Below are 1,075,895 nucleotides of genomic sequence, written 5' to 3'. Positions count from 1 at the left end.
TACGGATACGGTGATCTCACAGCATGCCGAGATAATACAATCCTGTCAGGTTCCTAACACCCACAGCATTAACTGCCTGCACTTGTGTTTTCCAAACTTTGATTGTGCTCCCATGAACAAAAAAGAAAAATGATAAAAAAAAAAAAAAAAGAAAAATGATATCCATTTACTTACATAAGTTTTATATGTGTCCTGCTGTGTGCAGAATTATAAAACATTGTAAAACTTAAAAAAGATGAGACAAAAATGAAATAAACACTTAAAATAACTTATTTTTCATATTAATGGTATAAAATCTTTGTTATTCCACTAAAAATATTTAGTGAAGTCACTATGATTGACTAGGATGTGTTAGTTTTAAAAATCTTTAATACTTTGTGAAATAGTTATTCAAATGTCTAATTCACGTTAGGTTCTTTCTGTACTTGGTTTTAATGGCTGTCATAAGCTGAAAAAAAGACAACTCACAAAGATGTGGATCCTAAAGGAAGAAGTACATTTTTGACCACTCTTCCTAATGCATGTTTAGGAAGATTTTTTTTTAAAGATGTTTTTCAAAAGTCCCATTTTTATCCATTTCATCCATCAACTATGCAAAGGTTTTTGCTGAAATTCAGCTAGTAGTGTTCCATCTTCCCTGATGTCAACCAGAAGATGTTGCATTTTTATATTTTTATAAATGGGTTCAAAGCTCTTTGGAATAAATTACTCAGAAAAATTTTAAGAGGTTGAAAATTTCTGTCTTCAAGTTTTAAGTATTCATGTATGAGTGTTGGGGATGGTATTGATCTTGTCTTTAAGATTTTGCTATTTTGAGTGTCATGGATTGATTAAAATGAATTTTGACTTTTTACAATATTGTATTAAAATTGGTTATCTTGATTATTGAATTTTTGGCACCCCCCTGAAATATTGTGCCCAAGGTGAATGGTTTTCATCTTGAAAACCATTTGCTTCACCATAGTCCCAGCCTTAGGTGGCTCCCATATATCATTTTTGCATCAAAATCACATGATGGAAATATTTCCAAACTTCTATTTTCAAAATGTCATCCCCGTGACTTAGTAAGGTGTCTTCTGTAGTGCTGGCCAGTGCTGTAGTGCTCACACTGGAAGTAGAAATGTCATCTCTGTCATCATCTTTTTTGCTTGCATTTGCAATATTATCTCCAACTCATGTTATCTTTCCAGAGATCCTCTTTAGCCACTTTCATTTTAGTAAAGGTTGATATAATGAAATAAGAATGTAATTGATAAATCTACTTAACCCCGCACACATGAACTGGGATAAGTTACAACATACTAAAAGAAAATAAAATGAAAAAATCCCTGAATTTTCTACATTGCAGAACTCACACTTTTCACTCAGAAGTGAGATGTCAGTGTTTATATATTCAATATAAATAAGATTTAATTTTGTGTTTTAGATTAAAATAAATATAGAAAGAAGGTCTAACATTTTCTTCCCACAATCCCCCTTTTCTGATTGCACACTCTTTCTTTATAGGCCACTGGCTTGACTGTAGGACAGCCTGATAGGTTGGTAGGTATACAATTAATATTTGTGGAATAAGTATGTGGATTTAGGAATCGATTAATGAATAAATAGACAAATATATGGCTACTCTTCCTAATATATTATTACTGAGATTACATGGATATGTGTTTATTTATTTACTTTATATATGAATTTTATGTCTCCAGTCCTCACCTCTCCTATAGGCTCTAAACTTATACATCTACCTTTTTAATGGCTCAATTCCTCCCAAATTTAAACTTGAACACAACATTTGATTTCCAAGCCTCCCCTACCTCCTGCAAGAGATCCTCTATCAGTTCTCCCCCACCTTGATAAATTACACCATCATCAATTCAGTTTATCAAACCAAAAGCCTGAGACTCTTCATCTTATATTCAGTCTCTTTGTATGGGCTGTTGCTTTCACCTCTGAAACAACCTCAAATCCATCCACTTTTCTTTGTATCCACTGCTGCACATCCCACTCCAATTACTTTATTATTTTGCCTGGACTACTGCAGTTGCTTCCTAACTGGGTTCCTGTTTCTAATCTTATCCCTCAACAATCCATATTCCATCGAGCAACCAGAGTGATCTTTCAAAACTATGTCAGATCCTTCCCAAATCTTCCAAAGATGTCTCATCCCTCTTAGAATAAAATTTATATTCTTTACCGTAGCCTGTAAGACTCAACATAATCGAACCCCTGTCTGTCTTTCTGCAGTCATCTGCCACTCTTCCTCCTACGCTCAGTGACCCAGCTACTCTGCCTTTATTTAGCTTTTTAAATACACAAAGTTTGTCTCTGCCCCAAAACCTTTGTAGTCGTTTTTTTTTTTTTTTTTTTTCCTTTCCCTGAAATGTTCTTTGCCCAGATCTTTTCTCTTACCTGGTTCAGTCTTTTCATTTGGGCTTCTCAATTGCTAAGTCTTCGAAGAGGCCTTTCATGATAATCCAGTCTCAACTTGTATTATCTCAATGGCTAGAACAATGCCTGGCACATATTAGGTCATTAATAAATTATTGTTGAATTAAAAACAAAAACCAGGTCGGGCGCGGTGGCTCAAGCCTGTAATCCCAGCACTTTGGGAGGCCGAGGCGGGTGGATCACGAGGTCAAGAGATCGAGACCATCCTGGTCAACATGGTGAAACCCCGTCTCTACTAAAAATACAAAAAATTAGCTGGGCATGGTGGCACGTGCCTGTAATCCCAGCTACTCAGGAGGCTGAGGCAGGAGAATTGCCTGAACCCAGGAGGCGGAGGTTGCGGTGAGCCGAGATCGTGCCATTGCACTCCAGCCTGGGTAACAGGAGCGAAACTCCGTCTCAAAAAAAAAAAAAAAAAAAAAAACCAAATGCCAAGACTGGTGTAGGTCAGAGACTGATGATTTTTCTTATAATTTCTTTGGGAATATTTTCGTTTTCCTTTTCACATGAAAATGTTCATAGTATAATCCCAGTCAAAGCATTAAAAAAAAAACACACACACAAACCTAGTTTGGAGGACTTTCTACAGGATGTCTGGTCAGTATTCCTTAAGACTGTTAAGGTCATAAAAAACAATGGAAGATTGAGACACTGCGGTAGACCAGAGGAGACTGAGGAAATACAACAAGTAAATGCAATGTGGTACTCTGGATTGGATCCTGAAACAGGAAGAAGCCATTAGTGAAATAAAACTGGTAAAATTCAAATAAAATCTGTATTTGGTTGATGTTTATGTTTAATGTCCATTTCTTAGTTTAAAAAAAATTTTTTTAATTTAATACTTCATTTTTATTAACAGCAAAATACCTTATTTTTATTAATAACAGCAAAGACTATATTTAAATGGTAAATGAGAAGAAATTGTAATTAAACTTTATGTTTTTAGAGCCATTTTAGGTTCACAGCAAAATTGAGCTGAAAGTACAGAGGGTTCTCAGACACTGTCCCTACGCAAACACACCTTCTCCACTTGAAAACTCCCACCGCAGTGGTACATTTGTTACAACTGATGAACCTACATTGACACATCATTATCATCCAAAGTCCATAGTTTACATTAGGGTTGATTCTTGATGATGTGCATTCCATGTGTTTTGATAAATGTGTAATCATATATAGCCACCATTGCAATATCATACAGAATAGTTTCACTGCCCTAAAAATACACTATGTTCTACCTATTAATTCCTCCCTCTCTTTTAACTCCTGGCAATCACTGATCTTTTTACTGTCTCCATAATTTTACTTTTTCCAGAGTTTTGGAATCATATGGTAGGTAGCCTTTTCAAATTGGCTCTTTCACCTAGCAATAGCATTTAAGTTTCCTCTGTGTCTTTTCACGGCTTGATAGTTCATTTATTTTTAGCACTGAATAATATTCCAACATCTGGATGTACCACAGTTCATTTATTCATTCACCTACTGAAAGACATCTTAGTTGCTTCCAAGTTTTGGCAATTACCAATAAAGTAAATAAAATGCGGGTGGTTACCTATGTGCACGTTTTTGTGTGGTCATAAATTTTCATTTGGGTAAGTATCAAAGAGCATGACTGATAGATTGCACAGTAAGGGTATATTTTGGTTTTGGAAAAAACCTGCATGATGTTTTCCAAAGTGACTATGCCATTTTTTATTCCCACCAGCCATGAATGAGAGTTCCCGTTACTCTACCACATCTTTGCCAGTATTTGACATCATCAGGGTTTTTATTATGACCATTCTAACACAGGTATAGTGGTATCTCATTTCATTTTGCAATTCCCTAATGACATACGATGTTAAACATCTTTTTATATACTTACTTGCCGTTTGTTTATCTTCTTTGGTAAAGTGTCAGTTCCGGTCTTTTGCCCATTTTTTACATTGGGTTGTTCATTTTCTTATTATTGACTTTTAAGAGTTCTTTGTATATTTTGGATAACAGTTCGTTATCAGATGGTTCATTTACAAGTATTTTCTTCCTGTCTGTGACTTGTCTTCTCATTCTCTTGATATTGTTTGTCACAGAGCAGAAATTTTTAATTTTAACAAAGCCCGGTTTATCAATTACTTATTCCATGGATCTTGTCTGTAACAGTGTATCTGAAAAGTTATTACCAAACCCAAAGTCTTCTAAGTTTTCTCCTTTGTTATCTTCTAGGAGTTTTATAGTTTTAAATTTTATATTTAGGTCTATGATTCATTTTGAGTTCATTTTTGTTAAGGGTATAACGTTCGTGTCTAGATTCATTTATTTGCATGTCAACATCCAATTGTTACACTTTTTCACCCTTTGTTGAAAAGACATTTTTCTTTGCATGTGAACATCCAATTGTTCCATTGTTTCACCATTTGTTGAAAAGATTTTTTTCTCCATTATATTCCCTTTGTTTCTTTGTCAAAGTTTAGTTGACTGTGTTTATGCAGTTCTATTTCTGGGCTCTCTATTCTGCTCCATTAACACATTTGTCTGTTCTTTCACCAGTGCTACACTGTCTTGACTACTGTACCTTAAAAGTAAGTCTTGAAGTCAGCCCTCTAACTTTGTTCTTCTTCTTGAATATTGAGTTGAATATTCTGGGTTTTTTGCCTCTCCGTATAAACTTCAGAATCAGTTGTCAATATCCTCAAAATAACTTGCCAGAATTGTGATTGACATAGCACTGAATCTGTAGATCAAGTTGGGAAAAACTGACATCATGACAATTTTGAGTCTTCCTATCCGGGAACATGGCATATCTCTTCCTTTATTTAGTTCTTTGATATCTTTCATCAGAGTTTCATCAGTTTCCATAAATATATATCTTATATATATTTTGTTAGATTTATACGTAAGTATTTGATATTGGGGGTTCTAATGTAAATGGTAAGGTGTTTTAAATTTCAAACTTCACTTGTTCATTGTTTATAGTTTCTTAGTTTTTATAAGTGTAGCATAGTAATGTAAGATATTAGCAATGAGGGAAAGTGGAGGAGGTATATGCAGACTCTATGTCCTATCTTCATAACTTTCTTGAAAACATAAAATTATTCCAAAATAAAAGGTGTATTTTTAATGTTCATGGCAATACTTAAAGTATTTCTTTTCTTTCTTTTATCTTTCATGACTCTTCAGTGCACAAGTCTATATTTAAAACTATACTTTAAAAGCGTGTAGTCAAAGACATATTATACAACTTAAGAACCAGTGGTAATCAAAGGCTAAATGTGTATTATAAAAATGAAAAGAAAATTTCGACCAGGCACGGTGGCTTACGCCTGTAATTCCAGCACTTTGGGAGGCCGAGGTGGGCGGATCATGAGGTCAAGAGATCGAGACCATCCTGGTCAACATGGTGAAACTCCGTCTCTATTAAAAATACAAAAAATTAGCTGGACATGGTGGCGCGTGCCTGTAATCCCAGCTACTCAGGAGGCTGAGGCAGGAGAATTGCCTGAACCCAGGAGGCAGAGGTTGCAGTGAGCCGAGATCGCGCCGTTGCACTCCAGCCTGGGTAACAAGAGCGAAACTCCGTCTCAAAAAAAAAAAAAAAAAAAAGAAAGAAATTTCACCATGACTGTTTTAATAAGGTTAAGAAGGAAACCTTTAGTCAGTGTAATGTGGCTTTGGTGCCAGATTTGCCTGTTTTGAAATCCAAGCTCTGCCATTTCCTCCATATAGACCTCTCTGAACCTCCATTTTTCTCACCTATAAAATGAGGGCAATAAAGTAGACCCTTGGAATTTATCAGTTTAATATTTGCTGTGTTGACTGGAAAAGTCTATGACAGGTAGCATAATTATGATAGAGAAGAAATTTGAACTTTGTACATTGGCCAAAGTACAGAAGACCAAACAGCTAAGTGGTTAAAAGAATAAGCTGAAAATACATTATTTGAGTTTGAATCCTACCTCTGCTATTATTAACATGCCTTGGGTAGATCTCTTAAAATCACTAAGCTTCAGTTTCCTTATCTGCAAAATGGGGATGAAAATAGCCTCACTTCATAAGACTGCTATATTAACTAGTAAAGAAAGTAGTAATCACAAAACTACAACAGTTAAGATTGATTGAGGCTGGGCATGGTGGCTCATGCCTATCCTAGCACTTTGAGAGGCCAAGGAGGGTGGATCACCCAAGGTCAGGAGTTCAAGACAGGCTTGGCCAACATGGTGAAACCTCAACTCTAATAAAAAAAAAAAAAAAGAAAAAAAAGAAAGGAAGAAAGAATACAAAGATTAGCCAGATATGGTGGTAGGCATAATCCCAGCTACTCGGGAGGCTGAACTAAAAAAATTGCTTGAACCCAGGGGGATGAAGTTTGCAGTGAGCCGAGATTGTACCACTGCACTCCAGCCTGGGCAGCAAGGGCAAAACTCCACCTCAAAAAAGATTGGTTGAATAGCCAGGCATGGTGGCTTATGCCTGTAATCCCAGCACTTTGTAGGTTGCCATGAGAAGATCACTTGAGCCCAGGAGTTTAAGACAAGCTTAGGCAACATTGAGAGACACTATCTCTACAAAAAATAAAAAAATTATCCGGGTGTGGTGACGCAACCCTGTAGTCCCAGCTATACTGGAGGCTGAGGTGGGAGGATCCCTTGAGCCTAGGAGGTTGAGGCTGAAGTAAGCCAAGATCACACCACTGGACTCCAGCTTGTGTGAAAAAAAAAGTTGGTTGAATATATAGATTGAGCCCTGTTTTAGATTCTTTGCACATATATATATATACACATATATATATATGTATATACACACACACACACACACACACACACACACACACACACACATATATATGACAGGATATCATTCTGCTGCCTAGGCTGGAGTGCAGTGCTGTGATCTCCACTCACTGCAACCTCCACCTCCTGGGTTCAAGTGATTCTCCTGCCTTGGCCTCCTAAGTAGCTGGGATTACAGGTGCACGCCACCACACCCAGGTAATTTTTGTATATTTAGTAGAGACAGGATTTCACCATGTTGGTCAGGCTGGTCTCAAACTCCTGACCTCGTGATCCACCTGCCTCAGACTTCCAAAGTGCTGGGATTACAGGCATAAGCTACTGCGCCTGACCCCTTTGTACATGGTTTTTATTCAGTTCTCTCAGCAACTTTATGCATAAGTACTTCTAAGATCTTCATCTTACAAGTGAGGAAATGCATATAAACTGTTTAAGGCACTCAATACACACTGCCTGGCAAATACTAAATAATCAATATGTGCTGGCTATAATCATCCCAGCAGTAGACTGAATTCCATGATGGAATGCACAGACCTCACAGTGCCTGGCATATAGTAGGTGCTTTTAAATTCATGTTGAATAAATGAATAAGTGAACTAGTCACTTAGCTAGTGAGTAAGTCTTCTTAATCATACAGCAACTACACTTTGATATAGTCTCATTGCTGCCTATTCTTCTCCACTTACGTAGTTCTTCCATGAATTTTCTTTGTGGAAAATGGCTCTGAAAAGAAATTCAATTGTTAATAATGAGATTGAAGGAATTATTAAAGTGATGGATCTTAGCCACAAAATAGGCCTTCTAAGTTAAAGAGTGGGATGTAAAATTAGTCAATGGCTTATATTTATGATGGGAAAGACATCGTCAATAAGGAATCAAGAAAAAGTGATTTGGGAAACTATTTAAATGAGTGTATCCACTAAGAAAAAAAAAGCTCATCAATTAAATTAAAAACCACTGAATATTAAAAAGATGACTAACTTTTGCTGTGAAGATAAGAATAGAAAAAGTAATGCTCAAGAAAATGTAATCTGAGGGAAACCTAAGAACATGCATAAATATTTTTTATCAGGTAAGAGAGTGAGGACATTTGTGGCTCTTAACCCGCTGTGGCCTCAAAAAAAAGGTTGGTTCTGTGACCTAAAGTAGCCTTTTTCTGTTGACATTTTATAAAGGTGAAAGTGCCTGCCACAGAAGTGCTTGCTTGCCTCTTTCTAAGCTGAAGAAATTCATAAAGAAAAGGTTAACAGGTCGGTGTGTTCAACAGTATTTAAAAAAGGCTAACAGCCACAAAAATTGCCTTGGTAAACATCTTGAAGGAGGAGTGGCAAACATCAGCACTTAAGGCAACCAAATACAAGTTGACCACGATTCACTCAGATTTCTTTGGGGTCTCCAAACACCCAAATTTTAAGGTGCAAGAATAAGAAGGAATCTAGCAAAATAAAGTTGGAGTCACAGTGTTTAACTTTCTGAAATGGTTTCATAATTACTTTGAAATAGAGTAATGTTTATGAATTTGTCATTCAAAGAGATCTCAACATTCCTGAGAATGTGAAGGGTGAGTTGTAATAATTACTTGATAGCATTCTGAAAATTATAAATAATGTCTACAGAGGTGAATATTTTATAACAATATTGATTTGGAACGGAAGTCAGAAGTGTAAAGGGAAAGATGGTAATTTAAAAATTTTCACTCATGTGTAGCAAATATTAATACAAATAAAGTTAAAAGACAAAATATCATCTGGAAAAATATTTGCAACAAATATGCCAAGTAGCTAATTTTTTCAGTCTAAAAGAATGCTTATAAATTAATAAGGAAAAGATGAACAACCCAAGAGAAGAATGCTTAGGAGGTAAGTTAGCACCTCATAAAAAATGAAATATAAACTTCCAATAAATACCTGAAAAGATGCTCAAATGTAATTAAATATCTGCAAATAAAAACAACAGAAAGATTAGCAAAACTTATGGGAAAATAAAAACTCTTGTTTGAATTTGGTGGAAAAAGAGTTATTGAAAACATTTTAAAGGCAATATGTCAATATATAAAAAAAATTTCAAGTGCGCCTATTCTTTTACCTAGCAATTCTAAGATTATCCTACAGCACGAGTGTACAAAGACATATATATATTTATGTTCATTATGGCATTGTTCATAATAACCCAGAACTAGAAATTATATAAATATTTGGCAGCAGGATCATGTAAATTACAGTACACTTATGCTATATAATACTACGCAGTTATTAAAATGGGAAGAGGTAGAAAAATAAAAACTGATATGGACTAAATGCAACATGATGTGTTATATTGGCTCCTGGAACAAGAGGAACATTAGTGAAATTCAAAGCCAGAGTTTGGTTAGTATTAATGTACCAATGTTAATTTCTTATTTTTGACAAAAGTACCTTGATTATATAAAACGTTAATACACAACTCTACTGTAAATCCAAAATTATGCAAAAATGAAAAGTTTATTTTTAAAAAGGCAAGATAGAAGATCAAGATACAATAAATAAGAAAAAGAAACTTGCAGGGTAGTATGTATAGCATATGTGTACAAAAGATGGTGTTATAAACATGTATACCAGTATAAGCAGAGAAATCGCTAAAAGAATATGCTCCTCCCCCTTGTTCCTCTCCTCAAAAAAGTTTGTAGTAATTATCTCTGAGTACTGTAATGGAAGTTCTCAATGTTGGTAGAAGTAAGGAGTCAGTTGGAATCTCTTCCTCCCTTCCTTCCTTCCTTCCCTCCCTCCCTCCCTTCCTCCTTTCCTTCCTTCCTTCCTTCCTTTCTTTTTCTTTCTTTCTTTCTTTTTCTGATGGAGTCTCACTCTGTTGCCCAGGCTGGAGTGCAGTGGTATGATCTCAGCTCACTGCAACTTCTGCCTCCCAGGTTCAAGCGATTCTCCTGCCTCCGCCTCCCAAGTAGCTGGGATTACAGGCATGTGCCACTATGCCAGGTTATGTTTTGTATTTTTTTTTAATTGCATTTTAGGTTTTGGGGTACATGTGATGAACATGCAAGATTGTTGCATAGGTACACACGTGGCAGTGTGCTTTGCTTCCTTCCGTCCCCTCACCTGTATCTGTCATTTCTCCCCATGCTATCTCTTCCCACCTCCCCACCCCACCTCCCCTTCCCCATTTCCCCCCAACGGATCCCAGTGTGTAGTGCTCCCCTCCCTGTGTCCATGTGTTCTCATTGTTCAACACCCACCTATGAGCGAGAATATACAGTGTTTGATTTTCTGCTCTTGTGTCAGTTTGCTGAGAATAATGGTTTCCAGGTTCATCCATGTCCCTACAAAGGACGTGAACTCATCGTTATGTTTTGTATTTTTAGTAGAGATGGGGTTTCACCACGTTGGCCACGTTGGTCTTGAACTCCTGACCTCAAGTGATCCTCCTGCCTCAGCCTCCCAAAGTGCTGGCATTACAGGCCTGAGCGACCACCACACCCAGCTGGAATTTTCCCTTTTTCATCTTCACATTAAATCATCCTGTGTTCTTTTAATTTTTTAAAAATAATTTAAAGACAATGAATTAAAAGAAAGAAAGTATGAAAACTAGTTAATATAATGACTGACATCTTATAGCTGCTCAGTATATAAAAACTTTTATTTTTTTTTTTACTGTCCATTTTGGTTCATAGCTTTTTATTGTATCTCAACTGACAATCACAAGTTTTGTAGAATAAGTACTCTACTATGGCACAGACTCTGTATTGAGTATTCTACACACACTATCTTACTACTCCCCACAACAACTTTATGATTTGGGAACAATTACCCTAATTTTACAGTCAAGGAAACAGGAATAGAGAATTAACTTCCAAAGTCATAAGACAAATAAATAAATAATGGAACTGGGATTCAAACCCAAGCAGTCTGACTCCATAGGCTTTCATCATAGGTGAATCCTCAGTTGCTTCTCCAGATACAATATTTAAACCTTCTGTATGGTTGTGTGGTAAGTATAATCTGCCAATAGTGGAAGAAAGCAATGGCTAATCATTTTCACCCTTTAGCAGAGTTGGATGATTTGAAATCTCTGGATCTTTCTTTAAAATTTTTAGCCAATGAGTTTTGTAGCTTGATTCTTTAAATTTTAAATGTTCCTACTGGTCTAATTGTTTGGTGCTTTTCACTGGACTAAATGATCCCACTTTCTCATCCTTTTTGTTTTGAGACCAAGTTTTGCTTTTGTTGCCCAGGCTGGAGTGCAATGGCATGATTTCAGCTCACCACAACCTCTGCCTTCCGGGTTCAAGCAATTCTCCTGCCTCAGCCTCCTGAGTAGCTGAGATTACAGGCATGCACCACCATGTCCAGCTAATTTTGTATTTTTAATAGAGATCGGGTTTCTGCATGTTAGTCAGGCTGGTCTCAAACTCCTGACCTCAGGTGATCTGCCCGCCTCAGCCTCCCAAAGTACTAGGATTACAGGTGTAAGCTACTGCAACCGACACTTTCTCATCGTTTTTGAAAAAATTAAATTGTTTGATTCTTGTACTTTATTTTCTGGAAGACTAAAAATCTTTTCCCCTAAAAGTGAACATTTTCTTTCTTTTTTTTTTTTCTCTCTCTCTTTCCTTCTTTCCTTCTCTCTCTTTCCTTCTCTTTCTTTCTGTCTCTTTCTTTCTTTCTCTCTCTTTTTCCTTCCCTCCCTCCCTCCCTTTCTCCCTCCTTTCCTTCTTTCCTTCTTTCTTCCTTCCTTCTTTTATTTTAAGACAAAATTTCACTCTTGTTGCCCAGGCTGGAGTGGAATGGCGGGGTCTCAGCTCACCACAACCTCCACCTCCTGGGTTGAAGCTATTCTCCTGCCTCAGTCTCCTAGCTGGAATTATAGGCATGTGCCACCACGCCCAGCTAATTTTGTATTTTTCGTAGAGACAGGGTTTATCCATGTTGGTCAGGCTGGTCTTGAACACCCGACCTCAAGTGATCCACCCACCTTGACATTCCAAAGTGCTGGGATTATAGGTGTGAGTCACTGCGCCCAGCTGAACATTTTATTTAAGAAGATAGTTAGCAGTTGCTATCCCTTTCTTCTTTCTCTGTCTTCATCTGACAGAGCAGGTAGTGTTTTTGCATAATACTACCTAAACTTGTCAAAGTCTTCCACAGACCAATACATGTAAGTGAAGGAATATCTTCTTATCTTTTTACATGAGTCCTCTAGTAGAAGAAATTGAAAATGATACTTAGATGTTAGCTGTTAAAATGTTCTGCTGGCACAGATAATTAGGTCATTTTTTATTTAAAAATATTTCAGAAATTCTATCTCATTTTCTAATGTGCTGGCAGAGCATGGGCTTTTAAACCCAATTATCATCACCATTGTTGCCTGAAATCAACACTTACTAGATCCTCGTTGTTTACATGGCACTGTTGTTTATGAGGAATCATACATTCCTAGCCAGACTCAAAGTCTCATTTGATTTAACTACAAAAACCTTAAAATTTATTATGTGTGTGAGCACTGCAATCATACAAGATTCTTTGGAAAATAAAATATAATAAATACAATTTAGAAGGTAGACCATAAAAATAGATCAGAAAATGTGTTGGAAAGAACAGAAAATGATTAAGGGTCATTTATCATAATAAATTAATCTCCAAAATACCCCCAAGGTGTTTGACATTGTGATAGATGCTTAAGAGAGCATAAAGTCAGTGTGGTGACTTATTGCCTACATAATTGAATAAGGGAGATTAAAAATGATGGAGCATGTCAGAATTTTATGTCTGAAAATGTACTCTGAAATTAAATGCAACAGATATCTATTAAGAGTCTTCCGGGCTGGGCACGGTGGCTCAAGCCTGTAACCCCAGCACTTTGGGAGGCCGAGGCAGGCAGATCACAAGGTCAAGAGGTAGAGACCATTCTGGCCAACATGGTGAAACCCCATTTATACTAAAAATACAAAAATGAGCTAGGCGTGGTGGTGAGTGCCTGTAGTCCCAGCTACTGGGGAGGCTGAGGCAGGAGAATCACTTGAACCCGGGAGACCGAAGTGCAGTCAGCCAAGATCGTGCCACTGCCCTTCAGCCTGGCAACAGAACAAGACTCTGTCTCAAGAAAAAGAAAAAAAAAAAAAGGGTCTTTTGACAATGCATCTTGCCAGGAACTGTGTCAAATAGATGACTAAGAATGTTCTTCCAGGAAGCTCACAATCTAGTGAGAACAGCACTAGCCAATGTGAAAATTGGAGAAGGCACTCCAGAGCTCACAGCTGAATGAGCACAGCTTGGGCTAGACTTGAACCTTCACTCACCCTTAGCCAGGCATCTGTGCACATTGCAAAACTTGTACAATCACACAGAGCAGCCCTGGCTATAGCTAAAACAAACAAACATGATGGAAAGATACAATAATGGATGTTCCAATTTTAGTATATGTGCTGCTGAAGCGAGCACATAATAGATGTTTACATAAAGTCCTGAGTATAGAAAAATGGGTTCTATGTGAACATGGCAATTGAACCTCAAGATGATTGATCAAATGTTTTACAGGAGAAAAAAGATCCCCTTTACCTATCATTGGCCCAATATGGGTCATAGGCCTCATGCAATGGCCAAGACTGAAATGAATGCTGATCATCCCAATAGACACACAAGTGTGAAGACATTCCTGGCAGTCAAAAGCAACGTGGGAGTCCTGGAGAAGAGAATAGAATTACAAATTCCATACTGAGAAGTTAGGCATTTTTTTGGTTATTAGTAGAGAAATATTAGAAATAAATTTGTCTTCATAAAATGTTTCATAGTGGTTTGGGAAAATCAGTATTATTTAAGTCTACATGTAATAAGTGGAATTTGAATCTTAAAACTGCTTTCAACATACAATCTCATTTTCCAGAAAGTAACTGCAATAAACATTTTGGAATGTAAGTTTCTGGACTATCACAGAAAGTTGTTTAGCTGTCAATTTTGAGGGCAATGGTCTCCAGTTTTTTTAACCAGATGCTTATTTCATAAATCACTAATATATAATGATTAATTTATTCACAAACTCAATATATGCCTTACTATTCTTGGGTAATATCCTGAGACTTAATAAACAACTTAGAGCAAAGTTCATCATTAAAGACATTGGTGGCTAGGTGCCATGGCTCACACCTATAATCCCAGCACTTTGGGAGGCTTAAGTGGGAGGATTGCTTGAGTTCAGGTATTTGAGATCAGCCTGGGCAATATAGGGAGACTTCCATCTCCAAAATAAATAAATAAAAATATAGCTGGGCATGGTGGTGTGTGCCTATAATCCCAACTACCTGGAAGGCTGAGGTTGGAGGGTGGCTTGAACTCGGGAGGTCAAGGCTACAGTGAGCAGTGATGACACTACACTCCAGCCTGGGTGACAGAACAAGAACCTGTCCCAATAAATAATAAATAAATAAATAAATAAATAAGATAGTGATTGCAAATCCGTATTTCAATATCTTCTTGGTGGTTTCATAACGCTCTGTTTTGCTGACGTACTTGTCAGACTTGATAACACTGTCACTGCTTCAGCTTCCTAAGATGGCCGCTGAGCTGTTGTACTAAGAGGAGGCAGAATGTTTGCTCTGCCGTTTTCTCATCTCCTTGTGTTTACATGCAGCATCATGTTGTGGTTAAGGCCACTGACCCCAGAGGGTAACTGCCTGCATTGCATTGCAGCACTGCCATTGACTAGCAACATCCTTAAGCTGTCTCTACCCCAGTTTCCTCATGTTTAAAATGGGAATTAAAACAGTACCTTTCTCAAAGGGTTTTCGCATAGATTAACTAAGTTAATTGAGATGAAACACTTAGGCCAGTGTCTGGCTTGTACTAAATGCCACAGAAAGATAATTGATCCTTGAATAAGGTGGGGCTTAGCTCCCTTTCCCTCCCCAGTCAAAAATTTGGGTATAACTCTTGTGTACCCCAAAACTTGACTGCTAATCGCCTACTGTTGACTGAAGCCTTCTGCATAACATAAACAGTTGATTAGCACATATTATGTATGTATGTATATATTATATACTGCATGCATATTGTATTAATTTATTACTAGAGCTATAGAAAAGAAACTGTTATTAGGAAAATCATAAAAAAGAGAAAATATATTTACTGTTCACTAAGTGGAAGTGGATTATTATAAAGGTCTTCACCTTGAGTTAAGGAGGAGAAGAGATGGGATTGATCTTGCTGTTTCCAGAGTGGCAAAAGCGGAAGAAAATCCACCAGTAAGTGGATCCACATGGTTCAAATCCGTGTTGTTCAAGTGTCGACTACATTTGATGTTGTTGGCATTATATTTAAGCTGCAGTGTATTTTTTTTTCTTTTAAAGTCACTTTTCTATTTTGGTGAGGGCAAATTAGTTAAAACCAGATAACATAATCTGTAACTCTGCCTCACTGAAACTTCAGTGACCCTGCCTCTTTGCCGTGAGAGCTCCCCTCCACTACTTCCTCTCAGGTGACCTGGGTTCAGTGTGGGCACAGTGGATTGATGTCAATCCACACATAAAAGGTTAGTACATTTTTCTTTTTCTTTTTTTGATAAAAAATAAATACGTGTATGTATGTATACATGTGCACATATATATGTATACATGTATATTTGTGTGTATATATACAGTCATGCCTTGTTTAATGATAGCTATATGATAATCTTATCATTATATGAACATCATGGAGTGTACTTACACAAATTTAGATGGTACAACTAGTAAACCTACTACACACCTAGGCTACACGCTATAGCCCCGATATGGTTTGGGTCTTTGTCCCCACCCAAATCTCATCTTGAATTGTACTCCCATAGTTCCCATGTGTTGTGGGAGAGACCTGATGGGAGGTAATTTGAATCATGGGGGCAGTTTTGCCTATACTGTTCTCATGGTAGTGAATAAGCCTCATGAAATCTGAGGGTTTTATCAGGGGTTTCTGCTTTTGCATCTTCCTCATTTTCTCTTGCTACCACCATGTAAGAAGTGCCTTTTGCCTCCCACCATGATTCTGAGGCCTCCCCAGCCATGTGGAACTGTAAGTCCAATTAAACTTCTTTTTCTTTCCAGTCTTGGGTATGTTTTTATCAGCAGTGTGAAAACAGACTAATACAGTAAATTGGTACTGGGAATAGGGCATTGCTGAAAAGATACCCGAAAATGTGGAGGTGACTTTAAAACTGGGTTATGGGTGGAAGTGGGACAGTTTGGAGGGCTCAGAAGGCAAAAAGAAAGTGTGGGAAAGTTTGGAACTTCCTGAAGACTTGTTGAATGACTTTAATAAAAATACTGATAATGATATGGGCAATGAAATCCAGGCTGAGGTGATCTGAGATAGAAAAGAACTTCTTGGGAGTGGAAGCAAAGGTGACTCTTGTTATGTTTTAGCAAAGAAACTGGTGGCATTTTGCCCCTGTCCTAGAGATTTGTGGAAGCCTGAACTTGAGAGAGATGATTTAGGGTACTTCCACCTATGCATAGGTGGAAGAAATTTCTAAGCAGAAAAGCATTGAGGAGGTGACATGGGTACTATTAAAGTCATTCAATTTTAAAAGGAATGCAGAGCATGAAATTTGGGAAAATTTGCAGGCTGACAATGTGATAGAAAAGAAAATCTTATTTTCTGAGGAGAAATTCAAGCTGCTGCAGATATTTGCATAAGTAATGAGGAGCCGAATGTTAATCTTCAAGACAATGGGGAAAATGTCTCCAGGGCATGTCAGAGACTTTTGTTGCAGACTCTCCCCTCACAGACCTGGAGGTCTAGGAAGAAAAAAATGGTTTAATGGCAAGGCCTGGGTCCCTGTGCTAAGTGTGGCTTAGGGACTTGGTGCCTTGTGTCCCAGCCACTCCAACTGTGGCTGAAACGGGCCAACATAGAGCTTGGGCTGTGGCTTCAGAGAGTGCAAACCCCAAGCCTTGGCAGCTTCCATGTGGTGTTGAGCCTGCGGGTACACAGAAATCAAGAATTGGGGTTTGGTAACCTCTGCGTAGATTTCAGAAGATGTATGGAAACACCTGGATGTCCAGGCAGAAGTTTGCTGCAGGGGTTGGGCTCTCATAGAGAACTTCTGCTAAGGCAGTGCAGAAAGGAAATGTAGGGTTGGAGCCCCCACACAGAGTCCCTACTGGGGTACTGCCTGGTGGAGCTGTGAGACGAAGACCACCATCCTCTGAACCCCAGAATGGTAGATCCACCTACAGATTGCACTATGAGCCTGGAAAAGCTTCAGACATTCAACACTAGCCTGTGAAAGCAGCCAGGAGAGAGACTGTACCCTGCAAAGCCACAGGGTGGAGCTTTCCAAGACCATGGGAACCCACTTCTTGCTTCAGTGTGACCTGGATGTGAGACCTGGAGTCAAAGGAGATCACATTGGAGCTTTAAAATTTGACTGCCCTGCTGGATTTTTGACTTGCATGGGCCCTGTAACCTCTTTGTTTTGGCCAATTTCTTCCATTTGGAACGGCTGTATTTACCCAATACTTGTACCCCCAGTTTATATAGGAAGTAACTAGCTTGCTTTTGATTTTACAGGCTCACAGGTGGAAGGGACTTGCCTTGTCTCAGATGAGACTTTGGACTGTGAACTTTTGGATTAATACTGAAGAGTTAAGACTTTTGAACTCATTTCGGTATTAATCCGAAAGTTAGGAAGGCATGATTGATTTTGAAATGTGAGGACACGAGCTTTGGAGGGGCAAGGGTGGAATGATACAATCTGGCTCTGTGTAGCCATCCAAATCTCATCTTGAATTGTATTCCCATAATTCACAGGTGTGTGAGAAAGACTCGGTGGGAGATAATTTGAATAATGGGGTGGTTTTCCCCATACTGTTCTTGTGGTAGTGAATAAGTTTCAGGAGATCTGATGGTTTTATCAGGGGTTTCTGCTTTTGTATCTTTCTCATTTTCTCTTGCTGTTGCCATTTAAGACATGCCTTTCACCTTCCACCATGATTCTGAGGCCTCCCCAGCCATGTAAATGGCTGTAAATAAACTGTAAATCCAATTAAACATCTTTTTCTTCCCAGTCTCAGGTATGTTTTTATCAGCAGCGTGAAAATGGACTAATACAAGCCCATTGCTCCTAGGCTACGAACCTATACAGCATGTTACTTTACTGGATACTGGCACTTGTAACACATGGTAAACATTTGTACCTAAACACATCTAAACATAGAAAGATATGGTAAAAATATGGTATTGCAATTTTGTGGGACCACCATCATATATGCAGTTCATTGCTGACTGAAATGTTTTTATGTGGTGCATGACTGTACATGCATATGCATGCATGTGTGTATATATGTGTATATATTATACATGTGTGCATATGCATGTAAGTGTATATATGTATATGTATGTTTTTTTTTTGTTTGTTTGTTTTTGTTTTTTTTTGAGACGGAGTTTCGCTCTTGTTGCCCAGGCTAGAGTGCAATGGCGCGATCTCGGCTCACCACAACCTCCGCCTCCTGGGTTCAGGCAATTCTCCTGCCTCAGCCTCCTGAGTAGCTGGGATTACAGGCACATGCCACCATGCCCAGCTAATTTTTAGTATTTTTAGTAGAGACAGGGTTTCACCATGTTGACCAGGATGGTCTCGACCTCTTGACCTCGTGATCCACCCGCCTTGGCCTCCCAAAGTGCTGGGATTACAGGCTTGAGCCTCCGCGCCCGGCCTGTATGTGTTTATATGCAAATATATGTCTGTGTGCACATACAGATGCATGTAATATGTAGGTGTAGATATGTATATGTATGTACATTTGCATGTGTATTTATGCATGTGTATACATCATATATGCATGCATGTATGCATATGTGTGTGTGTATATATGTCTGTGTGTATATATGCAAATATGTGTATATATGTATGTGCAGAAATATATATTAGAAAATATATATATTCTAATATTTTCTTCTAGAGCCTCAGTAGACTTCCTAGGGTATCCACTGTGATGTGTACACACCACTTTGGAAGCTAGAGGATCCACTGCTGAGAACAGATCTACAGATGTCATAGACAGCTGACCGCTATGGAAGCAGGAACTGAGCAAGATTGAGCCTTGGATAGGAGAAAAATGTAGGGTAGGAAACGGCAGGTAGAGCAAAGGAAACCTGGCAAAAGCCCATGAATCAGATTAGCTATAGATGTAATCTTGCTCTGAAGTCTCTTCCTATGCATAGGAAGGGAGGCCTTGGATTTTCAGATACATCATATGCCAACAGTTCAGATATATTCATTTGGCAAGTATGAACTGAGCATCTACTGTGACTCAGCACCGTGATGAGGGTGCTGAAGTTATGTAGTCATTTATTCCATGATTTTTTTAGTCTTTGATAGAGATGACTCATACCAACATATAGCTTCAAAAGGAATTATTTGTTCATATCTGTTAATATATAAATATACATATAATTTATGAATAAATAGTATAGCCCAAAATGCTATAACACACAGAAGTTTTCAGGGAAAAGTTTCCTGGAAGTAGGAGGTGATGCCTAGTATAAGTATTGCAAGAACAAATTTTCCTTTATTAAATGTTAAATAAACAAACAAAGATCTTCTTTTAACTGTTTATTAAAATGCTCTTATTAGTGACTCAGGATTTGTGTAGAGCCACCTATAGATACTGGAATATCAATTCTATGAGGTTTTTTGGTCTGTTTTTGTTCACCACTGTGTGCCTCATGCCTACAATAATGCTGGACACGTAGCAAGTTCTCATTTGTTAATATCTTTAGTGACTGATTAAAGAAACTGTGTATGTGAAATGTTAGGGAGGAGGCTTCATATTTTCTCTTTGAATCACAGAATGAGCATTAAGGACCCAAGACTTAGTCTAGTTCAAATTCCACAGCTGAAAAACTGAAGCACAGAGAAACCAAGGAATCAACTGCTGTAATTTGAAAGTTTGTCCCCTCCTCAACTCATGTTGAAATTAATTGCCATTGTAACAATATTAACAGGTGAGAACTTTAAGATCAAATTAGGCCATGAAGATTTTGTCTTCATGAATTAATAAATGCTGTTATTTCAGGAGTGGGCTTCTTACAAAAGGATGAATTTGATCCCATTTTGTTTCTCTCTCTCCCCTGCTCTTTGACCTTCTGCCATAGGATGGTGCAGCAAGAAGGCCCTCACCTAACACCAGCTCCTTGATCTTGGACTTCCCGGCCCTTACAACCATGAGCCAATGCATTTCTTATAAATTATCTAGTCTCAGGTGTAGTGTTATAGCAGCAAAAATTGACTAAGACATCATCTCAAGGCAATCTGAGAGGCCAGGTATAGAACTGGAGTTAGAATTCATATTTCTTAACTCCTAGCACATGATTTTTCTTCATAATCTAATGGCACTTCCTCAAAAGTACCAGATGACCACAACTCATATTTTGCTGTTTAGACCTTCTTGAGAGCCAGAAATGAATCTGATTCCAGAAGGTTGAAGGAAATTAAGACAGCTAAAGATTTTTATGTCCAGCTGTTGTGTTCTGTGTTTGGCTTCACCTAAAACCAATAGTTTCCATTGTGATGAGTCCCTCTTCTGTCAAGGATGAGGGAGAACAAAAAAGTAGCATTATATCTGTAGGTACAATTTAAATTACATAATACAAACACATTCTCTAACTACTTCAATTATTTTCCAAGCAAATAAACCAGGCTAATAATTAACCAATCTGTGTAGCAAAACGTTCAACAGGAATATGAGCTGAACATTTCATAGCCTTGATTGTTCTTAAGGACATAATTTGAATACCCACATATTCATAAATATAATATGAACATGTATTTATATTTTATATAAATATATGTGAAGTGAATGTGCAATTTATAAACTTATGATTTATGTAAAACATATAATGTGTGTGTGTGTGTGTGTGTGTGTATGTGTATGTGTGTGTGTGTGTCTGTGTGTCTGTGTGTATATCTCCAATAACCTAGAATTTTTGCTTTAGGTTTTAGGCATGTATTTGACCTTGCCATATCACATCTTAGTCCCACATAAATGTCATTATCTCAAAGAATACTTCTCTGGCACCCTTTCTAAAATAAGGAAATAAATAGGGAATTTCATGATTCTGACAGTTTTTTCAAAAAACTGAAATTCATATATAATAGTTTGAATTTTTAGGACTTAGTTGTTTGGCAATTCTAGCTCCTAAATATATATCAAAACTGCCCAGCTTTTTCTATCTCCACTGCCACAAGCTAGATCAATCCACTATCATCTCTCATTAAGATGAATGAAATAGCCAAATGGGATGGTGGGTGCCTATAGTCCCAGCTACTTGGGATGCTGAAGTGAGAGGACTGCTTGAGCCTGGGAGCTGAAGGCTGCAGTGAGCTCTGACTGTGTCTATGAATAGTCACTGCACTCCAGTCTGAACAATGTAGTGAGACCCTGTCTCTAAATAAAAATTTTTGTAAAAGGCTAATGAAATAACTTCTTACCTCTACTTTCTCTAATATCTTTTCCACACAAAAGTTAGAATAATCTTTATTTTCTTTTTTTCTCATCAAAATGATCTTGTTGCACGAATAATCTTTTAAAAACATTTCATGTAACTTTTTTGCTAAAACATCTCTCAATACTTCCCATAGCTCATAAGGTAAAGACCAAAGTCTTTAACATGGTCAAGAAACACCTCAAGACATGGCTCCTGCCTGCTCACTAGCTTTCTCTTGGGCACTGTGTCTTTTTGCTTTAAGACAGATCTTGCTCTGTCAACCAAGGGGCAGTGCAGTGGAGCCTACTGAAGCCTTGATCTTCCAGGCTTAAGTGCTCCTCCTGCTTCAGCCTCGTGAGTAGCTGGTCCTACAGGTATGTATCACCACACCCGAATAATTAATTTTTTTTAAAATGAGGTCTCCCTATGTTGCCCAGGTTTGTCTCAAACTCCTGAGTTCAGGTGATTCTCCTGTCTTGACCTCCCAAAGTGCTGGGATTACAAGTGTGAGCCAGTAGGCTTTCCCCTTCTCCAGGGCCTTTGCACATACTGTTTCAGTTTTATGGAATGTTCTCTACTATGATACTTTCCTTTTAAAAGTAATTTTTTTGAGAGAGGTTCTCATTCTGTTATCCATACTGGAGTGCAGTGTTGCAGTTATAGCTCATTGCAGCCTTGAACTTCTGGGCTCAAGTGATCCTCCCCACTCAGCCCCTTGAGCAGCTAGGACTACAGGTGCATGTCATCATACCTTGCTATTTTTAAAAAAAGAGATAGGATCCTGTTATGATGCCCAGGCTGGTATTGAACTCCTGGCCTAGAGTGCTCCTCCCAAAGTGCTGTGATTGCAGTTGTGAGCCACCACACCTGCCCTGCCCAGTTATTTTCTACTTATCCTCAGAGTTCTGCTCAATCACGCTTTTTCAAAGAAGTCTTTCTCTCTGGAGGTAGTCAGGTCTTGTCATATTCTCTTTTAACAATCTGTTTTTCTCCTTTTTAGCACTTAACACAACTGTAATTCAATACTGATGTTATTGGTTGTTAAATATTTGTCTACCACAATAGAATGTAAGTTCTTTAAGAAATGCCTTATTTATCACTGTCACAGCATTGGCAGGAACAAATATCTGTTTGAATGAATAAATAATATAAGAATAATTTTTAAAATGAAAGATTGTGTGTCACAATGAGGAAGATTTAATTATTGAAATAAATAATTGAACATATAAGGGAACATAGTATAAATATATACTGAGAAACAGGGCTAGACATTGCTCTGAAATAACACACAAACACCACACACACACACACACACACACACACACACGCACACACACACACACACTCACTCACTCCGTACCTCTCAGAAAAGAGATCAAGGGAAAAAATGTGCAGCTCTAACTAGACATGTCCTGCCAGAGCAGAAAGGAAGCAGAGAATGCCCTAGATCAGGCGATTTGGGTGGTTGAAGGATCTGATCCCCAACTGAAGAAGACACAGCCTCACCCTAGCAGGGCCTGCTGGGATCACCTCCTCTGGGGAGTCCTCCATGCTGCCTGTCAGGGAGAGAGGAAGGAGAAAGACTGTGGACTTGACTGGGACAGGAGAAGCAGAGAAGCAGACACTCCAGGCTTCTGGGGGCAGGAGCAGGGAGAAAGCCTGAGGCAAGGTACATGGGTAGTGCCTTCAGCAGCTGAGTCTTAACCAAAGGCCTACAACTCTTCCCTGTAGCAGTGCTGCACTGTGGAGGAGGTGTCTCTGGGTTTCAGAACAAAGGCACATATGGGCCTCTGTTGGCTCTCAGTGCCCAGGGATAGAGCAAGGGGAGGGTGTTAATACCCATTGCAGAGCTCCTAATAGTTATGAGAAGTTAAATGTACGAGAGAGGAAGAAGGCTTTGGCCCAAGCTCCTCTTGTGTTCTTGGCTTCTTAAGTGTCATGCCCAGGATGGTGGTTTATGAAGGTTTATTCTATTTCTCTATTTCTCTACTTCAATAAAGTTAATCACTGTTAATTTATAGCTGTGTTATAAATGACTGTTATATGCTTACTGATTGGCCATAGGATATTTGGGATTGTATCACACAACAGCACATGGGTAACCATTTATTAGAAATTCACATGAAAGGAAAATACATCAGCTGTTTATCTTGTTTTGGTGTTTGATGTTAATTTTTTTTTTCAAACTTGTAATACAAGTGGGGTCATCTGGTTGGGTATTTACAAGTTAACTTTTGGCTAACAGTGAATACTCATTCTAAGTGTGCTAACATCTGCACAATTACACAAAATAAAAGATTGATAAATTTGAAGTTAATTAAAAGATGTCAATATCAGCACATTTGTAACAGAGCATCCCATCTTCCCATCGGGACCATCTCACACATTTCTTTTCTTTCTTTTTTTTTTTTTTTCTGAGAAGGAGTCTCGCTCTATCACCCAGGCTGGAGTGTAGTGGCACAGTCTGTAACCTCTGCCTGTTGGGTTTAAGCAATTCTCCTGTGTCAGCCTCCTGAGTAGCTGGGACTACAGACACACACCACCATGCACGGGTCATTTTTGTATTTTTTAGTCAAGATGGAGTTTCACCATGTTGGCCAGGCTTGTCTCGAACTCCTGGCCTCAAGTGATCCACCTGCCTTGGCCTCTGAAAGTGCTGGGATTACAGGTGTGAGCCACCATGCCTGGTCCATCTCACAATTTCTGTGAGTGGCAACTGTAATACCTTCTGGGGCTGTGGAGCTACTGGGAGCTGGAGAGCCCTCGCGCATGGCTCAGTGCAGGAAGATTAAAGGAGAAGCAAAGAGAACAAGTTTTGTGGAAACCATGAGATGCTCTTTGGAGACTTGCAAAATAATTGTGAAGAGTCTTGGTAGGGCAGGATTTTGGAGAAAAGAGAAGCAGGAAGAGGGGGAGGATTTGATTAAAAAATACACTGTTCTGGATCATGTAGCTTTTTTTGTGTTAAGAAAAACTAGCTAAATTAATATTCCCCAGTAACTCTGGATAGACACAAAGGGGCTCTATGCGTGTTAATTGACTTGAAAGAAATAGAACAGCAGAAAAAGTTTCTGTTTAGAGTGTTTAATAATATATTCAAAACAGTTGTGCCTATTGGTTGAACTACATGCTTCATATTGTACCGGTTTCACATTTAATCCTCATAATTAACCACAGGTGAATGTTTTCAAGTTCCCCTCTCCTTCTTTTTTCTTTTTTCTTTTTTCTTTTTTCTTTTTTTTTTATACAGAGAATGATACTGAGGCTTAGAGAGGTTAAGTTACTTGTCTAAGTCACAGCCAGTAAGTGGTAGAGCCAAGAGTCAAATCAACAATTGCCCAACTCCATTGTTTGCAAATTAATGTGTTCCACATTCCCATGCTGCTCTGCCTTTCTGTGTTACAGGAGAATCAGAACTAAGGCAGTTTCCCAAGTGATAATAATCAGATTTCCTATTGAATTATTATGTATGTTTATATTCTCCAGTAATGTGTAAACTTCCAAGGAGGACAGAGTTATCTAATTCCTCTTTTTTTCCCAACTGCTTAGCACTTAGTTCACAGTGCTCCATGCATAATAACTTAGTCCTTACAATAACATTATCAGATAGACAGTATTATTCTCTTCACTCTACAAATGAAGAAATAGAGCCACAAAAAGATTAAGTAATTTGCCCGAGATGCCATAGAGGCTTTTAGTGCTCATCCTCTCCTGATTCTCCAGTTTTTCCAGGCATGTGGGAGGATCACTTTCCTGCTCTCTTGCAGTTAGGTGGCCTTGTGACTAGTAATGGTCAATAAGCTATGATTAGAATTGACATGTGTCACTTCTGTGCTATGGGCCACTTTTCTGCTGAAGCATTTAACTGCCAATATGAGACCCTGCAGTGATCAAAAGAGTTGAAGTGCATATATAACTGCAAGATACTAGAGTCTCTATAATCCTGGATTCCTGGGTGATTCTGTGGAGCAGAGCTCCCTCTCCTTCACATGAACACATAGCACGAGTAGAAAATAAACCTCCATGTTTTAAGCCACTGAGATTTGGGTTTTAATATGTTATCACAGCAAACCTAACTCATCGTGACTAACACACAGGATCAGAACTCTAGGAAGTGATGCAATAGAGATTTAAACCCAAACAATCTAGCTCTCCAACCTGTGCCTTAAATCGTTGTCCTTTAAGTGATTAGTAAATGAATGACTAAACGAATGAATTGTCTAAATGAATGAATAAATGGTAAGAAGCTTTTGTTATCCACTCATACTTAGCAAATGCTTCCCTTTGTTAGAAAAAAGAATACCATCTCCTTTTCATCTTGCATTGGACACTCATGATGTTTACAATGAGATGAATGTATCTCATTGCCACAATATTCACCCGAACAAGTCTTTTGAAGGTATTTGGCTAAATTAGTGCTTTCAGGTCTCATTAAAATTGAAACATTTGGTTGGCTTGATTTAGCTACTTTTGACTCTGTATATTTAGAATGACAGTACTAGCAACCAAATGAAACTTTAACTATGATGGGAATTTTTAATAACTAATAAAAGACATGGTCAATTGATAATAAAAGATAGTTCTCTACAGAAGATACCCACAGGTGTTTTTGAATTTATTGTTTCAACTTGTAAATAATAAAAAAGAACAACTTGCAACATTCACAAAATCGAACTGTAGAGAAAAATTGATTCAACCATGTATTACAATTATTTTGATTCTTACATAATCTTTATAGTTTTACCATGACTTCATGGTAATCAGAGAATGTCTTCTTTAACTTTTTACTTAATATTGTATTATATGTATTTTTTGAAATTTCCTAAAGCAAAGTTTGCAGTGATGTAGTCAAAGCATGATAATTTATTGGCCTCCTATTCTTCTGCATCTGTGTAACACACCCCACCTTTTTTATTTGTTAAAAACAAACGGAATTAATAGATTCAACATAGAGCTTGTTAAAGAGAACCTATGACTTTGCCGTGTGACATAGTGGAAGAGTCTTATTTCTGTGTTTATTATTATCTTGCATTTTACGTGACAGGTAAAAGCACCTAACCAGATCTGCTATCGTCTACATTGACCAGCCATGGAAAGAAATAGAGTGCCAGCAGCAGAGCCAGTTTTCCTGACACCTGACTGTACAATGTACTCATGTCCTAAGGGTGACTGCATGCGTTATGTCTAAGTGTGCGTTGGTTTGCTCAGCTGCCATAACAAAATACCACAGTCTGGGTGGCTTAAACAATAGAAATGTATTTTCTCACAGCTCTGGAGGCTGGAAGTATAGCATCACGGTGCCAGAATGGTCAAGTTCTGGTGAGAGCTGTCTTCTGGCTTGCTGAGGGCTACCTTCTGGCTGTGATGTTCATATGAGGGGACCAGTTGGGGTGTGGGATAGGAAAAGAAGAGAGACATCTCGCTTCCTCATCTCATAAGGTCACAGCCCTTTCAACGTAAGGCCCCATGCTTGTGACCTCATTTAACATTATTTTCCTCCCAAAGGCCCTATCCCAGAAACAGTCACATTGTGGTTAGGGCTTTAACATACTCATTTTGATGGACCACAGTTCAGTCTAACCAAGTGTCACTAAGGTGCCACGGTCTAATGGTGAAAGAGAATGGGACACGATTAATCTTTAACAGAATTCTAAACTTCAATAGCTTGTTTTCCTGAAGGACCTCCCACATTTTCCACTTTCTGATGACAGCTATGTCTGGTTATGAAGTTTCTCTCTGGGCCTTAGTACCAGGGAGCTCAGATCCCCAGCCTCATCCCAGTAACTAACGTGGTCCTTATTAGTGGAATTGCTGCAGTCTGCCCTGTTTTCATTTGTCCCTTTTTGTTAGCCCATCCCCACTGGCCCCCAGGTAAAGCAGAAATAAGCAAATAGACAATGATGACTTAATATTTACAATATTAAGTAAAAAGTTAAAGAAGACATTCTCTGATTATCACGACTTAAAAATTATCAAGATAATGTAATGCTAGTAGTGCTTTCGGTCTCCTTTTCACATTCTATAAGGTTTTGTTTGTTTGTTTGTTTGTTTGTTTGTTTGTTTGCAATGGTGTCTCACTCTGTCACCCAGGCTGGAGTGCAGTGGCGTGATCTTGGCTCACTGCATCCTCTGCCTCCGGGGCTCAAGCGATCCTCCTGCTTCATCACAGGCATCTGCCAGCACACCTGGATAATATTTGTACTTTTGGTAGAGACTGGGTCTCACCATGTTACCCAGGCTGGTCTTGAACTCCTGAGATCAAGCAATCTGCCTGCCTCGGTGTCCCAAGGTGCTGGGATTAGAGGTGTAAGCCATTGCACTCGACCTCACATACTATCAGTTTATGGTGGTAGTATATGTATTTCTCACTGGAACATATTGCGCTCAACAAAGAAATGGGCTAAACAATGTTTCGTCCCAACAGGGGCTTAAAAGTTTCCACATATAATAATGTATTACTCTGTATGTTAGGATTTTCTCTTTTCTAACATTTAAATTACCTTGCATACTGATTAAGTTTTATCGAACTTCAAACATTCATATTTCTTGAGTGAGAGACCAATAAAAAAATTAATTTACCAAAAGAGAATGTGAAACTAAGTTAGATTGTAAGGTCCTGAAAATGCCGGATTATAATAAAATTATCTCCTTAACCACGACAGCAGTGGTTAAAATTTAATGCGGCATTAACAGTGAAGTATGGTTCTTCTAATGGTCTCTGCTTTTGCTTTGTGAAAGTTCAGCAAAGATTTATGCTATAAACAGACTCTGTATTCATGGAAATACACAGCTTAGTTTTTAAATATCCCCAGCACATAAAAAGGCCATTTGCCTTGCTTTACATAATTCATGTATCTATTGGTTTGTAATAATAACTATGACCTCCAGAGGCTGGACATTTGCTGAGAGCTAATGGTTTGGCAGGGTTAGAGACCTAAAGCTTCATGCTGAGGCCATTAATTAGCTCACCAGCCCATAACATATGGGCAATACCTTCTTGCGTCACTGTGACTCAGGTCCTCCACTGTGACTCATGCCAGAGCATGAGCGTTGGAATGCTTACACCGTAGCTCAGCTTCACTGAATACTACAGGACACGCTAATCAGATCCATGTAAACCAGTGTCAGAAAATTCATACTGCAGAGGACGTATCTTCTATGATTGCCACCATTCTAAGCCCATGAGCCTGTATCTCAAAAGATGAGAATCCTGGTCAGATCATTATTAACTCCCTTTTGGAAGCTATTGGTCAAGTACTATTACAAATATTTCAAAATAGTTTCATACAGATGAACTCTATTAAATGAGCTTTTTAATTTTTAATTTTTATTAAAAATTTTTTTGAGATGGAGTCTTGCTCTGTTGTCTGCCCAGGCTAGAGTGCAGTGGCACGATCTTAGCTCACTGCAACCTACACTTCCTGGGTTCAAGCAATTCTCCTGCCTCAGCCTCCCAATAGCTGGGACTCCAGGTGTACGCTACCACACCCAGATAATTTTTGTATTTTTAGTAGAGACAGGTTTTCGGCCTGGCTGATGTCGGACTCCTGACCTCAGGTGATCTGCCCACCTTGGTCTCCCAAAGTGCTGGGATTACAGACGTGAGCCACTGCGCCTGGCAGAGCTTTCCTACTAATTGAAAAACCATCATGGATTTTGTAGACAGGAAAAATCACACATGAGCCCAATATCCCATTTCTGTTTGTTTCATTTTGTTTGCAACTGAATTGTGATTAACTGAACTCTAGGGCAGCTTATCTGTTGGTAACAACCATGCTCCTCTGCTTCTCTCCCTGGAAAGTTTCAGAATAGTAAAGTTGAGAAAACCAGGGGACCTCAACTTTTAAGCCTGCTGCCCCTGGTTCCAGCTAAAACTGCAGTAGCTTTTTTTTTTCCCTTTTGAGACGGAGTTTTGCTCTGTTGCCCAGGCTGGAGTGCAATGGCGCAATCTAGGCTCACTGCAACCTCCACCTCCCTGGTTCAAGTGATTCTCCTGCCTCAACCTCCCGAGTAGCTGGGATTACAGATGTGCCTCACCACACTTGGCTAATTGTATTATTAGTAGAGATGGGGTTTCACCATGTTGGCCAGGTTGGTCTCGAATTCCCAACCTCGGGTGATCCACCGGCCTTGGCCTCCCAAAGTGCTGGGATTACAGGCATGAGCCACTGTGCTCAGCCTCCAGTGGGCTCTTTAGAGCTCTCATCCTTCGCTACTTCTCCGTGGCCTGTCGACAGCTGCCTTCCTCAGGACACGGCTCCATAATGCATTCAGCAAGTCGTTATCTGGCATCCACAATGTACCAGGCGCAGGGGGTCTCAGCCTCTGGGATGTCTTCCTTCTCCCATCTGTCCTACTCCTTCTCTCCTCCTTTCCTGTTGCCTCATTGTCTACTCATCCGTGGTGTTCCCAGGATTCCCTTTTGTTCCTCTTCCCTCTTGTAATAGTAATTATTATTTACAGTGTACTGAGGTATACGCAGCCTATCACAGAACTCACCAATTTTAAGTGTACAGCTTAATGAGTTTTGGGAAATGTGCACTGGTAATGTGTACGACCTCCATCACAATCAAGTTTTAGAATAGTTCCATTGCTCCAAAAAGTTCCTTTCTGCCCCAGCTCTGGCCCTAGGCAACTACTCTGTTTTCTGTCACTAGAGCCTTGCCTTTCCTAGATTTTCATATAAATGGAATTAGTGTGTGCTCCTTTGTGCCTGGCTTCCTTGACGTAGCATGGTGTTTTTGAGATTGGTCCATGTTACTGACTGCATCAGTAGTTTATTTCTTTTTATTGTTGAATAGTATTCCATTGCTTGGATATACCACATTTCATTTTTAAAAAGTCTTAAACTTTTTAATCACTCTGTGTCTCAGTCTCCCAATTATAAAACAAGCACAATACTGGTAACTTAATATTTGTGTGTAGAACACTTTGGACAGAGCCTGGCACCTGGTGGGTACTAGATGTTAGCTCATATTGTTACATGTGATTGTCCACGCACTCACTAATAATGATGAGGCTCCCTGCGCCCGTTGACTGGGAGGTGGGAAATCGCGAGGCACCTGGGGGCAGGGGGCGTGGCATAGCAGGTGGGACTGCCCAGGTGCAGGTGCAGATGCGTGGGAGGAAGCGGAAAGGGCAGGCACTGGTGGAAGAGAGGACAGTAGGGAGAGCGGCGGCACGGGGCGGGGCCTGGAAGGAGCACGTGGCATGCCGACCTCTGGGCACCGCGCGGCCTCTTTAGGCACCGCTGCGGAAGGCCGAGGCTCCTCCTCCGCCCGAGCGCGCCCTGCGTGCGGTCCAGACCCTGGCGCGAGTGCGATCCTTTCCTCCAGGGAAGGCCTGGCAGGGGATGTAAACCCGAGAGAGGCCGGCTCCCTTTGCTGAGGTTCGACCCACCTCTGCCCCTCTACCTACACCTAGCGAGCCCAGGCCCTCCTGAGGCGCAGCGCATGGAAGGAAACCTCGCCCTTTGCAGGAAGAGGATGTGGTGGAGGCCAGCTTTTCCGTATGCAGTGAGGTAGGCATCAAAGGGAAGATCGGCTGCACTAAGTGGGGTGGGCGTTTTCTTTTTAGGGATTGTCTGAAGACAATCATAAGTGGAACAGATAGCGCCAAAGCTACTTCTTAAAGTACCCAGAAAGTATTTAGATGATATTAACCATTAAGAAAGCCCTTCATCGGTAGGGGCGCTGAGATGGGAATCCAGATAGTCCTTCCTCTATCACTCTGTCATCTCGAATGAGTCAGTTAACTTCTGCGCTTCCTTCGTTCTATCACCCGTACAAGGAATACTCCCCAAGACTTGTGTTCTGCAAGTCTGTCAAGGGGCAGTCTGGTGAAGCCGCACAGCTTCAGCCCATGTATCCTTAATCACAGGATCGTGGCTGCAAACCTCCCAGCCCTTCAGCAGCAAACAGGCATTAAAGCGAAGGGAATGAAGGCAAGATGCTCGGGTTTCTCCAGGAAAGGAGAGAAGTTGCTGTGTGTTCTGGCGCTCCCAGTCCCCAGGGAGACTGGAGAAGCCCACATTTTCTTTCCAAGCCCTCAGGGTCCAAGAGACTGCATACTAGATGTGTAGTGGCTGGGTATCTGGGCAGAGGGAGAACTCTGTCATTTTGAGGAGCAGGGAGGACTGGGAAGAGGGAGCCCAGTGTACAAGAGCCAGGCTAATGTGGTTGGAGTACGTGGGGCAAGGTCAGAGTGTGAAACACGTGTGCCATTCTGCCGTTCCAGGGAATAAACAACGGCTCCGGGGCCAGGTCAAGCTCATCTTCTGTGGGTGCTTTATGCCCAGCCAGGTACTCTAAAAGGAGGCTCATAGAAGACTGCCTCATCAAAAAGCCAGTGTGATTGTGATGCGTATGGGGTGAGGACTCTTTCAAGGCTGGATCTCTAGTGGAGAACCGTGAAAGCTAATACTTATTTTTATTTTGTAAAAATTTAATTCCGGAATCACAGAACGAAAAGCATGGTGAAACCCTCCTTCCTAATCCCATATGAAAAAACCCTCTGATAACACAACAACAACAACAACAACAACAACAACAACAACAACGACACAAACCCTTCTCTTGTTTTGCGATCCTTGATTCTTGAAGGCTCAGTTCTTTCAAAAGTGGACAAAGGCTTTCATTCCGTATATAGGCCGTTCTTGCAATATTGTGTCCTATTCTGGGTGACATTTTTGAACAGGGACTTTGTTGAACTGCAACATGTTCAAAAGAGGATGACCAAGATGGTTGGGAGCCTATAAATCCTGTCCTATGAGGGACAGTTGGGCATATTTAAACTGCGGGGACACAGCGCTTGGTGGGAGGACAGCTGCCTTCAAACAAAGTGAAAGGCTGCCAGGAGGAGAAGGACTTGTTTTATAGTTCTCAAGTGAGAAGAAACAGTAGGGGGCTAATTTTGGCTAGCATGACTGTAGAAGATTTTAATGATTAGAACAATCCAGAAATGGAATGGGCTGCCCCAGGAGGCCTTGATTTACAGCCAGGGAAGGTGTTGACTCACAGTCTGGGCTCCGTGTGTAGGAATTATTCTGAAAGAATTGATGCAGAGGGTGAAACATTCAGGGGAAAAAGACTTCTAAGTTCGTTTATAGACATCTGATCCAATGTATTAAGTTCTGGTTAGGAATATCTGACTTCCACTGATTCACACTGAAGATCTTTTCCTGTTTCTGAGGCCTGGAAGTGGGGAGTGTGAGGGGTTGGGGTTGGGGTGGAGAGGGCCAGAGAAAATAGGAGGACAGACAAGTGAGAAAGAGCTTAAGAAAGGAATGACTCCTAAAGGAGCTCCCCCTTAGCCCACTTCACTTCACCGGTTTTTTTTGTTGGTGGTGGTTTCTGGGATCAGTTCTGCTCACCTTTGTATGGAGTGATTCCACCTGGCTTAGCATGCTGGTGCATAGCTTTTCTTTCTCTCCTTCCTACTAGGCTCTTTTTGTAAATCACACTTTATCTGTTGCCAACCCTGGTGAATTGGAGTGGCCGATTTAAAGGTGAAATTGTGAGCGGTTTAACCAGTGGAACCTGCCTTATGTTCTATTCTTATTTCTTCCCTGGTACTGTGTAGGTCAGTGGTTAGAAGCTGATTCAAATCATATTGGAATGTGCTTCTCTTGCCTTGCCTTTTAATTGGTTTTGTCAGCCTTGTTTGATTTTGTTTTGATTGGAACCCAGCTTCATAGTCTGGGGCTTATCTTCACATAGCGCAGTGTGCCAAAGGCAGAGCTGTCCTGAACTGCAGCCACTGCCTAACAGTCCAGACACTTTTCCCCTCAATTTACATTACAGCTGCATCTGGCACTCTGTACAACATTCTTTTTCATTTATTAATATGGAATGTGAAAACATTTTGAAAGCAGAAACACTATACAAATGTAAATTGCTATTATGAATAATATGCAGTTCTTAGGGAAAAGTTTATATAGATATTTATTTGTCCCTTATCAGCAGAACATGGCTTTGTCGGTTTTATGATATGTATTAGATAGATACAGCTGTTATTGTAAATTGGCAACTTTTATTTTTTGTGACTTCTGTGTAGTTTTAAAATGGTTTTTCTCCTAGACATATGGTCCCTAGATGAAGTTTCATAATTTATTCTCTGCTTTCCTACTCAAAACGTTACATACCTTTTTGATGTGATGATACTCTCCGTCAAACATAAGCATTCTCTTCTTTAAAATTCACTAAGTGGGCAACTTGGCAACAGAAACTTTAAAAAAAATTTCTGCTTAAAAGTCAAATCGTAAGCTGTTTACGATTTGACTGTGGTACATGCCTGTACTTCCCAGCTACTCGGGAAACTGAGGTGGGTGGATTGCCCAACCAGCAATATAGTGAGACACCCTTTTTAAAAGAAAAAAAATCAAATCACATTCTGTACTTTGTTTGGGGAGCATTTGCTTATGAAAGTTACAATTTCTAACTAAAGTACATCTTATCGCTCCTGGTTACAGCTGAATCATCTTACAATTTCACTAGACATATACAAGACTACTTATATTACAGTGAAATTGTTGTACTGTCTGTAATGTTACTAAAATAATATAGATTTACTTTTAGTTATAGCCATCTTTGATCTGACCACCTGCTATGTAATTGCTGACATAGTGCCTTGATTTTTTTCTTCCAAGGATGTATATCTTTCCCTCCCCAGTGAAACTCTGTAAGATATTATAATAGATGACATCTAGTGAAGGACTGTGTGCATGTAGTGACCATTTAAATCTTTATTATATGAAAGAATTGAGCTTGCTGTGTTCTGTCATATTTTAAGTATCATCAGTTGCAACCAGATGAGCACCAGTCTGAAAATCCTGATGTCTGTAAAGAAAAACTAAGAAAAAGATAAAGCTAGCAAATTACATGGATCACTAAAATATGCTTCAGCTGTATAAGAAAAATGAAGACATGACGCTATTTAGAAAACATGAGCGTTTGGAAAAAAATCTCAAACATTCCAATGCTTTGCTTTATAAAAATAATAAAACTTCTAAAAACATCCTAAACATGACAAAAAGAATTTGGCAAAATCAAAGCCACTGAAAAAGACATTCATCAAGCCTTTTCTCTTTCATGTTCGTTCTTGTCCGTTATTGACAAGAAAGAAAAGAAGAGAAAAGCACATTAAAACAGTCTTACTTAGTTAAGACTCATTGTCAGACTTAACTTAATTTTGCAGAAATCTTATTTCTCTCAAGGAAATTAAAACCAAGATGAGGCCAAAAGAGCTGTGTACGTATTTATATATGCTTATCTGCTGCAGTAAAGACAGTGAACACCAGGTAGCCAATATTTTCAGAGATAATTGCAATGAAGATCTTATTGCTTTATACTGTTTTGATGATGGGATCCTAGCAAATTCCAAAAGCAAAAAAAGGCACACAAGGAAATCATTGTAGGCCTTGTATTAGGCGTTGCCCTCCCTGAAATAAACAGCTGTCCTCATAACATAGAGCCCCCTTTGTCATCCAACCCATCTGTGCTTGAATCGAAAACATGTAACTCAGAAGATGAATTTTGGGTGGAGAGCCTGAAAGATAAGAGGGCTTCTCAAATAGGCATGATAAGCCCTGAAAAAAATAGGCAGCAGTTTTGATCATAGTGAAGAGATTTTTCTAACTCAAAAGCCCTTCGTTTTTTCCCTCTAATATCTGGGTTTGTTCCCAATAGTCACGGTAGTCACTGCAGTTGTCTTTAGCAACTCCCAGATATGTTAGGGTTGGAAGTGGAGAAGGAAGTCACCATTTCAGTGATTCTGCAGAAGTTGGGCAGAGACTGTAAGTGGAAAAACAGTTTGATGGTACAGCCATCTTCCCCAGAGCAACTTAAGATCCTCCCAGAGAATCAGAAGCCATATGAGCACCCAAGAGGAAGCCAGTCAGGCAGAAGAATTCTTTATTTCTTCAGCCATAGCCACCTCCTTGCTTTTCAGAAAGAGAAGATTTAGATGAACAGCCTCTGGGTTTGAGTTTGCCTGGAAGAAGTAGGTCACGGCTGAAAGGGGATTAGAGTATATTTTGTAACATGCTGGATGCTGATGATGAAATTCACGTGACTCCTAAAAATGTGTAGGAGACTGTGAGCCTTATAGAAAAATATTATGAAGACTCAGGTATAATGACTACCATCCTTGTGATAACAGCTAGAGGAAAAATATGTTTTTATCAAATTGCAAAAAACAAATGAGATATATTCAGACAAAATTGAATTCATCCCTTTTCTCAAAAGCAGACATGATACTAATATTCCTAAAGAAACTTCAGTGAAAATAAAAACCAAGAAAAAAGAAAGTGTTTAATCATAGAAATTACCCAGAAATATGAGTTAATGTAAATTTCAAAGCAGAGTGTTTTCAGTTTTTAAAGTTGTATTATTTTGTATTAAGAATATATTTAAAAAGCACAACATAAACACACAAGCGTATATATACATACCTAACTTTGAATTTTAGCATGTATTTTTGTCATAAAATTTAGAAAATAAACTGAGAAAATGGAGAAACAGCAATTTATTACTTTTTTCAAACCACTTTGTAGGGGTACGATTGTCATGTAAAAAGCTGTGTATGCTTAAAGTATATAACTTGGGCCGGGCGCGGTGGCTCAAGCCTGTAATCCCAGCACTTTGGGAGGCCAAGGTGGGTGGATCACGAGGTCGAGAGATCGAGACCATCCTGGTCAACATGGTGAAACCCCGTCTCTACTAAAAATACAAAAAATTAGCTGAGCATGGTGGTGCGCACCTGTAATCCCAGCTACTCAGGAGGCTGAGGCAGGAGAATTGCCTGAACCCAGGAGGCGGAGGTTGTGGTGAGCCGAGATCGCGCCATTGCACTCCAGCCTGGGTAACAAGAACGAAACTCAGTCTCAAAAAAAAAAAAAAAAATATATATATATATATAACTTGAAGAATTTGCAGATAAATATTCACTTGTGAAACCGTTACCCTTAAAGGCCATAGAAATATTAATCTACCTCCTAAAGTTTTATCCAGCCCTGTTTATTATTATTATACTTTTGTGGTAAGAACACAACATAAGATCTACCTCCTTAGAAAACTATATGTATGTATTTGTGTTTCTCTAATAGTGAGGTTGAATTAAAAAAAAATTTTTTTGTCCACTTAATTGTTTTCTTTTGAAAACTTCCTGTTCATATCCTTTGCTCATTTTTTGATGGGATTCTTTTCTTCATATTGAGTTGGTTGAGTTGCTTTTCGAGTTTGGATATTAGTCCTTTGTCAGATGCATAGTCTGCAAATATTTTCTCTTATTCTGTAGATTATATTTTTACTCTGTCAATTAATTTCTTTTGCTGTGCAGAAGCTTTTTAGTTTAAGTCCCATTTGCCTATTTTTGTTTTTATTGCCTTTGCTTTTGAGATCTTAGTCATAAATTCTTTGCCTAGGCCAATGTCCAGAAGGATTTTTTCTACATTTTCTTCTAGGATTTTAATAATTTCAGGTCTTAATACATTTAAGCCATTAATTCATCTTGAGTTAATTTTTGTAGATGGTGAAAGATATGAGTCCAGTTTCATTATTCTGCATGTGGCTATTCAATTTTCTTAACACCATTTATTGAATAGGTTGTCCTTTCCCACATGGATATTTTTGTTGACTTCGTCAAAGATCAGTTGATTGTAGGGATGTGTCTTTACTTCTAAGTTCTTTATTCTGTTCCATTGGTCTGTCTACTTTTATACCAGTACCATGTTATTTTGATTACTGTAGTCTTGGAATATAATTTTAAGTCAGGTAATGTGGTGCCTCTGCTTTGTTCTTTTTGCTTAGAATTGCTTTGGCTATTTGGGCTCTTTTTTGGTTCCATATGAATTTTAGAATTGTTTTTTCTAATTCTGCAAAAAGTGACATTGGTAATTTGATAAGAATCACATTGAATCTGTAGATTGCTTTAAGGTCATTTTAATGAAACCACAATGGGATAGCATTTTACATCAATCAAAATGGCTATTATTAAAAAGTCAGAAAAACCAACACATTTTGGCAAGGACGTGGAGAAAAGATACTACTTATTCACTGTTGGTGAGAATGTAAATTAGTACACCCTCTGTGGAAAACAATATGGAGATTTTGCAAAGAGCTAAAAATAGAACTACCATTAGCTCTAGCAATTCCACTACAGAGTTGTCTACCCAAAGGCAAAGAAATCGTTGTATAAAAGGACACCCGCAATTGTATGTTTATTGCAGCACTATTTGTAATAGCAAAGTCACAGAATTAATGTAAAGTGTCCATCAGTAGAGGATTGTATTTAAAAAATGTGTGTGTGTATATAGCATATACATACTATTCCATATGTATATAGTATACACACACACCATGGAGTACTACTCAGCCATAAAAACAATGAAATCATGCCTCTTGAGGTGGCATGAATAGAAACAGAAAGTAAAGTACCATAGATTTTCATTTATAAGTAGCAACTAAACAATATGTACACATGGCCATAGAGAGCAATGTAGGGGATGAGGGGTAAAAATGACCTTGTGAGTACAAGGTAGGCTATGTGGGTGATGGATACACTAGAAGCTCAAACTTCACAACACAATATATCCATGAAACAAAACTGCACTTGTACCCCCAACTCTGTAAAAAATTGAAAAAAGAAAAAAGAAAATTCTAAGTATATAATACAGTATTACTAACTATATGCACTATTCTGTATATTAGATCTCCAGAACTTACTTATCTTGCATAACTGAAACTTTGTACCCTTTGGCCATCACCTTCTCATTTCCCCCTTTCCATCATGCCCCTGACAGCCACCATTCTACTCTCTGCTTCTATTAGTTTGGCTATTTTAGATTCCACACATAAGTGATTGTCTTTCTGCGTTGTCAGTCTCTGGAAGTGCAATAAATGGAGAAGAACTGCTCTGGAGACAAGTCTTGGTACCAGCCTATTCTTGGCAAAGATGGAGCCGCTGCCAGTGTGGCTCTAGGACTGATTTCCCCGTTAGCTGAGGACCTTTTCATGGTCTTGTTACCTATACCACCTAAATCTCTCTGACCAGCTGCTTCTTTAGCTCTTTTATGACTCATTCCTCCCCTGCCTATTCTTCTTCTACAAAGAGTCCTCTAGTCCTCGGCTCCTTTTTTTTGTCCCAGCCCACAAGAACTGCCCTGCACATTTTTCCTTGTGCACTCACATGGCTATCTGAGCACATCCTTCTCAAAACTCTGGGTTACCTCACTTTCTCTCCACATCCATCAGAGAACTAACTCTGGGTCTATGAGACCTCTGTCTTCTCAGCTCCTCCTGGGCTGCTGCTGCTGCTAGAAGGATTGTAGACTACACACACTCTGCCCCTGTGACTACCTGCTCCTTCAAGAGCTCATTACTTGTCTTAGCCTTCAACACCTTTCTCAAGCCCTATACCAATCCTGAGTGCTCATCCCTGGCATGTGCTTTTTCCTCCTAAGGACATTGAGGCCATTTCCTTATCTCATTTCTCCCTTTGATTTGCTCTTACTGAACTTTGTCCTTCCAATCCCCTGAGATCTCTTTCCGTATGCGTTAATAGCATCCATTTTGTGAAACCTGATGGTTCTCAGTCCTCTTACAACTTGAACTTGTAGTGGTGTTTGACACAGTTGGTTGCTTTCTCTTTCTTGACCACTTTCTTCATTTGGTTATGAGGACATTGCAGAAGTCTTTGACTTCTTTTCACCCATTGGCTGTTCCATCTTTTCTTCCCCAGTTTCTCCTTTGTTTCTGACTTCCAAATATTTGAAGGTCTCAAAGCTCACTTCTCAGCCTCATTGCTGCTCTTTCTAACTCAGTAAGAAATCTCAGCTGGTGTTCTGACTTTAAATACCGACTATAGGCTGATCATTCTGAAATGTGCATTTCTGTATGCAGTGTCTCTCCTGAATTCCAGACTTGTATTTCCCACTGCCTACTTGGTATATTTCCTTGGGTCTCTAGTAGATGTCTCAAACTCAACACATCTAAAACAAAGCTCTTGGTTTCTCCCTGTGAAATTGCTCCGCCATGGCTTCTCCATCCTTGTTGCCCAAGCCAAAATATAGAGTCACCCTTGATTCATCTCTCTCTTACCTTCCAGTTTATCAGAACAGGTCCATGATCCATTTACTTTGCTCCAGACCACCATCATTTCTCAATGGAACAACTCCAAAATCTCCCTGCTTTCACTATTCCCCTGCCTTAATTTTCCGTATAGAAGCCAGGAGATCACTTAGCACCTTACATTAGATAAGGTTATTCCCTTGATTAAAACCTTCCACCAGCTTCCCATGATACTTCAAATAAAATCTAGGTTCCCAAACCTTACTTCCAAAGACCTGTGTGATCTGGCCACTGGCGGATCTCTCTGATCTTGCCTTATTCCCTTTTCTCCTTTGCTCATTCTATTCCAGCTTCACTGGCTTGCTTTGGATTCTCCCTACCCAATAAGCCACTTCTTTCTCTGATTTTCACATGGCCTTAGAAAGTCTAAATGACATGTCCTCAGAGGGATTTCCCTGACCATTCATTCTAAAGGAGCCCAAACCCTATCATATCACCCTATTGTAATTTTCTGCATAACATTTATCTCTTGGATATTTTTCGTGTTTATTTGGAATTGTCTGTTCCAACTAGAAGGTCACCGGAAACTTTGTTTTGTTCATTCATGTATTCTCTGCACAATTTGACATAATACTCATGGGTCATTTACAAGATGATTGTATATGTGAGTCCAAGTCATGGGAGAATAGGCTGGAGATGCCATCGGCTGAACTCTTATGTAATACTACCAAGACCCACTGATATTACCTACTACACATTTTTCTGTTCCAATGCTGTCCCTCCATAGAAAACAGATGGAGAAGGCACAAAGCTATCACCATTTCTCTATTACTTCTACAGTTTCCGTCTTGTTTCCTGCCTTCAGTCTCATTTTCTCCAATCCATTCACTGCTACAGTTCCTAAAATGTAAGTCTGGCATGTCACTCTCCTGTTCAAAACTCTTCAAAGGCTTTCAGTTGTTTGCATGATAGTCATTAGCCTAACAGCATATTCTCTGTTGTGATAGGCAGTCTCTCTCTCGATGTCCTTCTTGTTGTATTCTCCAAGAATACTCAACTGCTTGTGGGGCCCTGTGAATACTCTGCTTTCCCTGTCTCTGTGTTTTTGTTCATGTGTTCCACTCTGCCTTGGACTGTCTGGAGTATAGAAGCCATGTGACCTTGGGATATCACTTGTTCTTCTGAACCTTAGTTTCCTAATAATCATAATTCTTCACAGGGGCAGTGTGAGGGTCAAATGATATCATGTTCAGAGCCTGTTGTATAGCATGTGCTCAACAAATTGTGCTTGTATTTATTAACAATGTTAACAATGTTAATGTTAACACTAATACTGCTAAACCGTAAGGTAGTGGAGCTAGTGGAAGATTTCTGATACTTTCTTGGGTTGCTTACCTTGGGAGAAAGTAATCAGATCTGCCTAAAAGTAACCAGCTCTGATTTTCCAGTCCCCTGAATTAGCTCTTTGCTGTCCTGCTTAGAAACCTTGAAATCCACGTAATTCTCACCTGAGGATTCTCAAATCGGCAGGGACAAGACAAGCACTTGTTCCTCATTGGGCCCTGGGATCCTCCCTGGCTGTGCTCTCGGGTGAGGGGGTCATTTGGGATTGTCCAGCATTTCTGTGTCTTGGGATTGGAAATCAAGACTTTGGAGTTTTCCTTCAATCTTTCCCACAGACTTACTGAACAGCCAGGTTTCAAAGACATGCTGGAGCCTCCTGGTGGTGGCCTCTGGGCATGGGAATAGCCATAACTGCAGGGTGAATGAAACCCGCAAAGTTCAAAGTACTTTCTTTGTCATTAGGTTATCCTGGTATTGCTGCAAGGAAGGTTAGGCATCTACCTGGCATCTTGTGGACTGAAATATGAGGGAGGATAATGACATGTTCTAACCTTCCAGGCTGTGGTGGGGATGATGGGAAAAGGGCTTTGGTGCCAGTGAGATGCTTTAGCCTGGAGTGCTCCCCAGGAACAAAAAGCAAGGTTGCTGTACATAATGACAACCTTTGGCTGGATTAGAATGAGACCCAGGTGAGCCAGGTCTCCTGGTGTTTTTAATGATTTAATCTAGTGTCAAGGGTTAGCTGCTCTGAGCTCTGTGAATTTCAAGTAGTCTAATAGTTAGTTTGGTTAATACATTTATTTACTTAGAGACCTAACAAATTAAGCCAATGAATACCTACTGTGTACTAGGTGTTAAGTGCCGTGGCAAATTTGAGATGAATCATGGCCTCTATCTTCCACGAACTCACAATCTGGTGGGGATTATAAGACTCAGACAAATAATTGAATTAGAGAGGGGAAAGTGATAATGATTCAAGTATAAGTAAAATGTAAAGTGAGTTCAGAAGAGGGAGATGTACCCAACACTACCATTTCAGAGCAAGGAACATTTGAACTAAAACTGAAGAATTCGAATTGCAGAGGGCATGCCAGGTGGAACGATGGCAGGAAAGTCTGCGCGTATGTGAAACTGTCAGAAGTTTTGCTTGGTGCCTGGAGACTGGAAAGATAGACAAAGGCTGCATCCTACCGGGTCCTCATCATCTGTGCGAGGAGTTTGGGTCTCATTTCTTAGGCAATGAGCATAACGTGATGAGAGGAGTGTTTTAGGAGAATTCAGTGATGGGACATAGGATGGATGGGAGGAAAGAAGGGTGAAATGTGGAGAGACACTGGGTGACTATCAGGATAGTTTGGGCAGGTGGGAGGGAGAGGAGAGGGCAACCTAAGTAAGTGTTTTGTCACTTATTACCATGACTTGGCAACTGATTGTAAAAAGGGGCAATGGACAGAGAGGAGTTTAAAAAGTGCCATGACATTTCCAAGCATTGATGGCTGGGGAGATTGTGGAACCCATAGCAGGTACAGAGACAAGGCATGTTTGAAAGGAATTGGGAGGTGTTCCATTTTGGGCAAGAAGAGTTTGAGGTGTCTGCAGGGTGTTTAGGTAGAAATTCAGACTTGGAGTACAGAAGGGGAATAGCTTTGAGATATAGAATATGAGATCAGTTCCACTGAGAAGAAGACAAAACAATGGAATTTGGTAAGATTTCAGAAGAGGTGGGGAGATCTCTTATCCGTGCAGAAAAGAAGGGAGGCAATGTGAAAGTGGCTTTGTGCTCAGAGTCAGACAGAGCTAAGTTTGAATCCTAGTTCTGCCACATACTCTTTGTGTGACCTTGGGCAAGTTACTTAACCTCTTTAAGCCTCGGTTTTCTCATCGGTGAGATGCGATAGGATATAGCCTTTTCTTTGGAGGGGGTTATGAAGATTAAATCATATGATATATGCAAAATATTTAGAAGGATGCCCAGCATATGACTGCTTGATAAGAGCTAGTTATTTTAAAAATTATTACCACTAATAATGACAATGATTATTAGTGGATAAGAGTACAATGAAAATGATTAGTTGTACAATGATAGAAGATTGAGGGCACTGACATTTTTGGGGGCTGAATGAAAAGAAGTCAGAGAAGATAGAAACAGTGAAAGAGGAGCAATTGAACTATAGTTTTGCATCATTGGGCAAGAATTTCAAGGACTTGGTAGCCACTGTTAACAACTGAGGTGAGAAGGTAATGTGGATGAATATAGAGAAAATACTGTTAAATTTGGAAGGGAAATATGTTCGTTCACTGGGGCTGCTGTAACCAAGTGGCACAAACTAGATAGCTTAAATAACAGACATTTATCGTCTTCCATTCTGAAGACTAGAAGTCTGAGATCCAGGTATTCTAAGGTTGGTTCCCTGTGAGGGCTGTGAGGGAAGGATCTGTTCCATGCCCCTCACCTCACTTCTGGTGGTTTGCTAGCATCTTCGGCTTATAGATGCATCATCTCAATCTCTGTCCTCATGTTCACATGGCATTTTCCCTGTGTGGATATCTCTGTTCAAATTTCCCCTCTTTATAAAGATACTGGTCATTTGGGATTAGGAGCCTTCCCAGCTCCAGTATGACCTTGTCTTAATTAATTATATAATAATTATATAATTTATTATAATTTTAGATATAAAATGATTTTAGATAGAAAATTGAGGGTACTGACATGTTTGGGGAGTGGAGGAAGGATCAATGAACTATAGTTTTGCAGCATCAGGTGAGCATTTCAAGGACTGGGTGGGAAGGATCTGTGCCATACCCCTCACCTCACTTCTGGTGATTTGCCGAGATCTTTGCAGACCAGGGTCAGATTATACACAAATTATAATCTGTGGTCAAATTATACCTAGGGTCAGATTATACACAGATCTGTGGGCAGATTATACACAGATTTTTGTAAAAATCTGATTTCTTCAATTGATGAAGTCTTTTATTTTTATTTACTTTTTATGATAATGTGCTCAATTGTATTGATAATCAAGGAAATGTAAGTTAAAATTGCAATGATATAACATTACACATTCACTAGATCCACAAAATTTAAAACATAAATCTGCTGATACTAACTGTTGGAGTGAATATAGATCAGTGGAAAACTATACCTCCCTCAGGGAACTATAAATTGATACAGCCATTTTGGAAATAATCTTAGTACTTGTAAACTTGAATAAACTCCAGGAGCCAGCATTTCTCTTTCTAGGTATATCCTAAAGAAAGTCTTATTTATAAACACCACACTTGAGCAAAAATGTTCCTACCAGTGTTATTAGTAATAGAAAAACACTCGCAACATCCCAAATGTCCATCATCATGTGTCTAGATAAAATGAAATATTATACAGTAGTGAAGATGAACAGATCACAGCAGCACAGCTATAGAATGAATAAATCTTAAAACTTCATACTGAATGAAGAAAAGCAGATCACAAAAGACTCCATATAGCACAATGCCATTAAAAAAAGTTTGAAAAAAGCAAAGCTTAATTTAGTGTTTAGGAATGCATATATATGGAATAACACTATAAGAAAAGCAAAGGAAAGATAAACACAAAATTTCAGGAGAGTGATTAGTTCTGGTGGGGATATGGAAAGAGGCACAGGAGGGGCATGTAGGTTAATTCAAGGACATTGGGAATATTTTAGTTATTTGGCTAGGTGGTGGGTTCATAGGATATTTATTTCATTGTTATGTTTCATAATTTATATCAAACTTTCTTTTGTACATGCCCAGTTTTATATAATTAAAAATCCAATAACCAGAATTATTTATAACTAGGGAAATTTGTAGTTTGTGGCTACTAGGTTGTGAATTTCTTGAAGGTAGCTATCTGGCAAAAGCAAAGTATTCAACAATAATTCCAAAAATGAATGAGGAATATTGTGATAGGTGTATTCTGATACTTGTGGAGTGCCTTTAAAGTACTTAGAAGAGATTGAAGATTGATATGATATGTAGTTCCCCTGTCATTTGTCTTTTTAAAAAATTAATTTTAAGTTCCAGGACTAAGTCTTTTAAATCAAATCAGTCAAAATAATTTCCATTTGTAGATTCGGGCTTAATTCGCCTTCAGGGGTATAGTATGGGAGCTGTGGCATGAGGACTAGGGCTGGAAGCAGAAAGAGTAGCGTTCAATGCTGGTTCTATAGTAATTACAAATATTTATGTAATTAGTTAAGACAGATATAATTTTTAACTGTGCAGATATAATTTTCAACTGTGACACAATTCAGTCCATAACAGGGAAGGTGGTCTTTGGGAGAACAGTATCAGCAGAGGTCAGATTATACACAGGCTAAGTGAAGTAAGAAAGTGGAACTCTGAAATAGAAGGGAAATAGAAGAGCATGGGACAAACGGAAATACACTCACCATAGGGGAAGGGAAGATGTTCACACTGAGGACAAAGCCAAATGGATGGAGCAGTAATCTGTGTCCTTATCTGGATGGCAGCAGGTGGACTTTTCTGCACCCTCCTGTCAGGCTCTGCATTCTTTTGTCTTCTTTTTTTTCTTGCTATAAAGTTTATGAAGAATTGGTTTCTCTCTCCACTTTGCTCATGAAAAAACATTGTTAAAAATCATCACAGAGCAAGTAAGCAAGCACATGGAAGCAACCCTGGTTGACATTGTACTATAGATATATAATGAGGGAGGGAGGAAGGGAGTTCTCCTTAGAATACAACCAGAGCATATGTACTTGTGGAATTTCAGGGTTTCTTTAAAAATTTTTTTCATAGAAGATATATAGCTTAGAATGAAGATCATTTCCCTTGAGAAAAAGCTTTAAAGATAGTAATAATGTTAATTAAATAGTCTTTTATATTTAGAAGGGAACAAAATTATAAATGTACATACAACTTTCAAGCATATGTTCTTCTTAATGATATTAATTTATCCCTAGAGATAGTAGTAAAGCTTCTTCCTAATTAGGTAGTATTTTATTAAACTGAATAAAATCTTATGTTAGTTTGAATACCATTTTCAAGAATTAAATAACATTCACAGAATCAGATAGATTTTGTTTCCTCCATGGAAATTATTGGTGCTGGTCAAAAACCAGTTGCAGGATCAAGAAAACAATGAATCTGCTTGATAAATAAAAACTCAAATTTCCCAAGATTTTGTCAAGCACGGATATGCCTTATTGCTGATTCTGCTTATGCCAAAACATGTTTTATTAAAAGTAAAAATAAGAATAATTTAAACTGTATAAAAATCTGATTTCAACTGACTGTCTTTTACATCAAATCAGTCAAAATGATTTCCATTTATAGATTCAGCCTTAATTAGGCTCCAGGGATGTGGTATGGAGCAGTGACGTGAGAACTAGGGCTTGAAGCAGAAAGACTAGACTTCAATTCTGGTTCTATGATTAAAGAAAAAAGAGCAAACTATAAAATTAAAAATGATAGAGATTAAAATACTTGTAAGGAATATTACATGTATCTTTATGGCTATACATTTGAAAACAGATGCAACAGTTGATTTTACAGCAAAAAATACATCTCCAAAAGGAATAAGGTAAAGTGAAAAATATGACTATGAATTACCATACAAGATGTTAGAAAAGTCATTACAAAGCTATGATTGAAGAAAACAGTAGGACCAGACAGATTCACAGATGAGTTTCATCTCATTTTTAAAGAACAGGTAATTAAAATGTTTCATGTACTATGTAGATCATAGACAATGATCACATGTGATTGTAAATGTAAAATTTCTAAACTAAATATTAGCAAGTAGGTTCTAGTACTGTATCTAATAAGTATTAAAACAAGAATAGTTTACTTCAAGAATGCAAATATTGTTTAATATTAGGAAATTGACCAACATTATTTATTTATTTTTGAGACAGAGACTCTCTGTATTGCCCAGGCTGGAGTGCAGTGGCATAATCTTGGCTCACTGCAACCTTGGCCCCTCAGGTTCAAGTGATTTTTGTGTCTCAGTCTTCCGAGTAGCTGGGACTATAGACACGTGCCACCACACCCGGCTAACTTTTGTATTTTTAGCAGAGACAGGGATTCACCATGTTGGCCAGGCTGGTCTCGAACTCCTGACCTCAAGTGATCTGCCCACCTTAGCCTTCCCAAATGCTGGGATTACAGGAGCGAGCCATCGTGTCTGGCCTCAACCAGCCTAATTTATTAATCAACAGGTTAAACAGGTTAAAGAGAAAAGTCAACGTATAAGTTAAAAAGATATTTGCTTAAATGTAGCAATTATTAATAATAAAAACTCTCAATAAAACTAATATTATTTACCAAAAATTAAAGGCAAATATCCTAAATGGTGAAATAGTAAAACTGAGTTAAACCAAGAACTTGATAGGAAGGCCTACTCTTGCCATTATTAGCTAACATTACCTTAGAGGTTTTTGCAAATATAATAAACAAAAACCCAACTGGTCAAAATCCTGAAAAAGCGGAGAAAAATAATATTGTTTTCTGACCATATAGTTATATATATATAGAAAATCCAGGATACTATAATAAAAACCTCCTAGAGTTAAAAAAATTTAGCTAGGTGGGTAGATGCAGGATAAATATGTAAAAATCACTAATTTTTATCTATTATTTAAAAAGCTACAAAAGGAAATGTTAACAAGTATTCAATTAATAATAACAAAATTGTAGAACAAAAAGAAATTTAACAAGAAAGGCATAGGACTAACCTGAAGCAGATAATTCATTAGAAATTATATTTCTTATAGAAGGACATAAAACAGGATATAAACAAATAGAAACACTATCATACTGAATGGGCAAAAACTGGAAGCATTTCCTTTGAAATCTGGCACTAGACAAGGATGCCCTCTCTCATCACTCCTATTCAATATAGTATTGGAAGTTCTAGCTGGAGCAATCAGGCAAGAAAAAGAAATAAAGGGTATTCAAATAGGAAAGGAGGAAGTCAAATTGTCTCTATTTGCAGATGACATGATTGTGTATTTAGAAGACCCCATCGTCTCAGCCCAAAATCTCCTGAAACTGATAAGCAATTTCAGCAAAGTCTCAGGATACAAAATCAATGTGCAAAAATCACAAGCATTCCTATACACCAATAATAGACTTAAAGAGAGCCACATCAAGAATGAACTGCCATTCACAATTGCTACAAAGAGAATAAAATACCTAGGAATACAACTAACAAGGGACGTAAGGGACCTCTTCAAGGAGAACTACAAACCACAGCTCAATGAATAAAGAGAGGACACAAAGAGATGGAGAAAGATTCCATGCTCATGGTGAGAAAGAATCAATATCATGAAAATGGCCATACTGCCCAAAGTAATTTACAGATTCAACACTATCCCCATCAAGCTACCAATGACCTTCGTCACAGAACTGGAAAAAAACACCTTAAATTTCATATGGAACCAAAAGAGAGCCCACATAGCCAAGTCAATTCTAACCAAAAAGAACGAAGCTGGAGGCATCACACTACTGGACTTCAAACTATACTACAAGGCTACAGTAATCAAAACAGGATGGTACTGGTACCAAAACAGAGATATAGACCAATGGAACAGAACAGAGACCTCAGAGGCAATACCACATGTCTACAACCATGTGATCTTTGACAAAGCTGAGAAAAGCAATGGGAAAGGATTCCCTGTTTAATAAATGGTCTTGGGAAAACTGGCTAGCCATGTACAGAAAGCAGAAACTGGACCCCTTCCTGACACCTTACACTATAATTAACTCCAGATGGATTAAAGACTTAAACATAAGACCCAGCACCATAAAAACCCTAGAAGAAAATCTAGGCAAAACCATTCAGGACATAGGCATAGGCAAGGACTTCATGACCAAAACACCAAAAGCATTGGCAACAAAAGTCAAAATAGACAAATGGGACCTAATGAAACTCCACAGCTTCTGCACAGCAAAAGAAACAGTCATTAGAGTGAATCTGCAACCAACAGAATGGAAAAAAATTTTTGCAGCCTACCCATCTGACAAAGGACTGATATCCAGAATCTACAAAGAACTAAAACAGATTTACAAGAAAAAAACAAACATGCCCATTCAAAAGTGGGCAAAGGATATGAACAGACACTTTATGAAAGAAGACATACGTGAGGCCAACAAACATATGAAAAAATGCTCATCATCACTGATCATTAGAGAAATGCAAATCAAAACTACATTGAGATATCATCTCATTCCACTTAGAATGGCGATCATTAAAAAATCCGGAGACAACAGATGCTGGAGAGGATGTGGAGAAATAGGAACACTTTTACACTGTTGGTGGAAGTGTAAATTAGTTCAACCATTGTGGAAGACAGTGTGGCGATTCCTCAAGGACCTAGACATAGAAATTTCATTTGACCCAGCAATCCCATTACTGGGTATATATCCAAAGGATTATAAATCGTTCTACTATGAGTACACATGCACACGAATGTTCATTGCAGCACCGTTTACAATAGCAAAGACCTGGAACCAACCAAAATGCCCATCAATGATAGACTGGACAGGGAAAATGTGGCACATACACACCATGGAATACTATGCAGCCATAAAAAACGATGAGTTTGTGTCCTTTGTAGGGACATGTATGAACCTGGAAACCATCATTCTCAGCAAATTGACACAAGAACAGAAAATCAAACACCACGTGTTCTCACTCATAGGTGGGTGTTGAACAATGAGAACACATGGACACAGGGAGGGGAGCATCACACACTGGGGTCTGTCGAGGGGACATAGGGGAGGGACAGTGGGGGGTGAGGAGTTGGGGAGGGATAACATGGGGAGAAATGCCAGATACAGGTGATGGGGAGGAAGGCAGCAAATCACACTGCCATGTGTGTACCTATGCAACAGTCTTTCATGTTCTTCACATGTACCCCAAAACCTAAAATGCAATTAAAAAAACCATACAAACATACAGTAAGATAAAAGAAAGAAATTCGGTATTCCACAGCAGAGTAGGATGACTATGCTTAATAAAAATATGTTGTACTCACATGAAAAAAGAAATTTAACAAGAAAGGCATAGGACTAACTTGAAGCAGATAATTCATTAGAAATTATATGTCTTATAGAAGGACATAAAACAGGATATAAACAAATGGAAACACTATATTTTTGGATAGGAAGACAATATTAAAAATTGTAAATGTTCCCAAAATATATATATTTATGTAGTTTTTATTAGAATCCCAGTGGCTTTGGTGTGGGAGTATTTGATAAAATGATCTGGAAGTTTATATAGAAGAACAAATGCCCAAAGATGGCCCCCCAAATATGATAAAAAGACAAGTGAGAGTTTACAAGGGTTCAGAGCATACTAATAAACACTGTATTGGCATAGGAACAAGTAGCTAGATCAGTAGAATAAAATAAGGTCTCTGGAAATAGACTCTGGAATGTAGAAGCATCTTGGTAGTTAAGTTCAGTGGGAAAGGATGTTTTTATAATAAATGATACTGGTGCAAGTGGCTATTTGGAGGAAAAATTTGGACCCATATGTTATGCATATTAAAAAATAAGTTAAAGAGAAGCATGTAAACTAAAAACAAAAATTAAACAATAATATCTTGCGGGATAATCTGGGGGACTAGTTTCCTAGGTTTTTTAAGAATGCGAGATGATGGGGAAGACTCTTTTAACAAGAGGTTAATCACATTTAACCATATATAAATTTACATCCCTATATTTCAAAGATATCATAGGCAGAGTCAATAGACAAACAATTGATTTGAAAAGAACTGTACTGCAGGTGACAGGTAGAATATGTGTATTGAAAATATACAATGAACTCTTACAAATGGCAAGCAAAAGACAAACATCCCAATAAGAAATGGCCAAGTATTATAAACTGGCAGTTTGTGGAAAAGCAAATTCAGTTGTCAACAGACATAGGGAAAGTGACTCAAATTTATTAGAAGTTAGAGAAGGCAGAGTGAAGTGATGTGGAGATTATTACCCTGTCAGACTAGTGGAAAGGAGCAATCATGCCGCCTGCTGGTGAGGTGTAGGGAAAGGTTCTTGCATAATTTTGCCCAAGGAAATGTAAATTCTTTCAGTCCTTTTGGAAAGTAATCTGACACCTTCTTCTTCTTCTTTTTTTTTTTTTTAAATGTATCTTTCATTCCACCCAGCAATCCCTTTCATAGACTTTATTTTCTATACATAAACCCATTCTGATTGAAAGAGACTTCTGTAAGGTATTATTCAGTGAGAAAAACAAGATGTCAGGAAACGTGCATAATATGATTAGATTTTTATAAGACAATGACTCACTTCCATCAATATGAATATTAGTATGTGAGATCATATAAATATGGAGAAATATGTGGAAGGATCCATGCTAGGCTATTGACATGGATTTTCTATGACATGGGGGGAAGGGAAGAATTATAAACCCAATATGACTTCTTGAACTGATTTCTTATTGGGAAAAATAAAAATGAAGTTTTATTCTACTGAAGTTGTTTCTGTTGAGGTCAATTTTTTCCACATAACGTGTTTTTGAAGCTCAATAATTAGCATTTTCTCATTTTGTTTAATTATTGCTCTTACTACTGTAAGTTTTCATCTTGGCCATCGTTGTTGGCAAGTACAGTTCTCTGGGTAAAATTGGCAAATGAAAAATTTGTAAAGAAAACTCTATTTTTTTTAAGATGTGATCTCGCTCTATCACCCAGGCTACAGTACAGTGGTATGATCTCTGCTCACTGCAGTCTCTACCTCCTGGACTGAAGTGACTCTGCCTCAGCCTCCCAAATAGCTGGTACTGCAGATGTGTGCTACCACATCTGGATAATTTTTGTATTTTTAGTAGAGATAGGGTTGCATCATGTTCCCTAGGCTGGTCTCAAACTCCTGGGCTCAAGTCACCCACCTGCCTCGGCCTCCTAATGTGCTGGGATTAAAAATTCTATTCTTTCATATGAAAGATTTTAGTTCAAATTTTCTGTATTCAATATTACCTAAGAGATGGGATTCTTTTTATCTTTTTTTTTGGTCAATAACACATTTTACTGTTTGAAGCTTTTGCCATTGTTAGTTTTACTTTGAACAGATTCTTTCTGCAAGTAAGATTTGTTAAGAATTGAATGAATTAGTGATTTTGTATTCCTTGGCACAGAGAACAAAGCAATCGAGAAGAGCAGAAATGTGAGATTTAAATGCAGCATGGAATGAAAATATCTTTGGGGTCAAAAAGGGTCAAAGTAGTTTCCTTTGTGCCTGGCACAAGCCAAGTAAGTGCTTGGTAATTACTAATTATTAACAGTATTACTTGAAGGTGCAAATCCTTCTTTTATTCACTCACACTGTTCTATGTAGCCATCCTAGTCTATGTGACGCTTGTGCTTTGGTTTAGGGAGACAACAATTTTAGTGGAGCCAGGGCCAGGGCAGAGTAACCTACGTGAAGCAGGTCAAGTGAATGATTTAAAAGGGAGTGCTAGGGACCGTGTCACACTGGGGACTCCATGCTCAGGCTAACGGGAGCATTTGCCCTGGCTAATTGTTGTCATGAAGGAATGGGGATTATGCGTTTTCATATCTTTAGATTTTATATGCTGAAATATGAAATGCTGAAAATGTCCACGCTTTTAGGTGAAATCTGATATTCATGTGTTGGTGGGTAATTTGAATTGTATTAAACATCATGTGGGCCAGTATTATGAAGTTTGAACAAAACATGTCTGCAGGCTGCATACTCGTTTTGGACTCCCGGGGCAACTCGGCCCATGGCTCTCCTTGTTCCTGCTGCTGGGAGTTGTGACCTATTAGGCAGATGTCATATTGTCTGAAAAATACCTCCTGCCAAGGAAATTCCATTGTCGGAATTCTTGGGATAGCCCCAGGATCGGATAAGTCAGGGGTGCACTAGGTCCAGATCTGAAGGATGGAGGCCGCATGGAGGCCAGGGGAGCGTGTCTGGGGAGGGTTTGCCTTGGATGCATTCAAAGTTGTCTCCCATTCATACCGACGCAATCCTTTGAAAGAGCAGTGTGGGATGTTGGCTGTCCAGCAGGTGGCAGCATTAGAACAGAGATGGGCCAAGTTAGGCCCATAATAGTCACAACTCCTTCCTTATTTGCATATGAATAAGGAAAGAATAGATTACTGCGGATCAGCTTTAGAGGGAAGAAAATCATTTGCCATACATTTTTAATCAAAAACTACTTAAGCCCCTACTCTGTGCCAGCTACTGCGCTGTGCGCTTTCTCAGCCATCATCTTATTGAATCCTCACAACCTGTGATGTAGGCAACCCCTTCCCCCACGGTGAAGATGAGGAAATGGAGTTTCAGAAGCTGAAGGAATCTACCTGGCGCAGTACAGTTTCTGAGAAGGGGAGCTGAATCAGCAAGTACTTCTTTGGTCTTTCCACGGAATCACACCTGATGCTATAAGCCTTGTGGTTGCATGGTTTTGTGGCTGTTTCAGTTCTGTTAACATTGCCTGAGTAATGATCTTGAGAAACTTGGTCTCTGTTCTGGGACAGAGAAAGCAGAAAGTAGTATGTCTGTCACATGGGATGGGACATTTGCTCCAGACACTCAACAAGGTGGCTGTGCCCCAGAGCTGGTAATTGAGAGAAGATGGGTCCTATGATGGAAGAATGCCACGTGTGCAGTCTGGAGAGTGGATGTGGACATTTGATGTGTTCCTCCTTTCCTAGATAACAATTCCTGTGACAAGGACGGATGGCTGTTTCCTTTATTTCTTACTGTTCAAAGCATCGGCATAGAAAATGAGTTATCCAAGAAGCAGAATGTTTCTTGTGATAAATGTGAGGGGCCGACCATCATTCCAGCCATTCTGTAATTAAGGCTGCAGGATGCTTGCATAACAGACCTACCCCTTGGCTGTTTCATATGGTGTCAGATTGTGTTTGATTAAAATGATTAATTCCCATGATTATGTATAAATGGCTTAAATCTGTGAAACAATTTGCCAAATAAATTAGATCCACCAGCAAAGTTGAAAATTTCTTCCAGCAGAGGCAGTGTTGGGTAGAGAGCAGATTCAGAGCATCCCTGCTTCCTATGTGACTTCCTGCAAGTCTCCTAGGGACTCTGTTTCCTCACCATAAAGCAGGGGCTGGAAAAGATGACATCAGAGGTTCCTGTCTGCTCTGAGAGTCTCTGATTTTCTGGAGTCTCAGTGGATCTGCGTGTAAACAGAAGAGCTCCAGAGATGGGCACCTTCTCAGCAACAATCCTGTCTCTGGCTAGTTGGAACCAATGAAAAGGACATTGTTAAATGACATTTAGAGAACATGGGCTTGATCAGATAGTTCTGATCCAAATCCTGGTTCTGCTGGTTGCTGGATGCATAATAATCTTTGAAAGTCACTTAAACTCTCGGAACCTCCACTTTCTTAGTAGATAACCTGAAGATCTGTTGTGGGTGCTAAAAAAAGTCACAGTGATGTCTTTGACATGTGTTAGCTGCCCAGTAAATGGTAACGATTCTCATTAATCATTGTTGTGGGTTGAATTGCATCACCTGACAATTTCTATGTTGCAGTTCTCACCCCCAGTACCCTACTTAGAGAGTGACTTTATTTGGAGATAGGATCTTTACAGAGGTAATCGAGTTAAAATGAGGTCATTCTGGTGGGGCCTAATCTAATAGGACTAATGTTTTTATGCAAAGGGGAAATTTGGACACAGAGACATGCATGAAGGGAAGACAATGTGGAGAGACATAGGGAGAAGGTACTATCCACACCAAGGACACAGGCCTGGAGCAGATCCATCCCCACAGCCCTAAGAAGGAACTCACCTACTGACACCCTAATTTTAGACTTTCAGCCTCCAAACTGTGAGACAATGAATTTCTGTTGTTTAAATCAGTGGTCCCCAACCTTTTTGGCACCAGGGACTGATTTCGTGGAAAATAATGTTTTCACTGGAGTTAGGGGGGTACAGGGGAATGGTTTCAAGATGATTCAAGCACTTTACGTTTATTATGCACTTTCTTTCTGTTACTATTGCATTGTAATATATAACAAAATAATTAATACAACTCACCATAATGTAGAATCAGCAGGAGCTTTGAGCTTGTTTTCCTGTAACTAGATGGTCCTATGTGAGGGTGATGAGAGACAGGGACAGATCATCAGGCATTAGATTCTCGCAAGAAGCGGCAACCTAGTGTGGTACTAGTCCATAGCCTGGGGGTTGGGAACCCCTGGTTTAAACCACTCAGTTTTTATACTTCATTACAGCAGCCCTAGAAAACGAATATGGTTATTTTCAATGAAATTGCCATTCTGTTACCATCTTCCCGTGTTCTGGATGTGCCTTGTAACCCCTACAGCAGAGAACCCTGTGGTCATGGCTCTATGTTCACTGCCTCGACTGCTTTAGAGTGGTCAGCAGGCCTTTGGGAAGACATAATAACAGGATTTACTGATATTTTCAGTACTTTGTACATATTTCATTAGATAAATCCTCACAACAAGTCTCTAAGATGTTGTTATTTTCCCATTTGATACCTGAGAACATTGAGGCACAGCTATGTTTAGCAGCTTATCACACATCTATGAAGTGGTACAGCCAGGAGGTGAATGGGTCCAGATGCTTTGACCCCAGAGTCCTTACCCTTGACACAGTGGGCTCTAAGTAGCCCTCATGCAGAGGAGCTTAGAGATGGCTGGGGTTGAAGGAACAGTAAGTCTGAATGACCACCCCTCATCAGTAGGACTCTTGGCAGCAGGATGAAGCTGAAACCTCCATGCCTCAGCAGTGGCCTCTGAGGATCTCCCACATCGCATCACTGGAACACGCTGGATGCAACATGCACCGCTCCCCTGCACCCATCTGTAGATCACTGAGCCCACCAAGGCATCCCACTGGTCACAGCTCAGAACTGTTGCTCTCATTTTGGGTTCTATGCCCTTTATCTTTCAGGCTTTCCCAAAATGCTGCCACTGATGGGTTTCTTTCCAAGGAACTGATGTAGAGAACCACTATGGAGGTGCAGAATGCCATAATAATGTACAGTGTAGGCCCTGATGTCAGAATGTCTGGGTTTGGATCCTGGCTCTGTTCCTTCCAGTCCGTGTGAACTCAGGTGACTCATTTAACCTCAGATCATCACCTATAAAATGGCGATAGTGATGGTACTTATAGGGTTGTTCTGGTGGGGATTTAAATGAACACGTGTATGCCTCTTGGACCAAACTCGGAGAGTACTTAATACATGTTGTCTTTTATTATACAATCAGTGGGATCGGATAGAGTGCCATAGTGGTAACTGCCTAGAAGTGCATTTATTCTGGAAAGAAGACTGTATCTGGTTTATAGTAATGAATTCATGCACCTTCAGTAACTTGCCATCCATATTACAATAGAAACACAGAACCTGATGTATAAGTAAGCTATTTTAGGACATTTATAGTTTGGTAGAAAATATGCATGGTGTATAGTGGTATATAATAAAGATTTGTTGAATGAATGAATGAAATGTGAGATGAGGCCAGCCATGAAGCATCCTGGTTCCTGGTACTGCAGGAGATGGGGAGCACAGGCTGGCAAAGAGATGCCTGGGCAGCTATGATAAAAGCAGGAGTGCTCAGTTGTCCAAATCCCCAATTCTGGAGGATGAGGTAGTTCTGACCCAGTCCAGGACAGAAGGCAGAGGAGTGAAAAAGCAGTGTGAATCTCGAGAATCTCGCCATCATGTCAGCGGGGTTGCTGGGGCCAAGGCTGGTGCTGAGCTGCAGGGAGCAAAGAGAAGAGGTCAGAGCCCTGGTTAGTTGGGCTCCAGTCTTAGTGGGGAACTAAAGAGAAAGCCAGGGACCTAGAGCCTGTCAGATAGAAAGACTGTCCTATGGAACTTAGGGATGACCAGGGGCTCTGTGCTCATTTAGGGATCCCCGCATCATTCAAGGGATCTCTCGAGATAGTCATGGGGCAGTAGAAGCACTATAAACTCTGATTGCCATGTGAGCCAAGCCTGATCTCATGTGGGTGAAACCTGATCCCATGTGACAGAGGTCTGATTCCATGTGAGTGAAGGTTGGTCATCATGTGAGTGAAGGTTGATCCCATGTGAATGACGCTTGATTACTATGTGAGTGAAGCCTGATTCCATGTGAGCCAAGCCTGATCCCATGTGAGTGAAACCTGATCCCATGTGAGTAAAGCCTGATCCCACATTAGTGAAGCCTGGTTCCAAGTGAATGAGGCCTGATCATCATGTAAGCTGAGCCTGCCTCCTGTGGACTGAGGGTAGGTCCTCACACCTGGCAGCTGGGAGGGGTTGGGGGCACTTGGGCTGACAGAGCATGCTAAGGACTGGTCTCCAGCTCACATACTGCAAGACAGAGGGACCACACCCAAGCCCAGTGAGAACAGGCTGTTCCATTCTGAATAGACAGAAAGGACCTGCAGCTTGCATTGGCAACCTCTTGCCTCCTGCATCTCCTAAAGTGGAGTGAATTGATGGCTTTCCAGAAGCAAGGGAAAGCTTTCTACGGTGCTCATTATGAAGAAGAGTAAATTGTGACAACCTTTTCAGAGGGTGACTTTGCAGTATTATCAAAACATTAAAGATGGTAATTGCAGTGTTGTTTGTGGCAGTGAAAAAGTGGAAATGATCTAAATGCCATCAACAGAGGACTGATTAAAAAACTGGAATTACCTCTGTACTAGGAATAATATGCATTAGTTAAAGATGAGGAAGTAAATACGTGTGTATGGACATGGAAAGGTGACCACATTATCGCATTATATTAAATGAAAAAAGCAGGTCTCAGAAGAATGCATCAGTATCATCTCATATGCATAAAAAAGAGTTAAATACATGTAATACAAATGTCTGAGTAATGCATGGAACATACCCTAAAGGACACAAACCAAATAAACAGTAACTAATTCTAGAAAGAGAGATTGATGGGAGATGGGAGGGAGAGGAAAGGAAACAGGGAATTTCACTTTCTATGTAATAGATTCCTGTACTATTTGCTTATCATGTTTTGTTTTATAATAAGCATTTTCTGTACCTTGCTTTTAAAAGATGTAAAAAAGAATCTCAAAATAAAACAAAACTTGGTTATGTTAGTATTTGGGTTTCATGTTTTCTTGGTTGGCTTCGGTTTTAGAGCAAGTTACTTGTTTTGATAAAATGCTATGGTGTGGCTTATTTAAAGACTTATTTAAAGACATCAAGGGCCTGTGGAGAGGCTGGCAGTGACGTTGAGATTTATCAGGAGGCTAGCGGGGCGGTCCCACTTCTCCCTAGCAGGGAAGTTTGGGCAGGAGAGAATTTGCCAGGTGTGTCACTCACTAGGGTGTGAAGTCCATTCATTGGGCACCTTGCAGGCATCCAGTGGGCACTCACTGGACACTAGGTATTATACTCAACACGGTGTCAGACCTCATACTGGGATAGCTTAGAGCACTTTGTGGGGAATTGAGCTGAGCATGGCATAGAACTCTTGGCCAGATTGTATGTTTGGGATGGCTGAGGTCATCTTGCTGGTCACTGCGCAGGCAGCAGTACCTTATAAGTCACTGGGCTGAGGGTGGGTCACTGCATAGAGCACTTGACTGGGTAATGCATTAGGCACTGGACGGCATCCTGCGTGCACCACTGCACAGGACACCCTGCAGAACTCCTGCTGGATCCTACACAGAATGTGACTTTCAGCAGTATAGTTGATATCATGCAAAACTCTGAACTGGTCTGCAGGAAGCACCCTTTCTGGGCAGCACCATTACCCCAATAAGGGGCATGAGCAGGCAGCTGAAGAACCTAGTTCTTGTATCCCAGATCCACTCAGTGGATACCTTCCAGGAGCAGAGCCTATTCTACGGAGGAAACTGAGCTATAGGCCCACCAGAGCAGCCACGTCCCAGGCTCCGGGGAAGGGGAGGAAAGCAGTAGAGCCCACTCACATCTGGTGCCTCTTTCCTGCTGCCAGAAAGGCTGCACAGGTTTGAAAAGATTTGTTTGCAGAGTGAAACTCCGAGTAAACAGAAGCCACTGTCAATGGTGTGTATACATCTGAGAGAAGTGCGTGGAGTGAAGGCAAACATTTCCTAAAGACCTTGGAAGGAAAGTGAAGCTCTGAGATAGGTCTGTGCCAGGCTCACTGCAGCTTGAATGGCAGACCCCTGCCTGGGGGTGTGCCTTGGCCTTGGGATGTCGCCGTCCACCTGGGTTGCTTTAGTGCCTGTTACATCTCACATAAGAGGCAGTAAAGACAATCAAATACCTCAAGTGGCCCCCGAGATCCTTCATGAGAGTTGCTGTACCCTCAATGCCAAGATCAAAGCCAGCCCACTGGAGATAAGATGCTGGGCAGCCAGTTGTACACCCTCATTAGTGAAGAGATTATTCCACATATTTCAGGTTTACAAAGATTCAGAGTTGCCCCTCAGCAACAAAGAAATAACCACATTTCAAAGACCCGAGGAATCACTTGAGAGTGCCCAAACAGAATACTGTGTCTTCTGAATTTAGGGGACCCGCAGGAAAGGTGGTGTTCACCCCTCCCAACACCGAAATGTAACCAGAGGCATTTTGGACCAGCTAGGGCAGCTCTTTGTGTGATTAAGAAAGGCAGGTGTCTGTGCCTGGGAATTCTTTCACTCAAAACTAAGGAAAGTTACTCACACCTTTACCCAAATTCTTCATTTGAGCCAAGAAGAAAACGTTGGCTCATCGTGCTGCTCTGCTTGACTCTGTGCCCTCATTGCTCCCCAGATATGCCGAGTGTCTTTCCGTTTCTCTGGTTTTGTCTCCTCAAACTCTCTTTCCTAATAGCTTTTAAAAATACAGGTAAGGCCGGGCGCGGTGGCTCAAGCCTGTAATCCCGGCACTTTGGGAGGTCGAGGCGGGTGGATCACGAGGTCAAGAGATCGAGACCATCCTGGTCAACATGGTGAAACCCCGTCTCTACTAAAAATACAAAACATTAGCTGGGCATGGAGGCACGTGCCTGTAATCCCAGCTACTCAGGAGGCTGAGGCAGGAGAATTGCCTGAACCCAGGAGGAGGAGGTTGCGGTGAGCCGAGATCGAGCCATTGCACTCCAGCCTGTGTAACAAGAGCGAAACTCCGTTTCAAAAAAAAAAAAAAAAACAAAAAAAACACACACACACACAAAAAACAAACCAACAAAAAAAAACAAAACCAGGTAAAATGTACATAACATCAAGTTAACCGTCAACCACTGAAAGTGTACGATTCAGTGGCATTTAGTAATTCAGCAGCTGTGCAACCATCATCTCTGTCTAGTTCCAAGTCACTTTTATCACCCCCAAAGGAAACGGAACCATTAAGCTGTCATTCGCCTTTCCCTGCCCCCCAGGTCCCTGGCAAACACTGGTCTGCTTTCTGTCTCTATGGATTCACCTACTGTGGATATTTCATGGAAACAGTAGCATACCACACATGGCCTTTTGTGCCTGGGTTCTTTGACGTAGCATAAGGTTTTTGAGGTTCATTCACTTTGTCCTAGTAGCTTTTTATGGACACTCAAGTGGGTATAGAAAGAATTTAGTCTTCAGAGTCACATAGACCTGGGTTTTCATTCTGGCTCAGCCATTTACTAGTTGCGTGTTCTGGGAAAGTTGTTTACCCCTTCTGAGCTTCAGCCCTCATTCATGAAACAAGAAGAATAATCCCCACCTCATCTATAGCTGTGAAGATTAACAGATAATATATGTAAACCTTATATATAGTTGTGAGGATTAACAGATAATATATGTAAACCCACCTGATGTTGTATCTGACACATAGTAGGCACTCCCTAAATGTTGGAGGCGTAAGAATGAAGTTGAATGTGAGAGCATTATGTTTATAGTATGCTAATTCCTTGACTTTGCCCCTATTTATGCATATTTTTCTGTGACCACTTTACTGCCTGGTGGCAGCTCTTTTCTCGGAATTCCTTCACCCTCCCTTCCCTTTATCTAAATAATTTCCCGTGCACTGAACACTCACTGCCTTGTTCCTTTGTCAAGTAGGTTTTTGTTTTCTTGTGTGTGCATACGATCTCCCCAAATAGACTGCATATTTTCTTGAGTTCAGGTGGTATTTTCTTCTTCCAGGGCACTTATGTTCCAGATTGCCCAGGATGGTCCCATTTTTAAACAGTCTCCCTATTTTTTTTTTTTTTTTTTTTGAGACAGAGTCTTGCTCTGTCACTTAGGCTGGAGTGCAGGGGAACGATCCTTGCTTGCTGCAGCAACCTCCACCTCAGCAATTCTCCTGCCTCAACCTCCTGAGTAGCTGGGAGGCACTTGCCACCATGCCCAGCTAATTTTTGTATTTTTAGTAAAGATGAGATTTTGCCATGTTGGCTGGCCTGGTCTCAAACTCCTGACCTCAAGCGATCCGCAAGGTGGGTGGATCGCTTGAGGTCAGGAGTATTCGCCACCACGCCTGGCTAACTTTTGTATTTTTTGTAAAGATGGAGTTTTGCCATGTTGGCCAGGCTGGTCTCAAACTCCTGATCTCAAGCGATCCAGCCATCTTGGCCTCCCAAAGTGCTGAGATTACAGGCATGAGCCATCACACCCAGACAATAATCTCTTATGTAGTCCCCCTGTAGCACCACTAGGATATCACAGAAAATCCAATAGTTTGGCATCCAAACCGCATCTCCCAGACTGTTTTGGCATACAGAAGTGGCACAAGTTCCTTCTTTAGGCTAAGTTTGAATATAATCTCTTTTAATGTTTGGCGAAGGTGTTAGTTACCCAGAAATGTCACCCCCTACATCCTCATAGAAAGGACATGGGTGGCAGTCAAGCCTCTGTCCCAATTATCAGGCTGTAAAAGGTGCAAGTTGGCATGCTTAGGAAGGTGCTTCTTCAAAGGCACTTGCTGCAGAAGCTAAAGTCCAAATTAAAATTGATTCACATTCTCACAGAAGCGTCAGCTATTAGAGAGTAGGTTCTGAAATGGGATGTATTACCAGAGAATGAGGTCAGTTATGGGCAGGGAAAATGTCTTTCAGTGTTTCAGCATAACTTAGACTCATAGCTGAATTTATATGTTGGGCTTTTACTACAAATAAAATGAATAATGCTCAAAGTGTCCATTTAATGTTGTTGACCTTGTCCTTTTTTTATGTAGGAAGTTGGTACTTAGAGAAGGGATAAAAACAGAAACCAAGAGTCAGAAACATTTATGAAGACAACAAATTTCTAGAGCAGTTGCTCCCAACCATTTTTTGGGTCACAGAGCTCTTTGAAGACTTGATCAAAGTTATAGACCCTCTCCAACAGAAAGATGCTTAATATACACAGACACACGAAATAATGTGTATAGTTTTGGGAGGATTTGTGACCCCCTCGAAGCCCACCTCCGGTCACTACATTAGGATTTCTATTATAATAAGAGCCACCAGTCTGTCAAGTATCCTGTAAAGCACCAAAGGCACAAAGATGAGTAAGACCCGGTTCCTGCTTTCAAGGGACTTACATTTGGGTGAGGCAGACCAAACATTTACCCAGACAATGACGCCTCGGCTAGTCAGTCACAGAAACTGACTACTACTCGGTACTATCTCTCCTTTTGCGTCCTACTGCCCTTACCCTGGTTTTGCCTCTCACTTTCTGGCTGGTAGCAATAGCTTCCAAGCTGCTGGCCTGTTGCTTATTTATTCATTCCTCACATGAATGTGGTTCTCCTAAAGCTCATTTGCTGAGGAAGGATCGGACTGGACCACTCCTCTCTTTGGAAACCTGTCCAGGTGATTTTCTATCCCTACAACATAGAGAACCAACTCCTTGCCACAGCACTCAAGGCCTCTGGTTGGGTGTCATTAGACATTTTCAGCTTCATGTCCCATTCAGCCCTGCATGAATCCTACCCTATCCATACCTGACCCGTCATTATTCCCTAAATAGAACTTGTAGTTTCAAGCTCCCCTGACTGGCTTAGTCTGCTCTCTGACCCCAGACTGCCATTTCCTTAATATTCACTTATTAAATCTTTCTTATCCTCAAGGTCCTAGATGGAACACCTCCTCTGTGAAACTGTTTCCAACTCACCAAGTCAGAAGTAATGCAGACTTTTTTGAGCCTGTATTTTACATGTAGTCAGTTCTGCCTTCTAAGAGTGTATTGTCCATGTCTGTCTGATTCCTCTGAGGCAGAGGTGGCACCAAACTTATCTCTGGGTTTTAGAGTCTCTGCCAGAAGGGTGGCCCACTTGAGACTGAATTCATGCATTTTTCTCTCTTCAGTGAGAAGATGCAGAAAGCTACCTCTGAATCCAAGACTGGCATTCCTTAGAAAGAGAGAAGTGAAATCCTCTGGTGAGTCTTCCTTAGAAAGGCACTGAAGATAGATTTTGTTAAAAGAGTAGGTGTAGTATGATTGACGCCAAAGGGGATCCCCAATCCCTCATGTGAGAGTTCAAAATAAAAGCTTTGCAGCTCTTGAAGACAGGCTTCAGGAGGGAAGAGGATGGTGACGCTGGGTCTGTGAGGTGGAAAATCCCAGAACTGATCCCAGAACAGTTCATTCCTGAGCTGGGCTTCAAATAGAAAGTCACACTGTGTAAAGGCTCTGGCTGGGCTGTCAGTGAGGAGTGGAAGATCTGCCTCCCGCTCTGAGCTCCAGGCTGGCAGCTTTGCCAGCATGGACAGTCCTTTGCCCTCTTGAGCCTCTGGGTCCACCCCACGCCGGAGGGCTGTGCTTTTCTCACGTGGCCTTCACTCCACATCCACGCAGTGCCGGGCAATGGAAAAAGCTACAGCAAGAGTCCTGAGGGTTTGCTGGGCCCTTTAGGTTAGCGTTGGGTGAAGAGAACATGTCCTAATGTGATAGCTGTTCTTGGACCTGAGGACAGGATGCAGCTTCTGTGGTTTGAAGGCAGCTCTCCAGTGGGAACTTCTGCTTAGCCATCAGTGCCTATCTCTGAAGTCAGAGCAGTGAGACAGAGTCAAGGTGGTCTGGACGTTACCCTGAATGCTAGGGCCTGCTGACCACATCATCAGGAGAATATTGTTATACAATTTATGCTATTGTCAGAATGCAACCTGTAGCATTCTAATTGGATCCCAAACAAACAGGTTTGCAGAGGAACCTTCTGCAAATCTGTAATCTCCAGCATTCAAGACCTTATTCACAGCATGGGCATAATAAATGCTCACAGAATTAAAATCCAAGTGCTTTATAGCCAGCTCCGAATATTGACTCTGCTATGCAAACTTTTCTTCCTATTTGCCGCCATACCAAACACCACTGGTTTGGTCCCTCTCCCAGGTCTCTGTCTCTAAGCCCTTAATTAGAAAAAGGAAGCAGTAATTATTAAAGTTATTAAAATATGGAATATTGCAAAGGAGTGGATTAGAAGTCTTCATGCTAATCCAAACAAATCGTGCTAATGTTACTTTGATTCTGGCAAACCCAAACCCACAGAGGAAGATAAAAGCTAGGGCTTGTTTTCTAAGTGGAGAGTTTAGCCTATTCACTAAGCCAGGATTCATCAAGCATTCACCAGAGCTGCAAAGGAGAAGCAGGAGGAGATGAAAAGAATAAAGATATGAACACTACAGAAAAGATGAAGTAGGGAGGGGGAGAGCTGTGTTGAGAGAATCAACCTGGTAGCCATAATTGATCAAGCTCCTTTCATGAGCTCCTCCCTCTTTCAGGAGCTATGATCTGGGGTGCAAAGAAGTGCCTTTTCTACCTTACAACTTCAGTGACTGCATTAGTGAAGACGACTGCTCAAGCCTTATGCCAAGTCCAGACACTTTTGCAGATCTAACTGCCTTAAGTGGACATGCCAGTTAGGGAGAAGGATGTATGCTTCAATCAGCACAGTATGCAGAGCTCAAACAGAGTTATCCTTTGGACACATTTTGACTGGGAACCCACCTGACCTGGAAGGTACCCACATGCATCTGAAATTCAACAAATACTAGATAGAGCTCAAAATGCACAACCCCCTGTTTTTCCTACGAGGACCCCATCTCAGCCAATGGAACCACCACCCACTCCACACACCTCCAAGTCACATACCCGAGAGTCATCTTAGATGCTCCTCTTCATTGCTTTGCCAATGTCTTTTGGTTGCCAAGAACTGATGATGCAACCTCAGAGATGTCTTTTATATCTTTTTTCCCTCTTACCCTCAGCGCCACTGCTCTAGTTCATATCCTTAGTAACTTTGCCGATGTTGCTACTCTATTGTCTTCTCCTACCACTTTCCCAACCTACCACATTCCAGCTGACCCAAACTTCTCAGCATTCCCAAGTCTCTGTGCCTTTGCACGGATGGTTCATCTGCTTGGAGTCTTTTCCCTCTGTTGACCACCTGTCAAACTCTTGCCAATTCTCTGAGGCCAGCCTAAGGGTTGTCATCTCTGGCTGTCTGGCAGCAGTGTTGATTCTCTCAGAGCTTTGGGTTTTGTGCCTTCACAGCTCAGGCCCTATGTCACTGCCATGGTGGATTGGACAGGCCTGTCTCTCTAGAGCAGGCGTCCCCAAACTATGGCCCGCCCCCTGAGGCCATTTATCTGGCCCCCCGCTGCACTTCAGGAAGGGGCACCTCTTTCACTGGTGGTCAGTGAGAGGAACACAGTATGTGGCGGCCCTCCAATGGTCTGAGGGACAGTGAACTGGCCCCCTGTGTAAAAAGTTTGGGGACGCCTGCTCTAGAGGCTCAGGGACTGTGGATTGCATGTTTACCTATCCCTGGGGCTTTGCAGAATACTTGCACATGGTAGTGCTCAGTATCCCTCCATGGATAGAACACCAGTTCTGGAGAGTGATTAATCCCCTAGATTCTTACCTGTGTGAGAGACAAAGATGCTAGTTTGAAAAGAAGAAGCTCCAGAGATGCCACGAAGAACTATGTGTAATCTTGTGACTTGATGAATTATAAGGTGATGTCTGAGGCAGGAAGCAGGGATCTGAAGGGAAAAGGGGGATAATGAGGAAGTGGTACTTGAGTCTGCTGGCTGGAACTTTATTGTATTTCATAAAGTAGTGCTAAAAAATCATCACTATAGTTAGGATTTGAAAGACTTGATCTAAAGATTTCTATTCAGAATAACTACCACTTATTGAACACCCAGTATGTCTAGACACTGTATTTTGCCTACTTTATATTTAAACCTGACTACTCTGCATATTAGGTATATTTATGTCAGTGTTATAGATGAAGAAATTGAGACTCAGAGAAGTTAAGTAACTCACCCATGGTGACACAGATATAAAGGGAGTAGAATAATAATTTTTTAAAAGTTGAAACATAGATCTCATTTCCAAACCTGATCTCTTCATACTAACCTCAGTTTACCCGGAACAGCAGACAGTACTACCTCTTCAGAATTTCTGCCATTAATCAATCACATCTTCAACTTCTTCTCTCATTGAAAATATTACAGGATTAACAACCCCTGAGGAAATGGACTGAGGTATGTGCAATTTGCCCTCCTTCCCTTCAGTCACTCCTGCTTGGTACCATGGAGAAAGTGGGCCCAAAAGGAGTGGGCCAAATGAGGAAAGGAAGACAAGTGAAATGCCCAGGTAATCAACAAGTCAGTAATAGTATCTTTTGTACTTTCAAAGTGCTTTACAAAACCCATGATTTGGTTTGCTCCTTGCCATAAGCCCGGGCTATGTACTGTCACTCCCATTTTCTGGGTGAGGAAACTGAAGCTCAAGGAGGTTAGGGGACTTGACTAAGTCTGAACAACTAGTCAAAAGAAGAGCCAGGACTGAAACTCAAGTGTGCATTCTCCTAGCCCCACACCTGTTCCTTTACACCAGGAATGCCTGTGCCCCAGCTTGCAGCATGGTCCATGGCAACCACTTATGTTTGAATATATCATCTGTTATTGCACTAATAACTGGACAGGTACTCTACAAAATGCATTGCATGAATTATCTCTTTTAATTCTCATAACAAGCCTATGATGTAGGAACTATTATTTGTCCCATTTTCTTACAGAGAAGGAAACTGAGGCTCAGACAGTTTAAATGACTTGCTTAAGTGACAGAGCCAGGATTTAATCTGGCTCTGATGACTGCTGAGGCTTTGCTCTTGAAAGTGGTAACATGCTCCTTTCTGTCTTCTAATCGTGGAGTGTTGTTTAATTATCTCCTCTCTCAGAGAAAGCCAGTGCTATCTTCATTTAGGGCTGGGCTCAGTTGAATAAATGTTACATGGCAGGCCTCTTCAAAAGTCTTTTTTCCCAGATTTTCAAAAGAAGTACAAACAGTCCCCTTGGAAGATGGCAGAGAAAGATAGTTGGTTGCTGGCTGACTTTAGTCAGTATTAATTAATATCACCTTTTGAAAGCCCCAGGGCTAAGGGATGGATATTTCCTTGTATTTCATTTGAATTATTTACCGCGTTGAATTCTGAAATGAAACTCTATGCAAGCAATGACCCATGCAGACACTGCAGGTGCTACTTTCATCCTGTTAATGGGTTTTACTAGTGAAAGACAACCCTCTTAGGGTTTTTATCTTGGTTTCAGAAAGAGGAATTAGGAGAGATGGTGATGAGAATACCACAGAGTCCCCGGGTCATGGTTTTACCCCCTCTCTCACTTCATGCCTTTAGCTTTTGAAGGTCTATGGCTTCCTCCTCCTTATCTGCTTCGCTCTTTAATGGCTAGTTTTTTCATCTGCCAAATTGGGCTGTGTCAGGCATAATAACCATATAATAATGATAATAATCATGCCCTAACTCTGATTTCTGTTGGGTTTCTTACCCCTTAATATAAGACTGGGCCTGGCCCCACTGCATCTCAGTAGATAGCCTAGACTCCCCAAGATTTTGATGCATTCCCTGGGAGGGGTGGTGGTTCTTAACCTCATAGTCACCTTGTACTCTAAGCTCCTGCATTTGCAGAATTGGTTCAGTCTTACTTGTCCCTAGCTGCTTCTGAGAGACAAGTCATTTTACTCAATTTGCCTGGTAGCAGCCCTGATAGCCTTCTTTTTACACACATGCTACAGCTGGAGTAGTTGATCCACCAAATAGGGTATAGCCTCATGCTCTCCGTTACCTATCTAATTCTTGAGTCTGCTGCGCCTTCCTTCAAAGTAACAAATAGTGTTATGTATTGAGGGCTTATGGTGTGTTAGGCATTGGATCAATTGCCTACACATATTACCACATTTCATCTTCAAAATAGCCCTGCAAGATAAGAAGTTGTATCCCCATTTCTCAGATGGGAAAATGGCAACTCAGGTCATAACAAGGAAGTGAAGAAACCAGGATTTGAAAAACTGTCTGATTCCAAAGTCTTAACCCTTGCCTCCCTGACACTGCTCTGAGGGCTGAAAGTTTGCTGTGCTCTGGCCTAGCTTCTGGGCTAGGGGAGGATTTGAAGTACATGCTTTTGTTCGTTTCCATCTCTTCCTGTGCTGGATATCCTGGCAGGGCACTGGGCTTTGTCAGTGGAGTCTGAGGACTGTGCTATTTATGTGGAAGACAGAGGCCTTTATCCCTTTCTTCCAAGTCTCCCATCTCTACTTGAGTTCTCTCCACGAGACTGTGCTCCTCCAGGAGCCCACAGGTCTCCCCAGTATGCCTTCCTTGGGCATGGCTGTTGCCATGACACAATGACCGGTGAGAAGAAAGGAACCCTCCTATCAGCTCCAAGCCACGATTTAGTGTATTGGTATATTTTAGTGCGTTTTATATGGAGTAACCTAGTCTCTACCTCATGGCCTTGACAATATATGCCTCATATATCTGACAAGCTATATCTCCGTTCAAATGTTGGTCTTTCTTGGAAAGTTTTCTCCCACTATCTCAAATAAGGGCGAGTCCTTCTCCTGTTCCAGTAGCTTTGTCACATCTCTCTGATTCACTGAAATCATAATATTTATCTCAAATTGAAATTACTGGAGTGACTGAATTTCCACGAAGTGCCCAGAAAAGGCAAATTTATAGAGATAGAAAGTAGACTAGTGGTGGCCTGGGGCTGAGGGGTGGGAAAAGGGATTAAATGTAAATGGGCCTGAGGGATCTTACTGGGGGGATTAAAATGTTTTAAAACTATAGTGATTGTTTTACCACTCAGTAAACTTACTAAAAGTCATTGAATTGTACACTGAAAATGGGTGAATTTTATGATATATAAAACATACCTCACTAAAACTGTTAAAAAAAGAAATTACCCTGTATATTTTCCTCTTTATTACTGTCTTACATTCTGGTTAGAATGTAAGCCTATGATGGCAGGGATCTCGTCTGTCTTGTTCACTAATATATCCCCAGCACCTAGAACAGCACCTGGCACATAGGAAGAGCTCAGCAATATTCAGAGAATGCGTGAATAAATGAACTAGCAATCTCTTGCCATTTTGTAAACACTCGGTGTAAGGCTGTGAAAAGAGACATGCTCAATACAGAATCAATAACAAACTTCAAATCCAAAAATCACACATTGAGCATGAAAGGAATCACAAACCCTCCATTCTCAATGGGTGCCAGATTGTTTGCTGTTAACTCAGCATTTTCTCTACCTCCTTCTACATCATCTTCATCATTACATCATAATTATAGAGAAAGCTGCAATTATAATTCCCAGAATTCCTTTACTGGATAGTTCCTGTTAGATTCTGTAAACGCTTGTGAAAGTTAAAGCAAAGGCCATTATTCTCTGACAGCAATCGTGGGCAGATGGGAAGAGGGCAAAGGTGAGGTTTGCAGAGCTGTCAGGTGAGTTCCTATGAATCACCTGCTTCAGTGCTTCAGGTAGCTAAGATTGTAGCTTTCCTGCAATTTCTGAAGTTTGCAGCACCTCTGGCCCATCTCCTAGGAGTCACTTGTCTTGAGCCATGGGCAGCAGAGGTTGTTGGCAGCTGCTTCTCTGCTCTGGTCACTTATTAATTTCATGAAGATCAACTGTTACCCTAATCTTTGCTACCCAAATCTTTCCACTGGTTATGGTTGCGTAAGTGGTATAAGTGTGTAATTCCTTATATTAAAATCTTTCCTGCTTGGAAAACCTGGAGGAGGTCTCATTTTCTGATTAAACTCTAATACAATGGGTATAGAGTATAATTTTTAAAAACTCAGGGTTGAATGATGTTGAGGAGAAGGAATGGTAGAGCTTCTTTGTGTCATTTTCTAGGCTTCAGTTGGCCTCAACTGAATGTTCATAAAGAGGAACATTCTTTATGAATCTCTGGACACCCTGGATCTTGAGCAAATGAGCCTCTTTTCCTATTCCCGTCATGACTTCTGTCATATCTTTCTCTTACTCTCTGGGCCATGGTCATTGTGAGTGGTTTCTTTCCTTTAGTTTGTTTTCAGCATCTTCCAGAAGCTTCCAGTGTACCTTTTGCCAGACCACTGATTTATGGAACTTGGCCCCCTTTCTTGCTTTTTCATTCTTGATAAAATCTCCTGGTTGCCTGGTTACACCAAGGGAGCAGAGCTGACACTGGGAAAATTCTCCAAAGCAAGACACATCAAGCTTGCTCACCAACCTTCCCAAAACTTGTGCCAGACAATTATGAAGCCAAGTACTTGGATTTGCTCCCTAGAAAAAGACATTGTAGCAGGGGCATGCCAAGATAGCTGAGAGGAAGCAACACTGGAATGCAGCTCCCAGCAAATGAGACGCAGAGGGCTAGAGGACCTCACGATTCCAAGTGAAGTGCTGGGTTCACTTCACTGGGACTGGTAGGGCACTGAAAATAGCCCAGGGAAGGAGCTGCAGGGCAAGAGCTGCCCACAGAGGGCAAACTGAGACAGGGTGGGGTGCATCCCCACCTGGAACATGCAGCCAGCTCAGAGGGTTGGGGACTTTACCCCCTTGGTGCTCTGATGCAGATCCTGTGCTTACCTCATCCCTCCTGCAACCCACGGTCCACAAGAGCCCCACCAGACTGAGGGGTGCTGTGGGTTGTCGATGCAGATCTGAGCAATGGCTCCCACTGGGTGCTGCAAGTTGTTGGTGGAAGTTTGGACTAATGCCAGGGGGATAGACCGTCCCACAGAAAGAGGCAGAGTTGAAAGCAGGGAAACGGGCCATAAGGCCTGGCAGGCCCCACCATCAGAAAACTCAAACTGAAGCCTGCGCTAGAGAGCTTGGCAGCAAATACATCAGTTTGACCCCAACCAGGAAGGTCAAGCTCGGGGAAGGAGAGACGCCATTGGGAAGGCAGGGCTAATCTCACCTGCAAACAAGCAAACGCCAGGGAAGAACCACCTACCCAGCAACCTGACTGAATCTGAGACAGCCCAGCAGCGCCTCTACAGGCCAAAAAGGATATAGTTCCAACATAAACAGACAGGATGTCCACTGAGAGATTCCTCCTGAAACCACCAACTTTGAAGATCAAAGGGAGATAAATCCACAAAGATGGGAAGAAACCAGTGCAAAAAGGATAAAGCCATCAAAGACCAAAACACCTCTTCTCCTCCCAGGGATCACAACTCCTTACCATCAAAGGAACAAAAAACAGAGAATGAAATTGATGAATTGACTGAGCAGGCTTCAGAAGGTGGGTAATAACAAACTTCTCTGAGTTAAAAGACCGTGTTCTAACCCAATGCAAAGAAACTAAGAACCTTGAAAAAAGTTTAGATGAAATGCTAATGAGAATGACCAGCTTAGAGAAGAACATAAACGACTTGATGGATCTGAAAAAAACAGCACGAGAACTTTGTGAGGCATACACAAGTTTCAACAGCCAAATCGATCAAGCAGAAGAAAGGATATCAGAGATAGAAGATCAAATCAATGAAATAAAACCAGAAGGCAGGATTAGAGAAAAAAGAGTAAAAAAATGTGAACAAAGCCTCCAAGAACTATGGGATTATGTGAAAAAACCTAATCTACACTTGATCGGCGTACCTGAATGTGACAGGGAGAATGAATTCCATTTGGAAAACACTCTTCAAGATATTATCCAAGAGAACTTTCCCAACCTAACAAGGCAGGCCAACATTCAAATCCAGGAAATGCAGAGAACACCACAAAGATATTCCTCAAGAAGAGCAACCCCAAGGCACATAATCGTCAGATTCACCAGGGTTGGAATGAAGAAAAAAATCCTAAGGGAAGCCAGAGAGAAAAGTCGAGTCGCCCACAAAGGAAAGACCATCAGATTCACAGTGGATCTCTCAGCAGAAACCCTCTAAGCTAGAAAGAAGTGGGGGCCAATATTCAACATCCTTAAATAAAAGAACTTTAAACCTAGAATTTCATATCCAGCCAAACTAAGCTTCATAAGTGAAGGGGAAATAAAATCCTTTATGGAAAAGCAATTGCTGAGAGATTTTGTCACTACAAGACCTGCCTTACAAGAGCTACTGAAGGAAGTACTAAACATGGAAAGGAACAACCAGTACCAGCCACTGCAAAAACATACCAAATGGTAAAGAACAATGATGCAATGAAGAAACCATGTCAACTAATGGGCAAACCAACCAACCAGTAACAAAATGGCAGGATCAAATTCAAACATGACAATATTAAGGTTGAATGTAAATGGCCTAAATGCCCCAATCAAAAGACACAGACTAGCAAACTGGATACAGTCAAGACCCATCAGTGTGCTGTATTCAGGAGACCCATTTCACATGCAAAGACTCACATAAACTCAAAATAAAGGGATGGAAGAAGATTTAACAAGCAAATGGAGAGAGAGAGAGGAAAAAAAAGCAGGAGTAGCAATCCTAGTCTCTGATAAAGTGGACTTTAAACTGACAAATATCAAAAGAGACAAAGAAGAGCGTTACATAATGGTAAAAGGATCGGCGCAACAAGAAGAGCTAACTATCCTAAATATATATGCACCCAATGCAAGAGCACCCAGATACATAAGGCAAGTTCTTAAAGACCTACAAAGAGACTTAGACTCCGCACAATAATATCATGAGACTTTAACACTCCACTGACAATATTGGACAGATCAATGAGACAGAAAATCAACAAGGATATCCAGGACTTGAATGCAGATCTGGACCAAGAAGACCTAATAGACGTATACAGAACACTCCACCCCAAATCCACAGAATACACATTCTTATCATCACTACATCACAGTTACTCTAAAACTGACCATGTAATTGGAAGTAAATCACTCCTCAGCAAGTGCAAAAGAACAGAAATCATAACAGTCTCTCAGACCAGAGCACAATCAAATTAGAACTCAGGATTAAGAAAAGCACTCAAAACCACACAATCACATGGAAACTGAACAACTTGCTCCTGAGTGATGAATGGATAAACAATGACGTGAAGGCAGAAATAAAAATGCTCTTCGAAACCAATGAGAATGAAGATATATCAGATCCTTTGAGACATATTTAAAGCAGTGTCTAGAGGGACATATATAACAACAAATGCCCACATGAGAAAAAAGGGAAGATCTAAAATTGACACCCTATCATCAAAATTGAAAGAGTTAGAGGAGCAAGATAAAAAAAAAAAAAAACCTCAAAAGCAAGCAGAAGACAAGAAATAACTAAGATCAAAGCAGAACTGAAGGAGATAGAGACACAAAAAACCCTTCAAAAAATCAATAAATCCAGGAGCTGGTTTATTGAAAAGATCAACAAAATAGACAGACTGCTAGCTAAACAAATAAAAAAGAAAAGAGAGAAGAATTGAATAGATGCATTAAAAACGATAAAGGGGAGATCACCACTGATTCCTTGGAAATACAAACTACCATCAGAGATTACTACAAACAGCTCTCTGCATATAAACCAGTAAATCTGGAAGAAATGGATAAATTCCTGGACACTTGCAAACTCCCAAGACTAAGCCAGGAAGAAGTTGAAACCCTGAATAGACCAATAACAAGGTCTGAAGTTGAGGCAGCAATTAACAGCTTACCAACCAAAAAAAATCCAGGTCCAGATGGGTTCACAGCTGAATTCTACCAGACACACAAAAAGGAGCTGGTGCCATTCCTGTTGAAACTATTCCAAACAGTACAAAAAGAGGGAATCCTCCCTAACTCTTTCTATGAGACCAACATCATCCTGATACCAAAATCTGGCAGAGACACAACTAAAAAAGAAAACTACAGGCTAATACCCATGATGAACAGTGATGCAAAAATCTTCAATAAAATACTGGCAAACCCATTGCAACAGCACATCAAAAAGCTTATCCACCATGATCAAGTAGGCTTCATCCTGGCAATGCAAGGCTGGTTCAACATATGCAAGTCTATAAACATAATTCACCACGTAAACAGAACCAAAGACAAAAACTGCATGATTATCTCAATAGATGCAGAGAAGGCCTCTGACAAAAATTAATAGTGTTTATGCTAAAAATTCTCAATAAACTAGGTATCAATGGAATGTATCTCAAAATAACAAAAGCTATTTACAACAAACCCAGAGCCAATATCATACTGAATGGGCAAAAACTAGAAGCATTCCCTTTAAAAACTGGCACTAGACAAGGATTCCCTCTCTCATCACTCCTATTCGATATATTACTGAAAGTTCTAGCCAGAGCAATCAGTCGAGAAAAAGAAATAAAGGGCATTCAACTAGGAAAAGAAGTCAAATTGTCTCTATTTGCAGACGACATTATTATATATTTAGAAGACCCCATTGTCTCAGCCCAAAACCTTCTTAAGCTGATAAGCAATTTTGGCAACGTCTCATAATACAAAATCAATGTGCAGAAATCACAAGCATTTCCATACATCAACAACAGACAAACAGCCAAATCATAAATGAACTCCCATTTACAATTGCTCCAAAGAGAATAAAATACCTAGAAATACAACTAACAAAGGATGTAAAAGATCTCTTCAAGGAGAACTACAAACCACTGCTCAAGGAAATAAGAGGGGACACAAACAGGTGGAAAAACATTCCGTGCTCATGGTTAGGAAGAATCAATATTGTGAAAATGACCATACTGCCCAAAGTAATTTATAGATTTAATGCTATCCCCATCAAGCTACCATTAACCTTCTTCGCATAACTGGAAAACACTTTAAACTTCACATGGAACCAAAAGAGAGCTAACATAGCCAAGACAATCCTAAGCAAAAAGAACAAAGCTGGAGGCATCATGCTCCCTGACTTCAAACTATACTACAAGGCTACAGTAATCAAAACAGCTGGGTACTGATCCTAAAACAGAGATATAGACCAATGGAACAGAACAGAAGCCTTGGAAGCAATGCCACACATCTACAACCATTTGCTCTTTGACAAACTGTACAAAAACAAGCAATGGGGAAAGGATTCCCTGTTTAATAAATGGTGTTGGATAAACTGGTTAGTAGGAAGCTGACACTGGATTCCTTCCTTACACCTTATACAAAACTTAACTCCAGATGGGTTAAAGATTTAAACATAAGAACTAACACCATAAAAACCCTAGAAGAAAACCTAGGCAACACCATTCAGGACATAGGCATAGGCAAGGACTTCATGACTAAAACACCAAAAGCAATGGCAACAAAAGCCAAAATAGACAAATAGGACCTAATCAAACTCCACAGCTTCTGCACAGCAAAAGAAACAATCATCAGAGTGAACCGGCAACCAACAGAATGGGAAAAAATTTTTGCAGTCAACCCATCTGACAAAGGGCTAATATCCAGAATCTACAAAGAACTAAGGCAGATTTACAAGAAAAAACAAACAAACAAACAAATCCATTCAAAAATGGGCAAAGGATATAAACAGACACTTTTCAAAAGATGACATATGTGGCCAAGAAACATGGGAAAAAATGCTCATCATCATTGGTCATTAGAGAAATACAAATCAAAACTACATTGAGATACCATCTCACACTAGTTAGAATGGCGATCATTAAAAACTCTGGAGACAACAGATGCTGGAGAGAATGTGGGTAAAAAGTAACACTTTTACATTGTTGATGGGAGTGTAAATTAGTTCAACCATCATGGAAGACAGTGTGGCAATTCCTCAAGGATCTAGAAATAGAAATTCCATTTAACCAAATAATCCCATTACTTGGTATATACCAAAAGGATTATAAATTGTTCCATTATAAAGACACATTCACACGTATGTTTGTTGCTTCGCTGTTTACAATAGCAAAGACCTGGAACCAACCCAAATGCCCATCAGTGATACACTGGACAAAGAAAATGTGGCACATATACACCATGGAATACTGTGCAGCCATAAAAAAACGACGAGTTCGTGTCCTTTGTGGAGACATGGACAGAAACATGATAGAAACCATCATTCTCAGCAAATTGACCCAAGAACAGAAAACCAAACACCGTACGTTTTCACTCATAGGCAGGTGATGAACAGTGAGAACACTTGGCCACAGGGAAGGGAACAACACTCACAGGGCTAGGTTGGGGGATGGAGGCGAGGCGAGGGATAGCGGGGGGTCGGGTGGGGAGGATGGGAAGGAATAACACCAGGAGAAATGCCTAATGGAGACAGCAAACCACCATGACATGTATATACCTATGCAACAATCCTGCAGGATGCAGGAAGTGCACATGTACCCCAGAGCCCAAAGTAAAATTAAAAAAAAAAAAACAAAAATTTTGATTTAAAAATTAAAACATTAAATCATTACGTAAAGTAAAAAAAAGAAAAAGACATTATATAACTTGTTACTTTCCTTCAAATCACAGTAAAGAAATAAAATTAGGCTGAGATCATCTTTCAGTAATTATTTTGTCAGACCACACTGTCTTAGTTCAATTGGAGCCTGAATGACTGTGTTTCTGAATCCTCTGTAGAAACAGGCTGAGCAAAATCTGTAGGCTCTTCATTGCCTGTTTGGGCCTCACTCAGCTCCTCTTACCACAGATCCAGGAGCTCATAAAGCCTCCAGCCATTCCTGATCAGGACAGCAGCCTGGTGCCCCTAATCTCGGCAGCCTGGAGTGAAGTCACATTCCCAGACTTGATGTTCGAATGACAAGAATGAACTCTGCCTATTTTGAGTGCCCCACAGTCCTGTGACTTCCTGACTCAGGATTAGACTTTGCCAGACTGGGCATTTGCTACAATCTCTGCCCTGTGGTGGCCTGCTGATTATGCCTTGCATTGTATTTTCTCTATGACTGGTCCCTACTTGAATTCTATCTCTGTGGTTGGGACTTATACTCAGGTCAGCTGGGATGGTGGTGGAGAAGTGGTAAAATCTCCTACCTGAACTCATTCCTCCCAAGTTGCTGGCTGAGGTCCTGCTAAGAATAAATGAATTACTAGAGTTGCCATCACCTGACTGTATATATGAACATCTCTCCCAATACCTGAGCTCTTCCCTTTTCAGTACTGCATCATCCCCTGTCCTCTCTCTCCCACTCACCACACTCTACCAGGCCTTGCCTAAATTAGTGCAGAACAAACTGTACCTGTCAGACCTTGTGTCCTGGACCATCCAGTTGTCTTTGCAGGAATCAGCCTCTTCAGTTCAGCCAGTTGAAATTCTATAAGCATTCAAGAATCTTTGTTATGTGCTAGGTGACAGCCAAATATGCATCAGTTCCTACCTCTAGGAGTCCACAGCATTGCCTAGAAAAATGTTCTTCTACTGGCTGGCCCACATCACTCATGGCCCACTGTGTATCACATCTAAGTCCATATTCCAGCATGGCAGAATTTCTCACAGCTGGAGGCAAGATTGAATGCAGCGTAGGATGAAATCTTCTTGTTAGTTCAGGCAGAAGCAACACTGGGGTTGAAATTCTCCAAGTAGTATTTCCATTTGTCCAGGAGAAATTGATGGAGCCTTAAAATGCTTTTCTGCTTACAAAGGTGGAGGGAGTTGTTCAGATCACTGGAAGATCATAGTATGATAGAAATATGCAATAATGCTAATATAAGATTCATTCTACATGTGCTGATAACTTAGGGAGGGCCTTGAAGGCTGTGAATTTTTGATGGTTTGTTGCTTTAGGCAAAATCAGTGCCTAACCTAGCAATGATGACAATGATAATGATAAAGCTGGAAAGAAAATGAAAAAAAAAAAAAAAAAAAAAAAAAAAAAAAAAAAAAAAAAAGGCCTTCATTGTGCTTCTGACATGTGCCAGTCCTTGCGGAAATGGAATCATCAAATGCTAGGAGTATTTCCCATCTACAAATCTCAAAGACCCTGGGCATGGATAGGATGGTATTTCTTGTAAGGGACATTAGAAAGATTTTTAAAACCACCTCCTGCTTAAATTTTTTCTCTTACTTGGAAAAGCTATAAGCTTTTCATACTATAAGCTGCCTTTCTTTATAGTACTATGAAATTCTCCTTCAGATACAGTCAAATTTTATGGCCAAAATGTAGAAGATAAATTGGGAGGTAAACACATTCCTGTATTCATTAAAATCTACACCCACAAGACTGGTTCTACTCCTCATAAACATGTATTCCACCAGCACTGGGAATGGTTGAAAGTGATGGGGAGTGTGTATCAGGAAAGGCTACCACATGGACACAAAGTAAGGTGTTAATACATTCAGTTCTTGTTCTCTGTACTGAGATTGTTCAGTTTCTCCACAGGGATTGACCACCCTAATGATGCGTTAGAGATGCCACTGATTGACACAGACACAAAGTATCCTGGACACCTCTGAAGGAAGGCATGCTAATTTGAAAAGATCCTTTCACCACCAAGCTTAAGAAATGGCAGCAAACACTGGGCTCAGTGGACTCAAGGTTATTTTAAACCAAACGTATGTCATCAACATAGCTTGCAAACAGTAACTTTCAGTCCCAGAGGTCTCTGCAGGCATTGCTAAGGTGCTTTATTGGTAGATGTCCTCTGATTTCATTTTCGCTCTGGATACCAGTTTCATATTTAAGGGCCATAAGCAGCAGTAAGGGGCTTCTGTATGGAGTATTTTCTCTGCATCTGATAGTCCAAGACTGTCTGTAAATGAACAATACAATTTTCAGGCCAGAGGTGTGGACTGGAATCTGCTCAGATAGGATTCTAAGGAATCAAGGGAATCAATAGGATCAAGGGAATCCATTCATTTGGTCTAAGGAAATCTGTCACTACCAAAAATTTACTGACATTTTTCGAATCACATTGATGACGGGGAGCTAACAGAACTTCTTGGACATAAAATTGTCTTGTTTTTCAGAGAAACTTGATTGCTATTTGGAATTCTATTGTTACCTTGTTCAGTCCATCTCATCTATTAATAAATGCTTTTGGTAGCAGAAACATTCCTTCTAATGTAAGAATTTAGGTTCTAATGAAAAGAATACGTATGATCCTGGAAACCAACTGGGGAGTCTTTCTCCTCAGGAAAATTTATATACGGTGAGTCCCCCAGAAAATATAGATCCGTCTCAGGAAGGTCTAGAGTCAGGAAATCTCACAATGAAGTCAAATTGTGGCTCATCTAACTGAGCGACCTCTTCTGGTCTTTCGTATAGGAACTTTCTTTCACTGCAGACCAGCCAGCAGCTCTCCAGCCACTGAAAAGCCCAAGGCTCCCTCCAGCACTACCATCTTCATTTAGTGTCTTTATGGACCAGCCAATCCAGCAGGAGGACCTGGACTGTTCTTGACCTTGTATGCACTCTTGTGTTTCTGTTTTTCAGCTGTTTGATTCCATCTACATAAAGTTAAATAGCTTTTAAAAAGTGACAGATAAAAATTATATATATTTGTGATATATATAATAGATGTCTATATCAAAATACCACATGCTATTTTGATATAGGTATGCATTACAAAATGGCTAAATCAAGCTAATTAACATGGCCATCACCTGACATCCTTACCATTTTTGTAATGAGAACATTTAAAATCTCTCTTAGAAATTTTCAAGTAACAATAATTATTAACTATAATCACCATGCTTTACAATAGGTCTCAAGAACGTACTCCTTCTAATTAACTAAAACTTGTACTTTTGGCCAACATCTCCCCAATCCCCCACCCCCGAGTTGGTGGTAACTATTATTCTGTTCTCTGCTTCTCTGAATTTGACTTTTTAAGATTTCACATATAAGTGAGATCATACAGTATTTGTCTTTCTGTGCCTGGCTTATTTTACTTACTATCGTGTCCTGTAGGTTAATCCGTGTTGTCACTAATGACAGAATTTCCTTCTTTTTTAAGGCTGAATAGTGTTTTCTTGTGTAGATAAACCACATTTTCTTGATCCATTCATTCATTGATGAACATGTAGGCTGATTCCATGTTTTAGCTATTGTGAATAATACCACAGTGAACATGGATATCCAAGTACCTCTTCAACATACTGGTTTCTCTTCCTTTGGGTATATACCCAGAAGTGGGATTGCTGAATCACGTGGTAATTCTATTTTTAGTTTTTTAGGAATGCTACTTTTTTCCATATTGGCTGTACTGAATTATATTCCCACCAATAGTATGTAAGAGTTTCCTTTTCTCTTGCCAATACTTGTTATCTTTTTTCTTTTTGATAAAAGCCATTCTTACTGGTATCAGGTGACATCCCATTGTGGTATTAAGTTGCATTTCTTTGATGGTCAGTGATGTTGAGCACCATTTCGTATACCTGCTGGTCTTTTGTATATCATCTTTTGATAAATGTCTATTCAGGTCTTTTGCCTGTTTTAAAATCAGGCAGCCAGACACGGAGGCTCACACCTGTAATCCCAGAACTTTGTGAGGATGAGGCAGAAGAATTGATAGCTTGAGCCAGCCTGGGCAACACAGTGAGTCTCTATCTCTAAAAAAAATTATTTTTTTTTTTTAGCTGGGCTTGGTGGCTCATGCCTGTAGCCCTAGCTACTGGGGAGGTTGAAGCAAGAGGATTGCTTGAGCTCAGAGGTCGAAACTACAGTGTGCTGTGATCAATGCCACAGTACTCTAGCCGGGGTGACAGAGTAAGACCTTGTCACAAAATAAATGCATAAATAAACACATAAAATTAGGTTATTTGTTTTCTAGCCATTGAGTTGTACAAGTTCTTTATATGTTTTGGATTTAGCTCCTTATCAGATATGTGGTTTGCAAACATTTTTCCCCATTCTGTAGGTTTTCTCTTCACTTGCTGATTGTTTTCTTTGTTGTGCGGAAGATTTTTAGTTCAATGCAATCCCATCATCCATCTTTGCTTTTGCTGTTTGTACTTTGGGAGTGATATCCAAAAAGTCTCTGCCAAGACCAACGTCAAGACTTTTCCCCCTATATTTTCTTCTAGTAGTTAATAGTTTCAAGTCTCACATTTAAGTCATTAATCTATATGCATGCACTCTTAACCATCAACTCATGCAGTAGACTTCAGGTGACTTAGCAACAATAGTAAAAATGACAAGAGTGAAATAGTAAACACTGATGAAGCACCCACTATGTGGCAGGTGTTGGGAAAAGTACTTTTTATACTTTTTTTTTTTTTTTTTTTTTGAGACGGAGTTTCGCTCTCGTTACCCAGGCTGGAGTGCAATGGCGCGATCTCGGCTCACCGCAACCTCCGCCTCCTGGGCTCAGGTAATTCTCCTGCCTCAGCCTCCTGAGTAGCTGGGATTACAAGCACGCGCCACCATGCCCAGCTAATGTTTTGTATTTTTAGTAGAGACGGGGTTTCACCATGTTGACCAGGATGGTCTCGATCTCTTGACCTCGTGATCCGCCCACCTCGGCCTCCCAAAGTGCTGGGATTACAGGCGTGAGCCACCGCACCCGGCCTACTTTTTATACTTGATCTCACTGAGTCCTCACAATAACAATGTGGAGTAGATATTATTACTCATACTGCACAAAAGAGGAAATGGATGCACAGAGGCATAAAACAACCCTGTTGGACTGCTGGTAAGACAGCAAAGCTGGGATTCAAACTCAAGTCTATTTGAGCCTGAGTCCAACCACTACTACACTGCACTATTTTCTCCAAAATGTTGTGACTGTTGGATTTTTTTTTTAAAAAGTTTACTTTTTCTGTTTGGAAAATTTGTATTATAAAAAAATTGAAAGCTCAAGTAACCATAGAAAGTAGAAAAAAATTATCACCAAATAGTCTTACTGTTCAGACAATCTGTGGTTAATATTCAGTTACATTTCTATGAAGTATTTTCTCCATACAGAGTTTTCATAGGATCTAGAGAAGTCCTTGAAGATTGCATTTCTCCATTTTAGAAACATAAATGTCACTTATAACTGATACATATTATCATAGCTAGTGAATGCAACATGATCTTCTTCCTCTCTTGATGGACATTTAGGAGCTTTTCTTTCTTGCTTTTTTTTTTCAGTATTTCAGATTTTTTTTTTTTAAGGAAAGATACTGTTGGCTTTCTAGAGTTAAATGAAGATACCCAAAAAGGAGAGGGAGAGAAAAAGGAGTTATCCTCATGGTACTGCCTATTTTCCAATAAGAAATAATCCCATGAGGACTGGGGGCAGGGCTAGGGACTTAGCCCTGCCACCACTGTGCATGGAAACATCACTCCCACATCTTGACAGGCTGCTCTTCACCACAACTGCTTTCTCTTACTCCTCCCCAGGCTCTATGAGTGCAAAGCTTAGAGAGGGAGATATGAGGATTTGCAGGAAAAGATTCTCCTCCTCCTCTTTCCTTGGGATGAGCGGTTTTCATCTCCAAAAGGCTCACAACCATTTCAGGAATATCACATTTTCTTGGGCTTGTGGAACAGACCAGCTGGTCATCTCTCTGGGGCAGTGACTGGATACCCAGTGGAGGCAGGTGCTGGTTGGGTCCTCTCACATTTGGGGAAGGAGTGAGGATTGGCAGCTGGATCATCATGGATTGAACCCACAGCCCCTGCCCACCTGCCTTTCAAGTGAGGATGAATTCCTCCTCTCCTAGTAGAAAGTCATTTATGTTCCAGCTGTGAAAATTTGATCAAAGAAGAATGAACTTTATTTCAGTGGGTTAGAGTTCATTGCATATATAGTCCTTCATCTGGAAATTTTTATACTAGCTAAAAATAAAAACAGATTTTTCTATTATATATATATATTTTTTTTCCTAGAAAGGATTTAGTCAAGCTTCAAAGGCCAAACCATTTGAATTAACTCTGATTCACACACAACTCTAGATTTAAAATTTTTGAATTTTGAAAATATCAGGTATCTCAAGGGGTATCATGACATGAAATGTACAGTATTTCCAAAAAAAAAAAAAAAAAAAGGAAAAAGAAAAAAAAGTTTAATTAATTAAAAAAAATCACCTTGACATCTCAATTACCCTGATCTGATCATTACACATTATATACATGTATCAAAATATTACATGTACCCTCCAAACATGTATAACTATGATATGCCAATAAAATTAAAAATTTAAAAAAATTAAACATAAGATTTTTTAAAGGATCTTTAAAAATCATCCCTGACTGGGCATGGTGTTTCACACCTGTAATCCCATTACTGTGGGAGGCTGAGGTGGGAAGACTGCTTAAACCCAGGAGTTCAAGATCGGCCTGAACAACATAGCCAGACCCCATCTTAATGATTTAAAAAACAACAACAAAACAAAACATCATCACCTATAATACTTGTGTTTAGAAAGGCAAGAGGTAGCTTAGGGGAGAGCTTGATGGGGTGGCAGGAGCACTGGAGTGGGAGAGTGAAGGCCAGAGTTAAATAAAGTGTCTTCTTGTTACCATCCATGTAGCTTTTGGAAGCCAGCCTCTCTGAGCCTCAGTTTTTCATCTGAATATGGCAGGGCAGGAGCTAAAATTCAAGCACATATTTCTGTTGGAGACAGCTCCTGCCAGGGTCACAGGGAGCCTGCAAAAGACCCCGAGATGACATTTGCTATGCCGGATGGGATATTCTCCCAGTGTTTCCTGACATGCCAGTTACTCAGTAGAGCCCAAGACCTGCTCATTGTTACCCTGTTGACTTGCCCTAAGATATAGGACAAAGAATCAGTATGAGGCAGATCTTTTAAAGAGGCACTCACTAAACCTGCCCCATGGAAAAGAGGAATGCTCTAAGGCAAACTTGTTCCCAGATTCAGTCCTGGAAATCCCCATACTTTTCATCCATTTCCCTGCTATGTCCTGTCATGCATGTCTGTGTGTCTCCTCTGTCCTTTCTCAGGCGTGGGAATCTGGGCACACACTGGCCCCATTGTGCTCCTTCCATTTGGCACTCGATTTTGGTTTTGGACTTTGTCTCCCACAACTACCACTTAGCTTCTTTCTCTGATGTCCTGTGCCTTACAGCACTTGTTTACCTGGAGTTTGGAGTATTCCAAGCACTTAGAAGCCCCTTAATTTAAGTCAGGTTCTTGGGACTCAAAGTGTGTTAGGAAGAACCCTGAGCTGGAGGTTGGAAGACCTGTCTTCTTGTGGCACTCACTGTGAGCTTCTCAATGTGATATTGTGATACAATAAATATATGTTTGGTCTCTGCTCCTGGTTCCCAGCACAGAGCTCCTACAATTCTTGCAATTTTCTGACTGATGGGTGCCAAGGAAATCTTTTGTTCTAACAACTTGCTCTTTAACCCTGGAACCTGACATAGAGTTCCTAATCTCTTAGAATGTCTTGGGTAATAGGAGTATCTTTTGTTCTGATGAGGTGACTCTCAGTGGGCTTCTGGATGGGGGCTGCTCACCAGAAAGATCAAGAGATGATTAGAAGCTCAGAAAACTTTCAGCCCCCACACCCCACTATCCTCAGGAAAGGACTGGAGACTGAGCTGATAATCAGTCAAGCCTACAGGATGAAGGGATACAATTTTGAGTGAGTTACAGCCTTGTGTATCAAGAAGGAAGCTTCTCACTTAGGGGACTTCATAGCATGACTCTCTACTCTCCTGTTTTTCTGCAAACTCACTCAGGGTTGGAGTTTGAAAATGCTCTAGTCTCATACTGGCCCACCCTCTCCATCCATCAGGATTGCGAAAAAGCTGTCCTGATGGGCTTCTAGAATAGGTGACCATCCTGCAGGTCACCTGGAGGGTGGAGAGGGAGGTGGTGGTGGTTGGGGTGGCCCTTGATTATCTTCTTGTCTCCACAAAAATCCCTAAAGCACAGGCTTGAGAGAGCTTCCAGATCACAGCACATGGAGGTGCTGGAAGGTGGTACCCAGAGAGGGCATGGAAACTCTGAGGTCTTCCCACATACCTTGCCTTCTGCATCTCTTCATCTGTTTGTTCATCTGCCTCCTTTATCATATACTTTCTTAATATAACAAGTGTTAAACATACATAAGGCTTCCCTGAGTTCTGTAAGCTGTCTTAGCAAATTAATCAAACCAGAGGAGGGGGATCATAGGAAAGCACAATTTATAGCTGGTGAGTCAGAAGTAGAGGTCACAACCAGAGATTTGTGACTGGCCTCTGATGTGAATAGCAGTCTTGTGGGAAGAATCCCTTAACCTGTAAGATCTGATGTGATCTCCAGGTAGAAGGCATCATAATTTCATTGAATTATGGGACACCCAGTGTCTGCTGGAGAGTTACTCAGTGTGTTTGGAACAAATCCCACACATCTGGGCACAGGAGTGCTCTGTGATGTGTGGAGTGTTGAGTGCGTGAGAGTAGGAAATGATTTGGGTTTCCCATTCCTGGCACTTAACTTCTCTAGACCTTAGTCTCTTCATATCAAACTAAGGAATTCTGGGACAAGAGAGATTGTAGTTACCTATTCCTTAGTTTGATATGGGTAACTACAATCTCTCTTGTCCCAGAATTCCGTGATTAAGCAGTGGGAAGTTCTGAGCTTGTTAGAAAAAGAGAATATTATAACAAATCTAAAAGCATTGGGGGAAGGAGAGGGTAGGCTGGTGTGAGACTAGAGCATTATCAAACTCTAACCCTGAGTGAGTTTGCAGAAAAATAGGAGAGTGGAGAGTCGTGCTGCGAAACTCGCTAAGTGAGAAGCCTCCTTCTTGACATACGAGGCTGTAACTCACTCAAAATTATGTTAAGGCTATAAACTGCAAAGAGCTCTTCTTGAAGAATTTATGAGAGGTCTGAAAGCTGTATATTTGCTCTAGAGACGTCTATTGTTTGTTTATAATGTGTGCATGTTTAATTTGCAATAAAACCAGAGGCACTACTATACAAATAGGCAACTCATCCATCCTCAAGTGCTGTCTTGGAAGAAGGAGGAAGGGAGAGGGGAATTCAAGGAAAATTTATCATTTTGTCCTGCGAGCAGAAAAAAATTTGAGCTGTTGCTTAATTGCAAAAAATCTGTCATGATGTGCTTCTAGAATAGGTAACCATCCTGGAGGTCACCTGGAGGGTGGAGAGGGAGGCGGTGATGGTTGGGGTGGCCCTTGAATATCTCCTTGTCTCAAATATTTTCTTATCAGAGTTCCACACCACATGACTTCTCTTCAGGTGATTCCTCCTTATATGTTCCACATGTGAGTGACAGGGACTCACAAATCTGTGATCTGAAGGGAACTTCAGGTCCTGATTGTTACTGGAGGATAGCAGCTGGGAAAACAGGAGTGTGGATGAGACAAGTACTAGCCTAGTAGGAGAAGAAGCCCTGTGCGGGTGCCCTAGAAGAATGTGTGGGGAATGGGCTGTGGGTGGGAGAAGGAAAGTCAGCCCAGAGAAGGGCAAGGCTCTGAAATTTAGTGAGAGTCTCTTATGCCAGGCTGGGGGCAAGTGCTTTAAATACAGGACTTCTTTCAATGTACTCAGAAGCTCAAAGAGATTGGGATTATTATCCTCATTTTGTACAAGGGGAAACTGAGGCACACAGTAAGTAGTGGAATCAAGCTGTCTGACTCTGAAAGTCATTGCTTTGAGCCAATGTGATGTATGGCCTTGTTGTGATTGGCCTCATGGGAGGATCGGCTTCTTTGTGGATCTGGATAGGAGACTCATCTTTTCTCCCCAGGAGGGTTCATAGGATACTGTACTGGAAAGATAGACCCTTGGGAGAGTATGAAGGGTCTTCATGTTTTTACCAGGAGCCCTCGATTCTTCGAACATGGGCCTGCTATAGCCCTCTTTCAGAAAGGCATGGTGCCCAGGTTCCGTTTTATAAGTCAAAGTCATGGAGGGGACGGTGAGCATCTGTGTCCCAGATTTAGTCACATATTAGTGGAACAATGTGTCCTGATGTGCCCATAGGTGAACGTGTTTCCTCCTCCTCTCTTTAGAATATAAGCTTCATGACATCAAAGACCATCTCTAGCTTTTCACCCTCAGTTTCCTCGCATCTTGGACAATGTCTGCCTGAGAGTTATTTAATATTGTAGAATGTATTATTCAATGAAGAAAGATTTGGGGACACTGTTCTTTTGGAAGGTGGGTACCTCCTGTGCCATGCATGGTTTAACAGTTGGTTCTCTAGGCTTCGATGCTGTGACTGGAGATGCTACATCTTATACATCACTTACTACACTAGAAATTCTTTTTTCAAAATTGCATTGTAGGTCTTTGAGTTGGAGTAGTTGCCTTCGTCGTGGCTGGAGAAGGGGACAGAGACCCCCACAGCTTGTCCCTCGCTGTCAGGACTTGCATTCCTCACCGAATTGTTCCTGCAGCACAGTTGTATGGCGCTCGAGCCTGTTGCTGCTGCCCTCCAGAGTGCCACCTGAGGACCCACCCAGCCACAGTGGAACTCGGAAAGCATGTGGAAGAGCTGGGATTCCTAGGAAGGAGGGGCTTGCTCTTGTGGTAGTGTCCCTGCAAGGCAGAGCAGCGGAGGAATTGACAGATTTGCAGAGGGAGCCTTCTGCTTAGTGTTCACTGGGGCTGTGGGTGATGACTCAATGCTCCAGCTGAACATCATCTTGGGTCTGAATGAGAGTCCTTACCAAAAAGGCATTTTCTTTCTGACCATGCACTTCCCTAGAGCTTACTCTTGTAAGACACCAAAGGTTGCTTTCACAACCAAAATGTTACTCTCCGATATACAGCAATGGTAGCCTCTCCTTCTGTACCCTATGTCTCAGTGGTCTCCGGCACTAACAGTGTCCATGTTCTCTTACCCATCTGTTGTCTGCTCTGCAACCCCAACCCTGCTGACCCTTTGGGTTGTAGAGACAGCCCACACCTACAAGGCTGACAGAGAGGATTACATATCCTTTTTGGGTTATGTTTGCATTATGGCTTCCCCAGACAGCCCTAGATGGTACAATGGATTAGCAGGATTAGACACAGTCATAGGCTCTGCCAATACCTTGGAGGTTTTACAGGAGATATTACCCAAGAGAAACTACTCAGGCAGAGAAGTCTCTTGCCTGAAGCTCTGGGTTGTTGGTTGCTTACCTGATGCTACAAGCTGTTCACCCAGAGCTCTCTGCTCTGTGAACACACAAGGTCGTCGCTTTCTGTAGCTTTTGCACGTTGGTGCCACTCTTGGCCACTGTAGTTTTGATTTGACATATTTGATGCCATGTCAGTTGCTGCTGTGACTTAACAATACAGAGGCCTCCTAGTTGCAGCTGGAGGCAGTCTGTTTATGCAGACTCATCTGCTCATCTCTTCGAAGCCCAAGGACCCTCTGCGCCTCTTCTGCTTGGCTGCACACAGGTGGTACCTGCTCACTCAGGACACCCCAGGGGGACCTGAGCTCGGTCCCCTCACTATGAGCCCCTTGCCTTTTAGAACAGAACACCATCCTGGTGTGCCCAGGGGAGAATATGGAGAGTTTCCCTCAAAGCCCAGTCTCCTGCAGACCCACATCCAAAGGCATCCAGCTCACCCTAGGAGGCTCTCAGGGAGCCAGAACAAAGGTGCCAGGAAGCTAGAGGATTTGCCCCTGCCAGCTCCCACCTCACTTTATCTGCAGTGCCATTGTGTTGGCATTTCTCCCCTCACACAAACTCTTAGCTCCTACTTCCTCCAAAATTGCATGATGCTGTAGCTGGGCGAGAAATGGAAGTTCCTTTGAGATGCTTTTAGGAGCACTGGCTGTGGCTGAGGGACTAATTGGATTCTCTGCAGGCTGGTCAGAGCCCAGTTACCCCAGGCTGGATCTGGCTTGGAAAGACTCGTAAGAATCCTAGAGGATTGGATTCTTGTCAACACCCCCTTGGGTTTTATGGCTGCTCATCCCACTCTACCACCAGATTCCTTCTCTCCCTGAGGCTGAATCTGCCTCTGTCTCTAGGCAGGGCTAGGCACTGTATAGAGGAGGAGCTGTTTCTTGTTCACCGTGGACTCCAGGTGGCTGGCAGTGCTGCTGCTGCTGCGTCCACAGAGCCCTGCTGCTCTCACAACCTCTTGTTTGTGGCTGGTGCCTCATTCATTAGTCAATGAATTAAGCAAAATTTATTGAATATCTATGCGGTGCCAGGTCCCATGCATTGGTGTGTGTTCTTTAATTGTACCTATCAAAATATAATTAAAACTGTTTTACATATAAGGGAGTTTGCCATACGGATGCAGGGGTGTTTCATAGAATCCAAGGACAGGAATGGAGCCAAACGTCATGAGGGGATTGGAAAAGTCACCAGACAGTCTCTGAAAAACCATCACAAACCCAGAGGTGCTCTCATCTGGTCCCTAGTCTCTGCTTGAACATCTGCTTCATTCTTTTTCTTGGAAGACTGGTTTTCTTTGCTGTTGGTTCATGTGATAAATACAAGAGACTGCTCCCATTGCCAATTTCATCCATTCCAAAGAGCAGGCCTGAATATCATTCTCTCTCCTCTTCCAAGAGAGAGAGAATCTGATCGGTCGAATTTGAATTAGGTATCCACCTCTTGTCCAACAAACTATGGTCAGAGGACCAGGGCTATGAAAGACAAACCTGCCTATGATGACTCCTGAGAACACCAGGTGAATTTCAGCGGCCATTGTGAGTTTAAAGGTTTTTTTGGTGTCTGCTAGGCTTGAAGATTGTAGAGGAGAATACAACATGGCCTTGCCTTTAAGGAGCTCACAGGTAAGCCGGGGGACAGATAAATGCGCATTAAATGCAATAAAATAAAGCAGTAGTTCTCAACTTGGGGTGGATCATTTTGTCCTCTGGAGACATTTAGAAATGTCTGGAGACAGTTTTGGCTGTCACAACGGGTAGTGTGTGCGGCGGGGGGTTGCTACTGACATTTAGTGGATTGAAGCTGGGGATACTGCTGAATATCCCATAATATACAGGATAACTTCCACAATAAGGAATTATCTGGCCCAAAATGTGGATGGTGTAGAGGTTGGAAACTCTAAAATAAAGTGAATGTATAACATGCAAAGATAGGTTTAAATCTGTGGCTATGCCCTTCCCACCTTTCTCCAAAACACCTTCACCATTTCTCCCCTAGAGCATAAGATATCTAAGGAAGTGGGCCCCTGACTAGTCTGACTTCTCAGAGTTCCTGAGGGGCAGATACACCCATCTGCCTTGGCCTCTTACTAGCGAAGAGTCCTGATTGCCATTGTGATTGCTGAAGACAGGTCTGGACTCTGGAGGAGGGCTGTCTTGGGAGTACAGCTGCTCTCCATCCTGCATGTACATTACAGTCCCCTAGGAAGCTGTGGACATGTCCGATGTACACCTACGTCCAGGACTTTTTGGTTAATTGGTGATGGCTTTCATTTGCTAGTAGAAGAAACTAAGAGATCTTAGGAAAGCTGGGTCAGGCCATCCATAGAACTTTTTGACTTTGGCAAGACTCCCACCCTCATTGAGCCTTCATTTTCACATCTATTAAGTGGGAAAACACCTGCCTCTTAGGATTATTAAAATACTCAACAGAGGTAGTGAATATGGAAGTGTTCTGCAAATCTAAAGCTCTAGACAGATATTTCCCCTAATATTAGAGCTGACTCTTGGCAACACACTGCCAAGGTTTTCATTAAGTGTAAGAAATGATAGCCTGGAAATCGTGCGACTCACCTTAGAGGGTGACGGACTGCCAAATCTGGATGCATTTGAGAAACAGGAGGGAACCCACGCCCCAGGGCCTTAACTAGGTAGGGACTGTATAGCCATAGAGCTAGTCTGCTCACTGTCCACCTTTACATGCAAAGTACTTATTTATGGAAAAAATGGGAGAATGTTCATAAAAATGGGAATCTCAGAGATAGCATGTGAATGAGGGCAGCAGCAGTAGGCCTTGGAAATAAAGCAAGTCCATGGGGTTCTATTTTTAGAGCACACAGGCCCATGACTGCATTTCTTCAACAAAATGGTGCTACCTCAAGGCCAGGGCCCACCATGGGCAGGGCAAAGGCTCGTGCCTTCCTTTGGGAAGTGTCTGTCAGAAGCATTCATTTTATTCCATAGATGTGTCTTTGGAAGTAGAAGAGGATTTCACACAAAATGAAAACAAAGTATATTTCTGATAGACAGGTAAATGCCCCTTTGCAAAAGCAGTAATAACACATTTGTTGGGGAGGTGAGGAATCTCAAACTTATTTTTGATATGGATTCAATTGCTCCTTTAATCCCAAATAACCACTCCATAAATGTATAAAACAGAGCAGCCTAAGGATAATTGCTGAAACGGGAAAGAGGTAAACCCACTGCTTTCGATCTTGAAAGGATTTAACCTGCCTTTGAAAAGTGGTGTCTGTAAGAATGGCTCCAACTAGCACAAAGCCTCCCAGCTTTTCCCTGCTGCACACATGCTGGAAAACCAGCTCTTTCTCACGTGCCCAGGAGAGAACGGGAAGTACTCTTTTGTAATCACCACTATTCCCCTCAAAGGACGCAGATCGAAACATCAAAAATTCATGGAATAATAGATGTCAAAGATGGAAAAGAGGCACTGGGGTCATGGATCCTGTCTTCCGTGGTCCGGACAGCAGAAATAATGATTGTCCTTGCCCCAGACAGCAGCTCACACTTGCCTCACCGCTGAGACAGCACAGACTGCATGCACATCATTTTTAGATGGAGGACATGTTTTCTTCCAAAGCCCTTCTCTGATTGGTGTTCAGGCTGTATTTACTCAAATACTTCCCTTTGCCTCTTTTGTACCTACTTCTAGGATTGGAGACTCCAGGCTGAGTAGAGGCAAGCCCAGGTCAATACTAGAACCAACTGAGTATATGTAAGTGGTTTAGTTCATGGTCTGGGAAATAGGTAAAGGCCAACAGCAGGAAACCACCAGAATTCTAACAGGGGACTATGCACTGTACAGCCCAGGGAGGACCCAGAGTCGTGGTCTAGGGTTTTGGACTAGAATTAGGGATGTTTCAAGTCCTTTCCAGTGTGCTTTGGCTATCACTATATGTTTACTGAAGTACAATCTATACCAGCCCCTGTGCTAAGTTGATCATGGGAATACAGACATGAATGAGATACAGAAGGAATTCAAGAACTGGTTCCTTTTTGTAGAAGTTCTCAATTCATTGAGGTTTATAAACAGCGAGCTTTAAAATAATTGGAAATATAGTAACAGAAAAATGCCTGATGCATCATGGAGCGTTGGAAAGGGGCACTTGGCCTGGCCTGAGTGGGGAGGGGTAGTCATTAGGCCCAAGTTAGGAATAGTGGATAAGGACAAAGTCAGAGACAGCAGAAAAAGGAGGAACCTCAACTACTTACGGAAGGGTGACCTGGAAGGGGCAGGGGGTTGTATGTTTTGGACTTTATGAGATCAGATGTCGCTTTGCTTCCGTCTTTTACCATCTTGATGTAAGACTAATCAGTACATGAACACCTCAAATGTTTTGGTTTGAATCATTTGAACCCTCAAATATCAGGCTGTGTTAAAGACTGAAGTCACCTCATGGAAGGGACTTATAGCAGGTGAGGGTAGTGGGGTAGCAATGTTTGTATCTACAATGATATGACCAAAGCATCCCTAGGATATGTGAGTGTGGCAGGACTCAAAAAAGCAGTGAGCACTGGTCCAGATTCCACCTGGGAGAGAAAAGCAGATCCTCTTCAGACTTCTCAGGGTCTTTAGGAAGTGGTTCCTGAGTGTGGCTACATTAAGATGGAGAACTTGTGGTTACAGCACAGTTGAGGCATAAGCATGTCAAAACAGCAAGCCATGCCATGCCCTGCCCTGGCCCACACACAATGAGCCCCATATGAATCTGCCTTTCCCTGTATCCTGCATCCCTGCCACAGCATGGATCTTTCTGTGGTCTCTTCTCTCACTTGGCTCTTTCGACATCACTATACCAATGGCACTCTCCTACTTTGGTGTCCATAACTTAATACTCCTTCCAAGCTCCTGTTTTTGGCTTGATACTTCAGTTGACTTGTATATCTACCTGAACCTTCTAGAACTGGGCACTTATTCACTTGATACCCAGTGCGGTAGGAATTGCTGTCAGCTGTTGCTGCTGTTCCTGCCTCAGTTCCCTTGTTTGTTCTGTTGCCCCCTACTATTCAAACTAGACCTTGACCTTCACCACTTCAGGGAATGGCAGGTATGGAAAGAAAAACAGACAAAAGTAATTATCCTGACGTGAGAAACTGGTTTGGAAGAATACTTAGTTTACCAATGCTCTCTCCTCCCTATTTCTACCAAAAGAGAATTTGAAGAGGCAAAAGGGGTGAGAGTAAAGGAAGACAGTGTTTGCAGGTAAGGGTCACTGAGAAGGGACTCTCCAGTGTTAGCTCCAAACTGGCTACAGAATGTCTGTATCCTCCAGAAAACACAGGGGGTTGCCAGTCGATGGAATCCTGGGAGGTGGCAATTCTCCTGCTGCTGTGGTATGGGAGCAGGAAGATAAAATCACTGGATGAATATTGGGGCAGACGGACCTTAGACAACCTACTGGGTTTCCTGCTGCTCCGATGAGTATGGGAGAGCACTTGAGTTTTCTTGTGGTCCTGAGACTGAAGGGGGAGTTAGCTGAGAGTATCAGAGACCCAAAAAGTGCCTCTTAGCTAAGACCAAAAAAGCCCTTTGCAAACCTTTATTCTCTCATGCACATTCATATCTATTTTGCCAAAGCAAATCGCATGGATGAACCCAAGTTGAGGCAGAGTAAGGTTTTTGCATAGGCATATTCTTTGCTTTTTTAGGAGGAGTGAAGTAGGAGATCAGCAGGACTTGTTTTTTTTGTTCATGACCCCAAACAAGATCTGGTCAAAGCAAGACACAGTAAAGAAACCAGCCAAAACCAGCTAGGACGAAGGTGGTGATGAAAGTGACCTCTAGTAACCCTCACTGCTCATTTGCATTTGCATGCTGTAAGACATTCCTCCTCGCCCCACCACTGTTTACAAATGTTGGCATGGCAACATCTAGAGGTTAGCTTATATTATACTGGAAACACCCCAGCCCTTTTCCAGAAAGTTCATGAATAATCTGCCCCTTAATTAGCATATAATTTAGGTTGGGTATAAACACAGCCAGCCAGCAATACAAAAATTCCACTCTGGGCAACTCTGCTTATGGGATAGCCCTGCTCTGTCTGTGGAGCAGCCATTTTGCTGTACACTTTTGCTCTGGTGAACACGGTTTATTTCACTGTTGGCTCTCTCTTGAATTCTTTGCTGAGTGAAGCCACGAATTCTCTAAGGCTAAGCCCTAATTTTTGGGTATGCCTGCATCAGGAGGAACAGCAAAGTCACAATAAAAGGGGATGTATCCAGGGAGGGTGAAGAATTGGAACTATTAATATCATCTAGCACAGCAGATAAGTGAGAAGAGGGTCAAAACTGGGTATTGCAGGAGCCATGTTAAAGCATGATGTACCACTTGGATGCCAGACTTAGAGCTCAGCATGGAGAAGAAATGTGTCAGGAAAAGGGTGGAGCAGAATTTGAAGGGGATTGCAGATGTACACACGGCCAGGTATCTGGCTTTCTCTTGAATTTCTTAATACTTGGAATAACTGCTGGCATGATTCCCCTGGTTTGAAAATCTTGCATAAAGCTGCTTAAGTAATGGATTCATGTTTACCAACCTAGGTAATTCAGAAGATACTAGCTGTAATTCAGTTTTCTAAATTCATTTCTCTTGTATGGCAGAATGGTCAGCCAATCTATTGAAAGCCACATTAAGGTACTTTTGGGTACTGAAAGATATATAAGCTGTTTATATTTAGATGCTATTTATTGGCTATGTTTCTTGCTGAGATATGTCCTCCTTGGATCAATTCACTCAGTAGAATCAATGTGGTGGTCAGCGTAAATTATGAGCCTGGAATTTCACAGTAGCCTTCTGTAAAGCCTCATTCTTTTCATCCTCTAATTTCCAACTCCTTCTAGCTCCTACTCTTTGTGGGCTCAGGCCACTGCATTTCGTAGCCAATTCTGATAGCAGGAAGTGCACTGGCCCTACTCTGGGTGGAGTTCATAAATAACCTGTTGTCGTAGAGCGGCTATTCCAGAGTGATAGGTCGACGGGGGCACCTGAGCCATAGCATTTCCCACTCTGGCCCTCTTAATACTTGTCTAGTGGGAGCCTTTAATTTCAAGACCCTGTTCATGAGCTGGGCAGCATGATATCAAACAGCAAGTAAAGGGATTTAGCTGTTGCATTTTCAAAACTTATTTTTAAGCTGCCCCACTCCATATCCTTGTCTGTTCTCCAACCTCTCACATCACTGCAGCATCTTTTCCTTCCATCCCATTTCTTCCAGTGTGGCCATGCCCAGTTTCTCCTGGCTCTCAGCTGGTCTCCTGATTGACTTAAGCATGGCTTAGATGAACTTGGCATCCTGGCCTTTGTTCTACGACCCTCGCTCGTGAAATACTCTATGGACTGCTCCATGAGGATGAGTCCTTGGTAAGGCGTGTGTGTGTGTGTGGGGGGGGGTGCTCAAATCTGTGTTGCTTGTCTGACTCCATCCATGGAAGGACCATGGTAGAAGACACGTAGGCTCCTAATTCAATCAAAGGCTCTGATCTGATCATCAGCTCGGTCAGCTATATTCCTAACATGGTCAGTTCTTGTTGGTTCCTTTTCCCTGGGAATTGGATAGACTGCATTCCTTGTGCACTCCCATGACTGGCTGGAGTCTTGTTGTGAAAGACTTAATTGACCATGATTTTGATAGGCTGTTGCCTGCCTGGGCTTCGGGTGTCACCTGCCATCAGAACTTTCTCCTATAAATTATCTTATTTCCTCACCTAGCGTTGCTTTGAGCTCTGTGTTTTGGGTAATGGAGATATCTCAACTAGACCAACCACTACAGCCAGGTCACTTCTCCAATGCCTAGCCAAACCAGTCTCAGCTTTCTCTCCCTCTACTCTGTGCGCCAGTGTTCTTACACATCCTCCTCTTCCTCTGCCAGAGGAATGACACTGGAAGAGGGATGTCCAGGCTGAGACCATAAAGGACGACATTGTCCCTTTCCATATTCAAACTTACAATTCTATCAGTAACAGCAGTGCAAAACCTGAGCAGATACCTCAGGAAAAGAATCAGAGCTGCAGGTGAAGAGGATATCTGAAGATAAAAGATTGTAAAATATTTTCTTAAAAACTCCGGTCTACAGAAATGATCACTCTGTAACATTTGCCAAAATGTCAGTGTTCTCCAAAGCTCTCAAACACCCATCCTGGTGATTAAGAAATCAATAATTAACATGCAAATCTGAAAGCTCTAGGCAAATTGAATATTAATTACTGACTTCATAAGTGGAGGCTGCTCAGCAGTATGAAAATAGTTCAGGATAATTAGGATTTAACAACCTTCAGACATAAAGAAAATAAATACAGGCTTCTTGATGAATGACTTTATTTTTATTTCATTATTGTATTATAAACATTCTTGGTTTTTCAAAGACCAAGGAGAAGACAGAAAGGGTGGTTTTGAATATTTAGTACATTCATAGTGACAACTCCTTTCCACCTCCTCCACTGAAATCCTTTGGGGATTCTTGAATCGAAGGTAAGTTCTATAGTTTAAGATTGCAAGGTGACCCAAGTCGGTTGAGAACCGAGTACTGACAGTATGACTGAAAAATGACTAGGATATATGGTTAAAACAAGCCACTATTTCAGATGACCTCATGCTCTGTAATACTTGTCTTGGATGTATGTATCCTTGAACACATGGGTACCACTTCCTTCATTTTTAAGTGCATTTCAACTTCTGATCTCGTATTTCAGCCACTGTGTTTTAGGCACCTTCTGGCTTCATCTCTTCCTGGTCTGGTTTCTTGGCTTTCTTCCCTGGCTCTACCCGCTCTTGGTTCCTGCCACTCACTCCCGATAAGTTTCTCAGTTCCAGGCATCTTGCGCCTTGGGTGGTTAGTATTTTCTGGTGTTCTCCTTCAGGCAATCTGTATCTAAAATTTTCAGCCCTCTTTGTGTATCATATTTGTTGACCATGATCAGTTTTCAAATTTAACTTTGAAATAGAGCTTTTGTTGGAAGATAACATCATATAGAAAAGCACGTAAATTACAAATGCACTCAGTGTATTTCCACCAAAGGTTACACCCATGTAACCACAACCAGGTAGAGAAATAGAACATTAGCAACACCCCTGCAGATACCCAGTGCCCGCCTCAGTCATTATCCCCACTCTCCTTCTCTAAGGTAAACATAGCCTTAGCATTACAGATTTGTAAAAACTCGTTTTGAACTTTATAACTGTGTAAATAAAATGACTCAGCATTTTTGGTACCTTGCTTCTTTCACTCAATGTTATGTTGTGGAGTAAACCACAGTACGGCATGTATGAGGCTGGTGCAAACGTAATTGCAGTTTTTGCCATTAAAAGTAATGGCATTAATTACAAGTCATGGCAAAAACCGCAATTACCTTTACACCAACCTAAAAACAATAGTTCACTTATTTTAATTGCTGTCTTCTATTATATAATATGTTGCCATTTGTTTATGTCTTTATTAGTTGATGTGATGGTTAATATTAAGTGTTAACTTGACTGAATTTAAGGATGCAAGGTATTGTTCCTGGGTGTGTCTGTGAGGGTGTTGCCAAAAGAGATTAACATTTGAGTTTGGATTGGGAGAGGCAGACCCACTCTCAGTGCAGGTGGACACCATCTAATCAACTGCCAGCACTGCTGGAATAAAGCAGATTTGCTGAGTCTTCTGGCCGTCATCTTTCTCCTGTGCTGGATGCTTCCTGTCCTGGAACATCAGACTCCAAGTTCTTCAGCTTTTGGACTCTGGGACTTACACCAGTGATTTGCCAGGGGCTCTTGGGCCTTCGGCCACAGACTGAAGGCTGCAACGGTCGCCTTCCCTACTGTGGAGATTTTCAGGCTCAGACTGGCTTCCATGCTCCTCAGCTTGCACACACACACTCCCACAATAGGACTTCACCTTGTGATTTTGTGAGTCAATACTCCTTAATAAAATCCCCTTCATACCTGCATCTATCTTTTTAGTTCTGTCCCTCTGGAGAACACTGACTAATGCAGAGGACATTTAGGTGGTTTCTATTTTTTGATAAAATTGCTAAGTGATGAATTATGATGAATAAAATGGCTAAGTGATGAGTACTACAGTCAATTTTAGTAGATACTGCCAAACAGCTTTCTACGGTGGTTGTACAAATTTACATTCCCCACTGCAAGATCTGAAAGTTCCAGTTGCTCCACCTCTGTGCCAGTATTGATACTGTTTTTTTCATTTTACCCATTATGTTGGGTAGGCAGTGGTATTTAATTGTGGTTTTTAATTGGCATTTCCTTGAAGAATGTCTTTTCATATATTTATTAGTGATTTGGAAATTCTCCTTTTGATTAGATTATACTTCTTTCCTGTGTTTTAGACATTCTCTCTATATTCTTGATATAGTTCTTTGTGGGTTATATGTACACACTGCAAACATATTTCATTAGTCTAAAGCCCTTAGACTTTCATGCCCTTAAACCTCTAAGTCTGTGTCCTAACTTTTCATAAATAAAATCTCCTAATTTTAATGTAGTCTAATTTGTCAATCGTTTTCTTGGAGTAATTTTTGTGTCCTGTTTAAGAACTCACTGGCAATCTCAAGGTCAAAAGATATTTCTCTGTGTTCTCTTTTAGAAGAATTATTACTTTACCCTTTACTTTTAGATATACAATCCATTCAGAATTAGTTTTGAGGGGCTATGATGTGAGATAGTGGTCAGCACAAATTTTTCCATGTATGTATTTGTGATGGCTTTTAATGTGTGAACTTGGCTTGGTTGAACTGTAATTCTCCTGAATTTCCTTTGTGGTATCCTCCCAAATATGGTGAACTATCAAGGACATTCTTCATTAAACCTGGGGCACAGAAGGAAGGCAGTGGCCACTTTGTAGTATCTTTCTAGTTTCATTTTCCCAGTTATTCAATGAAATGTAAAACTCTAAAACTTTTAGGAAAAAAAATAGGTCCCGAAAATTTCTCCTTATTTTTTCTAAAAGTTTTAGAGTTTTACATTTAAATTTGTAATTCACTTTAAGTTAATTTTTATATAAGGTGTGAGGTTTTAGATGGACTCACTGACCCCTCCCTCCCTCCCTCCCTCTCTCCATTCCTCCCTCCCTCCCTTCCTTCCTTCCTTCCTTCCTTCCTTCCTTCCTTCCTTCCTTCCTCCCTCCCTCCCTCCCTCCCTTCCCCTCTCCCTCCCTTCCTCCCTCCCTCCTTCCCTCTGTCCCTCCCTTTCTTCCTTCCTTCCTTCCTTCTTTCCTTCCTTTGCCTATGACTATCCAATTGCTCAAGAATGATTTGTTGAAAATACCTTTTTCAAAATCAACTGTGTATATTTATTTCTGTGGGTCTATTTCTGGGTTCTATATTCTGTTCCATTGGTCTATATGACTGTTTCTTTGTTAATACCATACAGTCCTGGTTACTGTTGCTATATAATAAGTATTAAAATTGGGTAGAGTGATTTCTTCCTTATTTATCTTTTTCAAAATCTTTCTAGCCATTCTAGTTCCTTTGACTTTCCATACACTTTTTAGAATGAGCTTGTTTATATCATCAAAATCCTTACTAGGATTTTAAACTGTATTGATTCTATGTATCATTTTGGGGAAATCGACTTCTTTACTATGTTGAGTTTTCTAATCCATGAGTACAGTATGTCTCCCAATTTATTTAGATTTTCTTTTCAGAGTTCTAAGTCTTCAACATAAAAGTCCTTCACATGTTTTATACCTAAGTATTTTATTGTACTTTTTAGTGATTATAAGTGGCATTTTATTTTAAATTTCATTTTCTACGTTTTTACTGTTAGTATATAGAAATGTCATTGATTTTTGTATGTTGATCTTATAGCCTGTGATCTTGTTGAACTCTTAGTTGTTCTAGAATTTTCTTTGTGTTTAAGCTTCTTGAGATTTTCTATGTAAACCATCACGTTATTTGAAAACAGGGACACATTTCTTCCTTTCCATTCTGTATATTTTTATTTATTTTTCCTTTTAGCTATTTTTCTTGCCTTCTTATTCTGGGCAGGAGTTCCAGTACTGTGTTAAGAATGATGAGAGTGGACATCCTTGCTTTCTTCCTAGTTTTAGGGAGAAAGCATTCAGTCTTTCACCATTTAGTATAAATACTGTAACAGGTTTTTTGCAGCTGTTTTTTAATTAGCCTGTGGAAGTTCCCTTCTATTCCTAGTATTGTAAGAGGTTTTTTAAAATCATGCATGAATGTTAAATTTTGTCACATGATTTTTCTGAATCCATTACTATGATTATGTGATTTTTTCCCCCTCCTTTAGCTGTTAATATGATGGATTACACTGACTGATTCTGACTCTTATGAATATTGAACTAGTTTTGTGTCCCTAGAATGAATTTTTCTTGATCATGGTATATAATAAAAAAATTGTTGAATTTTATTTTCTAATATTTTAAAAATATTAGACATTAAACATTTTAATGCCTATTTTATAAGGAATATTGTTTTTTAGTTTTATTTTTTGTGTTCTTTTTGTCTAGTTTTGGCATCAGGGTAATCCTGACCTCTTAAAAAGAGTTTAGAAGTAGTCCCTTCTCTTCTGTTTTCTACAAAGATTGTGTAGAATTGTGTTACATTTTCTTCAAATGTTCAAAATTTTTCAAAAGAATTATCCAGTGAAACCATTTGGGCCTGTAGGTTTCTCTTGAGCGCATTGTAAAATTACAAATTCTTTAATAGTTATAGGGTTATTCAAATTGTCTATTTCATGTTAGATGAATTGTGGTAGTTATAATGCTTTTAATGGCTGTATAATTTGTAGTGATACTCCTTATTTATTTCTGCTCTCAGTTATTAGTGTTCTCTCATCTTCTTTTTTGTTTTTTGGAGACAGGATCTCACTCTGTCATCCAAGCTGAAGTGCAGTGGTGTGTTCTCGGCTGACTGCAGCTTTGACCTCCTGAGCTCAGGTGATCCTCCCACCTCAGCCTCCTGAGTGGCTGAGACTTGCGTGTGCCACCAGGCCTGGCTAATTTTTGTGTTTTTTGAGATGTGGTGTCACCATGTTGCCCAGGCTGGTCTCAAACTCCTGGACTTAAGCAATCTGCCTGCCTCAGCCTCCCAAAGTGCTGGGATTACAGGCATGAGCGGCTGCACCTGACCTCTTATTTTTTGATCAGTTTGAGAGGGATTTATCAATTTTGTTAGTCTTTTGAAAGAATCAACTTTTGCTTTATTGATCCTGTCTGTTATATGTTTATTTCTTTTCTTTCTTTTTTTTTTTTTTTTGAGATGGAGTTTCACTCTTGTTACCCAGGCTGGAGTGCAATGGCGCGATCTCGGCTCACTGCAACCTCTGCCTCCTGGGTTCAAGCAATTCTCCTGCCTCAGCCTCCTGAGTAGCTGGGATTACAGGCACATGCCACCATGTCCAGCTAATTTTTTGTATTTTTAGTAGAGACGGGGTTTCACCATGTTGATCAGGATGGTCTCGATCTCTTGACCTCGTGATCCACCCGCCTCTGCCTCCCAAAGTGCTGGGATTACAGGCTTGAGCCACCACGCCCGGCCTGTTTATTTCTTTAGTTATCATCCTTAAATACTTTTCTTCCCTCTCCTTTACTTTTGGTACTTACTTTATCGTTGTTCTCCCCAACCACCAACTCTTGAAATAAATGTTTAGATTATTCAAATGTATTTTTCTAACATATGCATTATAAAGCTGTAATTTCTCTCTACAGTTTTAGCTACATCCCACTGGTTTTGTTATGTCAGATGCATTCATTTAAAGTGTTTAAACTTTTCATTGTGATTTCTGACTAACCAGTTTTTATTAATTTAAAAATGTATTAATTTTGCTTACAATTTTAGAAGATATTTTTGCTGCTTATAGAATCTAAGCTGGCAATTATTTTATTTCAGTACTTTAAAGGAGCATTTCATTATCCTGTAACTTCCATTGCTCAGCATAATGCTCTTGAGATTCATCTATGTTTTTATGTATATTAGTTGTTTACTCTTTTTATTTTTGAGTAATGTCTCATTGTATGAATATACCATAGTTTGGTATCCATTTTGTCCATTTATGAACAATTGGGGTGTTTCCAGCTTTTGACTATTAGTAATAAGGCTGCACAAATCTTGTAATGACATATGTTTTCACTTCTTTTGTATAAATGCCTGGGAATGAATTGATGCCTTGTATGGTAAAGTATGTTGAGTGTTATAAGAACTGCCAAACTATGCTCCAAGTGGTTGTACCATTTTGTACTCTCACCAGCACATGTGTGAGTTCCAGTTGGGCCACACTCTTGTCAACCCTTGGTTTTGTCAATCTTTTAAATTTTATTCACTCTAATACATTCTAATATAATCAGTGGTTACCTTTCCAATCATTAGTGTTTGAGGATTCCAGTTTCTCCACATCCTCTTAGCATCGTGTTATTATCGGTTTTTTAAAAATCATAACCATCATAGTGGCTATAAAGTGTTTCTTGTTATAGTTTTCATTTGTATTTCTCTGACGACTAATGATGTTAAATATGTTTTTAAACGTGCTTATGGCCATTTATATATCTTCTTTTGTGAAGTGGCTGTTCAAATCTTTTGCTCGTCAGATTTATTTTTCACGTTCATTTTGGTGCTAAGAAAAATGAACCACAGAAAGAAGAGTCATTCTTTGGAGACTGTATGACAATTAGGATAGTTGATGGTCAAAGATTTCACATGCTCTTCCTGTTGGAAATGGCAGTCATGGACTCTGAGCCTGTTTCTCCTCTTGGTGACAGTGACAGTATTATTCTTTCTGAAGGCCCAACTATCTTTCTCCTAAGACCTGCTTCTTGGTACCATATGCTCTGTCTCCAGATCCACTGACCTGAGAGTTATCCCAGATCCTCCCCACTCCCTCCTGTTCCGTGTACACTAGGCTGGTTCAATCTGTTTGGTTTCTCTTGTCTTTATATTTTAATTTTGCCCGTTGTCATTAATTCTGATCAAAGTCAATCTCTGAACATTTCATACCTTGGATTTATATATTTTTTCACAGAGTGGTATTTCTAAAATGCCAATCAGACCCTTTGCCTTTCCTGCTTAAAAATCAGTGTGCAGGTTCCCTATTGCTTAGAGAAGGAAATTTAAAGTCAGCAAGGCAATCAAGACCCTTCCTAATCAGATCCTGCTTTCTCATCTCCTCAGTCCCCACTGTCTCTCTCATACTTTACATTTCTGTAAAACCAAATTGTGTGCAGCTTCCTGAACATTCTATATTGCGTCACATCTTTCTGCATTTGACTATCTCATATCTCATTTGTCTAGAATACCATTTACTTATTTATTTAATGTTCCCCCTCACCCCCCTTTTTAGAGCAAGCTATGTTTTGGCCACTGTTTTAGGTACTGAACATAGAGCCAAGTGTCTAAGTTGGCTGAACTAGAAATTGCATCCCTCGCTTTCTTCTCTCCATCCCTTTCCTCATAGCTGCCCCCAGGAGGATTCTCATGTGTGACTAATCAGAGTTTTAATGCTGGGGCTGCAAAAAGAACCAAGCCTTCATGAATAGACAGAGCAAATCATAGCGGCCATCCTGTCTTCACTCTCAGGTTTCAGGTTGGCCTTTTCGCCTTGTGGATAGAAGATGAAAGATCAGGAAAAAGGCTGGGATCACACTGGTCCAGCTTGGTTGTTACCCTGAACAGGTGAGTGAGACTCTGACCTATGGGGTGTGCATGGGCTGGTGCACAGGGTGGCAAGTCCTGCAAGCATGTAACCCCATGTTGGCCTGACACTATAAAGGAATGGAGGAAGTAATAGCCACAAGAAGCTGAACAGCTGGTCCTTGTTTTGCACCTATGCCTTTTTTTTTTTTTTTTTTTGAGATGGAGTTTCGCTCTGTTGCCAGGCTGGAGTGTAGTGGTGCCGTCTTGGCTCACTGCAACCTCCACCTCCCAGGTTCAAGTGATTCTCCTGCCTCAGCCTCCCTGTAGATGGGACTACAGGCGTGTGCCACCAAGCCCTGCTAATTTTTTGTATTTTTAGTTGAGACAGGGTTTCACCATGTTGGCCAGGATGGTCTTGTCTTGACCTCGTGATCCACTTGCTTTGGGCTTCCAAAGTGCTGGGATTACAGGCGTGAGCCACTGTGCCTGGCAGCCTTTTAATCCTTACTGGAAGTGGACAGGCAGTTTCTTTTACGCCCTCATTCTTAAAATAATTTTAACTTTAGAACATGAGGCAGCAGACTTTGGCAAGGTCGGGGGAAGAATGTGTGAAGTAACTTCCGCAAGGTCATACACCTATGAAGTGGCAGAGCCAGGACTCAAACCCAAGCCTGAATATCTGAAGCCCAAGACCTTGTTGCCAAACTTATTCTGGTTGGCATGCATTGTGACCTGGAAGCTAAACTAGCATTAGGATTTATTCCATCCTTCTTATTCCTCAGATTGTCAAAAACACCTCAAGGAGGTGGAGAGGGCAGTACCTCCCTGTAAATCGGGGAATCTGGCTGAGTCCAACACTGGGACAGAGCTCAGTGGAGCGCCTGAGTGGAGTCCTGCCACATCTGCAGGACACACGAGCTTGTACTGAGTCTAAAGGCAGAATGTTGCAGGAGAAGTGGGGCCCCTCTCTGTGTTTCCTTATCTAATGAATGATTTAGAGAGATGTCTTATCTCAGAGAGGCCCACTTCAATTACATGCATGAAAGAGGAGCTGCTGATAGGGCCTCTTCTGGATTATTTATGAAGATGGAGAGGAAAGAGACTTCCAAATAAAGACCTGTTGAGAAAAGGAACCTGATGATGTAAAAGGAAAGAAGAGAGAAAGGGACTGGGGAGAGGGAGGAGAGAAAGAGGCTAGGGCTATTGTCACTGTTGGGGTGTGGGTGGGGTCATTGGTAAAGTCGGGGGAGAAGGCAGCCTGGGAAATGCTGAGTGAATGATGGGGGCTGCCGTCTGTCATGGTTACAAACCCCGGACTTGGATCAGCTTCTGCTGAACTGACACCCACTTCTGTTGATGTTCATGTTCAAGCTGTCTTCAGCTGGAAAATGGAATGGCCTTCTACCTACCCTTGTGGTTCCGGCAGAGGAGAATCCTACAAGGTGAACCTAACCTGACACTGTCAGCCATGATGTATAAAAGACACCTTTTACCCTGTGGATGTTATCCATCCCCTACCCCCTTTTATTTTGAGACAGAGTCTCGCTCTGTCACCCAGGCTGGAGTGCAGTGGCAAGATCTCAGCTCACTGCAACCTCAGCCTCCTAGGTTCAAGCGATTCTTCTGCCTCAGCCTCCTTGAGTAGCTGGGACTACAGGCGCAAGCCACCATGCCTGGCTAATTTTTGTATTTTTAGTAGAGACAGGGTTTCACCATATTGGCCAGGCTGGTCTCCGACTCCTGACCTAGTGATCTGCCTATTTTGGCCTCCCAAAGTGTTGGGATTACAGGCGTGAGCCACTGTGCCCGGCCAATGATACCCCTCTATTTTTTTTTGTTTTTGAGATGGAGTCTTGCCCTGTCGCCAGGCTGGAGTGCAGTGGTGCAATCTAGGCTCACTGCAACCTCCGCCTCCCAGGTTCAAGCGATTCTTCTGCCTCAGCCTCCAGAGTAGCTGGAACCACAGTCGCATGCCACCACACCCAGCTAATTTTTTTGTATTTTTAGTAGAGATGGGGTTTCACCGTGTTGACCAGGATGGTCTTGATCTCTTGACCTCGTGATCCGCCCGCCTCGGCCTCCCAAAGTGCTGGGATTACAGGCGTGAGCCACTGCACCTGGCCTGTTACCTCTCTTAAATGACATTCCATGTCCCTCCTCTGGGCCCTCTTTCACCCATCATGTTTTTTCTCTTTTATATTTTAGCTGTCCTCTCTCTTCAGGCATTTTCTTTCTCAATTTATGAATATAACTCTCTTTTCTCTAACCTTGCTTGACCTCTTTAAGCTTCAGTTTGCTCAGATGTCAGAACCAGGACAGTGTCAACTATTTCGCTGAGCATTGGTGAGGTGGGATAAATAAGGTACTATTGGAGAGTATGACCTGCTCACAGGGTTTTGATTAGGTAGTGTGTGTCTTTCCTGCTTTTCTTTCTTTCTTTCTTTTTTTGCCCCTGTTTTTCTTCTAGAACTGTGCTGTCCAATCTGCTAGCCATTAGCCACATGTAGCTATTAACACTACGTGCCAGGCATCATGATTGCATATGAACACCTGCAAGCCTCATTATTTGCTTTGTGAAGTCTTGCTCTAGGCTCAGGTCTGCAACCCCCATTTGTTTTCTCCATCTTCATCATCTTGATTCATAGTACGTGTCTCTATTCCTGAGATACTCCTATAGTGATTTCGAGATGCCATATGGTGTATATATAGACACACAGGTACACAGATATATGTGCATATTCACATATATATATTTAGGATAATAGCTTTATTGAGATATAATTTATATACCATAAAATTCATCTCTTTAAAGTGTACAATTCAGTGGTTTTTTAGTATGTTGAGAAAGTTGTGCAACTATCACCACCATCTAATTTCAGAACGCTTTCATCACCCCAAAAAGAAATCCTGTACCCATTCTCCCCTCCCCCAACCTCTGGCAATCATGGATCTATTTTTTGTTTCTGTGAATTGCCTATTCTGAACATTTCATAGGAACAGAATCATACAATGTGTGGCTTTTTCACGTGGCTTGTATTTTATGTGAGTCTAGCCCGAGTATAATCTCCACATCTGGTGAGGATCCAGTCAGCCAATTTTGTGTGATGCAGGCACAAACAAGCACATGGAAACTTAATTTTATTTATGTCCATGTAACCCTGATGACCACTTCAGGAAATGGATACTGTAACCATTTCACAGGTGAGGCACCTAAAGCACAGAGGGGTCATAGAGCTGGTCTAAGGCCACAGAACTGGGATGTAAGCCCATGCTGCTTCGTTTTCTAAAAAAACTCCAGTGTTTGAAAAAATCTTCTAACTTTTTCAACGTCTCTTCTTCTCTGAACCAAGCAGAGTATCTGACACTCACGCATGTATTGTGAAATGGATGAATGGTCCAGGTAATGAATCAGCTGAACTATCGGTGGTGACAGGGAGGGGAGTGGCCCTGAACCCCAGGTATTAGACTGCCAGCCCTGAGGCTGGCCCATGCAGTTCTGACACAGAGCAGTAACATGGGCCAGCAGGTCTCACCACCCATGCAGCACTGCCTGCCTGCCCTGGAGACACTCTGCCTCCAATCCTGGTGTTCCTCCTCACCAGGCCATTGGTGTGTCACTGAAGTGCAGCAGCAAAACCTCCAAGGGCATTCTCAGGGGCTTCACGCTCCAGGAGGACAAATTTCTACAAATCAGGATAGATGGCAATAGGAACCCAGTGGTGACTAGGGTCACCTAGAGTAATTTAAAGTATAAATTGATTTCTCAGCTGGAGGCAGTGTTGATGTCCTGCTTCTTATTTGTGCTTCATTGTGCATATCCCCTCATGTGGAAAATTAACAGGCAAATTAACCCTCTGCACAGCCTGGGCTGGAGGACTAGACAGGCCTCCTTTGTGTCATGCGAACCCTCTAGGTAAGAAGGAGGCTGGTGACAGCATCAGAGCAAGGGGGAGGCCCAGTGTCCCAGATATCTGGGAACACCACTAGACTGCACGTGGGGCACGTCAGCCCTGAAGGCTCTGGAAAAGGAAGGTTATATCACTCACTGAGATCTGTGACTTTGTGGTGGCTGTGGTTTAACATTAGGGAAAGGGTAAATTAAACACAAAGAAGCCAGATTAATCAGAGGTCCATTCACAGGGAAGGGCACCCCTTTTCTCTGAGAATTTTGTGAGCAGCTTACTTTTCCTCTGTTCCTGACTGACTCTTCCAAATTGCTTGTGGTGTCATCTGGCTTTTGATCAATATCACTTGCTTCAATCCCTTTCATGCAAAAGGTCCTAGGAGTCTAACCTTGCCTACACGTGCTCTCCGCGCCCCCCACCACGCCCCTCTCCAGCTCATCTTGTACTGCTCCTCCCTTCATTCTCTACATTGCAGGCATGGTGACCTTCCTTAAGTCCTTTCTTGTTTCTGCTGCCTCAGAGTCTTTGCATATACAGTTCCTTCTGCCTGGAATACACTTTCCTTACCTCTTCTCTGGGCTAAACTCCACTTAGCTTAAATGTCACTTCCTTGGGGAAGCATCTTCTGATTTCACACCTCCCACCTTGCGTTATGACCTGGGCTCAACCTCCTGTATTTTTTGGTTAACAGCATTCGTCAAAGTTGTAATTAAATAGTTTGTAATTAGTTGCAACATGACAGCCTTTCTCACTATACTATTGACTCTGATAGGGCAGAGACTACATCAGCCTTCTTCATTGTTGTATATCCAGAGACGAGCACATTGCCTGGGATATAAGTCCTCAAAGTATATGGGATGAGTGAACATCATTCTTTCTGAGACTTTAAATGACCTTTCCAGCATAAACTTGCTGATCACTAAATACCTTTAATTCTGAGGATCACATTATAACCCATATGTAAGTCCAGGTACCACATGGTCTAGTCTTGGTTCAATAGCACATGCAATGAAGCATAGTTCAACACCCTAAGGAAAGTTCCCTTCCATTTTTAGCTCTCTTTCTCTCTCATCCTGCCCTCTTACTCCCAACATTTTATTTGGTGGATTGACTTAACTCTGGCTGTTTGATTGAGATAGGGGTAACATGAGCCCTAACTACCAGAAACATTTAGGTAGATTAGGTAGGAGACTCTTGCTATGGTTCAGGTAAGAGATTATTATAACCTGGCAACCAGTGAGGTGGACACATTTAAAGACATTTTTTAAGAGATTAAATCGATAAGGATGTTAAGGACATTGGGTTTGGTATCCCACATCAATCTCATTCCAGAGGATTAGTCAAAAGTTCCTCATGGTAACTTCATCATACTGTTTTCTAGGGATTAATTTTAAATGATCATGTGACTCAATTCTGTTCTAATCTGAGATATGAGAAGAATTCTAATAGGGGTTTTGGGGGGAAAATCCCCCTCACATAGAGAACCATGAAGGAAAACAGTATCACTCCATTGCTGGATGTGAATAAGGAAATAGCATTCTGACTACTGTGTCTCTGATGACTACTGCCACAGGCTGGAGGGGATAGCCCCAGAAGGGACATCAAGGCAGAGATGTGGAAAGAACCTCAGCCTTCGCTGACATCACTGAGTTGCTGGTTGTAGCGGGCTCTGGAATTCCCCATACCTTGAATCCTAAATATGTGAGATGAACTTTTTCTAGTATTTTAAGCCATTTTGTTGGATTTTCTATCACTTGCAGCAGAGATCATCTTGACCAATGTAAGAGGGACAGAGGTAGCTCAGTAGGCACAGGAGTGCCTCCGGCTCGCAGGAGGCTCTCCAGTCACAGAGACCACAGGCAGGCAGCATCCTGTGTCTCAGTGACCGTGTAGGGCACTGGGGTTCCCAGGTTCCCTTCTGACCTGCTCAGGTTGGAGCTGAGGCAGCAGGTGGGGTCCTCAGCTGGGAAAAGGCAGAAAATGCACAAACATTAAATAGTGAATCCTTCTTTTGAACTTTCAATTTGTATTAATATCGGAAGATAATTAGTACTGATTTTTTTTTTTAATCAGCGTAAATTTTACTCTTGCTTTTCTTAGATAATATATTTTGAGGAATATTTTTTTCCCTGCAGAAATACTGTACTGCAGTAACAGTGATAGAAATCAACATATAGGAAAGGGGAAAAGAAAGAATCTTCTATTATCCCACAATTAACACAATCAAATTATTTTCTTTGCCCATGCTTCCTTGATATTGTTCATATTCATACAAAAGTGTACAGAATGGTAATCATAGCCTAGGAATAATAATAAATTTTTTTTTTACTGGCATATGACATTCCATGCTGGGAAGTACCCAAATCTATACAGCTTGATGATTTTTCACGTGTTCACTCTTGTAACCACCCTGTAGTTCAAGATAGAAAACATTTGCCTGGGTATCATTTTGGTCGTTTGCTTTTTAAATTTAATGTCATCTCAGCAGCATGTTATCCTGCTGGGTATCCTAAGAATTTTTTCTTGTGCTGCATGGTCTTCATACTGCTCACTATTAAAGGCTTTAAAAATTTAATCAGATGGCTGCAGCACAGATAACAGAGCCAACCCACATCATTGGACATTAAGGTTGGTTAAAATTCTTCCAAATAATAAATAATCCTTCAATGATCTATACAGTAGAGGTCAACAATTGGCAGCTTGTAGGTTGCATTCTGCCCGTACACCCATTTAGCTAAGCTTGCGTGGTGTTGGCACTCGGAATTTTAAAGAATATTTGAGTTCTGTTGCAGACTTTAAAATTTACATGGAAATCTGTCTGGATTTCTTGCTTCCTTGATAAAGCAGAAGATCTGGCCACATGGGCCACACTCCCAGCAGTGGCAGTCTTGTGGTTCTGAGTAGGGACTGACCCCCTTCAGTTTCTCACAGTTGCTATGACTCCTAATTTTCTTCTGTCAGGACTATACATTAATTTACAGCATCTGCCTGGGCCCAGTAGGCATTTGAGTTTGCCATTCCTGGCATATAGCTGCTTTTTTCCTGATGCCTATGGAGAAGTCATTTAGGCATGAGGTTGTGATAACCCCCAGGAAATAATAAATACAAGCGCATTCAGAATAGTATGGTGAAAAAGAGCACAACTATGTGAGCAGTGTACCCCAGTGGCCATCACTGCTCATGACTTTAGCCTGGTCATGTCTTCTGTGAGCCTTGGATTTTCCTAGGCTTCAAGTAAGAACCGCAACACCCACTTCATGGGGTGAATGTAAAGATGTAACAGTGTTTGGCACACAGTAGGCCATCAATAAATTATAGCTAAGTAAAAAAAAATGTTGAAAATTATTCTTTATGGTCAATTTATTTAATTATAGTTCTTGGATGGCAAAATTTATTTTCATAAAAGTAAGATTTAATTTTCTCTAAATTTGCCACTCATTCAAATACTCTCAAGAGACACCTATACAGTCTTAATAAGAGCAACAATAATAATCATAAGTGGATAGGATTTAATAGTGTTGTGCCTGAGTGTCTAAAGAATGACCTTAATATTATGATTTGAGAGTATAAATTAAAATGTGCTACATTGCTCAACCATATGAAGAACATTAAGATGGCAGAGAGCTGGTCCTTAACATTGTTGTTTGAACTGATGTTTGTTTTTTTTCAGTTGTTAGCAGATCCAGACATTCTTTGGAGAGCATCTCTAGTAGTACTTAGATGCAAAACTACAGGAAATTCTCTCTCACGTCTAATCCTTCAGTAAGTCTGTAGTATTTCTGTGAGTAAGTCTGTAAATAATAATTCTTCCTAACTGTCTCTCAAGTCATTCTACTTCTCTTTATCTAGACTGACACCTTCCAGGCCCGAGCCTCAATGCATTCTCCACACAGCAGCCAGGGTGGTCTTCAAAACACTCAACTTGTATCGTACAATTCTGCTTCTTAAAATTCTGCTGCAACTTTTATTTCACTTCAAATACAATCCAGACTGCTTGTCATAGTACATAAGGCTCTGCATGGTCTGCCCCGACCTGCTCTTCACCTTCATCTCACACAACGCTCCCTCTTGCACACTGTACTCCAGCAACACTGATTATTTTCATGCCGAATTCTTGCCCAACCCATAGGCCCTGCATATACCTCGCCTCTGCCTGAATCCCTGCCCCGACCCCACGGTCCTTCTCTCTTTGTAAGGCTGGCTTCTTCGGGTCTGAGTTTAAATGTCATGTTTCCACCCTGTCTAAGGAGGTCCTCTACCCTTTCTCGCTCGTCCTACGCCTTCACACCTTCCCCCACACACCCTGTAGGACCAGGCTTCACTCACATGGTAATTGGGCTTCACTCACATGACAACCAGGCTTCATTCACACGGAATCAAGATTCACTCTGTGGTGATTTTGTTTGTTTCCTTGTTGGTAGTTTGTCTCCCTGTTCTAGCTAAGTTTTATAAGACCTGAGGCCACACTTCTCTCATTTACCAGTTACCATCCCAGCTGCTAGCACATTGCTGGGCATATAGTAGGTAATAAGTATTTATTGATGGAAAGAATGACTAAATGGATGTAACTGCTGTGGGAAAATTTGGGGTAGTCTTAGGAATGTTTCCTTATACTCTGACAGTTAGAAGGAGCTTTAACTTAACCAGCTCTGTTGGCATGTAGTATGTTTTTGATATCACTCACAAAGAGAAGTGTTTCAGGGGGCCTAGAAAAATTGAGAGCCAAGGCCAAGATGTTGTCAGTCAGGGGAGGATCTGGGTTCCAGACAAGTTAAAGCATACATTTTTCTCTGGATATTAAAGACTCAGCATTTGATTCATCAATCAGTGTCTTCTGAGTTTGGTTAGGATGAGTTAGAGCCCTTGAACCAAATCAGTTTTGAGAAAGCTGACAAATCGTATCAGCTGAGGGTCCGATGTACCATTGTCTCCCACTGTTGATCAGCTTGGTGATTGACCAACTGTTTGCCTCTGACATAGCTCTCATTGTCCTCTGCCTTCAAATATTCAGCTCTAGTCTTGTCTACCCTCCTAACTACCTTCTGACCTTGGCTCTTCATCCCTTCAGCTTAACTTCTACCATCTTCCTTCTCCCTATTGAATACCCTGAGATAGTAAACTCAGTGCATTGATTTCAAAGCCAAGAACCAGTAAGCCAGGGCACATCTTTATATTAATAAACAGAAATTAACTGATGTTTAGGTTTGGCATGATTACGGGCTGATTGGTGGCTCCTACTGGTGAAGTGTGATATTGTAACCCGGCTCTACTGGGTGCTATAAGGGTCCAGGAAATAAAAAAGGAAGGAAGCACAATTCTGGGCCCTGTGACTCGGAACTTAGAACTGCCCAGATGTGGAAGAACACTAAGCTCTTGAAGAGAGGGACAAGATACAATTAACACAATGCAAAATGTGCAGAAGGGAAATAAACTTCTAAACGTGGGGAGTTTTCCTGCTAAGGTCAGGGCCAGCTAGTTTTCTTCCACTATTCTGAGAACATATGGAGAAAGTTACTCTTTCTGGTCTCTATTTTAAGCTCTCTGGTCTGGGTTCAGCCATTATTCCAACACCACAGGAACCTTCTACTGCGAGAGTTTGCTGAGGTCTGATAACTTGTGGCTCATGAGAGTAAGAGTGCTCAGAACCCTGGATCACAAGAGTCTGTAGCTTGAATTGTTGCTGGCCATCCCCAATCCCTGCAGTGTAAGCGTAATCTCAGGTAAAGTTATGAAGTTGAACATGTGTCTTATCTATGAACTTATTTTATCTTGTCTGCAATATACAAAATTCTCAGAACCTCCACCAGTTCCTCTTCCCTTAGGACTACTACTCTTATATTTATAAAAGGAATAAAAAACATAAGTGGTAGTAATAATAATGGAGGCATCAGTCAGGATTCATCCAGGAAAAAAGAAATCACAAAGAGCTGGGTTCAGATCCCAGCTCTCCCACTTATTACTTGTGTATCTCTCTGAGGTTTATTTTTTCTCTTAGCAATAAAATTGCAAGGTCATTGTGAGGATTCAATAAATGTACGCAGAGTGTCTTTTGAACTCAATAAACATTCTTTTTTCCCCCTTCTCAAGCACATTAACATGTTTTAAAATCATCTGGAGGAGTGAGGATTAAAACCAAGAAATGCTGCTTTAATGGTGTAATTTGAGGCAGTGGGTGGCATAGATATTTTTGGATTTTGGCTCCTCCATGTGCTCCTGACATAATAATATGGAGGTAACTTTCTACTCTGCCTCCATATAATGGCAGCTGGGCTTTGCCACTGTGATTTCTGTAATGAGCATTCCTGGTCCTTGGTTCTGTCTTGAACTGATAATTGATCCTGTTCAAAGGCTTAATAGGAAAGACATTCTTTGATTAAGTTCTGTTCAGTTCTATTAAACATTTCTTGAATCTATTCCTTTCTTTCCAGCCCTGTCACCACTGTCATGGTTCAGGGGCTCATCATCCCCTGCATGCATCACTGTGTCGGCCCCTAATGGGTCTCCCCACTGCTGAGCTCTTCCTCTCCGCTCCATCCTTCACACAGCAGGCAGAGTGATCTTTCAGAAACATGCATGTGATCCTGTCAAGCCTTCGCTGAAAAGCCTTCAGTGTCAATGTGCTTTCTCACCGCAGTGGTTCTCTGCCTCTGGTGTCATGACACGCTTGTTTGTCATATCAATTCTAAGGCAGATTCATCCATCCACCCATTCAACAAATATTTATTGAGCATCTACTCTGTGTCAGTTATTGTTGTAAGTCTTTGGGAGTAGACCAGTAAACAAACAAACAAACAAAAATCTCTGCACGTTGCCAGAAACTTGTTAGTAATAAGAGTCAAAACCCTAAAGACTGTGAAGAATTCGTTGGAGTCTCATGGTGGAAGCATTTTATTTCTATAATAAAATTATCCTAAATCACTTGTATGGTGAGCTGCTTCTTGATAGGGGACAGAAAAGGGGATTTATAGCCAGCAGTAGGGGAATTTTGCATCAATCATTATATTCCTTTGGCAATGTGCATATGAACAATATGGTCATTTGTCTGAAGAAAAAATGTTAAATATTGCCATTTGTCTGTGAGATATGATACGAACCCGTTAGCTTTCATTGTCTGGCATCTGCTTACCCTATTAGCTCCATTCTCTGCCACTCCTGGCCTTGTACCTTATACTCTCTGATCCTTTCCTCTCAAAAATGTTTCAGAGTGGTTTAACTTCTCACAGATAAGGGTTTCGGTTAAATAAAACTGAAATGTATAAATCATTTCTTCCAAGGCCAGAGGTTCTATCCTTGTGGGAGAAGACACTAAGTTCCTCTTGTAAGCTGAAAATAAGTAGTGAGAGGGAAATTTGATTGGACCATTAGAATACCACTAATAAGTGGCATTTATAGTATTTTAGAAAAATACGTTTCTTGGCATTTGATGAAAATAGCCACAGTCATATGATAAATAAGAAATCATGTACTGGTATATTGTTATTCATTCAAAAGTACATAACAAACACTTTGGAGGATGGAATAGCTTTGGAAGATACGAAAGAAGTAAAACTTTATATAGGTATTAGTCTCATTTTGTCCATGTGTGAGAAAAATGAACTGAAGGAACAGACCTTTACTATCTCTATGTGAGAAAATCTTCAAGAAATGCCAGAGGAATCTAGGTGGGATGGATTCAGACAATCAGAATTGCTTTTACACCACAAAGTGGACCTCCAGTTGACTCATTGTTTACAGCCTTAACTCTGAGCCACATGCTCAGGTCATCTCATGCTCAGAGTACATATTTTCTCCTAATTCTTTCAGTTTCTGATGTTGGGACTTGCCTTCCCATTTATGATATCAAAGTGATGCCTGGCACAACTGTGGTATGTTGGAGAGGAGAAAGTAAGGTATCACAGAAGCTGCTTTTGCCTAGATTCTTACAGAAAAGTGTGAAAGTAAAAACATTGTTGGCACAGATACAGCTTGTTGAAACAGATCTAGCCTGGAGTCAACAGACTGTGTTTGGATGGAGCCTCTTCCCCTGCACCGTTTTTTCCTAGGACATAAGTATGACTGGTTGGTGGTTCCTCAGGGCACGATCCTCTCAGAGGTGTGGGAGAACTGAGTAACATCTAAGATATCCTAGGATGTACTGAAATATCTTGAAGCAAGAAACAGAAGTAGTGACTCAAAGCCATGAGTCACTCAGGAGGCTCTAAGGAGTAAGAGTGCAGCAAGAAGGTCAAGGACTGGAAAGCCTGTGATTCTTCTGGGGTAACTTTGGGGAATTGTTTTACAAGGTCCGCAGGGACAGGGCATGTTAGAGAGCTCTGTCCCCAACCGTGCTGAGAATTGCAGCACTCAGCAGTTCTCTTTCCAAAAGGGCCACTGCAAATTATTTTGAACCTTACAGCAAAGCCTTTGGTGCCTGGCTTCTCTCCAACAGTAGATGAAATGTGGTGAGGGGTTGTTCCTAGGGTGACCCTCGCTTTGTAATTAACCCTCCTCATTAGCAGCTCACTTGCTTCTGATGGGCAGTGCACACATGTCTGTGGTTATGTAACTGCCAAACGGGGCTGGGCCAGCTATTTGTTGGCATCCTAATTGTCTCCAATCACAGGGAAATGAATTGCAGTGAGAAAAGTAATGAGAAGTGGAGCACCCTGGCAGCCAGCCAGGGCCTTGAAACTGTCAGCTGCAAAGCCCAGGAACCTGCCATCAAAGCAAGACGCTGGAGGTGGACTTGGGCTAGGAAATCCAGAAGACATGTGCCAAGCTGTTCAGCGAAGGTGGGCTGGAATTCTGGGAGGGAGTTAGTAACAGTGAAAGAAGTGAAAGAGAGCAGTTGAGTGAAGGAGAGAGGAGGAGAGATTTTTCCTTCTTTGTAACTTCTCATTTCTCCCTCTTCTCATCCTCTACTCTTCTGATCCTCAACAGCCTCCAGAATCACCCTAACTGATGTATTAGTCAGGGTTCTCCAGAGAAACAGAACCAATAGGAGAATCTATCTATATATTACACACACACACACACACACACACACATCAGAGAGAGACGGGAAAGTCCCACGATCTCCCATCTGTAAGCTGGAGACCCAGAAAAGCTGGTGGTGTAGTTTGAAAGCCTGAAAAGAACCAGGAGCACTGAAGGCAGGAGAAGATGGTTGTCCCAGCTCAAGCAGTCAGGCAGAGACCAAATTCAGGCTTCCTCTGCATTTTCATTCTACCTAGGCCCTCAGTGGACTGGATAATGCCCACTCACATTGGGGAAGGACATTTGCTTTACTTAATCCACCAATTCAAATGTTAATCTCTTTCAGAAAGACTCACAAAAAGAGACAGTTAACGTTTCACTAGCTATCTGGGCATCCCATGGCCCAGTTAAGTGGACATGAAAAATTACCCATTATAGCAGTGATCTTGAGAGCACAGGAAAGTGAAGGGAGGGCAGAAAAGGGAACACAGAGGAAGGGAGTTGATAAGAGGAGTCTGCACATGTTCAAATAATGAAGACAAAACAAAGATTGCAATGAACTTACCTTTTCCATCCCACTGTGAGTTTGCTGCTGCTACTGCTGGTGTGAAGATAGGGCTATTATGGTTTAGCCCCACTGTGGGGGGTGCAGTTGTTCCTGCTGCTGTAGTTAATTCAAAGATGGGGATTTCAATGATGAGTGACAGCAGACATTGAAACTCTACAACTTTCAGCCTAGATTACCTTCTACAAGTGAAATTAGAAAGAATAAAAATGTCATTGGATGAGATCAGCGTTCTATAGAAATGTCTCAAGAGTTAATAAAATGGGCAGTTAGTAAAAGGCAGTCAGTAAAAAGGAGTTTAGGAGTTCCAAGTCTATCAAGCCTCAGTCAAGCTGGAGAATCTTACATCTTTATATGCATTTACTTGGCTGCAGCTGAAAGCTAACCATGGTCTATGCCTAAGGGAGATTTGCTAATAGAGATAGCTGGCCTGCAATGAGCTTGCAAGGTGGATCCTGATGGCCAGATTTGTCAGTGAGTACCCAGCCTTGTCCAGGGAAGAGGGCCTGAAAATTAGGCAGAGTGTTTTTGACATAGAGAAATCCTCCTGTTGTAGGCGAGGATGTTTCATAGGGGCTCACAATGGTTGGGTGAAACGTTCTTCAGGACTCTGCACCTTCCTTTGATGTACTGACTCATTAAATTCGTTCTATAAATATTTATTGGGCACCAACTGTATGATAGACACTTAGCTAGTCACTGGGAATAGAGCAATGAACAAAATACAACCCTGTTCTCATTAAGCTTTTAGTTGAGCAGAAAATGGAGTTATACAAGAAAGTCCCTAGGAGAGAGAGCATGCTGTGTTATTGGAATTGAGGGAGGGAGAGTGGTAGGAGATGAAACTGATTAAGAAGGTGGGGCTAGGGCCTTTATGCTATGCTAAGGGATTTGGAACCTATCCTGGAGGCAACTGTTTAAATCAGAATGTTTTTGGTTGCACGTGAAAGAAACTCAGCTTGAATAACTTGAGTTCAAAAGGGAAATTTGTCTGGAATCCAAGGAAGGGATGAACACCACACATTGATAGGAGGCCAGAGATGAGGTTGGGCTCGGGATACTAGGGAATTAGCAGCTCAGACATAGTTTAGGACTGTCCCTGCCTCTCCCCATATCTACCTTCTGTCTCTCTTCCTACACAGTTTCTCCATGGTAGAGAAAATGGACACCTATAGCTTCTGAGTTACCTCCACCACCAGAGAAGGTTTCACTGTCCTTTCTCCTGTCCCAGGTCAAACATCCTGGAGAGGAGGCTTATTGGCCCATTTGGGGTAATTGTCTGCAAAGAACCAATCAGCTGTGTCTAGAATGTGGAGAAAATGAAAGAACTCAGCAACTCCCTGAGGAGCCATATACGTTGCACAGGGTAAGGTAGGGGTACTAGATTATATTCCATGGATATCCACTACAGCAGTGCCCACTGAGCAACCACTGGATTTCTAAATGAGGTTCACAAAGTAATCTGATTCCAGAACATATTCAAATACCAGTCACGGGAACATGCTGTCACACTTAAGAATACTTAGGAATTTTGATTTGGCAAGAATCAGTCCCAAGAAATTAATGAATGGGGATAATACAGATTAAGAGCTTAGAGCAGTTGCTGGCACATAGTAATACTAAGTGTTAGAAATATGATTATCATTATGGTAGTGATGATGATGATGATTCAGCTTCTTTGGGTATATGGGCTTAATTCAGTTCTGGACCCACACAGATAAAGGCCAGGGTTAAGTTGACCCCACCAAAGCAAGAACAGTCTGAGCCATCAGCCAGTACCATCCACATCTCCATTTCATTTCCTTATAGCTTCACCTCCAGTGATAGCAATTTTGATGGTTGCCAGGGCTTCCATACTGGGAAGTGATAGCAAGTCTCCTGCAGGAAACTCCAGAAGCACATTTTCCTTCTGCCATTCACTGCAAACACATGGCACATGCTCAATAAATAGCCAGTGCAGTTAAGTGATAAATTAAAATAGACTAGGGAGTTCTTTGCATTGTCTGTGCACCTCTATTTGAACAAAGTAAGGTTTTCCAGCAAACTTTGTTATGAGCAGAATCTCAATGGATTCTCTAATAACAACCCTGACAGGCAAAGCTCCAAACAAGCATTAATTAAGTCTCTTAACATTCTTGTAAATCAGCGAGCCATATGGCAATTATTTTAAAAAAAGAATAATTTTAAGGAGCAAGAAACTTAAAAATGATTGTTTACTTTATCATAACGGAGAGATCATTTACATATATGCAGAAATGAATATTTAGAACCATAGGTAAGACAGACACGTTTGGCTAATATCTGATGAGCCATTTTCAGCTGTCCTTCAAAAGGACAGTTGATCCAATACTCGGGACAAGATTTCTTGGAATGCTAAGTCAACCTCCCGGAGGGCAAAGGTATACGCATTCTCTACTTTGCATCCGCAATTCAGATGCCTTGTCCTTGACCAGCACTGTCTAATAGAACTTTCTGTGAAGAGGGGCATATTCTATATTAGCACCATCCAATATGTAACCCACTAATGGCTTGTATGACTGAGGAAATAAAATTTTAATTTATTTATTTTTAATTAAATAGAACATGTGGCTAGTGGTCATGATAGTGGACTTGGCAATCTTAGATTATGGTTCATCAATTTGAAAACTTATTGTAAATTGCAAGAGTATATATAAGGGCTGTTAATATATTGTTAACTAGGGTACAGGAATTGTCATAATGAGAATATTATTCATGATCTCAATTATCACCAGTCTTTCATTCATTCATTCATTCAAAAAACATATTAAACATCTACTAAATGGCTCTGTACCCAGCCAAGAGATACAAATAAAGGCTAGTCATTGTCCTGGTTTAGAGATGAGTGGGGAAAAAGCAGATTAACAGGTAGATGTAAAAGCCTGTGACAAGTGTTGTTTATATTGGGGTAAGCATATGAATAGTGGGTATATGAACATGGGGCAACTTATTCAGCCGGGAGGTGTATGGAGTCAGGTTGGTGGGTCACGTTGACACTTCCCAGGCAAGGTGGAGTTCTTTCTTAAGTGGCCAGCAAAGATTCTCTCAGGTGATGAAGATGGGCATTGCTGCACGTAAAGGGACTGGTACGGGCGAGGGCATGATGGTCCTAGACAGCATGGGCCTTTCGGGGAACATCCAGATGTGTGGGGTGTGTAGTACAGGGTACATGTAGAAAGGCATGCTCTCCACATGTACCCTTCTACATGTGCCCTGCACTAACTTTCTGCCAGCCCTCTTCCAGGACTCAGCCACAATACCAGGAAGAGGGCAGAGACGGTAGAAAGGAGTTTGTTTAAAGAGTTGGATTTTACCCTGAAGGTAGTGAACAGTCAAGGAGCTGGATTTTACCCCGAGGGTAGCGAGCAGTTATGCATGGGATTTAAGTAGAGGAGTAACAGGATCAGATCTGTGTTCTAGAAAGACCCCTTTAATGGCAGTATGAAGAATGATTTAGGGAGAATAAGGATGGAGACAGAGTCCCTCAAGGAGACAAACTTTTCTTTGGTGAGGGTGAGAGACCAGACGTCCCATATCAAGTAGTAAAGGTGCTGCTGGCCAGAGGTAAATGGAACGGCTCCTTTCTGAGAAGTGGTTGAATGTTTGGGGTACAGGGTGCTAGAAGTTCTGACGTTGGTCTCAGGGAGACAAAAAGAGTCTGGCACAGTAGCAAGTCAAGGGGCACCATCTTTCAGAGAGAGAGAGATGTATTTGCTCAAGTGGCTTTGCTGTTTCACTTCCTGTGCAAGAACCTCTTTCTGGGTTGCCTGTCTTGGGCAAATGGCTAGGTTTGAGGCTTGGTACAAACATTTAGACTTCTTAAAGGTATATGCAGTTTGCTTCCATGTAGTATCCTGGGAGATTTCATAAAACCTAGACAGGAGCAGAAGTCTTCTGATTCCAGATAACTATGCATAATTAATACCCTAATTCCTTCAGAGTTGGGGCAGGGTTCCAGATCCAGACCCAACCTCCTAGGCTGGGCCTGGAAGAGATTTGTTCTTCCCTCGTGGGTTTGCCTTTCTCAGCACACATTTCTCATTCAGAAAGCAAGAGGTCAGTATTCTATGAACATGTACATCTGATTGGCCAAGACGATATGAACCCAAAAGAGACTGAGTGGTTGGGAGACATCAGCCTGGGACGTGAGTTGCTTGCATCTACCCGTCATTCTGAAAGTGGTGCCCCCAAAGGTAGAACCAGGGCCAAGAAAGGATTACAGGAAGAAAGATTGGGAATTATTATTAGGATACACTTTTAACTATTCAGCAATAAGATGGCAGTCTTGAAAGGTAGTAGGTTGTTTATTGTCTAAGGTATGAAGATAGAGGCTGGGTCACAGTTTGGTAAGAATGATGTAGGGAGACAACAGCACTGAGTGAGGGATTAGACTGTGACGACAGCAGATAGAACAGACCATGGGTCAGGGCATTTAAATCTAACTTCTTTGCCTCACCATCTAAGTAAACAGATGATTACAATATAGTGCTCTGTGGGGGACATTCAGGGTTCACGGGGAGCACACCAGAGGACATGGACCCCAGACTTCAGGACAGCTAGGAAGACCACACAGAAAAAATGATGATTCAGAAAAACCTGAAGAATGACTGGGATTTAGCCAGGGGAATGGGTTGGGTTGAGGGATACAGACCATTCTGCTTTGTGATTCTTACAAATAATTATCTAGGGCCGGCCGCAGTGGCACACACCTATAATCCCAGCACTTTGGGAGGCCAAGGCAGGCAGATCATGAGGTCAGGAGTTCAAGACCAGCCTGGCCAGCTTGGTGAAGCCCTGTTTCTACGAAAAATACAAAAATTAGCCAGGTGTGGTGGTGTGTGCTTGTAGTCCTAGCTACTGGGGAGGCTGAGGCAGGAGAATCACTTGAACCCTGGAGGCGGAGGTTACAGTGAGCTGTGATCTCGCCACTGCACTCCAGCATGGGTGACAGAGTGAGACTCCATAAAAAAAAAAAAAAAAAAGGAATTATCTGACTCCAAACATCAGCAGTGCTGATGTTCAGAAATCTTGACCTAGAGTCTATTTGGATTTCCTGTCTTGTGAGAGATGGCATGTCTCTTGATACTCTACGCTATTTGACTGAAGTTTTTTGCTTTCTCATTTTAAATGTGATTTAGATCCATCAAATGTTACAATTTTTGACGGGGCTTAAGACTGTAGTAATGTAGAAACGGGAGCAGGGCCCTTCTTTGTAATACTGAATTCTTTGTAATACTGTAAGTCTTAGAGAGGCAGCTGGGGAAGTGTGGGTGATGTGATGAAACATATCCATGAACAATAAACCACAGACACGCTACCTCACCCACCTTCTGGTATCTTCTGGGGGTGACGCTGCCTGGTCATGAGTCAAGACAAAGCTCCAGCTTACCTGCAACCCTGTGATCCCCCCTGTTCCTCCAGACTGTCAGGATTCGGAAAGCCGTAGGCTGAGCCTGTGCAATTTAAGTATGAAGAGGGTGGAGAATGAGAAACATGTATGGGAGGCATTAAACACCTCTGGGCATTCTTGGGGGGAAAAATGGAATCTTACCCTGGTTTCCACAGCCAAATGCCAGGACTACGCTTACAAGTTTGGACTCTCTCTTTGGGGTAATATACCCATTTTTTGTTGTTGTTCAGTTAAATATTAAGAGAACTGAAGCTAAGTTTTAGGATTAACCAAGCCTAACTTTATTCATCATAATCTTTTATATTCAGATTTTATGGTCACATCCAAAAGCCTCTTCTTTGCAGTTGTTTAAAATGTTTCTGCTTCAACATGCTGGGGAGAAAGCACGAGGCCAAAAAATCAGCATGGGTTTTAAAGACAGATTATGAATCCCAATGCCCACTTAATTAGCTGTGTGACTGAGGTCACTTACGGAATACATCTGAGTGTGTTTCCTCATTTGAAATTTAGGGCAACATCTGTCTCATAGAAAATGCCAGGTACAATGCCTAACACATAATAGGTGCTCAATGGATGTTTGTTTCCATCTTTAAATTTTATTGTATATATTTAAAGCAAACAATATGATGTTTAGATAGAGAATAGAGACTAGAGATAGATAATTACTATAATCAAGCAAATTGACATTCTACATAATTACCCCTTTTTTTTGGTGATAAAACCACCTAAAATCCAATCTTTTAGAAAAATCCAAAATCCAATACAATATTAACTGTCATTCTCGTGTTGTAAATTAGATCTCAAGAGTCGTCTACGTAACTGCTGCCGCACACCGTTGCACTACGTCTCCGTTTTCTCCTATCCCCCACTCCCGTTTCCCTTTTCCTAATGCATAGCTCTTCTTCTTTTTCCTATGCTGCGATGTCTTAGGCCTCATGAACATCTATTACACTTGACGAATCTAAATCATACTTAAAATGAAGAAGAAAAACCCTCAGTCACATAGCTTATAGTATCAGGAGGCGTGCTGTATCTAATGAGACAGGAATTCTAAATGGACTCCAGATAGAAGGTACTTTTTGTCCGTTTTCAACATGCATTTCCTGTTAAAGATTGTGTAGGAATGTAGGAATGGGAGACATGTTTAAATAGCCACATTACTGACCAACCCTGAAAATGTTCAGTTATGCAAACGTCTCATTTTGAATAGTTTTGATGAAAAAAATCATGGTATAGATACAGGTTTTCCATACACAGTTCAGAACCACCTCAATAAAGTGTTGTAGGCTCTTTAAGCTAGAATAACTATTTTTTTTTCAGTTGGGGTCTCCCTCTGACACCCAGGTTGTGAGCACAGTGGCATGATCGTGAATCACTGCAACCTCAAACTCCTGGGCTCAAGTGATCCTCCTCCTGCCTTAGTTTCCCAAGCAGCTGGGACCACAGGCATGCACCACCACACCAGCTGTAGGAATCTTAAGAATCATCTGTAATAAATATATATGACAGTGCCATGGGCCTTGATCAGAGTAGCTTGCTTAAGATGCGGCAACTGAGTTAGTGACAGGGACATTGTATTGGTCTGCTCAGGGCCCCCCTTCACATGGCACTGGGGGGTCACCCGCCTCTCTTGACCAATTGGCAGAGCAGGGTATAGAGGAAATTTGGCTTCTCTGGCCCCTGACCTTTCTACTGTGCCCTCTCGTGGTGACCTAGATTCACCTTCCCCAGTGCAGCTAAAGTGATAGGTTGAGTTGATCATATCTACCAAATGATCATATCTACCTCTTTAATGAGTGGAAAAGGGTCTGGCAGAGAAGGAAAGTGTGAGAAGAGGACTATCCTGGTGGGGCTCACACGTGAGCCTGGGTCAGGCCAGGCAACACAGCAAGGGAGGGAACTATAGATGGTCTCTTGAAACAGGCTCAGCTGGAAGGTAATTGAAGGTCCATACAGTACAGCAGCCATTGAGACTTGTCACTCAAAGCACTGCGGTTACCTTGACAAAGCATGGCTGATTGGAAATTAAAATGCATGGAATCGTGTGGGGAGTATTTTTAAGAAGAAACAGAATCAACTTAGTGGCACCATTGAGGCTCTTACAGCTGAACACCAGATGCAAGGATTTTTTTAAAAGAAAATCGCAAGTCTCTCTTCTTTCTTGAAGCAGAAGTTTAGTGTTTAGTTGGTTAGAATACAGCTATTTGAGGAGACATTGCCAAAGCCTGAGCAAGGAGGTATCAGAGAGCCATGTTATAATTGATGCAAAACTAGCCTTGGGGCCAGTTTGGATAAGCAGCCCATTGATTCTCTCTGGATCTGTTTATCTGACCCAGTGGGGTATGCGGGAGGGGGCTCTTTAAGTCATTCTGCTGTTCCAAATCAAGTATCTGCTGTGCTATGCTGGGGGGCCCACGGGACCTGCAGGTCTAGTGAGTCACTGCTTATTTTCTAACCCTGCTGTACTGGGCTAGATCAGTAATTCCCAACCATATGGACAGACAGGAGACCTGAAGCTCCTGCTTCCTGGACCCCTTGTCTTCGGGGCAGGAGGCTCAGTCAATTCCTTTTTCTTAAGCTCAGATTCCTGCCATTAAAAAAAGTATATGTAGGCTGGGTGGATGGCTCATGCCCATAATCCCAGCATAATGGGAGGCTGAGGAGGGGATCACTCGAACCCAGGAGTTTGAGACCAGCCTGGGCAAAATGGTGAGACCCTGTCTCTACTAAAAAGACAAAAATTAGCTGGGTACAGTGGCACATGCCTGTAGTCCCAGCTATTTGGAAGGCTCAGATGGGAGGTTGAGACCAGAAGATCAAGACTACAGTGAGATGTGATTGATCCACTGTGCTCTAGGCTGGGTGACAGTAAAACCCTGTCTAAAAAATATATATAGTCATATACAGATATATAGTTTCAACTAATGCACTGCTGATCAGTATGCATTTTGTATATGTATCATGGTTACTATATCTGCTATGACTTGAATGTCCCCTTGAAAACTTATGTTGAAATTTAATTCCTATTGTGACAGTATTAAAAGGTGGGACCTTTTAAAGGTGATTAGGTCATGAGGTCTCTTTCCTCATAAATGGATTAATGCTGTTATTACAGGAGTGGGTTACTTATCTCAGAAGTGTGCCCTGAAAAAAGAGTGAGTTTGGACCAGTTTTCCCTCTCTGTCCCATGTGCACATTTTCTTGCCATGTGATGACCTTCCACCATGTTATGAGGCAGCAAGAAGGTCCTCACCAGATGGCTGAGCAGATGCTGTTCTTATGCCTTTGAACTTCTCAGCCTCCAGAACCATGAACCAAATAAATCACCTTTCTTTATAAATTCCCTAATCTGTGATTTTCTGTCATAGCAGCAGAAAACGGAAGAGGACAATATCTAACTTCCTTCATTAAATGTTTAAGATAGTTCAGGCCCAGTGGCTCATGGCAATAGTCCCTGCATTTTGGGAGGTTGAGGCAGGCAGCTCACCTGAGGTCAATAGTTCGAGACCAGCCTGGCTAACATGGTGAAACCCTGTCTCTAGTAAAAATACAAAAATTAGCTAGGCGTGTTGATGGGCGCCTATAGGCCCAGCTACTTGGGAGACTGAGGTAGGAGAATCACTTGAACCCGGGAGGTGGAGAATGCAGTGGGCTAAGAACTTGCCACTGCACTCCAGTCAAAAAGAAAAATGTTTAAACTATGTGTTTGTAGATATGTGTATGTATGTATATACATGTATATGCAAACACATGGTGCATATATATATATACATATACACATATACATGCACATGCATACACATACATGTATGCATAGTAAACAGAACAATGGCCCCCAAAGATGTGCATATCCTAATCCCTGGAACCTGTGACTATGTCACCCCACATGGTAAAAGGAAATACGCAGATGTGATTAATTTATAGGGAGATTATCCTGGAGTATCTGGGTAGGCCCAGTGTAATACAAGGCCCTTACAAGAGAGAAGTGGGAGCAGACTGAGTCAGAGGAAGAAAAAATAATGACTGAACTAGATGTTGAAAACTGTGCTTTGAAGATAGAGGAAGGGACCAGGAGCCAAGGAATGCAAGTAGCTTCTAGAAGCTGGGAAGAGCAAGGAAAGGAATGCTCTCTTAAAACTTCCAGAAGGTATGCAGCCCTGACAACACTTTGGTTTTAGACTCCTTTAGACCTCCGTAACTGTGGAAAATAAATTTTTTATTGTTTCAAGCACAAAATTTGTGGCCATTTATTATAGCAGCTATAGGAAACTAATGCTGCATATACATACACACATATGTAATATATATTTGAAGTTACACAGTTCAAAGATTTTAAAACTTACATATATTTGAACATATTACGTAAAGTGAAATAGCAAGAATTTATAGTAGTAGAACTTAATGATGTAAGACTATGGTTTCTGGAGCCAGCCCTGCCCCTTGCCAGTATGGTGACCTTGGCAAGTCACTTAATCTCTCTGTGTCTCAGTTTCCTCATTTCTAAAATAGGAATATGATCTTACTACATAGGCTTGAAGTGAGGACGAAATGAGGTAATATATCTAAAATACTTATAAGAGCGCCTGGCACTTAGTAAGTACCATATTATATAATTCCAATTTTTCACATGAGAAAACTGAGGTTGACTTTCCCATGGCTATGCAGCTCTTCAGTGACACAGTAGGGGTTGGAACCTAGCTAGTTCAGCTCCAGCATGGCTCCCATACCATACATCGTCATCATACAAAGGCAAATTATCCTTTCCTAGCCCTCAATTTGAATCCGTGACCAATCCTATTAACTGTTTGGTATTTACCTTTCTAGACACACATGTACATGTGCATGTGCTCACACACACGTGCCGTTAAATAATATATAATCATTTTTAAAAGAAAATAATATATAATTGTGTCATTTTGCAACTTACATAATATATCAGGAACACCTTTTTGTTAAATTTATTTTAATTATAGAGTAATACATTGATGAATTATTTTTTAAAAGTTAGAGTATTGTACATAAAGCTAATGTCCCCTTTGACCACCACCTCTAATGCTGGTCTTCTTCCCTATGCTTTGAGATAACTACTCTTTGAATGTAGTATATACCCTTCCAGACCTTACTTTGCACATATGTACCCATAATAAATGGATAGCATTGTTTATTGTTTATGTCTATGTTCTTACGTAGATGGTATCATACTATAAGGATTGTTCTAAAACTTGGCATCGTATTTCTGAGGCCTAGCTACACTTATGAACATAGATTTGGTTTAGTCCACTTAATCACTGAATTGCATTCTGCCACATTATATTTTTTCCATTCTATTATTGATGGCCCTTTAGGTCATTTTCAATTTCTTGCTATTCAGATGCTTCAGATAGCTTTCTTATCCAGTCTTCTTGCATGAATGTAAAAGTGGTTCCTTGGGTAAGGATCTAGACAAGGAAATGCTGAGTCACAGGATAAGCACATTTGCAGCTTTAATAGACTCTGCCAAAGAACCTTCTGAAGTGGCTGTCTTCATGTATATTTCTTCCAACAGTGTATATGGGTATTCTCTCCTCTGCATTATCCTCAACACTTGATTCTGTCAGTGTTTTAATTTTTGCCAATACGAGGAATGAAAATAGGATCTTTTTGTTTTAGTTTGAATTTGGAAAGTTTATCAATTAGATGGATGAGCAACGTTTCAAACTGGTTATTTGAATTTCATCTTTTATGAATGGCTTGTTCATATTCCTTCTCCAATTTTTACTGCATTGTTTGCCTTTTTCTTATGATTTGTAGGAGTGCTTGTGGATATCTTTCTGTCTAGATATATATAGGTGTACTTGAATTTTTTAACAATTGCATAGTATTCAGCCATATATGTCAAATCCTGAGGTCAGATCTGATCCTCCATCTGTTTCTGCAAAAAAAAAGTTTTTTTTTTTTTTAATCAGATGCAGTCATATACATTTTTTTTGGGTATGTTGTGTATGGCTGATTTAGTGCACAACAGCAGAGCTGAGTAGCTATGACATAAACCATACGGCCCACAAAGCCTTATAATATTTACTCTCTGGCTCTTTAGAGAAAAAGTTTTCCCTGATGTAGATAAATCATAATTTCTTTAGCCATTCCTCTTTTGATGAAAATGTAAGTTGTTTTCCATTCTTCCGTATTATGAACAATTCTGTAATTAATATCATTGTACACACTCATAACGTTGTCTGTAGAAGTAAGTGTTTCTGTGGGCTGGATTTCTGAGAGTGGACTTGTTGGCTTATCAGATTTCTGTGTTTAGTGAGACTTGCTCATCAGCAATACTTGAATTGGAGGATATTTTTAAGAAGTGTAGTTATTTCCTAGGAATAGAGATAGCTTTCTATTATTTAGTAACTGCTAGGTACTAGACACTGTACTAGGTGGCTGACATGTAGTCTCTCATTTACTCTTCCCAATAAGCCGGAAATTTATGTTAATAACTGATCTTTATGTGAGGAATTTGAGGTTCAGTGAAGTTAAATGGCTTGTCCAAAACAACAGAGCTGGTGCATGGGAGAGCCAGGATTTGAACCCTTTTCTCTGACTTTGAAGCCCCTATATTTTCTACTATACAGGGTTGTCTCTCTGAAAAACTAGGTGATGCAAACAATTCGCATTCCATAGCTTTGCAAGTAGCAATTATGCATACTTGTTCTGTGTGAAATGAACAGGTAACAACATTCGTAACTAATGTACTAAGTTTCTGTAGACAGATGAGTTAGATTAAAGTAATTTTATAGACTTAAAACTGTTGGCTTTCTTAAGCAAGTTAAACATTTCTTTTGCAATCTTATTTATGTTTCTATAAATAAAGGCACAGCTGTGATGTAGTAGAAAGAATACTGGATTTAGAAATCCAAATTTGGGGAAAAAGAAACACATGGTTTCTGCCTTCTTAGAAGGTTGCTGTGTGACTGTGGCCAAGTTTCCTACCTTCTCTGTGCTCTAGTTTGTTCACAAGAGTTGTGGGAAATCAGTGTAAATGACCATGAGGTACTTGCCCCAGTGCCTGGTATGTAGTAAAGCTGCAATCTGTAATGGTCCTCATCTCTGAGGATATTTCCAGAAGGAGCGTTCAATCTGATAAATGCTGGGTACACTTCAGTGAGTTTGCTTCAAGGCTGAAGTTCTGCCTTGCTCTGCCCTGCTCTTGCCACATTTAATGCCAATCTCTTGGCCTGATAGTAACCAAGATATATCAGAACCATCCATTGCCAGGAATGCACCTATGCCTGTGGTATATAGAAATGAGAGGGCAGGTTATGACCTGTCTTGGCATTTCAATATTGCTATACTGGGTCCATGCTCTTTTGCATGCTGAGAACCTTAATAGTATCTGCTAACAGTTATTGAACCCTTACTCCATACTAGAGACCGTGAAAAATTATCTCATTGAATTCTTGCCATAATGCTGCTTGACCAGTACTTCTTCTACTCCTATGTGGCATAGAGTAGGTGAAGAAATGCAGACCTTGAGAGGTTAGAAAGAAGCATGTACTCAGCAGGTAGAAAACCTAGGATTTGAATCCGTACCTTTTTACACACTTAAACCTGAACATCAAGTGGTTACTGTGCTATGCTTTGTCCTTCAGTCGGGAAGCTTTCAATAGGAAGATTCCTTGCTAGGACTAGTGATGTGCTTATTTCCAGCTTCCAGCTTCAGGGAGGGAGGATCTTGCCCCCTTGGGCACACAGGGCATTAGACTTGGGCTGTGGTACATGCTCAGCGGTCATCTCTTAACATCTAGAGCAGAGCATTGTCTTTCTTGGCCATCTGGCACCACGATTCAACACGTCTGCTTTAGACATATTGATTTTGCCTGAGATCTCAGGGAAACCTCCCAAACATTAGAAAGCAAGAGCTGATGGCTGACCACTTTGCTTTTATCACTGCCTGTCTCCTGTCAACAAAGAAGCCCCTTTCACCCTGAATTGCTACCTCGCATCCACGTCAGAATCAGATCAATTTGTCTCGGCCACTCTGTCGGGATTGCCGTCATTTTTTTTTTTTTTTTCAGTTTTAGCTGCCTCCCAGACCATCTTGTTCGCAATATAAGCTCTAAATGGCCTGGAACTCGTCTTTTATGGCCTCTGCCAGATTAAACATTTAGAACATAATACACCTGGCTTCAAAAACAATTGTGCAGTCTTCCAGCCAAGCAGCATATTGATTTTAATTTAGGCAATTGCACAGGTTTGCAGGTCTTTGGAGGCACTCTGGGGCTTCAGACTGCTGGTGGCTCATGATCCTTCTCCTCCTCAGTCCCAGCTCTCCACCCGGGATTGAAGCCTAGAGATCCTGGGTGAGAAGCATGGGCCTCCTTCAACACTTCACATTTTCTCTTTTGGAATTGAGAACATCACAGTGTAAGTTCTAAAACTGCTAGGAAATATAAAATCAGCCAGTTCCAGAGACTCAGACATTAGCACCAGATCCCAGTGCAGCTTCTGCTTGTTCATTCAACAAACATTTGCAGAGTTCTCACCCACAGCAGGCTCTGTGCTAGGTGCTGCTACATCTGTCAATGAGTCAATTCACCTTCAAAAAACTCACCATTCAGGGCAGAAGGCAGACACACACAAAGGTAATTTTAATGCAGCACTCTGGTGACTGTTCCCAAAGAAACATCTTCCAAAGCTGGGGAAAACTGTTCTAGGTCTCTTATTTTCTACTGTCTCAGTGGGGAATCACAGTGGCACAGCTGCTAGGAACTGAAACTTAAATACAGTCCCTTAAACACATTATCAAGCACGCACCTGTAATCCGTGGAGGCTGAGGCAGAAGAATTGCTTGAACCCAGGAGGCAGGGTTTGCAGTGAACCAAGACCATGCCACTGCACTCCAGCCTGGGCACCAGAGCAAGACTCTGTCTCAAAAAAAAAAAAAAAAAAAAAAAAAAAAGAGAAGCCTAGAGGTCAGCAGTCTAGTCTAGGCTGGAGAAGCTCCAGCTGTCACATCAACATGCCAGCAGGAATGAAAGGTGTTCACTCTCAGTTGAATCAGACCTCTTTAAAGTGTTTTCCCGGAAGCCCTGACCACTTCCCTCTTGTGGAGACCCCTCATGTCTGTTAGCTGGGCACTTTGCTGCCTCCTACAAAATTGGAAGGGAGGGTGGTTACTGGATAGACAACTAGGGGTCATTGCAACATCCGCTCAATAGAACCTGCGCTGCTTCTACCACCTTGAGATTGCTGACATCTCTTTAAAAATAAATGAATGAGGAAGATGTCAGGCTGAGTGAATCATGAAGTTTTGTGGTCCAAGGTGGGATACCATGCACATTCAATGACATGCTTAATGTTGATTTGTCTTCCTGCTGGGACGAGCAGGGATTAAACGGGTGAAGGATGAAGATGAAGTGGAATGGTGGCACTGACTTGGAAGCTGATGTAGAAGGGAGTGGCTTCCTTAGGGCAGGCTTTGGGCATGCAGTCAATGGACCCTTGCATTTCCTACATTCAGAAAAGCTGTTTTTCCTGTCTTTAACTGACATGGGGAAAGCCATAAAGAACGCCAGAAAGTAGTTGGTATTGTGGGGCTATTATTTTGGCTAAGATGTCCTGACCTGAATCTATAGCAGCAGTAAAAGGAGTTTTACTTCTTCAGCAACCTGCCTGAGAGGCCTCGATCTGCTAGAATGAGTCGTAGCTCTTAAAAATGAGCCTGGAAGTCATGCTTTCGGGCTTTTGCATTCTTAAGTTGACCTGTCATGATGATATGAAGCAATTGTGTCTTTCAGATCAAAATAACTTTACATCTTGAAAAAGCTTCTAACCCTGGTTGCCAAGGAATTAAATTAGAATAACAGAGTTTGATGAGTGGAAATTTAACTCGGCCCATCTGTAGAGGAATAGCTAAATGCTAGGTGAAAATGAATGTTGTAGTACCTTGGAGAGTTTGATAAATGGTAGATACTGATAACCCATTTTATGGAGAGGTGTTCAGAAGTACGGGGAGAGATAGGCAATGGGGCCTATTGTGGCCTCATTCTTCTTCTTCTACCCCATAATGCCCACATAAAACTGTTGCCCACACTGCCATCGAGGAAGCCCACCTGTCCAACAGCCTGTCCTGCATCCCCACTGGGGGCCTTACAGATGCCCCAAACTCAGCATGTTCAAAATTCACTTTATCATTCCTCCTCCCAGACTGCTTTCTATTCAGATTAAACTCTGGGGGGCATTTTTGACCTCAGGATCCCAATTCTAACTAAGCACCAAGTCCTACTAATTCAAATGCCAGAATTTTTCTCAAGTTCATTTTATTTTTCCTTTCCACCTTCACTACAATGACCTTGGTTCAGATTTTCCTTCTCTTGTCCTGCTATTGGTCTTCCAATGGATACTCCTGCCCCCACAAATCTTTCACCTCAATTCCTTCTTTATATGCATGTGATGGAACAATCTCTGATATAAGATCCTTCAATGGTTCCCTGATAACATCCAATCTTTTAAAATATGGCTTCCTCCAATAATCCATCATAAAAAATAGTGGAACATGGTAGTTAAAAGTGTATGCTTAGCCAGGCACGGTGGCTCATGCCTGTAATCCCAGCACTTTGGGAGTCCGAGGCAGGTATATCACCTGAGGTCAGGAGTTCAAGACCAGCCTGGCCAACAACATGGGGAAATCCTGTCTCTACTAAAAATACAATAATTAGCTGGGCGTGGTGGTGCATGCCTGCAGTCCCAGCTACTAGGGAAGCTGAGGCAGGAGAATCGCTTGAACCCAGGAGGCGGAGGTTGCAGTGAGCCGAGATCACAGCACTGCACTCCAGCCTAGGTAACAGAGTGAGACTCCATCTCAAAAAAAAAAAAAAAAAAAAAAGCGTGTATACTCTCTGGAGCCATCCTGCATTGGTATGAATCCTGGCTTTGCCACTTGCTGTCTAATTTTGGGCAGTCACTCTCCCTATGACTTAGTTGTCTCATCTGTAACATGGGGCTGACCATCGTATCCCATTAGGTTACTATGAGAACTAAGTGAATGAATGAATGAATGAAGACACTGAGAACAGTGCCAGCCATAGAGTAAACCCTGTATAAGCATTTGCTGTGCTGGCCCTTTCCCCTACACTAGCTTGTGTTTTTTCTCTCAATGCAGTTTCCTCCTGCAGCCAGGCCATCCCTCCTGTTTGTTAAACCAGCCTCTGTTCACATTGACTGCTCTGCCTCCCAAGTCAGCTCCCAGCTAACCTCTGATGCTTAGTCCAGAAACCCCTTTCCAGCCTCCCGCAACACCTTGGGAACATGCTCGGCCTCACATTTTCACCTCTGGGGACAATGGTCTATTGACTGGCCTATTTCCCTTCCTAGCTCATGAAGAGGAGAGCTTGCATTTTATTCATTTAAAAAAATGTCCTGCCCCGAGCTCAGTGACTGGCGTTTAGAGGAAAGGCAGTGAAAGTTTGTGGACTGGAAGATATTGTAGTACTAATAAAAACCCCACCATCAGAGCTATCTTTCTAAACGTGGATCTGATGGCAACTTTTCCCTACTCAAAAATATTTATTCTGAAACAATGAAGATTATAGTCAGAATAAATCACAAGACTTGCAGTTCATTTCTTACCTGCAGGACCAGGGGGAACCTGGTTAGAGAGCTGTCCCTGAGAAGGCTTTGACCCAGGTGGCCTAAGGTAATTTTACCAGAGGGAAAAAAGATACTAAGAGGAAGGGGAAGCGAAGACCGAGCTGGGTGGCCATCCTGCTTTGATCACTCACTTCCCGATGGAATGACTGCCTTTGCTCCTCCCTGAGAAGAGTCAGCATTGCCTACTCAATCCCATTTGCTGGTGGGGAGCCTCCTGGAGACACCTCAGAACTTATCATAGCTCGGGTGTTACCTGATCTTAGTAGCTCAGGCACTGGTGCTCAGGTGGACAGAGAAGCTGTGGGCTTCTTCTTCCTGTCAGGTGACAATGATCTCAGGTGACAGAGCTGACAGTTTTATCCCCATTAAAAACCTGGATGAGCAAGTCCTACTCTAGGGCAGTCACTCCCAGCCCAGCTGTCCATTAGAACCCCTTCCCTTCCTCCCTCCCTCCCTCCCTCACTTTCTCCCTCCCTCCCTCCCTTCCTTCCATACTTATTGAGCATACACTATGTGCTAGGTGCTGTTCAATGCAGTGTGAACAAAATAGACACAATTCCATGTATTATGGAGTTGACAGTCTTGTAGGGGAGATAGGCCATAAAAATATTATAAATTATGAAAAGTACTATGGAGAAAAAGAACAGGGTGCCATATGAAAAAATAACATGTTTTATATTGGGTTTATGAGGACGTAAAAGCTGACACCTGTAGAATAAGAAGGAGCCAGTCATTTGGAATGATGGCAAGAACATTCCTAGGCTGAGGGAACAGCATGTGCTAAGGCTCCATGACAGGAAAATGCTTGATGTTTCCACTCCAATTCAACATCTTCCATAAACATTCTCTGACTGCCTTCTCTGTGGCAGGCTGTGTGCTAGGGGATAAGAAGAGAGATGAACAAGGCATGGTCTCTAGATTTAAGGGTCTCATAGCTCAGTGGAAAATAGTGTACAAAGAAATAGATTGCAACAAACAAAGTTTAGCAGGACCCCCAGGGGAGCTGTCCAATGTATAAAAGGGTGTATATGTATGGGGTGATCAGAGACCTCTGCAGAGAGATTCAGAATTTGACTGATGACAGACGCTCTCTTTGACATCTTGGAAGTGTACAGTGGAGAAGGTGCCACAGTTGCCAGGAGCCACATATGTAAAGGTGTGGAGCATCAGAATGCTTGGCCTGCCTGGGGAATAAAGAACACCATGTATCTGGGGCCTCACACGGTGGCATGTATTATGAGGGGGCTGTAGCTGGAGATACCGTGGAACTGACAAATGAATGACACTTGGGGCTCTCTTTGGATTGCCTGGCAATGGAGGAGCTTGGATGAATGATTCTCTGATCCCCAAAGAGGCTGCAATTCCCGTGGGACCTAGATAGCATCCAGTCCTTCCTTAGTCAGAGTTAATTGTGCCTGAATTTAATTGTTCAAGGAGTAGCAGTTCCCAGGGTCTCTAGGTGCTAGGCAGCTGGGACTTCAGCAATCCCCTATATACCCAGCACTTCAGCCTAGAGCCCTTGCTGCCTGAGTTCTAAATGCTGATTATTTCCTCCCTTCCTGGGGTGAGGCCACTTTCACATTTGCTCCATATAAACAAAGAACAAGGCCAGGCTTGGTAGCTCACGCCTATAATCCCAGCACTTTTGGAGGCCGAGGCAGGTGGATCATGAGGTTAGGAGATTGAGACCATTCTGGCCAACTTGATGAAACCTTGTCTCTACTAAAAATACAAAAATTAGCTGGTCATGGTGATGTGTGCCTGTGATCCCAGCTACTTGGGAGGCTGAAGCAGGAGAATAGCTTGAACTAGGGAATTGGAGGTTGCAGTGAGTTGAGATCATGCCACAGTACTCCAGCCTGGTGACAGAGCAAGACTCTGTCTCAAAAAAAGAGGTGTGGGTAGAGCCCTCTGATGACATACATACATAGACACAGCTGTGCTGCAGCCCAAACATCACTTCTCTCTGCAGGTTGCCAAGAGGACCAGAGGCCAGATAAACCTGTTGATTCTTTTTCCTGTGAGTTTCAGAGGCACCAAGTGATGCTAACTTTGTCTTTCTCTTCTCATCCCAAATGGGACAGTGGGACAGAGGAGAAGGTGAAGATGAGTCTCTATGTGTTGGTGAGGCTAGGTTTAGAGGGTCTTGTAGACCATACTTAGGAACTTGAACTTCATCCTTGCAAGATAAGGAGCTAGGGAAGGACTTCTGGTATGGGTGAGCCATGATCAGATCTGTGTTTTTGAAAGATTTTATTGTTGGCCAACATGGAGGATAGACTATAAAAAAGGGATATTAAATCCTGGAGTTTATAGGAACATTGGTGTCCTGAGGGCCAGGGGATCATCTCTTTTCTTCACTATTTTATTCCCAGGGTCTAGAACAGTACCTAGCATATGGTTAGTACCCAGTACATTTTTGACAAATGGATAAGACAAGTCAAGACACTCTTGCCATGAAACAGATGAGAGATGACACTTTGATTTGGTCAGTGGCCTAGGGATAGAGAAGAGTTAGCAATATTCAGACAATTTGGAGGAAGGGTTTGGGATAGAAGAGTAAAGCTGAAATATCAGCTAAAATTGGTTTACTCCTTCAGCCCAGTACCAAGGACAGAGAATTCAGCAGCCAGGTACAGAGGTTAGGACTGTTGGGTGACTTGAGATTATTTATTTTCCACACTGGGGTTCAGGCTCTTAGCCCAGGGTGTTGTTGGCTCCATGATGAGCACCCTTTCCAGGAAGTCTGGCTTGAGTGCCACCCTGCCCTTGGTGAGCTCTGGTGCACTATGGCTTCCTGGTGCAGCCACCTGATGAAATTGTTAAGTCAGCTATAGTACAGGCTAGAAGAGCTACATTCAGAATATCTCTCCCTGACATATTTATTATTATTTTTAATTATTATTTGAGACAGGGTCTCACTCTGCCACTTAGGCTGGAGTGCAGTGGCGCAATCATGGCTCACTGCAACCTCCACCTTCTGGGCTCAAGTGATCCTCCCACATCAGCCTCTTGAGTGGCTAAGACCACAGGCATATGCCACCATTCTGGCTAATTTTTGTATTTTTTTGTAAAAATGGGGTTTTGCTATGCTGCCCAGGCTGGTCTCAAACTCCTTGGCTCAAGCAATCCACCTACTTTGGCCTCCCAAAGTGCTGGGATGACAGACATGAGCCACTGCCCTGGCTTATATTTTTCTATTTAAAATTGAAAGCCACATTGTTAAAATATTCTTCCTGGATGCTTCTAAAACTTAACCTCTCATCCTGCAAAGGTACCTTTATAATCCATGCGAAAGAATCTCCAAATCTAATCTCTGTGTGGGCAGACTGTTATTCTAGCTTTTACTCATCTGCTTGGTTTTTATGTTTTTCAGGGTGATTTGGGCTGGTCACTACTGTCATGGCCTAGAGCACAGCTTCCATCTTAGATAGTGCCTCAGTCAGGCTCTTAGTTGCAAGCAACAGAAATAAATTTTGGTTAATATAAGCAGAAAAGGGTTTTAAAACTATTGTTTATTGTGGTAAAATATATATAACATAAAATTTGCAATGTAACCATTTCTAAATGTACCATTCATTGGCATTAATTATATTCACAATGTTGTACAACCATCAACACTATTTATTTCCAAAAAATGTTTTATTACTCCAACAGAAGCTCTGTACCCATTAAAAAAGTAATTCCCCATGCTCCATACCCTCATCCCGGGTAACCTATATTCTACTTTTTTAATGACTTTGCTTATTGTGTATATTTTATATAAGTGGAATTATACATTTGTTCTTTTGTATCTGGCTTACTTCATTTAACATAATGTCTTTGGGCCAGGTGCGGTGGCTCACGCCTGTAATTCCAGCACTTTGGGAGGCCGAAGTGGGTGGATCACGAGGTCAAGAGATCGAGACCATCCTGGTCAACATAGCAAAACCCCGTCTCTACTAAAAATACAAAAAGTTAGCTGGGCATGGTGGCACGTGCCTGTAATCCCAGCTACTCAGGAGGCTGAGGCAGGAGAATTGCCTGAACCCAGGAGGTGGAGGTTGCGGTGAACCAAGATCGTGCCATTGCACTCCAGCCTGGGTAACAGGAGCGAAACTCCGTCTCAAAAAAAAAAAAAAGAAAGTCTTCAAGGTTTATCTACATTATAGCACGTATCAAAACTTCATTCCTTTCAATCACTGAATAATATTCCATTGTATGTATATACCACACCTTTTTTTTTTTTTTTAATCTCAGAAAAGGAATTTTTAAAAAGCTATTTAGTAGGTTCTGGAGAAGGAAGTCTGGAGCCTGTATAGCCAGTGTGGGGCCATGAGTGCTATGGGGGCTTTGGAATTCCAGCTGCACCCCCTACTGTGCGATCTTGGGTCACTTACTCTAAGCCTCAGTCTCTTATCTGCAAAATAGGGATAAAGAATGTTGTGCAGATTGTTTATTTATTTGAGATGATTTCTGGAAATCACTTAGCATAAATTATGGCACCTAAACTAAAATAGTGCTTATAAATGTTACCTATTATTATGGCTTGTATCATTGTTTATGCTTTTACTTTCTAATACAAAATCAGACCAGTAGAACTTTTTCTAAAACAGCTCTTCCTACCAGACAAAAACAAACTAAGTTTCTTTTTTCAATGCGTTTTCAATGGATGCTTTTTTGTTGGAGTTGGAACTTCTGAGGAAAGGAAAAAGGTTCCTCTCTTGACTAGAGAGAAACTACCCAGGCCGGTCTAGCCCGATACCCTCTTTAGACTGGGGACAGCTTTAGGGCTTTCCCTTCTAAGTATAAGCCCACATTCCAGAAATACAGAAAGGTCAGGTGGCCGAAGGCAAGGACTGATTAAAGAGCATAAGAAATAGTTCCTTTTGCATAGGAAGTCCTGTTGACTCTAACTGGATCCCTGAGGGTCTGGGCCCTTGTAGTGCGAACCAGTTATAGACTGGGAGGGTGTTATGATCCTTTGGAAGTAGATGGACCTGGATTCCAGTCCTGGCTCTGCCATATACAGATCGAGGTTCCCATTTTTTATAGAGCTGAGAAAGCTGAGCTTTGGGAGCTGCAGAGGAATGGGTAGCACAGAGGAGAGCCACTGTTTGAGCAACTGTGGGCAGAAGTACCTATGCCAAGCCCCGAGGAAGACTGGCACACCAGGCTGCAGCGTCTGTTTCGGGATAGTTTGTTCCTCACTCTGGCTGTGCATGAATCCGCTCATGCATCCTTCGGTGTGGTCTTTCAGTGTCATCCTCAGAGAGGAGGGAGCAGGACAATTTTTCATTCATTACAGGCCAAGATCCAGTAACTCCGGGTAGAGTCTCAGCCTCACTAGAGCAACCTTGAAATGTAGTTCTGCCTTCCGATTCTCAAAAATGTTTTATTTATTTGTGAAATTGATTTTTTTTGGTGTAAACGTTGTTATAACAAAATGATCTTCACCCGCAATTCACATGCTCAAGAAATCACACCTGTATGCTGCATTTCGATTTTGCTGTTGCCACTGACCAGCAAGGCTGTGAATAAGGTTATTTTCTGAGGTTTATGATGGGTACTCCTAATGGTTCTTACAGGATTAATTGTAATGGGACTGTTAGGGCTGAGTTGTAGTAATGACTATAAGAATGATATTCTCTCATGTAATACAGATCACTTGACTCCATCACTTAATGTCTTCTTTTCAAAAACATTTCGTGTCTGTCATGCAGAAGATTAGCCCTCATTTTACAAATGTGGACACTGGGACCCAGACATTGATTGGCTAACAGATTGCCCATTTTGGGTTAGAATCCACATCTTCTGCCTTCTGATCCAGTAGTCTATTTTTTTCTCCACTGTGAGCTGGGTCATGTGGGAATTCCAGATTTTATTGATTTAGTAGTTAGTGCTATGGTTCCAGAGAGGCCACTTGACCTCCCTCCACCAGGAAAGGAGCAGATCTGTTGTCAGTCTCTTGCTCTCTCCAGCTTTCCAAAGAAGAAGTGACTCAGCTGGAGTAGGAGCTTGAGTCTGGTTTGTAGACGGTGGAGTGTACAGGTGGCTCCTTGCCTTATGCCACAGGGCAGCAGCAAATTCATATTTGCTGGTCTCCAAGCTTCTGGCACAGACAGAAGAGGGTTAGGAAAGTGACATTTTTTGTAAATAATCACACTTGGTTCTAAGAGCAGAAGGACTGGCATGTCCCTGTAGCCTCATCAGTTACCATCAACCTTTTGCAAAGGGAACCCCAGGGGAGAGAATCTCTTCACACTCTTATGATTATTTACAGACACCTCATCCTCTCCACACTCTGGGGGGAATATAGTTTGCTTGGCAGCGGCCTCCTTCCAGATGTGTTTATTTTCTTCCTGGCCCAGTGGAATGCATCCTTCTGCCCCTGCATTACATGGAAGAGAGGGGATGGTAGGCACTGGGACATAGTGAAGATATGGAAGGGAAGGCATGAAGCAAGATACCCAAATTTCTGTTATGTGCATATATCTCCCAGCAAACACTGAATAGCCACTTTGCTGCTAAAGAAGGTGATTTCGTGTAGCGGTTAAATAAACATGCTTTGCAAGCAGATGGGCCTGGATTCAAATCCCAGCTCTTCCATTTATGAACTGGTGGCTTCAGTTAAGTTAAATATGCCTCAGTTTCCTTATCTGTAAGAAATGGTATAATAATACAGCCTCTTAGGGTTATTGTGAGGTTTGAATGCAAAGATTTAACAGTGCCTGACACACACTAGATTATTAGCATTATATGATGGATATTCTTATAAGATACCACTAGGTATTCTGTGTGTGGGGTGTGTGTGTGTGTGTGTGTGTGTGTGTGTGTGTGTGTGTGTTTGTGTGTGTATGTGTGAGACTTTGATAAAAGCAGGCCTGGAGAACAGAGATGATACAGGTAATACAGGCAGGGAAGTTTCAGTGAAAAAGTAACTACAAAAACCTAGAGAGGGAGAGCTCTCCATGGACTAGATAGGCCAGGTCAGAGGGGGCAGGTAAGAGGCAGGAAAGGTGACTGAGCTGCCTGAGTATTTGAGGGATATTATTGAACACGTTGGCAGGGTGCTCACTACCTTCAGTTGAGCCATCATGACTGGGAGTTAGTGGAATACCCTCAACTAGCTTTAGCTTGGGCTATCGGTGTCCAGTGGAAAGGTGTAGCATCCTCTCCAGAAGGAGAGGTTGTTGTGCCACACTCCGAGGGGGCATTTGTTTGACAGCTAATCTGGCTTCAGCAAAAGTAAGGCTTCCCAAAGTGATGAAAGAAAAAAGTACGTTTCAGAATGAGTTATTGGTGCTTAGCGGATTTTCCTGCTCAATTCTTTGCTTTCAGAGGTCTGCCATTATTTATACCTGAAGCATCATGATTACTCACTCTATGAATCTCTTGCATTAGAAATTTTAAAGATAAATTCAAAAATTTACAAAATTTTAAGAAAATAGTATAGTGAACCCCCATGTGCCCATAACCCAGTCAAAACAATAAACTCACAGCTACTTTTGTTTTATCTACACTCCCCACCAGATTGATTGAAATACCCCCATAATGCCATATCATTTCACCTGTGAATATTTATGTGTGCATTTCTAAAAGAAAAGGATGTTAAAAAAATCATAATACCATTATCACAATGAAAAAAATGGACAATAATGTCTTAATATTAAATATCCAGTGTTCTAATTTCCATAATATCTCTTTTTTTTTCAGTTGGCTTCTTTGAATCAGGGTTTATGTAAGATTCATACATTACAATTGGTTGATATTTCTTAGTCTCTTCAATTTATAGGTTCCCCAGCCATGTTTTTGTCCTCTTACAAAAACATGTAATTCATTTGTTGAAGAGAGCAGGTCATTTTTTATTTTCTAGATAGGATCGCATCCCTATGGTGCCCTTTACCATGCTCCTTTGTTCTCTGTATTTCCTGTATAATGGTAGCTAGAACTAGTGACTTGGTCTGACTCAGTTGTATTTATTTGTTTGTAAGTCTACATTACAGGTATTGTCATGTGCTTCCAACCACCAGCCTATAATGACTGGTTGTCTCTTTCTGTGACGGAACAGCCAGCCATTGATAATCATTGCCAAGAGCCGTCATTTCATTTAGGAGTTTGCAAAATGGTAATGTTCTAATTCTGTCATCCCTTCTTCATTCATTATACAGAATAGTTCTATAGAAAGAATTTTTTTCTCACCAACCATCTGCTACTTTATGATATAATTTAATCAGGAAACACAGGTTAAATGCTTCTTTCCCTGTATTTGCCAGTATTTGGATTAGTGGGTTGGTTCCTTTCCACCCTCCAGAAGTGCTAATTGAGATTTTTCTGTTTTATGGTATCGTTAAGAACTCATGAATGTGAACATACTTGATGTGTTTCAATTGCAGTTATTATTCTTTTTGATGCTCAGATTTTTGCATGTCTGGCCAGTGGGAGCCTTTTTCCTGAGTTGCTTCCTGAGTCCTGACATGACCCTGACCACGGTAGTCATTGTGTTTTAAAATTGTTTTATAGCTTTTCTTCATATAAGTTTTGGGCATGTCTTGTTAAATTTATGCCTAGATATTTCATTTTCTTTGGCTTTCACAAAGGGTTTCTCCTCTTCCAACATAGACAAATTTTTGTTACAGTCATGTTATTCTGAGAAAAAATAATTTTATTTGTATATATGAAGACTCCTGATTCTTGTGTATTGGTTTTGTAACCTACTTTACTAAATTCTTTTGTTTGTAGTTTTCCCTTGGCTCTTTTGGATCTTCTAGTTACATACTTATATTAATTCTTTGCTCTATTACTATGGTGAATAATAGTAGTGGATTTTAGTATATTGAATTACTTTTCCTTTATTTGGAATAAACACTACTTGCTCATAAAGAATTTTCTAATGTACTATTGGATTCTGATTAATTGGTATTTTTATTATGATATTTATAAGTGATATTAATCTGTAGTTTCATTTTGTTGATACAATCATTTTCATATTGAGATTCATGTTACAGTTATATATATATATATATATATATATATATATATATATATATATTTTTTTTTTTTTAGATGGAGTCTCGCTCTGTTGCCAGGCTGGAATGCAATGGCGCAATCTTGGCTCACTGCAACCTCCGACTCCCTAGTTCAAGCGATTCTTCTGCTTCAGCCTCCCGAGTGGCTGGGACTACAGGCATGCACCACCATGCCCAGCTAATTTTTGTATTTTTAGTAGAGACGGGGTTTCACCATGTTGGCCAGGATGGTCTTGATCTCCTGACCTCATGATCCACCTGCCTTGGCCTCCCAAAGTATTGGGATGACAGGCGTGGGCCACCACACCTGACCTATTTTATGTTTTTAATAGTCTTTTTTTTTTTTTTTTTCCAGATAGGGTCTCACTCTGTCACTTAGGCTGCAGTGCAGTGGCACATTCACTGCTTGCTGCAGGCTTGACCTCTAAGATTCAAGTGATCTTCCCACCTCAGCTTCTCAAGTAGCTGGGACTATAGGTGTGTGCTACCCTGTCTGGCAAATTTTTGTTTTTTCTGTGGAGATGGTTTCACCATGTTGCCCAGGCTTGTCTCAAACTCCTGGGCTCAAGTGATCCTATCACCTCAGCCTCCCAAAGCACTGGGAATACAGGTGTGAGCTACTGTGCCTGGCCATACTATAAAATGATTTTTAGAAATAAAATTTTCCCAAGAAATAATCTTAGCCTTGTGCATTTTTGTGGGAAGGTTCTATACAACTTCCTCTATTTTTTTCTGTGGTATTTTACATGTTAGACTCAGTTTCTACTGGGATTGAATTTGATAAGTTATGGAAATTATTAACTTACCTACTTTTTCAAATTTATTTGCAAATAATTTTATGAAGTAGACTCACAATTTTTAAAAAATTGCTAAGTTTTGATGATTATTTCCTTCTTGTCATTTCTTAGTTTATGTGCATGGTTCACCCCATTTTTCTTCAGTTATTAATATGTTAGCTAGTACACTGTTTATTATGTTCATTTTTCAAATAATTAATTTTTAGATTTATTAGTTTATTTTTTTGTTTCTAATGCAGTATCTTTCTTGAGGCATAATTTACTGACTCTAAAACATATGTGTAAAGTTTGAAGATTTTGACAAATTCATACTGTGCAACAAAAGGCTAATCAAGATTAGAAAACAATTCTATCACTCTAGAAAGTTCTTTCATCCTCCTTTCCAGAAAAATGCCTACTCTACTCCAGAGGTAAACAGCATTCTAACATCTAACACCATAGCTTAATTTTGCCAGTTTCAAATATCATGTAGATGGTATATTAGTTCGTTTTCATCCTGCTCATAGAGACATACCCAAGACTGGGATGAAAAAAGGCTTAATTGGACTTACAGTTCCACATGGCTGGGGAGGCCTCAGGATCATGGTAGAAGGCGAAAGGCAGTTCATACAGGCAAAAGGCAAAGAGAAAATGAGGAAGATGCAAAAGTGGAAACCCTTGATAAAACCATCAGATCTCATGAGACTTATTCACTACCACCAAAATAGTATGGGGAAAACTGCCCGCATGATTCAAATTATCTACCAGCAGGTCCCTTCCACAACACATGGGAATTATGGTAGTACAATTCAAGATGAGATTTGGGTGGGGACACAGCCAAACCATATAATTCCATCCCTGGCCCCTCCAAATCTCATGTTCTCACATTTCAAAACCAAGCATGCCTTCCCAACAGTCCCCTAAAGTCTTAACTCATTCCAGCATTAATCCAAAAGTCCACAGTCCAAAGTCTCATCTAAAACAAGGCAAGTCCCTTCCACCTATGAGCCTGTAAAATCAAAAGCAAGCTAGCAACTTTCTAGATACAATGCGGGTACACGTAGTGGGTAAATACAGCCGTTCCAAATGGGAGAAATTGGCTAGAACAAAAGGTGTTACAGGGCCCATGCAAGTCTGAAATCCAGCAGGGCAGTCAGATTTTAAATATCTAAATAAAATAAAATAAAATAAGAAATATCAAAAATGATCTCTTTTGACTCTAGATCTCACATCCATGTCATGCTGATGTAAGAGGTGGGTTCTCATGATCTCAGGCAGCTCTGCCTCTTGGCTTTGCAGGGTACAGACTCTCTCCCAGCTGCTTTCATGGGCTGGTGTTGAGTGTCTGAAGCTTTTCCAGTCAGACAGTGCAACCTGTAGATGAATCTAGCACTTTAGGGTCTGAAGGACAGTGGTTCTCTTCTTACAGCTCCACTAGGTGGTGCCCTCGTAGGGACTGTGTGGGGCTTCGACCGCTCTTTTCCTTTCTGCACAGCCCTAGCAGTTCTCCATGAGCACCCCGCCTCTGCAGTAAACTTCTGCCTGGGCATCCAGGCATTTCAATACATCTTCTGAAATCTAAGTGGAGGTTCCTAAACCTCAATTCTTGACTTCTCTGCACTTGCAGGCTCAACATCACATGGAAGCTGCCAAGGCTTGAGGCTTACACCCTCTAAAGCCACAGCTTGAGCTCCACATTGGACCCCTTCAGTCACAGCTGGTGTGGCTGGGATGCAGGGCACCAAGTCCCAAGAGTGTACATAGCACGGGGACCCTGGGCCCAGCCCAAGACACCATTTTCTCCCTGGCCTCCAGGCCTGTGATGGGAAGGGCTGCCATGAAGACCTCTGAAGTGCCCTGGAGACATTTTCCCCACTGTCTTGGGGATTAACATTGGGCTCTTCAATACTTACGCAAATTCCTGCAGCCAGCTTGAATTTCTCCTCAGAAAAATTTTCTTTTTTCTATTGAATTGTCAAGCTGCAAATTTTCTAAACTTTTATACTGTTTCCCTCTTAAAACTGAATGATTTTAACAGCACCCAAGTCACATCTTGAATGCTTTACTGCTTAGAATTTTTTTCTGCCAGATACCTTAAGTAATATCTCTCAAGTTTGAAGTCCCACAAATCTCTAGGGCAGGGGCAAAATGCTGCCAGTCTCTTTGCTAAAACATATCAAGAGTCATCTTTGCTTCAGTTCCCAAGAAGTTCCTCATCTCCATTTGAGACACCTCAGCCTGGACCTTATTGTTCATATCACTTTCAGCATTTGTGTTAAAGCCATTCAACAAATCTCTTGGAAGTTCAAAACTTTCCCAAATTTTCCTGTCTTCTACTGAGTCCTCCAAACTGTTCCAGCCTCTGCCTTTTACCCAGTTGCAAAGTTGCTTCCACATTTTAGGGTATCTTTTCAGCAACATCCCAGTCCCAGTACCAATTTACTGTATTAGTCCATTTTCATGCTGCTGATAAAGACATACCCGAGACTGGGAAAAAAAAGAGGTTTAATTGGACTTACAGTTTCACACAGCTGGGGAGGCCTCAGAATCATGGTGGGAGGCAAAAGGCACTTCTTACATGGTGACAGCAACAGAAAATGAGAAAGATGCAAAAGCAGAAACCCCTCATAAAACCATCAGATCTCATGAGGATTATTTACTACCACCAGAACAGTATGGGGGAAACCACCCCCAGGATTCAAATTATCTCCCACCGGGTCCCTCCTACAACATATGGGAATTATGGGAGTATAATTCAAAATGAGATTTGGGTGGGGACACAGAGCCAAACCATATCATTGGGATCATACGGAATGTACTCTTTTGTGTCTAACTTCTTGTATTTAGCATACATTTTGAGATTCATAAATTTTCTTGAGTGTATTATTTCTTCTAGTTTCTGAGTTGTATTCCATAATAGATATACCATAGCTTACTTACCTGTCGATGGATTTGGATTATACTGGCATGGGGCTGTAAAGAACAAAGCTGCTATCTATATTGTTTTACAGTGTTTATTGTTACACAAGGCTGCTATAAACGTTGTTGTACAATGGTTTCGTTTTACTTGGGTGAATACCTAGAATTAGAATAGTTGGCTCACAATATAATAAATCAGCAACTGTTTTTTCAAAGTGTTGTATGATTAATAATCCACCAACAATGTATAAGTTGCTCCATAATTGTGTCCATTTGCTCTGTATCCTCATTGGCAATTGTTATTATGTCTTTTTAATTTTAGTCATTCTAATGGGTGTGGGGTAATATATCATTATGATTTTAATTTTAATTTAATGACTAATGTTGTTGATCATCTTTTCATATGCTTGTTAGCCAATTACATATGTTCTTTTGTAATGTTTATTTTGAAGCATTTTACTCTTTTTTATTGAGTTTTTTGTTATTGATTTGTAGAAGTTCTTTATGTAATTTGGATACAATTGCTTTGTCAGATATGTTTTGCAAATATTTTCTCTCAGTGTGTAAGTTGCCTTTTCTTTTTCTTGTGTCTTTTGATGATGAGCAGTTTTGGCAAAGTCTAACTTGTCGATTTTTAAAAGAATATAGTGCATTTTGTATTCTTTCTAGAAAAAATTTGCCTGTCTCAAGGTCATAAAGATATTTTCTTAAGTTTTCTTCTAGTAGTTTTATTATTTTAGCATTTACATTTAAGTCTAGTTTCTATCTTGAATTAATCATTGTATATGGTATAGTTTTTATAAACTGATATACAGTTGTTTCATTTATTGAAAAGTCTTTTCTTTCTTCATTGAACTGCTTTCATACTGTGTTGAAAATCAACTGACCATATACATGTGGGTCTTTTATTCCTTCCTTCTTCCCTCCCTCCCTCCCTCCCCCATTCTTCTTTTCCTTCCCTCCTTCTTCCTCTTCCTTTACCTCCTCTCTCATTCCCTCCCTCCTTCCTTCCTTCCTTCTTTCTCTTTCTCTCTTTCTTTCTCTCTCTCTTTCTTCCTTTCCTTTCCTTTCTTTCTTTTCTTTCTTTCACAGGATTTTACTGTTACCCAGCTTGGAGTGCACTGGTGTGATCATGACTCACTACAGCCTTGACCTCCAGGGCTTAAGTTATTCTCCTACCTCAGCCTCCCAAGTAGCTGGGACTAGAGGCACGTGCTACCATGCCTGGATGGTTTCTTCTTTTTGTATTTTTTGTAGAGACAGGGTTTTGCAATGTTGCCCAGGCTTGTCTCAAATTCCTGGACTCAAGTGATCTACCTGCCTCAGTCTCCCAAAGTGCTGGGGTTACAGGCATGAGCCACTATGCCTGGCCCATGTAGGTTTATTTCTATCTTTTTTAGACAGTTCCATTGATCTATTTGTTTGTTCCTACATTGGTACCATACTGTCTTGATTACTATAACGTTATAATAAGTCTTGAAATCAGTTAATTCAAGCCTTATTTAAAACTTTTTTTATAAGACTGTTGTGACTATTCTATACCATTTGCCTTTCCATTTTTTATGTAGTTGATAAACAAAAATTATATATATGGTGTACAATATATTTTGATATATGTATACATGTAGAATGGCTAAATCAAGTTAATTAACACATGCATTGCCTGATATACTTATCATTTTTGTGATGAGAACATTTAAAATCTACTCTCTTAGCAATTTTTTAGAATCAAATATATTTTTATTAACCATAATCACCATGATATATAGTAGAGCTCTTGAATTTATTCCTCCTATCTAACTAAAATTTTTGTATCCTTTGACCAATATCTCCCTAATTCTCCAGCCTCTGGTAACTACCATTCTACCCTCTTCTGTGAATTTGCCTTTTTAAGATTCCATTATAAGTAAGATCATGTGATATTTGTCTTTCTGTGCCTGGCTTATTTTACTTAACATAATGTCTTCCTGGTTGATGATTATTGTCACAATAACAGGAGTTCATTACTTTTTTTAAACAGCCGAATAGTTTTCCATTGTGTATATGTACTACGTTTTCTTTATTCATTCGTCCATTGATGGACACGTAGGATGATTTCGTATCTTGGTTATTGTGAATAATGCTGCAGTGAACATAAGAGTGCAGATATCTCTTTGACATATTGATTTTATTTTCTTTGGATGTATACCCAGTAGTGGGATTGCTGGGTCATAGAGTAGTTCTGTATTTCCACACTGTTTTCCATAATGGCTGCAACAATTTATATACATACCAACAGTGTATGAGATCCCTTTTCTCCATATCCTATTCAACACTTACTGTAGTTTTTTTTTTTTTTTTTTTGTAATAGCCATTCTAACAATTGTAAGATAATATCTCATTGCAGTCTTAATTTGCATTTCTGTGGTGATAAGTGATTTGAGGATTTTTTCATACGGCTGTTGGCCATTTGTGTGTCATTTTTTGGGAAATAACTATTGATGTCCTTTGCCCATTTTTATTAGTTATTTAAATCTTCAGCCTGAAATAAGTGTTCAGGCTGGGGTTGCCACACAGTCATAGGGGAAGGCAAAGGAGAAGCAAAGATATGTCTTCGATGGTGGCAAGGCCAAAGAACATGTGCAGGAGAACTGCCCTTTATAAAACCATCAGATCATGTGAGAACTTACTCATTGTCACAGGAACAGCCTGGAGGTAACCTCTCCCATGATTCAATTATCTCCCACTAGGTTCCTTCCACAACATGTTGGGATTATGAGAACTACAATTCAAGATGAGGTTTGGGTGGGGACACAGCCAAACCATATCAGATGGTTATATATTAAGTGAATGATGACCTAATCTCTCTTCCAGATATTATCTTTCAGAGATCTTGGAATATTTAAAGAACCAGAATTGAATCTCAGGTGGTAGTCATCAGAGAACAGGGACAACTTTGCCTGTTTTAAAATCAAGTAATTTGTTTTTTTTGCTATTGAGTTCTTTACATATTTTGCATATGAACCCCTAAACAAATATATGATTTGCAAATATTTTCTCCCATTGTCTGTTTAGTCTATTGATTGTTCCTTTGCTGTGCTTTTCAGCTTGGTATAATCCCATTTGTCTATTTTTGCTGTTGTTGCTTGTGCTTTTGGGACCATATTCAAAATCATCATTGCCCAGATCAGTGTTTTAGAGCTCATTCTCTGTATTTTCTCCTAGTAGTTTTACAGTGCCAGGTCTTAGCTTTAAGTCTTTCATCTGTTTTGAGTTGGCTTTTGTGTATGGTGTGAGATAAGGTCTGATTCTAGTCTTCTGAATGTGGATATCTAGCTTATCCAACCACTTATTCAAGAGATTGTCCTTTCCCCATTGTGTGTTCTTGGCACCTTTGTGCATTCTATTTAAATTTTAGAAACAGGTTGTCAGCTTCTAAAAAAAATGCCTTCTGCAATTTTGATTGGGATTTATATTAATTTGCTACGGTGGCCATAACAAAATACCACAGACTGAGTGGTTTCAACAATGGGAATTTACATTCTCACAGTTCTGTAGCTTAAAGTCCAAAATCAAGGTATTGGCAGGTAGTGTTTCTTCTGGGTCCTCACTGGCTTGCAGTTGGCTGTCTTTTCACTATGTCCTCCATGGTCTTTCCTCAGTAAATGACAGTCTCTGGTGTTTCTGTGTTTAAATTTCTTCTTCCTGTAAGGACAACAGTCAGACTGGATTAGGAACCCCTCTCCCCCTGCAACCCGAGGTTTTAGTTCAGGCTTCATTTTAGTTTAATTACCCCACCTTCAAAAGACAGTCACTTTTTGAGGTACTGAGGATTAGGGCTTCAATATGTAAATTTTAGTAGAACTTAATTCACACCATAACAGGATTGTACCGAATCTATGTCAATTTTGAGACAATTGATATCTTAACAACTAGAACCTTCCATTCCAAGAGCATGGTCTGCCTCTTCACATATCTGAGTCTTCTTTAATTTTCCAGATATATTTTATAGTTTTCAGTGTAGAGGACTTACATATGTTTTGTTAAGTGTATTCCTAAATGCTTTCTGTTTTGTGAGACTGTTGTAAATGGTATTTTTTTCCTCAAATTTTTAGGAACACCCTGTAACAGAACTTGGTGGCTATGCAGATGCACCTTTCAGATTTCCAACTCTGGGGGCATAATGGTGACAGCCCTAGCAGCTGCATTCTGAAATCCATCACTGTATTTGTGCTGCAGCCATGCATCCCAAAGACTTCTCCCAGCCAATGCCTAGGAGACTTGGGATTCCTCTGGTGGGTGATTTTGGCTTTAGGATGCCCTGATGGTCTTGACTAACTCTTTGAGAGCTGCACTGGATGTTCAGATGCATCTGAACCAACTACCTTCTCCTCTCTCTTTCACCTGGGCTCAGATCTGTATTATGATCCAACAACTCATCTTCCCTCAAGCCTTCTTTTCTTCTTCTTCTTTTTTTTCCCCATAGCTTCTCCTTTAATAAATCTTCTGCAAGCCTATTCCTTTCTTGGTGTCTACTTTTTAGAGGATTCATACTAACAAGAAGATTGAGGAATTTTTGTTGTTGTTGAGAAGTGTCTTTATTTTAGTGAACAGGTATTCAATTTTATGAGAGGATTTTTTCTGCATTTACTGAAATGATCATATGGTTTTTATGTTAGTAGTTACATTTATTGCTTTTCAAAAATTACATTATGCTGGGTGCTGTGGCTCATGCTTATAATTCCAGCACTTTGGGAAGATGAGGTGGCAGATTGCTTGAGCCCAGGAGTTCAAGACTAGCCTAAGCAACATGGTGAAATCCCATCTCTGCAAAAAATACAAAAACTAACCACGTGTGATGGCATGCACCTGCGGTTCCAGCTACTGGGAAGGCTGAGGTGGGAGGATCACTTGAGTCCAGGAGGTTGCTGTAGTGAGCCATGATCTCACCACTGCACTTCAGCCTGGGAAACAGAGTGAGACCCTGTATCCAAAAAGAGAAAAAAATTATGATAACCTTGTCTTCCTCAGATGAACCCTATTTGGCCATGATGTTTTATCTTTTCAATATATTTTTGTATGTTATTTGCTAACATTTTAAAGACCTTATATCTATAGTTACAGAAGATATTAATCTGTAATGACTAATGCCTTTGTAGAGTTTGGTACCAATGTTGTTCTGGTCTATGCAATAAGTTTGAAAGTGTTCTCTCTTCTATTTTCTAAAAGAGTTTTTGAAAGATTGGCATTATTTGTTTTAATGTTTTTTAGGATAGAATTCACTTGGGAAACCCTTTGGGCCTGGAATTTTCTATTTTTTTCTTCACTGCATTTTCATTCTTCATAGCTGGCATAGTTTATTATCTGTGAGAACATTAATCTGCTCACAATTCTCTTTTTTTCTTCGGCTCACTGCAACCTCCACCTCCTGAGTTCAAGTGATTCTCTTGCCTCAGCCTCCTGAGTAGCTGGGATTACAGGTGCATGCCACCTCTCTTGGCTAATTTTTGTATTTTTAGTAGAGACAATGTTTGACCATGTTGGCCAGGCTAATCTCAAACTCCTGATGTCTGGTGATGCACCCGCCTCGGCCTCCCAAAGTGCTAGGATTGCAGATGTGAGCCACTGCTCCCAGCCCTCTTTTTTTCTTCAAGTACCTTAGTGTAGGACTCAATCACAATCCTTTTTTGTTGTTGCTTAAAGGGCATGAGTTCTCCTATTCCCTTTGAAGAAGACAGTAGGCCAGGGTTTCTTCCCTGGCTTCAAAGCACTAGAATTCTGTTCTAGAACTATTCTGGAATTCTGTTATATAGAATCCTGTTCTAGGACTATCTAGAACTGTTCATAGAACTATTCTGTTATTATTACAAAGTGTCCAAAAATGTATCTTATGTATCCTAAGATTTGTAGGCTGGGTTACCTTTCCTTATTTTTATCAGAAATTTTTCTTTCCTTTGCCCTTCATGTCCTTTCCTGCTGAAATTCTATTTTACTCCTAGTAATTTCTATTCAGTGCGGACCTTCATCCTGGAAGGGAGAGCTGCTTAGTTCCAAGGATTTATTGAACTTAGATTGCTATAGCTCTCTCTGATCATGAACTCACAAACTGAAGTCTACAAGGCCCTGCTCACTATGGCTGTGTCCCCAGTTCGTGTTCCTTTCCCTTGGGAGCAACCCTTGGCAAGTTTGCCCTGGTTCTCAAGTTCAACATAAATCCTGCTGTTTCTCCTGTTGCTTCTTCCTGCACACTTGCTGATGCCATGTGGTCTTCATGATATGGTGATATTTTTTCTCACTTGCTCATATTTGAGGGCTGGTGAATTCTTTGTTTTGCCATAGATATCGTCTGCAAGATGTTGGTTTTGCTGTCTTAATCTCTATTTCGTGGAGTGATTCAAAAAGATGAACAATGACATCATTATTACTACCACTTTTCTAGAACCACCAAACATCTTCGGAAATTCGATGTTGGAGGTGAGGGGAAGACGTCAAATTCTATGCCTGCCATAGTTGCTTAGGCACTCTATGCAGACCACCAGCAGCCCTATTCAAACGTGACAGTGTTAGGACTTCTGTGAGGAACCACAAAGAACATTTAAAATTGATGTTTGTGGGCTCCACACACTGAAATTAATACTTGTGAAATAAAGGTGGAAAGAAAAATTATCTGCATCTTATTGAGCTCTTTCTGATGCAAGGTACTCTGTGAAGTCTTGGATGTGAACTTTTCTCAGTTAAGCCTTATGCCCCTACTTGGGGGCACTGTTACCATCTCTCCTTTACAGTGTTGAAAAGGAGGTATGGTGACGGTTTGTCACTTTCCACAGTCAACTCTCAAGATCTCTCGAAGTACAGAAGTCCTGGTATCCTAGCCATGCTGTGAAACCACCCCCCGCCCTGGTGATGGACCCGGCCTTCTCTGTTGATGCCAGACCAAGGTGAATCCTAGCCGAGGGGTTGAGCTGTGCCTCTGCTCCCAGCCTGCCTCCTCTGTGGTGTGCTAACAGCTGACTTTTAGGTGTAAGTTTCAGGAGGCAGACATCTGAAACAAAGCTGAGATTGTGTTGTTAAACTTCCCAGGTAACTGTCACTACATGCCTTTGTGCCCCAGGAGAAACATGTAATGTGTTTGGTGCCCTCTTTGGGGTTTTAGGAGGAAAGGGCAAGGTCGCAGTGTCTCAAGAAAGACAATGCCACACATACCTCACCACGATGTCACATTGCAAGACCACAAAGCCAGAACACAGCAAAGCTACCATAGCCCTAAGCCACCATGGCAAGTGGGCATCAGAATACTAAGATCAAGAAACCAGAGTTCTGCAACAGCATATAACCGGAACCTTCACCATGACAAAATGGACCTGCACAGCAACACAACTCCACCCTGTGAGGTTACAACCTGGTGCTACAAAGGACAACACTACATGACACCACCACACCGTAACAGTAAGATTAGAATATAACAGCACAGTGCAGTATCCCACTGCAGCTTATCATGATGCCATCACTTGGGTATGACAATATTGCCATGCCCTGAGAATATATCAGCATATTACCAAGTCCTAGCCCTGTAGCCTCTGTTTTGACCAAATTCCTTGATTGAATCTGATTGGCTCAGAGACCAGATGTTTCAGCGACTTAAAGCTCAGCCCAGAAACACCATAGATAGACACATAGAAAGGAGTTCCCTTTGCTAGCTCCCTCTCTTGTGCCGTTGGTAGGCAGGCCTGCTCCTCCACTCGGGTGACAACACGGAGCATGTCGTTCTCACCTTGTATCTCCCGGCACATACAGTAGAGGCTGGCTCAGAGTGAGTATAAATAAGGAAATGGCTATTTGGTGGGTATGGGGTGGAGCCAAAGAAATCAGATGAGCTTGAGGGATTGTCGTGCAAGTCACACCTTTTAGGCCTAAAAGGTATACTTGACTCCATGTTTTCTAGAGTTTATTCATTTCTGTATTTATTTTTGCCACATTCATGTATTACCTGTTATTAGCTCAATATTTTTTAAGTCAACTCATCTGTTAAAGAAAGGGAGATTTAATTTTTAATTATTTATTTATTTACTTATTTACTTGAGATGGAGTCTTGCTCTTTCACCCAGGCTGGAGTGCAGTGGCGCAATCTCAGCTCACTACAACCTCCATCTCCTGGGTTCAAGAGACGGAGATATAATTCTTAAAAAGAAGAAAGGAAGCCAAAACATAGACAGGTATTGCCCCCACCTGGCCCCAGTCTCCCTGCAGGAGTCATCCAGACATTGGACTCCAGGCTCTGCTTGCTGTGCCGAGGCTGCCTTCTAGATGCTGCAGGTGGCCAGGTGGTGTCTGAGATAATCCACGCCCCTGCAGAATGGAGAGCTCCTCACTTTGGCGACATCAGCCTCTGCCAGGCAGGGTCTTTGGGCTGTGTGTGACTTGAGCTAGGGAGTTCTTCCTTGGGGGAAACAATGAGACTTAAATCTGTTTCCTTGGGGACTTCCTGATCAAAGAGAAGGGATAGGAGATTGGGTTCTTGCAATTTTGCTGGCAGTGACCGTAGTCCTTGAACCATTCTTTGTTAATACCATCCTGGCCAACCCTTACTCAGCATTTCCACTGAAATGTCTTACCTTCCTTTCTTAATTTTCACATCAGTTATGTGAGGTTGATACTTTTTACTTTCCCCAGTTTAACATTTGAGAAATTGAGGCTCAGAATGGTTAAGTGATTTGTACAAAATTACACAGCTAGTAATAAGTGGAGCCAGAGTTCAACCCCAGGCCAGAAGCTCTCTAGTTCCAGAGTCTGGCTCTGAACAAGTATATTCAACTCATTCTCTGACTTATTTTTCCTAATTTGTGCTTGTCTGGCCAGTGTGACTGGAACACAGGTAGGGGTGGATCATTCTATTTCGAAGACATCTTGCTCATTGCCTTTACTATTCTTTGACGGTTTGGAGAAGCTAGTTCATGAGCCTTAAGGCACCTGGGAGCCCATCGTCAGCTGAGCTCTGTGACGCTCTGACTCTGGAGATGTCTGGGGACCCAGCCAGAGCTATACCCCACAAGGAACTAGAGACACAAACGAAACTTACTCTCAGGTAAAAATAATGAATAGCATGAGAAAATATGATGCAGCCGGTTTTATTGCCCTCATTTTGCTTAATTAAATGCCAACTTGCAGGGATGAGTAGCAGTCGTTACTTCTCTGTCACATGCCCTTTTCTCCTGGTAATTTTGATCCTGGAACCCACCTACGACCCAAGCCCTGTCATGACTGGTTATTTTCAAATCTGCAGTCATTTCCTTGTGCTAAATTGCTGAGACTTTGCTCTGTTCTGAAGCACAGAAAGTTGGCTCCTGAAAGTGGGGTCCACAGATGGAGGCCTGGAGAGAGTGAGCACAGATATTCAAATGTAGCTCATTAATATTACGTAGAAGTCAGACACATAGACCCATGTCCACAACAGCATTATTCCCAATAGCAAAAAGGTGGAAACAACTCAAATGTCCATCAGTGAATGAATGGATACATACACTGTGGTGTATGTAGAATCTTATTCTATCATAAAGAGAAATGATGTACTGATGCATGCTGCAAGGAACCCCGAAAGTATGCTAAGTGAAAAAAGCTAGACCGAAAAGTCACATATCATATGATTCCATTTATATGAAATAGCCTGAACAGGTAAATCCACCGAGACAGAATGCAGATTAGTAATTGCTGGGGTCTTGGGGTAGAAGGGAATGGGAACAGCTGATTGCATATTTGAAAATATTTTGGAACGAGATAGAGGTTGTGGCTGCATGACATTGTGAATGTACTAAATGCCTCTGAACCATTCACTTCAAAATGGTAAATTTCATATATGAATCTCAAGTGAGGCCAAATTTTAAAAAGCACTACAAGGAGAGATTTGTTTAAAGCATTAAATAGTTGTAAAGCACTTAAAGCCATGCCAGCAATGACATTGCCCTTCACTGAAAGCAGTATATGCATTCTTCCATCTAAATACATATTTCCCATGCTGCAGGAGGGAAGGCAGCCTCTGGGAAGGCTGCTGGGAAAATGATGTGGATGTGAAGAGGTGCTGGGGAAGGAGAAGAGCCCAGGCAGGAGACTTAGCCTCAACATCCAGATCGTCCACCTGGGATACGGGAGCAGGGAGGAGACCTATTTTTTTATTCAGGTTTTCTGTGAGCTGTACCTCCCCCAACCAAAAATCAATCAGAAGATACATAATTAAATAGCAATATATTTTTACAGAAATGGGAAATATTCTGCTCATAACTTTTTTCCTTAAAGTTGATTGCTTTACTTAATTATAAGAGTAACACAACATTTATAGATTGAGAAGAACAGAAAAGCATGAAAAAAAGGGGGGGGGGGAACTGCTTATTATCTCACCATATAGAAGTAGCTGCTTCTAGCAATGTCATAATTTTTTTCCAGCATTTTATCTTTGCTCTTTATTCACATAGTTAAAATCACATGATATACACAAATTTTTCACTGATTTAATTTCCCCATCACATAGAATAAGCATTCCTCTGGTGTACTAAAACTATCTTGTACATATCACTGTGTTTGGTTGCACAGTATTCCAGTGGAAAGAGGCATAGTTTATTTAACCATTCCCAATTAGACATTCTGGTTGCCCTCTGAGAGCTACATCTTAACCTCTGCACAAAGCAAGTTATAAATGGAGCGACCCAAGGGATCCCATGGGACTGTGACCGTGTGACTGTGAATACACAAACCTTCAGTCAAGGTGCCTGTGTATAATCTTGGGAGGGTAACGCTGGTGTGTTATCATAATTTGGTAGTAGGAAACTAACTCACAGCAGTATCTACACTGTTTAAAGAATCAATAGAAGGCTGATGTCAGCACACAGCTTGTGAAAGAAAGAACCTGAATTGGCAGGCCCACCCCAGCACTGCCCAGTGAGAATGGAGCCCAGGCCCAGCAATCTACATTTTTTTACATCTTAAGTAAACAGTTTCTGAGCACCGGCACCTTCATATCTCAAAGGAGTGCAGTGTCTAGCAGGGCAGGTGGACTCCTCAGTGTGACTGTGGACTGTTGAGGCAATGTGGTCAGTGCTGTGTGGGACTGTGTGTTGGAACACAGAAAGGGTGTGTGGGGCATAGTCTTGGTAGCAGAGATGAGGGTGGCAACCACAGGTGACTCTGGAGCTGGGGCTCAATCGATAGACTGAAATTAGAGTCCTCTGAGCTCTAGTGTGGATTCTCCATTGACTGAACCCTTCTGATTCCATATTCAGCTGTGGCTGTTTTTGAACAATTTGGCTTCCAGCATCCAAAGAGAGAGATACTGGCTGTTCAGGTTCATGTGATTATACACTTCTCATTGCCATGGCCATGGCAAGATCTGGTCTTGAGCTTGGTTCACATGAGTCTCAGGCTGAGAAATAGGTCTGCTCTTTGTTCTGACCTGCAGTTTTCTGAACCTGTAAGGCTCAGGATGCCAAGACCTGAGGCATGGTGCATTTGCCCAGACGAGCCACCTACCCCCAGAAGACCTCCCCAGGAACATGAAAGCTCCATGCGCTTCATTTCTTTCTAAAGCAAAAGCTCCCTCTTAAGGGTGTTGTGAAGATTAGAGATGATGTGGCAACAGGTCTGGCTCAGAATTGGTGCCTGGAAATCTCGTCTTGTCTTCCTCCCTCGCAGCACTTTTGCTCTGGATCGGGGTAGCTGATCGTTGGGGAGGATGAGTGATAGAGTTCACTGACACCCTCAAGCTAGTTCTCCCAATTCATTAACCAAGCCGTCAGTCAATGCAGCTAATTGTTACTTTTTGAGATAAATGTTTAAAATATCATCTCCTATGACAAGTTGCTCTAAAAGCTCAAGGATGTGTTGGGGGTGGTAGGGAAAGATAACACGCATGCACAGAGCAATCGGAAAAGAAAGCTGGAAATGATGTGACTGCCGAGGCTCCCTGCTCCGGGTCTGGGCTGGTATGTGCCAGCACAGACGGCCTGGTTCTTATGGTCAGTGTCGATCTGATCGGCCAGGGCCTGTGTGTAACCACTTTGCCTTGAGGATGCTGTCGTTCCCTGGACCTCCGTGACTCAGTGGCCTTGCTGGAGACAGTCCTGTGGAAAGGCCTGTGGTGGGCTCTGCCTGGGAGCAACAGAACCTGCTGTCCTTCCTCTGGTGAAGTGAGAGTGAAGGGAGCTTGACTGAGCAAGGCGGAGGTGCATGGGGAGCAGAGAAATGGAGGGCAGGTGCTGAGCTTTGAAGGCGGTAGAAGTGAGGTCACCAGTGAATGCAAGGCAGATGCCTTAGGCTATAGCTACCATCATTTCCACAGGCCTAAGTGAGGCTTTCAGGAACTTCTACAGATGCCCAAAATAGTCTTGGGATTGAACTTGAGTCCTTGAAAGTGGCCAAGGGTCAACTCCTGGCCAAGGTAGCCAGGTTCTAGATGGACTGAGCAAAGACCACAGCCTTGGGGATGTCTATCAGTGTAGTTTTGGGTCTCCCCCAGGGATGCCCCTACTCCACAGACACTTAGAGTGGGTCATTCCCTTTGCTTTCCTGCACTATCTATCTTTGTAAATCCTTCTCTGAAAACATTTCATCCGTGTGAGCCCTAAAGTTGCCATGCTACAGTGGAGGGTAGAAGTTGCCACTGAGGCTCTTCCCCTGCTCAAGGCTTGATGTTGGTCACCTTTGGCTGGATGACGTGGCCTCTTGCCCCTACGGGATCACACATCACAGTTTGTGAGCCTTCATACACCCCATGCGTAGCAAGGAACTTGTCCCCCAGCTGCAGCTTCTGACCCTGGCCCTGTGGGATACTTGCTGGCCACATTGCTGTGTGGCTCAAAACATGGATCTAAACACCACACTTAGATTTGCATCCAGGAATAAATCCCCTCTTTGAAGGATGAAACTAGTGAGTGATAACTGACCAACCAACACCCCCATTCCCGTCACTCAAAAAAGAACAAGAAAGGAAAATAGACAATTCCAGGGTCGGTTCCAAATGCAACACTGACACCCATCATCTCGCATCCTCCCACCCAAGTGCTGCTTCAGTTTCCTTTAGAGGTTCCAAGGTCTCAGGTGTACCCCTATGCTCATGCATGGAAGGAGAGGTCTGAGTACAGCTCATAGGTCAACAGAAGACATTCTGGGGCTGGGATGGTTAGGTTTAAATCCTGGCTCAGGAGATTATTAGCTGTTTGACTTTGGGCTAGTTATTAACCTCTCCATGCCTCAGTTTCCCCATCTATAGTATGAGGAGGATAACATTATTATACCAACCTTGTAGAGTTGTTGTGAGAATTCAATGAGTTAATATACATAAAGCACTTAAAGTAGTACCAGAACATGGTAAGCGCTATGTAAGCATTTGCTGTTAGAAGGCTCCAGGTGGTCACTGGCTTTCTAGCCCAGGTGGAACCACCCTGCACTAAAGGGGTCTCTGCTTTGCACTTTGATTCCCACTTGCATTTTGAGCAAGGGATCTGCCATTTTCAATAAAAGATGATGGTTATTGATACTTACTCCCCAAAACAACTAAAAAATGTTTTAAAATAACATCTTACTCAAATAAAGGGTCTTAGCAGAGCAACCCAGCTGAAAGACACAGGAGCCATCTTGCAGCAGCAGCTGAAGTCTTTGAACCCACCCCCTTGCACTCTGACTCTCAACCTTGCCTTTCTCTCGTGCAGTCTCTGGAGATCGGTGTCAAGCACAAATCGCGGGCGTGGGGCTCTCTTGGAAGCGTCAGGCAGTTTCCTCTCTCTCTGTGTGCAGGCGGCAGCATTAAAGCCCACCTCTGGCCTTCAAAGATAGAAACGCTGCCACTGCAGAGCTGTGTTGGCTGCTCTGCCACATTAGAGCCGAAGACTCTGATATTGTTGTTGATCTACGCAGAGTTCTTAAAGTGTCCAGGACACTCGGGGATTTCTGGCCAGCATTTGAGAATTCTTTTAGAGAGAGAGAAACATACACTCTTTGGTAAAATTCTCAACTACCAAAAAAGCTGTTCCTTGACAGTATATCCACATGTGTTTGGAAGAGGTCTCTAGATGACCTGGAGGTCAAAGCATCCTGCCTCCTTTTTCCCAGTGTAGAGGTTTTGTTTGATGAACTCTGTCTTTGCCTTGCCTTTCAATGGCTGATGATAGCAATAATAATTACATGCATTTAGCACTTACTGAGAGCTTTCATGTCTTATATCACTTAATTCTTAAAATTAACCTTGAGGGTAGGTACTATGATTATTCTCATTTACAGATTCAAGAACTGAAGTTCAGAGAGGTAAAGTGATTTGCCCAAGGTCACACAACTAGTAAATGACAAAGCTGGTTCAAATCTAGATCTGTCTCTCTGACCCTCAGAGCCTGTGCTTTTGCCTGCTACGTGTGGTACCTCCATGTGTGGTAGATGGACAGAAAGGTCATGGACTTTGGGGTCAGATAAACATGGGTTCAAAGCTTGGCTCTGCCTTACAAGCTGTACAAACCTGGAGAGATCATTTAGTCTCTGAATAATAACAGCAGCAGTGGTAATTATAGCTAATAGTTATATGGGACTTGCTAGGAGCCAGGCAAGCTTTACTATATTAGCTTGTTTAACTTGCTACAACCCTATGAGGCTGATATTATTTTGTGAGGGAATTAATAACAGTGTTCTCAATATGAGCTCATGAAGATTAAATGAGACACTAAATAGTAAGAAAAAAACTTAAATTTATGTAAGCATGTGGCCTGGCATAGAGTAAGAGCTAAATTTCAGGTCATTTGGTTGACTGCACGTCTGGGAAAAATGCACAAGGCCAGCATCTTCTGTTTGTGAGAAGAGACGATCCTGCTCTCTGCTCCTCACTGCTACATGGAGCTGATTTGTTTCACATGCTGCTGGTCCCGCTGCCTTCTGTTCCCATGCTGAGCCTGTGCACAGAGCAGAGACAAACACAGACCAGACGCTCCGTATATGTCTGTTGAATGAATGAGACAAGGGGACCAGGTCCAGCCAGTCGCAGCTGATTTTGTCATTCTGTATTCCAGGAGAGAAAACACGTTTTCTCATACACAGAGAAAGCTCATCTCTAAGAGAAGGCATAGGGCTATTCATAAGTCTTTTGTGCATTCGTGTGGTGTTTGGGGGCATTCTGCTTTTGGTTATTAAAGAAAAGAGGATGCATGTGTGTGGCTCAGCATCCATCACACTCTCAATAGGACAGCCCATTATTCTCAACACAGTTCCTAGGACTGTGTTCCTGGGGGTAGGAGGTGGGATGGGGTCTGGAGTTGGGAGGAAGGAGCAGTCACTTCCCTGGCTGGGAAAGAGCACGTTCTGGCCATGGGAAAAGGGAAAGAGCACTTTCTCATTTAGGGGAACTGGGAACCTACTACTGGGAGCCCTGGACCGAGGCATCCCTGAGAGCTCAGAAGACCCATCTTCCTGGCACCAGGCTTCATGCACCCAAGGTGTTTGCCGCAGTTCCTATAACAGCCCATTTCTACCTTGACAGGAAGATTTTTTCCTTTTTATCTAACCTGAGCATCTCCTTTCACAGAATGTAAACTCATTTCCTTTGGCCCCATGCTCTGAGCAGAGAGGAACCAGCTGGTCACCAATTTCTATCTAATAACTCTTTGGAGCCTCAAAAGCTGTTATTAAATTGCTCCTCAGCTGCCTCTTCTCCTGCTAAATAATTCTTGCTCCTGCTTTTCTCCCCAGGTTCAGTTTTCCACTATGCAGCTTCGGTCAAAGCCCCTTCATCTTTCCTATGGGCCCAGGGGAACTTGGAAGCTGAGGGGTCAGGCAGTTATAGAGGCTGCTTCTGGCTGCAGGATTGGGGCAAAGTCATCCTGGGGGCTGCCCAAGTAAGCTTTTTGTTGCCCCTGACCAACAACAAGCACAGCCCAGCATTTCTCCTTAGTCTTCTGCCCACAGGTGAAAAGAAGAAAGATGTTTTTTCCACCCCATGACAGGCTTGGCACCCAGGTTTTCTCCCCTTCCTCTTGCTTCCAGTTCTGCCCATCTCCACACTGACTGTAGCAAGCCAGCACCCTCTGTGGGCTCAGATGTACAGGGCAGACAAGCTGAAGAGCTGAAACAAGCCAGCACACGAAACCAACAAGAACAGCAGCGGACGCCATCCACTAGCTGCCCGCTAACTGCACGCTTTATCTCGTTAGCTCCTCAAACAACCCAATTGTCCCCATTTCGCACAAGAAGATCGTAAAGCTCAGCAGTGTGGCCCATAAGTAACTTGTCTGAGACCACACCCACAGGAGTGGGTACAGCCAGAATCGAAAGCCAGGCAGTGGGACTTCAGCACCTGTGCTTTTAATGCCTGCTGTCTCACCCTATTGATTGTGCAGGGAGTGAACCAGGGATGAAAAAAAATCCCACAGTGGGTACCTTAGGAGCGGGTCATTGCTGTGGACAGCTGGAGCTAAAGCAGAGACTTAGAGGGGACAGTCAGAGAAGTGGGAGAGCCAGAAGGGAGTGATTCAAGGGTGAGGATGACTCGTGTCAAATGCTCAGAAGAGTTGAATATCATTCTTTCTTATATATCATCCATCTAGGCCCAAGCTGTCATGGCAATGGACCCATTTTCTATCTGTGTCCCAGGCCTGTTTCCCGACTACACAGAGGCCACTGACCATCCTCTTCAAGCATCCCCAGTTCCAAGAATCCAAACTTCTGTCTACCTCCATTACATACTGGTTCCTGAATGGCAATACTCTAAGAGGATCTGAGTAGGAACATCTTCTTCCTGGATCCAGCTCTCCTGTTCTTTTATTCTCAGAGTCTGGCCTCTGACTGTACTGCCAGCACATGCCTGTTCCCGGTTTCTCTCTCTCCTTCCTGCCTTCCATAATATGGGTAGAAAAGGGATCTTAACTTCCCTTTTAAAGTAATGTTTTCCATCACAACCAATTGGGGTGTTGTTAACTGAAAATAGCTCCCCCAGAAGATACCTAATCCCTGGGAACTAAGAATGTTATATTATATGGCAAAAGTAAGGGGTGGGGTGTCTTTGCAGGTATGATTAAATTAAGGGTCTGGGGATGGAAGATCATCCTAGGTTAGGTGGGCCTGAAATGCAATCACATGTATCCTTATAAAAGGAAGGCAGAGGGAGATTTGACATCCTCTCTGGAAAAGAGGAAAAGGAGATGAGAAGATGGAACAGAGAGATTTATGGTTGTTAACCCAAGATTGGAGGATGTGGCCATCAGCCAAGTAACGATAGCAGCCAAGGAAATAGTGGGAAGAGCTAAGGAGTAGATTTTCTCCTAGACCTCTGAAGCAAGCTCTGCTAACATCTTGATTCTGGCCCAGTGATGGTGATTATAAACTTGCAACTTCCAGAACTGTGAGAGAATAAATTTCTGTTCTTTTAGGCCACCGAGTTTGTGGTAATTTATTTCAACAACCACACACACACACACACACATACACACACACACGGAATACATGAGCATCACCAGCACATATTTGCAGATTAAAGGCTACCACCATTTAAAAGCTCTTGAACCCCTTATTTACAATGCTTAGGGGTGGGATAAGTGTAGCGGTGTAACTAAAAATTCAAACTGATTGTTTTGGCAGGCAGTGTTTTCCTACCATTCCCTTAAATTTCCTATCTCCATACCTCCATGCTCAAGGCATTAAAGGCTGGAAGCTTCACCTATGGGATATGAGAAGAGCTTATTGAACTTGTTCATTTTTTCCTTCTCAAGGATCTTGCATTTTAAAAGGAGTCCCACCTCAACATCTCTGCAAAATTCAGTCTTTAATCTTGTGCTTTCCCTAGGCTTGCAGGTACCCAAGCAGAGAAAGAGCAGTGAGTGCACCACATAAACTCTAGAGCCCTAAACAATTCTAAGGCATAGCAAATTTGAAGGCTGTTTCTGTTGTTTGCTTTCAAATATGCCCAGGTATTACATTTTTTGAATGATCAGAATCACAGTTCTCACACTAACACTTTTCTCCACAGCAATGAGAAGATACATATTCTTTCCCATAGGATTCAAGAGAGCTATTTTTATTTTGAATGTGAAAAAAATAATTCATAAACATATAATAACCCTCCCAACCCCAACCCCCTATGTTAGTCTTTGCAAAAAATAAAAATGTAACTATCCACTGGTTTAGGACACTAATGTCAGCAGCATTATTTGTACATCAGAGATTTCCTCTTTGTCCCAACAATGGAACTTCCTTTAATACCTTCCTTCTTTACCCAGTTTTGGGCAGTCTTATATTCTGAAGAATCATTTCTCCAAAAAGATCTCAGAATTTTTGTGTGTGTTCTTTTGCTCTTGAATTTCTGCTGGCCACTCTGAGATGCTTGGGTCTGGCCCTCAGTTGTTAATTGGTGGCTATACTAAGTCAGGCATCTCTAAAGCTCGAGGTTTCTAAGCTGTGTCTCCTGAGCTCACATGGTTGCAGGTGACACATTTTGGGAAGTATTTGTTAGTGGATGTAACATTTTAATAGAAATGCTTAAAATCCCAATGTAGCCCACCTGCTAGGAGAAGGAACTCATGACCACCTGTTCTCTGGCAATGCAAACTAAATCCGTTTGAGGCAGGACAGGCAAGCCCCAAAACTGGGGCTTAGCCTGGGAGGGTTCTTGGCTTCACCCAGGAAAGAATTCAAGGGCCAGCAGGTGGTGTTAAACAGCTACTGTTATTGCAGCAGCAATGTACAGCAGCAGCAGAGGTACTGCTCCTTGTGGAGTGGGACTACTTCATAGGCAGTGTGCCAAGAATAGCAGCTCAGAGGCAGTTTTGCAGTCATATTTATACCTACTTTTAATTATATGCAGACAAAGGGGTAGTTTTTGTGGAAATTTCTACGATAAGGGTGGTCACTTCCATGTTGTTGGGTTATCAATGTGGAAAGGGGCAGTAACTTACGGATGTTGCCGTAGCAATAATAATCTGATGTGGCAGCACCAGTGTGTCTTATGGAAAACTGCTTTCACCCTAGTCCTGTTTTAACTAGTTCTCAATTTGGTTCCGTGTCTAAGCCCTGCCTTCAGAGTAGAGTCCTGCCTCCTGTGTCACTTTCATACTGAAGGAGCACTTAAAGCAAAAGTCTACCCAGTGAGGACAGCATTCTGGAAGCTTCCATCACTGCCTCCCCATTCCTCAGTTCCCAGGCATTATTTTTATCTTCCACAGCTAGGAAGTTTTTCCTGTCACCTTGGTATGCATTCACCATCCAGGAACTCACCTTGGAAATGCATCACTTTTCACTCCTGAGGAAGTTAGGAGGACCATTTGCCAGGGGTCTCTTGAGTCCGTGGGTCTCACACACAGAGGCAGATCCTGGCCGGAGGTAAGGAGCCTTGTTTCCAGCAGGACTGATTTTTCCAGAATTTGGGGATTGATGGCACTGCAAAGCAGAGAAGCTGTGACCGAGAGAGGCCTTACCTTCTGGGCCTCAGAAGAAAAAACAATCTTGTTTTCCTCATGCTCAATAATAGAGGACACCAGAAGTTGCCTGTGAAACTAGGTATTTGACACAGATGTTGAGGCTGAGAAACACCTAACCTTGGGCAAAAGGCTGAGTAAGCTATAGTTTCCTTGGTACACATGGGAGAGCTGGTCTCTGAGGTATTGAGGGGAAGCATTCCTGTGTCTAGCGTGATTTGGAGGGTGGCAGTGTGGAACTAGAGCCCAGAGGGAGGCTAAGCCACTTCTGGATAAACAATTACCAGCAGATGGACCACACTTCCAATCCTGGCTCTGCTGCTTACAATGCCCATGACCTTGCCCATGAAGCTCTGCACTCTGAATTTCTATTTTCTCACTTGTAACAAGAGGCTGGTAATACCGTCACCGATAAACGGCATTCTTTCCCTACTTTATATTAGCAGCAAAGAAAGAACATCCAATTGGGGAGGCAATCAAGTTTCATTCAATGGCCAAAGAATGGAGAAGCGGAGCTCAGTTCTCTAAAGCCACCTCTCCCTGAGTGATGGGAAGCCAGGGAGTTTGAGGAGTTAGAAGCGGGAGGGCAAGTTGGAATGCACAGGTAGAACTCCAGATGCACAGGCACCGTCCCTGAACGTGCTTCTTCACCTGGCACATGTACACCAAATGGTTGCAGTCTTCTTTTGGGGAGGGGATTTTAGAGTTGTAATGATATATTCATGACCTAAAGGTAACTGGGGGTCACTTGTTCTGATTTGCAAGCGGTCATGAGACTCTCTGGGCATCCAGGCCATCTGATTTCTTTAAGCAGCTGTGTCTGTAGATAAAGACACTAAAGAAGATCTGTTAAAAGTTTCTCCAATTGCTTAGATGGGGTGGGGTCTATCCCGGTGACAGGGCCATCCTCTTTGGGCCGTGGTAGGGTTTTAATAAGGAACCATGTATGAAGCATGCAGCACAGGGGCTGGCTGTATGGTTTGAGCTCAGTTATGGATCCTGTTGGTGGGACTTTTGAGCTCACATTGCTGTGGGTTGGCACAGAGAGGGAGGCTGCAGTAAAGCCTCCTGGCTTTATCTCACCACAAATCCTTTAGCACCTTTGGATGGTCCTGAAGTACAGGGGATGGCTGCCCCTCCCCACCTGTATTAGAGGCAGAGAGCTGGTCTTTGTTGTATCTGGAAAGCATTGCAGAGCCTCAGGTAGCCGAGCTTTGAAATACTGTTCAGCTCCCTTTGCCACCATTTTTTGGCCAGCCTCAGGGGCAGAGTGAGATGCCCAGTCCTGCTCCCTCTTCTCCTACCTGGCCCAGGTGGGCTGCTGACTGATTGCACCAGCCCCAGGGGGCCCTTGATCTTCTTCTGCCCTGGGGGAAAGATCAAATGCAAACAAGGAGAAACTGTGTTTCCAGCTATTAAGAGTGGACCTACAGGGCAATTGGTGATAGGAAGAGTGAAATCTGGCCTGGGGTTTGGTATGGTCCTAATGATCTGTTAAAAAAGGAAACTTAATTACACCTTGAAATTGAATGATTCCCTTATTCTCTTGAACTGGAGATGCGAAACTTGGGAAGCCCCTGGCTTTCTTACTGCCTGGTCTATTTCCACCCTTCTTTCCTGCCAATATTGCTTGTACCACATTCTGGAAGTCTTTTCTAGGGTTGAAATTCCATGGGCAGGCTTATAACTCAGAGTTCCTCAAAGATTCAGTCTTGAGGCACAGTCATGGGGATTGGCCATGGACTAGCTGAGCACTCCTGCCTGATTTCAGTTCACCACCTCCAGCTTAGTTTCTTCATGGGAATAATATGATTTACCATATTGGCACACAGTGAGTATTCAATAAATGATTTTTGAAAAAAAAAAAAGAATAATTAAAGGGAAAGCTGATGTCAAGTAGGTGGTCAAAATATATTACTAAATTCTGAAATTCATCAGTTTCCTCCTCTGGAAAATAGGAATAGGAAAATAGCACCTACTGCATAGGGTTGCTGTTAGAAAGAGGTGCAACAATTTGTGCAAAGAGCTTGGCCAAGTGCCTGTCATAGACTGGGTATTCCATATCTGCTTGCTGTTATTGTTACTATTTTGTTATAATTATTAGCTTTGGAATCTTTACAATGTGGTTAATTTAAATTTTATTATATTATTATAATTATTAGGCTTTGGAATCTTTACAATGTGGTTAATTTAAAACCAGGAAGTAAGATATGACTACCTGCTAAGGAAATTCTCATGGTTCAGCCCTCCACATCACAGCAGGCAGGAGGGTGTTACTTGTGGAGGTGATGGGGATGGATGAAGCAAGGGCCGCATAGAGATAATTAAAAAAACACTGTGGGCTGCTAGTTATTTTGCAAGGCGATAGTGTAGATCAATTCCAAATGATGCTTTTTTGTTGCAAGAGGAAGGCAGCTGGAGGGTACAGAAAGCCTAGTATGACTGACTCCAGGCATTCGGTCCTTGGAATCCTGGCAGTGTTGCAGGGGACAAGTCTGATTTTCACCTGCAAATATAGGGTACAGGGCACTCCCCACAAATGATTTCATTTCTAGACATAGCTGTTTGCCTTGGAAAGCAAGAGTGGAAAGAGGCAAGGCTGCTAAAAAAACTTCATCACTCTAACAGATGGAGCCGAGTTTGCAGAACCAGGGCTCTGTTAGGTGATCATCAGACTAAACCTGGTACGTATTTGGTAGGTGTCAGCTGGAGTCTCCTTATCTCTTAAGCTTGGAATGAGAAAGACTTGATTCCATACTTGTGGAAGGTCCGGTTCCTCTCTAAGGTTTCTTTGACCCCTTATGGCCTGATGTCTGCACCATGTTTACTCAGAGGTGGAACTCACCCCTTTTCTAAATTTATACACACACAAAGTCACATATAGATTTGTATATAGAGCAGACTCTACCAAAGACTTGAAATAAAAAAAGTATATAACTTAAAACTGCATATTAGATGTCTTGATCCTAGCATGTTCATTAATTCTTTCATCAACTGGGGGTATTGCTTCTCAACGTTTTTCTCCCCTTTCTACTTTCTTTAGTGGCTGGCCTCGCCTCTCAATTGAGTTCCTCCTGGTCATCTTTGCATACCTTTGATTATTCAGACGGGATTGCCATCGAAAAGGACCCATCCCCCTCAGGAGGCAGATGTGCTTATAAATTGCAGCTCCCCGCCCTACATATTCAAAACCAGGAGCTTTTCTTAACCTTAACCCGTTTGTGGAAGAAGGGTAAGAAAATGTGCACCATTCACAGAAGATGCTTCCTCACAAGCTGAGCAAGACAAAAGAGGAAAGAGCCATCTGTCCAGAGCCCCAGGCCTCCCTTTCCAGCCTGGAGGATGGACTGGCCGGGCTGGCTCCATCCTCTGAGTGAACCATGTGTTTGGAACCAGGCTCGGCCCTCACATTCTGCACACAGGGCTGCGTCTGTCATTAGGCACGCCCACTCGCTGCCATGGACTAATGAGCCTGGGCGACAGGTGGCGAAGTGCAATATTCTAGGCTGAAGGCTTAGGAGGAGGCCAGCACTCATGCTGACCAGGCAGGGGAAGAGCCAACACCACTCTGAAAATCATAGCACTGCCATTTGCTTCTCCTCTGCCCTGCAATATTCCAAGAGCAGATTAAGTCTGCCCCGGTTGTTGCGGTTCCTCCTGAAGAGCAGGGGTTTGAGAGCTTTCTTTTTTTAACATTTACTGAGAGCTTACTCCACTAAGTGCTCTACCCGCATGGGCTGTCTCCACCAGTCTGCACAATAATTCTATGAGTGGAGATTTCATTTCACAGATGAAGAGGCAGGCATAGAGGTGAAGTCACTTGTCCAAGGTCACAGAGTTAACCAAGGGCTCCAGTCCCTGCTCAAGTCACTCCTCATGAAAGGCTCTCTGATTTCTTCCTAAGAAAAGAAGAAGGAATCAAACATTTATTGGGCATAAACTATGGGCCTGGTGGTTCCACACGGCGTTACCCCTTTCTAACTCTCACTGCACAGCTCCCAGGTATTATTAGCCCCATTTTCCAGATGAGAAAACCAAGTCTTAAAGAGAGAATCATCAGAAGTCATGTCATGATTCTGGCCGCAGCTCTCCTGCTTGTCATCACCTACAGGGCAGCCACTCTGGGTGAAGTTGACCCCAGGCTCTGCCCGCCATGTGTGGATGTTAGTGGGAGCCCCATCCAGTTGTGCTGGCTCATGGTCTCCAGGCCTCCCCAGCTGGCAGCTTTCAGAACTAGCCACCATTGGGCTCAGTCATGCCTAGGCTCTGCACCCATGGGAGCCTGGTCTGTCATAGTGTAAATTCCCTCCCCATCAGAGAGTGACTTCTGGGGCTGGCCTGCTGGCCCATGGGACCCAGTTGTGCAGAACCAGTGAGCAGAGCAGGAGGCGGCTGCAGGAGCACCGAGCTGCAGCCTCCCTCCCTGACTCCCACGCCAGCCTGGCCTGATGCCAGGACACCAGTGCAATCCAATTCCTACATTACTAGGACTTGGTGGGCCTGGAGACTGCCTCTGCCTCTGCCTCTGATCAGGAGCTCTGATCGAATTTGAATGTATCTTAGTTAAGCAATGTAAGCAAAGTACCTGTCTATATAGGTTGGGTACAAAAAAAATCCCCAGCGCACCCATTTCCATTGCATTCCAGAATGCAGTGCTTCAATACTGTATTAGTTAGGCTTCTCCAGGAGATAGATAGATAGAAGTATGTACACACACACACACACACACACACACACACACAGAGAGAGAGAGAGAGAGAGAGAGAGAGAGAGAGAGACAGACAGAGAGAGAGAGAGAGAGTGAGTTTGATTTATTTGAAGGAATTGGCTCACGTGATTTTAAGAGCTGGCAAATCAGAGACCTATAGGCCTGTAGGGCACAGGCTGGAAGCCTGGAGACTCAGACAAGAGTAGATACTGGAGTCATGAGTCTGAATTCCACAGGACAGCAGGCTGGAAACCCAGATAGGGTTTCTCTGTTGTAATCTTGAAAAGAATCCCTTCTTTGAGAAACCTGTCTTTCATCCTGATTGGATGAGGCCCATTCATATTAAGGAGGGTAATCTGCTGCACTCTATGATTTAAATGTTAATCACATTGGGGAAAAAAATACCCTTCACTTCAACATCTAGACTGGTATTTGACCAAATACCTAGGTACCATAGCCTAGTCATGCTACCATGTAAAATTAACTGTCACAAGTACCTATTTGTGACCAGCAGCAGCTGGTCTGGAAGTCCAGTCTGTTCCCACCGAAGCTCCTTGAGATGCATTAGGGATGGCCTGGCACAAAAGCTCCCCCAGTGGCCACACACAGATGTCACTATAAATAGCAGTAGTGGTTCTCTCCAAACATGCTTGGGTGAGGGTACCTGGTCAAACTGACCAGGGCTGTCTGGATTAAAGACCTTAAAATTCCCAGGCATGAGGAGGTGAATTTTGCCATGGCAGACCTGTGCAACTAGAAGCAAAATGTCACTGGCTGCACGCAATGTCATTCAGTAATTAAACAACTGAGCCTCATCAGCAGAAAGCCCGCCAACAATCCTGAGGTGACACCCAGAGTGTAGCAGTGGCACTGAGGACCTCTAACCTGACTGCCACCTGTCAGCAATTCATGACACTGGGTTCCACTATGGGGTCCTGCCCTCATGGGCTCAGCTGTAAAGGGAGAGCGCTGTTGGGTTTTGATGCTCCAGCTCCTGGTTCTAACTGTAGCAAGGTGCCCTTCCAGAAAGTCCTTATCCTCTCTTCTGTGAAAGAAGCTGGCTGCTGCTCTCTGCACAGGCAGTGGTAAAATGTCACGTTTCTTAATATAGGTGACCTGAAGGGAAAAATTGTCACAAACGACAATATAACTGGCAAACCCTGCTTGTCCCCACGATCGTGGGGTTCGGGAAAACAGCACAGATGGAGGACCACATACCCTATGTTTAAGTATTTAAGCATCATAAGTCATGCTAACATACTGTTAAATAAAACATATTCTGTCCTTCTACCTGGACATATATACCTGTAGAAGCACATGGAAGGAAGGCTGGTTTGCATTTAGAATCCTCATTCTCCTTTGAGTTCTGAGAATACACATTGCAGAGAGAGGCAACTCATAGTCCCCAAACTCCAGATTGCCTCACTTTCTCTTACCGCTCCTGGCTCCAACCCATGGAGGCTTTGCAAGGGGCCAGTGCATGCACACAGGTAGACATCTCAGTTTGCATGTCGAAGTTTTGTCTGTAGGTCCTGCAAGCAGCTGCTTCTTGCCTACCTTAAGCCTAGACATGCACACCCTATTGGAGTGGTCTAAATTTTGGAGAGTAAGTCCAGGGAAGAGGCCATCACAAGTCTGGGAAGCAGACTCACGCTGTTTGGGCAAAGAATTTAATCCAGGATACCCAGAGTGTAGTTTGGATCGGGGGTATAGGGGAAGGGACAGGTGGGGTGGGCTTATCCTGTTGGTTCCAAGACTCTGCTTCATGGGGAGCGGCATGGCCTGAGAGGGCCAAAGAAGAACTCTCTACAATGTGGGGGCCCGGGCAGGAACCCCTCTGGCCTAAGAGTAGCCTTGTACGTTGGACTAATCCCTTAGATACTAGATAAGGATGAGCTTCTTGGTCTGACAACTTTTTGTGATTTGATGTTCAGTATCTGTTTCCATGGTTATCACCTCTTTTCTCATCCTTCTCATCTCTTGTTTTCTTTCATCACTAATCTTGGAGATTTTCCTAAATTTCTTCTCTATATTGCAGATGATATTTTTTGGAGGGTCAATTTTGTTAATCATTGTCATTTATTATCCTTTAGGGAGATTTAAAATGTCTTGCTACTTTACTTTTATTCCATTGTAACTTAATATATTTTAAATTTCATCCAGTTTCCTTTGCTTTCCAGTTTTTAACTCAGCTGAGTGTTAATTTGTGATTCTTTTAGCCTACCTTACAGAGACCAAGAATCTTTCATGATATTCAAACATCAAGCAGGTTTCTAAAAATTTATTCTGTCTCTGATGGTAAATAATTTTTTAAAGAAGATAATTTTGATTTTTCTTTTTATTTATTTCTATTTTTTTTAGAGACAGGGTCTCACTTTGTTGCCCAGGCTGGAGTGCAGTGGTGTGATCATGGCTCACTGTAGCCTTGAACCCTTTGGCTCCAGATCTTCCAGCCTTAGCCCCTGAGTAGCTGAGATTACAGGTGTGCACCCACTGTACCTGGATTAGTCTTACGTTTTTGAGAGGAAATTAAACAGACTTTCTTTCATTTTGCTGACAGTTTAGTCCCTCTAGAGTCCTGGCATCTCACCCTCACACATCTTGACATACTGGGTGGCCTGAGGGGGTGTGGTCTCTGCTCCAGTGTGCAAACACCATGGCACCCAGGGGCCCCGGCTTCTCTGGGTCACTATGCAGATGGCTCAATGTGAGCCCTTCCTGCTCCCTTACAGAATTCTTTCTTGCGCTACTGGTAAGGAAAGAGGTGTTTTCCTTCCGGGCTGGCTGGAGCATTCTGTGTTTCCTGAGCTGGATAGCTGCCATGGTCACATGTCACGCAGGCTCTTCCTGGAATATAACGCAAAGTCGGTGACTTAAAACAACAGAAATTTACTGTCTCACAGTTCTGGAGGCAGAAATCCAACACTGAGGTGACAGCAGGATCATGTTCCTTCTGAAACCTGTAAAAGAGAATCTTCCTTTGCCTCTTCCTAGCTTCCGGTGCTTTGCCAGCAATCCGTGGCATTCCTTGGCTTGAAGCTGCATACCTCAGTCTCTGCCTCTGCTGCCACATGGTATTCTTCCCTTGTGCACCCGAGTCTCTGCAGCGCTTCCTTTCTTACAGGGACACCAGCCATATTGGACTAAGGGCCTACCCTACTCAAGTATGAACTTGTTTTAAGTAATTACATCTGCAGTGATTGGATTTCCAAATAAGGTCACATTCTGAGGTACAGGGGGTTAGACTTTCACATATCTTTTTTGGAGACACAATTCAATATATAATAAGTAATGTAGTGGGTATCAAAACGAAGGTTTGGGGATATAATTAAGTGGGTAGGGCTAACTCAAGAGGAATTTAGGGTGCATTTAATCAGGAATCCTGGTAGGTTGTTGGGTGGTTTAGGAGTCAAAGTGAGCGTTGGGTTCTTTTTGTTTTTGCTGGGACCTATTATAATGACATGATGGCCAGGAACACAGGCCTGCCTGGATGTCAATGCTTCTTCCCACTAGATTCTTCTCTAAGGGAATTACCCACAAGAAACAATAGTGAGATGGGAAACGAAACACCACCTAAAAAACTGATCAAGCCTGTTGGGAAAACATGGTTGTTGATTGTGTTTTTTTTTTTTTTTTTTCTGAGACGGAGTTTCGCTCTTGTTACCCAGGCTGGAGTGCAATGGCGCGATCTCGGCTCACCGCAACCTCCGTCTCCTGGGTTCAGGCAATTCTCCTGCCTCAGCCTCCCGAGTAGCTGGGACTACAGGCACGTGCCACCATGGCCAGCTAATTTTTTTTATTTTTAGTAGAGACGGGGTTTCACCATGTTGACCAGGATGGTCTCGATCTCTTGACCTCGTGATCCACCCGTCTCGGCCTCCCAAAGTGCTGGGATTATAGGCGTGAGCCACCGCGCCCGGCGGTTGTTGATTGTTTAGGTTCTGTCCAATCATGTTACAGTGTTTTCTCTCTTAGCGAGAGCTGGTGACATGAGAGGCAGAGAAAGGCCCATGGTGGGGAGGCCCTGATGTGAGAAGGCTGGGGGCAGGCAGGAGAACCATAGCCACTAGTTTGAGGATCTCCATTTTGTGGAAACGTAGGTCTGAGAAAGGGGTTCTAGGCGATGATAGCCCCGTTCTTTGAACCAGGGTACCACATAAAGGTTCAATCTGGGCACAGGGATGGGTTCAGAGGTGTTCAGTATTGTATGCTGAATCTGCATCTGGAGGTCAGAGGAGACCAAGGCTTAACTCCAGACGTTGGGCTGGGAGCTGATTAAGTCTCTCTTCCAGCCTCCGGTCAGAATAGAGAGATGCGTAGATCTGTCCAGAGGCAGTGCGTGGTTGTGGGGAGATGGAAGGGAAGGGAAGCACAGACCCGGAGACTGGAAATCGAGCGAGAAGCTGCCCTTTTGTCAACATGCCCCTTCTGTCGAGCATTCTTTACATGGTCCACAGTTTTCATCACTTGCTCAGTCATTTTGTGTCTCTCTCTATAGCTGTCATACTCACTTGGCAAAATTCCAAGGCTCAATGTACTCAACCCATTACCTGAAAGAATTTGAGCAACTGTATGTTGATGGAGAAAATCACACAAGCTGAGAAGCTTCTTTTTAAATGCATGACCTCAATCCACCGCTTGGCATTCAACCCGTAATTAATAAACTTGCTTTTCCATCATTTAGGATGTTGTTTCCCACCTTTGCCTATCTTCTCAAATTCCCTACTCCATTCCTGCATCCTTCACTCTGATCTAATTATTCTGTTTCAGTTGTATTTAGTTAAAAAAAATTAGAACCATCAGCCATGAAACTCCCCTAGCCTATATCTGTATTCATGTGGGTCTTCTGCCTTCTACCTTCTCGTATAAAAGTGAAAATATGCTGTTCTTACCCCCAGTCTTGGAGCTGGAAATTCCTGGAGTTCTAGATCCTGTCCTTTCTTGCCTTTGCAACGTCTTACTCCTCTGGCTATTTCTTACTCATTCTAACTTACCAATCCTACCCTTTTCTCCAGAGCTATTCTCTTCAGTTCACAAATGTGATTGACTTTCCCTTAAGCCTAAAAGTCCTTTGATTCTTTCATCCCTTTTCAGCTGCTGCCCATTTCTCTGCATCTCTTCACAGTGTAACATCTCAAAATAGCTGTTTACATACTTGTTCCATGGTTTAAGACTTTGATTAGTTTTCAGACTCTCAAGTTGGGTCTCTGACTTTAACACTTCACCCAAATCTTGTGTCAAGGTTACCAACAATCTCCAGGCTGGCAAGTCCAATGGACAATTTATACTCTCATTTTACTCAGTTTCTCAGTTGAGCTGGATCCCAATGGCCACTCCTTTATTTGACATTTCACCTTTTGTCTTCTTCCTATCTCTGTGTCTCTGACAATTTCATCCAGGTTCTTTTATTGGTGCTTCTTTTCCTGTACCAACATCTACATATTGATTTTTTTTTTTTTTACAGTACTTGTTCTCTCTACATTCTCTTCCTAAATGATTTATTTTCATGGCCCAAAATATCATCTACATGTTGATGATGTCTAAATGTATATCTCCAGATCACTCTCTCCTTCGATCTTTAGACACACATATCCAAATGCCTACTTGAGTTTTCTGCCTGGATATGTCATAGGCATCTAAGCCTGAATATGACCCGAATAGAAATCTTTAGAAGTGTTTTTTTTTTTTTTTTTCAATTTTTTTCTTCAACTTTTGTTTTAGATTCAGGGAGTACGAGTGCAGGTTGGTTACAAGGGTATATTGCATGATGCTGAAGTTTGGAGGTGTGATTGAGCTCACCACCCAAGTAGTGAGCATGGTACCTAATCAGTATTTTTCAGCCCTTGCTGCCCTCCCTCCCTCCTCCTTCTTATGGTCTTCAGCGTCTATCGTTCATATGCTTCAATGAATGTGTTTCCAGTGCCAGAACAGAACTCTTGATTTTCTTTCCCCTATATCTTCAACTAGCTCCTCTCGTGGTTTGCCCACTTATTTTAGTAAATGGCAAGACTACTCACCCATTTGCTCAAGCCAAAAATGTAGGCGTTATCCTTCATTTCTTCATTTTGTAGTTGGTCGTTTTTTTTTTCTTTTTTCTTTTTTTTCTTTTAAGACAGAATCTCTCTCTGTTCTCCAGGCTGGACTGCAGTGGTGCTATCATACTTCACTGCAACCTTGACCTCCTGGGCAGAAGAGATCCTCCCGCCTCAGTCTGCTAAGTAGCTTGGGCTACAGGTGCATACCACCATGCCTGGATAATTATTACTATCATTATTATTATTTTTTGTAGAGAGGGGGTCTCAAACTCCTGAGTTCAAGCAATTCTACCTCATCCTTTAAAAAAAATAAATAAACCCTGTCATTTCTACCTCTTAAGTATATCTTAAGGCTGTCTATTGGCTTCTGTTATTCCTCACTAGTCTAAGCCTTCAGAATCTTTTTCTTGGACTACAGCATTAACCCCTTTACTGGTAACCCTACTTGTTCTAAGCTCCCTTCAAATCTATTTTCACAAAGTGATCTGAGGAATCTGTAAAAAACAAATAAAATTACATTTTCCTCTTGCTTTGAAAACTCTTCAGCAACTTCTCATTATACTTTTAGTATTAAAATATAATTCATCCCTCCACTAGCCCCTCCACCCCTGACAGACCCACTGTGTGATGTTCCCCTCCCTGTGTCCATGTGTTGTCATTGTTCGACATTCACTTCTGAGTGAGAACGTGCAGTGTTTGGTTTTCTGTTCTTGTGTCAGTTTGCTAAGAATGATGGCTTTCAGCTTCATCCATGTTCCTGCAAAGGACATGAACTCATCCTTTTTATGGCTGCATAGTAGTCCACAATGTATATGTGCCACATTTTCTTTATCCAGTCTATCACTGATGGGCATTTGGGTTGGTTCCAAGTCTTTGCTATTGTAAACAGTGCCACAATGAACATGTGCCTTTATAATTGAATGTTTTATAATCCTTTTGGTATATACTCAGTAATGGGATTTCTGGGTTAAATGTTATTTCTAGTTCTAGATCCTTGAGGAATTGCCAGACTGTCCTCCACAATGGTTGAACTAATTTATACTCCCACCAACAGTGTAAAAGCATTCCTGTTTCTCCAGATCCTCTCCAGCATCTGTTGTCTCCTGATTTTTTTAATGATCACCATACTAACTGGCGAGAAATAGTATCTCAATGTGGTTTTGATTTGCATTTCTCTAATGACCAGTGATAATGAGCTTTTTTTCATGTGTTTGTTGGCTGCATAAATGTCTTCTTTTAAGAAGTATCTGTTCATGTCCTTCACCCACTTTTTGTTGGGGTTGTTTGTTTTTTCCTGTAAATTTGTTTAAGTTCTTTGTAGATTCTGGTTATTAGCCCCTTGTCAATTGGGTACATTGCAAAAATTCTTTCCCATTCTGTTGGTTGCTAGTTCACTCTAAAGATAGTTTCTTTTGCTGTGCAGAAGCTCTTAAGTTTAATTAGATTCCATTTGTCTCTTTGGCCTTTGTTGCCATTACTTTTGGTGTTTTAGTCGTGAAGTCCTTGCCTATGCCCATGTCCTGAATGGTATTGCGTAGGTTTTATTCTGGGGTTTTTATGGTGTTAGGTCTTATGTTTAAATCTTTAATCAATCTGGAGTTAATTTGTGTATAAGCTGTAAGGAAGGGATCCAGTTTGGGGAGGGCTAAGATTAGGAGAAATACCTAAAGTAGATGATGGGGGGATGGATACAGCAAATCACCATGGCATGTGTATACCTATGTAACAAATCTGCACATTCTGCACATGTACCCCAGAACTTAAAGTACAATAAAAAAATAAAATATAATTTATATACAACAAAATGTGCAAATCTTATTTGGTCTATTCAATGAGTTTTCATAATTATATACACCCAAGTAGGCACTAGTCAACACAAGTCTGTCTTGTAACAGTAGTCTGTTCCTTTTTTATTTGCCTAACAGTAATCCATTTTATGGACACACCACTATTTATTTGTCCATTCTATTATCCAATCTTGGACTATTATAAATAATGCTACTATAAATGTTCATGTATAAGGCTTTGTGTAAACACATGTTTTCATTTCTCTTGGGTAAATAGTAGTAGAATTGCTGGGCTATAGTAAATTTATATTTAACTTTTAAAGAAACTGTCACATTGTTTTCCAAAGTGACTATATTTTCACTATGCTTAATGTAAAATCCAAACTCTGTTCATGGCCCCCACTCTGAATTTCCCCCTTCATCTCTCCCTCCCTTCCCTGTTCCACTTAGTATTTTAAACACATGAATCTCTTTCCCACCTCCAGGTCTCATCTATACTATTCCATCCAGCTGGTTCCTGTACCACCAACTCCTTATCCTTCAGGCCTCAGAGAGCCTCCTCTGCCTTCTCTCATTTAAGAAGGGTTCCTCCTATTATTGCCTATCATTGTTTCCTGTTCATTTCTTTCATAGCACTAATCACTCATTTGTGATTATTTTTGAGTTCATTGATTTATTTTCTTTTCTCTACTAGATTGTGTCATCTTCAAAGGTAGGGCTGTGTCTGTTTTCCTCACTACTGTGTACCCAGCTCTCAGCACAGAGCCTGGTGTGGAGCAGGTGTGCAACAACTATTAGCAAAATGAACTGATATCTATTGGCTGGACTTCAGATTGCCTTCTAAACACCTCTCAAGTCAGTAGATATCAGGATATCCTCCAGTACTGCTACCCACCTTAAGAAATTAGTGCCAAGGAAAGAACATGAAGTTTCATTCTAAGAAATCTGAAAACATTTCAAATAAATGTGCCTATTCATTTACATAATTGTACAGAGCTCTTCCCGAAAGCTCTCATTCTAAGTACTTCAGTAAAATACAATAATGAGTCAGAGTGTTGAGAGAAGACTAAAGCCTTGAAACTCAAGGTCTTGCAAGAATCAAGAACAACATCCTCAGTAAGGCTTCTTTATGAAGAGGGATGCTGGTCCAAGGGGACAGAGTGAGTCCATCACTAGAAACTGGGATGCCAGGTATGAGCCTGGGAGATACCCTGTTAAGTTGAATACCGGCCCTTCATACACAAGGAATGAAGTCTGTATTATATTGCTGTTAAAAGGGTTATTTGGCTAAGTGAAGGTAGCTTCTGTTTGCCTGGGTTCCCAAATATATATACCTTCCTTAAGAAATCATGTTCCTGACTCTTTCTCTCAGAGATAGCCTAAGAAGGTGAGAATGAGGTTGAATATAAAAACAAGACAGGACCCATGGTTCTTCTTGCATAAAAGGCAGCCCAGAAGGTTGGATCAGTAGTAGAGCAACTGATCAATAAAGGAATGTTTTATTTGTTTCAAAGATAGTATGTTTCTGTTCTTTCCAAATATAAGGATTTCTTCTAGTTATTCTAAATGGACAGGGGAGAAACTGGCCTCCCTGGGAACCAAGTTACATCAGAGAAAATTCTGTCTGGAAGTAATAGAAATTGATTTTGATTACTTAAAGAAGAAATGGAGAATTATTGCAAGGATAGTCAACAATCCTATGATTGAAGAAAGAGCTGGAAATCAGACCCCTGGAAGGCTAGAAACCAGGGGAGCTCCAAGGATCTCAGCTACAGAAACTTACCAACCTTTTTTTAAAGGAACTACCATCTAATGACATATTAAAAATCCCCACATGGGAGAGACTGACTAACCTATATTATGGGTTGTATTCCTATTTCATTGGGCTGGGGGTTGGAAACCTGGAATTCTTAATCCTACCAGAGCCATAGTGAGTAGAGAAAAAGCCATTTCACAAAGGAATTAATGTAGAGGAGGCAAAACAAACTATTTGCTATTCTGGTAGTAGTAGAGGTATAAGTAACCAGAGTAATAATTCGTTATTATCTTTATCAATATTTATATAATTCACAGATGAATTATATAAATCTGGGTTACACAGATGAAATAAAATGCACTGTGTGCCCTTAAAGAAGTTACTGTGCAATATTGAGAGACAATTAAAAAGACACTTGCAATTGTTTAAGTTATGGCTCCTTTGGTTGCAAGAAAACAGAAGTCATTCAAAGTTACTCAAGTAAAGAAGTGTGCTTATTGCAAGGATACAGAGCTTTCACAGAATCAAAGGACAAGAAATCAGGGCAGCTGAACACCAGGGGAGACGAAAGAAGCAGAAGCAGCTGGCTACTGCCTCTATTTGCCTCTCCTGGGCCACATCCTTGTCTCTCCCCTTTACTTATTGTCAGCTCCATTTTCCTATTTCTGAAGAACAGCTTCCTCCCTTTACTCATCAGCTTGAAAATGGCTGCCATTACTTTCAATTTACAGGAATTTCTCACCACCGACTGTCAGCAATCTCATGTCTTAAATCAAGTTCTCAAGATAGAATCTGTTCAGCCTTGCTCATCTCTTGGTGCAAGGTCACACAAAATTGGATTTCTACCCAGCTGAAATACTGGCTACTTTTGGGTCAGGTGGTCATCTTTACTTCCATTCATCCCTAGCTGTGTGTGTGGACGTTTCTTTGGGTAGAGGTTGGTGAGAAGGGAATATGTATATGAAGCTGTAGATAAGAAAGGCTCTATGGAACATTATTTTACAACATATACTTTACAATGAATTGAAGGAGATGCATGCCTGATGTTGAAGTAGAGACAGGCCTGTTGCATCCATGCTTTGGAAGATGTTTAACAAAGAGGAGAGGGGAGAGATGGGATGGAAACTTGATGAGGTAATAGAACAGAGGAGAGGTGTGTTGAGCGCCTGTTCTATTTGCCAATCAAACATCCCTTCCGTTTTTGACTTGCAGTGTATTTTGCATTTTACCTTTGGTGCTCACCATGTCCAGAGTGTTCATGATGGTGTCCGGTTTCCCTGACCACATGCTGGCTAGATTATTCTACCCATGAAGGTCATGATTGGATGAAACGTGAGCAAGCAGGACAAAGAGATTCTTTTCTAAGTTTTGAGATAAGCTTCTTATTAATAAAAGGTTCCTTCTCTTGCCTGAGGTTGGGAGCTATAAACCATACTCATTTGTGGCCACTGTCTTCAATTCCTGGAGAAGCCTTCTTTATTCTGGGAGAATGAAGCCAACAAGCAAATAAAAGCAGACTCAAGAGATAGAGAAAGGATACAATTACATTGGTTGAGTGTTTGTATTTTCTTGGAACTGGACTTCTCAACTATGTCAGTATCAACGTTTGAATAAGGTTTCTGTTACTTGCAATCAAAGAGGCCTGCCTAATACATCTTGCCTTTTTATTCAATCTGACAATCTCTGCTTTTAATTGCAATGTTTAAATAATTTACATTTAACGTAATTATTGACAAGACTGGGTTCAAATCTACTGTGTTCTTTATTTTCCTATTTCCTACCCATTTCTATTCCTTCTTTTTCACTTTTCTTACATTATTTTCATGATTCCATTTGATTTTTATTGTTGGCTTATTAGCTATACCTCTATTTTGCTATTCATTGCACCAAAGTTTATAATATATATCTTTACTTATCATAGTCTACTTTCAAATAATATTATACCACTTCAGGTATAGTGCAAGAACCTTCTACCATATTTTATACTATTGTCACATTTTACTTCTATATATGATATAAATCACATGACATGCTAGTATTATTTTTGTTTTAAATAGCCAATATTCTTTTGAAGAGATTCAATGATGAAAAAATGTTTTTATATTAGCCCACATATTTCTCATTAATGGCACTCTTAATTCCAAATTCAGACACAAATTTCTGTTTGGTATCATGTTCCTTCTGCCCATTGAATTTTCTTTAGAATTTCTTATAGTGAAGCTCTGCTGGTAGCACGTTTTTTTCATATGTTGTTTGTTAGAGGAAGTATTTATTTCATCTTTCATTTTTGAAATATACTTTTGCTGGGTATAAACATTTATTTGAATTTTATTATCTTCTGGTTCATACACTTTCTGACATAAAGTCCCCTTTCATTCATGTATTTGTTTCTGTGTATATAATGTGTCTTTTTTCTCTATTTGTAAGAATTTTTTTATCAGTTGTTTTTAGCAATTTGATTAGAAAGTGGCCTGTTGAATTTTTTAAAGTTTATTCTCCTTGATGTCATTTAGGACCTGCTTATAGTTTATAGTTATTAAATTTGAAAAGTTTTTGGCCATTATTTCTTTAAATATTTTTCTATCCCTCTTCCTTTTCCAGAATGCTAATTACGCATTGTTAAACCAAAATAGAATGGATAGAAATGGTTCCACAGATCACAGAGACACTGCTGATTTTTTTCCCAATATGTTTACTCTCTGTGCTTCAGTGTGGATGGTTTCTATTGCTATGTCTTTTTCTTCTGCACTATCTAATCTATTCTCAGTCTCATCCAATGATATTTTTAAAAAATTAAATCTTTTTCTATATTCAGAAATTCTGTTTGGATCTTTTATATATTTGTTAGTTCTCTCTCTGTCATGGTCATGTTTTCTTCTACCTTCCTGAACATATAAAACAGTTTGGAATAGCCATTTTAATATCCTTGCTTGTGAGTTCTATCATGTCAGTAATTCTTGGGTTTATTGGCATTGATTTTTCTCTGGTAATGGGCCATATTAGCCTACTTCTCTGGTAATTTTTGATTGAATGACAGACATTGTGACTTTTACATCGTTAAGTATGGGATTTCATTGTATTTTTTAAAAATGATGTTGGGCTTACTTTTTTCTGGCATGCATTTATATTTCTTGGAAGTAGATCCTTCTGAGGTCAGATATTAAGTTCTGTTAAGGTGGATTCAGGGCAGCCTTTAGAATAGGGTTAATTTAGGCAATAGCCTTCCGAAGACTTTAGCTGATGCCTTTTGCATAATGAGGTCTTTCTACGATGGCTGGTAGCAACCTGAACTATTCTCAGCCCAGGGTGAGCTTAGAGAGTTGTTAAGCCTACTGCTTTCTAGTGGCTCTTTCACCAGCATCAGGCAGTTTCATCTTATTCATGTGCAGTTTAGTACCCAGCCAAACACACAAGGGACCTTCACTGCAGATCTGTCTAAGCAGGGTTTCCTTCCTTCTCTCTGGTACTATCTCGGGCAAATTCTAAACAAAGTGGCCTCTCTGAGCTCTGTTTTTTGTCTTCTCCAGGAATCAAGGCCACCAGGCTCTGTTTGAGATCCTTGTCTTTGTACTGCAGCCTGGAAGCAGACTTTGGCAGTGTGCTAGGGCAATTGTAGGGCTCAGCACATTTGTTTCTCTTCTCACAGAGGTCATGGCCTTGTGCTGCCTTTTGTCCAGTGTCTGAAAATTGCTATTTCATATATTTTGTCTGGTTTTGTAGTTGTTCAAGGTTAGATAGTGAATTCAATCTCTGGGACTCAATCATACCTGGAAGTGAATTTTCTATATAATCATTTTTAATTAAAAACACTTTACCAGTAAATAATATATGTGTATAATTTGAAATATTAAATGTATCTAAGAGATTTAAGATAAAAGAAAAAACTTTCCCTTACCCTCTTCCTCCCCACCTCAGTCCCACTATGTAGAAATAACCCCTTCTTAATTAATTAGCTTTTTTGGTAGCTAATTCCAAGTTTTCTAATACAGTTGATCTTCAAACAACATAGAGGTTAGGGGTGCTGACCCCCGTGGAGTTACAAATCTGTGTATAGCTTTTGACTCTCCCCAAACTACTGTTTGGTTGGAAGCTTTACCAGAAACATAAAGAGTCAATTAACACATATTATATATGTTATATGTACTGTATCCTGTAGTCTTACAATAAAGTAAGCTAGATAAAAGAAAATGTTATGAGCATCATAAGGAATAAACACATAATTTTCTATTCATTAAGTGGAAGTGGATCATCATAAAGGTCTTCATCTTGGTTGTCTTCATGTTGAGTAGGCTGAGGAGGAAGAAGTTGAGGAGATGGTCTTGCTGTCTCAGGGGTGGCAGAGGCAGAAGAGATAAAGGAGGTGGAGGGGGAGGCAGGAGAGGCAGGCACACTTGGTGTAAGTTTTATTGGAAAAAATCCACGTATAAGTGGACCCATGTGATTTAAACACGTCTTGTTCAAGGGTCAACTGTAATATGCCTCTGCTGGTAATTTCTATTTATTTATTTTTGACATTATCAATTGATTTCTTGTCATGGTAGAAAAGGATTTAGGTCTTTTACATCACTTTTCCAATTTTCCATCCTTCACCCTCCTAATAATTGTACCACCATTTTTATGTGATAATCAGCTAAATAATCAGATAAATATATATTATTTTATGATAAATAATCATTATATCATTATGATTGTGAAAATATTATTTATTTCAGAGCCTAATAAAATGCTATGATTTCATTTTATTTCTCATTTCATTTTTTATTATTATTGGAATTTGTAATTGCTTAATTTTTAAAAATGCATACTTTGACATTCATGTGTTCTTAATATTTTCCAAATACTTCATTTTTTAAAGAGATTCTATTGAGACCCTATCTCTTTCTTCTTATTAGAGATGATCCTACTGGGGTCCTCTGTGATGCTGGAAAGTTGCACAGTGGCTACCCTGGGTTCTCCCGAGACCACTTTCCTAGGTGGTATCCATTACCTCCTCTTTCCCGTGGCTTCATCTTTCTTGACTTAGGCTCTCTTTTTGCTGGAGTATATTTTCAAGCAGCTTCCTAACAAATAGAGGTAATTTTTTTGAGTCGTTCCTCAAATTTGAAATGCCTCAAGTATTTTAGTTCTTCTGTTAAACTTAATGGATAGTTTGATGATGTGTAAAATTTTAAGTTAAAAAGTTTTCAATTAGAATTTTGAAGCCCTTGGTCCATAGGCCTCTATCATCCAGTGTTACTAAAAAACCTGAAGTCATTTTAATTCTTATTCCATCTTTGTGACTTTTAATTTTTTCATTTTAGAATATCTTACAATCCTTTCTTGATCCCTTGTTCTCTGACATTTAATGTTTATGAACTTTTAATGTGGTTCTTTTTTCACTTATTGTGCTGGACAACCTGTGCATCCTTTCCATATGGAAACTTACCTTGAGAAAGTAACAATACCCTCCGTCTGGTTCCAAACCCACAACTTTCTCTGTTCTTTCTATAGCCATTATAATTTATATGATAGAGTTCTTGGGTTCACCTTCTATTTAAATATTTTTTCCCTTCCCGTTGGTCATCTTTTTATTCTCTTTTTCTTCAGATTTTTTTTTTGACTTTACACCCTTTTGTCTTGCTTTTTCAGGCATCCTGTTCAAGTTTTTAAGGCCTGTCAGTTTCCAAAAGTTCTTTCTTGGCCTCTGAGTTTTTTCTTTCTTAATTTCCTGCTGTTTAACATATGCATTCTTTTTCATATGCAACTGAGGATAATAATTAGGGGGAACTATTTCCTTCTGTCTTGCATTATCTCTGATAAATAAAGATCTTTTTTTCTGTCTGTTTTGATTTCTTACATGAAAACCTTTAATGTTAGAGGTTTTCTCAATTATTTGTTTAATATTAGTTGTCCATTCATATTTAAGATGCTAAAATGTGTGTGTGTGTGTGTGTGTGTATATGTATGTGTGTGTATGTGTGTGTGTGTGTGTGTGTGAGTAAAAATATGTGTGGGTGTGGGTGGAGGGGGTGGTAGTTTTCAACTGATGGCTTCACTTCAGGGAAACTGGAAAAGTTGTTGGTCATTTTATTATTACTTCCCCAAATTCCACAGAAGACATTTCAACATTCACTTAAGGGAATGCCTGGCCATAGCATTCTGCCTGGAGGGATTTGGAAGGTGGGGACAAAAGGGAACTTGGTTTCATCACTTAATTTACAGACTTTGAATTAATCTCTTTGTCATTACTTCTGCCCTCCACTTCTTTTGTTGCCTCTGAACCCTGAGTTTTTCCAGTTAATTTTGCTAGAGAAGAAAGCTCAGATTTCCTGCCTGGAGTACAGGTGAGGGGGTTGAGTACCAAATGCTTTTTGATTCCGGGGTTCTGATTTGTCTGTATGCTTAGGCTTTCCATGGTTATATGGGGCAAACTTGTTCTTTTTCATGTTCTTCTAGCTTTTTCCATCTTGCCAAATCAGTAACTGTTCCTCCAACAACTTTTAATCTTCTAAAATTTGTTGAAATCTGTCGTATGCTGATGTCTCCTTTCTCATTCTCTATGTGTGTGTGTATGTTTTAAATTATTCTTTTTATCATATTAGTGGGAGCACAGAATGAAGAAGCAATGAGCGTGTGCTAGCAAACTGCCATCTTTAATCAGAATTCTACTTTATATAATTTTTATTGATATTGCTATAATGAACACTTTTTTGTGCCTGTAGGATTTTTCTCCTTTTGCATTTATGGATTAGTATAGGATCAAAAGCACAAGTAAGAAATTAGATTTAAACAGTTAGAAGGATACCTTATCCCACATTTCTGAAGCTGGGAAGAGTCGTAAGGAGAATTCAAGGCTAATGGGAATGGAGATGAAGAGCTTTGTGTCATATGTTTTTATTTTTTGAATGAGATTATTTGTAGAGTGATGGGATTATAAATGCTTTTGACTCTTTAGGCAAATGGGAGATGGGGAGGGTGTCTAGAGCACTTTTCTTTGAGAAGTAAGGTTTTATACAAGAACAACCTTCCTAACCTCAGCTTTTTGCCTGAGGCAGTCCCTGTTGTCAGCCTAAACCACTTAACTTCTCAAAGAAATAAAATTTTCCCTGGGAAATGTAAAGCATTAGTCCTGAGGGCCAGATATCTTCCAGGGATTGTGTCTGGGTGTGCTCAAGTCCTCTGCTCCTTCCATATTCCAGCCCTATTGAGTCATGGGTACGTGGAGATCCCAGACAACAAAGAAAAAGCTTTCACTGCTTTTCTAGCAGGTAGAATTTACTCCACGAGAGCTCTGTGCTATAGTTTGAATGTGTTTCCCAAAAGTTCATGTGTTGGTAACTTAATCCGTATACCCTTGAGAATAGATTAATAGATTAATGAGGGCTCTTCTCTCATCAGTGGATTAATGTCACTATCACAAGGGTGGGTTTGTTGGTTAGGTAGTGGGTGTCTTATGAAAGTGAGTTCTCTCTTGCTCTCTTACTCTTACCGTCTTGCCATGTGATCTCCTCCACCATGCTGTGATGTAGCAAGAAGGCCCTCAACAGATGTTGTTGCCACACTCTTGGACTTCTCAGTTTCCAGAACTGTAAGCCAAATAAGTTCATTTTCTTCATAAATTATCCAGTCTTTGGTATTCTGTTGTAGCAACAGAAAATGAACTATGATGCTCTATATCAGGAATGGAACAAGGTACCTGATAAAGCTTTCCCCAGAAGAAAGGTCTTTCTCTTTACTTGGTTAACTTTGGACTCTGGGCCTCAACTCACTGAACTGTGATCTGTCCCAGGAGGCTCATTGTCCATTCTCAGCACTACCTGGTCCCTCAATGCCAGGGGCCAAGCCAGGCATAGGTGGGCTTAAAGACCAGAGTACAAACTGAATGAATTAACTTATTCCCTCCTAGTCTCTCATTTGAACCATGAACTCTTCCAAACTTTTATTTCTTACATTTCTCCAATAAGGACTCATGTAACAATGTGAGCACAGAAGAGGCACTAATAAAAATCCTTGTTATCTAAAAAATTAGTCTAAAGAGGAGTGTGACAAATGACAACTCCACCATTTGCTTAGCATTTTGCAGTTTTCACAGCCCTTTTATTCTGCATTGTCTCATTTGTCCTCACTACAACCCTGGGTGGTTCTCAAGATAGTGAATAGCTTCTTTCTTTTTCAGATGGTGTGATTGAGGCCTTGGTAAATTACATGGCTTTTTCAAGATCATACAGCTAATATGTGTCAACAGAAGGTCTCTGTCCCAGGTCTTCTGACTTTAAGACCAAAGTTATTCCCAATGTAGCATATGATTTTGGAAAAATAATAACAATGAAATGTTTGAATTATCCACATAAGAAATATCCACGAAATAATAGCATATCATACCCAGACACCTGAGTCTGTTCTCAAGGGATTTTTATACTGTGGGGTCCATCTATTATTTGATTGATTAATATTAAAGCTGTTTTCACCCCAATTCATTAATTCATTCATTCACTTATTCACTTACTTAGAAAAACATCCACTGGTTGCTTAATTTGTAACCAGTACTATTCGTAGCTAGAAAAAAAATATTGACTATAGTCCATGATATCCAACAGTTTAGCATAAAAGTGTAGGATGTAACAGGCAGCATATCAATTTCCTATTGCTACTGTAACAAATTGCCATAAATATAGTAGCTTAGAACATCTCAAATTTATTATCTTATAATTCTAGAGGTCAGAAGTTTGAAGAGTCTCATTAGGCTAAAATCGAGATGTTGGCAGGGCTGTCTTCTTTCCGGAGGCTCTAGGGAAGAATCTGTTTTCTTCCCCCTTCCCAGCTTCTAGAAGCTTCCTGCCTTTCATAGCTTGTGATCTCTTTCATCTTCATACCCAGTAATACCTAGTTGAGTCCTTACGACAATGCCATGTTTCTAATTATGGCTCTTCTGCCCCCACTCTTCTTCATTTAAAAACTCTTTTGATTATTTTGGGCTCTCCTGGATAACCCAGGATAATCTCCCTATCATAAAGTTAGCTGGCTAGCAACCTTAATTTCCTCTGCAACTGTAATTCCCCCTCACCATGTGACATAATCTATTTTCAGGGTCTAGGGATTAGAATGTAGACATCTTTGGGGGCTCATTATTCTGTCTACCACAGAGGGTAAGTGATCTAATCTGGAAATAACAATTGTAATTCCAGGCATTGTGTACTTGGTGCCAAGTGAGTATTATAGACCAGATGCAGAAAGCAAGAAGGAATGTCCTCTTCTGAGTGATCAAGACACTCTTCATAATAGACAATATTTGTTTTAAATATTTGTTCCCTCTGAGACTTATGTTGAAACTTAATCTCCAATGTAACAGTGTTGTGAGGTGGGGCCTCTAAGAAGTGACTGGGTCATGAGGGCTCTGCGATCATGACTGGATCAATTCATGCATGGATTAATGGGCTCATGGACTGATGGGCTATCATAGGAGTGGGCTAGTTATCAGGATAGTGGGTCAGTTATACAGATAGTGGGTGTGTTACAAAAGCCGGTTTGACCCTCAGTGCACCCTTCTTGTTCTGTGATGCCTTGTGCCATGTTATGATGCAGCATGAGTTCCTCACCAGAAGCTAACCAGAGGCAGCTCCTCAACCTTGGACTTTTCAGCTTCCAGAACTGTAAGAAATAATATTTTCTTCTTTACAAATTATTCAGTCTTAGATATTCTGTTATAGCAACAGAAAATGGACTTAGCAAGGACACTGAATAAGCAAAGTTTCTGGAGTAAAAATGAACATAGCCACATGGAGTCACAGGGGATTTTTTTAAGCAGAGAGAACGTAAGAAAGGCAGTTTTGAGTGGATGAATCTGGTTAGTGCTTGGTTATATACGAACCTCATTAGAATATTACTAGCCCTGTCCCTCTCTGTTTCATAGAAGGAAAACCTGAAGTCTAGGGAATATGGATGTCTCATGAGCAAGGCAGCTGACAAAGCCACTGGCCAGATGGTAAGGGGGTTTTTCACAGTTCTGGAGAGAGAAGGAGGCTCTTACTTTTGCCACTGATCATGACTGTTCTCAATAAACCAAAATCTGTTTGGAATTATTCCCAGAATGCTACTAAAATTAGTTTTTTCTGTCTTTACTTCTGGTCATCTTCTCTTATGGGGTATGCATTTTGCAGAACCCACTGCTCTATGTCCCTATTCAGTTGTAATTGAGGGATGGGATAAAAAATATTTTCTTGAAGCATTTTGGGAAGTCTTTTTCTCCAACATTGCCATTAAAGTCACACTGGGTTATCAACTCTGGGCCCTTGCCGAAAGTTTCAATTCCTTTTTTTTTTTTTTTTTTTGCTGCTCTTTCATTAAATGTGAGGCAGCACAGTACAGAGGAAAAGCACAGGGAAGAGAAGAAGAGCTGGCTCCTAGCTCTCTGTTGCAAGCCAGCTCTGGGACCACAGGCAAGTCAGTTTTCCTAGTCTTATTTCTCTACTTGTTAAATGGGTTGGCTTGACATGACAGTGGTCTTCAGGGTCATTTGAGTTCTGAGCATCTGTAGTTACGATTCTATGACTCAGCATCAATGGAGCTCTTACTTGTGGAGGTCAAAGGTGGACCTACATCTACCACTCATGTGTCCACCCCACCATTTCCCTGACTGACATTATGCCTCACGTTCATTACCTGTTTCGGTGTCTTTCTCATCTTGGTTTGGCAACCCTTTCATGAAGGTGCCCCCAATGTGTGTCATTGGATGTCACTTATTCACTGACTCTTCCATTCATTCATCCAACAATTAAGCACCTATTTGTGCAAGGTGAGGCAGTTCATCTTTCTCTGCTTTCCTGTTAGGTAGGAAGGAAGTGCAATCCAGGCTTTTCAAATCGTGGACGTCAGAGAATGTCTGAGTTGGAAGGACATTTAGAAACCATGATTCAATAGCCTTCCTTTCACAAACAAGAAAACAAAAGCCTAAAGAGATGAAGTGATTTGCTTAAAATCACATGGCTACACTGGGAATGTCAGAACTTGGACTGGAGTCAATTTTCCAGTTTTGCAGCCCAGTTCTCTCTTCTCCCCCCATTATCTCCCATATTCTGTTAACTGCTTTGAAAACAAAACTATAATGAGCCCTAAATTATTTTCTCCTTGAGCACAAATAATTTTTAATTGGGGAAGGATATGCCCAAATTTGTGATGAGAAACAGTGAACACAGCCTCAGTGGAATTACTGGGCCATGGCCCATGGTTTCAGCAAAGGCATTTTATAATGCAAGGAAAAAGAAGATGAGGAAGGAGAGAATGCAGACATTCTTTGTTCTCAAACCTTTTCTCTCTCTATTAGGCTGTGTTTGTTTGCCGCACATGGGCCTGGTAAATTGCATGCCCCATGTAATTCCGACCATCTACCCCGACTCCACAGTGCTGAGCTTGGCAGCTGATAACTCAGCCTGTTTCGTTGCCAAACTGGATGAATAGACCTCAGCCAAGTACTGGCTGTGAAAAGAGGCCTTGGGTACAAGGCCTCATCCTTTTTGTGATCCAGTGGGGACAGGTCACTGCCAGCCTTATTTGTCTTCAAACCGGGCCAACCCACGCCACATCACGTGGGGCCAACATGAGAGGCCAGCTTCATAGCAGCAACAGGGCAATTGCCCTTGACCTCTCTCTTCACTCCTGCTCTGGTGTTTTACTCTCCACTCCACTCTGGTTTCTACCAGCTCCCCGGATTTTTAGCTTCTAAAAGCTTGTCTCATTTTTCTAGTTCCATCAAGTTAATCCTTTAACTTATCCACCAGATTTATTTGGCTTAACTCTTGGGTCTTCCCTGAGTGAAGGATTATACTTGTCTTTCAGCTCATCCCACTCCTGGTTACTTTGGGTTAAAACCCAACACAATTTTTATGGACTCTAGTCCCCAGAGAGTCCTTTTCCTTCCCCAGGGACTGAATCACTCTAATGGGCTTGTTCCTATTGGCTTGTCTTAGTTCTCTACATCTAAGCCATTGTGTCTGTCTCTAGGGCTCACTGAGAGCTCTCCTCCAGAAACTGCCACTTTTCATCTGCCACTTTTATGTTCACCTCCTCATCTTCCTGTCTTTATGCTTCACTCTCAGAACCTGCTTTGGCTGTCTTCCTCATCTTGGCTCTGTCACCTTAGCAGCTTACCAGCTCTGGGCTCTGATTTGGCATCACTGGTGCCATTAGGTAAGAGACTTCCTCTTCATCTCCTGTAGATACCTTACTGACTGGGTGAGATCTCAGCTCCTTCATTCTTATGTCTTGCTTCCACTGCCAAGGAAGAGATATTTAGAAATGAGTAGTGTTTTTCCTGCGGTACTTTTAGCTGAATGTTTTGAATCTCTTGTATATGCTGGAATTTGAAATTAACCACAGACTCCTATGGTTAAAAATAGCTGAAAGATCAAGTCTAAACATTTTTCAGATTCGGGTCCGGTGACCATATGCATCAGAGTTCCTTATTTAAAATATAGCTTTCAGGCCATCACCTTAGATCAAATGAATTAGAAACTTGGTGGTGGGGGGGAGGGGAGATTATTAGATTGATTATTAGATACAAGAAAATTTGATAACTACTGATTTAATTTATCTTCCAAGTTTCTCTTGATATCTCATTTAAGCTATCCATAGCAACCCTTCTGGTCTAGGTAGTTCTCAAAAAAGGGAGATTTCAGAAGTCACCAGACTATTAAAGAAACATTGATATTACATGTGTTCACTGTATTAAAAAATCAGTAAGTTTATTAGAAACCTTTCTTACATAGACCTCTGACTAGGCACAGTGGGGGCTACTAGCTGTTTAAAACACTCAGGCTAGCTATAACACTAAAGATGCATATTTTCATTTGCCTCTTGGGAAACAGAGACAGTGTGGGGACAGCTTGCAACAAGTCTCCATCTTGTCAGAGTGAAGCTGTCAACTCTGGCAGGTAAGTGTGTTCTGATGGCTGTGATAAGTGAAAGTACATGTGGTGAAGAAAAAGTGGGTCATCATTTTGAGATCCAAAACTTGACATAAAATTGTATGTGAAAGTAAACCTCTGTGAGAGATAACTATCAAATTAAGAGAAGCTTATGGAGCTGAAATAAAGTAAAAATATATAAAGATGGTAGGGAAGATAGCTGGAGTGCTGGAAGGATCTGTATAGAAGCATACATTTCTGACTAAAAGGGGCCTCCAAAATCGCACAGATTGGGGTTTTCAAATTCTTTCAAGATCTTGGACTCTTCTATCAAACCAAATCTTATGCAGAAGGCTGATATTAAAACAAATAAAACTTTGGGGAGAAAGAGAGACAGAGAGACTATGTTAATTAGGATAGGCTAGGTTATGTGCAGTAACAAACAATTTGAGCATTTAATCAGCTGTTACAACAACAAAGGCTTTTCTGGTTCATGCTATATGTCTGTGACGGATGGCCTCGGGTCCGCTTCCTTGCTTCAGGTCTCAAGCTGATGGAGCAGCCCCGTCTTGATTACTGATGATCAAGTGATCAAGTGACAGAGACATGCACAACTCTGACAAATATTGCATTGGCAATTAAATGCTCTAGTTTAAAAGTGACACAGAGTACTTCTACCCAGGTTGCCCTGGTCAAGATCAGCCACAAGGCCCTACGTAACCACAAAGAGGCCAAGAAGCACAATCCTACCATATGCCCAGGAGCTGTTTCCTACGGAATATATTCAGTGAACACCACTACTGACTACCATTGTGAGTGTCTGTGTGTGTGTGTGTGTGTGTAAGCTCTCACTCATCTCCAGTGTTTTCCGTAGGTACTAGCAAGGAACTCTTAGGCTCCATGAAAACTGATTTGGAAACTACTGAATTAGCTCCCTTAACTTATAAATGAAGAAAACTGAGGTCAGTTTACTTATTTAAGGTAAGATAATATCAAAACCTAGGCCAGAATGGAGGTTATCTTTGCTGTCAGTCCAAGGCTCCTCCCATTTTTGCTCTGGATGTGGTGTGTGTGTGTGTGTGTGTGTGTGTGTGTGTGTGTGTGAGAGAGAGAGAGAGAGAGAGAGAGAGAGAGAGAGAGAGAGAGACGACTCAAGAGTTAAATGTAGATGAAGAACAGACCAGTTCTGAAAGGAAATGTGAACCTGAGGAAATTTTCCATGAAGGCTCGCCATGCATTCCAAGTGACAAATAAATGCAGTAAAGACATTTATTTGTTCTGATTACCCAAGGGATGCTGGGCAACATAAAGAGTTTTTGAAGAGAACAGCAACTGATGATGAAGCGTGTTTCTCTAATGGGGTGAGGAAACCAGGCAGCAATCACCAACTTTGCAGGGACCCGGGGAAATGTTCATGTTGAGATCTCAAGTGAGGAAGGCATCAATTGCTTTCATTCAAGGCAAGGGCATTGTACAGGGACCATTTATCCCACAGGATTAAGCAGTTCCATTGGGTTCAACAAACATTACTGATCACCCACTGTGTTCCAAGCACAGTGTTAGGTGCCAGGAAGCCGAAGACAAACAGCACATGGTCGGAAGAAGAAATGGTCAGACCTGAACTTGGCGCTAGGGAGGAAGCCATAGGACTTTGAGACTATTTGTGTGTTGAAGGGTGAGTCATGATGGAAGAAGAGTTTCTAGAATGACTTCTAAGTTTCTCTTCTTCTAGGGTTCTCAATGGGCATTTAGGGCAAGACAATTTATTGGCCAGGTCTATCCCATATATCCATTCTCTGTCATTCATTGTGAACACACACACACACACACACACACACACACACACACACACACACAGACACACAGAGACACCCCTCTATATGTCCCTGGAGGGGCAGTACAGGGGCTGGGAGGAACATGGCTTTGCAGTCAGCCTCACTAGGTTCCCACTCAAGCTCTGCTACTTTCTAGTTACAGGGCTTTGTGTTAGGTAGTTTTTGTATTGCTGTAAGAAAATACCTGAGACTGGTTAATTTATAGAGAAAAGAAGTTTAATTGGCTCACAGTTCAGCAGGCTGTGCAAGCATGGTGCTGATGTCTGCTTGGCTTCTGGAGAGGCCTCAGGGAGCTTCTACTCCTGGCAGAAGGTAAAGTGGGAGCAGATACATCACATGGCAAGAGTGGGAGCAAAAGAGAGCGAGTGGGGGAGAGGTGCCACACACTTTTAAACAAATGGATCTTGTGAGAACTCACTATTGCAAGGACAGCACCAAGCATGTTTAGAACTGGTATGTTCTGATCCCTAGCTCACCAGCACTCTGGCACTTAGGAGCTGCTCATTAGTTGTTAGTTATTTTACCTTGCATTGCCAGGCGAATTATTTCTTTAGTGAGCTTGTGAGTAACTTGGAGGTAGGGATTCAAAGCCTATGTAAGTCAGATCTTTTGATGGCAAGCATGCCCATTCACTGGAACTCAACTGCAGTAGGGGAATCTCATAAAATGCAACTGCAGGATTGTAGAGAACTCTCTGCCTCCCTGTGTGTCTCTCTTTCTTTCTCTCACATGACTTTCTGTTTCTGCCTTCCCTCATCATTCCTCCTTTTTTCTTCTCTCTTCAACTGGTTTCCTGGCTTCTCTGTTTACCCATCGACTTGCCTTTGGCCCACCACGGCTGCCCTAAAATGGTGGTTTTATCTCCCTGCTCTGTATCACTGACTTCCTTTTCTCTCTATTGCTAACAGATTTAGGCATCTGTGTCTCAGTCACAAATTCCTGCTCTAGCTTCTGGCCAAGAGGCTCCCATTTCGCGTCCAATCAGCTGTGCCAGGACTGAGACTCAGGCTGGTGGGAGAAGCAGGTGGCAAAATGCATAGCGCTGCCCCTACCAGGGCTGACAGTTTCTCTAAGAGGAGAGTGTGTGCAGGAAAGGGATAGTAAATGTCTCTGGGACACTGTCCTGTCCATCAGGCTTTGCATTATTTCCATGTTTAGTGAAAGACAGATGAACAAAGAGAGAAAGACAGGATTTGGTGGCAGAACAAAAGTGCCTATCATGCTGACTCGCTTACTTTTTTTCTGGCCACTGCACTGCTGCCTTCCTTGATTTTTGGTTTTGTTATTGTTTTGACTGTTTTTGACTCCTTCTACGGTGCCTCTGGGAGCACCATCTCAGTTTCGATGAGATCCAAGGACGTCCTGTCACTGGCCCCATTGTGTATGTACACCCCCTCATCTCTGGTCTTCTCAGGGTCAATCCTTTGAGGGTAGTCAGAATAAACCTCAAAGCAGGGCTTAGTTGATCAAAAATACTTGAAGAAGGTGTGAAGTTACAGATGTCAGTAACATCGAAGACAAGGAGAATCCTCCTTCCCTTTCTATGACTCTCAATAGTGGAGCCCCCTAACTCTTCTTGCCCCCATTCCTGACCATGTAAATCACACCTTAATGTGTCTGATGGCCCTGAATTGATGGTCTTGTCAGGAGAGCCTCTGATCTGACACAAGCAGTTTGTTTAGGAGGCTGTGGCAGAAATGGGATCTCCGCCGTGGGCCTGGGAAGTGCAGGGTTAATGTGGAGGAGGAGAGGAGCTGAAGTGCTGTGAACGGGAGCCTCGAGAAGGAAGAGGAGCTTGTGTGGGGATGCAAGATCATTAGCCAGAAAGGGCAGGGACAGGGATTCGTGGTGGTCCTTTGAGGAGGATGAGATGGTACCATCTAAAAGCGTCAATGTGAAGGGTAGGCATTCTCTGCTCCTTCTTGTTTGCTCACTTTCTTACATGCTCCAATCACAAAATATTCTTGCTTTCATTTTTTCTTTTTTCTTCTGCAGACAACCTGATGTCGTCATGGAGGCTGAAAATCCTCACGCCTCTCATTCCACCTAGGGCTGACTGGACCCAGGGTTGGGTGTGCCCATCAGCTGTCGGGCTGCTCTTTAGCAAGGCTTGGAAAGTTCCAGTAAAAGCCCTGCCTTTGAACCAGAATCATTCTGCCAATGTCTGCACATGGATCCTTTGTAATGGAGACAGAGATCTTTGTTCTGTATAAAAACAGACGGGCACTCTCGTTGGGCCTGTCCCTCTGCCAGCAATTCCAAGTAATGCTTTATCATCCCCAAGTGCACTGGGTTGCTTTAATATCTGGCATAGCGTGAATTGTAAACATGTCATTAGACTTAAAGGCTGCCCTTAGATAGTGGCTGGAGGAGAACAGGCCCTGAAGAAAAGAGGGATTTGGCTGAAAATGAACTGCTGAATAATTTATCATGAATTGAAATGTCAATACCTTAAGTGAGGCATGGTGAAGCTTCAGAACTCAGAGGTAAACACTGTGAGGATGTAATATTGGAGAGAACATTATCAAAAGCAGTGGCTCTTTGGAAGGAGCAGGAGGCAGAGAGATCCTGGCTGGGTGTGGGCTGAGTCTGACCAGGAGGTGGGGGGTGGGGAGGGGGCACAAAAGGAGAAGCAGAGCAGAGCTTGCCTTGGAGCTGCACCGTCTTAGCTGCAGGAGAGGCGAGGCCAGAAAGGAGTTGGGGAAAGTCAAGAAAGAAGTGAGAGCTCTGAAGTAGGAGTGTCAAGAAGACCTGACCAGTGGGCCCAGGAAGGGAGGACCCAGGCCTGGAAGGGAAGATTTGATAAAGGGAGATGAGGTGGAGAGAATTTCATTAGATGTGCTATTAAGGGGTAGCAAGAGACAAGTTGAGAAGGCTGGTGGTGGGTGCAGGTTGAAGAACACTATGCAGAAGAATGGGAATTTGTTGAAGTTGAAATGAGAGCTCCTGCAGATCTTTTGACAGGAAATTGACATTCATTCAGCAAGTGTTCAGCATATAATTGAGTAGCTGTGTTTCAGATTCTGTGCTGGTGCTGCACAGAGGTCTCTGGCCTCAAAGGACTTGTATTCTGGTGAGGGAGACAGATGACCAAAAAATAGCCATCACGTTTGTTGTCCTATGTGTTTGACTTGCATCTTATTCTTTGCCACAAGGTTAGGAAGTAGGTGAAATAATTATCTCCATTTTACAGATGAAGAAACTGGGGCTTAAAGAGGTAAGTAATTTTCCCAAGGCAATCCAACTAGTAAGTGGTGAAGCTAGAACTCTATTGTGCAATTACACAGTTATAATTTGGGCTAAATGTTTGGATGGGGAAGTATATGAGGCCGTGGGCCAGTGTTGAACACATGACTGTGCCGGGGGCAGGGAAATTTTCTAGAGAAACGGGTTGCGATGAAACCTGATGAGCTGGGATGATGTGGTCCTATAAGAGTGGCTTGTCCAAGGTCCTGGAAATGGGAGGAAGATGGCAGAGGCAAGATCTGGCAGGTCTTTGGAGGTCTGTCAAGGAGGCTAGACTTCATCCCAAAGGCAATGAGAAGCCACTGAAGGGTTCTAAGGGGGAAGGATGAAGAGAGTATGTGTGACAGGGTCAATTTTGCATTTTTAAAAGATTGCTCTGGCTGCTTTGTGGGGAATTGAATGGTGGGGCTGGAAGTGCAAGCTGCTGGCACAGGGAGGGAGTTGAGGAGCAGGAAATAAACCAGTAAATGCATCAACCTCTTGAGTACTTTATTCATAAGAGGGTCCCTCAGCCCCTCGCTCAAAGCCTTTTTTCCCCTCTCATTTACATCTAATTCTAGTAATTCAGGTGTTCATTTTCCCAATTTATAGCAGATTAAGAGTTATAAGTTAGGAAAAAAAATTGGGAATGCAGTGAGCGTTCAAGGGGGGAAGACACTGGCAATTGTGAAAAGTGACAGTTTCATTTTAAGGAAAGACACACACACAAAACATTAAAAATATTAAAACAAACCAACAGCACAGCAGGGCAGGACGATTCGCTGGAAAGGGAAATGACCCTGTCCAATGTCATCCTCCCATTTCAGGCTGGTATTTGATATCTTCCGTGATTGAGACAACAGCAAAAAGATGAGTCAACGGCGACCGAGTGTGATGTTCAATAACCTCTGTTTAAAAAGACAGGACGGAAAAAGCGCGACTCCACCTTCCCAGCAGCACTTCAGGGTGTGGGTGGGAACGATCTCACGAGGACCGTGAGGCCTGGAGCCCTGCGTTCCCCTTTCAGTCTCCAAGGCCGGCTGCTTCCTGCTGTGTGCGGCGGGCTATGCTGGGGTTGCCGAAGCGGGGGAACGGAGCTTGGTCAGAGTCTCCAGTCCCTCATCAGTAAGCCTGAAACAGGATCTGAGGCAAAACCACCATAGCAACCATGGTGGCTCTGGGCCTCCTTCAGAGGCTGGGCTGGAATATTTTGTAGGCCGCTGCAGGCCTTTAGGGATTTAGAAAGGTCCCTGCTGCTAGAGAGCTTCCAAAACGAAGCATAGGGAGTAAACCAGGGGTCTCCAACCCAGTGCCCGCCAGGACCTGCGCTGCAGAGCAGGCGAGCTGCCACAAGGGGGCGTGGCAGCCTGAGCTCCGCCTCCTCTCCGATCAGCATATGCCAGGGATCTAGTTTGTGGACTCCTTAGGAGAATCTAATGCCTGATGATCTGAGCTGGAACAGTTTCATCCCCAAACCGTCCCTCCCCTCGCTCGCCAAACCAGTCCCAAAAAGGTTGGGAGCTGCAGGAGAGTAAATCCCTCTGTGGTGGACTCTGGATCTCTCCATCGTGGGTGTGGCCCTGTCTCCTCCCCAGGCCTCCTTCCTCGCTGTTGTTTTTTGTGTGTGTCATTCCCTAAAATCAAACTGTCACTTTTCACAATTGCCAGTGTCTTTCCTTCTTGAACACTGACTGCATTCCCAAATTCTTTTCTAAATTGTTAATCTGCTGTAAATTGGGAAAGCAAGCACCCGAATTATTAGAATTGGATGAAAATGAGGGAAAAAATGGCTTTGAGCAAGGGGCTGAGGGACCCTCTTATGAATAAAGTATTCAAGAGGTTAATGCATTTATTGGTTCACTTATTTCCCGTGGAGGAGCTTGCTGTTGTGTGCAGGGAGGGGTCTAGCAGTGCCTGCCTGCAGCCAGCCCAGGGCAGGAGTTTGGGCTCTGGGAACCACCTGACCCTGACCTGCCACTGCAGACTTCACCTACCAGCTCCCCCAGCCCCTTCCTGCTGAATGAATAAATGAATGAATGTCAATTTTCTGTCAAAATATCTACAGAGGCTCTAATAGTTTGGAGCGTACTGGGCTCCCAGCCTGACACCCTCAGCGCCCATGTAATCAAACATGCAGGCATGAACCAGCCCCCCTCAGAGAGATACTGGATCCTTCACAACTGGGGGTGTCGGACCCCAGCCCCAGGCTGCATCTCTTTTCCTCAGTTATCTAGCTGGGATGGTTATAAGGGTGACCAGGAAGTGGGTCAATGGAAGACTCCTGTGCAACTTCTCCTGTTTCAGGGGCCTTATTTGGCTGTTTTTGTTAGCATAGTAAACAGACTGAAAAGTGAAGTTTTTGTGTTATTTGGTTAAGACCTAGGAAGCTGAAGTAGGAAAACAAAATACTATCTGAAGAGTGGGGAGGCCTCTTGGGCCTCAATTCTGTACAGATTTAGAGCCATTTAGTACCCCTCCAACCATCCTGGAATATCAGTCCCCACTGATTTACCCAAGACATTAGAATTCCATCTGGGAAGCCAATTAAGATGAAAATCTTCAGCAGAAGACAGCTGGGAAGGTCTGCGAGGCTTGTTACCCAGTTATGACATTCCAGTTGGGAACTATGACCATTGGAAGGATAACTGATAAAGCTGTAATGTTTCTTACACAACTTTTGCTAACTTGAGTTTTAAGCATATTTTTTGTTGCTATGATAAATATCATTTTTTCATTGTTTTCAAATTGTTGGAGTGTAAAAAAGCAATTGATTTTTCATTTATGATTATGTATGATTAATACTATATCCAGCAACTTGTTAAACTACCTTATCAATTATAATAAATTGACATTTATTTGGAGTTCTCTATTGTCTGATAATAATGACAGTTTGATTTTATCTTTTTTTTTAAAAGTATTTTTAAGGAAGAGTGTTATCCAAACTGAAATAAAAGGGAGCAGAAAAAGAAATCGAGTTTAAATTATCTGGAAATACTTCTTATATGTGGGATTTATTGTTCTCTGACACTAACAGATAATATGTAATTTAAATAAAATAAATGATCACTATTATTTTTGAGAGAAAGAGTCTCATTCTTTCACTGAAGCTGGAGTGCAGTGGTCCGATCATAGCTCACTGCAGCCTTTAACTCCTGGGCACAAGGGTTCCTTCCACTTCGGCCTCCAGAGTAGCTACATGCCTCCATGTCCATTAGTTTTTAAAACTTGTGTGTAGAGATAGGGTCTTACTATGTTGCCAAGGCTGTTCTCCAACTTCAGGCTTCAAGTGATCCTTTTGCCTTGGCCTCCCAATTCTATAAAATACATTATTCATTAATGTATTAAATATTTATTTTGTACCAGAGTAGGCCCTGAGGTTGTTATTGTCAGTAAAACTCGGAGATCTATCGCTGCCCTCCTAGAGTCAATAGACTAAGGTTGTTTTCCGCTTAGTAGTCAGGTGAGAGATGAAGGCAGGGTCGTAGTGGAAAACGTGAAGAGATGTGGATATAGTTGTGATACAATAAGTAGTTAAAACCAGTACAACCTGGTTATGGACTGGAAATTAGGCACATGGGAGAAGAAACTGTCAAGAATAACTTCTGGATTTCTGGTTTGCACAGCTGAGGGGAGATGTCATGTATTGAGATTGGAACATAGAAAAAGGATCAGATGTGGAGGGGTAGGGAGGAGAGGAAGTTCCTGACTTTGGCTTTGCTATTTCGATTTTGAGATGCTCTTGAGTCATATAAGGAGGGATGGTAGCAGGCAATTGGATATACTAGTCTGGATTTTGGAGGAGAAACCTGACTGGAATCACCTGTTTGTACAGAGTAATTGATGGTTTGGCTGTAGATAAAATTGGCTAGGCCTGGGGAGAACAGATTAAGAAGAGGAGAGACACTTGGATGTAATCTCGAGCTTCAACCCTTATTGGCCGAGTAGAAAAGGACAGGTTGGTAGTGGGAAGAGGCAAGAGGTAGGATCCAGGAGGTGCATGTTGTCCTAGAAGGTAAAATCACTGAACTTCTTAAGAAAGAAGAGAAAGTTAATGTTTAAAGCTGCTGAAAGGTTGCATAAGGTGAGGACTGAGAAATGTCACTGGATTCAACTACATTGTGGTGATTGGCAACATTATTGAGAGCTATTTTGGAGATGATTATCATGGTTGAGGAGTGAGTGGGAAGTGAGAAATGTTTTGAAAATGCATTAGCAAATAAATGAATCTGTATTGTATTTTGGTTTTAGAATACACATCACAAATAAGAATGTTACTAAGGCTTATAGAGGTAAGTTTTATTGAACACAACCTTAAAATGCTAGACCAAGCTATTTAGTAGTTGCTGGAGAGCCTGCAATGAAGGTAGGGTGGGATGCCGAAGATTTGCCATATCTGTTAAATTACCTGGGGATGTGGAGTCTTAAACCCTCTATTCTGGAGACTGTCACCTCTCTCATCATGCTTGCAAATGCCTAGATAAGACAGCCTATGCACAGTGGAGAATTATTAGCAAATACCTAGACACAGTGGGTTTGGGCTCTATTAGGAGAGTCATTATATTGGTCTCTGGAAATACATCGTGCGAAATCAGCCTATCCATTGGCACCTGCTGAAGCTGTTTTATCTGGAATCATTTGAGTACTTTGTACTTTTGTGCATCTGCTGTTTGTCTTGAAACTAAGTTTATACAAGTCCTTTGATGGCAAATTCCACTGCACTCTGAGGAGGGGATCTGGGACCGCTGCAAATGCAAGCTGTCCCAAGCTTTGGTCTCTGGCTCTGTGAGAAGAAGCAGATTGTCAGCCATCTCCCAGCTGCTTCTTGCCACTTGAAATTGTGCTTTCTACAGAAATCACTCTGTTCTGAACAAGTCAGTCACCTCACTATTGTGCGAGGTTCATGTGTCTGCTGAATATTTTATTTACCATCTGGCTGGTGGTGATGCACGGAGAACATACTAATGGACCAAGAATGCCCCAGACCATCGGACACTAACCCTGAAAAGGTCACTTGCTTTTCCCCATGCTTGGCAGGCACCCGCAGTCCCTCACACAGGGCCCTTGCTATTTCATTGAGGCTCTAGGAATGTGAGATATGAGGCAGTAGGGGGCACTTTCTGCCCTTTTGTCCCAGGCATCAAGGTGATCACCAGGTATTTTCCTAAGAAGAGGGGCATTTCAGCATCCACTTCCCCTTCTTGCCTTCCTGAAGCTCACATAAGAATTTTCAAGGAAGCACCTTCCTTGGGTCTGAGGAAATCTGTGACTCTATTTCTGCCATCAGTAGTGGCTAAAGAAATCGCCATTCCGTCGCTCCTACTTCACCAAGCAGAGACAGATCTCTGAGTATTTTTCTCTTCTGAAAGGGAGGAATTTAATAGCTGTTTTTCTTGTTCAGAGGACAATATCCAATTAGGGCTTGAAAGTTCTTCTGTTTTCAACAATCTCCTTTGCAGGTGCAAATAATTCCAAGAGGTCGCTCCCTTTTTGCATCTTAATTCCCTCGTTGAAGATAGATGCCCCTTAACAGCTACTCAGGAGCGAGGCAGTAAATGGAAAGAGTACTGGACTTGGAGCTGAGAGTGCTCTATTCTTTTTACTCATTAATGCTTGTCCTTAGATACCGTTTGCTCATCTGTCAATTGGGCATAATACTAATTTACCTGGTGAGGTTATTTTGAAAATCAAGACGTGTAAACAGTGAACAGTGCTACATGGATTACATGTGTGCTGGCAGGCCTAGTTTCTATTTGTATAAATTGTATAGGAAACTGATACTCAACCCTTTCAGTAATAAAACATTTAAAAATACTTATACAGACTCTAGGCCACATATGTATGCTGTATATTATGTATAATTATGGATTGAGAATAAAAAATGCTATATGTTAAATCCTATGAAAACTAACATTTGTTGAATGCTTACCACAACTTAGCGCCAAGCTCTACAAATTTCATTTCATAATCATCGCTACAACCCTATAAGGAAGATATCACATTTTACAGAGATACAAGAACTCAAGTAACTTGCCCAGATTCACAGAATTAGGAAATCGCAGATCCAGAATTTGTACCCAAGTCTGCTTGGTTACATGCGTGCAACCACAGGGCTCTACTGCTTTTCTCATCAAAATATCTTATCTCCTACACAATATCCTTTTAAGGAAAAGGAAGCCAAACTCTTAGTTTCACTGTATCTGAATAAGCATTTAACGCTATAAAAATGTTATGTAAGGCCAGGCCTGGTGGCTCATGCCTGTCATCCCAGTACTCTGGGAGGCCGAGGTGGGAGGATCATTCAAACCCAGGAGTTCATGACCAACATGGGCAATATAGCAAGATTTCATCTCTACAAAAGATTTTCAAAAATTAGCAGGGCATGGTAGTATGTGCCTGTAGTCCCAGCTATTTGGCAGGAGGATCACTTTATTAAGGCTGCAGTGAGATATGATTGCACCATTGCACTCCAACCTGGGCAACAGATTGAAATCCTGTCTAGAAAAACAAAAGTTATGTATAAATACATGAAACCAAGCAACGGCTCTGAGTGAGCAACAGAGTGGTGGCTGATAACATCCCTGCTCTCACTACAGGGTGAAAATGGTTATATACCTTGATGATTTCTGTTTCAATGGGAAATACTCCACTGGGCAGCATAAGTAGCTCAAGAATCTAGTATGTTGTGTATGTATGTGTGCAAGTATATCTGTTCCCTTTGGTGAAATCTTCTTCCCACAGTATTTTTCTCTTCTCTGTGGCCATAAAGCATAAACAATGGACATTTTCCTGACAATAAGAATTGTCATTATGAATGTCAAAGGTTGAATTGCGCTGGGTGTAACGTGCTCAAAATCCATTGGTGTGTAAGCCTGGACAGCTTATTTGTTTGCTAGGTGTGGATTATCCCTGTTTTGCAGGTGAGGAACCAGGCTTAACATAGTTACAAGACTAGCTCAAGTCACAAAGCAGCATTGCAACCCATGCAAAGTAGATTTCACCACAGCCAGAAGAACCACTTTTGAAATTTAAAAAAAAAAATTCTAATTTCAAAATTATTACGTTAAGAAATATTTGTCGTAAAAATTCAGAATTACAGTGGAACCTGATAAAAGTCGGTCACTACCCCTAATCCTGGTTCTTTTTCCAAGAAAAGTTCGTGGTTAACAATTTCATATGTATTGCTTCTGAGATTATAATGTATATTTTAATCACCTGGAGATTTTGTTAAAATGCAGCTTCTGACTCAGTAGGTATGTGATGGGCCTGATCTACTGAATTTCTAATAAACACTCAGGTAACGCTGATGCCACTGGTCCACGGACCGTGCTTTGAGTACAAGGTCATAGGGCAACGTGCATTTTAATTGGATATTCTTGCCCCTCTTAGTGGCTTATGTGAAGTCTTTATATATTTTGGGTATCAATCTTTGGTCTGTTAATTATATCGCAAATATTTTCCTCTGGGTCTAAAGTAGGAATTTTTACCCAGCAGATTCCAGTGACTGAATGGAAGTGAAGCTGTTCAGAAGTTGCATGACCACTTGCTAGGGAGGAATTTGGTGCCTCCCTGGACTTCTTGCACCTTCTTTTTTCTATTATCACAATATCTCAGATAAGAGCTTATCCTACTGTATTACGGTTGTTTATTAGTTGACCTGGTCCATTCAACAGGGATCTCTCTGAGGGCAGGGGTGAGGGTCTGTGAGTCATCTCTGTACTGCCAGTACCCAGCTTTGGGTCCAGCACAGAATAGGCACTCAGAAAATATTCCGTGGATGAATCAATGGACGGAGGGTTAGATGGGTCTTGTTGATGGATTCTGGCCAGGATTTGCCCTGTGACTCAGCTAGTTGTTGTTTTGGATCCGGAAATAGGGTGACAGAAGAGGAGCAAAAGGACCCTTTGCTCCTCAAGTGCCCTCTGGGTGGCCTGCCTTCATTTGCATATTAGAAACTCTGGTGCCGAGAGACAGTAATGATGACAGTAGCCAATGCTTACGTAATACCTTTAGTGTGCTTTGTATACATTAATTTATCAAATTCTCACAACTTCTCCATGAGGTAAGCCTTATCAATATTATCTCAATTTATAGATGAAGAAAATGAGGCACAGTGTGGTCAAAAAGTTTTCCCAAGATCATACAGCTAGTAAACAGCAGAACTGAGATACGAACCCAGCCGTCTGGCTCCATAATCTGTGCTCAGGAGAGAACATGAAAAACACTAGGCCTGGTACAAAGCAGGCAATAAACAAACGTTTCTCTCTTCATTTACCATCTCCCTCCTCGAGAGGTGCGCCTTCTTTGTTAATTGTATCTGAGACCTGTAGCTTGGCAGAATCCTATCTTGGCCCTACTTTTCCTCTGTAGCTTTTGTTTCTGAACCACACATCCATCCTTGCTGGAAGTGTCAACGATCCCTGTTCTCCTAGGAATCTGACAACCCCACTTCCCATGCAGCCAGCACAGGGATTGAGGCCTGTTTTTACCCTTTATCCCCCCAAATCCTAACTGATGTTCTTGCCCCAAGGCTTTGCGTGGTGCTGCCATCTGGTGGGTACAGATGACCACTGACAACCCTCTCTGAAGAGTGAACGGTCATTGGCCAAGACGGGTTCACTGTTCTTTAACCCTCAGGTCGGGTACCCTATGCAGAATGTAATCAGTTGGTGGCTGAACTCTATTAGTGACTGGCTTTTTCTAACTCTAGTATCAAAGGTATTTTGAATGAAGGCTTAGTGTTGCGGAAGTGACAGTGTGGTCGTACTTGTGGGCAAGAAGTCCTACTTAGCTCGCCCTCAGTCACATCAAGAGAACAGCTGCCTACCCAATGTAGACAAGCCCCATTGAGAATCTTCAGCCCCACTGTATGTGCCTCAAGGCGCTCACTCTCCTCCTGGGGCAGGAGTTGAAGGAGACCCTAGATTCCAACTCTCAGGGCAAGTTTAAAGAACTACTTTGTACTGGAGTCTCGGCTAGGCCTGGTCACACCTGTATCTGATTAACTCCTCACAATGATCCCCTGCAGGAGGTAGGATTTATTTAAAGTAAAGGCGATGAAACGCTTAGGAATTAGATAAATGAAGGAACTTGAGAATCAGAAACATCCGTACAGTCCAAGGATGATGTTTAGCAGCTTCCCATGCTCAGAAAAGAGGCCCGTATTGACACAGTGAAAGTCGGATTGTATCTACCTGTCTAGAGCAAAGCGGGCAGAGTCTAGGACAACTGGTTATTGACACAAAACCTCAGAAGCATAACAATTACTTGTTGGGTTGGATATACAGTAACTGAATTCAGGACTAAAGGTATGAATTTCTACCCAGGTATTGTTTATAAAGGAGCTTGCAAAGGGACTAACATTTTTCAGACCTGGGACTACAAAATGTTTGTGAGCAAAGTCTTTGTGCTCCCTCCCACTTCCTCTGTTTGTAATCAAGGAATTAGTGGTCTTAAGTGGAAAGTTAAGGGTACTGTGGGCAACCAGTACCTGAAAGAAACCAGTCTTTCATTTTGAATATCTTCACCTATGCAGATCACTGCACCACTGATGGTTAAGACAGACATTATGAATAGAAAGCCAATGTGCCGGAGCCCAGCTAACCAAGATGAAATGAGCCCCTTGGTGCCCATAGCTTTAGTTCCTGTTAGTTTCCATTAGGAGAGACAGGGCTAATACTGGTAGGTAGAGAAACCAAGAATTGCTGAACAGCAGGATGGAGATCACGGAGCTGAGCTCTGGCCTGGAAAGCGAGTGACCGTAACTGGAAAGAAACTCACACAATCCTAAGAACCTACATTGTGTCCTGCTCTAATTAAAACCCTTTCTGGAACATTCTCTCAGGCAATGTTCACAACCCATCCTCAGTAAGGTACTGTCTACCTACATTTGATACATGGGAGAAATTGAGCCCTACTGACTTTTTGGAACTTGTCCAGGCTCTCATAACTAATACATGGTGGATGTGGGATTAGAACCCTGGAGTCTGCCTGCACCCCCAGAGAAAATTCTTCAAAATGGTCAACTCAACCCTGCGACTTTTCAGAGAGGAGAACCTGTTCTGCATTCTTCTTTTGTTGTATTCATCCCCTCTACAGTTACACATTGTCTTAGAGGATCAGCTGTACAAAATTTAAGATCACACAGTTCACTTCTTTTTTTTTCTTGACACTCACCTTTTAAACTTGGGGTTTTATTTTTTCCCATGAAAAAAGTGAAAGGAATGAGTATTGGCTCCTCTGTCTAGCCCTGTGGTGGTTTAGGAAGATCCCGAGAAGGGCTGATCTTCCAGGGCTCCTCCTGGGAGAGGGGGCAGAATAGAAGGAACGATTACGCCTTAGCCTGTACTCCAGGGTGTTGCTCCTAAGTCTGTCCAACCAGAAGAAAGTTCAGATCCTTTATTGTGAGCCGGATTATACTAACAGAAAAAAGGGAGAGACAAGTTTTACTCTCTCCTGGAGGCTGATTTCTCTTTTTTTTTCAGAAATTTTGTACATTCTCTCCTCTCATGTATGTGTCTCCTACATACCAACCACACTATTCTTCTTCCCCTCCTATGTCCCAGCCCACCCCAACACACACCCACTGTTCCCTCTCCCAGCTGTAGATCAAGGGACATCTTCCAGGGTCCTTAGTTGGTATCTGTTTTCATAGCATCTTTGGGGAGGTTTTGTAAGCAAAACACTGGTAGATGGGCCTTTGGCTGATGGGACCATAAGGTGCCCTTCTTTGGTTTTGTGCCCTCTTTCTTTTGTGGGGCCCGTTGTTTGATCCAGAAGATATTCCAGGAGGGAGCTGCCCTGGGTATTTCTGTGGCTGCTTGGAAGGCTGATACATGACAAGGTGGGCATGCAGCAGGCTGCCTGCCGGGCTCTTAGGCCAAAAGAATAAAGCAACTCAGAGATGGAGAAGAGGTGGGGAATCTGTGTTGTAAAACGTCTTTGTTTAAAGGAATTCTGTTCAGCTGCTGAAAATGGGGTGTTCAGCAGAAGAGGAGAGTATGAGTAAACATTGGCACTAAGAACAAACACAGCAGCATCAGCCTCAGCGTCTGGCCTGCCCCTGTGCTCAGTCACAGTTATCTGCGCGCTCTCCTATGGAAATCACAAACAACATGTATAAGGGCTCTACAGTTCAGAGAGACCTTAATTTCCCCCAAGGGCATTTCCTTGCAGGGTTTCCTTATGCACTGGATAACCCTGGTCCCACATGAATGACAGCTGGGCTTACAGGACACATGCATGTCCTGGGAGCTGTGTAGACTTGAAGAAAAACCTAGATGGGGCCAAAAGTGGGGCAGGCGGGGGTGGGGGGGAAGTGGTAGAGAGTCATCTAATAGGTCACCAATGTGGCATCTGGGAGATTCTCGAGCCAGGTTTAGGGTCAGGTCTGGACACACTCAGGATGCCAGTGGCTGAAGGGTGGAGGGCAGGGTGGAGGCCCAAGTGAGGCCAAGGAAGGAGTGAACGCCCTTGGGGCCTGCACTTTCTTGGCTTCTGAACTGCGTCCTGGCAACCAAGAAAAGATTCCAGGAGTTGACTAGTGGCACAGTGGAGGAGCCCCGGGGATGAAAGACGCTGACCCGTGCAACCCTCCAAAACCGGAGATTCCTGCTCAAAAGCAAAAGATGGAATTCCCCTAACGGAGGAAGCTGCCGACTTAAGTGCTGGGACTGGCAGCGCTCCCTCTCTGGGAGCTTCGGGTTTGGGGCAGCCTGTGCGGGCTCGGGTGGAGACCCAGGCGAGTCCCTGGGGGCGGGAGCCAGGGGCGACCAGCAGGTGGGGCCCGGGGGCTGGACTCCGCCCCCCGCTCCCGCCCCGTTGGTCCGCGACCGCCCAGCACCGGCCCCTCTCCCGAGCCGGAGCGCGATTGGTGGCGGCGCTTGTCGCTCGGAGGGGGCCGGGCTGCTCTGCTTCGCGGCTCTACCCGCCGCAGCTGCCGCTGCCGTGGTCCTCCTAGCAGCGCGGGCCGGTCGGACCGCCAAGGCAGCTGGCGTTGGCTATGGGAAGCGGCGTGGCCGCAGATACAGGCAGTGGCAAAGTTTCCCAGACGTGCACATCTGGGCGCGCGGCTGCCGACTATCCGTGACCCCTCTAGGAAGGGCTCAGGGATTTTTAATTTGGAAAAAAATTCACCTGGTTTCCTTTGTCAAGCTCTCCCCGGGTGGCCAGCGGCAGGAGCTGCAAACTTGGGCACGGCGGCTTCACCGGCAGCGGACTGGGCTTTGGAGAACGTCGGGACTCAGGTGCTGGGGCAGCCAGCGGCTCCGGAAGTGCTACGGGGTGTGAGCGCGGGGGAGTCCGGGACGCGAGACAAGGAAGGGCCCCCGGGAGCTCTATATGGAGGAAGGAGCCCAGAATGGTGTGCACCAGGAAGACCAAAACTTTGGTGTCCACTTGCGTGATCCTGAGCGGCATGACTAACATCATCTGCCTGCTCTACGTGGGCTGGGTCACCAACTACATCGCCAGCGTGTATGTGCGGGGGCAGGAGCCGGCGCCCGACAAGAAGCTGGAGGAAGACAAAGGGGACACTCTGAAGATTATTGAGCGGCTGGACCACCTGGAGAATGTCATCAAGCAGCACATTCAAGGTACGGGCGCCCCGGAAACTTGGGTCGCGCATGAGGCCCGGGAGTGCCCAGCGCCGCTCAGGGTGCGCTGGGGCTGGTGCGTATCAACTCAGCCACGGCGGGGCTCGGGGCCGCAGACGCGCTGTAGTGGTGGGGCCTGCGTGTGAGCTCCTGCCGGCGCGGGGGAACCCTTCGTGTCTGCGGCCGTGAGCGCTTCCCCAGGGCACACGTGTGTGCGCAGGGCTGCACGCGCGGGTGTGTGCAGCTAGCTGGCGGTATGGGGGCGCGCTGCGCACGTGTCCAAATGTGCGTGTGACTCTGGGCTGCTTGCTCGCGGGCTCTCGGGATGGCCCACAAGTCCGGCTCAGTGTGTGTGCGTGTGAATGTTTGTGTGTGTACACTAGAGAACGCGCGGGCAAACGAGCTTTTTTAGCCACTGTAGGCGTCAGGCGAGATGCCCGCTCGGCGGCCCTGACTGTTGGCAATTAAGACCAGCAGGCTGCCGGACAAGCGAGGCTAGGAAAATTGCGTTGTCTCAGCCCCAGCCCCAGCTTTGCTGTGCTCCGTCAGTAAGCGATGGGGAATGCACGGGTCCCTCTGTGGTTGGAGGGCCGTTTGAACCTATAGCAGTTCCTAGTCCCACCACAACCCGCGGGTCCAGGACCCTCTCCAGGAGCAGGTGTCAACGTCGGGAAGTAGCGCTGGAGCCTCAGCTCCGTCCACTGTGATGGTGCCTCCGCCCAAGACTGGAAGAACACGCCCTGGGCTGCGCCTTCCGCGCGAGGCGGCCGCCACCAAGTACCCGCCGATCCTGCAGGTAGCTCCACTCTCAGGCCCTGGGAGCAGCCGGGGCGGAGCAGGCAGACCTAGCTGGGTTGGGTCTGAAGTGTAAGGCTACGCTGGTTGGGTGCGCTCCAGACCAGAGCGGGGGTCCAAAGGGAGGGTGGGGGTTGCAGGGCGCTCTCCCGAGGCGACCTGGTCAATGAGCTGTCAGAGGAAGGGGATGGAGTTCCGGGCTCCAGGAGCACTGATGCCGGGTGTGCACACACATGCGCGCTCACGTCCACACTTCTTCGCCTTCCCGCGCCCCCTGCTTTCTACCAGGCGTGTGAGCTTCTTAAGGGCAGGGCCGAGCCTAGTTCGCCTGGAAACCTAGCAAGCGCACCAGGCTCTGGGGCCAGCGCAGGGCAAACCTTGGCAAAATTAAGTTGACCTGAAGCCTTCTCGTCCCCCTCCCCCCGCCCCCAGCACGCCCTTTTGTTTACACGTGGATGTCTCAATTCCAACGCTTTCACCTGCTGCCCTTGCCAGGGTAGCTAGAGATGGCTACTTCGTCTGAATTTAGTGTTTCCCCAGGTGTCCAGAATAGTTCCTTCCCAGGAGGGGAAGATTAAGGGAGGTGCAGCTGAGTGCAAGAGGAGCGTCCACACCCATACTGCGTCCTGACTAATGACTTCAGAACAAGCCCATGGCTTCGGCCTCTCCCCAGAAAAAAGGGACATTGACAGCTGCTGCTTCAGACCAACCTCTGCCTCTCAACCTGGCACTGGGCTTGGAAAGCAATTTACCTATCTGTGGGTGCCTGCTGCTGTTGTTTCTTACCAGTCCTTTTCTATCCCGTAGGTCTGGATTGACAATTAATCAGCAATAGAAGTGCTGTATTTCCCCCGGGGTGATTCAGAATGTTCCCCGGGAGACACAAAGCTCTGCCTTACTTTGACATTTCTAGTTTGACGACAGATTTTGAGAGATTTTCATTCACAGATTGTGTGTGTGTGTGTGTGTGTGTGTGTGTGTGTGTGTGTGTTCCTGGAAAATGATTCTCTTGTGCTTTTCTATCTGGTCAGGCAGGAGGCGAGCAAGGTACTGCTTTGGGAAGCATTCAGGGGATGCCATTAACCACTGAGCCTGTGACGGAGTGTGTGCCTGTCATGTGGAATGTGGACCATGTCACATGATTTCTAAGCTTCAACATGGAAACAAGCATGATGTTGAAGTTGAAGGGAAGTGTTGTGATTTTTCTCCCCAGAAACTTTATTGTTGTTCAGCACTTTCAAATCTATAGGTGAAAAATTTGAGAAGGTAGATTAAGAAAAAGAGGCAAGGTCCTTAAAACATGCGTTGTTCCACTTGTACACGTGCAATGACTCCTGTGGGTATTCAGAAATAACCACAGTCTAACGAAAGAGGGCCAAAGCTGCAACCTATAGGAAGGCAGGGAAGGGTCAGTGACTTGGCGAGACTGGAAATGAGACACGCAGGGGCAGAGGTTACCAGTTTGGCTGTGCCATGACGGTGTAGTGATGACCAGCAGCTCCCTTTGTGGTACTGGAGCCATCCTTAGCTGGCATTTAGGGAACAGAGGTAAAGGGTCTATCAAATTTGGGGCTGGTTAAGTGCAGGTCTCTGAAGGCAGAGGGTGGTAAAGGACAATAAGATCAAGCTCTTGTGCTTGATGGTAAGGCTGTTTATGTGTATCCCACTATCAAGTTTCCTCTAGTTAGTAGAGCCTTTTGAACAATCCAGTTTACTTTGCTGAGCTGGAGGGAATACGAGGTAACACTTATTAATAAGAGCTAAAATTACATAGCACCTAGGATGTGTCAAGCCCTACTCTTAATGCTTTACATATATTGACTTATTTAATCTTCACAACCTTATGAAGTAGGTAATATTCACTCCATTTTACGGACATGGAAATTGAGGCAGGGAGAGGGTATATGATTTGTCCAGGATCACATACTGGTACGTGATAGTACAAGGATGTAAGCTCAGCTAGAGTGGCTTCAGAAGTCTAAGTTCTTACCCATGTACCAAACCGCCTCCCAGAAGGGCCCCCGGGTTCCTTGGAGTCCGTTGACAATGGTAGAATTGGGTATCAGAGGGAGAGACCTCAGAGGTTGGCCGAGGGGTGAGGGAGGAAACTCCATAAACTCAGGCTGCTCTGGGTTTTGCTGTTTCATGCCAAGAGGCAGAGGTTCCATGCCCTTAACTAATATTTGCCGAACACACAGGACAGTTCCTGGCACATTCTACAGAATAGTAGTTGTGGGGTGAAGTGTGGATGAATGAATGAGTGTTGATGCCCAGGGCTGCCTTAGTTATTAATGAAAGTGATATCGTTCTCCAAAAAAATGTTTTGCTTTGGAGTCTTGTTCAGGCTCTTCTTTTCTTTAGAAGAAAAGTCTCCTGGAAGCTGCAAATGTCACAAAATGTTCTGCAGAATGTTCCATAGGACTTGCAATTAGAAGAGGCTTTGGAGTATCACTCCAGAGATCTGTTCTAGTCATGACTGAAAAGTTTATTTTCCTCTTGGGGGTTGCAGTGATATTTCATTTTAATTTGTTTTCTGATTGAATGATTTAATTAGATGGTGTTTGGGAATCTCTTGGGAATGTAAATTGCAGTTTTGAGAATTTTTTTTGACCAAATAGATGTTAAAAGAGAGGGTGGATAACTTATGATTATTTTTTAAAAAGGCATCCTGGGGGTTTGGAAACACCAAGTAAGTGTTAGACAGGGTCAGTTTCATTCCATCTTAGGAGTAGAAAGATCTGATGGCTTGACATGGTGAGGTGGATGAAGCAGAGTTTGCTAAAGGAGGCCCCAATGTTGGAGAGTGCAGGAAATGGAAATGTTGATTCAGTTCTTATTTTGGAAGTTCAGTAAAAATAAAAATAGCTTTCTTCTTTTCTTAGTAGCTTTCTGAATATGTAAAAGAATGTGCCAGTGTTTAAGAAAATATTTAAAAATGCATAAAATTGCCCATAAATCATTCTACCCTAAAAATCAGTCTACATTTGGAGCATTTCCTTCTAGCTTTATTCATTTGCCTCCATATTTCAAAATGAAGGTGTAGTCATGATTTACATGTAATTTTATATTCTGCTTTGTTCGCTTTGCTTTTTGTTAAAGAAGCACTGTTTTTTTCCGGAATTGCTACATAGTTTACTGGTTCAGCATTTATCTGTTGGAGACCTAATGTGTGCCAGGCACTGCACTGGGAAAGCGATTGCGGATTTCAGTGATGAACTAACTGTACACTCAAGACACTGTGCGGCAGTACAGGCACTCTTGGTCCCCGACACAGTGGACTTGTTTTCAAAGGACAAAGAATCCTTCTGAGTCAACACGGTCAGGGCTTGAGCTAGTTAATAGAAAAATTGGTTAAAGAGGAGAGTACAACAACATATTACATACACACATTACATATTTTTATTTTAATGTTATTCAAAATGTACATTCGCTTGCCAGACTTTTGATATCAGGCCACGGTTTTGTCTTTGGGATGGGTCTGCCAGTTGGCCTTCTGTTTATCTTCCTTGCCCAAACCACTCCCGCAGTGTCCTGTTTACAACGTTTGATTTCTGGTTCTGTTTTCTTTAAAATTCACTGGAAACTTAAAGGTGCTTATGAAGCAGTCTAAGTGTAGTGGCCTAAACTGTGATGATTTTTGTCTGATCTTTTGCAATGGCTTTGCTCACATATAATTTGATTGCTATTCTTTAACTGACTACCCTTTATAAAGTCTTTGCCAAGCACTTAGAACTTAACTGTCTTAGAAACAACTCTGATCTTTTTAGCAGTCATATTTCATTGGTTTGTATAATATGTGATTAGGTTATGCCTTTACAGTGACAAGTACAAATAGTGTAAACACGTTTGAGAACCCAGTGGATGGCTGGTAAGTGTACAACTCAACTGTTTGCAGGAGCTGTGGGCAGTGGTGCTAGAGACAAATAGGTTTTTTACAGAGGGGGTGGAAAGCGTAGTTAATCCGGAGAATTGATTAAATGGAGAGTTTCTAGAGAGAACTTTTATTGTATTTTTAATGACTGAATAGTATTCTGTCATCAATATGCCATTATTGATTCAACCACTTCCCTATTATTGGACATTTGTCTTGCTATTATAATTGGAGCAGAAATGAACATCTTCATCTCACTGTTTTTTTGAATTATTTTTAAGGATGTCTTTCCAGAAGTGGGATGACTCCTGACTCAAAGAGTCTGAACATTTTTATGAAAGACTGGTTTATCAAAAGGAAAGCCTTTCTTGATAGCCACCAACAGTGTATGATTGTGCCAGCGTCATGGAGCCTGGCCAGCATCGGGTGCTATCATTCATTCTTTTTTGAGCAAATGTAATCCCTGTCAAACGCTCTATTCTTTTGATTTGTACTCCTTCGATTACTCTAGAACTTAATAATATCCTACCTGCCCCTGATGTTTGCTTTTATCTTGTGGGACTGTTTGTGTCCTTGATCATTGTTCTCTAAGACTATCAGTGTTTGGCCAGGCATCATGGCTCATGCCTGTAATCCCAGCACTTTGGGAAGCTGAGGTGGGAGGATCAGTTGAGCCCAGGAGTTCAAGACCAACCTGGACAACATGGTGAGACCCCCATCTCTACAAAACAAACAAACAAACAAACAAACAAAAAAACCTGTCACTGTTTGTGATTTGTGTATTTTACATTTTTTTGATAAGTAAATATTTTGCCTGTATTATATGTTGCATACATAATTTTAGTTTTACATAGATGCCTTAGGCAATGGTTTTCAAACTGTGTTTCCAGGGGCCCTAAATTTCTAGAAGGTTTGATGTGGGGCCTGAGAATTAAAAGGGTTAAGTGGGGTCTCCAAGACTCTGCCTATAGGTACTCCCTCCCCTCCCTGCAAATAACACAGCTCCTCTGTCTTCTGTTTTCTGTTTGGCATTCTGTAAAATATTTCATTTTAAAAAAAGGATCTGCTTCTTTAAAAAAAAGTTGAAAAAACTGTTTTGGGAAAAGAGGAAAGATCAGACCATTACATTTTTATGAGGGATGATGGTAGTATAAAGAATTCAGGAGAGTAAATATATCTAAAAGGAAATTGAATTCCTGGGTGGTGTTCTTGTAACATCTATTTACCCTTCGGAATATCATGATTAATAAGGTATTACATTATATGACTAATTTCTAAGTCCATTATCTTACTTCATTGAGTCAAGATCATCCCAACATTGGAGAAATGGGTTAGTAACTGTGTTTTGTTATACCAGGTCGGTAACAGCAGGTTGTTCGTCATGACTACAAATCATTTATGGTCCCTAAGAATCAGTAAATGTCCTGGGCTTGGATGTTTTTCTGTCTCCTATAGCTTTTGGATGTCACTTAGAATTGGCTGGTGTTCTTCTCATCTGATCTTTGACTTGGCAGCGTTTGTGAAGAAGAGGATATGATATTTGCTGAGTGCTTGGAGTTTATTTGAGGAAAGAGTGTCATTTAAATAGTGAAGTTATTTGTCCTCTGGAATGAACTGTTGCATGTGAAATTATATTAGTAACAGTGATTGATATTTTGGGAGAGTTCAATAGCAGGATTTAGGAGTTGAGCCTAATTACCTTTGTTAATAGTTCAGAACCACAGCTTTATGAAGAAGAAAAGCCTTGCCAAAGAACACAACTTTTCCCCCTGACCAAAGAATCTTCATTTTTAGCCAGAAGTGAGTAGGCTGTAAAATAAATGAATTCCACATTCTTTCCCACTCACTTGACATAAATTGTTATTTGCCCTTGATAAGTAGGTTGGTGGAGAATCTCAAGGAGAATTCAGAATGAAAAATATCAGAGAGTCACAGTCTGGTTTTGTCATTTATGAGGGCCTTGAAGGTCAGCTTTAGTCGCTTGGGTTAGGCTGGTCTGTGTTTTCCCAAAAGTATTCGTGGGATTCAGAGCCACATACAAGTCTACTGGAGCGCCTTATTACTGTTTCTGACCTCACTTCACTTGAGTAGCTGCATAAACTTGATACGGTTTGAATGTTTCTCCCCTCCAAATGTCATGTTGAAATGTGGTCCCCAGTATTTGAGATGGGGCCTAGTGGGAGGTGTTTGTGTGAATGGCTTGGTGCTGTCTTCCTGGTAATGAATGAGTTCTTTTCTGTATTTGTTCATTCAAGAGCTGGTTGTTTAAACAGCCTAGCTGCTGCTGCTGCTCCTCTTCCTCCTCTTCCTTTTTCTTTTCTCCTCCTCCTCCTCCTTTTCCTCTTCTTCTTCTTCTCCTCCTCCTTCTTCTCTCTCTCTCCCTCCCTTCCTCCTCTCTCACTCCTCTCTCCCTATGTGACATATCTACTTCCTTTTTACCTTCCGCCATGATTATAAGCTTCCTGAGGCCTCCCCAGGAGCCTAGCAGATGCTGGAATTTGAACACTTGCAGAACTATGAGTCAAATTATAAATTTATAATTTTATAAATTACTCAGCCTCAGGTACTTCTTTATAGCAATGCAAAATGGACTAATACAAGACTATTGTCTTGATCTGGGGCTTGAGGGTCTCCTTCGGTCTGTAACAGAAAGCCAAGCTTGGCTTTTTTGTTATCTGGGTTTGTTACCTAGGAGATGGACAGACAGGTTGCCCTATAGAGAAGCACATTGCCAAGCAGCCCAGCTGGAGGTGATGTTACACAGAAAGTTCCTGGAGGAAACACCCAGCTGAATGTGAGTGATAAATGTAACCAGAAAGCAGCATGGTAGGCTTGGGGAGGGATGGAATTATGTATGAAGCTCAAAGGCAGAGGCCATATGGGTTGGATAGGCACTCAAATCAGGAGCAAGACGCAGAGTGCCTGAGGTCCACTGGTGACTAATCCACCTTCACTGAATGGTGGGCCATGATGTTTATGCTGGCCTGGAATGTCTCTTGGAGGCTGGAGCTGCTGCCTTGGATTTAGCAGGGATTTGGTTATTTCACGGCTCCACAACTGTTACCTTATCGAATCTCACTTGCCTTTGGGGTTAGAGTCAGCTCTATCTGTAATGCGATGCTTGAGTCCAGGGGTCTTTGATGTTTCCCCCTTCCTCACACACATGTCTACATGCAGGGCCTGTGCCCTAGGGCAGGGCTAGGAGGATGCACCTCCTAACACATTGCGTTCCTTCTCATGCACCCTTTATTTTCCCACTTGAGAAAGCACATTAGTATGCAAGAGAATGTAACAACCTTGAAATCCCTTTAATTTATTAGAGTTAAAGCTAATCATTCATAGGCTTTGGTACTTAAATTATTGTTACTCACTAATTACCTCACAACTGTTCCACAGCATGGTATGTTGTGTCAGGGATTGGGAATGACTGCTGTTCTAGAATCTTCTCGGTGGATCTGTACACCGTTTATAGACCCCTGTTGTTCCAGTGTAGCCAACTGGAACTTTAAGCAAAAGGATTCTTGGTTATATAAACACTTAAACTTTGGTGGGTTTTCTGACTACATGATTATGGATTAAAATATATTGCTAGACAGATTATCCCAGTGAGTATGCAGTTCGGAGACGTAGTTCTCTTTTGCTGCCTGACATTCAATTTCAGTTTTGTGAAGGTTTGTTTTTGGGAGATGAGGCTGTCCTTAATGATGCTAGTGGAAACCCCTCAGTGTCCACCCCCAATATACACTGAGTGGCTTCCTGTATGCAGCCACAGCTAAAATGGCTTTAGAGCCAACAGGCACACTTTGCTGGGCTACTTTCTATTGCCACTGTCCTTTAAGAGCTCACAGAAATACAGTGTTGGGGAAGATCCAGATACGTGGCATCTACACCCGTCACCTTGGGACAGGTGAGAGCAATGAAAACGATGCCTACAACAGAGGCTTGTGGCCAGTTCTTTGGCATGAATAGGTTCTTTCTACCAATGCACTGAGCCTAAGTCTCAGAGCAGAGTTCCCTGTTGCTTAGGCCAATGGATATGAGAGTTAGAAAGCTAAGGAGAGATTTGAAGTGACAAATGAGAATCCTAGCCAAACCCTTGATTTATTTATTTATTTATTTATTTATTTATTTATTTATTTATTTGAGACGGAGTTTCGCTCTTGTTGCCCAGGCTGGAGTGCAATGGCGCGATCTCGGCTCACCGCAACCTCCGCCTCCTGGGTTCAGGCAATTCTCCTGCCTCAGCCTCCTGAGTAGCTGGGACTACAGGCACGCACCACCATGCCCAGCTAATTTTTTGTATTTTTAGTAGAGACGGGGTTTCACCATGTTGACCAGGTTGGTCTCGATCTCTGGACCTTGTGATCCACCCGCCTCGGCCTCCCAAAGTGCTGGGATTACAGGCTTGAGCCACCGTGCCCGGCCCCTTGATTTATTTTAAGAGCAACGGGCGTATAGAGAATTAAAGATTGATTGTATCAAGGGAAAGGAGGAAGAGCGTTACTGTACTTCAGTGTGTCAGAGACTGCCCAGGTGCTGCCCAGGCATGATCACTTGATTGATCGATTGATTTTAATGAATAAATAAAATTGTAATTTTAAAAATTAGTGATTCCTTTTCATCTTCACAACATAGTAAGGTAGAGTGTATAGAGGTGAGAAAATGAAGACTTAGAGAGTTTGCCCAAGGTAGGCCACGGAGCTGACGGGTGGTAGGGCCGAGAACGGAAACTGGAAAACCAGGGCTGTCTACAGAAGAGAAAGGAGAAACGTTTCCCGTAGAGAGGAATGGGAGATCATCTTATCAAAGATGGTGTTCAAGTATAATCTCAGAGGCCCCAGGTCAAGTGGGAGGCTGGGGAGAGAGGGAGCCAGGCAGGGGCTTGGTTTGCATTTGTGTCCACAAGGAACCTGGAGCTTAGGGTGGCAGCGGTAGAAGGCCCCGCTCTGGAAGGGTGAGGGAGCAGTAGCCACAAAGCCATGGACGGCCTTTTCTCCTAGGTCACTGTGGGGCCTCCAGGAACTGGTCCTTGTCAAAAAAGCTGAGTGTTCCAGCTACAGGCTAGAGATCTTTCAGATTCATTGTGACTTTTGAGCACCCACAGTGTCCCAGGCATGAGGCTGAGTGCTTTCCTGTGCCCTGGCATAGTCACGTGTCTTTCAGGGTGACCAGTTCATCCTGATGTGCCTCACCTGTTCCCTGTTTTGAAACCGAAAGTCTCAGGTCCAGGGAAGGCCCCCATTTCCTGGGCAAACCTGGATGGTTGGTCACCCAAGGCCTCTCTCAGTGGTGAATTCTGTTTGGTGCTAACTCCTAGCACCAGGATAAAAATAGCCTCTGTGATTGTGCAGCGTCGGTCTTTGCTCTCTGCTCTTGAACGTTGACTTGCTTGAAGGTTACAAAGAAGATGGTGAGGGGGTCCACAGCCCCTACCCACACAGGCTGCCTCCTCTCTTCTTTGTTATTTCTTCTGCTTTGGCATTCTCTGGTTTTCAGCTGTCTGAGCCTCTCAGGATTTGGAAAGGAAGAAACAGTTGCTGTAAAGGAAAACTCTAATAAAGTGGTTTGGGCACAAAACATCAGCAGCTGTTTATTTGCCCAAAACAGTAGGAGTCCATATTAATAACCTTGTGAGTTACATGCTGGGACGTTAAAAGTAAGCAAAAATCTTACTCAAGACCCACAATTGTAACTTTATTTCTTTATTGAACTAATCTCTCTTCTGTTTATGCTGGTGACATTTTCTATTATCCATGCGGAAGAGCCTTTTTGATGTTCTGTTACAGATTTATTTAGCTGTGCCTTTTTAGCATCCCAAGGCAGAGGAGATTTCTGGTTTCTCTTTATTGTAGTTATAATGTTTTGTGTTTATATGGTTCCTGCCTCAAAGGATTTCAACAAGCGGGACAGCCTTTGTCTAATTAATCATCATATTTCCCTGACGGAAGAGAAGGAGCTGCAGAGGCAGGGAGGGTCTTGAGAAGTCTTCAGACCTGTCAGTTCATGGGCTTGGAGAAGTGAGCCTTTTAACATTTTCATTTCTCCCACTTCCAAATCTCATTTTAATAATAAACGGATCCTCTGATTTGCATTAGTTTCTAAGAATAAATGGAGGAAGGTATAACACATGGGAATTTTACATAAAATGTCCAACTCGATAATTGGGCCAGGCCTTTTATTTTATGAGAGCCTGGGGATTTATATTAGAAGAGGAATCTAATGGAAATTGTATAGAAGAGATCAATCACTCAAAAATGGGGGGAAAAAAAACCAGAGAGGAAGGACTATAGAAAAATAGGTCTGAATTCATCTGGAATAATAAGTGGGAGGAGGAAGAGAATTAATGTTTGTTGAGCACCTGTGATGTGCTAGATACTTTACACCTGTCACCTCATCTGAACTGCATAAGCAGGGCTGTGGGATGGTGTGATTACCCCCATTTTACAGATGAAGACACTGAGGCTCAGTGACTGTAATGAACTTATCCCAGGTTCAGCAGCTAGTAACAGACAAAAGCCCATTACCTCTCTTAAGCTCCTTATAAGGGGCTAAGGGCCCTCTTGTTTTTCTGCTCCAGTGATGTTGATCAAGAGAAAACAGGCTCATTCCTTTCTCTTAGCAGAAACGTTGAGATGAAACTGGAAGAAAACTTTCTGAGACTAGTGAAGCCCTGAGGTGGGTTACCAAGTGACCATTTTGACAGCCTCCTTTCCTGGAGAGGCAGGAAGATGACAGTGACAGGAGCTGAGCTGGGTTCAGTTCTGCAGAAGACTGGCAGAATCTAGGTGTGGCATTTGCAGCCAGCTGCATCTATTTTTTTTTTTTACCCCAGGAGCAGCTTTAGCATGAACAAAATAATCTCCTCCACTCACTGAGGCCATAGCTTTATTTTGGGGGTCCTCTAGGCTCAGGGCATGGGGTGTGGTAGGGGACCATAAAAGAGGGACAGGTCTACACAAAGGCAATGGCAGACATGGCCAGGCCTTCCAGGAACTTCCCATTTAATTGAGGGAATGGAATATTTGGAGTTAAATGTATAAAATGGTGGGCCCCTAGCTATGTGGGCAGTTGTAGGAGGTAGAAACCAAGGCTAGCGTTGTTTAATGCAGTATGAAAATGGGGGGAAGTAAAACCACCATGAGCAGTTGGGAGAAATTACAGATGTGCTTCCAAGTTCCCACTCTCCTCAATGTTGGCTGGAAGTTTGACAGTGGCCTGGGATGTACCCTTGCCTTCTTTTGGTATGTGCTCAGATTCTTCCCTTCTTCCACTGAACAAGCATTTATCAGGCATCTGTGCTAGGGCTATATCCGTGGAATCAGGATAAAAATATGAAGGACTACAATTAAATGAGGAGGCAGTTAGGGGCTTTGCTATAAGCAAAGACTTGAAGAATGTGAGGTGTGTGCCATGGGTATGTTTAGAGAAAGAGTGCTAGGTGGAGGGAACGGCCAGTGCTAAGCCCCTGTGGCTGTGTCAGGAGTGTGTCTGATGTGTTTGAGAAACAGTGGCCAGTGTGGCTAGAGCAGGGTGATGGTGGGAAAAGGGGGCAGGGGAGGAAGCCAAGAGGGGCTGGTTGGAGAGTTGGTTGTGCAGCCTCAAAGGCCACTGCAGAAGGAATGCTCTGGAAGGACTGGGGAGTCAGCAGAGGGGGCGAGCAGAGAGGCTCAATGCAAGCTGTTTTATGGCTGCTTCCTGGGCACCTCTTGTGGGCGCGGCACTGTGCCAGGCACTGTGGGAGATGATAAAATCCATGAGACACACTCCTTTTCTTTGAAGAGCTCATAATCAGGCTGAGAAGACAAAACAAGAAACACTTAAGGATCTTTTGCAAGCTAACTCATGACATGAGGGTTGAAATTGAATTCCAGAAGAACGAGTTGTCAGAATAGACTTCATGGAGGAATAGGGACTGATGACACATCTTTGAAGAATGAAGAGGATTTAAGGGAGTGGAGTAAAAAAGATTTAGAGAGGACAAGTTTAGTTATGAAATAAAACCAACAATTACCTTGATGAGGGAAGACTGAGCCTCTCAGCCGGTGTGGTGGAAAAGAGGGTACAGGCAGTCATGAGAATCAGTGCTGCCACTTATAGTTTGGGTGACCTTGGGCAAGTCTCTTCACTTGCAGTGCCTCAGTTCCTCCAACCATAGAAATGAAGACAATCACTCTTTAACCATTATAGGATTGCTGTGCTGATCAAATGAAGTGACGTACAGGCAAGCACCCCCACCCTGAGTATCAGGTGGGAGCTACTGGGGACAACATGTTCCCTTTTTCAGTCTTCCTTCTGTCCCTCTTTCCGTTCTGTTTTTGCTTGTTGGAGCTCACAAAGAAAATATGATCAGGAATGTATTTTCTGGTTGTAACACCTCATATATCAGATTTAGCCCTAATTCATTGCAGTTAAATAGGACTTTCCCAGGTAAGTCAAGCCTGAGATGGTTGTAAGTTAGGCTCAAGGGGAGCCCGGACTAACGCTGGTCACATCTTCTCAGCTGAGACATGTTGGAAGACCTGCTCTAGGGTGTCTTGATATCACTGACCCCTGCTCTGAAGTTCTGAGCCCTCCAGACTGGGGGCCTGCCCTTGTTTGTGGAGAAATATTTGTTTTGTAAAACCCACTTGGCATTGCAGTGGGCAGCAGACAATGCCAGGAATGTCTGTGTTGGTTGAAACCTTGGCTGGTGGCAGAGTCACGCAGGGTGTTCAGTTACCTGGTGGGCAAGTCTCACATCCCAGATCCTTGGTGGAGAGTGTCTTCTTGAGGAAAGATTTTTCCCTTTCTTCTTTCTCAACTTTCAAACCAAATTGAAGCCACATCAGCCCATCTTCCTGCCAGGATGAATTTGATTTAACTCAAAGCAATGTGACTTATAATTTCAATTGCAGGCAGGAAGGTGTGATTTAAGACAATTGTCAGGAAGATTCAATTTAATCTTTTCTTTCTTCTCCCTCTACAAAATGTGCATTTTGTTGCATGATATAATTCTGATATACATTCTTTACAATTCAGAGATAGATGTAGTTCACATTGGGAAGGTACACTTTACACTATTTTTATAGCACTTATCTATTTAAAGTGGTTTTAAAAAAGATTTCTTTCTAGTGACAGCAGAAAACTGAGGGATGGTTTTGCTTCTTTACTAGAGAGAATTGTAGCAGATCATTCTCAAATTTCCCAGGCAATAAACTATTTCTTGATTAACAGGGATTATTTTGGTCACTTGTTAAGATACTTGTCTTAACGAAACAATAAAAATAATTATTTTATTTACCAAAATGGAGCAATTGTGAATTTGCTTATTTTTCAACAAGAGCCAGCTGTTTTTAGCAAAATTTAGGCATAACTATTTTCGAGTTTGTAATTACTTTACAACACAGAAAGTATGCATTGATTTTTGTAAATAGAAAATTAAATGTCTTATTTCACTCTGGCTAATAGTGGAAATTTTTAGTATTATGCTGTGCAGCTCAGTGCAGACGCTTTCTCTTTCCTCATGTATCAGCAAAGAAGGGCAAACCTTCCTGCTTTTGTGGTTCTCATATCATATCCCACTTGTGAAGGTTCTAGTCTGAAGGATCTCTAGTTAGAACCAGCAGATAGTACAGTTGCAAATGACATCAGTGTCCTCACCCTCAAACTGTTTGCTGAAGGATGGAAGACCCAGTGTGCAACTTGGTGACTATCCTGAGGACCTTCTACTGGGTCCTGCAGGCCTGGGGTAGAGTCTAGGGATCCTGATTTAAAGTCTAGACAATTTCCCTCTACATCCGGTTACTTCCTTCAACCTCAGGAGAAACTTGTGCAGCAGGAAGAAAAATCCTTACTTGGTTGTTCTCAGATGAAATCAGGTGCTTATAGAACAAAGAGGTGGACAGCCTTTCAGGGTTTCCCTTGGATGGGGTCTCCCCTCCCTGGCCTGCTGACAAGGGCCTGACTTCAGGTCCAGGCCATGCATGACAGCTCCTGATGATGCTGCTTCCATATCTGGGAACAGAGCTTCTTCCCAGCCCCTCAAACCAGAGTGATAATTCAGATAGTGGAGGGGCAGAGATTTTAGATCAAGGAGAGGAAAAAAGAGAGAACATTCCCATTCATCAGCCATGTACCAGATGTTTAGCACTGTTTAATCCACTTCACATTATTTAATCCTTAAAATAAGGCTGTGAGATCATTAGCCCCATTTTACAGATGAGAAAATCATGCTGTTCTGTAATTATTAGTCTGCTTTTCTCACTAGACTGGGGGTTACTTAAAGGTGGAGACTGGTCCCTGTTTTTCCTGTTTTCCAGTTTGTCACACAATGCCAGGTATTCAGTGGGGGGTAGGTAGGAGTTTGTTGAGTGAATGCATGAATAAATATACTAGCCTGACTAAAACATCTCAGTAAGGGGTGGTACTAGGATTCACATCCAGGTCTCTGGCTTTAAAGCTGTCTGGAAGAGAAGCCCAGGCACAGAAGAGCTGGTTCTCATTTTGGCTTGGGGAGTGGCTTCTGAGAGGCTGGTCTATGCTGTGTCTGCCTTTTGGGCCAGGGACAGAACACCGTACTTCTGGGGTCTCTCATAGCACCTTATAGCTCACACTGCTGTGGTAAGATTTAATCAAAGGGAAGCTGAAGCTCAGTGGGGTGTGTGTGTGTGCGCCTGTGTTTGCCTGTGTGTGTGTGTGTGTGCGCGCGCGTGTGTGTGTGTGTGTGTGTGTGCAGTGTGCTTTCTGCACTGAGATCCCCCAGGGATCAGGTGGTGAGAGAAGCCTGAAGCTTTCAGGGGACCCTCAATGTCTTCATTTTAATAAAGCTGTCACTTGTGGTCACCCTCAAACTAAAACAATCTAGTGGGTACAGAAGGGGAAAAGTAAACTGCACAAAAATCAGAGAATAATGCGAAAAAAAGATGCAGACAAACAGGGCATTTCTGGTTCAAGAAGAGAGAGACAGCATGGAAGCCATTTTCATTGACACCTGAAGAGTCACTAGAAAGGAGAAAGCATAGCTTCATTTCCAAGAAAGGATACAGAGTGCTTGGGGACCCCAGAGGTAAGAGGAAGTCGGCCTCTGGCATTCCCTCTGAAGTGGAAACGGAAGCCCTCCTGTTCACCCCGAGGCCTGTGAGAACCTCAGAATGGACTCCACCACCTCCAGGTGTCTTCAGGGTGGTGGTGGCTGGCAGCGTGGCAAGTTAGGACTTGCTGTTTCACACTCAGGCGAGAGGTGACAGGAAAGGTCTGCAGGGGGGAGGGGGAGGAGCTGAGCAAGGGCAACCCGGGGGTCAGGAGAGGTGGCCCAGGTGTCAAGCTGGGCAGCCAGGACCTCCAAGTTATCTGGTGGCCACCTGGGGAATCGCCCACGCCTGGGTGTGGGTCTGCGTTTGGCACTGCGGGCCCTTCTCCACCCTCCCCAGGCAGGAAACGGACACAGAAGTTCATCCGCAGACTCTGCCTGTCGGGACAGCACAGCCCATTAGCAGGAGCCTCAGACAACTGTGATTTTTCTTTTCCTATTATTCTCTGATATTTTCAATTTGAAAAGAGTCATTTAGGCAGTAGGGTGGATGACGGCATAGTGGACATAGGGGAAAAATTGAAAATGTCATTTAAAAAGGAGTATTCCATTCTTTTTTTTTTTTAAAACCTCAGCAGACAGATGGCTGTCTCACCTTTTTTTCTCACCGCCAGGAGCAGTAGACGGTGGGTCAACCGAGGAGAGCAGTGATTTTATTTTCCTTTTCATTTCAAACAGATTGTGTAGCCCTTAGGGTGTGGGCAACCAGTGGAATGAAGCTATGGGCTGGGAAACTAATTATGCCTCCCTGCATGGCTGAGCTAGTTAATACCAAACTGTCATTGAGGCTGATTCTTCCCTGGGGGCAGAAAAGCTTCCCAGATTCCTTATCTCTCACTCTTTGCCTTTTGGGTTTTGCCAGTTTCAGAAAACAGGAGCAAAACTTAGGAAGCTTCTCGAAGCCCTGAAATGGTGCTCTGGATTCTGGTTGCTAAGGCTGACTTTTGATCCACATCATCCTTCCCTCCGCCATGCAGACTTGGTGCCAGGTGGGGTCTAGAGTCACTTGGACTTGGCTCAAATCCTGGTGCTGCCTCTTACTGGTGTTGCCAGAGGCTGCCTTGGTGTCTAGGGCTGGATGCAGATTGCTGGTCCTCCCTCTCCCTCCCCACTCCCCCGCAGTGTGGGATCCTGAATGGGTACCTGAAGAGTCTCACTTTGCTGATTCTGAAACTGAGACCCAGCTGTGTGGATGGCGTGGTCAGCACAGTGCCACTGATGCAGACCATGCGCAACGAAGGAGAATCAGACATTCAATAATGCTCTTAATGGATTTTTAACTTATTAACCAAACCAACACAATCTTCGAAAAATGGTATTTTAGTCTATTTGGGCTGCTGTAACAAAATATCACGAACTGTGTGGTCTATTAATAACAGACACTTATTTCTCATAGTTCTGGAGGCTGGGAAGTCCAAAATTAAGGCATAGCAGATTCTATGTTTGGTGAGGGCCCGATTTCTTGCTCATAGATGGCACCTTTGGGTTTCACATGGTGGAACAGACAAGGCAGCTTTCTGAGGTTCCTTTTATAAGAACAGGCTCTACCCTCATGACCTCGTCATATCCCAAAGGCCCTGCCTCCTAATGCCATCACCTTAGGGGTTAGGATTTCAACATATGGATTTGGGGAAGGGATACAAGGATTTAGATCACGGCAAGTGGTTACATATATATGAGTAAGACATGCTAATTTGATTTATGATAACAAATGTTATACTTTGCAATAACTCTGATTTCAGTAATTTCTGTCCCCCTTTCCCCCTCTCCAGAGACCTTAGTCCATACAGTCCTCAGCTAGTCAGATGTCTCAAATAACACTGGATCCAATAAAATCCATAGATCTTTTTAAGGAGAGAAAATGAGTTTTAAATATGGAGTAGAAACATTTAAAAATACAGCCTTTGTGACAACATGAGGATTATGAATATTCAGTTTGGACACAATCTCAAGCAATTAGCCAGATGCATATTTCCAGGGAGGGTATGTTGCTCTGATAGTTGAGGGGATGGGGGCTGTGTATCATTTCAAAACTGGATTTTCTTGAAGATGTCAAAGTTTGATTTTAGGAAAATATGGGAATGAAGTCTCAGAGGTAACCCTATATATTCCCCAACCTTTGGCAGGCTGTGCTGCCCTTGGCCACATCCGTAAAATTAGGCTTTAGCTGAGAAGTCTGCTCAGATCCAGAAACCTCTCTAGATTCTGAATGCTGAGGTGGTAACTGAGCCAGTGTTGAAGCAAAACAGTCTGTTTACAGCCTTGGAGGATGGTTCTTATGTGGCAAGACTCAGTCTTGGCTCTTGGGTATTACTTGTTTAAAGTCCAGTTTTCTCCATGTTGAATTCTCATTAGAATTAAATTGATTGTCTTGGGAGAAGAACCAAACACAAACTGAAATAGTTTTGGTAAGACAGAATGGGAGAAGAACCAAACACAAACTGAAATAGTTTTGGTAAGACAGAACTGCCCCCCTTCAAAGAAGACTTTATACTCGCCAATAGTCCCTTTTAGCTTTTCGGAGAACCAGAGTTTTTAACAATTTTATACTCCCAGGTTATATAGGACAACTCAATTTTAACTCTTCTGATCTGTTTTCCCTAGAAACCATGTAAATGAATTGTCAATTCTAGTATTTCCAAAGTTTACCACCCATTTTGACTCCTATACATGGAAGCAGCACAAAGCTCTTACCAGACCACACACCCCTTATTTTTAATTCAGAAAATATGGTCAAAGTGAAGTAAACAGAGCACTGATAAATAGAGCCAGCTGTTCTCTAGATGATTCTCTCTTTTTTTGCAGTGCAAATCATAGGGGATTAGGGAAGAACTGGAATGGCAGTGTGAGGAGCTCTGTGGGTCCTCTGTCCAGTGAAACAACATAACTGGTGAAAATTATTAAAAAATACCCATCTAAAGTCCCTGGAAATTGCCCTGAGAATATACATCAAATGAAGAAACATTTATTCAAGAAAATCTAAATTTTAGTAATAATGGCAAGAATCCGGGGCATTTGAGCCATGACCCCCCCACCCCCACCTTCCTCAGTTCCAACTCAATAAAACAGAAGCTGTCCTCTGGACAGATACGGACAAGAAGATGGAGTGCTCCTTTCCCACAGCTTCCATCTAGGGCTATATTTTTCTCCCCAGAAGGACAGGCCACCAGGATTTCTCATGTCTCCCAGCTCTCTGTTGTAGAGCATGGTTGAGTGGTTGGAGCTGCCCCCACTTACAGGGTGGAAGCTTTACTCTAGGCTGAGAATACCGGGCCCTGATTGCCCCGATCCCTAACTCACATGTAGGGTGAAGAGACAATTCAAGAAGATCAGGGACTACCATCTCCACCCAGTACCCTACTCATAAAGCAGGGATGTCACTCTGAGAGACGTAGGCTGCTATTCCCAGTCATAATTCCAGAGCAGTGGTGTAGAGATTCTGCCCAGGGATAGAGGCAGTCTGTAGGAACACAGAGATCTGTAGCTTTTGACTTTATCTGGAATGGAGTATGAGGAAGTCCAAGCATAAAAGCAATTTTTGAGCATTTAAGAGGAGGCTAGTAGCTCCATAATAGCAACGAAAGAAACAGAGTAGGCCAGCTAGACAACCTAGCGCAGTAAGTGCTCCCTTAATGCTGTTGATAGGTTCTTGGAAACTGTGGCTTTAAGCAAATCAGGCAGCTCCTCAAATAATGTTGTTTCCTTCAATGTTGTTTAGTTATAACATTGATGAGAAAAAAAATAGGTTTTGTTATATGTCATTTTGGTTAAAGTCACAGTTTTCAAGAATCTATTGATGATGTTAAGTGAGGACTTACTGTAGTTTAACAGAAATAATCAGAGAAAGAAACATTTCCTATGGTCAAAGAAAGCCTCAAAAATTGGCCTCAAAGACAATCCCTGCAAAAACAACCCTGCAAAAACAACCCCCAAATTTAATTGGACCAGACTGTGGCACATTTTATGCCTAAAGGCAGCTTTGAAACCAATAGAGCAATCGGGTAGTGACCAGTGGAGGTAAACAACTGGGGGTGAAACCAATAGGGCAGTCCAACCGGAAATGTAACAGGGAGATAAGCAGTAGAGACTGCTAAAGAGAGCTCTGCTAAAATCACGGCCATCCTAGGAGGTTTAATAGGGAGAATCAGGGACATTGTGCACATGCCCAGGGTTTCACCCTTTAAGAATTAACTCGAGACTACACACTAGGGTGTAGGGAAGAAGGACTTCACTGAAGTAGTCTATCCAATGCAGTAAACAAATATACAGTACAACAACAAGAAGTCTGTGAGTGGGGGATTAATCAGAATCTAAAGTGGCTAAAATATAGTATCAAAAATGTCTGGTTTTCAACAAAAGTTGAAGAGGCATCAAAGCAGATCATAGAAATTGTTGTTCGGGGACTGGGATGTTAGACCTACCAGAAAAAGACAGCAAGGTAGCTACTAGGTATTTGTTCAAAGAACTAAAGGAAACTATATTGAAAAAAATTAAAGGCATCATGAAAATGTCTTATAAATAGGTAATATCAATAAAAAGATAGAAGGTAATAATTAAGTGGAAATTCTGGACTTGAAAAGTACAAGAAATGAAAAGAAAAAAACACTGGAGGCACTTAAGAATATATTTAAGTTGGCAAAAGAAAGTATCAGCAAATTTGAAGATAGATCAATAGAGATTACAACATCTGAAAAAAGAATGAATTGGAGAATTATGGAACATCATTAAATATAGCAATGTTGTGTTTAATGGGAATACTTGAACAAAAGAAAGAAAGAAGCCCAAAAATATGTGAAGAAATAGTAGCCAAATACTCTCCAAATTTGAGGGAGAATATTAATCTTTACATCCAAGAACCTCAACAAGGTTCATAGAGGATAAGCACAAAGAAATCTACACCCAGACATGTTATAGTTGAAATTTTGAAAGCTAAAGTCAGAGAAAATCTTGGAAGCAATAACAGAAAGACCACTTACCACCTGCAAGAGAATACTGATAAGATTAGCAGCTGAACTCTTATCAGAAACAATGGAAGACAGAAGGCAGTGGGATGATATATTTAAAGTGCTGAAAGAAAAAAAAAAAAAGTTAACCCAGGAAGCATTACACAGCAAAACTGTTCTTCAAAAGAATAATTGAAGACAAAATGAATATAAAATAAAGTCATTACCAGGTAAAAAAAAACAAAGAATTTGTTATTAGGTTCACCTTACAAGAAATAATACAGAATCCTCTTCAGGCTGAATGTGAGTCACACAGGACAGTAATTCTAATTTACAGAAGAGACAAAGAACAACACTAAAGGTAATTATATAGGCCATTATAAAAAATAATCTATTTGTGTATTTCTCCTCCTTTCTTCTCTTAAGTGATTTAGAGAGGAATTGCATAAAACATATGCAAACGATTGAATTGCTGAGCTTATGACATATAGAAATGTAATATATATTAACAGGAGTCACAAAAATATGGAGGAGGGAATAGAATTATATAGGACTAAATTTTCTATATTTCCCTAGAATTAAGTTAATGGACTTGGATAAGTGAAGAGGTATATTGTAAGCTTCAGACTAAGAAAATAAGAAATAGAGTTAAAGATATTCTACTTTAATTTTTTTTAAATTTTTTTAAGAGATGGGGCCTTGCCATGTTGCCCAGGCTGGAGTGCAGTGGCTATTCACAGGCATAATCCCATTACTGATCAGCACAAGAGTTTTGACCTGCTCCTTTTCCAGCCTGGGCCAGTTCACCCCTCCTTAGGCAACCTGGTGGTCCCCTGCTCCTGGGATGTCACCATATTGATGCTGAACTTAGTGCAGACACCCAATCAGCATAGCACACTACAGCCCAGAACTCCTGGGCTCAAGCAATCCTCCAACCTCAGCCTCCTAAGTAACTGGGATTACAGGCATGTGCCACTTCACCTGGTGAGTTAAAGATACTCTAAATGTTCTCATCACAAAAAAGATAAGTATGTGAGGTGATGAATATGTTAACTTGATTGAATTGCTTTACAATGCATTTATATATTAAAGCATCAAATTGTACACTGTAAATATATATAATTTTTTCTGGTAAATTATATGTTAGCAAAGCTGGGAAAAAGAAATATTAAAAATTATTAAGGAAATTAAAATGTTGTACAAGAAAACATTGACTTAATGCGCAAGAAAGCAGTAAAGGAGAAAAGAAGGAACAAAAAATACATGAGATATAGAAAATAAGTAAAATTTCAGATATAAACCCAACTATCTTAATATTAACATTAAATATGAATGAATTAAACTATCCAATTGGAATGTAGAGCTTGTCAGACTGGATGAAATGAAACTATCCAGTTGTCAGATTGGATGAAATTGAACTAATTAGAATGTAGAGACTGTCAGATTGGATTGAAAATTGGATGAACTACATGCTGTCAACATGTATATATCTACAGTTTTGATTGAAAGACATAAATAATTTGAAAGAGAAAGGATGAAGAGAGAGATACTATGCAAACAGTAATTTTAAGAAAGCTGGAGTGGCTATATATAAGATCAGACAAAATTGACATTAAAACACAAAGTTACTAGAGATAAAGAGGGAAATCTTATAATGATAAAAGGATCAATCCATAAGGAGGATATAGAAATTATAAACACATATGTACCTTAACGCCAGAGTCCTAAAATCCATGAAGCAAAAATGGAAGAACTGAAGGAAAAATAGACAATTCAACATTAATAGTTGGAGACTTCAATACTTTCTTTAAATAACGGATAGAAGAATTAGATGTACTAATGAAGACATAGAGGACATGAACAAAAGTATAAACAAATTAGACCTAATAGCCCTTTAGAATTCACTACATTTACTAACAGCAGAATATACATTTTTTTCAAGCATACATGGAAAATTCTCCAGAATAGACCGTATGCTAGGCCATAAAACAAGTCTCAATAAATTTCAAACAATTGAACTCATCCTTTGAAATGAACAAAGTACATTATCTGGCCACGTGAAATGTAATTAGAACCAATAATAGAAAGAAATTTAGAAAATTCAAAAATACATGAGTATTAGATAATATACTCCTAAATAACCAAAGGATAGAAGAATAAATTGAAAGGGAAATTACAAAATATTTTGAAGTGAATGAAAATGAAAACACAACATACAAATCTTATGCAGCTAAAGTGGTACTTAAAGGGAAATATATAACTATAAATGTCTATAGTGACAAAAAAAATCTTAATAACCTAGCTGTGATAGGTTGACAAAAGTCTCTCAGAAAGATATCCATGTCCTAATCCCTGGAACTAGTAAATATTATTTTATTTGAAAAAAGACTCTGCAAATGTGAATGAGTTAAGGTTTTGAGATGATGGGTTTATCCTGGTTTATTCAAATGGGCCCTAAATTTCACCATCAGTAACCTCCTAAGAGAGAGGCAGAGGACAGTTACACACATATGAAGATTAAGGCTGATTTTGGAGTTATGTAGACCATAAGTCAAGGAATGCTGGCAGCTGCCAGGAGCTGGAAGAAGCAAGAAACAGATTCTGCTCTAGAGCCTCCAAAGAAGTGTAGCCCTGCTGACACTCTTGATTTTGCCTTGAGTAAAACTGATTTTGGACTTCTGGTCTCCAGAATTATTAGAGAATGAGTTTCCATTGTTTTAAGCCACTGGGTTTGTAGTAATTACAGGAGACTTCAACCTTAAGAAACTGCAAAAAGAAGAGTAAACTAAAAGCAAGCAGAAGAACAGTAAGGATTAGCACTGAAATAAATAGAGAATAGAAAGCCAATGTAGAAGATCAACAAAACCAAAAGTTAATTCTTTGAAAATGTCAATAAAATTGACAAACCTTTAGATAGACTGACAAAGGCAAAAAGAAGACTCAAATTATTAAAAGTAGGGATGAAAGAGAGGACATTGCAACCAACCTTAGAAATAAAAGGATTATAATAAAATGATATATCAAAAAAATTATTAGGCAACTTAGATCAAATGGACCAATTCTTAGACTGATGCAAACTACCAAAGTGAACAACAGAAGAAATAGAACTTATAAATAGACATCTAACAAGTAAGGAGATTGATTAGTGATTTAAAAACTTCTCCCAAAGAAAAGCCCAGGTCCAAATGGCTTTACTGGGTAACTTCTACTGAACATTTAAGGAAGAATCAATACCAGTTCTTCATACACTCTTCTGAAAGATAGAAGAAAAAGGAATACTTGTCAACTCACTTTATGAAGCCACTGTTACCCTGATATCAAAACCAGACAAAAATATTATAATGAAAGAAAACCTCAGACCAATATCTCTTATGAATATAGAAATGAGAATCCACAACAAAGTGGTAGCAAACTGAATTCAGCAACATATAATCAGGACCATGCAACATAATAAGTGGGATTTATTCCAAGAATATATGGTTAGTTTAACATTTAAAAATTAATGTTACACATAAAATATTAAGTATAAAAACCACATGATCATCTCAAAAGATGCAGAAAAAGCATTTGACGAAATCTACCCTTTCAAGATAAAAGCACTTGCCAGGCATGGTGGCTCATGCCTGTAATCCCAGCACTTTGGGAGGCTGAGGTGGGTGGATCACGAGGTCAAGAGTTCAAGATCAGCCTGGCCAAGATGGTGAAACCCCGTCTCTACTAAAAATAAAACATTAGTTGGGTGTAGTGGCACATGCCTGTTATCCCAGCTACTCAGGTGGCTGAGGCAGGGAAATGCTGAATTCAGGAGCAGAGGTTGCAGTGAGCCGAGATCGTGCTACTGCATTCCAGCCTGGGTGACAGAGCGAGACTCATAAAAGCACTGAGTAAACTAGGAATCAAAGAGAAGTTCAACAACCTGACGAAAAACATCTACAAAAGAAACTCACAGCTGACATCATACTTAATGGTCAAAGACTGAATGACCACTAAGATCATTCTCTAAGATCAGAAACAACAGAAGTGTATCTACTCCTATTCAGTATTATACCAAAAGTTTTGGTTTTTTTTTAAATTTTATTTTTTTTATTGCATTTTAGGTTTGGGGGTACATGTGATGAACATGCAAGATGGTTGCATAGGTACACACATGGCAGTGTGGTTTGCTGCCTTCCATCCCCTCACCTGTATCTGTCATTTCTCCCCATGCTATCTCTTCCCTCCTCCCCACCCCCTGCCCCTCCCCCATTTCCCCCCAACGGACCCCAGTGTGTAGTGCTCCCCTCCCTGTGTCCATGTGTTCTCATTGTTCAACACCCGCCTATGAGTGAGAATATACGGCGTTTGATTTTCTGCTCTTGTGTCAGTTTGCTGAGAATGATGGTTTCCAGGTTCATCCATGTCCCTACAAAGGACGTGAACTCATCGTTTTTGATGGCTGCATAATACTCCATGGTGTATATGTACCACATTTTCCCTATCCAGTCTATCATCGTTGGGCATTTGGGTTGGTTCCAGGTCTTTGCTATTGTAAACAGTGCTGCAATGAACATTCGTGTGCACGTGTCCTTGTAGTAGAATGATTTATAATCCTTTGGATATATACCTAGTAATGGGATTGCTGAGTCAAATGGGATTTCTATTTTTAGGTCCTTGAGGAATCGCCACACTGTCTTCCACAATGGTTGAATTAATTTACATTCCCACCAACAGTGTAAAAGTGTTCCTATTTCTCCACATCCTCTCCAGCATTTGTTGTTTCCTGATTTTTTAATAATCGCCATTCTAACTGGTGTGAGATGGTATCTCAATGTGGTTTTGATTTGCATTTCTCTGATGACCAGTGATGATGAGCATTTTTTCATATGTTTGTTGGCCTCCTGTATGTCTTCTTTTGTAAAGTATCTGTTCATATCCTTCGCCCATTTTTGAATGGGCTTGTTTGTTTTTTTCTTGTAGATCTGCTTTAGTTCTTTGTAAATTCTGGATATCAGCCCCTTGTCAGATGGGTAGGCTGCAAAAATTTTTTCCCATTCTGTTGGTTGCCGATTCACTCTACTGACTGTTTCTTTTGCCGTGCAGAAGCTGTGGAGTTTGATTAGGTCCCATTTGTCTATTTTGGCTTTTGTTGCCATTGCTTTTGGCGTTTTGGTCATGAAGTCCTTGCCTACACCTATGTCCTGAATGGTTTTGCCTAGATTTTCTTCTAGGGTTTTTATGGTGTTAGGTCTGATGTTTAAGTCTTTAATCCATCTGGAGTTAATTTTGGTGTAAGGTGTCAGGAAGGGGTCCTGTTTCTGCTTTCTGCACATGGCTAGCCAGTTTTCCCAACACGATTTATTAAACAGGGAGTCCTTTCCCCATTGCTTGTTTTTGTCAGGTTTGTCGAAGATCAGATGGTTGTGGGTATGTTGTATTTCCTCTGAGGCCTCTGTTCTGTTCCATTGGTCTATATCTCTGTTTTGGTACCAGTACCATGCTGTTTTGATTACTGTAGCCTTGTAGTATAGTTTGAAGTCCGGTAGTGTGATGCCTCCTGCTTTGTTCTTTTTGCTTAGAATTGACTTGGCTATGTGGGCTCTCTTTTGGTTCCATATGAAGTTTAAGGTGTTTTTTTCCAGTTCTGTGAAGAAGGTCATTGGTAGCTGGATGGGAATAGCGTTGAATCTGTAAATTACTTTGGGCAGTATGGCCATTTTCACGATGTTGATTCTTCCTAACCATGAACATGGAATGTTTCTCCATCTGTTTGTATCCTTTCTTATTTCGTTGAGCAATGGCTTGTAGTTCTCCTTGAAGAGGTCCTTTACGTTCCTTGTTAGTTGTATTCCTAGGAAGTTTTAAAGAAAGTAAAGCTATCTTTGTTTGCAGATGACATAATCATGCATCCTAGGGAACCCAATAAAAATCAATTAGAACTAATAAGAAAGTTCAGTAGTTAGTGTGGTAACAGTATGCGAGATCAATATACAACAACAAATTGTATTTCTGTCACTATCAGTGAGCAATCTGAAAACAAAGTATAAAAAATCATGTATAATAGAATCAAAAAGAATAAAATGCTTAGGAAGAAATTAAGAAAAAACAGTGCAGAACTTGTATTCTAAAAACTACAAAACGTTGTTGAAAAAGTTAAAGAAGACCTAAATAAATGGGAAGACATCCTATGTTCATGGACTACGAGACAATATTGTTAAGATGACAATACTTAGGAACTCTTTATCAAAATCCTAGCTGGCTTTTACACAGAAATTGACAAGCTTATCTTAAAATTCATATGGGAATTTAAGATATACAGCCTAGCCAAATAATGTTGAAAAACAAAAACAAAATGAACAACTCACATTTTTTGATCTGAATATTTACTATGAAGCTATAGAAATTAAGGCAATTTGAGATAGGCATAAGGATAGACACATTGATCAATGGAATAGAGCTGAGAGTCCAGAATTAACTCCTTACATCAATTTTATTTTGATGAGGATGTTAAAACAATTTAAAGGGGGAAAAGAATAGTCTTTTAACACATGGTGCTGGAACAACTAGATATCTACATGCTAAAGAATAAAGTTGTGCCTCATCTCACTCCATCCACAAAAAGTAACTCAAAATGGATCATAGAACTAAACAGAAAAGTTAAGATCATAAAACTCTTAGAAGAAGACAAACCTAAATCTTTGTGACTTTAGGTTAGGCAAGGGCCTCGTAGATATGACACCAAAAGCACAGTGACAAAAAAAAAAAAAAAAAAAAAAAAGGATAAATTGAATTTGACCAAAATTTAAAACTTTGTATATCAAAGAATACTAATTAAAGGATATTCTCTTAAAATTATAACCCAACAAATTGGGGAAAATATTTGGGAGTCATTTATCTGGTAAGGGATTAATATTCAGAATTTATAAAAACTCATAATTCAATAGTAAAGGTGATAACCCAATTAAAAAATAGGCAAAAAAATCTCAATAGACAAATTCTCTGAAGAAGATATACAAATGTTCAATAACCACATGAAAAGATACTGAACATAATTAGTCATTTGGGAAATGTAAATCAGAATCACAATGAGATATGGCTTCATACTCACCAGGATAATGAGTGCTGGTGAGGATGTGGAGAAGTTGGAATCTTTGCACACTGCTGAAGGGAATGTGTCTTAATTCATCTTGGCTGCTACAAAAAAATACACAAAACTGGGTAGCTTTTAAACAACAGAAATTTCTCACCATTTTGGAGGCTGGGAAGTCCAAGATCAGGGTGCCAGCTTGGTGGGGTTGTGTCTGGTGAAGTCTGTCTTCTGGATTGCAGACTTCTGAATTGTTGTTGGGTCCTCATGTGATAGAAGGGGCTAACTGGCTCTCTGGGCCCTCTGTTATGAAAAAAGTCTCTAATTCCATTCATGAGGACAAAGGCCTCATGACCTATCCACTTCCCTAGGGCCCACCTTCTAAAGATATCACCTGGGTAATTAGATTTCAACATATGAATTTTGGGGCAAAACAAACATTCAGATGATAGCAAAATATAAAATCATTTTGGAAAACATTTTGGGAGCTCCTTAAAATTTTAAGCATAAAGTTATCATCTGACCAAGTAATTTCAATTCTGGGAATACACACACACACACACACATTCTTGGAGATTGTGTATAATATATATATATATATATATATATATATATACACACACACACACATACACACACATAGACACATATACAAACACATACATATATATGTATATTTTGTATCTATGTGTGTATATATATAGATTTTATATATATGTGCATATATATAGATTTTATATATACGTATGTGTGTATATATGTGCCCAAGATAATTGAAAACACGTATCTACACAAAAACATGTACACAAATGTTATAGTAATATTATTTGTAATAGGCAAAAAGTGAAAATAATCCAAATGTCTATCAACTGATGAATGGATAAACAAAATATGGTATAGCTATGGAATGATATATTTATTCAGCCGTAAAAAGGACCAAAATACACATCCTACAACATGAATAAATCTCAAAAACATTATACTAAGTGAAAGAAGTCAGACACAGAATATTGTATTATTTGATTTGTATGAATAGAGAAGTCTATAGAGACAGAAAGTAGATTAGAGGTTGCCTAGGGCTGGGTCTGAGAGTGGGCATGGGAAATAGGGAATGACTGCTAGTGGGTACAGGGTTTCTTTTGGGGTGATGAAAATGTTTTACAATTAGATTGTGGTAATGAGTGTACAACTCTGTGAATTAGCTAAAAACCATAGGATTCTACCTTTTAAGTAGGTTGCTGGTATGGTATGAAAATTATATATCAATAAAGCTTAAAAAATAATGTGTGCTTGTGAATGTTAAGAACTGACTCAGGTCAGTGCTTTTCCAACTTTAATGGATGAAGGAGAGCATTTCTGCATTTAAGACTTATTCTGGAACGAAGTCCACCTGGACAGGAAGCACAGATACCTATGAACTGTGGCTACCTGGGCCTGACATTCTTCTGAAAAAATACTGTGCTTTCTCCTCCCTCTCACATATAGATACACAAATGCACATACACAGAGTCTAGCACAGAGTGAAAACGCCTTTCATTTCTGAAAGGGAGAATTTACTATGTAGCCTAGCAAAGCAGAGAGGGGTTGAGAAGCAAGAGAAATCATCTAAATTGCTACAAATCCATAAAGTACAAATATGAAGACAAATTCTTTGAAAAGCCAAATGCAAAACAGGGGAGTCATGTTCCAATGAGCATGAGGCTCATCTTAGAAATTTTATCCATGGAACTTGACAGTGCAATTGAGAAAGTGTGTAAATGTTTATTTTATTTTTTGTAGAAATGGAGTCTTGCTTTGTTACCCAGGCTGGTCTCAAACTCCTGGCCTCAAGCTGTTCTCCTGACTCTGCCTTACAAAGTATTGAGATTACAGGAATGAGCCACCATGTTGAGCTCAAGCATGGAAATTTTTAAAGGGCAAGAATCACTTACAGGAATCCTCTGGAAATGGTAGAAAAAAAAATAGATGTGGTCTGGCTATAAAGCATCTTGCTAACATTTTGAAATGTTACATGTGGACAAAAAGGAACAAAATCGCTCATACATCTTATAGCTCCTTTGTTGACATCAGTGTCTGTCTGCAGAGAAGGAAGGGCAAGCTTCATAGTACCTTTCAGAAACTGGAAAAACTGAGGAAAGAATTTGGTATAGACTTCTCATGTCATAGATGTTTTTAGACTTGTGAACTGACAAAGTAGGAAGAATCCCTTGAGACCCTCTATTCCAGGGCCACAAACTCAAATGCCAGGCAGGCCACGTAAATGGGTGGTATGGGTTTGTTACTGTAGAACAGGGCACAGTTATAACCTGTAGAGAAGTAGAGACCGTATGCCATGCCTAAAGGGAGCTGCAGTGGACAGACTTACAACAAAGCATGGGTGACCCCTGTTCTGGTCTGACTCTTAGCATTTTATCTACAAGAAAGGTAATCAGAGGCCTTAAGAAGGAAATGACTTGGTTAAATTCACAGAACAGCTTGCCTCCCTTCTCCTTATACTTTGAAATTATGTCAAAAAATGTTCAGTATGGGTCCCAGACTGCCTAGTAAATCAGCCCCTTTCCTGTTTTTGGCCTTTTGAGGAGTTGGAACTCCCAAAAATGCCTTGGAGAGTGGTAGGATTTTTACATGAAGGATATTCCCACTGATTCTCATCATCTTTCTGCTATTCTAAGAAGGAACTGTGGTTTAAACTCTTTTTCATAACTTAAAGTTGTTTTGAGCTTGAGCCAGATCCAGGGCATGTTCTGTGTGCAGGTAAGGTGAGGGAGCATGGTTCTACCAGGGAGCCATGCTAGGAACTGGAGGGAGGGAGCCTTTTACTTGGCTGAGGGTATGATTTGCCTGGAAAGTGGAGGACGGTTGCGGGAAGGATGAATTGCTCAAACGTTATCTAGAAAACTCAGTCCATTTCCTTGCAGGAACAGCATGTCAATATGTTTTTGTCTGCTGGACAATGTGTGGGAAACTTCTTTGATTTTTTTTTTTCTTTCGTAACTGTGCATATAATTTCTTAGCATTTCACTTCCGGGCATTGATTAAAGCTTTTCTGTCTCTTTAGAGTCATTAAACAGAAAAATGTCTGCCAGAGACAGATTGACGATGTTTCTAGGGACTCGCTTAGAGAAATAGGAATGTCCTTAACTTGCTGAAAAGTTTGTTCTGGTTTGTGCCAAATAGATGTTAATGGCTAGCATTTATTGAGTTTTATTATGTGTCAGGTACCATGCTAAATGCTATGACAAATTATCTCACTTTATCTTCACAGCAACAGACTGAGATAGGCTATTATTTTCCGCCTTTTCTAATATAAAATTGAGACACAGAAACATTCAATCATGTATCCTGGGTCATTCAGTCAGCATGTGTTGGGATAGGAATTGACTCTATGTGGTCTGATCTTGAGGACTGTGTTACATTAAACTCAAAACCCTTAAATCTTTGTAACATCTAATCACAGCTCGGTGTTGACTTTCAAGATTATAGGTGTGTTCTCAGGACCCAAACCTGGTAATGTGTGTATTTTGGTCCCTTCCAAGGGTATAGGGGCCCATCTATATGGATGGGCTCATTGTATTTCCATTTGCTACTAAAGAGAATGCACTTCTATTGCTATCTCAACCTCCTTCAACCACATACATTCACCCAAAAAGGAGCATTTCCATAGTAAAGTTGTTTTAAAATGACAGCAGGACTCACTGGGGGGCTGCTTTCTTTGTGGGCAGAATAACTGTGCCTAGAGATGTAAAGTAGGAAGAGAAATTGAGGCTGTTATGGTCTCCCTCCCCACTTTCCTATAAAGTTGGAAGGGTTTGATTGGAATGATTTGCATTTACAAATGAGGAGCCTGAGAAGCATGGATGAGAAGAAACTCAGCGAGGCTCATCCAGTTCAGTCAACCAAGAGCCAAGGATTGTGCTAGATGCTCTATCTGTACAGTCATATGTCAGATAATGACAGGGATATGTTCTGAGAAATGTGTTGTTACATGGTATTATCATTGTGTAAACATCGTAAAGTTTGCACAATGATAATATTGCCTAATAACTTGTGTATGTGTCTTAGTTTTTAAGCCGTATGAAGGCTTAAAAAGGCCTTAAAAAGGCTTAAAAACTAAGACACACACACACACACACACACACACACACACATACACACGTACATGTGCCTAGGCCTACAGAGTCAGGATCATCAATATCACTGTTTTCCACCTCCACATCTTGTCCCAGTGGGCAATAACATGCGTAGAGCTATCATCTCCTATGATAATAATGCCTTCTTTTGGAATATCTTGGGAAGGACCTACATGAGCATGTTTTACAGTTAACTTAAAAAATATGAATTAGAAGCAATACATTCTAAAATTACAGTAAAATATAATATAGTAAATACATAAACCAGTAACATGACTGTTATCATTATCACTCATGATGTACTAGATATGATTGTATGTTCTATACTTTTATGTGACTGGCAGTACAGTAGTTTTATTTTCATCAGCATCACCACAGACACCTGAGGAATGAATTGTGCTGTGACATAAGGATGGCTGTGACGTTACTTGGCAATAGGAATTTTTGGGCTCCATTGTAATTCTATGGGACCACCATTGTACCTGTGGTCCATCATTGACTGAATGTCATTATGCAATGAGTGGCTGTACAAGATTCTAGTCAGTCTTCACAGCATCCTTGTTGAGCAGACAGTAACATGCACATTTTATCAGTGAGGAAACAGGTACAAGACCAAGTTGAGGGTGATATCTCACTAGTATATCCCTGTTGCACTGATCCAGCAGAATGGCCAGAGTCATTCTGATGGGTTTGTGCTTATTTTAGGTAGAGTAAGGAAGGTTAACTTTAGTGTCAACTTCCAAACCTGTGGCTTTAACCAGTACAATGAAAATATTCTTCACTTATCCAAAAAGCAATGTGGAAGTTCCTTGTGAGCTCACAGTGCTCCTTCCATCCAAGGACACAGGCTTGGGCCCTGTCCCCTTCTGTGGAACCCTTGCATGCAATTGGCAGACATGTAGAGAAAGAGAAGATGGAGAGAGCATGAAGGGGCCCATTGGCCAGGTCTAGATATGGAGCACATAATTTCTGCTATATTTTATTCACAGACGTAGTCATGCAGCAGCCCCTGACTGCAAGGGAAGCTGGGAAATGTAGTCTAGCTGGTTTCCCTGGAAGAAAGGGAAGTGGGTTTTAGTGAACACACAGCAGTGTTTGCCACATCACCACGCTGCACTGGTTATTACATATTTGAATATCACTCCTAGGTGAAGTCATAAAGCTAGCAACTGGCAGACAGGAGTAGGACCTAGGTCTGTGTAACCTCAGATCTGGACTCTCTGCAGGGCCTCTCATACTCCTCTAAAGGCTGGATCAGGTTATGCACCTCTGGACACAGTGGGTGTTGTGATTGCCTATGTGGACTCTCTTCCCAGGCACCGACAATTCTATAAAACATGTGGCTGCTCTCCCTTGCCCTGCCATGGACTATTTGGGCTACAAATTTGAAAGTAGGTTGTTGGGAATTTTTGTGAGCAGCCAACTCAGGATCAGGCCTGTGAAACTCCTGCCTTATGTGGTGCTCAGCGGCTCTCCTGCGAATGACGGGCGATAGACAAACTGTGTCACTGTCCCCAGGAGGGCTGGTGTGTCATTAGCATTCAGCAAGGCTGTGAGCCTTGTACAAATCAGCTGTTTAAAGGCCTTAAAAAAAACCCTAAAACTGCTGAATGCCTCTCTTGGTTGAAGCTCTTATGAATGTGGAGCTAACAGTTTCCCACACCTGCTGAACAGCCAAAGGGGAGCCATGGTGTAGTGTTTTCCTTTTGATGCATATTTGGGAGTCATTTTTAGCAATATGGCTAACTGTGAAGATGCTCTTGGAATGTGGGCATGTGTCACTTTTGGGAAAGGCGATTGCTTATATTTTTGTTTGTTTTGTTTATTTTTCTTTACAACTCTTGATCTTATTTATTTAGAGAAGCAAGAAGGATCTGTTGGTTTCATAAATGTGCTTTTTTTTCTTGAAACAATGCTAGAGTTAGCCACTTCTTCCCCTCCTTCCTCAGTGGTCTGTGTCAGGATACTCAAGTTGCAAAGTAATGCAGCCCCCTTTCCTTCCTGGCTTCTCCCTCCGCTCCTATGGGGATCATCAGAGGGAGGGGCAGACAGATAACTAGCATGATCCAAACCATTATCCCTTTTGTCTGGGTTTGAGAGTCAGTTCATTTTCTTCTATCAGTTGGGAAGGTGATTCCATGCATAGGGATTCCTTGTGTGCAGTCTTTCCCAAGATAAGGATTAGTGTACGGTGCTGGCTTTGACTTCAGTCACTCTGCTTGCTGTTGTAACTGATCCTGTTTCATCAGGCCTGGGCAAAAACAGGCCTTTTTAGTAGAGTTCTAATGGGCACTGCTTGTTCAATGGTAATTAACTGGGCATTGGGAATTTCCTCAGTTCCAGATGTCTGGGAGTTAGAAACAAATAACATCTGTTCTCATCAAAAGGTAGAGTGGCAAAGTACAAATCACAAGTCACTCTCAATAAATGCAGGAGCTGGTGTTTGAGATCCACAGTAGAGCCACATTACCTGTTTGCAATACTCCTTTATGGGTAGAAGAAAAAGAGATAACTATTTCCTCTGAGCCCAGAGCTGACCTGGATAAGGCTCTTCAGGCATCCGTGAATCTTCATCCACATTTGGGGAAGAGGATGGGGTTGGTTAGGATGCTGAATGATAAAGAAGAAAAGGATATTGTGGAGCCCAGCATCTGTCTGATCTAGGGAGAGAATTCATGACTAGTAGACAGAGCAAGAAGTGACTTACTTCACAGGAAGCAAGGCGTAACATTATTCCTTCCTTACCTCCCAGTCTTCCTTTCTTCCTTCCATTCATAGATGCATCCATTAGTTGGTTTAGTCAATAGACATTTAAATAGTACTCACCAAATGCCATAATTCTTTGCTAGATGACTGGAGGGATGCAAAGTGGGAGATTTAATTCCTGCCTACAAAAGGCTCACAGTCCAATAGGGGAGTGAAGAAGTGGACAGAAGTAATCCATCTCCAAGGTGGAAAGTGACCAGTGCCATAAGAAAGGGACAAGAAAGTGTGATGGGAGGTTGGTGGGGATGGAAGCAGGATGGGGGTATGGCTCACTTCCAGCTGAGCAGATGGGTGTATAGGTTTGGGGAGGTTTTCATGGAGAAAGAAGTGTTGGAACCTAGCACTGAAAGATGGGGTGGATTTCAACTGCAGAAAGTTGGGGGAAGTGTTCGGAGCCTCAAGCAGAAGGACCTGTGTGTATAAAAGTGTGAAAGTTGGAAACACCATGCCTATTTTGTAATTTATCAGTAGAGACATGCCACTCTTAGTGAATTAGCAGAAAGGCTTTCTTTCTTCCCCTGCCTCTCTCTTTCCTCTCAGATTTCTATATTTTGGGTTCTTATTATTCTTTGGACCATAGAAGAGGTTTATGAAATGAAAGGGCAGGGGCTAGACATGGGGTGGGCTTTATCAGCCATTGACTTTTCCCTCTTTAAGCTCGAGCACCTACTAGGGAAAGTCAAGGGGAACCATTGCCCATTAATTTTCCTTGTTACAGGTTGGTTTTGACATTGATGTCTGGTCTTACTTCACTAGGATTTAACTTTTGAAACAGCACTGGTGAGGGCATTCTGTGTAAAACATCACATGCACGTATGTTCATTGTGGCACTGTTTACCATAGCAAGACCTGGAACCAACCCAAATGTCCATCAATGATAGACTGGACATAAAGAAAATGTGGCATATATACACCATGGAATACTATGCAGCCATAAAAAATGATGAGTTTGTGTCCTTTGCAGGGATGTGGATGAATCTGGAAACCATCATTCTCAGCAAACTGATAGAAGAATGGAAAACTAAACACCACGTTCTCACTCATAGGTGGGCGTTGAGCAATGAGAACACATGGGCACAGGGAGGGGAACATCATGCACTGAGGTCTGTTTGGGGGTGGGGGGCTAGGGGAGGGACAGTGGGGAGTAGGGAGGTTGGGGAGGGATAACACTGGGAGAAATGCCTGATGTAGGTGATGGGGGGATAGAGACAGCAAACCACCATGGCATGTGTGTACCTATGCAACAATCCTGCAAGATCTGCACAGGTACCCCAGAACTTAAAGTACAATAAAACAAACAACCCCCCCACCCCCACCAAAAAAAACCCACATCAACTTCAGCTTCTCCTGTTGTAGGGTATTTTCCCTGCTTGACTATTGATGGTCCTCCAAAGTTCCTGTATTAAAATCCTAGGCTGAGCTAGCTCTAGGGTGCTTCTCTCTAGATCAGGGCTTTGGATATGCTTGCTGCTCATTAGCAACCTGCAGAAAAGCTGGGAGGCAGTCTTCACTGAGTTGGTGTGTAACTCATTCCTTGGAGGCAAGCCTGCTTTGCTGATGGGGTCAGCCTACATGGCATATTGATGTGGGAATCATGGTGTTTCCAGCCAGAGTTCAACTTTCTGGAATGCTGCCCCTTTCTGCCCGTCTCAACTCAAATTGCCTCCAAGTTTTCTCATTTTTGAGGAGTGGGCCAGTGAAGGTTGGTATTCAAAAATATAAACAGCTAATGTGACATTTGGCAGTGTCCAATCAGAATCAATCATATAGTGTTAGAGCAAAGTGCTGGGGGCTTCTTGCTATGCTAGGCAGTAACTGTTTAGTTGCTGGCTCTTGAAGAAGGCTTGGTTACTGTGGGAGGGGTCAGGATAGTGGGTGCTAGAAGCATCTTGCAAATAACTTGAGGCAGCAGCTTTTTCTAAAATGGGAAAAAATTATTTTATTTTATTTTTTTTAAATGGGGTTTTCATTTTTGTTTCCCAGGCTGGAGTGCACTGGCGTGATCTTGGCTCACTGCAACCTCCGCCTCCTGGGTTCAAGTGATTCTCCTGCCTCAGCCTTCTGAGTAGCTGGGATTACGGGTGCACACCACCATGCCTGGCTACTTTTTTTGTATTTTTTTTTTTTTTTTTTTTTTTTTTTCAGACAGAGTTTCACTCTTGTTACCCAGGCTGGAGTGCAATGGCGCGATCTCGGCTCACCGCAACCTCCGCCTCCTGGGTTCAGGCAATTCTCCTGCCTCAGCCTCCTGAGTAGCTGGGATTACAGACATGAGCCACCATGCCCAGCTAATTTTTTGTATTTTTAGTAGAGACGGGGTTTCACCATGTTGACCAGTATGGTCTCGATCTCTTGACTTCGTGATCCACCCGCCTCGGCCTCCCAAAGTGCTGGGATTACAGGCTTGAGCCATTTTGTATTTTTAATAGAGAGAAGGTTTCACCATGTTGGCCAGGCTCCTGACCTCATGCGATCCGTCCACCTCAGCCTCCCAAAGAGCTGGGATTACAGGTGTAAGCCACCACGCCCAACCTTTTTCAGCATTTTAAGAACTGATATGGTGGAACCAGTGCATACCAGCTAAATAAAAATGCTGAAACATTTTATTTTTTTTAAAAGAAAAATCAACTAAGTCCTGACTCTTTACAGCCTAAGCAAAAGGGTTCCTGGTGGTTTCTGCCTGTCAACAGGGAAGATCTCATTCCATAGAGGCTGAAACTGGGTCTGGTTATGGATGCTGGGCCCTGAACAAGTGGAATTTCCTATTTTTCAGCTATAGTTTAAATCAGAAGTTTTCAAACTTTTTTGGGCTTAGGACTCCTTCATGCTTGTAAAAATGATTGAAAATCCCGAAGGAGCTTTTGTTGCTGTAGGTTACATCAGTTAATATTTACCATAATTGAAATTTAAACTGAGAAAATTTCAAAATGATTATTTATTTTATTCAACAATGGCAGTAATAAACCCAGTTATATAAATTAACATAAGTAGCATACTTTTTTGAAAAAGAACTATGTGCTGCTTGTACAATTTGTTTTAGTCCATTCAGGCTGCTATAACAAAATACCTTAGATGGCATGGCTTATAAACAACAGAAATTTGTTTTTCACAGTTCTGGAGGTTGGAATGTCCAAGATCAAGGGGCCAGCAGGTTCAGCATTTAATAAGGGCCTCCTGCCTGGTCACAGACTGCCATCTTCCTGTTCTCTCCTAACATGGAGGAAGAGACAAGAAAGCTCTCTGGGCTCTCTTTTGTAAGGATAGAAATCCCACCCATGGAGACTCTACTCTCCTGACCTCATCACCTCCCAAAGGCCCCACCTTCCTGGGTTAGGATTTTTTTAGGGGGGGGGTTGGGTGGGCAGCACAAACATTCAGTCGATAGCAGTTTCCAGAACAACAGCAAAAAAACTTATTGAGAAGAGTGGCCTTGTTTTCTGTTTTCACAAATCTTTTTGATACCTGGCTCGATAGAAGAAAAATGGAGTCTCATATTTACTTCTGGATTCAACCTGTTGTGATATATTGTTTTGGCTGAAGTGTGAAAAATATTTTTGTTAACAGAGATATGTAGATGGAAAAAGAAGGGGTGTTTTAATAGCATTTTCAGATAATTGCGGATATTCTTTGATGCTACATCCAAACTGGACAAGTGATAGGTTTCTAGAAGTTAGAGTGAAATCTGATACCACATCAGTAAATGTTTTGTATTCTGTTACATCAAAATCCATGGTCTGCCTTGTACTTTGATGCTTGTATCTTTTATCCAAGCATGATTTTGTAATATTATACATTATTTATCTGGAAGAGATAAGCTCACAGAGCTATGCAGATCTTCTAAATATGGACACACTTTATTATACAACTTCAAAAATAACTTCCATTAATATTACCATTGATATCATCAGAAGTCTTTAGGCATTGGGAAGCTGAGATGCTCATGGTGTTAGAGGCAAGTTTTCCAAAATTACAACTTTTGCTTAAGAGCTTGAATTTTATCACTTGGGAAAAATATTACCAGTTATTTTCCTTGAAGTGACAAGACTTAAGAAAAGTTTACCAAATTCTCAAGTATGAATACTTATGATTTGTTCATCTGCTGTTCTTTCAAGTGAAAATAGTGTTCCATGAAAAAAGTACCTAGTTCAGTGTCTACCTCAATAGTATAGGCTCTTTTTCTTGAGACAACCATCATACTTCAGTTTGCAGCAGAAGTGCTTTCTGTGTGTGTGTGCTTATAAATGGCGCTAATAGGAATAATTTCCACTGTGGCTCATCGGGTTTGCTTCTTTGCACTCCACACTCCTCAGGAATCTCAAGGGCCAACTGGCTCTCTGTGAGTGTTTCACTGAAGACTCACCTCTCTGTCCTTACGTGTTCAGATGTGCTCCTCTGAGCTCTGCCCACATGACTGGCTGCTGAGAATGTGGCCAGTTGAAATGCACTGGAGAACAGGTACCCATTTCTCTCATGGCATCTCCCATCAGCTTTCCATCTGATGGCTCCGAGTTTCCTGTTTACTTTGATTTATTTTTCCAAGACTCTAAAATACAAGCCGCCCCCTTGTGTTTATAAGATGGTTATTTGTTTATTTTTCTTCTTTCCTGGACATAACTTCCAGGCCTTTCCTGGCATGGGTCAGTATCTATCCTTGAGCTTCCTGTCCCCAGCTGCTGGAAGGACACTTAGCTTCAATTTTATTGCCACTGGCCCATGTGCCCAACTGTTTGGAACCAAGTCCTCTGGAATCCCAAGGGCTGCTGCTTCTGCTTCCCCTTTTTGCTTCTCCCTGTGTGTCCCCGTATCTCTTTTCTGCCTGGCCACTTTTCAAAGCTTAAATCTGTTTCCAGCCAGCCCAGCTCATGATGCCATTCCTTTTTGAATTCCTATGTCCTCACAAGAATGTGGTTCATCTCTATTTCATCGAGTGTGACCTTGTGCGCTCATCTTGTGGGGAGCAGTTGACTAGTCTAAGACCATAATTCACTTATTTGGGTCGTTTAATGATATTGAGATTGCCTGCTCCTTGCAAATAGGGCTATTTCTTTATTTCTCCTTCCCAGCCCAGTGAATGCCTTGTACATCGTATGTGCTTAACCATCACTGGCCAATAGTGCTGTAAGACTGGTTTGATTTTTGCTTTTCTAAAGGAGCTGAAGCTTTAAGCATTATCCCTGACCACATATGTGGTCAGGACTTTGGAAGTATCTTGGTGTGTGTTCTTCAAAGGGTCTGCATTTGAAGAAGTGACATCTCATAGGATCTCTGGTCTTTCTATGTTCTACCTTTGCGGAATGAGATGCAAATGCATCCTTTGCTGGGGCCAGGTGGAGAGGAATTTAATAGCTACAACTCTTATTTATTGATTAAACTCAGCTTTCATGCACTTTCCAGGCAGAAACAGAGCTAGAAACCTTTTTGCTCTGTGGATTTTATTTTCACCTATGGATTCAGATGGTCTACATTTATTTATTCATTCAAAATGTATGAATTGAGCTCCTACTATGTACTCAGCACTGGTGAACTGCTCGGGAGGACCCGAAGGCATCTGGTAGGTCACCATCCATTATAAGTGTGCACACAGATGGTTAGTATCTAGGAGGACCAGCTACCACGAGAAAGAACCTCAGGATGGTTCTGCCAGAAATGGGAGACCAGGATGGAACTGGCTTTGTCCTCCCTGACCAGTAACTCAGCAGGAGACTGTGGAAAAACCTCATTATAGGGACAAATTGAGTGTAACTTCTCAGGAAAGAGCTGGAAAGCACCAGGCTTTTCTGGCCGTCATGGTGTTTATGGAAGAGCACATGAACATCCTTCCTGAGTTGAGTGTTGGCAGGACTTAAATAGAATCCCATGCCTCTGAGTTTGGGATGTAAAAACAGCATGGGGGATAATAGGATGGTTCAGGGATCTCTTCGATCTTCCTCTCTGCAGGACCATGATGTCCACTTCTTCAGGGTGTGTGTGCCAGTGGCTGTGCTCTGTGGCTGTGGTGAGGAGTTGGAGAAAGAGGTGCAGCTGATGTGGGTCTGTTCTTCACTCAGCAACTAGAGTAGTCTAGATTGCAAACTTCCCAAAGCCCTGTAATGGTTATTAATTGTAGGAAGAATAAGTTGCATCCCCTTTGGTGAGGACTGCAAGGCTGTGCTGGTTAGTTTCTGCTGGGTTATGCTGGGGGAACATGACAAAGGCTTTCAGCCCCCAAGGTGTATTTCTAGTGCACACTGAAGGTCTGCCCTGCTTCACCGGTTTACTATCCAGGATCTGAGCTGAGAGAGCAGCTCTTGTTTCCATCTTGTGGCAGAGGAAAAGAACAATGGCTCTAAGTCATAATGACTCTTAACACTTCTTCTCAAAGTGGTGCATGTTTATCACTTCTGCTCATATTCCAGTGGCCCACGCAAGTGAGATAGTCACTGACTGTCACTGTGGGATGGGACACAGAATTCTACCACTGGATCGCACTGCAAGCCACCGGGCAATGGACGGGCATGCATAGCCCTCTTACAGGAGGGGCAGTGAATGGGAAAGGCAAAGGGAACGAAGGCCCTTTGCCTCCTGGTCATGCCCAGATCCCTGTCCTCTTCTCCCTCCACTCTCAAGCCTCCCATTCTGCTCTGGCCCATCAGCTTGTGCTGTTCTCAAACGCACCAGCTTTGCCCCTGCCTCAGAGCCTTTGCCTGCTCCTTCCCCCGTCGGGAATGCCCTCCTCACTTTGTTCAGCCCCCTTCCCCAGATGTCACCTCTTTGGAGAGGCTTTCCCTGACAGCTCATCCTACTCTTTTGCAGAGATTGCAGAGTCTCCTGGAATCTCAAGGGCTGCTTCTTCTGCTTCCCCTTTTAGCTTCTCCCTGAGTGTCCCCTTATCCCTTTTCTGCTTGTCCACTTTTCAAAGCTTAAATCTGTCTCCAGCCAGCCCAGCTCATGATGCCATTCCTTTTTGAATTCCTATGTCCTCACAATAATTCGGTTCATTTCTATTTCATCGAGGGTGACCTTGTGCTTTCCTCTTGTGGGGAGCTGTTGACCATGCCTCTGCTTAGTTTTTCCTAGTAGACACGGAACCACATGTATACTAGGAAATTACTAGATTACTCATTTGTTGTCTTTCTCTGCCAGTAAACTATAAACATCCTGGAGGCAGGGACTTTGTCCTCTTTAGCTCCCTATCTGGTATACCAGATGTCTGACATCCGGTAGCCTTTCAATAATTAGATGTTGAATGAATGGCTGCTCACCTGTGGGTCTCAAAGAAAAGAGGCTCCCAGCATGTGGAGAGCGGCCACTCTCTTAGGAATACACACAACCTCTCCCAGCCTCGCTGCTTCTGTCCTACTAAAGCTGAAACAACCACATGCATTCTTTCTAGGCCCCTGGATGGAGGATTTCTCTTGGTCTGTCTGTAAGCCTAGCCAGGAGTGGGTAGCAGGAGCCAGGTGGGATAAAGTACCCACTCGGCAGCCCCTGTTTAATTAATAGCAAGCTGCACCCTTCAGCAGCCCTGCCTGCTCTTTGAGTGCAGCAGGTGACCAAGTCCTATCTAGGGCTGCGGGTGTCGTGGGGAGGGGACAGCGGGGGAGGAGGGGAGGTCAGCTGGGGTCCCGCTGCCCCTGTCTTTGCTTGGATCAGTGTTCACCTCCAAAATAGCAGGAAAGTCAGCGGCTACTACAGGTGGGCGAGGAAAGCAGAAAATCCTGGCAGGCATTCCTGGAAGGAAGGAATCACACACGACCAGCACCTGGCTCTGTTTAGAGTTTTTTTGTACCTGGAGGAAAAAATGAATCTGTCACATTGGCCAGAGCCAGTGCTTCTCGGTGATTCTGTGAGTGCTGCCGCCGGTACTGGCCTCCTCTTCTGCTCTGTGCTTATACTCACCAACACCAGCATGGACAGTGCTTCCTGGGCCCCCACTCCAGCCCTGCCCCCACCCTCAGGCCTAAGGGCACTTTTGTCCCCTGTCTTTGGAAGCCTCTCCAGCTGCTGCAGCCTTGGCTCAGCAAGCCGGCTTCTCTGGGGACACCAGCGAATAGACAAAACACATGCAGCATATGCATTGTCCTTATCGACACACACTGTCTCCCTCCCTCCAAGGGCTGCAGGGAGCTGTGGAGCAGGCTTTGGGGTGGCATGGTGGAGGATGACACAGTCCTTGGCATCCTTTCACTAAGGTGCCCTTGTGCCGAAGGAGGGTGGAGATGACAGTAGTCACAATGCCATTGCCCAGTCCAGGGTAAGTTAGAAATAACCCTGGATCCTATGGCTACAGAGCTGCCCCTGGAGATGTTCACAGCGGGTAAAAAGCTGTCCACCGTCTGCCCTAATCCCTGCTGGGCTCAGGAGTGAGTTAGGGATGGAGAAAGCCCTGCCTTGGTGTGATGACCCTTGGTGTGGGCAGGGCTGATGATCTCTGGAACATGCCGGCACGGCCATATGGGCTGTCTTGACCAACATCTGTTCAGATCGTTTGGGTGTTCTGCCTGGACAGTGCCCATCTGTTCCAGTTGTTAAGTATTTTGAATAGTATTTCTGTACAGAGGTCTCATTAATCTCTAACTCGGGCAGCTGAGCTACCTGGCCACAGAACTGTAGACATCTGCACTGGAAAAATGAGGAAGAGTTCAGTAGCAGGATGTGGGAGGGAGGCATTCCAAGGGGAGGCAACAGTCTGGGCAAAAGCTGGGAAACACGAGAAGCCTGGGATGTTCACAGCTGCATCTTGGGACAGTCTTATGAAAGTATTTGATGAAGACCCTGGACTAGGCTTTGGGGGTGACGGGAGGGAGAAGGGACAAGGTGGCACCTTCCCTGCTATGGGATTGAGAACACGTGAGGTTTATTCTGGGTCTGCTGAGGTACTTTCACCAAGGGGTTTGCATCTCAGGAAGAGACTGGGAAACCTGGACCCAAACGTAGAATGTGACAGGCCAAAGGTCCCAGTGGTGAGTTCATGGCAACCCCAGGGTCAATCCAATTGTGAAAGAGAGGTCTGTTTCACAGAGATATCTGTCTTTGTCTCTCTTTAACTTAATTTCCCTTGTGCTTTTTTGTCTAAAGTTGAAAAATACAGAACTTTCCACTGTCTATAGACTCCCTCCACCTGGCCTTCCTCCCATCCTATAGGAAGCCATCACACTGAGGGGTTGGGAGACATCTTTTGTTGACTGTCCAGGTTTTGTGAAGCCATTTGACAGGCAAACTCACTGAGTCACAACTCAGAGGTCGACTGTAGAATGTTCAAGCCACATTCTTCAGAACCCTTGATCCCAATGCTCCCAGGACTCTCTCCTCACTGAAATAGAGTGAAAATGTGGAAATTAGTTCTTGAGCATTCCAGGGCTTAGCACATTGATTTATACAGCTGTCTACTGACAGGGTCTGGGAGCACACAGGAATGGGCTTCATCGTTCATTCAGAAAGAGACAGGTTATTAATTAATCTTAATCATGCCTGCTCTTTCACTGCCCCTCCTCATATGGAGCTCTGGGTTTCAGTCCCAAAGCCCAGGTCTAATCTTCATGGTTTCTGATGACGCCCTGCAATGCCCATGGGGTACCCTGGCAGGGTTGCAGAGGCTAAGGGCCTGATAGGGCAAGGGCAGAAACTCCCACCTCAACCCCCACCTCATCCAGAGTAGCTCTGTTCCATCTGCATTATATATTGAGGTTTGCAGAGTAATTTATTTGGACACACATTAAATGACTGAATTTGAAAATCACTACTTGAAGTGAGCAAGCCAGTGAGCAAGCCGTATAGCCCAGCCAAGTAGCTTGCTGTCTGTCATCTTCTAGTCCTGTCAAACCTGGAGAGATAGTGACAGGTGGGCCTTGACTTAGGGCTCCCTAGACCTGGCTGTAGGCAGAGTAGGGTGGCCCAGTAAGCTCCTGAGAGCCAGTCCCATGCCACGGCTGTAGGGCTGGAGCCTTCCTTTGCCATTACTGCCACTCGGCAAACAAATGCCCAGATTCACATTTTTTTTTCTAGTGAGATCGTGTCTGCCCACAGCCGGTTCCCAGCCAAACCTATGTGTCTGCTGGCCGGGAAACTCAAGCTGCCCTCTTGGCTGGCTCTGTTTTTTCTCTGGCTGTCCTGTGATGCTGCCCTTCTTTCCTTCCTTCCTTCCTTCCTTCCTGAAGCCAGGGGCCAAGAGAGGCTACCCTATCCCTTTCACGTTTCCAGGGAGCCAACTGGTCCAAGCCTCGAGTTCTTTGCTGCTGACGTAGCCCTTTCCATTTCTAACAAGGCACAAGGCATCAGAAGGCGGTTTTTAGGAAACAGCTGTTAGGGGAAGGTTGGTTGGGATTGCGCCTCCCTTTCCTGTCCCCTTCGTTGACTTTGCTAATGCAGCAGGAGTCCAGAAGGAAGGTGGCAGCCTGCAAGGGGACCGCGGTGCCCCTTCGTCCTGTGCACAGGAGGCCCGGCCGCCGTGACGGCAGTCTTGACATCTCGCCTCATCTCCTGACCCAGGAGGTGGGGTCTCTTATGAAGATGCCTTGCTGTTTTGTGCTTTTTCTCTTTCTTCTTTCTGTAAAAGCCAAGCAATACATTCATCCCGGCGAAGGAAAGGATAAAAGGGAAACCTCTTTTTAATTGGCTTAAGGCCAGTGCACACATTACCAGGTGCACTCAAACTGCAATTTACTTTTAATTAAAATTCTTTTTACCTGCAGGAAAGCTGAACATTGGGCCAGCGTTCTTTTACTTGAAAAGGGTGTGTTTTGGGGAGCAGTTAAAAGGAGAAAGTGTGGGGATTATTTGGCTTATTGAGTTTGATTTTTTTTTTAATTCTTTTTATGTTTTTCGGCTCCTTCTCATGGCTGGCTGGCTTTTGCCTGCCGGTGACCTGCAGGAGTGTCAGCCCTGGATCTTGTACAAACCCGATGGCTGCTGGGGTTCTCCTGACTCACGTCCTCCCTGCCCTTTTGCCATGGGACATCGTCAACCTTTGTAGGAGCTCAGCACCTTCTGGGGCACACGTCACAGTCTCCCCTGTGTCTGGCTGAGGCTTGTGTGCCTGTGGGCCATGTGTTGCCCTAAGTCAATGCTGGCAAGAAAACCATTCCCTCTCGCAGCCCTGGAGGAAGCATTCAGAGTGCTTTCACTTTAGGGAAGATTTGAAGGGTCCTGGGGACAGTCACATCTTGAAGCTGAAGCTGGCTTGCTCCTTGTCCTATCAAATTGCCTCTTGCCATTTTCCTGCCAAATGCCCCTTCCGATCTGTATTCCTCCCTCTCATTATATGGCACAGTTTCGCCTTCCTGGAAGCCCTGGCCTCACCAATACCACCCAGGCCTTGTCTTCTCACTTCTATTTAATCACTTCCCAAACCAAGAATCTTCCTAATGAAGATGCTCTCTCCCTCAGAGTGCCAGCCAGGAGCTTGTCTGCTGCCTCTTGACATGAAGATGCAGGCTTCCCTCTTTCCTAGGGCCTAGTCCCCAATCCTCTGGCCCTCCTGAATCGATTCGGGGTGTTGAGCCTAGGATTCTGTGCATCTTCAAAAGCTCCAGCCCTAGCTTCTCTGGGCTTCACTTAGGCCCCCTTGTTTGGAGGTGAGAGAGTGGGCACAGGCCCCCACCAGTGACATTCTGTCTAACAAAACAGACATTGGAGGGGGTGGGTGTTTGCACTATGCGGTGTATGAATGGCTTCCTTTCCGGCACAGTGGTGACTCAGCTGCTGATATACTAGGCGGTTTTCAGAGAGTGGGTGGAGAAGGTTCAGAGCTGACCTGCCCAGGAGCAGTGCTGCTCCAGCTGCTGCCAGGTTCCATTCTGGGCCCTGGGGCAATTAATTGGCCCCCACACTGGTCCTCTCTGCTCATCTGCTGAGTCCATCAGGGTCTGGTGGGTGTGAAGTTGAAAGATGATGACAATAATCAGAATAATGGCTGCCATGATTGAGCCCTTGGAATGGGCCAGGCCCTTGCTGAGTGCGGCACATACGATATTTCATTTCATTTCCACTGCAGACCTGTGAGTTAAGTATCAGCCACTTTCACAGCTGAGGAAACTGAGCTCAGGGCACACAGCCAGCCAGCGCTACAGATGTGTGAGCTTGCATCAAGGTGACAGTGTGACAGACTCAAAGGCAGGAAAAAGAGTCTGATGATTGCTGAAATCACTTTTGGCCTCCATCTTGCCTTGAGTAGTGGTGAAGGCCTGCCTTCAGCCAGCTGCTCTGTCTCTTTGGCACTAAGGGTGTGCATTCATACCGTGAAACTGGCACTCAGGCCAGAGGAGAGAAATTTGCTGTGTGCAAAAGCAAAAAAAGTTTGTTTAGGGTTCAGTTTGTTTAGGGTTCAGTTTATAAAAGCACATTCTCATTCTTATATATTGTGGGCCCCACACACAGACCCCAATCTCATGAATGCCATGCACTAACCCAGCGAAGGAAATAGGCCTAGCCCCTAGCCCAAGCTTCAGAGTTGGGTGGGTCTGGGGTTGAATCCTAGCTTCGTTTCCTTCCAGATGTTCCTTTTGAAGAAACACAGAATCCTAGGCTCAACAGCCCAAATCGATTCAGGAGGGCTGGAGGATTCAGGACCAGGCCCTAGGAAAGAGAGAAACTCTTGTCTTCTCTTCTGTGACCTTAAGCCTCAATGTCCTCATCTGTGGAATGGGATAATCATCTCTCTTCATATGGTCATCATGAAACTTACACAAAAGTCACACATTCAGAGTGCCAGGGATGACCCAGAGTACATGCTTGCATGTTGTAGGTGAATATTTCAACAAGTGTGAATACTTCCTTGCCCCTGTTCCAACCCCACTGTCCTCTCTTGTATCTGCAACTGGTTAAAGCCACATCTTATGGCTGATCTCTTTGGGGCAATGACTGTAATTGGAATGATATGATACTCCATCATTTAGATTTTTCTTTTAAGCAGCCCAAAACCAGGCTGTGAAGCCAAGATGGCTGTGCATGGAGCCACAGCCTGGTGAGCAGTGATGAGGGTCTGGGAACCTGGTCAGGTGCAGTTGCTGCAGGAGGAGGACTCTGGCTGGAGAAGGACAGCCTGGGCTCCCCTCTGCCCTGGGGATTTCACACATGCCAGGCTGCCTCTGGCTTCTGGAAATGAATGAACAATAGGTAGCCCAGTGGTTCAATGCAAGTGCCTGAAACCCTGGCTCTGTTTCTTTCTATGTGACCTTTGTTGCTGCACCCGTCTGAACCAGTTTCTTCTTATGTGAAATTGGGGATCAGGTCACCCCCTCCCAGTGAGGTTGTGTCTATTGTTAAGTCTTCCATATATATGATTATTATTTTCAATATTTATGGCGGATATCACATTTCCTCCTCAAAGGAGTGGCCATGATACTTCATTTTGTCTGAAACGGTTGATGACTTACCAGTGAGACCCTCACTTAGCTGAGTGGCACCTCCCTCCTTCTTCCCTTCTTTTCATCTCTCCCTTCTCCTCCTTCCTCCTTTCTTTCATCTTTCCACAGCATTTGCTGTTTTCCAGACACACTGTTCTGGGTGCTGGGGAGGATGTGAGGAAGGGAAAGCAGCTTCATCCTCGAGGAAATCATGGCCTCATGTAACGATAGCAGAGCAGGAGTTCCAAGGCATGAGAACTCAATTCAATGTTTGCCTCAAAGGAATCTTGAAGTCATCTCATCCAAATGAGGAAACTGAGGTTCCAAAGGGAGGAAGGCCTGGGCCCAGGGTCTGAGGGCTCATATCCAGCCTCCTCGCCTACCAACTTCAATAGACTGGAGGGGCCAGAGGGCAGGCCTTGCCTTGGATGATCAGGAAAAGCTTTAGTGGGCTAGAGCTGTTTAGTTTTGGAAGAGAAAGATGTAGGGGGTAGGAAAGGTGTGCCAGGAAGAAGGAATAGCTTGAGCAAAGATACAGCAGCCTCAAAGCAGAGGCTGAACCAGGGAGTGGGAGAAAGGTGCCTTGGTCCTCCTCCCATCCCTATACCCCACCCACAGAAACTGTGACTGTCTAATGGCCCACAGACACAGTGGACTGGCTTCCACCACCCCATACCCTGCCAGGAATTAACTGTGTTCACGGTAATGAGCTTGGACCCTGAATGCTACAGACTGGCTTAAATAAACCTCTCTTAAATGTCGGATTTATGATGCAGTTTGCATAATAGTAGCACTACTCAGCCAGGCACATGCTAGATAGATGAACCCAAAAACTTAAAGAAACCTGGTCCACGAACGCCAATGAAAAACACCTCTTGATAAATCATGGCTATTAATTTGCATGCTTTGGGTCTGAGAGGCTGGAGCAAACAATCCTTTAGCCTCCTGGGAGTGGTGAGCAGTGAGCCTTTATGAACACTCAGAGTAATTTATACTAATGCTTCTGCTCTGTCCTTGCTTTCTTAACACGACTCCTTTGCTGAGGGAGATATTAAATTGACTCCATCTGTTTTGTGTGGATTTCTTAGTTGTCCAGCAGAAGGGATTCCCCTTGACATCAGCTCCTGCCTGTACCCAGAGTGTCTTCTGCGTTCTTTTAGCCATCTGGTAGGTGCTGGTGGATAGCCTTTCATGATAGGAGACAGGCCTTGAACCTAAATAAACCTCATGTGACGTCATGATAGCCATGATGCTGTGGATTCCTTTAAGTGGATGAAAGGCCGAGCTAGAAGCCAGATCTGATGCTTCTTCCCGGAAGATGGGAGATCACATGGCATAGCCAGAATTTGGATGTGGTTAAGAATTGAAGGAGGTTCTTATGCTTTGATATCCAAATCAAGTCCTTAAGAACAGACCAAGGGGATGGCTCACTCACTGTACCTATCTAGCCCTCAGTTTGTCTACTCCTCCAGTCTGAAGAGCAGATTTGACCAGATTTTTGGTCAGAGGAGGGCCGGGGATTCATTTGTGGCCTTCAGAAGCCATCTACTTTCTCCAGCGCCATCTATAAAGTTGGGGTTCCAGTGTTTTGGGTCTGACCCAGTTGGCAATTGTCCCATAGGCAATCACAAGGTAAGGAGCCTCTCTGTCACAATGTACCAGTAGAGCTTCTTATAAGGTAGTATGAACCCTTTCTCTCACACAGGGTGTGGGGAGCCACACACCCACAATAATTGACTTGCTTAGATTGTCCTCTGCTTGTTGAAAGATGCTACAGTGTCATGGGAAAGCTCAGGCGCAGGGGCCTGGGTTTGAATGTCAGCTCTTTCTGGGAGTAGCTGGGTGATGTTTGGCAGCCATCCTAATTTCTCTGAACCCTGACTTTTACAATGAGCTATTGATAGAAAGAATGAGCCTCAACATTGTTGTGAGCACCAAATGAAGATGGTGCATGGAGAGCCCCAGCACAGTGCTCAGCACTCTGGCCCCTTGCCGTGGGAGGGATCATGGTCCAGCCTGGGGAAGTCACTGTCGATGCTCATGCATGGGTGTCTTCTAAGTGGGTTTACTGTGACCATGATGAGGATAAAATATGGGAGACAGGACATCCCCTTCCATCTCACGAAGCTTGTGGCTGGAGAGAAACTCTTTCTCTCCTCGGAGATTTTGCTGTTTAGAAAGATTTGTTCATAGCAGCTCCTTGTTCTCCACCAGCCTCTTGCTGATCCAACTGGCACCTCTTCCTGGGCAGACTGAAGCTCCCACTGTCCTTTCCCCTTTGCTGAGCATCAAGTTCTGCATGTGTAAAATAAGGAAAATAAGACCTAGTCTGGCATAGTTGTTGTAAAATTTTAATGATATCTTCTAGTGAGCAGGTTCCTGGCACCTAGTAAGTGTTCAGTTAATTGTGGCTTTTCCCCTTGGCTTGGCTGATACTCAGGTGGGCACATGAACCTTAGCATAAGAAAAGAAGGCTGAAATCCTTTTATGTCAGTCTGCCCAGCCTCCCTGCAGGCACTGGGATGCTGTGGTCCACCCTGGGACAGGGAACTCCATCTTCAGTACTGAAAACTGTGTGTTGGGAATCTCTAGGGCATGCATGTCAAGGCTACCTACCATAATGAACATGAACGTGCTATCTGGAGGGGCGCTGTGGCTCAGAAGGGCAGGGTTTTGGAGCCAGTTCAGTGTGAATTCAGACCCAGTGTCCACTCGTTGCTGGGCCCAGGACACCTTCATTAGTATCTCTGAGACTCAGCTTTCTCACCTGTACAATGGGCTAAGATAATGCCCTCCTTCACAGGGCTACTGTGAGGGCTAAAAGAAGTGACAGCTTGAAAGGGTTTTGCACAGAGTAGGTGCTCAGTACATGGTAGCACCCTCTCCTCTCCATCAAATGTACAAATGCAAAGGGCCATTGTTTTAAGACTTTTCAATATTTTTGGCCTTTGGCCTTGGCAATTCAAAATGGCGACTCGCACCCCGGTTGGAGTTGTTACTGCCATTGTGTTTTCCTTCTTTCCCTTGAGCAGAAGCTGAAGCTGGCGCATGCTTCTGCACCCTGATAGCTGGCAGGAAGGTGAGGGTTGCGAGGGCCATCTGTTCCTTGTCCTCCTCAGAAGGGCACCAGGCAGCCATGTCGAATGTTCAAGGGTCCTCCTGCACCACAGCTCTGTAGAACCTCGCATCCCAGTGCTGTCAGAGAGGGGCGGGGCAGGAAAGCTGAATCCAAGGCGGCTTCTCACACGGACACAGCCCTGGCCAGGAGTGACTGCAGTGGAGTCTGGGCCCTGCCTGATGCCCAAGCTCACACCCCAAGCTGGGTGTCTTTGAATTAGCCGCCTAACTGCTCTGTCTCAGTCACTTTCCTTTAAAACAGACGTAACAACAGTAGCACACTCATACAATTTTTATGAAGACTAAGTTATGCAGGCAAAGTGCTTCATTTGGTGCTGATGGTCGATACGTGTTAATTATTTTTATTATTTTACTCATATCACCCTTGATCCCTGCCAGCCACCCAAGGAGCAAGCTGGCCGTGTATTTGTGTACCCCTTTCTAGATAAAGAAACTGAGGCCGAGTGTTTACATGGTCGAGGATCTCACAGAAAGGAGTGGCTAGGCCTGGATCCCAGCAAGATACCGCATGACAGCAGCATCCAGGCCACTACTGGATAATGCCCACACCCTGCTCACAGGCCCGCTTGCACAAGGAGAACTGGAGAGCCCGGAAAATAGAGTCCTGCGCCCCACCTCAGATCTGCTGAATCACGCTCTCCGGGGCGGGGGGAGACTGGAAATCTGTATTTGTGAAGTGCTTCCCAGGGAATTCCTATGCTCAGTTAGTGTGGGGTCTGTGGTCTACAGCGTTGGGCATAGAGTTCATTATGTTTTCCCAGGGCAAAGGGACAGGGAAGGGACTCTGGAGTGAACAAACATCTTCACAGTCTGCAGCCAGGCAGATACTGTTGTCAGTAGGTTTTAGAAAAGCTTATGGAAATGCAGACATAGAAAATGGTCACTTTAACACACATCAATTTTTTTTTTGAGGTCATTGGATATCTTTCTAGATTAAATAACCTCATTACGTATGATGGGCTTTGTGGAGAAAGTCTATTGAAATGGGATTGGAATATCCTTTGTCAAGATATTCTGTTGGGCCTGGACACAGCTAATTGACAAGAGGTGGCCGAAGCCAGCTCAGCCCATTGCAACAGCTCCTGGGCATGGGGTTGTTCTGCACATCAGTTCTCACCTCTCACCAGAAAGCTGGCGTTCACTGGGAACTCCTTGACTTCGATCTGACCTAGTCATTAGAGGACTGGAGCCTTGAGGGGAGGGGAGAGAGGGCTCTGGAAGCACAGGCACCCAGACTCAGAGAACAGACCTAATTTCGAAGAGTTAGGTTTATCACCAAATAACCTCGTTTCCCAGCCTCCTGAGGCATTCATTGCATTCATTGGTTTTCTGTTTCCACCACACAGTGTCGGGTGGATTCTCCAAAGACATATCCTCGGGACCTTTCCTTTTGTGTCTGAAAGTCACTGGACACACGGGTCAAGGGTCAGGCTGCCTTGGTCGAAATCTTGGCCCTGACACTGACTAGCCAGGAGCTCTTGGATAAACTGCTAAGTTAATCTTAAGCCTTGATTTTTTCATCTGTAAAATGGAAAGAATAAGACTGACCTCATTAAGCTGCCGTGAGGGTCAAATGAAGGCAAGAAAGGAAGCAGGCAACAAGTTAGGAGGCTCTTGGGGTGTGGTCCACGGTGACTCGGTTTAGCATGTTGCATCACACACAGTGTGCTCAACCCAGGAAAGTTGGGGCCCATGAAAAACACTCAGTGGATGTTAAGTGTTACTAATACTTCACATCTTTAATATAGCATAGGTTTAACTGGCCGGTAAGAGGGAGATGTGGGGATCATTTGGAGGGTAATTCTTTACAGGTAGTAAATTACCCATTCATTCCATTGTTCAACAGTGTGCTGAGACCTGAGTGTGCCAGGCACTGTGCCAGTGCTGGGGCTGCAAAGGAGACCTGAGATCATCAACTTCTCACAGCACTTAGGCCAGAGCCTGATATTAAATGGGTCAGCATGTATTGCAAGAAGTGTGGTCAAGGTAAAAAAAAAAAAAATCAAAAAACAAAACAGGAATGTGTGAGAGAAACAAGGTGTTAATAGAAAAATCCTTCCTGAGCTGGGGTGGTCAGAGTGAACTTTGTGGCTGTGATCTGAAGTAAAGAGGAGCTAGTTAGGTGAATTGTGGACAAAAGCTCTCTAGGCAGAGGGCAGGTTCCCTCCCCACCCCCAGGAGGAAAAGAAAGTGTGATCTGGTGTGTTCAAGAAACCTAGGGAGGCTGGTTGAGGTCAGATCAGGGCCCAGATGGCCAGATGAGGCTTGGGTTGTGTGCAGAGACTAGATCATGCAAGGGCTGGTGGGCTAGCTGTCGGGGGAGGGAGCAAGGGCTGGTGGGCTAGCTGTTGGGGGAGGGAAGTAGGTGTGCACAGTGCAAGCCCAGCCAGGGCCTCTAAGAAGGCAGGAGACACAGGTCTGCAGTGTTATCAGGTTGTTCTGGCCACAGCATGGAGAACAGAGCATGCGGAAGGCAAGAAAGCAAGCGGGGGACAAATTGGGAGGCTCTTGGGGTAGGCCACGGTGGGTGGCTCAGTTTAGCATGGTGAATCCCACACAGTGTGCTCAGCCCTGTGCTAAGCTCTCTAGGATAAACCATGGTCCCTGAGATGGGGTTCTCTTCTAGCCAGCCTGGGGCTCAGCCTTCCAGACACTCCCAGCCTGGCTGAGCTCTCTCCCGTCTCTGCTTACAGAGGAAACAGGCTCTGTGTGTTTTCCTAGCCAGGAAAAGTCCAAGCTACATTCCCTCACTTCCTGATTGGTCTGTCTGCTTCTGTCCCTCTTTATAAACGCCCCAGAACCAGAGTTCTTCTCTTTCCTGAGCTTTTCCCATCTCCATGGATTGGCCTCTCTGTTTCAGTTCCCTTTCTCCTATGGCTGCCCCAGAGACCTCATGCCTTGTTTTGTGATCTCCAGGTCTCATCTCTTCCCTGCTTGCCTACTTACCGGCAACTTGGACGCCCATCACAGTCACCCCTGGTCCTGCTCTGGGGTCCCCTTGTTAGTGCTGGGGGGAAGTATGGACTCCTGTCACACTGGGGATTGTTCAGCCATTTCAGGAAGGACAGTTTGTTGGGTAGACGGGACAGAGTCCTTGGTTTAGTGAACTCAGCCTTGTTCTCCTGTGCTAGAGATGTGGGTCCACCCAAATGGGACTTTGGAAAGCAAAAACCCTCAGCCCCGTGGGCAGAGGCTCCATGGCCTGCAAGCTCTCTGAGACCAGAATTTCTTAGAAGAATTCCCAGAGAATGTAAGAATCTTGAGATAGTTTCCAGGACACGTTGGCTGTATTTAATGATCTAAAAGTATGACTCTAACTCCAAATAACCTTTTTCCAGCTTGGGGTATTGGGGTGGGGGCAAGTGGTGGTCTTACCCAGATACTCTAGGCAGAAGATAAACCACAAGTAGAAAGCTAAAACCTTGAGCTCACTTCCATAGTGGTATCTATGAACTGCTATTCCCCGACCGCCCCCCTCCCACCCCCCCGCCCGGCTTTGGCCTTCCAAAGTCTAATCACCTTGGAGAAATAGAGGCAGCTGTTTTATAACTCTCGGTTGAGTTGTTCTGAATCTACCTTGTTACATTCTTGCTTGTCAGTCATTCACCACTGGCTGCCCTCTGGGTGTTAGCAAATCCTTGACTACAGTGGCAAGGGAGCGGGTGGCCACAGAATATACAGGAAGTCAGGCATCAGCACGTGTCAGATCTGGAAAGGCCCTCAGAGATCACCTGATCAGTGATTTTGAAATGCATTTAGCTGTAGGATTATTGGCTAAGCAAAATCTTATCTAGAAACTGAATTTGCACAGTAGGTCAAAGCAGAGCCCATCTGGCGGGAGCAGGGGATGAGGCTGTATTGGCCACAGTCGTCTTGCTCATCGCAGCTATCTACAGAGACATCTCCAAGGAAACCAACACTGGGTTTGAAAACCACTGATCAGTTCAGACAGGTGAGTTGTCCAAGGTCACCCAGGCCCTTAGAGACTCATGGTTTTAAGGGGATCACATGGTCCAGTGACAGCCTGAATTCAAATTCAGAACTCCGGACTCCCTAGTCCAGTGCTCTCTCCTGTACATTTTGCTTTCTATCTCAGACAGGGAATATCCATTGGCGTTTGGTGCAGAGCCTCCCTAGGAGAGGGAAAGGGGGTGATTTTTTTACTCACATCTCCAGTGTTGTTGCTGAAACATTAAACCTACCTTTTTCCTCCCTCAACCAGAGTCACTGGCAGGTTGACTAAGTAACCTTAGTCATCGACTAAGGGTGCTGCTGGGAAGATTTACTCCTTAAGGAGCCTAGAGTATAAATGGATGGAAAATGAGTTATGATGAAAATAGAACCAGGCCTGGGCTTTGTTAGGTGGGGGATAGGAGCCATAGGATATGGGTGCGAAGAGCTGGCCAACTCCCCAGAGCTACCTGCTCCAGCTGTATCGGAGGGTGGTTGGTCAGTTGTTGCTAAGTCTGGCTGCGTAACAGACAACCCCAACTCCCAGTAGCTTATGAAGAAAAAGTTTCTTTCTTCCTTATGTTACTTGGGCTGTGGGTTGGCTGTGGTTCTGCTCCATATACTTTCTCATTTTGTGACCTGCCTGTTTTATTGTGGCTGAGAACAGCAAGAGGCTGAGGCAAATTGCACAGTCACATTTACAACTTCTGTTCAGACCTGGCATCCTTCATGTCTGTTCATACTCTGTTGGCCAAAATCAGTCACATGGCAATGCCTGGGAGTGGAGCAGGGCCTTTGTCAGTCACAAGGGAAGGGAGTTGGGTTGTACAGTTCTCTTAAAGACAGGGTGCAGTGGTAACTGCTAACGAATGCATTGTACCAGAAAGGGTGTTTTGGGGTGATTGATGGAAGATATATAGGGTGCTTATCTACATAGGACATAGTCTTTGGAGACAGGAAGACTTTTTAAGAATTCTGGATCCTAAGTCTTGGAGACTTTGAGAAAGTCAGATCCTTGATTCCCAAACAATGCCATCTATCCCTTGTGGGTAACTTCTGTTTTCATTTATTTCTTCTGTAAGAGGATATGTGCATGAGCTGGCTTGCAGAGGCAGTGATGGGCATCCTGTAGTGGGGCTGGCTGGGTTTGGGGCCCAGAGAGGCCCAGGAAGCACCGCTGACTAATAATGCTTTCAGGCTATGCTTTGCAGGGAAGCAGGAGGATGGGAGGGCTGGAACGGTCATTCCTACTACTCTCCCCTCACCCCTTGCCAGGAATTGTATGTTTTGTACTTTATGGTGTTATTCTGACAGATAAAAAATCAAAAATGGATCTCTTTAAGATACTGAGCCTCCAAATGCCTCCACCTTCTCAATGGAAATCAATGGATGCCTGCTTTAATGGAGGTGTTAGTATTTTTCATGGTATTGATTACTAATAAGTCACGAATCAGGAAATCCCACTCTGTGGGATTACTGGAGATTTGGATCTAGGTTACTAGGAAAAGTGCTGCTGCCAACCTTTGTCAGCAGCTCCTGGCTCCGCAGAAGGCTTCACATAAATCACCTGTGGGCTTCTAGGTGGTCTCTGATCAGACGAATGCCACTTAAGGACCTGATTTTACTCCTGGCTGCTCCTGAGTCTGCCTTCTGCAGGAAATTCCCCACTGGAAGGTGCTCATGACTCAGATGGCTGCTTGCTCTTCCATAGCTTTTGAGGCCCGAATGTCAAAAGGAAGCTGTCCTCCCGGCTGGTGGGTGAGGAGAGCAGGAATTCAGGCAAAAAGAGGTCTAAGCAGGATCCAGGAAGCTGCAGTCATTTTCACGTTCAAATGACCTTCTCTAGTAATGCACAACCAATCAGAGAAGGTGGGAAACGTAATCAAAAGTGTACCCACATCTACTCTGCAGAAAGACAAGCTTGTGCTAGGTCACATCAGAGGGGTCTGAAGGATGGAGGGGATTCAGAGTGGTCTGTTCATCAGGACTTTTTGTTCCTCTGCATTTGTTCAAGTTTCAATTTTTTCCAAACTTTTTATTTCGAAAGATTTCAAGTTTACAAAAAAAGTTGCAAGAATACTGCAAGGAACATCCATATATCCTTGACCTAGACTCACCATTGTTAACATTTTGCCATATTTCTCTTATCTCTCTTTCTATATATACTTGTTATCTCTCTGAACATTTGAGAACTAGTTACAGCCATTATGCCCTCTAAGTACTTCTGCAGATCAAAGGCACCGCTCAAGAAAGACATCTCTCAAGAGCAGAGATATGCTCCTGCAGAACCACAATATATTGATCACACTCAGGGGAATTAATGTCAGTACAATAGTGCTATTTACAGTCCTCAGTTAGATTTGCCTGCTGGTCCCAAGGATGTTTTTCATAGTGGGGCTTGGCTACTTGAGTCAAATCCTACTCACTGCTTGTTTTCATAAATAAAGTTTTATTGGAGCACAGCCCACTCGTTCATTTACATATTGTCTCTGGCTGCTTTTGAACTACAGCTGCAGAGTGGAGTATTTAGGGGAAAGATTGCATATTTCTCAAAGTCTAAAATATTTTACTATTTGACTCTTTAAGAAAAAGTTTCCCAATCTGTGCATTAACATTTGCGTAATCCAGTATTTAATCAAGGCTCATATTTTGCATATATTTTTAATTAAAAACATATATATGTGACCCTTAATTTATGAACATTCTTTACCTACAAATGACAACACGTTTCCTGGCCTGATGCCCTAAGACTTCATGTTCTGCTTGCTCCATCCCTGTCTCTCATCAATTCCCTGTAAGGCCCCAGCTCTATGGGATTACCTAGTGACATGCGTATTAGGTGCCATATCCTTGGTCTTTGTTCCCGCAGCTTCCTTTGCCCAAAACACTTTTCTACACTGTCTTAAAGATTTAGTGCAAGCAACATCTCTTGGAAACCTCCAAAACCTTTTTCACTTCCTGTTCTCAAGACCCCTTTACCCACCATCTGGTTATTTAAGCTCCCAAGGCCGACTGGCTTTTCTGATGTTGTAGCACTGATCACGAGTGCATTAATTTATTTCTGTTAGTCTTACCCACTAGTTTGTGGAGGCCTTGAGAGCGGGGCCCTTGTCTTACTCATCTCTGTCTCCTTGGTGCCTAATATAAGATCCTAAAATGCTCAGCAATGGTTTACTGAATGAATAAATGGATTCCTTCATGATGCAGGGGATTCTCTCCTGCTCTTAGGATAATATTGTGGGATTTCTAGCCTCCTCTTCCTTTTGCTGCCTCCTTTCCCAGTGCTTGCAATTGGGGCACTTACCCTCATGCTTAGAGGTCTTAGATCAGTCTAATCAGAGACCACAATGAGAGATGGAGGAGAGCAGAGTGGACTACTGAAGCCACAGGAATGCCGGAGCCCTTCCTCCCCACCACTGCCCCTCTGCCACCGCCAGTCCTGTTCCAACCCTTCACCACGCTGCCACCGCCAGTCCTGTTCCAACCCTTCACCACTCTCCTCCAGGCTGTGGCAGTCATTTGGTAATTGCTTAGAGCTGCAGATCCTGGCCACCACCACGTGGCAGGTAGCATTAGCAGGTGACAGAAGGAGCACCGAGTGTGCTGAGTGTCATCTCACCTGACCCTCGTAGACCTCTGGGGACAAGGAGGGCACTGTCCCCATGCTCTAGATGAGGCAATGGAGGCACATGCTGATGGTCTTATGGTTAGAAAGTGTCAGAGCCAGTGTACAGACTGGAAGCAGGTGATTCCAAAGCTTCTTTCCCATCCCTTGCAGTATTCTCTAATCTCCCTTGGGAGCAGTGCTGTATCCCTGGCACCCCGAGTTTAACCTTTGAAGGAATGTATTGTCTTCGGCAGTGTTGGAGTTTGGGGTTAGGGTCTAGATGGGGACTGTCCAATAGGGCAAGCATTCTATGGTGAGGGAGATGTTCCAGGTCTGCTCTGGTATCCAGCAGCCACAGGCCACTTATGAACACTTGAAATGTAGCTAGTGTGACTTATTTATTGTAATTAGCATATGTACTTTAAATAGCCATGTGTGGCTAGTGCTTACCAACAGCACAACTTAGAGCAAAGGCTGGCCAAGTCTAGTTTAGGGAAATGTGCTGTGTGGGTTGGCAGGCTGGAGACTTCTTGGGTTAGCAGGATTTTCATGGAAAAATTGCTATCAAATTCCAACCACCCTGATTAGCTACCAATTTGTTCTGGAATTGGGGACTGCCTTCATTGCCACCAGGCCGATGAGCTCTGACAGTTTTCAGGTTTGCGTTTGAGGCAAATGACTCTTCCAGCCCTCAAATAAGGCAGAGGAAACGCAGAGGGCTTCAGGAAAGAAAAGAACGGAGGCGTGGAAGAGAAGACAAAGGGGCCTCAAGTGATGGAGCTGTTGTGTGTGCATTCTAGTTCTGCTCTTCTGAGTGGACACTTGCCTTGAATCCTTCCGGGGATTTGGGAATGCAGGGCTGGATTTGGGTTCCCAGCTGGAGTTGCCAGCAGAATGTAGACTCCCAGGGATGTACCTGTCCTCTGAGGACCTGAAGAGGAGGCTTGACAGAGAGCCAGGTGCGTGCCTCTTAAGATGAGCATTCAGTTGAAGGCAGTATAGTGCCGTGGTTATGGACCCGGCACTTACAGTCACATATTCTAGTGTGGAAGCTCATAAAGGCTCTGGCCTTGGCAAAGTTGTTCTACCTCCCTGTGCTCAAGTTTCTTCAACTGTAAAATGGGGTTAAGATCAGTACCTAACTCACGGGGCTCCTGTAAGAGTTAAACAAGCTGACATTCATGTAGCATAGCGCCTCACCCGTAATCAGCATCTAGTTGATTGTTGCTGGTTTTTAGGGCGTTGGAACAAGCCATCATGTCAGATCAGCATAGCTCTTCATCTTCTGCTCTCTGCATTTTTCCCCCCATCAACAGTTTCTGGCTTTCAGAACTCAAAATGATTTTGGGAGCTTTGCAAAAATTTGCTCCCAAATCCTGGGAAAGGATGTCTGTTTTCTCGTCTCGTCTCCTCTCTGGATATTTATAGTTCTGGATAGAAAAGAGCTGCTTTGATTTCTCAGAATAGTTTCCACAAAAGTGTGGCGCTAGGGAGGCAGGGCTGGGAGGAGAGAGTGTTAGACGTGGCATTGGGAAGCCTGGGTTTGAATACCCGCTTGCCGGCTGTGTGGCCCCCACCAGTGACCATGAGCTAGCCTTAGACTTTGAGCCTTCGTTTCCTCACTTGTGACATGAAGATGGAGTGATAGTCAGATGAGATAATACAGCCCTCTGCCTGCACCTAGAAGACGCTGTAAATATCAGTTAAATGTGAGCATTTAAATCCTTTTTCAGCTTAAGTGTTCAAACTCACAAGTTGGAAACTACTTGGGGCCCTTCATGGTGAGACTACCTGCTGGAAAGCATCCAGAGTGTCTTCAGAGTAACGCAGTTAAAGGCAGCAGACCCTGACTGTCCAGATCTCGGCTGTTCCTCTATCAGCAGCCCTTACTGGGATGACTGGAGCAAAGCTTCCGGAATGAAGACTGTAGGCAGAGCTGAAGTTGCCCTCTGAGAACAAAGAAAGAGCCACGTCCCTTGACCCCGGGAGGCTGTTCACCCTGGGTGAACAGCCACACTCTGGCTTGGGCAGGACACACTGGGACTGAGCCAGGCAGCTGGACCCACTGCCAACAGCTCCTCCACTCCTCAGGGCACTCTGGGGGGTGTAGTGGGGGGGTCACTTCCTGGGCTGGAGGAGTCTCGCTTGTAGGGTGGGTGTTGAGGTATAGGGAAGCTGTGAAGCACGAAGCATCAGGACAAAGTTGGCAAACTGTAGAAGGCACAGAGAGAAAAAGCACATGTTGGAAGCATGTGGTTCCCGGGAGTCTCTTCCTGTCTGTGAACTTGAGGGTTGTGGGGTCTTGAATGAAGCCTGAGGCAGGGTGATGGGAGGGGAAAGCCCTGGCCTTGAGCTTGGCAGACTCCAGTTCAAGTCTTTTTTTTTTTTTGCCACTTTCCTCCACGTGATCTGGGTTACATAGCCTCTCTTAGCCTTAAAGTACCGTCATTAATATGGGGATTGAAGGCAGAGCACTTTGTGTTTGGAGGAGCTTACCATGTGATTGAGCCTTTCTCCCTGCGGCATTTCATAATATGTAATATTTCATTTGCTCCTCTGCTGACCTGCTTTGCTATTTGCAGAAGTCCACGTGGGGCCTTGAAATTGTGCTATGCCACAGGGTTGCTGGGGTAGGAGGCAGGTTTGACAGTGATGGGTGATGATGGTGGTGGTGGGTGTTGCTAGGACAACTCCTGAAGCCCAAGTTCTGTGTACTTGAAGGCCCAGGGTCTAGGGTAGTAGTATGGGTTGAATTTTGTCTCCCCTAAAAAGAAATTTTGGAGTCGTCACCCCAATACCACAGAATGTAACCTTATTTGGAGATAGAAACTTTATAGAACAAATCAAGTGAAAATGAGGTCACTGAGGTGGGCCCCAATCCCATATGACTGGTGTGCACATCCACGGGGGAACCCTGGGCACCCAAGCAGACATGCACTGAGGGCAGATGGAGGGAAGGGACACAAGAAGACAGCCAGCCAGAAGCCAAGGAGAGAGGCCCGAACAGACCCCTACTCACAGCCCGCGTGAGGACCCAACTTGCTGGCACCTCGATTGTGGACGTCTAGCTCCCAAAATTGGCAGAGAATGAGTATCTGTTTTGAAGGCACCCCGTCTGTGCTACTTAGTCGGGACAGCACTAGCAAACTAATGCAGGGAGTGACCCCACACCTTTAGTAAAGAGAAGGGGTTAGGAGTGTGGATTATGGAGGTGCTTGGAAGGCCTGGTTAGAGCTCTGCGCTGCACTCTCTCACTGTATGACCATGGGCAAGTCCCTGAAAAGGGACCTGTGAGCCACGGCTTCCTGGTCAGGGCACAGAGGTGATAATACCTGTCCTCCTGTGGATCTGTGGTGAGGTGAGATGGGAGGGTGGGTGGCGGTCATTACTATTCATTCTCCTACCGGGTTCTTGTTTTCACTTTCCAAGTAGACAGTCTTCCTCCTGTTGGCTCTGCCCAATGGCCACTCCCTACCTCACTGCTTGGGAGCCCAGGATTTCTGGGGGCAGCATCTGTGTCCCTGAGAAACTCTATTCATGACACTGGAAGACTTTGGGGAAGATCACTGGGCACAGTTCTGCACTAAGGCTGGACCAGAAAGGGTTTCCTCAGCTGTATACTTTTGGGATGAATTAATGAAGTTAATGAAAATGCCTCTGCTAGGCATTTTCACATTTGCTTTCTCACTTAATCCTTGCTAGAATCCTGTGAAGCAGGCATTATTATACCCATTTTGCAGACTGGGAAACTGAGTGTCACCATGCTTAAGTAACTTGTCCCAGGTCACCTGGCTTATACCTGGTTCTTCAGCATTTGAATTCAAAATTATATGATTTCACATCCCTTCCTTTCCCTACAACATAGTGCTTCATTTGGAGAAGTGTTTGTTTTCCGTTCCAGAATATAGATTTGCCTGGGTGGCATTGTGAGTGGAAGGTGGAGAAAAGCCTTCTCCTGGGCTTCTATTAAGAGAAGGTGGCTGTGCTTCCAGGGAGTTTACTTCGCTTTTCCCTCCCCTCCCTTCTCAGCTCCCTGAAAAAGGCACCTCACAGTTGCTGCGGCTGCTGTTTTTCATGGATTTTTAATAAAGATGATGAATGAACCAAGAATTGATATGCAAAGGCAAATGGTATTTGGGTTATTCATTGTTCTAGTAAAATGTATTTTTCACTGTAGGTCTTAAGTGACTTTTTCGTTAAAATGCCATCAAAGAAGGAAAAGGTTAAATGAAATGAGTTTTCCACGGCAGAAGTGTCAACCAAGGGGCCTCTGCAGGACAAGACCCTGGGCAACTGAGCAGAAGGCTTTGTGACTCCCCAGTGGCAGAGTTGTGGCATATTCTGCCAATGACAACTTTCTCCCAGCAAGAGGGCTAGAAGAGCAATTCCCCAAAAAGGGTCTGTCAGGAATCTCAGGAGTTCTGCTCGCTAGAGGCCTGGTGAGGTCTGAGGGCCAAAGAAAATTGTCTGTTTCAGCCCTGGTAAGGTGGGTAGGCACATAGAGCTGCCCATGACTTCTGGGCTCGGGTCAGTGTGGTGAGCTGCCCTCCTTATCCTGCACAGCCACACCTTCCATGATGCCTGTAGACAGAGGGGCTGCATCCAGAGCTGTGTGGGGACAGGGCCTTTCCAGCTGAGCCCCCTGCCAGCTCTGAAGGAGGCTTTTCCCATGGACAGGGCCCAGAGAGCTTGCACTGGTCTGATGTCCCTGGGAGATGTGCACGTTCCCAGCCTTATAGACATTGGGCACCAGTGGGTGAATTACCTTCCACATTAAGGATATTTTTGTCTTTCTAAATCTGCCTTGAGCAAGTGTTTTTATTGTGATTTGAAGAGAGCTTGTCACAACTGTTCTGTTTCATTCCGTTGCCTCCTATCTCATCCTACCCCATCCCATCATATCCCGTTCTATTCCATCCCAACCAATCCCATCATATGCCATTCTATTCCATCCCATCCCATCATATCTCATTCTATCCCATCCCATCCCATCCCATCCCATCCCATCCCATCCCATCCCATCCCATCCCATCCCATCCCATCCTATTACATCCCATTCTATCCCATCCCATCTCATCCCAATATATCTCATTCTATCCCATCCCATCCCATCATATTTCATCCTATCCCATCCCATCCCATTCTATCCTATCCCATCCCATCTCATTCTATCCCATCCCGTCCCGTCCCATCCCATTCTATCCCATTCTATTCCATCCCATCCCATCCCAACCCATCCCATCCCATCCCATCCCATCCCATCCCATCCCATCCCATCTCATTCCATCCCATCCCATCTCATCTCGTCCCATTCTATCCCATTCCATCCCATCCCATCCCATCCCATCCCATCCCATTCTAATGCATTCTATCCCATCCCATCCCATCATAACTCATTCTATTTCATCCCATCCCATCCCATCCCATCCCATCCCATCCCATCCCATCCCATCCCATCCTATTCCATCCCATCCTATTCCATCCCATCCTATCTCATCCCTCTCTATGCTTTAAACACTCATGAGGCTGTGCATGGTCACGTCCTGTTCTAAGTACTGAGAAAACAGATGACCAAGACTCAGCCCTGCTATTATAAAGCTCCATATCTAACAAGACAAAGAAGAAGGCAGTTGGGGTGTGATGCAAACAATAGGTGGAGAGACTAGGCACTCATCTCCCCTAACCCCCAAACTTACCCCCACATATTTATCTGGGGAAGAAAGGCGGCTAGAGGAGAAAGTGAGAGTGGAAGGGGTGGTTGGAGGAGGCTTTTAGGGGTGACTATTGGGTTGAATTTTCAAAGAGTAGATAGTAGTTTGCCAGGCAAACAACAAATCTCTAAACTAGCACTTAACATACAACTTGGTAGGTGCTGGGTCACATTCCTAGAATTTCACATCTACTCGTCTACTTCCCTCTTAACAGCCTGTGAAGTAGGTGCTGTTGTTATCACCTCCGTTTTCCCAATGAGGAAGCAGAGGCAGGTGAAGCATTTCCTGCGGCTGTGGTGCTCACTCTGTGCCATGCAGCCTCTGGCAACGTGGGGAGACATTCCAAACTAGCACTGAGAACTAGTGCTGTCCTTGATCATCGGGCAGTAAGTGGGGGCTCCAGTAACCACTCCTCCTGGAGTGCAGATGTTATTTTCTCTAGGAACAAAGTCCGCTTGAGCCAAGCTCTTACCCTCTGTGACCCAACGTGAAGAGGCAGGAAGGGTTGCCTTCCTCCACCTCCGAAGTGCTTTTCTGGCCAGGGAAGCTGAGGAAAATCAGCAGCATGTCAGAAGAGGGGAGCTTCATTCCAGCTCTCTGGCTGCAGGGGCCCCCAGCCAGGAAACTCTGAGCCTGGGCTGGACTTTCCATCCCTGATGCCTCTAAAGAAGGATAGAAATGCTGCCTGACTCCAAGCATGAAGCAGGGCCATTCCTAAGCAGCTTGCCTCAGGCTGGGGCACACCCAGGCTCTACCTGCAGGGACAAGTGCTATGCCCTCCACAGAGCCCAGCCTCACCCTTCCTGACACCTTGTGCATTTGTGAAGTACACACACTGAGGCATTGGCAAGCATTCAGCAGTAGGACTTTAGCCATTTTTTCCTCACTTGTCTTTTGCTGGAGAAAATCGAGGATCCCATTGCATCTGTTACAAGGTATTGCCTTTTCTCTATTGTAAGACTTGTCATCGATTTAATAATCGTTTTACATAGGGAAAAAAACAATACCACATTAAGGGTATGCATTGATTGGAAGATTCACCATCAATCACCATTTCACAAACATTACAATGTAAAAATGAAATGGGCATCTGAGAATCCAGGGGCGATGGTACTTTCTAAACATTTTGTGGCAGAGGGAGGAGACGTGGTAGGGGAGCTTATCCAGGAAGGTTGGCTGTGGCTGACACTGGTGAGAGCAGGTCCATCCGCCCCCGCCCCACCCACTCCTGCCTCACTGCCTTCTGTTTCCATCATACAGTTCCACTTTGGGGACATTTCTAGTAGCTCAAAACCACTCATAGCTGATTTCATTCTTCAATTGAGTTTGACCAATAATCAGCTTCCACTTCAAGCTGGGAAATGTCAACTCAGTGCACAGATGTGGACCAGCTGTGATCTACCAGGTATGTTGGAGCGTCTTCTTGGTGGCTAGATGGTAATTAGCGCCAGCCATGTAGCATGAGAGCACCTTGCTTAGAGTCAAGGGAGCTGGGCTATAATCCCGGCAACCTCAGATGCCATTGCTTTGCTTCTGTGGGTCCCAAATTCCCCTTCGTATTGTAGGGATGCAAAACGATAGCCATAGCAGCTGCCAGGTGCCGAGTGCTCAGCCCGTGCCGTGCAGCGTGCTGTGTGTCTTTACAGTACACCTCATCTAATCTTCACAACAACCCTATGAGGGAGATATATTTATCTCTATTTTTCAGATGAGGAAACTGAGGCACAGGGTTGGGCCCAGAGCCTTGTGGGGACAGGGCCTTTCCAGCTGAACTCCCTGCCAGCTCTGAAGGAGGCTTCTTCCATAGGCAGGACCCAGAGAAATTAACTAATTTAAGAAATGAAGTAATTTCCCCAAGGTCACACAGCCAATAAGTGGCTGAGACGAAAGTTGAATACAAGCTCTTTGGTTGTAGGGTTTATGCTTTAAAATAAAGGGTACTGCATTAGAGCAATAATTATTGCATTTAAAAAACCCACCAAGACCATTTAAAGATGAAAATAACATAGAACTCCAATAGTAAAACATTAAATGACAATCTTTCTGTTAGGAATGAGGCTCAGAGACTGTCTTACTTGCAGGGACTTGGAGGCACCTCTGTGACATCCTGGAGTTCCTTAAAACAGCATAAAGACAGCTAGACTGAACAACCTCACAGACTGTCCAGTGTCCAGTGTCCTGTGTCACAGACTGTCTGTGGAAGACCCAAGGCCTGGCATGGGGGCCTGACTGAGACCAGTGGGCCTCCTGGGGAGAGTAATGCTGTGGCACCTCTTCTATCTAATATTCTCGAGATGTTTGTTTAGCATTTTCAACATTTATTTGTTGAGGACAGAGAAAAATGGATTTTCTAGTAATAATATCTATACCCCCTTTAAAAAAAGTGTCCTTTAGGCTATCATGTGCACCGAGGATAACATGTGGACTTGTTTGGGATCTAGTTTACTGTATATTTTTCTGTCACTCATAATTGGATAGCATTAGCCACTCCTATTAGCTAAAGATAATGGTAGCTTACATGGACACGTTATGAAATGTTTGTTCCCTGCAAATAGCGCTGTATCCTGCTTTCCTGTTTTCAGAATTTTAAGCAGCAGCTGGTGTCACGCAAGTTGGGTCTGCAGTTGCATGGTCTGTAGTTGCATGGCACAATTTCATTTGCAAACTGCAAAAATACTCAACAGAGGTAGTAAACTGGGGCCAGTGAGAAGTTGGATTTTTGCATTTAGTTTTACTTCTACTCAAGGGCATTCTTGCACAGAAGTGAGACTAACTCACTTTTTACAAGTTTTTTCTATTGCATAATTGCCCATGGAAACCTGAGTTACCGGTGCCATGTTGGCGACTTTACCCCAGTGACATTTTTGCAATCCCTAGAGGTGGCACTTCAGGCTACTGTCAGGGCTGCCTGGTATAGGGCGCAGGATGCATTCTACACAATTCTAGGATGCACTAGAGTGTGCATGGCACCAACCTGCACAGCCCTGATGGCTGACTCCTTCGTCAAGAAACCGAGTTTGACCTTTACTCCCTATGTGTACCCAGCTTCATGTAGTGGGAAGTCTGGGCCCATTTCTGCTTCCACCTCATGGCGTGCACTCGGGCAACTAATGCCTCACTTCTCTGGGTCTTAGTTTCCTCCATGAAGCCTGAATTGTTTATACAAGTTCCCACCAATTCCATGCGATTGTTTTGCTTTATCCATGAACTTGGTGCTGATGGTCTGTTGATTTCTGGCCTAAGTCTGGTCTAGGTTAGAGGACTGAGAGGAAATAGGGAAAGCAACGTCCAGATGGTCCTGCTCTGCCTTCTCGTCAGACCCCAGCCTCTTTTCTGATATGTGCTGGAGGTCTTTGGAGAAAATTCCATGTCTTTGAGACAGAGTCCTCTTGGTCTGGTAGAGATGCCTCCCCAGCCAGGCTGTTCCACCGGGCCACGGGCTTACCTGAGGAGGCCCCTGATCTCAGGAGGTTCTGGCTGAGGAGGTGCACCCTTGCAGGAAGGCTTGGCCATTGCTTGCTTCCCTGGTAATTCTGTTAAGGAAATGAGGAAAGTCTGGCAGGATGTGTCTTTAGTGGGTGTTTTAATTTCCTAGGGCCCTGTAATAAAGTACTGTAGAGTAGGTGGCTTAAAACAACAGGAATTTATTCTCTCATAGCTCTGGGGGTTAGAAGTCTAAAACCAGGGCGTTCAAAGTCAAGTTAAAGTCAGTAGCCAGGGCCCAGGAGAGCTTTGTCACGAGAGACTCACGCCAGACCTGTGTTTTAAGCCGCATGCCCATGGACACGTGCCCACTCTTGGGCTGATGCTGTCGCAGTTTGAGCTCCTAAGCACTGGAGCGTGGATTAAGCCAGGGTTGGGGAAGATAAGAAGGCTCTTCCTGGCAAACGTTTACTCTGTGTTGGGAAAATGCTCTCGAGCTAGATCTCGTTAAAAAAAAAAAAAAAAAAAAGAGAGAGAGAGAACTCTGCAGCCTGTTGGCTGCCAGAGAGGGGCTGGGTCCTTGGCAGCTTGGCTAGCCTGAATGGTGGGGTTGGGGAGGCACCCCTGCCCTGGGCAGTCCATCAGGGATCCTGAGCAGGACTCATTATTCAGAGTCCTTACTTCAAGTCCCATGACTCTGAGTTTCTTACCCTCTTTGAGTGTCAATTTCCACATCTGTAGAATGGCAGTAATGATAGACACTTTATTGGGTTGTTGGCAGGATTTAATGAGGCCATGATTTTAAAGTCCAAGGAAGGCATCTGCAAGAGTAGGTTCAGAGATTCTGTGTTTCCTTCCCAAGAGGCTGTGCAGGGTCAGCCCTGTTGCCCAGCTCTCCCCGTCTGCTCCCTCCAGGACCCTCACCCCCTGCTAGGGGACCCAGTGCTTGGACAGACAGTGTTGGAAACAGGCCCTGCAGTCCTGGAACCGGGATTCTCTTGCCTCTCCCCTGACACTTTCCATAAATAGGGTGTCTAGGGGAGAGCTGGCTGTGTGTGAGCCACATGAAAGAATCAGCCACACTTCTTCCAACAGCCGGCAAGACAGCACCGTTCCCAAAGGATGCTCCATGGCACATTAGTTCCGTGCCGGGCTCTGGCGAATGGAGTTCTGTGAACAAATACATTTGAAAATCTGTATTGGGAATGACCTAAATACATGAATCACACTAAAGGCTTGGAGACACCTTATGGTAAGAAAGCCTGGTTAACTTCAGGGCATCCTAAATGAATTTCATCTCAGAAGTTTAGCTCCGCATCCCTCCCCCTCATTTTTTTTCGTGTAACACTTGCTGATAAGCACAGGTAATGTCTTTCATGAAAGACATGCTGGAAGACACTCTGGAGAGGGATTACAGGTGTCCCTGAGGCTACCTATGCCTCCCACTCATGGTGGCCCCTTCTCTCTGTGGCCTCTTCTCCACACAATGATAACTGCAGAGCCAGTGGCTCCTGGGAAAGAGGGCCGGTCTGCGGCAAAGGGGAACAAGCCCACTGAGATGTAAGGAAGGGTGTTGGCAGGACCGGGAGGTCACAGCCGTGGCTCCAGAGGTATTGCTGTTCTTGCAGGTGCTGGAGTGCTTGGTACTAATGAGACCACTGAGTGGGGAAGAAGCTGCGGTGTCGGCGGAGGGTGTGGTGACCGCCTGGGAGGACGCATCACTCAGCGGAAGATCGATTCCACTGGCCGGTAGCCGGCAAACCCTTTTGTAGTTAGGAAGCGCTACATGGGGGCCAGCAGTGCAGAAGGGGAGCAGTAATCAATGTATAATTATGGAAGTATCAGGCAGGCAGAGCCCGAGCTGCTTGTGTCCTGTGTGGCAAATTCTCCGGCACTGCCTTAGGGATGTGCCCATGCATTTTCTAGGAGTTAAATGGATTTCTCGGCCATGCTGTGGACTTAAAATCAGGGACATGGCAGGCGACCTTGACACCCAGCTACAGGCGACTCGGCTCAGTGGGAAGTGAAACCTAAAAAGAGGAGCGCTTAGAAGGGCTCCTGGGGGCAGCTGGTTAGCAGTGTCTGCCATTGGGTGGGAGCCATGGGGGTGGTGGGGGGAGCTTGGTGTTTCTCAGTCCTCTCCACACTTCTTTCCATAAAGGGCCTTCTCAGGGGCTCTCCCATTTCTCCTTCAGTGTGTTTTGAAGGCATTTTCCCTCCCCTGACTGCTCCTCCTCTCCTCTCCATGGAGGCAGGACCCAGATCTTGGATTTCCTCTGGGCTGTGCAACTCTGGGAGAGGCAGACAGGGAGCGGGTGACAGAGGCCTGGACTCCATCTGTGGCTTGGGACAAGGCGTGAGCTGTGGAGGTGGGCTTTGGAAGGGCAGCCTTGCTGGCTGGCAGCGTCTTGGCTGCAGTTGCGGCTGGCCCCAGGTGCTTGATTGGAAAGGCAAAGTATACACAGATGGGTCTTCTGAAATCCTGCAGCAGGTGGGAAGGTTTACTCAGGACCTCAGTGCCCAGCCCTGGGGGCATGGGAAGATACTAAGGAAACAGGAAGCGGTGGGATAAAGGGGAACCAGGCCAAACTTCAGAGTGGTTCTCCAATTTGAGAGTATGTTGGAGTCACCTGGAGGCTTGCTGAAATGTGGATTGTTGAGCCCCACACCCCAGAGTTTCTGCTTCAGTGGGTGTAGCATTTGGGCCCCAGAATGCATACCTCACAGCTTCCCAGGAGACGCTAATTCTGTCGGTCCTGGGTGAATAGCTTGAAAACTACTAATCTAGATTAAACTCACCCAAGTAAGCAAAGCACAGGGCTGTGACCCTTGGACGGGAAGCCGTGGCTCCTGGCAAACTGCTGATCTCAGTGTGGAGTGGCTCAGGATTGTGGGTGGGGTGTCAGGGGCTGGATGTGGGGCAGAGACCTGGAGGTGAGGTGAGGCTGGGGCCTGGTGATTTAATAAAGGAGACTGTTATCTTTCTTGAGAAAGGCTGATGGAATCATGCAGAAGCTAGAATGCTGGATCTGGCCTCTGGTCAGAGACAAGTCCTTTGCATAACGTGCGGGGTCTGTGGGAATCACTCTGTTCTTAGCAGGGTCACATCTCCCGCTAGCTTGGTCCATAGTACCCCCCTGCTATTGAGCACTGACAAGGGGCTAGGTGCTAGGCTGACTCTGAAATGCTTTCTCATATTTAATTCCAACTCTGAGGCCCACTGACGTTAAGTAACTTGCCCAGGGTTTCACGGCCACTAGAAAGCTGGGCTGTGGTTTGAACACTATACTGCCTGTATACTCTTTGCATTTACCCAATAGCCAATTGTCACATCTGTTGTCCCCCAGAGCCCGTGTTGGGAGGAATCAAACCAGGGCCTGTCTTCCAGAAGCTCTTGGTCTTTTTGAGAAGATAAAGGCATAAACATAACTTTGATACAACATGATGTGTGCTAATGTGGATGCTTGAAAGAAGTGAGGGACAGCTGGGGGAGTTTCTAGCTTTCTTGGGGTCCTGGACTCCTTTCTACATTTTGGCCCTGGCAGGTGGGAGGGCTGGGTGACCACAATTCTCACATATATGACTAACTGCCTAGAAACTCTGCCTCTTGGTGAAGATGTGTGTCTGCAGAGGACCTATGGATGCTTTCTCCTTTCCTTCTTTTCAGTGAATACGTTATCATTTTTCTTTTTAAAAGTTCTTGCTGCAGCCCAGGAAATGGGCAGTTACCTGGCAGCTCTCCCGGTTGGCTCTCACCGACTTTCCCGAAGCCTTCACCCTGCTTTGTTGTCTCCATGGGAGTAGGCTGTAACAGCCACCCAGTCTCAGATTAAGGCCACTGAACCCTTGATTTCAAGAAAGCTCAAAGATGCCTAAGTTCTTGGAAATTTCTGGGCTTTGGGAATCTGTTTCTGCTCCATGACTTCAGAGATGACCTCAAGCCCTAGGGGTTCTGATGGTGGAAAAGACGTCACGGGTTTGAAGAGAGAAGGCTAAGGCAGTGGTCTCAATGCCAACTTGTCCTTTTTCCTTCAGGGGAGGGTGAGGAACACTTTGTTCAATGACAGACCTCTGTTGCATAAGGAAAAAAAATCAGGTTTGGCCCACATATAAGTAGATGGCAACTTTATTTAGTTTACTTTTCCTCAGAGAGAAATATAGAGTATTAGGTTGACCCACTTAAAAGAAGTTTATTCTTTATATAAATAAAATGAACTTGTTATAGAGTATTTGAGAAATGTTTTCGGTTATTTCCTTTTTTTGTGTGTGTGTCCTGTCTAGAGTTTCAGTTTTATATCCAAAGTTGGATGACCCGCAAAAATGTGACTTCTTCAGAGTGATGTTCCCGCTCCCCCAGGAAAGGTGAGATTCCCCCACAGCACATGCTCATTGTGTATGGCTCCTCCCCTCCGCACTGCTTGTTGCAATAACAAATCTTTATTAGGACAACTATTGGCTTATTTGTGTAACTCCCCTGTAACTACAGTATTCAAGATGGTAGCCACTCATGGTTAAATTAAGTGAAATTAAAGAAAATTAACACTCAGCTCCTCTGCTGGACTAGCCATATTTCAAGAGCTCAACAGCCACATAAGGTTGGGTGGCTACCATCTTGAACAGTGCAGATCTACACCATTTCCACTGCAGAAAGTTCTGTTGGACGGTCCCCCAGATGACACCCTCCATGGCATGGGACTCCTGTGGTCCTTACCTTTCTTGTGTCAGTGACTATCCTATGCGCTTGTAATCTGAGGATCTAGGGAAACTTCGGAAATGCTTTATTTCTAAATGACAGCCAGTTAGAGAGAAAGAGGCAGGTGGTCAGGAGAGAAAAACAAAGCCTTTTAGTAGAGCCCTGTGTGACTCTTCTGAATGGATAGGGATGGGGGCTACACAGTTCTGGGCCTCACATGGCACAGGTATTGGCCAAGTTTCCCCAGTTGCAGAGTCCTAAAAATCAACGTGTCCAGTTGGAACACTGTGGGAGTGGGACTGCCTTGACATCCCCTGAGAGGTCTGAAGCATGGAAGCCTTTGGGGAAGAGGAGTTATCAACCTGCTCATCCAGGAGATTGGATCCCAGGGAGGGATGGAAGGTATCATTGTGGTCTAGACACTGTACCCTGTGTTTCCACCTGGACTGGGACAACTGGTGCCTGTTTTCTGCAGGGGCTCAGAACTGAGCAATCCCTGCCCCTGTGTCTTGCCTGCTGGATGCATTGGTTTGTAACACCCTGTAATGCTGCTTGATTCTCTGCTCTCTAGGGCTGCCGTCAGAGTCCTATCCTGCAGGCATAGGCTGCCTTTTCAGTGGCATCTGCGACTGTATAATGTGAGCCTTCCTCAGCTCCAGTGGGCTCCAGTGGCCAGATCTGGTGGCTAGCAGCTGGACTTTTTGAGAAAGCGAATCAACCAGGAGAGACCCTTGACTTTGTTTTCCCAGCATGCCTTCCTCCCTCCTCCACCCTTCTTCAGGCATAGGCTGAATAAGGAAGGGGCTATTTATGTGGGTGAGGCTCTCCACCAGAGTGTCAGGGCAGGGAAGGGCAATGCTTAGGGTACCAGCCTAGCCAGTAGGATAGTAGCTAGAACAGTTCAAAGAAGGTTACCTGGAAACCACCACTTGAAATAAGCACTCCCTGTATGTAATGTGGGAGAGGAAATGGGGATAATGGGAAAGAGTTGTAGGCCAGAAAAGCTAGTCAGTGGAAATCAGACTGGAAGGTCAGGCCAGATAGAAGGGTGGAGAAGGACTCAAGGACCAAGGTAGTCTGTGCCAGTGCCAGCTTCTCATGAAGGACTGCGGCCAACCCATTCCATTTGGTTGGAAGCAGCCCCTTAAAAAGGCCCAAGCATGTGGGACAGAATGGTCTCCTGAGCAGTGTTTGGCACTGATACAGATGAAGACGCCTGGAAATGCATACCAAGCCTTTTTAGGTCATCTGCCATATCAGTTAGAATTAGGTTTAGCAGCAGGGACAGTATAATGATGGCTTATACCGGATAGAAGTGCATTTCTCTCTCGAATTCAAGAAGTCTGGAGTTAAGCCGTCTGGGACTGGCCCAGCTCCAGGATCACAGGCCTGGGCCCTTTGTAGCCTGTTGCTGTCATCCTCAACCTGGGCTTTCTGATTTGGGGTCTGAAACGGCTGCTGCAGTTCCAGTCATTATGTGTGCATTCTAGCCGGCAGGAAGGAGGATGGAGAAGCATATAGCCTTTCTCTTTATCTGGAGCACGTCTGCCAGGAACTCTTGTCCAGCAAGAGGGTTCCAACCTGGATAGGGGGGTGCACGGAAGACAAACGAATGACAGAAAGAGCGGGGTCTGGAGGGTTGAGAAGACTGCTTCACCAACAACTTTATTGTCTCAGGGTTAGCTTTTATACATTTTTTTTTGGGTACTTGCTTGCATAGTTTCGTGAGATAAAGGGAACAGAAAGTCTTTAAAATAGAAAAATGAGTTACAACATCATCAAAGGGGCAAAACGGAAACATCAGTTATACAATGGGACCAAGCAGGCGGGTCTCATTATCTTATACAATGGAAGAGCCAGCTAGGCAATCAAACTAAGCAGGTGACTCTTCATCTTAACAAGAAGTTTGCCGTTACATTCTTAGGGGGTTAGTACAAGAAGCTAGTCATTACATTCTTAGGGGGTTAGTCAATTTAATTAACCAGAACAGGTGGTCACACTATCTCATCTAAGGGTAAGTCATTTATCTTCTGAAAGAAGTCAGCAAAGTTGTAAGGTATGTCCTTGTAGAAAACTCAATTATCGTACACAATGCATCTCATGACTGCATGGCCATCTGGTGATTGCCCACAAGTTTATCTTTAACCTAAGTCTCTCTGTGTTCCTTCTTTCCCATAGCTTGACTTCCTCAACTGGAGACACTGTGTCTGGGCTCGAGCTCTCCGTATTGTGAAGCCCATTTTCGAGGGGCCTTACACGGGAGTGTTCCCCACATCTCTTTAAGGACAATTCTAAAAAGTTACATATACCACTTTCTCTTACATCCTATTGTCCATACTATATTACATAGGCATGCCTATATTTAAGGGAAGCCAGGAAATGTTGTCTTCTTTCTGGGAAGCCATGTGTCCAGCCATCATTTGGGTGTTCTAACTAGCAGTCTCTGCCATGACGGCTAATATGAAGTACATTAGTATGAATGAAAGTGTAGATGAAGCATCTGTTGTTCACCAGGAAAACATCTATTGTGATTAGCAAAGAAGATTTGAATTTGTGTTGAATGTTCTGCCATCAGCATAGAGGTCTGTTCATTGAATTTACATGTACTGCCTTGGATAAGAAACTTCTAGCCTGCAAAAGTGGAGTGGTCAAGCTGGAAAAAGTGATAAATTGTGCATGTGTTTATTCTTGTGTGCCCAGGCTTACTGCATTCAGAACTTGTTTAGATGTGCAAAGTCATTATTGATGGAGAGGAGTGGATGATTCTTGCAGATGGGCAGGAGGCCTACAGAGGCCTTCCCTCTGGCAAATGCGGAGGCTCTGGCCCAGGGACGCCAGGATGTTCAGATGTCAGAGGGAGTGGAGGCGGTGGAGAAGTTCCTGTGAGCCAGTCGCAGGGATCAGAGGCTGGCTAGGAGAAGTAGGCCTTTGTGTTGATTGGAGCAGTTTTGTCTTAGTGCTTGATGCCTTCTGAATGGGTGTTGGAAAGATGTTTCCTTGTGGCTTGGGATGACAGAGGCTGCCTCTCTCTCTCTCTTGTGCCTATTGCAGCCCTGCTAGGGTGTTCCATGCAGTGCACAGGAACTGAGGGCAAGGATGAGATTGGTTAGAAATGTCAGCTTGTGCTTTCTTTTGCAGCTGAGCCATTCAAACTTTTGGAGTGCAGGTTGCAGCCTTTGCTGGCTCTATTTGTTCAGCCAGTGGCCATTCACAGTGTTACATAGTGATTTGAAATGACGGCAAATTTAGAAAGTCTGGGAAGTGAGAGATGGTAAAGGTCTGTCCTGGCATCTCTGTATCATGAGGTAGGGCTATTCTGGAATCCCGAAGCCCTTTCCACCAAGTAAGTGTGGAACCCAGCATCAGAAGATAGGGTCTGGGGTCCTGGCTCTGTCATTTACTCTCTGAGCATCTTGGGAGTTCCAGGCAGAGGGACTGGCGCATGCAAGGGCCTGTCAGTGTGAAGGAGCATGGTGTGTTCCAGAAATGGTAGACAGAGCAGGCTGAGAGGCTGAAAGGGCTGCCTTGAATGCCAGGCTAAGGGATTTGGATTTCCTAAGGAAGAATTGAATGGATTTTAGTCTGGGAAGGGATAGGATCAGTTCTATCCCTTGTTAATACTGCTCACATCAATTGCGCTGTAGAGGATGGGACAGAAGGGAATGTATGGATTCAGGGAGACTGCTTGGAACTCTAAGATTCGTGGTAGCAGGGTCTCAGCAGGGGATTGCTTGGGCAAACACGTCCTGTGGGGAAGGCTTGTCTTAATTCTCGGTACCTTTCTGAATGGGTATTGAGGGGCTTCCTGCTGCCTAGATGATGGGGGCTGCCTTCCTTTGTTTGTGGGGAGGGAGGCATGCCTGGCAATTTCATAGAGGCCCAGGCCATGGCATTGCCAGGGGCTGGGGAAGAGCCCTGGGCATCAGGCTGAACAGGCCATGCTGAAGAGAGCCACCCCTAGTGCCTGGTCCCCCAGGCCTTATTATCTGCAGCCAGCTTGGAATACTCTTTGCATCACTCACTGTCTAGGGACCTTGCCTGAGCCTGAAATTGCACAAAGTAGGTCAGGAACTCCTCTGTGGCCGCCTCCACCCCTACCCTTCACACCAGCCTTCAGGAAAGCTCTGTTTCACCCGGAACTAGGAGAAGCCAGAAGACCTGGGTCCTGCACATTGGAAGGCAAAGGAACGCACATGTTGTTATAACCTTGTTCCAACAGCAGTGGCTGTCATTTATTGTGTACCTGCTATGTGTATGCACAAGGCTAAATACTTTCTCATTTAATCCTCACAACAGCTCTTCAACGTAGGCGTTGTTATTCTCATCCTTCATATTAATCAGTTTAAAAGTAGCAGCCAAGCTGCCTTTGTGTTTGAAAATGTCTGGTCAGGCTGTCCGCCTTCCAGAGAGGCATCAGATGAAAATGACAAGAGTAAAAAAAAAAAAAAAACAAAACAAAACAAACTCCCTATCCATCCACCTGCCCACCTATCCATTCATCCTTTTACATCCTCCCATCCACTTACTCATCTACCCACCCACCCACCCATCCATCCATCTGACCAAAAATTTATCTGAGTGCCTGCTCTGTGGAGGGATGAGAAACCTGGAAGACATCTCGTTAGCATTCAGGGTATCTACTGCAGTAGATGCCAAGGCCTGTTTGGGGACTAGGTATATTTGTATGGCTAGAGGTCAGGGTATGTGGACAGTAGATAATACCAGATGGGTTGGCTGGACCTAGGTCGGGAAGGGCTTTGAAGGTGCAGTCAAGGTTTTGGGTTTATCCAGTGAGTAGTGGGAGCCATCATACCGTTGACAGCATTGCAGTGGCAGAATTTGATTTGTAGGGGACTAGAGAGAAGGGATTGTAGGTTCTGAGACGGTGAGCACCGGGATGTCCTCAAATGCAGGCAAGAGATGATGCGACAGAGCCTCAGGCAGCAGGTGGGCGTGGCTGGCACAGAGAGTGGAAGATAGAAGTGGAGAGAATGAAGAGGCAGCAGCAGGATCTGGTGCATGGAGAGAATGCCACAGCGAGTCAATGGCCTTAGGTCCTGGCTGGGTTGACAGGGGTGTGGAGGTGGAGCAGGTGTCCATGAAGATAGACAGGCTGGCTGGGTCTCCTGGTGCACCCTGTCTTCTAAATAGTATGTAGCTCAAACAACTGGCTCACTTTGGACTCATAAGCCTTCTCAGGGATACCAGGGCTCAGGCTGTGTCACGGATGCCTGGGAAAGGAATTCACACTGGCAGCTTGGCTGAGGGCTAGGGGAGAAGATGGGCCCATTCCTGCTTGTTTGCTAACGTTCGAAAGCTGGGGACTTCCCCAGGGTGTCTCAGTTCCTGGAGAAGTTAACTCTGTTCTTTTCTGGGTGCTGTGATGTGCTCCCCACCTCACCTTTTTCCTTGCAGCTAGTTGATGCTTTGCAAGAAGTGCTTGTCATTTTGATGTGCAGAAAATGACCACGTTCCCCTTGGGATTCAGGCCTTCCCTTGGGCACTGCATCTCTGCAGGTGGCTCAGGGCAATGCAAAATTTCAAATACCACCCCCCAGGGGACTTCTCCAGCCTCCCCTTCTGTTCCTTCCCCGGCTTGGCTGTCCCCTGTGTGAAAGACTGACCTTTACACATGCACTCTAGCTGCTAAAGCCTCTTTTGATTGCAAAACCCTTTCTGGCGGTTTTTTAGTCCTGTGGCAACTGCTACTTGGGATGGTGGAGGACCACCTGCCAACAAGGTGACTTTTTCTGAGGGATGAGCCAGGATTTCAGGGAGTGTGGCATGGATACACCGTGCACATGCTGATCTGAATGTGGCCTGCACGCATGCCACATGTAAGGTGATAGGCGTATACCCACGTGGCTGCACACAGACACACAGCTTAGAATTTCCCATCACTGGGTTTGGCTCCTGGGGGCACAGGTGACTCAGAGCCCATGGGAAAAGGAATTTCTCTTTCCTGAGTCCTTGCCTGCTAGCAGAACATCTGCATTTTTGTTCTTCCCTTTAGGATAAGGCTGGTTTCAGTTGTTGCTTTTTTATCTCATTGCTCTTTACCTTTATGAAAGAGCCTTCAAAGAAGCAGCATGGAACATTGGAAAAAGCAGAAGCTGTGCAATTGGTCAAGTCTGACTTTGAATGTTGGCACTGGGGTCTGCTATTCATGTGAACTTGAGCAAGTTACTTTAACTCTCTGAGCTTCCTTTTATCATCTGTAAAATGGGATGAGAGTCATCCTTTCTACCTCACATGGTTAGGTAGTTGTAAAGATAGCACAGCAATGGAATGATCTGATACCCTGTAAATATTGCTCTGATTATTTGGATGAGGTTCAGGAAGGCAGGATAGTGTAGTAATTATGAGCTTTGCCTCTGAAACCAGGTAGAGCAGGGATCCTATCCCAACTGTGCCCCTTATAAGTTGTGTGGTCTAGTGCAAGTTACTTTGCCTCTCTGGACTTCAGTTTTCTCATCTGAGCAAAGCAATAGATTTCTTCCATAGCACCAGCCCAGTGCTTCAGAGTGTGAATTAGGGATGAGGCACTTGAGGAAAGTGAAGATTCTGATTGGAGGGTGTGGCCAGGTGATTTTCTTAGCATGCACACCCAAGTTCAAGAATCGTGATGCCTTAAGCACAAATACCTAATGCATGTGAGGCTTAAAACCTAGATGATGGGTTGATGGGCGCAGCAAACCACCATGACACACGTATACCTATGTAACAAACCTGCACGTTCTGCACATGTATCCCATAACTTAAAGTTGAAAGAAAAAAAGAATTGTGGTGCTTGGCCATTGACGTTCTAAGAGCGGGCGCCATGTCTGGGTGCTTCCCACTGTGCCCAGTACACAGCATGGCTTCTAGCATCTGCCAAGTGCTCACTAAATTTTTGATTGAATAAATAAATTATGTGACTTAATGCACCCTAAATGCTTAGCATAGTAACTAGCACAGAAGGGCCTTAGCAGGTATCAGAGTGTTTTGTTAATGATAGAGACGGTCCGTTTCTGAAAATAAGTCAGCAGAATCTAGCACTCCTGGCTCCCAGAATACATTTGCCCCCACTTGTGTGTACTGGAGGTTGGGTCCCCTCAGTGTGCATTGCAATGTGCTTGGTTTCCACTGAGGCAGACCATCGAGAGCCAGGCCTAATTTATACCCTCTTGAACAAAGGGGACAAGATCTCTCACACCTATGGGGTCCTGGCTGGACCCGTCTGCCACTGGTTTCTTGCCTCTGGAGGGGCTGGCACAGCGTGGGGACCCTCCATGCTGACAAGGAAGACTTGTACACACTATTGTGGGGCACAAGGAATCCATTTTTATTACGTTTGTAGGCAATTGTGACAGAGGACGGGGCTGGCTTTATTGTTCGGGTTTCTTGGCTTGGACCTGGAGCAAGGAAGTCATTTAGGAAAGGCCTTTCCTGTGTTAGGAAGAACAAGTATTACCAGAAGCCACTGGAGTCCAGAGCACCAGAAGAGGAAATGGGAACAATACCACACCCACCCACCCACCCACCCACTGTGGCCTATTCGGGGCCTAAGTCTTGTCACACAGGCATGGGATATAGGTAGGAGTCAGTGATCTCAGCTGGTCCCTCACTTTGCAGATGAAAAAGCCTGGGTCCTAGGGACAGATGGGATTTGCATCAGGTCAGTGGGTGGTGATGGGAGGAGCAGAGGCTCTGATGTGCTGGGCGCTGAAGCCAGGCGCTTTCCGCTGTTCCATGCTTCCCTGCCCTTCCCCACACCCCCAGCCCCTGGCATGCTGTGCACCATTTCCCCACAGTGGGAAAGACTCCAGCAGGACTTGGTGAGTCGTGCCCTTTGCAGAAGCCAGGCCCTTGGTGGGTGGTAAGGACGGTGGGGACAGGGTAGCAAAGAAGGGACATCCCTGACCTAAAATGTGTGGCAGGCCCAGTCCCAGAGTGGGTCTCCATCGAGGCCACTTTGTCCTCATCACGCTCCTGTCACTTCAGCCAAGGTGGCCCACTAAAGATTCCTGCTGTTAGGGAAGGAAGCTAAGACAGGGACACCTGGTAAGTAAATTCTATTTACCCCCAAGGATCCCTTCAGAGGGGTCTGCACACAACAACTTGCAATGATCATACATCAGCCTGGCTGGAATTAACAACTTCCTGAAATGAGACTCTGGAAACATCCAAGACATTATAGCCATTTGGCAGGCTCTATTCCCTAAGTGGTAGAAGCAAAAAAGACCTGGGAATCTGGTGCCTCCTTAATAATAGTAACTAACACTGACCAAGCACTTTCCACGCACCAGATCCTTCCCAAGTACTTTAGACACACTGGTGCATTAGTGCTTGCAACAACCTTATGGCGAAGGTCATGTTTACTCTTTCTTCACACAGTGGAAAAGGCTGCAGAGGGTTCTATGGACCCCGCTCCTCACCCACGAACTAATGGATTCTTCTCAGCCACTGAAGCTTATTTTCTGACCATTAAAGACTTTGCCCAAAGGCTAGAAGAAAGGCTGTGGCTGGGGCTTAGAAAGCAAAGCCAAACAAAACTTTGGCACCAAAGTGTTAGAAAGTGCTGTTAAAAGCAAATCAATCAGAAATAATGCAGAAAGGGGGCTCTTAGTATAAAGGAACTCAAAGGCAAACTGGAATTTGCTTTACACAAATGCGATTCATGCAGAGAGGTGACCAAGGTTACACAGCTAGAAAGTAGTAGAGATTTGAACCCACGCTGCCTAACTCCAGAGTCAATGCTCTTGACCTCTTTACTCTTCATTCTCTTTTTGACACTTAGGTTTTTCTTCTTTGAGGTTGGCGTGACTGTTTTCTGGAACAAGGATGTGGCAGGAATTATTCTTTCCATGTGAAAAGTGAGAAGCACGTGATGATTTCTTCCTTCATTCACTGAAGAATTGCGTGTACCAGCACTGCTCCCTTTGTTGGGATGACGGATACAGGGTGAAGACAGATGTATAAAGAAACATGCAGATAACATGGAAGTAGGAGTGATCTGGAGAGGGACCCAGGTTGCTATGGGAGCCCAGAGGCATCAGTCCATGGCTGGCTCTATCTGGTAGGCAGAGGCTGAGGGAAAGGCTAGATCTACAAGGAGGGGAGCATTGAGTGAGAGAAAGGCCTAGTCCCACAGTTTTGTTTTGCTTTGCTTTCGAAGACCCAGCCACAGCCTTTTCTCCAGCCTTTGGGCAAAGTCTTTAATGGTCAGTAAGTAAGCTTCAAGTGGTTGAGATGGACGCATTAGTTCGTGGGTGGGGACTGGGTGCACGGAACCCTTTGCAGCCTCCCCTGTGGGCAGCTTCCCTCTGCGTTCCCAGCAATTCAACATCGTGGTTCGTTGGCTCTTTCATGTTTGTAGTGGGGTCTCTGGGATCTTCTGAGGGGTGCGGGTGAAGCTCCTCCTGGGTTCCACTCGTGTCTATACTTGCCTTGCCTGTGGTTCTCCTGTTGGAGGTTGTGGGCAGTGAGGTGTGTCAGGACAGCTCTCTGGGAGTGTGGCCAGGCCGAGGGACAGCAACCTGCTCACTCTTCAGGAGAGGACTCTGGGGTTGGCTTGTGCTCTAGACTCCCATGAAAAGTTCCAGAAGGAGAGGTTATTCTGAGCATCTTTCTCTGGGAGGCTTGGCTGAAGGGAGGAATCCCCAAGCCTACTAGCCAAGCTTTGGGACAGCTGGGATGTGGGGGTGGGAAGCAGGCCTTACTGGCATCAGGCCCTTGAGAGGGAGATCACATATCAGATCTGAGGGCAGAACCCTGTGCTCCAGAAGCATTTGTGGGTGGGGCTGGGGTGCCAGCCTAGGAAGGCTTTGCATGTCAGATGAATGGATTAAGACTGGATCCTGCAAGTCTTGGAGAGCCATGGAAGAATTTTAAGTAGAAAGTGGCATGATGAGTTTTGTAGTCTGGAAAGATCACCCTGGCTGCAGGTGGAAGGTGGATGATGCTGATGGTTGGTAGACCACTTGAAGAATAGGGGAGAATGCTGAAGGCGGAGGCCACGATGACAATGGTTGTGATGGGAGTGGAGTTTGAGGAAGCCCTGGTGGCTGGTTGTATATGGAAGGGGAGAGAGGTGGAGGAGTTGGGATGATTCTGGGTCTAAAGTTTGCATAAAAATGCAGGCGATTATTCAGATGGCACTGGGCTGGCCCTGATTGGTGAGGAGGGGGGCAGTGAAAGAACTTGTAGGTGCAGAGTTAGACAGTGAGAACCATTAACAGCTACAATGGCATCCCCATTAATCTCAGCCAGTGGGGAACACTGTGGTTCCAGAAGTGGATGTGGGACAAGCAGGGAAGTGTATTGCTTGCCACTGTTTTAACAGGAGCAAGGGAGCATCACTTTAAGTGATTCCATTTCTGTTTACCAAAGTACCCACAATCAAAGAAAAGAGAATCATAACATTGCACAAATCTTTTAGCAATTCGGATGCATTTTACAGGGTTAATATATACAGGGCATTTTCTAATCCATTTTCCCTCTGGCAACACAGTTTCTGAATAGGCAGCACCACCACCCTCTGCCTTCCTGCCAATTACCAGTTTCTGTCTGGGTCCTCAAAGACCTGGTGTCTGACACACATTTCCACTGAGTCTAATGTGTTGCCGCGATCAGAGAGTCACACAGGGATAACGTTGTTATCATTCAGTGCTTGTCAAGGGTGCCTTTTTGAAGTGCGTATCTCATTAGAAGTGGCAGGAAAAATCACAAAGCATCACACCCAAATTGCAGGGCAGGCCAAGGGAAACTCACAGAGGCAAGATCAGGGATCAGTTTTCAGGGTCAAAGGGTGCTCTAATTCTGGGAGCCCCTCGGTACAGCCTCAGAACTACTCATGATTGCCATGATTTCAAAGTTTCTAATGAAACTTGGTAATGGAATGAGGAATAGCAGTGTCTCCTATTGGCCGGCTGTCACCTGCAGCTCTGCCAGCCCTTCAGTACGCACAGTGTGGGTATGGACAAAACAAACCCAAATCACCCAGGCAGGCTATATTGTCCTAGCATCAGGGATATAGGAGTCACAAGTTTCCATGGCAACAAGGAAGAGAAACAATTATCCCGTACCTTCCAGGGCTCTTCGCCAGGGTTACTAGGACACCATCTAAGCCTCTGAGAAGATGGCTTGCTAAGGAGACAGAACTGACTGTCCCTGTTTTGAAAATATTGACATGGAGGTGAGAAGAGTTTTTAGAACCACAAAATATGTTTAGAATAATCCAGTCCAATGCTTTCAGTTTTTAGAAAAGGAAACTGAGGCCCAGAGAGGTGGTAGTGGGTGGGGGTAGGGAGCCAGCACAGAGGCCAGGCTGCAAGTGCCAGACGCTTCGGGGTCCCATATGGTGCTCCTTGTCTCTCCCTCTCCCTTTGGTACTGGAAATCCAGGTGCCCTTTACCCCTGCAAGGCACTGCATCTGGAAACCATATATTGCATTTGTGTAAAGCAAATCCCAGTTTGCCTTTGACTTCCTTTATCATCTAAGAGGCCTTTCTTCTTTGTTTCTGATCCATCTGCTCTTGACAGCACTTTCCAACACTTTGGTGCCAAGGGTTTGCTTTGTTTTGCTTTGCTTTCCAGGGCCCAGCCACAGCCTTTTTTCCAGCCTTTGGGCAAAGTCTCTAATGGTCAGTAAGTAAGCTTAAAGCAGTTGAGATGGACGCATTAGTTGGTGGGTGGGGAGTGGGTGCATGGAACCGTCTGCAGCCTCCCCCGTGGGCAGCTTCCCTCTGCGTTCCCAGCAATTCAACATCACGGTTAGTTGGCTCTTTCACATTTGCAGCAGGGTCTCCGGGGCCTTCTGACGGGTGGGCCTGAAGCTCCTGCTGGGTTCTGCTCGTGTCTGTTTTTGCCTTGCCTGTGGTTCTCCTGCTGGAGGTTGTGGGCAGCGAGGCCTATCAGGACAGCTCTCTAGAAGAGTGGCCAGGCTGAGGGACAGCAACCTGCTCACTCTACAGGAGAGGCCTCTGGGCTTGGCTTGTGCTCTAGACTCACACGAAAAGTTCCAGAAGGAGAGGGTGGTGTGAGCATCTTTCTCTGGGAGGCTTGGCTGAAGGGAGGAATGTGGAGGAGGCAGTGTGGCTTCAAGGCTACTAGCCATGCATTGGGGCAGTAGAAGGGTGGGGGCTCGGAAGGGGGCCTTACTGGCATCAGGCCCTTGAGAGGGAGGCTTGGATGGATGTCAGATCTGAGGGCAGAGCCCTGTGTTCCAGATGCGTTTGTCCTTCTCACTGGAGCTGCACAAAGCAAGTGCACAATTCCCATTTGTTCAGTGACTAGATTAGCTCATTCAGCAGACATTAGTGCCTACTCCCTGCCAGGCATTCCTCTAGCCCAGAGATGTCACAGAGAACAAGACAGGGCCCTGCTCTGGAGATGCCTATATCCTGGGGCTGCGTGGACAGGGAGGCCCACAGCCCCCAGGAATCTGGGGGGCACCCCTGTTGGCAAAGCATCTTCTACTGGGATCTCTGAGGGCTGGGGCAGGAGGCCAGGCAGTGCTGTGCAGATGGGAACCACAGCCATGAACTTAAAGACGGCAGCCACCGGAGTAAGGAGGGAGATCAGCAGGCCTGCGGTGTGCCGGCTCCCGGGCCAGGCGTTCCCAGATGGTGCCTCACTTAATCCTTCCAAAGACCCACTGAGACCCTGTTAAGGTCCCCATTTACGGACTGGGTAACCAGAGCTCCGGGAGGCACCCCTAGGAAGGGAAGACTCACTCTCAGGTCAGCCTGTGCTTCATCCCCAGAAGGAAGCTGCTGCTGAGGCCCCTAAGAGGGATCCGTGGGCACCAGCACTGTCAGGTTGTTGGTGCAAGCAAGGAAAAGTTTGCCCCAGTTGCTGAGGCCACAAGGTGCTTATGGTGTGCTGGTCTCTCCCACCCTAAGGGCCAGGTCTCTGGGAGCTGGAGTCAGCCCAGCATGTTGGCTGCTGTCCACGTTTGGGACAGACACACCTGGTGATCAGCTGAAATCAACGTGCCGCAGAAGGAGCAGCCCTGCTCCAGCCGCTGCTCCCTGCCAAGGAAAGGACACCCTGGCCTTCCTCAGGGAGTGGCCTTCCCAGCCCCATCGCAGCCCTGGGGATGGTGATGGCAGGGCGGGCTGCCTGCAGCACTGACCTTGAGCTCAGAGCCAGAGCGGTCAAGGTGTTAGATTGGGTTTGAATTCTGCCTCTGCTGCTCGATTTCTGTGTAACCCTGATACGGTTACCCATCTTCCAGCCTGCATTTCACCCTCTGCAAAACAAGGTCGATGATAACTCCAGCACAGGGGTATGTGAGAGTTACCATAAATAAGATTAGTAAAACACTCAGCAGTGTCTGGCATGTAGTAAATGCTCAGTAATTGGTAGTTGTCATTTTTGCCATTATTAAGTTATAGTAGTATCAGATTAAAATTGGTCATGGAACTGGGCTGGGCTGTAACTCATCCTTTATTTGGTGGCCGAGTGCTATTTCCCAAGGTTGCGTAGTGCACAGATTCTCACAGCAAATACAGCTGTCAGATTTTTATGGCCGAGAATTCCAAACTTCGTTATAATCAGAACATCTGAGAAGCTTGTTAAAAATTCAGCATTTTGGGTTATGCCCCCTTCTATTCTTTCCTGAGAGATTCTGATCATGCGTTCAGAGTGAGGTCCTAAATCAACATTTTTAATAAAATCCCAAGATGGTTCTGTTGTGGGAAGTCCAAGGACTGGGTTTTGGGAAACAGTGTTTTATAACCTTCTTCCTCCAGACCCAGTCAGCGTAGCGATGACTTTCTCCAGGGCTGGGCTATTTCTGTCTAATCACTGGGGGCTGTAGACTTCAGTGAAACTCCTTTTCCCTGGGCAGCCCTGGAGACACACGGACACGTCCTTTCTTCTCAGCTCCCTGTCTAGATACCATGCAGAGCTAAAAAAATCTTTTCTCCTTCTAAAACATGATTGCCTGTATCCTGGTGACCACATTTTCTAAATTCTCCAAAGAATTACCGTTAAAGGATTTTTTTCCCCTGACTTGTGAATTCATCTTAAAAGCCTTACAAAGGTAAAGCAAGATATTTATCTTTATTTGCCTATTGAACAGATTCCTAGGAAATGCAGAGTAGGGTAGCACAGTGGTTAAAAATGCAGGGCGGCTCACAGCGCCACCCCTCATTAGCTGTTTGGCCTTAGTCAGGTTGTGTGACCTCTTCTCTCAGTGGATTTTCTCACGTTTGGAACAGGACTAACAGCAGTGCCTATCCCATAGAAATGTCTAGAAGATCAGCAGAGTTGATGGATCTGGATAAAGCACTTGCAACAGTGTATGCTATGGTATTGATCCAGAGCGAGCACTATATTCATTTTTATGTAAAACGTAAAAACAGATTCTGTTCACTGTAGAGAGTGAGAACGAAGCCGTGTGAGATGGCCTGACAAATCCAGGGAGCACCAGCACCACCCACACTTGAAGAAATTAAATAAGAAACTTAGGTGGTGGTGCTGCCTGGCTTTGGCCAAGCCCTGTTCTTTTTTGCCTTAACATTCTGCCTCAAGGCACCACTCTGTGAAGCTCTGGTCATTGTTTTTGCAAAGCAGGAATGCACAAGGCATAGCAGTGCTGTGCAGCTACCGCATGTGAAGCCCAACGTCATTTTGCTAAACCCAATTAGCAGACTCTTTAAGGCCTTCCCTTTAGAGACTAGCTGTGGTCCATGTCTGTGGCATGCACGGACCAGGAGACTTTTTCTTTGTTTCAGTTTTCATTTCTAAGATATGGAATTGCTGAAGGTCTTGGCAGGTTTCCTCGACTACAGAGTTGTAGAGGAAGAAGCTGATGTCAGGAAGGGAGAAGTTATCAGAGGCCAGAACAGCAGCATCTGATCAGATCCTGGTGAGGGGTAAGGATGGGAAGCCCTGATTTCCTCCCTCTTGCCTTCCTCTGTGGGGCCAGAGCCACCTTGAGTCTCTTGGGAGGCAGGATAGGAACCTGGCTTAGCACTTAGGCTTTGGAGCAGACAGACCTAGTTGAACCACTGGCCCTGCACCTACCAGTTACGTGATCTTGGGAACTTTGTTTGCTAACCAGTCCAGTCCTGCTCTGTAAAATACAGATAATGATAGTACCCATGTCTCCGAGCTGTTGGATTGAGTTCAGCGAGGCAATGTATGGAAAGTGCCTGGAGCTCAATAAATGAAAGCTTTTATTATTAGCATTGCTGAGTGGTCTTTTTGATGTGTCCAATCTAACTTAAGATCTTGATAATTTCATGTCATTTTCAGTACAGGCTCCTTAAAAGTATAGTCAGGAATAGCTGGTGAGAGAACCTAGGATGAAAGATCTGCTTGCTTAGACTAAGCCACGAATTGCTGTGTATATGCCTAGATGGGAAATGGGTGGAAGACGTGGACCTCTGTGGATAGGGACTACCCGCCACGTGGGAAAGGCCCTCCTAGTGATTTCACACAGCTCCTCTGGGTGCTCCAGAGGCAGTGGCAGGAAGTGAGGAGCAGGCAGGAAAGCACGTCTAAGCCAGCAGGCCACTGTGAGGGCCCAGGGAGCAGGACAGAGCGTGACATGCAGCGGTCCCTGGGGCAGATGCAAGAGGAGGGTGGGAGCCTAGCAGGAAGTACATTTACGGGGCAGGCTGGAGCTGAAAGCACTCCTGGAGGAAGTCACAGGATCCAGGCAGGCAGGCAAATTTAGCAGGGTTTGGCTGTGCTCGGCTGGCTGAGCGGTCAGAAGGTCTGGTCAATGGTATCTGAGCCCAGCCTGTGGGCTGGGGACAGGGCAGTACGGGGAAGGAGCTGGCATGAGCTTGGTAGCCCATCTGTGGAAAATGGAGCCCATGAGAACCAGGAGTCAGCCCTAGGACATCAGAACTTGGTCTCAATGGACAAGGGCAGCACAGACAAGCATAACACTGGCAGCGGCATCTAGGGCTTTGGTACGTGCTTCAAACCACAGTATTTCAAATAATCTTCACACCAACTCAGTGCAGAAAATATTATTATTAAATAATATTAAACTGAGGCTCATCTAAGTTAAAAGACTTGCCTTGGTTGAAGAGCTGCCCAGTGGCAGAACCAGGGCAGTACGCTCTTACCCATGGTGCCAGAATGCCCTGGTCTCCAGCTGGCTAGAGGCCAGGGTCTGCCTCACCAGCAGCTGTTCACACTCATTCATTTTGCATTATGTAAAAAGCACCGCACTGTGGGCCAAGAGCCATGCAGACACTCCATGGGACTTTGTGATCTGATGAAGCTCCTTATTCAATTTCCTCAATTTAAAGATAAGGAAATGGCGGTTTAGAGAGGTTAACAGCTTTGGCTGTGGTCACTCATCAAGACAGTAATGGAGCCGGGACCCAAATGAGGTCTGCTGGCTCCCTGCCCTAGGGCGTCCCCGTGGCATTGTGCCATCTTCCTCCCGTGCTGCAGAGGACGTGGGCAGATGGCTGCATGCTGCATGTGCTGCTGCTGCTTCATGAGGAACATCAACAGAACCCAGCATGTAAAGGCCACCAGCGTCTCTCGCAGGATAGGCGACAGGAGTCATTTGCGTCTGCAGCTGTGTTTGTAAACACAGCATGGAGAATGTTTCAAGAAGCCAGCAAGGACTGCACGGGTTCTACTTGTCTGCTAACGACAGTGAAGTAAATGCCAATGGAACACGGATTGAGGAAAAGGTGGACGTTTTCAAGTCACATAGAATGGCAGTGGGGGTGGTCATCTGATGTCTTGGGCGAGGATAGGCCTGTATCTCAGTGTGTATGTATGCGGCTCTGGCTCAGCTATTGCTTCCTCATCTGTCTCCCTGGCTGACTAAGCATCTTGAGGACAATACTGTGTTATACTCACTTTTGCATCGGCAGCATTCAGTGCAGGGTCTGGCATGGAGGTGGTATTGAGCAAATGTTTGTTGATTGAATAATTGAAATGCATTACTCAAAATAAGAGTGAGGCAAAATGGCTGTTGAGTAGCTCTTTTCTCCTTTCATATTATGCCTACTGTGGGCTAAAACTTCCTCATTTATAGGGTTCTGGCAGATCTCCTGGTCATTGTCTGTCTCTGAATATCAGCCTCCCTTGGGAGCTATCAGTTTGGTGATAGGAGTCACCATTGGAGTTTCTTAGTTCTGACCAGCTGTGGTCAAAGGCCTGGAGGCCAAAGTCTGCTTGCCCTAGTTCAAGTCTTGGCTTCATCACATTCCATGACCTTGGGCAAGCCACTTGACTTCTATAAGCCTCAGTTTCCTGATCTATGTCATAGGGGTGCCAGCATGGGGTGTGACGAGGCCCATGAGATGATGCATAGTGCTGGTACATAGCAACACATCTCGATCCATGTTAGGTCTTGTACTATAATTCCCCGAGGGACTGGGGTACATGACAGATCCCCCCCTGCTCCGTCTGCCAGCCAGGCAGTAAGCAAGCCATGGCCCTGTGCCATGCTGCCTTTGTTTAGAAGCACAAAGGAGAGAAGGAGATAATGAGGCAGAGAGAAGCGGCATCTATTAGGAGTGGCACTGGGAGAAAATATCAGATACACACACGTGTGCCAGGGCAGGCTCATGATTGGATAACATTTTCATTCTGTTTCTTTTATCCATAACTTTGTTATTTAAAATAAAGGAAAAAAAGCCAGAATATACTGTTTTGTTTGTACAAATAAGGATTATAAATAGCTGGTGTGGAGAGGAGGTAGAGTAGGAGGCAGCGTGGAGAGACGGGTGCCACAGTGAGACCTGACTCAGCGTGGTGGGGCCCGGCTCCTGTGATCTCGAGACAGTACATGTGTCTGTCTCTGAGCAAATGTGGCCTCACTCCTGGTGGCTCCTTAGGGAGACCTATGTGGATAAAAAGTACTGTAGTGCATCCTGGCCAATATGGTGAAACCCTGACTCTACTAAAAATACAAAAATTAGCTGGGCGTGGTGGCGCGCGCCTGTAGTCCCAGCTACTCGGGAAGCTGAGGCGGAAGAATCGCTTGAACCCAGGAGGCAGAGGTTGAAGTGAGCCGAGATTGCGCCACTGCACTCCAGCCTGGCGACAGGGCAAGACTCCATCTCAAAAAAAAAAAAAAAAAAAAAAAAAAAAAAAAGTACTGTAGCATTGGAACAGGCTTGGAGGGTGTTGGCATTGTTAGGTATGGCAACGACGGTAGGATTTGGAACAAGGCGGACCTGGGTACCTGGGTTTGGATCCTGGCTTCCTCACCAACCAGCTGTGAGACTGCTGGCAAGTTGGCTGAGCTCAACTTCTTCTCTGTACCCTGCAGGGGATGACAGATCACTAATAGGGTGCCCTGAGGATGAAACAAGCTAAAAAGCTACTTCATGCCTGGTGGCAGCTCGACAGAACAGGAGTTCGTTGCCAGCTTTGGCACGATAGGCAGTTCTGAGGCCAGACAGCTGTAACATTTTCTGGGTTCTGGAGATTACCTAAAGGCTGGGGAGTAACATGGATGGGAGGGGCGGCAGGGCAATGCACTGGTCACTATGAGGCGGCAGGTGTGCCCAGACCCCACTGTGACCTCTGAACAGGTCTCAAACTTTGAGCCATCTGACCTTCCAGAGAATTAGGCCAGTAATTATTTATTTAGCGCTCTTATTGCCATCCAGTTAATTACCTGACATTTTCGTTTCCATCAGCAACATAGACTGTCTGCAAATGATCTGCTGTTGAGTTCTTGCCCTGGCCTTGCCAAGAGGGTAGGCTGAGGGATGTGCTAGCAACTCAGTCTTTCTGAGGCTCCAATTCTCAACCATGCATCAGTCAGAAAACCGTTGTCCTGGAATTTAATATCATGCATGGCTTTGACCAAGGGCCAGCCTTGAAGTAGCTCAGTGGGAAGCCCTCTGTGTTTTTGCAGGACTGAATCTGAATCTGTAGACATATTCCATTATGTTGTTCAAGATGATCTGAGCTCAGGCATTGACCAGCGTGGCTCTCTTCATGACCGGTGAGCTTTATCTTTCTATTTAAGAATGCCATTGGATTTTCTTCTTAGCTTCAGCTTGGTTTTACCAGCACCGATTGAGTGCCTACCATGTGGCCATGATTATGTTTTGGGCAAGAGAGACAGAGAAATAGCACAGTGGAATGGAACGGGCCAGGGCTTAGACTCACCTGTGGCTGAATGCCTCTCACTGTCACTAGCTGGGTGCCTTTGGGATAGCTACCCAAAGCCTCTGAGCCCCGGTTTCCTACTTGTAAAGAGACAAATGGTGATCTACATGGTTTTTAGAATGGAGAAGCGGTTGTAATAATGTTCGCGCTTTAGCTCAGGTACTCAATGAATGATAGTCATCTTGGTTTTTTGTTTGTTTGTTTGTTTGTTTGTTTTTTGAGATGGAGTCTTGCTCTGTTGCCTAGGCTGGTGTGCAGTGGCACGATCTCTGCTCACTGCAACCTCCAACCCCCAGGTTCAAGCGATTCTCCTGCCTCAGCCTCCCAAGCAGCTGGAATTACAGGCACATGCCACCATACCTGGCTAATTTTTGTATTTTTAGTAGAGACAGAGTTTTACCATGTTGACCAGCTGGTCTTGAACTCCTGACCTCAGGTGATCCACCTGCCTCAACCTCCCAAAATGCTGGGATTACAGGCATGAGCCATCGCGCCCGGCCTCATGATAGTCATCTTTTCTGTTGCTCCTCTCTCCTCTCTCCGCCCTTCCTCTTCCCTGCTTTCTCCCACTTCTTTTTTTTTTTTTTCCCTTGCCCTCCATGAGCTTAGTGTTGAGCTGTTGGGCCAGGTAGAAACCTAGGCTAATCATTTCAAAATGGTGTCAAAATGGGAGTAAATGGGGCACTCTGGGATTCAGAGATATATGCCCGAAGATGGCTTTCTTGCTGTCAGTCTTGGAAGTTCAGGGAAAAGGTGTGTTCTGTGCATGTGTTCATGACACACGCACATATACAGCTGCAGGTATATAGAGACTGCAGGTGTATAGCACTGGCACACACATACACATCCATACGTAAAACGCATATCCATCCACATCTATCAGAAGTGACCTGGCCTGAAGCGGAATATATACCAGTTGTTTACATGAAAGGATCACAATGAAGAGATCGAGGCAGAGTTAAGGAAGCAAATAAGAGAGGGTGAGGGACCCAGAGACTCACAGCAGGAGGGAGCTCTTGGCACACCTAGGGCTGGCTGGACAAGGAGAGAAATAGTGTTACCAGGGTAGGGTAGGAACCAGAGCTTTGGAAGCGATGCTGCCTGGTGTGAGACACAGTCACAGTGGAGATGTGGGCCTGAAGCACTGCAGGGGCGGGAGATATATCCTGACCACTCTGCTACCCTCTGATCCCCTGTGGATGGCTTCCCTCGGCTGAGCCTTACTGAGGAGGCTGGGTGCTGCATAGGCAAGGGCCTCCTTCCCAGGCCCAGAGCCTGGCAGAGAAAGGGGGAGAGTAACCGACCCGATGTGTACGCACTTGCATCCACTCATGTATAGGCAAGCACAGGGTGTCTGAGCTTCTTCCTCCAGGGCACTCAGGACTGGGGAGGGATGAAGGGAACAGGCAGGGGTGGTGCAGCTGGCATGACTTCCTCACCCTTCCCACATGTCTGCAATGCTGGCAGGATTCCTCACCCTGTGCTGTGGACAGGGCTTCCTGGAGAGCTTTCTCAAAGGCTGTATACTGTGCTGCCTCAGTTGCTTATGAGAAACCATGATTGGCTTCTACCCTGCCTGGTTGTTGCTAAAGGCAGCTATGGATTTCCACATAAGCAGAAGAAATCCCCGTGTAGTGTCTTTCTCTTTCTACTTCAGCAGCACACTCAGCAAGAGTGGGAGGTACAGCGAAGGCGGCAGGCAAAGGCCTGTAGCGGGCAGGGGGCTTGTCCTCAGAGCAGGACCCAGTCTGGGGCACGGGCAGTTCCTTGTTCCTGCCCTTGTCTCCTCGAGCTCCCCAGAGGCTCTGGTGGGCTCTCTCCCACTTGGCCCTACCTCCCTGGCTCTGCCCATTTCCAGTGTTCCTAGTCTCAGTGGGACTTTTGCCAGGAAGTGGGAGCTGGTGGCTCCAGGCTGAGCTTCTGCAGAGTACCCAGTGGACAGTGCATCTGTGGTGCTGGTTGGCAAGAGAACTCTGCTCTGCACCCAGCAGCACAGCTGACTGGAGCGGCTGTGGGTTATGAACACTGAAGGGCTCCACAGCTGACTTTGTCCAAGTGCTGGGCAGGTAGAATGGTTGGGGGGAGCTTTGCCTCCAGTCCCAGCTCTGTGCGGTCTGGGAGATCTGGAGAGCTCCCTGCTCTGTTGCCTGTCCCTCCTTTTCCTCTGGAGGATGCCTGTGGCGTGCCTGTTGGGAGCAGATGGACTTCCAGAAGAGTTAACTGAAAAATGCACTCCAAATCACAAAGCTCACGCACCTGTCCTGCCCGCTGACATATTGAGCAGGGTCTGCCCAGAGTGCTGTGTGGATTCAGGTCCAGTTGATATTGCCCTGATCACTGCTGACAGAACCTATGGCTTGAGAGTATCTCCTAGAGGCAAAGACAGGGCCCCATCAGCAGCCCCAGGAAGGAGGACTGCCTTCTTGTTTGCTGTGAACAGAGGGCACCTATCCACTTTTTTAAAAAATTGCTTTGAGTTATTAGGTGCATGCTGAAGATGGCAGGAACCCAGGGGCCCCTTCCCGCTCTGTCTGAGTTGCTTTAGGGCTGCAATTTGCTTGCTCCAGCCTCCCTCCTCCGTGGCTGGCCTGGCCCCCTGATGAGAGGCATCACAAGCCCATGCATGCCAACGAGCCTGTGTTGGGGATGTGGGGATGGAGGACCTGGCCCTGGGGCATGATTAAAGCCTTGACTTCAAGAAAAGCTGCTCGGGTGGGATTTCAGTATGTCTCTGACACCTGAGCTGTCTCCCGGCTGCCTTGCTCAGGCACCCTTCAGTGCTGAAGCCTGGACTCCGAAGAACTTCAGGAAGATGCCAGAATGTTTCTATAGAAGAATTCATACTGAGGAAAGCCAAGGAGAGTTAAACCTGGGTAAAGACATATAGAGTCATGTACACACAAACACATACACACTCATACATATGTAGTCACTCTCAGACACAGACATACCTACTCACACACATTCACATTCACACGTCGGTACACACGCAGACATAGGCACACGCCCATATACAGCCTCCCTTCTTCCCCCTCTAACATGCACAAGCACACATGCAGCAAACATGATCTGCGTATGTCTGTGTGTGTACGTATATGTATGTGTGTGTGTGTGTGTGTGTGTGTGTGTGTGTGTATGTATATGGAGAGAGAGAGAGAGAGAGAGAGAGAGAGAGAGAGAGAGAGATTATTATAAAGAATTGTCTTGGCTGGGCGCAGTGGCTTACACCTGTAATCCCAGCACTGTGGGCCAGCACTGTGGGAAGCTGAGGAGGTCAGATCACGAGGTCAAGAGATCGAGACCATCTTGGCAAACATGGTGAAACCTGTCTCTACTAAAAATACAAAAAACTACCTGGGCATGGTAGCGTGCACCTGTATTCCCAGCAACTTGGGAAGCTGAGGCAGGAGAATTACTTGAACCTGGGAGGCAGAGGTTGCAGTGAGCCGAGACTGAGTCACTGTACTCCAGTCTGGTGACAGAGTGAGACTCCATCGGAAAAAAAAAAAAGGATTGGTTTACCCTATTATTGAGGAAGAGAAGCCGCAAGATCTACAGTTGGCGAGCTGGAGGTCTGTGAGAGGCCATGGTGTGGTTCTGAGTCTGAAGGCCTGAGAATGAGGAGAGCAGATGCTGCAAGTTCCAGTCCAAAAGCTGGCAGGCTTGAGACCCAAGAAGAGCAAATGTTCAGTTCAAGTCTGAAGACAGGAAGAGACCAGTGTTCCAGCTCAAAGAGTCAGGTAGGCAGGGTTCACTCTTATTCGTAGAAGAGTCAGCCTTCTGTTCTATTCAGGTAGGTCTTCAACGGATTGAATGAAGGCCACCCACATTAGAAAGGACAATCTGCTGTAATAGGTCTACTGATTCAAATGTTCATCTCATCCAAAAACATCCTCAGGCATATTCAGAATAATATTTGACCAAATATCTGGGTATCCCCAGACAAGTTGACACGTGAAATCATGGCCCAGACAAGTTGACACGTGAAATCACATCTGGTACCTGGTGACCTCATGCATCAATAGATATCCTGGTGCAACACAGAGCAGGCACTAGTAGTACCCCCTGGAACTTTTGGTCAACCCCTGGAATACAGAAGAGGCTGTTCTCTTGGATGGGCCCATCAGTTAGTCAACCATGGAGCTAGCAAGGAGTCTTGGCCGAGATCCATGCTAGCCCTGAGGGCCTCTCGTTGGAGCAGAATGTCAAAGCTCTGCCCGTCAGCTTGTCTGAAATGACCCTTATTATCTTTCACTCCTCCACCACCCTGGGTTTAATAGCGATTTTTACCCCATGGTTTGCACCAAAAGCTTGGGTATTATCTTTGAAACTCCCATGCCATCTTCCCCTATGTCCTTTTTGTATTAAGTCTTGCCAACTTCTTCCTCTTTAATATTTCATTCTCAAATCTATCACTTTTCTCTCTCTACCCATGGGTATCACCCAGGTCCTTGCTCCCATCATGTCTTTCTACTTTCCTGCATCTACCTCCTCGGTGGCTCCCTTGTCTCCAGTCTTGCCCCTCATAGCCCGTCTTCCACATGGTTGTCAGAGGGAGATTTTTGAACAAAATGATCTGACAGTATTAGTCTCTGATTAATTCCCCTTATCAGCTTCACATTGCCTTGTAGAGTTTGCAAGCTGATTCCCTAAAGGCCAAATTCAGCTCACACTTTAAGAATTCGGTTGCCTTTACAGCCGAAGCTGTGTACCTGCTGGTTTGCCAGTCCTCACAACTCCTTACTGTCTCACACCTGCCCACTTCTCTCCTTGGTTGCTTGCCTAGTCTCTGAAGTCAGAGGCCCAAACTATTCCACACCACATTTGCGTTTCATCACAATTTGGCCTTAGCTGATCTTCCTAGCTGGATGTTTAGGCAATTCTACCCAAGTACTCAGTGCTTTAGCCTTCCTAGTCTATACCAGTCTGCAAACACACAATATTCTGCATTTCCATGCCTTTATGCATGCCACTCGGTTTGCTTGGGTGTCCTTCCTCTTTTGAACTCCTGCATTATTTCTAACTATCCTCTAAGACTCCATTCATATGCCACCTACTCTCTGCTCTCTTTCCATGTCATTCTCTAGGACTCAGTTTCCTCCTTTGTAAAATGGGGGTAATCATAGGACCTATGTGGTGGAGTTGTTATGAGGATGAAGTAAGATAACCCATGCTAAGTACTTAGCACAGTATCTGGTGTATCAGAAATGCTCAGCAAATATCCAGCTGCCAGCCTGCCTGGCACCTAAGGGTGTTGGTGGTTTGGGCAGTGGCAGGGCCTCTGCTGTTTGCCTCTTGCCAGGGTGCCTGAGTTTGACAGGCTGTTACTATGCACAGTTTGAGAAAATAGAGAATAATTGATGTCCGTCAGGCAATGAGTAGAAAACAGCTCATTGCAGATGCCTGGCTTTGATGGGCTCTTCAAGACTGAGGGGAGGAATTTGTTATGCCCAGAGAGCTCTGTTCTAGAAAGCAGAACACAGAAAATAAAGTCTGGCTTTATAAATACATTTAGACTTAGGGTTTTAAAAATGTATAAATATATGTTTAATCTTGAAGAAGTTTTAATATTTCATGGACCATTGCTCATGGCTTGGTAGCTCTAATTGGTGAACCTTGGTCGCAGAAACACTGCTTTGTGGCATCTGTTTACAGTTATGTAGGATGGAGCTCATGTGGACATTTACTTAGGAAAAGTCTGTTAATTGCAGAACCATGTAGGAATAATAACCACTGTCCCTGTTTTGGTACTGGAATGAGTTGGCTGCATCAGCCCAGAGACTTGAAAGGCAAACAAGTATCTGCAGGGGTAGAAAGAAACACCCCAATCCAGCAGCAGACCGTAGGGACATTTAATCAAAAAGTGTCTTAGATAGTGAAATACAGGTTCTGTGCCAGATTTTCTTGTTCTTCATGCAGAGAAAAGCTACTGTGGAAGCAGAGGTAGATGCTCCTCAGCTCCATCCTTAGTCCAGAGTTGGAAGGGGTCAGGGTTTGGGGGGTGCCTTCAAGACAATGAAGACTTTTGGAAGGATCACCATACAGGGAGTACAGGCCTAGACATGAAACATTCCTGGCTGGGAATGCCAGTCATTGGGAATCTGGTGTCAAGGCCTGGAGAAATGCATTTATAAATGAGAAAGCATAATCCCTCTGTTGGACTTCTTCAGAAGGGGGTACCCACATCAGGTGAGAATTGTCATACTCTAGGTGCAGGACTCCCACAGTTGTTGAAGAAACTGACCATTTTACGGTGCGGCATGGACCCGACTGGATTGCTGTTCACTGAGAGCTGCTATGCCCCTATAGGAGAGTAATATTCCCCACTGTCCCTGGATTTCACACTTGGCCATGTGACTTATTTTGGCTAAAGAAATGTGAGCAAAAGGGACATGTCACTTTCAGGTGGAAGCTTTAGGAGCCAATATATGCTCCATGGTCAATGGTACAGGTATTCTGGCAGCTCTTTTCCCAGTGTAACGATGACAATGATGGCACAGGCACAGGGATCCTGGGTGACCCTGATGGATGTGTAGCATGAGTGAGAAGTGAACCTTTGTTATGTAAGCCACTGGTATTTGGGGTGTTTTTGTTCCTGCAGTACAACCAGATCTCTCCTGACAAATACACTATGTTTTTTAAAAGAAAGAATGATGTATTTATTACTTCCGTGAATAACTACATATGTTCTGATTTTTGTAGCAGAAAGACCATGAAAGAAGTAAGCATACAGGCCAGAAAGGGACCAGCAGCCACATTTTTAAAGGAATATCAAAGACCCCAGGAGTCTACTTGTAAGAGTCTATGAATTTATTCACAAAGTTGTACTATTCCACCATTATACAAACTCTGTCACCCACAGAAATGTTTGATCCACGGCCAAGCCCATGGCTTGTGAGAAGTTGTTACATGGAAAAGCCAACACTGGCATCCCTTGCTCTACCCACGTTCAACTTCCTGCTCTTCCCTGATGGCATCTGCCTTTATGCCTTTATACATCCTTGACTGCCCGCCTAAAATGCCATTGCTCTCTTCTCTTCCAGCATCCCGTCCCTGAGAATGCCTAGCGCACTTACGGAAAATGTCTACACTGCCTCTGGAGCCTTTCCCATACCTTTCCCCCACTCCAGGCAGGTGGGAGTTTCTTTCATACCTTCCAATTGCCCACTGGCCGCTCCCATTAGCATGTTGCAGAAACACCTCAAAGGTGATACGTGCAACACCAGATCACCAGCTTTCTCCAAGCCTGCTCCCCTTTCTGCCTCCCTCATATCCACAACTAACGCCACCGTCCGCTTAGGGAAAATCAGTAGCCCAGCATTCTGTGCGTCACTCATTCTTCCCTGTCTCATCCTCGTCCAGTCAGTCTTATTGATCTCACTGCTGAAATGTTTCGTGAACTGTTTTGCTCTTACTTTCACTGTTTCAGATAAGGACTTTATCATCCGGCACTGGTTTTCATCTAACCATCTTTCTTCTTCAGTGTGCTCCCCGCTTCTCGTTCACCTCCATTCTACCACTTCTAGGGTAATGGTTCTAAAATAAGGATCTGGTGGAAACTTTCAGTCATTCCTGTTTCCTTGAGAATGATGTTGAAATTGCTGGGACAGTGTTCCAGGCCTTTCAAAATCTCTATTTTATTGTTTTTCCTACAACTTCTCCTCCCCACCCTGTCTATATTCCAGCAACACCAGAATATATTTGTGTGTGTGTCTGTGTGTGTGTGTGTGTGTGTGTGTGTGCGTGTGTGTTTCTATTCTTGTACCTATCTGAATTCGTATATTGGTTTTTCTGCATGAAATTCCCTCCTTTCTCTTCAACCTTCTCTGATAACCCTGGACTTAGTCTTCAAGATCCAATCTGAGTTTTGCTTCCTCTGGGAAGCCTCCTGGAAACCCCAGGCAGAATCTGCCGCCTTCCCCACTGCTTCTCAGGGCTTGTGTTTATGCTTTCCTTAAAACACTTCCACTCTCTGCCAGCTATGATTCAAGAATGTCACGGATAAGTGTCGTGAAGGCAGAGACTGAGTCCTATCTACTTATATATTTCCTTTGTTCACTAGACAGTGGTGTGGAATGGTTCTCCGTAAATGTGTATCAGTCCGTTTTATTGTAATAAACAGCCTCCTGCCCCCAAATCAGTGACTTAGAATAAGAAACACTTATTTCTACGCTCACATGAAAGTTGGAGACTGTGTGAGTCAGTTGTGGCTGCCACAGTACTGCTAGGTTGTGTTCCACACATCTTCCCATTCTGAGGCACAGGCTGAAGGACCAATCCCTATTTGGAACACATCATTTTCTTGGAAGAGAAAATGAAAGTGAGAGCCTCCATATGCAATGGCTCCTAAAGCCTCTGCTAGGGTCCAGTTTATATCATATCCCATTGATCACAGCAAGTTACTGGCTCAAGCTCAATGTCATTGAGGAACTGTTCTCCCATTGGATGGCGGGATACTGCAAGGCAATGGTAATAAATAACCATGTGTAACATTTCACAGAGAAGGGGGGCAGGCGAATGAGAATTATAATATACTCTACTGCAATCTGTTAAATTAAGTAGACTCAGGATGCTGAAAAGGACCTTGAAGAACTCCAATTTCCTCATTTGTTGGACATTTGTCATTTTGGGCCACCTGGCATCTGAGCCCATTTCTCGTGTTTGGGGAATTCCCCACTTTTTGAGTCTTGGTAGGAACAGAGCCTGATCAGAACAGGCTTCTCCTAGATAAGTGATTTCCAGCCTTTCTTAGATTTAGGGCCTGGTTTATGACTTGGCTACATCAATCACAAGTATTTGATTTAAGGCTTTGAATCAAGAGCTGGTACCTCGTACTAGTGAAAGTTCTGGGAGTCTTGAGTTCTTGAGACCCTGGTAGCTGCAGTGTGGTAGCAGTGCCCAGAGGGTCCTCTAGTGAAGTAAGATCTGGGGTGATGTTCTTGGTGACCTATCTGAGAGCCTGGTTTGCTACCTCTCTTGGTAATTCCATGAGCTTCCCAATGTCCTTCTTTTTTTGAAACAGAGTTTTGCTCTTGTTGCCCAGGCTGGAGTACAGTGGCATGATGTAGGCTCACCGAAACCTCCACCTCCCAGGTTCAAGCGATTCTCCTGCCTCAGCCTCCTGAGTAGCTGAGATTACAGGCGCCCACCATCACTCCTGGCTAATTTTGTATTTTTAGTTTAGATGGAGTTTCTCCGTGTTGGTCAGGCTGGTCTCGAACTCCTGACCTCAGGTGATCTGCCCCCTTCAGTCTCCCAAAGTGCTGGGATTACAGGCATGAGCCATCACCCCCGGCCCCCAGTATCCTTGAATGAATTCACTTCTGATCCATATTGAACAGTGCGGTTGCTGTTGCTGACAGCCGCGTGTCCTCCTTTTTCAGGGAGGCAGGGTGTAAGATTTTTAAGAGCATTAGCTTTGAAACCAGACTTTTCGAGTTTGAAGACCTCTAGCGGTAGCTCTCTGCTACCTCTGTACTGGGAACAAGCAAACTACTTAACTTTCATAAGCCTCTGTTTTCTCACCTGTAATGTGAGAGTGATGATAAGATTTGCCTCAAACAGTTGTTGTATTAAAAGAGATAACGTACATGGAGGGGATACAGGACTTACTATAATTGCTGTTCTTTCAAAGAAAGAGAAATGGCTTTCTCAAGTTCATGATGTCTGTGGGTGGCAAAACAGTCTGGAAGGCAGACCTCCTGGCTCAAAATAGCACTGTGGACCTCCACTTAGATGGAATTTATCTTGTGGACATAATGAAAGGGCTTGTGATAAGAACACGCATGTAAATTGCTACTTTCTTGGCGAGCAGCTTGTAAGGGAGAGCTTCTGCCTGCATTGTCAGTGGACTGCACTGCGCTCCGTCTCTGACTTTACTTTCATCTGCCTAATCTGAGGACAGGGAAAGAAATTTCATTTCCGAGTAAGGGTGGGAGGCTGTAAACCCAGATTTGAATAGGAAGCTAGTCTAACCCGTGCTGCCCATGTGGCAAACGTGTGCTCCAGACTTCTGAAACAAGTGACACAGATTGTGCACAGCTGGCTGCGTGACAAGTGTCCTTGTTGGTGGAGGAGGAGCTGCCACACTGAGACTGTTAGATATCTTGAGTTCTGTGGATACAGGGAACTATCTGTTTTGTTTTTGTGTTTCAACATCCAGAAAAAAATCCAGTCACAGCGGCTTGTATCAGGATTCTAGCAGGCTCTGAGCTCTTGTGTGGCAATCCCAAGGAGTGTGGCATGTGGCATGGGCCAGTCAGAGGTCCTCTCCCTGCTCGTTGAGCTGAGTGGTGGTGGGACAGCTGGTGCAGGGCTGTGTGTTTCTTGGGTATGATTCTTTGCCTCTTGTCTATGCCATGTGCCAGGGCTTTGGGTCAGACACAACTATAAAAACTCAAGGGACACTCTCATTTCCTTCTCCCCTCTGATGGGAGTACCCTGAAGGCTGGCCCCATCCCCGTTCTTAGCCTTAAGTCCTATTAGCCACTGGAAGGTGTGTGGAAAGAGGGATGGGATGCAGGGAAGCTGAAGGGCTTCCAGGATGGGCAGCCCTCTCTTGGAGGTGGGGCATAGAGCTTGTTGGGCAGGGACCCATGTGTGTCTGACCTGATGGTTATTCCCCAGAATGAGGGGAGGTCAAGGAGAGGTAGGAGGAGAGGAACACCTCACGGGGAGGACTCTTGGGAGAGCAAAGGCCTTAAGATCCTTGGAGAACTTGTAGCCCTCTGGTGGGGTGGAAATGTGAACTAATTCAGGGCTCATTATGGGGATAAAAGGCCTCCGTTCCCACAGCAGCGAGATAGCAGCTGTCCTGCCCCTGGGTGGCTGACAGGGCTCCAGGGTCTTCTCCATTTGTAAGCCACTTGCTGTCCCCGCTATTTGATTCTTGTCTCGTCTGGGGCCTCAGGAAAGTGTTCTTGACAGTGGCCTCTCTGGATCAGCTGGTCCCTGTGCCTCCTCTATGGGGTTAAAGTCAGAAAGTTCCTGTAGGGCCTGCGTTACTGCAGGGACAGGTGCAACCACCCACTTGGCTCTGGCTGCCCTGGGGCTCCATGGGGAAGTGTCTGTTGGCTTCCTTTCCTGGCTAAGGGTGTGTGGGCCGGGCCTCTGAGTGGGCTTCCTGAGTCACCTCCATTCCCTTCACATAAGCTGCTGTCGGAAGTGACTGTCATTGTAGTGTAAATTACGTTTAGGAAGAAGGTGGCTTTGAGCAATTTTTTGTACTCCTGCCACTGTAATCTTCTCTGCCACTTTCTGATTGTGAATAAGAGGCCTGGGCAGTTCAGGAATGAAGTCCGAGCTCAGGAAAGTGGCTACCGGGCCTCGAGTTTCTTCCGCGGTGTAATCAGAGCTCTCTCTGGACTCCTGAGCATCTGTTTTGCTCTTGGCAAGGCTGGCAGAGTCCCGAAAACTGGAGAGCAAGTCACCATGAAGGGACTGAGAGTCACTGACTTGGATTAAAGAATGAGGGATGAGGAGTGAGTCCAGCTGGTGGCCAGAGAGTGGGCTGAGGGTTCTGGCGAGCGGGGCTTAGACTGCAAGTCACCAGAGCTAAGGACAGACTTTCCAAGTTTTTCCCTTTCTTGTAATTTAAAAATGCTTGCTAGTTTGTGCCCCTGTTTGTGTCCAGATAGTTGTGATCTTTAAGATCCTTAGAAAACATCTAGTGCTCGAGTGGAATGGGGGTGTCAACAAATTCAGGGCTCATTATGGGGGACAAAAGAGAGCCAGGAGATGGTGGGCCTTGTGTGGAAAGGTAGAGGATACGAGATTCCCAAAGCTTCCCTCCTTGAGGAATTGCCAGCCCGTGGCTGCCGTCCGCCCTGATGAGAGGTGTTGGGTCCTGGAGGATACAGCCAGATAGCCAGGAACAAGGGCACGGGGAGCCTTCCTAGATAGCCGTGGAAGGCCAGCCAGGGGCTCCGATGCTCCCTACTGGGATGTGCTCCCTGCTATGTGCTTCCCAGATCCCCCCACCAAAATGCAGGACTTGTTTCCCCACGTGCTGGCCTAGGGCCTGCAAAAGCCTCAGCCGCCTATGGGGTGCTGCTGCTGAGTGCACTGCCTTGCCTGGCCCATGCCCCCTCCCTGGACTGATCTGCAGGATATGCCTGACCACGAAGGGGTTCCTTCACTCCAGCCTGCGACAGCTGTGTGGGGCCTCCCCATCTTTACACTCCTCTTGGGGTCTGCACTGCCCTGCAGCCTGGCTCTCCCTCTGCCCCATCTGGCTTCCTCCTGCTCCCGGAGGTGTGGGTTCTCAGAGCTCTCTCCACTGAGCCTCCTGCTACCCTTCTCTATTTCAGAGGCCGCGTCACAGGAAGCCAGCCCAAAACGTCCCCTTGCATGCTACATAGGTCCTGGGTCATCTCTGGGACTGTTCAGATCTGCTCGGTGAGTGGCAGGGAACATCTTCCCAGAGACGCCTGACATGCCGGGGCAGGGGAATGGGAAGCAGGCTGCTTCCTGGGGCTGCTGGTGTCTGTGCTGGCAAGGGTGCAGTGGGCATGCTCACACTGGCTCAGCAGGCCCGAGAACACACCCAGGCACCAGGCTGCTTGCGCTTGAATCTTGCTCTCCCGTTTGCTCCCTGAGTGACCTGATGCAGGTCATTTAAGCCCTCGCTGGCTCAGTTTTCCCATATTTAAAATGGAGACAATAATTGGACCTCCCTCATGGTGCTCTTGTGAGGATTAAATGGGGAAATCTGTAAAACCTTCAGAACAGTGCCTGCAGGGCATGCAGTGAGTACTACAGGCTGTGGGTTAAAAACGTCACCATGGGCACTGGCCAGGGACCCTCTCCGGGGGTCTCCCCACGGGAGGAAGGGGGTTGTGCTCCAGCTCCCCAGCGCCAGCTGCTTGCACCCTGGCTGCCTCCAGCTCTTGGACCTCTCCTTTGTTGACTTCTGCCGGGTCTTTGGCTGGCAGGCCTGATCCAGCGCCACTCCTTGGACATAAAAACCCACCTCTGGCAGGCACTGGGAATAGTCACCGGCTGCTGGCACTGTGGGCATGGCCCATCCTTACCCACAGACTTCATATGCCTGCTAGGAGCAGGAGTAGGAGTGGGTGGGTTCCCAGGGCAGGCCTCCAGGCTTTCCTGCTTGCCGACTTGTGGATGGGCAAGTCCCTCCTTCCCCTGGTTGCTCCTGCAGTCAGGGAGAGGCGGGGCTGAGACAGGGAAGTGGGAGAGTGCCTAGAAGGTGGTGGCAGCAGTGGGAGCAGGAGAGATCTCCAAGGGGAGATGAGGCCGTTGATGGGGAGTGAAAGAAAGATACAAATCAGGCTTTCCCTGGCTGGCCCAGACGGAGAATGGGTTCCTGGCCTGGGAGGGTTCCTTTGCCCTCCACATCCACTCCTCACCTTTCCCGAGACTGCTTTTGGTCCCAGGAGGCTGATCCCTATGGACCATCAGACAGGCTTCCATGCATCTGGCTTACAGGTGGGCGCAGCGGTGGAAACATTTGGCCGTGGTCGTGTTTTGTGAACAATGCTCCCAGCCACAGCTCTTGTTAGGCTCCTGTAAGGGGTCCCTCTCTTGGCCCCCTCAGGGCTAATGTGGTAATGGTTTCCCCCGCTTGCTAGCCCAGGGTGCCTCTACCCCTGTTGACTTTCCTGAACCCTGTCTGCCTTTGTAAATAGTTTTTGCTTCTTTTTTTTTTTTTCCATGAAATCTGATGGTTTTATATGTAAATAGTTTTCAAATTAAACTCTGATGGAAATTTCATGTGGGGGCCCTGACTGATCCACACCCCCCTCTGGGCTGATGCAGCCCCTGGGCTTATGGCCCGGTGAGTTGGGTGTGAGCTGGATTGCAGCCTCCCTCATCCCCAGGTGCCCAGGTGCAGGGCACAGTCTATGCAATTGCACCTAGCACTGCTGGAGAGACTGGGGGATCTTTGTTTTTTATGTGTGAAAGGGGCAGAGATGCCTGGCAGTGCTGGCATAGCCACAGCCAAGAGAGCAGGCACCAGGATGTTCTGACGACTGTGGCTCCGGGCCTCTTCCTATTTTTTCTGCTCTGTACGTAGAGAAGCTGGTGGGTCCAGTGCTCCCTCTCCATATTTTATGACTAACACTTTGCTCCTGGATAATTGATCTACTGTTTCTGACTTCTCTGCTAGAATCCTTTCCTAATGAAAAGCTATAGACCACAGGGGCCCACAGTCTGTTTTCTGCTATGTCCCTATGTTTTCAAGAATTTGCATCTCTGTGTCTCTCTAACTTTTGGGAAGACCAAGAGGAACTCTCACTGCTTTTGTGTAGATGCCAGGGTCTGGCATGCCCTGGGCCCCACCATTAGATTTTTTAGTGGAAAACCAACCCTGGTAACCAAGACACCTAACGGTACATCATCTCTACTAGGAAGGATTCAGAGCAGTGGGAAAGCCCTAGAAATACCAGATTCAATTAATAATTCCGTAAGACAATTTATTAGAATGCACAAGTGCTTAGCTAAACAAAACCGTAATCGAACTTGTCAGAAGTGATCCGCGGTTGTGTTAGAATCTTCTCATTCACACATCATTTCCTCTACAATTTAGTTAGATAACAAACACTACTTATCCCGTCACTGGCTTTTTCAGCCATGAAATGCAGTTTGTATCTGTACTGGGCTCACAGCAGAGAAAGGGCTTTCAGCTGGCTGCTGAGAGGGGACTCAGCTTAGAAACAGGCAGGTTTTGTGCAGCCAAGCCCAAAGTCAGCCTAGTGTCCTGTGAAGTTCTCTGCAGCCTGCTTTTGTGTTTGAGGATGACACTCTTCTGCTGACACCTTTAGGGCTCTGCCACCTTGGAGACTGCTGGAGGAAGACAGCCCTACCTTTAGGGCAGAGCCCATTAACCAGGCCAGGGTAGGCACTGGGGCATAGGGAAAGCCTACTTTCCCAGGATGCCTTACCATTATGGCTTCATTCCTTTAACCGAAGCTGGTAATAATGGGAAATTGCCAATTTCTTTTCTTAGGAGCATCATGTTGCCTGGGTTATCAGTGTTCTTACCTTCGTTAGGGCAGTTTGTCCAGCCTTCTTCTGAGTAGGTTTCGAAGCTTGGGGGCTGGGGCAGGAACCACAGGGGTAAGAAGAGATGGTCCTAGATGGCTCAACAAGGACAGGCCACTGTGGCTGAGAGGTGTGGCAGGAGCCCTGTTTCTGCAGCCTCATCTAGGTAGCTAGTCTCACACGGGGATAAAGAGGGGAGTAATACTTGTTTTTAAATATGGTTTAGGCCGGGTCAGATCTGTACAGCCTCAGGGCAGGGATGCCAGGGCTAAATGTGAGGGTCTCTTTAGTTTTCTGGGGATAACTAAAACACCACAGATATTCATTTCGATTGATTAAAATAAGTCCATACATGCACATATGTGGATGTATATATTCCTATGCATCCTCTTTTTTCCCCTTTTTATTTTTTCCCAGGAGGAAAAACGTATTTGTACATATAGCAATCAAAAGATATTTTAGTCCTAACAGGGTTCAGAATCCCAGTGGGTTTGGGTGGGTGGAGACTGAATCTCAGATCTCACCTGAGCTGTCTAATTGCTTTTGCGGTATGATGATGTCCACCTGGCCTGTTTTACACAGCTGACCTTATCTGGATGTTTTAATCTGTTTAGGCTGCTATAAATAAGACACGGTAGAGTAGGTGGCTTATAAGCAAAAGAAATTTGTTTTTTATAGTTCTGGAGGCTGGGAAGTCCAAGATCAAGGCCCCAACAGGTTCAGTGTCTGGTGAGGGTCCTCTTCCTGGTTCATAGGCAGGCGTCTTCTCACTGTGTCCTCATATGGCTGAAGGGACAAGAGAGCTCTCTGGGATCTCTTTCCTAAGGGCACTAGTCTCATTCATGAGGGCTTTACCCTCATGAGCTGATCACTCCCCCGTCTCCTAGTACCACCACCTCAGGGGTTAGGATTTCAGTATATGAACTTGATGGGTTCATACACATTCAGTCCATTGCACTGGGCATATTGCAGTTCAGTCAGCCAGCATCAGCCATGGCCGTGGTTTATCCCTTAGCTTTAGCACATCCAAATGCCATAATGGTAGTGGGAAAGGCAACCGATGGTAGAGGACCTACTGTGTGCCAGCACGTTCTGGGTGTTTGGCCCTGTCTAGCCCTCACAGTGCCCCTGTAGCATAGGTCTTATTAATAATGTGGAAAGGGGGACTCCACGGGTCACAGGACTTTTCTTTTTTTGTTTTTTGGAGACGGAGTCTTACTCTGTTGCTTAGGCTGGAGTGCAATGGCTCAGTCTGGGCTCACTGTAACCTCTACCTCCTAGGTTCAAGTGAGTCTTCTGCCTCAGCCTCCAGAGTAGTTGGGACTACAGGCGCCCACTACCAAGTCCAGCTAATTTTGTATTTTTAGTAGAGATGGGGTTTTACCATGTTGGCCAGGCCGGTCTTGAACTCCCGACCCCAGGTGATTCTCCTGCCTCGGCATCCCAGAGTGCTGGGATTACTTACAGGTGTGAGCCACTGTGCCTGGCCAGGACTTTTCAAGGCCACTTAGTGCTAAGCCGAGAATTTAAGTCCAGGCCTCCTTTGCTCCAACATTCCAGGATGGGCTATTTGGGAGAAATTTCTTTGATTTTCAGGGAGTCTAAGGGTGTTTGCTCTTCCATGTTTTACATTGTATACGATGGCCATGCTCCCCATTCCTATACTTCCTTCCCTTCCAGCTAGGCCCACTTAGCAGCTCTGAGACCCCGGTGCCTGATCAGTGGCTAGAAGATGGCTGTGGTGGGGGCCCATCTCACTGCTGTCCCTATCACACTCAGGGCCCAGGCTCATGTACCCCTGGACTGCTTCCCTGCTATCCCAGCTCCTCAGGGTCCTCACCTGTCACTTATCCTGTAGGTGACTGGGCCCCTCAAAAACTTTGATCCTCCAGCTCTGCATGGGCTCCTTGCTGAGGTACCTTTCTCTCACTGAGGGACCCGGATCTCCTCCCACTCCCTCCCTCCCTCATGGGGCCCTGCTGCCTGCCCTTTCAGGGCCCTTCCTTCCTGCCCAGCGACCTGCTCCCACAAGGGGCTTTGCACTTGCTATTCCTGCTCCTGGGAATGCTCTTCCTCCAGCCACAAGGCTTCCTTTTTCCGATGCTCAGGTCTTTGCTTAGGTTTCAGCTGGCCAGAGAGGCCTTCCCTGCCCACTGTCATCAGATAGCCGTGACCCATCCCTCTCCATCTTTCAACCCAACTCCATCTCTCCCAGTGTCACTTAATTGCCACCGGACTCATCGTGTGGGTTTATTTGTTTTATTGTCCCTTTCTGCCCACTCACTAGAACATAAGCCCCATGAGGGCAGGGCTGTGCTCACTGAGTCTGACAGGTAGGCAGCATACAGAGAGAAAGGGGAATCGGATCACACAAAGACTTAGATTCCAACATGTCTCTGCCACTCACAGGTGTGTGACCTAGGGTGTATCCCAACTTCCTCCCCCGTTTTTTTTTTTTTTTTTTTTTTTTTTGGGGGGGGGGTAAAACATGATTATTAATCTATTTGTCTGTAAAATGGGACTATCACCTCCTGCCTCTTGGGTTGGGAAGATTTGTACTAATAGTCCACATTTACTGAGTATGGGTCATGTGCTGTGCCTAGTACCAGGCCCTTTGAAGGATGACCTCATGTTATTCTCATGGTCTCTTAGGAGAGGTCCCATTACTATTCTCAGTTTACAGAGGGCACAGCTGAGTCACAGAAAAGTGAAGTCACTTGCCCAAAGACCTGCAGCTAGAAAGTGGCAGACTCAAAACTTGAATGCAGGCTCTGGATCTGGACTCTAATGCCTCTCACTTGGACCACATGGGGTTAGTGCACAGTCGGCCCTTGATAAATCGTGGCTGTTCTTCATAGGATCTGCCTTTTCCCACGGCTGAATTATCTCCTGGTTTCAGTTCCACTTTTGGATTCCTGGTCCTTGATGCTCCCATGAGCCACCAAACCTCTACCTCCTGGCCCGGGTCCTTCTCTTGCCCTCACTTTTAGGCTCTTTTTAGGTTCTGGGCTCTAGCCTGCTCTGTTCTCGTTGCTCCTGCCTCTGCTGCCACTCAGTTGAGGCTGTCATGGAGCTGTCAGCTTCTTCTGCAGCCTCCGGTCCCTCTACCAGCAGCCAGATGGAAGAAGCTGGGAGCACAGGTCAGCTTGCAGGCTGAAGGTAGAAGTCTGTTAGAACTACTGATGGCTTCCTTGAGTTTTCCATTTATAGGACAGGAGTAGGAAGGGGACGCAGGACCAGTGGCTTGTGGCTGCAATCTGATGAGTGACAAGAAATGGGAAATGGGAAATTTCACATTTAGAAAACTGATTCTTCTGTGTGATAGCTGTTCTTCTTATTCACTCAGAGATGCCAGGATTGGTGACCCTTGGCCACAGGGGAGGCCTGCCATCCATTGTCATTACAAGGGGAGTGCTCAGAGAGGCTGCTTCCTTGAAAGTGACTTCAGGAATACTGCTGTGTGAAGGAAAGCATTTCTGCCATTCCAAGTTGGGAGCCTCTGCCTGAAACTCAGAGAGGATTTCCCTGTAGGGCCAGCCTGGGGCAGGCAATTGCAAGTGTGGGCTTTGGAGCTCCAGAACCTAGATGTGGTTTAAGCATAGGTCCCAACACTTACTCCAGATGTAGATAAGTGACTTCATGTTTCTGAGCCTCAGTTTCCTCATCTGTGATGTGGGAATCATTGCATGGGTTTGGGTCCAAGTTTCTCTTGAAGCGAGGGTATTTTAGAAAGCTCCCTTCTCTGTTCTAGCTCTTTCCTCTGTAATCACAAGACATCCCACAGGAAGAGGGTCCCCTCACTCTCAGTGGCTTCTGCTGGCCCTTGGAGGAACCAGAGCTCAGGATCTGAGCTGCTCACCAGCTGTTTGCCCTATTTTCAACCCATGACCCATTCAAGCCTTGTGCCTTTTCCCCTAGAAGTCCTATCACAATCAGTCCAAAGGGACCCTGTAGCTGCCTAGAAACACATTTCAGTCCCACTTACAACAAAAGAACAACCACCTTTAGAGCTTTACAAAAAAATAAATTATGTTCCCCGTGAACAGTCCCAGAACAAATGTCATTGGAGACATAAAATTGTTTTACGGTGACCTATGTAAACGTCCCAGGAAATAAACTGACTTCTCATTCCATAAAATCCTCTTGTCCTTTGTCTTGGACAAAACAGATTGGATTACTTGAAAAACAGGAGCTTGAGGCTTGGCAGAGAAGACAAAGTTCAATCATAATGCAGAGGTGTGGGGCAAGGCTTTCTATTCTGGGAAGCACAGTGTTATTGGTTTTATTGCCTAAGCCCTCTTTGAGATGTGCCAATCTTTGCCTCTTGTAGGATGTGGAAGGACAACCCACGGCTTTGAAAGAGAGAGACGCTGTGGCCAACGGAGGGTTGAAAAACCAGAGTCAGATTCTCCTGCAAATGGTTCAATCAGGAGTAGCTGAGAATGGAGCAAGGGACAGGAAGCCAGCTGATGTGTATCGGCCCTCTGCACTGTGCCAACCACTGTGCTAGGTCCTTTTCTTCAAGCCTCATATATGTTGCTTCCAGCCTTTGGAAGGAGGTTTACGATTCCCATATTACAGAAGAGGAACTGAGGCTCAGAGACATGCAGTATCTTCCCTAAGGTCACACAGAGAGTGAACACTCAGGTTTGGACCTGAGCCCAGGTGTCTCCACACCACATGGTTGTCTTCATCCAGCAGCCCTTGTCTCCTCTAGATGTATTTCTATGGTCCGGAAGGGTGGGGTGCCTGTTATCCTGGGTGTGTCTGTTGGGAAATCTACATGGAGTCCCATCTATACTTAATCTCCAGTGTCTTTTCTGTGTTCATGCCTAGATGTGTAAGTACACAGATGTACATGCACGGGTCCCACACACAGTGACACACACGGACCACACACACGAGCCACCTGAGTGATGAGAGGACTTAGTGTCCTTATGGGACTTTGTTGAGAGGCATCCTTTTTCTAGGTGACACCCGTGTGTCCTGGTGTCCATGTGATAAGGCCGATTAGGAGAGTGGCCAGAGCACAGGTAATACCACTATGTGAAGGCACGTAAGGAGCCCAGGCCTCAGGTGCTGCCAGACTCTCCGTAGCACCTTCTAAACACAGTACCTGTGCAAACTGCCAATTTGGATGAAGTATCTGTCACTAAAATTAGGTTGGAGAAGTTCTGAGCTGGGCTGAGCTATCCTGAAGATGTGGCTAATTTACTGTCACAGCACTGGGCTCAGAAAGAGACTGTGTGTGTGTAGCTATGTGTGTCCCCACATGTGTGAGAATAACCCTCATCGTATCTTGTTTCTAATTCCTTGCCACACTCAGAATGAGGAATGTCTACAGGATTGGGATGCTTCCCTCCATCTCTGAGTGAAATCCAGAGAGACTCTGTAAATGACAACACCATGAACTATTTCTACAAGGAAAAACAGTCTGTCCTCCTGGCAGAGCTGGGTCAGGCAGAGTCTGACAGTTGTGAGATGGGGTCAACAGTGCCAGACCGTGAGACAGACTGCCCTCCACACTGTGTGTGAGGTCACATGCCACTTGGACCTAGGGCTAAATTCACCCTTTACTCCTGCCCAGGAGACATGGCTCAGCTCTGAACCCATGAGGGCAGGCAGTTTCAGATGGAACAATTGACTTTCTTCTTTGGTGGCTTTAATAAAGAATTCTTAGACTTCTAGATGGGCTTTAGGGAATCTGCAAATGTGTAAAAATTATGAGAGTAACTGTGTTTGTATATATGTAGACATGTGTGTGTGTATATATGTAGACACATGTATACATATGGTTTACATACATATACTTATGTATGTGTGTTGGTCAGTTTGAGCTGCTATAACGCAGTACCATGGAGTGGATGGCTTATAAACAACCGAAATTTATTTTTGACAGTTCTGGAGGCTGGAAGTCCAAGATCAGGCTGCCCGTGTGGTCCTGGTCTGGCGAGGGCCCTCTTCTGGGTTGCTTACTGACAGCTTCTCATTGTATCCTCACATAGCAGAAAGAGAGTGGGAGAGCTCTCTGGCCTCTTCTTAGAGGGGCACCAATTCCATTGATGATGGCTCCACCCTCATGATCCAATCCCCTCCCAAAGGCCCTGCCTTCAAACATCATCACACTGGGGATTGGTTTCCAACCTATCAATTTTGGTGGGAACAGAAGCGTTCATTCCCTAACACAGTGTGCGTGTATATGCAGTCTCAGCAGAGACAGTCCAGGCACATTTTCTGAGGGGTATGTGGCTCAGAAGTAAAGAGCCACTGCATCATTCAGGTCTCCCCGGGATTGTCTAGGGCCTATTCTGGGGATCAGGTGTGTGGGCTCGCTCTGTTAGCCGTAGGGGACTGGGTTGGCTGGGCTTCAACCTTCGATGCGGGGGACACAGCAACCTTGAGCTGTAGCTCTTTGCAGACCAGTGTGTAAGATTTGAGACCAGGGTCCGGTGGCAGTGGTTAGCTTCAAGGAGCCCTCCCTGTGTGAAGCTGGACAACTGGTCCCTTCAGTCTTCAGCAGATCCTTTCGCTGGTATTCCACGATTCAGCTCCTGAATGCAGCCCTTGGATACTTCAATGCCATTTTTCCCAGCAAGAAACCTCCTTCAGTCCAAGATGGGGGCAGCCTGTTTTAATAAGCCCCAGGAGAGAAGGCCTTCGGCTGCAGCTGGCCCTCCCCTGCATCACCTGGCAGGCTGCATATCTTTGTCAGGAGTCAAGTGGAAGGCAGTGCCAGCTGCGCTACTGCCGAGAGGAAAGAGTGCCGGGGTGTCTGCCCAGGCATCATCCTCATGTTAGTGCTACGGAGAGGCACCATCCTCCTCAGAGCTATGGAGAGACGTGGAGAGGTGGTACACAGAAGTCTGGGTCAGAAAAGCCTGCAGCCTGAAAGCCTGAGGGCGGAGCTCAGTGAGTGCATATACAGAGCTGAGCTCTGGGACTGTCCACGATCACAGAAGCCTGTCTTTGAAATGATGTTGCAATATGCCCCGCCCTGAGATTTGCCCTGGAGTCACAGAGATGCCCATTTTCTTAAGAAGATCACAGCCTAGAAGAGAAGACAGATGGGCCAGCAGTTCACTCAAGATGGTATGAAAAGTGGCACAACAGCTGGATAACTCCTCAATGGCAGGCAGCTTCATTTCTGTTTCTTGCGCTAAACCCTGGAGGAAATGCATCTCTGGAAGGCAGTGATGCTCATCATTATACCACCAATGCAAGGAATGCATCTCTAAATGCATGAGTACCTTTCACATAGTTTGTGCTCCAAGGGACTTTCTGCATGCCCAGCACATGATACAAGGCCTGGAAATGAGCTGTACTCATGGAATGTTTACAGAAGTGACCTGAATAGAAGCTGGAACACGGTGAGGCCTTATCAAAAAGGCGAGCCAGGGCACGGAGCTTTACCTGGTTTCATACTGAATACTTCTGACCTGCCCATCTCACAGGGCCCCTGGGAGAGTGTACGGAGACAGCAGATGTTAAAATGGTTTGTGTACTTTAGTGCTGGGCAAAATATGGGCTGCTATTAAAGGTGATTTTTCTACTGTAAGGCTTTCCAGACCCTTCATCTCACATTGCCTTGTGTGAATCTTGGGTGCTTCAGATTTCTCAGCGTGGGCTCTGTGACTTGGTTGTAATGCCCCTTTTGGGTGGCAGTTGGGTCTTCCCCGGTGTTGAGTTTCCCATGCTGTGGCCAGCATCTGTGTGTAGTTGGTGCTCACTGGGCCATAGTGAAGTGTTGGGAGTGTTCTGATGCTGTAACCAAGGACCCTGGGGGCTGTGCTGGAAGGTCCTGCCCTCAGGAGGCTTCTCAGAGGATGCGACCACCGACGCTGTGTCATACTCTTTCTGAGTGGCACTGAGAGTGATCCCAGATATAGCCAAAGAAGTAAGATTGCTCTCCAGTTGTCACCGTGAACAGGATCTTTCAGTTTTCCACAGGGGGTGGAGTAGTGCATGTCTTGATCACAGGACAGCAAAGGTCTGGAATTCAGATAGGCCAGCGTGTGGCCAAAGGTCCATGGCCGGTCCATGGCCAGTCCTCTGCTCTCTGCCAGTGGCTAGGCACGGAAGGCTGAGACCTCTATTTATTTCTGATGAGATGTGCTGGGGGAGAAATGGTCGGGGGGTGGAGAGAGGAGAATGTCATTCCATCCTCAAAGGAGCACAAGCAATTTGTGTGACTCTAAGCTTTCCCTCAGTTGTTCAGTAACTACTTATTGAGCAGTTACCATGCATAGCAGATGATGCTAGGCCTGGGGCTAGGGGAGAAATAACACCAATTCTGTTCTTAAGAGTTCTCAGCCAGGGCTAGATTAAGATATACGGGGTCCTAAGAACCACAGTGCTCCCTTCCCCTCTTTCCCAAAGGTAATGCCAAATAAAAATATACCAATTATAAATATATATCAACAATTCCAGCAGTTCTAATTGCTCCCATAATAACTACTTAAATGTTTAAAAAATTGTTTTTGGATATCAAATTCTTTCAAAAATATTTTGCTATTAGAATGTCACTGATGTTCTGAACACAAGCTCAGTATACCATGGAGATATCACAGCCTCCATTTCAGCAGCACGGGGAGATAAGACATGCAGAACTACAAACTGTAACAAGGGCCCTAATTGTCATAGATTAAGAGAACTTAGAAAAGGGGAACGTTTTTTTTTTTTTTAAGGCAACATTTTTGAAAGAGTAAAAATGTGACCTTGCCCTTCAAAGCTAAGTAAAATTTGTGATTCTATGATGAGAATCAGGGTATTCAAGACAGAGGATTCAGAATGGGCAAGGGAAAAGCATGGGGGTACAGAAGAAAAGGGAAGCTCAAATCGGTCTGAGAGGTAGGGAAGTCAGGAGAGAAGGTGGGAGCTGGGGTAACAGCCAGCTGAGCCTGAGTGTCAGATAAGGAGTTTGGGTTGTGTTGGCTAGTTCTTAGGAGCTATCGAAGACTTCTGAGCCCTTCTTTGTTATTGTAGGCCAATTTTCACATTCAGGATATTCAAAACCACCCTGGCATAGCATTTAAGACTATCTACAGTGATGGAGTGAAGCTGGAGTAATTGAGTATTGGTAATTGCTTTCACTGTGCTTTGGTGGAATGCATTTTAGAAATGGAATTCTCTCCCGTAAGTGCATCTATGGGAAAAAAGTGCCAAAGGCTTCATTATCATTAGCCAGTGCCAAATGGGATTTGCAGAGAGAGTGAAGTGAATGAAGACCATGCCTCTGTCTTCTGATTACTGCTTGAATCTGCATGAGAGGGATCACCATAATTGTAGTGATTAAAAAACAACAGCAATTTGGGGAAGCAGATATTCACATGGCCTTGGAGTAACATCCACACATTACTTATTAATTACAAAGGAATCAAGCAGCTTTACAATGGACAAATATGGCAGATGACACCTTAATCCAGTGACTGCACTTAGAATGACCAATAATGGGACAAACTGACATTATGCGGTTTTTGATGGAGTGCAGTGGGATGAGTACATTATCACTTATGTAGTATACTTGCCAAAAACCTTTGACTTCAATCTAATAAAGAGATATTAATCAGACACATTCACATTATAAGATCTCCTACCCCAAATAGCATAGACTCTAAAAATGTCAATTTTTAAAAAACAAAAAAGGGTATATGTATGTGGGGGGAATATTCCAGACCGAATGAGACCAAAAAGATATAACAAGCAAATGTGGTGCTTGAGCTCAGATTGGATTATGAGTCAGAAAGTGAACACAAAGCTATAAAGGACATGATTGAGATAATTGGGAAAATTTAAACACGAAATGTCTATTAGATAATAGGACTATCAATGTTAAATTTCTTGGGTATCATATGATATTACGGTAATATGCAATAATGCTGTTATATGTAATAGTGTATTTAGAGTTGAAGTGAGAGAGAGAGAGAGAGAGAGAGACAGAGACAGAGACAGAGGCGGATGGGGAGAGATGGGAAAGGAGGGGGAGAGAAGAAGAAGGGAGAGAGAAAACTTGTGTGGTAAGATGTTAACAGTTGATTAATCTAGATGAAAGTTATACAGATTTCATTGTGCAGCTCTTACTATAGGGCTGTATTTTTAGAATTAATACACAAAAACAAAGCAACTGCAACTCTTTGTGTAGCAATATAGAACAATGCATGTGGTTAGAACTATGAACTCAAATTGGTATGAAGTTAACTTCACATGCTGTTAAGCTACCCTGGGCCAAATGCACGTATTCCTTGCTTAATAAAGAGATGGGTGCTATAAATTGACTGCATAGTGGATTTTGGTAGTTGATCCTATTTTCTCACTGGTTTCCATTGGTGGGTGTTGAACAATGAGAACACGTGGACACAGGGAGGGGAGCATCACACACTAGGGTCTGTTGTGGGTGGGGCGGAGAGGGACAGTAGGGGATGGAGAGGGTGGGGAGGGCTAACATGGGGAGAAATGCCAGATATAGGTGACAGGGGGATGGAGGCAGCAGACCGCCTTGCCATGTATGTACCTATGCAACGATCCTGCATGATTTGTACATGTACCCCAGAACCTGAAGTACAACTAAAAAAAAAAAAGAAAGTGGAAAACATGCTCTAATAGACTGAGGTGAAAGGTTTGCTTCGAGAAGGTTTTCCCATGAACTGTCGCTCTGTAGCATCCATGGGGGTATTTGTGCAGGAGTTTTAGGTAGGTATTTTCTTGCTTATATACTTTGATTCCCTCAGCGTTTTCTTCACTTTTCTCTTGGTAAGGTAATGTGTTCTGCTGTGCTTGGAGGTTTCTAATTGCCGATCCCCATCTACTTACAGCAGCCCCTGGGATAGTGCTCCTGGCAGGTCGCTCCTCTCACAAGGTCTAGGAGGAATAGTCCACCTTGCCATGCATTGTCAGTAAGCGTCAGTGATCAACAACTTTAACATTCCCTAAGTCTGAAGCTTCAGGGTCTAGAGAAGGTATCAGTAATTTACCTTATCAACTCTGTGAACTGAAATTTATTTAAGGTATTTAAAACCCAAGGATACTTTTAGAGAAATTAGTATCCTGGGTCTTTAACATTTCACCCATAGGTAATACCTCTAATGGCCCTGGGATTATTCAAAAACTATCTTGGAAACTAGAAAAAGAGCAATGACTTTAATATTCTGAAGAAAAATAATTTTCAATTTGGGATTCTATACCCTCCTAAACTATTAAGTGTGAGTGTGGAATAAAGTTATTGTTTTAAATGCACATCTGGAGATGGGTGGGGAGGGGAGGCAAAATTTGTTTGTCAAAGAGAGTTAAACCTTTACCTTCTGTTAGGGAAAGTCAATAGAAAATGCTTACAACTGAAAAAAAGTCAGGAAAAAGTAGCGTGAGATATAGCAGTAAATATCAAGAGAAAAAACTAAAAGAGTTGAAAGCAGTTGCCCCAGGAGTGGAAATTGGGAGTTAGGAGTGGAGGCTGTATGAGTTAGGGTTCTCTAGAGGTACAGAGCTAACAGGATGGATATATATATAAAGAGGGGAGTGTATTAAGGAGTATTGACTAGCATGATCACAAGGCGAGGTCCCACATTAGGCCATCTGCAAGCTGAGGGGCAAGGAAGCCAGTCCGAGTCCCAACACCTCAAACGTAGGGATGCTAACAGTGCAGCCTTCAGTCTGTGGTTGAAGATGCAAGAGTAGAACGTGGAGTCCAATGCTCAAGAGCAGGAAGCATCCAGCACAGGAGAAAGATGTAAGCTGAGAGACTCAGTCAGTCTAGTCTTTCCACATTCTTCTGCCTGCTTTTATTCTGACCACCCTGGCAGTTGATTAGATGCTGCCCACCCGGATTGAGGGTGGGTCTGCCTTTCCCAGTCCATTGACTCAATTGTTAATCTCCTTTGGCAACAACCTCACAGACACACCCAGGACCAATACTTTACATCCTTCAATCTAACCAAGCTGACACAAAGTATTAACCATCACAGAGGTGGAGCAGGACACTCCTATAGAAAGGGAGTATATATGTTTTATAAGGTTTGTAGAAATAATTTACCCTTTAATCTTTGTACATATAAAGCTGGGATCTATATAAGGACTAAAAAGTTAGGGATGGGAGAGAAGAAGCAAAGAAAGAAGAAGGGGAGAAGGAAAAGGAAGGGATTAAAGCAGAGGAAGAGTAGGAGGAAAAGAAAGAGGAGAGACAGGAGGAAGAAGAGAAAGAGGAGGAAAAATAAAAAGGAAAATGCCTGGGGTTTGTGTTTGGGAGACTGACTCAGTTCAGAATTTTCCTCTGAGACTCAGCTTCCTCGTTTCTAAGGAAAATGATATCTGCTTTGGTGGGTTTTTATGAGAATTAAATGTTCCTGATATAAAGTAAGTCTTCAATCAATATTTGTTTCGATTTCTTCTTTTGTTTAGAATGAGAGACTTAAAAAGTGGAAAGTTTAGCAATGGAAAAATTTATTTATTAATTCACTCATTATTCACTTAACACGTGTCCAAGTGATGATCCTGAATAACAATGCCAAGGAATCCAACCAGATCACAGATCACTTTCGCCTCTGTTTGTTTGCCCACGTTTTCAGGTTTCAGGTTCCCAGTGTGCAAGGAACGTGCTCTGCCGGACAGTAGCTTTCTTGCAGGTGTCCTTTCCATTGGGAGTGAACCCAAAGGGTTTTGTCCGGTACTTTTCCTTGTCTGGGGCACCCAGGCCAAAAGATGGAGAAGTGGACATGTGGTTTGGGAAGGGACAGAGGATTCCCTGAGAGAGGGCAGGCTGGCCATTTTCCACGGCCAACTCTCTACCCTCCTCAGCAGCTGCACATCTTCCAGGATACCAGGGCTGTACCTTCCTGGGATCTTCTGAGTTGTTTTCTTGCCCACTGACTGGAAGTTTTGTCCCCTGAGTATCTGGAAGCAGCATAATCTTGAGAGTTGTTTTATGTGCCTTCACTTTTCTAACAACACAGTATTTTCTCGTAGTCCATTTTTAATTAACCTAAGACAAATACCCCACTTTCTATCAGAAAATAGCAATGACAGGAATCAATAGTGCTGGTGAGCCTGGGGAGTTGCCCTGCACACCAAACACTTGAACCACCAGCTGCTTTTCCTTGGTCTCCTTGTAGCTGTTTGGGGGAAGTGTTGTCATCCTCACAGGGTTTAGATGGTGTATTTGACGTTGTTCCCTGACTATCCTGAGTTTGAAGTCATCCCACTTCAGGTAAAAAGAAGGCACCTGTGTAGCGAACACACATTAAAAATGTTGTGGTGGTTTTTCTTTTGCAAAATACATGAATCGCTTAGACCTAGCAAAAAGCGTGTGGGGTTTTATGGTGTGTATGCATGTATTGCTTGTACATTTTTTATATTCACTTGCCAGAGGAGCTGCACGCTGCAGTTCTGGGGACAGAGATTGTTTGAAATCAATAAATAAATTCTAAATTTTATTTTCACTGGTAGCTTCACCCTCTCACTCAGCTGCGCCTTTCATCACTGAGACTCCCAAGGACTCACGCAGCCAGATGGTTCTGGGCATTACAAGTTGCTGCAGGGTGGCTGGAGGAAACCTTAATAATACATAATTTTGTCCCTGAAAGCTGAGCTGGGCTGTAAACGCTTGCTAACCTGCACCGATAAGGAAGGCCATAGAGGAGGATGACTTCCTTTCAGAGGAGTGAGGATAGATGGCTGGCTTCTCTGACTCTGAGATTAGATCAGTAAGCCCTGGACTAGGGGATTTACTGTGGGAAAGGGCAGATGTGAAAGAGGGGGGGAGGGGAAAGCATACACTTGAAGGCATGCAAATGAAGGAGAGAGAGCAGGTACACTGGATTCGTGGAGGAGGCAGCGAGGCAGGAGGAAGTGAATGTGGCATTAAATCAGAATGGGGACTTCTGAATCTGGTGAGGAGGAAGGCAGTGGAAATCTTAAAACGCTTTCAGTGGAGTGTTGGAGACTGAATCCAGGTGATGCAGTGTTGATGAGGGAGGAGGTGATGAGGCAATGGAAGCTGTAATACACAACCCAGGATGATGTCAGCTCCTATTACTTTGTGGTGATGGTCTAGAGCGCTTTGCTGAGCAGGTTGTTTCTGGGTGACTCTGGAGAGAGTGCTGTGATCGATTACTCAGGTCTGGTGTGGGCATAGGAGTGTGTTGGTATGCATGCCATCTATATGTCATCCTTTATAGAGATTCAAGAATCTGGTAACTCACACTGTTATCTTAGTGTGGCCTGTCCTTTCCTGTCTTCCTGATTTTACTTAAGGTTGATATTCATAATATCTCACAAGCAGTTCATGACTAATCACAGCAGACACTGGCTATAAACATCCAGTTGCTGGTACTACAAAATACCAGCCCCGCTGTTACTCATGCCGTTTACTCTGCCTGGAGCATCCCTTCCCTGTGTTCATCTACTGAACTCTACTCATTCTTCAAGCCTCTTCAAATGTCATCCCCTCAAGGTGGCATTTCCTTTCAACTTCGCTTCTTTTTCTATCACATGGCCCTTTGCATATCTGGGTTCTAGCACTTACGTAACACTTTAATGCTGCAGTTGTGTGTTTATGTGCTTGTAGCTTTTTTTTTTCTGGAAGCTACTTGTGAACAGCAAGGGTACCTGGTTCATCTCGGAGTCATCCAAGGCAAACAGAATAATTGGCACTCAGTAAATTGCCCCTCTTGCCTAGCAAGTATAGGCTTTCATTAACTGTTTCATGACCTGATTTTTTTTTTTTTGAGACGAGATCTTGCTCTGTCACTCAGGCTGAAGTGCAGTGAAAGATGGGGTTTCACCATGTTGCCCTGGCTGGTCTGGAACTCCTGGGCTCAAGCAATCCACCTACCTCAGCTTCCCAAAGTGCTGGGATTACAAGCCTGAGCCATCATACCTGGTGATGACCTGATTTATTTGTGACCAGGTTTTGTTTTTTTTTTTTTCTTTTCAATAAGAAAAATATGAAAATGTTTGAGAGCAGAATAAAATGCTTGTTACTCAGTAGAACTTCAATGAGTCAGGAGTAGGTCCAGGGCTATTCAGTCCAGAGGGGCAGAATTACCCGGAAAAGAGGTCTTTGCTCTGCAGTCCCTTCTCAGACCTTGTGCACCATATTCTCTGCCCTGCAGCTGTTGAGTCTGATCCTGATTCTGGTGCGTGGAGGGATCCTGTCATCATTCATTTACTTAGTGCATACTTACTGAGCACTTACTATGTGCAGACTCTGGGGCACTTGCCCTGGCCCTCAGGGGCTCAACAGAAAAGAAAACTGCGTAAACGCGGAACTTTGTGATATAGAAGGAAACCTATTCAGTGTTAGCTTTTATGTGCTCAGGCCAGGAGAGAAAAGAACCCAGTACAAATACATTTTTTAAAGATAATGTCAACATGGTAAAACAGACTAAATGAACCTATGCTGTTAGGATTCAGTGTCATGGTTATCCTCGGTTGAGTAGTGGTGGAAGGGAGAACAAGGGGTTTCTGGAGTGCTGGCAATGATCTGACCAGCGCGATTGCTATATGGGGGTGCTAAGCTTGGGAATATTCATTGGGTTGTACATGTGTATTTGTTGCACCTTTCTGTATATACATTTACATCAACAAAAAGAGGAAAAAAATGATGCCTGAAAATAGAGTTGGAACTGTCACAGAAGATGGTGAAGCTTTCTTATAATCCACAGGGGATACTGTTGCATTGTAGTAGTTTTGACTCAAAATGAGGAAATCTTTTCTGTCAAACTCACACACAGGTGAACTCAACTTCCGGGGAGCAGGGGCTTTATTTCATTAGTGGCTGAACACATAGTGCCTAGCCCAGGGCCTGGCCTGAGCAGGTGCCGTGGAGTCTGTGAAATGATGGGATGGATGAACACCTGCAGCCTGTAGCGTCACTGCAAGGATTCAGGTATGGGAGGACTGGAAATTTTAGTGGAGGCGGGCACCTGATTAGACTGTCTTTGATAATGATCATAGCAATAGCTGTTCTCTATCAAGCAACAGCACTGAGCCAGGCCCTCTGTTATCATTTCTAGGCTTCATAGCAGTCCACCTTAACCCTGAGGAAACAGGCTCAGAGCAGTAAAATAATTTATCCATGACCACTCAGCTAATAAGTGGGGGAGGGCTGGCATTTGAAATTAGGCTTCTCCAACTCCAGAATCTCACTGTTCCTCCTAAAGCACATGACCTGCGATGCCTTCAATATCTGGTCCCCACTTGGGATTCTTTTTTTATTTTTTGAGACAGACTCTTACTCTGTCACCTAGGCTGGAGTCCAGTGATGCAATCTCAGCTTGTTGCAACCTCCAGCTCCAGGATTCAAGCAATTCTCCTGTCTCAGCCTCCTAAGTACCTGGGACTACAGGTGCCCACCACCACACCCAGCTAATTTTTTTTATTTTTAGTGGAGATGGGGTTTCACCATATTGGTCAAACTCCTGCCCTCAGGTTATCCACTCACCTTGGCCTCCCAAAGGGGATTCTTTGAACTATAATCTGTTTACTTCCTCAGAGGTGGCTTTTGAGAAGAGAAATCTATTTTCCTCTGCCCTAAGGATAGAGATTTGACTGTCAGTGTGTGTATGCGTGGGCAGGAAGCCCTTTTCTCCTGTGAGGTGTTTTCCTGGTGTATGGCAACATTTTGATGGGACCTGGAATCTGGGCCAATGTGTCTTTATGGGGCAGACCAATGTCCCAAGAAAATGAGCGACTCTGCTTCCTTCTCAACTATTTCGTGTCTTGGGCTGGAAAGTGCCCTTTGTTCAGAGAGTGTTAGGGACTGGAGCTGGGAAGGAATTCAGCCTTGAATTTCTCTGAGGATACACTATGCCTTTCATGACTGGCAACTTATTACAAATGTCACAACTTATCTGCAGCTGGAAGGATAATTTAGCAAAGTCTGCGTCTGCCAAATGAGGATGTTTGCATTTCATACAAGCATCCTGTTCATGTGCTAACAGAAGTGATCAGGGGAAGAGGCCTCGATCAAACAAATGATTAACCTTAAAAACAGATACATAAACAGACCCACAATGGATGAATTATGCAGCAGACCATCTCTGCTGCTGACACTGGCCCACATCTGGTTTCTCTACTCAGGCTGTTCCTGTAAATGACTTTCATTCTCTGTTTGCTTCCTGGCTCTCTACCTGTTTTTCTTTACACAGAAGCCAAGAGCGTGTGGCAAAGGCCTCCTGTCTGTGTTCCTGAGCAGTCCTTCCCCAGAGGGACCAGGGCTTCTTAAGGCCACACATGCTCCTGCCTGCCTGGTCGACCCAGGCATACCCCAGACACACACAGGAGGCAGCCTCAGCAGCCACGTCAGATGGTACACAGAAGGGAAGGAGAGGCAGGCACTGTTGGTTTAAGCCTGTTTGCTAGGGGCCCCAGGAGCACATAAATTCTGCAAGCCTCACTTCGCCTTAGAGATACATCTTATTTTTGCAGTCTGAGCCTCGCTTTATGAGGTGCTGAGCTGAGCTCAGAGGTGGGCACTTTATCCTCAGATGAGCTCTACGCTCAGCACTGTGCGTGTGTTCTAGCAGACCTCCTGCTTTGGGCCAGAGAGGCATTTGGCAACATTGAAGACTGGCTCTTGGCTCCTCCCAGCTGAGAGCCTCCTCCTTAGAGGCCCTGCAGATCTTCTTGCAAGGCAGCGGGCAAAGGAGCAAGCAAGATAGAAGCAAGATCTCAGGCCTCCCTGAAGCTGCATTTGCCGCAAGAGGGAAGTGTCGGCTAAGAGGGCAGAACCTCCCCAGATGAGGCAGTCAATAAATGGAAAAAGGACAGGCATCTTAGCAACTTGGAGTCCAGCACCCAGCAGCACAAAGCCAAGCCTCATTAATTTTTCTACCTCCCAGGAATTTGAAAATGATGACGTCTCATATGAGTAATAGAGGCCAACATTTGTTCCAGGTCTTCTGATTGTCAAGGCACTTTCCCTTGCATTTTCTCACATGCTCAGGCAAGGTAGAAACAGGCCTTACTGAATTTGGGAATGAGGAATAAGTGGCTTTACTTGGGCCATCTCTAGGGAAGACACATTATTATATAATATAGGCAAATTTTGTCTTGGAATAGTTTGCACAGGAAAGAGTAGGATTTAAAAAATACCGTGCTTCAGAAACTCAATGAATCACCTCTGATGCCTTAATAAAGAGAGACTGAATAATGGAATAATATTAACTTTGTCAAGTGTTTATTTTCACCATTTAAAATAAGGCTGGTCAGATCCAAGATTTGGTGAGATGTAAATATCTTCTTCCCTCTGTTACTTACTCATTCCCACAGATGTCTTGGTTAATAGTTACAGGGTTTGAAAAGTAATAACACTGAATTTTTTTTCTAACACAAACTGTGAGAGTACCGTGCACACCAAAGTATGAAACCCATGTTTGTTGAATAATTGAGTGTATTACTGAATAAATGAATTCTGACTTCTACCTTCCGAATATGGGATTGCTGTCAAGTCTGGGGGAAATGACACACTTATGGCTCGATAGGATGGTCATTTGTTAATCTCTGTGAATGGAAATGAGAGGGGGGGTCTCAGAGGTGCTGCCCAGGCCTGGCTGTCTCTCTGAAGTCAGCCTCCTTGGAGTTGCTGTTCCAGGCTGAGACGGGTGTTTCCCCAGGGCCTCTGTGCTGGTTAACTGGCAAACCGGCCTGAGATATCCCTGCTGTGCTCCTGGCTGCCTGCTCAGTACGGTTCTGCAAGAAGATGGGTGTGGAGGGGGGGTGCGGTTGGGAGGAGAGGGAGGAAGGGAACTGCCAGGTTTGGGGAGAGCCTGGTGCTGTACCTGGCACTTTGCTTTCTTCATTTGTACACACAATACATGAAAAGGAGGTCCTTGACTTCTTACCTGATGGAATTCACTATCCATAAAGAGACGTAAGGAGAGGAGGGGTTGTGAGCCCTAAAGCATGCGAGCCAGACTCTATGCTGTGCATGGGAAGGGCTTCTTAACCTCAGCACTATCTCCATTTTGCCCTAGATCCTTCTTTGTCATGGGTGGTGTCCTGTATCCTGCAGGGTGATGACCAGAGCTTACCAGCATCTCTGCTGGCTTCTCCTGAAAGATGCCCATAGCACACCTCCCTCTACCTGCCCACAGTGTGACAACCCAAAACGTCTCTAGACATGGCTGCCTATCTGGTTATCAGCCTGAACTCATGTAAGCCTCCACAGTCCTGTGAGGCAGGTGTTATCATCACCCTTACTATGTGAGGAAATGAAGCCTCGGAGGGTTCAGACATGTGCCTAAAACCACCCAAGAAAGAGGTGAAGAAACTGGGATTTGAAACTCATGTCTGTCTGTCAGTGTTAGGGATTCCTGGGAGGCCAGCCTCTTGCAGATTCTTGGCAGTGAACACTTACTGCCTGGATCTACACTTTTTTAGAAATCAGTGCTGTGACTTTCTTCCTATAGTGCTCCTATTTCCTTATCACTTGCTTTGAGATCCTATTTGATGTTGCTAATTAAGTCTTTTTGTAGAAGGGAATGGGATGAGAATATTAAATGTGGGAAGATGCCACGTTTTTACAATGCTGACCTCTCTTTTGGATTTTGCTGTCTTTCTCTTGATCTTTTTTCTTTCTCTGTGTCTCTAGGACTGCATTTTTCTCTTTGAAAATTGGAGCCAGTAAGTCCTTTGAATTTGAGGGTCACTGGTAGTTAAGAACTATGGTCATGGGGAGGGTTCTATCTGAAGCTGCCACCAGAATTTTGCTGGTACCTGGTGTTGGAGACCCTCTTCCCATCCACATTACACATCACCTGTGAGCCTCCCAACCCCACCAATTTCCTATGCTGTATCAGTACTAAATTGGGGCAGCAGAAGTCTGGATCTTTCTTGGGTCACCAGGAAGAGGTGTGGCTAGGGAACCATGAAGAGCACAGGGTAAACAGAGGCCAGGCCATGTGGTGGGTTCCTGAAGGTCAGGGCTGGAACAGGGCAGAAGTACAGGTGGACAGATGGAGGGGAGAGGGACCCAGATAGCAGAGGGCAGAGCAAGAAGGAAATCCACAGTCCAGGAGGGGAGAGGGACCCAGATAGCAGAGGGCAGAGCAAGAAGGAAATCCACAGTCCAGGAAGGGAGGTGAGATAGGGCAATGCAGGCCCAGCCTCCAGAGGGCAATGCTAATGAGGCTCCATCTATCCCAGGTCTGGGAGCCTTGAGCCCACAGGTGGGAGAGGGAGGTAACAGGCTGCAGTCAGGGGTGGGAGGGCAGTATGGAAGGCCGGAACAGATGAGGAAAGACTTTGTTTCTGATGAACTTACGAGGCAGAGAACAGGATGGTGATCTAAAGGAGGATTTGGTCAGCGTTGATGGCTCATTGACCTGATGTCCTGCCAGCTGATGGCAATACTGACTACATTTGGTGGCTTTCAGACAGAGGAGGGAATATAGTATGGGATAGAGAACTGGGCTTAAATGTTGGCCATCATAAGCGAACAGCGTCATATAGTCCTAAAGCTGACTGATCATGTCATAAGGCTGGTTATCACTTTGCTGAGTGACCACGAGGACTCAAAGTAACATATGTAAGTTGCTGGCATAAAGCAGAGGCTCTAGAAATAGTAACTGTCAGTAGTATGTGTCCTTTGACTCAGCCAAGAGCACAAATTGCTCTGTTTTTGTGAAATATTATTTATGGACGTCGTCAAAATTTGAAAGACATAGGAAAGTGTTAAGAATATAAGAATCTTTCAGAGAAAACATTTTCGCATATTTCCATTTAATCTTCATTGACTGTAACTACAATTGCTGTTACTACTATCATAAAATCTTTCTTAACCCATTTCTTTTTTTGTTTGTTTTGTTTGTTTGTTTGTTTTGAGATGGAATCTCACTCTGTCGCCCAGGCTGGAGTGCAGTGGCATGACCTCAGTTCACTGCAATCTCCACCTCCCGGGTTCAAGCACTTCTCCTGCCTCAGCCTCCCAAGCAGCTGGGACTACAGGCGCACACCACCACATCCAGCTAATTTGTATTTTAGTAGAGATGGGGTTTCACTGTGTTGCCCAGGCTAGTTGTGAACACCTAAGCTCAGGGAATCTCCCACCTCAGCCTTCCAAAGTGCTGGGATTACAGGCGTGAGCCACTGTACCCGGCCAACCCACTTCTTAACCAAGTCACAAATTCATGAGTTTTCTCTGCTCTTCCTTCTATAGAAGCCACTGACTGAAGGCCACAGCCTGCTGGGCATTCATAGCCTGCACGGCACCCATAGTATTTCTTTGAGTGCCCCCATGCTCCCTGCACTAGAGTGAATGCTTACCAAGGGTCACAGAGCTGCGTTTCTTCCCAGTCCTTTCTGTGCTGGCTGAGCTTGTTATTGTGCTACTATAATCTAATTAAATATTGAATGACCCAGTAAAATATGGGCAAGAAGAGAATTGCTTCTTAGAAGAAATCCAGTTGCATGCATTGAACGACTTGATAAAAGTCAATTACTAGCAATGATGGTTGTCCAATTAGTTGCAGGCAGGACAGCCGATAAAGATGAGAAGACATGTGTACATAATCCTAGAATTTTGCTCTCAGTTAATTTCACATAGGAGTTTAAATTCCTTCTGCATTTTTTAGGACAATTTCTCTATCTTTTAAGTTTGGTTCCTTATTTTAAGCCAAATTTGGAAATCATGATATAAAAAGGCATGAATTATAATTTTATTTTTTAGTTTTTACCAGCTGAACAAGGCCTGAAGAACGAATTATAATTTTTAAAAAAGGAAAACAAAGATGTAGAACTCCAATCTGGAGGCACAGCTCAAATAGAAGCCTTGGCCCTACACCAAAAATTAGCATGAAATGTTTTAAGTTGAAATAGTGTTTATGGTTTTTGTGTATGTGTGTGTGTATATGTATACGTATATATATAGAGAGAGAGAAAATATATATGCACATACACACATTTATCTGCATCATTTCAGTGATTCCTGCTTTGCCCAACTTTATTTTGATTAACCTATTAGCTGCTCCTGACCGTATCAGGTAAGAGAGTTGTTACTGGAAATGCTGTGTGTTAGGTGCTTATTTGGTACCATGCATCCACAAAATTCTTTGTAGATAGTGATCTCATTTCATTCATACAAGAAACTTTTGGAGTATTCTTTCATCCAACACAAATTTATTAATTAGCTGTTTTGTGCCTAACCCTGTTCCAGGGTCTGGAGGTGCAGGTGAACAGGACCCACATAGGAGCAGGGACCCATGAAGTCTTGCTCCATAAGAACCATAAAGTCCTTGCTCTTAAGAAGTCCCATTCTAAGGGAGGTGTGTGTGTGTGTGTGTGTGTGTGTGTGTGTGTGTTGGGGACAGGAGGTAAAATATAAATAATAAGTAGGATAATTTTAAGTAATGGTATGTGCTGTGAGGAAAACAGGACACAAGGCTTTGGTAGAGTGACTGATAAGGGTCAGTTGAGGGTACTGATGTTGGCTGGGTGGGGAAGGTTGTCCTGTGGCAAGCAATGATTGAGCTGAGACTTGCATGACAAGAAGGGTCTGGCCCTGGGTCACAGCATCCCTTACTGAGGAAACAGCAGGTGCAAAGGCCCTGAGGTGGGAATGAGCCTGGAAGCAGGAAGGTCTGCGTGGCTGGAACAGAGTGAGCAAGAGAAGGGTGGGATGAGCAGGACTGGAGAGGCCCTGGGAAACCAGGGTGGAGTATTTGGGTGCTCTACCAAGTGAGAAGGGAGGTAGCTCCTGCATTTTAAGTGAGGTGTGATGTGCTCTGATTTATGTTTTTAGAAGTTCACTCTGATTACTGTGGTTGATGGTTGGTGGGTGGCAGCAGGTGAGGGAACTGGCATAGAAGTGGTTGATTAGGTGGGAGGCCACGGGAGAGACCCAGGGCAGAAATGGTGGGGGTTTTGACCCCTGCAGTGGGGATAGCAGAAGCAGCCAGGTAGGTGGGTGGGTTCAGAGAAGTGTGGAATTCTCACGAGAAAACTGAGGCTCAGTGTTTTCCATCAGCTTGTTCTGCAGGGCCTGCCCTTCCTTCCTGGTGCAGTGTTTTCTTCTTCCTACCTGCTGTCTGGTGGCCCTTCACCCACTCCTCTGCAGTGTCGATCAGAACCTACTGAGAGATAGAGTTCTTTAGAAAAGTAGAATTGATGAAGAGGAATTCTCCTCCTAAGGACCATCTTCGGTTTTATTTTTCCAGCACGCCCTGTTATTAGAGTTGGTAGCAATCTACTGCTGGGTAAGTTTGGGCTCATGGCTAAACCCAGGGGCTGCTAGTTGGGTTCATCTGAGTCAGGCAAGAGCCGACCCTGCTTCCCTGTCATTGGACCCAATTTGCAGTATGACAGCATGTGGAGTGTTGCTAATGCTAGGCTTTTTGGTGATAGGTGAACCAGAAGAGTGAACAGAAGAGGGGCTGTCATTTTTCAGGCTGTGGGTAACTTTTTAGCAATCAAATGAAATCAGTAAATCATCAAAACTCTATTGCTGTATTCCAAACCAGCCTTTTATATTAGTGGAGAAGTGTTTGCAGAGACCCTTTCTCCGTATTTGTTCATTTCTTCATTCAACAAATGCACAATAAGCTCCTGGCTCTTATTCCTTGCCGTGTGTCGTTAGATAAGTTACCTGATCTTCCTGAGCCTCAGTTGCCTCAGCTGTGTAACAGGGGTGGTAATAGCACATGTTTTAGGATTAGGAGTATGAGGTTATAATGAGAGGATGGTTGTAATGCTCTTTGCAAAGGGTCTGGTGCATCGTCGAGTGGCGAGTCTGAGAGAAGGTGGCAAAGGACTACCTTGAGAGGAGGACATGCCCATCTCTTGGTCACAGCCTTTTGCGGTGCTACCCATTCTGCTCTGGCATGTTTCTAGCAGAAGTTCCCAGTACTAAGGGACTTCTGAGAGCCTCTGCTACCTCTTCTATAATCAGGATTGCCCTCATTCAGGATTCACAAGGGTTTTCTGGCATGTTCCTGGTGGGTCTTCACATCTCCCGTGTAGTTTTTGCTTTGGTGCTTTTGAGCACTGGTCTTTTCGTTCTGTGTGCCACTACTTGGTCTCTGATGTTTTTAAAATTCACTTGAATGGACGCTGCTGCATATGACTTTCTGTCATGCCTACTTCATCTTAGGTTCCACTTATGTCTCTTTGCCTCTAATGAGCAAATGAATATGACTGCTTAAGAGTGGAGCTCAGCCAGATGTGGTGGCTCACACCTGTAATCCCAGCACTTTTGGAGGCTGAGGCAGGCAGATCACTTGAAGTCGGGAGTTCGAGACCAGCCTGACCAACATGGAGAAACCCCATCTCTACTAAAAATACAAAAAATTAGCTGCACGTGGTGGTGCATGTCTGTAATCCCAGCTACTTGGGAGACTGAGGCAGGAGAATCACTTGAACCCAGGGGGTAGAGGTTGCAGTGAGCCTAGATCCTGCCACTGCACTCCAGCCTGGGCAACAAGAGTGAGAAAACTCCATCTCAAAAAAAAAAAAAAAAAAAAAGTGAAGCTCATTTGGCATCCTCTGGAGGATCAACAACCCTGCTTTTGCAGATTACTTGAACCCCTGACTTGATGAGTCTTGATATGTCCCACAAGTCATCCCTCTCTAAATGTTAAATTCATTTGGGGGAAGTTTGCATCCCCAATCCCCTGCTGGAGATTCACATTCATTATTAGCATAGTAAGGCTCTGAAAAGTACCTTCGGAAAGAAGCATGTTTCGTTTTGTTTAACCTAACATTCCTGTCCACACTGTGCAAAAATGCTGCTCTGTGTCCTATTTTGTTGAGTGGACTTTAGGAAACAAAGCTGGAAACCTCAGGTTTGAAACCTCAAGTCCAGGCCCTCAGCTCAGAACTTCAAATTGCTGACAAAATGCTGGCCTAATTTCTAATACATTTTGATTCACATCTCCTGGGCTGGATTGGATTTTTTTATTTAAGATATAATTTTGGAGGTTTTTTTTTTTTTTTTTTTTTTAGACACTCCTCAACTTTCCCCTTCCCTAGGCAAAGTCAAGATGCTCTTGAAGATTCATGCTGGGCTTCTACATTTATATGCTGAAACCACAGAGCACATGATTGGCTTATAACTCCATGTTACTGCATTTTCCTTTGGTGGAATTTGGCATCTGATTTGCAACACTGCCAGATGATCATGGTTGGAGTTGTAAGATTAAAATACTTTGCCATCCATTGAGAACATTAGTCTTATACCAGCTTTGAATAATGGCACCCAAGGCTCGATTCATCTTTCTGATTTGGCTATAGTGGAAATGCCCCAAGATCAGGAGTGTGTGTACTGACAGAATGGAAGAGGAACTGCTGTCAAATCTACCCAAGTCCTCTGTACTTAAAAGCCACAAAGGCTGAGGCTGTGTAATTTATGTGTGGCAGATAGCAGAGGAAAGAAGGGACGCGGCAGCAGATTGTGAGGCATGACTCTGCATTCAGCTCACCTGCAAGGGGTCTCCCATATGGCTGAATCATGTCTAGGTGGCAGTCAGTGCTGTGGAAAAGATGGCGAGTTCAAGCTGAGCTTTGCAGGACACAAAGATGGTATGAAACCTCTTGGATGTGGCAGTCCTGGGCATAACCCCTTGAAGTAGGTTGTCATTCCCAAGCAAGAGGGCCAGTGGCAAATACAGACTGAGGAAGCAGGCTCTTGGGGTCACATGGGATCCTAGACTGGAAGCTAGCAGTATTTTCGGCTTCTATGGCACTGTTGATGTTGGTTTCTAAACAGGCAGCTGCCAGGTACCAGAGATGTTCCTTGTGAGGCCACAGCGAGTAGGAAAGTGGCCCAGAAGGCAGCACCTGGTGTCTCTTCATTTTTATATGCCCACTGCCTGGCACAAAGCTGGCAGTACATCAGTGCAAATAACTGTTGGATGGAATGCTGGCCTTTGCCTGAGAGCAGGAGGCCTGCGTGACTTAAACACGAGGATACAATTTGGAGTGATTTCCCCCTGCCCCAAAGAACCTTTTTTTCTTTTTTCATTTACTCATTAATTCTGGTTGGGCCAATAAAACAGTGTCCCACATTATTCATTTTAGAATTTAAAAATCAAACTTTGAGTCAATGCTAAATGAATCATAGGTACTCTTCCTTTCTATGAGGGATGAGCTTTTCATTACTGATTTTGTCCATCTGAATCTCCTGTAATGGGAAGGCTTTCTTTGTTCCTCAGGCTCCACTTGGCTGCAGAGGGGAGTGCCTGGCTCAGAGGTCCCTGACTGCACCTCTGTGGTGTGTGTAGACTGTGCCAGCCAACTCAGCTTGGTCCATCCAGCCTGCTGCCCCAGTGCTTTGCTGCTGGCCTTCCCAGGATACAGATTCCAGGGTGAAAGGGTGAAGTGAAATCGTGTTGAGTGATTAAATGAATTTGCATCTGAAAAATGCCTGCCAAGTGCTTTGAAGCATAGAGATCATCCACGGACTCTGTGCATAGCCATACGAAAACCAGATCCCTAGGGAGGTTTTAGATCTGCTTTAGGAAATGCAGAGAAATGGCTCAGCAGGAAGAGCCCCTGCAGCCAGGAGTTTGCTCCTTTGAGCGAATCAATTGGCTTTTTAAAAACCCAGGCTTTAATTGGTTATGCCCTGGGAGAGGGTTTTTGATACATGCCCCATCTGGCAGGACTAATTGTTCTTTGCATTCATTGACTAGATTGGTGCTCTGAGCCTGGGAAGGAGGCCTGGAAGGTGGTCATGCCTGTCAGTGTCACTGCTCATGGCTCTTGGATGATAGTGTGTCTTTTTCGACACCTGTTTCTTGCAAATGATTCATAGGACATGTCTTATAAGTGAGCAGCTGCCATAGAGCTCCTGGAATGACAGAGCGTTGAGGTGCCCTTATATGTCCAGGACATGTGATGGAGAGCCACATCATGTTGCTGACCTGGCTTCTGACTTCCTGGTGACAGTGACCTCAACTGGGCCAGGGAGACAAACGACTTGGCCTGGAGATGACCACCTCTCTCTGGACACTTGCTAGACCTAGATCTGGCCTCTGAGGCTGTCCAACTCTGCTTCAGTGCACACCTTGCCTCTGTCACCTTGCCATCTGCACCTCCACTGTCTGCCAGAGCCCACTTTTGCGTACTGGGCTTTCAGGGCTGGGAGTGTGGCTATGCTAGAATCAGAGTGGATTTGGGTTGCCTTATCCAGTCTTAGATGTGCCAGACAAACCTCTGACAGTCCATGTTGGAGTTTCATTGGGGAGACCCAAGCCCAGTGCCTCATGATTTGGGGAGACCGCAAGTCAAAGGCAGCACGAGGCCTAGCGGTTGCATCCGCTGGGACAGACCTGGGCAGGGCTGTCTCTGACACACAAGTCAGAGATGGTCCCACAGAAGACTTGCATTTCCTTGTAACTCTGGTTACACCATTGGCCATTTGAAAACAATAGTACCTGTCCATATAGGCCCCTGGACTGGGCTGAGTGCTCTATCACCGAGCCCCCATTCATTTCTTAACTTATGTGTTTAATATTTATTATATTTGGCATGCTTTATATACTGTTATTATACATGAGATGCTATGCATACATATTACACAGATATCTTATTTAATTCCTAACAGACTTAGGAGGTGAGGCATTGTCTTAGTCTATTTTGAGCCGTTGTAACAGAGGACTTGACACTGGAGAATTTATAATGCACAGAGGTTTCTTAGCTCATGGTTCTGAAGGCTGGGAAGTCCCAAGATCAAGGGGCCAACATCTGGTAAGGGCCTTTTTGCTGTATCATCCCATGATGGGAGGAGTGAGTGTGTGTGTGTGTGTGTGTGTGTGTGTGTGTGTGTGTGTTTGTGTGTGTGTGTGGTTTTTTTTTTTAAAGCCTATTTTTTTTTTTAATATTGAGAAGAAAATCACAATGTCAAACAAAATGAGGGATCTTTTATGGAGTTCTTACACATTGGCTATGAAAGTGTTTCCCTGCAAAGAGAAGAGTCTCATTGGATTATGACAAAATGATGGGAGTGCAGAAGGAAGTGGGATATAAGTTAATCAACCTGGATAACAGTATGCACCTTGGATGTTAGCAAAAGCGAAGCTAATAGCTTATAAAAAAACACATGAAATATACAAAGTAAAATGATTTTCATATACATCTTAATTTAAAATAATCAATGCATCAAATCCCTGTTTAAGACTTTAACCTGAATATCAAATTTAAGAGTCCAGACTAGTTACTGTTACCGTGGCTCTTCCCCACATGTAACACACACACTATCGAAAATAATTTCAAAACCGTCACATTCTTACATCTAAATTAGTGAAATATTTCTCCAGAAATCTTCCAAATAAATAGCTTTAAAAAAAGAATTTAAAAGCTGTTAACTTTAAAAAAAAATTTGTTAAATAAATTATTCATCATTCTTTACCCTACCACTGAAAATACATCCAGACACTACCAACAACAAAATAAAATTCAAGCCCTGACAAGAGACCCTTTCCAGTCCGAGGTCTCTCTTTAAGGTTCTACCCTCCTCCTTCCTCTCCCCCACCAGGTCCAAAACGGTTATTGCTGAGTGGGTGTGGCACAGTGAAAATGCAGCATCAGGTTCATTCTGTTCTTCGGGCAGTGTTCTTACTATTCATGCAAACTGCTCCAGGCAGGGGGATGGCAGAAGCTCCAGGCTCCTGCACCCCTAGACTGGTCTCCAAAGGGAAGAGAGAAAGAGAGAGGGAGAGAGAGAGGGGGGGGGGGAGAGAGAGAGAGAGAGAGAAGAGAAAAAAAATAAAAATAAAAATAAAAAAAAGAATATGAGTGAAGGAGAAGAGAACAAACTTGCCCTTTTATAAGAAACCCACTCCTGTGGTAATGAACCTGCTCCTGCAGCAACGAACCTCCTCCTGTGATAAAGTCATTAATGCATTCATGAGTGAATGCCCCCAGGATGCAAACACCCACCATTAGGTACCACTTCCCAACACTGTCACATTGGAGATGAAGTTTCCAATACAGGCTTTTCAGGGGACACATTCAAACCACAGCAGCCATGTTGTGAGGCAGTATAGAGTAGTAGTCGGAACGCTGAGGCTGGAGCCAGACTCCATGTGTTTAAATCCGGGCTCTGACCACTGTTGGCTCTGTGACCTTTGGCAGACTGCTTAATATAAACTTTCTGTGCCTCAGTTTTCCATTTGCAAAACAGACTAACAATAATACCTAACTCAACGAGTTGCTACAAGGAATAAGAGTTAACACACGTGCTCGTTGACCAAGGCCTGGCACTTGGTAAACACCTACATACATGTTTGCTATTATTAATATCATCATCATCTGACAAATGAGAAGTCTAAGCACACAGAAATTAAAAACATTTCCTAAGGTCACCAGTGTTTCCATGGCAGAGTTGGCATTAAAAGCAGGCCCAACTCCCAAGCTCTGCCTGCTAAACTGGATGGAACTGATTCTATCTTCTGTCTAGGGAGCAACCTGCCAAGGAGATTACATCTTCATGTGGACTGGCGTGGACAGTGGTGGGCACAGGTGGACCTCTTTCTCCCTGGGAAAGGCCCTTGCCTCACTCCTCTTGCTCACACTGTTCTCTCAGGGAGGTTCAGCTCAGATGAATAGGTTTCAACATAAGGCTTACTAATCCTGTCCCAGCAATGCATCCTTGAGACCTGCCCAAGTCAAAGGATGGAACTGCAGGGATCCCACATATCTCAGCTATCGGTTTGCTAACAGCAAGCTATTTCCACCTATGTGTGAGTGCCTGCTTATTTCACTCTCATAATAACGCTCCCCCATTCATACGCCTGTGGGGATGGAATAAGATTAAACTCCATAAAGCTTTTCATTCAGGGCTGGGCGTGTAGAAAGTACTCAAAAAATGTTAGCTACTGATGCTATTATTACCAAATCACTTTCTTTCCAAATTTGGGGCACACTTCCCTTGTCTGGATCACATTTCACAGCAGTGGGCTCTAATATTGCCCCTTAACTTCTATGGCTGACTAAGCCCTTCTTTTTCTTCTTCAGTCGGTCACTAAAGACCGTATGGGTCAAGGGCAAGGTCCTGTTTGGGCCTTGAGGTCTACTGTAGAGCTTTCTTTGTGAAGAGCAAAATGATTAAAGCTCTTGGCTTTTCAGATAGGCTGTCTTTGGACCTTACTCGTCTTTCTGGTGAGCATGGCCTTTTAGGAATCCATGTGGTGAGCTGGGTCCATAGTTACCACCCACTTGGAAGTGGCCTTCTCAGCCTTGGAGGGACCTCAGTTGGGTCCAGGAGAAAAAAAGCTTGGATCACATAGACCAGATGGGCTCCCCCAAGTACTTTGCTGCCAAGGGCCAGGAGTTCACACAAGGATTTGGACCAAATACAGAAATTTCCAATAGCTAAAGAGCACTTATGTGCCAAGTATTGTTCATTTGATTCTCCAAACAACCCTATGTGGCAGGAAGAATGATGCCCCCCAAAGAGGTCCACATCCTAATCTCCAGAATAGAAATACAGTTGATTCCATGACAAGAGGGAATTAGGTTTGCTAATCGGCTGACCTGGACTTGGAAGGTTATCCTGGATTATCCACAAGGGTTTTAACAAGCGAAAGAGTCAGGCTGGAGAGTCACAGTGATTCAATGAGAGGAGAATTCAATCCACCTGGGCTGACTGTGAAGCGGGAGGCAGAGGACCCTGAGTCAAGAAACGCGGAAGCTTATAGAAGCTGGAAAAGGGAGGAAAATGGATTCTCCCCTGGAGCCTGCAGGAGGAGTGCAGCCCTGCTGACCCTTCGGTTTCAGCTCCGTGAAGCCCATGGCAGATTTTTGACCTGCAGAACTGTAAGATAACACATTTATGTCATTTACATCACTAAGTTTGTAGTAATTTGTTACCACAACAATAGGAAACTAATACGCTCTGTAAAGTAGAGATAGCTATCATCCCCTGAAGTTTAGGGAGGATAAATAGCTGTACAATGTCGTAGATAGTAAGGCTTGGACCTAGGACCCAGACCCAGCTGTTCAGTTACAGAGCTTGGACTTATAACCACTGTTGTCCTGCTCCCTCACCCGAGCCATTACTTTGATCACCCGATTCACTGTGCATTTCTCCTGCAGGAATTTGCATGGGGAGCAGGCAGTGTCCATGCAGGCAGCATTCAGCTCTTGGTTGTCCCTGACTTTTCATGAGAAAGGTGAGCTTGGTGTGCAGTAGAAAGGAGGACAGAGCCCCGGCTTGCAGAAGTTGCTGGGTGGACTGGCCAGCTCTGGTCATGCCTGGAGCTCTTGCTTGGTGCTGCCTCAGCTATTGTGGATGGAGTTTCAGCGCAACGATCGGGGCTCCCACTGTCCTTATTAGTAATCAGTGTGTGGAAACCTTCAAGCTCAGCTGCTGAGGAAAACCTGTGTGGGGACTCGAATGAGAGTAGAGAAAAATAATTTCAATTTATAAAACAGCTGAAAGGATGCATGGATGAATGAGTATTTTCAATGGGTCTCAAAACTTACATACTCACTGGGTATAGTTTATTTGTACTAACATTTCCTAATGCTAAATAATGATGCAATAAACTATTTTTTTTTTGTTTTATTATTTAAAAAAATTATTTCCATACGTTTGGGGGAACAGGTGGTATTTGGTTATATGAGTAAGTTCTTTAGGAGTGATTTGTGATTTTGGTCCCCCCATTACCCAAGCAGTGTACACTGAGCCCAATTTGTAGTCTTTTATCCCTCACCCCTTCCTACCCTTTCTCCCCGAGTCCCCAGAGTCCATCGTGCCATTCTTATGCCTTGATGCAATATGAAATGATTTTTATAATAATATTGTGAAGACAACCTTTCACAGCAAAAAAAAGTGGAATGGTTAAATAAAGGGGGAGGGGGAAGTGAGTGGGGACGATTCAGAGCATTGATTGGGTAGCTTAGGGATGCAAAAGAAAGGTTAAAGAAGAATGGGCAAAGGTCCAGAGTTTGCGGGCATATTGATTTATTGGAGGATGATGGGTTGTCATTCCTGGAGAGGAGAGTGGTGGCTGGGGAGACCACAGTGAGGGGCCTTGGCCATCGCACCAGGTCAGGTGGTGGGGGAGATGGCAGGAACGTTCCTTCCTTCCCTCACATACACAGATCTCATCCAACTCCCTTTACATTTGCGCATCAGCTGCTTTTAGCATATGAGGGTCTCAGCTATGCTGGGGGAGAAGCCATCAGCTTGGACAAAGCTCTCACAGGACTGGTCTTTTTCACTAAGATTCATCTTGGCTTTGGGGGTCCTGGGAGCAGAGCACACAGTTCAGCTCCCTGAAGCCAAACCCCAGGCTAGAAGGCAGAGAAAAGGCAGGGACTGCCGTTGGCTGTCAGACATATCTTCATAGAAGGAGCGGAGATTTATTGAGTGTTAAATGTCAGTATGGATGTAATAAAGATAGTACACTATAAGTAATAAGCACTTTCCAGGTGAGGAACCATTTTTAATAAGTTGTCAACCTGTCTAGTACTATGAATTATTTTTTTTAAAAAAGTAGAAGAAGGTGAAGAAAACCCATTTGGAGTGATTTAGCTTTCAGATCTATGCCTCAGTTCTGCCCCTTCTTGACAGGGGTACAGGTGTCCTGGGGTGCCCAAAAACCTTGGGGCATGCACACGCTTCATTTCACAGAAACCCAATATTACCTTTATTTCCTAAGATGGGGATAGCCCTGATGCAGCATGGGCTTCTGACCTTCAGAGCACATTGTGACAGCCAGAGAAATTTTAGGAAATGAACCCAGGAAAGAAGAAGGCAAGAAGGGCAGGAGGTACAAGGACCTGGGATGGTGCCAAGCCCCTGACAAGGGTGGCCCAGGTGCCAGCAGGCCCACTCGCCCCTCAAAGATACATGCATCGTTTCAGATAACCTCACAGCTTCCAGCACGCTGAGTCCTTCTTGTAGATTCCCACTCACTCGCAGGGACTCGAGGTGGCCTCTGCCTCCTGGGTGCCCATCTTCCCATCCACCGTCTCTGTGATACTCTCACCGTGCGGATAGTCTGCACGTTCCACCAAGGGAATAAGAGAATTCACCCATGCGAAGGGTTCTGGCTCACAATAGGCCTTCCTAGAGAAGATGATACAGGGCAGCAGCTTTAACTGGCTCCAGAAGCCTCCAAGTCCTGAAGGCATCTGCTGGCCCCTTCCCGCATGAGGGTTCCCTGCCCCGAAGTTCATCCCAGGCTCATGTCAGCTTGCTGGCCTGACACCCGAGGTCCGCCCTTTTCTTTGTCAGAAGCAAACCCTCTGTTCTTCTCACTGGCCCATGAAGGTAAACTCCACCCCTCTTTTGCTGTCTGGGCCACAGTTGGTACACAGCCCTGGTCCTGGGTGTGTGTGCCTGTCTGTGTGTGTGTCTTTGTATGCCCACCTGCCACCCAGCACTAACGAAATTGGTCTTGTAAAGACCTTTCCCGAAAAGGAATTCTACTGTCTGGTCATTGTGATGTTACGAATTGCATAGTTTATCTTCACCCCTATTTTTGGCAAAAAGCACCCGGAGGTGGTGCACCCTTCTCTCATGCCTTACACCATGCATTTCTTCCATCTGGATGTTTATCTAAATCCTTTATAATAGTCTTTATATTAAACTGATAAACATAGGTAATGTGTGTCCCTGAGTTCTGTAAGCCACTCTAGCAAATTAATCATACTGAGGAGTGGGTCATAGGAATCTCCGACTTACAGTGGGTTGTCAAAGGCATAGGTAACCACCAACTACTTGCAACTGGCCTCTGAAGTGGGGGCAATCTTGTGGGACTGAGCCTGAACCAATGGTAGATGGTGTCATAATGGAACTGAATTAGAGAACACCCAGGTGGTGTCTGCTGAGAACTGATTGTTAAAATGTTGTATTGGGTGGCTTGTGAGAAGAGGAGGAAACTCTTGTCTTCTTTCCTTTAGCCATTAACCTAATAAATATGTTATTCCTATATTATCTTCTGACAGGCTCTCCTCCAGATTGGCATGATGATCACATGTCACTGGTGGCTTGGAAATGCTGAGTGACTTGCCCAAGTTCTCACAGAGCCCTGGCTCTAGAAGCAGAGCTAGGATTAATCACAGGCGTGGCAGATGCTGAGGCTCATGTTGCGGCTGCCTGGCCCTGGCTGCTCCCGGCTGCAGGCACTGGGGCCTCTTCCTTTAGTCTCAGTGCACTGATTTGGGACTCCACTTCGTGGGGCCCTGGAAGAGCGGTGCAGTTTCTCCTCACCTATCTTGGATCTTTGGCAGGCCTGCTAAGGTCCCCACATAACATGGGCCCTGTCCTTCTAGTCCCTGGGACTCTTGTTCTTATAAACCATGTGACTTTCTGCACACTCCATCTAGTGTCCATTCCATTGTTTGAAGGCAGCAGACAGACCCTTGCAGGCTTTATTAACATTTCACCTGGCTATTTTTGAAATGAAGCAAATTGCTCAGAACTAGCTTAGGTCTCTGGTGGTCAGAAGCAGGTCTGTTGCATTTTGCAAGAGCTCTGCCTTAGAAACAGGTTTGGATGGGCGGCCTGACTCCAGCACTCAGCGGCTAGGTGAATTTGGATAATCTTTTCTTTTCTACCGCTCAGAGCTTCTGGTTCCTCATTTGTAAAATGCAGATAATAACAGTAATCTCACTGAGCTCTTGACAAGATGAATGAGAAATGCATGGAGAGTCCCCTGCGGAGAGCAGGTGCTGTGTCCTTCCGGGGAGGGGAGTTACACATTGGACCCACCCTGTCCCTCAATGGCACTTTGCTTGGGGCCTTCATTTCAGTCTGCATCTGCCCACGCACAGCTCACAGCTTCTTTTGTACAGCTGCATTAATCATCCATCCAAAAACACAGGGAAAGGAGCCTAAATACCAACTCACCCACGGATATTGAGCTCATTATTTATTTAAGTAACGTCTGTGCATCCTGAAGGCACAGCCCCCATCACCTGCCCTCCCGACGCTCGTTAGCGTCACCAAGGGCTGCCTTTAGTGCCTTCTGCCATTTAAGGTATTGCCACAATCAGGAGAGGAAGAGTGTGTGGATTTCAGAATGGTCTTATGAAGTTGGTGTGCTGACCTTTCCTGAACCTTCTTCAGGCCTTAGCTCCCAGAAGCCCTGTGTGGAAGGTCAGAGGCAGGTTGGGCCAGCATAGGGGGCACATTTTCAGATCCATCTGCCATTGGCTCCTCTAGAACGAATGGGCTATTTTACCCTCAGACTAATGTCCGGTGGGCATCCTTTGCTCTTCGACCAATATGTTTTAAGTGTCTATGGCAGCAGTTGGTTGTATAAAGCTGACCACAGAGCTCCCCACGTGATGAGGACACTCCAGAGCTGCACAGTCTGATGAAGGCTATGCTGTGACTGAGGACAGTCATAGTGTAGACTCATGGGAGACCAGAGGACGGCTGAAGAAGCTGCTGCCCAGAAGGGAGCCCTAGAGCTGAATTTTGGCAGGCTAAGAATGGAGCTGGGCAAAGCAGGGCAGTCCCAGCAAAGAGAGCAGCAGGAGTAGAGGCCAGGAGGCAAGACACTCCCTCTTTTAGGCACAGCAGTGGGCATCGGATTGGACCATTGGGAAGGTGCTCAAGATTGCAGACTGGCAAACCCATAGCTTCTTATGGTGTAAAGAGGAGAACTCTGAGCAAATGGAGCGAATCTGAACAAAGGCTGGACTTTGCAGGTTTAATGTGTATATGAATCTGGTGGGGATTTGTTCAAATGCAGATTACGATGAGGTGGGTCTGGGCTAGGGTCCAAGAGTCTGCATTTGTGACACATTCCTCAGCAATGCCCATGCTGCTGCTGGGCCACGGAGCACACCTTGTACAGCAAGGGCTAGCCTTGCAGCAGGCAGGATAAGCTGGGGGTGTCTGACCTTGGAGGCCTTATTTCTGTCTCCCATGTGGCTGGAAGTTTGGCTTTAGGTAATTTCATAAGGTTGCTGAAGAACTGATGCACAAGCCCATCACCTTAGCGTGCCTGGGATACTGATTTGTTTTTATCTTCTTCTTAACACATTTGCAATCAGTAGCCATGCTTCTGAATTCCCACCAGGACAGGGCAGGGACCTCTAAGAGGAAGACAGACTATCCTGAGTACGGGAATCCCAGCTGGTGTGACTGTCCTCATGGCTTCTATATAACGATAAAGGGCTGGGTCTCGCCCCTGGGAGAGGATGGGTTCCCTTTCTCAGTGAGCCCAGGATGCCACCCCTCATTCTCCCTGCCTCTGTACATTTCCCCTCATTGCAGAACAGTCCAAGCCGATCCCTCTGCCCAGAGGCCTCTCATTCCCTTGCCTTCTGGCTCCGGAGGTCTGTGGGCTGAGGTGCAGGGCTTTCATAAATAAGAACCTGGGAGCAGTGTGAAGAGCCCAGCTCCAGGGCAGAGCCAAATGCACAGTGAGGGTGTACCCACTGTATGGGGCTGGCACAGCTGGGGGAGGGGGGCAGGCCCCTCCAGCTGCATGTGGGCTTCCCAGCAGACAGGCGGGAGCCGAATGTTCTTTTTCACACTGAGTTCTCCAGGCCCCAGTGGAATTGGCTCCAGGCAGTCCAGGGGCTACATTTTAAGCTCCTGCTATAGGCCTTGGCCCTAGGAAACAAGGGTCCTTCTCAGGAGGCCCACAGCCTAGTAGAGAAACAGACAAGGATGACAGCAATTGTAATTCGGTGTAGCCAGAGGGGAGCAAAGAGGGATGTAGGGACTTAGATGGGGATGATTAATTCTGTGGAATGGGGTGGATGATGCCAAGAAATGTATTTAAGCTATGTTTTGAAGGATCCACCATTCTGTGGGGCCTGCTGCTGAGCTATGTACTGGGGATACAGCTGGGATCATTCAAACAAGGTCTGCGCCTCCTGAAGGGCCTGCTAGGGCAGGAAGGGTGATGACATCCTCAGAGGTGCAGCAGATGCTATCAGTGCCTGTCCATATCCCACGGGTCCAACTTCCAACCACCAGCACCTGAGTTTCTTTGCCTGAGTGCTTTCTCTTCCCATTGGTGTCTGCTACACTGGGGCAGGCCAGAGTGCTAGGAAATCAGCAGTCCTGCCCTCCACACATCAGCTGATGACTGCCAGGAGACGGTGTATCAACACGCCCGTTCCCTGGCCCCTTGGGAAAGTCAGCTCTGAGGCATGTGCTCCGTACTGAGTGGCCCCATCAGGATTCAGTCCCAATCTCCCAGCATGCTGGCTGCATAAAGCACCTTTACTCGCTGCCTTCCCTTCTCATCTCATGTTTCTCCCTTACCAGGTTTTCTTCACCTCCTTGAACTCAAATACTTGCCCAAGAGTCAGCTTCTGGCAGGAACCTAAGCTAAGACCATAGAGAAGGAGGTATCTGTGCTTTAGGGAGCACAGGGCATGTAGAGGTGTAGCCAGGGCAAGGGATGGCACAGACTGCCCTCTAATGGGAATTTGGGGATGAATCACCTGGTGGGGTTCAGGGGACTGTTTGGGTGGCTCAGCCCCTCTCTCAGTCCTGAGTTTACTCACCCAGCTATGCACAGTCACTCAGACCTGTAAATCCTGCCAGGATTCCATTGGATTATCCTTCTGGAAGCAATTTGAGCAAATTCCATTAGATTGCAAAGTCGGTGCTAAGGAGCTTGGAGAAGATTATGGAAGACAAGCATTTCCTAAAGCAAGTTCCGTACACATCCATCCTGGGATGTGTCCGCAAAGGAGGGCTCTCCAGTCACATGAGCTTGCCCAGGGCTGCAGGTACATTTCACTCTTGGAGGTTCCCAAGCAAGGCTTGAGAAGTCCGGAGTCAGGAATCCTTTTCATCTAACTAGGATTAGCCTGTAATTCCCGGAGTCATTTGACCACAGAACCTTCTATCTCATAGCACTTAATAGCTCTGCACAGAACTAGGGTGTTGTAGAGCACGCTGTGGGAAGTGCTGATACAGGGAAGAGGGGACTTGGAGTCAGGGAAGACTCTGGAGGCTGAAGCCAGCCTCCCAATGTGACTTCTCTGATCTCAGCGAGCCCCAGTAGGAAGGCGCCGCTGCATTACAGAATCACATTACAAAACCAGTCCTGGGGCCAGGTGGTGACCAGAGACTGCTCAGAGCCTCTTTATTCCAGAGACTAGAAGCAGAGTGTCTGATGCATTCATAATGTGCTTCATAGACCACTGCAGCTAGAAGGCAGAGGGAGAGCTAAGAGAAACCACTACCTGGAACCAGTTCAGACCATTAGACCAGAGGACAATAGACAGATAACTGAAAATGAATAGATCGCACGATTATCCAAGGGGTAGAGTAGAACTCAGAATGAGATGCCCCAAAATAACAAAAAAACAGCCTGAAAGTCAGTTATTGGCATATGACTGGGGCGGGGAGAGAGAAAGAGAGAGAAGAGAGAGAAAAGAGAGGGAGAAAAAAAGAGAAAGAGAGGGTGCGCAGGAGAGATTGAGCTCTCCTTTGAGTTTATTTTGTGGCCACTACCCCTGACTTGTTCTGGGAGATGATGTTTCAGATAGGAGGTTATTGAACAAAAGGAAATTGAAGCTCAAGTAGGGAAGGCGACAAATAGCAGTATTTCCTGCCTTCTGTACCTCTTCCTCCCTCTAAGATCTACAGATTCTCCCTCCCGTCTTCTCGGTCTTCCTGGTGGGGCTTGGGGTCGCAGCCTTGCTCCTCTCTCCTCGTCTTCTCTTTCTTCTCTATCACTCTTGGATCCGGGAGGTCGAGTATCTAGGTAACTTACCTCTCCACAGTGCAATTTGAGTTTAGGGACATTGATAACAGCATAGCTATTTTAAATGAGTTCATGTTTCTGGCCTGGATTTTATTAGATGAGGCTTCCAGAAGACAAATTTGTAGAAGAAAACATCAGAGTGTGGGATAGAGAGGGACTGGGGCCAGAGGCCATAAATGAGTCAATGTTCTGACGAAAGTGACCTCACCTGGGGCAGAGGTCAGCTTTGCAAACTATAGGTTAGTGAGTTTAATGTAATCCCTCAGTAAACCACTGGAATAGATCATTATTAAATTGAGATTATTTTTGACTTGTATCAAAGTAACCTTTACATAGTTAAAAAAAAAAGCCTCAAATAGTATCTATAATAAAATAAAATAGTTCTCTGCTTCACCACAGTCATCTTTCCAGCCCTCACCCCAGAGAAGCTTGATTGAAGACCCCCGTAGCTGTTTTATCTCATATTTGCTACCTTATTACTAAATAGCATGCTGGCACAACTGTTTTCTGATTCAGCAGTATTAGGCATTATGTATTCATTTCTTATTATAGTCTATGAGGATTTGGCTGCCTTATACTTTCTACCTCCTTAAAACACATACCTCTTCCTCCTCAGACCTCACACTTTGGGTTAAAACAATAGACAGTATTAATATTACATATGGTGAAAATATTGTTCCGTGTTAAAGAAACTTCCATGATGTAAGCTTTGTTTTTCCTGGTTGAATCAGTGTCCAGTTGGAAAAACGTGAATTTTTAAGCATTTTAGGCAGAATTGAAGGAATGGGCTATACAAGTCATGGAAGAGTTGGGAAGCCAAACAGAGGAAGTCAAGGCAACCAGAAATTTGCTGCAGCAGGAAGCGGCCACTCGGCCTAGAGGTAGAGAGCCAAGGGCATAGGCAGTTTTTCCAGAGCCCAAGATGCAGGGCCAGTGGCAGTTCTTTCTGAGAGGAGCCAAAGCCATGAGGAGGTGCCAACTCCGTGGGAGATGCCACATGAGACAGACAGCCAGGGGCAGAGACACCTAGGCTTTTCCCCTCCCCTGCCCCTGTCTCTCTTCAGTGCCTCCTGTTGGCCAAATTCGCATAGAAGCCAATTGAGAAACGCAGCTTACAGGAGTTAGCCTGCTCTGCTCGCTTCAACTCCCATGACATAGAACGGGCCAGAGAAGAGCAAGGAATGGAAATGAGGGCAAACAGGCCAAGCCCAGACACAGTCATATTAATATTTGCCCTTTTTATAAAGAAAATTCAATAAGCATTTGGCATTGATTTTTTTCTATGTGCTCTCTCAAATCTGTTTTACAAATGTTTGAATATATGTATATAATCCATTCATTTCATTTGGTTTCCATGAATGCTCCATCCTTCCACTGCATCTGGGCTGTTTGCTCAGGCCTGCCTCAGTGCTGCTGTTTGGGGCGTGAGGACGGCTTCATCTCAGGGAGTCCTCCATCCTGCTCCTGGGCTGAACCCCCTGCGTTAATCCCTTGTCTTCCTTTTTCTTCGTTTACTCCCTTTTTATAGGAACATGTCTTCCAGTAGATTCCCAAGAAAGAGGCTGTGGGAAATAAATATTTGCCTTTGCATGTCTGAAAATTGTCTTTATTCTACGCTCACATTTGATTGACAGGTTAGCGAGCTTTAGAAGGCTAGGTTGAAAACAAGTTATTCCTGGAATTTTGAAGGTGCTGATTCATTGCTTTCTAGCTCCCAGTGTCGCTTTTGTAATCTAATACCACCCAAGTTTTTGCTCCTTTCTATATGACCTGTTTTGGTTTTTTTTCCTCTTTGTATGTTCTTAAAATCTTCCTTATATCCTCAAATTATCTTCACAAATTTAGACAAACAACCCCAACTGTAGATTTGTTTTACTGAGTGCATAAAGCCCCTCCCTCCGCAGACAGGAAAATATTACAACCCAGTGGATTTGAAGCTTTTGATCTTAGATAAAGCCTGATGTCCCGAAGGGATCAGTTCCTAATTGTAGGACTTTCTGGCAAAATTAGCCATGGATGATCAAATAAAGCCTCTCCTTGATGCTCTGACTTGGAACATCCGGTACTTTGAATAAACAAGACTCCTGGGGTGTAATTACAGAAGCATCTATATCTTTGTTATTGCTGTCCTTTTAAATGTGCTCAACTGGAGTAAGTCGTCTTCTGCTATGGGGTGAAAATTCAGACAAGACCATGACTTTCTTTTTCGTAAGTCATATATTAATTTACACTAAAACACAGTCTTAAGAGAGTCTAGGGCTATTTAATCAGCAAAACTTAAACTCACTGTTAATTCTGCTAGAGGAGCTGTAGTCCAAGGAGGGGCATGGGGTCCTGCTTCTCTCTTTTGGCTCTTCCTCCCTACTTGCCAGCTGTGATATCTCACCATTCTAGAAAGGAGGAGGAGGAGGAAAGGTATGGGGGGCAGGAGGCTTCTCACTTGACTGATACTGTCCTGAAGTGGCCTGTGCTGGAGGCCAGGCAGATATTTAAGATGCCTCTTTTATTGTGATTGTGTGATTCTCTGGAGATGCCCCTGCTGGGCCAGGTGACTGCAGCTTCTTCGGTGGAGCCAGGGCCTCAGCTTTGACTGGTTGCTCCCACCCCTCCCATGGTTCTTGCCCCTTTGGTGCCCTCATAGTGGCTTATTGAGGGGTCCCATGCCCTGGCAAGCTGCCTTCTTGGGCAGGATGCCTACTAAAATGATTGCAGGTTGATATTCCCTCCATGGGTCCTGGGTTTGGCCACCTTTGACCTGCTATTGGAGGTGGTGTTAGTGGCTTCTTAGCTTTCTCCACCATGAGTTAGGCACAGACGTTTGTGTCCCCCAACTTCAGGGAACCCAAATCAATTCTGTAGCTGGTTCGGCTGAAGCCTCTCTTACCAAGTATGGGGTCAGTGGGTCAGTCATCCAGCCTTTCCCTCAGGGACGGGTGGACCCCAACTCGGAATTCCTTTTCGAAGCCCCTCTTAATCTTCAACAATGAAGTCCTTTAGTGCCTCAATCTAAGCCAATCACTAAATAATTTTCAGTCAACGTCTTTGAAGTGTCATGCACTGGTTTGCCTGAGCACTCGCTTGGGCTTCTGATATCTATTGCATCTTGGTGCCTAAGTGAAAATTCTCAGCTTAACAGTCCTGTTATGTGGGCATCTCCCAGAATCTGCCTCCTCCTTGCATCTGTCACATCGTGCCCAAGTTGCTATGAAATAGCCATCTCGAATATCTAAATGCCTGTGAGCAGTGGCTCCTGAAAAGAGGCAGTAGGAGCTGGAAATTTGATTCCTTCAGAAAAAGAGTTTCCTGAGAACAGGATATTCCAATTAGTAAGCTGATAGCTCATCCTTGTCACCAGGGCTGTCGATAGCAGAGCAAGAGTGCTGGGCAATGCTTTATGAGCCAATAAAGGAAGCACCTCCAGAGTCCTAGGAAACACATTTTATTTGCTTATTTATTGCCTTTAATTTTATGGGCTATAGGAGAAATTTCTCCCTTCTGAATGTGTCCAACTAGCTCGTCTTCCTCAGCTCTGAGTACCCCTGAATAACCACAGGAGAACAGAACTCTATATCTGTGTGTATGCATGTGTCTGTGTTTGTGTGTGTGTCTCTGGTCTGAACGGTTCCAAAGTAAGAATCTGGAATCCCGGGAGACATGATGATGAGGGGTCACTTCTCTATGCTGCTATTAATGTTTGGATGTCTCCCAATTTCACTGCTACTCATAAGAACCTTATCAGCTGGTATGGAGAAAAACTGAACTAATTGAGTTCTGATTTCCAGGGAGACCTGGCTGGAAGACATGAAGGAAAAATATGATTCTTGAACTAATAAGTTGAGAGATCATAGCTCCAGAGGACCAGAAGGGAAAGCTGAACAGAGAAAGGCACTTTTGTGTTCACTACGTCCAGATTTCTATCATGAACAATCTGGCCTTACAGGCAGGGAAGTTTTGAGCTTAGAGAATGGGAAGGGTCATGAAAAGCATGGCTCCCCTGGCTCTCTTCCAGGATTTGGTGCCTGTTGTTTCCTCCTGTGTAGACTGGAGTCAGGGTCTACATGGTTGGAATTCTATGGAGCCAAGATGCTGTGTGGCAGACAGATGTGGACTCCAACCGTGACAATCCAGAAGGCCTTGGGGACTTGTTTCATGCACAGCTCCCTGTAGAACTGCTGGAGCAGAGGATTCTGGGGACATCTCCCCAGTTTTCTCCTGAAAATGCATGTTGGGCAGGTGCAACACCTGTGCATGTGGTCCCCTCCCAGGCTGGCCAGCGGTGGTGTTAGGAACCAGAAGCACTTAGCATTGTTAAGTGAGCGTTAAGTAACAAGATGCAACAGCCTCTGGTCAAGTTTCAAAGATTTTGTTTTAAAGTATGCTTTTGGATTCTAACATTCATTATGATTAAAAGAAACAAAACTCAATTTGGGGTCTCAGGAGCCACAATTCTAGACTTCTAGGATGTCAGGAGCCATGCTCTTAAGCTTCTCACCCTGCTGTTTTAATGAGATTAATGATTATTTTCCACTGAGCACCTACCTGTGATGTTCATAAAAAAATGAAATAAATGACTCACATGGAGATTTGTAAGGATATCACTGTGGAAAGTGGATGCTAACAGCCTCTAGAAATATGATAATTATCATCTATTTGAGATGCAGTCACTGTAATATGATAACAAGATGTGTTATGCAGGTAGAAAGCACGGAGAGAAATGGCACAAAGTAGAGTTGTAAGAGAAAAGAAAAAAGAGATCTTGTTTAGTTATTCACTTTATTGTGATAAAACTGAAATGGGAGAAAGTTGAAATCTACATACTGAAATTTACATGGTATTTAATAGCCCCTATCTGTTCCTCTGTGGAATGAGCATGATATTTTCCCCTAAAAGGTGCACATTCTGTGCCAGGCAGGAGGCCTGGGTGTGGCAGGAGACTGTCAGACTCAGGGACATTTTGCTCATGTTAGGTGCCCATTTTTATATTGACATTCCCACTCTGGGGAAGGGCAGGTCAGGGCATTTTAGACAGCTGTGGAGTAAATACTGTCTCTCATGTTCTCTAGTATGTTTTCTAGCATATATTTAATATATACACATGTTATCTCATCTATGGTGAATTTGAAACCTCCCTGCTAGCACTCCACCAACTCTTCCCATGGTTGGGAGCCTCTGCAGCCCTACCTAAACCACTGTTGCTACAGCGAGGAATAAATCTTTGGGGTTCGGATTTCTTGATCTCCAATGTTTGTTGAATGAATGAATCCACTTTCACTTAACGTTAAAGCCCAGTGTTTCTACTTCCAAAATGTACCTTAAATACTTCTCTCCACCTCCAGTACTGCTAGCTTCTTTCAAGCCACTTCTTTCCTGGATTACTCAATAGCTATGAACTATCCTCCTTCCATTCATTCTTCTGAACTTTCCATTACGTTAATCAGATTCTGTTCCTCCTTTGTGGAAAACCCTTCCAAGTTTTCCTGTTGCTGTTAGAACAAGAGCCACACTCCTCACAAAGGCTCACAGGTCTCGTGCGGTCTTTCCCAGCCTTCCACCTTATCTATGCTTAGCATTCTCAGCCAATCACACTGGTACCATTTTGGTTCTTTGAGCCCCCTGAGGTCTTTCTGGCCACAAGCCTTTTATACCTGCTGTCTCCTTAGTTCTATGGCTGGCTCATTTTCATCTTGGATACCACTTCACATGTGCCCTTCCTATGGCCTGTGTGGATCAGTCTATCTACAGCAGCACCTCTCCTCCAACTCTCTCTTACTATGTCACAATCTGTCATGACCTGGGTTCTTGGTTTATTTTATGTAATGTTTTGTTTATTTTATTAATGTCTTTTTATTTTTTGTTTTGTTTTGTTTTGAGATGGAGTCTTACTCTGTCACCCAGGCTGGAGTGCAGTGGCATGATCTCAGCTCACTGCAACCTCGGCCTCCCGGGTTCATGCGATTTTCCTGCCTCAGCCTCCTGAGTAGCTGGGATTACAGGCATACACCAACACACCTGGATAACTTTTGTATTTTTAGCAGAGATGGGGTATCACCATATTGGCTAGGCTGGCTCAAACTCCTGACCTCAAGTGATCTGCCCACCTCGGCCTCCCAAAGTGCTGGGATTATAGACATGAGTCACCGTGCCTGCCTTGGTTTATTTTATTAATGTGTTAATGTCTGCCAGGTGCCTGACAGGTAGCAGATGTTCAGTTAGCATAAGTGTGTATGCATGTAGGGGGATAGCCAGTGAACTCGCCTTTCTCTCCCCCTACATGCATACACACTTTGGTTTTGCAAAAAAGACAGCCCTGCTGCTGCTGCCCTCAAGCCTTCCTTCTGAGAAGGCACTCAGGATGTTGAAAGTGAAGCTCACATATTTCACTCAGCACTGTCTGCACACTCTGCCATCTTTAGGTCCGAAATGAGCCTTCTGGAATCTTCAGGCTTTCTAAATGCTAAATATACAGCATTAATCGGAGCTTGCATCTCTGGTGAATAACCAAGACACCTTTATGTTGAAATGCAGATTCTCCATTGAAAGGCAAATCTTTCATTTCAAATATTTGAATAAGACTGGGTTTGTATTTATAAAATAAGTTATATAGAAGAGTGTATCCTGGGCCTGGAGTGCTTTCATTTGATTGCTCAATAAATACATTTCCACTCATCCAAAGCTCTTACCTTGAAGTATTTTGCACTGAAGAAGTCAAATAAGTGACAGTAGCCCTGCTGAATTCTATTTAATTTTACTCAATAATGTGCCATTTAGTTCCAGGAGTTTTCTGGGCCTCTATGTACCAGGGATAGGTTGAGAGTGCCTTGTTTGGAGGGAGGTGGGTTTGGGGCTGTAGTAAGAGCAGTGAGTGGGATAGGACAGAGTGAGGTGGGTGCATGGATGGTACCCTGGTACCCTTGCTTCCAGCCTCGACCTTCTCAGCTCAGGTGATTGTCTCACCTCAGCCTTTCAAGTAACTGGGACTACAGGTGCATACCACCATACCCACTAACTTGTTTGTAGGTTTTTTAGAGACAGGGTCTCGAACTCCTGAGCTCAAGCAATCCTCCCACTTCAGCTTTCAAAAGTGCTAGAATTACTGGTGGGAGCCACTGCGCCTGGCCCATGTCTTTCTAAGATATTTTGTTGGGTTTCTATTTCCTTATATATAAAATGAGTATGATAATACCTATCCCCATGGTTTATTCTGGAGATGAAATAATGTAATGAAGATAGAAATATGCTTAACATACTGTCTGGCACTCCGTTGGTGTTTTTATAAACATAGCATAGCTGATTTCAAGTTAGGTATACATTGAAATCATTAGTTTTATTACTCTAACTAGACTCAGTGTATAAGAGTGTGTATCTTTGTTTCACTCTGTACATTCAGAAGGGGCTCCATAAGTACTTAAATTGTCGTTTGTTATTGATTTCTCCTTACAGAATGAATAATCATCATTAATTGCACAGCTCAGACAGAACTACCACATTTTAGTGTATTCTCTGCCTCCACCTCTCTCTGAATATACCCATCTTGAGTTGACTTTAATTTGATTTACTGGGAGCAGAAAAGGGAAGCTTCAAAAAATACATCAATTCAGAGTGAGAATGAGAAAATGACTGTCCCTGCTGTACCCCTCTCCCCGCTTGACTCTTCTTACCCTTCCAACCCCAGACCTGCCCTGAGCCAGGGAACCTGATAGCCAGACATTGGCTTGGGGCCCTGCAAATCCCTCTCTCTGCTCCAGCCAGGCAGTGCAGAGCAGTGGGAGACACAGCCCACATTTAGGCAGTAGAGCCCCTGTCCTGTCGTGGGAATTGGTTGCTATCAGCTCTGCCTGGTGTGAGATAGATCGCCTGATCTTTTGTGGCCACACACACCAAAGAAACCTACTTGTCTTGCAAGCAAATCCTAAGTAAAACCCAAATTGCTTCCTGCAGGTGGCTTTCTGCTGAGGCTGGCCTTGCTGTCCTCCTTGCTCAGCCACATTCCCATCACTCTCTGACCAGCTCTTTGCTAGGCCCTTCATGGCCCCTGGACAACTGTGCAGATGATGGGGAGGGCCAGGCTGCAAAGCTGTTTTATTCGTCAAACAGACATCCAGTCAGGGCCCGGACGGGGCAGGAGCCTAGGGGACTGACTCATGGCCCCACTTGTCAGGAGGTGACATCAGAAAAGTACTCCAGAATTTCCATCCTGCCTACCTTATTTTCTTGCTGAGTATCCCCAGGCAGGTGGCAACACTTACCTGAGCCTCAGTTTCCTTGCTTAGGATGATTCTACAAGGATTATTTTTACGTTGTGTGCCAAGTCCTGTGCTATGGACTTTATAGACATCATCTCTATGAAGCTAAAAACTTCATGGCAGAGCTGGTGCATGCCAAAAAGCGGAAGGAAAGGGGGAGGCATTGAAAGACACCTGCAGAGTCACAGCAAGAAGAATCTCACGTGTGATTTGCGTTGCCACCAGCACCATGGTTAGCAGCCAGTCCCCACCTACGTGTCATGATGCCATGGAGATGGAAGTCCCAGAACAATACCACGTCAGGGCTGGACCGGTCCTACCTGACTCACTGCTTTCTAGGTGACAAATTGAGAGCAAAAGTGGGGCATGACTTATTGAGTGACGTTCATTCATTCTTTCAATCACTTACCAAACATCTTCTGTGCATCTGTTAGGTGCTGAGCCCCACACCATGTTCTGAGACCAGTGTGCACAGTCCTGCCCTTGGGGAATAGCTGCAACCATGAGAGAAGCAGAAAGCCAACCATAAGGATGAATGGAGAAGAGGAAGCCAGTGTAGACCTCTTATAAAAGGAGTGGAGTGGAAGCCAAGGGGGAAATGAGTGGCTAGGATGAGAGGGACCCTGAAGAGGTTTTCTTCAAGGGAGGAGATTAAAGCACATAGATAATGGAAGAAAATTGTCCCGAGGAAAGGCAGGGAAGGAAGACACAGGAGAGAGAGGGATATGGAGGTACCCAGGCCCCTGAGTATGGATGGGGAGAAATCAAGAAGCCATTTGGAGGGACATTTGACTCTCAGGCACAGGTTTTGAAGAGGGAGACTTGGAGGGAGAAGACATCCCACTGAGCACAGTTGTGTCCTGGGGCCGCAGGTGGTCAGAAACTAAGGATGCAGCATGGATACGCCATGGCAGCTGCACATCCTAGCAGTCCTTCCTGGTCTGTGGGTGGGGACCGCCACAGGGAGATGCTGCCAAGCCCAGGGCTCGCAGGGGCAGGAAGAAGCTCTCTGGAAGGAAGGGGTCTGAGAATTTGCCAAGGGACCCAGCTAGTGGTCTGAAAGGGGTCTTTCAGTCAATCCTCTGACTCTACCAATATCTCAGCTAGCTTAGTAGTAGACAGGAATCATATACAGATCAAAAGATCAAAATTAACTAGTGATTAGTCATCCTATCACTGTCCCCAAGCCTCTGGCATAGGAGTAATTGGGTTTACAGCATGCTCACTTGCCTAGCCTTCCTCACACCCTGATGACGGGGGACAGTGAGATAAATGAAGAAGGGGAGGAGTCTTCTTCTTGTCTTCTAGGATGGAAGTTCCCATCCATGGACCAAGATAGGAATGTAGGGCATGACTGTACAATTTCCTCCACGCCAGCAACAGAAGCGTGCACAGACAGAATGTGGATATCCCTTGGTGCCTAGGTCTCAACCTCAGGGCCTACGGACTGAAGACCTGGCCTTGAACCTGGTGGTCCAGGGTCTCTGCCCGTAGTGACACAATGACAGTGATAGCTGTGGCCAAGCATGCAAGGGGGCTGGCTGTGAGAATTCTCAAGGCAGGGAAACTCCTTGGGCACAGCTTCGAAACCATCCCCATCCAAGTGTCCCTGTCATTGGCAAAAGCAAGCTGAGAGGCAGAAGGAGATTGGAAGGACAGTCTTTCTCTAAAGGTTCCTATGGGAAGGAGTTAAAATGGCAAGAAAACAAGACTTCGATTCACTCAGAGACCAAAATCCACTTGGAGACCTGTGACCTTCTGAAAAGCTGATGATTAGGGACCCTGTTCTGGGGGCCTGATGGAATTACTGTGTCCTTCAATATGCTCTCTTCCAATAGAGCTGAGTGGAGACAGGCTGAGGGGGTCCTGGAAAAGGCCCCATGTCTAACTGCCACCTGAGCTCCCAAATCCCTTTGGAAAAGTCTGCAGGAGGAAGCTGGGAACACCCACGGGAGCCTATACTCATCCCCCAACAACCAACTCACAGTCCACCTCTTAGCAAATCTTTTCAACACCGTCCATGGAGCCAGCCCTGAGACTCTAAGCTGACAAAGGCATGGATGGTCCTTGCTTTCAGAGAGCTCACAGCCTATCTGAGGAGCCCTAAATGGCCCTTATGGATCAAACTGAAAGCAAGTCAGAGGTTGATCACCAAAACCCAGATCCAGTGAGGTTTAGAGAAGAAGTGAATTAGGGGTCAGGGGATTGCTCTCTAGAGACAGAGGCCTTCTGCTGAGTCCTGCAGCAGCCTGTCTCTGCTGCGGAGATGTAAACCGGACCCTGTAAAAGACACAGTCATGACAACACATTCGATGAGTGCTGCCTGCTGCCTTGAAGCTTGGAAGCACTTTGTAATGAGGGGCAGGCTTTCAGGGCTGTCTCCATGCCTTTCATCTGCTCCCTCTGTGAAGTCCCTGGGAACAGTCTGGTACCATGGTTTGGGGCCTTCGTTAGTTCTGCGCTGTCTGAGACATTCACAGAGGCAAGAAAGCAGACGGGCTCCTTTATGTTTATAGCAACTCAGACTGCTTTTCTTGGCTACCGGGATCAAAAAAATATCCTCAGAGCTGGCTATTTCACAGTGACGTGGTTAGAGTGCTGTGCTCTGCTGACCTCATCTCAAGGGGCAGTGATTGTGCCCGAAACACTGTCCCGACCAAACTCTGGCAGCAGCTGTATGAACATCTGTCCGTAGGACCGTCCATCTGTCCAGCCAGCCAGCCCCATGTGCAGTGATGGCCCACCAGCAATACCCATTCACCCATCCATCTCACGCTGGAGAGCGAAGGTTGGTGAAGGCAGGGAGCCAGTTGGACTCCTATCTGGATCTCTCTTTCGGTGGTTCATAACATTTTCCCCATCACCAGCACTTGCAGAATCTGCCACACTCCGTCAGTGACAGCTGCTCAAAAAGCTGCTCATTCTCGAAGCGAAGAGGTAGACCAGCATCAGTGAGCATCCTGTTTAGAAAAGCCTCCGGACCTGAGAATCTTAACTACAAGTGACTAAGAAAGACTAACTGCAAGTGATTCTTCTGCCCTTGAAGCAAGGCTGGTTGGAAGCTTTTTAAAAATCTGTTTCTCAAAGTGTATACTGGGGAACACTGCTTCAGAAACACGTGAGGAGTTGTGGTATGGAGAGAAGACTCAGAATCTTAAAACAAGACTTGGTTGCTCCTTAGAGCTGCATGGCAGGCAGGATGGAGGGGAGCATTCACCAGTGGGGGCTGGGGGGCCACCACAGCCTGGGTCCTTGACAGGTTTCTCTTTCTACACCTAAGTATATCCAGGAGCCCTCAACAGTTTGTCTTGGGGAGGTGGGTCTTTAGATGCTCAGGCAGAGAAGATGAAACATGATGTTCAGATGAGGAAAACATACTTGGAATCAAAGTTATTAAATTTTCCAAAGGCTGTGGGACAGAGGATAATGATAACATTTTACTACATCTGAAAGGAAGCATGGTATTTTACCAGTACAATGTTGATGATATATAAAAGAATTACAATATTTTTCTCAGGGGATAAGACAGAAAGGGTTGTTCTGTTATTTGAGATTTGAGATGTTTCCAGTTGACCTGAAGTTCTGCTGATTAGGGAGGGGCTAATTTCTTCCTGACCCAGACCTTCTGTTCTAGAATCTCTTGGGATGGAATATCTCAGGATGATATGTAGTCTTAACAAACTTGCCAGGTGAATTCTTATACACACACTGAAGTTTGGAAACCACTATTCTTAATCCAACAGTTCTAAGTCTTGGCTACATATTGGAATCACCTGGAGAGATGAGAAAACAATGAAAGGAAATGCAACCAAAGAGATGCCCGGAACCCCACCTCCAGGGATTCTGACTCAACCAGGGTTGTGCTGGGCATTCTTAGTTTGATGTGATTATCTCATTCCCAGTTGACTTCATGTATAGCCAGGGTTGAGAACCTGGGTTAAACTGTGTTCTCAGCCATGGTGCCCATCTGTGCCCTGAGTGTGCACAATGCATGAGTGTGTGGGTGTGTCTCCTGGGCTGATTCCAACCCTTGGGGACATTTATGGCTGGGCTTGCTCTGGCAAACAGAGTGGTTCCCTTTAAATGCCTCCATCTGCCCATCAGACTGGCATGGCACCTCTGCTGTGTTCGGAGGATCTTGCTGGAAGCCAGGAGAAAAGCCTCTGTCATGTCACTTCTTCCATCTGGCTCTGGGTAAGAAAGAGCTCTGTGAAGGGGCAGGGGTGGCAGCTGCAGTTGGAACCAGTGGTCCTGGGAAGATTTCTGACCATGAAGCCGTGGATAACCTAGGTTGAGGCAGCAGCACTCGATGTTGTGGTTGCTGTAGAGCCATAAGCCCTGATCCTCAGTGTGGCTTCTGCATGTCAGTGTGGAGAAACAGCAGAGCCCTCCTGCCTGCCATGGACCCACGCATGGTGTCTATCTTCTCACCATCATGGGCCTCCTGCCTCCTGGGCCCCAGGTTAGGAAGACGTTCTCCTCCACACACACTGCCTGTGCACATAAATGATCAGTTCATTTTCCATCTTTTATTAATCAAAGACACATGCAGCTGTTAAGCAGGGCTCCTGAATCCCAGTAGGTAAGAAGTTTTTCTACTTTGAGTCTTCTAGAAATAACACCTAAAGCCAAGTAATCGGGTCCTTTCATTGATCTGCATGTGTCCTGTGGCCAGGCCTTTTGAAGCAGTTTGAAGAGTTCAGGAACACCCTGCCCAGGTTTCCCTTCTATCTTGCTTCCCCTCATTCCTGCCCCAACGTTACCTCTCCATGTCATCTTTAACAAGTCCCTCAGCCTCTCTGATAGAACAAATGTCTTAACCTCATCCTCTTCCCTGAGGAAGGAGACAGATGAACTCCTTAGATTACAGGTTTCAAAGCACATTCTTTAGCCACAGACCCTTTCTTTAAATAGAGTTTCTTATGTAAAATCCTAAGAGGTAAACAGACTGAATTAGAGTTATTCTGGCAAAGGGGGAAAGAGGGATCTGACTCCCCTCACCCCCACTCAGGCTCCATTTTCCCCAAGGGGGTTCCACAGACTCTTTTGGAAACCACAGTCCTAAATAAGTTATTTTCAATGGGGGATCATCCCTTCTTTCCTGGGTGTCCATATAAATCTTGGGAAAGTTAAGTGGCATATGTACTTTGGCAAAGCATATTCCAAAATGGCCACCATTTTTATTTGTTTTCAGTTGTGATAGCTAATTTATTTTCCAATTTCAAGTAACATGAAAGGAGAAATTTCAACATCTATGTAAAGGTGGCATTGGTTTATAAAGGTTGCAATCCATTGATCTAAGCAGTGTTTTGCAAAATGCAGTCACAACCCACCCAGCAGGTCATGGAATCAATTTACTAGGTCATGGACAGCATTTTTTCTTAATAGAATATTATAGAATAAAATAGAATACGTCAGAGTTAATCACACATAGTCGTGCTAAAGATTATTTTGTAACCTCGTTTCCCTGATGTGTGTTTGTGTATAATGGGTGTAATGCAGACAATGCAGGTCTTCTTTAGGCTATGATTGAGAAAGACTGAGAAGCGCGGGTCTGGATGGATGCCTCCTGTGGTTGCTTTGGGCCTGACTTTGGCTCACATCCACATCTAGGAGACCTTCCTACCCCCTGTGCTGAGCAGAGCCCTGGTGAGCCATAGAGCAGGGCCAGGCGAGAAGGCACAACTGCTCAGCAGTGTGAAAGTGCGAGCCCCTCCCCAAGAGACAGCTGAGTGCCCTACATACATACCTTCCAGTAATTCCGCATCCTCCGGGGCCTGGCAGATAAGTGGTTAAGAGGGAGCCAGCTGACCTTGCCCAGGTTCGTGGTTGGTCCAGGAGCTAACCGTGGTATGTCTTGTACAGGTGGGTGAAGTGAGAGTCTAGGCACTCTATTCCTCTACCCCCGATCACCCCCAACAGCAGAGAAGCTTGTCACCTCCAGGCCACTCTAGTTCCCGGGGCCACTCTCAAGACCCTGCCGAAGATGTGCTTCCCAACCTCATGGCCAGGTGGCTTCGGTTTCTTTGGCTACTGAGCTGCCATGGGTATGGATCACAAGCTCCAGGATCATAGTGCAGCGTGACACTGTCTGTGCAGTCTGGAGGAGCAGTGCTCAAGCTTCGAGTAATCCTTGGTGTTTTCCTGTACAGTGACAGCTCCCTAAGGTGGGAATCTCTGCTTCCTAGCCCTGGGCATGACAGATCAGGCTGGCAGAAAGGCTGCCCCCTGCCCACCCAACTCCCCAGCCTTGGGGGAAGTCAACCTAAATATGGAGATCCTCCCACGGTGGCACTCAGCTCCCTGTTCCAATGTGGCCTCTTTGACTTCCCTTCCTCCCCTGACCTGAGCAGGAATGGGGGTGAGGATCTGGGAACAGACCTTTCTCAGGCATCCCAAGGCACCTCGCCCAGGGTACCAGTGGGAACTGATTTCTCTCCATCCTCGTGGAGAGGACAGAAAAGTTGTCTTGTGTTCTCAGTTACTCTGTGTACTCAGCGCTGGTGGAGAAGACAAGGAATAATGAGCAGCCTCCCCAACAACTCCCCACTGCTCATATTTCCATCCCCATCCCCTAGCCCAGCACCTGACCAGTAACAATAACAGTAACAACAGCCAGCGTTTATATTGCCCATAGAATGTGAAAGGCTCTGTTATTAACTTACTCAATCCTTACAATAACCCCATAAGAAAGTAGGTGGTACAATTATCCCCAATTTTCCACATTAGTAAATGGAGACACAGAGAAGTTAAGTGACTTGTACAAGGTCACACAGCAAGCGAGCAGTCAAGCCAAGTCCAAACTTGGGCAGCGTGACTGAGGGTTTGCACTTCACCGCTAGGTTATGCTGCTCTCTGCACAGCTGTATCTTGATGCATATTAATTGAATAAATGAATTTCATTTCATTTATAATGACAAATTTACAGACTTCAATTTTCACTTCTCTGTGGGTACCCAGAAAAAAGTGGGGCAAGCCAATGTATCTTCCTCAGTGTGCCAGGGCCTACAAGGGAGCTTCTTTCTGAGCCACCCGCCAGGAGGAAAGGGCATTAGATCTGGGCCATGCCTCCTTCCTGAAGAGGAGATATTTATGCGCCCAAGACAGGCTGTGTATCACGGTGCCCTCCCTGGTTGCCCACAAGCTTTGAGGTGTGGCGTGGAGGAGGAACTTCAGGACTGCAGTGCCTCTGAGCAGAGTCCTCCTTAGATCTGAGCCTGGGAGACCTCGAGTCTCCCGGGAAGGCTGGCTGGCCCTCTCAAGATCCTTTCTGGGAATAGGAACAGGCTTTTTTGTTCACTTTAAAAATCCATCTGTGGAGCAAAAACTCATGATTATGGAAAAAGGTTCAGACCTTGTGGAAAATCCTGGGATCCACTGAAGAAGCCTTGCCTGACCTTGGGCAGCTATCAGTGTGGATGCTTTTCAAAGCCTGTGGCTGGTGGAGATAGATAAGCCTGGGACCCCATTCTCCGCATCTTGGATGTGCAGAATTTCTTTGTCCAAAACCTTTGCTTATTTTGTCTGGCTGCAGGCCGGGAGTGCCTCCTTCCTCTGCCTCAGGTGCTCACGGAGCACAGCTGGTTGGTAAATTAAGAATTTGCCAGATGGAAAGGACTAATTTTTCCCCCTTTCAAAATCATAAGCATGACGGTTTTTTGCACACACTCCACCGGACATATACTGCATTCATAATACAGAGCGCCGAGACATCATAAAGGTTTCACATCTTTCATGTGATAAATATTTTTACCGTCATGCTCGAGGAATGGATTTTGTTTGAAAATGGCCTGTTTCCTTTGATGGCTTCTTTGACGTGGATTCAAAGCCTTTTCCGATTCTGCCGGGACCTGGGGTTGGGAGGGCCTGTTTGTTAACTTTTTTCGAAGGACAAATCCACTTCTCCCCGATGAAATACAGCTGTGACTGCTGGGGGTGAGAGATTTACGACTTAGGGCAGTAATGAAAAGACGTCCAGGGAACCACCAGCTGCTGGGAGTGGCCGCACGCTCGGCCCTGCGGCCACCACAGCTGGGGCTCCCAGCGGCGTGTGCGCAGACCTCAGACTCGCCGGGGCCCTGGCTCGCGTTTATCCTTCCGCACCACACACTGCATTTAAAGAATCAGATGTGGGCTAGTTAACGGAATAATATTTCTTCTTGCAAATTTGTTTTTACAAGTGTTCTTTTCTCATCTCTGAAATGACGTATTTTTAATGCTCTTGGTACACTCAGTGAGCAACCACTTGGGACTGGAAGAATCTGTTTTCAGGATGAGCTTTTGTAGGCTACTGTGGGCTTTTGGAATTTGTGTGTGTGTGTGTGTGTGTGTGTGTGTGTGTGTGTGTGTGCGCGTGCACATTCGGGCGCGCCCATGTGTGAGGATACAGCCAGTGATAACTGAGGGAAATGGAAACTCTGCTCTCTTGTGGGAGCCTGGGCTAATAGTCCCAGGGTCTTGTGACTGATATCCTCTGGCTCCACACTGTCGAGCACTGCTTACCTGCCCACCTGCCTGTCCTATGGGGCAGGTACATGCTGTACATCTAGACCCAGGCACCAGCACAGATAAGGGGTCTCTGAGGGAGGAGGTTTGCGGGTGTGCCCAGGGCTCAGCCTCTTGGGTTTGGCTGATACCCCAAATACTTTTTCTTCGAGCAGGTTGCCTTTCCCCAGAGCTATTTTGCATGACCCTCCTGGGTGGTGGAGGGAGCACTGAGCAGGAATGAGGGCACCAGGACCCTTTTTGACTTCCCAGTCCTAGAATCAGCTGCTGCCTTGCTGTGTGACTTCAGGCAAGGATTTAAACTAGAGGCCTAAGGGTTCCATTGAACATTCTGCTTCTGAGTAGAAGTCACTAGGCCCTGTGTATGCCAGAATCAGTGATCTGAGCCACCTTAGAATTGTGACATTTTAGGACATGAAGGGATCTGAGAGATCACCTTGTGTTTACTGCTGAGAAAATGGCAGGCTAAAGAAAAAGAAGGGCTGGATGCAGTGGCTCATGCCTATAATCCCAGCGCTTTGGGAGGCTGAGGTGGGTGGATCACCTGAGGTCAAGAGTTCCGAGACTAGCCTGGCCAATATGGTGAAACCCCACCTCTACTAACAGCAACAAAAAAGCCAGGCATGGTGGCAAGAGCCTGTAATCCCAGCTACTCAGGAGGCTGAGGTGGGAGGATCACTTGGACCCAGGAAGTGGAAGTTGCAGTGAGCCGAGATTATGTCACTGCACTCCAGCCTGGGCAACAGAGCAAGACTCCGTTGCAAAAAAAAAATAAAAAATAAAAAATAAAAAAGACAAGACTTGCCACAGCCACACACTGAATGTGCTGAGAGCCAAGAAGCTATAGGAAGCCCCTCCTCTAGAGCTACAATTCTTCGAGTGGAGAAATGGACCAGCAGCCTCAGCAGCCTCTAAGAATTTGCTAGAAATGCACAATCTCAGGCCTCCCCTCAGACTGTTGAATGAGAAACTCTGAGGTGGGACCTGCGATCTGTGATCTAACAGCCCTCTGGGTGAAGTCGAATGCTTGCTGCTGTTCCTACAGCACCCTGCTCCCTGCTCCCCTTTCTTCTTCCCAGAAGAAAGAAACTAGAAGCAGGCAGGCTTCCTGGGAGAGGCTGCTGGAGACAGGGGAAACGTGACACAGTAATATTACAAAAGGCACACGTGATTTTGGCAGCTTCATTCAGGCTGCAGGTTTCCCAAAGCAAGAGCTCTTACTAGGTTCCCAATTCTGCCGGGGCCTTGAAGGGAGCCGTGGCTGCAGGTGCCTGGCTTTGTTCTGGGCTGCAGACTGTCCTACTGGCAAGGGCCACACAGCCTTCTGCCTGTCCAGGCCAGCTGTTCCCATCTGTGCGTCTGTATCAGGAGAAGCATGCCTCTTTAATATCAGCAGTGTCGGTCCGGCCCGTTCATTCCAATTGATGTGTGGAAACACTGGGAGCACTGTTTTATGTGTGAATAGTGTAGCATATATTTAGAAGTCCGAGTTTCAGCTCCAGGCTTTCAGCTCGGTGGGGGTGGTGGGAGGGGGATAATGGTATGTGCTTCAGAGTTTATTATATCTCTCCTAGGCAGAATTCTAGCTTTAAAGAGTTGTTTTAAAGTAGCAAGTAATGGCACATATAAATTCTGGTTCCTAAGATACAGGCATTTGCCACTCTCTAAGATGAGTTTTTGTTTTTTACATGTGCTTTATATAGTTGGCATGGAGTGTACAAACTTGACCATTTAGGCTGGGCTTGATGGCTCACACCTGTAATTCCGGCACTTTGGGAGGCCAAGGCAGGCAAATCACAAGATCAGGAGTTCGAGACCAGCCTGACCCACGTGGTAAAACCCCATCTCTACTAAAAACACAAAAATTAGCTGGGCATGTGGCGTGTGCCTGCAGTTCCAGCTCCTCAGGAGGCTGAGGCAGGAGAATTGCTTGAACCCAGGAGGCGGAGGTTGCAGTGAGCCGAGATTGTGCCACTGCACTCCAGCCTGGGCAACAGAGCAAAACTCCTTCTCAAAAACAAAACAAAACAAAACTTGACGCTTTAATAGTACCTTTCATTCTGCCTAATTTCTAATCCAGGCTATTTGCACTCTGTGAGCACGTGCACACACCGAGTCCTGCTGCTCCTACCTGCCCCAGTCATCCCAGCCGTGCACTCAGACACCCCCAGGCCCAGAAGTCACCCTTGCAGAGGAGGAGGGACACAGCAGTGCCGGCCCCTCAGGAGTGGCGTGGGATTTTTCTGACTGAGAGAGATCACCCTGCAGTATCTGGACTATGCTTGCAGAGTCAGGTGTCTTTCTGTCCCTTGCCTCCCATGTCAGCCCAGACTGAAGTGACTCTGATCTCCTGTTGGGGCCCATCACCCTTCCTGAGTCCTAGCCCATCTGGCTGGAGTTACCTTCCCGAACTCTTGCCAGTACCTCCCAGGGTGCAGGCCAAATTCCTCTATCCCTGGCTGTCCCAGTCTGTTTTGCGGTGCTATAGAAGAATACTTGAGACTGGGTAGATTTTTTTGCTGTTGTTTTTGAGACAGTCTCACTGTCTCCCAGGATGGAGTGCAGTGGCATGATCTCAGCTCGCTACAGCCTCCACCGCCCAGATTCAAGCAATTCTCTGCCTCCGCCTCCCGAGTAGCTGGGATTATAGGCACTTGCCACCACACCCGACTAATTTTTGTATTTTTAGTAGAGATGGGGTTTCACCATTTTGGTGAGATTGGGTAGCTTATAAAGAAAAACAATTTCAACATTGTTTCTCAGGGGGTCCTAAATTCCCCTCTCCAAATAAAAGCAACAACTGCAGCTTTAGGGGGCTTCGAAAGCCACATTTAGAGTAGCCAAATACCAACACCTAAATCGAAAGATCAGTAGCAGGAAGCCAGCTGGACACTGATTATTCCATCTGCGTGGACCAGGAGGAAACAGGGAGGCAGGGGGCCGACTGCCTCAGTCCCTGCCTGGCACCATCTAGGGCTCTCCTTTCTTGCTCGATAGTGACTGCAGAAGGGAGGAAAGGCCAAAAGTGCTTCAAGGTCAGGGAGGAGTGGGCAGAGATGAGGTCCCTCACAGCTCATGGCCACATGCAGCCCTCAGGGGCGCTGCTCCTTTGGAGAACCTGGATGACAGCCCTGCCCAGATTGTACAGGGTGTGTTCACACTCTCTGAGTGTTGGGGTGGACAGTGCGGTTTTGTTCACAGTAATGCTGGACATGATAGGCTCTTGACAGATGCCAGCTGTTGACATTTTGCCTCACTATAACCCTGTGAGTGAAGTATCAGAATCTCTTTTATAGATGGGAAAAACCACATGACGATTGGACTCTTACTATGGTAGCAGAATAATGGCCCCTAAAGATGTACACATCCTAATCCCTGGAACCTGTGAATAGGTTACCTTACATGGCAAAAGGGAAACTGAGGTTGCATATGGAATTAAGGTTGTGAATTCAGCTGACTTGTAAAGAGGGAGCATAGCCTGGATTTCCCAGGTGGGCCGAATGCAATCTTAGGAGTCCTTGAGACTATGGCAGAGGGGGCTGAAGAGAAGATCAGAGGGCTGCAATGTGGGATGGACTTGACCCACTGTAGTGAGTTTTGAAGATGGAGGAAGAGGCCATGAGCCCAGGAATGCAGGCAGTCTCTGGAAACTGGAAAGGGCATGGAAACAGAAATGTTCCTCCCAAGCTTCCAGAAAGGAGCATGGCCCTACAAACACCTCAATTTTAGCCCGGTGAGACCCCTGTCAGACTTCTTACTTTCAGAACTAGAAGATAGTATGTTTGCATTGTCAAACTACTGCGTTTGTGGTTGTTTGCTAGAGCGCCACAGGAAACTGATAGACTTTACCACCTGTCTGATGGTTTGCTAAGCACTTTCGCTTAATCTTTGCAACAACCTTAGAGGTAGATATTATCCCCGTTCAATAGATGAGCAAACTGAGCTTCAGAGAGGTTTAAGAGCTTGATGAGGTCACACAGCCAGTCCAGGGCGGAGCTGCCTCCAGAGCTCCTTGTGCTGGAGGGCTCGGCGCCTAGTGGAGCCCGCCCTTGGCCTTGCAGTGGGGCAGCTCTCTGGATCGCAGACCCCACCCTACCTTGGCCTGAGGCACCCTGAAGAAGCCTCTCTTCTTCCCTGCAACGCTGTTCAGGTGCCAGAGGAAGCTATCCTGGATTTGCTTTTGCCATGCTGAATAAAATCCTTGCGCAGAGGATTTTAATAATGTTGGACCTGAGACTGTTGGGGTTCCTTCCACCTGATTATATCCAAGCTCTTTGCTGTCAGATTCCACTTTGTTCTTTTGGCAGCTCTGAGGATTCCAGGGAGAGAAAGCCTAATTGTGGGGGCTGTTGGCAAAAGACCTTTGGCTCATGTTTGAATGCAACTCTAGAAGCAGAGACGAGGGGAAGCCCTCCACTCAACAGAATAGTGCATTTACTTTTGGTCACTTGACGTATTAAAGGATGTTTTCAAAAATATGAAAATTTGTCCTTTAGGAGCCAAACTACAAGCAGAGGCATAACAGATTGCTTTGCTGGATATAAGAAGAGTACCGCTGTGATATGCTGAAGTCACCCTTCTCTCTCAAGTGAAACGCAAACACTGGCTCCATATTACAGAAGAGAAACAGAGGCCCAGGGAATTGGGGATTTGCCCTGTGTTGGAGGTGGGGGTTGGCTGAGGCTTCCTGTCTCCCGGACCAGCTGGCTTTGCACAGGGCTCAATGCTTGACTTGGGCTGGGACCAGACACAAAGGCTGGGATTTTGATCTCAAGGCTGGGTGTTTGGAAGAGGAGGGAGGACAAGCCCACAAGTTGTGAAGGTGACATAGCAGATGGCAAGCTGAAGGCAGCTGAGGTTGGACGCTGCTGTTCCGGCTGTTTGCGACATGACCCCTCTGCATGGCGGTGTGAGTCCTACCCTCATTAGCAGTGCTCTGGTAAACTGGGCCTTGATGCCCTGCAAACACAGTCTGGGCTTTTCTGGCAAGGCCCAAGCATCAAGCTCTTTAGCAGGAATAATGGTGACTTCTCACCATTGGAAATCAGCAAGCAGGAGTTGACTGAAAGCTGACAAGAGAAATATACATTTCTGAACATTCAATTAGCCCTCTTCTTTTTAACCCAAAATAAAGCATTCAACGAGGCCCTCCAGGAGTAGAAGAAAAGTTTTTAAAAAATCATTGAATTGTACATTTAAAGTGGGTGAATGTATGGCATGTAAATTATACCTCAATAAAGCTGTTTTAAAAAGTGGGAGTGGAAGAAAAGGAAAGCGTTCTTTATGAATTCTTATCTGGGATGTTCAGCAATGCTTGCTGCATTATTTGATGCTTAGCCTTCATCTCTCCCAAAGCCGACTCCACAGTGACTCTCTGTAGCAGCCTGACAGTCGGTTTCCATTTGCAAGGGAAGAAAGTGGAGGCTTGAAGGAGCTCTGGATCTTTCCTAAAGAGAGTGAATAGCAGACCCAGAGGCAGTGAGGGAAGGGGTCCCCAGCACACTCTGGGAGGAGGACCAGGAGACGGGACCATTTGGTTCTGTGCCCCAAATGCACTTCAGACTCGGGGCCCATGGCAGGCAGGTACCTGCCCCCCCACAGGCCAGTCTTGGGGTACATGGCAGGCAGGTACCTGCCGCCCCAGGCCAGTCTTGGGGCCCATGGCAGGCAGGTACCTGCCCCCCCCAGGCCAGTCTTGGGGCGCATGGGAGGCAGGTACCTGGCACCCCCACCTGCCTGTCCTAGTTTCTCCCGGTCTGGATCTCATCACCAAACAACCAGAGCTTTGGCTATGAGCATGGCCTGAGGGCGGAAACAGAAATAGCAGAGGCTACAGAACTGGCCACAGGGCAAAAGCTAGACCCCCCTCCCCAACCACTTTCAAAGCCTTCTCAGCGATCCCCTCTGCCTGAGAGATGGATATACTGTAAACTGAGTAAGCCGCAAGAAACAAGAAGGCTCCAGTGGTTTCCTGGGAACACATCTCTAAAGGCGCTCAAACCAAGGGACAAGAAGCAGAGCTGCCACTTCCAGAGAGCGCGCAGCCCATCTTGGGAAGCGGGCCAGGGTCACTCAGCCAGGTGAGCTGCATTCCAGGTGACTCTGTCTATCCCCTTGGCAGGGCTTAGCCATTCCTGCAGCCCAACCTCGAGGTGGGAGCCCTAAACCACTTTGAACTCCAGCAGCAACCACGCCATAAGACTCCTCCGATTCCCTTGCCCTCCAATCCGAGGAGCAAATATGAGTGCTAGGTTCCTGCCTCGGAAGAGATCCAGGCTGCAGCCTCTCCTGCAGCTCCTCCAGAATGCCACCAGCACCTCAGAATGTCCACCTGCAGTGATGGCAAGCTGGCAAAATGGCTCAGCTTCAGCAGAAGAGGATCTCCAGGGATCTGGTCCGGGAGGGCGAGGCTGTCAGACCTAGACGGGGCTGGGCAACATTCCAGTGCCCCTTTCACTCTAAGCCTGTTTCTTTTTCACTCCATTATGCAGTCTCAGCACCATCACAATCTGGGAGCACGCGTCAGCGGGGCCAGCCCTTCACTTGGGCTGTCCACTGAAGCAGCACTCCTCATGCAGGAATTCCTACTTTCAGCATCAGTGGCTCAGGAGCCTCAAAAGCCTTGGCAGGTCTCCAGATGTGCTCCTCTTGCCTGGCCGATTAGCCCAGGCACAACGCTCAGAGCTGTGGCTTTCGTTGCATTCATTGCTCAAAGCTTTGCAAGCTCTTTCCTGCCCCACTTCCCACCTGTCTCCATGAATTAGTGTGGACCTGTCAGGATGTATCGGTAAGCTCCATTCTCATCAGTGGGCTGTGTGTCAGGCACTGTTGGGTGTATCGCTGAGACCACATTGTGGCATTTCCCATTGCTCTAGATGATCATTGGTAGAACTTTATGAAAACAGATCGTGCACAATGAGGCCTGGGGATGACCATGGGGAAGTGAATGACCTGAGTGAGTAGGTATCCAGAAACCCGTCACTGTTATTCACAGGGGCCCACCCAGGAAAGACTCAAGCAAGTAGTAGTTAAAATATACTTGGCAGACGCCGGGAAAGGGATACATACTAACCAATTGACAGGAATACTCAACGCAGCTTAGAGCAGAGTCCTGGGCCTCCTGGATGGGCCTTTGATTTGCTGGTTGTGGAAAGACCTGGAGCATTTCAGGAAAAGGGCCAGGGCACCTGGAGTTGCAGGGACGCCCTGGACGTATTCTGGGCAGCAGCTGTTTGCCATCGTTAGGAAGGTATTTCAATAGCTCAACAATTAGTATGAACCAGTACAGACCAAGTGAATGACCTCCTGGAACCCAAAGTTTCTCCAGCCCTCCAGTCAGACAGTATGTCTTGGCCCATAATTGCAGGTAAGGCTGTGGTCAGGGCTGTGAGCTCAGCAATATGCCCCTTAATGTCTCCCAGCTGCAGTTTTGCCTGATATTTGATGGTATTGATTAAACCTACATTCCAGGAGAGGCAAGGGCAGTGTGATGGAATTGGGGAACACTGTACTAGGGAATCGGCTACAGGGCTAAAGCTTTTAGAGTAGACACCCAAGATCAGCCTGCAGTTACACCCCAAATAATGCACTCTGCCGTTTTGTGGTTTAGTTTAGTTTAGTTTTGTTTGAGACAGGGTCTTGCTCTGTCAGGCTGGAGTGCAGTGGCAAAGCTCACTGCAGCTTTGACCTCCTGGGCTTAAGTAATCCTGCCTCAACCTCCTGAGTACCTGGGACTACAGGCATGCACCACCATGCTCGGCTAACTTTTGTATTTTTAGTGCCGATGGGGTTTCTGTACGTTACCCAGGCTGGTCTTAAGCTCCTGGACTCAAGCAATATGCCCACTTTGGCCTCCCTAAGTGCTGAATTTACAGGTATGAGTCATCCCACCCAGTACCACTTAAGAGAGTACCTTTTTGTGATGCATTGGGATGCTCGCTTGTAGGCTGAGAAACTATTTCCAAATAATAACACTAATCCCAAGGCTTTCAGTCTCACAGTCTTCACTGTGGTTGTTCCTGTCCCCATCCACAGGCGCCCCCCCAGCCTGCTGAGGCCCTGGATGCTCTGGGCCTGGCTTCCTGGTTTCAGATCTGTACAGCCATCTGTCTAGCAGCCTTGAGCCCCACAGAGTGCTCTGTCCTCCTTCTGCATCTTGGTTCTTCTTGGCCTCTACTTTGGGGTGTACTTCCCTGGAATGAGCTTGAGGATTGCACTTATTCTTCAATTCAAGCATCCTCTCCTTTAGGAAGCCTTCCCTCTGCCCCCTTTTCCCTCACCTACAGGGACGCAATGGCATCTTATACACCCTTGATCAGAGCATTCGCCACATTCTCTGTATGTTTGCCTTTCCCACTAAATTGGATGCTACATGAGGATAGGGAACACATCTGAGTAATCTTTATATTTCAATATCCAAGCAATAAGCTTGGCATAGAATAAACTTGCTTAAATATTTGTTGCTTAGCTGATAAAAGGGGTTAACACCTTTTGTGAGCAAAGTTGACAGTGAGCTCCAAGGCCCAGCAAACAAGGGAAGCACAGTCATCAGAGAGCCTCTCTCAATAGGGCTGGCCAAGCCGCAGCTCCTGCACTCTGGGGATGAGCAGGAGTGACTGCTCCAGGGTCCCTCAGGGAGAATTCCTCTGAGCAATGTCAACAATGAGGAAGGAGTCAGCCTCTTTAATGTCAGAAATGTCATGCTTTGCACAGACCCACCCGTCAACTGTACCTTTCTCTTCAAGGGTGGAGTGATTAGTGTTCTCTGGAGGGAATCTTCTCCTCAGGGTTGATGGTGAGGATTTCTGTAACAAGCACCTTGGAGACGAGACTCAGGAGGGAAGACAGGTATCAACACATCTGCTGAGCTTTAGGGACACCCATGGGCTGGGTTTCAGGGAAGGAAGAGAAGTCCTGGCCTGACTATCTGGTTCTCTGTGGCTCTGTGGTTTGAGCTGGACACTTCCTGAAGGTATCTTAGGTCGATTTAGATAGAGTCTCTAGATCTTAGAGTCTCTAGATCTTCCCACCTCATTGCCCTTTGTGCCTGGGTTTCTCGGAGGAGGAATGTTTGGACCCTTCAGTGGAATCTTTTTGATTCTGAGCCTTTCTTGGTGAGATTTGAAAAAGAGAGAGAGGAGCAAGACACAGCCTCCCTCTGTCCCTGCCTCCTTCCTTATCTTCCTTCTTCCCATGTTTTGGGGTAATTACTCCATGCACAGTCCTGTTCTGGATACTTGGGAGAGAAGCCCGGTAATTCTCTGATACTAGAGATTTACAGAGGAACCCTGGGAGAGCTTGCTTACCAATGACCATATTTTCTGGAACCACCTGAGACGCTCCTAAGCGTGCCCTGTCAGTCTGTGTAACTGTGCACAACCATTTGCTTAAGTGAACTGGGGAGGAATTAACTGTGCACAGCTGGAATTTGCCCTGGCCATGCCTTCACCAGCTTTGTGCTCCTACCTGCTGGCACAGCACTGCAGTCCCATTCCACTCCCTCTGAAAGATCGGTGGACTCTCTAGCAGGCAGGGGCTTTCTGACTCCCCGACCCACTACTATTGCCCTACTTGTTCATTTTACTGCTATTTTGGCTGAGCACCTACTAGGTGCCAGATGCTGTTCTGAGTCTGAGGGATTCAGCAAAGAACAAAGAAAATCCCTGACCTCACAGAGTCACTTTCCAGTCGGGGAAACAGCAAACAAAATGAATGGAAACTGTATCAGTCTGTTCTCACGCTGCTGAGAAAGACATGCCAGAGACTGGCTACTTTATAAAGAAAAGGAGGCTTAATCGGACACAGTTCCACATGGCTGGCGAGGCCTCACAATCACAGTGGAAGGCGAAGGAGGAGCAAAAGCACATCTCACATGGCGGCAGGCAAGAGAGCGTGTGCAGGGGAGCTCCCCTTTATAAAACCATCAGATCTCTTGAGGATTATTCACTATCATGAAAATAGCACAGGAAAGACCCACCACCATGATTCAGTTACATCCACGGGCTCCCTCCCACAACATGTGGGAATTATGGGAGCTACAATTCAAGATGAAATTTGGGTGGGGACACAGCTAAACCATATCAGAGACTATAGATGTAAATACCGAGGAGAGAGCTGGCTGTTTGGGATAGGGTTTGCTGAGAAAGTGGCTTTTGAGTAAAGACATAGAAGTGAGGGAACTGGCCAGGAGGATGTGCAGGGGAATGCAGGTGCTGAGGCGCCCAGGTGAGATGTGCCTAGTGAGTCTGATGAGTGGCAGGTGTGGCTGGAGAGGAGAAAGCCAGGTGCAGAGGCGGGAGGTGAGTGCTGGGCCTTGCAGGCATTTACAAAGAAGGAGGTGGAAGGCCATTGGAGGGTTCTAAGCAGAGAAGGACACGGCATGGTAATATTTCCCCTGCCCCAGAGGTCTCCTCCTGCCCCACTGGGGGCTCCCCAACCTGCCCTAATCACATCATTCCTTCCCTTTCACCTTCCCGGACTCAAGCACCGCTTGGGCCCCAAGTGTGGCTGTCTGGCAAAGCAGCCCCTTCACTTTCCCTCTCATCCTATTTCTCCCTGGGACTCAGACAAGCACTCAGGGCTGGGTGAGGGCAGGCGGGGAGTAACAGCCTCTGTGGGTTGTGCTCAGAATCTTCCAAATACTCTCCTTCATGTGCCCTGGCTTTGCAACTCACAGAGTTCATTGTGCCCTGCTCACTCTCTGCCTCGAATGGGCCCTCCTGGGGAGTCCTCAGCCCCTGGAGATGTGCTTCTCTTAAGTCACTTCATCAGTTGGTCAGATATGCCCCGGTAGGTCTGAATCCCTGCAGGTTCCTCAGCTGGAGTCCATTCCTGGAAGGTGCCTCATCCCTAGATGCCAGGCATCAGAGGGTCTGGGTATCACCAGATGTGCCAGACACCCCAGGACTCCTGTAGGGGACCCAGCACAGGCACTTCTCTGAGGCCTCTTTGCCTGTCCCCATTATGTTGAAGGTGGCCCCTGTTGCTGGATGACCGTGTAGGCCTGCTTTCTCACTGGAGTCAGCGGTGGAGTCTAGGCTGGTTAAGCATAGACCACTCATCTGTGGACAGAGAGAGCCTTCATGTGGGGCTGGATGGCATCAACATCTTTCAGAGCTGGGGACCTTGGCAAGGTCACCTTCCTGTCTGAACTCAAGCAGCTTGATAGGGCTGTGGGCTCTCTGTGCAGTTTCAGCAGTGTTTATGGAGAGCTTACTATATGCCAGGCACGGCACTGAGCCTCATACCTGTCCATCTCATTTATCCTCACAAATGTTCTATGAAGAAGGCACCATTATTATCAACCCCATTTTCCAGAAGAGGAAACTGAGGCTTAGGATGAGGTGGACCAAACTGGGAAATGGTAGGGCTGAAGTACAAACCCTGGGATTCTGACTCCACAGTCAGTGTTCTTAACCAATTCTTTGGAAGTAAAGAAAAATTAAATACAGTTCAGAGAGGAGAGTCAGCTCTAAGGTACAGGGCAGACAGGGCTGGGGAAAGGGTCAGGGATGGCACAATTTTTTTTTTTAAAGAATCAGATAATAAGTGTTTTCAGCTTCTTGAGTCATATCATCTTTGTCACACATACTCAACTTTGCTCTTCATCTCCAAAGCAGCCACAGAGAATATGTTAACAAATGGACATGCCTGGGTTCTAATAAAACTTTATTTCCAAATGTAAGTGGTGGCCCTCGGACCATGGTTTGTCACACCTGGTGTAGAGGAAAGAATGTGGAGTCTGGAGGAAGCCAGGCCTTTATTCGATTATTTGATGTCACTGACACATTGGGTGGGCTTGGATTAGACATTTAAACTTTTCACTTTTGTTTTCATTGTGTCTAACCACTATAGGTTACTTATTAACTGATGTATTTTGAAATGATCAACTGAGTCCCTTGTAAGAACCAGTTACTGTGCAGGAGCTGGCAGTTCAGTGGGGATCAGGTCAGATGTGGTCCTGCTCTGTGGAGTTGCACCAGTGAGGATGAAGAGAGGTAACCTTCGATAAGGAAATAACCTGTCACAGTGCTTGACTCTTGGCAGAAATCCAACAAAGATTACATCTTTCCTGCTGTAGGGCCCCCAACACATCTTTCAGGACTCACTGGTTTTGAATCTGTCATCATTTGTGCCCATACTCAGTGAAAAGGTAGGAGCATGTGGTGTCACCAGGACTTTAATATGTTTATAATATATTATTATGCAATGCAGGCCTAATTTTGGATCATAATTTTCCATTAACTGGTCTCATTTTACTTGGTAATATCCATTTAGGTATTTGAGAGCAATAAAACTACATTTCTTTTAAATATGATATGATTCAGTTGGTTCACTGATTTAGGTTTTTACTACCCCCCATTCCAAACGAATGAGTCATACATCCTTTTAGAGATAACAAGGACCTTCAAGATCACGCATGCTTGTTCTCCCCTTCAAGCATGCCTAGTAGGGGAGAAGAATGAGCAAGTTCTGGGATGGAGCTTTGGGCAGGCCACTGCAAACCTGATAACGCTGCGTCTTAGGAGCGTTTGCATAGTTTGCATTTTATGCTTCAATATATCCTAATCTGTTTAATTTTCCGAGTTTGCTTTCATGTCTTTAAGGAAAATCAGTCACCAAGATGGTATGCGATGTTTATCTTTGTACTTCACGTACTTTAGCAGCCCGTTGCCATATAGAGGCTGTATAGCACAGTGGGAGAACCCCTGCCTGGGGAGAGCCTTCCCGGGACTGAAATCCAGCTACCGCGCTTCCTTCCATGTGAACCTGGGCAACTTTCTTATTCTCTCTATGCCTCACTTGTTTTATACGTAAAATGGAGATGACAACAGTTCCTACCTTATAGGATAAGATCATTGATATGAGAAAAATGCTTCAGACAGAGCCTGGCTCATGGAAGGAGTGAGCACTCCTCAAGTGTTAGCTCTTATGGTTATCCCAGCAGTTACAAGGGTGTCGCATTTGGAGGACATGGCCCGGAGAGGCACCTTACGCATGTGCACCCAGTGCGTTCAGGACCTGGAGCTGGTTTACAGATCTTTCTGCATCTCTCGCACTGAGATCTCTGCCATCAACATGCTCTGTCTGCTTTCAGAATCGTGGGCTTGCGAAGTCCCCTTCTACTCTTGATAGCCTCTGCCTGCTTCTGGTGATGGAGCACCCCTTCCATGATGAGAGGAGCCTGTGTTTTGGAAGGCTCCCCATTTTGTTCCCAGGCAGCCTCCTCTCTCCCAGATGGGCTTTTAGGAGAGCACCAGGAGAGGAAGTGGCAGTCTATAGCCCCAAGCTCTCCAGCCTTGAAGACCTGGGAACCCTAGACCCTACCCCATCTCCAGCTTGTAACTAGGTGTGCCAGGCACCCATCAGCTCCATACAGGCCAACCAGGGGATGTGGGCAGGTGTCCTGAGCCTGCCTCTCCTGTCCCTGACCTGCTTCTGTTTTTTCTGGTCTCTATCTCATTCCAGGTTCCTGGCTCTACCTCTTACTTCCCTCATGCCTTTGTGAGCACAGAAGACGCTGTCCAGTGGGCTTGCCATCTCTGTCTGGATTTCTCTGATTTCTAACCTTGAATGATTCACCTGATGACTGTTCCAATGAACTAATTCCAAAGTCCTGGACTATCAGCCCATGTCCTGGCAGGATCTATCTTTTAGCTCCCATAAAAGAGAGATTTCAGTAACCTTCCCTTGCTGTAATGACCAGAATTGCCATTGGCTGTGCACTTGTTCTGAGACATAAACTGATCTAAGTGCTTCATACACATTATTTAATGCAATCCTCACAATCTCTGGAGGGTGGTTGGGTATAATTATCCCCACGTTCTAGGAGGGGGAATTTTGACCTTGGGAGGTTGACTGTACTATGGTCATGTAGCCAGTACGTGGTGAAGCAGTGGCTGAAAGTCACACAGTCGTGGATTTGTGTGAAATCCATGACCGTGTGACTTTAAAGCCTCTGCTCTTAGAGTTAGCGATGCCCCTCCATTTTTCTGGGAAGTTCCTGGGAAACCACGTGCTGGCCTTGACCTGCCTCCACCAAGTCCACCAGAGCTCCCATGAGCAGGGCCTGGAGCGCAGGGCAGGCTGGGTGTGGCTTGGCTGTCACCTGCATCATTGATTCTCTCTTCTTGAGGACAGTGTCTGGAAGCAGCTGGAGACAGTCTGGCCAGAGTGCTGATAGCCAGGTGAATGTCATGTGGTGCGCCAGGCAACTCCCCACAGGACCAGATGGTGGAGACGGAGAAGGGCTGGCAAGAACTGGGTGGAGGAGTAGACCTCCAACTTGGGTGCCTCAATGTGAAACGGGCTCCAGGGTTGTAGGAAGTGAGGGTACAGGCTAGAGACAGAGAACCAGATGCCCAGCTTGAGGGCTGGGGCCAGTATCTCTGGCAGGGAAGCACACTGGAAACAAAGGGGTTCTGACTCGAAGCCATGGGGCATCAGGGTCACATCCATCAGCTTCTCAGCTGACCCTGTCAGGTGTATTTCTCTATCTCCTGTGCCTGGTGGTTGTGGGTTAGATGAATGGATGGATTCATGGATGAATGGGTCTTTCGAAAGCATGAAAACCCACGTCAAACCCAATCCCTGAAAGAAGGGGCTAAGGTTGTTTTACCAAAAGCTGTTGTGAGGGAGGGAAAGGGGTTGTCATGGCACATGCAGGGGTGCACTCTGACCCACTGTCTCCTGTTCCTTCTTTCTCCAGAGGCTCCTGCCAAGCCTGAGGAGGCGGAGGCCGAGCCCTTCACGGACTCCTCTCTGTTTGCACACTGGGGCCAGGAGCTCAGCCCTGAAGGCCGGCGCGTGGCCCTGAAGCAGTTCCAGTACTACGGCTACAACGCCTACCTCAGTGACCGCCTGCCCCTGGACCGGCCCCTGCCTGACCTCAGACCCAGTGGGTGAGCAGAGTCAGTGACCGGGCCCTTGTCGACCTACCATGGGAGATGGGGTCCCCAGAGTGCTGGGAACAGAGCCAGGACTGGGCGTTTGGACTCTTGGGTCCCTTTCCTGCATCAGCAAGGGCCTGTCCCCTTGGCTTGCATTAGGCAAGTCACTCTCTGCTTCCTTCAGCCTCAGTTTCTCCATTGGCTGAGTAGGGCCAAGGCTTTCTTCCAGTAGAGACTTTGAGGATTAACAATTCAATTTACTCCTTAAGGGTACTACAGTCATCTCAGATTCCTGTTAATAAATCATTTTAACCCAATTAGTTGCATTTTTATGAATCATCTTTTTTTTTGTAAATTGGTTTTTAAAGTAAATCCATCTTGTGGGGCTAACAAGTCATTACATCTGACAGAGAAGTCTGTCTCGACTTCTCTCTTTGTTACAGAAGGATGTTCCTTTAAGTTTCAGTGAGAATTCTTATTACTCCCAATTATTGAAAATGTGGGCACGTACCACAGCTGAGAAAATCTCATTAATTTTTGTGAGCTCCCCCTACACTGTTTCCCCCTTTTCTCCTTATTTTTACATTTTTTTAAAAAGCTGCAAACCACAGTGAGCTTCTATCTGGAGTCTTTGAGAAAGATCTTGCTGCTCGGTTTGGAGGCTGTGTTCTTTTAGGGAGAAGATTCAGTTTAGCTCCGCAGACATTTATTGAATACCTTGTATACTGTATAATTGGGTACGGTTGTTTGTGGCCCAGAAAGAACCTGGCTGGGTTATGGGGATGAAAGAGCAGCTGAAGATGTCCAAAGGGAGGGAAGAATATGCTTTCACTTGCCAGCATAGACTAAGTACAGGAATGATACAATTTGGATGTGTCTCCACCCAAATCTCATCTTGAATTGCAGTTCCCGTGATCCCCATGTGTTGTGAGAGGGACCAAGTAGGAGGTAACTGAATCACGGGGGCGGTTTCCCCCATGCTGTTCTCGTGAGAGTAAGTTCTCGTGAGAACTGATGGTTTTATAAGCATCTGTCATTTTTCCTGCTGGCTCTTTCTCTCTCCTGCCACCCTGTGAAGAGGTATCTTCCACCATGATTGTAAGTTTCCTGAGGCCTCCACAGCCAGGCAGAACTGTGAGTCAATTAAACCTCTTTCCTTTATAAATTACCCCATCTCAGACATTTTTTCATAGCAGCATGAGAATGGACTAATACAAGGGACAAAGCAGTGAACAAAACATACAGAAACCCCTGCTTCCCAGAGCTGGCATTCTAGGTGGGTGGAGACCAGGTAAATAAAGATGTCAAATATGTAGTATGTTAGATGGTGGTGAGTGCTGTGGAGAAATATAAAGTGAGAGAGAGACACACCTGGGATAGGAGTGGGGAGTTGCAATTTTTCCAGGATGGTCAGAGAAAACCTCACTAAGAGATGACATCTGAGCAAAGACCTGGCGGAAAAGCAGAAGCAAGCCATGGGGGTACTGTTGAGGGGTGGGGGGAATTTCTTTCAGGCAGAGGAAGTGGCAAGTGCAAAGGTCCTGAGGCAGAAGCACACACACCATGTTTGGAGAGGAAGGAAGCCCCTGCAGCTGGAACAGGGCGTGTGGCGGGGGCAGTAGTTGGAGATGAAGCCAGAGGAGCAGCAGGAAGCAGATCATTAAGGCAGTGGTTCTCAACCTTGCCTGTACATTCTACACATCGGGGGAGCCCTAAAAAACAATCCTGATGCCAAGACTACACTCTAGACCAACTAGATAAGCGTTTCTGGGGTGGTACTCAGCTTCAGTGTTGTTTGGAGCTCCTGGGTGATTCCAACGTGCAGTCAAGGTGAATCCCAGGAGAAAGCCTTTTGCAAGGAGTGTGGCATTTACTCTGAGACAGAGATCCATGGGAAGGGCTTGAGCAGATTAGCAGTATGCTCTGATTGTCACTTGCAAAGGTGGCCCTGACTGTGGTGCTGCACAGTGAGAGCCCATGTAGGAAGCAATCGTCCTAACAGAAAGACCTTCCCTCTGCCCAGAACCTGACAGTCTGTGGCACTTCCACACCTCCCCCGTGGCACGAGGCAACTTCTGTCAGCCCCTTTCTCTAGACAGAGCCTTCTCACTCCTCAGGGAGGCCTCTGTGAAAGTGGCTTTAACAGCGGAGGGTTCTCTTTGCACATGTACTTGGAAGGCTCTGTCTGGCTCTACTTCAGCTCACGTGCCAGACGCACACCCAAGATTGGAGAGCTGCTGGTGGACCACACAAAACAAGTATGGGCTTCGGTGAAACAGTGCCTCCCTTTGTCTATTTTCCATAAAAACATCCCTGCCTTATAGCAAGGCCACTGCTTGGCTCATCCTGCTTAATTCATTTTGGAAATAGCTTTTCAATAATTTCACTCTCATCCTATTTCAAATGACACTGGCAAACATTGATCTGGGAAAGCCATATTTTCAGGCATGATTGTCACTTAATTTGTAAGAACCCCTTGAGTCTTCACAGTAACCTTCTGAGGTAGGTCCTATGACTAGCCTCCATCTTACAGAACAGGAAACGGAGGCACAGGGAGATTATATCTCTTGCCCAAGGTCACTAGTGGCAGAGCTGGGGCAGGTAGTCTGGCAACAGAATTGGTGCCTGTAACCACTGTCATACACTGCCTTGAGGTGTCCATTTATGTCACTCTAATGGGAGTGGCGGGCCTGCTTTAACAAGATGGCACTGTGCATTTGCTGATCAGTTTGGAGGGAGGAAGGTCTGTCTCTACATGCTGGAAAAAAACTGTTTTAGTGAACATGAAACCCTGTGCCAAGGCTCAGAGTGATACCTGGGCTCTGGCTAATGTTGGGATTTGGACTGAGGCGTGAGGGTCAGCACGTGGAGAGGAAGCCCACAGTAATGGCAGCCTCTGGAAGATTCATGCTGTGTGGCTCCTGCCATAGCCTGAGCTCCTGTGCCTCTTGTGAATTCCGGTTTGCTCATCGGGACGTCTGTCCCTGCTCTTGTATTCTGCACTTTGCTCTTGATATTCTTGGCTCTACTCTTCCAAATTCTAACCCTGATGCTATTCTTGGCTTCATTCCTAGATCCGAAAGTGAGTGTTCAGAATCCTGGCCCACCCTCCTTTCTGTCACCTCTAGCTGCTGGTCGCTTACTTTGCTTCCTTTTTTTTCTTGGTGCTGAAAGATGTAATCTGACCCAGCTTGTCACGTGGCTGAGATAGGACCGCACTGTGCTCAGTGCCTTGTACACAAGACAGGACACAGCTAGACGGGAACACATCTGTCCAGCTAGGTCCTAGGCCTCATTTATTTTTTCATCTGGCCAACATTTACTGAGCACTCATCGTATGCCGGGTACCCAGCAAAGCATCAGACAGGTGTCTTCCGGAGTGTACACTGAGATGGGAACCCAGACACAGGTGGTGGGAGGGCAAGGTAGTCACAAAGTCTGCTGACCATTTTCCAGGCTCGATGGCCGGGGGGGACTTGTCCTCGCAGGTTTTTAGTAAGGGAGGGGCCTGGACGTGATGGTCATAGAAGCCCTGTCCCTCTGGTGCCTCTTGGCAGGGAGGCAGGCCTGGAGGGTGGCATCTGCGAGGCATATCCCTACGCCGACTCCCTGGGGAGAGTTGTTTCAACAGTCCACACTCCAGAGAGACATCTGGCATCTGTGAACTTTGGGGGTCCTGGCTTCATGGGTAGGCAGAATAATGGCCTCCCAAAGATGCCCACATCCTAATTCCCCACACCTGTGAATATATAATAGGCATAGGAAGTGCACCAGTTTTTCCAACCTCATCTGCACAAAGAGGAGACAGACTTCCTCAAGGATCCAGGCCTCTTGGCTTCTGGGGAAATCAAAACGCCTTTCATCCCACTTGCAATGTTGTAGCAGCAGCAAAGCAGGCCCCTCGGCCATGCAGAAGGGAAGACCCGGGGAGGCAGACACTGTAGACTCCTCTGGTGAAGCCTCCTGGACCTCATCCATGGGGGACCTTGGCCAGGGTTGGACGGGGGTTCGCTTCCTTCCTTCCTGGGCTGGGAAGGTGCCCAGTCTCAGGATTGAAAAGCAGAAAGCTTCATCCCAGCTCCATCCCTCACGGCCCCAGCCGCAGGCTCCAGACACCCCGTCACTCTGTGTGTTTCCTCCTGCATCTCGGTGTCCACCCTCTTCCTCCTTATTGGTAGGCTCCAAAATCATCTAGGAGGGGCAGGAAGAGCAAAAGGAAGTATCAAGTCTTGATTGGAGTGTGGACTATAGAAGTGTACATATGTCAGAATTCATGGAACTGCACCCTGAAGCTCGGTGCATTTTACTGCGTGTCAGAGAAACATCATTTCTTTTTGAAAGATGAAGATGTGAGGAAGCGACTGAGGAAGTCCTTTGCCCAAGGGGTGGAGAGATAGAAGGGTACATCTTCTGTGGAGTCACTGAGAAGATGGTGTGAGTTGTGGAGAAGGAGGGTGGCGCAGGGTTGAAGTGAATGCCCCAGCTTGAGGGGGTTCAGGAAGGTGGGCTTCCCACCCATGGCAGCTGGGCCAGGCAGGTGGCACATGTGTGCGTTCCAGTTCTGTAGCTTTGGCCTCAGACTCGTGTCACATTCTTTTCTGCAAGAAGTGGCTGTTGTTTCCAAACAAGGGGCACAGGAGAGTTGAAGGGGTTGTGGGTTTGGGTAGGAGAAGTGGGGGCTCGGGTCTCAAGTTCCAGGGTTGTCATGTTTCCATGGCAAGTCTATGGCCTCCCTCCAAGGCAGCTCAGGGCAGAGCCTCTGGCAGGCGCTGCCTCCTGCCTCTGGCCAGCAGATCTTCCTGAGCCTGGTCAGTAATGACTTTGCCCTTCTCTCCAGTGTCCCCTGAGGCCCATGCCCCTCCCTCCCAGGGATTAGGTTGGACCAGCTGTTGAGTCTGAAAGGTGGGTTAGAGCTTGGGGCTAGGGCATGAGGGGTTGGCAAAGGGGGTCAGAATATGTTCTGCAGCCCTCAATGGGGACAACCAGGACAGATCCACACACAGGCTCACAAAAGAGTCCTGGGTCTGGAGCTGGAGATAATCCTTTGTGAGCATCAAAGTGAAAAGGAGCAGGACAGGATTGTAGCAGAGAGAATACAGCATAGAGCCAGGGGCACTGGTCTCCCTGGGAGCTGGTTAGGGACCATCTCATGGAGCTGTGACGGTTCGGTGGGCAAGATTGTTTTAACAGTCCAGACTCTAGAGAGACATCTGGCATCTATGAACTTTGGGGGGTCCTGGCTTCCTGGGTAGGCAGACTAATGGCCTCCCAAAGATGCCCACATCCTAATCCCCCACACTTATGAATATGTGATGTTACATGGCAAGGGGGAATTATAGTTGCAGATGGAATAAAGATTGCTGATCAGATGACTTTAAACCTGGATGTATTGGCTGGGCCCAGTCTAACCACAAGGGCACTTAAAAATGGAAGAGGGAGACAAAAGATAAACCAGAGAGATGGCGGCATGAGAAAAACTTGACTGGTCACTGACGGCTTTCAAGATGGGAGAGAGTCACGAGGGAAGGAACGTGAGCAGCCTCGAGTTGCTGGAAAACCATGACAATGGCTCCTCCTGAGAGCCTCGGAAAGGAACGCAGTGCTGCACACCTCGATTCCTGCCCAGGGAGACCTGTGTTGGACTTCTGACCTCCGGCACTATGAGATGATCAATTTGTGTTGTTTTAAGCCGCCAGGTTTGTAATAATTTGTTACAGTGACAATATTGGTATTAGGAAACCAAGACAGCATGCGTCCTGTTGCACTGGATCCTGGAGCTAGAAAGCCTGTGTGATGGGTTTAATGCTCTGCCGTTGCTGTATTAAAGTTTGTAACAATCATTTTTAAGCAGGGACACTCTGTTTTCCTTTTGCATCGGGCCCCACACATTCTGTAGCTGATCCTGGGGGAGGAGGGAGATGGATCCAGCAGGAGCGGGTCGGCCATGCCTGCTAGATCACCCCAGTGCTGCTGCCCATGAGCAAATGATTTACCAGCCACCACTTGCTCACTTCCTGTGTGCGAGGTTCTGTGCAAATGCTTAATGTACACTTTCCCATTTAACTGTATCCTAGAGTGTCTGTGGGGTTGTTATTATTCCCGTTTTATGCAGGAGAATACTGAGAATTGACAAGGTTAGGAAACTTGTTCAAATTCTAGTATTTTTACCGGGGCCTTAGGGTTCCAGGACGCTTCTTTATCACCTTGCCCTGCCCAGCCCCGCCCAAGTGTGCTTTTCTAGTTTGGGATCTTGGCTCTGTGGAGGAGACTCAGAGGTCTCTAGACAGTGTGTTCTCCATGAAGGCAGCTTAAGGACAAAAGGTGAAAGTAAACATTCTTTTTTTGAGACGAAGTTTTGCTCTTGTTACCCAGGCTGGCGTGCAATGGCACGATCTTGGCTCACTGCAATCTCTGCCTCCCAGGTTCAAGCGATTCTCCTGCCTCAGCCTACCAAGTGGCTGGGATTATAGGCATGCAACACCACTCACAGCTAACTTTTTGTATTTTTAGTAGAAATGGGGTTTCTCCATGTTGGTCAGCCTACTCTCAAACTCCTGACCTTAGGTGATCTGCCCACCTCAGCCTCCCAATGTGCTGGGATTATAGGGGTGGGTCACCACGCCTGGCCAAAGTAAACATTCCTAACCATGATTTTGCTATTGTGTTGAACACGCTATCTGTACAGGCACAGTTAGAGGAAAACACACTTTAAAGCACTTTGGGAAATACCTCTGGTTCTTGTTAATGTTAATTTCATTGTGGGCCAAGAGTATGATGTTATTCTTAAAAGAAATATAATCTTGAGCTATATTAATAGAAGTATAATGTTTTAAAAGAGGAAGGTGATAGCTTTGTTCTACTCTGCTGCTCAGGTCACAACTGCAGAAATGGATTTTCAGAGATATTGACAAAGTGAAGTCTTTTCAGGAGGACAATAGAATAGAAATTGGGTAATGTGCCAGGCATGGTGGCTCAAGCCTGTAATCCCAGCACTTTGGGAGGCCGAGGCGGGTGGATCACAAGGTCAAGAGATCGAGACCATCCTGGTCAACATGGTGAAACTCCGTCTCTACTAAAAATACTAAAAATTAGCTGGGCATGGTGGCGTGTGCCTGTAATCCCAGCTACTCAGGAGGCTGAGGCAGGAGAATTGCCTGAACCCAGGAGGCGGAGGTTGCGGTGAGCCGAGATCGTGCCATTGCACTCCAACCTGGGTAACAAGAACGAAACTCCGTCTCAAAAAAAAAAAAAAAAAAAAGAAATTGGGTAATGTGACAAACAGGTGAAATTCCTGTTTAGATTCTAGAGTAGAAAGTAGTTAAAACCTGGTTCTATGCTTTCCAAGGCCAGGTCTCTCATTTATAAGCTGGGTGACCTCCAAAAGTCACCTTAGCCTCTCTGAGACTTGGTTTTCCTATCTGTAAGTTAGGAATGGTACTTCAGAGTTTGTGTAATGTATGTAGAGGTCACGGGTCACTGCCTGACGCACAAGAAGTGCTATTTAGCTTTTAGTTGCTTTTATTATCTGGTCTCTGATTTGTAAAAGAGAAGACTTAGAGGAGCATGATCATGACTTTAATGACCTGAAGGACTGCTATGTGGACAAGGGGCACATGGGACAGGGCACTGGCCTGGCAGTAGATGACAGCAGGCACAGCAGGATGGATTACACGGAAGTCCCTGGGGAGTGATTTCTCTCCATCCCCAGAGTTCTGGGCATCAGAGGCTAAACCCTGAGTGAGGCTTTGCTAGAGAGCAAAGTTGCCCCACTGTTCCTTAGAACCCACCTTACCCTACCCTGGTGGAGCTATCAGGACCTGCCTTTCCCTGCCCCAGCAGATCAGCTCTGCCTCACAGGGGACTGGACTCCAGCCCAGGAAGGAAATTGGCCTTTCTCTACTGGGTTATGTCCATTTTCTCAGGGAGGAAGGAACCAAACCACCAAAGGTGACCACAGATGGTTGGGATGTTTTGAAGGCTGATGAAGGCCCACAATCACACAATCAGAAGCCACACAGGCAAGCTCTGGAGGAGGCAACGTGGTTCAAGACATCCTGGACAGCTCCAGCCTGCCATCCCCTTTGCCCTACTTCTACTGTGTTTCTAAAGTGACTCTTGTCCACGTCTAGGGTTCACTCACTGACAACACCCAGTTTTCTAACCATCATTTCTGCTGCCCTGAACCTTGCTTACCACCTTCTTAGGATCTTCTGTGTTCAACCCCTCCATGAGAAAGGCTGGACAGGGCCACTGGTCATTCTTCAACATTACAAGATCCAGCTACGCAGAGCTTCTGTGCTAGACTGCCTCACAGGCTCACAGCCAGCTCTTCGATGGTTTTTTGGGCCCAGGAAATCAGTCACTGATTTCCTGAGTCAACTGTGAGTCAAACAGAGATGCCACACAGCAGAAGATGCAGCAGTCTGTGGGTAAGGAGTCACCAGGATTGTACATCTCAAAGTCAGGAGCATCACAGGAAGACAGTGTTGGGCTTCAAGGGCTCAGTAGTATTTTATCGTATTGTCCACATTGTCGTGCTAGGCAGAATATAGCCTCTCCCTTCTTCATGCAGATTTGGCAGCCTGGAAACAACTCCTTCATTTTGCCCCTCCCTCAAGGTCTTTGGGTTGCCAGTAACACAACACCACTGTCTCACTATTGGCACTTCTGGGTGGGTATGGAAAGGAAGAGATGGAAGCCATCATTCCGCAGGGTTTGAAGACAAGCTTTGGAATCAAATGAGCCCAGGTTTAAACCCTGGAAGGTAACTTACAGACTCAACTCTATTTCCCTCATCTGTTAAATGGGGACAAGAATGCTGTTTACCATACAGGATTGCAGAAAGGAACAAAATGGGGAAAATCACAAAAACATCTTACAAGTCTTGGCATGGTTTCTAGCACATGATAAACAGTAAATGGAAGTTTTTAGTATTATTATTTCCGAGTATTCTGCATGGAGTCCCTGCAGCATAGGGGCAGCAAACACCCTGCAGTCTCTTAGCTCCAGAGGCTATGGGAATACAGACATCAGCCAGAAGGGGAGACAGTCTTGATTGCTCTCATGGAGGCCAATGGGAACCTTCACAGTGCCCTCATCCTCTGATTTTATTATGTCCAGCAGCCTGGGAACTGACTGGCCTGGGAGTCTAATCTCGAAAGATCTGGGATAAGGTAGATGTATCTAAGTAAGGCCAGAGGAGAATGAAGTTGGTCCCTTGGGTGCAGGTAGGAGACAGAGGCTGGAGTGAGGCCACGGTGGCCGTGAGGGCTAAGAAGACAGTGCCGATCCTGGGGCCAGACCCTCTCCTGGGTGTACGTTCCAGGGGGTCGGTGAGCCTGAGCCCTTGTGTGCTGACTATAGCTGAGAGGGGAGGGACTCTCCAGGAAAAGCCTGGGGAGAAAGCAAGACCAGGATGACCTCCTCAGGGGAGTGGTTGCCTGGAATGCCACTGTCTTACCTTTGTCAGGTGGGTCCCGCCTCTCCACTCCCAGATCCCTGGCATAGCTGGATGCTGTTCCCAATGTGTCTTGGCAGACAGACCCCAGTTCACAGTCTACTTTGATCTTCATTCTAGAAGGGGCCTGCTCACTCTTCCCACCCTGCACCCTCAGATCAAGCAGCCTCTATGAACAATTCACTCCCATAGACTAGGAACTTGCAGACTTGCTGAGGTCAAAGAGGGGAGGATCTGCCAACCCAGGATGGTGGTGCCCGGCTATAGTGCATGAGGTGTGGCCACTGCCCTGGGTCTTATCTGGTGGCCGGGAGCTGGGTTTGACCTCACTTATTCCTCTACTGCTTCTCCGCCTCTCACAGGTATCGTGCAGCACCAAGGACTTCACCTTGATGTAAATTTGCCTCACAAATATCTCCAAACAGTCCTGCGGGATCTCTGCAGAGAAGCCCCTTAAGTTGTTCCTCCCATCTCCACATCTTCTGTGTGCAGAGCTCAATAGAATGGAGTCCGTCATGAGCATCAATTCTGGCTTATTAGACAGCCGTACCCCTCCCCTCTCAGAAATGCCTTGTTTTTATCTCTAGTGGAAAATGGCTTGGCTTTGAACAAGAATAAAAGTAAAAAGGGAGGGTTTTATGGCTTAATTTTACATAATAATGTGCCTGTTCTCAAAATGAGCATGGGCTGGGTCTCGTGCAGCAGTGAGTACTCGAGGAGCTTAAACATAGAAGGGCCGGTCCAAGAGTGTGACTCCCAGAGTTCCATGTCCCCGGCCCTCTTCTGCCAAGGTGAGCAGAGAGGCGAGTGTAGAGGCAGACATCAGGGCAGAGGGGAGGGAGGCTCTGGGAGGAGAAGGTCCTGGCTGCGGCAGGACCAGAGCAAAGTGTGTGGGTGGCCCGATCCCGGAAAATCCAGGTGCTCTGGGAGGGCATCTTAGCAGTGCAGATTTGGGAGCAAAGTCCACAGGGTCAGTGCTGGGTTGCCAGGCCAAGAAAGTGGCTGGACTCTGGAGCAAAAGGGCTGGGCTTGGGTCCAGAGCAGTCCTCTCCCACACGGCTCTCGGAGGCATGTTCTTTCCAGGGGACTTGGACTACAGCACAAAGTCCTCTGTCCTAAGTTCAGTACCTTCAGTGATGAGGATGGTGTGACCAGGAAGGACCTGGATGTCTTACCTGACATGCTCTTCTTCTTCCTTCTTTTTGCCCCTGCCTTTTAGCAACGTACGTTCTGCTTCAATATTGAGATGAAGATACGAACCACAGACTGTGTAATGATGTGGAGTGCACGTGTGTTTTGGGGAAACTGAAAGGGAATTTATTCAACAAATACCAATGCATCACGGTGTGGGGCAGTGGGCAGGCAGCTGTGAGTAAGGCCAGTCCCTGCCCTCAGAGCTTGTGAAAGGGGACTGCTCAACCTGGTTTGCTTAGGACTTTCAGTGCTGAAACTGGGAAGGTCCTGGGCAAACTGGGATGAGTTGGCCACCCTATCTAGTCACGATGGTGGCAAGGGGATGTTTCCTGTGGCATTTGCTGGTTGGGAGGGAAAGTTGGCAAATGTGTGAGATAGAAGAGGCTGAATCTTGTGGAGAGAAGCCATGTGAGTGATCCTTTCTTCCCACTTCTTTATTCTGTGACCAAGACATGGAGCAGAGAGGGGAAGTGGTTCATTCATGGTCACACATCAACGTGGGGCAGAGCTGGGAACAGCACCTGGGTGACTTCATCTGCTTCCAATGCTCTTTTCCTGAAACAGTCTGTCCACATCATCTTCCTTCTCCTGCCCGCCCCTCACCTCTCTGCTCACCCAGGGCTACCTTAGGTCAGGTGTGGAGAAACTGAAGGCTGAGGGAAGGTGTCTCCTGACGCCAAGAGAGAGGCTACAGCAGCCGCATGGCTGTTGCTGGGAGGCCCCAGCTCTCCCAGGAGAGAAGAGAAAAGGATTTAAGGAGGTCAGGACATTCAGCCTGGAGGGATTACAGTGTAAAGAAACCAAAGCTTCTGGTGACTACGAATGTGAGGAATTGAGGCCATTAATGCAGGAGGGAGGAGCAGAGAACGGGAGCCTGCTGGCTGCAGCGGGGACCTGACCCTCCTTCCAAGGGAGGAGGTGTGTAAGAAAAAGGAACAGTCAGACAGCAGCAGCAGCAGCACACAAAACGTAGGCCGTAGATAAAACAAGCAAGCTCGTTAGCTTCGTTTCATTCCAAAACCATTCATGCAGTGCCTACTCAGTGCCAGACTGTGGTCCAAGGTTGGGAGACAGCACAGTCCCAAGCAAAGTTCCTGCTCTCACGGGGCTTCATTCCAGTAGAGCGGGGCAGGCAATAAACAGGTGTGAATTTGATGCCCTAGAGAATGAGTTCAGCTATGTCCAAATAAGCTTTCCTATGAAAATTTTATGTTCAGAAGTCTTTCAGGTGAAAACCCTGATCAGCAGGGCTTAGCTTATTAAACAAATACAGCATTTCATTCTGCAAGGAAAAAGACCATCAGGAGACCAGCTTCCAGAGATTGGCAGCTCAAACCATCATGGGTGCTCCTGGGAGGAATTAAAATTGTTCTCTTCAGAAGGGAGAGACTGGGCACTTACATTCAGAATTCAGAAGGGAAGAGAGTAGGGGGAAGTAGTTAACCCCTATCTCTGAACGCCCTGGAGATTTGGATAGCAAGGCTCTGGGAATGCGGAGGAGACCCTCTGGGGAAGTGCAGAGAGATACAGAAGCAAAGTTTTCATTGCTGGTGGTGTTGAGCAGGGAGGACAGTGAACTTATACCAATCCACTGACCTTCTTGGGAGCTGTCTGTTATACTTTATATAAAAGAAGAATTCATGTGCTATTTGTTTGACCACATATGGTATTACTTTTTAAATGCAATTAGCATGTGTGTGTGTGTTAATACTCATCTCTGTCAGTTTCCATGCCTAGGGAAAGCCCAGCTGCTGGTCTTGATCACCATAAATAAATACTAGCTAGAGGACTTGTTTGACTGTCAACCACAAATCTTTTAATTGCTGTTATAAAAATTGTACTCACAGTTTTCTTTTAAAAAAAATTGAAAAAGATCTGACGAGTTTAAGAAGTCATGCCAGTCTTTCTCCTTCATGCAAGTTCCTCCCTTTACCTCCATATTCCCTTCCTTCTTTCAACACTGTTAAATCAGCTGTTTCCCTCCTCGACAGCCACAGCACTGTTCCCTGGGACCCACAGGACCTTTGCATGACTTACTTTTGCATACCATTGAAGTTTTTGATCTAATCTGTCATCCTCAGAGAGCCCTTCCTGACCACTCTTTCCACAACAGCTGCCAGGCATCATGCTCTCCTCTGGCCTAAAGTTTCTTTTCATCTTAGCACTTACATGAAATTGTATTTTTTTTTCTTGCATATTTATCTGTTTCTCTGTCAAAGCATAAGCTCCATGAGGACAAGGACTGTGGGACTATGTCCACTTCCTGCTGTACCCTCAGTGCCTATAACACTACCTGCCTAGTGGAAGACACTCAGTAAATATTTATTCCATTAAATGCAAGAACAAATGAATTCTACACTTGCGTTCCATTAAATGCAAGAACAAATGAATTGTACTATAATTAAAATTATAAGTACAAAGTTAGATTTGGGAAAAGGCTCAACTCTTTCTTTCCCCCATTCCTCTCTGGCGAGAGAGAAGAGCTGGAAATAGAATGGAAAAAGTTTCTGTAAATTTCTGGTAACCATAGAGATGCTGATCGTGTTTATTAATCTCATGCTCTTAAGCAGGCTGGGGCCCCATGGTGATTTCTCCAAATTGCTCAGTGCTGGTTATCCTGCAGCCTTCCTCATTAAGGAAGAGCAGCCCCATTCCTATTCTGCAATACTTTAATAACTGACAAGCAGAAGCCCCGTGCTATTACGCTCATTATAGCATGTTCTCACCTGGCCGCACCTCCCACTCTGGAGCAATGGAACATAGTCACCAGCCCTAAACCCTTGGAGCCTTCAGTGGGAACACTCCTCTCCAAACCCGGGGCCTGGGACAGGGCTGTGATTGCTGCCCCATCCTTTCATTCAACTACACAGAAAATGGGAGCTTAGTGCCTTCTGGAACAGCATTTAGTGTCAGGCAGGGAAGGACACTAGCAGTGGTCTCCCGCCCATAAAGACTATGCTTGCAGAGGAGGGAACTGCCCTCAGGAGCCATGGCACTTTTCACTGTCTGGCCTCTATGGGGTCTGATTTCAGAATTGTGTGTTCCTCTTAGATGGGGAATACCTCAAGTCCTCAAGAGACCTACAAATGGTTTCAGGGTTTGGGCGGGACTACGGGGAAATGGGCCATTTAGGAGCATTGTCTTTCATGGCCACTTCTCCTTCAAGGAGAGACCCTGGTGCAGGTGTGAGGACCAGAGTTGGGATTCTGTCTTGGTAACTGACTCACAGGGCAGCCATAGGTGGAAACTCAACCTCTTTAAATCTCAGCCTCCCCATCTGTGAAATGAGACTGGACTTGGTCCTTCTACCCCTTCCTCATGTTGAGACTCTGCTTCTAGCTCCAATACTGTTCTGGAAGCTAGATTTCTGCGATGAGTAAGGAGCAGGAGAAGTCCCAGGCAGTACTCCTTCTGGAGTGAAGGGAAGTAGACTTCCGCAGTAGAAGCCTCTGGGAGGAGGCATCTTTGTTTCCTGGGGCTGGATGCCTAGGTCTGGCCTCGCCTAGCTGTTGGCTGCCATTTTGGAAATATTACAAATTTACTTTGGTTGCATTTCCCATTCTACTGGATTTAGAAGCATTGAGTCATGCTTCCAGTAAACAATCAGGGACTACTTGCCAGCTGCCGTGTGCTGTCCTAACTGCTCATAGCATTACTATTCAGCTAGCATAGTCACTGACGAATTCAACTCAGGTATAGGGTGAGCTGGTTTCAATGCTTGTGGGCCTTTCTGCTGGACATTTAAGGCTCATGTTAGGTATATCAAAGAAGGGGCCCTTGGAAGAATCTGGACTCCTGAGCCCTCCAGCAAAGTTGGAGCCAGACATGGGCTGGGTCAGCTCCAGAGGTGACTCCAGCTGAGGCGCTCACAAATCTAAGTGCCTGGCTGTTCTTTGCAGGTGCCGTAACCTCTCGTTTCCTGACAGCCTGCCGGAGGTGAGCATCGTGTTCATCTTCGTCAATGAAGCGCTTTCGGTGCTGCTGCGCTCCATCCACTCGGCCATCGAACGCACGCCCCCGCATCTGCTCAAGGAGATCATCCTGGTGGACGACAACAGCAGTAACGGTGAGTGTCAGAGCTTCCCAGGGCCCAGGCCCTGCTTCCTGGCTGACATCCAAGCAGATGGTTCAGCATTGGGGTTCACATTTGCTCAAGGCTGTCTGTGGCTGCTCTTTCTCTGGAGCATAGATGAGAAATTCGTGACGGCCACTGCTTCAGAAGGTTCATTCCATCTGAGCACAGCCTCTGCATCCCAGAGGGACCTGGTCCTTAGGCCTTTTCTCTCAGGCTGGCCACTCTCCCCTCCCACATTCCAGTACTCTATGATAAGGTAGAAGGCCCTGACCTCCTACTTCACCATGTACACAGTAAATATGTCCAGTGACTGTTTTTCATGAAGCATCATTTCACCTGGTAGGATTCCTCAGCCTCTGCCTGGAGGAGTGTTCACTGGTGGTGTGTTAGCAGCGGTGATGGTGATGATGGTGGAGATGACGATGGAGCTGGTGGTGACAGAGGTCGTAGTGGTGGTGATGATGGGGATAGTAGTGTATGCGTAACTCAATGGCAGCAACAGACCTGTCGAATGTCGAGCCTCTTTGCTGGATCCCCTGTTCCCTGTTCCACCTGTCCCTAGCCAGGCCCCGGGTGGCTTGCAAACACCTTGTTGAAGCCATCATATCACTAACTCTCCTTCTCCAGCACTGCCAGCCACCTGTCTTCCCTGGTGCACAGTTCTCGGTCTCTGATTCTTCGCACCCCCATGTGCCATCATATACCATTCCAGACTTAAAGATTACATTTTGAGACAGCTGAAAAACCTGTTCTTGATAGGACCATTTATGTGGATGTGCTTCTGATAATGCATGATTTCTCAAAATAGACTGCTAGGTCACTGTATCATAGAAACACTGAGCTTGTGTTATCTTTTGAGCTTCCTCTGGTGTCAGGTAGTAAATTTCCTAGTGAATCAGTTGCTATAATGAGAAGTTCAGATGGGCAATTTGTGATTTGCTATCAATTAAAGCTGAAACACATCGGATAATTGAAATGTATTTAATCTGAGAAAGCGAATCTTCATTTTCACTTTATCATAATGTGGTAAGAAGTGTGGGAGCAGTGCTGTGATGGGGATTTTAGAGATTTCCGAAGGGCATGGCCGGCGAATCATTCGACTCTCATTGTTCTGTGGACATGAAGGAAGGAAAAGGCATAGGGAATGCAAATAGGCAACGTAGTCTTAAAGCTAAGTGTCTATCATGAGGGAGACAGGAGGGCTTAGCTGCCGCCTCTGATGGCTGCCTACCGTCACCTAGCCTGGGACCCCAAAAATGGGTGCTTAAGAAAACTCTCATTCCCTAGTGACTACCACCAGATAGCCTGACTAGCCTGCCCCGCACATTCCACCCCTGGGCTTCACCTAGGTCTGCTGATCCTCCTCACTTCTGACATCGTAAGGAGGCGCAGGATGGAAGAACCAGCATTCAAGGATGAAAACATCCCCCAAGCAAGAGGCACAACGGCTCACATCATAAGAGAGGAGAATGGAGCGTGACAAGGAAGAAATCTGGTAGCCGCTCATTCCTTCCCTGTAGTGAGAATCTTATTATGTCCTTAAGGATGCCCTTTGGACTCTAAGCCATATGGAAAAAGCTGATATTGGGTGTGAGAAATTTCGATGAGGAAAGTGAATCAGATGTAGAGTATTTCCTATTTGAAATTGAGTTTGAACTCATATTCTGTGAATAGCAATAACCATCCAAAGCTTTTGGTCAGAGGGATGATGGGTCAGAGCTGGGCAATGGAGGACTTTGGCCATGCTTTATGATGCTGGCTGGGAAAAGGGCATCTTGAAGAGGGGAAATGGATGAGAAGGCTATTGCAAGAGTAGAGAGAAGTCAAGGGGCCTGGAGTCAGGGGCAACTGACAGGCCTGAGAGGTATTATGAAGGAAAAAATCTGTTGGACCATTTGGCTGAGAAGCCATGGGCAGGCGGGCCAACAGAGGGCAGGTCAATGACGGCTCAGAGTTTGAAGCCAGGGTGATTCAGAGGATGGCGGCGCATTGCCCTAGAGGAGGCGGGCAGCGAGAGCAATGCCTTAGAGCAGTAGTCCCTCATCAGGGATGCAGACAAGAAGCACCCAAGAGCTTTCAGAACCGGAGCTCTAAAGCGTTGTGGTGGTGGTTCAGTAAAGTATCTTGATTGTGGTGTTGGTTACACAAAGCGGTACTTGTCATCATAACTGCGTCAGGCTATATATGCACACCCAAACCAGTGCCTGTCTGTATAAGGAGGGATGTGGATGGTAGCTGAGTCAGTGGCCTAGTTTTGATATTGTGCTGTGGTTGTGTACAGTGTTACCATTGGGGAATACTGGGTGAAGGGGTGTGTGAGACCTTCTTGTACATTTTTGTGAATCTGGAATTACTTCAAAATATTAAGTTAAAACAAAAAGCTCTCCTAGAAGATTCTAATTCAGTGAGTTCGAAGAGTGTTCTAGACATCACTGTTTTAAAAAGCATTCTTTATTTGTTTTTTTTTTTGTTTTGAGACAAGGTCTTTCTCTGTTGCTCAGGCTGGAATGCAGTGGCACAATCATGGCTTACTGCAGCTTCAACCTCCCAGGCTCAAGCAATCCTCCCACCTCAGCCTCCTGAGTAGCTGGGATGACAGGTTTATCCACCATGCCTGGCTTATGTTTTATAATTTTTGTAGAGATAGAGTCTCACTTTGTTGGGCAGGCAGGTCTCAAACTCCTGAGCTCAAGCAATCCTCCTGCCTAGCCCTCCCAAATTGTTGGGATTGCAGGCATGGAGCTACTGAGACTGGCCTTAAGAAGCATTCCTAATGCTTCACAGCTCTGTTAGAGAACCTTTGGCTTCATTAGTAACATGTGGCTTCACTTTTGAACATATTCGGTGTCCAGTGCATGGTGTGAAGGGCAAGTGCTCTGGACCAAAGTCTGAAGTCATGGATTCTGGGGCCCTCTCCACCGGGAACACGTGACCACAGCGAAGTCCCTGCGCCTCTCAGGGTCTGTTTCTCTCTGTCTGGAAAATGGCGATGATAATCCTCCCTTGCTTGCCTCACCTGCACACCGCGTGTGACTGTGAATTGATCCCTGCCACTGTTACCCTCCCCAAGTTCTACCCCATTTCCAGGAGGCAGGAACACAAGCCAGCCAGCCGCATGGCAGCAGCCCCCGAGGGGAAATGTGGGAACACAGATTTGGAGTCTCCTGCAGGGAGTAATTAAAGCCATTGACTGGAAGGAGAGGAGCTCAAAATGGAAGAGGAAAGAACTGAAAGATAGAAGCTTGAGAGAATACGGAGGGTATGTAGGCGTCAGGAGGAAGAGCGTTAGCAGATGAGAGAGGAGGAGCAGTCGGGAGGATCTGGAAGACGGTGCAGTCTCTGTGGGCAGAGAGAATTTCAGGAATAAGAGAACCCACAGACAGGTGGAAGGACGAGGAGCCTAAGCAGAAGCAACTGGGGTTGGAAGGGACAGGACTGGGAACCCTCAGAGAGAAGCTTTACTGGAATGTTGGAGATGGGGGCTGTGGAAGCCAGATGAAGATGAAGAGCAGGAAGAGAGGGGAGGTTTTTCCTCCGGGATTCTTGACTGAAGAGGAGAATCACAAGCTCAGGCAGGAACTGGAGCTACGTTTTCCAAAAATCAAAATTAAAAATTACCATCCTCTACAGCAAGAAATAAAGTTACATCATGACCCAGGATGACACACCCACTCACACCCATACACGATGGGAACACGACTTTTAAGAAACAATACTTACCCTTATAATGTGCAAAGCACTCCACCATCTTCTATTCTGTTCTGTTCGATTCAATTCTATTGTATTTGATCATATTCTAGTTGTCTTTTCTTAAAGGTAGGTTGTTCTCGAGACCCTGAGTGCATATTAGAATTACTTGGAGGGCTTTTAAGACATTCAGGGCCCAGGTTTTACCTCTAGTGATTTAATGGGTCTGGGGAGTGGGGGCACCTGAGTCCCCTGAGGGCAGGGTTTGGAGCAGGGCCTCTGAGGAGGAAGATGGGATCCAGGGCACAGGAGCAAGGGTTGCCTCCAAAAATAAAGGGCTTATCTTTCTCCTGCCCTGTGAGGGGACAGGGAGGCAGCTGTGGGGATGGGTGCCCAGAGGTAAGCATGGCAGCAGACTCAGGGCCATGCTAGGAGTGGGTCTGGCTCTGGCTGGAGTTCCCGTGTGGAATGGGACAGGGAGGTAACCAGGAATGGGGTTCCTTGACCCCAGGCCGAGCTGAACTCTCAAAAGGGGAAGAAGAGACACTAGAGTGAGTTCTTGGAGGAAGTGGCCTTAGGACATTGGCTAACGGTCCCTTGGACCTCAGCCTGACTTAAAGGAAAGCAGCTATGAACAGACCCTATGTGGGCTCCATTTGGGGGCTGCTTCTCTTGAGCCTCTTACTCAGTGCAAGACCTACCTACTTTCCTTCCTTCCCCCCTTCCCTCCCTCCTTCCCCTCCTTCCTCCTTCCCTTCCTTCTTCCTTCCCTCCTGCCCTCCCTCCCTCCTTCCCTCCCTCCCTCCTTCCTTCCTTCCCTTCCTCCTCCTTCCCTCCCTCCCTCCTTCCCTCTCTCCCTCCCTCCCTCCTTCCTTCCTTCCCTCCCTCCTTCCTTCCCTCCCTCCCTTCTTCCCTCCCTCTTTCCTTCCCTCCCTCCCTCCTTCCTTCCTTCCCTTCCTCCTCCTTCCCTCCCTCCCTCCTTCCCTCCCTCCCTCCCTCCTTCCTTCCTTCCCTCCCTCCTTCCTTCCCTCCCTCCCTTTTTCCTTCCCTCCTTCCTTCCCTCCCTCCCTCCTTCCTTCCCTCCCTCCCTCCTTCCTTCCCTCCCTCCCTCCTTCCTCCCCTCCCTCCCTCCTTCCTTCCCTCCTCCCCTCCCTCCCTTTCTCCCTCCCTTCCTTGTCTCCCTGTCTCCCTGTCTCCCTATCTCCCAGGCTGGAGTGCAGTGCTGTGATCTTGGCTCACCGCAACCTCCGCCTCCCAGGTTCAAGCAATTCTCCTGCCTCAGCTTCCTGAGTAGCTGGGATTACAGGCGCCTGCCACCATGCCCCACTAATTTTTGTATTTTTTGTAGAGACAGGGTTTCACCACATTGGCTGAGCTGGCCTCACACTCCTGACCTCTGGTGATCTGCCCACCTCTGCCTCCCAAATTGTTGGGATTACAGGTGTGAGCCACCATGTCCGGCTGAGACTTTAATGTTTTTCAAATCAGGCCAACTCAGCTCGGTTCAATTAGCATTTTTGTAGTACCAGCCTGGGGCAAGGGCAGGCAGAGCGTGATGGATCAGACCTAGTCCCTGCCGTGGGGAATTCGGAAGATCAGTCTCAAGTAGGGATGAAACATTCTGGGACTTGGTTTTCAGGCTCGGTTCTGCTGCCTTCTGGCCCTGGGTCTCTGGGCTTAGGTTTTCTTATGTGCCAGGACGGGGACATCAGGCCTCACCTTGCCCTGTCTGCCTCACAGAGGCACTGGAGAGGAGGTGAGGGAATCAGAGTGAAAGTTCTGTGTAAGCTGCTGGGTGCTAAGGGTTCCTAAGGGTGACTTAAAATCACAGTGATAAAAATAACAACAGTAACAATAACCATGACAACAGCTGACAAGTAGCCACTGTTTAAAGACAGCTGTTCTGATGGGAAGAGCGCAGAATTTGGCATTCGGCCAGCTTTTCTGTTCCAGCTCTTTCTGGCTTCATGCTAGCTGTGTGTTCTTAACCTCTGTGAACCCTATTTTCCTTATCTATAAAATTGAGATGTATAATTCCTACCTCAGGGGTTGTCGGGAGGCTTGAATGAGATAACACGACAGAAGGGATGTTGGTGTTAAAACTCTAAATTACACAGCTGTGCAGAGCTGTCGGAATGTTCCCCTCCCGAAGCCTTCCTTCCCAGGCTTCTTCTACTAGTTTCCTGCATGCTGCTGCCTCCTGCCTACCCCAGCTCTCTTCGGCCATGCCTTTGCTTTGGGGTCAGGCCTGTGCTTCCTCAAACACAGGAGCAGAGCAGTCAATCACTGCTTTATCATCCAAGCCTCTCTGGACCTTCAGAAGCCAGGGACCGAATGCTCAGTGGTCCTTATGCAGGAGGCCGAATCCCTGTTCTCTCTCTCCTGAGCAACTTCCAAAACAAGCTTCACTTTTTCCGGGGCTGGCTCTGATCTATCATGCTGTCACTTTGCTGCAGGAGTCTCCAACTTTAGTGTTTGAGCTTGGTTAAAAACACGGAGATTTGGCAGTGTGCGGTGGCTCATGCCTGTAATCCCAGCACTTTGGTAGGCCAAGGCAGGAGAATCACTTGAGCCCAGGAGTTCAAGACCAGCCTGAACAACATAGTGAGACCCCATCTGTATAGTATGAACATTTTACTTTTTAAGTAACATGGAGGTTCATAGCAGGCATGCCCCTGCCTCAGGATATTTGCCCTTGCTGTTTTCTCCACCTGGAATGCTCTTCCCACCTCCTCTCCTCCCCCTGCTCCATATCTGCACAGCTCACTCCTTTTCCTCTGCAGGCTTTTACTCAGATGCCTCCTTCTTACTAGGGCTATCAGTGAATCCCCCGTTTAAAGGGCAGCCCTCCTCCCCGTCACTCCTCAGCCCACCCGTGCTTCTTTCCCTCTGTGTCTCCTGCTGCCGTCTGATGTATTGCCCTGGCTCATTTACTGTCGCTTCATTATTTGCACATCTTCCCTACACCAGCATGTCACCTCCATGAAGGCAGGGGCATTTGTTTTGACCCCTGAAGTATCTCCAGAACCTAGAGTAGTGCCTGGTATTTGTAGTTGTTCAATAAATATGGATTTAATGAAAGAATTTGGATTCTGTAGATCTGAGGCAAGGCCCGGAGCCTGCACCTTAGCGTGGCTCCAGGGCCCTCTGATTCTTCGTGAGTCATGTGCTCATTGCTGTCCTCCATCTGTGCTGCAGCTGAGGAGCCTGGGACAGCTGCCTCCGCCTCAGCTCCCCCAGAGCTGGCCTCTGGCTGCAGGCACCACTGGGTGGAATGTTTCTTCCTGGGCCAAAGTCCTTGGGACTTCCTACTGCACCCCAGGGATATGGCATGATGTGGGGCATAGTACAGAGGAGAAGGGAAGTTTCTCTTGCTGGCCTGAACTCACTTCCCGTCCTTGGGATCAGATGACCAACCCTGAGCCTCTCTGCTACCACGTTATCCAACTTCTGCAAGCATTCCTGGCAGTAGTGACCAGGCTCCGCTGCTCTGTAGCTCTAAGGCCATGTTTCCCCTCCCTCCACCTCCTTGTCATCTCTAAAAAATAGTGGGCACACATCTCTGAGCCCCCTGGTTTTAATGACCACACTTTCAGCAAGTCCCAGTGGACCAACGTCTTTAGCTGGGACTGCGTGATTCAACCTCTACAGACTTGCAGAGGGAGACAAGCACTAGGATTTTCAGCCAATAGAGTCACCTCTGCCTTTGACTCTTGACATTCATTTACTTGTTCATTCATTCATTCATTCATTGCTTCATTCTCTCAGTCCTTTAACAGGTTTCCAATGGCCACATATGTGCTTTGTGATGAGTGCCCGACTAGGCCCTTTGGGAGCTTGTTCATGTGGCACAGGTGTCCCAGTACCTGGCACAGAGCAAGTGCCCAGTGAACATGCACTCTTTCAGATTCCCTCGCCAGCTGTCCCAGCTATTCCCTCACCCCATCCGCTTCCGCTTCTGAAAAGAAAAAGTGTTCTTTGCTGTAGTCAGTTTCTGTTTCCTTTTTGAACTCATGTCCTCTTTCGGTAAACATAAAAATCACAACCCTTCTTTCATGCCACTTGAAATGTCACAATTAATTTAAATTTGTGTTTAAAAGCATGTCAAAGCAGTGGTAATATCATATATTCTTTTAAGAATCCCAAGCCCTGGAGATGTCTGTCTGCTCTGGGTTGGCAGCGTCTTGCCCAAGCTGAATCGAACCCGACACCTTTTAAGCAAAGCAATGGCTGGTTCCCAGCACTTCCTGTGCTTGAAGGCTGGGATTGAACCCTCTCTCTCTCCCAGGCCAGGGATCGCCTTTGCTCGTGGAGCCGGTCTTCACACTGGCCACGTTTGCTGGAAACTTCCTCCATGGCTTGCCAGGAGAAGGTATACAACTCGGCGGGCCTCAAGAGATGGGCAGAAGGAAATGGTCCCTCCCGACAACAGCGTCGGATGGGCAGAACCCAAGGCCAACCAGTCAAATTCTAGCTGGCTCTTGGGAGGAAACTGAGGACCTCCATTGAGCAGACACCTGCCAATGTGCCACCTCTGTGCATGGCAGGGCTGAGCTAGGGCCCCGGGTCTCTGACTCCCGCAGAAGACCGCTTCCTCCACTACAGGCAGCCCGATCGCTTTGTCCAGCGTGCGCTCCTTCCTGCTCGCCTGCACTGTATGTGGGCATGGCGGCCACAGCCAGACCGTCCTGGTTTGCCTCACAGTGGCTCCCTACGCTGGGAATGAATGTCCTCCCCTCCCCCACCCACTTTTTTAGCTCCAGACTTCTAAAGTCAGCTTTGCTACCACTGCTTCCAGAAAGTCCTCCATGGCTCTGCCCCTGGCACCGCCCCAGCTGGATGAGGGGGTCTGCCTCAGTGCTCCCACGCACCCTGGCTCCCCCTTATCGCGCTGTATTTTACCTGGTTATTGACTCACTAAATTACAGTGAGTAGTTTAGGTCAGGCTAGCCAACGTGACCAGTGTGACGGGAACATGATCCTGGTCATCTCAGTACCCCAACAACAACTAGCCCATCTATCAATTTTGACAAAAGAAAAGTCATGATCCCCCGGGGAAGTCGATGTGGTCACCATCTCCATTTCATAGATGAGGCAGTCAAGTCTCAGAGAAGTTTAAAAACAAAAGGGACCAGGCCCAAGGCCACATGGGCAGGAAGTGCTAGGACAGGAATTCAAACCCAGGCCTGCTGGCCCTGGACCCCATGTTTCCCCTACTCTTCCACTCCTGGAAGCCTGGGAGGCATCAACACAGGTGTTGATGCCTCTCTGGTTCTCTCCTGGCAGCCCACCCTATTGCTTCTTAGGAAGGGCAGACCAGAGCCAGGATGGCCGCCACATGCACTAAATTGGCAGATCCAACATAGGTGAGCCTCCCTGGCCCTCTTTTGTTTACAGGTGATGGCTGGGGTCCCGTATCTACTTTGTTGAGGGAAGCAGGCAGGCTTGGCCAGGAACGGTTCCCCAGGCTGGTTTTCCAGCTAGGGACCACCCAGCTAACTGCCTCTGGCCAGGGCTGGAGTTTCACCCCTACTTCTCCAGGCCTGGGCCTGAGACTCAAATGACCCCCAGTGCACCCAGATAGACAGAGTCCTGACCAGGCCCCCCTGGCTCATTGAGCACATAGTATGTGCCAGAGCTACTTTAAGTACTTCACATAAATTAATCAGTGCCATATGATGGTGGTATGAACCGTTATCAGTGTCATCTGATATAACAAGGAGGCAGACACAGAGAAGTGAAGGAACTTGTCCAAAGCCAGAGAGGTGCGATTTGACGATCTGGTTTCAGAGCCTACACCCTTTTCCATTTAACAGGCTGCCTGCCTCTGGTGCACCATGGGTCTCTGATTCCTAACAATGTATTTGAATTTTGTCCTTACCCCTTTTCTCCATTCCCTCTGGAGAGAGAGTTGTTGGGCAGCAGGACCAGTGAAGCAGGAAACAAAAGGGAGCTTTGGAGAAGGGTGTGTCCGTGTCCCAGCCTCGAGCTTTGCCTCGAGCTTTGCCTGGAGTTTCAGTAAGGAGACGTGGATTGCAGGGAGGCTTCCTGGCTTGTCCTGGGTGACAAGTAATTGAACCGTTGGCAGCCATGCTTTAGGTCCCCATGTGAGAGCGAGGCAGCTTCCTATTTCCTTTGAAATAAGGAGAAGTTGGCATGCCTGTGAGTGTGCGTATGTATGTCTGCACATCTTTATACATGTATATGCAAGCACTGTGTTAATGTGTGCACACGTTGTGTACGTACATGTGTATGTGTGTTGCATGCATGTAATGTGTGTGCCTGCCTTGTGTGCATGTGTGTGTGTTCATATGCATGCATACACGTGTGTGTGCGTGTGTGCATGTGTGTGTTAATGCATGCATGTGTTAATGCGTCCATATAAGCACTGTGTTCATGTGTGTATTATGTGTCTGAGTGCTTGTGGGTGGATGCAGACCTCTGTGTGTGTCCTTCTGCAGTAGTGATCATGCATAAGTAGCATATGCAGGCACATGGGCACGTGGGCTTGTGTGTGCTTGTGTCAGCAGTGGTGTTTCAGGCCCCACAAACAGTGGGGTGAGCCTCTTTCACCACCCTCTGCTACCTAGAGCCACCTTGAAAATCCTGATGAATGACAAATAATTGCACAACTGTGAATCATTGTTCTTTTTAGTTGTTGGTAAGAAAGTCAATGTAGTGATGAAATAGAATTTGAGCTCCTCAGATTGCTTGCCACCAGCTGCTGGGTCCTTCCCCACCCCCTGCAAGCCCCCCATTGTCCCCTGGCCCAGAGCCTGCCTAATCATTGTTTAATGTTTCAAAGATTCTGTCCTACACAAGAGATACTCATTCCAGGCTGTAAAACTACCAACAGCTTTGCATGCAGCTGGAATAATTGCACAAATTTTAAAAAGAGGGAAAGAATGGTCCAACAATATTGTGCTTTATGGAGCTTAAGGAATCCCATATAGCTAATCGAGTTACAGCCAAGACTCAGGCAGCTTAAAGGTATTTACACAGCCCAGCACATAGGCTGTCAGCTCGTTCAGCCAAAGGCTCCTTGCCACCGCCCACCTCTATGGCTTTGACCAGTGCAGCTAGGCTGGCCCACCCGCAAGACTGGCAGTAAATACTCAGCAACCTTGGAGTGCACGCAGCCCAGTACCACCTGAGTCCTGAGTTCTCTTATCATTGCTCCTTACTGCCTGGGCTTGCCTCTACGTGCCACATCCTCTATCACCAAGCCTGAGAGTTCCTCTTGGGCACAGCCACAGCTACGTCGCCTCTGGTGTGGTGTCCAGCAGCACTTTCCCAAGTTCTTACTGTGATGACTTGTATGACTCTGAAGTTTCTGGCTATTCTGAGTACTGAATGCCCATCTCTCCCTGCTAATTCAAGCCCTGACTCCAGGCCTGGGCCCTGCTTTGGCCAGTTTCTACGGAAGTGAAAGGGAGTCAGATATATCTCTATATATGTATATCTGACAGATTCAACTGCGTCCATTTCTGAACCCACCTCTCAGCTGCCATGTATGGTTCTATGCCAGGGCACCCAGGCCAGGGCACATAGGGGCTAAAATAAAGTCTGTGCTGTCTGTTTGCTAAATCATGTGTCCTGGTATGAGTCTGTCTTCAAAGTGCCTTTTCTAGCTGGGTAGCCCAGAGAAGGCACCTTTTGGTCACATACATCAGGATGCTGTGTGCTCGCAGCGCGGCCAGTCCCGACTTCTGCAGAGACTCTGCAGAGCAGTATGGTTTCTTCCCAGTGGGCGGCCTTGACTTAGCGCTGCAGCAGGCTGGGATGACTTCCCTGTACTGCTGGCCAGCAACCCCAGCTTTCCTCAGCCTTCTCTGAGTTGGTCCTGTGTTTGGCCTGCCTCTGTCCCCTGTCAATTTACTGATCCTTGGTGGAATGGAGTCTGGCTCTGATGCCTGCCTCATTCCCTTAACTGGACCCCGGCTTTCCAGCTAGCCCTGGTCAATCTTCTTCCTTGATGGGTTAGACTCTGTTCTCTGTACCACCTAACGGGGGCCCTGCACCCATGGTCCAGTCTGCCTGGTTTCCTACATCCTGGATGCTGGAACTTCCCACTGATAAGCTCCTCCATCCTTAGTGATGCCTGGGCGTATAGGCTCTTGAGTCACCTGCCTCTCCGTGGACCAGCCCCAGGGCTCAGTCTGTTTCTCCAGCTGTAGTCCTGCATGTTGCCAGCCTCTTCTCTGTCCTCCCAGGCACTCTGCTGAGGTTCCAGCATGCTGCACTGCCAAAGCTGCCCGAGCCTGCAGGTGGTGTGAGTAGCTCATCACTCCTCTTGGCCCCTTTACCTGATACAGGAGACTGTATCAGAATTAGCAACTCTCCAGCATGCTACTCTGATGACCGAGGACAGCACCTGGGAGGGCAAAGGCCCTTCCTTCTTTTTGCTCATGAGCTCCCTGTAAGCAATCTATAGCAAGAGGCCTTTGTAGCATTTTGCTTTATGGACTAGCCAAGGTAACCAGTTTTTGATAAACAAAGCTGGCAGGAATCAAATGAAAAAAAAAAAGTGCCTTCTTCCCCTGGTCAGCTGTGTGACCATCTCTCAAAGGGGAAATTCCCAAACTGAAGCTGAGTGTTGGGGGTGAATCGGGAGTGGTGTCTCTTGCTCTCTGAGGGGCCCTGTTGCCAGCCACTGTTGAACATTACTCAAGGCCACAGTGCAGCCGGCAGGAAAGGTCTTCTTGTTCATTCTTGGCCCCCAGCCTATCTTGCTCAGCAGCTTGAAAAGACTAACTCAGGTGCAGACGATAGGTGCAGCTGAACACAGGGCCCTCCTTGTATGCAGGGTCCTCCTTCTGCTTTCCGGAATAGTTAAAACAGTCTGAAACCCAACACATCAAATGCTTCCTCCTGATATTAAATCTTTTGGGTATGGAATGCCTTCTGGTGGGATCGATTTCCTGAAAGGCTGCCCCAAACCATGCAGTGACCCAAGTGGCCTCCAGTAGCTTCAGAGTCTCAGTGTTTGGCAAAAAGCATAATGTGTGGAAGAGAGTTAAGCGCTGCAGCCACCCCTGCTGCTGCCCATACCTGTCCTGCATAGTCGCCTTTCAGAAGATGACCACCTCCTTGTTGGCGTGTGAGGGCGGGAGGTGGTGCTGGAGACAGCACTGGGAGTCCGGGAAGCTGGTGTAAAGGCTTGGGCCTGAGGGTCCCGCAGCAGCTGTGGGCTCACCTATCCTGCATAGCAACAGAAATCTGCTCTCTCCGGTGGCACCTGGGAAGCCAGTTTGGGTGGGGATGTTTGTTCTGTTTTTGACTTTTTCTTCTTTTAAAAATGAGAGCCGTAATTGACTCTCAGGAGACCTAAATTGGGAAACTAAGTTTTTTTCAGGGACTGTCTCTCCTCGCTGCTCAGGCCCACAGGGACTGGCACCCCTTCTGCTCTTACAGTCAGGCATTCATTTAACAAATCGAGTACCAGGCTCAAGGCTTTATAGGAGGGAGGCAGCAGGGAACCAGATGTGGTTCCTGCCGTCAGAGAATGAGAGCAGGCAAGTAGCCAGGCACTCCAGCCCTCATTTGGCACAGATGCAGACTATCCAGGTTCTAGTTGATTTTAGGAACTCATATCCCAGGAGCTCACGGCATAAGTAAAATTTTGGGGAGAAGGAGCAGAAAGGCCAGCCTGCGGCGGGGTGTTCCAGCTATGCCTGGTCTTAGGGTGGCTGCCATGAGAGAAATCCTGAGAATCACATTGACACAAAGATTCTTACTGCACTTGTCTTTTTTTGTATTAAAGTTTATGCGGCTGGCTGGCTTCGCTCCCTCCCTCCCTCCCTCCCTCCCTTCCTTCCTTCTCTTGATCTGTTGCCTAGGCTAGAGTGCAATGGTGTGATCTCAGCTCACTGCAACCTCTACCTCCTGAGTTCAAGTAATTCTCATGCTACAGCCTCCTGAGTAGCTGGGATTACAGGTGTGAGCTACCATGCCTGGCTAATTTTTATATTTTTAGTAGAGACAAGTTTTTGCCATGTTGGCCAGGCTGGTTTCGAACTCCTGACCTCAAATGATCCACCTGACTCGGCCTCCCAGAGTGGTGGGATTACAGGTATGAGCCACCACACCTGGCCTGTTTGCATGGTTTCTAATAAAGGATTGAAACAGGAAAAAAAGCACAAAGCAAATAAATGGCAGAGCAGTGAGCAGGAAGGCTTTTAACCAGCAACCACCAATGGAAGGCTACTTTTCCTGGATGGCCCATGGCTGGCTCTGACCCCTCCATTGCTGCTGGAGTAGAGGCTTGATTTGTAGCTGACCAAAGAGGGCATGGCCTAGGTGCAGAGATATGTGATTCCCTTTGTGTTTTCCACCCCTTTTCCCCACGCTGTGGCTTCCAGTGGCCTTTGCCAGTGGCTCAGGTGATTTTCCACTGAGCACCTGACCTACAGCTGGGGCAGTGACCTGGTTCACTGTGTAGGTCCCTCCCACCCTAATGGGATTCCCTTAAGGGGCACTGGGCAATTTGGAGCAGGCAGGCCTAAAAACTAATCCAACATCCTCATTTGATTGGAGAGAAGACAGATCCAGACAAGTGAAGTGAATTTCCCAACATCACACACCTAGTTCATGGCCATGCCTAGAGAGCAACCCTGGTCCGGTGCTTTGCTAGCCAGACTCATTCATTCAGCAGACGTTCACAGAGTGCGTTCTCAAGTATCAGCCATCATGCTCAGCACACCAATACACAGATGCATGAGAAACAGTTTCTGTCCCCAGCGAGCTGGCAGCCTAGTGCAGATGCTAGCACACAAATAAGCAAAGCACACAAAGCAAAGTGCTGAGTGCCATGAGCCACAGGTGAAAGGAGAGTGTGATGGAGAAGTCCAGAGGAGAGATCACAGTCACTCAAGGAGGGCTTCCTGGAAGAGTTGGCATTTGAGCTGGGCCTTGGGGATTGAATGGATTTGGGAAAATGGAGATGATGATGGAGAAAGACAGAACCTGCCTTTGTTTTTGAATCTTCTTAATTAGGGAAGGAATCAACATGACAATTCATTAGGTACCTGCTGTGTCCCAAGCACTGTGCTAGGCATTTTTGTATACTACTTCTTTAGTTTTTTCAGTATTTTCTCCCCGTCTTACAGATGAGGAAACTGAGATTCAGCAGTAACTTAATCCTCAAATAGAGATGACTTCTTTGATTCCTTCTCTCCTACAAAGCCTCACCCAATGCTGTGTGCCCCATGAGGGCTCAGTGGATGACTCTGATGAACGAATGGAAACAGAGACAGAAACATGGGGATAGAAGAGTTCTCAGAGTCATGGGGAAGGCAACGCTTCTCTTCCTTAAACAACATGCAGATGAGCACAGAGCCATTTAATATTTCTATCATCAGAATAAATGTCTTCCTCACAGGTATATACATCCCACCTCCAGGCTGTTATATTATTAACCTAAGCGAATACAGGTAAGAGCCATTTGTTTTAGCTACGCATCTTTCATGTGTTAGCTCATTTCATCCTAAGGACATCCATAGAAGATAGGTCTTAATATGATTAATATCATGTTCATTTCACAGATGAGAATGCCGAGGCTCAGAGAAGCTGCAGGTTACATAGCTGGGAATGGCAGAGCAAGTGTTTGAGCCCAAGTTGGATCCGGCTGCAGAACTGAGTCCTTAACCTTGTTCTGTGCTCAAGGGTCCTAAATTCAGCTGCCTACCAAGGCTAGGCAGTGTGAATATGGGAGATGGCCAGATACAAGGCAATGAGGAGTGGTGGGAACTGTGGTGAACATGAGAATGAGCCCAATCTCGGCCGAGAGGGACCACCAGTACTGTCTCCAGCCTGTTGCTGGCCTGTGGGACTTGCAAGTTTTCTCAAGTTGGAAATTCACACTTCTGTGTTTGGCATACTGAACAAGCCACTTGGGCAGGTCAGATACGGCCCTAGTCTGTCCGTCTGCAGCTTCTGCCATGTTGACTACCACTTTGAAAAGGAAAAGCATCTCTTGAAATGCTTTTTATCTCAGACATTCCTGGTGAAAACCCCCTCTTGTATTCTTTACTCCTTTCTCTCCCTCTGTCTCATTATTGCTTGTTCTTCACATCTCAGAAAGCAGCCACTCCAGATAGGCTGAATTAGCCAGTCCCCTGTGCAGCTTCCCTTCATCATGTGTACAGTTTGAGGGCATCCTGAAGCACTGGCCATATGGTTTAGTTCCACTGATTCAGGGAGGCCAACAGCCCTTTCAGAAAAGCACATGGTTTTGCAATTGTGGTGTGGATTCTGTCCCTGGGTTGTAGACTCAGATGCCATTCTGGGTGAGCCACTTCCCTGAATCTTGAGACATTGGAAGCAACTTGAATCAGATTCCCTGGTCCAACCCAGGAATAGGAGTAGATGTGGCCGATGCCTGAGAAAGCTGACCAGGCTGCAGAGGAGTCCGCCAAAGCAAGGGTCCCTTAGGACAACTTGTCAGTCAGGTGGGGCTCACCTCAGCGGGACTCCACCCAGGAGCAGGGGCTTGGGGAGGGGACAGGGTGGGTGGCAGGGCTCAGTCCTACTTGTGGGTTGACTCGGGGTTTGGGCTGCTGTTGTTTTGTGGTGCCACGGCTCACCAGGCTGCCCTAGCTTCCCAAATTCCCTTCCCCTGTGTGGCTTCATCTTCCTGCACTGCCTGTGCCCTGCCACCCTGGGGGGTGGTTGTGGAGCGTGTCTGCGGCGGCTGTGGTTGGTGTGGTGGTGGCTGCCATCTGGGAGTAAATAACCACAGCGCGTCAGAGCTGAACAAGACCCAGAAATAGATCTCAGGCCCCATGCTTCTCTCATCCAGGGAAAGGAATGTGAGTTGGAGCTGCACAAAAACCAATCTTTAAACCTATCCTCACCTGATGAATTTGATGGGGTGACATAAAGGAATTAGAAATTAAGTAGGGGCTCAGAATTTACCTGAGCTCCATGCCAAATGGAAATTAAAAAGAGCGTCTCTAGCAGGGTTAATGGTGAAGGTCAGGTGCCCGGCATCCTTGGCGGGGTGTCCCGACAGGTCTCAGGAGGAAATTGACCAAGGGATCCTGCTGATGAGATCAGGGGGTGCAGAGAGCTTTCTCCACTAGACAGTGGGAAGGAATTAACTTGTCACCAAATGACACTCACTGATGTGACAGAAAATTCCAGCAACGCAGGGGAGATTTTAATGCCAGGCTACCCAGTGGCAGCATTGACTCTCCCCATGTCCCTAAGGGGCTTAGACATAGAAGAAAGGAATACATTTCTGTGCATTGGAAGAGGCCTCTGGCTAAGTCACAGGCCCGCTTCCTGTGGACTGAGTGTGTCTACAAGCTTGTCTGTGTTGTCAAATTTCATTTGGCTTAAAAATAAGAACTAATGCAGAGAATCAAAGAAAACAAAGTTGTTTGCTGAGTGTTCCTGACCAGGGCTGCTCAAGCATGAGGCTGAGATATTGGCTGAAGTGGTTTTATTTTCTCTGAAAAGAACATTCAAGGTTGCCATTTAATCTTTCTGGAGTGAGTTCCCACAGTTTTAGGTGCCCAACGGCTGCCCTCTAGACCTGTGTACTCCGTATTTCTGTGACATGTGAGTCCAACAGTGGAGAGCGTTGCTGCTTGCTGAATTTCTGAATTCTGCGTGGCAGGAAAAAACAAATCCCCCCCTCCTACTTTGCAAAATAGATGGGTGGATGGATGCATGGATGCATGGGTGGGAGGACGCATGGTGTGTGGTGGGAGATGGACGGACAGATTCTGTCTTTTCTATCCTATAATTGCAGGATTTTCATGCCCATTTTAGAGATGAAGGGATTAAGAATCAGTGGAGCTGAGTCACCAAAGTTCTCACTGCAAGTTGGTGGCCAAGCTAGAGTTTGAACTCACATTTCCCAGCTCCAGGTTCAGTATGGCTCTCCTCTCCTTTCTCATATTTCCCACTAGACTCTCGGCTTTTACTTGTGTATTTCTTTAACTTCCTTCTACCTAGAGGTAGACTCACATGAACTTGTTTATACAAGTAGGTGAATAGAAAGACACTCATTTTTCTCATTCAACAACTACTTGTTGATCACCGTGTGGGCGGAATTCTAAGTCATCCCCCACCCTTCCCAGCCCTGATTCCTGGGAAGTGGTATGTATTCAATTCTCTCAGTTATTCAGGCAAATACTGATCTGAGTCCTGCTGTGAAGGGAATTGGCTGATGTATTTAAGGTCCCCAATCCGTTGGTTGGGCCTAATCACATGAACCTTCTGAAAGCAGAGTGTTCTCTAGCTGATGGCAGAAGGAGAAGTCACAGAGCTATACTCTGGTGGCCTGAGAGAAAGCAGAGACCCATGCTGTGAACTGCCCATGGGGCAGGGTGACAGGGGCAGCCTCTTGTTGATAAGAGCAGACCCCAGATGACAGCCAACAGGAAAGCAGGGACTTCAGTCCCACAACTGCAAGAAAGCAAATTGTGCCAACAGCCAGTCAATCTCAGTGAGGACCCTGAACCCCAGTTGAGAACTACAGTGCTGGCCAACACCTTGATTTCAGCTCAGTGGAACCCTGAGCGGAGAATCCAGGTTTGTTGTACCTGGACTTCTGACCTATAGAAAATGGAAGATAATGCATTTGTGTTGTTTCAGGCCGCTAAGTTTGCAGTATTTTGTTATGCAGCAATAGAAAACGAATCCATCACCAACAGTGTGCCAGGCCAGTGTGCTGTATGCTGGGAATATGAAACTGACCAGGTCCCTGCTCTTACAGAGCCAGCCTTGTGTGGGAGACAGACGAGAAACAAATCAAATCATTGCAGGCCATAATAAATGCCTTAAAAGACATACACAGAATGATATAAAATAAATCCAATGTGGGGTGGGGAGTAAGCTTCAGGTTAGATGATTGAAGAAGGCCCCTCTGAGTTGAAGAAGATGAAAGGAGAGAGCCATGTGAAGCACATGGAAAAGTATTTCAGGCAGAGGGAACAGCAAAGGCCCTGAGGTGGGAGGTGACATGGTCTCAGAGCCAGAAGAAGTCCATTGTGGCTGGAGGGTGGTAAGGAAGCGGGAGGATGGCTTGAGATGGTGTGGAAGAATTAAGCAGGGACCTTGTTATGTGGGACCTTTTAGAATATTACTCTCAGTGCAATGCACAATGCTGATGAGCTTTCAGCAAACAAAAGTATGCAAATGGGCATTTTTGAGGCTCTCTCTGGCTACTATGTGGTGAATAATTTGGGTACGGGTAGGAGGGGCCACAGGAAAATCATCTGGGAGGCATCTGTTCTCATGCTTCAGGCAAGACATGATAGTGGTTCGGGCTGTAATGGCTATAGGGAGAGAAAACTGGGTGCATCTGAGATCTATCTGGACTTGCTGATGAATGCAAGGGGGTAGGGAAAGGAAAGAATGGAAGATGCAGCTCAGGTTTCTGGCCTGAGTGACGGGGTGAATGACAATGCAGTTTGCAAGATGGGCCCAAAAGAATTAGGGAAAGCACAGGTTTGGGGAGTAAGATCCAGAGTGAAGTGCTGAACGTGCCGAATGTGACCTCCCTGTGAGACAGCCAAGTGGAGATCTTTAGCAGGCATTTGGATAGATGGGCACTACTGAGCAGGGCAGATACCCAGGCTCACGGAATAGGTTAGGGATGAGCCTGGCTTGGCTGCTGGCTGGCTCCACGCTCATCCCCTTGAAGAATGGTGGAATACCCTGGTTATAACACAGCAAGGCTTCAAAGAACCAGGGCCTAGACCCCTGGAGTAGTCAACTTTCCAGACTCCCTCTGCTCCATGCTGGGGCCCCGGGTGCAGCCACAGACCCAGAGTGGAGGTTTCTGGGAAGGAGTGGCTCTGATGTGAGCCAACACCTCAGCAAGTTACTTCAATTGTTCTGGGCTAGTAGTAAGGTGCATTAAGCACCAAATTATATAAACCCGAAACTGCAGTCTAATGTTGTTAAGGGGCCTGAGGGAGCTGGGGAAGAATGAGCGTGCATAGGAATCATCTGTAGGATGATCAAATTTCTGATTAAAATCACTCCCCCCTCCCCAGATCAAATGGCTTCCAGAGAAAGTGGAGAGTGCCTCTGAATCCTAATGGGGCATCTGCACCTCCAGAGGGAAGTTTGGCCACAGACGGTCGCTTCCTCTCCAGGGCCACTCAGTGCAGAAGAGCTTCCCCCACGGGGCCTGCCTGATACGGGGCTCAGGCATGCACAGCGGACAGCTAAGCAGGGCCTGAGCCACATGGAGCAGGGCTCATTTCAGCTTCTTCAGCTTTGCCTTGGAGGGGCTATTCCCCCAGAAGCTGACTCTGAGACACAAATTCAACTGCATCAGTTTGTTCAGGAAGTTCAGGAAATGCCAGTGGGGTAGGGAGGTAAGACAAGGAAGGGAGGCCACCAGTAAGAGCTGCCAAGCACCACTGTGGAAGGTAGAGCTTAACCCTATGGGGATACTCTGGAAAATGGGTGTAAAATACATGGCTTCGAATGATCCTCCATGAGAGGGGAGGGAGCTGGGGTATTTATCTGCTAGCTTCCTCCAGTCATTGGTTAAGGGTTGCTTTCTGGGGGTGTTAATTTCTAGCACTTCAGCCTTCCGAGTGCTGGGGCAGAGCAGCCTTCTGTGCATTTGAATGAAGGCCATGGGCAAATGTTCTGATAATTAAATGTGGTGAGGCGGGGAGTAGCGAGGGCAGCTAGCGGGGAGCACTTTGAGGAAAGGAGGCTCCAAGGACATCGGCTGGGCATCAACAGCGTCTGCTCCAAGGGCCATGTACCTACGTTTTGATACTTTAAAAAATTGCATTTCTAAAAGCCTTGGGATAGTGACTGTGTCCAAATCTACAAAGGCCAACTGCAAGGCATGTTGGAACCTCTGCAGGTCATGCAGAGGCCAGGGTTAGACCTTGTTAAGCAAGACTGTGGTTGGAGCATCTCCTGCCCACAGTGCTTAGAACCTGGGGCTCCATTTGGTTTTGTGACTGTGTTGAGCAGGATCAACTGATGGGCAGAGCACCTGCATGAGGCAGTGGCTTGGGTTATACAGACTTAGTCAGGCTGGGGCAGGGATCAGGAATCCAAAGCTTCAGCAATTTTGAAGCACAACCCAAGCCAGGTCTGGGGGAGCAAGTGTAAGTTTCCGTCTCTGGGAAACACTTTGGCAAATTCTACTAGGGGTCTAATTGGGACCCAGCTAAGAAGGGTTTCAGGTCAGATCTGAGAATGCAAGCCAGAAACTTGCAGTAGGACCACACCTAAAAGATCTGGGACACTTTGGGGAAGTGGGAAGGAGGCATGGCTGGCAGTGGTGTTGAAGGCACTCCCTTGGCACCCCACATACCAGCTGGAGCCAGGTTTCTATAGTGGATGCTCTTGGTGTCCCATTCAGATCCCCTTTGCCAGACAGTTCACCTGCCCCCACGTGCTGTGAGTGTTGGTGGCCTGAAGCTCCAAGCCCTACCTTTTTTGAAATTTTTCTGTTTCCAGGGCTGCCTCACCCCAAAATGCCTGGGGTATGAGGTGTCATTCCCCAGTATGGCCCAGAACCAGTGCCTGATTGATATGGGTGCCTGAAAAAACTAGCCTCGCCTCTGATGGGACAACTCTGAGATGCTGTTTATGCCCCAGGGCTCCCCGTGGGGTCAGAGCAGGGGAGGCTGCTGCTCAGCCTCTTCCCCTGCCCTGAGCTGCTTCCCTCACTCACTGGCCAGGATACCTCAAGGGCCCTCACATGGCAAAGCATTTAAGAAACCCCATCTCAGGCTCCACCTTGAGAGAGCACCTCTAAGATTGTCCTATGCCAAGATATGTGAGCAGTTCCAGGCTGAGTGGGTGAGAGATTTGCTATAGAAGAATGGTCCTCTGTCCCAGATGGCCCGTCAGTGCCAAAACAGGCACCGTTCTGAGCAGAACAAGAAGATGGGCCATGCTGTGTGTCAGCAGCTCAATCAGGATGCACTGAGCTCCCGTGAAGCCCAGAGCTGTGCTAGATCCTGTGGGAGCCTAAAAGAAGCAGGAAAACTGTCTTTCATGAAATTCAAGGCTTATAATAAGCAAGGGCTTATTTCTGCAAGCCTTGCCCTCTGTTGTGGGGATTTCAGTTCTGACATATTCAACTCCCTCCTCATGTATGGACAATGGGAAGAAGTGTTGTCCAGGCTGGAGGGCAGTGGTGACCATGGCTCACCGCAACATAGGTCTCCCAGGCTCAAGCGGCCGTCTCACCTCAGCCTCCCGAGTAGCTGGGATTACAGGCATGCACCACCACACCCAGCTAATTTATTTTTGTTTATGTAGAAACAAGGTCTTGCTATGCTGCCCAGGCTGGTCTCTAACTCTTGGGCTCAAGTGATCCTCCCTCCTCAGCTTCCCAAAGTGCTGGGACTACAGGCATGAACCACCACGCCCAGTCTCCACTAAGTTCTGTGAACTCACTAAGTGTCGTGGCACCCAGGAGCCACTGACAGAGTCAAGCCAAGACCCCGCTGTCTCTAACACATCCTAGCGGGAAGCTGTCTTGGAGGGTGCCAGTGCATGATTCCCTGTGTATACTGGGGAGGGCTTCAGATATATTGTCTCAGTGCCAGCTAACAGTCTGGGTTAAGTAAGGGTCACCCAGGCCTTCTCACTTGAAGTACCCAGTGCTGCGGCATTTCTGGAGCTGCAGTAAGACAGTAGGCAGGAGCCACCCGTTCTGAGCCGTACAATTAGACGGCCGTCATTTAACTAAAATTCCAGACCCAGGCGAAAATGCCTCTTGGTGTGCATATTATCTGCAGCAAAGCAAAGCATACTTTCAGGTGTGTCATTGAAAACCGCAGGGGTGAGAAATCTTGAGAAAGTTTTAGCAAGCAAAGGATGGTAAATGGAAATTAATTATGCAGTGCCCCTGATTGCTCATTTAAGACATGTAAAAATACTGCCAATGTGCCCTTTATTTCGTTTGCTGTCTTTATTATTTGAGTATAATGAAGATAAATATGTGTTAGGGCTTTTCCTAGGTTTGCTTCTGAACTCACTTCCCTGCCCCCCCAATTTTTCACACGATCTTCAATCCCTGACCACAGGATCTGATGGCAGGGTCCTGGCAAGGAGCAGGTGGCACTCTCAAAGTGAGTCATTTGAGCAGAGTTTCATCAAGAGGTGAGTGTAGAGGTGTGAGCTGGATGTTGGGAAGCTGCCAGGAGGGACAGCACAAGACCCTGGGGCTGGAAACAGCAGGAATCCCTCCTACTCCAGGCCTAAAGGGACAGAGGACACAGGGGAACAGGAGCCAGCAGCAGGGAGTCCCAAACGGGGAGAGGCTGGGGAATTTAACACCCTCTCTCTGAGCTTCCCGCTCTCTCTGATCCTCCCCTGTGGGAGGGCCAGGGAGCCCGGTCCAGAGAGGCAAAGAAGGGTGGGGAGAGGTGGAGCGTGCCCAGCCCACGCTGTTGTCCTAGCTGACAGTGCTGCAAGCTGTAACTCTAGTGGCTCTGATGGGGTTTAAGGTTTGCCTGTGGACTTGTCATTGTGTGTTAATCTCTGTTTACACAGATAGGAGGGATAGAGGTGACCTCAGGCAAGACAGACAGAAGTCAGCCCACAGAGGAAAGGAGGCCAGAGACTCACATAACAGAGGGGACTCAGGACTTGGTCCAGTCCCCTTATTAGCGCCGTGTTACAGCTCACATAGTGATTTAGGGACAAAGCTAGAACCAAGGACAGTGTTGAATAAAATGTGGGGCACAGTGACTGTCTTTAGGAAGGGCTGAGATCAGAGACTCCTGCAGGGAGCTGCCTCTAGTGACTGGGGAGTGTGGAGCTGGCGTGGGGATGGGCAGAGAGGGCCAGGAAGTTGTCTGGGAACAGACTGTACCATGGGGCTTCACTTTGGGGGACCGGGGTCCCCTAGAGGACCTGACTGAGGACAGGAAGTCTCACTTGCGGGGGAGAGAGAGAGCTGACGAGTCCCAGGACTGTGGCCAGGTGGAGTCCTGAGCTCTCTCTGCACTTTGCCCTTTAACCAGAGCAGACTCTGCAGAGAGCAGAGGCGGCTTTGGTTCTGGGACCTGCTGGGCGTACCCTCAAGGAAGATGGGGTTACAAACTGCCTTTAGGGAGCTCTAGTTCCCGGAACCCAGACACAGACTGAGCGTCCTTCCCAGGGTTTGAGCTGCTGACCCTGAGCAGGGAGCTGGGGAGAAGAGCATCTTGGCTGCCCTCGTGAGCCAGTAGCTAGAAGTTGGTGGATAGAGAGCCACCAGCCTCCCACACCTCAGCAAGGGAGTGGCGTCTGTTGGTAGCATTTGAAAGAAAATGCTCGTTTCACCTCTAGCCTGTGGCACCAGGGCTGTTTTTAATTAAAGACACATTTCCCCGAAGAATGCATCGGGACACCTCAATGCCTCCCGGGTCAGAGCTGGAGGATGCGGTGATGAGGACACACACGTGTCTGTGGGCTGATGCTGTTTTGCCCTTTGGAGCCTTTTCATCTAGGTTCATGTGTCTGCCTTGAGAACAGCCTAGGAATCTAGTTTTTAACTGACCCCAATCAGGTGGTTTCTTTGCAGAGCACTGCTCTGACCCTGGCACTGTGACACTTTCTTGGTCATTTTATACCCATCCTGTGTCTTCAAGGAGCTTATGGTCAGGGGTGAGGGTGGAGGCTCTAGATGCCATGGAAACTGACTTGGGCCTATTAGGAGCTGTTGGCATGTCAGATCAGCTCTGGGACATAGCAAAAATAGACCTTCTCTCCTGCCTAGGATGCGGGTGTGGGTGCCTTACTGGCTCCCCACAGAGATTGAGAGGGCAGCCTCTTTTCCTTTATATGAGAAACATTTGTTTAACTGGAGAGCAGGAATCACAATAGGTGGCCCCAAAGAGACGGCGACTCTTGGAAGGCAGGAGTGGGACTTGGTGTGCGTATGCCGCCTCTGCCCAACTTGCCATCTTCCAGAGTCTTCTTTGCATAAATCTTGGGTGCTCTTTGATCTGTACACTGAGAAGAACGTTCCCCTAGGCCACGTGGTAGTATGTACTTTTTTTGTGTGTGAGATGAAGTCTTGCTCCATCACCCAGGCTGGAGTGTTGCGGCACGATCTTGGCTCACTGCAACCTCTGCCTCCCAAGAAGCAATTCTCCTGCCTCAGCCTCCCAAGTAGCTGGAATTACAGGTGACTGCCACCACACCCAGCTAATTTTTGTATCTTTTAGTAGAGACAGGGTTCAGCAAGTTGGCCAGCTCGTTTCGAACTCCTGACCTCAAGTGATCCACCCATCTTGGCCTCCCAAGGTGCTAGGATTACAGGCATAAGCCACCGTGCCCGACCGGTAGTATATACTATTTAACATATCATTTTCTGAGTACTGTTTCCTACAATTTCACTGGGCAGCTCCATTGTAAACTTCTCGGGGAGTGGGCCATCTTAGATACAATGTCTCTCATAGGGTGCTCAGGTCTCATTACTTCAAGGAGTGAATGGCTGTGGGTGGGGTCTCCAGTCGGTACATCCAACGGGCAGCTGGGAGCTCTGCCCTGGCCTCCTCCTCTCTCTTCTCTGGAGCAGCCATGGCTTGCTGTTCTTCATTCCCACTGCTCATAATCCCAGGGGATCTGGCCCCCTTTCCTTTAGCTTTGCAAACCTTTGTTTGGCCATGTTCCCCTTCTACTTTGCCCTCCTTTTAGATTTATTGAGTTCGGTGTCCAAATAAAGTGGTGCATCTCCCTTGTCCGTCAGTGCCTCCTGACTGTGTCTGGGATAGCACAGTCACTGGGACTATCTCCTCGTCTGTCCCCTGAATCATCTGGCATCGTTGACTGGCTACATCATGTAGCTGACTTTGAGAATTCTCCGCAGTGCAATTTCTGAATAATAATAGACGGAGCCGAAGCCTAGTGGCCTTTGCTATTTATCTGTGGTTCTGCAGAACAGAGACATGTGTGCTGAAGAGGCATAGGCTGTGTCTCAGCGGTGCTGGCTCTCTCAGGGGAAGGCAGCTTCCCTAATTGCCTCTTCATTGCAGAAGTGGTCTGGTCTGTTTCCTCCAGGGAATGTTTGCTAATCTGATTGGAGGGTGCTTTCAGTGATTCAGCACCAGCCCTTTGGCTGGTCTGTCAGAAAGCTATACAAAGGGGGATGACGCTCAGCTGGACACACCAGCCTTTAAAACCAGCCCCTGCCATCTACAGCCATCTTCAGGCACTCTTCCCCTTTACGCCCTTGGCCTGAACACATTGTCTCCGCCTATGACGTGTAAAATCCCAGCTTGTTCCCTAGTCCTGGGCTTGGCAGTCTGATGGTTTGCATCCATTAGGCTCAGCACTTTGCCATTAAGCTTGCTTCCTCCCTGAACTGAGTAGGGTCTTTCTCCACATAACACTATTCTAAGCTGTCCTAAGGAAGGCCTCCTCCTGGTCCAACCTGGCCCCAGGACCTTCACCTCAGTGCAAACCCTCCATGAATAATATTCCTCCTGGGCTCACCCTCCTGCAAAGAAACTGAAAATCCACATCTATGGGGACAAGGCCCTGGGCTTTCCAAAAGGGCAGGGATGGGAATGTCCACGGGCCAAGGGCATGACCCTGGGCTGTATTTGATTTCGATAAGTCCCATGTCCTTTCTGTTCTGCTGACTTTTATCTCAGGCCTCACCCATGTATTCTGATTCTCATATTTGTTTTGATTATTGTGATTCCAGACTATGGCTTTGGCCACATTTTGAATTGATTTTGGTGTACTGCCCCAGCTCGTGTGGCGTTTTCACCCTCTGGATCTCTGGTGTTTAACTTTGCCTTTATTTTACTGCAGTGGCCACTGGAACCATTCCTTCCTTTCAACATGGCTGAAATTGTACATAGATATTTTCCGTTAGTGACTTTGGGGGTAGAAAGGGGGCTGGAAATATCACTGTTTTGTGATGGTTATCAGCTTTCAGCTCATTTAGTATGAAAAGTTAGCCCTATGGAGGTAGCACAGTCAACTTTTGACTGTAATTTGTTAGTTGTCACCAGATGCCAAGTTGGAAAACCAGAAAAGATACACTAACTAGCTGAGCTGAGCCATTACAACAGACTCTCACCGTGTAGAAACTGCAGGCTTCACGATGACTATCCTCCTACCTACTGAAGGAAGGTTTTCTGCAGCAGCTCTGGCAGCCACGAATCCAGGCTATATGCTTAGCCCGTAGTAGGTACTCAGAAAATGTGGTCATTATTTTAAAATTCAGTGATGTACAATTGCTCTCATAGATACATTTTTATTAAGAAGATGATGTAAGTTACATAGTTCATGAGGAGAAAATCACAATAGAAAATCAGTGTGGGGAATGTTTCCCTCGCATGGCTGTTTGGGACTGTCCGATCTCTCTGCTGTAAACCTGCGTGGGATAAGATGCAAGGTTTCTGGTCCAACAGGACTGCTGACGCCTGGCTTGCTATAGACCACCATGTTGAAGATGCTAAAAATCAAATTAGGACTCATGCAGCAGTAAGGCTGCCTGCAGCAAGAAAGGCAGGCGTGCAGAATACAGGCATAGCGTGGAAGGGACACACGCCCACGTGTCCTGCTCGCCACATAGCAGTCTTACCCATCACCGCATGATTAATCTTGAGTATTTCCACTCTCTGGAAACGCGAACTTGCTCTCTTCCATCTCATAGCTTCTGGGCATGGGCAAGACATCTCCCAGCTTGCAGGCTGGATAAAAGGAGCCCTTAGAGGGCCCCCACTTGTGCTCTGCATCCAGCGCTTCTCTCTAATTTTTCTAAGGAGAAAACGTGATCCTTTCCTGCGTTCTGCAGACCTCTGAGACTTACCCACTGACTGAGAGCCCTCTTGCTTCCATGTGGTTCTCTTTGCTCTCAATCCAAAAGCCCATGGAAGAAGAGAGCTGGAACCCCAGCCTCTTATGCACAAGTACCCTCCTCCTCCAAGTCCGTGAAAATCTACCACAGCCTTCCACTCTCATCTCATTCCTTCCAAAGTTTAGCACTTCAAATTCACTTTGAAAAGGACTGATTTAACTCATCTCTGTGGAGGAGATAACCGTAGTCTGAATTTTGTCTTAAGAACGATTTAAGTACAGTTGGAATAAAACCAAATGATTTTCAACAGCAATGCAGTGGTTTTCTCAAGAGTCTCCTTCATAGCCTAGAAATCTAAACCTAAGGAAGAGAAGAGGAGCTGGTCTCCTGTATCCACCTTGCCCTGACCACCCACTCACCGGGCTGCTTCCCATCATCGAGCACAGAGCGGAGAGAAATAGGGGTGGAGGCCATTGACTCAGGTCTGCCCCAGACGGGGCTCAAGGCACAGAAGTGTCAGGTCACTAAGTCTGACTTCTCTAAGGGACAGGAAGGTGTCTGGGCCACCTGACACCTGAGAATTGTGTGGGAGAATAGGAAGGAGAAATACAGAGCACAGCAAAGCGGCTCTGTTGCTTCATCTGTTCCCCCGTGACGGGTGGGACCCCTTTCGTGCTCTGCTCTAGGCAACATGATTGGCCTGGGCGGTCACGGGCTGGGAGTGGAGTCCAGGTCTGCTGAGGGCTGCATGAGCTGTGGCTGGGACATGTTCAAGTTGAGGCCAGGCGGTAGTGAATTGGCTGACGGAGTCACCAGGACATGGTCAGGGTCTGCACAGGGTTAGATCCAGGATATAGGTTGAGGTCAAGAGGACATTAAGGTTGAAGTGAAGTCAGAGTTAGGTTGAAATGAGAGTTGAGGCGGATAGTCTCATTTGAATGAGAATATGGTTGTGGGCAGTAGAGCTTGGGAGGAACTCGAGAACGCAGGGTGGGATGGAGGGCTTAGGTTCGGGTGGAGCCACGGTTCAGATACCCTCATTTTCCTTCCATGTGACTCTCCTTCCTTCTATGTCATGGAATGCTTGGCCCACTCCCTGGTGCTGTTTGATCCTTAACTCCTTCCGGGCCAGGGCTCACATCAGCTTTGAGTGTTTCAGCTCCTGTTCCTGCTCCTCCTGCCTTTCTGAATTTCATGGGCATTTCCTTTCCCTAGGGAGAGTGAGGGCATAAAAGCAGCCAAAGTTGAATCCAACTAGTATACCCACTTGTCTTATCTATTCCCAGACGGTTGGTGAGGCAGAGGCATTGGCACTGAAGCTCAGGGCTCCCCTGAGGAATTCAGTGATCAATGCCATCCCCATTTCCTGGAGCAGTGATAATTGGCTTCATGCCGTGCATGCATGAACTCCTCTAGACACTCACTCCTTTACAGAAGAGAAAGCCCGTTTCATGAGGAGCCCATGAGACACGGGAATGCTCTCCTCCTGCTGCCAGGAAAGCGGCAGGGCATTAGCTCATCATTCGCCTGGTGTCTCTGGGCACAGGTCCCTTGGAAGAGCCAGGCTGCCTGGATCCTGCCCACTGCACATGACGCCTCGGGAACAGGGGTCAGGAATTGAGGACAGAGATCCTCTGACCCTCTGTTGGGGACCAGGTTCAGCTGCTGGCGGCAGGGCTGGGTTTCCTCTCCACCATCCATAGCAATTAAACTGAAGGACAAGGAGCAACTGCGCCCTCTTTGGCAGTGTCGGGGAGCACTGTGTCCTCTAGCCCACAGACCGTCAGCACTCTCTTTTGCACCTGGCGACAGGGAGAGTCAGCAGAGCAGTTAGCAGAGCCCACAGCACAGTTCAGGGTGAGATGAGGCTGCTGTCTGCCAGGCAAGCTGTCCTCCCCAGGTGCTGGGCACTAGCTTGGATCAAAGCCTTTCTCTCTCTCCCATGGCAGAAGAACAGGGGAGGAGGGAGTATTGCCCTGGGCTAAGACCTCTTGGGGACTTTCAGAAGGAGAAGTTCCAGAGGGAAGAAAATGTGATCTGACCTCTCAGAGACAAAGAAGGACACAGGAGGATGGTTAGAGGATCTAGAAGTACAGTATTCAGTTTCTAGAAGGGAAGGCTTGGGATGCCCAAAGCAGCTCTGCAAATCAGGACTAGCTGGTGGCAGAGTTCCCCTGGCCAAAAACTTGGGCTTGGAACCTGTGGGTAGATGTGACTGCAGAGTAGATTCCTTGTATACTTGAGAAAGAATTTTCTCTCACCAACAGCCACTCAACAGGGTAGTTAGCTGCTTTATAAGTTAGTGAGTTCTCCATGCCAGGAGATAATCAAGCAGGGCATGGACCCCATATCAAGGATTCACACAGTGCTGAAGGGTTGGGTAAACTAACTGTGGAAGGCCCTTCCCACGGGAGATTCTGGGAAGGAGGCCTCAAGTTCAAGGTTGAGTGTTTGCTTACAGGTGTTGCTTGGCTTTCTGCATACTGGTCCACTGTACAGACCCCTGCTTTGTTCCCTGTCTGTGTGCTATCATCTGCTTCATACCACGCTGGAGTGTGAGTTCTAATGCCCTAAAGAGAGCATGATTCTTTCTAAAGGATCACTTTTCTTTCCCAGTTCTGAGGCTCACTTTCCTCAGGGGAATGCCTGGGGCAGAGAAGAAAGGAGCACCCACTTTCTAGAGCTATGCTAATTCCAAAGAGAAACAAACATTACACCATCCCTGGGGCCCATGGGGACACCTGAGGCTTCTTGTCAGTTGCCAGCAGCCATTTGTATTTTTATATCTTTCTCTTTCCCTCCTACAGACACTGTTCTTACCCACAGCTGCAAGGCAGGTGCATTAAAATGCCACACTTCAACCGTGGAAAACGACTGGGATTTATAGTTCCCCAAAGAGTTTTTGGGGACACTGGCTCTATCCATGGAAAGGAGGACTTAAGCCTTGAGATAATGAGGTTTGAGGACAGAAAGCCATGCCATGTGCAATCCTCTCTAAGAGCTGCGGCTGATGTCCTCTATGTCACATAACTCCATGCCCTGAGCAGAGGCCTATGGGCTCCTTGGCAAAGGAAGCTCATCCTTTTGCTTTTCATTGCTGAAAAGTTCTGCCCAACATGACGGCAGATCAGAGGAAACCACCCACCATCAAAGCCTGGTTCAATAAGATATAAGCAATTTAGGATTGAAGAAAAATTGTCATCATGGATTAAAACATGTCTATGCCCCCAATGACAATAGTTATTTTTTCTGAGAATATTACCTTTCAGAGACGAGGAGGAAAGAAATCTAATTCCACCAGGCTGGATCGTTTAAGACGGTGTCTGTTCTATAAACACTCTGAAGGGTAGCGTTCCCAAGGTGATAGAAAATAAACCATCATTGCATGATTCTTCTGTTGCCTTACTATTTGCTTTCTAGCCTTTCTGCCTTTATGTGAAGAATTCTGTGCCAGATCTCTGTGATGACCTTGAATTTACCTAATAATATGTAAGCCTACTTCATACCTTCTTGCTTTGGTACATGCTATTCCTCTAACTAGAAGGATTTGTTTTACCTTTGTCCACTTGGCAAACTTTTCTTTATCCCTAAGGTCCAGCCAAAATTCCAGTGCTTCTGTAAAGCCCTTCCTTACTCTCAACAAGAGTTAGTCGGGAGTTTCCTTAGCTATTTGTACACACCCCTACGGTAGCGCTTGTCATTTAGAATGGAGCTTATGGAGCTATTGTTGTATCTGTCTTCTCCTTGGCATTGAGATAAGGGACTGTGTCTCTAATGTTTAGAACAGGGCCTGGCACACGATAGGTTATAAGTAAAAGTTTGCTGAATGTGCATTGTCTGAATGGGCACAGCAACCTGGCCCTTCTCGGTTATGACTTTGAATGATACTATTAAGCATGGGAAAGTGAAATGTTTGATCAGAGTAACAGCAGGGGCTGTTTTCTAGTAGAAGAATCCCAGTATCTTTGTTTCTAGAAGATGAGAGTATGCTCAGGATGTCAAAGGGCTACTTGGAATGGCCCCCTCAGCATCTGGCTGTGTTACAGGAGGCAGTGCAGTGGGGCCGAGGCCTGGGCCTTTAGGACTGAGTGTTGGGAACAGGCCGGCTTGACCATGCTGCCCAGCACCAAAGCCTGCAATGAGCTCATCAGGGCTGAAGTCACACAGTAGCCTAAGTCCTTATGAAGGGTCACATTTACTGGCTACCTCCAGGAGGTTTATCATGAGTTTGTGTGTTGATTTGTTCATTCTCCATTTAGGAAAGGAAATAAGTTTTCTGTGCTCTGAGTTCTCAGACCTGGAATATCTGAGGTTGAACAAATCATGATTTCTGGATTCTCTTCTGGGTTTGCAAAGGATCCAGAAGCATCCTTTTTCCTGATGAAAGAGACCTGCAGTGGGCCAGATGGAGACCGTTTGAGAGAGTCTAGCCTGGTGTTTTGTGTCCTCCATGATGGGATCCAGCCTTCCCCTGGTCTCATCTCACTACTGCCCTCCTGTGTCCCTGTCCAGGCCGACCCTCAGCTATTAAAGATTGGGGCACTTAGCCCAGGTCCTGGCACTAGAACCAATTCTGTTCCCATTTGGGAAAATTTAACACTCTTTAGACTAGAAACTCAGTGGTGCCTACTCATGGCACAGTCCCAATAGAAAGAGATTGGCAGGAAATGGAACAAGGCTAGACCCTACTCCATCACCATCCAGCCAATTAGAGTCAAAGCAGCATTAGTCTGGGGACAGCACAGACTTTCATGGTGACGTCAAAGCCAGGAGTGAGAAGCATATTTGAGAATAGAAATAAAGTGAAAGGAACTCTATAGAGCTCCTTTGCCCCTTTGCCATGTGAGGACACAGCAAGAAGACAGTGGTTGATGAGCCAGGAAGAGTGCTGTCACCTGACTCAGGATCTGCTGGCATCTTGATCTGGAACTGGCCAGCCTTCAGAACTGTGAGCAATAAATTTCTGCCTTAAGTCACTCAGTCTGTGGTATTCTGTTGTAGCAGCCAGAACAAAGAAAGACACCGTCGTTAGACAGGGCATGCATTCTCTGGTTTGCCACAGTCCTTGATTACTTAACTCCTGTTTTAAGTTTGCAACCATATGAAGGAACACTTTGTCTAATGATCACTGCATTAGCTGTCTATTGCCATGTCACAAATTATGCCAGTCTTAACAGGTTAAAACAACAAATACATGTTATTGCACACAATTTTTGAGTGTCGGGAATCCAGGAGTGTTTTAGTTGGGTGGTTTTGGAACATGAGGTTCCAAAAGATGGTTAGGGCTGCAGTCATCAGAAGGCTTGACTGGGGCTGGATGATCTGCATGGACCTTTTCTCATGACATGGCAGTTGGTTTGCTCCATAGTGAGTGATCCAAGAGAGAGTGCCCAGGTTGGAATGGTGTTTATGGTTCAGTTTCAGAAGTGACACATCATCACTTCCACTGTTGCCATATTCTCTTTATTAGGAGCAGGCAATAAGTCCAGCCCACACTCAATGGAAAAGAAATAAAACTTCATTTCTGATGATAAAAATATTTTTAAAACCTGTGGGCGTAACCACCACAATCATTAAACTGAATAATGCGTGTAAAGCCTCTATTGCTATATGCTTAACATATAGTAAGTGCTCAATAAATGTTACTTGTGTTACTAAGACCTAGCACCTATTGAGTGTTCAGTACTTGCCAGACACTCTTCTAAAAGCTTTCCCTGCATTAACTCTTTAACAACTTCATGAGTCAGTTCTATTGTTCTTCCTAATTTATCACTTACATCACACACCCAATGAGGTAGAGCAAATTGCCCAAGTGCATACATTATAAGTGGAGTTGGGATTTAAACCATGTTAGCGTAGCCCCAAAAATCTGTTCATGTAACCATTTTACTGCACTGACACTCAGAGTTTTGTATTGTTACTGCTTGTAGTCATTCTTGCTGTTGTTGTTTACATGTGTTCCTGACCTGCAGCCCCAGCCTGTTAAAGAAATGTGACATATTTATTGACTTGTTCTGATAAAACCTCTGCTGGGTCGAAGATGCATCATGTTTTGACACAAGCACTCAAAAGCCACACCTTTCCAGTCTTGCTTCTTGCTCGTTGAATAAAGGTGAACCTCTTAAAGATGGCTTTCAGGGCCTTACTTTGGGCTACTATAACAAACTTCGATAGACTGGGTGGCTTAAACAATGGATATCTGTTTCTCAAAGTACTGGAGGTTCTGTGATCAGGGTGCTAGCGTGGTCAGGGTGTGGCGAGGGCCCTCTTTCCTGTTGCAGAAAGCACCTTCTCGTATCTTCACATGGTGGAGAGGAAAAGAGAGAAAGAAGCAGCTCTCTCGTGACTCTCATAAGGACACTAACCCCATTCACGACCTCATGAGTTCTAACTACTGCTCAGACGTCTCACATTCTATTACTATCGCATTGCAGGGGTAGGCTTTCAACACATGAATTTTGGGGGAGCGTATTTGTCCATATCAGGCCCTTTCCTTAGTGTTGGCCCACCTGCCCTCCAGCTCCAGCTCCGCCTCTCTCCTGGGCCTCTGCTGTCCTCTGCCCTGGCTGCACAGGCTTCCTTCAGCTTCTCTTACGCACTGCCCTTGGTCCCGTTTTCAGGATACTTGTACATGCTGTTTTCATGTGCCTGGCACATCGTTCTTCCCCTCTTAGGAAAGATTTCCTGTCCTTAAGTCCCATTGTCTGTAGCATAAATAATCATGTTCCTTTCGTTGGGCTAAAATCCTATGCATCCATCTGGTTTTCCAACCCTTTCTTCTACATATCAAAACTTCCTATTCGTTCAGTGATAACTCAGTGTCCTGTGTTGCGGTCACCTGGGCTGGGAAACTGGAGTTTCTTGGGATCAGGCAGGCACTCTGTGTTCATTTTTAGCAGAGTAGTTAACTGCCCAGAGCTGAAGCTTGGCTGCCTGGGTTCATATCCTGGTTCTGCCATTTATAAATTGGTGACTTACCCCAAAGCCTCTGCATTTGGTTCTCTCATCTTTAAAAGAGTGGGGATTAAAGGCTCTTTGCCATAAGCTTGTTGTGAGGAGTAAATGAATTAGTTATTGAAACATGCTTAGAAAGTGCTTGCTGCCCACAGCCAGTATTTCCTATGGTGACTATTTAGCCATTTCTTCCACTTCAGCCAGCTGCCCAGTATGCTCAGGCAGAGCTAGCCCAAGGTAGTAATGCCCGGAGCACGAGTTTATCCCAGGACCCCTAAGATGTAGAGAGAGAGGCAGTGGTCACAGAAGGAACACGCTTTGGAAAAAGACATATACAGATTTGAACCAAGCCTACGCCACTTATTAAGCATGCAATCTTGAAACGTGTTGCTTAACATCCCAGTTTTCTCATCCATAAAATGCAAATATCAATAGTTCCTCTCAGGGTTGTTTTGAAGATTAAATAATGCCTATAATGTGAGGAGCACTTTAGTGTGGGAACATAGCAGTTATTTAATAAATGTTAATTTCCTTCCACTTCCCTTCAAATCAAGCATTAGTCTCTGAGGCACGGAGGCAAACTGCTGAATGGAAACTGAGGGGCTGCACTTTTTATCTCCAGCATCGCATACAATATGCCATTGGCCCCAGTCAGCAGCCCCTTCTTACTCATCTTCTTAACTCTGTTCTTTCAGAGCTCAATCAGCTGCAATTTTACAACTCCTTTCTATTTTCTTTCTATGACCTTTTAAAAATACAAGCTCTGTGGGCCAGGTGTGGTGCCTCATGCCTGTAATCCCAGCACTTTGGGAGGCTGAAGCAGGTAGATCACTTGAGCCCAGGAGTTCAAGAACAGCTTGGTCAACATGATGAAACCCCGACTCTACTAAAAATACAAAAAAATACATATATATCCGAGCGTGGTGGCAGGTGGGTGCCTGTAGTCCCAGCTACTTGGGAGGCTGAGGCACGAGGATTGCTTGAACTGGGGAGGAGGAGGTTGCAGTGAGCTGAGGTAGGGCCATTACACTCCAGCCTGGGCAAGAGAGTGAATCCCATCTCAAAAAAAAAAAAAAAAAGGCTCTCAAGAGTTATCTAGGTCCTAATTTTTCTGGGTTTCCTCCCTTTTTCTTCCTGGTTTAGATAATTACTGGTTATACAAGCAGAATTTTGGTTTTGAGAACCTCTTCCCAAAGCCTACAATCCATAGATTTCTTTCCCATTCACTCTCTGACATCTGTCTGCTAAAACCCAGGCTCTATGAATACCTGTCCTCCCCTTCTCTCTCAAGCAGGCACTGTGAAAAGACACAGCCATTTCCCTTACAGTTCCCAACACTCCACTTCACCACTGAATTCTTCATGGGTGATAGGCGATGATAAGCCCAGAATAGCAACCAGCTTTAAATAGAGCTTGCCTGCAGAGTCCTAGGAGAACCATGGATGGTCTCTGGAGACCCCTTAAATCTCCCAAAAAAGACAAAGGGGGGTCTGTGTGTGTAGATATGTCTGTCTGCACACACCTGCCATGGGTGTGCATTCGTTCACAGGAAAAGACTCCTAGGTTTCCTCTGACTCTCAGAGACCCCCAAGATGCACTGGGGAGAGAACCATGGCACCATTCCCTCCAGCCACTGCAAGAGGAAACTGTTAGCTCAGCAAGTCGTCAAGCATCCTGCTCTGAATGGAATGAAAGACTGACTTGGCTGCTCTGGCAGCCAAGACCGTCCCTATTTGCCTCCCCACTGATGCGGCAGTGCAGGCCAGAAATACAGCCCCTCTCTCCCTCTATCTGGTCAGAGCACCACCTGCAGATTAGAGATCCAGAGCTCCCACCTCTGTTCTTCCCTTTTGACCCCGCCAAATGCTTTCACGGTTAGATTAGGTGGTGTCAGGCAGGACAATCCCTCCTGCCCCCAAGCATACTATTGCCCAAACTGGAGTCCGGTGTGCAAATCTTTGCAATCACCGTAAGATCATTCCCATGCTTGGCTTCCATTTTCTTTGTTTGTTACCAAGCTGTCCGTGTTGCTATGTAGACTTCTGCTGAGCGAAGTTTTGTTTTCAGCTCCCATCTGGATAGTTCCGTCGTCTGACTCATCGGCACCTCCCACACGTGAATTCTTTCTCCATCGTCCCTGCCGCTCTCCATAGTAACCCGTTTCATGCATTTCTCCTCTCCCCACTGGCTGATGATGTCACTTAATCTCTAAGCAAACTTTGTCCCTCACCTCTCGAAATGTTGCCCTTCTTGATCCAGCTCTTATGGATCCCAGCCAGAATCAAGAAAGCCAAACACTGTTTGCAAACACCATCGACAGACCCGGCCGCTGTCCTGCCGGTTCTTTGCTCTTTCAAAGTTAGTAAGAAAAAAGCAATGAAGGTATCACTTAGCTATCTGAGTTCCTCGGTTTCCTGCCCAGACTTCAAGAACTTTTCTCTCTCATTCTGTGGGGTTGTTCAGCCCCATGGGGATCAGCAACAGAGGGAAGTGGTTGTTGCTGGATAAGGCTCAGCTGTACCCAGGAATGTGACGCCTCTCCCACTGGGCTGTGCCCCGTTCTCTCTCCCCTTCCCATCTCCACTACTTAGCAGTAGCCAGCAACAGCTGGCTGTCCCTGTGCCCACTGGTTCTGGGAGTCTGTAATTGGTTGACATTTGCACCACGGTCGTGGTCAGCATCCTTTGCCTGCAGGTCTCACTTCCTCTCCTATTTCCCCAGCATTCCAAAGCCTGCGCTCTGTCCTTCCTGCCATCTTCCTTCACCCACAGTGGGTCCCCGTTCCTCACGTCGGCACTGCTGCCTGTGTCTGTCCTGCTGGTCTTTCTCCTGCTGGGCCTCCTTCCTTCTCTCTTTTCTTTGCATCATTCCCTCTAGTCTGCAGAGAGATTCCTTCTTGAAAGTGGTGTTTTAGGTTCATTCACCTCCCCTCAAGTACAGCAGCCACTTCTATTTGCCACACATCAATTGGCCTTTACCTCAGGCAGGAACACCTAAAGCTCCCTGAGATCCCTGACGTTGCCTCCTCACCATCCTCTGAGGCTCTGGGTCTCAGTTTCCCCATCTCATGGGATCATTGTGACGATGAGCAAATGCAGGTGAAGCCTGTAGCACAGGCCCTGCCACATATGCAGATTCAATGAGCTGATACAGACGACACACACGGCCTGCCACACAGTGGGCGCCAAAGCAGTCCAAGGCCGCCTGTCCCCTTCCCTTGTTCCTGCTTCCTCGCGGCTCTGCTCCTCTGCTCCTGGTTAGACATGATCACTTCATTACCAATCACCAGGCTGTCCTCTGTGGCTCTCTTGGGCCAGCAGCATTGTAAACCTGTCATAGAGGCATGGGGACCCCAGCCACGCCCAGCATTCCAACTGTGGGACCTCACAAGGCCTAGGTTGACAGGGCCTGACCTTTACTTGAGGATGGGTGCCTGGCACTGTGTCATCCACATGTTTTCTGAATGAGTGAATGAATGATGCAGGAACGATGATAAGCCCAGTCCTAAAGCTGGAGATCAACTCAGCCTGATACTGCAGGGTTGAGTCTGTGTGCTGAGTACCCTTCAGACTGGGTCCCGCACAGCCTGTCAGACCCTGCTCCCGGGCCAGCCCAGCCTCTCGCCTGAATGGTCCCTGAGTCGTTTCCACGGTGAGAGCAGCAGGCCTGGCTACTCTAACTCAGAATGCTCAGGGGAAGTGTGGAACCCATTATAGCACCAGGCAAAGCCAGGAGGTGGTCAGGAAGGGCTCAAGAGTCCGGACAGAGGACCAGACCCCGTCTGTTGGTGCCCCCTCTGATTGCTTCTATCCCTGTCCTGGATGCTGTCTCAAGCAAAGAGCCAGGCCCTTGTTAGAGACCCCGTGTGGCCATGACTGAGCCTTGGAGCGTAGTGAGGAGCCCATGACTTACGTTATTTGGGGGAAACAACATAAAACAAACCTTACCTCCTTAGATCTCCAGAATGGGCCAGTTCCTTCTGCTGCTACAGTAGATTTTTTTTTTTTTTTAATTAAATTGTTGAAAAGTTCTTCCTGACATTTCAGTTCATCTCTTGGAGACCTTTAGGTGGGAGGAATCCAAGTAAAGCTTCCTTATGACTTCCTAGTGTTTTCTGGCCCATCTTTCGAGGCCCTCACAATCTCTCTACCACTCACTTATCCAACCTCCTCTCCCCAAATTGAATTTGTATCCCTACACTCAGCTAGAGCCCATACCTGTTACTGCTTCCCAAGCCTGTTGTGCACATGCTTGCTTCTAGCCCCTATGCCTCCTGTTTTTCTATCTATGATGGGTTTTTTTTATACTTCCTTTATCCTGCTAAGAAAGCCCCTTCATCCATCCATTGAGACAGATGCAAATAACATCCTATAAAACTTGCCCTGAACCCCTGCAGAGGTGGTCACATCCTGCACTGCACTATATTTACATAGCACCTTGTGAAAAACACTTTTAGGATGTATTTCAGTGCATTAAAATTACTGGTTTAATTCATTCTTCCCACTAAACTGTGAGTTTTCTTGCAGTGGACACTGACTTACTCCCCATCTTCACCGCTTAGCATCAGGCCTGCCACACGCCCAGTGCTTAGTAAATATCCACCATTTGAACACAGGAATGAAAGGAACACAAACAGGACATGAAGTGAAAGGGCAATATTTTTGATATTTGGGGCATGTCTATCTGGAAAGTAATATTTCTTGGGTTTTCTAAAGTAAATCTCATGAGAGGACTATGATGATGTATGTTCCTGAAATAGAGGGGTCTGGAAAAAATCAATAATGCTGAAAGGCACAATGAGAAGATGGGTTGACAGTCTTCCAGCTGCCAAGGCTGCAGTCTTTGGAGGGCAGCTCCTGGGCGGGGCTGTCCATCCTACCTGTCCGGGTGTGTCTGCTCTAGCTGTTGATGTTCTTCTACTGGCAGCCCATGCCCGCCATTCTGATAGCATCTTGAGGACCCCAGTGTCTGCCTTTGGTGGCTTTAAAGAAAGGGAAAAGCATAAGCAAGGAGAGCAAGGAAGCCCACGTGGCCTGGGCCGGGGCCTAGGAGCAGGCTGATGTTGGCAGTTCGTGTTGAAAGCTGGCAAGGGTGTGCCTTTAGACATAGACTCTGCTTAACAGCAAACAAACAGAAAAACACACAAGGTTTCCAGAAGTCAATTTGTTTTTCTGTATCTGTGATCTAGCAGCAGCCTAAGTAGACTCGAGCAGTTAATAAACTCTGAGCCTGCCTAGGAGCCCAGGAGCATGGACAGTGGCCTGCCTGGGGCTTAAGCCTGGATTTAAGAGTCACCCTCAATACCAATCTCTTCCAGTCCCATCAGCAACCCCAGAAAGGTTTTGTCCCAGGGGGCAGTGCTAGCCCATCCCACACCCTGACCCCATGGCTGCTGTTTCAAATCTGAGGCTGGGTGTGCCCAAACTGAGCATCAGCCCCACCTACTTTGCTGCTGGGCTGCCTGCTCCCATTGTCTGGACATGTCCTCCTCTGGCCTTCCCACACTTTCTACTGTTGTTCCAGTGACACCCCCCACCATGGGACCAAACATGCAAAGGTTATAAGAAAGGTCAGCAGGGACCTCTAAGAGGAAAGGTGGCAAAGTCTGTGTGACCTGCCCCGTGATCCCTGAGAGGGAGCCTCCTGTTCCTTAGCCATATGACTTAAGGAAAAAATCTTAGCATTGCTGAGCCTCTGTTTCTTTATATTAAAATGGCTACAGTATGCATAATAGTTAAAAATAAAGTTTAAAAAAAAATCTGTGATGCTGTCGCACTTGCAGAGTCGCAGAAGGATTGAATGGGATTGTGTGTGAAACAAACCTGGTGAGCCCATGTTCGCCATGTGTCAGAAACTGTGCCAAGTGCTAAAAACTTCAGAAAGTAGGTTCCGCATAAACAGTGACTTTTAAACTCCGAGGTAGTTCTGAGGCTTACCAGTGGGCCCATCAGCGTTTTTTCTGGGTATTTTCCAGAGAGTTCCTCAGAACCTTTATATGAGGATTTCTGTTCCATGTGCCATGAATCCATGTAGTCAAGAAACTTCTACTGAATGCCAGGCTTCAGCTGGGCTCTCTGGACACGGAGAAGGCTAAAACCGTAGGTCCCTCCTCTTGGAGCTCACAGTCCAGCGGAACATTCAGTACATCAGCACAAGGAGGGATACAGGGCCAAAGAGCAGAGGAAACCGAAGTAAAAACAGTGCCAAAGTCTTTCTGGAGGAGTTTAAATGTTCGTCATTAGAAAGCACTGAGCAAGACATGACTCAGGCAGTCATTCATTCTTGCAATACATGTTTATGAAAATGAAACACACACCTGTGGCACCTCTGCCACGTGCCAGGCTCGGTGTAGCTGAGCTGCCAGGGCTGGCCTGTGGCTCTGGCCTTACCTGTTAGGTGTGCACAGTGCTTCCAGTTGTTCAGATACCGGCTTCTCTTTACCTGGGGGCTTTCTCCAAAGCCCTGGAAGGCTGCTCTGCCTTGCACAGAACAGGCTGGATATGCTGGAACTTAACCTGCCCCTGGAGCAGCCCTCAACCAGTGACTACTGGGAACTGACATGTAAATACCCTGGCCCCCTCTTCCTAGCCTCATTTTGCTCATTTGTAACATGGGGCTAAGAGCATAAAGGTTCCTGCCTCAGGGGATTACAGGGAATGAGAAAAAATATAGCGTTAACCTTCCTTTATTTTTTCATCTGCCTTAAATTAGAAAGTGAGGCTGGTAAGACATGTGTTAAAGGCCTAGCACAGAACCTGGGTGGATCTCATTAAAGGCACCCTCTTACCCTTGGTCCCACAGACAGGATATGTGTTAAGAGCATGGACTTTGGAGCCAAAGTGCTGAACTTGGATGTGAGCTTTACCACTTGCTAATTATTTAACCAGGCCTCAGTTTTCTCATCTATAAAATGGGTTGCTAGTAGTGCTTACCTAATAGAGTGATCATAAGAACTAAGTGGCAACACAAACAAAGATCTTAGGAGTACCTTTCACATAGAAATCACTGTTAAAGGGTTGTTGGATGAATAGATGCAGGTTGAGGTAGGAAGGGGGTGGAAATGCAATCGGAGTGGCTAGGTGGTAACTGGCCCGTGAGGAGCAGCAACTGTGTCCTGTACGTGAGGAAGTTCCAGGGCAATTTGCTGCAGTGCTGGCTTTCTTAGAAATGCAGGACAGAGGGTGGGGGCTTGTACCCAGCCTAGGGACCTTCCTTTGGAAAGGAGGAAGGAAGCAACGTAGTTCAGACTGATGAGTAGGTAACGGCACCAGCTGTGAAGCTCTCACAACATGCCAGGCCTTGTCTTGTGGATTTCCACAGAGACCCAAAAGAGGCAGATGAGAGAACTGAGGCTCAGAGAAGTTAAGTCTTGTGCCCAGAGTCACACAGCTGGTAAATGGCAGAGCTGGGAATTAAACTGAGAGCTGCCCTAAGCACTGGTCTCCCCTAAGCCTCTGTTCCTACTGCTCTACTTGACATATTGCAATAAAGAAACGGAAACAGGAAGGCAGGGAGAGCACTGGGTTCTGCTTTGTGGCTGCTCCTTCCTGGGATCCCTCCCTTTGAGAATACATTGCTGGAAGGTGTTCTGAAGCAGAGAAAAAGGGCCTTCCACCTCCCTGCTGAGATCAGGCTGGGGTGTAAATACACGTGTGAAGCCGGCCGGGTCTCCGGTCATAAATCAGCCAGGCTGAGGCCACTGGTCACACAACCGAGCAGCAGTGATTTGCAGAAGTGCCCAGCTGATATACAGCCTGTGAGTGCCTTAACTCTTCCCCCAGAGGACGCTCGGAGCTGCCCTGGTAGGAGCTGGAGCTGGCCCGCACTGGTTGCCTGGAGTATGTTTTCTAGTCCCCTGTGTCTGTACCCCAAGGAAAAAAACGGTCCCCTTCTAGAGCTGCAGGTGAGGGAAAGCTTCCTACAGAAGCTGAGCTGGGTCAGGGGAGGCGAGAAGAATGTTGCAGGCAGAGGGGCAGGTAGTGCAAGGACACTCTGGCATGACTGAGCTTAGTGCGTTTGGGACTATGACAAGCACAGAGTCTTGCAGAGGAGGCTGGGCCAGGATGTTTGACCTTGTAAGCCATCAACAATTGGGGGTGGGGCTGGGGGTAGGATGGTGGTAAGCACAGTCTCGAGCGATTGTTCTGCATGACAGAAGCTCAGACTCATGGGATCTCAGAATCCTGGGAGTTAGTATTTAAGAATCAGAGACTCTAGGAATTTCAGAATTTTGAAATTTTGGATTCAGAATCATAAACTCTGGGGCTCTCAGTCATGAGATTTTAGGATCATCAGAGTTTTGAGTTTGGCAGCACTCTAAACTCGAAGCCTTGCACAAAAGGAGAAGCCAGCACCAAAATTCAAGTTGGCCTCTGGCTTAACTGCCAAGGGTCACTGGACCTTCCTGAGTGGCCCACACATGGGGTAGAAGGACCTGGTTCTGGCCCTCCTGGAATTCCCTTTGCACAGGGGGACGTCCACACGGCTTGTCCTCAGCTCTGATTTCACCTGCTATTAAACACTATCTGCCAGCAGTTCCCCAGGCTTTGAGTTCTGGATATGCCCTTCCTGGAAGCTCATGGGAAGACCCTTCCCAGTACTCCTAAGCTGGAGGAACTGGGGCTGGAGCGGCATCCGCTCCTGCCTGGACATGGCTGACATCAATCACTCATCACGGCGTTTTTAGTAAGTCCGTGATTCCTGCTGCAAAGCTTCCTCAGAGTAGCAGGAGTAGTTCCTGCCCCGTAAGTAATTTCACAGCGTTTGGTCCATCGCCCCACCTTTTCTTTACAGTTTCCTCCTCACACAGCCCCAGGAAGCGCAAAGGCAAGCTGGCCCTTTGCCAAGGTCATTTAGTCAGCGAAGACACTGACTTCTATTAGTCCATTCTTCTTATTCCCATCCGCTCAATTACTCAAGGTGGATGAAGAGAGAGCATGGAGTTATGGCCCTGGGGGAACAGCCTCTGTCGAGCCTAAGATGCCGACTCCTTTGGAAGGCTGTGGAACAGACTGGAACAGAGCCAAGTCTTCAGAGGCAGGCAGGCCTGAGTTTGAATCCTGCGCCTTCTTTACCTTCTGTGTCACTTGGAATATGTTCTTTAAAGTCTCTTATCCTGGATTTTTCCCCTTTGTAATTTGAAGATAATGATGAAGTTATTATCTTCAGGTTGCCTAGGTTTGCTTTTCAGGTCTACAGTTTTCTAGCTCCATGACACTGGGCATATCCTTTAGCCCCTCTGGGCTGTGTTTACTAATCTAGGGAACAGAAATAGTCATGCTACCTACCTTGATAGCATTATGTTTGCTGAGGGTTCTGAATGAGTAATATATGAAGCGGATTTAGAACAGTCCCCAGCACTTGATAAACTAAATAAATAAGCATTAGCTATAAATATTGTTTGCAGGGTAGTAACGAGGTAAGAATCTTAAGTAGTGCACATCATATGTACATAATATCTCATTGTTGAGTGAATGAATAAAGGGTGGATTGATTTGAAGTGCTGAGCACAGTGCCCATTATGTGGTTAAGGGAAGGGCCACAGAACTGCAGCTTTTCAGGGGGCCTTGAGCGTTAGACCAGTGCTGGGGCTGCCCTGGAATATCCGAGCTCATCGTGCCCTTCCTCACCCGACTCTGCACGTTTTTTCCCAATTCAGTCTCAGTGGCATCAGGCTGGTAGCCTGAAATCAGCAATGGTGGAAGTATTTACACCACAGGCAGTGGCAAACATTAGAGATCAAGGGTTTTTGTTTTATTTTGTCTTAATTTGAGAGAAAGAGAGAGAGAGGAAGTGAGACTGTCAGTCTTTGCTGACTAGTCAGATAGACATTCTTCTATCACCTGCCACGGTTATCTTCAGAAACCAGTTTTGACTGTTTTTTTTTTTACAGGATATAGCATCTTAGGGAGATAAAGCCATTTTGGCACTGATAAGAGGGGGTCTGTGGGTTCTGAGAGCCTGGCTCTGGAGACCCTGCTAAGTTTGGAGTGCATATGCCTTGTGGGTTTTGGTGGCCATGAGTGCCCTGCTGTGATGCCAAAGAGTAAAGTTTAAAACAGATGGTTGGGGCCTGTTAGGTGGTAACTCTGGGACTTTCTGTAACTTGATAAGGCTGAATTAATGTCTGCAGCCTCCCAGGAAGATTGTAACACTGTGTGCCTGATCCCCATAGCCTGAGTGAGGGAACTATTTAAGGCCATTTCAAATCTCCTTTAGTATCAATCGACTTTGAAAAAGTGCAGCTATTAAATGAGCTGGACGGAAGTGCAGCTGTTAAGTGCAGCAGACAGAGGAATGAACCTCGGGAAGGCATTTGTAAACTGCCCAGGGTTTGAAAGCTTGTCTGGAGTGATCTTCAAGACAGAGGAATACACACAGCAATGCTGCCCGGAGCTCTCTGGGATCCCAGCTGTCCAAGCCAGGCTCTCCATTATTTATCAGCAGCACCATCTGAGTCCTGAGCCCCCACTCCAGATTCTCCATGGAGGTGGGGATGGTGACATCTGTCTTTATTTAATTTTTAGCCTCCACGTGATGTGATGTGGATGATCAACTAGATTTGACAATGATTGCATTCTTATAAATAATCTCTCTTTTAAAATGTGTTGACATAGCATTTGCGTTTCAGTGGCCCTAAATGGCTTCAGAGGAAAGCCAGTTAATCTTCTGATCTGAAGAAGACAAGGCACTTTTCACTTGGAAAGGAATAAACATAAATGTGCAGTGCTTTTAATCTTTAAATTAACACAAGCAATTAATTGCACTTGTCAGTGGGAGGTGGATTAGTGGCGGTAAAAGTGGGGTGTTCACACTCCACTCCTGGGCAGCTGGAGGAATGGGATGGCAAAGCTATAATCCAGGCTGGGCTTTGAGGAATAGCATTGGGCTAGGAAGGAGGGGTGCGGCCAGAGTGAGACAAAAGGCCGAAGGCAGCTGGGGAATGTCAGGGGCAGCCCAAAGCTTCAGACCCAAAGATGGCCGTGCAGAGAACAAAAAGCAGCTGGAAATGGGACACGCAGTGGAGGGCAGCACAGGGAGCCAGTGGGTTTGGAAGAATGAAGAGAAAAACTACCTAGGCAGGTGTGAGAGCGCCTTTTTAGACTGCTTCTGTGTCCTTCTGTTAAGGGCGACGACCACGCATATTTGGGAGGAGGTGCCTTTTTCTACTCCATTATAAAGCCCATCTTTTTATTTCAGTTGTAACCAAGCTTGGCTGATCCATCAGAATCTCACTGGGAGATTCTTGTGTGAAATTCAGATTCTCTGGTCCCACCCGTGATCTACTGAATGAGACTCTTTGTTGGGATGATGCCCTGGAGCCTGTGATTTACACGAGCTGATGCTTATGCAGGCCAGCTTCTTCTTCTCCAAAGGAGGCTAGAGTGAAGAGGTGGAGAGTATGGACTCTGGGGACAGCTTAGTTGGTTTTAAATCCTGTCTCTATCACTTGCTACCTTGATCACTTTGTGCTTTAATTTCCTTGTCTTCAAAATGGGATGATAATAATAGGAGCTATGTCCTAGGGTTGTTGAAATGATTAAATGAGATAACATATACCGAGTAGTTAGAAAAATGGCTAGTATACTATATTTAATGTTCTTTCTTTTATTAAATAACATCCAGTTAATGCAGAGATTGAGAGAAGAGGGAAATAGGGTCAGGATTTTGAATGTAAGCCATCATACACACATACATACACACTGTACACATAGGTCAAGAGTTGAAAATTTAAATGTTTTCAAGAACCAGGCAAGTGTGAAGCAATTGGTGGGGCCCATGGTGACTTGGAATGTACAGCTGTCTTGGTTTGGGTTTCCCAGAAGCCAAGGAGATCCTGAGACAAGGGTTGAGGCCAAGTCATTTGGGAAAACTGGTGAGAGGGTGGGGATGGGAGACAGAGAAGAGAAGAGAGCTAATCCCGTGGGCATCAATGAACATGGTACTGCCGTGGGGAACTGGACTCCGTCGTCCTGGGAACTACCAGGAGACTGAGAGACTCTACAGTGCCATCCCACCTGAGAAGTGAGGAAGCTGGGTTATATTCATTTCCTGTGTCTGTTGTAATGAAAATACCACCATCTCGTGGCTTCACCAGCAGACATTGTCTCATGCTTCTGCAGGCTAGAAGTCTGAAATCAAGGTGCCAGCAGAACTGTGAGAGGGAATCTCTGCCGTGCCCCTCCCCTAGCTTCTGGTGCTTTGCTGGCCATCTTTGGCAGGCCTTGGCTTTGAGATCCATCACTCCAGTCTCTGCCTTCCTCTTCACGTGACTTCCTCCCTCCGCCTGTGTCCGAATCTCGTTTTACAAGAAAACCAGTCAGACTGGATGAGGATCCCATCCACTCCAGTGTGGTCTCATCTCAACTAATCACATCTGCAGTGACCCTCTTTCCAAATAAGGTCACATTTGGAGGTACTAGCGTTTAGGATTTTAGCATATGGATTTAAGGGGATACGATTTGACTCACCCATGGGGTATTCATTCTCCAGCTGCTCCCCCTCATTGATTGACAACTACTTCCATAGATTTAACGCCACAGCATTTCCTGCTTCCTCTCCCTCTCTGCCACAGTTTGGATGTTCGTCCCCTCCCATATCATGTTAAAATTTGATCCCCAATGGTGGATGTGGGGCCTAGTGGGAGGAATTTGGGTATGGGAGTGGATCCCTCATGAATAGAATAATGCCCTCCCCGGGGTGGTGGGGAGAATGAATGAGTTTTCCCTCCACTAGTTCCCATGAGAGTTGATTGTTATAAAGAGTCTGGTACATCCCTGCTCTGTCTTGCCTCTTTGCTTCACCATGTGGTCTCTGCACATCCTGGTTCCCCTTCCCCTTCCGCCATGAGTAGGAGCAGCCTGAGGCCCTCACCTGAAGTGAATGCTGGTACTACCCTTCTTATAAAGCCTGCGGAACCATGAGCCAAATAAACCTCTTTTCTTTATAAATTACCCAGTCTCAGGTGTTCCTTTATAGCAACACAGATGGACCGATACGCTTTTCCTGTGTCTCTCCTACCTACATGCCTTTTAAACATCCAGTAGCATGGAAATGCCATAAGGGCTGTTTCTTAGTTTGAGCTGCTGTAACAAAGTGCTATAGACCGAGTGGCTTATAAACAACAGACATTTATTTCTGTCAGTTCCGGAGGCTGGGAGTCTGAGATCAAGCTGCCAGCATGGTTGGGTCCTGGTGAGGGCCCTCTTCCAGGCTGTGGACTGCTCACATCTCAATGCATCCTCATCTGGCAGAAAGAAGACAAGAGTGCTCTCTGGAGTCCCTTTTATAAGTGTACTAATCCCATTTATGGGGCCTGCTGTGATTTGAGTATTTCCCCTCCAAAATTTAGGTGTCTCCAGTGTGAAAGTATTAAGAGGTGTGGCCTTTTCAGAGGTGAGTAAGTCATGAAGCTTGCTTCCTTGTTCATAGGATTAAGGCTCTTTAGAGAGAGGATTCATAAAGCTTTAGGCTAGCTTACCCATCTGCCTGCTGCCACTTGAGAACACAGCAAGAAGGCCCTCAACTAGACACCAAACACTAGCGCCTTGATCTTGGGCTTCCCAGGTTCCAGAACTGTGAAGAAATAAATCTCTGTTCTTTGTAAAGCACTCAGGTATTCTGTTATAGCAGTACAAAACAGGCCAAGATAAAATAGCTCCACCCTCATGACCTAATTATCTTCCAGAGGCCCTACCTCCTAATAACATTACACTGGGGGTTAGGATTTCAACATAATTTTGGGAATAAACAGACAGTTCATTGCAGACCATCTGATTTATAGTTATAACCACAGCAACTAGATCAGTAACTAGTTGAGGTATGATCAAGGCATGCCAAAGATTATTACCCATGAATGGACTACTAGGAAGTGTATTAGTCCATTCTTGCACTGCTATAAAGAACTACTTGGGACTGAGCAATTTATAAAGAAAAAAGAGGTTGAATTGACTCACAGTTCCACATGGTTGGGGAGGCCTCAGGAAACTTACAATTACGGTAGAATGTGAAGGAGAAGCAGTCATGTTCTTCACAAGGCAGCAGGAGAGGAGAAAGAGCAAGGGCAAGTGCCACACTTGTAAACCATCAGATCGCGTGAGAACTCACTCATTACTCTGAGAACAGTGTGGGGAAACTGCCCCCATGATCCACTCACCTTGACGTGAGGGGATTACAATTTGAGATGAGATTTGGGTGGGGACACAGAGCCAAACCATATCAGTAAGTGCTCAATATTTGTTGAATGAATGGGTGAATTCCCCCTTCATTTCTATGTCCCCAAAACCTAGAGAAGATGTGGGAAATGGTCATCTGAACCTGGAGGGAGAGATGAGGAGCTCTGCCCGGTTCTCCACAGCAAGCCTAGAAAAGCAGTTTTATAAAATGCCAGTGTACCTCTCCAAAGAGCAAAGCTCCATTAGGCATCAACTTTTGGATCCTTTAGTTTCCTTTATGCATGAGATCAGAGTGTCCTATTAAGTGCTTAAATCAGATTAACAGCCCCTTCCTGCTCAGCCTGCATTCTGTTTCTTTGGGGCTGACCTTGTGGAGCTAAACACTTTTTACAGGAGCAGTGGAAGGGGAGAGGGGCTCTGTTTGACCAGGCTGGTGAATCCCACATATTTTCTTGGCATCTAAGTCTGAAGAAGTGGGAGCTGGCAAGCAGCCTGCCCTGAGCAGGCCCTGAGAAGAGGCTCCCTGTGGGGATGTGGAGTGTGGCCTGCGACCTCCCAGGAGGTGAGTGGTGTTTCATCACTGCTTCTGGGAGTGTTGGTTTGCAGAGGTCCCTCCGATGTCAGCAGATCAGGGATTTGTGGACAGTAGGAGAGGGCTGAGATAGCAACATAAGCGGGATGACACCTGGCCCCATGCAGGGTGCAAATTGTATTTCTCTGTCAACACAGGCCATCGACAGCTCCACATTGACTCTAGATCTGGCAGTCACAGCAAGCAGGCTCCCTGCCTCCTCTTTCCCCAACACATTAAAACAAGCACGAAATATAACCTTCCCTTTCCCTTCCACAATTATACTCCTGTCCTAACCCACCAAGATACTTTATTAAATGTCAGTTATAAAAATTTCAAAAAATAATTAAAGATAGCTTGCATAGGGAATAAAAGGTAAAAGTCAATCAGCCTTAAATTTGAACCAGAAAATCAAAGATTCAGCAAAGATAGGGCAGCAAAAATTCTGATAAAACCTTTGTGATTAGTTATTATATTTGTCTCTGAGCTTCCTGACAGCCTTAGCAAAAAGCCAAATATGATGGACAGGGTACTTGTGTTTAGCTGTAAGGAAGAACACAAGTTCAGCTCCGAAAGCACACTTTTTGAGCTAAGTTTTAAGAGATTTCATGTGTGAACGTGCATGTGTGTGTGTTTCTGTGTATGTAAAATAGTTAATAGTCAATATATATAATATACAATAGACAGTGTCTGGGAAAACAGGTTTTCAGCCAATGCAGAAGTGCTTTTGAGATAGTTCTTTTTTTGCTTTGTCACTTAACAAAGATGGAAAGAAAACATGGAAGCCTAATTAAGTAAAGGTATTTAGCAAAGACAGAGCCAGTATCATCTAGGGTATTTTAAGGCATTTTTTTTCTTCTTTATTTTCTTTTTTGGACAGCAGTTGTTTGGTTGGGGCAGAGAGAATTCCCTCTTCTAATCAGCAGCACATGTTTGGGATGCAGCTGACTGGGGATGGAAGTTTTTGCTTTCTGGTCCACCAGAAACATTCACTCTAGCTCAGTGTTAACAGAGCGCAGAGGTACAAAGGGGCAAGCAGGTCCCACAGGAAGCAAAGCTTTCCATCTCTTGCTGCCACCCTTCAAGCTCATTCTTCCTCTGACTGCATTTGCTGTGCATCAGGAGTTCACGATCTTGTTTTAACCCCAGCATCAGACCAGAACAATAGACAGTGTTTTTTATAGCCATTGTGCGTAACAGACCATTCCAGAAGTTATGGTGTGAAACGGCAACAATCCATTGGCCTAGAATCCTGCAATAAAGACTGGGATCACTGGGCAGCCTGTCTCTGCACTACACAATGGCTCCCCCTGTCATTTGCAATCAGCTGTTGGCCTGACTGGGGCTGAAGGATGCATGAGGGCCTCACTCACCTGTCTGGGGCCTTTGTGGGGCAGCCTAAGTGACTGGGGTCTCCTGGGCTGGGGATGAGGCTGGCTGAGACTTCCTTTGTTAGGGAAGCAAGAAAGCAAAAGCAGAAGGCCTGGAACATGCACAGGGTCCCTCCTGCTGTGTCCTGTTGTGTCAAGCCCAGACTCAGTGTGTGAGGCGGCCACACAAGGATTTGAATTCGGAGAGGTGAAATTCATGGGGGACCATTTGGTAGCAGTCATCCTTAGCCTCCTCCCATGAATACCTTAGTCACAGTAGATATTAGCAGGAGTCAGTTGGCAGGAGTCTTACCGAGGATTGAGGAGGGAGAGAAGGGGACAGGTATTCCTGACATGGGGTTGGGGGCGGGGATTTATATCAGGCCTTTTGGTACTAGCCCAGTTCTCACTCCAAGTTCTGTGCACTCAGCACTTAACTGCCACCATCAAAAGCCCAAATATCAGGCTTTATGAGCTCTATTTAAATTTTTCAAAAAGGATATATGAGAAATGGACCTTGGAAATGATAAAACAGTAAATGTTTTAAGAAGCCTCCTGGCAACGGTGCTTGAAGGCCTTGTAAGTGTGAGACACACTGAGTTATGCTGCTCCGTGGCCAGCGTCCTGCCATCTGAGAGACAGCGTTCTTCCCCAGTCAGCTGCAGCAGTCGGAGATCTTGAGGTCATTTTCATATGGGCTGCAGTGAGATCTACAGCATGGTAGTGGCAGCCCAGAAATCAGCTGAGTTTTCTCCAGGTTGGAATGAGGATATTGACAGCCCCCAACAGGCCTAGCTTAGGACAGGGGCCACACTTTTAAAAAGGATCACTTGAACAGCAAGAAAGGCCATATGCTCACCACTTTTGCAGAAGCTGGAAACTTGGAAGGGCTGGATAAGAAAGACATTGGGTAATAAAAATCAGGGGACAAAAACATTTTGACATCCAAAGAAATAATGGAAATCTTTAGAAAGATTGACTAAATAAAAGTAAACATAAGATTCTTTGTTTTGACTCAAGGCAGGCACCCATATGTGCACACACACCCAAGAACCTGCACATGTGCCCGCATCCCCAGAGCTGGGATGGAGGAGGCCTGACTTAGTAGCACCATGTAAAAATAATTTGTAAGTATATGTTACCAGTGAGCTTAATCTGAGATCAAAGTAATCAAAGTTGTGATTTTAGATTATATTAATAGGAGCATAGATCTAGATTAAGGGAGGTGATTTGTTTCTTCTATTCTGTATAGCCCAGTTTACTTTAGAAGTATTAGGCCAACTTCTGCACGATATAAAGGGTTCAAGAAAAACTAACTTAATTAGAGAGAAGCTCAACGTGATTGGAGAATTTGAAAACATGAGATATGAGGAAACACAAGGAGCAATTGAAGATACTTAACTTAGAGAAGTCCTTATCAAAGACTTAAGGGGGGATTTGATCTGTCTTCTATGACTCCAGAATAGGTCCCATTGGAGTCATGAGTGGAAAGTTGAGGGACCCTGGCACTTGGAGGTCAGAAGAAGGAAGAACACCTAATGGTTGAAGAGGCCCTCTAAGGAATGGATTGCACAGAATTCCCTTTCACTGCAGGGGCTGGATGATCACTCATCAGGGCAGACAGAGGGGCTTCACACCTTGAGATGGACACTTGGTTCAAAAGGAACTTTAGAATCCTGTCCAACCAACTCTGAGGGCTGTCACAGGCTCTTGCCTTAACTGCTGAGGAGAACATAGTGAATACAGTGGCTGGACCTTCTCTTGCTGAGGGGTCAGGGGGCTGCTGCTGAGGTCTGTTTCTGTTTCATTTACAGTTATAAAGCAGAGGCATCAAATGCTTAGCCAGGTCCAGGATCATAGGCGGCAAACCAGCGCCAGCTGCTCACGTGGGCACAGCTGCTGGCCATCCGCTTCCTGGATAGATGGAGATCCAGGCAGAGAGTGGATCCTGGGCTGGGGTCTTAGCAGACGGAGCTTCCCCTGTGGGTTGTGGGAGGACCGATGGAGATGGAGATCATTAGGAAGGAGGTGGCTGCGCTGATGATGGCTTTTCAAGGACTAGACCTGGTCTGAAAGTGGACTGTGCCACTCACACGCTGCATGATGCTGGAGAATTTGATAAGCTCTTTTGAGTTACTGTTTCCCCACTGGCTTGTTGTGAAGATTAAATAGACCATGGGTGCAGCGTATATGACCCTGTCCGTTGCTGAGCCTCAGGAAATATCGTTTTCTCTTCCATTTTTCCCTTCAAAACTGAGCCATGCTGGCCACTGCGGGAAACACTGAAGAAGACCCAGGAAGGGGAACGGGCACCCCAGCCTTTCTCTGGGGTCAGGTTACCCTGAAAGAGTGACTGTTTGGATGGCCCCTTCTGCCTCCTGACCTCCCTCCCATGCTAAGCTACATTTTCTCCTGACAGAGGAACTGAAGGAGAAGCTGATAGAATATGTGGACAAGGTGAACAGCCAGAAGCCAGGCTTCATCAAAGTCGTGCGCCACAGCAAGCAGGAAGGCCTCATCCGCTCCAGGGTCAGCGGCTGGAGGGCAGCCACTGCCCCTGTGGTGGCACTCTTTGATGCCCACGTGGAGTTCAATGTAGGCTGGTAAGTGCCTCTTGGGAGAGGAGGAGGAGTTCCGGTGGGATCTGGGGCTTCGGCTCCAATAGTGCAAAGCATGCTGGGACCTTAGTCAGAGCCTAAGGAAAAGGAGATAATCCTGGGAATGGGTGAGATGTGGGGGTGTGAGTGAGCCAGGCAGCAGGGCTGGACCTTTAGGGTTCAGGGTGTGGTAGAGGGGAGGGGGTAGCCAGGGGTCAATGGGTCAGCACACTGTACCTAATGGGCTGGTGACATCACATGTGACTCTGGCTGGCAGGGTGATCGGGAGAAGGGTACTTGCTAAGGACAAAGCAGAGAGTTCCTGGCTAAGGACAGGATTTCAACACTCAGGAGAGGAGAGCTGGCCAGACACGAGGCAGAAGCCCAGCCTCACAGCCAAGGCCAACACCAAGTGGGCAAAGGTGGGCGAAGGTTGCTCACTGTTGTCACAGGTGCGCTGGGCTTTTCCACTGCCAGACCAGAGGTAGCACTCAGATTCGCCCCATGGTGAAACTGCCTAAGAACATCTTTCTTTCTCTGATCAGAGCTGCTCAGATGCTGGGGGGCAAAGAACCCACCAGAAGGCCCCAGTGGCTGCAGCCAGCCAGGAATAGAGTGGCAGCTGCAGACCTCCCTGCAGGGCTGGAGGGCACAGTGTCACCTGCTGTGTGTAACTTTGCCTGGGCCAGTGACCATGAGTGGCTGGGGCAAGTAGGTGACCACCCTTTGATCAATATGCCTTTTGTCACTGGGGTCTGCTTTCCTGCCCATGTTCCACAGTGCCAGCCTCTGCCTCCCGGGAGTGGGAGAGGAGGGCACTTCAGCAGGAAGGAGCAGCTGGGCACACACACAGCCTGGGCTGGATGCTGCCATAACACACCCAAATTAAGGCTGCAACACAGCCATTTTTTATAGCTGAAGTCCCTGCTTGCCATTTGTGACTATTTAAACGGCATTTTATTTGGATTTATGGCCAGGATAGGAGAGGGACACTTACTATTTCAAGCTGATTTGAATAAACAATTATATACCAAATGTATTATTAATGAGAAGCTTATCATTCCTGTCTGCAAACACATTATTTGCCTGGCGCCTACAGGGGCTCCCTGGGAAAGCCCAAATGCCCCACCCCTCCTTGGGTGGTTGGGGAACCCTTTTTGGGGTGGATGTGGAACAGCTGGCACTCCAAGGCAGCGTCTCGTGGCTGTGGATGTAGGTTTGTTCTCACCTCCTCGTGTCTGCTGTCCTCTTCTGTCTTTTCCTCCAGGTCGATACATAGAATTTTAGCAAAATCAAAGCCCAAGGTGAAAGCTGCTTCTGGAACCTCAGATCTGTTTCTTCTTTTTTAAGTCTTGATTGTTTTTTTCTACTGGAGAAAGGGAAAGCGAGCAGGCACAAGGCTGGCTGGAATAAGAATCTCTCAGCTCAGCTCTGGATATGCGACAGAGTTAGGGAGCCTCTTGCCATCCCAGAAGTCCTCAGGGGATGGGGAGTTGAATAGGGGCTCCTTCCCAGAAGGCAGTGCACCTCTCCATCAGAGGAGATGGCCAGGCGTTGCTTCCTCTTTCTGCTGGGGAGGGACCTTCAGGAGATGCTACTCTGGATTTTTCCAGCTTGGAAACAGTTACCCCCTCTCTGGCTGTCTCCTCTCCGCCCAGGGCTGAACCTGTACTCACCCGCATCAAGGAGAACCGGAAGCGGATCATCTCGCCATCCTTTGATAACATCAAATATGACAACTTTGAGATAGAAGAGTACCCACTGGCTGCACAGGGCTTTGACTGGGAGCTGTGGTGCCGCTACCTAAATCCCCCCAAGGCCTGGTGGAAGCTGGAAAACTCCACAGCCCCAATCAGGTAAGGCAAATCTTTACCTGCAGGTCTCTTTACCTGCGGATCTCTCTGCTTTGGCCTCCAGGCTCATGACCCCCTACTGGCCCAACCCATATTCTCCAACTTGAGCCCCATCGTGGGGATGACGGGGTGGGCAGGGTAGAAAGGAACTGCGGTCTGATCCTCAGTCACTGCCACAGGCTCTGAGGATCTCAAAGTCCACTCACAGCCTCAGAGTTGCCCATTGCCGCACATCACTGTGAGACACCTGCTGGGCGCCGGCCACTTGGGGAGCCAGAGACATCAAGATTTGATTCCCGCTCCCAAATGCCTGGACTCTGGTGAAGACAGACAAAATCAATGGGATAGAAGACAGACAAAATCAATCATTATTCTACTCTGCAGGTAGAAACTGGATTGAAAGTAGGGAAATGCTCTTCAGAGGGTGGCATTTTCACTTGTTTTTGAAGGCAAGCAGGAGATGGCTGGGTTGGGGAATGGACATCTATATGCAAAGTTCATGAACACAGAGAAGGTTCAAAGGGACCAGAAGCAGAAAGTGAGCCAGCAGCCCCCGGCAGTGAGGGTAGAGGGTGGAGAGGCAAGAGCCCACCCCACAGGACAGCGTGTACCGTGAGAACATTTGAGTGTCATTCTGTAAGACTCAGATGGAAGTGACTTCAGACTGCATTTCAAAGATCCCAAGTTCTTTCCTGCCTTTGCAGCCATCTTCCTAGACACAGGAATGATTCCCCTGTGCAGCCTCTGCTTTTAAGGTTCAGGACGTCTCCAGCAGCTGTCCCTGCTAGTTTTGATTTCTGTCCATGTTGATGACAGGGTAGGTGTCTTTATGCTCCCTTTAAAGTCCCGCCCGTTACAAAACAGAAGTTACCAGAAGGTGGCCGAGGGTACAGTTTTTGGAACGAAAGAGGTTAGAAGCTCGTGTTGCTTTGTATTACATGAGGGAGAAAAGGTGTGGAAAATGTAATTGAAACTCAGTGATTATTGCTTAAGATCACATTTCTCCTTGCCGGAAGAAAAAATATATATGCAGACTTAAAACAGGATAGGAGAAAACAGCACCCCACTTTCCTGAAGGTATCTGTTACCTACTCTGCTTGGCTCCTGCCACAATTTTGTGTGGTTAAACCTTTGCGGAGAGTCTGCTATGCAGAGAGTCTCTCACATGCACGGGCTCATTCGATCATCATTGCAACCTGTCGACAGCTCGTGTCTCATTCCTGTTTTACGAGATGAGGAGAGCAAGATGGAGAGGGGAGAAAGGTCCTGCCAAAGACTCCGGGCGGTGGAGCCAGGATCCACCCAGGGCAGCTGGACTCAGTGGCCAGTTTTCAGCCCTCTCAATGGCCACTGCTGAGCTCAGGACCGGTGTAGCTGTTTTCTGCTCCCAGGTCTGATGAACACTGTCGGGGGGAAATATGCCCCCATGCAATGAGCATTCCTGCAGAAGACTGCATTGACATTAACTGTTTCTGTTCTGCTCATCTCTCATTGTACCAGCCCAGTCTTAATCGGCAAGCCTGCATTCCAGGGCCTTGCCGGACAATGTCTTTACCACCGCAAGTTTTCTGTCACCCAATTTTTATCAAAAACTTGGTTGAGGGAAATAACTTTTATGAAAGACTTTTGGAAGAACATTTCTGGTTTTATTCCCAGATGAAGACAGCTCCACAGAAAGCTGTGATTTAGACAAATGTGTCTTGCCCGTCTGAGCTCCCTTTTCTTTCAAGCTATACTTTAGTGCTTTGCCCACACAAGGTATAAGCCATAAAAAGAGCCGAGCAATATCTTCTAGTGTGTTCCAAAGGGATGTCTTTGCAATGGCTGTTCACTAGGTCCCCAGCTGACCCCATCAAGAAAATCCACATGAGAAATTTCTTTCAAACTAACTGCTAGTCAAAGAAAACCTTGCTTTTCCCTGAGCATCAATTAATATGACATCATCACATGAGAACTGTACATTTTGTTTCTAAGACCATGTACGTTCATTTCCACTTTGACCAACAGGAAACTCAAAGGCAAGTTTTCATGTCGACTTTAAGAAACAATTGAGAGGGGACCTTGTTCTGCACATGCATTCCAATTTGTTGCAATCTTTAGGTCTTTCCAGACATTTATCTGTTGATGGTTTTCTATATATTTTAAATTTTCTCATAAGGTATTTCTAATCCTTATAGGAATGAGGCAAGGTGTAAATCAATAACCCTTTCAGGCTGATAGAATCCACTTAATATCCTAGCCAGTTAATAATAAACCACGAGGTGGCCTGTGCTCACCTCAGAGTAACTGTTTCAGATTCTGTTCCTTCCCTGGCTTGAACTGGCAGTTTGAGGAGGGTCCCTTCCTTCCTGTGTGGCCTGTCATGTCCAACACTTAGGAATGCAGAGGCAAAGGCCAAGAACTCACTCTGCTAGCCTGATGTTTCTGAATCGTCGTGCATTTAGAGAGGGGATCCTGTAGACTCCAGTGCACAACTGCATCTTTTTAAATGACGTTTTGAGTGCCAGTTACGTCCCAGAGGCTCTCAAGTGCTTTAATTTAGTTCACATGAGGTTAGAATGGATCCTATGCTACCGATATGGAATCCTAGGCTCAGAGAAACCAGGGAACTTCTCTTAGAGACATGCAGCCAGAAGGGGGGATTTTTCCCTAGGAATTACCTCTAAGGCCTGGCTTCAGTTACCTCCACCAGAGCAGGGTCTCAGTCTGCTTTAGGAGTGGCTGATTACCTTCCCAGGATGCCCTGGTCAACATGGTGAAACCCCATCTCTACTAAAAATACAAAAAATTAGCTGGGCATGGTGGTGCATGCCTGTAATCCCAGCTACTCAGGAGGCTGAGGCAGGAGAATTGCCTGAACCCAGGAGGCGGAGGTTGCGGTGAGCCGAGATCGCGCCATTGCACTCCAGCCTGGGTAACAAGAGCGAAACTCCATCTCAAAAAAAACAAAAAACCTTCCCAGGATGCCTGCAGGTCTATGAGGATGAAGCCATTTGGAATACAATGCAGTGATTTGAAAGGAAGAGAGACAGTGGCTCCAGGATGCCAGTCTCTGCCTGAGCAGCCTCCTGTATCAGCATTCCCCAGGGAAATGGCCTGCAAAATTGCCTTTTCTCCACCTTGATGAGTTTCCATTTTTAAAGATGGGTTCATTTACATGTGATTGACTGACAGTTTTCTCATCACTTTATTTCTCCTTTTATTCCCCACTCCCACCAAGTCTGCCAGCCAGGCAAGGGCTAGAAATGGTGGCAATATGCAGTAGAGCAATTCAACGTCACTGCATAAGCAGGGCTCTCAGCAGAGAAGCAGCCCCACGCTCTCATGCCGACACCTCATGTGAATCGTTCTCTGTGAGGTACTGCACTGGGTGTCTGTGTGTAGCTGGTGAGACCCCAGCTCACAGCCCACAAGGAAGGAAAAGCCTTCTAGCTCCTGGACCCCATAGCTGTTGCCAGGTTGTTCCAGCCTAAGACCCCTGTTGAATTCCAGACCCAGGCCATCTAGCTAAGCTCCGCCTGTTGGGTATCTCCTCCTGGTGTCACACAGGTACCTTAAGATCAGTTTTCCCATCACCAGTGCTTCTTTCTTTTGAAGCCAACTTCTCCTATGCCAGTGGTATTAATGAGCGGCCCTCAAACCACTGTCACCTGAACCAGAAAGCCAGACTGCATCCAGCTTCCTCCCCCTTTCTCACCCTTGTGAGAAAGTTTACCTGTTTTGAAGTTCTGCTGATTTCACTTCAAAATCTGTCTTTAAACAATTCCCGTCTCTGTTCCTGGTACTCTGACTCAGCTCTCCATCATTTCTCACCTGGATACAGCAATGCGCTTCCCAACTGGGCCCCTCAATTCTCACCCATTCCTCTCTGGTCAGTCACCCACAGTTGCCTGACTATTCTTTTTAAAAACATGAATCTGCTCACACCACTGTCCTGCTTAAAATTCCTCATGGACACCTATTTACCTGCAGATAAAATTCAATTTTTTTACCCTGCCACCCAAAGCCTTTTACAACCTGGTCCCAGCTGATCTTTCTAAGTGGACCAAGGATAACATACAGATCCCAAGTTGAGGAAGGGTGACAAAGCTGGTATGCGTTCCCAAGTAGGAACAGAGACTGGCTGTGCAGAGATCAGGGTCAGGACAGCTAGAGATACAGTCAGTCTAGACTGGCAGGCTGAGCACCACTTCTCAGGGCTACCACACACACAAGCACCACTCCGGTAACAGCCTATCCCAAGACGGCAGCTGTCTGGCCACTGCCCTGATGAAACAGCCTTTCTGGAGTGGTTGGGTAAGGCCAGACCCAGGGGCCACTCCAAGAGCAAGACTCACACTGGCTCTGGCAGCAAAGGAAGGAAGAGAACCAGATCCTCCTGATAGGCAGGCCCTACTGCTCTTACTCCTGGGACAGCCTCACCAGACAGCCTCTCTGCTCACCACCGGTCCTTCCCTTCCCCTGCAGGAGCCCTGCCCTCATTGGCTGCTTCATTGTGGACCGGCAGTACTTCCAGGAGATCGGCCTGCTGGACGAAGGCATGGAAGTCTACGGGGGCGAGAATGTGGAGCTTGGGATCAGGGTGAGTGGGGCTTCTCACTTGAAGGGCTTGGCTCAGCTCCCACCAGGGTGAATGAGTCTAGGGGTAGAGAAACGGGGCTTAAGGTTGAAAGTAACAAACTGATTCTGAATGTCCGGTCCTGAACCCTGGTCCGCATGTGTGTGATTGGGACTGGAAAGACACAGGGTGGAGCCTCTTGACTTTTCAGGGAGAAGAGAACTTCAGAAGCTGCTTGGCTGGGTGTGGGAGCATAGGAGAGTTAAGCTCCCAACTCAAGGGAATAGCGTCTTTTAAAATCAAACTGAGGTCCATCAGAGTGAGCAAAGGCGTGCTCCAGGAAGCAGTAGCAGGCATCCAGGGTGGCTGGACAGGAGTGACCCTGAGTCAGTTCCCCTTGGGATTTCTCACTCTGACACTCTGTCTTCCCCACAGTGGCCCATAGAACATTCCCAAAGATTTTGTTAAGAGAGAGCCCAGGGAAATGTAAACAGCAAGACATGTACATCTTTACAAGGGTGTGTAAACAGCAAGATGCAGCCAGGCTCACTGCAGGCTGCTTTCCCACCACAGACTCTAGCCAGACCCGCAGCCCGTTCCTGCCTCACACCATTCTCCTGCCCCAACGTACAGGGTTTTTTCCAGCAATCAACTCATGGTGTGGATCCCAAGAGGCTCTTTGATTTTTCTCATCTTCCGGGAACATTTCCTAGGCTTCCTGGCTCTTTCCCCTTGGCTTGTGAAAACACAAACCTATTTAAAGCGCTCTCTCCTATCTGAGGTTCCTGTTCGGTCCCCTGGAGTTAGGCAGGAATGTGATGATGGATACAATGAGAGATCTTGTCCTAGAAGGAAGCCTGCCCACCTCTATGACCAGGGAGTGTCCCTGGCTAACCCAGCATTGGAGCTGCAAGGTGTCCTCCCCCGGCTGTCTTCTCCATGGGGAACTCTCAGCAGCCAGCCACCCCCACATGCTGCAGGCTTGCTGATGCTGGTGAGAACCCTGTGCCTACTGGCATCCATAGGGCTCATCTGAGATACTGCACCGCACGCCAGCCTGTTCACACACCTGTGCAGACCTCATCTGGCTGATTCCACCTACAGGCTCTACTCTGGCACCTGGCCTTAGTGTCTGCATCAGCGGTCTCCAAATCTTGATTCTAATTCCCACTGAAGGATTGCAGCGTGGATGCACCCTCCTCTCACCTCTAACCTCCTTCAACCTCCCACCCCACCAGGCAGGCAACTGGCCCTGGATGGCCCTTGCCCCTCACCTGAGGGGGAGAGTGGGCGCTCGCAATGAACATCTCACAATGTCTGCACTGACCTGACAGGCACTGTGTGGGGCCCGACTCATCACCCAGACTTAATACTAGGGCTTTGAAGACTGGCGATATGAACAGCCTGTCTGAAGCTGAGCTTAGAAAACACTTCCAGACACCTGTATTCACTGAAACCCTGAGAAATTGCTTTGGAAGCAGTCAAAATGCATGGGCTTATTGGGGAGCTAATATATTCATAGAGGACAGCCCCTACGTAATCACCCTGGTTTCTGCAGCTCTCTACATCGGCCGTTTATTACCCATTTGTGTCCTCACCATCTCATTTCAGCACTGCTCCTGGATAAATGCTCACCCCAAACATAATATTTTTCATGAGGAGCTGCTGTAAGGAATTTTCTGAGTGGGTTGGACCGCCTCCATTCACTTGTGTTCTCTGGGTAAAAATGTGCAGGAATGGAGAAAGGAATTAGATTTGTGAACTCTGCTTCCAACCTGTGTGTGTGTCAATCACAGAGTGGAGATTTCTGGCTTTTCCTTCCTTAGATTACAGAGTTATAAAGCTATTCTGGAGTGCGGGCCTGGGTGAGGCTCTCAAATGCAAGTTAAAATGTCTCTGGGTGGTTTCGTGTACAGAGTTTAAAATACAGTTCACAATGTTATCTGGGTTTTTTTTCACTCCATGTCTTCCCTCTCAGTTGACAGAGAGGAAGTGTCGTTGGAGTTGAATAACGGGTGTCATTTAAAGCAGAGACCCGACAAGCTGTTAGCTGACAACACTGAGTACAAACAGGAGGGATGAGTTCATTTGAATTCCAGTTCCCCCTTCAAGGGTTACAGAACCACTGATCATCGCCAAAACAGATTTTCTCCTTTTGTATGGTTATTAGTATTTGTCTTTCTTCCATGTTTTATGAGTTAACTTCTCAATGGTTCAGTTTCTTCATCTATAAAGTAGCATGCCTGCCCTAATTCTACCATAGGATTGTATATAAACATAAAAGGCATCACTTTTTACCCTTTGCTTGAGCAGAAGCCAATTATTCAAAATCCTTACCTATTTGGAACACAGAAAGAGAGTTGTTTGCACAGTTACTAAATGTCTGCTTTGTGCATGGGTTATACTGACACTTATGTCATCCATCCACAAAACACCCTAAAAAGACTATTACTGTAATAGTGGTTTTTTTTCCAGATGATACTGTGAAATTAGGAGCTTACATATATTCTCAAGGTCATGTACCTCGTAAGAGGTAGAAAAAGGATTACACCCCAGATCTTTATGACTTGAGGACTAGACAGACACAGTGATCTAGGGATAAAAGTACTTTGCACACCGTCCCAAAAAAGACATTGCAACATCTATGCAGTAATTTTCTTCTACTTTATTCACAATTATGTTGACTGAGTACCTATTTAAAGCCTTACTCTTATTTTGTATTCTGTTTTTTTTTTTCTTTCCTCATTTGTAAGTCTGCAGCACAATAAGAAAAAGGAAGGAGCTGCTGTGGCCAAGCACAATGAAATGAGAGAGAAATAAGAGCTGACATTGCATGGAAAACAGAAAGATTATATAAATGATAATTGTAAAAGTGCTAGAATGTGTAAGAAAACATTTAAGGGCTGGCAAGGGATTGGAATTGTTAGAGACTGTCATGGTTTGAACTGAGTGCCCCCCACCCCAATATGTCCTAACCTCCTGTGAATGTGATCTCATTTGGAAATGGGGTCCTTGCAGATGAAGCCAAAGTTAAGATAAAGTTGTAATGGATTAGGGTGGGCCCTAATCCAACATGACTGATATCCTTATAAGAACAGAAAAATTTGGTCACAGACAGACATAAAGGAAAGATGGCCATGTGAGGGTGGAGGTAGAGATTGGAGTTATGATGGCAAAAGCTCAGGAACACCTGGGGCTATCGAAAGCTGGAACAGGCAAAAAAGGAGCCTTCCCTTAAGTGTCTGGAGGGAACACAGCCCAGTCAATATGTTGATTTCAGAGTTCTGGCCTCCAGAACTCTGAGAGAATAGATTTATGCTGTTTCAGGTGATCCAGATTGTGATACCTTGTTATAAAAGCCCCAGGAAACCAACATAGGGACCACAACAGGAAGCTGAAGTAGGAACCTGAAGAAAAGTTGAGGCTATTCCATTTGGAGAACATGGTGACATTTAAGTTTATGTTTTCTCAGCTTCATAGAATACAGAACAGAAAGCCTAAGTCTTGCCTTACTTCTCATAAAGCTGGGACTCCAAAGGCCTGTTTTCTCATATAAAATAGAAATCCTCTCTGGAGAAAGAGCTTTTTAACCCAGGCCACAAAATTCCCACAGGGAGAGTTTCAAGGAATATGAATTCACAGTTTTTAAAAAATCGCAAAACAGACAAGGGAAAAAGAAAGTAACAAGAGCAAACACCAGCAAAATCCGTGGATGGCCAAATCAGATCTACGAAGTCTTCAACTGTTGAATCTATCAGACACAAAATATAAAGTAGGTTATTTATACATTTAGAAAAATAAAAGAAGAGATTGAAAATATGAATAAGAAGCAAGATACTATAAAAATAATCAGTCATAGTAGGATAAAAATGGAATTTCAAAGATGAAAAATGTAAAAATGGCAATTAAAAGCTCAATGAGTGGGCAGAATAGCTACATGAACACTGTTAAGGAATAAAATTAAGAAACCGGAAAACAGATATAAAGAAATTATTCAAAATCAGCCCAAAGGACCCAGAAAAAATTGTGAAAAAATACTGAAAGACATGTAGAATTGAGATTGTGGATGTAATATCTTAAAACTCCAAATGGAGATGATCATTTTTTTTCCAGTGAAGATTTCTATTTCATACTGAGAAAACGGTATGGAGGGTTAGGCAAAAAACATATTTAAATAAATGATGGCTTAAAACTTTCCCAAACTGATAAAAGACACCAATGTTCAGACTTAAGAAGTCATCCCGTCCAAAGCAAGGTAAATATAAAGATATCCTCATTTAGATATAACATACAGGAATTACAAAATATCAAAGACAAAAGATCTTACAGCAGTCAGAGAGAAAAGATAGATGACCTGAAAGTCAATAATAATTAGAATAACAGCCGACCTTTCAACTGTAACAATGAAACTCAGAAGACTATGATATAATGTCTTCAATATACTGAGAGAAAATAATTGTCAACCTGTAAGTGTATGCCCAATAAAAACATCATTCAAAAACTAGGATAAAATAAAGTCATCTTCAGATACACAAAAACTGATAGCATTTGCCATTAACAAATACTCACTAAAATAAATTATGAATTATACACTTCAGGCTTAAGAAAAAAAGATCCCAGAAGGAAGTCTGAGACAAAAGAAGCTGAATAACCTCAAAAAGTGGTAAATATGCAAGTACATATAAAGAAATATTGACAATAAATAATACAAGAGTAGTATCTTGTAGAGTTATTAAAACAATAATGTATGATGACAGTAGCATATAAGTTGGGAAGGAGTGATGGAATCAAGATGTTCTAAAATGCCTACATTGTTAATGAGGACAGAAAGGATATTGTTTAACTTTAAATTTTGGTAACTTAAGTAAATATGTTAGAATTTCCAGGGAAGTCATGAAACTCATAAATATAGAAAGTAAAACTTCCAAAGTAGTAGAGGGGAAAAAAAAATAGAGTGTTAAAGTATTATGCAAGAGGGAAGTAGAAATAAAGACCACGCAAAGAAGAAACATACAATAGGATGATTAAAACAAAACCCAAATAGGGGCTGGGCGCATTGGCTCACTGTAATCCCAGCACCTTGGGAGGCCAAGGCGGCTGGATCACCTGAGGTTGGGAGTTCAAAATCAGCCTGACCGACATGGAGAAACCCTGTCTCTACTAAAAATACAAAAACTAGCTGGGGGTGTTGCTGCATGCCTGTAATCCCAGCTACTCAGGAAGCTGAGGCAGGAAATCACTTAAACCCATGAGACAGTACTTGCAGTGAGCTGAGATGGCGCCATTGCACTCCAGCCTGGGCAACAAGAGTGAAGCTTCATCTCAAAAAGAAAAAAAAAAAAAAGAAAAGAAAAAGAAAACCCCCAAATATGTCAGTAAATGTGGTACAATTACATGTACAAAGTAGAAGACAAGTAATTTTAGAGTATATTTATCTTTTTAATAGCTACTTATAAGAACTATGCCTGAAACATAATTCAGAAATGTTGAAATCTTAAAGGATTGAAAAGTCATAACAGGCAGATTCCAATCAAAAGAAACTTGCAGTAGTTATGTTAACATTAGAAAAGAAAGACTGTAATCCCAGCACTTTGGGAGGCCGAGGCGGGTGGATCACGAGGTCAAGAGATCGAGACCATCCTGGTCAACAAGGTGAAACCCTGTCTCTACTAAAAATACAAAAAAATCAGCTGGGCATAGTGGTGTGTGCCTGTAATCCCAGCTACTCAGGAGGCTGAGGCAGGAGAATTGCCTGAACCCAGGAGACGGAGGTTGCGGTGAGCCGAGATCGTGCCATTGCACTCCAGCCTGGGTAACAAGAGCGAAACTCCGTCTCAAAAAAAAAAAAAAAAAAAAGAAAGAAAGAAAGAAAAGAAAGATTGTTACAATATGCTTTAGTATAAGTAAAGAATATTTCTACAAAATGTTAAATGTACAATTCATTAAGAATATATAACAGTTACAAACTTTTATTCACCTAAGTGCATGACCATAATTTATATAAGGAAAAATTGACAGAATTACAAGGATACATTAACAGCTCCACTAACATAGTCAAGAATTTTAATAAGTTTTCCCAAGTAGTTGATAGACCAACACAATTAACAGTTTGAAGCTAATGGGCACGTATAGAACACTGCATCTAACAACTGCTAAACACACATTCTTTCCCAAGAATTCATGGAATGTTTATGAAAGTTGACCACACACTGATGTATAAAGCAGGAGTCAACGAATTTAAGGGATTAGCATCATATAAAACTTGTTCTGAATTAATTTAGAAATTCACAACCAAAAATTATAGATAAGAGTCATATTTTTAGATGTTGTGAAACACACTTCTAAATAATTTATAGGTCAAGTAAGAAATTATACTAAACATTTGAAAATATTTTGAACTGAGTGATAAATATACTACATATTACAGTATGTGAAATATAGCTAAAATGACACTTAAGAGAAATTATATAGCATCACTTATGCAAAAAGAAAATTTAAAATTTAATGAGCTATGTATACAATATAAACCATTAGAAAAATATCAGAATAAAAATGGTAGATGACAATAATAAAGAACAGAAATTAATGAAACAGACTAATAAAGCCAAAGCTTGGTTCTTTGAAAATACAAATCAAATTGACAAACCTGTATCAAGAAAGAACAAATAAGCAACATTGGGAATGGAAAAGGGGACATTTCTGCAGACAATATATGCTCAAAAGGTAAGAGTATATTATGAACAAGTTTATGACAAAATTTGAAAACTTAAAAGCACAAATTTATAGAAAAACATGGTTTCCATAAACTGAGACAGAAAGTTTTAAAAAACAAAATTGTCCTATAACCATTAAAACAATTACATCAGTATTTTAAAATGTTCTCACAAATAAAAAGTAGGATGTACTGGTTTTATCATCAAACGCTGCCAAACTTTCAAGGAACAGAAGTATTTCAAACTTAGACAAATTATTTGAACCTAAAGAGTATGGAATAGGTAGCAGTTGTCCAGCAGCATAGCAGCCTGCATCTTTTTCTTCTAGAGCTAAGCAGATCCTAGGTTTACAGCACAACACAGTATAGCCGTTGTTAATGATCTTAATAACAGTCCTGAGTCATCAAAAAGGTCTCCATTGTATTCTGCATACATATTCAATAAGACAAAAAATACATACACGTAAGTAAAGATTTCTATGGAAAATGCAAAACTTGTTAAACTTCTGATACTGAAATAGGCAACTTCTCAGTTGTATGGAATGGACAAGGGGAAATTGATTAGAAAACCTGACCTATTTATTATGCTTTAAGTTCAATTCCATTCTTTAATATTAATATTTGCTGTCTTCATCTTTCTGGAACGGAAACCAAAAAAGTAGGGGGTGGTGGGGAAGAATGCCACTACAACCACAGCCAGTGCCCCACCTGTGGTGTCCAGAGCAGGCAACCTGAGAAAAGACCCCTCTTCTCTCCATCCTTGCTCCAGCTGTGGATGACTCCTGACTGGATTGAGTTGTTAGAAACGTATTAGAGAGAAGAGAGTCTCCCAGAAAGAACTTGCTGTTGGAAAGACACTCACTTGAACACATCTGCAAGTCACTGACTTCTTCTCTTAATATCTTATGTTTTACCCCCTTGGGGTTTCTTATTGACGTTTTAGAATCTGTCTTGGGATATTCATAATCATTTGCCTCTTTAGAATATGATCTGTTATTATAATGACACTTAAACAGATGTTTCATTTTCCAGGATGACCTTTTACTATCTGCTCCTAAGACTAGACGGTTGTTTTTATTCTTCATTCCCTAGAGCCAGCTTGTCCCTTTTAACTGCTTCTTCTAACCCTCATCACAAGATCTGACTGGGCGTAGAATCCCTCACTGTGAGTGATTCTGCCCCTCTCCCTATGTAGCTGAGCAACAACTAGGACAAGAGAAAGTGCAGGTGACTGGCTCCACTCTGGGCCTTGGAAGCACCAGGGAATCATTGAAGGTTTCCTTATCTGGCTAGCCTTATGTAATAGCTTAATAAAGCAGAAATATGCATCTGAGATTTCTCAGTACCTTGGACAGTGACTTTATTCTAAACTCACGAAGTCTTTCTGTTGTCCTAGTCTACCAGTTTTCATCCCCTTTTTTAGGTTTTCTTTCTTAATCTTGGAGAACCTAATACCTATACATGCCCTGACAAAATGCCAATGGCTATTCCAAAGGGCATGAGGGATGAAATAGGCAAAGAAGGCGTGGACAAAATAGAAGGCGTATACTTCAAAAATTGCAAAGTCACCAGATATCAAACATCCCCGGCTGGGCGTAGTGGCTCACACCTGTAATGCCAGCACTTTGGGTGGCTGAGGTGGGTGGATGACGAGGTCAGGAGTTCAAGACCAGTCTGACCAACATGGTGAAACTCCGTCTCTACTAAAAATACAAAAATTAGCCAGGTGTGGTGGCATGCGCCTGTAATAATCCCAGCTACTTAGGAGGCCGAGTCAGAATAGCTTGAACCCGGGAGGTGTAAGTTTTAGTGAGCCGAGATCAAGCCACTGCCCTCCAGCCTGGGCGACACAGTGAGACTCTGTCTCAAAACAAACAAAAAAGCCCTTAGCCCCTTCACTGGGTTTGTCTGCTTGCTTCTATATCGGCTAAATAACAATGGCAGTACCTTCCATCTATATTTTCAAAATTCTTTCCCTACAGTTATCCTATTTATTGTACACAGCAATCAAATGCTGTAGGCAAGCCAGAGATTATTATCCTAATAGTGTTATATGATTAAAAATGTTTATGTTGGCCCAAAATTAATTCATTCTTATGCTTTATTATCTCATTATTATGATCATTATTCTTCACAATAAAGATAACAGGAAGAAATTAAGTACTTCATAAAGTTCTCTATAGAAGCGTATCATATTTATTATACATCTAGATACATATGTGCATAAAAATACTACCACACATTTTATATAGTGCTTTACTTTTTAAAGTACACATTAATTAGTATGTATTACAGTCCTGTTTAATTTTTATTCAAATGACACCCAGAAATCTGTGTTGTAAGCTAAGAAAACTGACTCAACCTAACTTAAAGAGAAAGGAAATTTATTGGAAGGACATGAGTATCAAACATTTAATTTCTTTTTCAAAGAAGCAGATTCAGAAAACAAGCAAAAGCAAGGGAGGCTGAACCTGCAGCCACAGCCACATGGTCATAATCATGTATTTGGGATAATACTGTGTGACTAGATGACTGGATGGTCCTACCACCAGATACTAGATGCTGTTGTTTGGGTTTTGGTGACATTCACAAAGATTGGAAGTCCTGAGTGAGAGCACACAATTAGCTAAATCTAGGTTTATGTACATACCTTTGCTTCCAGGGTACAGTGACAAGTCATATTTGGCTCTTTTCAGTTTCTGCAGAAACTGAAATCCAAGAAATACACATGACATGGTTTCTCTTATGGGAAATGGAGTTTGAAACTGGTTTTGTCTGTCCTCTAAAACAAGTAATATACTATGTAGGTATTGTTCTTCATATTCCACATACTTTATCATAAAAGAGACTTGAACAAACTCTTTATTGAAATGCAAATCAAAACCACAATGAGATACCATCTCATGCCAGTCAGAATGGTGATTATTAAAAAGTCAGGAAACAATAGATGCTCATGAGGCTGTGGAGAAATAGGAATGCTTATACACTGGGAATGTAAATTAGTTCAACCATTGTGGAAGATAGTATGGTGATTCATCGAAGATATAGAACCAGAAATACCATTTGACCCAGCAATCCAATTAGTTGGTATATACTCAAAGGAATAGAAATCATTCTCTTATAAAGACACAGCACTTGTATGTTTATGGCAGCACTATTCACAATAGCAAAGACATGGAACCAACCCAGATGCCCATCAATGATAGACTGGATTTTTAAAATGTTGTACATATACACTGTGAATACGATGCAGCCAAGGAATGAGACCACGTCCTTTGCAGGGACGTGGATGAAGCTGGAAGCCATCATCCTCAGCAAACTAATACAGAAACAGAAAACCAAACACTGCATGTTCTCACTCATAAGTGGAAGTTGAACATTAAGAATGCATGGACACAGAGTGGGGAACAACACACACCAGGGCCTGTTGGGGGGTGGGGCTTGAGGGGAAGGAACTTAGAGAACAGGTCAATAGGTGCAGCAAACGACCATGGCACACGTATACTTATGTGACAAACCTGCATGCTCTCTGCACATGTATCCTGGTTTCTTTCTTTTTTTTTTTTTTTAGAAGAACCAAAAATAAAAAAAGAGAGAGAGAAATATTTATTATGAACAATATCAAATATATACAAAAACAGAGAGAATAGTAAAATAAATCCCATTGCAGTTGTCACGTTGTTTCAACATTGTTAACTTATGGCCAATTTGGTTTTATCTTTACCTCTGCCTAATACCCCTCCTAACTCTAGTTATTTTGAAGCAAATCCCAGACATCATCATATCATTTCATGAAAAATATTTCAGTATACATCCAAAATAATTAAGGACTTTGAAAGAACAATGACCACAATACTCTTTTCAGTCCTAAAAGAGTTGAAAATTATACTGTAAAACCATCAAATATTCCAGTATACAAATTTTTCTAATTCTCTCATAATTTTTCGTTTTGTTTTACAATTTGTTTGTTTGAATGAAGATTCCGCTTGTTAATATGTTTTTCAAGTCTCTATAATCTACTGAATATTTTTCTCTCCATCTCTTTTTGTTCCCCCTCTTGTTAATTTATTTTGAAGAGATCAGGCCATTTTTCCTGTAGAGCCTCTCATAATCTATATTTTCTTGATTACATTCCCCTGATGTCATTTAACGGGCCCTTCTGTCCTGTATATTTCTTCTAAATTGGTAGTTAAATCTAGAGATTTAGGTTCAATTTTGTAGCAAGAATATTTCATAGACAGTATTTGTGTACTTCTATCATGAGATACATGATGTCTACTTGTGTTCCCGTTTGTGATGCTAATCATCCTTGCTGATTATTGCCTAGATTTAGTAATTCCTTAGGGGTTACCAAATAGTAATGTTTTAATTTTATTTCTCTTCCTTCGTTTATTAGCTGAAATCATTTTTGTGGGGACATTACAATAATCTATTCTTCAGTTGCCCAGAAGTACAAATAAGTTCATTTGGAAAAGTCAGGATAAATAGTTCTTTCTATAATAGCTTTCAACATAACGAACTGATTCTCAACCACCCTCCAAAGGGGACCAATTAGTTTTTTAGAATCCCTATGAACTTATGAGTTGAAACATATTAGATGTATTTCAATTAATTACCCTTACATACATTTAATATCCTAATTGACTCGCAAATAAATATTCCACTTTTGGCCGTTGGGAGCCTGTTGACATTTGTCTGTGAGTCCTTTTGGCTCTTTAATGGCTTCCTTGCCACAAGGAGAGTTCCAGGCTCCTCTTATACCTTTCCTGCTCCAGACTTGTAACTAGCTACTTCCCTAAGGAACCAGCTTACTGTTAGTGAAAAATGGTATTTAAAAGCACAATCTGGGTATTAGTCGTGCTCATTGCTACTGGGTTGGTCCATGTTTCTAGGTCTTTTCAGTAGTCAGAGCTACAAATTATTATTATTATTATTGTAGAGCTAAATATTTGAGGCATTCAAGATGATCTTTCTAACTCAAATTTAGGACAACAGAGTTTTACTTAACTTCATCAATTTTACATCTATATTTCCATTCTTTCATGCCAAAGTTTCTGGTTCTCAATAACAGCATAGTTACTTGCTTATTTTATTCCCCAGAATACACAAGACTGTTTCAGTGTATTAATGACAATGCTAGTACCAACGATGTGATAAATTAAACCCTCTAATTTATTTTGCATTCCACTGGGATATGCAGTCAAATGACTATCATCTAAAATCATCTAGAAGTGCTGCTCTCTGTATGGTTGTCCTACCAACCTGATAAGTATGTTCATTTGTTTCATTTTGCTTCTGACTTTAAATTTTTGTGGTCATATACATTTATATTTAGTTTACAAAAATTATGTAAATATTTATACAATCTAAAGTCAAATCTACACCATAAGGAACTTTCAGTGAAGTCTCCCTTCTAGTATTATCTTCTTTATCCTGTTTCCTCACTATTTCCAATGTAAACATTTATTTTTTGTTTATTTTACTGAAAAAAGATAAGAAAATGTGAATTTATGTTCATGCGTCCCCTTTCTTAGATAAATGGTAGTATACTGTGTATGTTTTTATTATCTCATTTTTTCTGAAGATTGTTCTCTAACAGTATGTAGAGAGATTCCTCATTCCTTTCTTACAGTTGCATACTACTCAAATGCATAAACATTCTATAGTTTACTCTACCAATTTCCTTATAAAAGCTTAGTGCTATAATTAATAGTTTTTTGCATACTTTTTCATATTTTTACTGGTTATCTTTTGGATAGATTCCTAGACATGGAATTGTGACGTCAAAGGGTAAATGCATATGTAACTTGGCTAGACATCATCAAATATCCCCCCAGAAGGGTACTATTTCAGAGAGGTAATATTTTCCCACCAGGAATGATGAAGGTATCTGTCTTCTCACAGCCAGACCAGCAATGTATGTTGCAGAATATTTGCTTTTGTTTTTTTGTTTTGTTTTCTTTTTCTTTTTCTTTTTTTTTTTTAACCAATTTGACAGACAAGAAATGCCTTTCAGGATACTTTTAATTTGTATTTCTCTTATGAAGAACTCAGTTGAAAAGATTTTTCTATGATTAAGGTCATTTGCATTTCTCTTTCTGTAAGCTGTTCATATCTTTGGCCCACTTTCATATAGGGTTGTTAGTCTTCTCTCTTCTCTCTCTATTTTTAGAATATCTTTACACATTAGAGATGATAATACTTTGCCTATTATACAAATTGCAAATATTTCCTTCCAGTTTGGTACTTGTCTTGATTTTGCTTCTCATAGTATGTTTTTCTTTTTTTTTTTTGGTCATCCAAAGGCTGCTTTTTGAGTGTGAGAGAGAGAGAGAGAGAGAGAGAGAGAGAGAGACAGAGAAAGAGTGTGTGTGTGTGTGTGTGTGTGTGTGTGTTGTGTGTGTTTAATGTAAGCAAACTTTTTTTCTTCTTGCTTCCATATTTTAATCATAGAAAATCTAACCCACTCTCAGGTTATAAAGAAATGTGCTTTTTTTCCTAATACTTACAGGACTGTATTTTTTACATTTTAATCTCTAATGTATTCAGAGTTAATCCTGAAGTTTGGTGTGAGAAATAGATCCAATGTCTTATTTTCCTATATGGTGAAGCAGTTATCTTAACACCTCCTACTCAAAATAATATCTTTTCTCACTGCTTTGCAAAACTACCTATATTATACAATAAATTGCCATATATTTTGGGGTCTGTTTCTGGATTTTCTATTTTGGTTTCATTGATCTTTTGGTCTATTTATGTACTCATATCACACAATTTCATTTTTATAGGCTTTTATGTTTGTAAGTCCACAGGGTGAATTTGGCCTTGCAAACTATGTATAATGGAGAAAGGTCTTGGATTCAGAGGAAGGGAATATCTATGCAGGACACAAATATCATCTTTCTCTCTTCTTTCCTGCCTTGACTTTAAAACATATGTCAGCATTTATGGCTATTTAATTTTCATGATGGTGCTTGGAGCCTAGTAAGTGCTGAAAGAGCAGGCTTTGAATTTACAGACCAGTTATATATAAGAAAGTATATTCTATATATCTCAGAAAGTCAGAGCTAAGAATTTATAAGCTGTAAGAGATACAGTTATTCAATATCAGAAACATAAATTAGAACCATAAAAAAGAATACATGCTAATGATACAGTGAGCTCCCTATGTTAGGGCATCTTCAAGACATGGTGACCTCTTGGTATCACTAGAAAGATAGATAAGCTTTATGACTATAATACTAATGATTAATAACAATATGGCAGCTATTATATGTGAGCTGTCCTAAGTGCTTTGCATGTATTAATTCACTTAATCCTTGCAACACCTTGAAGTGTAGGTACTATTACTGTTCCCACTTACGGATGAAGATTGTTCTCTAATAGTATGTAGACAGATTCCTCATTCCTTTCTTACAGTTGCATACTACTCAAATGCATAAACATTCTATAGTTTATTCTACCAACTTCCTTTTAAGAGCTTAGTGCTATAATTAATAGTTTTTTGCATACTTATTTCATATTCTTACTGGTTATCTTTTGGATAGATTCCTAGAAATGGAATTGTGACATCAAAGGGTAAATGCATATGTATCTTGGCTAGGCATCATCAAATATCCCTCCAGAGGGGTAGTATTTCAGAGGGGTAATATTTTTCCATCAGGAATGATGAAGGTATCTGTCTTCAGTACCTGCATTCTATAGTAATGTAGATACTATTACTATCCCCACTCACAGATGGATATACTGAAGCAGAGAGAGAGGTGATACAACCTGCTCAAGGTTATATGACTGGTGAGTGGTAAAGATACAGTCTGAACCAAGAAACATGGCTTCAGAAGTCATTTATGCCTGGTATAAGAAGGCATAGCATTGTGGTCTTCAGTAAGAAATCTGACAAAATTTCTTATCACTTCCGTGTGGGTTCATTATTTATTCATCCATTCATCCTTCAGACATTCACTTTCCCCCTGCTGGCAAATTAGAGGTGAATGGCAGCCCCTGCCTTTGAGTGGCTCTCAGCCTAGCTGGGGAGACAACCACCTTACCATGTTCTGAGTACTCATCTCAGATTGTAGAAAATATCATAAGCTTAAACAGAATGTTTGCCTCTCCCTGCATTTTTGACTTTAAGCACTTTCTGTGTTATTTGATCTACCAATGACCACAGTAACAAGTACACAACTCATCCTGCTCATACTTTTTTGTATGGTATATTTTAGAAATTGTCATTTAAACATTAAAAAATGCGAACAATTACTTTTTTTTCCAATCAATGAGTAATGATAAAGACAATCAACTTAAGCTGAAGCAACAAATAAAAAGGAGCATAGCAAAATCTATCAAAGCTAAAACATTGACTGAGGAAATAAGTATTAACATGATATACATTTGCAAAATTTGTTCAGGAAAACTAAACTTGGTGGAAGTCATTACCACCAAGGACACTCCGTGATGGAGGCATAATTACAAAATGTGTTATGGGTAAAAAGCATACTGATAGAAGAACCCTATCTTAGCTGTAAAATCAATACAAAAAAAAGTGTTAACCCCGGTGAAAATAATTCTGCTAAAATAAAACTAGAAAATTCATAAGAAGGAAATATTTTAATTTTGTCATATAGAAAATCGATGAAGAGAATTAAATTGCCTTAGTGACATTTACTCAAAAAAGAGTTTCTGGATAACAATTCATCACTGAACATAATTCAGGTTAATGTGCCAAACAAGGCACAACCTGCTCAGGGTCAAAACGGCAAGCCTGAAAGCTCCTGATGCATTGTGAGAGCACCGGGAGGGAGGGACCGCCCCACCTGTGGGGGTTGGGTGCGGCTTCACAAAGAAGGTGGCATGAGGAGGACTCTGAGGAAGGAGTGCGCGTCCCCAAGGTAGGGATTTGACTTGTCAACACTGACCTGTCAGATCTGGAACTTTGAGATTTGGTGTAGTGAGATACACTCTTGGGCAACAGAAGTTGGTATTTTATTCCATAAAGCAGATCCATTGTTGTATAGTGGAATAAGTGTTTATCTCTGTTTATGTGGTCTTCTGAGGCCAATAATTTTTATCCAAAGGGAACTTCCATTTGTTGTATGCTATTTGCCAATCACTCTGTGTATATTACTAATTTTTACATGATCCCTGTGAGGTCCATGCTGTTATCCCTATTTTGCAAATTAGAAACATGGAGGAAATAAGATTAAGAAACTCCCTCCTTACCCAGGATCACTCAAGATTAGAACCAGCCTGACTGGTTTAAAGACAAATGCCTTAATCACTATGTCGTGTTGTTTTCTCATCTCTACCTTGGGGTTTACAATCATTGATGGCATAAAGGTTAACTTCAGGGGTTAACCCGGGCCAGCATCACTTTGGAAAATGACCACAGTACCATTTCAGTGCTCAGTGATTCAGCTCTCATCTCTCAGGAGTGCTGGGGCCTAAATCAGTTGGTGCTATACAGTGTCCTCACCGGAGGTGGTAGGAGACTTTGGAACTAGAGGGATAAGAGTCAAGGGCTAAACCAGAGTCCATAGAGTCAGGAAGGAAACAGATGGGGTTTACTAAATTAGAGGAGCCAGAACGGATATGACGTCAGAAATCTGGGCCCATGGGAGCAGAGACAAAGAGGAGGAAGAGAAAGCAAGGAAGGGTCCCTGGCAATGCCTAGGACAGGCATCACCACTATTCGAGACTTTAAAAAACATGTATCCACAGCTAAATGACTAGAGACTGCTGAAATTATCAGCGAAGGCAGTCCAGGCAGGTTACTGTGTGCAGGTTAATGTGTGTTATTGAAGCACGTAATAGACTGTGTATGTGGTTCTCCCCAAAGGCGTGGACCCAGAGGTCTGAGTAATCTCAGCTCATTGTTGACATCACGGCTGTTCTCCGCTAGCCATAAGGACATTAATTAAAAATATTGGACACCACAGTTTCAGGTAAAGCAACCTCGTCTTTGCCCACATGGTTAGAAAGACATGAGAAGTAAGGGATCTGGGGACCAGCATTTTTGCTCTGCTGAAAAGGTCTCAGAAAATCACCAGATGCAACATCTCACAGCAAAGCTACAGGCAGATTATTTTATTTCCCATCCCTGGAGACAGAGAAAATTAAACACCTTAAATTGGATTTTAGTTTCTAGTTGCTTCTAAACGTTATGGATGGTTCAAGCCAGCTGGAGCTGGAGGTCAGAATGACCTGAGAGCTTGGGATAACACGTCCCTCGTGTGTGTGTGTGTGTGTGTGTGTGTGTGTGTGTGTGTGTGTGTGTGTGTTGGGGCTGTGACCTTTGCCACTGTTTTGTGTCACTTTGTCATGAACTGGAATCCCTTTAGCATTGTCCTTCAGCTGCCATAGTAAGGTAACACCTAGAGAAGGCTGACAGTTGTACGGTAGAGTAAGTGTTTATCTATGTGGTCTTCCGAGGCCAAGAATTTCAAAAGACACCAAACAGATTTCAAGCTTGCAGGCCTTTGTACTTCCAAAGGGAATTTTCCCAGTGACCCAAAGCTTTAGCTAAGTCATTGTCCATCTGTTCTTTTAGAACTGTTTTGGATTTTTAATAATTTGAGCGATTATGAGAAGTCAAGACTTACTTCGCCTTTCCTAATTCTTATAAATGAATTATTAAAGGTCCAACAAAGATGTCCTTGATATTTCAAACTCAGGTGATGGGAGGTTTGGGGGTGCCATTGGCTAAGAAAGGGGACTTTGAGATAGTTTGAGGGAGAAAATGTGGCAAGTTTGGCATTAGAAATAACAGTGGAAATAACAAAAAAGCTTGCATTGTTCATCCATCCACTCATTCATACAGTGAACATGTATTATATTGCTTGTAACATGTGGTTGGTGTTAAGACAGACAGAAGTGTAAAACCTGGATTCAACAGAAAGCCAAAACTGTGTAACTAAAGGGAAAGAGAAAGAAAAAGCTTGGAGGTAAGACAGTGGGATCAGGTGCCCTCTATGTGACCATTTTTGAAAAGAGAAGAGATTTTAGAATTGGGCATGGGCATAGGAGATGGGGGCAGGGCCCCACAGTCACAGAGAAGAATCAGCCAGAAAGATAGGAGCTGGACTGGTGGAAAGTCCCAGATGCGAGGGGAAGGCAGCACTTCAGAACTCCAACAGGCAGGCAAACATGAATACCAGTGATAATAGCTACCATCTGTTGAACATTTATTTTGTATTTAGTGATAAATATTTACGAAGCATCTACCATTCCAGATGCTGTGCCAAGCGCTGGATATGCAGTGATCAATGAGATAACTTAGGCTTGCCCTCATAGAACTTGTATTCTAGTGAGTTTTTTGCTGTATGTCATTTACTCCTCCAAGAATCATGAGAGACCAGAATTACTATCACCATGTTGCAGATAAAACTATTGAGGCTCAGAGAAGTTGAGGAACTTGCCCTGGTTCCAAGAGAAAAAGTAGAGGAGCTTAGATTTAAACACAGTTCTGTCCAAAGCCTCTAAACCAACAGCCTATGCTCTGAGAAAGCACATGGAGAAAAGGCATCCGAGACAGCCATAAAAAGACTTTGGAGAGGATAGCTGGAGTCAAGGGGAGGTGATAGAAGACAGATTTCAAAGAGCTAAAGAGGGAGTGCGTGGAGATTAATGGAAGGCGGAGAGCTTAGAGATTGTATTTGACCTGAGAGGGAGGCAGAGGGACTCCTTGAAGACTGGGGATCTAGTGCCTGCTTGTAGGCAGAGGGCAAGTGCCTGAGCCTTGAGAAAGTACGGATTTGACCTTGAGAGAGTGGTTGAAATTTTGTTTCCTTCTAGGTGGCCAGCCATAGGTAGACCTGCTCCTGGGACCTGTGGGGCCTGAAATTCCCAAGGCCTTTGAAGTGGGAGCAGCCTGAAGCCTCTGAGGCCAAAGCCTCTGGGATTTGAGGGTGTTCCCTGGCTGGTGATCTCCATGGATAAGGAAATTTCGGTACCCAAAGCAGCCAGCCTAGGACTGACTGATCTGCCCCATGCCCAGCGGCTCCAGGAAGGCATCTGAAAACATGGAGCAGGAAGCTCCGTGGCCTAGCGTGTTATCTCTAGCACAGCAGCCAGCCGCGGAGTGACTCTTTGCAATTACAAACCAGCAGCTGAGTAGACACAGTTTAACAGTACGTTGTAAAAGTTTTACGGTTAGTGAAGATAAGTGCAAAATTAATCCCTACAGAACAAAGCAATTTAAAAAGTACATAATGAAGCAATTAGCCAGAAATGGTGGGGAGCAGAAGGAGAGCGTCCATGAACAATTTCACTCTGGAAGGGTCTTCACACTTAGGTTCTTTTCAATTGTGTTCAGTGAAGGAGCCATATAAAGGAGAGATTAATAAAATGCACAAATGAGGTAATAATTGGTAAAAGATTTGGGGAGTCAACCTGAAGGAAATTTTTACCTTTTTAAAAAGTTGGGATGATGGGGAAAAAATAACTATAAAGGTAATGATTGGGACAGTTGGTGAACTTTGATTATAGACTGGGGATGATGTATCAGTGTTTAATTTCCTGAATTTTGGAAAAAAGCAAAAACAAAAGCCAAAGGAACCTGGAAGCTCGTAATGCATGTTAAAGTTCCCCGTCGTTCTCTGTCTCTTTTTTGTTTCTGTTTTTGTTCTTTGCTTTTCTTTAGCTGGGTCTGCATGCGCTGGTTTGTATCAGACCCTGGAAAGTAGCTTCTTGGTCACCATCCATTGTTGTTCTAGTTTTCCTGGAAGGTACCACCAAGTAAGGCCAAAATCAGTTCCTCAAAAGAGCCGCCACAACATGAGCAAGAGTTCCTTCTCCTCCTCCTCTGACACTGCTGTGGTTTTCCTTACTCTACTGCAGTATATGGATCTCTTTTGTATATCTGTATTAAATGAGTTTGCTATAGGTGATGTTCAGAGATGACATCTGTGATGATGCCCATGCTGATATTCATAAATCTGAAGTTGCAGAAGGAGAGTTCAGAGGCATCTCCAAATACAAATGTTCTTGGCTTTGTAAAGCAAGGCAAGGGGCAGGGTACTTGTAAGCACATTTTTTCTAGTGCTGTCAGTGTTGGTATCTGGAAATTACCCCTGCACACAAATTTTTCTATAAAGCCAGGCTTGCCTGTATATAAAGTCAGTCCTGAAAATAAAGAGTTAACCCCTGCTGTAAATGGCCCAGGAACATCATTTACTCCTTTGAGTCCTGTCTGTCTGTCTCTGTCTCTGTCTCTGTCTCTGTCTCTGTCTCTCTCTCTGTCTCTGTCTCTCTCTTTCTCTCCCCCCACCCCCCACCCTTGTCTAGTTTGGGAAAGTTTAAGAGACAGGGCTCTGATCTCTTTCCTGGATTGGAGGACTGATTGGTGGTACAGTCTGTTTTTATTCCTCAGAACTGTTTCAAATGCTGCATGTCAGTGGGTAAGGGTCTTGATGATCTGCTTAATTTTCACTGCACTGAGATTGTAGTCATGTAGAAAAATCATGGGCTAGGGGAGGGAAAAGATTAGTAAGACCATGATTTCAAAACAGATACTTATGTGGGATTTCAGTCTTTCCAAAATCAGGTTGGACCTTATAGAGTTGGCATATGTCAATAAATAATAAATATGTAAATAAATTATAATTTACTGGCCAAACTAGAAGTTTTTGAGAGTGAAAGGGGGTGCTACTAATAGTAACAGTGGAACACTGGGTATAAACTAGGATTGCCCCCGGCAAACCAGAACATATGGTCATTCTACTGAGAACTTTTTGTGCATGTTTAATCACCTCCTTAAATGCCCCTTCTTCAGTATAGTCACATGGGGAGTTAGAGCTTCAACATGAGGATTTGAGGAAGGGGGACACAATTTGCTGTAACAGAAAAACACAGTGTAAGTATCAGAAAGTCAGGGATTTTGTATATTTTGTTCTGTGATGAGATTCCCATCTCCTACAACAAAGACTGGCACATAGTAAGTGCTCAGTAAATAATTGCTGAATTACATTAAAGCAGAGGAGGGACATGCTCTGATATATACTTTTAAAAGGTGGATTGGAGGGTAACACGGATTGAAGGGCAATGCGACAACACAGACCAGGAAGAGGCTCTGGATGAAGATGCCCAAATAAAGATAATAGGGATTTGGACCAGGATGTTGGCTGTGCAGATGGAGAGAAGTGATTAAATTCAAGCTATATTTAGGAGGTAGAACTGTCTGCTTTTGCTGATGTATTGGATGTGGAGAGAGAGGAAAAAGACATTGCTACAAATGAATTACAGGTTCCGGGCTTTGGCTATTAGATGGATGAGGGGAAGGCCAAAGGACAGATGGGGAGGCAGGGTAGAAAATCAAGAACTTCGTTTTAGACACCGTAAGCTTGAGATGCCTGAGGCACATGAGAGTGAAGGTTAGACATAGGCACTTGGGTATATAAATCTTGAGCTCAGAGGAATGGAATGTGTTTCCTCCTGCCCTGAAAAGCTGTGGTATAGCAATGGTGAATCTTATAATCGATGGAATCTTAGAGTTATCATCATTATGGCTAACACTTAGGGGACTCTAAACTTCTTCTAGGTGTTAGAATAAACTCTCTCTGTGTGTTACTTCATTTAATTCTCACAAAAACTATTTTTGGAATTTATTTTATCTCCATTTCATAGACAAGGAAACTGAGTGTTGGAAGGTGAAGTGAATTGCCTAAAGTCACCAACTCAGCAAATGGAAAATGTAGAACTTGACCCCAAGATTGACCCCAGAGGCTATGCTCTGAACCACAGTGACTTCCTGTTTTCCAAAAGGCAGGCTCTTGAGTCCATATCTTATCATGCTTCTAAATTATTTTGGGATTAATTATCCCTGAACCTCAGTTCGCTCACCTGGGAAATGAAGGGAGGTCCTGGTTTAGGTTTCTTTCAGTTCTACTCTATTGCATTATGCTGATCTCTTTTGTAAATCTGTATTAAACGAGAGTTTGCTGTAGATGACGTTCAGAGATGACATCTGTGATGATGCCCATGCTGATGATTCATTTTCATGTCTATGAAAAGGGCAAATCCTTTAAGAGAAGACCTAGAGCACCAGCTTTTACAATCTGGATTTCATTTGATTAAGAGGGAAAGCTCTTTAGAACAAATATCATTTCTGAGTGAGAGAATGTGCAGCATCTCAGCCTCGTTTGTATCATTTGATAAAAGGGCCCCACTGGGCCAAGTGTGAGGATGGTGCTTGAGCCAGACACATAGACACCAGACATTCTTCTGATGTCTGCTCCCAGGCTTGGCCACATTGCCTCCCTCCATCCCTGTCTCAATGATACATCCATTACCCGTCATCAGATGGCTCCACGGTTCTGGGGGAATGACCGAGTGTATCCACCTTGGATTTCAGAGAGGACTCTCTCTGAAGGGTCCTCTGCTTATCATGGCAACACTCTTTGGATACTGGCTTACAGAATCCTTCTTCAGGTCAGTGTCATCCTTTTGGTGGAGGGGCATCTGTGATGGATGGCCAATTTGAATCTGACTGGGACATGCTAATGAGCCATTCGTATGTGTGGGATTTGTTTCTGATTCGATTAAGCTTCAGAGAGAGGAAAGAAACAGCTACTGATTAAAGGCATAAAAAAAGAAATACTTTAAATGAGTAAGTGGTTCATCTTCATATAGCAAAGTATAAATTAAACATGGTCCAGGAGATGCGCTTTGAATAGCAGCTGGATTGCAAAGCACATCCACAAGGAGATGGGGCCTCACAGCAACTGAAAGGGACTTAACCCCCAGAAAGGGCCCTGAACATGCCTAGTAAATAGATGAGCCAGTTAGCTGATAAAAATGACTCTCAGATTAGGGATGGGAAGGTTTTTATTTGGATTTTAGAAAATTGCTCCCCAAATCCCTATGACATTTAAGCTCATTGTCATTTTGTGGCAGCACCAGTGACAGTAATGGAGGCCAGAAATCTCATTTCAAAACAAAGAATTGATAACAGTAGATAGCCCAAGTGTCAACGAGACCCTGATTTGGAACTTGCTAATCCTTCTGTCTCTGAGCGCGGGGCTTCTGTAGGGTTTTGGTTCCACAGATATGCCTAGACTCGAACTAGTTCACCTTCCTAGCCCTGTGCAGTGGGAAGCTGTGAGGGTCAGCTCCTTTTAGATTTTGTGTCCCCTGACGAGGGCTGGAAGAGTGTGGCTGCAGCCCTGGCCCCACCAGCTGGCTCCCTCATGAGTGGTGTTGCCCCAGGGCTTTTGTCTGTGGCTTTCCAAGGAACTTGGAGGTATATGTCATCTTCAAGCCTGGACCTTTCCTCTTCCACCCTGGCCAGCTTCACCCTTGGTTTTCTGCCCTCTGCTCCAGCTGAGTTTGAACCAAACTTTCATGGCAGCTTGATGTGCAGGAGTCCTAATGTCTGCCCCTTGCAGCTCCCTCTCTCATCCCTTGGGACTAGATCTGCTCCGTGCATCCTCAGCCTCTAGTGGGGTCCTGCTTTGAATGGACTCATCAGCTGGAAGTGGGAGGTGGTCGCCTTCCAGACACTATGCCTGGAGCTTTCTCCTATGAGCTCCACACGACAGATTGAACCTCTGGCAACTGGTGCCTGCAGGGACCATGCCTCTTTGATCAACTTGCCTCTTTACATACTGGCAGCATCACAGACTGAAACAGCAGCTCTCAGAACTGCTGGAAATAGAGTTTACCCAGGAAATGTCCTGTTTTGCTCACACAGTCCCCTGAAGGCTGGCTGGGAGGCTCTCCTGGGCCGCTTTTCTCCAAGTGGTGACTTGCAGACTCTGATTGCTTCTCTTGTGGGTGCAGCACCTTTGAACTTCAAGTTCACCCTGACTTAAACATCCAGCAGATGGTGGGGCGGGGAGTACACGTACACCTGCAGAGACACACTGGATAGTCACCCACCTGCCTGGGAAGTCGCAGAGGCCATGTCCTCTCTCATCTCATTAGTTTGCACCCTCCTGACTGCCTGGGGTGCAGGGAAATGTGGAGGAGTGCCCAGGTATCAGTGAGCAATAGCGGTCTCTGCCACAGCTTTGGAGACTACCCCGCTCCTAGCTCAGTTTCCCAACCCCTGGATGTCAGAGCCTGATGTCTTCCTTTTTCCAACTTGTCTTGAGTACCATCTGGACTGTGTTTGAACAATAGTAATCAGGCCTGTTGACCGATAAGAGATTAGAGGTAACCATGAATAAGCCCTTCTTGGTCAGAACCATGAAAGGATACCTTCTAGTCTCAATTACCACACATTTATTTCCAAAGCAATCCTCCTGGAATTTCCTTCCCTGAATTCCTGTGGCACAATTGTTATAGTCAGAGCATTGGGGTCCAAGGAAAAGTCAGGGCCCCTGTATGGGATGGGCCAGTTTGCTGAGAATGACACAATTACTGTCACCCCTCAAACTTGACCCTGGGTTTCCTGTGGGTAAGCAGCTGTTTCAGCAAACCCAAGATTCCTGCAAAACAGGCTTTAAGTTTTTCTTCATGGAAAGCTTCCAGACATTCCAGCCCAGCTTGTCTCTCCCTGGAATTCTGCCCTGTGAATCCTGCTGCCTCTGATAGTTCTGAGGGATCCCTTTCAGACAGAGGAGCTGCTTCAAGTGTTTGTTGGGGCTGACCCAAATGTTCAGACCCCTTCAGGGCCACCTTCCAAGAAAAAGCATCATTTTTTTTTTCCCCAAAGCAGCAATTCCACACAGAGGACTCTTTGGAAGTGATTATTGCAAGAAGAGGGCTTGGGAAGCCATATCCTCAGGGAGTCTTTTTCTGCAGCCTCCGATGAAAGAAATAAGCATTGTCAGATTTTTTAAATGTTCCCTTACACTTTAAAATAACTAAATATGTACCCTGGGAAACCTGGGAGAGCACGAAGTAAAGTGCAGCAGGGACAATGCAGAATTAAAGCCCAGCTCTGCTTCCTCCATTTGTGCAATTTATGTTTTTTGAGCACCGCTCATGTGCCAGCCCCGTTTAGGCACCAAAAAAATGTCTTGATGAGGACAAAGTTGACATGAGCCTTCTCTCAGAGTTTGGTATTGTGGGTGCATAAATAACAAAAGCCTCTCTCTTGCTAGTAATCGGGGGAGGTTGCAAATTAAAACTGCAGTGAGGAAGAATTTCATGCCCATCAGATTGGCAAAAATTTAAAAGTTGGACAGTGTCAAATGTTGGCAAGGATAGGAAGCAGTATGAGCCTCATCTGTGCTGGTAGGAGTAGAATGTGGGCCGCATTGTTTGAAACTGTCACTTTTCCTAGGAAAGTTGAACATGTGTGTATAACCTTTGCTCCAGAAATTTTACTGTGAGATAAATACATGGAGGTCTGCCCACTCTCGGGCACCAGGAGACACATACAAGCGTGTTCTGAGGAGCATCATTTATAATACTGGAAACAAGACTGTCAACCAACAAAAGAGTGCATACATAAATTACTGCATATTGATACAATAAAACACGATGGTGATGAAAATAAATGAAGCAAGAAGCAAGTTGCAGGATGTGTACAATCTGGTTCCGTTTATATAGCGTTCACAAACAGGCAAAACTAAGCAATGTGCATTGTAGGTTTATGGCAAGGAAAGTATCAACAACATTCAGGATAATGGGTTACCTCTGGGGGTAAGGAGAGGCACACAGAGGCTTCTACAATAGCACAGAAGCATTGCTTCTTAAGCGGGGTGGCAAGTCAACAGTTGTTCCTTGTACTATATGTCTTTAAGCTGCACATACACATTTCACACAGGGTTGTCACACATACTGGGCAAGAGGACATACAGGCGATACAGGAATGCATAGCCAAGGAATGAGCCAAAATGAGGGCAGCCCGGGAAGGCAGCTGGAGATGAGCAAGGCAAATAGTGTATGCATGGTGGGGGCATGGGAATTTCCAGTAAAGAGCATGGCAGGAAGAGGGGACAGAAACCCAAGAACGGGCTCCACCCATTTCCATGGCATAACTGGATGTAAGTAGATGGCAGAGCGTGAGAGATGAGGCTACGAGAAATAGGGAGGGCCAGTTCTCAGAGGTCTTGCAAACCATGTTAAGGAGTCTGCTCTTATCTGGAGACAAGATGCCAGTGTGAGAGTGAGATATTTTAGAGAAAGGTTATTTCCACACTGACACTGTCTCTGTCCTGGCTGCTCTGTCGCATGCCCTGACCCTGACTTACTGATGGCCTCTGGCTTTTGCGTTGGCCTTGTCCAGATTTGAGACCTCTCTTCCCTTTCTTTTCTTTACTTCTTTTTTTGAGATAGATGGAGTTTCGCTCTTGTCGCCAGGCTGGAGTGCAATGGACTGCAACCTCCACCTCCTGAGATCAAGCGATTCTCCTGCCTCAGCCTCCCGAGTAGCTGGGATTATAGGCACCTGCCACCATGCCTGGCTAATTTTTGTGTTTTTAGTAGAGACGGGGTTTTATCGTGTTAGCCAGACTGGTCTTGAACTCCTTAACTCAAGCAATCTGCCTGCCTCGGCCTCCCAAAGTACTGGGATGACAGGCGTGAGCCACCGCACCTGGCCCTCTTTTCCCTTTCTTACTCCTGTTCAGAGCCAGGGTAGAGTGTGATGAGTGAGTGCCCAGGGTGCAAAACTGGAGGATGCCTGGAGAGTGAGTGTCCTGCCCAGCCCTATTGTTTGCCTACATCGAGGACCATACGGCCATTCTGTCAGTCTGTAGTCTTCTGCCAGCTCTCCCCAGGCCTCAGCCTGCATCCACCTCATCTTCCTCCCCGTAGCCTGCTGGTTTTGGCTTTCCACTCTTGCCTCAGCTTCTGCGGCCAAGTTAGGCGAGACAGTTACACGTGAAAAGATAATTAACCACATGAGCCAAGAAATAAGGACCACACGAGTCGTACAAATCATGAGTTCCAAGAGTTTGGAGGATCTGGGCCAGGCTGGCTTTGGATGGATGTGGAAAGCAGGAAGGAGGTTTTCTGGGCTAAGAGAACAGTGGGAACAGTTTGCCAAGAGCAAAGAGCTCATTAAAAATCATAAGGAGATAAAAGCTGGAGAGGATCTGGCATCTGATCTTGTGGATGTGGCTATGACGTACAAGGCTGAGGTGCCACCAACCCCAGTCCCTTACCCGTGGTAACCATAATGAATAAATTGTGGCGTGCTTCTTCACTGAGACTGGCAAGAGCCTCAGAATTCTTCCCAACGCAGTGCTTCAGAAGGTTATTAACAAGCAAATAGATTTCACACAGGAGTGTAAACTCATTGCCATCCCTGTCATGGACTGTGGAGTGGTCATGAGTCTTGGAGTAGAAGAGATGATCAAACTGCATCCCGTTGCTTTGTCTACTGTGTGTCCCTGTTTTAACCTAATTTACAACTCTGTCAGCTGTGTCTCAAGTACTGGGCATCATTTGAGGCACTGGCTAGAAAATGCACAATCACAAAATGCAAAAAGTAGAGGGATCTAAGACATCATTGAGTCCAGCTCCCTCATTTGGCAGCTGGGGGAAAATGAGGCTTGGGAGCAGGAGGCTTGTTTGTATGAGTGGCCAATAGAAGATGTGACCCTGACCTTGTACCAGTGGCTCCCCAACCTGGGAAGAGAAAGCTATCTGACCCTTCCTGAGAACCTACTCCATGCTTTTCTTTGCTTGTGGAAGCTTTTTACATAGGGCATCTCTTTTAAACCTGGGGAATCATTATCCCCGCCCCACCCCCACCAGATAAAAAGCAGCTGACATCCAAAGACAGGTACAAGTCAAAGGCTAAAATAGGACAGAGCCAGGATTCAAACCCTCTCTGCCAGCCCCCAAGACCTACATGCTTTCTTGTAGTTCTAGGTGGGTGTTTCAAGCCTCTTCAGAAGTGATAACAGGACTAGGGTTTTCTGGGGAGGGCAGGTGGTGAGTGTGATTTTGCTCTGTCCTGGGTAACTGTTCTCTGCAATCCACTTGAGGTTCTTGGCTACATCTGGAGGTGGTCCCAGCGGCTCCTCTGTAGGCATATATGAGCATTTTGTGAGGTTGGAGGCTTTCTCTCCAGTGAGTTCATGGTTCCGCAAGAGGAAGCCGCCTGCTATTGCCTGTGTCCATTTGATGACTTCCTAGGTTTTACGACATTAATTTAAGCTCTGCAGCCAAAGTAACTCTCTTCAGTTGCAGCAGTATGCACTTAAATGTCAGAGCTTTGCTGAAAAACCACTTGAGTTTGAAGAAAGTCATTGTGTTCAGTAAAATCTAGCCACATTTTATGTTTATGGCCTTTATTAGGGCATCCCGCTGAGCTAGTTAAAACCATGTCTCTATAGTCAGTGAAAGCCCAGGACTCTCAGATTACTGGATTCACTCATTCAAATAATAGTTATTGAATATAGACTAAGTGGCAGCTGCTGAGGCCTACAGTGGTAAACACACAGACATGACTCTTGTTTCCGTGGCACGTATCGTCCAGTGAAGGGAGACAGACATTTAAAGAATAAATACAGAAGTAAAAGTATTTTTAGTAATTGTTATTAAGAAAAAGGCAGGGCACTAAAGTTATTCAGAGGGGAGCTAATTTACAATGGGTGGATCAAAGAAGGTAGTATTTGAGCTGGATCATAAGTGGGGGATAAATTATTCAGGACGCACAGTAGCAGATGCCGAGGTAGAGACAGGAAAGAACTTAGTGTGGTCAAGAAACGTGTTGCTCAGTGCCCATCAGAAGCCACAGGACCCAGCCTTGTGCTGATGTGCCATCAGGTATGCCTGTGCCTGCAGGACTCAGCACCTGCCCTCACCACCCTATGTGGATATTAGGGTCCACATCTTGGTGGTTGCTTCCTGTGCCCTTTTCCTCATGACCATACCTACCTTCTCTGTTTCTGACCCTTGGTATTCATTTCTCAGGCACCCCTTTGGTACCTAGCTCCCTGCCCTCTCTCCCCTAGGCATGTACACCCACCGAAGCTCACAATGCCGAGCCATCCCTGTACCCACACCTCGTCCCCCATCCAGCTGCCCTGCTTTCCCAGCACAGGCCTTCCTGTGTATATCCTCCCTCTGGTTTGGGGCTTGCTCTATCATGCCATTTATGAATTAGACCAGGTGTCCCCAAACTACGGCCCGCAGGCTGCATGTGGCCCCCTGAGGCCATTTATCCGGCCCCCCACCACACTTCAGGAAGGGGCACCTCTTTCATTGGTGGTCAGTGAGAGGAGCACAGTATGTGGCGGCCCTCCAATGGTCTGAGGGACAGTGAACTGGCCCCCTGTGTAAAAAGTTTGGGGACGCCTGAATTAGACATTTAATGTCCCCGGCTCAGCTCCCTTTCTTTTCTTTTCTTTTCTTTTCTTTTTTTTTTTTTTTGAGACGGAGTTTTGCTCTTGTTACCCAGGCTGGAGTGCAATGGCGCGATCTCGGCTCACTGCAACCTCTGCCTCCTGGGTTCAGGCAATTCTCCTGCCTCAGCCTCCTGAGTAGCTGGGATTACAGGCACGTGCCACTATGCCCAGCTAATTTTTTGTATTTTTAGTTAGAGACGGGGTTTCACCATGTTGACCAGGATGGTCTCGTTCTCTCGACCTCGTGATCCACCCACCTCGGCCTCCCAAAGTGCTGGGATTACAAGCTTGAGCCACCGTGCCCAGCCCCAGCTCCCTTTCACTCACTTTCTTATCCCCTTACCCTCCCAGTCCTCCATAGCTGCTCTATGATGTTATTCTCTATGTGGTCCAAATATGAGTGGCTTCCTTTCCTATCCTTTGTCTACCATCCCAGAGGGCCTCTGAGATGAGCTGTGTGTATGACTTTTGAAATTCTCTCTTGGGTAAAGCCATTGGTCCGTGGAGACGCTCATCACCCAGGGGTCGGCCAGCACAGGCTTTCTCTTGTTCGCGTCAGTGCCATTGGGCAGAGTCCAGAAGTGGCGGGTAAACATGCCGAGTCCACATCTTTTGCTGCAAAGCCCAGATGTGGCCAAGAACCCAGATGCCATGGCCAAGGTGAAAGCTGTTACCCTCTCCGTAAATGAGTGCCCTTTCATAGAAGGGAGGAGACTGGGGATGTTGACCAGTGCTCTCTGAGAAGGAAGCCTTGTATGTCCCTCTGCTGGGGTGGACATTTGGGAAGGACCCTGTCCTCTGTGGCCTGTTTGCTCCCCAAAGGTAGATGTACAGAACAGTCAAAATAGCAGCATCTGTAATAATTATTATGAAATAATAATGGGCACACACACACACTGAGGGCTTCCAGTATCCCGGGTACTTCAGCAGGGGCTTCCTGAGGCCACAGCCCTGTGCAGTACCTGTTGTCGTGGGTGTTTCTTAAGACAAGAGGTTAAGTAGCCCAACGCTGTGCCACAAGCACTCAGTGAGGCCAGAGCTGGCCCAGATGGCCTGTCCCCATGTCCAGAGTGTCTTCGCTTCCTTGACCGCCATCCTTATAGTGCTCACACTGAGGTAGACTCCAAGTTAAATGCTTATCCCACTACATACCCCCACCCACAGGGCAGAATTGAGGCTTGGGAGCAAAGTAACCTGCCAAAGGTGACACAGCAGCAGGTGGCAGAGGACAAATGTGAATCCGGTTTCCACCGACTCCAAAGCTGTACTTTCAAGTGCAACATGCTACTCCCACCTGCCCTCGAAACCCAGGATCTCTTCTGTGCACCATTTAGCACGTGTCTAAGGGAGAATTTGGTGACAAGCTTGAGAACATTTTGCAAGAGGGAAGGAGGTAATTAAACAAGCAATTGCAATGGTGTTAGATCAGGGAACAAGGCAGAGCCACACAGCACACCAAGTAAACCTAGCGGAAGGAGACACAGCAAAGTGATGGTGAGCTGATGCTTGGAGGTTGAATCAGGGAGGCAGGTGGCGTTGGGTATGTCATCGCATGTGCAGAAGTCTGAAATGGGGGAAAAATCCACGAGAGGAAGTAAAACATTGCATGGCTACAGCATAGAGGCTGCAGCATAGAATATATTGGGGAACACAAGGTCAGGGCTGAAGGGGTGGGTGAGGGCCAAGCCCAGATGAGGAGCTGTGCTAGGGGCATGGTGTAGGAGACGGAGTGGTCCAGCTTACACCTTCAGTCACATGAGCTCCTGTGTGGAGAAGAGCTTGGAGGAGGAATATAGGAGGGAGGTCAGGTGTTTGGAGTCCGTGGCAGAGTCCAAATGAGAGATGATGATGGTGGCCTGGACAGGGGAGGTGGCTGCAGGGCTGGGAAGAGGGGAGTGGATTCAGATGCTAGACAGTCATGCCGCTCCTCGTACTGTGTCTATAGGCATGATGGGAGCGGAATCGCCACCATTCTGATTAGAATGACTGCAGATGCACCCACTCTAAGGTGAAATGGTGAGCTGGCTCTTTAAGAAGCAGTTCTTGTAATAAAAGAGCTTTTTTATGACTAATGCTCTGTGTTGTATTGTTGAAATATGTCAAGCAACAGCCTCCGTTCCAGTCACAAAAAGAATCACTATCCTGACTCTTTGTGTTGTCAATAACTTCTTCATGGGATTCACAGGCTTTCACTGAACCTGAACAAAGTGAATAGGAAATCAGCACTGGTCCCAGTATGTACAGGTCTTGGGAATGGAGGTGCATGGCCTGGGGACTTCGGCGTCACCCTCTCATGATCCTCAGAACCATCCCTGGATACGGAACTCCTTTCAAAGCTTGATCATCTTGGGGAAAATGTTGGCTCTTTGTTGAGCTTCTTGGGTATCAGACAGATTCTTTTATCTTAAGTATCAGCTTTAAAAAAATTTTTTTTCAGACAGGGTCTCACTCTGTTGGTAGACTGGAGTGCAGTGTGACGTGATCAGGGCTCCCTGCAGCCTCAACCTCTTGGGATTAAGTGATCCTCCTGCCTCAGCCCTCCAAGCTGTGGGGACTACAGGCATGTGCCACCTCGTTCAGCTAACTTTTTCTGAAATTTTCAGCAGAGATGAGGTCTTACCATGTTATTCAGGCTGGTCTGAAACTCCTGAGCTCAAGTGATGCACCCATCTCAGCCTCCCAAAGTGCTGGGATTACGTGTGTAAGCCACCATGGCTGGCAAGAGATATTCTTTAGTTTCCATTCCCTCACTTGGAATTGGGGTAATAACTGCCTCACAGGGTGATTCTAAAGATTCTGCTCTACAGCTTGAAAGTAATAGCTAAGACTGACCACATGCCTATTATCCACCAGGCATTTTTTTTAAGCATGTTGCATGTAATTGCTTTAATTTTCTCTGTGACATTATAAGTACTTATGATCCCAGTGGAGAGGAGGATACAGAAGCACAATATCAAATGACTTGTCCAAGGTCACAAAGCAGGCATGGAGCAGAACCAGGAAGTGAACCTGAGTAGTCTCATGGCCAACTCTGTTCATAACCCACCCACTATGTTTTGCTGCCTTTCTAAATGCACAGTGCAGTGCCTGGCACATAGGAGACGCTCAAGGAGGATGTCAGTTTCCTTTCTGCTGATCCTAAGTTATACACTCAAGGCAAAACAAGCTTAGGTGAGTGATAAATCAGTAAGCCACTTTCCAATTCGAACTAGAGCCTGCAAGGGCCAACTGGTATGATATGGATGGGTGAAAGGGAAGGCATTCCCTTCCTATCTAACACAGGGAAAATTAGCTAAATCCAATAAGGCTTTATCGCAGACTTATTGTTGTTGATGGGCACATGTTATTTATCTGAACTTCGTCTACCAAGTTCATGGTGAAGTTGACAGTATCTGGCAAGTAATATCTACTGTTTGCCAGGAGATCTTGATTACTTTCCCTCAGAAGCCACGTTCATCATCTCTAACCAGGTATTTCAGATTCACCTGAAATTCAGTAAGTGTCAACCATTTATACATTGACTGAGTGAAGAAGCATAATCATTTATTTATTTATTCAGCAAGTACTTACAAAGTATCTCTATGTACTTAGCCTTTTGTTAGGTGAGTGAGTGACATATAGGTTTTGCCCTCCAGGAATACATAGTCAGTGAGTGAGGCTGACATAGAAGCAGGTAAGTTGTGATATCAAGGGCTGTGGGGGCCAGAAGAGGGAGAAATTGGTTCTACTCTGAAAATCAAGCAAAGACTCCACAATGTTGGGGCCATGTAATCGAGGTCTTTGTTTCAGAGAAACTGGTTTCTTTTTTTTTTTTAATTTTATTTAAGTTCTGGGGTACATATGCAGATCTTGCAGGATTGTTACATAGCTGTAAACATGCCATGGTGGTTTGCTGCCTCCATCCCCCTTGACTTACATTAGGTATGTCTCCTAATGTTATCCCTCCCCAATCTCCCCACCCCCAGCTATATCCTTCCCCTACCTCTCCACCCCTCAAAAGAACCCAGTGTGTGATGTTCCCCTCCCTGTGTCCATGTGTTCTCACTGTTCAGCATCCACTTATGAGTGAGAACATGCAGTGTTTGGTTTTTTGTTCTTGTGTCAGTTTGCTAAGAATGATGGTTTTCAGATTCATCCATGACTCTGCAAAGGACATGAACTCATCCTTTTTCATGGCTGCATAGTATTCCATGGTGTATATGTGCCATATTTTCTTTATCCAGTCTATCTTTGATGGGCATTTGGGCTGGTTCCAAGTCTTTGCTATTGTAAACAGTGCCACAATGCCTGTTTAATAAATGGTGTTGGGAAAACTGGCTAGCCATGTACAGAAAGCTGAAACTGGACCCCTTCCTGACACCTTATACAGAAATTAACTCTAGATGGATTAAAGGTTAAAACATAAGATCTAACACTATAAAAGCTCTAGAAGAAAACCCAGGCAATACCATTCAGGACATAGGCATAGGCAAGGACTTCATGACCAAAACACCAAAAGCAATGGCAACAAAAGCCACAATAGACAAATGGGATCTAATTAAACTTAAGAGCTTCTGCACAGTAAAAGAAACAATCATTAGAGTGAACCGGCAACCAACAGAATGGGAAAAAATTTTTGCAAGCTACCCATCTGACAAAGGGCTAACATTCAGAATCTACAAAGAACTAAAACAAATATACAAGAAAAAATCAACCCTTTCAAAAAGTGGGCCAAAGATATGAACAGACACTTTTCAAAAGAAGACATTTATGTGGCCAACAAACATGAAGAAATGCTCATCATCACTGGTCATTAGAGAAATGCAAATCAAAACCACATTGAGATACCATCTCACACCAGTTAGAATGGTGACCATTAAAAAATCTGGAGACAGCAGATGCTGGAGAGGATGTGGAGAAATAGGAACATTTTTACACTGTTGGTGGGAGTGTAAATTAGTTCAACTATTGTGGAAGACAGTGTGGCGATTCCGCAAGTATCTAGAAATAGAAATACCATTTGACCCAGCAATCTCATTACTGGGTATATCCTCAAAGGATTATAAATCGATCTATTATAAAGACACAAGGTCTTTTTAAAAAAAATTTTAAAAAGAATGTTGTAGAGACAGGATCTCACTATGTTGCCCAGGCTTGTCTCAAACTCCTGGGCTCAAGGGATTCTCCCATCTTTGCCTCTCAAAGTGTTGAGATTACAGGTATAAGCCACCATGCCCAGACTGATCAAGGTCTTGAGAGGGTGAATTTTTTCAGCTGAAGAGGGAGTTGGGGGCAGGGGGCATTCTAAAATTACAAGCAGAATAGTCCAAAGCTTCGAGGCATAAAAGATTGCATGTTTAGGGACATTGAAAGGTCACAGTGGCTGGAAAGATTGTAGCAAGAGCTTCTAGACACTGCCCATTGACACTTAGAATGCAAGGTTTATCTTTCAAAATCTAATAGCATTCGGGTCAAGCTCCTATTCACTATGGTTGGTGAGAAGTTTAATGTCATTTCCTTCTTTGCAGCTCTTTCCCTCAGATTGAGTCAGAACCCAGGGCCTAGGAAAGATGGGGGAGAAGAAGGGTGCTGGTGACACCCTTCTCTGTAGTGATCACTAATTCTTGTCCAGGCCCATGTGGTCCATTTGAAGGGGATGTCTCTGCTGGGAGTCGTCCTGGTTCCTTTATGTCAAGCATTGCTGCAGAGACTTCATCAAGGGTTTTGTTAACTTCTCCCCCAAGAGCAAGGAGAGCCAGATTTTTGGAACGAAATGTCTGGTCTCTTTTTTTGGTGGGGTAGGGCTCACGGGTGGAGGGAAAAAGTGAATTCATTTTTTTTTGTTGGTAATTCCGCAGCAGTAAGAATCAGGAGTTAGTGACTCCATAGCCATCCTGCTGCTACAGGAGTAGAGATCAGCTATCAGAGCTATTGACTACCGCTCCCTCATAGAGAGTGATCTGGGGAGTCAAGGTGAAGGGGCTGAATTCCTTCCTGCTCATGTCAAGTGGATTCCTGAGACCTGGTGTAGAATGGCAGAGCTAGGCAGGCCCTGACCAGTGGCTCCGTGTCTTCTGCAGGTGTGGCAGTGTGGCGGAAGTGTGGAGGTCCTGCCCTGCTCACGGATCGCCCACATTGAGCGAGCCCACAAGCCCTACACAGAGGACCTCACCGCCCACGTCCGCAGGAACGCTCTCAGGGTGGCTGAAGTCTGGATGGATGAATTTAAAAGCCACGTCTACATGGCATGGAACATACCCCAGGAGGTAGGGATCTCCGATGGGAATGAGTTTCTCGGGAACTGGTGGAAAAACAAAACAAAACAAAATATGGGACCGAACCCTTCTTTCTATGGGCCAGCCAGAGTCCTGTTGGCCATGTGAGAATGGACTCTCAACCCCGAAACATAGTATATGCTGAAGAAAAGGGGCCGTGAGGCTCTACGCCATTTCTTATCCCCCCCATCCCCATCCCTGGTCAGCATGCTTGAAGGAGGACTTCTCTCTGGACCATAGTGTCCTTATTTTAAATGAGAAAGTTGGACAGGGAGCTTAAGTTTCCTTCGTGCTCCCAGGTCCGCAGCTTCTCTGACATTCGATGTTTCATGGTCCTGGATTACAAATATACCAGCAACTACAAAAATTTATAAAAAGTATCTTAATCTTCCTATAGATTAGATTCAAACTTCTCCATTGAACCTTTGACCAGAGTTATAAAGACCCATATGCTTTTCGGATTTCTTGAGCCACATGGATGGGGATGAGGAACATACCTACAGGGACCCTCACCAAGAGATGTGAGTTATTCTGGGCAGTTTTTAGACAGCTGTTAACCTTCACAGAGCCTCATCATTGCCTACCACTGTCCTCTATCCCTCTAGTCACCTCTACTTAAGAGATGCCAGAGAAAAAACTCTGTTCCTCTGCTCATTTTATTTAGCCATGTATCAAGGCCATGTGTCCATGTGTCAAGGTGAAACATGTGGAAATGACCTTGGACTACTGAGTTGAGAAAACCCGACAGATGCCAGTCACACAATTCCAAGCCACGTACCAGCCTGTCTGCCTGGAATTCATTGCTTGTGTTGCATTCTGTGTGAGACAGAGTTGTCAGAGCTATTGACTATACGACCTTATTCTTTCCTCCCAAGGCCAAGGCAGTCCCCTTTGGAGTCTTTAGGAAGCCTCTAATGGAGAAATGATTGATGTTCGCTCAAAGTTTTCACATGAAGGCCCTGGTACCTAAACTCTACACCAAGCTAATGTGACTCTGGTTGAATGATTGAGAAAGTAGGCTGGGCCATGGGTGGGAGCTTTTAGCCTGCCTCCTGGCCACACCACCACCACAGGAGAGAGGGACTTGAGTTGGGTTGCATACTCACACAATCAGTGAAGTCTCAGCAGTTGGGAGCAAGAATGAGGAGTGGAGAAATATCAGCCAGAATGCAGCCAACCCTAATGAACCAGCCCTCGACTGTGCTTCTGACAGTATGAGTGTTTCTAGGGAACTGCAGTACCTTCTGGACTCATCATCAGGATTGAATCGCAGTATCCTGCATGGGGTGCCAAACCCTGTGGTAGGTGTCCTCTGATGGCAAAATGTTAGAACGCTTGGAAACTCCCCAGGAGCTCATCAGTGAGGCATTGCAGGCTCTGCTTAGGACTGGTGAGTGAGCATACTCTCACCGCCTTCTCTCTGTACCCCAGAGCTCCAAACCTTCTAGCCCTCTCCGCTTGCAGCTGATAGGTATTGAAATGCCCAGCCACCCAATAAATGGCAGAAAATTGAGTGAGTGAAAATAATTGAAAGATGATGAAATCCAGTGTCTGTCTGTGACTCCTCAAGGCAGGTAGTTCAAACCAAATCATATGGGTAGGGGGAAGTGAACACAAAGCAAATGAGAGGTGGAATTGCCCGGGATAAAGCCTTAGGTGGAGAGGCAAAGGGTCAGTGTGTTTCCTAAAACAATTCTGTTGCCTCTCCTGTTCCCTGTGTCCAGATGTCCTCTTTTTCCTCTAATTAAACTTGTACAAAGAGTCAATACTTCACCTCTCAATCCTTCTCCCAAGCTACATCCTGATACTTCATCAAGGTTGTTTTGTCAAGGTCAACATAGGCCTCCCAACTGCCTAATTTAAGGACATTTTAAAGTCTTTAACCTATAGGATTCCACCTTTTCCTTGAATCTCTGTAGTTTCTTGGGTCCATGATTCCACACCCTGGAATCTCATCTCTCCCTGATTATTCCCAACTCCTCAACGGCTCCTCTTACCTTCACTGGGTGCTTACATGCCCCTGGGGGGTCTACCCTTGACCGACTGCTCTCATTATTCCCCATCTCCTGTAACCTCATCTACCCTGTATTTGACTTCCACCCATATGCTGCCTCCCTAATTAATATCTCTACACCTGACTTCTGCCTTCACTTTCGGACTCACATCTCTAACTGCCAGCTGGACCTCTCCTCCTGGCTGTTCCCACAGGCACTCAGACTGAATCTGACCAGCTGAGCCCACCTTCTTCCTCCAGATCTGCTCCTGTTCTCGTTCTGTCTCAGTTCACGGAGCCACCATCTGCCAGACACATGAGTGTGAAACTGACATCATCCTTCAATGTTCTTCTCTCTCAATGTCCCAGTCAATCACAAGCCCTCCTTCCCAGCCCAACCTTCTCTCATGTCTGCATTCAGGCCCTGTTTTTTTCTCTGCCACAAGCTTCAATCGGTTTTCCTGGCTCAAGTCTTATCTCCTTCAAATTTATTCTTTACGCTGCCCAAAATTATCTTTAAAACACTCACAACACCCATGCCATTGCCCGCTTAAAATCTTCAAATGAGGCCAGGCACTGTGGCTCTTACCTGTAATCTCAGCACTTTGGGAGGCTGAGGCAGGTGGATCACTTGAGGCCAGGAGTTCAAGACCAGCCTGGCCAATATGGTGAAACCCCATCTCTACTAAAAATACAAAAATTAGCCGTGCCTGTAGTCCCAGCTACTCAGGAGGCTGAGGGGCGGGGGGGATCGCTTCACCTGGGAGGCGGAGGTTGCAGTGAGCCGAGATCGTGCCACTGTACTCCAGTCTGGGCGACAGAGTGAGACTCTGTCTCAAAAAAAAAAGAAAGAAAGAAAGAAAAAGAACAAAGAAATCTTTAAATGACTCCTGCTATGTACAAAATCAAGCCCAAAGGCCAGTGTTTGGCACAGCATTGGAAGCTCCCATGCTTTCTCCCCTGCCTGTATTTTAACCCCACTGCCACCACTCCCCGTTTTGAAGTCCGCATGCACTGTGCGGACTATGGGAACTGCCTGTTGCACACCGTCCATGCCATGCTGTTTCTCACAACTTGGTGCTTGCTCATCCTGCTTGGCATTCTCTACCCTCTACCTCTTCCTTTGTGCCCAACCCTACCAAATCATCCCCATCCTTTAAGCCTCAGCTCTAGGGGTCCCCCCTCTAGAAAGCCAGCTCCAACTGGAGAAGGAGCTCCACCTCCTATACATAGCTCTGTTATTGCATGACCAGCCTGTGAAAGAGTGTTCTGTTGTCTAAAAGTCTCCCTCTCATTAGAACAGTGGCTTTCAAATCTGGCTGAACTTCAAAATCACCTGGGTTCGACCCCCACAGATTACCATTTAATTGGTTTGGCAGGGACCCTGGGATCTGTTTTTTGGAAAATTCTTCAGAACTGTTGAGAACCACTGCAATAGACTATGGGCTCTCTGAGGACAGACTGCGTTATTCATTTTTGTGTTATTATATCTAGCACAAGGCAGGGCACATGGTAAGAGCTTGGTGAGGCCTTGCTAATGCTTATTAATGAAAAAGTCTGCTGGCAGTGTGCATAATCCCTCTCCCTTGGTCAATGACTCCTAAAAGCAGATCTTCAGACCAGTTGCATCAGAATCACTTGGAGAACTTTTAAAAGATACTCATCTGGGTCTCATCCTCAGAGAGGATTTTGAGTGTGGGTGCCAGAATCTGTAAAAAGCCTTTTAAACTATAGTTTAGGGTGATCAGATTTGGGTAACACCCATTTAGCTAGTCCTTCTCATTTTTCCAAACTCACCTCAAGTGTTGCTTACTCCAGGAAGCCTTCCTTGATTGCTTACCTCCTCCTTTGCCCCCAGTCCTGGCCTCCCCACAATGTAAGAAGAATGAGGCCACTCTTCTATTCTCTCTTTCACTTTCTCTTCCCTTCTATGCCTCACCTTTGTTCACAAAGAGTATGTTTACTTGTCTGAAACTCCCAGACTCTCCTTTCAGGCTGAGAGTGTGACTTATTTCTATCTATACACAGTGTTTAGGGCAGTGTCTGACACATAATAAATAGGTCCTTGGTAAAGGTGAGTTGGAAAGGAAGAGAGAGGCTGCATGAATGCTACCTGCTCTACAGTTTCCCTGGGAGGTTTACCAGCTGCCCCTGAGATGGTGACGCCCCAATCCCTTTTCCTCAGCTGCAAGCACATCTGTTCCCAGTTTACTTAACCTTTCAGCGACAACGTCCCCGCTGCAAATATGGAGCTGGAGCCCTTCAACGCTGCCCAGGTGGCTGCTTTGAGAATTAAATAAGTTAATACATGTAAAGACCTTGATCAGTGCTTAGCACACAGAAAGTGCCAGATAAGTGTTAACTCTCGATGTGACTGTTTATGCCCTGTACATTCCTTCTACAGCTTTAAAATGCTCATGCTGGGCAGACATCCTCTGCTGGTTGCCTTCTAAGCAGAGGCCTCCTCGGGGCTGTGTGCTGAGCAGAACTGGCCCTCTTACCTGCTCCCTGAGCACGTCCAGTCCCCAGCTTTTGAAAGGCCGAAGAGCCTCCACCTCTTGCTTCCTGCTACTATAATTGAACATCAGATTGTTTGTCAGTAAACAGAAAGTCAGTCTGCAGGAAAGCATCAATATTTTCTCTAGGAGGGTTCAGGAGCTCTAGACTGCTTCTCTTGCCCAAAGACAGTCTGGGTGCCAGGGATGGCTTGTCATGTACTTCATAATGGCATTCCTTTAAGTCTAGCTACAAGGAATTTTGACTATATGGCTGCAATACTGGGGACTTTTTTATGTGGCTAAGTTCATATATTTGTTTCCTAGGGCCATGGTAACAAGTTACCATGAACTTGGTGGCTTCAAACAATAGAACTGTGTCCTCTCTCCGTTCTGGAAGCCAGAAGTCCAACATCCAGGTGCCAGCAGAGCTGTGCTTCCTCCAGCGTTTTGAGGGGAGAGTCGTCCCTTGCTTTGGCTAGCTTCTGATAGCCCTGGGGTGTTCCAGGTTATGGATATGTCACCTTCATCTCAGCCTCTGTCTTCACACGGCCTTCTCCTCTTTGTCTCTGTCTGTGTCCTCTTTTTTCCTCTTATAAAGATATCAGTCATTTTAGTCATATGCTGTCATAATTTAGGCAAACCCTAAATGCAGGATGATTTCATTTGAGGTCCTAAATTAATTATATCTGCAAAGACCCTTGTTCCACATAAAGTTCCATTCAGAGGTTCTGGGTAGACATGAATTTTAGAGGAGGCCACCATTCAACTCACTACACCAAGTATTTGGCAAAAGAGGAAGATGCATTTATTGTTTTCTAATAAGGGCCAAGGTGATCTCTGAGAAGGTTTACTTTCTTCTCGATGTATGCCCCCTGCTCTGAAGATGGGTCTGATGCAACTTTTAGTAACCATACAGTGCAGACATGCTGAACTATTGAAACAGAAAAGGCAAAAGTCAATTGATGGACAGGAAGGGGAAGGGGACTTGATATTCAGAAAGATAAGCTGAACGAAGGGCTAGACCTTGTGCTTCCTAGCAGGAGATGGCCACCTGGTGGATAATATCTCTCCTCTTTTACTCAGTCGTGTGGAGGGAGGCACTTTGCCCTGCTCCTAAGTGCAGAAAGAAACTTTTCCTGTGGGAACCCAGAAGTTTAAGAAAACACTGAGGCCTTTGTGAGATAGGTTCTTATAGTGGCGCCCTCCAAAACTGAGACACAATGTTAAATGTAATCACATAAAGGCAATTATAACATGAAGGGAGAAGGAATGAACAGGTCCCGGACACAGTTTTCTGATACAAGGATACAGTGCAGTGGAGAGTAAAGGGTTAATACTTAATGAATATGTTGGGGTCAGGTTGGAAGATAGATGACATCTATTACCAGTTCCTGTGCTCACCATTTCATAAATATTTTCTCAACTCAGCAATGTAGCTCGTGCTCGGTGATAGGCCTGGGGGCACAGAGGTAAGTCTGATGGAAGTTTCCTGACCTTAAGGAGCTGGAGTCCAGCAGAGAAAGGCTCAGATAACAGTTGCAGGGAGGGCTCTGGGCAGGAGCGTGAGGCAGACAAGTCATGGATGAGGTCATTAAGAAGTACTAGGAAGCTGAAATTGCTCCTTGTGATTCTAGAACTTTAACCTTCAGGCTATAGCAGGTTCAAATTTTTATATTGCCTGAACTCCTGTGGGCAAAAATGAATCTATCTCTTCTATATCTAAATTGTGTTTTTATTCAAGCCCACATTGTCTGATGTGAAAAATGTGCTCTGTTCATGTCCAGATAAATGCAGACATTTTTATGATCTTTCTCAGATATTTTAGACATTATCTGCCCAATCTCAGTAACTCAATCCCTGGAGTTGATGTTTGAACCAGGGGATTCCCACAGAGAGCGTATGGACCACAGTGCTGATGAGAGAGAGAGCTTCACTTCTTTGTCTGCCTCTGCTCTGGGCTGGCATCTTACGAGATACCACATACCCCATCTGGTCCCTGGCCTTCATCCCTGCCATGGTGTCATCCTCTGAAATGCACTGGGTCTTCCTCAGATCCCCAGTGAATGGACCCCTCAGCAGCCTCTGCTTTTGCATTGCTTTTTCTCAGCCTGTTCCGTGCCCCATTCAACAGCTGGCGTGCAGGCCCAGGAATTCTTAGTGCTGCCCAACTCTGCTCTATGAGCAATGTGGGGGGAAGGGCTTATCTATCCTTCTCACTCCTGGACATATTCATGTCTCACTTCTGCTCTCTGGCTGCTGTACTGTGGTGGCTCAGGGGCCACCTCTCTGATGCTCCTGAGACATGAGGGACACAAGTACTCTGGACGCCAAGACTCCCAGGCTTCACGAGAGTCTGCTTCTCCTGCAAGGACTTGGTCCAAGGAGGCAGAAGGACAGGATCTTCCAAACACATAGGGTAACATTAAAAGCACAAACTCTAGGCCCAGGTTAATTGGGTTCAATTCTCAGCTCCACCATTTATTAGTTGTGGGGCCTTGGGCAAGTTACCAGGGAGGCTACTGAACCTCTTTGCCTCAACTCCTCATCCACAAAGGAGGATTATGTAGTGCTCTTTATAGGTATGAATGGGCAAAATACATACATATAAATAAAAGTAAATATATATATATATATGCCTGTCTTATTCAGAATACAGCCTAGCACTTTGGAAGTGTTGTTTAAGCCTTAGCTCTTACGATTCTTAGGAATAATATTAGAAGTAGCATTATTTCATCTAAATGCTTTTTTCTTCCCCTCTCTCTCACCCTAAAGCTCAGAATCTCTCATCTTGCCTCTTGAGGTAGGGACAAGTTTTATTCAGATGGCTTCTTCCATTCCTTTCATCTACACCCAGACTGTAGCTTTTTTTCCCCTTTAATCTAAGGATTTGGCATCTTTATTTTCAATGCCTTTGATGACAGTGGCCAGCGATGCTAACCTCATGGTTCACAGTCTAAGTGCGGATGGTTATGGGGTTAAGGTACCCATGGGGAAATGCAAGAGTTAACGTGCCACATGTTCCCTTCCCCAGCCGCCAGGAATCTTGGCTGGGGCACAAGGTCATGCCAAAGTAGAGTTTGGGGAGAAGCTACAACCTGGGAGTGGCTTCATCTCTGGTTCCCTGTCCCTGTGCAGGACTCGGGAATTGACATCGGGGACATCACCGCGAGGAAGGCTCTGAGGAAGCAGCTGCAGTGCAAGACCTTCCGGTGGTACCTGGTCAGCGTGTACCCAGAGATGAGGATGTACTCCGACATCATTGCCTACGGAGTGGTAAGGAGCTGGCCTCCTCCTCCGGGTTTCATTCAGACACAGACAGAAAGCAAGACCAGAAAGAGGCATAGGGAAGAAAGGGAGAAGAGAGAAGGAGCCTCTCAGCTGCCCACGTGAAGACCTGCCATAGGCCTGGGGACCCGGTGCTGGGTTCTGCACCTATAAGACAGCCTTTACTTTTGCAGCTCAAACCCCTCCAGTCCCTTGAGAGAGGTACTTGTCTCTCCTTTATAGTCCTAAGCAATTCAGCTCTGGCCCCATACCTGCATATCCGCTTAATAAAACGCACAGTCAAGCAGTTAGCTTAAGACTGAAAGGTAAGGTAATAGACATTTGCTGTTCTCCCAGCTGGGGTGCCTTGGGTCTATGAGTCACCCCGTGTGCCACTCCAGCCAAGGGGACGATGCCTTCCATTCGCACCCAGAGCCTCCCTGAAAAGAGTTCTGAGAAACAGAGGCATCTTGTGTTTATTGTATTTGCTGTATTTTTAGTACTGCTTGTTGATGGGCGCAGAGCAGTTCTCCCTGATGGGAGGGAGCGAAGTGGAGGGGGCAGAGCATAGGGTTTGGAGTCAGACAGACCTGGTTCAAATCTTAACCAGGCTGCTTCCCAGGTAAGTGTCTTAACATCACGGGCCTCAGTTTCTTCATCTGTTAAGTGGGGGTAATTCAGTACTATCCTCACAGAGTAAAAGAAAATCTAAGATTTGTAGATATGTAACCTTAGACAGAAATTTATTTTCTGTCTAAGGTTAAAATACTTTGAATATGACAAACTCTCCCATTTTCTCAATATTCCCTGGACCGTACAAGTCAAAAGCCCTAAGGTGTTTTAACTGGTATTTTGATTGATTTTTAGCTATCTTGCCTGACTTTTGCTGACTTACAGTCTGAACACATAAAGTTTTGCATGACAAGCCCCCAAGACTACTCTGTAGGATTAGTTATATTATCTCCATGGCACAGATGGGGAAACAGAGTCAAAAAGTAATTTTCACAAGCTCACATAATCAGCAGTGAAACCAAGTCTGAAAAACCAGCTTCCAGTATCACTCTGGTTCCTCCCTTTGGAGGGTGTCGCCTCATACCTTTTTTGATATCTCAGGATGAAAACTTGAAGGAAGAACTGAGGTCTCTTCTTTTGATGGCCTGTAGTTAGAGCTGAGTTCAAGACCTGCCCCAAATGGGAATGCAGTGAACAGGACAACTGCCTATGACTGGGAAGAATCTGCTGTGAGATTGAGCTCAGTGCTCCCTATCAGCCCCCCAACCCTTATATACATCCTAGGATTCTAAAGCAGACAGAGCTGGACTTCTAGACCCACCTCCTCCACCCCCAAGGTCTCTTGTTCAGGAGGCCAGCTTGCAGGAGACACAGTTATATCCTCCCACAAGTGTCCCCATGGCATAGTTGACATATCCCAACAGAACCATGCAGTGATCTCTTGCCTCCCCACTTCTCAGGCTGGTGCAATTCACATGTCAACAAACATCTCGGCCAGTGCTGCTCAGGTAGTACCTGAGTCTCCAGATCCTGTGGTCACCATGGAAACACATTGCACTGTAAGGTGTCCATCTGTCCCTTCCACCTCCCCAGAACCATCCTGAGGACACAGCTGCCTTGGATGCCCCACACGCCACCCATAGCAAGCTATGTGTACTGCTTGGCCATGGTTGAACCCAATCCTAAAAGGAGAATCATGCAGCTGTGTCTCCAGAGAAACTATTGGCCCCAAGCCTCCGTGAACCAGGGTAAGCTTCTGGATTCATGTTCTCAGCAGGCTGTCAGTTGTGGCTGAGCAGAATTAGCCAAACCCACCCAGAGAAGCAGGAGAACCAATAACAATAGAGGTGTGTACATGTGGCCACTGCAATTCTGGGTCTTGACCAAAGGCATTCACATCCTCCAAGCAAAAGCATCTCATCTGATACACATGTGCAACAGGTTTACCCTGTAGCCCTCCATCCCACCTCCAGCAACATTTAATTTGATCAGTGGTAAGTGGCAAATAAAGGGTTGTAATCTATTATGTCTCAGTCCAGAGCCGGGCCTGTTTTTACTGTCACGCTGAAAGCCATTCACTTGTCATCCCAAAGGGCTGAGCTATGTTAGCCATCCCTGTGGCTGGCAGAGGGCTCTGACCCCCTGCACATTCATCAGCCCGCCACTGCTCAGGGCCCAGCCAGCCTCTTCCACAGGCCAAGCTTCTACATGAGCAGAGACGTGCCTGCTTGTCAAAGAGCATAATGAACTCTTAATGGGGGAAACTGGCTGGAGATGGGCAAAGTGGGATGCAGCCACAATAACGAGAATATTTGCTGGGTCTGAATCATTCTTCCTGGTAATTATTTTAGGAGAACAGATGTCTTTTCAGGGGCATAATTTCCTTTTTCTTTTTCTATTCCAACTCATGCCCAAATGACATTGTTCAAGACAAATGACTTTTGGGACTCTGAGTCGAGCCAGTATCAAGTCTATAGCCCAGCCCATTAATCCACTAATAGGTCCCATTAATGACTTCTGCAGGCAGAAGGGCTTGTGGGCCCCATCATGTGGGCATAAGTTTCCCCTGGATCATTGAGCTTCGTGTCCAGGAGCTGGGGTAGCATTGGATTAATCACAGCTCTTGTGCTGAGAGTAGAGATGAAGGGGCATCTGGAAACAGACATGCCTGGCTTCTGAAGGTTAGCTTTGCGCCTTAATGGCTGTATAAACTTGACAATGTGTAAAATCTTTGTGGTCACAGTAATGCCATTTCATATGGCATATTTTACAGTCTCAGGATTATGGCCATGTGCATGATGGAAACAACTTGGGTTTTGGAGTCTGACAAAGACCAGCTCTATCACTTGTCGACTATGATTCCCTTCATTTGGGAATGCCATTAATTTACTCATGTTTTTCATGCACTCACTCACTCACTCACCAGATATTGACTGTCTCCTTTGTGCCTGGCCTGTCTGATATACCGAAAGACTGAGACCCGGTCTGAGGACCAACAGAGGAGACAGACAAGTGAAGAAGGAACAAGAATGCAAGCTGCTAAGTGCTACCCTAAGAGAAATGGGGTGCTGGAGAAGCACAGGGCAGTGATCTCATGCCAGAATTGGGTTGGGAAAGGCTTCCAGAGTGGCAGAGAAGCTGAGCACCAAGGAAAAGGGCAAAGAGAAGGCCAAGCCCGGGGCGACGTGGGGAAGTGTCCACACAGGCTGAATAGCACCATGGACAGCGAGAAGAGTGGAGCTGGTTACTGCCACAGCTCCTTCATCCTTGAAAGAGATCGTATCTCTGGTCTGGTTAGTCATTTGAGAATTAGGTGAGATACATATGGAAAGCACTTTACATGGTACCTGACACATGGATGCGTTCCTAAAAGCTGGCTCCCCTGAATGGTGTTGAGGAAGGTTATAGCAGTAATAATAGCAGACAACAATTATTGCAGCATTTGTTATTTGCCAGGCCCTACGCTAAGCACTTGTAGATATTGTTTCACTTAATCCTCATAACACCTTTTTGAGGCAGGCACTATTATTATTCCTATTTTAGAGAAAAGAAAACAAACAGGCAGGAGTTACATTGCTTTATTCAAGACCCCACAGCTGGAGCCAGGTTTCCATCCCACCCTGTTGCTTCCAGCGGCTTCAGTGGACTGCCTGCCTAAGGGGTGGGGGGGTAGGGAGAGGAGGAAAGACACAGAACCAGGGAGGACTTTATCAAAAGACACCCACCCTCTCACCCAAGCACTGGCATTAAGAACCCAAGGGAAAGCCAAGTCTACCATCAGTGCTATCCAGGCCTTCCTCTGTGCAACAGCAGTTAACAGATTTTGCTAATGGGTTACAGTGCTTGGCTTTAGATGTGATACTCATGTCTTCATAGGCTGTAGGACAAGAACAAAGTGTGATTACATATGCTCTTCCCACTAAGGCAAACCAAGGAGTTGGTTTATAATGGAGGATTTGCTGCAGAAATGCTACTGGGGGCTCTGCCTGAGACACACGTTTGTGCGATGTTTCTTCAGAATCTCTGAATTGCAAGTTTGGGATTAAGGTGCTACCACCCAGCAGAGGAAAGGAAGCTCAAAAGGAAAGAATTCGACTCTTCCTTGTCCTCTGTGAGGAAGAGGGTATGCACGGAGCACACGTGGGCCTCTGATTATTGGCTCTACCTCATGCCCCTTCATTGGCTTCCTTTCACTCCTGCCACAAACTGTCAGGAGCACAAAGGCCCAGCTGCTGTCTCTGGCCTCCCCCCAGATAGATGGTGCCCCTGTGGCCTCTTGTCCTAGTCTTCCCTGGATTCTGATCTCCAGTTCCCTGTTCTAGGCAGAGTGCTTTGATTGCTAAGAAGAGAACCCACATTAAGCCAGCTCAAGTGAAGGCGAAGGGGGTGAAGGTACCACAAACTCTTGTAGTAGTAGTAGCTGGACATGGACACTCCAGCTGAGAAGCCACTGAAACCACTGCAGGGGCAAGGTGGTCCTGCTTGTCTCTCATTCTGTCTGCCTCGTGCATCACCACATCCTTGATCACAACTGGCTTTCTCTGCTTGCACATGGCCATGGCCAACAGACCCCACCCATGCCCAGTCTAAACAGCCTTGCAATTCTAGTGGCCACCACCCACAGATCACAGTCTCCAGGTCTTGTTTAGAGTCATAAGACAGGATAAGAGAGTGGTAATGAGATGGGGAGGAGAGAGAGGGAGAGAAAGAGAGCGATTAATTCTGAAGTGTGAGTCGGTGCCCAACCATGGTCCACTCAGTTGTGGCCGGTGAGCAGGGCCATGAGGACTATGGGCTGCCCTTTCTGAGGGCTGTGAGCAAGGTGACATTAAATATCAGCTCTTTTACCCAGAAGTGTTAATTGCCAAGACTGGATCCATCCACCTGTAGGTAAGGGTCAGAGATGCTGATCTCTTCTGCTCCCACTCTGGTCCCCTCCTTTCTTATTCTGCCACTAGAGGTCACTCCCACTCTGAAAGACCCTAAGCAGGTGGACCACCTTGGGGTCTGGCCAAGCCACTGCTGGGTCTGCAGGAGGCAGAGCTCCTGGTCCCAGGGGCACCTCAGGCCTGAAAACAGCTACCATGTTGCCCATTTCCCCCAGTACTCAAGAGCAAAGATTTCTCTCCAGGACATGTGAAGGCCCCCGAGGAAGGACTGGAGAACGAACACCATCTTGTGTGTGCACATTCACGTGCATCTCTTATTTTTGCCCCGACTGTCTCAACTCCCAGAACCCAGCTCACTGTTTAATGACATGTAAGTGTTTTTCCTTCAGAGGAGGCTGGTCTCCCCTCCGCACCTTTATGCAAGGCAAAAGCTGGTGCTGGTTGGTTCTGTAGTGTTCAAGGAACTTGGGCTGATTATAGAAATGCAATCTGTCTCAGCAGAATACTTGTTTCTCTAGAGTTAATGCATTTGCTCTCTCTGTTCCTCTCCCTTTGGTGTGGCCATCTGTTCTCTGATGTTCAGCTGCAGAATTCTCTGAAGACTGATTTGTGTCTTGACCAGGGGCCAGATACAGAGAATGTCCCCATCATGTATATCTGCCATGGGATGACACCTCAGGTGAGTCCTCTAAGATATTCCTGTGCCAGGAGTGTGCATGTGAGTGCCTGGCATGGGGAAGGAGAGCTAGGCTCTGTCATAACAGGTCTGGAACCAGGGACCTCTCGGGCTTTGCATCAAGGTACATCCTCATGAGCTGAAGAGGATGGGTCATACCTGCCTTGCCTGGAAAGAGGCTGGAGGAGTGGATGCTAGGACTCCAGGGTCCTCCAGGATGGGGAGCAGAAAAGGGGTTACATTTCTAAAGAGAAACACCTGCTTCCTTTGGGGAAACTAAGAGTACACATCACAGTTCTGGCTCTGACAACCAGGCTTCTCCCTAGCAATAGTGGGAGGTTCTCCCAACCTCCCTGAAATGTCAGAGTCCCTTCAGAGTGCCATGGCATGGTCTTCAGCTCTGCCCTTCAGTGGATCATAGCTAGGACCAAAATGTATAGCGATGGGCCTCTTTTCTAGCTCTTCTTCTGACCTTCTCCTGGTGGAGATTGAAGGGAAGCGACAGGGAAAATAAGTTATTCTTACAAATTCCCCATTCATAGTCTAAGCTTCAGATACTCAAAGAGGATACCAAGACACAGGCAAGAGAAATGGTTCATTGAACAAAGTACAGCAGACAACCCTTGACCAAGAATGCCATAGACTGACCTGTTCTGAATTGATAGCATTCCCAGAGTTTACTTATCTCCAGAAGCACATAATGATTTGAAAAGATATTTTCACATATAAGATAGGCATATATGTGCAATTGCAATTAAAAGAGTGTTTAAAAGAGCTGCTGACTACTGAAAGACACATCTGAAGGACATCATGACCTGTATGTCACTCTGTGTGAATGATGAGCCTGCCCAGGTACTATCCATTGTGACCTCTACCAACTTGTTCTTTTTGTGGACTGAGTTGCTGTGACATTACTGGCTGGTTAATTGCAGGCCAGCAAATCAGGCTATGCCCACAGGGCCCAGTATGGCAACACGTTCTTCATTGTTACAATGGTGAGACTGTTTTTTTGGTTTGTTTGTTTGTTTTTGATTTGTTTTGTTTTGTTTTGTTTTGTTTTGTTTTGTTTTGTTTTGTTTTGTTTTGAGACAGAGTCTCGTTCTGGTGCCAGGCTGGAGTGCAGTGGTGCTATCTCAGCTCACTGCAACTTCCGCCTCCCAGGTTCAAGCAATTCTCCTGCCTCAGCCTCCTGAGTAGCTGGGACTACAGATGCACGCCACCATGCCCAGCTAATTTCTGTATCCTGCAAAAATGGGGTTTCACCATGTTGGCCACGATGGTCTCAATCTCTTGACCTCGTGATCTGGCCACCTTGGCCTCCCAAAGTGCTGGGATTACAGGCATGAGCCACCACACCTGGCTAATTTTTATATTTTTAGTAGAGATGGGGTTTCATCATGTTGGCCAGGATGGTCTCGATCTCTTGACCTCATGATCCACTCACCTTGGCCTCCCAAAGTGCTGGGATTACAGGCATGAGCCACCGCACCCAGCCTGGTGGGACATTTTTAATGAGCGTCTATTTAAACATTGTATTGAAGTAAAACATATATATATAGAAAATGAATTAAAGTATAGAGCTTAATCAGTTTCCAGAGTAAACATGCCCAGATCAAAAATAAGAGTATTGCTGCCTGATGTTTGAATTTGACATAAATAGGACTATGTAGTATATATTTTCTCATGTTGACTTCTTTCATAATTATTATTTTTTTAGTTTTTATTTTTATTTCAATGGTTTCTAGGATACAGGTGGTTTTTGGTTATGTGGATACTTGGATAAGTTCTTTAGTGGTGATTTCTGAAATTTTAGTACACCCGTCTCCCAAGCAGTGTACACTGTACCCAATATGTAATATTTCATTCCTCACCCCTCCTCCCAGCCTTCCCTGCTGAGTCCCCAAAATCCACTATATCATTCTTATGCTTTTGCATCCTCATAGCTTAGCTCCCACTTATATAAAAGCGAAAGCATACAACACCTGGTTTTTCATTTCTGGATTACTTCACTTAGAATAATGGCCTACAGCTACATCCAAATTACTGCAAAAGACATTATTTCATTGGCTTGATCTCGGCTCACTGCAACCTCTACCTCCTGTGTTCAAGTGATTCTCCTGCCTCAGCCTCCCCAGGAGCTGGTACTAGAGGCACGCGCAACCATGCCCAGCTAATTTTTTGTATTTTTAGTAGAGACAGGGTTTCACCATGTTAGCCAGGATGGTCTCTATCTCATGACCTCGTGATCCACCTGCCTCAGCCTCCTGAAGTTCTTAGCTTACAGGCGTAAGCCACCGTGCCCAGCCATTTCATTTTTTTTTATGGCTGATTAGTATTCCGTGATGAATATATATCACATTTTCTTTATCCACTCATTGGTTGATGGACACTTATGTTGGCTTCATATTTTTGCAATTGTGAATTGGGCTGCTATAAACATGTGTGTACATGTGTCTTTTTCATATAATGATTTCTTTTCCTTTGGGAAGATACCCAGTAGTGGGATTGCTGGATCAAATGGTAGTTCTAAATTTAATTCTTGAAGGAATATCCATACTGTTTTGCGTAGTGGTTGTACTAAATTACATTCCCACCAACAGTGTAAAAGTGTTCCATACAGCAAAAGAAATAATCACTAGAGTAAAGAGACAACCTGCAGTGTGAGAGAAAATATTCATAATCTATGCATCCAGCAAAGGACAAATATCCAGAATCTATAAGGAACTCAACAAGTCAACAAGAAAAAAACCCATAATCTCGTCAAAAAGTGGGCAAAGGACAAGAATAGACAATTCTCAAAAGAAGATATACAAACAGCTAACAAACACATGAAAAAATGCTCTCCACCTCTAACCATCAGGGAAATGCAAATTAAAACAACAGTGAGATACCATCTTACTCCTGCAAGAATGGCCATAATTAAAAAGTCAAAAACCGGTAGACGTTGGCATGGATGTGGTGAAAAGGGAACACTTCCATCATTACATTTCTGAGATGCATCCCTTCCATTACATGTAGTGGTAATCTGTTTTTTTTTTATTACTATTGTTCTGTTTCATATGCCATAATTCATGATCTGTTCAACTGTTGATGGACACTTGGACTATGGCCAGTTTGGAAGTATCATGAATACTGCTGCTATGAACAGACTTGCTCCTGTCATTTGGTGTACATATATGCTCACTTCTTTTGGATTTATGTCCAGGAACAGACTTGCTAAGTCACAAGGTTGACATAGTTTCACTTTCAGTAGACGTTGCCTTTATTAGTCTCCTCAGGTTGCCAAAACAAAGGATCACAGGCCTTAAACCAATAACTTATTTTCTCATAGTTCTGGAGGCATGGAAGCCCAGGATCAGAGTGCTGGCCAATTCAGTTTCTGGTGAGGGCTCCCTTCTTGTCTTGAAGATGGCCACCTTCTTGCTGTTCCCTCACATGGGAGAAACAGACAGCACCTAACAGTGAGCTCTCTGGCATCTATTCTTATAAGGATGCTAATCCTATCATGTCAAGGTGGTATCCATGTGACCTCACTTAACCTTAACTTAAAAATTTGAAGAATTCTCAGCCTAGCCATGTTGCAAAAAAACTGGGAAAGCTCTTTCTGAAATAAATGCTAAAGAGAACATGAATTTGACTCAGGTGGACTTTGCCAGCCATCTTAACAGAAACCCAAAATAGAGATGAAATTACACCTGTAGAGAGACTGCCAGTTTGAACTAAAGGGGACAGAGAAAGTGGGATAGAATGAAATAATGCCATTGGACTTGGAGTCTGTCAGATCGTATGGACCATAAAGCTACTTAAATGTGCTCTATTTTTCAAGAAAAGGAAGAATGATGCAGAAGGCATTCTTAGGGATCATTAGGGCTGCCACTCGTACCACAAGGCCAGGAGAATGGCTGGTGCCCTGTCTAGCCTAAATGCCAGGGCCACCACCACACAGCCATGGTGGTGATGCTGGCATCCCAGTGGGCCTGGAGGGCAGAAAATTGAGCCAAACAGGGTTATTCTTGGGCCTTAAGACCTTATGGAATTTGACTTGCTAAGATTTTGAACTTGCTTGGGACTCATCACACTTACCTTCATTCTGATTTCTCCTTCTGGAATGAGAATATCTATTCTGTATCTTTCCCACAGTTGTTTTGGAACCACATGACTTACCTAATCCCACACGCTCATATTTGGAGAGGAATTTTGCCCTGGTATGAAATGTACTTGGAGTCTTACTTACCTCATGTAGATTATACTTAGATGAGACTTTGGACCTTAGAGTTGATGCCAGAATGAGTTAAGATCTTCAGGGCTTTTGGGGCAGAATGATGTATTTTGCATGCCTTAAAAACATGCATTTGGGGAAGATAGGGGCAAAATATTATGGACTGCATTGTTCCCCTCCCCAAAATTCATATGTTGAAACCCTGACCCTGGTAGTATTTCAAGTGAGGAAGTAATTAAGATCAAGTTAGGTCATAAGGGTGGTGCCCTAATCTGATAGGATTAGTGTCCTTACAAGAGTAGACACCAAGAGCATGATCACTAGCTTTCTTTTCTCTCTGCCATGAAAGACACAGTGATACAGCAGCTGTCTGCAAGCCAAGAAGGTGGCTCCTTAGTGGAAACTAGATTGGCCAGCATCTTGATCTTGAACTTCCCAGCCTCCAGAGAAGGCTGTGAGAAAATAAATTTATTATTCATGCTACCCAGTCTGTGGTATTCTGTGACAGCCTGGGTCAACTAATACACTGCCAAAGAGTTTTCCAAAGTTGTTGTACCAATTTTTACTCCTCTCAGCTTTATATTAGAGTTCTAGTTGTTTTTCATCCTTGCCAACATTTGGTATTATCCATATTTTTAATTATAGCCATTGTAGTGGGTGTATAGTACTCTGGTTTTAATTTGCAGTTCTGATTATTAATGAAGTTGGGTACCTGGGTTTTCAGCATAGAATATCTTCATGTTATTCTTGAATGTGGGCCAAGGTAGCCAGGTCACAAGTGGTTGGTGTTTTTGTAAATTTGCACTCTGTTTTCTGATACTTGTGATCTTATCTGGACCACTGGACAAATGTTGAATGTTTTCTCTATGTGATGGTGGGTGTTAGCCTGAGCAGAAGCTGCCAGTTCTCTACTAGCTGCAGATCATACAATATAGGACAGTCTCTGCCATAGTTATAGTGCAGATTTTGGAGCCAGATTGCCTGAATCTAAATACCAGCTTTGAACCTTTCAAGCTATAAAAACTTGGCAAGATTTTAAAATCTGGGTCTATTTTTTAAAATTTGTCAAATGTGGATTAATAATGGTAGATACACCAAAAAGGTGGTTGTGAGGATTTGACACATGTAAAACATTTAAAACAATGCTTGGTACATAGTAAGTACCCAATAAATGTTATCTATTAGTATTGCTATAAGGAGAGTGTTATCATTATTACTCCACTTTGACCCTGACTCCTGTTCAGTGTAAATACCCTCAGGGTTCTAGCTGCAACCAACCCTGAACGGACTTTCCTTGACTCCAGGGTGCCCTCTGCCATGGGGGCCTGCCCTAGTGAAAACCTACCTACAGACCAGGCACGGTGGCTCATGCCTGTAATACCAGCACTTTGAGAGGCCGAGGCAGGTGGATCACCTGAGGTCAGGAGTTTGAGACCAGCCTGGCTAACATGGCAAAACCCTGACTCTACTAAAAATACGAAAAAAAATTAGCCAGGTGTGGTGGCACATGCCTGTAATTCCAGCTACTCGGAAGGCTGAGGCTGGAGAATCACTTGAACCCAGGAGGCAGAGGTTGCAGTGAACCGAAATCACTCTACTGCACTCCAGCCTGTGCAACAGAGTGAGACCCTGTCTCAAGAAAGAAAACAAACAAACAGAAACCTACTCATAGACAACTGGAGCATCACTGAGTTACTATGGCAGCACAAATATAAGGGAGTCAGGGAAAGGGCAGTGAAGTGGGCATCGGGATGCCTGAGTTCAAGGGTTTGTCTTGCCACACAATTGCAACATCAACTTAATATTCTCTGGGCCTTTATTTTGTTTTACTATTTTATTAAGGTAGAATTTTATACTAAAGTACACAATTCTTAAGTGCACAGTTCCTAACTTTGTATACCCTGTATGGTCACCATTAAGTTCAACCCCATCATCCCAGAAGGCTTCCTCATTTGTCCTCTTGGTCAGTACCTCCACCCAAAGGTAATGATTGTTCTGACCGCTCTCACCATTGATTAGTTTCATCTGGACCTGTATTCCTGTCTGCAGATGATGAAGCTGAGCTGGTCTTCTGTAGGCCCAACACTCCCAGCTCTGACAATCTGCTTATCTCTAATTCCTTTGTTCTGAAATTCAGTTGGCCTGGGAAACTGTGAATTTGTGCTTACCCGGAATGGTGACAGCTGCCTTTGTAAATAAGCTTCTTGATAGGAAGCTGCAGCAAGTCTCAAAGACTTGGGTCTCCCTTCCCCATTCCCCAAAGCTGCAGAACCCTCATGCAACTGAGCTGTACAGGGAGCACTTGGTGTCTAGCTGACCTTTCCCACCAGGCAGTGTTCAGAGGCACAGCTGGCAGTGCTGTGTAGGGAGGTTTGGGACCAGCTTCAGATTACACACATGTCCCAGCACAGGAAGGTGTAGGACTCTGTTGAGGCTGGCCTGCCCTGTGAGCTGGAAGAGCTGGAAAGGACCAGGTTATCCTGGAGATGGTCTGTGTATTCCCAACCTGAGCTCCTACATCCACTGAATAAAGCTTTATTCAGCTCCTCTGAATAAAGAGGCAGAGGATGAGTCAGGGGTGAGGAGCTTCTGCCTGCAAGGCTTCCCAAAGGTATCTTCCAGCCCTCAAGAAGTTCGCTACTCATGGAAGAGATAAGAAATGGAGTACTCAAGGATGTGTTACCTGAGGATGAAGTCAGGGTACATCTCAGAAGGAGACTGTGGACAGGTGAGGGCCCCAAAGATCCTCTGAATCCTGCAGACTTGGTCCAAATCAAACATTCAACAGGTATGTCCGGGGATGTCACCCCATCCTACTGGCAGCTCTCAGCAAAATGTCTTGTTACCATGAGCACATAGGACAAGGAGAGCTTCAGGAAGGTCATGTATGCACAGTTGGAGCTGTCACATGCCATTGTGCGGGTTGTGCACTACACAACTGCAGGAGATGGAGGTGGCACTTTACATTGTTACCTGGGGAATAGAGAGCAGCCCAGGATAATGATATTTCTGACCTCTCCTATGAAACCTTACATATTCCTCCCTAAGCGTCACACTTGATAGGAAGCCTGAAAATGCTGAAAGACAAATTCTGAGGCAGTATATAGTGATTAAGAACCCACTATGTGGGTTCAAATCCCAGCCATGTCACTTACTGAGTCCCTTAGGTGAATGTCTCCTCATGCCTCAATTTCATTGTCTATCTTGAAATTGGCTAGTGGCTGGTGGTCTCTTGGCTTGTAACGGCATAAGAGAGAATAGAGTAGTACCCACTTTGGGGAGTTGTTATAAGGATTAAATAAATTAATGCACATAAAGCGTTTAGACAACAAAACCTTGTATATAGTTATTGCTTACTAGATGTTGGCTGTTATTATTATTACCAGATTGGTAAAGACACTGAAGATCGTGTCCTGGAGTTAATAGAGTAGGAATTGTTTTGCTTAAGAAAAGAACAGATTTAAGGGGGACATTAAAACTCCTTCCAAATTATAAGGACACAGATTTTTGGCTGAGTATGAGGAAACTCTTCCCAGTCATTGGCTCGGGTTATTTTGACCTCTCCATCATCAGCATTGAGCCATTTGGCAGGCTCCAGGGACATTCTGAAGGATTTTCATATCATATAGTCTCTTAAGCTAAGAAATTCCTAAGGGCGCTTGCACCCTGGAATTCTATGACTTTCTAATTCATTACCTTGTCCAAATCAAGGTAATGGCTTGTAGCAGCATAACTCCACCCTTCACATGACATTCTCTATGTGTTTGTCTGTGTCCAAATTGCTCCTTTTTTATGAACAGCATTCATGTGCCAGATACTGCTCTTGGCCCTGGGAAACCGTGATGAACCAGAAAAAAGTGACTTCCCTTATGAAGCTACATAGTGCTAGAAACAGACTATTCTCTCTTTTTTAATCTTCAAATCTTCACCACAGCCAAGATTTGAATTTGTTTCTCTCTTGAGCATTGTATATGCGGCAACATTTGAGCTTCATGACTTGGATTTCAGCCAGCAATGGCCAAGAATGGTGGAAATGGAAGAAGGACAAGAAGACAGGACTGTGGGCTGGCCCCATTCATCTTGCTGACTTCGTAAGATAGTTAGGCAGGTACTGAGTGCATTTGAGGAACTGAATATCTGTAGGCATTTTCTAAAGAAAAACATTACAATAAGATGGAGAGATTAAGTGCAAAACTGGTTCGTGTCCTATGGGGAAACAAAATTATGGCCTTTCATGTGATCTTTTCTACATAGACAGAAATCTAGGAGTTAGCATACAACTTCATAGTGTCTGGGTGTGAATCAAAAGGTAAATAGCGAAATCAAACATGAGTACATTTTCATGGAAAATTACATACTCTTGGGTGGGCCTGTTAATATCCCAGGATAAAATAAAAGGACAGGCCACCTCCCCTCTCCTTTTTTTGCCTTATTTCTAGGTTTCAGATGTTTTTCTTACTGTTTTCACAAAGTTTGTTAAAGGTCGAGGGACACTCCGGGCCACTAGTGATTCAGTGACTGTTATGGGTCACAGTCTGACCATGTGACCTTTTCCCCTGCAGAAGTTTCCCGGGGCCACCATAACAGTACCATAAGCTGCATGGCTTAAACAACAGAAAATTATTGTCTCACAAATCTGGAGCCTAGAAGTCTTAGACTGGTTGCAGCAGGGTCAGGATCTCTCTGAAGGTCTAGGAAAGATTCTACTCCAGGCTCTTTCGTAACTTCTGCTGATCCCTTGGCTTGTAGCAGCTTAACATCACCTTTCACATGGCATTATCAGTGTGTGTATCTATGGCCAAATTGCCCCTTTTTATAAGGACATGACTCATGTTGGATTAAGGGTCCATTCTACTTTTATGTGACCTCATACAAACTTAATTATAACTTTGATGACTCTATTTCCAAATAAGATCACATTCTGAGGTACTGGGGGTTAAGACTTCAACATATGAATTTTGGGGTGACACAATCCAACCCAGTCCACCTCCAAACAGAAAGAGTGGGACTGGAAATCTGACTCTGACTTTTTAGGCCAAAAAGTGTCTCCCATCACTTCCTCTCTCATTTCATTGGTCAGACCTGGTAACATGGTCCTGCCTGACTGCAGAGGGATAGCAGGTCGTGGTTTTCTGTGTGTCCAGGAGGTCTTGTCTTTGTCATAAGAACTTAGATATTTTCTAAGTCAGTGTCACCTCTGACAAAAAAAAAAAAAATAAGAAGAAAATGGCATCCGGGATGTGAATTGACTTGCCAAAAGTCACACTACAAGTTACTGGCAAAGATGAGACTAGGAAGGATGCCAGTATTTTGACTTCCAGTTTCTCCTTCATTGTTTCATTTATTCAGTCATTAAACATATGATAGTTTGTCTTTTATGAAGTCCTCATATTTTGGAGTTTCATTTTCCTTGAAGAAGTTTGATCTGTCAACAACAAAAAAATTGAGCAGTGGAATCTAAAGAGTTTTGGCATAGCAAAAGAAACTATTAACAGAGTAAACAGACAGCCTACAGAATGGGAGAAAATATTCACAAACTATGCCTCTGACAAAGGTCCGCTATTCAGAATTTATAAGGAACTTAACTCAGCAACCAAAAACAAATACCCCATTAAGAAAGGGCAAAGGATGTGAACAGACACTCTCAAAAGAAGGCATACAAGCAGCCAACAAACAATGAAAAAGTGCTCATCATTACTAATCATCAGAGAAATGCAAATCAAAACCATCATGAGATACCATCTCACACCATTCATAACGGCTGTTATTAAAAAGTGATAGTTTTGTAGTTTTGTAGTTTTGTAGAGCAACTTATAGTGGGAACTAGTGGGGCCAAAAACATTAGAGACCCAAAGACAGTTTGGGCTGGACAAAGGGACAGGTTTCACATCTGTGCTTAAACCTTTTGGGAGATTCTGCTTCAATGCTGTTTAAAAAGTTCACTCTGTGGTCATAATATTCCCAGGTCTCAGAGAAGGCATTGGATAGGAGAAAGCGGAGTGTAACTAATCAAATTAGTGTGGTGAAGCTGCTGAGAAGCATGTAATTGGTTAATGCGTAAATGTAACCATTTTATTTAAATTAGCAGTAAATTTCAAGCAATCCTAAAAATAACTGAGAATATTAGCCCCGATTAGTCTAACAGCCTGGAAAATTTCTTCTGATGGGAAGCACAATAGTGGGATCTCCCCACCAGGTCTTTATTCAATCAATCATTCATTTGTTCATTCAACAAACATGTGTTGAGTATTATTTTATGCCAAGCATTGTAAGACAGAAAGGCAGCTTTGCCCAGGTCCCTGCTCTGGAGGAGTTCCTGTCTGGAGAGGGAGGCAGGCACTTAGATGATCACAGTTTATACAATGAAATCTTCCAACCTACTGCTCCGTACTACTGTCCCACTAGCCCACAAAAAGAGAAAGCAGGGATAAGATCAGGTCTGGGGATTTCTCCCATTCTTTCTGCCTAAATTTACTAGACTATAAAAGACATGGGAGTTTCGGAGGAGTGCTTTTTCTATGGGAAGGTGAATTCTTGGTTATAGGAGGAGAAAGATAAAAGGGACTTTAATTCCTTCTGACATTTTTGAAATACTAAAGCTGCCACATTTAAGCTTCAGGAAGTGCTTTGACTCAAGGTTTAAAGATTAGAGCTGAGATGAAAGAAGTCCTCTGTTTTAACCTGGAGATGAATTCCTCAAAGCCATCACCTCTCCCCTGTGTGGCATTGGCCTCAGTATCTGCAGGGGCGTTAAAGACCTCTCATGGATTGTGCTTGTACCCCCAGATCTTTTCGCTTCACATCTCAGAGACAATTGCAAAGTTTTCCTTTGTGGTCCAAGAATTTAAATGTCTAGCCACTTGGCCTTTGGCAGATTTCCCCAGTTCTCTATGATTTTTGTCTATTTAAGTGAAAAAGAATACCAGGCACTGAGTGACTTTGTGGTTTTGAAAAACCCCTGAGTTTATTTCTTGGCTCTCCTGTCATTAAGTTGTGCCCTCCATGACTCCGTGGGGTGTGGTTGCATTGCTCAGGTGCACGCTGGTGAATGGTATTGGGGAGTCCCAACAGGGTAATGTGTCGGGGAGCCTCACACACTCCTGCAGCTTCGTCTGGTCCCCTCCAGCTCTGTGTTATTTAGGGACTAATCCAGATAGGGTTAATTGGATTTCTGTACTTATTGTCCTCTAAGCTGTCACCTCTCATGGTTCCAGAGGCCACTGTTCATGGCAGTACAGAGTGATGCAGGGGCTGGCCCTGTGAGGCTCCCTCTGGCCAACCAACCTCAGCTTCTCCTTGCCACACGTTCAGTTTCTTGGTGCAGAGTGGTGGTGTTTTTGTTTCTGTTTGTTTTTTTTTTTTAATTTTTATTGCATTTTAGGTTTGGGGGTACATGTGAGGAACATGCAAGATTGTTGCATAGGTACACACATGGCAGTGTGATTTGCTGCCTTCCTCCCCTTCACCTATATCTGGCAATTCTACCCTTGCTATGTCTCCCCAACTCCCCACCCCCTGCTGTCCCTCCCCTATTTCCCCCCGACAGACCCCAGTGTGTGATGTTCCCCTCCCTGTTTCCATGTGTTCTCATTGTTCAACACCCGCCTATGAGTGAGAACATGCAGTGCTTGATTTTCTGTTCTTGTGTCAATTTGCTGAGAATGATGGTTTCCAGGTTCATCCATGTCCCTGAAAAGGACATGAACTCATCGTTTTTGATGGCTGCATAATATTCCATGGTATATATGTGCCACATTTTTCCTGTCCAATCTATCATCAATGGGCTTTTGGGTTGGTTCCAGGTCTTTGCTATTGTAAACAGTGCTGCAATGAACATTCGTGTGCATATGTTCTTATAGTAGAACGATTTATAATCCTTTGGATATATACCCAGTAATGGGATTGCTGGGTCAAATGGAATTTCTATTTCTAGGTCCTTGAGGAATCGCCACACTGTCTTCCACAATGGTTGAACTAATTTATACTCCCACCAACAGTGTAAAAGTGTTCCTATTTCTCCACATCCTCTCCAGCATCTGTTGTCTCCTGACTTTTTAATGCTCACCATTCTAACTGGCATGAGATGGTATCTCAATGTAGTTTTTATTTGCATTTCTCTAACGACCAGTGATGATGAGCATTTTTTCATATGTTTGTTGGCCTCATGTATGTCTTTTTTTGTAAAGTGTCTGTTCATATCCTGTGCCCACTTTTGAACGGGCTTGTTTGTTTTTTTCTTGTAAATCTGTTTTAGTTCTTTGTAGATTCTGGATATCAGCCCTTTGTCAGATGGGTAGAGCGTAAAAACGTTTTCCCATTCTGTTGGTTGCGGATTCACTCTAATGACGGTTTCTTTTGCTGTGCAGAAGCTGTGGAGTTTGATTAGGTCCCATTTGTCTATTTTGGCTTTTGTTGCCAATGCTTTTGGTGTTTTAGTCATGCAGTCCTTGCCTATGCCTATGTCCTGAATGGTTTTGCCTAGATTTTCTTCTAGGGTTTTTATGGTGTTAGGTCTTATGTTTAAGTCTTTAATCCATCTGGAGTTAATTTTAGTGTAAGGTATCAGGAAGTGGTCCAGTTCCTGCTTTCTGCACATGGCTAGCCAGTTTTCCCAACACCATTTATTAAACAGGGAATCCTTTCCCCATTGCTTGTTTTTGTCAGGTTTGTCAAAGATCAGATGGTTGTAGATGTTGTGTTGCCTCCAAGGCCTCTGTTCTGTTCCACAGGTCTATATCTCTGTTTTGGTGCCAGTACCATGCTGTTTTGATTACTGTAGCCTTGTAGTATAGTTTGAAGTCCAGTAGTGTGATGCCTCCCACTTTGTTCTTCTTGCTTAGAATTTACTTGGCTATGCAGGGTCTCCTTTGGTTCCATATGAAGTTTAAGCGTTTTTTCCCAGTTCTTTGAAGAAGGTCATTGGTAGCTTGATTGGGATAGCATTGAATCTGTAAATTACTTTGGGCAGTATGGCCATTTTCACAATATTGATTCTACCTAACTATGAACATGGAATGTTTCTCCAGCTGTGTATGTCCTTTCTTATTTCATTGACCAGTAGTTTCTAGTTCTCCTTGAAGAGGTCCTTTATGTTCCTTGTTAGTTGTATTCCTAGATATTTTATTCTCTTTCTTTGTAGCAATTGTGAATGGCAGTTCATTCTTGATGTGGCTCTCTTTAAGTCTGTTATTGGTGTATAGGAATGCTTGTGATTTTTGCACATTGATTTTGTATCCTGAGACTTGGCTGAAGTTGCTTATCAGTTTCAGGAGATTTTGTGCTAAGACAATGGGGTCTTCTAGATACACAATCATGTCATCTGCAAATAGAGACAATTTGACTTCTTCCTTTCCTATTTGAATACCCTTTATTTCTTTTTCTTGCCTGATTGCTCTGGCTAGAACTTCCGATATTATATTGAATAGGAGTGGTGAGAGAGGGCATCCTTGTCTAGTGCCAGATTTCAAAGGGAATGCTTCCAGTTTTTGCCCATCCAGTATGATATTGGCTGTTGGTTTCTTGTAAATAGCTTTTATTATTTTGAGATGTGTTCCATCAATACCTAGTTTATTGAGGGTTTTTAGCATAAAGGGCTGTTGAATTTTGTCAAAGGCCTTCTCTGCATCAATTGAGATAATCATGTAGTTTTTGTCTTTGGTTCTGTATATGTGGTGAATTATGTTTATAGACTTGTGTATGTTGAATCAGCCTTGCATCCCCAGGATGAATCCTATTTGGTCATGGTGGATACGCTTTTTGATGTGCTGTTGCAATCTGTTTGCCAGTATTTTATTGAAAATTTTTGCATCTATGTTCATCATGGATATTGGTCTGAAGTTTTCTTTTCTTGCTGAGTCTCTGCTGGGTTTTGGTATCAGGATGATGTTGGTCTCATAAAATGATTTGAGAAGGATTCATAGTTTCAGAAGGAATGGTACCAGCTCCTCTTTGTATGTATGGTAGAATTCGGCTGTGAACCCAACTGGACCTGGGCTTTTTTTGGGTGGTAGGCTCTTAATTGCTGCCTCAACTTCAGACCTTGTTATTGGTCTATTCAGGGTTTTGACTTCTTCCTGGTTTAGGCTTGGGAGGATGCAAGTGTTTAGGAATCTATCCATTTCTTCCAGGTTTACTAGTTTATGTGCATAGAGTTGTTTGTAATAATCTCTGATGATGATTTGTACTTCTGTGGAATCTGTGGTGATATCCACTTTATCGTTTTTATCACATCTATTTGATTATTCTCTTTTTTAATTATTAATCTGGCTAGTGGTCTGTCTATTTTGTTGATCTTTTCGAAGAAACAGCTTCTGGGCTAATTGATTTTTTGAAGGGTTTTTTGTGTCTCTATCTCCTTCAGTTCTGCTCTGATCTTAGTTATTTCTTATCTTCTGCTAGCTTTTGAGTTTTTGGGTTTTTTTTAATCTTGCTCTTCTAGCCCTTTCAATTTTGATGATAGGGTGACAGTTTTAGATTTCTCCTTGCTTCTCACGTGGGCATTCATTGCTGTATATTTTCCTCTAGAGACTGCTTTAGTTGTGTCCCAGAGATTCTGGTATGTTGTGTCTTCATTCTCATTGGTTTCAAAGAACATCTTTATTTCTGCATTCATTTCATTGTTTATCCAGTCAACATTTAAGAGCCAGTTGTTCAGTTTCCATGAAGCTGTGTGGTTCTGAGTTACTTTCTGAATTCTGAGTTCTAACTTGATTACACTGTGGTCTGAGAGACTGTTTGTTATGATTTCCGTTCTTTTGTATTTGCTGAAGAGTGATTTACTTCCAATTATGTGGTCAATTTTAGAGTAGGTGCGATGTGGTGCTGAAAAGAATGTATATTCTGTGGATTTGGGGTGGAGAGTTCTGTAAATGTGTATTAGGTTTGCTTGCTCCAGGTCTGAGTTCAAGTCCTGGATATCCTTGTTAATTTTCTGTCTTGTTGATCTGTCTAATATTGACAATGGGGTGTTAAAGTCTCCCAGTATTATTGTGTGGGAGTCTAAGTCTCTTAGTAAGTCCTTAAGAACTTGCCTTATGTATCTGGGTGCTCCTCTATTGGGTGTGTATATATTTAGAATCGTTAGCTCTTCTTCTTGCATTGATCCATTTACCATTATGTAATGTCCTTCTTTGTCTCTTTTGACCTTTGTTGGTTTAAAGTCTATTTTATCAGAGACAAGAATTGCAACTCCTGCCTTTTTTTGCTCTCCATTTGCTTGGTAAATCTTCCTCCATCTCTTTATTTTGAGCCTTTGTGTATCCTTGCATGTGAGATGGGTTTCCTGGATACAGCACACTGATGGGTTTTGGCTTTTTATCCAATTTGCCAGTCTGTGTCTTTTGATTGGGGCATTTAACCCATTTACATTTAGGGTTAATATAGTTAGGTGTGAATTTTATCCTGCCATTTTGATACTAGCTGGATATTTTGCCCATTAGTTGATGCAGTTTCTTCATTGTGTTGATGGTCTTTACCATTTGGTATGTTTTTGGAGTGGCTGGTACTGGTTGTTCCTTTCTATGTTTAGTGCCTCTTTCAGGAGCTCTTGTAAAGCAGGCCTGGTGGTGATGAAATCTCTGAGAACTTGCTTGTTTGCAAAAGATTTTATTTTTCCTTCTCTTATGAAGCTTAGTTTGACTGAATATGAAATTCTGGGTTGAAAGTTCTTTTCTTTAAGGATGTTGAATATTGGCCCCCACTCTCTTCTGGCTTGTAGGGTTTCTGCTGAGAGATCTGCAGTGAGTCTGATAGGCTTCCCTTTGTGGGTAACCTGACCTTTCTCTCTGGCTACCCTTAGCATTTTCTCCTTCATTTCAACCCTGGTGAATCTGACGATTACGTGTCTTGGGGTTGGTCTTCTTGAGGAATATCATTGTGGTGGTCTCTCTATTTCCTGGACTTGAATATTGGCCTGCCTTGCTAGGTTGGGGAAGTTTTCCTGGATAATATCCTGAAGAGTATTTTCCAGCTTGGATTTATTCTCTCCATCACATTCAGGTACACCTATCAAACGTAGATTAGGTCTTTTCACATAGTCTCATAATTCTTGGAGACTTTGTTCATTCCTTTTTACCCTTTTTTCTCTAATCTCACTTTCTCATTTTATTTCATTGAGTTGATCTTCGACCTCTGATATCCTTTCTTCTGCTTGGTCAATTTGCCTGTTGAAACTTGTGTATGCTTTGCAAAGTTCTCATGTTGTGTTTTTCAGCTCCATCAATTCACTTATATTCCTCTGTAAGTTGTTTATTCTCATTAGCATTTCATAAAATTTTCTTTCAATGTTCTTAGTTTCTTTGCATTGGGTTAAAAACATGTTGTTTTAGCTCACAGAAGTTTCTTATTACCCACCTTCTGAAGCCTGATTCTATCAGTTCATGACACTCATTCTCCATCTAGCCTTGTACCCTTGCTGGTGAGGACTTGTGATCCCTTGTAGGAGGAGAGGTGTTCTGATTTCGGGTGTTTTCATCCTTTTTGTGCCACTTTCTTCACATCTTTGTGGATTTATCTGCCTGTCATCTTTGTAGTCGTTGACTTTCAGATTGGGTCTCTGAGTGGACGTCCAGTTTGTTGATGATGAAGTTATTTCTTTCTGTTTCTTAGTTTTCCTTCCAACAGTCTGACCCCTCTGCTGTAGGACTGCTGAGGTCCACTCCAGGCCCTGCTTGCCTGGGGATCACCTGCAGGGGCTGCAGAACAGTAAGGGTTGTTGCCAGCTTCTTCTTCTGCTATCTTTGTCCCAGAAGGATACCCGCCAGATGTCAGTCTGAGCTCTCATTTATGAGGTGATTCTTTGGATATATAGGGGTCAGGGAGCTGCTTGAGGAGACAGTCTGTTCTTTATAGGAGCTCAAGTGCTGAGCTGCGAGCTCCATTGTTCATTCAGAGCTACTGGGCAGGTACATTTAAGTCTGCTACAGCAGAACTCATAAACCCTCTTCTTTTTTTCCCCCAGGTGCTCTGTCCCAGGGAGTTAGGGCTTTATTTATGAGTTCCTGTTGTGCTGCTGCCTTTTTTTCAGGGCTGCCCTGCCCAGCGAGGAGGCAGCCTAGTCACTGTCTGCCTGCAGAGGCTTTGCTGCGCTGCTGTGGGCTCTGCCCAGCTGCTGTGTGAACTTCCCTGCAGTCCTGTTTACACAGGTGTAGTTACAAGTGCCTCAGCAATGGTGGCCTACCTCTATATAGGTGGACTCTCTCTGTAATGGTGGGCTCCTAGGCAATGGTGGGCTGCCTCAGCAATGGCAAACTATCTCTGTAGTGGTGGGCTGCCTCAGTAGTGGCGGGCACCCCTCCCCAACAGAGCTGGATTATGCTGGGCTCAGCTGTGCTTGCTGTGAAACTCAATCCAGAGCATTTCAGATTGCTGTTTTTTGTGGGGGTGGGTCCAGCCGAGACTGATCACCTGGCTCCCTGCCTCACAGCCTTTTTTTTTTTTTTTTTTAGTTGAATGATCGACTATCTCCCAGGTGTTCCAGTTACCTGTTGAATAAGTGCTGGGATCTGTGTGATTTCCCGTGTGGTGACCCACTGCGCAGGCTGAAACAGCAGCACTGAGATTCGTGGCGCTTGTTTGCCAGGGAATCTCCTGGCCTGGTTCACTGTTTCAGTCCCCTTTTTAATCAGATGAATGGGTGCCTCTGTCTCCCAGGAGCTCCAATCACCAGCTGAAACGGCGCCCAGACCCATGTATTTTGTTTGATGAACCGCTGTGCCGGGCGCCGGCAAAACAGCCAGGCTGGCCAAAACAGCCGTGCGGGTGAAAACAGCCATGCTGGCGATCCATGGGCTTCCTCTGCCTGGGAATCTCCTGGTCTGCGGGCAATAAAAATCCGTCTGGAAATGTGGCGTCCACTCACTCTCTGCACTTTCACTGAGAGCTGCAATCCTGAGCTGCTCCTAGTTGGCCATCTTGGATCCCTCCAGGGTGGTTGTTTGAGGGGGTGTTCTTTGCTCCAGAGAACCCAAGGCAGTGGCAGATGTGCAATGCGGTAGAAAGAGTATGGACATGAGGTCAGATAAGGGTTGGGGTCCAGGACCAGTTCTGCCCATATTGCATGTGTGACTGGGGCAAGTGATCTGATCTTTCTAACCTGAGTAAGATTTATAATCTGTAAAACTGGGATGTAACTTCCATGTCACTGAATTATTGTGAGGGTTCTGATGGCCTCTATGCCATGGTGCCTAGCCCAGTACCCCACACATGATGGAGATGGTAGGTGTTACTATACCTCAACCAAGAGCAAACTCTCCACGGATGAAGAAAGGGGACATTGGAGGCTAACAGTTGGGCTGAAAAACTGGGGTCATCCCCACTCCAGAGTTCCTGGGCAGAGGTGGCTCCCTTCATCCCAGCAGCTCTTTGTGAATCCATGAGTACCTGGTGCCTAATGTCTCCTTGCCTATGTTCCAGAGCTCAGGAACTTGTTCTTCTCTTTGTCTGCTCATGGGTAAGTGATGACCAAGTGAGTTGTTTCATTAATCCAGCCTGTAGTCTCACTCTTTCCTGATGGTCCAACTGAAAGAAGTGAACGGACCTTGCTAGGTCCACCTGCCTGTAAATCTCAGCTCTGCCACTTGTTAGCTTATGTCCTGGGAAAGAATACATAATTTCTCTTTATCTCAAGAATCTGTAACTTAAAACAAAACTTAGTTCATAGGAAATGCCATTTACTGTGGGTTGTATTATTATTATTATTATTATTATTATTATTGAGACAGAGTCTCACTTTGTCGCCAGGCACCAGGCTGGAGTGAAGTGGCATGATCTCGGCTCACTGCGACCTCCGCCTCCCGGGTTCAAGCAGTTCTGCCTCAGCCTCCCAAGTAGCTGGGACTATAGGTGCACACCACCACACTCAGCTAATTTTTGTATTTTTAGTAGAGACGGGGTTTCACCATGTTGGCCAGGATGGTCTTGATCTCTTGACCTCGTGATCCACCTGCCTCGGCCTCCCAAAGTGCTGGGATTACAGGCTTGAGCCACCGTGCCCAGCCGGATTGTATTATTTTTATGTATAAATGTATTATATATATATATATGTGTGTGTGTGTGTGTGTGTGTGTGTGTGTGTGTGTATGTTTATGCATTTACTTCTGTATGTATATATATAGATATATATGCACATGGAATTAGTATGTGTCCATGTCTGCTAAACACTTTCAGTATGTCAGTTGATTTAATCTTAAAACCACTTTGCCAGCTTATCTTCCTTTGGCTGAAACATGTAAAGATGTCTGTAGGTCCCACCAACAATAGTGCAGGCTGTAAGTCTAGATTCTAGGTGACTAGAATCTAGACATGATTATAGGTGTTACTACGTCACAACCAGGAGCAACTGCCCCCATGATGAAGGCTGGGAAGAAGAGGGCTACCGCTTAGCAGTGCTGCTTTCTCTACCAGCACTGCCTCTTTATATTCCACAGCCTCCACAGGGCATGGCCAAAAGGACTTTCACAGCTGACCACTGGAACCTGCTGGCAGTTATCCCTGATTCTCAGGTCACCCAGAGCTGGTGCCCGTTCTCTGGGTGAGGTGAGCACCCAGCCAGCTTCCCACCTGGCTTTTAGAAAATATCTTATTTCCATTTCTGTTTTGGTAATTGCAAAAGAGAGGCAGACCACCCATCTCCTGCCTGGACACATCAGCTGAGTATGGGGGTGCAAGCAAACAGGGAAGGAGCCAACGAATGTTGTAAGCACACAGATGTTAGTGCCGCAGTGTTAGCCTTCTCTTTGCACCAAGTGATGGTGAACTCTGGGCTGCTCCTGCAGCTCCCATGGTAAAAAAAAAAAAAAAAAAAGCAGCTGCTTGATTTGTTATTCATCATTCCACATGACATGTTCTTCGCTTCATGTCCAAACTCCGCAATTAGAGTTGTAAACAGTGAGTTTTGCATGACTTTTGTTCAACTCCTGCAGGCTGGGGAGAAGCAGTCATTAGCAGCTCCATGGTGGGCCAGTGTTCAGACTCACTAACCAGAGATGGGCTGAGTCTCTTGCCCTCCACCCACCATTCTTTGGAGAGTCTTGCTTCCCAGGCATCTCTGGCCTTGAGGACAGGTCACCAAATCCAGTGACAGAGGAACTAATTTTAGATCCCGCCTTGGCCCTGTGCTCTCTGACAAGTCACGTGACCTCGCTGAGCCTTCCTGATCAATAAAATGGGGGCGAGTGCTGTTAAACAAGCCTGCATGTGCCTAGCACCAAATCAGGCACAGAACTGGGCTCAGTAATGTTGGTATCTTGTTCAAACTGGAGCAATCTCTCAACAAACATTCGTGATTATTAAAGGTAGTTTGCATTTGTTGTTTACTGTTTCTAGGCATCTTTCTAAGTGCTTCATGCATGTAAGCTCAGGAAATACCCTCAACAGCCCTTGGAAGTAGATACTGCTATTACCTGATCTTTACAGGTGAGAAAACTGGGGCTTAAGGTAGGTATGTAACTTGCTCAAGGTCACACAATTACCGAGTGGTAGAACCTGGTTTGGAACCCAGGTTGCCTAACTGCAGAGCCCATGCTCAGAGCCGTGACTCAGTACTGCCTCCCTAGTTTAGTAAAGCAGGTGGATCCTGCTCTCAGGAAGTTCTCTAGACAGAGACAGGACAATAAGCCATCACAGGGTGTTGTGATGCCAGCTTTGCACACAGGCAGCATGCAGTGCACACTTGCTAATGAGCGAAGGTTGCAGTGGAATATGGGATGGACTTCCTGATAGTCAACAACCCAGCATACTCTTCTCCTTAGGATCTAAAGGAAAATGGAATCTAATTTGCAGCTTTCTCCCTGACAGTACTGATGGCAGGTTTCTAGGGTCTGGTTGGAGGAGATTTGAAAATACCACTCAGTCAGCACTATCCTTCCCCACCCACCCTGGGCTTGGACACAGGCCACAGGCCATGGGCTAATCAGCTCCCCTTGGCTCAGGAGGGCTGACTATGCATGCCTCCTGCCTTTCGGGTTCTCCCCTTTTTCTGAGAAATTGGGGCACCCATCTCCCCATGGGGAGATATCTCAGCATTCCAGGGCCTGAGCATCAAAGCCAAAGCCCCCACTTCCCTTCTCCACTTTCTTATCCCTCAAGCCTCAGCCCAAAGCCGGCTTCCTTACGGCAGTCTTTCCTGACCATCCCATCTACAGTGCCCTTGCTTGTTATTCTTAGATCTCCGTACCTTGTCTGATTTTGTCCCAGGTCTTAGATTTGGTGATTATTTGTGAATTGTTACACTTGATGGTCTTTCTCCACCACTAGATGGTGAGTTCCTCCAGGGCAAGACCTTTGTTTTATTTTCCAGTGGCCCCCTTTCTACTGCACCGTCTGGCATGGAGAAGCCACTCAGTGCACCTCTGGTTCCTAAATGAATGTTAAGAAAGTTGTTGCTTTTTTATGTAAATGAAGGCTGAGCCAGTTTTCCTCACCGAGCCCTCCTAGCAGCTTCCACAGACACACACCCTTTGTAAATTTCCAGTCTTAATCTGAAGCCTGGTTATTCGTCTGTAAAATGGGGTTAAGGCCATCTACCTTGTAGAGGCTTTGTGAGGATTAAGGGTAGGGATACAATTGGCCCTTGAACAACATGGGTTTGAGCTACGTGGGTCCACTTAGATACAGATTTTCTTCTGCCTCTGCCACCCCTGCCACAGCAAGACAGCCCCTCCTCTTCCTCCTCCTCAGCCTGCTGAACACAAAGATGACAAGGATGGAGAACTTCATGATGGTCCAGTTCTGCTTAGTAAATAGTAACTGCATCTTCTCTCCCTTGTGATTTCTCACTACTGTTTTTCCCTAGCTTATTTTTTTGTAAGAATTTAGTATGTAATACACCTGAAACACAAAATATGTTCTAGCAGTTTATGTTATCAGTAAGCCTTCTGGTCAACAGTAGGCTGTTAACAGTTATGTTTGGGGGAGTCAAAAGTTATAGATTTCCAACTGCATGGGGAGTCAGCACCCCTAACCCCTGCATTGTTCAGGGATCAGCAGTAAATAGGATGCTTGGCACCATGGCTGGCACACATGAAACCCTCCATCAACCAGGTAATCATTGTTATTGCTAGCAGTAGTATTGGTTATTATTAGTCTAGATAAGAGCTGGCAGAATCTGTATCTTTTTATCACATTCAGTATCTTTTTCTGGAGACCTGGGAGCGGAGCTTGAGAGCTGTCCCCTCCGCTACTGGGACAGAAGCCAGAACCTGGTTATCTTTCTTGATGATGTGCCAGTTGCTATGGGCACGGGTTGGGAAGGAGCAGAGGACACCTTCCTTTGTCAGTGTCTCTCCTGCCACCAAGTCATGCCAGCACATGCAGCTGGCCTGCCTTTCCATTTGACTCAACCCCCAGGCAGGAGGCATGTAAACTCCTCAGATCCAAGGACTGGCAGGCCTGCTTTCACTAACACTTCCCCTTGCAGCTTTCTGCAACTCACTCCCCAACTCAAGATGGTCTTGCAGAACCACACCCGGGAGAGTTCAGGGTATGAACAGTGAACTGTAAGCCAGTGACAGCGTATAAGTTGCCAGAGTTCCATCTCCCTAATGCCATGGGTACAGGGTCCTCCCTGAAAGCACTTCCTCTTTCATTTGAAGCAGGAAGCGGGGAGGTTTCCCTGTGATGTCCTTTGCACCGAGTATAGGCCTTCAAGAAGTTGAGTACTTGAGTTGCTGCTCCTCCATCCTGTTTCTTAGTAAGATGTCACCAACTTTTTGGATGGGACAGTCTTTATTGCATAGGACTGTCCTGTTCAATGTAGGATGCTTGCCATTCTTGGACTCTGACACCAGCAGTGTCCGTATGAGACCAAAACATTCCCACACACCTCCAAAAGGCTCCTGGAGGAGGTGGTACCACCCCTGGCTGAGAATCTGATGAAGGAGAGTAAATAAAGAAGCTCTGGGATTTGGGAATAGCTGGTGGCACTGAGCGTGGGTATCTGAATAATGTTTATATCAGGGCAGCTTAAGGATATGCTAGTCTATTTCAAGACAGTTCCTAAGGAGATGTGTTCAGAATATATCACGAGCATAAATGGATTCTTATATTTGATTTTCCCAAGTAACCCAGTTGTCACCACATTGCCTTTGTCCCAGATGCCTTTTCTGAAATCGGTTTGTTGCTCTGCATTAGCCCTGCCAGGGTAGAGCTTTGGTGGAGTCCTTGAGGTTAGCACTGTCTTAATATACTAGGATAAGCAGAGTTGGGCCCTCTAAATCAATCACCAGAACAGCTTTAGTTTTTTCTTGCTCAAAAATGCACTATTAAATGCAGAAACATGTGTAGGAGTAGAGGTTGGCTTGGGTGAAGGACACGTTTTCAGAGAAAAATTTAATAACATTTTTTTCTGCAGGAAAATGTACTTGTTGGTCTTGCTTCTTATACAACTGGGCTACAGAATAGATTTACATCTCTGCAGCATCTTTAGCATTTTTGAAATTTGCTGGGTTGTTCAAAAGTCACCTAATCATATTTTCCTGGGGCCTTCCAGGAGTTTAACAAATATCTGTTAAACAAATAATTAAATTAATGGGAAATTAACTAAAGCTTTTAAAGTGGTGATTAAAGCACTTAAAATGGAATGAGCGAGTGTTCACCTTCTCACCTCCTCTGAGGGTTTCTAGGGTGGCAAGGTTCACCCTGGCACCTGTCCTTGGGACCTGAGGATAGCTGAATACAAGGGAGCATCTCTTCCCTCGTGATGCATGCCTTGACTGTGGAATGTCTGGGAGGACATGCCAGAGGGACAACCTCTATCTGAGGAAGCAAATGAGGAAGTGGAGCTGCTTCTGGTCCTTGAAGGAAGAAAAGCACCAGCAAAAGCAGAGAACGCTTCAAAAGTGGGGGCCACATGTGGAAACGGGTAGCGTCAGAACCTTTCCTTCTTTCCTCTTAAAGAAGCAGGGCATTGTGGTGGTTGAGAGGTGGGCTTTAGGGCCAGATGACTTGAGTTCAGATCCCAGTTCTGCCAGTTTTCCTATTGGATAGCAAATTGTTGCTATCCAATAATTTACTTCTGTTTCATTCTTTTTTCTCAGCTATAGATAGACATGCCCTCATCTTTTTCCCAGGGTTATTTTGAAAATTAAATAAGTATGTATAAAGCATTTAGCATCCCTGACATATAGTGTGAACTCATTAAATGGGAAATATTACCACTATAATATTTTTTTGCATCAAGAGGGGATAAAAAGAAATGGCAATTTGCTGAACCCCTACCCTGTGTGCCATATGCTTTACAAACACCTGTAAAAATAAGGTACCTGTATCAGAACATTTTACCGTATAACAAACTACCCCAAAATTTAGTAGGTTGAGACACATCCATTTTTTCCTGAGAGCAGGAAATTTGGGCTATTCTAAACTGGCCCTGTCTTCTGCTAGTGTCAGCTGGGCTTACTTGGGCATCTGTGGTCAACTGCTGGTCTTGCTGGTTGACTCTGCTTCTGGAGACTGGCTGACAGTCGGCTAGAGTGAGGGTCTTCTGGGCCATGTGTGTATTATCATCCCATAGGCTAGGCCAGGCTCCCTCACATGGTGGCAGGCACAGGGCAGCAAGAGAAGGCCAGCGCCAATGCATGAGTGCTCAGCAGGTCTATGTTTGTGTCACATCGGGGATGCAAATTGCATTGGCCCAAAGTAAGACACAACATAGCCCAGACTCAAGAAAGGGAGAAATGAAGTGAAGGGAAGAGCTTCACAGTCACATGTAGAGTCGTTTGTATGCAAGAATGGGAAATCTCTGTAGCCATTTGTATAACATATCACAATGCCCCTCATGTTCACCTTGTATTATTTTATTCATTTGTTCACTCACTCAAAAATACTGAGTGCCCATCTTGTGGTATGGCGAGAAAAGGGGTCCCGAATAAGAATGCTCTTAGTTTTCTAACACCTTCTCTGTCATAGTGCAGTCCACCTGGCATTGTTATCTGAGGTCTGTAACATTCAATAAAGACATGAGCTGGAGGAAAGCAGGTTATATTGTCTCCAGGACAAGGAAGATGGAGATGGAGATGTTGTTAAAGCAAGTGAAACTGAGAGATTTATATCTGCAGATTAAAATCAGGCACTATTTTTTTATTTTTTATTTTTTATTTTTTTTTTGAGACGGAGTTTCGCTCTTGTTACCCAGGCTGGAGTGCAATGGCGCGATCTCAGCTCACCGCAACCTCCGCCTCCTGGGTTCAGGCAATTCTCCTGCCTCAGCCTCCTGAGTAGCCGGGATTATAGGCACGCGCCACCATGCCCAGCTAATTTTTTGTATTTTTAGTAGAGACGGGGTTTCACCATGTTGACCAGGTTGGTCTCGATCTCTCGACCTCGTGATCCACCCGCCTCGGCCTCCCAAAGTGCTGGGATTACAGGCTTGAGCCACCGCGCCCGGTGAAATCAGGCACTATTATTTTATCCACGTGAACTCCATTTTTTTCCTGGGCTGACATCTCCCTACTGGATCTTAACCTACATATTTTATTATTATGTTCTTTCCTACATCTTCCTGATCACCAAGATTGCTGGTGAGTCCAGATCCCATATTGACCGCATGTTATCTGCGCACACACACACATTCCACCACTCTCACTGGAAATATTCAAAGCTCTACTTAATGCTGTGCAAAACTATTGTATGCCAAAAGGGTATTGAGCCTCTTTATTTCTCAGGAGGACCAGGTAAGGGCTAGACATGGCATTGACCCTGTCCTGGGGAGAGATCCCATTCTATCCAAATCATTAATCCACTGGGCTATATGGAGAGTGACGTCCGAGGTCCAAAACTGGGCAGAGAGCAGCTTAGAGGAGTCTTGGGGCAAGGAATATTAGGCAGGCACCAGGGAATGCACCTGCATGAACTTCTGGAGTCCAAATGCCCCTGGAATAATTTATTAACTGATTCAACTAACATGTTTTGAGTGTATATCATGTATCAAGCAGGAGACTTGATAATAGAGATACATGGGTGAGCAAGACGAACATGGTGCCTGCCCTCAGGGAACTTGGAATATAAAGGGGGTGACTGCTGTTACAGTAGCAAACCTGACAGCTAACACCAAGCACAAATCCTTCCATGTAATTCTGCCAACATCCTCAGAGGTTGGCAACATTTTTATCCTGTTTCTACTGGTGAGTAAATTGAGGGGATGGATGGCTGTGTAACTTGTCTCTAGACACACAGCTAATGGGTAGTGGGAGCAGGGACTTGAGTCTAGGCAGTTTGGATCCAGAGTCAGTCTTTTTTGAATCAACCTCCTCCCCTACCCACATTGGATCAAGTATCATTGGCATCTATGTTCAACGTTTCTTGTACTTTTCCTTAAGGGCATGTATCGCATTTAGAAGTTCCATTTTGGTGTGATTATTTGGGGAGGGAGCTGTCTGTCAGTTCAGGCTTCCTTGTGCTCTAGTAATATATGACCTCAAAATCTCAGTGACTTACTGGGCCCAACTGCATGTCTGTCTCTTCCTTGACCTTATGTCTCTTTCGAAGAATCTTGTCGAAAGCAGCTGACACTAAAAAGGCACACTCTCCATCTAAGCATGAGCCCACTTGCCATGTTAACAACAGTCTGCCAAGATACTGCAGGCCAGCTAAGATATTTATATCTTACCAAGATATTTCAGCACCTGTCTCATGGTTGCATAGATGAGGTCACCATCTTTCCAGCCTCCAGCGGTGGTTTACTCATCACCCATCCCTGGGCTTAAAGTCAGTGCCCATATTTTAAGGATTGGCAATACCCCTCCTCTAGTATCAGTTTATTAGTCGTCCTAGGCTGATGTCCCCACACCTCAATGTCTTACAACAAAAAGTGTTTGCTTTTTACTCATGCTACACGGTCATCACAGTTCAGCTTCAGCTCTGTCATCTCACCTTTTTCTAGCACCAAAGGAGCAGCCCCTTTCCAGGATGCTGCAGCTCCAGTGGCAGAGAGCAAAAAGGCTGTCAGTATATCACATGATTGCTCTTGAAGCTTCTGATTAAAAGTGACATCTGTCACTCCTGCTCACTTTCCATTGGCCAAAGCTAGACATGTGGCCATGTTGACATTAATGATGTGGGGACATATAATAGCTCAGTAGGGAGGGGAATACAGGAAGAAGCATCATAGGACAGGGCAGAGACTATTTTGAACAACCAATCAATCTGGTATAGTTAAGAAGTATGCATTGACTGTCACAAGCTGATACAGAGTGGGCAGACTGTTGCCTGTGAAAAGAGTGTCAGGGGAAGTATTCCTCAGTGCATACCATGCACCCTCTTTGCTGTTTGTGAGTAGGCACAGCTTATAACAGGCAGACAGACACAGCTATGAGGGCTTTGAGCAATGCCTTCCAAAACAGGGTCCAGTAATCAGACATCAGGTGTCTGGATTCCTTGAACACACAGAACTTACTAATAATGAACAAGCTAACCGTATTTGTTCATTTGAGGCAAGGGGGTCATTATCAACAACAACAAATAAAACATTTGGGTAGCTTAAGGTAAAGACAAAGGGTGCGTGTTATTAGAGAAAACCTGGGGCGTTTCCTTTTCATAGACTCAGAGGAGAGGTTGACGGGGAAAGGCAGGAACTAGGACAGCTCCAGGGGCCTCGGCAGTAAAAGTTCATGGACTTCCCTAGAGAGTTGCCCTAAATGCGTCTTAGCTTCATGGCTACTTTGTCTCTGTGTCTTTCCATTTCAGGTTTTACATTCCGGGGAGAAGTCTTGGCTCTTGGTAACAGCTCCGTTCTCACTGATGGGCAGGGTGGCAGAGTCCCAGAGCACAGACCATTTGGGCCAAGCCCTAGGCAGAGCTGTCTTCAGAGGAAATGGGTCACTGTCAGCCAGGCAGCCCCTCCAAGGGGTGTGTGCTGGATTACCAGAGGCAGGTACTTCCTGAGGGTCAAAGCGAGGGTGAAATGTGCTTTTTACCAAAGGTGTCCCTTACCTCCAGGATGTCCTCATGGCCTGCAGAGAAGGATTGGCAAGAGAAGTTTGCGCGATGGTGTCCCATGAACAGTTCCAGGTCAGAAGGGTGCAGCTATTCCTCAGAGCCCCAGGTCTGCCGCACTGAAAGGTGGCCTGTCAGATGTGGAGTCCCCAAAAGGCTCAGGAGCACCAAGTCTGGTGTGTATAATGAGGCCTCGCGCTGACTGAGGTGGTGCTAGGGCCCAAGCACGGTGACAGGTTGGGCTCAGCCTGTCTGGTATCAGTGCCGAGGACCTGGGCCCAAGGGCCACAGGTGGAGCTAGGCACAGGCCAGCATTATGTTGAGTCGGGTTTCTCTCGAAGCAGACCCAGAACAAGGGTTTGCGGCCGGTAATGTATCTGGAAGGCAGTCCTGGAAGCACTAGCAAGGCAGTGGAAACATGAGCCAAGAGAGAAAGAAAGAGCAATGAAGGGCGTGTGAATGCTCAGGCTAGCGGTGACGCCAGTGCCGCTGGGCATTTCTGGAGGCCTGTAGGGAACGTGTCTCTGAATTATCCCAAGAAGTAAGAAGGATGGGTTATGTGTCCACCAGCTTCCAGCCATCATTGGTTGGGGCTGCTCCTGGAGCTAGGTACAGGCAAGGCACGCTCTTGCCACAAGAAGAGGCCCCACGCAGAGGGCAGCAGGGGCCGACAGAGGAGGCTGTTCACAGGGCCAGGGCTGGGGAACGCCTGAGCGCATAGGTGAGGCACTGACAGCATCTGCTACAGCCACAAATAGGGCTGACACCAGGTTATGCTGTCAGATGAATGGAGTGGGTTTTCCAGGAGTCACTGGAGCTTTGTCCTATATCCAGAAGAGGCCGAACCCCAAGGGGGATTGTCCCCACACCCTTGCTATGGTCCACATCTGATGATGCTCTCCTCAAGGGTTGCTGATGGGCGAGGTGGGTCTTGAAGGGCAGGACTGAGGACTGTCGGTCTGTCTGCCTTTTAAGGCTGAGTGCAATGATTATATCTCAAAAAGCATTTGAGATACCCGGGTGCAACGTCGCTCCCCATGCCCTTTGTGGCTCTTTGCCGTCTCTGATTTTGTTCTGACAGCAGCACGCATCCTGCGCCTATGCTGTCCCTGAGCCCCAATTCTTCAACCACTGGGGCCCAGCCTACCACCCTGGCCGTTGCTATTGATTGGGTCTCCTCTGTGATCTGTCCCATGACAGCGTGTTTCTGCCTGACGTGGCTTTTGTTTGCGGCTCCCATCTGTGTCAAGGCATGTTGCTGGAGAGAGCCACTGAGGCAGGAGGCTGTGCCAGGCAGCCAGGCTGGTCTGGGGGTGCAGAGCAGGAGGAAGAAAGGGAGGAGCAGTGGCAGAAGAATCTGGATGAGGGGCTAAGGCCTAGATCGGGACAGTCTGCAAGTGCTGGTCCCTAGAGACAGACACAGAGGCTGCAGAAAAAGAGAGGTGTCACCAGCAATCCCAGTCCGGGATCCCATTCCTTGTCTTATACTCGACCACACCAAGGCACCTCCAGGCCAAGCTTGCTGCTAGGCCCCTTGGATGTTTTTGAGTCAGAAAACTCAAGACCCTCGGATATGCTAACAAGTAGGGGCACTTACTGATGTGAGTCACAACTCCCTAGGCGCCAGCGGGCTGCTGCCCAAACTTCTCCCACCTCATCTCATTGGCACTATCATTCCTTAAATGGCGTTGGACTGTCAAACCTCTGTGGCTTGTTGCCTGTTTTCTCTGCTAGAAGCCCCTTGTCCTTGTCAAGTATTTGGGCAAACTACTCTCTCTTTAGGCTGTTCTCGAAACTCATTACTCACTGACAGCCTCGGGTAGTGACTGTCACTCCAGCTTTTGGGCATCCCAGCAGGCTGCCCACTCATCTGTTATCAGCCTGGCCGCAAGCATATTCTACCCACCCTTCCGCATGTCTGTCTCTCGGCCAGGCCGAGAGTCCCTGAGGGAGGGGCTCCCCCTCTCCTCTCTGCTTTCCCAGTGCCCAGGACAGCCCTGGTGCCTGAGAGGCACAAAGGTGTTTGTTGAATTGAATGGGATCAACTCCTCACTGATGGGTTGGGTAGCAGTTGCAAACCTCTCCCCACAAAGCTAGGGCATTGGTGTGCCTGTGCTCAGCCTCACCTGTTCCCCCCTCCACCAGGTAAATGGATTCACTGAGGAAGCCCTGAGCCAGAAACTCAGCCATACACATGTACGCTGTCACACTGATGGAGAATGGTGCTTATAAATGCTTTCCGTTCCTCACATAGATCCCATGCTGTGGTTGGTGAACGTAAGATCATTCTGGAAATGACTCTCCTTCATTTCTGATTTAGCAACAATGCACTGTGGCCCTCAGCACTGTAACGAACCTCTGTGTCGAGGGGTTAATGACCAATAACCAAACCCTTAAATCAGCCTGCCTGTCTGCAGAGAGGCCTGCAGCTGGTTTTTTGAAAAAGAGGAAAAAGAGCCCATTTCTAATACACATTCTGGATGTCACAGCCAGCACTCTGTAAATTGAAATTTAATAAAGCAAGGCTCCCTTCCTTCCTGCCCTCTGTGTCTGGCACCCTGCCTGTTTCTACGACTCTCACCTGCAGACCTATTGATCCGTCAGACTCAAGACAGGGGCACAGAGATGAGGAGGTGAGGCCCTGCGGCTGAATGGGCAGTCCTCTCACTCCTGGTCTTCCCTTGCCCTGCTGTGGATACCCTCATCCCTGCCTACCTTGTCCTTACCCAGCAGATAGGGATAAGTTCCCCCTTCTCATTGCGGAAACAAGCTAGTCCCTATCTGCAAAGGCATTGCTTTTAAGCTAGAATCCAGAAAGGTGTGTGCTGTGCCAACATTTCATTCCTAGGCTTCCCAAACTCTCCTTAACCCACCTAGGTTTCAATCTTGGTTGCCCATTAGAATCACCTGGAATAAAGCCCCGTGCCCAGGCCCCAGCCCCTGAGACTGTGGTTTATAGGTTTCTGAAGCTCCCCAGGTGATTCTGATGTGCAGCCCAGGTGGAGAGCGTGCCTTAGCTTGATTGCATTTAGGAGTTTGTCCTGGTGGTTCTCGTGATTTCATTTGCTCTCAGATATTTCTCCTCTTCCAAGATCTGGCCACAGCTTGGCTGCGCGCTCCTTCCTTACCTTTGCCAACCTTTCAATTTTAACACTTTGCAGTCACTTCGTTATGTGTGACTCTTAACTCCCTAGACAGTGTCACGCTCCCCTGTTATGTTCTTCAGCCCCTCAGAGAGCTGCAATCTTAATTCCTAGTTGGGCTGCAACCATCCAGTATATGGATAAATATCCAAAGAAATGACCAAAAGGACGCTGGTTCATCGGGCTATTTTTCCGAGGTAAGTGCCTGGCACATTCAGTTGTTTTCTCCAGTACAATGGGTTTTAGAGCCTCTTGTAAAGAATGTCCCAGTATAATTCCCCCTTTCCACCCCTCACCACTCTCCAGGCCCAGGGCAGTTTCAGCCAAAGACCACCACTGCTGCCCCATGCTGGAAGCTCAGCAGGGAAAGTCTAAACATCCCTGAGTGTTACGTATAAAAGTTTTATTTTGGTGACGCAAAGAAAAATTAGTACGAGGATAAAGGATCTTCTTAGCAAAGCAATTCTTTTTACTTCTTGCAGAAAGGATCCTCCTACTAGGAATTTTGCCATGAGAGTACAATGAACAAAGGAAAGCAGACATATTTATTTGTTATGCTTTTGGCGTTGTCTGATCTCCGTTGGCTGGAGCCAGACCTCACAATCTAAACTAAAATCCGATTTGCTAATAACTTGAAACTTTTCTAAACAGGTAAAAGCAATGGAGAGCAAAAAAAAGGAAGTCCAAATAAGGAAGGGGCGTAGGCTGTGAACTGGGACATGCCTCTGACCACCTCCAGCACTGATAGCTTGGTTAAAATACAAGGACATAGAATGTACTACGTGCCTGTAAGCATGTCTAACAGCTGCAGAGTATAGAGCTTCTAGCAAAAAGGCAAGAAGGCTTTTAAAGTGTTTAAAACAAACTTGTTTCTAACACTTAGGAATTTTTCTTAGAGAAAACTTTGAAGATGAACTTTTTTTTTTTTAGTAATGTTAATGTTTTCTTAATATAAAATATTTGGAAAATAGTGTTTTTTTTTTTTTTTTTTTGAGAGAAAGAATAGGGAGGAAAGGTGGGGCAGCAGGAAAGGAGATTAGATTTTTTTTTTTTTTATAATAAGAAAAAGAATAAAGAAGAGGAAGAAAGAGAAAGAGGAAGAGGGACAGAGGATGGGGGTATTGCTTTATTGCCCGGGCTAGAATGCAGTCTACATATGGGTATGCCTATAATTGTCCTTAATAATGGAGACATGAAAGAAAATGAGGGAAGAGAATAACAAGGAGCCAGCCAACATTTGGTTTAAACTTCTAAGTTGATATGATGTGGTGCTGATAAGAGTGTATATTTTGTGTATTTAAAGTGGAGAGTTCTATAAATGTTAATTACATTTACTTGTTCCAGATCTGAGTTCAAGTCCTGGATATCGTTGTTAATTTTCTGTCTCATTGATCTGTCTAATATTAATGTTGAAGTCTCCCACTATTATTGTGTGGGAGTCTAAGTCTCTTTATTAGTCTTGTATGTCTGGGTATTCCTGTATTGGGTGCGTATATATTTAGGATCTTTAGCTCTTCTTGTTGTTGCATTGATCCTTTTATCATTATATAATGTCCTTCTTTGCTTCTTTTGATCTTTGTTGCTTTAACGACTATTTTATCAGAGGCAAAAATTGTAACTTCTGCTTTTTATTTATATATTTTAGCTCTCTGTTTGGTTGGTAACTCTTTCTCCATCCCTTGTTTTGAGTTTTTGTGTATCCTTGAATATGAGATGGGTCTGGATGCAGCATACTGATAGGTTTTAGTTTTTTATTCAAATTGCCTGTCTGTCTTTGGATTGGGGAATTTAGTCAATTTAAATTTAGAATTAATAATGATATATGTGAGTTTATTACTGCCATTTAATACTAGCTGGCTATTTTGCCCATTAGTTGATGTAAATTCTTCATTATATTGATGATCTTTTTGGTATTTTTTAGAAAGGCTGATACTCTTTGTTCCTTTCTATGTGTAGTGGTACTTTCAGAAACTCTTGTAAAGCAGGCCTGGTGGTGATGAAATCTCTGAGTGCTTGCTTGTTCACAAAAAACTTTATTTTTTGCTTCACTTATGAAGCTTAGTTTGGCTGGATGTGAAATTCTTGGTTGAAAGTTCTTTTCTTTAAGGATGTTGAATATTGGCCCCCACTCTCTTTTGGCTTGTAGGGTTTCTGCTGAGAGATCTGCTTTAAGTCTAATAGGCTTCCCTTTGTGGGTAACCTGACCTTTCTCTCTGGCTGCCCTTAGTATTTTCTCCTTCATTTCAACCCTGGTGAATCTGACGATTATGTGCCTTGGAGTTGCTCTTCTTGAGGAATATCTTTGTGGTGGTCTCTGTATTACCTGGAGTTGTATATTATCCTGACTTACTAGGTTGGGAAAATTTTCCTGAATAATATCCTGAAGCATATTTTCCAGCTTGGATTCATTCTCTTCGTCACATTCAGGTACACCTATCAAGCGTAGATTAGGTCTTTTCACATAGTCCCATATTTCTTGGAGACTTTGCTCGTTCCTTTTTATCCTTTTTTCTCTAATCTTGTCTTCTTGTTTTATTTCATTGAGTTGGTCTTCGACCTCTGATATCCTTTCTTCTGCTTGATCAATTTGGCTGTTAAAACTCGTGCATACTTCACGTAGTTCTCGTATTGTGTTTTTCAGCTCCATCAATTCACTTATATTCCTCTCTAAATTGTTTATTCTTGTTAACATTTCATCAAACCTTTTTTCAAAGTGCTTAGTTTCTTTAGATTGGGTTTGAACAAGTTCTTTTAATTCACAGAAGTTTCTTATTGTCCACATTTTGAAGCCTGCGTCTGTAATTGGAACACACTCGTTCTCCATCAGGCCTTGTTTCGTTGCTGATGAGGAACTGTGATCCCCTTGAAGAGGAACTTTTCTACTTCCCACACTGTGATACCTCGTTTTTCATGGGCACCTACTTGATAGGCCAGCAGAGTTGCCAAGGAAGCCTCATTTAATGGAAGAAAAACACCTGGTCCAAATTTACATGCCCATCGTTTGCAAAAGAACTCATACTCTAGTTGTGCTTTGAAAATGTATGTATTAGTAAGTAATGTAACCACATATTGTCCCATGTTTCAGATTTGCCTGGGAGACCCTCGTTGACTCTCCCCTGCCCATCCCATGATTTTTGCATCTCAGTCTTTGTTTAGCTTGGTGAGGGTTCCAGAATTTCTGCAGAGGCTGAGTCATAACATAGGTATTGAGGTCTTGATAGAAGAGAGGATTAGATGATTTAAAAATACACTGTAGTTCTACTTTTAGTTCGTTAAGGAATCTCCAAACCATTTGATCCAGCAGCCCCACTCCTGGGTATCTACCCAGAGGAAAAGAAGTCATTCTGTGGGAAAAACACTTGCACACGCATGTTTATAGCAGCACAATTCACAACTGCAGAAATACGGAACCAGCCTAAATGCCCATCAACCAAAGAGTAAAGAAAATGTGGTATATATACCATACGCTACTACTCACCCATGAAAAGGAATGAAACTATGGCATTTGCAGCAAGCTGGATAGAGTTGCAGGCCATATTCTAAGTGAAGTAACTCAGAAATGGAAAACCAAATGTCCTATGCTCTCACTTAAAGTGCAAGCTACACTATGAGAATGCAAAGGACTAAAAATTATATAATGGACTCTGGGGACTTGGGGAAAGAGGTGGGAGGGGAGTGAGGGATAAAAAACACACACTGGGGCCGGGCACAGTGGCTTATGTCTGTAATCTCAGCACTTTGGGGGACCGAGGTGGGCAGATCACCTGAAGTCAGGAGTTTGAGACTAGCCTGGCCAACATGGTGAAACCCTGTCTCTACCAAAAATAAAAATAAAAAAATAAATAAAAAAATAAGCCTGGTTTGGTGGCTTATGCCTGTAATCCCAGCTACTTGGGAGGCTGAGGCAAGAGAATTGCTTGAACCTGGGAGGCGGAGGTTGCAGTGGGCCGAGATCAGGCCACTGCACTCCAGCCTGGGTGACCAAGCAAGACTTTGTCTCATAAGCAAAGAAAACAAAACAAAAAACTACACATTAGGTACAGTGTATGCTACTCAGGTGCTGGGTACACCAAAATCTCAGCACAGCTAAAGAATTTATGCAACTGACCACCTGTTCCCCCAAAACTATTGCAATAATAATATCAAAATAAAAATACATAAATTGGCCATATCAAAGAATGCAAGGGAGTGGGGCCTGGTGGAGGTTGTAGGCAGGAGGCTGAGATTCTCGTCTGCATGTTTGCGATGGCTCCTAGGTGCAGTAGAAGCTAACAGAGGCCTACTCATCCCCAACATCCCCCTCCTGGACAGATGCCTTCTGCTTTAGAGAAGTGCTTTGCAAACTTTCAAAATTCATCATAACCTGTTGCTCAAACAAAATGTTATATGAATTCCAATTATCCAAAAGACAGAAGATCTGCTGTGGGGGGCTGGGAGAGGGGCTCTGGAACCGCCCCCACGATGGCCCCTGAGACCCCCTTCTTGGAGTTCCTAGAGCTCAGCATGACAACCTAGTGGGAATGGCGCTGGTCGTCCCATCACTGGTTCACGGGTGAGTTCAGGCTGGCCCTCGGCACCAAGCTTCCAGACCTGGGCAGCTGAGCTGAGGTTCAGAACTCAGCAGAGGTGGTGGCCATCAGTGCTGCTGAGAAGAGGCCTTCTGAGGAAAGGGTAAGGGGCCACAGGCCCTGAACTGCCAGAACTCAGCCTTGCTCGGGACTTCTCCCCAGGCAGGGAGAGGAGAGAGCAGCTGCCTACCTGTGTGCCTTCACACGTGTTTAAAAACTCTCACAGTCTCAGTGTCCTTATCCTTAAAGTGGCAGGTAGCCACAGGTATGGGAAACACCTAACAGAGGACATGCGTACAGGGGTACAAAACTGTGAGTGCTCTCTTCTCTTCCTCCCCTTCCTGAGGCTGTTCTATCCCCAGTGGCAGAGTTCCCATCAGCCAGGTGAGGCCTGACACACGTGAGGGGTGGCTCCTATGGAGGGCTGGAGGGCAGGCTCTGAGACTAGGGCATCCTGCAGCTAGGAGCCCTTGCCCCCCAAGGTAAGGGGACAGAGGAGAACCTCTAGCCCTGGAGGACGTTACCCAGCCTCGACTCTGTGGCTCTGAAGGCAGGAGTGTGCAACCAGAGTTCTGTGGTCTCCCTGCCCATCTGTCCAGCTTAGCTCTCAGTCATGGCTTCTACCCCTGGAGTGAGGAGAGGAAAATGTCGCTAGCATAAGACCTAAGGTACGATGTGTTGATTCTTTTACCTTGCAGGTGATTTTGCCCTTCCTCCTGCAAGCATCAAAATGAAATGCTGGAAATCTGGTTTGCAGCCCTGCTGAGCTGTGTGGGGCTGAGTAGAGAGTGAGCCCAATCCATCACTGGCAGCTGAGGAGGACCTGAGTGGTCTGGGGGATGTTTTTATGCCCCGGGGTTTGTAAGACGTCCACAGGCAGGATAACAGCTTACCTCAGCCTCCCACCGGAGTTACAGGAGGGATGCTGCTGTCTCAGCACTTTGTAGCGTCTTTTATTCTAGACCCCTTCAGCTCTCTGGTACTCTTAGTCCAGGCCCCCATTGTGACTGAAAGGGATCACAGTGGAAGCCCTCTTCCACCCCCACCCTGGCCCCCCCAGCTGGAGCTGGATGTTGGAGTGATCCCAGGGAGGCGGGTGAGGGAGGTGAGTGGTCACACGTGTGGCTCTGGAGTTAAACTGCCTCGCTGTAGATCTCAACTACTGCTCACCAACCGTGTGACTTTGGAAACATTGCTTATGGTCTTTGTGCCTCCGTTTCCTCATCTATAAGGTAGGGAATAATATGAGTATCTGCCTCAGAGTCATTGCTAGGATTAAATGAGATGAAGCATATAAATCACTTCATGTCTGGCACAGTGTAAGACGTAAAAACATGTCACCTTTTACTATAAGCAATCTAAGTTAGGGTATCTCAACAGCAGCACTACTGACATTTTGGCCAGATAATCCTTTGCTATTGGGGGCTGTCCTATGCATTTAGGATGTTGAGTGGGATCCCTGAGCAGCCACTCGACACCTCCCACCCCACCCCCAACCATCATGACAACGAAAAATGTCCCCAGGCATTCCAAATAGCCCCATTGAAGGCCCCTGTTCTAAGTCACGTCTTGCCTTACACCTTCCAGAGCTCCCATTGTTCAGAAAGTTGAGCTACGCTTGTTGGGCCTGTAGGCTCTGAAAGGGGCCATCTTGTGCAAAACTTTGTCCCTTTTTTTGCGTTTGGGCCATTTGTTTATTTAATCCACTAGGCTGGGCTTCTGAGATGTCCATGTGAGGACTAGAGAGAATTCCTCTTTGCCAAACCTCGCTCTGTGACCTGCCAGCCCCAATCAAGAGGCACTTTGTTATTTTGTTTTAAAATAGCAAACAACTGTCTGCCCCTATTATGATTTTCCCGGACTCTGGAGCAATAAACAGCTCTGATGACAGCTGTACCAGATAGTAAGTGCACATAGGTCTCTCCCAGCATCTCCCTAAACTCTTCACAGCAGCTAAGTAGATAAAACTGATTTCAGCTGTTACCTGAGTGGCTGCTTGTGTCTTTGGAGTCTGCTCCGCAGAGTTGGGCTCTGATAACAGAGAAGAAAAGCATGGGAATGCTAAACCTCAGGAAACGTGGGTCCTGGCATGCTGGAGATTATGAGCTACACTGTCCTAAGGAGGTCACGGTGCAGTCAACCCAAGGACATAAACAGGTGTGTGGCATTTGGCGCGAGGCCCCACGCAGCAGGCTGAGGCCCCACACTGTTGAATATTCAGGGAAGGCTTTTTGGAGCTGGTAGTTCTCATTTCTATTTTCAAAGTAGTGAGAGGCGGGATAGGTGAGTGCAGGAAGTCCGGCCACTTCTCATACTCATGTGATCGGGCTATTATGTTCTGATACGTTGTTGGCTTCCCTAACTCGGCATGGCTTCTCCAGGACAGGGACCATGGCTTTTCTCATCTCCGTAGCCCGAGATCACAACTTAGAGATTACTTGTTAAGTGAGTAGAGGTATGGGTGTGATGCCTAACTCTATGACTGTTTAATTTTCTACATCCTACCAGTTGCCAGATTCTCCCTCAACTCCAATAAACTAGAAGCCACCGGACATCGGCTTTTCTTGCTGGTGATCAGGAAATCCAGGCCACACAATGGACTGTCTCAGGATTCCGACGAGCAGACTGCCTCTTGCTAGCGATAGCTTTGAAGAGGTCCCCTTGCCTCTTGTTCTGGTTACATTTCCACATTGAAGCTGGACGGCCTACATTTGGTCTCTGCTCAGAACTTTGATCACTGTGATTCTTCACCTCTGTTAGGGAAAGACTCGGTCATTTGAGTCATTTTGATGTCTATTTCCATGGGTTCACCAAGCCTGATAACTTGTAAGGTGATCTCAGAGCAGATTGTAGCCGTAATGAGCATCTTTTGCTCCTTCCTCCAGATCCTCTCCACCCACCTCCCTTCACCCTGAGAAGCTGACTTTATGGAATGTTTCAATGGAAATCTCTGGTTTCCAGCTGGGTTTTGCCAATGGCCTGAACCAGCATGAGATTGAAGTGGGAGGAAAGAGTGAACTTGGGGTGTTTATTCAGCATTACTGGCCATGACCCCCCAATCCTCCTCTTAGCTTTCTCTCCGTGACTTTTCTCTGACAGGTTCTGGTGACAGCTCTGTCCTTTCATTCCACTGGGCACAGGGGCACTAATGGCTTCATGTTACTTTCCCCAGGGAACCATCCTATCCCTTGTGGTTCCCTGAAACCCCACCCACACCTTTGAAAATGGTGCCTTTATTACACACTCGTTGGGTCTTTCCCTGCTACAGTGGGCTGTCTCTTTCCTGTTGAAATGGTGACTGATACACTGGTCTAAGGGAATACCTGCCTGCCCTCCATCCTCTCCCAAGAGTCTAAAGCGACTTCTGAGCATCAGGAAGGATCCACCGTGAAGGATCACCCTTACTCTCCTAACCTGCACTGCCTTCTTTCCACTTCTGTCCCTTTTTATGGCCTGGCACACAGGTTTATAGAGTACTTGGCAACCCTGCTCTTTTACTAAAGCAAGAAATACATCATTTTACCATTTTGAATTAATCAAAAATATTTGCCAATGAGAATTTTTGAACATGCCAAGATAACCAGAGAGAACACCCTGAATATTCTCATCTAAAGTGGAAAAGCGTATCTTGGTTTGTTTCTGGGACCTAATCACTGGGGCAGAGGGAGACTAAGGATGAGGGTGGCAGCATGTTCATGCCTTTAGCAATGTGAGGCAAAGAGTTTGCAGAACCCTAAGACTTTTCACTCGGAGCCCTGATTGAGAACCATGGCTCAGGGGTGAAAATGTTGAAGGCCAGGAGTCACATGGCTTTTCTCTAGACCAGGCCCCAACCACAGCCGGTGGGAGACTCCTACTTTTGTAAATGATGTGTTAATGAAATATAGCCATTTGTTTTATTTTCTGGGGTGTGTTTGCATTACGGTAGGAGAGTTAAATTTTCAGAGGCTGTATGGTCCTCTGTGCAGAAAGGAGTTCTAAGAGCGGGTGTGGCTACTGTCCTTGGAAAGGCTTGCTTACAAGGGTGGCATCCAAGACCTTGGGTCTCAGGAGGATGCCCAGCAGAACTGATAAGAGCGGCTCCCTGTGATTAACCTGATTATCCAAGCAACACCATCTCAGCTTCCCACCCACTTTCCTTTGGGAAATCTGGGACTTCGGTGCATACCGGGCAGAGCCTGCCTATGTGACAGCCCCGGGGAAAGCCCTGGGCACTGCTCTCTAACGCGCTTCTCTGGCAGACAGCATTTCCCATGTGTTGTCACAGCTCAGAGGAATTGAGCGTGTCCTGTGCAGCTCCCTGGGAGGGGACCCCGGAAGCTTGGGCCTGGTTTCCCCAGGCTTGGCCAGGAGCCTTTTTCCTTTTCCTTTTGGGTTTGTTTTGTAATCTTTTGCTGTCATAACTCATAGCAGTGAGTACAGCTGTGTGTTGAGGCCTGTGAGTCCTCACAGAAAATCATCCGGCCTAGGGGTGGTCTTGGGGACTCCCCAGCACGCCCACAAAACAAAACGCATTTGCCATCCAGCCCTTTAAGAAAAAGTTTGCCACATCCTTCTCTGCACTGTTTTAGTGTGCATGAAAAGTATGTGTTTCACATCTCTCATCCGACAAGACTCTACGCTCCCTGAAGGCATGGTCCAGGCTTTTGGCTCTGACAAAGCACAGTATCTGACATGAAATATTTATAAAAGGAAGAAGTCGGGGAGTCTGTAAATAACAGATTCAAGAAGGGTTTGTAAATTGGGTGAAAAATATAAAAGGCTATGACCAATGTCTTCCAATGAAAGAATAGAAATCATCAGAGTATATTACACATATAAGGGTGTTTTCTTTCTTGTAGTTACACAGGTGGACCAGATGCCATACTGGATCATAATGTAAAAGGGTTTCTTCTTGTCCATTGCAATAGAAAGTCATCTGAAGGCCACTGGATGTGAAGACTCTGGGGTCTTTCCTAACGGTGGCCTCTCTGCCAGCTGCCCGGAAGAATCGCCACCTACCCCTCTCGCCTCTGTGGCCATTGAACATTTATCCGCACTCTGTCCTTCCCTCTGCCCCCCAGAACGTGTACTACACGAGCAGTCAGCAGATCCACGTGGGCGTCCTGAGCCCCACCGTGGATGACGATGACAACCGGTGCCTGGTGGACGTCAACAGCCGGCCCCGGCTCATCGAGTGCAGCTACGCCAAAGCCAAGAGGATGAAGCTTCACTGGCAGTTCTCTCAGGTAACAGCCCCGGAGCCCGGCACTATGGCAGCCAGCAGCCGTGGCAGAAAACCAGGAGAGTGGCCTCAGGGGCCAGGGAGGGGATGGAGGAGATGGGGAGGAGAGAGAGACTGGCAGTAGTGAGGCTGTGACTGCAGGCCATCTCTCAGGGATTTGATGAGCGCCTGCCGTTGCCATGGGTCTCATGTGTTAGTATTGACCCCTGTGATATTGGCTCTGAGGGAGTTTGTTGTTGTTTTATTAGGATAATAATTTTATTATCATTGTACTTAGTTTTTAGATATAAGGAAACTGAGGCTCAGAGAGGGGAGTCCCCTGCCCCAAGTCTCACAGCTAGAGGCAGGGCTGGGATTTCAACTCGGGTCTTTTTGACTTTAAATCTTCCCGTTTATCCTATGCAAGCCTCTGCTCACAAGATGGAGACCCCGGTCTCCCAGGGTAGGCAGTGTGGGTCTCTGATCTGCCATCCCCTCTGCCTTCCTCCCTGTATGGGGTCACTCTGGGAGAAGAGGTTTTTTTTTGCTGCGTGGCATGTTGGGCCCATTTGGGGAAAGGCAGTCTTCACACTAGTGACCATGGGACATTCCTTTATTAAATCTCTGTGAATTCAGGGGCCCATAATTGATTTCCTGCTCTTCACTGGCCCCTAGTAACTCCCTTTACAGAATGGTGGCCAAGAATCTAGATGCCTAGCTGTGATGAGAACCTCTGTCTCTGCCCAGAGGTCTCCTAGCCACCACGCAGTCTGCTAAGGTAGGATCCGTTTTCACTCACAGATAGGGATGCCTGCCTCCCAGGTGGAGCAGGGAAAGTGTTAAGAACTGGGAATGAGAGAGCCCATGGGGTTGGGAGCCACGGGGCTGCTTGGGGGCTGTGCATGGTGGACATTCCCAGGGAGGTTCAGGAGGGAACACCTATATTCGTGGGACTGAGTGGCAGGGGCCCCTAACTCCAGCCTCCCAGCAAGCTGCTTCTCCCCTGGTAAGGATGGAGGCTGCTGGGGGTACTGCAAGGAGCTCTGGAAGTTGGCTATACCTTGATTCGAATCCTGGCATCCAGTTGCTCTCCCTGAAGCAAGGTTGCTGCTAAGGGGAGCCTCAGCTACATCATAATCTATGGGTATAGGGCACCTTTGACGGTGGTCTGGGTATGCAGAATCAGAGGACCTAGAGAGACTCTTAGGTTCAAAACCAACGGTGAAGGTCAATACTGAGTGCAAGTTCAGAACAAGGTCATGGACTTAGGAGCTAGTCAGAAAGCAGAAGCAAGAGCCTAAACCAGGGCTTTGTGAACACCAGAAAGCAGATGGTGGCAAGGAGCCCAGGAGCCAAATGGGAGCATTTCCAAGGACAGGTGGAGGACGCAGGTGGCAGCTCTGTGAGTCCCAGCTTGTCCTGCAAAGTGTGTGTGTGTGTGTTTTGTGGGGGGGGGGGGGGAGGTTTCAATGAAAAGGAACTTGTGCAAAGGACTCGTGACTCCTGCCCCTTCCTGTCTATGTAACTTTTGACATGTGCTGTGAACTGCAAAGTTCTGTCCCAATAGGAATAATAGCTAACGTTCATACAGTACTTACTGTGTGCCAGGCATATATTAACTCATTTAATCCTTACCACAACCATATGTGACAGGTAGCACCTGACCTCAGATGAGGAAACTGAGTCACAGAGAAGTTAACAAACAAGCCCAAGGTGCTCGTGTTGGTCATTATTCATGAAATAGTTCAAACTCTCTCTTTTACTTCTCATTATTGAAGTTACGTTGGAAGTGGCCATGTGGGAGAACGCCAGAGGTTAGGGCTCAGGTCTGAGAACACAGGGTGTTCTTCCTCCCACATCCCTCTCTGTGGAAACACCAGGTGCCCCAGCTGTGAGCTCTTGCTGACTCTACGCTGTGCCTGGCAGAAGCCTTCATCAGTTTCCTCTGCCAGATTTCCAGCTCAGGGGCCAGAGGATGGGGCTACATTTTCATCCTTTCCTCTTTCAAGTTGAGAGGCAGAGGGAGGCCTGGGGGTGTGCGGTGTGCGGTGTGGGAGGACAGTTAGGTATATGCCTGGTGAGGGATGGCTGCTGTTTCTCAAGTTGGGCTAGGTGCAAAGTAGGCTTGTAGATTGGAGACAACAAGGTCATGAGTGCAAACGCCAGGCTCCATGGAGATGAATGGGGCTGACTCTGCTGGGGCGAAATGGGCTTCGTGCCTGAGATTGTCTTCAGAGTCTGTAGGCTTCACAAGGGAACTTTTTGCTGCCCTCAGCCAGACCTGCTGAGCCTGGGTTCCGCTTGCCCTGCTGTCTGTGAATGGAACAGTGCTAGAAGTTGGTGGTGGTGCAAGCAGGGGTGGGCAGGGCTGGTGGCTTCTCAGAAGACAATGTACTTAACTTGGAATGCATGTTAAGAATGTGTGGGAGCCTGCTCTGTTTGGAAGGAGCGAAGGGCATTCCAGGAAGAGGAAGCACCAGTGTGAAAGTTGTGAGACATCGAAAGCAGGCCATGCTCAGGGAGCCTAGCGGTAGTCAGGTGTGGCCGGATCCTGGAGGGCACAGTGGGGAGCGGCCGAAGAGCCTGGAACGGCCACAGGGCCTGGTGGATTTGGTTCTGTGGGGGATGAGGATGTGCAACCCCGTCATGTTTAGGTTGGGATTTTGAAAGCCCCCTCTGGCAGGGATTCTGAAGCTGGATTAGGAGAGATTCTGCAAAAGAAAAGAGGCAGGATGAGGAGTTAGCAGGAAGCTGGCATGTAGTTTGAAGGTTTAGCCATTTCTTCCTCTCTCTCCTTCATGACCATTTGGTCCTCATGGCCCTGCCCCAGTACCCGAAATCTCTCAGCACAAGCTCTAAGGCCAATCCTAGGGGCTCAGTTTTGGTGGTGTGGGCTGGAAATATTGACAGGCACCACCAGGAGTCCTCTAATCAACAAGAGTACTGCTTCAAATTACTGCAGGAAGAGGATGAGCAGTGGCCTTCAGGCTATCCTGGAATAGCCCCTGGAGGCCTCAGCCCAGCCAGGCACTTGCAGCCCTGGGGACTTGGTATCATCCAGACGTGAGTGTTTCTGAGCTGAAGTAAGCATCCAGCCCTCTTCAGAGTCCTCTGCCTGTCTGTGAGCCTCAGCTTTTCTGTGTTCAGCCTTACACAGTTTGATGTTAATTGCACGGCAACCCCACCTCCAAAATGAGACATTGAGATGAAGTCACCATCTAAGATCACATGGCCTGAGAGTGGTGGATTCACTGGCTGAATCTGAAGCCCAGGCTGCTTTGACATCCAAGACTTGCATCCAGACACTTCTACTCTCTTTCCAGCCCTCACAGAGTCCTTCCCACCCATGCTCTGAGTGCTCCACTGGAGTAACTCAGCCTCATCTCCTGTGAAGGTCTAGATGCCTTGGGGCTGTGGCTGGCCCTCCCCACTCCTCCTATCTTGTCTGTCCAACCCGGCTATTGCAGAGAAGGAAACACTGTTGTAAAATGGGCATCCTTAGGGCAAAGATACCCCAAGATTCAGCTCCCTTCTTCCCTTACCCCAGGGCATGGCTTGAAAAGGTATCCCCACATAATTCCTGCTTAAATGGTCGTAGCAATCAACAAAACAGGCAGCTGTGGCACATGGCACTTCTGGGACTGGGCAGTTTTCAGCCACTTCGGGGTATGTCTCATTAAAACTCCCAGAGCACTTTGACAACCATAACTTTGATCCTTCTACAAAAGAGAACTATTTGGAAATATTATTTTTGAATTCATAGTTTACAGACACAGAGCAGACACTCTCTGACTTGCTATTTAATAATTAATATATGTGAAAGTTTTGCTTACTGTAAAATGATCAATATTTATCAAGTGACCTGGACTCTGTCCTCAAGCCCTCATTGATGAGGAGTCGCTGTTGACAAGGCCTGAAGAAGCCTGAAGCCTCTTAAATGATTGAAGTCTTGTGCTTGGGCTAATTTTCTTGCAACAGATTTTAATCTTTGCAAATTGCATTCAGATCCTACCAACTAGAATGTTCCAGTACAGAAGTTGGGCTGAAAGGAGCTTTTACTGGGTGCATTTCATATCTCCTTTCTGGTTCCACATTATGCACTGTTTATTCTCCTGAGGACCACATTTAAGCTCCACAGACACTCAGGCTGAATTAATTTTAAAATAATCTAGTGTGTTTTCCCAGGTTCTCCTACAAAAAAGACAGGCATCTGCATATCTTAGTGTTCCATCTCATACCCTGATTTTCTGCTTAACAAATAAAATGCATTTCTTCTAACCCCCGCAAGCTCTTCTGAATTTCCAATACTTCAGGCTGAACCAGGACAGCGTTAGATACTGACACTGAGAAACCACATTTGATGAAAACATCTCTTGGCAACGCTGATGTGCAGGGCTCTGATGAGCAATTTTCCAATGATGAACAGTCTTTCCTTTAGTCATTCATCAAACATTTATTGAGCATGAGGGTTGGACAGGAGGAAGGCAGATATAAATCAGACACGGCCTCTGCCCTTAAGGAGCTCATGGGCATGTAAACACACAACAGAACCGAATGATGAGAGCAGAAACCGAGGGGTGTGCTGTGTTCTGAGAGCCTGGGATGACCAACTTGGTCTTCAGAACTCAGAGATGGCTTCACATAGGAGGCTTGTTTGATCTATATCTTATAAGTTGTAGAGGCAGTTTCTAAGCATAGAAAGAACATCTTAAATAGAGGCTCACTTGGGCAAAGGCTTGAAATAGCTGATCATATTTTAGGAATAGGAATCCATTGTCTGCTGTGGGTAGAATGTGGGGTTTTGGGTGGGGCAAGTAGGAGATACGACTTGACAGTCACGTAGAGCAGATGACGGCGGTTGTTGAAAGTCACACCAAGAAGATAGACTTCACTTTAAAAGCAGAAGGAAGGAATAGGGAAGGTTCTTAAGTAGATTTCCATGGTGGCATGTGCAAAATCCCCCTTTGCATCCAAAGGTGGGGTGGATTGGAAGGAAAGAGGCTGGAAACAGGAAAGCAAGTTAGGAAGGAGACTTCCTTTGATCGGGGAAGAGATGGGAGGACTTGGTTGCCACGGGGGTGTGAGGACAGACAGCCGTCAGGGAGGACTTTGAGAGACATTTCAGCAGGTTATTACATAGTGATGGATTAAATGATGGTAGTTGGGTGGTAGAGCAGTTATTAATACAGGACCATTGCCAGCTCTGTTTGAGAACATTCGGTGGGCAGGCAGAAATGCCTCCCTCAAGCTACACACCCATCTCTAAACGGCTGAAGTCTCCCACATCAGCACGTGACAAAACTACATTAATATTAGAAGTGGTAATTGTTGCTTTCAGTGATTTTTCCACTTTGTGATTCCTCCAGGATTAAAGAACTTCTAAAACTACCTACTGGGATGATTAATTCATATGCATTCAGTATATGTCTTTCAGCCTTCTGAGAGAACCCTCCACACTGAGATGTGAGGATTCTGGGATTCACTGATGGATTTCTGTGAAAGAGGCATTTGGTCATGACCCCTGGACCAGTGGAGGGAGAGGGAGGAGGCAGATACTGGGTCACTGCAGAGAACTTTGTCGCAGGATACCTGTCAAGTAAAGCAGAGGACTGACTCTCAGTAGTAACAAGACCACCATCATTCCTTTGAATGGTTTTTAATAGCCTAATACTAGAGGGAGTTCTCTGTTCAAAGACGTTATTGAAGAGATTCTTGCCCTAGGAAGGCTGTTGCTATGATGTGTGTCCTCTAGGCTCCAGGTTTCTGAAAGTCCATCTGTATGTTTGAATGTGTGGTTAAAGGATTTAAGACCAGAAATTGCTCAGGAGGATCTGAGCTCCACCTGCAGATATCGGAAGGACTGTCTTGTGCAAGGGCCCAGCATGCTTGTCCTATGCAGCCCTGAGGGAGGACCAGCAGAAGAAAATCAGGAGCAATTAATTGAGCTGCTTTTTCTGGAGTTGTCCATGAGGCTGGTGGCTTGGGCAGGCCGAGAATTCAGGGGACCATCAGCAGGTTGTCAAAGGCTCTACAGCTTTAGATGGAGTTGGGCTGGGTAATTTTAACGGCTTATGGACCCTGAAGTTCTGTAATTCTGAGCTCCCAAAGTTAGACTGCAAACCCTGAGAAGGCTTTTTACCACCTAGAATTCCCCCTGGGCCAGCCTGAATACAAAGCATCACAAACTTGAGAATAAGACTCTTGATCACACTTAATGGCATCATTTACCCATTAGTTCACCCCATACGCCTCTCTTCCATCAACAAGTAGACTAGAGGGCAGGACTGTGTCTTACCCTTCGGTATCTCCAGCACCTAATGAAAAGCTGGAGGTAGGGTGGATTGGAAGGAAAGAGGCTGGAAACAGGGAAGCAAGTTAGGGAAGAGACTGTTCCATTGTTCAGGGAAGAGATGGGAGGACTTGGTTGTCACAGGGATGTGGGGACAGACAGCCGTCAGGGAGGACTTTGAGAGAAATTTCAGCAGGTTATTACATAGTGATGGATTAAATGATGGTAGTTGAGTGGTGATCAAATGGACTCTTTCTAAAACATTCACAAATCTTAACCAAAGGCCCCTTATGTGCCAGGACATGAGCTATGTTTGTGGCAGCTCCAAAGATGAACAAAATCCTATCCCCAGTGACTGTCCTCGGATGCATGCATGCTCGCTGAAAAAGAAAAGTAAAGCCATATTACAGTATTTCAAGAACATTTCAGGTTAATAGTCCAGGGGTCCTGCTTAGCTGGGAAATCCCTAGTTCCTACAGTGAGCGCTTTTAGGTGGTAGTGCATCCCACCTGTGGTACACAGACACGTGTTAGGTGGGGTACTCAAAGTTATGGCAGAAACACACACTTCCTCCGATCACCTCAGATTTGCGTGAGGAAGGTGGAAATATTTCATGCTAAAACAGACATATTGCATGAAGCGGAGTGCAAATTTAAGTAAGTATTTTATAAAAACAGGAGGATCTGATGAAACCGCAGGGTGTCCAGACTGGATTTCATGTTGCCCTCAGACTGGGTTCTTTGGTGGGAATGTTGGCAAGGCCCAGCTTGGGAGTTCAAGGGCACGCAGAGCAGACAACACACACCAGCCCCCTGTGCTTGCTTCATTCTCAGAGCGGCACTGATGCATTTTCCAAGTGGGGAACATCAAGGATAGCCACAGAGATGTCTGAATGCCAGGAAAGGAGAGATTTTCAGAACTTGCTGAGACTGCCCGGAAGAGACTGAGCCCCTAGCCAGGGCTGTCTGTCAAGGGACAATTGGCTCTGATTTGTGAGGCCTAATTTGATAATTTGATGCACGATGAATAACTCATGCAGAAACAAATCTATTTGCAGAGCACATTTCCCAAGGAACACCACTAACTGCCAAAGTATTTCCTCACGCTGGAGGAGGAGGAGAAGTCTTTGACGTTCTCCTGCTCCAGTCCCCAAGTGCTGTCAGCAAGTCCAACTTCAAGAACCTTTTGTGTTGAAAAGGCAATAATCGAGTATTTCATCATGGCTCCAGAATAAAACAGCTTTTCATTTTCATGTCATCTGAATGGGGCAAGTGCAGAACTGTCCAGTTTTGAGGGACGGACCAAGCTTCATTTAGGCCTTGAAAGTTATTTTTGGTCTATGGCAGTCAGCACTTCCCTCCTCCGCCTCCTCCCACAGATATCAGGGACGAGGACCAGGTGTGATGGCTCAGCTTCCCACTACCCAGATCTGGGTGAGATTTAAAAATGTAGTGCTCAAATATGTATGTGGTGTTTACTACGCGCCCTGCACTACTGTTTTATAAATATCCCTTACTCCCTGTGACAGTGCTATAAGGTGCTTACTATAATTAGGCCCAATTTTACAGAGGAGGAAACTGAGGCATGGAGCGATTAAGTCATTTGTCAAAAATCAGATCTGGGAATCCTGCCTCTGGAATCCATGCAGTAAACCACCATACCATGGTGTCTTGTCCTGGTTCTGGAAAACCAGTGGATAGCTGCAATGGGAGTTTGGGGCTGGGGCCTCCCTGCTGAGTCGGTCTCAAGTGTGTGTGGCCTGGCTGGATCCCTGCCTCCTCAGCAAACTCCCTGCAGCCATCCTGCTGTCTCCATACCTCCTCTCCCCCTGTCCTTTCGTGCTGACGTTCCTGTTACCCCATATTCAGTCCACGGGGCCTTCACACAAGTCCCAGGCAGACTCTCACTCAGACAAAGGTGAGATAAAGAAAGAAAACACTCAAGCACTTAAAGAAAACACGACAGTCTGGACAAGTAAATCAGGTGTTGGATATTCATAATACAAAAAGACCCCTGAACTCTACAATGAAGACTTAATCTCAGGATTTCTTTAACTAGCTGTAACGTCCCATATATGCTTTGAAGTATTTGATTACTAATCATTAACTATTTAACCTGGAAACTCCTGAGCTCCCCATGCTTAAAGACAAAGACCCACTGGGCCGCTTGCCCGTGGAAAATTAATTAAAAAGGAAAGTGGAATGGAAATTCTGAAATAAGCAGAGAAGTCTTTGGAATACATGAGTTAGTACACACACAGCATCCTTGTGAACTCCTTGACTGCAAAAGACCGGCCTGAGCTTAACCCAAATGCTCCAGATCTTCCACCTCACGGTGCAAGTGACCAGCTGGACCCAGCCCTTTCCTGAAAGGCGGTCATAGCTTGTCTCAAAGTGGGTTCCCAGACCAACACTACCAATACAGCAGCACCTGGGAACTTTACAAGGCACATTTTCAGGCCTTATCTCACATCTACTGAATCAGAAGTGAGAGGGGCAGTGATCTATAGTTTAACAAGTCCCCAGGCTACTCTAACTCTCACATCTCAAGAGGAACAGGACAGTCTGGTGCTAGCTGTTCCACACCTAGACACCACAGACCCACTTGGGGAAACTGAGGCAGAGAGGTGCTTGGTTGTGTAATAACCTGGGATCTGCTCCTCAGTGCCCAAGAGGCTCATGGACTGGGTCTTCCACATACCCCGGTGTACACAATTAGTTCTCTTTGTTTAGACACAAATTGAGTGCCCCAGCGTGCTCTTTTTTTGCAAATCAGAAGACTGAAGCCCAGAGCGGCTCAGCCATTTTCCTGGGGTCACGTGACCAAGGGGGGTGCGCAGAGTCCCAGGTTCTCAGCTTCTGCTCATGCCTTTCCAGCTCCTATTCCAGAGAGGCCCAGAAGGAGGAGGAACCGGACTGGGAGCTGGGAACCTGGCTCTAGGAATTATTAGCCTACTAAATTCTATACATTCAGCTTTTGATTCTTTTTTTTTTTTTTTTTTTTTTAAGCTGCCGTTTCCATATTTAATTTGGTTTTCATTCCAATTAAGTTCTCTGTGTGCTGTGGCTTCTCTCCTGCCAGGTTTAATTGCCCTTATTTAAATTCTTTAATTAAAAGTATTATGTGTTTCCAGATTATGTAGTTGTAGTATTACACGAATAATGTTGATGACAGGGCTGGAGAACCAAGTGACTGTGCCCGCCACAGAGGGAGGAGCCAGCCCAGAGCCATGACACTGGTCCAGAGACTGCGGGTTGGGCCCTGGGAGTGAGGACAGAAGTCAGCCTATACATGTCCCTTCTTCCTTCCTTCCTCCAATGCTCTGCACCCAACACAGCACCACCCAGAGTGACTTGGTTAACCTGTCAGTCAGACTGCAGTGGCTGGCCCTGTCCGTCAGATCAAAAATCAAAGTCTTGCTTTTAATTCCACCACTTTGGGAGGCTGAGGCAGGCAGATCACCTAAGGTCAGGAGTACACGACCAGCCTGGCCAACATGGTGAAACCCTGTCTCTCTTAAAACTACAAATATTAGCCAGGCACGATGGTGCACACTGCAATTCCAGCTACTTGGGAGGCTGAGGCAGGACAATCACTTGAACTCGGGAGGCAGAGGTTGCAGTGAGCCGAGATCCTGCCACTGCACTCCAACCTGGGTGACAGAGTGAGACTCCATCTCAAGAAAAAAAAAAAATTCCAAAGTCTGTGCAGTGGCTACAAGGTCCTACCCCACCCGCCCTTGCCTCCTGAACCTCATCTCCTCCTGCTAACCCCAAGCTCAGGGCCCAGGACTCCCCCAGCTCTGACGCGGGCCACCTCCTTCCCTCCTTCTTGTCCTTGCTGAGATCTCACTTTTGATTGCGGACTTGGCCACCTCTTAAAATTGCTATTTGCCTCCAGTTCACCACCACCCCGAGCCTCTTTACCTGTCTACCTTTTGTGTACAACTTTATCACCTTCTCACATGCTTTGGAATTTATTTTCCTGCTCTCCCTCCTAGAATATAGTCTCCACAAAAGCAAAGATCTTTTTTTGTTTAGCCACTGATAGATCTCAGTGGCCTAGAATGGTAGGCACTCATTAAATATTTGCTGAATGGATGTAAGGATTAATGAATAATGTCTCTGCAGAGGGCCCTGAAAAAAAAAAATGGACCTAATTCTGAAGCTTGCTGAGGTGACCCTTCTCTCCCCTAAGTATTGCATCACCAGCTCCCTCAGCTTAGTTCACCACTGCTGTGACAGGCAGGGGCTGGAGCTGGCCACCATCCTAGTGAGGAACATGGCACAGACTCCCTTGGGTTCCCAGCCTGGCACTACCTTCTACCTATTTACTGACCATGAGACAAGTCTCCCAGCCTCTCTGAGCCTCAGTCTCCAAGTCTGTAAAATGGGGATAATTATTCTCTCTACCTCTCAGGGCTATTATCAGGGAGACCTGGAACTGGGGACGTAAAGCATTTGGCATAGTGCCAGGCAGATGGTAAATAAGTGATAGCTGTTACTCTCATCTTAGTAAAACACGAGGCTGCTCCCACAGTGCTGAACTTCCCAGGAAGGCACTGAATGCAGGAAAGGAAGGCTTCTTTGCAATGTTTGTGAATGAAATCTTCCAAGAGAGAGGAAGGGTTTGTTCGGTGAAAGAGGCTGAGGTTGAGAAGGGGGCAGGAGGAAGACAGTGCTGGTGGCCAGTACGATTTCCAGCACCAAAGGGTGGCCTGGCTTCTCTCTCCCTACCCCAGACATGTTTCCAGGGAGCATGCCGGCAGGTGGTTCTGCTCAGCAATGCCCCACTGCGGCCTTACTTCCCGTTCTAGAGGACCCTCCCCTCCCAGCCTCCAGGGAGGGAGCTCTCCTGGCCTCAAACTCCACCCTCCCTGACAGGCTCAGATATTCTTAGGTTGTGACCCATCCACCCGCTTCCCCGAACCCCACTCTTGGCCATGATCCCTCCTTCCCCAATCCCTCCAGGCGGCCACGTGGGCTGCCTCTGGCCCAGTGTCACTGCACTTCTAGTCTCTAGGGTGCTGAGGCCGTGGCTGGGCTGGGGCCAGGCCTGGGAAATGTCAGATGGGAGTCTCTGAAGGATGTTTTATGTCTTAGAGACCTCTGCTCCTGCCTCCCTCTCTGGGCCTTGGCAAGCTGCCCCTTGGAAGGCAGGCAAAGAAGGGGCTGTGGTGTCTTCTGTGTGGGATGTGTTTCTCCAAGCATTGGTGATCTGGGATATGCACAGCACCTCACTGTTGGCAAGGCCTGGGCTGGTGCCAAGGATGAGCTGAGAAGCCGGAATCTTCAGCAGAGTGGGCAGCGGTACTTAGTCCAGGCCCCTGTTTGTTGTGGGCTTTGGTCACAGTGCCCACCCTGATCCTCTGATCCATGGGTTATTTTATAGCCGATAAAGGGGTTTCCTATCAGTCCTCTGCTCCTCCTTCCAGGAATCGAGGACAGAAATGACCATCTGGCCCTACAGACAAACCAGAAAGGTGGAAAGGCTGGCCCAGGCTCACAGCTGATTGCCAGGAAAGCAGCCGTATCCTAAGCATCCTAGCTCAGCACTCTTCCCTTCCTACCTGGCGCCAGAAATGCCAACAACAGATCTTGTAAATTAGACAGTGGGGCTGGTTTTGGTCCCCTGCCTGAGCGCTGTTCTCAGCATGGTGGGGAAGACAGATCACTGGGCTGGCAGGGCTGTGGTGGGGCCAGGGAACTGGCCACAGATCTGCTCAGGAAGCATCAGTGACACAGCCTGGCCTGGGTGTGGGGAGCTTTTACACAGAGGCTAAGGAAATGTGGGCCATAGAGCAATGGTCTGGCCTTGCTTGGAGCAAGTAGCATAGGGGGTGCCTTTGGGCCTAAAAGTCCAGCCTTTAAGGGACAGGATGGGCACCCAAGGTGGACCACAGTTTCTGAGAGGACAGCTTGAGGCTGTGCATCATGCCCATCAAGAACACCATATGGCCCAAAGTGTCGATTCCTTGGCTATGTTGAAGGGGCCTCTGGTCCTGTGTAATTGGGGCAGTGACTCTGGGGGCTGTGGTGAGTCCCGAGGGACAGAAACTAACCAGAGCTTGTTCAAAGGATGCCAGCCAGTTTGGAAAATTGTACAAAATTGTCCCATCAGGAACTGGGAAAGTTAAACCTGGGGAGAGAGACACAGAACTGAGAGACACAGGCCTCACCTCACCAGCTAGAAGGAAAGGTGTGGAGGAGCAGCATGCCCCTGGGGAAGCCTCAGGGGAGCTCTGCCACTCCTCAGGGGACTCCAAGACAAGGATTTTAGCTCAGTGGGAGGAGCATGCCCCAAGGGTGGGCAGCTGGGGGAAGACCATGCATATCCAGGAGGGGTGAGATCCTTCTCGCTGGAGGTGTCAAGCAGAGCTGAAGGGCCCTCTGGCCCAGGTACAGAGGCCATTCAGCACATGAGAGTGAGTGGCAGCCCTTCAAGGTCTCTTTCAGCATGGGGATTCCAGGGTCCTTTCTAGGCTTGTCCAAAGGTCCCTTTCAGAGGCCGAGCCTGCAAGTTTCTCCCTGGCAACCCGGTGGTCCCCAGCAGCTGCTGTTTCACTTTGCCCTTTATTCTTGGGTCTCTGTGCTGTTGGGTGCACTGAATCACTGCTCTCCCCAGGAGAGGTCCTGAGATGTGGGGCACAGCCAGAGACCTTGCTTTATTCATGTGAATGCTTCTGAATAGCTTTGTGTGATCTGCTGGGCCATCTTCCCAACACACGAAATTGGGGATCCCATATCCCCTCCACCCCCTGCTTCTCAGTCCCTGCTTCCTTCACCTGTGACTCAAAGTCCCTTCTCAGGAAGCTGGATTTTTTCTAATGTTTTAATTGAAGAACAAAATGAATACATACAGAAACATGTAAAATATACATTTTAAAATCCACAGTTTAAACCAAAGCCAATGCCTAGGTGACCGTCACCCAGCTCAGGAAATAGGACTCTGCCAGCAACACCCTTCTGATTCCTGCCAATCATCTTCCCACTCCCTTTTCCCCAGAGCTGACCGCCATCCTGACTTTCACATTAGGGCTTGCTTTTGCCTGTTTGGGAAATTTATATCAATAGAATAATGTTTGTATTTTGCCTGCTTCTTCTGCTCATCATTGTATGGGTGAGATTTATCCTTACTGAGTATAGCTGTAGTTTGTTTTTATTGCTATAAAAGATTCCATTATATGAATATACTATGAGTTGTTTGTCTGCTCTATGATTCATGGACATTTGAGTTGTCTCCAAGTTAGTTTTATAATCATGTTCTAGAAAGCATTCATGGGCATGTCTTCGGAGTATACGTTACCGATAGAAGTATTGGGTCACAGGGTTGTGTATGTTGTACAGTAGGTATTGCCCATTTCAGTGGTTGTTAAGAACTGAGTGGTTTTTTTTTTTAGTCTTTAATTTTTAAAAAGTTTCTAATTATTATGGATGTGTTAGGCCATTCTTGTATTGCTATAAAGAAATACCTGAGACTGGGTACTTTATAAAGAAAAGAGGTGTAATTGGCTCATTGCTCTGCAGGCTGTACAGGAAGTATGGCTTCTGGTAGGGCCTCAGGGAGCTTTTGCTCATGGCAGAAAATGAAGTAGGTCAAATGAAGAAAGCAGAAGCAAGAGTGAGTGAGTGGTGAGAGGAGGTGCCACACACTTCTAAACGACCAGATCTTGTGTAGACTCAGAGCGAGAGCTCACTTCTCACCAAAGAATGGCCCAACCCCTACATGAGTGATCCAGCCCCATGATCTGAACACCTCCCACCAGGCCCCACCTGCAGCACTGGGGATTACATTCAACAAATATCTAAACTACATCAGTGGGTACATAATAGTTGAATATATTTATGGGGTACGTGTCATACAAGCATGTAATGTTTAACGATCAAATCAGGATAATTGGCTTATCTTTTACTTCAAGCACTTATTTCTTTGTGTTAGAAACATTTCAATTCCACTCTCTTAGTTATTTTAAAATATACAATAAATTATTAACTATAGTTACCCTGTTACATTACTATTAGATCTTATTCCTTCTAACTGTATTTTTGTACCTATTAACCATCCCCATTTTTTTCTCTCCTCCCTACTACCTTTCTTAGCCTCTGATAACCATCATTCTATCTCCATGAGTGCGATTTTTAAAAAAATGTTTAGCTCCCACATATGAGTAAGAATATGCAAAATTTGTCTTTCTGTGCCAGGTTTATTTCATTTAACATAGTGACCTCCAGTTTCATCCATGTTGTTGCAAATGACAGAATCTTATTCTCTCTCTATATATATATATGTAAGAAGATAGATGTATATATAGAATATACATAATGAATACATATATATAAATTATATATATATAGGTTGTAATGATTTTTATGTTCACTGACCTTGTAATAATCCATTGCTCATCTAATAGTTTGCGTGTAGATTCTTCTGAATATTCTAGGTATAAAATCATATCTTCTGCAAATAATGAAAGTTCTCTTTCTTTCCAATTCATATTCCTTTATTACTGTACTTTAAGTTCTGAAGTACATGTGCAGAACATACAGATTTCTTACATAGGTACACACGTGCCATGGTGGTTTGCTGCATCCATCACCCCATCATCTACATTAGGTATTCCTCCTAATGCTGTCCCTCCCCTAGCCCCCCACCCCTCGACAGGCCCCAGTGTGTCATGTTTCCTTCTCTGTGTCCATGTGTTCACATTGTTCAACTCCCACTTCTGAGCGAGAACATGTGGTGTTTGGTTATCTGTTCTTGTGTTTGTTTGCTGAGAATGATCATTTCTAGCTCCATCCATGTCCCTACAAAGGACATCAACTCATCCTTTCTTATGGCTGTAAAATATTCCATGGTGTATATGTGCCACATTTTCTTTATCCAGTCTATCATTGATGGGCATTTGGGTTGGCTCCCAGTCTTTGCTATTGTGAACAGTACTGCAATAAACATATGTGTGCATGTGTCCTTATAACAGGAATGATTTATAATTCTTTGGGTATATACCGAGTAATGGGATTACTGGGTCAAATGATATTTCTGGTTCTAGGTCCTTGAGGAATCGCCACACTGTCTTCCACAATGGTTGAACTAATTTACACTCCCACCAACAGCGTAAAAGTGTTCCTATTTCTCCACATCCTCTCCAGCATCTGTTGTCTCCTGACTTTTTAATGCTCACCATTCTAACTGGCAATCTCAATGTAGTTTTAATTTGCATTTCTCTAATGACCAGTGATGATGAACTTTATTTCATGTTTGTTGGCTGCATAAATGTCTCCTTTTGAGAAGTGTCTGGTTATATTCATCACTCACTTTTCAATGGGGTTGGGTTTTTTTCCCCATAAATTTGTTTAAGTTCTTTGTAGATTCTGGATATTAGCCCTTTGTCAGATGGGTAGATTGCAAAAATTTTCTCCCATTCCATAGGTTGCCTGTTCACTCTGATGATTGTTTATTTTGCTGTGCAGCTCTTTCATTTAATTAGATCCCATTTGTCTATTTTGGGTTTTGTTGCCCTTGCTTTTGGTGTTTTAGTCATGAAGTCCTTGCCCATACCTATGTGCTGAATGGTATTGCCTAGGTTTTCTTTTAGGGATTTTATGGTGTTAGGTCTTATGTTTAAAACTTTAATCCATCTGGCATAAAATTTTTGTATAAGGTGTAAGGAAGGGATCCAGTTTCAATTTTCTGCATATGGCTAGCCAGTCTTCCCAACACCATTTATTAAATAGGGAATCCTTTCCCCATTGCTTGTCTTTGTCAGGTTTGTCAAAGTCCAATGGCAATAGATATTTTTTATTTCTGAGGCCTCTGTTCTGTTCCATTGGTCTATGTCTCCATTTTGGTACCAGTACCATGCTGTTTTGGTTACTGTAGCCTTGTAGTATAGTTTGAAGTCAGGTAGTGTGATGCCTTTAGTTTCTTTTCTTAGAATTGTCTTGGTTATATGGGCTACTTTTAGGTTCCATATGAAATTTAAGGTGATTTTTTTCCAATTCTGTGAAGAAAGTCATTGGTAGTTTGTTAGGGATAGTACTGAATCTATAGATTACTTTGGGCAGTATGGCCATTTTAACGATATTGACTCTAACCATGAGCATGGAATGATTTTCCATTGTTTGTGTCCTCTCTTATTTCCTTGAGCAGTGGTTTGTAATTCTCCTTTAAGAGGTCCTTCATATCCCTTGAAGTTGTATTCCTAGGTATTTAATTCTCTTTGTAGCAATTATGAATGGGAGTTTACTCATGATCTGGCTTTTTGTCTGTTATTGGTGTATAAAAATGCTTGTTATTTTTGCATTGATTTTGTATCCTCAGATTTGGCTGAAGTTGTTTATCAGCTTAAGGAGATTTTGGGATGAGAAAATGGGGTCTTCTAAATATACAATCATGTGGTCTGTAAATAAGACAATTTGACATCTCTTTACCTATTTAAATACGCTTTATTTCTTTCTCTTGCCAGATTGTCCCAGCCAGAACTTCCAATACTATGTTGAATAGGAGTGGTGAGAGAGGGCATCCTTGTCTTGGGTCAGTTTTCAAAGGGAATGCTTCCAGATTTTGTTCATTCAGTATGATATTGGCTGTGAGTTTGTCATAAGTAGTTCTTATTATTTTGAAGTATGTTCCATCAATACTCAGCTTCTTGAGAGTTTTTACCATGAAGTGTTGTTGAATTTTGCTGAAGGCCTTCTCTGCATCTATTGAGATAATCACGTGGTTTTTGTCTTTGGTTCTGTTTATGTGATGGATTACATTTGTTGACTTGCATATGTTGAACCAGGCTTGCATCCCAGGGAAGAAGCCAACTTGCTCTTGGTGGATAAGCTTTTCAATGTTCTCTGGGATTCAGTTTGCCAGTATTTTATTGACAATTTTTGCATCGATGTTCATCAGGGATATTGGCCTGAATTTTTTTTCAGTTGTGTCTCTGCCAGGTTTTGGTATCAGGATAATGTTGGCATCATAAAATGAGTTAGGGAGGATTCTCTCTTTTTCTGTTGTTTGGAATAGTTTCAGAAAGCATGGTACCAGCTCCTCTTTGTACCTCTGGTAGAATTCAGCTGTGAAACCATCTGGTCCTGGACTTTTTTGGTTGGTAAGCTATTAATTGTTAACTCAATTTCAGACCTTGTCTACTCAGGGATTTGACTTCTTCCTGGTTTAGTCTTGGGAGGGTGTAGTGTCCAGAAATTTATCCATTTTTTCTAGATTTTCTATTTTATTTATGTAGAGGTGTTTATAGTATTCTGATGGTAGTTTGTACTTCTGTGGGATCAGTGGTCATATCACCTTTCTCATTTTTTATTGCATCTATTTGATTCTTCTCTCTTTTCTTATTAGTCTAGCTAATGGTCTATTTTGTTGATCTTTTCAAAAAATCAGCTCCTGGATTCACTGATTTTTTGGAAGGGTTTTTCATGTCTCTATCTCCTTCAGTTCTGCTCTGATCTTAGCTATTTCTTTCTTTTCAAAAAATCAGCTCCTGGATTCACTGATTTTTTGGAAGGGTTTTTCATGTCTCTATCTCCTTCAGTTCTGCTCTGATCTTAGTTATTTCTTTTCTTCTACTGGCTTTTGAATTTGTTTGTTCTTTCTTCTCTAGTTCTTTTAATCATGATGTTTGGGTGTCAATTTTAGATGTTTCCTGCTTTCTCTTTTGGGTATTTAGTTCTGTAAATTTCCCTCTAGATACTGCTTTAAATGTGTCCCAGAGGTTCTGGTACATTGTGTCTTTGTTCTCATTGGTTTCCAAGAACATCTTTATTTCTGCCTTCATTTCGTTGTTTATCCAGTAGTCATTCAGGAACAGGTTGTTAGGTTTCCATGTAGTTGTGCAGTTTTGAGTGAGTTTCTTAATCCTGAGTTTTAATTTGATTGCACTGTGGTCTGAGAGACTATTTGTTATGATTTCTGTTCTTTCGCATTTGCTGAGGAGTGATTTACTGCCCATTATGTGGTCAGTTTTAGAATAGGTGCAATGTGGTGCTGAGAATAATGTATATTCTGTTGATTTGTGGTGGAAGGTTCTGTAAATGTCTATTAGGTCTACTTTTGGTCCAGAGCTGAGTTCAAGTACTGTATATCCTTGTTAATTTTCTGTTTTGTTGAGCTCTCTCCCACTGACAGTGGGGTGTTAAAGTCTCCCACACTTATTGTGTGGGAGTCTAAGTCTCTTTGTAGGTCCCTAAGAACTTGCTTTATGAATCTGGGTGCTCCTACATTGGGAATCTCCTGGTCTGTGGGTTGTGAAGACTGTGGGTAAAGAGTATCTGGGCTGGAGTGCAGGAAACAGTCCTTAATGGCTCCCCTTGCCTAGGAGAGGGAGTTCCCAGCCTCTTGCAGTTCCCTGGTGAAGTAAGGCCCCATCCTGCTTTGGCTCACCCTCCTTAGTATAGTTAGCTCTTCCTGTTGCATTGATTCCTTTTCCATTTTGTAATGCCCTTCTTTGTCTCTTTTGACCTTTGATGGTGTAAAGTCTGTTTTATCTGAGACTTACAATCCCTGTTTTTGCTTTCCATGTGCTTGGTAAATCTTCCTTCATTCCTTTATTTTGAGCCTATATGTGTCTTTGCATGTGAGATGGGTCTCCTAAATACAGTACACTGGTGGGTCTTGACTCTTTATCTAATTTGCCAGTCTGTGTCTTTTGATTGGGGCATGTAGCCCATTTACATTTAAGGTTAATATTATTATGTGTGAATTTGATCCTGCCATTATGATGCTAGCTTGTTATTTTGTCCATTAGCTGATGCAGTTTCTTCCTAGCATCGATGGTCTTTACCATTTCCTGTGTTTTTGCAGTGACTGGTACCGGTTGTTCCTTTCATTGTTTAGTGCTTCCTTCAGGAGCTCTGGTAGGCCTGGTGGTGACAAAACCTCTCAGCATTTGCTTGTCCTTAAAGTATTTTATTTCTCCCTCACTTGTGAGGCTTAGTTTGGCTGGATATGAAATTCTGTGCTGAAAATTCTTTAAGAATGTTGAATGTTGGCCCCAATCTCTTCTGGCTTATAGGGTTTCTGCAGAGGGATCTGGTGTGAGTCTGATGGGCTTCCCTCTGTGGGTAATCTAACCTTTCTCTCTGGCTGCCATTAGCATTTTTTCCTTCATTTAAACCTTGGTGAATCTGATGATTATGTGTCTTGGGGTTGCTCTTCTTGAGGAGTATCTTTGTGCTACTCTCTATATTTCCTGAATTTGAATGTTTTCCTGCCTTGCTAGGTTGGGGAAGTTCTCTTGGATAATACTCTGAAGAGTGTTTTCCAACTTGGTTTCATTCTCCCCTTCACTTACAGGTACACTGATCAAACATAGATTTGGTCTTTTCACATAATCCCATATTTCTTGGAGGCTTTGTTTCTTTTCACTCTTCTGTCTCTAATCTTTTCTTGCTTTATTTCACTGAGTAGATCTTGAATCTCTGATATCCTTTCTTCCACTTGATCAATTTGGCTATTGAAACTTGTGTATGCTTTACAAAGTTCTCATGCTGTGTTTTGCAGCTCATGAGGACATTTATGTTCTTCCCTAAGCTGGTTATTCTCATTAGCATTTCGTCTAACCTTTTCTCAAGGTTCGTAGCTTCCTTGCACTGAGTTAAAACATGTTCTTTAGCTCAGAGAAGTTTGTTATTACCCACCTTCTGAAGTCTGCTTCTGTCAATTTGTGAAACTCATTCTCCATCCAATTTCATTCCCTTGCTGGTGAGGAGCTGTGATTCCTTAATGGAGAAGAGGCATTCTGTTTTTTGGAGTTTTCAGCCTTATTGCACTGGTTTCTTACCATCTTTGTGGATTTATTTTCCTTTGGTCTTTGAGGTCAGTGACCTTTGGATGCAGTCTCTGAGTAGACATCCTTTTTGTTGATGTTGAAATGATTTCTTTGTTAGTTTTCCTTCTAACAGTCAGGACCCTCTGTTGCAGCTCTGCTGGAGTTGGCTGGAGGTCCACTCCAGACCCTGCTTGCCTAGAAATTACCAGCAGAGGTTGCACACCACCAAAGATTGCTGCCTGTTCCTACCTCTGGTAGCTCTGTCCCAGAGGGGTACCTGCCAGATGCCATCCAGTGCTCTCCTGTATGAGGTATCTGTAGGTCCCTGCTGGGAGGTGTCTCCCAGTTAGGATACATGGGGGTCAGGGAGCCACTTAAAGAGGCAGTCTGTCTTATCAGAGCTCAAACACTGTGTTGGGAAATCCACTGCTCTCTTCAGAGCTGCAAGGCTGGGATGTTTAGGTCTGCTGAAGCTGTGCTACCACCCCTTTTCCCAGGTTACCGTCCCAGGTTACTGTTTGGTAGGGGCTTTATTTATAAGTCCCTGATGAGCTGCTGCCTTTTTTTGGAGATGCCCTGCCCAATGAGGACATCTGGTGAGACCATGCCTGCAGCTGCTAAGCTATGTTGGGCTCCAGCCAGCTCTAATTTCCTGGCAGCTTTGTTTACACTGTAGAGTTGAAACTGCCTATTCGAGCATCAGCAATGGCGGATGCCCCTCCCCCCACCAAAGTTGAATGCCCCAGGTCAAGCTCAGACTGCTGTACTGGCTGGGAGAATTTCAAGCCAGTGGATCTTAGCTTTATAGTCTCAGTGGGGTGGGACCCACTGACCCAGACCATTTGGCTCCCTGGCTTCAGCCCCCTTTCCAGAGGAGTGAATGGTTCTGTCTCACTGGTGCTCCAGGCACCACTGGGGTATGAAAAAACAACTGTTGCAGCTAGCTTGGTTTCTGCTCAAATGGCCACCCAGTTTTGTGCTAGAAACCCAGGGCCCCGGTGGTTTGTGTAGGTTCCAGAGGGAATCTTCTGGTCTGTGGGTTGTGAAGACTGTGGGAAAAGAATACCTGGGCTGGAGTACAGGAAACAGTCCCTAATGGCTTATCTTGACTAGGAGAGGGAGTTCCTTGGCCCCTTGCACTTCCCAGGTGAGGTGATGCCCCACCCTGTTTTGGCTTGCCCTCCTTGGGCTGCACCCTCTGTCCAACCAGTCCCAATGAGATGAACCAGGTATCTCAATTGGAAATGTGGAAATCACCTGCCTTCTGTGTCAGTCTCGCTGGGAGCTGTGCACTGGAGCTGTTCCTATTCAGCCATCTTGCCCAGGGCCCAGAGTCTTTTTATTTTTATTATACTTTAAGTTCTGGAATACATGTGCAGAATGTGCAGGTTTGTAACATAGGTATACACGTGCCATGGTGGTTGGCTGCATCCATCAGCCCATCATCTAAATTGGGTATTTCTCCTAATGTTATCCCTCCTGTAGCTCCCTGCCAGGCCCCAGTGTGTGATATTCCCCTCTCTGTGTCCATGTGTTCTTATTGTTCAATACCAACTTATGAGTGAGAACATGCAAATGTTTGGTTTTCTGTTCTTGTATCATTTTGCTGAGAATGATAGTTTCCAGCTTCATCCATGTCCCTGCAAAAGACATGAACTCATTATTCCATGGTGTGTATGTGCCACATTTTCTTTATCCAGTCTGTCATTGATGGGCATTTTTGTTGGTTCTAGGTCTTTGCTATTGTGAACAGTGCTGCAATAAACATAGGTGTGCATGTCTTTATAATAAAATGATTTATGATCCTTTGGATATATACTTTCATTGAAACCAATATATCCTTTGGGTAATGGGATTGCTGGGTCAAATGGTATTTCTAGTTCTAGATCCTTGAGGAATTGCCACACTGTATTCCACATCCACTCCAGCATCTGTTGTCTCCTGATTTTTTAACCATCACCATTCTAACTAGCATGAGATGGTATCTCATTGTGTTTTTGGTTTGCATTTCCCTAATGACCAGTATGAACAGCTTTTTTTTTTTAATGTTTGTTGGCCACATGGATGTCGTCTTTTGAGAAGTGTCTGTTCCTATCCTTTACCCACTTTTCAATGGGGTTTTTTCCTTATAAATTTAAGTTCTTTGTAGATTCTGTACTTTAGCCCTGTGTCAGATGGGTAGATTGCAAAATTTTTCTCCCATTCTGTAGGTTGCCTGTTCACTCTGATGATAGTTTCTTTTATTGTCCAGAAGCTCTTTAGTTTAACTAGATCCCATTTCTCTATTTTGGCTTTTGTTGCCATTACCTTTGGTGTTTTACATGAAGTCCTTGCCCATGCCTATGTCCTGAATGGTATTGCCTAGGTTTCCTTCTAGGTTTTTCATGGTTTTAGGTCTTATGTTTAAAACTTTAATCCATCTGGAGTAAAAATTTTTTATAAGGTATAAAGAAGGAATCCAGTTTCAACCTTCTGCATGTGGCTAGCCAGTTTTCCCAACACCATTTATTAAATAGGGAATCTTTTCCCCATTGCTTGTCTTTGTCAGGTTTGTCAAATTCAGATGGCTGTAGATGTGTGGAATTATTTCTGAGGCCTCTGTTCTGTTCCATTGGTCTATATCTCTGTTTTTGTACCAGTACCATGCTGTTTCGGTTACTATAGCCTTGTAGTATAGTTTCAAGTCAGGTAGTATGATGCCTCTGGCTTTTTATTTTTGGCTTGGCTATGGATTGTCTTGGCTATGAGGGTTCTTTATTGGTTTCATATGAAATTTAAGGTGGTTTTTTTCCAATTATTTGAAGAAAGTCAGTGGTAGCTTAATGGGGATAGCATGGAATCTATAAATTACTTTGGACAGTATGGCCATTTTCACAATATTGCAGAATCTTACTCTTTGAAATAATATTCTATTTTGTCTATATTCCACATATTCCTTATTCATTAATGCATTGATGGATGCTTAGGCTGATTCCATGTTCTGTCTATTGTGAATAGTGCTTCAATAAACATGGGGGTGCAGATATCTCTTCAATATACTGGTTTCCTTTCCTTTGGGTAGATGCCCAGCAGTGATCTGGATTACTGGATCATACAGTAGTTTTATTTTCAGTTTTTTGAGGAACCTCCATACTGTTCTCCATAGTGGCTGTACTAATTTTCATTCCCACCAATAGTGTACAATGGTTTCCTTTTTTCCACATCCTCATCAGAATTTATTATTACCTATATTTCAGTTAAAAGCAATTTTAACTGGGGTGAGATGATTTATTGCAGTTTTTGCTTACATTTCTCTGGTAATTAGTGATGTTGAGCATTTTTCCATAGACTTGTTTGCCATTTGTAAGTCGTCTTTTGTGGAATGTCTATTTACATCTTTTGTCCACTTTTAATTGGATTATTGGATTATTTGTTTTCTTGCTATTGAGTTAAACTACTTCTGTATCCTGGTTATTAATCCCTTGTCAGATGGGTAGTTTGCAAATATTTTCTCCCATTCTGTGGATTGTCCTTGTTGGTTGTTTCCTTTGCTGTGCAGCTTTTTAACTTGATGTAATCCTATTTGTCCATTTTTGCTTTGGTTGCCTGTGCTTTTCAGGTCTTACTCAAGAAATTGTTGCCCATATCAATGTCCTGGAGTGTTTCCCCAATGTTTTCTTCTAGGAGTTTCATAGTCTCAGATGTTAGATTTAAGTGTTTAATCTATTTTGATTTGATTTTCAGATATATCAAGAGATGGATATCTAGTTTTCTTTTGCATTTTCCCAATTTATTAAAATGACTGTCCTTTCCCCATTGCATAGAGAGCAAGGTCTTAACACTCTCTTGAGATGTCAGTGGTTGCTATGGGAATGGTCATGGCAGACTCGGATGATGACCTTGGAGAAGTAGTTTGCCACCTGTCCCTTTCACAATGCACTTCCCACTGTGAGCTGGAAAAGGCACAAAATAAAGAGTACTAGCCCAGCTTGTAGATGAAGGAGCGGTAGTAGAGGTGGGGCATAGGTGGGCAGTGGAGACGACTTCCTGGAGGAAATGGAGCAGGAATTGAGCTTTGATACATGGTCATGGCGTAGCCTGCCAGGGAAGCATGGAGAAGAATCCCAGGCAGAGAGCACAGCTTGTTCAAATTCCAGGAACCCTGAATTAATGTGAATGGGTTCAGAAAACTATAAGGGATTTGGTATGGCTGCAGCAAAAGTCATGGCTCTGGGGGAGGGATCAGAGATGAGGTTAGAGAGAAAGGCAGCACTGAGCCATGGAGGCCTTCAGTGCCGCACTAAGGAGCTTGGACCTTGTCCTTTAGGCAAAAAACGCATTTGAGAAAGATCACCACTCCTGCCTCTGGAGCTTGGAAGGGAGACCCATTAGCAGGCTGACACAGTTGTCCCAGTGAGAGAAGTTGGTGATCTGAATCAGAGCAAGTGATGGGAAAGGGATAAGGGGACAGTCATAAGACACAAGGGAGGTAGAATTGCCAGGATTTGGGGCCTAATTGGATGGTGAAAGGATAAACAAATGAAAATGTCCATGTTTATCACCAAATACCTAACACGGAAACACAGGAGTAGGTTCTAGGGAAAAGGTGAGTTTGACCATAGACTCAACTGCCATCAAGCTACAAGGGGTCCAAGTGTAAGGACCTCCAACCTCCCAAGCAATTCTGCCTGCTTGGGAGGCCAGCATCTAGTTGAGCACAAGTTTGGTGGTAACTCAGAGATGCTTAGACAGTCTAGGCCAGGCATCCCCAAACTTTTTACACAGGGGGCCAGTTCACTGTCCCTCAGACCGCTGTAGGGCCGCCACATACTGTGCTCCTCTCACTGACCACCAATGAAAGAGGTGCCCCTTCCTGAAGTGCGGCGGGGGGCTGGATAAATGGCCTCAGAGGGCCGTAGTTTGGGGACGCCTGGTCTAGGGTGATGCCTCAGGCTCACAGCCAGCAACCCAAAGGGTCCAAGCCCTGAAATGATTTCACTACAAACAAAAATTGGGGGTTTCCTCTTTGCTGCTATGGGGCTGATATGAGGAGCAGAACAAGGGGCTTGTGTTATCAACTGAGTATGAATGGCTACAGAACATTCTGGAACATCAGTAGCATAGGGGAAACCTGTGCATGTCCAGGACTCATGGAGCTCAGTGGCGTAATAGACAATATCCAGGAGGCTGACTGGTTGAGACCGGTACTGATGACTCCAGAGGTCCAGCTGGGGGCATGGACCCTAAGTACAGGAAGCCCCGGGCCTCTGGTGATGTTCAAATGCTGGCCAATCATGGGTTGTCCCAAGAAACTAGAAGGTTGTCCCCCTTCTCAGAGAAGGGACCCTTCTCTGTGTGTGTGGGGAACAAGGCCCCACCCCTGGGGTAGGAGCTGTAGGTGCAAACAGGTGTGCCACAGTCCAGCTACGTAGAGAGAATGGGGGGGGGGGGAGGGAAGTCTCTGTCCTAGCAGAGAACTAGGGCTCTGTGAAGAGAACAACGGTGCATATTCAGTCTTCTGGAGGACACCAATACATCAGCAATAGGGGAGCCTGCAGTCTCATGGGAATCTGGCCACACAGATAATGTCAGCCCTCACCAACTGCTCAGCCTGAGGCTCCCAAGTCTCCCTGTGTTGCCTCTATGCCCTCTGAACCCACTCTACCCTGGCCCCTAGGGAGGACCCATCCAGAACCGCAAGTCCAAGCGCTGTCTAGAGCTGCAGGAGAATAGCGACCTGGAGTTCGGCTTCCAGCTGGTGCTGCAGAAGTGCTCGGGCCAGCATTGGAGCATCACCAACGTCCTGAGGAGCCTGGCGTCCTGACCTGCCGGTGCCCCGTCTGGCTGCCTCTTTGCTACCGTGTAGCACCTGCTGCAATGTTGCCTGCTGTCCACTTAGGGTTGTTTGGAGTCTGGGGAACCAGGTTAGTGGGCCCCCAAGAAGAGCTTTTTATTTCCTATTCAATTTTCATGGAGTTTATAGAAAGATGCTGATTGGTGGGTAAGGGTATAATATCATAAACTATTTTGCAGTTGTAAATAGGGGACAAGTGGAAAATATTTATAACTGACAATAAAATATGATTGATTAAGAAAAGGGTTTTGTAGTCATTTGGTGCTCTCTGGAGATTCATGTCTGGCTCCTCTGAACTTGGAATTTTTGTACCCAAAGCCATGTCACTGTGTGCCCTTCTGATTTCTCATTCTTTAGAAAGAGGGCGTTAATGACCAGCACTCAGTGGGAGCTTATTGTGCAAGCTGCCAGCTCCTTTCATTAGACCCAAAGCAGCAGGAAGAGCACTAAGATCTCAGGTTCTAACCCTCTGCCTCTCCTGTGGCAGGTCCCCCTCTGGAAGATACCTGCCACCCTTCATTCCTGAAGAACCACAGTTGCTCACTGGAGTGTCTGCTGGGCTTCAGGCCACCCTGCCCTCTCCTGAGGTCACCAAGTCACTTCCTTCACCCCCCAGAGCTGCCCCTGGCCCAGCTCCTCACCAGGACACTGCCTGTGTCCAAGACTGCTCAGGGCCCTCCCATGAATCAGAGGCTGTCAGTCTCCTTTAGCTGCCATAACAGATCTCCACACACTGGGTGGCTCACATGACAGAAAATGATAATCTCACAGTTCAGGAGGCTAGGAGTCCAAAGTCAAGGTGTTGGCAGGGCTGGCTCCTTCTGCAGGCTGGGCGGGGAATCTGCTCCAGGCTCTCTCTTGCCTCCTGGTAGTCTCAAGCCTCCCTGGCAGGGCAATGGCCATCTTCTCCCCCGTGTCTCTGCGTTGTCTTCCTTCTGTATGTGTCAGTCTCTGGGGTCCAAATTTCCTGTGTTTAGGAGAATCCCAGTCATGTTGAATGACAGACAACCCTAATGATCTCATCCAAATAAGGTCACATTCTGAGATACAGGGGGTGAGGACCTTACCATTTCCTTTCGCGGGGGCTCAATTCAGCGCTTAGCATCTGGCTCACTCAAGTAGGGGTCCAGGTCAGCCCCTCTGGGCAAGCCTCAGGACAGCAGTGGTCCCCAGAGTGGAATCATCTTTCTCAGAGCCTGCTGCCCAACTCTCTGCTTCTCCTGCAGCCAGAAGCCCTTCTTATGGTTAGGGGAACCCTCTTTTTCTGGTTTGAGGGACCCCTCCCAATCCCCCTGCCCAGCACCACCTCCAGCCCCCTAGCACACAGCAGGGCAATGACTATTGACGGGCCGGGAAGGACAGGCAGCCCTTCCTCCACAGGTTTCAGCCCTCCCCAGTCCTCAAGTTCTCTGGGTCCTCTTTCCCCAGGGCCTCCAGCTCAAGCATTCTCCTTCTCTGGATCATTTATAGTTGAAAATTGATGAGCATGGTGGAACCTTCTGTACCTATGGTACCCCCAAGGTACAACAGGTCTGTTGTCTCAAGCACTCTAGCACACTCAGAAATCTATCCAGCCTAGGGCTCACCTAGCCTTCAGCCCCCAGGGCTCCCCAGGCCATATCATAGACTCCCCTTCATGTTCACATTTAACTCCCTAAACAGCCCCTTGGGCTCCACTGCGGACCAGTGAGAGGACAGCCAGACATTCTCCAGGCTGGCCACACCTGATGGCCACCACCCACCCAGGGTCTACACGAGGAGCAGGAGCCTCATGAGGCAAGAGGTTCCTCTGGGGATGCAGGCAATGCCTTTGCTATGCCTTCAAAGCCAGGGCTCCAATATCCTCTTCCCTCTACTTCCCTCCACACAGAACTCTACCGTACTCATCCCTAAGCTCATTCCAAGGGCCATCTCCCTCTGGCTGTACGCCTCTCATGCTCCTACATTCACTCTGTTACAGTCTCACTCTATCGGGCTTTCTTTACCTCCAAGCCACCATTATCCAGTCTTCATAAGGTCCCTTGCATCATGCCCTGCCCCAGTATTCCCGAAGTCCTTAAACTAGCAGCATCAGCATCACCTGGAAACTTGTTAGAAATGCATGCCTGGGGCCCGATCCCAGACCTCTAGAAGCAGACCACCTGTGCTATAACAAGCCCTCCAGGAGATTCTGATTGCCTGCTGAAGGCTGAGAACCACTGCCCCGCACAGCCCTGACTCCTGTGTGTGCCAAGGCCTCTGCCTTCAACAACATCTATTCATGCTACTCCACCTCCTCGTGCCTCCACCCACCTGCATCACACCTTCACTCCCCACCCCGTGCCCCTGATGCAGAGGACTGAGTGGACTCAAGCCAGACAGCCTGGGTTCAAGTCCCGGCCCGGCCACTTGCTAGGTGATCTTGGGCAGCTGTTTGGCCTCTGTGTGCTTCTCCTCCCTCTCCTCAAAAAGTGGGGACACTAACAGCATATTTTATGGAGTTGTGAAAATTAAATGAATAAATTTGTATAACACAGAACAATAACGGGTATGTAATAAGTGCTATGAAGTCTTGGCTATTACTACTTCATGTGCTGGCATCCTGACGCCCAGTTGCTGTCACTGAGATCCACACCTTGCTACTGTCTACACCCACACTTGGCCATGCCTGTCAATAGCCATATCCCACTGCACCTGTACTAACACCATTTGTCTCGACCACCTGCCTGGATGCACCTGTTCTCACTGCTGCCTACAGCCACACACCGACAAGTTTCACACATCCTGTCCTCCTATAAAACGCACCCAGCATCAGCCCACTCCCAACAATATCTACACCCTGAGGAGCAAACCTGAGAGCAGCAGCCTCCCCTAGGAGCCAACCTGGGGGCAATTAAACAGGGCAGGAGAGCAACTCCCTCCTGAGACACCCGCTCACCATCTCCCGGGGTCTGGATGCCCTGGAGGGAGAAGAGGTCCCAAGATGGCCCCTGAGGGCCCTGACCTCCTGGGAGTGGGAACCATATGGCCAGTCCAGGATCTCCGTATCTCAGAGGTATAAGGTAAAAAGCAGAGACACTGGTGGGGCCAGGGCAGAGGCAGGAAGTCAGAGCATAAAGGAGCAAAGACAGTGAGGAGGCCCCAGCCTTGGCCCGTTGGTGCTGCAAGCTAAGTAGCGGCTGTTTAGGGGCTCTCTGAACATGCTGGAGTGAAACTGTTTTTTTCTTAATGATTTGCACATTAAACACCTGTGTGTGCTGCTTCCCCTACCTTCCCTGATACTGGAAAGGACTCTTTTAGCCTGTGCTGTAAGACCTATTCAGCCAGCCCTGCTGCCTGGCCCACCACCCAGTTCCCTAACTCGGCCCCCAGCCCTCGCCTCGTTCCTGCCCATGGTCCCCTCTTATGAGTAATGAAAGAAGAGAATGGGCTCCTTACACCCCCTAGTAGATGGACACAACTATTGGCAGCAACAGTGGCAGAAGCCAGAGTACACTGCTATATGCTGGCCCAACTCAAAGGTCACTGCCAACAGCCATATAGCTCCAGGCGCCTGCCTCTCTGCCTGAGGCCTTTCTCTGGCCATAGGCACCTTAGCTTAGCCTGTGCAGGGCACACTGGAAGTATTAGAGAATTCCATTCATAGGAACAACCCCAGCCAATGAGGGATAGTCCTCCTCACCCTTCAGGGGAACAAATGGGAGGCCTGATCCCACAGTGTCTCACAGGCCCTGGAGGGACTGACCCCAGTTCCTCCTGAATGCCCTGGGCCTTTCTTTCCTTTCCTGCCGCATATCCCTCACTCCTCTGCGCTTGCCCCAGTCACCTCCCAAATGCTTGTCCCTGAATCTGCCTTCTGCCCAGTACTCCTTTGGATTGTCCCCACCCATGGCCCACCTGCACCTGGACACCAGTGATACCCAGAGCCGCATGTGCACTCCAGACGTCTCCTCTAAGCTCCAGGTGTGATCTCCCACTGCTGAGGGGCCCTGGGCAGGTGTGTGGCCATCCTGCAGACAATGCTGATCTGAAGGCCCCCATAAGGCCCAGCCCAGGGACCAGGACCAGCACCACCTCCACCAGATGCCTAAGCCAGACACTCCTCATGACCAAGCTCTTCCTGTCCTCACACCCACCCGCCCTTCTTACCCTCAGTGCATTATGGCAGTGATGCCTCCAAAACAGCTCTCAAACCTTCCCCAAGCCTCTTCAGCACCCGTACTCATCTGCCCTTCACATTGTTACAGTTACAAGGGTCTTCCTGAAATACAAATAGGATCAGATCCCTTCCTGCCTGAAATCTTCAGTGGGTCTCATCAAAGATTTTAAATGACTAGCTCAGGTATTAGCCTTGACGCTTCCTCTGTGGCGAATCCAGAGTCCGAGTGTCAGAAGCCCGGTGACATGGCATGAGTGTTCCATATCCTCTCCCCTATTGTGAGGAAGCTTTTCCCTGGGGAAGTACGTCAGTTGGCTAGGGCTGCTGTTACAAACTGGGGAGCTTCGACGACAGAAAGGTATTGGCTCACTGCTCTGGAGGCAGGGAGGCCAAGATCAAGACGTAAGCAGGGGTAGCTGCTTCTGAGGGCTGTGAGGGGAGGATGCCATGGATCTGCTCCCAGCCTTCTCCTTGGCTTGTGGGTGGCCTCTTCTCCCTGTGTCTCTGCACATCGTCTTGTTTTTATGCACGTCTCTGTTTCCAAATCTCTTAAGGACGCCAGTCATATTGGATCAAGACCTGCTCGAATGACCTCATGTTAACTTCATTACCTCTGTAAAGACTTTTCTCCAACTAACATCACATTCTGCGGTACTGGAGGTTAGGACAAGTTTGGTGTCAAGTGACACAATTCAGCCCCGAAATTCGCTCCTTCAAGGAACAGAGATACAGAGGAGGGGTGGTGAGGGGCAGGCCAGGCCCCAGGAGGCTGCTGACGCTCATCCCACCTTGCTCAGGCAAGTCCTTCTTTATTGGGGGGCAGCCCCATGGTTCTGACCTCCACAGAGATAAGGGTGGGCACTGCACAGGTGACGGAATTTCTGCCTAAGTATCTAAGACATTCATCATTGTCCTCCATGTCCACAACCCTTTTAAGGAAAACCATCCCAACCACAATCCCAGGTGTGACCCTGTTTGTGCCATGACCATACCTGATCAAACCTGACCCATGGGCAGGTATTGTGTTGCCTGCCGAGTAATGACTCAGCACAAAATGACCAGCAGGGGCCAATCAAATTCTACCTGTGAATTTGCACCATGACCCTCATAAAGACTCAGCCACTTGAAGAAGGCCAGGAGCCATGGCCATGCACAGGACGTGCCAAGGGGAAGAGCCAGCCCCGGAGAGCCAAGAAGCCCGAGCCCTGTGCAGGCTGGGATCATGGGGAAAACCACAACTGAGCAGGGAAAGAAAGGAGCCAATGAGCAAAAGGCAGCAAGCTGGCCCTTGTGGTGCCTGGGATTCCTTCTCCCAGCCCCAGCCCATACACACACTGATGATTTTTCTTTTCCCTCAGCTGGTTGACCAGCTCCCTGCTCTTTATACCAAATAAGACTGATAGAAGCAGGATGCAAAGATTTTAGATACCAGGACCTACTCCCCCACAGCCCCTCGCCCATGGGGGAATGCATACACAATCCCTACAACGGTTGTACACACCAGCAATAGAGGTGTACACGTTTGCACCATCTATGTACACATCCGCACACAGGCTTACATAGCCACACACACACACATGCACACACATGCAGCAGGATGGACACATGCAGACATACATGTACATGCTCATAAATATACAAACGTGCATGCATGCAACACACACACTGACCCCAAAGAGAAAAGGGATTTCTGCTCCTCCCAGAATCTGCTTTTATAAAAATGGGGCTGCCGTCATTTAACACCGCACTTGTGAAGCAAAGGCTGTTGCAAATCAGAGCGCTTTTACCCTCACCATTTCTTTCTAATTACAGGCAAGAGAGGTAAGGGGGTTCTGAGGCAAGACAGAGACATTGACTCTCTGCCCTTCAGATTCCATCACCGTGGTCACAATAGTCTCAACCCCAGGAAAACAAACACAGGACACAGTCACCCAAAAACATGTCATCTCTCAGCCATGCTCCATCTCCTGCCTTCAGCTCCAAACAGGAGGGAGGGGAATGAGGTAGGTGCCCTAGACCACATCTGGCACCTCACCCTGCAAGACCCCGAAGGCCCACTGCCCTGCCCTCTGCCTCAGCCAGCCTCTCTCTCCCCACAGTCAGGAATTTTAACCTTCCTTGTTGTTTTGGAAACAAGATTGAGCAGAAAGGGCCTGAAGAGACATTAGCCCTAATGTGGATGTCTTTTTAAATTATATGGTGTGGCCACATAGTGGAAACGAGGTTTTAAAGACTGTCACCACATAATGTCTCTGTCTCTGTCCAGTCCCCTGTCCTATATCTAGGGAAGGAGGGGGCTTATCCATGTTCTCTGCAGGGGAGATATGGCGGGAGCTGGCTTCATGGGCCTGTGGCATGAGACCCCAGGCTGGAGGCTACCACCCAGCTTAGTTTAATGCTCTGTCACCACCATGAAATTCTTAATTCTGAACAAGGGTCCCCATATATTTTTGCACTGGGCCCAGCAAATTATGTGTCTGATTCTGCCTGTGACAGCACTTTTGTAGAAAGCGCTCATCGTCCAGCCCACAGCCCAGAACCTTCTCCCAGGAGGAGCTGCTTCTGGTGAGAGAGCCAACTGAGGCAGATGGTCGAGATTCCTCAAAGTAGGTTAGACACATGCAGACATACGTGTACATACTCATACTCACAGATATACAAACGTACATGTGCATACTCATACAGATATACAAACATGTACATGTACATACTAATACAGATATTCAAACGTACATGTACATACTAATAGACATACAAATATGTGTATGTACATACTCACACTCACAGATATACAAACATGTGCATGTGCATACTCATACTCACAGATATACACAAACATGTGCACATGGATGTCTGCTTATGTCCAACCTGCTTTGAGGAATCTCGACCACCTGCCTCAATTGGCTCTCTCACCAGGAGCAGCTCCTCTTGGGAGAAGGTTCTGGGCTGTGGGCTGGACGATGAGCGCTTTCTACAAAAGTGCTGTCACGGCAGTATCAGCCCCTCTGGGCATCTCTTCCTCCTCACGCACCCCTCCCATCCTCTTCTCCCTCCTGCAACTGCCACCCTCACCACAGCCTCTAGGGGGCACTGTGCTCCCTTGGAGCTCCCACACGGGGTTCCTTTATGGTCCAGGTGAGGCACACCAAGATTTCTAAAAGAAACTGCACTACTAAAGGAGGACTCCAAGGAAATGATCCCAAACCAAGGAGACAGCGTGAGTTATATCTCCCCAATACTTTCTGTTCCCCTAAGTTGTTCTACTCATGCCTTTCCACAGGCCTGGTCTGTCTCTGTTTCTAACCATGAAAATGCCCCTGGTATAACCTGACCCTTTCCCCAACAAGGGGGGAAAAAGCCCCTCTCTACTCAGAGTATGAGTCAGGGCCTCAGATCTGGAGGCGGGGAGATGAGCTGAAGAGAGTTTAACAACTGAAGTTCTTCGAAAGCATGGCTGGGGTAGGGTGATGCACCCCGAGCAGCAAGAGTGGAGCCCTTCCTATCCGTAGAGCTAGAGGGACAGGAGAGGGAGGCACGCCACTAGGCTCACTGGAGGCTGTAGCCAGCAGGACCCACAGCCAAAGGTGGAAGAACCCCCACTGTAGAAACCACAGCCGAACGAAGAGGGAAAAACCCCTGCCTTCATCTGCTGTCAGAGATTCTACCAAAGCCTCCGGCTGGTGAAACCCAGCTGGAGGCGGAGGGCAAGGGAGCCACTGATGCAGCCCACGGGGGTCAATATAGAGCAGGCCAAGAAGAGCAGGGAATGAGTCACCAGCACATGTACCCTTGGCCTAGCTCTGGTCTGGACCCACTGGACCGTTGCCCATCCTGCCTTGCCAGCTCACATCCCTCCTGCAGTCCCTGAGTACTCTTACATGGACACTAACCATATCATGTCCTTTGACATCTGACCATTCCGTTTACTGATATGAAAGAGAAAGGAGACAGAAGAGAGGTCTCCCCAGTTACAACGTGGGTCCCCTGAGGATATCACTGATACTGCATCCCTCTGATTCCTCTGGGGTCATTGAGACCCAGACCCCCTCTCATAGACTCGGTTCCTCCTGATCTCTAAGGAGGGTGATCATAAACAGCCCCAGCCCCAGCCCCATCAGCATGCAGCAACCTGGAGTCAGTTTTGATGCCCTAGATGAGCCTAAGGTGAGTTTGATCTTGTAGCCTTGGAATAACAAACAGACTCCATCTGTTTGAAGGCATTCAGTTGGTCCTGGCTGCCTGCAGTGATGTGTTGGGGAAGATTCTGCAGGTTTGGTTTCCATAGGCAGGAGTATCAGAGAAGATGAGCAGGAAATAGGTGAAGTGTGTGTGTGTGTGTGTGTGTGTGTGTGTGTGTGTGTGTGTGAGTGTGTGTGTGTGTGTGTGTGTGTGTCTTATATTTGGCCTTCCCATACTGTCCTTTCTACCCCATCTCCTCCCAGCAGGAACAGAATATCCCCAAAATCCTCAGCCCACTGGCTTGGTGCTCTGGGGCCCCTCCTTGGCTAGGGTGCTACCACCAAGGGGTTGCCTGCTCCACAGACACAAGCCCTTGGTCATGGTCACCTGCCCAAACCACACGAACCCTCCAGATGCATTTGGGGCACTGGCCTTTGCTATAGATGCTGTTTCCTCAGCCATTCCCTCTTTGAACTCTGGTTCCCTCCCCATCTCAGGCAGGGAAGGGGCTCAAGTCTCAGTACATCTGATCACCTGCTGAGCTCACAGGATCATGAGCGGTGTCTGAGATAAGAAGATCCTAAAAACGATAATGATAGCATCAATTAATTGATGACTCCTATGGCCAGGCACTGAGGTGAGTCCTTTTATTTTCTCATTTAATATTCAGTATAACCTTATCACATAGCACTATTAGCACCTGTTTTATAGCTGAGAAGACTAAGGCACAGAAAGGCCAAATCATTCGACGAGGACATATAACCAGCAGACGCTAGATTTGAACCCAGGGAGGCTGACTGCAGAGCCTTCCCTTTTATCTTCCACTATACTATTCTGCCTCCCTCCTGGACCCCGGGAACCCCACAATAACTTTATGCTGGAAACTTCCATTGATACCAAAGTGTCCCACCCTGAGGTTCTACCTGGACCAAAGAAATGAGCAATGACAATTCACACCTATAGGAGCACCAAACCTGGCCCAGTAATATACAGTGCCTATAAACTCACTTGAATGCATGTTATCTACAAGGTGGTACCAGTAACTAGCATCATTTTACAGAAGAAGAGAGCGAGGCACAGAGGTTAAACAGCTTGCCCACAGCTAACAAGGAGCAGTAGCCAGAAGCTGTATTCAAGCCCCCTGCTGCCAATCTGTGGTCTTAACCACCATGACCTGCTGCCTCCCAACCACCTGACTGCCTATGCACTTGCTGCATAGAATCCACAGGAAAAACCCTCAGGGAAGCAACCTCCTCTAGCTTCATGTGCTACCAGGCTGTAAGCGCCATCGCCTGCTTCAATTCCCTAGTGAGCCTGCCCTTCCAAACGTGACCACAGTGGGAATGTGATTAATGAGCCAATTATTTCTGTGGAAGACATTGTACAAAATAAATAGCCAATTTCCCTTCAATTTACTGTTTTAATAAATAAATAGAGCTCTACGCTCTGGTTTTGTTTATTGCTGCTCATACCTAAAAGTTTGTGATGAATCTTCTTGTTGTTCATTTCCAAAATTAATCAGATCTACCTGATGACTTTGAAATATAGGACTGCATTTGTCCTTCAATGTTAACATCAAGACACCCGGGGCTGGGGGTGGGGGGACGGGATGGGGAAAGGCGGGCCTGGGGAAAGACTGAGCAGAGGGCAGGATGCCCAGAGCTCTGGATGCATGCTGTGTGCACTGAGGCCTGAGTGCCCACACACAAAAACTGTGGCCAGGGAGGCTCGGAATGCAGTCTCATGATTCATGGTTCAAGGAAAACTACCAGGAGTGAGGAGGGGCAGAAACTCCTGTTTCCTCTGCTTGAAATTTTGGCCGACTGGCCAAACTGGGGATGCTGAACAAGAAGATTCCAACCAAACGCCACTGAATGGGCCAAACTCAGAAAGGTGTTTACCTTCTTTCCAGGGGTCACAGTGATTGCATAGCCACTTATTCAGCTGGTTCTTTTGTACATTCCTGTGTATGGGCACAGAGGAAGAGCAGAATTCTAGGTGTCTGTTGTAAGGTGCTTACGATCTGAAAGGATGTCAGGAAAATGGTAACTCCTTAGTGTACAGTCTGATCAGAAGTCAAAGAAATTCCATAATTGATGTCTGTGGTGTGCGTTTATGTTCACTAAAAGTGAAATAATTCAGATTCATATCTAGGTCTTCAGATTCAAGGACCAATGTTTTTGTTATTTTTTCATATAAAATATAGGTATAGTCTTTCTCTTTCTGTGTGTATGTGTGTGTTTATGTGAGAAGGGGGGAGAGAAATCTGGGCTGGGATAGTCCAAGAATGCCACAGAGAAGAGGTGGTCATTATAACCTGGGCTTTGATGGGTGAATAGGAGTTTTTTAAACTGAAAAGGGTAAGAGAATGACATGTCAGCTATAAAGAAGAGTTAGTCTGACTTAATGGTAAAGAAAGGTGAGGAGATAATCAAGCATGGTGAATGACTGGCTATGATGGGTGAGAGAGAGAAAGGGATATACTTAGAACATGGTCACTTCCCTTTATCTGGTATCTCTTGACAGTGAGGGATCTGTCTCATGTCTGCCCCCGATATTCCCTAGGCTCTCTCCTCCATAATTTCCAGGATGCTGGCTCATCCACCAGCTGAGGCTGGAGTAGGGCAGCTGCCTCATCTTAAGTCTCCATGCCTCCACCACACAAGGCTGTCAGGTAGACCAGACCTCTCTGTCATGTTAGCGGTAGCAAAGGCAACTCACAGATGTGGGAGCAGGCCAGGTTTTTCATTTATGCATATTTTACAAAGCTTCTTCATAGTTCAAATGGAAATACACAAATACAATGGTTAACCCTTCACAGAGTGTCCATCCCATCATGGACAAAGCTCAGCTCAGAGCCTGGGTCTCAGTCCTCGGACATGCCCTCTGAGAGTGTCCCCTTCTGCAGTCTGTCTGAAGACACATGGTGTGGCTCTCCTTCCCACCAACATGTCTAGAATGTAAAAAAAGACCACATCCTACACACCCCAGTTATCAGTGCAGCCTCCTAGCCTGTCTCCCCTGACTGGCCCCAATGCCCTCCATGCCAGGGTCTTTCAGCACGTGATCCACTCTCATCTGCATCAGCAACTAGGATCACGGATGTTTGTAAGATGCAGATTTGGGAGCCCCCGGCTGCAGACCTACCCAATCAGGATCAGCCAGCTAACACTCACTAGTCCCTTGAGATTCACCTTAAAGGTTACTTCCTCTGAAAGTGTCCCTGAGCCTCTAGGATGAGGCTGGGGTCTGCTCCATGCCCTTCTGTAACTGGTTATCTGCCCTGCCAGACTGAGCTCTGTGACAGCAGTGACCTTGCTTCCTTCCTTAGTGTTCCAGGACCCACTCCAGTGCCTAAAGGAGAACAGGCAAACCAAAAGAAGGGAGGAAGGGAATGGCATGGCCCAGTTGGCTGCCTTCTTCCCAGTGGGTGAGGATTTGGACCAATTCTTCCTACCCTAAACTCAGCCTCTGAGTTTCGAAGTAACTGTGACTTGGAGGGTTCCAGACATGGAAACAGGTAAGTGTAGAGAGGACCATCCACCGCAGCTCCTGGGTGATAGTGCATCCCCACGGGGCCACAGCCTTGCCAGGCCTGGGCCTGGAATCCCTGTTGGCCTTGCCAGGCCCCTTCCCCTTGGGACTGAACACTCGGTCTGGCTGCAGAATAAGCCTTCCCTGGGACTCTGCTCCCACATCAACCCATCCCTAAAACCTGGGGACTCCCACCTTCCATCAATAAAAGAAGATCAATATCAGCTTTGCCCTGATGAGAGTGAAAGAGAGTGAGTGAGTGAGAGAGAGAGAGAGAGAGAGAGAGAGAGAGAGCACGCGCGCGCATGTGTGTGTGTGTGAGGGCAGGCATGAAGCTTTGTGAGTGCAGAGTGGTATCCTGGCTTATGCATATGTACATAAGGATGCTGTTATTGTCCCTAAGGGTATTTTGGAATGTGCTGTGGAATGAGTTTTTCTGTCTGTGACACATGTGTATATAGCCAAGGTTTTTTATGTGTGTATGCACAAGCTTGTTTCTCTGACATTGGTATGACTGAGCCTGTTTTTATTTCCTTTATATTTATTTTATCTGCATTCAACAGTTCTTTGGAGAGTCTCCACAGATCTCCTGAAATCATTTATTTACCTATACTATCCTTCCTACAAGGCTATGAGACCCTCGAAGGTAGAGACGTTACTTGATTTGTCTTTGTATCTCCAGCTTCTAGTGCCATGCTGGCATGCCTGCATGTGTTCATTCCTTCATTCAACATAGATGCGTCCATCTTCTAACCACGTGCTGTACGTTGGGGACACAACTATGGATAAAAAGGAACAGTCACTACCCTTGTGGAGCTTAGAGTCTAGTGGAAAAGACAAATGTTAATGAAATAATTAAACAAAAAATGTAAAAGTACAACTGTAGAAAGTACTAAGGGACATGCAGAGGCCAAGGTGGGTGGATCACTTGAGGTCAGGAGTTCGAGACCAGCCTGGCCAACATGGTGAAACCCTGTCTCTACCAAAAATGCAAAAATTAGCTGGGCATGGTGGCATATGCCTTTAATTCCAGCTACTTGGGAGGCTGAGGTGGGAGAATTGCTTGAACCCAGGAGGTGGAGGCTGCAGTGACCTGAGATCGAGCCACTGCACTCCAGCTTTGGTGCAAGACTCCATCACACACACACACACACACACACACACACACACACACACACACACACGGGAAACACAGAATCCTGACAGGGGAATAAAGAGCAGATTAAACTAGCCAGGGAAGCAAGAGGAAGATTCCGAGGAAGGGGCACTTGAGCTGACCTGCACATGAGAAGGCATGACTGGAGGACAGTCATGTCCTTCCATTCTACAGAAACAGTCCATGGAGAGGCAGCCAGAGGCCCTGTAGGAAAGCTTGTTGTCGGGAGCCAGAGGAGCTAGGGGCAAGATGGGGTGGAAGGCGGCTGGTACTGCCCCACGCAGGGCCTCTATAGAGTCCTTCTCCTCCGAGTGAGGGAAGCCACTGAAAAGTTGTAAGCGGGCAGATGACATGATCAGTTGTATCTGGCTGCTAAATAGAGGTGACAGGATGAAGGCAAATCCATCCATGGGTAGACCAGGAAGCAGGTAGGAATAGTGGTAGCTTGAACTAGGCTCGTAGCAGTGAAGATGGAGAGAGGAATAAAGTTCAGAGGCATTTAGGAGGTAGAATAGATAGATCATGGCAGGGGCTTGAATATGCAACCTAAGGAAGACAGAAGAGGTGAGGGCAGAAAGAGGCACATTCGCTGGTCTGGAGAACCCTTCAAGAGAACCTGGGAGAGGCAAGAGCCTGAATTCACTGTCGTAAACCTACTGAGTTTGGGGGCCCTTTGAGATGTCCAGATGAAATGTCAGAAGAATCTGACAGTAGGATATGTGGGTCTGGAGTGAACACATGGCAGACGATTAATAATCCTGTCCTGAATTGATGTTCCCAGCTTCTTGCTCCCTTCCACCATTTCTTTTCATCAAGAGAGAATGATAGTTCTTAGAAAATTTAGAAATAGACATGACTCACCTTGGATAGAGGCTTTGGAAATGAGAAGGCTCTATAAACCCAAGTCATTACCAACTGCCAGGTGTACAGAGTTTTACAGCTCACCAGGGGCTCTAACTCATTTGAGCATCACAATAACCTGAGATTATTACATCCATTTGAGGTTACATGGCTTGTCCTGAAAAATCATGTATTGGCTCAAGTGTAAACTACTTTCTTATTATCATCTGCCTTCTGGAAGAATTGGGACTGCAAAAAGCCTTCCGTATGAGACACATCAATTCAATCCACTTTACATATATCCTTGGGCACAAATTGAAAAGGCAAGGAAGGGGCTTTGGAGGCACATAAGACAGTCCCTGCCCTTGAGGAGATCACAGTCTATGGGACAAGACTCTCCACTGATTATAAGAAACAATGTGGTGAATGCTATATGAACCCCTTTTAAATACTGTTTTTCTGATTATGAAAATAGTAAACGTCTAGTGCAGACAAATGCATATTATAGAGCATACAGAAGAGAATGTGCGCACGATTTACCCAGAACTAAAACAAACATGTTATTTTGCTCATTTGTAGAATTTTGTAAATTTTGTTTATTTAATGTTGATATGTGCTTGTAGTGGACTTTTTAGTTACTAAAGTCAACAAATCGTCTCAACACTTAAGCAGGTTTTAGGTGGAGTGCCTATAACTTGCAATCAAAAGAACCGTGGCCAGGCACAGTGACTCACACCTGTAATATTAGCACTTTGAGAGAACGAGGTGGGCGGATCACCTGAGGTCAGGAGTTTGAGACCAGCCTGGTCAACATGGCAAAACCCCGTCTCTACTAAAAATATAAAAATTAGTCGGGCATGGTGGTGCATGCCTGTAGTCCCGGCTACTCGGGAGGCTGAGGCAGGAGAATCACTTGAACCCAGGAGGTAGAGGTTGCAGTGAGCGGAGACAGTGCCACTGCATGGGCAAAAGTGAGACTCCATCTCAAAAAGCAAACAAACAGACAAACAAAAAAGAAACCACCTTGACTGATGAGGTTATTTTGAGAACTGAATCAATTAAATTCTATAAAGTGCTTCACACAGTACTGTACCTAAAATATAGTAAGTATTCAATTAACGTTAGCAGCTCATATTCTTATTTGATCTATTAGAACGGTGGGGTCAGCCACACAGGCGGCTTTTTACACAAAATACTGAAAAGGTTCCTGGGAGAAAAATGATGGTAAGGGAAGAGAAATTCAAGCACTCAAGACTAATTCAATAAGAAAGCCTTAGTTGGTGTTCTCCAGCCAGAATGGTCTCCGGGTCAGCCCCATGGTAAGGACAGGCTGCCTGCTCTGCGGAGGAGGGGTAGGATGAGAGAGAACAGGGAAGGATGCACATAAAGCCAGAAGCTTCTGACACCACCCTGGAAGATGTTGGGTCACAAAGGGCTTAGGATGACTGCTAACAGAGCACAGCCCAGGAAGGAGAGAGAGAGAAGGCCTCTATTATTTTGCCAAAACAAAACAAAAAAAAAGCACCATGAACCTTTGTTACTTTGAAGCTTCCTGAACTAAAAGTTCAATTAGAACCAGGTTGCTGAGGGGTTTAATAACCCAAAATAAACAAGTTTCATATCTTTACAGCCTTGTTTAGAGGTATTTAATTCAGCAGCCCCTGCAGGGGTTGGGAGGGGGGAATAAAGTACAAATTCTGCCTCAAGGGTTAATCACCTGAACAAAAGGTCTTACTTATTTTTAACTCACCAAAGTATACCTACAGCATCTGTGGTTTCCTCATATTAGAGTTAACGGATATTCATAAAATTTGAAGCATGACTGAGCTCCTGTGGTCCATTTTGTTACCCTACTGAGTTAACCAGTGTCTCTACGACATACTGAGAATTGCCATTTGAGGAAGAACTAAATGTGCTTGAGCTGACACTTGTATCATCTTCTATCTCCGATGTTGCTCTTCATGGGAACAAAGGCCATAATGAAACCCCCTCAAATTTTAGAAGCCTTGGTTGGAAATGTATTTACTGACCCCTTCTCTTCCAGTGGACACATCCCTTGCCTCGCTCATCTCTGAGTCCTGGGCCAAGCACCTCTTTGCAGGGCGGTGGGGGCACAGGCAAGGGCTCTCGTGTGTCTGAATGACCTTTCACCTCTTTTCCCCAGTTCGCTCTTGAACCATCAGCAAGAGAATTCAGGTCTCAGCTCTTGCTGACTTTCTCATCTCTCCCTGGCAATCAGACGGCACAACTGTCTATGCATTTGAAAAATAAGTAAGTTGAGCCCTTATGCTCTATACAAAAATAAATTTCAAACTGGGTCAAATGCTTTTATGTAAAAAATAACAATAATTCTAAAACCCATAGGAGAGGGTTCTTAGAGACCACATATAGAATCTAGGTGTTGGGTATACCTTCTGAAGAAAAAAAGACATTAAGACCAAAAAGAAATTTTGAAACACAAAAATTTGTAACTTTTATATGGTAAAAAGTATTCTAATTGAAACCTCTAAACCAAAAAAAAAAAAAAAAAACCACATAGATTTGGAAAGACGTATTTGTGATACAGATAGCACATAAAATAATAATATCTATAAAATACATGTACTTAAGAAGAAAGGCAACTCAAAATTAACTGGACAAGGAGATAAACAGGCAAAAACCAGATGATGAATTAAATTCCAGCAAATATATAAAATGATGTTAGAACTCCTTCATGGTCAAGAAATTGAAAATCAAAATAAACAATTAAATACCACTTCACACTCACCAAACTAACAAAATCAGAGCCACTGTAATGGCTGGCGCAGACTTGGGAAAAAGATACACTCATGCACTGCTGGCGGAAATGTGAACTGACACAGCCTTTTGGAAATCAATTTGGCAATATCTGCTTCATGTAAAACTACTCAAAACCTCGAATTTGGAAATCTCTTCTCTAGAGATAAAAATTCTGGTCAACTGAGACAAATATAACAATATTTATTGCTTCATTATTTGTAGTGGCAAAAGAAAAGAAAAAGGAAACCAAGTGACTACCCACCATGGAGAGATGAGGAAGAACTTATGATAAAACCCTATCATGAAGTATTAGACAAGCTCTGAAAACAGCAGTCTAATTGATTTGGAGGGGCTTTGTGAGGTCAGATGGAGAATTTCTGTGAGATATGATGAGCAAGAAAAGCAAGATGTCTATACTGTACAGCTGCTTTCTGATGGAGCGGACTGTACGTATGGAGAAAAATGTAGAAGGATCTACGCCGGGCTGCTAATCAAGGATGCAGGGAAGATGGGTGGGGTAATATGGGTAAGGAGGAGGAGAGAGTGAGAAAGAGGTAAACAAAAAGAAAAAGAAGGAAGAGAGCATGGGCTCTAGACTTGTACCATACTGCAGCCTCTCTGAGGGTCTTCCTCATCTATGAAACGGAAATAACAGTAGGAGCCTTGGCAGAGAGGCGTGATTATTAGTACCCGGCACTCCATAGTTAAAATTGTTATCATCATCATCATCAGATCACGGGGGTTATTCCAGAGTCAAGGGGCACCTGACTGTGCCACTCACAGTGGCAACCAGTCCCAGGCCAGAAATATCAGGCCTGAGGGGCTCTGCGCACCACTCTATAAGCTGGGTGCCCCTCCTGCAAGCCCAGCTGCAGAGGGGTGCATGCACTCTCCTCTGTTCTTGCATCCCCAAACACAAGCCGACAGGCCCTTGCCCTTGAAGGCTGTTATTGCTCCTGATTAGAAGGAAGTTGGCAGGAGGTAAAGGGGCAGGGAAAAAGCTGGGGCCATGACCAAGGCTCCAGAATCTCATCATTTTTGCCCAATCTCGGCCCCAGTCTCCAGTTCTGGACACATATTTTGAGACAGAGTCTTGCTCTGTTACCAGGCTGGAGTGCAGTGGCATGATCTCGGCTCACTGCAACCTCCACCTCCTGGTTCAAGTGATTCCCCTGCCTCAGCCTCCCAAGTAGCTGGGACTACAGGCGTGCTCTACCATGCCTGGCTAATCTGGACACATTTTTCTAGAGGGTATCTGGAAGCCCCATTGGCTACGCTCTGTAATGTAAGGCAAGCCTCCCTCTGCAGTCTTCCCTGGGTCTGACTGATGTCTCCCTCCTGTGTATCTATGTGGATACCTGTCTGCCTCTGCCTGTGTGCTGTGCTGGACAGGCAGCCAGAGGAGTCTCGTGGTTGTCTGTGTTCCTTCTGAAATGAAGGGCCTGAGCCAGGGCTTTCCTTACTAAGAGGCCCTGGGTTGGGGCTTTCCTTCCTAAGAGGCACTGGGTCAGGGCTGTTTTCACTGAAGGCAGCCTGTAGCTCTGGCCACAGTGGGTTGAAAGGGACGACGGGTGTGTGAGCAGGAGGCAACGGCTCCTGGGCCAGATGCAAACAGAGCCCTTTTCTTGTTCCAGAGTTTCCTCCTGATCATGGTAGGAAACCTCCCACACAGAACCAATATAGAACACGGTCTTAATTTAGTGAAAGTGTTTCATTTTTCTCCAACCACTGCCTTCGACCTTTTGTATCTACCGTTCCAATCTCTTAAAAGCATCTTGGGCAGAAACTAGAGCAATCTGGCCACTTTGGGATATAATTTTTGTTTAATCCAGTGTTACAGAGTCTAGTTTAAAACATTCATCTCATATCCTTCCCCTCCCCTAGCTCAGACATACCCCCTGGCCGATACCTCCTTTCCCAGTGAATCAGGGCTGGGGAAGGGGTCAGTGTCTCTTGCCAACTCACGCTGCTGTGTACCTTCTTGGAGTCACTGCCCCCTCAGAGGCAGGCATGTGACCAAGTTTGGTCCCTCTCCTCTCCTGCCTGCAGTGACACACCCCACAATCTCTTGGGTCAGGTGTTGGGAAGGTAGCACCAGCCAAGCTGCCTTTCAGGATCCTTTTGATCCACGGGGCCTCTGCCTATTTCGCACACCAAACAGGAGTAGGAGCTGAGTCTCTTCTGTCTCCTCCCTGTCTACCATCTCCCTCCACTTCAGCCTCCCTTCTTCTGTGAACACAGGTGGCTCTGGTGCCCCAGTGTCCTAGTAGGAATCCACTCAGGGTGTGAGACAGCAGTCACCCCTTTCCTAGGGCCCCACTGTTTTCCTAGAGACCCATTCAGGGGGCAGAGTATAGAACACCCCTTCTCTCCTCTCCCAAAAGGAAGAGAAAAGTCACAGTACTTTGCCTCTATGTTAGCAATTCACAGCCCCAAAGAACTTGTATCTCCTGCTACTGCAGACTGGTAGTGCTGGAGTGGTGTCCTGCAAGAATGGAACTATTGGTCCCATTTAGGAAGGCGCAGATACACAGCACCTACAGATTTCAACCTTGGTTCTTCCAATTCCAAGAAAATAGGTAGAGTCCCATTTAACAATATCATTACAAAAAAAAAAAAAGGTCCTCTGCCTAATGACTTTGAGCTACGGGTTCTCTAGGAATCCGGTGGCTCAGTCTAGTCTCAGAAACCCTGGGATACAGAGGGAATTTCTATCAGCTGGGGAGCTATCCCAAGCTACTCCATACTCCCAAGCACACTCCCAAGCATAACCTTGCCCTGCAGCTTGTCTGTGCCTGCCTCCTCTTGTGTCCTTACAAAGCCTGATTGATCCAGGCTCCTCATCTCTGCAGGTGCCCTGTCCCCCACACAGATAGCCAAGATCCCTGGAAGGTTGGCCTTGGTGTCAGGGGGTATCTCAGTGCTTCTGCCCTTTGCTCTGGTTAGGGGAACCTTGGAGGCAGCTGTCCTAGATATAAAATGTGACCCTCACATTCTGGACTGTTTCTGCCTGGGTCCTCAGCACGCTAGCTGCCCCAGGGACTCGCCAGCCATCCCCAGAGCAGAAGGCCATACATAAGACTACATCGCTGCAGGTATAGACAGGGCCTACCAGGTGTGCATGTGCAGCCAGCCCTGCCTGGGGATGGCCCTACCAGACTGGGGGCTTCTCATCTGTCACTGTGGTGGGGCTGATGGTGTATTTTCAAATGGTACCTCTCTGAAACTAAGAGATGGCCATTTAGCTGCAATACACAAACCCAATTTGGGAACCCAAATGACACCACCCGAGTCTCCTTGTCAGGAATTATGGCTCTTGAATAAGGCACTATCTGCAGAATAAGTGAAATTGTCAACACAGAAAAATGTGTTTGAAAACATGATATGATCTATAGTTAAAGCGTGTCGATTCTGCATCCACCTCAGAAACACTCTACTTCCAGAGCAATTTCTTCTCTAACTAGCTGTCTCTTAAATGGACTGTATGTCTTTTTCATTACGGCACCTGCCCTGCCTCCATGGCAGCAGCTCTCAGCTGCTGGGCCCGTGGATTTCTCATTCCAAAGCCAGCCCTACGGCAGGTCCCTGATCAACTCCCCCACCTCAGCCCCAAACCACTAAAGGCTCCAAATGAAGCCTTCTCTCACACCCTCAGGATGTGGTGCTCCTGACCACAGCCAGACCTCAGCTATGCCTTGGAGCCATGAACCCCCAGATCCTTTCAACAAGCTTCTATGCCAGAGACCTTCTTTAGCCCCAATGTCTGTCCCTATACTGGTCCCTAATGCAAATTCCCAGTCCAATAATTGTGAGTGCTGAGGCCTCAGCATACCTTGCTGGCAACATTATCCCCTTCAACTTGCCATCTAACTGCCATGTGGATTTTTGAGCACCACCTACTGGATTTCCACCTGCCACACTGGGTTTCATTCATTAGTTATGCATTCATTCACTTATTCAAGAAGTACTTCTAGAGCATCTGCTAAAGCCACATACTCTTCTGTGTCCTAGAGATACAAAAGTAAACAAAATGACACAATTCCTGCCCTCAAGGGCACTGAGCCAGGACAGCCACACAGGCCGGGCATGTGACAATACAGTGTCCTCAGTTTCTGCATGTGCAGAATGGAGTAATGGAAAAAGGTTTATCATGGGAAACCCTTCAGCCACCGTTTAAGGAAGTAGCTGCCAGTGGCAATTCAATGTAAACTTGGGTCTCCTGGAACTCATGATGAGAAAACTGAGGCACACACAGTAAATGGAAAGAACCTGCTTCTCGCCAGAATTGCTATTGTTTGCAGCAGGAAAGGCAGCTGGAAAAGAGTTATCAGAATTCTGCAACGAAACTAAGGCTATCATCTTCAGCTACTAGTAGGATGTGGGGTGAGGAAGCAGGAACAATCAAGAATGAGATGTGACTTTTTTGAGAGATTCTACAGACCGTCTAAGTGGCATTCTCAACCCAGGTTACACACTTACAATCCCCTGAGGGTATTTTTAAAATCATGACGTCCACACCAATTTAACCAGAATTTTCAGGCGTGTGATTCAGCCATTAACATTATTTAAAGCCCCCACTGAATTAAGGCACGACTCCATCCCTACTGTGGAAAGCTTTATGGCTCCAAATGAAGGTGAATGTGGCAGTTGAAATTCTCATCAGATAAATGGGAGTAGCTCATCACGGGTTCTCTCCTCTGGGGAAGGAGCCATGTGGGAAAGGGGGCACCATCAACTGGCCAATGAGAAGTGTGTGTGACTCCTGTCAACAAGGTCATGGAACACCTGGCCCACTTAACCTCCAGCCTGGCAGAATTTAAGCTCAGCTTTAAAACCTCAAAGGCAATATTTGCAGATAGGAAGCTGAAGGTGTTTGATCCACAGAGAGGTGATGCAATTTTGAAGACCACGGATGTTGCTGACAATGTAAATGCCTTTGTGGGCAGAACAGAAACACCGCAAACAAAGCAGGGCCACTGGGACAGTCAGCTCATTTGTGCCTGGTGTCAGACAGCAAATATTCTCCTCAGGGTTGCATCATCCATTATAACAAACCCGTGGCTATTCTGTACATGTCGGAAGCCTAATGTCAGAGCAGAAAACAGCGAAGCTTTGAAGCAGAAATTCCTAGGACTGAAATCTTTCTTGTCATTCATTAGCGCTGAGTCTAACTACCCGCTCTGGGACTCTCTCTGTAAAAGGGGTTCATGAATATTCATTTAACAAATATCTATTGAGCATCTACCATGTGCCAGGCATTGCTTATGGTGCAGGGATGAGAAGGAAACTACATAAATAGACATCACTGTTGTCTTGGAGTTTGTATGTTGTTTAGGGGAAACAGACAATGAACTAACAAATAAGTCTATACATATGTATGTGTGTGTGTGTGTGTGTGTGTGTGTGTGTGTGTGTGTAGCATGTTAGAATATATATATATATATATATATACACACACACACACATATATATGGCATGTTAAAAGTGTTGTGAAATTACATAAAGCAGGGAAAGGGAATAGGGATGCCGGGGGTGGGGAATGTAATTTTACAGGGTGGTCAAGGAATACATCCCTGACAACCATGACATACTTTACATGACATCCAAGCAACAATCTGAAGAAAAAAAGGAAGCAAGCCAGACAAAGTGTTCAGGCAGAGATAGCAGCATGTGCAAAGGCCCTGAGGTGAGGAAGTACCTGGAGTGCTGTGCTTGAGAATAAAGTTTTCTACCCTCTCTACTGCTGATAAACACATATACACATATAGGTATATACGTGCATACATGCATACAAATAGATGTACGTATGTACAGTCAGCTCTCCGTATCTGTGGATTCCTCATCTGTGGATTCAACCAGCCCTGGGTCAAAAATGTTTTTCTTACATGTATATATATTACATATACACTTCAATAGAGATGGGGGTCTCACTATGTTGCTCAGGCTGGTCTTAAATTCCTGGCCTCAAGTGATCCTTCTGCTTCGGCCTCCGAAAGTGTTGGGATTACTGGTGTGAGCCACTGTGTTCGGTCAAAAATATTTTTTAAAAAATCAATGGCTGCATCTATACTGAATGTTTAAAGACTTTTTCTTCTTATTATTCCCTAAACAATACAGTATAACAACTATTTACATAGCATTTACACTGTATTGGGTAGTCTAAGAATCTTGAGATAATATAAAGTAGACGGGAAGATGTACATAGGTTATACGCAAATACTGTTCTATCTTTGTATGCAGACCTGAGCATCTGTGGATCCTGCTACCCTTGGGAGGTCCTGGAACCAATCCCCATACTGAAGAACGACCATATAGGTGTACATGTGTGCATACATGTGTATGTGTGCATACGTGTTAGCTAAACTCGAGTGACAAATAATCCCAGACCTCAGTGCTTAACACAGCCTGGCATGGGTCAGATTCCTCCATCTCCAAGCAGTGTCCAATATTCTTGTGTTCCCACACTAGCACTGTCTCCGCCACACCCGCTTTGCAACTACTTGGTAGAATCATTGCTAGCTAAAGTCGGGAGAAGAGGGACCTGTAGTCAGCACAGACAGAAAGAAACCCTAGATTAGACCACTCCTTGGTTATTCATATGTTAGCATGTAGCACCTCTCTGAACACAAGCGATGAAGTCCAGGCTCAGGATGAAAGTCACAGTGAAAATGAATGTTACCACACCTGAGGCTCTGTGCTGATTTGATTTGGCCTGGGATTTCAGAGACTGTGTGGGAGTTTTTTCTCAAGGGCTGACATAAGATTATCCAAAAATACACCTTTTGGATCTGAGCTTCTACTAGCCATTGGTCTAGAAAGCTCTTGATTAGCTAGCTAAACAGCTCAACTCTGGGACCAGCAAAAAGGAGCAGAGCAGGAAGACAGCATGTTTACATCATGTTCTGTTCACAGGTGATTTTACATGAAAGTTAACAGACAACATCTTCAGAAAGTAGATAATGTAGGTCAATATGTTTTTGGAACTGAAGCAATTTACCTTGGATCCCAGCTTAACCTAATCCAGCTTATCTTCACTATTGAAACTGATGCCATCAGCATGTTGGTAGAGACTTCTTGTCCTAGAGAGACCCTAATCCAGGGACTAGCCTCACCCATGCCCAGATGCTCTCCAACCTCACCACACTGCAGCCACCAAATTCCGGTGATAACTGACAGAGGTGATCCCATAATGCTGCATTGTGTTGTCATCTCTGAGAGCTCTTGACCCACACAGGCTGATTCTCAGGACTATCAGAGGAGAGGATGGGGAAAGAATCAATGGCTTTTACAAGCTGATTCTCAGGACTATCAGAGGAGAGAACTGGGGAAGAATCAATGGCTTTTACAAGCTGATTCTCAGGACTATCAGAGGAGAGAATTGGGGAAGAATCAATGGCTTCTACAAGCTGATTCTCAGGACTATCAGAGGAGAGAATTGGGGAAGAATCAATGGCTTCTACAAGCTGATTCTCAGGACTATCAGAGGAGAGAATGGGGAAAGAATCAATGGCTTTTATCTTTCATTGGCCAGTATTTTAAGGGATATTAACATTCTTGCACTTCTATGTTCCGCTTGTATGACACAGAGTTGGGTTTTACAATGGCATCAACAGAGAGGTCTTAGGGTTGGAGGTGAGCAGTGCATGAACATATCTCAGGTGAGAAACAATTAAGTTGTACCTGTGTAAACTTGATTAAAGCAAATTGCTATGGTCTGAATGTTTGTCCCTTCCAAAACACATGTTGAAATTTAATTGCCATTGTAACATTATTAAGAGGCTATTAGGCTACATGGGCTCCACTCTCATGGGTGCCATTGATACCACTAACCACTACACAAGGGTGAGTTCAGTCCCCTCTCATTCACTCTCATCCCCTTACTTCCTGCCATGTGATGCTAGCAAGAAGGCCCTCACAAGATGCTGGCACTTTGATTTTGGGCTTTCCAGCCTGCTCAACTGTGAACCAATAACTTCTGTTTGGTATAAATTACCCAGTCTTGGGTATTCTGCTATAGCAGCATGAAATGGATTAAGACGCCCATGCAGATATGGTCAATGCAATAGTTGCTGCAATAAGAGAAAGGTGATGCTAAGAAGTAGTGCCTAAGGGGTTTTGAAGTCATAGAATCTTAGTGGCTTCTATTGCTATTATTATTTTCATTATGACCTAGGCAGAGATATTCTTGGACATGGGCCTCTACCCTGGAGTCTGGAGGTGCTCTGAATTCTGACCCTGGGCCCAGCGTTCAGGCACTCTTCATAGGGCTTACATTTCTGAGGCTAGACAGAACCAGACAGAGTAAAACCTCTTTTTTACAGCCTTGCCTAGACTAATACACCCCAATTTCAAGCACCAGCTCTACATGGAAGCCATGGGGTCCAAGGTTCATGACTGCTGTTGTACTGAACCCCATCTGGAGACCCAGGAAGATTTCTAGTAAGAGCAGCCCTGCTGCTCTGACAAGTTGTGTCAGACTTCCAGGAATTGTACTTTGAGTAACTTTGTCTGAAGCAGCATAGCTAAGAGATGCAATTAGCTGCTAAAAGCATGGATTGCAAATCAGATTGTCCTATCCCTGGGAGGCCATCGGTCATGAAGCAGATATGGGCATCCTTAACCCACAGTGCTCATGGCTTTGTTTCTCAACAGAGTTGGCTCATTTGCCCCCATTGTGGGTACAGCATGCAAATTAAGAGATGGCTCAAAAATGGTAAGGATATTGGTTCCCACCCTTATAAGATTTCATGTACTTTTTCATTATTTCTTGGGGGGAGCTAGTAATGAAAGATAAGAGGAGAAAGGATGAGGGATGGTGAAGCTGGGTATGATAAGAAATACACTGGACTTCATATGAGACTGTTTTTGTTGAAATTTCAGCTGTGCGTTTTACATGCTCTGTGACCATGGGCAAGTTACTTACTTGACCTCACAGAGGATTCTTTCCTCAATTATAAAATAAAGCAGAAATGCCCACCTGCTTGTGAGAAAACACAAGTTGTAAAGACCAGCACTAAGTACTTACTTTGCAGGAGCATTCTGGCTCCAGTTAAGACGAGAGAGGGAGAGGGAGAGAGAGAGAGAGAGAGAGAGAGAGAGAGAGAGAGAGGTGTATGTATGTGCACGCACACACATGTGCAAGAGAGAGAGAGATCCTTTATAGGAAGGTACAGAGGGTTGTAAGGCATGGCAGACAGGGTTGAAATGACCCCTTGGGTGTCATGGTAACAGAGTCTGGGCATCACTCTTCCTCTGTCAGCTCCAGCTAACTTAGGCTCCCCTAACAGAGGGTAAACAGTGGAGCCCAGGATCTGCATATATACAGTGCATGAAAGAGTGCCTAACATATAATAATCCCTTAGAAACAAGCAATATTACTGTTACTAACATTTGAGTTGGCTTATGGATATAACTATAACCCAGAGAGTATGTTAAGTGCAAAAATCTTCACATTTATGCTGTCATCTCTATAATATTAATATGTCCTTTTTATAGAAAAAGAAACTGAGATACAGAAAATGACTTTCCCAAAGGCACCCAGCTGATTTCTCCAGGAAGTTTTTCAAGCAAGGCATATTGTTTCCCTCATCCGGGTCCCTGTTACGCTGTGTAACATCTCCATGATGATGCTTACTGAACTGTACTGTAATGAACTTTATTATTTTCTTCTTCCTATTAGGTCAATAATTGACAAATTACAGCCTTTGGACCAAACTTGATTTTTAAAGAAAAATTTATTTGGAACACAGCCATGGCCATTTAATGCTACAATGGCAGAGCTGAGTTATTGCAACAGACCATATGTCTCACAAAGCTAAAAATATTGACTATCTGGCCCTTTAAAGACAAAGTCTGCAAACCCCTGCATTAGACTCTGAGATTAAAAGTATAAAAAATTAGCCAGGCATGGTGGCAGGCACCTGTAATCCTAGCTACTTGGGAGGCTGAGGCAGGAAAATCCGCTTGAACCTGGGAGGTAAAGGTTGCAGTGAGCCGAGATTGTGCCATTGCACTCCAGCCTGGGCAACAAGAGCAAGATGCTGTCTCAAATAAATAAATAAATAAATGTGCCAAGTGAAGAAATGAGTGAACATCAAGCAGACTTGAATGGATGCCACTTCTCAAGGAACAACTGCCTCAGGGGCCCAGGTGTCAGGGTTTTGAGCTCCATCCAGATTCTTAGAAGCCCCTCAGCTCAGTGATGCTGCCAATTATATAAGGGTCCCCACAGGTGACTCTGAGACAGAACCAGTATCAGCTCTCCATATTATCACCCCAGCACCTCACAGCCTCCTAAAACAGAGGACCATCATCTTCTTAGGAGAAAGCCCCTATTAAATCCTCACTTATGAAATGGAAAAGTTGCTAGAGATGGTTCAGAGGGCCTTTCTTGCCTCCTTTTTAGCCCACTGTTTCCTCACCCCAGACTTGATGCTATGCCTTTCCTTGGAATCTCTGATGCATTGAATCAGAATTTGCCTTTCTGCCTGAGCCAGGATGTTCCAAAGTGGCCAGTTCAGCCTCTTGTTGGAAAACAACAATGCAGAAAATAGCTACCATTAATTGAACTCCTTCTCTGTGTCAGGGACTGTGCTATGTACTTTGCTCTCAGAAGCAAGGGAGGCTTTATCATCCCCATGTACAGATGAGGAAACTGAGCCTCCTGGGGCTGTAGACACCGGCCCAAGGCACACAGCAAGTTAAATTCTGGAGGTGAGATGGAAACCGATTGTTTCTTTTCTTATGTTCCTGACCTGCTTCCCCAGCGACCCATAACCAGCCACTGGAGGAGTGTTGGAACTCGATTTTTTGATCAAACTTCTTTGATCTAAAGGAGTATGTTCTAACCCAAGGCAAGGAAACTAAGAACATTGAAAAAAGATTAGATGAAATGGTAACTAGAATAACCAGGGTAGAAAAGAACATAAACGACTTGCTGGAGCTGAAAAACACAGCACGAGAACTTTGTGAAGCATACACAAGTTTCAATAGCCAAATCGGTCAAGCAGAAGAAAGGATATCAGAGATTGAAGATCAACTCATTGAAATAAAGTGAGAAGGCAAGATTAGAGAAAAAAAAATGAAAAGAAATGAACAAAGCCTCCAAGAAATATGGGATTATGTGAAAATACCAAATCTGTGTTTGATTGGTGGACCTGAATGTGACAGGGACAATGAACCAATTGTTTTGGAAAATGCTCTTCAGAATATTATCCAGGAGAACTTCCTCAACCTAGCAAGGTATGGAAACATTCAAATTCAGGAAGTACAGAGACCACCACAAAGATATTCCTTGAGAAGAGCAACCCCAAGCACACATAATGGTCAGATTCACCAGGATCTTTGAATCAAAGTGTTTTAAATGTATCCATCTGACCTAGCTGATTTCCTGACAAACGGGGGTGTCACTTATTTGAAATGCTTTAGCTGTTTATTTGCCCTTCATCCCGCTTTATGCTGGATACTATGCACAAGGTAGACCAAGCAGTTTTACCTCTCAGGGGACCTCACGGTCTAATAAAGGAAGCAACAAGCACTACCCCTAAGCCAGTGAATGAAGGGGCTTCCAGTGGGCGGGGCTGCAAGTGGGTGGGGTGAAGAGTGGGCGGGGCTGTGAGTGGATGGGGTTCCGGGCTCCATCCCATCCCTCCAGGTTAGCTATTCATGATCTTTCCCCATACACTGAGTGAGGCTCCATACAGGAGTTCCTTTGAATAAAAAGTTCCTTTGCTGACTAAGTTTGAAAAACGTCCACACTAAGGGATGAACAAAGCAGGAAGAACAAAGTGCTGATGCCATTGTCATCTGAAAAACAGGCTCTTTCAGGAAATCATGTTCTCTCAGAAGTTCACAGAGAACAACTCCTAAATACATTCCTGGAGCGTTTTTCATCTCAGAGGACAATTAACCTTTGCAATTAGTTTCATCAACAGGAACTTAATAGCAAATATTTGGTCGCTTAGCAACAAGGAAGCAGCCGCCAGTGGGAATGCAGTATCTTTGTGACTCAAGTCTCCTGGGGTTGTAGGCAGAGGAAACGCTGAGCTGAATTTCCAGATCCTGCAAAACTCTTTGCCCAAATGTGCTCTCCCCTGAAGGCCCTGCTGTCAGTGACCTAGAGGGTGAGTGACTCTGACCAGTGGAGACCCAACCCTTAGCGGTGACTGGAAGGAGAATGCCAGCAGCTGAGCACCCTCATGAGCCTCAGAGCAGCCTCTGAGGATGCCTAGGCCAGGAGGTGACACTCGGCTTCACTCTCTAGAGATGTGTGGCTGGGAAAGCCAGGGCCTGCAGAATCTCTACTGCTGGGTCACTTTCTTTTCTTTCTTATTTCCACAGGGCCTTGCTTATCCCCATTTTAAATGGGAAAACTAAGCCTCTGATTGAACCACTTGCCCAAGTCTCCAGTAAGTGGTGGAGAAAGTGGTGGAGCAGGATTTGGTCCCAGCCTCATGTTCTTTCCACATCCCCACAGTGGCCCCGGGCTATGCTCCTTCCCTGGACCTGCGCTTCACTATTGGACCAGATGAGCTTCTCAGGTCCGTCGCAGCCTGGCCCGTCTAGATCCTGCCTCCCAACCCAGGCTTCTGAGATGGTCACTTGGATCTCTCACCATGGACGTTACCCAACATTACCTAACGTTTTCCGGAAAGAAGAATCCTAGTTCTTTCTGTGTCTTAGATTCCAAACCAAAAAGAGACATGATTATGTGGTGAAAAGAACAAGGGACTTCAAACCAGACAACCCAGGCTCAGATCCTGGCTCTAATACTTACTAGTCACGTCATTTTAGGGTCACAACCTTTCCAAAGACCTTAACCCTAATCTGTAAAGTAGAGAGCATCATTACTACCTCAGCAGGGTGCTGTGTGGACCAAGTAAGAAGTCTGGCATGTAGCAGGAGCTCAAGAAACAAAAATACAAACCCACAAAACAAAAACCACCATGAGACACTTCAAAGTAAGAAGTCTGGCATGTAGCAGGAGCTCAAGAAACAAAAATACAAACCCACAAAACAAAAACCACCATGAGACACTTCATGCCTCTGTCCTCCTAGTTTCTATGGAGAGGTATAAGACTTTTTGTCTCTACCTCATTTCATTTACAAGAACTTCCCACTAAAAACTGAACCAGAGATGCTTTTGACAAAGTAACTGCCACAGACTTCTCAGTAGATGTACAAATAAACCCAAACAAATATCTTGAAAAAAATGTTCTCCTTTCTCAATGAAATAAAAGTAATTCCCATTCAGACAGATGTGGTTGGAATTCTGACTCTTAATCATAGCAGCTCTGTGACGTCAGCAAACACTCCATAGCCACCATGACATCCTCAGTTTTAACACATGGAAGAAAGCAATGTTTCCCCAATAAGGTTCTGGCAAGAATTAAATTTAAAACCTTATATGAAAGAACCCCTTCCAGTGCCTCGCTCTAGCTCACATGAATTACTCAGGCCATATTTGTTATGTCTGAATCCATTTGATGAACACTCCCCTTACCAGGTTCTGTTGTGACTGTCCTTTGAAATTCCTATCAGTTTATTTTTACCAAATTACTCATATCTACACTGTTTCAGTATCAGCTTTAGGAAAGAGCACATCCGCTTCTATTTTCAAACAAATACATACAAAACATGTAATTGCAGTCCCAATTTCTTTGGCACGCTGAAAGTGCTGCATATGTGTAAAATGGCAGCTTAAATTCTGGAAAAGCTCTTTGGAACTTTAAGGCTGCCTATCATCCCCAGAGCTCCTGCACTAAAACCTCTTCATCCTGCCCAAACATCAGCCTGCCCTCTCTGAAATCTAGGCCATGAAAGTCTGCAGAACAAACAGACTTCATCAAGTTAGAGTTCCCATACTGCCTGGTAACTCCACTCCTGTATATACAGATATGTACCCAAGAGAATGGAAAACATACATCTGCACAAAACCTTGTACAGGATGTTCACAGCAGCATTCTTCACAATAGCCAAACAATGGAAGCAATCCAAATGTCCATCCGTGGATGGATGGATAAACAAAATGTGAGATGTCCCTATTACTCATCCCGTTAACACTAGCAAATTAGCAGAAACTGTGACAACACAGATTTACTCTTACAGTTCTGAAGGTCAGAAGGCCTTCACTGGTTTCACTGGCTTGAGGCAAAGTGTCAGCAGGGCCTGTATGTCCTGGAGGCTCAGAGGGGAGATTCTGTTTCCTTGCCTTTTTCAGCTTCTAGAGACTGTCTGCATTTCTTGGCTGGTGCCTCTTCCTTCGTCTTTGAAGCACAGCCATCCAATTCTGATTCTATAATCACATTGCCTTCTCCTCTTCTGTAGTCAAATCTCCGTCTGCCTTTTCCTTATACTTGTGATTACATTAGGGCCCATCTTGAATACTCCAGACAAATCTTCCTGTCTCAAAATTCTTACTTGATCACATATGCAAGGTTAGGTTCCTTTTGCCCTCTATCAGTCACACGTTCCAGAGATAAGGATGTGGATATCTTTCAGGGCCACTAGCCAGACTAGAGTGTGCAGTGAAATATTAGCCATGAAAAGGAATGACACACTGCTACATGCTACAACTTGGATAATCCTTGAAACATCATGCAGAGTGAAAGAAGTGACACAAAAGACCACATAGTGAAAGATTCCATTTATATGAAATGTCCAGAATAAGCAAATCCATAGAGATAAAAAGTAGACTGGTGATTGCCAGGGAGTAGGGAAGGAAAGAAGAGGGGATGACTGCTAATGTGTACAGGTTTCTTTTGCGGGTGATGAAATGTTCTAAAATTATATAACAGTGATGGTTACACAGCTTTATGAATATACTAAAAACCACTGACTTGTAGATTTTAAAAGGATGAATTTATGATATGTAAATTATATCTCAGTAAAAAATGAATTAGAAAAAGCTCATCATGTGTCAACATTTCATATAAATGATAAAGGTGGAAATATTCCTTTTTAATCAAATTATGATGTGCTTTGGGAGGCTGAGGTGAGTGAATCATGAGATCAAGAGATCGAGACCATCCTGGCCAACATGGTAAAACCTCGTCTCTACTAAAAATACAAAAATTAGCTGGGCGTGGTGGCACGTGCCTGTAGTCCCAGCTACTTCAGAGGCTGAGGCTGAAGAATCGCTTGAACCCAGGAGGCGAAGGTTGCAGTGAGTCGAGATCATGCCACTACACTCCAGCCTGGTGACAAATCAACACTTTGTCTCAAAAAATAAATAAATAAATAAATAAATAAGATTGAAGCCATTTAATTTAAACAAAGTGCTTTCTACCAAATCATTCAACCACATTGTGTACCTTGTGTCGGTAGAATGGGCCTTGGAGTCAGGAGGCCCGAGTTTAAGTGCTGGCTCTATGCCTGTGTCACTATGTTACCCTTTCTGAGCCTTGGTTTTCTCACCTACAAAATGGGCATAATAAAAATACTGACCTCTCAGCGTTGTGAAGATTCAGTGTAATAGTCATGGAAATCTTGTCATGGAGTAAGTGCTCAATCATTGCAAGCTGTTGCTTTGATTTTCTCCTCCCTTGATGCTCATCAACCCTAAAGGGACTCTACCCATTCTAAGGGTGACCCATTATTCTAATTTAAGTTTCAGATTGTCTGAGGGGAATGAGAAGGAAAGTATTAGGAAGCGTAGTAAATGTACCAGACACTGTGTGGATAGATATATGGACTAAGGAGTGAAGCAGTGAGTGGGAAGATGGGAAGAAAGAGAAAAAAGGAAAGACAGGGGCAAGGAAGGACTTCATAGAGGAAGTCTAGATCTAATTCCAGGCATGCTTGTGTGTGTACTGGTGTGTGTGTGTGTGTGTGTGTGTGTGTGTTCACAAGTGCATGTTTATAGGGCCAGCAGTAGGTGACAAATGAGATAGAAGACAGATAGGATAGTGGGCATGAATGAGCAGAAAGCATTTGAGGCATGAATAAAGGTTCAGAGACATCACACCGCCTCGATTTATCAGGAAATATGAGGGAGACAGAGAGTAATCTATTAGATTTGCCTTTTACAAAGTTATCTCTGGCTGTGGTGTGGCAGAGAAAAACAACTGTGCTTTAAAAAAAAAAAAAAAGCCCAGAAGGAACAGTTAGGAGACTGTGGCAATGGTCCAGTCACCAGGTGATCAGGACTTTAACCAGGGTAGAGGGAAGAGAGAGAGTCTATTCCTGTTCCCACTGGACACCAAATGAACAGTTGTGTGTATAGACACACAGGCAAACACACACCCCTTTGAGCGTTCTGCAACCACAGGAGTGGGCCTAGTAGGAGGTATGATGGTTAGTTCTGTGTCAGCTTAGTTAGGCTGTATCACCCAGTCATTTCATCAAACACTAAATTAGACGTTGCTCGGGAGGAATGCTGTGGATATGGTTAGCATCTAAAATCAGCTGGCTTCAGTGAAAGGGCTTTTGACAATATGAGTGGGCCTGATCTCATCAGCTGGAGGCCTTATGAGCAAAAACAAATTTACTGGAAAAGAAGATATTTGGTTCTGTTTTTGAGAAATCTTGATACAGAAGGTGTGATGCACTCCTCCTTCACAAGGCCTCCTATGGGCCATGGAAGCCACATACTATCAAGAGTCCCGCTTTGAAGTTAGCTGTGGCTTATAATAGACCCAGGCAAGAAATTACTGTCATTCAAAGATCTCTGGTTGAGAGAAGGAGGCATGAGGCACGGGCCTCCTTATTTCCTCAGCACCATCTGCCTCACTACCACCACTCCCTTAGGCTCAGCCCACCCATCTGGCCATCCCAAGTCAGGAGGAGAAGGTACAACTCAGCATGGCCAGCCTTGCACCTGTTCCTCCTGACCCTCTGCCACCTCTTCTTTACCCAGCTTCTCCCCTGTCTCTTGTACCCTGGCCATGTGCCTGTGCAGAGGGTAGGCAGTTGGCTCCAAGGATAGGGTTTCTTTCCTGGCCCCCATGCTGGAGTTGCTGCTCTCCTTCCCTGCCCAGTGTTCCAGAGGTGCTGGAACTACAGTCCACCATTACTTCCTTCAATCTCCCCTTTTCCAGCCACCAAAAGTCATGCTCTGGTTGCCAGAGTCTGTAACTGGAGTCCTGCTACCTCCTCCAGGTACCCCTAACGCTGGACTCCCCACCCGTCTATTGCCCACCTCATTACCAGTCACTTGGCTTGCTTGTGAGTTCATCTAGTCTCAGACTCTGGCCTTCCACCCCTTAGCCTGGCCTGACTGAGCCCTGGGCTGGGACCCTTGAAGGCATAGCTGCTGCCAGCCCCAGCTGCAGTGAGCACAGGTGGTGCAGAGGAGACTCCTTGGTTGTCCCAGGAGCCCCACACATCTGACTGGGGGTCAGGAAGCCCAGGCACTCTTGATTTGAGAGAGCAGCAGCTCCATGACCGTGGGGTGGTACAATCATTCTCCAAGTCTAGCTTCATCACTGGCCGTCTGTCTCTGCAGGCTCTGCAGCAGGACATGGGAGGGGTTTGCAGATCCAAGGGGAGAGGGCTGCGGCAGCTGCAGGGTGCAGCTGGAGGGAATACTGCTGTGGCCACCCGATTACCTGTCCCCTCCACAGGAAGGTATTTCAGGCCAAAAGCAGCCTCAACACCAGATGTTTCTGGCTGAATGTAGAGATGTGGGCAGAATCAGGCTGTATTAGTCTGTCCTCATGCTGCTCATAAAGACATACCTGAGACTGGGTAATTTATAAAGGAAAGAGGATTAATTGACTTACATACAGTTCAGCATGGCTGGGAGGGCTCAGGAAACTTAGAATCATGGTGGAAGGGGAAGCAAACACATCCTTTCACATGGCAGCAGCAAGGAGAAGTGCAGAGCCAAAGGGGGGAAAAGCCCCTTAGACAACCATAAGATCTCATGAGAACTCCCTCACTATCACGAGAACAGCAGCATGGGGGTAACTGCCCCATGATCCAATTACCTCACCAGGTCCCTTCCACAACATGTGGAGATTATGGGATCTGCAACTCAAGATGAGATTTGGGTGGGGACACAGCCAAACCATCTCACAGGCCATCAGCAGTCCTTGGTCAATAATTAAAATAGAAAAGACTCAAAGCTGTTTTGACCAGTGCCCAGTCCCAAACCCTGCCTACCATTCGCCTTCCCTAGGTTCTAATTAATTGCTCTGAGACGGACCCTGGAATAAGTCTTTTTGTTAAAGCTCCTCAGGTGATTATCATGTGTGGCCTGGGCTGAGAACTTCTGCTTTAGAACTTTGCAATTGGGCCAAAAAAATATTGCTATATCCTGAGAGCTTGTAGAAATGAAGACTCTCAGGCCCCATCCCAGACCTACTGACTCTGAATCAGCTTCATAAGATCCTCTGGTGATTCGAATGCGTGTTTAAGTTTGGAAAGGACCAAGGGAAATAAAGGCAACTCAAGGGGAGCTACTTTTATTCTCCTTTTGGCTCCCAGTCCATGACTGCAGCTCTGCATTTGTGTGACAGTACCCAGAACGAAGGGTCAGAATGACCAAATATTATGAACACTGTGCTCCATATCTGAGCCACACTCAGCCAGTCCTTAGCTCCACCAAGGCTCACAAATAATTATTCTTCAGAATACAACTGCTAATGACACGCAGCTGGAAGCATTCCTGATGCTCTTTCCATATACAGCCTCTTTGATGGGCTGGCCTTGCACTGTTAGTGACGCTTCTTAACTGAGCATTTGCCAAATGGCAAGTACTTAATAAACACTGATCAGTTTCATCATCCCATAACCTGCTATAAGTTAGATTTTATCAGCCCCACTTTACAAACACAGAAACTGAGGCTCAGAGAGGTTAAAGAGCCCAAGGTCACACAGCTAGTCAGTGGCAGAGCCATGATAGGAACTCTGGGTGTCTGATTCCAAAACTCAGTATTGTTTCTTGTTTTATTTATGAAGCAAGTTACTTCATAAATAAAAACTGTGAGGAAACTTCAAAATCCAGACTCAAAGATCCCAATGTTCTCAGAAAAAAAAAAAAAAAAAGGAAATACATTGCTATTTTCTGAGACCAGTAACCACAGGGAAGGATTTTTACATAAGCAAAAAGTGCCTTTGGGAATTCAAGCCCGGTGCATTAATGTAATGATTATTCCTCCCGCCTGGGCTCTAACTATGTTTTTATTAGGATGCTTTACATATTCTTTAGCTTAGCTTCTTTAAAATGCTAAACTGACTCTGCGTCCTCAAATGTGCCAAAAATCTAGGCAGTATATTTACAGGAAGTAAACACCCCACTCCTACCCCCCAACCAAATAACTCCCAGAGGCCTGGATTAGTGATATGCCTTTTAACAAGGTGAAAATCACCTCTCTCTCAGGAACATGACTGACATAAAATTCAAATCAAACTAAATTTATGAAGGGAACTCAGGCTGGCTTGAAAGCTCATCATGTGACTGAGTAGTTATGATCACTCACTGTTTTAGATATGTGTCAGGTCCTCTGGGGCTGAAGTGGTTGGTTCCTGGGATTCTGTCTCTGGAGAGTTCGGTGGCTCTGCCTGTGGCCAGAATTACAGGTCAGCGAGTGACGAGGTCGGGGCCCATGGTTGGGATTTGAATCCAGTTGGTCACAGAATCTCTAACCCATATATGAGATAAGGTTTAGTAAGTTACCTCCTCTCTCCAAAGGCATCAACTTGCAGGGTCACAAGGTCTCCCACTGACGGTGTCTTGTCATGACGTCCTTTTTACTTTCAAATATTTCAGCATAGAGAAGAACTAAATTTTAAGGACAGTTGCCTAATCAAGATCCTCCATCTGAGGGCTACCAGCTTTTGTGCACATTCAGGAGGAAGCTCACACAAGAATCAATAGTTGTAAGTATTTCACTGTTATGTGTCTTTCAATCGACAGCTTAGGCCACAAGCTAGCGTAAGGCATGTCAAAAAAACGGATTTTAGTGGTGTAAATTGTAGCGCCCTTGACTAGGGAGATGGACACTGATGTCTTAGTTCATTTGGGCTGCCATAACAAAATACCATAACCTAGTAGCTTAGAAATGACAGAAGTGTATGTCTTACACCCTGAGACTGGGAAGTCCAAGACCAAGACACCAGCAAGTTGTGTGTGGTGAGGTCCGGCTTCCTGGTTCTGAGACGGTCTTCTCCTTGCTGGGTCCTCACGTGACAGAAGGGGAAGAGAGCTCTCTAAGGTCTTATTTATGAGGGCACTAATTCCATTTATGAAAGCTTTTTCCTCATGACCTAATCACCTCCCCAAGGCCCCACTTTCCATAATAGGATCACCTTAGGGGTTAGGATTTTGACATATGAATTAGGTGGAGACACAAACATTCAAATCCTAGCAAGCTTCCACTGGTGAAATAAAAGGCGCTCAGGATTCAGGGACTGGCTGAAAATACTTCAGAGACATTTCCATGAGTAGGACCTAAGAACTCAGGGAAACCTTACCTGCTACCCTGAGGCAGAATTCTGGGTCTGGCCATTGGTTTAGGAAGCTTTCTGTTTGTCTGATGTTGACAAGGACACAGAAATCTCATGTCTGGAATTTTGTTGTGTCAACCTCAAGTGATCATCACATGCAGGGTGAGGTTGGATGTAAAACTTCCCTGGAGGCTGTAGGAACTGCTGGGTTGCCCGCTTTGCCAGGGTACAAATGTCTGTGTGTGGTGAAACTGGCTCTGGACTCGCCTTCATGCAACCTGGGAGTGAGACTGTCCGGGAGCAACTGACTCCCACCCCCTCAGACTTCTTCGAATGACCCGTCACCCCCCACCCCCCGACACACACACACCACTTCCGAGCTTCACTGCAGGAGGAAAAGCCCCCAGGTATCATTGCCCTTTATCAAATTCATCATTCTTGCATCTCATTTGTTTTTTTTTTCCTTCGGAGTCAGGGCTGCATACATCAGACACGGAAAGGATTTCAGAACAGCTCCTGGCGAGGACTAATCTGATGAGAAGTGATTATGCTCTCATTGGAGAAGCAATTTATTGCCAACCAAATTCTTGTTGCCAGATGAATAAAGTTGGTGTTAATTCTGCCCACTCAGGGTCCTAAACGACTCCTCAGAGCCACCTGTGGGAATCGACAGGCATTTATGACAAGGGCCAGGCTACAGTCTGGCCCACCAAGACCACAGCGATGATGTGTGCAGCCTCTTAGATGCCATGGGCTCTTCCATCCCTGGAATCTTGGGAAAGTCAGAGCTAAAGGGGCCCCCGGAGTTATCCGATCCAATCCTCTTCATCAGGAGGAGACTGTGGCTCACAGAGATCTCCAGACTAACCCACAGTCACACAGTGGCGCTGGAAGGAGGGCTCTGGCCACTTCCCAGACTACTTCTCAATTCCATTCAACAAACACAAGTCCAGGACTTGCTGAAGAAAAGGCCCTACCTTGTTCTGGGAATAAGCAAGTTCCCCGTGCTGGATGAACTCTCAGGACAGAGGGGAGGCAATGACGCAGTAAACATGCTTGACAAAGGGAAGGACACAGTGGAACACACAGTGCTCCGAGTTCTGCTGCAGCTAGAGCTTTTTTGGGTCTTGAAAATGAACATGAAGGAGGGTTGGGAGGAACACACACAGGTAGAGAAAGAGCCCTAGGGCAGCATCTGGAAACCTCAAGGGAGAGGATAGCAGGCCCGAGCCCAGCTCAGCATAGGTACTTCTGTGGCTGATTTCAGGGCAATGTCCGGAGGCCCCAAGACGGCTCCATGGATGCGACCTTGCATAGAAGTGGGCACATCAACCCCATCTCTGCATCTGAACAGACCCCTGAGGTGGTCAAATGCCAGGCTCCCCTCTCCTGCCTGTAGTCCTCCTTCATCTCTCTCGCTTCAATGGCTCTCTAAGAATCCCGGAGTCTCTGGGGCACCAGCTGGGTGCTCCTTGGAGAAGCCAATCTCTCTGCCTTCTCTCCTCTCCAGAAGAAAACTAAATAACCCACAATGAACATGCGTCCAGAGCCCTCCAGCCCACAAGGCACTCTTCCCTCACACGATCTCATTCACCCTTCACCACAAGTCATTCTTCTCTACCCTTCCCCCAGTGTATAGATGAAAAACATTCCAGGATCCAAGTAACCAGCCCCAGGTCATTGAGCTGGATCTGAATGGACGCATTCCAGGACCTCTTCCTAGTACCATAGTTATCAGCACAGACTTTTGAGCTGATTCCCTGACTCTGAATCCCAGCTTCAACACTCACCAGCCCTGAGACTTGGGAAAATCACTTACCCTCTTTCTGCCTCTGTTTCCTCATCTGGAAAATTATGATAATAATAATAGTAAAATTTATCTCACTGGGTTGTCATGAGGATTAAATTAATACATGCAAAGAACATAGAAAATAGTACAGCCTAAGTATTAGCTCTTAGTAGCATTAACTCTAACCTAGGATTCCAGCAGATTCTTCCTGTTAGGCCATTCAGCATCTCTGGGTACCTTCAGAGAAGCGGCCATCAACAAGGCTGGCCCTCAGGACAATTAGAATCCTTCCTGAGTTTGCTTTCTCCTTCTCCCATCCTCAGTCTCCCTCTATTTTCCCTTTGATTCTCAACAATTCTTCCCCACTAGTCCCTTCCCTACATGCACACCAAGCCAGACAGACTATTCCAAGATTCTGTAAGATGAAACTACTCGGCCTTTGTGTTTGACATCTGTCCTTTACAATGTTAGTTTCTAAATGTTCAGTACGTACAAAAAGAGTTAGTTGTTCCTTTAAGAGCCCAGTTTTGAATTAAAAAGAAAGCTCTCTAGTAAGAAGCAGCTTTGCTTCTGCCTCCCAGCAGCAGCAAGGGGATTATCAGCAAAGAACCATATTGCATACTTAATTGCAGTACCATCCCCAAAGCCAAAGTCTGGTCTGGGCTGACTGGCTGATTTGAGCCCTCAAAGTTACTACTTCCAAGTTATGCAGAAGCCATTGAGGGCTCCATAGAAAAGACCTTTGCAGGTGCATGGTTCTCTAACACTGGAAATAACAGAGGTGAACTGGCACACTAGTGATTGTTTTGACCTGTGGTTTCTTGGAACCACAGGCTTTGGATGCCAAAGATTTATCTTAGGGAAATGGAGAAAGCAGACCCAGGAAGGGAGCAGTTCCTGGAGCTCCTGAGCTGCCCTGGCCACTTACTCTGCCCAGGTGCACAGAGTGCTTTGCCTAATGCGGAAATAAAATAGGGATGTTGGATTTGCCTGGACCACTTACATCTAAGAGCTGGTGATGTGCCTTGTGATGTGTGAAAGACACAGACGAAACCTCTGGCGTTTCCTGAAGGTTCATTTGTCCTCCCTAGTGCCTAGTGCATAGTAGGACTTATGAACTGTTTTATGAATGAATTTCCCAAAGGTTGATGATCCACTCATTCTGAATCATGAAAGTAACATTCAAGAACCCTCTTGGGGTTGCTGGGGGAGTGTGATTGGTTGAGAGCCTAAGCCACTTAAATGCTCTCCTCTCCAGGTGTGGAAAACTTTATCTCAAGCCTTTCAAGTAGAGATAGTCGAAGCTTAAATGGCTCAGCAGCTCCTGTCAATGTGTATCAGTGAATTGAAGCTTTTCAGAATCCCAGTGGAGCATCTAAGTTAAGGAACAAAGTGCAGTATCTTGCCACGGCAGGCTTCCTGGGAGTGTTCAGGAACTTCCTAAATACAACAGGAAATGAACTTCATAAAATAGCTGGCTCCTACCCCACACAGTCCGAGAAAGTATCAAGTTTTACAGAAACTCAACTAGACCACCCACATCATCTCAAGACCATGGCCTTCCAGGCATCTGGGTTCAGTGATCCCTAAAACGAAAAGACTGTTCCGGCTGCCTAACTGTGGCCAGCCTCCTTTCCAGATTGCCTGTCTCTGGTCCCTCATCCAATCGTCTCCTGTGCTGTCACTAGAAGTATGCACCTACCTCACAGATCTGGTAGGCCAGTCTCCTTCTTAATACCCCAGTAACTCCCTGTTGTCTTTGAGATAGAATAAAACTTTCTCAACCTGGCATGCAAAGCCCTTTAAAACCTGATCTTCATTTAGGCCTGATATGCAGCCAGTTCTCACCAATAAAGCCATACCAGCTGTTAAAATATTGAAATGCCTCTGTGCTCGCTCGATGAGTCCTGGACATGCCCCAGCCAACCTCCTTGCTCCCATGTCTCCTGGCCAGAGCCCTGAGGGGAGATGGTGCCCTGGTGGTATTTGGCACTGACTCCCCAGCAGGCATAAGCTGGGCTGGGCTAAGGTCGGTGCCAGCCAGCATCCCCCAGAGGTGCCCTCACATGGACACGTTCAGGAAGTACAGCTTCTGTGGCATCCCGCACTGGTTGAAAAATGCACTATTTTGAACATTACTCCCACCTCAGTCAATGAACTGGATTTATTACCATTTCCTTGTTCACTTATTTGATGAATAAAGAACGCCTGAATGAATAAAGGAATGAGTGATATGTGAGCTAGCACTTGCTGTCTTCCCCAGCCCTGTCATGAAGAAAGGGGGTTCACAGGGACATACTGGTGATTAGGAGAAGACGCAAATAAGGTACCAACCACAGAAATGTCACTCAGTGCCTGAAATGGTCACTCAGAAAGGGACTTTCACAGATGGGTTATACCCGAACCAAGTTCTCAGGAAGGGTGTTTCATAGGAGAGTTATACCCCAGGCCAGGTTCTCAGCCATCCAAATTTGGAATGTGAACTTTTGCAGTACACTCCAAAATCATCAGTATTTCAGGGGCAGACTCACACAGCCAGGCTCAGAAGTCACTGCTGTAAAATGGGAATGCCAGCGTAATGACTGATGAAGGTGACTGGAGTGCTCTGTCTCTTGTCCAGGCATTTTAGTTGCATCTTTTTCAATTGCCAGAGACAGAAATTCTCATTCAAAATGACTTAAGCACAAAAGGAATTTATCATCCTTCAAAACTGAAAGTTCCAGGAAACAAATCTAGTTTCAGGTAGAGCTGGATTGAGGCATCAAATGGTATCAAGAGGACTCAGCTTTCTCCTTCTCTGGGTTCTACCTTGTTGACTGAGGCTCCACGTGGTGGAAAGATGGCTTCCTGCCTCCAGGATCCCAGTCTTCAAGTCTAGCTGGCAAGAGTGGAAGAGTCTCCCTTGGAAGCCTCAGCATGCATCTTATATCATCTCCTTGGCCCTAATGAGGTCACACAGCCAACTCCGAGCCAAGCCTTGTGGCAAGCAGAGGAATGTTACATTCTGACTGCCTGAGGCCTAGATCACATGCTCCACCCCTAAGCCAAGAGTTGGTGCCTCCCAAGCACAAGGGCTGAGCAAAGCGGAAAGAGGGAAGTTGGATATAGGTACCACAATATAGGGGTGGATGCTGGGCAGCAAATCCAACCAATGCCCACTCTACCAGGACACCTTATTATAGTATTGAGGAAGCTAAAACATTCTTCAGAGGCTTGCTTGGTATGTCAGAATAAGGCAAGAGGGCTATTAGGAAGTCAGATTATTTTCACCAAGATCCAGAAATTGTCCTCACTCCAAAGCAGAACACCTGTCTCTCAGGCAGAGCTGGGAACAGCCTAACAACCCTCCTCTCTGAAGCCCAGTTTCTCCCAAGGCCCCATCCCTTCTGCAGGCAGACTGTGCCTTGATTCAGATGGTTTGACATCACCAATCCTACCCCAAGGCTGTAGGTGAGTCATTCTGCCCAGCCATGCCCACCCTACACAGGCTTTCTTGATTCTGACTCATCCACATTGATTCATAAATGAAATACATCCCCATGGTTCCTTCTACTTATTCTAGTGCTGTCCTGCACAACCCAGTTCAGCAGCCTAATAAGATGGAGCAGGGCAGAGACTTCTCCACGTGCATATCTTTTAGGTGGTATGATGAAAGACAGGACAAATGATGTGCCCAGGTTCACACAACAGGGTAAAAGCCACTCTACCCCCTCCTGATGATGCCCTAACCCAGCACTTACTGCATCAGTGAAGTTACTCACTGAGGTTTGTCAGTAACAGTTCAGTTTCTTCAACTCCTCACTGAAATGTACTGGGAGATGGACTATTATAATGGAGGTGAAAAGACTTTTTTCTTAGCCACTCCCAGGCAATGTCAACCCACTTTCTCCCATCCTTGGCCCCTGAGCCACTCACAGAGGCCCTGCTCTTGTCATTCTCATGCTGGAGAGAGAATTTCTCTCGGCTCTGGGGTGGAACCCGGCACAGCAATCTGTCCCTGAGGACTGACACAGCTCCCATCTAGATGCAGTCAGTGCTCAGATAAGACAAGATGGATGGCAAACAAGGTTTGGACCAACAGGTGCCATTTGTTAACATGCTCTACATCAATGGCTTCCAAATTAAAACATTCTGTCTGTGTCTGTCAGGTGTCCCTACCAGACCCTCTGTCAGTGCAGAGGTACCAGATGCAGACTGGTGTGAGGTTGGGGGTCATGCAAGGGAGGGAAGATTTTTAGTTGGTGGTTGGGAGTATATGGCATTTCCTACCAGTGCCAAAAGCAAGCGCCCTCCCACTGCAGGGGTTCCCCAACTAAGTCAGAGGATGGGGGAGAGGCAAGTCCACATGCTGACATTTCACAGAAAGAGGATGGAGGGACATATTCTTGAGTTTCCTAAAACATCAAGCATTGTCTTGGGCATGGCATAGACCTGAAACATGGAGGCCTGCCTCCCTCCCTTGCATGGAGAAAATGAGCTGGCAATGGTGAAAGCTTGTTTCCTGTTTTCTGCTGTCATTTGGGACTCATGAGTGTAGCAGATGCTGTGGACCCTCCATTCTATATCCAGCCCACCTGAGTTTACCTGTCAGGACAACTCAGCTCTCATACCCCTGCATGTCCCTCTTCTCTGCCTGGCTGGCATCCTGCCTGAGAGCCTGCTCTCAGTGGCCAGTCACAACTGTGACATGCAAGGAAATTAATGCCTAGAGTGGGGATGGCAGGGAGTAAGTGCCTCAGGCTCCCTGCCCTCCAGTGGCATGATTTTGAGGCAAGGGCCACATGGTTTTCAGAAAGCCCCCAGGGATCAACCCTAGTTGCCCATGAGGGTAACTCACTCATTAGAGCGTTCACTGTGTTGGTTTTTCATCTTTTAATCTTTCCTACTTCATCACTGTGCTTCTGGAGATCGCCTCCCAAAGAAACATCTGTGTCCTTGTTTCCCAAGAATGCTCCTCTCTGTGTTGACTCTGTGCAGCCCTTTTCTTCCCCTGAGCTAGGATCATAGTGCTATGTGAGTGGAGGGTACAGAAAGGGGCACTAGCTCCACCCTGACTTTTCTACAAATCCCAGACCATTGTGCCCCTCACCCTACCCCTACCACCTTTGCCCTGGGCTCACCAGTCAAGCTCTTGATCTTCCAGGATTGGTACATGTTCAGGGGTCCGTATCAACACGAGCCACATGGTATGGTAGAAAGAATGTGGAGGAGGGTGCTTGGCTTCCAGCTCTCCAATGACCTATGTGCCTGTGGGGAAGACATAAGACTTCTCTGAACCTCAAAATTAGGAAATCTCTGAAATTAAGAAAGTACCAAATCTCTCTCATGGGGTTGTGGTTATGATCAAACAGGGAAATATGTGAAGCTCTATGTAAACTCTTCTTCCATGGCTGACTTTCAGCAAGTACCCGCCAGAACAACTCTATGGTTTATGGCTGTTGCTTGTTCTAATTGGCCAGAGCCTGTGCTGTCCCTACTACTAAATATGTCAAATATCACTTCTGAATAGCATTACTATTACCAGTGCATCTTGCATCCCTTGCTTGGAGGCAGCCGGCCAACCTCTCTGAATAGTAGAATCATAGCTCATCTATAAGGAGACTCCAGGGGAGGGCCACGTTGCTGTGCCAAGGAAGAATGTCCTAATACAAGACATGCGAGGCATCCTCCAGACAGATGATCCCGTTTCAATAAGCAAACACAGAGCACCTTGTGCAAATATGCCATAAGACTTGATTCAAGGCCCAGCCCACTGCTAAGGAGTCCAGTGATTCACCCAGCTTAATTAAGCACGTTTAAAGGGATACATGTGCTCCCCGATCCATCCACAAAAAGGCCCTCAGCAGAACTCGGTTAATTAATCAGAGGGCTGTGCCAGTGGGTGCTCTCGCTGGTGAAGAAAAGCTAACCTGGGTTTAGATCTAAGGGATTCGAGCTCTGAATAATTTGGAAGGGGAAAGGCAAGCTGGGGAAAGGCCAGCAGTCACTCAGGGTTGGGCATAAAAGATACTCACACTCCCCAATGTGGCGTAATACAATGAGGTGGGGAGATGAGCAAAGGTCTACGTTAGAATCTGTTTGCATATTCATTGTCAACTGTGACTAGCTTAACTAAACTCACCCATCACAGAAATCCATAGTGACTGCCAGACAATGATAAGACTTCTTAGTTCTCAATTTTGCTTTAAAGTAGACATGACTGAAAATATGCACTGTGTGACGCTCATAATCAAAGATAGACTCCAACTAAAACTAACCGATGATTAAACTTCACCCTCACCCCAACTGTTTGCTCAGTGACTGTTAACCATCCTTCCTGCCAGTCATTGCAACTGTGGCTTTAAGGTTGGCACAGGGAGTGCTGCATTGGCCTGTTGATGGGAGGATAAGGGGATGTTGGGAGTGTTCCATTTCTGTGCTATCATGGATCAAAAGGCAGGCTTCGACTTGGCAGCAGCTTGTTGTACAAGAGGAGAAGCTGGGACAAAGAATGCTGGTCCACAAGAAGAAACTAGGAGGAGACAGAATTAAGACACTGAGTATTTCCTGCCTGTAGCCCTTTAGTTATGCCTGTAAATTCTGGAAAGTTCTGCAGGTGCTCTATGATACGACACTTCACACAGAATCTGTCTTGGATAAATGAGGAGGTGCCACTTCTTTTTCCAGAAATGCCCTTGATCTTTTTACCCTGTTGTGAATTCCCAGGATCCTGGGCCATAGGCTTCTAGTACTATCTTATTTCTTAACAGGAGTGGGAAAAGTGGGAAAGCTTTTCCTCTTAAGCATAATGCATTATTAATACCTTACAGTATTACCACATTGTGGATCCTGCCTCTTTTTTCTGTAGTAACAAAGCACTTACTCCATAGGGTGGATGGGAGAAAGAGAAAGGAAGGGAAGGGCCAAGAAACCCCTGTGTGATCCCTCATGCCCTGGGCCTTGTGCACATATGTACCACCCTTGAGAAAAACACCATCACCCAAACCCATTTTACAGCTGAGGAAACCGAGGCTCCGAAATAGAAGTCAGAGCCAAGAACCATGATTTGTCTCATGCCAAAGGACATGCCCTTGAGCTGAGCCACTGCCTGTGTCCTGACTTGGCCAGCCAGAGTCCAGTATTTCATTCTGTGTCTAATGGGGTACAATAAGCTCAAATTAATTTTGACATTCTGGCCAGAATTTGGTCAACCAATAGAGATGGTATTGCTGGAGGAGCTCAGATGTGAGCGAAGTTTGGAGCTAAACAAGATTAGCCAGGCTCACAGGCTAGAGCAAGAAATCAGCAAGGGGCCAGAGACCCTAGAACCTATGAATGGGTCGGGGGTGGGGTGGGAGGGTGGCCTTTGCAAATGTAATTAGTTAAGGAGCTTCCTATAGTTTCAATGTTTAGTACCCTCCAAAATATATGTTGAAACCTAATCCTCAATCTAACAGTATAAAGAAATGTGGCCTTTAGGAGGTGATTGAGTCATAAGAACTCTGCCTCCATGAATGAGATTAGGTGCTGTTACGAAAAGACGTGAAGACAGAGTCTGCCCCTTTTTTGCCCTTCCACCTTCTTCCATGTGAGGACACAGTGCTCATCCCCTCTAGAGAATGCAGCAACACGGTGCCATCTTGGAAGAAGAGACAGCAGACCTCATAGACACTGAATCTGCTGGCTCCCTAATCCTGTGCTTCTTCCAGAACTGTGAGAAATAAATTGCTATTATTTACAAATTACCCAGTCTGTGGTCTTCTGTTATAGCAACACAACAAAGGCAGATCTCAAGATGAGATCCTCCTAGATTACCTGGGTGGGCCCTAAACTCAGTGACCTGAGTCCTTAGAAGAGAAGGGGAGATGAGACACATAGAGGAGAAGGTGATGTGATGATGGATGCAGAGGATGGATCAACACACGTACAAGCCAAGGAGCAGCTTGGATTGCTGCAGCTGTCAGAAACTAGAGAAGAGACATCTCCTTCAGAGCCTCCAGAACAAACCAACCCTACGAACACTTCGGATTTGAACTTCTGGGCTCCATAACAGTGAAAGAATAAACTTCTATTGTTTTAAGCCACCCAGTTTGTGGTAATTTGTTGTGGAAACACAGGAAAACCAATACAGGCTCTATTGCTGGTAAGAATTAAGGTCAAACCAGGAAACACCAGCCATCCATGGCCTCGGGCTGAAGCTGGTCCTGGGTCAGTGATGAAGAACCCAAATCTCTCCTTAGGAACTGCATACTTATGATAGAAGTGCAAAACCTTCCTTCAACTTGGGAAACTGGCTGAAGTTTCAAATGCCCTCTGGTCAGAGGGAATCCGGGATCTTGATGGTGACAAGCTTTTGTGTCTGCTGCTGAGAAAGGCTGGGGCAGGCAGAAGCAGGCCCCAAGTTGTGTGAGATGCCTGTCATAGGGGTGTGGTCTGACAGGTATGACAGGGACGGGGAGATTATGCCTCTGGCTCTTTCTTCATTCATCATCTGTATCTTTGGAAGGATGGGCATAAGGACCAGCTAGCTATTGACCCACTGCCTGTGAGTTGCATTCAGCTTCTCTGACACAGAGCTGGGGACGGTGCCTTCACCGTACCTCTCCATGCCACCCCTGCACATGAGGGAAGGGAGCCTGGCATTGGCCCTGCAGGCTGGGGATGAACAAGGGGAGCCCAGAGTGCCTGCCCTGTGGCTCCCCTTCAAGGGATGGCAGGTCCTGTGAATGACTGGGTGAGGAGAGGCTGATTTAAAGGTTCACGGCAGCACTGATACCAAATAGGGGGCCCCATGGTCAGCAGGATAGACCTGTGGCCCAGCCATTGTACTGTTTTCAGTTTACACTGGGCAAAACAAACCCTGCATCCCTAAAGTCCAACTGATAGTGACACTTGTCTTCATGCTCAGGCGTGGGGAAAAGCAGGAGCAGAGAGGACAGAATGGGTGGCAGTAAATGCTCGAGAAGCTTTAGAGCCCAAACCCCTGTTCAGAGGTAGAGGCCTGCTCCAGCAATGACACTCAAAAGCACCCATGACAGGCCCCTAGAGGACAAAGCAATGTAGTTGGTCAGAGACTGGGAAAAGTTTTCTCAAAGAATTTGGACTATGGTTTGACCATCAGGCTCTCCCTGGCCTGAATCACCTCTGCAGAAATGCCTAACTTAGATCTGAGCCCTGGATCCCACTCCCAAGAAAACTCCTGGGCAAAGCAAGGCACTGAACCCCCTAACCTAAGTCCCCGGTCTTTGAATGGGAAAAAGAAAAAGAACTTGCAGAGAAGGTAGAGGTCAAGAATTGGGCTAGGGCCAGGCACGGCGGCTCATACCTGTAATCCCAGCACTTTGGGATGTGAAGGAGGGCGGATCACGAGGTCAGGAGTTTGAGACCAGTCTGGCCAGCATGGTGAAACCCCATCTCTACTAAAAATACAAAAATTAGCTGGATGTGGTGTCACATGCCCGTAATCCCAGCTACTCAGGAGGCTGAGGCTAGAGAATCACTTGAAACCAGAGGAAGGCAGAGGTTACAGTGACCTGAGATCGTGCCACTGTACTCCAGCCTGGGCGAAAGAGAGAAAAAAAAAAAAAAAAAGAATTGGGCTGAAGCCAACATTTAGCAGCAGAGGCAGCAAAAGACAAAGAGTGGACTGCCAGAGTCTGTTCTGACTCCATGTGACCCTCTCAGGATGTCCTCATGAACCACAAGCAGAAGCAGCTGAATCCTTTTCCCCCAGGGAGCCAGCTCACCTTGTAAGCTCATTGGTGTTTCAAACACAAATTTGGTAGAAGAGCAAAAACATATACATTAGTAACATAATCATGTTAATATGTAGAAAAGGTCTGATGCAAATTGGAAAGTAGCATTTGGAAACTGATAAATGGCCATGCAGAATCTAAGATTCCATCTGGAAGCCTGCTGCGAAAAAGGTGACACGTGGGGTTTCTATAGAGGGCTCCAGAGTCCCAGGCTCTGCCCGCGCTCAGCTCAAACCAGCTTTCCAAATCACATCAACATGCAGGTCTGCCTTGTACCTGTCAAAGGGGACAGTTCTTTTCCCCTGTAAATTATATTATCCAAAGCTGGCCAGGATAAGAGAAAACAGTCTCTCACCTCCTGCTGCAGGAAGGGTGAGCCCTTCTTTCTGCATAGCCGTTCAGCAGATCGACTTGAAATTGGCCAGATTTTCTCACCTAGACCCTCACTTCTAAGAACTAAGTCCAAAATATGGTTCAGAGGTTGTACATGCCACCACATACACCAATTTAACTAAAGAATAGTCACTAAAGACTTTTTTATTTCATGGTAAGGAAAATAAAATAAAATAAAATAAAATACTCCACTACTTCTGCCTTCCAGAGGGATGGCAAATTCATCTCTAAAATAGATTTCTATTTGATTCAGAAAATCCCTGGCCATTTGGCTATGATAGGGAAGGCTGCAGGCTAGTCTGCATACAAGAGGTTGAGACAAAAAGAAAACTAAATTGTCTAGCACAACAAAGTAATAGGAACTCGAGTGGTCCTGTTATTGGAAGAGGGTCCCGATCCAGACCCCAAGAGACAGTTCCTGTATCTCGCACAAGAAAGAACGAGGTGAATCCATACATCAAAGTGAAAGCAAGTTTATTAGGAAAGTAAAGGAATGAACGAATGACTATTCCATAGACAGAGCCCATTTTTATGGTTATTTCTTGATTATATGCTAAACAAGGAATGGATTATAGATGCCTTCCCTTTTTAGGCCATACAGAGTAACTTTCCTGACATTGCCATGGCATTTGTAAACTGTCATGGTGCTGGTGGGAATGTAGCGGTGAGGATGACCAGAGGTCACTCTTGTCACCATGTTGATTTTGGTGCGTTTTAGCCGGCTTCTTTACTGTGGAGCCTGTTTTATCAGCAAGGTCTTTATGACCTGTACCTTGAGCCGACATCCTGTCTCATCTTGTGCCAATGCCCAGTCTCATCCTGTGACTTAGAATGCTTTAGCCTCCTGGAAATGCAGCCAAGCAAGTCTCAAGCCTTATTTTACCCAGCCCCTATGCAAGATGGAGCTGCTCTGGATCAAAGGCCTCTGATGATCCCTTGAGCACCCAAGAGAAAGGTGTTCTGGGAAACATGTGACAAGAGAAGAGAGGAGATGGGAGGAGAGCCTGGGGAAAGGGGACAGGGCTAAGCAATCTGGTAGCAGGACCTCGGGCTTAGCAGAGAGTGGCAGGAATAATGGTGTCTAATCTTCCATTTTCCGGCTGAAATCCCATTTTACTCAAACCCTTTAATACAGGTCATTATACGATAGACTTGTGTTAACTCGCCTCTGGGAAATGAAGGAGGAGGGGCTTGCTCATGGTTGAAACGGAGTGAATCAGAAAAGGCTGGAAGAGTCAGCAGGAGCCACAGGAAGATGTGAGAGGGCATTACAAAGGGAGATTGGAACAAGTGTTTAGAAACAGCAGCTGCAGGAGAACGTGAGCACCAGATCCCACCCCCCAACCCACCCTTCCCACCTCATCTGCAGATACATTCGCAGATGTACCTATTAATACACACAGACACATGAGGTGGGGTGGGGGGGGGCAGACCTATAGAGGAAAGCAACACATTATGTGGGTGATGGGATTATGTTTTTGTTTTGTTTCTTTCGTCTTTGCGTATATGTTTTCAAATTGTTTTTTTTTCCTCAAGTATGTGTTACTCGTGAAATTTTTTAAAGTCAAACAAAAAATAAAAATAAAAAAAAAAAAACGTGCCAACAGAGCTGTGGAAGGACTTGAACACTCAGCAGCAGCATGGAAGCCTTGTTCCCACACTGTTTTTCTCTTCAAAGGAAAAACAAACAGCCATCAGCACCAGCTCCTCTTCTACACCTATACAGGACATGGGCTTGAGACACCCATGAGGGAGGACCCCTTCTGTTTTCGGGCTCTGCCAACAATGCTTCCAGAAACTCCAGGAACTCGAATCCCAGGAGCTGGGCCAAGCAAGGCAGGGCTGTCATTAGCAGGCACTCTCTGTCCCCACCATCCTTTATACTCTCATCATTTCTAGATGCAATGTTTAAGTGTCTTAAAAAAGGTTCACATGGAGAAAGTAGACCTGTCTAGAAAAGAAAACGTCATGCCTTCCAGCTTCACACCAGGTTCCTGCGTTTATCCTTTCAGAAAATTCAAGAAACCAAAGTTTTTGAGTTCCAGCAGTGGCTGCTCTCATTCCCGCCAGAAATATACTCCATTCTCTGCGCTCTCTCTGGCCTCATGAATCTTGGCAGAGGGCTGCTCTCCTATGGTGATGACTCCCATATTAATTTAAGTCTTTTCAAGACACACTTGCTAATTAATATGTGAAACAGTTTTTACCCCTTTAATTAAGACACAAGATGGGAAGCATAATTTAATTTGGTCCATTGAAAATATCAGTATTATTAGCTCCATAACTTGCTTCCATTAAAGATGCCTATGTTAAACAATATTTTTTTCCTCCCACGCTCACTGGAGTTCTGGCAATTGCACTGGGTCCTGAAACCACCGTGGGAGTTTGTGAACTGTGGTCCCATTGAAAAGGCACCGAATGGAAGCTGGAATCCTCAAGAACATTGGCTGTAGGACCCTGTCCTAGGGTGGGTTCCCCTCCCCGTGAGAAGCAGACCCTGAAGATTTGAGTACAAGTAGCTGGTACAGAAGTTTGTCTAGGGGAGTGAGGAAATAAGACAGGGAAAGAAGAGAGCCAACTCTGGGTGAACAAACGAGCAGCCTGCTGTCATGAGAACCTGAGGGGACATTCACTGGGGACACCTGATAACGTGGAACGCACTTCAGGGCTGTCCCATGGGAGGGACAGGAAGCCTTTATCCTCCAGGGACCATCCAGCACTGGCTCAGGGCTGCTCCTAGGGGTGTCAGCTCCCCAGTACTTCCAGTCTTCCCCTTGGGTAAAGAGTTACAGATACTGCAGAGGGAAACCACGGTGCAGAGGGGCGAGGGGTGAGCGGAGATGGGCACCAACCGTATCTGTAACACACTCACAGCCTGATCCTGCAGCTGCACCAGGCTAAGCAGGAAGGGAGGGGGAGACACGTAGGGAGAGTGTCAATCATCAGTTTATTGCTAGTTCTTTCCGTGGCCCAAGAGACAAAATCATGGACCAGCAGCAGCCAGGGCCATACCTGGAAGTCTCTCAACAAGGGTAAGAGTAGGATGGGAGAAGTGTCAAACTGATCCAAAGTCAGAGATAAACGTGGGGAAATAAAATACATGCAGAACTAGATGTGGGGAAATAGAAAAGGCACTGCCAAGGGCCCAGAAATGGGAATAGGGGACAGTCCTAACATATCAGTTCAGCTAGTTCAGTCCAAAGGGAACTTGCTCACCCAGCACTGCAGCCCTGACTCAGCAGCTATCCCATTACCCCCACGGCTTTTCTCTTTAGACAAGGAAAAACAAACAGCCATTGGTAGCTGACTTGCCTCCTAAACCCGCACAGGACACAGGCCTGAGACACTTGCCAGGTCAGCCCCTGCATAAGTGCCAGCTTCTTCCAGTTGGAGACGGAGGGGACAGCTGGCAATATGACCCTGTGCTAAGTGGAGAACCCATAGCTGGAAAGTGAAGATAATGTCTACGGCAGTCAGAAAACTCACCAGCTCATCAGAAACAGTACAGGATTGGGAGTTAGCTAAAGGGAAAATTCTGAAAATGACACTCTGGATACCGAGTTGAGTTGAAAACTAAGGGTGACAGGAAGCTAAGAAGGAAGAGAAAACATTCAAAATCTTGCTTGTGCTATAAGCAAGTCAGCCAGACAGGGACAGGTGTGGCTGGAGCCAAGACTGCAGGAGGTCAGACACAGGCAAGGTGCACAGTTGTGGATGACCTCTGCCAGAGGCAGCATGATGAGACAGAAAGAGCCTGTCACTGGGAGCCAGACCGCAACTGTTCACTTAATTGAAAAGTTTAAACCCTGGCTCTACCACTTACCAGCTGTGTGACCTTGAGCAAGTAACTTCACCTCTCTGAATCCTTGCCCTGCAAAGAATTCTGTGAAAGCTAAATAAGGTGTAAAATACTCACAGCATATGTCTGCCCCACAGTAGGAGCCCAGAAAAGCTGCCCCTCCCCGATCTTAGATTTTGTCTTATGTTGTACTCTGGAGCCCTACCTGTTAAAGGAGCCCAATAGCGGCAGCTTCTATGTGTGTGTGTAGGTGGGGGCAGGAGGGTGTGTGTAGACAGGAAGTAGATCTACCTGCCTTACCCCAGGTTTGTTGAATGTATCTGTCCTTAAAAAATACACACGCAACTAGCTATGGATAACAACTCCTTTCCTGCCTCTGGCATCTCCCAGACAGGTAAGGCACACAGAGGCTAAAGGACATGCCTCTGGTCCCTGCTGGTGATTGTCAGAGCAGGCCACTGATGCCCTGTGATGGTTAATACTAAGTGTCAACTGTACTTTTCCTTAAAGTATTGAGGGTGTGTGTGTGCCTGTGAGGGGGTTGCCAAAGGATATCAACATTGGAGGCAGTGGACTGGGAGAGGCAGATCCACCCTCAATCTGAGTGGGCACAACCTAATCAGCTGCCAGCACCGCTACGATACAGCAGGCAGAAAAACGTGGAAGGTCTAGACTGGCTGAGGCTTCTGGCCTTCATCTTTCTCCCATGCTGGATGATTCCTGCCCTCCAACTTCGGACTCCGAGTTCTTCAGCTTTGGGACTCCTGGACTTATACCAGCGGTTAGCCAGGTGTTCTTGGGCCTTCAGCCACAGACCGAAGTTTACACTCATGGCTTCCCTGCTACTTTTGAGGTTCTGGGACTCAGACTGGATTCCTTGCTCCTCAGCCTGCAGACGGCCTATTGTGGGACTTCATGTTGTAATCATGTGGGCCAATACTCCTTAATAAACCCTGCTTCATGTATGCATCTATTAATGCTGTCCCTTTAGAGAACCCTGACGAATGCAACCACCCTATATCCTGCCTTCCACCTGGTCCAGCCCCCAGAGCCCATCCTGGCCAGGCCAATAGGCAATTTCAGGCCACTGCATCCTCTATGGGATATGTGGGTGCCTGTGTCTTTAGGGTTGGTGTTGGGGTGAGTAGAAAGTGAACATTAACATCTCAGCAAAGCTTGTTCCTAACTGAAGTCGTTTTTCTTCTCAAGCAACAACCTCTTCCAAGAGGTGGTAGGTGATGTGTCTGAAGTTGAACAAACAAAACTGATTCAGTCTAATGAACACACATCCAAAATTCCAGCGAGGAACCTATGCTCCACATAGAGGCAGGGGCTGGAAATCACACCTCCCAGGGCTGGCATTAGCAGCCCCCTTGTGGAAAAGCTGGAGGAAGAACGAGGGCACAGGCTTCCACTTCCATGCCCAGGCCTCCTTCCCGCCACCTTGGCTTTGGACACCCAGAAGATAGGAGCATCTTGAATCTTAAAGAGGCAGGCCATCGGGATTCAGTGCAAATGTCCCTTGGGTCCCCCGCTCCCCTAGTGCCAGCCTTTTCTGGACCCACAACTCCTAGCACAGGAGCACCCACCCCTCACTGCCTGGGTCTTCCAGTGGAAAGTGAAATGAAACCCATGAAGAGAGGATGTAGGAAGCAGGCTGGCTTCTCTCCTGCCACATTTTACCCACAGTGCATTTCGAAACAGTACATGGGAAAAGCTGCCTATGACCCTTAGACCTATGGTGAAAGATTCATTCTTTCTCCAGTTCAGAAATCCTCCCATGCTGAACCCCTCACTGACAGAAGAAACATCCCTCAGCAGTTGGCAGCAGGCCTCTTCCAGCTAGCCCTCCCCAACTACCCAGGAGGCCTGTGACACAGTGGCCCCATTATTCAGGCCGCCTGAGCTCCTCCGCATTGCTGTTGAAATGCTGACACTGGCCACCTGAGCTCTGTTTGCCATCTTTTTATCTTTTGGCTGTGACTCTGCCGTGGCCACTCAGAGTGAGGACAGGCCAGGGAAGCAAGAGGCAGGGGAGGAGGGTGGCAGCAGTGGCAATGGTAGCAGGATGGCCTGGCAAACACAGTGGAAGAGATGGACCAGCAGAACCGAAGGCTTTCATGCGTCAGGCCTTACAACTCCCCACTCACGGTTGCTGACCTCACAGGACATCATCAGAGCCCAATATATTTCCTAATGGCTGTCATCTGCCCGTGGATAGCTCCCAAGCCTGTGTCTCAATTCTGCCCTTTGTCTTGATCTCCAGATCTGTTTATCCTGCTACTTCCTCCTGAAGGTCCTCCAAGACAGCAGACTCACACACCCAAATCTGCACTCTCTGCATTGCCCCTAAGTCTGATCCTCCCCACTGGTTTCCCACCACTGTGCAAGTGTCATGCAAGTTGGAAACACAAGTCCATCCTTGACTCTGCCTGGGCCATCCCTCACGTCCCATCAATCATCCAGCCCAGCCAATTCCTTCTCCTAAAACTATTTCCAATCTGTGCTCCTCTCTCCACTCCTCCTGCAATCATTCCAGTTCGCACTTCCTCCCAGCATCTTACATACGGATTGTTTCCACACTCCCTACTGGTCTTTCTGTGCTGATCTTCCCCAGACTCCAATCCATCTGCCCGGAACACCCTTTTCCTCTTGTCCCTTTGGTAACTCTTTCCTCCTCCTAAGCCTTCTTCCTCCTGTGAAGTCTTTCATGATTTCCCACATAACATGAAGCACAGCACCCCAATCTCACCCTGTGGGCCCCAGCTGCTGGCACATATACTCTCACCAGAGCCCTGGCCATGTGGCATGGCACTGGCTGTTGGCACACCCTTCTCCCACAGGGCTCCCTGAGACCGGGGGCTCCCAGTGCCCTACTCAGTTCCTGGCAGTTAATACTTCCTACGTGTTTAGTTGAACTAATGAATTCTACAATAAAGAGGCCAGGGGTCTTTGACAAAATCTCCTTCCTCCCAGATCTGAAAGACTCGAAATTAGATTTTGAGTTGAGTTCTTTGATCACAGGTCCAAAATACCTAAATCTTTTAGCTATCAAATCTGTCCAGCACAAGCATGTCCCTCTCTCAATAGCCAGGAAACACTTCGTAAATAAATTCCTTGTCTCAAGTCCCATTTTATTGTTTTAATTCTTTAGAATTGGAGCAAGATCTCCATTCTCAGTGCCCCAATACCTAGTATTCCATGTGGACGAGTGAAGCACAGTTACAGTGTTGTGTTCGATTCTTCAGCTCCTACTGTCAGGGAAGATAGGTTGCTTCTCTCAGCTCAAATCTCCATTCATGGAAGAAAGGCCTTCCATCCAGCCCAGAGCTCCCACTTGCAAACACTCAGTGTTTGAGAAAGATATTAACAAAGAAATTAATCAACCAATGTTATCTGTGCCCATTGTTGTAACTTGCTTCCATGGAAATCACAGCGTCTTATCCCAGTGATGCTTAGACACAAGGAGTTCTCCAGGGTACTTGCTGGCCCTGAAGGAGAATATTTGTGCCTTGGGTAGCAAAATGCACAATTCACCTCTGTGGTTTTGACTTTTACTGACCCTCTCTGCTGCCATGGTTTTCTAGCCTGATTCCTTCCTTACTCTCTGTCCTCTGAGTCTTGGCAGGGAGAGACTGACTTCCTTTTCTCTTTTTCCTCTGTGATTCCTGTGACTTCTCCAAAGCCCAGAATTCTCCAGGGGGAAAAAACAAGCTTGCTTCTCTATTGTATATTTCAACTTCCTTTTGTTTCATCACAACATCAGCTGCAACCTCCCCACTGCAGACAAAACTGTTGTCCTTAACTGTACTCCAGCATGTAAATCTATGTGGGGTACACTCCCCACCACATTTCCATAGTCACGCAGTCACTCACTCAGCCTTCTTCCCTTCCTTGTTCCCTCCATCCCTCCCTCCTTCCTTCCCTTCCTTCCTTCTTACCTTCCTTCCTTTATTCCTCTTTTCCTCCTTTCTTTCATCCATTCATCTACTCATCCATCCATCCTCCACTAATCCATTCATTTGTTAAGCAGTTACTATGTACCAGACACTGAGCTAGGCACAGGGAATGCTGAAATGAATAAACACAGCCCCAGCACGAAAGAAGCTCATGATCTGGAGAGGAAAATGGAAATTTTTACAATTGTTTGTAAACAGTATGAAGAGAGTAGTGTGACAATCCAAGGGAGAGGATGATTAATTTTAGAGAGTATAAGAAGAATAAATAAAAAAGCTGACATTTGAACTGAGTATTAAAGATGAAGAAGAGGGGAAAATGCCACTCCAGAAAAATAGCCACTGCAATGACTTAAGAGACTTAAAATAACAGAGTATGAAATAGAAAATAAAAGAAATGTCAAGAAGCTCAGTATGATTGTAGCAAAGGAGGCACATATGAGAGGAATTTAAAGTAAGGCTAAAGGTACACTGGCCAGATTTGGAGAATCTCAAATGTCAGAGTCTCTGGACTTTTTTCTAGAAACCATAGGAAGCCACTGGCGGCAGGTCAGCAGTTGGAAAAATGGCTCTGGCTGCAAAGAATCAACAAGAAGGGGGCTAGATAGGAGATGGCAGGCCAGTTAAGAGGTTGGCACAATGGACCAGATGAGAGATGAGGCCTGGAGTAAAGGCATGGAGAGGGTGGGATGACAAGGGGACTGTGGAGGGGTGGGTGCTACTTTGCATGTTAAAAGTAAGACACCTGTCTCAAAGAAGCCAGATAAATGCATGCTTCTTGTGCTGTAGCCAGAGAGCTTGGTAAGGCCTGCTCACGGCCCATCTGTCTGCAAAATGCTCCAAGTCTTGCCTGGCTCTCAGGAGAAGCAAGCCCTCTGCCAGCCTTAAATTAATGACTCTTCTAGGGAAATGCACTGCTGTCTGCACCAGTGGCCTGCCCATGTCCATGTCAGTGCCCATCAGCAAGGCTATCCCACTGGGCTAGAGCTCATGACAAGGTAACAGCCAAAAGATGGCTCTCCGTCCCTCTGTATAAGGTGACCTGGTTTCCATATCTACAAGCCCTATTGGAAAACAGAGCTCAGGGTATCATAAGTCACACATTCTCTTCTTCTCAGTCTCACACCCTTAGAATTCAACATTATTTTTTCATCAACAGGCAATTCACTTATTTATTCTGTTTCCTTCTGTTGACATTGAAAGGTTCTTGTCATTCAAATATAAAGGACCACTGCAGAATGACAGCTATAGAGAAAACAGGTTTTCATTCTGAGGAGAAAAAGGAATCAAGAGCTCTTCAAAATAGTAATGAAAAAAGGGGATAAAATTTATCCCACACCAAGTTTAGGACAGTGATCTTTTATATGTATTATCTCATTCTATCTTCTCAATAGCTCTGTGAAGTGAGTTATGATTACCATTTAACAGATGGAGAAACTGAGACACAGAGAGTTCAGGCCACTTGCCCAATGTCACTCTGCTGCTTGTTTGTAGAGCCAGGCTTTAAATCCAAATCTGCCTCATTTTAAATTTCTTGTTGGTTTCACTGAATTGTCACCTCAGAGGGGCAGTGTGGCGGGTAATGAGAAGATGGGCGGGAGGTCAGAGTCTGAGAGTCACCCAAACTTATGCTTACAAGACTTAAATCCTGAACCCCCTAAATAGTCTGTGACCTCAGACAAATCACATGGCTTAAGTGAGCATCAGTTTCACCTCTAAAGTGAAGGGTAGATTGAATGATCCAGGTCCACAGTTTTGAATTCAAGTAAGAGAGCGAACGCATTGTTAAATGAATAAAGATTTACAGATAGCATTTTTACTTTATTTAATGTTGAAATGTCTCTTACTATGTGTTATAAAAATAAAACAGGGCCTGGATTGTGAGTTTGCAGTTCAGCTCGTTACTTCACTGATTTGAGCTTTGTTTCCTCTGATTCCACTAATCAAACCAATGTTTGTTCAGGGTTTACCCTGTGTCTGGCAGCATGCCATATGGATGAAATAACTTGCCCAGCTGGTACAGCTCCAAATTTAGTTGTTCTGCATCTTCAAACTAAATGAATTCCTGACTTTTCCCAAACTTGCTTTTGAGGAAGACTAGTTGAAGTTGTTGAGAGATGTTACAGAACCAAAAGCATTCTGCGCTCAAGTGAGTTTGGGAAACAATGCATTAAACAAAGATAATCAAGTGCCTTTACTGTGGGACTCCTCCAGGACTTTGATAAGCTGATACCATCAGGAATCTCCAAGAAGGGAAAGATCAATCAGGGTTTCCAAAACTTAATGTATGAGAGAATTATTTTCAAGGAGCAACTAACAAAATGAGTATTCTAGTGACTATGCCTTAAGAAGCACCAGACCATGCGCTTAAAAACCTTTATTAAGAAGAGTGTAAAAGGCCACTGCCTGACAAAGAATCAGTGGTGTTCATTAAATGTTAGCAAAAAGGGGAGCCTATCTGTGATCAGAATGAGCACTGTCTCTGGCTAGCAAGTGACCCCATGGGATCTCAGCACTTTCTCTTGGCTGGAGAAGGAGCAGGTTGGGTCAGATACCTCTGACATTCTGGGAGTGCATTTTCTAAAAGGGCATTCACAACTTTTAGCTAAATGTTCCTTTTATTCACTTGTGACATTTTGGGCAGATGAATCATTTGGCAAGGATGGGTTCTCACCCCTCTTCTAAGTACACAGGCTTGTCAACAGGAGGTTTATTCATTGAGTCCTTTGAGAATTCATCCTTGTCCAGAATGACTGGCTGGTGTGTTTTATCCTGAATGTGCAGGCACCCGCAGTGTGGGAGTTCTGCCAACAGCTTCTTGAAGTATTTTCATGAGCTGATATTTTTAAAAGTCGAAGAGTGCTGCATTTCTTCCTGAACTATACAGCAGGGGCAGGGACAGTCCCACACTGAGAATCACTTCTGTGAAAATGGTGACTTTGTTATTTTCAAAATTTTATTTTACAAAAATAAAAAGCATCCTAAATTGCCATCCAAGTAGAATGCATAATTATTACAGAAGGGTCTGCTTACCTTTTAAAAAGTACTTTACTTGGAAAAGAAAAACCTATCCTCATTTTTTTCTTGGCATAAAAAAATAAATCCTTCCTATAAAATTTTTGGAAAATATAAAAACTCATAAAGAAAAAAGTAAAAAAGTAATTCCATCACCTGTGAAAAACCCTCTACTGCTTATTTGTATTTTTATATGTACTTCATATGCAATTTTTCATTTTTTATATTTATTGTGCAAGGAAATATATTTCTTTATACTTATACATTCATTAAAATATGTATATATGTCATACTAGGAGGAAATACGGATGCAAAAAATTACTTTTCACTAAATTGGAAAGGCACCATACACAGTTTTCAAGCTGAGTTTTTTTCACTTAGCACTGAATCATGAAGAGTTACCCAGGGCTGATGCTTCCTGTTCCCAATAACCTGAGGTGTTGTTGGCTCACAGGGCTGAAGAATTTACAAGCTGCTGTCAAACATGACTAGTGATGGCTGTGGCATTAATATCAATGATTCTTCTTGAAAGCAATTAAACTTGGCATCGCTATAGCTACTTAACGTGTTTATATCAGTGCCTGTAATTGTTTTCTTAAGGCATAAATTTCTCAAGTTAATTATAAACAAATTGCTCTGCTTAATTAATGGGCATCACTAGCAGGTATTATCTAATATGCATGTGAATGAATCTTAAGACAGCCACACAGGGCCTGGATTAATGATGTCAGGATGGTGGCCCTGGGAGAGAAGTCAATGTCCCAGAATCTGGGTCTGGGGTAGGCTCCAGGAAACTCCAGGACCAGAATCTGCTGGAGCAGAACATGCCAGGGCTATCCCTGCCCATGTTGGGTCTTTGGGGTCGAAGTCATCTTGGACCCTCACAGTTACATGTTACGTGGGTGACTGAGCACCACCTCAGTTTATTAGCAAAATATCCCTCCCCTGAACTGTTTTCTCATCTGTGTCACCCATGTTGTTTTCACACAAACCCTGCACTGTGGCTGGTGCAGCATGGCGGTAATGAGGCTGGAGGCACAGGCCAGGCTCCCATGGTTCTAATCTCAGCCTGCCAGCTACTAGATGTGGGAATATTAGCAAGTCACTATTGAATAGTTGGCACCTCACTTTGGCCATTTTTAGAAAGGAGACAATCATTGTACCTATCTTACAGCTTCATGAGGACTAAATCAGCTAACATGGGTAAAGTGAACATAATAATGTTAATAACCTTAACCATTATTAGGTATTATAATCTTCCCACATTATAAACTAGAAAGCTAAGATTCTATGACCTAGGACCAGGACTAGGGTTAAGCAAGTGAGCCATCTGGGGTACAAAATTTAAGGAGGCATTCTCTTCTTAAGGTTACTACCTCAAGCTAGCCTGGCCAGTGTGACCTGTCCACATTTGCTCAGCCTGGATCAGATCTGAATGACTCCTGAACCCCTCTGTTCTCATGGGGACACCCCTGCTGCTTAGTAATCCTTCCTGGTTTTGATATTTCTGTTCTGAAAAAGGACCCCCCCAGGATTGAGATGCTTCTTCAGGCCAACATAGGTTTGATGGCTGGAGTTTCTCTGCAGAACAGTGCCCTGGGAGCCTCATTTCTAGTCACCTCTGCTGGACACAGGTGACTGGTGCCAAAGACACAGCATTCTTATTAAATTCCCACTTTCTAAAGCAAGATTCTTGGCCTTTGGGAGACAAAGTTGGCAGAACAGGCTTTATACTGAAATGGAAGCCAAGATGTCTCCATCTCCTTATTTTTAATATTTATCCAGGTGACACTCTTCATTGCTTATTAATTGCTCAGCAGGGCAGCTCCTTGCAGCTGCTGGGAATCACAGGCTATCTTAGAGATGAGGCAGGAACCCCAGAATCATTGTTGGAGAAACAATGGAGCTGTTGGTGGGATTCAATGCTACCAACATTTCATTCAAGTGGAATCAGTGCCCTTCTGTAGCCTCATGTTTGGTGGTCAATGCCAAAGGCCTCACATCAAGAAGTTTCTCTCCTTCAACCACAATTTTTTTAAATCAGGCAGGAAAGAAATTCCCTTTATTAAGCAACTGTCATAGGTACCTTCTTCATAGGTATTATTTATCCTCACTCAGCAACCAAGAAAACAGGCTTATGGAGGTCACACTAGTCATGCAGCATGGAAGGGGCAGAGCAAGGATTTGGAGCAAGATCTGCTGTACTCTGTGTGCCCTGTGCACGTTCCTGAATCACAATTCTCTGGGATATAAATTTAGGCCTCACTGAAGCTGAATTATCTGCAATCTTTGGGCCTTGGACCTCTCAACTCATTCTCCTTGGGAGAAGGCAGATGTTAGGAACTAACTGCATATACAAATGGCCATGATCATGTTCTCAACCATCTTGTTGGAATTCAATAGTTGTCTTAAGAGGCTCTAATGCAATGAGCCAAGGAGTTGCTCAGGGCTGAAACAGGAAGCAGGTCCTTGAAAGGGGGAGATCTTAGCAATAAACCCATCATGGTCAATCCCCAAGAGGTAACATTCCCCTGCCTCCTACCAGTGGACAAGGCTACTCTGATTCCTGAGTCTTCTCCAGTGAATTATCTCAGAACTTCCTTGTACCTTCCCCAAAGATATTAAAAATGAATTTTAATGTGGGGTAAATTGCTTCAAAATGAATAACGTGTTGTGAAGGATGTGTTACTATATACGTATGCATATATGTCTGTGGGGAATAGACATATGGTTTATTCACTGGTCCATTCATTCATGTATATTTATTTCTCCACTTTTGAATTCATGTATTCACTTGTGTTTTTATTTTCTCATCTATTAATTCATTTTTTAAAAATTTACCCAGTCATCCATTCAGCTATCCATCTAACCGTGTATTAACGAACTTTTCCTGCACCTACTATGTGCTAGGTGGCATGTTAAATGTTAGAAATATAGAATTGAATGAAACAAAATTCTGCTCTTAAGGAATTCACAGTCTAATGGATTAGACAGCCATTTATATCCATAAGGGCATTTCATTGTTATCGGTTCCACAGTAGAGGTCTATACAATGTATTTTGGGAGCCCAGAGTTGATTTTCCCTGCAGTTGATTTTTCCCTGTGAGGGGGAATCTTGACAGGAGAAGAAACACTTAAGTAAGAATTCATCAAGCAAAGGAAGTAAGTACATGATAAGGTCAAGGGAAAGCACTAAGTTCAACCACATGGGAATGAGTCCAGTGAGTCCATAGCTCCCATAATTTGTCATTCATTCTTTTCTCAGATAGTCATAAGTACTCTGTTCTGGGAAGTATTTATCTAGCAAAAAACGAAGACAAAACATTCTTCAATTTATCTGCCTATTTCTACCTGCCACCAGAAGATGGAGGTGATGGTTTTCAGTTTTTCAGGAACTAATCTGAGGTACAAAAGATACGGACCCTGGAATATTGAAATGTGGCCTGTGGGGGACCACCCTGCTCTCTTGGGTTAGCATCTAGTCCTAATAACTGTCACCCTCCAGTGTCTCTGGTCATTCTTCCCTGCCATGGGCATAAATTGCTAGAATATAGAAAGAGATTCACTCCAGATATTAAAAAGGGTATTTGTTTGCAAGAAGCAGATATTGTTTACCACTTAGTTGTGGAAAATTTCCCAGCTTTTCTCTAAGGGACCATAATATTTATTCTCAATTTATGTAGTATCTTTCCTGCAAACAGCTTTATAAATTTTTTATCAAGATTGTATTTTGGAACTGAAAACTACTTGATTCCCACCAGACTGTCACATTTGAAAGGAATTTTACGAAACCCAGATGGGATTTTTTAATGCCTATATTTCTTTTTCTTAAGTGGGTTTCCAACACGGCTTTCAGATTTTCTCTTTTAAAAAAAAATAATAAGAGGACCTTTTATATACAACGCCACATCCAGAAATATGACATTCAGTAAGTGACATTCTATTTTAATTCACTTTGACAAAATAATGAACTCTATTTGTAGGAGCAATAGAGTCTTGTCTGACAAAGAGATGTCTCTGGAGTTTTGCTATAAATAAAAAAAAAACCACAAAACTATTTCTTTTAAAAAAATTTTTTTTGAAAGAATGGCAAGTTTGAGATTTTGGAAAAACTTTTTGGAAATGATGATAAATGTCTAAGAATCAGTAGGAAACACCCCACAGTAATCACATGTTCTGCTATTCAGCAATCACGCTTGGATTTCTGGTTTGGATCAGCACGTATCACTGTCCATCCTCTGGATTCAGATTTCCCATCCCTGTGAGCCACCTTCAGCGCCTGGGGAAAAGGAAAACCTCTTGGCTTTGGACACCCTCTGCTTCCTGCCAAAGGCGGGTGAACAAAACATCCCAGTTCCTCCTCTCCCAGTGACATACATGGACGCTGGCCCAGTAAGAGTCAACAGGGCCCTGTGGTTAGCAAACCCAAGGCAGGAACCCTGGCCACAGATCCAGCTCATACCCCAAATCAGGGCTTCCTAGGGAAGGAGGAGAGTGGAAGCACCAGCCTTGCCTCCCTGTTTTTAACCACTTATGTTTAATGCATCTCACTGGTCAATTTTTAAAAAATAAAAACGTGAAGAAGGAAGGAGAGACTTTCATGCTGAGCCTAGAAATCATGAGTAATCAGGAGTGACCTGGGAAATTAGGTTGCAGACTTGAACCCTAACTGTTCAGCTCCTGGATGCTAAGATTATAGTTCCCACCAAAGAGGGCACAAAAGCTGTCTCAGTCTCAGGGCAGGGAGCAGGGGACTCACTTCAAGGCAAGAGCTGATAGCAAGTGTCTCAGATTACAACACTGCCTATCACAAGGAGCAATGTATTCTATTTTAAAATTTTATTTGAAAAACACTAAAAACAATAAAATCAAAAATCATTTATAAATCAATCACATCTTTGAAATTATAGCAGGAAGTGAAACTTCTTTCCTCTGTCCTTCTAACACCAACCCCCTCCACCATGTTAACCACTGTCCATCCTTCCTGACATTTTCTGTCTATAGACAAAAGATTAGACAGATGATAATCTTTTCATTTTATTTACAAAAATGGGACATGCCATGTATTTTGGTCCATGTGGCTGTTTTGTTTTTCCCTGAATGATACAACTTCCCATGCCAGTGTATACAAACAGAGGTATTTTTTCCCTATTACTATAGCCATATGCCTTCTGACCCTATCTCTGATGAGCACGTCTTAAGGTCTTTGAGAATGAGTTGTAAAGTAGAAGGGAAGCTTGTGTCCTGGTGGCTTTGTTAGACAGGATGGTGGAGAAAAAGATCACTGTAAGTGCCCAGACCTCTGGTGACCACGCCAGCCTCTCCTGGTTCCAGGCAAACAAGATTCTTTCAGTGTGGAAATATTACTGTCCAAAAAGTCCCTTTTGTTTTAAAGTCCAGTTGTAGACACTATAACAGGTTTTTTTAATTAAAAAAAATAGGAACACTCAAATCTTGGTAGTCTTTCTGAAGGTACTTTTGTCTGTCTGGGCTGAGGGGAGTAATAAGGTTGGTTCCTTGGTTTCCCACTTGGAGCTGCTTTTTTGTTATCATTAAATATAATCTATTACAATAGTATTATCAGCAACAGTCAAATTAACATTAATTATACTTTGAGTCATTAAAATATAGTTTTGTCTGTGAACGTTTAAAGGTTGTTTATTTTTATTATGCAACATTTTAATCACACATAATTATAAGGTAAACAATAACATAAACACCCATGAACCTACTACCCAATTTAAGAAATAAATTATTACCACTACCATTGAAGCTCTCTTTCCTCAACTGCATTTCCCTGCCTTCCACAACCGCCTGCATCCAGGAATAACCATTATGCTAAATTTTATGTATATCTTCTTGGGTTTTTTTAAATAGTTATTCTCCCCCCTGGACATTAAAATCACTGGGGAAATCTTTTTAAATATCAGATAGTTTGCTTCTATTTTGGACTTTTCCCTTTGGAAGCCATGTAGAGCAACAAGGAAAATGAATAAAAAAAAAAGAAAAAACACAAACATCATTTTACATGAAACTAGGGAACAGAGAAAACCCACAAATTCCAAGTTACATTTAAATAATGCCCAAAACAGGTGAGACTTGAAGAGCCTCATATAAGGCAGAAATGAGAGAAGTCAGGGAGAACAAAGGTCTAACTAACAGACCTCAGAAATCATCAACAAAAAATGCATTCCCAGAAGCAGAGAATAACTGCCCTAAGTGGGACATCGGTGAGTAGGATAAGAAGCAACAGACAGAAGTTTTCAAAAGTGCCTCCACGGATTCAGCAATGGCATACCTCAGAAAGCACAGACAAACAGGTATTTGAAGGTAAGGGCTGCTCCCATTTGCGGTGGCATCCAATAAAGAAACAGAGAAAAGCAAGGTTGGCTCTAGAAACCCTAATGAGCGGGTTAGATGTACAGAGGTGAGCAGGTATGGCTACACTGGGTGCCATATTTTAAGGAAACGGTTCACTACTTAAGTAACGGAGAAGGAAGTACTGACTTGTGAAGCCCAGAGATTTTCTATATCCTCTTCCCCCAACTCATCTCACAATCCTCCCCAGCATATGCACAAAATGACTTCCTGCAGATAGTTGGTCCGGAAATCCACCTAATACAATTGACTAACAAACATTTGATAGGCATAGGATCTATTCAACTACACAGACTAGAAAGCTCTTGGGCTAATGAAGAACACTCACTTCAAAAACATAATCAAATATTCCATCATAAAGTTTAAAAATATGTTACATGCAATGACAAAAAAAAATCAGAATTACAAGAATTCAGAGAAGTGAGATAAAACTGGCAAAATTCAGAAATAAAATAGATCCTTTTTTTTCAGAAATAAAAAAAATATATAAAGAAACACAAGAAAGAAAAGGCACTGTAGATGATACCCACGAGATGGCTGTAAATGGAGTTGGGCATGCTGGCTCACACCTGTAATCCCAGCACTTTGGGAGTCCAAGGCCGGCAGATCACAAGGGCAAGAGTTCAAGATCAGCCTGGCCAACATGGTGAAATCTCGTCTCTATTAAGAATACAAAAATTAGCCACACATGATGGCATGTGCTTGTAATCCCAGCTACTTGGGAGGCTGAGGCAGAAGAATTGCTTGAATCCAGGAGGTGGAGGTTGCAATGAGCTGAGATCATGCCACTGTACTCTAGCATGAGTGACAGAGCAAGGCTGTCTTGCAGAGAGAAAGAGAGATAGTAAAAGATGCCTGTAAATGATAGAAAAGATAGGAATGAGAAAAGTGAACAAATGAAACAGAAATAGAGAAAGAGATAAAAATAATTAGGGAGAAAATCAGAATTAAAGAAGATAGGCAGAAAATCCAACACATGCATAATTGTTGCCTCCAAAGACGAAAACCAGAAATACAAAACAGAATAAATGCTTAATGTATAACTCAAAAACACTTTCCTTAAGTAAAAGACTTGAATTTAAATACTGAAAGGGCAAATCATGTGCTAGGGAAAACTGACATCAAATGGTCCAAACTGAGACATATCCTAATAAAATTGTTAGACATTAAAGGATTATTTGAGTAGCCAAACAAAAAGATCAAAGCACTTATAAAAGAAAGAAAATCAGGCTGACATCGGACTTTCCCATGGCATCATTTAACAAGAACATAGTGAAGTGAAATACTTATCAGATATTCAAGGAAAATAAATTAGAGATAAAGACTCGATATCCAGCCAAGCTGTCCATCAAGCCTAATGGCTAACAGTTTAAAATATGCAGTAACTCTGGAAATATTGTTCTCATGGGCCATCCTTGAGAAAAATAGCAGAAAACAACCTCTAGTCAAATGAGGTAATTGAGGGAAATCTGGCAAAAAGACTGTCAAAGCAAAGCATTAAATACATTTAACTCTGGACCTAAAATGAAGAGCCAGTACTCAGTGCTCTGACTAGAAAGTTGCCCAAGGGCAGGCTTAAGCAACCCTGAGACCCTAGCTGTTTATGTTACGAAGTCACAAGTTGGGCAAGGTGGCTCACTCTTGTAATCCCAGCACTTTGGGAGTCTGAGGTAGGCAGATCATGAGCTCAGGAGTTCAAGACCAGTCTAGCCAATACAGTGAAACTCTGTCTCTACTAAAAGTACAAAAATTAGCCTGGTGTAGTGGCAGGTGCCTGTAATCCCAGCTGCTTGAGAGGCTGATGCAGGAGAATCGCTTGAACTGGGGAGGTGGAGGTTGCAGTGAGCCAAGATCATGAGACTGCATTCCAGTCTGGGCAACAGAGCTAGACTCTGTCTCAAAAACAACAACAACAAACCAAAACAAAACAAAACAAAAACTACCCCTCCTTGCATGCCAGGCAAGTGCCCGAAACTCTACTGGTTTTCCATGGTGCTAATTTCTGTGTAGAAGGTGAATCTACTGTAAGATACTACCTTTCCCCTTTAGTTTCCTACTTTAGAAGATTTGATTAACCAGGGGAAGCTGGAGCTACCCCGAGACTTTTTCTTATTTCTTCTAGCCGGTTCCTACCCCACCAATATTATTATTCTTCAGTTTCTATCATAAACATTTAAACATGTTATTTTTCTAATCTTATTTTTGTACTTATTTATTTCTACTTTTACAGTTTTAATTTTTTAGTTCTTAATCCTAAAATCCCATCTATGGCTATATTTTTGCTCACTTTTTATTTTTATGGCTTTATCCTTTTATCTTAATCTGTCATCTCATTTACTTTTATATTTGTAACCTTTAATTTTGCCTTTTACATTTTCTTCTGCATCTTATCCATTTTTTTCAGTTGTTATTTTTAAGCTCCTAACCTTTTGCCTTTATTGTGATTTATATTCTTTATAAATGTGTATTCCTTTTTCATGGTTATTTTAATATCCTTTTAATCTTCTATAGTCTCTCTCTCATGACTGAAATAACTTCATTCATTTTTGCCTTTCTTTCTATGAAAATTATGACAAATTTTCATTTCCTTTTACAATGGCCAACCAGAATGTGTTGCTATAGATCCGACTGCAAAGAAAAGCTCACCCTGCAAGGAGCAGAGGTTGGGCCCTCCTTCCCTGCATTGTCCTAAGAGCCACACCCTGTTTCTTACAGAACCTATCCCTTTAAGGGTTTCTACTCTACCCCACCCCCTGAAAATCCAGTAGACTCACAGGTTCACACTTTCCAGAATTCTGATTCTCTTTGTACAGATAATACACTTGATTAAGGGATTAAGGGAACGATATTGCTTCCAAATATCTCACACCTTCTAATATGGTAGAAGAGATTCCCTGGTTTAAATTCATCATCTCTAAGCCAATTTGATCCTGCCGGACCAATTTCCATCCAGGGGGCTATTTATTTCACTTTAATTGCCTCAAGGGAGATGTTTTCCCTTTTCCTGCCAAGCAAAACGCTGATTATTTAAATACATTTTAACCCTGTGCTGTATCCTAAGATATACAATGTGTACTCACCTCGTTTGTGGTTAAACAATAACCTCAAGGAAGAGAGAAACCTCTGATAACTCAATCTTACTGTAAACTTCTGCACTTCTAATTGATCAAGGCCAGAACAACTAGCAATGGGCATAGAGAAAATAATTACAAGAGGTATGCATTTGGTGACTGAGGTACAGGACACTTAATTTTCACAGCTTTACAAAGCAGGGGCAATTATTTAGACCTTTATTCTGGGCCACTTTTTTGTTGAGGCCTAGTAATAAACTTTCATTTTATACAGTTGATTAAAACAACATTCCCGAACTACCTAAAACACCTGAGCAAAATTTCTTGTGCCCAGAACTGCTCAAGAATGGTCTCAATTACCTGATTTTGGACTTTGAGTCTATTATGAATCCCCTAGGCATGATGCTCTTAGGCACATAGTAATTTATCAATAATATTTGTTGAAATAATTAACCAAATTATTCAAAAATGATATTTCCCAATTTTAAGAACATTTATTATCTATTACTTTAAAATATTTTATCTCAATGTATGTCAGTTGGCTTCTTGTTTTCTATTCAAAAGGGAAACCTGAGTTTCACAGGCCAGGGATTGGGAGCTGCTGTGTCTTAGACCTTGTTACTCTACTACTAACTGTTGAGGGAAAATATCTATTAAGAGAAATACAAGATCCTTGGTAGAATTAACATTTCCTTGGCTTTTGGTCTGTGAACAGAATTGCACAGGCTTAATGTGGATGTTCCTATGCTCATCTAGAACAGAGATCTGCAAGGTTTTTTTCTAACAGCCCAGATAGAGCTGGGAAGGATGGCTCATGCCTGTAATCCCAGCACTTTGGGAAGGCGAAGCAGGTGGATCATTTGAGCTCAGGAGTTTGAGACAGGCGTGGCCAACATGGTAAAACCCTATTTCTGCTAAAAATACAAAAATCAAAAATTATACGGGCATGGTGGCAGGTGCCTGTGATCTCAGCTACTCAGGAGGCTGAAGCAGGAGAATGGCTTGAACCCAGGAGGTGGAGGTTGCAGTGAGCCGAGATCACGTAACTGCACTCCAGCCTGGACAAAAGAGCAAGACTTCATCTCAACAACAACAACAAAAAGAGGCTGGATAGTAAATATTTTAGGCTTTTGGGGACCTACAGTCTGTGTTTCAACGACTTAATTCTGCCATTTGTGAGAAAGCAGATAAAGAAAATAAATAAGAGTGGCTATATTCTAGTAAAACTTCATTGATGGACACTAAAGTGTGAATTTCATGGGCAAAGACTTCATGATGAAAACACTACAAGCAATGGCAACAAAAGCCAAAATTGACAACTGGTATCTAATTAAACTAAAGAGCTTCTGCACAGCAAAAGAAACTATCATCAATGAACAGGCAACCTACCGAATGGGAGAAAATTTTTACAACCTATCCATCTGACGAAGGGCTAATATCCAGAATCTACAAAGAACTTAAACAAATTTACAAGAAAAAACAAAGGACCCCATTAAAAAGTGGGCAGAGGGTATGAACAGACACTTTTCAAAAGACATTTATGCAGGCAACAAATACATGAAAAAAAGCTCATCATCACTAGTCATTAGGGAAATATAAATCAAAATCATATGAAGATATCACCTCACACCACTTAGAATAGGGATCATTAAAAAGTCAGGAAACAACAAACTCTGGAGAGGATGTGAAGAAATAGGAATGCTTTAACACTATTGGTGGAAGTGTAAATTAGTTCAACCACTGTGGAAGACAATGTGGCGAATCCTCAAGGATCTAGAACTGGAAATTCCATTTGATCCAGCAATCCCATTACTAGGTATACACTCAAAGGATTATAAATCATTCTACTATAAAGACACATGCACACATATTTATTGCAGCACTGTTCACAACAGCAAAGACTTGGAACCATCCCAAATGCCCATCAATGATAGACTGGATAAAGAAAATGTGGCACAAATACACCACAGAATACTATGCAGTCATAAAAAAAAAAGGATGAGTTCATGTCCTTTGCAGGGACATGGATGAAGCTGGAAACCATCATTCTCAGCAAACTAAGAACAGAAAACCAAGCACCACATTGTCTCACTCATAAGTGGATGTTGAACAATAAGAACATGTGGACACAAGAAAGGAACATCACACACCAGGGCCTATTGAGGGGTAAAGGGCTAGGGTAGGGATAGCATTAGGAGAATACCTAATGTAGACAACAGGTTGATGGGTGTAGCAAACCACCATGGCACGTGTATACCTATGTAACAAACCTGCACATTCTGCACATGCACTCCAGAACTTAAAGTATAATAATTTTTAAAAAGGAATTCCAGTGATTTTGTATCCTGAAATTTTGCTGAAGTTGTTTGTCAGCTTAAGAAGCTTTGGGGGCCAAGACCATGGGGTTTTCTAGATACAGAATCATATTGCCTGCAAACAGGGATAGTTTGACTTCCTCTCTCCCAATCTGAATGCCCTTTATTTCTTTATCTTGCCTGATTGCCCTGGCCAGAACTTCTGATACTATGTTGAATAGGAGTGGTGGGAGAGGGCATCCTTGCTTTGTGCCTGTTTTCAAGCTTCCAGCTTTTGCACATTCACTATGATGTTGGCTGTGGATTTGCCATAGATCACTCTTATAATGAGATATGTTCCTTCAAAATCTAGTTTATTAAGAGTTTTTAACATGAAGGGGTGTTGAATTTTTATGAAAGCCTTTTCTGCATCCACTGAGATCATGTGGCTTTTGTCTTGTTTATGTGAGGAATCACATTTACTGATTTGCATGTGTTAAACCAACCTTGTATTCCAGAGATGATGCCTACTTGTTTGTGATAGATTAGCTTTTTGATGTGCTGCTGGATTCAATTTGCTAGTATTTTCTTGAGAATTTTTTTAACAATGTTCATCAAGGATACTGACTTGAAACTTTTTTTGTCGTGTCTCTGCCAGGTTTTGGTATGAGGATGATTCTGGCCTCATAGAATGCAGTAGGAATTGTACCAGCTCTTCGTTGTACATCTGGTAGAATTCCTATGTGAATTTGTCTGGTCCAGGGCTTTTTTTGGTTGGTAGGCTATTTATTACTGATTGAATTTCAGAACCATTATTAGTTTGTTCAGAGATTCAATTTCTTCCTGATTCTTCTATGCACACAAACTAGAAAATCTAGAAGAAACAGATAAGTCTTGGGAGAGTGTATGTGTCCAGAAATTTATGTTTCTTTTAGATTTTCTAGTTTGTGTGCATTAAAGTGTTCATAATATTCTCTGATGGTTATCTGTATTTCTGTGGGGTCAGTGGTGATATCCCCCTTGTCATTTCTAATTGTGCTTATTTGGATCTTATCTCTTTTCTTTCTCACTAGTCTAGTCAGCATTTTTTCCCCAAAAAAACCAGCTCCTGGTTTTGTTCTTTTGAATGGTTTTCATGTCTCAATCTCCTTCAGTTCAGCTTGGATTTAGTGATGTCTTTTGCTATGTTTGGTGTTGGTTGCTCTTGGTTCTCTAGTTCTTTTAGTCATGAATTTGAGATCTAACTTTTTGATGTAGGCATTTGGGGCTATAAATTTCCCTCTTAACACTGCTTTAGCTGCATCACAGAGATTCTGGTATGTTGTATCTTGGTTCTCATTAGCTTCAAAGAACTTCTTGATTTCTGCCCTAATTCTATTATTTGATCAAAAGTCATTCAGGAGAAAGTTGTTTAATTTCAATGTAAATGTATGGTTTTGAGTGATTTTCTTTACATTTAATTGTGTTTTTATTGCACTGTGGTCCAAGAGAGTGGATGGTATAATTTCTGTTTTGTTTTTTTTAATTTGCTGGAGATGTTTTACGTCCAATTGTGTGGTCAATTTTAGAGTATGTGCCACATGCAGATGAGAAGAATGTGTATTCTTCCATTTTTCAGTGAAGTGTTCTGTAGATGTCTTTCAGATCCATTTGGTCCACTAGTTAAATCTTGAATATCTTTGTTAATTTTTCTGTCTCAATGATTTCTCTACTACTGTCAATGGGGTGTTGAAGTCTTCCAGTATTATTGTGTGAGAATTTAAGTTTCTTTGAATGTCTCTAAGAACTTGCTTTATGAATCTGGGTGCTCCTGTGTTGGGTGCACATATATTTAGCATAGTTGGGTCTTCTTGTTGAATTGAACCCTTTATCATTATGTAATGCCCTTCTTTTTCTTTTTTGATCTTTCTTGGTTTAAATTATGATTTATCTGCAATTAGGATTGCAACCCCTGCTCTTTCCTGTTTTCCATTTGCTTGGTAGATTTTTCACCATTTCTTTATTTTTATCCTATGGGTGTCATTCTGCATAAGATAGATCTCTTCATACAACATTAGGTCTTTCTTCTTTATCCAGCTTGCCACTCTGTGCCTTTTAATTGAGGCATTTAGCCCTTTACATTCAAGATTAGTACTTATATTAGTATTTATGTATTAGATTTTGTATTCATAGTTTTTGCTGCCTATGCCCTGACTTATTTGTGTGATTGCTTTATAGTGTCACTGGTCTGTGTAATTAAGTGTGTTTTTGCAGTGGCTGGTTACAGTCTTTACTTTCCATATCTAGTGCTTCTTTCAGGAGCTCTTATAAGGTAGGTTTGATGGTAGCAAATTATTTCAGTATTTGTTTGTATTAAAAGGACCTTATTTTTCCTCTACTTAATGAGGCTTAGTTTGGCCAGATATGAAATTCTTAGTTGAACTTTCTGTTCTTTAAGAATGTTGAATATAGGCCCTTAATCTCTTCTGGCTTGCAGGGTTTCAATTTTTATATGTCAACAAATATTATTCTTTTGATTTTTTTCAATCTGTTAAAAATATAAAAAAACATTTTTAGCTTGTAGGCCATACAAAAACATGCTGCTAGCCAGATTTGTCTAGTAGGCTGTGGTTTGCCAATACCTAATCTAGGACCTGGCCAATAAAAATATTGTTCAGATGGCTCAGATAGCATCTTCCAAAGAAATAAAATGGATATTTATTCTGGCCTTTCTTCTGTTAAATTAGCATCTCTTAGGTGATTAGGCTATCAGGATATTACTGCTTTCTTAAAAAGAAAGAGGAGCATTCACTTATTCACAGATTCCATAGTGTCATGAGCTGAGACTAACCTTAATAGATAGCATACCTACTAATTAATGTTGTAAAACAGGACCACAGATCAAGTGCTTCTAAAAATAAAGTCATCTTTTTTTTTTTTTTAAGACAGTCTCCAATATTAAACTGACTTGTGGCCAATAACTCTAAGAAGCAAGTTCACAAATTCAAGTCACATAGTTATGCATTTTGCAAACAATTTAGCATGGAAAGGGCACAAGGAAACTATTTCTCAAGGTTAAATGTTTCATAGGTGTTTACCAAAATATTTTATGAACAAACTGGGCATTTGGCCCACCTGCTTCAAATTTTTTCCAAGCAATAATTATTGCTGTTCGTGCTCTGATGGAGAATTTTGGGGGCTCAATTACCCCTTTATCTGTGCACTGGAGTATATCCAAATGCTTTCTGAGGAGAACCTTGGCCCATGAAGAAATCCCTTGGCCTGCCTCTTTGCCTTCTATTTATGTCTGTGTCCTTGCTAGGCTCCTCAACTTTCCTAAGTAAATGCTGATCCCGAGTCTGCCAGCTGACCAGTGAGGCAGACCTGCTCCATGCTCAAGTCAGCAGCTCGACAAGTTGCATTGCATGCCAGGTGCCCATCTACCTGGAGGCCCAATCGAGCAGTTAAAAGACTCCTATGTCATTAGAAAATTGTCAGAAAGAAGCAGTCCATGAATTTTTTTCTTCCAGTGGTTCTTAAGCTTAACAGGATTCAGAGCTACCACCGATAATCAGAAGAAAAGTGATATGGTTTGGCTCCACATCCCCACCCAAATCTCATCTCAAGTTGTAATCCCCACATGTCAGGGGAGGGACCTGGTGGAAGGTGTTTGACTCATGAGAGCAGTTTCTCCTATGCTGTTCTCATGATAGTGAGTTCTAACAAGAGCTGATGGCTATAAAGTGTGTTTTTTCTCTCTCTCTCTTCTTCTCTTCCTCCCTCTCTCTCTCTCTCTCTCTCTCTCTCTCTCTCTCTCCCCCCGCCATGTAAGATGTGCACTGCCTCCCCTTCACCTTCCACCATGATTGTAAGTTGCCTAACACCTCCCAAGCCATGCAGAACTGTGAGTCAGTGAGTCAATCAACCCTCTTTTCTTTATAAATTACCCAGTCGAAGGTTGTTCTTTATATCAGTGTGAAAATGGACTAATACAAAAACCCTCTTATAGAGATAGAAATTGTTTTAATTTCTGGAATCCCTGTGTAAGAATCTGTTCTAAATCCTCTCAAACACATCCCAGGATGGAACCAAGCAGGAAGGATGCTTTGGTTCATGACTGTGGAGGTGTTTTTCCTCAGTGGTGCCTGGGGATAATTCCATGAATTCCCATTTACGGAAAGTTGACTATTTACTATGGGGATATTGTTGAAGACACTGTTCATTGTCCCACACATGCCCTCCAGCTGAAAATCCACAGGAGGGATTTCTCTCTCCTGTACTTCCACTCCTGTACTTCTCTTCAGAAATTGTTTCTGTTTGGTTTATCTGCTTACTTTTATTACCACATATTATGAATAATAGAACTTGGTGGCTCTTCATCCTAGCCATACTTTATAATCACTAGTAAGCTTTTATATTATACGGATGCCAGACTACACCAACTAAATCACTGTCTCTTGGAGTAGGGCCTGGAAGTATTTTTCAGAAGCTCCCCAATGTCCCTAACATACAGTCATGGTTGAGAACCGCTGATCCCTGAGGAGTCCTGCTCCTTGGCATTGGCTGCTACAAAATGAAAAGCCAGATATGCTGGCTGCCAGCAGCAAACTCACTGGGCCTTGTGGCTTCCACTGGTATCGTCTCTCTCCCCAGACACCATCCTAGCCCTCAGGTCTCATTTTCCACTTGTCAACACATTTTAAACGTGACTTTCTCCTGTTGCAACATGTTTTGTTAGTTGGAGAATGTTGGCAGCCTACCTGTGCTTGCTTAAACATAAAGGGAAAAGTCACTGTAATATCATGGGGTTATGATGTTACATAATCCAGAGAGGAAGTATAGTTTGATCAGAGAAGGGACAAAAACCCTGATCCAGAGACACAGCAGAAACCAAAGCATTTTCTCTCCTAGTCTGTTACCGCTCTCTTCCCCAAATATTCCCTCTACTTTCTCCTATGCATCTGTTTCATTCTGTCTTCCTCTATAAACCAGCTTTCTTTTCTTCTCTGTGAAAGTGGATAAGTTGACAAGGTCTCAGTCAAGCCAGTTAGTGGAAAGGGACTGCTGTCTCCAGGTACTAGTTTCAAATTCTCAGGAGAAAGACTGCAACTGGGCCATCTTGCGTCAGTCATCGCCACCAGTTCTGTTCCCTATGGAGGGAGAGTTAATAAAGTGTAAACATGATTTCTATGTCTACCACTATAATTCAGAGGGACAGTTCTCAGAGGTGGGAGGTCACAGCCTAGCAGAGACCCCTAAATATGGCTCAAACAGCCATTGTAAACCACTTTGAGACTTTCTGCAATAAGAAAGAGTATAAGAAAACTGCAATGCTCAATGTGAATCACATCTGCATCTATCTGAGAATTTGGCCTTAGGATCATTATAATGTTAAGGATACAATAAGAAACTTTGCACAGAGTGCAAATAAGACCAGTATGAGCTGAGGGGGCAGGTAACATGAACATTTCACATTTCTAACACTCCTCAAACTCACTGGCCCCTGCAGAAGTCCTGTCTGAAGCCATTTCTGAATCTCACTTAGATAACACACCTGTATGTCAAATCCATATCAGAGGTGATTCTGGAAAATGTTAGTCATGATCCTTTCATGGCTCTTGGCCTCACTTGCCAGAACTGCTTTAGAAAATTGTTCAAAATGGAGAGCAATAATTTCATGCTAACAGACATTACGGTTCACCAGGGTTTAGCTCATGAATCTCATGATGCTCAACACTGCCACACAAATTTTAACAAATTTCAGTCACTGCAGCAGAGTCGGGATTGGACCGGCCTTCATTTGTCAGACTAACATACAGTAACTTAAAAATGAAGCTGGTAAGAGGCTGGCAAGATGGCCAAATAGGAACAACTCTGGTGCACAGCTTCCAGCAAGACTGACACAGAAGGCGGGTGATCTCCACATTTCCAACTGAGGTACCTTGGTCATTGCATTGGAACTCATTGAACAATGAGTGCATCCCAAGGAGGGCGAGCTGAAGCAGGGTGGTGCATTGCCTCACCTGGGAAGCACAAGGGGCTGGGGAACTCCCTCTCCTAGCCAAGGGAAGCCATTAGGGACTGTCCCCTGCACTATGATCCAGATACTTTGCTTTTCCCAAGGTCTTTACAACCCACAGACCAAGAGATTCCTTCTAGTGCCTACAACACCAGGGCCCTGGGTTTCTAGTACAAAACTGGGCAGCCATTTGGGAAGACACTGAGCTAGCTGCAGCAGTTTTTATTTTCATACCCCAGTGATGCCTGGAATACCAATGAGACAAAACTGTTCACTCCCCTGGAAATGGGGCTGAAGCCAGGAGACCAAGTGATCTGGCTCAGTGACTCCCACCCCCCAAAGACCAGCAAGCTAAGATCCACTGGCTTGAAATTCAGAAAAGAATTTTCTTTTAAAGAAAATTATTTAAATGTCTTTAAAAGAAAATTATATGCTTCATAAGCAAAGGAGAAATAAAATCCTTTGCAGACAAGCAAATACTGAGAGATTTTGTCACCACCAGGCCTGCCATACACGAGCTCCTGAAGGAAGCACTAAACTTGGAAAGGAACAACAGGTAGGAGCCACTGCATGAACACACCAAATTGAAAAATCCATCAATGCTATGAAGAAACTGCATCAACTAATGGGCAAAATATGCAGCTAGCATCATAATGGCAGGATCAAATTCACACATAACAATATTAACCTTAAATGTAAATGGGCTAAATGCCCCAATTAAAAGACACAGACTAGCAAACTGGATAAAGAGTTAAGACCCATTGGTGTACTGTATTTAGGAGACCCATCTCACATGCAAAGACACACATAGGCTCAAAATAAAGGGATGGAGGAAGATTTACCAAGCAAATGGAAAGAAAAATAAAAAAATTAAAAAGCAGGGGTTACAATCCTAGTATCTGATAAAACAGACTTTAAACCAAAAAAGATCAAAAGAGACAAAAAAGGACATTACAAAATGATAAAGGGATCAATGCCACAAGAAGAGCTAACTATCCTAAATGTACATACACCCAATACGGGAGCATCCAGATTCACAAAGCAAGTTCTTAGAGACCTATGAAGAGACTTAGATTCCCACACAATAATAGTGGGAGACTTTAACATCCCACTGTCAATGTGACACAGCTAAACAAAATGGAAAATTAACAAGGATATACGGGACTTGAACTCAGCTCTGGACCAAAAGTAGACCTAATAGACATTTACAGAACCGTCCACCACAAATCAACAAAATATACATTCTTCTCAGCACCACATTGCACCTGTTCTAAAATTGACCACATAATTGGAAGTAAAACACTCCTCAGCAAATGCAAAACAATGAAAATCATAACAGTCTCTCAGACCACAGTGCAATCAAGTTAGAACTCAGGATTAAGAAATTCACTCAAAACCACAGAACTACATGGAAACTGAACAACCTGCTTCTGAATGACTACTGGATAATCAATGAAATGAAGGCAGAAATAAAGTTGTTCTTTGAAACCAGTGAGAATGAAGACACAATGTACCAGAATCTCTGGAACACATTTAAAGCAGTTTGTAGAGGAAAATTTATAGCACTAAATGCCCAAAAGAGAAAACAAGAAAGATCTAAAATCAACACCCTAGCGTCACAAGTAAAAGAACTAGAAGAGCAAGAACAAACAAATTAAAGAGCTAGCAGAAGACAAGACATAACTAAGATAAAAGCAGAACTGAAGGAGATGGAGACATCAAAACCCTTCAAAAAAATCAATGAATCCAGGAGCTGGTTTTTTGAAAAGATCAGCAAAATAGATAGACTGCTAGCAAGATGAATAAAGAAGAAAAGAGAGAAGAATCAAATAGATGCAATAAAAAATGGGAAAGGGGATATCACCAATCCCATAGAAATACAAACTACTACCAGCTAAAACTACAAGCACCTTTATGCAAGTAAAACAGAAAATCTAGAAGAAATAGATAAATTCCTGGACACATATACCCTCCCAAGACTAAACCAGGAAGAAGTTGAATCCCTGAACACACTAATAACAAGGTCTGAAATTGAGGCAACAATTAATAGCCTACCAACCACAAAAAATCCAGGACCAGAAGGTTTCACAGCTGAATTCTACCACAGGTACAAAGAGGAGCTGGTATCATTCCCTCTGAAACTATTCCTAACAATAGAAAAACAGGGAATCCTCCATAACTCATTTTATGAGCCCAACATCATCCTGATACCAAAACCTGGCAGAGACACAACTAAAATTTCAGGCCAATATCCCTGATGAACATCTATGCAAAAATCCTCGATAAAATACTGGCAACTGAATCCAACGGCACATCAAAAAGCTTATCCACCATGAACAAGTCGGCTTCATCCCTGGGATGCAAGGCTGATTCAACATACACAAAGCAGTAAACATAATTCATCACATAAACAGAACCAAAGATAAAAACCACATGATTATCTCAAATAGATGCAGAAAAGGCCTTCAATAAAATTCAACAGTTCATTATGCTAAAAACTCTTAATAAACTAGATATCAATGGAACATATCTCAAAATAATAAGAGCTATTTATGACAAACGCATAGCCATTATTATACTGAATGGGCAAAAACTGGAAGCATTCCCTCTGAAAACTGGCACAAGACAAGGATGCCCTCTTTCATCACTCCTATTCAACACAGTACTGGAAGTTGTGGCCAGGGCAATCAGGCAAGAAAAAGAAATAAAGAGTATTCAATGAGGAAAAAAGGAAGTCAAATTGTCTCTATTTGCAGATTACATGATTGTATATTTAGAAGACTCCATCATTTCAGCCCAAACTCTCCTTAAACTGTTAAGCAACTTCAGCAAAGTCTCAGGATACAAAACCAAAGTGCAAAAATCACAAGCATTCCTATACACCAACAACAGACAAACAGAAAGCCAAATCATGAGTGAACAGCCATTTACAATACCATTTACAATAGTGACAAAGAGAATTAAATACCTAGGAATACAACTTACAAGGGACGTGAAGGACCTCTTCAAGAACTACAAACCACTGCTCAAGGAAATAAGAGAGGACACAAACAAATGGAAAAACATTCCATGTTCATGGTTAGGAGGAATCAATATCATAAAAATGGCCATAATGCCAAAGTAATTTATGGATTAAATGCTATCCCCATCAAGCTGCCATTGACTCTCTTCACAGAATTGGAAACCACCACCTTAAATTTCATACAGAAGCAAAAAAGACAGCCTGCATAGCTAAGACAATTCTAAGAAAAAAACAAAAGCTGGAGGCATCATGCTACCTGACTTCAAACTATACTACAAGGCTATAGTAACTAAAACAGCATGGTACTGGTACCAAAACAGATATACAGATCAATGAAACAGAACAGAGGCCTCAGAAATAAAAGCACACATCTCCAACATCTGATTTTTGACAAACCTGACAAAAACAAGCATTGAGGAAAGAATTCTCTATTTAATAAATGGTGGCGGAAAACTAGGTAGCCATATGCAGAAAGCTGAAACTGGATCCTTTCCCACACCTTATACAAAAATTTACTCAAGAAGGATTACAGGTTTAAATGTAACACCTAAAACCATAAACATCCTGAAGAAAACCTAGGCAATACCATTCAGAATATAGGCACGGGCAAGAACTTCATGAATAAAACACCAAAAGCAATGGCAACAAAACCCAAAACAGACAAATGGGATCTAATTAAACTAAAGAACTTCTGCACAGCAAAAGAAACTATCATTACAGTGAACAGGCAACGTACAGAATGGGAGAAAAATTTTGCAATGTAACCAACTGAAAAAGGGCTAATAGCCAAAATTTACAAAGAAGGTAAACACATTTACAAGGAAAACAACCCCATCCAAAGTGGGAGAAGGATATGAACAGACTCTTCTCAAAAGAAGATATTTATGCAGCCAACAAACATATGGAAAAAAGCTGATCATCACTGGTCATTAGAGAAATGCAAATCAAAACCACAATGAGATACCATCGCAGGCCAGTTAGAATAGCAATCATTAAAAAGTCAGGAGACAACAGATGCTGGAGAGGATGTGGAGAAATAGGAATGCTTTTACACTGTTGGTGGGAGTATAAATTAGTTCAACCACTGTGGGAGACAGTGTGGCAATTCCTTAAGGATCTAGAACTAGAAATACCATTTGACCCAGCAATCCCATTACTGGGTATATACCCAAAGGATTATACATCATTCTATTTTAAAGACAAATGCACACATATGTTTATTGCAGCACTGTTCGCAATAGCAAAGACTTGAAACCAATCCAAATGCCCAGCAATGGTAGACTGGATAAAGAAAATGTGGCACATATATACCATGGAAAACTGTGCAGCCATAAAAAAGGATGAGTTCATGTGCTTTGCAGAGACATGGATGAAGCCAGAAACCATCATTCCCAGCAAACTGACACAAGAACAGAAGCAAACACCACATGTTCTCACTCATAAGTGGGAGTTGAACAATTAGAACACATGGACACAGGGAGGGGAACATCACACACCAGGGCCTGGGGACTAGGGGAGGGATAGCATTAGGAGAAATTCCTAATGTAGATGATGAGGTGATGGATGCAGCAAACCACCATGGCACACGTATAACTATGTAACAAACTTGCATGTTCTGCACATGTACCCCAAAACTTAAAGCACCAAAAAAAAAAAAAAATGAAACTGGTAACATTAGCTGCAGCAGATAATCATCAGCAAGTAACTAATGTTATACAGCAAAAATAAAAATAGTTGTCAGGGCCGGGCATGGTGGCTCACGCCTATAATCCCAGCACTTCAGGATCTATGGCAGGCACATCACAAGGTGAGGAGTTCAAGACCAGTCTGGCCAATAGGGTAAAACTCTGTCTCTACTAAAAATAGAAAAATTAGTCAGGCATGGTGGTGTGTGCCTGTATTCTCAGCTACTTGGGAGGTTGAGGCAGAAGAATCGCTTGAAATCTGAAAGCAGAGGTTGCAGTGAACCAAGATCACACCACTGCACTCCAGCCTGGGTAACAGAAGTGAGACTTCATCTCAAAACAAAAAACAAAACAAAAAAAAAGTTGTCACTTTTTGAATATTTGCTAAGTGCCAGGAAATTACTTTTTTTAATCCTTATCATAACACCATAGAATATATGGTAAGTTTTTATTAACATTTTATTGGAGCATAATTTGCTTTTCTAGTGCACATAGCATAGTTGTTGGCCCCAGTGAATATTCACAAATGAAACACATGTAACCAGCCCTGAGATCAAGAAACAGAACTGACAAGCACTCTGAGGTCCATCTTTGGGTTCCCTTCCAGTTACCATGCCTATGCAAGGGTGACCATTGTCCTAATATCTAGCAGCAATTAGTTTTATACATTTGTTTTCTCTGCAAATGGATTAACAGGTACTGTTTTGGGTCTGGCCTTTTTCACTCAACATGTTGTTGTCTGAGATTCATTCACATTGTTGCATGAATGTAGACCATTTTTGCTTATTTCTCTACAGTATTCCATTATGTGAATAAGACAAAATTCATTCAGTCTACTGTTTTTGGACATATGGGTAATGTCCCATTTTATTTTTACTATTGCAAATAGTTCGTCCATGATCATTCTAGCATATATTGTTTGATGATTACTTCAGTACATTTCTCTTGGGTATATAACTAGAAATGAAATAGCTGGAGAATAAGACATGCATATGTTTAGCTTAGTAAATACTGACACTTTACCAAAATTAGTGCACAAATTTATATTTCCACCAGTAGTATAGGAGAGTTCACTTTGCCCCACATTCTCATCAGCCTCTGGAACTTTTTTCCTATGCAGCTTTTCCAATGAGTGTGCAGTGATACATCGTGACATTAATCTGCATTTCCTTGATGATTAATGAAGTCAAGTACCTTTTCACATGGTTGGCTTTATTTTATTTACTTATTTATTTTTCCACATGGATGTTCTCTTTGAGAAATGTTTGCTCAAGCCTTCTGCCCGTTTTTCTATTAGGTTGTCATTTTCTAATTTATAAGAGTTCTTCATATATTCTGGATAAAAGACATTTGTGGGATATATGTGTAGAAAATATTTTATTTTTGCATTACATTTTTACCCTCTTACTGATGTCTTGAAAAAACAAAGTTAAGTATAATTTGTCCATATATTTTTCTTTTTCTGGTTGGCAATTTTTGTGTCCTTTTAAATAAGGCTTTGCTAACTCAAGGATCATGAAGATGTTATCCTATGTATTCTTCTACTTTATTGTTTTATCTTTTACATTTAGAGCTGCTATGCATCTGTTTTTCATTTTGTGTTTGGTATGAAACAGGAAAAGTAGAGATATATTTTCCATATCATCAATGGAGCAACATTTAATAAACAAACTACATCTTCTTTCCCATGCACCACCTTAATCACAAATCAAGTAATGAGTCTATTTCTGGACTTTGTTTTGTACCACAGTTAAGTTTTTCTAAGACAATTCTATACTGTCTAAACCACTATCAATGTATAATGGGCCTTGTTAATCAGCTTATCAATTTTTGCAAAAAAATACTGCCAGAATTTTATTGGGACTATACAAAATCAATATATTAATTTGGGAAGAAATGATACCTTACAATATTGAGTTTCTAATTCACGAACATAATGTATCTTTTTCTTTATTGAAGTCATCTTTAATTTCTTCAACCTTCCTTTTCAGCATCCCTCTTAAAAGGACATATAAGAGATAAAGGACATATAAGACATAAAGGCCTTTATGCCCCACCCAGATAATCTAGGATCACCTCCCCAACACAAGATCTCTAATCACATCTGCTCTAGGGTAAATGCACCTAATAGCAATGATTTAAACATACCCTTAGAATGACCCTGTATGGCAGATGCACCTGAATGTTTGTGCTAGGGAATCCAGTAGTGGCCAACTTGGAGATCCATTCCTTATCTATGACAAACCCTGGCCAGTCCCGTGGAACATGGGCTGGTCTGTACAGGGGACTGAGGCCTTGAGTTTTTGGGTTAAATGAAGATTGCCAGGTGGAGGCCATTAAAGGAAGGCTGTTAAGTGAAAATACTGTATAAAGCACATGACGGAGCAACATTTAATAAACAAACTATGCCTTCTTTCCTATGCAATACCTCAATCACAAATCAGATAATTAGATATATGAGTCTATTTCTGAACTTTATTTTGTAACATTGGTAAGTTTTTTTCCTTCATGACAGTTAGAAAGGAAGTTGCAATTCTCCTGCCTGGGTCACCGCCACTAGGCCATGTGGTTATGCTGTCCAGCCCACCTCCACTGGACCATTTCTGTACATAAGGTGGGTCTCCTGCCCAGCCCACCGCCACTGGACTCTCTCCCCCATATGTGAGCCCCCAGTAAAACCCCATGTCTCTTTTGCTGGCTCTGGGTCTCTTCTTTGGCCTCATGAACCTGGTGCTTTCCCTACTGAGGCAAATAGAGAGTTTGGTGCATTTGCCAAGACGCTTTTTCCAAATAAGGTAACAGCTACAGGTTCCAGAGATTAGAACCTGATATCCTGATTGGGAGGTGGGGTTAGAGGTGTATTTTTCAGCCTACCATAGTTAGTAGATTATTTTCGATTTTCTAAGCACACAATCATAGCATCTGTAAATAACAGTTTCATTTCTCCAACATAGCTTTTTAAGCTACTCTTTATATACTGTATAAGCAAACTATGATTTGGGAAAGTTACTGTAATTTACATAAGATCCTAGTATCAGAGCTAGGATTTGAGCTCAGGTCTGGCAGATTCCAAAGTCTGAGTTCTTAACCACTACATTGCACTGCCTAATAGGAGTCTAAGCCCTATAATCAGCAAAAAGAAATATTAGCAATAGTTCTATGCAAAAGGCGTTCTAAGCAATTAGTTTCCTTCTGACAACTACCTATCTTCTTAGATGCAAGATATAACATTCAAGATTGCTTGAAATCTTTAGGATAAACATTCATACTACATAGTTTAAAATAAGATTCCAGAATAACAATTTTTTAAAAGACCTAGGTTTAAATCCCAGACCCCCTATACACTGCTAGTATCACCTTGAACAAATTACATAATTCATCAGAGGCTCAGTTTCCACATCTTTAAAACTGAGGGTTATTGGAACACTTAAATAAGAAAATGCATGTGCATTCACATAGTAAATGATCAATGAATAATTCTTACCTGCTATTGTGCTGTTATTGTATTTATATATTTATCAAAAACACATTTAATAGCAAAATGCAAAAACTAAGAAACAAACGAGACTATCTTAGCCTACGACAAACACCACAACAAATAATTGCCACCTGGGCTAATTAATGAGTAACATGGAGACCGGAGGAAACATTGTGGAAGTGAAGAACAGAGAGCAGGTGACTCACTGTGGGTAGGAATGGGGGTCAAGCAGCTTCCCAGAGAAGGTGACGCCTAAGCTAAAACTTGAACGGAAAGCAGAGAAGACAGGAAGAGTATTCTAGGCAAAAGGACCAGCACGTAGCACAGGGAGGCCTGAAATTACTCCTCCAGGAGAGGAACAAGACTGCCTTACCTGCCTCGGAAGAACCAGAGTTCAGGAACTGGAGGCCCAAAACATCGAAGTTCATTCAATTCAGCTGGGAGAATAAGATCAGAAAAAGTCACCAAGAGAAGATATCTGGCTTTAGAGCTCACAGCTTCAGAGCTGGACTGTTCTGCTTTCCTGGGGCTGCAAGAGCAAGCCAGCCTCAGTCACCGCAGCTGACCCCCCCGGGCTGCGAGCTGATGGCTGCCGAACCGGAAGTATAGCCGGAAGGGTACGGGGTGGCGGGAGACACGTCAAACGCGGAGCGCGTCAGGAGGAGCCAACTTGAGCAGTTCTTCAAATAAATGGGGCACACCAGGTTCTATGCGGGAGAGCACTGAGGTGTCAGGGCACATCCGGGGTGTTGTCAGGGATGTGGTGTCCAATACCAGGCACCACAGGCCGGCGGAGAGTAGATCAGCACCGTCGGACCTGAGGAACAGGAGTTCAACCAGGAGCACCGCGGAGGGGACCGACCGAGGCCCACGCGGCAGCAGCCTCTTGAGTTTCGTGAAGCTCATGGAAGACGGATTAGGCACTCCTGTTTTGCACCAGAAGGGAGCACTAAGTCTTCAGGTGGAAACTATGGAAAGGGAGATTTGGGCTGTCAACAGAAATACTTTGTTGATCATTAACAAATACTGATCCCAGCCTCGCGAAGCCTCTCGGAGCACCGCAGCTCGCAGGCACCGGGCTCACGCCCTTCCCACGGCTAATGCCTGAGAGGACGTGCAGCTCCACCCAAGGAGCAGGGAAGGAAGAGCCCAAGAGGGGATGGGCAGGGTTGTCAGCTAAACCTGCTCCTGCAAAAGTGGAGGCGAGGCCGAAAAGGCAGCAGGAAAGGGTACCTCTTCAGACAAAAACGTACAAACAAAAGGGAAAAGGGGAGCAAAGAGAAAACAGGCCGAGTGGCTAACCAAGAAAGTAAAGAACACTCACCTGCAGAAAATGGAGAAACTGCAATCTAGGAGAGCCCAGCCTCTGATGACGCCAGAGAGGAAGCAGCCGAGTCTGATTAATATCATGTACGCTGCCTTATTGGCGGTCCCTGTCTCCCCTCTTGTACAGTCCACAAGAGTATTTTTATCAACTATTTTGTAAATGCAAGGCTTTTAGTAGCTCCAGAAACATTTTTAAGGAGGAAACTCCACCTCATCTCATTTTTTTAAGTATATGCTTTTTAAGAGGTAAAGTCATTTGCTGGTTGTTTATTTTTTTGGCCAACCAGAAGACAGTGGGGGATACTGACTTATGGGAGGCTTGGACTGTCTTGGGTGTTAGCTTAACATTCCATAGATGGGTGGCTAGTTTTTATATACTATAATATAAAGCATACAAATAGCAACATGGAGTCACAGTCCTGCATTTCATGTCTTGGACATTTTAAATTACTTCTATTTCCACGTTGTTTTTTAGTAGAATTGTTTCCTAAAGAAAGCCAGCCCTTGAACATGGCTCTCCCTGTCAGAATTGTGTGCACGCTGTAGCATCTCTGGTCACAATCCTCTTTTCCTAATAACTTTGAATGTGCTGTGGAAGACTGAAAATTTGATTATGTGGTGTATACGCTATTCAGTTTTGAATTGGTGGGACATATGTAACAGTTTATCAATATGTGAAGACACTGGGATTCTGGTATTTGATAGCCTCTTAACGAAAATTTGCCTCCAATTTTTAAGCTGGAAAGTCACTTGAACAACTTAAAAAGGAATTACAATAATGGCTTTTTAGATTATCAGTATGTATGTTAAGAATTGTATACGAATTGAAATTGTGTATTGAGCCTCAATGCAACCAATAAAATCTCAATCATGAAAGAAAAAAATATTTGTGGAGTACCTAGTATGTGCCAGGCACTATTCTAGGCACTTTACAGCAATAGGAGTTATCCAGTCATTGAATGAGATGCCTTGAAAGGTAGTGAGCTCTCTGTCGCAAAAGATACTCAGGCAGAGGCAGGTCAATTTCTTAGTGGGATGTTGAGGGAGGAACAGAAGTCTGGAGTAAGAAATCGACCCAGGTGGTTTCCAATTGCTCTTCAGCCCTGTGATTCTATGACATCTGCTTTCTAAGGATTGGAAACACCTACATGAATTTCCTTTAGAGTTCCATGTTTAATATCTTGGGGGTGGGGGGCAAAGGAGAAAGGCAGACACCATCCTTTCACCCTGTGGTAAGGGGTAAATGTACGAAAGTGGAATGATTTTATCAAGGTAGCAGATGATAGGGTGGTGCAGAAGCAGGACTAGGGTCCAGGGTTTCTGCCTCTGTCTCTAACATTTGTTCCTTGTGTTACCCTCTGTGTCACGGTGCTGAAACCCACTGGCCTGCTGGGTAATGATCCTGAAAGGATCAGCACTCCAAGGATTACTAAGTAGAGTAGTGTCAGTCCCTAACCATGCTGTGGATCTACGGTTACAACCAGGGCGGCCCTCATGGGTAGTGGCCTCATACTGGGCTTCCTCCTCGGAAGGTTTAATGCTCTGTGGTTGCTATCTTGAAATTCTTAAGAATTGTATCTTTGAATTTGTGTTTCGTGAGGTCTAATGGGACAATGGGGCACTCACAGGGGCTTAGAGCCTCAGCTTACTTGTGGTCCTACCTCTTGCCACCTTCCCAGGATGGTTCTCAGTGGGGGCTGTGAAGCCTCTCTCTCTCCCCCAGGCCCCACCCCCAGCTGTAGCTGCTCTCCACCCCAGACAGGACTTAGGAGAGTCAGGGGACCAGCGCACACCCACAGAGTCTTGGCGGTGAGGCTCAGCAGCACTCCTACACACCTGCTGGATGGCTAGCTGGAGGCCCCATCTCCAGGGGATCTAGCCTCACCTACCCAATCCAGGTACCAAGCACATCCCAGCACACAGGTTCAAAAATCTTCCAGGGAACCCAGCTGCCATGGGTTGGAGGGGCAAAAGCCCATGGAAAGGAAAGACACCTGGTTTAATTTCTCCTGACCCACAGCCCCAGTTGCCTCTGGCTGCTTCGGGTAGGGTTCCTTGGCCAGCCCTCAAGCAGGAAGAGTGTGCATGCCTTTCTATCAAGCGGCAGAGGTCCAGGGCAACACACTCCCCTGCAAGAGTCCCCACACCTGGAGCCCTCCCTCAGCCAGCTACAGCTGGCAGCATGCCTTCCAGGGGGGTCCTCTGCAAAACAGGAGGTCCTCTCTCTTTTCTTCCCTTCCAGAGCCCGGCTTCAGTTTGCCTCTTCTGGACAGCTCAAGGCACCCTTTGGGGAGGGGCTGCAAAATGCAAATTGTATGCGTTCAATGATTCCACATGCACATTAAGTGCTTTCCTATTTGCATTTATATTTGCCTTGCACAGTGTAAAGATAAACTGTAAAGTTCATGCTAATAATTGAAAACTTTAATTTTTCTTAGAATGACATTAAATAACAAATGAAAAACACCATGACAAGCTGGGAGAGAGACTGCAGAAGAAAAGGAAAAAAAGCTTTATCCATAACAGCACTTTTTTTTTCCCCTGCTTTTTAACCTTGAGGCTCTACATTTTCATTTTGCACTGAGCCTCACAAATTATGTAGCCAGCTCTGCTTACAACTTGCTGCTTGCCTAAGCCAACCCATGTTCAAGGCAGGCAGTTGATCCTCAAACCAATGGCTGGAGCCCAGTCTCACAATAATGTTACTGTCTGTGAGTGCCCCATGGTGACTCACAGCTCAAGACTGTATATTTCTCACTTGTCTGAATACAAAGTAAAAGTGGCTATTCTTATAGAACAAAAACCCGGGGAAAATATGGAATTCAGCCCATCTATATGCACTGCTGCACCTGAGACACTCAGCGCACATAATAAATCTGTCTTTGGAAACTTGCTCCTTTGCAGTTTTGACATAGATAAATGACAAGTATTAAATCTTAAGGGAAAAGAACCAGCTGCTGTAGTTGTCGAATTACTGAGACAGAAGCCTCCAGGCCTGCTGATTTGAACTATCAGGCAGAGGCCTCCCGGAAAAGGGCACAGATGAGCTGGGAGAATGTCTCTGGCATTACCAACCCCGAGAAACTCATGGCCATACATCTCATATCTGAATGTGAACTTTGGAAGCATTACCATAACCTTGGACTTCAACCAGGAAGAGGACCTTTTGGGGGGGACACATGCCACGCTAAACCAGTGGTTCAGAACACGGGTTGCTTCAGAACGTGGAATTTTTCTTTAGACAGAATGGATACCTGGTGAAAGAGCAAGGACTAGCAATAGACGGATTTGTTCACTGTTACAGCACGATAGCAGTGGTAGGACTCAAGGGTGACAATAGATAATTCTAGAGTCACAGTTAAACATAGCTAGGAGATGATGTGTCCTTTCACCATGGTATATCTCTGCCCTAGAGTGGAGCTCTTTTGGGCGGGGGTGGAATCTTTGCTTTTAGATCCCCTGGTGCGCCCCTGCCCCCATACATTACCTGGCATGGAGTGGTGGCTCAGGCACTTTAAAAAAAATTAAATTTGGGCTGGGCGCGGTGGCTCAAGCCTGTAATCCCAGCACTTTGGGAGGCTGAGGTGGGTGGATCACGAGGTCAAGAGATCAAGATCATCCTGGTCAAAATGGTGAAACCCCGTCTCTACTAAAAATACAAAAAATTAGCTGGGCATAATGGTACGTGCCTGTAATCCCAGCTACTCAGGAGGCTGAGGCAGGATTGCCTGAACCCAGGAGGCGGAGGTTGCGGTGAGCTGAGATCGTGCCATTGCACTCGAGCCTGGGTAACAAGAGCGAAACTCCATCTCAAAAAAAAAAAAAAAAAAAATTAAATTTGGGTAAGTGTGGTGGCTCATGCCTGTCATCCCAGCACTTTGGAAGGCCAAGGCGGGTGGATCACAAAGTCAAGTGTTCAAGATCAGCCTGGCCAATATGGTGAAACCCTGTCTCTACTAAAAATATAAAAAATTAGCCAGGCACTATGGTGCATGCCTGTAGTCCCATTTACTCGGGAGGCTGAAGCAGGAGAATAGTCTGAGCTTTTCGGCAGTGAGCCGAGATCGCACCACTGCACTTCAGCCTGGGTAACAGAGTGATACTCCAACTGAAAAAAAAAAAAAAAAAAAAAAAAAAAAAAAATTCAATCAAACTCCTTCCTTCTTTAGCGAGCAAACCATGGCCAGAGCAGGTGTCCCCAAACTACGGCCCTCGGGCCGCATGAGGCCCCCTGAGGCCATTTATCCGGCCCCCCGCCGCACTTCAGGAAGGGGCACCTCTTTCATTGGTGGTTAAGAGGAGCACAGTATGTGGCGGCCCTCCAACGGTCTGAGGGACAGTGAACTGGCCCCCTGTGTAAAAAGTTTGGGGATGCCTGGCCCAGAGAATTTTGATGCTATCCTTAAAAATCACACAGCTAACAAATAGCAACACTGGGACCAGAACTGAGACCTCCTTACCCCAATGAGAGCTGATCTAGTCTATCATACTTGGAGAGAAAATTGGTGTCCTTTTCTTTGAAAATTATATAGTCCATGTGGAAAAGAAAGAATCTGATAGACTCTCAACAAGGAGCTGCTGCCAAAATGTTGGCAGAATGGAAATGAGGAAGAGGATGGGGTCCAGGCCGGGGCCCGGCCAGGCAAGGGAAGACCTCCAGTTGCTCAGACAAGGAAGCTGGCCTCTCAGTTCAGGGGGACCTGCTGTGGCCCCAACCAACACCCTAGGATGAGAGCTCTCTGCAGGAAGAGGACACGTAGTCACAACCTTGCTTACATGCTTCTTCTGAGGTGAGCACTCTTCTCCGATTTAGATGTGGATTAATTCATTTAATCCGCATAACAAGCCTGTTAGGAGGGCACTATCATTCATTCCACTTAACTGAAACTGAGGAAAATTTGCCAGTGAGAGAGAGAGTCAGCCTTCGAACCTGGGAGTCTGAACTCTTAGCTCCCGTTGCTCAGCCGCCTTTCTAGCCTGGGGAAGGGGAATGCACACCAGAAACATGAGAGTCCTTCAGAAGAGGGAACGTCTGACTCCTCAGTGGCAGCAGGAAAGCAACACCTGCTGTTGGGAAAGCCACTCATGGGAGCGCCTCCCACCCCCACCCACAACTCCTTCTGCTGCCCCCCACCACCCCCGCTCTGTTCCCAGACTTCTCCTTTCCCTGGAGCCACTGCCCAAACTCATCAGCCTCAAAGCTGGGTGTAGATCCTTGCATACACCTCATTCCACTGTCCCTCCAATGGAAAAGAGGCAGCATGGTGTGCTCACAGATCCCACGGCCCCTGGGCTCGGCTTCTCCCACTTACTGGCTGTGAACTTGAAGATCTCACTTAACACCCCCAGGCCTCAATCTCTTCATTCATAAACTGGATACCAGCAATGCTTCACAGGTGGCTGTACCGAGTTATCATGCAGGAAAGCATGTTGCAAATTGTTCAGTGTTAGCCAACATTCACTCCCTTTCTGTTTATTTATAACTAGGACCAACTACTTGAGAGCTTGAGAGCGTGGACTTTGGACCCAGACAGATAGTAAGTTACTGAATCTTTCTCAATTTCAGTCTCCACATCTGTCAAATGGGCATACTGTGGTGGTACCAGCTATAGGGATGATGGAAGGCATATGCAAGATGATGCATAAAAATTAATAGTAAAAAGTTTATATGCCTTTAAATAAGTTAATATATAAGATCACTGATAATCACCTGGCATATATTGGTATTATTATTCATTTTTTTCAAACTATGGAGAAAAAGACAATGCCTTGTAAAGTACTTAGCTTTGTTTCTAGCACATGGTTTGTGCTCAATAAACACAGGCTACTAAGGTAATGTTATCACTGGTGTTATTATTATCAGTAATACTATTAACATAGAGGGGCTAGTGATTCCTATGCACGTCAGGGCTGAGCAGCACTGCCTTGGGACTCAGCAGGACTCTGCCTTTCTCAGACTGGACTCTATCCTCAATTCCCAATTGTCTCAAACCTTGCAGGGCTCATTTCATGAACCTGCACTCTAAGCCGTTGTACAAGACCCTGCGTTCAGAAGCGGCTGTGCTCAAAAAGCCTCCATGCTTGGTTTAATACTATCACTGTCTTGAAATTCTTATTTCTCAATAAGAGGCCCCACATTTTTGTTTTGCACTGAGCCTGGCAAATTACGGAGCCAGACCTGCTGCCTGCTACCCTGGGACCCTCTAGTACTGGTGCCTAGAATCTACCTGGTTCCTGCCCCCTTCCCTCCCTAAGCCCGATTCCTTCCTGTGTCCTGAACACCGTATTTCTCATGCACACAGATACCATGTTGGTCCTGACTGCAGCCCTGGAAAACTTGTGAACTGAGGTACAATTTAGTAGTCAGACCACAGGGATTTGTCCTCCCAGCAGCCAGGCTTGCTAGAACCGTACCTGAATTGCCATATCTTTTCTTTTCTTATAGGCATCACCTTCTTAGCATTTAAGTGTGCTGGAACTATGCACACTATTTTTAACTTGCCTCATCCCATTAAATTCTTCCTATAGCTGATAAGGTATATATAATTTTTCTTGTTTTACAGAGAAGGAAACTCAAAAAGTTTAAAGAGCATGCCTAAAATGAAGTAACAGATCAGAAGTCAAGCCAGAACATAAACACATGTGTGTTCAAATCAACAGCCCTTGGACTGTACCGCCTCCTTGCACTCAGTGGTCCTTTTCTAGGTCTAAACTCAGTTCCCTGGCCCCCAGCCCCCCTACCTACTCAGGGACTGAGATCTCTGCACACTGTCCTCCCCACACCCTTTCTCTGGAGGTCCCCACTCTCCCAGTGTTGATGTAGGAGACATTCCACCAGAAGCACACAAAGGGTCTATATATTAGGTCCTTGCGACTGTGTGACAAAGAAGCCACAAATTTTGTGTCTTAAAACAAGAGAAGTGTATTCTTTTACAGTTTCGGAGCCCAAAGTCTGAAATCAGTATCACTGTACTAAAATTAAGGTGTTGGCAGGGTCTCGCTCTTCCCTGGAGTCTCCTCTTCCAGCTTCTAACAGCTGCTGGCATTCCTTGGCTTGTGGCCATATCACTCCCATCTTTAAAGTGTGCATCTTTGTGTCTCTCTCTGTTCCATCATCCTGTGGCCTTCTCTATGTGTCAAATTTCCTCCTGTCCCCTTCCTGTAAGGATCATGTGATTGCTCTCCGGCCCACCTGGGTAATCCACCTCATCTCTCCACGTCAGGATTCTCTATCACATCTGCAAAGGTCCTTCTTAGCCATATAAAGCAACAATCATGGGTTCTAGGGATTAGGACATGAATATCTTTTGGGAGAGGGGGGCACTTTTACAGCCTACCAAAGTGAGCAGATGTGCTAATAGTTGGGAGAATTGGACCAAAAAAGAAAGGAGTTCTCAGCCCTGCCAGAGGCATTCCTGAGCAGCCTCCACGAAGCACAGCCCTCCCAAGAGAACTGGCTCCTCTAAACTCAGTCTGATCCTCGGAGAGAGGGAAAGTTTGAGAAGGAGGCGGGGAATCCCTGGGGAAGGCCCTAAGGGCTAAAGAGCCAGAGACAGGATCTTCTAAGGAGAGCAGAATCAAAAGTTAAGCTGCCCTCAGGAGTTTCTGTATTACTTTCTCACATGCTTTTTCCAACTTTGCAGATAAAATATGTGTAAAAACCATTGAATCTATTAAGAATTCTGCTCTGGGACCATTGTATTTTCAAATAGTGGCTAATAAACCCTCTTCCTCCCATTCCCCTTTGAGGCTATTATTCTTTTTCTCCTGTTACTACTCAGCTGGAAACCTTCTGTTTCTGCTTCCCTTCCTTATGCCTAGATTATCCCTCATCCTTCCATGTTGGGAAAATCACTCCCAGCCCAGGAAACCCTGAGGGGCAGCATTCAGTCAAGCTCAAAAGCTAGAAAGTACAGTAACTATTTCCTGAAAGAAGAGGAGCAAGCATGACGAGAAAACAGATGCTCTTGGAAAGGGCAAAACCCCTCAGGAAAAGCCTCAGCTCATACCGGAATCTGCAGGAGGAGGCTCCCCTGATCAGCTGCACCTGGACAGTGCCCCAGTTAGCTGGGGGCAAGGGCGAGGGCGAGGGGAAGAGGTGGTTAAACTCAGGGCCTTTGATGTATCACAAAAGGAGACACTGAGAAGAACTGAGGCAAATGATGGAGTGAACTTGTGAATTATTTTACATATGCTCATATATCCAGAATCCAGTGTGATGCTGTGGCAGGTGAGAGGTAAGGATTTAACCACAAGTCCCTCCACATTGCACATGGGTACAGCCTTACATCAGGAGCGGCTGGGGCAGGGTCTCATCTAACATTACCCAGCTCTGCTGTTGGTGCCTTCCCATTTGTTTTACCTTCTTTTCTAGGCTGGGCTAACCTGGCCTTTCACATCCTGGTACCAGGGTGGACATACAGGAAGTATGTCCACCCTACTTCCTGTATGTCCACCCTACTTCCTGTATGTCCACCATACTTCCTGTATGTCCACCCTACTTCCTGTATGTCCACCATACTTCCTGTATGTCCACCTTATTTCTGTCTTCAAAGAGCAGACTTTGTCAGCTAAGCTCCTGTTGTTCACACTAAGCCTGACCCTATTAGCTACTGCACTAGTTTGTGCAGGACTTTTACCTTTTTCTTGATTAGAATGTGTGTATATCAGTCAGAGTTGGACCAGAGAAGCTGAACTAGTAGGAGAGAGAGAGAGAGAGAGAGAGAGAGAGAGAGAGAGAGATTAAGGGGCCTTTTACAGGTAACTGACCTATGCATTGTGGGAGCTGGTTAAATAGTCCAGGTACCTCACAGACGCAAGCTGGGACCTCACAAGGACAGGATGGAACCCGCTATTCTTGTTGCCTCTGATCTTGGTGAAGAAGAAATCCTGCAGAGAGCAGACCCAGAAACTAAACACTCACTAAACACTCACACCTGGCCCAGCTTTGCTTCACACTAAGGAGGTGAGTCAGCAAGTTAACCACCGTGTGCATGTGCTACATGATGGCTACTGCCTCCCTCCCTTTTGTCCCCAAAAAATCTTTAGAGGATCTCCTAGGAGACACACCTCAACCAGAAACACATGCAGAGGGAATCCTTGCATGTCAGCAAGCCAAATTGACACATGACAAAGCCTGCACAGTGCCTTAGGTCAAACATCCCAGGAAACCGACTATGAGATGGATATGTACATGCAGGTGGTTTACTGGGCTGTGTTTTGGGGAGTGAAGGGAGCAGGGTGGGGCAGAGGGAGCAGGTGAGCTGAGGGCCAGTTGCAACAGGAACTGATTCTGCTTGGACCTGGGATGGCTTTCAGAGTTGTCTGAAATGAAGGCAAAGCTGCTTCGGGAAAGAGTGTATTATCTTGGGAGATAGAGGGCAATTTCTAAAGGAGTCTCAGCTGTGAGCTGAGAGACCACTACTCCCAGCTGCTGGAGGAATGAGTGCCTCAGTCCAAAGGGGCGATCTGGACGTATATCACAGTATCCATTACAACCTGCTTCACAAAATGCCCTTACCTGTGATGACTGTGGAAATTCTATGCTGGAAGAGGGGTTTTTAGGTGGGCAGAAGGTGAATGATTCTCCCTGTTACTTGAGGTTCACTGTATTTAGGGGCTTTTACCTAGTCCTCTATTTCTAAATTTTTCCCAGCTACAACGGCTGGAGTAGAAACTTTTTACAGCTTCCCTGATACTTTTCTGTTCCCCTGCTTCATGGCTGCTACATAGGATTACATGGATGTTCCTCCCTACTCAGGCCTGCCTCAGAGAATTGAGTTTGGGGAACGTGGAATTCTAGGAAGGGGTATAAATTTTCTGAATTTCCTGGAAAGTGAGCTTGGAAAGCCGGGGCTGAGGCGTCACCTTCAGAAAGGCTGCCTAAGAACCTCATTCCCTTTGGTCTGCTCGGGGGAGAGGTGTGTCTGGCTCCACCCTCTAAATCACTTTTTTTTAGTAAGAGTGCAGCATCCATAAGTGACAGAAAAGACCAGGTTGCCATTTTCTCATTTCCCACAGCCATCAAACCTCTTACACATCACTATTCTTAAATATCCTCAAAGTAAAATTATCCTTAGAATTTGAGAGTCACACATACATAAAAGTGTGGACAAGTACAGAAAATAAGTCCATCCTCCCGATGTCTTGTATCACAGTGAATGGCACCAGTTTCCATCTAGTTGTGCAACTCAGAATCCAAGGAGTCTCCTCAGCACCTTCCTCCTGCAGCCCCCATATTACCAAAGAATGTCAATCCTAACTCTTAAAGAACTCCCCAGTTCTCCCTCCCGTTTCTCTCCTTCTCCACTGCTGCCTCCCCACCCTCAGGTCGCCATTGCCCCTCCTCTGGGCCCCTATAGTGGCCTCTAAATTTGTCTGCTGGCATCTTCTCCTACCCCCTTCCAATCTGTTCACCATTCCACAAATAGAACAGAATGGTCTTTTAAAATTACAATTCTCTTTATGTATTTTCTGTCCTTAAATTCCTTCTGTGTCTTCCTACCTATTGTACTCAGAATAAAAACTCAAATTTTAATGTAGTCCACAAGCCGCAACAAGGCTCTTCAAGGCCCTGCAAGGCCCCAGGCCTCATGCTGCCCCTGGCTACCCCTCGCTTGCTGGGTTCCACCTGTCTGGGCTACTTTCAGTGCCTTCTCTGAGCCTCCCTTCTGTCATGTTTGCACATTTGCCTACTTAACATCTGCTGTGGTTTCATGGTTACTCATGCAGACTCTGCAGTCAGATTGACAGGCTTTGAATCTCCAGCTGTATATTCCCCCCTCTTTTTTTTTTTTAACCGTGTAGTCTTAGACAATCGGCAAAAGCTAACAGTATCTCAGTCTCCTCATTTGTGAAATGGAGGCAATAACAGAACCTTTAGCTAGAGGAGTAAATGACTCAGCATTCACAGAGCACTTAGTGTGTGTTCAAAAATATTAGTTATGGTCATAACTCATCCTTCAGTTCTCTGTCCAAGCACTGTTCCTCAGGGAGGTCATCCTGGCAGGTCTTCTCTGAACCAGGTCCGGGACACCCCATGTGCTCTCACGGCTTCCTGCCCCTTCCTTTCACAGCAAATAGCACAGTGTGGCTCTGTCTGTCCTCAGCAATAAGCCTGTTTGCTCTCCAGTACATCCCCAGAGCCTGCTCCGTTTCTCAAAATAAACATTCCCTTCTCTGGTGCAGTTGGGAGGGTATGGATACAGGGTATGGCACATGCTTTCTGTCACCATATATGGAGATAAAAAGTTGGAAGGCAGCAGAAGACATCTGAGATGCGTCCTGGGGAGGCCTCCTTGTGGCTGACAAATGCTGTAAGAATGAACTGCCCAGTTCTAGTGAGCCCTGGGAGAGGCATTAAATCAGCCCCAGGAATGTCCCCTAGATTGCTATGCAAATCCATCTGGTGCCTCCTCACTCAGCCTGCAGACTTCAGAGCAGGACCCCAGCATTGTATCAGTGTTCCCCTCGTGTTGGGCAGCCCTTGCCCACCTACAGTAACTCCCAGCCTTATGAAGACATACCTGGCACATCCAGCCTGGCTATGGAGTTGTGTGGTTTTGATTTCCATGTCTCTGTTACAGAGCACATCCACCAAGCATCAATACTCCTCTGCATATGAACCAGAGAAGGGCTACAGTGATGCCTCTGTCATACATTGGGAGGGCTGAATTCAAGTCACAGCCTTGCCATTAATTCTCTGTGTGACCTTTACTGGTCATTTCAACTCCATGATTCATTTTACTTCTTTGTAAAATGAAACATGGAGACAGATGATTCAGCTCCAGCAAACTGAGTACTAGACTGCCTCTCAGTTCTCAGTAACATGGGATCCTACTCAGCACACACATGGGATCATACTAAGGGTGAACCCCTCACCCAAGCTGGTTCTACAGCCACAGAGACAGTTCTGTGATGTTGAGTATCATAGCTATAGGTTAGGAGAAGCCAGGGCCAGACTAGTGCCCATACCAGGCAGAACCTCATAGTAGCTGAGTTTGGGAAGGTTAACTACAAGCTCTAGAGAAGAAACTGGTCTACCAAGAGAAGGCTGGGGCAGAGGCAGGCACATGGCACCAGATAAAGAGAAAGAAGTCACCTTGATGACCTTCAGTGTCTGTGAAGCAATTATAATTCCCCCAATTGGGTGCCTAGAAATTCCCCTCCATCTCTTCACTTAAGGGGAGTTTAGATGGTTTCTATTCTTGGTAATCAAATGATTGCTGACTAAGGCATCTTCTCATATTGGATGTCAATTCAACAAAACCTCAACCAGTAAGAGTGCCCCGATTATGACAGCTTTAACCTTCCCAAAGACCTCCATCTTCACTTACGTTATTTTAAAGCCCAACAGCCCAAGAAAAATGATTCTGTAGGAAGGGTTTTCATTGTGCAAAATGAGGAAACCAAGACCCAGAGGGGAAAACAGACTCACTCAAGGTCAATTAGTGAGTTATTGACAGTCAAGGTGAAAGCAGAGCTCTGGCCACTCATTGGAGAGAACATCTGCTGTGCATCAGGGCCTCCTCTTTATCCTGGGCTCACTCTTCCCCAGGCCAGGGCTGTTACAAAGTCAGGGCTGTCTGCAGACTTCTGTATGGAATAGTATTTGTCTGTGGTCTCTTTTGTATTCTGGAAAGTAATAAGATGGAGACCACACGGATGCTGGAGTTGGGAGTGTAGACCTGGGCACCATGCCACATGCAAGGCAAAGTTTTGCAGACACCAAACTACTGAACAAGACAATAGCCACACAGGCCAGGGAGCACAGCCCTGCCTCCAGGCATGGCCTGAGGGAACACCCACAGGTGAGGAGATGCCTCCCTGATATGGAAATGGGGATTCACATTGACCAGCCTGGGACTGCTGCTCTGGACTCCAGCTGCAGGAGATCCCCAGGGGCTACGGGCCGCCCTGGAGAGGGGAGCCCAGCTGGGAAATTGCCAACACCCACCTGAAAATCACAGAGCCTGGAGAGGGTGGTGAGATGATTTCTTAATAATTATCCAAAGACCTTTTTGTTCTATTAAATATAGCCTCAAGAGAAAAATAAAAGATAAGACTTTTATAGATGCCATTCCTGTGAGCAAAAAGTCACGTATTTGGAACAGATGCAGACACACTATAGTAAAATATATCATTATGAACTGTTGTTAAATCTCTAGTCTCACTATCAGGCACAGGTGTGGCACAGAGAAGGTTCTTTATAGAAACAAGTGAGTGCTTCTCTGAGCCTAGAACGAGTTTAACTTTAAACACTCTTATTATCCCATTTTATAGATGAGAAATTGAGGCTTTACAACCTGAGATCACACAGCTAATACATGTAGTCAGCAGCCAGGCTCCAGAAGCCTTGGCTTAAGCCTTGCTCTCTTATCTTTGGACAGGACTAATGAAGGATGTGCAGGCTGGCAGAAGTCTGTAGAATTTCCTAAGACCAGAGGATCTTGAGAGGGGTCTGGCGTCTAACCATACAACGTACAAATACAAAGTTCGTAAAGACGTTTCTCTGGCCCACTCTTGCCGAGGGGCCTGAAACATGTTTTTCACCAGAGTCTGGACCTTTTCTATTTGTTTGTTTGTTTGTTTGTTCATTCTTGGCTGTCCTGTCTATGAAAGAGCAAGGGACAGAGTCAGGGACACCTGGGTCATATTCCGGGTGCAGGTGTCTTCCCTTCTCTGAACTTGTTTCCCCTTCTGCCTTAAGACACAGGTAGGTGAGATGGCCTTTCCTGTCTCCTCTCGCAGTCTCTATTTTCAGATATTCTCAAGGTTCATCTGAATTCTACCCACAGAGAAGCTTATTTAAGCTTCAGGTTAAATATTTCAGCAGCTGGCACATGGTAGGCCTTCAGTAAATGTCCAGAGTGATTTAAGGGATGCCTCGGGCATCTAGAGTTTCTCACCATATCTATGTCTGTTCTCATAATTTTCTCACACTCCATGAACCACGTGGGCTATTGTAAAGCCCATGGTTTATGAAAAATAGTTCAGGGTTCAAATCCCAACCAGGGTACATGAAATCCCTGGGAGGAAAAGCCCAGAATGTTACTGACACTGGGAAAGAGATGGCGTAAAATAAAACTAGACCAACCTCACTCATAAATATAAATGTGCAAATTCTAGACAAAATGCCAGGAAATTGAATTCAACAGTATATTAAAACAGTAATTTATCACAGCCAAATAGGGTTTACCAAAGAATGCAAAGCTGTTTTAATATTAGTAAATCTGTTTATAGAACATATCAAATGGGTCAAATAAAAGAAACCATATGATTATCTCAAAGAAGAGCAGGAAAATCATTTATGAAGATTCAAAATCAATTCCTAAAGGGGACCTTCTCTAAAATACTAGGACTAAATGATACAAGTGGACAGTGATGGGGATTTTTTAGGGAAAGGGCATGCCACATCTGAAGATTTTCCAATGTTTGGGAAGTTCCCCACTTTCTGAGTTTGGGTGTGAGGCAGAGTCACCTTTCCTTATAGAAATGGAAGAAAGATCAGGTGCTCACCATCCTGGGTATTGGTGTCCTCCTTGCAGCAACAGTGAAGCATTTAGCATAAGCTCAGATAAGGGATCAAGAAACCAGTCAGCAGAGAATCTTTTATGGTGGTTCCAGTAATAGCAGCAACATCTGTTTCCAGGGACATAGTGACAGAAGCATAAGTAGCTGTATCTGGGCTCTGGGGACCAGCAGAGTTGGTATTTTGAGATGTGGCATTCCACGATCAAAGATAGAAGCAGCCATTCCTCTGTGTCCCATGTCATGATCTGCACTGTGTGCCAGCTGCCCAGGAACCCTTTGTTCCTGACTTCTCAGTGACTCTCTGAACCATCCAGAATCCTGCCAGTAATGCCTTCCTTGCTTAAATCAGCCAGAGTCAGTTTCTGTTGCTGGCAACCAGGAAACCTTAAACACACAGAAGGTAATTTCTTTAACATAATAAATAATGTCTTATTTTTTAAAGCCTGTGGCCAGATATAATACACAAATAATGTCATTCCTATTAAAACAAAGAACAAAACAAGAATTACTGCTAACACAATTTTTTTTGCCTGCGTATCTATCTCTTTTAAAAGTCAGGTTTACTGAAGTACAATTTGCACACAATAAAATTTATTCCCTTAAACTGTACAATTTGATAGCTTCAGCAAGTAAATGCAGTCATCGAAGCACCATGACATTCAATACATAGAGTATGCATTATCCCAAAATTTTCCTGCAAGCTCCTTTATAGTGAATGAACTCTTCCACCCCAGTTCTGGAAACTATCGATGTGATTTCTATCTCTATAAGTTGGCCTCCTCCAGAATCTCATATAAATAAAATCAGAGCCCTGCTGAGTCCTGCTTCAGTATCCTTCTGAGTCCTGCTTCTTTCACTCAGCAAACTGTTTTTTGAGATTCATCCATATTGCTGCATGAATGATATTCCATTTTATAAATGTTCCAAATGTATTTATCTAGTAAATGATTGATGAATATTTGTGTTGTTATCAGTTTGGGATTATTATAAACAAAGCTGTTATAAGCATTTGTGTATAGATTTTTGTATAAGCATAATCTTTTTTCTTGGGTAAATATCTAAAAGTAGAAATGCTGGGTCACATTAAATAAATGTTTAATTTTATTAAAAAACTGTCAAATCGTTTTTCAAAGTGGCTGTGCTGTTTTGCATTCCCACGAACAATTTATGTGAGTTACAGTTGTTCCGAATCTTCACCAGCACTTGTTATTATCAGCTGTTAAATTTTAACCATCTAGTGGATATACAATGATATCTTGGTTTGACTTTAATTTTTATTTTTATAATAATTGATGATTTGGGGACATCTTCTCATGTGTTTATTTCCCACCACTACATCTTTTTTGGTGAAGTATATGTTCAAACTTTTCACTTGTTTATTTATTTGGCAGTTTGTCTTCCTTTTACTGGTTTGTAAGGATTCCTTATATATCCTGAATACAAGTTCTTTGTCAAATTTGTGTTTTGAAAATATTTGCCTCCAGTCTGTGGCTTGTCTCTTCACTTTCCTAAGAAAGTCTTTTAAAAAGTCAAAGTTTCCACTTTGATAAAATTCAGTTTATCAATTTTTCAATTTCATTTAATTTATCATTCTTTCATGATTTACGCTTTTTGTGTCATATCTAAAAAACATGTTAGCTAACCCAAGGACAAAAAGATTTTTTTATCTTATACTTTCTTATAAAAGCTTTATAGTTTTAGCTCCTACATTTAGTCTATGATTCATTTTAAGTTAATTTTCTTACATAAAATGAGAAAAGTGTCAATGTTCATTTTTTGCATAGGAATATAAAATTTTTCCAGAACACTATTATTATTTAACATTGTTCTAGAAGTTCTGGGTGGCATAATGAGATACAAAACATAAGTGGGATGTATATTTATTGAAAGGGAGGAGAAAAACTATCATTATTTATAACCCACATGGTTTTATATTCAAGAAACTCAAGAGAATCTATTGAAACACATAAAATAAGAATTCAATAGGATGATTTATTACAGAATAAACAAGCAAAAATCAATAACTTTTTAATTTACTAACAGTAATTATTTAAAGAATATAAGATAAAAGAACCCCATGCACAATAATAGCAAAGACTTAAATGCCTAGGAGAGAAAAAAAGAGAAAGAGAAAAAAAGTGCAAGGCCTATAATGAAAATCAGAATGTTTTATTGAGGACATAAAAGAAGTTAACTAAATATAAATGTGTCAATATCTTATATGCAAAAACTCAATAATACAAAGATGTTAATTTTCCCAAATGAACTTATAATATTGGAGTTTTCTGGAGAACATGACAAAATAATTCTAAAGTTCATCTGGAAGAGTGAACAGGAAAGTATCGCTGAAAAAGTGTGTTTAAGAGCAGTGGGGAAGACCAGATATGAGAATATTTTATAAAGATATCATAATGAAAATATTATGTTAAGGACTCAATATCAACAGATGAATCAATATGCTAGAATGGATAAATTAGTCTGAATCAGAACCTGATAATATGAAAACTTGATGTATAATCACTGAAACATCACTAACTAGTTGGCATCAGGATTTATTGCAGTGTAGCAAGAATGGAAGAAAGGAGACTTGTTTATAGGCTATCAAAATAGTCCAAGAGATATATGATGGCAGAGACATTCTCTGGGTTTCTAACCCAGAGCTGTTCCATGGCCCTTAGGCAAGTAGAAACACCCTCCAGGGAGCAGGACATACCAGGCTGGTGGGCAGGTGTGCAGAGGGGGTGGAGCACATCTAGGGCCCTCAACAATGAAGTTGAACACTACACAAACTGGCAAAGGAAAAATCACAGGGCCTTTCGTTATTTCCACAGATGGAGCAATGAAGGGTGAATCTGGAGCTGAGAGGTAATATATTGATAACTGACACAGGATATAAGTGCCAAACCACATTTCCGAAACACATTCAGCTCTGGACACATCTGCTAACATCCCAGTGGCCAAAGCAAGTCACCTAAACAAGTTCACAATCAATTCTGTGAGAAAGTATGTTCTTCAGAGAGATGGGGAGGAGAGTATCTGCCAAACAATAATCTCAGTGATCACAGTACCAGTGGAATATGCAGTGCATTAAAAGGAAAGGTAAAGAAATGGGAGGATGCTATAGCTTGGATTTCCCCTAAACCTCATGTTGAAATTTAATCCCCAGTGTTGGAGACGGGGCCTATTGGGTGGTATGTGAGTCCTGGGGGCAGATCCCTCATGAATGGCGTGGTGCTGTCCTAACGGTAATGAATTAGTTCTCTATTACTTCCCGTGAGAGCTGGTTGTGAAAGAGCCTGGCATTGGCTCTCTCTCTTGCTTCCTCTTTCACCATGTGACCTCTCTGCACAGGCTGGCTCCACTTCACCTTCCATCATGAGTGGAAGCAGCCTGAAGCCCTCACCAGAAGCAGATGCTGGCACCGTGCTTCCTGAAAAGCCTGCAGAATCATGATCTAAATAAACCCCTTTTCTTCATAAATTACCCAGCCTCAGATATTCCTCTATAGCAGACATCCCCAAACTTTTTACATAGGGGGCCAGTTCACTGTCCCTCAGACTGTTGGAGGACCGCCACATACTGTGCTCCTCTCACTGACCACCAATGAAAGAGGTGCCCCTTCCTGAAGTGCGGTGGGGGGCCAGATAAATGGCCTCAGGGGGCCGCATGCGGCCCGAGGGCCGTAGTTTGGGGACGCCTGCTCTATAGCAGTATTAAACAGACTAAGACAAATGTGTTTCAGAGTTTAGATACAAGCAAGCCCCCGGGTGGATGATAGCTAATGTAGGAGGGACCAGAGGATGAACGTGTTTGCTGGGTAAAATCAAAAACTTTGTTTTGGATTTGTTAAACATTAGCATCTACGAGAAGATATCAGATAGGTAGTGAGACATGAGTCTGACTCAAAGGCCATGTCTAGAAACAGAAGCATGAAAATCACCAGCCTACCAGCCTACAGAAAGTGTTTCATGTCATGAATCTGCTTGAGGTCCCCAGGGGAAAGAGTGTAGCTATAGCATTGGAACTGTCCAAAGATAGAGCCCTGGGCACTTCAATATTTCCATAACAGGTGAGGGAGAAGTGTTCAATAGAAGGACTGCAAAGGAGTCCTGAGTGTTGTGGAAGACTCCCAGGAGAGTGTGGTGTCACGAGTGTGGGAGCCAAGAGAAAAGCGTTTGAAAGAGGAAGGAGTGCCACACCGAGTGCCACACCGAGTGCATCGCTGCTGGGAATTTGCATAAGATGAGAACAGAGATGGGGCTGCTGGTGACCTTAGCAAGTGCTCCATAGGGGAGCTACAAAGCACTGGGCTAGGTGCTAGAGATAAAGAGATGAGTAAGATACATTTCCTGCCCTTTAGGAAATAGCAGCCTGGTGAGGAAGGCAGACATGAGAATAAATCATTGCAATACAGTGTGATAAATCTTATAATAGAAAAACATTTTCCTAAATGTGTTCCACTAAACACTATTTGAGGGAGATGTTAATCAGAGCTCCAGAAACAAAGTGTTCCAAGACCAAATAAACTTAGCAAGTGCCGCAGACTAATCCCCATTTCAGAAGACTCCCGGGACACACTAATATTTTAAAGGTTCTGAGAAATTCTCGAGTAGAAACGTATGACTAACTTTGTTTCATGGTTAAATAAAAAAGAATAGATTCAAGTGGAAGGCCTTATGTTTGGCATATCAGTTAACATCCTCCAGACAAGAATGGTTTTTTTCTGAACTCAAGTTTGGGAAGCACTAAAATAATGTATTAATGGGTTGGGGGATCCCTGGGGACAGCTCCATATTTTTGCCTGGAGAAATCAGAAGCAGTTACCTTGTAAGAGAAGCTGTTGGAGCTGGCAGCCTGCCCGGGGCTGAAACCCATTCCCTCCCAGATCAAGAGTCCAGGAACTTTATGAAGACTTTTTAATGAGTCAAATGTCCTGCAATACCACAAGTGAGCCACATGGCCAAGCTGATGGACGAGGAAGAAACACCCACCCTTCGATGCATGTGGTGCTGCTGCTAAGAGGGAGGCGGAGGGAATACCAGAAGACAGGAGGAGAGACAAAACTCTTTCCCAATCCAAGGAGGCAGGACGGTGAAGGAAACTGGAAGGAAGCCTCTTTGTAATGACGTTTAAGACTTGCTTTGTTAACATTCTCAGATGTGGCTTCTCTCCAAAGCATTTTCATCACCAGAAAGTCTGGTGGCAAAATCCACAGAAGTTGGAAGTCTCTCTTTGATGCAGAAGGCTACACAATGCTTTGAAAAACAGTAAACACAGATACAGATACAAATAAGTAAAATACAGATTCTTAGGGCTGCAAGCACCCTGAGAGCTCACAGGGCCAAGAGAAATCAGCTGAGGGCTGGAAAGAGTAAGTCTCCTCACCAACAGGACTAGAGCTGGGACTGAGAACTGACAGGCTGTGGGGCCAACTGCGGAGCTGGTGGTGCTATGTGCTGGGCTCAGGAATCCAACATGATGTGCCTTGGAATCCTCTCTCCACACCCAGGTCTCGTCTGGCACCCCCAGGAGTTACAAAGAAACAACATCAGTTCCATAGTAGAAGCACCCACAAGTGGAAGGGAAATAAAAACACCAAAGCTGGCAGGGTGGTCTAAGGGGCAGATTCCCTCACCCCAGAAATGCAGGAGCTGGGTTTCCCCTTCATGTGCCCTGGATCCTGGGACCCAGCAGCAGCGGGAATGGCAACAACTCCCCCAGGACCCTCAGTGACCCTGTACCACAAGACACAGTGGCTGAGCTCATGAACCTGCATTCTCTGGACAACCGCTCACATGTTGCAGCCAAGTTGAGAGGTCTGGCTTCTCATTCATTTGCCTATTTCCCCAGAGGTAGAAAAATTAGGGAAAATTAAATCACCAGCTGGATCCTCCACCGTTTTGGGTCTTCTTCAATTTATTCCTGACAACTAAGGCACTGGAGGCAGCAGAGACCCCATTAATACTTCACTGCACAAAACTCATACTGCTAAACAAAAATCCATTCGTTAATCCATAGCTCTGGGATTCACAGGTATTTTCTGAAGTGTCATCCTCGGGCAGATAGGGAGTGCAAGGAAAGTGAGGCACCGGGATTCACACATACCTACTGTTGGGGAACAAGAGGAAGCCCCAACCTGGCAGAACAGGGGCATGACGGTGAGGAGTCTGCCAGGAGGTTAAGAGATGCAAGTCACAATGTCCAGATGCCATGGTAAGCCTAGGCATGGCTGGAACAGACGCTGGAACCTTGTGGGCTATGGCAACAAAGTCCAGAGAGCAGGAGGCACTCCAGGAAGATGGTTCTGGTTGAGGGTGAGGACATAGAGTTGAGCATAGGAAAGTGAGGCAGAAGTCTGGAATTTGGGCTGAGATAACATGGTGAGGGTAGGAATGTGAGAGTCGTTTTTTGGGTTTTGTTTGTTTGTTTTGTTTTCTCTCAGTGACTCAACCCTGAGAAAATTGTAACCCCTTATCTTGATCAATGCTGGAGAAGACAGGTCTGCCCTTAGAGTTTCAATAGTTCTAGGTGTGGGGAATGAGAGCCACCAGGGAATAGGAATTGAAGACCCTGGATATAAAGGGAACCCAGGAGAAATATCCCACCTCCTTCATTGGTCTTCTGACATTTTGGAAGACTCCTGCTGAACACAGTTTCTGTGTTTTAAAGCATCTTGTAAGTCACTGTTTCTATCTGAAGCTGTTTGCTTTGCAGAGAATCAAATTGTTCTCTGACTGGCTAAAGGACAGAGATGAGGCTTATCACAATGACACAGAAAGACCTTAGATGAAAGGGGCAGCGTAGGAAGCATGGCCAGTCCCTGCAGGGTTTGCATCTGGTTGTCTCAGTCTCTCGAAGTCCACAGGGGCTCTCTAATTCTATTCTACTTCACGCTTCTCTCGATCAATCAGCTTCCTCTGCTTACAAATATTGTACACAGTTCTCTAATGCGATGGCTGGCCTAATCCTGACTCTAGATCACTCCTAGTCTAAAGAGCCTACCAACAATCAACTACAGGCCTGTGTCACTACATCCAAATTCGTCAGAACCTGATTGATGATTGGAAAGCCAGTGGGCCACTGGCAAATGGCAAGTCAATGGGTCATTACTCAATAGGTCATTAACCAGAAATTAGATCTGCCATTTACTGACTATTGCCAAGGAGGGTGTGTTCATGTAATATGTGGACTGTCCCTTACAGAGGATATGCCCAGGACATATATTGAAGTACAAATAGCATAGAATTGGATAGATTCTTACCATCAGAAATGCAGGCCTGTTGCAAGAATTTGTAGTAAAACACATGGTTAGCCTGAGTAATCCCCCTTACCTCCTGCCAAAGACTTCCACATCCTAATTCAGAAGCCATTGATGCAGGATTTTCTTCCTGGTCACTTTGCAAGCCAGGACCTCTGGCCAGCAACGCCCCACCCAGGCCTCACTCAGTCATGCTACCTGCTGCAGGAGATGGCCCATCCACTCAGCCCACCCAGGTTGATCAAGTCTGGCTTGCACACCAATTCCTGAGTTCTTGTGGTCTCCCTACCCAAAGGTGGGAAAGTCTCCTTAAGATGGCTGAGTCAGAGGCTTCTTATGGGCTCAGAATGGGGAAGGGGCAGGCCATAGGTAGCACTAGAAAAGGCAAAGATTTGATTGGTTAAAAGGCATTATTCAGAAAGAATCGGTCAGGAAAGGGCAGGCAAACAGGAACAGAAGTTCTCACTCTGGCTCACAGGTTTCATCTGGGACCAGCAGCCCAGTCTTTCAGCCTTCAGGCTGTTTTTTGCTTGAAAGTGGAGTTTTGATGGGGACTTGCCCCATCATTGGCCGCCTCCTATGGCTATCATTGTGAATATGTTACCTTATATGGCAAAAAGGACTTTGCTGATGTGACTAGGATCTTGAAATGGGTAGAGTATCCTGTTATCCTGATGGACTCAGTGTAATCACAAGGATTCTTTCAAGAAGGAGGCAGGGCCAAAGACAGTAATAGATATGACCACCAAAACCGGAAGGTGGGGTGGAAGCAAGAGATGGAGTGACATGAGGAAATGATCACAGGCTAAGGAATACAGGTAGTCTCTAGAAGCTGAAAAGGGCAGGGAAGCAGATTGTCCTCCAAAGCCTCCACAATGACAGCAGCCCCATAGACACCTTGATGTTTGGCTTCTGACCTCTAAAACAGTAAGAGAATACATCAGTGTTGTTTTCAGTTACTAAGTTTGTGGCCATTTGTTTCAGCAGCAATAGGAAGCTATGACAGCCGGAACCATGGGATGTCATCATCCTAACTGTCCAGGGCTTCTCACAGGGAACCAGAACTGTAGTCATATTCATTCAGGATGCAACCTGAATTCAAGCAAACCCTGCTCCATTGTGTAAAGCTTGCATTTAATCTTTCCAAAAGTGAGGATTCAATTGACTTGGTTCATTGCTATGCTACACAAATCATTCTTACTGAATAGTCAGGCTAATAGGTTTCACATCAATACACCTTAGTGGGGGTTGGCTTTTCTCTTGTCCAACACAAAGGGCCTGATCCAATTGGCTGTGTCCAGGGCAGCAAGGAGGTAGCCAGTCAGCAACCTTTGTGCAAACACACACATACACAAAGCACAAAACATTACAGGGAAGAATGGGTTTAAGCTATCTGTGAGAGTCACCTGAGGATACCATCCACAACCAGTAAGGTTTAACATGTAGAAATTTAGCAAATAATCTTGAGGTTTTAAAAGAAAAATGGCCCCTTACTGAGCTCCTTATACTAATCTTGATCCTTCAGTGGTGATGAGTTAAAATTATGAGAAGCTATGATCTCAAGGCCTGGGGTCCCTTTCTTTGGGCCCTGTGATCATGGCCCTACTGGATCCTATTCCCACAGCTACAGATAGTTATCTTCCATAGGTCAAAAGCAACCACTCCTCCAGCATCTCCTAGGGTGCGCTTGCCCCTGCACATTGGCTTGAAAGAGGGTACAGGATTGCTGCTTGACCAAGAACAATATTTTTAGAAGTTTAATGAAAATAAAGAGAATCTGTTAAAGGAAGATTCAGGTTCTGGGCATGAAAAGAGATAAGGTGCTTGAGCTTCTGGAAATCAGGAGGGCTTAAGAAGTCAAAGAAATATTTGAATGACTGCCTTGGGGACTGGAAGAAACCCAAACAATTAGAGATATGAAGGTACAGCACTCAGGGTTTGATAGGTGGAGGTGTGTCCCTAAAACCAGGTCTCTGGGCTCACTGGAGCCTGACCTCATTTAAAACTGTTGAAGAAAATGCACATGATAAACTCACTCTGAAGATGCTTTGACAATTCTGTTTGAATCAGCCATTTTCCTAGAGGGTTTTGTTTTATTTATAATCATTAGATTTAGTTATTTGTGTTTTTCTCTTCTGATAGGTATCTTAAACAATTGGGCATCCTAGACCAGATTATCCAGAAATAAACTGGTGCTTTACTGTGGTATTACTTTAAAGGCAAGCATATTTTTAACTCAATTTATCATCTTTGCACACTTAATGACTTGTCTCAAAACAGCTCTATCAACTTTCTTAGCCTGACTCCTTGTTCAAGTCTTCTAGTTCCTATCATTAAATTAAAACCTTTAAAGTGTTTTAATTTAAGCCTTATTTGGAAAGATCATACATATCTCATGATTGCTATTAAAAATTAAGTAACTGAGGCCAGGTGTGGTGGCTCACGCCTGTAATCCCAGCACTTTGGGAGGCTGAGGCGGGTGGATCACGAAGTCAAGAGATCTGGGCCATCCTGCCCAACATGGTGAAACCTCATCTCTACTAAAAATACAAAAATTAGCTGGGTGTGGTGGCATACGCCTGTAGTCCCAGCTACTTGGGAGGCTGAAGCAGAAGAATCACTTGAACCCAAGAGGCGGAGGTTGCAGTGAGTCAAGATGGCACCACTGCACTACAGCCTGGTGATAGAGCAAGACTCCATCTCAAAAAAAAAAAAAAAATGAAGTAACTGAAATGCACACATACATATGTAATAGATACATTTAACACAGAAGGCAGAATTTATCTTCCATAGACTAACTTTTTGTCAGAAAAAGATAATTCATAATCTGGTTTCTAGCATAGGCATGTGCAGCCCCCTCATACAGGATCCCTGGGGCAGTCATGGACAATTTCATCTCACATCTCTAAGGAATGACAGATCAGCTCTGTGGCACATGGTCCCTCTCCTGCAAGGTCTGACCTCCTCATGATGCTCAAGGTCCATTGGGAAGATTTCAGAGTGTGAGCGGCTTGGGGAAGAACAGTAGAAAATCTACAGAAGGTTGGGTAGGAAGAGACCTCAGCACACCAGGCTGCAGCGGAGACAAACAGGGCTCCCTGGGCAGCTCTGTCTCCTCCATCTCTATGTAAATCGTTTTTCTGCCCCTTGTTTGCTGCACGCTCTTGCCAACAGTATTTTGGAGGCAAGCTGGGTAAAGTTTAGGCTGCCAAGAGACCTGAAGCTGATGCTCTATGGTGCATGTACGTGAGAGCCCGGGATCTCCACTTCACACCCCGCCCCTGCTCTCCAGCTGAGGGCAGCTCTGTGATGTGATGTCAGTGCTTCTGCGCCAGGGATGGAGTGCTGAACAGTGTCCATAGACACCCACTCCCACACCTGGACACATCATGCCTACAAACACAGGACCTGGAGAACCCAGAAGCCATTCCCAATCCACCATGGAGCCCTCACTACCACTGAAAGGGTAGTGGGACCCTTTCACTGGGACCCCAAATCATCTGGTTTTAAGGAGATGTCAGGAAACTCTACAAAGGGCTTAGCTGGCAACTAAGAGATAAACGACTAATCACAGTTTAAGTGGTGCCCACTTTCCCTCTGCCCCAGTGTGTTAACTTCGAAAATCAAAAGAATGGAGGGGTGCTAATGATGGGGCAGGAACAGAGAGTCCTGCCCAGTTTCCCCTTAAATGAGAAGGCATCCAGTCCCGCACACAAGGCTTCCATGACACTGAGAGCCCAAGGATTGTGGTTTCAGTATCTGGTTGGAGGAAAGTTGCCTTTAGGCACCTTCTAGCAGGGGGCTCAGGAAGCTTTATGCTGTAGAGTTGGGGGGTCAAGGCCCTGTTTTGCCTCTGAAGCTGAAACAGTCACAGATGTCTACTTGCTATTTTCATAATTTTGAAGTTCCTTGTGGAAGCTGCGCATGCTTTTCTCAATAACCACCCCCCTACCCTTGCCAAACTAAATGAAGCAAGGAGCTTTAATTTATATCAATTCAATATTTATGCCAACTATGATTATCTCTCATGGATCAGAAGCTCTGATTGGCAGTTACGTATGGCTTTAATGATAACACTGTGAAAACAAATTTATTATTATCTGCAAATGAAGGGTATATGGCAGAGCATGGTTTGAAATAACACAAAAGAGATCCCTGGTGATGGGAAAGCTGAGAACTCTAAAAAAAGAACACCAGGGGCAGGGGCGCGAGGTCAAGAAGGTTGTTGGACTGGATGACATTTGTTAAGGAGAAAAGCCACGGAGCACAGTGGAAATGAGGTCAGGATACAGAAGAGGAGAACGCCGGGCCATGGCCGTGCTGTGCCACCGCGGCCTAGTGCCTTGCCGCGGATCTTCCGCACCTGGATCCTGGAGGGGTTCGACTGGCCTGATTCGCTCTCCCAGGGTCAGGGCCCTGGACCCAGCCTGGGGGCGGGGGTTAGGGAATGTGGTGCACACGAGGTCTGGCCAAGCTGGGCTTAGGACAGGACTTGAGGTAGGAGGGATCCCACGTTGTTGACCCAAGAGGGCGGATAGGAGTTGCGGCGGGTCCCCCTTCCGGAAGCACCTCCGAGACGGAAAGGATGTGTGCGGTGTTTACCAGGAAGTGCTCCAGGATCCACACCCGTGGGAGCAGTGAGGGGCGTAGGATGGGACACGAAGAGGAGCTGAACGGTCAGGCAGAAGCGGCGAAGACCTCCGCAATCCTGCAAGGAAGCGTGGGAGCTGGGAGGATCCTGCAGAGATGCCCTGAGGTAGGCCGAGGACCCGGGCCCTTCAGTCCCCTGACCCGACTCGACATTAGATGCGCAGTCCCTGGGAGTGGGACGACGTGACGGGCGACGTGGCTCTCGGCATCTAAGGGCAACGCCCGGAGACAGGCTCAGCCGAGAGCTGTCAGCAACCCGAGGACTGTCTCATCTTGGAGGGGTGGGGACGGGAACCTGGGCCGCGCGCCGCACGCCCCCTGCAGGCACCGTGCTGCAACTACAGCCAGCCGTCCGGAGGGGAGGTTCAGGTGTGAGAGGCCCAGGGAGGACACCAAGGGCGATCAGGTCCAAGCTAGAAGGCAGCGCACAGCCGGCAAGGCGGACTCACCTAACTCGGTCCTGCCTGCAGACATCGTAGTTGGCATCTGTGGCCCTAGCATCAACCAGTAGGAAGCTGATTAGGACCCAACCAGGCTCGGCCAGACTCCACCACACTAAGGTTCTGGGCTCTCCCAGCATCTCTGAGGACTGAGCTAAGCCCCAGCCTGCGCAGAGACCTCTGAGGTCGTGCAAATCGTTTTCTATCAAGCTCGTCATCCGCTGCCCTTCCACCCATTGTCCATCAGTCCTTGCCACTTCCTTGTCCTGGGTATCATCTAGCCTGGAACCTGTCAGGAGGTCAGAAAGGAGTCAGGATCTGTGGTGGAGGCTAGGGAAGTCCACCGATAGTCAGAAGCCTAGGCCAGGCACAGTGGCTCCCGCCTGTAATACCAGCACTTTGCTAGGCAGAGGTGGGAGGATCGCTTCAGTCTAGGAGATCGAGACCAGCCTAGGCAACATGGCAAGACCTCGTCTCTACAAAAAATACAAAAATTAGTTGGGCATGGTGGTATGCACCTGTGGTCCCAACTACTCAGGAGGCTGAGGTGGGAGGATCCCCTGAGCCCGGGAGGTCAAGACTATGGTGATTCATGTCCACATTACTGCATTCCAGCCTGGGCAACAGAGTGAGACTCTGTCTCAAAAAAAAAAAAAAAAAAAAGGAAAGAAGAAAGAAGAAGTAGTAGTAGTCATCTAGGCAGCAGTATGGTACACTGCAGAGACCGTGAGATTTGGAGTCAGACAGACCTGCCTTCAATTCCCACCTCTGACACTTTTGGGCTGTGTGACTTTACCTAAATTGCTATAACTCTGAGAGCCCCATGCTGCCCATTAATCCTAGCACCTACCTCTCAGTATTTTACTAAGTCTCCAGGATTATTCCAGCTGCTATTCTACTGCTGCCTCTGACTTCTTTTGAACTCTGACCACTGGCTTTCATTTAGGATTATGACACAGATCGTTACTCTAGGATTCCTTGCTGAGTTCCAAGTGTAATTGCTTACAGGCCTCCTATATCTAACTGTGTCCCACAGCTCTCTGCTGCTCCTTAAGGCTGGTCCCACTTTGCTCTCAGCAAAGCATCTCTGCATCTCCGCATCTCTTACTCTTTTCTTCTCACACTGACTGCTACTGAAGCCCCATGTAAGTCCTGGCACTAGAAATCGGCAAACCCTACTCAAATGTGTTTTAGCTTTGGAGTGCATGGTAGGGCCACCCTGCCACTGGGTTAGGTCAGAGGACATGACTCTTTAACAGCAGCGAAGTTAGAAGTTTCTTGAATACAACATGAAGGAAGAGGTCAAATATGTAGTAAGTCACATTTAAGACAGAATTTGGCTACTACATTTTCTTGGAAACGGGTAGAGAAAAAAGCTTCTCTTTCTCTGTTTAAAGAAATAGAAACTTGAGAGGGCTCTAGGAGGGAAAAAGAGAATCTTCACATGAGAAATAGAATACTGAGAGCTCTTATTAAGATAAGTTTCTTGCTCAAAGATTGAAAGACTCAGTGCCTTTGGAGTTTGGCTCTGGTTGAGGGAGGGAACGGGATGTAGTGAAAAATGCCTCAGATGTTGTGGCTAATGGTGCCTTTGGAGAGGGAAGTATTGGGACATGTGTGAGGGAAAAGAGGTTTCAGAATGTGACAGGCAGCCTCCAAAATGGTCCCAGTGATGCCCTGTCCTGGTGTTTACACTCTTGTAAAATCTCCTGTACCGAGTGAGGGATGCCGATGCATAATGATGGGATATCACTTCCAATCTTAGGTTAAAAAAGGACTCTGGTTTCCATCTTCCTCACTCTGAGGGAAGCCCAGCTGCCATGTTGTAAGCTGCCCTATGGAGGGACTCACATGGCAAGTAATGGAGAATGGCCCCAGCCAGCCAAGATCCCTCAGCCTGCAAGCCCGTGAGGAACTGAATTCTGCCAACAGCCATGTGAGTGAGCTTGGAAGTGGATCCTTCTCTGGTGAAACCATTAGGTGAGATGATAGCCAACATGGGAGCTCTTTCAGAAGAAAAAAAGGATTAAGTTAGGTGTTTTACATACTTTATCTTGAACCTCAAAATCATTCTGTGAGATATGTGCTGGTATCTCCATTGTGTGAATAAAGAAACCAAGACTCAAAAAGGTGAAAACTTACTAAATGTCATATGATGAATGAATAGAAGAGAGGGGATTTGAATTCAGGACTGACTAACACAAAAGCCCACACTCTGGTTATTGCAGAAATATACTGTTTTATTTCCATGTTTCCATCAGAACTTAAAAATAAAAAGAGACAGTTGCTCAATTATCCCACTAACAAATACATGGTGACAGCAAGAACTGGGACCAGGGCACCATGCTAACCAAGGCCAGGCCTTCCCTGAGTTAGAATACTCCCCCATACAGCAGCGTCAGAAGCTGCTCAGAACCTGCAACACACCCTTGAGGCAAAATCCTCTGTGTGCAAAGTGATCTAATTGTCAATTTTAAAAAGAAAATAGCTGAATCTGTTGTTAGTATGGACCAAGTACCGCTTCTAAGAACCTTACATGTCTTAACTCACTTAAACAGTCCTACAAGAAAGGCACTATTATAGTCATCCAATTTATGGATGAGGAGACCAAGGCACAGATAAGTTAAATAATTTTCTCCCAGACACTTAGCTGTAAGGAGCACAGCCAGGATTTAAACTCAGACCATTTGTCTCCACAGTCGAATACAAGATCCCCAGAATTCTCTCCTTGGTCCCAGGCTATCACATTGCCTGAATTCCCAATACAGCATTGGGTTTAGCTGGGCTTGGTTCCAGGCCTTCACCTTCTGGATTCTACCTGGCTACCAACACCCTTGGCTCTGACTTTCTCCATTCATCTCCCAGCTCCCAGTTCCCAGCTAGCCCTTTCTGCCTTGACCCCACTGCCCTGGCTCTTGAGCTGCTCACATCTGCAGTCCATCCCATGACTGCACCCTAGCCCTCACCTGCCTCCTGAGCTGTCTAACAGCTCACCATCCAGGCTCTGCCCGCTGACAGGCTACTCCCAGGACAAGACTCGCCCCCAGGACAAGCACTATACCCAGAAGGCATGCCATTCAACAACTCGGGGACAGCCTTGTTAAAGTCAAAAATCATCCCAATTCTGGAGATATTTCTGAAAAAAGACTGTTTTCAGGAAACAATCTTCCCATCTGTGGTGATTTTAAAAATATAGATCCCAGATTTTGTGTAGGAAAGGAAAGTAGCAATATAGATGCAGGAAGAGCATTACTGTGTGGATAAAAAGACCATGTATTACAATGGACACGCTCAGCCTAGAACTTAGATTAAGGTTACTTTCTGATATGGTAGGTACTATGGTCTGAATGCATCCCCCAGAGTTCATGTGTTGGAAACTTAATCTCCAGCGCAACAGAGTTGAGCAATAGAACCTTTAAGAGGTGACTGGGTCATGAGAGTTCTGCCCTCATGAATGAATTAATGTCATTATTGCAAGAGTTAGTTATTGCAAGAGTAGGTACCTGATTGAAAAATGAGTCCACCTCCACTTCTCTCTCTCTCTCCTGCACATATGCATTCTCTCACCCTTCCACCTTCCACCATGCGATGACACAGAAAGAAGGTCCTCGCCAGATGCAGGCCTCTCAACCTTGGACTTTCCATCCTCCAGAATTGGAAGAAATAAATCTCTGTTCTTTATAAATTACCTAGTATCTGGTATTCTGTTGTAGCAGCACAAAATGGATTAAGACAGTAGGAAAGATCATCGGCACTGTTATAGACCTCTAGGGCATGATGAAAAAGCAAATCTGCCCATGTTTATGCAGATAACAGTCAGTTAAAGAGGCCATAACGTTGATCAAATGGGGCTTCAATAGCCCTGAAATGGACTGGAACGAGAATTATGGGATGGCAAGAAGGAGGGACCACAGAGCTAGCAGTGATCAGACGTTCTTTTCCAGGAGACTTTGTTGAGCAATCAAAAAGATCATGGGCTACTGGGAGCAGCCATCTGAAAAGTTGAATGCAATGAAGGATGAAGGGATGGGGCTAAAATGCTAAAAGCAGCGTTTTCAAACAAGTTTCATTTCAATTTAGTCTTCCCATCTGTGGTGATTTTAAAAATATAGTTCCCAAATTGCCTGTAGCATCTGGGGAGCAGGGTCTGTGGGCAGACACCTGCTCGCCAGTGAACATTTGGAATGACATTTCTGAATGGGGGTGTCCTTGTAGCTTAGCGATTAATCCATAAAGAAGACAGATGTAGAGAATCCCAGAGTAGCAAAGCTGGGGAGCCCTTGAAGATAACATAGCCAAACTGCCCAGAGAGGGTAAGTGACATACTCAAGGTCACACAGCAATGTGTAATTGGGTAAGGGGCTGGAACTCCACTTTTCTAAGTCCCTGTTTAGGACTGCAACATCCCCTAGAGTGGGTGAAAGTTCTCGAAGGTGTCTCCTCGAAAGAGATGTAGAATAAGAGGCAAGTGGTTACCTCAGGAAAAAAATGTGAAAAATGAATAAAGATAGATAAATTCAGATCTCCATTCTCTTCAGAATATAAAATTTCTGATAATTATTATCCCTCATTACCTTAGAGAAAACAAGAATGAAGACTGTCCCAACACAGTTATGTAAAGGCGAGACTGAGAAAGGAGTTGATTCCCATCTAGAAGTCAACGATCTAGGCTAACCGTTCATCCCACCCAGCACCTCAAATCCAAGCTGCCCACCAGCAGGTCTGTGAAAGTCACCAACAAATGCTGTACCTGTTCCAGAAGCTGCCCGAGAGCCTCCTCAATTTCTCTGTGACCACTATGCCTGCTCTTGTCTCCTGGTTCTCTGATTTCCATGTCTGCTCCCAGTTTTAACATTGCTTCTGGCCTTTTCAGATTAGTCACCTGAACCCCGCCTCTTGGGCCTTGGTCTCAGCCCCATCTCATCCTAGCACTTCCTACTGTCCTGGTGAGAAGCTTCCTGCTCTAGCTACAGCCCACCAGGTCATTATACTGGTCTAGCTCCCAGATGTTCACAAGTAAAAACAAAAAAGTAGACATTTTGTCTTGAACCCTAAGTTTCCATGTTGCGGGGAGGGATAAGATTATGACCACTATGCATACCCCATCTTTTGGGAATTTGGAGCTGTGGGATAAAAAGGAAGAACGAGGGAGTTGGCTGTAGTTGGCAGAAGAAAGAGGGCAGACGGTTCCCCACTGGAAAGGCCCCATCGCTGAAGCACCAGTCTCACTCCTGCGGCTCCTGCCTGCTATGGTGCAGGTGCGCTTGCGTGTGTGTGTGTGTGTGTGTGTGTGTGTGTGTGTGTGCATGAGTGCATGTGTGGCCACCCTGTAATATAGGGTTGGAAGCCCCACCTACGGGCCTATGGGCCTATGCAAAGACCTGCCAAAAAGTTCTTTCATTTTCTACTCAGCAGTTTGAGGAAAATAAGCTTGAATATATCAGTCCTAATCCAGAAAGGTTTCAGACGGTTGGTTGGAGAGTGTTTTCCATGATACTGGCCTAAAGCCCTTCAGCCACTTTGAACAGGTAGGCATACGTCTCAGTGTGAAATCTATTTGTAACCCAAGATGATGCTGTCAATACAACAGGAAACCCCTTGCCTCCTCTAGCCTGTGGGCAGGAATGGGGTCCCGGTGACAGTACTACCTCAGACTTCACTGTGTCATAGCTTCCTTCTGCTCACACAGGATCACAAACACTCCGAAGAGCCCTGTGAATGCTTCTGGGCTCTCAGGGGAGGCCTTGGGCACATCTGCAAGCGAAGCAAGTTCTTTGAGCCCCAGGGGGCCCCTCCCTTTCCTCGCAGGTCTCGAGGTCTGTGGATCTCTCTGCTTCTGCTCCACAGGGTGCCCCCACTGAGGTCGTAAAGCTCACTTCGTACCAAGCAGAAGTGAGCAGAAGGCCCCATGCCCTTACCATGCTGTAACATGCTCACCTGGAGATCTAAAACGTGACCTCCATGTCCCCTCTGTGAGAACAGCTTCTTTCACCGCTGCCTGTGCCCTTCCCTCCAAGGGGCTCAGATACCTGTCCAGGGGGGTCAGGGATTCACCACATAGTGAATCAACTCCCACAAATACAACTTTATCATTCATTCATTCATTTGTTCATTATATACTTCCTCCGTCTCTCTCTCTCTCTCTCTCCACACGTGTGTGTGTGTGTTTATGTGTGCATGTGTATATATATATATTCCAGACTCTGTTTAGATTCCAGGGATATGACACTAAAAAATGGACAAATTTCCTTGCCCTCATAGAGCTTACAATTTAGTCTGAAACATAGATAGTAAATAAATAGATGTATTGAATAATATCTGGTGGCATTAAGTGCAATGAAGAAAAATCAAGAAGACTAAGGAGATGAGAGTGGGCCTTTTTAAATGTTGTGGTCAGGGAAGGACTCTGGACAGATGCCATGTAAGCAGATCCACAGGGCGTGAGGGAGCAAGGCAAGCAGGTGTGGTGGGGAACAGCACCCAGGCAGAGGGAACTGCAAACACAAGGAATCTGAGTGGGGTGCGGGGCACTCTGGGCTGGCGTTTGAAGAACAGTAAGGCAGCTAGTGTTACTGGAGCCCAGAGAGATAATGAAAGGTGGATGACATGGGGTGTTGTGGGTCACCATGAGAGCTTTACCCCAAGGTGATGGGAAGCCAGATACCTGCAGATACGTCTGCAAATACCTTTGAGGTTTGTCTGAATCCTTGGCTGCAGAGGAAAACACAGGAAGTGTGGGAGCTCCCCACAGGAGTTCACATTTGAAACATGCTTTTTTTTTCCTTTTCTAACTACAACCTCCACCTCCTACTTTCAAGTGATTCTCCTGCCTCAGCCTCCCAAGTAGCAGTAGCTGAGATCATAGGCATGCACCGCCACACCCGGCTAATTTTTTGTATTTTTAGCAGAGATGAGGTTTCACCATGTTGGTCAGGCTGGTCTTGAACTCCTGACCTCAAATGATCTGCCCACCTCAGCTTTCCAAAGTGCTAGGATTACAGGCATGAGCCACTGCACCCAGCCTTGAAGTAGGCTTTGAAGGATGACCAGGAGTTTTTCAGATGCAAGAAAGAAGAGCAAAGCATCCCAGATAGAGAGAATAATATATTCAAAGGTTAAGAATGGTGAAAAGGCAAAACGTGTTCCAGGGTGGCTGGCCATACACTTGGCAGGCATTGAGGACAGGAGGATGTTAGAGGATGCTGCAGCAGAAGGCAAGGCTCAGACATGGTTGGGGTCAGCTGGGGAGGACTGTACACAAGGCAGCATCTCTAGCTTCCTTAGAAACACACTCCCTTCTTTGAGAACCCCACTGGCCCCTAATGAGCTGAAGTCACTTTATTACTTACTGCAGTGTAAATGAGTACTGTTATGCGAAGTATACGGCCCATCTTCTCCCTCTTCCTCCCCATCCCACTCCCGCTCCTGAAATCCAGACAGCTGCCTTGGGCAGCATTAGAAGGGCTCATGTGCTTGGGCTTTCAGGAAGCTTTTCCCCAATAAGACAAGCTCTCTACTTAATCTGGATAAACGGGGTGTTAGTAAATTAATTTCTAAACTATCATTGCCAAGAAGCTAAGGACGCTGGAGTAAAAGGCAAGGGGGTGAGGTGGAAAGTGTGGAGGGGAGCAGCAGAATGAGGCAGGGCAGCAAAGAGGCAGCAGAGCTCTGAGTTCCTGACCCAGGTCTGCCCAACAGACTCATGTCCAAGGCACCGTATTGAAGAGGTTCAGTAATTAAAATAAGAAATGAGAGTCCTCTGATCAGTTATTGTACCCAGGGCCCTAAAAATGATGGAAAGGTGGCCTCCCTTTGCCATGGGGTGAGCCCAAAGTAATTACCAGGATACTTTGCAGATTATTGAGTAAGTCCCTAGAACCAGCAGATTGATTTATATAAGACCTGGAGATTTTGAGAGATTTGAGAGAATATTAAGTATCAATCAATATTTTAATTTATTTCAGGGTCCTGGAGACTTTAGCTGTGTAGAAAACCACTGGGAGGAAATTGTGACCTTTGAAATATGTCTGGCTGCCAGGCAGCAGGGAGGTACCTCGGCAAGGAGCCTGTTTGGCAGCTGCTGCAGGGAAAGACTTCTCTGCCCTGAAATGCTCTCTCTCTTCACAGCATCAGTCAGGGATTTCAAATAGCCAAAGGGTGGAGGGCCTCAGGGTAAGTGAGCTCTGCAGCCCTGGCAAGGAAGCTCTTGGCTTGAAGATACAGAGCTTACTTCTCCCCAGGGAGAGTCCCCAGGGCCTGGAGAGAGGAACCTGCAGACTTTGTGCCCCTGCCTAGGATGCACTGCTGTGATCTGGGGACATTCTCATCGAACCACCTGATGATATGTCACCATTGTGGGAGATCCAGTACCTTCTCCCCTGGGCCACCAGGCTCCCTGGGCCATACTCTTCCTGTGCCTTCACCAGGGCATTGCCAGACATCTCACAGAGCACCTGAGCGCCAGGTCTCAGACTATCACCATCCTCCTGTCTGATTCCACAGGAAGACTGTAAGCTCCCTGCAGGCAGGGATGATGTCCAATCCATTTCTGTGCCCCCAGTACCTGGCATCATGCTTTACACACAATAGGTAGGCACGTAAAACAATGTGTTGAATAAATGAATGGTCAAATGAACTAACACAAGAAAAACAAATATTTGTTTGTAAAAATCAGTTGTGTTTCAACAGCAAGCAGAGGACAAATTCAAATGTAGTCATCAGAGAAATTCAGAAAAAGGAAGACAGGGTGGAGGGAAGTGACCAAAGCATGCAGCACCCTGGAGCTGGTAGCGGTGTGGGAGAAGAAGCCGTTAGCACCCCCAGGACTGATGCAGCTAAGAGAGAAGCAGATTCCAGAACCTGGATCAGACCACAAAAAGGGAGAGGTGACCTTTTGCAAGCAAGCAGCCAGCCCCTCAAATCTGCAGGGAGGAAGAATGAAAACAAATACCTTGACCTCGCCGTCTGCCCTTCCTTGGATCTCCTCCCTGTGTTCCTCATTGGCCAAAGCCAACCAGAAGCCAGAGGCCAGGGGAGCTCCTTGATTCAGGGTGGAGAGTGAGCAAAAGATCCCCAGCAAAGGGCTGCCAGGAGCTCTCTGCCTATTCCATCTGGCTTATCCATCCCTACGAGAAGGGCAGACCTGGGCACCCCAACTGATGGGCATAACCCAGTAGTTCTCAATAGGGGGCAGTTTTGCCAGCTGCTGGGGCGATTTGTTTTTCACAGCTGGGATGGGGAGGGCACTACTGGTATCTGTGAGTAGAGGCCAGGGATGCTGCTAAACATACACAAATGCAAAGGACAGCACCCACAACAAAGAACTATCCAGCTCTAGATATTGACAGTACCATGCTGAGAAAGCCTGGACTAATCGAACGTTCAGAGGGACTGACAGTGCTATGCTGAGAAAGCCTGGACTAATCGAATGTGCAGAGGGACCCAGCCTCAAAGCAAACTCTGCACTGCCCTGGCTTTAGCCAGAGAACACTGCCTCACTTGCTAGGAAGGGCAGCGTCATTTGGGTTGACCCAGTGCCATCAGCCATTAAGTGACCAGTGTCTTGTGTCCCTTCGGGAAGATGCTTTAAGAAGAAAGCCTATCTGTTTTCTGTCTCTCCTCAATGACAGTGATGTCCTAGGGTGTCCAGAGTGGTGGACAGGCAAGCAGGGAGCACTGCTCAAGCCATGAGCAATTAGCTTTCTCCTGGAGGCCAAAACCTCCCCGCTGGGCTCACCACCTCCCCAACTCCCCTGATACCACAACCTTCTCGTTCCCTTCATTTTCAGTTTTATATTCACACCATAAAAACATTTTGTAAAAGTGAATCAAGTCTTGCCATCTGTCTCTCTCACTTTTATCATGTTTGTAATGAAGAGAAGAGTCAAGAGGAAATTGAATCCAAACTGCAAATGGTGTGCTGCTCCCTGGTAGCTGAGAGCCACCCAAGCAAGACAGCACTCGAGGAAGAGAGCGGCCCTTGTGGTGCAGAAGTGAATCATGTACAAAGTGAGTCCCATCAAAATCTCAGGTGCAGCTCTCACGGCAGCCCTGGGAAGTAGAACTTGTAATCCACACTGACAGATGAGGAAACTAAGGTTTGTCAGGGGAGATTAGTAGTTCAAGGTTGTACTACCAACAAGTAGCAAAGCAAGGTCTTAAACCCTGTTCTTGGCTGTCAACTCTAGTCGTAGACCAGTGTTGCTTCCTATTTTATCCTGACATGAAATTGTTAGTTTATTGCTACTGGGGTTTACATACCCTATTTAAAACTGTTGAAGTTTAAGTAACTGTGGTACTTAAGAGAGGTCTATTTTTCTCCTTGTCACAGCTTAGAGATTTTCTCCGTCATCTGGCCTTCCAGGACCAGAACTGGGGAGAGGATAAGTTCCATATATACATTCATGTCACAAATACTCATTGAGAAAACCATGTGCCGGGTGCTAGATGTGGGACAGCCAGAGAGCAGCAAGCAATGCAGGGTGGCAGATCTTGGAAAAGGACCCTTGGCGCCAGATCAGAGAGGAACCTAACAAGGGCAGATTGCATTTATTGAGCACTCACTATGAGCCAACCACTGTTCAAGTACTTTCCACACACTAACTCATTGAATCCCATAAGGCTGATCCTATTACAACTCCCACTGTACAGATGAGATGACTCAGCAGTTTAGAAAACTGCTCAAGGAACCCAGCTTAATAGTTGTTCTGTTCTGACATGTACTGCAACATGGATAAACCTTTAAGACATTATGCAAAGGGGGAAAAACCAGTAACAAAAGGAAAAATACTGCATGATTCCACTTATATGAGGGACCTAGTGTTGTTAAATTCATACAGACAGAAAGTAGAAAGGCTAGGAGTTGGAGGGGAGAAGGAAATGGGGAGTTATTGTTTAACAGGTTCGAGTTCAGTTTGCAAAGATGATATGAGTGTGGAGGTGGATTGCAGAACAATGTGAATGTCCTTAAATGAGTGCCATTGAACTCTACACCTAAAAATGGTTAAAATAGTAAGCTTTATGTTATATATACTTTACCCACAATAAAGTTGAAAAATATAAATTTTAAGTTGATCATTAAAATTCATAAGTTCTTTTTTTTAAAGGCTCTGGAATCTATTCTCTTAACCATCCCTGTGTTAGATGCTATATTAGTTAGTGTTCTCCAGAGAAACAGAATCCATAGGATGTGTATCTATACAGAGAGATAGTGAAGGGGACTGCCCACACAATTATGGAGTCACACAAATCCATGATCTACAGGGTGGGCTGGCAGGCTGGAGACTGGGGAAGAGCCCAGGTTGCAGTTGAAGTCCAAAGCTGTCAGCTGGCACAATCCCTCTACTGGCACAAGTCGGTCTTTGTTCTATTAGAGTCTTCAGTGGACTAGATGAAACCCACCCACTTAATGAAGGGTAGTTTGCTTTACTCAAAGTCTAAAGTCTATGGATTTAAATGTTCAACTCTTCCAAAAAACATGCTCATAGAAACATCCAGAGTAATGTTTGACCAATTATCTGGACACCAGGGTCCAGCAAAATTGATGCATAAAATTCACCAGTACAGGTGGTCAATCCCACCGTGCCACATCTAAAGAGAGAACAGACCTGCGTAAAGTAAGCAAGGAGCTGAACTGGTGGGATTAAGTCCAGGAACACAGGTAAACTAGTTTCCAAAACCAGCGGCAAGCCCACAGCAAGTGGACTGATAAACAAAAGCAGAAGAGACTTTGAGCAGACTGAGCCAGGGTGAGTGGTGGCAGAGACAGTGCTGGCTTAGGATGATATAAAAATGCAGGCCCTGGCTGCAAAGCTTGTAGATTCCTGCCACATGAGGGGCAGCCTGTGCCAGGGACACGCTGGACAGAGCAACCCAGGCCACTTCAGGGGATCACCACACATTATCCCAGCAGTGTGGAATATCATCTTCCTTCTGGAGGCGAGAAACAGAGTTCACTAGAAATTTTACCCAGTTACCCAATGGTTCTACATTTCCAGCCTGGCTAAGTTCTGCATATGGGACCTAAATAGTATCAGATATACAAGCACCAGAGCAGAACATGCTTCTGGGATTATATTACGGAACATTTGGGGACTGCAAGGACGTCCTGAGCTACCATCAGCATCCAGAAGACAAATTCAAGATGAAGGTTTCTGGTGGGGCATGGTGGCTAAAGCCTGTTATCCCAGCACTTTGGGAGGCTGAGACAGGCAGAAAGCCTGAGGTCAGGAGTTTGAGACCAGCCTGATCAACATGGTAAAACACCATCTCTACTAAAAATAAAAATAAAAATAAAAATAAAATTAGCTGGGCATGGTGGCGGGTGTCTGTAATCCCAGCTACTCAGGAGGCTGAGGCAGGAGAATTGCTTGAACCCAGAGGTGGAGGTTGCAATGAGCCAAGATCATGCCACTGGATTCCAGCATAGGCTAGAGAGCAAGACTCCATCTCAAATAAAATAAAATAAAAGAAGAAGGTTTCCTGAGAGGGCAGCACACAGGCGTGCTGGGGCCAGGTCAAAGGCAGAGACACACATGGGTGTCAGTGGCCAGGAGATGAAGCCAGAAGTTGGAAGGTGGAATTGACTACGGCCCAGGGAAAGAACGGGCAGAAGAGGGAATAGGGGAACAGGTGAGGACTGATACCAGGCAGGTCGGAACAGGTCGGAAGGAACAAGGTATTGAGACATGTGGGTTCAGGAGCTAAATCTGCAAGTACAGAGGGTTCATCAGTGCCCTCTTAATACTTTGGACCTGGGGCCTTGCCAGAAACATCCAGAATAAAATCATCCAGGTCTTTGAAGGGAGTAGCTTCCCATGAGTTGACATCTGTCTGCAGCTGCAAGCCTCATCTCTAGGAAGGAGACAATGATGGTTTTTTAGAGCACAGTGTGCTGGCACAGACCCAAGAGATCTGGCATCTAAACTGAGATATAGCTTGCTCTTAGACTACACATGCCCTCACTAGTAACGTAGGGGTGATCCTAGCTCCCAGCAATCCTGAGAGTCATTTTCATAGGTGCAAGTGAGAAAACAGGGCTGAACGTCCAATGACATCTACAGTAAGTGGCCCTGAAAATGTTAAACACTGAAACTATGGCAGGGCAGAGGCCCACCTCTGCCACTAGGGAAGAAGGGAAACAATGTGTCTTCAGAAATATGCAAGGTCTGGAGTGAGGAAAGGATGACGTGCTGTATTCTAACTGAAAACCGAAGCCAAGCAAAACCAGGCATTTGTTAAAATTCTGCTGCTGTGAAGACAGTGCCAGAGAGAACACAGAATTGCAGCCAGGAATTTACAAAGAGTCAAGGGACCCATGCCCAGCCCTGGGCTACAGGACCACATGAGTTCTGGTAGGTAGAACAGCAGAGGTCCCAAGCCAGGGAATGTGGGCAATGGGTGGGAGTGGCTGGGAAGGGCAGATTTCCTACTCCCAAGCCATCTATTCACTGAATGTTCTCAGTCCATCCCATTTCCATCAGGCTCCATAAACCCTTCCCATTGTTTCTGATCTCTCCCAGTCTATTCAGTCTATAAATAAAGTCAGGATTTCATTAAACAACAACAATAATAGATACCCGGAATTAAACAACTATAATTTTGCCCACCATCACTTCCTACGAGCCTGACACCATGGTCCATGTTTTGTATCAGTTATTTCATTGAATCTTAACAACTGTGCATTTCATGTATAAAGAACCTGAAGTTTTGAGAGATTAAATAACATGTCTAGGGTTATTTTGCCTCCTCCTTCCAGGGGCTGGAATTTGAACCCAGGTCTTTCTGATGCCGATAAAAGCACAGTAGCCTACAGCTCCCCTGATAGGTTGAGGACTAGGAAGATTGGGTCATAACTCTGCCAGTTAGAGAAATAATCTCAAGGATGATGGGAAAGAAAATGACACTGGAAGGGGTTATGATGAGCTGGACGACGTAAGGTCACTTAAGGATTAGGAAGTTGAAAGAGAAAGCTAAATCCACTGAGAATTTCCATGGGGGAAAAAAACATATAAATGAATTTTAGCACTCCCCTGGGTGCCAGACCAGCAGCTGTAAATAGCATTCCCCAAGGTCTAATTTCCTTATAATGGTTCTTGGTGTTAAGAGTTGAGCGAACAACAGTAGTAACAGGCAGGTTTATCTGCCCCATAATTTACATTTGGTGAACTGTGGAGCAGGAGGCAATGAGGGCTTTGCCGAAGCAGAGCTGATCCTGAGAAAACATCTCAGCCTGTACTGTTCCTCAGAAAGGTGATTGTTTCCTTTGTGGCTCTGAGAGTATTGCAGAGAAGGCAGAGTACACAGCTCTGCTGGGAATGAGTGGTTGGGGCCAATCCCATCCTTTCATTTTCAAGGCTTGCAGAAAGGCTTGGAGTGGAGTGTGATTAAAACTGTCAGTCACCTGCAGGCCTCTGCAAGCTCTGGAAATAGACCCGGGTTTGAAGACTGGTCCTCCTGTGCAAACACAGGCAGGTTACTTCTAGAACTAGAAGTTTCCAGGGCGTAACTCCCACTCTGCAAGCCTTTTGGTAAAGCCATTTATTGAAGAGACTAAAAACATGATCTAGTTATGCATTTTTTAATGTATTCTGGAAAAAAAATACTGGCTAAATTTAGGAGCTGGCTACTGGTCCTTGAAATGCCTGAGGATCGGGCTGAGTTTTTCCCTCTTATTTGTTTTGTTTCTAACAATAACTAGGAGGCAACCTCATGGTGTAATGAACCTCATATTTGGACAGAATGCGTTCAGATCCCATCTCCTTACCCAAGCTCTGAGAACACTGCAAGACACTTAACTCTCTCTGAGCCTCAGTTTCTTCATTTGTAAAAAGGGACATTCATGTTTTGATGGTTCTTGAACAACTCTGGAAACCTGTGAAGTATACATTGGCTGACGAGTAAGTGCAAATTGTAGGTAAGGAGGATCTAAGAAGGTGAATCACCCACCTCCCAGTGCCCACAGCTTCACCCAGCTCTGTTGTTCTCTGCTGGAACTCAAATATAGAGCTTAAATATCATCTTATTGTTAAATGTAGCTTATATATGGAAAGATACACAAAAGAAAAATGTACAGCAGAAATAGAATGTAGAGGACAGTGATTTGTCACAAAGAAGCACCTGTGAGATCAATACCCAGCTCGAAGTTTGGGTTGGGGTCAGCAAACCTTTTCTCTAGAGAGCAGTTTCACTTAGCTATTTGTTCCCTTCAGCAACGACCTAACTCTGCTGTGTTAGTCCTTTCAGCCAGCTGTAACAAAATACCATAAACTGTGTGACTTACAAACAATAAAAATGTACTTTTTACAGTTCTGGAGGCTGGACAGTCCAAGATCAAGGTGCCCGCTGACTCAGATTCCATGTCTAGTAAGGGCCTGTTTCCTGATTTCTGGCCTATAAGGTTTCCTGTCACTGTGTCCTCACATGGTAGAAGGGGCAAGCTAGCTCTCTAGAGCCCCTTTTATAAGGACACTAATTCCACTTATGAGAGCTCCACTCTCATGATCTAATCACTTCCCCAATGCCTCCTAATATTATCACATTGGTGATTAGGTTTGAAAACATGAATTTGGTAGGGAAGGCACAAACATTCAGGTCACAGCATCTGTATCTGTTGTTGCAATGTGAAAGCAGCCTTCGATAATAGTAAACAAATGTGCCTTCATTGTTCCAATAAAACTTTATTTACAAAAATAGTTACCAGACTATAATTTGCCAACTCCTGATTTAGATGATTCTCAACACCCAGAAGCCACCTCATGCTACCTCCTCAACAAGAGCAACATTATCCTGATTTTTATGACAATTACTTCTGTACTTTTCTTTATAGTTTTACTACCTAAACATACATTCCTAAGTACTAGCTTTTTGCTTAGTTTTTGCACTTAATATAAATGAAGTCATACAGTCTTTACTTTTTTGAATCCAGCTTTTTCACCAGACATAACTAGCATATGGTTCTAGATTATTCAACTTTACAACTGATGCACATGCACATTGCTTCCAGTTTGGGACCATGGTCAATACACAGCTATGAATATTTTTAAAGAAACCTCATACTACATGTGTACATGAATTTCTGTGGGTATAAATCTGAGAAATTTTGGAAATTCCAAGAAATTTGGGATCATAGGGTAGGTACATATTCAACTTTAGACAATTCTGACAACTCTTTTCCATAGAAATCACGTGAATTTGCATATTTACCAGCAAAGCATGATGCCAAATAAATAATATAATTTTTTCTAAGCCCTTATAAATGTATTGTTGGGACAGACTCCTTTAACTAAAGACAGATGAACAAGAGAAAAAAACAGACAAGTGTATAAATGCAAACACTGTACATCACACAAGAGAAACTTCAATGAAAGGTACCTCAAAGCAGTGACCTGAAACTCTGGCTTATTTAACATCTTCAACAAAGAACAACAAATTTTAGAAAAGTGACAAGACAAAGCAAAGAAGTTATAAGCTTCCAGAGGTGGGAAACTGTGGGAAGGTAAGTAGAATATGGGAAGAAACTAATGGAGTAAGGGTTACTTGTAGATTCCTCCAGTGCCATCTCTGAGCTAATAGCAGTCATTTCCAGTAAAGGATAATTTATATCCTGTCTTTAGGCAGTAGGGGCAGAGGAGAGAATAGAAAGAGCACTCCCTCCGTTTGCTACTTCTTAATTGCCTTCAGTTCAAAAATATTTATTTCAAAGAGGCAGATTTTTGAGTGACACATTCTGGTTTCCTTCAATGAGAAGAGTGCCACCTGTTGCACTTCTACTCCAGGGCTGCACAGGACTTGGTATTGCCAGACTTCTGTAGCTTATCCATCATGGTGAGTGCATTGGTTACTCATGGTTTTAATTTCCATTCTCCGATTAGTAATGGGGCCCAACACCTTCCCAGTTGTTCACTGGTTGTTTAGATCTCTTCATTCATGAAGTGCTTGTTCAAGTCTTTTGCCTATGTTTTCTACTTGGCTGTTTGATTTTCCCTTACGGATTTTTAGAAGTTCCTTTTATATTGAGTATGAGCTGTTTGTTGAATATATGTGTAGCAAATCTTTTCTACAACTGTTGGCTAAATTTTCACCAAGCCATTTGATTAACAGAGAGGTTCTTGGATTCAAAGTGGTAAATTTCATCGATTTTCCATTATAGTTAGTACTTTTTTAATATCCTGCCTAAAAAATCTTTTCATACCCCAAAGTTATGAAGATCTTCAGGTTTCTAAGTTGCATTTCTCTAGAATGTTGTTCACCTAATCTAAATCTAGATTGTGTTATTAATAATATGCCATTTAGTATCATCTTATTATTTTTAATATTAGCAGAATCTCTAGCAAAGTCAACACTTCATCCCTGACATTGGATATATATGTCTTCTCCCTTTTCTTCTTTTTTTCATGAAATCTTTTAATTTTCATAATTTATTTTTATCATCCAGCCAAAATGTCATCTTTTCATAAAATCTTGGTAGAGGTGCTCCCCAAGGATGATCTGGCCTCAGTCAAGAGCCAATTTCTCCTGTAGCTATGCTGACCGCAGTAGGTCACTAAAAGCTGATTGTCAATGGAGGAAACAGTGGCTGTGTATATCCTAGGTCTTCTGATGGAAGCAGCAGTTCCACAATCACCAAAGGTATTGTTCACAATACACCTCAGCAACATGAGTCCATGACAGTGTATGTTTTAGAACTTACCTATTGGAAGGATATGTTTAATACAAATCAGAAAGTCATCAAATTACTGGCCACTTACAACATACAGAAGAGGACTCTTTCTACAGAAAGGGCTCACAATCTGAGCTGGTCCTTTACAATGGCAAATAGTATTACAGTGATATTGTAAACAAACAACTCAAATATGAAAAAAAATGTAGTATAATATATAATTATTGAACATCTCTCTTTTAGGTAAGATTTTCAGAAAACCCAGGGATAGATTTTATATCACAGAATTGTCCATACCAATCAAAAATATCATTTGATTGGACAGTAAAATAATATTTCTCAGAAGCTAAAAACTGAGATAAAGTACAGGCCAGTGGGAATGGGAAAGCTTTAATTTCTCCAGTTTTCTTCCAAATCAACTTATTATTAGGGTTCTCATAACACAGGAGGTGGTAGCTTCCTACAGAAGCACATTTGGGATTGATTTTGTTATATTCCAAGTCAGGGCAATGCCCCTGGGTCTCAAAACCCGTTTAACTTTGAGCTCAGGCTTCTGGGAGGAAGTATGTCCCAGATTTGTCTACTAATTCAGGTTTTAGTGGTGGTGGTTCTGGGAGTGGCGGCAGGTGCTCAAAGGACTCAGAAAACTGGGCTACATTTTGTGCCAATGAGGTTGTTTCTTTTGAATTTAAAACAGTTTTCAAAGGCGACTCCAGGATGGATACTGGACTCTCTCTATTGCAGTTGGATAGGCCTTCTTTTGTCAAATCAATTATAGAATCAAGTTTCTTCTGTTCCGCCATAACTTCAGCATTGGGAGAATTGCTGGAATTTTCTGATGTAATTTTTCTGATATCTGTTGGATTTGATGTAACTGGAGTTGTCAAATTGGGACTTTTCACAAAAATCAACATAACATCATCATTGTTACTTTCAGAAACAGGTTGATTTTGATCTGGTGACAAATTAATTTTTTTGCTTCCTTTTTCTGAAGTGTTAAAAGGCTCATAATTCACAGAAGACCTTCTTTCACCTGGACTACTAACTGATTCCAGATCCTTTTTCTTTTTCTTTTTTGAGACAGAGTCTAGCTCTCTCGCTCAGGCTGGAGTACAGTGGTGTGATCTCGGCTCACTGCAACCTCCATCTCCCAGGTTCAAGTGATTACCCCACCTCAGCCTCCTGATTAGCTGGAATTACAGGCGCCCATCACCACACTCACATAATTTTTGTATTTTTAGTAGAGACAGGGTTTCACCATGTTGGCCAGGCTGGTCTCAAACTCCAGACCTCAAGAGATCCACTTGACTTGGCCTCCCAAACTACTGGGATTACAGGCGTGAGCCACCATACCAGACCTGACTCCAGACTCTTATCCAAATTCATAGTCTCTGAATTTGCAACATAACAGGCTCCATTACTGGATAAGATGTTTGGTTCCAAACAATTCCTTTAAGAGAATAATACTGTTTTAGTATGTCTTTGAAATTTTGCGATTTTTGTGAAGAGGTCATCAGCTCTTCCTTCATGTTTATTCCTGCACTCTATCTTCCCACTGCATTCGTTCCATTATTTCAGTTTTTTATCAAATAGTTTTTATCAAACACTACAGATCTCCTGCCGAATCAAATGTCTGACCTGTTCCTGGAATGCTGTTTGCCTTACCAAAACTACAGAAATATTTTCATTAATTTTTTCTGAAGTTTTCATGCATTTAACATTTTCTTTGTTTTCTGAAAACATCCTCTTCTTTTGATAACTGCTGTTGTTATCAGTGTGAAGTGATGACTACCATGTTGAATCTGCACTTTCACAATTTGAAATGCTGGAAGGACAGGTTCTACTAAATTCTTCAGTTTTTAAAATGTCATCAGCACAGTTGTCACAGGGACTGAATTCACCAAGTTAGGTGTTTTCTCAACAAGCACAAAATGTGAGTCTTCTAAACTTAAAGTGTTGTCACGTTGCTTTTGATAAATGGCAAATGTGATTCTCAATTGGAGTTTGTTTCTAAATGGAAAACCATCTGGCCAGTTCTCTTACCATTCACAGTACTGGTTACTGCAGACTTTGGCATCACAACACCACCACTCAATACACTGGGTGGACAGCCAGTGGACTTTAGACTACAAGCCCCTTTGTGCTCAAAAAGGGATCCTGTTACATTTGTCGAATATTCAAAATGGTTTTCAGAATGGTTTTTAGAAGCATTCAGTGAATCTTTTGCCTCTCGTATAAAGACTCTGCTGGGGGAATCTGTTGTTTTACTTGGCTTTTGGTATGGACGAACAACTCGTTCCAATTTTGTTTCTGAATGAACGATTTCTTCTACTGATTTTATGCAATTCTGAGAGAATACTTTTCTCTGGTATTGAATTTTTATTAGCGTCCAATGAGGAAGCACTATTTTCAGAATGTCTGCACTTGCTAGTTCTGATACTAGGACTGAATTTCTGATTACCACTTGGAACTTGACTCCCAGTTGCTGCTGTTTTCAGTGCTTCAGTATTCCTTGACTTACTCAGAATCTCTGCTTGCTTCTGGCAACTTGGGGGCATTGGTTTTTTGGCTTTTAATGTCTTCTGTTTACTTCTATAAGAACTCGCCATCTTTCACATCCAGCAATGGATCCAGACCAAGAAATCCCTGATTCACCTATATGTGGCAGTTCCTAAGACACACAAATCACTTCCAATAAGGCACTGGTTCGTGTATTTCTGTTGAAGCAGAAGTCAATCTTAGGATGTAGTCTGTACATGTCTGCAGATAAGATCCACAAAAGCTAAACTCAGATGCTTCATTTTTGCATTTTCATTTGCTTTCCCATGATACAACTTATCTTTATCTTGAATGGCCTTCCCCATTTGTTCTGCAAATAGTTATGTCACCAGTCATTTACTGGCAAGAGCGGCACCACTCCAACCAAGGCAATCCCCAACCTTTTCTTCTTGATCAATCCCAATAGAGGTATATCAAAAATATGTGTCTTTTCAAAGGACTAACTTAGGGTTTGTTGATACTCTTCATTGAATTCTTGTTTCATTAATTTCTGCTTACATTTATCATTAATTTCCTTCTACTTTATTTGCTATTAATGTGCTGTTATTTTTCTAGCTTATTGAGAAACATACCTGAGTCTATTTTGTTTTTAGTCTTTCTTCTTTACTATACACACACACATATTTTAATATTTTTATTATTATTCAGCTCAAATATTCTACTGTCCTGTGTGACTTCTTCTTTGACCTATCGGTTATGTCAAAATATATTTCTAAAATTTTAAACATACAACAAATTAATAATTACATCTTTGTTATGATTTCAGGTTTAATTGTATAATGGACAGAGAACATTCTCTGTATGATTTCAGTTCTCTGAAATTTGTTGAGATTTGTTTTTTGACCCAGCATAAGGTCAATTAGAACATAAATATTTCACGTATACTTGAAAAGAAAAAAAAATGCATACTCTTAATTTGTTGAGTGGAATATTTTTAAAATATTTATGAGGCTGTTTGCTAATTATGCTATTTAAATGTCTCTATTCCCTTTTTCGCCTGTCAAATATCAAGACCAATGTGTTAAAAAAAAATTATCCAATACAAATGTGGATTTGCTTATTTCTCTTCATGGCGGTGATAATCTTTATATATTTCAAAGGTATTTTATTAAGTACACAAACATTTTAAATTTATTTTTCAGTTGAATTAAATATTTTACAATTCTGAAATGTCCTTCTTGATCTCTAGTCACGTTTTTTGCCTCAAATTCTGCTTTGTCTGACATTAATATAGCTATATGAACTTTTTAATCATTAATGTTTGGATAACACAATTTTGCCCATTCTTTTACTTTCAAACTTTATGTGTTTTAATATTTTTGTCTCTGTCAAGGTTTGAATACTGCCTAATGATGTGCTGTGTCTGATCTGCAGTTAAGCCTGTGCATTGAGATCTAAATTTCAAATACTGTAATTTGGGGTTCTAGAATGTCCTGTCTAGACATTGTATCTAGATCTATGGGGAGATACTTTGAGACTATCAAAACATCCTGCTGCTTGTCAAATTTTCTCCTTCAGTTTAACATATATTGATGATTTATGCCTGATCCAGTCTTTACTGTGATGGTTATAAAATGGTGATTTTTCCACTTCTACTACTTCCTTCACATTCAATAGTTGGCATTCTACTGTAAGAAATATTTGCAGTATATATCAACTGAACCCACCCTTCTCATCTATTTGTCTGTCTGTCTGTCTATCATCTACCTGTCTATATCTATTACCTAAACTCATCCATATTTAAATGGGTTATAATATATAATTATATATATGTATAAAACATAGTTATATGTCCCTATTGTTTTGATGCTCAAATTGTCCCAGATTTGATCCAGTCAGTGACCTTTCAAGGTGGTTTCTGTATCTTTATAACATACTATCCTCATTTTATTTGCTTTTTTAGTACTTTCTTATTTTCTGGCATTAAAAAAGAAAAACAAAAAAAGAAAAATGTGTTCCAGATGTATCTTGTACATTCCCTGAGAAATGAGCCATTTCTCCAAAGATCCCTGGTTTCTTTTTAATGATTTTCCTTTAATGTTTTTGGCACTAGGTATACTTACAGCTACTGGAATGTCATTGTTTTTATGTCCTTTCATTGGAGAACTGGAGAATAAGAAATCCTGAGTTCATACTGGCATTTACATTCCCTTCCAACTCCACAGAGTTCTTCCTTACATTCCCTTATTGAGACCTCTCTCTTCCACATTTAGAATCCTACCTCCCACAAACACCAACCCATTTACTCAATCACTCAGTCCTACAGTGCATTTAAAATAGTTTCAAAATAGCGTTAATCTGCACCACCAAAAGGAAACCTTCTGAAAAATAGTTCAAAATTTGTTTGTAGTTCTTTTCTTTCTCTAAACTGAGGATATATAGTATAGTCAAAGATCTGTGTTCAAAAGTTATTTGGACTAGTTTTCTTTCCCTACAATGTGGTTATATGATTAATTTGAAATACAGCTGAGTTTCTTATGTCTGTTTACATTTAGTTTTACTTAATTTCTCTGTTCCTGATTACTTCGTTTTGTTCTCTGGGGTATGTAGGACATTAACGTAATTCCAAAAGTCAAAAATATACAAAAAGGCATGTAGAAAGAAGTAGCAATATTTGCCCATTCCTCTTATATTTATAAGTAATTACTTTTACTGTTTTTGTCCTTCCTTCCTTTTGGCAGAAGTAAGCAAACACACATATGCTTTCTTGTTTCCCTTTATTTCTTCCACAAAAGATGGCATTCTGTACATACGCTTTTGCAGTATGCTTTTGTCCACTTAAAAATATATCCTGAAAATTACTCCTCAACAGTTCATGGAGATAATCTTCATTTTTTAACAGCTATAAGATACTCTATTGTATGTAGGTGTTATTTATTTTTTTCAACAAATCTCCTAAATGTGAACATCTAAGCAATTTCCAATATTTCGCATTCATACAAAAATGCAGCAGTGAAAACATTTATTCACATTGTTGGCAGTGTATTTTCAGATTAAATTCTTAAAAATGGGGTTACTGAGTCTAAGGCTTAGTGAATATCTAGTTATATCAGATATCTTCAAATTCCCCTTCACAGAGATTATACCATTTTTCATTCTCATAAGCAATACATGAGACTCCCTATTTCCCTGCAACCTCATGTGCTAAACATATTATCAAGCTTTTGAATTTTTGCCAACCTGATGGATAAAACATAATAGTTTAGTTTAAATTTTCATTTCTCTTATCATGAGTAAAGTTTCATATTTCATAAACTTGAGGGCTAGTTTGATATTTTTTGTAAATTGTTCGTTCATGTTTTTTGTCATTTTACAACCATTTTTTGTCATTTTTTTCACTCTCAATCAAAAAAAAAAATCCTTTCTATCTGTACTCCAACTTATCAATCTTTTTTGTTTGCATCTGGATTTTAAGTTACAATTTGAAAACCTTCCCTCCACTCAGGATACAAGAATTTACTCGTGTTTTCTTCAAGTACTTGTATAGTTTAATTTTCTGTATCTTGATACCTGAGTCACTTTGAGTTTATTCTTGTGTATGGTATAAGGAAAGGATATAAATTTATATTTTACAAATGGCTATTTTTTCATACCATTTATTAAAAAGTAATTATTTGCCCCAGTGATTTGAGCTGTCAGCCAAGAATTTTATATCCTGCAAAACTAGGTTTCATAAATGAAGGAGAAATAAAGTCATTTTTAGATAAACAAATGTTGAGGGAATTTGTCACTACCAAACTAGCCCTCTAAGAAATGCTAAAAGGAATTGTACACCTTGAAACACAAGCCTGATAATGCACCAGAATAGAACCTCTGGAAAGCTTACAACTCACAGGGTCTATAATATAATAGCACAATGAAAAACAAAACTAGGCAATAGTTAATATAATGAAGAGAACAGTACCTCACATCTAATATTCACATTGAGTGTGAATGCCCTAAACACTCCACTTAAGAGATACAGAATGGTAGAGTGAATAAAAAATTGCAAACCAAATATCTGCTATCTTCAAGAGACTCACCTAACACAGAAGGATTCATATAAACTCATGGTAAAAGGTTGGAAAAAAGTATTCCATGTAAATAGAAACCAAAAGCAAGCAGGAATAGCTATTCTTCTATCAGACAAAACAGACTTCAAAGCAACAACAGTAAATTAAAAAAAAAAAAAAAGAGTCACTGTATAATGACAAATAGATGAATTTAACAAAAAGATATTATAATCCTAAATTTATATGCACCAAACACTGGAGCTCCTAGAATTATTAAACAATTACTACTAGACATAAGAAATGAGAAAGACAGCAAAAAGTGACATGGGAGACCTCAATATACCACTGACAGCACTAGACAGATCTTTGAGAGATAAAGTCAGCATAGAAACAGTGGACTGAAATGATACACTAGAACAAATGGACTTAATGAATATTACAGAACACCCTACCTAAGGTTTGTAGAACATACATTCTTCTTATCAGCACATGAAACATTCTCCAAGATAGAACATATGATAGGCCATAAAACAAGAATCAATAACTTTTAAAAAATTAAAATTATATCAAATGCCTTTTCAAATCACAGTGGAATAAAACTGGAAACCAATTTCAAAAGGAACCCTTAAAACTATACAAATACATGGAAATTAAATAATCTGTTCCTGAATGATATCTAGATTAACTGAATGATATCATAAAATCATGATGAAAAATTTAAAATATCTTAATTGAATGGTAATAATGAGATATCAAAACCTCTGAGATACAATAAAAGCAGTGCTAAAAAGAAAGTTTATAGTGCTAAATGCCTATATCAAAAGTCTTAAAAAGTACAAATTGACAACCTGTTGTCACACCTCAAGCAACTGGAGAAACAAGAACAAACAAAACCTAAAGCTGGAAGAAGAAAAAAATAACAAAAATTAGAGCAGAACTAAATGACATTTAAAAAAAAATCAAAAGATCAATGAAACAGAAAGCTGGTTCTTTGAAAAAATAAATAAAATCAATAGATCACTAGCTAGATTGACCAAGAAAAGATGACAGAAGAATCAAATAAGCTCAATTCGAAATGAAACTGGAGATATTGAAACTGGAGATATTGCAGCTGACATCATAGAAATACAAAAGATCATTCAAGACTAAAATGAACAACTTTATGTGCATAAACTAAAAAACCTAGAGGAAATGAAAAAATTCCTGGGAACATACAACCCTCCTAGATTAAATCTGGAAGAAACAGTAAACTTGAATAGACCAATTACAAGTAGCGATACTGAATCAGTAATTTTAAAATTGACAACAACAAAAGCCCAGAACAAGGATTCACAGCTGAATTCTGTCAGATATTCAAAGAAGGACTAGTACAAATTCTACTGAAACTATTCCAAAAATTTCTATTGAGAAAAAAATGAATTGAGGAAAGTCTCAGGTTACAAAATCAATGTACTCTAAACAGTAGCACTGCTATATACTAACTATATACTAACAGTAGCACTGCTATGTAACTAGCCAAAACTCAAATCAATAACTCAATCCCTTTTACAACAGCTGCAAGAAAAATAAAATACCTAGGAATATACTTAACCAAAGAGGTGAAAGATCTCTACAGGGGGAACTACAAAACACTGCTGGAAGAAATCATAACTGACACAAACAAATGAAAACACATCTCATGCTCATGGATTGGAGGAATCAATATTGTGAAAATGACCATATTGCCCAAAGCAATCTACAGATTCAATGCAATTCCCATCAAAATATCATCATCGTTTTTCACAGAATTCAAAAAAAAATCCTAAAATTCATATAGAACCAGAAAACGCCCAAATAGCCAAAGCAATTCTAAGCAAAAAGAACAGATCTCGAGGTGTCACATTAGTGGACTTCAAATTATTCTAAAAGGCTGTAGTTACAAAAACAACAGAGTATTGGCATAAAAGTAGGCACATAGACCAACAGAACAGAATAGAGAACTGAGAAATAAAGCCAAATACATACAGCCAACTGATATTCAACCGAGCATTAAAAAAATAATAAATTGGGAAATTGATACCCTATTTAATAAATGGTACTGGGAAAGCTGGCAAGCCACATGTAGAAGAATGAAACTGGATCCCTATCTCTCACCATATATAAAAATCAACTCAAGATGGATCAAAGATGTAAATGTAAGACCTGAAACCATAAAAGTGCTACAAGACAACATTGGAAAAACTCTTTTAGACATCACCCGAGGCAAAGAATTCATAACTGTGACCCCAAAAGCAAATGAAACTAAAACAAAAATAAATAATTGGGACCTAATTAAACTAAAAGTCTTCTGCACAGCAAAAGAAATAATCAACAGAGTAAACAGACAACCCGCAGAATGGGAGAAAATATTTGCAAACTATGCATCCAACAAAGAACTAGTATCCAGAATCTACAAGGAACTCAAATCACAAAGAAAAAAAAAACACACATAATTTCATTAAAAAGTAGACAAAAGACATAAATAGACATATCTCAAAAGAAGATATACAAATGGCCAAAAAACATTTTAAGAAAAGCTTAACATCACTAATCACCAGGAAAAGGCAAATTAAAATTATAGTGAGATACCACTTTACTCCTGCAAGAATGGCCATTATTAAAAAGTCAAAAAATAACAGATGTTGGCATAGATGTGGGGAAAAGGAAACACTTATACATTGCTGGTGGGAATGTAAATTAATAAAACCTCTATGGAAAACAGTTTGGAGATTCCTTAAAGAGCTAAAAATAGATCTATCATTCAATCCAGCAATCCCACTAACCCAAAGGAAAAGAAGCCATTATTATGAAAAAGACACTTGTACAGTTCACAATTGCAAAGATGTGGAACCAACCTAGGTGCCCAATGACTAAAGAATAGATCAAGAAAATGTGGTATATTTACACTATCGAATACTACTCTGTCCTTAAAAAGAATAAAATAATGTCCTTTGCAGCAACTAGGATGGAGCCACAGGCCATTACTCTATGTGAAGTAACACAGGAGTAGAAAACCAAAAATCATGTGTTTACTTATAAGTGGGAGCAAAGCTATGAGTACACAAAGGCATAAGAAGTGATATAATGGACTTTAGAGACTCAGAAGGGGAAGAGTGGGAGGGTGGCTAGGGATTTTTTAAAAAACTACGCATTGTGTACATTGTACACTACTCAGGTGATGGGTACAATAAAATCTCAGAATTCACCACTGTATAATTCATCCATGTACATGTAAAAAAAAAAACCCCACTTGTACCCCAAAAGCTACTGAAATGCAAATAAAAAACAAAGAAACAAAAAGAAATGTGCTAATTTTAGAAGTACTCTGAGATGCTTTGTTCCTTAAACACTACTGTGTTGTCATTTTTCTTTTATAGACTGGAATGTGTTTGAATGTCAATTCAATTAGTAAATGTATAATTGCTGTCTTCATAAACCTTACTCTGACATTTAATATGCCAAACATGACTGTTTTATGAGCAAACCAAGTTATCCATAATACATTTTTATGTTCTGCAGCTATCAAGATGGCTTCAGATTTATAGAGTGCTAAAAATATAACTATATCATAAATATCAATTTTCCCTAAAAATGTCTTTTTTAAATAAAACAGATAAAGTGATATTTCTGCCAATGTCTCTGTTCCAATTCTGCCAATAGATCTAGAATTCTTGAAAAGTTGAAACTGCTCAAATATTGAGGGTCCTTGTACAGTTCTGTACAATCACACACACCAAAGTATGTCATCAATTGTGCGCTTTTCTGGGAAGCTTGTGGAGTCATCCATATATGCATGGGATTGGGGGAGATAAGCTCACTAACCAATTTGTATTTTAAATATATACTGTTTATACTCTGTATATTTTGTACCTAAAATATACAGAGCAATTCTTAGACAAGACCTTGCTGGTGATGAAATGAGGCAGTCTGAGGCTGTGGGCCTCCCTGGGGTCATGCTGAGGGAGCGGTGGAGGATCTGTGGGTGGGAGATGATTGAAAGCTCACACCCTGCAAAGTTCTTTCATCCTCACGTCAAGACTGTGGATGGGAACAGACTTCTCAGGTCCTGGAGGACTTCCTTGGTCCCTTAGAAATCCAAACTGGGTGAGAGGTTGTTAGGAGACTTGGTGAGGAGCCTCTGAAAACTCAGATTATCTGTGAATGAGAGGCACCAATGGGCCACACAGGGAAGGAGGACAGAAAACATGCTTTAAGGGGAAGGTAAAGGACAGGCAATGCTGGATTAAAGAGCAGTTAATGACTCAGGTAGTCTAGTCACACCTCAAACACAGTGAATGGGTTTGGAGTGTGGACAGGAGGTGGAGAAGTGACAGAATCAATAAGATCAGTGAGATCAAATGGAAAGTCAAAAACGAATTCAAGTGCATATGAAAATTTAGCTCATAGCAGAAGTCGTTTTTCAAGTCAGTGAGCAAACTGATTATTCAACAAGCTATATTGGTACAAAACACTAACATTGGGCCAAAAGAAAGTCATGTTTATACCATGTAGAAAAATATGTATCAGAGGCTGGGTGCAGTGGCTCATGACTGTAATGCCAGCACTTTGGGAGGCTGAGGCAAGTGGATCATGAGATCAGGAGTTCGAGACCAGCCTGGCCAACACAGTGAAATCCCATCACTACTAAAAATACAAACAACATTAGTCAGGTGTGGTGGCGGATGCCTGTAATTCCAGCTACTCAGGAGGCTGAGGCAGGAGAATCGCTTGAATCCATGAGGCAGAGGTTGCAGTGAACAGAGATCACGCCATTGTACTCCAGCCAAGGTGACAGTGCGAGACTCCCTCTCAAAAAAAAAAAAAATAAATAAATAAAAGAAAAGAAAAATATGTATCAGATGAGTTCAAGATTTAAATGCGAATGTCTTTTATAAAACAGCATAAAAGATTACCAAGGCCATGGATACATTAATTAGTTTGATTGTGGCAATCATTTCACAAGTATTTGTTGTATATGTGTATCAGAACATCACACTGTACACCTCAAATACGTAGTTTTTGTTTGTCATTTGTACCTGAATAAAGCTGGGGAAAATAACCATTAAAATATTTAGGAAAAGATGACAGTATATGGGCAAGTTTATAAAACTTTGTTATCCAAAGCATACATAAGTGAACAAACCTACATAAGCTAATTAAACAGCAAATATACCATCAACATTGAAACTGTAAGGGTCTCGGTCTCACACCACAAATGAAGAAATATTATCCATAACTGAAATCCATAACTGAAATATTCTCCATAACTGAAATTAAAAATATTCGACTCTAGGAGTTGACAAAGAGAATGCAAAACAGAGCCATGAAGACTAAAAGGAAAAAATTCTTTAAAATCTTACAAATACCCACCCTCCCACACAAATGGGAGTAAAAGGAACCAGTGATAAAAGGGTGTGGGAAAATGTGGACTGCCCCACAGAAAGCTACCCTTCCCAAGTGCAAAGAACTTTCTGAGCACAGCATGGGAGGGAAACAAGAAGATGCCCCTAGGGATAAGGCAAGAGGCCTAGTTGGGCAGGAGAAAAAAAAATAGCAAGCCTTTTTAAACCAAAAGCCAGGAACTTCTAAGATTTTATGCAAAGATGACTAGCTCACTCCAAAACAGAAGAACACAGCATGGGACAGAACCTGTCCTCAAGTCAGCACCGTTACCCAGAGCAATGAATCCTTGTAAGCCTTAAACTGCTGCAACTAAAGCTATCATAATTACCAAACACAAGGTGAAATTTGTGATTTGTGACACAAAAACAACATTAGAAAAAGGTATGCATTATAAGCTGAAACAAAAATCCACATCATACCAACAAAATCTAACAAAAGGGGATTCATGAGTAAGTATGTACACTAATTTTCTTATCTTTCATGGGAAATGGTGCTGTCTGCAGATATTGTTTAATCTATAAAGTTGATAATCCAAAACTAAGAGCATAGTCATGTGTCACTTAACAGGGATATGTTCTGAGAAATGCGTTGTTAGGGGATGTTGTCACTGTGTGAGCGTCACAGAGTGTACTTTCCCTACACCTGAGTGATACAACCTACTATATACCTAGGCTATATGGTAGTCTATTGCTCCCAGGCTACAAACCTGTACAGCATGTTACTGTACTGAATACTATAAGCAATTGGAACACAATAGTAAGTATTTGTGTATTTAAACATAGAAAAGGCAGAGTAAAAGTACAGTATAAAAGATTTTTTAACATGGTACCACCTGTATAGGGCACTTACCATGAATAGGGCTTGCAGGACAGGCAACTTTTCTGAGTTAATCAGTGAGTGGTGAGTAAATGTGAAGGCCTACAACATAAATGTACACTAGTGTAGACTTTATTAACACTGTATACTTATGCTACACTAAATTTATTTTTTAAATAAAGTAATTGAGCTACAATGTTACAGCAGCTATAGTGTCACTAGTTAATAGGAATTTTTTGATTCCATTATAATCTTATGGGACCCACCAATGACCAAAACATTCTTATAAGGGGCATGGCTATTAAGTTGAACTGTGTTAAGTATATATATGCAGACTTACCAAGTAGTAGAGCTGAATACCATCCAAATTAATGAAGCAGAAAATATAAAAAAGCAAACAAACAGGCAACAGTAGAAAACTAGAAAATAGCACAAAAGAATTGTAAAAAGCAGAAAATAGAAATTAGATAACAGATAAAAACTAAACACATCTGTTACAACAGTAAATGTTAATGTGAAAAGTTAATCTAATGCATAGAAAGAATTCTCAGATTAGATTTAAAATGAACTAAATCTAGCCAAAAATGCTCTATAGAAAAACAGCACAACTTTTACTAGATAGCTTTCATTTGCTTTCCAGATCTACTCTGTTATAATCCACTGCTTTGTGAACCAGGAGGCCAACCAATACCAATGTATCCACACCTGGCCTTACCTCCAGCTTCCATTTGGGTTTGGTCATAGGAAGCACCAGCCTGAAGTCTGAGCGAGGGAGGGAAGAGGGTGAGGTTAGGGCATTATCTACCTGGCTCCCTTGTGCAGAATCACCACAGTGGGGTGCCTCCCACATCCAAGGGCCCCAGCTGTCATTAGGCAGCACCTTCTCTTCAGGGTCTGTCAGGCAAAGAAGGGGCTGTCAGATTGCCCAGGGGTTAAGTCCAAGGGTAATATGCCATCCCTGTGGTTTCTCCACACCCTTGCTCACACCTCTCCAAACAATCCCTTTCTTAAATTCTCATCTAGTTACCTAATTTGAGCATGGTATCTGTTTCCTACCAGGATCTTGACTTATACACACCCAAACAAAATTACTCATAAAGCTGAAAGTAAAAGAATAGGAAAGGAATACTATGAAAATTTAAACAAAAAAAAGAGTCAGAGTTTGTCTTCCTCAGAAAACGCTGAGTTCAAAACTATGTCATTAAATGGGATTTAAAAGATCACATTATACTGATGAAAGGTAAGTTCCACATTGACATAAAATTATCTTGAAGCTCTATGTAGTAAATTATACAGAATTAAACATAAAAAGCCAAAAAATTACCTGAAATGCAAAGAAAAAGGAGTCCAAAATCCCATAGCAATGAGGTATTTTAATACAGCTTTCTCAGTCTTTAAAGATCAAGTTAAACATTAGTGGGAAAATAAGTAAAATCTGAACAAACTCTGTGATTTAGATAATAGAATTGTACCCATGTTAAGTTCTTCATGTTTTTTTTTCATATATACTGCAATTATATTGATTAACATTCAGGAAAGGTAGGCAAAGGGGAACTACCTATACTAGGTAGATGTGAGGAAACTGTTCTATTTTTGCAAACTTTTCTGTAAATCTCTAATTATTCCAAAATAGAACATTTAGAAAAATATCAAGTTAATAAAAGATAAAAATATATAAAATCTGAATGATGTAATCAACAATATTGACCTAAGAACAGAAACTACTCTTTCTTCTCATGTAATCATAAAATGCAAACATTCTCTATACCTTAAACAAAAATAAACTCAAAAATTCTAAAAAGTAAAAATGCCAAACCACATTATTAACCACAATCTAAAATTACGTAGAAACAAACCAAAATCCTTGACTATTTTTAAACTTTAAAACTTTCTCTAAGACCCTACATAACTCCTAAGTTTAAGAGGAAACTAAAACCACAACTGCAGGAAGCAGCAGTTAATGCTGGTTGCATTTTCAATAACCATTTTCTTTCTTCCTTTCTTCGAATTTTACATGATTTTTAAAAATAATCTCTCTTCTCCAAGAAGCCATCTGTTTTAGGTGAGGTAGGTTCCACTCCCACTTCTAGGGGGTATAATCTTGTTTGGTCTGAATCAAATCATAGTGGTCTCATTCCTGTCACCAGTGATTAGCAATGGTCACATGAAACATCCTGACAAATGAACTTTGAAGGAAAGTCAGATGAATGTCTTCTTGCAAAGGTTTACTTCAATGCTAAAAAGAAACTGTCCCATTTCTGCATCTGAAAATTTTCATGGGTATGTGACACCCAAAGCTGCACCTTATCACCACGAAGAGAACTTGCTTAAGAACAATCCCCATATACTAAAGGTGGCAGAACAGAATAATCAGACTAATGTGGGTCATTGATGGTATCATTGAACTGATGGTATCAATAAACCAGCCCTGAAACCCTCCTACCTCAAATTTCTTAGGAAAAAATAACTCCTCAAGGCAATTGTCAGTTTTCTGTTATTTGCCACAGAAAGAACTCTAACTGATGTATAAAATATCTGGACCATAATTTAAAAATAGAAAATATTGCATATTAAACCCTGTAGGATGCAGCCAAAGCATTATTCAGAGGAAAAGTCATTACCTTTCATTCCCACCATATATACTATCTCTAATAAATTGGGCATTTAAATCAAGAAGATGGAAAAAAGAAAAGCAATATAATGTCAAGGAAAGTAGGAAAAATAATTAATTTAAAAATAAATTCAATGTTTTTTCTGTTGCCAATTTAACTCTACATATAGGCCTACAAGTTCCTTTAAAGTGGAGCATTTCTCCTTCTCAGCTTCCCTATCATCTCTTAAGCTAAGCTTCAGATTTTGTCTCCCTTCTCCTAGTCGCAAGGCAGGGAGGGAGGGTAAATAACAATTCACTTGGCTTCCTAGTACTTCTAGGAAGGTAAGCACTTACCAGGTCTCTGCTATATCTTGCTCATCAAACCAGTCATTCAGCTCAGATAATCAGGAGCTGACTGTGATGTTAAGGCTCTTGATATACAGAAAGGTAGGATCTTAGCTCAAATATTGTAAAACAAAAGCATCAAATGGTACAAAAGGGACTCTGTAAAATGGAATATGAGAAATACATACCAAGCCAAAACAAACATGTTCCCCCAACTTCTCTGATAAGGATGTTCATTTGTTCCTTAGTGAGGAACCAGTAGATGTTTTCCTTGGAATACTTTCTAGGTCACTTACAACTGGCTGCATATATTTATGCTGAGGTTAAGGTAGAATGAACTGTATCTAATTCTCATTCTAGAGCATAAATTCAAATTTTCTCTCAAAATCCTTTTGTCAATCTATTTAGATCTTACATTAAAATGCTATTTAAATAAAGACATATGTTTGAACTTGGAAAGCCAAATCTGACTACAATAAACAATGGTCTGATCACCAAATGGGCAAAAATAAACAAGCAGACCCCCTACATCATCATCATCATCACAACAATAATAGCAGATAACTCTTACTGAGCACCTATTTGCCATATGACAGAAACTACACTAAGCATTTTATTTAATTCTGAAAGATGAGGAAGCAGAAAGTGGGATTCAAACTCAAGTTTGTCTGCTGCCAAAATCCACATTTAACCACAACAATAAAGTAACTAAACCAGGCTTTTCTTTTTTCTATCTCATGCTACTAAATTTACACTTTCACAGTGGTTTCTACATTCATACCTGTAACAAGCCAATGAAGGAAATATTCCCATCTACAGATGAGGCTCAAAGATGTGCATAATATTCACAGATCATGTACTAATTAAGTGGTAGAACCATCACCTGGTCTTCTTTTATTATCTTCTAAAGCCCAGGCTTTTCCCATGCAGTCTCTTCTCATGCAAGCCATTCCTCACTTGACTATTAGGCGAGCAAAGAAGATAAGAAATTTCTCCTGGGATCAACATGGAACTTTTCCCTATCTCTTTTTCCCATCCCTGGAAAACAAAGCAGTTCTGTGCCCTTCACTATTCATTGCCCACATTCATTATCTTCAGGTAATTTTTTTTATCTTGATTACTTTTTTCTCTTTTCCATTTTCTTATTGAGGGTTTGTACACAGGTGATAATGGTGTCACTCAAGATGACCGTCACTTTGGAATGATTTAGGGAATAATCAGCAGCCCCAAGAAAAGCACAAATTTTAGTCAAAGCCATTGTTTGGATAGGGAGTTTCCAAGAAATCTGAGAATTTTTCAGAAGTTCTCCAGTCCTTTTTGAAAGCAAGCTAGAGCAAAGTGATAAATGCCTTCCCTTCTTTCTACTAAATATTGGAAAAGATACTATTCTCCAAGTCTCCTTCCCCAGCAGAAACAGTACTAGCCAGCACCAAATGATAAATAAGTAAGTCCTGCGTCTAAGTTAGTCCTGCATCTCTCTGTAATACAACGTGATGTAACAAAGAAGATGTACAAAATATAAAATGTTGCCAAGAAAATTAAAATCTTAACAAAATGATAGATATCTCAAAAATGCATGTTAGCAGTATCTCTTACAAAAACTTTTTGAAATTCCCTAATGCAGGACTATTAGGTTTCCATCACTTCCCCTGAGTATCATGAGCGCTTTCCTACCTAAGTACCAAAAGACCAACTCCTCTCTTGCTAATCATAAGCCAACTCTCAAAGGAGATCTTACGCTATACTTGTGCGTTAAAAAAAAAAAAAAAAAAAAAAAAAAAAAAAAAAAAGGCTATGATTTTCAGGGGCTAACGTCCTAGGATATGGTGACAGTCACCAAACTTCTGGTTGGTAAGTACTTCCCTCCTTTCTTCCATAGTAAGCAGAAAAGTCTTATTTTAAGTTCTGAGCCTATGGTATGATCTTACACAGTAAGTCAAGTCCAGAAGAATATCTTAAAAAACAAAGTGAAGCCCCCACTTCTGGCAATGGTAGACTAGGTTGTTTGAGTCCAAGTCTTTCTCTAAAAACAATAAAACAATCTAAACAAAATATATTAAAAATCTGTTTGGAGGCATAGTAAAACTACTATGACTATAACAATTTTAGGAAATGGTAAGAATAAAATGGAGAAAAACAAGAGGTTAGCCACAAAAAACTTTAAGCAAAGTAGGCCAAAATTGTCTAAGACCACAGAAGGAGTTAATAAACTGTCTGTCTAGTTTGCCTTGTTTCATCAGTGCCTAATAAAATGTCTAATACTTTTTAAACAATAAGTGATATTTCTACTTAGACTTAAAATATACATTATAACACATTGCCAATATTTAAAACATACTCAACACACATACACACACACACTAATCTAATTACTATATGATAGTATTCAAAGGCATGATAACCTTTGGATTCGTAATACCTGGGTTAAATTTCAACTCCTTCACCTACTAGCTATGTGACCTTGGAAGGAATAGTCTCTGTGAGCCTGTATTTCCTCATAGGGTTTTCCAAGTATGAAATAGAATAATATATAAAAAGTACATAGTAATGTCAGTCCCTAAGCAAATACTACATAAATTGTAGCAATCAATAGTAATGATTATATGTTAGAAATCTGAGCTGCTCTACAAACTAGGATCGGAAATGACACTGGACACTAATATAGTTTGCGTAATTATAAAAATTGGCCCAAGAATGTTACTGTGGTAGACAAACTATAAGATGGTCCACATGATTCCCACCTCCTATAATTAACACTTTCTAATAAATTTTCCCCTTGAATATGGGCAGCAAGTATGATTTGTTTCTAACCAACAGAAGGCAGTAGAGATGATGAGGTATGTACATGATTATGTTTACATGATCACATAGCACCCATCTTGTTAGAGCCTCTCTCTCCATTGCTAGCTTTGAAGAAGAAAGTTACCATTAATGCAACAGCCATAAGGAAATGAATTCTGCCAACATGAGAGAGTTTGGAAGTGGATCCTTCTCCAATCATAGCTCATGAAAACCCAGCCTTGGCTGACACCTTGATTGCAACCTTGTGAAACCCTAAGGAGAAAAGCCAAATAAGCTGTACACGGACCCTTGACCCACAGAAATTATGAGGCAATAAATGTGCATGTGTGTGAGTGAGGTTTATTGATATGTAATTCACCCACTTATAGTGTACAACTCAATGTTTTTAGTACATTTAGAGTTATACAACTCCATTATCTGCTTTGGAGAAATGTCTATTCATATTCTTCACCCACTTTTTAATGGGATTGTCATTTTACTATTGGGTTTTAAGAGGTCTTCAGTAATACTTAATACAAGTGCCTTATTAGATATATTATTTGCAAATATTTTCCCCCATTCTCCAAGTAGTCTGTTGGTGGTGTCCTTTGAAATATAAAAGTTTTTAATTTTAATAAAGTTCCTTTTATCTATTTTTTTCTTTTGTTGACTGTGCTTCATATCTAAGAATGTATTGCCTAATTTAAAGTCATGAAGACTTGTCCCTATGTTTTCTTCTAAGAGTTTATTTAATTATTTTAGCTTTTACATTTAGGTCTCTGATTCATTTTGAGTTCATTTTTGCATATGACATAAGGCAGGACTCCAGTTTCATTCTTTTGCATCTGGCTTTCCTGTTGTCCCAGCATTATTTGTTGAAAAGATTACTTTTTTCCCTGTGAATTGCTTTGGCAACCTTATTGAAAACCAACTGACCCACAAATGTCATGAAAGTTTATTTCTGTACTCTCAATTTTATGTTGATATGCATGTCTGTCCTTATGCCAGTACCACATTGTCTATAGCTTTGTAGTACATTTGAAATTGGAAAGTGGGAGTCATCCAGCTTTGTTCTTTTTCAAGTTTGTTTTGTTTTGTTATTTAAACTTCTTGAATTTTCCTATGAATTTCAAAATCATCTTGTCAATTTTTGCAAGGAATCATCTGGGATTTTGAGTAGAATTATGCTGAATCTATACATCAATTTGGGGAGAGTGGACATCTTAATAATCTTATGAAGATTTAAGTCTTATGACCCACAAATGTGAAATATTTTCCCATTTATTTACATTTTCTTTAATTTCTTTCAATAATGTTTGGTAGTTTTCAAAGTTCAAATCTGGTACTTTTTTGTTGAATTTATTTCTAAGTTTTTAATTCTTTTTGATGTTATTCTATATGAAATTGTTTGTCCTAATTTTATTTTCAGATTGCAAGTGTATAGAAATACAATTAATTTTTATAGACTGATGTTGCATCCTGTGACCTTGCTGAACCTGTGTATTAGTTCTAATCATTTTTTAGTGGGTGCCTTAGGATTTTCTATAGACAAGATCATGTCATCAACAAATACAGATAGTTTTATTATTCCTTTCCAATCTTGATGACTTTTATTTCATTTTCTTGCCGATTTGTCCTGTTGAGAACCAAAAGTACAATGTTGAATAGAAGTGGTAAAAGCAGATATCCTTGCCTTACCCCCTAAATGTAGGGAGAAAGCATTTAGTTTTTCACCAGTAAGTCTGGTATTAGCTTTTTTGTAGGACTTTTATAGATTCCTTTCATCAGGTACAGGAAGTTTCCTGCTATTCCTAGTTTGTTGAATGTTTTATCATGAAGGGGTTAGATTTTGTTAGCTACTTTTATTCTGCGGTCCTTTGAGATGATCATATGGTTTTTGTCCATTTTTCTTGACATTGTCGCTGCACTAATTGATTTTTAAATGCCAAAATGAGTTGTTTTAAGCTGGTAAGTTGTGGTAATTTGCTATGCAGTATAGACAACCAATATAGCTACAGAATAATAATAATAGTTAACATTTATGAAATGTTTATTATGTGTCAGAAACCGTTTAAGTGCCTGTTGTTAACTCAATTCATTCTTTTTTTTTTAATTGCATTTTAGGTTGTGGGGTACATGTGAAGAACATGCAAGATTGTTGCATAGGTACACACATGGCATTGTGATTTGCTGCCTTCCTCCCCTTCACCTATATCTGGCATTTCTCCCCACGCTGTCTCTTCCCACCTCCCCACCCCCATCTCTCCCGTTTCCCCCCAACAGACCCCAGTGTGTAGTGCTCCCCTCCCTGTGTCCATGTGTTCTCATTGTTCAACACCCACCTATGAGTGAGAACATGCAGTGTTTGATTTTTTGCTCTTGTGTCAGTTTGCTGAGAATGATGGTTTCCAGGTTCACCCATGTCCCTACAAAGGACAGGAACTCATTGTTTTTGATGGCTGCATAGTATTCCATGGTGTATATGTACCACATTTTCCCTGTCCAGTCTATCATCGATGGGCATTTGGGTTGGTTCCAGGTCTTTGCTATTGTAAACAGCGCTGCAATGAATATTCGTGTGCATGTGTCCTTATAGTAGAATGATTTATAATCCTTTGAATATATACCCAGTAATGGGATTGCTGGGTCAAATGGAATTTCTATTTCTAGGTCCTTAAGGAATCGCCACACTGTCTTCCACAATGGATGAACTAATTTACACTCCCACTAACAGGGTAAAAGTGTTCCTATTTCTCCACATCCTTTCCAGCATCTGTTGTCTCCAGATTTTTTAATGACCACCATTCTAACTGGCATGAGATGGTATCTCAATGTAGTTTTTATTTGCATTTCTCTAATGACCAGTGATGATGAGCATTTTTTCATGTTTGTTGGCCTCATGTATGTGTTCTTTTGTAAAGTGTCTGTTCATATCCTTTGCCCACTTTTGAATGGGCTTGTTTGTTTTTTTCTTGTAGATCTGTTTTAGTTCTTTGTAAATTCTGGATATCAGCCCTTTGTCACATTTATGAAATGTTTATTATATGTCAGAAACTGTTTATGTGCCTGTTATTAACTCAATTAATTCCTAATATCATTTAGTATTAGAAAGGGCCACTATTACTCCGTCTCTACTAAAAATACAAAAAAAAAAAAAAAAAGAAAAAAAAAAGAAAGGGCCACTATTATTATCCTTATTATACAGACAGAGAATATGAGGCTCAGAGAAGGTAAGTAATTTATGCATGCCCAGGTAACTATCCATAGGTAGTAGGCTTAGAATTTGGATGTAGGCAGTTTGACTCAGAATCTATGCTTCTAGGTAATAAAATTTTTTCTTCAAACCATCCAACCAATGGCATAAGTAGGCATTGAAGAACCAGCTCTCCACACTAACTTCTGCCCAGTTGAATGCCAGGAAAATTGACCCATTACAGACCATCCACAACAGCTAGACAAAGTTCTCCATGGTGCAAATCTAAAAGTGAAGCTAAACTTCTCAAGAAATGTAACAATATGCAAAAACAAAACAAAACAAAACAAAAAACCTATTTGTTAATAGAGCTTATTTTTAGCAAATAATGCAGGAAAAACTGGATATCCACATGCAAAATAATGTAGTTGGACCCTTACCTCTCACCATATACAAAAATTAACTCTAAGTGGATCTTAGACCTAAACATAAAAGCTAAAACTACAAAACTCTTAAAAGAAAACATACAGGGGAATCTTCATGACATTGGACTTGGCAATTATTTCTTGGATATGATAACAAAAGCATAGGCAACAAAGGAAAAAATAGGTAAATTGGACTAGCCCCAAATTAAAAGCTGTGTATCGAAGAACACAGTGAAAAGGCAACCCATGGAATAGGAGAAAACATTTGCAAGTCATATATCTAATTAGGGGTTATTATCCAGAACATATAAAGATATCCTACAACTCAATAACAGAAAAACAACCTGATTCTAAAATGGGCAAAGGTCTTGAACAGACATTTCCCCAAAGAAGATATACAAATGGCCAATAATCACATTAAAAGATGTTTGACATCACTAATCGTTAGAGAAATGCAAATCAAAACCACAATAAGATACCACCTCAACCCATTAGGATTGGTAGCACCATAAAAACAGAAAATAAAAAGTATTGGCAAGGATGTGGAGAAATTGGGACCCTTGTACACTGTTAGTGGGAATGTAAAATGGTGCAACCACTCTGGAAAACAGCATGGCGGCTCCTTGGAGTATTAAAGATAGAATTACCTACCATATGGTCCAAAAATTCCACTTCTGGGCACATACCCAAAAGAATTGAAAGCAGAGTCTCAAGAAATATTTGTACACCCATGTTCATGGCAGCATTATTCCCAATAGCCAAAAAGTCGAAACCACTTTATTGTTCATCAGTTGATGAATGGATGAACAAAACATGGAACATTATTCAGCCTTGAAAAGAAATTCTGACACACACTACAACATAGATGAATGTTGAGGACATTATGTTAAGTGAAATAAGCCAATCACAAAAAGATAAATACTATATGATTCCACTTATATGAAGTACTTAGTGTAGTCAAATTTATAAGACAGAAGGTAGAATGATGATTTCCAGGGGCTGAGAGAGCTGAGAATTGGCCTTTTTTATAGGCAGAGTTTCGATTTTGCAAGATAAAAACAGTTCTAGAGATTGGTTGCACAATAATGTGAATGTACTTGACACTACAGTTAAAGGTGGTAAAAGTAGCACATTCTATGTTATGTGTATACTTACCAGCATTAGAAATTTAGAAAAAAACTAAAAAAGAGACATCTCGGGGAAAGTCCTTCAGTGAACAACATGGGATGGAAGGCAAGGCCTCCCAGAGGCATCTTCCAGTGATCTTTAGAGATGGTGGCAACCTGCCTTCTAAGGAGTATGGGCCTATGACTGCAGGGTCTTGTTTTGCTGAGTATGTTATGAAAGTTTGAGCCAGAGCTGAATTTTTCGAGACAACAAAGGAGAAACTACACCTGGCCCAGCACTTTCCTATTCTGCTTCTCCACAAAGAAGTACTCAGCTTCTTCTCTTGAAAGTTGAACAAATATTTAGAGAGTATTTTGTCGAAGAGGCATCAAATTACCAGCTTGCCTGGGGTGCCCATGTGTCTCAGTTCAGCCCTGCTTCTCCCCATTAGGATATGGCAAAGCCAAGAGCTCTATAGCCAATCTCAGTAATTAGGAAGAGTTAAGCTTTTTGCTGTGTCCACAAACAGTATGGATTGCAGTGTTTCTGCTTAGCTGATCGGAAAATTGTAACACTTTGGCTTCAGTGTTTTCAGCAGCTTATAGCTGAGCATTCATTAATTATGCAAAACAGGCTTCAGGGGACCAATTCTATTGAGTTAATTAATATTGAGTGTTGCTAGCCAATTAGCAGCCTTCTCCCTTATTGCAGGGAGACTGCTGTGGGATATGCCAGGCAAAGCTGGCTTCCCCTACACCTCTTCTCTGACTCCTTCTCCCTTCCATGACAGCAATCAGGAGCACCATTGATGAGGAGGGCCAAAGGCATAGAATTCTCCCCCACCACCTGCCTGCATCCTGGGCCATTTCACTGTCCATTTAGACATTGCACTCAAAGTGTGGACAGCAGATCTGCAGAATCAGTATCACTGGGGATGCTTACTGAAATGCAGAATCTCAGGCCCCACCCTAGACCTAATGAATTAGAATCTGCACCTTATCAAAATCCCTTGTGGTCCATGGGAACATTAAAATTTGGAAAGTACTGACATACAAGGTCCATCCAAAACCTTGGCCCTCACAATCCCTTGCCCTTCTTTGTCCAGAAGCTTGCTGCTCATTTACGTTACTGATCACAGACACTCATGAACACACCTCGAAGCTTGCATTTCTCAACTGCTTTAATTTTACCATCCTGTAATGCACTCTCACAGTTTTCACATTCCAACATGCAAATCTCTCATATCTAACGGACACCTCCAGCGGATTGATCAGGCTGTCATCTCTCAATCTGACTCTCTCCTTGCAGCTTCCTTTCTTCTTTGATGATAATGTAACTGCCCAACAGGTTCACCTTGCCCACTGCCTAGATGGAACTGATTTACCAAGACAGGGGAACTGCAATAGAGAAAGAGTAATTCATGCAGAGCTGGCTATGCAGGAGACCAGAGTTTTATTATATTATTACTCAAATCAGTCTCCCCAAGCATTCAGGGATCAGAGTTTTTAAGAATAATTTGGTGGGTGACAGATGCCAGTGAGTCAAGAGTGCTAACTGGTTGGGTCAGATATGAAATCCTGAGTTGAATCTGTTCTCTTGCTCTGAGTCAGTTCTGGCTGGGGGCCACACGACCAAATGAGCCAGTTTATCCACCTAGGTAGTGCCAGCTGACCCATCAAGTGCAGGGTCTGCAAAATAACCCAAGCACTGATCTTAGGAGCAATTTAGGGAGGGTCAGAATCTTTGTATCCTCCAAGTGTGTTATTCCTGAACCATAATTTCTAATCCTGTGGCTAATTTGTTAGTCCTACAAAGGCAGTCTAGTCTCTAGGCAAGAAGGAGGTTTGTTTTGGGAAAGGACTATTACCATCTTTGTTTTAAATTATAAACTATAAACTAAGTTCCTCCCAAAGTTAGTTCCACCTACAGCCAGGAATGAACAAAAACAGCTTGGAGGTTGGAAGCAAGATGGAGTTGGTTAGCTGAAATCTCTTTCACTGTCTCTGTTATAATTTTGCAATGGCAGTTTTGATAGCACTTTAATCCTTCCTTTTTTATTATCCTCAACTCTACTGCCCAATGTAGATCCCACTACAAATACTAAGACTTTAGTGCTGCTAAGAAATCTTCTACACGTCCCCAGCAGCTTTCTCCCCCATTCTGTAACAAATGGGTTCTTTTTGCCCACTGACCAGAGAGAGTTGATTTATGAAGAAAGGGCTGTTGCCATAGAGAAAGAGTTTAATACATGTAGAGCCAGCTAAACAGGAGACTGGAGCTTTATTATTACTCAAATCAGCCTATCCAAAAACCCAGAGGCTAAGATATTTTTAAGATAGTTTGGAAGGCAGGGAGCTAGGGAATGGGGAATGCTGATTGGTTGAGTCAGGGATGAGCTCAGTCGGCTCCTGGTTGGGGGGCCATAAGACCAGATGAGCCTGTTTACCAGTCTGGGTGATGCCAGTTGACCCACCAGAATACAGGGTCTGAAAAAAATATCTCAAACATCAATCTTAGGTTTTATAAAAGTAACATTACCCATATGAGCAATTGGGAAAGTTAAGAATCTTGTAGCCTCTGGTTGCATGGCTGTTAAACTATAATTTCTAATATTGTGGCTAATTTGTTAGTTTTACAAAAGCAGTCTTCCTCCCCAGGAGGAAAGGAGGAGTTTATTTCAGGGAGAGGCTGATATCATCTTTGTTTCAAAGTTAAACTGTAAACTAAATTTCTCCCAAAGTTAGTTCAGCCTACATCCAAAAATGACCAAGGGCAGCTTGGAAGTTAAAGGCAAGATGGAGTCAATTAGGTCAGATCTCTTTCACTGTCATAATTTTCTCACTGCTATAAGAATTTTACAAAGGCACTTTCAATTGTAGCCACTATTCCAAACTACCATGCCTTATTTCAAGTCCTCATCTTGAAGAGGAAAGAAAAGGGAAGAAAAGCCCCAAAGTGGAGCTTAGCTTCTGAGTGTTCTTGGCTTTGCCCGGGAAAGAATTCAAGGGCAGAATTATTTCTTCTGCCAGAGGCAGAAGAAAATAGCTCTGTTGAACAGACAGCATTACAGCTCCAGTGGTATTATAGCTCTGTGACTGCTCCTGTAGAGCATAGCTACCCTGTAGGCAGAGAGTAACAGCTCAGGGCAGTTTTACAGTTGTATTTATACCCACTTTTAATTGTATCTAGATTAAGGGGCAGTTTATGCAAAAATTTTTAGAGAAAAGGTATTAACTTTTGGGTAATTGGGCCATTGCCATGGAAAGGGGTGGTAACACCCTGGTGTTGCTATGGCAACAGTTAATAGACATGGCATACTGGTGGGCATGTCTGATTGAAAGCTGCTTCCATCCTGTCCCTGTTTTAGCTAGTCTTCAATCTGGTTCAGTGTATGAGCCCCACCTCTGGAGTCAAATCCTGCCTCCTACCTCAGTCTCATTAAAGGACCTCTCTTCTTATCCCACAGAGAACTCCAAGCCATCCAGACCACATTCATTTCTTGTCATCTTCAAACTTTCCTGCATCTGCATTTCTCTTTTTATTCTTCCTTCTCTCCTCAGTGAAAATGGTGACCCTCCTCCTGTCTAAATCTAACGATTTCAAGCCACGTTCAAGGTCCTTCAATGGCTGCCTACCAATCTCCAGAATAAGGTTTAAACTCTGTCTCCCTAGCTCCTGACTACTTTTCTTGCCCGTCACCCACTGTTCCTCCCTATACCCTCCTCCTATAGCTCTTGCACTTACTTGGAGTTTATCAGGTCCTACCAACTTATTGGAAGTCCCTCAAGTGTAGCATGTTATTCCCTATCCCCAATAATTACAAATTGTTTCTTCTACCAAGAATGTCTTCTGGTTAACTGTTACTTTTCCTATAAAACTCAATTCTACTTTAATCTCCGCAGATTTTTTTTTATCATCCTTCTAGCAATATGCCTTGGTACCCTTTCCATATGCTTTTGACAATAATATTCTGAAATAACTATCAGTACTTTCCATGTGTCTATGCTAAGTACCTTAGCTGCTTAACCTCATTTAATCTTCATAATAACCCTCTGAAGAAAAGTTATTATTATTACCCCCATTTTACAGTGGAGAAACTGAGATTCAAAGACAATAAGTAACTTTTCTGAGGTTATATTGCAAACACAGGATTCAAACTGAGATCTGCATGACACCAAAGCCCGATGCCCTAACCACCATCTTACACTACAGTGCCCCATGGCACACTGTGTTTTCCTTTCCCAAAGCATGATTCCAAGTATCCCTAAATCTCTGGTGGTATGTCTGTGTCTACCTGCTGCTCTTAGTAAAGGCAACGAGGTCTTTTAAGTCAGGGGCTGTGCCTTTCCTCTTTGTGTATTCCCAGTGCAGACCACAGGGCTGTGCATATTAGCTTCCACAGTGAACATGAGTATCTAGCCACCTCAGCTGCCATAACAAAATATCATAGACTGAGTAGCTCAAACGACAGAAATTGATTTCCTCATAGTTCTGGAGGCTGAAAAGTTCATCCAAGATCAAAGTTCCAGTGGGATTTAGTTTCTGATGAGGGCTCTCTTCCTGGGTCACTGATGGCTATCTTCTTGCTGTGTCCTCACATGGCAAAAAGAGAGACAGATCTCAGGTGTCTCTTCCTCTTCCATAAAGACATCAGTTCTGTTACATAAAGGCCCCACCCCATGACCTCATTTAACTTTAATCACCTCCTTAAAGGCGCTGTCTCCAGTACAGTCACAGGGTGGGTTAGGGCTTCAACTCTGAATTTGAAGATGCACGTTCTGTTTATAACAATGAGCTACAACAGCTCCACTGTTTCAGTGACTCTAAGGCATTAATCTGCCTGCAGTGGAGAAGGAGTATCTTAGAGCTTCTAAGGTATTGGAAGTACCTGGGATGAACCAGACAACCATCACAGAGGAGGGATATTGAAGGACACTTAGGCTATTGAAGGAAGCTAAAATGTTTTACCCCAAAATATAAAATATATACCCCAAAATGTCTTTGACATATCTCAAGATGGATTATTCAGAAAGGCTGGAAACACAGAATAGCCAAAAAGCTGACTTTTGTGGAAATTTGTCTGTTTTTCACATATATAAGCATTAGACCCTGGAAACTGCAAATGCTGTGTTGGCAGTATTTGTTAATGGGCTCCACCCTGAGCTCAGTGTTCTATCTGGAAAACAGACTGAATTAGAAGCTACCTATCGAAATGAAATTGGCCTGCATATAAAATACTGTGGTGAATTCCTACAATGCTGTATTACCTTAGTATCTATTTATCTTCCTCTAACATAACCAAACTTCTTCATTAGATAGCTTATGCTCTCCAAACTTTGAAGTGTAAATTTGCCACCCTGTTTTCTCTAAAACTCAGTAAAGGCTTTGGCCCTGTGGGACACATAAACTTTAACCTGTTTCATTTACAGATTCACAGTTTAATCCAACTGTCCTTTTAAACTCATGAGTTTTATCTGTCTTATGACTAAAATTTTTCAATCAAAGCTATACAAACATTTTTGCCTATCATTTGAAATATACATGTGTTCATGCCTGTTTTTATATATTACCTACATGGTACTAAAGTGACTTGGAAACAAATTAGTACTCATGAATTGCATAAATAAGCCCAAATGCTTTTCAAGTTCGTGTGACTTTTGTAATCTTTGGTAAATAAAGCTAGCTATAAAATTGTTACATGAGACTAAACTGATGGAGGACTAAAATAATTTTATGAGTTTTTTGTTTGAAACATTTCTGGTTTTTTATGTGTTGTTTGTCAGAGTCAATATCTTTTTCCTTTTAAGATATCTATAGCTTTATAGCAATTGGGTAAAGGGTACTTTTGTGAGCAAAATTGAAGCATTTACCTTTCTCTCTACCTGATTTCTCAAGAATTCAGAAACTATTCATGAGTAGTCTTATTTTATGGCAATATAGGTATTTACATGAGTTCAATAAGAATCTGTGTTTTGGGTTTTTTGTTTAGTTGTTGTTGGCTTTTTTGGTAATAGGACACAATTGGAAACAATGATTATTTTACCAAGTCTTTGATTGTAACATCATATTTTCATATATGACCAGTCTGCTTTGAGGAATTGAAGTTAACTTTTATAGAGCTGATAAAAGCCCCTTAGAGAAGACTAACCTGATGCTGTGTCTACACAGTTTCTTTCCAGGGTTCCTGACCTTTTAGTAAGCAAAGAATGTCACTTTCTCACAGGCTCAGAAACCTCAAGCTATTTTAGGGACCTCAAGAAAAGAGTTCGCCCAGTTTATATAGGTATTACAGATAGTCTTTGTCTTGGCTTCTAAGCCTCCAGAAATTTTTAAATGTCTAATCCAAATTTTCTTACAAGAATGTTCCAGCAAAGCCAACTCAAAAGAGCCTATAACCACTTTATATAGGTATTACAGATAGTCTTTGTCTTGGCTCCTAAGCCTCCAGAAATTTTTAAATGTCTAATCCAAATTTTCCTACAAGAATGTTCTAGCAAAGCCAACTCAAAAGAGCCTATATGGCCAAACACTATTCTTGCTGCACTTTATCCATATAATCAGGCCAAATATAATAGACCTAAAACTTATTTTGCAAATAAATTGGTTTTACTATAATTCATGTTGGTAGAAATGGAGAGAGAAAAGCTATGTTTCAGGAGAAAACTAAAGTACCCATGTTATTATGCTGTAAGACTGATCACTGTTTTTGAGTTTTTGTTACTTGGCTACAATTTTGACTGACTCCTGAATTCTTACCTGCTACAAGTCCCAGACCCACATTTCCAACTTTCTCCTACCCTTCTGACTTAAAATCTCTAGGAATTAAAACTGTGATTTTCTTGAAGCCTTGCTAACTGAATCTATACAACTTGATGTAAAGTTTAAGATAAACCGCTACAGCAACTTATATATAAACGGTCTTCATGCTTGTTGACGTGTGGACTACTCAGGAAGCTCCTGGATCACCTAATTAGAACCACGATCCAGGAAAATCTGTCAGGTTGCCACTGCAATCTGAAATGCTTCAGAGACTCTAGGAAAACTAGTTTAAATGACATTAACCTTTGCTTTTCTCCTGTTCCCACAGAAATGCCTCTTATTAAAGATCTTCTTGTCTGCACCAGATGTAGAACCCTGGCTCTGAAAGCCCATCTGCAATGCCTCATTCTAAAATATGATGCAACTGTTCAACTGAGCTGACCTGTTCTCAGGACAGATTTAAGAAGATATGAGATGATATACATAAATTTGGTCTTCTCTGCTTATCCCAGTCTCTATTTTTTCTTCCCCTTTGCCTCTCTTATCTCAAAACTTCTAACCCAAATTTCTTCAAAACTATCAACTTGGCTTTTAATATGTGAAACCTTCTGAAAGTAAAGTTTCAAAGGAGGTACTAAATGGAAGGAACTAAAATATTTTATCTCAAAATATACTTCTTTGACATATTTCAATATGGCTTATTCAGAAGGGTTACAAACACAAGAATAACTAAAGAGTTGCCTTTTGTGGGGGAGATTTGCATCTTTAAAGCAAATAAAGTAAACAACAGATGCAAATAAGCTTTCTCTGAAACTCTTCCTTATCTGAATGTAGAAAAGATTAACTAAGACTCTGACACCTTTAAAGCTCTAACAGAACCATCTACCACTGGCTACCACCATTCCTTCTGAGGGCTACTACCTGTGAGGTTTCATCTGCATAACAAGACCACTTTTGCTAGCCAGGCCTTCTCTTCTTTCTCTCTGCTAATATCTTTTGCCATGCTCTAATCCCCAATTATTTCTGTAATCTCAAGATAGTATGTATAAAAGCATCAACCATTTGGCCATTTCTTTGAGTTTTTATATTTAGTATGACTCTCACACACAAGTGTGCACATAAAACTTGTATGCCTTTTTTCTGGTTTATCTATTATGAGCATGTTTTATAAAGTAAAATTATCAAAACTTCAGGGGGGAAATTTAAATTTCCATACATATATAAGTTGAAAAGATGGCAAATAGTGTTTCTGGGTGGAGGAAGAAGCAGGAATAAAGTGGGACAGTGTCACAGAGTATTCAGACAGGCTTCAGCTTAGCTATCAGACAGGACCCTGGTCATGAAGGGTCTTGAAGGCTCTGTCTGAAAGCACTGATTTTATATGATAGCTTGAAGACTACGTAACCTTTTTTCTTCTCCATCAGCTTTGATAAATTGGTTGGGGTTGCCTGGAACACTAAGCTGAGAATTCTGAGGCTGCATCTGAGCTCATCAGAAAGAGGGCAGTGATAGATCAGTGACGTCTGCCCTGGCACTGAATAGAGGGGAATAAGACTGGCAGCAAGAATGCTGTGGATATGCCACCTCTGCTAGAGATTCTGCCCTCCAGGTGTCCCCTGGCACTTGTAGGAGAACTCAGACTCATGTGGATCTGTAAACATATCCCCTACTGTTTTACCATGCAGTGTCCACCATACTCTTCATTTCCTGCTCTGCTTCCCCTGATTGAGCTACAGTCTGAAAAGCTGCTTAGAAGAGCCTTGTTTCTGTTTATGTTGAGGGTGCACTTTGTGAAACTTGAGTTAACCAGGCCAGGGTGTCATTTTTCTCAGTACTCCTGAGAGCCAGAACAGTGCTGGGTTCCATACAGACTAGAGAGAATGGAACATGACAAAAATATATTTGCCTTTCCCCCAAGAATCCAAAGCAGTTCGACTTATGTCCACAGCTCACCAAATTATCTCCTAAAAATTGGTCAGTTCTTTCAGCTTCCAACCTTCACCTTCCTAACCTTAGGGACTCAGATACTCTCCAAAAGGTTAGGTAGTAAACAAAAGTCATATTATCTTTGACTTTGTCTTCATTCTTCTTGTAAGCCCTGACCTCAGCTAAACTTCTCCAACTTTTTCAATTATAAGACAAAAGTCTCCTTACATATTAAAAAAAAAAAAAAAACAAAACAAACAGGTGTGATATAGTTTGGCTGTGTCCCTACCCAAATCTCATCTTGAATTGTAACTTCCACAATTCCCACCTGTCCTGGGAGGAACCTGGTGGGAGGTAATTGAATCATGGGGGCTGGTCTTTCCTATGCTATTCTTGTGCTAGAGAATAAGTTTCATGAGATTTGATGGTTTTAAAAAGGGGAGTTTCTCTCCACAAACTCCCTTCTCTTGTCTGCCGCCATGTGAGATGTGCCTTTCACCTTCCACCATGATTGTGAGGCTCCCTCAGCCATGTGGAACTGTAAGTTCAATAAACCTCTTTCTTTTTTAAATTGCCAAGTCTTGTGTATGTCTTTATCAGCAACATGAAAATGGACTAATACAAGGTCCTAGTGAGAAGATGGGTGTTGACTATACCCTAAGCCCTGATCTTCCATCAGAATGCTTTATTACAGGAGAGTTAAATTAGGAAACCCATGTAACAGCCTATAAGTTTCTCACCCAATTCTAATACCACTGGTGACAGTGGGAGCATATTGATAGATAAAATTTAATGAAACTTTATTATGCAAATGTACTGTGCTAAGTACTATGCATACACTATCTTATTTATTCCTCACATTAAATCTTAAGGAGGAGGGTAAATGTTGTGTTGTGTGCCTTGGATTGTGGTGATGCTTCTTGCATTCTTAGTGTTTATTTCCCTATTGCCCTTTCTTAGGCAAGACTCTCTGAAAGGAAAGGTAGAGTTTATATCTACACCTGAGCCAAGCATTAAAAGGGAAATAGCTCTCCACTTCTGAATGCCAAACCAAAGGAAAGGGTTAGGAAGTACTAGGTGAAAGAATGCAGGAAACTTTCTTTCTTTTTTCTTTTTTCTTTTTCTTTTTTTTTTTTTTTTTTTTTTTTTTTTTTTTTGAGATGGAGTTTTGCTCTTGTTGCCCAGGCTGGAATGCAATGGCATGATCTAGGCTCACTGTGACCTCTACCTCCTGGGTTCAAGAGATTCTCCTGCCTCAGCCTCCTGAGTAGCTGGGATTCCAGGTGCCCACCACCATGCCTGGCTAATTTTGTATTTTTATTAGAGAGAGGGTTTCTCCATGTTGGTCAGGTTGGTCTCAAACTTCCAACCTCAGGTGATCCACCCACCTCTGCCTCCCAAAGTGCTGGTATAATATGTATGAATCAGTGTGCCCAGCTGGAAACTTTCAATAATAATGATTGATAGGGTTAGGCATTGGATCACAATCCAAATCTCATCTTGAATTGTGATCCCCAGATATTTAGGGAGAGACCTGGTGGGAACTGATTGGATTATGGGAGTGGTTTCCCCATGCTGTTCTCGTAAAAGTGAGTTCTCACAAGATCTGATGTTTTATAAATGAGTTTCTCCTGTACTGACTGACACATACACATGCTGTCTTACCTGCTGCCATGTAAGACGAGCCTGTTTTCCCTTCTGTCATGATTGTAAGTTTCCTGAGGCCTCTTCAGCCATGCACAACTGTGAGTCAATTAAACATCTTTGTTTTATAAATTACCCAGTCTTGGGTAGTATCTTTACAGCAGTGTGAAAACAAACTAATGCAATGATATTAACTAGCATTTACTGCACCATTATCTATGCTCTAAGAACTTTACACATATTTAATATTCACTATTATGCTGTGAGATAAATGTTACTGAAGATTAGAGAACTAGGACTGAGAGTGGTTAAACAACTTGCCCACGGTCAAACAGCTGGTAAGTGGTGGAGCCAAAATTCAAACTCAGACAGTCAAGCTCCTGCCTATAAAGACTCTGGGCCACTAGATGATGCTTCTTCCTCCAAGAAGGTGAGGTTCAAGGCAACAAGGCCACACCTGGAGGTCAGGCATCCTTGCAAGTTTAATATTCTTTCTTGAGACCAATTTCAGGGTTCTGTTGTAATAAGTAAAGTCCTCCCATGTGCAGCTCTCTCTCTCTCTCTCTCTCTCTCTCTCTCTCTCTCTCTCTCTCTCTCTCAGCACTTGCCAGCTGCCTTGGACACATCATAGAGCATCTGCTGGTCATAAATACCAAGGAAAAACAAACCAAAATACAATTGCTTTGACACTAGGCAGGAGAAGGAGAAGTCAAGGCATTGTCAAGGACATCTGTCCTGTTAAAATTTTCTTATTTCTGTTGTCAAAGTGAGTCAACCAGACCCTCTGCAAAGAATGAAATTAAGGGACCCAAATCAAAGTGAAGATTTGGTATTCTTGTCAGAGCCCATTAAAATGACCAGTTCAGGTGGCAGCCGGTGGTGGTATAATCATGCAATTTCCACAGTCAATTTGAAGACTCCCTCTCTCTTGGTCAAGCACGTGCATGCACATGAACACACACACACATAAGCCTCAAAGCACAAGGGATTTGGCTGGCCTCAAGGTTCAGTCTAAAGCAAATTGAGCAGCATTTCCCACAGGATCTTCTGTCAAACATTAGTGTTGAGGAAGGTTAATAATCTTGTGGTTAACACAGGGTCCCAGGCTCTAATCATGTTGGAAATGCTGGATTCCACAGAACTCCTCAGAGTCTTGAACATATTCACATATACCACAAGTCTCCCAGAGGAGGACAGAGTATGCAGAATTGACCAAACTCCCTTGCCTGCTGGTGTTGCATGGAATGTACTGAAGAGAATGCTTTTCTATAGCATGAGCCCTGGTCTTTCTCTCACCTCAAAGCTCTAGGTGCCGAGGCCTCTCCCTGCACATTCTTCCCAGCTCAGTTCTGCAACCAACATGACCAGGGCAGGAAGACATTAGCAATCTCAGCCTCACCAACTGGGGAGCCTCGAGAAGGTCATATAGACAAAGCAGCAACCCTCCAACTCCCAGATGCCAATTGAACACAACCTGCTCCTGCTTCCAACCCTCTTCCTTGCCACGGGGTGGCTCAGTCCATGTATCTAGGCCTCTTCTATCCAGTTTCCCTGCCCAGCACTTGATTTCTATCCTGGGTCTGAACTCTGTGTCCTGAACCCCACTCCACTTGGGATGCCTCTTTCTTGCCACCCCTCACGATGACTGTTCTTGGTTCCCAGACATCCTGTTCCTTTCTAGGAGCCTCCTGCAGCTGAAATGTTCACTGGAAATACTATTGCCCCTCCCCCTGCATGACTACACAAATAATCTATAACTAGGGTAATCCTACCTCACTACCAAGTAGTAGTGTTGTCTGTTGTGTATGGCAAGCACCTTGGCTCTTGGACAATAGACTACCGACTATCCCCACCAGCAACAGACTCACAGCCAGGTCATTTGCTAGTCCTCAATCAAGCCTACCTAGTGCTGGTTGCCCATCAATCCCCAGTGGTCTTTGTTGCTGATGTTCTGGCATGGTCAATGGCCAAGCCCTTCCCAAGTTGTAAATAGGAGCTTGGCAATTTTCAGACAACATCCCCAACATCCCACAGGTTAGCAAGACATGCCGCTGAGCTTTGACACTCAAGACCAACACATAAGTGGTGAAAAGTGTGGGGCTTTTCTTGGGTGTAGTGCTGGTGGAGCGGTGATTTTGCTGGTTCAAAGTGATTTTGATGGTTTAGATTTGGGGGGAACAGGACAGTTATATTAGATCAATATTCCCAAGCATTTAGATTTCATGGACAATTACAATTCAAAAATACTCTCTGTGAGACTTTATAATATTGGCAACCAAGTAAGGTGCAATAAAAAAGTTATAATCTGTTAGCACCATCATTTCACACAAGAAGTTGTACCTGAATATGAAAAATCATAGGGAAGACAATCTCGGCATTGAAAATGAATGCTATGAAAAATTTTCACACTTTTTCTATGTTACCAGGGTCCAGTTGAAATTGGCCATTGATCAACCCCAGCCTGAAGCCTGGAATTTTAGAGCCACTGCTGCAGAGGATCTCTGAGGTCTCCTCAGATGTTCTGCTCATCTGGTCTACATCTCCTCACTGCCTGGCAACCAGTTACATATCTGACAGTTCTGATTATTGGATGGCACTTTCCTTTATAAAAACAAATCTACCTGCCTACAACTTCCACACCTTGGTCTTGGTTCTGCCTTGCCCCTCCCTTTGGACATTTGAAGCCTGTGCTAAAGGCCTTCCTTAGGTGGCACCCCTCCCCCATCCGCTCCCCTAGATTTAAGGTTGGACTTTCTGAGGAAGACTTTTGGGAGCAAAGAGAAAGGAAGAGGTCTGAGCATTGGGAAGGCCTCTACTGGCCTTCCTTCCTCCCAAACCTTCCTCCAATGACTCAATGGCATAGAGCAGGAAGATGCCCAAACAGAAAGCAAGAGGCCAGAGAAACATCAGAAGTGGGACTCCTAAGGAGGAGGTACCCTGAGCCTTGTGGTGACCTGAGAAAGTCTTGATGAGACATCATGGGCTGGACCCCTCACAGCAGAGCACACTGTCCTGTCATCTGCAGACCCAGGACAGTTCTGGGGTGGTCGCTTGGGGGCATCATTGCAGCAAGGAAGGGGACATGCCTTTGAGACCCCAGCTGTGCCTCTTCCCATAGAGGAGAGAAGCAAAGTAACCCCTCATCCAGGGAGTATCTGTCTCAGGACACACGTCTGTGGGCTATGTGTTAACTGCTCTTGATGGATATGGCAGACCCATGCAGAGAGGCTGGCCCTGCTCCCAGCTACTCTCTCAATCAGGGCAGCTCTTGGCTGCAGGCAGGCCATGGTCTCCTACCTGGGGAAAAGAAGTTGGCAGTCTTTGTGAGGCCCCTAAACATGAGTGATCTTCATTCCCATGTATTGAATGTTAATTTGTTTGATTGTAAAAATTTCTCAGCAGCTTCCCATTGTTTTTAAGATTTAAAAGCCATGTTTCTTAACTTAGTATTCAAGGCACTGTGTGTGCCTCATCTTGCATACTCTGCCCTGACTCACTAAGATCCAGCCACACTGACTCTTCTAGTTCCTCAAAAGTATCCTGACCTTTACATATATACTGTTCACTCTCTCTGGACCACTCTTCCACTATGCCCCCTTTACCTCCTCAAATCCTACTCAGCTTTACTTTAGATCTCAGCCAAAAGGCCCCTTCCCTAGGGAGACTTTTCCAAACTCCTCAGTCTGGAGATGTATCATCAAATACCACAGCCACTACCACACAGCTACTGAGCACTGGAAAGGTAGCCAGTCCAACTGAGATGCCCTGTAAGTGTCAAATATACCCTAGATTTTTGAAAGCTTAGTAAAAAGTAATAATATACAATATCAGATTGCTAATTTTTAATACTGATTACATGTTGAAATGATAACATTTTAGATATATTAGGTAAACAGAAGATTAAAGTTAATTTCACCTTTTTAAAACTTTTGCTCATGTGGCTATCAGAAATTTTTAAATGATGGATGTGGTTCCCCACATCTGTGGCTCATGTTCTATTTTTATGGGATAATGCTGATCTGGGACACACTACCCTGCTGTGTGCCCAGTCAGAACTTTATGTTTTTCTTCCTAATCTTTATTGCACTTTAGAATTACATATTCCCACTGAAATATAAACTAGGTAAGGATGGAGACCATGTTTGTTGTTTTCCACTGTGTTCTCAGTGGCTAACACAGTCCTTGGCAAACAGTAGGAATAAAATAAATGTGTCAAATGCATTGATTAAATCTCTAACATGTTCCAAGCACTTTACATGCAGCATTTCCAAAAGAGGGTGTGTGTGTGTGAGCGTGTGTGTGTGTGTGTGTGTGTGTGTGTGTGTGTGTGTAGGGAGAACAAAACTTGTCTGCTGTTGACATCTTATGAGAAGCTCATCATATAAAACAGAGAACAATAGAACAATTTTGGATGAAGCTGGTTAAGAGGCCTCTGTGCCACCCTCACAGCCATCCTGAAGCACCTATTAAACCTTAGAGTCCCTGGCCGGGTGCGGTGGCTCACACCTATAATCTCAGCACTTTGGGAGGCCAAGGCAGGTGAATCACTTGAAGCCAGGAATTTGAGACCAACCTGGCCAACATGTTGAAACCTTGAAGCCTCATCTCTACTAAAAATACAAAAATTTGGCCAGGTGTGGTGGCAGGTGCCTGTAGTCCCAGCTACTCCGGAGGCTGAGGCAGGATAATCACTTGAACCTGGGAGACGGATGTTTCAGTGAGCCAAGATGGCACCACTGCACTCCAGCCTGGGTGGCAGAGTGAGATGCTGTGTCAAAAAAAAAGAAAGAAAGAAAGAAAAGAAAAGAAAAAGAAACCTTAGAGTCCCTGAACAGACTATATGAAAACTACCCTATTGCCTTACCTATGCCCCTCAACAGCTCAGTGAGAAATTATGGCAGTGGGTGGGAACATGACTTGTAGCCACTGTGTGGTGAAGTCAAGTAGGTGTCCATGGAATAGCAAATCCCAGCTGAGCCCTCTCAAGGCACTGAAGAATCTCATTGTGTAGAGCAGAAGAGCTTCCTCAGGATACTCAGTTACCTACCTCCAGAGCAGCAAGCTGGAGGCTTTGTAATTATGAACAACACTACTCTGCTCACTGCTCTGAGACAAATGCAGATGAATCCTTCTACTTAGAAGTGGCCAAAGGGGAGATTAAATGAGATAAATTTACATGTAGCATCTAACATAGTACCTAGCACATAGGAGGCACTAAATAAATGGTTATTGCTATTATTGCCACTGTTGACCTAAAGAAAAAAAATTTTGATTTGAGGCATACTTAATAAAGGTAGAGAGTTTATTTGGGCCAAGTTTGAGGACTGCAACCAGGGCGCATAGAATCAAATTGTAATAGACAAACAGGTGCATTTTGCCCACTGCCCAGAAAAGTTGAGAGCAGCTGGTATTGCAGCAATGAAAGAGTGTAATTATTGCAGGGCCAGCCAAGCAGCAGGATGGGAGACATTTTTTAAATCTGCCTCCCTGAAAGCTTAGAGGCTAGGGTTTTTAAGGATAGTTTGGCAGGCAGGGGGCTAGGGAATGGGTACTGTTGACTGGCTAGTAATGAAATCATAGGAGTGTCCAAAATGGTTCTCATACACTGACTCATTTTCTGGGTTAGGGGTTTCTGGGTTGGGAATCTGATCTTTTGTATGAGTCATGGATCCAAATGGAGTCAGTTGGTCACCAGAATGCAAAAGTCTGAAAAATATCTCAACAACCAATCTTGGGTTTTGACAATAGGGAATGTATCTATAGGAAAAATTGGAGAAGTTATAAATCTTGCAACCTCCGGAGAAGCAAATGAGAATAGAAAGGCAAGCTAGGGAACAATGGCTGGTCATCATTTAACTGTCTCTACATCCTAGCAGAATTCAAGCCTCTTCTATAATGCTATCTTGTGGCCTTTCATTAGTCTTACAACAGCAGTTTTGGTCCCTAAGCAAGAAGGGAATTTGTTTCAGGAACGGATTGTTATCATCTTTGTTTTAAAATTAACAAAGGCAGTTACCTTGTGAGGTTAGAGACAAGATGGACTTAGGTTAGATTTCTCTGACTGTTATAATTTTTGCAAATGCAGTTCTACAAGTAGCCCTGAATATAAGCTCCCATTAGCAGAAGCTACAAGTGTTTTAAAAGAAAAAGAAAAGGGTTTTTAAAGAAAAAGAAAAGGCAGTTCCCAAGTTGTTTACCAAGAATTTATATTAAAATAACACTAGCTATTGATTGGCTATACATTGTTGTTTGTACCACAAATTCCAAAAACATGAAGATAATGGGTAAAGCAGGAAGAAAATGCTGTTAAACAATTGCCCTCAGGCATAGTTGTAGGGAGGTGAGGTGTGACTGAAGTGCCCATACTCATGTCTCTCTGGGCCTGATAAATTTTTCATGCCTCACAAAGTTCAGACTGCTCTGAGTGATTTTTCTTTCCTCATCATCATCATCATTATTAAAAATAAGCAAGTAGCAAGCCTGAACAGTGTGACAGAAGCATACTTCATTATTGGCTAAATGTATTTCCTTTCTGTAGTCATTACTTACATGGGCCTGTATCCATGACTTAAACTTTGTATAGATAAATGCATGCACATAGATGTATGCAAAAAATATACAAGCCAGTGAACTCTATAATCTATTTGCATGAGATATGCAGGGCAGGACTAAGATTAATCTGTTTCCATGAGAAATCCAGCACAGACATGTGATCCTCATATACAGAACCAACTGTGTCACCTCACAAAAACAGTTTCAATACCACTAGGAGTGAAACCAGGGGCATATGAACATTTGTTCCTAATTAACAACAACAGGAAATCTGTCCTGATATTCTTACTAACCAATTTTAACCCCAGTTCCTGAGGCACTACTTGTCATGTTCCATTTGAGAAAATCGTCATCGCATCTCCATGGTGCCCAGAACAGACTCCGGGTCTCTGCATTGCATACAAGATGGCAGCTCCCATTCCCATTCTGCATTAATAAGACAGCAGGCCAGGAGATTTGGCTGTTCAAAGACTTGGTAACAACCCAGGACCTGTCAAAGTGTGAGCTAATGGAAGTGAAAACCATAGCATTTTCACTGAGAACTGTTGTGGCAGGAGAGCCTAAAGCAAGAACTGCCAATCAGTGACTTGTGAATAGCCTTCTCTGTGGGCCTCAGCTGCAAGGTTTGGACCTGGAACCTAGGTGTAGTCCTGTCCCTTCCACCCTCCACCCACCCCATGGAACTAATTGAGAAGCCACATTTTGGGGCCCTTGCCCAGTGGTCCATGAGCCCAAAACTGGAGCTGCAGAAGCCAAGAGCACTCAGAAAGCCTCTAGGGTATGACAGGACAGCAAAGAGTGCCTAGAATCCCAGGGTTTCTGGCTCTGACCCCTCCCCTCTGGCTAAAAACTCTGAAGGCAAATGTGGACTTAGGGGCCAGAGACCTTTATACTACATAGGGTCTATGAACTCTTTCTGTAAATGGCTAGATATCAGTTTTTGGCTTTGTAGAACCAACCATCTCTCTTGCAATGATTCAACTCTGCTGTCCTAAAGCAACCATGGTATATTAGTCTGTTTTCATGCTGCTGTTAAAGACATACCCAAGACTGGGGGAAAAAAAAGAGTTTAATAGGACTTAGAGTTCCACATGGCTGGGGATGCCTCAGAATTATGATGGGAGGCAAAAGGCACTTTCTACATGGCAGCAGCAAGAGAAAATGAGAAAGAAGCAAAAGCAGAAACCCCTGATAAGCCCACCAGATCTCATGAGATTTATTTACTATCAGGAGAATAGCACAGGAAAGACCAGCCCCCACAATTCAATTACCTCCCACTGGGTCCCTCCCATAACCCGTGGGAATTCTGGGAGATACAATTCAAGTTGAGATTTGGGTAGGGACATAACCAAACTATATCACACAGACAATATATAAATGAACAGCATGGCTGTGTGCTAATAAAGCTATTTACAAAAGCAGGTGGCACCCAGGATTCGGACAACCCTACTTTACACTGACAAAAGTGAAAACAAATTCAAGTGGTAAGCAGAACTTTTATCTCCAAACAAACTAGATTAGAATGGCATGGGATGGGATGGGAAGGGATGGGATGGAACAGACAGACTAGACTAGACTAGAACAGAATATACAGAGTTTAACACATGGAAAAATAAGTATCGTTTTAGATTATTTTGTTACAAATATGTTTTTATCCAAATACACCATATATGTGTGTGTGTAGCTGCATTCTAGTAGTGACTATCAATGTATGTCTTCATCACATGGGAAATACGCTGGCATAGGGTACAGAATCTGCAACTATAGGTCAGTAGGTCTGGGTTAAAAATCTCCATTCTGCCCCCAGTTTATACTTTGATCCTTCAGAAATCTCTTTTCCTCCTGTGCTGGGCCTCAGTTTTCCTACCTGTTCACTGAGAGATTTAGGGATGAGGTCAGAGTTAACTTCTGGTTCTTAGATTCTGTGGAGGCATAGATGTCATTATTTAATACCGGTGATTAGGAAATTCTGCAAACCAGATGGTCCAGGTCAGAGACTTCCAGGTAGTCTAGTTTTATCACCAGGGTCTCTGCCACACTCCAGCCCTCTCTCTTTACAACTGAGAAGCTTGAAGCCTCACTTAACAAATCAGCTCTCACTTGTGGATGAAACCGAAACTCTTGGAGATAAAGTCTTTGCCCAAAGACACTCACAAGTGCCTGGACCAAACTCAAATGCTGGGTTGTTTTGTGTTTATTTTTAAAAATCTGAAATCCTTGACTTTTTTCCATGGTATGTTCCTCCTTGGAGAGGGTAGTTTGTTGCAACCTCAAATCCCAAGCTTCAGCTCACCATCTATTTCTACTTGGAGTCAATTCCTAACACTTAAAAATGAGGCAGTGGCTACAGGAACAAGTAGAGGTTAACCAAGAATGGGCCATATCAACTCAAGATTTTCCCTTTCTTCATGGGTTATTACATGTGCAGGCAGGAAAATCAAGTAGAGAGCATGTATCTGAGCTTCCAGAAGACCCTGATAAGGAATCTCACAAGGCCCTACAGAGTGGCAGGTGAGATGAAGGCTGGAGAAGGATCAAGTGAGACAGGTCCGCAGTTGATATATCAATCATAACCAAAAAGCATCATTTAATAGAGCAAAGCGGGTTATATGAAGGGGACTCAAATGCCTATATATGAGTGGTGGTGAGTTCTCTGGCCAACAGAAAGGGGTAGGGTCAGCCTTCCAGGAGCAGCCATCAGCTCCAGGTGTAGCCTATTGTGGCCACAAGGGGCCTGCAAATTGGAGCCAGAGACCCAAAGAAGGTAGAAATCTGGATTTGCCAATTAAAAGTGCTGTACACATGCACATTTCAATGAAAAAACAAACAGTATGTGACAAAACACACACACACACACACACACACACACACACACACACACAACTGTGGGCCAGATAAAACTTATAGATGTCCATCTGTAATGTTAGGATTAAGCATTTGCCATCAACCAGAGAAATCTCTCCAAGCAGTGACACAAGGCTCTATCCTCTGATCTGTCCTCTTCAACATTTTCATTGCCAGCTTGAATGAGAACACAGAAGCCATAATTATCACACAGAAATCAGGAAACTGGAAGCTGCGGCCAGACAGGATCAAAATTCAGAGTGATTTTCATAGGTTGGACCACTAAACCCAACATGTCAAGATGAGACTTACAAGAGAAAAATGTAAGGGCCTATACCATGGGCCAGAAACTGTTAAACCATAGTTGGTTTATGGTGTGAATGGAATAGTTGATCCCATTCATGCCATATTGTTCAGCCCTTTGCCCCGCTGCACACTCTATGTGTGTCCCCTCAGGTTCTGTTCCTCTTCTGGTGGACCCTTCTCTCCTGGCCTTCCCAAAGCAAGGGGGCACTATCCTAGTGAAGGAATGTATTCTCTTCCTTGGTCCACAAGGGGGCATAATTTCAAGGGCAAGAATCTTCCCAGTGCCATGCCCCAACCTTTCCATCCAGGGATTAGAGGTATTTGTTTAAATTATCGCATGCACATGGAAGAATCAAAGATCAATCCCTCCAGTGGAAGTTTAAAGGAACTCCTTTCATAGGTCAAAGCGCTTGGAGAGAGGAAATTCCTCCCAGGTTAAAAGTCCCTGTCCCCGTATCTGGGTGGATTCCATATTTGGGTCCCCTTCCACAATCTTGTGGAAGCTTTCTCTCTCTTATCTTTTTCTTTCTCCTTTTCCTCTTTCTCTGCCTAAATAAATCACTTACTGCAAAAATTCTTTGGGGTCTGATATTTACTTGTGAGTGTACCACACCCAGTGTGGTCCCCTCCCCTATTCTTGGGTGAGTGAGGGACCAAGAACCTGGAAAAACATTCTCTTGAGGAAACTGAGCCTCTCCTGCACCCCAGAACCTGGCAACACTCCCAGGCCCTACCTCTTCCTCAAGGAACGCTGTTGTCCTCAGCCTGTGGCCTCCACCACCACCTACTCCACCACCTGATAAGGGCTGGAATCCAAGCCAGTAAAAGATACCTACCATCTAAACTTATGCAGCAATGAGTGTTTTAGTAGACTTTGGAGTACTCAGCCACCATGGGAGTCATCCCAGACCCCAGCAGCTTCACTGAGCCAAACCCAGCTCCAAGATGGCCCTGTCCGTCAGGTTATGGGAAGGACTGGCCTTCATAGCTATGAGCCACAAGAATGTAAGCCCCACCAGGGCAGGGGTATTGTCCATACCATTCCTTACCATGGGCCCAGCACCTAGCACAAAACCTGGTCTCAATTATGTGTGCAATAAATATTAGAAGGGCTATAAAAACACATTTTTAAGACTATTGACTATGAATTAGATGACTTGAATTATTGATGATTTTATTAAATGTGATAATGACATTGTTACATAAGAAAACGTTTTTTTTTTTCTCTGTCTCTCTCTTTATGGAGGGGGTACAGACTAAAGTAATTTAGGAGTGAAATGACATGATGTTTGGGATTTGCCAGTACATTCTAGCCAAAAAGTGAGGGGACTGGGGAACAGATCAAAGTTCCTACTTTTTTTTTTATGTTTGAAAATTGTCAGAGTAAAAGTTAAAGACAGAAAACTGGCAAGGCAATAAGGCTGGTCTCCCACCGGCAGAGTTGCAGCATTAGATGCTGGAACCCCAGCCGGTAGTGCATGGAGCCCTCTGGCTGAGGCCTCCTCTCCTTCCCTTTAGCTCCCCATGGAGATGGGAGGGCAGATTCCTGCCTTGTGATAAGAAAAGACACTGGATTATTTCTGCACACTGAGCCTTCTCTTCAGCCAGGCTCTGAAGCAGCCTGTCCTAGGGAAGTCCCTGGGGCTGAGGTGAGCAGTACAGCTCTGTCAGAAGAAGTATTCAAAACCTGGAAATAAGGCTAAAGGATGTATGGTGCAACCTTCCAATGCCATAGTAGGGTGAAGGGGACCCAAGGAATATCTAGTGGATAGTATTTTGTTCAACTCACAATTTACTATTGATTTAAAATCCCAGATTTAATAAAGGTAACTATTGTTGATTTTGTCTACTAGAGATGCAGATAATTTCTATCCACTGAAAATGATAATGCCAAAAATTACATTATGGGCCTCTTGGCCATTACTCCATTTTGGATCTAACCCAGCAATCTTCTACTAGCATTTCTTATAAATGCCTAGTTTCTTAAATACTTCTTAAACACTTCTCCTCTCCTGGCCTTACTGGCCTCCTTTGAGCCAGTTCTAACATCTTACTGGTTCCCTCATTAATTGATGACTGGAATAAAATCTTTGACATACGTTCTTTTTGTATTGGTATTAAAAGGACAGTTTTTAACCTTTTGAAAGTTACACGTTATCAGCTCCCTGGAACTTACCTCCTGTAAGTCAGCTGTTCCTATATTCTGTTGACATAGGAACTGCAGAGGAAGTTCATTTCCACATTGGATAGCTCCAATCCTAAAAATAAAATTTTAAAAGCTAAAAATGGTTGCTTTAATTTAGCTAGAGTCTGTCTCTATTGAGCTCTCTCCCTCTACTAATGCAGTGAAACAGCATTCAGACAAACCTGGGCTCCGTTTATTAGCTGCATGACCTTGGGAAGGGACCTTCATCTCCCCCAAGGTCCTTCTCCTCCTGTCTTCCAGTTGTGAGGATTAAATGAGATAGTCCATGTAAAACATTTAACACAGTGCCTGGTATATAACAGGTTATTTTATCTTCTTCTCAATCATTTTCTCATTCTTTCCTTTATTCAAAAAACATTTGTTGAGGCGCTGGTGGTTAATGCTGGAGATGCAAATATGCATTACAAATAGCTCCTGTTCTTAGGATGCATGCTAATTAGGAGGAGAAAAAAATGTCTATAAAGAAATTCTAATACAGCACGATAAGTACAACAATAGAGTCATGTACAATGCACAGAGGAGAAAGTGATTAGCTCTGAGGCAGAAGCAGAGGTGGTTACCAAAGCAGGCTTTCCAGAGAAGGTGATGCCCATGATGTGTTTTGAACATAAGAGTTTTCCTGGCACTCAAAGAGGGAGAAAACATTACCAAGACTGGAAAAGTAAAACAGCATGCTATGCCCTGATGGAGTATAAAGCACAAGTGAAGGGCCAAGAGATGGTTGCTGCAGCGACAGTGATGGGAGATGACCGTAGTAAGCAAAGGAGGTTTGATGTTCTCCTTCAAAACTGATAGCGAGCTTTTGAAAGGTTTTAGACTGGGATGTGATATTATCATATGCATATCTTAGAAAGGTTATGGTGACATGATCTACGAGGAATAAAGCAAGATCAAGGCCAAAAGATATCTTTGGCTGTTCTCATGGTGAAACAGAGTATGGTAAATAATGGTAAATTTACTACTATAATGGTAAGACAGAGGTGAAACTTGGTAACAGAATGAATGAAGAGGAAAAGTGTTTGAGAAATAGAATCATCCATCTAGATTTGGCAAATGAGCAAGGAATAGCAGCTAACAGGAGCAGGGTCAGCACATAAGCCAAGATCAGCTCATTCACAGGCTGGCCAGTGGCCAAAGAAGTAGCTGACTATACAAAATTAGGTCCAATGGTATTGATGGTAACAACAGGATAGAGTGTTTTTAAGAAAGAAAAAAAAAATCAACATTTAAACTGGAAAGAGTTTATTGGAGCATTCAGTGATTCATAAATTGGGGTAATACCAGACCACAAGGGGCTAGCATTCCTCCAGAAGAGGCAAAAGAGGAAAATTTCATAAAGCATTTGAAGAAGCAAGACAAAGAAAACACTTTCGTTTGGCTGGATGTTAGGTGGTGCTTTCTGATTCATACAGCTTCTAGTTTCAATTTACTGTTTCCATAGGGCTTTCATTTGTTCATGTAGGAATTTAAAGTGCCAGAGCAACCAACCCAATCTCATGGACATCTACTTAGATTTTTTTTAACAAGTCAGACACTTTCCTTTCTGAATTTGGATAGGAAAATGCAAAGATAATCTAGTTAATTGGAAAAAGACAGAGAAAGGAGAATGATGTGCAAAAAGAAGTGCAGGTGTTATGGAAAGGAGATCAGTGCCAGAGGCTACAATAGCCATGACCACTAGAGAGCTGGGCACTGTACAGCACAGCTGCTGTTGAAGCCTCACAGCATCTGGCCCCTAAATTCAGCTAAGTGCATCCAGGTTGCTTACAAAACGTATAGCATTTTGTAACTGGTCCGATGTTAGGGAAAGATATTCCTCTGCATGAATATTGCAATACAGGTCTCACCTCCTCCAACTCTTTCGTCTAACTCTTCATTGACCACAGTTCTCCCTCCCCACCCTGATTTTCTCCATTGCATAAACTCCAGGCTGATCTTGCTTCATGCTCCAAAGTCAGAGCATTTACCTCATTCCTAATTCTTAACTTCACTTGCCTGCTATGAATACAGCTCTCCTCCTGCTCCTCCCATCCAAACCCTAAGCTGCTCTGACCTTCAGCAGGTCAAAAGGAAAGGTTTCAACATGAGACAGAAACCTCTAGAGTTACACTTGGTCACAGAGAAAGCAAGAACAAGGAGAACCTTATTGCTTGCTGGAAAGAACAACCCTATATTCAATCCTTCTTTCAGGAATAGTGTTTTACCAGGCCCCTGGCCCAGAAGATTTGAAATTAGCATTTATAAACAGATAAAGTATCTGTAGAAACTCAGATATCCACACATTTTACTAATGGTCAGATATATCCCAAAGGTTGAAAAATGTGAGAACTTAAACTGCACGAGAACCAAGATTTGTCTTTTTCATCACCAATCCTCAGTGCCAACAACGTGTGACAGGTACCAGGAAGCCAGTAAATATTTATAGAGTGAGCAAATGAATGGATTCACAGCAAATCTATAGAGAAATCTCGGATGATGTGCTAGAGTTCTCAGCCCACTATTATTAATAATTCAATGAAAACATAAAAGGAGTTCTGAAAAAATGTATATATAACAATGGAGCAGGGAAAAATTTTTAATGCATTGATGAATCCACTCAAGGTTTAAAATACCTGCGGAGGCCAGAGCAATAATCAATATGATGATGAGAGATTATAACAGAGCTGTCATACCAATTGAGAGACGTGATTTAGCAGCAGTACTCTTGGGAAAGAACTGTGGGTCTTAGCTAACCATAAACTCAGAAGGAATTTGAGGTATGAAGAAGCTGTCAAGAAAGTGGCTGTGCTCTGAGGTACAGAATCGAGAAATGAGAAAAGTGATGGCCCCAGTACAAGGTGTGATACTCAGACACCTCTACAATGATTCGCTTAGTGCTTGAAATATGCTCAAAGAAGGAAAATCAAGAGAAAAAAAAATGATGGAGACCATATTATATGAGAAAGAGTTGAAAAAACTAGAGGTGTCCAGCCCAGGGAAGCTCCAGGGAATATATTAGTTTGCTGAGACTAGATGTCTTTTTTATTGTTGTTTGTTTGAGATGGAATTTTGCTCTTGTTGCCCGGGCTGGAGTGCAATGGCACAATCTCAGCTCACTGCAACCTCCGCCTCCCGGGTTGAAGCGATTCTTCTGCCTCAGCCTCCCAAGTATCTGGGATTATAGGCATGTGCCAACACGCCCAGCTAATTTTGTATTTTTAGTAGAGATGGGGTTTCTCGACGTTGGCCAGGCTGGTATTGAACTCCTGACCTCAGGTGATCCACCCACCTTGGCCTCCCAAAGTGCTGGGATTACAGGCATGAGCCCCCGCGCCTGGCCAGACTAAATGTCTTAAAACAACTGAAATGTATCCTCTCACCCTTCTGGAGGTCAGAAATCCAAAATCGAGCTGTTCGCAGGGCCATGATCCCTCCTTGACTTTCCCTGCTTCTGATAGGCTCCAGCATTCCATATCTTCTGGCAGCATCACTGCAGCCTCTGCCTCCATCTGCACATGGTGTTGTCCCGTTGTGCATTTTCTGATAAGAATACTAGTCATACTTGATTAAAGGCCCACCCTATGCCACTGAGGCTTCATTTTAACTAAGTGTATCTACAAAGACCCTCTTTCCAAGTGAGGTCATATTCTGAGGTACTAGGGGTAAGACTTCGACGTTTTGGATAACACAATTCAACCCATAACCATAAAAGAGGGCAAGAAAATCGTCTTCATATATCCTAAGAACTGCCTTACAAAAGATTTGATTTGTGTGCCCAAAGGGCAGAGCTAAGAAGCAGGAATGCAAACTGTAGCTACTTAGGAAGAGGTACTTCCTAAGAGTTAAATCTGCCTCCCTTGTGGCTCCTGACTCCGAAGCTGCCCAGGAAGAGGCAAGTTGACTTGCAGGGGTGGCAATGGGGGGCAGTCTTTCCCCAGGAAGCGGATGGGGCTGCATGGCCTCATCTTACTCTGTTACTTGATTCTCTGGCACTCTGGAACAAGTGAACTATTTTTAACCAAGCAGAGATTTAAGTGGCTGTTTCCAAGAACCAGTATAAGTAGATGAGTTTCACGATAGTGCAGACTGCTTATGAGAAATGGAGCATGAATTGCAGTCTCAAGAAATGAATATAATTCAGCCTCTATTTTAATTTTTAATTGGAAAAAAAAAAAGCCCATCTCAGCCAGAAAGAACAGGGGAAGAGTGTACTTTGCACAGCACTATAGAAAGCATTTGTTAGCTCTGCTGAGACAAACGGCATAGTCTTGTTGCTTCCGCCATCCCAATTGGGATAGGAAAGATTTCTACAGAGACGGACACTGCTGCCCATCTCCATAGATAATGAAGGTCACGGTTTATGAGCACAAACTCTTCTGCTCCAGACGCAGGTTCATTGGTATGCAGGCACGAAAGCCCAGCAGCCAGCCCCACACACTGATCAGATTTTGGAATTTAGTCACAACGTATACCTTCTCTAACTCCCCACCATTTCTCCAGACAGTTTTGCATTTCAATGGAGCAAGAGGAAATAGAAAGGCGTTAGGGAAAGAGAATTAGCATTTGTTAGGCACCTACTGTGTGCCCGGCATTTGTTTCACTGAATTATGCAGGCTTTGATTCTGTGTGAGATGGGGTCGGCATGTGTGCATGTGTGTGTGTGCGTGTGTGTGCACGTACGCTGGCACATGTGTGACCTAGAAGGAAAATGAAGGGAAAGGAAAGAGATGCACAGTGCTTACAAGATGGGAAGAGGAATAAGGGCGGAGGTCCTGGAGCAGCTTTGTGAGACAATGAGTTAGGCTGCTTGTCTGATGGCCAGACAGGGAAGTTCCTGCCTCCAGCAAGGGTATCCAACCTGGACAGGACTCAAGGGTCACATCCTACCAGAGTCACAGGGATGCCTGAAATCAAGGCCTGAGATGAAAGAAAGCTGAAGGATATGAGAGAATGAAAGGTTCCATCAGTCCTGGAAGGTATTCCAAGGCAGCCAGACCTCAGCTCAACATTTAGGTGTCTCTGTTCAGGATCCTGCTGCATCCAGAGCCTGAACTTCATAATTTTACCCATTTTATGTTTACCGATTTGCTTGATTTACTCTGGAACCTCAGCAAAACTCTCCCCTTTCAAGCTCTAGCCCAGTGGTTCTGGGTCACTCAGATTCAATTAGATCACTGGGGAGATTGTTTATAGAGCAGATCCCCAAATCCCGCCAGCAGAAAGAGACAGGTTCAGGGGGTTAAGAATGAAGCTTGACAATCTGAACTTTTAACAAGCACCTCAGGTAAACAGAGGACCATGCTTTCAGAAATACCACTTCAGGTCATTTATGGCTTTATTGGAAGAAAAAGAGGATGTGTCCGTTCCTCGGCTAAAGAGGAGAAGGTAGAAAAGTGTCCTTATTGGCTAAGTGTGCTGGTGCACCAACAAGCATGCTGAAGCACTGACATTCTGGGAAATTCGACAGCTGTTAGATTAGACAACCTCTTCGGACTCTCCCTTTCCCTGTGCTGAAGTTTTAGAGACACTCTTTACTGTACCTAAAATCTCACCATTGCTTCTCTCTTCCTTAAGGTGTCGGCTATTCACACCTTCGCATGAATTAGACTATACTCAACCAAATCCTTTCCCCCCACAAAAAAAGGATACACACAAGAGAAACTAGCTTTTTTAGAATGCTCCTAGGGTGTCTGGCACTGCCATCAGTACTCTGTGATGAGAAAGATTGAACAAGATTTGGTTGATGCCCACACCAAGCCAGTGAGACGGCATTTTCTGCATTTGGCAGATGAGAAAATGAGGGTCAGAGAGATGTAGTAAATTATTCAAAGTCACTTAGCAGATAGCAACAGACCCTAGATAGAATTCAAAGTCTGTTGGCCTCTGAAAATCATCCTATCCTACTAGACCACTAGAGGAATAAAGGGGACCCTACTGGGAAGGGCAGACCTGGGTGGGCTGCCAATAGAGGGTGGGAGAAAGTGGCCAGAACAGGAGAAAGGCTTCGAGGTGGAAGATTACAGGCATAGATGTAGGGGGTCCAAAGACAACTTGTAGTTTTGATTTGTTCTCAAAGTAAAGTGTTCATCAGTCTAAACAAGTATAGGCCTTTGTCAAGAAAGAGAACATCTCTTTCTCTGGAGGGTTGGCCCTTTGGGCATCAGAGGAAGATCTGGGAGGGGAACAGTTGATCACACCTGGGATTAATGACATGCATTGGGTCAAGGCTTTCTACACCTGGCTATCAGATCTTAGCTAGGCATGAAACAAGCCTCATCAGAATGGGCAATGGGTCACACACGGACTGAGCAAGAGGTCTTTAACAAAATCTAGTTGGATCAAAGGAGATGCACAGGTTAACCAGTGGGTGCTAATAGGGATGAAGACTGTTGGAAGAGTGTTGTAGAACCAGAAATAGCCATTGGAGCAACAGGAAACAGAACCTGAGCTCTCCTGACAACACTATGGCTGCAGGTCATCTCTGCTAGATCTGCCATTTCCATAGCCTCCGCCTAGCTCAAACTGAGTTCACCAACCTGTCTGCAGAACCAGTTTCTAATTCTGACTGCACTAATAATGTCAGAAGCATCAACATCCTGGGAGGTTTGACAGCTATTAGACAACTTCTTTGGACTCTTGCTTTCTCTCATACCTGGTTACTTGCCAAATCCTACCAATGGACTCTCTACAACATTCCCCACCTCTTTGCCCTTACTGCCCTGTCTGTCCCTAGGCTGAGGCCCAATGCACGTATCTCTCAACCATAGCTTGTCATTCAAAGGCTTCTAGAACCCAGCCTCATCCTACCTCCTAAACCAACCTTTCACTACCCCATTGTTCACTCAAATGAATAACCCACTCTTGTCTAAGTGGCCTACTTTAAACCAACCTCCATTCCTTTGCTCATGCCATTTCTTCCATCTGGATTTCTATTTTTCCTGTGTATTCATTCACCAGTCCCACCCCATTCATACATTCAACAGATGTGAATGAGTGCCTACTAGATGCTAGGCACTCTTCTAGGTACCTGGGACCCAGTGATGATCAAGGCAAAGTATTTCTTCCCTGGGAACTCACATTCTCCTGGAGAAGATAGAATTAAGCGGACTAAAGGGATAAATATTGGCACCGTATGTATGTGTGTCTGTGTGTGTGTCTGTGTGTGTACATACTCGGTGTGTGTGTGAGTGTGTTTTAGACAGAGTAGAGTACTCATGAAAGGCTTATTTGAGGAGGTGTTCAGATCAGAGACATGAACGAAATGAGAACTAGTTATATGAAAATCGGAGTAAGAGCTTCAGAGTCCTCTCCTCCAACAGAGGGCAACATAAGCTCTATATAAGCCACCCTATCCCCCGAATTCCAGAACTTACTGCCTATGAAATTCACACATCTCTGAGCATATCCTGCCTTGAGTTGCTTTTTACCTTTTCATGCCTGACTAGATGATAAGTTCTTGGAAGAACTTGATATTACTTCATAAAAATCACAGATTACTGGGGCATTGTTTTATGCAACACCTAGTGAAGGTAGAATGGGTGAGAAATCATTTCACTGTGCTTCTGTGAGACTACATGAAAAAACTTATTCCTTGTGATTTCAGAAAGACTGTCTTACAGGTGTCTTAATGAATATTCCATGTTGAACGAATTCCTAGCTGGAAGCTAGGAAGATAACAGAGGTCATTTCTCTGATTTGAATCCACAAGCAGGTAAATCAACGCCTTATGACTCAGGCAAAAAAAAAAAAATGCCACCACAGCTCTATGATAGAAGAATATCCCTTGTCAAACTATCTTGAAATCATTGAGCTGAAGTGACAGAGAAAATGCCATTCCAAGGGTGCTTCTGCCTTTAGGAGGAAGCCAGGATAAATCAGCAACATTGTCGTGATGAGAAGCAGCTAAGAATTGGGGAAATGAAAAGGGAGCTGAAATACATGTAGACTTTACTGCATCAAATATTGGGTTTTAAATATTTTTTAAAGTATATGACATTAATATGTAAAAGTGTGTATTCTTTTATAACACTTTAATACATTTCACTGATTTAATAAAGACTTATTTTTGCCAAGCAGACAACACATATTAACTGTTCACCAGCAAATCCAAGCACAATGGGGGTGCAGTGGCGACCTAACAGCTATGTTCCTGTCCCCAAGGACCTTACAGTCTAGCAGAGAGGACAGATGCTAAATAAATTAATGCCAATAATTAGGTGGTTACAAGTGATCAAAATGCTGCAGTGGGAGGCTACTGGATTGTATGGGGCAGGGCAGGGGTGGGCAGGGGTCAGAGTAAGTTCCCTAAGGAAGTAAAATTTCATCTGAGACAAAAGTTGGCTAGGGCTGCTGTGATCTTTCACATCTGTAATCCCAGTACCTTGGGAGGCTGCGGCAGGAGGATTGAGGAGTTTGAGACCAGCCTGGACAAGATAGTGAGATCCCATGTGCACATAAAATTTAAAGACTTAGCTGGGTGTGGTGGTACACCAGTGGTCCCAACTACTCAGGAGGCTGAGGCGGGAGGATCCCTTGAGCCTAGAAGGTCGAGGCTACAGTGAGCAATGATGGCACCACTGCACTCCAGCCTCAGTAACAGAGATCCCCGTCTCTACATAAGAAAAAAAGAAGAAAGAAAGAAAGAAAGAAAGAAAAGCAAATAAGAGAAAAAGTTGACTAGTAGTTAGTTAGTGAAGGAAAGTCACACTAAAGAATGTTCCAGGCAGAGGAAATGGTGCACACAGGTTCAGTAGTGGGAAGGAGCAGGGCACCTGAAACAAGGGCAAGTTCGGCAGTACTGGAGTGAAAGAGGCACCGGATCAGGCTGGGGTGGTGGGGCAGCAAGAGGCAAAACCAGGCACTTTGGAGGTAAGTTGGGGGCTCTGGCTCACCCTAGGGGCTGTAAAAAGCCATCTCACATTTGAGTCTCAGGGAAGCACACCAGCCTCTCTAAAACCAGAAGCATGTAAGTCCCCTCTTTGGAAAATGAGAAATGAATCACCTTATAGGAAGCAAATCAACTTTAATTAAAGGGAAATGGAAGAAAATCACTTGGACCTAAAAGTGCTTTTGTTTATTTAGGCATTATGCTGTAAAATGCTTTTCTTGCCTAATAAGAGAAGCTGGAGGATAAAAATTGTTTACAATCTAGGTAATTAAAGAATCTATATGCTTATAAATCAGATTGAGACAGGTCCCAGTAAAACTAAACTAGATTATACTCTTCTTAAGCGGCAAATTTCTCAGTTGCCACTTCATAGAAAAAGATAAGGACTGTCTCTCTGTCAAATTGTTTTGACAGGCCTGTTTCTTACCCATCTGCAATGTAAACCTTTAGTGTTCGCATACGAACGTCAACAATTGTGAAACATGTTTTAGATAATCACAGGAAGGCATAAAACATAACTGGTGTAGGAGGTTGTAATCCTTGAAAATGTGTAGTTATTATTAGTAACCAGATACAGCTGAATATAAAATGGATTAAATTTTTCTTCTTCTTTTCCTTGTCTGAGCCCCATTATTGACCAAAAATATAAATCCACAGTTTACAGGTTCAGGCATTTGAAACAGTAGCAGTCTTTCCTTGGGAGCTGTTAAAATAAAAATGGGAGCTTTGCTCATACTGCACCCCCTCTAGTTAATCTGTCTGCGGCTGGCCCAGCCACTCCTCCCCATACTAATCTACTTCAGTTTTCACACCCCTTAGCTTGTGCCATAGCCCCTGCCTGGAATTCCCTCCAAATTCCAGCTCAGAGCCTGGTGTTTCATACCACATGACTAAGAAGACTCTGCTACTTATTGGCAAGAAACCCATATTGTAAATTCAGGTCTTTGGAGTGACAAGTAACCCTCCTGAAAGCTGCAACGCTGAATCCAATTTGCCACCATTTGCTGACTTCATTCTTTATGTGGGAAAAATGCTCAAGGGAGGAACATGCAAACTAAAAATGTATAGTCAAATGACACGCCTGGTAAATGAAAACGATATTGACAGACCCCTCTTCATACAGCATGGGATTTTTGTGCTGCCTTCTAGTGGCTAAGGAGAGAGAGTTGGTGAACCACCACATCCTCCTCTCCCACAGTCCCACCACCGACAGAGGCACTCACTGTCGATGGTCCAGTTGCCTGGGTTACAGACACGTTTGTGGCCAGAGTGAGGCTGCCTGCCTCACCTGGGAACTGAACCTGTTCACCTTGGCCTCAACTAATGCCAAGACAAATGGCAACAGACGATTTGGGAATGGAATGATCCTGGGTATGTCCCGTGATCAATTTGGTGGTATCATTAAGACAAACCCCCAGACCACTTAAGATAATATTAAGATAGGTTGGCACCTCTTCAAAGTGTGGAAAGGCAGCAGGACAAATCTCGATTCATCAGAAAGCAGAGGTCAAGCAATCCTCCCTGTGCTGCAGCTGACAGAATGAGGTCAAAGGGAGTGGGCTCCAGGTGACGTCTGAGGATGCAGTCCTCTTGGGCATTGTACCCAAAGCTGTATCCACAAACTGCCAATCAAAATGGCACCTTGGAAATCTGGTGTGGTTGATCTGGTTGGACAACCACATCAGGTCATGCAAAGAACTTCCAAGTTTAATGCTCCACCAGTCTGCATGGATCCTATTAGCTCAGAACTTATCCTGCAGAGATACCCCCCTGGACTCCAACAGTTAGATATTGCTGCCTTTGTCATTCCACACCACCACTATGCGGGCAGCTGCTCCTCTCAGACTGTCCTAATTAGCAGCATGGCGCTCATTAACAGATGTTGTGTGTTCAAATGTTCTCCCCCGCATGGAGCCAGGCCTGCAAAGACTCCCAAAATACATCCTCCTGCTAAAGTGGTGCGTGCCATGGCAGCAGATGTTTGCTGACGATGGGCCTGGCAATTTGCTTTTCCAGGATCTAAGATCCTGATTTCTCCCAGAGCCGGTCAGGGCAAGGCAAAGCACCCAGAGGCAATGCCACCATCATACAGACTCAGGGAGCTTAGCTGGGCCTCTGGCATGTAGTAGACAAGCAACTAACACTAGCTATACACAGTGCTGATATTCAGCTAGTTTGCACCCAGACTGACATAATAGTTATCAAAATGGCTGTCCTTCTAAATGGTAAATTGCTCTTCTCTCTAGCCCCAGCCTACCCAATGTCCACCACCACCACTAACATCACCACCACTATTGTGATATGAGGGTCTCTTCCTTGGGACCCCCAGAACCCTCCTCACAAGCCAGTGTCCGCTCTGACTGATCAGTGCCATAGACACCAGTCATTACATTCAATATCATGCCTGGCTATCACTATTATCATCATCATCATCATCATCATTATTTAGGGACTGATATTCTCACAAACATTTCTACCAGAAACCACCCCACCCCTCCAGGTTCTCTCCTACATCTCTGATTTCTCCCTATCATTCTCCATAGCAGGTTCCTATCCTCTGCCCACCTTTTGAGTGATTACATTTCCCCAGTCATCTCATCCACAGCCAAGACTTTCCCTGCATTGCTTGGGGATTTGCCAATCCCATTGCTGGGGATTTCTCAGCCTAGCTGGGCTGGAGCTATGCTTCCAATGATTCCCTTCACTGCATAGTTTTGTGTTACATGGACCATGAGAGGTATTCACCGGAGACTTGGAAGGCAGAGTGAAGCAGAAATTGTTTTCCTTTCACTCTCAGCAAGCCTCTGCAGGGCGGCAGGTGCTGTTGCTGCCTCTCTGTCCACCCACCTCACCCGTGTGAGGCAGTAGCCAGGTGGGCCGCTCCTCCAGCTCCTGCTGGCTCTCGCCCTTCAGCTCCTGGCCCAGGAGCACATTAGCTGTGTGATGGAGGAAACAAGCTTAAATGAAAGCTTAAATGTGGTGAAACATCAACACAGGTTCTAGTCCAGCCTCAAGAGTCCTGACTCATCCTTGCAGTTCCCTTTTGACCTGCTTTCCCACATCATATCCATCTTCCTTTCCTGGCTGCCTCCTCTGTGGATACAAAAGTACCAGATGCAAATAAACTGTCGACCCAGTTCCTGCAGTGCAGAAGTTCAAATCCCTATAATAAATCTCTGCTTGTATCTATATCTGTATGTTTATCTATATGTAGACAGATAGATTAGATAAATAGATGATAGATAGATTAGACAGATAGATGATAGAGAGGTGATAGATACATAGATTAGATTAGATGATAGATACATAGATTAGATAGACACAAGATTAAATAGATATATAGGTAGACATATGATTGATTGATAGATAGATATAGATTGCCTCATGGTCTGCTTCTCTGAGTGAGCTCTGACTGATAGAAACACACCCAGTCACTTAAGCCCTAAATCTAGTATTATCTCCCTTCCTGTCTCTCCATCACTCTCAACATCTAAGTATCCATCCAACAAACCATTCAACCTTGCAAGCCTGTTTTGTTCTCCACGTACTTGGATATTTTTATTTTGTTCCACCTTATGTTGGGATTTGACCATTGAACAATGTTTTCTAAATGGCAACTGGAATATCATGCTAGGAAAAGCAGAAGGGAATCATGAGTGCTTGTTGCTTAAAGGCTTAACAAGGAACTATAAACAACCCCATGCAGGACAGCTGTTCTTTTCATCCCCTCACAACCGGGCAAATGCTAAACAACCAGGTGTGAACCTTTGAAAGGGCATGGTCATCAAAAGGTGTCCATGACTGTAGGTGAGAGTCACTCACTATAGAGTATTTGTTATAACCAGTGACAAGGAGTGAACTCACTGGGGGCTTAGCAGTACCTTAATTATTAACAACGGCTTTTACAAAAATGTATCTGTATTTATTTATCATAAAGGCGACCTGAGTTGCTAAGCAAATTCATAAAGCAAACAGGAGAAATGTTAGCCTACTTAAGAGCAAGGAGCTTAAGTACCGGCCTTTACGTTCACATAATAAATATGCTCATTACACATTTTTTCTACCTCTTTAATCACATCCTGGCAGGAATCTCTCGTGCATCTTCCCTTTCCCTTTTAGGACTTTTTCTGTGAGTGCTATAATGAAGCTTCATTTCCTTACCAATGTTCTGTATTTCCAGCTTATCATTCATCATTCATTAATTCACAAAATATTTATTAACTACCTGTTGTTTGCCAGGTGCTGGGAATATGACAGCTTATTAGCACAGGATGTGTATTTATGGAGTTTCCATTTTGATAGCGGAAGATCTTCTATTGACAAGTAATCAAATAAATAACAACTTCATATACTGATAGGTGCCACAAAATACACACACACATTTGGGTAAGGGATAGTGAGTGTGCATGAGTGATCAGAGCAGGCCTCTTGGTGGAGGTGACAGCTAGGCAGAGATGTGAACGAAAGGAAGAAACCAGCCATGTGACCATGTACACAAGAGCTTCCCAGGCAGCGGGAATAGCAAGGTTAAAGGCTGTAGGCAGGAAGGCTCCTAGATCCTGTCATGCATTTATGCTGATAAAACTCAAAGGTGGGAGGGAGTACTGAACACCTATTTCAGTTTCTGGAACTCTTCCAGCTCTTTTCTGCCTCAGGGCCTGTGCACAACCTATTCTGTTCCCTGCCTCACCCTGGCCCCCGTGCTCACCTGAATGACTCATCATTCGGGTCTCAATCCTAAACGCCGCTTTTTCAGAGGAGCAGTCCCTGACTGTGCAACCTCAGGTGGGTCCTTCTTGTTATTTTCTCTAACAACACCTGCTTTCACCCTCACAAAGTAGAACTGTTTGCATGTGTACTTATTCAGCACATAGAAGGCACTCAGCATCATTGCTGGAGAGAGGAGCCACTGAGTAGATCATGACAGTCATCCACAGAGCATCCAAACCAGGAAAGCTGAGAACTGGAAAAGGGGTGGGGTGAGATATAAAAGAAAGAAAGTTACTAAGAAAAATCATGATTTAAGGAAAAAGGACAAAACAAGGAAGCGAAGGCTGCTAAGGGGAGCCAAGCGTAGGGACTGGGCTAGCGAGAAAGCGGCAGAGGACTGGCCAGGAAGGACAGTGGACAGCAGGGACACAGAGAGTCTAATACCAAAACAGCAGCTGCACTGCAGGCTCATGCCAGCAAAGGCTTCAGCACTCAGAGGGACAGAGCCACGCACAGCCCAAGGTGCAAGGCCTGGCGCATCCACCTGCTCACCTGCTACCTGCCACCTAATCCTCCTCTGCCTGGACACTGTTAACAACAGACAGGGTCCCAGCGCCAGTTCTGCATCAACCCTACACTGCAGACTACTCAGAGCATTCACAGTCCCTTAACAATTCGTCATGAGTCCATGGCCAAGCCATCCACCTTCTGCTCGCTTTATGGCACGTTCCAGTTTGCTGAGATCCCTTTGCAGTGTGGCACACAATAGTACCCAAGAGCACAAGATGCGGCTGAAGCCCATGCACTGGCACAACTGCCACATTTGGAATCGTGACAGCATGACCTTCTCAAGGCCTTTGAAATCAACAAACCCACCAGCTGGGAGAAGGCTTGGGATGGCACTGAGTCCCACCTCCTTTGACAGGAGAGGTTACAGCAGATGCTGTTGTATTTTATTGTGTGGCAAATGGATGTGACGTGGGAGGGGAGGAAAATAGAACCTGGGAAAGGGCACACGAGTCTTTCTGGGCAGTCCCAACAGATGGGGCCATATATAATGAGATAACACAGGTTCCAATCCCAGAGCCAGCTGCTGAGGCGTGACTTCCTTCTTAACAGAAAAAGTAGAAATTCTCCTTGGAATGAGAACTACAAGGCAGACATATGTGCCCAAGGAGAGCTTGAGGATTGAATGCCCCACAGCGCTCTTTGGGGAGCCAGCAGTTTCTACTGAAAATGCCACCGCAGGTGGAGGCAGACTCCTTGTTACCTGCTCAGACTGGATGAGAAACAAACCCGAGCATTCTGTGTGTGCTTTCCATAGGCTCGGGGCGACCACATCTCTGATTGATGTCATTCTGGGCAGCTGTCTCCCTGGAGCTATTATTTCTCCAATTTTCTTTTGCCAGAAAAATAACTAAAGAGCTCCAGTCACCCCGCTTCCCTGGGACTTTTTTTTAAGAATGTATCCATAAAAATCTATCTTTAAAAAGGAGGTTGCTCAGTTTTCAACATGTGGATAATTGATTTGTTACAACTTATAAAAGAGTATTTGTCATTTTGCAACAACCAAGACCAACGTGCTTCCTCCAGAAATGAGCATGGAAGCACTTGACTTATGGCTGCCATTAAAGTGAAGTGTTCGGCTGATTATTTGGTATTTCAGAATGCCTTATAAATCACTACCTTATTTTGGTGATTACAATTTTAAGAAGAGATGCTTGATTTATAGGCAGCATCGGGGAGGAGGCGGGAGAGAGAGGGAGGGGCTGGCAGGAGGAGCAGCAAAGGCAAGAAGCTCGATAAACATACAACGGGAAACATCTGTCTGGTACATTGCCCTCTTCTCCATAACTTGAAGCTCAAGTACCTGCCTACACCTGAGAATTCATTACTGGGGCTTTGTCAAATAAATGTAAGAAGCAGGAGGGGGCCCAGGGCTCTTTGCAGTGTGTGATGTGCCACTGCACTCAGGGCTCTGGTTTACTGCTAGTCGGGGTAGAAGAGAGTGGAGCTCCAAAGTGAAATTCATCCTATTGTAACGCATGGGCAAGCCATGAGATCTGGGCCCATGTTCACAGACAAAACAAGCAAGCAGAGGGCTGGCTCCAGCTGGACACAGCTGGATTCTGAGATGCAACAAAGTGGAAAATGACTTCTTAAGCCGCAGTGTGTCCATCAATCAACTGCATTTATTGACAGCAAAAGGGAGGCAGACCAATGCAGCGGGTGCTTGGAGGGATCCAGGAACGGCAAGACTCAGTGCCTGGCCTGGGTAAACTTACAGACTAATGGAGCAGGCCCAAGTGGCATGCAGACTGTCCCTGCAGATTAAAAAACTATGCAGATTAAGTCCTTGGCATGGTCATGCATAGGTGGCACCTGGTTCATTATATCGCCCCCAGCTGTAAGTTGGTATCTGAAATGTCTGTCTTAGGAACAAAGGCCTCTGCTCCCACATGAGAGGCCAGGCTTGAATGTCAAATGCCCCAGGAGAAGGAATATGTTGGTAGTCAGACCCTGCCTGATGGAATATGTTCACTGCTGAATTTTTTAAATTGGAGCATATGCAGATGCCTAGGTGGCCAGAATGGTGGCATAATCCAAAACTAGTCCTATAGGGAATATGTAAAGAAAATAGGACATTCGGCCCAGAAGAAAGAAGGGTCATGAGAGCTCACACAGATCTGAAAGGTTGTCATGGGAAGGAGGCAACAATTTGTTCTGTAATTGCTCTAGAGAAGAGAGAGAGGACTGCCAGTGGGAAGCTGCAGAGGCAGGTTCCAGTTCATTCTGATCTAGCAGTTAGAGCTACCTGGATGTGGAGGAGAGGATTTAGGTGGCCACGTTAGAGTCACTGATCAGAGAATCTCTGCATTTGGTGGAATGTAAAACTAGATGCAATTCAAGGTCCTTTGCCACTGTAAGATTACATGATAATGTGACCTAAATTCACCGTAATGTATGAATGCTTAGTAGGTTCTTTCCAGAAAGTATATTGTATTAAAACCAGAGGAGAGTTTATTATAAAAAGCGATGGATATGCTAACAAAACCATATGTGCCTCTAACAGGAGAAATGGGTTTTGAAATGGATGGTGACTGTGGGCAACCATTTCAGCACTGAGACCCAGAGTGTTTGAAAGGCTTGCCCCAAACCATATAACCATGAATAGAAAACGGCAGCTGGTTTATGAACCAAGGCCTGTTTGACTTCATTGCCCATGTTCATACTGTTATGAGTAAGGTGGGACTCAAAGGTATTCCTAACCTCCAGGATATTAAGTCTTACGTTAAGTCTACATATATGGCTTTGAACACACTGTGATGGCCAAAGCGAGTACGGAGGCTATATGAAAAGACAGTGATACAGGCTCCCGTGTCCTATGCTCCATATACCCTTCACACACCTGGCTGAATGTGTGCATACACACATGGCCACACACAAATGGCTGCATGTGTGCTTATACAGCCGTATACACGCACTGTTAGCTGTCTGATGGAAGGGTAAGAGTGGGTCTCACTATAGTAAGGCTGTTAGCTGTTCCCTGACAGCCTCCCAGGGCAGCATTCACTACTGTAGCAAATTCTCCAGTCTACGGCCTGGCCCTCATCCTCTTAGGCCTAAAAACAGGAACCTGTCAGTTGCCCAGAGGAAGAGGACTCAGAAAGACGAATTCACCCAAAGTTCACAGGAGATGGGCATCTAAACCAGTTACCAATGTGTTCATTTGCAGCCATGGCTCTCAGTGCCAAGATGCCTGCACATGTGGGCCTGAGCAGATCCCTTCCTCCTGGAGACAGCTTCGCACAAAGCCAGCAGGCAGCAGGCAGTTTGGGGAGCATGGAGCCAGCTCAGGGTCACTGGGAAGGACCGGGCTTCTTGGGCCAGGGTGGCTTGATGCCTCATCTCTCTGAAGGACAGCCTGCCAGAGAAGCAGACTGAGGCCTCGCCCTCCACTCTCCCTGTACAAAGCCTCCACCTCTGCCCCTGCAGCTCCTTGATGGAGGCTCCTGAGGCCAGCCAGCCCTCCCTTTGCCTGTCCCCATCTCTTTCCAGAGGTTGCAGTCTCCATGTCTCACTGCCTTTCCATGGTGGCTCTACTGAGCTCTACCTGATCCTATCTGACCTACTTTATGGTTGAACTCTAAGAGAACATTCCATGTCCCTTATCTCCTGGTGGTTGGAGTCCTGGCACCATCACTGCCTCTCCCAACACATACTTGGAGACACCCCTCACTTGGAGAAGCAAGTAGAGGCCCTCAGCAGGCAGAGTCAGCCAGGCTGGGAAAACGTGCTTCAAGGGTATCTTGGCCTGCTTCCTGGTGCTGTGTATACCGCTGAGTGGGTCCACACTGCAAGATCCTCCAACCCCATCCCACCAGAGAGCATGTCAGAGATTTCAGCTCCACCATCATCAGCCTGGAAGTTCTTTGCCCCAGACCTGGGAAGTCATATGCAGCTCTGAGGTTCTTTCCAAACCCAGTTCGCAGACCTCTGCATTCACAGCTCTGGAGGTTCCTCTTTCAACCCTGGCCCCGTAACTGGCTGTCTTCCCTGCTGTGTATCTCAAACTCCCTCCAGACCTGAGCCCAGCCCTGAGCTCCTGCAGCTGCTCCCCACAGGGTCCATTCTACTTCCTGGGGCTCCCAATGGCCTCCTGGTACTCTCTTAGGAACATTCATTCAGTTAATAACAAAACATTAGTAATAACAAGAGTTTACCATATGCCACCAAGCACCCTGCTGAATGCTTTACATGAATTAGAATCTCATTTAATCCTCCAGACAACCCCAAGAGGTCATCCATATTTCGTGGATGAGGAAACCAAGAAGCCAAGAGCAGAATCCCCAGTGTCACACAGCTAATACGTGGCAGGACCAGGACTAGCACTCAGATCTGCCTGCCTCCAGAGCCCATGATTATAAGTGCTACTCTATCTCACCACACCTGGGGCAGTACCATCTGGCTAGTGACAGTACCAGGTGTGCCTCAGCAGAGAAGGAAGTAGTGAGGGGCCCTATCCCTTCTATTATGTGTTCAGAAGGGCTAAGAAGAAAAAAAAAACAAATACAGTTTAGAGGAAAAGAGTAATGTGGGTTGCTATTTAGATAGGGTGACTGGAGTTTCACCCTGCCAACCCTTCCTACATTAATCTGAACGATTGCACTCTTCTTTGTTCTACATGCATTGAAAGAGCAGCTTTGATCTTGTTTTAGCCAAGCTGTCACCCACTAAAGCCTTCCAACATGAAAACTCTGGAGCTATCCTGACTTGATTCTTCCATCATTATCCTGGGACAGGACCACTTACAGGTGAACCTCTTGGTACCAGTATCTGTCCTCCCTAGGACCATGCTCTGAGGCCAGGACAGCTTTTGCCAAGCTCTGCCAGTGCCCTGGCTAGTTTGCTCTCTCCTAGGGATCCCTAGTTCCCCAGTTCACAAACTTTTGGGGCTTTCTGCACCCAGGCTGCCTCTTGCAGAGCCTCCCCATTATGCATGGAAAAACTCCTTCTTTCTCATGGTTCACTGGCATGCATCCAAAAAGAGGAAAATTGCAATGAGGAAAAAAAAAAACGCTATGGTTTTAAGATTTCCTGGCATAATTCAAAAGAAGATTATGCTAAGTATGGGGAGAAAAATCTTTTCATCAAAGAAACATCATTAGAATTTTCCACATCACTTAAGCCTCTGTGATGATTTAAACCAGTGGATTTCTTAAAATAATAATAATAATAATGGGACTATCATTTCAAAAGCATACAAAACATGTTTAAGCAAATGCTTGGGAAGCTGCTCACCATGTCTTTTGATGGGTCTTTTTCCTCTTTCAATACCAATAGGAACCACCAAGCATGATTTTCTGAATAACTACTATGAAAAGGGAATTGGCCAGAAAACCTTGCCTATGGAACTGTAGCATGCACAAGAGAGAAGGTGAGAGGGCCCACAATTGGATAATTAAGAATGGCATGTCTGTTCAACAAATATGTTTTAAGTACCTACTGTATGCCAGGACCTGTGCTAGGCATTTATGACACAAATTTCAAAAAAGAAGAAAAAAAAGACCTGGCCTCAGACAGTTCCCAGTCCAGTGGGGGTAACAGAATGGTGACTCAGCCACTATAGCATGGTAAAAGTTCGGGTACCTTTCATGCACACACAGCCAGCAACTCTAGAGATCAAACACCAATGTGTTGGTTCACTTGGAAGGGTCATTGAATCTCTCTGTGCCTCTTTCTTCACAGAAAATGAGGATAGCAGCAATAAGCTGAAGGATGTGAAAAGTGCCTGTCATAAGCTGTATGTGCTGGCCATCCTTGTTACTCTGGGCAGGATACCCAGGCCAGATGGGAAGTTAGCCTACCTGAGAAGGTGGGAAGTGGAGGGAATGGCATGGGCAAAGCAGAGGTGTCAGTGGTAGTTTGTATGTGCGTTGCTCTATCCCTGGGATGATGGAGGAGGCAATCTGGAGAGGAGAACAGTAGCAGATAAGGTAGGGAGGTAAAAAAGGAGTTGCCCCATGGGGAATTTTTGTCATGTTAAGGAGCCTGAGCGTTTTATTTACATATTGGAAGCTGGTGAAGGATTTTAAAAAGAAAAGCAACAGAATCAGATCTGCAGCCTAGAAAAGAGCTTACCCTGGGGAGAGGCTGAAAGTGGTCTGGTGCTCTAGCTGACAGGGGCTGACACAATCTTCCTCTCAGGAAACGATGAGGATACAAAGAAGGATGGATCAAAAGAAGGAATCAAAAGACATTTAGGATTTCCAGTTCAAGATGGTGGACTGAAGACAGGCATTTTTATCTCTACTCCCTCCTGAAACAGTAAATTGACTTTTAAAAATTAATTTAAAAAAAAGTATAAACCCCAAGGACAAAAATTAAAGGTGAAGGGTCAGTAGCAATAAACTTCCAAAAACCTAGAAGCAAACCATCACTTGGTGATTGATGAGCAAGCCCAAGAATTCAACCAGATTCAAGCTGGGCATGGTAAACAAAGCCAACAGCCACATGACCTGCCTCACAGAAGTCCCAAAGGCCCAGGCATGGTCTCAAATGGAAACATGGCTGGAGGTCTATCTATGAGGCAGACACCCAGCCCCAAGCTGAAGGACTGCGCATCCTCACTGGAGCACCCTCTCTGGCCTCTAAGACAGCACTGCCTATAGAAATACACCGTCAGCCACATACACAATTCTAAATGTTCTAGTAACCACATTTTTAAAAGTCAAAAGAAACAGGTAAAATTAACTTGATAACATAGTTGAACCCAGTATATACAAAATATCAACATGTAATCAATATAAGAAATTACCGATGAGATCATTTACATTTTTTCATTTCAAAAAAATATATTTTACGTTTATAGCACGTCTCAAATTTTCATTAAAAATACTTGATCTGTTGTTAGATTTCATAAAATCTAAAGTATATCCACATAACCAATTTGTTCCAGAATATATAAAAGTTTCCCTATACTGAATAGATTATATATTTTGAAAAATAAATTGATTAAAATTGGAATTTTAAAGTTTAGTTCCTCGGTTGCACTGGCCACATTTCAAGTGCTCAATAGCCCCATGTGACTAGTGGCTATTGTACTGGATGACAGCACAGCAAAATTACCCTACACCGAGGCCTAGGGTTGGTGAACCCCAACCATGAACACACAGACGAGGATCCCCAAACATGTGAGGAATACCTCTAGCTTGGAGACAGATGAAAGCAGAGGGAGAAAAAGAATTTGAGAAAAACAGAGACTATCCAGGGAAAAAGCATCCAAAAATCTATTGCTATTAACCCTAAGGAGGCATCTAACTATTTTGAATTTGTTAGATTAGAACAGTCCACTATTAAAAAGCCATATTCAGAAGACGACACCAAAAAAAAATGCTCTTAGAAAGTAACAGAAACCTGTGAGCAGAAATGAAAGATTCAATATAAAAGCTGGATGATAAAATTAAATAGATGACCCAGAAAGTAGAGCAAAAAGTTAGGAGATGGAAAATGAGAGAAAATATTTAAAAAATTAAAGGATCAACTCAGACAATCCAGTCACTGAAAAATAAGAATTCTAGACATAGAAAAGATAAAACAGTAGAGAGAGAAACACTAAAAATAAGTTCAAGAAAATATTCTGGAGCTGAAAGACATGGGTTTCTAGAGTGAAAAGGCCCACTGAGTACCCAGCATAATGGATGAAAATAGTCACTTATATGGTTTGGATGTTTGTTCCCTCCAAATCCTTTGTTGGAACATGATTCCCAGAGTTGGAGGTAGGACCTTGTGAGAGATGATTGGATCATGGGGGCGGACCCTTCATGAATGGTTTAGCACACCATCCTCTTGGTGATGAGTTCTCGCTCAGTTAGTTCATGTGAGATCTGGTTGTTTAAGGGAGACTGGGACGTCCCGCTTCTCTCTCTCTCTTTCCCTCTCTCTCTTTTTAATTATTCTTTCTTCATCCATTGTGTGTTGCTAACCCCTACTCTTTTTCTTCACTTCACCAGCTCTCACTTCACCATGTGACATACCTGCTCCTACTTCATCTTCCACCATGAGTAAAAGCTTCCCGAGGCCTCACCAGAAGTTAAGCAGATGCCAGTGCCATGCTTCCTGTATAGCCTGCAGAACCATGAGCCAACTAAACCTTTTTCCTGTATAAATTACTCAGTCTCAGGTATTCCTTAATTGCAGCACAAAAACAGACTAAGACAGTCACTCTAAAGCATAGAAGGGAAATTGCAGAACCCAGGGGGCAAATAAAATACCCTAGGACCTCACAAAGAGCATAGGGGGAAAAGATTACAAATAATAGCACAAGCACTTAAAACTCAGCTAAAGAGCCCTCCAGGGGTGCAGATAAACAGCTAGTTGCATAGCTGGGACATAAGTGTCCTTCAGAAAGATGCCTCATGGCAGGTAGTAATGTCACCTTTCTCAACAGCTGCCTGATAGGTTGAGGAAATGGAAGAGTGCAGAACACAGAAAGCAGAGAGGGGCGTTAGCTCACCAAAATGTAAGTCCTTCATCAGATTCCTGGGCATTTATAAACCTTTCACATGAAACATAAAAAATCATCAGGCCCATAATTATACAAAATAGTTGTACTTTTAGTATTCATTCACTTAGAAAACACAATTCCAAAATACATCCTGGAAGGAACTACTGGCCTTAAGTATTTTCTTGTTCAAACGAGTATCTATGTATATTTGAAATATAAGTGAATAATTTCAAAATATACCCATTTATAGGCAATGCTTGGTGAGTGTATACATCCATGGAACTCTTTGCAATAAATCCACCTTTCCCAACTATCAAGGTCCAAGGTCCACCTGCTGGAAAAGATTGATCCAAACTATGGGCCATGGGATGCTCTGCAATAGCAGAGAAACACTGCTATCCCTCATGAGGTCAAACTATTAATAGATACTACCAAGATCATGGAATGGAAATCTTTCAAGGGTAAGAAGGAGAAAGCCCCAAGATTCTATGGGAAGATTCAGGTTTTTGTCTTCATCTCCTGCATGGAGTTTGCCATCCATCCTGGCAGGCACCAAAGAGTAGCATCTAAGTGAGTGTGTGGTATCAGAGCTCTCTCTCCCCAGTCTCATAACAATTATCCTTGTCCCTCCACCCATGCTCCACTCCAGTAAGCAGTCCAATACGTGCCAAGCTGGGTACTGCATACTTTAGTATATGTCGTCTCTTATTGTTTAATCTTTACAGCAACATTGTGGAGTGGATATTATTATCCTCATTTTAAATAAAGAAACTGAGGATGAGAGAAGTAAATTGCTTTGTCCAAGGTCGCTTAGCCAATAAATAATGGAGTTAGGATCCAAATCCAGATTCTATATGGTATAAATTTTCTTTTCACCCTAACACTTTGCCTTTTTTCCTTCTGAAATACAGAATTGCTGTTAAGAGATGGGATAGAGGTAGGGGGTGGGTGGTAATCATTCTGTAAGCCGGTTCCAGGCAGAAGGAGCTCCTCCTGATGGCATTTCCATAATTAGAATGAATTTTTTCTGATAGTTATAATTTAGTCAATTGCAGTGACATTCAGCTGAAACCTGGCATGCAAGATGTTCATTTCTCTTAAAAGTTCACTTTTAATTGGCCCCAGTTCTTTCAAGTCTGGAAGAAGTACAGAATGTATTCTTCTGATGTTTCCCATTTTGAAGTTTATTTGACACCAGCACTCAATCCCTAAAGTTTATCCTGAAGTCTCTGGTAGGAGACAGGGCAGGGAGGACTACATAAGAAAGAGAAAGGGAGGAAGAAAGGAAGAGAGGGGTCTCATCAGAGAGGGGGACTGCTTCTAGAGAGTACCCTATTCCCAAAGGGACTCTACAGTGCAAGCACATTCTATACATCACATGAACTAGAAAATGCCTGCAGAAGAGATTTCACTCCCTCACTCCCCACATATCTCCAAGAAAACATGGGCTACAATCATCATGCTCCACTTAGTCTGGCCAGTCCTAGCTGGAGCTTCCACTTGAATAGAATCCTTAGGAGAAGTTGAATTGTGTCTGATCAAGTGAGAGGACAATTAAAGCAGCAGTACTTCTCAAGAATTCTTTTCTTTTCTTTCCTTTTTTTTTTTTTTCTTTTTTTAAGGCAATGTCTTGCTCTGTCACCCAGGAGAAAGTGCAGTGGCACAACCACGGCTCATTGCAGCCTGGACACCCTGGAGCTCAAGTAATCCTCCTACCTCAGCCTCCCAAAATGCTGGGATTACAAGCATGAGCCACCACGCCTGGCTGGCGTCTGGAATTCTTAATGCACTTCTGGGTTTTAGGAATAGCCCAAATCTGGAGGAGTGCTGGAATTTGTATTAAAAGAGAGAGAAACTAGGGAACCAGAGTAGTGTGGTAGAGAGAATAAAGGGTGAAGTGGAGCCAGAAGATGTCAATTTAAGCTCCACTACTGCTCTGCCATTCGCTAGCTATATAACTTCTATGACTCTCCATTTCCTGGGCCAAATGATTGAGTTAATAATCCCAAGATTATCATGAGAACTAAATGTAGCATTATATGCAGACTAGATCAAACCACTGTTTCTGGTACATAGCAGACTAGGTATTCTGACAAACCCTCCAACTACCCAAAAGTATAGAAATAATTGAGTTAAGAAGAAAGAAAACAATTTTCAGAGGCCAAAAACTAAGTAAAGGTGGAAAGCCTAGAGAGAATGTTGAAAACAACTTTCCTTTGAAGACACTTGCCAAACCCAGGTGTCCATAAGTTTCAGTATTCATGACCTAGTACTTTATAGGAAACAAGATACATGGACTATGGCCCATCTAAAGTGAAGAGTCTAACAGGAAAAGCAGCCCCATTGCATAAAGCTAGAACTCAGCATGCTATATTCTCAGTATAAGGCTGAAGTTGAAATAACAGCCCACCCTCTCACAAGAGGGAACAGCAAAGAAAGTTGACTACCTCAGAACCTGGCTGCTAGGTGGATGGAGCAAAAATATCTGAGAATTGTAACTACAAACTCAGGATTTGAAGCTAAAATTGATTTTACCCAGGTTGTCCATTAAACCTCAAGTTTAAAATAGTTCCAGTTTAATAGTGCCCCAAGAGGCTACTGGAAACAAACACAAATTCTTTCTAGAGAAACTGACTTCCAACCCAGACCTCAAATAATTCCTATAAATGTCAAAAAGATGTTGTTTATACTCAAAAAGCCTAACACACAAGGAAACATGATACCATGAGCAAAAGCCAGAAGAAAGAGCACCAGCCTCATTGCACCCATAAAAACTTCAGATATTAGAATCATTTGACACAAAATATAAAATAAGTTTGATATGTTTAGAAATAAAAATGAGAAAGAGTAGAGAAAACTATAAATGTGACCAAATAGATTTGAAAAAAGAACCAAAGATGCCATCTACAAACAAAAAATATGATAATTGAAATCAAAAGTCAGTGAATGGAGGTAACATTATTAAACCATAATAATTGAAGTCAAAAGGTCAATGAATGGAGGTCTAAGTTTCAAAAGGAGAAGAGAGAGATATATAGTAAAAGTATTGTTTGAAGAATGAATGGCTGAGACTTTTCTAAGACTAAAAAGACATTAATCTTCAGATTAAGTAAATTCCAAGCAGAAAAATTTTTTTTAAAAAATTCATCCCTAGAAAAGGGCCAGGTGCAGTGGCTCCCACCTGTAATCCCAGCACTTTGGGAGGCCAAGGTGAGTGGATCATTTGAGGTCCGGAATTTGAGAACAGCCTGACCAACATGGTAAAACCCTATCTCTACTAAAAATACAAAAAAAAAAAAAAAAAAAAAAAAAACAAAGAAAAAAGAAATTAGCCAGGCATGGTGGCATACACCTGTAATCTCAGCTACTTGGGAGACTGAGACATGAGAATCACTTGAACGCAGGAGGCAAAGGTTGCAGTGAGCCAACATTATGCCACTGTACTCCAGCCTAGGCAACAGAGTGAGACTCTATCTCAAAAAAAAAAAAAAAAAAAATCCCATCCCTAGACATCTCATAGTAAATCTGCAAAACAGCAAAGGCAAAGAAAGTATCTTTAAAAGAACTGGGAAAAAAAGACAAATAACAACCTAAAGACAATGGAAAGATGTCTTCATATGATGAGAAAAAATAAATTGTACACCCAGCAAAATTTCATCCATCAAAACTAGGGGTAAAATTTTTAGACACAGGTGTTATCAGAAGACCCTCAGCATGCCAGCTATCGATTTATTGTCTCTCGGATACAAATTTGTCCTCTGCTCCTGTATATCCCCATACAGAAGCTTTGTGTGATAGTCTAAGTTTGGCCAGGCACAGTGGTTCATGCCTGTAATCCCAGCACTTTGAGAGGTCCAGGAGGGAGGATCACTTGAGGCCAAGTAAAGATAGAAGATTTTGCAATGGTAGAGAGAAGGGCTTTAAATACTTTTCCTGTGCCAGCTGGCATCATGTTAAGCTGGTACATGTTATGTTCAATAGAAGGTACTGGAGGGATACTGTGAGATACAGGGATTTTCCTTCCTGGTTCCAATTCCTAACCTCCCAGAAAGCTCCATGAGTGAGCCCAGCACCAGCTTCCTCCAGTGTATAGCAATCAGAAAAAGAAAAATCTCAGCCTCCCGAGTAACTGAGATTACAGGTATATGCCACCACACCTGTTGCTATATCACCTAGCTTTCTCTGACTACTCCCTTTGGTGGTTTCATGGTGGAGTACCTCTGGCAATATCTCCTGATGAATAGCTTTCCCTGGCAACCCAGAGGACATATTTTTAGCAAGTTCTTCCAGTGTAGAACCATAGAAATTTTTCTGCCATTCAGTGAACCACAACCATGCTCTTTCCAACAAGGTCTGGGTCTTAGCCCTGTGGGGTTCAGTCCTTGGATACTTTATCTCAGCCATAGGAGTGACGACTGCTCTCTATAGCTGCTATTCCTCTTAAAGTTGTCTTTATTACTTACTGCCAATCCCTTGTTACTACATTCCCCCATTATAGTTAATTATTCTTTCTATTAAACTTTCCCTGCTCAAATTAATGTGTGATTTCTTTCTCCTGATTGTACCCTGGCTGACGTATTCACTAAAAAGTATCTTTCATGCAAAGAAAAATGGTCACAAATAGGTATAGAATGCAAGAAGAAATAATGACTAAAAAACAATAAATATGTAAATCTAAAAAATATACACTCATTTTCTTTTAAATTTTTAAATACTTTTTTTTCACAAACCCAATGTTTTAGGATCATTTTTCTTTTTTATATCTTCCTATGGCAGTTACATCTAAAGGGAATTTTCAAGAAATTCCACCTTTGGTCCTCTTCTCTTGGCAGAGAAGAAGTGATGGCATGATGAAGCATAAACTTTGCAGTAAGACAAACCAAGGTATAAATCACAGCTATGCTACTTGCCAGCTATGTAACTTCAGAGAAATTCCTTAACCTCTCTAAGTCTATTTCCTAACTTACCCAGTTGTTGTGAGACAACTTAGATAACTGATATGAAAGTGCCTGGAACATAGTCAGTTCTCTATTTCTTTTGAATAAATCATTTTGAAGAGACACTTTCCCCTGGAGATCTCTGAATCCCTCTCCCAGCCATAAAACTTTATTTACTCCAGATGAGCCCCATGCTCTTGAAAGGATTCTTCAATGTTCTCTTCTTAATGGGTTTATTTAATTAGCTGATTTCTGCATATAACTCTGGAGAAAAATGCTGATCTAGCTCTCTCTATCAACTGATTCTCTTCTCTACATAATGGACTTCTAAATTTTTAAATCTGAGCCCTAGATATCTACTGGCTCTAATGCCGTAAGAAGATCCAGGAGAAACCAACTCTCCTGAGCCAAGGATAAAGTGGCAAGGCAAGTTAATATTTACACATGCTCTAAGGACATTTGCTGTGATGTGAGTTTTAAGTCAGCCCATCTTTGCTGGCACTGACTAAGCATTTTATAATACACAGGGCTGGTGGGCTGGAGACTTTGGTAGCAATACTCTTCTCCAAGTCTACAACATAATCTGGATATCAGCCAACTCTGCTAACCTACCCACGATGTATTTCAGTCTAGTTAGTTTGAATGAATACAGCTAGATCCTGTATTCAGGATTCACAACCTCAGTTATGCAGGCACTCAGATATTACTCTGTTAGTGATACAAACTGAACATTCTGTGTGCAAAGCCTAGCATGAGGACCTGAATGAGACAAGGGGAAAATTCACCTCTACCCCCAGGAGTTCATTCAAGAAACAGCAGGTAAACTCACAGTTTCACAATCTTAAAACTAAGATAAAGGCCTCAGAAGTTGTCAAGTGCCATTTCCGTCCTAACTCAGGACTTTCAGCCCCTGCTTAACTATTTCCAAGGATGGAGAGTTCACATTCTCCAGGGAATGGAGAGTGGCTAATATTAGAAAGTTCTTTTGCTCTTGTAGCTGAAAAGTTTCTTCCACCCACAGGATAGAATACCAATCTTCAAAGCAAGAAGAGAGTCCAGTATCTGAACTATAGATGTGTGAAGTAATCGGAGTATCCCATGACTGGCATTCATAGGAAGGTATTCAGTGAATGCTTCACAGCAGAGGAAACCATTATTCACTTGAGTTGGGACCTTCCACTGATGTCTTCTGAATCCAAAATCTCTCCCCAGAGAGAAGGACTTCCACCTCTGGGGAGATACAGTAAACATACTTTCTCCTATTTCTCCTGCTATATGTAACTAAAAATCTTGACATAATATTTTTTTTAAAGCCTGACAGATAGAGAGAAGTATTCACATCAGTAGAGACCTTGAAAACAAGGAATTACATGGTGATAAGTTCCCTGGGTTTTATTTTTATTTCATACATCCTAGACATGGAGCTAAATAAGTGAGCAACCTGAAAATGCCAAGAGGTGCAGACCAGAAAAAAAAAAAAAAAAAAAAAAAAAGCCTCAATTAAAAAGCCTATTCTTTCTAGATAAAGAATTAGAAAAGGAGCATCCTACCAAAACATAAAACTTTTAGACAATAACCTCTCCACTCCAACCAAATACCACATGAAACAATCTGCTGTTTTTCCTCATCCATATCAGCAAATGTTGAGAGGGGAGCCTAGACTTCATTCATGTGAGATTGCAACAAGGCACCCACATTAGTCAGGGTTCTCCAGAGAAACAGAACCAATAGGCTTAAAACATATTGATATTTTTTGGCTCACACAATTAAGGAGGCTGAGAAGTCTCACAGTCTGTCATCTGTAAGCTGGGCAACCAGGAAAGCTAGTGGTATGATTCAATCCAAGTTCAAAGGCCTGAGAACTAGGAGCTCTGGTGTCCAAGAGCAGGAACAGAAGGGTGTCCCAATGCAAGAAGAGAGAAAATAGTGCTTCCTCTGCCTTTTTGTTCTATTTAGGCCTTCAATGGACTGGATGATACCTGCTCACATCAGTGAAGGCAGATCTTCTTTGCTCAGTCTACCATTTCAAATACTGATTCTTTCTGGAAATACCCTCACAGACACACCCAGAAATAATGCTTAACCAGCTATCTGGGCATCCTTTAGCCCAATTGAGTTGACACTAAAATTAATCATTACAGCACCCTAACGTCCAGGCATGATGATGTCAAAAGACAAGGAGGGAGCTGGGACTTATGTCCCTACTGGACAGTAATGAGGCCAATTACCTCTCCCTCCTGCAGAGTCAGTGGAGGCCACACAGAGATTCTGGACCTTCACCCCCACCCAGAAGTAATAAGGCATCTTTCCACTACTCACTGGAGTGGTGTCAGAGGAGGCCTAGTAGAGAATCAAGACTTTCACCATTGCCCAGCAGCAACAGGACCACCCCATAGGGTGTCAACAGAGGCTAAGTAGAAAACCTGCACTTCTACTTCCACCTCACAGTAATGAGGCAGCAGTCCCTTCCCCAGAAGGGATTGAATTTAAACAGAAGGTTTGAATAAGATTTAGAGCCTTATAACATAATTTTTTAAAAGTCCAAGTTTCTATTGAAAATATCTTGTCATACTAAGAATCAGAAAATCTCAAACTTAATGAAAATATAAAATCTAAAGATGTCAACTCCAAGATAGAAGAAATGTTAGAATTATCTGACAAGGCTCTTAAAGCAGACATAATTTTTGTTGTTGTTGTTGTTGTTGTTGTTGTTGTTCTGGTTTTTTTTTTTTTTTTTTTTTTTGAGATGGAGTCCCACTCTGTCACACAGGCTGGAGTGCAATGGCACATCTCGGCTCACTGCAACCTCTGACTCCCAGGTTTAAGCAATTCTCTTGCCTCAGCCTCCCAAGTAGATGGGATTACAGGTGAATTCCACAATGGACAGCTAATTTTTTTTGTATTTTTAGTAGAGACAGGGTTTCTCCTTGTTGGCCAGGCTGATCTTGAACTCCTGACCTCAGTGATTGCCCACCTTGGCCTTCCAAAGTGCTGGGATTATAGGCATGAGCCACCGTACCCAGTGCAGCCATGATTTTTTTAAATGCTTTAATGTGAAATTACTAACATGTTCGATGAAAAAATTGGAAAACCCTCAGCAAAGAAATAGAATGTTTCAGAGAGGATATAGAAGATATAAAAGAAGAACCAAATGAAAATCTGAGAACTAAAAATACAATACCTAAAATAAAAATCTCAGTGGATGGGTTTAATGGCAGGATGAACAAAGGGAAGCAATCAGTGAAGTAGAAGACAGAACAATAGAAATTATCCAGTCTGAACAATAGAGAGAAAATAGACTGAAAAAAAATGAACAAACTTTTAGAGCCTGTGAAACTATGACAAAACATCTAATATTCATGTCATTAGAGTCCCAGAAGGAGACTAAAAGACTAGAGGTATGAAAAAGTATTCAAAGAAATAATGGCTGAAATCTTCACAGATTTGAGGAAACATGCAAACCTACAGACTCAAGAAGCTCAGTGAACCCCAAACAGGATTAACCTAAAGAAATTTACATCAAGATATACTATAATTAAAATTCAAAAAACTAAAGACAAAACAGTGTTTGAAAATAGCAAGAGAGAAATAATGCCTACATATATGAGAAAAGCAATTTAAATGGCAACAGATTTGTCATCCAAAACTATGGAGGATGAAAGAAAGTGGCACAACATTTTTTAAGTGTTGATTTTAGAAAACAATTGTCATCCCAGAATTGTTTATATGGTAAAAATATTCTACAGGGATGAAAAGGAAATCAAGACATTTTCAGATGGAGGAAAATTAACAGAATCTGTCACCAGCAGATCTATCCTCAGGGAATAACTAAATAATTTTTTTTCTTTTTTGTAGAAACTGGTCTTGCCATTTTGCCTGAGCTCATCTTGAACTACTGGGCTCAAGGGATCCTCCTGCCTCAGCCTCCCAAAGTACTGGGATTATGGGCATAAGCCACCATTCCTAGCCAAGAGTCTTCTCTAACCAGAAAGGAAATAATAATAATAATAATGAAAGGAATTCTAGAACAACAGAATGAAAAATGGACATGATAAGTAAAAATATAGGTAAGTACAACAGAGTACCTTTCTCCTCTTTAGTTTTCAAGTGCCTGAGAGTTGAAGAAAAAATTATAACTAACACTACCTAATGTGGTTCTAAATAGATGCAGAGGAAATATTTAAGACAATTTTATTGTAAATGGGAAGAGGTAAAGAAACATAAAGGGAGGTGAGGTTTCTATACATTACTCAAAGTGATAAATAATGGCACCAGTAGACTGTGAGAGTTATTTATATATAATGTAGTACTGAGGGCAATGACCAAAAAAGTGACCAAAGAGATATACTAAGCTACACGGTAGACATATCAAAATGAAATTCTAAAAAACATCCAAGTAGTCTAAAAGAAGGCAGAAAAGGGAAAACAAAAAAAAATGAAAGATTGCAAAAACAGAAAACAAAAAACAAAATACTAGACTTAAATTCCAGCATATCAATAATTACATTAAATGTGAATGCAGTCAAACTACATCAAACAAAAAAACACAGATTGTCAGAGTGGATTTAAAAAAAAAAAAACATATCCCACATATGTTGTCTATAAAAGATTTGCTTCAAGTCTAATAATATAGGTGAGGGGCAGGAAATGAATAAATTACATCAAACAAAAAACACAGATTGTCAGAGTGGATTAAAAAAACCTATCTCACATATGTTGTATATAAAAGAGTCATGTCTAATGATACAGAGTCATATGTTGTATATAAAAGAGTCATGTCTAATGATACAGAGTCATATGTTGTATATAAAAGAGTCATGTCTAATGTTGTATATAAAAGAGTCAAGTCTAATGATACAGGTGAGGGGCAGGAAATGTATAGAAAAAGATATATAGACATTAAACAAAAAAAAAAGCAAAAGTGACTATATTAGTATTAGATAAAGTAGGCTTCAGAGCAAAACACAAAATTGTCAGAGATATTATGTGATAAAAGGATAAACCTACTGAGAAGATAAAACAATCCTAGGTGGACATGCACCAAAACACAGACCTGCAAAGTATGTGAGGCAAAAGCTAATAAAAATGAAAGAAGAGGCCAGGCCCAGGGGTCGTGCCTGTAATCCCAGCACTTTGGGAGGCCAGGGTGGGCAGATCAGCTGAGGTCAGGAGTTAGAGACCAGCCTGGACAACATGGTGAAACCCTGTTTCTACTAACAATACAAAAATTAACTGGGCATGGTGGTATGCACCTATAATCCTAGCTACTCGGGAGGCTGAGGCAGGAGAATCACTTGAACCCAGTGATTATACCACTGCACTCCAGCCTGGGTGACAAGAGCAAAACTCTGTCTAAAAAAAAAAAAATTGAATCTATAAATTACTTTGGGCAGTATGGCCATTTTCGTGATATTCATTCATTGTAACCATAAGCATGGAATGTTTCTCCATCTGTTTGTGTCCTCTCTTATTTCCTTGTGCAGTCATTTGTAGTTCTCCTTGAAGAGGTCCTTTATATCCTTTGTTAGTTGTATTCCTAAGTATTTTATTCTCTTTGTAGCAATTGTGAATGGAAGTTCACTCATGATTTGGCTCTCTGTTAGTCTGTTATTGGTGTATAGAAATGCTTGTGATTTCTGCACATTGATTTTGTATACTGATACTTTGCTAAAGTTGCTTATCAGTTTAAGAAGATTTGGGGCTGAGACAATGGGGTCTTCTAAATATACAATCATGTAATCTGCAAATAGACAATTTGACTTCCTCCTTTCCTAACTGAATACCCTTTATTTTATTTTATTTTTTCTTGCCTAATTGCTCTGGCTAGAACGTCCTATACTATATTGAATAGGAGTGGTAAGAGAGGGCATCCTTTTCTAGTGCTGGATTTCAAAGGGAATACTTCCAGCTTTTGCCCATTCAGTATGATATTGGCTGTAGGTTTGTCGTAAAGAGCTTTTATTATTTTGAGATATGTTCCTTCGATACCTAGTTTATTGAGAGTTTTTAGCATAAAGCGTTGTTGAATTTTGTCGAAGGCCTTCTCTGCATCTATTGAAATAATCATGTGGTTTTTGTCTTTGTTTCTGTTTATGTGGTAGATAACCTTTACAGACTTATGTATGTTGAACCAGCCTTGCATCCCGCAATGAAGCCTACTTGACTGTGATGCATAAGCTTTTTGATGTGCTGTTGCAATTGGTTTGCCAGTATTTTATTGAAGATTTTTGCATCTATGTTCATCATGGATATTGGATTGAAGTTTTCTTTTTTTGTTGGTCTCTGCCGGGTTTTGGTACCAGGATGATGTTGGTCTTATAAAATGATTTGGGAAGGATTCCCTCTTTTTGGATTCTTTGGAATACTTTCAGAAGGAATGGTACCAGCTCCTCTTTGTACATCTGGTAGAATTCAGCTGTGAACCCATCTGGACTTGGACTTTTTTGGTTGGTAGGCTGTTAATTGCCACCTCAACTTCAGGTCTTGTTATTGGTCTGTTCAAGGTTTCAACTTCTTCCGGATTTAGGCTTGAGAGGGTGCAAGTGTCCAGGAATTTATCCATTTCTTCCAGGTTTACAGGTTTATGTGCATAGAGTTGTTTGTAGTAATCTCTGATGGTAGTTTGTATTTCTGTGGAATTGGTGGTGATATCCCCTTTATCATTTTTTATTGCATCTATTTGATTCTTCTCCCAATTCTTTTTTACTAATCTGGCTAGTGGTCTATTTTGTTGATCTTTTCAAAAACCCAGCTCCTGGATTTATTGATTTTTGGAAGGGTGTTTTGTGTCTCTGTCTCCTTCAGTTCTGCTCTGATCTTAGTTATTTCTTGTCTTCTGCTAGCTTTTGAATTTTTTTTATCTTGCTCCTCTAGCTCTTTCAATTTTGACAGTAGGGTGTTGATTTTAGATCTTTCCTTGCTTCTCTGGTGGGCATTTATTGCTATAAATTTCCCTCTAGACACTGCTTTAAATGCGTCTTATAGATTCTGGTACATTGCATCTTCATTCTCATTGGTTTCAAAGAACATCTTTATTTCTGCCTTCATTTCATTGTTTATCCAGTCAACATTCAGGAGCAGGTTGTTCAGTTTCCATGAAGCTGTGCGGTTCTGAGTTAGTTTCTTAATTTTTAGTTCTAATTTGATTGCCTGTGGTCTGAGAGACTGTTATAATTTTTGTTCTTTTGCATTTGCTGAGGAGTGACTTACTTCCAATTATGTGGTCTATTTTAGAGTAGGTGCCATGTGGTGCTGAGAATAATGTATATTCTGTGGATTTGGGGTGGAGATTTCTGTAGATGTCTATTAGGCTTGCTTGGTCCAGATCTGAGTTCAAGTCCTGGATATCCTTGTTAATTTTCTGTCTCATTGATCTGTCTAATATTGACAGTGGAGTGTTAAAGTCTCCCACTATTATTGTGTGGGAGTCTAAGTCTCTTTGTAGTTCATTAAGAACTTGCTTTATATACCTGGGTACTCCTGTATTGGGTGCACATATTTTTAGGATTGCTAGCTCTTCTTGATGCATCGATCCTTTTATCATTATGTAATGCCCTTCTTTGTCTCTTTTGATCTTTGTTGGTTTAAAGTCTATTTTATCAGAGACTAGGATTGTTTAACTCCTGCTTTTTTTTTTCTCTCTCTCTCTCTCCTGTTGCTTGATAAATCTTTCTCCATCTCTTTATTTTTAGCCTATGTGTGTCCTTGCATGTGAGATGGGTTTCCTGAATACAGCACACCAATGAGTTTTGACTTTTTATCCAATTTTCCAGTCTATGTCTTTGATGGGGGCATTTAGCCCATTTACATTTAAGGTTAATATTGTTATGTGTGAATTTGATCCACCATTTTGATGCTAGCTGGATGTTTTGCCCAGTAGTTGATGCATTTTCTTCATTGTGTCAATGGTCTTTACCATTTGGCACGTGTTTGGAGTGGCTGGTACTGGTTGTTCCTTTCCTTGTTTAGTGCTTCTTTCCAGAGCTCTTGTAAGGCAGGCCTGGTGGTGACGAAATCTCTCAGCAATTGCTTGTCCATAAGGGCTTTTATTTCCCTTTGCTTATGAAGTTTAGTTTGGCTGGATATGAAATTCTAGGTTGAAAGTTCTTTTCTTTAAAGATGTTGAATATTGGCCCCCACTCTATTCTGGCTTGTAGAGTTTCTGCCAAGAGATCCGCTGTGAGTCTGATGGGCTTCTCTTTGTGGGTAACCTGACCTTTCTCTCTGGCTGCCCTTAGCATTTTTTCCTTCATTTCAACCCTGGTGAATCTGATGATTATGTGCCTTAGGGTTGCTCTTCTTAAGGATTATCTTTGTGGTGTTCTCTGTATTTCCTGGACTTGAATATTGGCCTGCCTTGTTAGGTTGGGGAAATTCTCCTGGATAATATCCTGAAGAGTGTTTTCCAGCTTGGATTCCTTCTCTCCATCACATTCAGGTACATCTATCAAATGTAGATTAGGTCTTTTCACATAATCCCATATTTCTTGGAGGCTTTTTTCATTTCTTTTCACTCTTTTTTCTCTATTTTTGCCTTCTCATTTTATTTCAATGAGTTGATCTTCAATCTCTGATATCCTTTCTTCTGCTTGGTCGATTCAGCTATTGAAACTTGTGTATGCTTCGTGTAGTTCTCGTGCTGTGTTTTTCAGCGCCATCAAGTTGTTTATATTCTTCTCTAAGCTGTTTATTCTAGTTAGCATCTCATCTAATCTTTTTTCTAGGTTCTTAGTTTCTTTGCATTGGGTTAGCACATGTCCTTTTAGCTCTGAGAAGTTTGTTATTACCCACCTTCTGAAGCCTATTTCTGTCAATTCATCAGATTCATTCTCCATCCATCTTTGATCCCTAGCTAGTGAGGAGTTGTGATCTCTTGGAGGAGGACAGGCATTCTGGTTTTTGATGTTTTCATCCTTTTTGTGCTGGTTTCTTCCCATCTTAGTGGCTTTATCTACCTGTGTTCTTTGTAGTTGGTGACTTTTGAATGGGGTCTCTGAGTGGACGTCCTTTTTATTGATGTTGAAGCTATTTCTTTCTGTTTCTTAGTTTTCCTTCTAACAGACCCCTCTGCTGCAGGCCTGCTGGAGGCCCACTCCAGACCCTGCATGCCTGGGGATCACCTGCAGGGGCTGCAGAACAGTAAGAGTTGCTGCTGGTTTCTTCTTCTGTTATCTTCATCCCCAAAAGTTTAATTTTTTAAAAAAAAGAAAACTTCTTTTACCATTTCCAGCACTGCCTTGATTTAGTCATTGTTTAGCCTTTCACACCAAGCTTGAAGCTAGCCTGCCAGGAACCAGTGCCTAGCCTGCCCTCTTAGCATTTCCTCATGCTAACAGTGAGGTCAAGGGCAACCTGCTGGTGCCAGGCCTATCAGAAAAGACTGAATCTTAAAAGGCAGGGTTTGGGGATGGAAGCAAGCGTGGTGTGATTGTTTACAGCAGCAGATCTCCCCATCCCAATCCTTTTCCAGTGTTCACCAGAAGGTTACTAGGTCCTTGGTAGCATAAGACAATGCACCTCCTGGTTACCTGGCTTTGTCCCAAAAGCCAGATGCAAGGTGAAGCCTTGGTTCCTTGGGTTAGTTTTTGAGGATGTGCAGAGTTGCAGAACACCTCTGGATTATCCATTTCTTTGCTGTTCAGCTGAGGCAAGATGTAGAGCAAAGACCCTCCTCCAAAGACTACATGTTGTGGAGGTGATCTCATCCTACACAGGTATCGTCTAATTCTATTTTTCAATCCCCTGAAGTCCTCCAACACTCTCTTAGTACCAGATTCTCTGAGGCACCTAATATTTCCCCCAGCTGTGCATCCTTCCGGCATGTTTTATCAAAAGTGAGCCTAATGTGGGTCTCAACCTGGGGGTCAAAGGAGTCCACCACTTCAGGTCATGGCTGCTAGAAGCTGTTCCCAAAAGAAAGCTTGTTGACCTTTGGCGACCTTGGGCCCAAGTCAGAACACCCCAGATTGTTGTGGGCAGTTTGGGGTGCTGTACCTTGATTTGAAGATCAGCAGGCAGCTATGTGTCTAGGAAGTCCCAGAATCCAGAGAAACGTGAAAAAACTGCAGCTTCCTAACCTGGAGAAAAGACTTGGTGCTTAGCTTCTCTCTTCAGAAGTCTGAGGGCCGCCATGGAGAAAGGGAATTGTGTTCTGTACGGCTCCCTGAGTGACAGCTGGGACAGCCTAAAACAGGCGTCCCCAAACTACGGCCCACGGGCCACATGCGGCCCCCTGAGGCCATTTATCCAGCCCCCTGCCGCACTTCAGGAAGGGGCACCTCTTTCATCGGTGGTCAGTGAGAGGAGCACAGTATATGGCGGCCCTCCAACAGTCTGAGGGACAGTGAACTGGACCCCTGTGTAAAAAGTTTGGGGATGCCTGGCCTAAAAGAAGCTGCAGATAATTTTTTTTCCTAGAACTTCACAGTCATGAAATGGGTTGCCTGGAACAAAGATCTGGAAGTCAGTGGAGATGTTACAGCTGATGGCCTGGGAAGGAATGTTGTGGGACTGAAATCTTAGAAAATTTTAAGACTTTCATAACAGGGGTCAAACTAGAATAGAAAATTTTATGGATCCTTCCAGCACTAAATCTATGACTCCAAGAGGCCTATTAGGAAGCTGCAGGTAAGGGCTTTCACCCACCAACCTTGACAAATCTGTGCATCCAATCCTAGAGAAATCCTAGAATCAGATCCTGGCTTTCCCCAGACCCAGATACCACACTGAAAACTCCTGAAAGGGGAGGAAACCTCATCTGAGGAGAGCCCAGGTTGCTCTGCCACCAGGACACAGGCACCTACCTGGGTTGCTCTGAAGTGTCCTGAGTGAAAGGCCTTTATCAGTCAGCCAGGTGCCATTAGAGCAAAGCCCTCTGGAGCTCCATGCAGCATCTCAACAGACCAGCTAAAACCAGTGGCTGCTAAAGCCAGCTCAGATGACCCAAGCCCAGCCTGAACCACACTGGCCTGAGCAGACATATGCTGACTTGCTGCCCAACCACATAACCCTGCCATCCAGCTGGTCACTGCCTTAAACCAGAAGTTTGCAAACTTTTTCTTTAAAGAGCCTAAAAGTAAACATTTTGGACTTCGTGGCCATATAGCCTCTGCTATAAGGCACAAAAGTAGAGAGACTTCATGTAAATGAATGAGCATGACTGTGTTCTAATAAAACTTCAGTTACAAAAACAGCGGTGGGCCAGATGCAGCCAGCAGGCTGTAGTTTGTCAACCCCTGGTCCAAAGTCATGACCACCTTAGCCTGACAGGCTGGATTTTCCTGGACTCTGAGTTACCTCCATCACAGAGCCCTTCCCCTCTGTGCTTGGTCAATTCTACCTGTTTTTTGGGGACTTCTGGTTCATTTGGGGCTGATGGAGACCAGAGAGCCCACCCCTGGATATCTTCAACCTCCTGATTCCTGCCATGCCACTCCCTGCCTCTTGCTGTATTCCCCAAGACACCCCATGTCTTGCAGTTGTCCAAAGCTTCCTTCAACTCCTCTATCCATGATGTTGCCCTGCCTGGACTGTCCTTCCCAGCCATCTTCACCAGCTGCTTCTCCCACTTTGAAGAAGCAGCTCAGCTATCTAACCTTCCAGGAGGCCTTCCATGTACCGCCTTCCCTCACTCTGCATTCCAGAATGAGCCTGAGCCCCCCCCTTCTCCATTCCCATGATACTCCCTGCTTTCCCCATTGTTTGAAAATTGTCCATTTGTTGGCCTGCCTCTCTAACTGGGTTGTGGATTTCTGGAGAGCAAGAACAGTGCCTCACTCATCTGTGTGTCCCTAGAACCCATCCCAGGGCTCAGAGTAGATTCTCAGACAATTTGACCCGTGGTAAATGTGTATCTCCTCATCTCCTTGGATATCACCCTGGATCTTCATGCGATCATTTCTCTGTGTCCGACTTTTGTTTCCATCCTTACCCCATCTGCATTTCTAATGCTTTTTGATTCAGCTCTCTCCTTAGAGAATGGAGTCTTTGTACTTCTTCCTCCTTCTTCTCTGGACTTCAGGAGCACTCCATCCCTCTGCCACCTCAGCTTCCCCTCAGAGGTAAACATTTCTTTAACAGATATAAACCAAAAATAAAATGTAAAGGCCCCCAACCATCTGAATGGGCTTCCTTCTCAGCCAGGCCTCTTAAATTTTAACCTGAAAGGCTGGTTTAGGCCATGAAGGAAAGTGGGGGTGAGACATGCCTCATCATACCTCTCTGGCATTAACATCAACACCAACTTTAAGTCTGATAAGACACATTTTACAACTTATTCTCGCTGAAGCCAGGTAGCTAAACACTTCATCTGCATGGTAACACTTTGATCTACACAACCTCTTATCACAGTCCTTTCTACTCATCCCAGGTCTTTAGACAAACTCAACCAATTGTCAACTAGAAAATGTTTAAATTTACCTATAAGCTGGAAGCCTCTGCTTTGAATTGTCCTACCCTTCTGGACCAAACTAATATATTTCTCAAATGTATGTGATTGATGTCCCATGTCCCCCTAAAATGTATAAAATCAAGCTGAACCCCAACCACCTTGGGGACATGTTCCCAGGATCTTCTGAGGGCCATGTCACAGGTCATGATCACTTACATTTGGCTTAGAATAAATCTCTTCAAATATTTTACAGAGTTAGACTATTTTCATCAACACAGGGATAATGAAGGGCTTGAAGCATTTCATCCCTGGGAATAAATAAGAACTTTTCAAACCTAGGAGCATGATCACCACTAGAACATGCTTTGCTGGCTGCTAATCAGAAGAGCCCATGGAAGGCAAGAGGCTGACAGTGTAAGAAGAAAGAAGACTCAAGCCCAGATCTCAGCCAGAGAGAGGATAGTGTTTGGGTGGGAGGTAGAAATGGTAAATTATAGCCAGGGAGAAAGCTGATGATTCTGTTTTCTCCAGCCCCTCCTGGCTCTCAGCTCTCAAGCGAAACATCTACACAATCAGCTATGGCCAGTCCTTGAGCTTTCCCGGAGAAGGATGGGAAGAAGGCTGGAGTCTCAGTCAAATTAGCAGATGAGACCCAAGAGAATTCAGGATGGCTGTTTTCTCACAGACTCACTGACTCCCCAAACCTCTATCATGTTAATCCAGGTCACATGACTGGGCTTCTGCCTCTGTTTCCTTCCTAGCATGTCAATTCTCTGCAGGAACTGGCTGTTCCCTGAGCCCCAGTCTCCAAGGCTACAGTATGGCTCCTGGCCTAGCTCTTGCCATCATTTTCTCTGGGTTCTAGGATCCACCTCCTGTGCTATCTGCTGTTGCCACCCACCTGACACAGATGCAATGCCAACACACAAGAGGGGCTCATTGCAGGGCCATTCTGATCCTCTCCAGGCTCGCCGCTTTCCTGAGATGTCTGCTGCCCCTCCCCCTAGGCCCTTGCACCAGATGATGCCAGCCTGCACCAGGCTCATTTCATCTGAATACCTAGCAGCCACTACAGGAAGTAGCCCAGTAACCCTGCCAAACTCCAGTCTGGTCAGTCCTGGCACCTCTCCTGCCCACAAGCCTGGTCCTGCTATACCTCCAGAGTCCTCCTACCAAGTTGTCAGTCTAGTTGTGCTAGAGAAGAAGGAGCAGGTAGGATCCTCCTCTTAAAGCATTTTAGGGACTGGAACTGGCCCCTCAGGAAGGAGAGTTGAATCTTTGAGCTCTGAGGATGTACCCCAGCAGCCCTTCCCACCTAGTTCCAGAGCCTAAGGCCCTCCTGACCAAGCCAGAGAAAAGGCTCCTCCATCCTGGCTCTACCAAGGGCTGAGGGGAGGTAGCAGATGAGGTCTGCAGGCAGAGACCCCTGAAAGAGCCCAAGAACACCAGCTGAGATGGCCTGGGGGCTCCTCCCCTGGAACAGGATTCCACCAGAGACTGGTTACAGAGAGTGAGCTGCATCCACCTCCCCAAGGCTGAACAGAGTGTGAAGGTATTGTGGACCAGAGAGTGGGCAGGAAGTTACCAAGGCCCAGGGCAGGCTTGTGTACAAAACTGCCTTTCCTGCCTCGCGCTGACCCAGCCCCTCCTCTCAGCCCAGGGCAGCTAGGTTAAAAGTAATGATTCTCCAGGAAGGGGAAGGATGAAACAACACCCAGGAATCTGATATCACAGCCAGCATGATCTGAGAGAAGGCTGGAGAGAAGCACAGGACAGGGAAGGAGGCATGCTTCTAAGAGCCCAAGGTGGCGTCACCAAGATGCAAATGGCCACCTCTTCCTGAGCAATTTCCCAGGGCCTGGCACTGGGCTGGGGGGTTTCCAGACCTTACTTTACCCTGACCACAACAATTCTTGGCAGGCATACCACCCTCATTTTACAGTTGAGGGAAGGGAGGTTCTGAGAGTGACCTATCTAAGGCAGCACAAAAAGTGATGGGGTCAGAATTCAGCATTGCTCTGCCTGTCTCTGAGAGTAGCAACACATGACCTCCCTAGAAAACATGTCCAAGAGGAAGTCAGGGAGTGGAGCTAGCTCTGGGAAGCAGGGCCGGCAGCATGGAGAGGGGCGGGTGGATCTAAGCAGTGTGTATCAGGCTGGCATCCCCATGGAGGCCACTGTCTTGGGTGTGGCATTGGAGGCAGGAGACAGAGAAACCCCAGGTCCCCAAGATAACTGGGGCAGAGGGACCAGTAGGTGGCCAGCCTCTAAGCGGGGGTATCCCATGAGCACTGCCACCCAAAAGCAGTGCCTGAGACTGCCTGATCGGGATCTCAAGTGCCTGCTTTGATCTCCATCCTCCTTTCCTCTCCTGTTATCTTTCTCCTCTAGAATGTTCTCCCTTCTCCTGGTGCCCTGAGTTCCTGGAACATAATCCAGACCGCATCCTCCTTTTGGCAGCATTTCTTCAATTAATCTTTGATCCACATTGATCCCCTGAAAAATGACTTCCTCATTATCCATCTCACAGAACTCTGGCACTTGGCAGCCTGAATGGTAAAGCATCTGTCAAGCTCAGATTCTCTCTGGTGCAGTGGGAAGAGCCAGGGCTTTGGGGTCAAACAGACCCAAGAATAGGCCCCGCTCTACCACTGTCCAGCTGTGTGCCCTAGGGTGAGTCATTTGGCCTCTCTGAGCCTCAGTTTTTCCATTTGTAAACAGGTTGAAAGCACACCCTTCATGGGGTTATTGAGAAGACCAAATGATGCAATTCATCTGAGATTTTTGCAAACTGCTATATAGGCATAAAGCCTATTTTGATTATTACTGCTTTTCACTGGTTCCCAGGTGGACTGAGGCTGATCTCAGCTTGTAGGCCTCAGAGAGTCAAAGCTAAGGTCACAAACTTGAGAGGTATCCCCAAATGCTCCTTGTCACCCCACTGGCCAAAGAAGTCACAGCATGCCCTGCAAGGCAAGAAGCCCAGATATAATGGAGGCTCAAAGTGAAAGCCAAAATACAGGGGGCTCATTTCAGCTGCAGAAATATAGAAGTATTAAAAAATGTGCAACCTTGCTCATTATAGAAAAATGAAGATTACAACTATATCAAGACTTGATTTCTCATCATCCAATTGGCAAAAATCCAAGTTAGACAACAAATTCTGTTGGTGAAACTGAGGGGGAACAGGCACTCTTTCACATTGCTGATGGGAATGCAAAAGGTTACAGCGCCTGTGAGGAGAATTTGGCAGTATCTAGCAAAATTACATATTTATTCATCTTTTAAGCCAGAATCCCACATTTAGGAGTCAAAGGAACACTTGTAAAACAAAAAAGGAAAAAAATTAAAGGAAAATTTATTCATGGCAGCAGTATTTATAAAAGCAAAAACTGGAAACCACCCAAACACCCTCATCCAAAGAGGACTGGTTCATTATACGATGGTAGGTCTGTGTGAAGGAGCACGAGGCACCTGCGGAAAGGAACGAAGATCTCTAAGTAATACTGTGGAGCGTTCACTAAAATACCAAGGTAAGTGAGGAAAGTAAGCTGGAATAAAGTGTATACAGTATTATTGTACCATTTATCTAAGCAAGAGGGGATATGTATACCTACTTGCCTATAGTTTTCCAAAAAAAAGCACAATGAAAGGAGAATTGGACTCTTTATGCCCCCTCTTCCACTCACAGGCCACCCCTTGGCTCCATCCAGCCACTGCTATAGCAACCAGCTGGAAGGTCCTGTGTGGGCCTGAGCCCCTGTTGCCCATTGTCATCAGCTCAATAACACCTTCTTAGTTTGCCGTTCCTTCCTTCTGTTTCTCTCTTCCACAGTCTCTCATGACTGTCTCCTGGGGTCACCTCCCCAAATTAATTACCTGAATGCAGTCATTGTCTCAGACGTTGCTTTGTACAAAAACCCAAACCATGGCAAGGGGTAAACCACTAAAAACAATTTTTTTTAATGATTACCTATAGGGGCAGGAGAGACAAAGGTGGAGAAAACAGGAATAGAAATTATATTTCATAAATACAGTTTACATTTTAGACGGGTTTTGAAACATTTAAATATTTCATGTAATTATAAAACAAAATTTTACTTAACTGTGTACACTGTTGGAGGCATAATCATACAGAAAAGAACTATTCCAAGTGCCTTTAAAATGTATTTTAAAAATGGAAAATAATCTTAAACTATTTTCAGTAGGCAGATTGTTGGTAGGATTGCTATTGCTAGTCTGAGATTCTTGTGTGTATAGTTCTGAGATAAAGCAATACACAATTATACTAATGTCATTGAGAGCCTGGATTTTTAACATGAATAAAAGAAGGTACAAATATAAGGTTGATGATATTTTTAAAAACCTATAGTTACGCATTTGAGTTACAACTACCAATTTTTTTAAAACCTCAAAGTATATGTTATCTCTAAAAATAAATTCATATTCTCCAGTGCCATATCTTTATAGGGCCAAGAAACAATGATTAAAATGATTAGAAACAGTATTTTTTTTAAAACCCTAGTGCCCAAATCATAGTTCTTTAAAACCATTTCCCACTTTAAAAAAAAAAAAAAAAGTGATAATTCTTGGGGAAATGGTTCATTCCAGATTAGGGCAAGGAATATACAAGATGGGCCTGGGACATTTTGTCATACCAGAAAGCTAAGAAGCTTCAAAAGACTATTAGGCTTGGGGCAAAGGGTCTGGAGACCTTTGAATAAGTTCGTTGGGGTCATCCAGTGATGGGGTAGACAAGACGAGCACCAACAGGCTAAGCGCCCCATGTACCAAACCACATCAGATGTTTACACTTTACAAATTGGTAAATAAAAAAAAGAATCCAGCATTTTTTCCTGCCTTTCCTAGATGACTCTACTCCAGGATAATTAAACAGCTCATAAAGGGAAACTTCTCTCCATAGATGTGATAATTTAATAAACAAAGAAGAAATAGTAGAAGTAGACTATCATCATTTTGCAATCCAGCCAAAATTAATTGACAGATCCAGCCAATGATTTTCAATAGTTGTAACATCACAGAGTACAAGGCAACTAGATGTTACGTACTTCTTGATGGTCTAAACTCAAACCTGAATCTGATCTACCTACCAAGCTATCCTAAATACAGAAGACAGAGGAACATGTTAATAACATCACAGGAAGAAAAGCAGCTAAAGTCAGCCTGCAGGAAACTACAAGTCAAAAGACTGTTTCTTCAACAAACACATTGTAAAGAAAAACTGAAGAGAGACTTCAGAGATAGCAAACAACTGCAGCATAAGGACCTTATTTGGATCTGACTAGGCTTGGCCTGAACGTCAGGACTCGGCTTTGGCCATGCTCCACAATGTACAACTGAGGTCAGGACTTTTCTGCCCTGGGAGTCAATAGAGGCCTACTGGGGAAACCCTTGGCCAGTATTCATGTTGCCTGGCCCTTCAATCCACCATCCCGTACCCTTGCCACTCTGCTCTCTCACTGCTCATGGCCTCGGCCCTGAACCCATGTCCTGCCCTGTGGTCTTTATCCCATCCTGTTCTTCACTGCTGCTGTTTACAGGCCTCACTGTTCATTCTCCTGTTTCTGACTTCATCCATCTCTCCAGAAGTGACACTTGACACTACCATCCCACTACGTCCTGTGCTGTCCACCACATCCTCCAATCTGGCTCCTCCCTCCAACCACGCTGCCTCATTTACTGCTTTGAGTTAATGACCCTGGACAGTCCATAAACTCTTCTGACTGCACCCACCCTCTCTATATCCAGGTATCTTTCAGGGAGTTGCAGTGTCAGAGTGAGAACTGTCCTGCTTCTGCTGATGGATATTAGTCCTAGGCTCCAAGAGAGCCTCCTTCCAAGGAGTCTCACAGATAAAGACTCCACCCTGCCCACCAGGGTGGACTGACTGAGGCCTGGCCCAGCAGAAGTCAGGAATGATAGGGACAATGGGCTTCTATTCATACATTTACAGAAGAAGCTACACATGTTCTAACAATTCCCCTGAGTTACCTTTTACCCCACGTTAGCTGTCCTGGAGGGGGTTAGGACAGAGATATTGGCCTCTAACCCTTTGCAGGGCTTAGGACAGTGGCTTTAGGGATGGGATGGGTTCCCCATCTAGGGACATGAAGCTCAGGTGAGTCATCCAGCCCCAGAATGGGAGGTCCATTTTCAGACTTGAAAGAGCCTCTTCGGGGCTAACCAAAGAGACAAGCAGCCCCTGGTTGAAAATAAGCAATTGTGAGTAGATGCCTTGTACTTGTGTGTTCTGTTTCTCATTTTTAACAGATAAAAAGTCACTCAATAATTTATATTAGAAAATAAGATAACACAGGCCAAAAGAAAGAGAATAAAAAAGTAAGCATTCTTGTAGGAGAAAAACATAAAGCAACATAAAAAGCAAGTTCGCTTTTGAAGCGTCTGTGAGAAGTGTGCCCTTCCTCCTGCAATGGCACTCCTTTGGGAAGCTTCTGTCTTCTGGATGGAAAGGGAAAAGGTCCTTGGGCAGCCACTATGTGGAAGGTGTTGTGCGGGGTGTATAATCCTGACAATGCTGAACAGGAAGCATTTCTGCTTCCCTCTCGCTGATTAAGTACTGAAGCTTGGGGAGGTCCTGTGGCTTTACCATTGTCACCTGGCAAAATGAGAAGGAACCAGCACATGAACACACATCTGTCTGGCTCCAAAGCTCCTGCTTCTTATTTAACTCTTTGCTGCCTCTGGTACAAATCAGAATACCTGATTCTCCCTTCCCATAAGAGCACTTCGAGTTTCAAAAACAACTTCAGCTCCCTTCCTCTTCCCCGCTTCCAGACCAATGCTTCACAGCCCAAATAGTCCCAGTCCTTCATCAGTCAGCATGACATGGCTTCAAATCTTTCCATCTTTCTCTGAATATGTTCCAATGTGCCCAGATCCCCTTAAACACGTGAGGCCCAGAAGCGGACACAGATTTTCAGATCTGGACTGATGGGCCAACCAAAGCAAAGCCCACAGGGATTATCTCCCGCTTTGATCTGGAGTCGAAGCTGACGGTAGCACAACTTAGGATGGATTCATTAGCTTTGCTGACAGCACAACACATAGCTGGCACGTAATGTGTGTTCACTCCATTCAGGATTGTGCCATGACGGATTTCAGTTCCACTCAACAAACACCCACTGAGCTAGGCACAAGCGCCGGCTGCTGGGGAGCTGGGAGGCCCAGGCACCTTTGAGCTCCACACTGCAATTTTCCAGCCCTAGCCCGGCTCAGAGTTCTGCGGGGCTCCCTGCATCGCCCCTCGTAGGGCCTGGCACACACTGCACTCTTCTCCCAGCAGTTCCTTTGGCCTTCCTCAAGAGCAGAACCACATCTTGAAAATTGCAAGGTCCCTGGAGTAGTTTTTGAGTGACCAGAGCTATGCCAAGCAGGCTATTTTTGTTAGTGAGTGAGCAGCTGCCAAGAATATTTCAGAAGATGATTTACTCCTTCTCTCACAGCTGCCTGTACCAGAGCTCTCTGTTCCCATCAGAGTCTGCGCCTCCCATGAAAACCCCATCACAGTTTGTGATCTGAGAGGAGCCTGTTTGCCTGAAGGAAGAAAATCCTCTGTGTCTTTCTGCCAAGCTTTCTCGCTTGTCTGGGATGTGTCCCCCTGCCTTGGAAATGGGGATGGAAGTGCAGGGGCTATTAGCTGACCCCAGCCTGGACCCTGCCCAGCAGTTTGTCTGCAGTTGAAGGTGCCATGTCCTGTGGCCCCTACCCTCTGACAAGCTGATAGTGCCTGCGCTGACTTATGGAGCGTTTGACCCCATAAGGCCAGGAGACCATAGTATAATTTGGCCCTTTCCAATTCCTTGACCCAAAGCTTCAGTTTTAGCTAAAATGTCTTGAGACTTGGTTTGGTGTAAATACTGGCCACACGGTACTGTGACAAGAGCTCTAAGCTGGGAGCCAGAGACCTGGGTCTGGGTTCAACCACTCACCAGCTATGTGACCTGGATCTGGGCCTCAGTTTCCTCATCTGTCACAAGAGGGCTGATGTACAGAGTCTCCAAAGGTTCTTCACACTGCAGTATTATCTAGGCGTGTGGGTTATGAGCATGGCTATGGAGCCAGAGTTCCTGGGTTCATCCCAGCTCTGTGACCTGAGGCAAGTTACTCAAGTGCTTGAACCTCACTTCCCGGGATGATACATGGGGAAGTGAGGTTATACATTAGTCCTTACCTCGTAGGATTCTTATGAGGACTAAAGAAGCACAAAAGTGTTCACAGTGGTGCCTGGCACATAGTAAACGTGCAATAGTTGGTGATGGTGGTCTTGGTCTTGTTTTTATCGCTAATTACCAAGCTGAACCTAGCCTTAGCTATCAGGGATAGGGGCTTCCTGTAGAAACAGCTGTACTGGCAGCACTGCGTCCTCCTGACTGAGTCTGTGAAGTCAATTACTTACAACAGGAAAACCAGTCACCTCAGACCAAAGTTCACTTGAAGCCCCCTCCAGCCCCAGCCTCAGCTCAGCCCAATCCTGGACCTACCCCAGGCCTGAGGCTTCCCAACCATTCCCGGCCCCAAACTCCCTCCCTCCCAAGCTCAGGCAGACCCCTGGGCCTGAGGGGTGGGTTAGCACACCAGGGCCTCACGAGTCCGGAATCACCAGACAATTAAACTTGCCTTTTACTGTGGTCCTGAGGATTATAAACAAGCAGGCCTGACATACGGGTCATTCCTGAGACTCCTGCTTCATTGGCTTTAAGGTCCCCTTGGCGGTAAAGAATTTCAGAGCTGCTAACACCATAGTATATTAAAGTGGAATAAATTCCTTTGAATGGTCCTCAGGTGAGAACCAGTGCTGAGCAAGTACCTCCTGGCTTCCTCTTGTAGGACCCAAGACTGACCCCTGGTGGTCTCTATGACTTGCTGAAGCCTAGACTCCTATGGTCATCCTTGAGAATCTTGTGTCTGAATCTGGGGTCTCTCTCTCTCTCTCTCTCTCTCTCTGACTCTCTGTCTCTGTCTCTCTCACTCTCTCCTCTCTCTCTCTCTCTCTTTCTCTCTCTCTCTGTCTCTGTCTCTCTCTCCTCTCTCTCTCTCTCTCTCTCTCTCTCTCTCTCTCTCTCTCTCCCCCCCCCCCTTCTCTTTCTTAGAGGCATTCAGATTCCTCTATGAGAGGAATCGCTCACAGAGGCATTCAAGCTCCTACGTCTTCATTTGTTCTGCCCTCTCTCCTGGAATGCCTTTCCCTACCTTTCCCTAATAATCTTGTTTATCTGTCAAGGCCAACCACAAATGCCTCTCCTTCCTAAAGTCCCTAAAGGCAACCCATTTTCCCCAGCTGACAATGAATTGCACCCTCCTCTGGGCTCACACCTGGACTTTTACCCTCCCTCTCAGTCCTTCCCACCTAGAATCAGAGAAAGAATGTGCACACCTGCCTCCAATACCAGCTTCTGAGGTCCTTAGGACATGGGCTCCTTCTGGGTCATGCCTGGCAGGGTGTATACACATCGGTAAATGCTTGATGATTGAGTTCATGAGTGGATCCTATTGGCAGAGATGCCTAGAGGGTTTCCTTTGTTCTATCAAAGAAAAGACAGGTAATTTTCTGAGTCCCTCGGGAGTGGGAATGGCATTAGAGGGAAAGCTTGAAAGCTAGTGCTCAAAGCAAAGAGTGGCAGAATATTCCAAGCTCAGACCCACCTTCCTGCCTTCACCCTCTGCACAGATGTTAGAGCCCTTCCTGTTTCACCCTCTGCACACACGGTAGAGCCCTTCCTGCTTCACCCTCTGCACACACGTTAGAGCCCCACTTCTGGCACAGGGCCAGGCAACTACCACTGGGCTCATGCTGCACACCCAGTCCTAGAGTCAGGACCAAAGAGCTTGGTCCCACGCTGTGTCTACACAACCTATGCCTTCAGGGCCAGTGTCTACACAACCTGCAACTCAATAATCCAAACTGCATACCATGCATTTGAAACTCTTGTATGTGAAGTTCATATCTCTACTATCCAATTCTGCACCCTCTATGTCTCTTTAACATTTGTCTCTACAATGTACCTGCACACTCCATGTGTACAACTCCCCTGTACATAATCCTGTCCTGGGAAGCACACATCTGCACAACAAGCTCATGCTGCCACATGGGTTTCTGCACACAACATGTCAGGGCAAAGAATGGATGGCCAAGAGGAGGTATTTTGCTTGTGACTCATTTTGAAAAGAACGCCTTCATCCTCAATTCATACTCCAGCAAGGTGACTGCAAAAGCCATCTGGATTATTCCTCCAGAAACGATTCCTTTATCTCAGGACTTCATAAAGACAAGAAAAAAGTTAAATGAGAAGAGCTAAAAACCTTACCGAGAAATAGCATTAAAAAGAGATTCTCTATTATGTTTTTTGAGGTAATCAAATTCACTATATTTTACTTGTAAAATAAACTTTTAAATAAAACATATCTCCAGCTAGGCTTCTCTTTTAAAGTAGTTCACACTGTCTGTTTATACTGAGCTAATTAGCACGATATCAGTGATGTCATAGCTAACCAGTCAATCATCACAAGGGTTAAGGTTAGGTAAGGTAAAGATCAAACTTCTGCAGAAAATAGAGTTTACAACTTAAAGCAAAAAAGAAAAAGACAGTTTCTCCAAAAAAAAAACCCTATGACATATTCTTTATTACAATAAAGATATTCTAATAAATGCTTTGTATAACAATTTTAGAGTTTTGAGCTTAAAATATTAATGTTTAAAAATTAAACATTAAAAATGTTTAAGGGAAGGCTCTTTGTCCATCTTAATAAACAGACTTAGAAACTCAATTTTATGATGACAAGATATATAATTAGCATAGATTTAACTTAAATTTTAAGATATAGACTAAATAGTTGCTAAGATTCTAGCCATCTATTCTTGTTTCTCAGTGGAATGCTGCTGGCATTTGGGGTTAAGAATATTCTCACCATGTGTCTGGTTGTCCCATGCATTATGGGATATTTAGCATTCTTGACCCTATCCACTGAGTACCAAAGACACTCCTCAGTCAGTGTGACAACCATAGCCACTCCCAGACATTTTCAAGCACACCCCACGGGGTGGTACTGACCCCAATTAAGAAGCACTGGTCTCAACAAAGCTTAATTTCTTATTCAGAGCTCTACATTGTCAAAGCAGGTGGGTGGATAGTTCTTTTAAAGTTTTCCTCAAGGTTTTTGCTAAAAACCTGTAGGCTTTGGCTTTAACTTTAATTTTTTATTGAAATTTTTATTGTGATGATTATAAAATCACATGCAGTTGTAAGAAATAATAGAGTCTTTGTACACTATTCCCAGCTTCCCCTAGAGGTAACAAAATGTGTTTTGTTTTGCAATACTATGGTATAAAATCAAAACCAGCATACTGGCATTGATACAATCCACCATCTTATCCTAATTTCCCCTGTTACACCTGTGCTTATTTGTGTGTGTGTGGAGGGGGGGATCATACATTGTTATCACCTGTGTTACACTCATGCCTCTACCACACAGTGAAGACATTTCCACACCGTCAGGATCCCTCACCTGACCTTTCATAATCACACCTATCTTCCTCCCATGCCACCTCCCTTCCCCTAGGCCCTAACTCCAGGCAACCACCAGTCTGTCTCCCAATTCTAAACTGCTCTCATTTCGAGAATGTTATATAAATGAAATCATGCAGTATGCAACCTCTTGGTATTAGCTTTTCTCATGCAGCAAAATTCCCTGCAGATTCATCCAAATTGTTGCATGTATGAATACAGGTAGTTTGTTCCTTTTATGGTTGAGTAGTATTCCATGAAATATGTACCATAGATAGTTCAACCATTCAACTGTTGAAGGACATCTGGACTGATTCCAGTTTTAAGCTATTACAAATAAAGCTGCTATAAATATCTATGCACTGGTTTCTCTGTAAGTATTTCTCCAGGATAAATGCCAGAGAGTGTAATGCTAAGTGGCATGGCAGTTGCATTTTTTTCAAGAAACTGTGAAACTGTTTCCTAGAGTGGTGGTGCCATTATTTTGATATTATATATTCTGCCCATTTTCTAATTAGATTGTTTAGCTTTCTTACTGTTGAGTTTTGAGAGTTTTTTATATACTCTGGTTATCGGTATTTTGCCAAATATGTGGTTTGCAAGTAATTTTTCCCAGTCCACAGATGTTTTCTCATCCTCTTCACATGAGAATTCACAGAGCAAAAGTTAATAATTTTGATGAGATCTATCACATTGTGCTTTTGTTGTCAAATCTCAGCACTTTTCCCTAGCTCTAGATCCCAAAGATTTTTTTATTTTTTCTAAAAGTCTTATAGTTTTGTTATTTAAATCTGTGATCCATTTTGAGTTAATTTTTGCATAAGACATGAGACTTAGGTTGAGTTGGGGTTTTTTGTTTTTTGCCTTTGTGTCCAATTGCTCCAATACCATTTGTTGGAAAGTCTACTTAAATTTAATTTTAATCTAGGCTAAATTAAAGACATTTGAGGTTTATAAGTATTTCCCACACATGCACCAGAGTAAGCAACAGAGTTCATTAACCGTCAACACAAGCATACATATTTATACCTCGTTACTAACCATTTGAAGTAGTGGAATTAAACAAAAGTTTCAGAAAAATATTTGCAACATACATCGCAACTGAAGTTCTAATGTCTATAATATATAAGGAACTCTTAAAAAGTGAGGGGCAAAAAACAGGCTAAAACACCTGATAGAATAATGAATAAAGCCAGGCATGGTGGAACGTGTGTGTAGTTCCAGCTATTCATGAGTGGCAGCTGAGATGGGAGGGGTTGCTTGAGATTAGGAGTTTGAGGCCAGCCTGGACAACATAGAGAGACTCCATCTCTAAAAAAGAAAACGGAAAAGAAATGAAACAGGAAATGAGCAAAAATCATGAACAATTCACCCAAAAAGGATACTAAATGACCCTAAGCACTTATGAGAAGTTGTTCAACTCATTAGAAGAGAGATGCAAATTAAAACTACATTGAAATGACATTTATCACCTACGAATAATGAGCAAAAATCTTAGAACTTGGCAACATTCTGTGTTGGCAAGGCTGAAGAGAAACAGACACTCTTACACATTGCTGGTAGGAATGTAAAATGACACAGCCTTACGGAAAGGAATTTGGCAGTATTTAACAACACTCTATATGCATTTACCTTTTGTTCCAGAAATCTCACTTCTAGGAATTTACTCTAAAAATATGTCTGCAAAAATACAAAATTATATGTGTACAAGTTTCTTCATGCAGCATTGTCTTTGCAGAATATTGGTAATAACCTAATAAACCTCCATAGATAGGAGGTTTACTGAATAAACTAAATTATATCCACACAATGAGGTGCTGTGAAGTGGTAAAAGAGAATGAAGATGAAGCAATATGGAGTGATTTCCAGGACATATTAAGTGAAGAAGCAAAGCGCAAAAGAGTATACATAATAGTCTACCTTTCGTGTAGGAAGAGGAAATAAGAAAATTACATGTATGCTTACTTAGTTGTGAAAGGAAATTGAGAAAAGATAAGCTGGGAACTAAGGAGAATGGTTCGCTACAGGGTAGACAGGAACCAGGTTAGATAGAGGAGGGATATGTCAGTGAGGATAAATTGTAATATAGTTTAGAATTTGAAATCATGTTAATATTTTAAATACTTTTTAAAAAATTAAATCAAATCAATTAAAATGACAGCTAAAAACTCTAAAATAGAATATAAACAGGAAAAAAAAAAAACAGCCTAATCGTAATATAGCATTAAGCATAGTGAAAGGAAAAAACAAAATAACTAATAAAGTCGAGAGAAAAATCAAGTAACTTTTAAGCCCAGTCCTTTGACTATACCCTCAATCTAAAGACAGAAAGAACTGTCAATAACTAATTCCACTTATTGATTTGTATTTGGCAGTAACATGAGGTAGCAATCCTGAAACTACTTTCTGTGAAAAATAGGACTAAGTAAATAAATAAATAGATTGAAATGGTGTATATTAGGGTTCTCTAAAGGGACAGAATTAATAGGATAGACATATATATAAAGGGGAGTTTATTAAGGAGTATTGACTCACAGGATCACAAAGTAAGGTCCCACAATAGGCCCTCTGCAAACTAAAGGGCAAGGAAGCCAGTCCAAGTTCCCAAACCTCAAAAGTAGGGAAGCCAACAGTGTAGTCTTCAATCTGTGGTTGAAGGTCCAAGAGTCCCAGAGCTGAAGAACTTGGAGTCCGATGTTGGAGGATAGGAAACCTCCAGCCCAGGAGAAAGATGGAGACCAAAAGATTTAGCCAGTCTAGTCTTTCTAGGCCCTTCTGCCTTTCTATTCTGGCCTCACTGGCAGCTGATTAGATTGTGCCAACCAAGATTGAGGGTGGGTCTGCCCTTCCCAGTCCACTGACTCAAATGTTAATCTTTTTTGGCAACACCTCACAGACAAGCCCAAGAACAACGCTTTGCATCCTTCAGTCCAATCGAATTGGCACTCAATATTAACCATCACATGGTGGAAGCCAGATTTTTCACTGTGAGAGATGACTGCTACAAATGCAGAATGGGAGAAGCTTAGAATGAATCTCATGATGTAGAACTGAAATTAGAAGTAATGGGTGGATAGATGTGTATGTGTGTGTACACCATGTGTTCTAGAACTATAAACTGAAAACTCCTATAAGTTATGCCACTGGGAATAAGCATATCTACTACCAGATCTTTTTTTATTTTGTTGAGACAGGGTCTAGCTCTGTCACCCAGGCTGGAGTACAGTGGCACGATCTCAGGTCACTGCAATCTCTGCCTCCTGGGCTCAAGTGATCCTCCCATCCCCAAGTAGCTGGGACTACAGGCACGTGCCACCATGCCCTGCTAATTTTTGTATGTTTAGTAGAGATGGAGTTTCGCCATGTTGGCCAGACTGGTCTTGAACTCATGGCCTCAGGTGATCCACCCGCCTCAGTCTCCCAGAGTGCTGAGATTACAGGTGTAATCAGCCTTGCCAGTAGCTGGGACTACAGGCACACCACACCCCGTATTTTTTGTAGAGATAGAGTTTTGCCACATTGCCTGATCTCGAACTCCTGAGCTCAAGCAATCTACCCACCTTTGCATTCCAAAGTGTTGGGATTACAGGTCCTTTAACATTGTTTCTTACAATCATATGAGGAACCAGGTTTTCTTGAAGAAATGGCTGATTGCAAATTTGAGACAAGAAGAACCTGGGATATTTTGTCACAGAAAGTAAAGAAATGAAAAAAAAAATAGATGCCAATTTGCGTGGGCTTCTCCTGGGCAAATCTGGGTCAGTGTGAATATCAAAATACACAGCAATAGTAATGACTTAAAACTCACTGAAGGCTGGGTATGGTGGCTCACACCCATAATCCCAGCACTTTGGGAGGCCGAGGTGGTCAGATTACCTGAGGTCAGGAGTTCAAGACCAGCCTGGCCAACATGGTGAAACCCCATTTCTAGTAAAAATACAAAAATTAGCCTGGCATTGTGGCACGTGCCTGTAATCCCAGCTACTTGGGAGTCTGAGGCAGGAAAATCACTTGAACCTGAAAGGTGGAGGTTGCAGTGAGCTGAGAACCATGTCACTCCAGCCTAGATGGCAAGAGTGAAATTCCATCTCAAAAAAGAAAACAAAATTGAATAAAATAAGACTCTATGAGGGTATGCTGATATGATTAAATAAATGAATACATAGGTGGGAGATGAGAAAGATCTTTCTTATAGAATTATACCAACAAATTAATGTAGAAAAAATGATGGAGTTAGGTAAATGACCATTTTGCAATCATCACAGTAATAATAGATTCAAGAGTTAAACAAAGTTTATGGGAGGCCCCTATTTTGGATGAGCCTCCTGCACCAGGCCCGAGCAGACCAGACAAACCACAGTGGAATTTTTTGTGCTGAGTGCCATGTCATCAAACTGAACTTTGAAATAGGCAAGTTTTCCAAAAAACAGGAGATTCTAGTCTACCTGAGTCAGCATAATAAGGAAGTCCTCTCTGCTGTAACTCCATAAGAAGAACAACTTTGAAACAACCAATCTACTTTTCATTCTCTGTTTCTGCTTTCTTCAGCCCTTTTCAGCCTATAAAGTCGATCTCTTCTGCTCAGCTCATTAGAGCAGTCATTCTTAATGAGATGTTGCCTGATTCTGGAATGGCAAATAGAAGTCAATTCAATCTTTAAACTAAATTTGTAATTTTGCCTTTTGACACAACTAAGAATTATCAGTGGATGCTAAAACTAGTGGGTGATGGTTCAATAAGGAATAGGATATTTGCCTAGATTTAAAGTATCTTTCCACATATTACTTATTAATTACATAGGGGAAAATAATAAGTTACAGTGGAGAAACCTGGAGGACACCAATGTAACCAAGGGATCAATGCCACCAACACCCATGAGGCAAAGCAACCACACATGCCTTCAAATACCATGTTCTAAGAAGGACACAACATATGTCTTCAAGCTCAATGTAAGATCTGAATCTCATCATAGGGAAACATTAGACAAACCCAAACGGAGGGATAATTAGCAAAATTACTTGTGTACTCTTCAAAATGACATGTACCCTTCAAAAATGTCAAGGTCAAAAGCTGAGGAAATGTTCCAAATTAAAGCAGACTAGAGAGATATGACAACTAAATGCAATGCAGGAATCTGGATCAAACCTTGGACCAGGGGAGAAAATGCTATAAAGACATTTGGCAAAATTTAGATTTGGACTGAAGATTAGATGACAGCATTGTCAGTGCCAAATTTCCCAATTTTGATCATTGTACTGTGGTTATATAACAAAATGTCCTGTTCTTATAAAATACACACTGATATATTTCGAGGTAAAGGAATATAATGCCTACTTACTGTCAAATGGTTCAGGAAAAGAAGTTAATATTTAGAACAAATAATAATGTAAATGGCACAAAATGCTAACTTGGTGACTCTCCGGGAAGGGTATATGGGAGTTCTTCGTACTATTGCAATTTTCTGTACTTGTAAAATTATAGCAAAATTAAAAGCTACCTCCAAAATCTTTTTCCATCAGTAGAATTTTTTCTTAAGTGAAATTCCACCTGGAAGGCCAATGTGTCCAAGAAATAAACTTGGAGTCATTTGAGTGAAATGGGGATGGCAGCTCCAGAAGTCTGGCCACAGATTCCCTTCCCACAGGTTCCCTTCCCACTGTCTACAGCTATACATGAAGGGCAAGGCCATAGCAGTGTGGCTGTTCACAGCCAGTTCCTCTCCACCAGAGCACTGGATGTGCCTAAGGTGGCATCTCTGTCCTCATCCCTATTCAGATCCTCTTCCCTGATCACCGCTGCCCTCCACTTTCCTCTGAATCATGCTCAGTGTGCTAATCTGGCCTCTTCCCAATATATATGCAAATATGTATTAGGAAGAGCATTCTCAGACTCTCTGTCTGCTATTGCCTAGGGTCCATGATACTCAGAAATGTTCTTCCCCAATCACACAGGGCTTCCCAGTTGCTAGTCCCATTTCTGCTTCAGGCTGCTTCTGCCCACACCTGTACTACAGGTGGACTTCAGACGAAGAAGCTCTTCTTGAAGAAGTGAATGCACTATGCTGATTCCTGCTATCTCCTCTTGGCCCTGTAAAATACCCCTAACAGCTAGAGTGGAACTCTTCGCCATTAAGTAAGGAAAATATACTGTATTCAATCCTACTGCAACAAACTACCATTATTATAGTGACTTAAAACAGCACAAATTTCTTCTCTCACAGTTCTGGTAGTACATAGCCCAAAACCAATTTTACTGGACTAAAGTTGGAGTGTTGGCAGTGCTAATTCTTTCCAGAGGCTTTGAAAGGATAAATCTATTTCCTTGTTTCTTTCAGCTGCTGGTGCCCGTCTTCCTTGGCTTGTGGCCTCCTCCTACGTCTTTAAAGCTCATCACTTCAATCTCTGCTCCCACCATCACATCACCTTATCCTCTTCTGTCAAATCTCCCTCTGCCTCTCTCCTATAAGAACACTTGTGATTACCTTTAGGGTCCAGTCAGAGAACGCAGAATAATTTCCCCATTGAAGTCCCTTAACTTAATCACATCTGCAAAATCCCCTTTGCCATATAAAGAAACATTCACAGGTTCTGGGGATGCAGAAGTAGATATTTTTAGGGGCCACTACTCAGCCTATCAGAGAGACCTAAATCGGTTGCTGCCCAACAGCTTTTTCCTATTGCTCAAATTCCTCAGCCTTTATGATGATTTGCTGTCTTTCATTTAGATATTCCCCCAGGTGCACTGATTTGCGTTCAGACGTAGCTCGTTTGTAACATACGCTGCCTTCATTCTGCTGCTCTGATCTATCGTGCCCCCTGCCGGCAGGTGACACTGCAGTGCTTGGACCTGCACAGCTCTCACCTCATATAAGCCCATTATTAGCTGAATTGATGGACAGACCTAGCCCTGGATGGAATCCCCTGAAAGCAACAGAAAAGGGGTTGAGCAAGAAGATTCTCTACTGTTTTCCAAGCCTCTGGCTGGGGCAGATTGAGGTCTCCCTGGGAGTTCTCATCAGCAACAACCACACTCATAAATCAAAAAGGAACTGAGCCGCAGTGCTCCTGGAGAATGAAAGGGGAAAAAGAACACTGGTTCATGTTCGGGCTGATTCTAAACTATATGAGAATGAAAGCTTTGGGGGTGATGAATTTCCCTTTAATGCTGTCACATCTGTAGTCCTGGAGGTTTAACCTCTGATTTTTGGCTGCAAAACCAACATTATTTCTGCAAAGTTGACACCAGATGCTGCCAGAGAGATACAGCTAAAGTGATAACAATCTATTTAACAGATTTAGTGAAGCAAATACAAACTAATTAACAATTTTAGAATTGGGATTAAACACCAATTCTTTTAAACCATAAAAACTGAGACGAACAAAAGGAAAAAAAAAAAAACAAAAAACAAAACCTTCTCCCTCTGAATAACTCAAAGGAGCCATCTGTTTGTCATTGAGAAAATGGCCCAACTGATAGATTTTGAACAAATTCCTACTTTTTTCTGGATTTGAATGCATTATGGACAGCCAGCCCAGAAAGAAGTCACCTTACTTCCTGGCTAATGTGCCAATCTGGGCTTTCCCTGAAGCTCCAGAAAAAAAGCTATTTGTGTATTGCCTCAGAAACAAGGAGGCAAAAACTAAAATGATATCTTTATGAATTCTGCTTGAGACATATGTTTTTGATCATTAGGAAGAAAAGATGGCCTGAGGTTCCTTCCAGCTTCATTGTGTATTAGCCATTAGTGAGATACAAGTTCTTCATTAACATCTCTCAACAATGGCTGAGGAGTCTCTCTGCTACCATTCTGAGATTTTCCAAATTAGGCCAAGTTTGAGCCATGAAATTGTGGAAACTGGACTTGCTGACATCCCATCTCCCCACCTGGACGTTCTCAGCCTCAATATGCAGTCTAATTCTAGAACACAGAATATAGAATTAATCGCATTCTAATCTAGATGGAGTGATAAGGGGAAATTCTGTTTACTCTAGTCCCAAATTCAGTTGACTTCACATCAGATCTGATTGCTGGTCCCCTGCTGAGTGACCCCTGGGAAGACCTCAGATCTATTGTGAGCTACTTGAGGGTGGAGATCTTTGCACCCCTTGTGCCTAATCTGGAGGCCTGAATATATAAATGCTCAATTAATAATAAATTGCCACTTATTGAGTGCCAATTATGTGCCAGACATTGTGCTATTTCATTTAGTCCTCTCAATAACACTACAAAATAGATGTTATTATGATCCCCGTTTGCAGATAAGAAAACTACATCTTACATTAAGTAATTTGTCTAAGTTCATGCAGCTCCTATGTGGCAAGATGAAGTTAAAACTCAGGCTTGTCTAACTCCAAAACTGATCTATATCTACTACACGTATACTGCTGTATGCATGTACACAATAAATCATTCATTCACATTTCACTGTATTCTAAAAAAAAAATGCTTATGATTACTTTACAGAAATACAGCTAGTAAGACTCAATTGGGAGTATTGAGTTTCAGGAAAAATAAGAGTGGAAAATCAAATTGTTAAGTGCATCATCAGTCCACGTGAGGTTGGTGACAGCACTTGGGGAACAATCTGAGGTACTCCTGGAGGTTTGGTCCTTGGACTCTTGAAGCAGGCAAGGCTGTGGACAACTGGTTCCCGGATGCAAAAGAAAGTCCCATCAAGCTATGATGACCACAGAAAAGTTGGCCAAAGACCATGGAGGGTGAGCTGCAAGTAGATCAAGCCTGTCAACAGGACTTTGGGAACAGATCCTGTGGATCTGGTACTATGCTGCCTCATTTTCTCCCAAGTGGGTCAGTGTTTGGGTCAGTTAGAAACAGCATGTTTTAACAACTCAAAGTTCTTTATTGAGTTGGGGGTTATCAATGCCAGTTACAGTCTTTTTATCGGCCCCTCGTGTAAAAGGAAGCCAAGCTCACGGATTCCTGGTAGTTGTCTGAACATTTCCTTGGTCAGAGTTCTTCTTTACTCCAAAAGATCCTTTACAACTAGAAATATATGCCATTCTCTTGAGACCTCCTAATGGCTATTATCTAAAGTTCTCCTGATGATACAGATATACACTCAAACATTGGAATAGCATAACCATTTTTCAGACTAGAGTTTCCAGTCTGTACTTCTGGACAATGGGCAGCCAGATTCTACTACTCAGACTTTTAATTCCTAAACCTACCACCGGGCAGGATGGCAAGTAGTCACTATCAGAGAGGCATGGCGGCACAACACCAGATACAGAATCGTAGTTGAAGACCAGAACTCAAATGAGCAATTAAGTTGCCTCAGTTTTCCAGTAAATCTGAGAACAGACCAGCTTTGACAAGATATAGATTAGAGCAGGTAGAGACTGATTTTGTCACCCTCTAGCAGTTTAAGCCCCTGATCCTTCCCTCAATTCCTGCCCTGTATCAGGGAGCTAGTCATGCCATTGGGCCTTTCATGCCAGTATTTCTCAAACTAGGGCCTCTGGACATTTGCTCTGGATTCATGAGATTCTGATATCATTTTTTAATTTGTTTTCATATTGATGAAAATATAGAAACAATCAATATTCATATCTTGTGGGTCAACTGAATGACCACCTCAAACCATAGGATTTCTATGTCCACATGTAGGTTTGTGTTTATGACAGCATAAGGGTTCAATAGAACTGCTTTAATTCTCTCAGGCTAGTGAAAAATGAACGTGATGGACTTCAACAAATAATGTGATCATTGTCAAGTGAAGAACAGATGACCTCACAACATGCTGTAGAAACAAAGGTGTCATGATATTTAGGATAGAAGATGGCACACATGCTGAGTCATCATGGGATGTGGAGCACATTCAGCAGAGTCATGGCCAACTCACATGAACCAGTGCCGTAGCCCCAGGACCATATCCACATGGCAAGCAATGATTTTGTTTTAGCAAACCAACACCGTTGGTCATACTAAAGATTAATCTGAATTCTATTGGTTTCGTGAATTTGTATTTTGTAAATTCATAAAAGCTTGTCTAAGCATTTATATTAAATGTTAACATTTACACAATATTGTTTACACTTAAATTTATACATGTTTATAGTTTTAAGGAGTTTATACCTAGTTTAGCATCTGTATGTATTTGTTAATTATGATAATAAAATTGTTTGTCAGCACTGTTTTCTTCTAAAAAGACTATACATCATTCAAGCTGGAAGCACTATTATTCTCTGAATATTACATCATCAATTTCTCTAATACAGTGGCACTTGCCCCTATTGGTCAATGGGAGTGTCTAATGCATTCTAATGGCTGGACAAACTTCTTTACTTTGATATGGCCTCCTTGTTCATAATTCATACTCCTAAAGAATGCTGAAAGGGCCAGTACTGTTAAACAAGAATAGAACAGAAAGTCTTAGAAGGTTCTCAAAGGCAAGTCCTCAAGGGCTAGCATTTGGTAAGAAGGAAAAAGCAGAAACCCAGCATCAGATGTGGGTAAGACCTAGTAGTACCTATGCAGCAGGATAGTCCAATGCTCATCCCTGGGGTATCTTGATTTCTTCCCAACATTACCATTAAAAACAGGCCTGGAGGACCAAGCCTGCAGCTGAAAATTCACTGGCCCCAGATATGAGGTGGCAAAGGCTGAGAGGCAGAAGCCAGACTGGTGAATTCACAGATCAATTGCTGACCACAGAGAAAACAAATTATTTTAGATATAACTAAGTGTAGACAATAAAACACCAAGGCCATCCCAATAAAACATCACATTACTTCTGACTTGGGCTATACGAAAGAAGAGAAGCAAAATCCCATTAGAAGAAATTGTTGACATATTAGAGCTTTGCCCTTAAGCCCCATCCATGGCCCTTTAAATGTGGCCAGCCTGCATATGGACGGCACTGGGATCTGGGGAGGGGGTGCCACCTGGGACAGAGTGACAATCAAAGTCAATAATCCCCACTCTGTGCCACTGCCCAGAACAGCTCCTGCCCCTGCTGAAACAAATACCCACAAAATCCAAGAGAGCTACATGAATGAAGGAGGTAGACAAGCTTTTAATGCAGACACACTTGGTTTATATAAAATACATATACATATTTTTAATCCCACAAAGAAATATGCTTTCTACCACTTTTTTTTTAAACAGACAATCCCTTTTGGGCTATCTTTCATGTGTTTTCATTGTTACAGAAGACCTGGATACAGACAATACTTTTCTATTATAAGGGAAACAATAGAGTAATGGCGATGCAAAGGATAAGGGACACACAGTTTAAAGTCAAGAGATGATAGGCTGAACTCAACAGCACTTGCTCTGAAAGTAGCAGGCCCGGATCAGGCCTGCGGAAGCTACTGTATATGCCTTGCTAAGGCAGACATCAGTTCTGCTCAGCATTAATTCCAGGCGACTGCAAAGGGGACAGAGGATGAAATGATTGTCAAAGTCCATTATATAGCCTTCAGATTTGGGCCAACCACGGGCCAGTGTAACCAGTTTGCTGCTGGACATTTTTCTCTGTAATATGTTTATCAATTAGCAACCTTTATCAGGTAATAGAAGTAGATTCCCAGTCCGGAATACTATGACGTGTCTGGGCACATGTAATGAGGCCATTCCCACATCTTGGCCAACAGCCCACACTAACACGGCTCTCCTGATGTGGGTATGACAAATTCTATTAAATGAAAAACCCAACATAATGGCAGCTATTAATACCTCCTAACATTAATAGGCAGCATTAATCTTACGTAATAGAATCTGTCCACTTACCAAGCACTTCATTTCATGGCTCTTCCCAATTTCTTTACATGTCTTCCCACCACCCTGATCACTATCTGCTGGACACTCTGATTTGTCATAACTACCAAGATGGGGGCTGGAGGGGCCACCAATGCACTAACAGCACATAAAAAGTAACCTCAGTTGGGACTCTAGAGTTCTCCTCTTCTCTCAGCTGCATCTACCCCGAGAACAGAATGAACACAGGAGACTTCCTCTTTAGTATAACACACTCTTGCTATCCTTCAGATCTCAGCTTTGGTGTCACTTCCATCAGGAAGGCTTATCTGCCTGTCTCCTCCACCTCAGTAACAAACAACAACTGGATTAAGTGTGCTCCAACGAGATTCCCCAGGACTGTTGGTTTTTCCATATTTAGCATCATTTCCTGTGGTCTTCTCAGTGGGGTCCTGGCATCTCTCCAGCCAAAGCATAGAAAGCAGTCAATACATACTGATTAAATTAACAAATGATTGAATATATTATTAGATGGAGTAATGAACAGGTAGATTGGAGGATGAGTGGATGGATGGATGGATGGATGGATGGATGGATGGATGAATGGATGGATGGATGGGTAGATACATGTTCTTTGCCTTTGTTAGAGGTTTAAGGAAAGGAGTGTTCTCCAGTATGATGGTTGAAGGGACATCTTGCCACAAGATGGCGCTCATAATTTTCTTAATTGATGGGTTTTACAGAAAATTTTCACCTGTCAAATTTTAAATTGTCTTAGAATCATTATGTATGTTTCACAGTTAATGAAACATTTACTATACTGTCCATGTTTCATGTTCCAACACATTTCACACAATAACCAACATGTTCTTTCCTCCTGGAACATCAAAATGACACTGTAGCATTTTGTTTTAATGGTGAGTGAGTTGCTTTGTGGCTTTGTGCAGAGTGCAGAGAACAACGTTAGCCCCTCGGTAGTACAGGGAATCAAGGCATTGTTCTTCTACCACACCATCTCCAACAACAGAGTCAGCAGAAAAGTGAAACCTTGACTTGAAATACCCACTAACCTTTGAAAACGTGAATCTTGCCTTGATTAACTAATAACCTCTTACATTTGCACAGTGTTTTATGCCACACAAAGCAATTGTGCATCACAAAAAAAAATCCAGTCACTCTGGATCTGTTAACCACATTTAACCTTCATGTCAACCCTATGAATTATGTCTTCATATCTCCCATCTTACAGATAATAAAATGAAGGCTCAGAAAGGGGATGTGATTCACTAGAATTATCTAGGTGGTAAGTGGCAGAGGTATAGTTTGGACTCAAGTTTTATTTTTTAACTCTACATTAATTTGCTTCCTGTTATTTGCTGTGACATAAACTGTTTCAATGTCAAGGAGACAGTGTTAGACAATAAGGAGGAAAGGAAACTTCCATGTGTAATTTCTTGTGTTTATGTGCATGTATTTATGTGCACATGCATACACACACACACACACACACACACACACACACACACACACTCACTCACTCACTCACCAGCTCTAGAAAGGGAGTAATAATTATCATTTTCAAGTAACCACAACCTGCTAGGCACAATATCAAAGGTTCTTCCACACATCATTTCATTTTATCCCTATCTACCTCTGTGAGAGATTATTATCCCCATTTTACAGATGTGAAAATTATAGCGTAGAGAGATTAAATGACTTATGTCACAGCTGCCTCTCTATTCTTTCTGTACTTATCAAACTGCCCACTATCACCAAACCTTCCTCTGGGCGCTCACATATTCTGTTCCTCTGCTGGAAATGCCCTTCCCTACAGAGTCTGCCTGGAAAGTGCCTGCCACCTTTGAGTCCCAGCTCAAAGGTGGCAGGCACTTTGAGCTGGTGCCCCCTCTGATGGCCACCCACCAAATGTACACACACATCTTCATGCCACATCCATTGTCCTTCCTCTAAATCTCACCCTCTTCCCCTACACAAACACACACACACACACACACACACACACACACACACACACACACACCCCTTGTCAGTCTTAATAGAATCCTAAATACCCCACTGCATGGTGTCAACTGTGAACGGCCTGAGATTTTTATGTATCTCTAAACTAACAAGTTGGCCTGCCACAGACTCACAGATGCTGGCAGAAGATGCAGATGACTTCTTCACTATCTCTGGCACCTTTAGTGATGGCCTGCTCATAGGAGAAGCTCTGTTCGTGATTGCTGAGCAACTGAAAGAGTAAGTTCAAGGGAAGGCCCAATGGTTGATGGTACATAGCTATGGAGAAACAGGCTGTTTGCGGATCTGTGTGAAGTGCAGAGCTGTGAAAAGAAAGGCCTGAGCAGCAGCAGCAGTGGGGTCTGGGAGAAGGCAGGTTCCCTTCCATGGACTAGCTAGAAAGGCTGTATCTATATGTAAATATTTAAATCTCAAGCTGGAAAACTCAGGAATTAAGCCTAGCACAGTGGTACATGCCTATAATGCTAATTCCTTGGGAAGCTGAGGCAGGAGGATCCCTTGAGCCCAGGAGCTTGAAACCAGGCTAGGCAACATTGTAAGACAAATGAAGGAAAAAAAGAAAATAAAAATAGAAGAAAAGAAAAGCAAGAAGGGAAGGGGAGGGGAAGGGAGGGAAAAGGGAAAGGGGAAGGAGAAAAGAAAAGAAAATTCATGAATCTCCAGATTCTCTCTCTCACTCTCTCTCTCTCTCTCTCTCACAGACTGGAGTGCTGTGGTGCTGTCAGTTCATTCTACCCATCACTGACATTAAGCAGATATTAACATTTGCCATATTTGTTTCAGAAAAAATAAAAGATATACAGCTAAAGTATCCCTATCTCTTTTTCTTCCTTGATTCTCTAGAGATTATCATTTCTTAAAGTTGGAGTGTTTCTTTTCTATTTACATTTTTGCACATCACTACAAACCTATACAATTTGCTACGGGCTTGTACAATTTTTCCATAAATACTATTGTATGTGTTTTTGGCCACATTTTTGCACTGAGTATTATGTTTTTGAGATTTATAGTTATTGACATATATATATATATATATATATATATATATATATCTAGCTCATTCACTTTCATTGCATATGGCATTCCATTTTATGAATAAACCAGTTATGTAACAACATAATAAGAGACAATTTAGTTGTTTCCTCTTTTTCTCTATTATCCACAGTGCTACATTAAACATCTTTGTACACATCTCCTTGTGCACAAATATATGAGTTTCTCTGGGGCATGTTCTTTTGAGGAATAGCTGGTCAACAGGTGGGAATATAATTAATTATCTTCCATTCACCCTTCCAGAGTCCACTTTCCACTCATTCCCATCCTGTTCTGCACCCCCAGAGCTGAATGATGTGGACTAACCAGGCAGCTCCCTTGCCTTCTGTTCCCTTGTGTTAAGCCAATGCAGAGGACCAGTGGGGAATTGGAAGGTGGAGGAAAGTGTCATCAGGGTACTTATTTCCCCACTTCCCTCCCCATGGGATCACCGCAGGCTGGAGAGGCCTCTCTGCTGAGGGTCACAGCCCTCTCTTCTCCAGGTTCCAGTAACTGCTCCAGCAGCTTTGCCCTACAGGCCTAATGGTGGCCTGGTCCCACTGACACTAATTGCTAGGTGCCACCCCGTCCCTTGTGCTTTTCCTGTACCTTGTCCATATCTTTCTAAAGAGTCCTATTATTAAACTGCCTTCAAATTATCAAATTTGAGGGTGCCACCTGTTTCTGCCAGAGTCTTAGCTGATACAACAGGCATCCTCAACTTTACAGTCTTTGTAAACTGCTCTCTAAAAGAGTTGTATCAACCTGTATTCCCATACATTTGTGTCTGAGTGTTCCCATTTCTTTACATTTTCTCCAAAACTTGGTGTGATTTACTTTATAACTTCTTCCAATGAGGCTGAGCCGGAGCATCTTTTAATATATGTGTTGATCATTTGTAAACTGTCTGCTTATATTGTGTGCCTGATTTTCAGGCTTTTACTTTTTCTTGGTAAGGTAAATGAGTCCTTTAGATATACTGAACACTAATTTTTATTTGACTGAAAAGAAAACTACTGATTTGGGTCTCGTCATTGCCCTCGATTTATGGTGGTGGTTTTCAATTAGAAGGTAGTCAATATTGTCACTCTTTTGCTTGATTTTGCTTTTTATAACTTCAAGTCTTTTCTAACTTATCACCATAAATATAATCTCTTATATTTTCTTCCAAAAGTTGTACAATTTTGCTTTTCATCTTTAGCCTACCTGGAACATACTGCCTTTATGAAAAGTAACATACTGCCTTTATGAAAAGTCTGGAAGTATCCTACCACCTCCCCCAAATCTGCTTCTTCTTCAAAATTACCTTGGGTGTACTTTCTCATGTGCATTTTAGGTTGTAGATGTGTGGTGTTATTTCTGAGGTCCCTGTTCTGCTCCATCATCTCATCCCAAAAGCTTCTCAAACTTACAAGCAACTTCAGCAAAGTCTCAGGATACAAAATCAATATGCAAAATCACAGGCATTCCTTTACATCAACACAGACGATCTGAGAGCCAAATCACTAATGAACTCCCATTTAAAATCTCTACAAGGAGAATAAAATACCTAGGAGTACAGCTCTACCATGCCACCATTATGGTTTTGCACAGATCCATCTAAGCCACATAGGCAAAGTGTGATCACAGTCTGATCTAAATCTTTGCAGAGCACACTGCCATCCTCCCAAGAACAAGCATGGCAGACAAACACTCCCTATGTTGCAACAGATTGTCATGAGTCAGTTTCTTATCTGCCTGCCTAGTTCTGGTGATGCATGAGCTTTCAACCTTAATCATTCCTCACCCTGCTAGAATATAGTCACATGTTATAAAACTGCTTATCTATAGTCTAGAATTGGTTCCCCCATAACAGAACAACCTACTGCTCATATCATCTGTCATCTGGACCCTTAGTTTTGGTGTCATCCTGGGGGACAAGGTACATAGGGAGCTGACACCATACTGATCTCGCTTGATCTATGTAAGTAGTAAATTATAGGTTTTGTCCTTATCAACCAAATCTATGACTGGGAGATAAACTCGCATAACTACCTCAATAGTCAATGCTGCTTGGAAGCTGCTTAACTAATTAGAATGATGTTGCTAATAGTATTCTTCATGATTTTTAAAGTTAAAATCCCATTTTCCTTCTAATATATGAGAATTTGCTCTTGTTTTCCTAATTAAATCTTATTAGAGGTGCATCTATCTGATTAGGTTCTTCAAAGAACCAGCTTTAGTTTTTGTTGTTGTTGTTGTTGTTGTTTATTGCATTTTAGGTTTTGGGGTACATGTGAAGAACATGCAAGATTGTTGCATAGGTAAACACATGGCAGTGTGATTTGCTGCCTTCCTCCCCTTCACCTATATCTGGCATTTCTCCCCATGCTATCTCTCCCCAACTCCCCACCCCACATTGTCCCTCCCCTATTTCCCCCAACAGATACCAGTGTGTAGTGCTCCCCTCCCTGTGTCCATGTGTTCTCATTGTTCAACACCCACCTATGAGTGAGAACATGCAGTGTTTGATTTTCTGCTCTTGTGTCAGTTTGCTGAGAATGATGGTTTCCAGGTTCATCCATGTCCTGAATTGGCAACCAACAGAATGTGAAAAAATTTTTGCAGTTTACCCATCTGACAAAGGGCTGATATCCAGAATTTACAAAGAACTAAAACAGATTTACAAGAAAAAGACAAAGAAGTCCATTCAAAAGTGGGCAAAGGATATGACCAGCTTTAGTTTTATAGATATTCTCTTTGTTTAAAATACATTTTCAGGCCTTTATTATGTAGTTTTATTTTCTTTAGATTCATTTAGTTCTTTTTCAAATGTCTTGCAGTGGACATTTAACTCATTACTTTTCAATCTTCTGCTTCTAATATTTTGTAAATTTTAAGGGTATACATTTCCCCTAAGTACTGTTTCACTTACATCTCACATGTCTAGTGAGTTGCAGAGTTTTGTTTTGTTGTTTGTTTGGTTTTGTTTTGGTCATTCAGTTCTAAAAACATTTCTCATCTCAATAATTATTTTTTCTGGGGAAGATGGCCGCCTAAGAACAGCGCAGGACTTCAGCTCCCAGTGAAAGTGCAGAGGGTGAGTGGACGCCGCATTTCCAGACGAACTCTTATTGCCCACAGACCAGGAAATACCCAGGCAGAGGGATCGCCAGCGTCGCAGTCCCAGCCCGTGCGGCTGTTTTGGCCCCTGTGGGGCTGATTCCACCCGCGCGGCTGCTGTGACCACTCCCTGTTGCTGCGGTTCTCCGTACAAAAGCCACCGGTCTGGGAGCCCTCTTAGCTGGCGAGCAGAGCCCTGAGATGGCAGAGTTGCCCCCTCATCTGAAATAGCGAGCCAGGCCAGGAGATTCCTAGGCAAAAAATCCGCCAGGAGCCGGCGCCGCAGTTCGAGCCGACTCTGTGAGTCGCAGCACGGGAGATCCCGGCGCCTTTTCAACAAGCGACCGGAACGCGGGGTCGTTCAACTTAAAAGAAAAGACTCTGAGTCAGGGAGCCAGGTGATCAGGGTCGGTTGGTCCCACCCCTCCACCCCCAACAACAACGAAAACAAAAAAGTAATTGGAAACCCTCTGGGTTGAGCCCTCCAAACCAAGCACAGCTGAACCGGGATGGTCCGGCTCCGTGGGGGAGGGGCCTCCGCCATTACTGAGACTCTCCACCGCTACGGAGGCAGGCTGCCGTTGCCGAGGCAACCCGCCGTTGCCGAAGCAACCTGCCACAACAGAGAGAGTCTGCCATAACAGAGGCGGGGCTACCGTTGCCGGGACAGTTCTAACTACGCCCATATAAAAAGGACTACAGGGAAGAGCTCAGGGCAGCTGGGCGGAGCCCCCAGCAGCTCAGCAAAGCCCCTGCGGGCAGGCAGTGGCTAGGCGAGCTGCTAGCTGGGCGGGTCAGACCTGAAAGAAAAATCAAAAAAGGCAGTAGTGCAACGGAAACTCATAAAGCTCCAACTCCCTGGGACAGAGACAGACAACAGGGGGATAAACCCACAAAAATGGGAAGAAACCAGCGCAAAAAGGATGAAAACTCCCGAAACCAGAACACCTCTCCTCCTAAAAGGGAGCACAACTCCTCACCAGCAAGGGAACCAGACCGGATGGAGAAGGAGGGTGATGAAATGACAGAATCAGACTTCAGAAGGTGGGTAGTAAGAAACTACAATGAGCTAAAAGAACATGTTCTAACCCAACGCAAAGAAAATAGGAACCTTGAAAAAAGATTGGACGAACTGCTGACGAGAATGGACAGCATAGAGAGGAGTATAAGTGAATTGATGGAGCTGAAAAACGCAACACGAGAACTTCGTGAAGCATGCACAAGCTTCAACAGCCGAATTGACCAAGCAGAAGAAAGGATATCAGAGGTCGAAGATCAACTCAATGAAATAAAAAGAGAAGGCAAAAACAGAGAAAAAGCACAAAAAGGAATGAACAAAATCTTCAAGAAATGTGGGACTATGTGAAAAGACCTAATCTACATCTGATAGGTGTACCTGAATGTGATGAAGAGAATGAATCCAAGCTGGAAAATACTCTTCAGGATATTATCCAGGAAAACTTCCCCAACCTAGCAAGGCAGACCAATATTCAAATCCAGGAAATACAGAGAACACCACAAAGATATTCCTCTAGAAGAGCAACCCCAAGGCACATAATCGTCAGATTCACCAGGGTTGAAATGAAAGAGAAAAGGCTAAGGGCAGCCAGAGAGAAAGGTCGGGTTACCCACAAAGGGGAGCCCATTAGACTCACAGCAGATCTCTCAGCAGAAACCCTACAAGCCAGAAGAGATTGGGGGCCAATATTCAACATCCTTAAAGAAAAGAACTTTCAACCCAGAATCTCCTATCCAGCCAAACTAAGCTTCATAAGTGAAGGAAAAATAAAATCCTTTGTGAACAAGCAAGCACTCAGAGATTTCATCACCACCAAACCTGCTCTACAAGAACTCCTGAAAGAGGCTCTACACATATAAAGGAACAACCAGTACCAGCCACTCCGAAAACATGCCAAATGGTAAAAGAGCATCAACACAATCAAGAAGCTGCATCAACTAACCAACAAAACAGCCAGGTAGCATCAAAATGACAGTATCAAATTCACATATAACAATACTATCCCTAAATGTCAATGGACTAAATGCCCCAATCAAAAGACACAGACTGGCAAATTGGATAAAAAGCCAAAACCCATCAGTGTGCTGTATCCAGGAAACCCATCTTACATGCAAGGATACACAAAGGCTCAAAATAAAGGGATGGAGGAAGATCTACCAAGCAAATGGAGAGCAAAAAAAGGCAGGAGTTGCAATTCTCATCTCTGATAAAATAGACTTTAAAGCAACAAAGATCAAAAGAGACAAAGAAGGACATTACATAATGGTAAAAGAATCACTGCAACAAGAAGAGCTAACGATCCTAAATATATACGCACCCAATACAGGAGCACCCAGATACATAAGGCAAGTTCTTCATGACTTACAAAGAGACTTAGACTCCCACACAATAATAGTGGGAGACTTTAACACCCCATTGTCAATATTAGACAGATCATCCAGACAGAAAATCATTAAGGATATCCAGGACCTGAATACAGACCTGGAACAAGCAAACCTAATAGACATTTACAGAACTCTCCACCCCAAATCCACAGAATATACATTCTTCTCAGCACCACATCACACCTACTCTAAAATTGACCACATAATTGGCAATAAATCACTCCTCAGCAAATGCAAAAGAACAGAAATCATAACAAACAGTCTCTCAGACCACAGTGCAATCGAGTTAGAACTCAGAATGCAGAAACTAACTCAGAACCGCACAGCTTCATGGAAACTGAACAACTTGCTCTTGAATGTTGACTGGATAAACAATGAAATGAAGGCAGAAATAAAGATGTTCTTCGAAACCAATGAGAACGAAGACACAACATACCAGAATCTCTGGGACACATTTAAAGCAGTCTCTAGAGGAAAATATATAGCAATGAGTGCCCACATGAGAAGAAAGGAGAGATCGAAAATTGACACCCTATCATCAAAATTGAAAGAGCTAGAGGAGCAAGTCAAAAAAACTCAAAACCTAGCAGAAGACAGGAAATAACTAAGATCAGAGCAGAACTGAAGGAAATAGAGACACAAAAAACTCTTCAAAAAATCAATAAATCCAGGAGCTGGTTTTTTGAAAAGATCAACAAAATAGACAGACCACTAGCCAGTTTAATAAAAAAGAAAAGAGAGAATAACCAAATTGATGCAATAAAAAACGATAAAGGGGATATCACCACAGACTCCACAGAAATCCAAACCATCATCAGAGATTATTACAAACAACTCTATGCACATAAACTAGTAAACCTGGAAGAAATGGATAAATTCCTGGACACCTGCATCCTCCCAAGCCTAAACCTGGAAGAAGCCGAAACCCTGAATAGACCAATAACATGGTCTGAAGTCGAGGCAGCAATAGAGAGCCTACCACCCAAAAAAAGCCCAGGTCCAGATGGGTTCACAGCTGAATTCTACCAGACATAGAAAGAGGAGCTGATACCATTCCTTCTGAAACTATTCCAGACAATCCAAAAAGAGGGAATTCTTCCCAAATCATTTTTACGAGACAAACATCATCCTGATACCAAAACCCGGCAGAGACTCAACAAGAAAAGAAAATTTCAGGCCAATATCCATGATGAACATAGATGCAAAAATCTTCAATAAAATACTGGCAAACCAATTGCAACAGCATATCAAAAAGCTCATCCACCATGATCAAGTAGGATTCATCCCGGGGATGCAAGGCTGGTTCAACATACGCAAGTCCATAAACGTAATTCACCACATAAACAGAACCAAAGACAAAAACCACATGATTATCTCAATTGATGCAGAGAAGGCTTTTGACAAAATTCAACAACCCTTTATGCTAAAAACCCTCAATAAACTAGGTATTGACGGAACGTATCTCAAAACAATAAAAGCTATTTACGACAAACCAACAGCCAATATCATCCTGAATGGGCAAAAACTGGAAGCATTCCCTTTGAAATCTGGCACTAGACAAGGGTGCCCTCTCTCACCACTCCTATTCAATATAGTACTGGAAGTTCTAGCCAGAGCAATCAGGCAAGAAAAAGAAATAAAGGGTATCCAAATTGGAAAGGAGGAAATCAAATTGTCTCTATTTGCAGATGACATGATTGTATATCTGGAAGACCCCATCATCTCAGCCCAAAATCTCCTGAAACTGATAAACAACTTCAGCAAAGTCTCAGGATACAAAATTAACGTGCAAAAATCACAAGCATTCCTATACACCAGTAATAGACTTCAAGAGAGCCAAATCAAGAACGAACTGCCATTCACAACTGCTACAAAGAGAATAAAGTACCTAGGAATACAACTAACAAGGAACGTAAAGGACCTCTTCAAGGAGAACTACAAGCCATTGCTCAACGAAATAAGAGAGGATACAAACAGATGGAGAAACATTCCATGTTCATGGTTAGGAAGAATCAACATCGTGAAAATGGCCATACTGCCCAAAGTAATTTACAGATTCAACGCTATTCCCATCAAGCTACCAATGACCTTCTTCACAGAACTGGAAAAAAACACCTTAAATTTCATATGGAACCAAAAGAGAGCCCGCATAGCCAAGTCAATTCTAAGCAAAAAGAACAAAGCAGGAGGCATCACACTACCGGACTTCAAACTATACTACAAGGCTACAGTAATCAAAACAGCATGGTACTGGTACCAAAACAGAGATATAGACCAATGGAACAGAACAGAGGTCTCAGAGGAAACACAACATACCCACAACCATCTGATCTTCGACAAACCTGACAAAAACAAGCAATGGGGAAAGGACTCCCTGTTTAATAAATGGTGTTGGGAAAACTGGCTAGCCATGTGCAGAAAGCAGAAACAGGACCCCTTCCTGACACCTTACACCAAAATTAACTCCAGATGGATTAAAGACTTAACCATCAGACCTAATACCATAAAAACCTTAGAAGAAAATCTAGGCAAAACCATTCAGGCCATAGGTGTAGGCAAGGACTTCATGACCAAAATGCCAAAAGCAATGGCAACAAAAGCCAAAATAGACAAATGGGACCTAATCAAACTCCACAGCTTCTGCACGGCAAAAGAAACAGTCAGTAGAGTGAATCGGCAACCAACAGAATGGGAAAAAATTTTTGCAGCCTACCCATCTGACAAGGGGCTGATATCCAGAATTTACAAAGAACTAAAGCAGATCTACAAGAAAAAAACAAACAAGCCTATTCAAAAATGGGCGAAGGATATGAACAGATACTTTACAAAACAAGACATACAGGAGGCCAACAAACATATGAAAAAATGCTCATCATCACTGGTCATCAGAGAAATGCAAATCAAAACCACATTGAGATACCATCTCACACCAATTAGAATGGCGATCATTAAAAAATCGGGAAACAGCAGATGCTGGAGAGGATGTGGAGAAATAGGAACACTTTTACACTGTTGGTGGGAATGTAAATTAATTCAACCATTGTGGAAGACAGTGTGGCGATTCCTCAAGGACCTAAAAATAGAAATCCCATTTGACCCAGCAATCCCATTACTGGGTATATATCCAAAGGATTATAAATCATTCTACTACAAGGACACGTGCACATGAATGTTCATTGCAGCACTGTTTACAATAGCAAAGACCTGGAACCAACCCAAATGCCCAACGATGATAGACTGGATAGGGAAAATGTGGTACATACACACCATGGAATATTACGCAGCCATCAAAAACGATGAGTTCACGTCCTTTGTAGGGACATGGATGAACCTGGAAACCATCATTCTCAGCAAACTGACACAAGAGCAGAAAATCAAACACCGTATATTCTCACTCATAGGTGGGTGTTGAACAATGAGAACACATGGACACAGGGAGGGGAGCACTACACACTGGGGTCCGTTGGGGGGAAATGGGGGAGGGGCGGGGGGTGGGGAGGTGGGAAGAGATAGCATGGGGAGAAATGACAGATACAGGTGAGGGGACGGAAGGCAGCAAACCACACTGCCAAGTGTGTACCTATGCAACAATCTTGCAAGTTCATCACATGTACCCCAAAACCTAAAATGCAATAAAAATAAATAAAAATAAATAAATAAATAAATAAAATACCAAAGCAATGATAACATAAAAAATAATAATTATTATTATTTTTTTTTCTTTGAGTCATAAATTTTTTGGAATTTTTAAAGTTTACAAATGAATGGAGGATTAGCTGGTTATCTTTTCACTAATGATCCTTCATTTTATTAAATTGGAGACAGACAACGTAATTGACAGTAAGTCTTCATTTTGTACTTAGTGTGTGTGATCAAATTTTAGAACTGTTGCAGGTATTTTTGAAAATAACTTGTATTCTTAAATGATTATGTTTAAAGTGCTTTATATATTCATTTAATTAAACTCAATTTTATTCTTCAAATCTCCGATATCGATATTAAATTTTGCCTATTTGGTCTATCAATACTGAGCAAAATGTTAGCCTCCCATTATGGTTACAGGCTTGTCAATTCTGTCTTAGGATTCTACCAGTGTTGCTCTGTGTATCTTAAGGCTGCATAAAAATTCATAATTATTTTAGCTTCCTGTTTTATTCCTTTATCATTATTTAATAAAACTCTTTTTATTTAACAAAAATAAAACCCATATTCTCTTACTAACATATCTATACTAGTTTTCCTATGCTTGTTATTTTCATTTTACATATTTTCTCTTTTTAATTTTCCATTTTTATTTTTTATTTTCTTTATTTTTCATCATTCTCAGTTCCTATATTTTTGAAATAAGTCTCCTAAACAGCATTTCATTTTGTAGCCAGTTTAAGAGTTTCTGCTTTTTAAGTGGTGAGTTTCTTTCATTTATAATTATTTCATTTATTGATATATCTATGTTTGTTACTACCTTCTTATTTTATGCTTTCTACTAACTCTAGTTTTTCTTTTGTTTCCTGCCTGCCATTGAATTTTTATTTCTTTCCTCTCTTTCTACACTCTATTGATTTGTAAGGCCTACCATCTACCAGTTCTTACAGTAGTTATTCTTAATTTTTGAACATGCATACTTATTTTAACAATATCTAAATTTGTGTGTGTGTGTGTGTGTGTTTTACCATTCTTACTAATAACAATGTATCTGAACTTCACTTTTGCTCATCATTTATGTTATTGTCCAGTATTATTTGTATACCTTAGGAATTGTTATTTTTCTTATTTTATACAATAAGGAGGGATGTATCCTTTGTATATACCCAAAACTGTAATGATTTATTTGCTCATTGTCATTTTTCCACATCCCATTTCTTCTTTTTAGGTTCATTTTCATTTTCCTGAACTATGCTCTCGAGTAGTTCTTTAAGAAAGGGTCAGTTAGTGGTAATTTATACAGTACTCATCTAAAAACACTTCTACTTAACCTTTACTCTTGAGTGATAATGGAACAGAACTATCAGTTGACAGTTATTTTCCCTCAGCTCTTGAAAACAGTCTTTCATTGTCTTCTAGAATCTATTGTTGCAGTTAAGAAGACTGTCATCAATCAATGTTCTTTTATTAGCAATTTGTCTTTTTTCTCTTGTTGCTGTTATGATTTTCTTTTTGTTCTTGGAGCCCTACAGCCCCTCTATTATAAGGCTTTTCTGCAGTAAGTCTCAGGATTCATGGCATTTCTGAATCTGCAGTTCCTTGCCCTTTGTCAGTTCTAGAAGAGTATCGGCTAATATCTCTTTAACTTTAAACATTGTCTCTACCCCAATCTCTGTATTTGGAATTTGGAACTTTATTCACAAACATGCACTCAAACACACATGCATGTGCACACACAAAGACAGGCATGTTTATATGAAATTATTATGTTTACTCTCTGGTCTATGGATATACATGCACACACATACACACGTATTTTTCCATACTCTTGTCTCCCTGTCCTGCTTTTTGGGAATTTCCTCAGATCTTGCTTCCATTTCACTAATTTGGTCTTCAGCTGTATTTGCTGTTTAACAAATCCAGTGACTTTTAAAATTTCCAATGATTATAATTTTATCTAAAAGTCACATTAGTTGGCTGGGTACAGTGGCTCACGCCTATAATCCCAGCACTTTGGGAGGCTGAGGAGGGCGGATCACGAGGTCAAAAGATTGAGACCATCCTGGCCAACGTGGTGAAACCCCATCTCGACTAAAAACACAAAAATTAGCTGGGTGTGGTGGCACGTGCCTGTAGTCTCAGCTACTCAGGAGGCTGAGGCAGGAGAATCACTTGAACCCAGGAGGCACAGGTTGCAGTGAGCTGAGATCACTCCACTGTACTCCAGCCTGGTGGCGAAGCAAGACTCTGCCTCAAAAAAAAAAAAAAATCAGGTAGGGGAGAAGAGATGGAGACAGCAAACCACCATGGCATGTATGTACCTATGCAACAATCTGGCAGGATGCAGGATGTGCACATGTACCCCAGAGGACAGAGTACAATAAAAAAAAAAAGTCTGTTATTTTAAATATTCTCATTCTTTTCTTATATCTTGATAATGTTAAAAATCCTTATATATTGATTTTTGGTATCTTAAACTCCTAGATATCTAATTATCCCTTTTATTACGTCTCCTGACTTTTATTCAGGGTGGATCCTTTCTTTCTTTATTTTGTAATTTTTATGATGAGATAACATATAGTTTCATGCCATGTTCTCAATTCTAACATTCTGCCTTAAGCCAGGTCAAGATTGTCCTCTCATCCCACTGCAGATGTTCTAACCAAAATTAGCAAGGCCAGTCTCTCTCTCTCTCTCTCTCTCTCTCTCTCTCTCTCTCTCTCGCACGCGCGCACACACACACACACACACACACACACACACAGACCAGCTACAACCTCAGCTTTGTATTTACTGCTTTTATTTTCAGTTCCCTCTTCATTTGGGGCTGCTAGGGGATCTCCTTTTTCTTGAAAACTCAGCTATTCATTCTGAGTGGTTATTATTATATCTTACCCAACATTTTTAGGTATTTTTACATAGAAAGTTTTATGCATTCTTAATCCACCTTGCTGGAACCAGAGGTTAAACCAAACTTCCTGACATGTCACATGTAATATTTTTTAACTACTGTGAAGCCAGAAATGGGTCATTAATGAGAAGATAAATGGTTAGAATACATCAGTGTATAAGTCATGAAATTACAGAAATATCTTAGCCCTTCAAGTTGCATAGACACGGCTTTGAATTTTAGCTCTGCAAAATGTAATACCTATGTGGCCTTAGGTAACTAAGGATCTCTAAAACTCAATATTTTCACCTGCAAAATAGACATTTTCATGTCTCATGGTCACTAGTGATGCCAAACCTAAAGACATGTATTGAGATCTATTTGGAATAAAAATATTTCAAAATTATATGACACACTTACATGCCTTCTTTCAAAGAATAAAAATTACTTTACCTTGTCTTAGACACTTGGAGTCATTGCTTCCAGCCTGAGCGACCATGCTGAGAAAGAAAGAAAGAGGAACCTGTCAGGACCAGTGTGGTCTGCTGGACTTTTACCCACGCACAGGATGCCACCAATACGAAAGGGCTAGATGACAGGTAACATGAGGCTGCCATGCTACATGCTGGGGCAGCCTCACAGGTAGCATCTGCTCTTAAGATGCTCATACCTAGAAAAACGTCAACCATGGAAATGTAAGAACAAGTACAAAGCAGGTTCCACCAAGACCTTTCTATACATCCTCTCAAGAATTTCCACAGCAGCCCTGAGAAAATTATATTATGCCCATTTTACATATTAGGAAACAGAGGTTCACTAGAGGTTATATGAACACAATAATTAAGGAAACCAAAAATGAGACCTTCTTAACCACTCTACCACCCCACCTCCATCAGGCCAATTAGGCCCTCTCTCCTCCACACCCCCAGAATGCTTTGTGTTACCCGATATAGCACATAGCACTTAAACCACAATGAGCTTTTGGTTTAGTGTCTATCCCTACCCTTAGAGATTCTGGAGGACACTAACTGTCTTGTATACATCTTTGAATCCCAAGCCTCTGGACAAGGTGACTCTAACAAAGATTTGCTAAATGAAACTCAGACCTCCTATCTCCAAATCCCGTATTCTCCCCTCTGTCCCACATTACCTCCTGGTCATTATCACAGAAAGTACCAAAGCCCACCTGGAATAGCCCCATACCCATGTGCATCTGAATCCATGACTCTCCCCAAAGGTCAAGAAATAGAAGAAGTTTTTTGCCTGGGTAGCAGGAACTAAATCTTTATCCATGGCTGTGTCTCTCTCCAGGTTGGGCAGAGAGTCTGGCATGGGACTGGGCACCTCTTAGGGGATCAGAAAGCCTGGGTGATTGAAATGGATTGGCCTTTTGATTTGAGGAGTCTCAGACACAGAACAGTGCTGACTCGGGGAATCACGGCTCCTGCAATGACTCATACATCAGGACCTCTTTAATGGGAAATTATGGAAATGTGCTGCCTGGAGCTGTCTTAATTAAGAGCAACCTGATCTTGATTGCAGCATCTGAGTGAACTCCCCTCCTCTCTCCTTTTCTCCTTGACACCAAGAAACAGGATCTGGCTGCCTTTGACAAGGCTTTCCTTCTTCTAATCACGCGCTGACAGGCTGGGGTTGGTGACAGTTGAGCTAGTTGCAGGTGGTAGCCCTTCAGCCGGCATGAGCCTCCCTAATGGGCAACATCAATGAGTGAGTAAGATAAGAGACCTCACAGCCGCTGTCCTGTCCCAGGTCTCAGGAAAGGCTGGGGCTATCTGGAGACAGGCAAAAGATAATCGGGTTGGACATTTTTCCAGCATCCATTCTCTCTGTCCCAAAGCTAGTTTATCCTGGAGACTATATTACAACTAGAAAATAAAGAGATAGACTCCCTCTACCCGCTGCCACCTCAGAGCTCCAGGCCCCAACCTAAGGGCAAGCTGGGCCTGAGCCCCCAAGGGAAGAAAGGGTACAGCCATTTTCTCTCCATGTACGAGGGCATCTTATTAACCCATTTATACCAGAGGTTGCAATTTTTTTGAATTGCAGACGTGTGAAAAATCAGACCTTAGCAATGACCTTGAGTAGTAGGATATAAATAACTCCCACAAGCTTAGCATTCCAATAACAGAACACTAAGCATAAATGAGTTTAATATACTAAGGGTCCAAAAAGATGACTGGCCTCCAGAAATGTTTGGCTTCTCAAGCCAAGATTCTAAACCCCAGCCCAGAGCCAGATACAACCTGAAAACTTCCTGTCAGCCCAGATTCCCTCATTCAGACTGTCCCTGGATTCCCCATCACCAGACTCTATCCATGTGCCACAGCCTCATTCAGCAAACATTTTATCATGTGTGTCAGGTCCTGACACTCTGTGGCTCCACATCCTTTTCCCCTCCCACTCCAAACACACACACACACACACACACACACACACACACACACACACTTGTAATTTAGAAGGTATTTATTGAACTAATAAAAGAGTGTTCAAAGAAGCTTTATCACCATGTGTGACTCATTTTTAGTTAGTGGCTTTAGGTTTCTCTTGTCCCCAGCTTCTTAAGAGAGTAATTAATAAAGCACAAACATTTAAATCATTTGTGAGTTCACTATTTAAATGCTCTAAGAGTGAGCTTCAGGTAATGATACAGCCATTCCTTGAATCATCTGTGGGTAAAATCTCCTTAAACAGGAAGACACTGGGACATAACTCCAACTCGAATGAATAGGGCTGTTAAACCTCCCCCGATAGGACAAGACAGGAGACAGTGTGCATCCACTCTCCTTCACGTATCAGCCGCCCTAACTGGTTCACAAGGGCTATCAGAAACCTTCATTCTAGAAAGTACCCCTTTAACCTGAGGCTTGGCTCTGCATCTTCTACCTAACCCTATCCAGTGGCTTTATGTTACCCAGATGAGTAATTATCAGAGTGTGGTTCCCAAACCAGCAGCACCAGCATCACCGGGAACAGAAAAGAAATGCAAAATCTCACGCCTCACCCAAGAACTACAAACCAGAAACCCTAAGAGTAGGGAGGGCCGGCAATCTGTGTTTTAAGCAGCCCTCCCGGAGACGGTGATGAGAAAAGCTTGAGAATCTCGGCCCTGCATAGAGATGCAGCCTTCACAAGACCTGCAAGGCCCTCCACAAAGATGCTGCTAGCCCACAGGAGCCCTTGTGTAAATTACAAAGGGAGTCTCCTCTAGGAGGACGTGACCACAGCACAGGCTTGTCACATAGAACCAGAGCTGTATTTCAGCCCTACTCACCCCCTCAGCTGGCCACCCTCATAAGGTAAACAGCCCAGACAGTGAGATATAGCAGCCCTGCCTAGGAACAGACTCTCTGACCCAAGGCTCCACCACTGGCCTCCTCATCCCCTATGTTCCAGCCACTCCAGTCATTTTGCAGTTCCCTGCATACATCATGGTACTTCCTGCCTCCAGCATACCTTGGCCCAAGCTAATCTCTTTACCTAGAATTCTCTCTCCCTTCCCCATTTTCTACCTAGAAAACTCCTGCAAACGTTAAGACTTAGCTTGGTTGTCTCCTCTTCCAAGAAATAAGTGCTGACTGCAGGAGAGTCCGATTCCACTCCTCTCAGCTCCCTTACTGTGTTTTGTTAGCCTCTCACATTGTCCCTACCTTGCTGCATTTAATTGTTTGTTTCCTTGTCTCTGTCCTCCTCGAGGGCGGGATCTGTGTCTGATTCACCTCTTCTATCAGCACAGTGCCTAGCATATCCATACAATGACAAAATCTACTGAATGTCAGTTCTGTACTAGGCTCTTTGTACCAGAGATACAATAATATCGTATCAGATGGATCAACCTCATGGAGTTAATTCACAGTTAAGGGCATGGTGGAAAGGGAGGGAAGAAAGAAAGGAAGAAGCAAGACCCTTGCAGAAGTGATGGGACATAATTGTTTTTCTGGTGATTTGCAATGATTTAGAAGCTGCCTCAAAAACACGATAACTTCCTCCAGCTCTGGGAGAATGAATTCATTTACTGTAAGGCCCTCTCTGGATATAGTCACAAAACCAAAAAAGTTGAGACCAGTCCAAAGCAGAAAAAAAAAAAAATTGTAATCAGGAGACCCATCCTCCTGTGGAACCTCGCTCACTCCCAGCTACTGAAGGGCCACCTTGCCATCCAGAGCATTCAGTGCCTTCCCACAGGGGCTACCACCAGAAGAGTGAAAAGGGACAAGACCAGATCTGAAGTCTTGATGCCTCACCTCCCGGCAATTAAGCCTCAAATAGCTTTGTCAAGACTCCAATCAGGTTGGCATGACCCTCCTCAATTGGCAGCTAATCTAATAACAAGACATGAATTGCAAGTTTTTATTCACTGCAGTAATGCAATAATGGGGGTTCTTGTTGAAGCCATTTGACTTCTGAACTAATTTCTGCATCCAGTGAGCAATGGCAATTAATAAAGTAGGCATTCAGTTTATATGCAGGAAAAATGGATTTTCTCAAAAATGAAAGAGCAGATCTGGAGGTGGGAGGAAAAGTGACAGGGAAGAGACAGTTGTAATCAACCTGGAGAGAGATGACGAAGCCTGCACGAGGGGAGAGGCAGCAGATGGAGAGGTCATTCTAGAAGGACATGGATGTTTGGGATATAGAACTAGATGTAGGAGAAAGAGAACAAGAGGGAGCAGGAGGGAGGTGAAGGGGTCTGGTCTGCCTTCTGAAGGTGCTACAGGAATAGCTAGGACAGATTTGTTAATAGAATCGATTTTTGAGCACACTCCCCAGCCTAAGCCCAGTTTACACACAGACAGAGGCCTCTTCACCCATAGACTCACATACAAACACAGAGAAGGCATAAAATTGCACATACAAATTCAACACAGGACAAATGGGGACTCACAGACAGATGTACATAAACATATTCACTCACTTAAAACCAGAGTTTTGAAATAATTGTTCAGAAAATTGAACACAAAAATACTTTAGTGTCAATTATAGGCGTACTTTATTTTATTGGGCTTTGCTTTAGCGTACTTGGCATATATTGTGTTTTTTACAAGTGGAAGGTTTGTGACAAGCCTACTGGTGCCATTTCTCCAACAGCATGTATTCACTTAATGTCTCTGTGTCACACTTTGGTAATTCTTGTAATACTTCAAATGTTTTCATTATGATTATGTCTGTTGTGGTGATCTGTGATCAGTGATCTTTGATGTTATTGTAATTGTTTGGGGGCACTATGAACCACGTCCATAGAAGATGATGAACTTAATTGGTAAATGTTGTGTGGTTTCTGACTGCTCCACTAACCAACTGTTTTCCTGTCTCTCCCCCTCTCCTTGGTACTTCCTATTCTCTAAAACACAACAATATTGATATTAGGCCAGTTAGTAATCCTTCAATGAACTCTACATGTTCAAGTGAAAATAAGAGATGCATGTCTCTCACTTTAAATCAAAAGCTACAAATGATTAAGCTTAGTGAGGAAGGCATGTTGAAATCTGAGATAGGCTGAATGCTGGGCCTCTTCTGCCAAACAGGTAGCCAAGTTGTAAATATAAAGGAAACATTCTTTTTTTTTTATTTATTTTTATTTTTTTTTTTTTTATTGCATTTTAGGTTTTGGGGTACATGTGATGAACATGCAAGATTGTTGCATAGGTACACACATGGCAGTGTGGTTTGCTGCCTTCTGTCCCCTCACCTGTATCTGTCATTTCTCCCCATGCTATCTCTTCCCACCTCCCCACCCCCCACCCCTCCCCCATTTCCCCCCAACGGACCCCAGTGCGTAGTGCTCCCCTCCCTGTGTCCATGTGTTCTCATTGTTCAACACCCGCCTATGAGTGAGAATATACAAAAACGATGAGTTCACGTCCTTTGTAGGGACATGGATGAACCTGGAAACCATCATTCTCAGCAAACTGACACAAGAGCAGAAAGGAAACATTCTTAAAGGAAATTGAAAGTGCTACTCCAGGGAACACATAAATGATGAGAAAGCCTTATTGCTGACATAGAAAAGTTTGAGTAGTCTGGATAGAAAATCAAACTAGCCACAACATACCCTTAAGCCAAAGACAAATCCAGAGCAAAGCCCAGCTCTCTTCAATTCTATGAAGGCTGAGAGAGGTGAGGAAGTTACAGAAGAGAAGTTTGAAGCTAGCAGAGCTAGTTTCACATGGTTCTTGAGGTTTAAGGAAAGAAGCTGTCTCCATAACATGAAAATACAAAGAGAAGCAGCAAGTGCTGATGGCAAAGGTGCAGCAAGTTATCCAGAAGATCTACTAAGATCATTGATAAAGATGGCTACACTAAACAACAGATTTTCAATCTAAATGAAATAGATGGGAAAAGATGCCATCTAGGACTTTTATGGCTAGAGACAGTCAATGCCTTGCTTCAAAGCTTCAAAGGACAGTCCAACTCTCTTGTTAGGGATGAATGCAGCTGTTAACTTTAAGTTGAAGCCAAAGCTCATTTACCATTCTGAAAATGCCAATGCCTTTAGGAATTTTGCTAAATCCTCAAAGACGTAGAAAGTAAAATTGTAGGTATTAGAGTCTGGGAAGAACAGGGAGGAAGGGAGGATACAGAAAGGTTGGTTAGTGGATACAAAATAACAGCTACATAGGAGGAGTTCTAGTGTCTATAGCACTGTAGCATAAATGTGGTTAACAATAATTTAGTGTATATGTTCAAAACCTTAAAGAGAGGATTTTGAATGTTCACAACATAAAGAAATGATAGATGTTTGAAGTGGTAGATATGCTAATTACCCTGATTTGGTCATTACACTTTGTACGCATGTATCACAATATCACTCTGTATCCTGTAAATATGTACAAGTATCATGTGTCATTAAAAAGAGAAAGAAAAAACAAACCATTTACAGAAAAAAAAAAGAGTTATGCTAAATTTACTCTGCCTGTGATCTACAAATGGAAAAACAAAGCCTGATGACAGCACATCTATTTATGGCACGATTTACTAAATATTTTAAGCCCACTGTTGAGACCTACTACACAGAAGAAAAGATCCCTTCGAAAATATTCCTGCTCATTGACAATACACCTGGCTACCCAAGAGCTCTAAGGGAGATGTACAAAAAGATTAATGTTGTTTTCATGCCTGCTGACACAACATTCATTCTGCAGCTCATGGATCAAGGGGTAATTTTTTTTTTTTTTTAAGATGGAGATTTGATCTTGTAGCCCAGGCTACAGCGCAATGATGTAATCTCAGCTCACTGCAACCTTCACCTTCCAGGTTCAAGCAATTCTCCTGCCTCAGCCTCCCTAGCAGCTGAGACTACAGACATCCACCACCATCCCCAGCTAATTTTTTGTATTTTTAGTAGAGATGGGGTTTCTCCATGTTGGCCAGGCTGGTCTCAAACTCCTGACCTCAGGTGATCCACTTGCCCCAGCTCCCAAATTGCTGGGATTACAGGCCTGACCCACTACACCTGACCTCAAGGAGTAGTCTTGACTTTCAAGCCTTATTTAGGAAACACATTTCATAAGACTATAGCTGCTATAGATAGTGCTTTCTCTGATGGGGCTGGGAAAAGTCAATTGAAAACCTTCTGGAAAGGATTCACCATTCTAGATGCCACTAAGAACATTTATGATTCATGGGAGGAAATCAAAATATCAACATTAGTAGGAGTTTGGAAGGAGCTGATTTCAACCTTCATAGATGACTCTGTGGCATTCAAGACTTCAGTGGAGGAAGAAACTACACACGCAGTGGAAAGAGCAAAAGAACTATAATTGATAGTGGAATCTGTAGATGTGACCGAATTGCTGCAATCTCATAATAAAACTTTAATGGATGACTAATTGCTCCCTCTGGATGAGCAAAGAGGTCTTCTGAGATGGAAGCTACTCTGGTGAATATTGTTGAAATGTCAAGAAAGGATTTAGAATATTATATAAACTTTGTTGATAAAGCAGCAGCAAGGTTCGAGAGGATTGACTCAGATTTTGAAAGATGTTCTACTGTGGACAAAATGCTGTCAAACAACATCAGAGGCTACAGAGAAATCTTTCACTGTTGTCTTAGTTCAAGAAATTGCCACAGTTACCCTAGACTTCAGCAATCACAAACCTGATTAGTCAGCAGGTATCAGCATCAAGTCAAGACACCCCTACCATAAGCAAAAAGATTGAAACTCACTGGGAGGCTCAGGTAATAGCTTGTTTTAGCAAAAAAAGTTTTTTGTTTGTTTTTATTTTGGGAGAGGATTTTCATAGTTTTAGGGGGAGGAGGTTTTATATTGTTGTTTGAGATAGCCTTTCTCTGTCACCCAGGCTGGACTGTAGTGGCAAGATCATGGCTTGCTACAGCCTGGAATTTCTGGGTTCAAGGAATCTTCCTGCCTCAGCCTCCTAAGCAACTGGAACTACCACCACACTTGGATAAAAACTTTTTTTTTTTTTTTTTTTTTTTTTTGAGATGGAGTTTCACTCTTGTTACCCAGGCTGGAGTGCAATGGCGCAATCTTGGCTCACTGCAACCTCCACCTCCTGGATTCAGGCAATTCTCCTGCCTCAGCCTCCTGAGTAGCAGGGATTACAGGCACGTGCCACCATGCTCAGCTAATTTTTTGTATTTTTAGTAGACACGGGGTTTCACCATGTTGACCAGGATGATCTCGATCTCTTGACCTTGTGATCCACCCACCTCGGCCTCCCAAAGTGCTGTGATTACAGACTTGAGCCACCGCACCCGGCCCAAAAACATATTTTTAAGTTAAGGTACGTACACTGCTTTTTAGACATAATGCTGTTGCATACTTAATAGACTACAGTATAGTATAAACATCATTTTAATATGCACTAGGAAACCAAAAAAAATTGTGTGACTCACTTTATCAAAATATCCACTTTACTGCAGTGGTCTGCAACTGAATCTGCAATAGCCCTGGAGAGTGCCAGTGTCTGTATTTTTTTCATAAATAATGAATTGTTTTATTGACATGTTCTATGATTATAAACACTCTTCATCTATAAAACATCTTGTATTTGCATGGCACAGTTTACTTTTCAAAGAAAATTCATAAATATCATCCCCTTAAAACCTCATGAGGTTGGTAGTTTTTTGTTTTGTTTTGTTTTGTTGTTTTTGTAATTTTCAAATGCATTTTGTGCTGTGTACTGACCGTTAGTGCTCAGAATGATGCCAGCTCTTTTTAGCTCTTCTGGTGTCACCAGGAGCTGGAAACCATAACACTATCCATTTCCAGGTGGAAACTCCCAGCAGCAAAAATGTATAGCTCAGGAATTTAGGAAAGATGTAAGCTATAGATACAGAATTGGGAGTATTAGCAAAAAGTGGCTATTGAAGTCACTGAGAAATTCAATCAGAGAGAATAAATAGAAGAAAAGAAGAGGTCTGTAAGCAGAATCTGGAGAATACTGACATGTAAGTGAGGGGTAGGCAAATGTGAGGCTGAAAAGAGGTAGAAGAAAGGCAAAGACAAGGAAGTATCCCAAAGCCAAGGGAGGGGCAAGGTGAGGCATGAGGAAAGAGAACTAGAAGATGGGGCATGTTGGACTCTGGGCAGCAGAGCATCAGTCAAGTGCTGTTCCTAGAAACTGTCAACTGAGACTCCATGTGCTAGGCAGCTCAACCCTGTGCACCAGGCAGCTCAACACCATGCACCAGGCAGCTCTACCCCATGCACTGGGCAGCTCAACCGCATGCACTGGGAAGCTCTACCCTATGCACCAGGCGGCTCAACCCCATGCACTAGGCAGCTCTACCCCATGCACTGTGTAGCTCAACCCCATGCACCGGGAAGCTCTACTCCATGCACCGGGCAGCAGCTCCACTCCACCACTGGTGCTGCTGCCACAAGGCCATCTACTCATGGTGCTGTCTTCCTGACTCCTCACTCCCACATCCCACTAGCCCTCTGCCTCTCTCACTCTGCAGTGGGCCCTTCCAGAGTGAGAGAGGCAGCAGTTTCCTCACTGAAGTCACCAGGTTTCTTTCAGAAGTGTTTAGAAGTTGAGAAGTGACAAAACTTAAACTCAAAAGACCTTTAACAAAAAATGAGACTACATTGCTGGAATGGTTCAAAGAACTGAAGGGGAACATGAAGAAGCAGAGCAGCTTCAGGAAGCCCGGGACAGGCTGATTCCCAGGAAGCAACCCCACAGATGAACATTCCCGTGGAGGAAGTCAGCTCATTAGGGAGAGCCTGCAGAAAGGAAAGAAGCAGGGTTAGGCAAAGGAAGAACTTGAGGTGTGAAAAACTGCATCACTTGGCAGAGGCCCCACCTCCCCCGGGGGAGTTCTGAAGCTGGGGTGACGGTGCCAAGTTTTCATCTCCCCATGTTGGTTGGTTGCCCTGAGTTGAGGCAGGGATGCCATGTCTGTACACCACATCGTAAAGGAGGGTGTGACCTTAGACAAGGCAGGTCTCCTCAGCTGAGTTACCATAGGAGATGAGCAGCCCAGGGCTTCCTGCCAGCAGCTCCCAGCAGCTTGAAGTAAACAGTCCTTCATCCTGTTACAGACTGAAAGTTCATATCCTCTGTCACCCCACCCCAAGCCATATGTTGAAGACCTAACCCCCACCGTGACTAGATTTGGAGATGGGCTCTGTGAGGTGATAAAGGCTAAATAAGTCATGAGATTGGCACCCTAATCCAAGAAAGCTGGTGTCCTTATATGGGGAAGAAAAGACAGAGCCATCTCTCTCCACCATGTGAAGACACAGAGAGAAGGCAGTTGTCTGCAAGCCAGGAAGCAAGACCTCACCAGAAACCAACCATGCTGGTACCCTGATGTTAGGCTTTCCAGTCTCCAGAACTGTGAGAAAATAAATTTCTTTGTTTAAGCCACCCTGTCTATGATATTTTGTTATTATGGCATTTCTAGCTGATGAATACAATTTCAAAGGACAGTGCAGCATATTCCAGGGGCCAGCACAGGAGCTGAATCAGGGACCAATCCAATTACTCAGGTCTCTCTCTCTCTCTCTCTCTCTCTCTCTCTCTCTCTCTCTCTCTCTCTCTCGATTTCTCACTCCACCTCTGCTCTTTTCCCTAAATTGTTAAGAGGTAACATGACCATCTACAGCCCCTCCTCTGAAGCCATGATCCAAGCAAGAGAAGCACTCTTCCTCAGACTTCAATCTGAAAGATCCCAGGAAGGACTCTGATTTGCCCAGTTTATACCATGTGCCCCCTCCTGTGCCAAGCCAGAGGTCAGCAGCATGGAGCACTATGATTGACTTTGCCTTTAACCAAATAGGCTAGATTTGCTATCAAAAGGCAAAGGAGCAAGAGAGATATGCTGAGCAGAAACAGGAAACAGACATGACACCCATTATTTTACCAATCATTTGCCCAGTCAAGTGTCAGTAACTTGGCTGGGACCAGTGACTCTCACTTCTAATCCCAGCACTTTGGGAGGCCAAGGTGGGCAGATCGCTTGACCCCAGGAGTTCAAGACCACCCTGAGTAACATAGTGAAATCCAGTCTCTATTAAAAAATACAAAAATTAGCTGGGCCTAGTGGTATGCACCTGTAGCCCCAGTTACTTGGGAGGCTGAGGTGAGAGGATCACATGAACCTGGGAGTTGGAGGCTGCAGGGAGCCATGATCACACCACTGCACTTCAGCCTAGGTGAAAGAGTAAGACCCTATCTCAAAAAAAAAAAAAAAAAAATTAGGGCTGGGCACAGTGGCTCAAGCCTGTAATCCCAGCAAATTGGGAGGCCAAGTTGGGTGGATCACCTGAGGTCAGGAGTTCGAGACCAGCCTGGCCAACATGGCAAAACCCCATCTCTACTGAAAAAAATACAAAAATTAGCCGGGCATGGTGGCAAGTGCCTGTAATCCCAGCTACTCCAAAGGCAGAGGCTGGACAATTGCTTGAACCTGGGAGGCAGAGGTTGCAGTGAGCTGAGATTGCACCATTGCACTCCAGCCTGGGCTCAAAAATAAAAAAATTAGCAGCTCACCAACCATGTAATATCAAGCAAGTCAGGCCCTCACCTTTTGTACCTTTCTCCTCCTCTGTCAAGTGGTGATGACCATGGTCATAGTGAGAATAAATGAGATAATGCATATAATAAGTACGCATAGCACAGGGTTGGCACATCATAAATGTCCAATAGAAGATAACATCTATTACTTTTATTATCTGGATACTGCTATAAGAAAATATAATTTTGCATCTCAAAAGTCTGAGCCAATTTTCAAAGAATGGATGATAAGAAAAATCCAATTATATTTGCCCCAGGTCCAAAAACTCATAAAGTTACCTGGAATATGTATTTTTAAAATAAGGACATTAAAGCTCAGAGAAGTAAATAACTATCTTGAGATGTCACTAAAAGAAGAGAAAGGGCTGGAATCAACAACCCTGACCTCTAATAGCATCCCCAGATACCCCTAAACCAGCTGCCACTCCACCCTGCCATTGTCTCCATGGACACCTGCAACCAGACCCTAACCCATCCTAGCCCAGAGATGCAGCCTCATCTTTTTGTTCCCAGACACCCAAGCTATATGATTAAGCCCAGGGCTGCTCAGTAAGCATTGCTGTGATGGAATTGAAACCCTGTGGGATATCTAGAAAGCAAGTGGGATATCTGGAAGTAATAAACTTCTGACTGCTTGTTCATTTGGAACCCAGTGAGGGTAGCACAGATTCTTCTCACCTCTCTTCCTTAAGAATCAATAAAAATGTAGTGATGCATTTAGCAGAGGGAAATAAATGAAATAACCTTTTATGGGACTGATACTTTGGTTACATTCCTAAAAGTCATTTGGGGTTAATTTGATATATCACTTGGTACTTGAAGTACAAATTTTAAAAACCGAGTCTTTGTGTCCTGAGAAGAAAAAAAGTTTTTGATGATTGGCCATGGGGTGTGGGAGCAGCAAGTAGAAAGTAGCATTTTAAATTGAGCCTTGAAGGATAAGTCGGGTTGGACATTCCAGGCAGGAAAAAACAGTGTGAGCAAAGATACAGAAGTAAGAAATGAGGAATGTGTTTGGAACTGGCAGGAGCAAATGGGAGTTCAGGGGTGTTTGGTGAACATCAGATGGCCTGAGTTGGGGTGAGGCTGGTTGCAATGGCCCCTGCACTGTCCCCAGGCTAAGCAGAGGTATGAAGTTCCAGAGGAGGGTGTTCAGACAAAGGCATTCAGACTTCGAAGCAACAGAATTTGGAGACAAATTTGTTTTTTCTGCTCCTAACTTATGAGGGCAGTAGGAAGACAGGCCTGAGTTCAAATCCCACTTTTGCCATTTCTGTGATATGAGGTTTTATGCAAGTTATTTAACTGCTGGTGAACCATTGTTTTTTCAGGTGCTAGGGACAATAAGAATTCTCCCCTTAGAGTATGTAAACCCAATGTCTGCAGGTGCCAGGGAAGTGAAGTAAATAACATCAACTGACTATAAAGTAACAAGTACTAGAGACTGCATTCAATTCTAATCCTAAGAGTAGTCAGACTCAAACATTTAAAAACATAGTGCAGACTAAACAAAATGCACTGTGGCAGCCTATAGCCAGCATGTGAATTCTTGACTATCTCATAAGGTTGTTGCAATAATTAAGTGAGATAGTAAATATAAAGTGTTTTGCACAGTAGAGGAATCAGACAAAAAAAGAGTTCATATGCTATTATTCATGTATATGAAGTTCAAGAATAGGCAAACTAATCTATGGGGAGAGAAGTGAGAAAAGTGTTTACCTGGGAGGAGGAAGGGAGATTGGCAGTAAATGAGTATACAGGAACCACGAGATGTACTGCAAACGTCCTATGTCCGGTTCTAGTTTTGGTTACATGTTTGTAAACATATATAAAAATTCATTGAGATATACACTTAAGTCTTGTGAGTTTTATTGCAACAAGTTGCCCTTTAATCAAAAGGGAAATTTTAAAACAAGTCTTTCACAGGGTAATAAGAGCTTAATGAATACTTGTAGTTATTATTATCATTACTACTTTTACTACCACTTTCATTATTAGTTAGCCACAAAGTCAGTAAAACAACCAAATGAGCAACAAACAGTCATCAAAAGACCGGCCAGATCCTGGGTGCTGAGTGTTTATGTCAGATGACATTTCCCAATAATGACTACATATAGATACTTAGCCCTCCATAAGCATAGATTCCACACATCTTTTCTTGTCATTATTTCCTAAACAATATGGAATAACAACTATTTACATAGCATTTATATTAGATATTACAGGTAATCAGAGATTATTTAAAGTACACGGGAGGATGTGTGTGTGTTATATGGAAATTCTACAACATTTTATATCAGGGACTTGAGCATCTTCGGATGATGGTGTCTAAGGAAGGTCCTGGATCCAATTCCCCATGGATACCAAGGAATGAGGCTCTGTGTGTGTGTGTGTGCATGTTATGACATGTTTCATTTCTCCCATGTTTCATGGTGGCAAGTGCCTAAAGATGGATCCCTCCCACCAAGAGATGGATCCCAGGTTTCTTAGCCTGGGAACTGGATATATGAGTCAAGAAGCCTTTTCAATGGCCCTAGACATCATATAACTGCAGCTTCATGAGAGACCCTGAGCCAGAACCACTCAGCCAAGCTGCTCCTGCATTCCTGACCCACAGAAATCATAAAAGATTTCTATGCTCCCTCCCCTTGGATCTGGGATGGGCTTGTGACTATTCTCACCAATAGAGTGTGGCAGGTGTGATGCTATGTGACTTCTGAGACAGGTCATAAAAAGCATATGACTTCCATCTGTCTCTCTCTTGAAACACATGCCTTGGGAGCCCTTCTTCCCATGCTGGAGAAAGTATGTGGAGAGACTAAGTGAAGATGCCTGAGAAGCCCTGGCTATGCCAGCCCTTAGCTCTCCAAGACTTCTTAGCCTGGGAACTGGACATATCAGTCAATAAGCCTTTTCAATGGCCCTAGACACCATCTGACTGTAGCTTCATGAGAGACCCTTAGCCAGAACCACTCAGCCAAGCTATTCCTGCATTCCTGACCCACTGAAATCATGAAAGATAATCAACAATTATTATTGCCTTAAGCCAGTAAGTTTTGAGGTGATTTGTTAGCAGCAACAGATAACTGACATAGATGTTGGTACCTGGAAGGTGGGTAAAGCTGCAACAACAAAAACTAAAAATGGAGCAGCATCTTTGAGGGCGGGACTTGAAAGGACATTGGAGAGACCATGCCATCCGATGGCTTCAAGGAGGTGGACTGGAGCCATAAAATTGAAAGACACAATCCCAAATGCCACAATTCTGAACATTGAAATCCTGAAAGATTAAAATCCCAAAAATAGAATTCCAGAAAAAATAATTTTAATGATTATTTAAAAGACATTTATTTGCATTTTAAAAGGAGTTTTATTTGGGAAACATAAAAAATGACAGAACACTTCATAGGTCATTTTATTTGATAAAATAGGCAATAATAACCTACATATTTTTGTAAGCATAAGTGCTCATGTATTCTAGGGACAGTCACAGGAGTACAACAGTTATAAGCAGGTTAATCCTATTCATAAATAAATAGATCAAAAAGTGAAATGTACAAACACCTGTCACTATAGTTGTAGTTGCATGCACCCAGCTTTATAACTGCATCGTCTGAAATGCCGTGATGGACAACTTATGTCTTTTGATGAGATCCTTCAAAAACTACCATGGGTCACCACTGCATATGCAGTTGCCCAAAGAACCAAGATTCTAAGAGATTTTATTTTTTATTTTTAACAATGCAGACGTACAAAAAGGACATATCATTATTTATTGAGGAAGCTTCCATGTTTTTACATTGAGAATCAGGACAATCAATTGTGTTACTATCTGTCTGAGGCCAAAAGCCCCAGGACCTGGGTAAAACCTGGTGTAAGTCCTGCAATCCAAAGGCTGGTGAGCCTGAAGTTCTGATGTCCAAGGCAGCAGAAGAAAAACCTGTCACAGCTCTCAGAGAGAGACCAATTCACCTTCTGTATTTGTTCTTTCTGGGCCCTCTGATGATTAAATTGTGCTCACCAATATTGAGGGCAATATTCCCCACCTGGTCCACTCAGACTTACACACTAACTTCCTCTGGAAACACCCTCACAGGCACACCCAAAATTATGCTTCATCAAGTTTGTAGGCATTCCTTATTCCAGTCAGTTGACACCTCAAATCAAGTCCACAAGTCCATCCCTTGACAACTTGGCACCCACACATTCCTCAATAGTTCTGCTTAACATGATGCAGCTATCGTGTGTACAACCAAAAACACGGTAATTCCTTCCTCAGAATTTCGCTTTCAGGATTTCAACATTCCAGATTTTAATCTTTCATGATTATGATTTATAGAATTCCAGACTTTGGGGATTTTGATCTTTATGGTATTTTATCTTTTAGTATTTCGACATTCAGATATATGACACTTGGAATTGTGTCTTTTGGGATTATAGCCAGTACTGCAAGAAGGTGATCCATGAGTACTTAATGGAAAGTAAGAAGGACGATATTAGAAAATGAAGGAAAAAGAATCCTTATAATAAAGTCTATCAGTCTGCTTGAACTGTCATAACAAAATATCATCAACTGGGTAAATTAAACAACAAAATTTATTTTTCACAGTTCTGGAGGCTGAGAAGTCCAAGATCAAGATGCTGACAGATTTCATTCCTGGTGAGGGCTCTCTTTCTGGGTTGCAGATGATGGCTGTCTTACTATAGTGTCTTCACCTGGAAGAGCAAGAGCTCTTATATCTCTTTCTTTCTTTCTCTCTCTCTCTCTCTCTCTCTCTCTCTCTCTCTCTGTTTTTTTGTTTTTGTTTTTGTTTGTTTGTTTTTTTTTTTTTTCAGACAAAATCTTGCTTTGTTGCCCAGGCCAGAGTACAGTAGCACAATCTTGGCTCACTGCAACCACTGCCTCCCAAGCTCAAGTCATTCTCCCACCTCAGCTCCCAAGTAGCTGGGACTACAGGCACATACCACCATACCCAGCTAATCTTTTGTATTTGTAGAGACAGGGGTTTACCATGTTGTCCAAGCTGGTCTTGAACTCCTGAGCTCAAGTAATCTGCCCACCTCAGCCTCCTAAAGTGCTGGGATTATAGGTGTGAACCATGGCACCCAGCCTCTTCCTCTTCTTTAAAGGCCCTGGCCTGATAGAATTAGCACCCCACCCTTATGACCTCATTTAACCTTTATCACCTCTTCGCTGACCCTGTCTCTAAATACAGTCGCATTGGGGGTTAGAGCTTTACCACATGAATATGTGAGAAGAGATAAACATTCAATCCACAGTACACAGTGAGAGGAAATTCAGCAATACTCTCTTCTACTGTAAAATGGAAACTAGAAAATGTACCTAGTGAACTGGATGATCTAGCAAAGGAGATTTCCAGGTAGAGTGTTGAAGGTACCACATGGCTTCTGGTTGCTTATAATAAAATGTGAAAAGTGAGAAGATGTGTTAAAGAAAGAAGCATTGCACATAAAGGGGCCAGGACTTGCTGGGTTTGAAAATGAAAATGTCTTACTGCTAAATTCTCCAGACAGGAAATGATACTGAAATTTTAAAATGTCCTCCAGGCAAAGATCAAATTCAGTGTCCTCACAAGAAAAATGATCTAAAGACGAAACTGACAGAGTGAATGCAAAGCCCTTTATTAAGGCCTCAAAAATGTGTAAGGTGGTGCTTCAAAGAGGGGAAAAAAGAGGTCCCTCACCCATAAACAATAGGGCTTCTGGTAATCTTAATTGCAGTGTCCCATAGCAGCCTTACAGGAAACTCAAGATGCAAAGTAGCTTATCTCATTGATACTTGTAGTTGTGACTTTTAACTAATGGAGTGAATGCCAATAGAATTCATAGAGTCTTATGTATAGATTATAAGGTTATTACATTGTGTGAAATATTGCCTGCATAGATGAAAAGGGACACTGACCATATACAATGAAAATGAATCTTTGCAGGAGGCGGAGGTTATAGCAAGCCGAGATTGCATCATTGCACTCCTGCCTGGGCAACAAGAGCAAAACTCGATCTCAAAAAAAAAAAAAAGAATAAAGAAAATGAGCCTTTGAACCTTTAAACCACTATAAGAAAGCAGGCAGAGAAAACTATTTAGTTGCAAACACTGGCTGTTTTTTTATGGAAAAAGAAAAGATGACTCAGCTTCTGCTTCTGAGCCCAGAAATTGGAGCCAAGAGCCACAGAGAACCATTCTCAGATAGCAGAACTGAGTTCTAACCAAGAAACTGCCTGCCTTCCAAGCAGAATTTCAGAATTGCCAAGGCCCCCTGTGTACCTCCCATTTATCTTTTTTCTTCCTTTTTATAGGATGATCTATAATGCTTATCCTATGCCTGCCCTATTATTGTATATTAGTTAGAGGGAAGAAAATATGTTTCTTTTTTCATGGGTCTATAGATCAAGAGGAACTGTGAGGAGGTGCTATATTTGAGATATACCCAAGGAGCCTCATCTGAACCTGGACCCAATTAGATGACAAGATCCAGGAGTTCAAACTGATGCTATAATATGAGATTTTTGTGGGCCTTGGGAAGGGACAAGTGTATGTTCAATGGGAAAGCTACAAATCATAAGGAGTCAAAGGTAGACAGAGGTAGCCAGCCTCCTATGATCCTTGCCCCCTGGTATCCTTGCCCTAATGTAATCCCCTGCCACACTAAATCATAGCTAGCCCTGAGTAACCAATACAATACAGAAGAAATGAGGCTGGGTCATAAAAGGCCTTGCAGCTTCTGCCTTGGACAGTCAGACCTCTTGCTCCAAAGGAAGCCAACTGAGGCCCCTTCCACTGGCCAGCTCTAACTTGTCTGCCAGTGAGTGATCCACCTTGAGAGTAGATCCTCCATCCCCAGTCAAGCCTTCAGATGACTACAGCCCTGGCTGACATTGGAGGCAAGCTATAAGTGATCCTGATCCCAGCTATACTGCTCCAGAATTTCCAAACTATGGAATGCTTCAAACTATGAGAGGGAAGAAATGATTATGTTATTAAAGCCATTAAGTTTTGAGATGATTTATTACACAGCAGTAAATAACTAAAACAGCTCTATAGGACATGTAAAGACCTTGCAATAGAGTGAGAAGAAAATGTATAGACATTGGAGAACACACAGTTTAGGGCAGCATGAGATTCACCCAACCAGCCTGTTAAAGGACAGTTTCTCTCCCTGCTGAAGTGTTGGCAGAAGTGACGTGCTTGGGGGTGGTGAGATTTTGGGAGAAAGTGTCAAGAGGTGAGTTGGCACCTTAGAGAGAAGGTTCTCCTTTCAGCATTAAATTCCATCAGGTCCTGGCTTTGTTGTTGCAAAACAGATCTTTCCATTTACAGAGCTCATTTGCACTAGCTCTGTCACTGTGGGAAAGAGGCAGGTCAGGGATTATCTTGCCTACAAAATAGAGGATAAAACTGAGGGTCCCACTGGGTAATTGGCTTGTCTGAGCCCTGAGCACTTTCTGCTTCCATAACAGCTCTCAGCAGCACAGAGTTGCCTTTGGCTGCCAAAAGAATCTGAATTCAAAATGCCAAGTCTGGCTGGGTGCAGTGGCACAAGCCTGTAATCCCAGCACTTTGGGAAGCCAAGGTGGGCAGATTATGAGGTCAGGAGTTCAAGACCAGCCTGGCCAACATGGTGAAATCCTGTCTCTACTAAAGATACAAAAAATAATAATAACTCAGCATGGTGACATGCACCTTAACCGCAGCTACTCAAGAGGCTGAAGCAGGAGAATTGCTTGAAACTGGGAGGTGGAAGCTTCAGTGAGCTGACATTGCACTCCAGCCTGGGAAGCAGGGTGAGACTCAATCTCAAAAAAAAAAAAAAAAAAAAAAAACTGCCAAGGCTAGGCCATAAACATACTTTAAGAAACAACATGAAGGGAAAATGCAGTCCAATTGCTCTGAGACCCTCCTCAATAAGTAATAACAGACTTTGGCTGCTTTAAAACAGTATTTCATACCTATTAAAATCTGTCCCTCAGAGTGCTAAAGCTGAACTAATATCACAGCCAAGATTAGGCCTCTTTTCACCATGTGACCTCAGGCCTTTAGGGGTCTCTGTGCCTGATCAGTATTATGTGGGATTAGACTGCCTGGTCTCTAAGGCTTCTTGTGGTTCTGACATCATAGGATTCATGAGGAATTTGTGGGCCCTTCAACATGGAAGTTGGCATAATAATACCAGGTGGTTTCCATCTTGAGTCTCCAATCTACAAGATCAATGCCAAACAGGAAATTGCAGGCAGTAATTTATTCTGAATTCTTCCACCATGGGACTTGTTTATGTACATTGCTACACGGACTCTAATAAAACATTAAACAGACAAGGAAGGTTTCTGCCAGCTTCCCCAACCCCCTGACATATGCTCCCTTTCTGCCAGTATCCCCTAGAGAGAGGACCTCCCTAGGACTACAGCTGTGATCCAGAAAAACTGCAGAGAGCCAGGCAGGAGGTTGGTTGCAAAAACAACCAAGCCCATAAAATGAAATGACATAAGAATAAAGTAAAACACTATAAAAAATAAAATGACCAGGCTAGATGAATATCAGAGGACCCTCTAATTAATACCTACCTTTGGTCTGTATGTCTAAAGGAGGAGAGACACAAATTGGAGTATCTGCCTGCCCAGCCCTGCCCAGTTGACTTTGCCCTACTGTATTAGTCTGGGTGCTCCAGAGAAGCAATACCAATAGAGTAGGTAGATAGATACAGATATGTAGATATATAATAAAGAGATTTACTATCAGGAATTAGCTCACACAAGTGTGGAGACTGGGAGGTCCAAGATCTGTAGACAGCAAGACAGAGACCCAGAAGAGCCAATGGCGTGGTTCCGGTCTGAGTGCAAGGCCTGAGAACCAGAAGAGTCAATGGTGTAAATTCCAGTCTGAGTCCAAGTCCAAAGGCAGCAGACTGATGTCCCAGTTCCCAAGACAGTCAACCAGAGAGAATAAATTCTTTCTTACTCAGCCTTTCTTTCTCTTTAGGACTTCAATGGATTGCATGAGGCTCACCCACATCGGGGAGGGCAATCTGCTTTACTCTATCTTCCAAGTCAATGTTAACCTAATCCAGAAACATCTCACAGACACACCCAGAAATAATGTTTAGCCAAATATCTGGGCACCGTGTGGCCCAGTCAAGTTGACTCATAGTATTAGCCATCACATCCACTGAGGCCCTGAAGGAATAGAAATTTACCAGAATTGGCTGGGTGCGGTGGCTCATGCCTATAATCCCAGCACTTTGGGAGGCCGTGGTGGGTGGATCACGAGGTCAAGAGATCGAGACCATCCTGACCAACATGGTGAAACCCCATCTCTACTAAAAAATACAAAAATTAGCTGGGCATGGTGGCACGGGCCTGTAGTCCCAGCTACTTGGGAGGCTGAGGCAGAAGAATTGCTTGAACCCAGGAGGCAGAGATTGCAGTGAGCCGAAACCACGCCACTGCACTTCAGCCTGGTGCCTGGTGACAGGGTAAGACTCTGTCTCAAAAAAAAAAAAGAAAAGAAAAAGAAATTTACCAGAATTACACCTTGGCAAAGCAGTAAGATGAAGTAAGGTCTAGTAACTGACCACTATCAATCCTGGTGCCTGGGCTATTAGGCTTGGCTCTAGGATCCCAAGTGAGAACTGAGCTGACATTGTGTTTTATAGTAGCCATTGTCATTTCATATGAATAGCATATGAAATGAATACCTCCAATCAGTATTGGAATAGCATACCTCCAATCTTTCCCCATTGCATTAATCTGCACAGTAGAACATAGGACCAGAAATAGCTAGAAACAAGGGAATGAAAACTCCATTAACTTGAAGGCTAAATTGTGATCCCCTAAAGCAGGAATGCCTGAGAGTTTGGGGAGAGTGAAGTGTTCACTCTGAAGAAGGAAATGACCACTGTGGAACTGTACAGGTTGCGGGCCAACATGGGAAGCAGAAATGTTTCAGCAGAATATGCAGAATCGGGACAAAGCAGATGACAGGGAACAGAATGGTGAGTAAGTTGACTCTGTCTCAAGGTCAGTGCTACCCCAAGAAGACAGGGTTGGCAGTCAAGCACACCACTATTCTGAAATGGTGCCTCACATTGCTTATGGCTGATGTTAAATACAACCACAACTAGGTTAACTGTTGAGTAAGTGAAATACAATAAGCTCACTTCTTTGCTAATCTTTTTGATGTATTTACCAATTCCTGAATAAAAGGTGACTTTTGATACTTAAGGAAGACTAACTAAATTGCAAGGGCATACTCATTGTGTACAGTGGCCATCATAATACTCAGCAGGGATAGACTCAGGAAGCAGGTCCCCTGTTCCTCCTGCCCCAAGACAAAGGAGAGAGAACCTCTTTTTGCTAAGGTGTTGAAGCCTCTCCTTACACTTTAAACTTCCTTCTCACTTGGTGAGAGGCATACCCAAGACAAGGTCACTCGTGTCTTGACTCCTAATCCTGTGCTCTCTTTGCTGAGCTGTGAAGAAGCAAAACTCAGAGCTTGGGCTCAGAAACAAACACCAACTTGTTATCCAGTAAAAGTGGGACATCAAATACCAGCTCCTACTCTGGAGCACCTCACACACACAAACCCACCACTGCTGGACATCAGCACCCAGTGTGGACGTGATGGAGTGAAGATGGGAGAACCGAGCTACTTGATTGGCCCAGGTTCCAGGAAACTCAAAGGCAGAAGCTGCAGGGGTATGAAGCCTGGGCCTTGGCCAGGTTGCAGGATGGCGGAGTAGATACTTCACTCTCTTCCAGTGATGCAGGCTACTCACTCTTATACCAGTTACCTGCTGTAGCAGCTCATAACTAGTCTTTCTTATCATTAACTTGCTCCCTTTCTGAACTCAGTATCTGCCACCCACCCCCCTCCTCCCCATTCTCCAACCCTGGAGACTTGACCAGTGCAAGGACTCACTGGCATCACAGCCTCACCTCTTCCCTGTGAATCATGACTTAGATCATCCTGAAGACCACAGGGCATCTAGTAGCCCTTTCCCCCTCCATCCCTGAAGATACCGACCCAAATCCCAGCCTCATGGCCAGTGGCTGTGCATGCCCAGCTTCCCCTGGCAGGGCAAAGACAGACAACAGGACTCCCTCTGTTCCAATCCTGTACCCAGAGGAGTAGGAGACTACCATCTGAATAGACATCTCCAAAGAAGACATACATATGGCCAATAAGCTCATGAAAAGATGCTCAATGTCATTAGCCATTAAGGAAATGCAAATCAAAACCACAATAAGATACCACTTCATACCCAATAAGATGGCTACTATCAAAAGAAGAAAAAGAGCAAGTATTATTAAGAATGCAGAGACATTGGGAATGTAAAATGGTATGGTCACTGTAGAAAAGAGGTTGCTGGCCTCTCGAAAAGTTAAACATAGAATTACAATATATTCCAGCAATTCCACTCCAAGGTACCCAAGATAATTAAAAGCAAGAACTCAAACAGATACTTATACACCAATATTCATAACAGCAATATTCACAATATTCACAATAGCCAAGAGGTGAGAACAACCTGTGTCCACTGACAGATGAACAGATAAAATGTAGGATAGACATACAATAGAATACTATCTAGCCCTAAGAAGAAATGAGATTCGGATACATGCTACAACATGGATGAGCCTTGAAAACATGCTAAGTAGAATAAGTCAAACAAAAAGTACAGCTATTATATCATTCCACTTATATGAGGTACCTAGAATAGCCAAATTCATAGAGACAGAAAGTAGAATAGTGGTTGTTAGGGGCTGGGAGGAAAGAGGGTATGAGGAGTTATTGTTTGATGGGTAGAGTTTCTGTTTGGGATGACGAAAAACTTCTGGAAATGGATGGTGGTAATGGTTGCACAGCATTGTGAAGGTACTTAGTGCCACTGATTTATACACTTTAAAATGATTAAAATGGTAAACTTTACGGTATATATATTTTACCACAATAGAAAAATCTGAAATGAAAAAAATTAGTCAATATACTTCATTTCAATGGGATATAGGTGATAATATAGGTTGACTTCCTCCTGCCGTGCCCTGCCTGAAAGGTTTTAAGGAGGACAAACACTGGAGGCCCACTCTACCTCCAGGAATTCCCAGGACAGGACAAGGGTACCGGGAAAAGTCATGGCCAAGTTATTTTTATCATCTAGGTGGAGACCAGGTCCATGAGCAGGACAGTTCAAGTAGTTTTTGGGATGGGATGGGGGTAAGAGAAACAACCGAGCTTACCACATCTTTAAATGTACTTTTGAATAAACTGTCTCTAAGTTTCTCTGTGATGGATATTGAACTCCAAATTTACCAGACAATTTCCAGTGCAGTGTGAAAGCCAAAGGAGCAAATAAGCTTCTCTTGCTTGCCAGGGTAAGGCAGTGGTGCATGCAGGAGGAGCTCAAGTTTTGGCATCAGATGGACCTGAGTTCAAGTCCTAATGCTTACCGAGTACACGGCCTTGGACAAGTCATTTAATCTTTAAGAGACTCAGATTCTCTACTGTAAGATAGGGACAGTAATACTTACTCCCAGGATTGATGCAAAGCTAATAACTGAACACCTATTACATGCCAGCTATAGTCCTCTTAAGGACCCTACAAAGTAGACACTATCAGCCCTCATTTATTGAAGAAACTAAGGCACAAAGAAGCAAAATAACTTCATCATTCATTCATCACACTTTTTTTTTCAGGGTCAGGGTCTCTGTCACCCAGGCTGGAGTGCAGTGGCACAATCATGGCTCACTACAGCCTCGAACTCCTGGCTTCAAGTAATCCCCCTACCACACCTTCCCAAGTCCTCACACATTTTTTGAATGTTTTCCACAATTCTAGGCCCTACGGAAATAGCAATGAACCAGACAGACAAAATCTGTCCTTACGCAGCGGCTATCTGAGCAAAGAAGACAGGCAATGAGCCAGGTGATTTCAGTGTGTTTCCTGGGTGTAAGGATCAGGATATGTGGAGGGCTTTGGGAACAGCAAGCAGGGTCAGGTCTAGTCTGGATCATCAGGAAGAGCATCCCAGAGGCAGTAATAATAAAGCTGAGACCTGAAGACCAAGAAGAATTGGAGGACTGTGAAGAGAAGAAGCGGGGACAGGAGAATGGGAAGCAGTAGGTTACTGGGCTAGTAGGCAGGTACAGAGGAAATGAGGAGGCCTAGGTACAGCTGTGAGGGGCATATAGCAGACACTGATGAAGTTATCTCTGCCCTCTGTCAAATTGTAGCCAGAACAAAGTACGCTGGGTTGCAGTTCAAAGATATGGTATCCAGTTCCAGCTCTGGTGCTCCCGGAGCAAGTCACAGCCCCACTCTGAATCTCGGTCTCCCAACTGCCTATTGTCATCCACACTGTAACAGATGGTATGCCATTACTGCTAATTGACATTTCTCTCTGTCCATCACTTGGAAAACCATTTCAGCCCCAGTTGTTCTCTGTGGCTCTAAAAAATACAAAAATTTTAAAAAATCACTAGGCTCCTGACTGAACAATAATTATCGTGGCATCACAAGACCAACCAGGCTCTTACCCTAGCCCATTACCTCTCCTCCCATTTCAATTTAGAGGGGAAAAAGAATCAATGCAACAAAGTCATTTATTCTCTACTTTATAAGCTGCAAAGCAAATAGTTTGTCAAGGTTTCATAACAGACAGTGTGGGTGACAACAGGAGTTGGGAGACAGATTTAGAGTGGGCGTGATAACCTACCCGTTGTCACCCACACTGACACCCCGACTGTGAAGAAGCACATTGGAATGTCTGGCCTCTGAAGACTGGTCCCACCTCGTTCATTCATTCAGCCAACATTTATCAAGAACTGTTTATGTGCCCAGCCCTTTTCCAAAAGGTGGGAATCTATCAGTGAACAAAACAGACAACTCTTAACCCTAACAGAGCTTACATTCTAGAGGAGGGAAGACACATAATAAATACAATAAATATGTAATAAGCAAACAAATAACACAGTTTTTTAAGAAAGGTCTAGGTGCTATAGAAAAAAGGAAAAATGTAGAACAGGGATTAGTTTGTATTTTTAAAAGGGTAATTAGGGCAGGCTACATTGAGGAGGTGTGTTTGAGTGGTGAAGACTTGAAAGAGGTGAGATTTCAAGCCATAAAATTATCTGGGAAAGGGAAAATGTGGGCAAAGGAAATACAGCAAAGGGTGGGGGCAGAGAATCCCCACCATGTGACAAAAACAGCAAGGAAGTCAGGTGTCTGTAGCAGGGTATGAAAGGGAATAATGACAGAAAATGAGGCCAGAGAGGTGAAGGGAGCTGGCTGCACCGATTGCAAAGAGCCCAGTAGGCTATTTAAACTTGCTCTACAGCCCCCAGGCTCCCAGCCGCTGGCAACCTCTTTGACTTAGTTGGGCTCCTGGAAGAAACTTAAGGGAACTGACACTGGCCCAACTTCTTCCTCTATAGTGCCGTCTCAAGAATGGCTACCATGTGTCTTGGCATTGAACTTGGCAGCCTAGACCCAGGCTTGCAGTATGGTCCTCACACAGGCCACACACCCAGGGGTCTCCTGCCCCACCCCATCCCTCTACAGCAGCAGTCATCAACCTTTTTGGCACCAGGGACTGGTTTTACAGAAAACAATTCAGGATAAAACTGTTCTACCTCAAATCATCAGGCATTAGTCTCATAAGGAGCACACAACCTAAATCCCTCTCGTGTGCAGTTCACAATAGGATTCGCGTTCCTATGAGAATCTCATGCCGCTGCTGATCTAATGAGAAGCAGAGCTCAGGCGGTAATTCTCTCTCGACCACTGCTCACCTCCTGCTGTGCAGCCCAGTTCCTAACAGCTCAACACTGACCCTTACTGGTCTGCAGCCAGGGGTTGGGGACCCTTCTCTACATGGCTCTCTCTCTCTCCCTTTGCTCAGCCTTTCTCCTCATTGCTGGGAACAAAGGAGTCGGGAAGGAAGGCACTGGGTTCCAGGTTGTAGAGGATTTTTTTTCTAGCCGATGTCATTACTGTTAATTGATGTTTATCTCTCTCCATCACTTGGAAACCCATTTCAGCCCTAATTGCTCTTTCTGCCGCTGAAAAGTAATTAAAAAAAAAAAAAAAAAAAACTAGGCTCCTAACTAAACAATAACTATCCTGACATTACAAGGTCAGCTAGGCCCCTTACCTTAGCCCACTACCTCTCTTCTTTGTTCAACTTAGGAAAAAAAAAATGAATTAATGCAACAAATTCATTTATTCTTCACTTTATAGGCTGTACAGCAAATACTTTGTCAACGTCTTTTAAAAACCGTTTTCCTCTCTCACATTATGCTCAGCAAGTTGCTTTGTCTTTCCCTCAGCTATTGACTTTTGCATCTTATTAGGGTTGTTCTGTGCTCCTAAGGAATTAATAACAAATTAGCCAAAGTCCATGAGCAGCAGCTCAGCCTGCTGGGCTTACCTGGACAGCCAGCCTGGGTGCTACTTCCCTTCTACTTCATTCCTAGAGGATGAGAAGATCCCTAAGGATGAAGCCTTGGCATTTTTTGTCTTTCTCTGTATTGCCAAGAAGAAGTGGAACTGCCCTGGGCTTGATCTTGAAGTCCTAAGGATTGAGTGTAGATCTGGGGGGAGAATGCGGGAAGCCACAGGGAACAGTTGAAAGGATGTGGTTTTGCAGACAGATCTCAGTTTGAATCCAAATCTAACTATTTGCCGACTGTGTGGCTTTGGGCAAGTGTCCTTAGTGTTTGGGGCTATGGGAATCCGAAGGGTGTCACAGTTATGAGCACCCAGCTGCAAGTCATTCTAGGTCTCAGCAATGGGAAGGGGTTGAGGAGGGATGATAGAGGAAGCTGAGAAAGTGCAGGTCTGGAGTTGGGCCTGTAGTCTGCCTAGAGAACAGCTTCTTGAATGGGAAAATTCAGAATCCAGATCTCAATGTCCAGATAGAGTCACTGAATATTCAGGTTCAGTCCAGGCTGGTTTTCAGTGTCCAAATTCCACATGGGCCCTCAGGTTCAAGAAGGACTCTAACTGGAACACTGTACCATATGTGAAAAAAGAAACAGAGTACAGTGGTCAGGAGCATAAACCAGGCTTCCTGGGTCCAAATCTTTACTTTGCCACTTACTAGCTAGCAAAGTGTTTAACCTTTTGTGGTCAATTTCCTCATCTATAAAATGAGGCAAATCATTGTACCCATGATACCCAAGGATTTATTGTTAAGATTAATGAGTTAATATATGTAAAGGGCTTACAAAAGTGTTTGACAGCTAGGATGTGCTAAACAGGGAGAGCTTTTAAAAATAAAGTTAAAAGAGGTTCTCCTATTATAAAATTATTGTTATTATTATTGTTATTTTAGAGATGAGAGTCTCACTGTGTTGCCCAGGCAGGAATGCAATGGCTGTTCACAGGTGCAATCATGGCCTGTTGTAGCCTCTAACTCCTGGGCTCAAGTGATCCTCCCACTTCAGCCTCCCGAGTAGCTGGGACTACAGGCACTCACCACCATGCCCACCCCCTTTCACAGAAAACTTAATTTGTATGAGTAAAAATTATATATGGCTTTACAAACCCAGGCATCATCTTTAATGCTTCTGTCTCCACACCCCACCAACCCAAACAACCACCCAGTTTTCCTGCCCTTTCCACCACTGTCCAGCCCACCCATGCCTCCATCATGCCTCTCTGGATGAGGCATCAGCTTAACTGCTCTCTGGTCTCCCTGGCTCTACTCACCTTATCTAATCCATTCATCACGCTTCCAGCAAAGCAGTCATTATAAATCACAATCTGATCACGTTGTCCATTTTAAGCCATTCCATTAGGCTTCTCCTATTGTCTACAGGAGTCATTAAAACTCCTTGGCACACAAGGTCCTACCTGGTCCCCTACAAACTCCTGAAGCTTTATTTACCGTCTCCTGACCCCACCCTTTATACTCCAGGAACACTAACCTTCCTGTTGTCACCCATGCCACACATGCAGGTGCGCACACACACAGACCAACCCTTCACACACACTCCATGCTTCATTTGTCCGTCTGCCTGAACTATCCTCCCAGCTTCTCCCACCTCCCTCCACCCACCCCTCATCTCATTACTACCACTACCCCCATGCATTGCTTGCCAGCTCCCGAACAGCTAACACCTAAGACCCAGGTGTCACTTCTTCCTGGAATCCTTCCCTGAAGCCACCCATTGGATTAGACATTTGTTTCCCATTAGAATAATCTTAGATAACAAATTCCTAAATTTCAGTGGTTTGACGCAATAGAGGTTTATCATTCCAGGACAGTCTAAAGTAGGCATTCCTGGTTGGCAAGCAGCTTTCCCTCATGCGGAAATTAGAGACACATCTTTCGGCTCCATAACCCCTAGAGTCTCAGAGTCATCTACATCCAGCTGATAGAAGGGGTAAGAGGGACTGGAAGAGGCACACCCATCTTAGGATCTCTGGCCAGAGGGGTCACCTCACTCCCACCCACATCCCATTGGTGAGATCAAGCCACAAGGTCACGCCTGGCTGCAAGGAGGGCTGGGAAAATGTAGTCCAGGAGCCTTCTAGCTCCACCCTGTTGACAGGGGAGCATTCCATTTGGTGGGCTGTTGGTTCTTGCAGCCACAGGGCCTCTTCTTGTCTCTATGTCCACCTCAGAGTTATCATAATGTGTGGCTATAATCTGTTTTCATGACCACATCTCCCACCAGACTGTGAGCTTCTTGAGGACAAAGGCCTTGCTCTTTTCCTCTCTGCACCCAGTGCGCGGCACTGTTGGATGAATGGATGACCCGAGTAAGGACCAGCTCAGCACCTGGGTGGATCTAATCCTGCAGGCAGATGGTCCTCTCTGCAAGCAGCTGAGCCAGACTGGGGAAAGCAGGGACACCAGGACAGGTCATGAAGGCCAATCTACCCAGAAAAACATAGAAGACAGGGAGAACGATTTGGCTCCTGTGAGAGGATTGCATCTCCATCTCCATGGGATTCTCAGGCCAAGAAGGGCTCAAACCCTGAGAGCTCTGAAACACATATTCTTCATAGCTAACATGTACATGTAACCTATGCCATGTGCCAAGCACTATCCACCAATCCTTACAATAACTCCATTTTACAGATGACAAAATCGAGACATGGGAAGGTTAAATGAACATGATACTGCCTCTATCCATGGGCTTTTTTTCTTCTCTGGAGCCCCAACAAGCCCTAGGTCAAGGATGGCTTCAGCCTACCTTCCAGAATTTCTGTCAATGAGGATTAAGCTTTGGGGGACAACAGATGTTTGACTTCCTGGAGGCCAAATCAGAAAAGCAGACACTTTGGACTTTCTTACCCCTATTTGAACACCAGGGCTCAGGTAACAGGCCAGTGGCTGGAGAGCAAGCTTCCAAGATTACTCTTCACTGCGAATTCTAAGCGTTTTCCAAGCAAAGAAAACCTGGACTTTTCACTCATGTTTACATCTGACATCTTTTGGTCAAATTCAAAAACAGTAGAGGCTGAAGCCAAATAACAAACTACAAGGCTCTCAGCTCATCTCAACATGATATTCATGCAGAATTAGCAGTGATAATGTTATGAAAGGAGCCTAATCCTCTCCCGGCATTCAATGCTACGGCCGAATACCCAGAAGTCAGTGGTGCAGAAACGCAGTTTCATTCAGCCATGCTTCACGTCCCCTATGCCAGCATTTCCATAATCTTAACTGGATAACAACCACAGGCCCCTCCTGAGAAATCACGTCCTCGGAAATGTTTTCACACTGATGACAAGAAAAACAGCTGTAATTTGTCATTATAGAAATATCCAATTATGAGGCCACTAAGTGATGTCTGCAGTCTCCTGTCCGCACTGCCATCAGTCTGGGCTCTGAGCTACACACCTGTTAGAGCCAGAGCCTGCCAGGCAACAGCCACAGAGGAGCCTGGCTTTCCTTTCCCTTCACCTCCTGGAGGATCCAGCAGCCCCTGCTTCTGGCAGAAGTACCTCTTAGGCCTCCTCCTGATACAACCTCTTTTTTTTTTGAGATGGAGTCTAACTCTATTGCCCAGGCTGGAGTACAGTGGCACGATCTTGGCTCACTGCAAACTCCACCTCCCAGCTTCAAGCAACTCTCCTGCCTCAGCCTCCTGAGTAGCTGAGATTACAGGTGCCCACAACCATGCCTAGCTAATTTTTGTGTTTCTGGTAGAGACATGGTTTCACTGTGTTGGCCAGGCTGGTCTTGAACTCCTAACCTTGTGATCCACCTGCCTCAGACTCCCAAAGTGCTGGGATTACAAGCATGAGCCACTGCACCTGGCCCTGATACCACCTTTTAATGCAGGAAGAGCTGATTGCGAGCGACACAGCTCCTGGCTGAACTGCCATCTCCTCTGACAGGGCCATTCTCTATACTGTAGCAGAAGTTGCTCTTTCTCTTCAGTTTTTGTGCAACAGGATGGAGTGGTCTGTGATAAGTTTAAGTGATCAGATGGTGAAATCAGGCAGGCCTGGGTTCAATTCATGTTCCCAGGATATCCCTGCTGCATGACCTGGGAGGTATGCTTGTGACAGAATCCTCCATTGGTGGAATAATTAGGAAAAAAGCAAATGAAAGAAAAACAACTAAATCTGGGGTACTCTGGGTACCACTGCCTGTGGGTTAGCGCTGCTCTGTAAGGAAGAGAAAAATAAGGGAGGGAGGAAGGCAGAAAAGCAGGCAGGCAAAAAGGAAGGAAGAGAGGGAGGGAGGGAGGAAGGGAGAAAGAAAGAAGGAAGAAAGGAAGAAAGGAAAGAAGGAAGGAAGAAAGGGAGGGAAGGAGGGAGGGAGGGAGGGAGAAAGGAAGGAGAAGGAAGGGAAGGGAACGGAAGAGAATGAAGGGAAGAGAAAGAAAACTAAACAACTAAATCTGGAGCAATAGTAATATCCAACACTTGTAAGTACTTAGTGCTATATACGTATTAACTTATTTTATCCTCACAACAATCCTGCAAAGTGGGTATATTTATTTTACAGATGAGGAAACTAAGGCAAAGAAATATTAAGGAACTTTACCCAGGACACCTGGTTGTGACAGGTGAGGGATTTACACAGGCACTCTGGTTCAAGGGTTGTCCTCCTAACATGTTACACTCCTTTTAACAAGTATTATTGTTGTCTGTGCACTAGGCATTGCATTAAGTTTTTATACACCTTACATCATTTAATCCTGACAATAAATTATCTCCAGTGTACAGATAAATAAACTGAGGCACAGAAAGGTTAAGTAATTTGCCCAACCTCTCACAGTTACTAAGTCACAGCCAGGACTCAGATCCAGGTGTTCTGACACGGTCTGTGTACTGAGCCACTGTCTATATGCTATATACTATGCTATAGTTCCTTGACTACTTTATATGCACTTTTGCATTTAATTAACCTTCCCAGCAACCCCTGAGAAAGGTGTTATTATTACCCCCATTTTCTCCACTGGGAAACTGAGGATTATAGAATCTAAACAAATTACAGTCAGTAATCAAGGACCCAGAATTCAAATGCAGGCATTATCTGGAATCCTCTATTTAAACCACTGTGCTATAGCAACTTCCTATCCCAACCCAATGCCTGCTCATTCACAGAACACGTGAATTTGAATTTAATTGAACTGAAACATGAATGGTCTTCTCAGGACCTGGTTCAGATGCCACCTCCTCCCAGATGGCCTCTCTTAATCTGTTTACAGAAGACATCTTTTTCCTCTGTTTAATCTCTGAGCCGGCCTTGGCACCCAAAATGACTCTTGATCTCTTCCATAGAGAGTCCACTGCAATTGGGTAAAACTCCCTGTGCCAAGGAGTTGAAGGTGCTGTTGCCTGCCCAGACCCCACTGTGATGACATCAGAGAGCAGGCAGTGGTGGGAAGAGGGAAAGCAGCCACAGGAGAGCAAGAGCTAGCTACCCAGGGACAGAGACCTCATAAGAAACAAGAATGACAAGGACAGGGAACATAGGGAAGAGATCACAACAAAATTTGGAGAAATGGTAAACAACTGGTTAAATGGTCACCTGACATGGTAGAGCTGAAGAAGCCCAATCTTAACCTTACAGTGGAGAAAGCTGAGAATTAACGTAATAACAAAAGGCATGAAAATGAGCAGCACTGATGCCTCTGGATCTGGGGATGGAGAAGGTAAAACTCCACAACAACAAAATTTAGAGAAATGGTAAGCAGTTTGTTAAATGGTCACTGACTTGGTAGAGCTGAAGAAGCCCAATCTTAACCCCACAGTGGAGAAAGCTGCGAATTAACATAATAATAACAGGCCTGGAGATGAACAGCACTGATGCCTCTGGATCTGGGGATGGAGAAGGTAAAACAAGTGGTTAAGAATTATTTAAGAAGCAATTAGAGCTTCTTTCCCTGCCTTCATTCCCCCATGTGACTAGCCTGTCCCATTCTCAAGAATACAGGAGGTTTATTCTCTGGAGAGCACAAAATAGAGGGTGTCTGGATTGAAGAACAACAGAACCAGTTGAAGGCCAAGATACCATATTAAATTACATGAACATACACATATGAAGTGTTAAGATTCCCATCTTGCTGCCTGCACTGGGCTCCCAGAACATCAGCAACCAGCACTTTGCCTTCCAGGCAGCAGAGTGGTAGGGTCTATGAGAGGAATCTGGCTGGTTCAAGTGAAAATATTTTTTAATTGACATTGGGGTTTTCCCAGCAAATGGCATGGCATAGCTGGATAACCCTACAGAAAAGTTTCCAGTGTACAAACATCTTCTACAGATTTTTAGTCTCTGGCTCCTAAGCATGAGCAGATATCTGAGAATTACCAGGCAGCTAAAGAAAGTCTCCAACATGAAGGACAGAGACCAAAATATATGCAACAGGAGGTGGGAGTGGGGAGGAAGCAGGCCATACAAGAAGGACGGCATTAAAAAATAACTGTAATGGGGATTCAGGGGAAGATGGCCGAAAGGAAACTTCTTCAGAGTGCAGCTACCACCGAGTGAGACAGAACCAGAGTGATATCTGCATCTCCAAGCGAGGTACCAGTTTTATTTTTAAAGAGCCTGGTTGAACAGCAGGATTAACCCCAAAGAAAGGCAGTGAAAGCAGCCCAAAGGTGTCCAACCAAGGCAAGGTGAGACACTGCCCCACCTGGAAAGTGTATCGGGCACGGAGGATCGGGGGGCACCACTTCCTTGGTTCTCTGAATCAGATACAGCAATTCACTCGAGACATCGGCAGCAGACAGATCAGGAAAACATCACCTTGCTGAGAACCACCTGGAGTCATAGATCCGGGCAACAGCCCAGGCCAGCAGCCCTGGCCAGACTGGTGCCTTGTTAGAGCAGACCAGGGTAAAGATTTGGACTAATACCAAGAAAGCTTGCAAAAAGGAACTGCCCATCCCACAGAAGGGAGAGTTGAAAGTGGGGAGGAGGATATGACCAGACAGGTCCCTCCCCCACAAGATCCAGCAACCAGAGTCCCTCTCTCGGGAGAGTTTCGCAGTTAAAGCATCCTCCATCTGGGAACGGCGGTCTCCACGGAGCAAAAGAGCATGCCATTAGAAAGGCGGGGCTAACCTCCACAGGCAGACAATGGAGAGACTGTCTCAAGTGGCATACTGACGCCTGCATTAAAAAAAAAAAAAAAAAAAGCCTCATGCAGGAGAAATAACCCCAACTTTAACAGAAAGGACATCCACTCAGAGAAGATGGGAAGAAACCAGCACAAAAAAGGACAAAAACATCAAAGTCCAGAACACCTCTCCTCCCCAGAGAGATCACAAGAACTCCCCTGCATGGCAACAAAACAGGTCAGAAAACGATTTTGATGAGCTTCAGAAGCAGGCTTCAGAAGATGATTAATAACAAACTTCTCTGAGCTAAAAGAACATGTTTTAACACAATGTAAAGAAACTAAGAAACTTGAAAAAGGTTAGATGAAATGCTAACTAGAATCAGCAGCCTAGAGAAGAACATAAATAATTTGATGGAGCTGAAAAACACAGTATGAGAACTTCGTGAAGCATACATAAGTTTCAATAGCTGAATCAATCAAACAGAGGAAAGGATATCAGAGATCAAAGATCAGCTCAACAAAATAAAAAGATAAGGCAAGAAAACAGAAAAAAAAAGAGTGAAAAGACATGAACAAAGCCTCCAAGAAATATGGGATTATGTGAAAAGACCCAATCTATGCTTGATCAGTGTACCTGAAGAGGGCAGGGAAAATGAATCCAAGCTGGAAAAAACTCTTCAGGATACTACCCAGAACTTCCCCAACCTAGCAAAGCAGGCCAACATTCAAATACAGAAAATACAAAGAACACCACAGAAATACTCCTCGAGAAGAGCAACCCCAAGGCACATAATTGTCAGATTCACCAGGGTTGAAATGAATGAAAAAATGCTAAGTGCAGCCAGAGAGAAAGGTCCAGTTACTCACAAAGGGAAGCCCATCAGACTCACAACAGATCTCTTGGTAGAAAACCTACAAGCCAGAAGAGAGTGGGGGCCAATATTCAACATTCTTAAAGAAAAGATCTTTCAACCTAGAATTTCATGTCCAGTCAAACTAAGCTTTATAAGCAAAGGAGAAATAAAATCCTTTATGGACAAGCAACTGCTGAGAGATTTCATCAACACCAGGCCTGTCTTACAAGAGCTCCTGAAAGAAGCACTAAACAAGGAAAGGAACAACCACTACCAGCCACTCCAAAAACATACCAAATGGTAAAGACCATTGACACGATGAAGAAACTGCATCAACTAACAGGCAAAACAACCAGCTAGTGTCAAAACGGCAGGATCAAATTTACACATAACGATATTAACCCTAAATGTAAATGGGCTAAATGCCCCAACCAAAAGACATAGACTGAAAAATTAGATAAAAAGTCAAAACCCACTGGTGTGCTGTATTCAGGAAACCCATGTTACATGCAAGGACACACATAGGCTCAAAATAAAGAGGAAGATTTACCAAGCAAATGGAGAGCAAAAAAAAAAAAGCAGAAGTTGCAATCCTAGTCTCTGATAAAATACACTTTAAACCAACAAAGATCAAAAGAGACAAAGAAGGGCATTACATAATGGTAAAAGAATAAATGCAACAAGAAGAGCTAACAATCCTAAATATATACGCACCCAATACAGGAGCACACAGATACATAAGGCAAGTTCTTAATGACCTACAAAGAGACTTAAACTCCCACACAATAATAATGGGAGACTTTAATACTCCACTGTCAATATTAAACAGATCAATGAGACAGAAAATTAACAAGGATATCCAGATCTGAACTCAGATCTGGACCAAGCAAGACTAATAGACATCTACAGAACTCCCCACCCCAAATTCACAGAATATACATTCTTCTCAGCACCACATCACACTTATTCTAAAATTGACCACATAATTGGAAGTAAATAACTCCTCAACAAATGCAAAAGAATGAAAATCATAACAAACAGTCTCTCAGACCACAGTGCAATCAAATTAGAACTCAGGGTTAAGAAACTAACTCAGAACTGGACAACTTCATGGAAACTGAACAACTGGCTCTTGAATGTTGACTGGATAAACAATGAAATGAAGGCAGAAATAAAGATGTTTTTCGAAACCAACGAGAATGAATACACAACGTACTAGAATCTCTGGGACACATTAAAAGCAGTGCTTAGAGGGAAATTTATAGCAATAAATGCCCACATAAGAAGAAAGGAAAGATCTAAAACCGACACCCTATCAACAAAATTTAAAGAGCTAGAGGAGTAAGATTTTTTTTAAAAAAAACTCAAAAGCTGGCAGAAGAGAAGAAATAACTAAAATCAGAGCAGAACTGAAGGAGACAGAGACACACACAAAAAAATTCAGGAGCTGGTTTTCTTTAAAAGATCAACAAAATAGGCCGCTAGCCAGATTAATAAAAAGAAGAAAAGAGTGAAGAATCAAATAGATGTAATAAAAAATGATAAAGTGGATGCCACCACCATTCCACAGAAATGCGAACTACCATCGGAGATTACTACAAACAACTCTATGCACATAAACCAGTAAACCTCGAAGAAATGGATAAATTCCTGGACACTTGTACCCTCCCAAGCCTAAACCAGGAAGAAATTGAAGCTCAGAATAGACTAATAAAAAGGGCTGAAGTTGAGGCAGCAATTAACTTCTTACCAACCAAAAAAAACCCAGGTCCAGATGGGTTCACAACCAATTTCTACCAGATGTACAAAGAGGAGCTGGTACCACTCCTTCTGAAACTATCCAAACAATACAAAAGAGGGAATCGTTCCCAAATCATTTTATGAGACCAACATCATCCTGATACCAAAACTCAGCAGAGACTCAACAAAAAAGAAAACTTCAGACCAATATCCATAATGAACATAGATGCAAAAAACTTCAATTATATACTGGCAAACCAATTGCAACAGCACATCAAAAAGCTTATCCATCACAATCAAGCAGGCTTCATCCTGGGGATGCAAGGCTGGTTCAACATACGCAAGTCTATAAACACAATTCACCACATAAACAGAACCAAAGACAAAAACCACATGATTATCTCAATTGACGCAGAGAAGGCCTTTGACAAAATTCAACAGCCCTTTATGCTAAAAACCATCAATAAACTAGGTATTGACGGAACTTATCTCAAAATAATAAAAGCTATTTATGACAAACCAACAGCCAATATCATACTGGATGGGCAAAAACTGGAAGCATTCCCTTTGAAATCTGGCCTAGACAAGGATGCCCTCTCTCACCACTCCTATTCAATATAGTACTGGAAGTTCTAGCCAGAACAATCAAGCAAGAAAAAGAAATAAAGGGTATCCAAATAGGAAAGGAGGAAGTCAAATTGTCTCTATTTGTAGACAACATAATTGTATATCTATAAGACCCCATTGTCTCAGCCCAAAATCTCCTGAAACTGATAAGCAGCTTCAGCAAAGTCTTAGGAAACAAAATCAATGTGCAAAAATCACAAGCATTCCTATACACCAATAACATACTTAAAGAGAGCCACATCAAGAATGAACTGCCATTCACAATTGCTACAAAGAGAATAAAATACCTAGGAATACAACTAACAAGGAACGTAAAGGACCTCTTCAAGGAGAACTACAAACCACTGCTCAACGAAATAAGAGAGGACACAAACAGATGGAGAAACATTCCATGTTCATGGTTAGGAAGAATCAATATCATAAAAAGGGCAATACAGCCCAAAGTAATTTACATATTCAACGTCATCCCCATCAAGCTACCAATGACCTTCTTCACAGAACTGGAAAAAACCACCTTAAACTTCATATGGAACCAAAAGAGACCCGCATAGCCAAGTCAATTCTAAGCAAAAAGAACAAAGCAGGAGGCATCACACTACTGGACTTCAAACCATACTACAAGGCTACAGTAATCAAAAAAGCATGGTACTGGTACCAAAACAGAAATATAGACCAATGGAACAGAACAAAGGCCTCGGAGGCAACACCACACATCTACAGCCATCTGATCTTTGACAAACCTGACAAAAACAAGCAATGGGGAAAGGATTCCCTGATAAATAAATGGTGTTGGGAAAACTGGCTAGCCATGTGCAGAAAGCAGAAATTGGACCCCTTCCTGACACCTTACACTAAAATTAACTCCAGATGGATTAAAGACTTAAACATAAGACCTAACACCATAAAAACCCTAGAAGAAAATCTAGGCAAAACAATTCAGGACATAGGCGTAGGCAAGGACTTCATGATCAAAACACCAAAAGCACTGGCAACAAAAGCCAAAATAGACAAATGGGACCTAATCAAACTCCACAGCTTCTACACAGCAAAAGAAACAGTCATTAGAGTTAATCAGCAACCAACAGAATGGGAAAAAATTTTTTTGCAGTCTACCGATCTGACAAAGGGCTAATATCCAGAATCTACAAAGAACTAAAACAGATTTACAAGAAAAAACAAACAAGCCCATTCAAAAGTGGGCAATGGACATGAACAGACACTTTACAAAAGAAGACATACATGAGGCCAACAAACATATGAAAAAATGCTCATCATCACTGGTCATTAGAGAAATGCAAATCAAAACCACATTGAGATACCACCTCACGCCAGTTAGAATGGCGATCATTAAAAAATCTGGAAACAACAGATGCTGGAAAGATGTAGAGAAATAGGAACACTTTTACACTGTTGGTGGGAGTGTAAATTAGTTAAACCATTGTGGAAGACAGTGTGGTGATTCCTCAAAGACCTAGACATAGAAATTCCATTTGACCCAGCAATTCCATTACTGGGTATATATCCAAAGGATTATAAATCATTCTACTATAAGGACACATGTACACAAAAGTTCAATGCAGCACTGTTTACAATAACAAAGACCTGGAACCAATCCAAAAACCCATCAATGATAGACTGGACAGGGAAAATGTGGCATATATACACCATGGAATATTATGTAGCCATCAAAAATGATGAGTTCACGTCCTTTGTAGGGACATGGATGAACCTGGAAACCATCATTCTCAGCAAACTGACACAAGAACAGAAAATCAAATACCACATGTTCTCACTCATAAGCGGGTGTTTAACAATGTGAACATATGGACACCGGGAGGGGAGCATCACTGGGGTCTGTCAAGGGGAAAAAGGGGAGGGACAGTGGGGGATGGGGAATTGGGGAGAGATAGCATGAGGAGAAATGCCAGATACAGGTGATGGGGAGGAAGGCAGCAAATCACACTGCCATGTGTGTACCTATGCAACAATCTTGCGTGTTCTTCACATGTACCCCAAAACCTAAAATGCAATTTTTAAAAATTAAACTGAAAAACGACTTTAAGAAGATAAACTGAAAGAATGTCTGATGTGAATGAAAGAAAATTTAGACAATCTTTGGAGAGTTTGGGGCCAAATTGGTGATAAGTACATGAAATATCCAACATACATAGGAACAAACATCACTTAATTCCAGAAAAACCAAAAAGTTATTTAATATAATGGCTCAGATCTGAATAGCATACATGGCCATGATATTTTAAACAGTGAATATTGATCTAACCAAAGCTATAATTATGTTGAGGACAGGAAAATGGGAAAGGAGCATGTGTCTTGTGGGACAATAGGAAAAAAAAAAACCACAGAGCTAAATCCTCAATTTTCATAGTGAGAGGTCAATACATGATGCCTTAAACAAGTGAAAAATCCTGAAGCATCATTATAGATATACTGTTGAAGGTAAGGTGGTAAGGATCAAAATACAGCTAGAAAAGGTGAAAGTGGTTGCTTCTGTCGAAGGGGAACTATGTGAGGGGGCTGGGGGCTGCTTTTTGTATTAAGTAAACCTTGTAGGACTGATTGTGTCTTTAAACTATATGCATGTGTAATTCTGACAAAAATTTAAACTTTATTTTATTTAACTTTTATTTTAGGTTCTGAGGTACATACGAAGGTTTGTTATACAACTTCATGTCATGGCAGTTTGTTGCACAGATTTTTCATCAACCAGTTACTAAGCCTAGTACCAAGAGATACCTATTTTTCTGATCCTCTTCCTCCTCCCTGCCTCTACCCTCAAGTATACCCAGGTGTCTGTTGTTCCCTTCTATGTGTCCATGAATTTCCTCATTTAGCTCCCACTTGTAAGTGAGAACATGTGGTATTTTGTTTTCTGTGTTAGTGTGCTAAGGAAAATGGCCTCCAGCTCCACCCATCTTCCTACAAAAGACATGATCTTGTTCCTTTTTAAGGACATACAGTGTTCCATGGTGTATATGTGCCACATTTTCTTTATTCAATCTGTCACTGATGAGCATTTAGGTTGACTCCATGTCTTTGCTATTGTGAATAGTACTGCAATGAACATATGCATGTATGTGTCTTTATGGTAGTATGATTTATTCTTTTTGGGTATATACCCTGTAATGCAATTGCTGCATTGAATGGTAGTTCTGTTTTTTAGCTCTTGGAGGAATTGCCACACTGCTTTCCACAATGGTTGAACTAACTTATACTCCCACAAACAGTGTATAAATATTCCCTTTTCTCCGCAACCTCATCAGCATGTTATTTTTTGACTTTTTAATAATAGCCATTCTAACTAGCATGAGATGGTATCTCATTGTGATTTTGATTTGCATTTCTCTAATGATCAGTTATATTTAGCTTTTTTTCATATGCTTGTTGACCACAAGTATATATTCTTTTGAAAAACATCTGTTCATGTCCTTTGCCCACTTTTTAACGAGGCGGTTTGTTGTTTTCTTGTAAATTTGTTTAAGATCCTTATAGATGTTATACATGTTGGATATTAGAACTTTGACAGATGCATAGCTTGCAAGTATTTTCTCCCATTCTGTAGGTTGTCTATTTACTCTTTTGATAGTTTCTTTTGCCGTGCAGAAGCTCTTAAGTTTAATTAGATCTCATTTTTTACATTTTGCTTTTGTTGTAATTGCTTTTGGCATCTTCATCATGAAATTTTTGCCTATTCCTATGTCCAGAATAGTATTGTCTAGGTTGTCTTCTGGGATATTTATAGTTTGGGGCTTTACATTTAAGTATTTAATCCATCTTGATCTGATTTTTGTATATAGTGTAAGAAAGGGGTCCAGTTTCAACCTTCTGCCTATGTCTAGCCAGTTATCCCAGCACCAGTTACTGAATAGGAAATCCTTTCCCCATTATCTGTTTTTGTCATTTTTATTGAAGATCAGATGATCATAGGTAGGTAGCCTTATTTCTGGGCTCTATATTCTGTCCCATTGGTCTATGTGTCTGCTTTTATAGGGTACCATGTTGTTTTGATTACTATAGCCCTGTATTATAGTTTCAAGTCAGGTAATGTAATGCCCACAGCTTTATTTTTTTGTTTGTTTTTTGTTTTTGGCTTAGGATTGCCTTGGGCATTTGGTTCTTTTTGGCTCCATATGAATTTTTAAATATCTTTTTCTAGTTCTGTGAAGAATGTCATTGGTGGTTTGATACAAATAGTACTAAATCTGTAAATTGCTTTGGGCAGTATAGCCATTTTAATGATATTGATTCTTCCTATCTATGAATGTGGAAAGTTTTTACATTTGTTTGTATCACCTCTGATTTCTTTCAGCAGTGTTTTTTAATTCTTGTAGAGATCTTTCACCTCCCTAGTTAGCTGTATTCTTAGGTTAAAAAAAATTTAAACTTTAAAAATAAGTTTTCTTTTCATTAATATAGTAGTGAAGAGGAGGAGGAGGAATAAGGAGGAGGAGGAGGGAGGAGGAGGTAGTGGAGGGGGAGGAAAAGGAAGTAAAGGAGGAAGAAAAAGAGGACGAAGAAGAGGAAGAGGAAGGAGAAGAAACAGAAATTTTCTCTGGCTTTGGAATATAAACTGAACAGAACAGGATGGTGTTCTCTGACAGAACCAGGCCTCATGCTTTGACATGAGGACTATGGCAATGAAATAAATGGCTATAATCATACTGCTGTCCCTTTGCACCACCTTAGATTTTATTCACTTATTCAACAAATATTGATCAAGAGCCCACTACATGAAGGCAATTTCATACCTATTATCTCTAGCCATCTGGCTTTTAGAAATTAAAGAAAGGTAACATGGGTCAGTGGCTCCTTCTCTTGTCAAGTTTACACAGGGGCCACTGACTCCCCTGGAAGAAGAGGGTAGGTTCTGGTTCTGCAATGCCTGAGGATAGAAGAAAGAGAGGCAGGTCTTCCCCTCTGGGCTGAAGTGAATGTTCCTGTACTGTGTCTAAAATCAGACATCTCACAACCCAAGGAGAAGTTTCCTTCCAGACTAACTGTCTCCCACAAGATAAACCCCTACTTTTCCTACTAATGGGGCAAATGAGAGAATGGAGGGACGAGGAAAAAAAATATGTCTATTCTCCCTCTTGTGGAATATCTGTGGCCTAGAGAAGTATGCAGTTTAAGTTCTACCCACTCCCTACCCCATGTGTGGAGAGGAATCCACATAGCGCAGAGTCTAATACATGCCATGTGTCCTTCCTGAGAATGTCCTGCTTGCTGTAAGTCACCAGAAGTTTGGGGGAGCTATCCTGTCTCCTCTGCAAGGAGTCTGTATCACCCTTCTACTTAGGAAGCAATTCTGACTTCCTTGGTGATGTCGTCTTCCATGACAGAGGTATCTGAGCTATATTCCAAGGGAACAACTGAGACTGCCCTGGGATCAAGGTGCATGATGTCAAAGCCAATGACACCCATCTACTCAATGGGGTCAGCTGTTTTACCATGAAAAGGAGAGGAGAAGGAAGGAGGAGAAGGAAAGACCCAGGGCCAAAATGGACACCATTAGGAGCTGTCTCTCAAAGTCTATTTAATATCACACTTGACTATCAATCACTTCTCTTCACTACAGACTCCCTGCATCACAGCCAAGACAGAGGGGGACTAGTCAGCACTAAGGTTGTTTGTTGCACTTCCCCATCATAAAAGCTACATTTCAGAGCCAAAAGATGAGCTAATATTCTGCTTCAATGTCAGTAGTAAAAAGCAAATACCTTTGGGCATAAGAACCAAGAAATAAGAAGGGAGCTTTAATGCTTCCATAGAGAAGCAAATATTTGCACTTATTAATATCCTGAAACCCATGTTGCCATGAATAGTCCTTCCCCTTTTATCCCACGCCTTTTGTCTAACACAGTGATATATTGCCACCCTTTCAAAATCTTGACACAGATGACATTGAAGCAAATTATGTACCTCGGCCAGATTTCTCAGTTGAAATAGAGATAGCTGATGTGTACATTTTTCCATCTAATTAACATTCCACAGTTTGAATAGCTGTTATCATGCCCTGGGTCCCATATGAATGGATGAATAGATAGAAAGATCCATAAACAGCTTGGCTTGCACAGAATGAGATCCTTCTCCAGACAAAGAGAAAATGGAATGAATCACTGCTATCTGGATGGTGGCAGCCATCAGAGACTCATGCAAGTACATGCGACCCTGTGTTCAGAACATAAATATGTTGCCTAGCACCAGCAGCCATCTCAAGAGGACTTTTGTCCACTCCACATCTCTGCATTTAGCCATATAATTTTTTCACTCAGGTCTTTGTTTATGCTGCGTGATGATTTCAAAAGTATTTTCCATATTTTTTTATACTCCGCCGCTCAAGACGTGCAGATTAATTCTTCTCCCCTTGTACTTAGTGACTCACTCTCAACAACTAGAACATGGCAGAAGTGATGGTGTGTAACTTCAGACACTAGGTCAAAAAATGCATTGCGCTCTCTTTCAATCTCTCAATTTCTCTCTCCAGTCAGTCACTCTGGGAAAAATCACTTGCCGTTTCCTGAGGCCACGAATATAGTCCTATAGAAAAGAACTGAGGCATCCTGCCTGCCAATAGCCATGGGAGTGAGTCATTTTGAAAGTAGATCCTTCAGCTCCAGTCAAGTTTTTAAATAAGACCATTGCCAACATCATCACTGCAACCTCATGAGAGACCTTCAGCCGGAAGCACTCATCTAAGCTGCTCCTGCACTCCTGACTCTCAGAAACTGTGTGATATAATAAATGTTTGTTGTTTTAGGCGGCTAAATTTTGGGGTGATTACTGTGCAGAAGTAGATAACTAATACTGTGACTTCTTTTGACTCTGATCACTGTATTTATGGGAATAATTTATTTTTTTCTCCCTGATGCTCAAAGGCCAAGATGAACACAAATACCTCCATAGCAAGACTCCAGAGCCACTGAAAATTTAGTGTGAAGGTCTCAGGAAGCTGTTTAGGCCTTCAACAAGCTCACCAACCCTGGCCACGGCATGCAGTGTCAAGTCCTTTGGTTCTTTCAAAGCAAGCTGGACATGGAAACCTCCATAAGTAGAATAAGTTAACAGAGTGGTTAAAGGTCTGTTTTAAAGCTAGACAGAAATGGTTTTGATTCCAGAATCCACTGTTGACTATCTGATTAACAGTGGACAAGTTAAATAATGAATCCTTCAGTTCTTCCTCTGTAAAATGGCAGATAATACTACCTACCTTAATAGGATTACATTAAATCTAAATGTAAATTTTAAAATATAAATCTAAATCTAATCTTACATTAAATCTAAATTAAATCTTGGTACAGGGTCTGACACTTTACTCAATAAACGTTACTGTTAATAGGAGTAGACAGATTCCAATCACAAGTTGAGAATCCCTTCCTAGCCCTGTGTAGTTTCTTCATTCCATCTCATTATAAATTCTGGTGAGTCCTCATATTGGCAAGGCATGGCCTCCTGTGGTGCATGTGGGGGTATTTTTCCTGCTGTTGTGCCTGTTCTCTGGTTTCTGTCAGCTCTGGTCCTGCCTCCTGGCTCCTGCCCTCACTCCCGGCCCACTCATAGGCTCTGATCATGCTCTTCCCTTGCTGGCATCTACCTGTTCACCCTTGATCTTTCCCTGCCTGGCCCCAGCTGCTCTGTGGGATCTGAAGAGGAGCCCCTCGCCCTACCATGATGACATGTTTCTATGCATCTTCAAAAGGTTTCATATCTGATTTTGACTTTGGGAGAAAAGAGAGAACCTACTCACCCCCTTTCATGCAGGGAGCTGCCTATTCTGGGGAAAACCAGCTGAGGTAATTTATACACCCTGCTTAATTACTTCACGATGAGACTCCCAGCTAAGTTGCCCTAGCAACAACTAGCAACCAGCCACTGTCACCAGCTGCTTCTGTAAAAGAGTTTCTCTAACTGTTTTATAAACAGTCTTTATTTGGTGGCTTTGATGCAGAAAAGAGTAAGTTAAATAGGACTCTGAACAAAATGTAACTGGTTTCATGCCATCCTTTTGCTTGGCTTTGCCTCCATTTTCCTGTGTAGGCCTAGTGGCATTTCTCCAGGCCTGGGGCAGGAGTGGGTACTGTTTCAGAGCACATCTTTGGAGGCAGATAGACAATCTAGCTGTGTGACACTGAGAATATTATTTAACCTTGCCATCCTCAATTTCTTTATCTGTAAAATGGGGATGATAATATCCCCTTTACAGGGTTGACATGAGGATGAACTAATACATTGCACAGTGACTGGCACAGAGGCCATATTCAGTGCTAGCTGCTATAATTATCAACAATCTAAAAACAGAAAACAACAGCCATCTTTCCAAAAGACACTGCATCAGAGCCAGCCAGACTGGTCATTCAAGCAATTGTGAAATGTGGAGAGTCTGCCTCTAGGATTATACAAATTACACCCCTCACCCTCCTTCCTGGTGCCTAGAGTTGCCCCCACTCTTCTGTTCTATTCCCTTTCTCACCACAATGAAAGAAGCTCCATGAGGACAAGAATTTTTGTCTATTTTCTTCACTACTGTATCACAGCACCTACAACAGTGCCTGACACGTAACAGGTATTCAATAAGCATTTTTTGGATGAATGGCTGTTTGCAGCATATTGTCTTACATATAAGGTTCCCTTGGGAATTTCAAGGGCTGGGATATGGGAATGCCTGGATCCCTAGCCTTATACACCTACTAACACACCACCCAGCTGCCATATTGTATCTTTGTGCAAAGCCAAGTCTAACCAAAATCCCAAATGTAATATCTCAACCATCCTAAGTGGTCATTTCATTGACAATTTATGACTACAAGGGGTAAATTAAGATGAAATCTAAATCCTCCAAGACCTGGTGTGCACTAGAAGGTGGAGGTAGAAAATGAAATCTAAATGCTCAAGACCTAATGTGAACTAGAAGGCAGAGGTAGAAGGAGGCATTCTCAATTTGTTTCACTCAGATCCAGTGGATCTGTCCTAACCAGGAAGTCTACCAGGAGAGAGATAAGAAATGTCCAAACCAAGAGGAGAGGCCTCGTTGGAGGTGTGAGATGATGCAATTTCCAAGAGGAAAGAACTTGTTGGAGATGTGAGAGGATGCAATTTCACATCAGGGGTGTGAAATGTTAGGCCAGAAGGAGGGCCTGCCAGCCACTGGAGTCAAGAAACCAGCATTTTAAAGAAGCCCAGAGAATCAAAGTTTTGTGTTTAGAGCAAACAGGGAAGAAAGCCAGATAACAGTGCAGATGACAATGTATTCATTGCCAAAGTGATCTGGAAAGAGTGAGGCTAACTCCTGCAGGTTTCAAGTCCCAGGCTCTGCCTCACAAACCTAGGTCTTCCGTTACAAATCAGAAGAGTTCTATGAATGTAGAGGAAATTTATGCCCACACCAAGGCCAACCTTTTGTGATATAGCTCATGATCTTCCAAACTTTCATTGTGGAAGCAGAGTCAAAAGGACTCCAGAGAGCTGCATTAATCCCTAGGGCTGCCAGGGTCTCTGTACCACCTGAGGCTGACCCTCCCCAATTTGTGCTAACAATCACTACATAGAGGGAGAGCTTGCTCTGTTGTTCCCAATGCCTGGTTCCCTTGAATGTGGTCTGGAAATCAGTCTCTCCTTGCTGAGGCAGCATGAAGACCCAGTCCCTAGAGTTATAGCAGAGGTGAAAGAGGCTGAGCCGAGTATCAAAGGCTCAGCAGCCAATGGCATCCTGGCTTTTCAGGCCAATTACTCTGTATCTTTTGATTGGGGAATTTAGTCCACTTACATTTAAGTAATTATTGGCAAGTAAAGACTTATTTACATTTTGTTGTTTTCTGTTTTATAATTTTTTTTCTCTCTTAACATCTTTTGTGATTTAATTTTTTGAGGCCAGTAGTATGCTTTGATTCAATTATTTTTTGTGTCTCTACTTCAATTTTTTTTTGTGTCTCTACTTTTTCTTTAAAATTATTACGAAGCTTGCATTAAACATCTTATAGCAGTCTATTTTAACAACTTAATTTTGACTGCATACAAAAATTCTACACTTTTTCCCCATACACACATTATCTGTTATTTATGTCATAAATAACATCTTTTATATTATGTATTCTCTAATTATTACAGTTATAGTTATTTTTAATACTTTTGTTGTTTAACTTTTATTCTAGAGTTCAAGGTGATTTATGCATCACCCTTAAAGTATTACAGTATTCTAAATTTGACTCTATACTTACCTTTACCAATGAGTTTTATACCTTCATATATTTTTAAGTTGCCAGTTAGCATTCTTTCATTTCAACTTAAATAATTTTCCTTAGTATTTCTTGTAAGGCTATCTCAGTTTTGTTTGTCTGGGAAAGTCTTTATCCCTCCTTCATTTCTGAAGGGTAGCTTTGTGAGGTATAGTTTTCTTGAAGACTTATTTATGCTCAATCTATTTGAAATTATTTGGGCTTCACAAATCTGGATGTTAATTTCCCTCTCCAGATTTGAGAGGTTTTCTATCATTATTTCATATACTTTAAGTTCTGGGGTACATGCATAGATCTTGCAGGATTGTTACATAGGTATGTTCATTGTGGCACTGTTTACAATAGCAAAGACCTGGAACCAACCAAAATGCCCATCAATGATAGACTGGATAAAGAAAATGGGAATATTATACAGTCCTTATTTCTTTAATAAGTTTTATACTCCTTTCTCTTTCTCTGCTCCTTCCTGGATTCCTATAACACATCTACTAGTTTGTTCAATGGTGTCCCATAAGTTCTGTAGGCCTTCTTCATTATTTTTCATTCTTTTTTTATTTTTATTTTTATGACTGGATAATTTCAAATGATCTTTGAGTTTATTAATTCTTTCTTCTGCCTGATTGAGTTTGTTATTGAAGATCTCTATTGAATTTTTTAGTTCAGATATTGTATTCTGCATATCCAGAATTTCAGTTTGGTTTTTATTAATGGTCTATTTCTTTGTTAAACTTCTAATTTTATTCATATCTCATTTTACTAATTTTGTTTAATTATCTATCTATTTTCTCTGGTAGTTCACTGAGCTTTTTTAAAATGATTGTTGTAAATTATTTGTCTGGCGATTTATATACCTCCATTTTTTGAGGTCAGCCACTGAAGCTTTATTTTGTTCCTTCAGTGGTATTATAGCTCCTTGATCCTTAATGTTTTTTGGAACTTTATATCATTGTCTTCACATTTGAAGATGCAATCACTCCCTCCAGTCTTTGTTGACTGGCTTTAGGACTGAAAGATCTACATCAGTGAGACTGGCTAGAAACTTTGGGTGTCTCTCAGGCCTGTTCTATTGATGTATCCACTCCACTCTTCTTGATCCTTCTTAGGGGAGAAGTCTTGAGACTGTGTGACTTCTCTTCATCTCACAAAATCATGCCTGTTGCTAACTCTCCCATTTATATTCCCTAGGGATGTGCCCTGAAGTGTTCAAGACTGTGTGCTTTTTCCCAAACTTGCAGAGAAAAGTCAGCTGCTAATACCTGCACCTGCTATTGAGATCCATGTGTTATATGTGGGAGCTTGTGTGTGTCACACACAGGAACATGTAGGGCACTGTCCACAGGGTGAAGGGGCAGGGTATTGGGATCATGTGTCCACTTTTTGGGAGTTCCATAAGTGAGTTATCCTATGGAGTTCATGGCAACCCACTTAGTAGCATTTGTGAGCCTGTTGAGAATCACATACCAGCTATTGTACACTCCCACCTTTTCTCCCTCCTCCTAGCTGCTCCCAGACAACTAAGCCATGCCAATCCCCTTGGCATTCTGTTCTCATCCATTGAGATGATACAGGAACGAGTCTCCTGGGCAGTATCCCAAAAGTCTGTAGAAGTTAGGTGCTCACTTCCCCCTGTGGGAGAAGTTATGGGCCTCTCTCAGCACAGGAGGCTTCTCTCAGCACAGGGGGCTTCTCTCAGCACTGAGCTTTTGGGAGAGGAGGTGATGTGAAATGAAACTACTTTTTTATCCTCTTCAGTATACTGGCTCTTGAATCTTTTGTTCCAACAGAGTGTTAAAACCCCTCAGGTGGACTCTGAGTGTTATACAATACTTTTCCACAAAAGTATTATTGTATATGAGTGGTTGCCAAAATTGGTGTTTCTGTAGGGATATGAGGGATAGGACTTTCTATTTTGCTATCTTCCTGACATCATCCTAAATTTTTGTATATTTAATTAGTTTTAGTGCTTATCACTGCCTCTTTCCAATCCCAAATTCCCCATCATAATCTCTTATTTTGACCCATTTTCATATTATGTGAAGAAATGTTTTGAGTCATTTTTATAGAAAGGATACTTGAGTGGTAACTTTTCTTAGCCTTTGGAGATAAGAAAATGACACTGTTGCTGCCCTATATTGATGACAACATGACTGGGAAAAGCGTCTTTATTGCATTCTTTTTCTCTTAAATTTCTGTAGACCTTCTATTGCTGACTTCCAGAATTTGTTGGCTCAGAGAAGAAATCTAATATTAGTCAGATTTTAATTCCTCTAAAAGGATCCTTCATTATTTAGCTTATTTTATTGTAGGACTCCTATACCTTTGAAATTAAATTATGCTACAATTATTATTGATCCTGGAACCCAAGAGTCAGGAGTTGGAGCAACAACCAAAGCCCAGGTCACAAGAGTAAACTTTGCAAGAGGTTTTAGAGACCAAAATGCTTTCTCCATTAGACAATCATTCACATTTCATTCTGAGTTTAGACCTACCTTTTTTCACCAAAACAATCTATATTCTATCTTTCCATATATATATTCTCCTCCCTCCCTCCCTCATCTCCAGCTAACAGCAAAATCAAGGTTCAAAAACTATTTGTCTTTCACACTTTCTCCACTATCACACATTGGTACAATCATATACAAGCATGCATAGTTTGGGGATATGGACATTATTTTACACACACCCACACAAATATGGTTTCATTGTATACATTTCTCTACATACACTTTTCTTACTGAACTGAAACTCTCTAGGTCAATTAGTGTATTGGTCGATGCTCATGCTGCAATAAAGAACTATATGATACTGGGTAATTTATAAAGAAAAGAGGTTTAATTGGTACACAGTTCCACAGGCTTAACAGGAAGCATGATCGGGAGGCCTCAGGAAACTTACAATCATGGTGAAAGACAAAGGGGAAGCAGGCACATCTTCATAATGGTGGAGCTGGAGAGAGGAGGGGGGAAGGAGGAGGTGCCACACACTTTTAAACCATCAGATATTGTGAGAACTCACTCATTGCCATGAGAATAGCAAGGAAAAAATCTTTCCCCATAATCCAATCACCTCTCACCAGGCCCCTCCTCCAATTCAACATGAGATTAGGGTGAAGACACAAACACAAACCACATCAGTCCATCCTTTGCTCCTCCAAAATTTCATGTCCTTCTCACATTACAAAATACAATTATCCCTTCCGAACAGTCCCCTAGTCTTAATTCATTTCAGTATTAACTCAAACGTCCACAGTCCAAAGTCTCATCTGAGATAAAGTAAGTCCCTTTCACCTATGAGCCAGTAAAATCAAAAACAAGTTCATTGCTTCCAAGATACAATGGGAGCATGGGCACTGGGAAAATGCTCACATTCCAAATTGGAGACGATGGCCAAAACAAAAAGGCTGTAGGTCCCATGCAAGTCCAAAACTCAGCAGGGTAGTCATTAAATAATCTTAAATCTTCAAAATAATCTCCTTTGACTCCATGTCTTATATCCAGGCCACAGTGATGCAAAGGGTAGGTTCCCAAGGTGTTGGGAAGCTCAGTCCCTGTGGCTTTGCAGGGTATGCCCCTGTGGCTGCTTTCATGGACTGGCCTTAAGTGCCTGTGGCTTTTCCAGATACACAGCACAAGCTGTCAGTGGATCTACCATTCTGAGGTCTGATTGACAGTAACCCTCTTCTCACAGCTCTACCAGGCAGTGACCCAGTGGGGAATCTGGGTGGGGACTCCAACCCCACATTTTCCCTCTGCACTGAACTACTAGAGGTTCTCCACAAGGGCTCCAGGCCTGCAGCAGACTTCTGCCTGGACAACCAGTCATTGCAATACAGCTTCTGAAATCTAGGCAGAGGCTCCCAAACCTCGACTCTTGCCTTCTGTGTACTGGCAGGCCCAACACCATGTGGAAGGTTGGGGGCTTGCACTCTTTGAAACAATGGCCTGAGTTGTACGATGCCCTCTTTCAGCCACAGCTGAAACTAGAGTGCCTGGGATGCAGAACACCATGTCCAGAGGCTGCACAGAGCAAAGGAGCCCTGGGCCCACCCCAGGAAACCATTTTTCCCTCCTAGGTCTCCAGGTCTGTGATAGGAGGGACTGCCATAAAGATGTGTGAAGTACCCTGGTGACATTATCTCCATTGTCTTGGCTATTAACATTCATTTCTTCCTTACTTATAGAAATTTCTGCAGCCAGCTTGGGCCTGAATTCCTTCTCAGAAAATGAGTTTTTCTTTTCTACCACATGGCAGGGCTATAAATTTTCCAGACTTTTATATTCTGCTTCCCTTTTAAATATAAGTTCCAATTTCAGACCATCTCTTTCTTTATGCAAATGAGTATAGGCTTTTAGAAGCAGCCAGGACACATCTTCAAGGTTTTGCAACTTAAATTTCTTCTGCCAGATACCCTAAATTATCTCTCTCAAGTTCAAAGTTTAACAAATCTCTAGGGAAGCAGCAATGTGCTGCCAGTGCAGGGTCAAATGCTGCCAGTCTCTTTGCTAAAGCATAGCAAGAGTACCCTTTATTCCAGTTCCCAATAAGTTCTTCATCTCCATCTGGGACTACCTCAGCTTGGACTTCATTGCCCATATCCCTATCAACATTTTGGTCAAAACCATTCAACAAATCTCTAGGAAGATCTGAACTTTCCCTCATCTTCCTCTCTTCTTCTGAGGCCCCAAACTGTTCCAACTCCTGCCTATTACCCAGTTTCGAGTTGCTTACATGTTTTCAGGTATGTTTATACCTGAAAGAGTGGAGCAGTGCCCCATTCTTCTGGATTTTCTGTATTAGTCTTTTCTCATACTACTGTAAAGAAGTACCCAAGACTGGATAATTTATAAAGAAAAGAGGTTGAATTGACTCACAGTTCCACAAATTTAATAGGAAGGATGACTGGGAGGCCTCAGGAAACTTACAGTCATGATGAAAGGTGAAGAGGAAGAATGGATATCTTCACAATGGTGGAGCAGGAGACAGAGAGGGGGAAGAAGGAAGTGCCACACACTTTTTAACCATCAGATCTCTTGGGAACTCACTATTATAAGAACAGCAATGGGGAAATTCACCCCCATGATCCTTTCACCTCACATCAGGCCCCTCCTCTAATTCAACATGAGATTTGGGTGGGCACACAAATCCAAACCATATCAATTAGTATAGATATAATTCATTTTTTCTAATGGTTACACAATGATTCAAATTATGAACATATTACAATTTATTCAACAATTTATGTATTGATGGATATTACGTTATTTTGTTATTTTTATTTGTATATTTGTTTTGTTATTATTGTGTTTGTTGCCACAACAAAAAATCCTGCAACAAACACATTTGTAAGTGTATCCTTATTTCTTAGTTCCTTAATTTCCACAGGATAGATTTCCAGAAATGAAACTGTTGCATCATATGCATGTTTTTTCTCTCCACAAATTCTATAACAATTCAATTTTTATCAGTAATGTGAGAGAGTGCCATTCCCCCAGCAAAAAACCCTACTACATATTTTAGCTGCTTAATTTTTCCCAAGATAATGTGTGAGACATATTATCTCACTGTCCCTTTGATTTGCATTTTCTCAACACTTTTTTACATAGCAGTTACACTTTATCTCAGAAATTACCTATTTATATCCTTTGCCTATTCTCCAACTGAGATGTCTTTATCAGTTTGTAGAGGTATTTAAATGTTTTAAACATAAAATCTTTTACCTATTTTTTTGAGATCAGATCTTGTACAGATGCCCAGGCTGGAATGCCGTGGTGTGACCTTAGCTTATGGCAGCCTCAATCTCCTGGACTCACGGGATCCTCCTGCCTCATTCTCCCAATTAGCTAGGACTACAGGCACACAGCACCATGCCCAGCTAATTTTTTATTTTTTTGTAGAGACAGGATCTTGCTACGTTCCCAGGCTGGTATCAGACTTCTAGGTTCAAGCAATCCTCCCATCCCAGCCTCCCAAAGTGCTGGGATTACAGATATGAGCCATTATCCCTGGCCCTTTACCTGTTTTATAAGCTGCAACTTTTCCCTAGTCTATCATTTGTCTTTTGGCTGTGTTTATAAATATTTTTCCATGTAATATAAAATTTATGCAAGCAAATATGGCTATGTTTTCCTTTATGGCATCTTCATTTACTGTCTTGATTTAAAAGATTTCCCCCAACCAGGTTATGTGCATGTTCTCCTACATTTTGCTCTTGTGTTATTGTTTTGTCTGTTCTTTTACATTTAAATTTTTGATCCACCTGGAATTTCTTTTGGTATATGAAGGGAGTTAAAAACTGCCTTTGTATTATTCCAGATGGGTAAAAGTTAAGAGTATAACTTAATACATAAACCATTTTTCTTCCGCCAGGACTGACTTCATAAGTATGGTTACACAGGGCCTCACACTTAGAAGGACGCTACATGCTTGGATTATTGCCCTGCTATCATCATCTTGAAACTCTTCTTATTTTTATCTTTCAGATTGTGTTTTGTACATGAATTCCAATGAAATATGGAGCAGGGGGCCTGGAGCCTCAGCACAATCCTGTTTCCCACTTCCTCTCTGCCTCCCTGAGATAGGTTCTTGTCTTCTGTTCCCAAGCCATCTGGCACCCTGGCTCTGCCCAGCTTCCTCTTTCCTATTCTCACTTCTTTTCAGACATTTCAGCTAAGCAAGGTCACAAAAAATTGCTACATGCAATCTTTCTGAAAAACAAACTGAAGGATATATTCCACCAAAATAAAAGAGTGAAACTAGAGAGAAAAATATTGAATGCTAGAGGCAAAGATCCAAATGGGGGAGAAAGAAAAGAGTTCAGTAAAGATAGCTGGTCCTGAAGAACACCCCACTCACACTGGAACAGGAAGACAGAGGGCTGGGGGAGGGACGTGTCCAGGAAAAGACATGGAGCTGCTAGATTTCCTGTTGTACTTGCTGAACCTTGCTGAGAGGAGTTTTACAGTTCTGTGAAAGTTTAGAAAACAATTGGGAATGGGTTCAGGTTTTTAGAAAATCCCAGGAATAGCTGCCAAGATGGCCAAATAGGAACAGCTCCAGTCTGCAGCTCCCAGCAAGATCAACACAGAAGGCAGGTGATTTCTGCATTTCCAACTAAAGTACCCAGCTCATCTCATTGGGACTGCTTAGACCAGGCATCCCCAAACTTTTTACACGGGGGGCCAGTTCACTGTCCCTCAGACCATTGGAAGGCTGCCACATACTGTGCTCCTCTCACTGACCACCAATGAAAGAGGTGCCCCTTCCTGAAGTGCGGCAGGGGGCCAGATAAATAGGCTCAGAGGGCCACATGTGGCCCGTGGGCCGTAGTTTGGGGATGCCTGGCTTAGACAGTGGGTGCAACCCATGGAAAGCAAGCCAAAGCAGGGTGGGGTGTCACCTCATCCAGGAAGTGCAAGGGATTGGGGAACTCCTTCCTCTAGCCAAGGGAAGCAGTGAGGGACTGTGTCATGAAGAATAGTGCATTCTGGAACAAAAACTACACTTTTTTCATGGTCTTTGCAACCCACAGACCAGGAGATTCCCTTGTGTTCCTATACCACCAGGGCCCTGGGTTTCAAGCACAAAACTGGGCAGCCATTTGGGCAGACACTGAGCTGGCTACATTTTTTTATACCCCAGGGGCACCTGGAATGCCAGCAAGACAGAACCATTTACTCCCCTGGCAAGAGTACTGAAGCCAGAGAGCCAAGTAGTCTAGCTCAGTGGTTCCCACCCCAACAGAGCCCAGCAAGCCAAGATCCACTGGCTTGAAATTCTTACTGCTACCACAGCAGTCTGAAGTCAACACAGAACACTTGAGCTTGGTTGGGGGAGGAGTGTCCGCCATTACTGACGCTAAAGTAGGTGGGTTTTCCCTCATAGCGTAAACAAAGCCCCAGGAAGTTCGAACTGGGCAGAGCCCAAAGCAGCTCAGCAAAGCCACTGTAGCCAGACTGTCTCTCTAGATTCCTCCTCTATGGGCAGGGCATCTCTGAAAGAAAGGAAGCAGCTCCAGTCAGTAGCTTATAGATCAAACTCCCATCTCCCTGCGACAGATCATCTGGGGAAAGGGACGATTGTGGGCATTGCTTCAGCAGACTTAAACACTCCTGCCTACCAGCTCTGAAGAGAACAGTGGATCTTCCAGCACAGTGCTCGAGCTCTGCTAAGGGACAGACTGCCTCCTCAGGTGGGTCTCTAACCTCTGTGCCTCCTAACTGGGAGACACCTCCCAACAGAGGTCAACAGACACCTCATACAGGAGACCTCTGGCTGGCATCTGATGGGTGCCCCTCTGGGACAAAGCTTCCAGAAAAAGGAACAGGCAGTAATCTTTGCTATTTTCCAGCTTCTGCTGGTGACACCCAGGCAAACAGGGTCTGGAGTGGACCTCCAGCAAACTCCAGCAGACCTGCAGCAGAGGGGCCTGACTATTAAAAGGAAAACTAACAAACAGAAAGGAATAGTATCAAGGTCAACAAAAAGGACATCCACACAGAAACCCCATCCGAAGGTCACCAGCATCAAAGACCAAAGGTAGATAAATCCATAAAAATGAGGAAAAACTACCACAAAAAGGCTTAATATTCCAAAAACCAAAATGCCTTTTCTCCTCTAAAGGATCACAACTCCTCGCCAGCAAGAGAACAAAACTAGATGGAGAATGAGTTTGATAAATTAACAGAAGTAGCCTTCAGAAGGTGGTAATAGCAAACTCCTCTGAGTTAAATGAGCATGTTGTAACCCAATGCAAGGAAGCTACGAACCTTGAAAGTTAGAGGAATTGCTAACTAGAGTATCCAGTTTAAAGAAGAAGATAAATGACCTGATGGAGCTGAAAAATAGCACAAGAACTTCGTAAAGCATAAACAAGTATCAATAGCCAAATCAATCAAGTGGAAGAAAGGATATCAGAGATTAAAGATCACCTTAGTGAAATAAAGCACGAAGATAAGATTAGAAAAAAAAGAATGAAAAGGAATAACAAAGCCTCTAAGAAATACGGGACTATGTGAAAAGACCAAACCTATATTTGATTGGTGTACCTGAAAGTGATGGGGAGAATGGAACCAAGTTGGAAAACACTCTTCAGGACATTATCCAGGCGAACTTCTCCAATCTAGCAAGACAGGCCAACATTCATACTCAAGAAATACAGAGAACACCATAAAGATACTCCTTGAGAACAGCAACCCCAAGACACATAATCATCAGATTTACCAAAGTTTCCTTTGTAGGTTACCTACAAAGGAAAGTCCATAAAACTAACATCAGACCTCTCTGCAGAAACCCTATAAGCCAGAAGAGAGTGGGAGCCAATATTCAACATTCGTAAAGAAAAGAATTTTCAACCCAGAATTTTATATCTAGCCAAACTCAGCCTCATAAGCAAAGTAGAAATAAAATCCTTTACAGACAAGCAAATGCTGAGAGATTTTGTCACCACCAGGCTTGCCTTAAAAGAGCTCCTGAAGGAAGCGCTAAATACAGAAAGGAAAATCCAGTACCAGCCACTGCTAAAACACACCAAATTGTAAAAGATCATTATCATCATTATGAAGAAACTGCAATAACCAATAGGCAAAATAAACAGCTAGCATCATAATGGCAGGATCAAATTCACATATAACAATATTAATCTTAAGTGTAAATGGGCTAAATGCCCCAATTAAAATTGGATCAACAGTCAAGACTGATTGGTGTGCTATATTAAGGAGACCCATCTCATGTGCAATGACACACATAAGCTCAAAATAAAGAGATGGATAAATATTTACCAAGCAAATGGAAAGCAAAAATAAATAAATAAATAAAAAGCAGAGGTTGCAATCCTAGTCTCTGATAAAACAGTCTTTAAACCAACAAAGATTTAAAAAGATAAGGAGCATTACGTAATGGTAAAGGGATCAATAAAACGAGAAGAGCTAACTATCCTAAATGTATGTGCACCCAATACAGTAGTAACCAGATTCATAAAGCAAGTTCTGAGAAACCTATAAAGAGACTTAGACGCCCACACAATAATAGTGGGAGACTTTAACACTCAACTGTTAATATTAGACAGATCAACAAGACAGAAAATTAACAAGGATATCCAGGACTTGAACTCAGATATGGACCAAGCAGACCTAACAGACATCCACAGAACTCTCCGCCCCAAACTAACAGACCATATATTCCTGTCAGTACCACATTACACTTATTCTAAAATTGACCACATAATTGGAAGGAAAACACTTCTCAGCAAATACAAAAAACAGAAATTTCATAACAAACAGTTTCTCAGACCACAGTGCAATCAAATTAGAACTCAGGATTAAGAAACTCACTCAAAACCATAGCTGCATGGAAACTGAACAACCTGCTCCTGAATGACTACTGAGTAAACAACAAAATTAAGGCAGAAATAAGTAAGTTCTTTGAAACCAATGAGAACAAAGACACAATGAACCAGAATCTCTAGGACACATTTAAAGCAGTATCTGGAGGGAAATTTATAGCACTAAATGCCCACGAGAGAAAGCAGAAAACATCTAAAATTGACACCCAAACATCACAATTAAAAGAACTAGAGAAGCAAGAGCAAACAAATTCAAAAGCTAGCAGAAGACAAGAAATAACTAAGATCAAAGCAGAACTGAAGGAGATAAAGACATGAAAAACCCTTCAAAAAATAAATGAATCCAGGAGCTGGATTTTTGAAAAGATTAACAAAATAGAGAGACTGCTAGCCAGACTAATAAAGAAGAAAAGAGAGAAGAATCAACAGACACAATAAAAAGTAATAAAGGGATATCACCACTGATTCCACAGAAATACAAACTACCATCAGAGAATACTATAAACACCTCTATGCAAATAAACTAGAAGATGTAAAAGAAATGACTAAATTACTGGACACATACAACCTCCCAAGACTAAGCCAGGAAGAAGTCAAATCCCTGAATAAACCAATAGCAAGTTCTGAAATTGAGGCAGCAATTAATAACCTACCAACCAAAAAAAGTCAAGGACCAGATGGATTCACAGCCGAATTTTACCAGAGGTACAAAGAGAAGCTGGTATCATTCCTTCTGAAACTATTCCAAACAACAGAAAAGAGGGAGTCCTCTCTAACTCACTTTACAAGTTGAGCATCATCCTGATACCAAACCTGGCAGAGACACAACAAAAAAGAAAATTTAGGCCAATATCCCTGGTGAATATTGACATGAAAATCCTCAATAAAATGCTGACCAGCAGCACATCAAAAAGTTTGTCCACCATAATCAAGTCAGCTTCATCCCTGGGATGCAAGGCTGGTTCAACATACACAAATCAATAAACATAATCCGTCACATAAACAAAACCACTGACAAAAACCAAATGATTATCTTGATAGATTCAGAAAAGGCCTTGAACAAAATTTAACACCCCTTAATGCTAAAAACTCTCAATAAACTAGGTATTGATGGAACATATCTCAAAATGATAAGAACTATTTATGACAAACCCACAGCCAATATCATACTGAATGGGCAAAAGCTGGAAGCATTCCCACTGAAATCTGACACTAGACAAGGATGCCCTCTCTCACCACTCCTATTCAACATAGTAGTGGAAGTTCTGGCCAGGGCAATCAGGCAACAGAAAGAAATAAAAGGTATTCAAATAAAAAGAGAGGAAGTCAAATTGTCTCTGTTTGCAGATGACATGACTGTATATTTAGAAAACCCCATTGTCTCAGCCCAACATCTCTTTATGCTGATAAGCAACTTCAGCAAAGTCTCAGGATACAAAATCAATGTGCAGAAATCAAAAGCATTCCTATATACCAATAATAGACAAACAGAGAGCCAAATCATGAGTGAACTCCCATTCACAATTGCTACAAAGAGAATAAAATACCTAGGAATACAACTTACAAGGGATGTGAAGGACCTCTTCAAGGAGAGCTACAAATCACTGCTCCAGGAAATAAGAGAGGATACAAACAAATGGAAAAACATTCCATGCTCATGGATAGGAAGAATCAATATTGTGAAAATGGCCATACTGCCCAAAGTAATTTATAGATTCAATGCTATCCCCATCAAGCTACCACTGACTGTCTTCACAGAATTAGAAAAAACTAGTTTACATTTCATATGGAACCAAAAAAAGAGCCCATTTAGCCAAGATAATCGTAAGCAAAAGGAACAAAGCCAGAGGCATCATGCTACCTGGCTTCAAGCTATAATACAAGGCTACAGTAACCAAGACAGCATGGTACTGGTACCAAAACAGAGATACAGACCAATGGAACAGAACAGAGAACTCAGAAATGACACCATCCATCTACAACCATCTGATCTTTGACAAACCTGATAAAAACAAGCAATGAGAAAAGGATTTCCTATTTAATAAATGGTGTAGGGAAAACTGGCTAGCCATATGCAGAAAACTGAAACTCGACCCCTGCCTTACACCTTATACAAAAATTAACCCAAGATAGATTAAATACTTAAACATAAGACCTAAAACCATATAAACCCTAGAAAAAAATCTAGGCAATACCATTCAAGACATAGGTATGAGCAAAGACTTCATGACTAAAACACCAAAAGCAATGGCAATAAAAGCCAAAATTGACAAATGGGATCTAATTAAACTAAAAAGCTTCTTCACAGCAAAAGAAACTCATCAGAGGGAAAAGGCAACCTACAGAATGGGAGAAAATTTTTGCAATCTATCCATTTGACAAAGGGCTAATATTCAGAATCTATAAGGAACTTTTTTTATTGCATTTTAGGTTTTGGGGTACATGTGAAGAACATGCAAGATTGTTACATAGGTACACACATGGCAGTGTGGTTTTCTGCCTTCCGTCCCCTTGCCTGTATCTGTCTAAACAAATTTACAAGAAAAAAAAAAACAAATAACCCCATCAAAAAGTAGACAAAGAATATAAACAGACACCTCTCAAAAGAAGACATTTATGTGGCCAACAAACATATGAAAAAAAAGCTCATTATCACTGGTCATTAGAGAAATGTAAATCAAAACCACAATAAGATAACAGATACCATCTCATGTCAGTTAGAATGGTGATCATTAAAAAGTCAGGAAACAACAGATGCTGGGGAAGATGTAGAGAAATAGGAACGCTTTTACACGGTTGGTGGGAGTGTAAATTAGTTCAACCATTGTGGAAGACAATGTGGCAATTTCTCAAGGATCTAGAACCAGAAATACCATTTGACCCAGCAATCCCATTACTGTGTATGTACTCAAAGGATTATAAATCATTATATTATAAAGACACATGCACATGTATGTTATTGCAGTACTATTCACAATAGCAAAGACTTAGAACCAACCTAAAGGCCCATCCATGATAGACTAGATAAAGAAAATGTGGCACATATACACCATGGAATATTATGCAGCCACAAAAAATAATGAGTTCATGTCCTTTGCAGGGACATGGATGAAGCCATTAACCATCACTGTCAGCAAACTAACACAGGAACAGAAAACCAAACACCTCATGTTCTCATTCATAAGTGAGAGTTGAACAATGAGAACATGCAGACACAGGGAGGGGAACATCACACACCAGGGCTTGTCAGGGGGTGGGGGATGGGGGAGGGCTAGCATTAGGAGAAATATCTAATGTAGATGATGGGTTGATGGGTGCAGCAAACCACCATGGTATGTGTATACAAAAAAAAAAATTCCTAGCAACTGAGAAAATAAGATAATCATTAACTCTAAGAAAAATAAAATGTCAAATTGGATAAAAAGTGGCCCCATTCTTAAAAGGCTTCCAGCTTAGTTGGGGTGATAGCAAATATAGGCAGGTAATTATTAAAACAAAACTAGAGAAATTTGTAACTGTAACATGGAATGAGAAAATTGGACTTTGAATGCTTTAGGACTAAATGTTATAGTCTTATACAATTCCTCTATTCCTACTGAAGATTAGCCATGAATTCTGATGTGAAAGACCTCATGACTTTAACTAAGGCCTCCTATTGTCTAGCAGAAGTTTCAGCAATAAAGGAAATGTTTGATAATCTGTGCTATACCGTAAGATAGCCACTAACTACATGTGGCCTTTGAGCCTCTGAAACGTGATTAGTGCAACTGAGAAATTAAATGTTTAATTTAATTTATATTAAATTAAAATAATCACAAAAAAAGAAAAGATAGCATCATAGCTCATTAGGGAAGTGCAAAATAAAATTAAATTAAGACACTACTATACACCTTTTAGAATTGCTAAAATAAAACAACTGATAATACAACATGCTGGTGAATATGTGGGACAACTGGAGCAAAATTCATATGTTTCTGGTGGAAACACAAAACAAGATAGTCACTTTAGAAAACAGTTTTCAAAAAAAAATGAAATTTTTATTTTAGATTAGCCTGGCACAGAGGTGCATGCCTGTAGTCTCAGATGCTTGGTAGAGTAGCCTGAGGTGGAAGGGTGGTTTGAGGTGAGGAGTTTGAGGCTGCACTGAGCTATGATTACATCACTGCATTCCAGCCTGGGCAATAGAGCAAGACTCCCATTCTCTCTCCCTCTTTCTCTCTCTCTCTTTCTTTTCTTTCACTCTTCTTTTTTCTTTTCTTTCTTTCTTTCTTTCTCCTTCTTTCTTTCCTTCCTTCCTTTCTTTCTTTCCCTTTCTAAAAAAAATAAATAAATAAAAATAAAATAAATAAAAATTAAAAAATTAAAAAAGAAAAATAAAATGTCATAAACAAAAGGAAATATAATCATAGGTTCTTTCCTGGCTAGCTGTAATATACCTACCAGTCATAAGAGGGTAAATATTGAATTTTTATCTAACTAAAACTTATAACTGTATTAGGGGAGTGACGAAGGAGGGAACTTTGAGGGAGAGTAGAAAAGAGGTAAGAGAACTAAAAGATACCTTCATTTCCATAACAGGAACTTAACAAGGAAGGTCTAAAATGGAAAGTTTAGGAAATAGCAGTGTAAGCATGTTACTTAGAAATATGAAGATAAATAACAGTAGAAATAGCCAAAGAATGAAAAGTTTCTCTGGAGCACAGAAAATCAGGCATGAAGAAGTGATACATAAAACAGTTGCTTCTTATCGTAATCCTTGTAGTACTCTTTAACTTTTTAAACTATATGTTGTTGGCACTTTTATAAAATAATCAAATGTTTTCAAAGTAACAGGCAACGGAAATTCAGGCTGTGACTAACTTCATATGGGTGAGGCTGACTCTAGTCATTGAAGGCAGATCCATAATGCCCAAGCCAATCTCTATCGAGTTTGAATACTGACACTTTGGGGTTGGTTTAAGTTGATCAGTTTGGTTTCAAGTCTGTGAAACAAATAGCTGGATGACACTCAGATGGTTAATCTCTAATTTCAGGATTTTTAAACTTAGTAACACTGCTTTTGTATACTTGTTTAAAGTTTTTGATTCCCTCCTTAGTCTTTGAGATTTCATTTATCATCTTCTCCATCTCTTTCAACTCCAAATATTTCCTTTAAATTCTGGGAGGGCTTTTTAAATTTGACCTCTGCTCCAAAGGTGGAATTTTCCTCTAAGCTCTCAGCACTTGGTGAGTTTTCCAGAACAGACCCAAGACTTTTCAGCACTGAGAGTAAAAGCAAGCAAGCAAATGTTTATGGATTTTCCTGAAAGCAGAATAAAGAAAACCAGGATACTCGAGAGCAATAACTGACAGCAATGAAAATGGGGCACAAAGGAATTGCTGCATTGTACCTAGGTAGTTACATTTATGTAGATGCTGATTCTGAATTATCATTTTGTATGTATTTAGTAACTATTCAGATTATTTTAATGCAGGACTTTGATGGAGAAAGTGTGACTAGACTAGCACCTTTCAATAACCTGAAAAGCTTTCTAAAATCCTGACACCTAGGTCTCACTCCCAGAGATTCTGATGTCATTGGTTGGCATGCAGTGTGGGAATAGAAAAATGTTTTAACTCCTCATGTTAGTCTAACATGCAGCAACAATGGGCTACCACTGGACCAGACCATATCCTCACTGTTCTCTCTCAGTTAAAGCACCTGAGAAAAATCTAACTCCATAACCATAATCCAGGCACTAAATTCACCTGATAACAAGTGCCTATATGGCATATGAATTCCTGGAGGAAATAACCAGTGGCTCTTGCAAAAACCTTAAAGTGGTAGCAACTGTCACACAGCCATCCCTTAATATCCATCGAACACTAGGTTCCCAAGATGATGTATAAAAGGCAGCATGGATGTCTTGTAACTCTCCCTCATTATGGCTTTCCTCTTCCTGGTCAATGCTCATTTCTTGTTGAGCAGCTTATTTGAACAGAAACATTGACCATTTTAGAGCCACTCTCACTGCCCAGACAACCAGCTTCCCTGCACTTTATAATCCAAGAATTGGATAGTCCAATCATGGTTAATTCTAAGTCCTTTTGTTCTGGTCCCTAGCTTACTGGATGAACAAAGGTTTTATGGAGCTCATTTCCTCTTCAGGTTTGGAGGATGCCCTGTGAGCATATGTGAAACGGCTCTTCAACAACTTCAGTGGTGTCTGCCCCCCTTGGATAGGCATGTGTTTGGAAAGGATGAATCGAGCCCCACAGCTGAGATCCAAGATTAGTGATTGCAGTCAGCAGTTGGTGCCTAATTAGTGAAGCAGGTAAGGGGGCTGTTGAAAGGGTTGCCTGCTGAACCAAAAGCCACAGATGAGACTGGGCTGTAGAGAGCATTTCTAAACAGCAGACAGTCAAGAAGTAGGCGGATCTGAAGCTCAGATAGAAGAGGGAGCCAGGCTGACATAGGGCTATGCTGGCCTGAGTCCCAAAACAGAATCACCACTGGACCGCTTAGGAATGCAGGGCTGAGCTCAGCGTAGGAGAAGGGGCCAGAAAGGGAAGAATGCCATTATCATCTTCCTACAGATGATTAGTGCTCCAGTCTAATTGCTAGAGAAGTGGAGTGAGGGTGGTGGAAGAAGACCCATGGAACATCGCTGGGGCCACTATATCAGGGTCAGAGGCCTCCAACAGCAAGAGCCCTTGTGAAATACCAAGTACTAAACCAAGGCCACCTACCCCAGCCACAGTCTGCCATTTCTGATGCTGGGCATACCTGGAAAGTATGTCCTCAGCTGCTCTCTGCCCAGCTTGAGTGTATAGTCAGGTCACTGTGCATGAGCTCAGCTCAAACCATCCCCGAGAGTCTGGGCCTGGCAGAGGCAAGGAACCATCAGTGGATAATGACTGCAATCAGAACTTAAGTGGAAACAGAAGGACATGCCTATTCAGCCCTTTGAAGGCTGGACTCATTTCTAGTTTTCCTTGTTATACTGAAGAGCCAACATTTTTGAGCTAATATATGAGTAGAAACATGGATGCAAACTTCATCCTCATTATTAATGAGAAATGCAGATTATCCTCCTCTCTATGTTTAAAATAATCCTGTTCTACATGTATTGGAAAGTCAGACCCCTTCCTCCTAAACCAGCCCCTTTATGCACTAAATCCCTTGAGCAAAGCTAAACACTCTGGAAAAATACTGGCATTTCTTCTAGGCTCTCAGTGTTGAGAAATCTCTATAAATCTGCAATAGAAATTAAATAGAATCACAGAGCTATGAGCTATTAGACCTTAGTTCATCAAACATTTACTGAGCACCTACTTTACACTAGCACTGAGGATACACAAATAAATCAGGCCGGACGCGGTGGCCCACACCTGTAATCCCTGCACTTTGGGAGGCCGAAGTGTGTGGATCACCTAAGCTCAGGAGTTCAAGACCAATCTGGCCAACATTATGAAGCCCCATCTCTACTAAAAATACAAAAAATTAGCCAGAGGTGGTGGCACATGCCTGCAATTCCAGCTACTCGGGAGGCTGAGACAGGAGAATCGCTAGAACCCAGGAGGTGGAGGTTACAGTGAGTTGAGATCATGCCACTGCACTCCAGCCTGAGCAACAAGAGTGAAACTCCATCTCAAAAAAATAAATAAATCAGATTTAGTGTCTGCCTCTGTAGGCTCTCACAGAGAGAAATATGCATGAACAGATGACTTTAATACAATACAATGTACGTAAACCACAGGAGATTGGCCCTGCATGAGAAAGGGAGGAGAGAAATCAGCAAAGGCCTCATGGAAGAAGTGATGCTTGAGCCTAAGAATGAAGAAAGAATAAAATAAAAGTTGAAATATTCACTGTTATATATTAAAATGAGAATGAGATCATTCTTTTTAGAGCATAATGGAAAAATAACAACAGTTGGGAAAGAACACTTCTCTCAACACCCAGCTCAATAATTATGCGAACGAAGAAAAAAATGGCAAAAGATTTGGGAGGAGAGATAACAACATGAGATACCATGAAAAAATGACTCACTCTTTACCAGTGATGACAGGAAGCACAACATCAGCATGAATGAGAGATTTTTACAGGTCCAACAGGGCTAGTCACGTCTGAGGAACTACAGCAAAATAAGAACTATCCAGGTTTGGGAGTGGGGACATGTAAAATAGCATTAAAAGAGCAGGAAGATAGGCCGGGCGCGGTGGCTCAAGCCTGTAATCCCAGCACTTTGGGAGGCCGAGGCAGGTGGATCACGAGGTCAGGAGATCGAGACCATCCTGGTCAACATGGTGAAACCCCGTCTCTACTAAAAATACAAAAAAATTAGCTGGGCATGGTGGCGCGTGCCTGTAATCCCAGCTACTCAGGAGGCTGAGGCAGGAGAATTGCCTGAACCCAGGAGGCGGAGGTTGTGGTGAGCCGAGATCGCGCCATTGCACTCCAGCCTGGGTAATGAGCAAAACTCTGTCTCAAAAAAAAAAAAAAGAGCAGGAAGATATAGGTTGCAGAGGCGTTAACATGAGTCTCCAGGATCCCACAGGGGAAGAGAGGTGCCTAGGGAAGACAGCCTGAGACACAGTCAATCCACTGCTTATGTTGTAGGGCAGGGGAAAAAGGAACATACTGAGAGCAAACAAGTTTTCTTACTAGTGTTGTGGCTATGAAAAGGCCACAGCTCAAGCACACAAGAAATAGGACTTTACTACACATCATAAGCACCTGTCAAAAGATCTCATGTACCCCATAAATATGAACAATTATTATGTATCAATTAAAAAGTAGCTTTATTTAGATGTTTATATACAATAAAATTCATCTGTTAAAAAAGTAGAAATATGCTTTGCTATTACAGTTTAAGTTCCATTCCACTGAAGTTCCAGTCTTTTTCCTAGAGTTACAGAGGGCCGAGGCATTGGAGTAGGGGTGGCAATCTGCTTTTCTGTTATTATCTACCTATAATGATGTAAGCTCAGATGTCCTGTCACCTCTTATTCCCAGCTATCAACCCTATTCAGGTTCTACTTGCCCAGCCAGTTTCATACTTCTATCTGGTGACTAGGAATTAATTCTGCGCCTCTCACATCATGCTGAGCCATAGGAAATGGTGGCAGTGTCCAATATGCCCTATGATGTCACTACAGGCTGGCCAAGGGAAACGTATGATCAAGACACACAACCCAGTCATTTCTTCTCTCTGGTCTGGCTACTTCTCTGGGGCTCCCAAATGAAACAAAAACAGTGATCCCAGTAAAATGAACTGTGTTCAACTCACTACTAGACCTCAGTGATTATAGCTAGGAAGGTGCATCTGTTAGGATGCTTTCAGCTATAACAGCATTAGTTAGTTATCTATTGCAACATAACAAATTACCCCCAAACTGAATAGCTTAAAACAATGAACAATTTTCACATATTTTCTGCAAGTCAGGAATTTAGGAGTGGCTTAGCTTGATAGTGCTGGCTCAGATTCTCTCATGGGGTTGCAGTCAAGATGTTAGCTGGGGCCACAGTTTTTAGAAAGTTTATCTGGGGTTGGAGAACTTGCTTCCAAGATAATATCTGGCAAGTTAGTGCTGGCTGTTGGCAGAAGTCCTCAGTTCCTGACCACATGGACCTCTTCACAATGCTGTTTGAGTGCCCTCATGACACCGCAGCTGACTTCCTCCAGACAGAGCGATCCAATAGAAAAAGCAAGGAAGAAGACACAATGCCTTCATGTCTCAGAAGTCACTCACTGAAACTTCTGCCACATGCTCTATGCTTTACAAAAAAATTACTAAGACAAGCCCACACTTAAGCATAGGGGAAAATTAGGCTCCACTTCTTTAAAGGAAGAATATGAAAAAAAATGTGTGGTTATATTTTAAAACCACCACAATAAGAGGACAAAAGAACTCAAATTTGTTTGAAAAATGAGGATGTATTGATTCACCTAACTAGAATCCAGAAATACAGCAAATCTCAGGATATTGATTGAGCCAATGGCATGTTGAAGTCATCAAGGAACCAGGATCTTTCTGATTCTTTGCTTTTTTATCCAAAGGATCATCTTGAAGCTGACTCTCCTCATGGTCACAGGATGGCTGCCAACAGCACTGCAGGTGATATATTTTATTGTTCATATCTAGCCAGAGAAAGGATGAACTCCTTTGATCATACAAGAGAACTCCCCCGTGGTCAGGGGCGAATCATGTGCTAATTGACTTAGACTTGGTCTATCTGTGCATTGGCACTGTGGCGAGCAGGTGGAACTATCTGACTGACTTAGACTTGGACCTTAGGGTTGCTCATTCCCTCCCAAATCACAAAGTTTACACAAAGAGTGAGGGGGAATGTGGATATGGAGGAGGAACATAATGTTCACCACGAAAAAGCTAGGCGAATGAGGTGCTAATTCTAGGAGAACTAACACTAATAGCCAGGGCTCAACCCTCTGAAGTTACAGAGATACTGAACATCACCACCCTCTCCCATCTTCCCCCTCAAACCCACTCAAGGCCCAGACAGCCCACCAAGTAGAGATGCAGCTGGACCAACAAGCTTCTCACTTAGGTACTATCACTTGAATCAACTGAGATCCCAAGAGCTCAGACTCAAGGGATTGGAACTTAGATTGGAGGGGGAACAAGGTAAAGGAAAGGGAAAGTGGAAAGGAGAGGGGGATGTTGACTAGCACAGGCCATTCTCAGCAACCCCTTTCCCCCAGGCCCCCCCGCAACAGTCTCCCTCTCTAAATGTATCATGGCTATGATGGGATGGCCCAATTCACATGGGCCCTGTGCCTCAAAGCCTGAGGTACACACAGAGAAGAGACTTACTATTTTGGGCTCTGTATTAGTTTCCTAGGCTGCTGTAATAAAGTGCCACAAACCGAATTTATTGTCCCATGGTTCTAGAGGCTAAGAGTATGAAATCAAGGTGTGTTTCCTCTGAGACCTGGTAGAATACTTCCCGGCCTCTACTTAGCTTGCAGTGGTGGTCAGCAGTCCTTGGCATTACTCGGCTTGCACCTGCCTCACTCCAATCTCTGCCTCTGTCATTATATGACATTCTCCCTACGCATCCCTGTCTTTGCATGACGTTTTTCCTTTTTTATAAGGACACTGGTCATATTGGATTAGGGCCACATTAATGATTTCATCTTTACTTGATTATATCTGCAATGATCTTATTGACAAAGTCATATTCAGTACCTGGGGTTGAAACTAAAATACATCTTCTGTGGGGATACAATGTAACCCACAACACACCCCCTTCATTAGTTCTTCACCCGGTGTTTTGTAATAGCTGCTGAGCAACTGCAGTTCTTCCCTTTAAAGGATAGCCTATATTTCCCAGTCTAATCATCCTTCATGGATTTGGAAGGTAAAGCCAGGGGGATGGGGTCTTCTGGTCCTTCAAGAATATAACACACTGGCTCACCAATGGCTACAGGGTTGGTGATTTCTCTGTTAAATCAGCCTATGTACGAAGTGCTTGGACTGTTTAATGCTTTCCAGAACCAGGGAGATGCACTGAAGCTGCAGCTAGGTTCTGGCCATACAAACTTAACCTCACTCTTTTCTCAGGGCCTTAGTTTCATCTAGAGAGGCTTCTAGTATCTAACAGCGACTGTAAAGTGGGCACATCTGGCCCAAATCAGATATACGTCCAAATTCACAATTAATGCACAGCCATTAGGTGGGTGTAGGAAGGAAGACCTGCAGGAAGGCTCATTAGAGCTACAAAAGCATCCCCCTGGCAACAGTGTGTATTTTAATATGCAGATTTCAAATTTAGCTAATAAAGAAGTTACCACTCTTCTCTTCCCAAGAGCCAGTGCTTTGTGTACATATGGAATGTCTGGACACCCACAAAGACATCCCTTGAAACACACAAGAGATCATGGAGGTTGAATGAGAGCAGGGCAAAATGTCGTAATTGCAGGAGAGTTGGAGTTGTTCACTCTGCAGCCACTCAGCAGCCAGTGTTCTTTTGGCTTCAGTTTGGCAACTGCACAAGTACTAAACAGCTTTCCCTACAGAAGGAAGAAAAATAATCTCTGGCACAGCAGGAATGAACCTACATGGCTATACCAGCCTGCAAGAGTCAGCCGGGCCATCCAAGGACTGGGCAGCCACATCGAATCCAGCATCAGCAATCAGTTCACCCAGTAAGGTCCTGCTGAAGGCTGGGGACCAAGAGCAGAAGACCAAGGTCTCTAAGGAAGAAGTCCAGTGAGGACTAGGCAGGCTGATTCACACCAGAACAGGGCTTCCAGCCAAGCCTGGAACTGCCACACACAGCAAAGAATCTGAAGGGTTAAATGCTAATTGCATGAAAGAGACAGAAGTCAGAGGTAGCAGTGGAGGAGTCCAGTAGGTAGAAAGGGAGATAAAGAAGCGGAAGAGGGAAAAGAAGGGGAAGGAGAAGCAGAAGGAGGAGGCAGAGGAAGAGAAAGAGGAAGGGGTAGGTGGGGGGAAAGGGAAAGGAGAGGAGGGGCCCAGTGATAAGGGGCAAGCCACATGGCAGGCGTCAAGGTCCTTTGCCGTGGTGGGCTCTGGAGATGCAAGGCTCCCCCTAGCATGTGAAATGTCAAGCCCCTGATTAGCAATTCCAAACTCACCCACTGGTGGGTCACAGTCTCCAGTGGTCTCCTTGCCCCTGGTTCAGGTGGGCTCAGAGTCCAGGTACAGCTGGAGGACAGCAACAGACCCTGCACAGTGCATGTTCAACCTTTTCCTCAGGGTCCTCTAGAAAAGGCACTTCTGCCCTACCCTCCCTCCAACCAACCTTTCCCACAGCCTCTTGCAACCAGATGAGCACATCTGCCGGTAAAAGGCAATATAGTAAGAAATCAAGATCTGGACCCAGGTGGTTGGGCTTGAACCCTGGCCCTGCCATTCACCAGCTTTTCATCACTGGACAAAATATACAACCAAACTAAGTCACTATTTCTTCATTTGTAAAATGGAGAAAATGACAATACCTGCTTCCCAGGGTTGGGGTGTGTGTGTGTGTGTGTGTATATGTGTGTGTGGAATGCTTATTGTGTGTCAGGAACTATGTTAATAATTACACTACTTATATACAATGCATATATATATATATATATATATATATATATATATATGCATCCCGTTGCTCTTATACAAAAATGAGTAGGGCTTATGGGTGAAACGAGTATTGTCTACAGGACAGAACCCAAAGTCATTCTTAAAGCCTCTTAATTTGGCAGTTAAAATTCCATGCAGCCAATGCCCCTGCAGCCCCCAATGAATGCTTCCACATCTTGAAATTGGAAACTCAGATTGCAAGAGGCCTCGTTTTCTAGGTCAAAGGAGGCTGCCCATCTTCATAATCGTCCTGGAAAAATGCCAAATCTGAGAAAAGGTGCCCTTGTGGCCTCACTCCCTTGTCCCCAACTAATTACCTGCTTCTGCCCTGGGAGACCGATTACTGCCCTCCTCCTCACTGGGAGGTTGTGGGCAGGGGGCATGCCAGTCAGGGGGGCTTCTGCTTGCACCCTCTCTACCTGTCAGTGAAGCAGAAGGCGATGTCAAAGGAGCACTTCCCCTTGCAGAGCTTGGACTGCTCCAGGAGCCTGCCGCTCAGAGGCCTGTCTTGGCCTCCTCATTGACTAAGAAAAGCAATATCTGCTGGCACAAAACAAAAGCTTTTAACTGTCTCGTTAAAGTCAGAGCTTCTCAACCAGCTCCCATCGGGTAATTTTTCTGGGTTAATAGTTGGGCCACAGAGCTGAGAGACAGGGAGAGGTAATACAGCCCTTGGCGCCTCTTAAACCCATTTATACATCTTGCCTTTGCCATTAACCCATTCCAGCTTTCCCCAGGTTTTGTTCCCCAGGCTTCCCATAGGTGGCCTAAGTCAGCAGTTTTTTAATCTCTGTTGCATCACAATCACCTGGGGAACTTGGGCAAAACAAGAAGACTGAGCTCCACCTGGACTAACTGAACCAGAATCACTAGGGCAGGCGTCCCCAAACTACGGCCCGGCTGCATGCGGCCCCCTGAGGCCATTTATCCAGCCCCCCGCCGCACTTCAGGAAGGGGCACCTCTTTCATTGGTTGTCAGTGAGAGGAGCACAGTATGTGGCGGCCCTCCAACAGTCTGAGGGACAGTGAACTGGCCCCCTGGGTAAACCCCCTGTGTAAAAAGTTTGGGGATGCCTGCACTAGGGTATGGAACTCGGGGAATCTGTGCTTCTTAAAAGCTCGTGGAGTGATTCTGATGCACGGTGAGGGTGGTGAACCACAGTTCTAAACAGTTTTCCATGGGTTTGCCGGGCCTCTCTGAAGGAAAGTAGCTGCTGCTTAGAAAACTCTTCCCACCCCATACCCTATGCACATGTGCTCTCTCTCTCTCTCTCCCTCTCTCTCAAGTATAGGGGTCATAGTGTGCATAGTGTGGTACAACTGAGTCACAAGCATGCGCGCCTTTCCCAAACCGCTTGCCCAGGTGACCTCAGGTCACGAGAGCAACAACTACCAAATGCGCAGGTCTTCACTGCTTACTGAGCCTTCTTCAGAGATGTGAGTGCCTTTGAACTCAGCTGCCTGGGGAGTAGTGATTATTATTACCATCCTACAGGGGAGAAACTTGAGGCCTGTGTTAGGCAGAATAATGACTCCAAAGATATTCACACGTAATTTTCAGAACTTGATGGTTCTGAAAATTAATATAAACCCTTTGAAAAGCATTTTGTGTAAAAGCCTTTGATCCAGTGACTCCACATCCAGGAATCTATCCCCAGGAAAAACTTACAAAGGTAAAAATCCTTATGAGCAAAAGTATTTATCACAGTTATTTATATTTAAAAACTGAAATAATTTACATTTCCAAAATTAAAGGAAGGCTTAGGTAAAATATGGCATAGTCATTCAACTGAATGTTTATGTAGTCAATAAAAATCTTTCCTCTATGTACTAATATAGACTATAGTATAATTTAGCATATTTCATATAATTTAGAATATATTTAGATATATTTAATTGAAATACCAGGATTTCAAGTTATATATACAGTATAACTATGTAAAAACTATTTTTTAAATGGAAGAAAATGTTTATTATGTTTCTCTTTCAGAAGTGGAATGTTTCTCTTCTTTTGTCTGAACAGTATTTTCAGTTCTTTATAATAATACTTTATAAATGAGTATTACAGCAGACCCCCACCCCCACAAAGATGTCCACATCCTGATCCCCAGACCTCATGAATATGTTACCTTATGTGGCAAAGAGACTTCGCAGATGGGATTAAGTTAAAATGGGGAGGGTATCCGGACTATCCAAGTGGGCCCAATGTAATCACAAGGGTCCTTATAAAAGAAAGACAGGAGGCTCAGAGTCAGAAAAGGAGAGGTGATGATAGAAGCAGAAATCAGGGTAATTTGTCCAGGAGCCAAGGAATCAAAGCAGTGTCTAAAAGTTGGAAATGGGCTGGCACAGTGGCTTATGCCTGTAATCCCAGCACTTTGGGAGGCTGAGGCGGGACGATTGCTTGAGGCCAGGAGTTTGAGACCAGCCTGGGCAATACAGCAATACCCTATCACCACAAAAAATAAAATTAGCCAGATATTGTGGCATGTGCCTGCAGTCCTATCCACATAGGAGGCTGAGGCAGGAGGACTGCTTGAACCCAGGAGTTCAAGGCTGCAGTGTGCTATACTGTACCACCACACTCCGGCCCAGGCAACAAAGGGAGACCCTGTCTCAAAACACAGTTGGAAAAGGCAAGGAGCAGATTCTCCCAAAGAGCCTGCAGAAGGAACACAGCTTTGATTTTAGCCCCAACAAGACCCATTTCAGAATTCTGATGTCCAGAACTGTAAGATAATAAATTTCAGTTGTTTTAAGGCATGACTTTTATGGTAGTTTGTTACAACAGCAATAGGAACTAATATAAGACCCAAAGAGGTAAAGTCCAAAGTACCTGTAGGAGCTGAAACCAGTTCTTGTTTCCCTCCTACTGTAGACTCATGTACCCCAAAGCCCAGAGCTGCCCCATAAGGAGAAGAGACAGCTCCACTGTGTGCATGCCCGACTCGAGGGCCGTGGGCTGGTTAAACATACAGCAGTCTCAGCTGCTGAGCCTTCCTCTTTTCCTCTATAGTCTCCTTCCTAGGGATTACAGTGTGGTGTACAGACAAGAGCAGAGGGACTGACTTGAATATAAAAGCATTTTCCTTTGGGATACTCCACTCCCCAGCTGTCAAGATTTTTATAGCAGATCACCATCCATAGCAGCAAGATCAAAAATTCTAAAACATGCAAAACCTAACAATAAATATCTAAAACCATTATGTGTTGAATGGCAGTGGTAAAAAGAAACAAAAAATTAAACTTAAAAAAAAGTGATTCTACGACTTTTTAAAGTGCCTGCAATTGCAAATACCCATTATCCAGGGGGAGAGCTGGGACTGTTTGGCTTTGGGTTTTTTAAGTGGAGGGAACACTGGCAGAAGCTGATAGAAAATTAATTCTTTTACATTGTTGATTCTCCAGACCAGCATCATCAGCATCATCTGAGAACATTGTTAAAATACATATTCTCAGGCTGCACCCCAGACCTACCCAGTGGGGAACTCCGGGGTGGGGCCCAGTTACCAGCTCTAACAAGCACTCCAGGTGACTCTCATGCACACCAGTTTGAGAACCACTGTCCTACAGGAAATCCAAATGCTGCTAAAAAGTTTGCCTGCCTGCTATTAAACCAAAAAAATAACTTTCCCAGTATGTATGTTAACAGTCAGAGTTTGGGGCCAGACTGGCAGAAAACTAAAATAAAATACTGAGAGGAAATGGTCTCTTTACAACTTTTTTCTTATGGATGTTTGACGTAAGTAGTATGCTTGCTGTGCAAACATCCCAATCCCTACTTCCAAACCCATTGCTAACCCTTACCCCTTCCTACAAAAGAACTCCAAATCCTTCTGTTCCTCAGTCCTGACTCCAGCTTTTTTTCCTGGTCTCTCTCAAGTCATGCAAACCTCCTCCCAACCAACACAAAGCTGCCCACCTGCTCTGCAAATCTAAACCCTTCCCATTCCCTCCCTTCAGACAATCCTAAAGTTCCCTCCAGAATGAAATTTCAGTGTCAGAACTGTCTACTGAGACCCTTCAAAGCAAACAAATTGACTTTCTCTAACCTGAGAAACGTTCATCTGTCTCCTCTCCACTTCTGGGACAGCACCAAGAAGCTGGTTCCCAGAGCTTAGGGTTCCCTTTGCTCTGACTAGCCCAGCTGCTAAGCAAGGTGGAGACTGGAGGAAGTCTGTTGTCTAGAAGGTTTAGACTGAGCTGGAGGGACACCATGTGGCCATACCCAGTATGACACCTCAGGCCAGGGGACTTCTGTTGTTTCTGTGGTGGTGTTTTTGTCAAGGCCATGAAACATGATGTTTAGGGTATTTCTGAGAATCAAAAGAGAGCAAAAGTTCACTCATAATTATGCTAACAAGATTATTTTTATTTCTGTTTCTTCTCTTAAACATTTTCCAACAATTACAACCACAACACCCACCCCAACGATCATCCCTTCCTTTTCAATGGTAATTTTCCACGTTCATTCAACGTTTTTGGAATCATTCTCTTCAGTGATAGGTAACAGTAGACCCTTGATATGTGCTGGTGCAATGACATGGAATGAAGGAGCATTAAATTGTTTGGTACGATGCAGTTTCCTAAGTGCTAGAGCAAAGGGATGTTCAAGGTAGAGAGGAACAGGGCAGTGAACCATTAATTCTGCTTGGACAGTCCTGGAAGACTTCTGAGAGAAGATGTCATTCAGGTGAGGTGATTGAAGGAGGATCAGCTTATAGGCTGGATCCATTAAAAAGGTGTTTATTGAAGCACAGCTGAACACAATAAAGCCTGAACCAGGACAGCACCCTGGGATTGGGTGGAGGGGAGGGATGCATCAGAACTCTCTAGGGAGCAAGTTAAAACATTCCCAGGCTTTGCCTAGAGACCCAGATCTCATAGGTTTGAGGAGGGGCCCAGGAATCTGAATATTTAGCAAGACCTCCCCACGGGGTGCTGCTGCTACAGGTAATCCTCATGCCCACCACTGTCATTAAACCCACAATCATCCTCACCACCCCTCCTTATGGCCTCTGTGGCCTCTGCCTGGAAAGTTATTCCCATCTGCTCTCACTAGGCAAATACCTTCTCCTTCAAGACCCAGCAGTCCAAATGCTGATGGGCAAACCCTTTGCAAGTGCTTGCTTTGTGCTTTGGATTACATTATTGCTTTATAAAGACTGTTTAATTAAATTCTCAAAAGAAAAAAAATCTAATAAACCCCATTTTACAGATGAGGAAACTGAGGCAAAGTGCACTTGAGTAACTAACTGATCCGTGGCCATACTGCTGAGATATATGTATATTTTCTTTTCTTTTCTTTTCTTTTCTTTTCTTTTTTTTTTTTTTTTTTTTTTTTTTTTTTTTTTGAGAGACAGGGTCTCACTGTCACCCAGGCTGGAGTGCAGGGGTGTGATCATAGTTCACTGCAGCCTTGAACTCCTGGGTTCAAGTGATTCTCCCACCTCGGCCTCCCAAGTAGCTGGGACTACAGCTGCATAACACCTAACACCACAGCCGACTAATTTTTTATTTTGTGTAGACACAGGATTTCACTATGTTTCTCAGGCTGGCCTCAATCTCCCGGCTTCAAGCGATGCTCCTGCCACAGCCTCCCAAAATGCCGGGATTACAGGTGTGAGCCACCACACCCAGCCTGGGATGCGTTTTCTGTCTCCTGACAAGAGGACTCACAGCGTGAGGCTGAGGCTATGGTTGTCTCTGCGGCCCTGGAGTCTAGGGCACTGCCCATGACACTGTAGTGACTTTGTAAATATTTGTCAAACAAATTTTAAAAAATACTGCCTCCTTCCATCGTTACCTCAGCCAGCGCCCAAGCAACAAGTCCGCCCGCTCCCTCTGCTCTCCTCCTCCTCCTCCTCTCCCTCCTCCACAAGGCTACCTCCTCCTTCTCTTCCTTCTGTCTCCTCCCCCACCTCTCCTCCGCCTCCCACCATCTCCTCTTCCTTCTCCTCCTCTTAACCTTTCCCCCACCACCTCCTCGTCCTCCTCTTTCTTCCGCCAACCACCACCTCCTTCTCCTCTTCTTCGCCCCGCCCCGCTCTCCTTCCAAGGGCCCTGGGACCCCTTTCCTGTTCTGTCACCTGGAAGTACTCAGCAGCCCCTAAGGCCAGCCCTGGCCTGCTGTTGATTAAGCAACAGGAGCACCAAGGAATGCACTGTTCCTGTTTGTTGAGCCTTTTTATTTGGCAAAATCATGGAGGGAGCTCTCTCCGCCGCCAGACTTGGCTCGCGCAAAGCCTCGCCCTCACAGCTGCTCTCCTCCTCCCTCTCTCCCTGCGGGTCACTTTCTGGATCCCTCCTTCCTCTCTGCTCCCCTCCCTGCGTTCTTCCCACCCCTCCTGTGCCCTGGGTCTCTCTCCCACTTTCTCTCCGGGTTTCGCTCCCTCTTTTCTTCCCTCCTTCCCCTTTCGTCCCACTCCTCTGTCCTTCCCCGCAGCCCCTTTGGGGCTTTAGCTTTGGCTGGTCTCTCCTGCCATCCCCACCAGCCCGGCCTCTCCCCTCCCGAGTGCCGCGCTGCTCGGTCCCGGCCTCCTCGCACTCCCCGGGGAGGCCCTCGGCTGCCCCGCTGCCTCCTGCCTGCGTCAGCGCCTCCCGCCCTGGAGGCTCGCGCCGGGCCCCTGGCTCCTCCCAAGGCTCCTTACGGCCGCCCACCCCACACGCGGCCCGCCCCCCTCCGTCTCCCTCCCGGGGCGGCCTCCCCGGCAGCCCCCGCAGCGCTGCCTCTCCCGACTCCGGCAGTCACGGAAAAAAAATCACCGCGTCCCGGAGCGGGGCGGGAGGCGCAGGCGGCCTGGAGTCCCAGCACTGCCCGCCGCGTCGCCGGCGCCCCCGCGGGAGGAGGATTCGGGACCCGCAGGGAATTATTCCTGTCCCAGCCCTGGCCGCTTTTCTGGCGGCGGAATGGCCAGCGAAACCTGCTGCCAGCCGAGCAGAAGCCTCGGGGCGACGGCGGCCAGAGGGCGCGGAGCCAGGAGCACAAAGAACCGGCTGCTGCCGGGCGAGACGGCGGGAAGCTTCCAGGAGAGCCCTCGGAGAGGTCGCCCCTTCCTTTCTTCCGTGAACACCACCTAACTGCAAGCCCCCGTGGGCCAGGCACGGGGTGCCAGAGATCAATAAAACGGGGTCTCTGCCCTCGGGACCCCATGTGGTGAATACTGTGTGGTAAATGAAATCACAAATCGTGGGAAATTGTGAAAGGAATCACGTTCTGTGCACATATGCGACAAACAGCTCAACGCATTTCACGTGTATTATATTTTCAGTCCTCATCTGTTCGGAGCTACTATTATCCCACCTCACAGAGGAGGAAACGGAGGCTCAGTTGTTTAACTTCATTGCTCAGAGTTACACAGCTAATAGTAAAGAAAGCGGGAATTCTTAAACTGCCTGAGGGACTCCAAAGTGGTCTTTACTGCTTTCTACTGATAAAAGGTATCATGGATGCTCAACTCTGTTAGGGGGTGAGACCCCAGTGGTTTCTGAGGGAGCAAAGTCCTTGCTTACAAAGAAGACACACTTGTGTGTGTGCACCTGATTAATTTTCATAGAGGAGACTGCATTCTTAACTGGTGCCCGAGGCCAAATGAGTCTCTTGCTCCCCAAAGTCTCCACTCATGTCAAACAGCCATGCCTAGTGTTCCTCCAGCATACCAACTGCGCTCCCATCTTCAGGGCTTTACTCTTATCCTTCCCCTTCCTCCAGGGCCTTTTCTCTCTGCTTTCCTCATATTTTTTTCAGCCCCCATTTATTAGAATCCAAATAACGTCCCAGTTTGTCAATAAAGCTTTTCTAGCATCCCCAGGGATTTTTCCTGCCCCTGAGTCCCTCCAGTTCTTGCTTTCAGCATGTCATTGCTTTACGTTGTTGCATCATTTACAGACATGCTGTCTTCTAGACTTGAGGATCTTAAAGACAAGGACCATGTCTGATTTCTCCTCCTCTATCTTCTGCTCATAGCATACACTTTGCAAATGTGGTTAATTATAATGATGCTGGTTATAACTGATACAAAACACTAGAATTTCTAGCCATAAGAAAAGAGCATGGATTCAGAAGTTAAACTGAGCCAGATTCAAATCCTACTGCCTCCACTTACTAATGATGTGACCTTGGGAATCTCTCTGAACTCCTCTGACTCTCAAGTTTCTCATGGATAAAATGGGAACAATGGGCGGAGTGCGGTGGCTCATGCCTGTAATCCCAGCACTTGGGGAGACTAAGGTGGGCGAATTACGTGAGGTCTGAAGTTCTAGACCGGCCTGGCCAACATGGTGAAACCCTATCTCTACTAAAAATACGAAAAATTAGCCGGGTGTAATGGCGGGCACCTGTAATCCCAGCTACTCGGGACACTAAGGCAAAAGAATCACTTGAAGGATTTTTCTGAAGGGAGGTGGAGCTGAGATCACACCACTGCATTTCAGCCTGGGCAACAGAGCAAGACTCTGTATCAAATAAATAAAAAAAATACAAAATAAATGGAACAATAATAGGGTTATTGGAAGGGTCTAATGAGGTAATGCTTAGCACAGTGTAAAAAGTGTATATCACACACACTGAATAGTTGGTATTATTTTTTACTGCTGTTAATAAAAATGAAAAAAAATGACTAGAGTTTGCTAATTGTTCCAAGGAGCATTTGCTTAATAAAAATCTGTCACACATGATGAAATTATCTGTCAAAGAATTTCATATTAAAAGATTAGTAGTTCTGGAGACTTCAGCACACTTTAGTGAAATTCCATAGCTCTGAGATTTCACTACCCAATGCCAAGATGAGCTGAGTTTTCCATTGCTCACATATAAGAGAATCCTAAATGATATGCTCTCAAGTTCAATACCCATTTCCAAATACTAGAGAGATGGTCAAACACACCTTTCAGAAATTATAAATGTCCTGCAAAAGCTGAAAAACTCTCCATGAGAGTAATTATCATAGTTGTTATCCTACTAAGAAATCTGAAACGAGAAATCTATTTTTGACTTTCATTATCTCATTTGGTTAGACAATTATACCTCTGAATAACCGCTCCTCCCTTAGAGGGGCTGTTATGAAGAAAAAAGGAGGATCAAAATATATGAAAATGCTTAGAACAGCGCCTGACACACAGTGGCTTCTCGAAAAACCTTAGTCTCCTTTTCCTAGAATATGATGGCCAAACACAAAATGCACACAGATGAGAAGCTTGCACGTTATCAAGACCTACACAGTTGTCCAAAATAATGTTCTTTGGACCTATTTTCCATTGAAATATGGTCAGAGCATCGAATATTTGCAAGAAGACATCCCCAATGCAGTGATACTGTTATGCTTACAAATGAGAGGCCAAAATATGTATTATAGAAGGACATCGCAGTGGACACTTTTGCAGAACAATTGCCACAACAGAACTGACTCCAGGCAGAATTTGTCACATGGGAAGCAGGAAGGCCTACCAAGGACAAAGTACAATGATGCGTTTGATGTGTCGACTGAGAGAAACAGTCCCAGAGAATCTGAGAACCCTGCACTGACACAGAACTACAAGGGGATGTATGTCCCAAAGCCTGGCCTTCTTTTTGAAGATGCTGCTGACGCTCCTAAGAGGACAAAGTATTACAATGGGCATGTGTTTGAAATCAGACAGACCTAAATTATAATCAAGATAATTATAATCCCTGCTTACTGGCTAAGTAGCCTTGAGCTACCTTTTTTTTTTTTTTTTTTTTTTTTTTTTGACACAGGGTCTCGCTCTGTCATGCAGTGGTGTGAGCATAGCTCACTGCAGTCTCAACTTCCCGGGCTCCTGTGATCCTCCTACCTCAGCTTCCCGAGTAGCTGGGACTACAGGTGCATGCCAGCACACCTGACTAATTTTTTTTTATATTGTGTAGAGATGGGGTCTCACTATGTTGCCCAGGCTGATCTTGAACTCATGGGCTCAAGCAATCCTCTTGGTTGGCCTCCCAAAGTGCTGGGATTACAGGCTTGAGCCACTGCACCCACTTGAGAAATGCATTGAGCTATTTCCTAAACTCACAAAGTCTCTGTTTTCTTATCTGTGACATTTGGATAATAATATGTACCTGGTAGTATATCCTTTTCTCCAAGATGTGACAGTCATTAGGGATGCTCAGAAAGTCCTGTTCTCTTGCCAGGTGTGTGTAGGTCTGTACTTTCCTACCCTCTTTGAAGTCAGATGTGTTCCTGTGATTTCCTTTGGGAAGTGAAATGTGTGCTGAAGTGACTTAGGTCTGTTGAGGTGGAAGCTTTATGAACCAGAGCATGATTTTTTAGGTCCTCTTCCACCTCACAAGGTGATTCTAGAAGCAAGTATCCAGATTGGACCTCTGTCAGCCTGAGCTCTCAAGTGTCTATGATGGACAAAATTCCCTGCTGAATTGCCCTGGATATGTATCATGAACAAGAAATTGATTTTGAGTTGCTTCCTGAACATAACCAAACCCATCTTGTTTGATACATCAGGTTAGATCCTTTAATGTACATGAAGTCATTTGGAGATATTCAGTATATACTTTGACTCAAAGCTTTGAACTTCTCCATATATTACAATCAAGTTTAAGATATTTCTAGAATTGTAAGCATAAAGTTAAGAAGATTCAAACTAAAATGGACAGGATTAGAAAGGATTGATACTACTCAGCGCCAGGCAAGATGTAGGATGACAAGTATTTTCACACCCTGTTGTAAGGAATGTAAATTGCCTAATCCTTCTGAAGAACAGTCTAGCCCTGTCTATCAAAATTTGACCTACTTTAGACATTTCTTCTTAGAAAATGATATACTCATGCAAAGAAGTATGAATAAGGATGTTACTGACATACTGATTATAAGAGTGAAATATCAGAAACAACCTAAGGGTCTAACGATAGTAGGCTGGTTATATAAAGCCTGGTAAATATGCATCGGGAATACCAGGCAGAACATAAAAAACAATGAGGTCAATTTATATTTTTTAATACAAATATATCTATGATATTTTTGTAAAAGGCAAAGTAAAAATAATATATATGGTATGATTGTGTTTTCATAAATGTACATTTGCAATACTGTAAGATAAGCTACCAAAATGCTACTAATGGTTATCTTTGTGTAATAAGCTACAGTTAATTTTCATTTTTTTTCCTTTTGATCACATGCTTCTTTAAAAAAAAAACCTATAAACATATATTATTACTTTTTTAATCAGAAGAAAGTAATAAAGCTATTTCTATTCTGAAAATGGAGGGGAATGAATGGGAGGGGATTGGCAGAGGCAAAGGCAGACACAGAGAGTGAGAGAGGGAAGGATTAACCTCAGTGCTAACCTCAGATTAGCAGCAGTGACCAAGCGATTGTCTGTAAACCATGGCTGCAAGACTGGGAAACACCCAAGTTCTGTGGAGAATAGTTAAAACGATTGTAACGACACGATACCAAAAGCTAATTCAACTACATCAGACCCTGAGAAAAGACATTTTTAAAACGTTGCTCAGGGTGGAGTATAGAAAAAAAGGAGTGAAACAGCCAAATGTGTCCCTGTGTCTAAAGTTGCTCTGTACGATATGGCAGCCATTAGCCACATGTAGCTATTGAACACTTGAAATGAGGTTAATTCAAATTGAGATGTGCCATAAGCATAACATAAACAATGGCCTTCAAAGACAATATGAAAAAAGAATGTAAACTATCTTATTAATAATTCTAACATAGATTATGTGTTGAAATAATATTTTTCATATATTGGGTTAAAGAAAGTACATTATTTAGATTACCTTTGCCTGATCCTATTTACCTTTTTAATGTGGCTACTAGAAGGCTTAAAATTCCATACATCGCCCACATTTTATTTCCACTGGACAATGCTGGTCTAGATTATTGTCCTAAGGGAAGATTGTCAGCTCTGGCTTAATTTACCTGAACCAACTTATCCAGAATTTATATTTGTTAAATGTACAATATTTACACCAGAGAGAATAATTTCCAACACTTTTTAAAAGTTTGGTGCTTTTTTCTTTTTCCTAATTTGCCCACTTTTGAGCACTTTCCATGAATACCAATCTAAGGCTATTTCTGTCTATTTCTATCCAAGCCTGTTTCTGTCTCAATTTTAAGTTAAAATACTAATCAGAAGATGAGAACATTTGGAGAAAGTTAGATTCAGTAAAAGGAAAACTTATTCCCTGTGACTAGGAAAACAGCATAGCATTTCACATTTTTCTGTCATCATTTTTATTTCTTTTCAACAAGGAGAAAAAGGCAGGTGGCTCATTGCAGAAAACTCAGAAGTGCAAATCGGCTTCTCCTTTGGGTATAATTTAAGCAGGTAGTCAGATCCTCTCCATGGATTTCTTACCAACGTAAGTTCCAGATGGACCAAAGAGACACTTTTTAAGTCATAAGAAAAACTACATGAATATTAAATGTACTATGTATTTAACCATTGGAACAGGAACATTTTTTAAACTGCAAGGAAGAAGAAGAAAAAAGTGGATAGATTAGACTATCTACAAATTTAAAACTTCTACATATAAAAAAGTATAGAAACAACAAATGAGAAAAAATAATTATAGCAAGTATTACAAACATTACATAAACTTTCAAAAATATATAGATCTTAGACAAACTGATTTTAAAAATACTTTCACCTTGACATGGTTTGGATGTTTGTCCCCTCCAATCTCATGCTGAAATGTGATTCCCAATGTGATTGCCTGGTGGGAGGTGATTGGATCATAGGGGCAGATCCCTCATGAATAGTTAACACCCCTTGGTGATAAGTCAGTTCTTGTTTAGTTAGTTCACATGAGATTTGATTGCTTAAGAGTCTGGAACTACGCCTTTGTCTCTCTCTGTGGCTTCCTCTCTCACCATACAATTCATCTGCTTTCCCTTCACCTTCCACTGATTGTAAGCTTCCTCAGGCCCTCACCTGAAGCAGATGTCAGCCCCACACTTACTATACAGCTTGCAGAACCGTGAGCCAAATTAAACCTCTTTTCTTTATAAATTACCCAGTCTTGGATATTTATAGCAACCCAAGAATGGACTAACACAGAAAATTGGTACTGAGGAGTCAGATATTGCTATAAAGATACCTGAAAATGTGGAAGTGGCTTTAGAACTGGGTAATAGGCAAAGGCTATAAGAGTTTGGAGGGCTGAGAAGAAGACAGACAGATAAGGAAAAGTGTGGAACTTCTTAGAGACTGGTTAAATGGTTGTGACTGGAATGCTAATATAAAATACAGATACTGAAGGCCAAGCTGACAAGGTCTCAGAAGGAAATGAGGAAGTTATTGGGAAATGGAATAATGGTCACCCATGTTATGCTCTAGCAAAGAATTTGGCTGTACTGTGTTCATGTCCTAGGGATCTGTGAAAATTTGAACTTAAGAGTGACAACCTAGGATGTCTGGCAGAAAAATTTCTATGCTGCAAAGTATCGAAAAACTGGTCTGCCTGCTTCTAACAGCCTGCAATCAGATACAGGAGCAAAGAAATGACTGAAGGTTGAAACTTCTATTTTAAAGGGAAACAAACATAAAAGTTTGGAAAACTTGCAGCCAGCCATGTGGCAGAGAACAAAAAAGCATTTTTCAGAGAGGAATACAAATAGGCTGTGGAGCAACCACTTGCTAGCAGGATTAGCATGACTAAAAGGGTGCCAAGTGCTACTATCTAAGACAATGAGCACAAGGCCTCAAAGGCATTGCAGAGATCCTGGGGACAGCCCCTCCCATCACAGGCCTGAAGGCCTAGGTGGAAAGAATGGTTTCAGAGGCCAGATCCAGGGCCTTACTGTCCTGCTCAGCCTTAGAACACTGCTCCCCACATCCCAGGTGCTCTGGCTCCAGCCTACGCTCAAAGGGGCCCAGATATAGCTCAGGCTGCTGCTTCAGAGGGTGAAAGCTATAAGCCTTGGCAACTTCCACACAGTTTTAAGCCTATAGGCACACAGAATGTAAGAGTGAATGAGGCTTAGCAGCTTCCATTTTAATTTTAGAGCCTAGGTGCTGGGACAGAAGCCTGCCCAAGTGGTGGAGTCCTGGCAGAGAACCTCTACTAGGGCAGCCCTGAGAGGAAACATGGGGTGGGAGCCCCCACACAGAGTACCCACTAAGGCACTTCCTAGCAGAGCTTTGGGAAAGGGCTGTCACTCTCCAGGCCCAAGAACGGTGGAGCCAGCAGCAGCTTGCATCCTCAGCCTGGAAAAGCTGCAGGCATTGGACTCCAGCCCATCAGAGCAGCCACCTGGGCTGCATCCAGCAAAGCCACAGAAGTGGAGCTGCCAAGGCCCTGGGAGCCCACTCCTGCTCTAGTGTTCCCTGGATGGAGGACATGGTGTCAAAGGAGATTATTTTGGAGCTTTAGGATTTAATGGCTGCTCTGCTACGTTTTGGACTTGCTCAAAGTCTGTCGCCCCTTTCTTTTGTCCAGTTCCTCCCTGTTAGAATAGTAATGTTCCCAATGCCTGTGCCACCGTTGTATCTGGGAAGCAAATAACCGGTTTTTGATCTCACAGGTTCATAGGTGGAAGGAACTCATCTCTGGATGACACCTGGGACTTGGGACTTCTGAGTTAAGACTTTGGAGGACTATGATGAAGGCATGATTATATTTTGAAATGTGAGAAGGACATGAGATTTGGGGAGGCAGGGGCAGAATGATATGAGTGGGATGTTTGTCCCCTCCAAATCTCATGTTGAAATACGATTCCCAATGTGATTGCCTGGTGGGAGGTAATTGGATCATGAGGGCAGATCCCTTGTGAACGGTTAACACCCCTTGGTGACAAGTCAGTTCTTGCTCAGTTAGTTCACATGAGATTTGATTGTTTAAGAGTCTACAACCATGCCCTTCCCTCTCTCTGGCTTCCTCTCTCACCACATGATTCATCTGCTGCCCTTAACCTTCCACCATAACTGTAAGCTTCCTGAGACCCTCACCAGAAGCAGATGCCAGCCCCACATTTCCTATACAGCCTGCAGAACTGTGAGCCAAATTAAACCTCTTTTCTTTATAAATTACCTAGTCTCAGGTATTTCTTTTTTTGTTTTTGTTTTTGTTTTTTTTGGTTTGTTGTTGTTGAGACAGGATCTCTCTCTCTCTCTCTCTCTCTCTCTCTCTCTCTCTCTCTCTCTCTCTCTCTCTCTCTTTCTCTGTCACACAGGTTCGTTGTGCAGTGGTGCGATCATGGCTCACTGCAACCTCAAACTCCTGGGCTGAAGTGAACCTCCCACCTTAGCCTCCCAAGTAGCTGAGACTATAAGTGCATGCCACTGTGCCCAGCTAATTTGTTTTTTAGAGATGGGGTCTCACTATGTTCCCCAGGTTGGATTAGGTATTTCTTTATAGCAACACAAGAATAGACTAATGCAGACTCCCAAAAGTAAAGACCTGAATTCATAATTTATTGAAGAATTATAGCTAGCAGGCCAGGTATGATGGCTCATGCCTGTAATCCCAGCACTTCAGGAGGCCAAGATGGGTAGATCACAAGGTCAGGAGTTTGAGACCAGCCTGGCTAACATGGTGAAATCCTGTCTCTACTAAAAATACAAAAATTAGCCAGGCATGGTGGTACATGCCCGTAATTCCAGCTACTCGGGAGGCTGCGACAGGAGAATCGCTTGAACCCAGGAGGCGACGGTTGCAGTGAGCCAAGATCGAGCCACTGCATGCCAGCCTGGGTGACAGAGATGAGAGTCTGTACAGTTATGGGGGGAAGAAAAAAGGTGCAGGAAGGGACCCTGAGTGAAGGCATGCAGGTGGCCTCCAGAAACTGGGAATGATGAGGAAATATTTCCTCCTAAAGCCTTCAGAAGGGACACACCTCTTAAGACACCTTGATTTTAAGACTTCTGATCTCTAGAACTGTAAAATAATAAATTTGTGGGCCAGGTGCAGTGGCTCATACCTGTAATCCCAGCACTTTGGGAGGCTGAGACAGGAGCATCACTTGAGCCCAAGGGTTCGAGACCAATCTGAGCAACGTGGTGAGACCCTGCATCTACAAAAAATAAAATTAGCTGAGCATGGTGGTGTACATCTGTAGTCCCAGCTACTCAGGAGCTTAAGATGGGAGGATCTCTTGAGCCCAGGAGGTTGAGGCCATAGTGAGCCATGATCATGCCACTGCACTTGAGCCTGGGCAACAGAGGCAGACCCTATCTTACTTAAAAAAATAAAAAGAGGTATGTTGTCTTAAACCACTAAATTGTGATTGCTACATCAATAACAGAAAAGAAATACAAATATATATAATTTTTATGTGGAAAAAACTTTACTTGGTTAAGACGGACTTTATTTGGTTTAAAAGAGCCTGAAAATGTAATGTGGGTTAATATTTGTAGTCCAGTATTACTTTGTCTTTTAGGTGTCACAAGCTATAAATCGAGCTTAATATGTTTCTAATGAATATCTTATTTTTTTCACTTCCACTGTCAACACAGAAATGCCTCATTACAGAGCAACAAACATTGAATTTGGGTTAATTTGCTTAATAATGACATCTAGTGCACAAAAGTCTAAGATGCAAACAATAAGTAGCAGGAAGGAGAAGCTAAAAAGAAAAAAAGGGAAAGTTGATGAATCATAAATAAAACACCCCCTGAGTTGAGCAACTCTAGATTTATGCAAATTCAACCTTGCACAAATGTTTCCAAAAGGCACATACTGCAATTTTAGAAAAATAGAAAGTTATAAGATAGGTAATGGGCAATAGAAATACAAAACAACTATTATTATCTCCTTATTTCAATCCAGTCTCTTATCTCGTTTTAGACTCTTGGTTTGATTTCCAGCTGATGGTCTTGCCCCTGCTGCTTTGGTCTGGGTGGTTCCAGTTTTCTGGAGTGTCTGGCTCTTGCCCTTCAGCTTCCTCCCCCTTCAACATACCCATCACACACACACACACACACACACACACACGCTCGCTCTCTCTCTCTCTGTCTCTCTCTGTCTCTCTCTCTCTCTCTCTCTCTCTCTGCTCCACTCATTTTCTCCATCCAGCACTATTTCTGGCTTTATGGCTGCCCTAGCACTCAAGACACAACCACCAGTCCTTAGCTCTAGGAGATGGTGTGGTGGTGGGAGCATGAATTAGGGGAGGTTGACAACCTTAGACAAGTGGGCAAACAGATCTCTGAAATAAGAAGAGAAAGCAGGAAGGAAAGAGGGGGGAGGAAAGAAAGAAAGACAGGAAAAGAAGAGGGAAGGGAAGCGAAGAGGAGAAAGGTGTAAGAACTGCACAACAGAAAACAGTCACCAGTCACCATAGGGAGAAAAGACTCAGAAAGCTACAGAAATCATCCAGTCACACACGAAATGTTTTAACAAATACTCACTTTAGGTAAATGGCTCATTAGCCGACTTGGCTTATGGTTGAACTTGTTTTAGTGAGCTGGCCTATTTTTGAAGGATGCCCAAGCACAGGCACATGTGTACATGGCTTGGCAGGTTTGCTCCATCCTGAAAGTAGGGAAAAGGGCCTCCAGCCATCCTGGCTAGCTTGGAGACAGTCTGCTCAGATCCCCTCATTATCTGATTCTCCCTGCACTCATCAAGCAGCCTTCTCATAATAATTTGGCTCCCGTGCAGATATTCCTACCAGGAGGGAACAAACTGACCTGTGAGCAGGAGTCTTCTGGTCCCATTGGCAGTAATTCTGCATGGAAATTAATAAATCAGCATTCTCTTGGAAATTTGATTTGCATATCCAACCTGCAGAGTCAAAAAAAATTTTTACTGCACTAACAGAAAAAGTTATATTAGTGTGTTAGTTAAGGCCTTTTGGGTCAGTGAAACCCACTCTATCTAGCATTAACAAAATGTAAAAAAAAAAATATTATAAGATGGTAGTTGTATGCCACGGAACTCAAGGGGAGAAAGGGCTGTTGGGACTGAAAACCAGAAATTGGAAAGCCATCAGGATTGAAGCCTCTGCCTTCACTGTTGGTCTGTACTAGGAGAAACTGTTTCTCTACTCCAAATGGGTTTTCCACACCAAGCAATAATCCAATTCTATATGGACACCAACTGGGTGCCCTAAAATTCAATTCAATTCTGACACTAACTAGCCAGAGTTATTGCAGACCCCACAGATTAGTGGCTTAGTCCCATAATACTGCCTCTCATTTCAGATGCCAATTGCAAGCAGTTGGTCCCCAGGTTATTCACACTTCTTTCTGACTTGTCCACAACCCTCTCCTCAGGTTTAATAATTTGCTACAATGGTTCACAGAATGCAGGGGAGAACTTTACTTATGTTTCCTGTCTTATTATAAAAAACACAAATGAACAGCCAGGTAAAGAGGTACAGAGTAAGCGCCAGCAGGGTCCGGAGTGAATGAGCTTCTGAACTGCTGGGGTCAGGGTATGACTTCATGCTGGCGCATAGATGTGTTTACCAACCAGGAAGCTCTCCAACCCCGTCATTGAGGGTCATTATGGAGGTTCCATTTCATAGGCATGAATGATTAAATCACTGGCCACTGCTGATTGAACTCAATCTCCATCTCCATCCCTTCTCCCCCTCCCACAGGTCAGCAGGTGGGGCTGGAAGTTCCAATCTTCTAATCATCTGGCTGGTTCCTCTGGTAATCAGCCTCCACCCTCCAAGAATCACTCCATTCACATAAACTCAGGTATGATTGCAAGAGGCTTATTAAAATGACAAAAGATGTTTCTCTCACATCTATCATTCAGGAAATTCCAAGGATTTTAGAAATTCTGTGCCAGGAACCAGGGACAAAAGCCAAATATTATAACAAAACATATTCCTCTGACCCCCTATGCTCAAGAAGTTACAAAGGTTTTAGAAGCTCTGTGCCAGAAACCAGAGACAAAGACCAAATATATATTTCTAATTATATTACAGCATCACAGTCCGCATCTCACACTACTGCTGATGCTCTCCTCTCCCACTCTCAGGCTGCATGCACACTCCTTTCTGTTTCTCTCTTCACATCTGTTTCTCTGGTGCACACATGCTCTCTCTTCCTCCCTTTCTCTCTCTCCAGATCTACTCTACTTCTCAGATATGCAGCTTCAGAAAGCTGCTTCTCACCTGCCTCAGTCCCTGCACCCAAGATGAACATCCATGAATCCGAATTCTACAGTCTCACAAAGAAAATCTGATTGGCCCAATTTGGGTCGAGTATCCAGCCCTGATCAAATTATCTGTGGCTGGTGGAGGGAGCTGGGAGTAGGAGGACAGAGTAGGCCCAGCTCCACGAAGTTTGAGAACAACTTCTAGAAGAAGAAGGAAGACTATGGATGGAGTAAATATCCCCAGAATTGTCACGGGTCCACAAACTCTGAGAGTCAGAGGTGTTTCTAAATTTAGAAATTTTTTGGATTCTAGAATATGGTCTTGTGCCTCATATAACATCATCCCCCAGAGGAGTCTAGGGCAGTTTCCCATAATCATATACACCAATCTTTATGCAATGAAAACATGAACATTTGTGCAAAATAGGAAATAAGTATTATGTGTAGTTTCACATGAGTTCAAATTGGATTTGCCTCCAAAGGTTATAAAAATGCTTTTGGCTTTTATTGTTTCTGGATTTCGAAGTTGCAGTTGAAGGATTTAGGCTGAGGACCACGCTGCCACGCTATCAAGGCGCTTCCTTAAGAGGTTCCCTAGGTCTCTGCTCCTCCAAGTGTGGCCTCTGGACCAGCAGCATCAAGGTCACCTGGCAGCGGCAGGGGGCGGGGGGGTGCAGTTGTTAGAAATACTGAATCTCAGGATCCATCCCAGATATGCTGAATCAGAATCTGCATTTTAAAAAATGCCCAGGCACTTCGTGTGCTTATTAAACTTTGCAAAACCATGCTCTAAGTGACAGCCAGCATCCCTAAGTCCCTGGTCTTTGTACACATGAATTGCAACACACAGGTATACAATCATCCCTTCTTATGAGTTTTTTGAAAATAGCTCCAACCATAATTTTTACAATAACCTTAACTCCAGATCTGTGCCATAACACTCACCACCCTGCTCAACAGATGCAGTCTCTCTAGCCACCACAAAACATCATTTAACAATTCTTCCTGTATTGGTATTTAAGCTTACACACCTGGGTAGAGGCTTCTTTTTATGAAACTATGTGTATCAGAGTACATTTGTATAATCCTTCATAAAAATGGATCAAATAGGCCAGATGCAATGTCTCATGCCTGTAATCCAGCACTGTGGGAGGCCGAGGCAGATGGATTGCCTGAGGCCAGGAGTTTGAGACCAGCCTGGTAAAAATGTGGTAAAACCAACGTAGTAAAACCCCGAAAACCCCGTCTCTACTAAAAATACAAAAATTAGCTGGGCATGGTGAGGTGCCTGCAATCTCAGCTACTCAGGAAGCTGAAGAGGGAGAATCGCTTGAACCCGGGAGGCGGAGGTTGCAGTGAGCCGAGATTGCGCCATTGCACTCCAGCCTGGGCAACAAGAGCAAGACTCTGCCAAGAAAAAAAAAGGATCAAATAAGATGTAGAGTGGCTGGGACTACAACTAAGAAAGTATCTAATAAAGAGTGCAAGCAAGTGAAATGTGAGCAGTGGCCCAAGCATCAGCTCTCTTTGCCCTTTGCGTAAAGAGTAGAACTTTTAGAAGGGCTAACAATATAGAGCCCCTCCCCAGAATGCATTTGTAATTCAGTGAGTCTTTTGACCTAACACCTTTTACCTTGCATTCTGTTGTTTTGGAGTTCATAAGGGTAAGAAGAAAGGAGTAAGTAGATAGCGAGGGTTTTCTCAAGTAACAGGTTTATTCATTGAATTTACTTTCTAAAGTTTTTTTGGGAGTAGAAGAACCCTTCAAAATCCCCCCAAAAAATATCAAAGTTATAAGCACAGAAGCACCTCTCAGACTGTTATTGCTTCCTGCCTGCTAGTAGCAGCAAGAAGAAAATAATTTAAAAAACAACAGTGACACTGGCAGCTTTTAGGAAATTTCAGCCACTGTGCATAAAACTCTGAGAATCTGCAGAAAGTAGGTGATTCTTTTTCAGCAAACTAACATCCATAAGCAGAAGCTGACCAAGCAACAGCAGTCAGGTGCATTCCATGGGATGCCTCTCTACCCAGAGTCCCCTCTGGCAGAGTGTGTTCTCTCCGCACCAAAGGGCTGGTCCGCCAAGACTGCCCTCAAACCAGAGCTGCAGTGGGTTCCTCATGCTCACACCCCATGCTTCACATTTCTACCAGTTCTATCACCCAGAATATCAGTTAGCTCTTCCTCTTATCTCTCCTCTGATCAGATCCCCACCACCATCCCCCCAAATATCCCCAACCATTTCACTTGGGACTTTTTGAATCTAACTCCCTCCCTCCCCAAATCTCTGAAGAATGTTCCCTCTGTTTTATCCTTGAGCTAAAAACAGTGTATTCCCTGCTATGGGTAAAACTTGTTCCCTGAAAAAAATATATTGAAGTCCCAACCCCAGTACCTTAGAATGTGATCTTATTTGGAAATAGGGCCATTGTCGGTGTAATTAGTTAAGATGAGGTCATACTGGAGCAGCATGTGTCTCTAATCCAATATGACTGGTGTCCTTATAAGACGGCCACATGATGACACAGACCTAGAGTTCCATGCGATAACACAGGCAGAGAGTAAGGTGATGCTTCCACAAGCCAAAGAACGCTAAAGCTTGCCCGCAAACCACCAGAAACTAGAAACAGGCACAAGGATTTCCCTAGGTTTCACAGGAAGCATGGTCCTGCCAGCACCTTCCTTACTGGTAGAGGGTCTTGACTGCAAGCCGTCCAGGTTCTTGGCATTTTGAACAAAGAATTGGATAAAACAGCAAAGCAACGAAACAATGAAACAACGAAGGAATGAAAGCAGGGATTGATTGAAAGTTAAAGTACACTCCACAGGGTGGGAGCAGCATAAGCCGGCTCATGGGCTGGGATACAGAAACTTCTCCAGTTCAAATACTCCCTAGAGGTTTCCCATTGGCCACTTGGAGCTCACCTCATGTAAATGAAATGCTGGCCCCCAGTCAGAGGCTGAAGTGAAGTTGCAAACTTGCACTTCTATGCAAACAAAGACTTTGCCTGCAATCAGTCTGATTGGTTGTGGACAGCAGCCAGAGGCTGTAGTGAAGTTACAAAGTTACACTCCTATGCAAACAAAGTTACACTCCTCTGCAAATTAAGGTACTTTCAATTTCCCATCTGCCACACGAAAAGGTGGGGATTTGCAAAGGAAATAGCCTCTGGTCCTTTTGTTACTTAGGCATGGAAAGTTAGGGTTTCCCTTTCAATTTAGTTACAGGAAGTCTGCGAGGAATGGCCTTAGGTCCCCTGCCTTCAGACCTTATTCTCCTGCCTCACCCTGATTTCTGACTGTAAGACAGAAATTCCAGTTGTTTTAAGTCACCCAGTTTGTGGTACTTGGTTGTGGCAGCCCTGGGAAATTAACACAGCTCCTGAAGACACTGGCCCTCCACCAACCCTTGTTTCAGGAGGTGCCTTATGATCCCACTCCCCATATTCCTAGACTCAGTGGCCATCAGTCCTTGTCTCTGCCCAATTAAGCGAAAAGATATGATGGAACTTCACTCCACTCTTCCATAATCCTTTGCTTTAAGTTTACAGCATCTCCCCATTATCCTTCCACTTCGCTCCTATCTGTCATTACCTGGTTGCCTCAAGTGATCTCAACATGGCCAAACCCAAACTCCTCATTTATCCTGTCCAACAGCCCATTCCTACCCAAACCTGTTTTCTTGCATTTCCTATCGCAATCACTACCACCACCAACTGCCCTGTCTTTCAGAAAACCTGAAAGTCAACCTTAGCTCCTTCCCATTCCTTACTCTCAAATCCAACCAAACACCAGCAAGTGCCAGTTTTACTGCTTATTCTTCACCCCACTATTCTTATCCATGCCCGTGTCTTCACTGCTAGTTCTGGCTAACTCACCCAGAATTATTTCGGCAACCTCTTAAGTGAACTGCCACCTCTAGTATTATCGCCCTTAAGACCATCCTTCACAATGCATCCAAAGTAACCAAGTTATGTCATTCCCCTACTTTATAATACAATAAAATAAATATTTTTTTAAAAAACCTCTGTACTCCCAATTCCCTACAACAAAGATTTCTCAGGGTGCACAAGATTCAGGCATATCTGTATCCCCTAAAATTATCTGCTAAATGTTGAATGTATGTTAATTTTGCTAGGAAGAAGGTCCATAGCTTCTGTTAGTTTTTCACAGGAATCTATGATCCTATAAGGATTAATCTCCTGGTAAATCCAAACTATTTCTAGTTTCCCGTGCCTTGTTTGTGCTTGTAACATTTCCTCTGCTGAGATTTCTTTTGCAAATTTACTGTATTAAATGTCTGCCACATACTAGATCATGTGCCGGGGTGGTAGGGATACCACAGTGAACAGACCAACAGAGCTCTTCTCCCCACTTGGCATCTGGCTTTTGCCCATCCTTCAAGTCTTAGCTCAAGTCTCAGCCCTTCGAGGAAGGCTGAGTTATACCCTTCAACTTTTACCTTTTGACACCTAGTAATACTTTCTACCATTTTATAATAAAAGTATCTGTTTATGTATCTTCTTCCCTACTATAAGCATCACGTGGGCTGAGGCTAACTATGTATTCTCAGAGCCTAATACAGCTCCTGGTTCACAATAAGGGTTCGATAAACATTGGTTGAAAAAAGAAAAAGTCCAAGATTGGGGTTTTTTTCCCCATGAAATGGAAACAAATGGTTTATTCCCTACTGAATTCACTAGACTACTGGGGAAGGCATAACAGGATAAAGGCTAAAATAAGATTCTATTCAGAATCAAGAGGAAGTTCATAGTTAGATGATTTATCCTTCTACAAATCACTGAGATCTGAGTCAACAGAAAAATGTTAAGGATGATGGCCCTGCTAGTAACTGTGAGTATCTGCAAAATGAGCTTTCTTCTGTGACCTGGCATTGGAAAAGGACCAAAGTCCCATGTTTCCACAAGGTGCATCTGGAATGCCGTCTGGGATTCTTCAGAGTATGTCATTCCAGTTCTGTGGAGCAAGACATTTGAGGGTGTGACCTCTGCTTCCTCTTAAGTCTCATGTGCTTCAGAAGCTTCATCCCCTACAGCAGGTGGCAATGTTCTTTAGTGGTGTGGAGCCTAAGGCTGAAAACATTTGTCAGGCTGCTTTTCCTTTGTGCATTTCCTGGCACTCCATTTTTCTCCCCGGTGATAGCCGTACACCACCTCAGAGAAGATTAGGGTTGGTGTGGCTGGATTACAAAGAGAAATGCTCAGTGCTTGGTTTTTGACTTTCAAAATGGGTTTGTGAAATAGTTCAGTAGTAATAGTGGTGCAAAAAAATGCAATTTTCCAAATAAGCTATTTGAGAAAAACGGGGAGAAAGAGAACATATTGAAATTCAAAGGCAAACCTTGAAGTGACTAGGACATGATATTCGTTCATTTAAAACAATGAGCATCGTCTACTAAAATTATTAAACAAATCTAATCAAGCTTTTAAAATTAATTTTCAGTTTACAGAAAATACAAGGGCTGCATATGTGTTTTTTAAAGTTAAATAACAACATAAAGAAATGGTCAGACAAATCAAGTGAGACATTCTACATTACAATTGGCCTGGCTCCTGATGATATAATTTTTTTTTTTTTTTTTTTTTTTTTTTTTGAGACAGAGTTTCGCTCTTGTTGCCCAGGCTGGAGTGCAATGGTGAATTCTCAGCTCACTGCAACCTCCACCTCCTGGGTTCAAGCGATTCTCCTGTCTCAGCCTCCCAAGTAGCTGGGATTACAGGCATGTGCCACCATGCCTGGCTAATTTTTTGTATTTTTAGTAGAGAGAGGGTTTCACCATGTTGGCCAGGATGGTCTCCATCTCTTGACCTGGTGATCCACCCACCTCGGCCTCCCAAAGTGCTGGGATTACAGGCATGAGCCACCGTGCCTGGCCGATATAATGTTTAAAAACATAAATGGGACTGTTTTAGAATGAAAGAGACTAAAAATCAGACTACTAAATGCAATGTATGAACTCTGATTAAATTCTGGTTCTAAAGTACCAATTTAAAAATTCATGTTGGAGACAATTGGGGAAATATGAATACACAATTTAAATTAGATGATATTAGCCAATTACTATTAATTTCCTTAGGTTCACGTGATAATAGTATTATTATGTAAAAGAATGTTGTATTCCTAAGAGATGCATACTGAAGTGTTTAAGAATGAAAAGTCAACAATTTACTTTGAAGTGGTTCACATATATCTTATTAAAGTAAACAGGACAAAATGTTAACAATTGTTTAATCAAGATTAAGTGAATATGAGTGCTATGGCTCCGTTCTTTTGATTTTTCTGTATTCTTGAAAATTTCTACAATAAACAGTTTTTTAAATAGCTTGAAGCCAAGCTTGGTGGCATGTACCTATAGTCTCAGCTATTCAGGAGCCTGAGGCAGGAGGACCACTTGAGCCCAGGCTCAAGGTTATAGTGAATTATGATTGTACCACTGCACTTCAGCCTAGGTGACAGAGCAAGACCCTGTCTCAAATAAAAATATTAAATAATAATAAAATAAAAATTTAAAATAGCTTGAAATGAGAACAGATGACGATCAAAAGTAATCTCAAAGGTGAGTACTGGAGTTGCCATGAGTGACAGAGGAGGGGCATGAGAAGGGAAGTCAGCAGAGCCTCCAAGAATAGAGTGGCATGTGATGATGAGAGTCAGCTACAAGAGATTGCCCCACCTGGGCCCAGGTGAGCGTGGTCAGTAGGCAGCACCAGGGATCATCCAGTGCCCAGAATTCAACGAACACTTACTATTTGGACTGATGAGTCCTTTGCTGCACTCATTGTCCCTGAGTGAGGACATCCCACCAACAGCTGCCTCTGGGTAGCCATCCATGGTCCAGCAGGACCAATGCCCATCCATGCTTCAAAATTTTCTTAGCCAAAGAGATGTACGCTCAGAGAAAAGCCCAAATTATGATGGCTTGGGACACCATAGTCCTACCAAAAGAAGGATGGGGACCAACCTAGCATCCTCCCTCCACTGCCTATACTTGGATAAGACCAAATGGAACTACTCTGAGATTTTTCCTGGAGTCAAGATTAGTTAAAACCCAGACACATGGCAAGCACCTTTCTGAAGAAAACTAGCACAGGTGTGGTTCAAGAAACTTGTCACTTCCAACCAAACTCGTCTTTGGTTCCCAAAAGTCTGGGGCAACAATAAAAGAAGCTCTGGAAGAAGCAGAAACCACTGAGAGTGCAGCCACTCCAGCGTAGACATTGATTAGACAAACTTCCACACAGATAAGTCATGTTCCATCCATTTCAAGGCTCTCTTGCTTCCTCTTTTCTCAATGTCTTTTTATTTTCTGAAAATGTGACTAAGTCCAAAAGACAGAATGTAATAATGATGGTTTCATCCATTCTCCAAGTCCCTCATAAGTGTCATCATCTAGCCAAAAGTAAGAAGCCTGTTGTTCCTACATATTGGCAATTAATAGCTCTGCTTGGAAAAAACATTATAAATTAAATAAGATTGATGAATTGATTATTGTGAGAATAAACAGCATAATAACAAATATACCTAACCCAAAGGTTGCTGCCCCTTACCAGCCAATAGCTACAATTAGGCTTGCATTCACATTACCAGTCTACTTTCTCCCTTTCAGTGACTTTTCCCTCAAGAAGCCAAATCACCTTCCTGAAACCTGGTTCTGTCAGACACCCCAAACTATCAGCTTCTTTTTTTTTTTTTTCTTTCTGAGACAAAGTCTTGCTCTGTTGCCCAGGCTGGAGTGCAGTGGCAGGATCTCAGATCACTGCAACCTCTGCCTCTCGGGTTCAAGCAATTCTCCTGCCTCAGCCTCCTGAGTAGCTGGGATTACAAGTGTGCACCACCCCACCCGGCTAATATTTGTATTTTTAGTAGAGACGAGGTTTCACCATGTTGGCCAGGCTGGTCTCAAACTCCTGACCTTGTGATCCACCCATCTCCACCTCCCAAAGTGCTGCCATTACAAGCATGAGGCATCACACCCAGCCACTATCAGCTTCTTAAGCATTCTTGCTCAGGACTTCCTTGGTCCCATGTAAGTCATCAGATACAACTAAATGCATGGGAGGAAGGATGTTGCCAAATCCACATATCAGATGGAGTCTCACTCAGCTCCTGCCCAGCTGACATCTCTATGGCCACACCGCCTTGAACATGCCTGGTCTCGTCTGATTCTCCAGATACAGATACACAATACATTTTATTTTTTATTTAAGAAAGTTACTTTACAGCTATAAGCAGCACCTGAACAAGGAAGTGTATGTATCCACTCAGCCTCTCACTTTATAGTGGTTTCTGAGATAAAATATTGTTTTTTTCTATCTACTGTTTAAAAGTTTCTGAAGACTTTCTCTGTCTGAAAAGAAGCAGGCATGAATAATCCTTGGAGACACTGTGCTAAGTGAAATCAGCGAGACATAAAGGGACAAATATTGTATGGTTCCACTTACATGATGTACCTAAAGTGGTTAAATTCCTAGAGACAGAAAACAGAATGGTGGTTGCCAAGGGCTGGAGGAAGGAGGAAATGGGGAGTTATTGTTTAATGGGTAGTTTCAGTTCGGCAAGATGAAAATGTTCTAGAGATGGATAGTGGTATTGATTGCACAACAGCGTGAATGTACTTAATGCCACTGAAGTGTATACTTAAAAATGGTTACATATGAACCAGTGGTCCCACTACTTGGCATTTATCCAAAGGAAAGGAAATCAGTATATCGAAGAGACATCTGCACCCCCATGTTGCTAGCATCACTACTCACATTAGCCAAGATATGATATCAATCTAGGTGTCCAATAACAGATGAATGGATTTTTCAGTGTGGCACATATACACAGTGGAACACTACTCAGCCATAAAAAGAATGAATTCCTGTCATTCATGGCAACATGGATGGAAGTGGGCACTATATTAAGTGAAATAAGCCAGGAAGGGAAAGTTAAATACCACAATTCTCACTCATATGTGGAAGCTGAAAAAAAAAACTTGGTATTAGAAGTAAAAAGTAGAACAGAGGATACTTGAGATTAGGAAGGGTAGTAGGGGCAGGCAGGGGGATGTTTGTTAAAGATACAAAATGACAGCTAAATAGGAAGAATATGTTGCAGTGCTCTGTAGCATGTAGGAGGACAATAGTTCACAATGAGAGAGAGACTCAAATAGCTAGAAGGATATTGAATGTTCCCAACACAAAGAAATGATAAATGTTTGTGGTGGACATCTATGCCAGTTACCCTGATCTGATCACTATATATCTTATGTATCAAAATATCACTATGTATCCCATAAAATATGTACAATTATGTGTCAATTTTAAAAATACAATTTTAAATAGTATTTTGAAATAAAACATTTTTTTAAGTTTTAATGCTAAGTTTTATATTCTTATATATTACCACTATGAAATGAATATATAAGTAATAAAAAAAATGTATGGATGACCCTGAAAAAAAAAAAAGGAAGAAGAAGTAGCTGAAGCAGATGCAGAGGTGCTGTGAGTTGAGTTGGGGTGAGTTCAGCCTCAGAAAGCCAGAGAGGAGGGATTGGCCTGGAATACTGAAGATGTTCTATCCACAGATGAGGCTAAGTTGAGTGTGAAGAAGGCTGGGAAAAAGAAAAAGTTTTGTTTGTTTGTTTGTTTGTTTTGTTCTGTTCTGTTTTGTTTTTGGCATGGCACATAGTAATAATTATCCCTCACAAGAATGTAGCATTTTAGTTTTCAAAACACTTCCAAGAGTGATCTAACTTGCTGTCATGACAAGCAAGGGCATGACAAGCAACCCCTTGTGAAGAGCAGGGGCTCAGACACCAGAGTCACTGAACGGGGAAAGCCATTCCTTACCAAGGCAAGCTCATAGCCTCCTCGGGAAACTGACAGCCCGTGTTGTGAGTAAGAACACTGCAGCTCAGAGAGGTGGACTGACTTGCCCCAAATCCCACAGTTACTGACTAGCAGAGACCTGATCCTAAGTCTCTTGACTCGCAACCCACTTCTCTTTCCACAACCAGGTATGAATTAAAACAGAATGAAACTGAAAAAGTCAAACATAATTCCCAACTGCATCGAAGAATGAAAGGATCCCTATTGTATACTAAAACTCAAAAGACAGAAGTATATAATTTGGGGATATATTTTTAACTGTACACAATCTTCCCACCCCCAGCTCTGAGTAGGAAAGCGGGTTAAAACAGAATCTGGGGTGAGAAGTCATCTGACTCAGCCATGATGTGGTGAAGAATCTGTAAGCAAACACCCTGCATTTATTTCAAGTACTGTGTCTCATTCTGCCAGCCCTGGCAGCTAGCCCACTGCTTGTGCTTCAGGGGCCCTCCTTTGGAGACGTGCTCAGAGCCCTATTTTAGGGGGACAGAAGTAGCCTAAAACATGTGGTCATTAACCTAGAATTTTAAAGAACACACATACACACACACACACACACACACACACACACACACACATACATACACACACACACGAGGACACAGCAAGCTGTCTGGTAAGCTGGGGGTTAAGAATCCAAATATGTGTTCGAGGCCTCTCTGACACAGGCAGCCTTATCCACAGAACTTCATCCCTGTGTTTTGGCCTGTTCCAAGAAGAGCCAGCAAAGTTGCCCACAAGGGAAACCACGTGGCCTGAGAGGTGAACCAGGGACAGCCTCTGAAGAGCCAAGGATTTATCTGAACAGCCAAATGTCCACTGACAGACAGGTCTGAGTGTGCTAGAGAAACTCATTCCACAGCTCAGATGAAAAACGTATTGCGGAATTCACCCACAAGGGGAAGTGAGTTAATGACTGGGGCGTTTCACCTTCTGCCTAGATGCGTCATAAAATCAACTTGTAAAGCCTGGCTCAGAAAATACATTTACACTCACCCAGATGTGGTTCCGTATAGGGCTATGAAACATTTCAAAGGGTGAACACTCACAGAGGAGTGAGTTCTTAGACTTTCTCTGTGCTGGGACTAGGGCCAATGGCCTGAGCCTGACAGCCCATCCAGGCTGTGGTCAAATTCGCTGACAAGCAGCCCAAACCTGCCCAGAGCATCTGCGCACATCTGGGATTGTGACTCATCTGCCGCTCTTTCCCCCAGTGCTATTTGCTCCTGCAGGCCTGAGCATGTAAGCCCCATGGTGCCCAGGCCCCAGCACCCAGGCTTGTCCCTCCACCCAAGCGCCCAGCACGACTTGTCCTTGTCTCCAACACTGCCTTCCCCTCCCATGTAGACTCGGTCTGCTTTCCCAGCTCCAGGTTCTGGGAAAATCATGCCTAGACCCTCTTGGACCCAGCCTGAGCTAACATAAGAGGTTCCCAGGCTGAAACAGATACACAATGGTGTCTGTTCTGGCCCTTTAAATTTAGCAGATCCACAATCCTATCATGCCCAGCTGGCCCACCAGAGTGAGCCACAGGCAGCACATGTTCTAGACCAATCCTGTTTATCCTGGACCTACTATTTTTGCACTCACCTCCCTGGTTCTCAAATTCCTGGCTCCATATCCCAGCTGCCATAGCTCCTTTGGCCCCTTCATTTTGGTGGCCCTTTAGGCTTCCTTTTTTAGACCACAGCTGTCACATGTTTCTGACTCAACTTGCTTCTGCCATGCTAGCGTCACCCTTGGTCTCAGGTGAGTACTCCGTGATTCAGCCCGAGGCCCTCCACACCCCCCTCTCCCCTGAGATCACTCCCAGAAGAAGCAGAGGGTAAGGCACCTGTTCTTGGGGTCCCTGCCTGGCTTCTCACCTTCAGCCTTGCCTTGTCTTTTGATTCCAGCAGCTGGGCTTCCCTGGCCATGCCCCTGGGCATTGGCCTCAACTTGGGTCCTGATCCTCAGAGCCCCTCACTCACTTGGGACAGCTCCGTCCTGGACTCTGTTTCTGATTTCATGCTGGCCTTGCCCTAGTTATACCAACTCACTCCTCTCACTATCTCATTGAGGTCAGAGTGGAGGAGGCTCTCAGGCTTCTAAAGGGAGGGGGGCAACACTGCCTCAGATGGAGCCCTGATGGGGCACAGAGCCTGTGGGGAGTCTCACAGCTACCTGGGAATCTTTCTGTCCCTGGATGTAGTGATTATTTATGAGGAAAAGCCTGGAGGGACAGCACAAGTCAAAGCACTTGAGGACTCCCTCAGTTGTATGTGGGAAGAGGATGCTGCTACAGATATCTCAGACAAGCATTCAGTTTTAAAACCTCAGAACTCGGAGCAGCTGAGGAGCAGAGGCAGCCCTCTGGTCCCATATGGCTCACATCCTCTTTTTTGTCCTCCTGACTTCAAGTGTGGCTTTAGCAACATGTCTGTCAAGGATGTTCTACCTCCAGCCCTTCCAGCAGTGAACAAACGAGTCATCCCAAAGTTCCCCATTCCCGATGTCTCCATTCCCTCCTCTCAGGAGCAGAAACAAGGACCTGCTCCCCTCCTCCTCCTCTCCAGGCCTCATCACCCCCTTCCCTGGGAGCCAAGGCACTCAAAAACCATCTTCCCCTAAAAGCTTAGGGACTCGCTTGGTTTTCTTTTCCAGAAGCCCTAACAATAGCAGCTTTGCTTAATGAGAACGCCCCATGGTGAAATGGTGAGGACCAAGACTCTGGTACCTGGTCCACAGGGTAATTCCAGCTCTGCTTGTTGCTAGTGATGTGAACTTAGACATGTGATGGGACTTCTCTACAGTGTTTCCTCATCTCTGAGGTTGGAATCCTAATGGTCCCCACCCCACTGCACTGCTGTGAGCCATATACACATGAATTAATGTAAAAATGGTACCTCAGTGTAATAAGTGCCCTGATACACAAGCTCTCATTTAATGATTATTCACTGTATGTCAGGCCTTACTCTAAATACCTTACTTCCAATAATTCATTTTTCCTAAGTAAGTAAAACAGAGACAGAAGGATCACTTTACAATTCTAATTTAAATTATTATTAATATTTATTGTGCAAATTCCATCAACAGGAGTTGAAATACATTGTCAAAATTCATCATGATATTTGCTACTTGAAAGAATCAAACTGTTTTTATTTTTTTACATGCTCTCTCTCCTAGCCTTGTGAGGTTTATGCATAATAAGTATTCAAATCTGGTCAAAAAATAAACTTAAGTTGTAAAAGGCTAGAGAATTTCCCTATCTGAATATACAAACCCAGTGTGTAAAGGCGACAAAAATGAAGCACACAAGAAACTCCCAATAGTGCTCCTCAGATGGACACAGATCTGTATCACAGTATGACATAGTACAGACACAATTCTGTAGGTATCTTTTTTTTTTTTAGAAATAGCTTCTCACTGTGTCACTTAAGCTGGAGTGCAGTTGCACTATCAAAGCTCACTGCTCACTGCAGCCTTAAACTCCTGTCAAGTGATCCTCCCACCTAGACTGCTGAATAGCTAATACTACAGCTGTGCACCACCACACTCGGCTAATTTTTTAATCTTTTTATAGAAATGGGGTCTCACTATGTTGCCCAGGCTAATCTCAAATTCCTGGCCTCAGGCAATCCTCTCATCCTGGCCTTCCAAAGTGCTAGGATTACAGGAGTGAGCCATCATGCCCAGCCCTGTTATCTTTTGACTTAATAATAAATCATAAACAGTTTCCATGTTGCTGTATAGCCTTTGAAATTATCATTTCAGTGACTGTAAAAGAACCCATTTAGTTGAATTATCATAATTGAACTGACATCATTATTGAATATTGGTAGGGATTTTTGCTATTACAAATGATTTTGTAGTAAACTCTTAGCACAAATGACTTTTTTTTTTTCCTTTCAGATTATTTCTTAGACCAATTCTCAGAGATGGGGTTATTGAGCCAAAAAAGCAAACTATGGCTTTCCAAAGCTCTCATTGTCCCCATCACCTCATGCATCCCTGAGATGCAGTCAGCAGAGGATTCTATTTGAGGGACTAAACACTCCCAGGGAAAGCAGGAAGAAGGAGATGGGAACTAACATTAGCTATTGAGCACGCCAGGCATTGTCCTGCAGGCTTCAAAGTGAATCTTGGATGCGCTGCCGATCTGACCTGCCCAGATTTGTCATCATTGTTATTGTTTTGGCCGCTTATGATGATGTTTGCCCAGCAGGATTTTAGAAGCTTTGTTCACTCGATCTCATCTAATCCTTATGATAGTGCCCTAAGGAATATATTAGTAACCCTATTTTACAACAGAGGAAACAGGAACCTGGGGAGATTAAGCGAAGGCCTCAGAGACCATGAATAGAAGAGGCTGGAGACCTACTCTGGTTCAAGAGTATGCTCTTTCTGCTCTGCGACGCTATGCTTCAGTCCTTCCCCACTCCCAGCTCCATGAGTGCAGACTGGGATTTTTGCTCTTTGCTCTGTGTGAAGGGAGTGAAGGCAAGACATATGCGCCTAGGGGGAAGGTCCATCTGCAGGACTACCCTGAAGAAAACGGGACATTTCTGGCCCTCAGCCTACGAACAATTCCCCTTTTATTTCTTGCTGGTGAAAAGCATAAATTAAAGATGACTTTGCTTTATATACACACATGCATACAAGCACAGACACAGACACACATACACACACACTCCAAGAAGAGGGCCCTCTGTAAATAAAAGACCTGCCACCTAGCAAATATGCTAACCAAGGACTTACCAAATGTCCTTTGATGCCAAGTTTTTTTCAGAAAAGTTATTACTCAACCTGGGTCCATGGACTGAGATTATTCTTATGTTAAAATAGTTTTCTCATGGAATTATTTGATCTGGCCCAACATCTACCAACTTTGCACACATTTCAATATCTCAAAGCATCAAACCTCAGTCTATATTAATTCCAGCCTTTTTTTTCCGACTAAAGGGACCTGGATTATTTTCCCTACATGTTTTAAAATACTGTCTCCCAAACACTGAATTCATAAAATTCCAGGTGATGCCTCTGGGCCAGTGACATCCTGGCTATCTTAGCTAAGACTACAAAGAAACAGGGTGGAACTGAGACTATAGCTAGAGAGCGTTATGAAAGCACAGGGGCTGGCACCAAGAAACCCAGATTTAGTGAAATGAGTATGTTAGAGCCACTGCTGCATGTGGCAAGAGATCATCTCAATGGCTCCATGAACTGAGTTTTGCAACGTGTGGAACTATGTAGACTGTTTGTTTGTCAGGCTTCTTTCAGATGCAAGTGAAAGAAACCTGACTAGCTAATGCAGAGGTAGAACTTATTGGCCCCTCACTGAAAATTCTAGGGGTAGTCCTCAAGCATACCTGGGTTCAAGTGCTTAAATAATTATCATCAGGAATTTGACCCCACCTCTTTGCCCTCTTTCCAAAGTGGTGATGAGATGGCCACCAGTAGCTCCAAGCCTATTTCCTACAGAAATTTAAGCAGAAAGAAGAACATATTGCCTGATTGTCCCATTAAAAGTCCCAGAACTGACTCTCAATTGGACTAAATTGGCTCACGTGCCAAATATCCTCAGCCTGACCTCCAAATCTACTTTCTCCTCTTCTTGCAGCTCGGTAGCTGGGAGGTTGGCCACTCTCTACGCTTCTTCCAGCTCAGTAAGTGGGAGATTGGCTGTATCAATGGCTGCTTTCCTCCATGCCTTCCCTTGGATATTGTCAATATTAAGACCAGTGGGAGGCTGGAGGAAGCGAGAAGAATGAAGTCAGGATGTTCATTTCCTCCAGCTCCTTTTGCAAGGGTCCACATGAGTTGGCTGGGTCTCTCAGCCAATAGTCACAGGTCCCGCCTGCAGCTCTCTCCACACATCTTTTCTCTTTGAGTTCCAGTAATGGCTTCCCAGCTTTCCTCTGCAACCTAAAAGCAATACTATGCCCTACTATGTGCAGCCCCAGAAACTGCACTATCCTTTATGGTTTTGCTACATGTCACCTACACCTCCATGGAAGGGTTATTTAATAACTCAGTTTGAAAGTGTCATCTGTTTCCAAGATACTGACTGATAAAGCTAACATGTCCATCCCTAAGACAAATTAACGTGTCTCACTGGGTAGGCCTATCCCTGGAACAAAGGTCTGAAATTGGCTCCATCTGAACCACAGGTACTGAGAGTAGAGGTATGGTAGTCCCCTAAAGGGATAGACAAAAACAAGCTATGGTCACCACATTTATCAAAGTAGAGCTGAATGAATTCAAATCCACAGTATTAGGCCACCTAAGCATTCTTCAGAAGCAATAACTACATATAAATAAGGATGAATTTCAGAGACTAAACACATGCTGAAACAGCATTCAGGGTGTCTTTCATCTATGTACACTCAAATCAATGCCTTTTAAAGACCTGGTCACTCATTTTCTGAGCTCTAGGCCTGTTGACAACTCTCTTCTGAAACAAATTGAAATTTCTATCATCGATTCACTTTGAAATGTCATAAAGAAGCTTAGGCTTTGGCTGGCTAAGCAATATAGCTGGCCCTCTTGGCAGCTTAAATGAGCTGCCCCTGACAGCAAGACAGGAGACAAGGCATTATACATTGCCAAGAATGGACAGTTTGGAAGCTGCCTATTTGCAGGAATGACAAGGCTGAAATCATAACCACTTTGAAAAAAAATGACCTCAGCTGAAAAATAAACATAAAATGGGGCAATATCAACCTCATCACAGAGCTATAAATGCTCAGAAGAAAATCTGGCCTGATACCCCATGAAGTTGCTATATCTCAGCAGAAAATTCTTTTTGTGTGTGATTAACTCTGATTATAATGACTGACTGTCCCATGGATGAGCCACCTTGCAGGTAAAACTATGGACCACAACCCCAGTGAATGTCTGCATTTTTTTTCCATTACCCAGTAGTGAGGATCTTAGTTACCTTGTCCACCAAACCCATGTTTTGACAGAGCCCACACTGTATCTTTTTAACGGACATGATGACATTCAGTAACATGCTAAGGATACCTGGCTTTCCTCATCCGTTTTCTCAGTAAAGTCTCTGGTGCTGCTTTGGATGAAGTTCAGGATATGCTTTTGCCAGAGGGAGAAGCCTCCTGAGCCACTCATGCGCCTCTCTGACCCCGCTAATAACTCCTAACACAATTCCTTTGCAGTTCTCTTCACCAGTAAAGACACTTGGATATTAGCTCTTTGCGGAAGAGGGATCTAAAGGATTCATATGCCTCAGTGACTCTGGAGTCTAGGATATAAGGAAGTTTGGGGCCCAGAGAAAGAAGAAATCCAAGGGCTCTAGCCAGTGGAATCCTTTAGCCACACCTGGGACCTATGAGTATAATGGAGAGATGATGGTCATAAGAGACAAACAGACTAGATTCAAGTTCTAGTGTGTGACCTTGAACAAGTCACATCTTCATGAATTTGAGCACTATTAGTATTATAGTATTATTGATTCCAAGACACTAATAATATGGTAAGCATTAAAAATATTATAAAATATTATAAATAATAAATGAGTTTTCTGAGCCAGAAACTATTCTGATTGGCATGTCCAAAGACATTCCTACTTTGGAGGACCCATCTAAGCAAAAGTTACCAATTAACCGAGAAGAAAGAATAGTGTAGTGGAATCAGACCAGACAGGTTTCATCTCACCAGCCACATCCACTTGACTGGCAGTACCTCTCTTAGGCCCTATATTCAAAAAGTTTCTGAGGTCATATTTGAGTTCAAGAGGAAAGAATACCCTGATTAATGGGTACAAGAGGAGGGTCTGGCACCTTGCATGACATCCCTGTTGTTGATGGAAAGTGTTGAGCTTGACAGTTAATTCTTAGAGGAAGGAACATGTATTTACCCTTGCTTCAATAACAAAAAACAACTGCACAATTTCAGTGGCTTAGAAGCACAGATGTGTATTTCTTACCACACAGAGGATCAGGCTGTGGGCTAGACAAAGTCCTCTCCACCTTTCTTCTTATGCCAGGACCGAGGCAGAAGAGTCTGAGTCATGCTCAGCTTCTGGCAGAGAACAGAAACATAAATGGCCAAGCCAAATCAGGCAATCATGTTTACAGCTTCTGCTCAGACATAGCATATGTCATACTGCTAACATTTCATTGGCCAAAGCAAGCCATATGGCTAAGCCCTGAGTCAATGGAAAGAGGAAACAGAATTCATTGGCTAAGAAAAAGGAATTGAATGATTGCACTTAATGTACTCTACCAGTCAGTGTCCGAGAAAGATACTTTTAGTATTAAGATGCTCTGTTTTTTCTTATTTTTTCTACAATACATACATATTAGATATAATACGGCTGGAATTCTTCAGAGAATATGTGGGTTTCATAAATCAAAAATAAAATTCTAAGCTCCCCACCCAACTGAATGTCCCCTGCCCCGCCCTGCCAGCAACCCCCCTGTCTGCTTCCTTGGTGTAATGCCCAACTAAGGGCATTACAAAGTTATCCTGAAAAACTAGTTCAGGTCATGATGGGTAGAGAAGGCCAGACATGCCTCATTATCCCCTCTTCCCTTTGGAATTCAGGCACAACTGACCAGCATTAATAGTCTATGGAATACCGATAAAGTTGGTGAATAGGTATCTTCTAGGATAGCAATTTCAACAGGAAGCCAAGCACTATTAAAATTATAAAATCAATATTTATCAAGTACCTACAAGGCACTAGGTACCATGTCAGGCAGTATAGGTATAATTTTGTACAACAAGAGACATGGTTTTTGCACTCATGGAGCTAGGTTGAATGGTAGAAACAGACCACAATCAAATCTTAAATGGATGCTGAAACTTCTTTCAATCCAAGAACACTTTCCCAGCATTCACATTCAAAACAAGTAGGTCTCATCTTCTTCTCCCTCTTCAAATTTATTGCCCCAATACCTGCCTGTAAACCTAACAGATAATCTACCTTCCTGCTTCATTTTTTAAAATAAGTAATTAACAGATCTCCCACATCATCTCACCAACAAAATCCTAACCTTCTCATTCAGTACATATTTTCTTTGCTTGCTTAAATATCCCTGTCCCATCTAAAGTCCATCCCCTCTGGCATTCTCAGTCTTTTCTCCTGCAATTGTCCCATTTCTCTCCACATTCATTCTCTCTCTCTCTCTCTCTCTCTCTCTCTCTCTCTCTCTCTCTCTCTTTCTCTCTCTCTCTCCCCTAGATTATTTGTATTGTTACACAAACATGTCATAGTTAAGGAAGTGGAGGGGAACACCATTTCCCTCTCCAAGGAAAATCTGGAAACGAATGGTTTTAGACTTTGATGTCACAGTGACCATGGAGCCCTTGTGGCATTTAATGGAAGCCAGGGTTACTAATTATATTCTACCTGATTTTAAAAAGGAGAACTTCTTTAAACCTCACAATCTCCTCCAACTATTGTGAACTACTCAAACCCACTACAGGAAAACTTCTTGGTAGAGTTAAATACAAACACCATCTCCATCCCATCATCTCACAATCTCTTCTCAGCCCACTCCAATCAAGTTTCTGCCCCCATCACTTACCAGAAACTGTTCCTTTTTTAAAAATGTAACTTTTATTTTAAGTTCAGGGGTACGTGTGCAGGCTTGTTATGTAAACTTGTATCATAGAGGTTTGTTGTACACGTTATTTCATCATCCAGGTATTAAGCCTAGTATGTAATAGTTATTCTTTCTGATCCTCTCCCTCTTCCCAACCTCTACCCTCAAGTAGCCCTAAAGTCTGTTTTTCCCCTCTGTGTATCCATGAGTTCTCATCATTTAGCTCCCACTTATAAGTGAGAACATGCAATGTTTGGTTTTCTGTTTCTGTGTTAGTTTGCTAAGGATAATGGCCTCCAGCTTCATCCATATTCCTGCAAAGGACATGATCTCATTCATTCTTTTTTATGGCTACATAGTATTCCGTGGTATATATGTATGTACCATATTTTCTTTATCCAGTCTCACTGATGGGCATTTAGGTTGATTCCATGTCTTTGCTATTGTGAATAGTTGCTGCAATGAACATACACATACATGTATTTTTATGATAGAGCAACTTACATTCCTTTGGGCATATACCAGTAATGGTATTGCTGGGTCAAATGATATTTCTATTCTTAGGTCTTTGAGGAATTGCCACACTGTCTTACACAATGGTTGAACTAATTTACATTCCCACCAACAGCATATAAGCTTTCCCTTTTCTCTGCAACCTCACCAGCATCTGTTATTTTTTGACTTTTTAATAATAACTATTCTGACTAGTGTGAGATGATGTCTCACTGTGGTTGGATTTGCATTTCTCTAATGATCAGTGATGTTGACCATTTTTCTATATGCTTGTTGGACACATGTATGCCTTCTTTTGAAAAGTGTCTGTTCATGTCCTTTGCTCACTTCTTAATGAAGTTGTTTATTTTTTCTTGCAAATTTAAGTTCTTTATAGATGCTGCATATTAGACCTTTGTCAGATGCATAGTTTGCAAAAATTTTCTCTCATTCTGTGGTTGTCTGTTTACATCAGAGACTGCTCTTTTCAAATATTGCCAAGGCAGTGGTTACTTCTTGGTCTTCATCCTACTTGAAGTCTCACAACATTTGATCCAACTAACTAATCCTTCCTTCTTGAAAGGTTGTCTAAACTAAAATAGGTATCTCAGGCTTAAATAAAAATAAAAATAAAAAATTTTGATTTATTTTCCTCCATCAAGGAACTAGCCAAACAAACATCAAACAAAAAGACCTGTTACTCCTCCTCTTTGAACTGTCTTTGCAAAATTATGACTGAGACAGTGAAAGAGATCTAACCTGACTCCATCTTGCTACTAACCTTTAAGCTGTCCTTGCTCATTTCTGGGCGTAGGCTGAACTAACTTTGGGAAGAACTTAGTTTATAGTTTAAAACAAAGATGATAACAGCCCTTTCCCAAAACAAACCTCCTTCTTGACTGGGGACTAGACTGCCCATGAAGGACTAACACATTCGCCACAAGATCAGAAATTATGGTTTAGCCACCATGGCACATGTATACCTATGTAACAAACCTGCACGTTCTGCACATATACCCCAGAACTTAAAGTATAAAAAAGAAAGAAAGAAAGAAAGAAATTATGGTTTAGGAGTCATGCAGCTGGAGACTACAAGATTCAGACCCTCCCTAAATTGCTCCTAAGATCAGTGCTTGGGATATTTTGCAGACCCTGCACTCGATAGATCAGCTGGCACCACCCAGATCAATAAACTGGATCATCTGATCTTGTAGCCCCCACCCAGGAACTGACTCAGTGCAGGAAGACAGCTTTGACTCCCTATGATTTCATCTCTGACCTGAACAATCAGTACTCCTGGCTCACTGGTTTCCCCCAACCCACCAAGTTGTCCTTAAAAACTCTGATCCTTAGAAACTCTGTCCTTAAAAACTTCGATCCTCTGATCCTTGGGGAGACTGATTTGAGTAATAATAAAACTCCAGTCGCCTGCACAGTCAGTTTTACTCTTTCTCTATTGAAATTCCCGTCCTGATAAATGGGCTCTGTCTAGGCAGCGTACAAAGTGAACCCACTGGGCAGTTACACTCTCCTTGTATGAGAAAATACTACACAAGTAAAACAAAAAAACTAAACAAAACAAACAAACAAAAATAACCAAGAGTCATCCCTGAGTCATCTCCCTTATTACCTACAGAAACTCATCAGTAAGTTCTAGCCACTCTATATACAAAATATATCTTAAAATCCTACACTTCTCTAATCTTCACTATTGTCCCTCTGGTCTAAGCCATCAACATCTCTTGCCTGCACTATAGAAAACGCCTCGCCTCTCTCCCTACCTGTCTATTAGCCATTCTTCAAACAGTCCACAGAGTGATCTTCTTAAAATGTAAATCTCATGCTTAAAATCCTCCATTAAATATTTATACCATTGGCAATAAAATCCACATTCTTATTTTATGAAGCCTTACATGAGCTGACCCTTGCCCACTTCTCTGATCCCCTTGATACCACTGATAGCCACACTAGCCTTCTTTCCATCCTTTAAATACCAATCTCATTCATACATTTTTGTGCGGCAAATGTTAAGGAATTTATGGCATAAAAGATATGCTTAAAGTAGATGTTAGTGGGCAATTAGATGGGTTGAATATCCACAAGATACTACTTTATATTAGAAAACACCCCTGAACAGAAAGACAAAGAAAGATATTATATATTGGTAAAAGGATCAGTACATCAAGATGCTATAGCAATTGTAAGCGCATATATACCTAACAACAGAGCCCCAAAATATGTAAAGCAAAACTGATAGAATTGAAGGCAGAAATAACAGTTCTACAACAACAGTTGGAGACTTCAACACTCCCACTTTCAATAAAGGATAGAACAATTATTAAGAGATAGACAGGGAAATAAATAAAGGACTTGAATAATACTATAAACCAACTAGACCTAACAGACACATACAGAACACTCTACCCAACTACAACAGAGTACACATTTTCTCAAGTACACATGAACATTCTCTAGTAGACTATGTGCTAGGCCACAAAACAAGTTTCAATAAATTTTGAAAGATTAAATTCTGTTCCACTCTAAACAGGTCTATGCAAATCTACCCCTAAAGGCCAAGAGGCCAAAGAAAGAGGCTAACAAATCCAATTTCTCAGAAAGAAACAGTGTTTTATATATATATATATATATATATATAAACACAAGGTCTCACCTCTCACCCTGTTGTCCAGTCTAGAGTGCTGTGGCATGAACACAGCTCACTTCAGCCTCAAACTCCTAGGTTCAAGTAACCCTCCCGCCTCAGACTCCTGAGTATCTGGGACTACAGGCATGTACTACCACACCCAGCTAATTTTTTTTATTTTTTGGTAGAGACAGGGTCTTGCTATGTTGCCCAGGATGGTCTCAAACTCCTAGCCTCAAGCAATCCTTCAGCCTTGGCCTTCCAAAGTGCTGGAATTACAGGCATAAGCCACTGCTCCCAGCCAGAAAGAAACATTAAAAAGGGATTTACAAACAGAAGCCCTGACTCAGGCAGCCACAAAACAGTAGACCCTTGCACCATGAACCCCCAGACTCAGGGCTTATATACCATAGGGAAAAGGTATATGTGCTTCATATATCTACCAAAAAAAAAATGTGTCATCAAGGTTGCTTTAACCTAAGAGCAGGGTTTATGATAAGTATGTGCTCTTCACAGTAGATAAACTAGGAATCTCAGAGGCATTCCCAGAACTGGAATTAATCAGAAATCAACAGACCAGATTGAAATCCAAAATGGAGTTGCTTTAGCCTCTACAAAATCATATAAAGAATCTTCCCCAACCATAATAGAATGAAACTAGAAATAAATGACATACGGAAATCTGAAAATTCACAACTATGTGGAAATTAAACAACACACTCTTTAGCAATCAATGTGTCAAAGAGGTCATTGGCAAAATTTTGAAAAATCTGCCTCTTTAAGCAATCTAGTAATTATAGTACCTACTACCTTAATATCCTAAAAGCAACAAATGGATGTCTAGGAAATGCTCTGTGTCCCTATACAAATCAGACTGTGCTGCCTAACAAACCATTCTAAAACTGCCATGCAGCAATATTTATTCTCATGTTCACAAGTTTTCAGATAGAATGACAGCCTGCTTCAGGCTGTAGCTTTGTGGAGAAGTTGTGGATAGTCAGGCTGAAAGAGCCACAGCAGGGGCATTTTCTTCTCATGGAAGAGGACAAAAGCTAATGGAGCAATGAGGGGAAGCACATAATTCCTCTTAATGCGTGGGCTCAGATCTTGTATGATATCACTTCTGCCCACATTCCATTGGCCAAAGGAAGTCATACAACCAAGTCCAGCATCAATAGGAAAAGGAAGAATACAACCCTATTATAGGAGTTTGAGGGGAAGAAATGGATATTTTCTGAACAATAATCTACAGTCCTCTTAGAGAAGAACTTTAAAAAATGGTGCTATGGTTACTGCTACAGATGCCAAACAAAAATATCTTGTTATCAACCATGTTGGTTATAAGTGAGTAAAACTCATCTTCTTATTGTATTTGTAACTACTAAGAGCCATTTAGAAATGTCAGATTCTTCAAAGCCATTTTACCCAGATTCAATCAACAAATATTCAACTCACTAATTTTTTTTCTTAGCTGAGCAGCATTATCAGCTCAAAAAAACCTTTTGCTTCAATATAATTTATTTTCTCGTACTAGATAAGAGCTTTTTAAAATGTCTGCAGAACATATCAAAGCACCAGAAGTGGATCTGACACCATCAATAGGAACTGAATTAATATACCTTTTCTGAAAATCTTCCTAAAAGAAAAATCTCTCTAACATCTGGATTTTAGACTTCTCGTAGAAAATTTCAACTGTTCGAAAGAATCTTTGTGAATTTTATCACTACTAAAGTCAAAAGTATCCAATGCAAATAAAATATAGGTCTAATTTTTCCTGGCCTTGAAGACCTTGATATGTTCCTAATAACTGCAACCAAAAGGAATAATAATAAGCTCATCGTGAATGATGACCTTATCTTGAATTCTGCATTAGTCAGTTAATGACACGTGGCCTCCTCTCAATGCTACAACTGTCCTTCCAATAGCTGTCCCACAAAGATTTTCATCTATTTGTTTGATTTCAAACTTGGTGAAAAGAAAGATATTTTTATCTTAATTTCATATCAGAAAACATGAAATAAGTCATGAAAACACACTGAAAAAGATAGATCTTTTTTAAACAGGACCATAAGAGCTAGTCTCAATCCCTGTTGTCAAATTCAGTGAGGGATTGTTTAGAATAAAAACAGTGCATTGCTCTGGGATTGAGCCAACTAGAAAGACTGATACACCATGACATCTCTGGCTTGTATAACCTCCCTGTCCTTGATGTGAACTCTGAAGAGAAGCAGCACAGCCAAAGTTGACAGTGAGGTGAAGTGTGCACTTCCAAGTCATAAAGTACCTAAAACCTCACTATTCAAGTCAACTAGTTGGAAGAAAGATCCATCCTAACTAGTGGAAAGTCCAAATTCCCATTATTTCCAAATACAAGAAATACTTTTGGATTTAAGAAAATGACAAATGCAATCAAAGTGTTTCTACTTCTTCCAAAAATGCCATTGAAATAATAAAGACATAAAAAGAAAAAAATATAGTAATACTAAAAAAATCAGGAAGAATGCTATGACCCCAAATAAATGTTGAATTTCTAGAAGATATGAAACAGGCAGGACAAATCTAATTCTTCATATATATTTTTTAACATATGTCTAAGTATAAATATTTGATTAATTGAGCAAACTGTCAAAAAGACAGTTAGTGCCAAGGGTGAGCACTCAACACAGGCAGAAGAGCGTAAGGAAGTAAGTAGACAGGTTTCACCGAAAAACCTATAGAAAAAAAAAAATCAGACTTAGCACAGCAAGAACATAAAAAGTAGACTGGGGAAAGCCCAAGAGTATTACATTAAAAGACTTAAATTTTAGAATTGTGTCACTGTCTCATATGGTAGGCCTATAGACCAGTACTTCTAAATGTGTGAGGGCTGTGAGATAAAAACTATTTTCAAAGTAATACTAAGCTGTTATTTGCCTTTTTCACTGTATTGACATTTGTTCTGATAATGCAAAAAAAAAAAAATTGTGGGTGCAAAAGTAATTGCACCAACCTAATATAACAGAATAACTAAGCCTAGATGATTTATAAGAAGCAGAAATTAATTATCTCACAATTCTGAAGGCTGATCAAGGCACTGGCAGGTGAAGGCCCAGTTTCTCTGCTTCCAAAATGGCACCTGAGTGCTGTGTCCCCTGGAGGGGAGGAAGGCCAGGTCCTCACACAGCAGAATAGCAGAAATGAGAGAACGCTACTTTCATTCCTGTGAGCCCTTTGATAACAGCATTAATCCATACACCTCCCAATACTGTTGCCTTAGGCATTAAATCTAGACTATTTGGTAAATGCCCTCATATCAATATATTAATCCTGAGACAAAATTATATTCTGTTCCTTTTAGCCTACCCTTGGAATCTATTCTCACACCTATTTTCTTGGTTTCCACTATAGGAATTATCAAAATCTTGCTTTTTCTTTCTTTTTTTTTTTTTTAAGTATAGGCAATTTCTCCCCAGGGTTGAATCTGCATTTGTTCTGTTTGAGCATGCTGAGATCTAGCTCAAGTTTAAGTCTAGACTAAAAGGTAATCAGCAATGGGGATGGGTCTTGAGGATAATAAGTATCTCTTTTAAGGCAACTGCTTCAGATGAAGTGATTACAGAGTTTTCAAGAAGGAAAGGTCAATCTTCTCTGTTATAAGAGGGGCTGCTTCTGCTTATTCATAGACTTGGGCATTTAGCTTCATCCAAGTCCAACCGATGTCTTAGAATCCCACTTGCTCCCAGTGCCCTGATTGTTACATAAATGATATGATGAGTCTCTGAATTTAATTTCCATTTTAATTTTGCAACACACCTAGTTATATTTTTAATAATGTTGATCTTATAGATATAAGAAATCAGAAACTTTTTTCAAAGTTGCCATAAAAGTTCCCTGTCTGAATTTGACTTGAGCTTAAAATTCAAAGCCTTTGTCATTTTCTGTCTGTAAGGTTTCCAGTACAGTCATAAGATGTCATCCCACCCACAGTCCTTATTGTCATCTGTACTACCACAATGGTAAAATGCAATAGCCACTTGATCCCTAAAGGCAACTACTTCAATAGGTACTTCTTCACAAGAAACCATAAATGATAACTTTAATTAATCATCATCCTACTTATGTTATAGATTACCAGAATCTTATTTTTTCATTGACAAGGAACTAAGCACTTCATTCAAGGTCAGAGACATCTACAAATTAATCTCAGAATTTTTAGAGAAGTAGAAAGAATGAATATACTATTTTCAATATTAAATGGTTCTGAGCTGGCATACAAATGAGCAGGCCCTCATTATGTCAGAGTCCAGTCAGAAAAACAAACAAACAAAAAAAGCTATGTATTTCAATGGAAAAAACTTATTTATTACAGGGAAATTGGTTATACAGGCACTAGAGGGCTGAAAAAGCAAAATGCAAAAGCTGAAAAAGCAAAAAGTCATCTAGAAATAATAACTTCAGGAAGCAGATACCACCTCTAGGGCTGGAGGAACAAAACAAAAAAAATGAAGTAGCCAGAACATAGAAGCCCAGAATTGCAACCACAACCTTTGTGGAAGGTAGAGTCATCTGGCTGCTGTTGGTAATCTCTGAGAAGGTGCAGGGGGAATCACTGAGGCTGATTCCAGTAGTGCTGAAAGAAGCTGAAGGTTAGAACCAACAGCAACTGCTGGGGGAAGCACCACAGCAGGTGAAGAAACATTGCTGGTCCTGTAAGCAACACTAACAAAAACAACAACAACCAAAAAAACGGGAAGCATGGTCTCCTCTCCTTCTGCCTCCCAGTCTTTCTCTAGTGACCTCTATTGGCAGAACCTAACAGGAAGCAAGCTTACAAAGATGTCTGAGAAACATCTAGCAACATCATTACAGGGACGTTTTAGATAGAACCAGAAATGGCTCTAATAGCTTGCTGGAATGACTAAATTTTTGACTCAGTGATGGCCTACATTCAATGAAGATTAAATACTTATTTCTAATTTTAAAAAGAGAAACTTCTCACAAAGAATTACTAGAAGCCTACATAAAATACCATGCTTTCATGAAAAAACACTGGAAGCATTCTCATTAAAGTCAGGAAGGAGACAAGGATACCCGCTGTGTCATCTTCATATAAGTTGTAGACAATGAAATTTGATAAGAAAAGTAATTAAGAGGTACCAATATGAGAAAGGGAAATATTATTTACAGCTGAAATACTAGAACTAAAAAGATATTTAGTAAAGTATGGGCAAATACAAGATCAACATACAAATTTGTGGAAATATACAACCCTCCTAGATTTAATCAGAAACAGAAACCTGGAACAGACCAATAACAAGCAGTAACAATGAATCAGTAATTTTTTTTAATTGCCAACAAAAAAAGGTCCAGTACTAGATGGATTCACAGTTGAATTCTATGAGACATTCAAAGAAGAATTAGCACCAATACTACAGAAACTATTCCAAAAGTAGAGGTAATCCTCGTTCAATCACTCTGTGAAGCCAGTATCACCCAAATACCAAAACCAGGAAAGGAGTTAACAACAACAAAAAAAACCAAAGACCAATATTTCTGATGAACATAGATTCAAAAATCCCCCCCCCCCAAAAAAAAGTAGCTAACCAAATCCAATCACATATCAAAAGATAATACATCATGATCATGGGGGTTTCATACCAGAGATGCAGGAATGGTTTAACACATACAAGTCAGTAAATGTGATACATCACATAAACAGAATTAAAAACAAAAATCATATTATTATCTCCATAGAGGCAGAAAATGCATTTTACCCAGTATTACTTTATGACAAAAACTCTCAACAAAATTGGCACAGAAGGGGCATAACTCAACGTAAAAGAGCCATATATGATAGGCTCACACCCAACATAATACTGAATGGAGAAAAGTTGAAGGCACTCCCCCTGAAAACTGGAACAAGACAAAGATGCCACTTTCACCACTTCTATTCAACATACTCTTGGAAGGCCTGGACAGATAAATCAGACAAGAGAAAGAAATAAAGGGCATCCAAATTGAAATACAGGATATCAAACCGTTGCTGTTCACCAACAACATGATCATGTAACTAGAAACTCCTAAAGACTCTTAGATCTGATAAATGAATTCTGTAAAGTCTCAGGATACAAAGTCAATGTACACAAAGCAGTAGCACTGCTATACACTAGCAACCAAGCTGAGAATCAAATCAAGAACTCAATACCTTTTAAAACAGCTGCAAAATAAAATAAAATACTCCGGAATATACTTAACCAAGGAGGTGAAAGATCTGTACAAGGAAAACTACAAAACATTGCTGAAGGAACTCATAGATGACATAAACAAATGGAAACACATCCCATACTCATGGATGGGTAGAATCAATATCGTGAAAACGACCATACTTCCCAAAGCAATCTACAGATTCACTGTAATTCCCACCAAAATGCTATCATCACTCTTCACAAAACTAGAAAAAACAATTCTAAAATTCATGTGGCACCAAAAGAGAGCCCACACAGGCAAAGCAATACTAAGCAAAAAGAACAAATCTGGAGGCATCACATTGTCCAACTTCAAATTATACTATGAGGCTACAGTTACCAAAACAGCATGTTACTGGCATAAAAATAGGCATGTACACCAATGGAACAGAATAGAGAATCCAAAAATAAGACCAAATGTTCACAGCCAACTGATCTTTGACAAAGCATACAGAAATATCAACTGAGGAAAGGACACCCTATTCAACAAATGGAGCTGGGAAAACTGGCATGCCACCTGTAGAAGAATGAAACTGAATCTTCATCTCTCACCTTATACAAAAATCAACTCAAGATGGAACAAAGATTTAAATCTAAGACCTGAAACCATAAAAATTCTAGAGGATAATATTAGAAAAACTCTTCTAGACATTGGCTTAGGCAAAGAGTTCATGACTAAGATCCCAAAAGCAAATGCAACAAAACAAGAATAAATAAATGGGACCTAATTAAACAAAAAGTTTCTGCACAGCAAAAGAAATAATCAACAGAGTAACCAGACAACCCACAGAGTGGGAGAAAGTATTTGCAAACTATGCATCAAACAAAGGATTAGTATCCAGAATCTATAAGGTACTCAAACAAAGAAAAATTAATAATAATAATCCTATTGAAAAATGGGCAAGGAACATGAATAGAAAATTCTCAAAAGAATATATACAGACTGGGAATGATAGCCTGTAATCCTAGCACTTCTGGAGGCTGAGGTAGGCGAATCACTTTGAGCTCAGGAATTCAAGACCAGCCTGGGAAACATGGTGAAAACCTGTCTGTACAAAAATGAGCCAAGTATGGTGGCTGATACATACATGTAGTCCCATCTACTCAGGAGGCTGAGGCTGGAGGATCACTTGAGCCCAGAAAGCAGAAGTTGCACTGAGCTGAGATCCCACCACTGCACTCCAGCCTGGGGAACAGAGAAAGACCCTGTCTCAAAAAAAAAAAAAAAAAAAAAAGGCTGGGCGCGGTGGCTCATGCCTGTAATTCCAGCACTTTGGGAGGCCAAGGCGGGCAGATCACGAGGTCAAGAAATTGAGACCATCCTGGCTAACACCATGAAACCCCATCTCTACTAAAAATACAAAAAAAAAAAAAAAAAAAATTAGCCGCGCATGGTGTCACGCACTTTTAGTCCCAGCTACTCGGGAGGCTAAGGCAGGAGAATCACTTGAACCTGGGAGGCAGAGGTTGTGGTGAGCCAAGATTTCACCACTGCACTCCAGCCTGGGCGACAGAGCTAGACTCCATCTCAAGGGAAAAAAAAAAAAAAGAGGCTATACAGTCACTAAACACATAAAAAAATGGTCAACATCACTAATCATCAGGGAAAAGCAAATTAAAACCACAATGAAATACTACTTTAATCCTGCAAGAATGGCCATAATTAAAAAGTCAAAAATTAATAGATGTTGGTGTGGATGTGGTGAAAAGGGAACACTTGTACAATGCTGGTGGGTTATAACCATTATGGAAAACAGTATGGAAATTCCTTAAAGAACTAAAAGTAGAACTACCATTCAATCCAGCAATCCCACTACTAGGTATCTACTCAAAGGAAAAGAAGTCATTACATGAAAAAGACATGTGTACACACATGTTGATAGCAACACAACTCACAATTGCAAAAATGTGGAACCAACCTAAGTATCCATCAACCAATGAGTAGATAAAGAAAAGACAGTGTATATGTACACCATGGAATACTACACAATCATAAAAAAATAAAATAATGTCTTTTCAGCAACTTGGATGAAGCTGGAGGTCATTATTCTAAGTAAAGTAACTCAGGAGTGGAAAACTAAATATCGTATGTTCTCATCTGTAAGTGGAGCAGACACAAGCTATGAGGATACAAAGGCATAAGAATAAATTAATAGGCCGGGTACAGTGGCTCATATCTGTAATCCCAGCACTTTGGGAGGCCAAAGCGGGCAGATAATGAGGTCAGGAGTTTCAGACCACTCTGGCCAATATAGTAACACCCTGTCTTTACTAAACACACAAAAATTAGCTGGGCGTGGTAGCATGTGCCTGTAGTCCCAGCTACTCTGAAGTCTGAGGCAGAAGAATCTCTTAAACCCAGGAGGTAGAGGTTGCAGTGAGCTGCGATCATACCATTGCACTCCAGCCTGGCAACAGAGTGAGACTCCATCTTGAAAGAAAAGAATGAATTAATAGACTTTGGGGATTTGGGGTGGAGGAAAGGAGGGAGGGGAATAAAAACTGCATATTGTGTACAATGTACACTACTCAGGTGGCAGGCACACCAAATCCCAGAAATCACCGCTAAAGAACTTACCCTATACTCCAAAAACTAATGAAATTTTTAAAAACTAAAACTTTTTTAAAAAGATCAACAGACAAAATTCAGTAACTAGGGACTTTCATCTGCCCATACTGGCAGAGTACCTTGGTTATACTAACCCTTTTTTAGATAAAATAGTAAAATCTGGAAAAAAAATTAAAATTATTTAAAGGCACTGGAGGCCGGGTATGGTGGCTCATGCCTGTAATCCCAGCACTTTGGGAGTCTAAGGTGGGCAGATCACCTGAGGTCAGGAGTTCAAGATCAGTCTGGCCAACATGGTGGGAAACACTGTCTTTACTAGAAATACAAAAAACTTAGCCAAGTATGGTGATGCATGCAAATAATTCCAGCTACTAGGGAGGCTGAGACATGAGGATTGCTTGAACCCGGGAGGCAGGGTTGCACTGAGCAGAGATCGTGCCATTGCACTCCAGCCTGAGCAACAGTGTGAGACTTCATCTCAAAAAACAATAATAATAAAATAAAATAAAGTGCCTGACAGACAAATAAGTGCTTAATAAGGTGACAAGGGGGGTTGCTTGAGGCCAAGAGTTGGAGACCAGCCTGGGCAACATAGCAAGACCCCATCTCTATGAAAAATAAAAACTTATCCAGGCATGGTGGTGTGTGCCCATAGTCCTAGCTACTTGGGGGACTGAGGCAGAAGGATCCCTTGAGCCCAGGAGTTTGAGGCTGCAGTGAACTATGATCACACCACTGCACTCCAGCCTGGGTGATAAAGATAGACCCTGTCTCAAACCACACACACACACACACACACACACGCACGCACAAACACAAAACATGAAAAAGAAAGGAAACATGATACCTCCAAAGGAACACAATAATTCTCTGGGAACAGTTCTGAAAGAAAAGGAAATTTATGAAATGCTTGAAGAATTTAAAATGATCATATTAGAGAAACTCAGTGAGTTACAAAAGAATACAGGTAAAAAATACAAAGAAATCAAGGAAACAATTGTGATCTGAATGAAAAATTCAACAATGCAATAGATATAATTTAAGAAACACCAGTCAGGCGCAGTGGCTCACCCCTGTAATCCCAGCACTTTGGGAGCCCCAGGCAAGCGGATCACCTGAGGTTGGGAGCTCAAGATCAGCCTGACCAACATGGAGAAACCCCGTCTCTACTAAAAATACAAATCACTCCTGTAATCCCAGCAACTCAGGAGGCTGAGGCAAGAGAATCGCTTGAACACGGGAGGCAGAGGCTGCGGTGAGCCGAGATCGTGACACTGCACTCCAGCCTGGGCAACAAGAGCAAAACTCTGTCTCACAAAAAAGAAAAAAAAGAAAGAAAGAAAGAAAGAAAAAAGAGAAAGAAAAAAACAGAAATCCTGGAACTGAAGAATTCAATGAATAAAACAAAAAATACAATAGACAACTTCAACAGTAGACCAGATTAGGCATAAGAAATAATTTCTGGGTACACTGGTGCATGCCTGTAATCCCAACACTTTGGTAGACTAAGGTGGAAGGATCACTTGAGGTAAGGAGCTTGAGACCAGCCTAACCAACATGGTGAAACCATGTCTCTACTAAAAATACAAAAATTAGCCAGGTGTGGTGGCACACACCTGTAGTCCCAGCCACTCAGGAGGCTGGGGCAGAAGAATCACTTGAACCCAGGAGGTGGGGGGTGCAGTGAGCCGAAACTGTGCCATTGCACTCTAGCCTGGGTGACAGAGTGTGACTCCATCTCAGAAAAAGAAAAAGAAAAAAAGAAAGAAAAGAAAGAAGGGGAGAGAGAGAAAGAAAGAAAGAAAGAACTCACTACTATAAAAATGCCAACTCTTCTATATTTAATCTATAATTCTTAACCAAAATCCCAATGTTATTATTTATAGAACCTAAAAAGCTCATTCTAATGTTATCATTGAAGAAAAAATGTACAGGATTTTGCCCTGAAATTTGGGGGGAAAAAGAATGAGAGAAAATGTTCTGTATCTGATATCAAGATAGATTATGCAGCTGCAGAAAATAGTAAAAATTAAATAATGCAATATTAATACAGAATTGGGCAAATGGCTCTGTCTAGAAATAGAATCAAGAATTACGAACGTTTGATATTTTTGAAAGATGGGATTAAAATGAACTAATTAATGTATCTGAAGCAACTGTCTAAACATTTGGGAAAATAATAAAGTAGGTTCTTTTCTCATAGCTATTCAGAATACACCTCACAAGGATTAAAGAGCACTTGATGCTTTTAAAAATAACAGAAAAAATATGAGGACACTATTTTATAATCTTAGGGTAGAGGTGGTGGAAGAATTTCCTTCTTATGAAGACACAAATCCCAAAAGTCATAACTGTGTGAGGCAGAGTAGCAAATGTCTGCCTCTGGCTAGACACACAGTCCACCCTTGCTGTGAAGAACCATGTTTGCTCACTCTGCTTGTCAGCATAACTTCCCAAACCCCTGACTCAGTGACTGAGCTCAGCTCTCTGAAAAAATGCTTGAAGATCATAAGCAGGATAGAGCACAGTTTTCCACGTCTGAATCACTGCATTTTTGGAAAAGTTAAGTTCAATGAGTCCTTGTCTTTTCCTGTCCACAAGATAACATCTGACAGGATTTATGAATATGTCTCTGTAATCTATAACCACATGTACTCTCACTCCTGAACTTTGATGCAATTTTGCTCTAACATAACCTCTGAGCACCTTTAGACAACTTCTGAGCACATGCAGAACCTCCACCACCTGTATAGAAGCTGAGGGCTGAAATGCTGCTTTGGAGCAGTCTAACAAGAGACTTTCTGAAAGATTCTCCCAGATTGCAATGCTCAGTAAGACTCTGAATAAAACTAATGTTAATTCTTTAAAAGCCTGACTTCTTTTTTCCTTTAGTTGACAAAGAAAAAGATTGATTTCATAATTTTATTTTTTTTTTTTTGAGACAGGATCTCGCTCTGTCGCCCAGGCTGGAGTGCAGTGGTGCCATCATGTTTCACAGCTGCCTCAAATATCTGGGCTCAAACAACCCTCCCCACTCAGCATCCTAAGTAGCTGAGATTACATGTGTGTACCACCACACTGGGCTTGATGTCATAAATATTAAAAACTTTCTCTTTAGCAAGAAAAAGAAAAAAAATGTAACAGCAAACAGGGAAACATACCTAACCCAGTATTCATAATCAAAATATTTTAAGAGATTTTACAAATCAATAAGACACAGAGCAGCCTGAGCAACATAGTGAGAGATCTCATTTCTATAAAACATAGAAGTAATAAATAAAAATTAGCCAGACATGGTGGCATGCACCTGTAGTCCCAGCTATTTGGGAGGCGGAGGCAAGAGAATCACTGGAGCAAAGGAGTTTGAGGTTGTAGTTAGTCATGACTGCACCACTACACTCCAGCCTTGGTGACAGAGTGAGATCCTGTCAAAAAAAGGAAAAAAAAAAAAAAAAGAAAGAAAGAAAGAGAGAGAGAGAGAAGGGGAGAGAGAGAACGAGAAACAGAAATAGAAACCAAAAATCATCCCATAAGGAAAATGGGAAGGTCTCTGAATAGGCAGTTCACAGAAGAATAAATGTAAATGATTGATAAACTTATGAAAAGATGCTCGACCTCATTAGTAGTCAAGAAAACTAAAATGAGTTTATAATCTGTCACATGGCAAAATTTAGAAAGATTGATACTATACAAAGCAATGTTGAGCATAGGAGAAAGATACCCTTATGTGATATTTATGAAAGTGTACATTGGTAAGGCTTTTTGGGGTACAATTTAATACATATCATTTAGGCCTGAAAGTTTAAGCCACGTTAGAAATCTAACCTACAGAAGTACACACATAGATGTGCAAAGGTGTATATAAGGACATTCATTGTGACATTGTTTCTACTGTTAAAAGATTAGAAACAACTCAAAAATCTTTCCATAAGGGAATGATTAAATAAATCAGCTGGAAAACTATGCACCTATTACAAAGAAAGAGATTTACATGCTGATATGAAAATTTCTTCTAAGGCCAAAATATTATAAATATTTTATAAATTGTGCAATAATTTATAAAATATATATATCAGTCATATACATTTGTATGTGTACATATACATCTGGATATATAAAAACATATATATATATAACATACATATAAACACAAATAGCTGTGGTTACCTTTGGTTAATGAGGAGAATGGAAAGGGACACAAAATGAGAACTTTTTTATGGTGTGCACGATTCTGCAAGTAAAAAACATTTCTTGTGAAATGTTTGTAATTACAGTTTTGTTTTTTTTTATAGAATACATGCTACATAGGAAGCACTCAAAGCCTCAAAGTAATGATACTCCACAAATTCATAAATTCACTCTGGGTGATAGAGTGAATTTTTTTTTGTTATTGTCAGCGTTCTTATCCTCCACAACTATCAACACTGATATGACTTGCATCATAGAAATTTAAACAAGATTTACAAATAGAAGTTCATTTAATCACAGAGCACACCTTTGAGGCAAGGCTATAATTCCAAAATACAGACATAATAAATGACTTGCCCAGAGTCTCAAACAAGTCAGGAAATGATCCAGAGCCAGGATTCCACTCTGGTACAAATAAATATATATACTGGCTCTCAGCACAGTGCTATAAATAACCCCATCTGCTGGCATTTCAGTCTCTTCCCAAGTAATTGAGTGTTTAAACGACTTTCAAACCTTCACTTTGGCTTTAAAAATTGCCTCTATCTGGCATTCTTTTTAAAGGGGTGGCTTTTAAAAGTTTAACATCAACCTTCCCAAGAAAGTTAAGGGAGTACGATTAGTTTTCACCTTCCATAAGAGGACAACTCTAGAAGAACATAGTGTTTTTCCAAGTGACAGTTTTGACTATATTATTTAGGCAAAGATCAATGACTTAGCAGAAGTACTCTGTAACTGCATTATCCTAATCCTGGAAACTTTCTTAAGAAAAGGAAGTATGAAAAACACTGATCTGAATCAGGAAAACTGACCCAAGCACTGCCTATTCCAAAATCTATATGTAGCATATAATTTTGCATAACTCCATCTATTTCTCTAAACCTCAGATTCCTCATTCCTTGTAAATGGGGATGAGAATACCTCCCTGCTTAATTAAATAAGTTGTCTCAAGTTCCAAATGAGAGAGAGATTGTGAAGGTACTCTGTAAAGTTCCAGATAAATGATTATTAATGGACCAGGTGCAGTGGCTCACACCTGTAATACCAGCACTTTGGGAGACCAAGGTGGGCAGATCACTTGAGCTCAAGAGTTTCATACCAGGCTGGGTGACATGGTGAAACCCTATCTTTACCAAAAATACAAAAAATTAGCCAGCAGTGATGGCAGGCACCTATAGTCCCAGCTACTAGGGAGGCTGAGGTGGGAGAATCACTGGAGGCCAAGAGGCAGAGGTGGCAGTGAGCCAAGATGATGCCTCTACTCTCCAGGCTGGGCAACAGAGTGAGACCCTGTCTCCAAAAAAAATTTTTTTAATTAAATTATTATTGTGTGAAACTTAAGTTCTCAATACAAGTAAACCTCCTGTCCTTCTCCCCAAAAATATGAGAAAGTATCTGATTTCTAATATTCAAGTCTCTCAATTTGGGGCCCAATAATTTGCTTTTTTCTAGACCAATAGTTTCAATTAGTCTAGAAAAGAAGTATATGACATTTATTTGTGAGATGTGTCATTATTTAAAGTAACAAAGTGATTAGCCTTTTATAAATTAAAGAGAATGACACTAGAGATGTTGCAATATCTGCCACAGTTCTTTTCTGAGCAAACTGCCCTCCTTCACCTTCTGCTGTACCTGCTGTATACACCAATTCTGCCTTTTGCTTTGCTTTGTTTTTTTGAGACAAAGTCTCATTCTGTCACCCAGGCTGGAATGCAGTGGTATGATCTCAGCTCACTGCAACCTCCGCCTCCTAGCTTCAAGCAATTCTCCTTCCTCAGCCTCCTAGTAGCTGGGACTACAGACGTGCACCACCACACCCAGGTAATTTTTATATTATTAAGTAGAGATAGGGTTTCACTATGTTGGCCAAGCTGGTGTCGAACTCCTGAGTTCAGGTGATCTGCCTGCCTTGGCCTCCCAAAGTGCTGAGATTATAGGTGTGAGCCACTGCACCTAGCATTTTTTTTATTTTATATATATATATATATATATATATATATATATATATATATAGAGAGAGAGAGAGAGAGAGAGAGAGAGACTTGCTCTGTTACCTAGGCAGGAGTGCAATAGCGTGATCTCAGCTCATTGCAAACTCCACCTCCTGGGTTCAAATGATTCTCCTGCCTCAGCTTCTGGAGTATCTGGGATTACAGGCTTGCACCATCATGCCCAACTAATTTTTGTGTATTCCTGCTCTTTTTTTAACCACAACCAGATCTAGATTAAAAGGTGGGCAGTTGGGGAATTGCCCAAATCATTTATCTGTAAGGGGCACTGAAATATCACTGGAATAATCAGTAACCATAGAGCCAATTAACATTTGCATAGGCAAACTCTTACACAAGTAGAGAAATATAAATTTTTTTCCTGCTTCAGGGAAGTGGAAACTAAAAACAATAGTATTAATCTTTCAACCTAAATAACAAACAGAGGGAGGCTTTCTGGAAGAAAATGATGTTTATTTGGGAATAAAGCATTGCAGTGGGAATATGTGTGCCATAGTAAATTATGTGTGCATTCAGGGAGGTAAAGGAAGACAAAGGTTTTTAAATGAAAAAATGTGGAGGATTATAGTAATTATTTTGAGATAATTACCTTTGGCTACAAAGATCAATAACAAAGGTGATACCAGTCCAAGATTGCATAGGGAGTTGCTGGGCAGATGTCCTTGAAGAAGTATTTTTTGTGTAAGATTTTGACAGCCTTTAAGCAAGGTCATGGATTTTGCAAAGTGTGTTGTGACAGTTTTTGTTAGCAGGCATCTGTGCATGAGAATCCTCTCTTAATGGCCTTCCTGGGTTCTACTTGTCTGGTTTTTTTTCCCCCACACTAATGACTCTTGATTCTGACAACTTTCACAAACTTAACAGTTATTGGATTTGTTTTTGTTGCTGTTTGAGACAGGGTCTTGCTATGTTTCCCAGGCTGGTCTTGAACTCCTGAATGGCATAAAATGTTACAAGGGGTTGCATCTTGTTACCAGGGGTTGCATCTGAAGAAGGAGCCAAGAATTTTTTGTTGTTGTTATTGTACATAATACTTTTAGTTCTACTTGAATTTTTAAACTCTATGCTGTATTGCTTGGATAAAAATTAAAATTAAAACAAAATAACAAAAAGAATATCCCAAACTTGGGCCTTTAAGCCAGAACAAGTAAACTACACATCACAAGACCACTAGCTGAAGAGAGGGAGCTCCAGACATTTCTTTCCATACTTGCCTTACTTCCCACCCAGCACTGTCACTGTCTGAAAATTTGTTTTAAAATTTGAAAACAAATTTTAAAAGCAAAACCAGTTTTGGGCCAGTGTAGTGGCTCATGCCTGTAATTCCAGCACTTTGGGAGGTGAAGATGGGCAGATTGCTTGAGCCCAGGAGTTTGAGACCAGCCTGGGCAGCATAGCAAGACTATGTCTCTATAAAAAGAAAAAAAGAAAAGCAAAACCAGTTTAATGAGAATCTTAAATGCCTAGTTAAAGAGATGATCACCCCAATAATTGGATGACTTTGAGTAAAAAAAATGACTTTAGGCTGGGCGCCATAGCTCATACCTGTAATCCTAACACTTTGAGAGGCTGAGACAGGAGGATCACTTGAGCCCAGGAGTTCAAGACTAGCCTAGACAACACGATGAGACCTCATCTCCACAAAAAATACAAAAATTAGCCTCGTATGGTGGTGTGCACCTATAGTCCTAGCTACTTAGGAGGCTGAGGTGGGAGAATCACCTGAGCCCAGGAGGTCGAGGCTGCAGTGAGCCATGATGGTACCACTGCACTCCAGCCTAAGTAACAGTGAAACCCCATCTGAAAGAAAAAAAAAAAAAGACTTTAATGTCTGTATTTTAGGTAAAGTGCTTTTCTGTGTACAGGATAAATTTGAGAGATCGGCTGGTAGCTAGGAGATTGGTTGAGAAAATTAATAGTAAATCTAGATTGATGGCAGAGGAATTGGAGAGAAAAGTTGGTCTAAGAGATTAGAACAATTTTTCTTATTATTATATATTCATTGTTTTTATTACATATTCTTTTATTATTATTTTATATATTTTTTATTTTTATAGAGATGGGGGTCTCACCAAGTTGCCCATTCTTGTCTCAAACTCCTGGGCTCGGGCAATCCTCCTGCCTTGGTCTCCCAAAGTACCAGGATTACAAGCATGAGCCACCATGCCTGCCCAAGGACTTCTTGGTAGCTGATCAGATATGACAGACAAGAAAAGGAAATTTAGTAGATATCTCCCACTTTTCCATCGGCCCACAGTCCCTTCCTTTTAGGCACTGGTCACTCACCCACTCCATGAAATTCTTGTGGCATAGCAAACTCATATCCTCAAAACTGAAGGAAATATGTGTCCCAACAAGTTGGCCATTCAGAGCATTCCTTGACTGACCAGTGTATTTACTTCACAGACATAAGCCAATTTGAACGAAACCTTTCTTCCAATAAAGTTGGGGGAACATGCTTTCTCCATAAGTTTTGGGATGTCAGAGGCTATCACACTGATAGATAGATTGCTTGATAGATAGGGCCTATCAAGCAATACAGTCAGACATGGCTGGGCATGGTGGCTCACACCTGAAATCCCAGCACTTTGGGAGGCTGAAGCAGGAGGATTGCTTGAGTTCAGAAGATCAAGACAGGCCTGGGTAACATGGATAAACCCCATCTTTACAAGAAATACAAAAAAATTAGCCAGGCATGGAGTAGTATATGCCTGTATGTAGTATATGTCCGACACCTGTAGTCCCAGCTACTTGGTGAGGTGGAGGATTGCTTGAGCTCAGGAGGTCAAGGCTGCAGTAAGCCATGATGGACCACTGTATTTCAGCCTGGATAACAAAGTGAAACCCTGTCTCCAAAAAAAAAAAAAAATTAATAATTGACATTAGTTTGTTTATTCATAGGCAAAATACATTGAAACTGTAAAATTGTATTTCACAAGCCTTCAAGCTCAATGTATATCATTAGTCTATTTATAAATCTCACAATTTTTGCATAAAAACATGGACAATCACTTTCACTTATGCTCTGCTATGGTTTAATTAATTCACAAGTGTTAACAGACTAAATATTCTTTAAATATTTAACATTATTTGCATAATCAACTAATCTCATTTTCTTAAGACATTTTAAACTACAATTACAAATATATCTAACATTTAGCCAGTGAAATTTTTATAAACACATAACTCTTGCAAATCTAATACCAATAAACCAATCATACAGGTGGTGAAGAAATTCCCTTAAATGTTTCATACATCTTTAGGGCTGACCAAGCACACAACACCTCAATAATAAGAACTTTCACAAAAATAATGAAACTATTAATTTGCCATCTTTATGTTAAAGGTTCCAAATTGCGGCCAACATGAAGATGCGGCACTCAGATATTCTTTCAAGCAAGGACTCTGCTCTGCTTAGGAGCAGGTAGTATGATTGGCAGATAGCCTCCTGTTGTCGGCTCTTTCAGGGTGTGCCTCAGCTGCAGTCATGCCCTTCCCAGGGCAGCCCATGTCTACTAATTGAGGGAGGAAGGGAGGAGTATATAAAGGTAAGGGGTGATACATTCTGACCTACAATACTGGCTTCATAGTTTTCTCTCTGATCATCTGCTTCTGGAAAACCTAGTGCAACACAAATTAACTCATAAAACCAACATGAATGGAATTGTCATCTCAGATGTCCTACAGCAACTGAGGCTGCAAATTTGGGGTATCAGTCACAATTCTTGTTACTACTTCCAGCCATTATTTGGCTTGAGCCACAGGTTAACAAACTGAGTCTTTTTTTCCCAAGAACTGAGAGAGGTACTGAGTCCTTTTTAATGATGAGGCTCAACTTCCTTACCTAATATATTGCTGTAATCTTATTCACAGTAGTTTTCTGTCTAATGTAAATCAAGTAGGCACATAAACACAGTTTGTAGTTCCCACAACCAGCATCACACCTAATCCAGGTTCTGCCACTAATTAGTTCTTGGAACTGGGGCAAGTTATTTACCTCTTTGTGCTTAATTTCCTTATCTGCAAAATAATATTAATCATCTGATAAAGTTGTTGTGAACAGGAAATACTTAATACATTTAAAAGCGTATAGGCCAGAACTGGTGGCTCATACCTGTAATCCCAACACTTTGGGAGGCCAAGGCAGGTGGATCGTTTGACCCTAAGAGTTAGAGATCAGCCTGGGTAACATGGTGAAACCCCATCCTTACGAAAAAATACAAAAATTAGCCGGACATGGTGGCATGTACCTGTAGTCCCAGCTACTCAGGAAGCTGAGGTGGGAGGATCATTTGAGCACAGGAGGTTGAGGTTGCATGGAGCTGAGAGCGTGCCACTGCACTCCAGGTTGCATGGAGCTGAGAGCCTGCCTCAAAAAAAAAAGCGTATACAATAGCTCCCTGATCTACACTATGTATTCACTAAATGCTAGCTACATATTATTGGTCTGAGTTCTACATTGTCTATTTTTTCTTATCTGTCTCATCAACATTCTATAATTTGATAAAACGATTGCAAAAAAAGTTCTTGTTTCATGAACCTTAATTATCAGACACTTCAGATTTGGGGCCCTGTATTAATCCATTCTCACACTGCTATTAAAAAAAAATCCCCAAAATTGGGTAATTTATAAAGGAAAGAGATTTAATTAACTCAGTTGCCCACGGCTGGGGCAGCCTCAAGAAGTTTTCCAATCATGGAGGAAGGGGAAGCAGGCAGGTCTTACATGGCAGGGCAGGAGAGAGAGCAAGTGAGAATGCAAGAAAAACTACCATTAATAAAACCATCAGATCTTTTAAGAATTCACTCACTATCACAACAGCATGGTAGAAATCATTCTCATAATCCAATCGCTTTAATACCTCCATACGTGGGGATTAAAATTCGAGAAAAGATTTGGGTAGGGACACAGAGCCAAATCTTATCAGGACCTAAGTCCTAAACTTTAGATGAACTTATTTAAACACTATTCTGCCTATCAGTTTAATGTTTTGGGCTTTCCCTCTTTATGAAGATGTAAACTAGATGTGTAAAGACCGGTTTGGGAGCACATACATAAAAGGTTTTTCTAGTATACGAAACATGAAAATATGAGATTATTCCAATATTATTCTGAAGCCAGACAACTCCCGCAATTACAAAATAAAATTCTTTGCCCTTCAAGTAAGACTGTGCCCCCTTCCCAAAAACGATTTATGCATTTATGGTTAAAGTTTAACGAAAATGATTTCATATGAATAATTTAGTAATAATAATGAGTACATATGGACAACTTACTACAAGGTGAGATGATGTCGTAAATGACTTTAAAACATTTGGAACTAAATGTCAGTCCTAGGAAATTGCGCAGTCCTGTAAATCGTGTTATTAAGGATTAGGCTTCTTTCAGCACCTTAGGTACTTGATCAGAAGCATATTTAAGAAAAAGGAAAGCTGCCCTTGCTTTTGACCCCAAGTTGGGAATTTTCTGTCATTGGCGCAGTGCCTGAAAATACGATCCAATCTTCATTTAGTCATTTCTACGGAGTCTGGAAAGGCTAAAATATTGCAAATAATGGGACCCACTCGTACTTTGCCCCCTTAAGAAGCGTATCTATTTCAAGGTGCCTATTTGGAAAAACAGACTCCAGGTCTCCACCACAGATCCAAAATGAAAGCACACAACCCGCAGCCTTTGGCCGTGGTGGTTTTGAAAACAGGGAAGGGCACAGAACCATGGCTTAAAATACCAGAAAGCTGCAGCCCACAAAGAGTATTCCGGGGCGGGTTAGACCTTCCCTGCAGGCAACCGTTCTGTGCAGGCGGCCGGACGTTCCTGCGGGAAGGGCACCACTGTGAGAGGTGCAAAGACATCAAGCGGACTTTCAGCTTCCCAGTGGACGCTTCGGGCCCCTTTCCCTATGCAGTCCTGTACAGCCCACCCCGGGCCACCCAAGAGGTCCGGCGGGATTTGCGCCGGCTCAGCGCCCGCTGGTCGCACTCAGCCCTCTGCACAGGCCGGCCAGGCCCCCAGACACTCCGTCGTCGGGTGTGGGACGGCGAAGGAAAGGGTCAGTTTTCTTCCCGGAGTCCAGTGGAAAACCAAAGAAAGGAGGCGGCGGCTGTGTAAACCGGGCCTGGGGTGCAGCCTCCGGGAACAAAAGAGGTGGCGAATGCACAGCCGCCGGGGCTCTGCGTGCTCCTTTGGGGCCGCTACGAATCCACACGCATCAACCCTGTCCGAGCAAAGCGCCGGAAATGATAAAAATGCAGATTCATGGGTTCCACTCCAGCCCTACAAGATCACCAACAGTATCTGGCAGCACCCAGGAATCTGCCCTCTCAACAAGTGCCCGGGCCGACGGACTATTTAAGTTTGAGAACAATTACTTCATACCCAGCCGCTCAGCTATCACCGGGGAAGCACCGCTGCGGCTGCGGCTGCCGCTGTGGCGGAGGCCGGGCCGCGCCGCAACCGAACATGGTCCTTTCCTGTGGTCCCGCCCCGCTGCTCAGCGCGGATTGGTGGCGGGGCACAAAACTGGCGCTGATTGGGCGGTGGCGAAGTCGCTCGTGAAGACCGTAGGGTTCGGGTGCTCCAGAGTGCTAAATTTATCTTCAGACCAGCGACCGCGCCAGCCGCGAATCGGATCTCTATGGAGGTGGCCTAGGCGATATCCCTGAGCTGAGCGCATCACCCTGTCCCCGAATCCTTCTTTCCTCTGTTTTGTTTTTCATTCCCCTTCCCTTCTCCCCTCCCCCTCCAGTCCGCGACGACTGGCTCTTGACCCTGCTCAGGCCTCGGTGAAGGTGAGGAGCAGAGCCGCCGCCGCCGCGCCTAAGCGGTGCGCTCTGAAATGGCCGCTTCCCGGAGCTGTGTAAAATGGCGGTCGCGGGCTCAGCAGGGGACCGCGGCGCTGCTCTGCAGCCCAGCCGCGGCGAAAACCGTTCTCTCCATCGCTGATGGACATGAAGTAGAGAGATGGTATTGGGTGCTGAGACGTTTTCATGTGGCCGTTAGCGGAGGCGGCCGCCGGGGGACGCGACAGGAATCCTGAGGCGAGGGTGGGCTGCGACTGGTGGCGAGCCTCCCAGTCGTGGAGATCTGCGGGCAGCGCGCACCTGTGCCAGGGAGGCGCTGAGGGATTGTTGGCCCTGGCTGCACATCCAGGTGACGGTTTAGAAAAGCATTTAGGTGTTGAAGTACCCACCTTTGTGGTTGACCTGCACTCCTACCCTGCCCTCCTGACCCTAAGGGTATTGTTACCAGCCGGAACCGCCCGAGGGGGGGGAGGGGGGAAGGATTGTGATACCTGTCAGTTTACCCGGAAGGAAACCAAAGACGAAGGTTTTCCCCGCTCTTCAGGGAGTGGAATGGGAACTTTACTCTCAAGGGAGTCCAGATTCTTTGTCCTCCAGAAATTCTGGGGGATCACCTTTGAAGAGGTGGGGATGAGAACCTCCTTTCTGAAAACAAAAGCTTCCTACTCTTCTGTGTCCTTCTCTAGCGACAAGGGAGAGGGATTCTAATCTTAGGTGAACCAGCATCTGCACAAAGTTCTCCGATGCAAAATCCAAATGGAAACTATGGAGGGAGAATCTGCTTTTTTGCTCCCAATAAGAAGTGGGGCTTTCTGCTGTTGCCAGTATAAGACCCTTGACTTTCTGGCAGTTGTAACCCATTCAGCTATTTCTCTGTGTAGCCGAACTCCTAGTAACCAGATTTTTTAGTACTTGGGGTATTAAAACCATTGAGGAACACACAAGTAATGGCTAGACACATGGGCTGTGCAGTCAAACATTTTGGGCTCTGTACTTGACTTTTCACATAGAAGAGGTGTTAACTTAGCGAGATGTGTTAATGCCTCTGTGTGTGTTTATCTCTAAAGTGGGGTTATTAATACTCCTTGTCTCTTCATAGATGAGATCATCTATATGAGGAACTTAGCACAGTTATTGGCATATAATAAACAATGATCACTCATTAAACATTGTTTCCCTGATAAGATTGGTTATTGGGGGACTAAAAGTGATAGTAGTGAAAGGACTATTTCATGTAATAGTGCTATGTATAATTACATTTTAGATTCAAGGTCTAGGTTTAGAGACATTAAGATGAGGCTGTACTTTTAAAAATTAGGTTTAAAGTTCTTGAAAGTGTGTTGTTGTTGTTTATTTAACTTATTTTTATGAAGTGAGTGGATGGGGGAACATCTCAAAGCAGCTAAATTGCCAGAATATTGAACAGGATGAAAATGTTAGAATTTTTACTAAGCGAGACGTCTTCTGTTTCAGTCTAAGATCTGCAATGCAGTAAAGAATCATTTGCACTGCTTAGATCCAGAAAGAATGGTCATCTTACAGGCTTATAGTTCTGCTTGTTATCCTGTCTAATTTTAATTTTTCTCATTCTAGGCTTTTGGTTACTCCCCTTCCCACCCCATCCCTTATTTTTATTATTTTGAAGCGTGCATTTCAAGCTGCCAAGGTGGAGAGAGGGATTACAGAGAGGAGAACGCCTTATTTCAGGTATCTTACCCTCTACCCTTTAATAGGAGAACCATTTTTTATTCAGGATCTAACATGAGAATGCAAAACCTACCCTATATCTATAGCGAGGTTATAAAGTTTAAACCTAAAGTAGCTATATTTGGGCAGACATAATTTATATGCCTTAATTTATAGAGCTAATAGTATTCTTTAGCAATCCTTAGATTGCATTATCCTTTTAATTATGATTTGTTTTATTATATGAGGCATAAACCTATTAAGTGAGAGTTTATATTTTCTCTAAGTCCTGGTTAAGTCTTCACCTGTCGTATAAATAGAACGCTGAGTAATCCATAAAAATATATTACTTCCATTGAGTCTTAATTTGGATAATATAAACATTTATATAATTTAAGTCCAGAGAAACAGTACCTAACTTTTGATCTACAATTTATTCTGCATTGTTAACACAGAGTATTTGGATACAGTAGAATTGTGTGTCTTGCAAAACTTGGAACTGTGTGTATGTTTATTTCACTTCTTCAGAATTGTTGATAGCCCTGAGGTGTCTTCAAGTTATATAATAGTATCAACAACTAATACATCTAGTAGCAGTAAGAATTGAAAGCTAAAAGAGATTTCACAATACTGTATACCATGAGACAGGGCTGATAACTATGGCCCGTGCTGTCTGGTTTTGTACCTCAAGTTTTATTGGAACACACCTGTGCCCATTCTTTTATGTATTGTCTATAGCTGCTGTCATGTTAAAACTACAAAGTTGAGTAGTTGCATAAGAGACTATATGGCCCTTTACAAAAAACCCTGCCAACCCCCACCATGGGACATATTCTTCAAGATCTCTTTCTTAAAAATATGTGTGACAACTCTTAATAGTTTCTTGGCTCAGTTATTCCCAAATTATGTTTTATAGAATATTAATATTCTCTAAGTTAATAAATGTCTTGAGAAAAAGATTGATGCTAATAGTTTTTCTTTATGGTTGATGTTAATATGTTTCTTTAAATATAGAGATTAAGACTACTAAACTCATTTCTATAGCTTTTATTTTTATGTGATAATCTACCTTTAAGAAAAAGTGTACCATACCTGAGAGCACCAGGAAGTCGCATGAGAGATCACCTGATACATGAACGTATGATGTTCCATCTGCGCATTGATGCATAGGCAGCATTTACAAATTAACTGATGTGTTGCTGTGTATCATCTCTTTGATGATTGCTCGTCTTCTTTGTATCCTGTCCTATAATTTCAACACATTTGTGATACTCAATGTCTGTTCTAAATTAACTATGTTTTGTACCACAAACTCATTGCCCATGGATCTGTTACTGAAACAAGGAAGTCTTAAACAAGAAGTGGAATCTTTCTGTTATCAGATTGTGTCTGAATCAAATGATCAGAAGGTTGGAATATTACAAAGTGAAGATAAACAGTTGCAGCCTTCAGTTTCTAAAAAATCAGAAGATGAGCTTTCCAGGGTCAAATTTATATCCAATTCCAACAAAATAACATTTAGTAAAAAACCAAAAAGAAGAAAATATGATGAAAGTTATTTGTCTTTTGGATTTACTTACTTCGGAAATAGAGATGCACCTCATGCTCAGTGTGTATTATGTAAGAAAATTTTATCAAATAGCTCTTTAGCCCCTAGTAAGCTTCGAAGACATTTGGAAACTAAACATGCTGCATATAAAGACAAAGACATAAGCTTTTTCAAGCAACATCTTGATTCACCTGAAAATAATAAACCCCCAACGCCTAAAATTGTGAATACAGATAATGAAAGTGCTACAGAAGCATCATACAATGTAAGTTACCATATAGCACTGAGTGGAGAGGCTCATACTATTGGAGAATTGCTTATCAAACCTTGTGCAAAAGATGTAGTAATGCGAATGTTTGATGAGCAATATAGTAAAAAAATAGATGCAGTACAGCTATCAAACAGTACTGTTGCACGTCGAATTAAGGATCTAGCTGCTGACATTGAAGAAGAGCTCGTTTGTAGACTGAAAATTTGTGATGGGTTTTCACTGCAACTAGATGAATCAGCTGATGTTTCAGGACTCGCTGTGCTGCTTGTGTTTGTTCGTTATAGGTTTAATAAGTCTATTGAGGAAGACCTACTCCTGTGTGAATCTTTGCAAAGTAATGCTACAGGTGAAGAAATATTCAACTGTATTAACAATTTTATGCAGAAACATGAAATAGAATGGGAAAAATGTGTTGATGTTTGTAGTGATGCTTCTAGGGCAGTGGATGGGAAAATTGCCGAGGCTGTCACCTTAATAAAATACGTGGCTCCCGAAAGCACCAGCAGTCACTGCCTATTATATAGACATGCACTAGCAGTTAAAATAATGCCTACATCTCTAAAAAACGTGCTAGACCAGGCAGTACAAATCATCAATTATATTAAAGCTCGACCACATCAATCCAGACTACTAAAAATTTTATGTGAGGAAATGGGTGCTCAGCACACAGCACTTCTTCTAAATACAGAGATAAGGTGGCTTTCTCGAGGTAAAGTTCTTGTAAGACTTTTTGAACTTCGTCGTGAACTTTTGGTTTTCATGGATTCTGCTTTTCGACTATCTGATTGTTTAACAAATTCATCTTGGCTGCTAAGACTTGCATATCTTGCAGATATTTTTACTAAATTAAATGAAGTTAATTTGTCAATGCAAGGAAAAAATGTGACGGTTTTTACAGTATTTGATAAAATGTCATCTTTGTTAAGAAAATTGGAATTTTGGGCCTCATCTGTAGAAGAAGAGAACTTTGATTGTTTTCCTACACTCAGTGACTTTTTGACTGAAAATAATTCTACAGTTGATAAAGATATTTGCAGTGCCATTGTGCAGCACCTTAGGGGTTTGCGCTCTACTCTGTTAAAATACTTTCCTGTAACAAATGACAATAATGCTTGGGTTAGAAATCCATTTACAGTTACTGTTAAACCAGCCTCATTAGTAGCACGGGACTATGAGAGCCTGATCGATTTAACGTCTGATTCTCAAGTGAAGCAAAATTTCAGTGAACTTTCACTAAATGATTTTTGGAGTAGCCTAATTCAGGAATACCCATGCATTGCAAGACGTGCAGTGCGTATACTTCTTCCTTTTGCTACAATGCACCTGTGTGAAACAGGGTTTTCATATTATGCTGCAACAAAAACAAAATATAGGAAAAGACTTGATGCTGCACCTCATATGCGAATCCGACTCAGCAACATTACTCCTAATATTAAGCGGATATGTGATAAAAAGACACAAAAACACTGTTCTCATTAAAGTTGGAGGGGTTTGCATGTCTCATGATAACCAAATGTAAGATGAAAATAAAAGATGATTTACTTCATCTCTGGTATTTGGGGGTTTTAAATAAAATAATTCAATTTTTTATGCTATTTAGTTAAAAAGCTAAAGAATCAAAAATTTAAACATAGTGTTACTCTTGGTATTTCTTCCTTACGTTGCAAATTGTAAAGGGTTCCATGATCATAACTGGGAAATAATGATCTGAAAGATAGAGTCCCAGTCCCTTAACTTGTCTCTTCAAGATCTAATCCCTTCCAGTCTTTCCCTGTCTACCCTGCAGCTCTCCAATCCCATGGAACTTCTTGCCATTCTGTAAGCATATCACACTGTTTTATGGTTTTAGGTCTCAAAAAGCAATTCTGTCCCCATCTTTCTGATAGGCTCCTATTTGCTTCAACGCTTTGACTTGTAGGTACTTGCATTCTCTGTATCTTCCTATTTTGATTCTGTTTCACACTTGTATTTAATGTTTGTGTCTGTCTCAACTGTGAACTCCTTGATGGTCTCATGGTTCCCAATATTTTAAGATTGGGTTCATAGAGAGTCTTACTGAGTCTTATTCTTCTCTATCTACATTATCTGGAAAAAGGCTTTACTAAATTAAATGCTCAGTAAAGGAAATAAATGCTAGTGAAAGTGAACCAACAAAAAATGGAATGGGCATTTCCTACATTCATTGATGGGTATGGTAGCACGTGTACACAATGCTACCCTTTTGAGGTTTTTGGCTAACTTGTTTGATTAACTAGAATTCAGTTATGCAGAAGTCACTGAGGAATGTCATAGTTTTGTGATTCAGGCTGAACTATTAAGGGAAAGAGGCGTTGAAGAGCATTTTCAGATACTTTGTTTCTTTCTCATTTCCTATATAGATTATTGTAAATTCCATATACAGTATAAATTAATGAGATTTTAGAGATGCTTAGATTAGAAATCAGTTCTTCTAATACTATAAGAAATTCCTGACTGGATCTCCTGTCTGGGCTACTCTTCCTATGTCACATCATGCAACACAGTTCACCAACTCAGTGTTAAATATTCATGTTACTCCTGTTGTCAAGAGCTACTGTAGAGAGCCATTATTTTATCTCACTTATTGAAACTTATCTCCCATTTTAAGGAGTAGGGGTACCGCCCCCCACCACCGTTAAGGCAGAGTGTGGTAAAATGACTAGGTTCTAGTACCTACTTTTTACTTTGTAATGTACAGTAATCTGAACCTCTTGAACCTCAGTTGTTTCATCTATAAAATTACAATTATGCTTCCTTTGAAGGGTTATGAAGATTAAATGTGAATGTATAAATATAAAACTCCTAATAGTAGATGATCAGGAACAGGTGTACAGTATGTATTAGTTCTCTGCTGTGTCTAACCATGTTCCAGTTAAACTTGAATCTATACTTCACCCTTCTAATCTGAATTTTTATTCTCTGGAGACTCAACAGTTTACCAGGTCATGGGACCTTTCCTAATCCAAGACAACAAGATTACACACTTCTAGTCCAGGTTTTTTCCCCTTTATTAAGCACTTAATTATCTGTAAGGAACTTTATTTTATTTTTTTGAGTCAGAGCCTCGTTCTGTTGCCCAGTCTGGAGTGCAGTGGCACGATCTCAGCTAACTGCAACCTCTGCTTCCCAGGTTCAAGCAATTCTCATGTCTCAGCCTCCCATGTAGCTGGGATTACAAGTGTGCACCACCACCCCTAGCTAATTTTTTTTTTTTTTTTTTTTTAGGCGGAGTTTTGCTCTTTAGCCCAGGCTGGAGTGAAGTAGTGCAATCTCGGCTCACTGCAACCTCCGCCTCCCCGGGTTCAAGTGATTCTCCTGCCTCAGCCTCCCAAGTAGCTGGGATTACAGCCACATGGCACCATGCCTGGCTAATTTTTGTATTTTTAGTAGAGGCAGGGTTTCACCTTGTTTTGTTGGCCAGGCTGATCTTGAACTCCTGACCTCAGGTGATCCGCCTGCCTAGGCCTCCCAGAGTGCTGGGATTATAGGTATGAGCCACTTCACCCAGCCTGTCAGGCACTTTAATAGATGCTTTGTATGTTATCTATATTTACAATAATCTTATGAGATTCAGTCATTTCTGGACTTGCCCTAGGTCATATGTAAGTAGCAGAATTTAGTTTAAAATACGTCTTTATCAAAGACAGTTCTTTTTCCCGTCATTGCCTTCCGAACTTTTCTAAGACTATTGAACAGTGACTTGGAAGTACAGCCTGAAACTACCTATTAGAATCTGGACATTTCTTGGAAGTCTGTTTACTTCTAAATTCACCCAAAATTGGCAGTCTACTTTAAAATATGACTTTATTTTCATGTAAATTATAGAGTAAATTGCTATCAACTACTAATTCTCCAAAGGATGTATCATAATTTATTGTATAAACAATGCTTTTTATTTACTAGTCCCAGAATTATACCCTAGTTTGAGAAGGATGTGTAGTGCCTTAATATCTGTGTCCAGCATGTATCTCAAGCCTGGCGACTAGACTCCTGTGATTGCTGAGTCCAAGCCCTTGATGAGATTATCTGTCCAAGATGTCAGCCTCTTAAAATATAAACCATTCTTGTTTTCTAGTCCTTTTCCCCTAAGCTCCTTGGAGAGTCTACATTCCTGCATTTAAATCCACGTCTGTTATGTGGTACCCTGCTATCTGCTACTAGACCTTTTTAATGCCTACCCATCTTAGTTATTGATGCCAGCTGTTCACTTTATCTGTAATGTATCAAGACTAAATTATGGATGCCATGCATGGCTAGTGAAAATGGGTTTTAGCATCTGAAGGTGGGTCTGGTGGACAATAGACAAGTCGAGTTCCTGATAGCAACTAGTTCTAGATTACCTAAATGTAGTTACCATGACTGAATCCCAAAGAGAAGATTCTTTTCCTTTATATTTAAACCCTACCTACCCTTCAGAATTGGCTTTTTATTCTGTAAATAAAACTAAAGGAAACTAAGTAAGAAGCACTGCCAGCCTCCCTTTCTTCCATACTTCCAAAGCCCTTTGGTTACCTTTCTGCCACTGTAACCCGTGAGACTAATAATGAAGCACTCTCTGGAGCTAGAGAGAAACCTCTGATAAACACTTTGTCCCAGAAGAACAACTCTTAGAGGAAGAAATGAATAGCATTCCATTTAATAAATGGAAGAGCTATTTGAGGACTAAATTATATTTTTATGGCACCCTCAAATGTTAGTTACTCTTCCAACTGATGGATGAAACAGTAAAATTCCCCCTCATGTGTCCAACCCAAAAGGACTCCCACTTTTAGTCCCTATATTTACAGTTATTGAAATTGCCTTGATTTCTTAATTAGGATTATTTCATAGATTAGTCTTGCCCTACCACCCCACCTACAAAAATACACCAATCATAAACTCTTTGTACCTATGATGAGTCCTTCATAAAACTTGGTAAATTTCTAATCATAGAAAAAGTGAACAGTGAATTGAGTTTCCTAGCTTAAAAAGTGAAGTATTAAGGTAAAAGACAATTCCTACTATTAGTAACATTGCAAAAATTAACTTTGGCCCAGCACAGTGACTCATGCCTGTAATCCCAGCATTTTGGGAAGCCAACACAGGCAAATCACTTGAGCTCAGATTCGAGACTAACCTGGGCGATGTGGCAATGCCCTGTCTCTACAAAAAACTACAAAAATTAGCTGTGTGGTAATGCACACCAGTTGCCTTAAACTCACTTAAGCATGTAAGGCAGTAACTAGTCTTTGCCTTTCAAACACTTCAAAAGCAGTATTTCTTTTTTTAGAGACAGTGTCTGTCATCCAGGCCGCAGTGCAGTGGCACCATCATAGTTCACTGTAACCTCACTCCTGGGCTGAAGGAATCCTCCCACCTCAGCCTCCTGAGCAGCTAGAACTGCAGGTATGCACCATCATGCCCAGCTTTTATTAGTAGTATTTTTGCAGAGACTGGGTCTTGCTGTGTCACCTAGACTAGCCTGTAACTCTCAGCCTGAAGCAATTCTGCTTCGGCCTTTCAAAGTGTTGGGATTACAAGGCATGAGCCACCATGCTCAGCCAGCAACATTTCTTTAATAAATTCCCTTTTCTTAAAAATGCAGTTTTGCTGCCCAAAATGTAAGTCACCTACAGTTCTTGAAAGAATCTGTCAGCTATGTAAACCTAGTTGCCTCTGGAACTTAGATGTTTGTTTACCTTTATTTTTAAAAGTTGACATAACTATCCTGTTAATTAGTACAATGGAAAGAATTCTTAAGTGGGTGATAACAGATTGTGTTCTGCAACTAATTAACTACCTTAGATAAGTTCATTTCCCTCTGTAGGCCTTAGTTTCTTAAGTGAAAGGTGCTGAACTAGAATGAGCTCTCTCGGCTTGGCGTGATTGCTCACACCTGTCATCCCAACACTTTGAGAGGCCAAAAGAGGATTCCTTGAGTCCAGAAATTCAAGACCAGCCTGGACAAAATAGCAACATCCTGTCTCTACAAAAAAAAACAAAAAACTGATAGCTGAGCATGGTGGCTTGCACCTGTAGTCCTAGCTATTCAGGAGGCTGAGGTGGGAGGATTGCTTGAGGCCAGTAGTTAAAGACCAGCCTGGGCAATGTGGCGAGACCTCATTACTACCAAAAAAAAAACAAAAAACAAACAAACAAAAAAAACGGAGTGGTGGTGCATGCCTGTGGTTCTAGCAACTCAGGAGATGAGACAGGAGAGTCACTTGATCCCAAGAGACAGAGAATGCAGTGAGCTGTGACTGCATCACTGCACTCCAGCCTGGGTGATTGAATGAGACTGTGTCTCAAAATATGTAATTAAGTAGAATGAGTTCTAAAATTCCAATCACATAAGATCAAAATTTAAACATAAGTAAAGATTAGGGTGATAAGATGTGCTCAGTCACTTGAAATGTATGGTTTTTGTCTTAGGAGCCAAGCTTTTTCAATTAGTCTTTACTATAATGCTTTCCACCAACCAAATGATCAAATATGAGTTGCCCCATCATGGATACTTGTTGGATGGAAAGAATGAAGTGCTTTTTTGGAATGGATAAATACTTTGAAATTTAGAAAACATTGGAAGGAAAATGAAAATGTTTGGTTATGACTGTATTGGAATCCAGTAACTAAAGTGTCAAGCAGGCTGTAGTGGAAATTGTTGGCTATCTCCCTGGCATGTATTTTCCTCTTCCAAATCATACCCTAATTTTACTTCATATATTCATTCTTTCCCTACATAATCAGAAGCTGACCCTACTCCAGCTTTGGGAGTCAACTTGTTTTGTCTAAGATGGTAACTTTCAAACCTTTTTTGATATCAACCCACAAGTAGAAACAGATTCTATATTGTGGTCCAGGTGTGTGTCTGTATATATAAATCAGTTTCATAAAACGAATAACTCCTCATATATGTTATGCAGTTTCAAATTTTGTAGTCCAGTTAATGTTTTAAGTGATGGTTATAACCCAAGAGTTAATTTCCTAATTCATTCTCAGGTGATGGCCCACTCCTTGAAAGACACTGGTGAGTGTAATGCAATTGCCCTTACAAAAATTGTTGAGAAACATGGATATAAGCCTACTGGAGGTATAGTATTACTGTGACCACAGAATTGGTCCAGGAATAGTATGTGAAAAGCAAGGGCAATAGTATGAGGGCTTAAAAAAAAAGATAATCCCTCACTCATAAGGAAGAAATAAGTGCCCTCTGTATGTGAGAGTGAGAATATTGCCACTCTAGCTACCAGCTTGTGGTTAAACCCAACACAAAGAAAAGGGCAGAGACTTTATGTGGTAACCTGAGTGCCTACATTTGTCTCTAACTTGCTAAAATTTCAGGCATGCTGAAAGGAATATCAAACTTCGACTAAATCTATAGCAACAGCAAGATACAAAAATGATGTGTTTGCTCTCAAAGAATTTACATTCTGGTGGGAGAGACAGACAATAAACTAATAAATGCTACAAGGAAATTTTTTTGGAAGTGAGTAAATGAAGGAGGGTCTTAACTGCAAGTGATCTAAGAAGGTCTTTTCAAGAAAATGATGTTTGAGCTGAGACCTCAGTGATAAGGAGCCAATCAAATGAAGATTGGGGAAAGAATATTCCAGAGGGAGAGAAAGCCAAGTACAAATACCCTGATGCAGGAAAGAGTGAGGTATGTCCAAGGAATGCATCAAAGAAATTGTCAGTAGGTAGGAAGGAGGCGGGGGGCTCAGGGTCTTACAGGCCAGTATAAAGAATTGGGATTTTATTTCAACTGTGTTGGGAAGCCACTGTGGTTCTCAAACGGGGAAGGGGTGAGGGTTAGGTTACCTCCTCTAAGGAGTATTGCAAATGTATGAGGGAATTGAGGGAAGAGCTATTGTAATGAGTATCTTAGACCTATTAATACCGATGTAATAGCCACCTACATACCCTTTCTTTTGGAAAGCTCAAAGCTTGGAAGACACTGTGTCTCTCAAAAGACTTCTGAGGAAATTCAGCAGTTTAAGGACCTCACTTTAGAAAATGCACATATTAGAAAAAAGAAAATACACATATTAATTGAAAGATTCTGTATCTTAATTTTAAGAGCAGTCACCATACTTTGAACCTCTTTTCATCCCACACAGCACCATGTTAGGCTCCTTGAGACTGTTAAATTGAACAACTATCCAAATTTGGGACTATGGAAAATTTCCTGGTTGTTACCTTTTGTCATGAAGTGTAATGCATTGATCAAACAAAAGCCTATGATCTGTAAAAGCCCAAATTTGACTTGTTTTTGTTTTAGTTGAGTGAAGGCATGAATATTTGCTAAGCCACCTACTAACTCTTCAAGTTGACTTGCTACTACCATGTGCTTTTGGCTGTCACAAATCTTTCCCCACTTTTCTGTTATTTTGGGAAAAGGAGACCAGAATACCTAGTGGGTAGAAGAGCAAAGACTCAGCCTTAGGAATTTCACTGTTGGAATTATATTTTTAATTTTTAAATTCCCTCCACCTTAAATCACCTTGGATCATATGATTTCAAGACTTCTTAAAAGAACTAGCCCCTATCTTCCTGCCCAGGGGAACCCTGATCTGAATAATAAGCACCGAGTAAGCTTGGAATAACAGAATGAAATTTTATTCCAAGGTTTTTCTTAGTGCTACTAAAATAATATTTTAAGGACCACTCTGGATGACTGTTCCCAGAACAGTTCCTAGGTATTAGGCAATTAATTCTGGAGTAGATATACAATCGTTTCATAGCTATGGAAGAATAATCGTCTAACTCTCCAGAAGCACTTTGGGGCTTTTAAAATGCCAAGTGTTATTTTTGCTATTCTTAGATGTATACATGTAAAGGATAGACACCACTTATACTTTAAGAAGTAAAAAATGGTATATTGTCAAAGACTCAGAAGTTTTTGGAATTCTTGACAGATTTTCCCAGGTTCATTCAGCAATATTTATGCACTTTTTTTTCCTCAACCAACCACCTATTTTGAAAGGCAGGAGTAAAGATGGCTGTAGTATACATGTACCTAAACAGCATTCCACTTTGCAAATACCCATCCCAGCTTTAAAAAATATTTATGGCCTATCAAAGCACCATAATTTGACCACACAGCTGTCATCAGGAACAAACCCAACATCCATTTTTGTTTTCTTTTTTAACATCATTTATGTTGAAGGGCTAGCCAACATTCCTTTTCAGAAAGGCTTTTGGGGGAAAAAACATTTCTGACAATCATACTGTGTACTTATTTTAGAAAATTAGCTACTCTCAAGCTTCAGTATCCAGTCAAATATAGAGCTCTAGTCTGTTTTGAGTCCTACTGTAATACTTTCACAACAGACTGACTACCAGTTACGAAGTTCTCACATTTTTCCTGCATGCATCAAGTAATTCCAGGAATTCCTAAATTGTGCAGCACCCCTAAACTCTACCTATTCTAGTTTTGCTTAATTTTGTACTCTAGGAAAAAAGGCAGAATCTCACCAACTAAACTTTATTCAAGAACATGAGAGATGAATAGTATTTATCAAACCTTTGTTAAGGCTTGAAGTTCAAGACACAAACTCTATTGTGGAAATCAATAAACAATTGTTTGGTGTATGTATGGAGCATTTACTTGGTATTTAGCTAGTCAAATAACGAAACATACAACCATACCTCTGCCTTGTATTACATCACTGGTATTGAAATGAACTTAGGAATCTGGACAAAGTTAATGTAGCATTTCCAAGTCATAAAATATTTTAAAACATACTAATTCAGACTAAATAAAAAAAGACTAAACATAAATGTTTAATGATAAGTTTAAGTTGTTATTTCCAATTTTATAGAGTAGAATAGGGAATGTAAGATCGGTGAGGGCAGGAACCTTGACTTTCTCATCCACCTCTGTATTCTCAAGGCCTAGAATAATGCTTGATGCCTAATAGTTCATTAAGTGAGTGTTTGATATCAACATGTTAGTGGTGGGAAAAGGACTAGATTTGAATCTGAGCTCTGACACTTTCTAGTTGTGGACGCTTGTTCAAGTCACTTGATCCTCAGTTTCTTCATCTCTTTTAAGAGGAATAATATTTTATTCTTTGTTTTACAGCCCTGCTCTGAGAATCAATGTAATACATGCAAAATCCCTATGTAAAATGTTATAGCATTATTAAAAAATCATTATTTTAATACTAACAATGTTATAACACAACATTGCCTGGTAGAGATTTTTAGTAGATTGAGTTAATAATAGTTACCTTTTTTGTTTTTTTTTTCTTTTTAATCGCATTGGATGCCAGATGCTTTATATATGTATTTCATTTAACCATGATAACTCTGTGAGGTAAGCTATCAACCCCATTTTAGAGTTGAAGAAACTAAGGCTATGTGTTAGTTACCTATTGCCTAACAAATTGCTCCAAAACGTACTGTCTTAAAACATCAACATTTATTACCTCAGAGTTTCTTTATGTCAGGAATCTGGTGGAGCTTAGCTTCAGAGTCTCTCACTGGCTGCAGTGAAGGTGTTAACAAGAGCTGCAGTCATTTCAAGACTCCACTAGGGAAGGATCCACTTCCAAGCTTACTCCTATGGGCAGGATTCAGTTTCTTGCAGGCTGTTGGAAGGTCCTTGACACATGGACTTTTACAGGGTACCTCACAACATGCAAGCTGGCTTCATCAAAGTGAGCAAGTGGGAAAGCACCAGTAAGACCAAAGTTATAATCCTTTGTAACCTAGTTTCAGAGGTGACATCCATCACTTTTGTTATATTCTATTCATTAAAAGCAAGTTACTAGGTCCAGCCCATTTTCAAGGGGAGGTTATTACACAAGGGCTTGAATACCAGGCGGCAGAAATCACAGTGAGCCACTTTAGAAGGCGTCTCCCTCAGGATCTGGGTTCTCAAGTTGCTTATCCAGTTCTACAAAGCTAGTGAGTAGCAAACCTGACATTCCAAGTTAATCTGCTGCACTACAGAGCACACAGTATTTCCATATGTTACTCTTCTCTCAATGAATACATGGAATTTTAGGTATTTTTATTTATTTTATTTATTTTATATTTATGGTTAGCATAAACTTGCCTAGAGATGAATTTTCCTAAAGCATTAAAAATATTTGTTTTGTGGCATGGATTAGCTACCTTCATTCTAACTTTTTCCAAGGATTGTTCATCCTAACCAATTTTCTTAATAGATAGGAACAGCTAACTCTTTTTTCCTTCTTGGTCTGTGATAATAAATTCCAAGTTTTAGTTCATATTTTAAAATCACAGAAAGTAGAAGTCACCTCTCAGCAAGATTATCTAAGGAAAATAATCTGGTGGATACGCTAGTATTACTAATGAGAGCATGTCTTTCATTTGTTAATTTATTCACAGTTTAATGAGGTGTGGGGACAGACATTTATAAATAACAGTAAAGATTTATACAAGGACCTGTAGAAGTTCAGAGAAAAAAATATGGTGAAAGAAGTATGAGTCAAAGACAAATTCATAGAGAGAAATGCTCTATTTGAGTCTGAACCATGAATCTGAATTTATCAGGTGACCCAGGCACTGTTTTTGTTTTTTAAGCCCTCCTCTTTTTTTAAGAGACAGGATCTCACTCCGGGCCTGAGTGCAGTGATGCCATCATAGCTCACTGCCACCTCTAACTCTTGGCCTCAAGTAATCCTCCCCCTGCCTCCGCCCTCTGAGTAACTAGGAATATAGGTAGACATCATGATGCTCAGCTAATTATCAATTTTTTTTGTCAAGATTGGGGCTTGCTGTTTTGCCCCAGCTGGTCTCAAATTCCTGGCCTCAAGGAATCCTCTTGCCTCAGCCTCCTAGAATGCTGGGATTATAGACTTGAGCTACCATGCTCAGCCTGCTCAAGATTATTGAGGATTCCTGGAGCCCAAGATTACTAGCAGACTTGGAATTTTGAGGAGTCTCTGAAGGAAGGGAGGTGGGATCAAATTGGCAGAGTAAGAATTCAGGCTCAGAAGATCAATTTTTTTAAAAAGTGAATTGATAGATGGTGTAGGGGAGTAGAAGGCGGGGGAGGGGATGGCACAGCATCCTAGAAAAACTATAAAGGATAACTTTTGGGAAGTGAAATTTGAAACCTCTGGTTGGGTTGGCTTCTTCCCTCTTTCATTCGTCAAAGCCAAGGGTACCCCAGAATAGTATTTGCCCCTAGCTAGCACAGTGACTCTGGAAACTTGGAGCCAATAAGCCAGGCAGTACCCCAGTGGCTACACTGCAGACAAGAAAAGAAGCCTCATTTCACACTCAGGATATTAGTCACTGGCATACCCTGTCCAGGATTACGTTTTATCCTTCCCTCACAATCACTAGAGCAAACTGATAAAGAGAAATGGCATCATACACAAAGAACAGGAAATATCGGCCAGGCGCGGTGGCTCACACCTGTAATCCCAGCACTTTGGGAGGCCGAGGTGGGTGGATCACGAGGTCAAGAGATCGAGACCATCCTGGTCGACATGGTGAAACCCCGTCTCTACTAAAAATACAAAAAATCAGCTGGGCATGGTGGCGCCTGCCTGTAATCCCAGCTACTCAGGAGGCTGAGGCAGGAGAATTGCCTGAACCCAGGAGGCGGAGGTTGCGATGAGCCGAGATCGTGCCATCGCACTCCAGCCTGGGTAACAGGAGCAAAACTCAGTCTCACAAAAAAAAAAAACAGGAAATATCAAGAAGAGAACAACCAAGTGACCAAGGAAGACCAGTACCATGAAAGCATGACACCAGACAGCAAAAAGCAAATAGTTATCAGAGTAAACAAAGGAGGATCTTTGAAATAATAATTAGTGCATCCTGGTGTGGTGTCAGGCATTCTGAGCACCTCACATGTTTATTTAAAATTCAGTTTGTATATAGAATATCCCCAGAGGAATATGAGAGAATATTGTTAATAATGAAAAAGAACCAGTTAAAGATTGTTAACATTAAAAAAAAATTACACCAGGCGTGGTGGCTTACGCCTGTAATCCCAACACTTTGGGAGGCCATGGTGGGTGGATCACTTGAGCTCACGAGTTCAAGACCAGCCAGGAAAACATGGCAAAACCTCATCTCTACAAAAGATAAAAAATTAGCTGGGGGTAGTCCCAGCTACTCAGGAGGCTGGGGTGGGAGGATGGCTTAAGCCCAGGAGGCAAAGGTTGCAGTGAGCTGAGATCACACCACTGCACTCCAGCCTAGGCATAGAGCCAGATCTTGTCTCCAAAAAATAAATAAATACAATACCATTTTTAAAAATTTAAAGGTGAACTAAACAGTGAATGGACTTCTTTTTTTTCTTTTTCTTTTTCTTTTTTTTTTTTTTTTTTTTTTGAGATGGAGTTTCGCTCTTGTTACTCAGTATGGAGTGCAATGGTGCCATTTCAGCTCACTGCAACCTCAGCCTCCTGGGTTCAAGCAATTCTCCTGCCTCAGCCTCCCAAGTAGCTGGGACTACAGGCGCGTGCCGCCATACCCAGCTAATTTTTGTGTTTTTAGTAGAGACGGGGTTTCACCATGTTGACCAGGATGGTCTCGATCTCTTGACTTCGTGATCCACCCGCCTTGGCCTCCCAAAGTGCTGGGATTATAGGTGTGAGCCACCGTGCCCGGCCTGGACTTCTTCAGTGAAGAGCGAAGTAGCAAAACTGGAACAGTAAACTAAAGAGTTATTTCAAAAGAACAAAGATAATGTGGAGGGTGATTTAAGAGATATTTAAAATAAATGCAGGGATTCCAGTATCTCATAGTTCCAAAGAGAGAGACATGATATAATTTTAGGGAGGAAATAGTAAAGAAGTGATAGAAGAAAAAGTCCATGGCTGGGCACAGTGGCTAACACCTGTAATCCCAGCACTTTGGGAAGCTGAGGCAGTAAGATCGCTTGAGCCCAGGAGTTTAAGACTAGCCTGGGCAACACAGTGAGACCCTGTCTCTATTTAAAAATATATATGTATTTTTAAAATGTTACAAATAAATATTCCTGGTATTACTCTAGTGTAATTTGTAAGACATATTTAATGTCATTTGCATCTAAGAAGGAGCAAACATTATTTTAGTGTATCATATTTTTATTGCCACATTGCAGCTAAAATTTCATCACTTAATGCATTTCTAAGTTATATATCCTTTATGTTTGCATACCTGTGCCTTTTAAATTTCGTGTGTGTGTGTGTGTGTGTGTACATATATATATATATATTTAAATATGGAGTCTCACTAGGTTGACCTGGTTGTTCTTGAACTTCTGGCCTCAAGCAGTCCTCCAACCTCGACCTCCCAAAGTGCTAAGATTATAGGTGTGTGCTACCATGCCAAGCCTAAATTTTTATTTTGAAATGAAGTTTATTTTGAAATAAAGTTAGACTGGCTGGGTGTGGTGACTCACCTCTGTAATCCCGCACTTTAGGAGGCCAAGGCGGGCGGATCACCTGAGGTCAGAAGTTCGAGACCAGCCTGCCAGCATGGTGAAACCCTGTCTCTACTAAAAATACAAAAATTAGCCAGGCGTGGTGGCAGGCACCTGTAATCCCAACTACTTGGGAGGCTAAGGCAGGAGGATCGCTTGAACCCAGGAGGCAGAGGTTGCAGTGAGCCAAGATTGCACCAGTGCACTCCAGCCTGGGAGACAGAGTAATACTCTGTCTCAAAAATAAATACATAAATCAAGTTAGACTTACAGAAAAGTTGCAAAAATAGTACAAATACCTACACATTAGCTTCCCCTAATGTCAACATCTTATAGAATTATAGTATTAAAATTAATAAACATAAGTACAATATTAATAAACATAAGTACGAAATTAATAAACATAAGTACAATACCATTAGCTAAATTACAAATATACCTTATATAAATGAGGAGAGAAAACAAGTCAATGGGAATAATTAACCTATATAGATATATACAAAATAGAATAAAGGAGATGGGTAGCTCCTACATCTTTATTTCTACAACTGGTCTTGTAAACTATTTAACCACATCCTTCCTTCATTATTCCATCTTCATATTGCCAGGATCCACAGCTGGTTAATAAACTTCCAATTAAGAGGAACCATTCTTGGGTTTTCTGGGTAGAGCATTTCTCCCTTGGATACTAACAGTTCTACATAGGCAAAGCTCAAAACTAACAGTTCTACATAGGCAAAGCTCAAAGTTATAGAAATAGAAAGCGAAACATTTGCGAGTGCATCAGTGGGTATCATAGTGGGAGGTGTTTATCTCACGCCTAGGTTTCCCAGCTGATATAAATAAGGGTAAAACAGCTCTTGGTTGCTGGTTCACAGCACATTGCTTTAGGATAGAAGTTGGCATACTTTTTTTTGTAAAGGACCAGATAATAAATATTCCAGGCTTTAAAGGCCACACATGATTGATATCTGTCACATTTCGTTTTTTTTTTTTTTTTTTAACAACCCTTAAAAACTATTTTTAAAAATTCTTAAAAAATGTACAAAAACAGGATTTAGGCCATATTTGCCTCAGACTATAATTTGCTAATCTCCGCTATAAGGCAATATCCTAACTTTGCACAGCATTCCTTCCCTACTGGCGCTGGAACTGTCTTCAAAAAGCTGTTCAAGAGTTCTAAAGGCCAGCTGCTTCTGTATGATGGAATGTACAGTAAGACCAGTGAGTCTGTGAGCATAGTATTCTGGGCCACCAAGGATTAACACTTGTGTCTGATAATCCCTCAAAGGTCAAGATGTTTCCTTTCCTCCTGTGCACAATTTTACCCTAGCAAATAACTATGTGTCCTTTTGATTGAAGGCTGAGAGAAAGATTTATCATACTTTTGATTTAATCACACAGTTCTTTCTCAAAGGTACATTGCATACTCTGTATTCTGAATCTCTGAACTTCTCAGGAATAGAAATAGATGTGGAATCTTTTAGTGGTGTCTCTAGTCAGGCCTGTGTTTTCCTAACCTCGAGTTTGTTCATTTTCACAAATCTTTAAGTCCTTAGTGAGCTACACATCTATTTTGGTACAAAAAACTATGATCAATTAGCAACCACCAAAGATCTCTGTAGGTCAGACCTTTCAATTACCCCTCTTGGTAATTGTGCCCAATGTTACTATAGCAGTTATATTCTGTTATCTGGCCTCTATCACCTCAGGATCCCTCACCACCACTGGAAGTAGAAAGCCCATTTCAAAGAAAAAGAAAAGAAAAAAGAACAAGAAAGGAAGCGAAAAAAAAGAAAAACCTATTTCAGTGCCAACATATGCAACCTCTATCCCCAGAGGACAGCCATTATAGTAATCTTCAGGGACACTTGCACTATACTCACCAGTCTATTCATGTTACGGTGTGAAGATAATGTGCTCTAGGCCCTCTGGGGGACACCAGAGTTGATAATCCAATACAAATAACAACCCATTTCAGACTGGGAACACTGGCTCGCACCTGTAATCCAAGAACTTTGGGGAGGCTTAGGCAAGAGGATTGCTTGAGCCCAGGAGTTCAAGGTTGCAGTGAGCTATGATTGTGCTGCTGCACTCCAGCCTGAGCAACAGAGCATGACTCTGTTTTAAGAAACAAACAAAAAGCCCACTTCAAGTTTGCTTTCTTCTTTCTTCCTAAACCTTTGGAGCTTATCTTCAGCATTATATCAAGAAATGTACTCAACTCAGCAATCCCATTACTGGGTAGATACCCAGAGGAATATAAATCATTCTACCATGAAGACACATACATGCAAATGTTCACTGCAGCACTGTTCACAATAGCAAAGATCTGGAATCAACCTAAATGCCTATCAATGACAGACTGGGTAAAGAAAATGTGGTACATATATACACCATGGAATACCATAAAAAAGAATGAGATCGTGTCTTTTGCAGAAACACAGTTGGAGCTGGTGGCCATTATCCTTAGCAAACTAATGCATATTCCGTTAGCAAATACTGCATATTCCCACTTACAGGTGAGAGCTAAATGAGAGAATACATGGGCACACAAAGAGGAACGACAGATACTAGTGCCTACTTGAGGATGGAAAGTGAGAGGAGGGAGATAAGCGGAAAAAATAACTATTGGCTTAGTACTTGGGTGACAAAATAACCTGCACAACAAACCCCTGTGACACAAGTTTACCTATCTAACAAACCTCACGTGTACCCCCGCATCTAAAATAATAAACAAAATTTATTGGGGCATGTCAGGCGCAGTGGCTCATGCCTGTAATCCCAGCACTTTGGGAGGTCGAGGCGGGCAGATCACCTGAGGTTGGGAGTTTGAGACCAGTCTGGCCAACATGGTGAAACCCCATCTCTACTAAAAATACGGAAATTATCTGGGTGTGGGTGGCACATGCCTGTAATCCCAGCTGCTCAGGAGGCTGAGGTACGAGAGTTGCTCTAACCCAGGAGGCAGAGGTTGCAGTAAGCTAAAACTGGCCACTGTACTCTAGCCTGGGCAGCAGAGTGAGACTGTCTCAAAAAAGAAAAAAAATGTATTGGCAACTCAGTCCTATTTGGCTTCAGTCACCAGTTCAGTCTAGCTTTTAATTAATCAACTGAGCATAACTAGAACACTCAAAGCTGCCTGAACTAGTACCAGAATCTCAGATAAATGTTCTCATGTCAATACATTCAGCCCAATCTAAAATTACGTTACTTTTTTCTTGATCTTGCATCTTCAAGAGTCTATTTCTACATATATTCTCCAGCTTTTTGCCAATGCAGTTTAACAAAATCTTGCCATTCTTCTAGCATGTAATCCTTCTCTTCCCAAACTTACTTTATAATTAGTCCTTTAGAGCAATGGTCCCCAACATTTTTGGCACCAGGAACTGGTTTTGTGGAAGACAGTTTTTCCATGGACTGGTATGGGGGATTGGTGGGGTTGGGGCGGGGCGGGTTGGATTCAAGCTCATTACATTTATTGTATACCTTATTTCTATTATTATTACATTGTAATATATAATGATACAGTTATACAACTCACTATAATGTAGAATCAGTGGAAGCCCTGAGCTTGTTTTCCTGCAACTAGATGGTCCCATCTGGGGTGGTGGGAGATAGTGACAGATCATCAGGCATTAGATTCTCATAAGGAGCATGCAGCCTAGATCCATTGCATGTGTACTTCACAATAGGGTTTGTGCTCCTATGAGAATCTAATGCCACTGCTGATCTGACAGGTGGCAGAGTTCAGATTGTCATGCAAGCAATGGGGAATGGCTTTAAATACAGATGAAGCTTCACTCACTCACCTGCCACTCATCTCCTGCTGTGCAGCCTGGTCCTAACAGGCCATGGACCAGGTACCAGTCCATGGCTCAGAGGGAGGGGACCCCTGCCTTACAGCATGTGAGGATCTGACTCAATATACAGGTCTAGAGTTAGATATAGGAGATAGGATAGAAAAGGAGGAAAATTGCTATCCCTGTATAAGATGAGACCTGTATTATCTATTATTGTATGGCAAACTACCCAAAATTTAACAACTGAAAATGATAAGCATTATCTCACACAGTTTCTTTAAGTCAGGAATCTAGAATTAGCCTGTGGGGGGTGATTCTAGCTCAGGTTATCTCGTAACATTGACGTTGTTTGAGGCCACAGTCATCAGAAGGCTTGACTCAGGCTGGAGAATCTGCTTTCAATATGGTTCACTCACATACTTGGCAAGTTCGTGCTCGTTCTTGGTAGCAGGCCTTAGTTTCATGTCATTTGAACTTCTCTGTAGTGCCTTTACAAGATGGCATCTGGCTTTCTCCAGATCTAAGGCAGAAATGACAATATCTGTTATGACCTAGCCTCAAAAATCACACACCATCATTTCTGCAATATTCTATAGGTCACACAGGTCAACCCTATTGAGTATGAGAGGAGGCTGCATAAGGGCGTTTAATACTAGAAAGTGGAGATCACTGGGCCTTCTTGGAGACTGGTTACCAAAGGATCACAATATGGTTTTTGATATGGTTTGGCTGTGTCCCCACCCATATCTCATCTTGAATTGTAGGGACCAGGTGGACATAATTGAATCATTGGGGCAGTTTCCTCCATGCTGTTCATGTGATAGTGAGTAAATTGTCACGAGATCTTATGGTTTTATAAGGGGCTTCCACCTTCGCTTGGCTCCCAGTCTTTTCTCACCTGCCACCTGTGAAGAACATGTTTGCTTCCCCTTCCACCATGACTGTAAGTTTCCTGAGGTGTCCCCAGCCCTGCAGAACTGTGAGTCCATTAAACCTCTTCTATTTATAAATTACCTGGTCTTAGGTATGTCCTTATAGGAGCATGAGAATGGACTAATACAGTTTTCAACAAAGGCAAGACCAGCCTCATCAGAGGAGTAAACAGGCAGCTTCTGTGGGCATGGGACACTCAATAGATTTTGGAAGCACAGCATACCATTTTCGTAGTCCTACTCTTTTTCAGTTGCTGCCCTAACTTTCACATCAGAGATGAAGTAAAACCATTAATTCTGCCTTGGTCATAATTCAGCATTCTACTGAATCAGATTCTGCTTCTAATTTTTGGTATATTAGACCTGTGGCTATAAGGGATTTTTTTAGGGCAATCATAGAAAATCCCTGGTTTTCCGAAATACTGAGTTAAAAATTTGAAATATTGGGCCTAAAATTTTCTTTAACTTTTCTAGCATAGTTAGAAGCAACCAGTGCAACCCCTGCCCTTATATTCCTATATCTTCCATAATAGTCCATCCCAGCAGCCAGTTAGTCCACCAAAACCTTGCCTTTTCCTTTTCAACTTTTAAATAATTTTTGGTTTTTTGTTTTTTTCAGATATGATCTTGCTCTGTCACCCGGGCTGGAGAAGCATTGATGTGGTCATAGCTCACTGCAGCCTCCATCTCCTGTGCTTAAGCAATTCTCCTGCCTCAGCCTCCTAAGTAGCAAAGACTACAGGCATATGCTACCACACCAACTAATTTTATTATTACTATTATTGTTTTGAGACAGGGTCTCACTCTGTTGCCAAGGCTGGGATGCAGTGGCACAATCTCAGCTCACTGCAACCCCCACTTCCTGGGTTCAAGCAATTCTCTTGCCTCAGCCTCCCAAGTAGCTGAGATTACAGCCACCATACCCAGCTAATTTTTGTATTTTTAATAGAGATGGGGTTTTGCCATGTTGGCCAGGCTGGTCTTAAACTCCTGACCTATGGTGATCCTCCCACCTTGGCCTCCCAAAGTGCTGGGACTACAGGTGTAAGCCATGACACCCAGCCAAGATGATCATTCTTTCTAAGCAAAAGTAGAATATATATATGTGTGTATTTTTGTTTGTTTGTTTGTTTTGAGATGGAGTCTTGCTCTGTCACCCAGGCTGGAGTACAGTGGCACAATCTTGGCTCACTGCAACCACTGCCTCCCAAATTCAAGCAATTCTCCTGCCTCAGCCTCCTGTGTAGCTGGGACTACAGGCACCCACCACCATGCCCGGCTAATTTTTGTATTTTTAGTAGGGACAGGGTTTCACCATGTTGGCCAGGCTGGTCTTGAACTCCTGACTTGTGATCTGCCAACCTCCACCTCCCTAGATGCTGGGATTACAGGTGTGAGTGACTACACCTGGCCAGAATATATTTTCTTATGTAATTGAAAAGTCTGGTGGATAGACCTTGATTCAAGGACTCAAATCATGTCAGTAAGAATCTATCTTTTGCTATGTCTTGGCTCTGCCTTCCTCTGTGGTTTCATTCTTAGGGAGATTCTGTGATAGCAGAGATGGTATCTAGCTTACATTCTACAAGTTTGGCAAGCCACAGGTGATAATTTAAATAACTTTCTCCATTGTGTATCATGAACTACAAGCTTTCTTTTTTTTTTTTTTTTTTTTTTTTTTGAGACGGAGTCTTGCTTAGTCACCCAGGCTGGGATACAATGGCATGATCTTGGCTCATGGCAACCTCTGCCTCCTGGATTCAAGCAATTCTCCTGCCCAGCCGCCCAAGTAGCTGGGATTACAGGTGTGTGCCACCTCACCTGGCTAATTTTTGTGTTTTTAGTAAAGACATTGTTCACCATGTTGGCCAGGCTGGTCTTGAACTCTGTACCTTAGATGATCCACCTACCTTGGCCTCTCAAAGTACTGAGATTACAGGTGTGAGCCACCACACCTGGCCAAGGTTTTTATGAATTATAGCATTGATATATATATATATATATATATATATATATGTATATATATATATATATAATATATCATCCTTTAGATCTTGATTTCTTGGTCATTTCTCAACCTGAGGTGCATAGCATATTCCCACATTCCATTTGGTAGCAATATGTGGTCCGAATGCATGCATTCATAAGTCAATGTGGCCAGGTCAGCCTGTGTGCTACTGAACTGTCAAAGGAAATAGCCACTCTGATAGGTAGACATGAGTAAAAATAACAGGAAAAAGTCGCTTCTTTTATTGATGGTTCCAAAGAAACAAACCAAACCAACCAGCTCTTGGATGTGAAGATAACATAGTGCTTTTTCGAAATGGAAAGAAAAAAATTGAGGAGGAAGAGGCCTGCTGTGGGAGTGTTTAGAGCCAGCCACATAAGAATCAGAGCTCCTCCTTCCTATGAATCCTAGGTGGCCCTATGTCTTCTGTGGAGTAACAGTATAAAACAGGGAGCTAATTAGAGTATTAAAATGTAAAACCATAAAAAAAAAAAATAGTAACAAGATCCTCACTGTCTTCAGATACAACTAGTTCAGACAGGTCATCCCACATTCCTGTTTCTTGCAAAGTTTATTGCCTACAACTTATCTTCTTTCTGCTTCAATCCATGTTCAGTTGCATAACAGAGAATCTGGTCAAGTTTAGCCATAACAGGATTTAAAGCAAGGAACTGAGGGTGTATAAAACTACTGAAAGGATTAGAGGAAGGTCTAATTCTACCTAGGCAAGCTGTAGGTCCAACTTCTTGGAACAACTTCCACCACTTAAAACTACTCACAATTTGTACCACTCACGACTGTTTCTACCATGATTAGAAAAGCTCCCACTGGACTGACACAGTGGCTTACACCTGTAATCTCAACACTTTGGGAGGCCAAGACAGGAGGACCACTTGACCCAAGGAGTTTGAGACCAGCTTGGGCAACTTAGTGACACCCCATTTCTCAAGAAATAAAAGTAGCCAGGAGTGTTGAAGCACACCAGCAGTCCCAGCTACTCCAGTGGCTGAGGTTTAAGGACCACTTGAGTCTGGGAGGTTGAAGTTACAGTGTGCCATGATTGCGCTACTACACTCCAGTCTGAGCCACAGAGTGACACCCTGTCTCAAAAGAAAGAAAGAGAAAAGAATAGCTCCTGCTAGCACTGCCGTAGGAATCTGCTGCCATTTTTGCTCACCACACAAATTATTACCTCCTCTGCTACTGCTATTATAGGAAACTACTTGATCAAGAATCATACAAATCACCTCTGCCAATCCACACAGCAAGTTAGAGTCCATGCGTCTTTCCTCTCTCCTGATATGACTTGATTCTGAATTTATTTCTCACAAGATGTATTGAACCAAATCATGGCTGAAATGCTAAATGAAAGGGATTCTGGTAAATGTCACTTGTTAGCTTTCTAGCTTCTGCAGATTAGAAAGGGATTGAGGATCAGTCCATAGCTCTCAAAACATTTTGTTCAGATCAAATATTATTACACTATAGAATTGGTTAGTAGAATTATGTTAGATTGAGAGTTCTTTTAAAAGAGATAAAATTTTATTCATATTTAGGATACCCAGTATTTACCATTGCCTCCCCCAAACAAAATCCCACAATTAAACAAAATACTCTTTTACAAACTTGTATTAATATTTACTAAGAACTTTTATGTATGTAAGTAAAGACTCACCTTAAATGATCCCTCTTTCTGCCAGATGCTACTTCTTGCCTTCACTCAACCCCTGGCTAAACTGAAATTTCCTCCCCATCATTTTTCTCTTATCACATCTTAGAAGACAGCATGATGATTGGAAAAATTAAGGACTTGCGTATCGGAGAGATTTGTGTTTGAATTTTGGCTCATTCATTTACAAGCTATATAATCATGGGTAGGTTATTAATCCCTCTAAAGCTGTGCTATTAGGATAGTAATACTTAACCTCACAAAGTTGTGAGGATAATGTGAGATAGTGTATGAAAATACCTGGCACTGTAATCCCAGCACTTTGGGAGGCCAAGACGGGCAGATCATGAGGTCAAGAGATGGAGACCATCCTGACCAACATGGTGAAACCCCGTCTCTACTAAAAAAAAATACAAAAATTAGCTGGGCATGGTGGTACGTGCCTGTAGTCCCAGCTACTCAGGAGGCTGAGGCAGGAGAACTGCTTGAACCCGGGAGGCAGAGGTTGCAGTGAGCCGAGATCGTGCCACTGCACTCCAGCCTGACAACAGAGCAAGACTCTGTCTCAAAAAAAAAAAAAAAAAAAAAAAAAAAGAAAAGAAAAGAAAATACCTGGCACATGGTAGACACTTTATAATATTATTAAAATGTCTTCCTCCGCCTCATAAACATAATTTTGGAATTGGAAATAACATAAGAGTTTATCTAGTCCAGTTTCATAATACCAATAGGCTGAAAGCTGAAGGAGGTGAAGCTTCATATCTCCTGTTTCTACCTGCTCCAGCTTACCTGGCTCATCTCCTATGTATGATACATGTTGATACACTATGTCCTATGTATTGACACAGTTGCACCTCTGATCTCTAATAGAAGCTTATTTGAGAAGATTTTTTAATCCTCCCTTTGAGTGAGGCTAAATATGTATCTTCCCTGTTCCACTGGCCCAGAATAGCTTTCTTGTCTTGATCATTGTTTCAAGGTCAGCTCATTCCTATGTGCCTCCTGCTGAAAGGGAAGTTTTCATCCCAACATTCTGGAATCCAAGTGATATGGTTAGGTTTTGTGTTCCCACCCAAATCTCATCTTGAATTGTAATCCCCATAATCCCCACATGTCAAGGGAGGAACCCAGTAGGAGGTGATTTTATCATGGGGACAATTTCCCCCATGCTGTTCTTGTGATAGTGAGGGAGTTCTCATGAGATCTGATGGTTTTATAAACATCTGGCATTTCCCCTGCTCACTCTTCTTTCTCTTGCTGCTGTGTGAAGAAGGTCCTTGCTTTATCTTCACCTTCAGCCATGATTGTAAGTCCTGAGGCCTCCCCAGCCATGTGGAACTCTGAGTCAATTAAACCTTTTTCCTTTATAAATTACTCAGTCTCAGGTAATATTCTTTATAGCAGCATGAGAGAATGGACTAATACAGCAAATTGGTACCAAGAGTTTGGGTCACTGCTGTAAAAGTACTTGAAAATCTGGAAGTGACTTTGGGACTGGGTAAGAGGCAGATGTTAGAACAGTTCTGGAGGGCTCAGAAGAGGACAGGAAGATGTGGGAGAGTTTGAAACTTCCTAGAGACTTGTTGAATGGTTTTGACCAAAATGCTGCTAACGATGTGAACAATGAAATCCAGGCTGAGGTGGTCTCAGATGGAGATGAGGAACTTCTTGAGAACTGGAGCAAAGGTCACTTGCTATGCTTTAGCAAAGAGACTGGCAGCATTTTGCCACTGCTCTAGAGATCTGTGGAACTTTGAACTTGAGAGAGATGATTTAGGGTATCTGGCAGAAGAAATTTCTAAGCAGCAAAGCATTCAAGAGGTGACCTGGTTGATTTTGAAAGTGCTCAGTCTTATGCATTCACAGAAATGGTTTTAAATTGAAACTTTTTTTAAAAAAGGGGGGTCAGGCATAGTGGCTCATGCTTGTAATTCCAACAATTTGGGAGGCCAAGGTAGGTAGATCACTTGCAGTCAGGGGTTTAAGACCAGCCTGGCCAACATGGTAAAACCCTGTCTCTACTAAAAATACAAAAATTAGCCAGGCATGGTAGTGGGTGCCTATAATCCCAGCTACTACTCTGAAGGCTGAGGCAGAAGAATCACTTGAACCTGGAAGGTGAAGGTTGCAGTGAGCCGAGATCTCGCCACTGCATTCTAGCTTGGGTGGCAAAGACTCCATTTCAAAAAAAAAAAAAAAAGGGAAACAGAGTGTAAAAATGTGGAAAATTTGCAGCCTAACCATGTAGTAGAAAAGAAAAAAACCATTTATGGGGAGGAATTCAAGCCAGCTGCAGAAATTTCCATGAGTAACCAGAAGCCAAATGTTAATAGCCAGGACAACGGGACCAATGTCTACAGGGCATATCAGAGACCTTTCATTTATAGGCTGGATGAGGTGGCTCATGTCTATAATCCCAGCAGTTTGAGAGGCTGAAGTGGGGGGATTGCTTGAGCTCAGGAGTTCAAGACCAGCTAGACCCCATCTCTAAAATAAAAAGGTAGTTCTTTACTGTTGTCTCTGTTGACCCTTAAATGCAAGAAAGAACATTTACCCTTTGACTTCTTCTTTTTTTTTTTTTTTTTTTTTTTTTTTTGAGACGGAGTTTCGCTGTTGTTACCCAGGCTGGAGTGCAATGGCGCGATCTCAGCTCACCACAACCTCCGCCTCCTGGGTTCAGACAATTCTCCTGTCTCAGCCTCCTGAGTAGCTGGGATTACAGGCATGCACCACCATGCCCAGATAACTTTTTGTATTTTTAGTAGAGACGGGGTTTCACCTTGCTGACCAGGATGGTCTCGATCTCTTGACCTCGTGATCCACCCGCCTCGGCCTCCCAAAGTGCTGGGATTACAGGCTTGAGCCACCGCGCCTGGCACCCTTTGACTTCTTTTTGGTTTGTTTGTTTGTTATAGGCTGAGCACAGGGGACTTGATTGATGGTATACGACAAGGTGGGGCTCCCTAGGCCCCCTCCCTCTTCAAGGGGTCTGCATGGAAACTGTGAGGAGGGGCAATTCAGTGTGGTAGGGGACTGAGTGTGGCAGGGACTCCCCAACAGTGAGGGCCTCTCTCTTCCTCTCATGCTCTTGCTGGGGCTGGTAGTCCAGGGGTCTTACTCCTTGGAGGCCATGTGGGCCATGATGTCCACCAACCTGTTACTGTAGCCAAATTCATTGTCATACCAAGAAATGAATTTGACAAAGTGGTCATTGAAGGCAATGCCAGCGCCAGCATCAAAGGTGGAAGAGTGGGTGTCGCTGTTGAAGTCACAGGAGACCACCGCGTGCTCAGTGTAGACCAGGATGCCCTTGAGGGGGCCCTCTGATGCCCGCTTTATACCTTCTTGATGTCATCACATTTGGCAGGTTTTTCCAGACAGCAGGTCAGGTCCACCACTGACACGTTGGCAATGGGGACACAGAAGACCATGCCAGTGAGCTTCCCGTTCAGCTCAGGGATGACCTTGCCGATAGCCTTGGCAGTGCCAATAGAGGCAGGGATGATGCTCTGAAGAACCCCACGGCCATGATGCCACAGTTTCCCAGAGGGGCCATCCACAGTCTTCTGGGTGGCAGTGACGAGGTGGTCAAGAATCCTTCCACAATACCAAAGTTTTCACGGATGACCGTGGCCAGGGGCAGTAAGCAGTTGGTGGTGGAGGAGGCATTGCTGACAATCCTGAGGCTGTTGTCTTACTTTTCATAGTTCACACCCATCACAAACATGGGGGCATTAGCAGAGGGGGCAGAGATGATGGCCCTTTTGGTTTCCCCCTGCAAGTGAGCCCCAGCCTTCTTCATGGTGGTGAAGATGCCAGTAGACTCTACCACGTACTCAGTGCCAGCATCGCCCCACTTGATTTTGGAGGATCTCACTCCTGGAAGATGGTGATGGAATTTCCACTGATGACAAGCTTCTCATTCTCAGCTTTGACGGTGCCATGGAATTTGCCATGGGTGGAATCATACTGGAACATGTAGACCATGTAGTTGAGGTCAATGAAGAGATCATTGATGGCAAAAATACCCACTTTACCAGAGCTAAAAGCAGCCCTGGTGACCAGGCAGCCATCACGACCAAATCCATTGACTCTGACCTTCGCCTTCCCCGTGGTGTCTCTGGGATGCAGCTGGTGATGGGGAAACAAGATGCAGCTGTATGTCGAATAGAAGGAGCAGAGAGCCTACCCTTTGGCTTCTAATATTGTCGTATATTCTTCTTTAGAAAATCAGAAGCACATGTTGGAAACATCGATCATGATCACCCTTGTCTCTCAAATTTACCAGAGATTGTCAAAATTATATCTTCTCCTGTTTTCCTGTAATTAGAAACAATACTTTGTCTTTTTTTTCTAAATTCTCAGTTCTCCAGGTTCTCAGAAATCATAACTTCAGAACTTGAAATGTTAAATGACTCTGTTCCACCTCATCTAGCTTTTGTATTTATATAAAGTACATATATATGTTTGTGTATATATGTATATATACATATATACATCACGAGACTCCATCTCTACATATATATATATATATATATATATATATATATGTATACGTATACATATATATATATGTAGAGATGGAGTCTCGTGATGTTACCCAGGCTGGCCTCAAATTCCTAGGCTCAAGCCTTCCTCCCACCTTGGTATCCCTCTGAGAACAGGTGTGAGCCCTTGCCCCCAGCTCCTACTCTGGTTTTGTTTTGGTGGTTTCTCAGTATATATGTGTTTGCCTTTGGGCTACAGTGAAATGTGGAAACGTGAGCTGTAACCAGAAAGGCATAACTGAATTTACCATTGCATGCCTTCATTTAAGCCCTTTCTTTTTTTTTTTTTTTTTTTTTTGACACGGAGTTTCGCTCTTGTTACCCAGGCTGGAGTGCAATGGCGCGATCTCGGCTCACCGCAACCTCCGCCTCCTGGGTTCAGGCAATTCTCCTGTCTCAGCCTCCTAAGTAGCTGGGATTACAGGCACGCGCCACCACGCCCAGCTAGTTTTTTGTATTTTTTTTTAGTAGAGACGGGGTTTCACCATGTTGACCAGGATGGTCTCGATCTCTCGACCTCGTGATCCACCCGCCTCGGCCTCCCAAAGTGCTGGGATTACAGGCTTGAGCCACCGCGCCTGGCCTCATTTAAGCCCTTTCTCAACAGTTACCAGATCCAGCTGGATTTTATCTCTGACTTGTGATCACAGTGAAAGAATCAAAAAGGAGATACAAACTTTTAAAATGTTCTGTCCAGAAAGGAATAAATAAAGAACACTATCTGAAAAAACAAAGTTTTAGTAAAAATGATGCTTGACACAGAAAAAAAAAAAAAAAAAAAATTTTTTTAACTAAAAAGACAGTTCTTTGTTTGGTTTACCATTCTCCCCCCAAAACAGAGGGATATATGTATGTTTGTATATTCTGACAGGGACTTTCTCTTCTAAGGGAGCAAAGGAGTCACAGAGGCCCTAGGCTCTACCGTAGAAATGTGATAATGGAGATGTGCAGTGCTCTAGGGCCAAGATTAGCCTCTGAGACAGCATTGGGTGACATTGTTTTACCATAGTATTTTTGCTTTCTGTTTTGAGTTATTTGGTGGTTCACAAATGTTCTCTTTTGCTCCACCTTTTATCTAATCAGCCACAATAAAATGTAACTGTCAACCAGAACAGTGTGTTTTTATAGCCAAGTGTTTCAGAAAAACCTCAAACTGTGTTTTTTCTCTGCTCTCACACCAGCACAACAAGCATCAATACAGAAGACTTCTGTGACCCCAAAATATGTGGGGTTTCTACCCACCAACAAGCAAGCAATCAGTTTGGCAACAAACACCAACTGGATGTCTTCCAATTCAATTCCAACACTATTTACCTGGAAATACTGTTCAATCCCACAGGGTAAGGGCTCAGCCCCCCCCAAGATTGTCCTCTTTCCCTCCTCCCACCCTGCTGGACACCAGTCCTAAGTCTGGGGCCTCTAGAACTTTTGACAACTGGCTTCAAGTTGGGGTTCCCCCAACCCCTCTGAGTTCAATTAATTTGCTACAGTGACTTACAGAACTCAGGGAAACATGTTTATCAACTTATTTTATTACAGAGGATACAGATGAAGAAATATCCAGGGTGAGGTATACGGGATGGGGCACAGAACTTCCATGCCCTCCCTGTGTGAGCTACCCTCCAGGAACTTGCATGTGTTCAGCTATCCAGAAGCTCTCTGAATCCAGTCTTCCTGGCTTTTTATGGAAGCTTCATGATCTTAGCACTCCTTCCTCCAGAGTATGGGATGAGACCCTCTCTGGAATGGTAGTTTTATGACCCACAATCAGATTAGAGTCCTGCCTTGGGGCAGGTGAAAGGAAGGCTGGAGAAAGTCAGAAAGGCCTAACACACCACCTTTATAACAAAAGACTATAACAAGGACTCTGGGAGTTATAAGCCAGGAATCATAAATGGAAACCTATATATATATGCGTATTTATATCTACCACCACATCGAGGAAAGGTTTCATACACTGATATAAAACTGGAAATAAATAACAGGAGAAAACTTGGAAAATTTGCAAGTGTGTGGAATTAACACTCCTGAACAACCAATGGATCAAAGAAGAAATCAGAAATATCTTAAGACAAATGAAAATGGGAACACAATATACCAAAATTTATGGGATGCAGCTGGGTGCAGTGGCTCACATCTGTAATCCCAGCACTTTGGGAGGTCAAGGCTGGCAGATCACTCAAAGTCAGGAGTTCAAGACCAGCCTGGCCAACATCGTGAAACACCATCTTGACTAAAAATACAAAAATTAACCAGGCATGGTGGCAGGCACCTGTAGTCCCAGCTACTTGGGAGGCTGAGGTGGGAGAATCGCTTGAACCTGAGAGGTGGAGGTTGCAGTGAGCTGAGATCATGCCACTGCACTCCAACCTGGGCAACAGAGTGAGATCCATCTCAACAACAACAACAACAAAAATTTATGAGATGCATCAAAAGGAGTTTAAGAGGGAAGGTAACAGCGATACAGGCTGATTAAGAAAAAGAAAGATCTCAAATAAACAACGTAACTTTCCATCAGAAGGAACTAGAAAAACAAGAACAAACTAAGTTTGCAGAGGAAAGGAAATAATACAGATTAGAGCACAAGTAAGTGAAATAGAGATTAGAAAAACAATAGAAAAGATCAGTGAACTAAATTGTTTTTTTGAAAAAAAAAAAAAAAAAAAAAAAAAAAAAAAAAAAACAGACAAAGCATTAGCCAAGTTAAGAAAATAAGAGAGGAGATCCAAATAACTATAAATGAAAGAGGAGACTTTACAATGAGTACTCAGAAACACAAAGGATCATAAGAGACTACTATGAACAATTACATGCTGCAAATTGGATAACCTAGAAGAAATGGTTCCTAGACATATACAAGCTAGGAAGACAGAACCATGAATAATAGAAAATCTGAATAGACCAGTAATGAGTAGTTTGAATCACTAATCAAAAATATTCCACCAAGGAATATTCTTTAAATGTTTGGTAGCATTCACCAGTGCAACCATCTGGTCCTGGGCTTTTCTTTAATGAGAAACGTTTTACTACTGATTCAATCTCCTTACTTGCCTGTTATTGGTCAATTCATTTGTTCATTTTTGAGATGGAATTTTGCTCTCATTGCTTAGGCTGGAGTGCAGTGGTGCAATTCTCCTGCCTCAGCCTTCTGAGTAGCTGGGATTATAGGCATGCACCACCAGCCCAGCTAATTCTTTGTATTTTTAGTAGAGACAAGGTTTCTCCATGTTGGTCAGGCTGGTCTCGAGCTCCTGACCTCAGGTGATCCACCCACCTCAGCCTCCCAAAGTCCTTGGATTACAGGCATGAGCCACCACGCCCGGCCTTAAGTTATTTTTATTATTATTATTTTGAGACAGGATCTTGCTCTGTCACCCAGGCTGGAGTGCAGTGGCACAATCTTGGCTCACTGCAACCTCCACCTCCTGGGTTCAACCAATTCTTGTGCCTCAGCTTCCTGAGTAGCTGGACTACAATTTTTGTATTTCTAGTAGAGACAGGGTTTTACCATGTTGGCCAGGCTGGTCTCAAACTTCTAACCTCAAGTGATCCGGCCACCTCAGCCTCCCAAAGTGCTGGGATTACAGGTATGAGCACATATTACCATGCCTGGCTTGGTTATATTATAAATAAATATTGTCACTAATAAAACATATGAAGAAACAAAATTTGCAAATGATTTTCTTTATTAATAAATAAAAGTGACCAAGCACAGTGGCTCACACCTGTAATCCCAGTACTTTGGGAAGCCAAGGCGGGCAGATCACTTGAGCCCAGGAGTTCCAGACCAGCCTGGACAACATGGTGAAACGCCGTCTCTACTAAAATTTTAAAAAATTAGCTGGGCATGGTGGCGCATACCTGTATCTGTACTGTCTGTAATCCCAGCTACTCAGGAGACTGAGACAGGACGATCACTTGAAACTGGAAGGCAGAGGTTGCAGTGAGCCAAGATCACTCCACTGCACTCCAGGAAGGGTGACAAAGTGAGGCTTCATCTCAATAAATAAATAAATAAATGAGAGTGGATTCAATATTATCCCTATAATAATATTCTCAGTAACTTGCATTCATATATGCTTTATTACTTTGGCAAAAAAGGAACACTGGGAATTGTGCATAACTTGAAGCCTGTTTATCTCAATTAAGTTGCTGCCAGCAATCTTGGTCACCTTTCAGGAGTGTTACAGATGAACATCACCCATTCTCTAACTTTGATTTTTTAAAATTAAATGAATTATGAAATATCATTGACCCTTGAACAATGTAGAGGTTAGGGGTCATCAACACATCCCTCACCGCACAGTCAAAAATCCATGTATGAGTTTTGACTTCCCAAACACTAAACTACTAATAGCCTACTGTTGACTTTACTGATAAACCATCCATTAACACATATTTCATATATGTATTATATGCTGTATTTTTACGATAAAGTAAACTAGAAAAAAGAAAATGAGCCAAATGTGATGGCTCACACCTGTTATCCCAACAATTTGGGAGGCTAAGGTGGGAGGATTGCTTGAGGCCAAGAGTTCAAGACCAGCCTGGGCAAAATAGTAAGACTCCATCTCTTAAAAAAAAAAGGTTAAAAAAAAATTTTTTTTTTAAACAAGGTCTCACTCTGTTGCCAAGGCTGGAATACAGTGACGCTATCTTACCATATGACTCACCACAGCCTCAACCTCCCAGGCTCAAGTGATTCTCCCATTTCTGCCTCCTAAGTAGCTACTACAGATGCACGCTACCACACCCAGATAATTTTTAATTTTTTTTTTTCCTACAGAGTTGAGTTCTCACTATGTTACTCAGGCTAGTTTGAATTCCTGAGCTCAAGTGATCTTCCTGACTTGGCTTTCCAAAGTGCTAGGATTATAGGTGTGAGTCACTGCTCTCAGCCAAAAAAAAAAAAAAATTTTTTTAAAGAAAATGTTATCAAGAAAGTCATAAGGAAGAGAAATATATTTACTGTTCACTAAGTGGAAGTGGATCATCATCAAAATCTTTATCCTTGTAGTCATCACATTGAGTAGACTAAGGTGAAAAAAGAAGAGGAGGGGTTGGTCTTACTGTCAAGATCTCATTGGGGTTGTCTCAAAGGTAGCAGAGGTGGAAGAAAATCCCCTTATTAGTGTACCTGTGTAGTTCAAACCCATGTTGTTCGAGAGTCAACTGTACAGTAAAAGCACCAGCTGTCCTCCCCTACTTGAGGCTCAGGTGTGTCCCTAGTCTATCTAGTATAGAAAATTTTGCTCTGGAATGGCCTTCTACTTCCAGGTTACAAGTCCAATATCCAAAGGTATAAGTGATCTACATATTGATGAAGTCCAGTAAAAATCACTTCAGTCATGCTACTATGCATGCTATCCATTTAAGAACTTTAAAAACTAAAAACTATGTTTGACTTAGAAAAGAAAAATGGTAAAGGGCAAAATACTAGCAGGCAGGGTCTTGTTCTAGTTCATTATCCTGGCCTAACAACATGCATCATAAGGTGATCACAGGACCTGGTTTGCCTGATATGGTCCTGGTTTATACTAGCTATCCCAATGTAATTATTAATAACACCCTTTTTCACCCCACACATAAAGTGCTGTTGTTTATCAATATATACCCTACTTCTAGCAGTGCACAGCATGTATTAGTTGCTTACTAAATATTTGTTAAATGAATGAATGATGAGCCATATAAAAAGAGACTGGCCCATTAGACAGAGTTCAGAGAATTTCGTTCTGCAATAAAACAGTAAAGAGACTGACCCATTAGATAGAGTTCTGAAAATTTAGTTCTGCAGTAAAATAGTATGAGCACTGTAGTGGGTTGAATTGATGACTACCCCTGAAAAGATATGCCCATGTCATAATCCTTGGAATGTGGGAATATTACTTTATATGGCAAATAACGTAATTAAATTAAGGTCTTAAGGTACTTAGCCTGGATTATCTGGGTACAATCACATGTATCCTGATTAGAGGGAGGCAGAGTGGGTTTGGGGATGCACAACACACAAACACGTACCACATACACACACACACACACACACAGGCAATGTCAAGACAGTAGAGAGCTGTGGCCACAAGCCAAGGAATGCCAACAGCCACCAGAAGCTAGAAGAGGCAAAGGTTGGATTCTCCCCCTAGTGTCTCCCTAGGAAGTGCAAAAGTGCACCCCTGCCAATGCCTTGATTTTAGACTTCTGACCTCGAGAACTGTGAGAAAATTAATTTTGGTTGTTTTAAGCCACCAAGTTTGTGGCAATTTGTTATAGCAGCCAACGGAAACTAAAGCAAGCACCTTATTTATGCAAAAGCGATAACAAAGGAATATTCCCATTATGGCTATTTATGTTGCTGCGGTACTGGGGAACTTAATGTACTTGGGAAAGTATGAGATGCTGCCACATATTAACTGAATTGCATTGGAAAAGTCACCAAACTTTCAATTTCCCTGTAAATGTAATGGGGGAAATAACACACCCCTATTTCCTCCAAATAGTTTATAGTGAGACTCAATTGAGAAAATGTATATTCCTGTATTCAATAAATATTTATGATGCCCAGTATATGCCAGGAACTATTTGTCTCTTTGTCAAGCTCTTTGTCTCTTCCTAATACATTCCCTATCCAGAAGCCAGTCATCTTTATAATGTGAAGTTGTATGTGTGTGTGTGTGTGTGTGTGTGTGTGTGTGTGTGTATGTGTTGTTTTGTTTTGTTGTGTTGTGTTTTTTGAGACAGAGCTTTGCTCTGTTGCCCAGGCTGGAGTGCAGTGGTGTGATCTTGGCTCACTGCAACCTTCGTCTTTCAGAGTCAAGCAATTCTTGCACCTCAGCCTTCCGAGTAGCTGGGATTACACTTGTGTGCCACCACATCCAGCTAATTTTTGTGTTTTTAGTATAGATGGGGTTTTGCCATTTGGCCAAGTTGGTCTAAAACTCCTGGCTTCAAGTGATCCACCCACCTCAGCCTCCTAAAGTCCTGGGATTACAGACAGGAGCTACTGTGCCCTGCCAGAAGCCATTTTTTATAAACATCTATGGAATACAACATGACAGATAATGTTCCTGCTGCCACTCCGCCTAACATCCTAATGCAGTGAGCAAACAAGACACAAGAATGAATGCAAACAGTCATTTCAGATGATAAGAAGGACTATGCAAAAGACAAAAAAAAAAAAAAAAAAAAAAAAAAAAACTAAGATGGGAAATGTAATAGGGTGTCTAGAAGAGGAAACATTACATAGGATGATCAGGGAAGGCCTTTCTGGAGAGGTGGCCATTCAAGCTGAAATCTAAATTATACACACACAAAAAGCCATTCTGTAAAAAACTGGGATAAGGGCCTGGCGTGGGGGCTGATGCCTGAAATCCCAGCACTTTGGGAGGCCAAAGCAGGCAGATCACCTGAGGTCATAAGGTCGAGACCAGCATGACCAACTTGGAGAAACCCCATCTCTACTAAAAATAGAAAATTACTCAGGCATGGTGGCACATGCCTGTAATCCCAACTATTCAGGAGGCTGGGGAGAATCACTTGAACCTGGGAGGCAGAGGTGGTGAGCCAAGATCTCGCCATTGCACTCCAGCCTGGGCAATAAGAGTGAAACTCTGTCTCAAAAAAAAAAAAAAAACTAGGATAAGAGCGTTTGGGCAGTGGAACTTAAAAAATAAATAGCCATAGCTTTTGCATATTTGAGGAATAGAAAGCTTTGCATGAGCTTGACATGTTTTAAGACTACAAAGGGGCCAGTGTGACTGAAGTACAGAGATCAAAGGGAACATAGGAGTTGAAGTCAGAGTGATAGTAAAGGGCCAGATCATGTAAGATCATATAAGCCATGATAAGGAGTTTGGATTTTACTGTGGCTATTATATACATATCCATGATTAGAGGGTTTAAAGCATGGAAGTGGCATTATCTGATTTACATTTTTTAAAGATTATTGGTTCTGGGTAGAGAATGTATTGAAGAGCAAGAGAAGAAGTTGAAGGACTGGTTCTAGGAGGCTATTGCAGTAATCTGGGCTAGAGAGAATGGTGGTTAGTGATAGCAATGTAGATCAAGAGAAGTGGACCAGTTTAAGATATATTTTGGAGACAGAGCCAATAGAACTTCTGATGCATTGAATATGGAAGATAAGGGACAGAAGAATCAAGAACAATTTATACGTTTTTGGCCTTAGTAACTGACAATGGTGAACAATGGAGAAAAACTATTCTGAACATGTTAAACTTGAAATGCCTATTAGATATTCAGGGGAAAATTTCAGTAGGCAATTCAATATAGATGATATACAACTATAGTTTGCACGGAGGGAAGGTGGATCAGAGATAGAGATATGAATTTGGATATTGTCATCATCTAAGTGGTATTTAAAGTCATAGGACTGATGAATTACCTAGGAGAAAAGTATTCAGAGGGAAGAGGAGACCCAGAATAAATTCTTGGTGGTATTTCAATATTTATAAGTTAAGCAGAGTAGGAGAACCTAGCAAAGACTGAGCTGAATTGTTAAAGGAGCCAATGAGGCAGTAGGAAATTCTAGAGAAAATAAATAAATAAAATGCCAGCAAGATAATATGCAAAAATATTTTTTCAGCTCTTGTGTATGCAAATAATTCTATTGGTAATGCAAGAGAAGTACCTGATCTCAAGAACTGTATAATTTTGGAAGGGAGATAAAAATAAGCCCATAAAAATAATACATTAGCTGGGCATGGTGCCTCACGCCTGTAATCCCAGCACTTTGGGAGGCCGAGGTGGGTGGATCACGAGGTCAGGAGATCAAGACCATGCTGGCTAACATGGTGAAACCCCGTCCCTACTAAAAATACAAAAATTAGCCGGGCATGATGGAACACAACTGTAGTCCCAGCTACTCAGGAGGCTGAGGCAGGAGAATCGCTTGAACCCGAGAGGCAGAGATTGCAGTGAGCTGAGATCGCACCACTGCACTCCAGCCTTGGCGACAAAGCAAGACTTTGTCTCAAAAAACAAACCAGAACAAAACAAAAAATAATACAATTACGTAGCCTTCTAACAATTGATCTCCCTATTTCCACGTTTCCCCTCCTGTTTTTGCTCACTGCAGCTTCATCCTCCTGGGCTCAAGCAATCCTCCAACCTCAGCCTTCTGAGTGGCTGGGACCACAGGTTCACCACCATGCCTGACTAATTTTTGTATTTTTTCTTTTTATAGAGACAGAGTTTCACATATTACCCAGGCTGGTCTTGAACTCTTGGGCTCGAGGAATCCACCCACTTCATCCTCCCAAAATGTTAGGAGGACATTTCAGTAGGCGTAAGCCAACGCACCCCAGTTAATGCATTCTACACAAACTATAAGGATAATTTTTCTAAAACATCACAGGGATCAATTAAAACTGATCAGCTTTACATTAAAACTGATCAGAGTTCTGATTAGTTCAAGAACTCTGTGTAATCAAGTCCCAAATCATCATTCTGGCACTTAAGGAAGAATGGCCACAGCCTCATCTCCCTATTATTCCCTTTATGAAACGCTTATGGCATTTTTCCCTTGTTCAGTTTAGCATTGATTCTACCATTCCCTGCCTTTTATATAATTGGTGTATTTATCTTTTGTCTAGATTGTGAGCTCCTTGGAAACAGGTATTACACATATAAACTCAGTAACTATTTCTTTTTCTGCCAAGTGAACAAAGACCTCCAAATTTTAGTCACATGTAATATAGAACGCTAGTACTGGTCATATCTCCATCTCTAATCCACCCTTCCTCTCATGCAAGCTATAACTGTATATCATCTATTTTGAATTGCCTGCTGAAATGTCCCCTTGAATATATAATAGGCATTTCAAATTTAACATATTCAGAATAGTTTTTCCTCCATTGTTTACCACCTGCCGGTTGCTTAAGGCCAAAAATCTATGAATCATTCTTGATTCTTCTCTCATCTTCCATATTCAATCCATCAGAAGTCCTATTGGCTTTATCTCCAAAATATATCAACAATGAAGCAAAATTTGAGTACCACAGACCCAGATTAAGGATAACTGTAGGAATGAAGGAGTGATACACCTAGGAATGGGACAGTGGTCTGAAGCCAGATGATAAAGGTCCTTTAGTGCCAAACTAAGGAGTTCAGAAATTACTGTTAGAGGAGAGCTACTGAGGTTTTTGAGTAGGGCACTTATATATTCAGGAATGAATCAGTAGAGGGAATAAATGAGGGTACTCTCAAAATCGCAAGCAGTGAAGTATTAGAATTGAATTTTTAGGGACAGCAATATCAGCCTAACTGGCTCTGTAAGAGAAGACTGAATGTTGGGAGAGGCAAAAAATAAGGCCATCAGAAAAGGTAGGCTAGGGTCAGAGTATACAGTGCTTGAAAGCCAGGCAAAAGCATATAAACTGGGATCCCTTGGTTCTAATACCTGTTTCCCCACTTGGAGAAGGTCCCCTTATCTTTTCTAAAACTGTTTCTTTTTCCTGGAGTTTGCTTCAGCTATAAATGTTGTGATTTTCTATCATGTTCTGACCTGCTACAGTGACTCTGAAACCTTGGCTGCACATCGGAATCACCTAGAGAGCTTGAAAAGCTATTGATGGCTAGATCTCACCACCAAAGATTCAGTTATCTTGTCTTAGATGCAGCCTGGACACAGATTTATTTAAAAGTTCTCCAGGAGATTCTATGATTCTAATGTGCACCCAAGGTTGAGATCAATTCATGTAGAAAACAATGAAGCACTAAGATTCTTAAGCATGGTAATAATATGTTTTAAAAAGTGGAGGGTTTTTTGTTCTTTTTTTTTTTTTTTTTTTCTCCCTGAAGACTGAGTCTTGCTCTGTTGCCCAGGCTGGAGTGCAATGGGATGATCCTGGCTCCCTGCAACCTTTACCTCCTGGGTTCAAGCAATTCTCCTGCCTCAGCCTCCCAAGTAGTTGGGATTCCAGGCATGTACCACCACATCGAGCTAATGTTTTTGTACTTTTAGTAGAGACAGAGTTTCACCATGTTGGCCAGACTGGTCTCAAACTCCTGACCTTGTGATCAACCCACCTCAGCCTCCCAAAATGCTGGGATTACAAGCATGAGCCACTGAGCCCGGCTGCAAAAAGGTTATTTTAAGAAAGACTAACAGGAATATACAGACTAGTAGGGAAAGACTATAGAAGACCAACTATAATTTTGCAATAATCCAGGAGAAAAATTTAGTAAAGCCTGGATTAACATACATGCAATAATGTTGTAGGGAGGAAGATGAATGCAAGAAATATTTAGCGAGAAGTAGCACCAGGATTCAGTAGATAACTGAATATTTAATCTGATCAAAAGGAAAAAAATATGGTCAAGTTTCTAGCATAGAAGAATAATGGAATCCTTAGCAAAATGAAAATAGTTGTGAAACAGCTGGTTAATATTATTGAGAATATGGAAACTAATATTAAATTCTAAGTCAGGGTCTAACCTGTGTGCCTCACATAATCTCATTTAATCTTTATAACAACCCTATAAATACTATCATTCCCATTTTATAGATTTAGAAACCAAGTAAGAGTAATTAAATTATTTGCCTAAAGTTACACAGTAAATGGTAGAGAAGACATTTGACCTCAACTGGTCTATTTTTTCTTATAATAGGAAGGTGACCAGTTTATATACTGAATCTGTTGAATTTGAACAAACAATTCAAAAAAGCAAAATGGCTATAGAGGCCAGATGGTAACATAAATGAGTGAATCAAGTCAGATGTAACTGTGGAGATATGAAAACATCGCGAGGAGGCAGTTCTACTTATGCTTGAATGTTGCCCTATGAGAATTTCAGGCCTAGTACTGCCATATTTTAAGATTTTTCATGAAAAGGTGGAAATCTGGATTTGTATGTAAAAATTTGTGTGAATATCAAACAAATTCAAGTGTTTAAAACCACTGTCACCCAAACTAACTATGGCTTCCGGAGTTTGCATCTCTGAGCAATAGGCTGTTGGAAAGTCAGAATTCAAGGTAAAGTGAGAGATCTGGGCTGAAGATGTATAATTAGGGAATCCATAAGCACAGAGAGGATAGTAGATGCTTCCAAAAATAGTATGTGTTAGAATAACCAGTACTTGATATGATTAGTTAAAATAAGGCAAAAATAGATGAGTTAACAAGTTAGTCAGGACTTACACAAAACTGGTAATAGAAGTGGAAAACTAGCAGACTGAAGTCGGTATATTTAAAATTCAGTTTTCAATGAACTAAAAGCTAAATTCCAGATGATTTTTTAAATTTTTAGATAGGGTCTCACTCTGTTGCCTAGGCTGGAATGCAGTGGCATTATCATGGCTCACTTCACCCTCGACCTTCAGGGATCAAGCAATCCTCCTGCCTCAGCCTCCCAAGTAGCTGGGACTACAGGCATGTGGGACATAGGCTAAATTTTGTATTTTTTGTAGAGATGGGCATTCACCACGTTGCCCAGCCTAGTCTCAAACTCCTGAGCTCAAGCTACCTGCCTGCTTTGGTCTCCCAAAGTGCTGGGACTGCAGACATAAACCACCACCACCAGGTTTTTTTTTTTTTTTTTTTTTTTTTTGAGACAGGGTCTCACGCTATTGCCCTGGCTGGAGTGCATGGCTCAGTGCAGCCTCAAACCAAGTCAGACTCCCAAGTAGCCAGGACTACAGATGCATGTTTTGTTTTGTTTTGTTTTGTTTTTTAATTTCAGAGAAGGGGAGTTTCCCTATGTTGCCCAGATCAGTCTCCAACTCCTGGGCTCAAGGGATCCTCCTGACTTGGCCTCCCAAAGTGCTGTTGAATTTTCATATATTCATGACATGATGGAAACATTTAGAAAGTCTGAATGTTTATTTCTCTCAAATAAATTCCAATTTGAAAAAAAACTATTCTATCTAGACTTAGGATATTCATCTAGACCTAAAAGCTGGTTGTTCTTTTTTTTTTTTTGAGATGGAGTCTTGCTCTGTCACCAGGCTGGAGTGCAGTGGCGCAATCTCGGCTCACTGCAACCTCCACCTCTTGGGTTCAAGCGATTATTCCGCCTCAGCATCCTCAGTAGCTAAGACCACAGGCGCGTGCCACAATGACCAGCTAATTTTTTTTTTTTTTTTTTTTTTTTTTGGTATTTTTAGTAGAGACAGGGTTTCATCGTGTTGGCCAGGATGGTCTCGATCTCTTCACCTTGCGATTCGTCCGCCTTGGCCTCCCAAAGTGCTGGGATTACAGGCGTGAGCCACCACACCCGGCCAAGCTGGATGTTCTTATAATGAAGACACTTAACATTCAATAACTAAAAATTTTTTATACCAGGCAGAGTGGCTCACACTTGTAATCTCAGCACTTTGGGAGGCCAAGCTGGGTGGATGACTTGAAGTCAGGAGTTTGAGACCAGTCTGGGCAACATGGTGAAACCCCATCTCTACTAGAAATACAAAATTAGTGGGGCGTGGTGGCACACACTTGTAATCCCAGCTATTCAAGAGGCTGAGGCAGGAGAACCACTTGAATTCTGGAGGTGGAAGCTGCAGTGAGCCAAGATCATGCCACTACACTCCAGCGTATTTGACAAAGTGAGACTCTCAAAAAAAAAAAGTTTTTTTTAAAGGTTTTACTTAATGTTTTATTTAATCTTTACTAATTGTGAATCCTTCTGCTATGGGCTTTGCAGGGATGATTTCAATTTGAAATCTTTCTATTTTAAGTGAGAGAAAGGTAACTGAAAGATTGTTTTATCAGTATTTTTACTTTTTCTACATTAGGTTACTTACTTCAGGTCAATTTCTCACATAAACTCTTATCTGCAAAGCCCATAGCAAAAGGGTTCACAATTAGCAAAGATTAAATAAAACATTAAGTAAAACATTTTTAAATGTTTTTAATTATTGAATTTTAAGTGTCTTAATTATAAGAACATCTGACTTTCAGGGCTAGGTGAATATTCTCTTTGAAGTCTAGACAGAATAGTTTTTGAATACTACTCTTCCTAGTAGACTCATGTTTTCATTCATTATCAGATAAAATACCCAGTTATGTAAAAATATCAGATATACTAATGCATTTTTGCAAACCTCGAAGCCCTACAGAGATTATAAAGAAATATTATTCTGGTTTTATCATGAAGCTAGAAGGGTCCAAAAAATTACAGTGGAACCTCTTGTATTTAAAACAAAACTTGCACCACCACCACCCCCAAATAGTTTTTTTTTGTTTTGTTTTTTTTTTTAAGGAGAATCTCTCTTCCAAGTTTTAAAGTTCAAGTAAAATTGATTTACTAGCAATAATTGTAGTAACAGTAAGGTGGGGAATGATGACTTTATTCTATGGCAAAGATCTACAGATGTTGGAATTGTGTTAGAAACTTTCGGAGCCCCACCACAGCCTTCTATCATCACATTTAAATGTAGTAGGCAAAACCAATTTCCCTGAAAACTGTATTAAGGACCAGGTGCTTTAATACCAAGAGCTGTTTTTGACACACCAAACACTTTCTTTAAAAGTCATGCATGTTAAAATTTCCTGCTTTTGACTATATGCTGTATCAAGTACTGTACGTTAAAATGGAGTTGGGGATATTTTTGTTGTTTAAGTTTATGGAAGTATGACTCCATTTTAGTATAGCTACAATGTCCAAACGATGGAATAAGGTACCCATCAATACATTATCTGAGAAGTATAAATAGTGCAACTTGCCGGCTTTGAAAAATCTAATCCTATTTCCTATGGTAGACGTTAAAATGAAAATACACAACTGACAATGTTTAACGTGCACTTAAAAAAAAAAAAAAAAAAACACAAAAAAAACCAGGAGCTAGCAATTTAAAATCCTCCAAACACCCGCGCTCTGCAAAAACTTCTTCCAAAGAAGTCTGACACACAGGGTGTTTTCCTCGGTGACCGCCAGCCGGACATTCCTATGGGAAAAGCTGCTGCTTGTGCGCGGTACAAAGACGATCAATCCCTTCCTTTCATCCCTTTCTCATTCACTCTGCAGGGGGTGGGCCAATAAGGAACTGAATGAAGCTCTCCTTTCCCTTCGGGGCGCAAGTCTTGCCTCCTTCCCACTACTCTCCGGGTTCCTTAAGGCTGCCGAAGCCGAAGACCTGGAGCCGGGTAGTGTCCGGCGCTGCGCCCGGGGGCGCCAAGGCCTCAACCCGACGGACCTGCCGGAGGAGAGGCCCAGGCACGCGAGGGCAGCCACAGCTCCAAGGGGCGCAAAGAAAAGCAATGCTCACTCGCTGCGCACAGGGCTCGGGGGAGATAAGGGTGCATTTTCTTTCCATATTCCCGCTGAGAAAACGAGGTCGGGCGAAAAGGGGCTGGTACCGCTGGAACACGGGATATGGACTCAGGGAACAAAGGGACTGGAGCAAGAAGCAGCAGCCACACCAACGCAGACTCAAAAGGGCTCCCCGGCTTTACGCACGCAGCCCGCATCTCCACAGCACTCGGCGCCCCTTACGCCACCAGCTCAGGATCAGAGACTTCGCGAATATGGCTTTGCGCACTGCGGCGGGGCTGCGCCGCAACCGAGCTCGGCCCTGTGGCTCCTCCCCGCAGCCCTTCGCGGATTGGTGGCAGACAGCGACCGGGCCGCTGATTGGGCGGCGAAGGAGCCATTCGGGGCGGCTCTGGTGGGTTCGGCTGCCCCAGGAGTGATAAGTTCGGCTTCAGACACGCCTCAGCGCCAGCAGTGAGTCGGAGCTCTATGGAGGTGGCGGCGGGTACTGGGTGGCGGCTGCAGCAGCGGCGACTCTGAACTGCGAGTTTTAGGCCGTCCCCGACTCCTTCCTCCCCCTTCCCTCCCCTTTTTTTGTTTTCCGTTCCCCTTTCCCCTCCCTTCCCTATCCCCGACGACCGGATCCTGGGGAGGCAGCTGCAGCAGCAGCTGCTGAGTTCTCGGTGAAGGTGAGTGGAGCCGCCGCCGCCGCCGCTGCCGCCGAGTGGAGCGCTTTAAAATGGCCGCCGTCCCTGGCCTCTTCTTCTCGAGTGGTACAAAATGGCGGCCGCAGGCGGAGCCGGGTGGGGCGACCCTTTTTTAGCATTTCCTCTGCGCTTCAGACACCTGGAAAGTCTTGGCCTTTGTTCTCCCTTCCTGTTGCTGACGGAGTAGAAGGAAAACGTCAGTGTTGGCCAGACCGCCGTGCAGTCATGGCCAGGTGGCCCACCCCTGCGGGGCTGAGGCCGTGACGGACCGAGGCGCGGGTGTGCTCAGACGGCGAGGGAGCGTGGCTCGGGCCGCGAGCGCCGCGGCAGGAGGCACGCGGGCCGGCAGGGAGGGCCCGGCCGTTGGCGCGGGACCAGCGAACCGCAGGCGTCCCGGAGCCCGGCCTTCCGGCAGGGAGGTGTGTAAGGCTCGGAGTCGGCGGGGCTGCCCTTCGTGGGGGAGGAGAGAGTGAGTGATGGTTTCTGCCCCTTTTGTCAGCCGAGGAGGCCGTGGCGGGGCGGCTGTCAGTCCCGGGGGGATTTATGGGGCAGGAGGGGGCCCGCTTGGAGGCGGCGGGTGGGCAGGAGGCCGCCTTCCTGCCGGGAGAACAAAGAGCCGGGCGCCGGGCCGGCGGGGGCGGCCTCCGCTGCTCCTCCCTGCGGAGCGACCCGCGGCCTCGCGGCGAGGCTGTCGGAAACACTTCCCTAACTTGCGCCTGGGTGGGAGGAATGCTCTGCTCTTTTGTTCCCAGGAAGGGAAAAACGGGGCGGAGGTTCCTGCTGCCATGTTGCGGCCCTGGTCTTCCGCCTGCGAGTGTTAGCCCCGTACAGCCGGCCCCCTCTCGCGCGTCTTTCCACGAGCTCCACGGGGAGGAGGCGAAAGGGTGGACGGGGGAAAACTGCCGAACAGCTTTCGGAGAGATCTCATCCAGTGGCTGGCCTCCCCGTCGAGCCAGTAAAAATTCCTAGAGCAGACATTTTCCACGTGATGTTGCCCCTGTCTGTAGAGTTAGATTTTTCTGTTGCTCTCAGTGCTGAGTTGTAAAGGTGGTAGAATGTGGCTTTTCAAAAGATTCGTTTTGAGTCGTTTGAAATGCTCTTGTGTTTCTACGAAGTCTCTTTGCATTCTTGAACACCGAGGAATTTCCAGGTGGCTAAACAAAATGTAATTGTCCATTTGTGTTTTGAGTATATTCTGTTCAGTCTTGCAGATCTGCAGTACAGTGACAGTGCCAGGATCTGAAATATGTTATAATTGAGTGAAGGCTTATAGATCTGTAAGTTAGCAGCGTCTAATTTTGGTGCCCTTTCTCCTTCCAGGTATTTGATTTCTCCCATCCCCTCCCCTCCCCACCCCATCTATTAATATTATTCTTTTGAAGATTCTTCGTTGTCAAGCCGCCAAAGTGGAGAGTGCGATTGCAGAAGGGGGTGCTTCTCGTTTCAGGTACATCTAGATTTTATTTGAGGGAGTCATTTGGAAAAGGCCAGCCCCAAAACCTAGTTACCACAGCAAATAATTCCAACTTAATGGGCTGTAATTTTCATTTTAAAAGTTGTTAAATTTTCATTGACAGTCATCTAAGAACTGCCATCTGAAGAATAAATAAAATCTATTTATTTGCTTTTCCTTTGGGCCCAAGTTTGGTCTTCATTTGTAGCATTATAGATAAACACTAAAATATAGGCCTGGCTCCAGTATGGGCAAAATAGCAAGACCCCCATCTTTATAGGAAAAATAAAACACAAAGTAGATTCTTTATTCTTTTTGAGAGAGACGTAGTTGGTCTAAACAAAAAAATTGTTTTCTTTTAAATAGTGCTTCTTCGGGCGGAGGAGGAAGTAGGGGTGCACCTCAGCACTATCCCAAGACTGCTGGCAACAGGTGTGGTAAACATGTAAAAAGCAATGAGCTGTGTTTAACAGATTAAAAGTCTTTCCCATGTGACAGTATAATTAAGACAATAGCCATCAAGACTCCTAATCTTAAGGGTCATGGTTCCTTTTGGGTATCCTAAATATAGAATATCAGCTTTTGATTAGAGTTGAGGCTCTCAAACTGTTACTTTTTCCTTACTCTTTGGGTTATTATTACTGATGTTTTTTCTTAAATCAGTAGCTATTATTCCTACTAATTGGTATTAGTAAAGTGATAAATATGCAACATGGTCAATAAGACATTAGAAAGTGTTAATTTGCAGCCTGTACAGTGGCTCACACCTGTAATCCCAACAACTTTGGGAGGCAAAGGTGGGAGGATTGCTTGAGCCTATAGGTTTGAGATCAGCATGGGCAGCACAGCAAGACTTCCTATGTTTAAAAAAAATGTTAATATTCAAAATGTGATTCCTGGATCTGTTGATGTTGAGAATATTTGCTAGACATGCAAATTCTTAGGCCCTACCCGAAACCAGTGAAAGCAGAAACTGGGTGGGCCCAGCAATCTATTTTAACAAGTCCTTCAGGTGATTCTGATACACACTATTGTTCCAGAACCACTGATCTCCATAGCTGGCTTTTGGAGGGGAAGTCAAGAAAGCCTAAATTACTTTTTGTATTTAAAAGAATTCATGATGTTTAACATTTGGTGTGTGACAGTGTTTTTGTTAATTTTTATTGATCAGCGAGTTCCTGGGGAAAACCCCAGGGCAAAACGCTCAGAAATGGATTCCTGCACGAAGCACTAGACGAGATGACAACTCCGCAGCAAACAACTCCGCAAACGAAAAAGAACGACATGATGCAATCTTCAGGAAAGTAAGAGGGTAAGTTTCTAGGTCTGTTTTACTAAAAGATGGGAAGAAGTATTGATTAGCTGTATTTCTCTGGCGTGGGTGCTTAGAAGGCAAGGTTCATGCCCAAAGTATATATGAGAATGTTCATAATAGTTTTTTAAAAAGTGTCTTGAACTGGCCGGGCACAGCAGCTCACAGCTGTAATCCCAGCACTTTGGGAGGCCAGTGTGGGCAGATCGCTTGAGGTCAGGAGTTCTAGACCAGCCTGGCCAACATGGTGAAACCCCGTCTCTGCTAAAAATACAAAAATCAGCTGGGTGTAGTTTCAAGCACCTGTGGTCCCAGCTACTTGGGAGGCTGAGGCAGGAAAATACTTGAACCACAGAGGCGAAGGTTGCAGTGAGCCAAGATCACACCACTGCACTCCAACCTGGGTGACAGAGCAAGACTCTGTCTTCAAAAAAAAAAAAAAAATCGAAGAATAGCACATCATATTTTGTGAGTTAGGGTTGCTTTCAGCTATTGGATTGCTGTCCATAATCCTGTTGTGTTAGCGTTTCCCTTGGCTAAGGGAAATGGTATTTTGTTTAAGCCAGTGAAGCAGGAAATATAATGGTCTTAGCTCATGGTCTAGTCTTGATGATGAGATTTTTGTAGTCTAACCTTGAGAGAGAAAGGATTCTTGTCAAAACAGTTGGTAATCCCTCAACCCCCATCTAGTTCAAATAATTGTAATTAAAATCACAGGTTTATTTCAACATCCTTTGGTTTTACATGAGTAAGAAATCATGTCTGTCTTTTAAAGGGGGGAGCAAGTAGAAGAAAAATCAGTATAATTTAAAGGCAGTTTTTCTATTCATATTTTGTGTATTAGCTAACACTTACAATGTAATTCCTTTTTCTCCAGCATACTAAATAAGCTTACTCCTGAAAAGTTTGACAAGCTATGCCTTGAGCTCCTCAATGTGGGTGTAGAGTCTAAACTCATCCTTAAAGGGGTCATACTGCTGGTAAGTTTTAAATATTGGCTTAACTCAAAAGGGAGAGGGAACTATTTAATAAACTCAAGTGGTTTTTTTTTTTTTAACATTTGGATTACTGCTTAAAACCCCTGAGGTGTGAGCTAAATAGGTATGTATTTTTAAAAACTGATAGCGATTTAAAAAAAACCCTGACATTTAGTAGCATTAGGTTTAACAGGTAAATTTTAGGTTTATGCTATCCTTGAAGAGCTAAATAGGGGCTCTTAGTAGGCTGTTCTTTTTCTTTTGTGGAAAACACCATAGGTCTTGGAAATGCATTGTATGAGAGTTTATGTAAAATTTAGTTTTGATATGCATGGCATTTTCTGACTTCCAGGAGATGGATGTAACTAGATGAGATCTGTAAAACGGGACATTTTTGGTACATTGTCATAGCTAACATTTAGATGGTTGCATTTTTCCTAAAGAAAGGGTTCTTTGAAAAAGTTTTCGTATTCAGTTTAAGCAATGGTATTTTCTGTAGATTGTGGACAAAGCCTTAGAAGAGCCAAAGTATAGCTCACTGTATGCTCAGCTATGTCTGCGATTGGCAGAAGATGCACCAAACTTTGATGGCCCAGCAGCAGAGGGTCAACCAGGACAGAAGCAAAGCACCGTAAGTGGTAGTTTTTGTTTGCTTATTTTAAAGTCAACTTGAAAAACTGGCTTAAATGACAAATTTTTTTTCCCCAGACATTCAGACGCCTCCTAATTTCCAAATTACAAGATGAATTTGAAAACCGAACTAGAAATGTTGATGGTAAGAATTACAGTTGATACTAAGTAGTCCTGTATGTTTTCAGCTTAATTCTGAATGTTGGTTTACTTCATTGGTTTTTTTGTTTGTTTGTTTGTTTGTTTTTCAGTCTATGATAAGCGTGAAAATCCCCTCCTCCCTGAGGAGGAGGAACAGAGAGCCATTGCTAAGATCAAGATGTTGGGAAACATCAAATTCATTGGAGAGCTTGGCAAGCTTGATCTTATTCACGAATCTATCCTTCATAAGTGCATCAAAACAGTAAGTATGGTGGGAAAGTTAGGCTTAGGTGAATGTCGTCACTTACTACTACATTGAGTCAGTTATCATCTAACGGGGTGGTTGACTAGTTAAATACAGATGGGCAACAAAATGTACTAAACATAAATGAGTAATTTGGAAGTATGCGGTGTGTTTGACAAAGTAGGGTTAGAACTGATCAGCACAGACCAGTAGAAAGCACTATACTAGATTCAGTAGGAACCAAGAATGAGTCATTGCAAACATAAAGGGAAAGTACTATGCCTAAGCAGAGTAACTGTACAATTTTACCAACATGGCATTCTATTCTTGTAGCTTTTGGAAAAGAAGAAGAGAGTCCAACTCAAAGATATGGGAGAGGATTTGGAGTGCCTCTGTCAGATAATGAGGACAGTGGGACCTAGATTAGACCATGAACGAGCCAAGGTATGTGTGTAACTGATGAAAGCAGTTACAAGTACTTTGTCTATTTTGTGACATCATAGGGGATTGCCATATTTAGCCATTAACTTGGTTATCATCTAGAAGTCTTAAAAGCTGTAAATTGTACAGTTTGCTTTAGCTCTTCCAATTAATGTGTTCTCTTACCAGTCCTTAATGGATCAGTACTTTGCCCGAATGTGCTCCTTGATGTTAAGTAAGGAATTGCCAGCGAGGATTCGTTTCCTGCTGCAGGTAAAACTGGTTTCTTTAAATGCATTGGTAAACTGAGTTTTTTGTTTAGGAATAATAAAATTATTTTTCAATTAAAGGATACCGTAGAGTTGCGAGAACACCACTGGGTTCCTCGCAAGGCTTTTCTTGACAATGGACCAAAGACGATCAATCAAATACGTCAGGATGCAGTAAAAGTAAGATTGGGTTTTCTTTGTTTTGATGGTCACATAGACTTTGTGTTTGTAGAGCAGTATGGGATCCCCTCCCCACCCACCCCAAACACTTGAGGAGTCTCTCATCTTAGTGGTGGAGCTTAATGTTTTTAGTGTTTTTGTTTTTGTTTTTTTTTTTTTAAAGACGGAGTCTCTCACTGTCACCTAGGCTGGAGTGCAGCAGTGCAGTCTCGGTTCACTGCAACCTTCGTCTCCCAGTTCAAACGATTCTCCTGCCTCAGCCTCCCCAGTAGCTGGGACTATGGGCTTGTGCCACCACACCCCACTAATTTTATTTTTATTTTTAGTAGAGATAGGGTTTTACCATGTTGGCCAGGCTGGTCTCGAACTCTGGACCTCAAGAAATTTAAGGGACTTGGGCCTCCCAAAGTGCTAGGATTACAGGTTTGAGTCACTGTGCCTAGCTTTGTCTGCCATTTTTGAAAGATGTTATCTACAGAAATAACATAGCTAATGGTTTAATATCTAGGATGTGTTTTCCCCATTTGGAAGAATTTTAGGTTTAAGTAAAATAGTGTCCAGAGACAAAAAGTGCTTATTCACTTCATTTCTAAAGGATCTAGGGGTGTTTATTCCTGCTCCTATGGCTCAAGGGATGAGAAGTGACTTCTTTCTGGAGGGGCCGTTCATGCCACCCAGGATGAAAATGGATAGGGACCCACTTGGAGGACTTGCTGATATGTTTGGACAAATGCCAGGTAATTTTGAAAAAACAATGGTTTCATTAAGCTAAAAAAAAAAATCAGTTTTAACTTTTTTGTCAGTTTTGAGAGTTGTCCGTATATGTATTTTAAGGTAGCGGAATTGGTACTGGTCCAGGAGTTATCCAGGATAGATTTTCACCCACCATGGGACGTCATCGTTCAAATCAACTTTTTAATGGCCATGGGGGACACATCATGCCTCCCACACAATCGCAGTTTGGAGAGATGGGAGGCAAGTTTATGAAAAGCCAGGTAAGTAAATACTTGAGTGTTTTGTTGAATTCTGCAATATGTGTGATTCCATTTGGTATTAAAACTTATTTTAAGGTTGCATGTTTTCTAAACCATATTTACATCTGCAACATTTATTTCAAACTGAAATGCTTATCCTTAAGATCAATAAAGTATTAGTAAAATCACATCACTGTATTTGACAGTTAGGTTAGATTTTTATTCTTCCCTGTTTCATCTTTTACTTTGTCTGGGCAAATTCAGTTAAGCTTTCCTTTTGGCTTGGCTCATCCCTTTGGTACTTGATTACCATAATTTGTGGACCCCTTTTTATCTAGACTTTCTTTCTCCTTTTCTGAAATAGGGGCTAAGCCAGCTCTACCATAACCAGAGTCAGGGACTCTTATCCCAGCTGCAAGGACAGTCGAAGGATATGCCACCTCGGTTTTCTAAGAAAGGACAGCTTAATGCAGATGAGGTACATTTGCCTATGTTACTTATATACCTTAGTTTGTCAATTCAGAAATTTATTGCCCAATGATTACAAAAAGACGCGTTATAAAGAGGACTTACGCTGGAGTTCTTTACATTTTTCTCTCTTTCCTGTACTACTTTTTCTTTCTTTAAATGTCCAGCGTCCTATGAGCGAAGATTATGAGATATGAGGGCAAGTCTCCTAAAGTCTGTTAGTTAGAGCAAGGAAAATGATTTTCAAGATACTGTGGTTTCCTTGTTAAGTAAGGTGGTTTAACAACTAAGAATAAAATGCATTTTCTAAACTGCAGTTAAATTTGCAGTTTTTTATTTGAATATTTTAGTCATGCTAATCCTAAGAGAATTCTCATAAGTGTAAGGTTTATAGTAGTATCTCACTACTATATGCATTAGATCTTTAAATTTTTTTGCCAGAAATTAAACCGGTTAACATGAAGTACCTTCTTGAGTTTTTAAAAAAGCTTGTTTCTGCCCTAGATTCTGTCATGTTTGTATAGGATTTTAGGGTGTTAACATTTAATATGTTGGCCAATTGCATGCTGTTAATTAAGGTGTTTTGATTTGTTTTCAATTCCAGATTAGCCTGAGGCCTGCTCAGTCGTTCCTAATGAATAAAAATCAAGTGCCAAAGCTTCAGCCCCAGATAACTATGATTCCTCCTAGTGCACAACCACCACGCACTCAAACACCACCTCTGGGACAGGTATGAACCATAGTATGACAGCACTTTCTGTTCCATTATTTTCTAAAAATGGCTGAAGACTTTCTTTCTAAATGAAGTGTGTTCATCCCTCTAATTTCATGTTCCCTTTTTTAAAAAATGTCTGTCGTTGATTGTTTTATAGACACCTCAGCTTGGTCTCAAAACTAATCCACCACTTATCCAGGAAAAGCCTGCCAAGACCAGCAAAAAGCCACCACCATCAAAGGAAGAACTACTTAAACTAACTGTAAGTTTCAAGTACCCCATTTTAGTGTAATTAGCTTATATTTGAGATAGGGAAAACATTAAAGATACTTGCATGTGTTCTTCACAGGAAACTGTTGTGACTGAGTATCTGAATAGTGGAAATGCAAATGAGGCTGTCAGTGGTGTAAGAGAAATGAGGGCTCCTAAACACTTTCTTCCTGAGATGTTAAGCAAAGTAATCATCCTGTCACTGGACAGAAGCGATGAAGATAAAGAAAAAGCAAGTTCTTTGATCAGTTTACTCAAACAGGAAGGAATAGCCACAAGTGACAACTTCATGCAGGTAGGACTGGACACCTTACTGATTCTGTGATAAGAACTCTTATCACTCAACTTTGAAAACTAACAGACTGTTGTATATTTCTTCCAAGGCTTTCCTGAATGTATTGGACCAGTGTCCCAAACTGGAGGTTGATATCCCCTTGGTGAAATCATATTTAGCACAGTTTGCAGCTCGTGCCATCATTTCAGAGCTGGTGAGCATTTCAGAACTAGCTCAACCACTGGAAAGTGGCACCCATTTTCCTCTCTTCTTACTTTGTCTTCAGCAATTAGCTAAATTACAAGATCGAGAATGGTTAACAGAACTTTTTCAACAAAGCAAGGTCAATATGCAGAAAATGCTCCCAGGTAAGACAATGCTGACTTGTTTGTTTTGTTTTTATTATATCTAGAGATTTCTAGTACCTTGAGTGGATTTATGTAGGTTAGACAGTCTGTCCGATTGTCCTTCCCTGATAATAATCACCACCACAGATTTCACCACCTTATAAAAAACAGATTTATGATTTAACTGCTTTCCTTTGATCATATATTAAGTTTTTCATGCACTGGGTTGGTTCTTTACTCTGCTACGTGAATCTTGTATACTTGAGACATTTGTGGAGCTCTGCTCTTCGGACAGGACAGCTTGGTAAAATGAACTATTGGATGATGCAAGTGGTTTTGTCTTTTCAGAAATTGATCAGAATAAGGACCGCATGTTGGAGATTTTAGAAGGAAAGGGACTGAGTTTCTTATTCCCACTCCTCAAATTGGAGAAGGAACTGTTGAAGCAAATAAAGTTGGATCCATCCCCTCAAACCATATATAAATGGATTAAAGATAACATCTCTCCCAAACTTCATGTAGATAAAGGATTTGTGAACATCTTAATGACTAGGTAAGATGAACGGTTTTCTACATAAAGTAATGTTTCATGTACTAGAAAACAATGTCTACAAAGCAGAAGACTAAGTTGTCTCTTGAGTAAGAAAACTCGCTGTTGAGTTCTAACAAGACCTCTTTCTGTCCAGCTTCTTACAGTACATTTCTAGTGAAGTAAACCCCCCCAGCGATGAAACAGATTCTTCCTCTGCTCCTTCCAAAGAACAGTTAGAGCAGGAAAAACAACTGCTACTTTCTTTCAAGCCAGTAATGCAGAAATTTCTTCATGATCATGTTGATCTACAAGTCAGCGCCCTGTATGCTCTTCAGGTGCACTGCTATAACAGCAACTTCCCAAAAGGTAAGAAGACTTATATCAGAAGAACGCTGTGGGGCAGTTCTTAAAACAGCACGCTAAATAATGGGCTTATTCTTTTTATTTTTTTAAGGCATGTTACTTCGCTTTTTTGTGCACTTCTATGACATGGAAATTATTGAAGAAGAAGCTTTCTTGGCTTGGAAAGAAGATATAACCCAAGAGTTTCCGGGAAAAGGCAAGGCTTTGTTCCAGGTAAGTCTTTTGTTAAAAATTTGTTCTGCTTATTTCAGTTTGTTCGGTGTTAACTTAAAATGAAGAGCATTTTCAAATGAAATACAGGCAAGATAGTCCTAGTTATTAGTTTGTCTTACACCCATATATTTTATTCTGCACTACTTAAAGCTGTGATCAAGTAAAGTTGTGCAATGAATCTATTCTCTAAGATGTTAGAGGTAGCTAACACATTTTTCAAGGAGTATAGGTATTTATATAGATTGGGGTGATTATGTAGAAGTTTTAAGCTTTTTTAAAAATGTCAGTAAAGAGGAACTTGCAGCTGGGCACATGGCTCATGCCTGTAATTCTAGCACTTGGAGAGGCCGAGGTAGGAGGATCACTTGAGCTCAGGAGTTGAAGACAAGCCTGGGCAGCATAGTGAAACCCTGTCTCTAAAAAAATACAAAAAATTAGCCAGATGTCGTGACATGTTCCTGTGGTTCTGGTCCTAGCTACTTGGGAGGATTTCTTGAGTCCAGGAGGCAGAGGTTGCAGGATCTGAGATCACACCACTGCACTCCAACTTGTTCAACAGTGAGACTTTGTCTCAAAAAAAAAAAAAGTTTATTAAAAAGGAAGTTGCTTCTGATTTCTCACAATTTGATTTCGTCTTATTGAATGAAGTTGTAGCTCTAGGGGAAGAACATCACATTCCCAAATCACAGCAGGTGCATTAATCACCTGGAGAACAGTTTAAAAGTAGGTTCCAGGCCTGATCCCAGAGATTCTGGTTTAGTAGGTCTGTGATACAAAATCCACATGATTGTCATACTAGTTTTCCAGGAGGCCCAGGCTTTGATTTGAGAAACATTGGTCCTATAGCCTCTTACTACCTTTTTACTGCTGATCATAAAATAGGTCGATGAGAATCATCCTTGCAGGATTCCGGAGAATACACCACTGTTTGTATAACTTAATATACATACAAATTATTTGTAAGGATGTCCTTGTTTAATATTCTAAAACTGTAGTACCACCTAAAACTTGGTCTTTGGTTGGACTGTTTATATCATGAACTATTTTAAGTTACAAATCTTAATTTACAGGTGAATCAATGGCTAACCTGGCTAGAAACTGCTGAAGAAGAAGAATCAGAGGAAGAAGCTGACTAAAACCAGCCAAAGCCTTAAATTGTGCAAAACATACTGTTGCTATGATGTAACTGCATTTGACCTAACCACTGCGAAAATTCATTCCGCTGTAATGTTTTCACAATATTTAAAGCAGAAGCACGTCAGGATTTCCTTCTGCATAAGGTTTTTTTTGTAGTGTAATGTCTTAATCATAGTCTACCATCAAATATTTTAGGAGTATCTTTAATGTTTAGATAGTATATTAGCAGCATGCAATAATTACATCATAAGTTCTCAAGCAGAGGCAGTCTATTGCAAGGATCTTCTTTGCTGCCAGTTATCATAGGCTGTTTTAAGTTAGAAACTGAATAGCAACACTGAATACTGTAGAAATGCACTTTGCTCAGTAATACTTGAGTTGTTGCAATATTTGATTATCCATTTGGTTGTTACAGAAAAATTCTTAACTGTAATTGATGGTTGTTGCAGTAATAGTATATTGCCTGTATTTCTACCTCTAGTAATGGGCTTTATGTGCTAGATTTTAATATCCTTGAGCCTGGGCAAGTGCACAAGTCTTTTAAAAAGAAACATGGTTTACTTGCACAAAACTGATCAGTTTTGAGAGATCGTTAATGCCCTTGAAGTGGTTTTTGTGGGTGTGAAACAAATGGTGAGAATTTGAATTGGTCCCTCCTATTATAGTATTGAAATTAAGTCTACTTAATTTATCAAGTCATGTTCATGCCCTGATTTTATATACTTGTATCTATCAATAAACATTGTGATACTTGATGTAGTGATGTGTGGCTGTAAATGGCTTCCACAATCTGAAGAATTAAAGACAGGTCACAAGTCTCATGAATTTGGAGAACATTGCTACACATTGCAACTAAAATTTGGTGACATTTATTTCTGTCAGACTGAAATCATCTTTGGACGAACTTAGCTACCTGTACATGCTCAAAGGGGTGATAGCACAACCAATCAATATTTTTTTGTCCTATTTGGGCCAGGGAAGCTGTTACACATTATGGCATTCATCTTCCCTGAAGTTTTAACAAGTTCATAAGCTTTTGGCGGGTATTTTGAGTACAGCAAAATGAAGGCTAAGCAGAGATTTGTATGAACCTATTTTAGATTTTAAAGGAGCTGTAAATTATTCCTGATGCCCAACCCTTCCCACCAAGGGCAGAAACTAATTTTTAACCTAGCAAAAGGAGTAAATGGTTAGGTAGATCAATTTGGTTACTCTTACAGCCAGAATTCCCTCAATTCAACCAGGGTATCAGGCCACGGGAAGTTTCAGAACGAAGCCTGGTATGCAGTGGTTTGTCATCGTTAACAGAATCATGCTTTAATCTTCCCACCCCATACATGTCAAGAGCTACACAAAATGTATAATACTGCTTCCTTGTTCCGAAGACACCTAACAAACTACACTTTATAACCTACCATGCTATGGAACAGCAGTATTTGGATATCATTGGGATGTACCTTGCACCATGGCCAATGTTTTTAGTATCAGCATGTAGTTACTGCTATTCATTCACTTCATAGTGACTTCAAAATAAGACTGTACGTCTTTAGTGCTCCGAATTTCTACTGAAACATTGAAACAGTTGTCGAGTTTCCCCCATTATCAAGCCTCATTAGGGCTTCACAAACCTGTTGCCTACACCAAAACTTTTCACCAGTAACAATGCTGTATCCAGTAGGTTTTGACCCTCCTGTAGGCAGCATTTGACATGTTACTCATTCCTTGGAAGTGTTAAATTGTTCCCAGGACACCTTTTTCTTCCCACCTTGCTGACTCCTGCTTATCAATTTCCAATAGGAGATGTCTGATCCCTTAACATCTTTTCAGTTGTCATACTCTGCATCCAGTCTAGCATCAAATCCTGTCAATTGCATTCCAGACATTTCAGAAATTGAACAACTCTCTTCACTCACCCACCCTTATTTCTAGGTACCACAGTAGCCTTCACTGGCCTCCCTGCTTAGTCCTCACCCTCCATTTTGTCTTCTCAGCACAGCACCCCTTGGCTCAAAACCCACCAAATGGCTTCCCATCTGCTGGGATTTTTATGTTAAAATACTTAATTTGGTCTACGCGGCCCTACATCTGATTTCGTTATCCCTCTCCCCATCTTTACCCCATGACCTGTTTCTCTGATCTAATTTCCACTGCTGCTGGCACTTAATCCTGTTCCCACCACACTGGTCTTGCTGCCCCTGGGACATGCCAAGTAACTTACCTTGGAGGTTTTATGTTCCTCCTCTGTTTTGGCTAACTGGATGACTGGTTTCTCCCCTTCCTCAGGTCTTGGCTCCAATGTGCCTTTTATTAGTAAATAACTCTAATAACCTTATTCCTGCAGATCATAAGGGGCAGGAAAGAAATTCATGTGTGTGTGTGTGTGTAATTTTTTAAACCCAAAACACATCCTCATCCCTCTTTGTATTTCCATGTCTTATTACATGACATACTGCATATTTGTATCTGATTCCTGCTAGAATGTGAAGAGCATGAAGTATTTGACAGTTTCTTTTCACTTTTGTATTCCCAGCACCTAGAACTACCTAGCACTCAGTAAACACTCAAATATTTGTTCAACCAAGTCATGAATTAATAAAATTACCCTACATGGCAGGATGTGGACACAGAGGAAGGAAGTAGTGGAAAGACCGCAGACCAGCTGGATCCTAGGGTTCTAGGTCTAGACTTCTAGATCGATCTAGGGCTAATCGTTGCCACTTAGAAGCAGTGTGATCTTAGGTAAGATAGGTATCTGAGTCTTGATTATTTTAGAAAACGGCTCAGCCTGGGCAACATGGGGAAAACCCGTGTCTACAAAAAATAGAAAAATAAGATAGGTGTGGTGGTGCATACCTGTAGTCCCAGCTACTCTGGAGGCTGAGGTGGAAGGATCACCTGAGCCCAGAATGTCGAGGCTGTAGTGAGCTGTGATCACACCACTGCACTCCAGCCTGGGCGACAGAGTGAGCCCCTGTCTCACATGAATAAATGAAAACGTGCTGACCTGTGCAGTGGTGAGCTCCTGTAGTTCCAGCTACTCTGAAGGCTGAGGTGGGAGGATTGCTTGAGCCCAAGAGCGAGGCTGCAGTGAACTATGATCACGCCATCGCACTCCAGCATGGGAGACGGCAAAACCCTATCTCAAAAGTGTTTAAAAAAGAAACAGGGTTAATACTCAAGGATTGTCACAAGAGCTAAAGAAGCTAATATGTGAAAGTCACTAGGGAGAGCATCCCACATAGCAGCCCAATAGATATCAATGTCACCTTCCCAGTAGCCTTTCTAAGAGACCTTTCCCCAGGAGAACTGCTTCCATCCTCTGAACTTCCAAAATCACTGGCTAGATATAACGGGTATAGCTCAATCTTATTTGATGAATCAAAAGCATTCACCAGTAGACTTTCCTCTTTCCTACTTTGTTTTTCTCTCAGCTTCTCTTCAGTCTCCTTTAAAAGCCCTCTTTTGTCACCTGGTCCCTGAATGTTGCTGTTCTGCCTCCCTCCTTCAACACTGTCACTCCTGTGGATCCAATTAACAGCTGTGTGCTGATGACATCTATATCTTGAGTCCAAACTCCTTTCCAGAATGTCAAACTCACACATCCAATCAGCCCCTGGACATTTTATCTGAATGTGCCACAAGCACTTCAAACTCAATATCCATCCCTAAACTTTCCGCAAACCAACATTCCCTCTCTTTCTAACTAAACCATATTCTCATGCAAACAAAAAACAAATCATCCTTGGCACCTGCTTCTCCTCAACCAACTCGCACATTCTATCCATTCCTGCGTTACGGTTATTGAAACTATTTACTTCTCTCCATGTCTCCACTGCCACCATCTTAGTCCCAGGACTATCATCTCATGCCTAAGTCACTGCAGTAAAAGGGCTCCCTTCCTCTCACCTTGCTTTTGTTGAAGTCCATTCTCTACATTGCATTCCAAGTGAACTTTCTCAAAGTCTGGTTCTTTCTGTGCTCTTGAATGGCTCCCAATTTTGCTCAGAATTCAGTTCAAATTCCTGGGCAGGTGCAGTGGCTCATGCCTGTAATCCCAGCATTTTGGGAGGCTGAGGCAGGAGGATCACTTGAAGCCAGGAGTACAAGACCAGCCTTTCTTTACAATGGCAAAACCCTGCTTCTACAAAAAATAAACTAATTAGCCAGGTGTGGTAGTGTGCTCTTAGCTACTCAGGAAGCTGATATGGGAGGATCATTTGAGCCCAGGAGGTTGAGGCTTCAGTGAGCCATGATGGCAACACTGCACTCCAGCCTGGGTGACAGAATGAGACCCTGTTTTAAAACAATTTTTTTAAAGTTTATATTCCTTAATCTAACAGTTATGGTCCTGAGCCCTCTGCTGTTTGCCCCCTTTTACATTTCCCTTAATCTCCTTTTCCCTGGGCCTTTGCACAGGCTATTTCCTCCGCCTGAAACATTGCTGTTCATACCTCTGCATCCCCCTTCATCTAGCTCCTTCTTCAGGTATTAGCATAAATGTCCCACTCTTGAGAAACATGACTTCCTCTGCCAAGACTGAGTTGGGAATTTGTACCAGTCAGGGTCCTTGGTTGCAAAGGAGAGAAATGTAATCTGGACAAACAAATAGAAAGGAAGTGTTATTGTAACTCCACTTAAGAGGCCCACCGGAAGCCCAGAGAACTAGGCTTAGAAATGGATGATGATACGGTTTGGCTGTGTCCCCACCCAAGTCTCATGTTGAATTGTATCTCCCATAATCCCCACTGGCTGGAGCAGTGCTATAACCAGCCCCATTAGATCCTAGAGCTTCCCCTGCCAGTACCTCAGCGATGGCAGGTCCAGGTTTGGAGGCCCAAGCAAAAGCTCACAGTTGACAGAGTTTGGATCATGCACCCACTCCTCACTTCCTTGGCTTCCTTTATTGGAGCCAGGATCTAGCATTTTGAGCCTCTGTTGTGTCAAGCAGACCCTGACTCCCACCAAGGGGGAACTGGAACTGTGGAAGGGAATTGGGTGAACAGACCCCCAAAAGATAACTGTATACTATGAGGGCCCTCTGTACTCCAATTTCTCCTCCCAACACATCCTATACTGCCTGGGGCCACCTGCTTCCTGCCACTGTCCTGAGAAGAGCTCCAGGAAGGGGAGGAGTGTGTCTCTCTTAGTCATCCTTCTATTTCCATATTATGGACCAATAAATAGGTATTGAACGCAATAGTGAATCCAGCTTTTGTGGAACCTGAATTTTATACATCTCTGGGACAGGAGAGCTCTTAAACAAAAAGAATACAAAATTAGGTGCAGGGTCCAGAAAGAGTCCTGTGTAAAAGGGTGGCCTTGAAACAAACTTCATTCACTTCATGGTAACCCTGAGTTACTATAGTTGATACAATAAATTGTAAACAAACAAAACTATGTGTCCCAGTTCACTAGACAGAAACTAAAAACAGGGTAATTATCAATACATGCTTGTTGAAGCCAGGCATGATGGCTCACCCTTGTAGTGTCAGTGCATTGGAAGGCTAAGGCAGGAAGATCACTTGCACTCAGGAGTATGAAAACAGCCTGGGCAACATAGTGAGACCGCATCTCTCAGAAAAAAAAAAAAAAAAAAAAAAAAAGCCAGGTGTGGTGGTGCACACCTGCAGTCCCAGCTACTCAAGAGGCTGAGGTGGGAGGATTGCTTGAGCACAGGAGGTTGAGACTGTAGTGATACATGATTACACCATTGCACTCCAGCCTGAGCAACAAAGCAAAACACTATCTCTAATAAAAACAAAAGAAAAGAAAACGAATGCTTGTTGGAACAACTTGAGCTCTTCTCATTTGTGATTGTCTCACCTTCAACCATTTCCCAGCACTTCCAATCCAATGACAAAGCACCCAGCTCCCCACATTAACACATTCATGTGTGCATTCAAAAGTGTGTGCCTCCTCTGTGCCTGCCTGCTCTGGGGGCTGGGGTGCAACGATGAGGAAGACTCAGCCTCTTCCTTCCAGCTCAGTGACAGGGCCAGGTGATGGTCCCCTCGAAGGGGTGACAGGTGCCTTGTGAGCTGAAAGGAGGAAACATCGTGGAGAAGCTGAGATGTCCGGAGTCATTTTCCCCTGCAGACATGCGAGGGACAGCTTTCCAGGCAGAGGGGGGTCTTTTCTGCCTGGTGACCCAACTTCGCCTTCCTCCTGGCTCCACAGAGCTCCCATTCCCCCTCCACTCCACACCAGACGGGCAGATTCTATCTGGCCCCTGTGAGGGCCTCTTTCATCTCCTGTTGCAGTGGGTGATGTGGACCAGCTGTGGCTCTCAGCCTCCAGGGGGCCGAGGGGAACACAGTTCACAAAGCTATTTCCCACCCCTTTTCTCACTAGCTTAAGAGACAATTTTCCAAGCAAAGCCCTCCAGAAAATCCAAGAGTTCTGGATGAGGAGACACCTGAGTACAGGGCAGAGAGTAGCGGACACAAGACACTGAAGTCCCACAGACCCCACAGCTCCCACAGGCTGCCCCACCCCGCAGCCCTGCCCTGGCCGGTCCTGATCCAGCGGGAGCGCAGGGGGCTGAGCTGGACCCAGGCCACCGACAAATCAGCAACGCTGTCCCCACGGCGCCCTCTGCCGGGCTTCCGGGAGACCACCCCTGGCAGGTTGGGGTTGCCAGGCTGTGGCTTTTGGACGCGGAGGCAAGACTGACACCCACCCGTCACGCTCCGCTCCTGGAGAGCGGGAAGTGAGAAAGTTGCCCTGGGCTTGGGCTCCTGTCAACGGTGCATGACACGACGATGTGACTGGTAGATAAGCAGTGACTCCTGGATTGCTGCTCAGGTCAGCTGTGCCACAGAGCAGAGCGCAGGCCCCAGCTACCCCGCTCATCGGTTCCGGGAGCCCAGGCCAATCGCTGCATCTCCCCGGGCTCTATTTGACTTACCTGTGAGATTATCCTTGGTCTGCCCAGCTCTCCAGTGTGTTTCAAGGGGCTGCATAGATAGGTATGGAGCAGCCGTGACGGACAGCTGTGGACCAGTCAATACTTCTCGCAAATATGTACTGAGTACCGACCACGTGCCAGAGGCTACTCCAGTGCCAGAGATGTAACAGTGATGATGAGACAGTCTTCTGGAGCAAACATTCTGGGTGATAGCAGAGAGAGTAAATCAGCAAATGCACAGTGCCAGGCAGTAAAAAGTGCTGTATGTAGGGATGCAGAATAAGGGCTAGGGAGTGGAGTGAGTGCTGCCTGAAGGAGGGGGTTGTGGGATGGCCTCAGGAGGAGGTGGCCTTTGAGCAAAGACCTAAGAGACGCCAGCGAGTGAACTCCACAGCGATCCGGAGGAAGAACATTGCTGGTGGAGAGGAGGCCAAGCCAGAGGCCCTGAGATTGGGAACGCACCTGGCCTGTCTGAGGAACAATCTGGCCAAGCAGAGGGGGAGGCTGGGGAGAAGAGCACCAGCCAATGCAGAGAACTAGTCAGACCCAGCAACGACTTTGGCTTTTATGCTGAGTGGGATGGGCTATCTTTGGAGGATTGCTTTTTATCATTTGTTAATATCAATCCTTTCTGAAGACCAGCCAGTGCCTGCACTGCGTCCTGAGCTCTGCTAGGACATATTATGATGACTAGCTAACGTTTACTGAGGATTTTTCATATGCCAGGCTAGACCAAGTGCATCAGGGTAGTCATCCCTTGTGACCTTCCCAACATCCTTCAGGCAGGTGCTTCACTATCCCCATTTTGCTGATGAGGAAACTGAGGCTCAGAGAAGTAAAGCACCTGCCCAAGATCTTTCACGTTTTTGGCAAGTAGTAACGAACGCCTCTTCTGCATTGTACTGAGCCATTTTCACACTGCTATAAGTACATTACCTGAGACTGGGTAATTTATAAAGGAAAGCGGTTTCATTGACTCACAGTTCCACATGGCTGGGGAGGCCTCAGGAAACATACAATCATGCCATAAGGCGAAGGGGAAGCAGGCACCTTCCTCACAAGGCAGTGAGAGAGAGAGAGAGAGAGAGAGATTGAGAGAGAGAGAGAGAGAGGAGAGAGGAGAGAGAGGGAGAAGGAGGGGAGGAGAGAGAGAGAGAGAGAGAGAGTGTGTGTGTATGTGTGTGTGTGTGTGTGTGTGTGTGTGTGTGTGTGTGAAGGAGGAACTGTCAAACACTTATAAAACCATCAGATCTCCTTGTGAGAACTCCCTCACTATCATGAGAACAGCATAGGGGAAACGGACCCCAAGACTGAACCACCTCCCACCAAGTCCCTCCCTTGACGTGTGGGGATTATGGGGATTACAATTTGAGACGCGATGAGATTTGGGTGAGGACACAGAGCCACACCACATCATGCATGCTCTTTTGAAGCGCTGAGCCACACATCTATTAAGTCATGGGGTGGTGATTCAAACCCTGTACTGTAACTCAAGAGCCGGTGCTCATGCCAGGTACAACAAAATGCATGTTGGGGAGGGGGACAAAAGCTGAGGGAGAAAGTAAAGGGCCCATAGCAGAGACAATGAGCTCCTCATGCTTGGAAGTGTAACCAGAGCAGAATGAGTGCAGTGAGGGGCAGGCGCATCTGAGGGCTGGGCTGTAGGACCTGAGTTGAGGAAGAATCAGCCCCCAATCCCTCTGTCATGGGTTGAATTATGTCCCCAGCCCCCAGAGATATATGCTGACGTCCTAACTCCAGGTACCAGTGAATGTGACCTTCCTATTTGGAAACAGGGTCTTTGCAGATGTAATCAAGTCATTAGAGGAGGCCCTCATCATATTAGATTAGGAGTTTGAGAATAGCCTGGGCAACATAGTGAGACCCTATCTCTTAAAAAAAATCATATTAGATTAGAGCCTCCTCTGATGACTCGGTTACATCTGCAAAGACGTAATCAGCCCCCAAAAGATAACTGTCTACTATGACAGTTATCACCTCATGATAAGGTGTCCTTATCATAAGACAAGTGACACACACTCATGCAGGGTGAACACCATTTGATGACATGGGCAGAGATTGGAGCGATGCCTCTACGAGCCAAGGACTGCCAAGGTTTGCAGCAATGCCAGCAGCTAGGTGAGAGATGTGGGTAGATTCTCCCTAGAACCTCGATGGCCTGCTGACACCCTGATTTTGGATTTCTAGTCTCCAGCACAACGAGAGAATATGTTTCCGTTGTTCAAGCCACACGGTTTTTGGTACTTCATTATGGTAGTCCTAGGAAACTAATACATTGCCCCAACCCCAGCACCATCACCTCCATCCAGGGCCATCATGCCCGCCAGCTCTGTCCCTTCTACTCTCCTGCCCAGAACCCACCAGCTGCTTCACAAACCGGCTGGGTGCAGAAAGGTGAGGGGAGGGCTTGGATGAATCAGAAAATAAAATAAGTGAATGAATGAGCAGTGGAGCTCTAATTTTTTCCTGAGAAAAATTCTTTGAAGAAAGTTAGTAATCTACTTTAGTATTAAAAAATTAGAAAATAAGCCAAAAGAAAAGATATAAAGCTAAGCATATTGAAATTTTTCATAATTTGGGGTGAGGTGACTTTTCTTCATTTTTATTTATTGATTTATTTTTTGGAGTTAGATTTCACTCTGTTGCCCAGGCTGGAGTGCAGTGGCATGATCTCTGCTCACTGCGACCTCTGCCTCCCTGGTTCAAGCAATTCTCCCTGCCTCAGCCTCCTGAGTAGCTGGGATTACAAGCGCCTGCCACAACACCTGGCTAATTTCTGTATTTTTCAGTAGAGACGGGGTTTCACCATGTTGGCCAGGATGGTCTTGAACTCCTGACCTCAGGTGATCTGCCCACGTTGGCTTCCCAAAGTGGTGAGATTACAGGCATGAGCCACAGCACCCAGCCTGGGGTCAGGTGACTTTTCTAAGCATGTTACCAGGGGAAGTTCCAGATTCTGTGGGGCCTGGAGTTTACATACTTTGTGGGGAAGGCTCTCTTTAGGAAAAAGAAAACAAAATCACAATCACAAATGAAAAATTAGGTGCAGCCTTGGAAGAGGCCCAGGCAAGTAAGGGACCGATGCCTAAGCTTTAACTTCATGGGACATCTATCTCTATGTGAAAATATATATATATATCTAGAAACCGTGACGGGAAATGTTGACAGATGTGCCTATTAATCTGCTTGTCCCAAAATGTTATAAAGGATAAATAAAAATATTTGCCATGTGCACAATAAAAGGTTAACCACAAAAATCTCTTTAAAAAATCAGTGGGAAAAAAGACTAACCTTTTTGAACACTGACTGTATTATTCTCAGAACAGTCCTGGGATGTAGACCTTGTTATCCCAATTTAAACAGTAGGAAATTGAAGCTGAGGAGGATGGAGCCATTGTTCAAAGTCACATCATTTGTCAGAGGAAGAGCTAGGATTTAGAGTTCGAATAACTCTAAAGCCCGTATTTTTTCTATTACACAGCAGTCAAAATTGGAGCTGATTTCCAAAGATGGGGAAAATAAAACAAAATATGGCAACCTACAAATACCTGCAGGTTTTGTTTTGTTTGGAGACAGGGTCTCATTCTGTTGCCCAGGCTGGAGAGCAGTGGTGCAATCTCAGCTCACTGCAACCTCAGCCTCAGGGCAAATGATTCTCCCACCTCAGCCTCTCAAGTAGCTGGGACTATAGGTGGGCCACCACATCCAGCTAATTTTTTTGTAGGGACAGGGTTTCACCATGTTGCCCAGGGTGGTCTGGAACTCCTGGGCTCAGGTGATCCACCTGCCTCAGTCTCCCAACATGCTAGGATTATAGGCGTGTTTCACTATGGCTGGCCAATAACTACAGTTTTTGTCCCCTTGAAAAAAAGCCTGACATTTTAGCTCTAACAATTTTTTCTTCCATTTTTTTTTCTGTAGAGAAACTTCTTTTTTTTTTTGAGACGGAGTTTCGCTCTCGTTACCCAGGCTGGAGTGCAATGGCACGATCTCGGCTCACCGCAACCTCCGCCTCCTGGGTTCAGGCAATTCTCCTGCCTCAGCCTCCTGAGTAGCTGGGATTACAGGCACGTGCCACCATGCCCAGCTAATTTTTTGTATTTTTAGTAGAGACGGGGTTTCACCATGTTGACCAGGATGGTCTCGATCTCTCGACCTCGTGATCCACCCGCCTCGGCCTCCCAAAGTGCTGGGATTACAGGCTTGAGCCACCGCGCCCGGCCGAGAAACTTCTTTACTATGCTGAGTTTTCCAATCCATGAACATGTTATGTCTCTTTAAGTCTTTTTTTTTTTTTTTTTTTTTTCTTGAGACGGGGTCTCACTTTGCCATCCAGGCTATAGCATAGTGGCACCTCCTCAGCTCACCACAACCTATTCCTCCCAGGCTCAAGTGATCCTCCTGCTTCAGCCCCCAAGTAGCTGGGACTACAGGCTTACCCCACCACATCTGCCTAATTTTTTGTAGATACAGGATTTCACCATGTTGCCCAGGCTGGTCTTGAACTCCTGAGCTCAAGTGATCCTCCCACCTCGACCTCCCAAAGTGCTGGGATTACAGGTGTGAACCCCTGTGCCCAGCCTGAGTCTTCTTTGATATTGTTTTCATCATTTTATAATTTTTAGAATACATATACATGTATTCTTAGTTTTATTAATTTTTTTTACTTTTATTACTTTTGACACACAATAATTATATGGTAATTTCCAATGACAAGAGGCCCTGTCAATTACATTTATTTGGACAACAATGTACAGTTTGGGGATGACACATTAACCTGAAGTGATCCCAATCCATAGCTAGTTTTTGATGTTTATGGAGGCCCTCTGAGCAGCTTGATGTCAAAGCAATTGAATACAGATTTAATCGTTATTCCTGGGGACATGGTTGTAAAATCTCAAGAGTTTGCAAAAGTTATAAACAAGCATTTTAAAGTTTGCTTTAAATAGTGGTACCTTACCTAAGCACAGTGGCTCACGCCTGAAATCACACTGCTTTGGGAGGCTGAAACAGGAGAATCACTTGAAATCAGGTGTTTGAGACCAGCCTGGGCAACATGGTAAGACCCTGTCTCTCCACAAATTTTAAAAATTAGCCAGGCCCAATGTGTGCCTGTAGCCACAGCTGGTGGCGGGGCTGAGGGGCAGGCAGAAGGATTGCTTGACCCCTGGAGGTCAAAGCTGCAGTAAGCAATGTTCTCACTACTGCACCCCAGCCTGGCTGACAGAGTGAGACTCTCTCTCACACAAAAAAGAATGAGTGGTACATTAAATGAAGATGAGAAAAGCCCACCTACAGGACAAATGGGAAGGCCAGCTGTCCAGATGAGTGCTGGCAGCTCAAGACAACACCCTCAGCCCCAGAGCCACAGACTCTCAAGTCCTGGACCTCAAACAATGCGACGGGTGGGAAGGCAGCATTCTCCTGAAAACTGCTAGATGATGCAGAAAGTGGCTCAAGTACAACAATGGACAAAAATTCTGTGATAAATTTGAGTATAATTATTTTATGGAATTGAAGGAAAGCACTTGTTCTCAACATTTTATGAATGTGTGATTTTAAATGCATTTTAAATTTAATAAGTATTATTAGTAGACATTGAACTACTTCATCTACATACCAAAAGTTTATCAGTTTAAATCAGTGAAAAATTTTTTGGGCAGAGAGAGAACCTTTATAGTGGGCATGGTGTCACGTTATATTGAGGACACCTTATACCCAGGCATCTATGATATTTGAAGCTCAAGGCACAACTATTGGCTGGGTGTGGTGGCTCACACCTGTAATCTCAGCACTTTGGGAAGCTGATGAGGGCAGATTACCTGAGGTCAGGAGTCTGAGACCAGCCTGGCCAACATGGTGAAACCCTGTTTCTACTAAAAATACAAAAATTAGCTGGGTGTGGTGGCGGGCGCCTGTAGTCCCAGCTACTCAGGAGGCTGAGGCAGGAGAATCGTTTGAACCCAGGAGGTGGAGTTTGCAGTGAGCCGAGATCATGCCATTGGACTCCAGCCTGGGCAACAGAGAGACTCCATCTAAAAAAAAAGGCTGGGTGGGGTGGCTCACGCCTATAATCCCAGCACTTCAGGAGGCCGAGGCAGGCAGATCATGAGATCAGGAGTTGGAGACCATCTGGCCAACATAGTAAAAACCCATCTCTACTAAAATACAAAAAATTAGCCAAGTGTGGTAGCGTGTGCCTGTAATCCCAGCTACTCAGGAGGCCGAGGCAAGGGAATCGCTCGAATCCGGGAGGCAGAGGTTGCAGTGAGACAAGATTGTGCCACTGCACTGCAGCCTGGGTGACTGAGCAAGGCTCTGTGTCAACAACAATAAATAAATAAATAAATAAAAACCCACAATTATTGTTTTATCTTTGGAAATGCTGAGCTGTGACCACCAAGTCACCAGTGCGTGGGGACAGCATTGTCTGACCATATTGCTCTAAAAAGGCAGCATCCATAACAACATGCCCTGGAGACACAAGATCATGTGCATGGGGCTCCTGCTCCATGGCTGAGACACCTTGGCCCTGGAGAGGGGAACCCTGGCTTCCTGTCCCAGGAGCGATGCCTCTCCTGAATTTCTACTGCCCCTCCCTCATGCTGCCAAAAAAAAGATCAGTGCATCACCCGAGTGCAAAAAAAAGCACCCCCAATGGCCCTACTCTGTGCAGCTGAAACTGGTAACCTGCTTCAGCCTTGCCTCAGCCCACGGAAAGTCCAAAGGCCTCCAAAGTATGGCCTGGGACCGCGCGCTGAACTTCTCCATACATCTGCTAATGTGTCCCAATTCTCCCTCCCTAACCCTTCCTCCACACCCTCTGGGCCTCACGGTCTATCAGCAGCAAATTGCCCGCATCCTCAATCTCTTCTCTGGACAGTCCTGCTGTGACATCACTTCCCCTGTTGCCTTTCGTCTCATGCCCAGTGACCTTGGTGTGGCCAGTGTCCAGTCCTCTCCTGCCAGCACTTCCTGGCCACCTCTCCGTTCTTCTGAAGGCCCAGGTCCTTGGAACTTTGTGCTACCGGACTTCACTACCTCCCTGGTGTGCTCACCGGCCCACTCTTCACAACAGGTGTTTCACATCATCTCCTCCTAAGCCTCCTCTTACTCATTCCTCCTTCCCCTGGTAACATCCCCGTCTCTCCACACCCACCCCTAGCTAATGAAATTGCTTTGTCAAGCTTTTAAGCCTCAATGAAAGAAACACTGAGGATGTTCTCCCAGAAAGGGCACATTTGTAATGCTATACAACTTCACTACTCAAAGTATAGTCTTTGGATTTGTTTCACCTGAAAGCCGATTAGACATGCAGAATGCCTAGTCTCACTCCTGACCCACTGAATAGGAATCTGTAGGTGATTCATTAGCCCATTAAAATCTGACGAGCCCTGATATCCCACCTAATCCACCCAGGCCTCGTTGCTAAGAGGACTGCACTGCCTTCCCTGCCACCGCTACCCTGGGCCTCAGCTTCCACTTCATGAGAAGCAACTCCATCCCCTGTATCTTCCTACATCTAACCTACTGACTTGCCAATAATTACACCGACACATGATTTCCTTTTATGTGGATGAAGGGACTCAGCTCTTTGCAAAGGTCAACCCCTTTCCTCATGCTCCAACCGCATTGCCTAGAGCTGCATAGCTATAAGGCATTTGTCACCCCTGCCGCAGGGGACAAGAGCCCACCAGCCACACCACAGCTGTCATAGGGAGCACACTGTCAGCTCATGTGACTACTGAGAACTTCCCAGCTGCCTTGAATAGGGGTTTTCATCAAGATCAGCTGTTTGCAATGGGAGATTCCAGAAGGGAGGGCCCTGAGTCTTCCTGGAGCATCAAAAGAATGGGAACTCGAGTTCTGAAATTTCTTTTTTTTTTTTTTTTTTTTTTTGAGACGGAGTTTCGCTCTTGTTACCCAGGCTGGAGTGCCATGGCACGATCTCGGCTCACTGCAACCTCCGCCTCCTGGGTTCAGGCAATTCTCCTGCCTCAGCCTCCCGAGTAGCTGGGATTACAGGCACGTGCCGCCAGGCCCAGCTAATTTTTTGCACCTTTAGTAGAGACAGGGTTTCACCATGCTGACCAGGATGGTCTCGATCTCTTGACCTCGTGATCCACCCGCCTCGGCCTCCCAAAGTGCTGGGATTACAGGCTTGAGCCACCGCGCCCAGCTGAGTTCTGAAATTTCTATGAACCACGAAAAAGAAGTTGCATGGTTCCCATGCCAGAGTTCAGCTAGAACCAGCAAGCAGTTTGCAGGTTGTGGAAGCAAGGTTTTAAATCCGTTAAACTAGCCCCAGCATTTGTCCCTCACAGTTGCTTCTGGCCAAGGAAAATGGTGGTACTTCCTTCTCCCCTCTCCTTGGCCTAATTGCTTTAGCTGCCACTCCAAGCTGGAAGCAGCAGGAGGCGAGATAAGCAAGGAGTGTGTCTGTACCTAGGCACGGGTGCACACATGCAGACCAGAACAGTCCGTAGCCGGCTAAGGCAGGAAATGAAGTCGCCACTTCTTTTCAGTTAAGGAAATTGGGGCACCAGCTCCCATGGGAGAAATCAAAACAGTATTGTTTCAAAGAACAAAGCAGTTCAGAATTGAACAAAGGTTTTGGCCTTGATCCCTCTCTGGAGATGATAATATCACAGACATTCCACCCTGTCTGGGACTAAAGACAAACCTACACTTTCATTTATTGAGATTATGCTCAAGAGTAGTGATCTTTCAGTAGTTTGACGGACATTCAATGCCTTCACAATTGTCAAAATGAGAAAAAAACCTGGTGAACATAAGGATGGTTTGCAATAAACAGCAGCCTGACCATTTCCAGCCACGTGGAGAGTCTGGCAGTGCATCTGCTGCAGCCACGTCTGTGAAGGGGACCTGGACTCATGCCACATGCTACCACTGAGAGTGCAAGAGTGAAAACCTGACACCCACAAAATGAATTTGCTAAAACACATGCTAGAAGAGCAGGATGGAGCTGCCAGAGACCTCAGAGCAGAGTGCAATCCTTTTCCACAACCTCCATATTTAGTTAATTCAGTTTTAAATTTGTATTCAAAATATAAATTAGCATCTACTTCTTGCCAAGCTTTATGATTGGTCCCTGGAAAATATATGGACACTCTATAAGCTCTGACCTCAAGCCCATGGTCTGGTGGGGTTACATATATAGATCATTTCAATCAACAGTCAGAGGTCATGTAGGGCAGAGGGCAGGAGGCTGACATCTTTCTATGGTAACATACAGTGACACCAATGTTTAAATTATGACCTGCATCCTCAGAAGAGGATGCAACCTCCACCTCCACCTCCCCTGTTCAAGCAATTCTCCTGTTTTAAACATGAGAATTCACTGATTTAAAGATGAAAAGTGTTATCAAAGCATTTAAACCCTAGACAGGTTTAAATGCTTTGCTGAGACATAGCATATGTGGGAAAGGAGAGGGGTGCGACGGGGAAAGGGTATACAGGAAGCCTCTGGTAGGGATATAGGGGTTTTATTCTATATTTATTATATCACATACTCTTCTATATGCATGATGCAAAGAGAATAAAACTGAGTCTTTCATAATACTGAGCCTTCTGATTGAACTGTAGCTTCCATTCGACAATCCTCCCAGATGTCTGGTTATAGGATACAATTATCTTTCCTTTTTTTTGGAGACAGAATCTTGCTCTGTTGCCCAGGGTGGAAAGCAGTGTCGCGATCCCCACTCACTGTAACCTCTGTCTGCTAGGTTCAAGTGATTCTCCTGCCCCAGCCTCCCAATTAGCTGGGATTATAGGCGTGTGCCACCACGCCTGGCTAATTTTTGTATTTTTACTAGAGATGGGTTTCTCAGTATGTTGGCCAGGCTGGTCTCGAGTTCCTGAGCTCAAATGATCCACCCGCCTTGGCTTCCCAAAATGCTGGGATTACAGGTGTAAGCCACCGTGCCCGGCCTTTTCTTCTTGCTAAATCAGTTTGAAATAGAGTTTTCTGTGATTTGTCACCAAAACTTTTTAATTGCTATAGCATTTTCATAACTTACTTGACTATAGAACCCTTTTTTAAGGAGTATCTTTTGGAACTAGTATGTCCTGGAAAACCCTCTGGGGAAGCCACTGGACTGAGGTCTATTTAGGAGACAGAATTAAAAAGAAGGTAAATTCACAACTTCCACAGAAAACACCTGAAAAACCAGCCCCACACGCCTTGCTCATAAGTGTTCTCTTCACTATTTAGATGTGGACTTCATGAACAAATATATTTGCCCTCCAGAGTGTTGCAATAGTGACAATCTAAAATTGATCAACTATATCAAGGCGTATGCACAAAAATTGAGATTTTTCCAGAACTCACTGTTTTAAACATGAAAAGTGTTATTAAAATACTTCTGCTATAAAGCAGAATAAAGAACAGCAAAAGGGGACAGATACAGTGGCTCACGTCTGTAATCACAGCACTTTGGGAGGTTGAGGTGGGTGGATCACCTGAGCTCAGGAGTTTTTGGCCAGCCTGACCAGCATGGTGAAACCCTGTCTCTATTAAAAATATAGGAATTAGCTGGGCATGGTGGCACATGCCTGTAGTCCCAACTACTTGTGAAGCTGAGGCAGGAAAATTGCTTGAACAGGGGAGGTGGATGTTGCAGTGAGCCAAGATCGAGCCACTGCACTCCAGCCTGGGTGACAGAGTGAGACTGTCTCAAAAAAGAAAAACAAAACAAACCAAAAATACCCAGCAAAACACAGAGCCAAATAAAAATACTTAAAAAAAAATTATTAATTTTTAAAATGAGACAGGGTCTTGCTCTGTTGCTTGGCTGGTCTTGAACTCCTAGCCTCAAGTGATCCTCCTGCCTCAGCCTCCCAAAGTGCTAGGATTACAGGCGTGAGCCAGCACACTAGGCCCAAATAAATATATTTTATAAGCAAAAACATATCTGTGTCTATAAGAAATTAGGCTTAAAATAGCAGACAAGATTTTCAATTACTAGAAACACCTCAAGTTAATAATGCAGTTGAAGTAGACACTATTTAAAATTATCAGGGCTGGGTGGCTCACGCCTGTAATCCCAGCACTTTGGGAGGCCGAGGCAGGCAGATCACCAGAACTCAGGAGTTTGCGGCCAGCCTGGCCAGCATGGCAAAACCCTGTCTCTACTAAAAATACAGAAATTAGCCGGGCATGGTGGCACACACCGGTAGTCCCAGCTACTTGGGAGGCTGAGGCAGGAGAATCACTTGAACCCGGGAGGCAGAGGTTGCAGTGAGCCGAGATCACACCACTGCACGCCAGTCTGGGTGTCAGAGTGAGACTCTGTCTCATAAATAAATAAATAATCTGGAAAGCCCCCAGAATGTTAAAAGGATCACCACCTTATTTTATAGATAGGGATACTGAGGCTGAAAAGTGAAGCATTTTGTCACATCGAGTGAGTGTCAGAGTTAAACTAGAAGGCAGGGCAACCTTTCTATCATTAGGGGCTGATGCAAAGTGAGAATCTCTGACTCTACCTGCAGTCTGATTTGCTCGACCCCAACTCGGAAGATGCACTGAGGTCTAGACGCATTTGATTTGCCTGTAGCATCCTTTCCTGTGCCCATAATGCCATTATGGGAAGCACTGCCACCAACCCATACTTTCTAACACACCCAAAACACCAGAGCATCAGAAACTACCCCCACCACAAAAACTGCACTAATCAGAGGCTCCAAATTCCAGTTTGAGGAGATGATATCATCCTTTAAAAGGTCTTTCTTGCCTCTTTTGGCTAATTATACTCCCAGGGATGGAAATTGTTCATTAGTGGAACCAAAACAAGGGATACTTTAAAAGCTCCAGGAAAGACCGGGCGTGGTGGCTCAAGCCTGTAATCCCAGCACTTTGGGAGGCCGAGGCGGGTGGATCACGAGGTCAAGAGATCGAGACCATCCTGGTCAACATGGTGAAACCCTGTCTCTACTAAAAATATAAAAAATTAGCTGGGCATGGTGGCGCGTGCCTGTAATCCCAGCTACTCAGGAGGCTGAGGCAGGAGAATTGCCTGAACTCAGGAGGCGGAGGTTGCGGTGAGCCGAGATCGTGCCATTGCACTCCAGCCTGGGTAACAAGAGCGAAACTCCGTCTCAAAAAAAAAAAAAAAAACAAAAAAAAAAAACAAAAAAACGGCTCCAGGAAAGTCATTTCCTGAAGATTCAAAATATTTTTCTCAAAGGGAACTAGGAAGACTTTTTTAAAGGATGACCTATGAAAGAGTAACTGACCTAGTCCCCACTTAGGCCACACAAGCCAAGCTTTATGAACAATGCCAAACATTCAGAGCCAATTCAATCACATGCATAATTTTATTAGGAATTTACAACGCATTCATCCCTTAATCTACCTTAACTCATCATCCTCACAATTCTGAGTTGGCTATGAAGGGATAGTCTACTTAAAAAGACTGTTAAGTATTTTCAGTGGGGAAAAGGTTTAAAGCTTCAGATTCAGAACAATGGTTTTTCTTGTATAAATTTCAACAAAATTTATTTTTTAATTTAACAGCTCTAATTTTATGGTTGTGGTGCTTGCTTCGTCTAGTTCCAAATTAACATCAAAGACAAGGCAAGTCTTATTTTCTAATTGTGACATTGATTTAGGTTTTCAAAATTAACAGTGGAAAAATGGTTTGATTTAGATGAAGAAAGTGGCCTATCTAGGGAAAGTAACTTGCCCAAGTCACATGGCTGGTTAGTGTCATGAAGTGAGATTCCAGTCCAGGAATCCTGAGTGCCAGTATCTCTGCTCTCAGCTCTGTTTCCCAGGCTGGAGTGCAGTGGTGCAATCACAGCTCACTGTAACCTGGAACTCCTGGGCTCAAGCAGCCCTGTTGCCTCAGCCTCTCAATTAGCTGCGACTATAGGTGTGTATCATGGTGCCTACCAATTTTTAAATTTTTCTGTAGAGATGGGGTCTCACTAGGTTGCTCAGGGAGGGTCTCAAACTCCTGGCCTCAAGCAATCCTCCTGCCTCAGCCTCCCAAAATGTTGGGATTACAGGCACAAGCCACTGCACTTGGCCCATTATCTATGCTGCCTGCTCCTGTTGACACCAACTCCACTGAGAAATGGAAGGCTGATCCTGAGGTATAGGCAGGAGCCCTGGTTCAGGCTTTGCGTCATCTCAGGACTCCTGTCCTTCAAGAAACCTTGTCTTGACTGCTTCCTCCAACCTCCTTTTCATTCCTGCAACCTGTGCAAACATCACCCTATTTCTCACAGCACAGGGACAATAAATTTATCTTCAATTTTTGAAGACAAGAAGGGAACTTTATCTCTGCATTCTCACCTCAATGCCTAATACAGCACATTTAATACTTGTTGATGACAATAATTAAAGCTTTTACAAACTGCTACAAAAAAATATTACTCTTGTTAATTACTGAATTATTGAAAATAAAAACATATGCTGGTACTTTAGCTTTCTTACATCTCTAAAATAAACACTCCACAAATCTGCAGGAATTACAAAAGTCTTGAGGCTTAATGTAGGATTTTTCAAGTATTTGCATAATTTATGCTAAATTGTCATGTACAAATATATCAAGCCAAAAAAGACACAAAGTTACCCATAAAAGTTGGTAAAAGAATTTTATTATTACGTGGCTTAGGTAGGTTTTTGCATTCTACTAACAGAAAAGCATTTTCCACACCTTATTCAACCTAACAAATTATATATTTGTGATTTTATCTACATTGCTGCAGTATTACATTATTGAGAACCTTCCTTTCAAATGTACTTTGGTGCAGTTATACAGTAGATATCTCTGCCTTCAGAAAATAAAAATATTCTCAATCTAAACTCAAAATGGAATAAAGACATTAATACCAAGTTTGTGCACCACTTGGTAAAAGATTGCAACAAAAATCAAGAATATGCTGCTTAACATATAAAGAAGATGAGACATCTGCCACAGTTTCAGTCAAACCTTTGTAGGAATGATTTAGCATCTGGGTTCATTTTTACTGCAGTTTTCACATATGATAGGTGGAACTGTACCACAAAGAATAGTCTCATTTGCACAAGAGACTCAAAATATTGGACTCTAGCACAGGAAATGTCTCTTGGGGCTTGGTAATATACAAACTGATAGAAAAGAAAATTGCCTTAAGAAAAATTTCACAATTGACTAAACATCTGAAATGTTTTTATCACAGCTTTCATATATTAAAAAAGTTTCCTCCAGAGATGAAGCTTATTATCGATGAAATAAAACCTAGTCACTATCCTCTGAGCCATGTTCTGAGCCTCTATCTGAGGCCTCATTGTTGGATCCCTCTGGTTCCGATTCATTTCCAGAGCCTTGGCCAGAACCCTCATTATCAGATCCCCTTTCTGATTCGTGATCTGATTCGGCACTTGGAGAAGCTGGGTGAGAGTCGTTCTCGGAACCTCCTGAGTGGCTTCTCCCTGACTGCACAGATTCATTGTCAGACTGCTCCGAACCAGAGGGCCTCCTCTTTCTGGGTGGCTGGTCACTGTCTGAGTCCTGATCTGACCGCTGTCTTCGTGGCCTCCGGGGACTGCCGGCCTCGCTGCCAGACTTGTTCTGGTTCTCATCGGAATCACTCTGTGACGAGGCACGTTGCTTCCGCTGTTCATCCTCGTCTGAGTCACTGTTGCTGTTGCTGTTCCTAGGATGTCTGGCAAAGATGATCATTGGTTAGAGGCTGAGGATTCTGGCTAACTGGGGCCTTAATGAGCAGAGAATGTGCTTTTAAAAAATAAGGGTATTTAATATTCTATTTCTTGATCTAGATGGTGGCTACATGGGTATCCTTTTGTGATATTTGTTTTGTGTACTATTCTGTAAATGTGATATATTTCACAACTCAGAAAGGATTAAAAAGGAAGAAAAAGATAAGGCACTTTAGCTATAAGTCAAAATACAAACAGGGATGGTGACTCACTGGGCACTTTTCATGAGAAAGAAGCATTTCCCAATTTCATATATAAAATCATGAAAAAGAAGGGATACATTTGTTTACCTGTATACACAAATTAACAGCAACGAAGGTGAAATCCAGGATCTCAACTGGCTGTGAAGACTTTGAAGAATTAACCCTTTTCCAAAGGCAGAAAATGTTTCAAAGGACCCTTCCCTGTCCTGTTACCATCGGTGCTAACAGATAACCTGAAGAGGGAGGTCATTATTCCTGTCCTAAGATTTGCTACTGCACTAGGTTCCCTCTACCATGACCAGACTTACTTAAGATAGGAATCTGGGGCTAAAGGAGCCCTTTGGTTTATTTGCTTTTGCTCATAAGCTCTCCCTCTACTTGTAGCTGATATGAGAAAGGGAAGAGAAGTCATGCTTATGTTTAGAATGGGGGTAGCACCCTCAGAGTCCTGGCTTCCTGGAGGATCTGAGGCAAGAACATTCCCTGAATCACTGTGACAGCGGCTTTGAAACAAATATACTTCTCTGGCATATTCCTTAGTTCTGGTCTTCATGACAGATTTTCCAATAAAGGAATATTCGATCCCACAGAGTTCAGTCCAGGAACAGTGAGGGAGGTGAAGTATATTACTTTCTTTGTGTACACATATTAAAGACCCGTGGGTCTTCCCTGAGAATCAATTCACTCCATTCCATCTGGCCAAATAAGCAAACACACTTTATGATGGTCAGGACAAAGCTTAACTGATGCAAGTGGCTCAAACAAACTTGGCCTTGACTCAGGTACAGATTTGGAAGCAGCTCAGCCTCTAACGATGGACCTTTCTGTCAACACATTTAATAGTGCTCAGTCTTTGAAAACCACGTATTTCATTACACTGATCATGCATGTCTCTAACCAGGCCTGGGTAACACTATGGGGGCAAGGGCTAAATAGTGCTTTAGGGAAAAATAATTTGGATGTGTCAGCCAGTGCCTTCAGGGAAAAAGGGAACTGCATATCTTTTTTGTTTTTGTTGTTGGTGTTATAAAATTTCTATAGTGATGGGGTCTCACTGTATTGCCCAGGCTAGTCTCAAACTCCTGGCCTCAGAAGTGATCCTCTTGCCTCAGCCTCCCAAAGTCCTGAGATTATAGGTGTGAGCCTCCATGCCTGGCCAGAACTGCAAATCTTTACAGATGGTTCTTTCTAGATTGCCACACTTTGAGTCCAATCCCCAGTGGAAGCCTCAGCCTACTCAACATGCTAACCTCTGCCTCAGGACTCCCAATCCTTCTAAGACTCAACTCAAACACCCTTTCTTTTAGAAAAAAACATCTCTTACCACTCCTACCACCACCCTAACTCCAGACTATAATGCAGATTTATGTGGTAACATTAATCCAACCATAATGTGGGTTTTTTTTTTTGTTTGTTTTTTAAAAAGACAATGTCTTACTCTGTCACCCAGACTGGAGTGTAGTGGCGTATTCTCAGCTCACTTCAAGTGCCTCCTGGGTTCAAGCAATTCCCATGCCTCAGCTTCCCGAGTAGCTGGGATTACAGACATCCACCACCAGGCCTGCTTAATTTTTGTACTTTTAGTAGGGGTGGGGTTTCACCATGTTAGCCAGGCTGGTCTTGAACTCCTGGCCTCAAGTGATCTGCCCACCTTGGCCTCTTAAAGTGCTGGTATTACAGGTGTGAGCCACTGCACCCAGCCTACAATGTGGTTTGGTTTATCTGTTATTCTGTATTGCCTCTGAAGCAAAAATTCCTTTGGGAATTTATGGGCCTATCTTTTCTCTCTGTATTCCCAACACTTATACTATCTCACAGACTGGATGTTCAAACGTCTGTTGAATGAATAAATGAAAATGATGGCTAGAGAAGAACACAGTACAGTACAATATTAAGAGACCTGGTCTAGATATCCAAATGGAAAACAACAAGCTTGTGAGGCAAGTTTAGGACACATAAAATCAAGTATTGCTTCACTGGGTGGGCCATGAACTAAAGGAGAGTTGTGGAAGCAGTCTAGGATAAGCCCTCCACGGAGGAGATACTGTTGACTTAACACTGCGCAACAGGGGAGGAAATAGTCAAGAAATAGCCAATCTCCACATGACCAGGGCCAGGCTACCTGTAACACTTTTCGTGTGTCAACAGTAGGACAGCAAAATGATACATTTCATTTAGAAGGATGTAATCTAGGACATTTCAGCTAATGTCCATGAAGAAATGAGATTTCAATATAGGTTTTCTTCTTTGAGAGAAAAGATGTAGTAGGATAAAATGACAGGTTAAGGTTTCTTCCAGCTCCAAGATTCTAAGAAGCCAGAGAGAAGACATTTTGACATAGCAACACTCCCAATTAACTTTCTGTTTCCTCCAATTTTCAAGTCTGTCCCCACCCCTCTTATTATTTATAAATAAAAAGGAAGAAAAGTATATTTTTCCTAGGACAGACAGGCTGATTAGCAATCACTTTTGATTTATCTAAATCATGAGAATTTATAAAGAGAAAAATTCCTACCCTTCATCAGCAATTTTAAGTTTATCCTCATCTGAAGAGTCATCACTTGATGATATTATGGCTTTGGATTTTATTTTTCCCTTCATTGATGGAGGCAGACGTTCTGGCTTGGGCTAAAGAATGTCAAACATAATAGATTAGTCAAGACTCTTACATTAGGCCATTGTGTTAAACTGGGTTTGCATTATAACGATACAATCAAACAGCCACCGATGAACTTTGAAAACAGACATTCATGCTTGAGAATGCAGCAAGGAAAAAATGTATTTTAGTGTACTGCAATCTTTCATGTCTACCAGGGGACAGAAAAACACAGTACTAGAAACTTACAGCCTTTTTCTTCTCTGCTTTTTGTGGACGTCGTTTTTTCGGTTTTGGGCCATTTTCTGTTTCTTCATCATCAGATCCTTCTTCTCCCTTTGGAGGTCTTAAATAATGAACACCAAGAGAGAGTTTGTCAAGAGCCTACCTATAAAGTTCCAGACTACTTTTCCATTAAACTATTATTCATTCTGAATCCTCTTCTATATGGGTGCTGTCCTCAATCATACTGTACACTCAAGGGTAGGGGACATAACTTTTGCTGCACATGGCTCAGAAATCTGTAAAAAACCATGGATCTCTGCAATATCTGCTGACTAATTTAGTCACTGCTGAGCTCTCATTAATCTGCATTTGAATCTTGCACTTGGAGTGACAGAGGAGATGAGACAAGACCCAGGCTCCAGACTTCAACTTCTTTCCTCTCCTATCCTCTTCCTTCGTTCCCAACTGCTGATTCCAAGCCTGCTACTAACATCCTCGCTACACCTTCAATTCCACAAGTTTGTGTCTGAATCAATTATCAGGTTCTTTCTCAAGTATAGTTGGCCAAGGGTTGGGAAGGGGAGTCTAGGTAAGATAGCTGAATGGAGGTTCCTGGACAGGGTAGCACCGCAACAGAGGGGCAAAAAGGCTTAGGAGCACCTCCACATGAGATGGGCGGGGCGTCCCTGATCTTAACAGCAGAGAGCACTGGGTGGTTTTAAAGGCACTTTCACACACATTTACATCTTATGCACTGAGCAAAAACCATGAGGTAGGCAACAGCTTTTCCAAAAAATATTTAGAGTCACAAGAAAGGCAATTATGACTAACTTGTAACTCTAAGAAGGAAAGCTGTGGAGATGTATGGAAATCCCAGGTACTCTGGGGATTTTGTACTGGGGTCTATCTTAGGATTAAAGTAGAAAGTGGGGACACAAAAAGCTTCACTGTTTGGATCAAGTGTTCATAAATTCTAAACATCAAAAGATTCAGAAGGTAAAAGGTCTTTCAACACGTTCATGAGGTTATTTCAAACACATTAATGATGAAATTACCTTCTCCTCTTTTTCTTCTTTCTCTCACCACCCTCCTCATCTTCACCTTCTTGCTCACTGCCACTACCCTTTCTTCTCTTCTTCTTTTTGGATACAGGTAGGTCATCATCAGTGTCATCATTGACAAATTCATCAAACTCTCCTCCCTTCTTAGAACGCTAAAATCCAAGTAAGACTACAATCAGTTATTTCCTGGCTGGTGGAATGTGGCTAGAATGTTAAGGTAATAGAAAGGGGCCATATCCTTTCAAACATTTGACAAATGAAGGAGCTTTTTTTTTTTTTTCTTTTTGAGATAAGAGTCTTACTCTTGTTACCCAGGTGGGAGTGCAGTGGGGCAATCCCAGCTCATTGCAACCTCTGCCTCTTGGGTTCAAGTGATTCTTGTGCCTCCTGAGTAGTTGGGACTACAGGCATGTTACTACACCTGGCTAATTTCTGTGCTTTTTAGTAGAGACATGGACCATGTTGGCCAAGCTGGTCTCAAACTCCTGACCTCAAGTGATCTGCCCACCTCAGCATCCCAAAGTGCTAGGATTACAGCATGAGCCACTGTGCCCGGCCCAAATGAAGGATCTTTTACTAAGTCACATGGAAGGGGTTCTTGGTTAGGCCCATATTTTAAAGACTTCTAATTGAGAAGAAAGTCTCAACTGTTAAAACTTTGTAAAAATCAACTACTTAAAAGACAACTACAAGGTAAAATATACTTAGCTAACCTTGGAATGGATTGCTAAATACTAGATACCATTTAAATCATTCTCTGTGTTGGAAGATTGTCTCTTAACAAAGGAGGAAGTCAAAACTAGCAAGTACAGAATGAATTTAACCAATTATCCTCATTTCTGAAAGCCAAAAGACAGAGACTGAGGTCACTGGTGCTAACAGGAATTCTATCTTACCCGTCCACCACCACCGCCTCTTTTCTTCTCTTTTGTTGCTTCAGTCTCGCCAGTAAACATAAGAATATTTTTGGTCTTCTCCACATATTGGGCCCGCTGTTCCAAAAGTTTCTTTTGTTCTTCTTTTTCTCTGAGACGTTTCTCCTCCTATGAGGAAAAATGATAGAAAAGAAACCCCACTGAAAATTTTCTTATGATGAAAAATTAATGGCTACCATCCTAAACAGAGGACTTTTTTTTTTTTGAGATGGGAGTCTCACTCTGTTGCCCAGACTGGAGTACAGTGGTGCAATCTTGGTTCACTGCAACTCTAGCTTCCCAGGTTCAAGCAATTCTCCTGACTCAGCTTCCCGAGTTGCTGGAATTACAGGTGTGTGCCACCACTCCTGGCTAATTTTTAGTACAGAAAGGGTTTCACCATGTTGGCCAGGCTGATCTCAAACTCCTGACCTCAAATGACCCGCCCTCCACCCACCTTGGCCTCCCAAAGTGTTGGGATTAAAGGCGTGAGCCACTGCACCTGCAGAGGACTTTTTTTTAAAACATATAAAGTGTATGCATGCACACGATTCATTAATTCCAGTATAACTGGAAAACACAAGATACCTGTTCTTTAAGAAGCTTCTGCCTTAGCAGCTCCTTTTCTTGCTCTTGCTTGGCTCGCAACTCCCGCTCTTCTTCATCTTGTTTGCGTGCCCGGGCCACATGGTACTGGGCTTGGCTCAGTAAGTCGGAGCACTGCCTAGAACATTTCAGGTTTAGAGACACATGAATGCAACTACTACACTTTATTCAAAAACTCAGCACATCTATTTTCCTTATACAAATTTAAAAATCTGAGGAAGGACCATTAGCTGATACCTATGTGAAGTCTTAAAAAAAAGCATTTATTTTTGCATTATACTTTCCACTATACCAATGTATGAAGTCTTAATTAGCAAAATTAACTTAGTTTATCCTAAGCCAATACTGCCAACTATGTTGTTTCCAAACCATAATTGTCCTCTCAAAGCACAGCTAAAAAGATTTCCAACATTATCTTTATATATAACTCAGAGACATGAATTTTCTCTTGACTTGGCTGACATAAGTAAAATAGAAAAATATTTCCTCCCCTCGCCACAACTCAAGTACTTTGTACTAAGGCAATTTTGCCCACTTCCCTGAAAGGAAAAAGGTCTGGTAAAGATTAGAGAGTCTCCAAGAGAAGTGTGAAAGCCTGACCTGTGGAAGGTCAGAAACCTCTGTTCTGTACTGTGTCACTTTCTCAGCCCACACCAATATCACTGCTTCACCCAAAGTCACTTTCCATAAATAGTAACATTACCTGGCTTCTGTAGCAGCAAGGGCCAAATCGAATCTCATTTTATCTCCCACTTTACTCAAATAACTGAAGTATCTAAATGAAACAAGAAAACACTTCTAAGAGATTCTTATGGAATAAAGGCCTTAAAAACTTTCATCTGTTCTACAAAGAGTCTGAGAAAAGGTTTGCATATTGACTGACTTACATAAATTTATTCAATGCATAAAAGGCTACCGTCTGAATAAGAAAATTGCATATGCAACTCGCTTTGAAAAAGACTCTCATCAATATGTCACTCATTACATTTAATAGACAAGTTCATCAAGATGGTCAAAGTTATATTTAATATTATCAGTAAATTCATAAATAACTACAAATCAATTCAAGCAATGGGTATTTACTAAACATAAAATTTATTAAATATATCAGGATGGAGGTTAGGGGGCTCAGGCCATGTAAGCACTTATAATTTATCAGGCAAGGCAATAATTGTTAAAGAAGAATACAAATAAAGCTGGACAAAACCTGAAGAGAGAACAGGTTTTAATTTCACCACACAATGAATCACCATATAAATACAATATGATTAAATAAAATTTGAGCTGATTAAATAAAATTTGGGCTGAGCCCATTAAAAGACACATTGGTGTAAAATGGAAAACCAACATAAGTGTCTAAAAAATTTCACACGTGTAAAATGCTGGGTCACATTACTGTCAGATCAATGAAAAATCTATGGCAAGTTTACAAAGCTAGCCCTCCAGTTCTAGAGGTCGAGCTGGGTCCAAATCTGGCAGGATCCTGACTATAGTTTGGCGCCACCTGGTGGCAGCAGCTATCTGCTTTTGCTTAAATATTGCTGGAATGATTCTAAATAAGTCACCTTTTGAGGGAAACGATTTTCAGTAGCTTGAGACGAAGGGCTTCAAACAAACAAAGCATTTCAGACAAAATTGGGAACATTCAAGATGATATGGTCATAGGCCAAACAAAGCATTTCAAAGGTTATTTCTATAATATCTTTACCTATGTGCAAGCTCCAGTTCTTTCACAGCATTAAGTACTTCCTTCAGATTACTTTTTTCATCTTTCAGGACAGAGGTAGCTAATCTTTGCAGCACCAAGGCCACATTAAACATAAGAACTGTATCACTGGGTGCCACATGTCTAGCCTGTGAATAAAAAATTTTTCATATGGTCAAACGACATGAAAAGGATTTTAGCCAGCAGAATAGTATTAAGTGGCAGGTATGTGAACATGCATAACAAAGAATAAAGAAATACAATGTAGCACAGAAATGGACAGGAATAATATTGAGTTCTCCTTTGTACCTTCAGCAAAGTCTGTTTGCATTCTTGTAACTTGCCACACTTGAAGAGGGCACGGGCCAAATAGAGTACAACTTCAGTGTTTTGGTGCTTATAGAACTTTCTGAGGCAGTTTTCATACTACAAAAAAGGGGAAAAGTTAGTTAAAACACAACAAAGAATAAATGACACTTTCACTTTGTAGTGAAATGGCATTGCAGTTTTAAAGCTCTGTAAAAATATATTTTATCCTTTGAATGGTTAATTTCAGAGAATAACTTGGGAAATGATTTTTGACATTCATCAGGATACATTTTCACAACATAAAAAATCTGATCATTAGGAAAACTAGATGCTTTAAATGGTTTTTTTTTCCATTTGAAATTTGGAACACTGAAAGACAGGGTAAACATACTGGAAAGTCTTTTTCATATCTTTATCAATACTACCTAGAATCAGCTTACTGACCACTGATTAGAAGTCATACATCTGTCTCCTTTGGGCTTTACTGTCTATACCTTTCTTAACAGTTGGCAGAACCTACTGGCAATGAGCATGAGGAGTCTTACAGTTCTGGCTGTTAACTTCTTGGTAAAACCAGTACTAGTATTAATTGTGACATGAAAATAGCAATTTTTGACCATGGAATACACTTTGTCATAGGTAAGATCTTTTTCATGAAAAATGGTTATGAAAGTTTTTTCCTGAATATCCCTAGTGGCTAATTTGCATTTTTTTTTTTTTTTTTTTTTGAGATGGAGTTTCACTCTTGTTGCCCAGGCTGGAGTGCAATGGCACGATCTTGGCTCACTGCAACCTCTGCCTACTGAGTTCAAGCGATTCTTCTGCCTCAGCCTCCAGAGTTGCTGGGATTACAGGCATGTGCCATCTGGCTAATTTTGTATTTTCAGTAGAGATGGAGTTTCGCCATGTAGGTCAGGTTGGTCTCGAACTCCTGACCTCAGGTAATCTGCCCATCTTAGCATCCCAAAGTGCTGGGACTGCAGGCATGAGCCACTGTGCCCGGCCATTAATTTGCATTTATAAATGGCAACATTATCATTTGGCAGATCTGGAAGGCCAAACTCACAAAACACAACCTCTGAAGCTACCATATGCAATCTGGGTTCTGTGAGTTTCTGTGATTATTGACTTTCCAATACTCTGAATACTGATAATAACCCGCCCATTTTAGAAAAAGGTAAACCACTTCCAGGAGCCTGGACTGCTCTTTTCTTCTACTTTTTGTAAGCTTTTCCTTCCTGACCATAATATATCCCATAAAGCCCAAGATTCTTTTTACTTTTTAATATGGATGCTGAGTATTACTTTTATTTTGAGCTCAAGCACTCAACAAACATAAGCATAAAACAATTCTACAGGGCTGGGCGCGGTGGCTCACACCTGTAATCCCAGCACTTTGGGAGGCAGAGGTGGGGGGATCACGAGGTCAAGAGATCGAGACCATCCTGGTCAACATGGTGAAACCCCGTCTCTACTAAAAATACAAAAAATCAGCTGGGCATGGTGGCGCATGCCTGTAATCCCAGCTTACTCGGGAGGCTGAGGCAGGAGAATTGCCTGAACCCAGGAGGCGGAGGTTGTGGTGAGCCAAGATCGCGCCATTGCACTCCAGCCTGGGTAACAAGAGCGAAACTCCGTCTAAACAAAAACAAAAACAAAAACAAAAACAAAAACAATTCTACAGTCTTGAAATCTTATCCCCGTTTTCTTTTCTTTTGTTTTTTTTTTTCCCACACGAGACAGAGTCTTGCTCGTTACCCAGGCTGGAGTACAGTGGTGCGATCTCGGTTCACTGCAACATCTGCTTCCTCAGTTCAAGCAATTCTCCTGCCTCAGCCTCCCAAGTAGCTGGGATTACAGGCACATGCCACCACACCCAGCTAATTTTTGAATTTTTAGTAGAGATGGGTTTTCACCATGTTGCCCAGGCTTGTCTCAAACTCCTAATCTCGTGATCCACCCACCTCTCCCAAAGTGCTGGGATTACAGGCGTGAGCCACCACGCCTGGCCTGTTTTCTTTTAAATAAGTCATTTAACCTTTCTGAAACTCACAGTTCAGTTTCAGAAACTGAATACACAAACGAATATTAAATCCTACTACTTACTGGGTATTTACTGATAAGCTAGGCATGCTAGTGCCAAGTAGCTTTAATACTGGATCCTCACAAAGTTCTATGAAGTTAAGGTACAATTATCTCCATTTTATAGATAGGAAAACTGGCTCAGAAGGGATGTCCTTTGCCTGAGGCATGTAATTAGTGGTGGTACCAGAACTCACATCTCTGTCTGGATACCAAAGCCTGGCCTTAGTATTATATAATTATTAACCTCTAAATAGACAAAATATCACAAGAGATAGCATGCAGCTCCATGACAGGGCCAGAATGGCTATGAAAACATCTGCTCAACAGTGAACAAGATATAAAAATATCTTGAAAGGGAAGATATTACCATCTGAACAGCGCTGATGTACTGCTTTTGCTCCACATAGATGTGTGCCAAGTTCAACCACACATCACTAATATCTGCTGTTGCTTCTCTTACTTGGGCAAACACATCACGAGCTTCACGAAAATATCCTTTGTGGGCCAAAACAGCTCCTGGAGTTAAAAAAAGTTTCACATTTAAGAATTTTCTAATTGGAGCCAGAAAAACAACTAGAAATTCTATTTTAAAACAACTACATTGATTACATTTTAAGAAAAATTCTGATTTACAAACATTCCTCTGAAAGTATTCATTTAAAACAAATTGTTATGGGTACTCAAGTTTTATAATCACCTATGCCATTAGCAGCATACAGATTCTTTGCATCATTTCTGAGTACTTGTTTGTAGATGGCCAGAGCACGATCTTGATGACGCTTTTCCTATAGAAACAAGCACTGTTAAAGAAAATTCAAACAAGAATGATGTAGAATATCAGTTTTGTTTAAAAGGACAAAAAGAGATTACCTTTTCGCGGTCTCGGGTGGGCTGATGCAAAGTTTGGAGCCACACATTGCCAAGGGCTAGCATAGAATAGGTGTCACTCTGTGTGGATGGCTGTTTTAATATCCTCTCAAATTTCTTCTGTCCAGGACCCCATTCTTGTTTTGCCAAATGAAGATTGCCAATCAAAGACCAAGCATCTGGATGATCCTGAAGCATAAATACATGAAGAAGAAAAATCTGCAATTTAGTTTGAGAGAGATCAATCATCTTTCCATACAATAGCTGATTACTGAAGAGGTTTACAAGCTACATTATAACAGTGGTTTTAAAATGAGAGTTGATAGCATTAGTGAGTTGTAAATCAATTTAGTATTTAGCAATCAGCATAGTAAATGCAACAGAATGGAATACAGTAAAAAATCAATAAAGCAATCAAAAAGTATTGCCCATGGGCAAAAGCAAATAATGATTTGTGAAACTTTTATTTGTTTGTCTACGTATACATTTGTGTGTACTAGGCTATGATATGAAATCTATTTCTTACTGTGGGCCACAAAAAAGTCTGATGACCTCTATGGTTCCATTCAAAATCCTAAGATACTATGATTCTATAAAGTTCTCTCATATAGTACTAACAAAACTGTAAGTGAAGTAAACTAGAGAGTAAAAAACACTGGAGCCAGATCACACTTGTTGAAGTGGAGTGAAAAGACAGGATGGGGAAAGGGAAGAAGAAACAAGGAGGAAGAAAATAGGAAAGATTTATGTAAAAAACATGGTACCTATTTATAACATGGTTAGTAATGTAACCTAATACATTCTTTAGGATCTAACAAGTAAACCAAAACAAAAACAACAACAACAAAAATGAAAAACCAGAAAGATGGTTACTAGAAATATGCTAGCCATTAAAAGGAAAAACTGATTTATAGGGAAGAAAAAGTGAAAATAATTATTTCTCAAACTCAAGAATTAATATTACCAACCTGATTAATCTGAAGAGCTTCCTTAAACCAATCTGAAGCCTCATAAAAGTTCCCTTTATCTCTAGCCATGGCTCCTAGCCGCAAATAACCTGAAAACATATTTTACAGTTTTTATATCCCAAATATCACCTATAAAGGATCATAATTTTAAAGTCATAATTTTGAAACAATTGGTTTTTTCGTTAACATAGCCACACAAGGAACAGAAAGTCTCAAAGGTGAAAAAACATCAGTCATCAATCCAACAAGTTAAAGAATAATTTTGTAACCATCTAAACTTACTGTTTGAAATCTAAGACTTTGCCACTCCACTCCCAATGCTAGTTCCCTGACCCAAGTCCTTACCTCAAGCTAAGTTATTTGAAAAGCTTGGAGCTGGCCTGTTTCTAATTTCTCTCCAATGCACACCATTGCCAGTTACCTTTTTTAAAAATTTGTTTGTTAAAACAAAGCTGCTTGTAATATGGCAAAATAGTGAAAGTCTGATGAATAGGTATTACTAGTTAGAAGACCTGTGCTCTAACTGTGATTCTTCCATTAATTAATGGTAAAGTGCTACACAAATGTAAGTTGTTTTCTCTAGGAAATCTCACTTCTCTCAAGAAACCAATATGGTCACTACTGCCTATCAAATCAATTCAAATTCAGTCTGGCATTCAACTGAAATCTTGCTTATTTTATATCACTTTTGCATCCTTAACAGCATGACAGACACTAAGTTAATAGCTCCTGATTTACTACAGTCAAAACATCATGCTTTAGGTTCTCTTAAAGCAAGTACAAAAAAAAAAAAAAACAAAAAAAAAACCCACATATACACAAATAAAATTAAGTACACTATGTAAATTATTATTATTGTTTTCAAATATAAAAACGGGATTTCGCTATTGGCGTTGCTTAGGTTGGTCTTGAACTCCTGAACTCAAGCAATCCCCCTGCCTTGGCCTCCCAAAGTGCTGGGATTATAGGCATGAGCCACTGTGCCAGGCCTAAATTATTTTTTAGTTAAAAACTTGCCATATTTTACAATGTACAGGTTACAAAACTCAAATTATGATATTTTAGTAAAAACTGCTTCAAGGAAAAACACTTCTCTATTATAAACATTGCATAAATGTTCATATGAAATCAAAGCAGGATGTTTTATAGGTAAATGCATTATCAAATATGTCAAGGAGTTGTTAAAAGCCTAACAAAGGTAGCTGACCCACTGAAGATAGCCATTGGAAATATGATCCAATTGGTTTTAGTTGCTTATTTCTAGCACAAATGTAAGTAAAGCTGCACCTCTGTTTTAAGGCCACAGGTTTGCCCTGGAGAAACGGGGACATTAGAACCTTTAAAATTTTTTACTCTCAATTCTAGTATTGTTTTTTTCAGGCTAAATTTCTGCTGCTCTTGTAGGAATGAAGGGATTTCACTACATGAAGAAGTTTAACATCCTTACAGTCAACATAATTAGGATGTTCGCGTAAGATGTTTTTATATAATTTTTCTGCTTCATGGAATTCACACATCGCCTCATACAGCCTGGCGAGATTGTATGACGTGGTAACAGAAATGGCGTTATAGTAATGCTCATCGTGCTCTGCTTCTGCTTTTGCACGGTCCAGTGATGCCAAAAAATATTTCTATGAAAACGAAAAATTATACCGTTAAAAGACTTAGTTGACACACTTTTTAAAAAGGCATGCATTCAACTTGATTCAGTATAAAACACGGAAATATTTCTATTTTCCTACCTTAGCCTCCCCTAGGTTTCCAAGTCTAAAATGGAGGGCACCCACATTATTGAGAATCTCTGGAGGCACATCGGCCTGCACTTTCTCCTGAAGGATTCGTGTCGCTGTTCCATAGGCTGAAAGGGCACCCTGTATTTTCATGATAGACAGAATAAGGTATAATAAAGTAGAAGAGAAATACTACACCAGGCTTGCAAAAAACACATCATATGGGAGATTTAAAACATTACTAAAATACCTGTATATCAGTCTGTTCTAAGATTTGTGCCAACTCAATCCAAGCTTCAACATCATCGGGATACTGTTCTGTGACCTTCTTCAGATGGCCCTGGGATGAAAGAAACTGTTAAGCTGAAGTATTCCATCGATAGGCTGACAAAATAAAAAATGGCGGCTATTTAAGTCTGTGTAATAAGGCCATTGTTTGTTATCTAAACTAGAACAAGCTCAGCTAACAAAACTGTTTCTATACTATTTCTAATAGCAATAATAGGAAATGAGAAATGGGAGTTTTGGGATAGCTAACAGAAAATAGCTAAGACTTAAAAAAAAAAGTACCTTGGCAATATCTCGTTTTTCTTGATCTTCTGAGGCAGCATAGAGAGAGCCCAGAATTTTCATAGTTTCATAATTATTAGGGTAAGCTTTCAAAACCTTCTCAAAGCATTGAGATGCATTTTCTTTGTCACCTCGATAAATATACATTTGTCCCAAACCAAAAAATGGGAGCACAAAAGAGGATGAGGCAAACTGTGTGGCTTGATAGTAGTACTGAAAAGCTTGGTCATAATCTTCCTAAAGAATGAAAATAAAACAAGACCAATTTGTACGAAAATATTGGAAAGACTTAAAACACCATAAATAAAAAGACTGGACATTTAGAGAAGTTACAAAATTACCTGAACGTGGAATGATCTCGCTAGCTGATAGCAGCTCTCTGCTTGCATAGCTTCTACTTCTGTATTATGGAATGCATGGAGGGCCAGATGCTGGACTTTACTATAATCCTGAAAAACGAAGATCAGAAAGTCAACTGACTGAAGTCATAAGACTAGCTTGCATAGCTTTTTAATCTCAGACTAACTTCATTTACCTGTAAGATACATGTCCATCTTCTCCACAGTTGCCTTTTAGTACTATCACAGTTATAACCTAATCAATAATTCACTATAAAAGGGGAGTATGTTTCTACAGCCAGAGAAACACTGGCTGTAGTAAAGTAAAGCACTGTGGTTAACAGCTATGTGACCTTAGAGTATTAACTCTTCCTCACTTTACCCACCCACAAAATGGGAATAAGATTATCTATGTCACAAAATTATTGTGAAGATTATGTAATTAAATACGTAAAATGCATTTTTTTTTTTTTTTTGAGACCGGGTCTTGCTCTCTCGCACGGGCTGGAGTGCAGTGGCACCACCATGGCTCACTGTAGCCTCAACCTCCCAGGCTCAAGCGATCCTCCCACCTCAGTAGTTAAGACTACAGGCATGTATTACCATGCCCAGCTAATTTTTTACATTTTTTTGTAGAGATGGGGTCTCGCTATGTTGCCAGGGCTGGTCTTGAACTCCTGGGCTCAAGCAATCCTCCCACCTTTGCCTCCCAAAGTGCTTGGATTACAGGTGTGAGCTACTGTGTCCAGTAGATTTGGTATTTTAAGAAGCCTACAATATCACTGCTTCTATAGAATTAGTGGCAACTTAAAAAATACAACATGGTCCACATGCAAAATAAACAAAAATGTCAGTGACTCCTTGTTCCCTACATAGTATGTCCAAATTCTGATATTACAAAAATGCCCCACCATCTGGATCCAAAGCATTGCCCACCATAAGCATATTATATACTATTTCATAGATTTGTGTGTCTTTCCCTTTTCGACTCTCTAGTGACCTCTTCCTAAAAACCTAGTTTAGGAGCTTTGCAGCCTTGGTGAAAACTCACCTTAGCCACCTGACCACTTCATTTCTTTACCATAAATGGGTAGATACCTTTATTTTTGCACTTACATTTGTTTACATGGCTGCTTTTTCCATTAAACTGAACTCCTTAAGTGCAGAAACCATGTTTTACTCATCTCCACATCACTACCACAGTGTTGGGTACAGTATAAAGGGGTCAATAAATATTAAGTGAAGAAATGAATAAAGAAATATATGTACCCCCAGGTAACTAATATAACAAACTCTATAATTTGGAGGGGGAAAAAAATCATTTTCGAGTTTCTTTCCAAGTTTAAAAAAGGCGTAAAGTATCAATTGCAGTACAGAATAACAAAAATCAGAATTTAAAAATAAATGACTTCTACCTTTTTGAAGAAAAAGTGATTTGCCAAGTGGTTCAATACCATAGGGTTGCTAGGATCGATAGTATAGGCTCTGGAAAGAAGCTGGACGCCATTTTTAATGGAATCAGCCTAAAAGGAAACATGGCAACAAGGTGGAGTGAAAACAATACTAAATTAGCACTTTTCAAATTTTTCTTTAGTCACAAGAAATAAGGTTATCAACCCTAAGATCTGACACTAAAATGGATTAGAAGCCTCTTATGATGTTTATCTGTATTGTATTTGTAATTAAATCTCCCTTTTAATCCTTAATTGTTTATGTGTCACTTTTTTCCCCTCTTATTTTCTTGTTCAGTTCTTGCTTGAGACTTATCTACTTTATTAGTCCCTGCCCCTACTTCTCTCACAAAGAGCCACATTTGTTTTTATTCATATTTATTTTTTTTTAGAGAGGATCTCACTGTGTTACCCAAGATGGAGTACACTGGCATAAACACAGCTCACTGCAGCCTTGACTTCCTGGTCTCAAGCAATCCTTCCACTTTGATGTCCCAAAGAGTATTATTATAGGTGACAGCCACCATGCCTGGCCTACCAACTTTGGTTTTATTGATCCGAGCTGTCTTCTTGGTGTGACTGAGGCTGGTGGATTACCCAACAGTCATTTTACCACTCTTAACTCTGCTAATGGAATCCAGACTTTGTAGCCTGTGAAAATCTTTTGAGTTTAGGAAGGAAAGCCCGCTTCTCCTCTTCCCCAGGCCCAGGGGATGAATCATGATTCATCTATACCAGTCCAGATAATCCATTCCTCTGGTCTAAGGTAGTCGTTCTCAACTGGGATAAAGTCATGTTTGGTTATCACAACTGGAGTAATGCTACTGGCATTTAGTGCGTAGAGGCCAGGGATGCTGTTAAGCATCCTACAACGGAAGGGACAGTTCCCCACAACAACGAATTATATAGCCCAAAATGCCAACAGTACTGTGGCTGAGAAACCCAGGTATCCCTGTTTTGGACAATTATACATAAGGGGAAGCATGATGGAGAGCTTCCTTCTCAATATAAGATAGGGTTTCTCTAAGAGAGTCTTCTTATCCTTTCTGTTTCCTCCCTCTTTATAAGACCGAGGTAATAATGAGAAGCTGGAGATGCAGCAGCCATTTTGTGACTATGAGGTGACAGACATGGTGAAGAAAGGCCACCCATTAAGGAAGGGAGGACAGAATTATATAAAATCATAGGTTTGATGACAACGAACTATCAAATTTGAGACTCTGACAACTGGTTTAGCAAACAATAAAAGCCCTTATGTTTAAGGCACTCGGATGTGTTTTTCGTTACTTGCAATGAAAGCATTCCAAACTGATAAACAGGTCTATGATCTCTTATCTGAGATTCTGAAACCTAAATGCTCTAAAAAACAAGTTGTTGTTGTTGTTGTTGTTTGTCATCTTGGAGCAATCTCATTTGGTAGCAATACTACCTGAATTATGACGCTATCCTACTAGTGTGAACAGGCTATCATTTTGCCACAGAGATGTAAGTTTGCTTTTGGGGTAGTGCCCCAATAACTGGGTGTCATACATTGTGAAGTGCAGGTACCTTTGTGCAGTCTGTAATCTTAATTTCTAAGATACATCTGGCTCCAAGAATTTTAGATAAGAGGCTGTGGGCTTGACAAAGCAGTTAGGAATTAGATACTTTTCTCATGTACATACCTCTTTATTGTTGAGTTCTAGAACAGCCAGTCCAACTAATGCTCCCACGCATTTGGAATTGAGTTCCAGGGCTCTGCTGAATGCCAGACGAGCTTTTTCCAGTTTGTTAAGTTTCACAAAGCAATGACCCATTCCTAAACGAACTTCCGCTATAAAATGCAGTCATTAAATCTGTCAAACTAGGGCATTTTTTAGGGTTCAATTCAATTACAAAAATACTTAAATATTCTCTACTTATGAGTTGCAAAATCCCCAAAATTAACCTCAGTATAAATACACTATAAAATCTTTTGACCTATTCACAAACTTGGTTTCCTTGGAGGCTATATCATACCACATTCCACTCCTCTCCCCTCTCACACACACCTTTCTCACCATAGAACAGAACACCTATAATACTGGTATTTTTCTTGTCTTCTAACATCGCTTCTAACCATATCTCCAATTTTTCATTATTGAAGAATGACTTTTAAACAGAGAACAAAAGTTCTACTAAGACCTTATATAATGTGACTGATTACATGCATATACCATCGTTCCTTTCAGAGCTATGCTTATATGTGCTACCTCATTTCAAGGCCATGCCATAACACAAACAAGTTTCCATCTAAAGCCAACCACCACTCTGGTCACTAGATGCCCTCTTATCTATTTAAGGATACTGCTCCAGCAGCCCTCCCTATTTTTTCTCTCTATTGGATCATTCATTCTCATCTACACATAAACATTCTCTCATCTTATAAAAATCCTCTCTTGATTCTATATCCCTTTCCAGTTGTCAATCATGTCTGTTCCTCCTTTGAGAGCAAAACTCCCAAAAAGATCTAGCTACACTTGCTACCTCTAATTCCTTTCCTTCTGTTTTCTCTTGAATCCACTCCAGTGAAGCTCTCACCCTACCATTCCAGTAAACCTGTTTTGATCAAGGTCACTAAGGATTTGTATGCTGCTAAATCCAATGATCACTTCTCTGTCCCTAATTTTACTGGCCTAACAACAGAATTTGACACTGTCTGTCATCGTCTTCTGGAAATATTTCACATTGGCTTTAAAGCCTATTTTCCTCCTACACCTCTAGCTATCATCTTCTCAGACTCCTTTGCTGATTCTTCCTCATTTTTCTAATCTCTTAATGTCAAAGAGTACTCTAGGGCTCCCCTCTCGATCTCTTTTCTATTTATATTCATTTATAGCTTTATACACTACCTCCGTGTTGACGATTTCAGCCCAGACCTCTTTCCTGAATTCTGGCCTTTCTGATCTCTTCACTTTGTCAACTTTAAATAATGAGATTTGGAAAATATGATTAAGTATAGGCTTTAGTGGACTGCAAGGTGTAAGAATGGCTACTGGGAAAGTACTAACTCCAGACGAATGATATCAGCATTTTCCAAAGTGAAGAATGTACGGTTTGAATTATTTCGGGGAGATAGAGAAGTTCTAGTAGGATTACAACATTTTAAAATCTAATCCCAGATGCATATGTCACAGCAATTTGATTGGCTATATTCTAAAAAAGATTATTTTACTGCTCCATGTGAGGGGGTTCTTATTTCTGGCACCATTTGATCTTAATTGTTTATATATTTAAAAAAGGCAGAAATTGCAACTGCATGCCACATGACTCAGGCTGTGTAATCACATTCTTCTCAAGGCTCAGGATAAAGTTCTAAAAGCTTTAAGTTTGAAGTGTTTAATTTGACAACTTATATATCTAAAAGGCATTTCAAATTTTTCATGTCTAAAACTAGTTCCACTTAAACTATTTCCCAAATACCATAAAACATAACTCTACTTTTCCAATTGCTCGTGCAAAGGAGTTTTCTTTGACTCTTCCTCTCTGTCTCACACATCACATCTACTCCATCACTCTCCTTTCAAAATATATGTAGAATCTGACCACTTGTACCACCTCCACTATCACTTCCCTATTGCAAGCCACAATCACCTCTGCCCTGCCTGCCTGCAGATGCCTTCTCCCTGCTCTCCCTACTTCTGTCCTTGATCCTCTCCCCTTGAGCCCCACTCCAGTCTTAACCCCAAAGCTCAAATGATCCTTTTCAATATAGGGCAGATCATGTCACTTCTCTGCCCAAGGCCCTCCACCAATGGCTTCCTGTCTCTGTCAGTGTAAAAGCTAAAGTCCTTACAATAATCTGTGAGGCCCTACGTGATTAGTCAGTCACTGGTTATAGCTTTGATCTCATTTCTGACTACTTTCCTCCCTCACTCTTTCTCTCTCCATTCCAGATACAATGGCCCCCTTACTCTTCCTTAACACTGTTAGGCACACTGTTTCCTCTGGATCTTTGTAACTTCTATACTCTCTCTCTCTCTCTCTCTCTCTCTCTCTCTCGGAATGGTCTTCTCCTTCTGCATAGCTGTTTTTTTAGGTCTCCACACAAATGTTACTATCGCCCATGAGTGTACTCGGTCATACTTTCTAAGCAACTCCTGATGCTTCTCATACCCTTTTTCTGCTTTGTTCTTCTCCTTAGCTCTTACTGGTAGCTTACATCATACATATTTTACTATTTACCTTGCCCACTGAAAACTGAACTCCATGAGGGCAGGAACTTTTGTCTCTTTGGTTAATTGCTACATTCTCAGGGTTTAGAATAGTGCCTGCACATAGTTGGTACTCAATAAAATTTGCTACATGAATGACATTTTGGAAGGAAAATAGTATAGGGCAAAAAGATTATATGATAATCTACTATCCAGGCTTTTTTTTTTTTTTTTTTTTTTTTTTTGAGACAGGGTCTTGCTCTGTTGCCCAGGCTGGAGTGCCGTGGTATGAACATGTCTCAAATACCTAGGCTCAAGTGATCCTCCTGCTTTAGCCTCTTGCGTAGCTGCGACCACAAGCATGCACTACCATGTGCGGCTGATTTTCTGTAGATACAGGGTCTTACTTTGTTGCGCAGGCTGGTTTCAAACTCCTGGGCTCAAGCAATCCTTTCACCTCAACCTCCCAAAGTGCTGAGATTACAGGTGTGAACTAGTGCACCCAGACCAGATCTATCTATCTTTTTTTTTCCCCCTTGAAACAGGGTCTTGTTCTGTTGCCCAGGCTGGAATGCAATAGCACAATCATGGCTCAATGTAGCCTCAACTTCCCAGACTCAAGCAATCCTCCAGCCTCAGCCTTCTAAGGAGCTGGGACCACAGGTGTGTGCCACCATGCCCATCTAACTTTTCTATTTTTTGCAGAGACAGGGTCTCATTACGTTGCCCAGCCTGGTCTCAAACTTCTGAGGTCAAGTGATCCTCCAGTCTTGGCTTCCCAAAGTGCTGGGATTATTGGCGTGAGCCATTGCACTTGGCCTTACTATCCAGCTTTTGACTCAAACATAGCACTAAAAAAATAATCTTGATTCTGACACTTCAATAATCCAACAATATCTTTTCACAACTAACTTCATAAGCAACTGACAAATCCTCAATGTTTTAAGCTGGGTCATACACATAGACATAACTTAGACATAACTCTTACCTGGACATCCTGGGTTAGTACGTAATGCTTTCTTATAGTAAGCAAGAGCTCCCCTGTAATCCTTCTTGTTGAAGGAAATGCAAGCTTTACCTGTAATGATTTTTAAAAATAAACCAGGTGTCTGATTAAAGGCCACAAATCTATTATGCTTTTCACTAACTTATCCAAGTTAAATACATCTCTCAGTAAGAAATACTTGAAAATAGTGAACAAAATTTCATATTAAAAATTTGTTTTTCATTAAAGTATATTATGTCTAAAAATAAAACATCTTGTTTTTATGTTAAATGTTATAAATTTAGCAAACTAACATAGGAACAGAAAACTGAATACCGCCTGTTATCACTTATAAGTGGGAGCTAAATGATCAGAACACATGCACACATGGAGGGGAACAACACACACTGGGGCCTTTTGGAGGGTGGAGGGTGGGAGGAGGAAGAGGATCAGGAAAAACAACTAATAGGTACTAGGCTTAATACCTGGGTGATGAAATAACTTGCACCACAAATCCCCATGACACAAGTCTACCTATGTAACAAACTTGCACTTGTACCCCTGAACTTAAATAGAAGTTTTAAAAATGTTATAAAGTAATAATTGAAGTAACTTGAAGTTGTCTAAGCAGAGAGTGTTTATTGGCTCTTCAGAAGTGAATGACCAACTCGTCTTTTTTGAAAAAATTATTTTTTGCAGAGATGGGGTCTTGCTACATTGCTGCAACTGGTCTGGAACTCCTGGCCTCAAGTTATCATCCTGCCTCACTCAAAGCACTGGAATTACAAGTGTGAGCCACCATGCCTGGCCGAAATAATAAATTATTCTTAACTGGTATATATTTTATTTCCACACTTTCAACAATAATTTGTTGTAGGTAATTTCATTTTTAACAACATAAAGCTCTTCTATTTCACTATCTAGCTGAGTTACTGAGGAGCTATTACAAAGATATATTCTAGGCATAAGCTGAAAACAATAGTTTCCTAACATGATTGTCAAAGATCACTTACCAAGAAGGGCTGGAATATTATTTGGAGACTGGTTGAGTACAAAATGAAACTGTGCATCAGCTTGATCCATTTTGTCACCCTCAAGTAGGCAGAAGCAGGCTCTTCCCAACAAATGGTTCTATAAAGGAATGTATTATCTTAGACTTTACCCCCATATACCATGAACATGTAACACTAAAGTGAAAACAAAATAGGAAGGAGATGGAGCACAATGCAAATTCCCTTATCAACTGTAATGTGCTTAAACTACCAACAAGCAATTCTTAATTACAAAATGAGAAATTATCCTGAAGTGCAAATCTTCTGTGGCAGTAACAATGACCAAAAGCAAAATTTAAATTCCTTAAACTATGTTTGAAATTCACCTGGAGATAATAAAATTAATGGAGCAAGTTTTATGTACTAAATTTGCCCATATTACTTCAACAGTACAAAACCCAAAGCAAATCCAATTTTAATAAGGAATCTTTCTTCTTTTTGACTCTAACAACCATGTTATTTGAAGAAAAACTTTAAAAAAATCTGCTCTCACATATATTTTGCTTTCATTTGCTTTTTCCCCCTTCATAAATTGAAAGAAATTTGACTTTTTACCTGATCATACATAATAATTTTATCAGCCATTGTATACAACAAGGTGGCCTGTGTAATAAGATCCTTTTTATTGTCCTTATTCTTTTCTCTCCGAGCCTGTTGTACATAATACGCTGCCAACGTATCCAAGCAAGTCATCTGGTCCTTTTCATGGTCTCTATAGTCCAAATTGCCATCTATACGTGCTGCTTCCAACAATTTTACGAACTCTTCTGTTTTTCCTTGCTTGTAGTATTCCAGCTATAAGGTAATAAAACAAATTAGAATCACCAGAGCACATGTCCATATAAAAAGTTATACACAAATGTTTATGGCAGCTTTATTTGTAGTAAGAAAAAAACTAGAAATGATAAAAATGTTGATTAACAGGTGACTGGATAAACAAGCTATGGTGTAGCCATAAAATGAATACTATTCAACAATGAAAAGGAAAATGAACTATTGATATAAGCTATAACATGGAAACCTCTCAAAATAACTGTGCTGAATGAAAGAAATCAGACCAAAATAAGAGAACATATTGTGTGATTCCATCTATATAAAACTCTAGAAAATATAAACCAGTCTCCAATGTTGAAAACAGATCAGTGGTTGTCTGGCACAGGGATTGGGGGGGGGTAGGGGGCTTATGGGAGTGGTACAGAGGACACCTTTGGAAGGTGATGGATGTATTCATTAATCTTGATTGTGGTGATGGTTTCACAGGTATGTGCGCATGACAAAATTTATCAAATGGTAAAAGTCAAATATGTGCAGTTTATTATAAATCCATTAGATTTTAATAAAGCTGTTTAAAAACTGGAATCACCAAAAATGTTCCCAATCTGCTACTTATCTAGCAATAGTTCATTTCACACTAACTTTTCAAATAAATAGAGCCTAAGAAAGAAAACAATAATGAAAGGTATGAAGAATTCTAAATAGAAAACTTGGGTTCTGGTTCTAGATCTGCCAAAAATTATCTGTGATTTGGGCCTGTTTAATAACTTCTCTCGACATGTGTCTGACTTATAAATAATAAAATAAATATCCACTAGGTGTGGTAGTATGCACCTGTAATCTACTACTTGGAATGCTGCAGTGGGAGGATGGCTTGACCCCAGGAGTTTAAGTCTAGCCTAGGCAACCTAGAGAGACTCTGTCTCTATGTGGAATATCCACCATTTATTAACCACTGACTATTGGTCACATACCATGAAAGGAATTTCATATACATATTCTCTAATATGTACAACCACTCTATGAGGTAGATACTAACATCTCTATATTTTAGATGAGGCAATGTGCTCAGAAGTAAGATCACTTGTCTAAGGTCACATAGCTAGTTAGTAGCCACGCTGGGACTTGAGCTAACCCCAAAGCCTACATTCTTTTCCCTATAAAAATCTATATCCCACAATGTTTCATTAATTTATTCTACTACAGGTGCCATGCTAATCCTCCAATATTCTAATTTTTGTGTAAGTGCTGTTAAGGAAGGCATATGTACAAAAACAACAACAATCACAGCAACCACAAAACCCTAAATTACCTTCTGGTTTAAAAAAAAATGTGAAGCCGGGCGCGGTGGCTCAAGCCTGTAATCCCAGCACTTTGGGAGGCTGAGGCGGGTAGATCACAAGGTCGAGAGATCGAGACCAACCTGGTCAACATGGTGAAACCCCGTCTCTACTAAAAATACAAAAAATTAGCTGGGCATGGTGGCGCGTGCCTGTAATCCCAGCTACTCAGGAGGCTGAGGCAGGAGAATTGCCTGAACTCAGGAGGCGGAGGTTGCGGTGAGCCGAGATCGTGCCATTGCACTCCAGCCTGAGTAACAAGAGCAAAACTCCGTCTCAAAAAAAAAAAAAAATGTGAGTGACAAGGAGGCTTGGTCTCCATGGAATAGGAAAAACCACTTCAAGTCTAGAAGGCACTACTTGTCACTGAAAATATTTCTCTGTAAATCCATATCTAAAAGGAAGAAACTCTTAGAGCAGTCTTGAGCACTGAATATAAGCCCAATTCCAGACCTATTTCTCTGACCTTTCAAGACAATATTAGGAGCCTCTTCTGTATCTTTGCATGAAAGCAATCTGGCACATTTGCTTAGGAATAATGATTGTAACATTTATACTACCTATTCCTATAAAAAGGAAACATCCTTATGCAGCTGATGCGGGCGAGTAGAGGACATAGAATTTTAGGCTTTCTGATTGGACTTTTTTGAGAATCTCCAGTAAGATTCATGTTTGAAGGAAACTAAATAGGACAAAAAAACATAAGCCTGAGATAAACTTCACCCAAAAGAACTTTTGTGGGGTTTTCCTGGAACCTAATCACTTTCTAGAACATTTTAAGGGAAATGTTTTATTGTTATAGGGAACTACATTAAACAGCAATGTTCACGTAAGAAGCACTTCACTTCTTTTCAGCTTATCTATAAACCATAAGCCAGCCTTCACTGAGCAAGCACTAAATAATCAAATATTCAATATAGAGGTACTACTTATATGAATTTTGTCTTTGCCAGCATATACTAATTCATCAGTAGAGTAGCATATCATTTAGAAAAATGGCCTTATTGTTTCATAAATTATTAACAATTAACTTCCATACACATTGTATAATAAATCTATCATGAAGCCAAGCTGGCTATTACTATATCTTAAACCAGAACTACATATTTTCATAGTCAACAAATAAAAAGTATTTGATACATGAATACTGACCGCCAAAGCAATCCATATGTGCAGCTGTGTGTGTTCCTGTTTCAGAATACTGATAACTTCATCTCCCTCTGGTAGCTGATCGAAGTCAAGTTCAATGACCTAAAATACAAAACGTAGGTCTTAACTCTTATTTCTTTTTAAAATTCACATTTCATCTTTGCTGCTTTTCTTGAATATAATCAACATGCATATACATACAGTATGTGTTCACTTTCAATAAGGTTGAGCTAATACATGTTAATGTTTAAGGAGCACATGCCAAATAGGTTATACTATCATAAAGTACAAGCACAGAGAAGCAAACAAACCCTGCTACTTGTCCCCAAATCACTGGAACTATAAAATGCTAGAAATGGTTTGTTTACTCAAAAATAACAAAACAAAATCCTGCTTAACATGGAATCCCAGTAAAGTGCAGATAAGCAAGCACCCTAGAGACTCTTATGCCATAGGTCTTATTCCTTGAGATGCATGACTCTACAGGCCATGCAAAGTTGAATGCCACTGGACACATTAATCATGGAGGTGGCACCTGCGAGTAACAGACAGTCCTGACCGTGAGCACAAAAATAATAATAGGAAAATGTCCTGGAATTAGAGGTAATGGCTGCATAACTTTGCAAATACACTAAAAACCATTTCATTTTATAACTCAATATCATACCTCAAACAAAAATTAGTATGAAATATCCAAGAAGACAGAACATTAAAGCTGAGAGCTTTACTCAGAGAAGCCACAGGCCACCCATGAATGAGACATAGGTAAGTGATAGGAGGTTAAATTCTATCAGCACACAGCAGCGGCTAAATCTTTGGCAATCTTGCCTTCAGCGAGTTGGTGTAGAGAACATAGTGCACCATGACAGACTCGAGTTTCTAAGGGAGAAGACGCGACCTCCTATACCTTCCCAGGGAAAGACACCCGAGTTTGAGCAGCATGTAGACCCCGATAACATCAGCGCCCAACTCTGTAATCTGCGAGGTGTTTTACAGTTTTTCTGCTCTCACACCTCGTGCGTTGATTAGGAAAAGAGTAGCGCACTGTCAAATACGAATAGGCTGGAGAGGAACTTTCAAGAACTCCTTCTCCGAGTGGCCCTGAGGCTGGAGGGACGCGGCGCTCCCAGCCAGAGAGGGCACAGGGGCTGAACACGATGATGATCAGACCGTGGCCGGGGATTTCGATCAGGGCTCTAAGGGAAGGAGGATGCTCTCGCTTCAGAAACGAGGTCGGGCGAAGTCGGTGGGGGCGATCGTACAAGTTCACGGCCCCCACCCGCCTCCATAAGCGACACTTACCTCGTCAGTGTCCCGGAGGGGAATCTCGATGGAGCCCCGCGACATGATGGGATCAGAAGGCGAGCAAGTGTATCGCCTCGACGCTCCGCAGCCGGTATTCTTCGCTTCAGGCTAGTCCAGAGGTGAGTGACGGCTCGGGCTCTGGTCTTGACTGCCGCCCCGCGGCGCCGCCGGAGCTCTGGCTTCTCCTTCCCGTCAGCCGCTTAAACAACGAGCAGCGGACGGCGGACGGCCACTTCCGGCGACCCCGCCCCCTGTCCCGGAAGCACTCCCACGGGAGCGTGCCCTACGCGAGCTCAGCCGGCGGCTCCCGTGTTTCGGTCTTGGGGATGGCGGCTCCGGGGCTTTAGTTGACGTGTCGGCTGTAGGGCTGTAGGCTGACTCGAGAGCCTGCAGGACCTTGGGATCTTGTGGCGTTTGAATCGCCTCGGTGCAGACGCAGTATTTATTGAACGCTTGGAAGGCGTAGCCCCCTGGTGGGCGGGCCTTCTGGGATGGGCCTGGCCAATCCTGTTTTCTTCCCAAGATTGTTATGGATAACCCAATCATTCGTTCCGCAACCTAATCATTCGTTCCGCAACCTAATCATTAGTTCCGCAACCTAATCATTAGTTCATCTTTTGGCCCCCGTTAAGTGTAAGTCATACTTGTGATACCTTTATGACTAATTTGAATAAAATATTTACAATTCGGTAATTACTGTGATAATTATCATTTTTTAGTTCTTCGAAGCACCTAAGAGAATCTAGTATATTTGTGATTTAAACAAAATTGCCTAAAAGGCTGGGCACGGTGGCTTACGCCTGTAATCCCAGCACTTTGGGAGGCCGAGGCGGGCGGGTCACCCCAGTCCGAGACCAGCCTGACAAACATGGAGAAACTATCTCTACTAAAAATACAAAATTAGCCGGGCCTGGTGGCACATGCCTGTAAACCCAGCTACTTGGATGGCTGAGGCAGGAGAATCGTTTGAACCCGGGAGGCGGAGGTTGTGTTGAGCCAAGATCGCACCATTACACTCCAGCCTGGGCAACAAGAGTGAAACTGTCTCAAAAAAAAAAAAAAAAAAAAAAAAAAGCAGAAGAGTTTGATTAAATCTGTAATCAGTGTTTTGATTATATGGTTTTACTAAATATGTTTTAATTATTACTTTCATTATATTATTGAGCAATGTGTTTAGTTTGTGGTCAGTGTTTTGGCTAAATCAGAGAAGAATCTGATAAAATTAAAATTTTTTTTTCCTGCATAAATTAACCTCAACCTGATGATTAAATAAATTTGTAAACAGTGGTAGTTTCACGCATAAATTAACCTCAACCTGATGATTAAATAAATTTGTAAACAGTGGTAGTTTCACCTCCTAAGTGTCTCTCTGATGCAACCCCTACTCCTCATTTCTTTTTTTTTTTTTTTTTTGAGACGGAGTTTCGCTCTTGTTACCCAGGCTGGAGTGCAATGGCGCGATCTCAGCTCACCGCAACCTCTGCCTCCTGGGTTCAGGCAATTCTCCTGCCTCAGCCCCCTGAGTAGCTGGGATTACAGGCACGTGCCAACATGCCCAGCTAATTTTTTGTATTTTTAGTAGAGACGGGGTTTCACCATGTTGACCAGGATGGTCTCGATCTCTTGACCTTGTGATCCACCCGCCTTGGCCTCCCAAAGTGCTGGGATTACAGGCGTGAGCCACCGCGCCCGGCCCATTTCTACCACCTCCATCCTAACCCAAACCGCTGTCATCACTCACGTGGATTACTGCAATAGCCCCTGGATTCAAGCAGTCTCCTGCCTCAGCCTCCCAAGTAGCTGGGACTACAGGCAGACACCACATCTGACAAAATATGCTAATTATTAAAAAGCAGTGAAGAAAGTTGATCTTTTTTTTTTTTTTTTTTTTTTTTTTTTTTTGAGACGGAGTTTCACTCTTATTACCCAGGCTGGAGTGCAATGGCGCGATCTCGGCTCACCGCAACCTCCGCCTCCTGGATTCAGGCAATTCTCCTGCCTCAGCCTCCCGAGTAGCTGGGATTACAGGCACGCGCCACCATGCCCAGCTAATTTTTTGTATTTTTAGTAGAGACGGGGTTTCACCATGTTGACCAGGATGGTCTCGATCTCTTGACCTTGTGATCCACCCTCCTCGGCCTCCCAAAGTGCTGGGATTACAGGCTTGAGCCACCGCGTCCGGCCTTAGAAAGTTGATCTTAACAAATTATATATACATGTAATTTGTTATATATAATTATACACACACACACACACACACACACACACACATATATATATATATATAATTTTTTTTAGACAAGGTCTCACACTCTGT

At 43.4% G+C, this 1,075,895-nt stretch overlaps 4 protein-coding genes, 1 long non-coding RNA gene, 1 other non-coding gene and 3 pseudogenes across 13 annotated transcripts; 5 read left to right on the top strand and 4 right to left on the bottom strand.

The window, feature by feature from the left end:
- Positions 1 to 210,442: 210,442 nt before the first annotated feature.
- Positions 210,443 to 577,962, top strand: GALNT18 (polypeptide N-acetylgalactosaminyltransferase 18). Of its 2 annotated transcripts, XM_039471355.2 has the most exons (11): positions 210,443 to 211,151; positions 387,804 to 387,996; positions 402,535 to 402,701; positions 455,632 to 455,815; positions 457,468 to 457,665; positions 462,130 to 462,244; positions 497,236 to 497,421; positions 505,057 to 505,194; positions 510,670 to 510,765; positions 551,684 to 551,848; positions 577,543 to 577,962. In XM_039471355.2, the coding sequence occupies exons 1-11, from the start codon at positions 210,917 to 210,919 to the stop codon at positions 577,687 to 577,689; spliced, it is 1,824 nt and encodes a 607-aa protein (XP_039327289.1). In that variant the 5' UTR covers positions 210,443 to 210,916; the 3' UTR covers positions 577,690 to 577,962. The 2 variants fall into 2 exon arrangements, with proteins under 2 accessions (XP_039327289.1, XP_074257195.1); XM_074401094.1 differs by lacking the exons at positions 551,684 to 551,848; positions 577,543 to 577,962 and adding an exon at positions 528,427 to 528,823 and having other exon boundaries at positions 210,833 to 211,151.
- Positions 577,963 to 577,993: 31 nt separating this feature from the next.
- Positions 577,994 to 967,530, bottom strand: LOC104652192 (uncharacterized). 3 transcript variants are annotated; one of them, XR_012518094.1, is made up of 7 exons: positions 967,406 to 967,530; positions 941,280 to 941,374; positions 922,039 to 922,132; positions 833,411 to 833,457; positions 754,649 to 754,730; positions 621,642 to 621,768; positions 577,994 to 578,686 (listed from the first exon to the last, which is right to left on the bottom strand). It is a non-coding gene; the product is annotated as an uncharacterized LOC104652192 (long non-coding RNA). The 3 variants fall into 3 exon arrangements; XR_012518095.1 differs by lacking the exon at positions 754,649 to 754,730; XR_012518096.1 differs by lacking the exons at positions 577,994 to 578,686; positions 621,642 to 621,768; positions 754,649 to 754,730; positions 833,411 to 833,457 and adding an exon at positions 916,624 to 916,874.
- LOC101054094 (non-histone chromosomal protein HMG-14 pseudogene) lies at positions 664,445 to 664,748 on the top strand (annotated as a pseudogene).
- On the bottom strand, positions 709,382 to 713,569 carry LOC101053456 (activating transcription factor 7-interacting protein 2-like; annotated as a pseudogene).
- Positions 967,531 to 967,626: 96 nt separating the features above from the next.
- Positions 967,627 to 992,966, top strand: ZBED5 (zinc finger BED-type containing 5). Of its 3 annotated transcripts, none has more exons than XM_003919837.4 (3): positions 967,627 to 967,818; positions 969,424 to 969,537; positions 970,593 to 992,966. In XM_003919837.4, the coding sequence occupies exon 3, from the start codon at positions 970,734 to 970,736 to the stop codon at positions 972,813 to 972,815; it is 2,082 nt and encodes a 693-aa protein (XP_003919886.1). In that variant the 5' UTR covers positions 967,627 to 967,818; positions 969,424 to 969,537; positions 970,593 to 970,733; the 3' UTR covers positions 972,816 to 992,966. The 3 variants fall into 3 exon arrangements, with proteins under 3 accessions (XP_003919886.1, XP_003919887.1, XP_039327460.1); XM_003919838.4 differs by having other exon boundaries at positions 970,561 to 992,966; XM_039471526.2 differs by having other exon boundaries at positions 969,424 to 992,966.
- A 4,262-nt stretch (positions 992,967 to 997,228) lies between these two features.
- LOC101042823 (glyceraldehyde-3-phosphate dehydrogenase pseudogene) lies at positions 997,229 to 998,219 on the bottom strand (annotated as a pseudogene).
- Positions 998,220 to 1,014,329: 16,110 nt separating this feature from the next.
- EIF4G2 (eukaryotic translation initiation factor 4 gamma 2) lies at positions 1,014,330 to 1,026,269 on the top strand. 3 transcript variants are annotated; one of them, XM_074401091.1, is made up of 22 exons: positions 1,014,330 to 1,014,577; positions 1,015,916 to 1,016,042; positions 1,016,415 to 1,016,480; positions 1,017,220 to 1,017,360; positions 1,018,238 to 1,018,340; positions 1,018,837 to 1,018,968; positions 1,019,046 to 1,019,112; positions 1,019,219 to 1,019,370; positions 1,019,686 to 1,019,796; positions 1,019,962 to 1,020,045; positions 1,020,123 to 1,020,221; positions 1,020,817 to 1,020,958; positions 1,021,056 to 1,021,216; positions 1,021,560 to 1,021,673; positions 1,022,268 to 1,022,393; positions 1,022,536 to 1,022,640; positions 1,022,728 to 1,022,943; positions 1,023,032 to 1,023,290; positions 1,023,618 to 1,023,822; positions 1,023,956 to 1,024,167; positions 1,024,256 to 1,024,377; positions 1,025,448 to 1,026,269. In XM_074401091.1, the coding sequence occupies exons 8-22, from the start codon at positions 1,019,287 to 1,019,289 to the stop codon at positions 1,025,511 to 1,025,513; spliced, it is 2,106 nt and encodes a 701-aa protein (XP_074257192.1). In that variant the 5' UTR covers positions 1,014,330 to 1,014,577; positions 1,015,916 to 1,016,042; positions 1,016,415 to 1,016,480; positions 1,017,220 to 1,017,360; positions 1,018,238 to 1,018,340; positions 1,018,837 to 1,018,968; positions 1,019,046 to 1,019,112; positions 1,019,219 to 1,019,286; the 3' UTR covers positions 1,025,514 to 1,026,269. The 3 variants fall into 3 exon arrangements, with proteins under 3 accessions (XP_074257192.1, XP_074257194.1, XP_074257193.1); XM_074401092.1 differs by lacking the exon at positions 1,014,330 to 1,014,577 and adding an exon at positions 1,015,000 to 1,015,014; XM_074401093.1 differs by lacking the exon at positions 1,021,560 to 1,021,673.
- LOC120364858 (small nucleolar RNA SNORD97) lies at positions 1,021,726 to 1,021,866 on the top strand. Its single transcript, XR_005579991.1, has one exon. It is a non-coding gene; the product is annotated as a small nucleolar RNA SNORD97 (small nucleolar RNA).
- A 19,779-nt stretch (positions 1,026,270 to 1,046,048) lies between the features above and the next one.
- On the bottom strand, positions 1,046,049 to 1,073,820 carry CTR9 (CTR9 homolog, Paf1/RNA polymerase II complex component). Its single transcript, XM_003919836.3, has 25 exons — positions 1,073,576 to 1,073,820; positions 1,072,277 to 1,072,375; positions 1,069,566 to 1,069,805; positions 1,068,972 to 1,069,089; positions 1,067,962 to 1,068,051; positions 1,064,466 to 1,064,614; positions 1,062,766 to 1,062,873; positions 1,061,354 to 1,061,461; positions 1,061,013 to 1,061,249; positions 1,060,693 to 1,060,782; positions 1,060,455 to 1,060,583; positions 1,060,160 to 1,060,343; positions 1,058,713 to 1,058,801; positions 1,057,748 to 1,057,933; positions 1,057,575 to 1,057,662; positions 1,057,245 to 1,057,393; positions 1,054,793 to 1,054,909; positions 1,054,487 to 1,054,632; positions 1,053,482 to 1,053,553; positions 1,052,761 to 1,052,896; positions 1,052,155 to 1,052,301; positions 1,051,253 to 1,051,410; positions 1,050,222 to 1,050,318; positions 1,049,892 to 1,050,004; positions 1,046,049 to 1,047,118 (listed from the first exon to the last, which is right to left on the bottom strand). The coding sequence occupies exons 1-25, from the start codon at positions 1,073,618 to 1,073,620 to the stop codon at positions 1,046,692 to 1,046,694; spliced, it is 3,522 nt and encodes a 1,173-aa protein (XP_003919885.1). The 5' UTR covers positions 1,073,621 to 1,073,820; the 3' UTR covers positions 1,046,049 to 1,046,691.
- Positions 1,073,821 to 1,075,895: the final 2,075 nt, after the last annotated feature.

Source organism: Saimiri boliviensis, chromosome 6 (assembly GCF_048565385.1).
Source record: "Saimiri boliviensis isolate mSaiBol1 chromosome 6, mSaiBol1.pri, whole genome shotgun sequence".
NCBI lineage: Eukaryota > Metazoa > Chordata > Mammalia > Primates > Cebidae > Saimiri > Saimiri boliviensis.
Note: the sequence above shows the minus strand (reverse complement) of the source record. Positions and strands in the feature narration are given on the sequence as shown.

Coding starts and splice junctions, on each gene's coding strand:
- GALNT18 (XM_039471355.2), top strand. CDS start 210,917: ATGGTGTGCACCAGGAAGACCAAAACTTTGGTGTCCACTTGCGTGATC. Junction 497,422..505,056: donor CATGGAACATACCCCAGGAG/GTAGGGATCTCC, acceptor GTCCCTGTGCAG/GACTCGGGAATTGACATCGG. Junction 505,195..510,669: donor ACATCATTGCCTACGGAGTG/GTAAGGAGCTGG, acceptor TCTGATGTTCAG/CTGCAGAATTCTCTGAAGAC.
- ZBED5 (XM_003919837.4), top strand. CDS start 970,734: ATGATTGCTCGTCTTCTTTGTATCCTGTCCTATAATTTCAACACATTT.
- EIF4G2 (XM_074401091.1), top strand. CDS start 1,019,287: ATGTTGGGAAACATCAAATTCATTGGAGAGCTTGGCAAGCTTGATCTT. Junction 1,021,674..1,022,267: donor GACAGCTTAATGCAGATGAG/GTACATTTGCCT, acceptor TTTCAATTCCAG/ATTAGCCTGAGGCCTGCTCA. Junction 1,022,944..1,023,031: donor CAAGTGACAACTTCATGCAG/GTAGGACTGGAC, acceptor ATTTCTTCCAAG/GCTTTCCTGAATGTATTGGA.
- CTR9 (XM_003919836.3), bottom strand. CDS start 1,073,620: ATGTCGCGGGGCTCCATCGAGATTCCCCTCCGGGACACTGACGAG. Junction 1,069,090..1,069,565: donor AAATTATTATGTATGATCAG/GTAAAAAGTCAA, acceptor ATTCCTTTATAG/AACCATTTGTTGGGAAGAGC. Junction 1,057,934..1,058,712: donor AAGCTCTTCAGATTAATCAG/GTTGGTAATATT, acceptor TTTATGCTTCAG/GATCATCCAGATGCTTGGTC.